The 956,858-nt window shown below is 37.5% G+C and overlaps 26 protein-coding genes, 3 long non-coding RNA genes, 1 other non-coding gene and 3 pseudogenes across 51 annotated transcripts in view; 8 read left to right on the top strand and 25 right to left on the bottom strand.

Annotated features, from left to right (window-relative positions):
* The window catches only part of LOC125776632 (uncharacterized), a 220,059-nt gene extending 77,807 nt beyond the window's left edge, over nt 1-142,252 (bottom strand). The window contains exon 1 of the mRNA XM_049450072.1: nt 141,797-142,252. Within this exon, the coding sequence (XP_049306029.1) occupies nt 141,797-141,970 (174 nt within the window). The 5' untranslated portion in view covers nt 141,971-142,252. The remainder of the gene's footprint in view (nt 1-141,796) is intronic.
* LOC105225189 (mediator of RNA polymerase II transcription subunit 21) lies at nt 24,786-25,473 on the bottom strand. The gene is made up of 2 exons (XM_011203939.4): nt 25,340-25,473; nt 24,786-25,283 (listed from the first exon to the last, which is right to left on the bottom strand). Exons 1-2 carry the CDS (start codon nt 25,379-25,381, stop codon nt 24,891-24,893), a joined length of 435 nt encoding a protein of 144 aa, XP_011202241.1. The 5' UTR covers nt 25,382-25,473; the 3' UTR covers nt 24,786-24,890.
* Nucleotides 37,769-39,153, bottom strand: LOC125776754 (inactive protein tyrosine kinase pTKL-like; annotated as a pseudogene).
* On the bottom strand, nt 87,414-93,531 carry LOC105224305 (histone-lysine N-methyltransferase SETD1). Of its 2 annotated transcripts, XM_049449827.1 has the most exons (6): nt 93,336-93,525; nt 92,965-93,213; nt 92,657-92,906; nt 88,756-92,594; nt 88,067-88,691; nt 87,414-88,014 (listed from the first exon to the last, which is right to left on the bottom strand). In XM_049449827.1, exons 2-6 carry the CDS (start codon nt 93,162-93,164, stop codon nt 87,841-87,843), a joined length of 5,088 nt encoding a protein of 1,695 aa, XP_049305784.1. In that variant the 5' UTR covers nt 93,165-93,213; nt 93,336-93,525; the 3' UTR covers nt 87,414-87,840. The 2 variants fall into 2 exon arrangements, with proteins under 2 accessions (XP_049305784.1, XP_011200659.3); XM_011202357.3 differs by having other exon boundaries at nt 92,965-93,531.
* On the bottom strand, nt 138,847-147,731 carry LOC125776635 (uncharacterized). The gene is made up of 2 exons (XM_049450075.1): nt 146,020-147,731; nt 138,847-140,518 (listed from the first exon to the last, which is right to left on the bottom strand). Exon 1 carries the CDS (start codon nt 147,436-147,438, stop codon nt 146,092-146,094), a length of 1,347 nt encoding a protein of 448 aa, XP_049306032.1. The 5' UTR covers nt 147,439-147,731; the 3' UTR covers nt 138,847-140,518; nt 146,020-146,091.
* Nucleotides 147,732-182,610: 34,879 nt separating this feature from the next.
* On the bottom strand, nt 182,611-721,659 carry LOC105231136 (ubiquitin-conjugating enzyme E2 G1). Of its 5 annotated transcripts, none has more exons than XM_049449919.1 (4): nt 721,239-721,659; nt 559,849-560,923; nt 238,199-239,099; nt 226,040-232,121 (listed from the first exon to the last, which is right to left on the bottom strand). In XM_049449919.1, exons 1-2 carry the CDS (start codon nt 721,399-721,401, stop codon nt 559,998-560,000), a joined length of 1,089 nt encoding a protein of 362 aa, XP_049305876.1. In that variant the 5' UTR covers nt 721,402-721,659; the 3' UTR covers nt 226,040-232,121; nt 238,199-239,099; nt 559,849-559,997. The 5 variants fall into 5 exon arrangements, with proteins under 5 accessions (XP_011210568.1, XP_029408989.1, XP_049305876.1 ...); XM_049449918.1 differs by lacking the exons at nt 559,849-560,923; nt 721,239-721,659 and adding exons at nt 563,048-563,108; nt 675,983-678,866; XM_011212266.4 differs by lacking the exons at nt 226,040-232,121; nt 559,849-560,923; nt 721,239-721,659 and adding exons at nt 182,611-184,962; nt 202,277-202,379 and having other exon boundaries at nt 238,199-238,474.
* LOC125776485 (uncharacterized) lies at nt 251,161-253,017 on the bottom strand. The gene is made up of 2 exons (XM_049448623.1): nt 252,768-253,017; nt 251,161-252,125 (listed from the first exon to the last, which is right to left on the bottom strand). Exons 1-2 carry the CDS (start codon nt 253,015-253,017, stop codon nt 251,161-251,163), a joined length of 1,215 nt encoding a protein of 404 aa, XP_049304580.1.
* On the bottom strand, nt 254,387-260,476 carry LOC125776641 (E3 SUMO-protein ligase ZBED1-like). 2 transcript variants are annotated; one of them, XM_049450094.1, is made up of 4 exons: nt 259,005-260,476; nt 256,479-258,836; nt 254,768-256,347; nt 254,387-254,710 (listed from the first exon to the last, which is right to left on the bottom strand). In XM_049450094.1, the coding sequence occupies exons 2-3, from the start codon at nt 256,513-256,515 to the stop codon at nt 255,113-255,115; spliced, it is 1,272 nt and encodes a 423-aa protein (XP_049306051.1). In that variant the 5' UTR covers nt 256,516-258,836; nt 259,005-260,476; the 3' UTR covers nt 254,387-254,710; nt 254,768-255,112. The 2 variants fall into 2 exon arrangements, with proteins under 2 accessions (XP_049306051.1, XP_049306050.1); XM_049450093.1 differs by having other exon boundaries at nt 256,479-260,476.
* LOC125776701 (putative nuclease HARBI1) lies at nt 264,473-265,440 on the bottom strand. The gene is made up of 2 exons (XM_049450240.1): nt 265,211-265,440; nt 264,473-265,149 (listed from the first exon to the last, which is right to left on the bottom strand). Exons 1-2 carry the CDS (start codon nt 265,398-265,400, stop codon nt 264,536-264,538), a joined length of 804 nt encoding a protein of 267 aa, XP_049306197.1. The 5' UTR covers nt 265,401-265,440; the 3' UTR covers nt 264,473-264,535.
* LOC125776683 (fatty acid synthase) lies at nt 282,445-286,550 on the top strand. The gene is made up of 3 exons (XM_049450205.1): nt 282,445-282,794; nt 282,988-283,411; nt 286,326-286,550. The coding sequence occupies exons 1-3, from the start codon at nt 282,460-282,462 to the stop codon at nt 286,533-286,535; spliced, it is 969 nt and encodes a 322-aa protein (XP_049306162.1). The 5' UTR covers nt 282,445-282,459; the 3' UTR covers nt 286,536-286,550.
* On the top strand, nt 293,601-293,807 carry LOC125776943 (small nucleolar RNA U3). The gene has a single exon (XR_007422056.1). It is a non-coding gene; the product is annotated as a small nucleolar RNA U3 (small nucleolar RNA).
* Nucleotides 302,839-311,534, top strand: LOC125776729 (uncharacterized). The gene is made up of 2 exons (XM_049450280.1): nt 302,839-303,152; nt 310,726-311,534. Exon 2 carries the CDS (start codon nt 310,732-310,734, stop codon nt 311,344-311,346), a length of 615 nt encoding a protein of 204 aa, XP_049306237.1. The 5' UTR covers nt 302,839-303,152; nt 310,726-310,731; the 3' UTR covers nt 311,347-311,534.
* Nucleotides 316,207-319,277, top strand: LOC125776617 (zinc finger MYM-type protein 1-like). 7 transcript variants are annotated; one of them, XM_049450005.1, is made up of 3 exons: nt 316,207-316,288; nt 316,772-316,843; nt 316,910-319,277. In XM_049450005.1, exon 3 carries the CDS (start codon nt 317,415-317,417, stop codon nt 319,194-319,196), a length of 1,782 nt encoding a protein of 593 aa, XP_049305962.1. In that variant the 5' UTR covers nt 316,207-316,288; nt 316,772-316,843; nt 316,910-317,414; the 3' UTR covers nt 319,197-319,277. The 7 variants fall into 7 exon arrangements, with proteins under 7 accessions (XP_049305962.1, XP_049305967.1, XP_049305964.1 ...); XM_049450007.1 differs by lacking the exon at nt 316,207-316,288 and adding an exon at nt 316,304-316,322; XM_049450006.1 differs by lacking the exon at nt 316,207-316,288 and adding an exon at nt 316,308-316,345.
* Nucleotides 321,357-323,280, bottom strand: LOC125776721 (putative nuclease HARBI1). Of its 2 annotated transcripts, none has more exons than XM_049450266.1 (3): nt 323,140-323,280; nt 322,244-322,612; nt 321,357-322,187 (listed from the first exon to the last, which is right to left on the bottom strand). In XM_049450266.1, exons 2-3 carry the CDS (start codon nt 322,314-322,316, stop codon nt 321,607-321,609), a joined length of 654 nt encoding a protein of 217 aa, XP_049306223.1. In that variant the 5' UTR covers nt 322,317-322,612; nt 323,140-323,280; the 3' UTR covers nt 321,357-321,606. The 2 variants fall into 2 exon arrangements, with proteins under 2 accessions (XP_049306223.1, XP_049306222.1); XM_049450265.1 differs by lacking the exon at nt 323,140-323,280 and adding an exon at nt 322,671-323,123.
* LOC105225614 (calcium/calmodulin-dependent protein kinase kinase 2) lies at nt 324,179-539,446 on the top strand. Of its 7 annotated transcripts, none has more exons than XM_049450013.1 (9): nt 324,186-324,461; nt 354,309-354,512; nt 390,715-391,049; nt 452,211-452,565; nt 488,445-488,632; nt 520,090-520,323; nt 521,015-521,295; nt 522,200-522,343; nt 523,037-523,611. In XM_049450013.1, the coding sequence occupies exons 1-8, from the start codon at nt 324,440-324,442 to the stop codon at nt 522,318-522,320; spliced, it is 1,740 nt and encodes a 579-aa protein (XP_049305970.1). In that variant the 5' UTR covers nt 324,186-324,439; the 3' UTR covers nt 522,321-522,343; nt 523,037-523,611. The 7 variants fall into 7 exon arrangements, with proteins under 7 accessions (XP_049305975.1, XP_049305970.1, XP_049305973.1 ...); XM_049450014.1 differs by having other exon boundaries at nt 324,187-324,461; nt 522,227-522,343; XM_049450016.1 differs by lacking the exon at nt 354,309-354,512.
* Nucleotides 336,251-336,911, bottom strand: LOC125776759 (uncharacterized). Its single transcript, XM_049450313.1, has 2 exons — nt 336,511-336,911; nt 336,251-336,445 (listed from the first exon to the last, which is right to left on the bottom strand). Exons 1-2 carry the CDS (start codon nt 336,751-336,753, stop codon nt 336,272-336,274), a joined length of 417 nt encoding a protein of 138 aa, XP_049306270.1. The 5' UTR covers nt 336,754-336,911; the 3' UTR covers nt 336,251-336,271.
* On the bottom strand, nt 366,999-368,748 carry LOC105225505 (uncharacterized). Its single transcript, XM_011204009.3, has one exon. It carries the CDS (start codon nt 368,352-368,354, stop codon nt 367,254-367,256), a length of 1,101 nt encoding a protein of 366 aa, XP_011202311.2. The 5' UTR covers nt 368,355-368,748; the 3' UTR covers nt 366,999-367,253.
* Nucleotides 478,489-481,909, bottom strand: LOC125776810 (uncharacterized). Its single transcript, XR_007421985.1, has 3 exons — nt 480,952-481,909; nt 480,706-480,861; nt 478,489-480,642 (listed from the first exon to the last, which is right to left on the bottom strand). It is a non-coding gene; the product is annotated as an uncharacterized LOC125776810 (long non-coding RNA).
* On the bottom strand, nt 482,026-486,623 carry LOC125776643 (jerky protein homolog-like). Its single transcript, XM_049450104.1, has 2 exons — nt 484,050-486,623; nt 482,026-483,977 (listed from the first exon to the last, which is right to left on the bottom strand). Exon 2 carries the CDS (start codon nt 483,803-483,805, stop codon nt 482,549-482,551), a length of 1,257 nt encoding a protein of 418 aa, XP_049306061.1. The 5' UTR covers nt 483,806-483,977; nt 484,050-486,623; the 3' UTR covers nt 482,026-482,548.
* On the bottom strand, nt 517,508-518,023 carry LOC125776768 (jerky protein homolog-like; annotated as a pseudogene).
* On the bottom strand, nt 551,096-552,181 carry LOC125776700 (uncharacterized; annotated as a pseudogene).
* Nucleotides 554,133-556,710, bottom strand: LOC125776159 (uncharacterized). The gene is made up of 4 exons (XM_049447046.1): nt 556,664-556,710; nt 555,166-556,616; nt 554,184-555,122; nt 554,133-554,137 (listed from the first exon to the last, which is right to left on the bottom strand). Exons 1-4 carry the CDS (start codon nt 556,708-556,710, stop codon nt 554,133-554,135), a joined length of 2,442 nt encoding a protein of 813 aa, XP_049303003.1.
* LOC125776158 (uncharacterized) lies at nt 556,853-557,794 on the bottom strand. Its single transcript, XM_049447045.1, has one exon. The coding sequence runs from the start codon at nt 557,792-557,794 to the stop codon at nt 556,853-556,855; it is 942 nt and encodes a 313-aa protein (XP_049303002.1).
* On the bottom strand, nt 587,345-623,816 carry LOC105224969 (glucoside xylosyltransferase 1). 3 transcript variants are annotated; one of them, XM_011203256.4, is made up of 4 exons: nt 623,525-623,725; nt 623,173-623,461; nt 587,840-588,182; nt 587,345-587,780 (listed from the first exon to the last, which is right to left on the bottom strand). In XM_011203256.4, exons 1-4 carry the CDS (start codon nt 623,647-623,649, stop codon nt 587,443-587,445), a joined length of 1,095 nt encoding a protein of 364 aa, XP_011201558.1. In that variant the 5' UTR covers nt 623,650-623,725; the 3' UTR covers nt 587,345-587,442. The 3 variants fall into 3 exon arrangements, with proteins under 3 accessions (XP_011201558.1, XP_011201550.1, XP_049306120.1); XM_011203248.4 differs by having other exon boundaries at nt 623,519-623,723; XM_049450163.1 differs by lacking the exons at nt 587,345-587,780; nt 587,840-588,182 and adding an exon at nt 615,120-617,164 and having other exon boundaries at nt 623,519-623,816.
* Nucleotides 656,044-657,526, top strand: LOC125776672 (putative nuclease HARBI1). The gene is made up of 4 exons (XM_049450179.1): nt 656,044-656,370; nt 656,444-656,879; nt 656,943-657,075; nt 657,132-657,526. The coding sequence occupies exons 1-4, from the start codon at nt 656,255-656,257 to the stop codon at nt 657,524-657,526; spliced, it is 1,080 nt and encodes a 359-aa protein (XP_049306136.1). The 5' UTR covers nt 656,044-656,254.
* LOC125776704 (uncharacterized) lies at nt 657,738-658,650 on the bottom strand. The gene is made up of 3 exons (XM_049450243.1): nt 658,634-658,650; nt 658,387-658,567; nt 657,738-658,322 (listed from the first exon to the last, which is right to left on the bottom strand). Coding segments are annotated over exons 1-3 (768 nt in total). The 5' UTR covers nt 658,636-658,650.
* On the bottom strand, nt 708,698-718,269 carry LOC105228188 (cytochrome b-c1 complex subunit 6, mitochondrial). Its single transcript, XM_049450332.1, has 2 exons — nt 718,010-718,269; nt 708,698-708,949 (listed from the first exon to the last, which is right to left on the bottom strand). Exons 1-2 carry the CDS (start codon nt 718,103-718,105, stop codon nt 708,776-708,778), a joined length of 270 nt encoding a protein of 89 aa, XP_049306289.1. The 5' UTR covers nt 718,106-718,269; the 3' UTR covers nt 708,698-708,775.
* A 45,648-nt stretch (nt 721,660-767,307) lies between the features above and the next one.
* On the top strand, nt 767,308-768,128 carry LOC125776738 (uncharacterized). The gene is made up of 3 exons (XM_049450288.1): nt 767,308-767,446; nt 767,508-767,891; nt 767,958-768,128. Exons 1-3 carry the CDS (start codon nt 767,426-767,428, stop codon nt 768,126-768,128), a joined length of 576 nt encoding a protein of 191 aa, XP_049306245.1. The 5' UTR covers nt 767,308-767,425.
* Nucleotides 768,129-781,456: 13,328 nt separating this feature from the next.
* LOC105225175 (rabankyrin-5) lies at nt 781,457-926,129 on the bottom strand. The gene is made up of 7 exons (XM_049449860.1): nt 925,951-926,129; nt 925,162-925,895; nt 832,943-833,077; nt 832,799-832,893; nt 786,797-787,659; nt 785,303-786,728; nt 781,457-781,725 (listed from the first exon to the last, which is right to left on the bottom strand). The coding sequence occupies exons 1-7, from the start codon at nt 925,982-925,984 to the stop codon at nt 781,587-781,589; spliced, it is 3,426 nt and encodes a 1,141-aa protein (XP_049305817.1). The 5' UTR covers nt 925,985-926,129; the 3' UTR covers nt 781,457-781,586.
* On the top strand, nt 869,222-889,918 carry LOC105226888 (uncharacterized). The gene is made up of 4 exons (XM_011206014.4): nt 869,222-869,412; nt 886,467-886,542; nt 887,081-887,313; nt 889,556-889,918. The coding sequence occupies exons 1-4, from the start codon at nt 869,410-869,412 to the stop codon at nt 889,769-889,771; spliced, it is 528 nt and encodes a 175-aa protein (XP_011204316.1). The 5' UTR covers nt 869,222-869,409; the 3' UTR covers nt 889,772-889,918.
* Nucleotides 887,078-888,806, bottom strand: LOC125776803 (uncharacterized). The gene is made up of 2 exons (XR_007421976.1): nt 888,435-888,806; nt 887,078-887,451 (listed from the first exon to the last, which is right to left on the bottom strand). It is a non-coding gene; the product is annotated as an uncharacterized LOC125776803 (long non-coding RNA).
* Nucleotides 896,832-916,178, bottom strand: LOC125776797 (uncharacterized). The gene is made up of 2 exons (XR_007421968.1): nt 916,020-916,178; nt 896,832-911,230 (listed from the first exon to the last, which is right to left on the bottom strand). It is a non-coding gene; the product is annotated as an uncharacterized LOC125776797 (long non-coding RNA).
* A 25,129-nt stretch (nt 926,130-951,258) lies between the features above and the next one.
* Nucleotides 951,259-952,053, bottom strand: LOC105226320 (programmed cell death protein 6). The gene is made up of 3 exons (XM_011205151.3): nt 951,874-952,053; nt 951,448-951,823; nt 951,259-951,393 (listed from the first exon to the last, which is right to left on the bottom strand). Exons 1-3 carry the CDS (start codon nt 951,933-951,935, stop codon nt 951,292-951,294), a joined length of 540 nt encoding a protein of 179 aa, XP_011203453.2. The 5' UTR covers nt 951,936-952,053; the 3' UTR covers nt 951,259-951,291.
* Nucleotides 952,054-956,858: the final 4,805 nt, after the last annotated feature.

Below are 956,858 nucleotides of genomic sequence, written 5' to 3'. Positions count from 1 at the left end.
TATTGCGCAGGCAACATGGGGCCACGTAACACGTGGTCCACTCCCTGTGGGTCTTAAGGCCTGAACAGGTCTTAAGATGGCTCCAGCCATTGCATGTGTTACACCTGACCGAGGTGGAGTTTGGATGGAGCCTTTTTGCGCAGACGCAGCAGAAAAATTCCTCCGGGCCCGGGTTGGACTCAATGCCAGCACGAGTCAGGATGATACGGAGCAACCCTGCTGCAAGGCGTTGCTCCAATGACGACAAACACAAATTAGTACTCACCGATCCAAACGGGTTTAGATCGCCGAAAGAACAGCCCTTGGTCGGATAAAATCCGAATCAATTCCGGTGCGTAGAACCGGCTGTCGTGGGAATTGAGCTGCTCTTGATCTTAGCATGCGGTGTGATCGCCTATCACACGGAATGGTGCAGTACCGGCTGCAACACACTAGGTGAGTCTCCTTTAGAATACATAATTAGTAGTAACTTGTGGGTTGTTAATGAACTTTCGTCACAATAAGTAGGAGAGAGGTGCTCGACATCACTTTGAGTAACGATCTTGTGAATGAAATGGTCGCACAATGGAGGGTGTCAGTGGAACCCTCCTTATAGGATCATAAAATCATAAGGTTCGCGTTAAAAGTAGAGGTCAAGCGACTCCCTCCCCGACGTAGTGCTTGGAACGCCAATCGGGTTTGGATACGCAAAGTAGTAATGTGAGCGGGGAGGGATAGAGTGATAAGTGTTACAGGTCCAGGACTAGAGAACAGCGTGCCTGCGCTAAACCAGTCCATCATGCCCTTTAAAGACGATCACCAACAGGCGCAACTGTTACTAGTGGTCAAGCAGATTCTCAGATCTTAGAAAAAAAGGTATGGAGGCTCTTCAATAAGGCGAAACGTACAGGAGCTGGGAGTAATATAAATTCAACCTAACACTATATAACAAGGAGATTAGGTCTGCAAAAAGGCAAGCTTTAGGAGATTCTGCGAAAACGTCACCTCCGCACAGCTAGGCTACAGAAGGCATTGGGTAGAGAGGCCAGATTAGCGATCAAAAGAATTGATGGGACTTATACGCAGAAGAAAGAGCTACGGCACCTTTGCATAAGCACTTTCCGGAAACAATTCGGAAAAGCCAGTGCCTACTCATTATCGTATATAAGCCATCTCGCTTAGATTGAGTAATCGCAAGGCAAATGTTTACTGCGCACTCGAACAATTCTCCGTCAGTGGACGGTATCTTTGCAGCACTCTTACATTAGGAAGAGCAGGTTATACTGCCATACCTTGTTCGGCTGATGAAGGATAGCTTCGCACTGGCGTACAACCCTTAAACATGGAAGTCGCTGAAAATTGCACCTCTGCATGTGAATCAGCACGCATACAGTGCAGGCAAATCAACCAATACTGCCCAGTACCGGCCAACTCGGAAATGCAGCCTTCGGCCGCGCTTCAAAAAAAAAATAACCCTGGTCGATCCAACAGCGGGGTGTTCATAGTTCTTTTGTGTCAATCTAATTTCTGCACTGGCGGCCTTCGGCTGCGCTTCAAAAATAAACAACGCTCATCGATCGAACACCTGTATTAATCAAAAGGAGAGTTAGAGGGTAATAAATTTTTTCTATTTATTATGGTATTTAATCTATATAAATATATGAAACAAAAGTTGATTTTGAATCATTTATAACTCTAAATATGAAACAGAAAAACTTTTACAGCCCTATTCTGAAAAAACCTCTCAACTGAGTTGAGAGGAAATATTTGAGAGATTTCTTGTGAGGCATAATTTGTGAGGCTATTCTTGCGCAAACCTCATAAGAAAAAAGCTTAAAAAAGCTTAAAAAAGTCACCACGTGAGGTAAAAAGCTTTTTGCTGTCAAAGAGCTTTTTTAATAAAAATAAGGATACAAAAATGGACACACAAATGGATAATCAGCATATGTAAGTAATTTTGCAAATTTTAAATATATATAAATATGTATATATACAATAATTTCATATATATAATAATTAAATAAGTGATAATAAAAATGTAAAAAAATAAAAAAATTAAATAAAATAAAATGAATTATTTAAACATATGTAGATGTCTTTTTATTCATTCTTAGAGGAAGTAAAATGTACAGTGACAGTAAATAACTTACATATATGTATATATGTATATATTTATTTTTACAGAGGATTGGCTCATAGAGAGCACATAACTATTACCAACGCATTTTTGGTAAGAGCCATGCCCGTAAAAATACAAACACGCCAGGAAACGCAGATCAAAAGATATATTCGACTTCTGCATATACAAAGAACAGTTCCTCCATGCTCAAATATTTTTTAAAAATGCAAAATATTGATTTAAAACAAAACAAACACAGATGTTTTCTATTATGATGGCTGCTTTCACACGTCACAGATATTTGTGATAAAAATGAGCATTTGAGCTTTTGAATTTTCGCCAGAATAAGGTAACCCTCACTACAGTGAGAAACATCACTGTGGTGAGGTTGGTGACTTTTGTGAGGGCATGACTAACTAAAATAAAGTAATTAAAAAAAAGTTTTTTTTTTACAAAAAATTAAAAAAAAAAAAATAATAATGTTACAAAAGTAGTATTAAGTTGTATTTGTATTGCTATATGCATCCCTTATTATGAACAATAGTTGTAGGTATATGGAATAGCATTTGTCTTGTTGTAGACATCTGGCGCCGCGGCTGTCTGCTTGTCGAAACAATAGACATCTGACGCCGCACTGTCTGCTTGTCGAAACAATAGACATCTGGCGCCGCAGCTGTCTGCTTGAACAATTGCAGAGTCTGGCGCCGCGGCTGTCTGCTTGTCTGCATTTGGCGCCGTATGTTCTGGTAATTTCCAGACGCAATATTCTAGAAGGACACGTCGGCATCAGCGAAAAGTGCGTGGCTATATAAGCCGTGGCAGCGCCAACGTAATCAATCAGTGCTAAGAGTAAACTGCTATAGTGTAGACGAGTTGTTAAATTAAATTAAACAGTGTTGATTTTATTCGTCAATCCAGAGATACGAACCTAACAAAGTAAACTAGCAAGCAGTAAATTCGTAACAATTGGTGTCAGAAGTGGGATTGTCAAATAATCCAAATTCAAGATGGTTAAATTCGGAGAATTGAGAATTCAGCAATTAAAAAAGGAACTGGAGGAGCGTAATTTGCCGATAAGCGTGCAAAAGGCGGATCTGCAGGCACGATTACGTGAAGCAATGGAAGCGGATGGAATTAATGTGGACAAGTTCGAATTTGATGGCCCAGAAACTTCTACAAAGGTAGAAGAAAAAGTAGAAGAACAGCGAACGTCATCAAGTGTGGACATGAACATGCTGTTAGTGGCTATTAAGAAAATGGCAGAGAATGCAGTGCAAACAGAAAATCGTCTGGCACAGCAAATAGCTGAAAATACATCACAAATAGCAGACAATGCAGTGCAAACCGAAAATCGTCTGGCACAGCAAATAGCTGAAAATACATCACAGTTAGAGTCTCGCCTTACACAACAACATCGTTTGGTACAACAGATTACGGAAAATACTACACAACTACAAAAACAAGTGCAAGAGAAATTTTCAAAATTTGAAGACGAATTAAGCACTTTTAAAAATGAGGAAGAAAATTTAAAAGCAGAAGTTCTTCAATTAAGTAATCGTGTGCGAGAACTGCAACTGCATGGCCCTGCACCATCAACAAATAATCCAAGATTGAAGGCACCCACATTCGATGGAAGTATTCCATTTCAAATTTTCAAACTTCAGTTTGAAAAGACAGCAATGGCCAATAACTGGAATGCAGCGGACAAAGTGGCGTCCTTGTTTGTATCATTGAAAGGACCTGCGTCAGAAATCCTTCAGACTATTCCAGACTGTGAACGGGATAACTATGAGGCATTGATGAGTGCGATAGAAAGACGATATGGTAGTGAGCACCGGAAACAAATATACCAGATCGAACTTCAAAATAGGGGTCACAAAATGAACGAGTCATTGCAAGAGTTCGCAACTGAAATAGAACGACTGGCTCATTTGGCAAATGCAGATGCACCTGTGGATTACATTGAGAGGGTGAAAATTCAAAGTTTCATAAATGGAATACGTGATGTGGACACCAAACGCGCCACAATACATTGCCAAAAAGAACGTTTGCTGAAACAGTTTCGCACGCCCTCACACAGGAAACAGCTTCGCTTCTAAGTAAACCAACACACAAAGTACAAAAAGTTGAAATGGAACAACCGGCGCTGATGGAAGAAATATTGAAGACTCTGAAGACAAATGCTGCACCGCGAGTAAATACAACAGGCAGATGTTTCAACTGTGGAAAAGCGGGTCACTTTGCCCGAAATTGCAATATAAAGGTAAACCCATCAAAACGGAAACAACCAACAGATAACGAGGACGGAGCATCCACATCTCACAAGTCGTTAAACTAAAACGGAACAGTTCAAAGGGGCGTGAGCTGGTTCCCACAACTATTTGCCCCGCCATCTCGATATCACAAATAAGTCGCCATGACAACAATCTTACTATCAACGGCATCGTAAATGGACGACTGTCAACGCTTACTTTGGATACTGGTGCCACACATTCAATTATCCGACCGGATGTGGTATGAGGAATGGTTGAACAATTAGTCGGTTGCAAGCTTCGAACGGCCACCGGAGAGGAAGCAGCTGTCGCGGGAAAAGTGTTTTGTGAAGTGATGATTGGTACCCTGGAAGTTAATCACACCTTCATCGTAGCAGAAATCACGGATGAAATTATAATGGGAGTAGATTTCATGATTGATCACGGGGTTACTTTGGATTTAAACAAGCAAATGCTGTTTTGCCAGAACATGGAGATGCCTATAAACACCGGATGTGTGACCAACCTTGAAAGTAAGAGGGTGATTGTTGATGATAATCAGAGTATTCCACCAAAATCTGAGGCGATTGTATGGGCTAAAGTGAATGGAGGAGGTGGGACTGAAGAATTGTGGATTGTGGAACCAACAAAAATAGATACACCCATATTGGTAGGAAGAACCCTTGTGAAAACTAGAGAAGACGCCACCATTCCGGTCAGAGTAGTGAATGAATTCAACACGCCTATAAGTCTGAAGAAAGGAGCAATAATTGGACAGTGCCAGAATACAAGTGCAATAGCACGCTAAACCAATCCGACAAGCTCCGCGTAGGGTTCCACTAGCAAAACGTGAGGATGCTAACAAAATTATTGAAGACATGCACAAAAACGGTGTAATCGAACCTTCAATAAGTCCATGGAGCTCACCTATCGTCTTAGTTAAAAAGAAAGATGGTAGCATCCGTTTCTGCGTAGATTATAGGAAGTTGAATGATGTCACTAAGAAAGACAGTTATCCTCTACCAAGAATCGACGATACATTAGACACCTTGTCTGGAGCGAAATGGTTTTCTACATTAGATCTACAAAATGGATATTGGCAAGTCGAGATTGATGAACGTGACCGTGAAAAGACCGCTTTCAGTACATATGGGCGACGGGTTATGGGAATTCTCTGTGATGCCATTTGGGTTATGTAATGCGCCTGCAACGTTCGAGCGACTGATGGAACATGTGTTAAAAGGACTCAACTGGAAGACATGTTTGGTGTATCTTGATGACATTATCATCATGGGAAAAAGTTTTGATGATCATCTGAAAAATCTAGAGGAAGTCTTTCAGCGAATAGCATCAGCCGGATTACGCTTGAATCCCAAAAAGTGTTCATTATGGAAGAAGCAGGTCACATATCTCGCACATAAAGTGTCAACTGAGGGTATTCACACCGAAGAGGGAAAAATAAAAGCAGTTAAAGATTGGCCTCAACCCACCAACATACATGAACTCCGCAGCTTCCTCGGCTTATGCACGTATTACCGCCGTTTTGTACCTGGATTTGCGAACGTGGCTAGAAGTTTACATGATTTAACAAAGAAGAATCGCCCGTTTGTATGGCAGTTGGAACAAGAAAAAGCGTTTGAGCAGCTTAAAGAACTACTTTGTGCGGCGCCGATGTTAGCTTATCCAATACCTGGAAAGAAATTCATCCTGGATACAGATGCGAGCGCTTATGGAATTGGAGGTGTCCTGTCTCAGCTCATCGACGGACAAGAAAGAGTAATTGGGTATTACAGCAGAGTGCTCGGGAAACCAGAGAAAAACTACTGTGTGACGCGAAAAGAACTACTAGCTGTGGTGGAATGCGTAAAACATTTCCACAAGTATTTGTATGGACAACGATTCTTGCTGAGGACTGATCATGCAGCACTAAAATGGTTATTACAGTTTAAGAATCCGGAAGGCCAAATTGCACGATGGATTGAAAGATTACAGAATTACGACTTCGAAACAGAACACCGAAAAGGGGATTCACCACAAAAATGCGGATGCATTATCACGTCGCCCTTGTCCACTGGAATGTAAACATTGCTCCAAATCAGAGGGAAAAGAAGGTATAATCGACGTGCGATTACTGAATATAGAACCTGAAGATGATTGGACTCCTCACCGCATCAGAATCAATCAGCTGGAGGACCCTGATCTTGCAAAGCTGATAATAGCCAAAGAAAATGGGGTACGACCACCAAAGGAACAAATAAGTAACGAGAGTCCAACGGCAAAAGCATATTGGGCCCAATGGAACAGCATAAACCTCGTTAATGGATACCTTCATCGTACCTGGGAAAGCGAAGATGGCAAACAGTCTCGTCTGCTGATCATAGTACCGAAGTCCATGATCCCGAAAGTATTGAAAGAATATCACAATGGACCTAGTGGAGGGCACCTTGGGATTACAAAAACTATAGAGAAGATTAAACAACGGTTCTACTGGATCGGTTGTCGAGATTCCATAGCAGAATGGATAAGTAATTGCGTAGAGTGTATGGCAGCTAAAGGTCCTAAAGCCAAAAGTCGCGGTAGGCTACAACAGTACAACGTGGGATCACCATTTGAACGAGTCGCAATGGATGTTGCAGGTCCGTTCCCAACCAGTACGGCCGGAAACAAATATCTACTGGTTGTCATGGACTATTTCAGTAAATGGCCAGAAGTATATGCCTTACCAAACCAAGAAGCGAAGACAGTAGCCGAAGCGTTTGTAGAAAATTGGATAACAAGGTTCGGAGTGCCCGTCGAATTACACTCAGATCAAGGCAGGAATTTCGAATCTTCCATTTTCCAAGAAGTCTGTACATTATTGGGCATCCACAAGACGCGGACAACAGCGTTACATCCACAATCAGATGGAATGGTGGAGAGATTCAACCGAACGCTCGAAGAACATCTGCGGAAAATCGTTGATAAAGATCAACGGAAATGGGACAAGTGCATCCAGATGTTCCTGCTGGCGTATCGTTCAGCGAAGCACGAGACAACTGGTTATACGCCAGCAAAGATTATTTTCGGATCTGATCTGCGACTCCCTGCTGATCTTAAGTTTGGAACGAATCCTACAGCTGTAAGAAATGATGGAGATTATTGTTCTGCCTTAAAGGAAGAAATGAATGAATTGCATCTAATGGTAAGACAGCATACGCATCTGATGAGCAATAAGATGAAGGACCGGTTCGATCAAGCGGCAAATTCAAAAGGTTTTGAAGAAGGTGATCTGGTCCTGTTGTACAATCCACTTCGAAAGAAAGGCTTGTCCCCGAAACTGCAGACAGCCTGGGAAGGACCCTATATGGTGATGAAACGACTTAATGACGTGGTATACCGCATACAAAGAAATGGAAAAGCACGATGTAAAATGAAAGTAGTACATTTGGAGAGGCTCGCCCCATTTGGTTCAAGAGGATTTGTGCTTTAGTGGAGGGCAGTGTTACAAAAGTAGTATTAAGTTGTATTTGTATTGCTATATGCATCCCTTATTATGAACAATAGCTGTAGGTATATGGAATAGCATTTGTCTTGTTGTAGACATCTGGCGCCGCGGCTGTCTGCTTGTCGAAACAATAGACATCTGGCGCCGCAGCTGTCTGCTTGCACAATTGCAGAGTCTGGCGCCGCGGCTGTCTGCTTGTCTGCATTTGGCGCCGTATGTTCTGGTAATTTCCAGACGCAATATTCTAGAAGGACACGTCGGCATCAGCGAGAAGTGCGTGGCTATATAAGCCGTGACAGCGCCAACGTAATCAATCAGTGCTAAGAGTAAACTGCTATAGTGTAGACGAGTTGTGAAATAAAGAGTTGTTGAATTAAATTAAACAGTGTTGATTTTATTTGTCAATCCAGAGATACGAACCTAACAAAGTAAACTAGCAAGCAGTAAAATCGTAACAATAATATACAGAAACGTTATAGTGAAGTGTTAGTAAGTGAAAAGTGCATAATATAATATATATATATATGTATATATGTATATATGTTTAAGCCATTTTTCACCAATTTTTCAATTAATATATATTTAAATACACTACACATTCAAATATATCAAAAATTTACACTAAAAAACTATTTTGCACATTAAAACTTTTAAGAGATTTGTGTGTTTTCATTTATGACAAATAGCAGTATTGCCATACTTTGTGTCCTCAAAAAACATAATTAACAGCCCTATTCTCATGCCCTCACAAAAGTCACCAACCTCACCACAGTGATGTTTCTCACTGTAGTGAGGGTTACCTTATTCTGGCGAAAATTCAAAAGCTCAACTGCTCACTTTTATCACAAATATCTGTGACGTGTGAAAGCAACCATCATAATAGAAAACATCTGTGTTTGTTTTGTTTTAAATCAATATTTTGCATTTTTAAAAAATATTTGAGCATGGAGGAACAGTTCCTTGTATATGCAGAAGTCGAATATATCTTTTGATCTACGTGTCCTGGCGTGTTTGTATTTTTACGGGCATGGCTCTTACCAAAAATGCGTTAGTAATAGTTATATGCTCTCTATGAGCCAATCCTCTGTAAAAATAAATATATACATATATACATATATGTAAGTTACTTACTATAACTGTACATTTTACTTCCTCTAAGAATGAATAAAAAGACATATAAATATATTTAAATAATTTATTTTATTTTATTTCATTTTTTTTATTTTTTTTACATTTTTATTATTACTTATTTAATTATTATATATATATATATGTTTAAAATTTGCAAAATTACTTACATATGCTGATTATCCATTTGTGTGTCCATTTTTGTTTGCTTATTTTAAAAAAAAAGAAAGCTGTTTGACAGCAAAAAGCTTTTTACCTCACGTGGTGACTTTTTTAAGCTTTTTTCTTATGAGGTTTGAGCAAGAATAGCCTCACAACTTATGCCTCACAAGAAATCTCTCAAATATTTCCTCTCACAACATTCAGCACACAACATAACATTCATCACATAACTCACACTCATACAACATTCAGCACACAACATACAAAGTTAGATGGGGGTGAACTCTATTCGATTTCTACGCCCGTACGATAGAGTCACGTCTCGCCAGCTTTTTCACGTTTAATCCGCGTTTCGCTAATTTGTGGTACGAAGCAGAGAAAACCCCTTTTCGGTCGAGTGTGTGTGATTGTGCACCAGCAGCAGCAGTTTAGTGAGATTTTCTGTGGGCAATACCGACGCCAAAAGCTTTTGTGAAATTAAGAAACAAAAAAAAATATATACAACACTGTGAACCAGATTTAATTGTCCAGAAATACAAGTGGTTGAATTTTAAATTTAACGTATCTTTTACTTTAACATAGGCAACAGGGTTACATAGCCAAAGCTCACAGTAAGTATCCCCAGTGGAAATAAGTGAAAAGAACAAATGGTCCTTCGAGCCTCTCAGAAAGGCACCTAAGAAAAAAAAAAAAAACCAAACAACAAACGTAAATTAGAAACTGAAAAAATTAAAATTAAATACATAAAGAAAAAGTGCAAAAAAAAAAAAAAAAAAAAAGTGAAGAAAATTAATATTAACAAACAGCATAAAACGGGCGCGGTATAACACCAAACAAAGGTCAATAACCTCAAAATACATAAGCGGGCGCGGTTAATACAAAATAACTAACTAAAGAAACTAAAACGAAAGTGAAGTGACAATAGAAACGATACTGAAAAGTGCTGTTAAAAGAAATACATATATGTATAAAAGAATGCTCAAAGTGCAGTGCTAAAAGAACAAGAAAAATACGTACATACATAACGTATAAGTGACAAAACCCCAAAAAACATACGGCAGAACAAACAAGGAGTACAAGCAACGTGGGAACAGACTACAAATCCAACACGGAAAACCTCAAAAAGGAAACAAAAACCAAAAAGAGGAAAACGAGGAGAACACAAAGTATTGCCCAAAAACCCTTGACGGAAGAAAAAGTGAGTCCATTCCAATTTGATTTTTTATAAAATTATGTATGCGCATATGTATGCTTGATATACAGTTGAAGCTGTAAGACGGCATACAGCTATTTAGAAATAACCCAACTGTTCTATACGAAAAATCGGTTAGACAGTTCGGTATATACATATGTATGTATAGGTACCGAAATAAATAAAAAAAATTGCGGTACCTGCCTAACGCTTATTTTGTGTTTGCAAACACACTATAATTTTCAAAAATCAAAAAAAAAAAAAAATTTTTCAAAGTCAAGTATTATTACTTGCATGTTCTGGTGATACCCCTTGGGCTAAAAAAGCAACAAGCAGGATCGCCTATAATAAATAAGCAAAGGCGAGCAAAAAAAAAAAAAAAAAGAACATGCAAATGCATACATATGTACACAAATAAGTAAAGGTACTCGATCATGTAAGAGATACATACATACATATGGGCATATACATACATACAAAGATTTATGGGCAATCAAACTTTCCGCGCGAAATTTTATATGCCGTAATTAATATACATATATTCATGGACATATGGTACATACATAAATGAACTGTAAAAATTTTTGGAAAAACTGTTGTTACATAACTACCTGCCTTTAAGCTTACTTCGTGTCTCCAAACACACTACAAAAAAAAAATAAAAATTTTTCAAAGTCAAGTATTCTTACTTGCAAGTTCTGGTGATACCCCTTGTGCTAACAAAGCAACAAGCAGGATCGCTTTAAAAATAAGCAAAGGCAGAAGGAAAAAAAAATATATAACAACAACATAACAGTGGATATTTGTGTATGTACATATGTGTACATATGTATATCGCGATCCAACTATTCTCGTTATCTCTCTCACGTTGTCTCTCTTCGTAATATAACGTACCAATAAAAAGGTTACAAATACAAACATATCTACATACAAGTAATAATATATAAAATATATTTATTACTCCGGTCAGTGAACTTTAAAAGAAGAAAAAAGAAAAGCGGAACAAAACGGAACAAAACGGAATCGAAATCCATGTACAAGGAGGATATCCATAGCAACAATTAAAATTAACTAACATACATATTTATGTATGCGCATTCTTATCGAGTGTTTATCGCAATTTCGTTTTCGCGTGCTTTCTGAGCAAACGCAATTAACAAAACATTTACATACATACTCATATATTTAACATTAACATACATATATAATATTAATATATAAAAAATTGTATACTTGTTTTCCGTCATTTCGTTATATATGCATATAAGTTTACATACATACATACGTATATTTTTGCGTCATTTTTATTTTCCTTTTGCGTTCTTATCTCAAAGATAGACGTACTAAGGAATAATATACAAATTAATCGCGAGTATATCGCAGATACGTTTAAATAATACACGGTAAAAAAAAAAAAAAAAAAAAAAAAAAAAAAAATATTTAATAAAACAATTGCATACTAATACATACATATATAAAACAAAGGATTAATCGATTTATGCGGTGAATAAGCGTTCGCAAAGTCCTAAAATATATTTCATTCATCATAAAATTTATTATATTTACAAAATTTGGTTTTTTTTCAATACCAATTTTACAATTGTATTTCACACGAAATACTGACAAACATTTTTTACAACTCCAATTATACAATTCTATTTCTAACGAAATATTTACAAAAAATTTTGTATATAATTTCTCATCATACCAATTATACAATTGTAGTATTTCAAGCCAAACATTTTAAGCTCAAAGCTTCCAATTCAATTTAATTAATGCAATCTGACAAATCAAAAGAGGTTAAGCCAAAAACACCTCTATCATTAGAAATTCCGAAAATGGCTGATGAAGATAAACTACAAGGCACACCTGCTGAAGCTACACGCTCAAAGCAGAGTATAAAACAAAAAAGATCAAAAGATCAGACAATATCTAGATTCATCACTGAAAGTGACAGTTTTATAAGATATTGTACAAGATTTCAAGCTTCCCCTATTACTGACATCACAGAATCAGTTTTAAATATAAAACTAGAAAGTGTGAACAATCTCTGGGCTCGCCTTCTGGCAGCGTACGATACAGTACTAGATACTGACGACGCAGAACTCCCAGAAAACGCAAAAGCTTCGGCGACAGCCAAGTGTGATAACTGCCGCGATCAGTATGAATTAACTAAGGGAATGATAACTGAACAAATAAGTTTAGTAAGGCCAAGTAGAGCCACTACTCCCCCTCCCAGAGTAGTTACAACACCAAAAGAAGACCTAGATAAAGGCATGTATCTCAAAGTACCAGCTTGTGATACTGAAGTTTTTAATGGATGTTATGATCAATGGCCGTCCTTCCGGGACATGTTCACTGCCGTTTATATAAACCATCCTAAACTATCACAAGCACAAAAGTTATACCATCTAAGGTACAAAACAAAAGGGGAAGCAGGCAGTATCGTCAAGCGATTCGCTTTAAATGACGAAAATTTTAAGCTGGCTTGGGAAGCACTAGTCGAAAGATACGAAAATGAAAGGGTTATGATAGAAAACCCAATAAAAACTTTATTGCATTTGCCAAAGATTCAACAAGAAACTAGCAAGGAGTTTCAAAACTTATACTCGACAGTGACCAACTGTTTATCAGTGTTAAAAACACAAAATATCTCCACAGAATCGTGGGACCCTATGATAGTAACCATTTGCGCAGAAACACTGCCTGATGCTGCTTTGCTACGATGGGAACAATCTCTAGTGGAAAGAAAAATAATGCCCACCTGGCAACAGATGAAAACATTCCTCACTGCTCAATACGAGATAGCTGAGCGAATAGACAAAAAAATTATAAATATAAAAAGTCATCAAAATGACTCAAGTAAAAACTTGTTTAAACCTCAAGCCAGCAATAATATGCCATACAATAGACACGTTAATAAAAGTCACACTTTCGTGTCAAACCAAACCAATAAATGGCAACCATTATGTGAAATTTGTAAGGGAGGTCATAACATAAGATCTTGCGAGAAATTCAAAAAATTATCCGTTTCTGACAGAAACAATCTTGTCAGACAACATAAACTTTGCATCAACTGTCTGTCGAATGCTCATACGACAAAAGACTGTGAAAGCAAATTTAGTTGTGTGTACTGTCAACGAAGACATCACTCACTGCTTCATATTACGAACTTTCAAAATATGAAGCAAACTCAATTCCATAAAACCACCGGGTTAGTCACTACAACCAAAAGTGATAATCCCGAAATCTCAAATCCCGAAAAAAGGGAAGAACAACCATGTTGCTCTAAAGCAGCAAAAATTCAAGCTCTTCATTCAGAGAATGAAAGCAAAATTCTTTTACCCACCGCGGTCATCGCTATTGAACATAGAGGAGAATTATTCAAACTAAGAGCATTAATAGATCAAGGTTCTCAAAGATCCTTTATATCATCTAAAGCTCAAAATCGGCTAAAATTGCCTGTCAAAAATTCAAACTTCCAAATTTCAGGAATGGGCGGAAGAATTATCCAAAATTCGAACAAAATATGCCCAATTACCATAGTATCTCCAAATGCGGATATTAGAATAGATGCGCAAGCCATCGTTCTACCGCAACTTACAAATTTGCTTCCAAGCTGTGAAGTAAATAAAAAGCAATGGGAAAAATGCTCATATCTCAAATTAGCAGACCCCAACTGCCATACCCCATCACAAATCGATGTGTTGTTAGGTAGTGACTTAATACCTCAAATAATTCTTGAAGGTATAGAAAAAATATCCAATAAATTGTTAGCCCAAAATACAATCTTTGGGTGGATATTAAGTGGCCAAGTCACAGAAAAAATTAATTCTTTTACAACTGAAGTTGAAAATATTTCAAACGAATATTTAAATAATGAACTCAAAAAATTCTGGGAAGTAGAAGAATTGCCTCAGACTACTCAACTTTCAGAAGAAGATCAGGCATGCGAAGCCTATTACAAGTCCACAACAACAAGAAACGAACATGGTCGTTATGTTGTGCGACTACCATTCAAACCAACTTTTCCTGAAACCATAGCTCTAGGCCACTCTAGAATATCAGCAGTCCAGCAATTTCTAAGCCTGGAAAAAAGCCTGATGAAAAAAAGTGAGCTCAAATCAGCATATGATAATGTGATGGACGAGTATCTAGACCTCAATCATATGGAAGAAACTGTACCATATGAAAAAGTATCTAAAGGTAGATATTTATCTTTTTATCTGCCACATCACGGGGTAATACGTCCTGATAAACTCACAACAAAAGTACGAGTGGTTTTCAATGCCTCAAAGTGTACGAGCTCAGGCAAATCACTTAACGACGTACTATATACTGGCCCAACCTTACAACCTGATCTCATGCTGCTAATACTAAATTGGCGCATGTTTAAATACGTTTTTAATGGGGATGTAGAGAAAATGTACAGACAAATTCTAGTACATAAAGATGACCAAGATTTCCAGCGTATAGTCTTCCGCAAATCAAGTAATAGTCCAATCAGCGACTATAAACTTAAAACCGTCACCTTTGGCATCAATTGCGCACCCTATTTGGCGATCAGGACACTACATGAAGTGGCAAAAACAAATGCAACAAATTTGCCTCTAGCATCTTCTGTGTTGCAAACACAAACATACGTGGACGACATACTATCAGGTAGCCACAGTATCTCATTAGCGTGCGAATCACTATCTCAAGTGATCAAAGCACTAAATTCAGCGGGATTCCCCTTAAAGAAAATTACAGCAAATCATCCCGAAATAATAAAAAACATAAAAAAGGAAGACTTATTAGATACAAATTTCCTTAAATTTGAAACGGCCAGTACAACAAAAACCCTAGGGATTCAATGGAATGCGATAACAGATGAATTCTCATATACTATTGAGTCAATATCTGCAATGTCCGCTAGTACAAAACGCCAAATACTTTCCTCGGTGGCAAAACTTTTCGACCCCGCAGGATGGCTTTCGCCAATAATGATACAAGCAAAAATCCTCATTCAAGAATTGTGGCAAGATGGCACTGAATGGGATGAACAGGTAAAACCTGTACGTTTAACAAAATGGGTACAATTTGCTAACAATTTGCATACTATAGCAGAAATTCGAATCCCTCGATGGGTAAATTTCACCCCTAACATTAACACAGAATTACACGGTTTCTGTGATGCCTCTGAAAAGGCTTATTGCGCAACAGTGTACGTACGCACACAGTACGATAACAAAATATCTGCACACCTCTTGGTAGCCAAAGCCAAAGTTGCACCTTTGAAGACACTCAGTCTGCCACGGCTTGAACTGAATGGTGCTCTTCTGTTAGCAAAATTAATTTCAATAGTTCAAACCCATCTGAAATTAACCGATCATAAAACATATCTTTGGTCAGACTCAGAAATAGTTTTAGCATGGTTAGAAAAACCACCCTATTGCTGGAAGACCTATGTATCTAACCGAATATCCCAAATTTTAGACTTAGTTGGCCCAGCAAAATGGCAACATGTTGCAAGTGCGGATAACCCAGCGGATCTTGGGACAAGAGGTTGCAAGCCACTGCACCTCACCAGCACTACACTCTGGTGGAATGGTCCAACATGGCTAACAGAATCACAAGAATTCTGGCCAAAGTCTCCCGCTCGTAATATAATACCGCCGGAAAGTCGAAAAATTGAAAATTTTCATATCACTCCCGAAGAGGATGATATTCTCCACCGATTTTCTTCATTTCCTAGAGCACTAAGAGTAGTCGCTTACATGCACAAATTCACTCAAAGACTTAAACAAAAAATGAAAGGGATACCAAATGATCCTTGCGTGCAACTAACGCATACCGATTTGCAACACGCCAAAGTTAGTCTCATTATCTACACCCAAACTCGCTATTTCAGTCGAGAGAAAACAAAGTTGGTCGAAAGACGACCACTCGAAAAGGGAAGCTCTCTTCTCGTTTTAAATCCATTCTTGGACGCTAAGGGATTAATAAGGGCAAATGGAAGATTAGCGAACTCCAGCCTTAGTTATAACGAACGGCATCCCATTATTATACCTGAGAAATCCCGTTTTACTCATTTATTCTTAATATACCTTCACCAGCTTACACTACATGGTGAGCATCGCTTGATGCAGCAAATGGTCCGACAAGAATTTTATATACCGCGACTAAAGCCACAACTTAAAAAGACGGTTTTTATGTGCAAACAATGTACCTTGTACAAACATAAAATGCGTACGCAGATCATGGCAGCTTTACCACCTGAACGCTGCAATTATGCTCTACCTTTTACTATTACTGGGGTTGATTTTGCTGGACCTTTCCAGATAAAGGCCTCGATGTTAAGATCTTCTTCCTTTAGAAAAGGGTATGTGGCTGTTTTTGTATGTTTTACGACAAAGGCAGTACACCTAGAGCTTTGTTCAGATCTGACAACTGCGGCTTTCCTCGCAGCATTTGCACGCTTTGTCGGACGACGCGGATTTCCCTCAAAGATTATGAGCGACAATGGGAAAACCTTTATTGGAGCTCAAAGAGCCACCGAGAAAGAGTTCATAAACTTTATGAAAGAAGTATCCCCTGAAATAGTTAAAAAATATGCACCTCAAGGGATCGATTGGCAGTTTATACCTCCATGTTCTCCACACATGGGCGGACTTTGGGAATCAGCAGTCAAAAGCTTTAAGTCCCATTTAAAGAAAACGGCTGGTAATCATAAATTTAATTATGAGGAGTTTACTACACTACTCACTCGTATTGAAGCCGTATTAAATTCAAGACCCATATCACCACTCTCGCAAGATCCCTCCGATTTCACAGCTCTTACACCTGGACACTTCCTCAGAGGAGCTCCTCTTCTCGCCATACCTGAGACAGAAGGAGACTCACTCACTTTAATAAATCGATGGGAAAGAATCAAGATTCTCCATCATGAATTCAGCCACAGATGGAAGGAAGACTATCTAAAAGATCTCCATAAGAGATATCGATGGAAAACGATCCAGAAGGAACCCAGTACAGGCGAATGCGTCATCATACAGGACGAATGCCTTCCCCCAACCGAATGGCGACTAGGTCGCATTGAAAAGGTACATCGGGGACGAGATGGTCATATAAGAGTAGTAGATGTGCGAACACAAACTGGCCTACTAACTCGACCACTAGTAAAATTGTGTTTTCTTCCAAATACCGAAGAACCGATCACCGAAAACAAGCGAACGCAAACGCAAAACGCAAACGCATAAAATAAAACAATAATTAATTAAAAATATACCGTTTTACAATCCGTACGTACAAACCAAAACCATAATGAACGCGATTAATAATAAACAACAAAATCCATATCTAAATAATATATAATACATATAAATAAATATAAGCAATATACAATATATAAATACATACTTCTATATATAGTACACACATATACATATATAATGCGTAGCATATTTCATACTACTACCAAAACCAAGTTAATATACATATTCCTATTCCACTAGAAATGGACGTAGAAGAAACCCGCAATAACCCCCAGTCGGTGAGGTCCGCAAGCAGTGCCAATGCAGCATCCGCTGCACCCATCGCCGCACCAAGGAGGCAACAAGGCACAAGCCCGCCCAGCCAATCATCCGGTCAACCAGTGAGGGAAGCGGTCGAAGAGCAGTTCGAGGAGTATGTGCCGCCGCGATGCAGCCTGTGCCATCGACCCCATGTCCTGAAGCGGTGTACAATTTTCAAGGCGATGACGCCCGCTCAGCGCCAGCAGATCGCTAGAGCCCACGGCCACTGCATGACATGCTTGGCAGACACGCACGCTACGTTGGAGTGCATGTCCGACGGGTCGTGTCAGTACTGCCGCCGACCGCATCATACCCTATTTCACCGCTTCCCTCGACGCTCGGTTCAATCAACGCCCGCCAGTCAGCGGCATGGTCAACAGCGGCACCATCAGCATGGGAGTCATGTTCAACGCCGACGAGCCCATCGCTCTACGCAACCCCGAGGTGCACGTTCGCAGACGCCACCACATCATCATCATCGTAACCATCGAAAGGCGACGAGTTTCAGCGCTGTAGTAAGCACCCTCCAGAAACTGCAGCGGCTTCTAGGCAATTAACTCGCCTAGGGGGGCCGGGATGTTTATGCGACTTCATGGCATCTCACCCCTCACCACAACATTCATCACACCACACAACATTCAGCACACAACATAACATTCATCACATAACTCACACTCATCATACAACACAACATTCAGCACACAACATACACCATCATACACGCAACCCCACGCAACAAACCAACCACACTACACACCACACGTTATCGTTTCACCACCTAACCGACCAAAAAGGATTGGTTAGATGGGGGTGAACTCTATTCGATTTCTACGCCCGTACGATAGAGTCACGTCTCGCCAGCTTTTTCACGTTTAATCCGCGTTTCGCTAATTTGTGGTACGAAGCAGAGAAAACCCCTTTTCGGTCGAGTGTGTGTGATTGTGCACCAGCAGCAGCAGTTTAGTGAGATTTTCTGTGGGCAATACCGACGCCAAAAGCTTTTGTGAAATTAAGAAACAAAAAAAAATATATACAACACTGTGAACCAGATTTAATTGTCCAGAAATACAAGTGGTTGAATTTTAAATTTAACGTATCTTTTACTTTAACATAGGCAACAGGGTTACATAGCCAAAGCTCACAGTAAGTATCCCCAGTGGAAATAAGTGAAAAGAACAAACTCAGTTGAGAGGTTTTTTCAGAATAGGGCTGAAACTCTATGCATTTGCACAATAAGAAAAGGGTTGCCGTGATTATTTTTTTTGAAGCGCGGCTCGGATATTTTCGTTATCTGGAGAACATCACCTTTCCAGTGAAACCCATTTTATTCTCCGAAATCCGGGGATGCTATTCTAACTTTTACCCGTAACATCTTTAAGAATTTTCATTATCTTGATAAATACCGGTGTTGGTGCTAGTTTTTTGAAGCGAGGCCAAATACCGGCATTGCAATTCCCACGACAGCCGGTTCTACGCACCGGAATTGACTCGCATTTTATCCGACCAAGGGCTGTCCTTTCGGCGATCTAACCCCGTTTGGATCGGTAAGCATTAATCTGTGTTTGTCGTCATTAGAGCAACGCCTTGCAGCAGGGTTGCTCCGTATCCTCCTGACTCGTGCTGGCATTGAGTCCAACCCGGGCCCGGAGGAATTTTTCTGCTGCGTCTGCGCTAAAAGGCTCCATCCAAACTCCACCTCGGTCAGGTGCAATACATGCAATGGATGGAGCCATCTTAAGACCTGCTCAGGCCTTAAGACCCACAGGGACTGGACCACGCGTTACGTGGCCCCGTGTTGTCTGCGCAATACTGCGATACAAGCCTCCACGGCTGTACAACCTGCACATAGTTCGCGCGCCGCGCCGCCACTCAATCAGAGTGGCCAACAAAGGACCTCTACGGTCAGGAGCTCAAACAGGCAACACAGCTCCCACTCTGACTGCGGTCCAAGAAACCAAGCTAAACAGCCGCTCAGATCTTCTGAGTTGTGCAGGTTTCAACGTTTTACGTAAAGATCGCGAGCGAGATGGTGGTGGTGGCCTAGCCTTCATATTGCACAACACCGTGCAGTATCGTTTAATCGAAGAAGACATCGACCCCAGGGATACTACCCTAGAATGTCAGGGCATAGCTATCCGGTCAGGCGATGTCGAGCTCGAAATATTTAATATATACATCCCCCCAGTTACATGTTGCCCTACAGGATATCACCCGAATATAGGTGCGCTACTTCGTGGTGAAAACCGTATGGTACTAGGCGACTTAAACGCGTACCACGATCTTTGGCATTCCTGCCTGTCAAATGATCGTAGGGGGATGGAGCTGGCGGAACAGATTGACGATTCGACATTCTGCACAATGAATGACGAAGCCCCCACCAGAGTTATGGGCACCTGTAATAGCTCGCCGGATATTACCATTGCTAGCGGTGGCCTGATAAACAGCATAACCTGGCGACCTATGCTAACTCTTGCATCAGACCATCTGCCCATAATTATCTCGATCGAGAAGCCTCCCGATTTCGTTTCTGTGGACAACCGTACCTTCATTAACTTCAAAAAAGCTAATTGGGTCGGCTTCACAGAATTCACTGAGAGCACCTTCAACGCTCTACCCATTCCTACGGACGTATGCGTTGGCGAACGTCAATTCCGCAAGGTGATCGCAGCAGCTACTGCTCGCTTCATCCCGGCTGGAAGAATTGCGGAAATCCGCCCCAATTTCCCAGCCGAAGCAGCTGTTTTAGCTAATGAGCGCGACACCTTACGCCATGCCGATCCCGGGGATCCCCGAATAAGGGATCTCAATTTGGAGATTCGGCGAGTGGTAAATCAACATAAGCGGACGAAATGGATAGAGCACCTGAAGTCCTGCAACCTCTCCACCGGTGTGAGTAAGCTTTGGGCTACTGTCAAAGCTTTGTCTAATCCGAAGAGACACGACGACCGAGTTGAAGTTCAATTCAATGGTCATGCCTCTTCGGACCCGAAGAAGTGCGCGAGCTATTTTAGCCGGCAGTTTACACTGCACCCTTCGGTAGAAAAAGCTAAGAGATGTGTTAACCGGCGGCTGCGCAAAATGCCAAACAACTGCGCGCCACTTCCTTTCACCGGTGAGGAGGTTCAGAGTGTCATCACAAAAGCTAAATCATCCAAATCCATTGGCCCTGATGGAATCAACATGCTAATGCTAAAGCATCTAGGCTCGGCGGGAGTAGGTTATCTCACCAGTGTCCTCAACTTGTCACTAACCACCCTTCAAATACCCGATGTGTGGAAAATCGGAAGGGTGGTGCCACTACTGAAACCTGGGAAACCCGCCAACAAAGGGGAATCTTATCGCCCGATAACTCTCCTCTCCCCAGTAGTGAAGACACTTGAGGCTCTGCTACTCCCGACTTTCACTCACCACCTGAGCCTAGCCAGCCACCAGCATGGATTCCGAAAAGTGCACAGCACCACCACAGCACTTAGCGTCATAAACACCCAGATAGTCCGTGGCCTCAACCAGAAGCCACCCTGTGAGAGAACGATCCTCGTAGCGTTGGACTTGTCAAAAGCCTTTGACACAGTCAACCACACAACGCTATTGCAGGACATAGAAAAAACAACGCTTCCTCCAGGGTTAAAGAGGTGGACCATGAACTACCTGAGTGGTCGCCAGTCATCCGTACTATTTCGAGGCGAAACATCTAAACTGAGAAGAATTAAACAGGGGGTTCCGCAGGGTGGTGTCCTCTCCCCACTACTGTTTAACTTCTATATCTCGAAACTCCCACAACCACCAGAGGGGGTCTCCATAACCTCGTACGCTGATGACTGCACGATATTGACATCGGGCAATGGAATCGATGGCATGTGTTCGAAAGTGAACAGCTACCTCTCCGACCTTTCTCGTTTCCTCACTGCACGGAATCTCCAACTTTCCCCCACCAAATCCACAGCGACTATATTCACAAACTGGACGAAGGACTATAGACTTGAGCTTGATATTGCAGTCGATGGCGTCAAAATTCCGACTGTCAATAACCCTAAAATTTTAGGCGTAACCTTTGATAGTCTATGCTCCTTCACTCCCCATACGACCGCGATTATCGCCAAAGTACAGAGCCGCAACAAGATCCTCAAGTCGCTAGCCGGCAGCACATGGGGAAAAGACAAAGAAACGTTGTTGGCAACCTACAAGGCAATCGGCCGGCCGGTCCTCAACTACGCAGCACCGATATGGTCGCCTGGATGCAGTGGCACGCAGATGAGGAAACTACAGACCTGCCAGAACACAGCACTCCGGACTACGACGGGATGTCTCTTGATGTCTCCCATCGAACACCTCCATAGTGAGACGCACATGCTTCCTGTAAAGGAGCATAATGAACTCCTCTCCAGGCAGTTCCTGCTGGGATGTTTCCGTAGGAATCACCCTTGCAGCCATCTGCTTGGAGCGGAGCCGCCTCCTAGGAGCATCAAGAGGTCATTCCTCGACTACGTCGACGACGTCGTACAGTACGCCGACCGAACTTCGGACGCTACAGACTTCAGACAGGTACTGACCGCCATTCACAGTGGAGCCATTAACACCTTCACCGACTCCCTTCCCGTGAATGGCGTTCTTGGAGTCAAAGCACCACCTATTGCAGATGAAGAGCTCCAGTTGCCGCGAGAAACGCGAGTGACCCTAGCGCAACTTCGTTCTGGGTATTGTAGCAGGTTAAACTCCTACTTATCCAGAATCGACCCCGACATATCCAATATATGTCCTGCATGCAACGAGTCTCCGCATGACACTGGCCACCTCTTTGCATGCCCCACAAACCCAACTCATCTAACACCTTCCTCCCTTTGGTCCGACCCCGTCGAAACAGCGCGTTTCCTGGGCCTACCGTTAGATGACCTCGACGACAACACAGAAGACTCTTACCATCCTAACGGGGATTAGCATATCCGTTAAAACAACAACAACAACCGGCATTGCAAAAAGAAGTTCGGCACAATTCCGATTACTTTGGCGCCGCGATCTGAAGGTACCGTTGGAAAGAGGAAGTCCTCCTGATTAAAAAATATATATAAATACATATATACTTTTTTCACATTTTTCACTTCAAATTAATTAATTTACACTATTAACTTTTAAATAAAACCACATTTTACACATTTAACAGGTTTTTTACATAAAAAATCTTTGTTTTAAAAATTACATTTTACACTTGTTTGAACCTCATTTGTTTACCAAAAATTACGACGAAATGGAGCGCTGCCATGTGATGATAACGAATATGTATGGCGCGTTATCTAATTTTATGTTATTAATTGGAAAAATAAAAAGAAATTAAAATATCGATATTCTCAATATTCGAGTCAGAAAGAAAATTTGTAAAAATGAGAAATACATATTATAAAAATAATAATAATTGGAAAAATAAAAATATCGATATTCGCAATATACGAGTCTGATCGTAAATTGGCAAAAATGAGAAATACATACTAGGAAAATTTATAATTCATTATTATTGCAGAAAGAAGAAGAATTTGGACACAGAAGAATTTCGAGCGCTCGAAAAATAATATCCCTGGTCGGTCCAAAACCCCGGTGTTCAAAATTCTTCTGTGTCCAAATTCTTCTTCTTTCTGCAATAATAATGAATTATAAATTTTCCTAGTATGTATTTCTCATTTTTGCCAATTCACGATCAGACTCGTATATTGCGAATATCGATATAAAAACGCTGTGAAACGCTAAAAAATTCTTCACTTTTGGTTTTTAAGGTGTGGCAACGCTGGTTTTCCTCGTAAATATAAACACTCTAAACTTTTCAGCCATAAATTTTATATGTGATTTTAAATTACTAAATTTGGCTGAAAAATTAAGAAATGAAAGTGAAAATCGAACTGATTTCAATGTTAAGAGTGTATATTTAATTATAGTGAAAGAAAAACGTGAAAAATTCTGTGAAGCATGGAGAAATAACATGTGTTCTTAGTGCGAATTTTTGAATTTTTAAACGTGAATATTTTTAAAAATATTAGCTAGTTTCACATGATTTTTGGATATTCCACCTCTATAGAAGCCCCCCTATCCGTACATACCCCATTTATACGGAAATTCGGTTTTTTTACCCCGCCGCCAAAGTAATCGGAATCGTGCCAGAAGTTCAGGCGAAAGAACTGAAGATATCCGGGTGTTCATCCAAAAAGGGTCATTTTTTTTCAAACGCGGACGAATGCCTCCAACGCAGAAGGGAGTTCAACGCGAAAGAACTGAGCACGCAAATGTGTTGCTTCGACTAGTTTTATTTTTTGTTATTTATTTCCTGTCATTGGCGTAGTATTTGGAAAGAATTTAGGATACCGTCCCAAGATTTCAGGATGGGTATGGTCGGATAGAGGAGGTTATAGCTTTCGAGATATTCGCGTTTAAAGTTGAAAATTACCACTATTCTAATTACGTATTTTATTATAAAATTAATTTTGCACTTTTACATATATCCACTAACACATCACTAACTCATTTGTACACATTTATTTTATATAATAGTGCAAAAATAGCATTTATTCGCGAAATCCTGGAACGGTATACTAAAGCCGACCTATTGTTTTATTTTTTCTTTTGTAAAATATGTACGTAAGAAAGCAACTTTTTTGGTACTGTGTGAACAAAACTTAAATATTGAATTAAAGTTATTTTTGCACTATTTAATATAAATTAAATGGCTAGAAACGAATTAGTGAAGTGTTAGTGGATATAAAAGTTAAAAAGATAAGAGCAAAATTCTTTATAAATCGGAATTTTTGAACTTTAAATGCAAATATCTCAAAACCATCAGGCAACTGGAGGACCTCCTGTATCCTTACATAGCCATTTTAACCCCGCCATAGGGGGATACTATTTTAAATTTACCCAATTTCCGAAAATTACGTTATTTTGCATTTTAGGTGACGACATATATATTAAGAACTAAATTTAAATATTTCATTTGGAGATATTTAACATAACCGCATTAAAAAAGCCAAAAACTAATAATTTAGAACAAATTAAAGCGATTGATGGACGATACGTGCATTTCTAACTGAGCCTGGGCAATGTCTTCAAGCGCTATTTGTATTTTTTCTAGTAAAAGCTCGCCACTTTGAACAATATCGTCAAGCCTTTTGGCAGATTCTTGATTTTCTATTTCTAGTCTTCGAAGGCTTTGATGTTGGAGCTCCGTTGAACTATCTTCATTCGGTAATGACTCAATTAGTGTGTCTATGTCTTTTGCACAACGTGAAATCAGCTGAGCAAAAAGCTGAGCATAATCTTCTTGAGTGTTGGTTCTTATGGGAGTTTGAGAGCCCATCCGATCAAAATTTAAGAACTTGCTTGGATACGATGTCTGCTGAATTATACCAATAGCGTTGCAAAAATGCTCAGCTTGCTGAAAAGCAACATAACTTTATCAATAATTTTAATACAATAGATTACCAAAATTACTTGATTAACTGTGTCCTGCAATTGAGTTAAACGGTCAGACATGGCTTCTCTATAAGTAAATATTAATAATGATGTGAAAAAAATATCGATATCTTTCTTTACATCTGTAAATGTGGAATATTGTTTCACCGTATTTATCCGATAAATTGACAACCTTGAATACGATCACTGGATTATCACCTGGCGGTCACACATGCTAGCAAAGATTCGTAAAACTAGATACCTTAAATATTTTGTACAAATTTCCGCAGTGTTTTCGAAATATCGCAGAGGGGAACTATAGCAACTATCAGCGAATCATCAAAGTGTTGGCATCCAATTTGCCCGACTTTTGCGTCGGCGTTAGAATACCGTCTCAGGATTTCGGAAATAAAATGGGTATGGTCGGATAGAGGAGGTTTTCCAGATACAGAATGGCCGTAAGAAACCAATAGTTTTCGAGATATTTGCCTTTAAAGTTGAAAATTACCACCATTTAAATTACGTATATATTGGATTTAAAATTAATTTTACACCTATATTTTTTATTTTTATGTTCACTAACACTTCATTAAATAGTTTGTACACATTTATTTTACATTATATAGTGCAAAAATTGTTTTGGGGAAACTTTAGTATACGATCCCACGATTTCAGGGTTAAAAGTGGTATGGTTGGATAGAGCTGCTGCTCCAGATTAAGAAAATATATAATTGTTGCCGCCGCAAACTTATAGTTTTCGAGATATTTGCATTTAAAGTTGAAAATTTTGCAAATTTTATCTTGTAATTTCTCGATTTCTAGTAATTATTTATTTCATGTTATGCACTTTTTATGCACTTATACTTTATTACATTATTTCTACATATTTATTTTTTAGTAATTATTTAGTTATTTGCTTAAAATAAGCATTTTATATTTTACACAATTTTCATTCCATGCACAATAACAAAAGTATTCCGTGTTTACAGATATTAAGTGTTGCCATAATTACACATTTATCAAATGAATAAGAATGGATATAAAAACTCAAACGCAGAAAACAAATACCATCTGAAATAAATTTTCCATTGTAATAAAAAAAGTTTTAAGGCTTATAAGTATGTTTAATCTAATAATTTAATAAAAGGATCATAATGATTATTTGCAATACAACAAAGGTAAAACAGGGTAAACATTAGTCCATTCGCGTCCCACTTATTTCTGCATTGGCGGCCTTCGGCCGCGCTTCGAAAAAAATAGCCCTGGCCGATCCAACACCGGGGTATGTCAGGTTTTTTTGAGTAAAAGTCCTTTTTGCGTTGGCGGCATTCGGCCGCACTTCAAAAAAAATAACTCTGGCCGATCCAACACCGGGGTGTATCAGGTTTTTTTTAATTAAAACTACTTTTTGCGTTGGCGGCCTTCGGCCGCGCTTCAAAAAAATAACCCTGGCCGATCCAACACCGGGGTTTATAAAAAATCTTGATATATCAAGAAAAAGGGCAATGATTTATGTATTTGGGGTATAGTCCTATTTTTTATTCATTTTTATTCGTTTGATAAATGTGTAATTATGGCAACACTTATTATCTGTCAACACGGAATACTTTTGTTATTGTGCATGAAATGAAAATTGTGTAAAATATAAAATGCTTATTTTAAGCAAATAATTAAATAATTACTGGAAAAAATATATGTAGAAACAATGTAATGAAGTATAAGTGCATAAAAAGTGCATAATATGAATTAAATATTTACTAGCAATCGAGAAATTACAAGATAAAATTTGCAAAATTTTCAACTTTAAATGCAAATATCTCGAAAACTATAAGTTTGCGCCGGAATTAATAACACTTGGGTTATTTTAGTCAAAAAAATTATTTTAGTTCTGCCTTGACAGCAGAACGTTCTTTATTTCGTAATCTTCAAAATACAAAAGACGAAGCGTGTATGGTTATGCTTCTATTTATACTAACTAGAATGTTTACTTATTACTAGTTGATAGTTTCTGTAGATACAGATTCTATTATTTGTTTAGGTTTGTACACATATACATTGTCTGTTGTATTGATAGTGCATATACAATATTTGCTTACTTGCTAATGAGATAGTTTGGTGCAGTTTACATTTTCGCACATTCATTTTGTTTGTTACATTTATGATGCTAGGCGAGACTATTGTTATTGTTTGTTTAGGTTACCAGTTGATAATTTATGTTTTCGATACAAAAATGTGATTAAGTAACACATGTTCCTTAACTCTCCCCTCCTTTAAAAAAGAGTAAAGGCTCCTGCCTTTTTATACGGTTGTAGTGGTGTTCTTCTTGGTTAGGTATTCCATTCCTTGTTTTCGTAGTATTTCCTCGTAACGTTTTTGTGTCATTCGTTGTGTTTTCAATGTTTTATATCTAAGTACTGCATAATATAACTTAAATGATAAATATGTTAAAATTATTAAAATAGCGATTATACTTATTGTTATAAGAGTTGTTTTAATAGGGTGTTCCTCAAAAGGGATTATGAATGTATGTAATTTTTGGATGTTGCTAAATTTATAGTTAGATTCTCCATTCAAGATTTCTAATAGTTTAATTTTATCATTAGAGTGTGTTTTTATATATTCGTTAATTTCTTCTTTTTGGTTATGATATTCTTTACCATCAATTTTTATGGTATCAATAAATTGTATTAAATTAATTCCATTAATTGTTTCATTATTAATTTTGTGTTCTCCTTCGAGGAGAATGTTTCCCTGGTTTATCTGTAATAGGGGAATATTATTTTCTTCTATTGTATTACAAAAGGCTTCTTGGTATTCTAATATTGGTATAGTACAATTGTCTCGTTTGTTTTGCTTACAAATATATTTACTCATATTATTTTTACATTTAGTGATTGTTATGAGTTTATTATTACATTGTGCTATCAATGGGTCTAATATAAGTTTCCCATGATGATATTTTAGAGCAGTTATGTCGTAGGTATTACATTGCTTTGATATGATTGGGTATTTATATATATTAATGAAGGCGTTATCTACCCTGACTATATGTATTTCTGCGTATTCTAATATATCTATAGCTGGAAGGGTTATTTTTTGTCTTCGACGTTAGTTATTTCGTATGTTTGTAGTTGTTTATGTAGTAGTAGTATTGTTACCAGCAATATCCATATTTGTTGTGTTGACATTTCGTATGTTATCTTTGTGAATGATCCTCCCCTTGGTTGTTAAGACTGTGTCCTCACGGTTTTCTTGTACTATATGTTTTGTATAACGATGACCGGATTTATCTCTTCTGTCTGTTTTTTCGTAGATTATTTGTCCTTCTTGGAATTCTCTGTGTTTTCTTTTCTTGTTGTGGTATTCAAGCATGTAATTTTGTTTATTTTTTATTTTTTCTGCTATATCAGGATGTAGGTTCCTGTTAAAGAATACATCTACTGGTCTTGCTTCAGTTACTGAATGTAGTGTCCTGTTGTATTCTTTTACTGCCTGGAATATTTCTTCATCTGCTGTACTTTCCTTATCTGCTGCTAATGTCCTAGCTATTTCTAGTATCGTCGAATGTAACCGCTCGACTTGTGCGTTTGATGTTGAATGATGCACTGCTGTGAGTATATGTTTAATCTGTAGTTTTTTCATTAGTGCTGTTGTGCCGACGCCGCTGAATATATTTTCGTTATCTGTCATTAGTTCGGTACAGTTGGGGAATATTTGTGTGATGACTTCTTCTATTATCTCGTGGAATTGTCGCTTCGTGTCGAGTTTACGTAAGTATGTGTATTTAGAGTAGCGACAAATGCTAGATAAGTATCTCGTGCCGCGTATTTGGAATATGTCCATTTGTATAGATGTGACAGCTAAATTGGGTGTTGGCGTTGTTCCGATTATGTGTTTAATTGGTTTTCTTTCATATTTGTTCTTTGTACAGTTTGTACAGTGTCTGACTATTTTTTCTGTGTCTTTTCTTAGTGTTGGCCAATAACAAGTTTCTGTAATTTCTTGATAATTATTTTTAGCGTTTCTGTGCGCTCTGGTATGTGTGTATTGTAATATATTTTCTCTATCTGTTGGGTCTGTTATGTCTGTTATGTCTTTTAGTTTGTGTTGAGTAAACACTTTTGCGTATGTATCGAATGTGAGCTTTATGTCTTTCCTCACGTCGTACCATGTTTTTAGGTCTGCGTGGAAAGCTGTGGTTCGTTTAGGTTTCATTAATTTTTTTAATGTTTCTATTAAGTATTCTTTTGTTTGAAATTTAATCGTAAACCGTTCGTATTCGGGAAATGGCGTGTTCGCTTGTAAGTTATTTTCTTTATCGTGAATTATTTCAATTTGTGTTTTAAAGGAATTAAATGGTGTTTTCACTTGTGTTATGTGTCTTAATTCAGACGATTCTGCAGAGTGCATAGACGTATCTGATGTGGTATTAATTTGACGCGATAGTGCATCGGCTACGACATTTTCTTGTCCCGGTTTATATTTTAATTTCGCACCATATTCTTCTATTAGATTTTTCCATCTTTTCAATTTGGTGTTTGGGTTTTTTTCCGATATTGAAAAAATTAATGATTGATGGTCGGTGTAAATCGTTAAATCTGCTATACCGTACAAGTAGTTTCTTAGTTTCTGTAATGACCAAACTATTGCTAACATCTCCTTTTCATTCGTGGAGTAATTTTGTTCTGTTTTTGTTAGAGTTCGTGATATGAATGCTACCGGGTTTTTTCCTTGGCTTAAAACTGCTCCTATAGCGTAATTGCTAGCGTCTGTGGTTAGGTTGAATCCTTTTTTGAAGTTTGGTTGGTATAATTCGATTTTTTCTTTTAATAGTTTCTTTATTGTATTTATAGCATCTAGTGCATTTTTATCTAGTTTTATTTTTACATTGGAACTTTTATTCTTTGAAATGTTGCCGTTTTCTCCTCTCAAATATATTGTCAGTGGTTTGCATATGTGTGCGAAGTTTTGCACGAATTTCCTATAATAGGAAGCTAGGCCTAAGAATGAGCGTAGTTCCTTTAAACTTTCAGGGGTTTTATACCTATCTATTACCTCTATTTTTTCAGGGTCTACTGTTATTCTACCGTTTTTTATTACGTGTCCTAAGAATTCGGTTTGTGTTTGGAAAAACTTTGACTTTTCTTCAGAGATTTTCATATTAGCGTTGTGTAATGTTTGTACAATTTCGGTGATGTGCTTCATATGTTCTTCGGGGGATGTTGAATATATTAGGACATCATCGATGTATACGTACGCGCATTTACCAATGTATGGTCTGAGAATGTCATCCACGCATCTTTGAAATGTAGATGGTGCATTTTTTAAGCCGAATGGGAGTCGTAAAAATTCATATTTAGCTCCGTTGATGGAGAAGGCTGTTTTTTCCCTATCCTCTTCCCTAATTAGAATTTGGTGGAACCCTGACTCTAAGTCTAGCGTCGTGAAGTATCTTGCTTCTCCTAAGTTTTGTAGAGTCATATTGATATCTGGTATCGGGTACCTATCTGCAACAGTAATTTTGTTTAACTTTTGGAAATCTATAACCATTCTCTTTTTTGGTTTTCCTTCCTCATCTAATCCTTTTTTAGGGACTGTCCATATCGGGGCATTGTATGGGCTTTTGCTCTCTTTTATTATTCCGTTTGCTAATAATTTATTTATTTCCTTTTTTACGAAATCTTGATCCGCGTATGGATATGGATATTGCCTAACCCATACAGGATCATTAGTTTCTGTTCTAATTTCAGCTTTTATTGTAGTTGTATGCGGTAAGTTTTCGTTTCTATAATTACTTTTCATTAAATCTTTTATGCAATTTTCGAACTGTTTCTCGCCTACTGTATAGTTTACCTTTGCACTTTTTGAGTGATTTGACACTTTAGTAAACGTTATTGAATACTTGAAAAGATCTATCTTTGCCTTCATTTTCCTTAATGAATCTTCTCCTAACAGTATATCAAAGTCTTTTAATTCATTTATTTCTAGAAATTCTAAGTCGAATCCTACTAGATTAATTTTTCTTTTATGTGTTATTTTTGAACTACCATGAAGTGTAGTTGTATTAATTATTTTTCCTAATGGTATACTTTTTGCGTATTTATAATTTTTGCTTACGTAACTACTGGTTGCACCTGAATCGATCAGTATGTGCACGGACTTACCATCTGGTGCGGTTCTCTTGAGTGTTGGTAGACCGTGGTATCTTATAAAAAATGTTCTTCTTCAGTGTAGTTGCTGTTTGGTTCGTTGTAGAGTGACTGGATTTCGCTTCTTTCATTGTTGAGTTGGTTCACTCGCTGTGCTTTGTTGTGGGCGTTAGTGACTGTTTCGTCTCTATACCTTTTGAATTGGTTGCCAACTGTTTGGATTGCTTGTCTTGGTTGGACTGGTGGGTTGTTTGGTAGTTGTAAGTTTCTTTGATGTGTAGGTCGTCGGAATCGTGTTGAGGAATCTGTTTCCATAGGTTCTACTCTGGGTTGTTGGATCCTTTGAGGAAATGTGTTCCTGTTGATTACTGTATAATTGTGTTGCGGATGTGGTCGCATCCTGGGTATGTATTCTAGGTGTTGATAGCCGACATCATGTTGCATAGTTCTGGCTATATCGTGAGCTTCTGTGAGTGATGCACAGTATCTGGAGTATAATGCGTTTTTGATCGAGGAACTTCTAATGCCGGAGATGTATGTTCTCGTGGCTTTTAATTGTGCTTCTTTATTATGTGATGCTAGGACTGCTTCGTTTTTATACGTCATTTCTAACTTTGACAGGATCAGGTTTAACGCTTGATTCACTTGATCGTAGTATTCATGTAGTGATAAATTTCCTTGTTGTAACCTTCTCATTTCATCTTCCAGGACATAGAGTGGTCGTTGGTCGGCATAGGTTATGTCAAGCCGATCGATGATTGCATTAAAATTAGTTCTGGTGTTATTGTTAACCAGGACCTGTGATGCACTGCCGGTTATTTTCCCTAAAATTATGAGCACTGCTTGAGCAAATAAGTTTGTTCCTCTGAATTGCATAATGTTATTCATGTGAGTGGTCACTATTTTTCTCCATGGTCGATATTCTTTAGGATCGCCGCTGAATGTTCCTATTAGTTTGAACATGTTTAAGTCTATCTCATGTGCATTATTGTATACACATACGTCGTCCTCTTCCTCCGCTTGAGGAGTTAATGTTGGATTAGCTAGTTCCATTGAAGCTATTTTTCGCTGTAGTTCGGTGACTATAGTATGGAGTGCTTGAATTTCGCCGTTCATTTTTTAGGTTTTAAACTGTTATTAAATTTTCACTTTTTATTTATTTTATTTGCGTTGATTTGAAGGATAAAGGTTATCCTTTTACTTTTTATCAGGAGCCACACGCGTAAGGATTTAATTCACTGAATCCTTTTTTGATGTGTGCCCCACGTTGGGCGCCAATTAATAACACTTGGGTTATTTTAGTCAAAAAAATTATTTTAGTTCTGCCTTGACAGCAGAACGTTCTTTATTTCGTAATCTTCAAAATACAAAAGACGAAGCGTGTATGGTTATGCTTCTATTTATACTAACTAGAATGTTTACTTATTACTAGTTGATAGTTTCTGTAGATACAGATTCTATTATTTGTTTAGGTTTGTACACATATACATTGTCTGTTGTATTGATAGTGCATTTATAATATTTGCTTACTTGCTAATGAGATAGTTTGGTGCAGTTTACATTTTCGCACATTCATTTTGTTTGTTACATTTATGATGCTAGGCGAGACTATTGTTATTGTTTGTTTAGGTTACCAGTTGATAATTTATGTTTTCGATACAAAAATGTGATTAAGTAACACATGTTCCTTAACTCCGGCAACAATTATATATTTTCTTAATCTGGAGCATCAGCTCTATCCAACCATACCACTTTTAACCCTGAAATCGTGGGATCGTATACTAAAGCCGACCCATTGTTTTAATTGAATATTTAACTTATTGTTCGGATCTATTTATTTGACAACAACTTATGTCGACTTTTGACCGGAAAATGGTTGTATCGTGTTATTTGCTCAATAATATTCGTTTTTTTTTTTTAATTTATTGTTATTTCAAAATAAAAGTAGTTTATCTTAATATACCACATATTCTTAAAGGTGTGGTTGTTATTGGCAAATATATGAATAATTGAGTTATATATTTGCGCCTCCTTTTAACTGTAATAAATATTCACCGCCGAAAAATGCTAAAAGCAGATGAGCAAAAATCTAAGAAAAAAAATCTAATCAAGAAAATTCATATTCTACGTAACTGAATACAAGTTTTATAATCTGCAAAATATAATTAAAAATTAAATAATATCGTTGTGTAAGAGGGTTAATGCAAATTCTACAAATAATATGTTTAAGAAGCATATAGACTATATATACCGAATTATTGTTGTAACGGTAATTTAGATTCCGTATCACTCTTACGGACCAGATAAAGTGCTGTTTCGACAGGGTCGAACCATTCTGGATAATTAGGAGTTTAACTTGCTACAGTATTCAAAACGAAACTGTGCAAGGGTCCCTTTCGATTCTCGCAGCAATTCGAGCTCATCGTCTATCGTAAACGAAATACCTGATCGCTGCAGGCCAGGAGTATAAAAAATGAACTAATAATTACTACAAACTAAAGGCGACCTTTAGCATGATAAAAGAATAATGAATAGGAACATGGAATATGCGCTCACTACGAGAACCAAACTGTCGCAAATATGCAGAGTTCCAGCGCAGGCAACTTCGCGACCTCTGTGAAATCAGATGGGCAGATTCTGGCAAAACCACAACAACAATTGACCAAAAACTTTTTCATAGTACCCATTCCAATCTAAAAAGAGGATGTGAAGATGAAATTCTTCTCTCCAAGTCAGCTGCAGCGGCCATTATAGAATGGAAAATGAACTCAAATAGGATCACATCGCTAAGATTGCGAACAAGAGCAAGGAATATTACAATAGTTCAAAGTTATACACCGACAAAAATCATGCTCACTACCAATTTTGCAGCCAAGGGCACATAAAACAGTCTTTCGAACGTTTTTACTGACATCAACAGAGGTGCCATAGTTATCCTAAAGGGCGCCATGAACCCGGCTCTCGGAACGCGATTGGTTATTATGGCTTAGGAACGGTTACTGCGAATGGAGAGATGTTCATTGAGTGTTGTTCTAACTATAATCTTGTTAATGGTGGAACATTATTCTATAACAAGCGAATTCACAAACCAATATGGACGTCACCTGATCGAGCTACCGAAAAACAGGTCGGCCATATTGCCATATATCATATTACGACCAAAAATAAATAAAATAAACGACCATAAATAAGAAGTGCTTAGATTACATTTATTCAATGTTTCACAACGAAAAATTAACATCGTTTAATATTTATTAAAAGAATTGTCATATTTGGTGATAAAAATGTATACTGTCGGAAAGAGGAATTCAATCTGATTAAAAAATACTGTGAATCAAAAAAGTTTTGGCACACCTCAGTTTTTCCACTTTGTTCAATATAACTTTTAATTAACTGAACATACCAAACAAAAAACAAACATATTTGTTTAAATAATGTTTTTTTAATACATATATATATAAAAATTAAAAATAAAAATTTCATACAAATAGGAAATTATTAAGAAAATAATGAAAAAGATTCATATTTATATCAAAAAAGTATTGGCACAAAATATAAAAATAGTAATACAAAAGATGAAGAAAAATGAATTGAAAATGTTTAATATTTTGTTGCACCTCCCTTGGCTTTAATAATTGCTTGCAAACGCCTTTGCATACTTGCGACCAAATGGGACGGTTCCCGACTGGTAATATTGGCCCATTCTCCCTTCAGAGCATTTTTAAGGGATTCTTTCGAAGTTACTTGGTGCTTGCGATTTTTTTCAAGCAAATGCCAAATATGCTGAATGGAATTGAGATCAGGGGATTGTGAAGGTTTTTTTCAGCTGCTTGGAGTTATAAATTAACCACTCTTGAACCAAACGCGAAGTGTGTTTGGGATCATTGTCTTGCTGGAACTGCCATTTCTCTCCATTTAAGCCCAATTTAGTTACGCTCGGAAACAAATTGTTCTTCAAGCTTATCCATTTTTTTGTCTATAAAAATAAGATTCCCAACTCCACTTGCCGCTATACACCCCACACCATTACGTTTCCGCCGCCATGCTTGATTGTTTTTAAGATGTTGTTTTCTTGGAGTCCATGTTGAGCTTTCGTCATATTTTTTTAGGCCCATCCGATCCAAATAAATTGAATTGGGATTCATTGCTAAAAATCACGTTTTTTCAAAAAGTTTCAGGTCGATGTAGATGAGCCAACAATGGATCGTTCCTCCCGATCAGAAAAAGTTTTTGGCCTCCCAGATCTGTAATTGCTTTCTATTTTTCCGCTGTTTATGTAATGGTTTATTACATTCCTTACACTGGAAAATTATTTATTCACAATTTGTCCTATTTCGCGCAATGATTTTTTTTCAGGTACAGATTCAAAATGAGTTTCCGCACTTCAACGGTTATCTCTTTTCCGCGACCCATTTTGCTCAACCTATGTCAAGGCTAAACACATTACTAAAAATCAATTACTCTAATTATTCATTAAGGGGGTAGTAAGGTTAATTCGAGCGAAAAAAAGCATATCTTCCATATTTTTTTAAAGATACAATCAATATTTATTTATTTGTATATTTATAGCATAATTATATGATATTTAAAGAATATTCTGTGAAAGTTTCATAGAAAAATATTAAAAAATGAGCTGGTGACAGAGAATCTTCGCAGACGTTCCAAAAAGAAATTGATTCGCGGTGAACTGCATAACTCATGACTGGAAGTAAAAACCAAATTGATTTGATTAGTTGATAAGTTTCCTCAGGTAACGCTGCCGAGTTTTTTTTTAATGTTTTTTCAATTTTTTACAACGCTCGGAACTCAAAATACTGATTTTTCATCAAAAAAATCAGAAATTTTGCTGTTTAAAAATAAGTTAAAATTACAAAAAAAACTCGACAGGGTTACCTCACAATTTATGTAAAGAAAGACTGTGCAAAATTTCAAAAGGATCGGTTCAGTTGATTTTGAGCTATAGAGTTCACCGGCTTCGAAAAAGTGAAGTGTGAGAAAAACACTTTTAAAGTTTCACAAACGGTCACAATCAAATCGGAGGGGCGGAGACTTACATTATTATATATTACTCCCAGCAACGTAAGAATCAGTTTCGGGAACACGATTGCCAACGAAACGGATCTGCTTTTTTTAAAGAGAAGTTTCGCATGGACCGAAGTTCCTTTGATAAATTATGTGACATCCACCGGCCGTTACAAAAAATGGATACAAATTACCGAAAAGCTATTCCTATCGAGAAAAGAGTAGCTATAACATTATTTGCTTTAGGGTCACCTGCAGAGTATCGTAGTATCGCCAACAAGTTCGGTGTAGAAAAATCTACGGTTTGCGAAATTTTTCTGGAATTTTGCACCGAAATCTGGAGGTTGCTGCAGCCATCCTGTTTTAAAATGTTGCCTCTAAACAGAGAAAATATAACCGAATTGGTGACTGGTTTCGAGGTAATTGGATTCCCACAATGCTTAGGAGCAATTGGTAAATATTGGTTATAAAATCTTAAATTTGCGCTAATGTTCTATTAATTGTTTACAGACGGATGCCACATTGAGATTGATCCATCATCTGACGGAGCTGTGGATTATTATAATATTAAAGGATGGTATTCCACCGTTTTAATGGCATTAGTTGATGCTAAGTAAAAACTCAATATACATATAAGTACATGAGAAATGTTTACAATGTATTTTCAGATACCGTTTTACTTACATAAACGTGGGAAGTCCCAGGCGATGTAATGACTCTCAAATTTATGAGACGTCATCACTTAAAAAAGAAATGGATAGTTGTCCTTTACTAAGCGAAATGTCTAGAGAAATTTCAGGCGTAAATGTGCCAGTATTCATTATTGGGGATTCGGCTTTTCGATTTAGTAAACAACTAATGAAACCGTATCCATTTAGCGTAAATCAAAATAATGGTGAGAAGGTATTCAACTACGCTCTTTCGAAAACACGTAGAGTTGTCGAAAATGCTTTTGGACTCCTCAAGGCCCGCTTTCGACGCATCGGAAAGGACATCGACGACGAAAGTAATTGACAACTCTGTACGGAATGCCAACTCCATAATAAAAGCACGGTGCGTCCTTCACAATTTTTTAAATGATAACAGCGACACGCTTAACGCTAAATGGTTACGCGCTTTGGAAGAGTTGGAGACTAGACGCCAGAATCCGTGTGATATTTCATGTGCATCTGACGACTCAATTAATGGAGAAATGATTCGGAAGGCACTTAGTACATATTTTGGTAAGTACTTTTGCATATTGTATCACAATATCTACATTTTACACAATTACATATACATTAAATCAAAGATAAAGTTGTACATACCAAACAAAATTCAATTTTATTTTCCATATAAAAACTAATACATATCAACGTTAAACATATATTATTAAACAGAAAATACTTATATTCATTAATTTTTTTATTTATTTAGAAATTGAAGTAATCGTTTATTTGTTTCTTTAGAATCTTTTATATATTGTTCCATCATTTCGGTTTTTTTATTGTCGTTTTCAACCATTTTGTTTTGTCAAGTCCTTAATTTCTTTGCTGGTTTCAATGGATTCCTGACTTGCTTTCTCGAGCTGTTTTTCAATTTGTTCAAATTTTTTTAATATGATGCTCTGAAAATGATTCCTTCTTTTATTAATAGAATCACTCGGCTTGGGAGACGGTACTGGTAGCGAAGAAGTATCGGTTGGCGAAATCGGCATCGCTGAGGGCGATGGTAGGCAAACCGGTGATGACAATGGAGATGCAGCAACAAATGGAGAAGAGCAGCCGTTTCCACCGAAATTTGGAGTGGTTCGGAGATAGTAGAACCTTTTAAAAATGTATATATGTATGTAAATATAAATAATATACTGAATTACAAAACAAATATTTTTACTTTGAAAACTTTCCTCCACTAAGCTCTCGGCGTTGTAGCTGACGTACGGCAACAGTACGGCTCTCATTTTATCATAAAGTGGCCACTGCGAGGGAAAACCGCCAGTTGACCCGATTGTTGTCTCTCTTTCCCGTAAAACATGATATATATAAAAACTCTATTTTTCCTTAATTTTATTTAATTACATACCTATATTTCTTTGAAAGATTGTGCATTTTATTTTATTTCACTCGCCGTGAAATGCACACCTTGTTGCTGCAACTCCACTATGTAGTTGTTTTTCCTAGGACCGCGAAAAGCACTTATTGTGCTCTGCCACAATTCAATTAGTAGGGCTTCTGCCCTATCACTCCAACAACTTCTTTTCTTATATTTTTGTTTTTCCATTTTTGAAATTAATATCAAGTGACAGCTGTATTTTTATATGGAATGTAAACAATTATCAAGTGACAATTTAGGGCCGGCAAAATATGTCTTCCAAAAAAATCGATTAAACTAGAGCAGGCACCGATTATAATGAGTGAAATGTAAGTTTTCAAGTACTTTTCAGCGAAAACTGTGTTTTCGTTTGATAGATTTTGCATGGACGAAAACACAAGTTTTCGTGCGAAAACCAGTTTTTCCCCGAAAACATGTTTTCGTTGTCCGAACATAGTATATATCTCCGTCAATTTTGCTTTAATTGCTCTCAAATTTTCACAGCAAAATCTTAAGATATTGCACATTAATATAAAATAACAAAATGCAAACAAAAAATACTTTCCCCTTAATATGCAATATCTAACAGAAGTCACCAAAAACGGGATCAAAGTTAGTCAACTTAAAGAGGAATATGCAAAAAACATGATGTGTGCCAATACTTTTTTGATGTGTTTTTCGCTGTTTCTGACTTCTTTTCTAGATGTGGGGGGAGTGGGGGGTGGATGTAACGGTATATTTTCGCTTGCATTTTGTTTTGTTTCTACCAGTTACACTATGTACAAAAATAATTGAATGAAATTATTTTTTGTTGCTTTTTAACTATCTTTCTTTAGAAAATCAAAGTGGTCCCAGCTGAAAGAAAAAGTCGAGGTTCTTACACAACAAAAACACAATTTTAATGAGAAAGATGTGCTTGTTTATTTTTCATTAGTTTATCAAATTGTGGTGTTATTTTTGAAACATTAATAATTAAATCATTTTCTAATTGCAGTCTATTTGTTTTTTTAGTTTTTGTCTACCATTGAAGAAAATGTCAGTTCACACAAGTATGAAGTGGCGAGTGGCACTAATAATTTAAGAGCTTTCCTTGCCAGTTCTGGATATTCGTGTTTTCTTTTCATCCAAAATACGTCGACACTTTGCGAATAAAATTCCATTTTAAGCATGCCATTAGCAGCTAATTCTAGAAGACATTCTTTCATTTCGTGTTGACATCAGCCAGATCTATTGATTTGTTCAAAAAAAGGGTTTAAGATCCATCTACGCCCATTGTCAGCTTCAGAGTGCAAGTCTGGAAAGTATGTCAAAAGTTTCTCTTGTAAATTATGCAAGCTTTGTAACATGCAAGGGATATGAGCCGATACTGCAAAACTTTGGGCTGATGCATTATCTTCAACAATCTTCTGAACACACGGAAAAGACTCAAACATTTTGTTTTGCAGAGAGGTCGACCACAAACGAAGTTTTGCATGAAATGCTTTTACTTTTTCTTTAGCTGTTAAAATATTTTCTTCTCTTCCTTGAAGGTTCTTGTTCAAATTGTTAAGGTGGCTAAAACTATCTGCCAAAAATGCTAATTTCAAGAGCCAAATAGGGTCAGAAAAACGGTAAGCATATTCTGATTTTGCATTTTGTAAGAACATTAACAATTCAGCTCTCAGTTCCAGAACTCTTGTCAATACCTTTCCTTTGGATAGCCACCTGATCTCTGTGTGATAAAGGAGATTTTGATGAAGCGAGCCCATATCTTCACAAACGATTCTGAATAGCCGGGTTTGCAAAGCTTTACCTTTGATAGAATTCACAATTTTTATTACCTCCTTGAGCACGTCATTTAAATCAGAAAGTACTACCTTAGCAGCTAGAGCTTGTCGATGAAGAAAACAGTGTGTCCAGGATATGTTTGGTATTATCGATTTTAATTTTGCAATGAGTCCGCTATTTTTGCCAGTCATAGCTTTAGCGCCATCGCTACAAATAGCGATACATTTTTTCCAATCAATATCGTAGTCGCAAGTGCTTTCTAAAAACATAACGTACAAACACTGGCCAGTAGTGTTTGCAGGAAGTGCTTTGCACAATAAGATTTCTTCCGTAATACTGTCATCTGCCTCAAAACGCACAAACACTACAAACTGTGTACAGTCGGAAACATCTGTAGATTCATCGAACTGCAAAGCAAAATGTTGGCTATTCTTTAATTTATCGACTACTTGAATATCCTTGGCCATATCGTTTATTCTGCGTGAAATAGTATTGTCAGAAAGTGGTATTTTTCTTAATTTGTTTGCCTCCTGCTTACTGACCATAATTTCAACCATATCGAGTGCCACTGGCAAAATAAGATTTTCGGCAATTGTATGTGGTTAGTCGATATGCGACAATGTAGCTAGCTAATAATGTTGACTCGTTCACACTGGATGCCTGAAAATAAACCAAACAATATACAAGTGAACAGTCAATAAAAATTAAGGACGCGGAATCTTTGCACACCGAAATTAAGTATAATCAAAAGTTGTATGCCAATAACAAAGAAATAAACACCAATGAAAAAAGGGTGGGGCGCTTTTTAAGAGCTGATTTATAGTGCACCCCGCGCTTTTTTCATTATTTTCTTACTTACCTGAATTATAGTATTTTGCTGCTGACTAAGAGCTTTCAACTTTCGTTCAAAGAAATCCAACGGCTTATCAGCTTCTTTTTGATGCTTGGTTGTGAGATGTCGCATAAGCTTTGACGGTTTCATACTCTCACGTGATAAAACATCGCTGCAAATTACAAATTGAGGTTTATTATTTATGACTGTGAACCCGTATTTCAAATAACTGTCATCGTAATGTCTATTTTTTTCGGATTCGATTCACCACCACCGCTATTAATACTCGTACCAGATGTTGAAGGCTGCGATCTTTTGAGAAATTTATCCATTTAATTCGCGCAGAGCAAGCGAAAAAACAAAAAAATGACGTCTGAACTCATCGGCGACTACGCTTAACTGAGTGATGAGAGTTGAAACAAAAGAACATTGCGGGTGGCGCGCAAGTTACTTTCTCTCTATTTGTACAGATGCTGAGAGTTTAAGAGAAGAGAAGAGAGAATCACTAAGCATCTATTTTTTTAGAAAGAATCGCGAAGCAGGTATTTTTTAGAGAGAATCGCGAAGCGGCTATTCATTTTAATTCATTCGAGCGTGAACTTTGATCCGAAACAGAAGCAACAGCACTGCATTTCTAGATTTTATTTGAATAAAGGAAGAGGCACTTACACAAAACTGGTAACTCGCGCAGGGCGCTTGCTGTTACCGCATCGACAATCATGCCGTGCGGTGTGGCAACGTCGCCGTCGCCGACGCAGTATGACCCGCGCTAATAAGATATAAATTTGCCAAAATAGGAAAAACTTATTACCTTTTTTAAAATTAAATTATTCCTTTGACTTATTATGACACAAGGGGGTCGCCAGAATATTTCAACCTGTAAAGGGGTCGCGAAATCAAAAAGATTGAAAAACACTGCCATATGATAATAAGAAAATATGAAAAACTGGCGGACATTCTTCTTTTTTTGCAATGTTTTTAAAGAAATGTTAGAATTAACATAGTGCTTTAAAATAAAGTCATTTGTTTTTGGAATGGGGACATATTTTTCAGTACTTTTCACAAAAATATAATGTCTTTATAGCACTGAAATAAAGTGTATAAGAAAAATAAGATCTGAATTTCATCAAAAATATCCAATTTATCGAGAGCGACTTTCGTTTCGGATGTAAATAAAAACTTTTCAATTGCCTGAATTTAAGTAATAATTAATATACTCACTTCGCGAGGAATGAACTTGTTCGTTAAGTTAATAACCCATCTTCTCAAAACGCCCTATAGTATTATCACACTTGTAGCTAGACTCTGTATCTAGAAAATCGGATACAGTAAGTTTTTTTCATTTGTTTTAAATAATGTTTTCTTTACTTACCGTTATATGTTGTTTGAATTGTTCTATAAAAATCGTTTTTTTTTTTTTTTGTTTTGATATCTTTTTATTTATTGAATCTCCTTTTTGTTTTAAAAGCCTAACAATAAGTTATAAAATCTTAAATCTATTTAAAAACTAGACAGTCTCAAACAAGTGATTGAGCTGTTTTGGTGATACATTGTTCCTTAGTACGCGGGCATATCTCTTCTTTTAAGGAGTGTTTGATCGCAGGAATGTACCAAAGCATTAACTAAAGGGTTTGGGTGATCTCGGAGTTTAGATATATGCATATTTAATTCTGCTGTCTTCTACTTCTTTCCTTACCATAGAAATACCAAGGTCTTTATGGACATTTTCATCCGATCATTTCATTACAATCGTTGTTTTATAATAGGAATAATATATATTTTTTAATGTTAATATATATATATATATATTTAATTCCACTTAATAAAATTGCGGTTGTTCCGCTTCTCTCGTTTCAGTTGCAATGCTACCAAAAATTTCGTCAACCGTAAACTTTGTAAAAAAGGGAAAAACAAATGGTTCTTGCCTTATAATTGTTTTTGTAAATTCATATGCGGTGCATTAAATTTGATGCTTGGCCGAAACGGTCGCCGGTCACTCATTCTTGCACTCAAGTAAGTACCAGAGATAAAAAGATGTCCGACTCCTCTCTCATTGGAAGTGAGAGAACAATTGCTTAACGTCAAAACCTCCTGAACTTTGACAGTTGATCGATTTCAGGATGTTTTGACATTGACATTTTAGCAATTGGAAAAGAGCGATGGCCAGATTGAAATCTTACCAAAAAATTATGTAAACGGAGGGATTTGTTGCATTGTTCAATACCACTTATTATACAAGAAATGTAAAACAATGAAAATTAAATAAATTTATAAAATTTAAATGTATTTAATGAAACTTTTTTTAATATGAAACATCATAGTATTATTTTCAATTAAAAATTATTAAAAACATTTATTGATTAAGAGCTAAAAAGCTTAAAACCTTTTATTGGGTGTTGAAAGGTCAAAAGTTAGTTGTTTTAACAAACCATAAAAAGATTTAAATAGTTTCTCTATATATTAATTAACCACTGTTTTAATTTAAATGTCAAAAAATTATTATTTCGTCCAGTCTGGCCATAATGGAAAATGTTATAATAAACGCTAATTTTGAAGCGCTCTCACGCTGTAATAAGTTGGACATTCCTTTGTTCCTGTAAGTACCCTTACAGAGAACGTTTATCATAGAGAAGGTTCACGATTAGGGATATTTCACTTTTGGGATATTTACTGTTTTGGATGAGCGTGTTTCACCACACCACAGAAAAATTATCAGCGTTTTTCACCACATTTAACAACAGTGGACACGAAAATAGCAGAATTGAGCATTTTCCATGTTAAATGAGAAAAAATATGCTATTTCCGATGTTAAGGAATGTACGCTTACAGATTCCCATATTTACAATGGACAAACGACTCTGCATATAATTTATATACATATGTAGATATGTAGATCTACAAGATTTGGATGAAATAACTTCTCCAGAAGAAATTTGCGAAGCTATACAAAAAGAGTGTTGAATAGAAAATCTGGGAAAAATAAACGTTAAGAGTATGCTAAAGACCCGTAGCGGTACTCAAATAGCGGTCTTATGCCTGCGGGCCCAGGACGCCAAGACTGCGCTCAAGGTAGGCATAATAAAGATCGGGTGGTCTGTATATCGCTTCCGGGAATACTCCCCTATTCTCCGCTGCTTCAGGTGTTTCCATCTGGGGCACATGGCGCACAAATGTTCCAACCCCGTGGACAGGTCGTCTCTATCTACACGTTGTGGAGCAGGTGGACGTGTAGCGAAGTCATGTACTAGCGATCCAAACTGCATGCTTTGCAAAGGAGCACACTCAGCCTTAAGTACTACGTGCCCCAAACATCTCGAGATGGCGAAATCGTTAGGGAAATGAGGATAATACAATTAAATCTAAATCATTGCGCAGCAGCACAAGAGCTACTAAAACAGACAGTATTTGAAAAAAAACATTGATGTCGCCTTACTAAGCGAGCAGTACTCCCAGCGTTCGGAAAGCACCTGGACTACAGACATATCTGGCAAGGCTGCAATGTGGTCATGTAAAGGACAACCATTTATGTCTCGTTCCGGAGGTCATCATTTTTTCACATGGGTAAATATACGAGGAATATACATATGTACATTGTTAGCTGCTATGCTCCTCCCAGTGTCTTAATTAAAGATTTTGAAGACTTCTTCTTGCTCTAAAAACCAGAGAAAAATCGCCAATTATAATCGCAGGCGACTTCAATGCGTAGACGACCGCTTGGGGTAGTAGGCGCACAAACCATCGTGGGCATCTGATACTTAAATTCCTCGGCCAAACGAATCTTACGATCTTGAATAGCGGAACGCAAAATACTTTTCAAAAGGGAAATATAGGCTCTATAATCATGTTTGCCAACGACGCTCTTAGCAGGCGCATTAAGTGGGCGGTGACGGACATATTTACATATAGTGACTACATGGTTATTATTGCTGAAGTCTCTTATGCCGGAGGAACGGAACGCCGCAGCAGGAGCACATGCCAAAAACGAACATGGAAACAAAACGATTTTTATGCCGAAATTTTTGAGATGGTCTGGAGTTCAGCAAATATACAAGGCGAAGACGCCATGCACTTAGTATCCTCAGTGCGAAAAGAATTGTTCACAGCATGCGATGCATCAATGCGTAGGACAACTGTCAATGTGTTTTAACGTGGGATCCTACCTGCGAAGGCTTAACTCCACAGTGCTCAGAAGCACAACGGATCAATACAATGCGTCAATCATCGGCAGTGTGGCATGGACACACTAACCACCTTGGTAGGGTTCGAGGCCCATCTAAAACCTCTTCCGTACTATGCGTACGGTTGTATTATATGCACACGGCGCCAGATTGCAATGCAACTCCACTGAACTGACAAAGTCAATTCTTCCCGCGATTTGGGTTTTAACCACAGCCACCACGAATCTCCACAAAGGGCCAAACCCAATGAGCAGATTGGAGTTACCTCCAAGGGCTTACTGCTCCCCGTGGTACCAGGTTAAAATCTCTGGTAAGACCTTGTAACCGAAGTTACTACCAGTTGAGTTTCCACACAACTCTGGACTGGCGGCCAGGATCTTAGTCGCCTCTTACGACAGGCATGCCTTACCGCGGGTATATTCGGTTTCCCCCCCGAGCCCTGAGGGGGTCCCCACTACCCGCAGGGGTAGGACAGTATACCACAACAATCGGAAGCCAGCGTATTGGTGGAATGAAGAAATAGCTGGACTTAGAAAGCTCTGCCGTTCAGCTAGACGCCGCCTACAACGTAATCAACGGTAAGAAAATGAAAGCAGTCTCAGACAAATATTTAAAAGTCAGAAGAAGCTTCTAAAATCAACCATTGGCCGCAGTAAAAAGAAGTGTTTTGAAAAACTCTGTGAGGAAGCAAACGAAGAACCCTGGGGAACAGCATACAAAATCTGTATGTATAAATTCAAAAATAAGGCACAACAACCCAAAAGCGCATCCTTTATGAGAAATATCGTAGAAACTTTGTTCCCAAAACACCACAATACTTCTTATGCTAAGTCCCGAACCGAAGTCGTAGAGCCACCACTGCTAGTTAGTGAAGAAGAAATATTGGCCATAACCAGAAAAATTAAAAGCAGCAAAGCGCCTGGATTAGATGGTATACATACTACTATAGAATAGTATACTACTCTTCTGTATCTGCCAGAATACCAAAATGAGACTCCTGACTAACAGAATCACTAAATAACTATTGTGACAATTGGAGACATGAGACAGTCGTCTCACGCAGAATACCGATATTAATGTCTTATCACTCCTACGAAGTAATACTTAATCAGGTGGTCCCGTGGGAGAGTCTGGAGTTGAGAGTAGGTTAAGTTTAGCGGATTAAAGTTCCGCACTCCGGCTTTTCCCCTATTTAAAAAAAAATATATATTGTTACAAAAGGAGTATTAAGTTGTATTTGTATTGCTATATGCATACCTTATTATGAACAATAGCTGTAGGTATATGGAATAGCATTTGTCTTGTTGTAGACATCTGGCGCCGCGGTGTCAGAAGTGGGATTGTCAAATAATCCAAATTCAAGATGGTTAAATTCGGAGAATTGAGAATTCAGCAATTAAAAAAGGAACTGGAGGAGCGTAATTTGCCGATAAGCGGGCAAAAGGCGGATCTGCAGGCACGATTACGTGAAGCAATGGAAGCGGATGGAATTAATGTGGACAAGTTCGAATTTGATGGGCCAGAAACTTCTACAAAGGTAGAAGAAAAAGTAGAAGAACAACGAACATCATCAAGCGTAGACACGAACATGATGTTAGTGGCTATTAAGCAAATAGCAGAAAATGCAGTGCAAACAGAAAATCGCCTGGCACAGCAAATAGCTGAAAATACATTACAGTTAAAGTCTTGCCTTACACAACAAATGACTGAAAATAATACGCAGTTAGAAAAGCGTTTGGTACAACAGATTACAGAAAATAATACACAAGTGCAAGAGAAATTTTTAAAATTTGAAGACGAATTAAGCACAATAAAAAATGACGAAGAAAATTTAAGATCACAATTTCTTCAACTGAGTAATCGTATGCGAGAACTGCAACTGCATGGCCCTGCACCATCAACAAATAATCCGAGATTGAAGGCACCCACATTCGATGGAAGTATTCCATTTCAAATTTTCAAACTTCAGTTTGAAAAGACAGCAATGGCCAATAACTGGAATGCAGCGGACAAAGTGGCGTCCTTGTTTGTATCATTGAAAGGACCTGCGTCAGAAATCCTTCAGACTATTCCAGACTGTGAACGGGATAACTATGAGGCATTGATGAGTGCGATAGAAAGACGATATGGTAGTGAGCACCGGAAACAAATATACCAGATCGAACTTCAAAATAGGGGTCACAAAATGAACGAGTCATTGCAAGAGTTCGCAACTGAAATAGAACGACTGGCTCATTTGGCAAATGCAGATGCACCTGTGGATTACATTGAGAGGGTGAAAATTCAAAGTTTCATAAATGGAATACGTGATGTCAGAGCCGTAACTAGGGCGTGGCGAAGGTGGCACCCGCCACGGGCGCAACAGTCGCAGAGGCGCAACGTAGGTTGAGCCTACATACGCCTAACGAAATATCGGTTGCTGAGCGTCCGAAAGAGCTACTGTCTGAAACTGGCGCGTCACCCACGTCGGGCGAAACAAGAGACATAGGGCGCGAACGGACCGAAAAAACTGCAGCGCCAGAGCCAGTGCAGTGGGCAGCAATGCGGCAGTACCACACGTGCCAGTCCGAATGTAATCGTCGCGAGGCGCGCACAAAGCAAGGGCACCTGTGGACGTGCTATTCCAGAAATCGGGGGCGCCACGCTATTAGTGCGAGTCTGTCAGTCCTGTTTCTGTGCCCACTGCCGGCCGTGCCGTGTGTTGTGCTATAGGCCAGTCAGCCACAATCTGTGTTCATCTGTGATCCAGGTGACAAAATGCATGCTTTTTTCAACAACATATGATGCAATGATGTAAAATTGTGCAAATTGTAGATTTTGTTTTCCATAGACAATGAGGACTATCGGAAGGTGCTTTCTGATTTTCGGTATAACTTCTGGTTTAGCCGGAAATACTATCAATTTTTGTCTTTCAAACGACACATACATGTTTTTTCTTCAGTTTTGGAATAAACATTCATTCCCCTCTAGAATAATATACAATGTGCATAAATTCCAAGAAAACAGTATTTGAAAATTGTATCCTAATCTAGCAATATCAACTACACATCAAGGTTCCTATTTATAATATCCATGGAAACTTGCCATTAGTCGTTTTACGTTATTGTATAGGATAATTAGTTCCTATTCCAAAATCAAGGAAAAAATATGTTGGTGCCATTTGAAAAACAAAAATTGGTAGTATTTCCGGTCAAAGCGCAACTCACTCAGGTTGAGCACAGATGACTAGTGACGGAGAGATTGCAAAATGTAAATGCAATTCTTTAGAAACACTGGGTTGATTCCTAATATACGGTATGTTCTTCCGGCTCGGCTCGGAGTCGCTCGACTCATAGCCGAGCGAACGTGAGTGGAAAGTGCGCGGCGCGCGATTGATCTCCGCTCCCCACACTTGCGTATTCCACAAGCCGCATGGTGTAATGGCAAAGCGTTTGGTTTACTCGAACTATGACAAATGGTGAGAAAGTACACAGGAACAACAGCAAAGTGGCGACATATTTTAAAAGTGATACTCGATGCAATTTTCCACTGCGTCAAAAACAACAACGCCCTTAGAGGTAGCAGTGAAGTAATTGGGCGACCAGACTGTGGAAAGTTTTTGAACACTATTGAATTGATTAGCCACTATGATGCCACAATAAAAAAACATATCGAGACACACAATAAAGGCACAATCTCATATTTTTCACCGGCGATTCAAAACGAATTGATCAATTTGGCTGCCCAGCAAGTGCAATCACATATAATTAGCGACATAAAAGCAGCTAAATATTTCTTAATCCTCTTCGATTGTACGACCGACATTTCTCACAAAGATTAGATGGTTCAAATAATTCGGTACGTTAAAATCGAAAACAAGAAATGTACAATTGAAGAAAGCTTCATCACGTTTATTAACACCGAAGAAAAAACCGGTGAAGGTCTTTCGGGAGAAATTCTTGATAAATTAAGAAAAGATGGGCTAGACATTGAAAATGTACGAGGATAGTCTTATGACAACGGAGCTAATATGGCAGGCAAATATAAAGGTGTGCGGTCGAGAATATTAGCTTCGAACGTGAATGCTCGGTTTATTCCATGTACTACTCATAGCCTAAATTTGATTGGGGTCAATGCTGCCAACGTGATTTTTTTGGTATCATCCAACAAACGTACAATTTTTTTGTTGGATCGGCAACTCGTTGGAAATTTTTGCAAGCAGAACTAAAAAAAACGTTGAAAGGAACCTGTGACACGCGGTGGTCATCAAAAGCTAATGCCGTGCACGCCCTGAATTCTCAACTGCCTACTGTTGTGGAAATACTAAAAAAAATGACAGAAGGTGATCATCAGACAGACGATACAATAGTACAAGCCAAGTCTCTTCTCAAGTCGATACAAACCTTCGAATTCATAGTACTACTGAAGTTTTGGGATTCGCTTCTATCGCAAATCAATCGTGTCAACCTCGCACTGCAAGACAAAAAACTCGATATTGCTCGTGCCGCAAAAATGATAAAAGGATTGCTGTCACAATTAACCATATACCGAGAGTCTTTCTTCACAACAATTTTGCAATCATCAATTGTGACAGCTGAACAGTTGCAAGTAACACCAGATTTCCAAGATACTCGAAAACGACCAAAGAAAATGATGCCGGGAGAAAAAGCGAAAGATGAATCTCCATATATAAGTGCCCAAACTCATTTCAAAGCAGGATTGATCCAAGTTCTTGATCTTATGATTGCCCAAATGAATACCCGGTTCATCGCTTTAAATGAAGTTGCCGATGATTTCGCATTTTTGAGCGGTCAAGCAATTGTGAACACCAGTGTTACTGAACTCACCAAAACAGCGGCAGATCTCGCTATCAAATATCTTGATGACTTGGATCCGCATGAATTTTCATCAGAAATTTAAAGTTTCAAATTTCAAGCAACGACGCTGATGAGTGAAGCCACAGACATGAACCATTTGAATGTATTAGAAAAAATATTCGATCTGTCGCTCGAGGATGTATATCCGAACATAACAACAGCACTGAGAATATTCTTATGCATGCCTGTTACGACGGCTACTTGCGAGCGTTCTTTTAGTAAGCTAAAACTCATCAAATCTTATCTTCGTTCCTCTTTAGGCCAGGAACGGTTGGCGAATATCTCTATTTTGTCGATTGAGAGGGATACTACAACACGTCTCAATTTCGATAAAATAATCGATTTATTTGCAGAGGCGAAATCCAGAAAAGTATTATTCTGAACGATATAAGCGATCCTTGTATAAATTATTATTGAAAATAAGATGTACGTTCTTTCACTTGTAAATATATGATTTTTGATTTGGACAACATCGGTTTCCATTATACTATATGGTAAGAGCGCAAGCAAGGTTGTTGCCACAGGCGCTGAAGCAGCTAGTTCCGGCTCTGCGTGATGTGGACACCAAACGCGCCACAATACATTGCCAAAAAGAACGTTTGCTGAAACGGTTTCGCACACAAAGTACAAAGAGTTGAAATGGAACAACCGGCGCTGATGGAAGAAATATTGAAGACTCTGAAGACAATTGCTGCACCGCGAGTAAATACAACAGGCAGATGTTTCAACTGTGGAAAAGCGGGTCACTTTGCCCGAAATTGCAATATAAAAGTAAAACCATCAAAACGGAAACAACCAACAGATAACGAGGACGGAGCATCCACATCTCACAAGTCGTTAAACTAAAACGGAACAGTTCAAAGGGGCGTGAGCTGGTTCCCACAACTATTTGCCCCGCCATCTCGATATCACAAATAGGTCGCCATGACAACAATCTTACTATCAACGGCATCGTAAATGGACGACTGTCAACGCTTACTTTGGATCCTGGTGCCACACATTCAATTATCCGACCGGATGTGGTAAGAGGAACGGTTGAACCATTAGTCGGTTGCAAGCTTCGAACGGCCACCGGGGAGGAAGCAGCTGTCGCGGGAAAAGTGTTTTGCAAAGTGATGATTGGTACCCTGGAAGTTAATCACACCTTCATCGTAGCAGAAATCACGGATGAAATTATAATGGGAGTAGATTTCATGATTGATCACGGGGTTACTTTGGATTTAAACAAGCAAATGCTGTTTTGCCAGAACATGGAGATGCCTATAAACACCGGATATGTGACCAACGTTGAAAGTAAGAGGGTGATTGTTGATGATAATCAGAGTATTCCACCAAAATCTGAGGCGATTGTATGGGCTGAAGTGAATGGAGGAGGTGGGACTGAAGAATTTTGGATTGTGGAACCAACAAAAATAGATACACCTATATTGGTAGGAAGAACGCTTGTGAAAACTAGAGAAGACGCCACCATTCTGGTCAGAGTAGTGAATGAATTCAACACGCCTATAAGTCTGAAGAAAGGAGCAGTAATTGGACAGTGCCAGAATATAAGTGCAATAGCACGATGCGAACGGTCACAACAGAAGCCTGCTATTGAGCCACAGCAGATAAGTCCTACACTCCTAAACAATTTGTTGAATGAGGTGCATGGAAATGAAAAATTAAAAGCAGAAAAACTATTACAAAAATACGCATCCATATTTGCAAACGAAGGAAACAACACAGGAAGAACCGACATTGTCAAACATCGCATAAATACTGGAGATGCTAAACCAATCCGACAAGCTCCGCGTAGGGTTCCACTAGCAAAACGTGAGGATGCTAACAAAATTATTGAAGACATGCACAAAAACGGTGTAATCGAACCTTCAATAAGTCCATGGAGCTCACCTATCGTCTTAGTTTAAAAGAAAGATGGTAGCACCCGTTTCTGCGTAGATTATAGGAAGTTGAATGATGTCACTAAGAAAGACAGTTATCCTCTACCAAGAATCGACGATACATTAGACACCTTGTCTGGAGCGAAATGGTTTTCTACATTAGATCTACAAAAGGGATATTGGCAAGTCGAGATTGATGAACGTGACCGTGAAAAGACCGCTTTCAGTATGGGCGACGGGTTATGGGAATTCTCTGTGATGCCATTTGGGTTATAAAAATAAAAGCAGTTAAAGATTGGCGTCGACCCACCAACATACATGAACTCCGCAGCTTCCTCGGCTTATGTACGTATTACCGCCGCTTTGTACCTGGATTTGCATACGTGGCTAGAAGTTTACACGATTTAACAAAGAAGAATCGCGCGTTTGTATGGCAGTTGGAACAAAAAAAGCGTTTGAGCAGCTTAAAGAACTACTCTGTACGGCGCCGATGTTAGCTTATCCAATACCTGGAAACAAATTCATCCTGGATACAGATGCGAGCGCTTATGGAATTGGAGGTGTCCTGTCTCAGCTCATCGACGGACAAGAAAGAGTAATTGGGTATTACAGCAGAGTGCTCGGGAAACCAGAGAAAAACTACTGTGTGACGCGAAAACTGTGGTGGAATGTGTAAAACATTTCCACAAGTATTTGTATGGACAACGATTCTTGCTGAGGACTGATCATGCAGCATTAAAATGGTTATTACAGTTTAAGAATCCGGAAGGCCAAATTGCACGATGGATCGAAAGATTACAGAATTACGACTTCGAAACAGAACACCGAAAAGGGGATTCACCACAAAAATGCGGATGCATTATCACGTCGCCCTTGTCCACTGGAATGTAAACATTGCTCCAAATAAGAAGGGAAAGAAGGTATAATCGACGTGCGATTACTGAATATAGAACCTGAAGATGATTGGACTCCTCACCGCATCAGAATCAATCAGCTGGAGGACCCTGATCTTGAAAAGCTGATAATAGCCAAAGAAAATGGGGTACGACCACCAAAGGAACAAATAAGTAACGAGAGTCCTACTGCAAAAGCATATTGGGCCCAATGGAACAGCATAAACCTCGTTAATGGATACCTTCATCGTACCTGGGAAAGCGAAGATGGCAAACATTCTCGTCTGCTGATCATAGTACCGAAGTCCATGATCCCAAAAGTATTGAAAGAATATCACAATGGACCTAGTGGAGGGCACCTTGGAATTACAAAAACTATAGAGAAGATTAAACAACGGTTCTACTGGATATGGAGATTCCATAGCAGAATGGATAAGTAATTGCGTAGAGTGCATGGCAGCTAAAGGTCCTAAAGCCAAAAGTCGCGGTAGGCTGCAACAGTACAACGTGGGATCCCCATTTTAACGAGTCGCAATGGATGTTGCAGATCCGTTCCCAACCAGTACGGTCGGTAAATGGCCAGAAGTATGTGCCTTACCAAACCAAGAAGCGAGGACAGTAGCCGAAGCGTTTGTAGAAAATTGGATAACAAGGTTCGGGATGCCCGTCGAATTACACTCAGATCAAGGCAGGAATTTCGAATCTTCCATTTTCCAAGAAGTCTGTACATTATTGGGCATCCACAAGACACGGACAACAGCGTTACACCCACAATCAGATGGGATGGTAGAGAGATTCAACCGAACGCTCGAAGAACATCTGCGGAAAATCGTTGATAAAGACCAACGGAATTGGGACAAGCGCATCCAGATGTTCCTGCTGGCGTATCGTTCAGCGAAACACGAGACAACTGGTTACACGCCAGCAAAGATTATTTTCGGATCTGATCTGCGACTCCCTGCTGATCTTAAGTTTGGAACGAATCCTACAGCTGTAAGAAATGATGGAGATTATTGTTCTGCCTTAAAGGAAGAAATGAATGAATTGCATCTAATGGTAAGACAGCATACGCATCTGATGAGCAATAAGATGAAGGACCGGTTCGATCAAGCGGCAAATTCAAAAGGTTTTGAAGAAGGTGATCTGGTCCTGTTGTACAATCCACTTCGAAAGAAAGGCTTGTCCCCGAAACTACAGACAGCCTGGGAAGGACCCTATATGGTGATGAAACGACTTAATGACGTGGTATACCGCATACAAAGAAATGGAAAAGCACGATGTAAAATGAAAGTAGTACATTTGGAGAGGCTCGCCCCATTTGGTTCAAGAGGATTTGTGCCTAATCGGGACGATTAGGCTTTAGTGGAGGGCAGTGTTACAAAAAGTAGTATTAAGTTTTATTTGTATTGCTATATGCATCCCTGATTATGAACAATAGCTGTAGGTATATGGAATAGCATTTGTCTTGTTGTAGACATCTGGCGCCACGGCTGTCTGCCGCACTGTCTGCTTGTCTAGTTAAACAATTGCTGAGTCTGGCGCCGCGACTGTCTGCTTGCGTCTGGCGCCGTATAGCCGTATGTTCTGGTAATTTCCAGACGCGATATTCTAGAAGGACACGTCGGCATCAGCGAGAAGTGCGTGGCTATATAAGCCGTGGCAGCGCCAACGTAATCAATCAGTGCTAAGAGTAAACTGCTATAGTGTAGACGAGTTGTGAATAAAGAGTTGTTGAATTAAATTAAACAGTGTTGATTTTATTTGTCAATCCAGAGATACGAACCTAGCAAAGTAAACTAGCAAGAGTAAATTCGTAACAATATGATACTGTGAATGCTATTTTGTCACAGTCGCAATTTTTCATGTGATACTGTGACTGCTGCTTTGTGCGTTAATTCCTGTCACTGCTACTTTAGGAAACTTGTCACAGCTGTGACCAGTGATTTTTAAGTAGCAGTGACAAAGTCACAGGTACTCAAATATTTACCATCTCTATTCGGCATGGTTGCTTATTTGTTCGTAACATTTTTCTGTGGTGAACATTTATTGACTTACCACAGTTAAAAAGAGGCATAAATAAAAAACTCAATTTTTCATGTATTTGCTCATATTGTTCTCATCTTTGAGAATATATATTAAAATAAAACAGTTTTCTTTTGAAAATATATTAAAGTTTTATATATAACCAATATTTTTGGGACCACTTTTCCATAAATTTTGAGAAAATAACACAATGCAACCATTTTCCGGTAAAAAGTCAGCCATCTTGGTTAAAAGTCGGCCATCTTGGATTCCAATAGAAACTCAACCCCGGAGTACACTTGACGTTTCTACAGTGGCACCTCTCAGCTGTGCCTTTGTTTACATAACATCAGCTGATACTTTCTCTACTCCTCCTCTACCGTGCTCCACATCATTTTACACTTCATATCATGGTACAAGGGAGTAGGGAAAGTGCCCATTCACCATAGTAAAAGAGCCATTCACAGTCCTTAACCTACCCCCCAAGTGTACGTTCACAATAAAAAAATCATGGCCACCTCTGGTGAATAAGGATAGCGAGAGGTTAAAACAGGTTGCGTAAAGCAAAAATTCTTTAATATTAAATTATAAATTTACAGTACTATATTTATACATTTATACGTACTATTTTCAATTTTGCTTATAGAATGAAGTTTAATGCTGTTATCAAAAGATTGGGTCGGCTTTAGTATACCGTCAGGATTAGAGGATTTCGGGAATAAAATAGGTATGGTCGGATAGAGGAGATTCTCCAGATCAAGAGTGTATATAGTTATAGCCGCAGGAGTTACAAACTGTCAAATAATCAGTGTTACCAAACTAATATAAGCAAAAATAAGTTCAACGTGAAAAAAATTTGATACTCCCCGTTGTTTGTTCGACCAGGGTTATTTTCTTGAAGCGCGGCCGAAGGCCGCCCACGCAAAAAGAAGTTCAACGCGAAAAAAATTTTAAACAGGCAAAAAAGAGCCATACGCGAAGAATTAGTAATGCCATAGAGGATCTAACATCTGATCATATTTGACCGTTTGTAGTTCTTGCGTTATTGTTAGGTAAATAAATTTTAACAATAAGTTAAATATTGAATTAAAACTGTTTCTGTACTATATAATGTAATGTATAACGCCGCTGTGCCACATATGTACAGTTGCCTGCGAAATATTTGCACTACAAGAAACGCACTTACACTGACATACAAAATACAAGTACTACCGCTCCGACACCACTTTCCTGACAAATCACATGTCCTCGTGTGTTTACTTCAAACCACAATATTCTAACACATCAGTTGCTACTGCTTTTGTCACTTACTAACATTTCATTAATTTTTCTTTACACAAAGTTAAAGGCTTCTAGACAAAATCAAGCAATAGACGAATAAGCAAATTGGTTTCTTTATAACATTTCATAAATTTCTTTTCATTACATTTATCTTCCTAATTATACTTTATAATTCATACAAAATTAAACTGGTGTATTTTCTTTTACATCCACTTATTGACCCCCGTCATAATAAGTCCTTCTGTTATGGTGCGATCATTTTATCCCTTCTTGGGATTCCAAAGCACTTACCATGCCATTCACATCTTCCGACCCCCGCTATAGCAAGTCCATCTGTTTTTAATATGCGGTCATTATATCCCCTCTTGAGATTTCAAGACGCCAACTGTGCCATTTTTGTATCTTTATTTCTCACTTGGAAATCACACGCATCATCCCTTGAGGCGTCAACTGCTTTACTTATTTGTCTTTTTGGCATTGCTTTGAAAAATTCCTGCTCATACTTATATCGCTTTTTTTTCTTCTTGTTAATGGTTTTAAAACAAAACTCTCTCTGAACTTACAAGTTATACAATTTTCGTTTACATTACACTTTGACATATTTTCAAACCAATAAAATTCATAGACTTTGTCCTACGTTTTCTCCCAACCTAAATGCATAATAGCTTCATGGACGTGATTAATCTAAATGCCCTAGGGATTACAGTCAAACTTTTGGTTTTACCGTATCTTTGTATTTTTCTGTATAAAACTCCTTTTCTTAATGCATAGCTTTTATCTAAATTTTCTGACAACTCATTATTTTTTAGCTTAGCTAATAACTTGGCTACCTCGGAATCACGTTGTTGCTCGGAAATAAGCCAATTATCAGTTACATCAGTCAATTCGACTCGCTTTTTCCACACTTTTATATTCTTTAATCAAAGGATTCCTTGATTTCTTCTTTTGGAAATTGGATATAAAAAACAAATGACTGAAGAAAAGTCCAACACCGATGCACCCTCGGTGATAAGCTCGATTTTATACGGCTAGCTCTTAGTAAATTGCAATCAGTATTTACTTCAAATTTTCGACCCTGCAAAATAATGACGAAAATGCTTAATGGCATTGACGACTGTCAAAGTCTCAAGTTCGTACGAGTGATATTTGAATTCAGCAGGTGACGCATATTTACTAAAATAACAATATTGCCCCATAGCCAATTGTGCTGGCATCTGTATGAAGTTCTATCGAATGTTGAGTGTCGAATATGGTTAGCACCGGCTCCTGAGTTAATACAGATATTATTTTCGAGCGAATTCTTTCATGATCTAACAGCCAAATGAAATCAGATTTTTTCTTTGATGTAAGCAAATACCGTGATTGTAAAGTCTCTGAAAATTTTGGTACAAACTGCCGAAAAAAAGAAGCTAACCCTATAAATTGTCTCAGTTACGTTACACATTTTGGAGGCGGCAAATCTGTCAACGCTTGAATTTTGCGCGGATTAGGACGAATTTGCCATTGCTTACTACAAATTCTAGATATTCTATACTAGTTTTAAGGAAGGGATATTTTGCTCAAGGGGTAAAAAAAATTGTCTAAATAGAAAAAATTATTTGTGAAAGAAAAAAACGAAAGATAATACCTAGGTGGCTTGGGCATGATTGCAGCCTGCTTTCTAAGCATTGCTGTAGCTGACCGGCTTGAAGTGCTTCTTCGTTTATCTACTGTTAGCATCAGCAATCATCGCATTTAACGTTAATTTCTAGGACACACAAATAAAATCTTTAAGCTAGGAGTTTCTAGCACAATCTGCAAACGGTCTAAAGCTTCATCCTTAGTTTCGGCCGCTCTGAAATACAGACGGAGCATTTTTTTTAACCAAATGGCATAGTCAAAAATTCATATTGACCTTCAGGCGTGACAAAAGCGGTACGCTCAATTGAATCTGGATGTATCGGTATTTGATAGAACCCGCTAGCCCTATCAAGACATGAGAAATAGCAATCCCCACGTAACCTAACAGTCTAGTCAGAAATTAGAGGCACTTCTCTGCGACTGTGCTTTCATTCAAAGCACGGTAATCCACACATAGTCGATCACTACCATATTTCTTTTTAACAAGCATAATCGGAATAGCGAAAGGTCTGGGAGTCTGTGGTATTCCCCCAATAAACCAATCAAAATAGCGTTTTAAAATGTTCTTTAAGGCCCTCTAATCAAAGTTACTCAGATCGCCATCGGAATCTACAAGCTTTTTATAATCTGTAAAAGTTACCACATCAACTTTTTTACTTTTGTAAATACTGAATTGTAAATAATGAATTTTTATTGTTATACTAAAGCCCTGGCTAATATTTCACGACCAATCAAAACATCATATGTTAGATATTTATCCGTTACAACGTGCAATAAAATGTCAAGACAAAACTGTTCAATGTTTATATTAGAAAGAATTTGTAAAGAACTACAGATGGCGTCGTTACCTATGCCATTTAGTTTTACAAATGGAAACTGTATCGGGTCCATAAACTGCACAAATTTTATAGGCGGTTTGAGATGCATTTTTGCCTTTATCGTAGTAGTACTGTAAAATATGCCGTATTTTCTCTTTATTTTGCTCCATGTTTGCGACGCTATAACTCACGAACGACTTAAAAGAAACGACAATCAATCAAACAAGTGTTAGCGCGTGAAATGAGCTTTCCAAAAAGGTATAGCATGACCCGATGCGACGAATAAAACTAATATTTATTTGAATTGTAGTTACATACATATGTACATATGTATGTACGTATGTGCTGATAGAGGCGTGTGGAAATTAATAACAATTAATTAACATACAATATTATTGTAATATATTATAATAAGATTTTTAGGATATTATGATAGTATTATATGTAACATACATATATAGCATATGTATATACAAACATATTCATATGTATATAAAACTAGCTGACCCCGCAGCCGTTGTCCTGCGTGAAATTATATAGTTTGAAATGAAAAGAAAGTTAAATTAACGCAGCTTTATAAACAACATTTTTCGGTTTCCGAAATGTTTTCCGGTGTACAGAAAAGATGGTTTTCCAACTCGTGAGCACGCTACGGCCGTGTGAAAAACATAGCATTTCCAAATTTATACCTCACACTATGCGACTATCTTTAGGTCCTGTTGACTGTCATCTCAAATTCAATTTTCACTGGAAACGGAATACGTTTGAACTGAAATCGTTAGAACTCAAAGGAATTCGTTGGATCAAGCATTCTGTATTCTTGTATTCAATAGGTGCGTCACAATCAGTCGGGTTCTATTACACAATTTCGGCCCATGAAGATTGGGAAACATAATAACGACGGATCCTACTTTGAGACGCAAATGATGCGGTGGCATACCAAGCCTATCCAAAGAATTTAGGAATACCACTGGATAATTCACGGCGTCGTCTTCATAGTCAAGACGATCGATCGATTTGTATGAGCGCAAATCTCCCGGAATTTGACTTTGAATCTTCCAGTTGAAGTCAACAACATCGGTATTTTTGGCAGCTAACATTGTGCGTGCACTTAAGGAATCGTAGTTATGATAATTTGGCCAATGTCCGAACATTTGTGATGAGTTCATCCTTCGTGAATTGATAAAGGGAAGATGAAATTGATATCGAACCACCGGAAGTATCAACCGAAATTGTACCATTTCCAATTTTTAGCGAAGACGATGTAAAATGTCTTTGACAATGTCGATGTTTATATTGAAAAGTATGTGAACTTCATTTTCATTCCAGTGATTAACGTGTTCCAGCATTTGTAATTGCTGGCTTACTTCTCCTAAACTTACACTTATTCCCATATACCATTCACAGTAAGCAATGACTCAAATAAAGTTGAACCGCGTATATTAATCAATAGCAGCCGAAGGTAAAAACAATCGTTGTTTTTCGGGGGGATTGTGTAAATTCGTCCTAATGCATTAGTTGATAAGACACCTGAATGTCAATCTACTGGTTGGCCTTGCCTTCTTTTCGAATTGAGCAATGTTCTCACTAACGCATCACTGACGAAAGTTGAGAAAAAACTCGTCAATGTTAATTTTGTTGCTGGCGATGTTTCCACTGGCTATACTGTATTCTCTTGGTTGAAATACACTCTTTGGCCATTCTCCAAACTAACTGCGAGGCGCACAACAGTCGGAAAACGTTCATGAATTGCAAAACTAAATATCCTACAAAGCGCTTTATTGCAGTTCACGTATCGACCGTATCGTTCAAGACCAATAATCGCCAAGCTGCTTCATTTGGCGACGTACTTGCAAACGTATTTTATCGATTACACCAAACTGCAATACTCAACATTGACTAACATGACTTTTGAATGTGAATTGGACAACAGTGGCGAATATGGTACGATCCATGTGTTGTCAACTTCGATACTCACGCCTCTAAATTGATTGCTAAATGTTCTGCCATTGTCGTCTGGTGAGCGACGCCGCTAAAGTGGATATCCATAATTTCTAGTTTGTGTTTCCGAAAGAAAAGTACGTGAATACTGTTTCGTGCATTTATTGACAGACATACAAACCGAAGTGGGGTTGTGGTGTCCGCAAGGTTCATGAACCTTATTGGTTTTCATCACTTCGTATAATACTGGAACTTTCTTTGCATCAGGAATTGCCGCATTATTGAATGATTTCATCAATTTGATCAGGTGAAACCACCTTCCACCATCCAAAGAAGAATGTGTGCGTGCGGCAAACCTCTCTTTTGCCACTCAACAGAGTACATCTAGCACCTAACAGCACCATATATGCGTTGCTTCAAGATAATGTCCATCGAAACTGTTGCTTGAAAAGTCTTGCTGTGACATCGTGACGATCGCTTTCTGATTGATCGCGACCCATAATACCGCACATATGTCATCGCATCCTGGAGTACTCGTTCATGTGCCTTGGGCTGCTAATGTATGTTGATGCCAAAAGGAACGCCGACCAATATTAGCGCGACCTCTTCATGGCATCGTGACAAATTTCAATCTGTAATTGATCACTTTGTGTGAAAAACACATAACATTTTCGCTGAATAATTTAAAAAATTTTTTGAAGCAAACGCCAAATTTGAAAGATTTAAATAATTGAAAAAACAAAACAAAAAAATTGAATAAAAATATTTTTATGGAAAAACTTAACTTTTTGGAATTGTTCAATTTTCCGACTTTTCCTCATGAAAGACATAAGGTTTTTTTATTTCTAAACCTTTCCCGATCCACAACAAACAACCTCTTAAAATTTCATCAATATCGGTTCAGCCGTTCTCTTAGCGTTACTAACGAACAAACATTCATTCGTTTGTATGTGAAAAAGAAAAGGGCGGTTTTTAGGGGTTTTCCGGCAATCATTCAAATTTTTTTCTCCGCAGAAACCATCCCTGAACCTCAACGAACATTTTAAAAAAAGAATTATCAAATTTGGTTCAGTCGTATGAAAGTTATAAGCGTACATACATTTTGGCGATTCATTTTTATTTATGTATATAGATTATATGTATTATAGTATCAAACATAAGAAATACATTATTTAAAAAATAGCTCTTTTTCGCACATTAACTACAATTATTGTTTTGGAAGTAGCATAATTTAATTAGAGTAGTATCAACTATGTATGTATTCATAAAAATACGGAAAATGATAATTATATCAAATTATAGTATGATTGAATGTAAACGTATAAAAATATAAGCGAAAGGCCGACTTACGTCTTTAATAGCAAAATATATTTCTGAGCATAATTTTCATTGAATTCTCAGCTCTGTTCCATGTGCCACTGTTAAAATTTTTCTTTCTTAGCTAACTGTGGTGAAAGACGCTCATCGCATTTTGTTAGCTTTTGACAGTTCACACGCTTGTCCGTTGTTGGACCTTCTCTATAATTTACGTTCTCTGACCCTTGTATACTACAAATTGGGTGAAATTAACTGATCACCGATAGGTTATCAGTAATTAATGCATTCGTTATCCGATAGGTCACTTTTATCTAGCCTCGGGAAAAAAGTAACTAATACTCCTCTTTCAATACACTTCGGTGTGATTAGCTCTCTCTCAATGATTTCCCTTGGGAGTGGGCTACATACATATATTTTGTTACTGTACTTTGTGAACTATTTTAGAAAACTATCTGTTACTCTTCGAGTTACAGCATCCGTTTCATTCGCTATTTGTTTCGTTAGCCATCTGATGTAACATGATTATGATGAAGATTTTAAAATAACGTGATGATATGTTTTTGTAATAAGAAATAGTTTCGTAACAATTGGTCGGCTAACAAGTGCAATGTTTATCTTCTATCCATATTTAATGACAATGTTTTCCTTCTTACAATCATTTTACAAATTTTTGGGAATTGTCTTACAGTAGAATTCTCATGCCCTAATAAAAATTAGCAAATTAGCCCTTCACTATTGTGAGATTTTTGTTACTTGCGAAGTTTTCCGGTGTGAGGTATGGAGTCATGTATAGAAGTTCACGCTAGTGAGGAATGTTCTCTGATCGCCAATTCCTTGGGGGTAGCCAGTAACGATTCTTTTCCACATGGCTTAAGCAGCTCACGGCTTTTGGTATCCTCTGGGTTGTCTAATAATGTCCGTTTGAAGGCGAGCTAAAGTGAAATGGCGAAACATCCGCTCGACACGGTTGTGCGCTGGGTTTGGGACACGTCTGAAAAACAAAAAAAACGGCGGGGGCCTGTGGATTGCCGGTCGAGCTATTCAAGCACGGTGGTGAAGAATTGAATTATCAGTGTAGTTTTAGACCTTGCAAATCAACAACCCACCAGATATTCATCATGCGCCAAATCTTGGAAAAGACCCATGAAAAGAGAATCGACACTCACCACCTCTTCGTCGATTTCAAAACTGCCTTTGACGGCACGAAAATTCTGCCTTTATGCCGGAATGTCTGAATTTGGTATACCCGCAAAATTAATACGGCTGTGTAAACTGACGTTGAGCAACACCAAAAGCTCCGCCAAGATCAGGAAGGACCTCTCCGATCTGTTCGATACCAAATCGTCCGACTTCTTCAATCTGCCGCTGGAGAAAATAATTCGAGCTGCAGAACTAAACCGGGAAGGTAAAATTTTTTATAAGAGTGTAAAGCTGCTGGCGTATGCTGATGATACTGATATCGTTTACAACCGCCCCGTTAGTTCTGCTTTCTCCAGAACAGATAAGGCAGCGAAGCAAATGGGTCTGGTGGTGAACAAGAGCAAGGCGAAATATCTCCTGTCATCAAACAAACAGTCGTCGCACTCCCGACTAGGCACCCAGGTAAGAGTAATAACTTCCCGAACCTGAGACCTGATTGTTAGCAGGTCACAAAACTAAAGAAAGCTCTTGTCTGCCATTTTGAATATACTGAATAGAGACCATCATTATATGCTTCTTGAGTTTATGGTTGCCGTAATGGATCCATTCGTCATCGCCATTCACAAACACGTAAAACCTAGTTATTTCTATTGCGTTCAAACGGCATTTAAACATATTCATATGGCTGCCTTATTGACTCACAAAGATTCTTTGAGAGTTTCTTATGTTTGCAGCAATCTTTATCGAGTAAGGCCGCCCAAGATGTTCAAAATCAACACTTTTAAATCATGCCACAACTTTTAGCCCGCTCGCTCAGCAAATGCATGCTCACCATACACTTCCATTAAAAAAGATAACTTTCGGCTATATATACATATGTACATATATCAGTATTACAGTGGTGCTCCAGTATAACGAACGCCGATATAACGAATGTTCAATATAACGAGCGCTGTTTTTCAATACATTGATGACTCTATATAACGAAAGCTGGAAATTGGATGAACTCGATTTTACGAATGTATGGCGTTTGTATTTGGTTTTGGTTGTATTACAACAAAAAACAATGCAGGCAGTTAAATACCCGTTAGTTCTTGTTATTATTGAGATTTAAAGAATTCTATTTATTTTTTTATGCACACTTCATTGCGCGAAATATCAGTTGTAAGTTCAAAGTGGTAAAGTGAGGATATCGCATAAATTATTTAAAAATGCCTTCAATTCGGAAACGGCAAATTAAAAATAATTGACGAAAATAAAAAGGGGAAACCCCGAAAGAAATATCTTTGAAATATGGTATTCCAAAATCGAGTGTTTGCACAATTTTAAAAAATTGCCGGAAAGTGATAAGAAGTGTTAAAGGTACACATGCTGGCATATTGAGACGACCGACAATCGTTAAAGAAAGGCGAATATCAAACTTCAACACAGATGATTTAGAAGCATGGAACAGTGTAGACAATGTACTTGTAGACGTGAACCCGAGTACTGAAAATGAACTAGCTATAGAAATTTCGGAAGAGGAGGAAGGTGATACCGCTGCAGTTGTAGCTGTGCCGCCAATAAATCATCCTGATTCCATCGACTGCTTTGAGAAGTGTATCAAATGGTCTGAAGAAAACAACGTGGAACAGGAAAAAATATTTTTATTGAAAAGCCTACCTCAAAAGGCACAGGATCTCAAAATTTCTCGCCCAAAAAAGCAAATGAGCATAACAAATTTCTTTTCAGTTGAATAATGCTCATATTTTTGTTATAAAATTCAACATTTATTAATTTTATTGTACGCAAGTTATATATCATCTCTCTTATTCCCTTCGAGTTGTTAGGTGATGTATGTTCCTGGGAATATTCAGTTGCTCTCTTAATTGTTATATCTATGCCTTTAAAGGTCACCTTGGTCAACTGAATATTCCAGGCAATGCACCGCTAAACGTTATTATTACTCATCGCACCAGAAAATATGGAAATTATAAGAAAAGTGATAACAAATAAACTACGTGGTAAAGCTCTACAGATGATAGAAACGCTGATTGAACCATCCTTTGAGGATATAATTTCAAAATTAAAAAACGAATTTGGGGTAAAGACAACGTAATTGAATCTTCGCAACGAGGCAATGAACGTGGACGCTCGAAACATCGAACAACTTCATTATAAGCTAAGTCAAATTTTATTTAAAATGAATAATAAATTTTATTTAGAAGGTTCAGTAGAACGTTTATATACTCCAAGGAATAATGAGGTATTAATTTTTGATGTGTATACTACATTTTTACCTGTTAACATTCGAACTTTATTATTACAAAATAGTATTGATACTTTAGAAAAGGCAAGCAATTATTTTATAGTCAATAATATTTTGAATGACATTCAAATATTAAATAAAAGTAATTCTAAGGATAATTTAAGTAATAATACTAATGGTTATCGAAACATGTTAAATCTAAATAATTCAAGTAATAATAATAATCAGTTTCGGCAAAATACTAGATTTCAAAATAATTATAGAAATTTCAGAAATAACTTTCAAAATAATAGCGGAAATTGAGAAATAATAGTAGAAATTCTAGAAATAATGTTGAAAATAATAAGAGTGGGAATTTTAGAAATAGTTTTCAAAAAGATGCTTTTAATAATGGTAGATACTTCAGAGATAATCATAATTATCAAAATAATAACAGTGGTAATTTTGTTGGTCGAAATCTCAGCCCAGAACAACAAACAACACCTATGGAGATAGATAACTTGCAAACATACGAAAATTTTCGTCTTTCTCCACTACATATTTACATACGAATTACCCTTAATAGATCTTACCATTAATGATAACAGAATCAGGTGTTTAATTGATAGTGGTTCCATGACCACATTAGGCAACCTCGATACATTTAAAAACTTCAATAATAAAAGAAAATTAAAAGAGCCTGTATTGTTAAAAACATTAATGGGGACTCGCTTAATTTCTGAGAAAATTATAGTTGATGTTCCTATAGAATTCAATATGGTAGATAAAACTATGTCTATAAAATTGATGGAATTTGTGAACAAACCATTTGATTGTATAATTGGTGCAAACATATTGTTGCCCCTCAAGGCATCCATTGATTTCTCTATTGGTGCATTGGTAATAAATAATCGGGTATTGTCTTTTGTTGAGAATAATGCTGTTGGTAGAAGAGTTGAAATTGTAGAGGAAGATTTTCTTGATATTTGTTATTTAGAAAAAGACGAATTAGATTATGATTTACTCTTGTCAAAAGAAATACTTAAAGTGTTGAAGAAAATAAAAATATTTTTTATCAGGAAGGGCAGTTTTTGACTGCCACTACATGTGTTAAGCATAAAATCCTCACAAGGCCTCACAGTCCTATTTACATAAAAAATTATAAAAAAGACCGTATGCATTGGATGAAGAAATCAATCGTCAAATTGACTCAATGTTAAAAAATAATATTATCTGACCAAGTCGTTCTCCGTACAATTCACCACTTTTAATAGTTCCCAAAAAAGCTAACAATAATGGTCACAAAAGTTGGAGAGTGGTAATTGATTACAAAAAGTAAAATGGCTTTACAATTGATAGATTTCCGATTCCTAATATAGACACATTATTTGAAAAGTTGGGTCGTTCTGTTTATTTCTCCACAATCGACCTAACAAAAGGATTTCACCAGATATTAATGGACGAAAATGATATCGAGAAAACTGCATTTTCTAGTTCTAAAGGGCACTATGAATTTCTGAGAATGCCATTTGGCTTAAAAAATGCCCCTGCATCGTTTCAAAGGATGATGAACTATGTATTGAGTGATCATATTAATAAAATATGTATTTTGTTTATGGACGACATTTTGGTGTTTTCCACTTCACTAAGAGAACATATTGAAAGTGTTGAAAAAATATTTAAAAGTTTAATGAAATATAATTTAAAAGTCCAATTCAACAAATGTAGCTTTTTGAGAAAGTTTACTACCTATCTGGGTCACGTAATTACTTCACAAGGAATTAAACCCAATTTGGAAAAAATTAAAGCAATTCAGGATGTGAAAATTCCCAGTAACTTAAAGGAAATTCAATCTTTCTTAGGCTTAACCGGCTATTATAGGAAATTTATAAAAAATTACTCTATGATTGCACGCCAATAATACTTTCTTTAAAAAAAAAATTCCAAGATTGACATCAATAACGCCGAATACATCGAGGCATTTCGTAAACTTAAACAGATTTTCACTTCTTCACCACTTTTGATTTACCCTTATTAAAAAAAAAATTTACTGTGACAACTGATGCTAGTGATGTTGCTTTAGGTGCCGTTCTTAGTCAATCAAATAGGCCAGTATGTTTTGCTAGCAAATCGTTGAATAAACACGAAAAACAATATCATACTCTAGAAAAAGAGCTTTTAGCGATTGTCTGGGCACTAAAATATTTTCGGCCTTGTTTGGTACATCGTTCATAGTTCAAACCGATCATCAACCATTAAAATGGTTATGGTCCTTAAAAGAACCAAACTCAAGGATTTTGCGATGGAAAACGCTTATTTCGGAATTTGAATTTGACATTGAATATATCAAAGGTCAAGAAAACAAAGTGGCGGATTTTCTAAGTCGTTTAGAAATTGATAATGAAGAAAAAATTGATGACATGGACAATACGTTCAGCCGTTGAAAATACTAATGATCACTTTTTTATTTCTGATACTATCGTTAATAGATATTTCACTCAAATTAGAATTTTAAAAAATAAAACAAACGAATTTGAGCTTTTGTATAAAAAGTATAAAGTAGTTTATATTTCCGAAAAAGATTTACACAAAAGTTCTTACTTATTAGATTTATTCAGGAAATATCTGAAAAAAGGTAAAATTGGTATATATTCAGAATTACCTGATGACCAATACAATATTGTCCAAGAAAAATTGATTGACATTTTTTCTAACGACAAAAACATAGGTTTCACAAAATGTTTGAAATTAGCAAAAGATATTCAAACTAAAGAAGAACTTTATCAATTGATTGAGCACATTCATGAATCCGGTAATCATAGAGGAGTGTTGGAAAATTTCGCACAAATTCAATTTGAATATTTTTACCCAAATATTAAAAAATATATAAATAATTTTATCATTAATTGTATAATTTGTAATGAAAACAAATATGACAGGAAGCCATTCAAAAAATATTTTACTCATACTGAAACTCCTAATAAACCAAATCAAATTGTTCACATTGACATTTTTCACATATCAAAGTCATATTTCATGTCCTCCATCGGCAGATTTACAAAGATGGCGTCTTTACACAAAATTAGCGATAAGAACATGTGTACGATTAAAATAAAACTTTTGGAAAGAATTTCTTACTTGGGTGTACCTGAAAAAATGATAATGGATAATGAGTTTAACAATTCATTAATTCGAATATTTTGCAGGGAAAACAATACAGTGGCGCATTTTACAACACCGGGGAGTCACACAGGAAATTCCGACATAGAGCGTTTCCACTCTACCATTATTGAACATATTAGAATTCTAAACAATTCTAAATTAAATGAAAGTATAGAAGAAATTGCTACAAGGGCCGTAGGCTTTTATAACAGAGTTCGCAAATACTCATCACTGAGGAGTAAAATTTCTATCTTCCTCCTCAGTGCAACACAATTGAGGAGCAATAAATTTTGATTTCCTCAATTGTGAGTTCAAAGGAAAGAGTGCTCTTCTAGAATATTTCTCTTTAATACTTATCTTATCTTTTTGCTCTAATATTTACCGCAAACGTAGGTGCTCCTCAAAATAATACTCCTCACAAGAGCGCTAAGTTTCTTTTTCTCATCTCAGGTTTCAGCACTCAGTATTTTGGATCGCTGATAAACTCAGTAATGCAGCAGAGAGTGCTCTTGAGCAATTTCTTATTCTCTTAGAGAGTATGTATATTTATAAATTTATGTTAAAGTTTAATTGTTGTTGGTGTAAATATTAACAGTTTTGGGTACATGTGTGATTAACCGTTAATTTAAGTTGTATTGTGTGTATGTAAATAATTTTAATCAGGAAGACGATGCAAAAATACTGTTCTCTAAGAGAATTTCTCTATACAATGATTATATATTTATATATTTATTTATTGAATTATTTGTGTTCTTTTTCTATTGAAATATATACTTACATGTTTTGTTTGTTTTAATAAATAAGTACTTACTTATGTACGTACATATGTATGTACAAATACGGAAAATAACTAAATAAAAATTTGAGTGTCTATTCTTTATTTGTAAATACATATGTATAGGCTTTTGCTTTTTTTCTTTAAATAAGAGACAATACAAATGACAAGTAAAAAAAGATGAGTTTTATTTTTCGCATCACTTGAACACTCAGAGCGATAAAAATAAAGATGATGCGTTAGGCAAATAGTTATCTTTTAAAAATTCTCGCTCATGCTAATATATGAGTGAGCCAAATACGTGAGGAGTTTTTTTGTGATGAGAATGTTAGTTAAGCTTGCGCTCCTGAGTATTTGAAATGATGTTCTCTTGCGGAATATTACTCATCAGAGCAAGAGCGTATTTTGATGGTTTTACGAACTCTGTTTGTATTGCTATATGCATCCCTTATTATGAACAATAGCTGTAGGTCAGTGTCGACCAAACTACCACACGCACAAAATTATACAAATGTTAGTTAAGAAGAACAAGAAGCGAAGCAAGCAGCGAAACAAAAAGTAAACAAAGCAGCTACACCGAAAATAAAGAGCAACTATAAACGACGCCTTCTTCTTCTGTTTACACTTTTCTTCAGTATCAACTGCTTTGTAAATGTTCATTTTTTTTAAATTCGCTATTTTGTTTTCTCTTTCGGAAATTTCAAGATTAGAAATATCTTTATGAGAATTTAAAAAATGCTTTTCTAAATTGAAAAGACGCTTACTCTTAAAGTACTCTTGCACAACATACATTGCGCAAGATTATTTTCATTTTCATACATAAAAAATTGATCCATTTTTTTGCTCAGTGCAAGAACAAATTTTGCCGTAGCGAGTGTCTAATTTGCTGCGAAGCTTCGGGCATGTTGGTGTGAAAAAACGATCGCTCAACTGTAGGTGTGAAAAAACGAAGACTAAAAATAGTAGGAGCTGGTCGAGGCTGCTGTAGGTATATGGAATAGCATTTGTCTTGTTGTAGACATCTGGCGCCGCGGCTGTCTGCTCGTCGAAACAATAGACACCTGGCGCCGCACTGTCTGCTTGTCTACTTAAGCCGTGGCAGCGCCAACGTAATCAATCAGTGCTAAGAGTAAACTGTTATAGTGTAGACGAGTTGTAAAATAAAGAGTTGTTGAATTGAATTAAACAGTTTTGGTTTTATTCGTCAATCCAGAGATACGAACCTAGCAAAGTAAATTAGCAAGCAGTAAAAATCGTAACAATTGGTGTCAGAAGTGGGATTGTCAAATAATCCAAATTCAAGATGGTTAAATTCGGAGAATTGAGAATTCAGCAATTAAAAAAGGAACTGGAGGAGCGTAATTTGCTGATAAGCGGGCAAAAGACGGATCTGCAGGCACGATTACGTGAAGCAATGGAAGCCGATGGAATTAATGTGGACGAGTTTGAATTTGTTGGGCCAGAAACTTCTACAAAGGTAGAAGAAAAAGTAGAAGAACAACGAACATCATCGAGTGTGTACATGAACATGCTGTTAGTGGCTATACAGAAAATAGCTGAAAATACAGAAAATACAGTGCAAACAGGAAATCGTCTGGCACAGCAAATAGCTGAAAATGCAGAAAAGGCAGTGCAAACAGAAAATCGTCTGGCACAGCAAATGACGCAAATAGCTGAAAATACATCACAGTTAGAGTCTCGCCTTACACAACAAATGACTGAAAATAATACGCAGTTAGAAAAGCGTTTGGTACAACAGATTACAGAAAGTAATACACAAGTGCAACAGAAAGTTTCAAAATTGGAAGACGAATTAAGCACGTTAAAAAATGACGAAAAAAATTTGAAATCAGAAGTTCTTCATTTGAGTAATCGGATGCGAGAACTGCAACTGCATGGCCCTGCACCATCAACAAATAATCCAAGATTGAAGGCACCCACATTCGATGGAAGTATTCCATTTCAAATTTGCAAACTTCAGTTTGAAATGACAGCAATGGCCAATAACTGGAATGCAGCGGACAAAGTAGCGTCCTACTCCTGCGGCAGAAATCCTTCAGACTATTCCAGACTGTGAACGGGACAACTATAAGGCATTGATGAGTGCGATAGAAAGACGATATGGTAGTGAGCACCGGAAACAAATATACCAGATCGAACTGCAAAATAGGGGTCAGAAGATGAATGAGTCATTGCAAGAGTTCGCAACTGAAATAGAACGACTGGCTCATTTGGCAAATGCAGATGCACCTGTGGATTACATTGAGAGGGTAAAAATTCAATGTTTCATAAATGGAATTCGTGATGTGGACACCAAACGCGCCACATATGCATTGCCAAAAAGAACGTTTGCTGAAACGGTTTCGCACGCCCTCACACAGGAAACAGCTTCGCTACTAAGTAAACCAGCACACAAAGTACAAAGAGTTGAAATGGAACAACCGGCGCTGATGGAAGAAATATTGAAGACTCTGAAGACAATTGCTGCACAGCGAGTAAATACAACAGGCAGATGTTTCAACTGTGGAAAAGCGGGTCACTTTGCCCGAAATTGCAATATAAAGGTAAACCCATCAAAACGGAATCAACCAACAGAACACCGAAAGAGGATTCACCACAAAAATGCGGATGCATTATCACGTCGCCCTTGTCCACTGGAATGTAAACATTGCTCCAAATCAGAGGGAAAAGAAGGTATAATCGACGTGCGATTACTGAATATAGAACCTGAAGATGATTGGACTCCTCACCGCATCAGAATCAATCAGCTGGAGGACCCTGATCTTGCAAAGCTGATAATAGCCAAAGAAAATGGGGTACGACCACCAAAGGAACAAATAAGTAACGAGAGTCCAACGGCAAAAGCATATTGGGCCCAATGGAAGAGCATTAACCTCGTTAATGGATACCTTCATCGTACCTGGGAAAGCGAAGATGGTAAACAGTCTCGTCTGCTGATCATAGTACCGAAGTCCATGATCCCGAAAGTATTGAAAGAATATCACAATGGACCTAGTGGAGGGCACCTTGGAATTACAAAAACTATAGAGAAGATTAAACAACGGTTCTACTGGATCGGTTGTCGAGATTCCATAGCAGAATGGATAAGTAATTGCGTAGAGTGCATGGCAGCTAAAGGTCCTAAAGCCAAAAGTCGCGGTAGGCTGCAACAGTACAACGTGGGATCACCATTTGAACGAGTCGCAATGGATGTTGCAGGTCCGTTCCCAACCAGTACGGCCGGAAACAAATATCTACTGGTTGTCATGGACTATTTCAGTAAATGGCCAGAAGTATATGCCTTACCAAACCAGGAAGCGTTTGCAGAAAATTGGATAACAAGGTTCGGAGTGCCCGTCGAATTACACTCAGATCAAGGCAGGAATTTCGAATCTTCCATTTTCCAAGAAGTCTGTACATTATTGGGCATCCACAAGACGCGGACAACAGCGTTACATCCACAATCAGATGGAATGGTGGAGAGATTCAACCGAATGCTCGAAGAACATCTGCGGAAAATCGTTGATAAAGATCAACGGAATTGGGACAAGTGCATCCAGATGTTCCTGCTGGCGTATCGTTCAGCGAAGCACGAGACAACTGGTTACACGCCAGCAAAGATTATTTTCGGATCTGATCTGCGACTCCCTGCTGATCTTAAGTTTGGAACGAATCCTACAGCTGTAAGAAATGATGGAGATTATTGTTCTGCCTTAAAGGAAGAAATGAGAAAATGACTCCCTGCTGATCTTAAGTTTGGAACGAATCCTACAGCTGTAAGAAATGATGGAGATTATTGTTTTGCCTTAAAGGAAGAAATGAATGAATTGCATCTAATGGTAAGACAGCATACGCATCTGATGAGCAATAAGATGAAGGACCGGTTCGATCAAACGGCAAATTCAAAAGGTTTTGAAGAAGGTGATCTGGTCCTGTTGTACAATTCACTTCGAAAGAAAGGCTTGTCCCCGAAACTGCAGACAGCCTGGGAAGGACCCTATATGGTGATGAAACGACTAAATGACGTGGTATACCGTATACAAAGAAATGGAAAAGGTTCAAGAGGATTTGTGCCTAATCGGGACGATTAGGCTTTAGTGGAGGGCAGTGTTACAAAAGTAGTATTAAGTTGTATTTGTATTGCTATATGCATCCCTTATTATGAACAATAGCTGTAGGTATATGGAATAGCATTTGTCTTGTTGTAGACATCTGGCGCCGCGGCTGTCTGCTCGTCGAAATAATAGACACCTGGCGCCGCACTGTCTGCTTGTCTACTTAAGCCGTGGCAGCGCCAACGTAATCAATCAGTGCTAAGAGTAAACTGTTATAGTGTAGACGAGTTGTAAAATAAAGAGTTGTTGAATTGCATTAAACAGTTTTGGTTTTATTCGTCAATCCAGAGATACGAACCTAGCAAAGTAAATTAGCAAGCAGTAAAAATCGTAACAATATGTTCAACATTTTCAGGTTCTGTTATCACATGTAAACCAGTTTAATCAATATTAAAATTTTGTTTCACTCATGTTCCATTTTATTTCGTGTTTCATTCATGCCACTGTAAATTTCCGAAAATGTTGTTACGTTTTTTTGCATTTCAGGTGACGATATCGAGTGTGCTCCTCAATTTGTGTTAACTTACGTGAATTCCAAGCTGTGAAAGCTTACAGGCAGATTCGCTGGATCCTGTTCATCGTTGGCACCTCGCGCACAACAATTTGCTTGGTGCATTGGTGTTTGGAATCCATAAATGTTTGATTGTAAAATCTTAGAATTATAAAACAAACAAAAAAAAAAACACTCAATTAATTTTTGCGGAAAAATTCTCCTTCGCATATCAGAAGTGCTTATCAGCTGTTTCTGTCACACGGCAAATCATCTGTCTACGCAGAGTTGTAAGTGGTCAGGATCATTTCTACACCCACAGTCGGTAAAGCAGTTGATAAGGCAGTTCATATAACTTAACGTAACCTGAGAACGTTAAACATAAGGAAACACTTACGTGTCTCTTAAAATAAAAAAAAAAAAAAAATAATAAATAAATAAAAATATTAAAAATATATATAAAAAAAAAAATAATAATAATAATAAATAAATAAATAAATAAATAATAATAAATAAATAAATAATAATAATAATAATAATAATAATAATAATAATAATAATAATAATAAAAAAAATTAAATGATTCAATGATCATGAGCCAAAGCGATATCCGTGCCCAGAGACAACGCGAACAAGATGCACGCCGGCTCTCCGTCCAGCGCAACAATGCATACTTTTCGATCAGGTCTCAGAGTGACAGTGAAAGCGCAAAATCAAACTCATCGTCCACGCTTCAACCCCCTCCAAATTTGAAAGTCCGATCTTGTTCAATGTCAACGATTCCAACGCCAGAGCTCGTTATGGCTGATGTTCTACAAGTTGAGGTCGGTGCATGCTCTGACTCCGGCAACAAAGCGCAAGATAAGAAAACCCAAACTCCTAAAAAAGTGGCTATACAGACCGGAATGGATCGGTACATTACCATTAAGCGTAAGCTTAGTCCGTAAAACTCAACAAACGCTAAGCAAAAAATAAGCCGAGGAAATGTATCTGAGCCATTAAGCACAAATCGATTTGCGCTTTTAAGTGACACCGTTGACGGTGAGAGTAACAAAACTCCTGAAAGTCTTGCAAAAGTCACCAAACCTCCGCCAATATACGTAAGAGAGGAAAACTCTGGCGCTCTCGTTAAAATATTTACTGAACTTATCGGCAATAATAACTTTCATATAGTTCCGCTGTCGAAGGGAAACATTCGAGAAACGAAAGTGCAAATATACTCCGAACATAACTTTCGTACATTGTCAAAATACCTAAATGAGAAAAAGATTAAATTCTACACTTATCAACTTAAAAGTGCGAGAGGCCTGCAAGTTGTTATTAAAGGTATTGAGCCAAGTGTAGAACCCATGGAAATTCACGAAGCACTTAAGGATCACGGTTTTAACCCCAAAAATGTTGCAAATATTTTTAATAAAAAGAAAATCCCACAGCCTATGTTCAAAGTTGAGTTAGAACCAGAAAACAAACAACTTGAAAAAAATTGTGTGCACCCCATTTACAAACTACAATATTTGCTACATCGTAGGATCACGGTGGAGGAACCGCATAAAAGAAACGGCCCTGTACAATGCACCAATTGCCAAGAGTATGGTCACACCAGGTCTTACTGCACACTTCGCGCAGTATGTGTAGCTTGTGGAGAGTTGCATGATTCTGCCACCTGCACGTCAAACAAAAAAGACCCAAATGCAAAAAAGTGTGGAAACTGCGGTGGAAACCACACAGCAAACTACAGAGGATGTCCAGTCTACAAGGAGCTAAAAAATCGGATCAACCAACGTGTAGTCTCCGAACGCAATCATAATGCACCGAACGTTGTTTCCTCCAATATGAATCCGCTGACAGCTCCATCAAAAACCGTCACGGGCGTATCGTTTGCAAACGTCCTAAAAACAGGCCTAGGAAGACCCATAACTACAGCAACAGCGAGTCTTATTGAGCCGCAAGAACAGCAGCCCCACGTTCAATCTGGTAGTCAATGGAATATCGAAGCAATGATAGCGTCAATGCAAAATAGCATGATGAACTTCATAACATTCATGCAGAACACAATGCAAGAACTCATGCGAAATCAAAACACTTTGCTGCAACTGCTTGCTAACCAAAGTTCAAAATAATGAGCTCGCTTAAAATTGTTTTATGGAATGCAAATGGTATACCTCGCCATAAACTGGAGCTGGCAAAATTTCTCAACGACAACAACGACTGGCAAAATTGAAATAGATATAATGCTTCTTGCAGAAACTCACCTAACCAATAAATACAACTTTAATGTATCGGGATATACCTTCTATTGTACGAATCATCCAGATGGAAAGGCGCATGGTGGAACTGGTATCTTAATCAGAAGTCGCATTAAACACCATTCTTTAACTGGAACTGCTGAAAATTATCTGCAAGCAACATCAATATGCGTGCAGACAAAGCAAGGTGACATTACTTTATCCGCCGTTTATTGTCCCCCACGTTTCCCGATTACAGAAAAGCAATTTATAGATTTCTTCAGCCTGCTGGGAGAGTGCTTTCTTGCTGCAGGTGATTATAACGCGAAACACCCTCATTGGGGTTCCCGGTTATGTAATCCTAAAGGCAAGCAATTATATAACGCCCTTATATGTAAAAGAAACAAACTGGACTACGTATCTCCTGGAAAGCCTACATATTGGCCGACAGACCCGAATAAGCTGCCAGATTTAATTGACTTCGCAGTAACTAGGAAAATTCCTCACAGCCTTATTACTGCAGAAACAAGAGCAGACCTCTCATCAGACCACTCACCAGTTCTCTTCACTTTGCGGCATCAGTCACACTATAAAGAGCTACCTTATATGCTCACGTCAAAAGTTACAAACTGGTTAAAGTACAAAAAATACATCAGCACACACATAGAACTCGAACCAAATTTAGATACACCGGTCGATATTGAAAATACCATCGCAGCATTCGAATCAACCATTATAACAGCCGCCAAAATTTCAACTCCTCAAAAAGGTTACATGCAAAACAAAAAGCATAGCTTAACTAATAGGGAAATTGAAATACTCGTATTACAAAAACGACGCCTACGAAGGGAGTGGCAGGTTCATAGATCACCAGCCTCAAAACAACTGTTGAAAGCGGCCACACATGCACTGACGAGAGCGCTCAGAAGTGAGGAACAGCGTGCGCAGTACCAGTATATTCAAAAGCTGTCACCGACTAGTACAAAGCACCCATTGTGGAAAGCACATCAAACTCTAAGTGCGCCAATAGAGTGTGAAATGCCAATACGTGACAATAATGGCAAATGGGCTCGGACTGATGCAGAAAAGTCAGCAACTTTCGCCGCTCATCTAAAAAATGTCTTCCAGCCAAACCCAGAAACTAATGACTTTACACTTCCAACCGTACCCTATTTGATGGAATCTGAGCCAGTGAAATTCGTACCTGAAGAGATATCAAAAATAATTATGGAGAAATTAAATCCAATAAAAGCTTCTGGGCACGACTTAATTACTCCAAAAATGATTATTGAGCTACCAAATTGTGCTATAATTTGTATCTGTATGTTTTTCAATGCAATCACAAAACAAGCTCACTTTCCTCAACAATGGAAAAAGTCAACTATAGTGATGATACCTAAGCCTGGAAAGGACAAAACGCAGCCATCGTCCTATAGGCCCATCAGCTTGTTATCGTGCATGTCGAAATTGTTTGAAAGACTTCTTATGCTCCGCATTAAGCCGCATCTTGAAACCCACAACATAATACCATCTCACCAATTTGGCTTCAGGGAAAAGCATGGAACAATCGAGCAAGTACATAGGATCACATCTGAAATTCGAACAGCATTTGAAAAAGGGGAATATTGTTCTGCAATATTTCTTGATGTCGCGCAGGCTTTTGATCGAGTATGGTTAGATGGTCTTATGTACAAAATAAAAACGCTTCTCCCGCAAAACACCCACGAACTGTTTAAGTCCTACCTTTATGATCGAAATTTTGTAGTTCGATGTAACACCACTACATCTGAAGCCCAAACGATTGAAGCTGGTGTACCACAAGGTAGTGTTCTTGGCCCAATGCTATATGTTTTATTCACTTCAGATATCCCAGTAAGCGACCGCTTGACTATGTCTACTTTTGCCGATGACACTGCAATAATCAGCCGCTCCAAGTGCCCAATTCATGCAAATGCGCTGCTAGGAAATCATATCGTAGCTGCGGCCAACTGGCTCGCAAACTGGAGGATAAAGGTTAACGAGCAAAAATGTAAGCACGTTACATTTACCCTAAACAAGAGCAGCTGTTCGCCTTTGACACTGAACAGCGTACAAATACCACAAAGCAATCATGTTACTTACCTAGGGGTCCATCTGGATAGGCGACTTACTTGGCGAAACCACATAGAGGCTAAAAGGACTTACCTTAAGTTAAAGGCACGTTCTTTGCACTGGCTTATTAACTCTCGCTCAGCCCTGAGTCTGGAGTATAAAATCATTATATACAACACTGTTTTAAAACCAATCTGGACCTATGGGTGTGAGCTGTGGGGCAACGCGAGTAGCAGCAACATCGAAATTCTTCGTCGTGCGCAATCAAAAATTCTTCGTACAATCACCGGAGCACCGTGGTATATCCGAAATGAGAACATCCAACGCGACTTAAGAATTCCAGACGTACGAACTGAAATAGAGCAACGAAGCGCGAAGTATGCATTGAAACTTTCAGTTCACCCAAACCAACTAGCAAGATCGCTATTGCGTGTGAACAGGAGCTCAAGACTACGTAGAAACGACTTACCAGCCCAGATGTAATATATTTTAGGCTCAGTTTAAAAAATTATCACCCATGTAGGGTGTAAATTAAGTGCGTAGTTTAAGATTCGAAAACTTATTGTTAGGCTCTTAAGTAGGGTAGATTCAATAAATAATTGGAAAGTTAATAAAAAAAAAAAAAAAAAAAAAAAAAGGTGACGATATATTCCTATTTTATATGTAAAGTTTTTTTAAGATTGATTCCTATATATGTACATTAGGGCGATTCAAGTTTCATAGAAAAAAAATCCATGGTGAAAATATTGTAGCGCTCTTTGATTTTTTTGGATCCTTTTGGTGAGAAAATAACTGAAAAAGAATTTGAGCTCATTCGGATAAGATTTAGAACTGCCTCAACGACGTCAAATTTTACCACTGGTTATGTTATTCAATTTAGTGATTTGCTATTGCATTGTTTTTATCAATATTTGTTTTGAACATATGAATCTTATTTTTTCTCTTTGGCTTTAAAGAGCGTGTTTCGAAGAGCGAGAAGAAATAGCAAAGCAAAGCAAAATGTAAAAATAGCGCTACTTTAACGTAAAAATTGGCGTCGACTGCGGAATAAGTGTATTTTGTCAGTTTTGATTTGCTCTCAAACAGAAGCAGTCTGTACGTTTAAATTGTTATAAATAATAAATTATTTTGAAATAATTTGTTATAATCTTGTAATAATTTGACTAATAAGTAATAATATGACTTCTACGCGATCTAAAAGTACAATTCATCTGATTGGCAAATCCAAACGTTGCTTTTATGGCAGGCTGTTACCAACGGTTCTTGATACTTTACAAGTTTATTTTTTCCATAATTCAGAACTTAATATATCTCAAAGAGATAGCGTGAAAATAGTTGTAGCATTTGTGATATATGGTGTAAAGCAAATATTCCAATTGTTGAGGGGCGGAATATTATAAGAAAAATGACATCAATATTGGATGAATATCGCAATATCTGCCGGAATAAAAATCGCAGAAGTTATGTGCAGATTGCTAAAGAAAATACGTTTATGGAAAACATTAGTTTAATCTTTGACATAGCTCATCATGATGTTTTGAATTTAATAAAAATCGAAGAAGATAAGCAATTTTTATTAGACCAAAGGTCAGAAAGAAAATATATGATGGGTAGAGTAGACGTAAAATATGTGCAAAAAAAAAAGAAATAAAAGCAGCAAAGGTATTGAAAATGATGGACAGAGATGAAAAAGAAGAAATCAGAAAACGAAAAACATTAGAACCTGCAACGCTTTCAACCTCTCTTAGTGACGAAGAGTTTGATCATGATGATGATAAAGATGATGAGTTTATTAGTCAAAATAAAACATTAATACCGCGAAATAAAGAAATTAAACAGCGTAAAATAATGTCAGGAAATCTTGCGTCCGCATTGGATCGCACGAACACCAGTAACAGGAAAGTTAATTTTGGTTTTTAAGTTGACATGTATTTTAACAATATACTTATTTCTTTAATACAAATTATAGGAAAGCAGCCTATATTCTTTCAGCAGTTGCTCAAACGTATAGTGCGGATCATGCTTCTGAAACTGTTTTATCAGTCAGCACCATTCGTAGAACGCGTAGTCAGTTCCGAAGTCAACATGCTTCAAACCTTAACGGAATATTCTCGCCCAATGTTCCTTTAGTTATACATTTTGATGGAAAATTACTACCTGCAATTTTAAGGGGGCCATCTAAGGACGATCGAATTGCCATTGTCGTCTCCGGCTTAAAGACTGAAAAACTGCTTGGAGTACCCAAAACTGAGAAAAGTACCGGAGAAGAAATTTCACAAGCAGTTTTTGCAGGTATAAAGATGTGGAATATGTGCCATCAAATTGTCGGAATGTCTTTTGATACCACTGCATCAAATACGGGTCGTTTGAAAGGAGGATGCGTTCTTTTGTAGCAGAAACTGAAAAACAAAATTACTTTGGCTAGCTTGTCGGCACCACATCTTTGAAGTAATTTGCGGAGATGTTTTTAAAGCATTATTTGGTTCAACATCTGGCCCCGGCGTAAAAATATTTAGTTCATTTCCGGAATTTTGGCCAAACATTAATCGAAACGAATACGAGAAATGTTCTGATAGTCGAATAAGTAATGAATTACTCTCATTTAAAATAGAAGCAATAGCTTTTGCAAGCGATATTTTAAAGAAAAATTCGGGGCAATTGTTAAGAGAAGATTACCGTGAATTATTAGAACTAACGTTGATATTCTTGGGAGAAACTCCTCCACGCGGTATCAGTTTTCGTACTCCTGGCGCATTTCATCACGCGCGTTGGATGTCAAAATTGCTCTATGTTCTAAAAATTTGCCTTTTTCGAAGTCAATTCAATCTTGATGAACCCCAGCAAAAGACTTGTGTTGAGTTCGGTATATTTATTACATTAATATACGTAAAAGCTTGGATACAAAGTCCAAATGGCTGTGACGCACCTTATAATGACTTAAATCTAATAAAATATTTTTCTGAGTATAGCACCATATCAAAAATAATATCAGAGACCGCAACAGCTGCATTAAGTCGACACTTATGGTATTTAAGCGAAGAACTAGCTCCAATTGCCCTTTTCTCAGATTTGGTACCTAAAACAATGAAAAGTTTGATGGTGACTCGAATAAATGAGTTCAAAATGCAAAAGCCTGTTAAAAAATTTGTTAAATATATTGGTACAGAAGATCTGAGTGCTAAAACAATAGCGTTTTTCATTAGTCCTGCTTGTCATATGTACTTTATTTGAAATATTGAAATTGGAAGTCACTTTTCTAAATGAAGACATAGACTCGTGGAATCGAAGCAAATCTTTTAATGAAGCAAAAAAATATATATATTGACTTTGAAAGTCGTAAATGATAGTGCTGAAAGAGCAATTGCTCTAGCAACAAATTTTAATCACTCCTTAACGACAAACGAGAGCGAAAAACAATTTCTATTACAAGTTGTGGAGAGTCACCGTAAAAACTTCCCTAATTGTAATAAAAGCACTTTGTTTCAAAATAATTGAATATGAAAATTTGTAACAAAAAATGAAATAATATGAATTATATAATCAAAAATGTATTTACCAATGATTTTCCAGTAAAATAAGACATATGTATGTACAAATTATATTAATTTTTTTTTTTTGATTCAGCATATATTAGTGAATTTTGATTTCGTTGATGCAGTTCTAAATCTTATCCGAATGAGCTCAAATTTTTTTTCAGTTATTTTCTCACCAAAAGGATCCAAAAAATCAAAGAGCACTTCAACATTTCAAAGTTTTAAAATTTTGAACCGCCCTAATGTACATATACATATCTGCTTATCTTTGTATTTTACTTCCGTATCTTTAGTATTGTGGTCTTAATAGTTTGGATTTTAAACCCATTTACAACAGTTTTAAAAACTGGAATGTGGTCAAGAAAGTCTTCAGAGAGAGGTATCTTCGATACTGATGTCTTTGCGTTTTTTCTGCAAAAAAAGTCCGCTAGCCGATCCGCGTTGAAATAGTCAAACAACTTTCGCGGATTACGATTAAAATCTTGATACAAATGATGATATTCATTTATTCATTCCGAAAAGTTCATACATATTCTATATAATTTATCGGAAGGATCCAAGTTTTCTTTTTCATTCGCATAAGTTCAAATGAATTTACTAAATTAAAAGCAAATATGTGCCAGTATAAACGCGCGGAATTTAGCGCTGAATATCATACCCACTCTGCGGTACCTAAAATCGATCAGCGCTGATTGATATCAGGCAGCCTTAGCATTTGCTAAAAAAAAGGATAAGTAATCATATACGTAAGTGGTCGGCATTTCATAATTGAGCAAGATGGCTTCACACGTTTTTTTAAAACCATTTCTAATTTTACCGAGGACAATTTCACTTTGATTTAAATATTAAAAATTCAATAAACTGAAAGGTTTTAGTACGGCAACAATGAAGCTGTGTTGCGCAAGCGAACTTCACATGTACGCTTACGCTCTATCGGTCAGTCCTTCTCGAGACAGTAACGCAACCAGAGATACCCAACTTATTCCAGTGTGAGAGCGCCTGAAATGTCCGGTCTCTTAATTGGGAAGGAGCCGTTGCCCATCTGGTTGGTCTCCTCGTTAGAGCACAGGCTGAAATCATCGTCGTCCAAAAAATACAATGGATGGTACAAGGACTGAGACGTGTAGCTCCTTGTGGCATTTACTATTGTGGCCATATAGAGAGAGCGCTTGGTGTGGGAGTCGTGGTGTGAGAGAGCCTCCCTCGCCGAGCACTCTCGTTCACTCCGGTGGAAGAACATCTAGCCACGATCCTCATCAAAGCGAAGTTCTTCAATATATAGCTGATTTGCGCCCACGCCCCGACGGAAGAGAAGCACGATGTGACCAAAGATGCCTTCTATGAGCACTTGGAGCAGACCTATGAGAGCTGCTCCCGCCACGATGGCAAAATCGTTCTTTCCGACTTTAACGCCGTGGGAGGGCAAAGGTACTTTTAGCACAACGGTCGAAAAATTCAGCCACCATGACGAAACGTCCGCAAATGGGTTGAAGCTGCTTTGAGAGCGCGAGCAGGAGCTGCCTTTATACTGTTATGTCTGAATTTTGTATCTCCTTAAAACTAATATAACTGTGTAAACTGACTTTGAGCAATACCAAAAGCTCCGTCAGGTTTAGGAAGGACCTCTCCGATCCGCTCAATACCCATCAAGGTTTCAGACAACAGTATTAACACCAACAACAATGCCAGCGTCGAAATCCATCGCAGAATAACTCTTGCCAACAGGTGCTACTTTGGACTGAGTAGGCAATTGAGAAGTAAAATCTTCTCTCGACGAACAAAAATAAACTCTATAAGTCACTCATAATTTCCGTTGTTGTTGTTGTTCTTTTAATGGTTATCAGTTCCCGTTAGGATGGCAAGGGTTTCCATGTTGCCGTCGATGTCATCGAGCGTGAGGCCCCGGAAACGTGCTGTTTCGACGAGACTCATTGCATGGAACTCATATATGGGATATGTTGGGGTCTGTTCTGGACAAGTAGGAGTTTAACCTGCTACAGTATCCAGAACGAAGCTGCGCTAGGGTCACTAGCGTTTCTCGCGGCAACTCGAGTAAACCCGTCTGCGTTTTAAATCCAAGAAGAAGTTAGTTGCGTCCGAAGTCGGGTCGGGTTACTATTCGATGTCGTCGACGTAGTTAAGGAAAGACCTCTTGATGTTCTCAGGAGGCTCCCAGCAAGTGTTTGCAGGGTTGATTTCTGCGAAAACATCCCAGAACGTACGAGGTTATGGAAACTCCCTGATGCCTGTGGGTGTTCCGAGATGTAGAAGTTAAACAGCAACGTGGAGAGGACCCCACGCTGCGGAACTCCCTGTTTAATTCTTCTCAGTTTAAATGTTTCTCCGCGAAATAGTATGGATTATTGTCGACCGCTCAGGTAGTTCAAGGTCTACCTCTTCAGTCCTGAAGGAAGCGTAGTTTCTTCAATGTCTTGCAGTATCGTTGTGTGATTGGCTGTTTCAAAAGCTTTTGACAATTCTAACGCTACGAGGATCGTTCTCACACTGGGTAGTTTCTGGTTGAGGCCACGAACTATCTGAGCGTTTAGGACTGAAGTGCTGTGGTGCTGCTGTGCACTTTTCGGAATCCATGCAGGTGGTTGGCTAGGCTCAGGTCGTTAGTGAAGGTGGGAGTAGCAAGGCATCAAGTGTCGCAAGTATTTGAGAGGTGGAGGATCTTGGAAAGGTAGGTTATTAGAGGCATGTTGATTCCATCAGGGCCAATGGATTTGGGAGATTTCGCTTTGATGACAAAGGTGAAAGTGACGCGCAGACGTTTGGCATTTTGCGCAGCCGTCGGTTAACACATCGCTTGGTTTTGTCTACCGAAGGGGAGGTTACAGGACTTCAGGTGCTCTATCCATTTCGTCCGCTTATGCTGGTTTACCAATCGCCGTATTTCAATGGTAATATCGGGCGAGCTATTACAGGTGCCCATAACTCTGGTGGGGACTTCGTCATTCATTGTGCAGAATGCCGAATCGTCAATCTGTTCCGCCAGCTCCATCCCTCACGATCGTTTGACAGACAGAAATGCCAAACCTCGTGGTGCTCATCAGAGTGTTGCCTGTTGGAGCTCCTGGGTACCGTAGGGTCTTCTGTTGGCCACTCGTGGTGAAAGGCGTTGCAGCGCGCGAACTGTGTGCAGATTGCACAGCCGTAGAGGCTGTCGCAGTATGGCGGCTACAGGGGGCCACGTACCTCGTGGTCCGCTCCCAATGAGTCTTAAGGCCTGAGCAGGTCTTAAGAATTCTCCATCAATTGCATCACCTGACCGAGGTGGAGTTTGGATGGAGCCTTTTAGCGCAAACTCAGAAAAAAAATCCTCCGGGCCCGGGTTAGACTCAATGCCAGCACGAGTCAGGAGGATACGGTGCAATCCTGCAGCAAGGCTTTGCTCTAATGACGACAAACTTAGATTAACGCTTACCGATCCAAACGGGGTTAGATCGCCGAAAAAAACAGACCTTGACCGGATAAAATTTGCGTGGAAATTGAATTATTCCCGTCCCACTACACAAGATGCGTTCCAAAGTAAAAAAGACTAAAAAAAAAAACAGAACAAATGGTTTTTTCGCCAAAATCAATTTATTTTATTCCAAATAGTCTTTTTCTGCTTCAATACATCTTTTGCACGGTTCAAAAGCATGTCGGACGAGAGTTTTAGCTCGTTGGCCGGTATGGCCGCCAGTATGCCGGTGCAAGCCCTTTGGTTGTCAGTCATATGTTCGGTCAAAATGCGATAAATCGATGTTTAAAAGATGTTCAATTCCATTCATGAATTTCAGTGACGATTTCGACTGATTTTTTGATGAATTCATGAGCTAGATTCAAAAAGCCCTCTTTACTTTGGAACGCACCTGGTATGGTGCAGAGGCACACATCTAATGAAACGACGTTGCGAGTTTTCGAGAGAAAGGTTTTGCGGAAGATTTATGGTTCTTTGCTGATCTGTGTGAGATATACGACGCCATTGATAAAGTTCAGGGAATTAAAAGACAGAAAGCAGCGGCAGTATTCGATGCAATACCCGCCGGGGGGAAGCAGAGAAAAGAGCAGGTGGAGAAGGACCTGTCTTCGTTTGGAATCTCCAATTAGCGCCACCTTGCGAAAAGAAGAAACGACGGGCGCGCGGTGTCTACCCCAGTAAAGAAAAATTATTGATAGGGATGCATAAAAATAAAGCAATACAATTGTAGTTATTTCCGCTCAGTTAACGACAGTTTTATAAAAACAAATGCCGTAAGACGAACGCAAAGTATTTGCACACATTTCGTAAATAGCTATTGTGTTTTTAACAAAGCCCCCAAACAGTTGTGTGATAATGACAGCGTGCTATTTAAACACAATATCGAAAAAAATTTTACTAAACGTGTTTTTTTTGCAGAGATAAGGAAAGAATAGTATTCTCGGTTTCAATATAAATCAACTAAAATTCATGTATTCATGATGTAAAAAGACTGAAGAAAGCAGCCTATAACCGCAAATATATGATAAAGACCGTTAAACATGGTGGTGGTGAAAACATTATGGTTTGGGGGTCGTTTTCATGCAATGACCTGGAGCCGCTACAGGGGATACTGGGGACTATGAATGCAACCGATTATGTTACAATACTACAAGAATGTACGGCTAAAAGCAAAAGAGTGGTCAATCAATGTCGTAGAGTGGCCACCGCAGTCCAGTAAAGGCGTCGTCGTTAAGAGGCTATACCAGTGTAACGCTTGAAAAATTAGGCGATTTTCGTGAATATTTTAAAAGTACTCGACTGAATGTTTCTAACTTCTGTGGACGTAATAAGGTATACTTTCAGCTATATTTTAAGATTTTTTTTTATATTGAAAAAAAAAAACGGAATTATGTGCTGTCTTCGGAGGTGCCAAAAAAAAAAAGTACCCCAACTGCTGACATGATTCCGGCCGAATGAGTAGCTGAAGCAAAAAAATTCAAAGAGTTTGTTAAACTTAAAGATATTTCCTGTACAATGACCTACAGTTTTTGAAAAATTAACAAAATTGCGTAATTAAGAAAAAAATCGTTTTTTTTTTTTTATTTTTTAATGCCAAATTGACAATTTTCAACCGATCAAAAAGATCGTAGGTCATTGTACAAGTATAGTAAATACATTCAACAATATTCAGTTTTAATGTTAAGTCGATCGGTCAATTTCCCGTGGAGTTATGATGTCAGCAATTTTGCGAAATGTCGTTTCGAAAAAACGCGTTTAAAGTTTCACTTATATATGTTTGTACCTGCAAGCGGTCGCTCTTTAGAACGCTGCCATCCAAAAACTATTCAAGATACGACCATGCCGATTTCACAGAATATTTCTGGAAATATAAGCTATCGAAAGAGCAAAGAAAGTTTTTTTTTGAAATTGTGAGACTGGTATAGCCCCTTAAGAGGAAAGTGTCCAAGTAATAATGAAGAGCTTTGGCAACTTATTCAAAATTCATGGAATGCAATTCCATTTTCCGTCTGCCAAAACCTATTTGATTCTATGCCCAAGTGGTGTCGATCAGTTTTAAATAACAATCGATTTTCACCAAAATATTAAACTACTTAGAAATTAATATTATCACATTTAAATAAAAACTAGTTACTTCTTTATTTAATATGGTATTTTTTGTAGTAAAACACGAAGTGTAATTTTTTCACGTTGAAATTAAAATTTGCAAACAAATGCAAATAAAATACAAGACTGCAAAATATGGGTAGAACTGAAAAAAACTGAATTTTATTTTGTTCTCAATTAATTTAATTAATTAATTGCCGCTGATGCCCCCACATTTCTGGATGTACATACATTAACTTCATTCACAACAGCGGTCCACTGTCATTATTTTTCACATAACTATATATATATATATATATGTATACATATACATATACATATATATATTTAATTTAATTTCCATTACTTAGTTGACAGGATTTTAATAAACGATTTTTATACACCTTTAAGGAACTAGATATTTAACAAAGAAGTTACTGTAAATAACAGTAAATTCAATAAACAGATACTAAAAATAAGTATATTTATGTAGTGCTTTATCACTAAACAATATTACACAAATTTAAACTTACATAGATGTATCGATACTTAATGAGGTAATCTTTAGAACTAAAATAATGATTAATTGAGAGTCCCTCTGCACCCTTGCGCTCCGCATAAACAAGGAATTTTTTCGTCTTCTAAAGGAAATTTATAATCATAAGTTATTTCTTCGTTTATTCCAATTGGTTGTTTGGAATAAATCACAATTTTCTTTTCAGATTCTATCGTAATGACCTTTGCGTAGCAGTTGGGCTATAAAAAAAATATTTACTTGAAAATATATAAATCTTATGATTATACTTACGTTGCAACTGTGGTTGATAAAGCGAGCCAAATTACCGCATTTCGTGGCATCAATAATTGTTTCCATATCAATCCTAAACAAATATGAGCTGCCGATTCCTATTGCTTCATATTTAGATTCTCTTAAATCTGCAACAATTGGACGTATCATTTGCCCAACATATTCTATAACCATTTCATCAGCCGCAATTGGTTCCATTGCAAAAAGACCCCAATCATGTATAGCTGATTTGGCAAACTTTAGTTGTTTTTTTCTAAATTTCAATTGATTAAATTTTAATAATTCAGATTCTCCAATTGAACCAAACGCAGTAAGTAAACGCCTTTGATTTGATCGCGCTTCACGTGAAATTCCTTGCATTTTTGAAATCAACTTATTATGCGATTGTTGCAATTGATCATCACTGCGATCTATGCTTAAAGCATTTTCTACATTAGATTTAGCATGATGATATTTATGCTTAGCCTTCTCTCTAACATCTAATTTGTAATAACCTTCAGTACGAGCACAACCAGTTTTATGTCGTTTAAGTTCATCTTCTCTTTTGCGTTTCTTTTGTGGAGGTGGTACGAAGGAACGGTCTGTTATACAATGTTCAACCCAATGAGTATTATTTAACCAGAAACTAAAAAAAAGTAAATAATCATAATTTTAGGCTTATATTAAATTAATCAATGCCCGTTAATTACCCGTATGTATCTTCTTGTAAATGAATTTCATAACTTTTTCGAATATATTCTATATCTTCAAAGTCAATTCCTTTTGTAAGAAATTCATAAAGCACCATCAATTCGTCAGTTGCATCACGGGCTTTAAACAGTTCTAAAGGAATGAATTTTGATTGAGATACATTTTGCAAAAGAATATCTCTGGGCATGGACTTTTTTTCCACAGCAAGGTCGTAAGAATTTTGTATTATACAATTTTTTCTTCGAATTTTTGTAGAATCTTTTCTTGGACGACCAGGCCCAGGTTTAGAATTTTGACGCTGAACAATTTGCTCCTCAGAAATAGTAACTTCGCTGTTGTTTCCAAAGGTATTAACATTAGCATAAGCACCATGATCATGTTCTAAGTTTAATTGTTTGTCGTTATCATTTTCTCTTTTAAAATATGTATTTTTCTTCTTTTGGTTGCAGGTTGTTGAAGTATCGGCTTGGGGTGGTAAAGAATAGCAATGCTCTAACGCAACCTGACTAGCTTGACTTGCTTGACTTGAACCACCATCAGACGAAGGTGACAATTTCACATCATCACTAAATTCTTTATATACTTCTGCTGATAGAAGTTTTTGAATCTCAACAGTACCAGGTTGTTGGTTATTTAACTCATTTGAGTTTTTATTTTCCTCACCAATTTCGATAAGACTTACATCATTGTTTTGAGTAGGTAAAGGTGGTGCAAAAGTTTGATTTTTTTTTTTAATTTCCTGTTTCTTTTTACATTTTACACCATTTTTCGATTTTGAAGGAGGAACTGGTGCAATTTTATCCTTTTTAAATTTATTTTTGTCTCTCTTTTTAGTTGCTTCATCTATTTTCATAGGATTTCGTAAACTTTCAGTTGCTGTTTCTGTTTCAGTGAGTAAGTCAGAAATATTCTTTACGATGAGAGGTTTATTGCTTATATCTTTTACGCTCCTATGACTTTTGTCACGAGTTTCGTCCAATTTTAGTGCTTGTTCCTCGAGGAACTCGCGTTCTATTTGAGCCATATATTCTGTGTTTCGACGACGTCGTTCTTGATATTCTCGCTCTTCCTCGGAGTCACTATAAATTCGGTCATATTCAAAATTCGATACATTCTTTGCTTCTTTTTCAATGTCATTCCCAGTTTCGACATTGTAAACAGTACCGGTGGTGTCTCTGTTTTCATTTGCAGAAATTAAATTATCACTTGAAAATTTATTAACATTTTCCTCAACATCTTCGGTAACTGTAATTGTGCTATCTTTACTAATGTCTTCTAAATCAGAAGTAATAGAAAAATTTCTTTGCGTTTTAGGTGATTTCACGTACTCTTTGGAGATATTTTTTTTTATTTCATGCTCATCATCGCTATCTGAATATATGAAATTTTTTGAATGTACAGACTTACTCTTTTTGTTATTTTCTTTATTAAAGTCAGAAATCAGATCCGACATTCGTTGCCTTATGTTTATATCACATTTCCCATTCTCAGGATTATAATTATTTTCTGAGCATGAACTGAATTCTTCTTCAGACAATACACTATCTTCACTTGTATGTCCCTCATCACTACTGTCTTCCAATTCTGATGACGAAAAACTAGATGAGCTGGCCTTTCGTTTTGATTTTGGTAAAAGTTCAGAGCACGCCACCATTTTATTAGTTTTGTTACGAACGTTATTACCATCTGCATTGACATCTTCCTTTTCTGAATCCGAACCATGAACCATTTCATCTTGATCACTTAAATGCTTTTCATAGTCCTTAGTCTCTGGAAGTGATTCTTTGCGGATCCGACGGAATGAAGGTAATTTTGGTATCGACGCACGAAGTCCGAGGCTTGTAAATGAATTCAAATCAGACATATCACACTGACTATTAATTAACTGATTTATGTCTGGAGCTTTTTCAATACTTTTAACCACCGTTGCAATAGAAAGCTGTGAAATTTTGTCACTCATAACAGAAGTTCTTTCCTTATAACGACTTTTTTGCAGTTGATCATCCCACCATGTTTCGAAATTCTTATAAGCAGTATTTTCTATCATCTTTTTATTGAAGTCACGTTTGAGTATTTGCTTCAATTCAATGCTTACTCTTTCAACTACAGCATCTATTTGCTTCTTAAATGGATCATTTTGATTGTATCCATAGCCAGTAAATGCTTTGCAATTGTCATTACTCAGTTGGTAAAGATAATGTCCGAAATCATCATTATGAGATGAGCCATAAGGCATGCTGCTAAATCCAGGCATGTATGACGAGTGCATATATGCAGGATTGGGAAAATGGCGAGATAATGATGTATCTGCGTGAACTTGTAAAGAATATGCGAAATTTGGTTTAAAATATTCATTATTTTGATATGCAAAACTAGATTTTTCGTTGGATTCTGTAAAACTCGCCGTAAGGTTCGATGTACTACTCGCTTGTACATATTTTTCATTTTTATGAAAATACAATGTATTTGACAATGGTTGGCGATTATGTTTGTCATCTTCTTTGTTTGATTCAATAGGACTCAATGATTCTTTTTTAAGAAGAATTTCATCATCACTTGAAGAAATATCACTCGCATCATGTTGCTCATACATCTGTGACTCTTTATTAAATTGTTTATTAACCTCTAAACTCTTTTCTTTTATTTTCAGATTTGAATCTGAACACAAGTCTACATTATCTTGTTTGACTTTAGCATTTTCAACTTCCGAGTCGCTACTATCAATTTGTAAAAACGGTGGAGCATTTCCAAATGATTTTCTTTTAAACATCATTTCAATTCTTGTATCTAAATCGACTTTTCCTAAATCTGTAATGTCAGATTTTTCTACAGAAATCGAATTTTCCTTAGTTTCTGCAGGTATAATTAATCTTTTAACAATTTGTGATTCTGCAATAGTAAGAGGGCTTTTTTGTCCCGGTGGCGGAGGTTCGGGATCATCCCAGTTTGGTGTTTTATCAGGGGGAGGTGGCGGTGGAATATCTACCCTGGGTTGTGATTGAGGTTGTGGAGCAGTCCATGTTCTCTGCCCAATCCATGGATTTTGAGATGATTCAGCATTAACGCCATATGTAGGATATCTGTAATTTTGTTCTAACAAAGTATTTATTGAAGGCCCTAGTGTTTGTGCAGAGTTATGTGGAAACGAAGATCCAAGATGATAAAACATATCCATTTGGGCATTTTTCGATTTGTCATTATAGTTGTTCTGCCCATCATAATCTCTTTCTTCTGGTGTTGTAAGCCTGCTACGACTCTTGTCTTTTTCTCTATCCTTATCATACCGATCTGTATTTCTTTTACGATAATCGCGTTCTATATCAATGTCTCGACGCCTATCACGATCTCGGTCCCTATCTCGTGTTTTGTGATATTCTCTTTCTCTGTCACGATCACGACGGTTTCCATGGTCTCTGTTTCTTTCCTTAGAAAGTTCTCTATCATTTTCACATCTATTAAAATGATTTTTCGTACGGTCATACGTCGTTTGATACGAAAATTTCTCCCTACTACGATCCTTATCCCTAGATTCTCGGCTTTGGAATTCATCAGCCATATGACTCCGATATTTTTGTTGGTAGTTTTGGGAATACTCACGCTCATTACGAAACTTTTGATAATTTGGTAAATCTGTTGTATTATAAATGTCCTGAGTTTTATACTGCTGTGATTCCGATATAACATGTATGCTATTTTGAAGTGGAACACTACTTGGATGATGGGCAAACGAATTTATTGGTGCGTACATATTGGAATTATGTTTTGGTTTGGATGACGTTAGTTGGTCCACAGTTTCATGGCAAATTTTTCCAAATGGATCGTGAAAAATAGTTAAAACCTAAAACAGGATACAAATTGTAATTATTTAAATGAATTGAATAATATACACAACGTTCTCACTTTTCCCATCACTGATTTTTGGTTATATTTCTCAATACATAAGCGAGCAGCCTTAGTGCTTTCGAAAACAATATGAGCTATACCAAGGTGTTTATTAGTTACTGGATGGTGATGTATCACTAGTTCATCGTATAAACCACATTTACTTAGCATCCCAGACAAAAATGTGTTATCGATGTTGTCATTTAAGTTTGTCAAAGTAATTTCGATGGGCGGAGGTTGGCCAACGTAATTTTGATCAATTTTAAATCTGTGATATATAAATGATTAAAAGTAAAATACGCAAGCAAATATAGAGATAAATTTACCGTGGTAGTATAAGAACCAAAGGATCCACAGGTTTCGCACGGAGACGTACAATGGGATTACGAGGATCTCTGGGTACAATAGATGAATATGGTTGTTCCGGCGTAATACCATCGTACCGATATACCTTACTTGCTCCTTTTACTAATGCTGGGTCAGAAAGTAATTTAAAATTGCGTAGAGTTTTTGACTGCAACTGCATGTTACAACCTGTATTATTCTGATCTAGATTGTTTCCGTTACTGTGAGCACTGCTCGACAACCGAGTTAAACCATCCATTTAGGTATGCAATAAATTTTACAGATTATAAGAAAGAGACTGTCAAGTTTTATATACAGCAAAATACTATTCCATTCAATATATCCAATTTACCCATCTGTGACAAAGTACAGATAGCTAGATAAATATGAGCCTGGTAAAAGTAATGCTCTTAATCTAATATGTCTATAAGTTAATCTTAATCGTATTATTAACAAAACTGTACACGGACCGCCAAATAAAATTTGTGAGAATTACTTTCTACAGAACAAATTTAGCAAAACACAGTGGTCACACTTCGCACAAAATATCGATAATCGCGAAAAAAATTAGAAATAGTTGACTGCACTAAACTCACAACAAAAATATAAACTCTATTCTAACGTCCTCATAATTATCGCAACCCTCACTATTGTGAGGTTTTGCGTATTTTGAGGTGGTTTCCAAAGAAAAAATCCTCAAATTTCCTCACAAATTTGTCATATCTGAAAGCAAACCTCACAATGCAAAATTGGTTGCGTTTGTTATGTTATTTTGAACATTTTAAAAAAATTTGCAATTATTTTATTAAAACATAATGGAGGAACTGGTAATCTATTGTTAATTGCATTCACTATTGTAATAAACATGTAACTTACGGTCTTTGTACATTTTATTTCATTTTTCAAATCGATTAAATTTTTGCACATATAATAATGTATTTACTTTAAGGATTTCAAAATGTGAAGGAACAACTCAAGAGTAGCCACAACATTACAGCATATTATTTAAATATTAAAATGTGTTTACTTACACATTTGTTAAATACGTACATTCGTAAATATTGGGTTGTCAAAAAAGTCTTGTGGTATTTTCGCTAGTTGGCGCTGAGTTCTAGTTTTATTCGTCGCATCGGGTCATGCTATACCTTTTTGGAAAGCTCATTTCACGCGCTAACACGTGTTTGATTGATTGTTGTTTCTTTTAAGTCGTTCGTGAGTTATATCGTCGCAAACATGGAGCAAAATAAAGAGAAAATACGGCATATTTTACAGTACTACTACGATAAAGGCAAAAATGCATATCAAGCCGCCAATAAAATTTGTGCAGTTTATGGACCCGATAACGTTTTCGTTCTGGTGTAGAGGTGGTCGAAGATGCGCCACGCTCCGGAAGGCCTGTCGTGGAAAATTGCGATAAAATCGCTGAATTGGTCGAAAGAGACCGGCATAGTAGCAGCCGTAGCATCGGTCAAGAGCTGGGCATGAGTCATCAAAAAATCATTTCAATTGCAATAAAAATACCGCAAGACTTTTTTGACAACCCAATATTTACAAACAAAGCACGATTTTGATTACTTTGACGGTCAATTAAAAAAACTCGATTTTCGATATGAATGGTCACGTGCTGATAGCAAAGCTTCTGCAGAGGAGGATTATGCAAAATAACGTTCCCAGCGCTTATATTTTTTTTAAATATTCCCGATTGAAAATTCAAAAATTTGTATTATTAAGACAAGTTATTTCTCAACCAATTCACTAATTTTTTCACATTTTTCACTTTGTATAATTAAATGGAACAATTGCGACTGGAAAAAGGAAGTCTTCCTGATCTAAAATTATACGGCGCTATACGTACCGCAAACGCTTAGTTTACGAGATATTCGACTTTAAAGTCCAAAAATTCACAAAATTCGAACAATACAACGAGCTTTTTCCTCACATTTAATACACTTTAAGAATATTTTTCACTTCAAATTCATTAAACTGTAAACGTTTAAATAAATTCACAATTTTCACTTTTAGCAGGTTTTGAAGGTAAGAAATCTATATTCCTAAATTAATTTTCTACACTCGTAGTAGACATCATTTATGTGCTAACAATTCTGAGAAAATGTAGCATTGCCATATGATATTAAGGCAACTCGCTGAAATTCCTCTTTCTCGCTAAAATTCCTCTTTCCATGCAAACTAATATTTACTTTTTTTAATTTATATCTCATACAGATCATCGTTTCATCGATTACGATATACGCCATGAACAGCACGCAAAGGACCATATATCTTTGGCAAAACCTTTCTCTCCAAAACTCGAAACGCCGACTAATCAGTTATCGCCCTAGCCTCTGCACCCTATAGCAGGACGGAAATAATGAGTGACTTATTGAGTTTGGTTTTTGTTCGTTGAGAGAGAAATTTAGATCTCAATTGCTTTTTTCATTCCAAAGTAGCATTTGTGGGCAAGTGTTATTCTGCGTTGGATTTTAAGGCTGACAGTTTTGTTGCTGGTTCCAAGATAGACGAATTTATCCACGACTTCGAAGTTCTGACTGTCAGCAGTGGCATGGAAGCCAAGTCGCGAGTGCGACGACTCTTTGTTTGATAGCAGGAGATATTTCATCTTGCCCGCGTTCACTGCCAGACCCATTTGCTTTGGTTCCTTATCTATTTTGGAGAAAGCAAAACTAACAGCGCGGATGTTGAAGCCAATGATATCAATGTCATCGGCGTACGCCAGCAGCTGTACACTCCAATAGAAGATTGTATCTGCTCGATTAAGTTCTGCAGCTCGAATTGTTTTCTCCAGCAGAATATTGAAGAAGTCGCACGATAGAGAGTTGCCTTGTCTGAAACCTCGTTGGGTATCGAACGGCTCGGAGAAGTCCTTTCCGTTTCTGACGGAACTATTGGTATTGACAACGTTCGCTTACAGAACTGTGTTAGTTTTGCAAGGATACCAAATTCAGACATCTCGGCATAAAGGCAGCTACATTTCGTGCTGTCAAAAGCAACTTTCAAATCAACGAACAGGTGGCGTGTGTCGATTTTCTTTTCACGGGTCTTTTCCAAAATTTGTCGCATGGTGAATATATGGTCAGCTGTTGTTTTACCAGGTCTAAAGTTTTTTGACGGTGGGCTTTAACCTTTCTCATAGCCCTGACAGACGACAGCGCTAATATGCATTAGCGGGCTTAATTTACATTTATTTGCGCATTTGACCCATGTTAATGGAAGTTTGTAATGCACAAGAATTCCGTGCATTTGGTTGAATTTACTAAATTTGAGTAGGCAACACTGCTTAAAAATGGCCGATTTTTGCTATTTATTGACAGATGTCGCACTTTTGCTATCCATTTTTCCAATATTCTTCACTTTTTTGCACACTTTTTCCGCATTACAATCAATTATTGCTATTAATTTCACTCTATTATCTTTTAACGTAGATAATAATAAACGAATTTTTTCGTTAAATTTATATTGATTTTCCAAAATTACCAAAATTTCTTTTAATAATTTATCTTATTCATTTTTATTTCACTTTTTTTTTTAATAAAGAAATAAATTTCACTATCAACTGTCTAAATGCACAAGTCTGCCGTCTGTCAGGGCTATTATCCCACTGTAGTGGGCGCAAATTGTGGAGTCACCCTTTTAGTGGATTGGGCAGGGCACACTTAAATTCCAATCGTCGGGCATGCTTTCGTCTGACAATATTCTACAAAGAAGCTGATGCATGATCATTATCAATTCTCCGCTACCGTGTTTGAATAGCTCGGCCGGCAATTTATCGGCCCCCGCCGCTTTTTTGTTCCTCAGATGTGTTATTGCTATTCGAACTTTTTCGAATGGATCGTCCATCGTCATCGATGGGAAATCGGGTTCACCATTTCGGTCAACTTGTCAAGCTCTTTGTACTCACGGATTTCGGCTTCTCTCTTCTTAGTCTGCTATTGCTTCTCTCTTGCCTTTTCGACTCTCAATAAATATCCCATCCTGCACGTGTTGTGGTCGATTGCAGCTTTGCGAAGTAGGCAACCTGCTTTCTCTCCACTGCGACACGACGCTTCTCATCGTTCAGCTTTTTCCGAAAACCAATGGTTTCGGTTGCAGCTGTACGTAAGTTGCTTGAAATGCCGTCCCACAGTTCCTATATACCGAGTTGTTGCCGAGTGCTACAATAGAGCAGGAGTGCAAGTCGAGTAAAACACCGTTCGTCTGTCTGTTGTGATTGCAGCTTCTCGACGTCAAACCTTTCTTGTGTTTGTTGTCGCGCGTTTTTTTCAGCACAAAGGCGCGTGCGTATTTTGACATCGTGCCGGGGGCAGCTCTCATAGGTATGCTCCAAGCGCTCATAGGAAGCATCTTTAGTCAATTGTCTTTCTCTTCCGTCGGGTAGTGGGCAAATAAGTGATATGTTGAAGAACTTTGCCTTGATGCGGATTGTGGCTAGACGTTTATCCACCGGGGTAAATGGCAATACTCGGCGACGGAGTATCTCTCTAACAACGAATTCCACACCGAAATTTGTGCTCTTTTATACCGCCACTGTAGTATATGCCACAAGGACTTTATCGCCTCAGTCCTTGTTCCGTCCATCGCATTTTTTAGACGGCGGTGATGTCAACCTTCTAATTAGGACATCAATCAGATCCGCAGCGGCACCTTCCCATTTAAGGGACCGGACATTTCAGGTACATGCCCTTAAATCGTTATCCTTAGTGGTCGTCATCAAAAGCAGGGTCTCCCATTCAAGGCACAACCCTGTGAAGATGTTTCTTCTTTACTTAAGTTTTCCTTTAAACGAATATTCTCTAGCTACACAGAGGATACTTGGTCTAGGACCCGAAGTCGTGAGCTGTTTGAGCCATATGTAAAATAATCGTTTCTGGCTACTCCCAAGTGAATGGCAATTAGAGAACTTTCCTCACTTGCGTGAACTTCTACATATGACGCCATCCTGCTATGATGCTCACAAGAGTGTAAAAAGTAATAAAAAAAAAATAGATTTCTTACTTATAAAACCTGCAAAAAGTGTAAACTATGAATTTGTTTAAATATTTACAGTTTAGTTAAATTAATTTCAAGTCAAAAATGTGCATAGTTTCGTGAAATAGCTTGTTGAAGTGTTTGAATTTTGAGAATTTTTGAACTTTGACGTTGTATATTTCGTAAGCTAAGAGTTTGGGGTACCTATAACTTATTTAATCCGGAGGATTTTGAAATGAAAAGAAAGTTAAATTTATCATTTCATTTGTTTTTTCAATGTAACTCAGCTTTATAAACAACATTTTTTAGTTTTTGTTCCGGTGTACAGAAAAGATGGTTTTCCAACTCGTGAGCACGCCACGACGAATGAAAAGAAAGTTAAATTTATCATTTCATTTGTTTTTTCAATGTAACTCAGCTTTATAAACAACATTTTTTAGTTTTTGTTCCGGTGTACAGAAAAGATGGTTTTCCAACTCGTGAGCACGCCACGACCGCGTGAAAAACATAGCATTTCCAAATTTATGCCTCACACTATGCGACTATCTTTACGTCCTGTTGATTGACATCTCAAATGCAATTTTCACTGGAAACGGAATACGTTTGAAGTTAAATGAGAAATCGTTAGACCTCAAAATTCGTAGAATCAAGCATTCTCCCCCTTGTATTCGATAGGTGCGTCACAATCAGTCGGGTTCCATTACACATTTTCGGCGCATGAAGATTGCGAAATATAATAACGACGGATCCTACTTTGAGACGCAAATGATGCGGTGGCATACCAAGCCTCTCCAAAGAATTTAGAAATAACACTGGATAATTCACGGCGTCGTCTTCATTGTCAAGACGATCGATCGATTTGTATGAGCGCAAGTCTCCTGGAATTTGACTTTGAATCTTCCAGTTTAAGTCAACAACATCGGTATTTTTGGCAGCTAACATTGTGCGTGCACTTAAGGAATCGTAGTTATGATAATTTGGCCAATGTCCGAACATTTGTGATGAGTTCATCCTTCGTGAATTGATAAAGGGAAGATGGAATTGATATCGAACCACCGGAAGTATCAACCGAAATTGTACCATTTCCAATTTTTAGCGAAGACGATGTAAAATGTCTTTGACAATGTCGATGTTTATATCGAAAAGTATGCGAACTTCATTTTCATTCCAGTGATTAACGTGTTCCAGCATTTGTAATTGCTGGCTTACTTCTCCAAAACTTGCACATATTCCCATATACCATTCACAGCCGTTCTCTTAGCGTTACTAACGAACAAACATTCATTCGTTTGTATGAGAAAAAGAAAAGGGCTATTTTTAGTGGTTTTCCGGCATTATTTCAATGTTTCTCTTCGTAAAAACCATCCTTGAACCTCAACGAACATTTAAAAAAGAAAAATTATCAAATTTGGTTCAGTCGTATGAAAGTTATGAGCGTACATACAGTTTGGTCAACTTTTATATGGGAAAATGGAATTGTCGTCTGACTCTATCTTACTCGCAATTTTTCCTTATTTGCTCACCGTTTAGACCTACCCTGGACTACGACAAACACTTTAAAACCAAAATCATCTCAATCGGCCCAGCCGTTCTCGAATTTTAATCAGACTAACGAACAACAATTCATTTTTATTTACATAGTATAAGATATATGGTTTTTCATTCATACGCAGAAGGAAGTAAAAAGTACTAAGGCCGCAATTACATATTTGTTGTAATAGATATATACATACATATATTTGAAATAGATAACGTCTTTGGAAGAATACTTCCACCATTCTATTTCAATAAAATAATTGAAAATTTCTTCAAAACCGATGAAATTAACAAAACAAACACACCAGATTTTGCATTGTGGGGTTTGCTTTCACAAATTTATGAGGAAATTGTTAGCATTTGTTCTTGTTAAATCACCTCAGGAATCACCTCAGGAATTTTGTGAGGGTATGGGAATAGGGCTGTTACTCCAGTGTTTCTCAAGTTTAACGTTTGTTATGATATTTTTCATTGTAGCCAGATCAGAAAAAAACCAATTTTGGGCATTTTAAATAAAACAATTCTCATTTCCACACTACCTTTGAGGTACCGAAGATATTTTGGTGTTTCATCTCCTAAATAAGGTAAAGGCAGGAGGCTTGTGGCTTTTTACATTTTTGAAATAAAGATAGAAAAATAACTAAATGCATTTTGGGAGGAATACAAACGGCACCTAACAACCTACAACAAGGAGATTAGGCTTGCAAAGACAAACAGTTTCAGGAAATTCTGCGAAAGTGTCTCCTCGACCTCGGAGGCAGCTCGGCTGCACAAGGCCTTGTCGAGAGGTAAGACAGACACAGTATTATCCCTAAAAAGGCAGGACGGGACCTATACGACCAGCGCGGGGGAAAGGGAAGAAGCACTCCTACAAGCGTACTTTCCGGAGACGGTTCAGGCTGTCCTAACTCCAGCATCAGTCACACGTAGGTCGGATCGCTTAGACTGGCTGACTGCAAAGAATTTGTTCACTGCAGACGCAGTCAAGTGGGCACTGGCCTCCTTTTCGAACTATAAGTCACCGAGAGTGGACGGCTTCTTCCCAGCCCTTTTGCAGCAAGGTATAGCTATTCTCCTGCCACACCTGCTAGGGCCGATGAGAGACAGCCTGGCGATGTCGTATATCCCAGAGTAATGGAGAATTGCAAAAGGAATCCTCATCCCCAAGGTAGGAAGTAGAAACTATTCGCTAGCCAGATCATTCCGGCCTATAAGTCTCACATCCTTCATGCTAGAGGGTATGGAGAAAGTAATAGATCACCACATCAGATCGGAAGCGCTGAATATCGCACCCCTACATCCCAGACAACACGCGTACAGAGCGGGTAGATCCACTAACACTGCTCTGTACCAACTCACAACGGTGGGAGAAAGCAAGATTCGTCTTGGCACCACAAGGGGCTGCCGAAAGGGTGGAGTACTATCCCCTCTGCTATGGAGCTTGGTAGTAGATGAGCTCCTTGAGTTGCTCACCAGCAGTGGAATCCGCTGTCAAGGGTACGCGGATGACATAATGGCAAGAGGTAGGTTTGAGAACACTCTCTGCGACATTGTTCAAAGGGTCTTAAACCTGGCGAAGGGATGGTGCAACACGGTAGGGCTAAATATAAACCCAGCAAAAACTACTGTGATCCCCTTCACTAAGCGGAGATCTCTTCAGGGCCTGAGGTCCCTAACAATCGGAGGCATGGAGGTGGAGATGTCGAATGAGGTCAAATTCCTTGGCCTCACTTTAGACTCATCCCTACGGTGGAGTAGGCATTTGAACTTAAAAGCACCTAGAGCACTTATGATATGCAGACGCCTGGCCGGCAGATCCTGGGGATGCAAGCCAAGTATCATTAAATGGCTGTATACCATGATAGTAAGGCCTATTGTCACCTATGGAGCGGATGCCTGGGCCGCCAAGGCAGCGCAGTCTTCGGTGATTCGGAGACTATCAAAGCTGCAAAGACTTGACTGTGTCTGTGCTTCGGGGGCAATGCGCACATGCCCCACGGTGGTACTGGAAGTCATACTGGGGCTCACACCGCTGCATCAGGTGATAAAACAAGCAGAAAAACACACCATCCCATGCCAATGGGATGCTTCTCAAGTATCTTCCAGGCTGAAGTTTTTGAAGCAGCAACTATCGCAACCAGCGCATAGCCATTCTCAGCGATAGTCAAGCGGCACTAAAAGCGATCTCATCATATGAGACCAAAGCGCTCTTAGTCGAGGAATGCATAGAGAGGCTACACCACCTGCCCTTGTACAACCGGGTGCACCTAATTTGGGTGCCAGGGCACAAGGGAATAGAAGGAAATAAGAAAGCCGACGAACTGGCCCGCGCTGCACCTGCGTCCAAGAACATGGCATGGTCTCCTGTGCTAACTGCCGGTTCTGCGACCTGGAACAGGAAACACCAGTACACCTAATCCTGGATTGTACAGCAATCTGCGAAAGAAGGCTTAAGGTCTTGGATTCCATTTAAATCAGCAGGGATCACATCACCTCAGTAGCGCCCGTCAAACTCCTGGAACTATTCAGGTTGCTGGAGCTCTGGGAAGACATGTGATATAGGAGGGGGCACAATAGACCCTAGGTCGCGGTGCATTAGAATGCTTTATATAAACAAACGCGACCATTTTGAAAGCAGTTTCGACTACATATTAATATGTGGGGGCTATCATAAAAGAAACATATTCCTTTACCATTAATGTTGAAAAAAGACCGTGAAAATTGGTACCCAGGTCACAAACAAAATGGGAAGGAACTAGGCCTATATTTTGAAGTTGGGTAATGGTTTCAAGAATATACTTATTAAGGACATCCACTTTGCATGAACCTCTAACAAAAAAAAAAAAAAAAAAAAAACTCCTTACTCTTAATTTGCAAAGATTTGATTCCGCTTTGGATGCAACCAGGGAAACGAAGCCAATCAGCGACAAAATTATGTAAAGAATTTTTCAAGAGGAAACTGAGTTGGAGCTTTAAGTAGCGGTAAGCAATTGGTGACAAAAAAGTACACCCAAAGATATGGTTTTAAAAAGCCATCATATTGCGGACCGTGATTTGACAATTATAATTTGAAAAACTACTCCTAATACAAGCACCCTAAATTATCTCTAAAGGATCTGACTTTTCCCTAAATGAACTACTTCTTAACATTTCCCAACATCTTCCTATTTGCTATTTGGACCAACTCAGATTTTAACCTGTATTCTACTGTTTTTGCCATCCATTTTTATCCTTTATTTTTCCTACAATCAGGACCTATATGTCCCTGCTTTCAGACCCTTACCTGTTTGCGTAGCTTTATTACTACTATTCAATACTTCCTCCTCAAGATATGGCAAAGGCTCTAAAATTACATCGCAGTCTTCCCTTTAGATAGCTGGTTAGGTGTTTTTCAATTGAGTTCTTCACTAACACCTAAACGTTAAACTACTAACTAAAAAAAACTAATTAAAAGAAAAAAAATATACGAAATATTAATTATAATCATACAATATATATAATAATATTAATAGTGCAAAAAGTGCCGAAAAATTAACTTTTATTTTAATAAATCCGTTCAATACTTACTTATTACTTACATTAAAATTGTTTATTTGATTGAAATTTCGATATATCGAAAACTATCGAAACACATATATTAACACTTTTTATTTTTAACTCATTCACTCTTAAATGTACACGGAACCCACATTTAAATTTCACTATTATTAGTATATCTAAAATTTTCACCAAAATGCGTGCAGTAATTTTTCAAAATCAATATCCAAAGTTATCGAAACATATATTTTAGCATATTATCGAAAACAATTTTTTAATTAAATTCTCGGTTTTCAATTCTCCACATAGTTAATTAACATGTATGTCCTCCCTCGCTGCAGCCAGGCACACGCTTTCTCCAATTGCTTGTTGTTTTCGGGATCCGTTACATATGAAAAAAAGAAAAATGTCTCCATTCAAATAATAATTTGGCGGAATTTCCCTCTTTTCCAATTGCTAAACATCAAAACCTCCTGAACTTTTACAGCTGATCAAGTTCAGGAGGTTTTGACGTTTAGCAATTGCTCTCTCACTTCCAATGAGAGATAAGTTGGGATTCTCTTTAGTTCTGCTCTTTCCAATTGGCGAAATTACTTGCCGATTCACAGATAAATGTTGTTCACTTTATCTAAAGAGTCAACTAATTTCATCAACGCTTCACTTGGCTGGGATTTAGAATAGGATCCCCGAGTTTGAGATCAAAATGGGTATGGACGGATAGAAGAAATTTTCCAGAATAGGAAAATGGATGAATTTTAGAAAAGCATCTCCCGATTTCGTGGTTAAAATGGGTTTCTACGGATAGAAGAAAATTAAGAATTTATGTCATATACTTGTATGTATGTGTATGGCTTTTATAATTCAATAAATCAGCTATTTAAAGTGCATGTTTCTCCGATTTATAATGAATTTTACACTTATATTTTTAACTATTATATTTACTAACTTGTTTCCACCCAGTTATTTTATATTAAACAGTGAAACAATACCTTTTATTTAATAATAATTTTTTTAAATTCTATTTGTTCCTACAATAACAAAAGGGTTGCATTCCAACATATAATCAGTGCTACCTTAATCACATATTTTACATTATTAGTTTTTTGCGTATTCTCTTATAAATTGACGGTCTTCGACAGCGCTTCAAGAGAAAAGCAAAAAAAAAAAATTGTGAAAGGTTTTGCGTTGCTCAACATACGATAATGAATTTTGTATTGACGGTATAATCCTTATTTTTTTATTTATTTTTATTCGTTTACCAAATATGGTAACATTTATTTTTGGTTTGCTTACATTTCATTACATTTTCTGGGCCGGCTTTAGTATACCGTCCCAGAATTTTGAGAATAAAATGGGTATGGTCGGATAGAGAAGTTTCTCCAGATCAAGAATATATAGTTATAAAGCTTATAGTTTTCGAGATATTCGCGTTTAAAGATTAAAAAAAATACCACTATTTGAAGTACGTATTTTCTCGATATGAAATTAATTTTGCACTTATATTTTTCACTTTTATATCCACTAACACATCACTAATTCATTTGTACACATTTATTTTATATAATATAGTTCAAAAATAGCTTTTATTCCCTAAACACTGGAAACATAATCTTTGATAAACAATAAAAAAAATATATAAAAAACTTTAATCGGCCTGAAGGCTGCCTATGTAAAAATGAGTTCTACGGGAGGGAAAAAATGTATACACCCGGTGTTGGATCGACCAGGGTTATTTTCTTTGAAGCGCGGCCGAAGGCCGCCCACCCAAAAAGAAGTTCAACGCGAAAAAAATTTTATACACACAAAAAAGACCCATACGCGAAGAAGTAGCAGTCTCATAGAGTGTATAACAACCTCTCTAACACCTGATCATAATTGACCGTTTGTCGCTCTTTCGTTATTGTAAATAAATTTTATAATAAATGTTTTTATTATTTTTTGAAGAAATGAAATATTCAAATGATTCCTAAAAACGTGAATTTTGAACAAATGCTTATAATTTGAAATATAATTTTTGTATTTGTGAGTTGTATTAAATTTTGACATAAAGAGATAAAAAGTGTCTTATGTCCTTACCCTGGTTCTAAGCTACATACATCCCCGCCAATTTTCATCCAAATCGGTTCAGCCGTTCTTGAGTTATAAATGGTGTAACTAACAACATCTTTCTTTTATATATGTATAGAGACTAGCAGCCCGTCCCGGCATCGCACAGGGTAGACAATTATTTATTTTTGGAAATTTGGATATAAAACACTTTTTTTTACAACTATTTTTATTTGTGTTAAAAAAAAATCCCACAGTTATATTTGTATGTAAGTCTATTTATGTTCAATTTCTTTGATGGTTTAAGTGGTGGGCACTTAAATAAGTAATATTTACATAAGATATTATATACATTTTTACTATGTTTTTTTAAGTAATTAGAATAAAAGCAGAGTCGAAAAAAATATGTGCAGTCTAAATTAAACGTTGACAACTTTCAACTAAAAATGTATCTACCTATACATCTAGGTATTTCAAAGAAATTTTTGTTCGTGTCGATAGAAACTTGCCTATCATTATTTAATATTTTCCTTATAAAATTATTATTTTTTGTTTGGTTTTGTTGTTTTTTGCTTTTTATTTTGGTTTTATATATTTTTTATGTTTTTTTGTTTTTTATTAAAAAAGGGTTTGTCATTAATCATTTTCATTCCTATTATTACTTAATAATTTACATTTTTAGTATTTTTTATTTTACAGGTTTACTTTTACATTTTTTTGTTTAAAATGAAAAAAGTTGTTGTAGTGACATAACTATAATAGTTGGACATATGCTACCGCGGAGTTTTTTGTAGACATTATGATGTTCTTCAATATTGTTGTACATTATTTTGTTCTATCCCTAATAGTTTCGGCAGCGCATTCGACGAAAGACATTTTAAGACTCATTTTTCTACTCCTTCGGTTACATTGTTCAAATTTCACCAAGGATCCCTAATTTTTTTTCAAAATGAAATGTATGTCAAATTGGAAGAATGTAGCCTTCTATTGGTGAAAGAATTTTTTAAATCGGCCCAGTACTTTTTGAGCCTATTCATTACAAACATACAAACATACAAAAATAGGTACAAATCTTTCCTCTTTATAACATTAGTTTAGATGTACACACATATCCGATGTCTTTGGCGTTGCGACTGGAGATACCGTAGGAAAGAGAAAGTCCTTCTGGTTAAAAATATTCAGAGTTATAGGTACCGCAAACGCTTAGTTTACGAGATATTCGAAGTAAAGTTCAAAAATTTCCAAAATTCGAACAATATAACAAGCTATTTCCTTACATTTAACACACTTTATGCACATGATTCACTTCAAATTCATTCAAACTAAACTGTAAGCATTTAACCAAATTTATAATTTACACTTGTTGCAAAGTTTGTAAGTAAGAAATCCCTATTTTAAACCCGGGTATTGGCTCGATTAGTATTATTTTTTTTAAAAGGTACTGCGCAAAAGTACTTCAGGCACCCCGAGTTTTGGCTGGACTATTTATTCGGCCATCAACGCAGAAAGAAGTACTATGCGAAAGGACTTTAGTCACTCCGGGTATTTACTTGACCAGGGTTATACGCGAAAGTATTTCAGTCATTCCGGGTATTGGCTCGCTCAGGGTTGTTATTTTAGAACACGGCCGAAGGCCGACAACGCAGAAAGAAGTACTACGCAAAAGAACCTCAGTCACCCCGGGTATTAGCTCGACCAGGGTAATTTTTTGAACCCGGCCGAAGACCTCCAACGTCGAAAGGAGTAAAACGCAAAAGTGCTATAGTCACTCCAGATATTGACTCGGGAATAGGTATTATTTTAGGGGGACATGATCTTATTATAATATAAAGTTATAATATATAAAAATGTTATATTACATTATTGTTTTAGTTATTTGTGTTTATTAAATATAAATTGCAACGGTCAACAACGGGGTGTTCAAAGTTTTTTGTGTCGAACTTCTTTCCACACTGGCGGAATTTGACCGAGATTAAAAAAATAACCCTTGCGGTCTTCATAGTTCTTTTGTGTCTAACTTCGGTCTTCGGACGTGCTTTATAAAGAATAACCTTGGTCGGTCCAACAACGGGGTGTTCATAATTCTTTTGTGTCGAACTTCTGTCTGCACTGGTAGCCTGGCATGACGGTGACGTCTGAGTACTCGACGAAGTGTTTTCCAGTATACCAAATAAAATAAAATTATTAGGGTTCAATAGAAATCAAATTTTATGTATTTGGGTGTATAGTGAACAAGTGTAATGTATTGTATAATATGTGTGAGTTAATATATAGTATATATAGTGTAGTTATGTGTAAGTGTGTACAATTATTTAGTGTTATTTATAAATATAATATTAAAATAACCTGATGTCGTTAATTTTTCCCGCTTTGTATTTACTGATTCTGCTGCTGTTGTTATTGTTGTAGCTGCTGTTGCTGATGCTGCTGCATTTGCGCCTTTATGTCCGTCTGTTTTGATATGTATTGCTTCTTATTGTGATTTCATTTTTTTTGTTGGGCCGCTTTGCAGTGTTTTGGGTTTAAGACGTATAAGCACCTGTTAAAGTCCAACCGAGTGCGGTGTTTTGTGCGATTCACGGCGCTGTCCGGGGGGCCACATCTGGGCTGAAGGGTGGCAGCGTAAGCATTGGGATGCCACATATTCAAATTTTCTTTGGACACTTCCACTCGCGGCAATTTGTGCTCGTCATTGAGCACTTTTGAGACCATCTTCACGCACACCTATCGCATGTCCAAGTGCTCCGTCAAAATGTCATGAACCATATATTTTGATAAATTTAGCATCAGCGCAATTAATAGGCATATTAAGTCGATGATTTGAGTTCAAAACGTTGCACACACGAGTCACATTGTTGGTGTTTGTCGAAGTCGCAGGTCTTCCAGCATAGTTGTCAACAGCGACTTCTTCCAGTAAATTTCGTTTCGAAGTATTTTTGCTGCCAGTAGGTGGGTTCCTTGTAAGTCATCCGCTAATTTAAGGAGGGTATGGATACCTAAAATCGTACACAGCTGAGGGGGGAACCTGGTTTAGAGGTTTCAAAAAATCGATTTCTTTGATGATTTTTTTGGGAAGGAAAGAAATAAGTGATTAAAGCAAAATTTCTAGAGTTTATAGTTATATATTTAAACATCATTCACAAATTTTTTGGATATGAAATCTTTGCTATTCTGTCTTTTGGAAGCATTTGCCCGATGCATCTCGCATGTGCATTTGTTGAACGGCGGGCAGGATGCAAGTCGCAATTTCTATCGGAAACATAAAATTCAAAGAGCTTCATATTTTTTAATAATTTCTCTTTTAATTAAACTAAAACAATTCCAGAAAGAAGTGTAAGGTTTTAGAATTTATTTAAAATTGAAAAAAGTGTTTTTTGGCCAAAAAAAATTTACTTTATATTGTTAAAAAATATGTTCAATCTTGACTTTTTTCAGTTTTTTTATAGTTTAAATAGAAGATAATTTAATGCCAAAGATAATAAACTTTGCCTCAATTCCATATGACGTTTAGTTTTTTTTTTCTATCCTGCTCGCCAATTAAAAAAAATCGTAAAAATGGAAAACCGAGAAATCGCGCGTCAAAGTTTTCGCTTTCTACCCAATCGCTCATATATGTATCTGCTAGACGCTCGGTCACTATTTTCCTTCTAGCTTCGAAAATATTTCAAATTCACATCTAAAACATTGGGGACAGATTCTTAGATTATTTTTAAAGAGATTTAAGCAAAAAAAATCGATTTTTTGAAGCAGTTTGTAATTCGAAATCTTCTATTAGGTCGTTAGGGGATTTTCTAAATAACTTTCTTTGAAACGGAGTGTGTTCGCTTTCAACCAGCATTTGGCGATACATTTTTTAAATATCTGCGTTGAATACGATTGGAAACATTCGCCATTTTACTACTAGGATTACCAGGTCTTCTTGCAGAATAGGTTTAGTATGTAGCTCATAATTGCTGCTGTTCCTGTTTGATGACTGCGTATTCTATTTTGGTCATGTGGCCAAGTTCCATATACTCGTTGATGGCCTTGTCGTATTCCATTTTGATTTCGGGTTTTCACGATAATGATTTTTAATTTTTACGAAATTGAGCTAAAGCTATATGTATTGAGTTGGGTAATGTTACCATATACCGCCCATTTCAGTTTCTGCGGATTGTATTTTGATAACTTTGCTCACACACTACATCAGAAGTTGAAGGCAGAGGCTTCTTCAACTTCCCAAAATTGCGAGAAACTTGCTTGAAGTCATCTTATTGAAAAATAGCATTATTGAGGGTAAGAATAGTTTTCCCGGTGTGGGTTGGGTAGAATCCAACCGAATTCTGTGCAATGGGCTAGTAGGGTTTCGAGTACATTCCTCTGTACATCACTGAGAATTATTTGAGGGTATAGGTCACTTCCGATCAAGATTTCCACAAGTCTGCGTTTATAAAAGTGAGGGTCAGCTAAGCTAACACCGAAATCTATTTTAGATGTGATCGTATTAAGTGAGTGAGTGGGTAAGTTATCGGTTACAGTTTTTAAGATTCGGTGTATTCCCAATTTTTTTTTACTGTTGTCGAAACGATGTCACTAGTTACTAGTGCATTTATCTTGAACGTGGGTCTGTCCAATTTTTTCTGAAATTTCTCTGAAATGAATGTGCCTTCTGACGCGGAGTCAACTAGCGCTTGAGTTGTGAATAATTATGCTTGTAGAGCAGTGGTCGGCATTTCTTAGCAAAATTTTGCAAACTAACTTCACACGTACGCTTACGCTCTATCGTTCAGTCGTTGTCGAGCCAGCAACGAATTAACATCACGGAAGACTGTAGCGCAAAACCAAATATGCCCTGCGAGAAATATTTTATGATTCTAAATGCCTTTGGTGCGATGCAATACCTTTTATGTTCCAAGTCTTTTAAAGATAATAGGGAATATATCCTTAAAAGACATTTTGTTAATTTTCATTATACTATTAATTATTTATATTAGATGCTTAATTTTTATTCCAATTTCTCACTGGGCTACTTTTTTTTCGTGCTCACCAACACAGTGACAAATCCTCTCATGCCGATCACTGTTGTAGAGAACTTGGAATATAGCAGTACCTAACAAGATCTGCTTCCCACTTAAGTTTTGTGTGTCTTGGGTTATATTTTTAGTGGGTTCCCTGTAGTTCGGCTGGTGTCAAGCGATTACCAGAGCGCGAACTCTACTAGCGATTTCATGCATTACCGCTAGTTAGTCTTTTCGCTAATGATTTGTAATGCAACGAGGCATCGAATCTGAAAAAACCCACCCCTAAAAAACGAAACTCAATGCGTATATGAAATTGCAATAACAACAATGTGCGAGCAGATCAAAATTCAACAGAAATTTAGTGTCCCGTACTATTCCTGCAGAAATTCGCAGGAATTGTAGTTCGATCGATCGCTCAGTCTGCCGTCGTCATTTTTACACTAAATTGTTTAGATCTTGAGTGTCAATTGTAGTTGAAGAGCAGTCGAAAAAGGTCAATAATGAACAGACATTCCCTAAACAAAAATAATTTATTTTAGTGTTGTTAGTGAAAAAATTAAAGTCGAATAAAAAAATTAAAAAGTGAAGTGTAATAAAGTAAGTAATAAATTACAGAAGGCAATATGAATGGTCCGAACCCAAAACGAATTAAAAAGACTTGCTACAATCAAGTATATACAGAAAAGGCATGTAAATGCGAAGATAAGGAAGCTTTAAAGGCTTTCTTCGGAGGTAAAGTATAAGCTGCCAATAAGTATATTCCTCTTTTCATTCATATATATTTTTTATTTCTAGAACTGATGGAAAGAAAAATGAGCCAAATTTCTGCACAGTACCAAGTGCTCCTAGAAGAAGTAGCGCAGCAGAAAGTCCTCATTCAGCAGCTTCTGAAAGAACGCACCGACGACTCATCGATAATGAGAGAATTTCCAATTAAAAACAAAACAGATTTGGGCCGAATTAATGAAAATATAGAAGTTCGCGGAAAGAAGAACTACGTAAGTAATATTTTTTCTTTCGATTTCCTTATTTAAAATACGTTTCAGTAAATTTCGATTTTTTTTTTTATTTTTACCGTTTCAACCCTTTACTTTCTTGCAGATCAAATGTATGACTCAAATTCTCAAGGGTTCTGGAGTGGTGAAAAACCTGAAGAATATTATAACAGACGAATTGGCCATGCAGCACAATATTGATGGAGTGTTGGGCAAAGATTCGCTCAAAAGCTTTACAAATTTTTTCGACGCCCTTATTGGTAAGAACAGGACAAGCTTTTTAATTAAAACAGTTAATAACAAATATATTTTAATTATTTTAGAGTCCATTCCTACCGGGATAGACGCTGGATCGCCAGAGAATCAACTGCGCCAAGCCCTTCAGCGTCAAAAAAAACGCGTAATAAAAAAAAAATCATTTAGTAAATAAAGAAAATAAATGATTAATAAATAACAATATAATGTAAGATAGTACATATTTTAAAACTACTAAGTAAGAAAATAAATTAAAAAATACATATGTATAATTGAATTTAATAAATCTATTGCTTTGTATTTCATAAAAATTTCTTTTATTTTCGTAAAATTGAACCAGTAGAATCGCTAGCGAGTTAGAATTAATGAAATCGCTAACGATTTTGAATTAGCGATTCACTAACGATTTTGGAACTAGTCATTTCACCAATGACTGGTAATGCAGCGTCGCACCGCTCGATTACTCTCGTAGGACATTGCAATGTAAAAATCGTTAGTCAAATAACATTGCGAGTAATCGGGCTGGAACTGGTTCTAATGATTAGGAATTAGTCATATCGTTAGCTCTTCCCCGATGGTACCGAACTACAGGGTTGTTTAAGCTTGCGTATTTGTATTGGTATTATAGGTTTGGGTGGTACTACTGTGAACGGGGTGAGCTATCGCTATGCAGAAGAGTGTTGTGTTTCTTTCTGCATATTCTGCAAGAATATTTACTCTTGCAATCTCTGAAACTGAGTGATAATTCAAGACAATTGAAACATTTTTTTTTTATTATAAACGTTTTTAAAACTTTAACAATGTTTGATATCACTACAACTAGTTTCAAAACTAACGAGCAGTTTGATTTGAATAACTTACAACAAATTACATAGAAATTAATAGTAATATTCATACAAAGATGGTAAGTAATTAATTCCTTTATATTTTAGTTTCCAACTAAGCTATGTGGTTTTTTTCGACATAATCGACTAGAGCGGCATGTGTCTAAAAGAAGATTTCTCGCCTCCTCCTTCACATGTGCATTAAGCCTTTTGTAGTGGGCATCTGCCTGACTCCTTATTTCTTCGACGACTGTATTCATCCTTAGGTCTCGATGAATATCAGTATTTCTGCAGTACCAAGGGAGCATTTACAATACTTCTTAGCACCTTGTTTGAAAACGTTGTATAATATTAATACTGCCATCATTGGCACACCCCCACAGTTGCGCACCATATTACCACACCGGCTTGATTATTTGTTTATAAAGAAGTAATTTGTTATATATGGACAGGTTTGACCTTCACCCAATTAGCCATTTCATTTTCGACAATTCAGATTAAGTTCAATCCTTTTTATTTTAATATGCTCTTTCCAACGTAATCTAGCATCAAGCGTGATGCCAAGATATTTAGCTGTATTTGCGTATGATAAAATTTACATGAACCGATTTGCCACCGTTTAGTTTTATTCTCCATTATTTAGTCCAACTTACTACAGAGTTGATCGCATGTTGCAGGTTTACCGCAGCTTTTTCTGCTGTTTTTTCGACGCCTAGTATTGCGGTGTCATCAGCAAAAGTGGCAGTCATACTGTTTGGTGCTAACGGTAAGTCTCTTGTATACAGAATATATAAAAGTGGACCTAAGATACTTCCCTGAGGAACTCCTGCTTCAATTTCTTTAAGTTTGGAGAATTCATTTCCTTGTTTTACACGGAAAAATCTCATGGTGATAAAAGAGCACAATACTCAACCGGAAGACATGATTTTAGTTTTTGCATAAGGCCTTCGTACCATACCTTGTCAAACGCTTGTGCAACGTCAAGGAATACAGCTGAGCATACGTTTCCCTCCTCCAGGGATTTTTCTATTTCTGATGTTATTCTGTGAATTTGTTCTATTGTTGAATGCTTATTTATAAAACCGAACTGATGCGATGGGATTAACTGCTTTTCGTCGATTATAGATTTTAATCTTAGGTTAGGTTAGGTTAGGTTAGATGGCTGATCAAAGATCGCACGTGGACTGTACGTAGTCCTTTGTGATGCCAAAGAAAAAGAACTCCCGTGTTCGGACTTACAGATCGGCAAAGCGCTTGGTAGCCAATACAAATTTGCAAAGGCATTTAATATCTACATCCACCAGTTCGGTAGGATGTCTGAAGGTATGTGGCCCCAAGTGTCTAAGTCTTAACCTCCCGGATGTGGGACAGTCAAGAAGGAAGGGCTTGCTTGTTTCTGCCGCATCTTCTTCTAAGCAGCATACGGCATCCGGTAAGATTCCAAGACTTACAGCATGTGTGCCAATAGGGCAATGGCCCGTCAAGAGCCCCACCACTAAAGAGGCTAGCCTTACTGAGGGCAAAGAGATCGTTAGATCTTCTGCGATCTATTTTGGGCCAGAATGCTTTTGCGACCGCGCAAGTACCAATGCTGGCCCAACGTTGACCAAGCATCCGCGAGGCCCAACTATCCAGTAGTAGGACACAAGAGGACACCGGAGCACCGACCCGTTCCCATTCTACCGATAGTGACTCGCACTGTGAATGAGTTCAGGGCTAGTATCGCTGCTCTACTATCTGAGTGAATGGACACCTCACTGAAGGTGGACACTCTCCGGAGTAGCAGATCTGCTGCTACCTTGATGGCTGCAACCTCAGCCTGGAAGACACTGCAGTAGTCGGGAAGTCTGAAACTGGAGCTGATGGAGAGCTCCCGACAGTAAACCCCCCCACCAACCTTTCCCCCAAGCTTTGACCCATCCGTAAAAAAGCTAACTGCCCCTATCCTACAACGGCTTCTGCCCACCCATGACTCCCTCTTCGGTATATGGGTAGAGAAGGAGCCGCGAGAGTTTGATATGGCGACTCCTTGATCCAGATAATCCGGTATGCAGTCAAAGCTTGTAAGGACATCTGAGTGTTCAGAAACACGCTCCTTTAGGAACCCAGATTCCCTGAGCCTAATAGCCACTTTTGCGGCCATACACATTCCGGCAATGTCAACGGGCGTTATGTTCAGAATTGCATTAAGTGCCATGGTTGGGGTGGACCTTAATGCAACGCACATGCTGATTAGCGCAGCCCGTTGAACGCTTTCGAGTTTCTTAGCAAGTGTGGTCCTCTGTAAAGCCCTCCACCACATTAAGATTCCATAGAACATTATAGGCTTTACTATGGTGTCATAGAGCCAGAGGACCACCTTCGGTGAGAGGCCCCACCTTTTGCCGATAGCTCCTCTACAGCAGTATAGGGTAATCGATGCCTTTTTGGCTCTCTCCTCGATATTCGGCTTCCATGAAAGCTTCTTATCCATATGCTAAATAAACCCATTTCTGTTTTATTCGGGTTTATGGCGAGTCTACTTCCGACCGCCCATTTTGTTACAACGCCGAGATATCCCTGCGTCAGCTCGTATACGGTGCTAAGGAACTTTCCTTTGACCATAAGTGCTACATCGTCTGCATAGGCAATAACCCGACAGCCCAGATCCTCTAGTTTCTTACAGGTCGTTAACGACCAGGATCCATAGAAGAGGAGAAAGAACCCCTCCCGGAGGGGTTCCCCTGCTCACATTTCGCCGCGCGCGCTGCCCCATTCTGTTTCGACCACTCTGTCGCACAGAAGACTGAAGATGAGGTGCCTGAGGTTCGATTCAACCCCAAGAACATCTAGAGCAATTATGACTGCCTCCGGCAAGACATTGTTGAAAGCTCCCCCGGTCCCGGGGACTTCAACGGTTTGAACGAATTAATCGCCCATGTCAAGTGTCGCTCATCCAGAAGGTCGGTAAAGGCCGTTCAGTCATTGTGCAACTCTCCGAGAGATGTCTCTATAGGGGTCGTGCTGCTAGGGAAGTGAGCATCAAGGAGCATCTGAAGTGTATCTTCACTGCTCAGGGCCCACCTCCGGTTTACATCCTTGAGATAACCCAGAGGCACTGGGTTTTTAGCGAGAATGCGCCTGAATCTAGGGCACTCGTGGCAGCCCTCCACTTTTTCGCAGAAAGTCTTTCACGAGATCCTCTTAGCCTTCCTCATTTTGGACTTGTATATCGAAAGTCCTGTTTTATACAACGCCCAGTCGTCAGATAACCCACTCTTACGGGCCCTGTTAAATAAGCGTCTACCAGACGCCCTAATTTCCGAGAGCTCCATAGTCCACCATTGAGGTTTCCCTCTGCCCTTTGGTGTTTTCAGTGGACATGAGCTCTCTAGTGCAGAAATGCACGCTGAGCTGAAGACTTCGACCCACCCGTCCACCATATCGGCGGTGCCAAATGTGTTCACCCCCGGTGCGCGTGGAAGAGTTTGTCGAAGCCTCCTCCGGTAGCCTTCCTAGTCCGTGTTCTTAGGATTTCTAAACGATTTCCTAGGCGGACCTTCTCCGACTAAACTAAAACCGATATACCTGTGATCAGAAAATGACTGATCACCGAGGACCCTCCAGTTTGAGATCAGCGAGGCAATCACATGAGAGGCTAGGGTGAGGTCGAGAACCTCCTCCCTGCATGCGGTCACAAAAGTTGGAGAGTTTCCCCTATTACAAATGCGAAGATCTTCGCTTACAATAAAATCAAAAAGCGATTCACCTCCATCATTTGTATCCGAGCTGCCCCAGATCGGGTGCCGCGAGTTGGCGTCCGCGCCGATGATAACGTCGACACTATTCCGAGACGCTTCCGCCAAGGTCCTCCTTAGCAATACGGGAGGCGGCTCCACCGCATCATCAGCATATAAGCACAGATAATCCAGACATTTCCGGTACCGCACTCCAATTTTGCTGTTACTATGTCAGCATTGCTAAAATTAGGTAAGAGAAATACCGTTAATTCATTTCTGACCAGCATACAGGCTCTGTTCCTACCTGCATTGTTGGTCGTCAGCAGCTTATGGCTCTTTGTCCTCAAGCCAGAGATCCCGCTACTAGTCAGCCACGGTTCCTGGATCAAGACGACATCGGCTTCGTCTTGCTCCAGACGAAGCAGTAGATTGGCGGAGGCCGTCTTTGAGTGTTGGAGGTTAATCTGGAGGAATTTCATCCCTCAGACTCTCCTCTAGGAGCGCCAGTTCAGCGCTCATGTCGTGATCGACCCTCACCTCCTCAAACAGTTGTTCGAGGCTGAAGACGGAATCGCCAATCGACGAACCGCCTCCAGAACTCGCCACGTCCGATAGGTTTGGGTCATTTTCCGTGGTCGCTTAACCATCGCTGACGCCGTCTGCCCTCTCCCCTGAATCTGCAGCTTGGCTGCCATCAGCCCTGGTATTCGTTGGGAGTACCTTTAGCACCACTATTTCGAAACCATAGCTGATGGCTCCCTTGGTTTTGCTGAGAGGACCGATGGACTCCTCGTTAAGCATTATCAATGCCTGCCGATAAGGTTCATCGGTTCTCTCCAGCCTTATAACCCTCCAGTCGTGCGTGGGAAGTGAGGGGTTGCAGTATTTGAGGATTTCCTCAATCTCATTTGCAGTGGAAGGTTCAGCCGGAAGCCAGACGCGAGCTCTAGGGCGAAGAGGAAGGTCCGCTTTGTCCACGGCCTCCAGTCTGGCTCCCTTTCAAACCTCCCCCAACTGAGATACTGCCTCCTTATATAAGATGGCCAATCTTTCATCGGCACACCTTGTCAACTTGTGCAGCCCATGGTGCCAACCGGCACTTACGTATTTTGGGGGTGGCCCCGGGTTTCCCTTAACCACTTTGAGGAAGACTGGAGAGATAGCCACCGCTACTCTCTTCCACTCTTCGTGGGAGATGGCACTGTCCTCCCTGCTACGGTCGAGCACACCAAGTACTCTGGCGCCAGCGCTTTTAGCGATTTCGCTAAAAGTTGGCGCAACCCCCGCTCGCGGTTTCTTACCAAGGGAGGTTTCTCTAATAAGACTAATACTGAGGTCTTTGTCCTGTCGCTGCAGCTACTCAGCAACGGTTTCATCGCCACAGGAGCAGCAGCCCCGCCTGGAACGAATGCGGGTGTCGATTTCGACATCCCCTCATCTCCTTTCGTCGCCTTTCCGTCGACGTTAGTTTTGTTTTTTGGTGACTTGTCCATGCTAAAAGGGTCCCCACTCAGAGCCGCTATCCGTACCCCGGAAGGTAGTCGCCTTTGTGGTCTCAAGGTTATCTCAGTGACGAGGCCAAGACGGAAGTTGACGTACGCCCTCATGAGGCAATACGTTCAGAGCCGACCAGCGTAAAGAAGGAGTACTCTCAACTTACACCTACCACGCCAACTTAACGACGACCAAGGGAGGGCGGTCGTTTGCCAGGGTTTTAACGGGAGGCGGAGGCAGTTGCGACATTAGCCCAGCAGGTGCCAGAATGTCGCCACCACCAGCCCAGGGTTCTACCAGATCCAAATAAGTTTACCTACTCTAAAGAGAAACCAGTTCAGTGCCAAAGTCCTCAGGGAGTTGTCAGGCTGTGCAGGCCGCAGGCCATTTAGCGTTACCCAGGATGCACCAGCGTGGAGGCGACCTGCATTACATCCCGATTTTAATCTTAGATAAATTAATTTTTCAAAAAGTTTTGAGATTTGTGGAAGTAGTGAAATGGTCTATATGACGATACTACGTGAGGATCCTTTCTGGGCTTAGGAACCATAACAACTTCGGCAACTTTCCAAACGCTTGGAAAATGTGTCAGACGGATTGCTATATTGTAAAGATAGGTGAGCTTCCGTAAACATTTGTATGGTAACTGCTTTAACACTTCAGCTGTAATTAAATCGAAGCCATCTGATTTCTTAACTTTAAGCTTTTTAATTTCACTTTTAAGTTCACAAATGGTGATTGCTGGGATTGTTGCATGATCCCGTTGAATACTACTGAGGAACGCGATTTCACTATTCTGGTTTGGACGAAAAGTTTCAGCTAGGTGTTTTGCAAATGCATTAGCTTTATCACAATCACTTCTAGCCCATGTATTGAAAGCAACTTTTAGTGGTGCAACGTGACTTGTTGGACGTTTCAGATACTTTGTACTTTTCCAGAGTGAGTAATAATCTTTTTTGTCAGCGGATAGTTGAGATAAATATTTATTAACTGACTCATTCTTAATATGAGCAATTTTTCGTTCGAGGTGAGCGGGTTTGTTGCCATTTCCGTCGTAACTTTTTTTTCTTAATTAGAAGGATTTTTTATTTCTTTAGGGTAATTTGCACCTATAATTTCCCGCTTTAACTCCGGAGTGTTTTCCCAAGCTGCTTGTTGAATTTCTTTCGTAAATTTGTTTTAGTCTGAAGTATTTGTTTGAACGAAGTCCAGTCCCTATTTTTGTTGTATAACTTCAGACTAGTATCTTTTTTAATTACTGTTTCACTTACTGTTAAATATAATAGGGAGTGATCAGAGCTTAGATCTAACCCACCTTCTATTTCTATGAAATTTCGAGATATTTTCCTAATTATAAAGAAGTTTATTACATCTGGTATTTTGTTGGTGTCCGTTGGCCAATAAGTTGGTGTTCCGATCGATACAAACTCACACCCGGTTTCTTGAGCTGCCTGGAATAAGTCTCACCCTTTAGCTGTCGTTAGGCGCGATCCCCAGTAAACATGCTTAGCATTAAAGTCGCCTCCCATAATAAATTTGTGTTTGTGCATATTGAGAATTTTTTTATATTCTTCCACGAGGATTTTGTATCTCGGCGGGCAATATATTGCAGTAATTGACAAGGGTTGGTTCATTGCTTTTAATGTAATACTTGTGGTTTGAATATTGTGCGTACTGTTTTTTCTATCCTCATAATGTTTAATGCTGTTTTTAACAATAACGGCAGTGCCTCTCCTCGCACAATTACTAGGGTGGATTTTATGATGGATTTCGTAATTTTGGAAAGTTATATGGCCGTGTCTCGTAAAATGAGTTTCGGATATTAGACATACATCTATTTTCTCTTTTTGTAAAATAAGTAGAAGCTCTTCTGATGCTTTAATAGTCCATTTGCATTCTATGTCATAACTCGGAGAGCACCATTCATGCCTTAGATTTTGTTTTATTTTTATTTTTTCGAGGTTATCCAAACGGCTGCAAAGATCGTTATTGAATTTTTCTTGTTTATTTAACTTCTCAAGGATTTGAGTTAGTAGGTCTTTGGTAATCTTTGTGTTTTGTTTTTCGTTCACCACGTTTGAGTTGTTTTTCAATACTTCAGAAAAAGTGAGCTTACTCGTCTGTACATGATTCTGCTTGTTGACAGTACTTTTATTACTAATGTGTAGATTATTTGATGTACTGGGCAAATTTGTGGAAACTTTTTGTTTCTTCAAGGCTTTGTTACAAATACTTTGAAGCTCCTTGGCAACAATACATCCTCTGTAGTTTGCCGGATGGCTTTCGCCACAGTTACAGTATTTTGGTTTTTCTGAGTTTGTTTTTTAGCACTCGATGGTTTTGTGCTTACCACCGCATTTAACGCACTTTGACATTTTGCCACAGAAGTTCTTGATGTGCAAATGCCTGGAATAAGTTTAGAATTCCTAACAGGCTCGATGAGAACAACAGTGTGAAGAATGCGTTTCATTTCATAAATTTTCTTGATGTCTTCATTACAGGTTCTCGTGTTTTCCACTTGAGTTTATTTACGACGTTCATAACATTTAAACCTTTTTCTTTTCAATCAGCGATAATATCACTAATGCTGCACAAATGGTGGAGATTTTTAATCATAACCTTTATTGGACGTGTTTGTTTGTCTTCAAAGGAATACCATGAATTTCCCGACGCAGACAACATTTTTGTCACTGATCTGTAGTCATCACTTGATGTAACGCTTACCTTATGAATGTCGTTATTTAATAGTTTAAATACAAATGAACCCTTCGTATTATCTTTAATTAGGTTATTTAGTTCTTTATAATTAGAGATATTTGAAATCATAATAGGTGAAGGCCGCGGTTCATATTTCGTTTCTTCATTTTTAACTGTGTGGTTTTCACCGGTAATAGTGAGTTAGTTAGCCAATAGTTAGTAAAAATAAATAAATAATTATATTATATATGTGGCAACTACCAGATGAAACGTTTACCAATTTCGATGTATACTTTTAGGCTAGCCTAGTACAGGCAGAGAACGTAAAAGAATAGCAGAGGACGTCTATCATAGAGAAGGTTCACGGCGGGGAGATCGTAAAAATATTTTTGGCTAACTCGGTCGAGATGGTCCATTTTCACCACAGCCAGCTTAGCAGGAGAAATTTTAACATTTTCGCTTGAACAGAGCTGAGCGCGAAATAAAAATTATGCTCAAAACTATATATGTATTGCTCTAACAGACGTATGTTCGCTCTTTTGCTTATATTTGTATACGTTTATATGCAAACATGTGTATTCGTATGAATTCTTTTTGTGCTTATTATATATATGTATTATATATGTAGTTAGGTATAAAACAAACTATCATAATATTATTAAAAAAATTAAATATATTACAATAGTGATAAATGTACATTAATCGTACATTTTATCATTCAAAACTTATATGCATATGTATCATGACCATATGTGTTTATGTTCGCTTTCGCGAACTTTTTTTTTTGCTTTACAAAAACAACAATCGTTTGAAATAGTAGCATCAGCAGCGTCACAAGCCAATATGGCAGCCAAATAGTCGATTCCCAAATTTGTAGAAAAATACACAACAACAATATTTCCATTCATGAAGGCAAGCGCACTTTCAACAGGCAAACTTGCTTCATTCATAAAAACAAACACCATTACATCCCCCCGAGCATGCCTTTGCCTACAAGTGTCTTTTCGCTACGGTGGCAAAAGCTAAAAATCATAATTTGAACAATTTCTGATATTTGTATGAGAAGGAAAATGTGACAACATAGTTTATTTGTCGATTTTCAAGTCAAGAAATGTATCAAAGAAAATATACATTATTCCTCTCAGTTATGTGTACAGTGAGTCCCGGTTAAGTAGTACTCCGCTTAAATGAAAATCATCCCTCTTAACTGCCTATATCTTGCTGCATCTCACGGTTTGTTGTTTGAAATACATTCAAACCATTGTTTTAAGTACGACTCGGTTAAGTATCCGCAGTCGCTTATGTACCATATTAAGTTTTTATTTTTAACAAACCACAAAAATCTTTATCTTTGATTGTGGCCCATAACCGGGATTGACTGTATTTTACGCGGCTTGCAAAAATCTGCGTCGATATGTATGCAAGCTCATACGTATATATTCATACAAATTTACGCAAGTTTGTGGCGAAGCTGTTAGCGCGGCAAGGGAAGCGGTAACAATAGACGATCGTTTGCTTATTGTTTCGGCACAGCTCGGATTTTCTACCAACAACACAATGCTTTGTCGACAGATTGATTCGTTGACGACAAACGACAAACGACAGTACGAAAGTGAAATGAAAACAAAACAACACAGCTGTCCAGCAACAACGCATCTCTCCATTTTGCATGTACACAATTTCGTTGTGGCTAAATTTTTTATGCAAGAAATAAGTAAATAGGTATATATTTTTATTTTAAATTATCAATTGTTATTACAAATGATATAATAGAGCTATTTTATGCTTTTATTTGTAAAATAACGTCAAGTTTGTAAGAGTTGTGAATAATTTTACATTTTACATATTAGTGGCATCTCCACTCTTCCTCATCTCTCTTCTTCCATTCTACTGTCGTTGGCAAGTAGGAGTTAGGGAGAATGACAACTATCGGCCTACAGTCGTGTATTCGTGTCGTCGTCAAAATAAGTGTCCATAAGAACGTGTGTAATATTTGACAGATGTCGTTTGTCGTTTGTCGTCTGTCGTCGTTTTGTGTTCAGCACATCAGTGTCAACGGAGATTTCGCATGAAGCATTGAGTGTACATATTTACATACATATGTACTGTATCTAGACAAATTTACAAACATTATCCCTATGGTATCATATTTGTTTACATGCACACATAATTATATGTATATGAGCACATGTGGGACCGCTTGGTCTTTTAACATGATATCGAAACTTTTAATAATTAAAGCAAATATACATACATACATATGTATATGTACATATGTATTTTAGTATATAAATGTTCGTTTTCGCGAATTTAAATCATATTATCACTTATCAATACACAAATAATCTATACACAGCACTGATTGAAACAATAACCATATGTTTTATTGTGGCTAATCGCGTGTCAACATTCATTTCAAAAACTTTGGACATTCTCGAATGGAATGTTGTGTTCTACATAATTCACAACTGTCAATGTCTTGAGGTTTTTTTGAAAAACTGGTGCCTCTAACAGAAACGCACCGAAAGTTTTCCATCATAGTATTTCCGAGTTATCTTTAAGGGTGTCCTCAAATTGATTAAGTGGGGTTCTGGGTAGTTTTAATCCACATACATAAGAAGATTAAGATGAGATCCCAACGACTACGGTCTATGTATACATTGTACATGTTTGTGAGACAACTATTGACGATCCTCTGAAGGTGTTCTCTGTATTTAGATAAATACCACTTTCTAGGGTTGTCTGGGGTAGGTTGGATTAAATTTTTAATGCGCGATGACTTGAACTCGTTTTTTTTTGTACTGTGATATCTGGTCCCTCCATGCCATCAGGAAACCATCATTTTTTAATGGTGCATTTTTAACAATTGCTCCTGCTTTTCCTCGGGTTTTTTTGAATTAGATGGAGCAGTCTCTCCACGTTTCTAATCTTGAGATTGTTTCCATATATGTTCATCGATATATTCGAATAAATCAGAAATACATAACTTAAAATCCTCCATTTTCGATCAAAAAAATCCACTTAAGTTTTTAATAAACCGGATCGTAAAAATTTATTAAATTGAATTGAAACAAGTAAATAAACGAATGGCGATATTCCAGGACAAAGAAAAAATGTTTAACATTTTTTTTTTAATAGTGAATATTTAGCTCATTGTAACCACTAAACAAGGAAGAAAACGACTACAAGTGTGAAACACACAACATTCACATATTCTTAAAGTAGAGTAGAGATAAATCTTTATTAAAAAATTTTGTTACAAAATAAATTCTAATTCTAATAAATAGAGCAATAACTACCTTTGGGTCACAGTTTTCACAACACAAGAAGGACTTAATATCTTTTAATTTAGCAAAAATAATTTCTCCTAATCCTATTTTATGACAATTTCTGTCAACTTCCTCAAAAAATTTTATTTCTAAATTATTAAAAAATGCAATAAATTCTTCATACGACTTCACTAAGTTGCATTTATCGATCTGGTTTTGGTGTATGAAGATGAATTCATCTAAAGGAATTTCATCTCCTAAATAAGGTAATGGTAGGATGCATGTATCCATTTTAAAAATTTTCAAATAAAGGTAGCTGCAAAAATAATTAGAAACATTTTCTTTTAAAAAGTTAACTTCTAAACTACTATCTAATATAATGGATCCAACAATGAAGTGTTCGGGCTGTGGTAAGTCCTGGAAATCCTGCCAATGAAAGGTCACTTAAAACAAAATCATTGCACACATTAAGAAGAACGTTATGGCTATGTTCTGAAATAAATGTGGCTTCGGGTTCTAGGGGCATCCTGAGTGTGACAACAATCGCCACAATCGTCTTACACTATTAACGTTAATCAACCACCCCTTGACAAATTGAAATTATGTGTTGTGTTGTTTCCTATCTCATCTATGATCCGAATTGTTTTTAAAACATTTTCTGCTCATCTAAAAACTGGTTTTGCACTGGGGAACATATAAAAACTTTTTTAGTGGGTGCAATGACCACAGTGAAACTGCTATTAAAGATATCGAATAATTTTTTGAAAAAATAAACGAAATCCGCGGTATTAATAAAGCTCATACTGTTTGAGCTTAAGGCGCCCGAGCTGTAAAGAGAAAGCATACCTGAAGTGACCGTATTACTTAACACTTGAGATGCGAGTTTAATCTTCACTTTTGGGAAGGTATTAGGGTAAATATGAGCATCGGTTAATTTATGGCAACACCGATAACTCGACTTAGAGTCCTGTTTATAAAAATAGACTATACCTGACCAACATACGCGACTATTTATAAAATCAACTTTATTTTTCATATTTTGTGAACAGTTTCGACTACATTTTAAAAAAGGGGGGCTATCGTAAAAAAACAAATTTTCTTAACATTAACGTTGAAAAGAGGCCGTGATATTTAAACACCTAACAAATTAGCTAAATTTTGAAAATTGGTATCCGGGTCACAAACAAAATGGCAAGGAACTAGCCCCATATTTGGAAGTTGGAAAATGGCTTTAAGAATATATTTATTGAGGCATCCCCTTTGCATCAGTCTTTTACCCAAGACACACATGGGCTTTCCGTACTACTATTTGTACTACAATGAAAGCTCATGAAACCATACACCAACATAGTGACACACATCTAGAACGTCTACCTAGTACATTCAACAGCTAACGTAATTTTTTTTAAATATATAAAATGAAAATGGACGTTACCAAAGTGATAACCGCAAACTACCAAAAAATATTGTATTATCGGAGAAAAAAAATAAATATTTTACATTAGCTCTTAGGGCTTTCAAATCAAGCAAAAAATATATCAGGCTTGCGTTAGAAAAAAAATTTTAAAAAGATATCGAACTTGCTGGTCAATGGTAAATATTAAACAGGTAGTTTTTAACATATCGTCGGCTTAACGTGCAAAGGTGCTAAGTGCCATTTTTGAATTATTAAATAAAACAAAAAAAACTGAATAAAAATTGAAGTTCAAATTTTTTTTTTTATTTTTCTAACGCAGTTTTGTCAACTGTGATATTTCATTTAAGTACAAAAAAAAATATAATAAAAAATTTAATGAGCGCCTTTATATAGGCCTTTTTTGGACTTAGCACATTTTCTGGAGTTATTTGCACTTGGATGTATTGGACTTAGCACATTTTCGAAAAAGAAATATTGCAGTTTTTTAAAAATAAGAAGATATCACTCATGTGGCAGGTCGTCATAATATTGATGGTAGTCTCTTGGCAAAGAAGTTTTTAAATATTGCAAATCTGCGTATTTTCTTGCTGTTAATTTTCTTCTTTCTTGGTGAAGCTGTGGCAAATTAGACCAATCCGTTGACACAACCCTTCTGTCCACTCTTTGTTGTAAATAGCTCCATGGCTCTAGAAAACGCAATTTATAAAATATTTCCCTTTCCGGTGTGTATTTTAATCACCCTTTCCGCGACCTGGGCGAATTGTTTTTAAAAATTGTATGCCATTGAAACATTTGAAAAAAGTATGATACAAATACTCTACCATATAAGGTGTAGGTTTCTTTTGAGCATTCTGACATATTTGAATATACTCTGCTGGTACATTAACAATTCGGTCTTTAATAACACGCTCGATAACTGAATGTACGCTGTCAGCTTCCATTTGGGTGTGCCCCGTTTCTAGTATTTTTTGCTCAATTATTACGCCATGTTTAATAGATGTATTGAGCAAAGCGTTTCTCATAGAAACATTCCTATTCTGGTACGTACATCCATCACTATAAAGAATAATTTTCATAGCAGCTGCATTCTCGGTAAGATTTGGAATTATTTTATTCTCGATGAAGTACACCCAAATGCTAGCAAATTCTTCGGCAGATAATCCACCTTCTACTTCGTTCCATATGAAGCAATAAGTATCATGATTTATCAAATTGTAAAACACCAAATTGTGGACTTGCAACTTCGTGCGGTAATAAAGGCTGCTTACTTGGGATTTTGGTGCCAAGGTTTCTCCGATTTTGTCCTTTTGTTTCTCTTCCGTAGCTTCATGTTTTTTTGCCTGGTGAAGATTGTAGACGTCATCCAAAATATCTCTCACAGTATGTCGCGCACAGATTTCACACTGATCTTTTTTAGGGAAGAATAGACCAAGCTTTTGATCCGCAAAGGCGTTATAAAATGCTGAAATAGAGAGTGCGGGTTTTCCATGTGCATTACACCAATCCTCTACGTAAAACTCGAAGAGTTGTTTTTTTGACGACCATTCTGGCAAAAGATATTTTTTTTGAGTTGTTGCACTGCAGTAATGTGATTCCATGGTTGGCATAGAATTGAAAAACGAATTTAGAGATTCAATGTGCAATGCTACAATTTTGTTGTGGTGCGTTCTGTGTAGTGTTTCTTGAAATCGTAGGCTGCTTAACCCAATTTACCACCGTACGTCTGCCAATGCTAAAGGTGTTCAAGAAGAATGTTCTGCAAACTTTAACACTTTACATGGTATTGAAATGTTCGACTCCTTCTGCTCTTGTGTTTATCTTTGCGATTTCGCATTCTTGCAGGAGTTGTTACTTGAATCAATGTGACTTATGTGTCTGTTTCTCTTTCCAGTCCATTTGCCAGAATTGTTTAAACAATGCTTGTCTTTGGTATTCAGTAATTTTTGCACAGTGGAGAGCAACAGAACTAGTGGCTTTTTTACAGCTACATCGCTCTCCAATGACTTTTGCATTTCTAACTCTTCGATGATTCCACAGGCCATTCTCTTTCTTTTTCCCCAGATAAAGTTTCCCATTTTCTCTCTGTTTTTTATTTTTTGCTGCGAACGAAGCTGGATTAACCATTTTTCCTCTGCTTTTGCGCGTTTGTGACTTAGAAAGAAGGTCAAGTGATTCATCCGAATCGCTATTAAAGCCATAAGGCACCAGTCCTAAAACTCCATCATCTGCGTCATTGCCATAATCGCTGCAATGCTCGTTACTGCTTTTATCACTATCCATTGAATTGAAATTCATCCTAAAAATAAAAAATAAATAGTTTTTATTGAAATTATTTGATTTTTATTTTTTTTTGTAGCTGATGTGTTTTATATTTATCTATCGAATCTCTTCAAAATATCAATTTTGACCATAAGTGGACTTAGCACCTTTGCACGTTAAGCCGACGATATAAAGAATTTTTTACCTAATAGGTGGAAAATTCTCGATTCTGGGAAAGGGATGTTCAGCTATTAGGCGAGGAAAAATTTAAAAATGCATTCCGAGTGAGCAGGGAGACGTTTTTTTATTTAGTGGACGCATTAAAAAATGTGCGCAAAAAGGATACCTATTGGCGTAACGCCTTACCACTTGAAAAACGAATTGCTGTCGCTTTATACACGTTAGCTTCTTCCGCAGAATATAGAACAGTTGGTAGTCTTTTGGAATCGGTCGCACAACAGTAGGAGCAATAGTGGTACAAGTTTGCGAAGAAATATGCAGAGTGTTTAAGAATGAAGTATTCGATGCGCCGAATGATGTGAAAGTGAATGAAATAGTCTATGGTTTTGAACATTTAGGATTCCCGCAATGTTATGGCGCAATAGATGGGTGCCACATTGAAATACTCGAGTACTCGACGGTTTTATTTGCATCAGTAGACTATAGATGCAGATTTACTTATATCAATGTTGGTACACCAGGACGAAGCAATGACTCCACATTATTTGAGCAGTCGGCTTTGAAAAACTGTCATTCCGATAACGAAATTTTTAAAAAATAAGCAAAAACAATCGAAGGCATTGAGGTGCCGATACTTCTTATAGGAGATTCAGCATTCAAACAGTCTAAATACGTTATGAAACCATTTCCATTTTCTGTTAATCAACCAGAAAGTAAAAAAATATTAACCAGACGCATTTCATCGTGCCTCGCTAAAGGCTCGCTTCAGACAAATTGGTCGAGGTCTGGAAATTAATTTAAAAAATGTTAACCTTGTTATAAAATCTTGTTGCATTATTCATAACATATGCAACAATAGAAATGACACTGTCAATCTGCAATGGATTCAACAAGCAAACGCTGGAAATAGCGGAAGGCAACCTCATAGAGCACACATAGACAGACAAGAAATCATTTACGGAATTGAAATTCGACAGGCAATTATGACACATTTTATCCACGGTAAATATTATTTGTAATTTTCACAAAGAATTGATATTTTTTATTTACATATGTTTATTTAACATAGCCATAAGAACGGCGTTGGTTTGCTCCATCAATTTGAGCGCCTTTTCCTCATTTTCCAAAGATTTATTGAAATAAGCTTCCATCATCTTTTGCTCTTTTTTAGCCAGTTTGAGATAATCTTCATTGGAGGATGGAGTCATGTGTAGAAGTTCACGCAAGTGAGGAAAGTTCTCTGATCGCCATTCACTTGGGAGTGGCCAGAAACGATTCTTTTACATATGACTCAAGCAGCTCACGACTTCCGGTCTTTGACCAAGTATCCTCTGGGTAGCCTAAGAACATCCGTTTGAAGGCGAGCTAAAGTGAGAAGGCGAAATATCCCCTACTTAGGGTTGTGCGCTGGGTTTGGGACTCGCCACGTAAAAAAAACACCCCCAATGAAAAAGCAAACACAGCCTCGGATGAGAGACCCCCTTTTTGATGACGACCATGGCAAACGAAATAAGGACTATGATTTGAGGGCATGCACCTGGAATGTCCGGTCCCTTAATTGGGAAGGTGCCGCTGCCCAGCTGGTATGTAGATGTCCTCGTAAAGATAAAGGCTGACATCACCGCCGTCCAAGAAATGCGATGGACGGGACAAGGACAGAGACGAGTAGGTCCTTGTGACATTTACTACAGTGGCCATATAAAGGAGCGCAAGTTTGGTGTTGGATTCGTGGTGGGAGAGAGACTCCGTCGCCGAGTACTTTCATTCACTCCGGAGAATGAACGTCTAGCCACAATCCGCATCAAAGCGAGGTTCTTCAACATATCGCTGATTTGCGCCCACGCCCCGACGGAAGAGAAGGACGATGTGACCAAAGATGCTTTTTATGAGTGCTTGGAGCGCACTTATGAGAGATGCCCCGCCACGATGTCAAAATCGTGCTTGGCGACTTCAATGCCAGGGTGGGCAAAGAAGGTATCTTTGGCACTACGGTCGGTAAATTCAGCCTCCACGAGGAAACATCCCCAAATGGGTTGAGGCTGATCGACTTCGCCGGGGCCCGAAATATGGTTATCTGTAGTACTAGATTCCAGCATAAGAAGATACATCAAGCTACCTGGCTGTCTCCGGATCGAAAAACCACCAACCAGATCGATCATGTTGTGATAGACGGAAGACACGTCTCCAGTGTTTTAGATGTGGTTCTAACATCGACTCGGACCACTATCTTGTTGCAGCCAAAATTCGCACCCGCCTCTGTGCAGCAAAAAACGCACGAAAACAAACACAAGGAAGGTTCGACGTCGAGAAGCTGCAATCACAACAGACAGCCGAACGATTCTCTACTCGGCTTGCACTCCTGCTCTCTGAGAGCACTCGTCAACAACTCGGTATAAGGGAACTGTGGGACGGCATTTCAAACTCCTTGCGTACAGCTGCAACCGAAACCATTGGTTTTCGGAAAGTGCAAAAGAACAGCTGGTACGACGAAGAGTGCCGTGTCGCAGCGGAGAGAAAACAGGCTGCCTACCTCGCAACGTTACGATCGACCACAACACGTGCGGGATGGGATAGATACCGAGAGTTGAAGAGGGAAGCGAGACGCATTTGCAGACAGAAGAAGAAAGAGGCCGAAATGCGTGAGTACGAACAGCTTGATAAGCTGGCCGACCGGGGTAATGCTCGAAAATTCTACGAAAAAATGCGGCGACCTACAGAAGGTTTCAAGACCGGAGCATACTCCTGTAGAACCCCCAAAGGTGATCTAGCCACCGATGCCCAGAGCATACTTAGATTATGGAGGGAACACTTCTCCAGCCTGCTGAATGGCAGTGAACACATAGCACCAGGAGAAGGCGAACCCGATTCCCCAATCGATGACGATGGAGCAGACGTTCCATTGCCCGGCCATGACGAAGTTCGAATAGCAGTTGCCCGCCTGAAGAACAACAAAGCGGCAGGGGCCGACGGATTGCCGGCCGAGCTATTCAAACACGGCGGCGAAGAACTGATAAGGAGCATGCATCAGCTTCTTTGCAAAATATGGTCGGATGAGAGCATGCCCAACGATTGGAATTTAAGTGTGCTATGCCCAATCCATAAAAAAGGAGACCCCACAATCTGCGCCAACTACCGTGGGATTAGCCTCCTCAACATCGCGTACAAGGTTCTATCGAGCGTATTGTGTGAAAGATTAAAGCCCACCGTCAACAAACTGATTGGACCTTATCAGTGTGGCTTTAGACCTGGTAAATCAACAACCGACCAGATATTCACCATGCGCCAAATCTTGGAAAAGACCCGTGAAAGGAGGATCGACACTCACCACCTATTCGTCGATTTCAAAGCTGCTTTCGACAGCAGGAAAAGGAGCTGCCTTTATGCCGCGATGTCTGAATTTGGTATCCCCGCAAAACTAATACGGCTGTGTAAACTGGCGTTGAGCAACACGAAAAGCTCCGTCAGGATGGGGAAGGACCTCTCCGAGCCGTTCGATACCAAACGAGGTTTCAGACAAGGCGACTCCCTATCGTGCGACTTTTTCAATCTGCTGCTGGAGAAAATTATTAGAGCTGCAGAACTGAATCGAGCAGGTACAATCTTTTATAAGAGTGTACAGCTGCTGGCGTATGCCGATGATATTGATATCATCGGTCTCAACACCCGCGCCGTTAGTTCTGCTTTCTCCAGACTGAACAAGGAAGCAACGCAAATGGGTCTGGCAGTGAACGAGGGCAAGACGAAATATCTCCTGTCATCAAACAAACAGTCGTCGCACTCGCGACTTGGCACTCACGTCACTGTTGACAGTCATAACTTTGAAGTTGTAGATAATTTCGTCTATTTAGGAACCAGCATTAACACCACCAACAATGTCAGCCTAGAAATCCAACGCAGGATTACTCTTGCCAACAGGTGCTACTTCGGACTGAGTAGGCAATTGAAAAGTAAAGTCCTCTCTCGACGAACAAAAACCAAACTCTATAAGTCGCTCATAATTCCCGTCCTGCTATATGGTGCAGAGGCTTGGACGATGACAACAACCGATGAGTCGACGTTGCGAGTTTTCGAGAGAAAAGTTCTGCGAAAGATTTATGGTCCTTTGCGCGTTGGCCACGGCGAATACCGCATCCGATGGAACGATGAGCTGTACGAGATATACGACGACATTGACATAGGTCAGCGAATTAAAAGACAGCGGCTACGCTGGCTAGGTCATGTTGTCCGGATGGATGAAAACACTCCAGCTCTGAAAGTATTCGACGCAGTACCCGCCGCGGGAAGCAGAGGAAGAGGAAGACCTCCACTCCGGTGGAAGGACCAAGTGGAGAAGGACCTGGCCTCGCTTGGAATATCCAATTGGCGCCACGTAGCGAAGAGAAGAAACGATTGGCGCGCTGTTGTTGACTCGGCTATAATCGCGTAAGCGGTGTCTACGCCAGTGAAGAAGAAGAAGAGATAATCTTCATCACTATTCCTCTTTCTCTTTATTGCAGCCGACGAAGTTGATGGTGCTTCTTCAGGTCCACTTTCATTTGTCAATGAAGATGCCGCCATCGATGTATCTAATGGATCCGAAACTGTGGAATAAAAAATGTATAATACATACATTGAAATTGTAATATTAAAATAAAATAATTGCTATTTCAAACAAACCATTTTGAATGCTTTCGTCGGCCAGTTCGTATGTGAAATTTGATTTATAGCTGCCAATTATTTTGTGTATGTCGTGGTAGAATTCCCAATTAAACGGAGCTCCTCCACAGCCTTCCGTTCCTGTCTGATATGTTTAAATTAGCACATACTTATTATTATTGTATAATTATTTACAAACCTGTACTTCTTTGTTAAATTATTAATTCGATTTCGCAGCTCGGCTGGCGCTAGGAGAACACCGTGTTCATTTACAAGTTGCGTGCTCATTGCCGAGTAAATGTGGCTATTTTTGCGAACTCCACGCAGTTGGTTATTAAATTGTGCCCACACTTCAATTATATTTCTTATTGCGGCATTCCCAATATATTTTTTTTTTTTTTTGGACTTTCTCCATATTTTTTGTCTTACCGCCACATCTGATAAATTTATTTATTTTTTATTTTGTCAGCTGGCAGCGAAAACATATGATTTTGACAGAATGAGCTTTAAAGCTTTGGGTGTGTTCAATGCGATCCATCGTAGTACATTGCAGAACACCACTGAATTTCAATGGTATGTAGTATGCTATTGTAGTACGGAACTCTATTTGCTTTGGAACAAAAATGTGAAATACTGATGACACACATATAGGTTCTATAATATACTACATTATATACTACATGTGTGTCTTAGGTATTTAACAAAAAAATAAGCTAACGGGTGGGACCAAGGCTCCCCACCTAAGTATACCTTGCACCATTATGGTCATTGCAGTTGTGGCTTATCTAAATGTGCGATTTTCATCGCCATAATCTTCAAAACCTCTCCCCCTGTTAAATTCCCTATCACACTGCAAATGATATTTCAGTGACATTTCATCACAAGAAACTTATATGAACTTTTGTTCGAAAGAAAACCCTTACTCCTAATTTGTAAAGACTTTATGCTGCTTTGGTGCAACCTGGGAAACGATGCCAATCTGCGACAAAATTATGTAACTCATGTTACGAACTATCTGGCAGCATGACTCACGTAATCCTCGTAAGTCCTACTTGCTTACGCAAGAACTGACGTGGCGCAATCTGATTGGTCTAATTGGGAAACCGAAAGCAATTAGTGTAGCAAAGCAGGCAATGGGAAAAACGAGCATACCGTCAATAACATTCAGAGGTTGCAGTTGAGACTAAATTTTTTAATTAACCTTTGATTTAACATTTAAATTAACCTCTGAATTCGGTATTAAATATTATTTCAGTTAATTGCAAAAAATTTCTGGCATTTTTTATTAACATCTTAAACAAGTTATTCCACCCTCATCGCGCACTACATTTCTTCTTCTTCTTTACTGGCGTAGACACCGCTTACGTGAATATAGCCGAGTCAACAACAGCACGCCAGTCGTTTCTTCTCTTCGCTACGTGGCGCCAATTGGATATTCCAAGCGAGGCCAGGTCCTTCTCCACTTGGTCTTTCCAACGGAGTGGAGGTCTTCCTCTTCTTCTGCTTCCCGCGACGGGTACTGCGTCGCATACTTTCAGAGATGGAGTGTTTCATCCATCCATACAACATGACCTAGCCCGCGTTGCCGCTGTCTTTTAATTCGCTGAACTATGTCAATGTCGTCGTATATCTCGTACAGCTTATCCTTCCATCGAATGCGATATTCGCGGTGGCCAATGCGCAAAGGACCATAAATCTTTCGCAGAACCTTTCCAAATGAAAACTCGTAACGTCGACTCATCGGTTGTTGTCATCGTCCAAACCTCTGCACCATATAGCAGGATGGGAATTATGACGGACTTATAGAGTTTGGCTTTTGTTCGTCGAGAGAGGACTTTAGTTTTCAATTGCCTACTCAGTCCGAAGTAGCACCTGTTGGTAAGAGTAATCCTGCGTTGGATTTCCAGGCAGACATTGTGGGTGGTGTTAATGCTAGTTCCTATATAGACGAAATTATCTACAACTTCAAAGTTATGACTGTCAACAGTGACGTGAGAGCCAAGTCGCGAGTGCGATGACTGTTTGTTTGATGACAGGAGATATTTCCTCTTGCCCTCGTTCACTGCCAGACCCATTTGCGTTGCTTCCTTGTTCAGTCTGGAAAAAGCAGAACTAACGGCGCGGGTGTTGATATCATCGGCCTACGCCAGCAGCTGTACACTCTTATAAAAGATTGTACCTGCTCGATTAAGTTCTGCAGCTCGATTAATTTTCTCCAGCAGCAGATTGAAGAAATCGCACGATAGGGAGTCGCCTTGTCTGAAACCTCGTTTGCTATCGAACGGCTCGGAGAGGTCCTTCCCCATCCTGACGGAGGTTTTGGTATTGCTCAACGTCAGTTTACACAGCCGTATTAGTTTTGCGGGGATACCAAATTCAGACATCGCGGCATAGAGGCATCTCCTTTTCGTGCTGTCGAAAGCAGCTTTGAAATCGACGGAAGAGGTGGTGCGTGTCGATTCTCCTTTCACGGGTCTTTTCCAAGATTTGGCGCATGGTGAATATCTGGTCGGTTGTTGATTTTCCAGGTCTAAAGCCACACTGATAAGGTCCAATCAGTTTGTTGATGGTGGGCTTTTACCTTTCACACAATACGCTCGATAGAACCTTGTACGCGATGTTGAGGAGGCTTATCCCACGGTAGTTGACGCAGATTGTGGGGTCTTTTTTTATGGATTGGGCATAGCACACTTAAATTCCAATCGTTGGGCATGCTTTCGTCCGACCATATTTTGCAAAGAAGCTGATGCATGCTCCTTATTAGTTCTTCGCCGCCGTGTTTGAATAGCTCGGCCGGTAATCCATCGGCCCCCGCGGCTTTGTTGTTCTTCAGGCGGGTAATTGCTATTCGAACTTCTTCATGGTCGGGCAAAGGAACGTCTGCTCCATCGTCATCGATTGGGGAATCGGGTTCGCCTTCTCCTGGCGTTGTACGTTCACTGCTATTTAGCAGGAGGGAGAAATGTTCCCTCCATAATTTCAGTATGCTCTAGGCATCGATGACTAGATCCCCTTTGGGGGTTCTACAAGAGTATGCTACGGTTTTGAAACCTTTTGTAAGTCGCCGCATCTTTTCGTAGAATTTTCGAGCATTACACCTGTCGGCCAGCTTATCAAGCTGTTCGTACTTACGCATTTCGGCCTCTTTTTATTCTGTCTGCAAATGCGTCTCGCTTCCCTCTTCGACTCTCGGTATCTATACCATACCGTAAGTGTTGTGGTCGATCGTAACGTTGCGAGGTAAGCAGCCTGTTTTCTCTCCGCTGCGACACGGCACTCCTCGTCGTACCAGCTGTTCTTTTGCACTTTCCGGAAACCAATGGTCTCGGTGCGCACTACATTTAGCGGAAATTATAATGTCGCGCGAGTTACATTCCCATACTCTAAACACGTAGTAATTATAAATATAGTAAGTGCTTAATATCGTACTAGCATAATAAAATATACGTTCCAAATTCAGCTAAGTTGAGTTGAGAGTGAGCGTATTCCTGTTATGTGAACGCCAACTCAACTATAAGCATACATATGTACAAAGAATGTCCGTACAGTTAGTCTTAATATTAGAATTAAGCACACTAACAAATAATGCTAGTACAGCTAGCCCTATGATTAGGACTAAGTAAACTAACTAGCATTGTCATTTAGTCTTAAGATTCACTCGAATAAAAACGGTTGCGTGGAAAACAAAAGGCCGAAGCTTATTTTTTTATTTTTCGCAAAACCATAACTGGCGCAGTCGGGTAAACTTTGATCAAAAGATCAAAGAAATCGAAAAAACGCATTGCAGAAAATATTTTAAAAAGTTTAATGAAAAAAAAAATTCGAACAAACGTATTGCCGGAAATATTGAAAAAGTTTAAAATAAATACTTAAGTATACATTTTACAAAAAAAAAAGAAAAGTCCGAAAATAGTATAAAATTCTATAAAAAACGAAAAGAAAGTGCAAAAAGTTTAAAATAAATACTAAAAAGTACAAAATTCTGTAAAAAACGAAAAAAAAGTGCAAGAAGTTTAAAATAAATACTAAAATATACATTTTATAAAAAAAGAAAGTGCGAAAATAGTACAAAAATCTATAAAGGAAAAAACGAAAGCTACAGTGTAAAACCAAAAAAAAGGAAAGTTTTTTTTGGTGAAAATCGAACTCAAATTTCTAAAAAGCAAAAAAAAAAAACGAAAGTTACAGTGGGAAAAATTCAGAAACTTTTTTTGTGAAAACCAAACCCAAATTTATAAAAAATCACATGAAAAACGTTTAGTGAAAATAAAGCGTTATAAAAAAGCACTAAAATCTTAAAGGAAAAGAGAAGTGAAATAAGTGCTAAAAGCGGTAAAAAATTTACAAAAAGTTACAAGTCGTGCTAAAAAGTGCTAGTGTCACGTATCACAAAAAGTACAGTACTCGTATACATATATATAAAACACAGTTTCAAAAAAAAAACAGTGCAATAATACTGTTTAATATAAAACAAAATTGTTTGGTGTAAAAAGTACAGTATCGACAAAGCTAAAATTTACAGCTTGCAACACGCGTTAAAACTGTAACAACGGAACTTGCGGTATATACATATATGCATATATAAGGCACAGTTTCGGAAAAACAAACAGTAAAATAATACGGTTTAATATAAAACAATTTTCTTTTAAAAAGTACAGTACCGACTAACATACATATATATTGTTACGAATTTACTGCTTGCTAGTTTACTTTGTTAGGTTCGTATCTCTGGATTGACAAATAAAATCAACACTGTTTAATTTAATTCAACAACTCTTTATTTCACAACTCGTCTACACTATAGCAGTTTACTCTTAGCACTGATTGATTACGTTGGCGCTGCCACGGCTTATATAGCCACGCACTTCTCGCTGATGCCGACGTGTCCTTCTAGAATATCGCGTCTGGAAATTACCAGAACATACGGCTATACGGCGCCAGACGCAAGCAGACAGTCGCGGCGCCAGACTCAGCAATTGTTTACCTAGACAAGCAGACAGTGCGGCGCCAGATGTCTATTGTTTCGACGAGCAGACAGCCGTGGCGCCAGATGTCTACAACAAGACAAATGCTATTCCATATACCTACAGCTATTGTTCATAATCAGGGATGCATATAGTAATACAAATATAACTTAATACTACTTTTGTAACACTGCCCTCCACTAAAGCCTAATCGTCCCGATTAGGCACAAATCCTCTTGAACCAAATGGGGCGAGCCTCTCCAAATGTACTACTTTCATTTTACATCGTGCTTTCCCATTTCTTTGTATGCGGTATACCACGTCATTAAGTCGTTTCATCACCATATAGGGTCCTTCCCAGGCTGTCTGCAATTTCGGGGACAAGCCTTTCTTTCGAAGTGGATTGTACAACAGGACCAGATCACCTTCTTCAAAACCTTTTGAATTTGCCGCTTGATCGAACCGGTCCTTCATCTTATTGCTCATCAGATGCGTATGCTGTCTTACCATTAGATGCAATTCATTCATTTCTTCCTTTAAGGCAGAACAATAATCTCCATCATTTCTTACAGCTGTAGGATTCGTTCCAAACTTAAGATCAGCAGGGAGTCGCAGATCAGATCCGAAAATAATCTTTGCTGGCGTGTAACCAGTTGTCTCGTGCTTCGCTGAACGATACGCCAGCAGGAACATCTGGATGCACTTGTCCCAATTCCGTTGGTCTTTATCAACGATTTTCCGCAGATGTTCTTCGAGCGTTCGGTTGAATCTCTCTACCATCCCATCTGATTGTGGGTGTAACGCTGTTGTCCGTGTCTTGTGGATGCCCAATAATGTACAGACTTCTTGGAAAATGGAAGATTCGAAATTTCTGCCTTGATCTGAGTGTAATTCGACGGGCACTCCGAACCTTGTTATCCAATTTTCTACGAACGCTTCGGCTATTGTCTTCGCTTCTTGGTTTGGTAAGGCATATACTTCTGGCCATTTACTGAAATAGTCCATGACAACCAGTAGATATTTGTTTCCGGCCGTACTGGTTGGAAACGGACCTGCAATATCCATTGCGACTCGTTCAAATGGTGATCCCATGTTGTACTGTTGTAGCCTACCGCGACTTTTGGCTTTAGGACCTTTAGCTGCCATGCACTCTACGCAATTACTTATCCATTCTGCTATGGAATCTCGACAACCGATCCAGTAGAACCGTTGTTTAATCTTCTCTATAGTTTTTGTTATTCCAAGGTGCCCTCCACTAGGTCCATTGTGATATTCTTTCAATACTTTTGGGATCATGGACTTCGGTACTATGATCAGCAGACGAGAATGTTTGCCATCTTCGCTTTCCCAGGTACGATGAAGGTATCCATTAACGAGGTTTATGCTGTTCCATTGGGCCCAATATGCTTTTGCAGTTGGACTCTCGCTACTTATTTGTTCCTTTGGTGGTCGTACCCCATTTTCTTTGGCCATTACCAGCTTTGCAAGATCAGGGTCCTCCAGCTGATTGATTCTGATGCGGTGAGGAGTCCAATCATCTTCAGGTTCTATATTCAGTAATCGCACGTCGATTATACCTTCTTTTCCTTCTGATTTGGAGCAATGTTTACATTCCAGTGGACAAGGGCGACGTGATAATGCATCCGCATTTTTGTGGTGAATCCCCTTTCGATGTTCCGTTTCGAAGTCGTAATTCTGTAATCTTTCGATCCATCGTGCAATTTGGCCTTCCGGATTCTTAAACTGTAATAACCATTTTAATGCTGCATGATCAGTCCTCAGCAAGAATCGTTGTCCATACAAATACTTGTGGAAATGTTTTACACATTCCACCACAGCTAGTAGTTCTTTTCGCGTCACACAGTAGTTTTTCTCTGGTTTCCCGAGCACTCTGCTGTAATACCCAATTACTCTTTCTTGTCCGTCGATGAGCTGAGACAGGACACCTCCAATTCCATAAGCGCTCGCATCTGTATCCAGGATGAATTTCTTTCCAGGTATTGGATAAGCCAACATCGGCGCCGTACAAAGTAGTTCTTTCAGCTGCTCAAACGCTTTTTCTTGTTCCAACTGCCATACAAACGGGCGATTCTTCTTTGTTAAATCATGTAAACTTCTAGCCACGTTCGCAAATCCAGGTACAAAACGGCGGTAATACGTGCATAAGCCGAGGAAGCTGCGGAGTTCATGAATGTTGGTGGGTCGAGGCCAATCTTTCACTGCTTTTATTTTTCCTTCCTCGGTGTGAATTCCCTCAGTTGACACTTTATGTCCGAGATATGTGACCTGCTTCTTCCATAATGAACACTTTTTGGGATTCAAGCGTAATCCGGCTGACGCTATTCGCTGAAAGACTTCCTCTAGATTTTTCAGATGATCATCAAAACTTTTTCCCATGATGATAATGTCATCAAGATACACCAAACATGTCTTCCAGTTGAGTCCTTTTAACACATGTTCCATCAGTCGCTCGAACGTTGCAGGCGCATTACATAACCCAAATGGCATCACAGAGAATTCCCATAACCCGTCGCCCATACTGAAAGCGGTCTTTTCACGGTCACATTCATCAATCTCGACTTGCCAATATCCACTTTGTAGATCTAATGTAGAAAACCATTTCGCTCCAGACAAGGTGTCTAATGTATCGTCGATTCTTGGTAGAGGATAACTGTCTTTCTTTGTGACATCATTCAACTTCCTATAATCTACGCAGAAACGGGTGCTACCATCTTTCTTTTTAACTAAGACGATAGGTGAGCTCCATGGACTTATTGAAGGTTCGATTACACCGTTTTTGTGCATGTCTTCAATAATTTTGTTAGCATCCTCACGTTTTGCTAGTGGAACCCTACGCGGAGCTTGTCGGATTGGTTTAGCGTCTCCAGTATTTATGCGATGTTTGACAATGCCGGTTCTTCCTGTGTTTCCTTCGTTTGCAAATATGGATGCGTATTTTTCTAATAGTTTTTCTGCTTTTAATTTTTCCTTTCCATGCAGTTCGTTCAGCAAATTATTTAGGAGTGTAGGACTTATCTGCTGTGGCTCAATAGTAGGTTTCTGTTGTGACCGTTCGCATCGTGCTATTGCACTTATATTCTGGCACTGTCCAATTACTGCTCCTTTCTTCAGACTTATAGGCGTGTTGAATTCATTCACTACTCTGACCGGAATGGTGGCGTCTTCTCTAGTTTTCACAAGCGTTCTTCCTACCAATATGGGTGTATCTATTTTTGTTGGTTCCACAATCCACAACTCTTCAGTCCCACCTCCTCCATTCACTTTAGCCCATACAATCGCCTCAGATTTTGGTGGAATACTCTGATTATCATCAACAATCACCCTCTTACTTTCAACGTTGGTCACATATCCGGTGTTTATAGGCATCTCCATGTTCTGGCAAAACAGCATTTGCTTGTTTAAATCCAAAGTAACTCCGTGATCAATCATGAAATCTACTCCCATTATAATTTCATCCGCGATTTCTGCTACGATGAAGGTGTGATTAACTTCCAGGGTACCAATTATGACTTCGCAGAACACTTTTCCCGCAACAGCTGCTTCCTCTCCAGTGGCCGTTCGAAGCTTGCAACCAACTAATGGTTCAACCGTTCCTCTCACCACATCCGGTCGGATGATTGAATGTGTGGCACCAGTATCCAAAGTAAGCGTTGACAGTCGTCCATTTACGATGCCGTTGATAGTAAGATTGTTGTCATGGCGACCTATTTGTGATATCGAGATGGCGGGGCAAATAGTTGTGGGAACCAGCTCACGCCCCTTTGAACTGTTCCGTTTTAGTTTAACGACTTGTGAGATGTGGATGCTCCGTCCTCGTTATCTGTTGGTTGTTTCCGGTTTGATGGGTTTACTTTTACATTGCAATTTCGGGCAAAGTGACCCGCTTTTCCACAGTTGAAACATCTTCCTGTTGTATTTACTCGCGGTGCAGCAATTGTCTTCAGAGTCTTCAATATTTCTTCCATCAGCGCCGGTTGTTCCATTTCAACCCTTTGTACTTTGTGTGCTGGTTTACTTAGTAGGGAAGCTGTTTCCTGTGTGAGGGCGTGCGAAACCGTTTCAGCAAACGTTCTTTTTGGCAATGCATATGTGGCGCGTTTGGTGTCCACATCACGAATTCCATTTATGAAACATTGAATTTTTACCCTCTCAATGTAATCCACAGGTGCATCTGCATTTGCCAAATGAGCCAGTCGTTCTATTTCAGTTGCAAACTCTTGCAATGACTCGTTCATCTTCTGACCCCTATTTTGCAGTTCGATCTGGTATATTTGTTTCCGGTGCTCACTACCATATCGTCTTTCTATCGCACTCATCAATGCCTCATAGTTGTCCCGTTCACAGTCTGGAATAGTCTGAAGGATTTCTGCCGCAGGTCCTTTCAATGATACAAACAAGGACGCTACTTTGTCCGCTGCATTCCAGTTATTGGCCATTGCTGTCTTTTCAAACTGAAGTTTGAAAATTTGAAATGGAATACTTCCATCGAATGTGGGTGCCTTCAATCTTTGATTATTTGTTGATGGTGCAGGGCCATGCAGTTGCAGTTCTCGCACACGATTACTTAATTGAAGAACTTCTGCTTTTAAATTTTCTTCGTCATTTTTTAAAGTGCTTAATTCGTCTTCAAATTTTGAAAATTTATCTTGCACTTGTGTATTATTCTCTGTAATCTGTTGTGTAAGGCGAGACTCTAACTGTGATGTATTTTCAGCTATTTGCGTCATTTGCTGTGCCAGACGATTTTCTGTTTGCACTACATTTTCTGTTATTCGTGATATATTTTCAGCTATTTGCTGTGCCAGACGATTTTCTGTTTGCACTGCATTTTCTGCTATTTGCTGTACCAGACGATTTTCTGTTTGCACTGCATTTTCTGCTATTTGTGATGTATTTTCAGCTATTATTTGCTTAATAGCCACTAACAGCATGTTCGTGTCTGCACTTGATGATGTTCGTTGTTCTTCTACTTTCTCTTCTACCTTTGTAGAAGTTTCTGGCCCAACAAATTCGAACTCGTCCACATTAATTCCATCCGCTTCCATTGCTTCACGTAATCGTGCCTGCAGATCCGCCTTTTGCCCGCTTATCGGCAAATTACGCTCCTCCAGTTCCTTTTTTAATTGTTGAATTCTCAATTCTCCGAATTTAACCATCTTGAATTTGGATTATTTGACAATCCCACTTCTGACACCAATTGTTACGAATTTACTGCTTGCTAGTTTACTTTGTTAGGTTCGTATCTCTGGATTGACAAATAAAATCAACACTGTTTAATTTAATTCAACAACTCTTTATTTCACAACTCGTCTACACTATAGCAGTTTACTCTTAGCACTGATTGATTACGTTGGCGCTGCCACGGCTTATATAGCCACGCACTTCTCGCTGATGCCGACGTGTCCTTCTAGAATATCGCGTCTGGAAATTACATACATACGGCTATACGGCGCCAGACGTAAGCAGACAGTCGCGGCGCCAGACTCAGCAATTGTTTACCTAGACAAGCAGACAGTGCGGCGCCAGATGTCTATTGTTTCGACAAGCAGACAGCCGTGGCGCCAGATGTCTACAACAAGACAAATGCTATTCCATATACCTACAGCTATTGTTCATAATCAGGGATGCATATAGCAATACAAATAAAACTTAATACTACTTTTTGTAACACTGCCCTCCACTAAAGCCTAATCGTCCCGATTAGGCACAAATCCTCTTGAACCGAATGGGGCGAGCCTCTCCAAATGTACTACTTTCATTTTACATCGTGCTTTTCCATTTCTTTGTATGCGGTATACCACGTCATTAAGTCGTTTCATCACCATATAGGGTCCTTCCCAGGCTGTCTGCAGTTTCGGGGACAAGCCTTTCTTTCGAAGTGGATTGTACAACAGGACCAGATCACCTTCTTCAAAACCTTTTGAATTTGCCGCTTGATCGAACCGGTCCTTCATCTTATTGCTCATCAGATGCGTATGCTGTCTTACCATTAGATGCAATTCATTCATTTCTTCCTTTAAGGCAGAACAATAATCTCCATCATTTCTTACAGCTGTAGGATTCGTTCCAAACTTAAGATCAGCAGGGAGTCGCAGATCAGATCCGAAAATAATCTTTGCCGGCGTGTAACCAGTTGTCTCGTGCTTCGCTGAACGATACGCCAGCAGGAACATCTGGATGCACTTGTCCCAATTCCGTTGGTCTTTATCAACGATTTTCCGCAGATGTTCTTCGAGCGTTCGGTTGAATCTCTCTACCATCCCATCTGATTGTGGGTGTAACGCTGTTGTCCGTGTCTTGTGGATGCCCAATAATGTACAGACTTCTTGGAAAATGGAAGATTCGAAATTCCTGCCTTGATCTGAGTGTAATTCGACGGGCACTCCGAACCTTGTTATCCAATTTTCTACAAACGCTTCGGCTACTGTCTTCGCTTCTTGGTTTGGTAAGGCATATACTTCTGGCCATTTACTGAAATAATCCATGACAACCAGTAGATATTTGTTTCCGGCCGTACTGGTTGGGAACGGACCTGCAACATCCATTGCGACTCGTTCAAATGGTGATCCCACGTTGTACTGTTGTAGCCTACCGCGACTTTTGGCTTTAGGACCTTTAGCTGCCATGCACTCTACGCAATTACTTATCCATTCTGCTATGGAATCTCGACAACCGATCCAGTAGAACCGTTGTTTAATCTTCTCTATAGTTTTTGTAATTCCAAGGTGCCCTCCACTAGGTCCATTGTGATATTCTTTCAATACTTTCGGGATCATGGACTTCGGTACTATGATCAGCAGACGAGACTGTTTGCCATCTTCGCTTTCCCAGGTACGATGAAGGTATCCATTAACGAGGTTTATGCTGTTCCATTGGACCCAATATGCTTTTGCCGTTGGACTCTCGCTACTTATTTGTTCCTTTGGTGGTCGTACCCCATTTTCTTTGGCTATTATCAGCTTTGCAAGATCAGGGTCCTCCAGCTGATTGATTCTGATGCGGTGAGGAGTCCAATCATCTTCAGGTTCTATATTCAGTAATCGCACGTCGATTATACCTTCTTTTCCTTCTGATTTGGAGCAATGTTTACATTCCAGTGGACAAGGGCGACGTGATAATGCATCCGCATTTTTGTGGTGAATCCCCTTTCGATGTTCCGTTTCGAAGTCGTAATTCTGTAATCTTTCGATCCATCGTGCAATTTGGCCTTCCGGATTCTTAAACTGTAATAACCATTTTAATGCTGCATGATCAGTCCTCAGCAAGAATCGTTGTCCATACAAATACTTGTGGAAATGTTTTACACATTCCACCACAGCTAGTAGTTCTTTTCGCGTCACACAGTAGTTTTTCTCTGGTTTCCCGAGCACTCTGCTGTAATACCCAATTACTCTTTCTTGTCCGTCGATGAGCTGAGACAGGACACCTCCAATTCCATAAGCGCTCGCATCTGTATCCAGGATGAATTTCTTTCCAGGTATTGGATAAGCCAACATCGGCGCCGTACAAAGTAGTTCCTTAAGCTGCTCAAACGCTTTTTCTTGTTCCAACTGCCATACAAACGGGCGATTCTTCTTTGTTAAATCATGTAAACTTCTAGCCACGTTCGCAAATCCAGGTACGAAACGGCGATAATACGTGCATAAGCCGAGGAAGCTGCGGAGTTCATGAATGTTGGTGGGTCGAGGCCAATCTTTCACTGCTTTTATTTTTCCTTCCTCGGTGTGAATTCCTTCAGTTGACACTTTATGTCCGAGATATGTGACCTGCTTCTTCCATAATGAACACTTTTTGGGATTCAAGCGTAATCCGGCTGATGCTATTCGCTGAAAGACTTCCTCTAGATTTTTCAGATGATCATCAAAACTTTTTCCCATGATGATAATGTCATCAAGATACACCAAACATGTCTTCCAGTTGAGTCCTTTTAACACATGTTCCATCAGTCGCTCGAACGTTGCAGGCGCATTACATAACCCAAATGGCATCACAGAGAATTCCCATAACCCGTCGCCCATACTGAAAGCGGTCTTTTCACGGTCACATTCATCAATCTCGACTTGCCAATATCCACTTTGTAGATCTAATGTAGAAAACCATTTCGCTCCAGACAAGGTGTCTAATGTATCGTCGATTCTCGGTAGGGGATAACTGTCTTTCTTTGTGACATCATTCAACTTCCTATAATCTACGCAGAAACGGGTGCTACCATCTTTCTTTTTAACTAAGACGATAGGTGAGCTCCATGGACTTATTGAAGGTTCGATTACACCGTTTTTGTGCATGTCTTCAATAATTTTGTTAGCATCCTCACGTTTTGCTAGTGGAACCCTACGCGGAGCTTGTCGGATTGGTTTAGCGTCTCCAGTATTTATGCGATGTTTGACAATGCCGGTTCTTCCTGTGTTTCCTTCGTTTGCAAATATGGATGCGTATTTTTCTAATAGTTTTTCTGCTTTTAATTTTTCATTTCCATGCAGTTCGTTCAGTAAATTATTTAGGAATGTAGGACTTATCTGGTGTGGCTCAATAGTAGGCTTTTGTTCTGACCGTTCGCATCGTGCTATTGCACTTATATTCTGGCACTGTCCAATTACTGCTCCTTTCTTCAGCCTTATAGGCGTGTTGAATTCATTCACTACTCTGACCGGAATGGTGGCGTCTTCTCTAGTTTTCACAAGCGTTCTTCCTACCAATATGGGTGTATCTATTTTTGTTGGTTCCACAATCCACAACTCTTCAGTCCCACCTCCTCCATTCACTTTAGCCCATACAATCGCCTCAGATTTTGGTGGAATACTCTGATTATCATCAACAATCACCCTCTTACTTTCAACGTTGGTCACATATCCGGTGTTTATAGGCATCTCCATGTTCTGGCAAAACAGCGTTTGCTTGTTTAAATCCAAAGTAACCCCGTGATCAATCATGAAATCTACTCCCATTATAATTTCATCCGTGATTTCTGCTACGATGAAGGTGTGATTAACTTCCAGGGTACCAATCATCACTTCGCAAAACACTTTTCCCGCGACAGCTGCTTCCTCTCCGGTGGCCGTTCGAAGCTTGCAACCGACTAATGGTTCAACCGTTCCTCTTACCACATCCGGTCGGATAATTGAATGTGTGGCACCAGTATCCAAAGTAAGCGTTGACTGTCGTCCATTTACGATACCGTTGATAGTAAGATTGTTGTCATGGCGACCTATTTGTGATATCGAGATGGTGGGGCAAATAGTTGTGGGAACCAGCTCACGCCCCTTTGAACTGTTCCGTTTTAGTTTAACGACTTGTGAGATGTGGATGCTCCGTCCTCGTTATCTGTTGGTTGTTTCCGTTTTGATGGGTTTACTTTTATATTGCAATTTCGGGCAAAGTGACCCGCTTTTCCACAGTTGAAACATCTGCCTGTTGTATTTACTCGCGGTGCAGCAATTGTCTTCAGAGTCTTCAATATTTCCTCCATCAGCGCCGGTTGTTCCATTTCAACCCTTTGTACTTTGGGTGCTGGTTTACTTAGTAGGGAAGCTGTTTCCTGTGTGAGGGCGTGCGAAACCGTTTCAGCAAACGTTCTTTTTGGCATTGCATATGTGGCGCGTTTGGTGTCCACATCACGAATTCCATTTATGAAACATTGAATTTTTACCCTCTCAATGTAATCCACAGGTGCATCTGCATTTGCCAAATGAGCCAGTCGTTCTATTTCAGTTGCGAACTCTTGCAATGACTCGTTCATCTTCTGACCCCTATTTTGCAGTTCGATCTGGTATATTTGTTTCCGGTGCTCACTACCATATCGTCTTTCTATCGCACTCATCAATGCCTCATAGTTGTCCCGTTCACAGTCTGGAATAGTCTGAAGGATTTCTGCTGCCGGTCCTTTCAATGATACAAACAAGGACGCCACTTTGTCCGCTGCATTCCAGTTATTGGCCGTTGCTGTCTTTTCAAACTGAAGTTTGAAAATTTGAAATGGAATACTTCCATCGAATGTGGGTGCCTTCAATCTTTGATTATTTGTTGATGGTGCAGGGCCATGTAGTTGCAGTTCTCGCACACGATTACTTAATTGCAGAACTTCTGATTTTAAATTTTCTTCGCCATTTTTTAAAGTGCTTAATTCGTCTTCAAATTTTGAAAATTTCTCTTGCACTTGTTTTTGTAGTTGTGTAGTATTTTCCGTAATCTGTTGTGTAAGGCGAGACTCTAACTGTGATGTATTTTCAGCTATTTGCGTCATTTGCTGTGCCAAACGATTTTCTGTTTGCACTACATTTTCTGTTATTTGTGATATATTTTCAGCTATTTGCTGTGCCAGACGATTTTCTGTTTGCACTGCATTTTCTGCTATTTGTGATGTATTTTCAGCTATTATTTGCTTAATAGCCACTAACAGCATGTTCGTGTCTGCACTTGATGATGTTCGTTGTTCTTCTACTTTTTCTTCTACCTTTGTAGAAGTTTCTGGCCCATTAAATTCGAACTCGTCCACATTAATTCCATCCGCTTCCATTGCTTCACGTAATCGTGCCTGCAGATCCGCCTTTTGCCCGCTTATCGGCAAATTGCGCCCCTCCAGTTTCTTTTTTAATTGCTGAATTCTCAATTCTCCGAATTTAACCATTTTGAATTTGGATTATTTGACAATCCCACTTCTGACACCAATTGTTACGAATTTACTCTTGCTAGTTTACTTTGTTAGGTTCGTATCTCTGGATTGACAAATAAAATCAACACTGTTTAATTTAATTCAACAACTCTTTATTTCACAACTCGTCTACACTATAGCAGTTTACTCTTAGCACTGATTGATTACGTTGGCGCTGCCACGGCTTATATAGCCACGCACTTCTCGCTGATGCCGACGTGTCCTTCTAGAATATCGCGTCTGGAAATTACATACATACGGCTATACGGCGCCAGACGTAAGCAGACAGTCGCGGCGCCAGACTCAGCAATTGTTTACCTAGACAAGCAGACAGTGCGGCGCCAGATGTCTATTGTTTCGACAAGCAGACAGCCGTGGCGCCAGATGTCTACAACAAGACAAATGCTATTCCATATACCTACAGCTATTGTTCATAATCAGGGATGCATATAGCAATACAAATAAAACTTAATACTACTTTTTGTAACAATATTAATAAAAAAGAAAAAAAAGGAAAGAAAAATGTCTAAAAGCAAGACTACATACAGTTACGCGGAAAATAATAAGGACAGTGGCATACAATTAACTAAGTTAATGTGCACACAGAAATAGAAACAAAATACAAAAAAAAAGCTTCTAGAACGTTTAAAACTTTCTAAATAAAAGGAGAATACATCTTTACTTTTTCACAACTGGTCCAAAAAGAAATACTTCGCGGACCACATCTTTAAACTACATCTAAAACGATTTATTACTACTACAACAATGGAGAATCTAAACCAAACCATCGCCGAGCTGGAGAGGGTTATCGCAAGGCAAGAAGAATTGCTACAAACCCAACAACAAGAAATGCAACAACAACATGCTCAACATCTACTACAGCTACAAATGAATTAACAACCACAATTCTACAGATTTCACATGTCACCAAGAGACATCATGGACCAATTCCGGAGAATGAAGCCACTAGACGACCATCACAATCCAAAAGCATTCATTAAAGCGGTCGAAACCAACATTTCTCTCTGCGGCACCGACCAGGAACTCATTCAACATTGTATCAACATTATGGCAAATGAAAAAATACTGGGCAACGCTGGAAAAAGATCGAGAGAGCTGGAGGTGCCCACTCATCGTGGGAAGCGATTAAAGGCAAAATTCTACAAGGATCTCGTCCAAGGAAGACATATGCAGAGGTATTCAATTTTTGTTGGACGGTCAAAGTAAGTAATCTTAATGAACTATTTATAATCTTTGAAAAATGTAAAGCAGATATAAATGAAATATACATATTTGACCCTTTGAAACCGGGCATTTACAAACCTGAAAATGTAGATAGGGACCTTGTTGATATAATGTTAGAGAAAATCGATGGGCCTATAAGGGCACATATAACCGAAACGGAAACATTAAACGATATAATTGTAAAATATTCAAAGCTAAAATTGCTTCAGGATAAAAGAGCTATAGATTATAGACATCGAAAATATGTCGATAAAAACAAAGCAAATTACGAAGGCATCAAGAAAAGTTATAGATCTTACGAAAATAATAAAATTTCAGACAATAGACAAACCATTCCAACAAACGACAACAGACAACTAAGCGGGAACAATAACAACTACATACGTAATACAAATTTTAATCGTAATAATTACAACAATCGCAATAATTACGATTACGGGTACAACAATTTTTCAAATAAAATACAAGCAAATTTACCGAGACAAACCAAAACCTCTCATATGAGCGTCGATTACAATCCAAGTTCAAGTCGTTTGTCCAATAATTCAAATTTGATGGAAATTGGCAATGGTGAAGAAAAAGAAGTAAATTTTTTAACACCGCCTCAAACCCTCAACTCCCCATAATAACAGTAACAATAGGGAATCACAGAATTAAATGTCTAATAGATACATGTTCAACAACTAGCATTATGAAACCAAACGCCTTGTTCGAAAACTTTCAAAAGGAAAAACTTTCGAAACCGTTATGCTATGGTACTATCAACGGAATTAATGAAATAAAATATAAAATTGTAACACCTTTTCCGAAGGAATTTAACGTCTTAGGTACTTTATCATGGAAAGTAATAGATTTTAACAGTAACAAATACGAAGCTATTATAGGACAAAATTTTCTTATTCCTTTTAAAGCTAAAATTGATGTAGAAAACACATTTATTAATATATTAGGAAACATAATTCATTTTGATCAACGAATTCCTTATGAAAAAATGGAAATTTGCGCACTCGAATTCAGTGATATGAAAAATTTAAACTAGAATCATTTAAATATCGAAGAAAGCCAATCGATAAAAGATCTATTACAAGAATTTAACGAATTATTTTTCAAAGAAGGAGATAAACTTTCTTTTACGCATGAAATCAAACATCAAATTATTACAACAAACGATAGACCCATTTATTCGAAAATTTATAGGTATCCACAAGTTCACGAATTAGAAATACAAAAACAAATAAAAGAAATGTTAGAACATAATATAATTAGAGAAAGCAACTCTGCTTACAACAGCCCTTTGTGGATAGTCCCCAAAAAAGCGGATGCAGACGGAAATAAAAAATGGCGTATCGTCGTCGATTACAGAAGATTAAATGAAATTACTATTAGCGATAAATTCCCGATACCTAATATCGATGGTATCATGGATAAACTGGGAAGAGCACAATATTTTTCCTATATCGATCTCGCGAAAGGATTTCATCAAATACTGGTAGATGAAAATGATAGGAAGAAAACAGCGTTTTCTACTCCATTAGGACATTACGAATTCTTAAGAATGCCGTTCGGTCTTAAAAATGCTCCATCGACATTCCAACGTCTTATGAACTCAGTACTTCGAGATTTTATAAACAAGATATGCGTTGTATACTTAGACGATATTTTGATTTTTAGTACTTCTTTGTCAGAACATATAAATAATATGCGGAAAATTTTTACAAAACTAAAACAAGCCAAATTGAAAATACGTTTAGAAATATGCAGTTTTTTAAAGAAAGAAACAGACTTTCTAGGTCATGTACTCACTCCTGAAGGAATAAAACCAAATCCAAATAAAGTTGAAGTTATCCAAAAACTAAAGTTACCAATTTCTCAAAAGCAAATAAAATATTTTTTAGGCATTACCGGTTTCTATAGAAAATTTATAAAGGACTATTCTAAAATAGCTTATCCTATGGTCGCATATCTGAAAAAAGATGCAAAGATTAACGTTAATAACCCAAGTTATATAACCGCTTTCGAAAATTTAAAAAATATTATTACAAATCCCCCCATTTTAAGGTATCCAATTTTTACAAAAAGATTTAAATTAACTACAGACGCTAGCAACTTTGCTATTGGCGCAGTTCTCACACAAGACGATCACCCAATTTCTTATGCTTCACGCACATTAAATACTCACGAGAAAAACTACTCAACCATCGAAAAGGAACTATTAGCAATAGTGTGGTCAGTGAAATACTACAGACCCTATTTATATGGAAGAGAATTCGATCTAAAAACAGATCATCAACCACTTAAATGGCTACAGAAAAAAAATTCTGGTAAGGATATAAATCCAAGACTGCAACGTTGGCTAGTACAATTAGGAGAGTACGATGCAAAAATCGATTATATAACCGGTAAAGAAAATAAAATAGCAGATTTTCCAAGTCGAATTAACAGCGATGAAATAAACATGGTGAATTCCGAAAATTTGGGAATGACCCTTAACAAAATGTTGCAAATAAAAGATTTAAACGATGGTGAACAACAAGACCAAACAATGCTTTCAGTAGAAGTCCAAACAAGCCATTCTCATGAAGAAAGTCTTTATAATCACTTTAATATTCTCAATACAGTCGTAAATCGTTTTAAACAGCAATTAATTTTAGTAGAAACAAAAGAAAACGAAGTAGAAAATATTTTCAAAAACAAACGCATTTTTATCGATATAAGAGATATTAACTCTCACAACGTTATTAATATTATAAATAAACATTTTAAAAAAGGTAAGATTGCTATATATTTCGAACTTAATGAAAAAGAACATAATGAAATAGAACAAATACTTTTAAATACTTTCGCAAACAATCAAAATATTTCTTTTGTAAATTGTACAAACTTTGCCAAAGACATCGAGGATGAATACGAACTAAAGAGACAAATATCTTTTTTCCATAAAATCGAAGTAGGACATTCAGGCATTATTCCAACTTACGAGGGAATGAAGCATAAAATATATCATCCAGATCTAAAAATTAAAATCCATGAAATAATAAATAATTGCGACATATGTAATGGTGGAAAATATGATAGAAATCCGATCAAAGCTAAATTTCAAATTACCGAAACACCAAATACAGTTAATGAAATTGTTCATATAGATACTCATGTTAACAGTAAACAGCCATTTATAATATTTATCGATAAATTTTCAAAACATGTCATTTCTTTCCATTTACCCGATAGAAATAGTCAAACAATCATAGATAAAATTAATGAATTTTTGTCAATTAAAGGCCATATAAAAAAGTTTGTTTTCGATAATGAATTTAATTCAAAACCAATCCGAGAATTTTTAAATAGAGAAAATATAGAATTTCATGCCACTAAACCACATAGCCATACGGGAAATTCAGATGTAGAAAGAATAAATAATACTCTTACCGAACGTATCAGAACCCTAAATTTAGAAGAAAAAGTTCCAATTACTATTCAAATGTGTAAAGCTGTAAAACTTTATAACAATTCATTTCATACTACAATAAAAGCTACACCTTTAGATGTTCAAAACAACAAAATTAATCATAGCATAATTAAAAATCGGTTAGAAGAAGCAAAATTTAAGATCATTTCTAAACATAATACAAGAAAAGAAAATTACCTAGAAACAAGAAGAGAAGGTTTCATTCGAAATTACAAAAGCGTTAGACACAAAGAAGAACCAAAATTTATAAAAAGAAATCTAGCAAATGTACATACATCAAACATTAAACGCCCTTTTAAGTTTGCAAATGACAACAGAAACTCTAACGACAATTAACCCATTTTAAAACAAAAACCTATCTACTTTAGTGGAATGTATATATAACTTTTGTATATAACCTATATTCCCATCGATCGTCTCAATTTTAATAAATATGTACTTACCATTGTTGGAAATAAAATTGTAAAAATATAAAACAATAATTACCTATCATAATTTGTATTAATATTAATATAAAACAACGTTTCTTTTGTTTAAGCACTGTACATAGATACGCTAAGCTATTAAAATCATATTTAAAACCACTCCAAATTAAAAATGTTTATAAATTATACATTTATAAAAAAAATTAATGAATTAATTAAAATTTAATAAAATTATATATTTTTGTAATGAGATCCAGGAGAATCTCAAATCAAAGGGTGGAGGAGTTACATTCCCATACTCTAAACACGTAGTAATTATAAATATAGTAAGTGCTTAATATCGTACTAGCATAATAATATATACGTTCCAAATTCAGCTAAGTTGAGTTGAGAGTGAGCGTATTCCTGTTATGTGAACGCCAACTCAACTATAAGCATACATATGTACAAAGAATGTCCGTACAGTTAGTCTTAATATTAGAATTAAGCACACTAACAAATAATGCTAGTACAGCTAGCCCTATGATTAGGACTAAGTAAACTAACTAGCATTGTCATTTAGTTTAGTCTTAAGATTCACTCGAATAAAAACGGTTGCGTGGAAAAAAAAGGCCGAAGCTTATTTTTTTATTTTTCGCAAAACCATAACTCGCGCGAATACCTTAGTTCGCTTCATTGGTCCTAATTGTGCTGCAGCCACCAATCTCACTACTTCAACAAGCTTTCCAATTGTGAGCAACCTGGAGGATAATAGTGGTACTGATCGGACTGTTAATCAGCACATTCCTGTGACACACGCTGAGAGTTCGAACGCAGGTGTATCAAATGCAGCTCCTCCAAATGGGAGTCGGGTGTATACGGTATCACCCCAACAAGCACATCTACAAGAAAATGACCTCATAAGTCCTGTTCACTCCTCAAATTCTTTTGGTTCACTCGGCCTTCGTCGTCGCGCCGAGTTGCTACAAGAGCAAAGGGAAATCTTACGACAGAGGGAGACTTTGTTAAGAGAACAGCACAGCTTTTTGAATCGCATAGATTCAATCGGTTTTGATGACGACTTTGACGAAAGGCAATATTCAAGGCCTAGGATCTCAACCTGGTTGACAGCTGGCCGCGTTAACAGCTTGTCTTTTGGTTCTTCAACCTGTCGCCGATTGACTCGGGATCAAATTGCTTCTCGTAACAGCCTTGCTAAAGAATTATCCAAATATGATGGTAAACCCAGCGAGTGCCCGTTGTTTTATGCCAGCGCTAAATCTGCTACTGCACTCCTTAGGCGTCAATCAAGTTATGGCCACTCTTCAAATCAAGTGTTCTGCAACGCCAAATTTGTGAACTACCGCCACCATCGGAGAGCCATTTGGAATCTATAGTCGATTTCGCCGTAGAAGTGCAAAATATCTGTACAACGATGTCAGTATCAGGCAAAATAGCCGTTCTAGATGTGATTAATACGGTACACCCTGATCAGCAAGATATACCGGAGGGGAGTGTTACGAACGATCTGGCAGCATCACTCACGTAATCCTCGTAAGTCGTACTTGCTTACGTATGAACTGGGGTAGCGCGTTGTGATTGGTCTAATAAGCAAAGCGGGAGCAATTGTTCTAAGTCCTACTTGCTTACACTTGAACTGACGTGGCGCATTCTGATTGGTCTAATTGGGAAACCGGGAGCAATTAGTTTAGAAAAGTAGGCAACGGGAAAAACGATCATACCGTCGATAACGTTCAGAGGGTGCAGTTGAAACTACGTTTTTTAATTAACCTTTGATTTAACGTTTGAATAAACCTTTGAATTCGATATTAAATATTATTTCAGTTAATTGCAAACAATTTTTCGCATTTTTTATTAACAACACAGAAAGCTAAAGTTTTAAAAAAACTATCGCCGACCGTGATTTTTTAAAAAACTACAAGCACCTAACTGAGGAGGATGGAGTCATGTGTAGAAGTTCACGCAAGTGCGGAAAGTTCTCTGATCGCCATTCACTTGGGAGTGGCCAGAAACGATTCAAGCAGCTCACGACTTCCGGTCTTTGACCAAGTATCCTCTGGGTAGCCTAAAAACATCTGTTTGAAGGCGAGCTAAAGTGAGAAGGCGAAACATCCCCTGTATAGGGTTGTGCGCTGGGTTTGGGACCCGCCACGTGAAAAAAACACCCCAATGAAAAATCAACAAGAGCCTCGGATAAGAGTCCTAACATCGACTCGGACCACTATCTTGTTGCAGCCAAGATTCGCACCCGCCTCTGTACAGCAAGAAACGCACGCCAACAAACACAAGGAAGGTTCGACGTCGAGAAGCTGCAATCACAACAGACAGCCGAACGATTTTCTACTCGGCTTGCACTCCTGCTCTCTGAGAGCACTCGTCAACAACTCGGTATAAGGGAACTGTGGAACGGCATTTCAAACTCCTTACGTACAGCTGCAACCGAAACCATTGGTTTTCGGAAAGTGCAAAAGAACAACTGGTACGATGAAGAGTGCCGTGTCGCAGCTTAGAGAAAACAGACTGCTTACCTCGCAACGTTACGATCGACCACAACACGTGCGGGATGGGATAGAACCGAGAGTCGAAGAGGGAAGCGAGACGCATTTGCAGACAGAAAAAGAAAGAGGCCGAAATGCGTAAGTACGAAGAGCGTGATAAGCTGCCCGACAGGGGTAAATTCTACGAAAAAATCCGGCGGCTTACAGAAGGTTTCAAGACCATAGCATACCCTTGTGGAACCTCCAAAGGTGATCTAGTCACCAATGCCCAGAGCATACTGAAATTATGGAGGGAACATTTCTCCAGCCTGCTGAATGGCAGTGAACGCACAACGCCAGGAGAAGGTGAACACGATTCCCCAATCGACGACGATGGAGCAGACGTTCCATTGCCCGACCATGAAGAAGTTCGAATAGCAAGTTCGCGTCTGAAGAACAACAAAGCAGCGGGAGCCGATGGATTACCGGTCGAGCTATTCAAACACGGTAGCGAAGAACTGATAAGGAGCATGCATTAGCTTCTTTGCAAAATATGGTCGGACGAAAGCATGCCCAACCAATGGAATTTAAGTGTGCCCTGCCCAAGCCACAAAACGGGGGACCCCACAATCAGCGCCAAGGTTCTATCGAGCGTATTGTGTGAAAGATTAAAACAAACTGATTGGACCTTATCAGTGTGGCTTTAGACCTGGAAAATCAACAACCACCCAGATATTCACCATGCGTCAAATTTTGGAAAAGATCCGTAAAAGGAGAATCGGCACTCATTACCTCTTCGTCGATTTCAAAGCTGCTTTCGACAGCTTCGCCGCGACGTCTGAAAAAAAAAACGTATAAGGCTGTGTAAAGTAACGTTGAGCAACACCAAAAGCTCCGTCAGGATCGGGAAGGACCTCTCCGAGCCGTTTGATAACAAACGAGGTTGCAGACAATTGATTAATATTGATATCATCGGCCTCAACACCCGCGCTGTTACGTAGGCTGCTATATATATTTCTGGACTAGGCAACACTAAGTGTTGTCAAGTGCAATCTGACATTTCCATTTGAAAGTTTGACATTTTTTAGCATAACATCACTCAGAACGTTTTGTCATTTAATAGTGAATTGTTTTATTTACAGGGAATTAAAAAATTCATCTCGGTCAAAAAATGGAATTAACTTGTGAACATTTTCGTGCGATCATTTTTCACAACTTTCGACGTGGATTATCACGACAAGAGTGCATCGATGAACTACAATCTTTGTATGGCTATGAAGCACCATCTTATAGCACTGTGAAAAACTGGTACAACGAATTCAATCGTGGCCGACGCTCGCTCAAAGACGAATTCCGTGAAGGTCGTCCAAAAACAGCCGTTGTGCCAGAAAAAATTGATGCCGTACGTGAACTGATAATGCAAGACCGTCATGTAACATACCCTCAGATAGAGGCACGCCAATGCATTTTTCCACCAGCATACATTCGATATTGCATGAACACCTGGCCGTAAAAAAAGTTTGTTCTCGTTGGATCCCGCACAATTTGACAATCGCTCAAAAAAGGCTCGTGTGGATTGGTGTAAAGAAATGCTGAAAAATACGATCGAGGTGCTTCAAAAGACGTTTATAAGATCGTCACAGGTGACGAATCATGGATCTATGCGTATGAGCCCGAAACAAAACAGCAATCGACCGTGTGGGTCTTCCAAGACGAGCCAAATCCAACGCAAAAAAAAAAAAACAGTTTCGTTGATAAATATGCCTATTTTCATTATTAGCCCAGAAATATATATAGCAACCCTCGTAGTTCTGCTTTCTCCAGACTGCGCAAGGAAGCAAAGCAGATGGGTCTGGCAGTGGACGAAGGCAAGACGAAATATCTCCTGTCATTAAACAAACAGTCGTCGCACTTGCGACTTGGCACTCACGTCACTGTTGACCGTCATAACTTTGAAGTTGTAGATAGTTTCGTATATTTGGGAACCAGTGTAATCACCACCAACATGTCAGCCTGGTTATCCAACGCAGGATAACTCTTGCCAACAGGTGCTATTTCGGACTGAGTAGACAATTGAGAAGTAAAGTCCTCTCTCGACGAACAAAATCCAAACTCTATAAATCAGTCATAATTCCCGTCCTGCTATATGGAGCAGAGCCTTGGACGATGTCAACAACTGATGAGTCGACGTTGCGAGTTTTCGAGAGAAAAGTTCTGCGAAAGATTTATGGTCCTTTGCGCGTTGCCCATGGCGAATATCGCATTCGATGGAAGGATGAGCTGTATGAGATACATGACGACATTGACATAGTTCAGCGAATTAAAAGACAGTGGTTACGCTGGCTAGGTCATGTTGTCCAAATGGATGAAAATACTCCAGTTCTGTAAGTATTCGATGCTGTACCCGCCGGGGGAAGCAGAGGAAGAGGAAGACCTCCACTCCGTTGGAAGGATCAGGTGGATAAGGACCTGGCTACGCGTGGAATATCCAATTGGCGCCACGTAGCGAAAAGAAGAAACGACTGGCGGGCTGTTGTTAACTCGGGTCTACGCCAAACACCTAAACGTTTGAGCCAACATTTACGCCTATTGTGTGTATAATAATAATAGTGCAAAAAGTGCCTAAAAATTAACTTTTATTTTTTTTTTTAATGATAAATCGATACTTTAAAATAATTTATTTCATTAACCCCTTGACGTATTATTAGCGCAAGGAAATTCGCTTTCAACTGTTCGCACACAACTTGACCAAACAAACCAATTTTGATGCTTACGAACTGTCGCACGCTTGTTTTACAAATTTACAAAAAATAAAATACTACGATTTAATTTTATTGCGCAACAAAAAATATGGATAATTACACAGTAGATAATGCACTCAACTGCAACAATGTTTTTTGTTTACATTATTAGCTGAAAATAACGGGAAAATTTCAATTCTCTTTTCATCAAATGTACACGTCGAAGCGCCGCGAGCCAGACTCGTGATAATCATGTCATTACTATTTTAATTGCAAACTCGAAACACTTACTTCAGCAAGTTATCGAAAATTTTGACAAAGTCACATAAATATGCTTAACACCTTTTGAACGATTTACCGTTTTTTACTTACCGTTCGAGATCCATTCCACTTTTAGGAAAATCTAATACCCTTCCTCCCTCGCTGCAGCCAGCAACACACTTGCTCCAACTGCTTGTTGTTTTTGGCATTTTGTCTGTAAAATAAAATAAAAAAGTAGTAAATAAATACAAATTTATTTAATAAAAGTTAAAATATACTCACATCTTTCAATAAGTGTGCTGTTTCTAATTCGCTATTCTTCGAACTAATGGCCGTTATAAATGGAGACAAAAAAATGAAAAATGTACCCATTCGAAAAATAATTTGGCGGGATTTTAATCTGGTCGTCCCTCTTTTCCAATTGCTGAACGTCAAAACCTCCTGAACTCGAAAAGCTGTCAAAGTTCAGGAGCTTTTGACGTTTAGCAATTGCTCTCTCGATTCCAGAGTGAGGGTAGTTGGACATCTCTTTATCTGTGGTGTTTGTTTTTTGCTTGCTCACGCTGGTTTGTTGTTACTTGAGCGGGTAACGCACTGGAGACATATGTACGGGTAGGTACGAGAGGGTGCCAAAGTCAACGCCAGATATAAAGCAGAGATAAAGAGATGTCCAACTCTCTTGTCAAAGTGGCTATACACGACACACATGTGGGTTCGATCGGTATGTGTGCGATTGCGGTTTACTCGTGTATGGGCTTGTGCGCATACCGATCCATGTTCGCGAAAATGTTTGATTTTTTACGATGGTGTGCACACATGTGCTGTGAGAACTAAATATCTATACAGAATTTAGTCCACACAACCCATAAAGGCACACCCTATTGTTCACAAGCATGCATACGCAGCGGTAAAACCACGCCACTTCTACGAACACAAGAAGATGGAGAAACCAGACATGCAGATAAAATGACAACAAGAATGCATACGCAGCGGTAAAAACACGCCACGCAAGCAATTCAACAATAACAAGCATGCATACGCAGCGGTAAAACCACGCCACCGCCAGCAACATACGCAGTCCCAGCAACACACGCCATCCCAACGCAACATGTTGCGACTGTGCTAGCACGCAGCACAGGCTTGGTGGGGAGTTAGATGGCGGATGATCAGTCAGTCAGCACGGGACTGTGACAGCGTACGCACGTCCGGCATCAGACTACGCAGTGAGTTGATCCTCTGGCTAGTCTTGGTACCCTGACTTGTGAACGCCGTATGTTCAGGGTGAGCTCGGTAGTGAGTTGATCCTCTGACCAACTCAACCTTTATCATCGCGGTCGCTAAGGCAGTCTTCCGTGATCCGGGATTTTTGAAAGTGAAAGTGACAGCGTTAGTGAAGCCTACACGAGCGTCGGCAGAAGTAGCCGAGCGTAGTCGTCGTAGCACGCGAGTGTGAACGTGTATAGCAGGGCAGCGTTAGTGAAGCCCACACGAGCGTCGGCAGAAGTAGCCGGGCGCTATATTAATATATATATGTTACATATTAATATAAGTTAAGTTGAAATAAAGTACGATTCGCAGAAGAGCCTCAACATTTACAAATTTATTGTAACGAACCCTGGACACGGCAAGTATACCTCAGCAATTATACTTGTAAGAAGCAGGGGCAGCAAAAAGCTTCGTTATAGTGTGTCGTTTTTTTTCGTTTTTTTTTTTTGTGCCGGAGGGGGAATCTTACATAGATACTGCTACTCAGCTGTAGCAATATGCACGATTCGTACCGCCCGCTATAGGTGCACCTCATTCGGGACCACGCACAGTCAGTATTACCTACTTTTCTGGCATTGCGAAACGGTGCGCCTACGTACTAAACCCTAATTCCGTCTCCTTTAGCTTTACTGAGACCCGGTAGGACCGCCGTTAGGCATTTCATCGCAGGGCAAGCTTAGCCTATGGGCTCACGTCATTTGCGCGATATTCGCTGCTCTAGTTTCACTCCTTCTTTGCTGTTCTGCTCTTCTCAGGTCATGGAGTACCATGGCTGTCATCTTCTCCATTAAATTCCACACATTCCTCGAGAACATATATGTCACTATATTGTCTGGCGTTATTCGATTAGATACTTCCTTTTCCATCATCATTCGCTCCTTTGTATATTTCCGACAGTGGAAAAATATGTGTTCTGCGTTCTCGGTATTGCTACCACAGAAAGAGCAAGCCACTCCCTCCTCGTGACCGTACTTATGCAAGTACTCCCTGAAGCATCGATGTCCTGTTAGGAACTGCGTCAAGTAATGATCTACCTCCCCGGGTTTTCGTTCCATTCATGCTTGTATGTTCCCGTTTAAGCGGTATGTCCATCTCCCCTTTCTTGATGTATCCCAACGTGTTTGCCATTCGCTTAAGCTAGCTTGTCTTTCTTTTCTACGCTCTGCCACTGTTAGTTTCCGGCCTGCGGTTTTACTTTTATCATATATTCGCTTAAGTTCGAGAGCCATTATGTCTGGAGGCATAATTCCTGCTAAGACCCCGACAGCTTCATTAGAAACCGTGCGAAATGCACTGACTATTCTAATGGCGCTCAACCGGAACACCGATTGCGCCACTCCAGCATATGTGTTATGTATTAATGCTGGTCCCCATACAGGCGCCGCATCCATTACGATTGACTGGCTGACCTTGGCCAGAAGAGCTCTCCTGCTCTGTTTCGGCCCTCCTATGTTTGCCATTATTCTTGATAAGACCATGTTTACACGCGCCGCTTTTTCACATGCTTTTTCAATATGCATTTTGTAGTTGAGCCTCGCATTAATCATTACACCAAGATATTTCACAGCGGATTGTGTTGTAATGTTGTGCCCGTCTATGTCAAGCGAAATGGTTTCCAGTTTTTTCCTGCTAGTTATAAGCACTGCTTCCATTTTGTGGCCGGCAAGTTCGAGTTTTGCCTTCGTTAGCCACTGCTTTATCTTCAGTACAGTATCACTACAAATACTTTGTATTTGATGGAGCTACTATTGTCACAGCAATATCATCTGCGTATCCAATTATTTGCACTTCTCTCGGTAGAGGGAGGCGCAATATTCCATCATAGAGTGTATTCCAAAGGAGTGGGCCTAGCACAGATCCTTGTGGCACACCACCCGTTACCCTATACTTTTTTGGTCCTTCGTCAGTGTCATACAGCAGGATCCTATCGGCCAAATAACTTTGTATGACGTACAACAAATAGCTCGGTGTTTTTTTGAGCACTAATGCACGCATTATATGGGGCCAATGGGCCGAGTTAAACGCGTTTCTCACATCAAATGTGACGACCGTACAATATTCTTTGTTCCCGTACATCCACCTGTCTCCTTCAATAGCTTTTTTTGCTATACCTGCAACTTTCTTGATTGCATCAAGAGTTGACCGCTTTCTACGAAAACCATATTGGTTATCAGAGAGACCACCATCTCCTTCTAAATGATTTTCTAGACGGGTACAGATTATCCGCTCCAAGATTTTGCCCATCGTATCGATCATACAGAGCGGTCGATAGGAACTTGGTTCTCCTGCCGGTTTGTTTGGCTTCTGTAGGAGTACCAGTCGTTGTACTTTCCAAATTTTTGGGAACACTCCTTCACGAAGGCATCGTGTATTTAAATCCGAGAATGGCTGTGGATGAAAGCTGATCGCAATTTTAAGAGCTCTATTCGGAATACCATCTAGTCCTGGTGCTTTGCTATTTTCAAAGCGCTCAGCAGCTTGAACAACTTCCTGCCCGATGATTGCTGGCGCATCTGCGGCTTTTCCGCGATGATAATTTCCTTCTTCCTGATTTTGTTGTGGGAATAGGGTTTTTACTACATTTTTGAGTAATGAAAGACATGTAGGCGCTTGACATTTGGCACCTTTAATCCTTGACATTACAATCCTATACGCTGCTCCCCACGGGTTTCCGTCCACTTTTTCGCATAATTCTTTGAAACATGTCATTTTACTCTTTTTCATTGCCTTTTTTAGGTCGTTGCGTTTCTTTTTGAATGCTTCTCGCAGGCTGTCACAATCTAAGCTGCGTATGTTTCGTTGAAAACGGCGCCTCGCTTCGTGACTTTCACTTCTCAGAGATTCGATTTCTCGATTCCACCAATAAGCAGGCTTTCTCTGTGCGGCTGTCCTCTTTTTATTCATAGCGGCATCACAGGCTTTGCTAATGTGTTGTACCAACAATTTAGCCTGTTGGTCTATGTCATCACTTCCGTTTACTTTTTCCTCCAGCATTAACTTATAAAGCTCTTCATCTAGGGTTTCAATTCTCCACCCCTTGGACTGCAACTTTTTCCTGTTGTATACTCTTGCTGATACTTAACATTATAGCTAAATGGTCACTTTGGGTATATATGTCACATATCCGCCAGTCTATATACCGATATAGCACCCTGCTGGCAAAAGATATATCTATAATAGAGCCACGCCCATTCTTCTCGAAGGTGTTTTGTCTTCCTGTATTAAGCAGTACTACGTCTAGAACACCAAATGCCTTAAGTAATGCGCTACCCCTTAGATTTGTATTTTTGCTGCCCCATTCTAGCGCCCAGGCATTAAAGTCACCTGCAATTATATTAGGTGTAGTTGTCATCGCATCCTTTACCAAGTCGTCAAGTATTTTTTCATATTCAGCATGTGGTATACTTGGTGGTATATAGCAGCTGTAGAAGTAAATCCCCCATATTTTGGCTCTTGTATAGTATGCCTTGTCAATTAATGGTTTGTCTTGCATCATCTTATCTCCGCATGCCCATATTGCAACCTTTTTTGTGGTGTCGGATATCCACTTGTCAGAGTCTTTATTTTTATACTGTTCACAGTTCAGGTTTATTGGTAATATTTTCGTCTTTTAGGTTTTTTGAGCGCTGCAGTATATATGGGGCATTTCCGGCTTCCTATCCGATGGTCTATGTTTGTGTTTCCACTGTGTTTACATGCCTTGCAGGAAGGATTGTTAACACAATCTTTGGCGAAATGACCCTCCTCTCCGCATTTAATACAGCACTTGCTTCTGTCTTCTGGGTTGCTGCATGCTTTCGCCACATGTCCATACTCTAAACAGTTGCGCTTTTTCCCTGATTTTGCAGATTGTCCAGCCGATTTTTATCTTTTGTGCTGCCAGTAGGTGCTTGCTTCCTGTGCCTCAAGGCTTATGATTGCTTTTTGCGTGCCTGCATATACTGGTCTAATGCTTTTAATGCACTCTACGCTAAATAGACGCGGCTCTTCAAATTCTGAACGAATTGCCTGTGCTATATCCTCTTTCGTCGTTATATCGTCCAAGTCTCGCACTTCCACTGTGATTTCTTGTGTTAGAGATCTTATTCGTGCCTGATCTCCTAGTATCTTCCCTATCTCCTCTCTATATTCCTTGGTACTTCCTGTCTGCGCTTTCTTTAGCTCCAACAGTATCTCACCTTTAGCTGTCTTTTTAATTCGTGAGACATTTTCGCCAAGCACTTGCAGATTTTCTTTCTGCTTAACCGCCCGAAGTATGTCTGCGTAAGACAGGTTTAGAAATAAAAAAACCTGTATGCTTTTCGTGAGAAAAAGTCGGAAAATTGGAAAATTCCAAAAAGTTAATTTTTTCAATACAATTTTTTTTCTATTTTTTTTATTTTGTTTTTCAATTATGTATTTAAATCGTTCAAATTTGTCGTTTGCTTACAAAAATTTTTGAAAATTATTCAGTGAAAATGTTATGTGTGTGGCACACAAAGCGATCAATTACAGATTGAAATTTGTAATATCGGTCGGTGTTCTTTTTGGCATCAACATACATACCGAGTACTCCCATACTCCCGATGGCATACGTGCGGTATTATGGATCGCGGTCAATCAGCAAGCGATCGTCACGATGTCACAGTAAGACTTTTCAAGCAACAGCTTCGATGGGCTTTATCTTGAAGCAACGTACATATGTATGTATATATGTATGGTGCTGTTAGATGCTAGATGTACTCTGTTGAGTGGCAAAAGAGAGGTTTAATATGGAGAATGGCCAAAGAGTGTATTTCAACCCAGGGCATATAGTACAGCCAGTGGAAACACCGCCAGCAACAAAATTAACATTTACGAGTTTTTGCTCAACTTTCGTCAGTCATCCATTTGCGAGGCCATTCGGAAATACCTTGATATTATACATGGAATGCATCTTTTAGGAAATAGTTTCGCAGAAAGCAAGGCCAACCAGTAGGTGGACATCCGGTGTGTTATAAACTAATGCATTAGGACGAATTTACACAATCCACCCGAAAAACGATGATTGTTTCTACCTTCGGTTGCTATTGATAAATGTACGCGGTTCAACTTCATTTGAGTCATTGCGTACTGTGAATGGTACGGTGTGTGAAACTTTTTGAGAAGCATGCCAGCATTTACAACTGCTGAACATGATAATCGCTGGAATCAAACGATGGGCGACGCGATAGCTACTTCCCATGCCACTAAAGTTCCCACACTTTTCGCGATGATCGATTCAACATATCAGCCTTCAAAACTGCATCAATTATGGGATACGAACAAAAATTACGTTGCCGAAAACATTTTACATCGTATTCGCTAAGAATTGGAAATGGATCAATTCCGGTTGATACTTCCGGTAGTTTGATATCAATTCCATCTGCCGTTTATCGATTCAGAAAACATGACCTCATCACGAATTTTTATCCGAACATTGGCCAAATTATCTTAACTACGATTCCTTGAGTGCACGTGCAATGATAGGTGCCAAAAATACACATGTTGATGACTTAAACTGGAAGATTCAAAGTCAAGTTTCGGGAGACTTGCGCTTATACAAATCGATCGATACAGTAGAATTTCTAAATACTTTGTAGAGGTTTGGTAAGCCACCGCATCATTTGCGTCCCAAAGTTAGATCTGTCGTTATTATGTTTCGCAATCTACACGCGCCGAAACTGTGTAATGGAACCCGACTGTTTGTGATGCACCTATCCAATACAAGGGGACAGAATGCTTGATTCTACGAATTGCTTTGAGTTCTATCTATTTGCCATTTCAGTTCAAACGGATTCCGTTTCCAGTAAAAATTTGATATGAGACGACAATCATCAGGAAATGTATGGTATAAATTTGGAGCCGCTATGTTTTTTACACGGCCAAAAATACGTGGCGGTGTTGAGTACGAGTTGGAAAACTATCTTCTCTGTACATTTACGCAACGGAACAGAAACCAAAAATGTTTTTTATCAAGCTGCGTTATATTGAAAAAAAGGAATGATAAATTTAACTTTCTTTTCATTTTAAAACATATACATATGTAATTTTACGCACGAAAATAGCTGCGGGGTCAGCTAGTAACTAAATATATGTGTATGTATGTATGTTTTTATGTATTGCAGCATATTGTTTATTGCTGCTTGACATGGGGTTGATTTCAAGTGTACAATTTATTGCATGTGTGTGTGTGTTTAATGCTATCTCTTCTGTAAATTTATAATTTGTGTCCCATGCATTTTTATTATTGTATTATTAGATGCACATTGCATTTAAATGCATGTGGTAGTTTATGTACATACATATGTATGTATGTATTAGGGGCATGCGAATATTCGAAATTTCGAATTATTCGACGCGAATCGAACCGAATTATTCGATTCGAGATTCGACCCGAATATTCGCATTATTCGAATTATTCGAATTATTCGAATTACTCGAACTATTCGAATTACTCGAACTATTCGAATTACTCGAACTATTCGAATTACTCGAACTATTCGAATAGTTCGAACTATGTACATTACTATTCGAATAGTTCGAATAATTTTAATATTTGACTATTTGCATGATTTTTTAATTAGCGCCAGTAGTATCTGAATCTCTGTCATGCATCCGACGTACATTTGTCATTTTCGTTTAAAATTTTCAAAAAATTAATCGACCCGTATAGTTCGAATCGTTCGAATACTTCGAATAGTTCGAATAATTCGAATATTTCGAATAATTCGAATAGTTCGAATAATTCGAATAGTTCGAATAATTCGAATAGTTCGAATAATTCGAATCGTTCGAATAACTCGAATTATTCGAACTATTCGAAATATTCGATATTTGACTCGAATATCGAATCGAATCTAAGGATTCGATTCGACTCGAATCGAACTGGATTCGCATACCCCTAGTATGTATGTATGTTTGAAAATAGATATTTATTTTTAATTGTATTTCGGCTTTGCTGATAAGTATGCATGTTCAATGATATTTGAACAACAGCATTTCATATTACAGTGAAGAAGAGACAACGGATCAGTATTTCCATGACTAGTACTTTGGAGTCCCTAAGTCTACCTTACCATCTACCCTTCTGGTTTCCTAAATCGCAGAAGCTAGAAATCGCTAGTCATAAAAAAATATGTTTGATGTACTTCATCGGTGCCAGAAATTCCTTCCGAGTTACACTTTCTAAATAACTTGTGCAGCACTTACTACAGTACTCACTTCTTGTTTTTTATTACATTCAAAGACTTTGTTCTAGGAAGTTACCCTAGCTGTCAAAATTTTAACCAACCCGATTTAAGAGGTACACAGATCAAATAAATTGTTTTATTTGCCTTATTCGTTTGCACTGGCTAGCCAATAAACAATTACATAACATTAGACAAAAACATTTTGTGCCGGATAACGAGTCTAGAATGTCAACGATTCTAGATGTAGTGGTGTTTCTTTGTTATATCTCCAAACATTCTATAATCTCCACAAAATCCCATGTTGACATCTTTTTTCTTCACAAGTTCTACAAATAAACCCGATGGACTCGTACGGTCTGGCTTACAACTTCACGTTTTGTTAGAGAAACGCCTCGTGCACTCGTCTTGCATTCCTTGTGTTAATAAAATGTTTTCAAAATGTGCTTGTTTCCGGTTTGAAATCGTTTAGCCTTATTTTGATGGTCTGCTTTGAGTTCCCCGGTTCATCCGTTTACTTTGTTAAAGATACCGTTTTGACCTATGGAATTTCCCTCAAGACGTGTTTGGCCACTTTTCGCGGGATTTCTCTGAGAAGTTTGATTAGTAATTTGAACCCACTAAGTACTCTTGTGGGAACACGTTTGCCTTGTCTATCTGTCTGTTTCTGATTTTGTTTGAATCTGCTGGCTTTTTGTTATTATCACGTTTAACGTTATATTCGTTGTCATAACCGCACAAAAGTGGCACTTCCAAGTATGTATAGGTCATAATCCTGTTCCATGTCGATTTTGATTCCGTAATTTGCCAGAAAGTCTATCCAATTATAACTTCGTCGACAATATTTCAATCTAGACCAATCTTTTTACTGAGAACTTCAATGTCTTCACCAGTAACAGTGCGCAAATTTGCCCCCAAGTAATGGTATTACCGAATCCAAAGTAAGTATGCGCTTTTTGCCGACTACACATCCACTAATGTTATAGTACTTCTATAAGTAGTTATTTAAGAAATGGAGATTACAGGCAATTCGCGCTCACTTTAGTTCAACAATTGGTAGGATTTGACTTTTACTTGATCTTTTTCAGTTAATGGATTATTGGTTAAACATTGTATTACAGTTGCGGGATATGGCCACTCTTTGTGTAGTTGAAGCTTTTAACTATGCCACTGCTTTTTTACGCTCTTCGGTAAACTTTTTCAGCACATTCTACATCTTTTCTTCAAACTTTTCTTGTAAATGGTTCACCAAGGTATAATTTCTATTTCTGCTCCATAAGTTTTAGATGCTCAATTGATTAGCAAAGATGTTCGGAATTTTCATACTGTATAAGCTACACGACTTCATGTGTATGTGCATGAGACAATAGAGTTAAGTCGAATATTCTTGCAGACTCATTGGTTTCCTGGCGGCGATTTAGAAACCGGATTCGAATATATGCACCATGTTCTCACTACCATACCGCCTTTCTAACGTAACGTTAACGTTTTAACTTTTCAATTCGAAGTTTTAAATGGTTAGTAAGATCTTTGCTGCTGATTCTTTATTTCCAATTATTTGCAGCTGCCATCTTATCAAATAAAACAAGGAGAGGAATCGTGCCACCAAAGGAGGAATTCACTTGGCAGCGCATGTTGCCATCATTGGCTGATTTATTTATAGTTTGTGGAGATGACCATTCAAATTATTGCCTTCTCCCTTAATATTCTCGAATCGTTCGTACTCGAACAGTCTGGCGTTTACGAAATCCGATGTCTTGTTGATTGTAGGAATTTATCGTCAATTGGTTTTGTTCTGATTGTGTGAGCGCTTGGACTGTGTATATGGACTTTTTTGACATTTACGCTTTTGAAATTCCTTAGTATTGCCGTGTTTTCTTTCTTAAGTGCGCGTGTCAATAGCGAATAACGTCGCCGGTCCTATTGGCTTAGTGTCTTCGTGCCCAGAGACTCATGCCAATAAAATCTTGTTATTTCCGTCAATGTTAAGCGTTTCGATACTCGCTAAGAGCATTGTTGATTTAAAGTCAACAGACGAACTTGCCTGACGTGCCGCCAGACTTTCACTGAGAATGACAATTCGTTCCCCGTCATAGTTCTTCTCTGGAATAATCACTGCACATTTGCTAATAACATAGTCCTCAGCTTGAGCAATTTGGAAGCCTGACATGGTCACTGATCCAAATCTTCTGTTTTCCAGCCGTCTGTATACCATTGCAAAGTGCCCTTACGGAAGAACTCCTCAAGGATAGGTTCTTCCTATTCACTTTTGCAGCCCAGTGAAGGTTTGAATACTTCTACAATATTCTTGGTAATGTCGTCTCTTGAAAAGTGTGGCAACGGTGGACTCTCTCCAATGGAGCTGTCTTTCTGATTGCCAATTTCCCTGATGACATAACATAACATAGACCTCTTTGCTGTCATCTTCAACCAGTCATACAAACGCATACCCGCCTCTGCACTTTCGTCCATTTTTTCTCAACAGTTGTGAGTGAGACTCTTGACATCCCTGATGCCTCTTCTTATGAGATTTTTCAAGGTGTACATCCAGCCTAGTATGCCTGATTGACTGAAAAAGTGAATGTTAATACACAATTTATTTTCCCTAAAAACCACGGGGCTAGGCTAGTATTTATATACAGCAAACAACTCTTTTAAAAATGATGTAAAATAATAAATACTTTCGAAAATTAGATTGATTTTACCAAATAACGACGTACTGAAACCAAGAAGTAAAAAATATGCTACACACTTTTAACTATACTCGGGTCAAAGTTAAAACTTATGAGTTTAAGTGCCGTAAGAAATGCTTACTAGTTTGAATAAATTTACTCACGGGTTTCACTAACAGAGTTTGCCCACAATACTCTTTGGTAACTTTCAAAATGGTGGCGCCCACGGGATTTTTACTCCCATATTTATAGTCCAGTACCAGTACTAGATATTTTATTTCTTTAAACCTAGCCATTTCCATGCCATTGAGTGTTAATGTTCTTAAGGATGGAAGAGATTTTCTCTTGTAAACGGATTAACTCGATATCGGGAAAAAAACTGTACAGACCAGTAACCGCAGTTCTACCAGCTCTGTCCGCGTGTTAATTAAGATGTAGCGCTTTACGTTTTAACACCGTCCGCTTCTGGTGTCCGAGTGGTGACCGATATTGTCGTGCTTGCTTCCTGATTAATTAAGCATATTTGCTATTTCTGACAGGTATCTTGATGAGTCGATGCTCAGAGCACACTAAAATTGTAGAGGGAACACTTCTCCAGCCTGTTGAACGGCAGCGAAAGCATAACGCCAGGAGAAGGCGTCTGAAGAACAACAAAGCGGCGAGAGCCGACGGATTTCCGGCCGACTTATTCAAACACGGCGAAGAACTGATAAGGAGCATGCACCAGCTTATTTGTAGAATGTGGTTGGACGAAGACATGCCCAGCGGTTGGAATTTGCGCCAACTACCGTGGGATAAGCCTCCTCAACATCGCATATAAAGTTCAATCGAGCATATTGTGTGAAAGATTAAAGCCCACCGTCAACAAACTGGTTGGAACTTATCAGTGTGGCTTTCTTCTTCTTCTTTACTGGCGTAGACACCGCTTACGCGATTATAGCCGAGTTAACAGCAGCGTGCCAGTCGTTTCATCTTTTCTCTACGTGGCGCCAATTGGATATTCCAAGCGAAGCCAGGTCCTTCTGCACTTGGTCCTTCCAACGTAGTGGAGGTCTTCCTCTTCCTCTGTTTCCCCCGGCGGGTACTGCGTCGAATACTTTCAGAGCTGGAGTATTTTCGTCCATTTGGGCAACATGACCTCGCCAGCGTAGACGCTGTCTTTTAATTCGCTGAACTATGTCAATATCGTCATATATCTCGTACAGCTCATCGTTCCATCGAATGCGATATTCACCGTGGCCAACACGCAAAAGACCATACATTTTTCGCAGAACTTTTCTCTCGAAAACTCGCAACGTCGACACATCTGTTGTTGTCATCGTCCAAGCCTCTGCATTATATAGCAGGACGGGAATTATGACTGACTTATAGAGTTTGGTTTCTGTTCGTCGAGAGAGGACTTTGCTTCTCAAATGCCTACTTAGTTCGCAGTAGCACTTGTTGGCAAGAATTATCCTGCATTGGATTTCCAGGCTGACATTGTTGGTAGTGTTTACGCTGGTTCCAAGATAGACAAAATTATCTACGACTTCAAAGTTATGACTGTCAACAGTGACGTGAGAGCCAAGTCGCGAGTACGACGATTGTTTGATTGATGACAAGAGATATTTCGTCTTACCCTCGTTCACTGCTAGACCCATTTGCTTTGCTTCCTTGTCCAGTCTGGAGAAAGCACAACTAACGGCGCGGGTGTTGAGGCCAATGATATCAATATCATGGAAAAATTAAAGAGTGAAAGAAATAAATTCAATACATTCAATAGTTTTAAATATTTACAATAATTTAAATAAACAACTTGTTTGTATATGAAAGAGTTTTTCTCGGAGAGAGCCACACACATACATATGTATGTACTAAAGGGTTGCAAGAATTAATTCACGCTGTGAATGCAACAGAGAATTTATGAATTCATCTCATAACTCGAGTTGAGCGCCGACGCTGAGTAGGAATTATGTGAATGCAGATACAGAGAAGACATTGTGAGTTGTTGTTTATCGCTAGCAGGTAGACTCAGCTCATTCATCTCATAAACAAACCCAACTCACACTCATATCATCAACCAGCAATGAATGCAAAGCGTTAGCGTTCGCTTAGTAGTGGAATAGTGTGTGATCGTCACTTATTGTTATGTGAATTCATTGTTTTTGTGTAATTATCTATGCGTATTTACATACTTCTTTCTAGTCGTGCAACTAGAATAACTCGAGTTAACACTTGTTAATTCACACGAACATCACTCAGTCATCCAACATCCTTCTTGCACAGAATTAATTCACACCAACAGAATGAAATGCTTTGGCAGACCAATTCTGCAGAGAGTGGATCGTTACTTGTGAGAGTGCTATGAGTTGAGCGAACTCGTTGTTCTTCTCACTAATGAGACTCGGTCCTTATTTCACCCAAACATGAGAATTCATTTTTACGTTGTGTGAGTGAGTGCAAGTTGAAATTTTTGGACAGTGACTCAAAGTTTGTTTTTTGCGTATTCATGCAGCCCTTTAGTATGTACATACATTCATAATAACAAGTGTCACACGCATTTTTTGCATCTCCGTTGCCACGGACAACCAAGGGCCGAAACTTACGTTTTGTCAAAGAGTCAATCTGTCGAAGCACTAACGCGACGACAAAGCGTAACAACATTGGTAGAAAATCTAAGTTATGCCGAAAAAAATAAACGAATGGTCGCCGATTGTCACCGCTTCCCTCGCCGCTGTAATATCCTCGCCCTCAAACTAATGCATGTTTTCATACAAAATTATACTCATATTGCAATTATTTTTACTTGCCAATATGGAAATGCCGACGGCAAAACGCAAGTGCATACATATTTGCATACATTGCGAATACATATATTTATTTTTCTCCATATTCTCTGTTGAGTATGTGGGGAACTGTTAAAAATGTTAACATTTCACAGCGTGAATTATGTGGTTGTGAGGTGAATTCCTTACTGTAAATCTAACAAATGTACGGTATATGATGTCATAGCATGAAGGAAAATAAGTACTTTGATATTCCATTTTTAACAGCGAAAAATGTGTACAAATACAGCTCTCTCACATACTCAAGAACATGAAGAAACATAAATACTTGTATATGTAAAAATAATTATGAAATGAAATGATATTTTGTATGAAAGAATGCATAATAATATTTATACATAGTTAATCTGCATATTTAATAATCAGAAAATCAAATCATGTTTTTATCACTTATCAATATATTATATCTGCGCGCATTGATCTGCATGTTCATACATTCATATGTACTTATATGTACACATATTTGTATACATTGACGAACAAATAATGCATAAGCATACAAACATACATATGCGTACATATGTGAATATGTTACCAACAAAAAATTGAAGCATTGTTCTATAAAAACAACAATTGCTCAAATAGCAGAAGCATCAAAAGTCAACATGGCAGCCAGATTGACGAAGTCCAAATATAGTAAATTTTACAACAAAAACGATTTCATTCATAAATGCAGGCGCATATTCCACCAGCGACCTCGCTTCATTCATAAAAACAGACGTCGTAACATCTCCTCGAGCATGCCTTTACCTACAAGCGTTTTTTCGCGACGGTGGCAAAAGCTAAAAATCATAAATTGAACTTCTTCTAGTGTTTGTTCTAAGAAAGAAGTGAGAAAAGTGGCAACATAGCTGTTGTCGACTTACAATACTTGTCAATTCTAAAATATCTTTCTGTGGCTCGCAAAAATCAGCGTCGATATATATGCAAGCTCATACAAAAACATACATATATACGCTGGCTTGTTGGCAAAGCTGTTACAGCGGCAAGGAAAGCGGTGAGAATCGGCGGCCATTCGTGTTTTTTTTCAGTACAGCTTGTATTTTCTACCAATGTTGTGACGCTTTGTCGTCGCGTCAGTGCTTTGACTGATTGACTCTATGACAAAACGTGAGACTTGTTATTATGAATGTAAATTAATTTTTTGTTTTGAGTTTCGTGGGCAACCAAGGGCAACTGCTCGTGGTCAACTGCCTGTGGGCAACTGCCTCGTTTTCTTTATTACTCTGTCTTAAATACAATATTTTGCTTAAGCCTAGCTACAAACAGTCTCGTCTGCTGATCATAGTACCGAAGTCCATGATCCCGAAAGTATTGAAAGAATATCACAATGGACCTAGTGGAGGGCACCTTGGAATTACAAAAACTATAGAGAAGATTTAACAACGGTTCTACTGGATCGGTTGTCGAGATTCCACAGCAGAATGGATAAGTAATTGCGTAGAGTGCATGGCAGCTAAAGGTCCTAAAGCCAAAAGTCGCGGTAGGCTCCAACAGTACAACGTGGGATCACCATTTGAACGAGTCGCAATGGATGTTGCAGGTCCGTTCCCAACCAGTACGGCCGGAAACAAATATCTACTGGTTGTCATGGACTATTTCAGTAAATGGCCAGAAGTATATGCCTTACCAAACCAAAGAAATGGGAAAGCACGATGTAAAATGAAAGTAGTACATTTGGAGAGGCTCGCCCCATTTGGTTCAAGAGGATTTGTGCCTAATCGGGACGATTAGGCTTTAGTGGAGGGCAGTGTTACAAAAAGTAGTATTAAGTTGTATTTGTATTACTATATGCATCCCTGATTATGAACAATAGCTGTGGGTATATGGAATAGCATTTGTCTTGTTGTAGACATCTGGCGCCACGGCTGTCTGCTTGTCGAAACAATAGACATCTGGCGCCGCACTGTCTGCTGGTCTAGTTAAACAATTGCTGAGTCTGGCGCCGCGACTGTCTGCTTGCGTCTGGCGCCGTATAGCATTATGTTCTGGTAATTTCCAGACGCAATATTCTAGAAGGTCACGTCGGCATCAGCGAGAAGTGCGTGGCTATATAAGCCGTGGCAGCGCCAACGTAATCAATCAGTGCTAAGAGTAAACTGCTATAGTGTAGACGAGTTGTGAAATAAAGAGTTGTTGAATTAAATTAAACAGTGTTGATTTTATTTGTCAATCCAGAGATACGAACCTAACAAAGTAAACTAGCAAGAGTAAATTCGTAACAATATGTATATTTATATTTATTATTTATATTTATTCTATATTTTTTTCTATTATTTTTTGTTTTATTTTGCCGGTATGAACTTCGGCTGGCGTTTTAGGACCTTTTTGTCCCAAAATAATATAAATTTTTTATTTCTATATTTTGATATATATATTTATATTTATTTTATATTTTTTACCATTAATATTTTTGTTTTATTTTGCCGGGATGAACTTCGGCTGGCGTTGTAGAACATTTTCGTTCCACAATATTTTTTCATAATTCTGTTTTTTCTCTGCTGGTATAAATCTTCAGCTGCCGGTTTAGAACCTTTTTGTCCCAAAAAAATTTATTTTTATTTTTTTTAATAAAATATTGCCGGTAAAATCTTCGGCAGGCGCTTCAGGAGTCTCTGCTCCCAAATAATTACATTTTTTTCCTTTAACTTTATTTTTCGGTTTTGTTTATATACATATATATATATACGAGGGCTGTCCGATAAATAACCGACCTCAACGTGAAGCTAGCGGCACATCTGAAAAAAAAGTGTCTACTTCAAATTGTGCATATTATAATAGCTACTCGCCAAAATTTCAGAAATTTATTTTGCGCAATTATCTGTTGACAGTCGTTTTTGTGAGTCTATTTCGGTGATTTCCCCAAAATGGAAAAAATTGAATATCCAACTGTAATTAAATTTTTATTTTTGAAAGGCAATACGCCTTCACAAATCAAAGATGAGTTGGACTCTGTGTATGGTGACTCTGCACCATCGTTTACCACCGTAAAATTTTCGGCAGCTGAATTTAAACGTGGTCGCAGGAGCTTGGAAGATGATGAACGTCCAAAAACTGTAACCACTAACGATAACATCGTTAAGGTTCATCAATTGGTACTAGACGACCGCCGGATTAAGGTTAGGGAAATAGCTGAGATTATGAAGATGTCAAAAGAAACTGTTTGTCACATATTAAACCAAGATTTGGGCATGAGGAAGCTGTCCGCGTGTTGGGTGCCGCGTTTGCTTACGCTAGACCACAAACGTGCGCGCATGAACATTTCCAGCGCTCTGTTGGCTCAGTTTAGAGGCAATAAGACCGAGTTTTGGCGCCGATTGATAACTGTAGACGAAACTTGGATTCATCATTATACGCCCGAAACAGAAAACCAATCTAAACAGTGGATTGAAAAGGGGGAACCATCCCCAAAAAAACCTAAAGCTGTGTATTCGGCTGGGAAAGTGATGGCGAGTGTTTTTTGGGACAGCCATGGAATTATTTTTATCGACTATCTTGAAAAAGGAAAAACTATAACAGGAGCATACTACGCATCATTATTGGACAAGCTAAAGGAAGAAATTTCGAAAAATCGGCCACATTTGCAAAAAAAGAAAGTCTTGTTCCACCAAGACAACGCACCATCTCACACCTCAACAGTCGCCATGGCGAAAATCCACGAATTGCGGTTCGAACTGCTTGACTTTCTCTCGTGAACTCGTATTTTGCAGACAAAGACGCCAAGTACTATTTGGAAGGGTTGCAGAGATGGGAGCATCGCTGGGAGAAGTGTGTGGAGTTACAAGGAGACTATGTAGAAAAATAAAAAAAAAAATTTTGAAAAAGTCGCGTGCATCATGGTTAGGTCGGTTATTTATCGGACAGCCCTCGTATATATTTGTGAGTTTCATGAAACAGGATATATGTATAGTAATACTCACAAAAATATAGTTAAATTTCTTTTGTATAAATCTATTCTAATAACTTCCTATTAAAAATATTTGTTGTTGCCTGTTTGTATTTAAATATTTGTTTTCATCTTTTCTGGGAAAAGATACTCTTTTATTCTGGAGTGTCTGGAGTTCAGAATCGCAGAACTGAGTTTATATTATAAACCGGAGGGTCCCCCTTGCGGTAGTGAATCGCGGTTTTAAAAATATTTTATTATTTGGCTGGTCGAGCCTTCATTTAAAATTTTTAATATTTAATTTGATATAATTTGTATGTAATTGATATACAATGTTTTTATTTTTATTTTTATTTTTAAACACAGACAGTTGTGAGTGTGATGAATATTATTTGTATAATACTCACAATAAACATTTTGTACTTAATGCAATTAATTAATATAAGAGCTACTTACAACTATTTTGTTGTTGTTGCTAATGAGGTTGCTGCCTTTAAAATTTGTTACTGCTATTTCTGTTGCTGCTTTTACTGCTACTGCTGTTGTTGTTGAATTTGATGCTGTATTCTTTTGAGTAAAATTTTGGTTGTTGGTTGTGCGACGGTCGTCGTTGGCGGCCATGTGCGATGTTTAGGTGAAATAAGATGTTTTTAGCGAAATTTCTGATTTACAGAAATTTTTTGAATCTTTTGTTTTTATGAGGGGTTTTCAAGGTTTTTTATGTGGATGTCTTATGGATCCACACACTTCCTTTTATTTCTTTGAAATTTTCACAAATGTTCACTTTCAGTTTTTTTTTCAATTCAAATTTTGGAATCACTTTATATTTGCTATTGTAGTTTCTTATTTAAATTTTTTTTTTTAATGTTGTAACGCGTACGTTTGTTTGCTGTTCGCCCGTAATACGTGGCGCGTTCGATTCGCAGTTGGCACAAACACACACTCGAAATTTGTTCAATATTTTTCTAAGTGGCGCTGAGATTTTTTTGCTTATGTGTCTCTTTTTTGATTTAGCATTTTTTCAAATTTTTTTGTTTTTACTTTTCTCCTCAATTGAGGATACATGATTGTTTTTCAAGCGGTAACACGGGGATGTTTTGTCCCCTTAAATGGTTACCGCCGAATGTTATTGTTACATTTAGGCCCAACAGGAGTTTTACGCAACTCCTGGCAGGATTGCCAATTAATAATTTGTTTTGTGTTTCGTGGGCAACCAAGAGCAACTGCCCGTGGTCAACTGCCTGTTGGCAACTGCCTCGTTTTCTTTATTACTCTGTCTTAAATACCATATTTTGCTTAAGCCTAGATACAAATATTAATTTTACATTCTAGGAAGTATATCTACAATCCTCTTCAGATAGGACATATGTTAGAAGTGGAAAGATTCATCTTACAATCTATAAATTACATTTTGGGACCACCTAAGTCGGACAGTATTAGCAAAGTACATATAATGTTTCAATACGAACAATATGGGTCGTAAGTGTCATCTTACATATTTATGACAGATAAAGAATATGTTCATGTAATATGAACTGGTGGTATTAACTTGTATGTATGTATGTACATATGTATGTGGCTCGCATTTGCTTTCGAACATACAGACAAATGTGCCAAAGAAATAATTTACAATACATATGCATATGCCATAGAAATTCTGTTGGTAAGGGAGTATTAAAAAATTAAAATTTTTACCACTTTTCGGAAAAAATGGTTCATATAATACAAAATAATCACGCATATGTGACTCAGAGAATGCTTTTTAACGTTCTCTGTGTATCTGTTGTCCAGTAGAAGATGTAAATGAGTTAATGTAACAAGAGGTCCGTTTGTTCGCCAGACTTTTTGTGTTGGAGGGTTTTTTCTTTCGTACTTGTTCAAAGGAGTTAGTTTTTGCATTTAAAGTATAATGAGTGGAAAAGTGCCGTTGTTAAGAATACACAGATTATTTTGTAGTATAAATCTCTCAAACATTATACCTCTAGAGATGGCATTGTGAGAGCCCCATAGTAGATGCCACCCATTTATATCGCCCAATATTAGTATCAATAGAATTGTTCAACTCATTGGAAGAAATGTTTATGCTTAGTGGTAGGTGAATATTTTGTATTTTAATTTTTAGACTAGTTTTCACTTGAATTAAAGATATTTGAAAAATGGAGTTTGTGCCATTTGTACTGTAAATATGCTGAATATTCTTGCGGCTGAGAAATGCAATACCTTGTTTATTTGTCATGTAATAAAGTAAACAGGACTTTTTGAATCTAGCGCCCCTGGTGGCGCCATATATGTACATATGTATATGTCGACTGGTGCGTTAGAATATGTTGTCCTTATCGATTATGCAGTGAGAATTTCATGACATTTCATCGATTGGAAGTGAATGGCTGCGTTATAAGTGTCAGTATGTTTGTAGTATCGGTGCGAAAATGAGCTTCGAACAAAGAGCCAAAATTCAATTTTGTTTTAAAGTTGGTAAAACTTTTACCGAAACGTTTCAATAGATGAAACAAGCTTATGGCGATGATTGCCTATCCCGTAGCAGAGTGCACGAGTTTCCAAAGTGATCGTGAGGACATAAATGACGATCAACATGTGGGCCAATCAAAATCCGTGATCACCGGAAATTCCTTCGAAACTGTGCGTGAATTCATCATAAATCAGTCGACTTAATTATTGAAATTCATGGAAATGGAATTGAACATCTCCAATCCAAAACATCATCTCCAAAACATCGATTTATCGCATTTTGAACATTTGAGCTTACGAAAGGTATAACGGTTTGTTCCGCAATTGACTGACGACCAAAAATTGATCTCATCGATCGACGCTTGTGACCGATTATTTAACCAAAAATCACATTTTAACCATTAACCACTCCCCGTATTCACCTGACATGGCACCGTACGACTTCTTCCTTTTCGAAAAAATGCATTCGTCCATAAAAGGAAAGCGTTGTGCAGACGTAGAAGCCATTAAAGGCTTACACCGGCCAACGAGCTAAATAACTTGTTCGACATGCTTTTGGTCCATGAAAAAGCTGTATTGAATTAGAAGGAGGCTTTTGAATAAAATTTGTTCTGTTGTTTTCTTTAAAGTCCTGTTTACTTTGGAACACACATTGTATTATACCCCTTTGGGGATTTGGTTGTTGTCAATGCCGCATTGATATGGGTTTCTTGTAATACTATGGTATGAGATTGGAATTCCGCTATTATTATCTCCAAATTATTGGAACAGCCTTTGATATTCCACTAAATAACTTTCATTACAAAATTAACACGGAGATATGAATATAGCTTTTCAGCATTAGAATCTGTTATTATATTTTTCTGGTTATTGTAGTGAAGTTGAGAAAGAATCTCATTGATGTCTGTATCCATATTATTCTGTGAGTCATAATTATTTTCATAATTATAATCTGCATTGTAGTTGATTCGGTTATGCACAAAACTTTCTGCTTCTTTAATTGATGTTCGGTTTATTGTGAATATTTAAGCATTTCTTGCCTTTTAAGATAAGTTGGGTTTTTCTTATTTCTTGATCTATGCCGAAAATTACAGTTAAAACATTTAATTTGAGTGCACTTTATTATCTCTAAGTGCTCTGCATTGCATAGGCTTAGGAATATAACATTTGATTTGAATAGTTTCGAAACCAATTTTTAAGTTTAGGGAGCTGGTATAAGTCAACTGATAGAATATGCAAAGGAATGTTTACATATACATTTTTTGCTGTCTTTCTTATTTTATTAACTTCGAAAACATTTTGATCCTTCCTTTCCTTTTTCAGAAAGGTTTGTTAATGCTGAAGAAAATATCACACCTTTCACCGTATTAAGTTTTCACAAGTAATTTCGCATATATTAGAAAGATTTTTTGTTTTTATTAAAATATCTGCGGTTCTTTTTGTTGTTAACGACAAAAAGTAAATTGCCATCACGTGTAAAATAATAATACCGCTCGACGTTCGACTGGCGAACATGATTCCGGTCGAACCACTCAACCACTTTGCTTAACTTTTAATGTTCACAAATTGCCTAGCTACCGTCCATATTAAATTAATAATGTTTTATAATTTATTTACAATGTTATGACAAAATTTATGTAAAAAAACTGAGAAAATTAAAAAAAAAAATACTTTTTTATATATCAACATTTTTTCATGATTCTAATAGGGACGAAAACCATTCACGTAATTTTTAAGAATAAATTGGATTTTTTTTGTTTCAGATGATAATCCAAATATGAGAAATCGTGTCCGCCAGTTAAAAAACGCATCTCATTCACCCAGCCATTTTTCCGACAGATGTCATAAAAAAATTCCTAAAAAATTTGTTTATTTATTCCTCTACACATCTCAAGATATGTGAAAAAAGTTCCATTGTAGAATAAAAATTTCTTTGAAAAAAAAGTCAAAAAACAGGCCAGATTACCCTACTGACCCCTTAATGGTTAACTTACATTACACTTTATACCCTCTTGTCAATGTGTTGATGCTTTCAACAGCTGCTTCGAAATCTACACGAAATATACACAATAGGGGTATTCTCTTGCTCTTGCGAAACCCTTGCACGGTGCACGAGTCGCAGATTTTTCCACCTAATACAATGGCACAACAACAAATACACGCAGAAAATTATTTGCAATGGCTGTAAAATATGTCAGACCAAACAAAACCCATGTTTATTTGCGTGCATGCCATGAAGATGAGCTCTCAAGGGGGCCATTTTTGCGGATAGAACATATTGATTGTTCTTCATGGATAATGGAAGTTTAAAAGATGAGTGAGCAGTTTTTTCATCGTTTAGAAGAGCTGCAGCAATTCCCGGCGAGGCAACTGCTATCCCTATCCTCCCTGATTGTCTTATTTTAGCAAGTATTAAATTTGAAAGAAACGTCGTGCCAGTACCATGGCGTATTTAAAAATAAAGGTTGTTTTGTTTATTATTCACGCTATAACTCGCACTTTTCTGCGTGTTGCAGCTTAGCTAAATGTTAAATAACATTCTTTGTATAAATTTGACATTCTCTGTTATACCTGTAAGTGATGAATTTTTTTTGAACTTTTTTTTTACAAAACATCCTTATTGAATTACCTTTAAAGTAGTTCAGGTACTTTGCCTCCTCCTCATTGAATTACCTTTAAAGTGGTACAGTACCTGAACCACTTCAGGTACTTTACCACTTTAAATTATATATATATATATCTTCTTCTTCTTCTTTACTGGCGTAGGCACACCGCTTACGCGATTATAGCCGAGTTAACAACAGCGCGCCAGTCGTGTCTTCTTTTCTCTACGTGGTGCCAATTGGATATTTCAAGCGAAGCCAGGTCCTCCTTAGTCCTTACAATGAAGTGGAGGTCTTCCTCTGCTTCCCCCGGCGGGTACTGCGTCGAATACTTTCAGAGCTGGAGTGTTTTCATCCATTCGGACAACATGACCTAGCCAACGAAGCCGCTGTCTTTTGTCGTCGTATATCTCGTATCTCATCGCTCCATCGAATGCCAAAATCGCCGAGGCCAATGCGCAAAGGACCATAAATCTTTCGCAGAACCTTTCTTTCGAAAACTCGCAACGTCGACTGATCAGTTGTTGTCATCGTCCAAGCCGCTGCACCATATAGCAGTACGGGAATAATGAGTGACTTATAGAATTCGGCTTTTGTTCATGATATCAATAACATTCTCATTGAATATATATGTGCTCAAAAAATAAGGTGACATTGTATTTATTTTGAAAATTCTTTATTTATTCTTCCAAATCAATTTCATCCCCTTCAAAGTAATCCCCTCCCGATGCAATGCACTTATGCCAACGGATTTTCCAATCTGTAGTCACTTTCCGGGATGGCCTTCAGTTCCGTCTTCGCTGCGGCTTGAATCTCCTCTATCGTATAAAAACGGTGTCCCCGGAGCGGTCTTTTGAGCTTGGTGAACAGCCAGAAGTCGCACGGCGCCAGATCAGGTGAATACCGTGGTTGCGGAACGATATGGGTTGAGTTTTTGGCGAAATGATCGCGAATTACGAGGGCAATATGGGATGGTGCATTATCGTGGTGTAGAAACCAAAAATTGTCTTTCCACAATTCCGGCCTTTTTAGGCGGATAGCGTTACGCAAATGACGCATAACGTTCAAATAATATTCCTTGCTGACTGTTTGACCGGTTGGAAGGAATTCATAATACACAACACCACGATTATCGAAGAAAACAGTCAACATGACCTTGATTTTTGGCGCGATTTTTTTGGTCTCGTCTCTCTTTTGGCACGATATTCGCTCGATTGATCGGTTGTTTCGGGGTCGTAAGCCTAGATCCAAGTCTCATCGCCAGTTAAAATGCATTTCATGACACCCTTGTAGTCGAAAAGCATCGTTTCACACACTTGAACGCGACGCCGTTTTTCCAAAAAATTCAATGTTTTCGGTACAAGTCGAGATTTAACGCGCTTGAAGACCAAAACTTCCTTCAAAATGGTATTGGCTGAGCCTTTCGATATGCCAACTTCATCAGCAAGGTCTCTAATTGTTAATCGACGGTTTTTCCAACACCAAATCTTTGATTTGTTGAACGTGAGCTTCGTCGGTTGAGATTGATGGTCGCCCTGGACGCTCTTCGTCTTCGACACGTTCACGGCCGGCTTGGAACTCACTAAACCACTTGTAAACATTTTTTTAGCTTTACTTTAACTTTATATATGGTATACAGAGAAGTTGCTTTGCACGCATTATCCAATTTTAATATCAATTTATATGCAGCCCTACTGTTTCTACGCTACAGTCAAATTAATTTATGACTTTTTTATTGCTTTTATGAACATCTGAATGCCGAACAGACATATGCACACCATCTTTTTCGTTTAATATATCTAGCATTACATCTATTCGATTGAATTTAGGAATTACAAATAAATATTTTTCTCAGAGAAAAAACTATGAAAACAAAACGAGGATATGATATTCTGCTTCTGCCAATGACTGTTATAATTGTGTATAGAATCGAGCCTTCTTCTTCTGCTTTATTGGCGTAGACAACGCGGTTATAGCCGAGTTAACAACAACGCCCCAATCGTATCTTCTTTTAGCAATTTGGCGCCAATTGCAGCCAGGTCCTTCTCCAAAGGATTGGAGGGTCTACTTCTGGATTCTACGGCGGGTACTGCGTCGAATACTTTCAGAGCTGGAGTGTTTTCATCCATACGAACGACATTACCTAGGAATCGCAGCCGCTTAACTTAACCTAAACTAATAAATTTGTATAGTCTCATTAATATTGTAATCAATATTTGAGCTTTTAATTTTATCAAGTTTGCGGATATATTTTATTATTTAATTACCTAGACATAAATGCAATTGCGGTTGGTTTGAATTGCAAATGTCAAAATTTCACTGTTCATTTGACACCATTGGACATTTTTACCACATCTCAACATAGATAAAAATGTTACTGTTTGCAACACAGCAAAAAAAAAACGCTAATTTTGAGGCTGGAATAAGTTGACACTTTTATGAAAGCCAAAACATCAATCAATCAAACATTTAACGTGAACAAAACATTTCAGTCGGCTACTCCAACATACTTGGAGTTCGTTTCCTATGGAATATGTGGAAAATTTAGTTGTAAGTCTTCATCAAAGGTGTCAGGCTATAATACACCCAGTCAAGTATCGGGAATTTATAAATAAAACGAAAATTTTTCAATCCAAATTTATTTTATCGCCTTCAAAGAACATCCATTTGAAACGATGCACATGTGCCAACGCTTCCTCCAATCGTCAAATATTTTTTATAGGCACTTTCCTGAATGGCCTTCAGCTTTCGCGTCGAATTTGTTTTGATGTCTTCCATTGAGTTGAAGCGTGTTCCCCGAAGTGGATATTTCAGTGTGTAGAAAGGTAAAAGTCACAGGGGGCCATATCAGGTTAATACGGTGCTTGCTCAATGATATTTTTTGAGTGTTTGGCCAAAATTTAACACAAATACGTTGATTTAAATTTTAAAATTCGACAAACACTACAGAGGTCGACTGACATAAACAGCTGCTGTAAACACACTAGTTGACAGATCGTGCTTTTTGGAATCATAGTTAAGGACAGTTGTACCAACCTAGGAAAAAAATGTATCTATCGCAGGAGATTAGAGCAAAAATAGAATAATTGTCAGCTCTACCAACCAAAAGAACCTATTTCCTATAATTACACTATTTTTTCCTAATCCAAACCTCCACTTTGGAAAAAGAAAACGTTATTTTGACACATGCTCTTGAACCCCTACGAATATTATCACCACAGAACAGCGGAATACATCAAATATGTAAACAAATGATGTTTTAAGAAGTGAAAAGTCAACTGTAATTTTAAAAGTAAAAATAATGGCTTACTAACTGTTTACAAGTTAAAGATTTATATTTCAATTGATAGAAATTTATTGTTAAATGCTTTATATAAATTATTTTTGTTTTCTTGCACATCAAAATTATTACTTTATAACTACTAAGCCTTTGTGTGCCAATTTTCCAATAACGACTAATTTAAACCACATAATATCAAATAAAACGATTTAAAAATGTAGACAGTTTTTTAATTTTGCAATTGGCGTCACTAAAGAGATATCTATTTAAGTGACAAAAATTAAATAATTGATTTTAATGTACCAAATTGTTTATAAATATAAAAAAAACTGCAAATCTCTATGAACATTCCTCTTGGCTTTTCCTTACGCATCTAGCTACTTTTCTTTTAAAATCCGGATACGACTCTCTCCACTCCTTAGCAGCATCAACATTAGCTGGAGATTCATCGTTTGGATCAGCCAGCATTGATATCACAGATATCAATATCGTTTCAACGGTGTGTACTGGTAACCAACGCTCCGATGCCTTTTCGTAACCCCATTTATCATCGCCAGGCTCGTGTAAAATAGAAATACATACATCTCCGTTCTTTTCAATGTTAGGATGCCAAATTTCTGTCACGAACTTCATTCGTGGAGGACGTAAGGGGTATTCTTTCGGAAAATACAAATGCGCTTTAAAGAAACCTCCTTCACTGCAAATAAAATAACGTAAGTATAGTATTTCTTGAATTAAGCACTTGTATAGTATAAGTGAATAACAACAAAAACTTAAAGAAAACAAATATCGTATGCTTAAGTATGGCGAACCATGATATTGATCTCAATATACACTCGAATATCGATAATGTTTACCAAAATGTCCCAAGGGCAATTAAATTTATCGAATTATTAATTTTTTCAACTCATTTCAATATTACAAATTTGTCAAGGTTTTGATGCTTTCAACAGCTGCTGCGAAATCTACACAGTCTTAATCATTATTGCCAACATCAATATTATATTCCACATACAACATTTTCAATTGAGCCTATTGAAGAACATCGTAGAACTGAATTGTAAAACCGTGAGGAATTCATTTATTTAGTTTGTTAATTTTTTAATTAATTTGGTAGATTTGTCGCATCTAACATAAAAAGAGGTTAACGTGTTGCATAATACCCCAAAACAACAGTAACCGGAGGATAATTGAGAAACCAAAGTTTTAGTTGTGTAGTGTTAAGTTATTATCTGTAGTTAGTCACGTCTGAAGTTTGGACGATACGGTGCTATACGAAATTTGTCCAAAAATAACGGGAGTTTTTAAATTAACATTTCACGGGTTTTAAGAGTTTATAAGGAGCCAAAAAACGAAGAAATCACAATCATAATCAACGGATCATTTTGAATAACTTTGCTTAAGAGAATATGGGTCTAAACCCAGTTTTACGCCACAAATTCCTTAACGGAAAGCTTACATTTTTTTTGGGACAGTTCCAACGAGGATAAGGACCAGATTTTTACCCGGCAAGGAATATCACCTCGTCAGCATCGATTGAAATAGTTATGGGCAGGTATTCTGATGCTATTCTGATGAAGAATATCAGAAAGGCTAGCGATGGTAATTTTGGGCGAGTTATTAAAAGTGTCGTAATAAATATTCTGATACTTCCTACACTGAGTCATTCTGCCTATTAGACCTCTTGAAGATCGCGGATGTCATTGATGATTGATTAATTTTTGGTGCCGGTGTAATGAGCTTAATTTGTGCGAATTGTACAACCCTATAGATATCAGTATGAAACCCTTAGATCTATGTATCCGAATAGGAGTCTACTGGGCCTGGATTCCTTGTGACTGAGGAGAGGGCACAATAGACCTTAGGTCGCCGTACATGCTTAAATTTATATATATATATAGTGCATACATATATTAGGATGCTTCAAAAAAAATTTTTGAGTTTTTTTCAACTCTTACCGCCTCAAATGTTAGTGATTGACAAAAAAAAATCCTCCCTCAAGCCAATCGCTGTAGCTTAACTTTAAGGGGTTCACAAATTAATTTTGGTTTCTCAAAAATACCCATCACATATTCAGAAAATTGGCTTTTAATGGCGTAAACACCGCTTACCAGGTTATAGCCGAGTTAACAACAGCGCGCCACTCGTATCTTCGTTTAGCAATTTGGCGCCAATTCGAGACACCAAGTGCAGCCAGGTCCTTCTCCAACGGATTGGAGATTTTCCTCTTTCTCTGGTTTCCCCGGCGGGAACTGCGTCGAATACTTTCAGAGCTGGAGTATTTTCATCCATATTATCCCAATTATCTATGACTTCGAAGTTCGCCGAAAGGAGATATTTCGTCTTGCTCTTGTTCACTGCCAGACCCACTTGTTTGTTTGTCTGGAGGAAGCAGAATTAACGGCGCGGGTGTTGTGACCAGATATTAATATCATCAGCATACGCCAGCAGCTGTACACTAGGGGTATAACTTTTTTGCAACATAATATTTACATGGCCGTACATGATGAGCAATGGTCAAAAAATATTAACCGCGTTTTAACTTTTTTGTTTTCTTTCAAAAAGTTCCCGCACCAACGCAATTGAATTTTTTTATTTTGATAAAAAAAAAATTTGCAAAACACGCGTTTAAAGTTTTCAAATCCCATAAGCCTCAATGTAAAAATTTGCACTATTTTGTGGATATCTCAGAAACCATGCATGATATTGATATAAAATTTTGATACGAATAAAACACTATAAAATCTACGTTTCGGCATCATTAACTCGAAAAAAGTATTTTTTGATTATTTTGCAACAAATATTATTTATTATTATTTATATATAAGAAAAATATGGTTTTTGTTAATTCATTTCCTTTTTTTTATAATTACACATACATATATTTTATTTAGAGTTAGAAGCAATAAACTTAAGATTTAAACTGCGCTTAGATTTACATTTCGGATAAATGTCTTGTATCAATTTGATGGCTCATTCTGCGCATATATTCGAGCGCTGTTGGTTTGCAATAAATGGGTCTTCCTTCACCCAGTGTTTTAAAAAACATTTGTGCGCTGCTTTAAAAAGCTTGTTTCTTATTTTGTGAAGTCATTTACATGAAAACGGTGGTCGGAAAACAATACGTCATACCAAGCGCCGCATATCAATTGACAAATAGGCAACAGTTTTGTTCGGTGTTTGGCAATGAGTATGAATGTCAAAATGCAGAGTATAGCCCTTGAGTTCCAACTGGCGTTGCTTAGCGATGGTAGAGTCTTAAATTTTATATAAGTAAAGATTTTATTTTTTCATAATATTTGAACGCTTGTCCCAGCTCATACAGATACTGCATGTCATCGCGCCATTTGATGCACCTTACTTTCAATTTTTCTTTGCCTTGAGCGAAACTTTGTTTTAGAGCATCGAAATTATTGATCATTTCTGAAAATATATCGTACGGAATATTTGGTGATATTGATTTTCCATCCAGTGACTCATCCATTACATATCTTAAAATCAGATCTAAAATATGATGTTGACAGCCCACATATTGCGGTGAATGTAAACCTTTTGTTGAAAAGTATTCTTGGAGTGAGATAACAACTCCATTTTTATAGGGTGATTTTTTAAGAGCTTGATAACTTTTTAAAAAAAAAAACGCATAAAATTTGCAAAATCTCATCGGTTCTTTATTTGAAACGTTAGATTGGTTCATGACATTTACTTTTTGAAGATAATTTCATTTAAATGTTGACCGCGGCTGCGTCTTAGGTGGTCCATTCGGAAAGTACAATTTTGGGCAACTTTTTCGAGCATTTCGGCCGGAATAGCCCGAATTTCTTCGGAAATGTTGTCTTCCAAAGCTGGAATAGTTGCTGGCTTATTTCTGTAGACTTTAGACTTGACGTAGCCCCACAAAAAATAGTCTAAAGGCGTTAAATCGCATGATCTTGGTGGCCAACTTACGGGTCCATTTCTTGAGATGAATTGTTGTCCGAAGTTTTCCCTCAAAATGGCCATAGAATCGCGAGCTGTGTGGCATGTAGCGCCATCTTGTTGAAACCACATGTCAACCAAGTTCAGTTCTTCCATTTTTGGCAACAAAAAGTTTGTTAGCATCGAACGATAGCGATCGCCATTCACCGTAACGTTGCGTCCAACAACATCTTTGAAAAAATACGGTCCAATGATTCCACCAGCGTACAAACCACACCAAACAGTGCATTTTTCGGGATGCATGGGCAGTTCTTGAACGGCTTCTGGTTGCTCTTCACCCCAAATGCGGCAATTTTGCTTATTTACGTAGCCATTCAACCAGAAATGAGCCTCATCGCTGAACAAAACACGCGCGCGAAACACATTTCGAACCGAACACTGATTTTGGTAATAAAATTCAATGATTTGCAAGCGTTGCTCGTTAGTAAGTCTATTCATGATGAAATGTCAAAGCATACTGAGCATCTTTCTCTTTGACACCATGTCTGAAATCCCACGTGATCTGTCAAATACTAATGCATGAAAATCCTAACCTCAAAAAAATCACCCGTTATGTCCTGTATTGACGGTTGTTGTATCACACACAATATTTTGATGGAGCCCCACAGTTGAAAGTTATCGAGAACTCCTTGATGCCTTCAAATATGGTTGAACTTCTTCCATTATCAAGATCCAAGACCACCAATCTTACTTCTCTGAACTCATTTTTTAGCACCACGGCCTGTATTTTTCTTTTACCGAATTTCTTCCCATCAAAATGAAGACACCAAATATTATTCTTGAGTGAAGTCTTATAATCTCCTTCCAAACGTTCTGCTGCTTTTAAAATTCCTGGTTGTGTTGGTGTTGTTATATTAACTCCTGATTTCGCCAATTCTTTGCATATTTTAGCAGCATTTTTGGTGGTCACATTGGCAGTTGTTATTATTTTCACTGCTGCCTTTGTTGAACAATTCGCTTGTTTAAGCCTTGAAGGTACTTCAAATTCTTCATAACTCGGGACGCAGCAATCATCGTTCGCGTCGCTTGATGATATTGAAGATATTGATGAGTTTAATATGCTATTATTTTTAACGGAGGTATTTTCTTTCATTTTAAAAGCTATGGATGGGTGAAGCGTTACATCCTTAGTAGTTGTGTACCCAACTTCTCCGTTCGTTCTTATTTGGAGTTCATACAGCTCTTTATCTTCAGTACCAAGCCAAATACCGTTTTTATTCGTTACATCAAATAATTTGTTGAATGAGATTACCATGTTTGTTCCACTGCGTTTTTTAACGATTTCTGGTATGTTTCTATGAGTTTTTGTATTTTACGTTCAAGGGATACTTTTGCTATGATTGGAAAATTAAGTTTGGACCACAAATCAATCAGTTCTTTTCCAATAATCTTGTACCTCTTCACTTTGCTTTTTTCAATTTTTGCCAATGCATTGTATCTTCCAATTATAGCGGCCTGCTTCGGAATTTTGCACAATTCGGTTAAATATTTTTCAATGTTTACTATTTCACGTCTTTTCGTTGTACTTTTTTTAAAAGCAACTATATTTGTCCACACTTTTGAATTTTTAAGAACATCTTTTTCACTCTTTTTAAAAGACATTATGTTTTTGATGTTAAATAGTTATTTGTCCACATTCAATAGCTTTCGCAATGCTGGCTAAACCAAGACTGGCAAAGAGTAACAATATAAAGACAATGAATACAAAACGAATTGAATTAATTGTAAAATGTTATAGTTAGTCGACGCTTATCGCATATTTACGTTACGTGAGGAAGAGAAGCAACGACAATGAATACAAAAGCAATTGAATTACTGGGAAAATATTACAGTTAGTCGACGCATATCGTAAAGTTTTGTTGTGTGGTTTTGCGTTCTTTTGCGTATTTGATAATATTCGGTGATGCTTTTTTTTCTATTTATGGGTGTATTATTTTTTTTCACAAATTCACGAAATATGGCTCCCAATAAAGATATCATACCTACTCAAAAAAAAAAAAACGTTTTTTGTGTTAATGATGCCGAAACGTAGTGTTTTATATCGTATCAAAATTTTATATCAATTCTATGCATGGTTTCTGAGATATCCACAAAATAGTGCAAATTTTTACATTGAGGCTTATGGAATTTGAAAACTTTAAACGCGTTTTTTTGCAATTTTTTTTTTTATCAAAATAAAAAAAAATTCAATTGCGTTGGTGCGGGAACTTTTTGAAAGAAAACAAAAAAGTAAAAACGCAGTTAATATTTTTTCACCATTGCCCATCATGTATGGCCATGTAAATTTTTATTTTTGAAAAAATTGTTAAAAGTTATACCCCTACTGTACACTCTTATGAAAGATTTTACCTGCTCAATTAAGGTGTTAGGGGTAGTTAGAATTTTCAAAAAAAAAATTACTTTTTTTCCGCATTTTCGTTAAGTGTAATATCTTAAAAATATTCTCTGAAAATTTCACGTTGATCCGATAATTAGTTTTTCAGTTATTCTACAAATAACAAAGAGAGCTCGGGTACTTCACAGCGCTAGTGTGAAGCTTTAAACGCGTTTTTCTCAAAACTATGTTTTTTGAATCGGTGACAACTATAACTCCAAAACCGCTCAGTAGATTATAATGAAATTTATACAGCTTTTAGAATACATAATAAACTCGGGCCTGATCGAAGGATTTTTATTTTTTCAAAAATTTCGATTTTTTAAGACCAATTAACTGTTGATTTTTTCGCAAAAATTTAGAAAACAAGTAAGGAAGGGCTAAGTTCGGGTGTCACCGAACATTTTATACTCTCGCATGATAAAGTGATAATCGAGATTTCATTATCCGTCATTTACATATTTTTTTAAACGTGATTTGTGTAAAGTTTTATTCCGCTATCATCATTGGTTCCTAATGTATATATTATACAGAGAAGACATCAGATGGAATTCAAAATAGCGTTATATTGGAAGAAGGCGTGGTTGTGAACCGATTTCACTCATATTTCGTACATGTCATCAGAGTGTTAAGGAAATATTATATACCGAATTTCATTGAAATCGGTCGAGTAGTTCCTGAGATATGGTTTTTGGTCCATAAGTGGGCGATGCCACGCCCATTTTCAATTTTTAAAAAAAAGCCTGTGTGCAGCTTCCTTTTGCCATTTCTTCCGTAAAATTTAGTGTTTCTGACGTTTTTTGTTAGTCCGCTAACGCACTTTTAGTGATTTTCAACATAACCTTTGTATGGGAGGTGGGCGTGGTTATTATCCGATTTCTTCCATTTTTGAACTGTGTATGGAGATGCCTGAAGGAAACAATTCTGTAGAGTTTGGTTGACATAGCTATAGTAGTTTCCGAGATATATACAAAAAACTTTATAGGGGGCGGGGCCACGCCCACTTTTCCAAAAAAAATTACGTCCAAATATGCCCCTCCCTAATGTGATCGTTTGTGCCAAATTTCATTTTATTATCTTTATTTATGGCTTAGTTATGACACTTTATAAGTTTTCGGTTTCCGCCATTTTGTGGGCGTGGCAGTGGGCCGATTTTGCCCATCTTCGAACTTAACATTCTTATGGAGCCAAGAAATGCGTGTTCCAAGTTTCATCATGATAGCTCAATTTTTACTCAAGTTACAGCTTGCACGGACGGACGGACGGACAGACAGACATCCGGATTTCAACTCTACTCGTCACCCTGATCACTTTGGTATATATAACCCTATATCTGACTCTTTTAGTTTTAGGACTTACAAACAACCGTTATGTGAACAAAACTATAATACTCTCTTTAGCAACTTTGTTGCGAGAGTATAAAAATTTCCTGAGGCCGCCAGTTTGTTAATTATGAAAAAAAAAAATAAAATCCTTCGATCAGGTCCGGGATTATCTATTTATAAAACTATTTTTTTTGTCCGATTGTTTTTAGATGAATCTCCAAGGACTTATGCTTGTCACCGCAAGTACCTTTTTTTGGAACTGGGTCAACACAAACAACTATAACTTTGGAAATAATTTTTTTTTTTTTTGAAATTTTCGTGACTTCAAGTCAACACATTTTATAATAATACCATATTACTACGTTTGTAAAATAACACGATTTAATAGCAAGAAAAAAATACTTTTTCGTGCCTCTGACTACCCCTAACCCCTTAAGTTCTGCAGCTCGAATTATTTTCTCCTGCAGCAGATTTAAGAAGTCGCACGACAGGGAGTCGCCTTTTCTAATACCACGTTTGGTATCGAACAGCACGGAGAGGTCCTTCTCGATCCTGACGGAGCTTTTGGTATTGCTCAACGTCAGTTTATACAGCGTTCTGACATGACATTTCTAAAATTGTTAAAAAATGCTTACGAAAAAGTTTTGATATTGGGAAATATAAAAGAGTGTTGGAAACATTATGCATTTTGGAGAGGTAAGTTTATTTTTGTACTAGTGTAATTTAAAAATTCAATTTACTTGTATGTATATTTTTCAAGCGTTCCTGATACAGTACTCCGTGCATACTGATCCTTTTTATGACTAAATACATCCGGCACATATAATTATAAATTCTTCAATTTTCCGTTATATTACGTCGAAAAACGTTTATATTGACGATTTCTTAGCTGTTCTATCACAAAGTGAAGAATACGAAGACTTTTCTGATGCCGAAACTGATGAAGATATTGAAAAAATTCAGAGTACTCTAAACTAAAATCGGAATCACTTGCGACACGAAATGATTATCACCCAAGAGACATCATTGTTTGTCTCCCGATAACCAGGATGTTCGCATCATAGACACTGAGATTGATCAGCAGTAAATATCAACTACTCAGTTGCCCAGTACTTCGGGTGCGAACCTAGTATCTAATGCCGGTAAATACTCGTAATATATCGCGTAATACTAGACCGCCATCCATCAAGCCATCAAGAGGGAAAAAAAGATTTATCTGGAAAAACACCTTTTCAACCAGTATCTTCTTTGTTTACCGGAGACACAAACTTACCGCCACCAACATAGAATTCGAAACTCCTCCACAGTATTTTTTGTGGTTTTTTCATGACTACTACTCAAGCATATTAAAGAAGAAATGAATAAATTTAGTAATAAAAAAAATTCCAAATTACAACTGCTGAATTGAAAAAGTTCTTAGGGATATGTTTGCTTATGAGCTTGGCACCATTGCCAAATTTAGGTTTACCACTGATAATGGAAACGATGGCGATGGAAAATCGATCAATCTATCGCCCCACAGGTAATTCAGGACATGATCGTCTTCATAAAATAAGACCTATCTTAGAAACACATAAGATAAAGTGACAAGTGTTTCGCTTAAATGGGGGTATAAACTGCTGTGTCTTTGCGACGATCGTGGATTTGCTTACGACTTTGAAATACTGTGAGCGTCAAAAATAAGTAAACAGAGTTCTGTAAAGTTAAAATTTATGTACGTAAACTAAATTAACCTTTAACTAATGACGTGGTAGTAAATTTTACACCTTGTGTTTTGATTTTCTCATAATCCTAAAAAAGGCTTCTAAAATAAACGACAAATTTTTCAAAAAAATACAAAGAGTTTAAAATTTTCTTTCCAAATACAGTAATTAGAATTAATTTAAATCAGTTTGATGAAATTTGTAAGTATTATAATAAAAAAATCTCTAATAAATTTTAACAATCAAAATGATGTAAAATTTACTACTACCTCTAAATCTACGTTTCGAAATTTGACCTCTTAAGTTAAAGGTTAATATTCATTCTAGTATTTTATTTACTTTCCTTTGGACTTCTGGACATCACTTACTCTTCTAGGCATGTATTCTGCAAATTTTTTTTGTAAACTCTGGGGAGATTTAGCACCATTCTTCAATCAAAGCTTTATTTAGGTCGCCCTTGCTTAGGTTTCTCCTTCTGCTTGATTTTTCGGTCAAGGTGCTCGCACAGATGTTTGATAGGATTAATGTCTGGGGTCTGAGGAGGGTTATGGACTTGTGTTTAGGATCGCTTATCATAAAAGGCTTTTTCTTTGGATCGCCAAATTTTAGGAGTTTTTTTCGACTCAAATATTTCGAATTTGCTTTCGTCCGTATAAATAATGTTTTTTCCAGAAGTTTGCAGCCTGATTTGTATACTTTTTTGCAAACTTCAAGTTCATCTGTTTATTCCCCTTTGATGTATAGGCATTTGGCATAGTACTCGTCCATGCAAACCGCTTTTGTGCAATGCTCTACTGATTATACTGGCAGTTACTGGTTTAGCCGATATCTCCGCTATATCTTTTGATATTAGAGCAGCGTTTGAAGCTGGTTTTGTTTTTACTTCCCGTACTATTGATCGCGTTTCAGTGTCAATAAAACCTTTGATCGGTTTATCAATAATTTTTTTTATTGTGCAATAGTGTCTTCCAACTATTTCTCTGATTCCGCGCAAAGATTTACCTTTTTAATGCAAATCTAATATGATTTTTAACCGTTTCAGTGGTTGTTCGCTTACCCATTACAAATTTTGTTATTTTAACGACGTAACCTCAAAAAAAACAATAATGACATAAAAAATATGTTTTACTACACTCACTCTCTTGGATAGTCACGGTTTCCAAAAGATATTTAGCGCTTCCCCGAAATAAGTATTAAAAACAAACAACGGTTGTTGCCACTGTTTACTTTTTTTGACGCGAAAAAATGGGAGTATTTTTAGTTCCAGTGAATTATTTTTGGACGTGTTTAGTTTTTGTTTATTATTAATACCAAGTTAAACTCTTATAATAAAACTTTTGTTATTGTATTAAAAATTGCGTTGTATTAAGCACTTTAACATTGATAGAATTGCTGTTACTTATTTTTGACGCTCACAGTATATTCGGGAATGAAAAATGATCCAATAAATAAAACTTTTTATGTTTATAAATTTATCATGGTAAGTAAAATAATTTGAAATTGTTTGATTTTCTCATTATGCCAAAAAGTAGCGTACCTCATGTGGAACAGAACTAATAAGTTAATTTTTTAAGTAATTATTATTAATTTTTTTCCTTAACTTCTTATCCTATGCCAAACAACATAGTTTTATTAAAAAAACCATGTCTTGTAGGGTTAAATTCCAATCGTTGGGCATACTTTCGTCGGACCATATTCTACAAAGAAGCTGAAGCATTCTCTTTATCAGTTCTTCACCGCCGTGTTTGAAAAGCTCGGCCGGAAATTCATTGGCCGCTCTGTTGTTCTTGAGAGGGTGTCGCACAGCTTGTCGCATGCATTTCGGCTCCTCTCTTTTTCTGTCTGTAAATGCGTCTCGCTTCCCTCGGTATCTATCCCATTCCGCACGTGTTGCTGTCGATCGTAACGTTACGCGGGAGGCAGTCTGTTTCGTTTGCAGCTGTACGAAGACCGTCTCACAGTTCCCTTATGCCGCTGATGAGTGCTGAGAGCGGGAGTGCAAGTCGAGTAGAAAATCGTTCGGCTGTCTGTTGTGATTGCAGCTTTTCGCAGTCGATGTACAAGAATCGTTTCTAACCACTCCAAAGTGTATGGCAATCAGGGAACTTCATCACTTTCGTGAACTTCCACATATGGTTCCAATCTGCCCATTACACTATTCACACAATCTGAAGATAAAATTTGCGACTGATGTGTTACGAGGTCTGTGGGGTATTTGAGGTGTCCTGATGACGAGTTTGAGTTCAAAAATATTCCATCACCCACAGTTATTTTTGCCATTTAGTAAATAGTGGTAGTCTAGAAACTTTTACTATCATTTGCTGTTTTAGCAACCCACAATTTAAAATCGTTACAATTTTTAAAAACTTTCAAAATAGGCTCCTTCTGTGTCGATGCTGCGCTGCCAGCGCGATTTCCAAGTATTGAAGGCGTCACGGAAGGTATTTTCCGCAATAGCCTTGACAGCCGAAGTTCATGCTGATTGGATCCCCTCTGACAACGTGTGCCACTCGCCGTATTGCCTCTTTGTCTCGGGATCATACTCAAATATCTATGACTCGACACATGTGATTATGTTATTCATGACACATATGTATGTTCAAATCCATCTTCGCGTACACTTTGCGCATGCTCAAGTGCTTCGTCACAATGTCATAAACCACAGATTTTGTTAAATTTGGCTTCTGGGCAATTAAACGAATACTTATAGCAGAAACATCGACCAACGCAAAACCTCAACCCGAATAAGCTGATACGACCTTATGAGAGCCCAATGTAAATGATTAGCCAACACCGCTTCTACCGCCCGCTTTACCGTACGATACCGTAGAATTTCCCTCTCACAACGCAGAACGCCAGTCTCGATATACTGTAGTAATTATAAAAATTGTCTTCAATATGTTTGAAATTTTCTTAAACTAACTCAAAATCAGAGTCGAATGCTATTATTTATAAATATATACACTATTTTTAATAGTTTGTTTTCAGTTTTGATATTTTATATTATAAACAAGAAAAAACGTTAACTTCGGTTGCACCGAAGCTAAATACCCTTCATAGGTGCATTTCTGTTAGTAACTGTGTGACCTGATTGTATGGAAGCTATGTAAAATTTGGACCATAGGAGCGGCACTGCCCACTTTGAGATGAAATTTCATAACTTAATACCCGCCTGACCGATTTTAACCAAATTTGGCACGAAACATCCTTATCACATTCCTATGGCAGAGTGCAAAAATCGCACTACTTCCCATATAACATAATTTTAAATTACATCTGATCCTTTCAATTTCCAGTGTAGAAATCGAATAGTTTACATAACTGGATACAACTTTGCACAAATAATGCAAACTAAAAATTGTTCCAATCCGACCAAAACTGTGCGATTCGGCGTTGCATCTATGTATGTACTTTAAAGGAATGTAGCGATAGTCCAGAATTCCATTCCAAATAGCTTAATACTTTTTTTTGTAATCTCAGATTCAAATCCCTGTTTTCTACCACTATCAGCATATCAATGAAAAAGGTGTCGTCTTGTCTTTTAAGGCATCGCCTCAGTGTAAAATTTTCGCAAAATCGATTTTTTTCTGTTGCACTGTCGGATAGTATACACTGTAATAAACACTCTCTCAAATTTTAAAATCGAAACACAAGTTATTACGGTCGCTACATCGTTTCTTGTAGAAAGGGAACAGAGTGGGGAACGGTGCAAGGCAATCTTTAAACGCGTTTTTCTTAGAATGGGGTTCTTCAAAACGGTTTCCATTCTAAAGAGTTTTGAGATCTCTAGTTCCAATTTGGAGAGAAAATCTCCAACATCATTCTTCATCGCGCTATGGAAGCTTTCAATTTTTTTTCTTTTTTTTGAAATATTTACAGATTAATAATCTTTTTAAAATTTTTGCTTTAGATCGAAATTGCGGCCGCAATCGTGGGCATCGTAGAAGACCTTTTTTCATGCCATTTCAACAATTTATTTAATAAATATTAGGTATTTGTTTATAAAAAAGGAAATTAATTTCAACATTAAAAAAACAAAATGCCGAAAATCCGTGATTTTTCGGAGGGTCACACACAGTCAACATTGTACTTATGCTGTTATAACTCCTTTTGTTCTTATTATTTTTTATTATTTTGTTCTGTGTAGGTTTTGTATATGCATATTAGGGGTATAACTTTTTTGCAACATAATATTTACATGGCCGTACATGATGTGCAATGGTGAAAAAATATTAACTGCGTTTTTACTTTTTTGTTTTCTTTCAAAAAGTTCCCGCACCAATGCAATTGAATTTTTTTATTTTGATAAAAAAAAAATTTGCAAAACACGCGTTTAAAGTTTTCAAATCCCATAAGCCTCAATGTAAAAATTTGCACTATTTTGTGGTTATCTCAGAAACCATGCATGATATTGATATAAAATTTTGGTACGATATAAAACACTACGTTTCGGCATCATTAACACAAAAAACGTTTTTTTTTTGAGTAGGTATCATTTCTTTATTGGAATAAATTTAAATAGAAAAAAAGCATCACCGAATATTATCAAATACGCAAAAGAACGCAAAACCACTCAACAGTTTTTGTGTTATATGATGTGTAACTAAATAAAGAAAAGAGATTACAATAAAATAAAAATAAGCAAACAATTAATTCAAGTTTGACCTCAAAATTTTGACAAACACGACATTGCCCATAGGCAACATTGGTCCATCATATGCTTATTTTATGTAATTATACATATATGGAGTATTCCATACCAAATCGCCCACTTTTGAACCCGACCCCTTTAGATTTTGCTGAAACTTATCCATCCTTTTCTATCCTTTGAAAAACATTTTTGAGAATTTTTTCACAATTTTTTGTTCAACTTCAAAAAAGTTATGAATTTTTCAAAAAAATTTCAAATAGCCATAACTTTTGTAGAAATTGACTTTTGGGGACCATTTTTTTCAATTTTTTGTTTTTGAATGAACTTTTCGAAAAAATACACGAAAAAAAATTAACACCATCAATTATATAAAATAATCGCTTTTTTCGTAATTTTTTGGAAGTTCGCCATTTTTTGAAATTTCGCCATTTTTTGTTTTTTTTTTTTTAAACAAACTTCAATTAATTTGACAACTATCCCCGCTAATCCGGGAGTGGGCCGATTTTTTTTTATATTTTTTTTATTTATTTAAAAGCAAATTGTCAAATTTTCAAAAATGATATAAAAAATATATGTTATATCGATACACACTAGCGTATAGTTTCTAGTATACTGACTATAGGTAAGTCTATAATTGTCCAACCCTAGTTTATCAACCTTACTAATGGTAAAAATTTGAATCTTGGTGATTATATTCGTAAATTAAATCTATAAATTGAGAATATTATATCATAAAATTGTTAAATTATATGATAGAAATAAAGTTTACGGAAAAAAAATTTTCATTTTTGAAAATTTGACAATTTTTTTTAAATAAATAAAAAAGCCATTTTTTTGAAAAATTCAAAACTTTTTTGAAGTTGAACAAAAAATTTTGAAAAAATTCTCAAAAATGTTTTTCAAAGGGTAAAAAAGGATGGATAAGTTTCAGCAAAATCTAAAGGGGTCGGGTTCAAAAGTGGTCGATTTAGTATGGAATACCCCATATATTTTCTTTACCAGCAATGACGTCTAAAGGTTTGAATATAGAAGAGATTAAAAAATTGCCCAATTTTGACTGGGATAATTCTGATATTTTTTTCCCAATATTATTTTATTTATTGGATCTGCTTTTTTAAAGCCTAACAATAAGTTATAAAATCTTAAATCTATTTAAAAACTAGACAGTCTCAAACAAGTGATTGAGCTGTTTTGGTGATACGTTGCTCTTTAGTACGCAGGCGTTGCTCTTCTTTTAAGGGGTGTTTGATCGCAGGAATGTACCAAAGCATTAGCCAAGGAGTTTTGGGATCTCGGAGTTTAGATATACATATATTTAATTCTGCTATTTTCTTTATTTACCATAGGAATACCAAAGTCTTTATGGATATTTTCATTACTCATGTACCATGGTGCACTCGTGATTGTTCTAAGCATTTTAGATTGGAACCTTTGAATTATATTAATGTTGGTTGCACAGGTCGTACCCCACAGTTGAATGCCATACATCCAAATAGGCTAAGTTTAGAGATTTTATTAAAAAGCCAATTTAAATTTGCAGCTCTAATCTTCATACACGTTATTTTACTAGAGATGTGTTTTCTCCACGTGAGCCTTCTATCTATGGGCAGCGAAAATGAAAATATCGATGGCGGTGATTTCTTTGAAAATATATGTAATACAGGATACTGTACATAAAGTGAATGAAAATGACATTGATATTCAGTTGACAGAGAAGGTTGTTGAAGATGGCATAGAACTAAAAACGAAGAAACAGCACAGGTAGTTGAAAAAATTAATTTAAATAGTTTGAGATGGAGAAGTATTGGAATGAATGACTGCGATACTTCTTGGAAAAACGAAGTCATCTGTAGTGAATGTAAAGATCCACTATCATATTTTGTCGACTTTTTTTATGATAAAATTATTCAAAAGATCTGTGCCGAGACGAATATACATATGTATACGCGATGCAAACAAATGGATTTCAACTGAAATGTGAACCTTACTAAATAAACAGATTTATCGGTGTATTACTGTGCCTAGGCTGTGAAAATACCTCAAATGAGAATGGCATGGGTGCAAAATTTCCGATAACAGAATCATTTGCAAGAAATCGATTCGAAAAAATAAACCAATGTTTCCACATCAATGATAAGCCCAAAGATCCCAAGATCAATATCAAAGTATTGATGAGCAAATTATTGCATATACATAAAGGTAGTTTCAACAGTATACAAAGTGTGTTCCAAAGTAAAGAAGACTTTTACAATCTAGCCCCCTGGTGGCACCATCTATACGTCGATTGGTGCGTTGGAATCTGCCATCTTTATCGATTGACCAGTGAGAATTTCATGACATTTCATCGATTGGAAGTGAAGTTATTGCGTTTTAAGTGTCAGTATGTTTGTGTTATCGGTGCGAAAATGAGCTTCGAACAAAGAGCCAACATTAAATTTTGTTTTAAAATTGGTAAAACTTTTACCGAAACGTTTCAATTGATGAATCAAGTTTATGGCGATGACTGCCTATCCCGTAGCAGAGTGCACGACTGGTCTCAACGTTTTCAAAGTTGTCGTGAGGACATAAATGACGATCAACATGAGGGCCAATCAAAATCCGTGATCACCGGAAATTCCATCGAAACATCCAAAACATCGATTTATCGCATTTTGACCGAAAATTTGGGCTTACGAAAGGTATGTGCACGGTTTGTTCCGCACAAATTGATTGACGCCCAAAAATTGCTCAGAATCCAACATTCGAAAGACGATTATTTGACCAAAAATCACATTTTAACCATTAACCACTCCACGTATTGCATGCAAAATACATTTTCTCATGAAAGGAAAGCGTTACGGAGACTTGCAGGTTTGCACCGGCATACTGGCGGCCATACCGGCCACCGAGCTAAAACACTCGTTCGACATGCTTTTGGACCGGCAAAAAGTTGTATTGAAGCAGATTATTTTGAATAAAATAAATTGATTTTGCCGAAAAAACCATTTGTTCTGTTGTTTTCTTTAAAGTCCTGTTTACTTAGGAACGCACCTTGTATAAATAGATTGTGCATTTTATATTTTATAATTTTTTTATTATTTTCAAGGTCACAACAGTATGAAGCCTATCTGCCAAAAAAGCCGCAGAAGTGAGGTTTCAAAATGTTTACTCGAGCTGGAGCTGCGGGAATTATAATATGTATAATTTTATATACCCGAAAAAAGCTCGCATGAGCAAGTCGAAGGTGAAAACGATGATTGTTGCCTTTTTTGATAGCCGTGGAATCGTCCACAAAGAATTCGTTCCACTGGGGAAAACTGTGAATCAAGTCTACTATTGCCAAGTACTCGAAAGATTGCGAAAACGAGTCAACAGGGTGCGTCCAGATATCGCGCGTAACTGGATCCTTCATCACTACAACGCGCCGTGCCACACCGTTGATCGTCTGTTTCCAGGTTGTGAGCATATATCCAAGACTCATCGCCAGTAATAAATAACACGTTTTATGACATCCTGCTAGGCGGAAAGGATTGTTTCACAGTTAAAAAAAAAATTTGTGGTTTTGGAACCAAACGTGCTCTCACTTTTCTTAGGCCCAGATAATTTTTCAAAATAGTTTTCACAGATCCTTCTGACATTCCAACTATGTCAGTAAAATATCTGACTGTTACTTCTAGTAAAAATCGCCGAATGCACTTTACATATATACCTCAGAAAGACAAGCATATACTATACCCTAATGATTATTTTGATGTGACACATGGCACAGATGTCACTGATAGTCATACCAACCTAGAAAAAATATCAAAGAATGGGTTTTCATGCGAAATAAAGTAAAATTTTCTTGGTGTAAATTACAAAAAATCAATACTTTAGTTCACTTTAACTTGTACTCTTATCACGGGAGACAATAAACCATATTACAAAAAAAAATATATATGTATATATAATTCTTTCACTGTATGGAATAATAATTATGGATGTCATGACATAAAACTTACTAGAGAGTATCCGGAGGTCCTATTATGAGAACTTCCCATCGAAATATGTCGTTCTCATCAATCAATCCTGCCGAAAATCCTTCTACGGGATTTTTATTCAACTCTAAAAGAAACAATTTAAAATAACTACATTAATTCCAAATTTAAACAAATTCTAATAAATAGAAAATTTATATAATAATTAGTGGGACTCATTTAATATCGTAAAACTTTAATGCAAAACAGCTGTTAATTTTTATACCAATTTATTTTGTGACAAAACTGCATTGTGCGAAACTATTTTCACAATCAGCTTAACACAATGACAGAATAGTGAATGGTTGCCTTGGGCAATGTGAATGTTACCCAGATCCATTTGGTGTAATAAATACACGATATGACAACGCCGATTTTTTGTAATTCACTTCAGAATACTTTGCCAGATAGACAATTAAACATCGACAATTTAAAAAACTGAACCTGTGCGCAGTTGATTTCGAAAAAGGACACTGTATATCACTCGTCTGAGTAAAAGAGCAATCAGTTTTTAGCGAGAGATTGAGTCATAAGTAAAAGAGTAGTTTATTATATACGGTCATAGTCATAGCACCTCTGCGAATGGCAGGCGCATTACCGTGCTTAAGTCGCAAGGCACACTTGGCTCCACCCAACCGGTGTGACTTCCCGACACCGGGCCGCCACTACAACCTCCTCAAGCAGGAAGTCTTTCCCAGGTTTATCTATCAAGATAATATGCGACTTTTTCCATGAAATTGGATAGTACCCGAAACTAAGAAAATTGGTAACTCAATTAGCATTTGTGGTGTAAGGTAGCGAGCAGTGTGGAGCAGCAGCGCCTAGGGAAAGCCAGGAACCAGCAATGTAGGTGGATGAGATACCGACTAACTCCGGCATCAACTCAGCTGAGCCGGTTGCGACTGCCGCTGTCGATGAAGGAGAGCGGCACGCGTCTCCCAACGAACAGGAAGGGGTGCTACCTCCACTCGGGAGCTTGGTAAGGACGATGGAGACAGGGACCTAAGTCTCATCGAGTCAATCCTGTCTAGCGCCCGATTAGAATTTGCCCAGATAAACATGCACCACGCGACGGCAGCCTCGGCTGTCACAACGAGGAGGTTCAACTCGGATAACCTGGACATCCTTATGATCTAGGAACCATGGATCTAAAAAGGAAAAGTAAGAGGCCTTAATTTGAGAAACAATAAAGTAATTTGGGATCTCTCTAAAGACCCTGTTCTTGTGTAATAGTTAGATACGATTTAGACGTCTTCTGTATTTCGGAGTTTCTAACGCAGGACCTAGTGGCGGTGCAAATAAAGGACAAGAAAGGTTCTGACTGAAATTCTAAGGCAAAATATAATGTAATCAGAGTGGGACAGGCAGATAGTATGTTCACCGTAGCAGGACGGGAGAGCAGGCTGACTGCGATAAACCAGTCTATAATGGACGCCTATCACTGCGCTTGTCCACCAGATTACAAACCTCTTCCTGGTGGTCTAGTAAACTCTCGGTACTTAAGCAATGCCTAATGCGCAGGCTGTTCAATGAAGCCAAGAGCAGAGACAACTGGGAGGAATATAAGCAACACCTAACAACCTACAACAAGGATATTAGGTGCGAGAAATCAAACGGTTTTAGGAAATTCTGTGACAGCGTCTCCACGAGCAGCTAGACTGCACAGGGCTTTGTCAAGAAGCAAGACAGACATAGTATTATCCATTAAAAGACAGGACACTCCTGAAAGCGGACTTCCCGGAGACAGTTCAGGTTGACTTAATTCCACCAATAGTCGCACGTAGGCCTGACCGCCTGGATTGAATGACTGCAAGGAATTTGTTCACTGCATACTCAATCAAGTGGGCACTGGCCTTTTTTTCGTACTATGAGTCACCGGGGGCTGATGATATCTTTCCAGCTCTTTTGCAACAAGGTATGCAAGTTCTCTTGCCACACCTGTTAGGGCTGATGAGAGATAGCCTGGCGATGGCGTATGTCCCAGAACCATTGGGAATAGCGAAGGTAATGTTCATCACCAAGGTGATCTCACATCCTTCATGCTAAAAGGGATGAAAAAGATAGCGGACAGCAACATAAGATCGAAAGTGCCGAAAATCGCACCCCTACATGCCAGCAAGCATGCGTACATTGCAGGCAGATCCACTAACACTGCTCTGTACCAACGCACAGCTGAACTACAGAATTCGCCGAAGGTGCTTTTGATAATGCGTCTCAAGCAAGGGTGATCAAGGCACTAGAGATAAGGAACGTGACGGCTCCAGTATGCAGATGGATAGAGACCTTACTGTGTACCAGGGTAGCTGAAACAACTGTGGGAGAGAGCAAGATTCGTATGGGTTAGGCGAAGATCTCATCCGGAGAGCAGGGAATTGGAGATGTCCAAAGAGGTCAAGTTCCTTGGCCTCACATTAGACTCCACTGCATCTAATGATTAAACGGACAGCGAAACATACCTGCTGCTACCTTTCGGCAAAGGGAAGATAATGTCGTCTCAACAGATGAAGGCCCTAGGGGAAAGTAACTATCGCAACCAGAGTATCGCCATACTTAGCGACAGTCAAGCGGCAGTAAAAGCGATCTCACATGTGAGGTTAAATCGCTTTTAATAGAGGAGTGTCTAAAAAGGCTGAACCGCCTATCAGTGTGCAACCGCAACATCAAGAACCATTTGTCATTATTCCAAATTAGGAAGTAGAAAAACAAAAACTGTAGTTTCAAAATATAACAAATTCAAATTACAGAAACCAGGGCTGCAGTGGTAAGAAACAATCGAAACGAAAAGAATCAGATATCAGATAACACGAAAAATCTAAAACATTAAGTTTATAAAGTGCAAAATTGCAAATATGATTTTTTTTTTATTTTTCCTTAAAGTCCAAATGGATAATTTTTTGCATTATTTAACAGATCAAATATCGTTTCTCATCATTTCATTATTATTTCTTTACTTTTCTCATTCTATTTTCATATCTTATTTGTGGTCTTAAGCCTTTTAAACTGCTAAAACTTTCTTTAAGCCTTCCAAAAAGTGCTCAATTCTAACTATATTGAGATCGAATATTTTGTTGAAAAAAAGACTTTGTTCTTAAAGTGGAAATTGTCTATACTATTTATATTTAAACTTTTGAAACATGTTGCTTGAAACGTGTTGCTAATTAGACCACTGCTACTTCCACTATATCTAAGCACTATATTAAGATATGTTAATATGTTTGCCAAAAACTTTGAAGTGGGCGTGGCACTGCGGGATCAGGATGGCGTAAGGTGCCGCGCTCATCAGATAAACAGCAGCTTCGGCAGGGAAATTGGGGCAGAGTTCTGCGATTCTTCCAGCCGGGATGCTGCGAACGTTAGTATCTGCGACCACCTTGCGGAAATGACGTTCGCCAACGATTATGTCCGTAGAAATGGTTAGTGCGGTGAAGGTGCTCTTGGTAAATTCTGTAAAGCCGACCCACAAGGCTTTGTTAAATTTAACGAAGGTATAGCGTTAAAGTCGCCTAGTACCAAACGGTTTTTAAAGAAGTATCGCACCTATATTCGTTGTTGTTATTAAATATTTCGACTCGTCAGAATGAGTGGAGTGCACAAACTTCGTGCAGATCGCACAGCCATAGAGGTTAATATCGCATTAGTACGGTGATACCATGGGGCCCTGTAACTCGTGGTTCAATCCCGGTGAGTTTTGAGGGCTGAGAAGATCTTGAAATAACTTCATCCAATGCATTTAATGCACCTAAACAAGGTGGAGTTTAGATGGATCCTTCTAGCGGGAACGCGGCATAAAAAATGGTCAGAGCCCGGGTTGAACTCAATACCAGCACGAGTCAGGAGGATGCGGTTGCTACAATGATGACAAACTTAACCTAAAAATCAGCGATCCCAACAGGGGATTCCGGTAAAGTAGAAGCGGTTGACGTGGGAATTGACCAATCGGCGATTAGGATCCTCCTAGTAGAAAAGGTTGTTCACATCCCTCAATTGTGACAAATGTATACGTTGAATAAGCAAGCATAAAAAACACATGCGCATATACAACCAATCGACGCTCTACATCAGTGCAGTAGCTATTACGACCCACTATAAATACATTCTTTTTAGTCTACGGTGGTCAAAAGAACACAAAATTACAGATACTCCAATACCTAATTGATATGAAACATAGTTACAAATAACCGTTTATTTTGAGTAATATTACTATTTTTTGGCCAACCCAATTCAATGAGGCAATAACAACTTGTCACTCAAACGCAAAATTAATAACAAAATAATAGTTGTTGTTACTGACGGTCTACTCATTTGCCTTCTTCGTAGAAATAGAAGAAAATAAAAAAGTAAGTTACAACACCATCTGACGAAAAAGCAGTTCCAGTATATCACTCGAATATAGGTGCGCTACTTCGTGGTGAAAACCATCTGGTACTAGGCGACTTTAACTCGCACCACGATCTTTGGCATTCCTGCCTGTCAAACGATCGTAGGGGAATGGAGCTGGCGGAACAGATTGACGATTCGATATTCTGTACAATGATTGACGAAGCACCCACCAGAGTTATGAGCACCTGTAATAGCTCGCCCGAGATTACCAATGCTAGTGGTGGTCTGTTAATTAGCATAACCTGGTGACCTATGCTAACTCTCGCATCAGACCATCTGCCCATGGATATCTCGATCGAGGAGCCTCCTGATTTTGTTTCTGGGAACAACCGTACCTTCATTAACTTTAACAAAGCTAATTGGGTCGGCTTCACAGAATTTACTGAGAGCACCTTCAACGCTCTACCTATTCCTACGGACGTATGTATACGTTGGCGAACGTCAATTCCGCAAGGTGATCGCAGCAGCTACCGCTCGCTTCATCCCGGCTGGAAGAATAGCGGAAATCCGCCCCAATTTCCCAGCCGAAGCAGCCGTTTTAGCTAACGAGCGCGACACCTTACGCCATGCCGATCCCGTGGATCCCCGAATAAGGGATCTCAATTTGGAGATTCGGCGTATGGTAAACCACCATAAGCGGACGAAATGGATAGAGCACCTTAAGTCCTGCAACCTCTCCACCGGTGTGTGTAAGCTTTGATCTACCGTCTAGCCCGAAGAGACATGATGACCGAATTGAAGTTCAATTCAAAAGCCATGCCTCTTCTGACCCAGAGAAGAGAGCTACTTTAGTCGTCAATTTGCACCCTTCGGTAGGCAAAACCAAGTGATATGTTACTCGACGGCTGCGCAAAATGCCAATAGACTGCGCGTTACTTACTTTCACCGATAAGGAATTGGCCCTGACGGAATCAACATGATTATGCTAAAGCATCTAGGCTCGACGGGAGTAAGCTACCTCACCAACGTTCTCAACGACCTTCACTCACGGCCTAAGCCTAGCTAACCACCAGCGTAGATTCCGAAAAGTACACAGTACCACCACTGAACTTAGCGTCATGAACGCTCAGATAGTTCGTGGCCTTAACCAGAAACCACCCTAAGATTCCGATTCCGATTTTAGGTGTAACTTTTGATAGTCTATGCACCTTCCCTCCTCATACGATCGCGATTTTCGCCAAGGCACAGAGCTGCAACAAAATCCTCAAGTCGCCAGCCAGCAGCACATGGGGAAAAGACAAAGAAATGGTGTTGGCAACTTACAAAGCAATCGGCCGGCCGGTCCTCAACTACACCGCACCAATATGGTCGCCCAAATTCAGTGGAACGCAGATGAAGAAGCTTCAGACTTGTCAGAACACAGCACTCTAAACTATGACTGGATGCCTCCTAGTGTCTCCCATTGAACACCTACATAGTGAGACGCTTATGCTCCCAATTAAGGAGCATAATGAACTCCTCTACAGGAAGTTTTGCTAGGATGTTTTCGCAGAAATCACGCCTGCAACCACCTGCTTGGAGCGGAACCGCCTCCTAGGAACATGAAGAGGTGTTTCCTCACTTACGTCGACCACATTGAACAATATGCCGACCGGACTTCGGACGCAACTAATTCTCGACAAGCTCTGACCGCCTTTCACAGCGGGGTCATCAACACCTTCACCGACTACCTTCCAGTGAATGACATTCTTGGAGTCAAATCACCACACATTGCAGAGAGCTCGAGTTGCTGCGAGAAACGAGAGTGACCCTTGCGTAGCTTCGTTCTGGATATTGTAGCAGGTTAAACCCCTACTTATCCAGAATAGACCCCGACATATCCAACATATGTCCTACGTGCAATGAGTCTCCACACGACACTGGGCCCTCTTTGCATGCCCCGCCAGCCCCACTCATATGACACCCTTTTCCCTTTGGTCCGATCCCGTCGAAACAGCACGTTTCTTGAGCCTCCAGTTAGACGACGTCGACGACAACTTAGATAATCCTTACCATCTTAACGGGGATTAGATAACCGATAAAACAAAAGCAACAAGACATGGACGATGATAACGGGGATGTTCGAGAAAGCAAATAACTGCAGCAATATTGCGACAGTGTTGTTTTTCTGCAGATACTCAGCTGATACTTATATTGCAACATTTTTGCGTCGAATATGATGCCTTGCTATATTGCCGCAGTGAATGAGACTCGAACATCCACAACATCTCATGAGTCGACGTTACGAATTTTCCAGAGAAAGGTTCTGCGGAAAATCTATCCATGGAACGATAAACTATACGGCGACATTGACATAGCATAAAAGATATCTGATTAGGTCATGTTGTCCGAATGGACGGATTCGTTAGTTGCCTGTCGACGCGGATAGACGTACATGCGCATCGTTGCGATATTTTCCGCGTCATGAGGGCGAAAACAAGGGAGGGAGCGGTAGTGGTGGTAGGAGTGCCAATGTGGCCACCGCTGTGAAAACGGATGCGCATGCGGGGTCGCCGCGCAATGTTTGCGGAAACGAGGGAGTGAGCGGAAGTTGCGGTGGGAGGGCCAGTGTGGCCACCACTGAGGAAGCGGTTGCCAACCGTCAAGAAGAAAAGGGTGTGGGGCGCGCTAAGGAGGCCGAAAAAAGCGGTATTACTCGCGGGGAGCAGTTGTTGTTGGGGGTGGGGCAGTCACCCATGTTTCCAGGGAGCTAAACGAGCTGGTATTCGATGCCAAGAATTTCGATGCAAGGACTGCGAAGGGGCTGTTGGAGCTTGCCTCAAAGCTTCTGATGGCGGTTATAGCCGAGATTTCCCATCTTCGTGGCCAAGTGAACGCCCTTAAAGAAGTTGTGGGAGACACTCCTCCTCGGCGCCGAGCAGGTCAATGCCGACTCCGTCGGCACCGATGCCTGCCTCCAGCACCTGCGCTGGAAGCAATCACACCGGTGACACCGAAGCCTATGGAGACCTGGTCGGTCGTGGTCAGGAGTAAGGGGCCTGCAACTTCCTCTAAGGAAGTAATCAAAAAGGTAGTCAAGGAAGTGGGTCCCTCACTTGGTGTGAGGGTCCACGAAGGAAGACCAATTAAGAGTGGTCTCTGATCTAAAGAAAGAACGGGTGGCGAATAATAAGAAATTCGAGGAGGTGGGGTTGGACTGGGTCGTCGAGTGGAGGGTGACCGCTGACGGTAGAACCAATGTCGTCCTTGAGGCCACAAAGCTGCCCGTTGCGTCAATGCACCCCATTGCCGCAACTGTGCATTTAAGGGTAGGCCAGCTGGACATCTTATGATGTCAGCTGTCCTCGCCAGACACTGATGAGTGGAATCATTCAGCGTAACTGTCAGGGCTCTTATGCCATAATGTGCGAGTTGGGTTGTGACATGATTGAGGGTGGGTGTGGTATTGCTCTACTCCAGCAGCCCTACGCCACCAGCGGTGTGGTTCGGGGTCTTCCTGGGGGTTTTAAGGTCTTCACGGACCTTAGAGCTAACGCCGCAATAGTTGTGGATAATCCAAGCTACGCTAGGGTAATGTTAGTTAAAATTAAAGAAAATTGGAAGAGCTTTGTTAGTGAAAATAGGAACGACCCCTGGGGTCAGGCCTATAGGATCTCCCGGGGTCGTAGGAGAGAGGATGTCACCTCTCTTCGCGTCGGTGACACTTTGTTATCGTCGTGGAGAGAGTGTGCAGAGGTTCTGTTAGGTGCGTTCTTTCCCAGGTCGGAGGTGCAGGTACCTCAAGCACCTTAGGTGACTGTCCCTCCATTAGATTACGCGAGTTGGGGTACGCCTTTGGCCTGGTTAGGTCTAAACGGTCCCCAGGTTTTGATGGTTTAAAAGGAGAGTTGTGTAAAAGTTTATGGAAGATCATTCCGGAATACCTGGAGGCCATTTATAATAAGTGCGTCTGGGAGGGATACTTTCCACGCGATTGAAAAAGTGCCAGGGTTATTCCTCTCTGGAAGTCCCTTATAAGATCAGGAGCGATCCTCGATCTTATCGGGGCATCAGTCTCCTTCCAGTACTTGGAAAAATGCCGGAAAGAGTCATGGTGGAACGGCTTCAGGAGCTAAGGCGGGGTATGTGGTCGGATAGGCAGTTTGGGTTCAGGAAAGGACGCAGTATAGAGGATGCATGGTTTTATGCTCAAAATGTCGTTAGGGAGAATGTCAACAAGTATGACCTTGACATCTTTGTTGACCTCAAGAGGGCGTTTGATTACCGATCCTGGGATCGAGTCGTGCAACGGCTGGAGGAGATTGGCTGTCCGAAAATTACTCTTTGGCGGAGTTATTTTTCGGACAAAAAGGCCTCTCTTGTCGGCATGAATGGGAGTGTGAAGATTGGAGGACGACCTTCTTCTTATGGTCAAAGGTCGGTCGCGGTCTGAAGGAGATCTCTTAGAGATCGTGAGTACTTGGTGTGTAGGGTGAGGGTTGGCATATCGGAAAACGGTGACAATGCTGCTTAAGGGCAGATTGTCATACAGCGTGCTGTTGCATTCAGGTTAAGAAGGGGCTTGAGTGTGTCATTGTTGTGAAATTACTGGATTTCCGACGATGATGTGGAGTGGGAGGGATATCTAGGAAGCAAGAGGCTTCTAGATGATAGGGTTAGATGTAGGTGGCAAGAACGTTGGGACAATAGTCTTAACGGACGAGTGACGTACGAGTACATTCGGGACGCTAGGTTCGTTGAGGATAAACCAGACTTCAGACTTTGTCTGAGTCTGTTGTTCTGCTTACGGGGCATGGGCTATCGGATAGGTCGGGGTGTTTTTGTGGGACGGGGGTAGAAAATTGGTCGCATTTAATTGCAGAATGCCCGATGTACTCGGACATTAGGGATCTGGGTGGTATGGGGATTAGCTGCACTGATGTATGATAAGATATTTGTGGTGTGATCTCCACTAGTCGAAATACCGAACAGTTAGGGTTGAATTGTTAAGCGGCTAAGGCGATTAGCTGGGAATTAGGGTTAGTTTGCGTATGAGTGGTGTGTGTATGTGATGTGTGTATGGGGTGCAACCCCTGGCCACCCGTCCAGAGCCATATGGAAGCTCAACTGGTAGTAGCTTCGGCTACGAGGTCTGACCGGAAACTTAATTCTGATACCACGGGGAGCAAGAACCCTTGGAGTTTACTGCGGGAAGAACTGACTTTGTCAGTTGAATGTGGAATTGCATTGCAACCGGGTGTCGGACCCAAAGCACGGCAGAGGTTTTAGATGGGCCTCGAACCCAACCAAGATGGTTAGTGTCCATTCCTCACTGCCAATTGGTACTGAAAATGCTTAGCATTCTCAGGGCGCTGATCTACGCATTGATTTGATCAGCTGTGCTTTTGAGCGCCGTAGGGTAAGGCTGTCGTCAGAAGGACCTGGCTTCGCTTGGAATTTCCAATTGGCGCACCGTTGCGAAATGAAGATACGACTGGCGCGTTGATGTTAACTCGGCTATAATCGCGTAAGCGGTTCTCCAGATACAGAATATATGTATATAGTTTAAAGTTGAAAATTATACTCTCGCAACAAAGTTGCTAAGGAGAGTATTATAGTTTTGTTCAAATAGCGGTTGTTTGTAAGTCCTAAAACTAAAAGAGTCAGATATGGGGTTATATATACCAAAGTGATCAGGGTGACGAGTAGAGTTGAAATCCGGATGTCTGTCTGTCCGTCCGTCCGTCCGTCCGTGCAAGCTGTAACTTGAGTAAAAATTGAGATATCATGATGAAACTTGGTACACGTATTTCTTGGCTCCATAAGAAGGTTAAGATGCCATCGAAGATGGGCAAAATCGGCCCACTGCCACGCCCACAAAATGGCGAAAACCGAAAACCTATAAAGTGTTATAACTAAGCCATAAATAAAGATATTAAAGTGAAATTTGGCACAAAGGGTCTCATTAGGGAGGGGCATATTTGGACGTAATTTTTTTGGAAAAGTGGGCGTGGCCCCGCCTCTACTAAGTTTTTTGTACATATCTCGGAAACTACTATAGCTATGTCAACCAAACTCTATAGAGTCGTTTCCTTCAGGCATTTCCATATACAGTTCAAAAATGGAAGAAATCGGATAATAACCACACCCACCTCTCATACAAAGGTTATGTGAACGTCAGAAACACTAACTTTTACGGAAGAAATTGCAGAAGGAAACTGCACCCAGGTTTTTTTTTAAATTGAAAATGGGCGTAGCGTCACGCACTTATGGACCAAAAACCATATCTCAGGAACTACTAATCTAATTAATTTTACTGCAAAATAAAAAAATATGTAAATGACGGATAATGAAATCTCGATTATCACTTTATCATGCGAGAACATAAAATGTTCGGTGACACCCGAACTTAACCCTTCCTTACTTATTCGATTTAAAATTAATTTCACATTAATATTTTTCCTTCTTATGTCTACTAACACTTCACTTATTCGTATGTTCGCATTTATTTTACATTATATAGTGCAAAAATAGTTTTAATTCAATATTAAACTTCACCTTTTTGATAAGATTCCGATCTTAGCGTGCCTCGTGCTTAGTGACAAAAAAAATAATAATCGCAAAATAATTTCCTAAACAAAAAAAATTATAATAAAAAATTGTGACACCCGTTTGTTCGCTCAAAACAATAAATACAATAATAAGTACCTGTATTGCAGTCGCTGGAAAGCGCAACAACATGAATGACGAAGATGATATTGCCGTTATGGGATGGCAAAAAGTAAGAAAACGACCAGCGAAAAGATCAATGCAGAACTCACCAAATGTGACTAGAAAACAACCGGCACTGGATTATGGCACATGCACTTCAGTTGATGTTAACCAATTCAATATTTTAAATAACGATGATGGAGAAACATTCACGACAAATACAAACCCTGATAATATAATGAATGATAAAAATGCAGTTGAACAAGAGCCTGAGAGAAGTGAAATACTGGAAACTCCAAAACCCCACCAATTTTTATAGGCGACGTCTGTGAAATTAGTGGTCTATTAAGTCATTTTAAAACTAAAATTAATGTCAAAGAATTCAGCTAAAAATCACAACGTGATGGTAATGTAAGAACCATGGTTAAGACGGTCGATAAATATAGAGAACTCATCAAACTGATGAGAAATGATAATATTAAATTTCATACGTTTCAACTAAAGCAAGACAGAGCCTTTCTTGTAGTAATCAAAAATCTTCATTACACTACGCCATTGGAAACAAATAAAGCCGAGGTTGAGCTGCTTGGGCATGGTGTTCGAGGTGTTAATAACATAAAAAGTCGCATTACTGAGGAGCCACTAAATATGTTTTTCTTATATCTTGAGCCAGATAATACTAACGCGGAAATTTACAACGTAAAGTATATTGGGAATGCTGTTGTTAATATAGAATCACCAAAGAAGGTAAGCGATATCGTTCAATGTTTTCGTTGCCAGGTTGCCAAGTGACAACTGTCCTAAAGATAAAAACATTCCAGCTAAATGTGCTAATTGTTTCGAGAACCATGCTGCCAGTTATAAAGCCTGCACAATTTATCAAAAACTTATGTCTAACAAAAAGTCAGCTACCAATGTTTTGGATAAGAGGAAATCTCAAAATTGCCGGTTCAATTATAGCCAGCCAAACTTCATAAGGCCAAGTAGTCAATTAAATAACTTTAACCTCAACAACAATCAGCCAACTTATGCTCAGGTCGTGGGAAATGATAATATAAACAATCAAGGCGATGCACTGTCAAGAATTGAAAAACTTCTAGAAAAACAAGCTGATCAAATAAGCAATTTACTTAATACGATAATGCTCCTTGTAAATAGATTATGTATAGATATTCGTATAGCCATATGGAATGCTAATGGACTTTCAATTCACTACAATGAAATAAATTTATTCCTAAAATCTCATAACATTGACATAATGCTAGTTTCTGAGACTCACTTTACTAGAAAATCATATAAGTATATATATAAAAGGGTATGAAGTCATAAATGCTAACCATCTGTCTGATAAGGCACATGGACGTGCAGCAGTAATTGTTAAAAACACTCCTAAATTTAAAAAACTTGATAATGGGAACTTAGTAAATATACAAGCCGCAGCTATTCAAATGAAATGTATGCATATTGATGTATCTATAGCAGCTAAAAGCCACACTCGGTGGTAGTTTTACGGTCGGTAATTTAACGACACTCTTGTGTCAGTCGACTGATAAATGGAAAGCTGTCAGCGAAGCGTCAGCGTTCATAATGACCAAACTGAGATCTTTTCAACAGACGAGGCGTCCGTTAGTCCGCGCAATAGAGGAGATTGAATGTCTAATCTAGTCCCTCCCACGAAGTAATACCTAGCCGGTTGTTCCGTGGGAGAGTCCTGAGTTGGGAGTAGGTTAGGTTTAGCGGATTAAAGTTCCGCACTTCGGCTTTCGATGCTTCCCCCTACTTTACAAAAAAAAAAAAAAATAGCAGCAGTGTACCTTCCTCCACGATTCGCATTTAAATTAGGTGACTATAAAAAATTCTTTACGCTAAGCATCCTTGGTGGGGATCTAGACTGAGTAACCCCAAAGGAACTGAGCTATTTAAATGTATAACAAAGTTCAATTACTCAACTATTTCCACCGGAAAACCTACATTCCGGCCTAGTAACCCTCGAAAGACGGGACCTCTTAGATTTTGTTGTGTATAAAGGTATATCACAACACCAACTCCACATTAAAAAGAGCTTTGATTTAAACTCTGATCATTCACCAAAAATTGTATCTTTTGGGACTACTGTGTCAAGTATGGAAAAACCATACAAGATTATTGCGCAAAATACGGATATAGCAGCATTTAGAAACTGGCTTGTTAATCAAACTAGTTTAGATATACCCTTAAAATCTGGCGATGAGATTGAGTTAGCAGTTGAAAATCTTACAAATAGTATTCATGAAGCGGGATTTCTTTTTACTTCACAATCAAGTATTAACGAAGTTAAAAAACCATTTCTTCCTCTTGAATTAAGACGGCTAATTAAGGAGAAAAGATTTATCAGGAAAAGATGACAAATTAGTCGGAGTCATCTTGACAAAAGAATTTTGAACAAGGCAACCAATGATTTGAAATCCAAACTGCGAGAAATAAAAGATCAAGAAACATCAGAGTATCTAAGGAATTTAGATCCCCATGCAAACAACCCTGAACATAACCTGTGGAAGGCAACCAAATATCTAAAGAGATCCACTAGGGGAAACACGATTATAGAAAATAGTTATGGTCACAGATGCAGAGATAATCAAGAGAAAGCCGAAGCTTTTGCTTACCATTTACATTTAGTTTTTAGACCAAACGTAAATCCAGATAATGAAAACACTACTGAAGTACGAAACTTCCTAAAATCGTCTTGCCAGATGAACCTGCTTATTCGATAAATTTCTGTAAAGTAACGACTGAGATAAAGAAAATTAAACTTAAAAAATCGCCTGGTTTTGATAAAATTGATGGTCTTGTCTTACTGTTAGACACCTGCCCCAAAAATGTATTAGACTACTTACTTACATCTATAGGGTGATTTTTTAAGAGCTTGATAACTTTTTTAAAAAAAAAAAACGCATAAAATTTGCAAAATCTCATCGGTTCTTTATTTGAAACGTTAGATTGGTTCATGACATTTACTTTTTGAAGATAATTTCATTTAAATGTTGACCGCGGCTGCGTCTTAGGTGGTCCATTCGGAAAGTACAATTTTGGGCAACTTTTTCGAGCATTTCGGCCGGAATAGCCCGAATTTCTTCGGAAATGTTGTCTTCCAAAGCTGGAATAGTTGCTGGCTTATTTCTGTAGACTTTAGACTTGACGTAGCCCCACAAAAAATAGTCTAAAGGCGTTAAATCGCATGATCTTGGTGGCCAACTTACGGGTCCATTTCTTGAGATGAATTGTTGTCCGAAGTTTTCCCTCAAAATGGCCATAGAATCGCGAGCTGTGTGGCATGTAGCGCCATCTTGTTGAAACCACATGTCAACCAAGTTCAGTTCTTCCATTTTTGGCAACAAAAAGTTTGTTAGCATCGAACGATAGCGATCGCCATTCACCGTAACGTTGCGTCCAACAGCATCTTTGAAAAAATACGGTCCAATGATTCCACCAGCGTACAAACCACACCAAACAGTGCATTTTTCGGGATGCATGGGCAGTTCTTGAACGGCTTCTGGTTGCTCTTCACCCCAAATGTGGCAATTTTGCTTATTTACGTAGCCATTCAACCAGAAATGAGCCTCATCGCTGAACAAAATTTGTCGATAAAAAATTTTCGAACCGAACACTGATTTTGGTAATAAAATTCAATGATTTGCAAGCGTTGCTCGTTAGTAAGTCTATTCATGATGAAATGTCAAAGCATACTGAGCATCTTTCTCTTTGACACCATGTCTGAAATCCCACGTGATCTGTCAAATACTAATGCATGAAAATCCTAACCTCAAAAAAATCACCCTTTACAATGCTATGCTCAGATCGACCACTATCCAAGAAAAATGTCCCCCTGTAATATTAAATGGCTCCATAATACCTGAGAGTGAAACTGTGAAATACCTTGGTCTTTATTTGGACAGACGACTCACTTGGAAGATTCACATAAAAGAAAAAACGAAGCAGCTTAAATTTAAAACTAAAAAAATGTACTGGCTTTTAGGTCAGCGATCACAACTTAGTCTTGAAAGTAAAGTACGACTTTACAAGTCAATCCTTAAGCCAGTATGGACGTATGCAATGCAGTTATGGGGTACGGCGAGTATATCCAACGAATGTCAAGAACCGATTCTTAATCGACTTCGACTACTGGAGATCGATTCCGAAAAATCGATTATTTTACGAGAAAACTCGATTTTCGAGTAGAATCAGAATCGAGTTTACCATCTCTACTGGCAGCTATCGGGGCACATATAAAACCTCCGCACAATAACCACCACAAAAAAAAATGATTTTTTTTCCATTTAATTTATATGGAAAACAGAAAATTTGATATAGGCACCTCTTATATTAATATTAAGAGCTCATCTTTTGAGTGACTTTTTTTTACACATTTTCGAAAGTTTTGAGCCTGTTTTTCAGTTGAAAAAAAAGGTTGCCTCAGAATGACACACCCTAATGTACAACCTAAAACATGCAGCGCTAGCTTCAGAGGCTATCAGCTGTCCGTTGAATAAATGTGTTGTTAAATGTGATCTCCTCAATAGATCACATTCTTTAAGAAAACGATAGATGGTTTTTATATTTTCTTCCGTAGTGTTGGAAAGGAGGGAAATCGGATCTGTGTTCAAGTGGCAATCTCTCTTATCTTTCAGTGTTGGACAAAATTCTAATATATGAAGCACAGTTGTTGTTGAGTTACAAAACGGACAGCAGTTGGTACTGTTTCTTCCGAGGAGGTGAGCATGCGTCAGTATAGTTTGTCCAATCCGTAGGCGAATGTATGGTGTTATAAAATTAGTTGCAACTGTTGATGGGTATAGCGGTTTGATTCTGGCTGTGTTAACTATTGAATAATGGTGGTTATATGAGACCCAATCAAGTGCCAATTTAGAGAGCCTATTTTGGTGTATGAGTCGGAATATATCAGATTTCATAAAGAAACTGAATGTAATTGTGGGCGTGTTGGATGCATTCTTTGCTAATACATCAGCGTAATTATTTCCGGATAACCCAGTGTGGCTTGGAACCCACATTATCTTAATTTTATTTTCATATATAATAAGATATTCTTTCATATATAATAAGATATTGAAATGATGATGTTAGTGTGGTTGTTGCAATTTTGAATGGCTTGGAAACATGATATGCTGTCGGTGCATATTACATATTTTCCCGGGCTTTTTGTGGCATGTAGAACAGCATGGAAAATCGCAGTGGCTTCAGCAATGAATATCGAACAAAAGGGGAAAAGCAGTCCATATGAAATTGGCTTTCCTTTCTCGCTAACGACCGCAAAAGAGGTTTGTATTTTTTTTGAACCGTCCGTGAATACAAATCTCCAACTGCCATGTTTCAGAGTATTCATAATTTTACAAAATTCTGATACATAAATCGCATTAAGTGTGGTGGATTTAGGCAAACGAACTAGTTTATCAATAGACGTGTTTTTTGGAATCAACCATTGTGGATGACGACGTTTAGGAAGTTTAGCAGGTTTTAATGGCAAGCTGTTTGTTTTGGCGAAAATGGTGCATTTATATATAGCTGACTCAATTTTTGGAGGTCGGATACGTGATGATGATGAAGAAAAGGCATCTTGAAGCACATGGTTAAAACCAAGGATGATCTTCGGGTATAATTTGTATGTGGTGTCTTCCATATTGTCTATCAGAGAGGGAAGACCGGACTCTGCTAATATATTTTTGATTGGTGACGTGGGGAATGCTCGAAGCGATCTTCTAACAGCGGAGTGATACGGTGCAGCCAACAATTTTAGGTGACTTTTTGAATGATGCCCATATATTTCAAGAGCGTAATTGATGACGGAGAGTATGAGTGCCTTGACAACATTAATTAGCAAAGATGGGCCAATGAGCGAACGCTTGCATGCTAGGTACTTAACAATATATGAGTTTTTAGTAATTCTATTTCTAATATATTGACAATGTTGTTTGAATGCATATTTACTATCTAGAATTAATCCAAGAAACTTAAGTGTAGGAGAACATGAAATATTTACATTGTTGAATGAAATCGGTGGAAAATGACAATTATGTTTTTTACAAATGTGGAGTAAACAGGATTTTATGTACGATATTGATGCGCTTGCGGAAAGGGACCAAAGGGATAGTTGAGAAAGGATTTCTTCAAAGGTAGAGGATATAGAACTAAGGTCAGAAGATTTTGAAAATAGAAGGAGATCATCAGCATATAATTGATGCTGAATATTAGGGAAGGAAGAAAGGATAGAGCTGATTTCATCAAATGCTATGGTGAACAGAATAACTGATAGCGCTGATCCCTGAGGAGTGCCGTTATCCAAAGGAAGAGTCGGTGAAGATGTGCCAGAAATAAGAACTTTGATTTTACGTTTAGAGAGAAGGATTTAACAAAACTAAATATACGGGGGCCAACCTTCCATTTGATTAATTGTCTTAAAACAACATGTATGCCAACGCGATCAAACGCTTTTTCACAAACTAAACAAAAGAAGTGAAACGTGATTTTTATTAGATAAAGCGTCACATATGAAGTGGTCATGGTGTAAAAGAGCGTCGATAGTGCTTTGTCCTTTTTTGAATGCAACCTGATTTGAATGAATGAGTTTATTGAAATGGAGAAACCAAGAGTCTAGTAGCAACAATTTTTTTTTCTAAAAGTTTTCCTAGACAGGGTAGAAGGGAAATAGGACGATAGCTGGTAACTTCGCACGGAGGTTTGCCAGGTTTTAGAATAGGAATGATTGCACTGGTTTTCCAGATGGGGTATGGTGGCAGAGTGATAAATATTGTTGTAATGGTTGATAAGTCGCTTGAGGAGGTGAGAAGGAAGATGTTTGATGATGGGATAGGAAACTTTATCTAACCCAGGCGTTTTACCTTTAACCGTAGAAAGAGCTATATTGAGTTCTATTAAAGATATATCTGAGTCGAGATATTCGGCTGAAGGGGATAAAGCAGTTGAAACGTAATTATAGGCAAGTAAAGAGTGCTTATTAGACGAGTATTCAGAGATATTGCCAGATAGTCTTCTTATATTTGACCAAATCATTTTAGGGTCGGAAGAGGAATTAATGCTGCTGGTAAATGTCTGGAAAGATTTAACTTTTGCTTGCTTCGCTTTTCTTCTGAAAATGGCATTAGCTTTTTTATAAGCGACAAGGTTTGATGACGAACGATTTTGTTTGAAATGATGCCATGTTTGTTGCTTATGCAATCTAAGAGAAGATAGCTCACTATCCCACCAAGGAGGGTTATGATTATGAGGTTTAGGAGAGGTTTGTGATATAGATTGATTGGCAGCAGATCTTATAATCTTCTTAATCCTAGAAGTTTCCTGATTAATAATATCTGTAGAGGGAGGGTGTCTGAGTAACGTAAACAAAAGTCTTGAAATTTGGGCCAATCGGCTGAATCAGTGTTAAAAAATATACTGGGTTTGAAGAAATCTGAATTATGGGAGGAGATTTTGGCTATGATAGGAAAATGATCGCTACCATGCAAATTATCTACACAATGCCAAACAACTTTGGGAGAGAGTGAAGTGGAACAAATTGTAAGATCTATATGGGTGAAGGTGGAATGAGTGGAGTGAGTGGAGAAGTGGGTAGGGGAACCATCATTAAGGACAACACAGTCCGAACAGAGGCAAGCATCCTCAATAATGCGGCCCCTGGAGTTAGTTGAAGAAGAACCCCAAAGAGGGCACCAGGCATTGAAGTCACCAGCCAGTAAAAAAAAAGGAGTCGAGCCAGAAGGGAAAAGGTTAAAGAAGTCTGCTGAAGTAAAAGTTTGGTGAGGAGGGGTATATGCACAGATGAATATGATTTTTTGGGGGGAGGAAATTTCGAAGGCAACGGAAGAGATATTCGAAGGAGATATTGGGAGAATATTATGCGGTATACTTCTCTTAATCAGGATTGCAATACCTTGTTTGCTTGATGTGACGGAAGGAAGGTTATAAAAGTGACCAGCATAGGCTTTTGGAGTATGAGCTGATATATTGTTTGCAATATGTGTTTCGTTTAATAATATTACAGAGGGGTTATATTTTTTAATTAAAATTTCAAGTTCAAAGTAGTTATTAATGTATCCGTTAATATTCCATTGAAGAAAAGTTAACATAGAAAAGTAAAGAAAATTAAAGTATGTATATATGTATGAAAAATGTAAGTTTTAATTGGAATTTAATATCTAGAATTATGTATCTATGGATACTTGGGTATGTGATTGTGGATGGCAGGAGGGTACAGGTGAAGTTGTGGAACGGGTTATAGTGGTAGAAGTAGTTGTGGAAAGGGGTGAGAAGGATAGAGGAGAATTGTATAGGGAAGAAACGGAGGAAGAAGGGGTTTCGGGGCAATCATTATGGATTGAGTGTATGTTGGTAGGGGATGAAGCATTATTGTTTGAAGTTGTAGCTTTAATGTTGTCATTAGAATCATTAGTGTTTGAAGTTTTTTCGATGTTGCTGTATTTTTTTGAGTAAGTATTGTTGTTGCAAGCTGTTACATTAGCATAAGAGAATGGTGAGGGAGTAGAAGGCATTAGAGATTTGTATAAATTGATGGCTTCACGCATCGAACGCTTGTGGATAGTTTTAATTTTAAGTATCTCTTTAGACTGGACAAATTTTGGACAGGCGTTAAAGGAAGAAGAGCCACCAATGCCCAAGAGAATACGGGAGGACAGACTACAGGGAGCCAGTGGAAAACGCCCCAACCCCAACCAGCAGCAGGTGAGAACCACGAGCCTCAAGTATTCGGAGGCTGTTAGCAGCATCCGGATGGCAGTGTTGCCCCAAAACTACCCGGCGGAGGCCCTAGGGTCGGAACAGCTGACGGCTTTCCAGGACTGCCTAGTAAATGCTTTAACTATTGGCGTCGGCTATACCGGCGCCTTTAACGGCATTTTCTTCAAGGGCGGCATGCTGCTGGTCGACTGCCAGGATGAGAAGTCGGCCACATGGCTGAAGAATATCACGCCGAGGCTAGAGGGTTGGGAGGGTCCGGCCTTGTGTGTAAGAAGAGGAGAGGAAATACCGCAACTGCATAGTATGGTAGCGCACTTTCCTAGGAGTGCTGACAAGAACTACGACTTCGCGCTCAATCTGGTGAGAAACCAGAACAAAGGTTTAAGTACCTCGGCGTGGAAGGTCCATCACGCATCGGCAGCCTCTGTGGTCATCGTGAAGAGGTTCATTTCAGATAACCTGGGCATCGTCTTAATCCAGGAACCTTGGGTGTTCAGAGGAGAGGTAAGAGTCCTCAACACGAGAAAGAGCAAGGTAATCTAGGATCTCTCTAGCGAGAGACCCCGTTCCTGTGTAGTCGTTAGAGCCGATATAGAGTTTCTAACGCAAGATCTGGTGGCCGTACAGATAAAGCACAAGGAAGGATCGGACTTCGTCCTCGCATCAGCATATTTTCCGGGAGAGACAGCCACGGTACATCTAAGTAGGAACATAAGTGGAGTGGAGCAGGCGGATGGTAGGTCCACCACAGTTGGGCTGGAGAGCAGACTAAGTGCCATAAACCAGTCCATTATGGACGCCTACCACTGAAGGCGACCACCAGCAAACAAATCTGCCCCTGATGGTCCAGTAAACTCTCAGCTCTTAGACTTAAGGTGCGTAAACTGTTTAACAAAGCCAAGCGCACGGGCAGCTGGGAGGACTACAAACGGCAGCTAACAATCTACAACAAGGAAATTAGGCTTGCCAAGTCAAACAGTTTCAGGAAATTCTGTGAGAGCGTCTCCTCGACCCCGGAAAGCAGCCCGACTGCACAAGGCGATGTCGAAGGGTAAGACGGACACAGTATTATCCTTAAAAAAAAACAGGACGGGACCTATACGACAAGCGCGGAGGAGAGGGCGGAAACACTCCTACAAACGCACTTCCCGGAGACAGTTCAAGCTGACCTAACCCCAGCTTCGGTCATGCGTAGGCCGGATCGCTCAGACTGGCTGACTGCAAGGAACCTGTTCACTGCAGACTCAGTCAGGTGGGCACTGGCCTCCTTTTCGAGCTACAAGTCACCGGGAGTGGACGGCGCATTCCCGGCCCTCTTGCAGCAAGGTATGGACATTCTCCTACCACACCTGCTAGGGCTGATGAGAGACAGCCTGGCGATGTCGTATATCCCCGAGCCATGGAGAATTGATAAAGTAATTTTCATCCCCAAGATAGGAAGAAGACACTATTCATTAGCCAAGTCATTCCGGCCCATAAGCCTGACCTCCTTCTTTCTAAAGGGGATGGAAAAGGTAATAGACAACCACATAAGATCGGAAGCGCCGAAGGTCGCACGCCTGCATGCCAGACAACACGCGTACAGAGCGGGAAGATCCACAAATACTGCTCTGTACCAACTCACGTCTGAACTGCAGGATTCGCTGGTCAATGGCGTGGTAGCGATTTGCGCCTTCCTAGACATTGAGGCTGCCTTTGATAATGTGTCTCACACCAGCGTGATCAAGGCACTCGAGAGAAGGAATGTAACCCTCCCGATACGCAGATGGATTGAAGCCCTTCTGCGCACTAGAGTAGCAGAAACAACAGTGGGAGAAAGTAAGATTCGTTTTGGCACCACGAGGAGCTGCCCACAGGGCGGAGTACTATCCCCTCTGCTATGAAGCCTGATAGTAGACGAACTACTCGAGCTACTTACAAGCAATGGAATCCGCTGCCAAGGGTACGCAGACGACATCGTCATAATGGCGAGAGGCAGATTTGTGAACACTCTCTGTGACATTGTTCAAAGAGGCCTAAACTTGGCGAAAGGATGGTGCAACACGGTAGGGCTAAACATCAACCCAGCAAAGACCACCGTGATCCCATTCACTAAGCGGAGATCTCCTCCGGGCCTGAGATCCCTTACAATCGGAGGCACAGAGGTGGAAATGTCTAAGGAGGCCAAATTCCTTGGCCTCACCTCAGACTCACAGCTAAGATGGAGTAGGCATTTGGACCTAACGCTATCCAAGGCAACTAGAGCACTTATGATTTGTAGACGCCTGGCCAGCAGATCATGGGGATGCAAGCCAAGCATCATTAGATGGCTGTATAGCATGATAGTAAGGCCTATCGTCACCTATGGAGCGGTTGCCTGAGTCACCAAAGCGGCGCAGTCCTCGGTGATAGGAAGACTGTTAAAGCTGCAAAGACTTGCATGTGTCTGTGCTTCGGCGGCAATGCGCACATGCCCCACGGTGGCACTGGAAGTCTTACTAGAGCTCACACCGCATCATCAGGTGATCAAGCTAGCAGCAAAGCACACCATGCTGCTAATGTCAGCAGAAGGCTGTGGAAGAGGGAAGATCATGTCCTCTAAACAGATGGACGCCCTAGCGGAAAGCACACCGCTGGCCCTACTCCCACGAGATGGCACAACAAAGAAAATAAATCTCAAAAAGAATTTTAAAGTAACTCTAGGCAGCAAGATGGAGTGGAATGATTCCACGCTGGGAAAGCTGCTGGAAGACAGTACCATTCAGTGGCACACTGATGGCTCAAAAACTCCGGAAGGTATTGGGGCAGGTATTGCGGGACCGCGTACTAAGCTGTCCATACATCTTCCAGGCTGAAGTTTTTGCCATCAGTCAGTGCGCGGAAGTCAACCTCAGCCGCAACTATCGCAACCAGCGCATAGCTATTCTTAGTGATAGTCAAGCGGCACTAAAAGCGATCCTATCGTACGAGACCAAATCGCTTTTAGTCGAGGAATGTATAGAAAGGCTAAACCGCCTGTCCTTGTGCAATCGGGTACACCTAATCTGGGTTCCAGGGCACAAGGGAGTAGAAGGAAATGAGAAGGCCGACGAGCTGGCCCGCACGGCAGCAGCGTCCAAGATGTTGGGACCAGAGCCATACATAGCGGTAGGACCCCACACTCTTTAAGGAGTAGAGAAACGGAGGAGAGAAAGAGAGCGGCACTGGCGGCAGGCAGCAAATATGCGCCACGCTAAACTGCTTCTGGGAGGGTACAATCTCTTCAGGTTTAAAGAAATAATTAACCTACCCCGTGAGAAATTCCGTCTCCTCGTCGCAATATACACAGGGCACTGTAGGCTCAGGAAGCATCTGTCCAACATGGGCATGGACTCCTGTGCCAACTGCCGGTTCTGCGACCTGGAACAGGAGACACCAGCACACCTGATCCTGGATTGCACAGCAATCTGTGGGAGAAGGCTTAAAGCCCTGGATTCTGTTTATATCAGCAGGGATCACATCACCTCGCTTGAGCCCGGCAAACTGCTGGAACTGTTCAGGCTGCTGGGGCTCTGTAAGGTCATGTGATATAGGAGAGGGCACAATAGACCCTAGGTCGCGGTGCATTACCTCAATTAACTATTCTAATTCTAATTCTAATGACCCAGCAGCTGACAATTCTTGCAGCGCATGGGATTAGGATGGTAGCGACGGATATCGAGGGTACATCATGCAACTTCAATACGACTAGGTAAAGTATATTTATCAAAAGTTAATAATAAAGCACCAGTAGGTACACGATCACCATTGTTTATCTTGGTAAATTTATGAACATCAGATACTCCTTGATCTTTTAGACCATCAATTATTTCGTAATCAACAAGCTGACAGATAAATGGAGCGTAAATTGTACCCTTTACTGAGTTCAGAGAGTTGTGAAGAGATATCTCAACAGCACCAGCTCCGGGAAGATGTGTGGTTTGTAAAAATTTGTCAACGATTTTTTAGTTCTTGACCAAAAGAAGTAGGCTGCCGTCACGAAGCAATGTGATTTTGTTAATGTCTTTGCTTATGGCCTGAATACCTTTATGTACTGCAAAGCAAGAAGTGGATGCAATAGGTTTTCTGGTGTCCTGTGATTTGATTACGAGGTACTTGGGATCATCCTTCTTAGAAATAAGTAATTCCGGGAAGAATTCCAGCGTTGAATTTTCTGGCTTTTTCCTCTTGTTTTTTGGACCCGGGGATAATAGTGCAAACCTATTATCCCCCAGCCTGTTGGCCCCAGGGGGCATTGCGTAAGAATTTACGTTCTTAACCGATTAAATTGTGGATTAAACTTTATAATGAAAAGTATAAAAAACACGTGGAAAGTGTAACGAATTGAAGCTCAAAATGTCAAAGCTAGGTTAAATTGCGCGTACACCAAGTAACGAGAAGTTATGCAGCGAGTACGTATACATATGTGCGCTCGATATGAAAAAATCAACCGTACACAACCACGAACAACGAACGTCATGAAAATTTACTGGCAATAAATTTACTAGACAACAGTATAGATGTTAGACGCTTAAAACGAACTCACATTTTGGATCTTCCAGATAGATTTTAAGTAGTTTTAAGAACTTTAAGCAAATAAAATAATTTAAGAATATATTGATTAGTCTCAATGGAGAACAATCAATCCTGTCACTATTAATGTATTTAAAAAATTTGCTGATTGTCAATTGATAGATTGCAAATAAATATATATTAAAAAAAAAATATATTGTTCAACTATATTTATTTAACAACTAAAGGGTTGTAAACTGTCAAATAATCTGTGTTACCTTATCGACATCTTTTCTAAATGAACTAAAAGAGCTAAAGAAAATAGATTATACCCAAAACAGGATAAAAAGCCTAGATAAATATAAAGAAATTATTCGAATTTAAAACAAAACAAAACATTAACAAAAGTGCTTAATGGCTTATTCCTAAATTTTATTGTCTCTAATAGTTTTACAAACGGATCGTCGTGTATGTGGCAACATTTTTACACCAAACGTATTCTACTACCAAACCCGTAACGTTTTCGAGTTTATTGCAATTGTATCTCGCAAAAAATATTTCCATTGCCCGTCATTACCTCTTTTGCACGGCTATAACTTTATATGTATATTCTTGATCTGGAGAACCTCCTCTATCCGAACATATTCATTTTATTTTGAAATCTGGGACGGTATTCTAAAGCTGACCCATTTATTTTATCGCTTATTACAAATGCAAACAAACGTTCCTTTTCACTTTTTTTCTTGGATGGATATTTTGGCTCATAGTTCAAACTTTCCTACTGAACAGTTTTTATGCCCAGCTTTGAATTTAAGATTTAAGCAGGGACTGTAACGGTATTGCGGAAATGAGCGGGAAAACCAAGTTTAATAGTTATTCTTAAATTTATATTTTTTCTCACCAAATAGTCATTAGATTTTGATTTTTCCCTTACAAAATAAGAGTTATTTCATATTACTTTGAAATCGCAAAGGCAAAACAAAAAGTTTAAAATTAAAAATTTTTTGACTTGTTTGTATAGTGCTCAAAAAATAAAAAAATTTATATTACTACATCATACATATTAGGGTGTGTCACTCTGAGGCAACCTTTTTTTTCAACTGAAAAACAGGCTCAAAACATTCGAAAATGTGTAAAAAAAAAGTCACTCAAAAGATGAGCTCTTAATATTAATATTAAGAGGTGCCTATTTCAAATTTTCTGTTTTCCATATAAATAACATGGAAAAAAATAATTTTTTTTTGTGGTGGTTATTGTGCGGAGGTTTTATATGTGCACGCGATGGCTGCCAGTAGGGATGGTAAACTCGATTCCGATTCTACTCGAGAATCGAGTTTTCTCGTTAAATAATCGATGTTTCGGAATAATATGGAAAACAGAAAATTTGAAATAGGCACCTCTTAATATTAATATTAAGGGCTCATCTTTTGAGTGACTTTTATTTACACATTTTCGAAAGTTTTGAGCCTGTTTTTCAGTTGAAAAAAAAAGGTTGCCTCAGAATGACACACCCTAATACTTATGCATATATAGTATATGTGTTTCTGACCATGAAGGAAAGGAACATTTTTTAGTTTTAATTATAAAATATAATAACTATTATTTTTTGTCTCAGTGTGACCTTACGAAAAATCACTGATTTCCGCGATTTTTTTAATATTGGAATTAACTAATCAATGGGATTTTTTTATAAATAAATATTTTCATGACGAATACAAAATGATTTTTTTATGCTTAATTATTGGGTGTATAATAATTAAATAAATTGTTAAGATGACACGTAAAAAAGGTCCGACAAAAGTTTCAAAAATATTATTAATCTGTAGGAAAGCCGCTATCGCGGTATGGAACCTTTTTTTTTTATTTTTTTGAAATTTGACAAGATGACGGCGGTTTGAACAAAAAAGATCGAATTTGGAACGTTAAAAAAAATAAAACCTTCCATAGCGCGATAGCGAAAAATTGGAACTAAACATCTTCAAAACTCTTCCTTTGAGAGTGGAAACCGTTTTGATAAGCACGATATTGAGAAAACGCGTTTAGATTGGAGTCGCTATCAATCAAATCAAAAATTATTTTGACTATCAATTTTTTTACATGCTTTTTATTGATATTCTAGGAATACAAAACATAAATATAGAAAAAAAAAATTTAATTTAAAAAATTGTAGGTCCGCGAAGTAGAGACTGATGAAACAATGGCTTGTTCTGGTGTGTAGGATATAAATCCTTTCCGTGACCTAAAATTAAAATTTATGCGAAATCCTTGAAGAGTAAAAGTGAAGTTATCGCACTACGAAACGTTTTTGAAAAAAAAAAATTACAAAACGGTGGAGGTTTGAAAAAAAGTTTCGTATTTTCCGTTTTTTGTGGTTTGGAATTTTTTTTAAATAAAAAACCTTGGAAAGCTCTTTGTAGTGCGATACTATAATGTATCAGAAAGATCTGTGTAAAATTTCATGTGAATCGGTTGAGTAGAACTTGAGATATCATGCACACTGTTTCTAGAAAATTAGTTATGAGAAAAACGAGTATAAAGTTTGCGAAAGGCTGCGAAACTGTTTTGTCAGCGCGTCTCAAAATTAGCTGGAATTAATTTGGATTCCGAAAAATCCTCTTAGGGACATTTTCTTGAAGGGTTATACTATAAAAATATGCAAAAAACAATCGATGTTTTCGAATTTCTAAACCAGAATAGGGGGTATTTTTAGGGAAAAATTTTTAATAATAAGTATCAATAACTTACAAATTTAAATGTATAAACCCTTATTAATTAATAATTTATTGTGCAGTTATTATGATTTATATAATATATTTTTGTCATATACTGATTTTTATTTTCTTTTGTAATTTTACATTCATATCATAGGCGTTAAACAGTCGGATCTACGCAATCGGGGTGAACTATAACCCTCCCACCTCTAAGTGCTAAGACGATACCAATATTATAACAAAACTATGAAAGATAGGGATAACTTATTACCAATAACCTTCTAATGAATGCCAAGTTAAAACATTTCCAGAATGTACCAAAATTAACTTACTACATGTAAATTTAGTGAATTTAGGTTTAAATTGGTGTTCACTCTGGAAGGAACCTTAATATAAGTAAGTAAATTAAAGAATTCTTACTGCTTATATTATAAATGACCATGGAATATATTAAAACTTAGTTCTTAATATAAATTTAATTTTGTTTTTATCATTTATCCTTAATTAATTATACTCGGAAAATGCAAGAGATTGTTTTTGGTTTGTTTAGTTATTCTTGTTCTTGTATTATATTCATTTTAATTTTTGTTTTTAGTTTTACATTTGTATCATAGACAGTCCAATGTACACAACAGGAGGCATATAATACTCCTTCAGTGAAATGTTTGGTGCTGTTGCAGCAGCAAATGTATGTAGAATGCAGTTTGAAGTACATATCAAGGCAACAAAACAATAAAAGCTACAGATAATTTATCAGCAATATCAAGATAAATTTTGTTTTTATTTGCCTATATCTCACACTGTCTATTTACATAAGCAATTTCAATCAACTCATTTTTCTTTTTTTTCTTTCAGGCGTCCCTGCATTGGTCTGTTGAGCTTATTGATTTTTAAACTCGAATTGAAGTATTAAACCATATTTAATAAAAAAAAAAAAAAAAGTTACTATTTCTTTAGTACCGCGTTAATGGAAAACTTTAGAATATTCTCCAGATTAAGAATATATGTATATAGAACCGCGAGAAACTTATAGTTTTCGATATATTTGCATTTAAAGTTTTAACTATTTAAACTACAGTCATAGACAAAGAAAAAAAAATAAGATATTCAATTAAGTTTTCAGATTTATAAAGAAAGTGAAGCCTAACAATTTTACACGTTCGTGTATTCCACAAATTATAACGGTCAGCGTATGCCGTTATCATGTTTCCTTTTTTATTTCGCACAGTAACGAAATTTGATTGAGCAATGTAATAGCACGCTTTTAGTTATTTGAAAAAATATTCATTATTAATTAGCAAAAAAGTGATCTAAATTTGCTCAGAAATAAAAATAATCCGCAAAGCTCCTGGGCATAAAGCAAAGGAACTTGCAGAGAGTAATCAACAGAAAAAGTAAGGCTGATCCTTTTTAATCATATCGGAAATAAACAACGAATTAGAGCTTAACGTATCCAGTAGAATTGTGCGAAGACGTCTAAATGATAGTCAGTTGTTTGGACGAATTGGTCGAAAAAAAAATCCCGTCCAAAAGAACATAACAGCACGGCTGGACTATGCTAAAGAACATTTAGAAAAGGACGTCAAGTTTTGGAAAAGGATCCTGTGGAGCGATGAAACTAATTGGAACCGTATCGAATCGGATGGAAAACCATTTGTCCATCGTCCCAGGTGTTAGGCGTATAACTCCAGATACACTAAAAGAACTGTTAACCACGACGGACGTAGCGTAATGGTCTGGGGAGAGTTTTCCTGGTACGGTGTTTGAACTTTGGTAATGATAGATGACAGAATGAACCTATTTGCTGACCTAAACATTCTCAAAAATACCATGGAACCTTTCGTGTTCAAATCGATGCCAGTGATGTGCGAGCAACTAAAAGTGTGAAGAATTGCGTCAATGCAGAAAGTACTCGTATTGAAGTCCTCAGCTGGACAGCCAAAATCCCTATGCAAACCCGATTAAAAATTTATAGAACGACGTTAAGATACAATTTTGGACTGGAATCAAGGAGGCATGGAAGAGATGTCATATATTAATGGAGAGCTGCCCCGACGATGCCAAGTAATTTTGAAAAATTGCGGGCACACAACAAAATACTAACGTTGTAAATGCTTAAACGCTATAATACTTATTAGTTTTCTAATAAATTTATTTAATTTCCACAGAACCGGACTACCGTGCCATTTCTGTGTCTAGGCCTTAACACGCAATGGGAAACTGGAAATTGATAAAGCTTTTTAATTTTTGTAAATAACTCATTTATTTCTGACTTTATGCGATGCTAATAAAATAATATTATTTGTTTTCAGTTTATATGAAAAATATACGTCGCTTTATTACATTCTCAAAGTGCGCTATTACTCTGTCCATGACAGTACATATTTTTTTAAATAAATAAAAAGCATTGAACAAAAATGTATATATTGAATAAAATATTATAATATGAAATGGATGTGTAAAAACGAATTAACGAAGTGTTAGCGCATATACATAAAAATATTTGGTAAATTCAAAATAAATCATAGAAACACGCACTTTAAATAGTTGAGTTTTGAATTTTAAAAGCAGATATCTCAACACCTTAAGTCAGCTGTAATAAAAAAAATATATTTTTTCTTAATATGGAGAACTTTCTCTATTTTAATCCCGAGATCGGGGCATGCTATTCTAAATCCCAGCCAAAAGTAACCCTGTTCGGTCTAACACACGATTATGGGTTTTGTATTCGCTGTATAATTTAATTTTTATAACTTAAAGAGGGTATATTAATTTCTCCACGATGTTTGAAACACCCAAATGGGAACGTCAGAGACCATTAAAGTACATATCGTCACCTGAAATGCAAAATAACGTATCATCAAAAAATTCGAAATTGAGTGTCTTATTGATTACGCTTCACTACTTCAAATTACATACATAATATTACATAAGTTCAACATTATTAGGTTCTGCGGTCAGATATATGTAAACCTGTTTCAACCAATATTAAAATTTTTGTTTCACTCATGTTAAATTTTATTTCGTGTTTCATTCATGCCACTGTAAATTTCCGAAAATGTTGTTACGTTATTTTGCATTTCAGGTGACGACATATAATATATTGTGCATATTGCAAACTAGTCCCAAAGTTTTGAGATATCGACCTAAAATTTTACACACGTCCTTTTCTCACTATAACATATACATAAGTAGCTGCCATGCAAACTGAACGATGGGCGTTTGACGATATATCTTCATGAAATTTGGGATGGATTTTTTTCTAACTCAACGATGAAATATTCGAAGATGTTATTTTAACCAAATTACTATATTATATCTACGTAAATAAATCGAAATCGTTTTCTTGTATGGCAATTTTGGGTAAATTTTAGAATTTCCGAGTTGAAATGGGCACGTACAGATAGAGGTCCTCCAGGTCAAGAATATACATACATATATATTAGTGATTAAAAAAATTTTTTTTTTTTCGTTTGGTACTCAGAAAGATAGGTTCCTAGACACCTCTAGAGAAAGCCTCTCCAAATATGAGTTCTTAATTGTAACGCGAAGGTTTTTTTTCGTTTGGTACTCTGGCACGATTACGACTCTTGCGGGGCCGCGATTTGATGGTACCGATGGATAGAGGAGGTCCTCAGGATTAAAAAATATATACATATATAACGTCCTCAGACGCATAGTTTTCGAGATATTTCACTTCAAAAGTTCCACAATTTTACATGCAATTCACTGTTATTTTGTTTTGTTTTTCTTTACATGTCATGACAAATACCAGTGTTGCCACATATTGTCTTTTAAAAAAACTATTAAAAATTTTTCTGTTTAACATATATAAATAAAATGGTACAAATGGTTTTTGTATATTGATGTTAATTGATAAATAAAGATAAAAAATAATATTCCTTTGTGTCGAACTACTTTCTGCACTGGCGGCCTTCGGCCGCGCTTCAAAAAAAATAACTCTCATCGATCAAAGACCTGGATATTCATAGTTCCTTTGTGTCGAACTACTTTCTGCACTGGCGGCCTTCGGCCGCGCTTCAAAAAAAATAACCCTAATCGATCGAACACCGGGATATTCATAGTTCCTTTGTGTCGAACTACTTTCTGCACTGGCAGCCTTCGGCCGCGCTTCAAAAAAAATAACCCTCATCGATCGAACACCTTATATGTACAGTGGCGGACAAAAGTCTACATACACCCCCTGTTTTCTTCGATGTGAGAGTACAAAAACTTTTTAGAAAAATGTATTTATACAGTTTTATTCTAATCTTCTTTCTAATAACAACAAACTTAAAAAATCCATTAATTAATATAAAACTACAAATTTATGGAATAAAAACTCAAATATTGTGTTGACAAAAGTCTACATACAGTACAAAAATATCTTAGTTCAGTGCGAAAAACTGTAAAAAATGCTAGTTATTAAGACGTTTTAGTATTTAGTTGGGTCCCCATTGGTATCTATAACTGCTTGAAGACGCCGTGGCATTGATTCTGCTAAATTTGTCAACGCTGCAAATGTAATGCTGTTCCAAGGTCCCAATATGCGCTCTTAGAGTAGAGCAGAGCTAGAAATTTGGTTCTTTCTAATTCTACGCTCCAAAATCTCCCAGACATGCTCAATAATATTCATATTTGGACTTTGAGGTGGTGTATTTAATTGACTTGGAGTATAATAAAGCAACCAATCCTTGACAATTTGCGCCGCATGCATCGGATCGTTATCTTGTTGAAATATCCAACCGGAACCGAGCCCTAAATTAACCGCCAAAGGCTTCAAATTATGTTCCAACAGAGACTTATACTTATAACCGTCCATTTCACCTTCAATAAAGTCCGAATTTCTAACTCCAGAGGCCGCAACAACTCCCCAAACCATTACGCTGCCGCCACCGAGCTTCACAATTGATACTACTTTCTTCGGTTCAAGCGCGGCGTTAGTTTTCCATCAAATTTTAGCACTTTCATCACTACCAAAAAGAGTGAATTTAGAATCATCTGTAAATGAAACTTTTTTCCAAAAATCCATTTCCTTTTCTTTGTGTTTTTTGGCGAACTTTAAACGAATTTTCCGATTTTTTCAGAAATAAAAGGTTTCTTCCGTGGTGTTCTACTGTGGAATCCGTTATCAATTAGAGTTTTTTTTTATTGTTCTTGGTTGGATACTCATTTGTGACGTACTCGCTATGCGTTCGGCTATATTTGGAGCATTTACTTTTGGATTTTGGTCTACTTCGTTGAGAATCAGGCTGACGTATCTACGAGATTGTTTTTTTGGGGGTCCACTGCGCGGTTTATTTTCGTTGGAATCATTATTTTTAAAGTTTTTTAGAATTGTCTGTACTGTTGCTCGACTCAAGTTTACAATTTTAGAAATTTCACCATATGATTTTTTTTCTTTTCTTTCATTTATCACCAAATTTCTTACATCAATTGATATTTCATTTCACGGAGCCATTATAGCTATTAAAGTGTTTAAACCACAACTACATTCAATAAATATCAAACAATAAACATATTGAAATAAAAGAAAAAAGCTAACGTTACCTTACTGTTAATATAACAATGTACAAAGTATGAGATTTGAACTGTATGTAGACTTTTGTCAAAGCAATTTTTGAGTTTTTCTTCCATAAATTTGTTGTTTTATGTTAAATAATGGATTTTTTTAGTTAATTGTTATTATAATAAATATTAGAATAAAACTGTATAAATACATTTTTCTAAAAACTTTTTGTACTCTCACATCGAAGAAAACAGGGGGTGTATGTAGACTTTTGTCCGCCACTGTATATATAAATATATCATATAAATATATAAAACAAATTTTTGATTATATATTCAGGACACAAAGTATGGCAACACTGCTATTTGTCATAAATGTAAACGCACAAATCGCTTGAAACTTCGAATGTGCAAAATTGTTTTAAAGTATATTTATTTTCTTAAAAAATATACAATTAATATAAATTTTTGATATATACGAATGTCTACAGTGATATTATATATATATATTAATTAAAAAATGTGTGAAAAGTGGGTTAAACATAGTGAAATATCGAGCATTGTTTTAACAAATTTTTTAAATTTAAAGTGAAATATCTCGAAATCCATCCGTACCATCAAATCGCCGCGCCCCAAGAATCGTAATACTGCCGGTACTCTGAAAAATAGGTTCCTAGCAGAGGCCTGCACGATTAAGGTAGGCATCGTACGATTACGTTACTAAGTAACACTTCTGACGATTACCACGATGTGAAGGTAACATTGCGCATCGGCATCGCGGCATCGTGGCATCGTACGATTACTATCTGGTATCGTCAATGGTAAATGAAACGCTATAGTCTTACATGATGTTAATTCGTTGCTGGCTCGACAACGACTGAACGATAGAGCAGAGCCGCTCAAAATAATGCGCAATTTATTTACCAACGCATACAATCACACATTTGATATCTGCTAGCGTATGATTGTGTGCGCGCGCTTGCTTAGTACACTGAGTGAAATCGTGCTATTTGGTTATTTTGTTATTAAAAATTTAGAAAAAAATAAAAAATTATGGTTTTTGATTAAAAAAGCAATTAAGAACAACAATAATTTTAAGTTAATTTTTTTAACTTTCCATGATTTTTTCCATATCGACTTCAAGATCGTAAGTTTTGATTCTCATTAAGTCCTCTATATGCTTATTCGAAACTGAATTCCTGTATTTCGAGTGTATTTTTGACGCTGGCAGAATTAGCGTCATAGCGTACATGCTTCGACTGCATTTGTTTGCCTATACTCCGAGTATAGGCATGAAAAATTTTGAGCGGCTCTGCGATAGAGCGTAAGCGTACGTGTGAAGTTAGTTTCCACAATTGTTCTAAGAAATGCCGACCACTGGTAACATGTTAGTAATCGGCGATGCCCGCGATGCCGATACCCTCGATGCCGATGCCCACGATGCCAAAGTACCGTTACGTAGCGTGTACTCGCCGCATCGGCATCGCCGCTTGCTAACATGTTACTTTTTAATTACTCGTGCAGGACTCTGGTTCCTAGACACCTCTAAGAAAGCCTCTCCAAAAACCTTTTAGTTTCATCATTCATAATGATTTTTTTCATTGAGTTATAAAATTCATAAAAAATTTTCCCAAAAATAATCAAACTTTAACTGTTAATATCTTTTAAACGGTTGGGTTTACGAAAAAATCATAGCAAACCTTTCTGTAGAGCATTCAATTTCCTACAAAATCTAAGGAACAAGATATTTTTTCAAGTAGTTGGTAGCGAGAAAGCCTCTCCAAATATGAATTCTTAATTGTAACGGGAAGGTCCTCCTACATGCAGTTTTCTATTTTTTCTTATAGAAAAAAAAAATAGAAGAATATTATATATATATATATATATATATATATATGTATATATTAGGGTGCTTTTTTTTATTGAACTATTAATTTTTTTCAGTCCCATCACGAAATTTCCTTGGAAATACCCTAAACATTTTTAGCTCTTAATATTAACATTAGGAATTGGACCAAGGCCTGTAAAAATTTTCCATGGAAAATACACTACAATCGTGAGCTTTTATCTTTAAATTCCTACAGATCAGAGGTATTTCATGGCATCGCTTTGACTTTAGACCCATATTTCTCAGAATTGTTCACTCTACAAAAGTGCCCAGTGCAACAAAGTCGCAAACCACACCGGCGAGGTAGTACGGGGCTCTAAACTCGATCTTTCCAAGGATTTCGCATTTTTTTGTATATATCTCGTAAATGACAAGAGCTACAGAAAAAATTTAAATGATTGAAAATTTTTTGATTGCGATCTTCATGCACGAAACGCTCAATTATATTTTGCACTGTACCACTACTTAAATTTACAATCTCAGCAATTTTTCGCTGTGAGTTTCCATTTTTGAAATGATTTCTGACCAATTCTCGTTGCTGAATCGTTGTACGGGGACCCATTTTACTCAAATCTTACTTTTCATTTTATGGCAATATAAACAAAAATTTATATTGCATGAAATAAGCTGTGAGCCACTGTATATGTACATAGAATTTGGTCGCATTTGAAAAGAAGTTATATTTGTAACGATTTGAAAACTATTTAATATAAAATAAATGTTTAGAAATAAATTAGTAAAGCATATTTGGATAAATATTACATATTACGAATTCTCAACGGCATTCTAAATCCCAGCTATTAAAAAATTTGCCATTCATCGACCTGATTTTGATCAGTCAGTTAGTATGGTAGTTATGATATGGTGGATCTAATAAATAACTTCTTTTGGACAAAAGAGAGTGTGTAAAATTTCAGATAAATATCTCAAAAACTGAGGGATTTTTACGCATACTTATATGCAGACCTACAGACGAACGTATATGACTAAATCGACACAGCCCGTCACGCTGATGATTTATGCATAGACTCTCTATAGTCTCTTAAATTTTGTTGTGTTACAAATTTCTTAGCTAACTTAATACACAATTTCCACGGCATAATAAAAATGATGTACCACATGTCAATTTATATTGCCAACGAGATATAGCATCATGTTGAAACCTACCTAACCTATTTAAAAGAAAATTTCCTTATTCCCACAGTAATATTACATTACATCCCGTTAAATAAAAAATATTATATGTAAAGATCACAAACAAATATCAATAAACTGTATCAAAAGGCTTAAAATAGTTTCAAAATAAATTACATTATTAATGGCAGTACATACCGACCATACATACATATGTATGTATATAGAATACCGTTTTTCCTTGTGTCTGCACAACCTTCACTTTTAAGATTTAATACAGAGCGAAACAGAATTTCACTAAACATTATGAAAATTACTTCTTTATATTATTGAAATGGGAATATACTGGTGAAAGAGTTTAATATATACAAAATAATCACTCACCTGCTAATTGTTTTTTTAATAGCAAAGAGGATTGCAATTCAGACATTTTTAAATCAAGCTATACACCACTTTACAAGGACGATAAATTTTTATTTAGTACACCTATATATACTCCTTTCCCAGCTTCCTCCCGAAGAACGGATTATATCTTCAACAATGCCACAATTTTTCCAAAATAAAGCTTCCGTTCTCGACAGCAGCAAAAATTTAGCATCGGTATAATTTAGTAATGTTCAAAACTAATCTATCGATTTCCTGCACATATCAGTGTTGCCAATATTTAAATTTCTATGTTCCAATTTGCTGCAAAATTACCAAATATGTTTATAGTTCACCCCACTTTTAGAAACCAACATGTTCATTCAATTACACCCTTTAAGCCAAGAAAATTTGCTACTTCGGCTAGTTGCCAAATAGTCGAAAAATGCAAATTCTAACAGATGTAAGTGAAATGTTGACTTTTGACGTGGTGAAATTAAAAGTCAGAATTTTACCCAGTTCAAGAGCTTGGTAAGATTTCGAGAAATTATAGATGTGAATACAGATATGCTTTGAAGAAAAGAATTTAAAATCTTACTTATTCAATACAGATATGATATTGTTACGAATTTACTCTTGCTAGTTTACTTTGTTAGGTTCGTATCTCTGGATTGACAAATAAAATCAACACTGTTTAATTTAATTCAACAACTCTTTATTTCACAACTCGTCTACACTATAGCAGTTTACTCTTAGCACTGATTGATTACGTTGGCGCTGCCACGGCTTATATAGCCACGCACTTCTCGCTGATGCCGACGTGTCCTTCTAGAATATCGCGTCTGGAAATTACCAGAACATACGGCTATACGGCGCCAGACGCAAGCAGACAGTCGCGGCGCCAGACTCAGCAATTGTTTAACTAGACAAGCAGACAGTGCGGCGCCAGATGTCTATTGTTTCGACAAGCAGACAGCCGTGGCGCCAGATGTCTACAACAAGACAAATGCTATTCCATATACCTACAGCTATTGTTCATAATCAGGGATGCATATAGCAATACAAATAAAACTTAATACTACTTTTTGTAACAATATTTTCAAGAAAGAACCCTACAAGATGGGCCACTACTACACTTCTGTCCCCACCTAAGTCAAAACGTTTCACTTAGCACCATCATATTGACAAATTCCAATATACAGCTAGGTATTACTGCAGGCTCCTTAATAGTTTGAAGGCAAACCAGAATAAAAGGGTTAAGGTCTTACCACGTTTGGATCGGTGAGTACTACTATGCGGAGCGTGCAAGCTCATCAGCGTGTTCATTCCCGGCTATATGTTTGTAACCGAGCACCCTGAAAAAATGCACTTTGCTATGATTTAAAAGACTATGAGTCCTTCAATACATTCCTACAGCAGTAGCGAATTTATCTCGTAGAAAAATCGCTTTAAATATCCCTTGACTGTCGCTCATAATGGCTACACCTTCGCTGCGATAGTTGCGTTAAATTCCTTGCGAAGTTCACTCTTTTGGTAATCCTTTTTTTTGAGAAGGGCCACTAAAGTTCTTCAGACGTTGGGATGAGATTACCTTAGCATTTTCAAAACCTTCTGGTATATTTGGCTAAATGACCAATTACTAGGTGAAGGTGTGTGAGTTCTAACATGGCTTTAGTTGCAGCCTTCGTGAATGTATACATAATACCCGACCCGCAAATACAGGGGAGTCGCTGCAGCCGATACTTTTAAAGCACTCGCACATTTAGGATGTCTAGTATAACATTACTTTCCCTCCTTCCAGCGAACTGTGTATCTCAAAAGTTAAGTGGAGCAGAGCAATATTAATTGATCTACCTGCTTTGTAAGCAAGTTGGTTCGTATGCAGGCATGCAGTTTTTAACGTCTTCGGCCTTATTTCATAATCAATCATCTTTTCCTACTCTTTCGTAGGGCGAAAGATTGATTTATTGGTCTGAAAGATTTCGCCAGTAATAGTCTACCTTCCTTCTTCTTCTTTATAGGCGTAAACACCAGTTTCCGCTGTTTGGCGTCAATTGGGCATGACTTCTTCTTTATATGGCCACAGCAATAAATGCCACAAGGACATAGCACTTCTTGGACGGCGGTGCAGTTAGCATTTTCTTTTACGAGGACATAATTAAGTCAGCGGACATTCCAGGTGCATGCCCTTAAATCGAAATCTTACGAAAGTCAGAAAGGTGAAATACTTAGCTCAGTAGATACAGTAATAAACTCTTGTTTTATTAACATAAATCTTAGGGAGTTGTGTAACTTTTATAGCAATTGAGATGTCGTGTTAGTATTTAAGCATTAAATATAAATTCTATAGAATGATGAGCATATTTTAAGGGGGTATTCTACTCTAGAATTTTGAAAAATTCGATTTTTTTTATATATTTATATCCTCCAAAAGATTTTTAAAAATTAAAATTATTTTAAGAGCTACAGTTACTTTAGTGACGCAGTACCTAGCCCGGTTCGGCTTTGAGTCACCTTTTTAAACTCGTTTTTCTCGAAACTCCTTTTTCCAGGCGGTACCGGAATTATCTCAAGTTTTATACAACCGATTTACTTGAAATTTTGTGTGAACCTTTTTATATAATCCTTTATCGTTCCTACCAGCACCGTGTCAAATTTTTTTTTTGTAATATTAAAAAAAAATTCAGGAATTTCAAAAAAAACCTTAAGAAATGATTTTTATTTTCAGGCAGTCGCCATTTTTCAAAAAAAAAATTTCGTGTTCCCTGAGGTAGAGACTATAACAGCATCCTTACAGATTAAGAATTTCATTTGATTTTTTTTTCAGACCACCAGGAGAGTCAAGATCAATGTCACCAGGATGCGCCATTTTTGTTACAGCTGTCTCTCTAAAATATTATTTAAATATACATATATATTTTGTTCGCATAAGTACCAAAAAAATAACACATGCATACATATTTACAAATAAAATTTTGTCTTAATAATTTAAACATAAATATGTATATTTCTTTTTATTCATACTTAGAAGGATGTAAGGTGTACAAAAACCGTAAGTTACATATTGATTGTATTAAAGAAAAACTTATATTTATAACTTCCTTCATTCTATTTAATTAAAATAATTGCAAATTTCTTTAAAAATATTGAAATAACAAAGCAAACACAACGCATTGTGAGGTTTGCTTACAGACATCACAAATTTGTGAGGTAATTGTGAGCATTTGAGCTTTTGGAATCACCTCAGGATACGGAAACCGAACAGCTCACAACAACCTCACAATAGTGAGGGTGGTGATATTTGTGAGTGCACGAGAATAGTGGTGTTATATATACTGTTACGAATTTACTCTTTGCTAGTTTTACTTTACTAGGTTCGTATCTCTGGATTGACAAATAAAAGCCGTTTAGTCTATTATTACACGAGGCGACAAAAGTTGCTAATTCTCGGGCGATTCTCTTTTGCTGTCGCCCATTACCTTCACACGAGCAACTTGTGTTGCGCAACTCTGTTCGAGTTTTTTTCTCATTCTCTTTCACCTTACTTTAACCCATTGTCTACCCTTTACTTTAACCCATTGCCGTTTCTTTTTCCTTATAGGTATTTGGGACACTCTATCACATATATTAATCACTTCTGTCAATTAAGAAATACATTTTATTTATAATTCAAAATTAAAACAAAGATTATATGACAGACTTTCGCATACATATGTCACCCTTTTCACTATCGTCTGAATCAATTTGTATGGCTTTCTCCATACATTTCACAATATCTTTAATTAATTCGATTTTTTCGTCATACTCCATTTTCTAAAATATTTGTATTATATTATGTATATCTGTATACATATTTGCAAATTACTTGCCGAAAGATGAAATTAAAATTTTTAAATATATTCAAAATATTAATTTCAAAAAAATATACTCAAATGCAACTATGTACTACGAAAGAAAGAACACGAATGCCGAAAAACGTCGCAGCGAACTGCTACGAATGAGAACACAAAGCGAGTTGCTGAACACTGGAAACTCGGCACGATTCTCCTCTCCTCGTCGCCCCCTCGCCTATAAACCAAGAGTTGCCGAAACAAAAGTTGCTGCGTGTAATAAGCGAGTTAATTCACTTCAACAAAATCTCTTTATTTTACAACTCGTCTACACTATAACAGTTTACTCTTAGCACTGATCGATTACGTTGGCGCTGCCACGGCTTATATAGCCACGCACTTCTCGCTGATGCCGACGTGTCCTTCTAGAATATTGCGTCTGGAAATTACCAGAACATAATGCTATACGGCGCCAAATGCAGACAAGCAGACAGCCGCGGCGCCAGACTCTGTAATTGTTCAAGCAGACAGTGCGGCGCCAGATGTCTATTGTTTCGACATGCAGACAGCCGCGGCGCCAGCTACAGCTATTGTTCATAATAAGGGATGCATATAGCAATACAAATACAACTTAATACTACTTTTGTAAAACTGCCATCCACTAAAGCCTCGTCTCGATTAGGTACAAATCCTCTTGAACCAAATGGGGCGAGCCTCTCCAAATGTACTACTTTCATTTTACATCGTGCTTTTCCATTTATTTGTATGCGGTTTTCCACGTCATTAAGTCGTTTCATCACCATATAGGGTCCTTCCCAGGCTGTCTGCAGTTTCGGGGACAAGCCTTTCTTTCGAAGTGGATTGTACAACAGGACCAGATCACCTTCTTCAAAACCTTTTGAATTTGCCGCTTGATCGAACCGGTCCTTCATCTTATTGCTCATTAGATGCGTATGCTGTCTTACCATTAGATGCAATTCATTCATTTCTTCCTTTAAGGCGGAACAATAATCTCCATAATTTCTTACAGCTGTAGGATTCGTTCCAAACTTAAGATCAGCAGGAAGTCGCAGATCAGATCCGAAAATAATCTTCGCTGGCGTGTAACCAGTTGTCTCGTGCTTCGCCAACAGGAACATCTGGATGCACTTGTCCCAATTCCGTTGATCTTTATCAACGATTTTCCGCAGATGTTCTTCGAGCGTTCGGTTGAATCTCTCTACCATCCCATCTGATTGTGGATGTAACGCTGTTGTCCGTGTCTTGTGGATGCCCAATAATGTACAGACTTCTTGGAAAATGTTAGATTCGAAATTCCTGCCTTGATCTGAGTGTAATTCGACGGGCACTCCGAACCTTGTTATCCAGTTTTCTACAAACGCTTCGGCTACTGTCTTCGCTTCTTGGTTTGGTAAGGCATATACTTCTGGCCATTTACTGAAAAAGTCCATGACAACCAGTAGATATTTGTTTCCGGCCGTACTGGTTGGGAACGGACCTGCAACATCCATTGCGACTCGTTCAAATGGTGATCCCACGTTGTACTGTTGTAGCCTACCGCGACTTTTGGCTTTAGGACCTTTAGCTGCCATGCACTCTACGCAATTACTTATCCATTCTGCTATGGAATCTCGACAACCGATCCAGTAGAACCGTTGTTTAATCTTCTCTATAGTTTTTGTAATCCCAAGGTGCCCTCCACTAGGTCCATTGTGATATTCTTTCAATACTTTCGGGATCATGGACTTCGGTACTATGATCAGTAGACGAGACTGTTTGCCATCTTCGCTTTCCTAGGTACGATGAAGATATCCATTAACGAGGTTTATGCTGTTCCATTGGGCCCAATATGCTTTTGCCGTTGGACTCTCGCTACTTATCTGTTCCTTTGGTGGTCGTACCCCATTTTCTTTGGCTATTATCAGCTTTGCAAGATCAGGGTCCTCCAGCTAATTGATTCTGATACGGTGAGGAGTCCAATCATCCTCAGGTTCTATATTCAGTAATCGCACGTCGATTATACCTTCTTTTCCCTCTGATTTGGAGCAAAGTTTACATTCCAGTGGACAAGGGCGACGTGATAATGCATCCGCATTTTTGTGGCGAATCCCCCTTCCGTGTTCTGTTTCGAAGTAATCTTTCAACCCATCGTGCAATTTGGCCTTCCGGATTCTTAAACTGTAATAACCATTTTAGTGCTGCATGATCAGTCCTCAGCAAGAATCGTTGTCCATACAAATACTTGTGGAAATGTTTTACGCATTCTACCACAACTAGTAGTTCTTTTCGCGTCACACAGTAGTTTTTCTCTGGTTTCCCGAGCACTCTGCTGTAATACCCAATTACTCTTTCTCGCCCGTCGATGAGCTGAGACAGGACACCTCCAATTCCATAAGCGCTCGCATCTGTATCCAGGATGAATTTCTTTCCAGGTATTGGATAAGCCAACATCGGCGCCGTACATAGTAGTTCTTTAAGCTGCTCAAACGCTTTTTCTTGTTCCAACTGCCATACAAACGGGCGATTCTTCTTTGTTAAATCATGTAAACTTCTAGCCACGTTCGCAAATCCAGGTACAAAACGGCGGTAATACGTGCATAAGCCGAGGAAGCTGCGGAGTTCATGTATGTTGGTGGGTTGAGGCTAATCTTTAACTGCTTTTATTTTTCCCTCCTCGGTGTGAATCCCCTCAGTTGACACTTTATGTCCGAGATATGTGACCTGCTTCTTCCATAATGAACACTTTTTGGGATTCAAGAGTAATCCGGCTGATGCTATTCGCTGAAAGACTTCCTCTAGATTTTTCAGATGATCATCAAAACTTTTTCCCATGATGATAATGTCATCAAGATACACCAAACATGTCTTCCAGTTGAGTCCTTTTAACACATGTTCCATCAGTCGCTCGAACGTTGCAGGCGCATTACATAACCCAAATGGCATCACAGAGAATTCCCATAGCCCGTCGCCCATACTGAAAGCGGTCACGTTCATCAATCTCGACTTGCCAATATCCACTTTGTAGATCTAATGTAAAAAACCATTTTGCTCCAGACAAGGTGTCTAAGGTATCGTCGATTCTCGGTAGAGGATAACTGTCTTTCTTTGTGACATCATTCAACTTCCTATAATCTACGCAGAAACGGGTGCTACCATCTTTCTTTTTAACTAAGACGATAGGTGAGCTCCATGGACTTATTGAAGGTTCGATTACACCGTTTTTGTGCATGTCTTCAATAATTTTGTTAGCATCCTCACGTTTTGCTAGTGGAACCCTACGCGGAGCTTGTCGGATTGGTTTAGCGTCTCCGGTATTTATGCGATGTTTGACAATGCTCGTTCTTCCTGTGTTGTTTCCTTCGTTTGCAAATATGGATGCGTATTTTTCTAATAGTTTTTCTGCTTTTAATTTTTCATTTCCATGCACCTCATTCAGCAAATTGTTTAGGAGTGTAGGACTTATCTGCTGTGGCTCAATAGTAGGCTTCTGTTCTGACCGTTCGCATCGTGCTATTGCACTTATATTCTGGCACTGTCCAATTACTGCTCCTTTCTTCAGCCTTATAGGCGTGTTGAATTCATTCACTACTCTGACCGGAATGGTGGCGTCTTCTCTAGTTTTCACAAGCGTTCTTCCTACCAATATGGGTGTATCTATTTTTGTTGGTTCCACAATCCACAATTTTTCAGTCCCACCTCCTCCATTCACTTTAGCCCATACAATCGCCTCAGATTTTGGTGGAATACTCTGATTATCATCAACAATCACCCTCTTACTTTCAACGTTGGTCACATATCCGGTGTTTATAGGCATCTCCATGTTCTGGCAAAACAGCCTTTGCTTGTTTAAATCCAAAGTAACCCCGTGATCAATCATGAAATCTACTCCCATTATAATTTCATCCGTGATTTCTGCTACGATGAAGGTGTGATTAACTTCCAGGGTACCAATCATCACTTCGCAAAACACTTTTCCCGCGACAGCTGCTTCCTCCCCGGTGGCCGTGCGAAGCTTGCAACCGATTAATGGTTCAACCGTTCCTCTTACCACATCCGGTCGGATAATTGAATGTGTGGCACCAGTATCCAAAGTAAGCGTTGACAGTCGTCCATTTACGATACCGTTGATAGTAAGATTGTTGTCATGGCGGCCTATTTGTGATATCGATGATGGCGGGGCAAATAGTTGTGGGAAGCAGCTCACGCCCCTTTGAACTGTTCCGTTTTAGTTTAACGACTTGTGAGATGTGGATGCTCCGTCCTCGTTATCTGTTGGTTGTTTCCGTTTTGATGGGTTTACTTTTATATTGCAATTTCGGGCAAAGTGACCCGCTTTTCCACAGTTGAAACATCTGCCTGTTGTATTTACTCGCGGTGGAGCAATTGTCTTCAGAGTCTTCAATATTTCTTCCATCAGCGCCGGTTGTTCCATTTCAACTCTTTGTACTCTGTGTGCTGGTTTACTTAGTAGGGAAGCTGTTTCCTGTGTGAGGGCGTACGAAACCGTTTCAGCAAACGTTCTTTTTGGCAATGCATATGTGGCGCGTTTGGTGTCCACATCACGAATTCCATTTATGAAACATTGAATTTTTACCCTCTCAATGTAATCCACAGGTGCATCTGCATTTGCCAAATGAGCCAGTCGTTCTATTTCAGTTGCGAACTCTTGCAGTGACTCGTTCAATTTCTGACCCCTATTTTGCAGTTCGATCTGGTATATTTGTTTCCGGTGCTCACTACCATATCGTCTTTCTATCGCACTCATCAATGCCTCATAGTTGTCCCGTTCACAGTCTGGAATAGTCTGAAGGATTTCTGCCGCAGGTCCTTTCAATGATACAAACAAGGACGCCACTTTGTCCGTTGCAATCCAGTTATTGGCCATTGCTGTCTTTTCAAACTGAAGTTTGAAAATTTGAAATGGAATACTTCTATCGAATGTGGGTGCCTTCAATCTTTGATTATTTGTTGATGGTGCAGGGCCATGTAGTTGCAGTTCTCGCACACGATTACTTAACTGAAGAACTTCAGATTTTAAATTTTCTTCGTCATTTTTTAAAGTGCTTAATTCGTCTTCAAATTTTGAAAATTTCTCTTGCACTTGTGTATTATTTTCTGTAATCTGTTGTGCCAAACGCTTTTCTAACTGCGTATTATTTTCAGTCATTTGTTGTGTAAGGCAAGACTTTAACTGTGATGTATTTTCTGCTATTTGCTGTGCCAGACGATTTTCTGTTTGCACTGCCTTTTCTGCATTTTCAGCTATTTGCTGTGCCAAACGATTTCCTGTTTGCACTGCATTTTCTGTATTTTCAGCTATTTTCTGTATAGTCACTAACAGCATGTTCATGTCCACACTCGATGATGTTCGTTGTTCTTCTACTTTTTCTTCTACCTTTGTAGAAGTTTCTGGCCCATCAAATTCGAACTCGTCCACATTAATTCCATCCGCTTCCATTGCTTCACGTAATCGTGCCTGCAGATCCGCCTTTTGCCCGCTTATCGGCAATTTACGCTCCTCCAGTTCTTTTTTCAAATGCTGAATTCTCCGAATTTAACCATCTTGAATTTGGATTATTTGACAATCCCACTTCTGACACCAATTGTTACGAATTTACTCTTTGCTAGTTTTACTTTACTAGGTTCGTATCTCTGGATTGACAAATAAAAGCCGTTTAATTCACTTCAACAAAATCTCTTTATTTTACAACTCGTCTACACTATAACAGTTTACTCTTAGCTTACGTTGGCGCTGCCACGGCTTATATAGCCACGCACTTCTCGCTGATGCCGACGTGTCCTTCTAGAATATTGCGTCTGGAAATTACCAGAACATAATGCTATACGGCGCCAAATGCAGACAAGCAGACAGCCGCGGCGCCAGACTCTGTTAGTGTTCTAGCATACGGCTGCGGCGCCAGATGTCTATTGTTTCGACAAGCAGACGGTGCGGCGGCAGATGTCTATTGTTTCGACAAGCAGACAGCCGCGGCGCCAGATGTCTACAACAAGACAAATGCTATTCCATATACCTACAACTATTGTTCATAATAAGGGATGCATATAGCAATACAAATACAACTTAATACTACTTTTGTAACAATACAATAGATAACTCCTTTGGAAGAATAGTTTCTCCATTCTATTTCAACCGATTTTGCATTGTGAGGTTTGCTTTCAGTCATCACATATATAAAATCACAAATAACAAAAACTTCGCAAAAGCGATGGTTATGATTTTTGTGAGGGCATGAGAATAGGGTTGATTATATAAAGCAAATTTTTACGTTATTAGAGTTATTACTTGTTCAATTTTATTGGGTTATCACTTGTTGTTTAATGTTATGTTGTTTTTTATCTGTACAAATTTTAAAGATACAGTCCTGGGTGATAAGCGTTTGTTTGGACATACACAAATTGACAAAATGGTTAGACGTTAAACAGAAAACAGAAATCATAGAGAATTTGTGTTTAAATATAAAAATACAATTATTTAAATAATTTATTTAAGTAATATAAATAATTTTAAAGTTAAAAAACAAGGTTGACTTACGAAACCGTCTTATATTTTATGGCGGTCAAATGTAAACATATACAACGTAAACAAGAACCACCAAGAAATCTAACACCAGGTCTGCATTTTATTCATAAGAACTCACGTAAAGAATTTCTGATTATCCGCAAATGAATTTTTTATGGACGATATATTTCGCTTAAATATAAACGTTGTTACTGACAACAACAACGATGCCACTTAATACCTTTCTATATATAGTACCAGTGGGCACAGCTTTAAAATGCATGGCTACGTAGGTTGCTAGACTCCGGCAAACTGTAGATAGTAACGACTGTACTCTTGATAATTTGAACCACTGCGTCGTGCAACCAACTTCTAGCAGCAACTTCTCTGCGAAAATACCTCCGAGGTATATGTGGGTGGGGTAGATTCGCTGGAAGTTATTTATTTATTTATTTATTTATACAAAGCTTACATAATAATTAATTATTATATAAACTAAAGCCAACGCAGCGCTAGCAGCAGAGGCTTTCGGCTGGCTGGTTGGGTCAGATACGACGGAGTAGGTCTGTGTCCTTTAGAAATTTGTAAATTTTGCTAATATTTTCTTCTGTGGCGTCCATTAACAATAGGAGAGGGTCCTTGTTGTCGAAATGATGAAGTCTTTGAGAAGCAAGTTCTGGGCAGGATACCAGTAGATGTTGCACGCTGACTGTTGCTTGACAGAAGGGGCAGGTGTTGGATCTAATGCCCTGTAATAAGTGCGCGTTGGTAATTATGGTGTGCCCAATTCGGAGACGTGTGTAGGGGATAATGTCCGAATAATGGTGATTATAATCCGCCCATTCACGTAATAACTTTGTTTGCCTCTAACTATGAATTAGTCGGTATATGTCGCTAGGTAGGATGAGTTCGGATGTGATTGTTGGTGTGATGGAAATATCTTTGGCGATGGTATCTGCAAGTGTGTTGTTCTTTATGCCGGAGTGTCCAGGTATCCACATGATTTTGATCTTGCGTGGAAGGGAAATAAGTGTGTTTTTTATATTTTTGATGATACTGCCTGATTTGTTGTGGTTTTGTATAGCTTGGAAACATGACATACTATCGGTATATACATACATATAATATATATGTTTACCTTTGTTTTTGGCAGAGTATTGAACAGCGTGGAATATAGCGGTTGCTTCGGCGGTGAAAATAGAGCAGAATGAAAAAAGGAGGCCGTACGCGACAACTTCTTGATTTTCCTTTACCACAACATAGGAGGTGTGTGAGGCATTCGATCCATCCGTGAAAATCAATTGCCAGCCATTGGATTTATAATGTGCGATTGTTTCGGAAAACTTGGCTTTATAAACAGTGTTTGGTGTGCTATATTTCCGCAAGGAGGCTAGGTCATTAATGAAGAATGTTTTGCTGGCCGCCCAGGGAGGGTGGTGAGTGTACCGCGGAATGTGCTGCTTGATCGGCAGTTCAACCGATTCGACCAGAATATTTTTTATGGGTGACGTTGGAAATGCGCGTATGGATCTCGCACTGCGGCATGGTAGGGAGCAGCGATCATCTTTAAGTTTTGTTTAGCGTGTAATCCATAGATTTCTATGCAGTAGTTGATGGTTGATAAGATAAGGGCGTTTGTCAGCGTGTCGAGCGTTTGCTTGATAAGTACTTAATAATGTTTAACTTTACATAGAGTCTTTCCTTAACGTATTTACAGTGCTGTTGAAAGAAATATTTGGGATCGAATACAATACCGAGAAACTTAAGATTATCTGTACATACAATATTTACACGATTGAAGGTAAATGAAGGAGAATTGCAGGATCGTTTTTGCATATATGGAGCATTTTGGTTTTAATGGGACAAATTGAGGGGCCTGAGGAGAGGGACCATGTGGATAATAGGCGTTGGATTTTGGAAAAGGTCCTTATGACTTCTGTTTGATCATTGGATTTGGAAAACAACAAAACGTCGTTTGCGTATATTTGGTGTTCGATGTTTGGGAACTTGTTAATTTCATTGAAGGCTATAATGAACAAGATGACTGATAAGGGGGAGCCCTGCGGGTTGCCATTATCGAGTGGAAAAATGGAAGAGCGGCTGTTGGATATAAATACACTTAATTTTCGGTTTGAGAGAAATGATTTTATAAAATTGTACATTTTGGGGCCGATCTTCCATTTGTCGAGTTGTCTTAGTACTACCGGAGTTCCAATCCGATCAAATGCTTTTTGAAAGTCGAGGGAAAGGAGGGAAACATGGTTTTTGCTGGAGAGCGCGTTTGAGATAAAATAGTCAAGGTGTAGTAGGGCATCTGTGGTGCCTTGTCCCTTCTTGAAGGCTACTTGGTTGTGGTGGATAAGTTGGTTTGAGTGGGCGTACCAGGTTAGTCTGGTAGCAATTATCTTCTCCATTAGTTTACCTAGGCAGGGAAGAAGGGAAATTGGTCGATAGCTGTTAACTTCGCAAGGGGATTTGCCAGGTTTTAAGAGGGGTATTATTGCGCTGGTTTTCCACGCGTGTGGGTAGTGGCCTGTGTTGAGGATATTGTTGTAATGCTTAATGAGACGGTAAAGGAGTAATCTGGGGAGATGCTTAATTATGGGATAGGATATTTTGTCGATGCCGGGTGTCTAGCCTTTTACTGCGGACAGGGCGCGTTGGAGTTCGTAAAGAGATATGTCGGCTTCTACAAGTTTGGCTGAATGAGAGAGAGTGGTTGGTGTGATACGATGTTGGAGGATTTCTGACCGTTTAGAGGCGATAAATTCGGAGGGGAAGGTTTGGTCTGAAGAGGCGTTAGGGAAGTGACTGGCGAATTCTTGAGCTATATCCTGGGGATATAGACGATTGCCATGAGAGGTGTTAAGGGAGTAGATTTGGCGATTAGAGGGTAAACCGGTGAGTGTTTTTATGTCAGCCCAAATTTTTTCAGGGTCGGATGACGCACTGATGCTGCTAGTGAATTTTTGAAAACAGTCGAGCTTAGCATCATTGATTTTCCGGCGAAATTGCGCGTTCAGCTCTTTGAATTGAATGAGAGTTGTGGTAAACCGGTTGCGATTGAAGTTGTGCCACGCTTGTTGTTTGGCTTGCCTAAGGGACGCAATTTCGTTGTTCCACCATAGGGGGGCTGGCTTTACTGGTTTGGTTGAGGACAGAGGGATGGAGACGTTGGATGCACAGCGGATTGCTTTATGGATATTGGAGGTATCTTGATTGATGTTGGAGGATGTTGGGAAGGATTTGGAATAGAAGTCGCATGCGCTTTCGAATTTGTTCCAATCCGCTCTATCTGTTTTAAATTTGATCCTGGGAGAGAAGGGAATGGTGGGTCGGGATGTGAGAATTTTGATGAGGATCGGGAAGTGATCGCTGCCTTGAAGGTCATCTATAAGGTGCCATGATGAGTTGTTGGAAAGGGAGGGAGAGGAAAGCGTAAGGTCAATATGAGTAAAGGTTGAGTGGGTTGAGAAGTGGGTGGGGGAGCCGTCGTTTAGTACGAAACAGTTGGAGGTGAGGATGGCATTTTCTATAGAATATCCTCTCTGATTATAAGAGGCAGATCCCCAGAGCGGACTCCAAGCGTTAAAGTCGCCTGCAAGGATGAAGGGTTGGGGAGGGGAGGGGAAAAGATTGTAAAGGTCAGCTGTTGTTATTGATTGACTTGGCGGGGAGTAAGCGCAAGTTATTGTGATCCTGATGGGGGTTTGAAGTTCTATGGATAGTGAGGATATATTGGATTGGGTAGGAAGGGGTTGGTGGGGACGGTTTCTTTTAACCAGAATGGCGATTCCTTGTTTCTTTGAGTTTATGTGAGGTAGGTTGTGGAAGTGCCCTACGTAGGATTTGGGGGTGGGGGCAGAGGAATTGTGGGCAAGGTGAGTTTCGTTTAGAAGTATAATGGAGGGTTTATACATCTTTATTAGGATTTCAAGTTCAATGCAGTTATTGTGATATCCGTTTATGTTCCACTGTTATAATGGTAACATTTGTTATATAATATGTGTGTTTGTATATGAATTAAAGGGTTAGTATAAGAATATTTAAATTTATGACTTATCTATGTTGGTTGACTTGTGTGACAATAATGTTGTTTTATATGTATTTGGTTTTATGAGGACATTAAGATCGGGGAATTTTGCGTGTAATTGGCTGAAAGGTGACATCTCGGTATCACTGATAATTGGGCTGGGGTATGTAGGGATGGGTGGGCTGGAATTTTTTTCTGCATTTCTACTTGTAGTCGCTATTTCTGGTGTGCTGACGTTAGTTGCTGTTTGTTGTCTTACTGGGGATGTTGTTGTGCTGTTTTTCTGGTGAGGTTTGGATATGGTTGAAGTTGTTTGTGTGATTGATTTAGTATGACATGTTTTCTTGGATGCTCCGTTATTTGCTTGTGGGTTATTGTTTGTAGTTTCTACATGGGGTTTGTTTGCTGGAGCTGTTTGCAAGTCGTGTGCTGTGTTTACAGTTGTTGGTTCGGTCATTATACTGCTGGTGTTTTTTACAATTTGTGCGAAGGACGGCGCCCTTGTTTTTTTTTTGAGGGGGTTGCATTTGATGTGTGTTGGGGTTGCTGTTGAAGATTTTCCATGCATCTCTAATTTGTGCATCGGCGCTCTATTTTTATTTTATTTACTTACTTGTGTTTAAGGAAAGTGGGACAGCCAGGGTCATTGGATGGATGGGTCTCAATTTGGCCGCAATGACAGGTGTTCTAACACGACTCTCTCCATAGGCATTCATGTGTTGCGGATACAGATTTTGGAGAAAGCAACTTGTCAAAGTTGCAGAAGATAAGATATTCAAATGTAGCCACAATACATTCAGCAGACGAAGCCAAAAAACAAATAAATATGTATACATAAATTTATATGTATGTATATGCTGACGGAGGATGGAGTCATGTGTAGAAGTTCAATCGCTATTCACTTGGGAGTCGTCAGAAACGAAGTGGCTCGAAAATTCTTTTAAATATATCTCAAGCAGGTCACAATTTCCGGTCTTTGACCAAGTATCCTCTGGGTAGCCTAAGAGCATCCGTTTGAAGGCGAGCTAAAGTGAGAAGGCGAAGCATCCCCTAAACAGGATTGTGCGCTGGGTTTGGGACCCGCCACGTAAAAACACGCACCCAATGAAATAGAACAACAAGCCTCGGATGAGAGACCCCCCCTTTGATGACGACCATAGCAATCGAATTAAGGATTACGATTTGAGGGCATGCATCTGAAATGTTCGGTTCCGTAATTGGGAAGGTGCCGCTGCCCAGCTGGTTGATGTCTTCGTTAGAGTAAAGGCTGACATCACCGCAGTCAAAGAAATGCAATATACCTGACGAAGACCTTGTGAGATTTACTATAGTGTCCATATAAAGGAACGCAAGTATGGTGGGAGTGAGACTCCGTCGCGGAGAAATATCATTCATTCTGGTGGATGGAAGTCTAGACACAATCCACATCAAAGCGAGGTTCTTCAACATATCGCTGATCTGCGCCCACGCCCCGACGGAAGAGAAAGACGATATGACCAAAGATGCCTTTTATGAGCGCTTGGAGCTCACTATGAATTCCAGTAAGTTCAATTTTGCAAAAGAAGAGGTGACATACCTCGGTTATACAATTAACAAGGATGGATGGTAGAGGTGGAGAAACATCGATGTTCACGGGCATCGACATTTTAAACAAAAAAAAAATTAGCAGTTATTTTAGTTTATTTGAACTTTATTTTGATTTGTGATGTTTAAAAATTAAAAGTCAAATTTTCAACAAAAAATATCCATTTTATTAATCAATTATCAAATAAAAAAGAAAACGAAAAACAAATTAAAATAAAATTGCTTATGATATTCATGTTCCACTTCTTTAGTATATTGTCCTATCCTTAGCTTGTAAATAAAAACTAAAAACAAAAACAAATTTAATATCAATGTTTCAATATATACATGGTCCAAAGAAAATATTAGTTCTTTAGGATATTGTGCTATCCCTACTATATTATTGCTTATTTTACCATCCTTACTTACTATCCCTACTTTACTATCCTTACTTACTATCCCGAACTCTACTATATACATATATTACATATTATTTACATGTTTGTTTTTGTTTAAGAAGAGGAGCTTATCGACAACGGTCGATATTTTTTAGCTAACGTTTTAAACGCGTCGCCATCTGTAGTAATCTAAAATATAATTAATACAATAAATTGGAAAAAATATGTTATTGCATAATTTCTTACCTGCCAGTACACAAGAGGGTCACATTTTTCCGGCTGGTTCTCCTTTTCAAAATGCTGTCTCATCAGGATAATGGCATCTGCCCAGGAAGAGTGCACCTTGTTTTGGCTTTTGACTTGTAGAAATGAAAATGGGCTTGGTTCCTGTGTTGGTGATGTTGGCGGATGTAGTGGGTTTGCAGGTAGTTGTGTAAACAGTTCATGCTGCACAGCTTTGACACCTTCTTCCGCATTAAAGGGATTAAAAAATCCGTGTTTCTTAAAGCGGGGATCTAGTATAGTAGCAATTCGTGGTGTTGTGCGTGTTTCATAGCTTGCGAGCCTCTTGGTAAACCTAAACTTGATGGTCTATATGTTTTTGCCTTTTTCTGTGTTGTCTTTAATATTGTTTATTTTATGATTCAGTTCGCATATGACAGGGATAATTATGGACGCCGATACTTTTGTGTTTGTAGATACAGAAAGCGTCGCCTCTTCGAAGGGGGATAGCAACTCGGAAATATCATTTAAAATATCCACTTCTGCTGCTGAAAACGGCAATGGAGCGCCACGAGAAGATACCAAAGCTAATGTAATAAATTCGTTTGTCTTCAGTATGCGCTTAATCATTTCGTATGCGCTATTCCATCGAGTTGGCATTTCTTGCAGAAGAGAATGCGGACTGTCCCCCTGAGCTTCCTTAAATTTCGAATATGCGATCTGGCTTCTCTTAAAAAAGCCAACTACCGACTTACATTTTGTAAGAATTACGTCGAAATCGGACAATTTTAGAACATCTTGCACAATAAGGTTGATTGTGTGCGCTACACAAGGCAAGTGCTTATACTCAAGCAACTCACATGCTTTTAGCATCGTCGCATCATTGTCAGTCACAACACAAACAACCTCATTCGCGACACCCCAATCATCAAGCACGTCTTTTAGTGTTTCAGGAATATTAATAGCATTGTGATTGGTAGTGTCAAGAAGTTGCCTTGTTGCTAAAATTGCTGACTCCAACGTAAAACTATTTAAAACAAAATGGCACGTAACTGTAATGTAACCTTCGTTTGCTTTGGATGTCCACAAGTCAGTCGTTATGGCCACAAAATCAATATCGTTAAGTACAGACTGGAGTTTATTCTTAAGAGACTCATATTGAGATGGAAGCACTACGTCGCGCAGGTGTGACCTACTAGGTAACCTGTAGCGAGGGTCCATTTCTTTCATGAGCTCTTTAAATCCGTCGTCCTCCACACAAGAAAAAGGTTGAACATCGACAGCAATCATGTTCATGACCTTACTGTCTAGGAGACGTTTTCGTTTCGAGTCATTTTCATAAAAGGAAACCGATTTTCCAACAAACTTTTCTAAGATGTTTGGTTTCTGTGCAGTTCCCCCAACTTTAAGCCGATCAGCATGAACGTGCTTTAAGTGGTCCATTAGATTTGTTGTGTTTCCACACGTCTTTATTGGCTTACCACAGTAATTGCATATCCCATGCGTTTTTTCGCTGTTTCTTTTAAAATGATCCCAAGCTATAGAAACATCACGCCTCCTCTTCTTTTGATCCTCATCAGGCTTTGGCTGTTCGCTTACTGTTCCTATAAGAATAAAACTGTATTAATGCCTATTCAATGCAAAAGCAAAAATGCATGTGAATGTGCATATGCTTTTCTGCAGAAATTCATCTACAATGCTTTTCTGAAGATAAATTCGGATATTTAGTACTTACTTTTCATAAACCTGTCCATGTTTAAGTACCACCACATTCACGCCAACACCACCAACAAGTATAACTAAAGGTTGGTACGCAGCTCTCAAGTAAATGCTCAAGAACAAAAATACATTATTTCTCAAGTAATGTTGACAGCTGGTTACGCATTGTGAATGATCCACATTAGAAGAGCAAGAGAGAATAAACAAAGTAAACAAACTTTGTGCGTATGCATGTATGTATGTATGTGTATGGTAACACAAATATTTTCATTGAGATTTAAGGAATGTTGTTGATGATTGGTTGGTTTTATACAACATTTCAAAATGGAATATACTTTATAATAATGATTTCAACTAATTTAGGATGAATTTGACGATTACTTCGAATTTCCCTCAAGAAACAATTGTTGATTTGATGTTTCTTCGCAAAACCAGGTTTGCCATATTCACATTTTATTGAAAAAAAGTATTAATAATTAGTACTAGATTTCTTGAGAGCTGCGTACTAGCACAAGTAAGTTTATCGCAGGAACGTTTCTGGACCGTTTCTTAAGCTTTTTTTATGTGAAGTTTTTACATTTCTTGAGAGCTGCGTACTAAGCTTAAAATAACAATATTCTGTTAATAATGAGATTAAATGATATATGTGCCAGTGATCTGCAGTGAATGAGTTAAACACAACTTTGAGCCACTTGCGAAAAATTGAGTATGAAGCAAGCAAATTATTCACGGAATGAGTGTAAGTGTGAATACTACTCACTTACAATTATGAGAGAGAGAGTTTTGGCTTGTGAGCTGCTTAGCTTGTATGAAGCATATATTCACAAGTGTTTGCTTATGAGCTCACAATACCTATGAATCTTTGCTTAGGACTCTCTGATATTCATGAATACAAAACACTTGTGAATATACGAAGAAGCTCAATTGTGCGCAAGCCACTTGAGCCACTTGAGCCGTAACGCTATGAACCAAAGGCTAAGAAATCCATTATGAAATTAGTAAGAGTTATTATTATATTATTGTATAACAACAAGGATTTTGTAACTGGTTCAAATAATGACTAGATATAATGAAATAAAAAACTGGATTTTCATATTTTGTGTTAATTTTCTCTATTATTAAAAAAATCAAATATACATACTTACATACATTAATATGTTATCACTTATAATATTACATTTTATTTTATAAAATGATAATTTAGTTCCTTTCAATGGAATTAAAATTAAAAATAAAAATCACGTCAGTTTAATGGTATAAAAATTACATGAATTATTATCAAAAAACTAAATAGCAAACTTCAGTTAATTTCGGTAAAAAATAAAAATAATAAGCATAAAATTTACTTCAAGATTTATGTACATACATAAGATTCAACTCCAAAGATACAAGTATATATTATAAGTATAGCTTCTAAATATATATTAAGATTGAGGTATTGCACAAAATTACTTTTCAATATCATTGTATATTTTTGTTTTTTAAGTTTCTAAGGTCTTCTTGCCATATTAGTTAGTCTTAAATATAGAATTCAGGAATATTATATTATCTACGGTTTTGGGTGCAAGTCGATTTCTTTTATCAGTTATTAAATTGCCTGCCAAGGAAAATACACGTTCAGACGCCGCACTACTTGCAGGTATAGTTAATATTTTAAGTGCAAATTTTGATATGCGTGGAAAGTTAGCTTTATGTTGCTTCCACCATTGAATTGCGTCAAAGTCATTATCAAATTGTATTCTTTCTGTAAAATATCTATCCATCTCATCTTCGATACGTGCCTGCGCGCTCATGTTTGAAATATTTGTAAAAAAGAAGTTCAGGTCATTTGCAGGTGAAGACGCATTTGATGTTGAAGTAATTGGTGAATATGGAATTTGTGGGGTCTCATTGTGTTCGGAAGTGTAAAACTCAATATTGCCTGATATCTCCTCAATGCAGAAATGCTTCACAGCTTCAATATCGACATCTCTCATAGCTTTTGCGGGAGGATATGAAAATAGTGCTACTTTGTGGTAAATGCTTAAATTAGCAAGCCATATACTGTCGATATATGTTAATATGTTACGTTTAAAGCTGACTATTGTTGGAATGTCTGTATGAACTGCTCCGCATATCGTTTTTAATCGAAAAATTGAAAGAAGTACAAAACATATTGACACAAAACCCACCCACATTTCTTGTATATATGTATAGTATCTCTTAGTAATTTTACTATGTTTTAATGTGATTTATTGTTCTATTTTAAAAGAAAACTGAATAAAAGAATAAGAAACAAAGAAGTTTCAGTTTTGTAGTTTCTACGAAGTCACTAGACTCACTCGTTCCTTTTAAAACCCCTCCGTGTAGGTATAAACTTCAGGGACTCATCTACCTAAGCTCTTCACTTTCTAGAATGTAAGATAAAGATGCAAGGGTTTAAGAAATAATTGAATAAAAGGATAATAAACAAAGAAGTTTCAGTTTAGTAGTCACTACAATCACGCGTTTCGTTCCTTTTAAAACCCCTCCGCGTAGGTATAAACTTCAGGGACTCATCTACCTAAGCTCTCCAATTTCTAGAATGTAAGATAAAGCTTAAGAAAATAATTGACTAAAAGGATAATAAACAAAGAAGTTTCAGTTTTGTAGTCACTACAATCGCGCGTTTCGTTCCTTTTAAAACCCCTCCGTGTAGGTATAAAATATATTTTGAATAGGCAAGGAATTTGTGAATGTATTCATGAATAAATAATGAGCCACTTATTAGTGAATGTATTCATGAGCCTTTCAACTCATCTAATGGTAAGCAACGAATAGCTCAAACAATTGTATGCAGAGAAGCAAGCCAAGCCAAGTGTGAGCGATAAGTGATTGTGAGACATATTCACACTCATTATTACACAAGCAAGCCATGTGATTGTGAGAAGATAATATTTTTAGTGAGAGCAAGTGTGAGTGAATATTGGGGGTGATTCATGAATATGAGAGTGTATTCATAAGCCAAGTATTCACTGCAGATCACTGATATGTACTTACAATTCGACTGTCTTCCTCTATGTGCCTTAGAGATGGAAAAACATCGATTTTGCCCAGCTATGCATCGATGTTGCCGATGTTTCGAAAACATCGATGCCATCGATGTTCGCATCGATGTTTCTCCACCTCTAATGGATGGACAAACCTCCAGCTATCCGCGCGGATACGATCCTGTCATTTCCCAAGCCTGAGACTTCACCGATCTCCGTAGGCTTCTGGGAGTGATCAATTACTGCTGCAAATGGATTCCCAATGCTTCACAGCTACTGGCACCATTGAATTCCTTTAAAAAAAAATGCTCTTTCGTGTTTCTAGCTTAACCTTTAGGACCTGGAAGTTGTGTCACGAGATTTCTCATATTTATTCCACAGCGTACGCCCGTCTTTTCCGATGCAATTCAAAAAAATACATTATCAAATAAATATCACATAATTACTCATAATAAAAATATATGACTTGCGTAAAAAGTTGATCGTATACCCGCATCGGTGTCACAGACCGATCAGGCCTACACATCCTGCTCGCACGACTGCGTCTCACGTACTAACCTAATACCATTTTCAGACCGAAAATTTAAAAGATTAGATTGAAGTGCCCTGGAGACGATCAAATAATTGCGTCAAACAGTGCATATGCGTTAGTGATGTTCAATCGTGTGTTGTCCGCAAACGTTCAAATTAACACGTCAAACATCAGTTTAGTTTTGAGCATAGATAACATAGATAAATTGATCAGAATCTCTTTTCTTGCTCTCTCGCTTGTCAGCTGGCATTGCACCCTGATCTGTTTTTTGAGCTGGCAACAAAACACAATCAGGGTGACGCCAATCAGCAGTTAGTCAAAAAGGCGGGTTGCCAGAAGAGCAGCGCTATAATTACTTGAAGAAATTAATGTGAAATGAAACTGTGCGAACATATTTTGGCAAAATAAATGTTTATGTAAATTAATTAATGATTTTGCAATTTAGCATTTATATATGTATGCATTTATAAAGTGTTTAATTTACTGTTTTGTATAATTTATTATATACCCAATCTAATAAAAAAATGGATGACGAAAAACTTATTAGTTTAGTGGAAAGTAAAAGTGAGTTGTACAAAAATCCTAATCACAACTTTTAATAAATCTACTCCGCTAACAGTTTTGAAAAAGAGAAAGTCTCTTCCTTGGTGGAACAGTGAACTCAAGAATTTGAGAACACAACTAAGGAAAGCTTTCAATGAGAGTTTTAGAACTAAAATATGGCAGCCATATAAAGACCTTATGAAGGAATACAAAAAAGCAGTCAGGAAAGCTAAAAATGACTCATGGCGAGCTTTCTGCACATCGATTGAAAGTTGCAGAGAAGCCGCTAGGCTGAGTAAAATGCTATCCAAAGACCATATTAATACTGCCTACATTAGGGCGGAGGGAAGTGATTGGACCTCCTCGGCAAAAGAGTCTCTGGAGGTACTAATCAAAACACACTTCCCCGGGAGTCAGCAAACACCTTCAACAAGGGTTCAACCGCAACCACCGGTGAACGCAGCTGACTATCGAAGCCAAATAGTAGACAAAAGAAAAATCAAATATGCCATAAATAGTTTTGCACCATTTAAAGCGGCAGGTCCTGACAGGATTATGCCCATAATGCTGCAGAAACTGGTAGAACCAATGGTTCTAAGGCTTGAAAATATATACAAAGCAAGCATTCAACTATCTTACATCCCAAGAAGTTGGAAAAGGAGTAAAGTTGTGTTTCTTCCGAAACCAGGCAGAAGAACGCACGAGAACGCCAAGGATTTTAGACCTATAAGCCTTACCTCATTTATGCTGAAGGTACTAGAAAGGCTGATAGATATACACGTAAGAACAATAATGGCGGAGAAGTTATCGAAGTCCCAACATGCGTACATAAAGGGCCGATCAACCGAAACCGCCCTTCACGAGGTGATAAGTGTGATTGAAAAATCACTGCACCACAAACAATACACCATGGCTGCTTTTCTAGACATAGAGGGCCCTTTCAATAACATAGAAGTAAATACGATAATTAATTCTCTGGCGCATGGGGGCATAGATGACACTGTGTGCAGATGGATACTATCGATGCTTGAGAATAGGAAGATTATAGCTTCAAACGGCGCTGCAACACAAACAAGTTATGTGAGTAGAGGGACGCCTCAAGGGGGGGTCCTCTCTCCGCTTCTATGGGTTGTAGCGCTGAACGAAATACTCCTCCAATTAAACGGTGGAGGAGTGAAAGCAGTAGCGTATGCAGACGATATAGTGTTGTTGGTATCAGGTATGTTTCCTTCAACAGTCAGCGAGATTATGGAAAGAGCACTTCGTAGGTTAAACCTATGGGCTAAAAGCAATGGTCTAGGAGTTAACCCGAACAAAACAGAACTGATGCTATTCACTAGCAGAACCAAAATACCTCAGTTTCAACTTCCGGTACTAAACGGCACAACACTCACTCTATCCCCAACAGCTAAGTATTTGGGGGTGGAGATTAGCGCCAAACTGTCCTGGAAAATAAATATAGAAAAAAGAATAAACAAAGCATACATGGCCTACTATACTTGTAAGAAAATTGTCAACAAGAATTGGGGCCTCAAACCAAGTATAATCATGTGGATGTACACGGCGGTCATAAGACCCACACTCACATATGGAGCTCTGGTATGGTGGCCAGCGCTAAACAAACTGTACAACATAAGAAAATTAAATGGAATACAAAGAGCAGCAAGTGCGGGTGTTACAAGCGCAATCAGGTCATGTCCGACTGATGCGCTCAATGTGATCTTGCATCAACTACCAATGGACATTTTTATTCAAAAAACAGCAGCTATTGCGGCGATAAGAATAAAAGAATTGGGAGGTTGGAATCAGCAGAACTACGGACATAGCGTAATCCTAAACAAACTCACTATTAATAAATCAGACTACATTCTCCCAAAGCTGGATTTCAATAGGCACTTCCAGGGGAGGATACCATCTAGGCGAGAATGGAGAAGAGGTTCAATTGCAGAGGGGGGTACCACCTCAGTCTATACCGACGGGTCCAAAATGGACTGCGGAGTGGGCACGGGGGTATTCTCCGCTGATCTGGGCATATCTCTCTCTATACGTCTACCGAACTCGGCTAGCATCTTCCAAGCAGAAGTACTAGGCATAGAAAAAGGATGCGAAGTTCTATTAGAAAACCACGGGAATATACATAAAGCAACTATATTTACGGATAGCCAGGCGGCCCTCCTGGCATTGTCTTCACCCATGACAAATTCAAGTATAGTTCACAACTGCAAGAGAGCGCTAAGCTCAATAAAAGACAAGCTCCAGCTAAACTTGATCTGGGTTCCCGGCCACAGGAACATTTTCGGTAACGAAAAAGCAGATGAGTTGGCAAAGGCAGGAGCTTTCCTCAATGAATCCGAGGCGGAGCTCATACCGAGCCCGCTAGGATCGATCAAAGGAGAGATCAATAGACAATTTCAACAAATTGCTAACAACAGGTGGAAAAACACTACAAAATGCGTCATAGCTAAGCAATTATGGCCAACATACGACAGGAAAAGAACCAACGACCTATTAAATAGGTCGAGGAAAAGTATATACAGAATAACAGCTACCACAACAGGGCACTGGCCATTTGGGGAACATGCGTCCAAAATGGGTATGCCCTACAACGACATCTGCCGTGGCTGCGGAGTAGCATGGAACAAGGAAACAATCTTCCACTTTCTCTGCGAATGCCCAGCTCTGGCACAGATCCGACATAAAACACTCGGAATCCACCAAGCACCAAACCTTGAATGGATTTCCACCAAAAGCATATCGGACATAAGTAGTTTCATCGAAACCTCAAAATGGTTTGAGAGAGAAGGTGGAACGTAACAGCAGATACAGGAGGTTCCACGAGCAGTGTATCAAAATGGCACATCAGTGCTAATTGAGCCCGATAGGGCTGCACTCCTACCTACCTACCTACAATAAGAGCAGTCCATTTTACAAGCTGCAATCAAGAAAGTATGCCTTGTGGAACGAAATTGGGAGGGAATTGAACGCAAGTGGTAAGTTGCTTTGTTATGTTATTGTTTATGTTGTTAATAATAAATAATTATATTTTTATAGGAGCGGGACTGAATTTCAAAGACAGTGGCATCTATTAGATTCAATGAAATTCCTCAAGCCACATATTTTGCCGAGACCGTAAGTTTTAGTTTATTAAATGAATATACATACTTGTATTTGAAACAAAATCTTAAATTTACAGGATTAGATTTTCACACAATATTTGTGTAAACGATATTACTACTGCTACGGGTCAATCAACAGACGAAACATTGGTACAAGGAGATGCGCAGGAGGAATCACCACCATTATGGCCCTTGTCGCCAATAGGAATATCACCGCCATCGCCATCGCCTCCTTTCCCCGTGGCGCAAAGTATACCATCCCCGAGTCCTTCGGCATCAACCTCGGTTCCCTCACCATCCTGCTATACGCAAGTTGCAAACAACAGGGGTAGAAAGCGAGGGTCATCTGGGCCAACTTCTAGCGAGGTTGACCAGAAGATGATTGAAGCCATCGAGGTTTTCAAACATAAAATCGAATCTATACAACCTACCCAGCAGACTCAACAACAACAAAGTACAAATCCAGCTGTAAAATCATTCACCTCATTAATGGCTTCTATTTTAAACAAAATGGACGAGGCAAAGCAAACGAGAGCTATGGAAAAGGCATTACAGGCTGTGTTTGATGTGCAGAATGAGTAAACATGAAGATATTTCATAACAACATTGAAAGATATATTTATTTTTAAATTATAATTTTGTATTTATTTATGTGTTTATTTTCGTTATCCATTAGTCCTTTAGTAAATAAGTTTAAACAATGTTATTAATTAAAAAAATGAATGAAATGAAATAAATAATCTCATAAATTTTAATAATTATATGTTTATTTTCGTTATTTGTTTAGTAAATAAGTATAAACATTGTTATTAATTTAACAAAATGAATGAAATAAAATAAATGATGTGATAAATTTAAAAAAAGGTGATTATTTTTAATAAGGTTCTCCAGGAGCATATGGTCCTCCTGTGATAGAGTCTATATTGTTCTGGAATGGTACAGATCCTTCATTTATAAAATAGTTAGCAAGTCTTTCGCGTAAATTAAACGCACTTGAAGGACCTCTACGCACTGAAGTTCGCATTGGTCGTAAAGAATTGTTTTCATTTTCGCGGCGCCACTCACCGGCATGGACAACGTTATGTCCTTCAACTCGATCTACATAGTTCTCCGGACAATACCAGCGATTGTGATCATTCAACATTATAAAATTGTGTAAGGCTATGCAAGCCAACACAATTTTTTCACAATTTTCTGGATTACATTCAATCGTTGTTTTCAAAATTCTCCACCGAGCAGTCAATATACCAAAGGAATTTTCTATGACTCTACGAGCGCGTGACAATCGATAATTGAAAATACGTTTCGTATGTGTTAGATTAGCTCCAGGAAATGGGCGCATTAAATTATTTCGTAATGGGAATACGGCATCTCCAACAAAAAAGTAAGGAAAAGGTTCCGGTGACACGTCAGACAGTGGCACAGGTGGTGGCAAAGGCAGAGTGTTTTGTATTAATGCATGGCCAAATGGAGTAAGTCGAAAGATTCCTGCATAAATAATAACAGAAATGCATTATACTATAATGTTAATCAATTTAATATACACTACCTCCGTCACTTTGACTTCCATAGCTGCCAATACTAACTGCTGTGAACGTATATTTCGCATCACATACAGCCATCAAAACAATGCTAAAGAATTTTTTATAATTGTTAAACATCGAATTGGAATTGGCCGGGCACTTAATAGCAACGTGCTTACCATCAATTGCACCGACACAATTCGGAATGTTCCACATATTATAAAAATCTTTTGCAATGTCCTTGTATTGAGACTCTGTTGGCTCGCTTACATAAATTGGGGAAAGTAGCTGCCAGATTATTTCACACGTCTCTAATATGATTTCGCGTACTGTTGACTTTCCTAACTTATAGCTCCATGCAATGCTCTGCACCGACACGCCTTGTGACAAATAGCTAACAATTGTAAGAGAAGTACATACATATGTATATACATGCATACGTGTATTAATTCGCAAAACACAACAAACCAACTTACAGTAATACCAACGAGAGCCTTTTCTCGGGTCCAATCCGCTGCCTTGGCTTCTTCAAGGATTTCGATATCAAATTCAGAAGCAAATTATAAACGTCCGGCGGCATCCTTGTATGCAAAAAAAGTTGTTCTGGTTCCCTGTTTTTCATTAACAAAAAAGTTTTTATCTGGTAACCGCAAACACCCCAGTTTTGATTGATTGGGCTAATTTTGTACCTTCTCTTTCGTTTTTTGTTTTTATACTGTGGCTAAATGGGTATCAGCCTTCCCACTTCTGCCCGTCAACATCATCCCACACATCTACGTACATATGCAACACTGATTCGCCACATTCCCCACACTCATCATCACTTTCTTCACATCATCCACCACGTTCTAACACACACACAAGGACATCACACACCAACATCTACTTTCGCCGAAGACATGTACAAAAAGGACGGACACCTTGTTTAACATCTTCATTCTGGCGCTACGACTTCGGTCCGATCAAGACGTTTTTTTCCTTTTGGCGAACATCCACCATTTTTTCCCGAACATTATCGTTAATTTGATACATAATATTATATACCTTTTGTTAATTAAAGATTATACTTTTTTCCAAATCATTGTGAGCAAATCGTTAAAAAATTAAAGTGCATTTGCTAATTAAAGATTTTACTTTTTTCCACCAATCATTGTGAGCAAATCGTTGAGAAAAAAAATTAAAGTGCATTTATTATACATAAAGAAGTGGCGAGCCTCTTGGGTTAGGTCTAAAATATATCTGTGTCTTTATACTTTGGAAAGAAATACACGGTGAGTGCGTAAAGGGTGGTCCACAAATCATTACATACTGTTTATATAAATTATATAAAGAGTACAATTCGTACAATTCTAAAAGCATTTGATCACTATTCTCCACTTCCATGTTGCTGCTTACACAACTTTGTTGAATTGTATGAAATGTCAAACAAATGAAATGTAAACAAAAGAGAACAGCTGATTTCTACGTTCTTGACACGTTCTCCACTGTGCACTCATTTTGCCGATAAGGAAGGAAAAGGAAGGAAGGAAGGAAGCGTTTTTCACTAACTAGCCTATCAGGTGAGATAAGACTGTTTCGTTTCCCTCGTATCCTACTCCGCCTGCAACAAATTCCACCAAGGCACAATTACAGGCGTTGAGCTGAATTGCAGTTACGATTTTTATACCACTGAACAATTATTATTCTAGCAACTTCTGACGCTAACACACGCTTATGTACGTATTTTAAAAGATAAAGATGCGAGTTGTTATTGTATTTCATATAAGAGTCATTTGATTCCATTGGAGTAATAAGGCATTAACGCTAAAGATATACGACTGCAACAACATCTTTTGACAAAATACCAAAAGACTTCGATAATCATATTAATATGGACCGCAACAACGTGTCACGGGCAAAAAATTCCAGAAATATTTTACAAGACTCAAATTTTAAAGCCAAAGTTAACAATATTAGGTAATCTACATCAAAGATAATCTATCTACAAACAAAAATATTGCTGCTGTAAAATTGTGGACAGTGGACTTTAATCTTTCACACAGTACGCTCGATAGAACCTTATATTCGATGTTGAGGAGACTTATCCCACAATAGTAGACGCAGATTGCGGAGTCTCCCTTTTCGTGGATTGGACAGAGCACAATTGTTCAGATTTCTGAACAGTTCATAACGGCTAAAATTGTGAATAAGATGAATAAGATATTTTTGTAAATCTGTACAGAAACAGATTTCACATTACAAATATTTATGTGCATTGTCGTCAGCACATACGAATGTAGTTTTTAGCGTAGATATGTATTTACATATGTGGGCACACAGACAAGATGTATCACATCTGGGAGCACTGTTTGTCAGTTATTCTATTATTTCATTCTCTGTATATTCTTGGAAATTTACAGTTTCAACTGAATTCCTAATTCTTAGTTTACAGTTTTAAGGAGCGTCACTTTTTGTACAGACGCCAACAGGGATACAAGTGTTTTAAGATCTCTCCAATACGAATAAATAATCGTTTAATATTAAATGTGGTGTCTTAATATCTCCACATAATTGGTGACCCCGACGTGATTAAATTGGATTAAACTTTGTCTCTCCACGCGTTAAAGTACAAATGAGTGCAAACGTTAATATTAATTGCAAATTCACGCTCGTTGTAATTTCTCATTCATCAGTGTCTAAAAATTTGTGCAAACCAGTGACCACGTGCTCTCAATCGATTCATTGACATGCCATTAGAGCATACGCCAAACAAGTCAGTGAATTTTAACTCGCCAAACACGTCCACTAGTAATCCAAACGTCTTGACACCCATCTCCTCGCAGATGACCACAAACGACCCAACTCTGACCATCGGTGTCGCCGTCGATGAAGCCCAGAACACTGCATCAATTGTAGCTATGTCCAGTTGCAAACTCCCGCAGTTCTGGTCCTTCCAGCCTCGTTTGTGGTTTGTTCAGGTTGAAGTGGCGTTACAGATGGCCCGTATCACAAATGACGCATCACGTTACAATCAAATCGTTAGTGCTTTGGACACTGATTCAATGTTACAGCTAGCGGACTTCCTGCAGAATCCACCAGAGATCGACAAGTACGCGAAGCTGAAGGACGAGATATTGAAGCGGTTTTCAGAATCCAGCGACCGCCAGCTTCACCGAGCGCTTACGGAGGTTCAACTCGATGATAAAAAACCTAGCCAGCTCCTGCGCCAGCTCAGAATTCTCGTGGGCGACAGGGCCTCAGAGGACTTACTGCGTATAAAATGGTAGGCATTGTTAGCACCATCAACCAGCCGGTGTCTCAAACTACTCAGAGATACCCCTGCAGATGAGCTTGCTGAAGTTGCAGACGAGCTAATGGAAAACCAGGCTGGCCATTCCATTATGGCTACACATCACCAGCCTGCCCAGGCAGCACACAGGGGCGACAAATTCGAAAATTCTCTGCTCACCAGCATGGCAAAGGCCTTAAACTTGCCATAGCCGACCTGGTGACCTGTATCAAGGACCAGGGAATTACTCGAGACCGACCCCAACCTGCATCCAGTGCCGTCTTAGTCTCGAGGCAAATAAGGCAAGTGCCTATGGGCCCATCGGTACTTAGGGGCCCACTAAAAAAATTAGAACAACAAATTTGTACTTGTTGAAAGACAATGCAAAAAAAAATTATATGTATGATCGCGACGCAGCGTAAATAAAAAGAACAAAAAAAATTACTCAAAATTATTTATTTGCTTATGCGAGCCACTTGAAAAGCACGCTTAAACAACAACAATTTCTCAGAAAAGCAACCGGCGTCAAAGCAAAATTTTTTTTTTCAGCAATTAAAATATTTTTCAAGGGTAGGCTTCAGCAGAAGCACATCATGTCGGCGCCACAGATTAACCGTTATGTCATTCAGACAAAATTTTATACGATCAGACAAAAAATATTAGAATATTTGCTTCTGCTGAAGACAATTTACAACAGTGGTCGGCAAAATTTCATTTCCAAGCCCATGGGCTTGCAGCAGTCGACGCTCTGCTGACACACATGTTCCATAAACTACTTCGCGCAACGCACGATGATGTGTGTTCGGCTATTGCTAGTACTGCAAACAATGTACTACAAACATGAACACAAATACCAGCACAAAAGCAGCAAAAACGCATACATGCTAGAAAGCCCTCAGTAGCGTTTGCGTGCCTCTGATTAACAATAACAATTATGTTACGATCAATAATGAACATTTGTGCAAACAAGAAACTGTTAAATTCTTTCGAGAAGCATTTGAGAAGCATTTTTTCTATTTAAAATTTAAATTCACTTGTGCAAATGCTCTTAAGCTGTGAAGTGCTTTAAATAATTAATAATATTAGTAATATAAAGAATTCATTCATAACCGGAATTCTCTCAATATATTGTTTTGCGTAATAAAAAGGTATGTACCTATTCAAATTATTATTTTTATTCATTATTTATTTTTTTTTTATTTAAGGCAAATAATATGTCTGACAAAAAACATGAAAGTGGAGCACAAAAATGGAGCACAAAAATTTATGGAAAAATATCACAAACGAAGTACAAGAATTTTGGTGTACTAGGGATTCAAAAGAATGTCAACATTTTGAAAGTAGCTTTTCTGCTTCATTACGACATTATGGCAACGGTGAAAATCGAAATCTTACCAGTTCTATTTTTTTTTCTTAACCATATAAGTGGGTGCAAAATTAAAAGAGAGTGGCTAAGGTATTCTCCATCTAATGGGAATGTTTACTGTTTAGCATGTGTTCTCTTTGGTGTTTCTCAAAAACAATCACAATTTTAAAATGGATTTTCTGATTGGAAGAATGCTGCGCAACGAATTCAAATGCACGAGAAAAGTGAAGCACATCGAACATGTGTGCAGACATTGATACGCAGGCGCAGTACTCTTGGACGGATTGATTCCTCTTTGGAGATTCAATTCAACAAAGAAAGAGAATATTGGGTAAATGTATGTCATCGGATTGTGTCAGTCATAAAATTTATTTCATCTCGTGGATTAGCATTTCGTGGGCAGAATGAAATACTTGGTTCACAACATAATGGTAACTATTTGGGTATTTTAGAACTATTGGCGCAATATGATCCCTTCCTCAGTTCACACTTATCTAAATATGGAAATCAAGGAAAGGGGAAAAGTTCATATTTATCTGCAACTATTTGTGAAGAAATTATTGAAATAATGGGCGACAGAGTTGTAAATGATATAGTGAAGGATGTTATTGACGCCAAGTATTTCTCCTTAAGTGTTGATTCAACGCCAGACATAACACATACTGATCAGTTGACTTTAGTTTTAAGGTATGTTTCGAATTTAAGCGGAGAAGTAATGGAACGTTTTTTAACATTCATTCCAATTGAAAGCCACACGGGGGAAGACATGGCTAACATAATTTTAAATAAATTAAAAAAAAATTAATATCGACATAAAACATTTGTTCAAAATTGAACATGTTCGTTGCTGCCAAAGCACGGACAACAATATTACATTTAAGTCTTTTATATATATTTCAATGTTAAATAAGATAAGCAATTATAATCATACAGTCCACTAGTAATAGATATCTATGTTCAAATATATTGAACATACATACACATATACATAAAATAAACACATAAAAATGTATGCATTGATATGCAGCATACAAACATATATGAGGCACGCATGCATTAATATGTGACACGCATGCACTCAAGAAATATCTAATAAACATACATATTTACTTAGGTTTGGGCAATTGATTAGAAATGCACATGTGCACTTGAAAACAACCCAAACCAAGCAATATAAATTATACTTCTATGACAGCACACACACACACACATGTATTGTATTGTATAGTTAAAAACAACCCCAAGTGGTGTGCTGTAAATATATATATATTTAATTACATAAGTTAGAATTTTAAAATAGTATATAAGGTTTCCAAATTTATAAATAAAACTAGAATGAAATATTCTCAGCTCGACTAAGGTCTTTATTTTTCCCCCACCAGCGGTAAGAATTTAAAGATTCTTATTTGAGTTTCGTTTGATCTTACAAATCAAACAGTTTGATATATAATTTCAAACATTTGGTCCTTCGAGCCGGACAAGTAGCTCGAGCCAAAATTATAAGACCTGTATGGATAAAATACAGGCAACATGTGTAAAAGTCCTATTATATACGTATATATAGGCAATATAAAAGCCCTGTTATTTACACAGGCAAATTAATACAGAAATTGTAAGACGGGTTCATATTCCCGCATATTTATATGATCACATAAGCCGTTTAGTACGAAACTAAACGCTGTGTAAAACTGTTTATTTAAAAAAAAAATTATATATTCAGCGGCTGTGAATCGAGGCACAGCAAGGTCAACCAGGCGACCAAAACAAATTCCTCCAACGATTTTTTTAAAGAATAAGAACAGTTTAGTAAAAAATATTAATTAAAAATGTCGAACACTGCGGACATGATAAAAAGGAAAGGCGATCTACGCGTAGAAGACGCAGATACAATGATAGGCGTTATAGAGCAGGCAATTGAAAGAAGATCGGAAAAAATTCGATCTACAATTGCAGAGGCAAAGCTAAAAATAAGAGACGGAATTGACTTCGAATATTACGAACACCGTCTCAAGCACTATTGGAGCTGCATGGAGGGGGATATCGCCAAATTGGCGATGAAGTACAACAAGCCACGTAATGTTTTAGGATTAGAAGAACTTTTTTTTGAAGTCACCAATAATTTGCGTGTATTGGAGGAGCAAAAGGGAATCAACTTAATAAAAACGAAAAAATTGGAATTACCAAATATAGAATCGCAAAAATTCTCAGGGGAATTCCGAGAATGGCAATCATTCAAAGAGCTCTTCGAGGAGTATGTCCATAATAATAAGGACATTAGTAACTCCAAAAAGATGAGCTATTTAAAATCTTGTCTTCAAGGAGATGCTAGACTAATGGTTAGTCACCTGATAACGGGATCAGGTGCAAATTACAACACTGCTTGGGAATTACTGGCACACAGATATGATAACGTACGCAAACAATTTAATGACAATATCGAAAAGCAATGCGTTGATGATATTCGCAAGCCGCGCGTAGAAGACATTACCTTTGACAAGCTGCGCGTGGAAGATATAACCTTCAAGAAACTTCGCGTAGATAATATATCTAAAGAAGACAAGCTGCGCGTAGATGAAATTACTTTTGAGGAGCAAGGCATATTTAACGATGTGAACAATAAAATGTCTCCTGTGGGAATTGAGGAGAATGCAAAAGATGAAATAAAATATCTTGCAGAAAGAGATGTTGGAGTTGATGAGACAACAGAAGAGCACGACTTAATGGTAGCTAACAAGAAGTCGACAACTAATCAAAAACCATGGATCCTGGCAGAAACGAAGAAAACTAAAGAGGGGGTTAAAGCAAGCACCTCCTCAATTAACGAAAGTAAAATCAATGACAAAACAAAAGAGCAAAAGGAATCTTGGAGAGCTACCACGAGAAGAGAGGACGTTAACAGGTATTTTATTCCCCGAGAGAGTCCTCTCTTCGGAGGAAGTAGAGAGGCTGGTTATCTTTTTACAGATGAAAGAATGGATCTGGAACCGCCTGATGAAGAGCCAAATGAAGACAACACAATTAAAGTCGTTGAAGATGGTCCAGAGGGGGAAGAGGATAATGCAGGCGAATCGAATGAGGAATCGGTAAATATAACTATTGGTGAAGACGAACAAAAACTTTTGCATGATAAGGTACCTGATGAAAAGGAAAAATGCACCGATGTAGGAGGTGATACTACCGGCAAGAATTCAGCGCAAAAGAGTACAAAAACGGTTGCAGCTTTGGATGACACAGGAACATCCAAGGGTGGATCCAGAAGCAGTAAATGCAGCAAGTTTGATGACGATCAAACAAAAAAAGATGAAGACAAGAAGATACGAGACACAACTTCTAAGACGAGAGACGACAAACCTAAAACTATTGATACAAGGAACGATGCATCAAAGAAACCTGAAGTGGAGAAGGATAAGCAACGCGATAAAGAAAAGGAGAAGGACTATAATAAAAGAGACATAAAAGTAAATGAAACTATTGAAATAGCCGAAATAGATCCAGTTGGAAAAGCGGATGTAGTAACAACCATTTGGGAGTTACTAATACCATGGCAGCTTGCGTTAAAACAAACGGACAAGCTAAAAACCAAACGACGACTACAAACTGCAATCATTTTCCCAGCAGTCACTTTTGCCGCCCGGGAGAATGTTCAAAATTGAACATGTTCGTTGCTGCCAAAGCACGGACAACAATATTACATTTAAGTCTTTTATATATATTTCAATGTTAAATAAGATAAGCTATTATAATCATACAGTCCACTAGTAATAGATATCTATGTTCAAATATATTGAACATACATACACATATACATAAAATAAACACATAAAAATGTATGCATTGATATGCAGCATACAAACATATATGAGGCACGCATGCATTAATATGTGACACGCATGCACTCAAGAAATATCTAATAAACATACATATTTACTTAGGTTTGGGCAATTGATTAGAAATGCACATGTGCACTTGAAAACAACCCAAACCAAGCAATATAAATTATACTTCTATGACAGCACACACACACACACATGTATTGTATTGTATAGTTAAAAACAACCCCAAGTGGTGTGCTGTAAATATATATATATTTAATTAGATAAGTTAGAATTTTAAAATAGTATATAAGGTTTCCAAATTTATAAATAAAACTAGAATGAAATATTCTCAGCTCGATTAAAGGTCTTTATTTTTCCCCCACCAGCGGTAAGAATTTAAAGATTCTTATTTGAGTTTCGTTTGATCTTACAAATCAAACAGTTTGAATATAATTCAAACAACATTTGAGGGGACAATCTTACGACAATGCATCAAATATGTCCGGTTGTTATAATGGGCTTCAAGCGCATATTAAAAAAAATAATCCGTTCGCACACTCATTAAACCTAGTTGGAGTATATGCTGTAGAAAGCTGCGTTGGAGCAATCTCATTTTTCGGATTCATGCAAACACTTTACAACTTCTTCTCGCGGTCAACTTATCGTTGGGGGACTTTGCTTAAATGTCTATCAGAAGATGCTAAAACTAAATCTGGTTCATCATTTGTTCTGAAAAAGCCTTCTGACACAAGGTGGTGTGCTAGAGCTGATGCCACTAAAGCTTTATCAAATGGATATGAGGGCATACAGCAAGCTTTACATGACCTAATAAACAACGTAAGTCAGAAACCAGAAGTTATTCACTAAGCTAAGTGCCTATTAAAGGATTTAAATAAAAAAGAAAACGTTGTAATGTCTGTAGTTTTGAGTGTCATTCCAGCGCGGACTAATGCTGTTAGTATATCTTTACAAAACAAATTTCTGCAGTCAATCTTTTAAAATCGCTGTTAGACTTTTTGATCGCAGAAAGAGAAAATTTTGATTACTACCTTACTAAAGCCAATGAGATTATTGATACTGAATGGACTGATGAAAACCAACGTAATAGGAAACGAAAAAAAAAATACTATGAAGGAAATGCAGAAGATGTTGTGTTTAGAGGACAAGATAAATTTAAAATAGAAACATATTTGCCAATATTTGATAGGCTTTGTGCAGAGTTGAAAAAACGCCTTGAAGCATACTCAGAAATACAAAACTTATTTGGATTCCTAACAACGTTTTTAATAAAATCTGATGAAGAATTGAGGAATGATTGTGAAAAGTTTAGAAAGTGTTATTTCGAAGACATTGAATGTGACTTCGCTGAAGAAATGATACATTTTAAATATTTTATACTGACATTAAACTATTTAGAATCTAACAACTTTTTGTCGGCTCAGGAGTCTTATAAAAATAATTGTTGATAATATGTCACAATCTTCATTTCCTAATGTCATGACAGCCTTGAAAATATATATATGTCTGATGATAACAAATGCTACGGGTGAACGTAGCTTTTCAAAATTAAAATTAGTTAAGAACTGTCTTCGTTCATTAATGACTCAGAATCGCTTAAATAGTCTAGCTGTCATGGCAATAGAAAATGATGTATTAGAAAAAATCGACTTTGAAGATGTTTTAAAAATTTTCACTACCATGAAACTTCGAAAAGTGAATTTATAAAGTAAGCTATTCTACTATGTATGTAACTCGAACGTCAAGAAAAAATTATTTTTATGAATTAATAAAATACTAAGTTTAATGCAAAAATGTAAAAACTTTTTTTGAATGTCTTTCTTTATTAACTGTTTATTAAAAAAAAAAAATTAAAAAAAAAAATCACAGGGGGTCCAAGATAACTTTTGCCTTAGGGCCTTCACATGGCTTTAGACGGCCCAGCCTGCATCTGGCCGTTTCCAGCAGTCATCATCGAAGGAAGAGCCAGCCTCAGACAAGAAGAAGTTCTGCTATTATTACCGTCTCTATGGGTCCAGAGCCAAAAAGTGCGAGCGTCATTGCACCTTCGACTCATCGGCGGAAAACTAACTTCGCTGTCGACCATCCAGGCGGCCGGCGACAGCATAGAGGCTAACACACCACCAACCAGAGAGCATCGCCCTCACATTCATGATCGCACAACAAATATGAGATTTCTTGCCGATTCTGGATCAGTGATCTCTCTCATGCCCAAGTCCGCCATCACTCACACGCTCAAAGAAGATGATCTGACTCTCTTCGCAGCCAACGGGACCGTTATCCGAACCTACGGTCGAAAAGTCATCACCCTTGGTTTTAATCTTCGCCGTACATTGGTATTTTATAATCGCAGATGTTAAGTCAGCCATTCTCGGTGCAGATTTCCTGGTCCACTTTGCATTGCTTCTAGATCTCAAAGGACGATGTCTTATCGATACAACCTCGTCATGCACAACTCAGGGCACACTATCTGAGGCCACGGTACACAGCATTTCCACAATCGATCGCTCAATCTGTCCTGGTGCACATGACGCCAAATACCTGCAATTACTCAACCAATTCATCGACATAACTCATTCCAGCACCAATTCTGTCACAGCCACTGACAGTCAAGTCGCTCATCACATTGAGACAACTGGGCCACCAGTATTTGATCGCCACGACGTCTTATCGGCGAGAAACTACAAATAGCTAAAGATGACTTTGACCTCCTGCTACATCATGGCGTGATCCGTCCATCGAGCAGCCCATGGACCAGCCCTATCCATATGGTGCCAAAGAAAACTGGTGGATGGCGCACCACAGGTGACTATCGAAAACTAAACGCAAATACAGTTTCAGATCGATATCCAGTCCCTCATGGGGATGACATTCTCCAGCGTCTCCACGGCTCCCCCGTTTTCTCCACCATCGACTTAGTCAGTGCTTACCACCAGATACCCATGGCCAAGTCAGACATTGCCAAAACAGCTGTAACCACTCCTTTTGGACTTTTCGAATTTCTGGGTTTGCCACCCGGACTACGCAATGCCACGCAGACTTTTTAGACTTCGTGGGCTGCTTCATAGACGATCTAACTGTCTATTCTCAGTCCCACGAACAGCACCTACGACATCTCACCACCATCTTTGAAGTCCTGCGTGCACATCATCTCACTTGCCAGTTTGGCAAGTCTGAAGTCATCTACCTGGGGTACACCATCAACAAAGACGGCTACACTCCACCCGCCGAACGCACGCAAGCAATCGCCGATTACACAATGCCAGAAACCGTCCTGGGGATCGTCAACTACTACCGGCGAGCGATCCCTCAAGCGGCCACTGATCACCACTGACGGACTTTCTCAAACATGCCAAGAAGAAGGACAACACTAAAATCCAGTGGACACCTTCTGCAGATCAAGCCTGGCAAGACTGCAAGAAAAGTGTTATACAAGCCACGCGCCTGGCTTTCCACCAAACGCCATCCTCTCATTGAGATCCGACGCCTCGGATACAGCCATTGAGGGCGTTCTTGAACAGCGACACAAGGACTCATGGCAACCACTGGCCTTTTTCTCCCGCAAGCTCAGTCCAGCAGAGACCAGATACTCCACGTACGATCGTGAACTTCTAGCCATCTTTGCCGCCATCAAGTTTTTCAAGCACATTCTCGAGGGAAGAAACTTCAGCATCTTCACCGACCACAAGCCAATCATCTACGCATTTTCTCAACGTGCTGACAAGGCATCACGTCGCCAACTACGTCAATTGGACTACATCTCACAGTTCTCAACTCAGATTTTCCATACTAAGGGCACAGAAAATATCGTAGCTGATGCGCTTTCGAGAATTAATGCCATAACCATGCCAACCAAACTTGATGCTGAGACAATTGCTTCGAGCACGTCCACCTGGATCTCCTTCGCTACTGTCTGACGATCATTGACCGCTTCAGCAGATGGTCACACGTCATAACACTCAACAACATGACAGCAGTGACAGTTGCACACGGCTTTTACACTCAGTGGATTTGTCAATTCGGTACACCATTGACAATCACCACTGATCAAGGTCTGCAATTCGAATCAGCACTGTTCACCTTACTCTCACGAATACTGGGCATTCATCGTATCAGAACGACACCGTATCATCCTCAATCGAATGGTCTGGTGGAACGGTGGCACCGCACACTCAAGGCGGCTCTCTTGTGCAACAATGAGGCACCTTAGCCGGACATGCTACCGTCAGTTCTACTACGACTCCGAACCGCATACAAACCAGATCTGAAAGCATCTACTGCTGAAATGCTTTTCGAGACTACACTGACATGCTTAAGCCAGCATACATTGAGTTAACAGACAACAGACGCCAACAGGGATACAAGTGTTTTAAGATCTCTCCAATACGAATAAATAATCGTTTAATATTAAATGTGGTGTCTTAATATCTCCACACATATACCCATTTTAATTAACCCTGTAATTAATGTTAATTTCGGGTATACTGAATTCAGATAGTAATATTTATAGCGGGATTCTGTAACCAGTCTCTAGTCTCTATTTGAGACATTTTGATGTAGAGTCTCAATTTGTGACTAGTTACTATTCACTAAAGAGTCTCTAGCGTTAGTCTCAAAACATTGCCTCAAATTTGAGACCTGATACAGAGAACGTATAATATAGACAGAGAACGTTTAATATAGAGAAGGTTCACGGCGCGAATAACGTAAAAATATTTTTGGCTAACTCGGCAGAGATGGAAGAGTCTCACCACAGACAAATTATGAGCGAGTTTCACCACATTTAACAGCGATTGAGGGGTTTTTAGAGTCTATGAGAATAACATGTAAATGTAAATAAAAGAGAACCAATGCAGGGCAATATACATACATGTGTATTTATATGCCGGTGACTTTTGGTTGGCGGAAAAGTTCCTGTATGCTTTTGTATACTATATACAAGTAGTTAGATTTTTTCTAAGTCTAATTTACGTATGTATGCATGCTCCTTATGATACTCCCAACAATAGCATTGTGATATTTTCATGCTTCATGTTAGCTTTCAACCAGAGGATCGCTTGTGTGTGATACATATGCAATACATACATATGTATGAATGTATGCTTTTGCGTTTTGCCGTCGGCAATTCAATATTGACATGTAAACATAATTATGATATGAGTATAATTTTATATGAATGCATAGTACTATTTACAGTCAATTTGGACTTGAATATTTAATAATTTTATTTGATTTTTACATAATATACTATACTAATAAATATTTTTGTATTATTTCTTAGTAATAGAAATTGAATTTATCACAACAATATATGTATATGTAAATACATCGTCTATCATATTAATCTTATTATCTGCTCATATGATTGCATGTATACGCATGTGCGCGTTCAGAAATTCATATCATGATTTTATCACTTATCAATAATAACATGTGCGCGCATTGATCTGCATGTTCATATATTCATATATACTTATATGTACGTATATTTGTATACACTTCCGAACAAATAATGCACAAGCATACAAACATACAAAAACAACAATTGTCTAAATAGCAGAAGCATCACAAGTCAATATGGCAGCCGAATTGGCGAAGCCCAAATGTAGTAAATTTTGCAACAAAAACGATTTCATTCATAACGCAGGCGCATATGCCACGAGCGACCTCGCTTCATTCATATAAACAGACGCCGTAACATCTCCCCGAGCATGCCTTTGCCGACAAGCGTCTTTTCGCGACGATGGCAAAAGCTGAAAATCATAAATTGAACAACTTTCTGATGATTCTTCACAGAAAGAAGTGAGAAAAGTGGCAACATAGGAGTTGTCGATTTATAATATTTGTCTAAAATATTATTCCGTGACTCGCAAAAATCTGCGTCGATATGTATGCAAGCTCATACATATGCATACATATTTACGCTAGTTTGTAGGCGAAGCTGTTACAGCGGCAAGGGAAGCGGTCATTCGTTTATTTTTTTCGGCACAGCTTGGATTTTCTATCATCACACAAGTGCTGAACACATTGAGTGCGACAGACTGTTCTGTCAAATAACGGGTGATTTTTTTGAGGTTAGGATTTTCATGCATTAGTATTTGACAGATCACGTGGGATTTCAGACATGGTGTCAAAGAGAAAGATGCTCAGTATGCTTTGACATTTCATCATGAATAGACTTACTAACGAGCAACGCTTGCAAATCATTGAATTTTATTACCAAAATCAGTGTTCATTTCTGGTTGAATGGCTACGTAAATAAGCAAAATTGCCGCATTTGGGGTGAAGAGCAACCAGAAGCCGTTCAAGAACTGCCCATGCATCCCGAAAAATGCACTGTTTGGTGTGGTTTGTACGCTGGTGGAATCATTGGACCGTATTTTTTCAAAGATGTTGTTGGACGCAACGTTACGGTGAATGGCGATCGCTATCGTTCGATGCTAACAAACTTTTTGTTGCCAAAAATGGAAGAACTGAACTTGGTTGACATGTGGTTTCAACAAGATGGCGCTACATGCCACACAGCTCGCGATTCTATGGCCATTTTGAGGGAAAACTTCGGACAACAATTCATCTCAAGAAATGGACCCGTAAGTTGGCCACCAAGATCATGCGATTTAACGCCTTTAGACTATTTTTTGTGGGGCTACGTCAAGTCTAAAGTCTACAGAAATAAGCCAGCAACTATTCCAGCTTTGGAAGACAACATTTCCGAAGAAATTCGGGCTATTCCGGCCGAAATGCTCGAAAAAGTTGCCCAAAATTGTACTTTCCGAATGGACCACCTAAGACGCAGCCGCGGTCAACATTTAAATGAAATTATCTTCAAAAAGTAAATGTCATGAACCAATCTAACGTTTCAAATAAAGAACCGATGAGATTTTGCAAATTTTATGCGTTTTTTTTTTTTTTAAAAGTTATCAAGCTCTTAAAAAATCACCCTATATTAGAATACACACGTTCTTAGGGACACAGTTATTGAGGCAGCTGCACAACTACATAACTGTGTCCATAAGAACGTGTGTATTTTAATATTTGACAGAACAGTCTGTCGCACTCAATGTGTTCAGCACTTGACTCTTTGACAAAACGCCAGTTTCGGCCATTGGTTGATCTTGACAACGGAGATGCGAAAGATGCGTGCGACTACATATTTGGCTGCCATATTGACTTGTGACGCTGCTGATGCTATTTCAAACGATTGTTGTTTTTGTAAAGCAATGTTTGTAGTTTTTGCGGGTGACATATCTACATGTGAACGCATATACAGTATACTCCCGAAAAGTAAATCGATTGGTATGTATTTTGGGTAATTTACTTTTTCGAATAATTTACTTTTCCAAATATATACATAAATTATCTGTTTTTATAATATTAAATGCATTTTTAAACTTAAAAAATTCATTCATTTTTTTGCTTCAATAAAACATATGGATGTACATGAAAAACATATGTATTTATTATGAAGAGAAAAAATTTTGAATATTCTTTTGTTTTTTTTCTTTTGCAATATATTTTCTGACCATTTACATATGTACATATCTCAAAGTTTATTCACTAAACAGACGCGATAAACAAGAGAGTAAGTGTTTTTGCAACATCGTAAAAAACGCTGCTTGCTTCGTTTCGAATTTTTTATCACATTCTCTGAAAAGTAAATTAAAAAATTTACTTTTTCGAGGAGCATGTGTAATTTTAAAGGTGATTTACTTTTCCGCGATTATTTACTTTCTGAGAATTTACTTTTCGAGAGTATACTGTATGTAAGTATGTACATATGTTGTATGTGTGCCAATATCATACGCACATATTTATGTATGTACATATGAGCAGCGCGCACATGTTATTATTGATAAGTGATAAAATCATGATATGAATTTCTGAACGCGCACATGCGTATACATGCAATCATATGAGCAGATAATAAGATTAATATGATAGACGATGTATTTATGTACATATACATATATTGTTGTGATAAATTCAATTTCTATTACTAAGAAATAATACAAAAATATTTATTAGTATAGTATATTATGTAAAAATCAAATAAAATTATTAAATATTCAAGTCCAAATTGACTGTAAATAGTACTATGCATTCATATAAAATTATACTCATATCATAATTATGTTTACATGTCAATATTGAATTGCCGACGGCAAAACGCAAAAACATACATTCATACATATGTATGTATTGCATATGTATCACACACAAGCGATCCTCTGGTTGTAAGCTAACATGAAGCATGAAAATATCACAATGCTATTGTTGGGAGTATCATAAGGAGCATGCATACATACGTAACGTTAGAAGGTTCACGGGCAGCACCGTTTTACGATATTTCATTTTTTGGAAGAGTACCTCTTTTCTATTAGTGGATTTCACCAATATTTAACAGGAGCGTCGAAAATAGCAGAATTGAGCATTTTCAGTGTTAAATGAGAAAAGTGATGCTAATTTCAATACACGCTTACAGATTCGCATATTTACCATGCGCAAGCGACTATGGATATAATTTATGGATATTCTCCATATATTTGATAACAAAGCTCATATGTATATATGTATATACATATGTATGCAAGTGCAATTTGACCCATTTAATGATGAATTCCATTAAATCTATTGAAATGTTTAATTAAGTCATATTTGTATTAATACTTAAATATTTAAATAATATAATTATAATAATGTTTTTTAAGTTATATATTTATATACATACATATCGTCACCTGAAATGCAAAAAGAAAGAAAGAAGTACCTTGTTCAAATATTGCTTATCATTCTCGTTATATAGCTCATATGGGTCCTGATTTTTTTAAATATTTGCAACAAATCATACCAGATCCAAAACCAAGAAGTTCAAAATGGTTGAGTACAAGTGTACCTAAAGAAGATTGGGAGCAATTTGGACGTAATCTATGTTCAGCAGAGTATCACACCAACAATCTTCTGAATAGCGTATTATTTGAAGAAACATTTGAAATGCTACCCAAAAATTCTTTAACTATTGAAATTGCACCCCACGGATTACTCCAAGCAATACTCAAACGTTCAATGCCCAATGGTATTCATATTCCGCTCACACAACGGAACAACAGCAATAATACCTTGTTTTTCCTCACGGCATTAGGAAAGTAAGTACTCTTGTTGTTGACTTAACGTTTTTTTAATCTCAGGCCGTAAAAAGAATTGTATTTATACAAATTTCAAGCAAAAATATTTGTGCATTTTTTTAAAGAAACCTATTACACACATATTTAGTTCGCATGCTAAAGTCATACATTATAAATAATTATAAATAATATTTTATTAAATATTTGCTTCTAGATTGTTTAGCAGTGGCGTAACGTTCCCGGTAGAAAATTTATATTCGAAAATTGAATTCCCAGTATCGAAGGGTACTCCTGGAATCAGCTCATTAATTCGCTGGGATCATAGTGAAGACTGGTTTGTGACGAAATATGAGAACATGAAAACTAAATCGAGTGGAGAACGCTTATTTAAAATAAACTTAAGTAGCGATAATGAGGAATTTATGAGCGGGCATGTTATTGATGGGAAAATACTAATTCCGGCTACATGCTACCTTCAATATGTTTGGGAAACATTCTCTTTGATGTATCATGGTCCAAGCTACATGGATGTTCCGATTGAGTTCGAGGACGTACGATTCATACGTGCGACAAATATGACTTTGAATGGAAGTGTGGAACTGAATGTAATGATTCACTATGGAACAGGGCAATTCGAGGTAGGTTTAATGATATTTTGATACATAGTATTGCTCATATATATAAATATATAGGTGTGTTCCAGAAACCGAATGAAATGTTGTTTCGTTTTTTTACCAAACCGAGTGATTTCAATTTTGCAAACCGAATGATTTTGCTTATTTCGAAGCGTTCTATTCCACATTGAAACAGCTGTTTGAAACAAATTACATTTGTTTGCCGTTTGAAAATGTTTTACTTTTCAAAGGATTTAATTTTTCCAAAACAATGATTTCGCGTTGCAGAAAATTAGAACAAGGCCTTTCAAATTCATTTGAAGTTGCTAATCTGATGTTTAAAAACTTGCATTGACTTTTTAAATATAAATTTTCCACGGTAATGGTTGTTAACCAACGCTTTCTTAACTTTCACAAGGTCTCCAGAGCCCGTGCTGAAATGCACCAGGCCTGCGGCGCAAGGACTCTGATTAGATTGGAATAAGAATGCCCATTGATAGGAGTTCATCGGCTTTACAGAGTCTAAAAATAAAATATAATTATGCTATTGAGAGTGAAGGCAAACACTTTTTAACTAATTTGGAGTGCACAGTGAGCGAGCTCAAAGCTGGTATTGCCGCTCTACTGTCCGAAGGAATGCTAACCTTTTTAAAAGAGGCTGGAGGCTTCAAAGTAAAACATCTTCTGCTACCATAATTGCAGCTAGTTCTGCTTGAGAAATAATTTAATGATTTGGTATCATCCTGAAGCTAAAGTTAATATAATCAAACTATCCCTCCAACATTCCGCCGCCTAGATATCTCTTATTGTCATGTACGCAGAGAAGAAATCACTCGATATAAATTTTCCGTTTTTAATTACATTTACATATGTGAATTCGGTTTTCATAACAATTCATTTCGTTTCGAAATCATATAAAAAAATTATTTGATTTCTGTAACCGGCAAATTCAATTATTCGAATCCCTTCGTTGCTGCGTGAGAATTAAATACAGAGCATGGCTGACATATGTATACAATAGTATTTACTTTTTTTCCTCGCACCATATGGAAATCACAGTATAAATGAGTTTTTGTGGTTTAAAAATAAAAAAAATGGTTCTTGCCTTATAATATGTTTAACGTACATATTCCAGAAAGTATTCCTGTTATATCTGGCGACAAGTTTTATTAGCATCTCTGTACAGAGTGTGAAAATAGTAAGATCAGAAAATAACCACGCCCACTACCGATATAACATTCATGTTTAAATCAATTAAAAGATTTATATATCACTAAATAAATGCTTCGGAGACATTAAATTTTACACCTGGGATGGAAACGGTACCGGTTACACTCAGAAATGGGCAAAATCGAACAACAACCACTCCCGCTTCCCACATATCAATATTTTCTAATCCATATAAGACAATCGTATCGTAATAAAAATGTTGCACAAATAGTGCTTCTATGATATGTCATCCCACATAGAAAGTTATCCAAATCGCTCACCACTTTACATGTCCCCAGATACCGAACACGGTGATCTTAGATCTTAAATAGATATTACATTTCCGAAAATGTCTGAAATTAGGCAGCGAAATATCCCAATTCCTATGTATATACTACATTTAATGATGGAATATATAGATATGCTAGAATTGAGATTTCTCTATGCCTGATATGTCAAATATAGTGACTTACGACATTCCAGTTCACTTTATACCTGATATATTTGTCTGATATTTTGGTAAAAGAAAGGGGCATGTTGAGGACAATATGATATCGAGTCTCAAAATATGTCAATCATTTAACGATTTCTGACTATTTTAGATGTAATTCACACAGAAAAATAGGTCCATGGACTTCAATATTAACGGTAGGAGTGTTACCCGGAGTGTGTTTAGAAAATGTGATGTTAACTTTAAAATTAAAAATTTCGCTTGTTTGAAGAGCCTAAGTCTGTAACAGCTGCTAAGCTTGGCGATTTTTGTTTGATAAAAGAAATAGACCAAGTAAATTGTTCGTGAAAAAAAATTTAGATGAAAATCGCTGAAAGAGCGAAAATCTATCCCAAAATCCAGTTTAAGAAGTGATTCGACCATTAGAAGAATAATAAAATAATACATTGCGTTATTTTAAAAGACTTTGTGACAAATTGTTGCTCTGCATGAGAGCTGTCATCATAAAATTGCTTGGAAACATGTTCTCAAGTACATTTGAACAATGGCAAAAGTCGATCCAGATTTTTCCATAACCCTATTTATGCAATGTTCTCAATATAATATCTTTTATCCATACAGACTTTCTATCTGACCTTGAATGGTTAAAATGATCAAATAGTTTCATATATTAATAAAATATTTTAACAAAATATTAAATTTATCCTCTTTGTTTGATTTTACAATACATATACACCCTGTCAAGAAAGTATCGGGAATTCTTCATTTCCCCCTCTCATCTCCCGCTTATATGAAAGACTGGGTTTTTTTTATAGGTTGGTACAACTGTCCTTAATTATGACGCCAAAACCATTGCGATCTGTCAACCAGGGTGTTTACAGAAGCTGTCTATGTCATCATAATTACGAACAGTTGTACAAACCTAGGAAAACAAATTTACCTGTCTTCCATGTAAGCGGTAGTTTTAAATGAAGAATGGTCGATACTTTCTGGGCAGAGCGTACATATGTATTTCATTTCAGTTAATTAGCTTGATTTCAATATGTCGAACATTAAGCCTTAGACTCTTAGGACTATACTACTATAAATTTAAAGACACCAAATATGATTGTACTCTATTCGTTTTCTGTGATTGATTTACTTCTTTCGTAACACTTTTTTATATTAAGCTTTCGAACACTTGATAATTTGGGCCGGCTTTGATGGAGTATAAAATGTTCGGTTACATCCGAACTTAGCCCAACTTACTTCTTATTTATCCCATTTTATTTTTTATAGATTACCGAGTCGGGAAACTTGGTAGTGACGGGGCGAATAAGAGAAATTGAAAATCCAGCAATTCCAAATATTCACGAACCATATAAGGATTCGGAATTCCCAATGTTATCTAAGAAAGACTTTTACATAATACATGTACATACATACATACATACATATATGTATGAAATTATATTATATTATCAAAGATATGGAATATTTAAAAAGTAGCTTTTATTTGGACATTTACTACAAATATTACCTTGAAAATAGCATAATTTAATAAAAATTTATCAATTTTGCATGAAACAAAAATTCGCAAAATCATATTCATATCAATTGATATGATAGCATGTAAACGGATAAAAATATAAGCAAAAAGGATAACATGCGTCTGTAAAAGCAATGTATATTTCTGAGCATAATTTTCATTCAATACTTAGCTCTGTTCACTCATCTCTGTTAAAATTTCTCCTTCCGAGCCAAAAGTGGTGAAATCCACTAATAGGATTTTGTTAGCTTTTGACAATTCACACGCCTGTCCGCAATTGAACCTTCTCTATATTGTACGTTCTCTGCCTGATAGTTAGCAGGTTACAAAACTAAAAAGAATTCTTTGCCATTTCGAATATACTGAATAGAGATCATGATAGATATTAATCGATTGTTGTTTTTTTATATTTTTTAAGCAACTCAAACACGAAAAGGTTAAGAATAAATATATTTTACATAAATTTCGTAAATAATATTAAACAAAGTCAACACATATTTTTATTGATAATTAAGTTTTTTGATAGTGTTATTTTCATTCGAGTGTAAAAACATCTCTGAATGATGAAATGTAATAGATTTTGAGACTGTCACTTACAGAATTGCAAAATCGTCTTAAGTCTCAAAAAATGTCTCTAACTTAAAATCTCAAATTTAGAGACTTGTATCACAGTACAGAATCGCCCGGTTAATGTTTGCAATACAAATATTGTACTGTCTATGTACACGAATGATCCTAAACCAATAAACAGAAAAGAATTAATTGTGTTGTAATTAAGTTATTAAAAAGACATAACTTAATTACAACACAATTAGAAATTACTGTTGTTATGTACAGTAGATTAGTATTAAGATATGTGTATGTATATGAATTAGGATAAGGAAATCTATAAATAAAGCAGCTCTGAGCACCAAGAGCTGAGTACTATTTGCTGAGTGAAACGGAATCTATCTCTTGTGTTATTATTTAAACAACACTGAAAATCCAATCGTCGATGGTTTCGTCCATAAAGAGAAGCTGAGCACGCTTCTTATCATTTCTTCGCCGCCGTATTTGATTAGCTACGCAAGCAATCCATCGGCCTCTTCGTTGATTTTCAGACGTGTAATTGCTATTTGAACTTCTTCATGGTTAGGCAATTGGACGTTCGCTCCATCGTCATCGATTGGGGAATAATTGAGTTTACCATCCCCTGGTGTTATACTTTCACTGCCATTCAGCAGGCTGGAGAAGTGTTCCCTCTATAATTTTCGTATGTCCTGGGCATCAGTCACTAGATCACCTCGTAGTGTTCTAAAAGAGTATGGCCCAGTCTTGAAACCTTCTGTTAGTGGCCGCATTTTTTCATAGAATTTTCGACCATCATCCCTGTCGGCCAGCTTGTCACGATTTTCATACTCACCCATTTCGGCCTATCTCTTAAGCTCTCGGCATCTATCCCATCCCCCACGTTTTGTGGTGCATTTTCTCTCCACTGCAACATGGCACTCCTCATCGTACCAGCTGTTCTTTTATACTTTCCGATAACCAATGGTTTCGTTTGCAGCTGTTTACTTAACAGGGCATCTCGACACGCAAAATTAATTGTATATGTTGGAGCAAAATTATTATCTCTCGACATCATTGCAGCGCAGTGAGTTTCGGTTACATCTTTCTGAAGATCATACACAACTGACTTTGCGTCGTTCTTTGTTGTTTTTGTGCTTACCACCGAACCATACTCGGTGACAGCTACACTTCGCTGTCGCCCCGCTAAAACGGTGCTCCTTAAAGTGACAACACGCAGACAACCAATCACAGCACAATTAAAGGCTGATGCAATATTACTATGTATAATGATGAAATTAGTCTTCTGGTGAAATTACCGGGACTGTATACCCATACACTCATACCAACATCCACACACTCGTATAGCGGGATTCTGTATAGCGGGATTTTGAGGTAAAATCTCAATTTGTGACTAGTTACTATTCACTAAACAGTCTCTAGCGTTAGTCTCAAAACATTGCCTCAAATTTGAGACCTGATAGTTAGCAGGTTACAAAACTAAAAAAGAACTAGTTATTTGCCATTTTGAATATACTGAATAGAGATCATCATAGATATTAATCGATTGTTGTTTTTTTATATTTTTTAAACAACTCAAACACGAAAAGGTTAAGAATAAATATTGTTACAAAAGTAGTATTAAGTTGTATTTGTATTGCTATATGCATCCCTTATTATGAACAATAGCTGTATGTATATGGAATAGCATTACGTGTGTTTGTCTTGTTGTAGACATCTGGCGCCGCGGCTGTCTGCTTCTCTAAACAATAGCTGCATTTGGCACCGTATAGCATTATGTTCTTATAATTGCCAGACGCAACATTCTAGAAGGACATGTCGGCATCAGCGAGGAGTGCGTGGCTATATAAGCCGTGGCAGCGCCAACGTAATCGACCAGTGCTAAGAGTAAACTGCTATAGTGTAGACGAGTTGTAAAATAAAGAGATTTTGTTGAAGTGAATTAAACGGCTTTTGGTTTTATTTGTCAATCCAGAGATACGAACCTAGTAAAGTAAACTAGCAAGGAGTAAATTCGTAACAATTGGTGTCAGAAGTGGGATTGTCAAATAATCCAAATTCAAGATGGTTAAATTCGGAGAATTGAGAATTCAGCAATTAAAAAAGGAACTGGAGAAGCGTAATTTGCCGATAAGCGGGCAAAAGGCGGATCTGCAGGCACGATTACGTGAAGCAATGGAAGCGGATGGAATTAATGTGGACAAGTTCGAATTTGATGGGCCAGAAACTTCTACAAAGGTAGAAGAAAAAGTAGAAGAACAACGAACATCATCAAGTGTAGACACGAACATGCTGTGAGTGGCTATTAAGCAAATAGCAGAAAATGCAATGCAAACAGAGAATCGTCTGGCACAGCAAATAGCTGAAAATACATCGCAGTTGAAGTCTTGCCTCACACAACAAATGACTGAAAATAATACGCAGTTAGAAAAGCGTTTGGTACAACAGATTACAGAAAATACTACACAAGTACAAAAACAAATGCAAGAGAAATTTTCAAAATTTGAAGAGGAATTAAGCACGTTAAAAAATGAAAAAGAAAATTTAAAATCAGAAGTTCTTCAATTAAGTAATCGTATGCGAGAACTGCAACTGCATGGCCCTGCACCATCAACAAATAACCCAAGATTGAAGGCACCCGCATTCGATGGAAGTATTCCATTTTAAATTTTCAAACTTCAATTTGAAAAGACAGCAATGGCCAATAACTGGAATGCAGCGGACAAAGTAGCGTCCTTGTTTGTATCATTGAAAGGACCTGCAGCAGAAATCCTTCAGACTATTCCAGATTGTGAACGGGACAACTATGAGGCATTGATGAGTGCGATAGAAAGACGATATGGCAGTGAGCACCGGAAACAAATATACCAGATCGAACTGCAAAATAGGGGTCAGAAATTGAACGAGTCATTGCAAGAGTTCGCAACTGAAATAATACGACTGGTTCATTTGGCAAATGCAGATGCATCTGTGGATTACATTGAGAGGGTAAAAATTCAAAGTTTCATAAATGAAATTCGTGATGTGGACACCAAACGCGCCACATATGCATTGCCAAAAACAACGTTTGCTGAAACGGTTTCGCACGCCCTCACACAGGAAACAGCTTCTCTACTAAGTAAACCAGCACACAAAGTACAAAGAGTTGAAATGGAACAACCGGCGCTGATGGAAGAAATATTGAAGACTCTGAAGACAATTGCTGCACGGCGAGTAAATACAACAGACAGATGTTTCAACTGTGGAAAAGCGGCTCACTTTGCCCGAAATTGCAATATAAAAGAAAACCCATCAAAAGGGAATCAACCAACAGACAGACACCGAAAGAGGATTCACCACAAAAATGCGGATGCATTATCGCGTCGCCCTTGTCCACTGGAATGTAAACATTGCTCCAAATCAGAAGGAAAAGAAGGTATAATCGACGTGCGATTACTGAATATAGAACCTGAAGATGATTGGACTCCTCACCGCATCAGAATCAATCAGCTGGAGGACCCTGATCTTGCAAAGCTGATAATGGCCAAAGAAAATGGGGTACGACCACCAAAGGAACAGATAAGTAGCGAGAGTCCAACGGCAAAAGCATATTGGGCCCAATGGAACAGCATAAACCTCGTTAATGGATATCTTCATCGTACCTGGGAAAGCGAAGATGGCAAACAGTCTCGTCTACTGATCATAGTACCGAAGTCCATGATCCCGAAAGTATTGAAAGAATATCACAATAGACCTAGTAGAGGGCACCTTGGAATTACAAAAACTATAGAGAAGATTAAACAACGGTTCTACTGGATCGGTTGTCGAGATTCCATAGCAGAATGGATAAGTAACTGCGTAGAGTGCATGGCAGCTAAAGGTCCTAAAGCCAAAAGTCGCGGTAGGCTGCAACATTACAACGTGGGATCACCATTTGAACGAGTCGCAATGGATGTTGCAGGTCCGTTCCCAACCAGTACGTCCGGAAACAAATATCTACTGGTCGTCATGGACTATTTCAGTAAATGGCCAGAAGTATATCCCTTACCAAACCAAGAAGCGAAGACAGTAGCCGAAGCGTTTGTAGAAAATTGGATAACAAGGTTCGGAGTGCCCGTCGAATTACACTCAGATCAAGGCAGAAATTTCAAGCCTTCCATTTTCGAAGAAGTCTGTACATTATTGGGCATCCACAAGACACGGACAACAGCGTTACATCCACAATCAGATGGGATGGTAGAGAGATTCAATCGAACGCTCGAAGAACATCTGCGGAAAATCGTTGATAAAGATCAACGGAATTGGGACAAGTGCATCCAGATGTTCCTGCTGGCGTATCGTTCAGCGAAGCACGAGACAACTGGTTACACGCCAGCAAAGATTATTTTCGGATCTGATCTGCGACTCCCTGCTGATCTTAAGTTTGGAACGAATCCTGCAGCTGTAAGAAATGATGGAGATTATTGTTCTGCCTTAAAGGAAAAAATGAATGAATTGCATCTAATGGTAAGACAGCACACGCATCTGATGAGCAATAAGATGAAGGACCGGTTTGATCAAGCGGCAAATTCAAAAGGTTTTGAAGAAGGTGATCTGGTCCTGTTGTACAATCCACTTCGAATCCCCGAAATTGCAGACAGCCTGGGAAGGGCCCTATATGGTGATGAAACGACTTAATGACGTGGTATACCGCATACAAAGAAATGGAAAAGCACGATGTAAAATGAAAGTAGAACATTTGGAGAGGTTCGCCCCATTTGGTTCAAGAGGATTTGTGCCTAATCGGGACGATTAGGCTTAAGTGAAGGGCAGGCGCCGCGGCTGTCTGCTTGCCTATTTAACAATTGCTGCGTCTGGCGCCGCGGCTGTCTGCTTTTCTAAACAATAGCTGCATTTGGCACCGTATAGCATTATGTTCTTATAATTGCCAGACGCAACATTCTAGAAGGACGCTTCGGCATCAGCGCGGAGTGCGTGGCTATATAAGCCGTGGCAGCGCCAACGTAATCGACCAGTGCTAAGAGTAAACTGCTATAGTGTAGACGAGTTGTAAAATAAAGAGATTTTGTTGAAGTGAATTAAACGGCTTTTGGTTTTATTTGTCAATCCAGAGATACGAACCTAGTAAAGTAAACTAGCAAGGAGTAAATTCGCAACAATATATTTTACATAAATTTCGTAAATAACATTAAACAAAGTCAACACATATTTTTATTTTTATTGATAATTAAGTTTTTTGACTGTGTTATAGAAAATTTAATATTTGTTATCGACATATTTATTTTCATTCGAGTGTAATAACATCTCTGAATAATGAAATGTAATAGATGTTGTGATTGTCACTTACCGTGCGATTCTGTAACGTGAGATAGTCTCAAGTCTCTAAATTTGAGATTTTGAGTTAGAGACAATTTTTGAGACTTGAGATGATTATGTATTCTGTAAGTGACAGTCACAAAATCTATTACATTTCATTATTCAGAGATTTTTTTACACTTGAATGAAAATAAATATGTCGACAACAAATATTAAATTCCCTATAGCATAGTCAAAAAACATAATTATCAATAAAAATAGAAATATATGTTGACTTTGCTTCATAATATTTACGAAATTTATGTAAAATTGATTTATTTTTCATCTTTTCATGTTTGAGTTGCTTACAAAATATAAAGAAACGACAATCGATTAACATCTATGATGATCTCTATTCAGTATATTCAAAATGGCAGACAAGAGCTCTTTTTAGTTTTGTGACCTGCTAACTACCAAGTCTCAATATTTTGAGACTAACGCTAGAGACTGTTTAGTGAATAGTAACTAGTCTCAAATTGAGACTTTGCCTCAAAATGTCTCAAATAGAGACTAGAGACTGGTTACAGAATCCCGCTATTATAGAGGCCATACACGGGCACACATGTGCTTTCGATCAGTGTGAATTCGTTTGCCCATACGCGACACTCAAATCCATTTTGCGTTCGTTCTTCATACAGTTAACATATGCGACAGGCAAGCAGAACATTTCTTCGAATTTATTTCTAATGCAGTACTTTTATCTATTTCTTTGTATTTCGTTACTAAGTTATTCCAAATTTTATTTTTCTCAATTTTATTGACGTTATACTTCTTATACGAGTTCGGAAAAGGTTGCGATAGATTCATATTGCGCAACCTTGTCTGCAAAGATGTTCGAGTAGCAAGGGAAGCGGTGACAATCGGCGATCGTTTCTTTCGGCACAACTCGGATTTTCTACCAACAATTCAATGTTGCCATGCTTATGCTATTGTTGTTTTTTTAGAACAATGTTTCAATTTTTGGTTGGTGACATATTTACATGTGTGCGCATATACATGTTTGCATGCTTGTGCATTATTGAAGTTATACTTCTTTTTCTTTCGTTTGTGTTTCATTTCTGCAAATTCTCAACTATTTTGTGTGACTTTTGGTTGAAATACTCTGCGTTGGCCTTTGAAAAAGTAAGACTATACTTCACGGGATCATTTCTGTAGTTAGTCTTCATTTACATTTTTTTTCTGGAAATCGACCTGCGATGACGAGGTATATCGTTTTATCTCGCAGCGTGAGGTTTATGGACTTCATTTCTAATTTTGTTTTGTGGCATATTAGAAATGATGTTTCTTCGAAAATCGCTCACTTACAACGGATAAAACGACTTCTGAGTGGTGATTTCAATGAATAAATTCCGAGGTTTTACACAAAGATAATGCAGTCAATAAGTACAGTACGCTTATGTATGTTTGTATGCTTGCGCATTATTTTTCTATCGTTTGTCTTTCATTTCTGCGAATTTTTTGTGTGACTTTTGGTTAAATACTCTGCGTTGGCCGTTGAAAAGTTAAGAAGACTATACTTTACAGGATCATTTATGTGGTCGGTCTTGTGGGTTGACAATTCACAAGTTGAAAGGAGGAACTGTCAATGAAATTGTTTACTATTATGAAAAAGTTCAATCTCAATGTCAAGAGCTGTTGCCATTAAAGGAGTTTACATTATCCCAGTGAACAAACAGAAAAAATTTTATCATGACAATGGAAGCAATGACAGGTCATGTCGGGCTTTGCGAGATGAAATGATAAAATTACGTCAAAATCCAATTATTACCTTAGAAAAAGATTCGAGTTTCTTAGCACAAAAAAATCTTTATCAACAATATCATTCAATTGTCAAAGTCTTCGTGCTCATGTTGATGATTTCCCAGATAGAGTGTTTAAACAGTCAAAACATCTTGATGTTATCAGAAACATTTATGAACGATAACGAGCCTCCGGCATCCGTGCCAAATTTTGATGTCGTTGAAAGATTTCAACGAAATGAAAAAAGAAATTCAAGCGATGCTATTTATCACAATGAGCAAGACAAATGTCATATTCTCACTCGTCATTTAGATATAAAGGCTTCGTACGCGAGTGATGCCGATGTGACGATATCAACATCAACAAGAATTGGCAATTTGTGTGCGGTAGAATGCGAACCCTAGCGATAATCATAGTAGTAAAAAATTGAATTTAATTGCCATTTATATATCACCAAATTCATTGATGAGAGATATAAAATTGTTCATCGGTAAAGCTTTATTATCGTTGTCAACTACAGGTTCGCAAGTTTTTGCAGATATTATCGGAGAACCAGTATAGCGAACAACCGGTACTCCTTGCGGGAGATTTCAATGTAAATTTCTCATTGCCAGAAGCTGAACCATTACTGTCATTCCTCAGAGAGAAAATTTCATTAGAAATGATGAATGGAAGAAATGATCCTACGACAAAAGGAGGTACGAGTATTGATGCGGTATTCGCGAGGAATATTTTTTTTTTTTTTTTTGCGGGTGAGGGGGTGGGAAATGCCTTCCGCATCATCGGTGCTGTCGTCACAGCAGCGGTATGTGCCACTTGCAGGTCACTAAAAACCCCCCCTCTAAGGAACCGTCGCCCACCCTGGAACCGCTTTTGCATTACTTCAGGGTGGCGTTCCATTTTTCTCATTGAGAGATTTACATCTGCGCACCTGCGTCCAGGTCCCTCTTTTTTCTGCGTAGCAAGAGTGCAGCGAATTTCTTGATAATCCCCCAGTTTGCTTCACTCTCCAACATGACGCTGACTACATTGTCCGCGTTTATTGGGCCAACCAGGTTCTCTACGGCGGTGCGTTCTCTTTGCCAGTGCACACATTCGAAGAACGTGTGTTCAGCGTCGTCTTCTGTCGCGTCGTTGTATGGGCATGACGGCTCTTCGACTTTTCCCATTCTGTGGAGGTACTTTTGATAACAGCTGGGTTGTGTAAAAATCTACCTCTCCGAATTTTCGCCCTGTCCATGAGTCTAGATCTTTTATAAGCCTGGCCGTCCATCTGCCGCGACTTTCGGTGTCCCATCTCTGTTGCCATGTTATTATTGTTTCTTTCTTTATTTGTTCAATTGCTCTCTTGTTGTTATCGGATGACTGCTTTAGCTCCCACAGCTTTTTTCTTTCGTATGCTAGAAGGTCAATTGGGGCATTTCCTCTTATAACTAAAATTGCCTCGCCGGACACTGTTCGGTAGGCTGATGCAACTCTGAGGGCTGCAGTGCGGTGCACTCTGGCCGCTACCTTACGCCGGTTTTCCTTTTTGAGCGTGTCTGCCCATATCTCAGCTCCGTATAATAAAACGCTGATTGTTGTCGACATTAGGAGTTTTCTTTTTTCTTGGCTAGGGCCTCCTATGTTGGCCATTAGTCGGCTCAGTTGAGAAGTGATCTTTGCTGCCTTTCCTGCGGCGTGCTGGATTTGTACCCAGAAGGTTAGTCTGGGGTCCAGTCTTACGCCCAGGTAGTTAACTGCTTTTTTTGTCCTAAGAATATCCGTAGTCGTGTGCATGCTTATCTCGAGAGGTATGTGCTTGTTTGTTAGCAGCAGTAGCTCTGTTTTCTCCGTAGCGAGCTGGAGGCTGTGTAAGTCGAGCCATGCTTGCGTCCGTATCATGACCTGGTTCAGCTTTCCTCGCGCTTCTTCCGTATCCCTTGCTGTGATTACTGCTGCGATGTCGTCCGCGTAGCCTATTAAATATGAGTCATCTGGCATTTCTAGTTTTAATATAGCGTCATAGCTGATGTTCCACAAGTCTGGTCCGAGGATGGATCCTTGTGCTGCTCCTGACGTAACCGCTATCTGTCGTGACCCTTCTTTAGTTTCGTACAGCAGTTTCCTGTTGCTAAGGTAGCTCCGCACCACGGCCCTGAGGTAGTCGGGTACTTTAAAGCTTTTCTCGAGAGCGTCGATCATATCTACCCATCTAGCGCTGTTGAAGGCGTTTCGGACATCTAGAGTCGCCAGCAACACTATTCTCTTGTATTTATGCCATCTACGCTGTGCGGCTTTTACGCTTTCAATGACGCATTTTATTGCTCCTATGGTTGATCTGCCGGGTCTGAAGCCATATTGCCTAGGGGACAGTCCTCCTGCTTCGTTGATGGCCGCTTCAAGTATGGGTTTAAGCAGGGTTTCATATAGCTTTTCCGCTGTATCAAGCATACATAATGGGCGGTATGCTGATGGCGAATTGGGGTCTCCTTTTCCCTTGCTGATTAGCACCAGCAGTTGCTTTTTCCACGGTTCAGGGAATATTCCGGCTTTAAGGCAGGCGTTGTACATGTTCAGTAGTACTACCGGGCGCTCTGCAGCGATTATTTTAAGAATTTCGGATGGGATCCCGTCCGGTCCGTGTGCTTTGTTGGCCTTGAGCTTGGCAGTGGCTAGTTGCAGCTCTTCGAGGGTACACTGGGGGATTTGCGTCGATCTTAGAATGTATTCTGGGTCACTAGCCCTTGTTTCGTGTGTGGGGAATAGTGCGTTCACAATGTTATCCATTTTCACAGCGGTTAGGTCAGGTGGCTTTGCTCGAGCGCCGAGTTTCTTCATCACTATTTTGTACCCGAGTCCCCAGGGGTTTCTGTTTATATCCTCGCGTAGTTCCTCCCATTTTTTCTTTTTACTATCGTCGATGGCTTGCTTCAGCTCCTTTTTTGCTAATTTGTATTGATCAGCTTCTTGAGTTGCGGCTCCTCTACGCCTGGATCTCGTGTAGGATCTGCGAAGGCGGAGGTATGTTCGTCTGAGTTGGGCTATATTTTCAGTCCACCAGTAAACTGCTGCTTTATGTTTGCTGTGGGAGGCCTTGGGCATTGCTTTTTGATAGGCTCTTGTTATATTCAGCATTGTATGCTCGACAGTTTTTCTTGAAATTGTGGGGGAGTTGCTAGATGGGTCTTGGTCGTCTAATACGGAGATTAATTTCGAAGTATCTAGTTTCGTGACGTGTGGTTGGTGTGGTTTCCTCGCATCCCGGTCTTTTAAACGTGGTTGCGTTCCCCGTATTGTGCACTACTAGTCCTAATCGCGCAGCCATTTCTAGAATGCGCTTTCCCCTCGAGTCCGTGTTTGGCAAACCCCACTCTACCGCTCTGGAATTTAGGTTTCCGGCGATAATCAATTGACTTTCTATAGACCTGGCTGTGTCCTCTATGTTGTCGAGCTTTTCTTGGAATTCCTGTATATTATCGCTTGGCGTCAAGTAGCAGCTAATTACTGTAAAAAGGTTGCATTTGGCCCAGACGAAGCCGTTGCCGTTCCCATTGTGTGCATTGCTGATATTACTCCCTGGTGGTAACCATATAGCGGCGGTTGAGCTGCTATCTTCTAGCCAGGTACCTCTCTCTTTCTTTTTGTATTGCTCGCTTATGATGATCATCTCGTAGTCGCTCTCCGTCACCATTTGCGAGAGTCGTGCGTCGGCGGCCTTGCATCTATGCATGTTGGCCTGTAGGATATTCATTTGCCTCGGTAATTCCTATATACCGTGCATTTTGCGGAGCCCGGGATGTGATCGGTTTTCTCATGTTTGGCCTCTTTGCAAAGGCAGCATGAAGGAAGCTTGTCGCATTCTTTCAATTTATGACCTGGTTGGCCGCATTTTATGCAAACGCCTTGTCCCTTTCTATCGGGCCCTTTACAGTCCCAGGTTAAGTGTCCTGGTCCAAAGCAGCGGAAACATCTTTTGGGGGTTTCTTTCAGCCGCAGCCTGCAGCTAACCCAGCCAATTTTAATGCGTGCCTGTCGCATTAGTGCATCAGCTCTATCCTGGTCCAGCGTTACATATGCCCTTACTTGCTCTCTTGTGTTTGGAGCTGTTATGTTAATCGCCAAGCCTTCGGTGGGGTCCTGTAGCGCTTCTTTGACAGCCCCTGCTACTTCATCTTTTGTTGTCAGCGAGTCGAGGTCTCTGATTTCTATAGTAACTTTAGTTTTAAAGTCGGCTACTGTTGCAGTCTCTTTCAGAGTGGACTTAAGTGCCTCACAGAAGCTGGCCTTTGTGGGCTGTCCCTTTTCTAGCTCTAGTAATAGGGCCCCGGCTCTTGTTTGCGGATCCCTTTGATTTTGACTTCTGCTTCTTTGAGATCTATATTCGCGAGGAATATAGATAAAATAGATGTAAGACATTTCATGTCGTATTTTAGTTATCATAATCCAACCCAGAAATGATAATTGAATTAGACTTTGCTTTATAAAATGTGCATAATAAATTTATAAAATCTGAAATTAAGAAAGTGTTGGTCACTCCACGATATTTTTATCCTTCCCTCTCGCTAGTTTTCTTTCATACAAAATCATACAAAATGATATGCATTTCTTGAATTATCACCAAGAAGTATAACTTCTTCCGCGCGTAGGGACTCCACGCACCTTTTTTTATATTTATCACTTTTCGTTTGCCAAATTGCCAATTCATTTTTTATGAGATCAATAAATTCTGATACGAAATCTTTATGAAGGGGGGAGCCTGCTTTAGAAGCTTCAAACAATCGATTTTTTTGCTTAAATCTCCTTAAAAATTATCTAACAACAAACAAAGTTATACAAGTAGATTGGAATTCGAAATATTGTCGAAGCTAGAAGGAAAATAGTGATAGAGCGTCTAACAGATACATATGTATATGAGCGCTTGGGCAAAAAGCGAAAACTTTGAAGCGCGATTTCTCGGTTTTTTATTTTTACGATTATTCTTACAGCCCTATTCTGAAAAAACCTCTCAACTCAGTTGATTTGAGATATTTCTATTGAGGCATATTTTGTGAGGCTATTCTTGCTCAAACCTCATAAGAAAAAAGCTTAAAAAAGTCACCATCGAGGTAAAAAGCTTTTTGCTGTCAAACAGCTGTTTTAATAAAAATAAGCAAACAAAAATGGACACACAAATGGATAATTAGCATATGTAAGTAATTTTGCAAATTTTAAATATATATATATATATATACAATAATTTCATATATTCCTAGGCGAACAAAAACGAGAAACGGAAAGGACAAGTCAGGAGCAGCTGCAACATTACATAATGTTTTGCAAGCAGCATCCTGAGTTGCAACGAGGGAAGCTAACTCCAACCAACCCTCAAGTGCTGCAAGTACTTTGGTCGGAGTTAACAGATAATTTAAATGCCTTAAGACAGGGATGGGCATATTAGCCCTCAGTGGCATTTTGCCCGTGCGGGCACGAGTGCACATTTTGAGGGCTAGGTGAGAGGATCATCGTGGTCAAACATAAAGAGGGAAGTGAGAGCAACGTATTTTCCCACACCAGGTTTACAAATGAGAGCGCACGCATATATGGGAAGATGCACTGTGGGTAATAACTGTAAAATTGCCTAACAATTTTAAGTTTCTTTGTAACTACTAGGAATTTATAAAATGTAAGACAAATAACAAAAAGTATAATAATATTTGATTTTAGTAATCATTTTTTTAATATGTCTTTATATCAGCATTTAAAATATATAAATTTGGTTTAATCTCATTTGCTATAACTCCACGCATTATTGTACCAAGTACCAAAATTTAAATCAGATAACCTACTTCTTATTTTATATATAATTTTCGAAGCAAAAAGTTTCAAACCAGGTTATTTCTTTAAACTTCCTTATAGTTTATGAACCACTGTTTCTTCAAACACATATGACTAAACGAATCTTATGAAAACGCAATGTAAATAAATAGCCAACAACCCTTCGACACCCGCCAATCCTTTAATTTCTCTCACACCGCAGGGTTGCCAGGCTCGATATACTGTAGTTATTATAAAAATTGTCTTCAATATATTTGAAATTTTCTTAAAATAACTCAAATTCAGAATCGAATGCTATTATTTACAAATATATAAACTAGTTTTAATAGTTTGATTTCAGTTTTGATATTTTTTATTATGAAAAATTATAATTGAAAACTTGAATGTGTACAAAACTACATATGCGTATTGAGTAATGGCAACATTGTTCGAATGAAAACGAGAACAAAACGCTTGCCGCTCGTGTCGAAGTGAGAAGATGTTTCTGCCATTAGCGTTTGTATTCTATTTGTGTGCTTAGCCACTCTCAATCAATAATGCCATACCGCGCAAATATATTTTTATGTGATGATTTCTTATATTTTTGAAAATATGTGCTCCCTTTCTATAGCGCATATTATTATTTTAATACATTCCCCGAGGCAACTTAAATTTTTAAAATTTAACAAAACAATTATAGAAAAAAACCTCAATTCTTTGAATATTTTGATAAAACAACTAAACTGAAAATATCACAAATCATATACATATTTATATAAGCATTTTCATTAAATGGAACTGCAATATGTTTAAACACAATATATAAATATAATGGTCGCAAGTATCTTTTCTTTTTTATATATATATGCAGATATGCATACATATGAACGTATAAAAGCCCACAACTTGAGAAAAGTTTGCCCAATTGTAACTAAAATGAATTTTTACAACTGGCATCACCACCATTAACTGATCTATCACATGTACAGTGGTGTGAACAAAATAGGAACAACTATAGGTGTTGTGAAGTTATAAAATGTGCTGTTTTCTTATTAAATAAAATTGTTTTAAGATACAAGTATAACTTATATATTTTTTCCTAACAGTGATTAGAATTTCCCACCATACAAAGGTAAATGAAAACTAATTTTAATGCGAAACTCTGAACCCTGCAAATTATGTTTACCTCCTTTTGTTCACACAACTGTACAATTCCGATATGAAGTAAACTTCCGCTCTTTAATTTGTGTACAATGTCAGTATTGCCGCAACCACTCTGCCATGGATAACATGATACGAAACTCTTTGAATCGAGAGAGAGCTGTCAAAACTCGCATTTTTAATAACATTTGTCAATGATGCCACTGCTGAAAAAAATTAGATTGGGTATATAAAAAATTATACAAAACACTAAATTAAACACTTTAAAAATGCATACATATATAAATGCTAAAATGCAAAATCATTAATTAATTTACATAAACATTTATTTTGCCAAAATATGTTCGCACAGTTCAATGAAATTTCATTTCACATTAATTTCGTCAAGTAATTATAGCGCTTTACTTCTGGCATCCCGCCTTTTCTGAAATCAACTGTCAAAAATTCCCTGATCTCCATCGCTGTCAAATAATCAGGGAACGCGTTTGACAGAAAAAGAGAGCCAATGCTAAAGTTGCGTATCATGTTATCCATGACTCTGCGATGAACATTAAATTACGGAGGATTGTAATTGATTTTTTTCGCAACTTTTCGCAACTTGTTATGCCCTTCTCTCCGTAAACTGATATTCCCCTCATCTAGCCCCCATGCGCACTTTGCTAACTTTGCGGGCAAAAAATGTGCCCATCCCTGCCTTAAGAGGATCAACTCGGTCGGCAGCCAAGTGGAGGGAGGTAAGTTCATAAATGCTTGTGTATGCTTCTCATTATTAAAATACATATGTTTCCATAGTAATTGAGGTTATGGCTAAATTGTCAGAAAAATTAAATAAGTAATAATAAAAATGTAAAAAAATACAAAAATGAAATAAAATAAAATGAATTATTTAAACATATGTAGATGTCTTTTTATTCATTCTTAGAGGAAGTAAAATGTACAGAGACAGTAAGTAACTTACATATATGTATATATGTATATATATTTATACAGTGGTACTCCAATGTAACGAATGATATAATGTTGGCACCGTTCGTTAAACTGAAATATTCGTTATATCGGAAACGAAAACTAAATTAATATTGGTACATATATGTTTAAAAATAACTATTTATTCATGAATTCATAAGCATTGGTTGAAATAAATACATATACAATGGAAAATGCTTACAATAAAATTAATAAAAGTTGAATTTTATAACAAAAATATGAGCATTATTCAACTGAAAAGAAATTTTGAGATCCTGTGCCTTTTGATGTAGGCTTTTCAATAGAAATATTTTTTCCTGTTCCACGTTGTTTTCTTCAGACCATTTGATACACTTCTCAAAGCAGTCGATGGCATCAGGATGCTTTATTGGCGGCACAGCTACAACTGCAGCGGTATCACCTTCCTCCTCTTCCGAAATTTCTATAGCTAGTTCATTTTCAGCACTCGGGTTCTCTTCTACAAGTATGTATAAATGAGCATCTTCCCCCGACATCCACACACACACCACACTATTACACCACACTATTACACCACAACACCTCAACCTCCCAACACCGACACGCAGCTTCACCATACCCACCATCAACGCTTACAACCCACATTTCACACTACTCGCGAGAGCACCACACATCGACACCCACATATACGTACACCAACCAACCACATCACACCATCTGATCGCCCACACCACAGGGAGAAAGAGGAAAAAACAAGGAGATCGCAACTTCACTTCGTTTGCGACCTTCACCGCGACCTGTACGCCTGTGCGATAACCTTTTTTCCGGCCTCTTCGATCGCTGTGAATTTTTGCTTTTTTTCCGCGAGTTATTCCGTCCATGCTCGACCGGAGTTTTTGCGTCATACCGTGTATAAATTAACATAAAGATTTTTACATTGTCATTAAATCATTTTTTAATAAACCCCATTGGGACATTGCCGATTTGGTACAACCCTACGCGTGTGCATAGACACTAAACGTATTTTGTGCAGAAAATTAGTGGTGGTGCAAAAGGTGAGGGCGGAGAAGTGTATTATATTCATGGTCCTTCGAGACATAAGGAACGGCACATTGGAAACAGAAAAATAAAAAAATTTTAAGTGACAACAAAATACCCGAGGCTGAGTGCAGTGAAACAAAAAAAAAAAAAAACAGTTAAGTGGGAGAGAAAATACATATGTACATATGTATATATAATATAAAGAAAAATTATTAAAATTAATTATTATTGTGCAATATATGCAAAAAGAAATAAAGGTACATACCTATCTATATATAAACAAAAACTAACAAAGTGTATAAAAATTGAAAAATAAATTTCAAAAAAAAAAAAAAAAACAAAAAAAATATAAATAAAAGTACCTACTGTGCAGTGAAGTGCATAACAATACAAACACAAAAGACTGTGAAAAATTTACGTATAAAACAACAGATCAAATCAATTAAATCTAATTTCCACTAACAACATAAAACGGGCGCGAAACTCAATAAATATAAAACAACTTAAACTTAATACAAATTAAACAAAAGAAAGGAGCAATAAGTCAACAAGTTGGAACGCCGGCGGAGAAGCGAAACATCACCCAAGGAAGCGCACACATTTTATAATTTAACCCCCAAAATCCCTGAGGAAAATCTGAGTGAGTGTATCTATTCCACTTTTGATTTTTATTATAATATGTATATATGTATGTAACTTGCACCAACGGTCAAAATCATAGAACCGATATTAATTAAACCCGTTTAATGAATACGGTTAGTAAAGGCTTTAAATCGGCGGCAAATTTAATTACCGATAGAGACGAATACGGTAAATAATATATACTATATACATGTATGTATATGTATCCACAGTATACATATACGCGTGTATGTATTTATATACATTTAATTAAAATAATTATTTTCCTTGCTTTTTTTAACTTACCTTCGTGTATACAATACACACAATCCACGGAAAAGATTCAGGTATTCATTATCAAAATATTCTGGCAATACCGCTTCAGTTTACAAACTGTGAGAGGGATACTTGCAAATCATACAGACAATACCTCTTCAGCTTATTAAGCTGTGAGAGGAATTGCATCCAAACCGTAAGCAACAAAAAAAAAAAAAAAAAAAAAAGAGAGAAGCAAGAGGAATAAAGCATAAAAGAAAATAGAAACATACATACATATATACATATCCTCAAGCGGATTAAACATAACGAAAGAACATCAAATTTTTTATACATAGAGATACACATATATGTATATATATATATATATATATCCCTATAAATATACCTACCTACAAAATATAAATAACATACATTAGCGCTTTAGCGCATATTTCTAAACGCGAACATACAACCGCGAACACATAAATGCGAATTGTTTTATACCCTATACATATTGCCGTATATCTCCAAACGCTTGTATACCTATAACCATAGGATACAATTAAATAAGACAAAAAAAAATATAATAATAATAAATAAACGGTGCAGAAAATCGAATAGTACTGGTTGAAAATTATATATTTCATACGAATTACCTTGTACATACATACATACATGTATTGAAATTTGGCGATTTCTTAGCATTTATCTTGTTCCTTGTTAAACAAGAACAAGCATATTTGCACATAGTTTATTTAACGCATACTATATGCACATATCATCCTCACGTATGTACAAAGGATATTGACCTAGTTTTCAGTGCGCGCTGATACAAGGGCATACAGATAAAACCGTAAACAAAAAAATATTTTTTCAAAAAAAAAAAAGGAAGTAAATACAAACGCGCGCAATAAAAGCGATAAACGCATTCTAAAATTCTTTTTCATAAATAACAGCTCTTCTTTATTGAAAAGAGTTTTCGGTTACACATATACTATATTTTACTAATTCAATTGTTCGGAAATAACAACTCTTATTTATTGAAAAGAGTTTTTGGTAATGTCTCTATTATATATATATATATATTTTATTAATTAAAATTTTCTGAATGAGCACTGATTCAAAAGAATCTAAAGCAGAATTCTTAAGAATTCCAAAAATGATTACTGATGACAAAAGTCCGTGTACACCTGCAGAAGCTACACGCTCGAAGCAAGGTGCTACAAAGCAAAAACGGGGGAAAGACATTTCTTATATTAAATTCATTTCTGAGAGTGACAGCTTGATTAAATACTGCACTCGATTTGCATCTTCACCGATTCAAGATAACTCTGAATCGGTACTAGAAATAAAAAATAAATCTATTGACAATTTTTGGACACGCCTCCAAGCTGCATACGACGCAATAGTAGAAACTGCTGATTCAGATCTACCCGAAAATTTCAAATCTTCGGCTTACGCCAAATACGAAAATTGCTTAGACCGCTATGAAGACACAAAAGCAATGATATCAGATCAATTAAAACTTATTAAGTCAATTTCACCTACTCCCCACAGTAGAGTAGAGTTACCACAATTGCAAGCCCAAGAGGCAAGTTCAGGCATTCATCTCAAAGTGCCAGCGTGTGATACGGAAATATTTCATGGAGGTTATGAACAATGGCCGTCCTTCCGGGACATGTTTACAGCCGTGTACATAAACCATCCAAAATTATCACAAGCGCAAAAACTGTATCACCTCCGATACAAAACTAAAGGTCAAGCAGGCGTAATAGTCAAGCAGTTCGCATTGAATGACGATAATTTTAATTTAGCTTGGGAAGCTTTAAGACAAAGATATGAAAATGAGAGAATATTAGTTGACAAGCAAGTAACGATACTTATGAACTTGCCAAGAATTCAAAGAGAAACCAGTGAATAATTCATGAAACTAGAATCCACTGTTTCAAATTGTTTGTCGGTTCTATCGACACAAAATATTCCCACTCACAATTGGGATCCTATTCTGGTAAACATATGTACCGCCGCATTACCAGAAAAATCATTACTTTTGTGGGAGCAATCGCTCTCATCAAGAAGAAAATGCCCAACGTGGCAGCAGATGAAAGATTTCTTAACTACCCAATACGAAATTGCGGAAAGGGTAGACAAAAAAGTAGTCAGAACTAAAAACGTTCAACAAGACCTAAATCGAAGCTTCAATAAACCCCAAGCCGGAAGCAACAATCATTTAAACAAAAGTTTTTTCAAAGCACAATCGTTCATATCTGAACAAAATAAATTCACGTCATGCGAACTATGTTCTGGAGGGCATAAGTTAAAAGCTTGCGAGAAATTTAAAAAAATGAATGTCAATGAAAGGAACAACTTTGTCAGGTCAAAAAGACTCTGTACAAACTGCTTGTCCCACTCACACAATCTTAATACTTGCGAAAGCAAATTTAATTGCGTATACTGCCACAAAAGGCATCATTCTATGTTACATCTCAATAACTTTCCCAACACATCTCATAGCAGCGCTTTTTCAAAAAAAGCCACGGGTTTAGTTGCCACAGCAACTCCCGAAACAAAACCTCAAGAAAATTGCCAAGAGACACCATGTTGTTCAAAGGCAATAAAAACTCAAACGCTACACAGCGAAAATCATAGTAGAGTACTACTACCCACAGCAGTTGTCTCCATCGAACATCGAGGAGAACTGTTCAAACTAAGAGCCCTAATAGACCAAGGATCGCAACGATCATTCATAGCGTCTAGGGCACAAAATAGGCTAAAACTGCCAACAAAACATGCCAACTATGAAATTACGGGAATGGGCGGACGAGTAGTACAAAACTCACATAAAATCTGCCCCATTATCCTAATTTCCCCCCAAGCGGATAAGCGCATTCAAGCAAATGCTATTGTCTTACCGCAACTGACAAACATGCTTCCAAGTTATCAAATAAATAGCAAGCAGTGGGATAAGATTTCACATCTCACTCTAGCAGATCCCAACTGCAACACCCCCGCTCAAATAGACCTTCTATTAGGCAGCGATCTCATATCGCAAATTATACTAGAAGGTGTTGAAAAAATTTCGAAAACACTACTGGCGCAAAATACCATTTTCGGATGGGTCCTAAGTGGACTAGTTGCGGAACCAGTCACAGCCATGACAACTCAAGTTGAGGAAATCTCAAACGAGTACCTCAATTCACAATTGAGAAAGTTTTGGGAGGTAGAAGAACTCCCCCCCGTTCCAATTTCAACACCAGAAGATCAGTATTGTGAAGACTTTTACAAAGCCACAACTACTCGATCAGATAATGGTCGGTATGTCGTACGACTACCAATAAAACAACAATTTCCAGACACACTCGCCTTAGGTCACTCTCGCACCTCTGCAATACAGCAGTTTCTAAGTATGGAGAAAAACCTACTTAAAAAAGGTGAGCTTAAACAAGTTTATGATGGTGTCGTGGAAGAATACCTTCATTTAGATCACAAGCCCATGTGAAAAAATCATAAAAGGCAAATATTACTCTTTCTACTTGCCACATCATGCAGTAGTAAAGCCTGAGAAGAAAACAACAAAAGTTCGAGTGGTCTTCAATGCATCACGATCCACGAGCTCAGGTAATTCCCTAAATGATATTCTATTTACGGGACCCACAATCCAACCAGATTTAATGCTCCTCATATTGAACTGGCGTATATACAAATACGTATTCAATGGAGATGTCGAAAAGATGTATCGACAAATACTGGTTCATAAAGATGATCAAGATTTTCAGCGAATTATTTTCCGAAAATCTGCCAATAGTCCACTACGCGACTTTAAATTGAAAACAGTTACTTTTGGCGTAAACTGTGCCCCATATCTAGCCATTCGTACACTACACGAACTGGCAGAAGACACAAAGCCAGAATTTCCACTGGCAACACATGTCTTAAAAACGCAAACGTATGTAGACGATATCCTGTCTGGAAGCCACAGTCTTTCACAAGCATATGAGACCTTATCACAGGTAATAAATGCCCTCAATACCGCAGGGTTTCCTTTAAAAAGATTACTGCCAATCACCCAAATATTTTAAAAAATATTCCTAAAGACCATTTGTTGGATACTAATTTCCTTATATTTGAAAAGGATAGTACAACAAAAACACTAGGCATCCAATGGAATGCGATATCGGACCAGTTTTCATACACGACTGAGTCCATATCCGCATTATCCGCCAGTACTAAACGCCAAATTCTCTCCTCGGTGGCAAAACTTTTTGACCCCGCAGGATGGCTTTCGCCAATTATGATACAAGCGAAAATCTTGATCCAAGAATTATGGCTAGACGGAACCGACTGGGACGAACAAGTGAAACCTATTCGGTTAGAAAAATGGTCCCAGTTCGCTAATAACTTGAACGACATCTCGAAGATACAAATTCCACGGTGGGTAAACTATTCCCCCGAATACAAAGTGGAACTACACGGCTTTTGCGACGCCTCTGAAAAGGCATATTGTGCCACTATATATGTGCGTACACAAAGCGATGTCGCAACTACAAGCCACTTATTAGCGGCAAAAGCAAAAGTTGCGCCTCTAAAAACGCTAAGTCTCCCACGACTTGAACTCTGTGGCGCTCTGCTACTAGCAAAGCTAGCTTCAATCGTGCAGACCCACTTAAATATGGCGAAATACAGATTATATTTATGGTCCGATTCCGAGATAGTTCTAGCCTGGTTAGAAAAACCACCACATGCGTGGAAAACTTATATTTCTAACCGAACATCTGAGATACTTGGCCTAGTAGGATCAGCCACTTGGCGTCACGTAGCCAGTGCTGACAATCCTGCTGATTTAGGTACAAGAGGATGCAAACCTCTGCATCTTGCCACCTCCACCCTATGGTGGAATGGCCCCCGATGGTTAACAGAATCTCCCGATTCTTGGCCACAATCGCCCATGCGCAACATACTTGCCCCAGAAAGTCGTAAAATCGACACTTATCATGCAACACTGGATGACACTGACATCCTTGAACGATTTTCATCGTTCCCCCGAGCCCTCCGAGTAGTTGCCTATATGCTCAAGTTTTTAGAGCGGCTTAAACTTAAAGTTAAAGGAGCAACTTATCTCCATTGCGATAAATTGACGCACCAAGACTTACAAAAAGCAAAGGTCGCTCTTATCGCATCAACCCAAATGCGCTACTTCAGCCGCGATATAGAATTACTAAGAGAATCGAAGCCTATCGATAAAAAGAGCTCACTCTTAGTTCTAAACCCATTTCTAGATACGAAAGGTTTACTTCGGGCGAATGGTCGGCTTGCTAATTCAAGCCTAACGTACAATGAACGCCACCCTATAATCATACCAGAGAGGTGTCCGTTTGCCACTTTATTCATTAGATATATCCACATACTAATGCTCCACGCCGAACATCGGCTCATGCAACATATGGTCCGCCAAGAGCTGTACATACCCCGACTGAAGCCCCAAATAAAGAAGTGCATTTTCATGTGCAAAATCTGCACTATGCATAAGCAGAAAATGCGATCGCAGATTATGGCAGCACTTCCACCTGAACGCTGCAATTTTGCTCTGCCTTTCACCACTACAGGTGTAGATTTTGCTGGGCCTTTTATGATAAAGGCATCCATGCTAAGGTCACCTACCCTCATGAAAGGCTATGTGGCTGTTTTTGTCTGTTTCACGACAAAAGCAGTACACCTTGAGCTATGTACGAATCTGACGACGGAGGCTTTTCTTGCGGCTTTTGCTCGTTTCGTCGGACGACGAGGCTTCCCATCAAAAATCATGAGCGATAATGGTAAAACTTTTATCGGAGCTCAAAGAGCTACCGAAAGACAGTTTGTGGACTTCACAAAACAAGTCTCACCTGACATTGTCCAAAAATACGCTCCTCAAGGTATCAATTGGCAGTTTATACCCCCCAGCGCCCCTCATATGGGCGGCTTATGGGAGTCAGCTGTAAAAAGCTTCAAATCCCATTTTAAAAAGATAGCTGGCAACCACAAATTCAATTATGAAGAATTCACGACACTCTTAACTAGAATTGAAGCCGTTCTTAATTCACGGCCTCTCGCTGCACTCTCGCAAGATCCCTCAGACTTTACTGCCCTCACACCAGGGCATTTTCTTAAAGGAGCGCCCATTCTGGCCACACCTGAGCCAGGCGTGGAGTCGCTTTCCTTATTAAATCGTTGGGAAAGAATTAAAATTCTACATCACGACTTCAGTCGTCGATGGAAAAATGATTATTTAAAGGACCTCCACAGAAGGTACCGATGGAAAATCACAGAAAACGCGCCTAAGCTTGGAGATTGTGTCCTAATCAATGACGATTGTCTCCCCCCTACCGAATGGCGGCTTGGCCGCATAGAGAAGCTCTACTACGGCTCCGACGGTCATATTCGCGTAGTCGATCTCCGTACACAAACGGGAACCAGGCCGCTCGTTAAGCTATGCTTTTTGCCAACCGCGGATAAAACCGAAAAGTAAACCGAAAATAACGTAATCGTAATCAATAAACAAAGAGACAGAATAAATGATAGCAAAATTATCAACTAGTAATAAACACTAACACAAAAACAAAACAAGGTCGATCCATATGACGACTCACTCACGCCCCCTTACGTGGCACAACCGGCCATATGATTATACACAAATATATATGATAATTAAAAATACTATTTTCTTAACAGATCCATATGGATGCCGAGATGACAACTGTGCCCACGCCCACTGTGCGTTCCGCCGTCACGGTTCCGCGCCCTAGAGCCACACCAGTAGCAGCGCCGCGCACAACCATCGCTGCTGCACCTCCCCGAGAAACTCCATCGGCTCCGCGCAGTGACACGCAAGTACGGGCTCCGGAACCGCCACAACTTCAGTGCGAGCTATGTCGCCGCCGACATCGATTGCCACATTGTGGCATCTTCAAGGGTATGACACCTCAGCAACGTCAGCAGGTCGCCCAGGCCCACGGTCATTGCTTGAATTGTCTGGCGCCTACCCATCTAACGCGCGAATGCGCCACTGGGTATCAGTGCCAGGTGTGTATGGGTCACCATCATACGATGCTCCACCGCAATACCGGACCCGACGTCGAGCGTCATCATGCCCCCCGGGGCCGTACTGCCAGCCGACGACCCCCGCGACCGCAACCGCGAAGGCAAACCTTCCCTTCGGAGGAGTCCCGCTTCTGGCGTCAACGTCATACCACCTCGTATCGGAGGCGCCATCCTAGACCGCAAGCCCGCCGTAAGACGGGCCTCAGCAACGTTGTAGCGACTCTACAACAACTACAGAGGTTACTAGGCTAAACACTCGCCTAGGGGGGCCAGGATGTATAAATGAGCATCTTTCCCCGACATCCACACATACACCACACTATTACACCACATCACCTCAACCTCCCAACACCGACACGCAGCTTCACCATACCCACCATCAACGCTTACAACCCACATATACGTACACCAACCAACCACATCACACCATCTGATCGCCCACACCACAGGGAGAAAGAGGAAAAAACAAGGAGATCGCAACTTCACTTCGTTTGCGACCTTCACCGCGACCTGTACGCCTGTGCGATAACCTTTTTTCCGACCTCTTCGATCGCTGTGCATTTTTGCTTTTTTTCCGCGAGTTATTCCGTCCATGCTCGACCGGAGTTTTTGCGTCATACCGTGTATAAATTAACATAAAGATTTTTACATTGTCATTAAATCATTTTTTAATAAACCCCATTGGGACATTGCCGATTTGGTACAACCCTACGCGTGTGCATAGACACTAAACTTATTTTGTGCAGAAAATTAGTGGTGGTGCAAAAGGTGAGTGCGGAGAAGTGTATTATATTCAAAGTACATTGTCTACACTGTTCCATGCTTCCAAATCTTCTGTGTTGAAGTTTGATATTCGTCTTTCTTTAACGATTGTCGTCTCAATGTGCCAGCATGTGTATATTTAACACTTCTTATCACTTTCCGGCAATTTTTTAAAATTGTGCAAACACTCGATTTTGGAATACCATATTTCAAAGAGATTTCTTTCAGGGGTTTCCACTTTTTATTTTCGTCAGTTATTTTTAATTTGTCACCCAAGCAAAGCCGTTTCCGAATTGAAGACATTTTTAAATAATTTATGCGATATCCTCACTTTACCACTTTGAACTCACAACTGATATTTCGCGCAATGAAGCGTGCATAAAAAAATAAATAGAATTCTTTAAAAAAAATAGCTCAATAATAACAGGAACTAACGGGTATTTAACTACCTGCATTGTTTTTTGTTGTAATACAAACGCCATACATTCGTAATATCGAGTTCATCCAATTTCCAGCTTTCGTTATATAGAGTCATTAATGTATTGAAAAACAGCGTTCGTTATATTGAACATTCGTTATATCGGCGTTCGTTATACTGGAGAACCACTGTATATATATTATGGTGTGCCATTCAGAGGCAACTTTTTTTTTTCAACTGAAAAACAGGCTCAAACCATTCGAAAATGTGTAAAAAAAAAGTCCCTCAAAAGATGAGCTCCTAATATTAATATTAAGAGGTGCCTATTTCAAATTTTCTGTTTTCCATATAAATTACATAGAAAAAAAATCATTTTTTTTTTGCGGTGGTTATTGTGCGGAGGTTTTATATGTGCCCCGATGGTTGCCAGTATGGATGGTAAACTCGATCCCGATTCTACTCGAGAATCGAGTTTTCTCGTTAAATAATCGATTTTTCGTGGGGTGGGGTGGTCTAGAGGGCTGAAGAAGAAGGGCAATATAGGGAAATTTTTTACATAAATCGCAAATAAAAAAGATTTATCACTGACTGAATCTTTTGAAACTCTTATACACAACTCAGCTCAAACCTATAACAGTCGTACGCAACTACACTGACTGTCGCCGTTTCGTCAGCGTTAAGATCTATGCGAAATACAAAAAAACATGGCACGCGCCAAATAAAACATTTACATTCAATTTATGTAGTGAGTATTTTAGATCAGTGATGTTCAATTGCGAAAGACACATGTCGCGACAGGTGTCTGTGAAAGCACGATTGTGCAACTGTATTCAACTTCGTAGGCAAGCAAAGCAGAATTTTGCGATCAGTTGACGCTAGAATACAGTAGCACAATCGTGCTTTCACAGACACTTGTCGCGACATGTTGGAGTGAGATGTGGCACTGTCCGTGCGCTATTGTGCGCATAGGCCGCTGTTTTAGATCATTGGCATACATATGTATACAAAAAAGCAACAACAAAATCTGGAGTGTCATACTATGCAATTCGGCGTAATACTACAAAATACCGTTATTTTGAGCATATACATGTTATGTGTAGGTATCTCACTTGTTTGGCTGGTTCATTATTGAAAGTTTTATGCAAGTGTAAAGAAGTGTCGAAAAATAAGATTAAAAAATAAATAAAAACTAAACCAAAAAGATGAAGCGATCAAAAAATCAAAAAACTATTTCATCTTTTTTTAAAAAACCAAAGCAAAGTGGTCAGTGCTAAAATTTAACTCTAAATCTACTTCCTAAAAACCCAGTTAAGTTTGGCAATGCATATTAAGAGTGATTATGGTTGATTTCAGGAGAAATTATTGATTATGTTTATCTCAGTTCCCATCGTGAATTCAGTGTGTGCGGTCACAAAACTTAGTGCGTACGATTACAGGTAGTGCGAGTATAGTCGAAAAGTGTATTTGCAATTTTGTCCGTGCATTTTTGTAAACATATTATCGTGTGTAATAAAAAGCGAAAACGCAAAAACAAAGCCCCGACTTAATGGTTGGTGAGGACGTTGTAAACGTCGACATGAGTGATAACAGCGGAGGCTGGCAAAACGCATACCAGCCCAAAGCAACGAAACGTAAAACTATTGAATCCCCAAATGTAATGAAAAAACAACTAAAACTGAACAATACTCCTAACACATCAAACCGGTTTGCAATCTTAGACACAAACACACAAAGTGATAATAACAATGCCAGTGATAAGAATAATGAGCAAAACGCAGAGACAACTACAAGTGTTTTCAAACCACCACCGATTTTCATACCACAAGTAAACGATATAAATAAAATGATAGTAAATTTTTCAACTTTAATTGGTAGAGAAAATTTTTCGTACAAATCCGGCAGAGACGGACAAGCCAGAGTAATGCCTGCAAATAGTGACTCATATAGAAAACTTGTCACGTATTTAGACACAAATAATATAATTTTTCACACGTATCAGTTAAAAGAGGAGAAGCCCTATAAAATTGTTATAAAAAATATCCACTATTCCACACCCATAGACGACATTATACTTGACTTATCTCAAAAAGGTCATATTGTGAGAAACATTGTTAATGCAAAAAGTAAAGTTACAAAGATGCCAATGTCACTATTTTTTGCTGACTTAGAGCCGTCGGCAAACAACAAAAGTGTATTTGACATTAATCGATTATGTAGCGCGGTAGTCAAAATCGAACCTCCCCGCAAGTTTAATGATTTAGTTCAGTGTCATCGTTGTCAAGAGTTTGGACATACTAAACGATACTGTAAAAAGCCGTACAGATGTGTTAAGTGCAGTCTGGACCACCAGATTATTGGAGAATATCTCAAAAAAATTGATCCAAACAACAACAACGAATATAACATCTGGAAAACCACCAAATACTTAAAACGGCCAACCATAAGACAGGTTCCGGTTAAAGATAATGACAACACTTGGTGCAGATCAAACATAAGCAAAGCACACGCTTTTGCCAACCACCTTAAAGATATATTTCAGCCATTTAACCTCAGTAGCACCAGCCATCGTGAGGACGTCGAATCATACATTGATTGCCCATGTCCAATGGATAAGCCTCTTACATACGTAAGACTCTCAGAGGTCCAATTTGAAATATCGCGTTTGAAAAATTCAAAGTCTCCAGGTTATGATAACATCGACGCTTGGACAATCAAAAAATTTTCCAAGAAATGTCTATTATTTTTGGTCTTGCTTTTTAATAGTAGCTTCAAATTGAGGCATTTCCCCACGCAGTGGAAATGTGCTGAAATTATAATGATACCAAAGCCAAACAAGCCGGAAAATGAATTATCTTCATATAGACCAATAAGCCTACTGACAATATTCTCGAAAATACTCGAAAGAATATTTCTTCGAAGACTACTGCCAGAGCTGGAAAAGCAATCAATTATTCCAGATCATCAGTTTGGTTTCAGACATATGCACGGCACACCGGAACAATGTCATCGCGTTGTGAAAACTATACTTAGTAGCTTGGAGGAGAAGAAGTATTGTTGTGCAATTTTCCTAGATGTTCAGCAGGCATTTGACAGAGTCTGGCACTCGGGCCTACTGTATAAAATTAAAAAGACGCTATCTACTCCACTCTATCTCTTCCTCAGATCTTATCTGAGTCAAAGACATTTCTATGTTAAAATTAAAGATGAAATCTCAGACATACACGAAATAAAGGCAGGTGTCCCGCAAGGAAGTGTCTTGGGACCAATACTGTATACAATTTTTACCGCAGACATGCCAATATTGGAAAATGGTAATTTAACAGTTGCCACCTATGCAGATGACACTGCTGTACTCTCATCTGCCTACTCCGCTAGCGAAGCTGCTGAAACTGCACAAGCACAGCTAAATGAAATACAATCTTGGCTTCGCAACTGGAATATCTCTGTAAATACTGGAAAATCAACTCACATAACTTTCACATTGAGGAAGGAAGAGTGTCCCGATGTGAGTCTTAATAATGTTTTAATTCCAAAGTCCAATTGTGTAAAATATCTCGGATTACATTTAGATAAACGGCTTACTTGGTGTGAACATATTAGAGCCAAGAGAATTCAGCTCAAAATTAAAACTAGAAAAATGTATTGGTTGCTTGGCCCTAAGTCTAAACTTAGTTTACAAAACAAAATTCTTCTATATAAAACTATGTTGAAACCCGTATGGTCTTATGGCATTCAAATCTGGGGTACAGCAAGTAGATCCAACATAGACATAATTCAGAGGTTTCAGTCAAAAACCCTTAGACTTCTTGCTAACGCTCCGTGGTACATTAAAAATACTCATCTCCATAAGGATCTGAGAATGCCTATGGTGATTGATGAAATAAAAAGATACAGCTCAAAGTACATAACAAGATTAAATTGGCACCCTAACCCATACGCTATAAACTTATTAGACAACAGCGATGACACACGACGATTGAAAAGACTACATCCTCTAGACCTGCCATTTAGATCGTAAGAACTATCTAAGTATAAAATAATACACATTGTAATAATATTGCTACACATTACGTAATTTAGCTTAATAAATACTAGTTACCAAATAACCTTATATTAAGGCCAAATTGCACTTAATGCATCAATGTCAAACACATTAATCAATTACATTTACTTATTGTCTACCGACAGATTGTAAATTAAGATGAATAATAATAAAAAAAAAAAAAAATGTTTATCTAACATAATCCAAGTCAATGATTTTAAACAAACTACCAGTATGTTATTTATGTATGTAAATAACAAATAACAATAACAACAATAAGAAATAATAATAAATGTATGTGCATAAATTCTTAAGAAAAGTGTTGACAAATTTAACTAGTTTTTGTAGTAAATCAAATTACGCTGTTTAAGTTTATACATGTGTTTGTTGTGATTATGGCTTATGTTTTTCTTCTATGTTGTTTTTTGTCTATTTGTTTAAATATTTATATTTAGATGTTGTTTTGGAAAATCCAAGCAGTACAAATGTGTGTAGTTCAAGTTCTTTAGTTGATGTCACTGAGAAAGGTAAAAAGAATGCAAGCAAAATAATAAATTAAAGATTTTCAAATTTTTTTGTTAATACATATCTAGATCAGCATGACAGTTTAAATCAAACTCCTGAAATAGACATGGTTGATGCATTCCAAACTGAAGAGAGTCTTGATATTTGGCAAGCGGATCAGTTTGACATTGCTAAGGCAAATAGCAAGTCTTTAGACGACACAACAAAAAAAATATTCTCACATCGACATTGCTTCCAAAAGAACCATTTGAATTTCCAGCTACAGAAACAAAATCACAAAAAAGATGTTTTCAAAGGAAGTGGATTACAGATGGAGATTTCGCTTGGCTTGCCTACTCTAAAAGTGGAGACAGCGTTTTTTGTAAGCCTTGTTGGTTATTTTTTCACAAAGGTGTGGGAAAAGGTGGGCATCAAAATCCTGGACATTTTGTAACTGGCTATCGAAAATGGAAGAACGCAAAAGAGAATTTTAATAAACACAAGCAAAACATATACCATTTAGAATGTGTTCAAAAGGCCACTTCATTCTTAAATGTGCTATCTAGCAAACAAGAGATAAGGTCTCGATTGGATATGCAGCGCGCAAAGGAAGTAGAAAAAAATAGAAATGCTCTCAAACCTATTATTGAAACAATCCTTTTTTGCGCAGAGCAAGAACTTCCTTTAAGAGGCGACCATGATAGCGGCGTGCTGTCATTAACTCGGCCTGAACAGAAGGATGGAAAATTTAGAGCCCTATTACGCTTCAGATTGGATGCTGGCGATGAAAATTTGAGAGCTCAAATCGCGAATAGTGCTAAGAATGCCAAATATTTAAGCCCAGATATTCAAAATGAGATTCTCGAGACTGGCGCTAATATTGTGACAAACAAAATAATTAATAAAGTGAATAGCGCAAAGTGTTTTAGCATTCTTGTTGATGAAACAATGGATGTTGCAGGTAAAGAGCAACTTTCGTTATGTCTACGGTATGTAGACTTCTCATCCAAATATCCAGCATTTCGTGAAGATTTTGTGGGCTTTATTCCAATTACCGATCAAACTTCTGAAAACTTATCAAAAGTCATACTTAAGCGTTGTACAGATCTCCATCTTGATATGGCGAAATTGGTTGGACAGGGATATGACGGAGCAGCAAACATGTCAGGGCATTTAAGTGGAGTGCAAACCAGGATAAGACAACTGTATCCAAAAACACGATATGTTCATTGCGCTAGTCACCGATTGAACCTTGCGCTTTCTAATACTATGTCATTACCTTCAGTACGGAACTGCCTTGGTATTGTCAATGAAATAGCAAATTTATTTAGAAACCATTCAAATGCAAACACAACTTTCCAGGACGTTATACAGAAGCACGCACCAGAAAGCAAAAAAAGACGACTTGTTCGCCTTTGTGAAACAAGGTTTATAGAAAGGCATGAAAGCATTATAAGCTTTGTGGAGCTTTTCAAATTCATTGTATTAAGTTTGGAAATAATTTCGAGTAAGACATGGTCCATTTTGTCTAAAGCATCAGCCTTCTTAGCAGCGGTAGAGAAAAGCGATATTTTGCTTAGTCTATTCGTCTGTGAGCAATTGTTCAGCTTAACGCTGCCACTGTCTGTGCAACTCCAAGAAAAATCTATGGATTTTGTATCAGCAATGAACCGAGCAAAAGAATTAATAAGAACTCTGCACCAGATAAGAGAAACAGCGGATGGTTTTTTCAACGATATTTTCCAAACAGCATCACAAATGTCTAAAGATCTTTTTGACACAGATCTTGTAGTGCCTAGAGTGACTTCGCGCCAAACTACTCGTGCTAATCCACCTTGCACAACCCCTGAAAGCCACTTCAGAGTTACAATATTTATTCCATGCGTTGATGCTCTGATTCAAAACATGACAGAACGTTTATTAGTGAATGAGGATATACTCTCGTCATTTCAAATTCTACTCCCAGGTTTTGCTGCAATTGATAATGCCGAAGAATTAAAAAATTTAACTATTTACTTCGAGGAGCAAATATCAATGACAGCATTAAAATCAGAGTATCGATTGTGGTGTGCCAGCTTATCAACAATAGATCCAACCATAGAAGTGTTGAAATTACTGCAACATTGCGATGCAACGTATTTTAAAAATATTCACTACCTGCTTACAATTTTAGCAACTCTTCCAGTGACGACCGCTTCCGTTGAAAGAACTTTTTCAACGTTAAAAAGAATAAAAACTTTACCACGCAGTGTGATGGGCAATGAGCGGCTGAGTGCACTTGCTGTTATTGCAGTGCACTGGGATATTAAAATAGATCCAGATGAAGTAATTAATAATATGGCAAACAAGAAGAAAAGAAAAATATTACTAATTTAAGTTACAACTACCAAATAATTTAAGTAATATGTATATAAATTTATATTGTTTTTTTTTAATAAACAGAAAATTTAAAGTTTATATATGTTTTTATTTCAGAATAAGGTAACCTTCACTATAGTGAGAAACATCACTGTAGTGAGGTTGGTGATTTTTGTGAGGGCATGAGAATAGGGCTGTTAATTGGCGTGTAAAGTTGGAATTGGGGCAAAGTTTATTATCTTTGGCATAAAATTATCTTCTATTTAAACTAAAAAGAAAAGTCAAGTTTGAACATATTTTTAAACAAAATAAAGTAAAATTTTTTGATCAAAAACCACTTTTTTTCAATTTTTTAAAAATTTGTAAAATTTTACACTTTTTTTGGAATTTTCTTAGTTTAACTAGAAGATACGTTATTAAAAACATGAATGTCTTTGATTTTTTGTTTCTGATAAATGCATATGGGAGATGCATCGGGTAATTGCTTCCCAAAGGCAGAGTATCAAAGATTTCGTATTCAAAAAATTTGTGAAAGATGTTCAAATGTATAACTGTAAAGCTCCAGTTATGCATGCTTGACTTGACCTAGCCAGACTTGAGAACTGTCACATAAAAGATCTGTTTAATGAGCCTTGCGTGTATTTGATTACCGAACGCTTGACTTGACTTGAAAGTCTGTTGAATTTAGAATTTCAAGTTACGTTGACATTTCAGAGAGTGGCATCTTTGCTCTCTCGCTTTATTTTGACATTTCAGAGAGTGTCAGCTCGGTTCTTTCCCTCGCTTTTTTACATAGCGCGCTTTATTTCATTTTCATCATTTCATTTTAATCGCGTCTTTTAATTTTCTAAATTTAATTTGCCAGAAATAAATAATCGAAATAATCACAATGAATGATGAAAAATTAATAGAAGAAGTGCGTGCGCGTGAAATTTTGTATAACAAGGCCTGCGTAGGCTACCGGGTGCCGAGCAAGAAGAAGGCTGCGTGGGTAAGCGTGGCAAAGGAGCTAGGTGCTACTGGTAAGTAATTGTTATTATTATTTATTAGATTTTAATATATTGTGTATATATGTATAAGTATATATAGGTAGAATTTAATAGTTGTATGTTGGGTTTATTTTACAGATGAGCAATGTTCGAAGAGGTGGCTGACTCTAAGGGAGAGATTCAGTAGGGAAGTAAGGAAAATGGAGTCACCATCAGGAAGTGGGGCGAGTAACACCGAAACCTGGCCATTGTTCGATAATATGAGCTTTTTAAAACTATATATACAGCCCAGACCGTAAGTTAATCTTTTTTTTTAATATTTTATACGTATTAAATATTTATTTCCCTTTTACAGAAATCGCTGCACCACAAACATTTTAGAAGATATGTATTCGCAGGAGCTGTTGGAGCCATTTAGTTTTGAAAGTTCTCCGACTATTTTATCGTCGCCTTCGGAGTTGTCGTCTTCAACTCCGATCCGGAAAAGAGTCAAGAAAACAAACAGCGATGACGACAGCTGTTTCAAAGAATCGTGCGAGCTATACAAAAGCATGTGTGCAGAGAGGAGCAATTGCAGCGAGGCGGTGAGGTCGTTTGGTGTTGTGTTGACCTCTATCATGAACGGTATGAGCGAGGTAAAGCAAATGAAAGCAATACAAGTTTTAACAAATTCGTTATTTGCTATTAAATCGGAACCCGAATAATTTTTTTTATTTTTAAATCATTTGTATGTTGTTTTATACATATATTGAATTAATATGTAAAAATGTTTAAAACGCTTGTTACCTAGACATAAGAAACAACAATGTACCTCATTTTTCAAAAATAGTTTTAAAAAAATTTTTAAAACATTAATTTTTTTTTAAATAGTTTTAAGAATGTTCAAAAGGGTTTTTAGAATGTTTTTGAAAAAATAAAATAATTTGTTTTTATAACTCTTTAATTTTGTATGTCTTTTATTTATTGTGTGCTATGTGGTTATGTTGGTAGTGGTTAATGATTGGAAGGTTGTTGTCATCGTGTAGTTGCAAAAAACATTCACCAAATATTTTTAAAGAATGATAGCGTTTTGATAGGGAAAACTTATCCTATTTTGCCTAAAGTATGTACTTGTGATTATACGGCCTATGCCTTATTTACTAATTACATACCGTCAAAATCATGATTTATTGTCGGTAAATAAAATATATATGTTTTCGTTAGAAGCATTATTTTACAGAATTCATTTGCCATATGCCTGTGTAATCTTCCTAATACAGATAATTACCATCTTTTTCAGTAAATAAAACAATATTTATAGATATATCCATGGTTTAATAAAATATCACAAAAAAGTTAACGTAACAAAAAGTATAGTATAAAGGTACTTAGATTACAATTTTATACATAAAAATATGTATATATTTCAAATGCATAAAATACACAAACATTGCTATACACTAAATACGATCTTCTTGAAATGAAACCGCTCCCTGATTTATAAAATAATCTGCCAAAAAATCCCTTAGACGGAATGCGAAACTAGATGCATTGCGTCGAGTTGTACTTATTGAATGTAATGCACCTCCAACACTCTCTAAATCTTCACGCCATTCTCCCTCCAATATTCCATGGTCTGCGGTGTCTGTGTCTACAAATGTATCTGGACAATACCAACGATCATGGTCATTCAACATTACAAAATTGTGAAGAACCAAGCAGGTTAACACAATTGTTTCGCAGTTCTTTGGGCTAAAGTCTATTACCTTTCGTAGAACACGCCATCGAGCAGTTAAAATACCAAAGCTGTTTTCGATTATTCTACGAGCTCGGGATAACCGGTAATTGAAAATTGCTTTGTTTCGTGGCAGCTGTGCACCGGGGTAAGGTCGCATTAAGTTTTCCTTCAATGGGAACGCTGCGTCGGCCACAAAAAAATGTGGAAAATCTGTTGAGGATCCATTCCATAATGGAGCTCTTGGTGGTAGTGGCAATTTGTTTTCCAAGAGTGCTTGACCAAATTTAGTTTGCTGAAAGACACCTTGAAATAAAATAAAAATAAGTAAATATTGAAATATTGCAAATCTTTTAAAATACCTCCGTCACTTTGTTCGCCATAGCTACCAATGCTGGCAGAGGTGAACGTATACCTAGCGTCGCAAGATGCCATTAAAACTATACTATAAAACTTTTTATAATTATAAAATAACGAGCCTGAATTCTGTGGACGAATAATAGCCTATATGCTTCCCGTCAATTGCTCCGACACAGTTGGGTATATTCCACAGTTTTAAAAAATCTGCAGCAATGTCTTTATATTGTGCGATAGTTGGCTCGCTAAGGTATATCGGGCACAGGTGTAACCAAAATATTTCACACGTTTCAAGTACGATATTCCGCACTGTTGTTTTCCCTAAATTATGCATCGAGGCTATGATCTCAAAAGGTGTTCCATAAGCGAGGTACCTAAAAAATAAATGAGAATACAATTAAATGAATATATGTACTTCAAATATTGTTTTACTTATATTAAAGTTATAACCACTCGCTCCTCGACGCCAATTTGTTGTTTTGGTTTTTTTAAAAACGGACTAATAATATTTAAAAGAAGGTTGTATACTGGCCGATTCATCCGTGTTAAAGCAAATAGTTTTTGGTCGTCTTCTTTTAATTTTAAAAAGTTCTTCCAGAAGAAACCATTTGGATTTCTTTCCCAATTTGCTGGATGAACGGACCAGCGGCGTTTACGTCTTCTTAATACTTTTCTTCTTTGAAGGCGAAGAATATTTAAATATAATAGTTCATGGAATAAATCACTATCCATTATTAAAGTTAATATATTCAGCAAAACAATTTGTTTTAATATTGATTAAATTTTCACAAGCTTCACATATAAAGTAAAATGTCACATTTGTGTGCTCTCTCAACATTCAAAAACAGCTGATTTCTACGCGCTGTGTTTAGTATAATTGCAGTTACGTTTCACAAGTCACCTTTTTCGAAGCTAAGTTGAGTCAAGCATGCATAACTGGAGCTTAAAGCCTAGAAATTTCGCTTGATCAATTATTTCTTTCCCTCCCAAAAAAATCCTAAAAAAAGTCGATTTTTTGAAGCCTCTGAAGGAGGCTCTCCCCTTAACAGTTGCAATTGTCCGCGATCTTCACTGCTCGGCGACACGCGAGAAATGAGATTTTGTGCGCTCACAACGCCATACACGACACACATGCTCACGCACCGATCGTAAAAAATTAAACATTTCCGCGAACATGGATCGGTACGCGCAGAAGCCCATACACGGATAAACCGATCGAACGCATTTGTGTGTCGTGTATGCCCACTTTTACAGAATAACAAAATCGTTTCAAGTCTCAAAAATTGTGTCTAACTTAAATTAACAAATTTAGAGACTTGAGACTGTATCACAGAATCGCACGGTTATACCATGTTCAGTCCGACACTCAATCACAAGATTTCGGCTGTTGAATGGATTATCCCACTAATCTTAAAAATTTATCAAGATTTCGCCATACAAAAATGACAGTTCCAAACCACTTCATTGAAATGATTTGAAACTGATCCACGCTAAATCTCTCTGTGCGACTCTCATTTTGCGCAATCTACTTGTCAGCACTGCAAATCTGTTACATTATCACAGCTGATTTAGACACTACAGGAAAAAATGTAAACAAACAAATTTATTTTAAAGCAATGAATCTAATTTCACTTGAAAATCGACTTAACAAATGAAAGAATGCATCCATTATTTCTATTATATGGAAAATATTTGAAAAAAGACGGCTTTTATTTTAAAATACTATATGACCATCTTTTCTTTTGATAAATATTAAGCGATGTGAATTCTTGAATGACAATAACAGCTGTATTTTAATATTGCTAACGGCAGTCAGTTTTCTCACTTACTGGGTTATGAAATGCTTAAATATAATCTACTATTTTAATTTTTCAGTCTGAACATGGTATTAAGGGTGATTGCAAACTTAAAGAATCCAGAGGTGGCACCACTGTCAAATGTTATAAATATTAGGAATTTGGCAGCACTCTCGCAAATTAAAAAGTTTCGTACCATGTAGTCTGCGGTATATTATTAAATCAAAACATTGGAGCTGTTGCTGATATTTGTTTGGAGTTATAGTTTATTACGATATTTTGCGGTGTGGAAAAATAAATTGTAATAATATAAAAGACATGAGACTGACCATTAAAAGTTTGTGAAGTGAAAGCATATTGAAATCGTAAAGTTCAATTTTTTCTAATAAACAGTACATATTTTGCATGTATAATTGTGATGATGCCTGTAAGTTATTCAAAAAATAGAGCAGAATTATATATACATATATATTACAAATTAGTTCATTGATCTTTTCTACAATATCGCAACCATATTGCAAACAAGCGAATAGTACTAAACATTTGTAAAAAAACAGTATCTGCTGCCAAAATAAGAAGTAAAAACTTATGGTATATTAAATACAATTTAAGCGCAACGCAATTGACCGCACCATTTAATTTTGTATTTTTAAATTTAAGTTAAATTAAATAAATTTCAAAATAATGATTGTGCCATCTTCTTGAATTGTTATTATAATTTTTTCTGTCAACTGAGAAACAAACTTCACGTGTTGAGGCTGCCCACTCATAATAAGTTATACTGAGCAATTATCACAAAACAATATTAGCATGTTGTTGTTGTAGCGGCAGAATTCTGAAGAATTGACACCCAAAAAGGATTTCTATGCGAAAAAAATCCCCCCCTGTTTTTCTCCATAAACGATACTAAACCGGCGCGATACTAAACATTTCCCGTTTATTTTATATTAAATAGTGCAAAAATAACTTTAATTCAGTCGCAACCGAGTTGTTGTTGTTGTTTTAACGGATATGCTAATCCCCGTTAGGGTGGCAAGGGTCATCTGTGTTGTCGTCGAGGTCATCTAACGGTAGGCCCAGGAAACGCGCTGTTTCGACGGGGTCGGACCAAAGGGAGGAAGGTGTTAGATGAGTTGGGTTTGTGGGGCATGCAAAGAGGTGGCCAGTGTCATGCGGAGACTCGTTGCATGCAGGACATATATTGGATATGTCGGGGTCGATTCTGGATAAGTAGGAGTTTAACCTGCTACAATACCCAGAACGAAGTTGCGCTAGGGTCACTCGCGTTTCTCGCGGCAACTGGAGCTCTTCATCTGCAATAGGTGGTGCTTTGACTCCAAGAACGCCATTCACGGGAAGGGAGTCGGTGAAGGTGTTAATGGCTCCACTGTGAATGGCGGTCAGTACCTGTCTGAAGTCTGTAGCGTCCGAAGTTCGGTCGGCGTACTGTACGACGTCGTCGACGTAGTCGAGGAATGACCTCTTGATGCTCCTAGGAGGCGGCTCCGCTCCAAGCAGATGGCTGCAAGGGTGATTCCTACGGAAACATCCCAGCAGGAACTGCCTGGAGAGAAGTTCATTATGCTCCTTTACAGGAAGCATGCGCGTCTCACTATGGAGGTGTTCGATGGGAGACATCAAGAGACATCCCGTCGTAGTCCGGAGTGCTGTGTTCTGGCAGGTCTGTAGTTTCCTCATCTGCGTGCCACTGCATCCAGGCGACCATATCGGTGCTGCGTAGTTGAGGACCGGCCGGCCGATTGCCTTGTAAGTTGCCAACAACGTTTCTTTGTCTTTTCCCCATGTGCTGCCGGCTAGCGACTTGAGGATCTTGTTGCGGCTCTGTACTTTGGCGATAATCGCGGTCGTATGGGGAGTGAAGGAGCATAGACTATCAAAGGTTACGCCTAAAATTTTAGGGTTATTGACAGTCGGAATTTTGACGCCATCGACTGCAATATCAAGCTCAAGTCTATACTCCTTCGTCCAGTTTGTGAATATAGTCGCTGTGGATTTGGTGGGGGAAAGTTGGAGATTCCGTGCAGTGAGGAAACGAGAAAGGTCGGAGAGGTAGCTGTTCACTTTCGAACACATGCCATCGATTCCATTGCCCGACGTCAATATCGTGCAGTCATCAGCGTACGAGGTTATGGAGACCCCCTCTGGTGGTTGTGGGAGTTTCGAGATATAGAAGTTAAACAGTAGTGGGGAGAGGACACCACCCTGCGGAACCCCCTGTTTAATTCTTCTCAGTTTAGATGTTTCGCCTCGAAATAGTACGGATGACTGGCGACCACTCAGGTAGTTCATGGTCCACCTCTTTAACCCTGGAGGAAGCGTTGTTTTTTCTATGTCCTGCAATAGCGTTGTGTGGTTGACTGTGTCAAAGGCTTTTGACAAGTCCAACGCTACGAGGATCGTTCTCTCACAGGGTGGCTTCTGGTTGAGGCCACGAACTATCTGGGTGTTTATGACGCTAAGTGCTGTGGTGGTGCTGTGCACTTTTCGGAATCCATGCTGGTGGCTGGCTAGGCTCAGGTGGTGAGTGAAAGTCGGGAGTAGCAGGGCCTCAAGTGTCTTCACTACTGCAACCGAGTTGTCAAACCGTACGGTCGCATTTTTCTTTTTCTCTCGCGGTCATTCTAGTGGTGTCTGTGTTATAACGCTACTTTACAGTTGTGCACAAATAACTTTTTTACTATTAATTTCTCGCTGTGTTTATTTCTTATTAACTGGTGCTACATTCATAAATTTTTGCATACATAAAAAGTAATATTTTCACAATGCCCCTTGGGGCCACCAATCTGGGTGATAATAGGTTTGCCCTATTATCCTCAGCCCAGAAGTCTAAAAGAAAAAAACCTGAACAAACAACGTTGGAACTATTTCCGGAACTCCCCATAACTAAGAAGGATGACCCCAAATACCTCGTCATTAAGTCGCGGGATGCCAGTAAACCAATTACATCCATCTCCTGCTTCGCGATTTATAAAGGTATTCAAGCTATCAGTAAAGATATTAACAACATCTCGTCACTTCGCGATGGCAGCCTACTCCTCCTTGTAAAAAATCAAAAAATTGCTGATAAATTCCTTTTCACTAAGAATCTACCCGGTGCAGGTGCTGTTGAAGTTGCTCTTCACAGCACCCTTAACTCAGTCAAGGGCACAATTTATGCCCCCTTTATTTGCCAACTTAGCGACGATGAAATAATTGAAGGTCTCAAGGAACAAGGTGTCTCTGCAGTCCATAAGTTTAACAAAATAGTTAAAGGCGTTCGTGTACCTACTGGTGCCGTATTATTAACATTCAATAAATATACTCTTCCTAACAGAATTGATGTAGCCTGGAGAACCCTAGATGTCCGTCCGTACTACCCTAATCCTATGCACTGCAAAACTTGTCAGCTATTAGGACACACCGTTAAACACTGCGAAAAAACTCCTTTCTGTATCATTTGCAACCTTCCTCCTAACCATTCTCCTCCTTCTGATTGCACCAGAGTTTACTGCGCTAACTGCGCAAGAGAACACCCCTCGTCCTCAAATGCTTGCCCTAAATTTATTCAATCGAAAGAAATATTAAAGATTAAAACTATACACAAATGCACCATGCGGGACACCATTACCATGTATAAAAATCAACAGCCTTCCACCCCATCCCCCTTTTCCTTCGCTAACGTGGCAAAAATTCAAACTAACAGCGATATAAATTCAAACTCAAAAAATCCTAATAACAAAGATAATACTTCAATATCTAAAAATTCTAACCTCAATAATAACGCAACAACAACAAAAACTAACAACGATTCATCCTCCACCAACAATCCATTGCATCACAGTGAACTTCCAGAAACTTCAAAGAACTCCCCCCTTCTATACCCCACACCCTTGAATTCTTCCCCCTCCCCATCTTCCTCTCCTCTTTCTCACGTCTCATCGCCCTCCTCACACACCTTATCTCCCCTGGCATCTTTTGCCATCTCTCCTCTTGCTCATAACACCCTTCCAACCTCCTCCTCCCTTTCATCTCCGTCACCCTCGTCGATGGAACAATAAATTCCCATAACCTCATATTATTATTTTTTCTTTATTTTTCTACCCATGTTATCCATCCTTCAGTGGAATATCAACGGATACTTAAATAATTTCATCGAACTCGAACTTTTAATTAAAACATTCAACCCCTCAGTAATATTATTAAATGAAACTCATCTTGCCAACAATATTGTAGCTCATACCCCCAAGGCATTTATAGGTTATTTTTATAACCTCCCCAGCAATACCACCAGCAAACAGGGAATAGCCATTCTGATCAATAGTAAAGTACCACATATCACCCTCCCCCCTACTCCTTCGAACATCTCCTTCCTCTCCATAGAAATTCTTTCTCCTATTAAACTCATCATTACTTGTGCCTATTCCCCTCCTAATGAACCTTTCACTTTAAGTGATATCTGTCATCTCTTCCCATCTGGAACTACTCCTTTCTTTCTGGCCGGTGATTTTAACGCTTGGAGCCCCCTTTGGGGGTCTCCCTCAGCTAATCCGAAAGGTCGAATTATTGAAGATGTTATACTTAGTTCTAACTACATTGTTCTTAATGACGGTTCCCCCACCCACTTTTCCACTCACTCTTCCTTTACACATATTGACCTTTCGCTTTGCTCCCCATCCCTACTCACCAAAACCGAATGGCTCCGGATCGATGACCTACATGGTAGCGATCACTTCCCCATCCTTTCTAAAATTTCCTTTCCCCATCCTACATCCCGGTTTAAGACTAGAGTATGCTTTAAAACAGACTTGGCTGATTGGGATAAGTTTGAACATTTCTGCGAATTGCATTCCCGTCGTTTCCCCATTTCGTCCAATGTCCATCAGGAGTCCTCACGTATTCAAAAAATTATCCGTTCTGCAGCCTATTATTCCATACCTCAGTCCTCCTCTAAATCAGCCAAACTTGCACCTCGTTGGTGGAATAGTGAACTTTTTGCGTTTAGGCAACAAAAACAATTTGCTTGGCACGAATTCAAGCGCACTCGTTCAAATGCTAATTTAATGCAATACAAAAAAGCTAATGCGATTTTTCGTCGTAAGGCGAAAGCTGCTAAAGTACTCTGCTTTCAAAAGTTCACTAGTGAAATCAATTCCTCTTCTAACCCAAAAAAGATCTGGGCTGATATAAGGAGACTGTCTGGTTTAACCTCCTTTTCTCCGATTTCTCTCCTCAATTCTCCTCGTGGCAACCTACTATATCCGCAAGATATAGCCTTAGAATTTGCGCTTCACTTTTCCAACGTTTCCTCGGATTCCAGTTTTTCTCCTGAATTTTCCTCCAGCAAACTGTCCGTTCTTTCCACCCCTTACCGGCCTCCCTCGAACTTGTCTTCTTCAGCTAGGTTTTTAGATTCTGATATATCCATTCTTGAACTCCTCTCTGCACTCTCTGCAGTTAATGGCAAAACCCCTGGGATTGATAAAATATCTTACCCTATCATTAAACACCTCCCACCCTTCCTGCTATCCCGTCTAATTAATGATTATAATAACATCCTTCGGTCAGGCAACTATCCTCTACTTTGGAAGACCAGCGCTGTCATTCCCATTTTAAAACCTGGTAAGCCTCCCAGCGAAGTCAATAGTTATCGGCCTATATCCCTCCTGCCTTGCCTAGGAAAACTAATGGAGAAAATCATTGCTATCAGGCTATCCTAGTATGCTCAATCTCACAATCTTATTCACCATAACCAGTTTGCATTTAAGAAGGGGCAAGGGACGTTAGACGCTCTTCTGCATCTTGACCAATTTGTCTTTGATGCATTATCCCACAAAAATCATGTGTCGATACTTTCACTTGATTTTTTAAAAGCTTTTGATCGGATTGGTATACACGTGGTATTAAGGCAGCTTAGTAAATGGAAAGTCGGTTCACATATATATAACTTTGTTAAATCTTTTCTCTCTAAACGCAAAATTACTGTGCCCCAAGGTTCCCCCCTTTCAGTCATACTTTTTATCATCGCATTTGATGAAATCAGTACAATTTTATCTGACTTCCCTAACATCAGTCACCAAATCTATGCTGATGATTTAGTATTATTTTCTAATGCCTCCGATTTGTCCGTTGTTACGTCCTCCTTTTCTAAAATCGTATCCCTCATTCCATTGGTCCGGTTCTTCGGGCACGTCAATTTCTTCCTCTAAATCTAAGTTATTACATATTTGTAAGAAACATCATTGTAATACACCCACACTTACCGTTAATAATATAAATTTAATCTGTACAGATAGTTTTAAGTTCCTAGGCTTAATATTAGACTCTAAGTATTCATTTAAGCAACATTGTCAATATGTAAGAAAAAGACTATTTGTTAATTTAAACATAATCAAGTATCTTTCATGTAAGCGCTCACTCATTGGCCCGGCTCTACTGGTTAGGTGGACTGCCTTTTTTAAAAGACAATATGGAAGACAGCTTATTTAAACTCTATCCTAATCTCATAATCAATCCCAGTTTTTTTCTGAAGAAGGATTTCCACTCAGCTCTGACACGTATACGATCGCCAAAGATTCAATCATCGTTATACAAATGCGCCATGTTTGTGAAAGTAAATAAGTTACCGCATAAAATAGCTTTACCTTGAAGTACTAAACACCCCCCGTGGCGTGTGAGTGAAGCCTCATTTGTTTCTGATTTAGCTCAACTACGAAAGAACAATACTCCTAGCAATGTTTATAAAGCCCTCTTCCTGAAAGTAACAGCTCCTCTCAAATCAGCTGGTTGGAAACTTCTATTCACAGACGGATCGAAAGGAACTCACTCCTCCTTCGCTGCAGTTAGTGAAGTTGGAAACCCTATTTCGTATGGCCTGCTATTTTCTTTCTGTTCAATTTTTACAGCTGAAGCTACCGCAATTCTTAAAGCTGTTCAATACTCAAAGCTAAACAAAGGAAAATATATTTTCTGTACTGACAGTTTATCCTGCTTTCTAGCTTTAAAAAACTGCAACAACTCCAATTACATCATTTGCGCCATTGGAGACATTTTGATATCGCTTCCACATAAACTCAGAATTATGTGGGTTACCAGCCACTCGGGTATAATTGGAAACATGCTTGCGGACTCAACTGCCAAGGAAATGTATCACTCTCCCACCATAACCTCATCATTTTTCGTTAAGGGCGATATCTACCGGCTCATCGCTCAACTGAGAAACACCAAATTAGCTGTTGATTGGGCACTTTACAATCACCATTACTCAAGAATTAACCCAAATCGCACGAAACCTAACTTCCCGACCTCTCTGCCAGTCAATCTCATCACTCCGTACGTCAGACTCCGCATTGGAAACACTATCATTACCAACGCACACCTTCTGGATGGTAGTCAGCCAATGTCACTTTTGTGAGTCAACGGTTAGTGTGCTACACCTACTCGTTTTTTGTTCTGTTCTGGACAGCCTCAGACTCAAAAACTTTAACAATGATGATACTGTTCAGTTTTTAATGAACCCAACTAATAGTAACATATCTAAAATTTATAATTATCTGAAGGATTCAGATCTCCTTTGTTGTATTTAAATCAAGTTTCTAATTTTTCCCACCAGTCAGCCGAAAGCCTATGATGCTAGCGCTGCGTACTTTAGTTTGTATAATAATTTGTTTATTATGTAAGCTTTAATAAAATAAAATAAAATAAAATAAATAAAAACTTTAATTCAAACTTTAGTTAAAATCCATTTATTCATAAAATAAGAAAGTGGTTGTAAACAAGAAAAAAATTAGTATTACCATATTTTGTAATGGAATAAAAATAAGAAAAAAGAAAGATTATGACGTCATAACTAAATTCATTATCGTGTGATGAGTAATGTAAAATCTTTCAGAATTCTCATTATCTTGATAAATCCCAAGGGTTATTTTTTTTGAAGCGCGGCCGAAGGTCGCCAACGCAAAAAGGAGTTTAACGCAAAAAAACTGAACACGCCCAGGTGTTGGTCCGACTGAGGGGTATTTTTTTGAAGCACAGCCAAAGGCCGCCAATGTAGAAAGGAATTCTATGCGGAAAACTAATGTGTTATATATTTCCTGTCATTGGGTATTATTTGTTTTCTTTATTTCTTTTGGTTCTTCTGTAAAATATGAACGTAAGGTAGCACTGATTAGTTAGAATGCAACCCTTTTGTTATTGTACGAACAAAAATAAATGAACAAAAGTTAAATATTGAATAAAAGTTAAACAAATGTATCTGAACATTACGACTGAATATTTTTTGTGAACCTTTCCTGCACATCACGTGCATTTGTTGATGCAGTTATTCTCGGATCTTTCTTCACCACATTCAGAATTGAGCGACATTCACGGACCAAGAGTTTCGGTGGGCGGCCAAATCTAGGTTTTGACGTAATGATTTCCGCACTTTTGTATTTTTTTATTACGGTATAGACCGAACAGTGCGATCTTTCAGCCAAATGTCCAATTTCCCGATTTGATTTTCCTTCCTTCCAGAATTAACGGTAACAGTTCCTTCGCCGGTACTGATTTCTTTCCGATTAGATACCATCGTAAATATTTAAATCGAGTTTATAAAAACAAAAGATTTTACTTCACTTTTCTGATAAAAGAACTCAAACACAATAAAATGCAATTAAAATTTACACAAATTAACATGTAACACGCACTAATGCCCCGATATTATTGAGGGCAATATTACGATTCTTTTGGCGCCGCGATTTGATGGTACGGATGGATAGTGTAAGGGTATATGTGTTTCACACATTTTTTAATTAATATATAGGGGAAGGTGGGGAATGTTGGGCCACGTTTTGATTTCGGTTAAAAAGTCACATAAAAGTTATTTTTTGTGAAAATTCCAAAGCATGGATTTGTAGTGCGAGTCGTAACCTTCCTTTTGATAACATTGCACTATGGTTCCTAGGACCACATTTTCTGGCCAAAATTCAAATAACTGTAATATAGTTTTGAAATTTTGCATATGTATAGTAAATAGGGTTTTTAGAAAGAATGGGAGTGTTCAAAAAGCCGCCACGCGCATCTATCTAATATACAGTGACTCAAACAAATGATCCCGTGGGGAATATTTTGCCATAGCAAGAATACTTTCCTTTCGAATTTTTTTTAAGTTTTTTATTAAAATATAATTCAACACAAATAGCGCAAATCAACGTTAAACATTCTGCACACAATTTCAAAAAATTCGATGAGTTTTCCCAAAATTTTGAACCTTGTATTTAGAGCTTTAAAACAAATTGCGAGTACGCAGCCCAATGAATTTTGGTGTAATGAAGTACACGTTTTCGTCGGCTCAGACTGCGCAATGATTTTAACAATATTTTTTAAAACTTTTTTCGTATAACGTATAAATTTTTTTAAATTTTCGTTGATTTGTAATAATTATCGTATATTCTCTTGGAAACTTTCAACTACAAAAACAATTTTCGTTATACGAAAAATATTCTCTAAAACTGTGGAAAATTTTACAAAATACATAGGTTTGAAATTTAAATATTTTCTGATTTTTATTGGGTGATATTTTTATAATATTTGTATGTATGTTTAAACTTATTACCGTTAGTAGTAAATAATAAAATATTTTTTAGTTAACGTATAAGAAGCTAACACCAGCGTAGTAACATAAATACATAAAATAGTAGTACATAAATATTAAATTGAATCATTTTCTAATTCTAAATTGTTTAATAGCTCTTCGTATCCACAGTTAAGGCCCAAATTACCTTCGTCGTTCTCATCATTTTCATCAACGTCGTTTGCAGAAAATGTATCAGCGTCACCATCCGCAGAGCTTAATAAAGCAATTTCGGTTTTTGTTAAAAGCCAGTTTGCATTTTGTTTCAAAAATACATCTACACGCCGATGACTTTTTCCCCATCTGTCATTAATATATTTACATATAATTCTATTTTTTTCCTTTAAATAGACAGTGTATTCATCGGAAACGTCAATTGCAATAACGTTTTCTAACAAAAAATCAAAAACTGCTGTCTGTCTAAGGCACGTGTTTGCGTCCTCCTTCCATACTTCAAATAAAACAGCAAATCGCACGGAGTAGTGGTCTAAGAAAAATGTGAATTATTCAAAAATCGCAAAAAAGAGCAAAATAATTTTTTGCACACAAACTCCAAATTGAGTTATTTATACAATCACAAAGTACCAAGACTACCAACTGCTACCAATTTTTTTAAGGTCTACGTAAAGTTGAAAAATATTACTTAAGCCAAAATTAATATTTAAATAAATTTTTTTCAAACTTAACAACAGTTGAATGTATTAATATTCGAGAAACAAAATATAATTACCTTTATTGTTAGTTTCCATTTTTTCTTTTAGTTAATTTTAATTTGTTTATAAAATATTCAGTTTTGAGTTTCAGCCACATTTCACCACTTGTATAAGCAAATAGGCAAAGTAACAATTTAACTGCTGACCACATAACGGTAAACCGATTAAAGAGAAAACAAAATATGCAATTAACTCATGCGAAGTATCAGCTTAGTGATGGTAAAAAAAACAGACGAAAAATCGGAACTTTTAAAAATCGATTTTGGCCAGAAAATGTGGTCCTAGGAACCATAGTGCATTGGTTTGATAAAATTCTACAAAAATTTAAAAGTTATAGCCATTGGCGCAAAAAAACTGATTTTGCGATTTTGAAAAAAGGTGGGGAATGTCGGGCCAGTCTGTAAATCGATTAAAACATGATTGTTACCGATGAAAAACGTTTATTTATCAATGGAAATGAAAGAGAGATTCATAAATAATAAGAAAAATAGGAATTGGGGAAAAAAATTATTCCGACTCGCAGTGGATCCAGGTGTAAGTGTTCGGGTTCGGTCAAGCACATTTCAAGTGAACCCCTCGATCACAAACGATGCAATGGGCCGTGTTTTGACGATTCTCGTGCTTCGGCATCTTTTTCTTGCAAATCGTGCAAAAATCGAAGTCCTCTTCGATGTCGGTTTCGGTCGGAGACGGGCTTCTCTTCCGTGGCGTCTTCGATTTGCCACGGCCTTTTTGCTTCTTGGCTGCTGGTTCACCGGCTGCCTTCGTCAATTTTTGCCGCTTTTTTTCGGCCTTGTCACGCAGATCTGCGACAACCTCAGGCGATGTCAAAATCGTTGACTCCATTGTCTTGCGGCCACGTTTTGATTTCGGCGCAGGTGTGCCCAATTTCAGCGGGCCAACCGATTTCAATGCATCACGGAGCTGTGGAGCCGAAACAAGAGACAACGACGATGATGCAGCACCACTTGTTGAAGCTGGGGCACTTGTCGATGCCTCCGACGTTGACACCTCCTCATTCGCAGCAGTCACAATGGCATCACCAGAGGCAAGAACTCCGAACAAATTTTCGCCGCTCAGTTCCGAAGCGACAAAGTCAACTTCAGTGAAAATTTGCGGGTTGAACGGGTAGATGCCAGTTGTTCGGAAGCCGGATTTGATGGTTTTCGGCGTTAACATAACATCGAGGCACTGATCGACAAGGAGCGGCACATGATGCAGATCGAAAGTGACACCAATGTTGGACTTTTTCCATGCATCATGCTTCACGGTCATCATGCCTTTAAATGGTGCAAATACCGCAACATCTAGCGGCTGCATTTTGTGCGTGCATTTCGGCGGAAAAGACAGCAACGTGATGCCATGATCCAACGCCAAATCTATCGCCTCGATCGATAAATGCGAACCGTGGTTGTCCAGCAGCAACATGGTTGGCGAATCGGCATTAGCACCGGTGTGCTTGATGAAATGACGCATGAATAGAGGGAATACGTCAGAGTTTATGTAACCAGAACCGTTCGCAACACCAACAGCGCCATGACTCGCATGAGTCATAAAAATCTCTTTCATGTTGACTCGGGGAAAGAGGAAGAATGGCGGTATAGACTGGCCACTAGCGCTGACGACCAAAGCCAAAGACACATTGGTGCCTTTTTCGGCAGATGTTGATGAGCCGACCTGCTTTTGTCCTTTGCGCGCAATGGTTTTGACAGGTCTGGTTGGCACGGTCGGGCACCCGGTTTCATCCATGTTCCATATTCGGTGAGGTTCAAACGGCGTCTTACCGAGAACGGATGAAAGGTTGGCAAAGAATGCATCGACATTCTCTTTGTTGAATCGCTTCGCACGGCTCTGGCTTACTTGCTCTGGTGTTCGCAGTGACAAATTTTTGTGGCGTTTCATGAACGCCAACTGCTAATCCTTACTCGCCTGTTGATTGTCGTTCCATGGATCCGGATACGACGCGCCAACTTTCCGAGCAAATTCATACGCGAGCTTACGAAGCTCCATCAAACTAATTCCATAGTTGATGTCGCTGGCCTGGAGAATGTAGCTTATCAGCGCCTTCTCTTGTTCGATGTTGAAGATCTGAAATAAAAAAAAAATTATTTATTATTCGATGAAAGAAAAAGAAAGAAACCAGCAGAACTCACTGTTTTTGTGCCCATCGTCGTGCTTTCAGCCAGCAAATTCTTCATTACATCGGCATTGGCAGTAGTAACGTCGATGCTCGCACCATCAAATGCTGCAATATAACGCATCAGGTTGGTCCTCGGAATTTTGTGTGCCGTCGCAGATTGTCGAACGCTGTTGTGATGTATTTTCACCGACTTGATCGCCTTCAAAATGTTGTCGAAATCAACAATTTTCTCTTGTTTGGGATAGTACCGCGGCATAATGACTAAAAAAATTTTTCGGAGCACGAAACTATCAGGAAATGTTGAAAAACTATTGTTGTTGAAATTCTGCACGAAAAATCACTTATACACGTCAAATATATGAAGTTAGCATGTCAAATGTAAAAAACGCCCGACATTCCCCAAACGCTCATATTTGCAAAATGGCGGTGGATAATGAACACAATGTAAATTCGTGCACAATTTCTTTTGTGTGTCGAAGGCTAAAAGCTCAACTAATATTATAAACATATTTACCTGGATGAATTTATTGGAAAATGTGAAAAAAATCAACTGTACACAGAGTTGAAAAAAAACTTTCGGAGTGTCGAATTTCTTTTTGTTGTCGCAGAGAGGTTATAACACGTGTTCACAGCTCGAGTGCTATATAGAAACTGAGCTTAGTATGAGACGAGCCGATGACAGTTGGTTGCAGCTGTCAACCTATACTAGGGAAAAAAATATCGCGCTGGCCCGGGATTCACATGTAACACGCACTAATGCCCCGGTATTATTGAGGGCAATATTACGATTATTTTGGCGCCCCGATTTGATGGTACGGATGGATAGTGTAAGGGTATATGTGTTTCACACATTTTTTAATTAATATATACCTATTTAATTACATTGTACACATTCGAATATATCAAACATTTATACTAATTGTGTATTTTTAAAGAAAAATAAAAAAAAAATTAAATATTGATTCATATATTTATATGGATTATACGAGGGCTGTCCGATAAATAACCGACCTCAACGTGAAGCTAGCGGCACATCTGAAAAAAAAGTTTCTACTTCAAATTGTGCATATTATAATAGCTACTCGCCAAAATTTCAGAAATTTATCTTGCGCAATTATCTGTTGACAGTCGTTTTTGTGAGTCTATTTCGCTGATTTCCCCAAAATGGAAAAAATTGAATATCGAACTGTAATTAAATTTTTATTTTTGAAAGGCAATAGGCCTTCACAAATCAAAGATGAGTTGGACTCTGTGTATGGTGACTCTGCACCATCGTTTACCACCGTAAAATTTTCGGCAGCTGAATTTAAACGTGGTCGCAGGAGCTTGGAAGATGATGAACGTCCAAAAACTGTAACCACTAACGATAACATCGCTAAAGTTCATCAAGAAGTGTGTGGAGTTACAAGGAGACTATGTAGAAAAATAAAAAAAAAATTTGAAAAAGTCGCGTGCATCATGGTTAGGTCGGTTATTTATCGGACAGTATACCATAATAAATAGAAAAAACTTATTATAGAATGCAAAGTTTTTCAGTATTTCTCTCCTTTTGATTAATGTAGGTGTTCGATCGATGAGAACTATGGACACCCCGGTGTTGAACCGATCAGGGTTATTTTTTTTTAACGCGTCCGAAGGCCACCGGTGCAGAAAGTAGTACAACACAAAAGAAGTATAAACACCCCGGTGTTGCACTGACCAGGGTTATGTTTTTTTAAGCGCAGCCGAAGGCCTCCAGTGCAGAGAGTAGTTCGGCACAAAAGAACTATGAACACCCCGGTGTTGGACCGACAATCGTTATTTTTTTATCTTTGTACAATCGCGCGATTTTTTATTCCAAATTTTCATTATATTTTCAGTATAATATATTACATTGAAACAAGCGCCGCAGTATATAAGACCTACCATTTTGATTCGTTGGGTTATTACTATCTTCCTTTTGTGCTTATTTTCTTTGTCGTTTGACAGTTTATATTCAGTAATTTTGCTTACATTTCAAGGAACAATATATGTATGTTTTATTTATTAAATTGTACATAAAATTGCAACTTAAAATCCATAATTTATCATTAATTCAATTATATATATTTCAAAGAATGTGTGTGTGTTAAATTGGTTAAATTGTTTGCAAGCAGTGCAACAAAAACGTCAAAAGAAGAGAGCCATTGTTTGAGCAAATGTGAAAATGTGCGTTTTTTGCTTACTTATATCTAAAAAACAAATTAACATTTAACAATAAATTTACATTTAAACCAAAGTTTAATTCATTGGCTATCCGTGCTATATAAATTTAAAAAATCCGTGCACGCATTTAAGAGGAATAAGCAGTGAAAATGAGATACTAAACTAAACCTAACCCGGAAGAAGGCTTAAGGCCCTGGATTCCCTATATATTGACAGGGATTACGTCACCTCAGTGGGCACAATAAACCCTAGGTCACGGTGCAATACTTCACTAATAATATCTATATATCTAACACTTCACTAATTCGTTCCTATCATTTAATATTAAATAGTGCAAAATAACTTTTATTCAATATTTAACTGTTTTTCAATTCTCTTTGTTCACACAATAACAAAAGGGTTGCATTCTTACCAATAATCAGAGTTACCTTATGTCCATATTTTTCAAAAGAAAAAGAAAACAAATAATACCCCAATGGCATGAAATAAACAACACATTATTAGTTTTTCGCATAGAAATCTCACAGGGTTCTCAGACGGATAAGATAAGAGAAGAAGTGGTTAGAGTGATGCCGGGTCAGGTTGCATGCTGGACATATGTTTGGTATATCCGTGTCGATTCTGTATAAGTAGAAGCTTAACCTGCTACAGTATCGAAGCTGCGCAAGGGTCACTCGATTCTCTCGCAACTCGAGCTGGCCGTCTGCAATTTTGGTGGTTTGTCTCCCAGTACGCTTGAAGTTAATTGCGTCCGAAGTCTGGTCGGCGTATTGTCTTATGTCCGCTTCATGCGGGCGACTGCAGGGATGGTTTCCCCAAAACACCTCAGCAGAAACTGCTTGAAGAGGAGTTCACTTTTTAGATGTTCGATCGGATACCTCAAGAGCCATACCGTAAGCGTTTCACTGTACCAAGTACGTGCCTTCCAGTACTCAACAACGGTTTATTGGAGCTCAAACAGGCAGCATGACTTCCATATTCTTTTCAGTCCCCCCAACCTTCATCCCGTTCCAATCCTCTTGCGAGAACCACACAGCAACTTTTGGTTCCTCATTTCTCGACGAGTTTCGGCCTAACCACCACACGTGAGTGTACGTTTCCCCATGCTGCAGGAGTCTGCCGCAACACAACAGTGGTGTCGCGAAACAATACCTACACGAACTCCCTCGCTCTTTGGATCCCCCGGTACAAACTGCAAAGGACTCCAGAGTAAGATCGAGGAGATGATTGCATTTATGAGCCAGTTACGGGTAACGATAGCTGCGGTTAAGTAAACCAAGTTAAACAGCCGCTCAGATCTTCTGAGTTGTGCAGGTTTCAACGTCCTACGTAACGTCCTACGTAAGGACCGCAATCGAGATAATGGTGGAGGCCTAACCTTCATACTACATAATACCGTGCAATATCGTCTTATCGATGGCGACATCTACCGCAGGGAAGCTATTGTCAAAGTATAGCTACCCGGGCAGGCGATGTCAATGTAATATACTTGTATACATTCCCCCAGTTACATACATGTTGCCCTACAGGACATCACCTGAACATTGGTTCGCTTTGGCGACTTTAACGCGCATTACGATCTTTGTCATTCCTGCATATTAAATGATTGTGGGGGATGAAGCTGGCGGAACAGAGAGACGATTTAACATCCTGCAAAGTGAATGACGAAGCCAGAATTATGGGCACTTGTAAAAGCTCGTCCGAATTACCATTGCTAGTGGTGGTCTGATAAATAACATAAACTTACGACCTATACTAACTCCCGCATCAGACAATCTGCCCAAAATTATCTCGATCAAGAAATCTCCCGACTGTATTCCTGTGGACAACCGTAATTTTTTAATCTTTAATAAAATTAACTGGTTCGGCTTCACGGAATTTACTGAAATCATCTTCACCACACTACCCATTTTTCAGAGATGTAATCGTTGACGAGCGTCAATTCCGCAGCTACTACCGGGTTAGAAGAATCGCGGAACAACGAGCCTATTCTATTAGCTGTTTTAGCTAATGAGCGCGATTTCTGTGATTGCCTAATAAGGAAAGGGCTCCAGAAGTCTGGTAACGTGTACACCGGCTGCGCAAAAAGCCAAATGACTGCGCATCACTTTCACCGATGACAAGGTTTAGAGTGTCATCAACAAGGCTAAAACTTCCAAATCCTCTGGCACTGACGGAATAAATATGCTGATGCTAAAGCACCTAGGCTCGACGGGAGTAAGATCCTCACCAACGTCCTCAACCTCTCGCTGGCCACTTTCAAATAACCGATGCATAGGCAGCATAGTCGGTCCAACAACGGGATGTAATCATAACTTACGCGTATCACTTTAAACGCAAATATCTCGAAAAATATAAGTTTCTCGCTAATATATTCTTTGTCTAGGGAACCTCTTAGCCTGAAATACTGGGACCTCTAAACGGCCCCTAGATTGAAATCTAATTCGACGCTAAAGGGGGACTAGAAGTACCATTCCTAACATACCCGACATGTTGAAAATTGGAAGAGTGACACAATTCTACAACGTGATATATCGTCAAAATCCCGACAATTAAAAATCAATTAAGTTACGTTTTATAGTATGTACTCTTTCACTCGGCATATGATCGCGATTATTACCACTCTACAGAGTCACCACGAGATAACCAAATCAGTATCCAGGAGCACCTGGGTCGGTCACAAATATGGCTGCCTGTTTGTAGAAAGACGCAACAGAATAGAATCTAGATCTGCCAGAATACCGCAATCAATTTTTACCTTTCGAGGCCGTGGAAGTGTTGCAATTTCACTACCCTGCAATATCAACTTCTTTAGAGAACAGGAAACAAGTTTTCGCTTGCATGGACAGACTTCCTATTTCGTTGGGCGTTGGACAAAAAATAGTAAGACTTTTTAATTTAATTTCGCACAAAAACTCATTCGTCGAAATATATTTTTTCTAAATTAATATGACTATCTGTGTTAAATTTCACATCAAAATAATCTTTAGTGTTTAATATACGATTGTCAAGTGAAATTATTCAACAAAGAAGTTACATTAAATTTTGAGTGTGGATTTAAATATGTGGTGCAGAAACGTTCCGAATTTGGAAAAGGTCTTTGGTGATAAATGTTTGCCACGAGCAAGTATTTTTGATTGGTACAAATTTCTCAAGAGGGTCGATCACGAGTTGACGATAAACCTCGACCAGGACGGCGATTAATATAAACTGATGATCAACACGTCAGTAAAATATTGAGAATTTGTGCTTGAAAATCGGCGATTAACAGTCAGAGATCTTACTAGCATCGTTGAAATATCGGTAGGATCAGTGAAAAACATTTTGAAAAATCATTTGGCCCTAAGAAAAGTAAAAGCACGATTAGTTCCAATATCACTATTTTTTTTTTCGAAAAACTGCTTCGCGTTCACGTCTGTGAAACAATGCTTTCCGACTACCAGGATGTCATGAAATGTATCATTATTGAGGATGAGTCTATGCTTACAACCCGCTAACCGACTATCAATCGGGCGGATATGGTGGTAAAGGTGAGCCGAAACCGAAAAAACACACGTTAAAACAGGTAAAAAATTAAGACTAAATTAAGGGCCGAAAATTCTTGGTTTTTGCACCACCATAATGCACCATAGCATACTGCATTGATTATTCGTGATTTTCGCCAAATTTTCAATTGCAACCACCGTATTCGCCTGATTTAGAGGATTGAAAAAAAAGTTGACACAAGTGTATTGGTATCAAAGGGGATTACTTTGAGACGGGGGCGACATAGATTTTGAAGAATAAATTAAGAATTTTAAAATTATGAACAAGTCTTACTAATTTTTGCTGATAGTAGTATACCTTCATTTATATATATTTCTTTAAGATTTAGGTGTTACAAACAACCGTTATGTAAAAAAAAACTATTAAATTCTGTTGCAACATTTTGTGGGAGTGTAAAAACGCTTAAAAATAATCTGCCACTATATATTAGATACAGTTCGAATACGTTTTGCAGCATATAACTCGCTCGCTTATCTAACACTGCTAGATAGATGTCTGCTAACCACACAGAGAATACGTTTCGCTAGAGTATTTTACTCCTTAATAATCCACTGGTTTTTGTTTAAAAATAATAATCTGTTAACGTTTTTAGCCTTTAGTGCTGTTTTCCTATCTGATCTTAGCAATCCAGGATGGCTATACGTCCTCTCCGACTCAATAGAATTAAAATTAATTAACCTGATATTTCTTTATATGCACCGTAAGCAGTGGAGATATACATAAATTCTGAAATTGAATCACAACAGAATGTTCACATAATAAGTTTCAGTTTGATAAGTATTCTTCAAAACCATGAGTACCAACTAAATGGAGGTTTCTTTTATAATTTTTATTTTTTCACCGTCCTTAATTCTTATTAAAATACTGGAAAACTGTGACGTTAAATATTGTGAGTTGCGGTTGTATGTATGAATAATTGAGGTTATGTGTAGCCGGAAATTTAGAAAATTCTTACCCAATTGCAAATACCAGAGATGTTGAAAGGTCAAAAAAGCCATAGCTTAATATTGTGTTATCAAAATGCAAGGGATTTGGGAACTAAACCGAAAAAGTTCCTAAAGTCTACTGCAATCAACAATATTGTTATTTCTGAGTTACGCAAACATAGCTTAATGCTTATATACGTATTGGGTTTTCAAAAAAAGTCTTGCGGTATTTTTATTGAATTTTTTTTTTTATTGAAATTGAAATGAATTTTTGATGACTCATGCCCAGCTCTTGACCTATGCTACGGCTGCTACTATGCCGGTCTCTTTCGACCAATTCAGCGATTTTATCGCAATTTTCGACGACAGGCCTTCCGGAGCGTGGCGCATCTTCAACCACCTCTACACTAGAACGAAAACGTTGAAACCATCGTTGTGCAGTGGAAATGGAAACTGTATCGGGACCATAAACTGCACAAATTTTATTGGCGGCTTGAGATGCATTTTTGCCTTTATCGTAGTAGTACTGTAAAATATGCCGTATTTTCTCTTTATTTTGCTCCATGTTTGCAACGCTATAACTCACGAACGACTTAAAAGAAACGACAATCAATCAAACACGTGTTAGCGCGTGAGCTTTCCCAAAAGGTATAGCATGACCCGATGCGACGAATAAAACTAGAACTACGGGTTTTCAGCGCCAACAAGCGAAAATACCGCAAGACTTTTTTGACAACCCAATGTATCGGATGGGGAAATCATCAACAATTCACACTATTTAGGAAAGAGGGAGATAACTGAACTAATACGAACAGTCGTGGAGAAGGACTGCAGATGGTGGTCTCTGTCATGGGAAGTAGCATTGGTACGTTTAGGTGCCGCAAAGGATCTTGCCGTACGCGTTCGGCGATATCCCGATCGGAGGACACTTGGTTGGAAAACGCCAAAATACCTTTACCCCAAGTTTTTTAAGTTTCAGGCAGGAGGGTGGTTGGTCACTGGGTGTTGGGGATGGTGGAAGATGGCAGCGACGACCTGCGGTTGGAGATATGTCCAGAAAATGTCAGGTCTGCGAAGGTGCTCATACCCTTGATTAAGAGACATGTTACGCCACGTACACTTATTAACACAGATTGCTGGAAGGCGTATGATTCTTTGGCGAATCACAGGTATGAGCATCGAAAAGTAAACCACAGTGATCGGGACAATCCATTTGTGTGGGGAGATGGTGCGCCTACGCAGCGCATTGAATCCCAGTGGCGAGTAACTAAACGATTTTTTGCTAAGGATAGTTACAATAATCCCGAAAATTTCGCGCATTTGATTCTCGAATATGTTTGGCGAAAAAATGTGGCCAACATGAGGATCCATTCAAAAAATTACTAGAGGCAATAAAGTTTATATACAAGCCATAACACACGTTTGTTTTATTAAATTGGAATAATTTCTTTATATTTTATTTTTATTGGTTGTTGATTCTCGTATTTGGGGTATAATCTGTTTACTTTATTTTTTTTCATTTAATTTACAAAAGATTCTTAATTAAACAGAATTGAAGAATAAGTTAAATGTTGAATTAAAATTATTTTTTCACTTAATTATATAAAATAAATGTGTACAAACTAATTAGTGATCTTTTAGTGGATATAAAAGTGCAAAACATGTAATTTTCAACTTTAAACACAAATATCTCGAAAAATAAAATCTTTCTGCGGTTATAACTATATATATAAATCCTGGGACGGTATTCTAAAGTTTTCCCAAAAATACTATATACATATGTATGTATGTATGTATATACATAATGTGTGTTTACACAAGCATAGTAGTTGAAGAAAACAAAAAAATTGTGCACTCTAAGCAAATTTGCCAATTAAAAATGTTGATTGCATTGTGTGTTTACACAAGCATATTTATTGAAGAAGGATAAAAGGTATGCACTCAAAGCAAATTTGCTTATAACAACTTTTTTACTAACATTTCTGGTTGTTTTAATATTTCATAAAATATAAACACATTTCGAAGATTATGTGATGTTATTTCATACATCAACCAATTCAATAAGCCAATTCGCGATGCAAAACTAATTTTTAAAATTACGAGTATGTTACGAAGTACAAGCTATTGCAGAGAATTACACTTCTGTACTTTTGTTCAAACGAATTAATTGATATCATTCTAAATTTATTTAAAACACTACGGGTATTGCAAAACACTTCATATGTTCCTAGCTAGTGGATAGCGCAGTTTCTCTAATTGAAACTTATTAAACCTACCTGCCCTCTACAATATGTCAAGAAAGACAGACAGGCTTGGCAGCAATATCAATTGAAAATGAAGTGACATAAATTAACAATAAAAGAAAATGTTTTTTTTACTGTTCATTGGGGGCGTTTTTTACGTGGCGGTTCCCAAACCCAGCGCACAACCCTGTGTAGGGGTTTCGCCTCCTCACTTTAGTTTGCCGTCGAACGGATGTTCTTTGGCTACCCAGAGAACAAAGACCGGAAGTCGTGAACTGCTTGAGCCATATGTAAAAGAATCGTTTCTGGCCACTCCCAAGTGAATGGTGATCAAAGAACTTTCCTCACTTGCGTGAACTTCTACACATCACTCCAGACTTCTACACATGATTACATGACTGTAGAACCCCCAGAGGGAATGTGGTAACCGATGCCCAGAGCACACTTGCCCTTCTGAATGGCAGTGAAAGCATAACGCCAGGAGAAGCTGAACCCGATTCGAATTGCAATTACCCATCTAAAGAACAACAAAGCAGCGGTGGCCGATGGATTGCCGGCCGATATGGAGTATAAGGTCGGACAAAAGCTTGCCCAATGATTGGAATTTAAGTGTTCTCTGCCAAATCAACAAAAAAGGAGACACTCTGCGCCAACTACCTTGGGATAACCCTCCTCAATATCGCATATATGGTTATATCGAGCGTATTATGTGAGAGATTAAAGCCCACCGTCAACAAACTAATTGGACCTTATCAATGTGGCTTTAGACCTGGCAAATCAATAACCGACCAGATATTCACCATGCGCCAAATCTTGGAAAAGACCTGTGAAAGGAGAATTGACACACACCACTCTTCGTTGTTGTTGTTGTTTTAACGGATATGCTAATCCCCGTTAGGGTGGTAAGGGTCATCTGTGTTGTCGTCGAGGTCATCTAACGGTAGGCCCAGGAAACGCGCTGTTTCGACGGGGTCGGACCAAAGGGAGGAAGGTGTTAGATGAGTTGGGTTTGTGGGGCATGCAAAGAGGTGGTCAGTGTCATGCGGAGACTCGTTGCATGCAGGACATATATTGGATATGTCGGGGTCGATTCTGGATAAGTAGGAGTTTAACCTGCTACCATACCCAGAACGAAGTTGCGCTAGGGTCACTCGCGTTTCTCGCGGCAACTGGAGCTCTTCATCTGCAATAGGTGGTGCTTTGACTCCAAGAACGCCATTCACGGGAAGGGAGTCGGTGAAGGTGTTAATGGCTCCACTGTGAATGGCGGTCAGTACCTGTCTGAAGTCTGTAGCGTCCGAAGTTCGGTCGGCGTACTGTACGACGTCGTCGACGTAGTCGAGGAATGACCTCTTGATGCTCCTAGGAGGCGGCTCCGCTCCAAGCAGCTGGCTGCAAGGGTGATTCCTACGGAAACATCCCAGCAGGAACTGCCTGGAGAGAAGTTCATTATGCTCCTTTACAGGAAGCATGCGTGTCTCACTATGGAGGTGTTCGATGGGAGACATCAAGAGACATCCCGTCGTAGTCCGGAGTGCTGTGTTCTGGCAGGTCTGTAGTTTCCTCATCTGCGTGCCACTGCATCCAGGCGACCATATCGGTGCTGCGTAGTTGAGGACCGGCCGGCCGATTGCCTTGTAAGTTGCCAACAACGTTTCTTTGTCTTTTCCCCATGTGCTGCCGGCTAGCGACTTGAGGATCTTGTTGCGGCTCTGTACTTTGGCGATAATCGCGGTCGTATGGGGAGTGAAGGAGCATAGACTATCAAAGGTTACGCCTAAAATTTTAGGGTTATTGACAGTCGGAATTTTGACGCCATCGACTGCAATATCAAGCTCAAGTCTATACTCCTTCGTCCAGTTTGTGAATATAGTCGCTGTGGATTTGGTGGGGGAAAGTTGGAGATTCCGTGCAGTGAGGAAACGAGAAAGGTCGGAGAGGTAGCTGTTCACTTTCGAACACATGCCATCGATTCCATTGCCCGACGTCAATATCGTGCAGTCATCAGCGTACGAGGTTATGGAGACCCCCTCTGGTGGTTGTGGGAGTTTCGAGATATAGAAGTTAAACAGTAGTGGGGAGAGGACACCACCCTGCGGAACCCCCTGTTTAATTCTTCTCAGTTTAGATGTTTCGCCTCGAAATAGTACGGATGACTGGCGACCACTCAGGTAGTTCATGGTCCACCTCTTTAACCCTGGAGGAAGCGTTGTTTTTTCTATGTCCTGCAATAGCGTTGTGTGGTTGACTGTGTCAAAGGCTTTTGACAAGTCCAACGCTACGAGGATCGTTCTCTCACAGGGTGGCTTCTGGTTGAGGCCACGAACTATCTGGGTGTTTATGACGCTAAGTGCTGTGGTGGTGCTGTGCACTTTTCGGAATCCATGCTGGTGGCTGGCTAGGCTCAGATGGTGAGTGAAAGTCGGGAGTAGCAGGGCCTCAAGTGTCTTCACTACTGGGGAGAGGAGAGTTATCGGGCGATAAGATTCCCCTTTGTTGGCGGGTTTCCCAGGTTTCAGTAGTGGCACCACCCTTCCGATTTTCCACACATCGGGTATTTGAAGGGTGGTTAGTGACAGGTTGAGGACACTGGTGAGATAACCTACTCCCGCCGAGCCTAGATGCTTTAGCATTAGCATGTTGATTCCATCAGGGCCAATGGATTTGGATGATTTAGCTTTTGTGATGACACTCTGAACCTCCTCACCGGTGAAAGTAAGTGGCGCGCAGTTGTTTGGCATTTTGCGCAGCCGCCGGTTAACACATCTCTTAGCTTTGTCTACCGAAGGGTGCAGTGTAAACTGCCGGCTAAAATAGCTCGCGCACTTCTTCGGGTCCGAAGAGGCATGACCATTGAATTGAACTTCAACTCGGTCGTCGTGTCTCTTCGGATTAGACAAAGCTTTGACAGTAGCCCAAAGCTTACTCACACCGGTGGAGAGGTTGCAGGACTTCAGGTGCTCTATCCATTTCGTCCGCTTATGTTGATTTACCACTCGCCGAATCTCCAAATTGAGATCCCTTATTCGGGGATCCCCGGGATCGGCATGGCGTAAGGTGTCGCGCTCACTAGCTAAGACAGCTGCTTCGGCTGGGAAATTGGGGCGGATTTCCGCTATTCTTCCAGCCGGGATGAAGCGAGCAGTAGCTGCTGCGATCACCTTGCGGAATTGACGTTCGCCAACGCATACGTCCGTAGGAATGGGTAGAGCGTTGAAGGTGCTCTCAGTGAATTCTGTGAAGCCGACCCAATTAGCTTTTTTGAAGTTAATGAAGGTACGGTCCACAGAAACGAAATCGGGAGGCTTCTCGATCGAGATAATTATGGGCAGATGGTCTGATGCAAGAGTTAGCATAGGTCGCCAGGTTATGCTGTTTATCAGGCCACCGCTAGCAATGGTAATATCCGGCGAGCTATTACAGGTGCCCATAACTCTGGTGGGGGCTTCGTCATTCATTGTGCAGAATGTCGAATCGTCAATCTGTTCCGCCAGCTCCATCCCCCTACGATCATTTGACAGGCAGGAATGCCAAAGATCGTGGTGCGCGTTAAAGTCGCCTAGTACCATACGGTTTTCACCACGAAGTAGCGCACCTATATTCGGGTGATATCCTGTAGGGCAACATGTAACTGGGGGGATGTATATATTAAATATTTCGAGCTCGACATCGCCTGACCGGATAGCTATGCCCTGACATTCTAGGGTAGTATCCCTGGGGTCGATGTCTTCTTCGATTAAACGATACTGCACGGTGTTGTGCAATATGAAGGCTAGGCTCGCTCGCGATCTTTACGTAAAACGTTGAAACCTGCACAACTCAGAAGATCTGAGCGGCTGTTTAGCTTGGTTTCTTGGACCGCAGCTATCGATACACGTTCCCGATTCATAACTATCCAAACACAACTATCTCCTCGATCTTGCTCTGGAGTCCGTTGCAGTTAAATTGAAGGAGTCGGGTTTGTCGCGGGTGTCCGTGGGTGATCCTGGGGGTGAGGGAGTGACGTGTTGGTGGTATTTGTTGCAGCTGCAGAACCCGCGGGGGCGGTTGTCGCACTGGGGTGTTGGTTGGCGACGCCACTGTTGTGAGTTGCGGGGGCAGACTCCTGCAGCATGGGGCAACGTAGGTGACACTCCACTCACGTGTGGTGCGCAGGCCGGAACACGTCGGGAAGTGGCACCAGCCAGTGCAGGAATTGCACTTAACTGATGCGACGTTCCGACGTATGACAGCCTGACACACGGAGCAGACTGTGCGAGGAACCAAGAGTTGCTGATTGGTTCTCGCACGAGGATTGGAGCGGGATGAAGGTTGGGGGGGGGACAAGTCAGAGTGGGAGCTGTGTTGCCTGTTTGAGCTCCTGACCGTAGAGGTCCTTTGTTGGCCACTCTGATTGAGTGGCGGCGCGGCGCGCGAACAGTGTGCAGGTTGCACAGCCGTGGAGGCTTGTATCGCAGTATTGCGCAGACAGCACGGGGCCACGTAACGCGTGGTCCACTCCCTGTGGGTCTTAAGGCCTGAGCAGGTCTTAAGATGGCTCCATCCATTGCATGTATTGCACCTGACCGAGGTGGAGTTTGGATGGAGCCTTTTAGCGCAGACGCAGCAGAAAAATTCCTCCGGGCCCGGGTTGGACTCAATGCCAGCACGAGTCAGGAGGATACGGAGCAACCCTGCTGCAAGGCGTTGCTCTAATGACGACAAACATAGATTAATGCTTACCGATCCAAACGGGGTTAGATCGCCGAAAGGACAGCCCTTGGTCGGATAAAATCCGAGTCAATTCCGGTGCGTAGAACCGGCTGTCGTGGGAATTGACACTCTTCGTCGATTTCAAAGCTGCTTTCGACAGCACTAAAAGGAGCTGCCTTTATGCCGCGATGTCTGAATTTGGTATCCCCGCAAAACTAATACGGCTGTGTAAGCTGACGTTGAGCAACACCAAAAGCTCCGTCAGAATCGGGAAGGACCTCTCCGAGCCGTTCGATAATTTTTCTATTTATTAACACTTCAGGAACACTAAACACAAAAAAAAAGAAAATAATCTGATTCAATATAAAAGAACAACAAAACCCAATTGATTTAAACGTTTTTACATCACAAATTCCATACACTTAGGCTTTGTTCGCTCTCTCTTTCGGATTATTGCCATTAGTTGCGTTTTGGTGCTTGGGAATACATTTTAATCTTATCTCTAAAGTAGATGGCCATTTAGAAGATTCGGATTATGTTTCCAATTATACTTGTACAATAAATTAACAATGTTGTTACCTAGTACATAAAAAATTAACGATAAAATTATATTAGGCGCAATATATCATGCAAAGGATAATGTATACTTGTTGTATTTTAAATTGACTTTTTGGATTTTAATGAAACTATTCTGTATTGCCGTTTGTGTAAAAACGTTTTGAATTATCAAAGTAGAGAATTATATAAATGAAATGGTTATTTGTTATTTAGAAAATAGAAAATATAAACAAATTTGAAATGAGTACAAAAAAACTAAATTATGTACTCAAAAACAATTTGAACCGATAAAAAGTGAGGAATTTATTGTTTACGAACAATTTTAAAGCTAAACGTGTGATGCCAAAATTGCCTAACTATTCAATATCAATATCATACAAAATGACCCTTACATTTAAAGCTTAGTACGCAGCTCTCAAGAAACGTAAAAACTTCATATAAAAAAACGCTTAAGAAACGGTCCAGAAACGTTCCTGCGATAGAGTTACTTGCGCTAGTACGCAGCTCTTAAGAAAGCTAGTACTAATTTTTAATACTTTGTTTCAATAAAATGTGAATATGGCAAACCTGGTTTTGCGAAGAAACATCAAATCAACAATTGTTTCTTGCAGGAAATTCGAAGTAATCGTCAAATTCATCCTAAATTAGTTGAAATCATTATTATAAAGTATGTTCCATTTTGAAATGTTGTATAAAACCAACCAATCGTCAACAACATTCCTTAAATCTCAATGAAAATATTTGTGTTACCATACACATACATACATACATACATACGCACAAAGTTTGTTTACTTTGTTTATTCTCTCTTGCTCTTCTAATGTGGATCATTCACGATGCGTAACCAGCTGTCAAAATTACTTCAGAAATAATGTATTTTTGTTCTTGAGCAATTACTTGAGAGCTGCGTACCAACCTTAAATAAGCCAATATTGTTTTAGAAAATAGTGTTATTCTATGATGAAAGTAAGTTTTTTGTATTCGGTATAAACGGGCGCAATTTGATGTGGAGGAAACCTTGTACAAAGCGCAAGAAAAAAAGCGTCACAGCAAACGTGCAGGATTGGAGGAATTAACTACTAATAATGAACATTTTTTTAAGTTTTCGGTCCACTATAGCGCATAGCTGCTATTCAAACTAACTGATCAGAATCAATATGAAGATCTTTTTTAATTCTTTATGCTATGAAGTTAACGTTTTTATCTACATTTTTATACCAAATACGCAAACCCCTACTACATCACATTTCTATAATTCTGCATATTTAGTTACGTCTCATCCGTTATAAGCGCCATCGATCAACCTGTTTATTCGCCAGATTGAGGCCGTGTGATTTTTCTTGTTCCACAAACTTAAATTAAAGATAAAAGAAAATTCGCTAAAGAAGCTGATGGTCAAACCAAAAAGTGCTTCGAGTATTACATCTGATGGGGATTACTTTGAAGGCGACAAAATAAATATTGATGAATAATTAAATATTTTGCGATTTTTTTACAATTTCCGGGCAATTTGTTTAAACTTCGATTTAAATACACGCTAGTTACGATAGTTTTCAGACCTAAAATGAGATGATTCATTACGATTAATATTACTTATATACATTCGATTTGTATGTCTCTTCTTCTTCTTCTTTATTGGCGTAGACACGCGATTATAGCCGAGTTAACAACAGAGCGCCAGTCGTTTCTTCCTTTCGCTACGTGGCACCAATTAAATATTCCAAGCGAGACTAGGTCCTTCTCCACCTGATCCTTCCAACGGAGTGGAGGTCTTCCTCTTCCTCTGCTTCCCCCGGCGGGTACTGCGTCGAATACTTTCAGAGCTGGAGTGTTTTCGTCCATTCGGATAACATGAGCTAGCCAGCGTAGCCGCTGTCTTTTAATTCGTTGAACTATGTCAGTGTCGTCATATATCTCATACAGCTCATCGTTCCATCGAATGCGATATTCGCCGTGGCCAACGCGTAAAGGACCATAAATCTTTCGCAGAACTTTTCTCTCGAAAACTCGCAACTCATCAGTTGTTGTCATCATCCAAGCCTCTGCACCATACAGCAGGACGGGAATTATGAGTGACTTAGAGAGTTTGGTTTTTGTTCGTCGAGAGAGGACTTTACTTCCCAATTGCCTACTCAGTCCTAAGTAGTAGGCTGACATTGTTGGTGGTGTTTACACTGGTTCCAAGATAGACGAAATTATCTACGATTTCAAAGTTATGACTGCCAACAGTGACGTGAGAGTCAAGTGGCGAGTGCGACACTGTTTGTTTGATAACAGGAGATATTTCGTCTTGCCCTCGTTCACTGCCAGACCCATTTCCTTTGCTTCCTTGTTGGCGCAGATTGTGGGGTCTCCCTTTTTGTGGATCGGGCAGAGCACACTTAAATTCCAATCGTTGGGCTTGTTTTCGTCCGACCATATTTTACAAAGAAGCTGATACATGCTCTTTATCAGTTCTTCGCCGCCGTGTTTGAATAGCTCGACCGGCAATCCAACGGTCCTCGCGGCTTTGTTGTTCTTCAACTTTTTCATGGTCGGGCAATGGAACATCTGCTCCATCGTCATCGATTGGGGAATCGGGTTCGCCTTCTCCTGGCGTTGTTCGGTCACTGCCATTCAGCAGGCTGGAGAAGTGTTCCCTCCATAATTTAAGTATGCTCTGGGCATCGGTGACTAGATCACCTTTGGGGGTTCTACAAGAGTATGCTCCGGTCTTGAAACCTTCTGTTAGCCGCCGCATTTTTTCGTAGAATTTTTGAGCATTACCCCTATCGGCCAAGTTATCAAGCTCTTCATACTCACGCATTTCGGGGTCTATACGACTGTGTTAAGTTTGACATACAAAGGAGAAATAAAATATACCAATAACCACCGAGCTTGTAGTTTTTATAGTCGCTAAATTTTTACCAACACATGCTTACTTGTGTTCCCGTTGACATACATTTGAAAAAATAACGTCTTCTCCTTTCCAACGGTACTCAAAAAGGAAACACAAACTTCAAACTTTTTTGTTAGCGTAATTATATGTAGATGTGTCATGTTAATAGTATGTGGTATTGGTTAAAATAGAGAAAATCGATTGAGGATGATTTAGTATAATATTGGCTTGTAATACATTCATGATTTCTTCAAACAATGAAGTTTAATCCTTTCGCTACATATTTGAATATTGTCAACACCTGAAGGTATTTAACCGTCTGTGATCCTCGCAAGTTGCAAGAGTGTAAAATGTTCGTCAATGTCTTGTTAATATTGTATTTTTTCTTGTGTGTTGTATCAGTTTTTTGGACGACCAGATCGAGGTTCACAATTATGAAATCTGTTGCTTTGAAAGGCTTAACGAATTGTCGAGTCTATTATTTTGATTATGGTTAGAGTTCTATCTATACGTTTTCTCATTTGCTCCTCAAAATAAGCTTTCTTTCAACATTAAATTCTCACACATTTATGTATCAACTCATTGCACTCGGGACCTTTTTCGCGCGGCGGGCCAGAAAATCGAAGTGTTTCGTAGCGTATTTGGTGAATTTTTTACCTTTAACTTAAAATGATTACACACATAAAGTAACACATGAAACTTTTATATTTTAATATGAAATGTATCTTTACATATTTAAGATGATAATTTTTCAAACGTTACCCTTCGTTTTTGCATTGTATAGTATTTGAGATAACAACTGCCGAGATGCATGCCCGGCTTGATGGGACAAGTGTCACAATAATAAGTTGTTTGGTGTCTTCTACCGGGCTGTTAGAATGCTATGCAGTTTTCCATTTATGCGGATGTTATCGGATTCGGCGGTTTTTGAAGTCGAGGGAAATCTGGAAATCTCCAGTTAATTGCTTGACTAATGTCTTGAAATATCGTAAGTGATTAAGCTGCCGTTCTCTGTTCTTAGTAGTTTTAAATAAAATATATGAATATACCTCATGGTGAGTGAGAGTCACCTCTCGAGTGCAAAGGGTTAAATTTTGACAACAAAAAAAAAAATAAAATAAAATAAATAGGCTTAATGAATGGAGCGTTACACGTTAGAACAACGTGTCATCATTATTGAACAATATTTCAAAAATAATGAAAGCTTAGTAGCCATAATTAGAAAATTTCAAATACGGTCAGAATAGTTTTTAACTTCGTCATCTGTGAATAGATTTTGAAATGGCGGCAAAAATCTTGTGCTAATTTTGGTATTAAAATTAGTTTTCCGTACAAATTGGTAGCTTTAAAGAAATCGGTTATACTACTTTGATACGGTATCGATAAATCGTTTGTTTGCAATTATTGAACAAATATAAGTTGTAAAATAATATCGTAAATAATATAATTTGTAATACAAATTTATGATATGCTTTTGAAAGCAGGTCGTTTTTGTTTATTATAAATTTTTTTCCGTTTGTTTGGCTTCTTGTAAATTGACCCGCTCTAAGATAATTTCGTGCAAAAACAAGCATTTTTGTGATTTTTTTACTATACAGTTAAAATCGCTATTACGCCCAATTATATTAAACATACAGTCATGAACGAAGGAGAATAGCACACTTTAAGCATGCAATGAATTTTTGGTCTGAACATAGAATAGCGGAAATTAAGAAATTTAATTTGAAGGAATTTTATTCTAGTTTTCCACAATTTTTCGAAATTGCTTAGCAATATCGGGGCAAACTCTCAACTAACTTCTGGGTTTGTTTGCATATCATCATGCCTCATCGATCCCGGTCCAAAGTTCTTCAGATTTTTTAAAATTTTTTCTGAGCAATTTGCATCTTAAGGACTGTCCCGTAAAAAATTTACCCTTTTATTCCTTAAGATTGTGACGTACCTGTTTATGGCATTAGTCTCAATTGGGACTTGTTTTTTTTCTATATAATCTGACGATTAACAAAATGTATAACATTTGGTGTCAAGACTTCAAACTATTAAGATGTCTAGCAATCAAGAAAAAGTGCGCGAATTGGTTTTGTCCACTTACCTGGAAAATCCAGAATTAAAATATTCAGTTATAGCTAAAAAAAACTGGAGCATCGGAAAGTACTGTCAAAAGGGTTGTTTCGCATTACAAAAAGGGTGTACCTACTATACGAAAAAAAGGTTCGGGTAGAAAAACAGGTGCAGAAAGAAATTTGGCAAAAAGAGTGAAGGAAGTTTTTAAGCAGAATCCCAACACTTCAGTACGAGATGTTGCTGTTAAAGCAGGTACCTCTAAAAGTACTGTACAAAGGGTTAGCTAAAGACAAATAGAGTTCAAAGAGTGCCAGATCGTTCCGATGAAAAGCAATTGGTTCCTCAAAAACGAGCTCGAAATTTGTATGAAGGATACCTAACAAAATTTGACTGTTGCGTGATGGACGACGAAACCTACGTTAAGGCAGATTTCAAACAGTTACCGGGGCATGTATATTATACCTGTATGAAGAAGGGGCAAGTACAGAGAAAATTTAAGGATAAGAAAATTACCAAATTTCCCAAGCAGTATATGGTTTGGCAAGCGATATGTACTTGCGGTTTGAGAAGCAGTTTTTTTGTAACACAGGGCACAATCAATTCAAAAATTTATATTAGCGAGTGCCTTCAAAAACGTCTTTTGCCATTTATACGCGAACATGAGAGTACTGTAATGTTCTGGCCTGATTTAGCAACCTCTCACTATTCTACAGCTACCATGGAGTGGTATGAAAGCAACAATGTCAATATTGTTCCAAGAAAAGCGAATCCACTTAATTGCCCAGAGCTTCGACCTATTGAGAGATATTGGGCTCTAATGAAATCGAATCTCCGGAAGAGTAAAGGTACTGCAAAAAATGTACAAGATTTTAGAAATAAGTGGCGAAGGTCGTACGGTACTATCGATGAAAACACTGTACAAAACATAATGAAGGGCCTTAAGAAAAAAGTAAGAAATTTTTACAGAAAATAAATACTTGTTAAATGTCATTTATAATTTGTAATCTCTATAGTACTCATTAATAAAAAATAAAACAAGACTTTGAAAGAATTCTTTGGTTTTCTTGTTATTAATGAAAAACGAAGGGTCAATTTTTTACGGGACAGTCCTTATTATAGCTCCATAATTTTTCAATTAACTTTGCATCGGAACTTTGCGCTGGTCACTCAGGACCTCAATGCTTTCTGTAGTGCGTCTATGCTTCACATTTTTAGCTGCGTGCTTTCGATCATTGTCATCCAAAAAAATCTATCAGATCCAATAAGACTCACCTTTGTTTCATCGTACCAATGTATTGTTTTCCAAAATTTAATGTCATCGACAGCGATGCATCATTAAAACGCCTTCGTACAAGTCTTCTGGATGCGCCAAACCCAAATTTCTCATTTATTTCAGCCATATTCCCTCGAAAAGATTTAAAAGGATCTTGCCTTGCTATTTCTGATGATTGCTCTATCACCATGTTCCGTTGTTGTACGTGCAGGAGATTTGCAATAAATATATATATTTTCGAGTATTTAGGGATCACTTTTAACAAAATTTATGGCGGTGTAGACGCAATATTCTAGAACAGTGTTGTCCAAGGACACTTCGGCATCAGCGAGGAGCGTGTGGCTATATAAGCCATGGCAACGTAATCATCCAGTGCTAAGAGTAAACTGCTATAGAGTAGACAAATTTCGAAATAAAGAGATTTTGTTGAATTAAACGGTTTTTGGTTTTATTTGTCAATCCAGAGGTACGAACCTAGTAAATAAAACTAGTAAGCAGAAAATTCGTAACAATATTTAAAACTTTGTGGTAAAATTATCTGAATTAAGTGATCCGTTAAGATAAGTATCAGTGTTATATTGTTCTATTAAAGCAATTGAAATTTACTTTAATTGTGTGTTGGCTAATTTTGATTAATTCCGCCGAGTCATTTTCAATTTGTTTTTGTACTACATTTTAAATAATGCAGTTGTTAGTGTTGATTTATATTGCTTACTTAAATTTCCTTCTTGTTTTTATTCGTTTCCATCTTTGTCCACAGCTGTTTGCCATTTTCTTACTTTTCTTGTGTTACAGTGGATCTCAAACTGCTCGCTACATTGGTTGTTATCTTTGATGACCAACTATTTTTATTGCAATTATTTGTTATAAATATTTTTGTCATTGCTCTTTTTACTTTTATTATTTAACATTTTTTATATTTTTATTTAATATTGTTTTTGTTCATTATGACTTGTAATTTTCCGAACTGCTCTGTGAAAGGCGAGTCGGAAAGCTTTGTTTCTTGCTGGCTTTGTGACGGGCTGGCCCATCTTAAATGTGCTGGACTGACAGGTAGGTCTTGCTTACAATGCAGACCAACAAAAATTAAATTGTTTAAAGTTTTTAGACAGGCGCGCAATGGTTTCAAGGAGATTGGTCGTGAGCTTGAAACCCTTACTGAAAAATTTGGGCATATGAGACGTTGTTTCAATCGTTTCAATGCCTAAATGTGCAAGAAGAGAATCCAAAGCCTTCATCTAAACGTAAATGTCCGTCTGATGAAGATACCACTGTATCTTCCTTAAAAAGAATGCACCCACACACTATTGACCTCATCAATCTTTCATTCCCTTGTCCTCAAGAAGAGAAGGTACCGTCTACTCAGGAGACAGAGAAAACTATTACTGAACGCGGTAAGCGGAAAACTTCTCAAGATCCACCTCCAAATACCTCCAAGTCAGCTAATAAAAACTTAGTTGTAATACCGCGGAAAAAGGCAATTTTTATCTCCAAGCTTGCTGCGGATACCACAGCCGATGATATAAAAGGTGATATCTCGTCGAAATTAAAAACGGTAGATACAGACCGTAAATTTAATTTCAAATACAACAGGGATATTTCGTCGTTTAAGATCGACCTATCCGCTGACAATTTTCAATTGATACTTGACAACTCATCTGGCCATCTGGGGTCTTTGTGCGCAAATTCGAGCACCATCGTGATAAGCCGTCTGTAGTTATCACTAAATTGCCAAGAAATCCCGTGGATACAAAAAACAAATTAACAATAATTTGCTGATCACTTATTATCAAAATGTTATAGGTCTTAATACAAAACTTACTGATTTGTATTTAAATAGCATTCATTGTAACTTTAAAATCATTGCTTTCACAGAAACTTGGCTAAAGCCCCACATTTTTGATAATGAAATATTCAACAGCGAATTCGAAATCTTTAGATATCCAACACTTCCCTCCTGCTTATTGTTATGAAGGTGGGTTCACACCTCATCTAGGTCTCTCGCTAGAGATATCCCAGATTACCTTATTTGCCTGCGTCTTGAGGCCATTGACCTCTCCTCTGTGGACCCAAGGCTCTTGGATCAGCAGTATGCCCAATTTCTCCACTGTGAACCTGCCTGTTATGATAGCTGAGGCTGCGGCCGCGTGATGCAGGTTCACTTGGGCAATTTCCGTATTGACGGCCATTATAAAGTGGGTTCGAGGAAGGGCAGATCCTCTTCCCCGCCGTCCATCCTAAACCGTCGAGGTGCTCCTGCGTGGAGGGTAGCTCTTTGGTCTGTCCGACTGCGGGGACGCAGGTAGTCGCCGTTGGCACTGCCTTCTCAGTCCTGCTTCCGCAGGGCTGCTCGGATACCTCGTCTACCTGCATTTCCGCTACCTCCGGGGCTGCCCCAGACGCTGCCTTCTTATCCGAGCCCTTGCTTTGGAGAGTCGCAGGCGTTGCTGCCCCCTTGCTCCCGATGGCTGCAGGCCTGTAGGGCCGCATGACCACCGTGCTGAACCTGTAGTACAGGCGGAAGCCAGGCGAGATGCTGAGTCCCCGGTTTTGGTTTTTCACCAGACCCAGGGCGAACTCATAGGGTTTGTCCTCGCACCGAGGGAGGAACATCGTCATGCTATGCGTGATTGGCAAACCTTCCGCCCTCTTCGCGCAGAGGACAGGGCCCTTCCATCCTCCCAGGTTTGGAGCGTACTCCTTCAGCCAGTCAGCGGACTCCCCGTCCATACAATACACCTGCAGCATTCCTCCTTTAAACTCAACTCCCAGGAAGGACGCCGGTAATTCTCCCCTCTAAACACCTCCTCCATGAGGAGGTCCTGGAGCACCCGTGAGCTCCTCCGGTTTCAACGACTCCGCCGGGTAGTTAAGAGGCAGCACAGCCATGCGAATGCCTTTGACAGCGTCCGCATATCTGCGCCGCCCCTCCTCCACCCGGTGCGGAGCCGGTCCAGACTGTTGGTCTGCGGCTGCCTTTGGGTTTGTGCCCCTCACCCTTTTTGGAGCTGGGGGGCTCCTGAGGCGTAATTTGGCCGCTCTTTCGTTTTGCGGCTTGGGCATACGTGTCCGCGGGCAGTGCCACCTTCCTGGCTAGGGCCTCCGCCATCTCCGGGGTCTTCCCATCAGGGAGGTACCGCAGGTACCACTTCATGGTGGAACCGTTCATCCCTCTCCTACGTGGATCCTCGCACCCGCCGGGTTGGCCAGCTTCTGGGAGGGGGCGTTGCCCACCTCTTCTACGCCTCCTTGGCGGCGCTCGTTGCTGCTACAGCGGGACCAGGCGTTTTCGCTAGGTGAGCGCCGCTGCAAGAGAACACATCGTCATCGCCCTCGGCGTGCTTCTCAATCAGAGCCCGCTCCTCTGGCGAGAGAGCATCAAGGAAGTTAAATTTCCGCCTAACTCCTTGACCTCCCTTGCCTACCGCTGCACCGATGTCATTCCCGTTGTCCGAGTCCGTTTTCCTGATCTGTTGCCGAAGTTCCGATGTTTCCTTTGTTTTTTTTTTGTTGTTGTTTGTATTTGTGGTCATCTTTTTCTTACGACCCTTGGCTCAACAGGGTGAGCTGTCGGGTCTATTATTTATGTGGGGAACTGGGAGGTCCGCCACGCCAGAACCCCTTGGCGCAGTAAGGCCACAGTTACTCCCCAATTCGGCCAGGTGTTGGGGAGGCTCCGTTATAATACAGCCGAATTTACCTCCTGGCTGCAAACCATCCAATGGGCACGGGAGTCGCATAACACCCTGGATTAGGAGGTGGTAGCTCTTGGTCAGCGCACGCATGCGGCACCCGACCACTTCGCCTGAGCAGTGCCTACTGGCACCAGCCACGCAGGTTGGGGGGCGCCGAGAATGCCTTGCGCCCTAAGCCCCTGCACCGCGCCAAGGTGCCTACCATTCGCAGATGGGTCTTAACCAAATTAATTTAATTTCAAACGAGTTTGGTAAGTTCTTAGATCTTAGATTTATATTGATTACGCTTCAATGTTCTGTTTTGTTGTCCGATGTGATCCTTTGGTTCGGCCAGAGGACTCGTATCATCCTGCTTTGGAAATTAACATCGAAATCATATCCAACTTCGCTCATAATAATACACAAGACCTTTGATTTGGGTTCAACTTTGCGAAAGCTAAGATTAATTACGAACTTTTTAAAATAACTTGGCCAGACTACAGTGGCAATATTGAATTTAGTAAACTTATACTTTAAACTTTTAAAAATATGTTCCGAAGTATGCTGTTACTCAAAAATTGAGTTCTAATTTATGGTTTACGAAACAATTATGTAAATTAAAAAATAGAAAATCTCGTGCTTTTAAACTTAAAAAAAAAAAACTGGTTTAGTTGCTGACTATTCAAAATATTCTAAATTCCGTCGACAATTTGCTGAATTTAACAAAATATGTTATAATAATTCTATAAATAAAGTAAAAAATAATATACGTAATCCAAAATTGTTCTATGGTTTCATCAACTCCGAATGCAGAATTCCGTCCGGTATGAAATATAAGTCTAGTATGTCTAGTGACAATCACATCATTTCTAATATGTTCGCTGAATTCTTTAGGTCCTATTACTCTCCAAAATCTTCATAAAATTTTCCGCATCAGCACAAGTTATGTCCGATTTCTGTCATTAATGCACCTACATACCATTTCCGAAGCAGACGTCTTATATCAGTTAAATATGTTAGAACAATCATATAATTATGGCCTATAACTACGATTCCCTCATGCTTTCTTAAGAAATGTGCCAAATATATATACCATATTCCATATGGAAAAAGTCATTTATGATTCCTTTACAAAAGAGTGGATTTAAGTCATCTATTGAAAACTATAGGGGAATAGCAAAGTTGTCAGCAATACCTAAACTGTTTGAAGCAATTATAGCAGACGACATAACCTTCCGGATCTCTCCACTAACTTCTTGTTCTCAGTACGGTTTTCGTAAAGGGAAATCCACAATAACTAATGTGCTTTAGGAAGAATAAGAATACTGATGTTATATACACAGATTTTAGTAAGGCTTTTGATAGAGTAAACCATTCAATTCTTTTGAATAAACTTGCCCCCTTGGTTTTTAACCAATATTTCTAAAATGGGTTGCTTCTTATGTTAGTAATAAAAAGAATTCAACAAGTCATATTTAACGATACTTTTTCTGACATAATCAATGTTCCTTCAGGCGTTGCTCAAGGCAGCCATCTTGGTCCAATTCTGTTCTTGTTATTTATTAATGACATATCATCTGTTAAGTTTTCAAAAGTTTTATTATATGCTGACGATGTAAAACTTTTTAAAACATATACTTCAAACAGCGAAAGATGTCAGTTGCAAACAGACTTAAACAACCTAGTTTCTTGGTGTGATAGAAATGACATGCCATTGAACCCTAAAAAATGTAAAACGATGTACTTTTCACGTAGAGAATTTAGAGATCCGCTTACCACAAAAATTCGTTTTACATCTCTGGTGAGGTCTATGTTAGAGTATGCTGCTGTGGTTAGGAACCCTAGTTACCAAGTCCATTCGGATAAGTTAGAGTCCGTTCAAAAACAAATTTTACTTTTTGCCTTAAATCATTTGCATTGGGATTCCAGTTTAAATCTTCCCCCTTACAATAACTGTTTAAAACTTATAAATCTCCCGACACTCGCTAGTCGTAGGGAGATGCTTGGTATAATATTTCTTGTAAAACTCAAGAGTGGGTCAGTCTGCAGCCCATCTCTCTTATCTGATATTAATTTTAACGTTCCCGCTCGCTCTACCTGGCAGTTTAGACCCATACTTTTAAAATTTTCTAGAACAAAATTTGGGTTAAACGCACCATTCCGCCGTATATGTCATTATTTCAATTCTCATTCCAGCACATTTGATCTAACAGACTCACTCTTTACCATTAAAACAATTATTTTATCTACTCTTAACAAATAACATTTAAAAATAAACTTTAATCTATGTAATTCTTAATTTTGGCTGTTGAAATTTTTATTTCTGTAGCTGAGCACCTTAAGATCGCAACGCTTAAAACTCTCTTGCCTTTTATGACTCGGCTAATTCCGCTCGTTCGCGGATTGCGCCCCTCGCGTCGGTTAGGCGGGAGGAGGTTAATCATTGGGTATTATTATTATTAAAGGCACTCCAGGCTCGTATTTCAGTTTCATTGAGCATTTATTCAAATGTTTTGTTTTTCATTATTTCTCTTAGTTACGGACCCACAAATATGTTCTCCTTAATTTTTGCTTCACTGACAATGATACAAGAACCCTCTTCCATTTCTGTCCATTACCTTAACAAAAATCTTCATTAAACTAGAGGTTCACTGGTAACGTTTTTTTTTGTCCCGGAGTGAGTGCCTGACGTACTGGCCACTGCTACTGTACATAATGACTCTCGCACGGATGTCCCATTCGCAAAGGAAATAATAATATATCTCATATTCTCATATGATTCCTTCATATGAACCGCATGAACTAAGATATTTGTTACCGTTATGAACCAATACCACCTTTAAACTAAGCTTAGAGGAATCAATGAATAGACGCCAATCATGTGGATCTTGTTTGTGTCCCAGAGCGTTAAACAAAAGGTTAACTTCTGCAATTTGTGTGGTTTTCTGCCGTTTTCTGTAAAAAAGTAATAGTTACATCACTTTGGAGAAGGTTCCAACCTTTTAGTCTGGATGTTAAAAGTTCGGAATGCGATTTCGAAAGGCAATAAGTCATTAAGTTCAACCTGTGAAATTAGATGCGACACTGTTGAACATCCTGGTAAATCGAATAAAGATCGGTTGTCATTTCCTTTGCGGTTTCTGTAATTTCCCTTGAAGAGCTAGTCGATTCCAGTTCTTCATCGAGACTGATTCTGGAGCTTTTGGTATCGGAAGTTGGTTACTGTGTTTGAAAGGTCTTAAAGCTGATGGTAAATTACAGTACTTAATCGTATGTAGATTTCGGTCCAATACCTTTAATATTCGTGGGGCAAAAATAACAGTCTGTAAAATGGTCTTTAGGTTTTCTCCAAAACATTCGCATTGCAAGGTGCATTTTACGATTTGAACCAGGTTGTTAACAATTTTACACAAGTTTTACAACATATACATATGAGGGGCACATTCTTTGTCTTGGTCCCCAATTTTAACACCAAAATACAGTTCGTAACATTTTAGCCCAAGCGGAGGAATATTACGTTTTTGCGATTTAAAACTTAGTTCTCCACTCACATAACAAAAACTGTTGGCACTATTTACGCACTGCTTAGGCATTGTACCTAAAAATCTTAAACACAGTAATTTCAAAAACGTAAAAGGATGTAAACTCAAAAACGTTTTGCTATCCAAACATAGAAATAGAACACGTAACCGATTCGGACACCGTAAGTCTACTGATAAATTTTGTAAAAAAAGAATTATCGTAAAATACGCTTTTTACTTCAAAAAAGCAGGCAGAAGCGGTCTAAAGCGGATAAATCCCTGATCGTATGAAAATATGAGATGATACAATATAATGAAATTTTATGTATTGTAAAATCTAATGCCGCAGGTTACAGAATATTTGTGGGTAGTAGAAAAATTCTGTTTTCAGATTTACTTCAGTGTATCAAACTGCATTAGGAACACCTAAGGATTTTCATGTCACAAATTATATGAATACCGGTGTAATCAAATGCGTTCTATTTCTTTGCCCAATCACATTTCGTTAATTTGCAATTGAAAGAAGTAACAACGAAAAAGGAAGCATGGTAACGGTTGAAAAAATTATTGCGATGCACTTATGTTATAAAAATAAATCTTATTTGAGTAATTTGTTTGCGTGTGTAGCAATTATTCGAACGTGTCGCGGAAAGATTAGGTTTGCTTGATGCCTAAGCATCCGAAATGAAAAATTAAGGTTTATTCGTTGGTTAAAAGTTTTCCCAGGTAACGCCGAGAGGGTTGTTCAAAACTCCAATTTAAAATTTTTTAGATCATTTTGAAGAAAAAAAGTCGAAAAAATAACAAATTTGGAAATAAGGTCATAGTATTCAAATTTCACCTAGATCATTGGTGCAGTAGTTTCAAAGTTCTAAAAGCACCAACTTGAGAAGCGTAAGTTGTGGGGAAAACGCTTTAAAGTTGTGAAGCTGTTAGAGTTTATCGACTTAAAAGTTGACACAATATTCTTAAAATTTTATAAACTTTATGCCCAACTGGCAAGTAATCAACATCATTTGTATTTAGTACTTTACGAATCGAGTATCAATTGATTTATTGAGGAAAAAATTGAAATTTTTTGTAATGTACAGTGGGTTCGCAGAAATTTCAAGCATTTTCTTTTTTACAAACGAAAATAGGATAAATTAACGAGAAATGAAAATTTAATTTTTCATTGCAAAATAGGAATTTAAACTTGAAAATTTAATTTCAGCATTTTGAGCTACTTTTGAATTTACATTTTTTCGCGCTTGCGTAATTCGGTTTCGAGGCTGAATTGAAATTTACAATTTTGAGCTGCAGCTTGGACAGAACCATCATGTTCAATTCTCTAGAGCTAGAGAGAGAAAAACGTTTTCATTCAATTTTGAATTATAGGTTTGGAATTAAAATTTGGTTCAATCCGATAATTTGTTTTAAGAAATATTGTTTTTTAATTTTTAGATTTTGAGGGTAACAAATTAAAAACAAAAAATTATTATGAATTAATTCATTTATTTATTATATTTGAGTTTCATTACTGTATTATGTTTCGTACTGGAGATATTTGTAAAATCGTATCTTATAAAATCATATTTGCTTTAAAATCAAAAACAATAACTCAAATAAGATATACTCCTGAACTAAACTAAAGAAGGTAATTTTAATATATATAGGTATTAGAAAGCCGGAGTGAGATCTGGACTGATTGCATTAACTTTTGGCAATACTCAAATTTATTTGAGAACATGTTTCTAGGCAATTTTATGAAAACAGCTCAAATACTGAGCCAGTTAGAATAAAAAAATTTATGGGTACTAAATAGGAGCTGCGTAATTCATTGCCATTTCACACATTTGCGGCATTAAACAATAACATATCTAGTATTATCGTCCACTTAATTTCCACAAGATATTTTACCTATTGACCGATAGACATGGTATAAGGTCAACCGGAAATTTGAAATTCTTATTGGGCTAGGCGTAGTATTGACCCGATCTTATCCATATGGTTATCATTACCAGAAAAAAATGTTTTCTCAGGTTCATTGACATATTGACTAATATTTTATAAGGTACATAGGCAAACGTTTGTTTGAAAACCATTGTATTCGGTATACAGGGACAAGAGAAATATTTTTAGTGTCACAACAGTCACAAGTGCCATTAGAAAGATACTCCTGAACTGCATTATGGGATTTTAAATACGTTCTTTAAGAAAATACATTAAAAATATCGCATTCCACACATGTGTATATAACCTTTTAAGACAATAAAGATATATTGGCCGATATATGCGGCATAAAGCCAACCGGAAATTGAAAATTTATATATTGCGTATAGGCGGTTAGAGAAAGTACTAATTAATGCTGTCATCATAAACATATTTTCTCCGTATTGACATACTCACAAATTGACTCATATTTTCAGATTCGATTCCGACTTTATACAAAGCTGACCTTATGTTGTTCCGTCGACTAATATTGCGCAACTACATGTATTTTTTTATTTTCACAATTTGTTTTAATGGAAGATTTTGTTCCGAAACTGTGAGGCGGATACTATGGCAAGAAAAACATGGTAAACTAGGTAGCTCGAGATTAAAGATTTTGATTTCTTGAATACGGTAATTTTTGGCGACAAGTCAATGCTCAATATTTTTGCGCAGATTATGTTTCACGGTAACCCAAAAAGTGGATAGATGTGATTAAAACAATATTCTCATCCACAATTTCGCCAACCTTCAGATCTGGATGAGCAATTATATACATTTACTGAAACCAGTTATTGGAGAAAAGTATTTGTTAACACCGCATAAGTTACAAACAACTGAAAAACTAATTTTTCGTAGATTGGTGGTCGAATAAAAGCCGATTACATTACACGCCGTATTAAAGGCTAAGTGGTACCACACTAAATATAGCTTAATTACTTGCTTTCAGATATTTAAGAAGAATATACAGCTTTTCATATAGTAAGTTGTGACATAAAGATGGTTTTTATTATGGTTTTTATACAACATTGCGTAAGTGTATCATGCATAGACCTCTAGTTTACAATATGCAGCGTTATATTAAAAACAATAATAATTTATATTAATTTAATTCAAATTAAATTCTACATTTTTTACAGCAGTGGTGTAGTGATTCAATCACAATTGTAGATAATTAAAAATATGTAATATTTAAAGTTTATGATTAATTTTTATAATTGAAGTATCTAGTGAATATTGAAGCATACCTTAAGGTCATTTCGCATCTGGTTTGTTGGAAAACCAAATGGTAAGCAATTTTTTTTAGATGCATTTACATTTTTCTTTTCACTTAATTGTATAATGTTTTCACTGCGTTTTATTCTTCTTGATTCCACCCTCCCGCGATTTATTTCTATGTCATAATATATTTGTAATTCTTTTAAAATATTAAATAATTTCTCGAAGTCGTTTTCCGGGAAACGTAAAAAATTGCACTTTATACTGTATTCTTTACAAATGAAACAATTAAACAAACGCTGCATTTTAAATTCTAGTTGTTGCATGAGGTATTTAACCGCAATTTTTGTCATTGAAAACACATTGTATACAGTTTGTAATCTTGTTTCGGTGGCACATTTATATATCTGTGTTGACCACTTTTGTAAAAATTCAAAATACTTATTAAAACACCAGTTATCAAATAAAAAATGTTCATCACGTAAAATATTTTGCTGTATATCAGCATAGTTTTCAAATGTTGTTCGAATGATATATAGAGCATTATTAATGTATTCCATTCCCTCGTCAAGTATTTCGAAAAATACAACATTAAAAAATTCCATTTCAGCAAAATAATTTGTTAACTGCAACTTAACATGAGGTGGCAGCATTTGTTGACCGGTGGGTACTCTGCGGAGTTTCATTAAAAAAGTAACACTTTCATTTTTACTGGTTTGCAAAAACATTTCCGATTTAAATGAGAATTCTTTTAAGTCGCGGGATGCTGTTTTGTAGAAATCCATGTGATCATTTAATTTCTGCCATTTCTGCTGCGACCGCTCAAAGCTTAACTTATTATCGAGTGTGTTTAATATTATTGAAGTTGTTAAGTTTTTTTGTAAATTTTCTAAAAAGTTGCGTAGCGTATTCTGCAGCTTACTTTTGACAATTTCAGCATCTTGTCCAGATTTGTAAAATATATTCGAGATCTTTGTATCAAGGTTTTTATTATTATCTCCTGCTAAATATTCGCCTTTCTGCATTGTATAATAATTCGAATTTTTGCATCTAGTTATTTGTGAAATTGCAATAATATAGATGAATATTGAAATAAAGAAACTCTTCATTTTTAAAATATATATCTTGTGTAAGCTAAGAAAATTTTAACACAGCTGGTTTACGATATGCACCAAATATAATTTATAATATAAGTATATACATATATACTTATATTTAGTCCTCTATAATTAGAAACCATTTGTTATGAGTTGTGTTCTTACGAGAACGTTGTAGGTACTATGTTGAAATGCATTTATGTATATTAAATATACATCTCTATGTACAAATATGAATTTCCAGGTCATTTTTTTTTATTAAAGATGTATACACCGGCGAAACACGGAGATTTTAAATCGTTATTTTTATATATGTATTTCGTGTTGAAAAATCTACGTATAATCTAAGTTTATTTTGGATTGATAAAATATTTACTCTTTTCTTTTTTGGCAAGTTCATTTAGCCTCGTTTCTTGTTTATTCATCAATATTTTTTATTTTCATATTTAGCTTTTTGAGCTTCCCAAGGCAAAAAAAATTGTGGTCATTAAGTGCGAACTGTTTGCATCTAACGCCTACTTGACCTTTAGCTTTGTATCGAAGGTGATTCAGTTTTTGTTCTTGTTACAATTTGGATAGCTTATGGTATGTACTATGAATGTAAATATATTTATGTCACACGCTGGCCTTAAGGGGTTAGGGGTAGTCAGAATTCTCAAAAAATACATTTTTTTTGCATTTTCGTTAAGTGTAATATCTTAAAAATATTCTCTGAAAATTACACGTAGATCCGATAATTAGGTTTTGAGTTATACGACAAATAACAAAGAGAGCTCGAGCACTTCAAAGGGCTAGTGTGAAAGTTTAAACGCGTTTTTCTCAAAACTATGTTTTTTGAACTGGTGACAACTCTAACTCGAAAACCGCTCACTCGATTTACATAATAAACTCGGGCCTGATCGAAGGATTTCCTGAGGCCACCATTTTGTTAATTTTTGAAAAAAAAAAATCCCAGAATACAAAGGATTATATATTTATAAAACTAATTTTTTTTGTCCGATTGATTTTAGATGAATCTGCAAGGACTTATGTTTGTTACCGCAAGTACCTTTTTTGGAACTTGGTCAACACAAACAACTATAATTTTGGAAATAACATTTTTTTTTTTGAAATTTTCGTGACTTCAAGTCAACACATTCTATAATAATGCCATATTACTACGTTTGTAAAATAACACGATTTAATAGCAAAAAAAAAATACTGAAAATTCTAATTTTTTCGTGCCTCTGACTACCCCTAACCCCTTAAGATGGATGCCGGAACTTGTGTCTTTAATTTGTATTTGTGACAGCTTTACTCTGGGATGTGGAGTAGGTGCAATTTAAATTAATAGCCTTGGTTGATCGGAAACCCTCATATTGCTTAAAGCAGGTTTTGTATTTGGCGTAAGACGAGGACTTAACAATTTCTGTATCCAATATGGCGTCAAAAGCAGCATGTGCAGAGGTGTCCAAACGGGTTCAGAGTTGCATTAAATTGGTGAAAGGAAAGATTTAGTGTAGTATATTATTAAACTGTTATCATCACAACTCAGAAAAGATAAGTGTAGCGTCTCCAATTTTTTTGTCCCTTTGTTTGCTTAGTAGCAACCCGTGTTGAGCGTGTAACTTCTGTACTTAGATTTTTATTATCATTAATTGTTTATTTCTGTCATTCAGTGTTATTTTTAGCAAATATGTCAGAATTTTAAATAAATAAGACTTTTTTATTTCCTTTTTTCAATGGCCTTTTTTTTGACAGATCACGTGTGAGTCGTGTAAAGTTGTTATGTTTTTTTTTTGTTCAGCAAGACTTACGCTTAAACAACGTTGACAAATCGCTCAACCTAATTACGAAAATTTACGTTCCGTAAAGAATGTGGTTTGGCGTTTCGCTCAACTTGTGGTCAACATAATCGGCCTACTGAGCGTACTATTCGCAACACCATCACCCATTTGAGACCCAGGTTTCTTTATTGGATCATTATCGACCGAATAGATCACATCCTGCCGTACACGAAGACTGTGGAGAGTCGATTCGGGGCCGTTCGCAACTCGCACTGACGTTTGGACGACTTGGCGCATTTGAGATGAAGAGCAACCAGAATAGATTCAAGAGCTACAATTTCATTCAGAAAAACACAACGGTTTGGTATGGTTTGTGGGCTGGTGAAATCATCGGGCCATATGTCTTCAAAAATAATGCCGGTGAGAACGTAATCGTATATGGCGACCGTTATCGCGCCATAATAACCGACTATTTGTTGCCTGAAATTGAAGCTCGTGATCTCGGTGACATTTGGTTTCAACAAGACGGCGCCTCTTCCCACACATTGCATCAATTAATGGATTTATTGAGAGAACACTTGGGTGAGCAGATAATTTCATGTTTTGGGCCGGTCGATTATTGTTTTTTTTTTAAGGAGAGAACTTCGAAAAGAATCACTCTATACTTTTGTTAAAAATTTTTCTTACATATGTTAATTTATTATTTGTCCACACTTTTTATCTATTTATATATTTTATGTCCGTTTGTTTAGTAGGATGTACCTACAAGCGGGTTTGCATGTACATACTTATAGATATGAAAGCTCTAGAGAATGAAGATCAATTTCCTTTGTACGTAAGTATGCACGATTTGTGTGTGCGTATGGTCATAAACATATAATATTGTGATATATTTTTGCAATAGTGGTTGGCGTTCTATCACAACTCGGTAGACTCCATCTTTGAGACTATTAAGTAGAAGGGATAAGTATGTACTAATTGCTACAGGATATGTCCAACAGGAGCAATAAAATACAGGCGAAATACTTAAGGGGTTACATACGTCCAGAAGCACCAAAAATGCGCTAAAAGAAAAACTGTTTTCAGAAGGGATAACAATAGAAATAAATATAAAGAAATTGTATACAATGTTTATTGCTACTTAAAGTTTATAAAAAAATGTATTTTAATTTTTCTTCACAAAAATTAGTACATAAAAATCACGTGACCCAAAGTACAATGAAAAAAAAAAATTGCTCCACGGTCTGCATCATTTATCCTTGAAATGTTGATGGATCTCTAAAAATAAAAAAAAATCTTGTAAAATGAAGTTGTAGTTATAGTCTGTCGAGCCGAATTTTTTAATTTCGAAAAATTTTTCAATTTACGGAATTTAGAAAAAAAGTATGCGTTTTACGTCATAAATGTCACACTTTAATTATATTTATAATATTTTTTAATAAAAATATCGAAAATGCGGCTCGACAGACTATATGGAAAACATTTTCGAATATTAAAAAAAAAAATCGCGTAAAAAAATGTTAAAAACTGTATGAGTTATCATGCAGACCGTGCCGGGAAAAGTAGTTTCGAGTAAAACGCGTTTAAACTTTCATTAAACTCTCGTCGGGCGGTCTGATTTCCTACCATAACTTTGTATGTATGTATGTGGAATCTTTACAATCGACTTTCACAGAAATACGCCTAAAACTATAAAGAATAATCAGCCCTATCACGCAATCCATCGTAGAGTGTTTTTTCGGGAAAGTTACGAAACTGCTATCATGCAATTCGAACAGTTCCGAAACTAAGTTCGAAATTCGTAGAGTTGCGTTCACTGAATTCACTAGGAACGGAAAATTTTTAAGTTTAGCAGAATTTTTGTACGACAGGTTTGTGCTAACGAAGAAATAAATTTCCATATGTGAGAGTCATGATTGCTGCCAGGAAACTGAACATTCACATAACGTATTTTCATTTTATTGTCTCATATCTGCAAAACATTGATTAAGATGTTTGAAATGCGAATTTGTCACCAAACTTACAATCATGGCATTGATACTAAAGTATCCTTTGCGGTTATAATAGAGAAACTTATCTTTAGTTGGGGCAACGATTTTAATATGTGTCCCGTCTACACATAAAATCGCGCCTGGAAATCCATATTTCTGAAAAAAATCCTTTTTCGCTTCCCTTTTTTCAACATCACTTAAATCGAGGTTTATACACTGAGGGCACAAATGAGACTGAAGCAATCTCAATACTTCTTTTAAGATGCAACAAAATGTTGACTGAGCCATTGGAATATCGAAGTCTTTACCCACTCCATGCTGATAGCCTCCTTCAGCTAAAAACCGTAAAACTGAAGACAATCAATGAAGTAAAGATATAGACGACGATCTTGAAGAACTTGCATTCATCTCTAGAACATCGAGGACATACGTAAAGGCCGCCTTATTTAAGCGATAGTTTTTAATAAACCTGTTTTAGAAAAATAATTTTAATAAAATTTAACAATGAATTTTTATGGATTTATGAACTGTACATTGTTTCGCCCACATCGAAAGGGTTACTCCTGTCCCTCAGTGATTTTCGGTGAATTTTTATATCACGCCGACTTCTCTCACGTTCTTCCTCAAGCAACATAAATGAAAACGTTAGCGAATACATATTTTTTGTTCGTAAAATCAATTTGAATATAAACGTTTCCACTTTTATTAATCCTAATTTTTATTTTTTCTTCTACACAGCTGATTTCGAAATGTCAAAATTCAAAATTAAGTCTGGCAACAAAAGTTTCGAATTCACATGAGTTCAATGATAGCAAATTGTTCGTATTCGTAGCGGACATTCGTATTCGTAGCTTTGCTACGATGGATTGCGTGATAGGGCTGAATAACCTATAAAAAAATCTATTTTTTGAAAATTCTGGACGTATGTAACCCATGATAGGTTTATTATTAGATAATTTACAATGGAAGATTCCGATATATCCGATACACTATCGTTGAGTCGTAACCAGTTGTAATTTAGTTGCAACTTACTTTCTTAAAAACCCGATAGTTCATCTTAAACGGCTTGCACCGTTTGGTACCGCAAAGATGTCTAATACGACACGACACCAGAAGAAATCAAATCGACGATAATGTCCCAAAATCAACCAGACAGCGAAATACATATACACAATTCTAATTAAAGTGTCGCTTAATATAATGTAAATTGTATTGTGTTTTGATAGATGTTTGCCAATTTGAATTTCTATGATGTGAATACTTATATGGTATGCATGTAATTTGTTCTCCAAGATTCTTTATTATTTGGTTAACCAGTGTTTTTGTAATTTCAAAGTTGATTTTTTTTTAGAAATGGTTTAATATTTTAAAATTTAAATTTGTGCTTTTATATTTTCGCTATAAAGGAAATTTCAATTGAGGAATCGACACACACCACCTCTTCGTCAATTTCAAAACTGCTTTCGACAGAACGAAAAGGAATTGCCTTTATGCCGCACAGCTAATACGGCTGTGTAAACTGACATTGAGCAACACCAAAAGCTCCGTCAGGATCAGGAAGGACATCCCTGAGCCGTTCGATACCAAACGAGGTTTCAGACAAGGCGACTTCCTATCGTGCGACTTCTTCAACCTACTGCTGGAGAAAATAATTCGAGCTGCAGAACTTAATCGAGCAGGTACAATCTTTTATAAGAGTGTACAGCTGCTGGCCTATGCCGATGATATTGATATCATCGTCCTCAACACCCGCGCCGTTAGTTCAGCTTTCTCCAGACTGGACAAGGAAGCAAAGGAAATGGGTCTGGCAGTGAACGGGGGCAAGACGAAATATCTCATGTTATCAAACAAACAGGTGTCGCACTCGCGACTTGGTTCTCACGTGACTGTTGGCTGTCATAACTTTGAAGTCGTAGATAATTTCGTCTATCTTGGAACCAGTGTAAACACCACAAACAATGTCAGCCTGCTACTTCGGACTAAGTAGGCAATTGGGAAGTAAAGTCCTCTCTCGACGAACAAGAACCAAACTCTATAGGTCACTCATAATTCCCGTTTTGCTGTGTGGTGCAGAGGCTTGGACGATGACAACAACTGATGAGTCGACGTTGCGAGTTTTCGAGAGAAAAGTTCTGCGAAAGATTATGGTCTGTTGCGCGTTGGCCACGGCGAATATCGCATTAAATGGAACGATGAGCTGTATGAGATATATGACGACATTGACATAGTTCAGCGAATTAAAAGACAGCGGCTACACTAGCTTGCTCATGTTGTCCGAATGGACGAAAATACTCCAGCTCTGAAAGTATTCGACGCAGTAATAAAAATTTACCGAATTATAAAGGGTTTGTCCGAAAAGTAACTGATTTTCTTCCGCCGCGACTGTACTTCGGAGCGTGCGCCCACAGACTGGATTCGGTAGAGGAGGTTCCTAGCTAACGAATGAGCAGCTGGTCAGTTGTCTCGGAGCACCTGAAGAGTCAGGGCAAACATTTTCGCGCGCCGAAAATGCAGCGTTCGTTAGAGGTACGCGATTAAGTTCCGTGTGAAACGCGGCAAACCTGTGACAGAGACGTTTGATATGATCAAGCAGGCTTAACCACATTTTGCTTTAGCAAGAAGTGCTGTGTTTCGGTGGCACCAGACCGATAGGTCGCTGGAGGGCCGGGAATAGGTCGCTGATGAATGAGCAAATCCAAAGAGAAAACCATGCTTATTATTTTTTTTTTGGCATTAAAGGCATCGTCCACCATGAATTTGTTCTTCCTGGACGAAACAATCGCAAAACATCGCAGCCGATTAAAAGTTGAACCACGACAACGCCACGGCTCACACCGCCCTTCTTGTGAACAGCTACGTAATCAAGGCTGGCATCCCAACGCAGCCGCTCTACAGCCCAGAAGGGAGCTTTTAAATCGACTCAGTCCTATTACTTTCCGGACAGACCTTGTACGCGTCAGTGATCGCTTTTCATTACATTTGGTAATTTGCAAAACAATGAAAAGAGATTTCCGCACAAAGGAAAAACGTTATTTTGAGCGCACTGTATATGTGGATGTGCAGTGGGGAGTATTACTAACCGTTTTGTTTAGAATTAAACATAATGCGCCCAATACATTACACCAGCATGCTGGTACCTGATTGTGCCAGCTGATCGATCGTGTATGTATTTTTGGTGTGATTGCACCATCTGCTGAAGCAAAACCGAAACGATTTTGATAGTTTTCTGATTGCACAAGCATGCTGGTGTATTGTATTTTGAATTTACCGCATTTAATTAGACCTTTCAAAAAGTGAACATCGCAGATACATATGAATTCAAAGGAAAAACTATTTTGGGGAGAATTCATTGGTCTATATGAATCAATACCGTGCCTGTGAAGGGTTAAGAGAGCGGAACCCTTAATCTAAACATGATTTTTTCATTGATTTTTTTTCGTTTTATTTTCAAGACAACAGCGATAATAATTCCTGCACAAATTTTGGCTACGGCCATAACGACCTTTTCCATATACAATATATAAAAAAATTAATATTGTACCAACATGCTGGTGTAGTGTATGCTTTAAGCTTTTTGACATCATAAGGTGATTGTACCAGCATGCTGTTGTAGTAACGGGTGATTTTTTTGAGGTTAGGATTTTCATGCATTAGTATTTGACAGATCACATGGGATTTCAGACATGGTGTCAAAGAGAAAGATGCTCAGTATGCTTTGACATTTCATCATGAATAGACTTACTAACGAGCAACGCTTGCAAATCATTGAATTTTATTACCAAAATCAGTGTTCGGTTCGAAATGTGTTTCGCGCGCGTGTTTTGTTCAGCGATGAAGCTCATTTCTGGTTGAATGGCTACGTAAATAAGCAAAATTGCCGCATTTGGGGTGAAGAGCAACCAGAAGCCGTTCAAGAACTGCCCATGCATCCCGAAAAATGCACTGTTTGGTGTGGTTTGTACGCTGGTGGAATCATTGGACCGTATTTTTTCAAAGATGCTGTTGGACGCAACGTTACGGTGAATGGCGATCGCTATCGTTCGATGCTAACAAACTTTTTGTTGCCAAAAATGGAAGAACTGAACTTGGTTGACATGTGGTTTCAACAAGATGGCGCTACATGCCACACAGCTCGCGATTCTATGGCCATTTTGAGGGAAAACTTCGGACAACAATTCATCTCAAGAAATGGACCCGTAAGTTGGCCACCAAGATCATGCGATTTAACGCCTTTAGACTATTTTTTGTGGGGCTACGTCAAGTCTAAAGTCTACAGAAATAAGCCAGCAACTATTCCAGCTTTGGAAGACAACATTTCCGAAGAAATTCGGGCTATTCCGGCCGAAATGCTCGAAAAAGTTGCCCAAAATTGGACTTTCCGAATGGACCACCTAAGACGCAGCCGCGGTCAACATTTAAATGAAATTATCTTCAAAAAGTAAATGTCATGAACCAATCTAACGTTTCAAATAAAGAACCGATGAGATTTTGCAAATTTTATGCGTTTTTTTTTTTAAAAAAGTTATCAAGCTCTTAAAAAATCACCCTTTATATTGTGCGCTTAAGCCAAATAGATAAAAAACCTTTTAAATTTTTATGGTAACATCTCACTCTTATTTTTGCTAATCACTGTATATATTACACTAAACGGCTTTAGGATTTTCCTGAAAATTAAAATAGTTCGGTAACCGTATTTATTAAAGGATATTAAATGCATATGTAATTTTATGAAATTAAAAGTGATTAAATTTCTGACCAAATCTTGTGAATCTGGTGGCGTTCAAAGCTGCTTGGCGACATCGTAGTGTAATTAAAGCTTAACTACAATTGGTATATGCTTCGAGTCGTCGATTGTCCTTAAGTAGTGGTCACTTCCTTGACCAAATTCTTCCGCTCTTTTTACAATCATGCCGACGAGATGAGTTGAATTCCGGGTGACTGTTTATCTGTCTGTCCGTACAAGCCGTAATGTGAGTCAAGCTTAAGATATCGTAATAATACTTCGAACACGGGTTCCCTGGCAAAAAAGAGGACAAAATGATATTCAACGATAACCTATGAAATGTCATAACTAAGCCACAAATTAAGATACACAATGTGTTATTTGGTACAGGGGATCGCAGAGGTAAGGGCACATGGGGGCTGAACATTTTTAAAAAGTGGGCGTGGCCCCACGCCCTAATAGGTTTATTGTATATACATATGTATCTCTCGAACCCTTCAAGCCATATCACCCAAATTTGCACAGCTTTAATCCTTTTAACAGCTTTTACTACAATGTGAAAATGAGTGAAATGAGGTAACGGGTTTGTTAAGGGTTACCTAAAGAGTGTAAATAGTCAAGATGGTACAAGGCTTTATAGGAGCTGGTGTCAAAATTGGACAATGAGTGTGGCACAGTGCCTATTGCTGACTTTTTACTACAAATATTGGCTAATGTGTGAGATTTTTTCCAAATTCGGTGATAATCATACGCCTTAGCGAAATGTCTGTATGTCTAAAATCCGTGGAACCGGGTCTATATTTCATACCAAAAGAGTTCAAATTTGAGTGTGATTTTAATTATTAAAATTTATTTCGTATTGCTCATTGAGACTCCATATTGCCTATGGAATACAATATATGGCATTAAAATTTGTATGCTAACTATTGTATTCATTGAACTGTCACTTCAGTAGTATGACAGATCAGTCCGAGAACTTAAAACATAGAGAAGGTGCAGGTTCGATATCGAACATTTTTTAAACTTGAAGTACGGAATTCACCTCAACCACAGAATTCACTCTGTGAAATGTTAACAGTGCACAGTGGTCGATTTGAAATATTTAGGCGGCCAAAACTATTTTTGGACGTTAATGGCTTCGAAAGACTGTATTTTAAAAAAACTGTCTATTTATTTTAAAAAATAAATAAGAAAAACATATATTTTATAATAAAAACACATTTTATTCTCATAAACCATAAATAAATAACAATGCATTAAATTGTCTTAATAAAAGATGTTTCTATCTCGACTTCTTCGTGCTCAATACTTGATTGTCTGTGGGGCTCGGCAGGTTCTAATAGTTCTATAACTTCACTGGAAAAAATGTTGTGTGAAGTTTCCTTTAACGATCTTTCACTACTTACGAGTGGATCTGAGGTAAGAAGCAATCTTTGATAAATATCACAGTTGCATTCTTCTCTTGAAAATTTTCTTGAAAAATTCTGTCTGTATGACCGAAAATGTTTATTTCGCGCTTCTGCAGCCTCCTCCGACAATTGGCCGATTGGCAACAGTGCATTATCTATCATGGTCGCCCCATGTAATAGTAATTTATGCATTGTTGGAGTCATGGGATGCCATCCGTATAATTCCATATAATTTATTTTGTGTCCACTTGAAATCGCCTCTAATAAGATTTTAAATTTATGTATTAATTTGTGGTTAATGCCTGTTATGTCCGCCGCTAATTCTGTGTTTTCAAAAAATCTCCTACTAGTATTGCCATCATTGGTATTACCAAAATTGGCTTTAGGCATGTCCAGTTTCTAAGCGGAATCTTTCTTGGATTTCTTTTTTCCTTTCTTCTTCTAATGCTTTCTCTTCCTCAGTCCTTTTCTTTCCATATTTCTACACGGGCAATTTATATGCCAAATGCAGAATGCTTTCAAAAATACGTATTTTTGCGTGCAATACCGAAATACCAAACTCAAGAGCATCGGGACTTATCTCGTTCTTTTTGCTTAAATTATTGAAATTTTTTGAAGTGCCGCCACATATATAGCATCGGCTAGTTGAGATCGTGTTGGTTACAGCATTGCAAACTTTGCCATCAATCATGGTCATTTTTAAAATGTGATTATAAGAAAATTCTTTTCCATCAATATTTACTTTTGTAGGAGTGAGGTTCTTAATTTCATTTTGCACATAACTTATTTCCTCTTTTGTTACATCTGTAGTTTCTTTCACATACCGAAATCTGATGGGGCGGCAAAATCGTGGTGATGATGGTGATGACTTTCTTTCAATTTCGTTAAGGGTTGATAACACTTCTTCCAGGTAGATTGATAATCGTTGAATAGTATGATCCATTAGGCATTGTAAACTAATTTCTGCGCAGGTAGCCGCTACTCGCAATGCCGTCTTTGGTGGGTAGCATTCTTGTTTTGCTTTCAACAAAAGGTCGTAACAAGGGTAATGCTTTGGGTTAGTTGCCCTTATTATTTCATATTATCGCCTTGTTAGGTCAGCTTCTACGAACATTTTGAGTGCTTGGAACGGGATGAAAGGAGCAATTGTTTCATTGGTCTTGGAATAGGCTTTTCTATATTTACTAGCCTTTGTTGGTGAATTTCGTATATTTTTGAGCACTTTTGAGGCATTTCGTTTTCCCTTTTTTTGCAATATGACTTGTGCGGCATGTATAATCATTTCATCATCAACATTTGATCGAATTCCCTCAGTTTTTCTTCTCTTGCTTCGTTCACTCGAATCCGAAAATGATTTGCTCGGGCGACCTGGTTGATTAAGCGAATGCACTGATATTTCAAAAGTGCCTTCCAGCCACTTCTGGTTGTTTTTCATAAAAACTTCTTCGACTTTATGAGCTTTTATCCATCTCTGTTTAAATTCGTGTTTGATGTAGGAAAATTTATGCTTAAGGTATTTTTAACAAAATACTTTAAACTGCTGTCTTTAAGGAGTAAGCGGGATTCTGCGGCTCTTGTTTTTTTTTATAGAAAAGCTGAATGTGTAACGTTTTCAATAAACAAAAAATATGATCCGGACGAACCCTGATCCATAACAAAATTGCTTTTGAAATTAAAAAAATTACATTTTTTATGTGAAAAAGAGGGTATGTTCAACTACCGAAAAATATAACGAAAGTTAAAAATAAAAGGTAAAACTATTCTTTAATTAATAGAAGTTTACCTGAGCTATGGGAATCACTTTCTCTTTCACTTCACTACACAACTTAAAATAAACATACATTCGTATTGCGAAATTTGATATAATTTGGGCACCCAAATAGAAATACGTATCAAGTCAACGATCAAATTGCGTCTAACTGTACGGAAGCGGTGACGTATGGTTGTTGAAAAAAAGGGTGGGGGTAATTCGCGGAAGTGTTTACTATACGTATACGTCAATATTTTGTGTCTACTACGTAATTAAGATTTTGACTTTTGGCCGCCTAAATACTTCATATCGATCACTGTGCAGTGTTAACAGTTCTCTCACATACTCAAACAGAGAATGTAAAGAAAAATAAATATACGTATGTATTTACGGCATATAATGATAGCATATATGCCCAATCAGGGAATATTGAAGAAAAATGAGTTCTTTGATATTTCATTTTAAACAGTGAAAACTTTATACAAATTTATACATTCTCACATACTCAAGAATATGAAGAGACATAAATATATGGGGTATTCCATACCAAATCGACCACTTTTGAACCCGACCCCTTTAGATTTTGCTGAAACTTATCCATCCTTTTCTACCCTTTGAAACAAATTTTTGGGAATTTTTTCAAAATTTTTTGTCCAACTTCAAAAAAGTTGTGAATTTTTCAAAAAAATTGCTTTTTTTATTTTCAAATGGCATAACTTTTGTAGAAATTGACTTTTGGGGACCTTTTTTTTAAATTTTCGTTTTTGAATGAACTTTAAAATACACGAAAAAAATTTAACACGATCAGTAAAATCGTCATTTTTTGGAAATTCGCCATTTTTTTTTTCCTCAAAAAAAACTTCAATTAATTTGACAACTATCCCTGCTAATCCCGGAGTGGGCTGATTTTTTTTATTTATTTAAAAAAAATTTTCAAAAATGAAAAAAAAAATTTCCGCAAATTTTATTTTTATCATATAAAAAATATAATTTAACAATTTTATGATATAATATTCTCAATTTATAGACTTAATTTACGAATATAATCACCAAGATGAAAATTTTTACCTATTAGTAAGGTCGATAAAGTAGGGTTGGACAATTATAGACTATACCTATAGTCAGTATACTAGAAACTATACGCTAGTATGACCTGATCCCTTTTTTTTGATAAAAGACGAACAATTGACTAGAACCACATCTAATTGCTATTTGCGGAGAAGATCACTTTCTTTCATCTAATGCAAATTTTTGGTTACGCGTTAATTTCTTCCGATTATTTGACATTTTGCACAACTTTTCCAATACACGACAATAACTGAACAGTGTTGACCCAATTTAATAAAAAATAATTAAGTTTTAAGTACCTTCATACTAAATCTAATAGTAATTTTTTCAAATTTACAGTGATATACACAGCTCAAGATAGTCTACCAATTATTTGAATCCTTGTGATGACGTTATATAATTTTAGGAAAAATTCACCTTAATTTTTTATCAAGCTATGTATTTGTTGTTTTTCTTAAACATAATGAAATGAAACGAAAAAGAAAGTTTGGTCTTGGTGTGGGCTGTGGAAAAATTGTATTATTATTTGGCAGGGCTACACTTTGATCTAATAACCGAACAAAAACCACTAGAGACCATATTTAAGCCAACCTCACGACCCCCAGCGAGGATCGAAAGATGGTTGCTAAGGTTACAGTCATATCGTTTCCCATTGATATATAAACCAGGGAAAGAAAATATTGCGGATTCACTTTCTTTCCCCGCATGGCACCAAGAGCGCTCCACCGACAGAACTAATGTTTAGCAGAGTAATAAGAGACAAAATTCCCTGCATTCAGGACCTTGTAGGCGAAATGTCTGACTCAGAAGAGAAAGATAAGGAGATGTGGGAAATGTTGACATCCAAGTTGGAGATACATACATACAGTACTCTTATAGAATGTAATATTTTCACATAAGTTGACACCCACATTTGATACTACCAAGTACATATAAGATAGTAAAGCAAGAAAAAAATTGTTCTCAGATTTCCGCTGATGGTAAAACATACACCAGGAATGTTGGTCATTTGAAAAAGATTGTAACCACAAATCCATTGAGAACCTCAAACTACGTCTGGAGAAAAAGGAAGGAATTTGGAGATCTGCACCTATAAGAGAAAGTGACAATACACTCTCATAATACAGCAAGAATGAATGCTTTTATGTTACGTGTCTGTAAATACATTTTATATGAGAAATATACTTGACGCCGACTGTGCGGGACAGGAAGTTTGATAGTTGTTAATATAATATTATAATTGTAAGTTATATATATGAATTATAATAAAACGTGAAAATAATAAATGGCAGGATATTACATGTGTCACATGTCAAAATTGAATTCGTTAAGAAATCAAAAAGAAAATAATTATGTAAATCAATATTAATATCAAAATCAATGAGTAAGAACTACACAAAAACGAAAAATTTTAAAAAGTTTATCATTTCAAAAAATTCTTACCAGACATAAATTAATTAATAAAATATAATAATTGAAAATAGTCCTGTTGTTGTGGTCATTAAATTAAAATAACGGTGCGATATTAATGCAACGCATTTTTCACGAAATTAAGTTGAATTGATTCAAAATTAATAATTCACAAATATTTATGCTCAAACCCATTTTTAGGAAGGTTAATGTAATTCTGAAGTTTACTGACCTATAGATTGATTGCGCTTTAAGTTGATTATCATACAAGTATATTTCGACACGATAAATATGAATTTTGAGCCGAAAATGTTGTGTAGAACATGAGTTAAGGCATTCTGAACACCACCGCCTATAGTGAATATATCAAAAATTGCACTTTTGGTAGACATTTGAAAAAAAAGTTGCTTTTTTTCTAATCAAAAAGAGTAAAAACACGTCTAGTGGACCCACCATTTTCCACTTGGTCATCGAATTTGAATGTGAGTATTTTTTCATAAAGTAGTCACCATGAACAAATAATCCCCCTCCCATTTTTTTTTAAATTTTAGTTTTAACAACCTTTTTTTTTAATTGAAAATTTTTACTACTTTTTTTTTTTAAATTAATAATTAAAAAACTATTGGTGATTTTTTGATAAAATTTTCAGGAGTTATAGTTCAATACTTGTACTTTCAGAAAATATGCATGAGTTTTAATTATTTTTATTTTTTCATATTGTTTAATAACTTTTAAGTTAACAAATGAACATTTTAATGACTTCTCCCTCAAAAATAAAAAAAATTTTTCCAGTATTTTGCAATAAATATTCAAGTAACGAAATCCGCGAAAAAATTTGACTGATCGCAATTAGATTAAGCAAAAAAAATTTTTTTAAGACGGGCTGCCGGTACATAATTCATGCATATTGCGCAGTAGAAGAGTTCCGTTGAACGAACAACTTGGATTCTCGGGCACGCGCTGTATACGAACACACAATTATATACCGGCAGCGCTGACCGCCCGTCTTAAAAAATTTTTTTTTTGCTTAATCTAATTGCGATCAGTCAAATTTTTTCGCGGATTTCGTTACTTGAATATTTATTGCAAAATACTGGAAAAAAAATTTTATTTTTTGAGGGAGAAGTCATTAAAATGTTCATTTGTTAACTTAAAAGTTAATAAACAATATGAAAAAATAAAAATAATTAAAATTCATGCATATTTTCTGAAAGTACAAGTAGTGAACTATAACTCCTGAAAATTTTATCAAAAAATCACCAATAGTTTTTTAATTATTAATTTAAAAAAAAAAAAAGTAGTAAAAATTTTCAATTAAAAAAAAAGTGTTGTTAAAATTAAAATTTAAAAAAACTGGGCAGGGGATTATTTGTTCATGGTGACTACTTTATGAAAAAATACTCACATTCAAATTCGATGACCAAGTGGAAAATGGGGGGTCCACTTGACGTGTTTTTACTCAAAATCGAAATTTTTGGAAGTTTTGATTAAGAACAGATCATTTCATGCGTTTGCATATACTGATTGTACCCTATAAGTTTTAAGCACTTCGGTGAAGCAATTTTTGAGTTACGATGGATGAAGTTTGAAAAATTCACTTTGAGAAGTTCTTCCAACTGCTGTATCTTTAAAACAACTTCAACTTTACTCCGGTATTATAGACATTAGGGTGTCCGTTATTTCCCAAATTTATTTTTGAGCCTGCAGTGCCCTCAAAATTTTTGGTAAATGCCCTAAAAAAATTATGAAGCCCATATGAGCTCTTAACGCAACGACGATTTATTTCCCATTTAAATAACATGGGGTTTTCGTAGCTTTTGCAATTAATTTTTTCTTTGCGAAACCAATTGATACATTGCTGCGGCATCGAATTATTTTTGTAGGAAATTGAACGTTCTACAAAAAGTTTCTCTGAAATTTTTCAAAAAAATCACTTCCGCCATAGTATAATATACTATAATTCTACTACTTTACTAACCGTATAATTTATAATTTTATATTACAATTGATTTTAAGTGCTCAATCTTTCAAACGAAAGAATAAAAAGAAATTTATATTTTCATTTGTCATTTGAAAGTTTGATTATCTCAATTAGGCGATTAAACATAGTGATTTGAAATTTGGTATTTTTTTTTGGTCTTCAAAATATTAAAAGCGGGTATTCTAAACAAACAAATTATCAACCACACCAATGGTAATTCCTTCTAAGAAATGTGTGAAACCATCATACCAACATACAAATGAACTATGCAATACGCTCTAAGTGTCAGGTAGCCGAACCGTTCCAACATTTGCGAAAATGTAGTGAAAAGAAAGGCGGAAAAACTTGACTCTTGTTACAGGAGCCAAAAGAAAATTTGCCGCCAATAACGACAAAATGTTTCCGTCGTTCCCACGACAGTCGGGTCTACATAAGTGGAACAGACCCGGACTTTTATTCGGCCAAACAGTGTCGAATTGGCAGAATCTGCGCCTACAACAACAACAACGACGTTTGAACGTCGACTTAGTTGCGATCGCAATAGCAATATAAAATCACAGTGATTTTAAAATAGCAATCACTGAAATCACAGATATTCTAAAATCACAATATCGCTCATCTCTAATATAAACACGTCTTGGGTCATTATTTTCATTTCTTAAAAAAAAATATTCACATATGCATATTCCCATTATTCTCTTATCATATCTACATTTATACCAATATAATTTCTATGGCATATATGTATATACATATGTATATTATTATATTTTTGGCACATTAGTCTGTATGTTTACAAAAGCAAAAACGAGCCACATATGTGCTAACGGAGAAATAAATTTCCATATGTGCGAGTCATGATTGCTGCCAGGAAACTGAGCATTCACATAACGTATTTTCATTTTATTGTCACATATCTGCAAAACATTGATTAAGATGTTTGAAATGCAAATTTGTCACCAAACTTAAAATCATGGCATTGATACTAAAGTATCCTTTGCGGTTATAATAGAGAAACTTATCTTTAGTTGGAGCAACGATTTTAATATGTGTCCCGTCTACACACAAAATCGCGCCTGGAAAACCGTATTTCTGAAAAAAAAAAACTTTTTCGTTTCACTTTTTTCAACGTAACTCGAGGTTTATCCACTGCGGGCACAAATGGGACTAGAGCAATCCCAATACTTCTTTTAAGATGCAACAAAATGTTGATTGAGCCATTGGAATATCGAAGTCTTTACCCACTCCATGCTGATAGCCTCCTTCAGCTAAAAACCGTAAAACCGAAGACAATCGATGCAGTAAAGATATAGATGACGATCTTGATGAACTTGCATTCCTCTCTAGAACATCGAGGACATACTTAAAGGCCGCCTTATTTAAGCGATAGTTTTTAATAAAAATGTTTTAGAAAAATAATTTTAATAAAATTCAGCAATGAATTTTTGTGGATTTTTGAACTGTACATTGTTTCGTCCACATCGAAAGGGTTACTCTTGTCACTCAGGGATTTTCGGTGAATTTTTATATCACGCCGACTTCTCTCACGTTCTTCCTCAAGCAACATAAATAAAAACGTTAGCGAATACATATTTTGTTCGTAAAATCAATTTGAATATAAACGATTTCACTTTTATTAATCAAAATTTTAATTTTTTCTTCTACACAGCTGATTTCGAAATGTCAAAATTCAAAATTAAGTCTGGCAACAAAAGTTTCGAATTCACATGAATTCAATGATAGCAAATTATGCGTATTCGTAGCTGACATTCGTATTCGTAATTTCGCTACGATGGATTGCGTGATAGGGCTGATTATGTATGTTTTTGTATGAGCTTGCTTGTCGTCGCGAAAAGTCGCTTGTTGGCAAAGGCATGCTCGTGGAGATGTTACGGCGTCTGTTTTTATGAATGAAGCAGGTCGCTTGTGGAATATGCGCCTGCGTTTATGAATGAAATAGTTTTTGTTATAAACTGTACTACATTTAGGCTTTGCCAATTTGGCTGTCAGATTGACTTGCGATGCTTCTGCTATTTGCGACAATTGTTGGGAGTATCATCATGGGCATGCATACGAGGTGTGTTCAAAAAGTATACGACAGTTTGCTGACAGTTTTCTTCGATTGCAGGGGCGTGGTGATAAGGAATATTACCTGCAAGTTATGCGCAATTTGCGCGAAGCAATCCGTCAGAAACGCCCAGATTTGTGGAAGAACAAAAATTGGCTTTTGCACCACGATAACGCCCCTGCTCACACATCGTTGCTTGTGCGCGACCTTTTTGGCCAAAAACAACACACTAATGCTGCCGCAGCCACCGTATTCCCCAGATCTGGCCCCCTGTGAATTTTTCTTGTTCCCTAAACTGAATAGGCCCATCCAATTTTCAGCCAGATCGGATCAACCGTTCTTGAGTTATAAATGGTGTAACTAACATCAACTTTCTTTTATACAATGTATATACATATGTAGATGTTTCCAGCGGTTGAATTAATGATGTATTCGGAGGAAGAAATATTAAGTCCAAATGTCATGAATAATATTTGGATGACCAGGAGCGTAGACAAATCGCAGCAAAACTTTGATTTCAGATACTCTTGCACCTCTGGCACAAAATTATTTAAGAACCAGTCTTTAAAAAGCTAAACTTTCCAATCCTTTTTATTTAACATCGAATGCACCGGAAAATGAGATCGCTTGGCATCAACTGAAGTGGAAGGCTCTTCACTTTTTACTTTTTTGTTTAACTCTGTTACCTGTATTGTATTTTTTAGTAGGTAGAATTGAGAGTTGCATTGATTTGAATATTTGCCTCACACTACGATAAAGTTCAAAAATTAACCTGTATTTACGTATGGAATTTTAAATTTAATTGCAAAAAGTATGTTATTAAAATGAAAATAAAGTGCAACAAAGTACTTAAAACAGTGTGAAAAATGTAATGGTGATCCCAAAAATTGATAACATGCCTTGCTTTCATATAGTATCTACCTAATGCAATAATGTAAAATTTCCGGTTGGTTTTATCGTGCTGGTATAAGTATCAATGAGTGTGTAAGATATCTTAGCAAAATTAAATTTTTTTACTATTTTACATTGTACCTAGTATATAAAAATAAAATACTAACAACAATTCTAGTCTAATTAATTATGAGAGATACTTCAAAGTTAAATGTTAAGAAATACATTTCCTGCTATTGTTGTCTTACTAGGTCGGAAGGCATCTTGCGTTTCAACCGGATTTCTCTCCCAGCAGTTTCGATTAGTCTGGAGGTTTCCTCATTAACGTGCTGTCTAAGCCTCAGTTCGTGAGACTTTGTTATTTTTGAGATTTCATTTACCACTGAATTCACGCCTAGATCACGGTGTAGGTCAGCAGATCTAATGTACCAAGGAGCATTAAATAAAGTCCTTAGTACCTTACTTTGAAAGCGATGAATACTGGCAATACAGCTTTGACTTGAGCAACTCCATAGTTGAGTTCCGTAGGCCCAAACTGGCTTTAGAACTTGATTATATAATAACAGTTTGTTTTGAATTGATAGCGAGGATTTCCTGCCAACTAGGTGGTAAAGTTTGCCAAATTTCATGTCAAAGCATTGGCCCCAACACGCTTCCCTGGGGAACACCCGCTTTTATCGGTTGCAAGTTTGAATATGCATCCTCTTGTTTAATGGGGAAGTATCTATCTTTTAGGTATGAAGCAATTATTACACAAAATTGTTTGGGTAGCATGTATTTCAATTTGAGCATTAGACCCGTATGCCAAACATTGTCAAAAGCTTGAGACACGTCCAAAAAAGCCGCCGTACAAACGTTCTTTTTATCGATTGTATTTTCAACAAAATTAACGATTCGGTGTCAATGGTTGAATGGTGGTCACGGAAGCCAAATTGATGTATTGGTATTAGTTGTTTATGAGCGATTATTGGTTTGAGCCCATTTATGAGTACACATCGTGTACTGGCTTACTCGGCTTAGGTATCATTATGACTTTCCAAAGCGATGGGACGTACTTACCTTAGGCATAAAGCACTGTTTATAATGTTTACAAATTTTACAATTCTTTGGTAAATTGCGTAATATTTCTCCAGTTATTAAATCGTACCCAAAATTAAATGAGCGTAGAACTATAGTTTATTTGCAAAAATGTGTGAAATGGGTAGACGAAATAGACCACGATCTACATATGCACCGATTTACTTGAATAAGTACATATTTTATTTTTAAGTTACAAGCCAAAACCTCTTCCATTTTGTACAAATGTTGTGAATGAAATGAAAAATATATTTCTTAATTTTGGGTACACATATGGGGCGTTTTGTGAGGCTCTAAAAGTACTATTCTACTGCATTCTATTAAGCAAATTCACATGACCACTCCGGGGATGCTGAATCGAAGAAGGCTCTGATGGCTATCATGACAGAGGGTTTTTCCAATAACTATGATGACTGGAAAATTCGTTGGCAGAAGTGTATAGCAGCGGGAGGGGTTTATTTTGAAGGAGATGAAATTTACAAAATTCAGTGTATGGACTTTTCAACATGATAACGACCCTAAACATACGTCTAGGCTCGTGAAATCGTGGTTAGAAGAAAATCTTATAAAGACTGATGATGGTTAAACGTAAAATAGGCAGCGAAATATTCCGGAATGGTGATGAACTTTGGAACAGATTGGAAAGGGAATGGAAAGCGATCCCTTACAGTTACGTTGAAAGTCTAGAAGCATGAATGCCTAGAAGATGTGCTGAGTTATTAAAAATAATGGTTTTGCAACTAAATATTAAAAAAAATTAGAATACTTGAAAGTTGCAAATGTTTTGAACTCAAGAATTTTGACTTTGGTTTATTTAATGCCTCTTTACCACTACAAGCAAATTAATGAATGTTTCAGGTTTATGATTTTTTTGTATAAACAAGACCTCCAATATAAAAAATATATATGTATAGATAAAGGAATACTTTATCAAAAGTTATGATTTTAAATAAAATAGTCAATATTTTGACCACCACTATATGTATGCATATTTCAGTTGTACTAAAACTGTGTGCATGTGTAGCTGCAGCACATGAAAATTTTTATTAGCTCTGCTCTATTACCGCTCCCAATTTTTTGCTAGCGTAGTTTTTCAAACGCTGTTAAAATCATAACATAAAGGGTGATTTTTTAAGAGCTTGATAACTTTTTTAAAAAGAAAAACGCATAAAATTTGCAAAATCTCATCGGTTCTTTATTTGAAACGTTAGATTGGTTCATGACATTTACTTTTTGAAGATAATTTCATTTAAATGTTGACCGCGGCTGCGTCTTAGGTGGTCCATTCGGAAAGTCCAATTTTGGGCAACTTTTTCGAGCATTTCGGCCGGAATAGCCCGAATTTCTTCGGAAATGTTGTCTTCCAAAGCTGGAATAGTTGCTGGCTTATTTCTGTAGACTTTAGACTTGACGTAGCCCCACAAAAAATAGTCTAAAGGCGTTAAATCGCATGATCTTGGTGGCCAACTTACGGGTCCATTTCTTGAGATGAATTGTTGTCCGAAGTTTTCCCTCAAAATGGCCATAGAATCGCGAGCTGTGTGGCATGTAGCGCCATCTTGTTGAAACCACATGTCAACCAAGTTCAGTTCTTCCATTTTTGGCAACAAAAAGTTTGTTAGCATCGAACGATAGCGATCGCCATTCACCGTAACGTTGCGTCCAACAGCATCTTTGAAAAAATACGGTCCAATGATTCCACCAGCGTACAAACCACACCAAACAGTGCATTTTTCGGGATGCATGGGCAGTTCTTGAACGGCTTCTGGTTGCTCTTCACCCCAAATGCGGCAATTTTGCTTATTTACGTAGCCATTCAACCAGAAATGAGCCTCATCGCTGAACAAAATTTGTCGATAAAAAACATTTCGAACCGAACACTGATTTTGGTAATAAAATTCAATGATTTGCAAGCGTTGCTCGTTAGTAAGTCTATTCATGATGAAATGTCAAAGCATACTGAGCATCTTTCTCTTTGACACCATGTCTGAAATCCCACGTGATCTGTCAAATACTAATGCATGAAAATCCTAACCTCAAAAAAATCACCCGTTATAAACGTAAAGGCTACATATTTTATTACAATTATACGATAGCATGTGGCTGCAGTTTCGATTTTAGAACTGACTGGAACATTATGTGTATTTTGATTCGAGTCAATTGTATTCATAAAATGCCATATGTCATATTGCCTAAAACAATAAAACTGTATATTAACATTATTTCTTTTCTATGTAGATTTCTTAAATAAACATCTTAACCAAACGAAATGCGAAAAGAATACAACTAAAACGAACAGTATGAATGAAAAAAGTAATATTAATCCAGATATGGACAAATCGACATCTGCTATGAATGTATATCCAACACAGCCTTTAAACCATGTTACATCGAAACTTGATTGTCTTGAAATGCACTCCATGTATCCAAATGTGCCGTATGTAAATCCATACTGTAGTCCTCGAACTAATCGTCGAAGGCCTCCGTTAAGAGAATCTCGTCGTGTTTCAACGGAACAATCTGGAAGTTTTTTACAATTAAATCAATACAAACTTATGGACCAAATTGGTCAGGTAATTAAATTAAAAAGTTATGCATTTGGATACTAATTTTACCTTTCAAATCCCTAAAATGGTCTTGGACATAGTAAAGGCTCAGCAATAATGAGAATAAACAAGATTAAGTCTGCGTAAAAACGTTACTGCTTAAGGGGCTATACCAGTGTGACGCATGAAAAATTATGCGATTTTCGTAAATTTTTTTAAGAGAAAGTACGCTAGTGAATTATTCGAACTTCTTTGAACGTAATAAGATATATTTTCAGCTATATTTAAAGATTTTTTTTTTTTACAAAACTGTTAAAAAATAACAGAGTTATGGGCTGTCTTCGGAGGTGCCAAAAAAGTGCCCCAACTGCTGGCATGATTCTGGCCGAATGAGTAACTGAAACAAAAAAAAATCGAAAAGTTTATTAAACTCAAATTTTCGAAAAATATTAAAAATTAACAAAATGGCGTAATTTAAAAAAAAAAAATAGTTTTTTAGGTAAAAAATTGTCGTTTTTTTGAAGCCGAATTGACAATTTTCAACCAATCAAAAATATCGTACGTTACTGTATAGTAAATGTATTCAAAAACACTCAGTTTTAATTTGAAGCCGATCGGTTAATTTCTCATTGAGTTAGGACGCCAGCAATTTTGAAAAATGTCGTTTCGAGAAAAACGCGTTTACTTATACATATACATAGTATGTTCATACCTGCGAGCGGTCGCTCTTTAGAACGCTGCCATTCAAAAGCTATTCAATATACGACCTTGCCGATTTCACAGGATATTTATGGAAATATAGGCTATCAAAAAAGTAAAAAAAAAAAATTTTTTGAAAGTGTCACACTTGTATAGTTCCTTAAAGGAAAAGCGAAACTGGCCCCACCTTCCGTACGGAAGCAGCTGCTTTCACTTCTTATCAATTTTTTACAAAGAAATATTAAAAAATACGGCAATGGCAGCAATTGTCCGGACGGGTTTCGAAAAAAAGTTGAATTGCGGTACCCCTCATAACTTCAAAACTACTGCACCGATCCTTTTGAAATTTTAAACACTATTTCTGTACATATTTACCTCGTAAAATACATATTTACCTCGTAAAATATGTACAGAAATAGTGTTTAAAATTTCAAACATAAATACATATTTACCTCGTAAAATATGTACAGAAATAGTGTTTCAAAAGGATCGGTGCAGTAGTTTTGAAGTTATGAGGGCACCGACTTTGATAATGTGATTTGTGGGAAAAACACGTTTAAAGTTTCACAGACGCTCACAATCAAATCGGAAAATAATAATAAAAAAAAATTCAAAAAAAAGAAAAATACCTAACTAATTTTTTTAGGTAATTTCACTGCTTTTTGTTAGTGTACATATTCCGACTAAAACTTAGAGCTGGATACGGTCGTGTACAATGTCAAAATGGCTTAATAATAAATTTTTGAATATTTGTACATACTTACATATTTATGTGCTCATCAAATAAACTTACATAAGCACATTCACACTGCATTGAGTGCACTAATTAATTAAAGCCATTACAAAAACGACTGATTTTGCTTGAAAATAAGTATTTTCGAAAAAATGCATTTGCCCATGAAAGAAAGCGTTATGCAGACGTAGAGGCCATTCAAAAGGCTTACACCGACATACTGGCGGCCATACCGGCCTAGCTCGTTGGCATTCGTTCGACATGCCTTTGGACCGTGCAAAAACTATTGAAGCATAATAATACCCAACGATTACCCTCCTCCCGCCTAACCGACGCGAGGGGCGCAATCCGCGAACGAGCGGAATTAGCCGAGTCATAAAAGGCAAGAGAGTTTTAAGCGTTGCGATCTTAAGCTGCTCAGCTACAGAAATAAAAATTTAAACACCCAAAATTAAGAATTACATAGATTAAAGTTTATTATTTTTAAATGTTACTTGTTAAGAGTAGATAAAATAATTTTTTTAATGGTAAAGAATGAGTCTGTTAGATCAAATGTGCTGGAATGAGAATTGAAATAATGACATATACGGCGGAATGGTTCGTTTAACTCAAAATTTGTTCTTGAAAATTTTAAAAGTAAGGGTCCAAACTGCCTGGTAGAGCGAGCGGGAACATTAAAATTAATATCAGATAAGAGAGATGGGCTACAGACAGACCCATTCATGAGCTTTACAAGAAATATTATACCAAGCATCTCCCTACGACTAGCGAGTGTCGGGAGATTTATAAGTTTTAAACGGTTAGTGTAAGGGGGAAGATTTAAACTGGGATCCCAATGCAAATGATTTAAGGCAAAAAGTAAAATTTGTTTTTGAACGGACTCTAACTTATCCGAATGGACTTGGTAACTAGGGTTCCTAACCACAGCAGCATACTCTAACATAGACCTCACCAGAGATGTAAAAAGAATTTTTGTGGTAAGCGGATCTCTAAATTCTTTAGACCAACGTTTAACAAAACCAAACTTTAGCTTTAAAAACCGTGGAAGATGCGTGAAGATTAAAATTGAGTTTGCGTTCCATAGTTACAGATCAACAAAACTGCATACTTGCTCCAACCTAAAGAGACTATTTTGAACAAAATAAATTGATTTTGCCGAAAAAATCATTTGTTCTGTTTTTTTTTTAAGTCCTGTTTACTTTGCTTCATTATTTCTCTTCAGCCTTTCTGAATATTTAATTGCCTTGCATGTCATTCAATAGCTTGCTTTTAATTTTCCTTCTACTTCCTAATTTGGTGCTGGCTGCTATTAACAAAACGTTTGTTAGCTTATTGCAGGGATGGGCACATTTTTTGCCCGCAAAGTTAGCAAAGTGCGCATTGGGGCTAGATGAGGGGAATGTCAGTTTACGGAGAGAAGGGCATAACAAGTTGCGAAAAGTTGCGAAAAAAATCAATTACAATCCTCCGTAATTTAATGTTCATCGCAGAGTGGTTGCGGCAATACTGACATTGTACACAAATTAAAGAGCGGAAGTTTACTTCATATCGGAATTGTACAGTTGTGTGAACAAAAAGAGGTAAACATAATTTGCAGGGTTCAGAGTTTCGCATTAAAATTTGTTTTCATTTACCTTTGCATGGTGGGAAATTCTAATCACTGTTAGGAAAAAATATATAAGTTATACTTGTATCTTAAAACAATTTTATTTAATAAGAAAACAGCAGATCTTATAACTTCACAACACCTATAGTTGTTCCTATTTTGTTCACACCACTGTACATGTGATAGATCAGTTAATGGTGGTGATGCCAGTTGTAAAAATTCATTTTAGTTACAATTGGGCAAACTTTTCTCAAGTTGGGGGCTTTTATACGTACATATGCATATCTACAAATTTAAAAAAGAAAAGATACTTGTGACCGTTATATTTATATATTGTGTTTAAACACATTGCAGTTCCATTTAATGAAAACGCTTATATAAATATGTATATGATTTGTGATATTTTCAGTTTGGTTGTTTTATCAAAATATTCAAAGAATTGAGGTTTTTTTCTATAATTGTTTTGTTAAATTTTAAAAATTTAAGTTGCCTCTGGGAATGTATTAAAATAATAAATATATGCGCTATAGAAAGGGAGCACATATTTTCAAAAATATAAGAAATCATCACGTAAAAATATATTTGCGCGGTATGGCGTTATTGATTGAGAGTGGCTAAGCACACAAATAGAATACAAACGCTAATGGCAGAAACATCTTCTCACTTCGACACGAGCGGCAAGCGTTTTGTTCTCGTTTTCATTCGAACAATGTTGCCATTGCTCAATACGCATATGTAGTTTTGTACACATCTAAGTTTTCAATTATAATTTTTCATAATAGAAAATATCAAAACTGAAATCAAACTATTAAAACTAGTTTATATATTTGTAAATAATAGCAATTGATTCTGAATTTGAGTTATTTTAAGAAAATTTCAAATATATTGAAGACAATTTTTATAATAACTACAGTATATCGAGCCTGGCAACCCTGCGGTGTGAGAAAAATTAAAGGATTGGCGGGTGGTAGAAGGGTTGTTGGGTATTTATTTACATTGCGTTTTCATAAGATTCGTTTAGTCATATGTGTTTGAAGAAACAGTGGTTCATAAACTGAAGTTATTATTGAAATTACTTTTTATAAGGAAGTTTAAAGAAATAACCTGGTTTGAAACTTTTTGCTTCGAAAATTATATATAAAATAAGAAGTAGGTTATCTGATTTAAATTTTGGTACTTGGTACAATAATGCGTGGAGTTATAGCAAATGAGATTAAACCAAATTTATATATTTTAAATGCTGATATAAAGACATATTAAAAAAATGATTACTAAAATCAAATATTATTATACTTTTTGTTATTTGTCTTACATTTTATAAATTCATAGTAGTTACAAAGAAACTTAAAATTGTTAGGCAATTTTACAGTTATTACCCACAGTGCATCTTCCCATATATGTATGCGTGCGCTCTCATTTGTAAACAAGGTGTGGGAAAATACGTTACTCTCACTTCCCTCTTTATGTTTGACCACGATGATCCCCTCACCGAGCCCTCAAAATATGCACTCGTGCCCGCACGGGCAAAATGCCACTGAGGGCTAATATGCCCATCCCTGGCTTATTGCATTATTTCACAATTACTTATCCGCCGTTTTATTAGGGAGAGTAAATTACGTATTAACAATATCAATAACATCATAAAGTTTGACTTTGTGAGCAAAATAATTTAAATTTGGGCGTGAGAAAGATAAATTTACAAAATTTGTTTACTGACTGACGGGAAAGTTGATTATGCTTATGTAATTGTCTTTTTTTTTTGTGTCGACTCGTAGAGAGCTAGAAATCATTTCACTGCAGCATACCCCGGTAAACAACATTGCTGGACTTTGTTTTCTGAGTAAATAAAAAGATTTATTGCTCTTGGAACGCGCGAGCAACCCACTCATAATTGTCCGTGGGAAAAGCAAGGGGTGCTCAGGTGAACGACGGTTTTTTTTTTCTATTGGAACGAAGTTCCTTACGGCAGGCTTGCAGAAGATAGGCTTTTGCTGCGGGAGCTAACTAAAAAAAAATTATTGGTAAAAACCGTAAGAAATAAGCTCCACGACTACACGACTGCAGGCCGACAGTTGTCGTTCCCGCTAACTTGAATATTTCCTATATTTGCCAACGGCAGTAGGACGACAGTAGAGTTGACAGTAGAATGGAAGATAGAAAGAGGAGGTAGAATGGTGATGTCACTAATATGTAAAATGTAAAATTATTCACTGGTCTAACAAACTTGACGTTATTTTACAAATAAAAGCATAAAATAGCTCTATTATAGCTCTATTATATCATTTGTAATAACAATTGATAATTTAAAACAAAAAAAATATTTACCAATTTTTACTAATTTTTTGCATAAAAAAAATTTCACTTTGAACAAAATTTTAAAATTTCATAGAAGTGAAAGGTATTAGTATGGCCACAACGATATTGTGTACATGCAAAATGGACAGCTGTGTTGTCTTGTGTACATGCCGGCCATTGTTATGTTGCTGCCTTCTTACGAATGTTCATGTATTATCATGTGGTATTTTTTTTTGCAAATTGTGTCGATTCTACATTATCCGAAGGAACTTCGTTCCTGCCTGGTGTCCCACGACAGCGCATTTCTTGTTTTATCCTTGACTTTTATTTATTTTGATAGAGAAAGCCGCTTTTAAAGGATTTTTGAACTGGAAGGGAAAGCTTATGGGTAATATAGGGATTCTGAGCCTCCTCGTTAGCCAGGTTTTTTGTAAGATCGGAACTACTTCTTCTTTACTGGCGTAGACACCGCTTACGCGATGATAGCCGAGTCAACAATAACGCGCCAGTCGTTTCTTCTCTTCGCTACGTGGCGCCAATTGGATATTCCAAGCGAAGCCAGGTCCTTCTCCACTTGCTCCTTCCAACGGAGTGGAGGTCTTCCTCTTCGTCTGCTTCCCGCGGCGGGTACTAAGTCGAATACTTTCAGAGCCGGAGTGTTTTCATCCATCCGGACAACATGACCTAGCCAGCGTAGCCGCTGTCTTTTAATTCGCTGAACTATGTCAATGTCGTCGTATATCTCGTACAGCTCATCGTCCCATCGAATGCGATATTCGCCGTGGCCAACGCGCAAAGGACCATAAATCTTTCGCAGAACTTTTCTCTCGAAAACTCGCAACGTCGACTCATCGGTTGTTGTCATCTTCCAAGCCTCTGCACCATATAGCAGGACGGGAATTATGAGCGACTTATAGAGTTTGGCTTTTGTTCGTCGAGAGAGGACTTTACTTTTCAATTGCCTACTCAGTCCGAAGTAGCACCTGTTGGCAAGAGTAATCCTGCGTTGGATTTCCAGTCTGACACTGTTGGTGGTGTTAATACTGGTTCTTAAATAGACGAAATTATCTACAACTTCAAAGTTATGACTGTCAACAGTGACGTGAGTGCCAAGTCGCGAGTGCGACGACTATTTGTTTGATGACAGGAGATATTTCGTCTTGCCCTCGTTCACTGCCAGACCCATTTGCGTTGCTTCCTTGTTCAGTCTGGAGAAAGCAGAACTAACGGCGCGGGTGTTGAGACCGATGATATCAATATCATCGGCATACGCCAGCAGCTGTACACTCTTATAAAAGATTGTACCTGCTCGATTAAGTTCTGCAGCTCGAATAATTTTCTCCAGCAGCAATTGAAGAAGTCGCACGATAGGAAGTCGCCTTGTCTGAAACCTCGTTTGGTGTCGAACGGCTCGGAGAGGTCCTTCCCGATCCTGACGGAGCTTTTCGTGTTGCTCAACGTCAGTTTACACAGCCGTATTAATTTTGCGGGGATACCAAATTCAGACATCGCGGCATAAAGGCAGCTCCTTTTCGTGCTGTCGAAAGCAGCTTTGAAATCGACGAATAGGTGGTGAGTGTCGATTCTCCTTTCACGGGTCTTTTCCAAGATTTGGCGCATGGTGAATATCTGGTCGGTTGTTGATTTACCAGGTCTGAAGCCACACTGATAAGGTCCAATCAGCTTGTTGACGGTGGGCTTTAATCTTTCACACAATACGCTCGACAGAACCTTATATGCGATGTTGAGGAGGCTAATCCCACGGTAGTTGCCGCAGATTGTGGGGTCTCCTTTTTTATGGATTGGGCATAGCACACTTAAATTCCAATCGTTGGGCATACTTTCGTCCGACCATATTTTGCAAAGAAGCTGATGCATGCACCTTATCAGCTCTTCGCCGCCGTATTTGAATAGCTCGGCCGGCAATCCATCGGCTTCTGCCGCTTTGTTGTTTTTCAGTCGGGCAATTGCTATTCGAACTTCTTCATGGTCGGGCAATGGAACGCCTGCTCCATCGTCATCGATTGGGGTATCGGGTTCGCCTTCTCCCGGTGTTGTGCTATCACTGCCATACAGTAGGTTGGAGAAGTGTTCTCTCCATAATTTAAGTATGCTCTGGGCATCGGTAACTAGATCACCTTGGGGGTTCTACAGGAGTATGCTCCGGTCTTGAAACCTTCTGTAAGCCGCCGCACCTTTTCGTAGAATTTTCGAGCATTACCCCTGTCGTCCAGTTTATCGAGCTGTTCGTACTCACGCATTTCGACCTCTTTCTTCTTCTGTCTGCAAATGCGTCTCGCTTCCCTCTTCAACTCTCGGTATCTATCCCATCCCGCACGTGTTGTGGTCGATCGTAACGTTGCGAGGTAGGCAGCCTGTTTTCTCTCCGCTGCGACACGGCACTCCTCGTCGTACCAGCTGTTCTTTTGCACTTTCCGAAAACCAATGGTTTCGGTTGCAGCTGTACGTAAGGAGTTTGAAACGCCGTTCCACAGTTCCCTTATACCGAGTTGTTGACGAGTGCTCTCAGAGAGCAGGAGTGCAAGCCGAGTAGAAAATCGTTCGGCTGTCTGTTGTGATTGCAGCTTCTCGACGTCGAACCTTCCTTGTGTTTGTTGGCGTGCGTTTTTTGCTGCACAGAGGCGGGTGCGAATTTTGGCTGCAACAATATAGTGGTCCGAGTCGATGTTAGGTCCTCGGAGCGCACGCACATCTAAAACACTGGAAACGTGCCTTCCGTCTATCACAACATGATCGATCTGGTTGGTAGGTTTTCGATCCTCGGAACTCGGAACTACCTCATTAAAAACGCTGTCTTCCGAGCTAGTAGCATTGCTTAAAGGCTGTCATTTATTATTATTATTGGTTATTTGGCCATTGGTATCCGCCAGCATGCGACCTTCGCCGACCTCGCAAAGCGTTTGCGCGAAGAGTCGAGAACCCTGATCATTAAAGAATTGGGCTCTCATGTTAGTATTCGGCTTTAAACGCTCTACCATATGTAGCTCACAAAGGCAAAGCCTTGAAGTATGTGTTTAACTCGTCTGCCGCGGACTTTAATTCATAGACCAAGATGACTATTGCTCGTCCACGTCTTCAATGATTATTTGATACCGTCCGTCAGTGTCCGCGTCGTCGTCTCTCATATAATACATCTGTAAAAATTGTGGCTGTTCTTTAAGTGATGGCAACAGTGATCTTATTTAGTTATGTACTAGGCTTTGCACTGCGAACGTAGGAGAAATCTAAGCATAGCGAGGATTTTGTACACCGCAAATGATAACACACGTTGTATTTTTTTTTACAAGGTTTAGGCATTGTCGAGTTCCATCAATTTATCCTGTAAATAATATTTTCAATCGTTCCACAGACTCTTTTAAAATAAGAATGACTACTTTACCCCCAAATCAACACTCTCTTTCATCGTTCCATTTTAATACCCCACAATAGTGACGCACGTTCCACAGACTTTTTTAAAATAGGAATAGCTTTAACCCTAAATCAACACTTTCCCGCACTTTCCTCGTTCCATTTTAATGCCCCACAACGGCGGAACACATTTTCCATAGGGCAAATTTTAATGAGCCCTTGAGTTTTTTCAAATACGCCCAAAAGTTTCTGGTAAAGATTTGCCGACGCTCTGCTTGACGCTGAGCGAGTGCGAGTGGTCGAGTATTTATCTCAATAGCCGACCATGCTCTCGGTTTCGAAAAATTGCTCCATCAGTTGTTTGAGTGGAGCGCTAGGTGCCCATACACTGTGTGTTTTCTTGCCGCCGAAAAGCTGCCTCTTCAGGTGTCTCTGGTGCACACTGAGAAGCTATGCGGATGGCTTTTTCCTAACGACGACCATCAGCTTGTACAGAAGTTTCTCTAGGTCTGAATTATGCCTGACGTACTGCTTGATCGTAGCTATGCTGTTCAGCATGATAAGTAGATTCTTGCTGTCTAGCAATTTTTGTGGCTCTGTGAAAGATTTGATTTACGTTTGCAAATCATAATTAAGTACAAAAAAAATGTCAAAAATATCATAGTCCGAGAAATACATAATTATATATGAAATATTAATATATCAAAATAGCTATAGGGCTTGTAGCTAAAATATTGCCACTACTAATAGTTCTATCTAAATCTACTTGAAAGACAAAAAATACCTCAAGTAATTATATACATACATACATAATAATTTTTCTATTTAACTTGTGTTCTGCAACAGCACGGCAAACACATTTGGTATATACAATTTCTTGCAATTACTTTATGGTTTAGCATTTAAAAAATTTATGCTTGTACCGTACTCATAGCATCGTTATTTCTAATGAATTACCATAAGTCATTCGTATAAAATAAGTGAACAGTATGAGCAAAACGAAATATTTGTGTTTTGACTGGTACCAAGGAAACATAGAAAAGGCGGAGATAAAAATTTCAAAGTAAGTACAGTACGTGAATAAAGATTTAAGACAACAAAAATAAGTTAAATTTTTTGAATTTCTAGGAAGATATCACGTGGAACTGATTTATCAGTTTAATATTTATCAAATGCGGAGCGTAGATTAATTAAAGGAATGAGTCAATGCGTGAAAGTTGTCCTAATTGTTTTTTTTTTTTTTTTGTAAAGAGGCATAGGAACACAATAACCCATATTCTAAAAATCCAAAATAGCTAATAGCAGCTAGTAACCAATATCATATGAGTTGCAGACAAATAAAAGCGGAACTTTATCCAGGAGTACGAAAAACGTGTGCATCAAATAATAAGAACAAATGTACAAGTATGCCTTAAATACATATGAATGTCAAGGGCCTAAAGCAACGTCAAAGAAATTCAAATTGCACTGTTTAAAAAATATAAATTTTGGGACGAAGAAGTCTAGTGATGAAAATAAATTTAATTTGGACGGACCAGATGGTCTTCATAAATCTTAGATGGATTTGAGACGGCCACGAGAGGCAAGCCATAAACGCGTTAATGATGGTGGATCACTCATGATATGGACAGTATTTTCATCGAAAGGAAAATCCAAAATATGCAAAATGGATATAGAAATACACTCTGGTTAGTTGGAAAACAAACTCCTTGATTTAGCTGTCATTTGCGTGGTGATGAATAACTGTACGATCCATGTAGCGAAGACAGGTGTTCTTTAACTGTCGATAATTGTGTTGCTAGAGTGACCTGGCTTAAGTCCAGATTTGAATTCGATCGCTGATCTGTAGGGAATTCTTTCCGACAAAATTTATGCATCTTTCAAGCGATATGACAGCCTTAAGTATCTAAAACATGCAATTTTGGCCGAATGGATCAAAATTCGTTTCTGTGGGCTAAAAAACTGGTGGAATCTATGCCTCGTCGTGTCCAAGGGTAAGGGTAAGGGTAAAAGCATTAAAAATTCAATACTTTTTGAATTATATAGGGTGGGCCATATAAAATTTTAAATTTCGAAGATAGGGCGTAAAAGATTGAGTGTAGCGTTCGCTGTATGACACGTAGCGCCGTCCTGCTGGAACCAAATGTTGTCCAAGTCTTCCTCTTCAATTTGCTTGAAGAAAAATTCGGTTAGCGATATCGCTCACCATTGATGGTTACGGTTGCTTCTTCATTTTCGAAGAAAAATGGGCCGATGATTCCACCAGACCAAAATCCGTACCATACAGTGATTCGTGCTGGGTGCATTGGCTTCTCGACGATTACGTGCGGGTTTTCTGTGCCCCAAATGCGACAATTCTACGTGTTAACGTAACCATCGAGGTGGAAATGAGCCTCGTCCAAAAAGATGATTTTTTGGCAAAATTGACCATCCTCGGTCAAACGATCTTCTGCCCAATCTGCGAACTGTAGAATAGTGAATAGCGACCGATTTCGTAAATTTTAGACTTTTTACTGAATGTTTGTCACTTCCCGAATGGTATTTGACGTTTCCAATGTCGAAATATAGATAATTCAAAATTTAAAACGTTAGATGGCCCACATCTTATATAAAAAGATAAGTACTTATACATATAAATATTTTAAATAAGAAAAATATTTGAATTTTGTTGTTTAAAATTTATTTCTCTTAATTATAATAGCTAAGAAAAAAATATTAATTATTGATTGGGGTATGCACCGACTTAAAAAAACAAAAAATACAAAGAATGTAGTCTTTGTTTAAAAATCGATAAATAGTACACAAAGAAATTATAAATCGCTTGCGTCCGACAAAGTCGTCTGCCCTCACGTATCTGCCCGTTCGGATCAAAGGTGTTTGTGATGTCCACCCCCGACATCCGCGCGGGCATGACTTCACGAAAGGCGACTGAACGCGTGTAGATTTATGTTGAAATCTCAACATGTCTACTGTACATTTTAATATCGACCGAAGAGTGAACGTACGAATTGGGTGTCATTTTAAGTATCTATAAATTATCCCCGGATTCAAATTCATCGATTTTTCCATGTGAATGAGATATTTTCTCGCAATAAAGCGTAGACTATGTGTTAAAATCGCTTCAGTCGTTTGGCCGTGGGGTAGTAACAAACATACGCTCTCACAAAATTTTTCCTGTATAATAGTAGTGTGTTTTTCAACGTTGAATAAATCGCAAACAAATATATAGATACAAATTTCGATAATAAAGCGTTCTGAATAAACAGAACAAACACGAGTAAACATCGAACAATTAACTTTTTTTAAACTGCTGTTGACTGATTTCATTAATTTCGCAATATCGTCAATATTCGCAAAATCATAATCCGCAAAAGTGAACAAGTAAGGAAGAGCTATGTTGTGGTATAACCGAACATTTTATAGTCTGCAAGTTGGAAGGATCACAGCCGGCTAAATACCTGCGGGTGTTGGCAATATTGGAAAAGGGTTCAACTTCATTGTTCGACGAAAACGTACAATCAAACCGAAAATTATAATGAATCATTCCAAATCGATTTTATCTATTTTAGCCAATACATATTAACATGCCGCTTACTAATGAAATGCTCTCTTTTTTTAAGGTACCTTACATACCATCACCAATCTGTATACAGTAAAGTCAGACCGATGTTCAAAAAATCTATTATTAGTTATATAGGGGCGTGCAAAGTTTTATCCCGTTATATTATTTGTAAGCTAGAATGTGAAAGAATCAGATGAAAATTTGTGGTATATGGAAAGTAAACGTGGTTGTAGTTCGATTTCCCCCATTTTTGCACTGTAACAATGCAAATAATGTTGTACCACGCCATTGTCCAATTTTGACACCGGCTCCCATAAAGCCCTCTTGCGTTATCCGAAATTTAAAATTTAATGTCTAACGCATTAAATTATGGATTTATCACGGTTTTATTAGTTTTTTTAACAACACCGTTATAGCGAGCGGGGTTATCATCCGAGATCACTATTTTCACACTATTGCAAGAAGTGTTCTGTTCAAATTTAGGTGATTTAGTTTTATTGGCTTGGAAGACATACATTTAACTTATTAGGGGGCGAGCCCGCTCTTTTGTTTTACGATTTTTGTACCACAGTTGTTCCTCCTTAATTTCATTCGTTGTGTCAAATTTGGTTCCTGTACCCTAATTTTCGGCTTAGTTATGGCGCTTTATACGTTTTCATTAATAGCGTTTTGTGGTCAGTGTTCCGATTAACTTACTTTTCCACCATGGAATTTCTGTACCAAGATATCTTACTTTTTACTCAAGTTGCAGCTTGCACAGACAGTCACCCGGATTTCAACTCGTTTAGTCATTCTGATCATTTATATATATAAAGTATAATCCTATATCTATCTCGATCAGTTTTAGGTGATACAAACAACTGTTAGGTGAACCAAACTATTATACACTTATAACATGTTGAAAGAGTATAAAAATTAAAATGAAATGATATCTCTCTCTCTCTCTCTGTTATCTAAAAAGCATTCCTTTAATGAAGTAAAACTCGTTAATAAAAAAATGAAATACATACACACGTATAATGAAATGTCGCCGTTTGACAACAACAGCTCAATAACTTTTTTCAAGTCTTTCACTTTTTGTGATGTAAATTAAGTAGAAACTTATACAATTACAATTTCTCAACAGGTGAGAGACCTAGCAGACCGACAGATCATGCTGATTTGTTTCTGCGGAACAGCCCACTATAGTTTTGGTTCAAAATACGACACGTATCATTCGTTTGACAAATAAACGCATCGTCAGGAAAACTGTCGTATTGACAGTCCCAGTTCATTATGGATACGTAGGCGCGACAGTCGTGAGAATACATCACCGGTGAAACAAATCACCACATACAAATATGTATATTAAAATAAAGATATCGGTAGATTTGCGAAGCAACCTAGTATAGATAGGTAGGTAGAGTGGCACCTAGGGTTTTAGTAGTCCCATGGTGATACCACCGGGGCCCTCATTCTATTAGGTTCGCTCTTAACCTTTGGGTGCCTCTCAAGAAATTCATCAGCGTGAAAAGTTTTATCTAAGCAACTTCCGTGACGTCGTCAAGAAACCCTCGACCGATAGTTGAGATTTTTTCCTAAATAGAGCTTTACAACCGCATAGAAGAATGTCCTTTGTTACTAGCTGACTTTGTTTACAAAACAAATCTGTCGGCAGTGAGTGTAAATTACGATAAGTTGCTGGCTTGGCGCTGTTAAGAACTCCACTGATGAATAAGACATATTCGCTAATTTCTTTTCCGTTTTTCAGAGATGCCCAAACCTTTAAACGCGCTCAGTCTGGCCTTACGTTGAAGGCGCCTTCCATGTCTAGGAAACCTACGAGGATGAATTCTTTTAACTCCAAAGATTTTTCAATTTCCGCTACTCCGAGCTTAGTGGTGTTTTTGTGGATTTCCTCTTAGAATACGCATGCTTCAAAGTTGCCTTTTTTGGGTTTAGATTGCTTCTATTAGCCTTTCCAACATTTTTAAGTTAAATTAGGAAAGACTAATCGGTATGAAATACTTTGGATTAGTTAGTGAGCTTAAAGATTCTTCACTTGATACCATCCAGCTGTGGTCTGGGTTCTGCAGGTATCCAATGTTATGCGTCGATTGTGACATTAGTTTTCTAAATCGGGACGCTTCCGTCGTATTCTCGTTGTCCTTACAAAAAGATTTCCACGAATTTCTATTTTCCTTTCTCCTTTTATATGCCTTTAAGAGGTTATAATAGTTATCGCACTCCTCTTCTCCTTGGGATAGTTTTGTTAAATTAAATTGCTTCCTGTAATCTTTCTATAAGTTGTTAAGTACAGGAGACCACCATGGGTCCTAGTTCTTCCCCTACTTTGTGTTACTTCACAAGCCCCTTTTAATGCTTGTCGCCAAGGATCTGTGAATTATATAGAGGATGTTCTGATTCTCTTTGTTTTCTGGTAAAAATGACGCCGTTATAGGAAATCGTTTTTTTTAACTCTTGCAGTTGCATCCGCCAATTAGTTTTCTTATGATTCCTAAAATTTCCTAGCTTGTCTTCATTTTCATTAATAATACAATCAATGTATCGGTTATCCGAAAAGGACTATCCTTCATTATTGGGCTAATCTATTTATAAGTTCTCCCACCTATAATGTCTAATACCTCCTACCGGTTTTTTGTTATAAATGTTAGTACATTACCTCTGTTAATTAAAAAGTTAATGAGCAACTCACCTCTTTCGTTGATATTCGTGCTGCCGCATAATGTGTGGTGTGCATTGAAGTCGCATAAAAGTTTAGTTAAGGTGTGTAACATATGTATGTATGTATATAAACATTAATTTTTGTTTTTATTAACCAGCCTAGCCGCTTTAACAACAGCGGTTTCAGAGCTGGAGTGTTTTCATCCATAAGGACGACATGACCTGGCTAGCGCTCTTAATTCGCTGAACTACATATGTCAATGTCGTCGTATAACTCGTACAGCTCATCGTTTCATCGAACGCGATATTTGCCGTTGCCAATGCGCAAAGGATCATAAATCTTCCACAGAACCTTTCACTCGAAAACACGTAACGTCGACTCATCTAGTGATGAGCTATATTTTGCTACCGGTAATTTTTCTACTGTGATTGAAAAATCGTATAACGCAACTGAGACCACTTTTTGTAAATAGCAGCTCACTCTGTGATTTGCGATTGTGATAGGAATACACAAAAAATTTTTAAAATTGCTATTTATTAACAATACAGTTTAATAGGGTTACTTGTGATTGCAATAGCAGAACAGCACAATAACAGATAAGTAGGGATGCGATAAATACGTGTATGTCAGTTTTCGTCACAGCGGTTTTAGCTTTAAAGAGTAACGTTTTTTATGGTCTTTAGTATTTTCCGATAATTAAAAACAGTTGTGGAATATGTTTGAAGTGGCTCAATAAATGCAAAATTTTGTATTTTAAATCAAAAGTTTCATAATAAACATAGTTAACAAATTTAAAGTAATTATCAGCCCAATACAATATTTTCCACGGCCGGTTGAGCGATGAAAAGGCCAAAATGCTTATATTTTTGAATTTAAATTTAAATACATGTCTTAGTGATATAACATTAGTATTTATAAGAAGTTATCAGAGATTGGTGACGCTTTAGGATTTTTTTTTAATTTAATTTCGTTGATCTAGTTGCAATCGCAATAGCAATAAAAAATCACAGTGTTTTTTTTATTACTATCGTTTTGTTTGTCAAGAGGACTTTATTTCTTAATTGCCTACTCATTCCGAAGTAGCACCTGTTGACCTGGTTGTTTGATGTCAGCAGATATTTCGTCTTGTCCTCACTACCAAACCCATTTGCTTCGCTTCCTTATCCAGTCTGGAGAAAGCAGAATCAGCGACGAGGTTGTTGAAGCCAATGATATTAACTCATCGGCGTACGCCAGTAGCTGTACAAGAGGAAGTCACGCGATAGGGAGACGCTTTGTCTGAAACCTCGTTTAGTATCGAACAGCTCGGAGAGGTGCTTCTCGATCCTGACGAAGCTTTTGGTAGGGCTCAACGTCAGTTTACATAGCTGTATTCGTTTTGCGGGTATACCAAATTCAAATATAGAGGCATTTCGTGCTCTCAAAAGCAGCTTTGAAATCGACAAACTAGTGGTGCGTGTCGATCCTTTGTGGGCCTTTTCCAAGGTTTGTCGTATGGTGACCTGGTCAGTTATTGATTTCTTAGGCCTAAAGCCACACTGATAAGGTCCAATCAGTTTGTTGGCGGTGAGTCTTAATCTATCACACAATACGCTTGATATAACCTTATATGCAATGATGAGGAGCTTATCCCACTGTATTTGGTGCATATTGTGGCGCCTCCCTTTTCGTGAATCGAGCAGAGCATATTCAAATTCCAATCGTCGGACATGCTTTTGTCCGAACAAATTCTACAAAGAAGCTGATGCAAAGTCCTTACCATTTCGGTCGTTCTCTGTTTTGTCTGAAAATGCGTCTCGCTTCCTTCTTCAACTCTCGGTATCTATCCCTTCTCAGTTTGCCATGAATAAATTACAACGCGGTGTCCCCAGTCCGCAAATGCGGCCACTAATAACCCATGACTTCTGAATGACGAAGTCAGGCTGTTCTGCCAACATGCTTTTAATTCAGCCTTGTTTAATTTACAAGCGTATTTAGATATCAGGAAAAGGACACGTATATGTTATCTATACCTAAAATTGAATGTAAAATAGTATAATTTTTTATTGTTGCGTTACAGAATATATTTTTTTATTTAGAATACCTTCATTAGTAGGTACTAAACACATTTATTTTTCCCAGTGAGACCTTTAGAACATTTTCACTTGTACCTGTAGGAAGTATCTGGAAGGTTCTTCTGAAGCGTAAAGCAGTAGTTAGCCATCATTGCAAAGTTCCATATCCTTTGGTCTCTTTTTCTATCTCCTTAAATTTGGCGAAATCATTCACCTAACACTCATTCACATCTCTATAATTTTCTGGAAAGTAGTCGAGGTGGGAATGACGAAAATGTACTTTTAGGCTCATTAAGCAGCCTACAGTTTCAAATAGATTTAACACATCTTTTACGATTTATTTGTAGTTAGGTTCTTTGTTATTGACTAAAAACTTCTTTGTGACCCCTTAACAACAAATACGCCCTTACCTTTGTTGATCCGTCATGGATGAAATAAGGATAAGCCAAAGCTCTCGAATATCTGGTGCAACGAAAACACATTCCTTCAACTTTGCCTAAGAGAGTCCTAGAAACTATAATACTGCTGTAGGTATTAGAGCAATTTTTATTCCTTGAAAGTGACTTTACATAGAAAGTAATTTATCAATCCCGGCTTTGTGTGAAGCGGTGGTAGATGAACTTTTTGAGAAGGCACCAAAGTATAATCCAGGACATCCTTTTCACCAATTTTCAGCTCCTTTGGAAGCCAGCATCAGTCTAAACTATCGCCTAGACATAAAAAGTAAGGGAATACAGTAAATCCAGATTGTAGTCCAATTAACTTATAACAGTTTTCTTTAAATGTACGGAATGACCGACAAGAATTGAAGTACACAAGCCGCCATTATGAAGAAGAACAGTTTTAAGTTAATTTTTGAAAAGTCTATGAGTTCTGCGAAAGATTTGTGGTCCTTTGCGCGTTGGCCACGGCGAATATCGCATTCGATGGAACGATGAGCTGTACGAGATATACGACGACATTGACATAGTTCAGCGAATTAAAAGACAGCGGCTACGCTGGCTAGGTCATGTTGTCTGGATGGACGAAAACACTCCAGCTCTGAAAGTATTCGACGCAGTACCCGCCGCGGGAAGCAGAGGAAGAGGAAGACCTCCACTGCGTTGGAAGGACCAAGTGGAGAAGGACCTGGCTTCGCTTGGAATATCCAATTGGCGACACGTTGCGAAAAGGAGAAACGACTGGCGTGCGGTTGTTAACTCGGCTATAATCGCATAAGCGGTGTCTACGCCAATTAAGAAGAAGAAGATGAGAATCCGCCCCTGAGCTGGGTCGTATAAGATCGTAAATGAATAGATCATACCTTTAAAATTGGTTCAATAAACCAACTCGCCTTCTTGGGCAAGTAGAAAGGGATCTGGTTCTCGTGATTTCTTAATAAGGAGGAATACACTCTTGACAAAAGTAAGTTCCTGCTTTTGAGTTTTGATCCTAGCCACTAAGCAGCAGTAGTAGTGGTACCTTACACCAAATAATTTAGCTGGCCCTTTCGGACCGCTGTCATCTTCATCAGGTATAGCACCATCTTCGTCAAAAATCTCTTTCAACATAGAAGGGCTTTTTCTATTCGTGTTTTTTTTCATTCACAATAGTTAACATTTTCCAGAAAAAAGTGTTTGGCAATAACAATGAACCTTATTTTGACAGATGAAAATGTAAACAGACCAAAACTACATCCTTAATATGTGGCTTTTATATAATCTATATATATAAAATAATATATATTATATTTATAACTCAATAACGATTGAACCGATTTAACCGATTTGGCTGAAAATTGGTAGGGAGGTAGAAATAACTAAAACAATAACAACACAGAGCAAAATTCGATTTTATTACGATTACAGACATTCAAATACTCCCCAGAGTTAGCAATTCGTTGTTATTATATTTTATAAACTTTCGCGCCACTCTTTTTGCACAAAGCTTTCGCCTCTTTAGGACGTCCACTGCCTCTATTGTCCTCGGTACTCATTTCGCCTCTTTCCAACTGAGCAAATCTCTTTTCAATGTTTGATTTCCCTGGTGCAGATTCCAAATTCAACAGTACTTTCCCCTCAACAAGCGCTGATGCGAAATGCTTTTTGATCTATTTTTTGTAAACAAACATAAGTTGCTTCACCCAAAATGCTATATTTCTTTAACTAATAGTTCCTCAGTTGCCAAATTTGCATATAACTATTCAATACTTTGAAAATGTATTTTTTGATTAAATATCTACTATACACGATATTCAAATATGAACATTTAACAATTTTATAACGATTGATACACATTTTATTTCAGGTGAGGTTATGCACAATCCAACATAAGGTGTTGTATTTTTTTTTAAATAAATTGTATATGAAAGCTTGTAACAAATGAGTAGTTTTACATTTAATATTATGAATGAGATAAATAAAGTAGATCATTCTTATTTTTTATCAGTTTTATACCCTTGTAACATGTTGCAACAAAGAGTTTTTTCACCTAACGATTGATTGTATCACCTAGAACGAGTTATGAAGTTATATACTATACTTGTATATTAAGGATTAGGATAGCGAAAAAAATTTAATTTCGAGTGATTGTCTGTCTGTCTGTCCCTCCGTTTTTCCATTCGTGCAAGCGATAACTTCAGTAAAAATGAAGAAATCTTGGATGAAACTTGCTATATACACCCAAAGGAGTTCGGCATTACAGAAAGGCGTAATCGGACCGCTGACTCGCCCGTAAAATGCCGTCGCCATACATTTTTAAAATGTGTGGCCACTCCTTTAAGTGGTTTAACGTATAAGTATATCTACCAAGCCGCTAAATCAATCAAGCTGTAAAAATGGGTGAAATCAAATAATAACCACGCCAACTCCCCATATGAGCGTTATGTTGAAAACGATTATATAAATTTGAATAAATACGCCACAAGTATTAAATTTAACAACCGAGTCGTTAAGGAAATGCTTTTAAGGAACAAACTAATTTCAACCAAATTTGGTTATGAAGAATGGCACATTTCCGATTTCTTATGCGTCGCGATTTGAAGGTACCGTTAGAAAGAGGAAGTCCTCCTGATTAAAAAATATATAGGATAGGTACCGCAAACGCTTAGTTTACGAGATATTCGACCTTAAAGTTTGAAATTTCCCAAAATTCGAACATTTCAAGAAGCTATTTCACCACATTAAACACACTTTAATCACATTTTTCACTTCAAATTAATTAAATTAAGCTATATATAAACTTTAAAGATTGTAGTCTGGTAACTTGGGTTCAAAACAATCTAAATTTTTGCTTAATTTGAAAGTACAATGTCTTAAGAATATACTGTGAAAATTTCAGACAGAAATTAGAAATATTTCGGGAGTTATAATGAGTCCTCTCTATCGGAGTTGTTGCACATTAAACGCGTTTTTCTCAAAGCGTTGTTTTTCTGCTCGGCCCAGGTACTAATTTTTTTTCTACTGAACCGATTGCTTTCAAATTTTAACAGGCTGTTTTACGCACTTATAGTTCTAGTCGGAACTAACAAGAATTTTTGTAACCCCTAACTTTTTATTTTACAACCCTTTCTTTGCTAAAATAAAATGACTTTTTTTCAGAGTCCGCCATTTTGTTATATACCCTTGAAATTTAACTTCAGTAATTCTGATCAGAATGACATGTCTATAGATTAAGAATAAACAAGAATATTTGATTTCAGATAACATCAAGAGCCAAAATCACCCGGGCCACCCACGTTCATTTTGTTTGAGGTTCCAACTTCGAGTGACAATAGTAATAAAGTATTAAACTTTTTCAAATACATTTTTTTAAATTTTCAATATGTAAATAAAAACACTCTAAATATTCAAGATAATTCATTTTTATTTTCCTATAAAAACCACCCTCCAAAGAAGTCATGAAAATAGGCATAAGTTACCAGACTACTATCTTAAATAAATCCACATTTTACACTTTTAGTAGGTTTTCTACCTAAGAAATCTTTATTTTAAAAATTTTACACTCGTAGTGAACATCATTTGTATGCTAAAAATTATGACAAAATGGATATAGTAATAATATATATTGTCACCTAAAATACAAAACAACTGAAAATTCTCAAGAGTTTTTAAGATAAAAAAATAGTCGGGACACGTGAATTCACTGAAACTATAATTTAACCAATTGCCTCCACTTAAACTTTGCGAAAAATTAGCGAAATTTGGCGACAGAAAGAAAACGCGTGCGATCTGAATTCCGGTCTAATTCCAATTACAATCTTTATTCCATTTCATTTAGTTGCTTAGCCTAGTGGTAATGTTAATGTTCAGGTTTAAATATACTTGTATATCTTGTCGCTTGACGCAACACCGGCCACCTTGACAGGATCAGATTCCTTCAATATCCAGTGGAAGCACGGCCAGTTTGTGGATGGGACGCTTAATTGTGGCCGTCTTGGTTGTTACGTCTGCGACTCGCACCTTGGCGTCTTGCCCTTCGACGGTTGCGACGACGCGCCCTAGTACCCACTGCAGCGGCGGCACGTTGTCCTCGTGGACGAGAACGAGGTCGTTGAGCTGCATATTGCGTTTGGGGTGCAGCGACTTGTTGCGCTCCGAAGGCCCGACAGGTATACTTTGGACCACTGTCGCCAGAACTGTTGCTTGAGACAGCAAACAAGTTGCCATCTCTCGCAACAGCGAACTGGGACCACTGGCACCCTCTCTGGGGGTAATGCCCGCAGAGAGCATCCTATTAATAAATGCGCTGGTGTTAACGCCTCGCCGTCGTTGGGATCTTGGCTCAGAGGTACTAGGAGGCGAGAGTTAAGGATGGTCTCCACTTCGGCCAATAGCGTTGAGAGCTCTTCCGTCGTTAGTATAATCCGCCGAAGTGCGGCGCCCTGGGTGGTATAAAGCCGAAGCTGAATCCTTCTTCGGCTGGGAATCCCATTAGCTCTGGAGCTTGCGCTAGAAAGGCCTCCTTCAGCTCGCGCAGCTTGCGGTCGGCGCCGACAAAGTTGGTTGCGTTGTCGATGAATATTTTCTGTGGCATCCTGAGGGCGAAAATAAAGGAATTAGTAGATAGGTCCGAGACTAGTTCTAAATATACTGCTTTTGAAGTGAAGCAAACGAAAATTGCTATATAAGTTTTTACGGGTGGTCGACCACGTATTTTTAACGTTGTATATATGGGACCATAAAAATTTACTCCACATATCGGAAAGGGTCGTAACGCTCGAAGTCTTTCGACTAGCAAATTTCCCATTATTTGGGTTTGCAACTTCGGCATGTAATGAAAGTAGTGCGTACAATTTCTTACGGTTCTACTGCAAGACTCTCATTTTTAGTCGTCTGATCCATCGTAATAAATATGCGACCACGCGAAGCAACTTTTGATGAGAAGAGAATTTTTCAATCATCTCCATAATAGTGTTATCTTTCACATTTGCAGAAAATGTGACAGCGTTTTTCTTCTTCTCTAAGGGCTTCGTTTTGGCTTCGTATGTATATGCAGCATCCGTAGGCTCTTATTGAAGCGTCGGAGAAGCCATGGATTTGGCATATAGCAGTCGACTCTGGGTTTACATACCGAGGAATGCTAATTGACGAGAGCTGCAGTAGGTTGGCTTTGAAATTCTGCCAGCTAGTGTCGAGGCGCAATGGAATCGACTCATCCCAATCTAGTTTTTGCATTCAAAGCTCTTGCAATAAGATTTTTGCTTTGGTAACTAGTGGGGCTAATAATCCAAGAGGAACGAAAAGGCGAGCGGAGACTGGCAATATGTTCCGTTTAGTGGCTCGCAGATCATTAAAGTTGGCATCCAAAACAAATCGAAACAAATCCTCTTTCGGCAACCAGTGGATTCGTAGTGTTTTAGTTGAATTTTTGTTATTGAAACTTAATGACTTTTCAAGGCAATCACTGTCGAAAAATTTAGGGTGGTTCGAAAACCACTTCGTTAAGGTGAATCCTGTCGAGTTTAATATTTTAATTACTTCACTTCTCATAAGATCTAGAGACTCAAAATTTTCAGATCCTGTCAATAAGACATCGACATAAAAGTCTCTTTTAATGGCCAATGAATCGAGTGGGTATTTAGTTGTATTATCATTGCTCAGCATTTGTAACCACCGTGTTGCAAGAAATGGTGCAGGCGCAGTGCCGTAAGTGACGGTGTTAAGTCGAGAAATTTGAATATGCTCTGAGGGATGCTCTCTCCAAACAATAAGCTGACAATTTCTGTCTTCTTCGTGCACCATTATTTGGCGGCACATTTTAGTAATGTCTGCCGTTAAAGCGTACTTGTGTAAACGAAAACGAAGAAGAGTTGAGTACAATTCTCCTTGGATGGTTGGGCCTACCTTCAGAAGTTCCTTCAATGAAATTTGAGATGAAGTACTATTCGAAGCGTCAAAAACAACACGTAATTTGGTTGTTGTGCTTTCGGGTCTTAAAACGCATTGATTCGGAATGAAATAGTGTGGCTCACTCGGGATCTTATTGTTTGTTGGGCTCATGTGACCAAGTGCTCTGTATTCATTCATAAAGTCCAGATACATTTTACGAAGTTCTGGATCTTTTAATGTTCTTCTCTCCAGGGCCTGATACCGCCGAACTGAGGTTTCATAAGTGTGGCCGAGTAACTTGAAGGCAATACTTGAGTTGTTTTCACACTCTTTTTGCTCTGGTGTGAATTTTATGCCATTTGTTTCTGAAGGTAATTCTTCTAAAGCCCAAAATTTTTGGACTACCGAATTAATTGACGTTAAGTCATCTTCAGATTGGCATAATGTGCTAGTTGCAGAAGGAGGAGGACTTAGATTACGAGCATATTTGCCAGACAGAACCCACCCTAAAAGGGGTTTCTGTAGCGTTGGCTGATTAGGACCACTTTTAATTTGGCCAAGGTTTCAAGGGAGCAAAAGGTTTCTGCACCTAGTAAGATATCAATCTTTTTTGATTTATGGAATTCTGGATCCGCCAACTTAATATTGTGCGGAATTTTCCAGCCATTAACATTTATGTTATGGTCTGGACGATTAGTCGAAATGCAACGCATTATCCAGAATTCCGCCGAAAATTCGTAATTATTTACCCGCGACTTAACAAACGCGCTTAGTTTTGTCCCCACTTTCGTATTGGAATTTCCAATTCCTATTATGTTTAACGTTTTGTGTTGGCGACGAATCCGCAACTTTTGTGCCAAGTCCTCCGTCATAAAGTTGACTTTGGAGCCCGAGTCCAGTAACGCTCCCGCAGGCAGGTATTCACCATAAATGGTTCTCACTTGAAATACCCGATCCGGCATACTCGCTGTATGCATGGCATGTGTGGTTGATGGTTGCGGATGAGATGCAGCGGGGAAGGAAACCGGGTACTGGTGCAACAACGTGTGATGCGATCGATTGCATACACGACATTGATCCGCTCTGCACTTGGATACAGTATCCCCTTACGCAAGCAATTTATACATAAGGGCACCGATTTCACAAACTTGAACCTCTGTTGCACAGGAAGCGCATTGAAAGTAGGGCAGGCAGTTAAAAGGTGTTCCTTCGACATGTATTTTTGACTAGTCGGCTACTTTGCTCCTGCAGCAACTAAAGCAGATTTTGCCCTGTCCATGTGTGGCTGCTTCATGTGGCTCATGCTGGTTGTGGATCCGGATTTCGTCCATCCTTCCATAATGGTAAGTGATCGTAGTCAAGTTGCTCTTCCCACTTAGATCGGGTGGCAGAGTCAACCTTTGTCATAACTATATGTATTATAATGGCGTTTGTTATTTGCTTCTCATCGGCCAGAGATAGCAAAGAATCATAAACAGCAGACACTTCATCAATCATTGATGGCAATGAAGGCGCGGATGGCTTTGGGATGGTTGGCAGCTCAAAAAGTTTTGATATTGTATTGAAAAATATTAAACATTCATTATCATAAACTTTTTTAAGGCTTGCCAACGCTTTTCATTCGACATCTGAAACGCTTTAACTGTTCCCAGAGCCTCTCCAGATAGACAATTTACCGAATGGTTACATTTTTTTTTATATCTGGGATATTTGGATCATTAACCAAGCTCTCAAGCAAACTCATAAAATTTTTAAATTCTAATATTCTCCTTTCAATTTCAGCAAATTCATTTTAGGGAGCCTCGAGCTGTGAGAAGCTAGAATGATGTTTCGGCAATTGACGTTATATTTTTGGCTAAAATATTCTTAATTATTGATTTCGTTTCAACAATTATGTCCTCTAACTCCCCTCGCGCAAAGTCGTCTTTATCAATCTCTTCAATTTTAGATTGGCATTTCATTAACTTTTCGCTATGCGAATTTAGTATGTCGAGCCGACATTCCAATTCAATTGGATCTAACGACATGGTTTTTTCTAAAAGACCCGTCTTTATTCGCAAAATACTATTTTTTGCCACCGTTCTTTGACGCTTTAACGACTTTAAGTCGATCAACTCCTTACTTGGAGAAAGGTTGGCGATAATTGGCTTTGGCTTGCTCATTTTTGCTTGTTTAAATTGAATTTCCGAAAAAAAGACTACAAAGGTTGGCAACAGATATATTAAGAATGGATAACGAAAACGAAATGTATATATATTAAGGTGGGCCAAAAATTAGTTTATATTTTATTTTTCGTAGTTACCATGAAAATCTCATTCAACATGACTAAAAACAAGTCCTGGTAAAATCTGAGCTCTTTATATTAATATTAAGAGGTGCCTCATCGACATTTTCGATTTCCCATATAAATTACATGGAAAAAAAATCATTTTTTTTTGTGGTGGTTATTGTGCGGAGATTTTAATGTGCACGCGATGGCGGCCAGTAGGGATGGTAAACTCGATTCCGATACTACTCGAGAATCGAGTTTTCTCGTTAAATAATCGATTTTTCGAATGTCAAGAACCGATTCTTAATCGACTTCGACTACTGAAGATCGATTTTGAAAAATCGATTATTTAACGAGAAAACTCGATTCTCGAGTAGTATCGGAATCGAGTTTACCATCCCTACTGGCCGCCATCGCGTGCACATTAAAATCTCCGCACAATAACCACCACAAAAAAAATGATTTTTTTTCCATGTAATTTATATGGGAAATCGAAAATGTCGATGAGGCACCTCTTAATATTAATATAAAGAGCTCAGATTTTACCAGGACTTGTTTTTAGTCATGTTGAATGAGATTTTCATGGTAACTACGAAAAATAAAATATAAACTAATTTTTGGCCCACCTTAATATATATATATATATATATATATATAACGGGTGATTTTTTTGAGGTTAGGATTTTCATGCATTAGTATTTGACAGATCACGTGGGATTTCAGACATGGTGTCAAAGAGAAAGATGCTCAGTATGCTTTGACATTTCATCATGAATAGACTTACTAACGAGCAACGCTTGCAAATCATTGAATTTTATTACCAAAATCAGTGTTCGGTTCGAAATGTGTTTCGCGCTTTTTTATCGACAAATTTAGTTCAGCGATGAGGCTCATTTCTGGTTGAATGGCTACGTAAATAAGCAAAATTGCCGCATTTGGGGTGAAGAGCAACCAGAAGCCGTTCAAGAACTGCCCATGCATCCCGAAAAATGCACTGTTTGGTGTGGTTTGTACGCTGGTGGAATCATTGGACCGTATTTTTTCAAAGATGCTGTTGGACGCAACGTTACGGTGAATGGCGATCGCTATCGTTCGATGCTAACAAACTTTTTGTTGCCAAAAATGGAAGAACTGAACTTGGTTGACATGTGGTTTCAACAAGATGGCGCTACATGCCACACAGCTCGCGATTCTATGGCCATTTTGAGGGAAAACTTCGGACAACAATTCATCTCAAGAAATGGACCCGTAAGTTGGCCACCAAGATCATGCGATTTAACGCCTTTAGACTATTTTTTGTGGGGCTACGTCAAGTCTAAAGTCTACAGAAATAAGCCAGCAACTATTCCAGCTTTGGAAGACAACATTTCCGAAGAAATTCGGGCTATTCCGGCCGAAATGCTCGAAAAAGTTGCCCAAAATTGGACTTTCCGAATGGACCACCTAAGACGCAGCCGCGGTCAACATTTAAATGAAATTATCTTCAAAAAGTAAATGTCATGAACCAATCTAACGTTTCAAATAAAGAACCGATGAGATTTTGCAAATTTTATGCGTTTTTTTTTAAAAAAAAGTTATCAAGCTCTTAAAAAATCACCCTATATATCGATTCCCAAATATACGGAAGCCAAACCAATAGCAATAAAGGTTGGCAACAAATATATTCGGAATCGGTTACGAAAACGAGAAAAAATAATATCGATTCCCAAGTATGTATACGAAAGCCAAACCGATGAGCTATGCAAATGAGCAATACGCGAAAAAATATTGTCCAATAATTAAATTTGCGAAAACACGAGATAATATGCGAAAAAACTGTCCGAATTAAAATTTTAAAACTATGCGATTTACAAAAAGATCGCACCTTAATGTAGGCAAATCCGCAATCCCAAAATCCCTTCACATTCCATTCAATATATGTATGTACATATCGTCACCTGAAATGCAAAATAACGTAACATCACTTTTCGTAGGTTTACAGGAGAAGCAAAAAACCGTATAAAAAGAAACCTACTGGAGATATTGAAACAAAATTTTCAGATCTGAATTAACATGAAACTATAAGTATATTTTAGAAAAAAAATAAAGAAAAAATTAAGCAAATTTTATAGTAGGTGTATAACGTAAGATATTTGAATTTTCATTTCTGAAACAAAATAACGTATGATCAATCCAAATTTGTATTAAAATTAAAAATTTGAATTTTAATACTTTTTTAATTTTAAATAAAAACAGTTGCAAGCTTTTCATATTTCATGTTATTTTTATTATTAATATGTACTTATGGTACTAGAAAAAATTTAAATATTTCAAGCTAAAAAATGAGGATAATGTTTAATTATTATTTATTAAATAACTAATTATTCAAAAGGTACATTATCATAAAAGTAATAACAGTCTGCTGGAATTAAAGCTTCCAGGTCCTACAGATGTTGCCATTTCTTCTTAGTTATTGTTAAACTTTGTAAAAACATGGACTGCTGAATTCCTAAAAAAGCACGGGTCTGATCACTTGGATCATGGAGTCGCTAAACCGAACTCTGGCGGCCCCTTCTTTACCCATATACCGAGGGAGTTGTGGGTGGGAAGAAGCGGTGGAGAAAAGGGTTAGTGAGCATTTTCACGGATGGGTCAAAGGTGGAGGGGTCTGCTGTCAGGAGCTCTCTATCAACTCCAGTAGATTTACTACTCCGTGGTGCAACCTCCTTCAGAGAAGTGACCATCGACTCAGATAGCAGGGCGGCGATTCCAGCCTTGAAGTCATTAACAATGAGAGAATTCAGAGCTGATCGAAGACCTAACCTCGCTATCAATAGCATCGAGTGTCTTTGTGATAAGAATGATATGAGCGCCAGACCACAGCGGAATCGCAGGAAATATGAGCTAACAATAAGAGGCACCCTAGAACCGCTATCGGTAGAATGGGAGCGGATCTGTGCTCCCGTATCTTATTCTATTACTGAATAGCTGGGCGTCGCGAAAGCTTGGTCAGCGCTGGGCCACAATTTTTACACACGCTGTCCTCATTGCCCTATTGGATTGTACGCAGTTAGGCTGGGAATCATACCAGACGCCATCTGCAGAAGCTGTATGGAAGAATATTAGGTGGAAACAACTCAGCACTTCCTTCTTGGCTGTCTTGCGTTAGGGAGGTCAAGACTTAATCACTTGGGGCGCATACCTTCAGATATCCCACCGAACTGGCGGGAAGTGTTTAGTTAATTTATAAGTTCGAACACAGGGGTTTTTCTTTTCTATGGCCTCACAAAGGGCTACATATATGTATATAGTAGTCCACGTCCGATCAACCATGTAGCCTAAACTAACCAAAGCACATTGAACTTAATCACTAAAAATAAACATAAACAATAAATGAAGGCTAACTTCGATATAAAAAAAAACAAACACTGTTATATTATCACCCCTATCACGCATTTCGACTTGGATTGAAATTTTCTCCGTTTGGCGACTTTGGTATCATGCGTTCCGTTCCCGTTCAGTTCAACTTCGAAATTTACAATTCTGCCTATCATGCATTTCGATCGTAGCTCCGTTTTGCTAAGTTGCAATTTTGTTGGCGGAGAACTTTTTGTGTTTTTATTTTGCTGCGAAAATTTTATTACTTGCGTGATTTTTTTTTAATTTTCTAAAAATGTAAGTAAAACTTGTATTTAAAAGTTGTAAAACACACGATATTTCCAGTTTTAGTTATGTTTTTTGATATGCTTTCAGGTCAAAAACAACAACACCAGAGCAATATGGAAAATTGGCAGATATGATGGAGAGTAAGCTAGATATAGCCAACGGTTTCCACCAGCGTCCTAAGGAAGATGTGCAGGCTTTTTGAAAGGGTAGCATCAAATTTTCTTGCCGTCGTTTCTTCCGCAAACGTATCTAGGACATACTTGAATGCGTCCTTATTCAGATGAAAGTTTTTTTGAATCTAAATAAGTAAACAAATTGTAAGAAAAATGTCTACTTTCGTGTGCAATTACTTACAGCCCGTCATTCATCTGGAAGGGATCGCACATGTCTCCTAATCTTCTCCTTTCAATTCTCACCCCAGCATTCTAAGATGCGCTGCTCTCCTCCTCAACCAGTAATATCGCCGCGGATAAAGATTCCATAGTTACGTTTAATAAAAATAATAACAATATAAAAATTTTACTTTTATTTATTTTCTTTGAACAGCAGTAATTTGTGTGTTTTTGCTTTGTTATGTTCCAGTTTCACATATTTCAAAGCAAACAGCTGATTTCGAAAGAGTTATAGCTCTTCCTCTTCTTCTTTCAATCCAATCGCAACGCATGATTCCTAATTTCGACTCCGGCGGAGCGTAGAGCGGGAACGCAATCGAAATGCATGATAGGGGTGTATATTTACATACATGAGTAATGATACGTTATTTTGTTTAACGAAATCAAGCACTTGATGATACGTTTTTCTGAATTTTTAATATAGCTTGGGTATTTTTGATCTCAGAAGCTTAAAATTTGTGACACATATGTAATATGATGTGGTGAATCGTAATCAGTAAAAAACTCAATTTTGAATTTTTTGATGATACGTTATTTTGCATTTCAGGTGACGATATATAATATGTATATGTATAATATGTTGAAAACGATATATATGTATAAATAGGCGTGTAATGTGAAAAGGAATAGCCAAAAACTGAAAGTGTGCGTTTGCAATTTTATTAGTATTGGTTTTTTTTTTTGTTTGCACCACTTTCAATAATTCTCATATTAAATATAATTTTAATATTATTGTTTTGTTATATTTGTGGTTTTTCTTTATTTTATGGGCTATAGTAGAAAGATATTGCGTACAATGCAGGAATAATCTGTTTGACTTTAAAGATGTTCCCAACTAATAAATTTCGTTTTTACCCCTTTCATCCTCTTATGGTACTTTTCTAATTCAATTCTGGTTCCAAGATAGACGAAATTATCTACGACTTCAAAGTTATGACTGTCAACAGTGACGTGCGAGCCAAGTGGCCAGTTCCTTTCGTGTTTCATCTTTTCCAAGATTTGGCGCGTGGTGAAAATCTGGTTGGTAATCAAGCCACACTGACAAGGACCAATCAGTTTGTTGACGGTGGGTTTTAGTCTGCCACACACTATGCTTGATAAGACCTTATATGGAATATTAAGTAGGCTTATCTCACGGTCATTGTTCCCTTTTTGAGAATTGGAGCACACTTAGGTTCAAATCGTTGAGCATGCGTTCATCCGACCATAACTTGCGAAGAAGCTGATGCATGCGCCGTAGTTAAATACCTCAGCCGGTAAGCATTGTTGTTCGAAGCATATCATAGTCGAGCAATGAAACATTTATTCCATCGTCATCGATTGAGGAATAAAGCTCGCCATTTCCAGATGTTCCACTTTTATTGCCGTTCAGCAGGAGAAGTGTACCTACCATAACTTCAATATGCTTTGAACATCACCCACTAGATCACCTCTTTGGGTACTACAATAGTATGCTCCGGTCTTGAAACCTTCTGTTAGTTGCCGGATCTTTTTTCGACTAGCATACTCACGCATTTCGGTTTTTTTTTCATTTTTTGTTACGTGTTGTGGTCGATCGTAACATTGCGAGGTTGGCAGTCTCTCCACTGCGACATGACATCCTCATCGTACCAGCTGTTATTTCAGTTGCATGAGGACCTTGATTTCCCCTATACCGAGTTGATGATGAGTGTCCTCAGAGAGCGATTGTAGCTTATCGACGTCGTACCTTCCCTGTGCTTGTGAACGGAACAGAGAGAGCGCGCATCTTCGCTACAACAAGGGCAATCACTTATTATAAAATCAGCAGTGTAAACCGAGCAGTGTTGTAAGTATCTTTTGCATTTCCCAAAAAGCCCTTAATTTAAATTTGCACCTACTTTTAATAATAGTGGGTATGAAATCAATAACAAGAAATTTCTAGTATTTGTACATAAAACCGCAAAACCTCCTGTTGAAATGTACACTTAATATAGTGGGGTGCAGCTATCACTGCGTTAATTAAAATGAAAATATCCGTTTTATATTTGTATACACTTTACTTTTTCAACCATTTTATTTACATCACTAAATTAATATTTTATAATATATTGTTACAAAAGTAGTAATAAGTTGTATTTGTATTGCTATATGCATCCCTTATTATGAACAATAGCTGTAGGTATGTATATGGAATAGCATTTGTCTTGTTGTAGACATCTTGCGCCGCGGCTGTCTGCTTGTCGAAACAATAGACATTTGGCGCCGCAGCTGTCTGCTTGTCTACTTCAACAATTGCTGCGACTGGCTCCGCGGCTGTCTGCTTGTCTGAACAATAGCTGCATTTGGCGCCGTATAGCATTATATTCTTGTAATTTCCAGACGAAATATTCTCTCGGCATCAGCGAGGAGTGCGTGGCTATATAAGCCGTGGCAGCGCCAACGTAATCATCCAGTGCTAAGAGTAAACTGATATAGTATAGACGAGTTGTAAAATAAAGAGATTTTGTTGAAGTGAATTAAACGGCTTTTGGTTTCATTTGTCAATCCAGAGATACGAACCCAGTAAAGTAAAACTAGCAAGGAGTAAATTCGTAACAATTGGTGTCAGAAGTGGGATTGTCAAATAATCCAAATTCAAGATGGTTAAATTCGGAGAATTGAGAATTCAGCAATTAAAAAAGGAACTGGAGGAGCGTAATTTGCCGATAAGCGGGCAAAAGGCGGATCTGCAGGCACGTGAAGCAATGGAAGCGGATGGAATTAATGTGGACGAGTTCGAATTTGATGGGCCAGGAACTTCTACAAAGGTAGAAGAAAAAGTAGAAGAACAACGAACATCATCAAGTGTAGACACGAACATGCTGTTAGTGGCTATTAAGCAAATAGCAGAAAATGCAGTGCAAACCGAAAATCTGGCACAGCAAATAGCTGAAAATACATCACAAATAGCAGAAAATGCAGTGAAACAGAAAATCGTCTGGCACAGCAAATAGCTGAAAATACATCACAGTTAAAGTCCTGCCTTACACAACAAATGACTGAAAATAATACGCAGTTAGAAAAGCGTTTGGTTCAACAGATTACGGAAAATACTACACAACTGCAAAAAAAGTGCAAGAGAAATTTTCAAAATTTGAAGACGAATTAAGCACTTTAAAAAATGACGAAGAAAATTTAAAATCAGAAGTTCTTCAATTAAGTAATCGTATGCGAGAACTGCAACTGCATGGCCCTGCACCATCAACAAATAACCCAAGATTGAAGGCACCCGCATTCGATGGAAGTATTCCATTTTAAATTTTCAAACTTCAATTTGAAAAGACAGCAATGGCCAATAACTGGAATGCAGCGGACAAAGGGGCGTCCTTGTTTGTATCATTGAAAGGACCTGCGGCAGAAATCCTTCAGACTATTCCAGACTGTGAACGGGATAACTATGAGGCATTGATGAGTGCGATAGAAAGACGATATGGTAGTGAGCACCGGAAACAAATATACCAGATCGAACTGCAAAATAGGGGTCAGAAGATGAACGAGTCATTGCAAGAGTTCGCAACTGAAATAGAACGACTGGCTCATTTGGCAAATGCAGTGCACCTGTGGATTACATTGAGAGGGTAAAAATTCAATGTTTCATAAATGGAATTCGTGATGTGGACACCAAACGCGCCACATACAGTGGCGGACAAAAGTCTACATACACCCCCTGTTTTCTTCGATGTGAGAGTACAAAAAGTTTTTAGAAAAATGTATTTATACAGTTTTATTCTAATATTTATTATAATAGCAATTAACTAAAAAAAATCCATTATTTAACATAAAACAACAAATTTATGGAAGAAAAACTCAAAAATTGCTTTGACAAAAGTCTACATACAGTTCAAATCTCATACTTTGTACATTGTTATATTAACAGTAAGGTAACGTTAGCCTTTTTCTTTTATTTCAATATGTTTATTGTTTGATATTTATTGAATTTAGTTGTGGTTTAAACACTTCAATAGCTATAATGGCTCCGTGAAATGAAATATCAATTGATGTAAGAAATTTGGTGATAAAAGAAAGAAAAGAAAAAAAATCATTTGGTGAAATTTCTAAAATTTTAAACTTGAGTCGAGCAACAGTACAGACAATTCTAAAAAACTTTAAAAATAATGGTTCCAACGAAAATAAACCGCGCAGTGGACCCCCAAAAAAACAATCTCGTAGATACGTCAGCCTGATTCTCAACGAAGTAGATCAAAATCCAAAAGTAAATGCTGCAAATATAGCCGAACGCATAGCGAGTACGTCACAAATGAGTATCCAACCAAGAGCAATAAAAAAAAACTCTAAACGATAACGGATTCCACAGTAGAACACCACGGAAGAAACCTTTTATTTCTGAAAAAATCGGAAAAATTCGTTTAAAGTTCGCCAAAAAACACAAAGAAAAGGAAATGGATTTTTGGAAAAAAGTTTCATTTACAGATGATTCTAAATTCACTCTTTTTGGTAGTGATGAAAGTGCTAAAATTTGATGGAAAACTAACGCCACGCTAGAACCGAAGAACGTAGTATCAATTGTGAAGCTCGGTGGCGGCAGCGTAATGGTTTGGGCAGTTGTTGCGGCCTCTGGAGTTAGAAATTCGGACTTTATTGAAGGTGAAATGGGCGGTTATAAGTATAAGTCTCTGTTGGAACATAATTTGAAGCCTTTGGTGGATAATTTAGAGCTCGGTTCCGGTTGGATATTTCAACAAGATAACGATCCGATGCATGCGGCGCAAATTGTCAAGGATTGGTTGCTTTATTATACTCCAAGTCAATTAAATACACCACCTCAAAGTCCAAATATGAATATTATTGAACATGTCTGGGAGATTTTGGAGCGTAGAATTAGAAAGAACCAAATTTCTAGCTCTGCTCTACTCTAAGAGCGCATATTGGGACCTTGGAACAGCATTACATTTGAAGCGTTGACAAATTTAGCAGAATCAATGCCACGGCGTCTTGAAGCAGTTATAGATACCAATGGGGACCCAACTAAATACTAAAACGTCTTAATAACTAGCATTTTTTGCAGTTTTTCGCACTGAACTAAGATATTTTTGTACTGTATGTAGACTTTTGTCAACACAATATTTGAGTTTTTATTCCATAAATTTGTAGTTTTATATTAATTAATGGATTTTTTAAGTTTGTTGTTATTAGAAAGAAGATTAGAATAAAACTGTATCAACACATTTTTCTAAAAAGTTTTAGTACTCTCACATCGAAGAAAACAGGGGGTGTATGTAGACTTTTGTCCGCCACTGTATGTATGCATTGCCAAAAAGAAACGGTTTCGCACGCCCTGACACAGGAAACAGCTTCCCTACTAAGTAAACCAGCACACAAAGTACAAAGGGTTGAAATGGAACAACCGGCGCTGATGGAAGAAATATACTCTGAAGACAATTACTGCACCGCGAGTAAATACAACAGGAAGATGTTTCAACTGTGGAAAAGCGGGTCACTTTGTCCGAAATTGCAATATAAACCCATCAAAACGGAAACAACCAACAGATAACGAGGACGGAGCATCCACATCTCACAAGTCGTTAAACTAAAACGGAACAGTTCAAAGGGGCGTGAGCTTGTTCCCACAACTATTTGCCCCGCCATCTCGATATCACAAATAGGTCGCCATGACAACAATCTTACTATCAACGGCATCGTAAATGGACGACTGTCAACGCTTACTTTGGATACTGGTGCCACACATTCAATTATCCGACCGGATGTGGTAGGAGGAACGGTTGAACCATTAATCGGTTGCAAGCTTTGAACGGCCACCGGGGAGGAAGCAGCTGTCGCGGGAAAAGTGTTTTGCGAAGTGATGATTGGTACCCTGGAAGTTAATCACGCCTTCATCGTAGCAGAAATCACGGATGAAATTATAATGGGAGTAGAATTCATGATTGATCACGGGGTTACTTTGGATTTAAACAAGCAAATGCTGTTTTGCCAGAACATGGAGATGCCTATAAACACCGGATATGTGACCAACGTTGAAAGTAAGAGGGTGATTGTTGATGATAATCAGAGTATTCCACCAAAATCTGAGGCGATTGTATGGGCTAAAGTGAATGGAGGAGGTGGGACTGAAGAATTGTGGATTGTGGAACCAACAAAAATAGATACACCCATATTGGTAGGAAGAACGCTTGTGAAAACTAGAGAAGACGCCACCATTCTGGTCAGAGTAGTGAATGAATTCAACACGCCTATAAGTCTGAAGAAAGGAGCAGTAATTGGACAGTGCCAGAATATAAGTGCAATAGCACGATGCGAACGGTCACAACAGAAGCCTGCTATTGAGCCACAGCAGATAAGTCCTACACTCCTAAACAATTTGCTGAATGAGGTGCATGGAAATGAAAAATTAAAAGCAGAAAAACTATTACAAAAATACGCATCCATATTTGCAAACGAAGGAAACAACACAGGAAGAACCGGCATTGTCAAACATCGCATAAATACTGGAGACGCTAAACCAATCCGACAAGCTCCGCGTAGGGTTCCACTAGCAAAACGTGAGGATGCTAACAAAATTATTGAAGACATGCACAAAAACGGTGTAATCGAACCTTCAATAAGTCCATGGAGCTCACCTATAGTCTTAGTTAAAACGAAAGATGGTAGCACCCGTTTCAACGTAGATTATAGGAAGTTGAATGATGTCACAAAGAAAGACAGTTATCCTCTACCGAGAATCGACGATACACTAGACACCTTGTCTGGAGCGAAATGGTTTTCTACATTAGATCTACAAAGTGGATATTGGCAAGTCGAGATTGATTAATGCGACCGTGAAAAGACCGCTTTCAGTATGGGCGACGGGTTATGGAAATTCTCTGTGATGCCATTTGGGTTATGTAATGCGCCTGCAACGTTCGAGCGACTGATGGAACATGTGTTAAAAGGACTCAACTGGAAGACATGTTTGGTGTATCTTGCTGACATTATCATCATGGGAAAAAGTTTTGATGATCATCTGAAAAATCTAGAGGAAGTCTTTCAGCGAATAGCGTCAGCCGGATTACTCTTGAATCCCAAAAAGTGTTCATTATGGAAGAAGCAGGTTACATAACTCGGACATAAAGTGTCAACTGAAGGGAGGCAAAAATAAAAGCAGTCAAAGATTGGCCTCGATCCACCAACATACATGAACTCCGCAGCTTCCTTGGCTTAAGCAGGTATTACCGCCGTTTTGTACCTGGATTTGCGAACGTGGTTAGAAGTTTACATGATTTAACAAAGAAGAATCGCCCGTTTGTATGGCAGTTGGAACAAGAAAAAGTGTTTGAGCAGCTTAAAGAACTACTTTGTACGGCGCCGATGTTAGCTTATCCAATACCTGGAAAGAAATTCATCCTGGATACAGATGCGAGCGCTTATGGAATTGGAGGTGTCCTGTCTCAGCTTATCGACGGACAAGAAAGAGTAATTGGGTATTACAGCAGAGTGCTCGGGAAACCAGAGAAAAACTACTGTGTGACGCGAAAAGAACTACTAGCTGTGGTGGAATGTGTAAAACATTACAAAAACAGGTATAATCGACGTGCGAATACCGAATATAGAACCTGAAGATGATTGGACTCCTCACCGCATAAGAATCAATCAGCTGGAGGACCCTGATCTTGCAAAGCTGATAATGGCCAAAGAACATGGGGTACGACCACCAAAGGAACAAATAAGTAGCGAGAGTCAAACTGCAAAAGCATATTGGGCCCAATGGAACAGCATAAACCTCGTTAATGGATACCTTCATCGTACCTGGGAAAGCGAAGATGGCAAACAGTCTCGTCTGCTGATCATAGTACCGAAGTCCATGATCCCGAAAGTGTTGAAAGAATATCACAATAGAGAAGATTAAACAACGGTTCTACTGGATCGGTTGTCGAGATTCCATAGCGTTACACCCACAATCAGATGGGATGGTAGAGAGATTCAACCGAACGCTCGAAGAACATCTGCGGAAAATCGTCGATAAAGATCAACGGAATTGGGACAAGTGCATCCAGATGTTCCTGCTGGCGTATCGTTCAGCGAAGCACGAGACAACTGGTTACACGCCAGCAAAGATTATTTTCGGATCTGATCTGCGACTCCCTGCTGATCTTAAGTTTGGAACGAATCCTACAGCTGTAAGAAATGATGGAGATTATTGTTCTGCCTTAAAGGAAGAAATGAATGAATTGCATCTAATGGTAAGACAGCATACGCATCTGATGAGCAATAAGATGAAGGACCGGTTCGATCAAGCGGCAAATTCAAAAGGTTTTGAAGAAGGTGATCTGGTCCTGTTGTACAATCCACTTCGAAAGAAAGGCTTGTCCCCGAAACTGCAGACAGCCTGGGAAGGACCCTATATGGTGATAAAACGACTTAATGACGTGGTATACCGCATACAAAGAAATGGGAAAGCACGATGTAAAATGAAAGTAGTACATTTGGAGAGGCTCGCCCCATTTGGTTCAAGAGGATTTGTGTCTAATCGGGACGATTAGGCTTTAGTGGAGGGCAGTGTTACAAAAGTAGTATTAAGTTGTATTTGTATTGCTATATGCATCCCTTATTATGAACAATAGCTGTAGGTATATGGAATAGCATTTGTCTTGTTGTAGACATCTGGCGCCGCGGCTGTTGCTTGTCGAAACAATAGACATCTGGCGCCGCAGCTGTCTGCTTGTCTACTTCAACAATTGCTGCGTCTGGCGCCGCGGCTGTCTGCTTGTCTGAACGATAGCTGCATTTGGCGCCGTATAGCATTATGTTCTTGTAATTTCCAGACGCAATGTTCTCTCGGCATCAGCGAGAAGTGCGTGGCTATATAAGCCGTGGCAGCGCCAACGTAATCATCCAGTGCTAAGAGTAAACTGATATAGTGTAGACGAGTTGTAAAATAAAGAGATTTTGTTGAAGTGAATTAAACGGCTTTTGGTTTCATTTGTCAATCCAGAGATACGAACCCAGTAAAGTAAAACTAGCAAGGAGTAAATTCGTAACAATATATATAGTTCGTAATTATACTTATACTTTTTGTATAATCCGGGACGGCGAGATTCCAATTCCGAGAGTTTTTTGCCGGCGTTGGCGATCGAGTTGACGCGGATTCGTATGTTAGCGAATGTGTATATATACACGTTTGTACTCGTATAGATGCTTGGATAGATTTGATAAGAGCGACCTTTGCTTTGTTTAAGTGTAAGTGCGTCACTTTATCGCATTGGGAGTATGGTGATCCCTTAACTCACATTTGAGATTTTATTCATTTTTGAAAATATATGAAAAATGTCAATTTTTCTAATTTTTGATACAACTGTGTTATATTTTATGTATGCACTAATTTGGCGTTTAGTAGCCCGCCACCGCTCTAGGATTTGTTCAGAATTGTTTTTATTTCCATTATTGGCGAAAGCCATCCTGCGGGGCCGAAAAGTTGTATGTGCTTTTAATAATTTGGACTGTCAGGTGTAACCCTTACTTTGTTTTTTATACCAATTTGTGGAGTATTGGAAAATTGTGGCTCTAGTGGTAGTCGTACGACGTACCGGCCATTATTTGGTCGAGAAGTGCTAACAATACTGATCTTTTATAGTTTTGTTTGTTATTGGAAGTTTCCTTAACTTTTGCAATTTCCTTAATTGTGAATTAAAGTATTTGTCCCCAACTTGAGGTGGTATAGTGGAAACTGGTTCTGCACCTAGTCCACTTTGTGTTTCGCTGTGCAGCGTTTGAACTTTTTGTACCTTTGAGCAACATGGTGTCTTTTGGCTATTTTTCGAATTTTGGTTTAAGCTTATGCCCTCTTGTGCATAGTTCGCATGACGTGTGTTTTTTCTGTTTGGACATGAACGAGTGCGTTTTGTGAAACCTTTTGTTTAAATTTTTGTTGCTTCTAGCTTGGGGTCTATTGAAGCTTCTAATTTGGTCGTGTTTAATGTTCTTAGTTTTGATTATTTTTTCTTCTAACCTTTCCGCAATTTCATATTGGTGAGAAAATCTTTCTTTTCTTTTCGTTGGGCACTTTCTTCTCGAGAAGAGCGATTGCTCCCACAAAAGTAACGAATTTTCTGGTAGTGCTGCGGTACATATGTTTACCAGAATAGGGTCCCAATTGTCTGTGGGAATATTTAGTGTCAATAGAATCGACAAACAATTTGAAACAGTGGATTCTAGTTTGATGAATTCTACACTTGTTTCTTTCTTAATTTTTGGCAAGTTCATTAGTGTCGTTATTTGTTTATCGACCAGTATTCTTTCGTTTTCATATCTCGCTTTTAGAGCTTCCCAAGCCAAATTGAAATTATCGTCATTAAGAGTGAACTGTTTTATTATGACGCCTGCTTGACCTTTTCTCTTGTATCGGAGGTGATACAATTTTTGTGCTTTTGTTATTGGTGGATGGTTGATGTAAACGGCTGTAAACATGTCCCGGAAGGACGGCCGTTCTTCATAACATCCATAAAATGTTTCTGTGTCACATGCGGGCACCTTGAGGTGGATGCCTTAACTTGCCTCTTGATATTGTTGCAGCTCTACTCTCGGATGTGGAGAAGGTGCAATTGATTTTATTAGCTTTAATTGATCGGAGATCATAGCTTTTGTTTGTTCATACTGGTCTAAGCAGTTTTCATACATTGCGTAAGCGATTGTTTCAAAGTTTGTGATAGTTCTGAATCGTCAGAACCTACTATGGCGTCATGAGCCGATTGAGACCACTCCAAAAATTATCGATATTTTCCTTTTTTATTTCTAATGCCGATTCAGAGTTGCTCTGAATAGGCGAAGATGAAAACCGAGTGCAGTATCTTATTAAATTTTAGCGCCCATTCTGGCCACACCTGAGCCTGGCGTGGAGACGCTCTCCTTATTAAACAGACGCCGATGGAAAGAAGATTACTTAAAGGACCTAAACAGAAGGTACCGGTGGAAAACACCAGAAAAAGCGTCTCAGCTTGGAGATTGTGTCTTGATCAATGTTGATTGTCCGTCCCCCCTACCGAATGGCGGCTTGGCCGCATAGAGAAGCTTTACTATAGCTCCGACGGTCATATTCGAGTCATAGTCGATCTCCGCACGCAGACTGGAACATTAACCAGGCCAGTCGTTAAACTATGCTTTTTGCCAACAGCCGAAAAAACCAATATATAAACCGTAAACAATAAACCGAGAAAAAACCGCAAAATATACTACAAATAATAATTTACTAAACCAACAAAATAACTTAAAGGGTCGATCCGCATGGCGACCCACTCATGCCACACCACATGGCAACGTTAGTTCACCAATATATTTCACAAATATATAATTACAATAATGTCTTCCATGGCTAATAATGGATATCGATGCGGCAACAGCACCAATGCCAAACGTCCGTTCGGCTGTCCACGGTCCACGTCCTGGGGCTGCCCCAACACCAGCGCCGCGAACGATCACGGCAACAACGCCGTCAACCGCGCACGCAGTGCAACCCGAGCAACCCCGACGTCGCAACAAAATGAGCTACCTCGCATCCGATGTCCTCTGTGTTGTCGTTCTCACAGGTTGCCGCACTGCGGCATATTTAAAGGGATGCCACCTCAGCAACGCCAGCAGGTTGCCTGGGCACATGGCCATTGCCTGAGTTGCCTGTCGCCTACTCATACAACACAGGAGTGTGCGTACGGCTATGTGTGCCAAATGTGTATGCTTCCGCACCACACTATGCTGCACCGCATCATCAGCCCCGAGACCGAGCGACACTCTGCCCCACGCAACCGCGAAAGCCAATAACCCCTCAGGACGACTTGCATCCGCACAACGCGACACGGCGGCACCGTACTAGGCCACCAACCCGCCGTCTCAGCAACGTGGTAGCCACGCTGCAACAACTTCAGCGGTTACTAGGCTAAATATTTGCCTGGGGAACCAGGATGGCTATATGAGTATCAGCCTTCCCCTTTCTGCTCCTCACCACATCTATATATGCAACATGGGTACGCCACATTCCCCACACTCATCATCATTGGTTACTCGCCCTTTAACACACGGTCAAACACACACACAATGACATCACACACCATCAAGTACTTTCGCCGAACCAAATTACAAAAGGACAGACAACATGAAAAAACCACTCTCTGGATCGACATCCATCCAACCAACACGATTCCGTTTTTGGCTACCTTTTTTTTCGCGATCATATTGTTAAAGTTGAAATTTTATCTACCTATGTTCAGAAATAACTTCTAACGTTCCTTGCGCTTTTAAACTAAAAGTTTTATATTCTATACTTTGTGAAACAATAAGTTACGAACTTGATAACCACTTGATGTGAAGTGAATGAATTTTTTTAATAAAAATTTTGGATGAAGCTATTTGGTGAGAGCGGAAAAGGTGATCCATCAATCATTACACCTCCCACTGTGCATAAATACTTTATACACGGACCGAAGATTATTGACAATGCTGTTTTGCTTATTGGCCAACTATCGGAGGAAGCATAAGAAGCTCGTAATAAAGATTTTAGAAAATATCGTGAATTTCATTCAAGAATGTGCTATCGCGAAAATCAAACCATGATATTCTAAATTCTTTGCTACTAACTACAATAATTTCAAGCTTGCGAAATTTGCCTAAAACTGAACGTTCAAAATGCATGCGGTATACAGTTTAGGTAAAGATACTGATATCAAATATTTTTTGGATTTTTGTTTTTAATTTTATGTTCGATAAAATAATGAAAAAAACATAGAAATAAGCTTCCATGCAGGGAGCACTTCAAAACAGTTATAGTGTTACTACCAAACCCTCTTTACAACGTAGAGGTATCATAGCCAATGAAGACTCGAACTTCTAAAGCATTGAAAGCGTCAGGACAACCATAGAGGAAACTTCCGCTCTGCAGACAATGAAAAAGTTTCTGACAATCTTTTCTGCAGAGTGTACTGCTGCTGGCGTACGCCAATCTTATTGATATCATTACCCTCAACAACAGCGCCGTTAGTTTTGCTTTCTTCAGACAGTTTGGTAGTCAATGAGGGCAAGATGAAAAATCTCCTGTCATCAAATAAACAGTCGTCGCACTCGCGACTTGGCTCCCACCTTACTGTTGACAGTCATAACTTCGAAGTTGCAGATAATTTCCTCTATCTTGGAACTAGTATTAATACCAACCCTGTTAGAAATTCAACGCAGAATAACTCTTGCTAACAGGTGCTGCTTCGTACTGAGTAGGCAATTGAGAAGTTAAGTCCTCCCTCGACGAACAAAGAACAAACTCTACAAGCCATTTACCATCCCTTTCCTGCTATATGATGCAGTGGCAGGAACAATGACAACATCTGATCAGTCGGCTATGAGTTTTCGAGAGAAAGGTTCTGCAGAAGGTTTATGGCCCTTTGGGCATTGACAACGGCGAATATCGCAGTCGATGAAACGATGAGCTGAGTTATACGACGACATTAACATAGTAACAGCGGCAACGATGGCACAGCCATCTCGTCCATATGGGAGCAGAAGAAGAGATAGACCTCCACTCGGTTGAAGATATCAGGTGGAAAAGGACCTGGCTACACTTGATATCTCGAATTGGCGCCACCTTACGAAAAGAAGACGACTGACGCGCTGTTGTTAAGTCGGCGTATGTGGTGTCTAAAGAAGAGTGTCTTCTACGCGTAGATCGCCTTCCTTTTGTTGTTGTGATAAATCTGCAGTGCTCGACATCTCGGATTTTACTTTATGATATTTTGGTGTTGTTTTTTAATAATTTTTAACTTGGCGAAATACTTCCTACTACAGATACGTCAATCTGTATTTTTCTTGCCTGTATTTTTAATAATACCAGGGCTTAAGATTTGTTCGAAGGACCAAATAGTTGGTTTGTAAAACTAAATGATGACGAACTACACAATTTTATTTTACCTTAGGAGGGAGACTAAATTGATATACACGTCACCTGGTGAGAAATTTTTCATATTGGGTTGTCAAAAAAGTCTTGCGGTATTTTCGCTAGTTGGCGCTGAAAGCGCGTAGTTCTAGTTTCACATCGGGTCATGCTATACCTTTTTGGAAAGCTTATTTCACGCACTAACACGTGTTTGATTGATTGTCGTTTCTTTTAAGTCGTTCGTGAGTTATAGCGTCGCAAACCTGGAGCAAAATAAAGAGAAAATACGGCATATTTTACAGGGTGGGGTGCAATAAGGCCATACGCAATAAAGCCATATTGGTAATAAAGCCATATTATTTTGGTAATAAAGCCATAAATCCTATATGGCTTTGTTTCCAATTGCAATTGTTAATTAAGCCATATGGCTTTATTTCGCTTTCAAATTTGTTTCTTTCTTAGCTTAGGGGTTTCAGTTAATGTTTAGCGTTGCTGGTGAGACAAAAATTACCAGCCCTATTTGATAGACGCCACTTTCAGTATTGTTCCGCAATGTGGATACAAACAACTCCTAATAATTAATATTAGGCAATTAACGCGCATGTAAGTATACAGGAAATAAATATATCTGCATTAGCGCGAAGATGAGGTCAGCGGGGCGCGGCGCCCGGAGTTCTACGCGAAAAGAATTTGATACACCCCAGTGTTGGACCGACTAGAGTTATTCTTTTTGAAGCGCGGCCGAAGGCCGCCCACGCTAAAAGGAGTTCTACGCGAAAAGAATTTGATACACCCCAGTGTTGGACCGACTAGAGTTATTTTTTTTGAAGCGCGGCCGAAGGCCGCCCACGCAAAAAGGAGTTCAACGTGAAAAGAATTTGATACACCCCAGTGTTGGACCGACTAGAGTTATTTTTTTTTAAAGCGCGGCCGAAGGCCGCCCACGCTAAAAGGAGTTCTACGCGAAAAGAATTTGTAAATTCGCCTATTACAAGATATGGCTTTATTTCTCATTTGTAAAATTTTTTGTATGGCTTTATTTCTCTTTCCCATTGGAAATAAAGCGATATGGCTTTATTGCCTTATGGCTTTATTGCGTATGGCTTTATTGCACCCCACCATTTTACAGTACTATTACGATAAAGGCAAAAATGCATCTCAAGCCGCCAATAAAATGTGTGCAGTTTATGGACCCGATACAGTATCATTTCCGATGGTTTCAACGTTTTCGTTCTGGTGTAGAGGTGGTCGAAGATGCGCCACGCTCCGGAAGGCCTGTCGTCGAAAATTGCGATAAAATCGCTGAATTGGTCGAAAGAGACCGGCATAGTATCAGCCGTAGCATCGGTCAAGTGCTGGGCATGAGTAATCAAAAATTCATTTAAATTTCAATAAAAAAAAAAAATCAATAAAAATACCGCAAGACTTTTTTGACAACCCAATATTATATTATTATAAAAAAGCTAAATGTATTGGTGCACCCCGACTAAGTGGGGACTTTTGGTACAAATATATTGATTTTTGAACACTTGGTCTCATTTTTGCTTTTGTTTTCTTTATAATTACCTATCATTTTAAAATATAATAATGTTGTCAGTACATTAGACTGCAAAGAACTTTTCTAAGTACCTTATGCCTAACGCCATTTTAATAGTGGTACTCATTTAAAGTCGCAAACATATGGCGATATCGCGAAATAGCAATATCTTAGAAGAGCTGTGCATTTTTACATGCAATTTGTTATGCAACAATCCTGCAACTATGCGACACCGTTTTCAGTGGCAACCATGGTAAGTTGTCGACTAATAATTCAAAGCAGACCAATTTGAGGTAAAATTATTATATTAATGTAATGTTACCTCATTTTATATTTCACCAGTTTTTTAGAAACCAACAACTCAAAGATTATAAATATGACAAAATAGCGGAAAAGACTCTGAATATTTTCGTAACAAGTAGATATGTACATACATATGTACTATATCTCTGTTTTTACCCTTATAACTGGTTGTCACGCACATTTGAAATAAAAGTACTGGGAACACTTGAGTAGTTTAATATACAATATAATTAATATTAAGAAAGTCTATATATTTTTACAAACCAACTTCAAAGATTTTAATTTAATTCCTTTTTTGTCTCGTTCGATATGTGGTGATCATCCTTTTTGGTGTTTAGTAGTGGGAGGTGTGGTTGGCTGGTGAAATCTTGTGTGTGTGGTGTATTATACTAGGATGCGCCAGTTTTTCCCGAAAATAGTAGTATGGTAGGGGGAGGCTTAGCTCATTTAAACATCCTGGCTCCCCTAGGCGAATGTTTTGCCTAATATCGCACGTGTGCATATACGATTGAATGTATATCGGCGTACCGCTGGTGGAGTAGCATGGCGACCGTCGAATATTTGGTAACGAAGTTCTATTTGATCCATATTTACAACTTTGTGTAGAAAACGGCTTTTCGTTTGATATGAGTTTTAATATGCGTGTAGGTGCTTGAGATAAGTAACTTTATTTTGCATGTTTAGTTAATTTTACTGACGACTTATTATATTTGCGATTTTTTTTTATCAATTTATTGTGTGATTTATTTATTATTTGCCTTTTCTGTATTAATAGCGATTAATGCAATTTTTTTTTGATCGGCTTATTAAGGTAAGCACTCCACGCCTGGCTCAGGTATGTCTAGAATGAGTGCACCGTTGAAAGCATACCCTGGGGTTAGGGCTGCTAGATGAGAGTCATTTTTGAAATGGAATGTTCAAGTTGTACAATCGATTCCCACCAACTTGCCTTATGTGTTTTTGCTGCCAATTCTCGGCCATTATTTCATCGAGTAGTTGTGGCTTTATAGAAGTCGTCACAATACCGATCTTCTACAGTTTTATTTAATATAGGGGGAAGTTTCCCTATATCTCGAGATAGAAATATATGCTTTCCTCTAGTGTGGTCACTTTTCAATCCAGGCTAGAACTATTTCGGAATCCGACCGTAGATAAAATTTGTATTTTGCCATGGAAACTAGCTTAGCTAGTAGTAGAGCGCCACAGAGTTCAAGTCGTGGTAGACTTATCGTTTTTAGAGGTGCGACTTTTGCTTTAGCCGCAAGTAAGGACTGTACCGAAAAGAAACTGAACACTTTCAATATTTCTCACGAACTAGCCGGTTGATCACATTGCGGTAAGTACCGTTAGAAAGTGTGATCAGTTCTGCTTCTATTGTTTTTTTTCTCCGTAAATTGTTATTTAATTTTCGCGATGGGTCGAATCAAAGAGCATGTGCGTAAGCAAATTGTGCACAATTACTGCACTGAAAAAAGGATTTCATACAGAAAGCTTGCAAAACGGTTTAAAGTCAGTGAAAATGCTGTAAAAAATATTATAATAAAGTTCAGTGAAACCTGTTCTCTTAAGGATTTATTAAAAAGTGGGCGAAAAAAAGGCCCTAGTGATCCAAATCTTGAAGCAAAGGTGTTGGCCTTAATAAACCAAAACAAATCAATGTCTGTGCGCGATTTGGCGAAAAAAGCTAAAACCAGTGCTACAATGATTCAAAAAGTGAAGCAACGGAATAACTTAAAAACTTGTAAAAAACAAAAGATTCCCAAAAAAAGTCAACGACAAATAAAAATTGGGAAAACAAGACTATGGAAGTTTTACGAACGTTTGCTAAAAGATTCTGTTGAGTGTGTTATAATGGACGATGAAACATACGTAAAAATGGACTCAAGAACATTACCAGGTCCCCAATTCTATACAAAACAAAAAGATGGTACTGTCGAGCAGTCAGTGTCAACAATTCAAATAGAAAAATTTGGCGAGAAAATACTCATCTGGCAGGCTATTTGCTCTTGTGGCCTTAAGACCACTCCTTTTTTCACAAAGGGTACTATATCGGCCGACATTTATAAGAAGGACTGTCTAAACCGTCGCCTAATACCATTTTATAAAAAACACATCGTGTCAACAATATTTTGGCCTGATTTAGCCACAGTGCACAATGCTCATTCCACTTTGGCTTTGTTGAAGGATAACAATGTCAATTTTGTTAAAAAAGAGGAGAACCCTCCAAACGCTCCAGAATTTCGTCCGATAGAGAAGTATTGGGCAATTGTCAAACGGAATTTGAAAAAGGATCATCGAGTTGCCGAAAACGTCAACGAATTTAAAAAAAAACTGGCTTAAAGCAAGTCGAGCCGTCACAAAAGAAGGTGTGCAGAATTTAATGAAGGGAATTAAACAAAAAATTCGCGCATAAATTAAGAGAATAATTTTTTTTACTAGTTTTAATTAAACGTGGATAAAAACTCTTCTATTTGTTATTAAAAAAAGTTACAGGCAAAAATTAATAAAATCCGTTAAGTTACAAATAAAAAATTGTGTGTAGTTTCTTTTCGGTAGAGTCCTTAGGTGGCTTGTGGTTGCGGTGTCGCTTTGTGTGCGCACATAGATAGTGGCACAATATGCCTTTTCAGAGGCGTCACAGAAGCCGTGTAGTTCCACTTTGTATTCGGGGTAATAGTTTACCCACCGTGGTATTTGTATCTGCAAAATGTCTTTCAGATTAATAGCAAACTGGCTTTTCTAAGCGAAGAGCTTTCACTTGTTGGCGAAAGCCATCCTACGGGATCGAAAAGACCTACCATTGAGAATAAAATTTGTCTCGTTTGTTATGGCGGATAATGCGGATATGGTTTCTGTCGTGTACGAAAACTGGTCTATATCGCATTCCATTCCGAGTGTGCTCCTCAATTTGTGTTAACTTACGTGAATTCCAGGCTGTGAAAGCTTACAGGCAGACTCGCTGGAGATCCTCATCATCGATGGCACCTCGCGCACTACAATTTGCTTGGTGCATTGGTGTTTGGAATCCATAAATGTTTGATTGTAAAATCATAGAATTATAAAACAAAACAAAAGGATCTAATAAAAGAAAAAACACTCAATTTATTTTGCGGAAAAATTCTCCTTCGCATATCTGAAGTGCTTATCAGCTGTTTCTGTCACACGGCGAACCATCTGTCTACGCAGAATCTGTGGAGAGTTGCATGATTCTGCCACTTGCACGTCTAACAAAAAAGACCCAAATGTAAAAAAGTGTGGAAACTGCGGTGGAAACCACACAGCAAACTACAGAGGATGTCCAGTCTACAAGGAGCTAAAAAATCGGATCAACCAACGTGTAGTCTCCGAACGCAATCATAATGTACCGAACGTTGTATCCTCCAATATGAATCCGCTGACAGCTCCATCAAAAACCGTCACGGGCGTATCGTTTGCAAACGTCAGGCCTAGGAAAACCCATAACTACAGCAACAGCGAGTCTTATTGAGCCGCAAGAACAGCAGCCCTACGTTCAATCTGGTAGTTAATCGAATATCGAAGCAATGATAGCGTCAATGCAACATAGCATGATGAACTTCATAACATTCATGCAGAATACAATGCAAGAACTCATGCGAAATCAAAACACATTGCTGCAACTGCTTGCTAATCAAAGTTCAAAATAATGAGCCCGCTTAAAATTATTTTATGGAATGCAAATGGTAATAAATACAACCTTAATGTATCGGGATATAACTTCTATCGTACGAACCATCCAGATGGAAAGGCGCATGGTGGAACTGGTATCTTAATCAGGAGTCGCATTAAACACCATTCTTTAACTGGAACTGCTGAGAATTATCTGCAAGCAACATCAATATGCGTGCAGACAAAGCAAGGTGACATTACTTTGTCCGCCGTTTATTGTCCCCCACGTTTCCCGATTGCAGAAAAGCAATTTATAGATTTCTTCAGCTCGCTGGGAGAGTGCTTTCTTGCTGCAGGTGATTATAACGCGAAACACCCTCACTGGGGTTCCCGGTTATGTAATCCTAAAGGCAAGCAATTATATAACGCCCTTATATGTAAAAGAAACAAACTGGACTACGTGTCTCCTGGAAAGCCTGCATATTGGCCGACAGACCCGAATAAGCTGCCAGATTTAATTGACTTCGCAGTAACTAGGAAAATTCCTCACAGCCTTATTACTGCAGAAACAAGAGCAGACCTCTCATCAGACCACTCACCAGTTCTCTTCACTTTGCGGCATCAGTCACACTATAAAGAGCTACCTTATATGCTCACGTCAAAAGCTACAAACTGGTTAAAGTACAAAAAATACATCAGCACACACATAGAACTCGAACCAAATTCAGATACACCGGTCGGTATTGAAAATACCATCGCAGCATTCGAATCAACCATTATAACAGCCGCCAAAATTTCAACTCCTCAAAAAGGTTATATGGAAAACAAAAAGCATAGCTTAACTAATAGGGAAATTGAAATACTCGTAGTACAAAAACGACGCCTACGAAGGGAGTGTCAGGTTCATAGATCACCAGCCTCAAAACAACTGTTGAAAGCGGCCACACATGCACTGACGAGAGCCCTCAGAAGCGAGGAACAGCGTGCGCAGTACCAGTATATTCAAAAGCTGTCACCGACTAGTACAAAGCACCCGTTGTGGAAAGCACATCAAACTCTAAGTGCGCCAATAGAGTGTGAAATGCCAATACGTGACAATAATGGCAAATGGGCTCGGAGTGATGCAGAAAAGTCAGCAACTTTCGCTGCTCATCTAAAAAATGTCTTCCAGCCAAACCCAGAAACTAATGACTTTACACTTCCAACCGTACCCTATTTGATGGAATCTGAGCCAGTGAAATTCGTACCTGAAGAGATATCAAAAATAATTATGGAGAAATTGAAACCAAGAAAAGCTCCTGGGCACGACTTAATTACTCCAAAAATGATCATTGAGCTACCAAATTGTGCTATAATCTGTATCTGTATGTTTTTCAATGCAATCACAAAACAAGCTCACTTTCCTCAACAATGGAAAAAGTCAACTATAGTGATGATACCTAAGCCTGGAAAGGACAAAACGCAGCCATCCTCCTATAGGCCCATCAGCTTGTTATATTGTTCTGCAATATTTCTTGATGTCGCACAGGCTTCTGATCGAGTATGGTTAGATGGTCTTATGTACAAAATAAAAACGCTACTCCCGCAAAACACCCACGAACTGTTTAAGTCCTACCTTTATGACCCAAACGATTGAAGCTGGTGTACCACAAGGCAGTGTTCTTGGCCCAATGCTATATGTTTTATACACTTCAGATATCCCAGTAAGCGACCGCTTGACTATGTCTACTTTTGCCGATGACACTGCAATAATCAGCCGCTCCATGTGCCCAATTCATGCAAATGCGCTGCTAGGAAATCATATCGAAGCTGTGGCCAACTGGCTCGCAAACTGGAGGATAAAGGTTAACGAGCAAAAATGTAAGCACGTTACATTTACCCTAAACAAGAGCAGCTGTTCGCCTTTGACACTGAACAACATACAAATACCACAAAGCAATCATGTTACTTACCTAGGGGTCCATCTGGATAGGCGACTTACTTGGCGAAACCACATAGAGGCTAAAAGGACTTACCTTAAGTTAAAGGCATGTCCTTTGCACCGGCTTATTAACTCTCGCTCAGCCCTGAGTCTGGAGTATAAAATCATTATATACAACACTGTTTTAAAACCAATCTGGACCTATGGGTGTGAGCTGTGGGGCAACGCGAGTAGCAGCAACATCGAAATTCTTCGTCGTGCGCAATCAAAAATTCTTCGTACAATCACCGGAGCACCGTGGTATATCCGAAATGAGAACATCCAACGCGAATTAAGAATTCCAGACGTACGAACTGAAATAGAGCAACGAAGCGCGTAGTATGCATTGAAACTTTCGGTTCACCCAAACTAACTAGCAAGATCGCTATTACGTGTGAAAAGGAGCTCACGATTACGTAGAAACGACTTACCAGCCCAGAAGTAATATACTTTAGGCATAGTTTAAAAAATAATCACCCATGTAGGGTGTAAATTAAGTGAGTAGTTTAAGATTCGCAAACTTATTGTTAGGCTCTTAAGTAGGGTAGATTCAATAAATAATAGGAAAGTTAATAAAAAAAAGGGAACTCCCCGAGCTGGTGAATCTTGAAGCATTGAAGACAACTCTAACTTTTGTTGTTTTGTTGTCTGACTTCACTACTTCATGATGTGGCAAGTATAATGAGCAGTATTATCCTTTAATGATTTTTTCGCTTGGGCTTACTTCCTCCATGTGATCTAAACGGAGGTATTCTTGTAAGACACCATTACAAACTTGTTTAAGCTCACCTTTTCTAAGCAGATTTTTTTTCCATACTTGGAAACTGATGTACGAGGTGTGTTCAAAAATTATCGCGAATCGTAACTGAGAGTTTTCTTCGATTGCAGTGGCTTGATGCATCATGAGTCAATAAGGAATATTACCTGCAAGTTATGCGCAATTTGCGCGAAGCAACCCGCCAGAAACGCCCGGATTTGTGGAAGAACAAAAATTGGCTTTTGCACCACGATAACGCCCCTGCTCACACATCGTTGCTTGTGCGCGACTTTTTGGCCAAAAACAACACACTAATGATGCCGCAGCCACCGTTTTCCCCAGATCTGGCCCCCTGTGACTTTTTCTTGTTCCCTAAACTGAAGAGGCCCACGAAAGAACGACGTTACGCTTCTCTTGACGAGATAAAGACGGCATCGAAGGAGGAGCTGAAGAAGATAAAAAAAAATTTTTTGAAGTGCTTCGAAGATTGGAAAAACCGTTGGCACAAGTGTATAATATCTCATGGGGATTACTTTGAAGGGGACAAAATATATATTCATGAATAAATAAATAATTTTTGAAAAAACACAAAATTCGCGATACTTTTTGAACACACCTCGTATTGCAGAGGTGCAAGAGTGACCTATGGCGAGTGTATTTGGAAATTGTTGTTTTTGTGGTAGTCGTACGACATACCGATCATTTCCTGATTTATTAGTTTTGGCTTTGTAAAAGTCTTCTCATTACTGATCTTCAGGGGTTGTAATTGAAATGGGGGGAAGTTCTTCTAACTCCCAAAGTTTCCTTAATTGTGAACTAAAAATCCAACCGAATATGGTATTTTGAGGTGTTTGAAATTTTTTAAACACCTTCTAGTATAATTTGAGGTATAAGGCCTAGCAGAATATTTGGACGGGGGTTATTTCCTTCGTTAATATTTAATTTTTTAAACTTTTCGCAAGATTTCCTCGTGTGCCCTCCTTTACACAGTTCGCATGACGTTTGTTTATATTGTCCGGATGTGAACGATTGATTTTTAAAAAAGCTTCTATTTAAATTGTTGTTGTTACTAGCTTGTGGTCTAATGAATCTTCGATTTAGATCGTGTTGAACGTTTTTAGTTCTGACCGTTTTTTTATCTACCCTTTCCGTAATTTCATATTGGAATTTAAGAAATATTTCATTTGTTGCCACGTTGGGGACTTTCTTCGTGGTGGGAGCGATTGCTCCCACAAAAATAACGATTTTTCTGGTAATGCAGATGTGCATATATTTACAAGAATGAGATCCCAATTGTCTTAGGGAATATTCTGAGTCGATAGAACGGATAAGCAATTTGAAAATTTGAGAAAGTGGATTGAAGTTTTATGAATTCTTCACTTGTTTCTTTCTGAAATTTTGGTAAATTCATTAACCCATTTCCAACTGGTGTTCGATTAATCGAACAGCAAAGTTGTCTATTTTGAATAATTGTTTTAGCTGTGAAGGTAAATGATATCAGGACGATAGTGAGTATCATATATTACTTTGATATTTTGGCTATTTGAAAACTATATTTACCAACCCCCAACTCCCCCTTAATTTGATTGGGGGAGGGGTTGAAAAATGCCTTGCCGGTAGACCTTTTTTGTAAATTATATTAAAAATATGTAAATAAATAAAACTAAAAAAATAAACATGAGGTCTTATAGGCAAAGAACCAAATATTTTTTTACAATAAAAAAATCAACACCTGACAAAACATGGATGGCACAGGTATTACTCAAAATAGATGTTCGATTAATCGAACAGTGGCGGTCATCACATACAACATATCGTAATATAACAACATATCGTAATATAAATGAATAGACAATATTATTTCAGTAAAAACAAATGTTTATTGAATATTGGCTATTTTTGATTATTTAGATAGTATTTCATGGAAATCTTTGAAACACTTCGAGTGCATATGCTTGGCACATTTTTCACACATCCAAACTGTTGGTTTTCCACAGCCTTTCAATTGACATCGACGACATTTCAATTGAGGTTGACGGACGATGAGGTGTTCACCAACCACATTTGGTAAGTTGCGTGGCCTTTGAAACTGCAGATCTTCATCCACCTCCAATACTTCTTTTTCATCGGTCTACAAAAGAGACTCAGTGACTGACGACTTGAATTGTTTTTGGCTCATTGGCTTCTCATTCTTATATTTCGCGACCAAACAATGCAATTTCCATGCATTCACAGTGGAAGAATTTAGGGTGTTTATCCAAAGTGGCCAGTACCATTTCTTTCCACGGATGTTTACTCGATCATTTTGAATGGCATTGTCGTGGAGATCAACGCCACCCATTCCTTTGTTATAATTGTGAAGCACAGCAGGTTGATCCACGTTGACAAATTTCCCATTTTCTCCCAGGCTCTTCTTAGAAGTTTTAGTTGCCAACGCCGAACAGGATAGAGTGGCAGAATCTGATCATGGTTTGTAGCAATGGTGACCTCCTTATTATCTTGCCAGCGACAAAGGGTTATCTGGTTCTTAGAATCGGATAGTTCATGTACATTGGGTGGGAGTACGTTGATACACTGAACCGGATTTTCGTCATCGCTCCAATTCTCTAGAATATCTTCAATCTCCCTCGTTGTTGTTTTCTTTGAACGTGCCATTTTGCAATTCTGGAATCGAGGAACAATACAAACACTCGGAATTACACATTAAACGAAACTACTTATATTCTAATAGATTCTCACCATTTATTTTTCGAAAAACTATTAAAATGTAATATGATAAGGAGGCACAAAACAAGTCTTTTCTTCTGAAACACTCGCTCTCTTTTGGCGGGAAAAATTGACATTTCGCATTTGTATGGGATTTTATGGTATGTGTTCACCGCCAGTGTTCGATTAATCGAACAATTTAATTTTTGACATATCGGGAAACGGGAAGAGGTAGAAATTTTTTGATGACAGATTTGGAATCAGGGGGCCGTAATTAATCTAAAAATGTACCTTAAATAAAAAAATTTTAAAATTTTGGCAGCGCGGTTGGAAATGGGTTAATATTGTCACTTGTTTGTTGACTAATATTCTTTCGTTATCGTAACGAGCCTTCAGAGCTTCCCAAGCTAAATTGAAATTTTCGTAATTAAGAACAAACTGTTTGACTATTACGGCTACTTGATCTTTTGTTTTGTATCGGAGCTTGTACAATTTTGCGCTTGTGATAAGGGAGGATGGAGCCATGTGTAGAAGTTCACGCAAGTGAGGAAAGTTCTCTGATCGCCATTCACTTGGGACTGGCCAGAAACAATTCTTTTACATATGACTCAAGCAGCTTACGACTTCCGGTCTTTAACCAAGTATCCTCTGGGTAGCCTAAGAACATCCGTTTGAAGGCGAGCTAAAGTGAGAAGGCGAAACATCCCAGTATAGGGTTGTGCGCTGGGTTTGGGACCCGCCACGTAAAAAAAAACACACCAATGAAAAGTTTCAACCAGCCTCGGATTAGAGGTGCCGCTGCCCAGATGCTTGACGTCCTCGTGAAAATAAAGGCTGACATCACCGCCGTCCAAGAAATGCGATGGACGGGGCAAGGACAAAGACGAGTAGGTTCTTGTGGCATTTACTATAGTGGCCATATAAAGTAGCGCAAGTTTGGTGTGGGATTCGTGGTGGGAGAGAGACTCCGTCGCCGAGTACTATCATTCACTCCGGTGAATGAACGTCTAGACACAATCCGCATCAAAGCGAGGTTCTTCAACATATCGCTGATTTGCGCCCACGCCCCGACGAAAGAGAAGTCGTGCTTGGCGATTTTAACGCCAGGGTGGGCAAAGAAGGTATCTTTGGCACTACGGTCGGTAAATTCAGCCTCCACGAGGAAACATCCCCAAATGGGTTGAGGCTGATCGACTTCGCCGAGGCCCGAAATATGGTTATCTGTAGTACTAGATTCCAGCATAAGAAGATTCATCAAGCTATTCAGGCTGTCTCCGAATCGAAAAACTACTAACCAGATCGGTCATTGTGATAGACGGAAGACACGTCTCCACTGTTATAGATGTGCGTGCGCTCCGAGGTCCTAACATCGACTCGGACCACTATCTTGCTGCAGCCAAGATTCGCACCCGCCTCTGTGCAGCAAAAAACGCACGCCAACAAACACAAGGAAGGTTCGACGTCGAGAAGCTGCAATCACAACAGACAGCCGAACGATTTTCTACTCGGCTTGCACTCCTGCTCTCTGAGAGCACTCGTCAACAACTCGGTATAAGGGAACTGTGGGACGGCATTTCAAACTCCTTATGTACAGCTGCAATCGAAACCATTGGTTTTTGGAAAGTGCAAAATTATATAGTTTCGCAGAAAATACTGTTCATTCAGTTAACTTAGTACGTCATTTTTTGAAAACATTTCAGCATTTGTATGGCGTAGTATGTACATATGTATGTATATTATTTTACAGTACGAATGACGTGCACTTTAAGTATACATGGAAGTTTTTGTATATTTGTGGAATTTGATCGTTATTATTTATACACAAATATGTCTATGTTACTTTCTAATTTTGGTTGTTACTTATATGTCGATTGTATAAAATACGAATATAATTATCTGCATGTACAACTTGCGTTCCAAAGTAAACAAGACTTTAAACAAAAGAACAAATGATTTTTTCAGCAAAATCTATTTTTTTTAATCAAAATAGTCTTTTTCTGCTTCAATACAGCTTTTTGCACGGTCCAAAAGCATGTCGACCGAGTGTTTTAGCTTGTTGGCCAGTACGGCTGCCAGTATGTTGGTGCCAGCGTTTTGAATGGCCTCTACGTCTGCATAACGCTTTCTTTTCATGGGCAAATGCATTTTTTCGAAACGGAAGAAGTCGCACAGTGCCATATCAGGTGAATACAGGGAGTGGTTAATGGTTAAAATGTAATTTTTGTAATTGAAGACAACAAACCGAAATTTTAATTTTACCAGACATGAACCTCGTCGAAAATTTGTGGGTGTATTTTAAAACAAAAGTATCTCAACGGAGCCCCAAGAATCGGGCAGATCTAAAAACTGTAATATCGGAAGAGTGGCGAAAAGTCCCAATAACTACGTCGCAGAGAAACTAATGCACTCAATGAAAACCCTACTGCAAGTTGCGTGTGCTGCAAAGGGAAGCCACACAAAATATTAATTAGCAATTTTTGCTTTTTGTTTCACTTTTTCTTTTATTAAAGTGCAATGTCAAAACACTTTCTTGACATATTAAATTTTTAATGTACTTAAATTTTGGCATTTCCAATGTACCTTGTTTGCTGAATTTTATATGTTTCCTTTTGTATATGGGCATTTTCACGGTAACGGACGCAACATTCGTACGCTTTTAAGTGCGTCCAAAACAAAGAAGACAAAGGAAAAGTTTGTATATATTGACATTGTTTTGAAGGGCTGACGCAGTACTTGATTTTAATATATACGAGAAGGTTCTACTACAAATAAGTACGTAGTTATAAGCAATTATAAAGTGATACGGACGCGACAAAAAATATAAGTTTTTTTGAGGCGCATTCAGAAATATACATACAAAATTCAGCAAATTAAGGATTTATATATATATAAAAATATATGTATATATTAATAAATGCGAACAGATGACTGTTATTCGTAGGTTTATGAAATATGTTAATTTTCCCTTAGTTTTTTTTAAATGAGTATAGAAGAAATACGGACGCGACAAAATCTTCCATGAACAAAGAAATACAATTTTTTCATTATAGCACTTCAATTGTATTGAAAATTAAGCAAAACAATAACGTAAATTAAAAATTCAAGTAACATTATAATAAAAATGACTTAAAAATTAAGAAGAAAGTTATTATTTTAATTATTTTCTTTAATGAATAGGCGGTCCGAGCAAACAATAAATTTACTGTCGAAATATGAAAACCAATGCAAACTCTTAACTCCTTTGATATTTGGAATATTTTGCCAGAACTCTGACAGTTGATTACAAAAACTATCAATTTGTGTTCCAGAGATATACAAAATGTTAACTCCATGAATATTGTTCTTAGCACATTCATAGAAGCATGAAGCATCACCGAGAACAATATTTCTTGCTTTAACGATTTGCCAGACTTTTCGTTTAACTACGGCACCTATTCCGTCTACAGCACCTTTGCCATGTGAAGTGGCAAAAAAAATCCACTCTAAGATTCCGCAATTAAATTCAGCTGCAAGTCTTGGAATACTAGAAAGAATAAATTTATTTTTGAATTGGGAAGTGCTTCCATCAGAGAAAATATAAATGCTGGTAACTCCTTTGTACTGGTTTTGTAATATATTGATAATTTTGGAAATAAAGCAATAAACGTCGAATTTACTGTGGGTCAATCTATCACTGATAACAGCAAAAAACTTGGTTTCACCAAGAACCCAAGCTACGCACGTAAACACTGTTACTTGGCTATAACTAAAGTGGGCATCTTGAACTTCGTTCTGGAATGTCAAGCGATAATTTTCAGCAAAATTAACTTGCATAACAATTTTATTAGCTGCTACATTTTTTTTTAAATTCAAAGTAATTTTGTTGGTGACGTTTAACAAAACAATGCATTTTAAAAGCTGGTAGCAGAATCTCTATATCATGAATTAAGTCGATTAATGGACCAATAGTGCAGTTCAAAGTTATGCGATCATCTACTTTTCTCCACTGTTTCCATTTGATTTGCGTATTAAATTTATTAATAAACTGCATTGGAACTAGATCGTCTTTAATATCGCGTACACAGCTGTCACAATTATTATTCATAACGTCGCAGCAAACTGATGTAAGAAATAATTAAGCTTTGGCAGGAATCTGCGGTATAATCTTTGCACAGCCTTCTAGTAGAAAAATAAAATTTGCATGGTACTTACAGACACACATATTGTGTCGTAAATTATTGATTAACTGAATGTAAGTTGGCTTAGAACGAATAAAAATAGTTTTGCAGACTTTTTCTTCGGTATATTCGGCTTTGAAAAGTTGATATGCTTCTGTTAAGGTCATACGCATAAAACGTTTTGAGACTACTTTCCCATTGATTATCATTGTATCCTTTCTCCCAGGAGCTTGAATGCTGATTCCATCTTGCAAAAAGAATTGTTCAATTAATTTTTCGCGCATCTGGCTTTTTGATGACTTGGTTGTATTTTCATTCATCGTTTCTGTTGGCTTAATATATATATTGCATAAAGATTTGAGGATAGCTATTTTTCTATTCAGGTTTTTAGGTAGCGCAGCCTCAACTTTTTTAATTGCTTTTCCCATCGTTTGTTTACAGCTGTAAATTTCGCAATTCAAATTGTCAATATTATTTATGCTCTTTTTTTGCCGCAAAACTGGCTGCCTAACTCGGTCCTTTTCTTTCTTCTTTTCTAATAAATTGCTATCACTTTTCATTTTTTGCGATAATCTTTTTCGGTACTCTTGCTTTCGTTCTGCTTCTTTCTTCTTGTATTCCTGCCATTTCTCGACGTTTTCTTTCATTTTCTCTCTATATTTCATTGTTATTGCTTTTCTTGTTTCTTTTGCCGTTTTTGCCATCAATAAAATTATAATTTTGTGCAATTTCTACAACTTTATTTAATATTTAAGGATTACGGTAACGGACGCGACGAATTTCAAACACCAATAAATTTTATTAATCGTTTTTGCCGAGAGCCAATTATTACTTTTTTTAAGTGAAATGATGTATCTGCTTTTAGTCTGAAAGCAATTTACACTTCAACACTTTGTTCACTAATGAGAACAATAAATGATGTTTTTCGGTAACGCACGCGACATACGAATATAAGCAGAAGCAAACACAAAAAACTACCGTTATTCGATCTCCACTCAGTCTGTCTGCTTGTTGAACATTATGTTACTATCAGCAGAAGATTTTTAAATTATAAAAACATCATAGTAAAGGGTGATTTTTTAAGAGCTTGATAACTTTTAAAAAAAAAAAACGCATAAAATTTGCAAAATCTCATCGGTTCTTTATTTGAAACGTTAGATTGGTTCATGACATTTACTTTTTGAAGATAATTTCATTTAAATGTTGACCGCGGCTGCGTCTTAGGTGGTCCATTCGGAAAGTCCAATTTTGGGCAACTTTTTCGAGCATTTCGGCCGGAATAGCCCGAATTTCTTCGGAAATGTTGTCTTCCAAAGCTGGAATAGTTGCTGGCTTATTTCTGTAGACTTTAGACTTGACGTAGCCCCACAAAAAATAGTCTAAAGGCGTTAAATCGCATGATCTTGGTGGCCAACTTACGGGTCCATTTCTTGAGATGAATTGTTGTCCGAAGTTTTCCCTCAAAATGGCCATAGAATCGCGAGCTGTGTGGCATGTAGCGCCATCTTGTTGAAACCACATGTCAACCAAGTTCAGTTCTTCCATTTTTGGCAACAAAAAGTTTGTTAGCATCGAACGATAGCGATCGCCATTCACCGTAACGTTGCGTCCAACAGCATCTTTGAAAAAATACGGTCCAATGATTCCACCAGCGTACAAACCACACCAAACAGTGCATTTTTCGGGATGCATGGGCAGTTCTTGAACGGCTTCTGGTTGCTCTTCACCCCAAATGCGGCAATTTTGCTTATTTACGTAGCCATTCAACCAGAAATGAGCCTCATCGCTGAACAAAATTTGTCGATAAACACATTTCGAACCGAACACTGATTTTGGTAATAAAATTCAATGATTTGCAAGCGTTGCTCGTTAGTAAGTCTATTCATGATGAAATGTCAAAGCATACTGAGCATCTTTCTCTTTGACACCATGTCTGAAATCCCACGTGATCTGTCAAATACTAATGCATGAAAATCCTAACCTCAAAAAAATCACCCGTTATTACTTTGAATTAGGGAATATAACAAGGAAAAACGTTGGTATATTTGGTCAAAAGAGTCATATTTTTGTAAATTTTGTGTATTCGTTGTATATTTCGGCTCAAAATTAGAAGAAAATAAAAATTCCTTTATATTTATAAAATAAACACATTTGAGATTTATTATTCATCAACAAAAAGTTTTAAGGAACTGTTTGAATTTTGCACGCGTGGTGGACCTTTTTGTGGAAATGTCCATAAACATCATTTCAAATTTTCTGTATAACTGTATATAATAAACTTAGAAAGATATTTAATATAAAAACTACTTTTACGAACCAAAAAACTAATAAAGCGTTATATAATATTTCTCTTGTCAAAACACTTTATTTCCGTACTGTATGTACATATAGTATACCTTGTCGTTTTCCCTTCTCTCATGTAAAGTAATGTTGCTTTATTAATATTTACTTTACATGGAATGGATCCTTTTTTTTAGTATTACGTTAAAAAAAATCTAAAAGATTTTCGCGTTTTTAAGTTTCCTCGCATTTCCATTGAATATACAAGATTATATTCGTATAAATTACATTTATTGTACCAAAGAGTGAATTTAAATTTTAGAAAAACTATTTAATTCAATAAATCACTTATGTTTAATATAAGTTAAACCACAATATATTTGATATATTTTAAATTTATTTATAGGGTTCATATGGGCTAGTTAAACTGGCTTACTCTGAAGAGGACTCAACCCATTACGCAATGAAAATTCTCTCGAAACGTCGATTAATAAGACAAGCCGGATTGGCAAAGCGTGGCCTAATTAAACCAATTTCACCATTAGAGAGAGTTTATAGAGAAATTGCCGTGCTAAAGAAATTAGATCATCCAAACGTTGTAAAGTTGTTCGAAGTGTTAGATGATCCATTGGAAGACTCCTTATATATGGTTTTTGAACTAGTAAAACAGGGATGTGTTCTGACCATCCCAACAGATTCGCCGTTAGCTGAGGATAAAGCTTGGAGTATTTTTCGTGACACAGTACTTGGTTTGGAATATTGTAAGTTATTTAAAACCAATGATATTAAATTTAAATTTTTTAGACTTGAACAGTAGTTCGAGTATCGGAAGATTTTTTAAACAAACATTTATAATCTCGCAACATGTTGCACGGAATATAATAGTTTGATTCACATAATGGTTGTTTATAACACCCAAAACTAAATGATTTATATAAATTTTGAGTTGGATTCTTAGGTCTACAACTTTGCTTCCGCCGTTTTTTTTTTGTAAATTTAAGGCTTTATGGAGGATGGAGTCATGTGTAGAAGTACACGCAAGTGAGGAAAGTTCTCTGATCGCCATTCACTTGGGAGTGGCCAGAAACGATTCTTTTACATATGACTCAAGCAGCACACGACTTCCGGTCTTTGACCAAGTATCCTCTGGGTAGCCTAAGAACATCCGTTTGAAGGCGAGCTAAAATGAGAAGGAGAAACAACCCAGTGTAGGGTTGTGCGCTGGGTTTGGGATCCGCCACGTAAAAAAAAAACACACCAATGAAAAATCAACAACAGCCTCGGATGAGAGACCCTCCTTTTGATGACGACCATGGCAAACGAATTAAGGACTGTGATTGGAATTTCCGGTCCCTTAATTGGAAAGGTGCCGCTGCCCAGCTGGTTGATGTCCTCGTGAACATAAAGGCTGACATCACCGCCGTCCAAAAAATGCGATGGACGGGACAAGGACAGATACGAGTAGGTCCTTGTGGCATTTACTATAGTGGCCGTATAAAGGAGCGCAAGTTTGGTGTGGGATTCGTGGTGGGAGAGAGATTCCGTCGCCGAGTACTATCATTCACTCTGGTGAATGAACGTCTAGACACAATCCGCATCAAAGCGAGGTTCTTCAACATATCGCTGATTTGCGCCCACGCCCCGACGAAAGAGAAGTCGTGCTTGGCGATTTTAACGCCAGGGTGGGCAAAGAAGGTATCTTTGGCACTACGGTCGGTAAATTCAGCCTCCACGAGGAAACATCCCCAAATGGGTTGAGGCTGATCGACTTCGCCGAGGCCCGAAATATGGTTATCTGTAGTACTAGATTCCAGCATAAGAAGATTCATCAAGCTACCAGACTGTCTCCGGATCGGAAAACTACTAACCAGATCGGTCATTGTGATAGACGGAAGACACGTCTTCACTGTTATAGATGTGCGTGCGCTCCGAGGTCCTAACATCGACTCGGACCACTATCTTGCTGCAGCCAAGATTCGCACCCGCCTCTGTGCAGCAAAAAACGCACGCCAACAAACACAAGGAAGGTTCGACGTCGAGAAGCTGCAGTCACAACATACAGCTAAACGATTGTCTACTCGGCTTGCACTCCTGCTCTCTGAGAGCACTCGTCAACAACTCGGTATAAGGGAACTGTGGGACGGCATTTCAAACTCCTCACGTACAGCTGCAATCGAATCCATCGGTTTTCGAAAAGTGCAAAAGAACAGCTGGTACGACGAGGAGTGCCGTGTCGCAGCGGAGAGAAAACAGGCTGCCTACCTCGCAATGTTGCGATCGTCCACAACACATGCGGGATGGGATAAATACCGAGAGTTGAAGAAGGGAAGCGAGACGCATTTGTAGACAGAAAAAGAAATAGGCCGAAATGCGTGAGTACGAAGAGCTTGATGAGCTGGCCGACAGGGGTAATGCTCGAAAATTCTCCGAAAAGATGCGCCGACTTACAGAACGTTTCAAGACCGGAGCATAGTCTTGTAGAACCCCTAAAGGTGATCTAGTCACCGATGCCCAGAGCATACTAAAATTATGGAGGGAACACTTCGCCAGCCTGCTGAATGGCAGGGAACGCACAACGCCAGTAGAAGGCGAACCCGATTCCCCAATCGATGATGATGGATCAAACGTTCCATTGCCCGACCATGAAGAAGTTCGAATAGCAATTAGCCGAAGAACAACAAAGCGGCGGGGCCGATGGATTGCCGGCCGAGCTATTCAAACACGGCGGCGAAGAACTGATAAGGAGCATGTATCAGCTTCTTTGTAAAATATGGTCGGACGAAAGCATGCCCAGCAATTGGAATTTAATTGTGTTATGCCCAATCCATAAAAAAGGAGATCCCACAATCTGCGCCAACTACCGTGGGATTAGCCTCCTCAACATCGCATATAACGTTCTATCTAGCGTATTGTGTGAAAGATTAAAGCCCACCGTCAACAAACTAATTGGACCTTATCAGTGTGGCTTTAGACCTGGCACCATGCGCCAATTCTTGGAAAGAACCCGTGAAAGGAAAATCGACACACACCACCTCTTTGTCGATTTCAAAGCTGCTTTCGACAGCCAGAAAAGGAGCTGCCTTTATGCCGCGATGTCTGAATTTGGTATCCCCGCAAAACTAATACGCATGTGTAAGCTGACGTTGAGCAATACCAAAAGCTCCGTCAGAATCGGGAAGGACCTCTCCGAGCCGTTCGATACCAAACGAGGTTTCAGACAAGGCGATTCCCGTGCGACTTTTTCAACCTGCTTTTGGAGAAAATAGTTCGAGCTGCAGAACTAAATAGAGAAGGTACCATCTTCTATAAGAGTGTACAACTGCTGGCGTATGCCGATGATATTGATATCATCGGCCTCAACACCCGCGCCGTAAGTTCTGCTTTCTCCAGACTCAAGGCCTAACTCACTTTCATAAGCTTTTTTCATTTGCTCTTTTTTCCATAACATTCCTTGATTTGGAGTTTTTTTTACCAATACTTGCTTTTTTGGGTACCATTTTTTTATTTATTACAATGAGTCTGTGAAGAAACATGATTGGTGAAGAAAAATACAAATTTCCGTTGTAACAATCAATTGAAAACTCATCAGTAAACGGATACATTCGCGGCGCTACAACTTACCTGGAATTCCTAAAAATCCTTAATTATTTACTTTAATATACTTCAGTATACTTCAATATACTCCATTGTACTTAAATATGTTTCATATTGACATACATATATATCCACAACGCATGTGTCAACACAAAGCAATACTGTTTGTGTAAGATCAAACGATTAAATTCAATAACTCCGCATCTCGGCAGGCTGAAGTTTATGACATACTAACTGTCAAAAAGATTGCCATTGGCGCTGCCAAATCTGTATGTGGGCATTTGTTATCATAACATAATCATTTGCGAAGTGGCGTCGGGTAGGTAGGTTCGAGCTGATAGAGCGCATGTTTTGAGCTTTTGAGCCGTTTAAATTTTTATAACGATGAAAAAATTTATGTGGAAAATAAAAAAAAGTTGAAATATACTTTCTTTTTTTTCTTTTTTAAGACTTTTTTTCAAAATTATTTTATTTATTGTATCTGCTTTTTCTTAAAGCCTAACAATAAGTAATAAAATCCTAAATCTATTTAAAAACTAGACAGACTCAAGCAAGTGATTGAGCTGTTTTGGTGTTACGTCGCTCTTTAGTACGCAGGCATATCTCTTCTTTTAAGTCTTGTTTGATCGCAGGAATGTACCAAAGCATTAGCCAAAGGGTTTGGGTGATCTCGGAGTTTAGATATATATTTAATTCTGCTGACTTCTACTTCTTTTTTACCATAGGAATACCAAGGTCTTTATGGATATTTTCGTTACGCATGTACCATGGTGAACACGTGATTGTTATAAGCATTTTTGATTGGAACCTTTGTATTAGATCAATATTGGTTGCACAGGTCGTACCCCACAGTTTAATGCCATACATCCAAATCAGCTTTATGACCGCATTATATAAGAGCACTTTGTTGTCTAGGCTAAGTTTGGAGTTTTTATTTAAAAGCCAATTTAATTTTGCAGCTCTAATCTTCATACATGTTATTCTACTAGATACGTGTTTTCTCCACGTGAGCCTTCTATCTAGGTGAATACCAAGATATGTTACTTCGTTCGCTTGGGGTACTAAGATATTGTTTATTTTTACTGCCGGGCACATCTTTGGTCTTAGCGAAAATGTAATGTGTTTACACTTCTGTTCATTCACGCTTCTGTTCATACGCCAGTTCGCTAGCCATTCTTCGACAGAACTTAAATGCTCCGTTAATATTCTTGATGCTAAAATGTGGCATTTGTTACGGCTCACTATTGCTGTATCGTCCGCAAAAGTTGAAGTTAATACATTGTTAGCTGTTGGAAGATCTGCTGTATATATGATGTATAGTGTTGGGCCTAAAGGTTGGTACGCAGCTCTCAAGTAATTGCTCAAGAACAAAAATACATTATTTCTCAAGTAATTTTGACAGCTGGTTACGCATTGTGAATGATCCACATTAGAAGAGCAAGAGAGAATAAACAAAGTAAACAAACTTTGTGCGTATGTATGTGCATGGTAACACAAATATTTTCATTGAGATTTTAGGAATGTTGTTGATGATTGGTTGGTTTTATACAACATTTCAAAATGGAACATACTTTATAATAATGATTTCAACTAATTTAGGATGAATTTGACGATTCTTCGAATTTCCTGCAAGAAACAATTGTTGATTTGATGTTCGCAAAACCAGGTTTGCCATATTCACATTTTATTGAAAAAAAGTATTAAAAATTAGTACTAGCTTTCTTAAGAGCTGCGTACTAGCACAAGTAACTTTATCGCAGGAACGTTTCTGGACCGTTTCTTAAGCGTTTTTTTATATGAAGTTTTTACGTTTCTTGAGAGCTGCGTACTAAGCTTAAAACACTGCCCTGGGGTACACCAGCCCTTATCTGACGTTCATCAGATATGAAATCTCCCACTTTTACCATAAATTTTCTAGTTTTTAAATAAGACTCCAACGTTCTATACAATTCTAAAGGTAGAATTTTTTTAATCTTATATAAAAGACCTTCGTGCCACACCTTATCAAACGTCTGAGCTACATCTAGAAATATTGCTGAACAGTACTCCCTGTGCTCAAATGCTTTCCTTATCTCGTTAGTAATTCTATTTACTTGCTCTATTGTGCCATGTTTCGCACGAAATCCAAATTGATGCATTGGTATTGTGTTATTTTCGTGGAGGAAAGGAGACATCTTTGATAGTAATACTTTTTCAAATACTTTTGAAAGACAGGGTAGAAGACTGATTGGTCTGTATGAAGACGGCTGTGTTAAATCTTTCCCAGGTTTATCTATCAAGATAATCTGCGACTTTTTCCACGAAATTAGATAGTATCCGAAACTAAGAATTGCATTGAAGAGCAAAGAGAGCACCTCTACAGCAATAATTGGTAACTCAATTAGCATTTTTGGGGAAATTTTATCATGTCCCGGCGATTTTTTTGGATTAAGTTCTTTGATGATACCAATGATTTCAGAAGGTGAAGTCATAAGAGGCTCGAGCGACTCTTTAGCTGTGTTGGGTAAGATTGACAGCTTAAAGTTGTTCTTTGGCAAATTGGGTTGAAATACCTTTTCTAGATGATTTGCAAAGCAATTAGCCTTTTCCTCGTTACTTCGAGCCCAATTTCCTCCCAAGTCTCGTATAGGCATGTTGGAGTCAGTTGGTGGCTTCATGGACTTTTGGGCTTTCCAAAGGGATTTTTGCTTGTTTGAATTCGGACACAGCTTCTTTATATACATTTCGGTGTTCAATTCTTCCTCACGTTTAAGCGCGTTTTTTAATTTACGTACAGCAGATTTTAATTGAAGCTGAGTGGAAGGGGAACGATTTATCTGCCATTCACGTCTTGCACGCCTTTTTACATTTACAAGAATTTCTATTTCTCTATTAGAGATTCTTCTGAAACCAATCGGCTTATAGCTTTTATTTGGTGTTGCTAAGACAGCTGCGCTGGTTATTATATCATTGACTTCTCTTATACTTTCGTCAATATCTCTTCTTGTATTTATTTAGTACTCAATATTAATGTGGCTGCTGACGTATTTTTTATATTTTAGCCAATTTGTTTTATAAGAAGTTAGACCCACTTTTGGATTAACGAATATGGGTTGTTCAGATAATTTTATTAGTACCGGAGAGTGATAAGAAGATAGATCAGTACATGTATCTGCTATTATGTGCGATTTGTCTATATTTTTGTTTACAGCAAAATCAATTAAATCTGGTATCTTCTTCCGATCACTAGGCCAATATGTCGGCTTACCAGGAGATATTATTTCAAGGTTATTGTGCCTATTTATAACAGTTTGATACAGCTGTCGTCCTTTCGGATTAATAAGACGTGAGCCCCAGTACGTGTGTTTTGCGTTGTAATCTCCACCTGCTAGAAATCTTTGATCTAGTGTTCCAAAAAAGTCTTTAAATTCGAGTTCTGTAATTTTAAAGCGAGGTGGACAGTATATAGCCGTAAGGTTTAAGTCACAACCCCGATTTTTTAGTGATATTGTTGTAGCTTGTAACTGTGGTGTAGCATAAGATTCTAGAGCAGTGTATATTAACGGAGAATTCTAAACGAAACTTTAACTATAACCAGCAACTTGAAACCTGAGCGCAGTAGGTAACATACAACGGCGCTTAGGTCTCAAGTTAACTCTTACGGGCTCCACCTGCCAATAAGAATGATTATTGAAACACAACTTTATAATATTAAAACAGAATCTTTTATTAAAAATAAAACTAAAATAATCGATCCTTATATAAAAACTAATGTGAAGGATGAATCTGATGCTGTTTAATAAGTTTGTTAATATCAGGTTCCAATTTACTCAAGAACAGTCGCAAGTCGCCACGTTCGGTAACAAGCAAACGATTTCTATTTTTAGTAAGCAGTGTTGTCACAGCACTAAATCCACGTTCACACAAATATGACGATGGGAATGCTATCAAGAATCGTTGAACGATTGACCACAATCCAGGGTACAATTGCGAGATCTGTTTTTGTAGCCAAAATTCTTGGCAACCATTTTTGAACTTGATTTTTATTTCCTCGTTCCAATGCTTCTTTGACTTCACTAGAGTCTACGGCGGACTCTATACCCTTGATTACAACAACTAGGCCCTTCGAGCTCTTCAGTTGATACAAATAATAATTTTTGTTTTTATTTGACAAAAATTTAACTATGTCCATAAAACTTTTTTCAGTGTAGGACTGAATTTTTGTTTCATCTATATTGCCTTTTTTCAAAGGCACTATATGGAAATTGTTAGTACCTACAATTTTACTTATTTCAGCAACGAGAACATTACTGCTACGTTCGCGCAAATATATTGGAGGTGGTTTGGCATTAACGACTGTGGTGGTACCCTTGGCATCGTCGTTTGATCCATTGCTTAGTAAGGCAAACCTATTGCCATTTAAAACTTCCGGTTTATTCTTAATTGGTGTACCGCCTTGAAATTTCTTGGGATTGACCGCTGACTTTGAAGGACTTAATTTCCTTTTTATGTTAATGTAGCGGTCAATGCCACTTTGTACAGACTGGTCTTTTTTATTGGTACATTCTCACCTTGCTTTATGTTGTTCTTGGCTGCCTGCGTACTTGCTGGTACCTGTTTAGTTGGTGTGATCATGTTTGCTGCCGGGCGTTGTTGACTGCCGTTCTCTCCTGCTTTAGTTTTTTGTAAGCTCTGCTTATGGTGCCGCTCAGTTGGTCGCTGCGATGACTCATCCTTCTCACCGTTGCCTTGTTTGTTGGTAGGAGCTGAACTGGCAGGCTCGACAAAGCTGAAGTAGGCATTCAGAGAATGCCTACGGCCTTGTTGGTGGGGCTGCGCTGCGCTCATGCCTTTGTATTTTTTGTTTGTTTTATTTCACACTTATTATTTGTTATTTTGTTATGTGTTTTGTTTATAAACAGTTTGTGGTTTTTTATGTTTTGATTTGCACTTTCGGCGTTATTGCCTAACGTTTGCACTGGATGCGCTTTTTTAATATTTGTTTATTTTGTTTTATTTTTGTTTTTTTTTTCGAAAGTTTCTACGGAGCGCATGAAAAACACGTCCGTATAGGTTGTTTATAGTTATTATATTTTCTCATTTCGTACGCGAACTTACAAGTAAGTTGTAATTTTTTAAAAGTCTCGATTAATATACATATGTACATATATGTATGTATATGAAACTAATTGAATAGTAAATTAATTATTCTATTGAAATGGGAAAAACTAAATGTGGAGTGAGTGATAGACATTTTCGTCGACTTGTGGCAAAAAATTGAAATCGTGAAAAAAGCTATTGTTCCAGAAAATGAAAATGTTCCTAGTTGTAGCAAAAATGTATCCGAAGAACTAAATATAAATATATGTAATGTGCATAATGTGCGTAATTTAATGTAAAAGAGTTATTGTACAAGGCGATGTGCTTGCCATGTCAAGATAAAATGGTTTTTTGCCAATTCTTCATCACTTCACACTTTAATTACACTGGTTTACAGCAAAAATGTTCCATGAACGCCACTATCCAATTTGTATGTGAAATGGCTCGCTGATTTCGAAAATCGAGTTAATTTTTTTTTTTTATGGATACGTTTTTGAGATATTTGCAATTTACCGTTATTCGACCAAAAAAAAAAGGTGTCTTCATTTAATCATGTATATCTCACTAACCAGTTGAGCAATCTTACTGCAAATTATAGAAAATAAAAGTAAATGAAATTTCCTAAAAATATTGTCTACTTCATTTTTCCATAGGCCTTATAATTTCTGAGAAATTCATTAATAACTTCGTGTTTTTAAATTTTTTATGAAAAAATTAAAAAAAAAATAAACTTTGGCAAGGAAAAAATTTTAAAACAAAGATATTTTTAAATTTTTTTTTATTTTATATGAAGTCCTGTTTCTTTATAAAAAAACTAAGCTACCAACGAACAAATCCATGGATAAATAGGAAAGTTGTAAATGATCAAAGAAATATATCCAAGTCGCGCAAAGTCAATGTATACGTATATGCGGATGTAGTGTGTAAAGTAGGAGTGGGATATCTAGCTATGCGCTGTTTTCTGTTAAATAAAAGTCAATTTTCATGTCGTTTTTTAGCTTTTATAAACTCATTTATTTATATGTTAGTAATATATATTAAAACAATGTGTTTTTGTCTTAAGTTGATGTTCTTACATTATAGTCGAAATGATTATGTGCTTTGTTTTGTCGTCACCCATCATACCGACGTCCCAGAAACCCTTGATCGATTCTCAATTAATTTCATTTGCTGGTGAACCTTTCGCCATGCTCGTCACTTTCGTCTCCGAGATTTGCCGGAAAAAACGTAAATGGGAATGCAGAAAATGAATTTTTAGAGACATATTTACGCCTGGAGAAAAAAGAAAATGTAAATAAGTAAATTATAAAATTTTATATAATTCAATTAAATAAGTCTTTGAATAATCACCCCATTTCTGCATAATTTTTGATTAAGTCGCTCACTACCTTCTCATAGTTTGGACTTTTGTGTTTACCGAGAAAAGAAGAAACGATCATTTCGAAGGAATCCCACGCTGCTGCCTCAACTGGTGACAATAGTCCTTTGAATTGGTCATTATTTATCAACTTTTTTATTTCGGGCCCCAACAAATATACCTTCCTTTATCTTGGTTTGGAAATATTTGGGAAAAAATTTTGCAAATAATTGAATGCTTTGCCTTCTTTGTCCAACGCCTTAACAAATTTTTAATGAGGCCGAGCTGTGATGTGCAATGGCGGAAAGAATGATTTTTTCCTTCTTTACAAGTGGGATGTATTTGATATTATCCACAACCAATTGTAAATTCAACTCTTTCCGGCCAATCCTTAATGCAATAGTGGTCTTTACGAGCTCGGCCTATCCCATTTGCAGAGAAAGCAGCAGTGTTTTTGTGTAGCCACTTTGTAGACCGCATAACATTCCAACGACTTTAAGATCGGCACATATTTTTCCAATCATGCTCTTCATATTGATGAAATTTAACAATTTCTCCATTACCTCGTATGTTTTCCTTCGTGTTTACTGCATTGCGCGATCGTGATCGAGGACTTTTTGTTGCCATTATGCAGTAATACGGCCTTCAAGCTTAGTTTATTGCTGCCTCTATGAACAATCACCACTCCTCGGAATCCACATATGGCTGACCAAACTCTTTGAATAATCCTGGAATGTCTTTGCAATAGCAATAGCTTTGCAATGGTTCGTGACGATTTCTATAATATGTCACCTTAACATGGGGTGACACGAATTGAAATTGTTGCATACGAGAGGCATGTAGCTCAGCTTTTTCCTTGGATAATTGCAAATCTCTAATCCAATCGTTTAGTTGCGCTTGTGATAGAACGTTTCTCTCGTTTTCCATTAAAAATTCATTACAACTTGATTTCCTAGCGCATAGCTAGATATCTCACCCCTACTTTACACACTACATCCGCATATATGTACGTATACATTGACTTTGCGCGACTTGGATATATTTCTTTGATCATATACAACTTTCCTATTTATCCATGGATTTTGTTCGTTGGTAGCTTAGTTTTTTATAAAGAAACAGGACTTCATATAAAATAAAAAAAAAAAATTAAAAATATCTTTTGTTTTAAAATTTTTTCCTTGCCAAAGTTTATTTTTTTTTTAATTTTTTCATAAAAAAATTTAAAAACACGAAGTTATTAATGAATTTCTCAGAAATTATAAGGCCTATGGAAAAATGAAGTAGACAATATTTTTAGGAAATTTCATTTACTTTTATTTTCTATAATTTGCAGTAAGATTGCTCAACTGGTCAGTGAAATATACATGATTAAATGAAGACACCTTTTTTTTTTGGTCGAATAACGGTAAATTGCAAATATCTCAAAAACGTATCCATAAAAAAAAAAAATTAACTCGATTTTCGAAATCAGCGAGCCATTTCACATACAAATTAGATAGTGGCATCCGTGGAACAAAAAACAAATTCAAATTTGTGATCCAGTGTTATCCTTTCAATTGAATGTAAATTGAAACATATAATATAAATATAATCGATTTAGACTAAAGATTCCAAAATGTCAAAACGGAGCTACATGATGATAAATGACAAAAATTCTCCACCTTGTGAGTGTGGAAATAAAATGAAAAAATTGGGTAAGTAATTACTATACATAATTGTGTATATTAAATTGATTAAACAATTTATTTATGGAAGAAGAGGTGCAACAAATGAAAAACTTAATTTGTGAGCTACATGTGAAGATGGATAAACTGTTAGAGAAAGCATTTCCGAAATCTAGAAGCCTGGACATATTTCCAATAAAAAGCGTTGAAGAAATGGAACATTTTGAGGAAAATGTTGAAATGTTTTCAAAAAATGACGTAGTAAGTTAACTGAATGAACAGTATTTTCTGCGAAACTATATAATTAATACTTTCCTGATTTCAATAGATTTGTAGCATTAAAGAATGTATAGGTTCAACACCTATTACAAAATCTCTACAATTTATCATCACAGAAGAGTGCTTGTTAGAGTACAATTGCGATGGGCTGCAGAAGAAAAAATCATTAAAAAAAACCAACTTATTCGGGAAATTTGTGTTTGGTAGGTTTGTTTTAATTAAATACATAAATTCACAACTCACAATTGCTATTTCTAATTTTAGATGCTCTGAAGTCCCCCGAATACGGCTTCCCAAGTTACGAAAATGATATTAAAAAATCGATACAATTAATAAAAAATAGAGTGTATAAAAAAACCTACGATAATAAATCAAAATAATATATTGATGAATTAAAAGTCTTTCGTGTCATTATTAAACAGCTTATTTTTATTAAAACAATAAGGCCTCATTTACTCCTTTTTTAGATAGCAGAGGTAAGGCATCATTTGCTCCTTTTAGAGATAGCAGAGGTAAGGCCTCATTTGCTCCTTTTAGAGATAGCAGAAATGAGGCCTTATTTACTCCTTTTAGAGATAGCAGAGGTGAGGCCTCATTTACTCCTTTTTTAGATAGCAGAAGTGAGGCATCACGATGTAGGACATGCAATGTTAAAAAGATATGAAGGAGTCAGCCCTTTCTACCTTACAATTCCGACATGAATAAGGCCATATGAAGGCCTTTTATGCCCCGCTGGGATGTTATCTCTTCTGTAAATTTATGACTTGGGTCCCATATATTTTTATTATTATTAGATGCACATTGCATTTAAATGCATGTGGTTGTTTATGTACATACGTATGTATGTATGTATGTATGTATTTTAAAAAATAGATATTTATTTTTAATTGTATTTCGGCTTTGCTGATAAGTATGCATGTTCAATGATATTTGAACATATATACTAATTAAATTAATGCATTTGATATGATCCATGATATTTTCATTTATGCTTGCATAAGATTATTAAATTTAAGATTTCGCTCATTCGCCAATCCATTTGATATATTTTTTCTGCAAATTAACTATTTATTTATTTATTTTTTTATTTATTTATTTATTTATTTATTTATTCACGCCAATCGGCTTTGTACAGAAAAGTGTAACAAAAATAAAAAAAATAAAATAAAACGGAAGGCATACCCATGACTAGGCAAATCACACATTAATGATACTGTATTGATACATTATTAACTAATTCCTTAACCCTAGAGACGTAGCTCGCATATGTACAACCACACATATTAATATTTTCATAGTGTCTATTTACTAAGTCTACAACCCTGCTCCTCGGTCCACCCCGCACGTAGTTCTTCGATGAGTTAACTGTTTTTAACAGTCTGTGCGACCTCAAACCAGGCATACGGCCTACAATGCCGAATTGTTCCAACATTTCCGGGGAGTCGATTAACCCATTTAGTGATTTAAAAACAAACAAGAGATCTGATACTTGTCTCCGACTCATCAGGTTACATATCCTAAATTGACCACGAACCTCCTCCGAGCCTCCGACCCATCCTTTACGTCCCAGGAAGTACGCGACATATTTACAGAGTTTCTTCTGCACTCTCTCCACTTTGTCAATGAGGCAGTCGGTATGGGGAGACCAAACCACTGAACAGTACTCCAACATCGGACGCACCAAGGTCGTGTACAGCCTTACGAAAGTATCAGCATTCCTGAAGTCATCACCACATCTGAAAATGAACCCGAGTGTCCTGTACGCCTGTGAAGTAATTTTGTCAATGTGCTTGGTGAAATTTAGTGCGTTATCGATCATGACACCAAGATCTTTTACAACTGTGACTTCTTCTAGCTGATGATCAGAAATACGGTAAACTGCTGTACGACGACTCAAGGACCGTGACAAGAACATCACCACGCACTTGTTTAAATTTAAACTTAATTTATTTTCATCGCACCACTCCTCAAGTCTATCGAGGTCTTGCTGTAATGCGCTAATATCATCCACAGTGCTTATCTTTCTGAATATCTTGAGGTCATCAGCATAAAGTAGAAAGTCCGACGACATTTTGGCCCCAATGTCGTTTACAAATATGCTAAACAGCACTGGCCCCAGATGGGAACCCTGTGGAACCCCGGAAGACACTTTAAACTCGGACGACACATAGCCATTGACTCGCACCTGCAGGGATCTCCCAGTTAAGTACGAGTTGAACCAGCTCAATACGTTTCCTGCCACTCCGTAGCGATCCATCTTTTCTATTAAGAGCTTATGATCCACCATGTCGAAGGCTTTGCTGAAGTCCGTGTAGATAGTGTGAACTGTTTCACCCTTGTCCAACGCTCGCAGTACGTAGTCGACATACAGGTAAAGGTTTGTAGCCGTAGACCTGCCGCCAAAGAATCCATGTTGCTTGGTCGAGATCGTATTCTTGAAGGCGAAATTAACCTGCGGCAAAACTAGTTTCTCAAACAACTTAGCCATTGCTGGCTGTATGCATATTGGCCTGTAGTTGAACACCTCAGATCCCGACCCTGCCTTGTAAATTGGGCAAATATACGAGCGTTTCCACGCCGACGGAAAAATACCCACCTCCAGTGATTTACTAAAGATGTGGGTTATTGGTTCGGCCAGTCCGACTGCACAGCTCTTCAGTAATATGTTTGGTATTCCATCTGGTCCGGCTCCCTTCTTTCCATCTAGTTTGCACATTTGCTCGTACACTTCATCGAAGCGGATGGTGAGTTCCGATAGTTTCACATCGTAACTAGTCAATGTTTCCGCAGCTTGAGCTGTGGGCATTGGTTCCCCATTGTCATTAAGTTTCCCCGCATAGATGCTACCAAAGAACGATGCAAAAAGATTGCTCACTTCCCCACCCGTTGTAGCTACACTATCTTTCCACGACACGGCGGATGGAATATCCATTTGGTTCCGTCTCTTGCTTTTGATGAATTCCCAGAACTTACTAGTGTCTACCCGTACAAGCTCCTCCATCCTGGACGTGTATGCGTGGTAACACCTTTTGCCAATTCTTTTGCATTCCGATCGCAACCGACGAAAGACATTGTATGCGTAACTGGTTTTTAATCTTTTGTATGTTGCATGCGCATCCTTTTTCTGCTGTATTTTTCCTATCAGCTCCCTAGAGAACCAGCATGGATAATTGCTTTTCCTGTTCGTATGGGCAGGAACAAATTACACAATTCCGTCGTTAATTCTATCGTATAGCCAGTTTACCTTGTCATCCAGTGATACTAATTTATACAGTTCAATCCAGTTAGTCCTCAAAAAGAAGTAATTCAATCCCCAGTAGTCCGCCTTCTTGAATGCATAGGTCGGTGCTACGTTCGTTTTTAGGTTGGCCTTAATTTCAGCATGTATACTTATAGCCGGGTGGTGCTTATCTTCATCAATAATAGCTTCGGCATTGTTCACATATATTTCAATGCTGCTAAAGCATAAATCAAGTGTACGATCATTTATATTGCGAATTTTATTATACTGTTGACAGTTAGCCACACTCATCTCACTGTATACCATATTTGCACATTCATCTTGAGGACAGCTACTGGGGAGATTATAGTCGCCAACAATAATCAATGCACAGTTGGGATATTTTTCCTTCAAATACGAAATTGTTGACATATGACTCGCATACTTATCCAACGACGACAGTGGTGGGAGATACACACATCCAACCACTAGATCGCCCTCGGTACATTTTACTTTAATAAAAACTTGATCGACACTACTACAGTTAGTTGGCAGTAGTTCAGCATTAATACTACGCTTCACCGCTATGAAAACACCTCCACCTCTCGTGCATTTGCTTGTTTGGTTGTCTCTATCTTTCCTAAATATTAAATACGTATCATCTACCACTTCATCATCTGATATTGATTCATGAAGCCATGACTCGCTAACACAAATCAAATCACATTGATGCCCTGCTGATGAGATTAAGAACTCTTTTAATTTTGTTCTTAACCCTCGAGTATTTTGATAGTATATATCTAGCTTACGAGTTTTTAGGCTTTTCTTTTGGCGCACGAAAAGACTGCTTATCGACTATCCTTGGTACCCCATTAATGTACTTAATTGTCTTGCTGTTATCTCCGCCCTTAGTTAGATTATCAAGCTCCGTACGCAGATTCCTGAGATGCTCTTGCTGAGCTCGAGTTAGGTTCGCCTTAAATGAGATGCTAGACTGACCAGCTGTCCTGATACGCAGTAGACTCCTAGCATCCGCTACAGACTCCGTAGTTAGTAATAGCGGACGAATCTTACCTACCACAGGACGGCCGAGTCTACGGAGACCAAGTTTCGGACCAACCTCTGACATCTCCTGTGGTAATACTGCGACAACCTTCTCCAAATCATCACGACGTCGATCCAAGCCTACCGGCTTCTCAGACTCCGGCACGTTCAAAGCAATAATCTCTCTTTCACGCTTATTGCGATCATTTATCTCCGATATTATAATGTTGGGATCCACATTAAGTGCATCGAACGATGTTAATTTATTCTCAACAGCCCCGACCCTCTTTTCCAATTGCTTTTACTGCTGCGAGATTGCCCTGTTGTTCTCTGCCAATTTGTTCAAGTCCTGCCGAATCCCTGCAACGCTGGTCTGAATATTTTCGATTGTTTTCTTGAACGGTATTAGGTATTTCTCGAACATATTCTCCAACTCCGATTTGCTTGTTGTTAACGGCAAATCATTGTCGTCCTCATCACTGTCATTGATTGCCTCAATAATGCTAACCTCTGAGTGACAGCCAGAGCACCGCCAGTCAATATGACCAGTTTTCCGAAACGCAGCAGCAATTTTCTTGAAAGCATCGTTACTCAAGTCGCTGCACTTTTTGTGGAACCAATTCTTACAACTATTGCAGCTTATACTTCCTGAGTTTCCCCTTAAACTCTTGGAGCAAGTTATACACACATGGTTACTCGACGCCATCGTTGTAAGATAAATTTTAGTAAACGTAACTATGTGGCAACTATTCGATAAAGCATTTTCGGATTTCGGTGTATACTTCTAGGCTGATCTAATACAAGTAAAAGCTTAACAATAAATAACGCAAATTTAAGTGGTTCTTGTATTAGATAAACACAGCTTATACAAGGTAGTGCCTTCTTAGATTCCTTTTTGCTGGTTAAAGTCCAATAAGAAAACAAAGAAACGATAATAGGTTGCTTTACATCCACTGGGAAACTTTAGCAGGTGCAACAGCCCATCCACCCGATCACCACACCGCGCTTCAACTTCCAAGCAATCTACGTAAAATGCACTTCCGTGTAGAAACCAGTTTTTTTAATTTATTTGTCGTAAATATTTAAAATTCCGAATTTATTAAAAATTACTCTTTCACACTTCAATTCTTTTGACTTCGCTCCAGGTTGCCAGATATATTAAACTAAATATAAATTTTTTGGAATCATATGTATATTAAATTATTTTGAAAACGTACCTACTTATATTTTATATATATATATATATACATATATATGTATATATATATATATATATTATTTTTATAATTTAACACAACCTTCTTTATACTCGCGCTTTGCCTGTCGAGATTCCATTAAAGACATATGTGGGAATATATGATTGATTATGTATACATTTTTATGTTTTGTACTGTCTCGGTTTTATCTACTATTGAAACATGAGCATGTTCAATGATATTTGAACATATTGCCGAGGGAAAGAAAGTAATTATTTAGCACGAGTAAACTGTATGTTTTTGTTAGAAATATTTTACTGGTGGTTTGGAATATTTACAGCATGATTTTCTTTACATTTATATCATATTATACTGCATGTTTAAATGAGTTAAACCTCCCCCACTCTATCCGGGAAAAACTGGTGCACCCTAGTACAACTCAACTCCCCTCAGAAGAACACCACACTGCACAACATGCACTAATACAACACACCTGGGGACAAATTTCATTTCACCACAGCAGATGACGACTGTCTAACTAACAAAAGGATTGGATCATCGCGGCTTTGGATACTTTCGCTTACACACTGCGCCGCGTCGATACCTACGCTAATACATTCGTTTACGCAATTCGTCACAGAGTTCACCCATAAACATTCGCTTATACTTTCGAACAGAAACGTTGCAACAACTCGGTTCCTGCGCGCCGACCTCTTTCTTCAAAGTATTAGTTTTTCGCAACAACAACTCGACCACTATCTGCATCAATCCGAACACCGGCAAGTTCGAATTGAATTTTCGCCGCCTTACGTCGATATTTAATGTTAAGTAACTTCATCATTTGTTATTTCGTTGATTAAATGATATTGTTCGTGAAAAAACAAACATAATTGATTTTTCATTTTAATTAAGGCAGTGCTGTGTAAGTACTATTTTAAACATGGTCCTTCGAGCCTCTAAGACAGGCACCTTAAATTGACAGCCACAAGTCGAACCACAAAAATAAAACAAAACAAAATCAGTGCAGTGTAGTGAAGTGCCGTGGCAAACAAAAATAAAAAAAAAACCCAAACAGAACAAAAAAAAACAAATACATAATAAGTGAGGTGACAAAATGGGAACAAAAACAAAGTACATTTGAAAAATTAAGACACCAAACATTTTAAGCAAACAAAAAAGCAACAAATGCACGTAATCTAAAAACAAAATATAAATTGGTCGCGAAATAGAAAATTAAAATAATATCTTGCGGGCGCGAGTCGCAGCAAAAACGAAACATACGTATACAAACAAATAGACAAAGGAGTGCTGGAGCAAACAAAAAAAAAAAAAACCGGATAAAGTCCAGTGAACCGCCAAAAACTTCAGTGCCAATATATACCTAAGAAACAATTTAAAAGGTTTAAATAAACAAAAACCCACACATCGGAAAAACAACAAAATACTTAAAATATAAATCGGGCGCGAAAAGCAAAAACACCTAAACAATAAAGCAAACACAAACCAAACATACACAAAACAAATATACACAATAACAAAACAATCGGGCGCGAACAAAAAATACCTGCAAAATATTAAAAAACAAAAATAGAAGGTGTACCTGGAAGCGGCCGCAAACCTCAAGGAGAAAAGGAGTGGAGAAAAGAATTGGAACAAACGAACAGGCATACTAAACATTGGAATATACCCTACAACTCTAAGTGAGCGTATTAATTTCACTTCAAATTTAGTATATGCACATATGTATGTATATATGTTCTAAGTTACGGTTTTCATATTTAAAACCTAACAAAAAATCAACCTAATCTGTTTTAATTCACGGCAATATTATACGGCTTAATAATCCAAGAAAACATAAATTCAATATTTACTAACAAAAATTCTCTGGCAATACCGCTTTTGTTCAACAAGAACAATAAGCAGGGTTGCATAAATCAAAAACGAAAAGAGAAACAAAAAACAAACATACATATGTATATGCAAAATTAAAACAAAATAACATAATTGTTGTGGTGTATATACATACATATACACAAAAATATATACATACATAAGTGCAAAACATACCTGCGCATATGTACATACATATATTTGTACATATAGAATAGCATAGAATCTGCCTGCAATTTCATTTAAATTATTAATTAAATTTATGAACACTATATACACATAAATATATTATTGGTGCATTTACAATTGTCCGTACATTCCTATACATAACCCGATACATATGCATATTCAAAGCACACATTGGTTCGCAATACCTCTTGTTCTTTGTTAAACAAAAACAAGCAGAATTGCACAAAAAAAAAAAACAAAAACAGAAATTAAACAGACATATAAAGGGTGATTTTTTAAGAGCTTGATAACTTTAAAAAAAAAAAAACGCATAAAATTTGCAAAATCTCATCGGTTCTTTATTTGAAACGTTAGATTGGTTCATGACATTTACTTTTTGAAGATAATTTCATTTAAATGTTGACCGCGGCTGCGTCTTAGGTGGTCCATTCGGAAAGTCCAATTTTGGGCAACTTTTTCGAGCATTTCGGCCGGAATAGCCCGAATTTCTTCGGAAATGTTGTCTTCCAAAGCTGGAATAGTTGCTGGCTTATTTCTGTAGACTTTAGACTTGACGTAGCCCCACAAAAAATAGTCTAAAGGCGTTAAATCGCATGATCTTGGTGGCCAACTTACGGGTCCATTTCTTGAGATGAATTGTTGTCCGAAGTTTTCCCTCAAAATGGCCATAGAATCGCGAGCTGTGTGGCATGTAGCGCCATCTTGTTGAAACCACATGTCAACCAAGTTCAGTTCTTCCATTTTTGGCAACAAAAAGTTTGTTAGCATCGAACGATAGCGATCGCCATTCACCGTAACGTTGCGTCCAACAGCATCTTTGAAAAAATACGGTCCAATGATTCCACCAGCGTACAAACCACACCAAACAGTGCATTTTTCGGGATGCATGGGCAGTTCTTGAACGGCTTCTGGTTGCTCTTCACCCCAAATGCGGCAATTTTGCTTATTTACGTAGCCATTCAACCAGAAATGAGCCTCATCGCTGAACAAAATTTGTCGATAAACACATTTCGAACCGGACACTGATTTTGGTAATAAAATTCAATGATTTGCAAGCGTTGCTCGTTAGTAAGTCTATTCATGATGAAATGTCAAAGCATACTGAGCATCTTTCTCTTTGACACCATGTCTGAAATCCCACGTGATCTGTCAAATACTAATGCATGAAAATCCTAACCTCAAAAAAATCACCCGTTACTACTTATGTATATGTATTAGCACAGACATTTCGTGCATTACGAACAAATAGCGAATTGATCTCTTTAACGAGCGCTCAATTGCTTAAGAACAAAAACATAAGCATAAAACCATTAGCACAAACAATTCGTGCATGTACAAAGCATATTGATCTCTTCGACGAGCTCTCAATTGCACAAAAACAAGTACATGCAAGCCAATTATTAGGGTGCACCTCAATATAAAATATTGGGGCATCAAATATTTTAATATATGTACATAAAGCTCGGTTTTGAATAGTAATTAACTATTCACACATATATTTGAAATTAAATAAATAAAAATAATATTCTATTAACATTGCACGTAAATACAATACGATATTAATAAAAAAAATCGTTTTTACCGATAGAATCCAAAAAAAAAACTCCTTTAAAAATTTTAACAACATTTTAATATATCACATAACAAAAATGGTTCAGAACGAAGAAAATAAAAATACACCTGCAGGAGCTACACGCTCAAAACAGGTTGTTAAATTCATTTCACAAAGTGACAGTTTTTTAAGATACTGCACTAGATTTGCACATTCACCGATTCACGAAAACTCGGAATCGTTGCTAGAAATAAAAGGTCAAAATCTTGAAAATTTTTGGACTCGGCTCCAAGTGGCTCATGACGCCATTGTAGATTCTGACGATTCAGATTTACCACAAAATTTTAAATTATCTGCTTACGCCATATACGAAAACTGCTTAGACCAGTTCGAAGAAACAAAAGCTATGATCTCCGATCAACTAAAGCTCATTCAAGCAATTGCACCTACTCCCCACAGTAGAGTAGAGCTGCCACAAATTGACAATCAAGAGGCAAGTTCAGGCATCCAACTCGAGGTGCCTGCATGTGATACAGAAACCTTTTACGGAGGTTATAAAGAATGGCCGTCCTTCCGGGACATGTTCACAGCCGTTTACATCAACCATCCACAACTATCAAAGGCACAAAAACTGTATCACCTCCGATACAAAACAAAAGGTCAAGCAGGCGAAATAGTTAAACAGTTCGCATTAAATGACGATAATTTCAATTTTGCTTGGGAAGCTCTAAAAGCTAGATTTGAAAACGAAAGAATACTGGTCGATAAGCAAGTAACGACACTATTAAACTTGCCAAAAATTAAGAAAGAAACAAGTGTAGAATTCATTAAGCTAGAATCCACTGTTTCTAATTGTTTGTCGGTTCTATCGACACTTAACTTCCCCACAGACAGCTGGGACTCAATTCTGGTAAATAGTTGCACCGCCGCATTACCAGAAAAGTCGTTACTTCTATGGGAGCAATCGCTCTCATCACGAAGAAAGTGCCCAACGTGGCAACAAATGAAAGATTTTCTCACCACCCAATATGAAATTGCGGAAAGGTTAGAAGAAAAAATAATCAAAACTAAGAAAATTAAACACGACCAAAATAGAAGCTTAAATAGACCCCAAGCTAGAAGCAAAAACAAATCAAACATAATTTTTATCAAAATACAATCGTTCACATCCGAACAAAGAATATATACGTCATGCGAACTATGCACAAGAGGGCACAAGCTAAAATCTTGCGAAAAGTTTAAAAAACTTAATATAAACGAAAGGAACAACTTTGTCAGATCAAAAAGACTCTGTACAAACTGCTTGTCCCATACACATAATCTTAAAAATTGCAAAAGCAAATTTAACTGCTTATATTGTCATAAAAGACATCATACAATGCTTCATTATAGCACATATAACATCCCACCCCATAAAAGCGCTTATAAATCAAGAACCACGGGTTTAATTGCAAAAGCAAATCCCGAAAAAGAAAATTCTAAAAATAAATCAGACCTGGTAAATCAACAACCGACCAGATATTCACCATGCGCCAAATCTTGGAAAAGACCCGTGAAAGGAGAATCGACACTCACCACCTATTCGTCGATTTCAAAGCTGCTTTCGACAGCACGAAAAGGAGCTGCCTTTATGCCGCGATGTCTGAATTTGGTATCCCCGCAAAACTAATACGGCTGTGTAAACTGACGTTGAGCAACACGAAAAGCTCCGTCAGGATCGGGAAGGACCTCTCCGAGCCGTTCGATACCAAACGAGGTTTCAGACAAGGCGACTCCCTATCGTGCGACTTTTTCAATCTGCTGCTGGAGAAAATTATTAGAGCTGCAGAACTGAACCGAGCAGGTACAATCTTTTATAAGAGTGTACAGCTGCTGGCGTATGCCGATGATATTGATATCATCGGTCTCAACACCCGCGCCGTTAGTTCTGCTTTCTCCAGACTGAACAAGGAAGCAACGCAAATGGGTCTGGCAGTGAACGAGGGCAAGACGAAATATCTCCTGTCATCAAACAAACAGTCGTCGCACTCGCGACTTGGCCCCCACGTCACTGTTGACAGTCATAACTTTGAAGTTGTAGATAATTTCGTCTATTTAGGAACCAGCGTTAACACCACCAACAATGTCAGCCTTGAAATCCAACGCAGGATAACTCTTGCCAACAGGTGCTACTTCGGACTGAGTAGGCAATTGAAAAGTAAAGTCCTCTCTCGACGAACAAAAACCAAACTCTATAAGACGCTCATAATTCCCGTCCTGCTATATGGTGCAGAGGCTTGGACGATGACAACAACCGATGAGTCGACGTTGCGAGTTTTCGAGAGAAAAGTTCTGCGAAAGATTTATGGTCCTTTGCGCGTTGGCCACGGCGAATATCGCATTCGATGGAACGATGAGCTGTACGAGATATACGACGACATTGACATAGTTCAGCGAATTAAAAGACAGCGGCTACGCTGGCTAGGTCATGTTGTCCGGATGGATGAAAACACTCCAGCTCTGAAAGTATTCGACGCAGTACCCGCCGCGGGAAGCAGAGGAAGAGGAAGACCTCCACTCCGGTGGAAGGACCAAGTGGAGAAGGACCTGGCCTCGCTTGGAATATCCAATTGGCGCCACGTAGCGAAGAGAAGAAACGACTGGCGCGCTGTTGTTGACTCGGCTATAATCGCGTAAGCGGTGTCTACGCCAGTAAAGAAGAAGAAGAAAAATAGCCAAGAGACACCATGTTGCTCAAAGGCTCAAAAAGTTCAAACGCTACACAGCGAAATACAAAATGGACTAATTACCGAACTAGTTACAACCATACCAACTCAAGTTGAGTACAATGCAAATAAATACCTTAATTCACAATTAAGGAAATTTCAAACTCTAGAAGATCAGTATTGTGAAGACTTCTCTAAAGCTACAACTACTCGATCAAATAATGGCCGGTACGTTGCACGACTACCACTAGAGCCACAATTTTCCAATACCTCACATATTGGTAGAAAAAACAAAGTAAGATTTCGGTCTAACGATATTAAAAACTGTTACTTTTCGACCCCGCAGGATGGCTTTCGCCAATAATGGAAAAAACACAATCCTGAATAAATCCTTGAGCGGTGGCGGGCTATTAAAAACCAAATTAATGCACAGGTACTCAAATATTACATACACATAATAAAATGGTTCAGAAAGTCGAAAAATCGACACTTATCATAAACTAGTGCCTAATAATTTTCCAATAATAAAAAATAAATTTTATTTATATTCAAAATTAAGATTAAGGGTACACCATATGCCCAATGCGATACTGTGTTGCACCTAGACTTACCAAAAGTAAAGGTAGCTCTTATCGCACCTACATAAGCGCTCCACATAGATTAGTGGATGGGAATCTGTTGTACATCTTGAACACCCCACTTAAAAAATTATAATTCTAAATGAAGCCGTTCGCAATTACCGGCTGCTCGCTCGCAAGAACCCTCTAATTTCATAGTCCTAAATCTAGGGCTAGGGAGTACCCATTCTGGCCACATCTGAGCCAGGCGTGGAGTTACTATCCTTTATAAGCCGATAACATAGAAAAGGCAAACAATAAACAACCGGTATACCACACCGATGAAATATAAAATTTAAATAACCGCTAACAAATTAATACAAGCAAACAACTTTTTTGCTAGAATAATACAGTATATAGAACCAATACTTACACAAAATACAATTTCCTATTAATACCATTACATATTACATGTTTCAAATAATAAATATAATACTAGGCAAAATATTTGCCTAGGGGGCCCAGTATGTTTAAATGAGTTAAACCTCCCCCACTCTATCCGGAAAAAACTGGTGCACCCTAGTACAACTCAACTCCCCTCAGAAGAACACCACACTGCACAACATGCACTAATACAACACACCTGGGGACAAATTTCATTTCACCACAGCAGATGACGACTGTCTAACTAACAAAAGGATTGGATCATCGCGGCTTTGGATACTTTCGCTTACACACTGCGCCGCGTCGACACCTACGCTAATACATTCGTTTACGCAATTCGTCACAGAGTTCACCCATAAACATTCGCTTATACTTTCGAACAGAAACGTTGCAACAACTCGGTTCCTGCGCGCCGACCTCTTTCTTCAAAGTAAATATTAGTTTTTCGCAACAACAACTCGACCACTATCTGCATCAATCCGAACGCCGGCAAGTTCGAATTGAATTTTCGCCGCCTTACGTCGATATTTAATGTTAAGTAACTTCATCATTTGTTATTTCGTTGATTAAATGATATTGTTCGTGAAAAAACAAACATAATTGATTTTTCATTTTAATTAAGGCAGTGCTGTGTAAGTACTATTTTAAACACTGCATATTATTGTAATTAATACTAATGCTAAAGATATGTGTCCGTTATGCTTTTTTAAACTTAACTCACTTAAATTTAGTTTTCCTTTCTATCGATGTTTCTTCTCAATGTCTTCCTGCAGCTTTCTCTGCTCTTCGACTGTTTCAAATTGAAATTTTTGAGAAACCAATTTTTTTTTGTTGTATTATCCGAAAGTATATACTATAATAAACATTCTCTCAATTTTTGAAATCGTATTTCAAATTATTACGATCGCGACAGCGTTTCTTGTAGAAAGGAACATAGTGTGAAACACAACGACTCTAATCTTTTAACGCGTTTTTCTGAGAATGGTGTTTTTCAAAACTTTTTTTGTTTTCTTGAAATCTTCCTATTTTTTTCTACGAAAAACTGTCGAAAAAGGTCAAAAAAAGCTTCCATAGCGCGATAGCTACAGATTAATAGTCTTTTTGAAATTTTTGTTTTAAACCAAAATTTATTTAACTATTATACACCCAATAAATAAACATAGAAAAAAGAAATTTTGTATTCGTCATGAATGTATTTAGTTATTAAATCAGACCGATTAGTTCAACATTAAAAAAAATCTCGAAAATCAGTGATTTTTCGAAGGGTCACACTGAGACGATCCCTTAAGTGGCCCAACATGTTCAATTTTGAACATTCTCCCGAACGGCCAAATTCCCAATTCCCAAATTGTTGTAATTGCATCCATTTTCTTATCTGAAGCTAATTAAATAGTAATGTTCTCAAGAAGTTTACTTAATGTTGCACCATGCCATGAGAAATGTATTTCCAGTTGGAAAGCTTCAACGTCACAATTTGAAGTAGATCTTACATTTTCTGATTATTTTCACTATTCGACTCTTAGTTATTTGGAGACCGATACGACCTTAAATTTTTTCGCTACTCATTGAATCAACCACAGCAAGTCCTTGTATTTGCCGTTTGCAACGCAAATTGATGTTGCTTTTCCGCCCACTCCGTCGAATTGTACCATATTTACTTAGATTTTTTACGTAATTAGAGATCCAGTTCCGATGCCCATTTACATTTTTTTTGCGATATTGGCACCGCTATCATGCATTCCTTTTATAATACCTTGTTCATGGTCTGTCAAACTGGTTTCATGTGGCATTTTAACTAACCAATGTCAAAATATTTAAATTCACTATTTTGAACAATTACTTACTTACAATAAATATTTCAAATTAATTTTTGCAACTTAACTTCCGAAAACGCTATTATCAGCAGTAGCGATCATTTCGAACTGATGTGCACATATAATTATTTACTACGCAGCACTAAAAGCTCACGTACAATTTGAAAGCTACGGTACAACGAATGAGACGAGAAAGCAAAAATTTTGGTCAATTCACAACAACAACATATCACCAAAGAGGTGCTCAATTTCAGAAGCGGGATATTTTTTCAAATATGGCGAAAAAACAAGAAACCTAATTATACACATATAATTATTTGTATGAGGTATAAGTAATTTCGGACTCTCCTTCTCGAAATACTCCGTCGTTATTTCAAAGTACAACTTTTCAACTTCAAGAAAACAATGAAAAGAAACACAGTTTTCAAAAGTTTTATATGATCACTTTTTATTGTTATTACTTAGTTGAGATTATCCGTTACTTCTCTGAGACATTACATTTTTCTCTTGAATTTGGAGATTTTTCTCAATGCGTTTGTCGAAAGAGTGTTGGATGTGTACAACACCTTTTCGGATAAATCCGCCAATGACATGACTTTTTTTCTATTGTCTGTTTTGTAAAGATTGCTGTATTGTTTCATTGTTGTATATTGCCTATTTTATTAATACAGGACTTTTTAATTTTGGCAAGGTTCTTTATTTAAGCTCGAAAGACAAAATGTAAGTAGTACCTGAATTTTTAGCAGGATTTTTATTATGAATATTTATTAGAATGAATATCTAATTTTATTCCAGTATTTTAATTGCTTATATACATATGTATATAGTACATCATTTTTTAAACTACCCTGAAGTTCGGTACCATCAGAGAAGAGCTAGCGATATGACTAATTCTTAATCATTTGGACCGATTCCAGCCCGATTACCCGTAATGTTATTTGACTAACGATTTGTACCAGAGACCTGCATTGAGTATGATCGATCCGGTTTGATCAGCCACGCTCAAAACGGTTAAACTCAGCACATCGGTTCACTACAAAATTGTTCGATCGAGCTTCGTGCTCAAAGCGAAGGAGTTCGATCAGTTGATTTGATTGCTCTGCTTACTGATTGAAACTGATTGGTTGGTTCCGGTATGATGATTGGAAATGATTGTACAGAAAAATACGATCAAGTCCAACGATGCACGAAAACTCAGACATCGATCCAGTGTGCGTTTGAATTGATTGTGATTGAACCAATCAGATCGATAATTGCCCTGCAAATATGTATGTGCATAGTTTGTATGTACATATTTGTGTGTTTTAACGGAAACAAAAGGTAAAATATTAGGGAACACAAATTTCAAATTTTTATCACTTCTTCATTGAGATCAACAAAAACTTAAAATTAAAATAAATAATAAAAATAAACTTGGTTTCTTAATCGCTAAAACTTAAAAAAAAATGAATTTAAAAACAATAAATTATCAACTAAACATGGTCCGAGCCTATTTCTTTTTTCAGTTATAATAAAATAAATAAAAAAGAAAAAGAACGCTCAGCGACTGCGCTGCTGGCAGGAACCACCCGGTATGACCAAACGGTATGATTGTGATCGATCGGAATGCAAGCAGCATTCTCGAACATTCTTTGCTGCTCACACAAGGCGTTCGATCGAGAAAAATCATTACGAAACAAGCAACAGTGATTGAAACTGATTGTTCGCTTTGAGCACGCTCGCTTACGATCATTAATTTTTGTTGAAGCAAAGTTTTCCGTCACAAAAAATCTGAGTCAATGATCGGGTATGATTGAAAAAATTTTGATCGTTGCAGCTCTCTGATTTGTACATTGCAATTTTCTACGAGAGTAATCGAGCAGTGTGATGCTGCATTACCAGTCATTGATGAAATGACTCGTCCCAAATTCTTTAGTAAATCGCTTATACGGAATCACTAGTGGGTAATGCATAATACTTGTAGCTAGTGATTTGACTAATTCCAAATTGCTAGTGGTTTCGTTAATCTAAAATAAATCAAATGTTTATTAAATATAGAGAAATATATTTATTAAATTCATTTATATGTAATTTTTAATCTAATTCCTTATTTCCTAATATTATAATAAAATTATCTTACATTCTATTTTATTTATTATTTATTTTTCTTATTTATTAAGTAATCTGTTTTTATTAATCTTTTTTTTTTTACGCTGAAGGGCTTGTCGCAGTTGATTCTCTGGCGATCCCTTGTCAATCCCGGTTGGAATGGATTCTAAAATAATTCAAAAATATTTGTTATTAACTGTTTTAATTAATAAGCTATGTCCGTTCTTACCAATAAGGGCATCGAAGAAATGGTTTAGCGAATGGTGCCAATCTTTGCCCAAAACCCCATGAATATTGTACTGCATCGCGAATTCGCAAGTTAAGATATTTTTTAGGTTTTTCACCACCCCAGAACCTTGGAGAAGTTATAAGTCATACATTTAACCTGCAAATAAGTAAAGGGTTAAAACGATAAAATTTTCGAAATTTGCTGAAAAGTATTTTAAAATAATAAAACGAAAAAAAAATTACTTACTTCCTCTTCCTGGTAACTTCTATTTCTTCATTAATTTGGACCAAATCTTCCTTGCTTTTAATAGGAAATTTGTGAATTATCGCCGAGGAGTCGTTGATGCGCTCTCTTAGAAGCTGCTGTATTAGCACTTTCTGCTGCACTATTTCTTCTAAAATTTGACTTATTTTTCTTTCCAGCAGTTCTAGTAATACAAAATAGATATAAATTAAAACACGGATATACTTGTTAGTAGCTTATACTATACTTTCAAAGAAAGCCTTTAAATCTTCCTTATCTTTGCATTTACGAGCCTTTTCGGTAGATACCTCACTGTAGCAAGTCTTTTTAATGTTTTTGGGCCATATTGTCCTTATTTTTTTATTTAATTACTATTATTTTTTTTTAATTTTTATTAATATTTTTTATTTTATTATTATTAGTTTCTAATAAAAATTTAGCATTGGTATTACAATATGTTTGCCTTCAAAGAGAATTGCGAAAGCCTTACATTCTTACATCTTACAAAGAAAATTTTGCAATATCAGCTCCAGAAACTAGAAACAAACGGCATCTCATAGAAACTGTTTGTTTTAACATATTTTCTACCTATCAGTGAATCATCTGTTATTTCCTAAATTGCCTTTCATATAACAAAAATTGTTTGATTGGGACCTAGAGGGGACAGATCCCTTGAAAAGACATTTATTACCTTTAACATAAGTGTAGTAGCAAAATCCAGAAATCGGGTCCCTTACATAATTTACGGTTTCCTTTAAGTGCAGAAGACCGTGAACGTTATAAGAAACACTGTTTTCACCAAACAAAATAGGGAAGTTTTCTACAAAATCGTTGAGCATGAATTGGGCAGTGTCTAAGTTTGAATCTCGTTGCTTTGAACCACAAAGAAGCCTATAGGAGCAATGCAATAGAAGGAAGGTGTAATAAATATCTTCATGTACTTCACCTTTCAGAGCTATGACGCCAGTATATAATAAAAACTGCCTAAATTATGTTGCCTTCCAATGCATAAAATCTTCTAGAGGTCTTGGTACTACTCTTTTGGTAGCTAATAGAAACTATTTTTTTAGAAATGTGTTTTTTTTTATTTAGTTTAAAGGAAACTTTATTGTTTAACAATCTGCATAAAAATTTGCGCATTTCGCCTAAATCTATGAGGTGCATACAATGCAAAGGAAACTGGCTGTCCATTGAAATTTTTAAATTTTCAAGTACGTTATTTTGTGAAACAAAAGGTGAATTATTATGTTCAGGGTACTTTCTGTTCGAGAAATCCCCACCAGTTACCAAATCCCTAAAAGTAGTAATTTATGTCAAAACATCATCTATTTTCCAATCTACCTCTGTACATTTGGTGCAACCATATCGAGAGGTATGAGACGGAGTTCCACTAATACAGTGAAAGCTCGCTAATCCGAATTAATGGTTGCACACCCCAATTCGTATTAGCGAAATATTCGGATTAGTGGATAGGCTATATTTAAGTATTTTATTTCACATAAGATGACGCCATTCGAAAATAAAACTCGGGATAGTATTTCAGAACTAATTTAATTTATTATTATATTTTTAAGAAAGAATATTGCTTACGCCTTATTTATTATGATGTTTTTTTAACGAAATTTGTGATGCAAGTTTGTTTCTGTTTCAATACACATGCTTCTAAAGCTTTATTACGCATTTCCTTGAGTACTAATATTTGATCAGTGTCTATGCCTCGTTGCTTTGCCCAATCTATACTTGTATTTAAAGCTTGTACAGCTTCATGATTTTTAACGCGCTTAATCATATTAGATTCTGCTTCTTCGTCTTCTGTAACCAATTCTGAGCTACTACATGCAACCACACTACTGCCAGAGTCATTAATCCAGGCAAGAACTTCATCTTCAGAAAGTTCCACGTCAGTATTGCGGCGAAATAAATTTGTGATTGCACGAAATTCTTCAATTTCTTCAAAACGAGCCGAAAGATCACTCTCTGGTAATTCTTGTTGTAAGACTGACAATGGAATGTTATCTTCTGAAGCCCATCTCTGGGTATGAATATTTTTCCAACAGGACTTTAGAGTGGAATCCGATACCCTGTTCCAAGATCGCTTAAGCAATTCACAAGCGTCGTACATACTGAATTGTTTCAAAAAAATGTCAGTACTGTCTGATTCAGAATTGACCAATTCACATAAGAGGTCTTTTTTGTAATAAAGTTTAGTCAGGCGTATTGCATTTTGATCCATAGGTTGGATAATGCTAGTACAATTTGGAGGCAAAAACATAGTTTTATTTTGTCCACATTCAGATGTCAACGGCTCCCCATGACATGTTGCATTATCCAATATCAATAGACCTTTTTTCGGCAAACTATTTTCAGTGTGATAGTTTTTTACCTGTGGTATAAACGATTTGAAAAACCATTCAGTGAAAATGTATGTTGTCATCCATGCATTTTTTGATGAGTAATATTCAATCACCCTTTGTTTTTTAAATGACCGAGGGTTTTTTGATTTACCAACCACTGCAATCTGTAGCTTGTGACTTCCAGTCTTATTAGCACAACATAAGAAGGTGATTATTCTCTCTTTGCTCATTTTGGTACCTGGAGCTGATTTTTCTTTAAAATGCACTAAAGTTTTGTCTGGAAACATTTTCCAAAAAAGTCCAGACTCATCAGCATCATAAATTTGGTCGTCCAACAAATTTTCAGCTTCAATTACATTGTAGAGCTTATTTTGAAAAGCAGGAACAAGATCTGGTCTAGCAGATAAAGACTCTCCGCATATTTTTAAGTTTCGCACAGAAAATCGTTTCTTAAACTTTTGAAACCATCCATCGCTAGCTTTTAACGATTCATTGTTATACATTTTCTGATAAAGTGATTTTGCCTTTTGTCGTAAAACTCCCGTTGAAATGGTTTGATGTCGTGACCGCTTCTCTTCAAACCAAGCATGTAATTTTTGCTCAAACTCTTCGTACTCACCCGTTTTGAGTGTCTTGCGCTGCTTCAAAAGTTTTTCATCAGAATTCTCAGCAAATCTTATAAAATAGGTAGGTATACAATTAACTCATTTTTGTAAGATACTTTAGTACATAATACGGATTCTATACCTCCTAATATTTTCGGAATTTTTTTTATGTCACAAATTGTAGAAGTTCCTACACCATATTTATCTGCTAAAAGTTTTCCAGATTGTCCGCGGTCTATCTCTTGTATTATTTTAATCTTATCAGCTAGTGATAATGTTTTATGTGCACGTCTATTTGCCATATTGTAATTTAAATTGATGTCGTCGCGTGTAATGCTATTCCAGAACTAAAATAATAACAAAATAAATCATTGAATATGCATTCATTTCTACATACATACATGTGTATGCATATCAAATGATGTCCCGTTAGTTGTAAAATTCCATTCACACTTCGAGAACACGTTGAAACAGGCTTTCTACGTTGTTTGCACTTATGTATGTCAAAACAAATATGTGCACCTACGCTACAAAAGGTAGCATCAAAAATCAGGAAATTTGCAGAAAACGTCACAATTTCATATTATCTAAATTTATCCTGAGAATTAATATAATTTATCAATATGCAGAGACTAGGTGGGCCATTGTGACCAAAGAGAGGGGAAATTAGTCTAAGGTCGCGCAATCCTAACCTATTTATCTTATCTTAAAAAACCATTCTAAATATTTTAAATTAATTGTTTTTTGCCTCGTCTACAAGTTTTTTTGGAATTTTAAACATAAAACTCTAACATAAAAAATAAATATAAGAAATCAGAACATAAAAAATTTAGTTATTTGAAGTATACGGCATTTTGTAGTTGGATAATACGTAGTAAAGGATTACGTAGCACTTCTGCACACATCAGTCATTTTAATTGGATATCCTTTATTACGTAGTACTTTAGCATTTCGACTACTTATGATTGGGGTCGTTTTCATGTTGAAAAATCCAAACCAACGGTAAATTGTCCACATAGTCACCGTTTAAATTGTTCTGCAATAAGTCCTTGTACATTTGATGATTATATTGTACAGATTTGCAATCGCTCATACCTTAATGAGTGTATGGAAAAAATCATGATAATTGATTGTCTGTCGATATATCTTTAAAGTGTTCCTTTATTCAGCAAGAGGATTCTCTTGTTCTACCTGAGGAGTCGTATCATCCTGCTTTGGAAATAACTGTCGAAATCATAGGTAATGTATTGGATTGTTATCATCAACTTTCTAGCTTCTTTTCACAATGTTACTTTGCCAAAGCTAGCTATAATAGGAAATAGTGTAACTTAGTCTGCATATAATGGAGGTATTAATTTGAAGCTCTCGAAATAAAACTGTCTCGGAATTATTTGAGATATATGTTCCTATAGTAATTGTTAATAAAATTAAAAGTACAACACCGTCGAAAGAGTTATATAAATTAAGAAACAGAAAAACTTGAGCTTTTAAACAATAAAAAAACTGATTCACTTGTCGACTATTCTCATATATTCTGCTCTGCGCTGACTATTCGGATATACACAGAAAATGTTATAAAATTTACTTAAATAAGTAATTATCCTAAAATGCTTCCAATCAGCAAGTTCTCTGGAATAATATGCCAATATACCTACTTGCCTCTGATCAAGATTTTTAATTCCTCTCTTAAAAAAGGTGTATTTCCTTCAATATGGAAAAATCCATTTATAATCCCATTGCATAAAAGTGGTTTTACGTCGTACATTGAAAATTATAAGGGTATTGCAAAACTATCAGTTATACTTAAACTTCTGCATCTTTCTTCTTCTGAGTATGGATTTCGTAAAGGGAAATCTACTTTAACAAATTTACTTGAATTTGTAAACCATGTATCATTGGGTTTAAGCGAGAAAAAGCATACGGATGTTATATGCACTGACTTTAGCAAAGTATAGGGTGATTTTTTAAGAGCTTGATAACTTTTTTTTTAAAAAAAACGCATAAAATTTGCAAAATCTCATCGGTTCTTTATTTGAAACGTTAGATTGGTTCATGACATTTACTTTTTGAAGATAATTTCATTTAAATGTTGACCGCGGCTGCGTCTTAGGTGGTCCATTCGGAAAGTCCAATTTTGGGCAACTTTTTCGAGCATTTCGGCCGGAATAGCCCGAATTTCTTCGGAAATGTTGTCTTCCAAAGCTGGAATAGTTGCTGGCTTATTTCTGTAGACTTTAGACTTGACGTAGCCCCACAAAAAATAGTCTAAAGGCGTTAAATCGCATGATCTTGGTGGCCAACTTACGGGTCCATTTCTTGAGATGAATTGTTGTCCGAAGTTTTTCCCTCAAAATGGCCATAGAATCGCGAGCTGTGTGGCATGTAGCGCCATCTTGTTGAAACCACATGTCAACCAAGTTCAGTTCTTCCATTTTTGGCAACAAAAAGTTTGTTAGCATCGAACGATAGCGATCGCCATTCACCGTAACGTTGCGTCCAACAGCATCTTTGAAAAAATACGGTCCAATGATTCCACCAGCGTACAAACCACACCAAACAGTGCATTTTTCGGGATGCATGGGCAGTTCTTGAACGGCTTCTGGTTGCTCTTCACCCCAAATGCGGCAATTTTGCTTATTTACGTAGCCATTCAACCAGAAATGAGCCTCATCGCTGAACAAAATTTGTCGATAAACACATTTCGAACCGAACACTGATTTTGGTAATAAAATTCAATGATTTGCAAGCGTTGCTCGTTAGTAAGTCTATTCATGATGAAATGTCAAAGCATACTGAGCATCTTTCTCTTTGACACCATGTCTGAAATCCCACGTGATCTGTCAAATACTAATGCATGAAAATCCTAACCTCAAAAAAATCACCCGTTACATAAACTTGATCTTCTGGGCTTTCAGTTAAGATTTATTCACTGGGTATCTTCTTACCTTTATAACAGAACACACCAAGTGATATTCGAGGATTCAATTAATGACTCTTCAGGTGTTCTGCGAGGTAGTCATCTTGGCCAGATTCTGTTCTTGTTATTAACTAACGATATCTCTAAGGTCATGGAACTCGCAAATATTTTATTACATGGCGACAACCGAAAGGTTTTTAAATAATATACTTTAATTGATGAGTAGTGTCTGTTGCATATAAACTTAAATAATTTAGTGGCTTGGTGTGATATATGTAAATAATTTACCATTGAATCTCAAAAAAGGAAAGACGATGTGCTTTTCTGGTAGATCAGGGCACCCCTCCTTTTATGTGATAAAATGTGTACTAGAGTAAGTTTTTAACTTTCTTGATTTGGGAGATACCCTAGCCTAACTGACAAATTAGAATCTGTTCAAAAAAATGATTACTTTTCGCTTTAGGGCATTTCCGATGGGATTCTAGGTTAAGTCTTCCTCCATACACTAGTCGTTTAAAACTTATCAATCTACCTACACTTATTAGTCCTAATGAAATGCTTGCCATTATATTCTTAGTAAAAATCCTGAATGGAAATGTTTGTAGTTCTTTTTTCAGCCCAGCCTAACCAACTTATCGTCAGAACGGGTGGTATTTCTTTTAAAATTTTTCATATTGAACAGCGGGTTTAATTTTACCACGGGAAAATCCCAAAATGTCCAAAACTTTGGCTATATTTTGATAATTTTGAAATTATTTCCACATTACCTTTCTTTCGCTTGAAGTTACGCTTGTATTCTTCCAACTGTGGCGAAGAAAATTAAATTTACCTTTATCAAACAAAATGACGTAATTCTGTGACCACACTTTTATTAGAAAGAAATTGAAGTTTGATAAAAACTCTCCGAAATGAAAATATTTAATGCGATGTAAATCGCCAACGTTTCTAGGTTAACAGAACTTTTTGCTCGCGCATTAACAATAACATTACATAAAAAAAGTTGTTTTGATATTGTTAAAAATACTTAATTATATGAACGCACAACCGAATATTAGAACAGAGCCGCTCAAAATAATACGCAATTTATTTACCAACGCATACAATCACACATTTGATATCTGCCAGCGTATGATTGTGTGCGCGCGCTTGCTTAGTACACTGAGTGAAATCGTGCTATTTGGTTATTTTGTTATTAAAAATTTAGAAAAAAATAAAAAATTATGGTTTTTGATTAAGAAAGCAATTAAGAACAACAATAATTTTAAGTTCATTTTTTTTAACTTTCCATGATTTTTTCCATATCGACTTCAAGATCGTAAGTTTTGATTCTCATTAAGTCCTCTATATGCTTATTCGAAACTGAATTCCTGTATTTCGAGTGTATTTTTGACGCTGGCAGAACTAGCGTCATAGCGTACATGCTTCGACTGCATTTGCTTGCCTATACTCCGAGTATAGGCATGAAAATTTGCGCATTATTTTGAGCGGCTCTGTATTAGAATAACATGTTAATTTTTATCACACAAATATTTTAATATAGCTGAAAAAAGAATCTAGCAAAGTACTTACTGATTATAATTATTATATCTATGTAATGTTATTTTCCTTTCTATTTTTCAGTACACTATCAACACATTATCCATGGTGATTTGAAACCCGAAAATCTGTTGCTCACTGAATGCGGGCACATTAAAATTGCCGATTTAGGGGTTTGTAACGAATTTTTCGGTGAAGATGCAATGATAAGTAGCGGGAGTACGGCAGGCACTCCAGCATTTAGAGCACCAGAATCACTAAAACTCGGTCGAGTAAGACAATTTTTATCATATAAAAAATACCATATAAACAAAAATATAAATTAACAAGTAGGGCTAAGTTCGAGTGCAAGCGAACATTTTATACTCTTGCAACTTGCAATAATCAAAGCCAGACAAATACTTTGAGGTGCAAAACGTTAACTAGAGGATCGAAATCTGAGCGATTTTATATATACATATATGCATATGTGACTGTCACATACGGTTTGTTCGAAACATGAAAACCATTATACTTGTATGTAGTATATGGGAATCGATGACGATGGAGCAGACGTTCCATTGCCCGACCATGAAGAAGTTCGAATAGCAATTACCCGCCTGAAGGCGGCGCCGATGGATTGCCGGTCGAGCTATTCAAACACGGCGGCGAAGAACTGATATGGAGCATGCATCAGCTTCTTTGACAAATATGGTCGGACGAAAGCATGCCCAACGATTGGAATTTAAGTGTGCTCTGCACAATCTATAAAAAAGGAGACCCCACAATCTGCGCCAACTACCGTGGGATAAGACTTCTCAACATCGCATATAAGGTTCTATCTAGCGTATTGTGTGAAGGATTAAAGCCCACCGTCAACAAACTGAATGGACCTTATCAGTGTGACTTTAGCCCTGGCAAATCAACAACCGACCAGATATTCACCTTGCGCCAAGTCTTGGAAAAGACCCATGAAAGGAGAATCGACACACACCGCGATATGCCGCTATGTCTGAATTTGGTATCCCCGCAAAACTAATACGGCTGTATAAACTGACGTTACGGAGCTTTGTAAAGATCGGGAAGGACCTCTCCGAAACGTTCGATACCAAACGAAGTTTTAGACAAGGCGACTCCCTATCGTGCTACTTCTTCAATCTGCTGCTGGAGAAAATAAGTCGATCTACAGGACTTAATCGAGCAAGTACAATCTTTTATAAGAGTGTACAGCTGCTGACGTACGCCGATGATAATGATATCATCGGCCTTAACACCCGCGCCGTTATTTCTGCTTTCTCCAGATTGGACAAGGAAGCAAAGCAGATGCGTCTGGCAGTGAACGAGGGTAAGACGAAATATCTCCTGTCATTAAACAAACAGTCGTCGCACTCGCAAATTGGCTCTCACGTCACTGTTGACAGTCATAAATTTGAAGTCGTAGATAATTTTGTCTATCTTGGAACCAGCGTAAACACCACAATGTCAGCCTGGAAATTCAACGCAGGATAACTCTTGCCAACAGGTGCTACTTGGGACTGAGTAGGCAATTGAGAAGCAAAGTCCTCTTTCGACGAACAAAAACCAAACTCTATAAGTCACTCATAATTCCCGAATTAAAAGACAGCAGCTACGTTGGCTAGGTCATGTTGTCCGAAAGGACGAAACAATTTAGCTCTGAAAGTATTCGACGCAGTACCCACCGGAGGAAACAGAGGAAGAGGAAGACCTTCACTCCTTTGGAAGGACCAAGTGGAGAAGGATCTGACTTCGCTTGGAGTAGCGAAAAAAAGAAACGACTGGCGCGCTGTTGTTAACTCGGCTATAATTGCGTAAGCGGTGTCTACGCCAGTAAAGAAGAAGAATATGGTAGCATCGACTCGATAATACCTATTTTCGCCAATACCACATACTATTAACATCCCACATACTAAAAACCAATCACATAGAGTAAAGTCAGCCGGATGTTCAAGTATCCTGATATTAGTTATATAAGGGAATCAAGTTTTCGCTAAAATGTATCTATTTGTGGCACAAAGATACACTGTTATAAGTAAAACACACTCTCTCTTTTTCGTTGTGGATGGGTCTGGGCGTGAGCGTCCCATTTTCACACTGGCTCCAATAAAGTCCCCTCATACCATTTAACCGTAAAATTTAATGTCTCTGGCGTATAGTAATTTTGAACAGTGCCGTTATATGAACAAAGCTATAATACTCTGTAGCAAAAAATTTTGTAAAAAGAAGTAAATTTAACGTACTTAGTTAAAAATATTAGTGCAGAGTATAATAGTTTTGTTTACCTAACGGTTATTTGTATTACCTAAAACTAATCCAGATAGATATGGGGATATTTGTAAGTAAAACGCATATTTTTTTCGCTTGGTATTCTTAAAAATTGGTTGATAGACACCCATAAGAAAGATTCTGCAAGTATGAGCTCTTAATTGCAACGGGATGGTCCTCCGTCTAACGGTTTTCTATTTTTTTTAATTATAATCAAATAGAAAAATTTGTATATCGCTTTCAACTACATGGTTAACGGTTGAACTGACTGTGGCTGCTTTAAGGCAAACTGGTTTTTTTTTCTTTTGAGTTTTATAACTCTATGAAAAAACATAATTTGAAATTGCAAAGGTCATAGGTTATTATAGTTTTATAAAAAACTAGGTGAACCCGCAGCCGTTGTCCTGCGTGAAATTATGTGTTTTGAAATGAAAAGAAAGTTAAATTTATCATTTAATTTTTGTTTTTTTTTTTTCAATGTAACGTAGCTTGGTAAACAAAATTTTTTGGTTTCTATTCCGGTGTACAGAAAAGATGGTTACCCAGTTCGTGAGCACGCCACGTATATCTGGCCGTGTGAAAAACATAGCATTTCTAAATTTATGCCTCACACTATGCGACTATCCTTGTATCCTATTGATTGTCGTCTCAAATGCAATTTTCACTGGAAACGGAATACGTTTGAACTGAAATGGGAAATCGTTAGAACTCAAAGGAATTCGTAGAATCAAGCATTCTGCCCTCTTGTATTCGGTAGAAGCGTCACAATCAGTCGGGTTCCATTACACAGTTTCGGCGAATGCAAATTGCGAAACATAATAACGACAGATCCAACTTTGAGACGCAAATGATGCGGTGACATATCAAGCCTCTCCAAAGAATTTAGAAAGTCCACTGGATAATTCACGGCGTTGTCTTCATTGTCAAGACGATCGATCGATTTGTATGAGGTAAGTCTTCCGAAATTTGACTTTGAATCTTCCAGTTTAAGTCAACAACAACATCGACATAACACACCTGGATGTCCATCTACTGGTTGACCTTGCTTTCTGCGTAACTACATATTACTTCGACGAAGCATTCCATGTATGATATCAAGGTATTTCCGAATAGAGCAATGTATTCGCAAACGGATCACTGCCGAAAGTTAAGCAAAACCTGATAAATACTACTTTCGTTGCTGGCAGTGTTCCGACTGGCTGTACTGTATTCTCTGGGTTGAAATACACATTTGACCATTCTCCAAATTAACTGCGAAACGCACAATAGTCGGAATACGTTCATGTATATTCACGTATCGACCGTATCGTTCAATACCAATAATCGCCGTGTTGCTTCCTTTGGTGACGTACTTACAAACGTATTTTATCGATTACATTAAGCTGCAATACTTAACATTGATATGAGTTTTGAATGTGAATTTTACAGTAATGGCGAATATGCTACGATCCATGTGTGGTCAACTTCGATATTCACTCTTCTAAATTGAGTGTTGTCGTCTGGTGAGCAATTTCTAGTTTGTGTTTTCGAAAAAAAAAGCACGTGGATGGTGTTTCGTGCATTTATTGTTGGATATGCCAACCGAAGTGGGATTGTGGTGTCCGCAAGGTCCATGAACCATATTGGGTTTCATCACTTCGTATAATACTGGATCTTTCTCTGCATCAGGAATTTCCGCAGAAATGATTTCATTAATTTCATCTGGTGCAACCACCATCCACTATCCAAAGAAGAATGTGTACGCGCGGCTAACCTCTCTTTTGCTACTCAATAGAGAACATTTAGCATCTAACAGCACCACAAATACGTTGCTTCAAGATAAAGTCCATCAAACATCGTAACTGTTGTTTGAAAAGTCGTGCTGTGACATCGTGGCGATCGCTTGCTAATTGACCGCGATCCATAATTCCGCACGTATGTCATCGCATCCTGGGAGTACGCGGTCATGTGCCTTGAGCTGCCGATGTATGTTGACGTCAAAAAGAACGCCGAGCGATATTAGCGCGAGCTCTTCGTGCCATCGTAACAAATTCACACATAACGTTTTTACTGAATAACTTTCAATACTTTTTTTTGAATAGCCGGTATAAAGAAAGCAAACTACAAATTTAAACGGTTCAAATAATTGAAAAGCAGAGTAAAAAAAATTTTGTATGAAAAAAGTTAGTTTTTGGAATGATCCAATTTTCTGACTCTGGCTGTTTTAAGGCAAATTTGTTGTTTTTTTTTTTACTTTGTAATATTTTAAATCAATGAAGAAACATCATTTTAAATTACAAAGCTTATAGTCTTGCAGGAAATTTCCTGCTCTTCAAAAATGGATACCGATGTTAATCGCCAAAAATCAACGAAAAAAAACAAAAAATAAAAATAGGGGGCCTGTTTTGTAGAGTAGTAAATTTCCAAAAAAAAAGGATTTTTCCGATTTATAATAATGTACTTCCGTTAAGTTATAAAATTCAAAGAATTTTTTTTTTAATAATCAAACTTTATCTGTTAATATCTTTTAAACGGTTTGGGTTACGAAAATATGTGTTGAAGTAATTAGATATGAGATATAAATTTTTCTAAAATGTACATTCAAGAGCTCATACATGAAAAGCCTTTTTTAATCACCTAACATACATCTTTATATACTTACATATACATACATATATAATTAATCAAAACGGAGAGACAATAATATAGAAGTATGCCACCTTGAGATGAAAACTCGTCAATCAGCGATTAATAAATAAATAAGCAATATAACTAGAAGTATATCTTATTACGTATTTTTATAAAATTTTGTAGAAATTTTTGCAGAGCACTAGTAACGATGGATATAATATATTTCTGTCACATACTTTTCAGTTTTTTTTTAGCGTGAAGAACACATGAAAAATTTCAATTGTTTAACAAAAAACTATGTAAAATAATATTATTTAAACCAATAGATCGTGAACAAATATTTATAATATAGCACGAATACTTTTCATTGACTTCACAAAATTTCATCGATTTATCTTCAATAGCTTAAGAGGAAGTAATTATACAATTTCATCGTGCTGTAAATTTCAACCTTTAATAACTTTAACAAAAAATAATAATTTTGATGAAATATTTATATGGTAATTTTCAAAATCGGTGATTGCGCGAATTTTTCATGGACGACTTGACGTGGTATGACCCACATATACTCTTTAAGATCTCCGACGTTTTCTTTTGGGTGTTACAATAATTGTGCCAAACTTAATATAATAAAATAATAAGCTAATAAGTATATTTAGATTTACATACGTAATATAAGATTTTATAGCTTTCGATTGGCATTTTACATTATCAAGTGTAAGGCGAAAATATATAAAATAGGTCAACAAAATACCAGGACGGAACTAATGAGGGGCTTATAGTGTTTGGTCTTCGTCCGTCGAGAGAGGACTTTACACAAGATAGATGAAATTATCTACGACTTCGAAGTTATAACTGTGAACAGTTATGTGTGAGACGCGAATGAGACGACTTTTTGTTGGGTGGCAAGAGACATTTCGATTATCTTTTCATCATATCTGGTCACATCTTCATTTTCCAGGCCTAAAGGCACATTGATACGGTCCAATCAGTTTGTTGACGGTGGGCTTTAATCTTCCACACAATACGCTTGATATAACCTTGTATGCAATGTTCAGGAGGTTTACCCCACGGTGGTTGGTGCAGATTGTTGGCTCTCCATTTTTGTGAATTTGACAGAGCACACTTAAATTTCAATCGACGAGCATGCTTTTGTCCGACCATATCCTGCCATACATCGGCCCTCGTAACTTTGTTTCCTTGACGGATGATTACTATTCGAGGTTCTTCATGGTATTACCCTTGTCGGTCAGCTTGTTAAGCTCTTCGTACTCACGCATTTTGGCCTCTATTTTTTTGTCCGCAAATGCATTTCGCTTCCTTTTTCAAATCTCTGCATCAATCCCATCACGGACGTGTAGTGGTCGATCGTAACGTTGCGACACGGCACTCCACATCGTACCAGCTGCTCTTTTGCCTTTTCGCGTTATTTGCTGCACAGAGGCTGAACATAGGAGCATTTTCCTTCAAAAACCGGACAAAAATTGATTTTTTTTAGTTCTACAATGAACCGATTAAATGAATGACCTTAAGCCCGCTGCATTGCCACACAAGTAGTCGGAACCTAGATTAAAGATTAATTTAGTTAATGTATTATTTTTTTTTTTATCGGGAAAACAATGAATTATTAAAAAAACTAAATTTTTTTTTTTTTAATTTTTTAGAAGTTACGTTGGGCGAGGTCGAGCTTTGAATTATTTTTCTTAGTAAGCTTAAACATTTGTCCCGTCTTTCCCTCTTGGTAACGTGTGCCACTAGTATACTTACTTGATATAGGAGTAGTATACTTATGTGATTGAAAATGAAACGCACTGATTTCCACACACACACTCTTTATAAAATATTTATTAGGTTTATTGGAACCACTGTATACATATAATTGTATTTAATTGCTATAAAACAATTTTATTTGTTTTAATATGAGTTTCCACACACTGCGAGACACTGCGGCGAAATCCGTGGTTTTAGTTCACTCCGTCACTTGGCGGTTATAAAAAAATAAATTGCATTGTTGCGGATAACAAAAATGAAAGTTTGCCGTCGAACGTCTTGTTTCACGGATGAAAACGGTAAGAGCGCAATCCCGGTCGGATCTATCCCTTTTGATAGTTTGGGTGATGAATATTGGATTATTACGAGTCGTCTCGTTGATGATCGTGTGGTTGTTGTGTTGTAGTGTTGCAATAATACTGTGTGTGTGTGTAGTGATGTGAGCTTTGAACTGCTGTGTGATGAGGTGTTGTGACGTGATGTGATGTGACATGGGATGTTGCAGAACGCTCATAACTCATGTGAACATTCCTCTTTAAAAAAGCGCGTTGAAAAAAGTTGGCCAGTTGCATAAAATGAGTACTTTTATTTATTTTTTTTAATTAAATACTGAAAACCTGCTAAATTATTATATACTCGTACGGATGGTATATAGATGGCATAAGGAGGCTTTATCGGAACCGGTATGAAAATTGGACAATGGGCGTGGCACTGCCCACTTTCTGGTGAAATCCCAATCTCGGGACCGGACAGAGCGATTTCGACAAAATTTGGAACGCAACATTCCTTTCATATTTCTATGTTACTCTGTGATAATGAGCAAAATCGGACTAAAACCACGCCTACTTCCCATATAACACAGTTTAAAATTACATTTGATTTTTTCACTTTCCAATACACAAATAAAGAATTAATTAATATAACGGAATAATAATATTTGCGGTAATAATTCCTTTAAAATAAACCACCTTTTGACCAATAGTTGTCCAAATCCAACCAAAACTCTTCAAGCCCCTAGGTACCGAAAATGTGGACCCGATGCCAAAAGTTGACTTTTTCGTTCAATGTGTGAGATATGAAATTGAAATTCACACAGAATCCTTTTCTGGCAATAGTATTTCATTCTGTCAAAAAGGGGTTGAATCGGGTCAATGCTTTCCTGAGCCCTCATATACCTAATATAAAGATTTTAGAACTTATACGTGACTTTATGCTGGATATATCCGCCAATATTTGGGCCATTTCAATGAAAATTGCAAAACATGTTTTATTCATAACAGTGTTTCTTTGCGCCTAAAATATGTAGATACAACTGTGTGAAAACTTGAAACCGGCCCCTCACCCATATAACTATTACCAAGATTTTCTGATATCCACTTGACAATACTCTATACGATTGGTGATTGTATGTAAGGTACCTGAATGAAACCGAGCTAACATTGTTTTGAGTATGTGGTATATTACACTGATCAACAAAAAAAAATTTTCTGTGTAACAAGAAAAATTTTGGCTGATTCGGTTAGGAATAAGGTCAAGTGGAGTAGAATTAGTAGTTTAAAATTTTAGATACGAATAGTTTTATTGTAATATGATTTTTTTGTTTACTTTTATTAAATTACAAATTATTTTCACAAAAATTAAATTATTATCAATGTTGTAATATTAAAATAAATACTTTATTATGATTTTCTTCTTTATTTCGCATCAGGAACGTCCCTCTGTAATCCCTAGCAGTAATTAGCCAGCATAGTTAGACTCCACTTTCCCTGGTATCGTTTTTCTATGGTAAAAATGTTTTGGTGGAATCGTTCCCCGTGTTCATCACTAACGGCACCCAAGTTTTGTAATAAAAAGTCTAAATGTGAATGTAAAAAATGTATTTTTAAGGACATATTGCAGCCTAATGCTTTATAATTCTCTAGAAGTTCCTCAACAATAGTTTTACAGTCATTTGATTGGTGGTTTTCAAAAAAATTTTCAGTGCTTTTTATAAATGAAATCCAGCTCCATTTTTACAAAGTTTTTCATCAGACCAAGTTTTATATGGAGAGGTGGTAAAAATATATCTTCAGGTTGTACTAATGGAGAATGTTTCACATTTTTTATTCCTGGAGTAAGAGATCGTCTTTTGCACCAATTTTTCTTCACGTAATGGTTCTTCCTATCCCTACTGTCCCATTCACATTCACAAAGAAAACAACAAAATTTTGTACACCCAAGTTGCAATTCTAATATTTTAAAAACACAACAACTTTTGAATCTCCGCAAATTTTCCATTTATGTTCGTCATACTGAATCTATTCTAAAAGAAATTTCATTGTTTCATAGGATTTTTTTATGTTGGCACCATACCTACCGGTACGGAGGGAAGATTATTACCATTATGTAACAAAACTGCCTTTATGCTTGTTTTTGAAGAAGCAGTAAATAAACGCCACTGTTCAATTTTGTATTTAGTTCCCAAAATATTTATAACATTACAGATACTGTTACAAAATATCAAATCATTGTCTTGTAAAAAAATCTTTTGAACTCTTCATATCGATGCCGAAAAAAAGTTATTTTTGTGTTTGGTTGCAATAAATTCCATCCTTTTAATCGAGATCTTAAAAGTTCTCCTTGTTGTTTAGGCAAATGTAAATCATGAACTAAATCATTAAGATCTCCTTGAGATAGTAGGTAAGGCGTTTCTTCCTGGAGACAGACAGATGAAAAAGCAATTTGAAAATCAGGATCAATATTTATATTATCTATTTGCTCTGATTCAGTTGAAAGATCAGAGCGCTGAGATGGTTTTAGTGTAGGTAGTTCTTCACTGTGAGGAATTGGTTTTTTAGCAGATGACACATCAGGATACTTAATTTGATTTTTAGTTTTAATTGTAATGTCTTTTGTATTAGTCAGACAAAAATAACAATTAGTTGAATGGTCTGTCGGCTCCATCCAAATCATCGGAATTCCGAAAGGCATAGGTCGAGATCTTTTTTCCCAACCTGTAAGAAGTCCTACACAAGTAACACAACAGCTGTGTGGAACCCACAATTTTTCTCGCTGTCCAACAGGAAAACCGAAATAACTTTCATACAATTTTTTTTATTAAAGGTGCTAAATTTCTTCATCGAGAAACAAAAGTTATTTCACCACAAATGTAACAGAACTTGTCAGAATCATTTTTACACTTTCTTGACATTCTTTAAGAATCACTCCACTCAGCAAACACGTATTTTATGTGCCACTTTTCTGAAAAATAAAGCACTGAATTAGAAAATAATAACGAAAAGACGATTAATATTAAACTTTACTGATAAGTACCAGAACACGGAAACTAGTCCTAATCAAATCAATATACGTATGATTTGTGGAGAGGTTAGGTAGATGTTTCGAAAGTACTGCTTACTTTTTTTGTTACAAAATTTTGTTGATCAGTGTTATAATAGTACTACGTGGGATGAGCAAAAATAGATAAAATCTGGTCGGCACTACCTCCTACTCAAATATATTCAATATAAAATGTTCGGTTGCACCCGAAATTAGTCCTTCTTTACTTGTTTTATTTTAATATATTGCATTATTATATTCAATCATGCATTTTTATTAATTTTCATTCATAAAATCACTTTAAATAATTTGGTCCGGTTTTTCGGTGCAACAAGATAGTGGTCTGAGTTCAGCGTAGGCACGTCTAAAACTCTGGAGACATGTCTTCCGTTTATCACAACATGATCGATCCGGTTGGTGGTTTTTCGATCCGGTGAAAGCCAAGTAGCTTGATTAATTTTGGGTGAGAAATTCCAAGTCAGGGTGATGGTACTAGGTCAGTACAGTAAAACCCTCAAAGGGTTTGGCGTTCGTATGTGTCAGTTTTTTTTATGACCTTTTAATTTTTTTCCTTATCTTGATTTTTTTCGCGAACCACTTGTCCGATTTTGATGAAACAAATTTAGAAAATTTAAGAATTACAATTTCTATTTGTTTTTATTCAAAAAAGTGTAATTTATCGCCTTTTTTATAAATTTTTTTAGGCAATATTTATTAAAATAAATAAATGAAATAAAAGAAATAAAAATAAAAAATTATAAAAATGTTTACTTTATTTTTTTAGTAGTTTATGGCCAGAAGTCTGGAGTTATTGGGGAAAATTTATAAAAAAGGCGATAAATGACACTTTTTTGAATAAAAACAAATAAAGTACCATCACCCTGACTTGGAATTTCTCACCCCCCAGACAATAACCCCAAAAATGTTCCACAGTGTTATATTGTTGTACGAGTTAGCTTTCTGCTGAGTGGTCTAAACAATCCGTGGTCGTGCATATTTGCTTTTTTCGCACCATATTTTTATATTAAATTCTTCCATTTTTTGGTTTAATATTTGGCTTCTCTTCAGATATAGAGTAGATTGCAAAATTTTAACCAAACTTCTAAGTTCTTTTTTTTAAGAAAAATCTAAGTTCTTTTAATGTCTTTAGAACGGAATAATCTTTTATTGTACCATTTTCTTGGGGCCTACAGTTACTTTATTGTGTTTAATTATGTATATACATATATATATATACTCGTATGTGGGAAATAAACACTTCCACAATTCCAAAATTACACTTTATTGTTTAACTTTTTAATTCTTGTTTTTTGATTACAGTTTTAATTATGGTTTGTATAAAAATTAATTTGATATTTCACAAAACGCCGAAAATACAAGATTGAGTAAAATACCGAAGAAACACTTTCCTCCGACGACCTCAGTTTGACGACTGACTCTAGTTTTTCTTCTCATTGTCTTTCCCACCCACCCGTCTTCGTTGGCGGAGTTGCCACCGATCTACTATATTCCCACATTCGGCCGTCCTGATGTGTTATTCGACCCGAATGACAAACTCCATGGTTTGATAAATTCACATACTTGTCTTTTTTGGTCCTTCGTCATTTCCTGCCTTCTCTACCTCATATCTCCCGTGGTTTAATTTAGCGGTTATAACGTATGGTCCCAGTTATTTAGGTTTTAGTTTTGTGTTTGTTCCGAATTGTGTTTTCTTTATCGCAACAAGTTCTGCTACCTTATACTCCTTCTCTGCTTTTCGATTCTTGTTAAAATTTTTTACGATTTTCTCTTTGGATTTTATTTACAATATATTGTCTTGAGTTTTTTCTCTAATTGTGTCTCTCTCTAAGTTCAGTTCATCTAAAATTAATTCGTTAAGTATTTCTTTTAAGTCCGGTAAATTTTCTATACGCATGTCTAAGCCAGTAAGAACTTTGAAAGGTGATGCTTTCGTACTTCTCGGTGCTGTACTATTTATGATCTGCTGAACTTTGTCGACGTGGCTGTATCAGTGAGCCGGTTCACTATGGCATAACTTCGCAAGCATATGTAGGTATAACTATTTTGTGGACTCTTTCCACCTGACCGTTTCCTGTCGGAACCCTCTATAAATGTTGTACGTTTTCTTGTTCCCAATATTTTTAAAATGCGTTTGAATTGAATGCACTTCCCCTGTCCGTTATTACGCGTTTCGGATTTCCGAAAACAGCCGCCTGCTTCAACAATCTATCAATGACCTCCTCTGCCCCTGTAGATTTCGTTAGGTATAATCAAACAAATTTACTAAATCCACCAATGACAACTAGTATGTGATTGTACATTTTACGAGTTTCTGCTAATGGACAGACGTAGTCTATATGGTAAGTGCCTATAGGTTCACATGCTTTATCGATTGGATTCAAAAACCCTTCTTTCTTCTCTGACTTGGCCTCAATGACTATGCATTCCACGCAACTTCCAATTACTTTACCAATTTTAGTTTTTAATCTTGGTATAAAATATAATTTTTCAATGATGTCTTGAGGTTTCTTTGTTGCAAAATGGCCCTGATTGTGAGCTATACGTATTATTTCGTCTTCCATTGAGTTGGGTATCACTAAAAGTTCTTTGTCGGGGTCTTTGTATAAAATTTCATTTCTCAAAAAGTAATCTTCGTATTGTTCGTTAACCAAAATTTTCTTAACAGCCTTAATCCACTCATCATTTTCCTGTGCCTCTCGTAATCTAAACTTTATCAAGTCTTCGATTATTAAACAATATGCTCGGCTGAGTGCATCAACATGCCTCATACTCAGGGCCGGATTTAAATTTTTGCCGCCCCGTCACTGAAATTTCACTCAAAATTATTTAGATTTGGTATTATGTTTTTAAAAAATTACAATATTTAACGTATTGCAAATAATTTATTATACAGTCCCTGGCCAAATTATTAGACGCACTATTGATTTTTATGCAAATCTCAGGTTTTTGGTTTTTCTTTTCGGACTCAAATCTTCACATGATTCAACTTTTTTCTTAATACGTCGCACACTAGCTTCAGACAGCTTCAATCTTCGTGAAATTTCACGGTTTGAAAACAGTTTTGTATTAATGAGAGCTTTGACTTCGGCTTTTTTGCGTGGTGAAAGGTCCCCCACTTTACCCATCTTAAAAGATAAGAAAACGAAAAAAAATCACGTTAATAACTTTTCTAAACAAAATAAACACCCGAGAAGTCAAAAGTCACGTTGCAAATACAAAAACGATACGGAAATAAGTACATCCACACTGTTAGTAATCACGCACGCAACCGGATCATGTTCAAACATGAATGCGACTTCTCGCTGTCATAACCCTACCTACCTACTATTGTTTATTATTGTTACGTCTTTTTTTGAAAATAAGTAAAGAATACTACTAGTCAAAAAGGTTTGGCTATAAAAATTAAGGTTTGTCTTATTATTTTACACTAAAAAGGCTATTAAAATAGGTAACTACAAAAAATCAGTGATGCGTCTAATAATTTGGCTAGGGACTGTATGTATAATACTTCAGTATAATATAAAAAAATATAGGTTCTTGTTCGTAAAGGTACAAATTTTGTACTGAGCTTGACTAATAATTGTATTACAATAATTTTTTTCACAGGCAAACACGCCTGACTTTTTGAATTGCAAATTGGTCGATTAAATCTTCACAATCTTAACATTGAAGTACATCTGATTCGATGCATAGAATAGCTAGCTAAGCTATTGAGTCTATTTGCACTCATTGTAGGACGTAAGTAGTTTTTAACTCTTTTCAAACAAGAAAACGATCGTTCTGCGCTATAGTTTGTTACAGCTAAAGTAATAGATATTCGATATGCAATTTTTACGTTCGGAAACTCTGTATAAAGGTCGTTTGCACGCAAAAGTTTCAGAATATCGGAAGGTAAATTTTGTTCCATCTTTTTTTCAGTGCAATAGGCATGAAAGTGCACAAATTCGTCCTCCAATGAGGACTCAAAATCTGAGGAATAAACATTTTGCAAACGTTTAGCTCGGTTACGAATCTCTCTATTATCCAAATTGCGAAATTCAATAATAACTGAGAACTTTTCATGAATCTTTTCATATGCAACACATCTTTTTCGCAATTCAGAATCGAGATTGTCAAGAATGACGTTAAAAGTATTGACTCTAAAGTGGTCTCGACCTGACAGTTATACATCTTCATTCCGTGATTCATCAGCATTCATTCTCATTCTTTTTCTAGAAACTGTCGTTTTATATTATTTTATCTCTGAAATATTTAAAGCAGTATTTCATAGATTTCGAATTCATTTCTCGTATCGGCAACAACTTTGATCAAACCACGATAATCGTCGATCACTTCAGCAATGCTACAATCAACTTTCTGCAATCTTTGACTAACAGTATTGAATCGTGAGAGTAAAAAAGCCAAAGTATCTGCATAAATGTTGTTTCAAGCCGCTCCAATTGAATTCGTAAACCTTTAGCTTCTTGTCTTGTTATTGCATTTTCTTCCATATTTTCTTCAATAATAATCAAAGTCGCGATTATTTCGTCGAAATGTTGATTAAATATGTACATGAACAGCTTCATAACGAGCTGACCATCTGGTTGCAGATAAAGATTGTAACGCAATTCTTTTTCCAGTAAGAAATTGTAAAAGTTCCCAGCGGTGCGTCAATGCAGTAAAGAAGTTATATAAAGTTTGTCTGGCGCGCATTCTACTGCATGAACTCCAACTAAATTCATAGAATGAGCAGCACAAGGAGCATGTTCTGCAAGATCATTAATTTCATGAATTCTTGCCTGTAAACCTGAATAAATTCTTGATACATTGTTAGCGTATTCATATGACTGACTTCGACAGTCGGTGAGATCAAGATCAAAAAACTCGAGAATCGATAATACAGCAACTAGCAAATCTTCAAATGTCTGCCCAGAATGTTGTTCAATGAACAGCAGAAAACGTTCAACAGGCGTTCCATCTTTTTGCACGTATATGATAACAATCGAAAGTTGGTCGACATGAGATGTATCAGGTGTGGAATCTACAATAATCGCATAATATTTCGCTGATTTGACTTCTTGAGCTATGATAGAAGATACTTTTTCTGACAAAAGTTGTATAAATTCTTCGTAGATAGTTTTTGATAAGTAACTCGTACTTCCAGATCCTTTATTGCCAAATTTTCGAATATGCTCTTCTAGGAATGGGTCAAAAGAAGCAAGAAATTCAATGAGCATTAAAAAATTTCCATTATTTGGTGACCCAAGCTTTTCATCACTTCCTCGGAATGGAAGTCCTCGAGAAGCTAAGGCTCTGGTAGCAGCGACTACTCTTCTTAAAACATTTCTCCAATAGGAGATTTCTGTCTCTGTTTGAATGACTAAGTCATGGTCTATTCTATCCTTAGTATTCGATCTTTGCTTAAGGATTAACATACATTATTTATGATGTTTGGAGTTCTCATGCTCACTAACACGAACGCCTACATGCTTCCAGTCATTAAATCCGTTTTTGCCATTAAATGAACAGTCTCCATCAAAAAGAAGACAAGCTGCACAGAATACAGATCCATTTTTAACAGAGTAAATGAGCCATGGGCGTGGAACTTTCTCACCGTTGATAAGATTTCTTACAAATAGTGAATTTGATATGTAAATTATATGCAGAGTCCTTGGCGTATTGTAGATATGCGAATATATAAACGTACATTCCATAACATCGGAAATAGCATAATTTTTCTCATTTAACACTGAAAATGTTCAGTTCTGTTATTTTCCTGCCCCTGATGTTAAGTGGTGAAACACGCTCATCCAAAACAGTATATATCCCAAAATTAAAATATCGCTAAATTTTCGACATCGTGAACCTTTTCTATAAACATACGTTCTCTGCTATTACTTTTATAAAATAATTTCGATGTTTCACACTGCCCCTAGTGTAAATCCACCACTGCTCATACGTGTTCCTGCTCTGTGTTCTACGGTGTAATCGTATTGTTGAAGATATCGAGCCCTATTATACAGGGGACGATTTTTTTTAATCTTTGGTTCGGGAAGAAGTAGTGCAGTGGAATTGAGTATGTATGCATTGCTACTTCTTAACTATACATTGTATTTGTTTTTTTCATATACATATTTCCAAGATAACGGGTATTAATGTGGCTTACGTCTTTTTTGCTGTCATGCTGGATAGCTACTAATTTATGTTTTGGCGGTTACGCCCAATGATATTAGTAAAAAAACTTTGTTCTGTTTTTAATTTTTCAAATTTTTTCGTGTACAAAAATTAACCTTAAATTAAAAAAATAAAATTAATATGAAAAATTCTTTAGAGTACAGAATTAATTTTAACTGCAAACTTATATAAATAATAATAGTTTTTAAACTTTAATTGAATAGTTTTAAAAATAATTGGCTTTCTAGAAAATACTAATTGTCTTCTTGATCAGTTTCAGGTAGAACATCTTTAATAATTTCATCGTATTTTAAATTTAGAAATTCGCTGTGAAATCTTGTAGATATTGTGTTTTTATCACATAGTGTTTTTAGATCTTTGTATTTTTTTGAAGAAATTTTTAATAAATTATCATATAAACGTAGAGGTCCATTTTCTATTAAAGAATTATTTCGTCTTGATCTTGCAATGGAGTTAAGATAGTATTCTTCAATTTTGGAATCGTCAAAATATCCGTACTTAAGTTTCATGATAGGATTATTTTTTTCTAACGAAGCAGAACGTAATTTTGGAAAAGAGATTTTAATTGAAGTGGGAAACATAGTTTGAAAAAATGTATTCATTTTAACGCATTTATAATTTTCGGGATTAGTTCTTGCGTTTGAAATCATGGTATACCATTCACTAGGGGCCCAAATAGTTTTATCGCGAGTAAATGCCTCAATAGTGCTGTGTATAGAGTCAACTGGCATCATAGTATGCCAGTAATTTTTATGTTGTGTATAAAATTCGAAATTGTAAGAAAAAATACTAATGTGGAAAGCATAGCTTTATTCCGATTTTGACCAGCACAGCTATCACAGTAAAGACTTACTGAAGAGTGAGTTCTTCTTTTGTCGACAATTTTCAAATACTCAAAGACCACAGTGGAAATTTCATTAGATCCCCTTTTTCCGTCAGCTTCTCCCCACAAAAAACAATAACCATTTATGGTGCCATTTTCATACACGCTTTCATTATAGTATGCATACTTTCGATAATAAAATAATGTTATGCTTTTTCCATGGGGTGTATTTAAAACCTTTTGGAGATCAAAGCTAGCACATAGGAAGGATGAATTGGCTTTACTTTGTTTTTGATCCTCTAAAAAGATTTCTTTACACTTATCTTTGTTTCTTATGTGTGTGTGGTATTCTTCAGTTTGCTTTAAATGGTTTTGTGTTTCGCTGTCCAGGTTTTTGTAATTTTCACAAGTTACACATTTGTCTTTTTTAGGCAAGTGAAAACCGATATGAAAACTATTTGTAAAAACATTTCGGAAGACTCTTAAGGATAACAGTGACGACTCCTGATTAATATTATTTAAATGCTTGGTATAGCAATCATATAATCCTTTTATATTGCGAAATTCTTGAGGAAGATACAGCTTGTTACTTTTATTACGACAATAATGCGAGGGAACTGCTGGCAATTGTTCAATAAATGATTTTAAAAGTGCAACCTTGGACTCGTCAGACTTATTATGAGGCGTAGATTTTTTTTTCCTCACTAAAACTTTTCAAACCACTCGCCAATCTTAACTTTTTTTCCGATATGTGAAGCGTTTTCAGCAAACACTGTTGGCCCACTTTAATAGTATTATCATTATAATTAATGGCATAATTATATGTATATTGCTTTCTGTTACTATCACCTCTTCGTCTTCGGACGGATAACCGTGTTATACACGAAAGGAGCCAGTCTTTTTGTCTAATTTTGTTGCTGAAGCCCCAAAAATGTACATTTATTGCTAACCGACCTGACTCGGTGAACTTATCATCACAAAGATTTCCACACTTTTTATTTATACAAGGATTAGGCTGAACTAGTATCACGATGTTTTTTATTTTGTAATCTCTTAGGTAATATTCTTTTGTTTTTGTAACCTCTTTTGCCCACACATGTCTCTTCTTCAATATCATTTTCGGATTCTGTTTGTGAATAAGTTTTTTGCTCAGAAGAATTATTAGAATCAGTATCGCTGTATGGAACAAGACCATTTTTGAATGCAATCTGAAACAAAGTTTTACAACACCAAAATATAAAATGAAATTTATCGAAATATATTTACAAAAACAACCCAGTGCACTCACCACTTGTTGACACAATTCCATATTCCACAATACTGATAAAAAGTAAAATATTTTGCGAGTTTGCCGCTAATCAAAACTAATATGTTGAATCGAAAAAAGACGTAAGCACCACTTCGTTGTAACAAAATATGTAAACAAACGAAATATGTACATACGTCTAAATTGTTTTAGCTGTAAAATCATAACGGTTCATTTTATAGCTATGGTATTTTGTGAGGTGATGCGAATGATCGAAAACTATCGATTTTTATCAAAAAACAAAAATCGATAATCATGGTGCTTACGTCTTTTTGGCGGTTAGGGCTCGATATATTGCCCATCTCATTATTCGGTCTGTAACGTCACATTTGTTCGTTGTAAATGCGAAAGCATTGCAGTCCGTCACTATTTTAAACTTCAAGTCCCTGAGATAAATTCGCCACTTTTTTACCGACATGATTACTGCTAATACTTCCAGTTCATAAGAACAATACTTTTCTTCTGCTGGGGTCGTCTTTCTACTCACGTATTCTATTGGGTGTAATTGTTGATCTTCTCCGTCTTTCTGTAATAACACTGCCCCATAACCATATTTCGATGCATCAGCATGAACCTCTGTATATGCTGTCGGATTAAACAGTTTTAGAGCTCGCTCGTTCACTAATGCGTTCTTCAATTCCTGAATAGCTAACAAATGTTCGTCCGTTAGAACAAATTTCGCTTCCTTTTTCAATAACTCCGTTAGTGGTTTAACTATCACGGCGTAGTTACAAACGAAACGTTTAAAAAATTATGTTAATCCTAAGAATCGTTGAATTTCCTTCTTACCTGACGGTATCGGAAACTTTTCAACAGCCCTAGTTTTTTCACTTGAAGGCAATATTCTGCCATTTTCTATAATGTAACCTAAAAAGTGTATTTGCCTCTTCAAAAATTGGCATTTTTACCATCTGATATTCAACCCTTTTTCACTTGCTCGATTTAAAACGACCTTAAGCTTTTCTATTCCCTCATTTTCATCTTTGGCCGGGATGACAATGTCGTCTATATACACGATTATCGTGCCATCTCTCAACAACACATGGAAAATTGCCTGGATGAACCTACAAAACACTGCCGGCGAATTAGATATACCAAACGGTACGAAACAAAATTCATACTGACCCGTTTTCTCACTACCGTAACCGCAGCAACAGTTTCCGTTAATGGCTTAAACAGAATTTCATCCTTGTTAACAACAAGTTCAAATTTCATTAGGACATCACATCCTATAATTGCAGCGTATGGTATATCCCTTTCTTTTACCACATGAAAAGCTATTTTCAACAAAACTTCATCCACATAGATTTCAGCATCAAAGCAACCCAATGTCGTGAATTTGCATTTTCCTGCTCCACTCAAATGTAACTTATTCTTTCCTAGTTCTACGTCACCTAACATCATAAGTGTATCATATCTCATTACACTGTATTTACTTCCTGTATCTACTAACGCTGAAAATGTCTATCATGAAATCTTCTATCATGCTTAGATTTTCTCGTTTTACGTCTTTTGTCTGTTCTTTACATTCATACAAAAATTTCCGGTTTGTTTGCATTTAAAACACTTAACAGTGTTCTCTTTCTGATAATCTTTTGCTATATGTCCTTCTTTTCTATATTTATAGCAAATCTTTCTTTAATTATTTGGACTATTTTTAACGTCAACTTCACTTGTGTGAGAATAATTAGGTGCACTTGGCTTGTTTAACGAATAGTAAGGCCCTTTCACTTTCTCGTACACACGCAGTTGATCTTTCAACTCTCTTAAGTTCTTTGTCTGATATAACATTGTCTTATTCGTCCTAGCATCCGGTATGCCATCTACAAATTATGTAATAATGCTCTGGTCATCAAATGCTATCGGTTTTCCCATTTTAATCAAAACATAAAAATATTCATTGAAACTTTCTTTGTATTGTTTACGCCTACTTCTCAGAGCACGGTGAATTTCTGCTGCACATATTTTCTCTCCAAACTCATCAATAAGAGCAGTTTTTAGAGTTCCCCAATCTCTCACTCCCACTATCCCACGCGCAAATATTTTAGCCATTCAATAGTTGTTTCGCACAAACAAACTTTTGAAGCTCATCTCGATTCACTGTGTCAGCCATATTAGAATATTTCTTATTAGAATATTTCTTACGAACTATTCGCTGCTCTCTCTTGCTCTTTCTGTTCTACACGTTTCTGCTTCTGGTACTATTGTTTCTGTTGTTTCTGCTTCTTCTGTTGTTTCTGGCACTATTGGTTTTGCTGCTTCTGCTTCTTTAGCTGTGTCTGCTTCTCGTCGTATTTGCAATATTGCACCGAGTACTTCTTGTACTCTTTTACTCAGCCGACACACTTTAGCGATTTCACGATATTCTCAGTCTATGTCGCGACTGCGCTTTTTCTCGTTAGACGCTGATTCGGCGTCACTTCAAAGTTCTAATCTTTCACGAATTACTGTTTGCACTCTTTTCCTCGCCGACGTATTTTTGCGATTGCCCGATATTTACAGTTAATGTCACGACTGCGCTTTTTCTGGAACATTCGTTAGACGCTGATTCGGCGTCACTTCAAATAAAGTTTTGAAATTGCTGTACTAACGTCTTCTTGTACATATGTACTTATGTAACCGCGAACTTACACGCACTCACATACAAACACATATAATCTTATAATGTATGCCGAAAAAATAATTTTTTTTTTCACTGTTCTTGGTCGAGCCCCCAATTGTGGGATTTTGCCACAACAACACGATTCCGATTGAAATAAACACTTCCACAATTCCAAAATTACACTTTATTGTTTAACTTTTAATTATAGTTTTTTACAGTTTTAATTTCAGTTTCAATTATGGTTTTGATTACAGTTTTAATTATAGTTTGTATAAAAATTAAGCTTACAATTACATCGAAAATATTATGTTGAATTAAAGTACAGTGCGGATTAAATTTGATTTTTCACAAAACGCCGAAAATACAAGCTTGAGTAAAATACCGAAGAAACACATTCCGCCGACGACCTCAGTTTAACGACTGACTCTAGCTTTTCTTCTCATTGTCTTTCCCACCTACCCGTCGTCGTTGGCGGAGTTGCCACCGATCTATTCCCATATATATATATCTATATATATATAAATGAAATGGTGTATAGTTGTAACGCTAAAACTCGAAAACCGCTGAACCAAATGAAATACTTCCTTTGGGGGCTTTGTTTGTTATTACCACGCGCAGGTCATGTCTTAAAATCAGAACTTGAATTTTTCAAGTCGTATATCTTCAAAAGTGTTTAAGGTAGGAACATGAAAATTGGTACAGAGCTACACGATAACAACATCACTCTCACCTATAAAACCGGGGGCTATCGAATAAGGGGGCGTGGTACCTCCCATACAAACTAAATTTTTTAAGCAGAATATCTGTAAAGGGTTCAAGGTAGGGACCTGAAAATTGGTACATACCTATATGGTATCAAAAGTCTTCTTACACATAAAAGAAGGGGTAATCGGAAAAGGGGGGTGTTTAAGGTAGGAACATGAAAATTGGTATAGAGCTATAGGAAACAACACCATTCTCACCCATAAAACTTGGCGTTATCGAAAAAGGGGGCGTGGTACCTCCCATACAATCTTTAATTATTTTGGTTGTTAATCCACCATATATTATATATGTAGACTTAGTAAATAGACACTATGAAAATATTAATATGTTTGGTTGTACATATGCGCGCTACGTCTCTAGGGTTAAGGAATTAGTTAATAATGTATCAATACAGTATCATTAATGTGTGATTTGCCTAGTATATATATATATATAAACAACATAAATATATATACATATATAATATATATAGTCAGATAGTCAGCAAAATATCGTCAACACATCGTTGAAACCAAAAGGCATCCTAACAAATTAATGTTTTGATTAAGTCACTAAAAATTCCGCCTTCTTCTTCTATTTTTCTTTAATTGCAATTCGGTGGAATCTTGAATCCAAATCTATCATAGAAACTATCTTACCTAATTTTTAATCGTTACATTAGTTCTCTATTTCAGGGATGTCCATGGCTATTAGATAGCAAGTAAATTTGTTATAAGCACATTTTGATGTTTCGATACATTTGGGTTATTTGTTATGGATAAGAATGTTTTGGTACATTTTGGTTATTTGCTATAGATAGGGGGTATAAGTAAAAATAGATAATATACAGTGCAGTTGGCAATATTGCCACTGACCGATTAATGTGTAAAGAAAATTGATCGGTCTTAATACATTTTCCAATTTCTCTCGATCAACGCTCTCATCCTTGGCGGAAATGACGTTATCGTCCATGTATATTATAACGGTTTTATCCGCAAGCAGGTTTTGGAATATCGCTCGTATGTATCGACAAAGTATCGCCGGCGAATTATTAATCCCAAACGGCACAAAACAAAATTCGTATTGACCGTTCTGAGTTACGAAAGACGTGTATTTTCGACATGCTGGTTCTATTGGCACATGATAGAATCCGTTCTTTAAATCCAATGTAGGGAAGAACCTTGCACCCTGTAATCTGTCTAACGCTGTGAACCACAGTTATTAGAAAATTGTCCATTGATTTTTTCATCTTGCGGTCATATTTATTATATCACAACAAAATCGTTTTCTTTTTTCTTTGTAACTAACACAACTGGCGATGCGTATTCCGACACACTTCTTCCTTACTGGCGTAGACATACCATAAGCGATTACAGTCGAGTTAACAACAGCGCGACAGTCGTTTCTTCTTTTCGCAACGTGGCGCCTTGGTGGTTCGTCCATAAGTACGACATGACCTAGCCAGCGCAGCCGCTGCCTCTTAATTCGCTGAACTATGTCAACGTCGTCGTATATCTCATACAGCTCATCGTTGCGTCGAATGCGGTATTCGCCGTGGCTAACGCGCAAAGGACTCTAGAAATCTTTCACAGAATGTTTCTTTCGAAAACTCGTAACATCGGCTCATCAGATGTTTTCATCGTCTATGCCTCTGTACCATATAGCAGGACGGGAATAATGAGAGACTTATAGAGTTTGGTTTTTGTTCATCTTGAGGGGACTTTACTTCTCATTTGCCTTCTCATTCCGAAGTAGCACCTGTTGGCAAGAGTTACTCTGCGCTGGATATCGAAGCTAACGTTGCTGCTGGTGTTAATACTGGTTCCAAGATAGACGAAATTAACTATGACTTCGAAGTTATGACTGTCAACAGTGGCGTGGGAGCCTAGTCGCGAGTGTGACGACTGTTTGTTCAGGAGATATTTCGTCTTGCCCTCGTTCACTACCAGGTCAATTTGCTTCGCTTCCTTATCCATTCTGCGGTTTTTGAGACTAATGATATCGATGTTATCGGCGTACGCCAACAACTGTACGCTCTTTTAGAAGATTGTACCTTCTCTATTAATACCTGCAACTCAATTATTTTCTCCTGGAATAGATTGAAGAAGAGGGAGCCGCCTCGTCTGAAACCTCGTTTAGTATCAAACGACTCTGAGAGGTCCTTCCTAATGCTGACGGAGCTTTTGGTGTTGCTCAACGTCAGATTACACAGCCGTATTAGTTTTTGCGGGGATACCAAAGTCAGACATCACGGCTAAAAACAGCTTTGAAATCGACGAAGAGTTGGTGTGTGTCAATACTCTTTTCACGGGTCTTGTTTTGATTTTCCATTCCTATAGTCACACTGATAAGGTCCTATCAATTTGTTAGCGGTGGGCCTTAATCTATCCCACAATAATCTCGACGAACCTTATATACGATGTTGAGAAGGCTTATCCCACGGTAGTTGGGCATTCTTTCGTCCGACCATATTCTACCGTGAAGCTGATGCATGTTCCTTGTAAGTTCTTCGCCGCCGTATTTCAATAGTTCCGTCGGCAATCCATCGGTCATCGCCACTTTTTTGTTATTGGCGGGTAATTACTACTGGAAGTTCTTCATGGTATTACCCTTGTCGATTAGCTTGTCAATCTGTTCATACTCACGCATTTCGGTCACTCTTTTTTTGTCTGCAAATCTTCCTTCTTCAAATCGCAGCATCAATCGCATCCCGTTGTGGTCGATTGCAACGTTGCAAGGTAGGGCGTATGTTTTCTCTTCACTGCGACACGCCACTCCAATGGTTTCGTTTGCATCCGTATGTAAGGATCTTGAAATGTACCTTCTTTGCGGGGGCAGTTCTCATAGGTGCTCATAGAAGATATCTTTGGTCACATCGCCCTTCTCCTCAGGCAGGGCGTGGACAAATCAGCATATGTATGTTAAAAACTTCGCTTTGATGCGGATTGTGTCTAGACGTTCATCCTCGGGCTTGAATGACGGCATTTGACGACGGAGTCTCTCTCCCACCACGAACCCCACACCGGATTTTTGCTGTTTATGACCGCACCACAATGCTACAAGGACATTTTCGACTCAAACCTTGCCTTGTCCATTGCACTTCTTTCTTCGTTCGAGGAGATCAACCAACTGGACTGCGGCAAATTCACAGTTAAGGGACCGGACATTCCAGGTGCATGCCCTTAAATCGTAATCCTTACTGCTTTTGTCGAGGTCGTCATCAGAAGGGAGGAGGGTTTCTCATCCGGAGCTATATTCTTCTTTTCGTTGGGAGTGGTTTTTACGTGGCACACAACCCTGGATATGTTTCGCCTTCTTACTTTAGCTCGCCTTTAAATGAATTATTTTTGGCTACACAGCGCTCCATACTAGAGGAGCCATTTAAAGTTTAGGTATTATATATTATTAAAAGGGCCAGTAGGGTAATCTTTAAAAAAAAATTTTTTTTTTTGCATTTTCTGTTCCCTTATACCCTTAGAATTAATATAGAACCCCACTTTTTTAAACTAGCGGACATGATTCCGATCGAACTTCTCAACCGATTAGCTTAATTTTTGTTTTAATGTTCACAAAATTCCAACGTCCCTATATTTTTTATAATTTATTGACAATGTAGTGACAAAATTTATGTAAAAAAAATATGGGAAAAAATAAAAAAAGGGTTAATTACTTTTTTATCTATCAACATTTTTTCACAATGGGGCTAGGGGTAATGTTGACTCAATTCATTACGCAAAAACTCTACATTTCCGGTATCTGGGTGCTTGAATTACTAGGTCGATCTGGACAATTTTTTTACTTAAGGTAGCACACCTCAAAGACGATATTCGCACAAAGTTTTAGCCGGATAATACTTATATACGTAATATGGTTTGATTTGTGTAGTAAAAACTAAATGAATCAGATGGAGTTTAAAATTTTATTATATGGGTCTAAATGCGGCCATTTTTGAACTGTAACATGGGAATGCAGAGAAATGTTGTACCGAATTTGCACGAAAACGAGCAGGTCGAGCAGGACCCTACTCGTTTTAGGTGATACGCACAACCGTTTTTATACTCTCGCAACAAAGTTGCTAAAGAGAGTATTATAGTTTTGTTCACATAACAGTTGTTTGTAAGTCCTAAAACTAAAAGAGTCAGATATAGGGTTATATATACCAAACTGATCAGGGTGACGAGTAGAGTTGAAATCCGGATGTCTGTCTGTCCGTCCGTCCGTCCGTCCGTCCGTGCAAGCTGTAACTTGAGTAAAAATTGAGATATCATGATGAAACTTGGTACACGTTGGCTCCATAAGAAGGTTAAGTTCGAAGATGGGCAAAATCGGCCCACTGCCACGCCCACAAAATGGCGGAAACCGAAATCCTATAAAGTGTCATAACTAAGCCATAAATAAAAATATTAAAGTGAAATTTGGCACAAAGGATCGCATTAGGGAGGGGCATATTTGGACGTAACTTTTTTGGAAAAGCGGGCGTGGCCCCGCCCCTACTAAGTTTTTGTACATATCTCGGAAACTACTATAGCTATGTCAACCAAACTCTATAGAGTCGTTTCATTCAGACATTTCCATATACAGTTCAAAAATTGAAGAAATCGGATAATAACCACGCCCACCTCCCATACAAAGGTTATGTTAAAAATCTCTAAAAGAGCGTTAACCGACTAACAAAAAACGTCAGAAACACAAAATTTTACGGAAGAAATGGCAAAAGAAAGCTGCACTCAGGCTTTTAATAAAAATTGAAAATGGGCGTGGCGTCGCCCACTTATGGACCAAAAACCATATCTCAGGAACTACTCGACCGATTTCAATGAAATTTGGTATATAATATTTTCTTAGCACCCTGATGACATGTACGAAATATGGGTGAAATCGGTTCACAACCACGCCTTCTTCCAATATAACGCTATTTTGAATTCCATCTGATGTCTTCTCTGTATAATATATACATTAGGAACCAATGATGATAGCGGAATAAAACTTTACACAAATACGGTATTTGAGCTGAGGTATCACGTTTAAAAAAATATGTAAATGACGGATAATGAAATCTCGTTTACCACTTTATCATGCGAGAGTATAAAATGTTCGGTGACTCCCGAACTTAGCCCTTCCTTACTTGTTTTTTATTAACTTTACTATTATTTATTGAATGTATCCTACTTAAAAGCCTAACAATAAGTTTGCGAATTTTAAATTACTCACTTAATTTACACCCTACATGGGTAATTATTTTTTAAACTGGGCCTAAAATATATTACCTCTGGGCTGGTAAGTCGTTTCTACATAATCTTGAGCTCCTGTTCACACGTAATAACGATCTTGCCAGTTGGTTTGGGTGAACCGAAATTTTCTATGCATAATTCGCGCTTCGTTGGAATTGTTTATATTTTACTCTTATATAATGGGTGGTTTTTTGTTTACCATATAATTTAACTAGTCTAACAGGCTCTAGTTAATATCAAAATAATCGGTAGATGATATCAGTGCAGTTGTATTAGCTTTATTAAAGGCACCTTTTACGGCAATGAAGATCGCTGGGTTGAGTTCTCCTTTGTCACATTTGTCACAACTGATTTACCTCTGGCATACCGGTGCTGCCTGATTTTGTCTTTTCCGGTAAGCGATCTGGTTATTATCCTGCCTCATCGCACCTTGAATGGGTACGAGAAGGACCTAACATCGACCAAGCTTGGAGAATAATAGGTGAGCCCTACCACTTACAGACTCGAGGAATGCCTCTAAGTCTAGATCTATATTACATCGTTTTCTGGTGTATCCCACGATGTATAATCTACTGCGTGATGTTTCCCTCTTTTAGCAATCTCGGTTGTGCCGTTTTCCTGGCTGGAGAGGTTTCTAATTTTCGAGGAGAACTCTACTGTCCTGAAGAGTTTTTATTGCAGGTTTATTTATACAATATATTCGTAATTGAAGTGTATGAATAGTATCTAAAACAACAAACAATTATTTTTTTTATTGCTATTGGCAAGTATGGGATATATTTTATTTATTTTGCGCAAGCCCACTCATGACAGTAGAAACATTAATACGTGTTCGAATCCAAAGGGTTCTTATCCCATAAAAACGTGTGTATTCTACTCAGTAGATTTTGCTTAACACTGAGTACGAACAGTTTTATAAATCAAAAAGGTTACAGCAGGTAGGTCAAAATATTTACTTATTAGTGGACTTTTAAGTTTAAGTTCTTGAACTAAATTAAAAATATTCAGTGCTCCAAAAAGTTTTCGCTAATGATAAAGGCTTGTGAACTCATAAATAAGGTTTACTTAGTTCTTTTATATAGATTTTCGGATATAGTGCGCTAAACGTTGTCTTCGAGCGTTGATGGTTGATTAGCGTAAACCTCTCGAAATTAACGAGTCGGCAAACTTTGCACGCCATATGGACATGTTTAGATGTAAAACGGCGGCGCATCGTCTTGTTAGAAATAGAGATCATCCGCGTCGATTTCATCAAATTCCGCGAAAGTCGTTTTTCATGTGATAAAAAGGTGTGTTATTATTAGAGGAAAACCCCGTCGATTGTGTTGCGGTATTTTCAGTCAATGTAAAGAGCTAGCAATTAGGAAAGCAACTGGATTAAAAGTTTAAAGACCACATTTGGTTTTATAATTAACTAATTTTTGTTAATAAATAAAATTTCTAGCAAAGCAGTATACATATACAGCGCACGCTCGATAATCTGACCTAATTAAAACCAAGGCAGTTCACATTATCGAAAGTGTTCACATTATAGAATGCTCCAAAAGAATAGGATAGTACGTATTTATATATTGGAATTCACATTTTATTCATGTTTTCATTACATATACATTTTTACGTAACATATATTATACAAAATCTAGGTTTTAATTGAAAAAATCAGTCATCCTTTTCTGTATCTTCTTTGTTTCTAAAAGTTGGAGCACAGCTTTCTCTCTTAGACGTCTTAGTACATTTACATCATTTGGATCGGCGTCTTCATGACCAGCCCACCTTATCGCCTTGTTGAAAATTTCAACTGCTTCAGTCCGCTTAATTTTCTCCTCTACCTCCGATACGCTGCCTTCGTCGGAATCGTCTTCTTCTTCATGCTCGTCATTTGCTTATCATTTTCAGTATCTTCGTTCCATTCATGAACGCCTGGTAGCGTTAATTCAGCCTGAAATGGTTAATAAGAAAATCATTTTCAATAACCTGCATATCTTTGTGCGATTCTGCGAAAACGAACAAACCTCAGCATTCAAACTGTTAAGGAGATCGACGGTATTGCTCATCAAGGCGCGAAGTTCAGCTCCCCATTTTTCTTTTAAAACTGCGGGCGGAACACTATCTTCGGGATCGTCATCTTCTGCCGTAAAATTTACAATATTTTTCCAGCAATTACATAGCTAATGTTACTTCGCTGACACGACTCCAAGCGGCATCCAAAAGATTTATAGCTCTTCGTAAAGTAATTTTTTTCATCGAATCGAGTAAATTGGAGTTTGTAGCTGCTATTGAGGCTCTTTATGGCATTTTGATCCATTGGTTGGATGAGGGGAGTAACGTTTGGTGGCATAAACATTGCCAAAATTTTTCCATCCTCCGTTGCCAGCTGAGCTTCATTTGGGTGAGAAGGAGCGTTGTCGATTAGGAGTAGAGCTTTAATTGACAAACCTTTCTCCTTTAAAAATGACGTTACCTAAAAAACAAATTTAAAAGAAAAAAGTTAACAAAATACAAAATAAATCCTCACCTGTGGAACGAAGGACTCATGAAACCATTCCTTGAAAGCAGCCGACGTCATCCAGGCGGATTTTGAGCTCTTATAGTCTGTGGGGCATTGAAAGTTTTTAAAGCAGCGTGGATTCTTTGCCTTTCCAATTACCAAAAGTTTCAGTTTATGAGATCCAGTGGCGTTTGAGCAACATAAAAACGTGATTCGCTGCTTTTCCGACTTAACGCCTGGGGCTCTCTTTTCCATACTGGACACGTACGTTTTTTCTGGCAGAAGTTTCCAGAACAAGCCTGACTCATCAGCATTATATAACTGGTCGTTGCACAGCTCCAGTTCGGCCATTTTAGCTCTAAGTTTTTCCTTAAATGGATCCACGAGCTGAGGCAGCGAAGATAGTTTTTCGCCTGATATTTGCAGCAGTCGAATACCGTACCTTTTTTTAAATCCTTGAAGCTATCCATCACTAGCGTTGAAGTTAGATTCATTTTCCTTTACTTGTGCATGCAGTACTTTGGCCTTTTCTTTCAACATTAAGGCACTTACTGGCCAGTTTTTATTCCGCATTTTGATAAACCAACGATAAAGAGCTTTCTCCATTTTGGTCAGCTCTGAAGGACGCAGAGTTCTTCTTTGTCCAGGTCCCGAGTATGTGTTGTTCACGAACTTTAAAATCACTTATTTTTTTTGCTTTGATTCCACAAATTGTTGATTTAGCCACATTATATTTCTTTGCTAAGAACGTCACAGATGAGCCTCTTTTTAAAGAATCGAGAATATCAGCTTTTTGCTTCAATGTCAAAAACGTGTGTTTTTTAGAATTCATTTTTAACAGAAAATCTGAAACGAAACACTCCACGCGAATACAAAATTGCAACTGAAGTATTCTACGCATTACATGCAATACAAATGAAAGTCTTATTCTACAATTAGGGGATTCCCCAAATTCAGAATTAGCTGAGATCTGTGTAAATTGCATTCAAATACTTTAACGTCTTTTGTTCATATTATGGAGCCTTTTGGGTTTGTTCACATTATGGAGTAGTCAATGCATAAAAAAGTCTGTTCACATTATGGGGTGTTCGAACTATAGAGTGTTCACATTAGCGAGCGTGCGCTGTATAAATATTGGGTATTCCATACCAAATCGACCACTTTTGAACCCGACCCCTTTAGATTTTGCTGAAACTTATCCATCCTTTTCTACCCTTTGAAAAACATTTTTGAGAATTTTTTCAAAATTTTTTGTCCAACTTCAAATTGACTTTTGGGGACCATTTTTTTTTACTTTTTGTTTTTGAATGAACTTTTCGAAAAAATACGCGGAATAAATTTAACACGATCAATTATATAAAATAATCGGTTTTTTTAAGTAAAATCATAATTTTTTTTTTTAAAGTTCGCCATTTTTTTTAATTTTTTTTCCTCAAAAAAAACTTCAATTAAAATGACAACTATCCCTGCTAATCCCGGAGTGGGCCGATTTTTTTATATTTTTTTTATTTAAAAAATGAAAAAAAAAGTTCAAATAAATAATCCACTCCGGGATTAGCAGGGATAGTTGCCAAATTAATTGAAGTTTTTTTTGAGGAAAAAACAATTTAAAAAAATGGCGAACTTCCAAAAAAAAACTACGATTTTACTTAAAAAAGTGAAGTTCGCCATTTTTTTATTTTTTTTTCCTCAAAAAAAACTTCAATTAATTTGGCAACTATCCATGCTAATCCCGGAGTGGGCCAACTTTTTTTTAATATTTTTTTTATTTATTTAAAATTTTTTTTTCATTTTTTAAATAAAAAAAATTAAAAAAAAAAAATCGGCCCACTCCGGGATTAGAAGGGATAGTTGTCATTTTAATTGAAGTTTTTATTGAGGAAAAAAAATTTAAAAAAAAATGGCGAACTTCTAAAAAAAAAATTATGATTTTACTTAAAAAAACCGATTATTTTATAAATTGATCGTGTTAAATTTTTTTCGAGTATTTTTTCGAAAAGTTCATTCAAAAACAAAAAGTTAAAAAAAATGGTCCCCAAAGGTCAATTTCTACAAATGTTATGGCTATTTGAATATAAAAAAGCCATTTTTTTTAGCAAAAAATAGCAAAATTTATAACTTTTTTGAAGTTGGACAAAAAATTTTGAAAAAATTCTGAAAAATGTTTTTCAAAGGGTAGAAAAGGATGGATAAGTTTCAGCAAAATCTAAAGGGGTCGGGTTCAAAAGTGGTCGATTTGGTATGGAATACCCCATATATTAATAATGAGAGGGAAGAACTGTTTTTATAAACCCATATTCATCTGAACCCCAAATTGGGAGATTCTAAACATAATGTAACCCAAATTTTAACCCACTGTCGTTTGCTTATTTCATTTCAGCATTTATTTTGTGGGAAAGCTGCCGACATTTGGTCGTTGGGTGTAACCCTTTACGCTCTGGTTTATGGAAACGTACCATTTATTGCAAATTCTATTCCAATTTTATATGAAAAAATTAAATTAGACCCTCTTGTGCTCTTAGAAGAGCCAAAAATTAGTGAACAACTTCAGGACTGCATTCGTAGAATGTTAGCAAAAAATCCTGACTCCAGAATTTCTTTACAGCAATTAAAAGTTAGTACAATTATTATAATTTTTTATAAATAATAAAATGTTGAGTTATTATATACATATAGTATGTATATACAGTGAACAAAATAAAACTGGGACACTTCAATAAAAATCAATATTATTTTTGATTATTGATCATTTTTACAAAAATATGGTTTGTAGTACAACAAAAACCATTCAAAAAATCCAGACTTTGCACATTACTTAGGAAAATTCAACAATTTAATACCTACTAATAATTTCAAGTCGCTAATAGCTACCGTTGATTTTTGGCAATCTTTTTATTTAAGGTGTATCTCATTTTTTCAAAGTACGATCAAAATAAATTTTATATAGAAGAAAATAAGCTACATCTTAGACAAAAAAGGGCTGAAATCAATGGTAACCATTAGCTACTTAAAGCTTGAGCTTTCTTAATATTAAATTGAATAGGTTACAAAACTACATGCTTAAAATATTTCCAAACAATTTTTTTTAGAAATTTTAAAATTTTTATAGAATGTTTTTCAAACTTTGTTGAATTTTCCAGAGTTATGTACAAAATTTTGCTTTTTATGGGCTTTGTTCTGCCATAAAATTAACGAAAATGATTTCACATAAGAAAATTTGCAAAAAAAAGGATTGGTTTTTATTGGGATGCCCCATTTTTACTTTGTACACTGTGTGTATATGAATATATACATATGGGTTTCAGGAACATACTTGGATAACTAAAGGTGGTTTGCATCCATTAGCAAATGTGAGTGAGAACTGTGACTTGGTCAAGGTTAGTGAAGAAGACATCAGTACAGTTGTGCAAAGTATTCCAAAACTAGACACACTGATTTTAATTAAAACAATGCTCAAAAATCACTCCTTTGGAAACCCGTATGTTAGCGAAATTTTGCATGAGTCGCATCCACGTGATATAACTCGTTATGAACAATTTGTTCGAGCTGGGCGCTCTAATTCTGCTCCTGGGTCATACACACAACAGTAAGTATATTTTTTATTTATTACGTATTCATATTTTGCATGATAGATTCCTGTGATAAATGAATATATACATATTTAGACACCGTTGTTCCCTGGAGACAATTTCTTTACTTTTTTTTGCTCTCCTTATATGAATGGAACAAGTGGAAATTAAGATATATTAATTTTTTTTATCCTATTTTATGCGTTTTCAATTTCCTTAGTAACTAAACAAGGAATAATTAAATTTGTCCAGAAATTATGCACAAGTCGTTTATTATAGGTGTATCGTTTGTGCCAAACGACAGACGAAAATAACTCTCACATCGGTTATCGAGCTATGATTTTTATTTCGGAAATATGTATGTATGTATGTATGTAGGTTATGCCTTGTGAGCAGAATGTATATATTTTCAAATGAACAGAAATCTAAACATAGTCTAGGTTTTTCGATCACATGAAACTCTGATTTCGATCAGACTATTTCTAATACAGACCAATTGTATTTATAGAAGTTAAATCTGTATTATATAAAACTTATAGATTTTTTTAACCTTTTCGAATATGCAGCGAATTATCTCTTCGTGGTCGCTACCCAGGCTAATAAGTTTCTTATCGCTGAAAACATTTTATATTAATTATATACTCGTACTTGTAATACTGCATTGATAAGAAAATTGATGGATATCCCATTTACATTAGAAAACAGCTAATGATGCAGCCTTATCTAAAGCATTCATCGTATAAGAAAATACTGGAATGCTTTTTAAAATTCCTACTATTACCACCCCTACAAAAACACAGGATTATTACTTATAGAAAACAACTAATTTCAAATATAATTATTTTATTATCACTTATATATCTAAGTATAAAAGTCATGGTCTGATTTGAAAATTCAGAAGAACATTTATTAATATGACAGGCGATGGTTTATACTGGAACATTTCAGATATATACTTCTCCAAGTTCTATTACCTCAGCTACCACTACAGCATTCTCTAAAATTAATTGTGGGATATTATATGGACAACAATAACGGGTAGAATATTCCGATGTTTCATCAATTGTGAGTTTAATGTGTAGTCAATCAATAAGATAGTAGTACAAAAAAGTATTGTAAGTAACAGCTTTCGTTGAATTTTGCGTATCATAAAACATAGAAGCGTTCGTACTACTTAAACGTAAAATCCACTTCATTTTTACTAATGTCTGTTTATTACATGTTTTTACTCAGAATGTGTTAGTTTATAATGTAAATATATTATGCTAATTTAAAATATTATTTAGTGCCAAGTTTACCTTGACTTGACTACAGGTCTCTATGTAATTGATTTTGTATGTATGTAGAAAAATATTTTATAAGTATATATTAATATACATATGTTTAATGTTTTATATCAACTAACCCGAACATCTATTATTCCGTAAAAAAATGTACATTCGGTTTCATGAATCAAATTTTAATCAGTTTTTATATAAATTTACTTAATAATTTTTTAATTTAAAGCTCATTTTTGTTTTCATATCTGTTTTAGCCATAACCCAGAGTTAAAATTACCAAGACGTTTGACGTTATATTAAAATCTCATCATAACATTTTCTATAAAATGTCTGTCGTATCAAAGTTTTATCTATTACCTATTCGGCTAACCGAAGTTAGGATTAAAAGATTTAATATAAATATAATTTTATTACTCTCTCAGCTATAAATGTTATTCATATAACTAATTAACTTCATACTTATTATTTTTAATTCTAGTGACATGGATGATAATGATAAACTACCATCACTTACGGAACCAGAATTTGAAAATCGTATACATTAATGACAACTCTAATTATTAGATTTGCACATATAAAAAATTGTGTTGTACACATTTAGAACTTCTTGATCCAAACTTAAACACTAAACACATTAACAATGCAAATGTAAGAAAGTAGCTTATTGTGATTTTTTACAATAAATTATTATTATTCCATAATTAATTTTTTAAGTCTAATAAAAATTTAGGTCAATTTGTAATTAGTGCGGTACACCAGATATTTTTCAGATACTTTTATGGAGTAAGTAATTTTGCTAAATTCTACTTGCTGTGCTTGATTATCAGATAATTATCTTATGAGCTCTTCGTACATAATATCAATTTCTGAGAATTCATCGAATTGAAATTTCTTAAGAATATTGTATGTACGATATAACAATGAATAAATACGGGTTTTTCCATAGAAAGATCTACCGGGAGCAATAATTAAACTAGTGATAAACAAATAATTTTTTCTGATATTATATAAAAAATATATATATTTTTATAATATAATATGATTTGCAACTTATCTCAAGTGTTTTTATTAGAAAAATTACCTAAAAGTTGAAATAGCGTAGAAAGTAGCCCTTGTGTATGTACCTTTAATGCCTTTTTATTTTTGTATTTTTTGATAATACGTAAATTCTTATTATGTTTGCACTAGTCTTATTAAATCTTGCTAGGAACAACAATGAATACAAAAAATTCAACGAGACCAAGCGAAGCTCGATAACGGTAAATTTTTATTTTGCTTTCATTGATATTGTTTTGTCGCGTTCTGGTCCGTAAATCATTATTTTTTATCAGTAATTTGCGATCGATCGTAACACGTGGCTGCAAATTATTATTTAAATCAATTTTAGTGACCTAAATTAAAAAAAAAAAGTTTCGGTATCTTAGATTCATACAAAATATTTTAATTGGTTTTTGAAGTGTGTCGCGTTCGCTACCGTAAGTATAACTTTTTTGAACAAGAAATGCGCTGTCGTGGGACACCAGGCAGGAACGAAGTTCCTTCGGATAATGTAGAATCGATATAATTTGCAGAACAAATACCACATGATAATACATGAACATTCGTAAGAAGGCAGCAACATAACAATGGCCGGCATGTACACAAGACAACACAGCTGTCCATTTTGCACGTACACAATATCGTTGTGGCCATACTAATACCTTCACTTCAATGAAATTTTAATATTCTGTTCAAAGTGAAACTTTTTTTATGCAAAAAATTAGTAAAAATTGGTAAATATTTTTTTTGTTTTAAGTTATCAATTGTTATTACAAATGATATACTCGTAATAGAGCTATTTTATGCTTTTATTTGTAAAATAACGTCAAGTTTGTTAGAGCTGTGAATAATTTTACATATTAGTGGCATCACCACTCTACCTCCTCTTTCTATCTTCCATTCTACTATCAACTCTACTGTTGTCCTACTGCCGTTGGAAAATATAGGAAATATTCAAGTTGGCGGGAACGACAACTGTCGGCCTGCAGTCGTGTAGTCGTGCAGCTGTCAAAATAACAGTGTCCATAAGAACGTCTGTATTTTAATATTTGGCAGATGTAGTTTGCAGTCTGTTGCGCTCTATGCATAATTTGCATACACAATAATGTTACAGATTTTCATGCCTAATTATTTTGCAAAACCTAAAGGTAGGCTATAACTAGCGATCTTACAGTCTTTTTCTTACGGGTTATTTCCTCAAAGCCTGCGCCAAAAAATATGCAACAATTCAACTCCCCATAAACGTATTTAGTGCATGCAGAATTCTCAGGTGGTGAACACAATGACTGCGACAGCATGGCCGGCATTTACACAAGACAACACAGCTGTCCATTTTGCATGTACACAATATCGTTGTGGCCATACTAATACCTTTCACTTCTATGAAATTTTAAAATTTTGTTCAAAGTGAAATTTTTTTTATGCAAAAAATAAGTAAAAATTGGTAAATTTTTTTTTGTTTTAAATTATCAATTGTTATTACAAATGATATAATAGAGTTATTTTATGCTTTTATTTGTAAAATAACGTCAAGTTTGTTAGACCTGTGAATAATTTTACATTTCACATATTAGTGACATCACCACTCTACCTCCTCTTTCTATCTTCCATTCTACTGTCAACTCTACTGTCGTCCTACTGCCGTTGGCAAATATAGGAAATATTCAAGTTAGCGGGAACGACAACTGTCGGCCTGCAGTCGTGTAGTCGTGCAGCTGTCAAAATAACAGTGTCCATAAGAACGTCTGTATTTTAATATTTGGCAGATGTAGTTTGCAGTCTGTTGCGCTCTATGCATAATTTGCATACACAATAATGTTACAGATTTTCATGCCTAATTATTTTGCAAGACCTAAAAGTAGGCTATAACTAGCGATCTTACAGGTTATTTCTTACGGATATTTCTTACGGTTTTTACTATCACTTTTTTTTCAGTTAGCTCCCGCAGCAAAATCCTATCTTCTGCAAGCCTGCCGTAAGGAACTTTGTTCCAAAAATATTTTTTTTTTGCTTTTTTAGCATGTATATTTATCTATATAGATGGGTAAAACATGTGGCTAAGCACAAATCCCGTTAAGTTTAAAGAATATCGCGATAAAGCAGCTGAGAGAATGCGAAAACACTGCGCAAAGCTATCGAAATTGAAAAAAAATAATAGCAAGCTGTGGAAAGAGCAAAAGGAAAAAAACCGTTTAAGGCAGAAAAAGTTGCGCGAAAAGAAAAAAAATGCTGAAAAAAAATAAACGCGATTACCTCTCCCATGAGATCAAAAGTAATATACAATATAACAATATGTTCTAAATACAAAAGTTTATATAAAAAATTTTAATTATACATTTAAAATCATAGTTACATATATAATTAAACATTAACTTAATTTCTAAATGGGAGATCTAGAACATGATGTCTTTTAAGTCTAATAGTTTCATTACTATCATCTAATAACAAAGGATTGTCATGATAACTTATCCTGTGCAAATATACTGAACTAAATCTTTTTATTTCATCTTTAACAAAAGGTATATTCAGGTCTGAATGAATGTCTTTATTTGTTATGAACCAAGGCGCATTTGTAATTAATCTTAGGGTTCTCGATTGGTATCTTTGTAGAATTTCAATATTTCAATTACAAGCAGTGTCCCAAAGTTGCACACCATATGTCCATATAGGTTTTAGTATAGATTTATATAATAGTAATTTATTTTCAAGATGTAACTGCGATGTACGTCCAAGTAGCTAATAAAGTTGTTTGGTTTTTATTTTTAATTGTTTATTTTTGGCTTGTATGTGCTATTTCTAAGTTAATCGTTTGTCCAAGTGCATGCCGAGGTATTTAACGCTATCACTTTTAGGAATAGTATTGCCATTTAAGAGCAATGGAGGACAGTCGCTTCTCCTTAATGTAAATAAACCATGTACGGATTTACTCACGTTTGCTTTCATTTTCCAGCAATCTAACCAAGTCTTTATCTTGATCAATTCTCTTTGAACTAAATTGGTTGCTTCAATTGGCGTCTGGCTTGATGACAATAGAGCAGTATCATCAGCATAAATAGCAATTAATACATTTTCAGTTTCAGGAATGTCTGATGTAAAGGTGGTGTATAGTACAGGGCCAAGAACGCTTCCCTGTGGTACTCCTGCATTTATGTATTTTATGTCGGACGTTTCGTCGTTTATTTTAACATAAAACGACCTGCTTGTTAAATAAGACTTGAGAATTAGATAAACTTGAGAGGAAAATACTTTTTTTTTAATTTATATAGTAGACCTTGATGCCAAACTTTATCAAATGCCTGTTGTATGTCTAAAAACGCAGCTGGACAATATTCTTTACGTTCTAAAGCAATTTGTTAGGGTATTCCAGCTCACTAACACCCGCGATTAAGAATTCAAAATGAAAATACGCGGTTAATTTCGTACGCAATTATTTTAATCTTTGATATGTATATATAAAATACAATAAAAGGCTTAATAGTACTTAAATAGATTCGGAAAAGTGGTGATTAAACACAGTTGGTTGTTGGATTGATGCTCGCAAGAACTGGTGGGAAAACGAAGTTAATATGTAGATCTGAATATTGAATTGTGTAAACATTGAGTTAAAAGGTGTCGACACAGCGTAGTTTCTAAGTGAATGTGTTGAGGGTCGAGCTGTTGACGAGCGAAGCGATGTGCGCAGTGTGTCGAACGAATTGATCCAAAAAACCAAAGTTGCTGTGTGTGTGTGAATGATTGTGTCTGCTTTCTCCTTGTCCTGTGGTGAAATAAGCTGTCGGATTAGGATGCGCCAGTTTTACCGTGTAGAGGGAGTGGATGCTTAACTCATTTAAACATCCAGGGCCCCCTAGGCGAATATTTTGCCTAGTTTTCCATGAATATGTGGTTGTCTGTATTTTGGCATACTGCTGGTGGAGTAGCCGAGGCGCGGAATACATTCTGACAACAGAAGTATTTGATGATGCAGTTGTAATATACTCACATTTATTCGGGTGTGCAGGAAACAGCTTTTGGTTTAAAATATATCACTTGTACATACATATTTGAATATGAATTTTAAAATGCAAATGGATGCTTAAGGGGTATTCTAGTCTAGAAATGCTATTTAACGGCATTTTTTAAAGTCCAATAAAAAAAAAACTAAGAACATTTTTACTATCCAATTTTCTATCAGATATTTATTGATATTTTAAGAATGCAAAAAAAAATAAAAAAAAAATATTGTGATAATTTGATTAATTGCGGCGTGGCGGCGTGGCGGGGGTTGAAAACAAGGGGGCGCCCTTCCTGACACGATTCCAACACTTTGGGTGATCCGAAAAAAAAAAATTTTAATCGGTACAAATGCCGCTATCGTCTGAACTAGGAAATATAAAAAAGAAAAATTTTCAGTAAATGGCGACTGTTTGAATTTTTTGCCCGTTTTTTGGCAAAGATCATATTTTTTTAAAAATAGTAAAAATGAAAATTTTTTAATAATCCTAGTTCCAACCATAGAGAGATATATAAAGAAGGTCCACTCCAAATTTCAAGTTAATCGGTTCATTAGAACTTGAGAAATCATGTCAGAAGTGTTGAAAATAGTAGTTTCGAGAAAAACGCGATTAAAGTTTTACGTTATACGATATTCGCTTAACAGTTGTACGATATTCGCTCACTAAAATGGCTATAACTTTGAAAATAATTTGAGTTTTGAAAAATCCTTTTAGAGAGATATTTTTGAATATCAAAACTATCGAAATATGAAAAAAAAAAATTTCGATTTTTTTCAAATTTCTAGACTAGAATACCCCCTTAAGAGAAGCAACTTTATTTTGCGGGTTTATTTGACTTTATTGACGACTTATCGATTTATTATGCGGATTATTTATTGTTTGGTTTTTTTATGTTATTGGCAATTGTTGCAAATTTTGTATGATATTCAATTTATGATAGTAACTCCACGCCTGGCCAGATATGGCCAGAATGGGTACTCCTTAGCCCTGATGTTAGGACTGTGACAAAAGAGGGATCTTGCGGGAGAGTGGCCGGTAATTGCGAACGGCTTCATTATAATTATCAGAGATAAAGAGATGTCCAACTCTTCTCTCACTGGAAGTGAGAGAACAATTGCTAAACGTCAAAACCACCTAAACTTTGACAGTTGACTGGATTGAGGAGGTTTTGACGTTTAGCAATTGGAAACGAGCGATGGCCAGATTGAAATCTTACCAAAAAAATATGAAAACGGAGGGATTTGTTGCATCGTTCAAGACCACTTATAAAAAATGTTAAACAATGAAAATTAAATAAATTTATGAAACTGAAAGGTATTTGATGAAACGTTTTGTAATGTGGTGCATCATAGTATTATTTTCAATGGAAATTTATTAAAAACATTTATTGATTAAGAGCTAAAAAGCTTAAATCCTTTTATTGGGTATTGTTCAAAATTCAATTGTTTTAATATACTTTAAAAAGATTTAAATAGTTTCTCCATATAATAAATAACCACTATATAGTAGTTTTTATTCGTACTAAATGTTGGGTGTTTTAATTTAAAATGCCCAAAAATTTTTATTTTGTTCGATCTGGCCATAATAGAAAATGTTATAAAAAACGCTTATTTTGAGGCGCTCTCACACTGGAATAAGTTGGGCATCCCATTATCCCTGATAATTATAATTTTTGAAGTGGGATGTTCAAGATGTACAACAGATTCTCTCCAACTACCATTATGAGGAGCGCTTATGTAGTGAATATTATTCAACTTTTTGGAAAATTTTATTGTAGGTAATATTTAAGTGCATATGCATTAATTTTGCAAGTAGTAGTGCGCCACCGCTCTAGGATTTGTTCAGATTTTTTTTTTGTTTTTCCATTATTGGCGAAAGCCATCCTGCGGGGCCGAAAAGTAGTATGTCCTTGAGTTTTTAATATTGTTAGACCGAAATCTTACTTTGTTTTTTCTACCAATATGTGAGGTATTGGAATATTGTGGCTCTAGTGGTAGTCGTACGACGTACCGATCGAGTAGTTGTGGCTTTAGAGAAGTGCTCACAATACTGATCGTTTATAGTTTTGTTTGTTATTGGAAGTTTTCTTAACGTTTGCAGTTCACTTAATTGTGAATTAAGGTATTTGTTTTCATTATACTCAACTTGAGTTGGTATGGTGGTGACTAGTTCGGTAACTAGTCCACTTTGTGTTTCACTGTGGAGCGTTTGAACTTTTTGTGCCTTTGGGCAACATGGTGTGCCTTGGTAATTTTTAGAATTGTGGATTTCGGGATTTGCTTTTGTTAAACGCGTGGTTCTTTTTGTGTAAGCGCTTTTTTGGAGTGAGTTAGGATGTCTGCTGTAATGAAGCATTGAATGGTGTCTTTTGTGACAATGTAAGCAATTAAATTTGCTTTTGCAATTTTTATATGTATGCGCATGTGACAGACAATTTGTGCAAAGTCTTTTTGACCTGACAAAATTATTTCGTTCGTTAACTTTTAAGTTTTTAAACCTCTCGCAAGATTTAAGTTTATGCCCTCTTTTACATAGTTCGCATGACGTATGTTTTCGTTGTTCAGATGTGAACGATTGTGTTTTGTTAGAAATTCTGTTTGATTTGGTTTTGCTTCTAGCTTGGGGTCTATTTAAGCTTCTATGTTGGTCGTGTTTAATGTTCTTAGTTTTGATTATATTTTCTTCTAACTTCTTCGCAATTTCATATTGGGTGGTGAGAAAATCTTTCATGTGTTGCCACGTTGGGCACTTTTTTCGTGATGAGAGCGATTGCTCCCATAAAAGTAACGACTTTTCTGGTAATGCGGCGGTGCAAATGTTTACCAGAATAGGATCCCAGCTGTCTGTGGGGATATTAAGTGTCGATAGAACCGACAAACAATTAGAAAGAGTGGATTCTAGTTTAATGAATTTTACACTTGTTTCTTTCTTAATTTTAGACAAGTTTAATAGTGTCGTTACTTGCTTATCGACCAGTATTCTTTCGTTTTCAAATCTAGCTTTTAGAGCTTCCCAAGCCAAATTGAAATTGTCGTCATTTACTTAATGCGAACTGTTTAACTATTTCGCCTGCTTGACCTTTTGTTTTGTATCGGAGGTGATACAGTTTTTGTGCCTTTGATAGTTGTGGATGGTTGATGTAAACGGCTGTAAACATGTCCCGGAAGGACTGCCATTCTTCATAACCTCCATAAAATATTTCCGTATCACACGCTGGCACTTTGAGATGAATGCCTGAACTTGCCTCTTGGGCTTGCAATTGTGGTAACTCTACTCTACTGTGGGGAGTAGGTGAAATTGACTTCATAAGCTTTAACTGATCTGATATCATTGCATTTGTATCTTCATAGCGGTCTAAGCAGTTTTCGTATTTGGCGTAAGCCGAGGATTTAAAATTTTCTGGTAGATCTGAATCATCAGTTTCTACTATTAAGTCGTATGCAGCTTGGAGGTGTGTCCAAAAATTGTCAATAGACTTATATTTTATTTCTAGTACCGATTCAGAGTTGTCCTGAATCGGTGAAGATGCAAATCGAGTGCAGTATTTAATCAAGCTGTCACTCTCCGAAATAAATTTAATATAAGAAATGTCCCTCCCCCTTTTTTGCTTTGTAGCACCTTGCTTAGAGCGTGTAGCTTCAGCAGGTGTACATGGGCTTTTATCGTCATTAAGAATTTTCGGAAGAATTCTGCTTTAGATTCTTTTGCTCATTCAGAAAAATTTGAGTTAATAAAATATAAGTATGTTTTATTATAATAGAAAAATTTGTTCCCGAAAACTCTTTTTTAGTAAATAAGAGTTTTTTATTTCCGAAAAATTGGATTATTAAAATATGTATAACCGAAAGCTCTTTTCAATAAATAAGAATTTAAGCATGCGTTATCGCTTTATCGCTCGCGTATTTATTTTTTTTTTATCGGAAAAATATTTTTTATGGTTTTATCCGTACGCCCTTGTATCAGCGCGCACTGAATGCAAGGCATATGTGCATATAATATGCGTTAAATGAAATATGTGCACTTATGCTTGTTCTTGTTTGACAAGGAACAAGAAAATGCTCGGAAATCGCCAAATTGGACTTTTAATATTTAAATAGATGTACAAAGGTACTTAGTTTGCAATTTTTAATTTTTTCAACCAATGTTGATTTTTCGCGCAGTTTATTTAATTTCTTGTATCCTATGTTTATAGGAATACAACATTCGAAAGTTTTCGGCAATATACTTGCATAATATTTCGCGTCTATGTATTCGCGGTAAGAAATATGCGCTAAAAGCGCTACTGAATATATTTATATATATGTATGTATTTATCAAATTTTGGTTACATATGTATGTATATTTCGTTTGCGAATATGTATATATGTATGTTTGTATTTGTTCTTTTTATGTTTTATTCTTATTTCTGCCTTTGTTTACTTCTTTGGAAGCAATCCCTCTCACAGCTTAATAAGCTGAAGCGGTATTGTCCGTATAATTTGCAATTATCCCTCTCACGGCTGAATAATCTGCAGCGGTATTGCATTTGCAAGTAACCCTCTCACAGTTACTAAGCCGAAGCGGTATTCTTCTTCTTTACTGGCGTAGACACCGCTTACGCGATTATAGCCGAGTCAACAACAGCGCGCCAGTCGTTTCTTCTCTTTGCTACATGGCGCCAATTGGATATTCCAAGCGAGGCCAGGTCCTTCTCCACTTGGTCCTTCCACCGGAGTGGAGGTCTTCCTCTTCCTCTGCTTCCCGCGGCGGGTACTGCGTCGAATACTTTCAGAGCTGCAGTGTTTTCATCCATCCGGACAACATGATCTAGCCAGCGTAGCCGCTGTCTTTTAATTCGCTGAACTATGTCAATGTCGTCGTATATCTCGTACAGCTCATCGTTCCATCGAATGCGATATTCGCCGTGGCCAACGCGCAAAGGACCATAAATCTTTCGCAGAACTTTTCTCTCGAAACCTCGCAACGTCGACTCATCGGTTGTTGTCATCGTCCAAGCCTCTGCACCATATAGCAGGACGGGAATTATGAGCGACTTATAGAGTTTGGTTTTTGTTCGTCGAGAGAGGACTTTACTTTTCAATTGCCTACTCAGTCCGAAGTAGCACCTGTTGGCAAGAGTAATCCTGCGTTGGATTTCCAGGCTGACATTGTTGGTGGTGTTTACGCTGGTTCCAAGATAGACGAAATTATCTACAACTTCAAACTTATGACTGTCAACAGTGACGTGAGAGCCAAGTCGCGAGTGCGACGACTGTTTGTTTGATGACAGGAGATATTTCGTCTTGCCCTCGTTCACTGCCAGACCCATTTGTTTTGCATCCTTGTTCAGTCTGGAGAAAGCAGAACTAACGGCGCGGGTGTTGAGACATACGCCAGCAGCTGTACACTCTTATGAAAGATTGTACCTGCTCGATTCAGTTCTGCAGCTCTAATAATTTTCTCCAGCAGCAGATTGAAAAAGTCGCACGATAGGGAGTCGCCTTGTCTGAAACCTCGTTTGGTATCGAACGGCTCGGAGAGGTCCTTCCCGATCCTGACGGAGCTTTTCGTGTTGCTCAACGTCAGTTTACACAGCCGTATTAGTTTTGCGGGGATACCGAATTCAGACATCGCGGCATAAAGGCAGCTCCTTTTCGTGCTGTCGAAAGCAGCTTTGAAATCGACGAATAGGTGGTGAGTGTCGATTCTCCTTTCACGGGTCTTTTCCAAGATTTGGCGCATGGTGAATATCTGGTCGGTTGTTGATTTACCAGGTCTGAAGCCACACTGATAAGGTCCAATCAGTTTGTTGACGGTGGGGTTTAATCTTTCACACAATACGCCCTTGTACGCGATGTTGAGGAGGCTTATCCCACGGTAGTTGGCGCAGATTGTGGGGTCTCCTTTTTTATGGATTGGGCATAGCACACTTAAATTCCAATCGTTGGGCATGCTTTCACCTGACCATATTTTGCAAAGAAAGCCTTCTGTAAGCCGCCGCATTTTTTCGTAGAATTTTCGAGCATTTCGGCCTCTTTCTTCTTCTGTCTGCAAATGCGTCTCGCTTCCCTCTTCAACTCTCGGTATCTATCCCATCCCGCACGTGTTGTGGTCGATCGTAACGTTGCGAGGTAGGCAGCCTGTTTTCTCTCCGCTGCGACACGGCACTCCTCGTCGTACCAGCTGTTCTTTTGCACTTTCCGAAAACCAATGGTTTCGGTTGCAGCTGTACGTAAGGAGTTTGAAATGCCGTCCCACAGTTCCCTTATACCGAGTTGTTGACGAGTGCTCTCAGAGAGCAGGAGTGCAAGCCGAGTAGAAAATCTTTCGGCTGTCTGTTGTGATTGCAGCTTCTCGACGTCGAACCTTCCTTGTGTTTGTTGGCGTGCGTTTTTTGCTGCACAGAGGCGGGTGCGAATTTTGGTTGCAACAATATAGTGGTCCGAGTCGATGTTAGGACCTCGGAGCGCACGCACATCTAAAACACTGGAGACGTGTCTTCCGCCTATCACAACATGATCGATCTGGTTGGTGCTTTTTCGATCCGGAGACAGCCAGGTAGCTTGATGTATCTTCTTATGCTGGAATCTAGTACTACAGATAACCATATTTCGGGCCCCGGCGAAGTCGATCAGCCTCAACCCATTTGGGGATGTTTCCTCGTGGAGGCTGAATTTACCGACCGTAGTGCCAAAGATACCTTCTTTGCCCACCCTGGCGTTGAAGTCGCCAAGCACGATTTTGACATCGTGGCGGGGGTATCTCTCATAAGTGCGCTCCAAGCACTCATAAAAAGCATCTTTGGTCACATCGTCCTTCTCTTCCTTCGGGGCGTGGGCGCAAATCAGCGATATGTTGAAGAACCTCGCTTTGATGCGGATTGTGTCTAGACGTTCACTCTCCGGAGTGAATGATAGTACTCGGCGACGGAGTCTCTCTCCCACCACAAATCCAACACCAAACTTGCGCTCCTTTATATGGCCACTGTAGTAAATGTCACAAAGACCTACGCGTCTCTGTCCTTGTCCCGTCCATCGCATTTCTTGGACGGCGGTGATGTCAGCCTTTATCTTTACGAGGACATCTACCATCTGGGCAGCGGCACCTTCCCAATCAAGGGACCCGACATCCCAGGTGCATGCCCTCAAATCATAGTCCTTATTTCGTTTGCCATGGTCGTCATCAAAAGGGGGGTCTCTCATCCGAGGCTGTTTGTTGTTTTTCATTGGGGGTGTTTTTTACGTGGCGGGTCCCAAACCCAGCGCACAACCCTATGCAGGGGATGTTTCGCCTTCTCACTTTAGCTCGCCTTCAAACGGTTGTTCTTAGGCTACCCAGAGGATATTTGGTCAAAGACCGGAAGTCGTGTGCTGCTTGAGTCATATGTAAAAGAATCGTTTCTGGCCACTCCCAAGTGAATGGCGATCAGAGAACTTTCCTCACTTGCGTGAATTTCTACACATGACTCCATCCTCCGGTATTGCCAGAATAATTAGCAAGTAAATACTTGAATAAATATATTTTATATTTTTTATTGTTTTATTGATAGTGTGTATTGTATACACGAAGGAAGTTTTAAGGGCAAATAATAATTTATTTGGTTATGTATATTGAGGATACATATATATATGTATATATTATTTAACGTTTTGCTTTGCGATTATATCGGTAACTGAATTTACCGCCGAGCTTTCACTAACCGTTTTTATTAAACGGATTTAGAAGCTATCGGTTTTATGCTGTTGACCGTTGGCGCAACGATACATACATATACATATACACATATTATATACAATTATAATCATAAAAATCAAATGTGGAATGGATACACTCACTTTGATTTCCCTCAAGGGTTATGGGGAGATGTATTTATACATAAGTATGCCAGAATCGGCAGAATCGGGTGAGTGTGTGCTTTCTGTTGTCCTACTGTTGCTGAGTCGATAGTCGCTCCTGTTCCGCTGTTCGGCTGTGTTGGTGTCTCTTGGTTTTAGTTTTATTATATATTAATTTAAAATGATTTTTTAAGTTTCGCGCCCGTTTTTATTTTGTTAGTAGAAAATTTTTAGTTAATTAATTTTTAATTATTGTGTTGTTTTTGACGTTGGGGGTTTTATATTAGTTTTCACTGTTTCGTTTTTTCCTTTTTTCTTTTGTTTTTGCACTTGTACTCGTATATGCTTCACTGCACTTTTACTTGGTTCTTTGGTGGGTGACTGCACTTTCGATTTCACTTTTTTTTGTGTTGTTGTATCACACTGTTTCTTTATATGTATGTTCTGTACATATGTGCATATATATATATTTTCTATATTTTATTATATTTTTTGTTTTTTGTCACTGCACTTCACTTTTTAATTGCTTGTATTTACCAATGTGCCTTTCTGTATGGCTCGAAGGACCATGTTTAAACCCCCCAATTTGTTAGGGTATTCCAGCTCACTAACACCCGCGATTAAGAATTCAAAATGAAAATACGCGGTTAATTTCGTACGCAATTATTTTAATCTTTGATATGTATATTTAGAATACAATAAAAGGCTTAATAGTACTTAAATAGTTTCAGAAAAGTGGTGATTAAACACAGTTGGTTGTTGGATTGATGCTCGCAGGAACTGGTGGGAAAACGAAGTTAATATGTAGATCTGAATATTGAATTGTGTAAACATTGAGTTAAAAGGTGTCGACACAGCGTAGTTTCTAAGTGAATGTGTTGAGGGTCGAGCTGTTGACGAGCGAAACGATGTGCGCAGTGTGTCGAACGAATTGATCCAAAAAAAAAGAAAGTTGCTGTGCCGATAGTGTGAACGATTGTGTCTGCTTTCTCCTTGTCCAGCCTTTTCGTTGAGTGAGTGTATAGGTATGCTGAGTTGTGTTGGAGTCATCAGCTGTGGTGAATTAAGCTGTCGCATTAGGATGCGCCAGTTTTACCGTGTAGAGGGGGTGGATGCTGAACTCATTTAAACAGAAGCAATAATGTGATTAATTACACGATGGCATGGTTCGGGAGTACCATGATATCGACGAAACCCAAATTGGTGTTTAGGTATCACCTTATTCTCTTTTAGTATTGGCAATACTCTGCGCAAAAATATTTTTTCAAATATTTTGGAGAATAGTGACAACAAACTGATTGGCCTATATGAACTGATTTCGTTCTCTGATTTAGCTGGTTTAGGCACCATCACAATTTCAGCACACTTCCACTGAGTAGGGAAATGGAATGCCTTAAAATAGAATTATATGTATATAAGTGTAAGTACCATAATTCCTTTTTTAAGTAAGCGTTTAGCTACTTTGGCATCAATTTTGTCATATCCTGGGGCTTTCTTGTTAGGCAATTTCTCGATTTCAGTACGTATTTCAGCGGGTATAATATGCTTCAGTGGTAAAGACATTTGACATGCAATGTCAAGGAATTCTAATATTTTAGCATCATTGTTCCTGCCACTGTTATCAAAAGGAGTGAAAGTTGCTTCAAGGTATTTACTAAATGCATTTCCTTTACTTTTATCTGTTCTACACCAAACGTTGTTACTGTCTTTGATAGGTACATTTCTTTTTTTAGGCCGTTTTATGTATTTTATAGCATTCCATATCTTATGGTCTTCATTATTTCTATAATTTAAACTTACAATATATTCGGATATCGATTTATTTTTAAAATCAGCTAGTTTTCTTTTAGCTCCTTTGTGGCTTTGCTTAAAATAGTTTTGTCAGTTGGATTTCTGCTGATTTGCCATTTTTTCCGTAAACGTCTTTTATTCTGTATTAATGCTCTAATTTCTGTAGACACGTAAAATAAGTTGTGTGGCGAGAATTTATTCCTCTTTCGGGGAGTAGCAGCATAAGCAGCTTCATGAATTAAGTTAGTAAAATCTTCAACTGTATCATCCAGTTCAGCTGAAGTTTTAATAGAGGTGTTAAGTACTATATTTTGAGTTAACCAGTCTTGAAAAAAGCAAATATCACTTTTGTAGCTTAAAGCAGAATATTGTCGTGGTTTAACATTGATTAATGTGTTGTAGCTGACAATAATTGGCGAGTGATCAGGGCTTAATTCTTCTGAGCTAACCGCATCTAAAAGCTGAGTTGGGATACCTTTATATACAGCAAAATCAAAGAGGTCAGGAATTTTCAATGGATCACTTGGCCAATAGGTTGGCTCACCGCTTGACAGAGTTTTTAAATTATTTTTGAAGTAAAACTTCTTTAGGCGCGCTTGGCTTGGGGAGTAAGCTGACGAACGCGTAACGAAAAGTGTGATCAGGCGAACGTGAAACGAAAAGTGTGATCAGGCGAACGTGTAACGAAAAGTGTGATCAGGCGAGGCGAACGGTAATTGGCTTGGGGAGTAAGCTGACGAACGCGTAACGAAAAGTGTGATTAGGCGAACGTGAAACGAAAAGTGTGATCAGGCGAGGCGAACGCAGAGAACGTATAATATAGAGAAGGCTCACCGTGTTGCCAAATTTACGACATTTCATTTAACATATGTACATATTAAAAGACCAAGCGGTCGCGCATATTCACGAACATACATATGTAATTATGTGTGTTTATATTTTGTTTCATTTTGACATCGAAAATGTGTACAAAATACATTATGTTCTCTGTCTCACATACGCAAGAATATGAAGAGACATAAATATATGTATGCATGAATATGAATATGAAGACATAAACACATGCATGCATGCTCCTTATGCAAGTTCATACATATGCATACATATTTACGCACGTTTGAAGGCGAAGCTGTTACAGCGGCAAGGGAAGCGGTAACAATCGGCGATCGTTTGTTAGTTTCTTTCGCGTCTCGTCGCGTCAATGCTTCGACAGATTGATGTGCTGAACACATAGAACGCGGCAGACTGCAAGCGCCATCTGAATCTGATATTGAAATACACACATTCTTAAGGACACTGTTATTTAGACAGCTGCACAACTACATAACTGTGTCCATAAGAACGTGAGTATTTTAATATGTGACAGATGTCGCTTGCAGCCTGCCCCGCTCTATGTGTTCCGGGCGTGACTCTTTGAGTTTCGGCCATTGATTGTCCGTGACAACGGAGATGCGAAAGATGCGTGCGACACTTGTTATTTGAATGTATGTACATATGTACATATGTATGTGGCTCGCATTTGTTTTCGTAACATACAGACAAATGTGCCAAAGAAATAATATACATATGTATGTATGTATATGCCATAGAAATTCTATTGGTACAAATATGGAAATGATAACGAAATAATGCGAATATGCACATTTCATGAAGGTCATCAATTTTCTTTGAAGAAATTAAGTTCATTTTGCACATCTTCACTTTGTAATAGTGGAAATAAATATAATTTATTTGAAATATTACTTTATTTAAATAAACATAAAGAGAAATAAAATTAAAATAAATTTTCCTAATTTTTCCCGTGTTTAGGACGATGGAACAAACATCATAATGGTAGTTGTTTACATGTCGCCCAATAACACAGTTAATAATATCATAAAGTTTATATACAGAAGACTTATGATTTATGGTCGAGTAGGTTCTGAGGAACTAGGAGAAAACTATCATACGTTGCCACTAATCTTAGCAAGAGATTTCAATATCAATTTCGCATCCGAAGATGGACAACTCTTGAGAAACTTTCTACGAGATAAATTAGAATTACAAATGAATAATGACCGTAATGAGCAAACTACAAGACATGGAACAACAATCGATGCAGTTTTTTCTAGATTTCTGTCTAATTTTAATTCTAAAATATATGTATCGTATTTCTCATATCATAAGCCTATTGTCTCGGTTTTACAATCAACCACAGTAATAACTGATGTACCCAATAATGAAAATAACGAATAAAACAATGCAAAAAATAAAAGATCTATGCAAAAATATTAATTTACTAATCTTCTTCTTCTTTACTGGCGTAGACACCGCTTACGCGATTATAGCCGAGTCAACAATAGCGCGCCAGTCGTTTCTTCTCTTCGCTACGTGGCGCCAATTGGATATTCCAAGCGAAGCCAGGTCCTTCTCCAATTGGTTCTTCCAACGGAGTGGAGGTCTTCCTCTTCTTCTGCTTTCCGCGGCGGGTACTGCGTCGAATACTTTCAGAGCCGGAGTGTTTTCATCCAGCCGGACAACATGACCTAGAGCGTAGCCGCTGTCTTTTAATTCGCTGTTCCATCGAATGCGATATTCGCCGTGGCCAATGCGCAAAGGACCATAAATCTTTCGCAGAACTTTTCTCTCGAAAACTCGCAATGTCGACTCATCGGTTGTTGTCATCGTCCAAGCCTCTGCACCATATAGCAGGACGGGAATTATGAGCGACTTATAGAATTTGGCTTTTGTTCGTCGAGAGAGGACTTTACTTTTCAATTGCCTACTCAGTCCGAAGTAGCACCTGTTGGCAAGAGTAATCCTGCGTTGGATTTCCAGGCTGACATTGTTGGTGGTGTTAATACTGGCTCCTAAATAGACGAAATTATCTACAACTTCAAAGTTATGACTGTCAACAGTGACGTGGGAGCCAAGTCGCGAGTGCGACGACTGTTTGTTTGATGACAGGAGATATTTCGTCTTGCCCTCGTTCATCATCCTTGTTCAGTCTGGAGAAAGCAGAACTAACGGCGCGGGTGTTGAGACATACGCCAGCAGCTGTACACTCTTATAAAAGATTGTACCTGCTCGATTAAGATCTGCAGCTCGAATAATTTTCTCCAGCAGCAGATTGAAGAAGTCGCACGATAGGGAGTCGCCTTGTCTGAAACCTCGTTTGGTATCGAACGGTTCGGAGAGGTCCTTCCCGATCCTGACGGAGCTTTTCGTGTTGCTCAACGTCAGTTTACACAGCCGTATTAATTTTGCGGGGATACCAAATTCAGACATCGCGGCATAAAGGCAGCTCCTTTTCGTGCTGTCGAAAGCAGCTTTGAAATCGACGAATAGGTGGTGAGTGTCGATTCTCCTTTCACGGGTCTTTTCCAAGATTTGGCGCATGGTGAATATCTGGTCGGTTGTTGATTTACCAGGTCTGAAGCCACATAAGGTCCAATCAGTTTGTTGACGGTGGGCTTTAATCTTTTGCACAATACGCTCGACAGAACCTTATATGCGATGTTGAGGAGGCTAATCCCACGGTAGTTGGCGCAGATTGTGGGGTCTCCTTTTTTATCAGCATAGCACACTTAATTTCCAATCGTTGGGCATACTTTCTTCCGACCATATTTCGCCGCCGTATTTGAATAGCTCGGCCGGCAATCCATCGGCCCCTGCCGCTTTGTTGTTTTTCAGTCGGGCAATTGCTATTCGAACTTCTTCATGGTCGGGCAATGGAACGCCTGCTCCATCGTCATCGATTGGGGTATCGGGTTCGCCTTCTCCTGGTGTTGTGCGTACACTGCCATTCAGCAGGCTGGAGAAGTGTTCCCTCCATAATTTAAGTATGCTCTGGGCATCGGTGGCTAGATCACCTTGGAGGGTTCTACAAGAGTATGCTCCGGTCTTGAAACCTTCTGTAAGTCGCCGCATCTTTTCGTAGAATTTTCGAGCATTACCCCTGTCGGCCAGCTTATCGAGCTGTTCGTACTCATGCATTTCGGCCTCTTTCTTCTTCTGTCTGCAAATGCGTCTCGCTTCCCTCTTCAACTCTCGGTATCTATCCCATCCCGCACGTGTTGTGGTCGATCGTAACGTTGCGAGGTAGGCAGCCTGTTTTCTCTCCGCTGCGACACGGCACTCCTCGTCGTACCAGCTGTTCTTTTGCACTTTCCGAAAACCAATGGTTTCGGTTGCAGCTGTACGTAAGGAGTTTGAAATGCCGTTCCATATTTCCCTTATACCGAGTTGTTGATGAGTGCTCTCAGAGAGCAGGAGTGCAGGCCGAGTAGAGAATCGTTCGGCTGTCTGTTGTGATTGCAGCTTCTCGACGTCGAACCTTCCTTGTGTTTGTTGGCGTGCGTTTTTTGCTGCACAGAGGCGGGTGCGAATTTTGGTTGCAACAATATAGTGGTCCGAGTCGATGTTAGGACCTCGGAGCGCACGCACATCTAAAACACTGGAGACGTGTCTTCCGTCTATCACAACATGATCGATCTGGTTGGTGCTTTTTCGATCCGGAGACAGCCAGGTAGCTTGATGTATCTTCTTATGCTGGAATCTAGTACTACAGATAACCATATTTCGGGCCCCGGCGAAGTCGATCAGCCTCAACCCATTTGGGGATGTTTCCTCGTGGAGGCTGAATTTACCGACCGTAGTGCCAAAGATACCTTCTTTGCCCACCCTGGCGTTGAAGTCGCCAAGCACGATTTTGACATCGTGGCGGGGGCATCTCTCATAAGTGCGCTCCAAGCACTCATAAAAGGCATCTTTGGTCACATCGTCCTTCTCTTCCGTCGGGGCGTGGGCGCAAATCAGCGATATGTTGAAGAACCTCGCTTTCATGCGGATTGTGGCTAGACGTTCATTCTCCGGAGTGAATGATAGTACTCGGCAACGGAGTCTCTCTCCCACCACGAATCCAACACCAAACTTGCGCTCCTTTATATGGCTACTGTAGTAGATGTCACAAAGACCTACGCGTCTCTGTCCTTGTCCAGTCCATCGCATTTCTTGGACGGCGGTGATGTCAGCCTTTATTTTCACGAGGACATCAACCAGCTGGGCAGCGGCACCTTCCCAATTAAGGGACCGGACATTCCAGGTGCATGCACTTAGTTCGTAGTCCTTATTTCGTTTGCCACGGTCGTCATCAAAAGGGGGTCTCTCATCCGAGGCTTATAGTTGATTTTCATTGGGGGTGTGTTTTTACGTGGCGGGTCCCAAACCCAGCGCACAACTCTAAGTAGGGGATATTTCGCCTTCTCACTTTAGCTCGCCTTCAAACGGATGTTCTTAGGCTACCCAGAGGATACTTGGTCAAAGACCGGAAGTCGTGAGCTGCTTGAGTCATATGTAAAAGAATCGTTTCTGGCCACTCCCAAGTGAATGGCGATCAGAGAACTTTCCTCACTTGCGTGAATGTCTACACATGACTCCATCCTCCATTTTACTAATGAAAACATAAAATATATTTAAATATTTGTAGGAAATAAATATATGTATATGTGCATACATGTATATATTGCACACACACATTCCTATATATACATATAGATAGAGAGAAAGAAGTTTTACTTCATCCGTGCGGTCATAAGCACACTCTCTTTTTTTTTATAATGCATTTGTAAAGCTCTCTACCCTTTGGGTTTGAAATACATACGTGAGCCCCACCAGGGATGCTTAGCATTGTAATCTCCTCCTACAAAAAATCTTGGACCGAGACCGCTATAGAAGCTTTCGTATTCAGAAGCTTATATGCTGTGTCTTGGTGGTGAGTACAAAGCATAAATATATACATCACTAGCTCTTTACCCGCGGCTTCGCCCGCAGTGGAGCCATTAAATAAGTATGAGAGATAAAGGGTAAGGGTATAATAATAGAAATGAGTCAAAATGATAACTAAATTTTATTGCTGGGCTGAGATCAACAATTTTTAAAAATTACTACAGACAATGAAGTTTCAACACCTTAAAATATGCGTATTGAAATGCAACAAACAATGTTAAAATATATTTCACCGTAACAAAAATAAATAATTCTGAATTCTAACAATTTAAAAAAATAAAATACAGAGTGTTAATCTAGTATATTTTTGAAGACCATGTTATAAGTTTTCCCATCGTGTGCAAATATGTGCAAATTCTGAGCTTTAGATACACGTGAACAGGCTACATAAAGTTGACTATGAGAGAAGCATGGGTTTTCTAAATGCACTCCTGCTACCTGTAATGATTGTTCTTGTGCCTTCTTTATAGAAACAGCAAAGCTAAGCTTGACGGGAAACTGAACCCTTTTAAATTTGAATGGAAAGTCAGTGGGAACAATTGGTATCCGAGGTATTATAACACTATTTCCCTTACCGACACCTGTGACAATAGTAGCACCAAGTATGTTCCGTCCCAATTTTGTTATCCGAAGCTTTGTTCCATTACATAGCAGAGGAGCATCTAGATTTCGCATAAGCATTACTGGTACATTTAGTTTCAATTGAAGTTTATGTGACGGTACACCCGATAGTTCAAGTGAGTTAAAAACTCCACAAAATATGAAGTACTTAGTTCCGTATCTATAATTGTATTCATTGAAAAATATTCCTCAATTTTTCCCTGAACCTCGTTTAAAATATCAGTGTTGATCCTATTAACAATTTCATTTCTTGGTGCTAATATTGCTCTTGCACACAACCACTGATCACTACACAAACTTTGGCGCAATTTCGGAAAAACATTAGTAATGAAATCCACATCACTTTCTACTAAATCACAAAATTCTCTTGACAGTAATATGTAGCCTTCAACGTCAACATCTAAACAACCATCACAAATTTTCAACAACATTTCTGCGTAAAGTCCTGAATCCACGTCATTATGAAGATGCACTCTCATATTCGTTTTCAGGCGGAGTTTTTCAACTGTCGACCATAAGCGGGATGATTTAATTCACGCTCGAATTTCATCTGCTGGTGTCCCCCTCTGAATCACTGGGAGGGTTTGACGGAAATCACCAGTCAATAAAACTACCATGCCATTTTGATCATACCAGATTTCCGCTTCCGTGGCATTTTCTAAGATAAGCAGAATAAGAATTAACATCAGCGAGTAAGATCTAAAATAATAAAATGACTGCTAACCACAAAAATTACGGATTACCTAAAAAATTTGAATAGTTTTATACTGCGTGTAACGACAGAAGAAAATAACAATAAATATAGAAAAATTAATATTTTTATGTTAATACAACTCTAACAAATAATTTCGACCAAATTAGTTATCACAAAAACGGTACTCACGGACTTTTTTTTAGATCATTAAAAGAGAAATAATTCTTTCATACATAACTTTTGTGTATCTTGAACCGCTTTCGCAGCGCAAGGAACGGAAGCCCTCAAAGATAAATAACTTCCCCCGTTTTTTACACATTTACCACTGTTTCTTCGCTCCTATTGGTCGCAGCGTGATTATCCAACACAAAAAGAATTATTCAATTCGAACCAGTAGTTTCGGAGATTAGCGCGTTCAAACAAACAAACTCTTCAGCTTTATAATATTAGTATAGATTAATTAATTAACTTATGTAAAATATATTCTTAGTTATAAATTAGAAATAAGTAGGTTAAGATAATATTCTTCAAGGGTTTTTTGTAAATTTTTCCCCTACAAAAACTATATTATTTATAGTAACATTTCATAGCTCATTCTCGAATAATTTTTAAGTAGAAAAGGCAAATATGTCAAAATGATTATCGCGAAAAGTGTGTGAACTTCACTTGCATTCCAGTGATTATCATTTTCCAGAATTTGTAATTGCTGGCTTGCTTCTCAAAATATGCACACACCTTATCATTCGCAGTACGCAATGACTCAAATGAAGTTGAACCGCGTACATTAATCAATAGCAACTGAAGGTAGAAACAATCGTCGTTTTGTCGTCGGGTGGATTGTGTAAATTCGTGCTAATGAATTAGTTAAGAACACTCCTGGATGTGCTGGATCTACTGGTTGGCCTTGCTTTCTGCGTAATTATTTCTTCAACGATGCATTCCAAGTCTAAAATCAAGACATTTCCGAATAGAGCAATGTTCTCGCAAATGGATCATGAATTGCAAAATTAAATATCCTACAAAGCGCTTTATTACAGTTCACGTATCGACCGTATCGTTCAAGACCAATAACCGCCATGTTGCTTCCTTTGGTGACTTATTTACAAACGTATTTTATCGATTACACCAAACCACAGTACTCAACATTGTTATGAGTTTTGAATGTGAATTAGACAATAATGGTGAATATAGTACGATCCACGTGTTGTCAACTTCGATATTCACTCTTCCAAATTTAATGCTGAATGTTCTGCCATTGTCGTCTGGTGAGCAACGCCGATAGAGTGGATATCCATCATTTCTAGTTTGTGTTTCCGAAAGAAAAGCACGTGGATACTGTTTCGTGAATTTATTGTGAGACATACAAACCGAAGTGGGATTGTGGTGTCCGCAAGGTCCATTAACCTTATTGGTTTTTTATAATACTGGATCTTTCTTTGCATCAGGAATTTTAAATGATATCATCAATTTGATCTGGTGTAACCACCATCCACAATTCAAAGAAGAATGTATGCGTGCGATAAACCTTTCTTTTGCCACTAAAGAGAGTACATCTAGCATCTAACAGCACCATATATATGTACGTTACTTCAAGATAAAGTCCATCGAAGCTGTTGCTTGAAAAGTCTTGCTGATTGACCGCGATCCATAATACCGCACGTATGTCTTCGCGTCCTGGGAGTACTCGGTCATGTATGTTGATGCCAAAAAGAACGCCGATGGATATTAGCGCGACCTCTTCGTGGTATCGTAATAAATTTCAATCTGTAATTGATCACTTTGTGTGCAACACACATAACATTTTCACTGAACAATTTTCAAAATTTTTTGAAGCAAACGACAAATTTGAACGATTCAAATAATAGAAAAACAAAACAAAAAAATTTAAAAGAAAAATTGTATTGAAAAAATTAACTTTTTGGAATAATCCAATTATCCGACTTTTCCTCACGAAAACCTTACAGTTTTTTTTATTTCTACCCCTTCCCGATTCACACAGAACATTCTCTGAAAATTTCATTAAGATTGGTTCAGTCGTTCCCTTACCTTTACTAATAAACAAACATTCATTCGTTTGTATGGGAAAAAGAAACGGGCTGTTTTTAGGGGTTTTCCGGCAATTATTCGAGTTTTTCTTCCCACAAAAACCATCCTTGAGCCTCAACAAACATTAAAAAAAAAAATTGGCAAAATTGGTCGAGGCGTTTTTGAGTTATGCGCTTACCAACACATTTTGCGATTCATTTTTATATAAATTAAAAGACCAGACACTTGCTCACTTCGGCAATCACATTTATTCTGATTTTTTCTCTGATTCGATACAGATACTTTTCCTTAAAAAACTAACCCTACCAAGCGTACGCAAATACCAAATGGAATAAACAGGTTGTTGTTGATGGTGTCAGGTATGCGATCAGCGGACGCTTTCCATAGATTTAGTTACCGCAAGTTGATGTCGCTTAGCGTGCCGTGTGCAAACTTTCCAACGCAGCATGCCATTATCATACCTTTTCAATGAAGGTCATCGGCAATAAATGTTCGGGCAGTAGGGTGTCATTTACATATATGATTTTCTTTTGGAATTATTACAGCTAAGCGTAATTAGATTATGAATGGTAATAATGAAGAAAAAGACACGAGCGGATTCAATGATGCCTTTAGGGGAGTTGAGATGAGGGTCGATCCACTAACTATTCCCCTCCATAAGATCGAATCGTCCCCGGTTCGATGACCAGCTCTTGTTTTAGGCTACAGTTCAATAGTATGGTTTCGTTACTCCATCAACATTGCATTTGTATTGTATCATTTAAAAGTGCAACGCCATCAGTAGGTTGTGATGCAGATGTTAACAGTTGTTGTGACAGTGTGCCTTTTTTTAATTGGTTTGGCGTACAAATATCCAAATAACAAAAAGTAGTATTTCATTTTTACATTTTTTATCTTGAACTTAAAATAAAGGTAAATATTCAAGATTAGATGCTTGTGGATTTTATTTTAATACTAATTTCTTATAATTTTTTAGATGTATACTTTTTTTAATTTCTGGCATATAAGTTGATTATAACAGTATGAATAATGAGTTTACATACAAAAAATGTCTAACGTATAATGCTTTTGTGAATCTTTTTACCATCTATTAGTACCGTTGTTCCCAAATCCTTTTCAATAACCTTTTCAATATAAATACTGCTGAACTTGTTTCCCAGTCTTTTATTCCTTTTAAGAAACACCTTTTCGCCAGGCTTATACATTTTAGTATTTTTGTTTTTATTAAATCTGTCTAGCGTCTTTTCTTGTGCAAGTTTCAATTTATTTCTTATCGTTTCTAGTGTTTCTATTGATGAGCTATAGAGAGCTTCAATTGGCTTCAAGTTTGTGACAGAATGGATACTAGTATTATATTTGTGTGTGGCTAATAACATTAGGTCATTAGTCTCATTTATTTGTTGTTGTTCCTTGATGCAGCGGGCAATTTCCAGCAATGTGGAGTGGAACCTCTCAACCTGTCCATTACTCTCGCTATGAAGTGTAGGAATAAAAAACTGTTCGATTGAAAAATTATCCCTAAGAAGACTTTTAAGAAGGATGGAATGGAAAGCTTTTTCATTATCAGATACTATAGTTTTGGTATTTTTAAAAATTAGCAGTATTTCTAGCATTGCATCTTTTATATCAACTGTGGAACGTGAAGCTATTGGCTTAACAATGGCGTATTTAGAAAACTTGTCAATACAAGTTAAAAAATGCTGTTTGGTTGTGATAAAAATATCAATATGGAGTATTTCTCTGGGGTATTTCGGTATGGGGGTTTTTCCAATACCAGGATCAAATGGTTTTCTTTGATATTTGTTTTGCAAACAAATTCTGCAGTTCACAATTAATGATTTTAGCATTTTTCTCATGTTTGGAAAATAATATTCATTTGAGATTTGTTGAAAATTCTCGTTCAGACATCGATGAGCTCGATTATGTTCCGTAACGATTGTTTCTAGTTGGTCACTCTTGTTGGTTAAATCAATTGCAAGTTTTTCCGTGTGTACGAATTTAACCCCAGGAAATTGCCTCACTAATTCATTTTGTATTTCTGCCAAAACTTTATGTTCACATTGTAAGCCGTTCGTGACATTCGGATTGATAGCTTGTTTTAGATAGCGCATTAGGGTTTCGATGGTGTCAAAACAAATAATATGACGTCGGAGCTTTTGAAATAAATTTTTATTTATTTTGCTAAAATGGTCGGATTTAGATAACACTAACTGGTTTTTAAATTGGTTTACAGGATATTAAATATTCCCGGCATCCGAAACCTGCATTTGATCTCCTGTGACGATCATTTGAAATTAAAAGTAGCTCAAACCTCATATTCATTGAAAAAAAAAATATTTCATAAAAAAAAACATTTCTCATTTATTTTTACTTATTTTCATATATCAATTTTTATTTTTGTTCTCAATTTCATTTTTTTAATTGGAATTATTATGGTAATCGTCATTAGAATCATGGAAGGCAAATATGTCGCGTTCTAAATGTCACGTGCTAAATTAGATTTAAGCTTGTAAAAAAAAAAACCGATGAAAATATATCAACAAGAAATGTATCAAAAGAAGCCCTTTTTAGTCCTTTTTAATTTAAATTAATCATTCTAAAATATATTGTTGCGTTTATATGTAGCAAGTTCTATTTTTTGTCGCGTTCTTGATCCCATGTTTATTGCTAATGAATTGGAAACAAATTATCGAAAGCTCCTACATTTTGTACTATACATACATAGTGATAATGAAAACTTTCGAATAATAACAACACATTTTTTTTGTTAATTTTTTTACTTTTGGTTTATGCTTTTCAAAGGCGTACGACTGTCGCGTTCTCGACCATGGAAATACCCATATGTTAAATTTTTCTAAAGGGTGATTTTTTAAGAGCTTGATAACTTTTTTTAAAAAAAAAACGCATAAAATTTGCAAAATCTCATCGGTTCTTTATTTGAAACGTTAGATTGGTTCATGACATTTACTTTTTGAAGATAATTTCATTTAAATGTTGACCGCGGCTGCGTCTTAGGTGGTCCATTCGGAAAGTCCAATTTTGGGCAACTTTTTCGAGCATTTCGGCCGGAATAGCCCGAATTTCTTCGGAAATGTTGTCTTCCAAAGCTGGAATAGTTGCTGGCTTATTTCTGTAGACTTTAGACTTGACGTAGCCCCACAAAAAATAGTCTAAAGGCGTTAAATCGCATGATCTTGGTGGCCAACTTACGGGTCCATTTCTTGAGATGAATTGTTGTCCGAAGTTTTCCCTCAAAATGGCCATAGAATCGCGAGCTGTGTGGCATGTAGCGCCATCTTGTTGAAACCACATGTCAACCAAGTTCAGTTCTTCCATTTTGGCAACAAAAAGTTTGTTAGCATCGAACGATAGCGATCGCCATTCACCGTAACGTTGCGTCCAACAGCATCTTTGAAAAAATACGGTCCAATGATTCCACCAGCGTACAAACCACACCAAACAGTGCATTTTTCGGGATGCATGGGCAGTTCTTGAACGGCTTCTGGTTGCTCTTCACCCCAAATGCGGCAATTTTGCTTATTTACGTAGCCATTCAACCAGAAATGAGCCTCATCGCTGAACAAAACACGCGCGCGAAACACATTTCGAACCGAACACTGATTTTGGTAATAAAATTCAATGATTTGCAAGCGTTGCTCGTTAGTAAGTCTATTCATGATGAAATGTCAAAGCATACTGAGCATCTTTCTCTTTGACACCATGTCTGAAATCCCACGTGATCTGTCAAATACTAATGCATGAAAATCCTAACCTCAAAAAAATCACCCGTTATTAAAAAAAATTAAGATGATTTGTGTGTGTAAGGAACATCGTCCAAAGGAGTTTGATGAGGTTAAAATTTTATTGACGTTGTCAACTTAGAACAGTGAAAATTTGACTGATTATGATAACTTTGAAAATAAAAATTATAGAAGCACAATTTACTTATATTTTACGAAAAAATAATAAATAGATAAATGAACATTAAATGTTATTTATACTTTGGCAAATAAAATATTGAGAGAAAAACTGCCGCACTTACGAAAAAGTCTTAATAACTCGAATCCGCTGAAGTTTTTATACAAAAATTCGAATGACAGTAAGTAGAGTTTTAGTAATGTTTCACTTTCTGCAGAAGGACATCAAAAAATGCAGTGAAAATGACTGGTATATTAGCCCCCTAAAGCACAAGTGGTTTAACTCCACTTTTTCTTCTGTCGAGATATTAAAGGGTTTGCTAAAATTGTATATAAAAATCAATATTGAACTTTTGGACTTCTTTTTTCAATAAAACTTCAGAAAAAGGTCTTATTTAACTTAAATTGACGTTTTAGAAACTTTTTGTCCATTAACTCTTGTTTTATCGAGTACCGAAAATTAATTATACCATTTGTGCTGTAAATGGTTTTAAGATTTCATTTAACTTATAAATAGTTTGAAATCTGTTTCGTTTTCTCATCTAATTAGAACCATTTACTTCGTCCCAACAATACATGAACCTTATTTTCGTTGAAAGTTCATGACAACCTAAATTGTATACGTACATATTACGTGTGTAGTAGGCCTGTTGACACACCAATTTCGGGAAAGGCAGGGACTTCTCCAAATCAAAAGAGAATGCATAGTAGCTGTCATTGTTAGCACTTTTTTCAGCATCCGCCTTCATGGAATCGCGAGCTTGTTCTGCCTTCCGTAAATGAAGTTCATGGTCCTGCTTGAGCTTTCTCTTTTCTTCTTCATCTGTTGAGTATTTTACTTTATTAGAAAAAATATCACACTTGCAGAATGAACTCGTTATTAAAAGTTCTTCGATATATATGCTCCCTAACAGGCTGAAGCCCTTGGCTTTCAACGTGCTCCTTGTACAGATTGTACATAAGTCGTATATTTAAGTTCTCGGCTAAATATTTGGGTTGTGTTTTCTTGAGTAGTGAGATTCGTATGAAGGAAAAGCTGAAATATGGGCTCTTACTTGTGCCTTTTGTTCATCGGAGGTTTTGTTACCAGGCACCTTCTTACCCCGTTTATCGTCCCCTGGAGGATAGCCCATTTTGACCTTTTCCAAAGCTCGCGTCATTCTTCCATTTGAGATTTTCAATGTTTCTAAGAAGTACCTCTTGCAAACCTGTTTGGTTTCCCCAGCAACGTTACCTATTTGAACTTGTTCGGTTCTTCTCAGCGGTGGTTGGCCGACGACGTACCGGTAATACTGGTTTCAAAAGACCACAAATGAATGCATTTTGGGCAGAGAATGTCCCTATTTTCCAAAATGCTTCGAATATTTTTTTTCGTTCTTCTTCTGTTATTTTGTTAAAACACTTTTTGGTGCATTTGAGATTGCTTCTCTGGAATTGGCTTTCCCTTTCTAGTGACGTAAGAGTCTCCCGAATTTCGCTTCCTTTTCCTTTCTTCTCACTTCCATTCCTTTCTCTGCCTTTTCCGGGCTCTCTTTGGCCTTCCTTCTGCATTTTCCTCTGCTTCACCACTTTCAAGAGTACTGGGTCTCCCTTCCACATCAGCAGCTGCTTCATTGTCCTCTATGGAACCGGGATCATCAACGGCTGAAACCAAAGTTTACGTTCAATTATTTGAGAAAGTATAAACATTACGACATGAATTAGCATTTTCTATTGAGCACCAAATTGGGTTTTACAACAACAACAAACGAATGAAGAAATTTTGCTTAACACTTAATTCTTAATTTCACTACTGTTACCTTCACTTGAGTCCATCTAAAGAAATTATTACAAAACAACACTGAGAATAAGTCTTTCTCACATGAAATTCACTGCACGAATGGTGAATTTGTCAATTATACCACTTGTGCTGTCAACCAATAGGCGGCAGCATTCACTGCAGTAGTAATTTCTGCTTTTTATGAGGTTGCTATGGGAACTAGAAGCTACCACGTTATTGCATTAAATAGAACACATTTTCCTCAATACAGTACCATAGCTAACTCAAAAAAAAAAAAAAATGGAGTTATACCACTTGTGCTTTAAAGGGCTCATATAAATATACGAAAATATATACATACCTACTGTATAAGATTAAAACAAAAGGAACTGCGGTTGATATGACCTGTCGCCACGACTTTATTCTTTGCACTAACTTAAATCCGCAATGAGCGGCAATTATATGCCTGCTTGTTCAGTAGGTACATGTACAAAAAGTGCAATGATAATAACTGCACATCAATAAGTAATACAATTTATGTAGGTGCGAATAGAGGCGCTTATACTTAATATGCAGATATGTATGTAAACTAATTAGGATTTCGGGAATAGAGCTTATGCTAGCGGTGTGCATATATGCAGTAGGCAGCATTCAGCGTCACTAGCATACTTATGTATGTACATATGCCTATAAGTCAATAGCTGAATACAAATAACAAAAGAAAGAAGAAATAACGCTACAATCAGGCGATATTTGCTCCATAGGCGTAGCGTATGCAAACTTAGATGGGGGATTATACCCTATACAAAATCTCAATCTCGAACATCCTCCCCGGCTGAACCCTCGCGGTTCAGAATTTCTTCGTGTATTCCGGTTAGTCTTACCACCTTTTGTACAGGACGTTGACAGTGGCGTTTGACGTACATGCCTTTATCCGTCAACCGATCTCCATTGTATTCTATCGTAATGACGCGGACAAGGCCATCGCTGCCAGGATGGGTGTCCGTGATACGACCCATGCGCCAACAGGCGGGTGTCAAATTCTCATTTCGAATAAGTACGACATCTCCTACTTGGAGGCTTGGTTCAGGCCGCATCCACTTACTACGGGCCTGAAGCGAATTTAGGTACTCATTTTGCCAACGTTTCCAAAAATGTTCGAACATTCCTTGCATGCGCTGCCAATAATGGAAGCGGTTGTGCGGTATATCTGGTAAAGGTGGCTCAGGACGGCAATTGAGTGGTCGGCCAATTATGAAATCACCTGGCGTTAAGGCTAGTCCTCCTTCGGGGTCATCATGTAAGGCTACAATTGGTCGTGAGTTAAGACACGCTTCAATTCTTGTCAATAGCGTTAAAAGCTCATGATATCGCAATGACTGTTGGCCCATAATGTGAAGTAAATGCTTCTTGGCCGAGCGGACCGCTGCTTCCCAGATGCCACCATGATGTGGCGCAGCGGGGGTAATGAACTTCCATTGAGTACCAACATAAGCAACGTGCTGTTGCGCGTATGAGGATACCCATTCCTTCACATCTTCACGCATTTGTTTATCAGCGCCCACAAACTGAAGAGCTTGGCACAAATACCGCGGCGACTAATAAATCGGTCGTAAACGTCTATGAAGGATCTCGTACTCAAATCCTCAGCAAGTTCTATATGGACTGCTCGTGAGGCCATACAGACGAATATAGCAGCATATGTCTTAGATGTTGTAGTTGATCTTCTACTACCAATGCGGACATGGAACGGACCACAATAATCTAGGCCGCTGTTTGAAAAAACTGGAGCCACAAGTACCCGTTCACGGGGTAACGAAGCCATTTGTTGATTCTGGAGAATACGTTGATGTCTCCGACACACGGTACATTTCCATATGTACGCCTTCACTTGCGAGCGCGCGTGAATTATCCAAAACCGTCGTCGCAGGTACTGTAAGATTTGCTGGATGCCACCATGAAGACATCGTCTATGGGAATCAGCAATTAATAAGTTAGCAAATGATCCCTTGGGAATAATCATTGGATGTCGTTGTTCATTAGATATTTCTGCATTTCGGAGACGCCCGCCGACTCGCAAAATGCTTTCAAGATCCACATATGGATTTAGGGCTAATAGGTGATTTCGACTGTCTAACCTGGAATTTGATTTCAGAGCATTAATTTCTCGTCTATATGCCTTACCTTGAGCTTGTTTAACAGTTAGGAGCAGAGCCCATTCGTATTCTTCTGCTGTCACAATATTCGACCTCTGACCCTTGTAACGTGGCAGAAAACGTCTTAATCGCGCTGTTGTATTGAGAACACGACTAAGTATGCTAAATTTCTCAATGAGAGGAATTCGGTGACCATTCGAGGAAGTCATAAGACATTGGTGATCATCCTGGCGAGTGGTTATAAGAGTACGAAAAGGTTGACATTCTAGGGTCTGTGCCTGGAGTTGCTCCTCCGTTAGTTCTGGCACAACTGGATCGTTTTCGATGCATATATAACGAGAAGGTGGACCTGTCCACCATAGCGGATGATGCAGAAGGCTTGCAGGCGTAATTCCTCGACTTGCACAATCGGCCGGATTGTACTCGGAGCGAATGTGTCGCCAACATTCTACCTTGGTGTGGGCCTGGATGTATGCAACTCGATTACCGACGAACTGTTTCAAAACTGAAGGTTGTTTATGAATCCAATGTAAAACGATAGTTGAATCACTCCAGAGTGTGTAAGGGACGTTGTCTAAACGGAGCGCCTTTTGCACATGACGTAGAGTGAATACCAGCAGGTGGGCAGCACAAAGTTCCAAGCGTGGTATAGTAATCTCTTGCACAGGTGCCACCTTGGTTTTTGCAGTAACAAGTGTCATATTGGAATAATCTCCTTGTGCGCCACTATTCACGTAGATAACCGCAGCATACGCCTTCGAACTAGCGTCACAGAAGCCATGAAGTGTACAAAATGCATGAGGTGACATGCCAAACCAACGCGGTACACGGATTCGCGTTAGTTCCTCAAGGCCATTTCGAAATTCGAGCCACTGGTCTTGTAATTCTACAGGTAGGGGAGTGTCCCAGTTAAGATCCTTCCTCCACAGGGTTTGAATGAACATTTTGGCCAGAACTACAGCTGGCGCTAATATACCAATCGGGTCATACAGCCTTGCAACGTCACTTACATAAGATACTACGCTTTTTTGGTAGTGTATGTGAGTCCTCAATTCTCACCTTAAAAAACAGCTCATCGCTCAACGGATTCCAATGTAAGTCTAACACAGTGGCGTTGGAATCGCATAATTCAATTTCTACTTCAGATTTCTCTGGATCGGTGATAGCATGAAGTGCTTTGGTGCAGTTCGAATTCCATTTGTCAAGAATGAAGTGACCTTGACGAAGGATCGTATTGACATCATGAGCACAACTAACAGCTTCCAACAGAGAGTCAAAACTTTCCAAATATAATAGTCGTCGACGTAAAATCCATCTGTTTCTTGCTCTAGAAGCCCGGTTTTCGTCCTCCACAATGTTGTAGTTATCTACAGCACATTGGCGTAAGGAGCGGATCGCATTGTATGGACTGCTTGTCATTCCATACGTTACTGTTGCCAACTCGAAGCTACGTAGTGGTTCGACTGGTGACTCCCGCCACAAGATGCGTTGCCATTTACGATGCAAGGGGTTGATCTCAACCTGTCGAAACATCTTCTTGACATCGACTGTTATAGCTATTCGATAACGTCGAAACCGATGAAGAATATCAATCAAATTGTCTTGCAGCTGTGGTCCCGAAAACTGAGTGTCGTTCAATGACACTCCACTCGTGGTTGACGCGTTGAATACCACACGAAATTTCCCTGTCACCGCATGATGGGGTATGTAATAGCATTGCGTCGGGTCGAAGCAATCGTCTTCCACGGGATGCATATGACCGAGTGCTATGTACTCTTGCATAAACGTGATGTATTTGTCGCGAAGTTCAGGGTCACCAGCTAATTTTCGCTCAAGATGAAAAAACTGACGGCGCGCTGCTTGATATGAATCTCCTAACACTGGAGCATTCGGAAGAAACGGTATTTGTACACTATAGCGTCCACTCGCCGTGCGACGTACAGTGTCAATGAAAATCCGTTCACAAGAGTCTACCGAGAGTTCGTCGGCAGGACCATTGTCCTCAACCTGCCAGAACCTCTGCAGTAGTTTATCCAGTTGCTGATCGCCTATACATTTACTGACAGTTAGAGTATGCGTCAAATGATTTGGAGTATTGACCATCACAGGGCCAAACACAACCCAACCGAGGCGGGTACAGAGCGCGCACGGTTCGTCATGGAGTCCCGCAGCAATCCCATCGGCAATTAAAGCGGGCCAAATATCTGCGCCAATAAGTAGATCAATTTTGGCAGAAGTACCAAATGTTGGATCGGCAAGCTGGAGTCCAGAAAGGTGATCCCAGGGGGAGGAGTCGACCTTGCAGATTGGTGTCATAGTCGTAATCGTTGGTAGGATGTAGACTTCAAATTGCATCGAGAAAGTCTCGTCAACGAGGGATCTCAATCGCACAGTTGTGGAACCCTTTGTGTACGTGGCTGCATTGGTGCCTATACCTTCTACTCGGATCTGCCCCGGAGTTCTACGAAGATTCAGAATTTTAAACATGGATTCACTGAGAAAGCTCACCTGAGATCCGATGTCGCATAATGCACGGCATTCATAAGGCCTCCCATGGCAATCCGAAAGGAGCACCTTAGCCGTCGCAAGTAAAACGGTCCGGTCATCTTGCGCAACTAATGACTGGACCTCATCTAATTGTCATTGCTGGCGGGAATACACTTGCGGTCCGGTAGAAGTGTGGTTCGCCGCAGCGCCTTAGTTAATTTTTAATGTAGAGCTAGGCGTTGTTACCGAAGCTGCTGATGATGATGATACACTTGTATCCGCTATATTTTCCACAGGTCTTGTACCTGTACGTCGGCAAAGTAGCGTGTTATGCCCTTGCTGACAAAACGAGCATGCACCAGAAGAACACTGGCGGACGGTATGTCCTGATCGTAGACAATTGAAACATACTGCTAAACTCCTTACACGTTCCCAGCGTTCAGGGACTTGCATGTTTCGAATCTGAAGACACCTTATTAGACGATGATTACCTGAGCACTGAGGGCAACCAACATTGGCGGGGGTGGCGGTTGTACATTGAGTATTATTCGTGGCGCCCACGTACGCCTTAACTGTACGAGAGGCGAAACGCCTAAACAACGGTTGTGTGCTAACGGTTTGTGGTGCAACGGTAATGTTGTTGGCACGTCGTTCGAGAAATAGCAGCAAATCTTCCAACTTCGGTATGCTCACGGATGTGAGGCACATTCCCCATTCATTTCGCGTTGTTGTTGGTAACTTGGGCAAAAGTACAGGAACTGCTATCGCATCCCAGTGGTGCACTGGAATGTCCATCACGGCAAGTGCACGAAATGAATTGCGCACACAATCAACGATCGATCGCAGCGTATTCGAAGCCTCTGGTGGGTTGTTCGGTAGATCAAGAAAGATCTGCACGTGTGTTTCTGCCAGGAGGCGAGGATTATCATAACGGCGTTTTAGCTCGGACCACACCTCGTGGTAGCCACCGGTATATAAACCTCCAATCATCGGAACACTTTCTTGATCGACACACTGGCGTAGCTTACCCAACTTATATGCAGGATCCAGGTCAGTTCGATTATGAACCATCGGTTCAAATAGGTCCTTGAATGCCAACCAACTCGTTGGTTTTCCGTCAAATCGTGGAATTGATACCGGATCCAGTCGCATGTCTGCCACGTGATTTATTGTCGATGATGCAATCTGGAGGGCAGTCTGGGGATTTAAACGGCGTTGCAGCGTGACACACAACGTGGTGTACAAGGATTCTGTTGACGCAAACAACTCTTCGTGAGATGCAATTTCGTTTTCCTTCGCCTTGCTGACCAGATCAAAGTGGTGATGTATAAACCGATCAAAATGTTGGTTTACTCGGCTAAGTAAAACTTCACACTCTACATTATCCGGATTGAAATCTGCATTTTGGATTTCTTTCCCAAGGCGCACAATTGCAACGTGTGCCGATGCACGTAAATTCCACGAGGCCACTTCACTTAACACTCACAACAGGTGGTCGCAGTTCCTCACAGGAGGCACCAAAAATGTATAAGATTAAAACAAAAGGAACTGCGGTTGATATGACCTGTCGCCACGACTTTATTCTTTGCACTAACTTAAATCCGCAATGAGCGGCAATTATATGCCTGCTTGTTCAGTAGGTACATATACAAAAAGTGCAATGATAATAACTGCACATCAATAAGTAATACAATTTATGTAGGTGCGAATAGATGCGCTTATACTTAATATGTAGATATGTATGTAAACTAATTAGGATTTCGGGAATAGAGCATATGCTAGCGGTGTGGATATATACAGTAGGCAGCAGTCAGCGTCACTAGCATACTTATGTATGTACATATGCCTATAAGTCAATAGCTGAATACAAATAACAAAAGAAAGAAGAAATAACGCTACAATCAGGCGATATTTGCTCCATAGGCGTAGCGTATGCAAACTTAGATGGGGGATTATACCCTATACAAAATCTCAATCTCGAACACCTACAATATATGGTAAGTATAATTAATTATATTTGTAAAGAATTTAAATATTTTGGAACACATGAGACTGCAGGCTAGAAAAACAATTTATAAATGTTTTCCAGGCGAGAAAACTTTACAAAACCGCTCAAGATTTCGGGAATGAAATGGGTACAGGTGGATAGAGGATGCTCTCCCGATCTAGAATATATACATACATATGTAGCTATGGGAAACTTATAGTTTTCAAGATATTCGCGTTTAAAGTTGAAAATTTCAATAATTTTTCAAAAAATAGCATACCTTCTGCTATTTAAAAAAAAATAAATAGCTGTTGGAATTATATACATATGTACTGCTGTGATCAAATTGGTAAATTATTAATTTATTCTTCGTGTGTTTTCGGAATCGTAAATTTTTTTCTGTAAGGTGGTAGTACAGTTAGTGACATCTACATATGTTAAATTTCACGTCAAAATATTCATTAGTATTTGAGATACGCATCGTTTTGTGAGGCTCTAAAAGTGAATTCTTCGATTTTTACTATGTCTGAATGTATTGAAGTGCGATAATGCACCATCTCATACTGCATTGGTAATTCATAATCATTTCGCCACATTTTCAAGTAATATCGTGCCGCAATCATGGCTATTCAGCAAATTCGCATGATCACTCCGAAGATACCGTTTTGACCCAATTGACGACATAAAAGCTGAATCGAAGAAGTCTCTGAAAATTTGTCCAAGTGCTATGATGACCGGAAAATTCATTGGCAGATGTGTATTGCAGCGGGAGGAAAGTAATAAAATGAACAAAATTCACCTTTTAATTTGATCACAGTAGTATAACTAAAATTTCCTGATTACGCTTTACCTATTATTGCCATTGTAACTAGTTACCATAAAATAAACTAACGGATAATTTGTTTTGTGTATTGTATTGTTACGAATTTACTCTTGCTACTTTACTTTGTTAGGTTCGTATCTCTGGATTGACAAATAAAATCAACACTGTTTAATTTAATTCAACAACTCTTTATTTCACAACTCGTCTACACTATAGCAGTTTACTCTTAGCACTGATTGATTACGTTGGCGCTGCCACGGCTTATATAGCCACGCACTTCTCGCTGATGCCGACGTGTCCTTCTAGAATATCGCGTCTGGAAATTACCAGAACATTCGGCTATACGGCGCCAGACGTAAGCAGACAGTCGCGGCGCCAGACTCAGCAATTGTTTACCTAGACAAGCAGACAGTGCGGCGCCAGATGTCTACAACAAGACAAATGCTATTCCATATACCTACAGCTATTGTTCATAATCAGGGATGCATATAGCAATACAAATAAAACTTAATACTACTTTTTGTAACACTGCCCTCCACTAAAGCCTAATCGTCCCGATTAGGCACAAATCCTCTTGAACCAAATGGGGCGAGCCTCTCCAAATGTACTACTTTCATTTTACATCGTGCTTTCCCATTTCTTTGTATGCGGTATACCACGTCATTAAGTCGTTTCATCACCATATAGGGTCCTTCCCAGGCTGTCTGCAGTTTCGGGGACAAGCCTTTCTTTCGAAGTGGATTGTACAACAGGACCAGATCACCTTCTTCAAAACCTTTTGAATTTGCCGCTTGATCGAACCGGTCCTTCATCTTATTGCTCATCAGATGCGTATGCTGTCTTACCATTAGATGCAATTCATTCATTTCTTCCTTTAAGGCAGAACAATAATCTCCATCATTTCTTACAGCTGTAGGATTCGTTCCAAACTTAAGATCAGCAGGGAGTCGCAGATCAGATCCGAAAATAATCTTTGCTGGCGTGTAACCAGTTGTCTCGTGCTTCGCTGAACGATACGCCAGCAGGAACATCTGGATGCACTTGTCCCAATTCCGTTGATCTTTATCAACGATTTTCCGCATATGTTCTTCGAGCGTTCGGTTGAATCTCTCCACCATTCCATCTGATTGTGGATGTAACGCTGTTGTCCGTGTCTTGTGGATGCCCAATAATGTACAGACTTCTTGGAAAATGGAAGATTCGAAATTCCTGCCTTGATCTGAGTGTAATTCGATGGGCACTCCGAACCTTGTTATCCAATTTTCTACAAACGCTTCGGCTACTGTCTTCGCTTCTTGGTTTGGTAAGGCATATACTTCTGGCCATTTACTGAAATAGTCCATGACAACCAGTAGATATTTGTTTCCGGCCGTACTGGTTGGGAACGGACCTGCAATATCCATTGCGACTCGTTCAAATGGTGATCCCACGTTGTACTGTTGTAGCCTACCGCGACTTTTGGCTTTAGGACCTTTAGCTGCCATGCACTCTACGCAATTACTTATCCATTCTGCTATGGAATCTCGACAACCAATCCAGTAGAACCGTTGTTTAATCTTCTCTATAGTTTTTGTTATTCCAAGGTGCCCTCCACTCGGTCCATTGTGATATTCTTTCAATACTATTGGGATCATGGACTTCGGTACTATGATCAGCAGACGAGAATGTTTGCCATCTTCGCTTTCCCAGGTACGATGAAGGTATCCATTAACGAGGTTTATGCTGTTCCATTGGGCCCAATATGCTTTTGCAGTTGGACTCTCGCTACTTATTTGTTCCTTTGGTGGTCGTACCCCATTTTCTTTGGCCATTACCAGCTTTGCAAGATCAGGGTCCTCCAGCTGATTGATTCTGATGCGGTGAGGAGTCCAATCATCTTCAGGTTCTATATTCAGTAATCGCACGTCGATTATACCTTCTTTTCCTTCTGATTTGGAGCAATGTTTACATTCCAGTGGACAAGGGCGATGTGATAATGCATCCGCATTTTTGTGGTGAATCCTCTTTCGGTGTTCTGTTGGTTGTTTCCATTTTGATGGGTTTACTTTTATCTTGCAATTTCGGGCAAAGTGACCCGCTTTTCTACAGTTGAAACATCTGCCTGTTGTATTTACTCGCTGTGCAGCAATTGTCTTCAGAGTCTTCAATATTTCTTCCATCAGCGCCGGTTGTTCCATTTCGACTCTTTGTTCTTTGTGTGCTGGTTTACTTAGTAGGGAAGCTGTTTCCTGTGTGAGGGCGTGCGAAACCGTTTCAGCAAACGTTCTTTTTGGCAATGCATATGTGGCGCGTTTGGTGTCCACATCACGAATTCCATTTATGAAACATTGAATTTTTACCCTCTCAATGTAATCCACAGGTGCATCTGCATTTGCCAAATGAGCCAGTCGTTCTATTTCAGTTGCAAACTCTTGCAATGACTCGTTCATCTTCTGGCCCCTATTTTGCAGTTCGATCTGGTATATTTGTTTCCGGTGCTCACTACCATATCGTCTTTCTATCGCACTCATCAATGCCTCATAGTTGTCCCGTTCACAGTCTGGAATAGTCTGAAGGATTTCTGCCGCAGGCCCTTTCAATGATACAAACAAGGACGCCACTTTGTCCGCTGCATTCCAGTTATTGGCCATTGCTGTCTTTTCAAACTGAAGTTTGAAAATTTGAAATGGAATACTTCCATCGAATGTGGGTGCCTTCAATCTTGGATTATTTGTTGATGGTGCAGGGCCATGCAGTTGCAGTTCTCGCATACGATTACTCAGTTGAAGAAATTCTGATCTTAAATTTTCTTCGTCATTTTTTATTGTGCTTAATTCGTCTTCAAATTTTGAAAATTTCTCTTACACTTGTGTATTATTTTCTGTAATCTGTTGTACCAAACGCTTTTCTAACTGCGTATTATTTTCAGTCATTTGTTGTGTAAGGCAAGACTTTAACTGCGATGTATTTTCAGCTATTTGCTGTGCCAGACGATTTTCTGTTTGCACTGCATTTTCTGCCAGTTGCTTAATAGCCACTAACAACGTGTTCATGTCTACACTTGATGATGTTCGTTGTTCTTCTACTTTCTCTTCTACCTTTGTAGAAGTTTCTGGCCCAACAAATTCGAACTCGTCCACATTAATTCCATCCGCTTCCATTGCTTCACGTAATCGTGCCTGCAGATCCGCCTTTTGCCCACTTATCGGCAAATTACGCTCCTCCAGTTCCTTTTTTAATTGCTGAATTCTCAATTCTCCGAATTTAACCATCTTGAATTTGGATTATTTGACAATCCCACTTCTGACACCAATTGTTACGAATTTACTCTTGCTACTTTACTTTGTTAGGTTCGTATCTCTGGATTGACAAATAAAATCAACACTGTTTAATTTAATTCAACAACTCTTTATTTCACAACTCGTCTACACTATAGCAGTTTACTCTTAGCACTGATTGATTACGTTGGCGCTGCCACGGCTTATATAGCCACGCACTTCTCGCTGATGCCGACGTGTCCTTCTAGAATATCGCGTCTGGAAATTACCAGAACATTCGGCTATACGGCGCCAGACGTAAGCAGACAGTCGCGGCGCCAGACTCAGCAATTGTTTACCTAGACAAGCAGACAGTGCGGCGCCAGATGTCTACAACAAGACAAATGCTATTCCATATACCTACAGCTATTGTTCATAATCAGGGATGCATATAGCAATACAAATAAAACTTAATACTACTTTTTGTAACAGTATTATACCGAAAAAATAATGGTGCTCTGCGTATAAATTGCAGAGTCTGAGTCTGGCTACTGTATAAGGTGTTACGGTTTTTTGCGCTTAACCCTTTCTTTCCATTTACTTTGAGCGACAAGAGCCCTGGCCTCAGTGTTCACATGGACAGAAAGTCTTTCCATATGAGATTTTGCATATTTGTTGATTGAGGCGGCAACTGAGTCAATTCCGAGATCGTGTTCAAGATCGAACATACAATATAAACGCGCATTGATGGCGCAACTTAAAACTTTGTTTTGGAATCGCTGGATTTATACAGCAGTGCTTGGGCTTGAGCAGCCCCAAAGTTGTGTCCCATAAGTCCATGGGTCCTAACACACTACCCCGAGGAACACCAGTTTTTATCGGAGTACATATTTCCATGTTTACTTAAAAAAAAGGTCCGGAAGCATCTTAATTTTGTTTAGGAGCCCGCCATGGCAAATTTTCTCAAAGGCTTTAGAAACGTCGAAGATAACGGCCGAGTAAACTTTTTTCTTCAAAGGTGTTTTCAATGATTCCAGTTATTCTATGTACTTGGTCAATAGTGGAGTGATTTTTTCGAAAGCCATCTGATACACCGGTATCATCTTTCTCTCTTAACCCTCTGCACTCCGCACGATTTTGGATATTTTTAAATGCCTATATCTTATTGGTAAGTTTTTACACATTTTTCTTTGGTATATACCAGAGACCTGCATTGAGTATGATCGATCCGGTTTGATCAGCCTCGCTCAAAACGGTCACAACTCAGCAAAGCGGTTCGCAACAAAATTGTTCGATCGAGTTTCGTGCTCAAAACGAAGGAGTTCGATCAATTGATTTGATTGCTCTGCTTACTGATTGAAACTGATTGTTCGGTTCCGGTATGATGATTGGAAATGATTGTACAGAAAAACACGATCAAGTCCAATGATGCACGAAAACTCATACATCGATCAAGTGTGCGTTTGAATTGATTGTGATTGAACCAATTAGATCAAGAATTGCCCTGCAAATATGTATGTGCATAGTTTGTATGTACATATTTGTGTGTTTTAACGGAAACAAGTTGCGATGCATAAAATCCAAAACATTACTGCATATATTTCTTCATTTTTAACGCTTAAAACTAAAGTTCAATTAATGCTTAAAGGCAATGCTTAAAATAATAGGGAACACAAATTTTTATCACTGAGAGCAACAAAAACTTAGAATTCAAAGAAGGTAATAAACTTGGTTTCTTAACCGCTAAAACTTTAAAAAAATGAATTTAAAGACAATAAATTATCAACTGAACATGGTCCGAGCCTATTTCTTTTTCAGTTATAATATTTCCAGCTAAAGAAAAAGAACGCTAAGCGACTGCGCTGCTGGCAGAAACCACCCGCTATGACCAAACGGTATGATTGTGATCGATCGGAATGCAAGCAGCATTCTCGAACATTCTTTGCTGCTCACACAAGGCATTCGATCGAGAAAAATCCTTACGAAACAAGCAACAGTGATTGAAACTGATTGTTCGCTTTGAGCACGCTCGCTTACGATCATTCATTTTTGTTGAAGCAAAGTTTTCCGTCACAAAAAATCTGACTCAATGATCGGGTATGATTGAAAAAATTGTGATCGTTGCAGCTCTCTGGTATATACATTAAATTAATTGGGGTACTGCTCCAGGCTGCATATTGAATTGTGTTTGTCAAATTCATGATTTCATTATCTAGCTCGAAATATGCAACTTTTTTTGAGTGATTATTAACATTGGATAGCATTTCCTTAAGGGGTTATTTTACTCTAGAATTTTGAAAAATTCGATTTTTTTCATATATTTAAAGTTTAGACCCTTAAGAACATATCCTCCGAAGGATTTTTAAAAATTAAAATTATTTTACCTAGCCCGATAGGTAGGTAGACTCACTTTTTTAAACGCGTTTTTCTCGAAACTACTTTTTTCCACACGGCACCGGCATTACCTCAGTTCTATGCAACCGATTTACTTGAAATTTTGTGTGAACCTTCTTTATATAATCCTTAATACTTTGTTTTTAATATTTAAAAAAATTCAGGAATTTCAAAAAAAAGCGTAAAAATGATTTTTATTTTCAGGCAGTCGCCATTTTTCAAAAAAAAAAAAATTTCGTGTTCCCTGAGGTAGGGACTATAACAGCATCCTTACTGATTAAGAATTTCTTGTGATATTTTTCAGACCACCAGGAGAGTCAGGATCAATGTCACCAGGATGCGCCATTTTTTCTACACCTGTCTCCCCCTCCCCTCTAATTATTTTAATTTTTAATATTTTTTTGTAAAATATTTTTCTGTATTCTTAAGATATCAATAAAAACTCCATAAAAAAATGGATAATAAAAATATTTTTTTTTTAATTAAATTCAAAAAACTGCCCAAATTTGATTTCTAGAGTAGAAGTACTTAAAGTATTCCCGGTCGTGTTTTTATTAGTTAGCGTAAGTGGTGGTACCTTAATAACAACACTTTGGTGTATTGTTAAACATATTGGTGAATGGTCAGAAGTCATATCCAAACCACTTTCTATGCACATACATATAATTTTAAGAGAAATGTTTGGGAAAAAAATCAAAAAATATCAATAAGATCTGGTATTTTAAGTAGATCTGGCCAGTAAGTTGGTGATCCAGTAGACTTTAAACTGCACCCAATCATTTGAAGAGCTTTCAATAACTCTATGCCCTTTGTGGTTATAAGCCCCAGTGGGTATGTTTCGTATTATATAATAATCATCAGCCATTATAAATCGGTTTTTTATGGTTATTGATCAGTTCTATATACAAATCGCATTTTATTTGATGTCTTGGGAGACTGTTAACTGCTGGAAGAGACACGCTCTTGTCACTATCTATCTTTATCGTTATTGCTTGAAATTCTTCTGTAGATATGCGGTTTACTTCGTGGTGTATCATGTTGCTACCTATTATAATGGCAGCGCCTCCGCGTGCACAATAATTCGGATGTATTGTAAATTTAAACTTTCTGAATTTAATGAAGTTTGCTTGCAATTGGTTGGCGTATTGTGTGTGAAGATGATAAAAGTACCTCTACTTTTTTTCTTTGTGTACTAATACGCTTACCTATACCCAATTTTAAAAACGGTTTCGCAGATTTAGTGATCAAATATGTGTGGACATTAACAACGGAAAATGTGCTAAACGTTAAACGATATCAATTCTGCCATATAACGAAACGAACATACGGTTCTTTGTGAAACATATATACGAACATATCTACGTGTGAAATGAAAATGAACTGAAAAACGTTAGCCTACAGATTTCATAAACCTAAAATGTATAATGTTGGAGGATGGAGTCATGTGTAGAAGTTCACGCAAGTGAGGAAAGTTCTCTGATCACTATTCACTTGCGAGTGGCCAGAAACGATTTTTTTACATATGACTCAAGCAGCTCACGCCTTCCGGTCTTTAACCAAGTATCCTCTGGGTAGCCCAAGAACATCCGTTTGAAGGCGAGCTAAGCTGAGAAGGTGAAAAATCCCCTACAAAGAGTTGAGAGAGTTTCGGACCCGCCACGTAAAAAAACACCCCCAGCGAATAGTAACAACCAGCCACGGATGAGAGCCCCCCTTCTGATGACGATCATGGAAAACGAAATAAGGATTACGAATTGAGGGCATGCACATCCCCAAATGGGTTGAGGCTGATCGACTTCGCCGAGGCCCGAAATATGGTTATCTTTAGTACTAGATTCCAGCATAAGAAAATTCATAAAGCTACCTGGCTGTCTCCGGATCGAAAAACCACCAACCAGATCGATCATGTTGTTATAGAGGTCCTAACATCGACTCGGACCATTATCTTGTTGCAGCCAAGATTCGCACCCGCCTCTGTGCAGCAAAAAACGCACGCCAACAAACACAAGAAAGCTTCGACGTCGAGAAGCTGCAGTCACAACAGACAGCTAAACGATTGTTTACTCGGCTTGCACTCCTGCTCTCTGAGAGCACTCATCAACAACTCTGTATAAGGGAACTGTGGGACGGCATTTCAAACTCCTTACGTACAGCTGCAACCGAAACCGCTGGTTTTAGGAAAATGCAAAAGAACAGCTGGTACGACGAGGAGTGCGGTGTCGCAGCGGAGAGAAAACAGACTGCCTACCTCGCAACGTTACGATCGACCACAACACGTGCAGGATGGGATAGATACCGAGAGTTGAAAAGGGAAGCGAGACGCATTTGAAGACAGAAAAAGAAAGAGGCCGAAATGCGTGAGTACGAAGAGCTTGATAAGCTGGCCGACAGGGGTAATGCTCGAAAATTCTACGAAAAAATGCGGCGGCTTACCGAAAGTTTCAAGACCGGAGCATACTCATGTAGAACCCCCCAAGGTGATCTAGTCACCGATGCCCAGAGCATACTTAAATTATGAAGGGAACACTTCTCCAGCCTGCTAAATGGCAGTGAAGACATAACGCCAGGAGAAGGCGAACCCAATCCCCTAAACGATGACGATGGAGCAGGCGTTCCATTGCCCGACCATGAAGAAGTTCGAATAGCAATTGCCCGACTGAAAAACAACAAAGCGGCAGGGGCCGATGGATTGCCGGCCGAGCTATTCAAATACGGCGGCGAAATATGGTCGGAAGAAAGTATGCCCAACGATTGGAAATTAAGTGTGCTATGCTGATAAAAAAGGAGAAACCACAATCTGCGCCAACTACCGTGGGATTAGCCTCCTCAACATCGCATATAAGGTTCTGTCGAGCGTATTGTGCAAAAGATTAAAGCCCACCGTCAACAAACTGATTGGACCTTATCAGTGTGGCTTCAGACCTGGTAAATCAACAACCGACCAGATATTCACCATGCGCCAAATCTTGGAAAAGACCCGTGAAAGGAGAATCGACACTCACCACCTATTCGTCGATTTCAAAGCTGCTTTCGACAGCACGAAAAGGGCTGCTTTTATGTCGCGATGTCTGAATTTGGTATCCCCGCAAAACTACGGCTGTGTAAACTGACGTTGAGCAACAATAAAAACCCCGTCAGGATCGGGAAGGATCTCTCCAAGCCGTTCGATACCAAACGAGGTTTCAGTCAAGGCGACTCCCTATCGTGCGACATCTTCAATCTGCTGCTGGAGAAAATAGTTCGAGCTGCAGAACTTAATCGAGCAGGTACAATCTTTTATAAGAGTGTACAGCTGATATTGATATCATCGGCCACAACACCCGCGCCGTTAGCTCTGCTTTCTCCAAACTGGACAAGGATGCAAAACAAATGGGTCTGGCAGTGAACGAGGGCAAGACAAAATATATCCTCACATCAAACCAACAGTCGTCGCAATCGCGACTTGTCTCTCACGTCATTGTTGACAGTTATAACTTTGAAGTTGTAGATAATTTCGTCTATTTAGGAACCAGTATTAACACCACCAACGACGTCAGTCTGGAAATCCAACGCAGGATAACTCTTGCCAACGAGTGCTACTTCAAACTGAGTAGGCAATTGAGAAGCAAAGTCCACTCTCGACGAAGAAAAACCAAATTCTATAAGTCACTCATAATACCCGTCCTCCTATATGGTACAGAGGCTTGGACGATGACAACAGCTGATTAGTCGACGTTGCGAGTTTTCGAGAGAAAAGTTCTGCGAAATATTTATGGTCCTTTGCGCTTCGGACTCGGCGAATATCGCAATCGATGGAACGATGAGCTGTACGAGATATACGATGACATTGGCATAGTTCAGCGAATTAAAAGACAACGACTACTCTGGCTAGGTCATGTTGTCCGAATGAACGAAAACACTTCAGCTCTGAAAGTATTCAACGCTGTACCTGCCGGGGAAGCAGAGGAAGAGGAAGACCTCCACTCCACGGAAGGTGGAAAAGGACCTGGCTACGCTTGGGATATCCAATTGGCGGCACGTAGTGAAAAGAAAAAACGACTGGCACGCTGTTGTTAACTCGGCTATAATCGCGTAAGCAGTTGTTACGTCAATTAAGAAGAAGAAAGTGTATAATAAAAAACGAAACTTTAAAGTTATAACTTAAAATACAATTTAAACGTGTAAAAAGTGTGCATCATCTCGATCATTCGATTAAACGTTGTGTTTGAATATTCAAAAAAACGATGCACACAAAATAAAGAGAAGTACATAATTCGTAAAAATGAGAACCGTTGCAACATTGAGTGTGCAACGAAAAGGGAAGTTGTCAGAGAGAAATTGCTCAACAACAGGTATGAAAGCAACACTCATACGTCGTTCGAGCAGAGAACATAAAACATATTTTATGTTACATACTTTATCAGCTGACTTTTTGACATGGTTGCATTCATTACCTCGTAAATTTACGCACATTGTTTGCTCAACGAAAAAATTACGGAAAGTTATTTGGTGTCAGTAAATAAATTTTCATACAAATTTTGACAATTCATTACGCAATGGTAAACTTATACCGTTTACGAGGCTTTTACACGTTTAAACGAATATCACTAATGTCTTTCATAATTTGGTTTCCTGTAACAACCAATACAAAATATCTTTGATAAGTTGTAAATAAAACACTGATTCGTCTTGCTATTCCTTACATTTTCATTTAGATAAATTTATAAATAACATGAGAGCGTATTCGTAGGAGCAAAAAGAACGCTCTCATCAAGATGTAATGGAATTTGAGAAACAAAACTAAAGCCTGTTTACTAAGAGCATGATAGGTGTTGACGCCGCTCCCGTCCAATTTCTTTTGCCACGTCTGTATCGACATAGCAATCTTTTCTTTTCCTCTTTTTCGAAGTTTTTTCGAAGTTTAATTCGCGCGCAACTAAACTCTAACTAAAATGTTGCGCGCTCTCTCCTTTTGCGACCGCTTAGCTATACAGACGTGGTAAGTGTTTGTCTAATTTGTTATTTTAAAAATACATTTATTATATGAAACCTTTTGTTTTATTTAATATTTCTGTGGAATAATTGCGCCGACCGTTTCCCCACGGCCAACATGGAACGAGCGAGCACTGTGCTCCACCACCCGAATTATCGAATAACTACTTGTATATTTGGCGATTAGTAAGAAAAATTTCTACGGAACATGTCAGGAAAAGCAAAACTGTACTTTTTAAACATTTGGAGTGGAATTTAAACTATCATTTTTAAAAATTATTCCTAAAGGAATGTTTTATATTTTCCGATAAATTATTTATGCATACATATGTACAGTTTTTGTGTATTTTTATAGAGTTGAATTTTTCCAGTTTTATATTATACATAAAAGCAAAAAAAAAGATGTAAACTATATTTTAAATTGAAAATATTAAAAAAATCGTAGAAATAAAACTTCCTTAATTGATCCATAATAGTTAGACTCTTGGCCCCACTATGCGGCGGCCTCCATGATTTCCTATTAATTCGAAATTAATTTACTAAATTCGATTACTACCACTTTTTTTCTGCTAATTGTGAGAGACTTTTTTTTTTTAAATTACAACAATAAGTGAATAAAGACAATTTTAGAAATTCTGGCATTAAAGTTAACCAGAGCGATCGATTTTCGATGCAAGACAACTATAAAGAAGAAAAAACGTTAACTTAGGCTGCACAGAACCTAAAATACCCCTAATATTGTATATATAAAATTCCTTACAAGATTATTGATCGATCAGTTTGTATGACAGTTATACATATGCTTTAGTGACTCGATCTGAATAATTTGTTCGGAGATAGCAATAAATCGAAAGGATATGTGCAAAATTTCAGATCGATATCTCTAAAACTGAGGGACTAGTTCGCTTATACACAGATGGACTGCCCGTCTGATTAAATCAACTCAGATTGTCATGCTGATCATATATAGTTCTACTGAGTATTAAAATTTGTGGCAAACTTAATGTACGCTGTTCAGAGTATAATAATTGAAACAATTGTAGACATCATTATTTTTAAAGAACAGAGTATAATAGTTTCGGTTACCTAACGGTTGTTTGTATCAACTAAAAAAATTAAGATAGCTATAAACAAGATTATATATTATATAAGTCAATGATCAGGATGATAAAATAAGTTTAATTCCGAGTGACTGTCTGTCCGTCTGTAATTTGAGTAAAAATTACACCTGTGTAAAAAGGACACCTCTGCAACGCCCACAAACCGCCATTAAACAAAAACTAAGATATATAATAGGATTTTCGCACCGTGGATTGTATTCGCAAGGGGCAACTGTGCGCGAAACAATGGGGTTGGTCCCGCTCTCTAAAATATTTAATGTACATAAAAAAAAACAAATTTAAAATGGAAGAAGTTGGATGATAACCACGTCCACTCCCCACGTAACGGAAATGTTAAAAACTACTAAATTGTGCCACCGAGACTCGGGACCAGCCCGACCGATTCGATATATTTCATTCCACGGACATTATTATGCTAAGGTGCAAAAAAGAGTAAAATAGGACTACAACTACTCATAATTACATTAGATTAGATCACTTTCAGTATACAAAACCAGAAACAATTATATAATGAGATAACACTTTGCACGAATAACGACTTTGAAGTATGCCACCTTATGACCAAAAATTGTCAAATGTGTGAAATATATGTACAATTAAAACTCAATTCTGTGTACCAAAAATGTGTTGAATCGGATCAATACTTTCCTGAGTTCCCATATACCTAATATAAAGATTGTCGCACTTCCAGGTGACAATATACTGGATATATCGGCTAATCTTTAAGTTAACTCATTGAAATTTACAGAACGCGTTTTACTCTTTGTGCCAAAAGTATATACAATTGGACGAAAACTTTGCTAGCCCCCATATAAATATTATGACTTTACTCCATTATACTACCCCAACTCCACCACTACGTATACTGATTTCGTTTTTCTAATAATTCGTATGCCGAATTCGCCGGTCAGTATGTGAGTTATATAGAGTATATTTATGTAGAGTCGTAAGATCCGGTTTAAGAACAACACCCCTCATTCGTGATAAAGTAATTTTTTTTAATAATAAAACTTATTGATTAATCAAATGAGAAATGATTGACAGTCTATTTCTTAGCAAGACTATTTTTAATTAAAAATTAATTAATTTCATTTTTTTTCTTGGTTACTGTCAGTATTTTCCTTTATAAATTTAGTCTCAATTAAAGAAAAAAAGTATATAGAAAATGCCATACAATGTTCGACTACCTTCTTTTAGGCAAGAATACATGTCAACCAGGTATAAACAGGTAAGCGGATGTAGTGATTTACCCACATTCTTTTTCTTTAAAAATTAAATATGTAAATATTCAGAATTTTATTACGAATCCAACGATATATGATTGACTTTCCAAATCGTGACAAAGCTAATGATTGATACGATCTAAAGTTTCAATAATTTCATGTAAAAATAAAGTGTGACTGCAAGCGCTATATCTTTTTTTATGTACGGCAGAGAAGGATGTACAATAACAGCTGCGCATAAGACTCTTGCCAGAAAGAGAAAGGCGTGAGTTCAGTTCTGTGTGTATAAGACAAAGATAAATATATTCCCCCACTTAAAATTATTTTGGAGCCTTTCCACGTTTACTATCCATATAGAAAGTATATGTATGTATGTATGTATATTAGAGTGGGTCAATTTGTATGGAGCAAAAAAAATGCACCAAGCGGTTATCAAAATCGTAAACTACGATGAATTCTAAGAAAATTTGCCCAAGAAACCATGGCTCTAAAATCAAAACGGAGCCTCCGGTTTTTAACGAGAAACTTTTCATTTTGTTTTTTTTTTTCAATAAATGAAATGGAAAATAGTAACAACTACTGGAGCCGAAAACATCAAGCTGTGACCGTACAGGTGCTGCTACACCTTCTCAGCAGCGTTCTTTTTGTAATGCATATCAAGTTGATCTTAAGATCTCTATATACTTGTAATTTTGAGAAAGTGCTCTACACAAATTTAAAACATTCAAAAATGTTATTGAATCTTTTAAGAAAACTAACAGTAGTGGTTATGTCTGGATTTGTTCGAAATGAAATTCCAACAGCTTTAGAAGCTGTATAGATAACGGTCTAATTTTGATGTTTAGCTTAATGTTAAAAAAGTTTTTTATGAAATTGGCCATTAAATCATCAATAAACAAGAAATGTAAAAGCTCATGGGTTTTGTAATTTTAAGAAATAAAACGTTGTGACCCTTAAAAATAAATTAGATATTTATAAAATAATAGTATTTAGATCGGGTTTTAAAAAGCTTCGGTGATCGGACGAGAACCGATGTATTCAGCGTGGTATGGTCGTTGGCCGCTGTGGTCGGTGTGTGTATATGTTACCTATCCACCCATAAAAATTAAAATAATAATAAATAAAATTCAAACTTTAATAGCTTTCATCTTCCGCGAAATCGTATTGCAGTTAACAATATCATTTTATATCTATATATAAAGCAAAAACTTAACTGTTAAGGGCCAAACAAAATAGAATATACTTCTAAAGTTCAGAATTAATTAGTTTTAAGGTCTTGTTTGCTGTCCATCCTAGATGTTGCGTTTCGACTTGCAACCGTGACTGCCATAACACCATCGCGATTTTTTTCTATAGTTCGACGTGAAACGCTAGTCAGCAGTTGCACAAAGCGCTCGGTTCCTTGAATATGTGGAGGAATTTGTGGATCCGGAAGTGAAGGATTGTCAAATTACCGTTATATGGTAGGTGGGCGTGGTTATTATCCGATTTCGATCATTTTCCAGATATCTCTTAAGTAGGCATTGTGTAATATGTATACCAAATTTGAACGAAATCGGTGGGGTGGTTCCAGAGATATGCATATGAACTCATAAGTGGGCAGTGCCACGCCCCCTATAAAAAATTTCTGTACTGTCGAATTTTCTGCTTAAATACAACATCACATACCAAATTTGAGCAAATTAGCTTCGATAGCTACAAAACAAGCAAACAATCGACAGTGGAATAGGAATTGGATTTTTTTTTTTTATAAAATACAATATACGAAATTTTCTCGCTAAAAACCGGAGGCTCGATTTTCATTTTAGACCCATGGTTTCTTGGGAAAATTTTCTTAGAATTCATCGTAGTTTACGATTTTGATAACCGCTTTGTCAAGAAAAAAATTGACCCACTCTAATGTATATATATTTATGAACACGGTTTTCTTTAGCAACGTCGTCTACTCCGTCTATTATTTATCAGTGCATTATTGTTTTGATAATTCTCAATAAACAAAAATGAAGAAGTGTTTTGTATGTGGTGAAACATCACAAATTATTGATTTTGACAATAGTGTTTTTAGAAATTGTTATTTAAAAATACTATTTCGAAAAGAACGTGGATTTAAGTACGGTGATGTTATTTTAACCGAAGAGTCTATGGGTAATTTAGGTTATTACAGACAATGCTATCAAAAGGTGCCAGCATTACGGGCAAAATACAGTGAATAGTACTCCAAATTTGTTCAAAATTTTGAAGTAACTAAAATTTTTTATAGTTTATGTATTTTCTTTAACAAAAATTATTTAAGTAAGTATAAAAAATCAAAAATAAAATAATTATTTGAGGTTAAACACGGCTATTAGAGAAAAAGTTTAGTCTACCAATTTTCTCACGCAGATTTTACCATTGCAAAAAAAAATTAAAAACTACTTCAAAACATTATTTGCTACAATTTTTTAATTTTTATAAATAGTTAAATATTTAATACTGTTATTATTATTTGCAGCTTCATCATCAACGATCCCTCGTTCTACAAAACCTATCGAATTGTTAACATCAGATAACACAGGATCGTCTTTGAAATCATCCGCTATACCTATTCAACAGACATCATCAACTGTCAAGAAAAAAGCAGTGTGCTTGTTTTGTGGTTATCAGCAGAAAAAAAGTGGTAGGCAAAGATATAGCCTTGTATTACCTCTGCCTGTCTGACAAAAGCTTCGAAGATATAAAAAAAAATTGCAGAAAATTCTAACGATACCGAGATGCTTGCAAAACTTCAGAGTGAAACTATTACTTTTCATAAGGTTTGTTATACTCAGTACCGGGAAATTAAAAAATGGCATAGTCAAGAGCATAAAACAACCGATTGGCATGAAAATAGAGAAATCCATAAATTTGCTTACCACGTTCTAGAAGATTATATCAACGTAGAAATAATTGGGAAATATAAAGTGATATATTTTCAGCAATTAGTACAAAGATATAAAGCTCTGTTACTCGAATTTGGAGATGGAAAAATTAAACCAGAAGACATAAGTAATTATAGGTCAGAATATTTGGAAAAAAAATCTTGAGTAATTTTGAGAATCGACTGACAATTGAAGCATCTTCTGGACCAAGCTGCAAAAAAATTATCTACAACACGGACATCGACGTAAATGTGATGGCAAGTAATACTAACTTGCTACAAATGAAAGTAAATTTGAAGATGTTGCTTCTGATTTAAGAAACTGTGTCAAGGCTATTAGTTGCAAACCTCTGCCAAGTAATTTAACAGCTGATAATGTTATTGACGGAGAATGTGAGATCCCTGACAAATTGTTTGATTTTATACTTAATCTCATAGGTGGTCCTGAAGCTTATGATAAAATTGAAGATATAAAACTCAAAGTCACGTCATTGTGCAGCGATATTACTAATGTATATGATTACAAGAGCCAGATGTAAGCCTGCGAAAAATTTAACACTTGGATTGGCTGTAAACTCTTTAAAAAATTCGCGACAAGTTATCACAATGCTAAACCGATATGGGCATACGATTGGATATAACTTAGCTGAAGAACTGGAGACAGGGATGACATATACAGCAGTCGAAGGTGATCAGATAATTCCACCTGGAATCGATATAACGAAATGACGTAGCACACACGTAGCATTTGATAACTTTCATCGATTTGTTGATACGACGTCAGGCAAAGATACCATGCACGATACTGTAGGAATCATATACCAATTTCCTGCAGCAGAAAATGAAGATCTTGATCATACTACAGCTTCGACATCTTCAACTCTTCCGTTCCATGACAACAGAGAAGAATATCAACCTCCTTCTCGCAAACGGCGACGATTTAATGAAATTACACGAGAAATTAGATCGTATTACTCAAAGCCTACAGCAAGTATGCAGATGCTTACAGATGCTTCTTTCCACGACTTTTCACTGACTTCGGCTGCGCTACAAATATTGCACTTTGAACAATATTTATTGACAACAGAACTTCCACCCGAGATGTTGGATGAACTTGTAGAAACAGTTATAAGTTCTATGTCTGGTCAAAATGTATCAGAAACCAAACGAGAGGATTGAACTGCCACATGTATTGAGCCACATTGTAGTCGGCTATAAAGAGTTATGCAGAAATACTTTGGCAGGTGAACATGGAAAAACTGCACAATATTACTTCCAATACTGTGAGATTATCAATTTATTCTTGCGATTTTCGAGAAGCATTCGGACTAGTAACTTCGAACTTTACCTGGATTCCATTTTCAACATGGCTGATCTATTTTTTGCATTAAACCAACATAATTATGCACGGTGGTCTGCGTTGTATTTAAGTAATTTAATCAGATTAAACAAGAAGATTCACTTTTGGTTACTGAGTTTCGACGAGGTGCCTTTGGAGTAAGACGCACGAAGGCAAATTTCGCTAGATCGCCAATTGATTTAACGCTGGAACAGACCATTAACGCTGATGCCAGTAATCAATTGTCGAATAATCTTGCCGCAGAATCCATATCTGCACGGCAAAGATGGGCTCTTAATCACAGCATGAGGACAAAAATATTGACTGCCGTTAAAGAAAATGTTGGTTTAACGCAGAAAGATGATACATCATATTCTTTACAAAAAAGTAGAATAAAGAAGGATCAAAAGAATCTGCACAGCATTATTACAGCGATAAAAATCTCATCAATCCATTTGATAGTAATATTGATAAAGAAGTTCTATTCAACATTTCTACTGGTAAATCAGCTTCTCCGGATATTTTTTCAACAATTAACTACTTAAATTATTTACGTTTTTATCTCTTTAATATTGAATCTAATAATATATTTTATATTTTATTTTTTAATATTTAATATTTCTATTTTTAATTATTTAATTGGTTTAATAAGTATGATGTAAGAAAATTAAAAAAGTAATTTAATATAAAGTAAAACTTGTTAATACACGTTAAACAAATTTGTTTTTTAATTGCAATAAATTTTAAATCATATTAAAATATATTACAACTTTTTAAAGCTAATAATGCTATAACGTGGTAAGGCTCCAAAATAATTTTATGGGGGGGAATATATTTATCTTTGTCTTATACACACAGAACTGAACTCACGCCTTTCTCTTTCTGGCAAGAGTCTTATGCGCAGCTGTTATTGTACATCCTTCTCTGCCGTACATAAAAAAAGATATAGCGCTTGCAGTCACACTTTATTTTTACATGAAATTATTGAAACTTTAGATCGTGTCAATCATTAGCTTTGTCACGATTTGGAAAGTCAATCATATATCGTTGGATTCGTAATAAAATTCTGAATATTTACATATTTAATTTTTAAAGAAAAAGAATTAGGGTAAATCACTACATCCGCTTACCTGTTTATACCTGGTTGACACGTATTCTTGCCTAAAAGAAGGTAGTCAAACATTGCATGGCATTTTCTATATACTTTTTGATTGAGACTAAATTTATAAAGGAAAATACTGACAGTAACCAAGAAAAAAAATGAAATTAATTAATTTTTAATTAAAAATAGTCTTGCTAAGAAATAGACTGTCAATCATTTCTCATTTGATTAATCAATAAGTTTTATTATTAAGAAAACTATTTTATCACGGAAAAGAATGAGGGGTTGATATTTCACATCTTAATAGGGGTATTCAGACCAGCCTTGTTAATTCGTTAGTCGTTAGTTGGTAGTTTTTTACATGTATTTTGTTTTTGTAAAATGAACAGGCTATAGTTCTACCGAGTAACGAACTATCAATCTGGCAAGCTTGATAATTGTTTCGTTACTCGCTAACGCCTTTGTACATCAATTTAAAGTACTTACCAGTAATAAATTTGATCTGCTCCACATAATTTTTAACTAAATGACTGCCAGTTTTTGATTTTGCACTTTGTTGAGGCATTTTTACTCTTTAATAAATTGAATCAGATGTTTCGGAATAAAATTTACCATACTACAGAGGTTGAACAAAAAGTATGTTCACAGTTAAGCCTTTTAACGAAGTATCAACTAACTGATAACCAAATTAACAGGCTTCGGTCTGAATACCCCTATTGTATTTCTCTGGCCCTGATTCGTTGGAAGTTGGAAGAGTGTAAAATGTAGGGTTGTACCCGAACTTAGCCCTTTCTTTTTTTTAAATATAAAGGTTTGCCAGCACCTTAAGGGATTCCGACGGCTTTTAAAAGAATCTGAATGTACGGATATACCGGAGTTGCCTTTCTTATTTTAGATAATTCCAATGTTAAAATAATATATGTATATACGCTCTAGAAGCCTTTTTTTTTAATTAATTGCATTTTCCATAAAATATTTTGTTTTTGAATCAACGAATCAGATAGAGACATGAACCACTTGAAAATAAAAAACTTCATACTTTCGAATACATGTTAATATGCTTTTCCACTAAATCATATCCTAAACTAGTAGATAAAAAATATGCTAACGTCTCATTTTATAGAAAGTATGTGATGGCGAATTTTTCCTGATTTTTTAACGCTCTACGCCACCACTTTTCTACCGATCAGCGGATTTACGGCATGGCAAATGAGGTAACATTGGTTGATACACAAATTCAACACTTTTGTCAGCTATTGATTTTGAACATCTGAAAACAGGATGACTAGATAAATATTTGAATGATAGGGATTTCTCCATGATATGTCTACCTTGTAACTCCCTGTTCCATTCAGAAATTTTGCTTAGAATATTATTCCATTTCCATACGGCTAGTAAGTGAGGGTAGATTCATAAGTTTTAAACGACCAAGATTGCCATCGGGAATGCCTTACCGACTTGCTTTCAAAACCATGGTTTCAATAATAAAACTAAAATGGAGCTTAGGCTCCATGGTAACTCCCAAGTAATCAAAGTTGAAAACATGGTATAAGGGAGTAACGAAAGTGACCATTTACAGCAGAGACAAAGAGATGTCCAACTCTTCTCTCACTGGAAGTAAGAGAACAATTGCTAAACCACCTAAACTTTGACAGTTGACTGGATTGGGGAGGTTTTGACGTTTTGTAATTGGAATGACTGGAACGGCCAGATTGAAATTATACCAAAAATATATGTGAACGGAGGAATTTGTTGCAGCCGTTCAAGATCGCTAATAAAAATTTAAAACAATGAAAATCAAAGAAAATGCGAAATTTAAATATATTCCATGAAGCGTTTTGTAATTTGATGCACATTAGAATTAATTTTCAATTACAAATGATTAAAAACAGGCTTAATTCACCTTAATAATTACTGAAAGATCGAAATTCAGTTGTGTTAATGTACCATAAAATCATAAAAAATGATTTAAGTAGTTTCGCCATATATTACAAGTTCAATATATAATAATATGCAATCGTAATAAATTTTAGGTGTTTTAATTTAAAATGCCCAAAAATTTTTATTTTGTTCGATCTGGCCATAATGGAAAATGTTATAAAAAACGCTTATTTTGAGGCGCTCTCACACTGGAATAAGTTGAGCATCCCATTATCTTTGATTTACAATATATGTACTATATACAACAAAACTATCATGACCGCCTCTGGTAAATAAGGGTGGAGAGAGGTCGAAACAGATTGCGCAAAACAAAAAACGCTGTAATAATAATTTATATTTCATACTACTACTATATTATTTATATATACTATTTTCAATGATGGTTATAAAATGATGTTTATTGCTTTTGACAAAAAATTAAATTATACCATTTTCATACAGAAATATTGGGGTATATTTTTAACCGCTTTAATTAACTTATTAATGGACAAACTGGAAATTCAGTTTTACAATTAGTGGACTAAAAGAATAAATATTGTTACAGAATTTAGTATTATAAGTCATAATAATTTCTTTGAAGAATACATTTTCTTAACCTTAATCTGTATAATAGTAAATAAATTATTTGTAGAATTCGCAATCTCAATACATAGTACAATTCGGTAGGCATACCCGGCAAGTCATGACTACCGAAACTATGAAAAAAATTTAGTTACAACTAATACATACACACATGTGCATATATCAAAGGTATACGACTGTTGGAACAGTCTGCCGGTGATCAGGAAATTTAGCGCTTGAGATCCTGCCTCAGTATTTTAGCATGTAACGATGGAAAAAATACCATTTGTATATAGTTCTAGATTTAGTTTTTACCTATACAGTAGAAACTCGATTAACCGGACTAATTGTTGTCGATAGGCATTCGGATAATCGAAAATCCGGATAATCGAATGTATGAAGAAAAACAAAAAGATATTCATATCCTGCAACGAAAATCAATGTATTAAGAAATGAACACTTACTTATGTATGTATGTATGCACATATTTTCTTAGATTACACTACATACGTAATACTAAACTGCAGCATTAATCATGAAATACAATAAAATATTTAGGTACGTATGTACGAATAATTTGTAAGTAGATAGGTAATAAGTTTAATTTGGTTTAAAATATTTGGTAATTGTCATTTGACGTAAGCAACTTTTTCTCTTCATTGCTGCTATATCACGAATTCGTTTCAGTTGTAGTAGACTCACAGTATCACTCTAGCGGTATTCTCTCGCTCTTGCAAACCCCTTGCACGGTGCAAGAATTGCATATATTTCCTCTCGGTGCACCGGCACAACAACAAACACACGCAGAAAATTATTTGCAAGGGCTGTAAAATATGTCAGACCAAAAACCATGTATATTTGCGTGCAATGTCATGGAAAAATATAATTGCAACCCTGTTTTAGCTGACTTTTTACATAAAGTCATATAACGTCGTTAAATTGTCTCTTACGCTTTGGCAGGTTTAAATATGTAGACGTGACCCGCACGTCAGAGCGGAGTCACAATTGCAAATGAACTAAAACAATAATGAAACGCGCGGGGAGGCGGCAGCGACCACACACTGCGCGAGCGGAATATGCAAGTTCCGACACGTTCATGATTCTATAATTTCTACGTAGGTACATATAAATTGGTCGCGATTGGTAGTCCGGATAATCGCGAATCCGTATAACTGAGGGCCGAATAAACGATTATGAAAATCAATTTCGCAAATTATAAAATTAGTACTCAGTTTCGTAGAATTTGTATTTTCTGAATCTCGATTCTAACATTTTTGCTTATATCCACTTAAAACTTTTCAGTGGTGAATATTTATTAAGGGGTCAGTAAGATAATTTTTAGTAGAATAGAACTGCAACCAAATACACAGTGCAATGGATTATAACTGGTTCAGTAATCAGTCGATGAATATTATACCACGTACTTCCCAAAAAACTGATGTCATAACTTTGCCAGCCGACTTCTTCGTCTTTCCGCGCTTGAAGACCGGTTCATCATGTGCAGTCCACTATAATGTCTGTCGATTGGACTCCAGTGTGAAATGATGGAGCAGTATTTCTATTGTCACACACCGATTCGGTTTTATTAACATTATTAAAGAGCACTCAAACACTTCTCAGAATCAGTTATTCGTTTTTTTTTTTGTTAGATTATGAACTTGAGAGGCACCCATTTTGCAAAGAGGATTCGCCTTTTTCGGGCGACCAATGCCTTCATTGTCTTCGGTGCTCATTTCCAACTTAGCAAATTTTTTCAAATTTCTTTCAACGGTTGATTTCCCTGGTGCAGAGCCCAAATTAAATAGTAAAAAAGCAATGCCTTATTAGCACACGAAATGCTTTTATAACACTGTGAAACATTTTTGGGATTATTGTCTGAGGGGTGAGAAATTCCAAGTCAGGGTGATGGTACTAGGTCGGTAAAACGCTCAAAGGGTTTGGCGTTCGTATGTGTCAGTTTTTTTATGACCTTTTAAATTTTTTCCTTATCTTGATGTTTTTTCGCTTAACTTTTTATTATCTTTTTTCTTAATTTTTCTAAATTTGTTTCATCAAAATCGGACAAGTGGTTCGCGAGTTATGTTAAACTACGCTTTTACCAAAATGTTACAACTATGTAAGTGAAGAAACATCAAGATAAGGAAAAAATTTAAAAGGTTATAAAAAAAAACTGACTATACTGACCTAGTACCATCACCCTGACTTGGAATTTCTCACCCCCAGATTAGCTGTTGTACTGTGTAATCCATTGTTTTGTAAACTCACACAAGTTGCTTCACAAAAATGCAAACAGCGGCCATCTTGGATACCTATAGAAACTCATCCCCAGACTCCTCTTAACGTTTCTCCAAGGGCACCTCTCAGCTGTGCCTTTGCCTACATTGTATCCGCTGATAGTTTTTCTACAACACCCTCCCACCCCTAAAGTATATTATTTAAAAAGATTTACTTCCACTGCATATAATAAAAATTTTGAGAATTATATTGCAGAAGAGATTTCGTTAATAAAAAAGTATAATCGGGCAGTCAATAATATAATCTGAAAGAGTATCCTCAAATATCACTCGTTGTGTTCTATTATAAAGATAAGAAGATGCACATTGAAGAAATCTTGGTTGCAAACCCAAAAGATTGATTAAGAGAATAGTAAGATATTTGGTACTTTATTTCAGGAAGTAATCATAACTTGATTTTACTATAAGTAAATGAAGTAAGACGTCTTTTTATGAAATAATTCGGCCGGAAATTTTAAGAGATTTTGTACAGAAGTTTGATTTGAAACAATATATTTTTTTTAGGTCTGAATATTGTCGGGGCAATGCAGAACATTTACAGTAGTCGACAAATATATCAATTTTTAAACGTTTAGTCGAGTTTTTTTTGTGTTTCTGAAATCCAATTATATAGAAATTACCATTAGTACTGTTTAAGTACAAATTTGGTAGTAAGACTTCTATCATATTGATAATAAATACTCAGCGAATTTCTATCGCTGAGTTTTTTATTTCAGTGGATGCCTTCCGTACATTAATAATTTTTTGCTCAGTACAATTTTTCAGTTTTGTTCCAGAATGACCAAAAGAACTATATAAAATAATTTTAAAAGATTCGAAGAGAAATATTTATTTTAAACCATGAAATATAGTATGTACTTCTATAGCAACTGAAGTTAAACCTACATTTATGTATATCATCAATTTTTATAACGCGACGAAACGACAAACGTATGCCCTCTACCGAATTATCTTTGGCAAATCTAGAAAACAATATGCCCTGGGCTTCAGACCCCCACGTAAAACATGCTCCCAATGAAAAATTACCAATAGCTTCAGATGAGAAACCCCCCTTTCGATGATGACGATGGCAAACGAGTTAAAAAAAAAAATATTGCCAACTGTAAAGCACGGTAGGAGTAATGTTATGGTTTGGAGGTACATGGGCGCATCTGGAGTTGGACTTTTGAATTTGTTTAGTGAAAAAATGGATAAGCATATGTATCTGAACATTTTAAGAAAAAAATTTAAATTTTAAGTGTGCTTAAATCGGCTGTTAATAGCAGCAAAATCAATTTCCAACAGGATACCGACCCAAATGAAATGTCATCCCACAGTTCCTTTACACCGAGTCGTTGACAAGTGCTCTCAGAGAGCAGGAGTGCAAGCCGAGTAGAAAATCGTTCAGCTTTTTGTTGCATCTTCTCGACGTCGAACCTTCCTTGTGTTTGTTAACGTGCGTTTTTTTCTGCAAGCGGGTGCGTATCTTTGCTACAACATAGCATGGTGTTCCCCGTCGATATTAGGACCTCGGAGCGTATGCACGTCTGAAACACTGGAGACGTGTCTTCCGTCTACCAGATCTATCATGGTTGGTGGTTTTTTGATCCGGAGACAGACAGGTAGCTTGGTGAATATTTCTATGCTGGAATGTAGTACTACAGATAATCATATTTTGGGCCCCGGCGAATTCGATGCTGCATTTTTCGACTGTTTTGCCAAAGATACCTTCTTTGCCTACCCTGGCGTTAAAGTCGCCAAGCATTGTTTTGACATCGTGGAGTGGATAGCTGTCATAAGTGCGCTGCAAGCGCTCATAGAAGGCATCTTTGCTCACATCGTCATCATCTTCCGTCGGGGCGTGGGCGCAAATCAGCGATATGTTGAAGAACTTCGCATTGATACGGCGAGTCTCTTTCTCACAGGCGCATTCCCAACTCGCAGCCAACTTACCGTAAAAAATGAATCAAAAGTGGCAGACAATAAAATATGTTCATCAGTAGACGAGCGCTGCCGCGTGCGAAAACGAAATCAAGCTCCTTTTATAAATGTGTCAAAATTAGCTGCAATCGCCGTTTTCAAATATTTTGAAACTAAATGCACCCTCGTCAAGCGAAAATTTAGGTTGAGCGAAGATTATTTTTTTTATCTTTTTTAACCTACCTGTTGTAAATTCGGCAGCACAGCATTTTTAATAGGAAGGCCTTGAATATTAGTGTAAGAGTGGAAAAAAATAACCCAGTTATTGTGAAGAAAAAATACCAATTTTTCCAGTTGGGATGATGTGATTTCTCTATGTCGTTTATATATGTACAGTAGGTAGAAATAATAAGTTATCAAAACAGCCAGCGCTGTTTGAAACGCTCTACACTTTTTCGCTTAATTGAAAATAATATTTTTTGTATATATTCGGAAAGTACCGTTATCAAAGTACCGCAATTGATGATTTTAGTGGCAATCGCTTATTTGGTAAGAAATTTTCGTAGCCTTCTATAAAAATGCTGAGTGACAAAGCGTGGAAAAAGTAAGTTATCATGTGCAGTAATTAGTGTTTGTCATATTAAAACTTGAAAATAAATTATAAAAACGCATTAAATGTGCCAGAATTATTAATTTTATAAATTTTGAAATTGAATTGGTAACTAAAGTTTTCGTTTTTTTTTAATTTAATTTTTTGAAATATTAAGGCGATTGTTACGGTAAATTAAAAAAAAAAAACTGAAAATGGTGAATTTTAAACAATTAACGAATGAGGAATGTTCAACCATAATTAATTTGCATAAGGATGATCACATGCAGCGTTATTTTTCTAAAAAATTTAATAAAAGCAAGGTCGCAATACGGAAAGTTATTGCCGGCTACTACAAAGAAAATCGAGTCATCAGGAAGAAGAAGCAAGGGCGCCCAAAAATAACAACGGGAGAGTTTACAAACGAATTTCCAATTCTGATCCCTTCAAATTAGTTCAAAATTTTGCACACACAGCCGCGTTGCAAGAAAGTTACTCTACCTAAATAAGGCAAATAAAAAAAATGACAAGCATTTTATAAAGAGTATATATTAAAATCTTAAAATTATTGGCATAAAGTGCTGTGGACTGATGAATCGATGATTTGTCTTCGTTATCCTCACTGTATGGTTTACGTTTGGTGCTCACCCGAACAAGAACTATTATACAAGTGCATTCTACCCACAGTTAGGTCGTTGAAATGGTTTGGGGATGCTTATCTGTGAATAGCCCTGGCAATATTGTAATCCTGGAAGGAAAAGTTACTGCTGAAGTTTATTTAAATATTTTAAAGGAGCACGCCATCCCCGAAGGTCACTGATTAATTGAGCCGGATATCCTTCTTCCACAGGACAACGCGCCTATTCATACTGCAAAAATCATCACAGAACATCTACAAAATGAAAATGTGAGTGTATTGAAATGGCCTCCTCAAAGCCCTGACTTGTTATCAATTGAAAAAGCTTGGGCAGTCCTTACGATGCGTATAACTGAGGAGAACCCCTAAAACCTGGTTGATTTGAAGAACTGCATCTATAACATTTGGAATAATTTTCCTCAAAATTATTGTTTGAAGCTTGCCAACTTCATGAAATAACGATTGGGTCAACTAGCAAGACTTAATTATAGACATTGTAGATAGTAAACAATTTGATAACTTATTTTTTCTACATGCAATTTACCGTATGTGTGTATGTTTTCCTTTTATAAAGGCAATGAACTTCCCTTTTGTTTTAAAATGACTTTAATTAGATACTTTGAAATATGGTCTCAATAAAAAAATAATATTTCGTTTGAAAAATATAAGCTTTTCAATTTTACTCATATCGCTGATTTATATTTCACTTTGATAACTTATTTTTTCTACCTTGAATCGTACGTTATTTCTTGTTTTGCAGAAAATATTTCTAAATATCTCTATTTTTTTATTTAAATATCTTCCCTGCTTTAAATATATACATACATAAATATAACAAACATTATTTACTTTATGCTATCACATCTCAATTATTGCAACGATAAAAGGCTGTTTATATAATATTAGGGCTATTCTCTTGCTCTTGCAAGATTGCAGATTGCAAAAATACTACACCGAAATATACAAGGGCACGAGAGCACCCATTGCAGAATCTAGTGATATATGAGCGACTGATTCAGTAAATTTATTGTAAATGACTATTGTGCATGGCTATTGTGAATTGGCGCACCTTCTGCATGCATTTTTAACAAAAAAACTGTAACAAAACTTTATAATTTAAATAGAAATTATAAAATCTAATTGAAATTTACCTTTCTCAACAGTTTAACGACGTAATATGTCTTTATGTAAAATGGCAACTACAACAGGGTTGCAATTTTATTTTTGCGTGACATTGCACGCTAATATACATGGGTTTTGGTCTGACATATTTCACAGCCCTTGCAAATATTTTTCTGCGTGTGTTTGTTGTTGTGCCGTTGTAAATCTGCAATGCTTGCACCGTGCACCGGGTTTTGCAAGAGCAAGAGAATACCCCTATTTTGTTACTATACTCGTTTTAAAATGGGGAGTTCCAATTTATTTTCGATAAGTGTCAATAACGTCAACAGGGGTGCCACACAGACTTTCTTATTTCTTTTAAAACGATAGCGACAAAAGGGATGGAGCCGATTATATATTAATACTTTAGCGGAAAGAATTCATAATACGTTTATTTGTATCTTCTCTGCATTTATTTTAAATCGTTAAAAAAATATTTAATTGTAAATGAAATCAAAGATAGTTTTAGCATTGAATTCCTCAGTTATTAAATAATGCAACAAACAAAATTATGACAGCACTGATACGTTCAGTTTTGACATTTATTCTCCAAACAAGAAAACGTTCGCCCAAGTTAGGGCCTGAACCATTAGTATTATTATTATGACTAAATGAATATTTTAAATTCAGTTACGAGTATATGTTAACGATTGATATCTTCCAAATATTTTTTTTGCGTTGAGGATAGTTTCTTCAGTTAGTAGGCCACAATTTGTTTCTTTTACGACATTATCATTTAATGATGCTTTTAATGGTATTACAAAATTTAAGTATGGATTTGAATCAATCTTGTAGCTTTCTACTGTCTCATACACTGCCTTAAACAAGGGCTGTTTATTAGAATGGAAGTAACCCCTATTGCCGTGGATCAGTTTTATTCCTTCAACGGATACATTACAAACACTTATATACATGCAATGATCTGGTCGGTAGTTGTACTGACAAGGTAGAAGTAAAAGCGCATCTAAAATATTTATACTAAGTTATGTTAATATGAATTAAAACATACATGTTCAGATTTACCTGGACTGTAATAAAAAAATACATTAATGATATCTTGATCACCCCACGTGATACGTAGCTTGTACTCATTGTATATGGGAACTATATGTGAAACCCAATTGTGAATGCGCATACGAGTAAGGTTCATTAGCATTACTCCTGAATTTACTCCCATGCGACCATAGTAAGGATGTCGTGCAAACCGATTGTACCAACCCATGTTTTCATCTTCATGTTCGGAGGTAAGAGCTGCAAACTGAGATGCATTAAATCGTCCAAAATATTTCCAAATATCTGATATAGGTGACAAGAATATAACATCTGTGTCCACATATAAAACGGAATCCACCCGTGGAAGTAACAGCTTAAAAAAGATGAAAGTCATAATTTATAGGAATAATTTTATTGAAGATTTAAAAATGAATCAAAGCGAACAGAGAACGTAATTTCTTCCAAAAACGTCATATTTCAATATAATAAATAATTCATGATAGAGTTATATAAAGTTGTGTTGCACGTGATTTCACGAAAATATTTTTTAATATTCAACACCAAACTATTTTTATTTGTGCTATTTTAAGTCCTAGGATGTTTTTGGGTCTTAAAGCAAAGCAGAAATGTTAATTTTTTTGTGCTATTGACGCAACACAAAGAGAATCATGTAAAGAATTTTTGTTTTGAAAGCTTAAAAATAAACAGGCATTCGCTTAATGAGCCCTTCCCGCAAAAATTTAGCGTTGATTTTTCCTTTAGTTTACTTTAAACAAAATTACTATTGTTTGGCGCTTAAATTATTTTTGCATTTATCGTAAGGCCACATATTTTATATTGTCGCTTACGTTCGATAAATACCACACACTTTTATTTTTGTGTTTCTCATTTCCTTTTTTAAATTAATATTTCATCAGAGAACATAAATTATAGAGAAGGTCCAACTACGAGGAAACCTGTGAATTTTCAAAAGCTAATCAAATTGTTCATCGTCGTTTCATCAAAGCTAGCTCAGAAGAGAAATTTTAAAGTGGCGAGTTAACAGAGCAGAGAGTTAAATGAAAAGTTTGCTTTGAAATATACAGTTCTATTACAGATGTATGCTGGCTTTTTGCTTATATTTTTATACGTTTACATGCAATCATATTAATTGATATGAACTCATGCAAAATTGAAAACATTCTAATAAAATTATGCAATTCTCAAAGCAATATTTGTAGTTAATGTGCAAATAATTATTATGTTTGATAATATTATGTTATATTACATATGTGTATGTATAGAATATATGTCTTATATCCGACATACTATTAGAATATCCTAAAATATTACTTATTATAATAATAATGTATTTAAATCACACCTTTCATCATTTAAAACATTCATATGGATCTATCATAGCAAAAAAAAAAATAAAAAAAAAACAACAAACACATGCGGGAGCTGTAGCACATGGAAATTTTCATTAGCTCCGCTCTGCTACCGCTCCTAATTTTTTTCTACCGCTAGGCCAGGGCATAGCGCAACATTTAATTTTTTGCTCTCGCTACAAGTATAGTTTTTTACCTAACAAAACTCGGAGCAGAGTAGAGCGCGTACTTTTACATTGTTATACTAAGGCTATGCTGTGGCTCCCGACAAAGTGAGAGCGGTAGCGATAGCATAGCAATAATTCTTGAAATTTTGCTGCTACGGAGTAGTAAATGAGAACCCAGTTTTCCTTAAAATCCTTAAAAGTGGTGAGATCACCTAGGCCGCGTGTAGATTCTAACCACTTTTCCCCTCACGTGTACGTATACATGTGAACATATGTACATCTCTGTTGCGCTCATTCAGCAGTGACCATATATATGATTATAAGAATATAGCTGAACTGCTTTAATTACCCTAATCGTCAGCTGATGCAGGGTTGCATTTTTTTATTCCCAATTTTAAATTTTTTGTAGAATTGTAAACAAATATTTTAAATTTAAATTTTTTTATTTTTCTGTAATAATGAACAATTTTTACAGAATAACAACTATATTCAATAAAAAAAAAATATTAACATCTGAAAATAAAGAATAATTAAATACAATTATATAAAATTTAAATGTGATATCTAAAAAAAAAAGAAAGATTAATTATATAAAAATCATAATAAAATCTGAAAGAAAAGATTAATATTATCTGAAAAAAAAAAAACAAAATATATTAAATGCAAAAATTAAAATGTGACAACTTGTGACAAAGACGGGGGGAGGGGTTAAAAAGTCTTTATATTCGTGTGACGTAATTTTTGGATGGCCCCTTATCCGTTGTGTCTTTTCGGTGATCTACACTTATTTAGATCGAAGAATACTAAATTAATTTCGTCATCGTTGAAGAAGCACTTAAAAATAGGTTCACAACACTGTCCAGCATGGTCCGTGATGGTCAAATGATTTCGAAATTAAAATATTCAAGCCACGGTGTAAGGCGTCACTCTTTTCTAGAATGGTTGCAATGTTAACAAAGATACGCTTTTCCACAGCTATTGCTTCGCATTCTCAGGACATCCATAGATCTTAATCGTTTTCTTTTCATACTACGGCCTTAACCAAAATATAGGTTACCACATCATGGTGTTATTTGATCCCATGTGAAGTGCAGAAACTAGATCTAGTTGGGGCTAGCTCTGGAAGTTCAATGTTGCCCACTTAATGAAACGGATGTTCGCTAATCGATCATAGTGAAACTAGTTTTGTTTTGACTAATAGCTATACTGCTTTGTGAATTCCCCAACAGGAGATAATAATCTTATTTTAGAATAATGGTATTTTACAAAATTTGGGACAATAGATATCTTCGTTTGTAATGTAATTCCAATAAAAGATACACTAAAGCCTCGGATATTGACGACCACGTCAAAGTCAAAATAAAACACGATTTACAGATATATACTATATATCTGGAATGTCCGGACTCTATACACGGAAGGTGCTTGACTGTAGTTGTCATGAGACGGTGCACAAATTCGGTATAGGATTTATGGTTGGTCGGAGGCTTCTTAGGCAGCTTAAGAACCACAGAGCCCCAGGAGCCGATAAATTATCGACTAAGCTGTCTGCGCTAATTATCGCGGAATCAGCTACGATCAACACGCTCATTACATACAAGGTTATTCGACAGCATTGTGTGAGCAAACTGATTGCACCTTATCAGTATAGCTTTAGACTTGGCAAATGCACTATAGGCAGGATTTTCAAAACACTGGAAAAGACCATTAACAAACAAATCTACAACCGCCACATTTTTGTCGATTTTAGATTATATCCAAGAATATGAAACAAGTGTATGAGCTCAACCCTGACATGGATATATTTAGTTAAGCCCATAGAAATCCAAATAATGTGCTGATTAGATGATTCTCCAGCAAAATACACCTTCGACTCGATATTCATGGGTGGACAATGGAAGCAATGGTGCCCACGCATCCAATAGAAAGGTCAAGTGCATAGCGACCTGTCGGCCCGATAGATGAACAAAGATTTTAATCAGTTCATATTTTTTGTTCGTTTATAAAGTTTGGTGCTGCTGAAGCGTTATTAGTGAAAAAAATAAATCGGTCTGAAAAAAAGTCAAAAGAAATTCTTAATCAGTAAGGATGCTGTTATAGTCCCTACCTCAGGGAACACGAAAAATTTTTTGTTTGAAAAAAGGCGACTGCCGGAAAATAAAAATCATTTTTTACGCTTTTTTTTGAAATTCCTAATTTTTTTTTTGAATATTAAAAACAAAGGATTAAGGATTATATGAAGATAAAGGGTTATAAAATTAAAGAAGGTTCACACAAAATTTCAAGTAAATCGGTTGTATAGAACTTAAGACAATGCCGGTACCGTGTGGAAAAAAGTAGTTTCGAGAAAAACGCGTTTAAAAAAGTGAGCCTACCTACCAACGGGCTAGGTACTGCGTCTAAAGTAACTGTAGCTCTTAAAATAATTTTAATGTTTAAAAATTCTTTGAAGGATATGTTCTTAAGGGTCTAAATTTTAAATATATAAAAAAAACTCGAATTTTTCAAAATTGTAGAGTAGAATACCCCCTTAAAATAACTAAACATAAACCAAAAACTTTATGAAAGCTTCACTAAATTTGGAAAATGTCCGATATATTGACATAACTATTAAAACGATAAAAAAAATTTAGAATCTTTAAATAACTTACTGTCAAATATTAAAAAAAAAATGGTTTATGTTCCTTCGTTTTTGTATAATCAGCCCTATCACGCAATCCATCGTAGCGAAGCTACGAATACGAAAGTCCGTTACGAATACGCATAATTTGCTGTCATTGAATCCATGTGAATTCGAAACTTTTGTTGCCAGACTTAATTTTGAATTTTGACATTTCGAAATCAGCTGTGTAGAATAAAAAATTTAAATTTTAATTAATAAAACTGAAATCGTTTATATGCAAGTTGATTTTACGAACAAAATATGGATTCGCTAACGTTTTCATTTATGTTGCTTGAGAAAGAACGTGAGAGAAGTCGGCGTGATCAAAAAATTCACCGAAAATCACTGAGGGACAAGAGCAACCCTTTCGATGTGGATGAAACAATGTACAGTTCAAGCATCCACAAAAATTTTTTGTTAAATTTTATTAAAATTATTTTTCTAAAACAGGTTTATTAAAAACTATCGCTTAAATAAGGCGGCCTTTACGTATGTCCTCGATGTTCTAGAGAGGAATGCAAGTTCTTCAAGATTGTCATCTATAACTTTACTTCATCGATTGTCTTCAGTTTTACGGTTTTTAGCTGAAGGAGGCTATCAGCATGGATATCGATATTCCATTGGCTCAGTCAACATTTTGTTGCATCTTAAAAGAAGTATTGCTTTAGTCCCATTTGTGCCCTCAGTGGATAAACCTCGAGTTAAGTAATGTTGAAAGGATTTTTTTCAGAAATACGGATGTCCAGGCGCGATTTTGTGTGTAGACGGGACACATATTAAAAGCGTTGCTCCAACTAAAGATAAGTTTCTCTATTATAACCGCAAAGGATACTTTAGTATCAATGCCATGATTGTAAGTTTGGTGACAAATTCACATTTAAAACATCTTAATCAATGTTTTGCAGATATGTGACAATAATATGAAAATACGTTATTTGAATGCTCAGTTTCCTGGCAGCAATCACGACTCCCACATATGGAATGTCAGCAATGCTCGTTATTTTCATGAGAAAAGGTACCTTGATGGTGAACGAAACACTTGGCTTTTGGGTATTATACATACAAACATATATGTTGCAAAAATTCCCAAAACGCCTTACAAATTTTCAAACATCAAAATCGTTTTATATTTGTACAGGAGATGATGGATATGCCCTAGAACCATGGTTAATGACACCATTCCGTACCCCTTCCTCAGGAAGCCCAGAAGAGAAATATAATAAAATACATGCAAAAGCGAGAAATATCGTTGAAAAAACAATTGGTGTTTTTAAAAATCGATTTAGATGTCGTCTGGGTGCTCGTGAGCTTCACTACGAGCCATGGAAGGCATCTCAAATCGTTAATGTTGCGGCAGCGTTACACAACGTTTGCATTCACTATCGCGTGAATGATGAAATTTTAGAAAATAATTCGGAACCAAATATTTTTACAGAAAGTAATGAAATTTTTTCATCAACTTATAATGATGAAGCTTCACAAATCAGAGAAGCTATATGTGCAACACTTACATGAATATAATATCCTAAACAAATATTAACACAAGATATTTATAGTTTTAATTTAGTATTTATTTAATTATTATAATTATTTTTTGCACATGGATCCGGTGACCTAGGAGTACGTCTAGGCAGTGCTGGACTGCAGGTCACTGATGGCATTGATACGTCGGCCTCTGTCTCATTGCCATCGTCGGCTGACATCGGTAAGCCCATGCTCACTGTATTTTTAATTCCACACGTACTCGTCTCTAATGCCGTTATTATTATCACCGCTTCCTCCAATTCGCTGAAATGTAGCTGACTGCTCCTTTTTATTTTCTACCAATTTTCTTTTTATGTAGGCCTTCCAGTCAAGCCATACCTAATAAAAAATAAGTTAAAAAAGCTTTAAATTATCCTGTTACAACAATAAAAACTACAACTTTATTATATTACCTTCTTCCAGCTCGAAATATCCTGGATAGGTGGACCAACACTGTCTTCTTGGGCCATATTGTTCCAAAAAGCTGCCACTTCTTCTTTAGGGCACTTGGTAAAACCCTGCGCAATTTCAGGTTTTTGCTGTAACAGCTCAACCATTAGTGCATATTGCTGCTTGGTGGTAATTACTTTGGACCTGCGGAAATCGCATTAAAGATTATTTTACTGGTAACAAATATGTTATAGTTTGAATTCAATAAAAACTTACATTTGTCTTTTTTTTAATTTATTTCTCCGCTAATAAAAACTTGTCGTACAAAAATTCCGATAAAATCCAAAACTTTCCGTTTCGAGTGAATTCAGTGAATGCCACTCTACGAATTTCGAACTTACGTTCAGAATTGTTAGAATTGCATGATAGCAATTTCGTATCTTTCCCGAAAAAACAGTCTACGATGGATTGCGTGATAGGGCCGATTACGTAGGGAAGCTACAAACTTATTATTTGGATTAGCTTCTGTAATCATTACTGCATTTTTTTGTTCTTCAATGGAAACAAATGGTCAACATATTTGAAATAAAATTTTGTTTCAAATAATCACAATTTGTTAATAAATGTATAGGAGTGCTGTTTTTTAATTTTATATTTGCAAAATCTAATATGTAACGTGGGCTTACAGCGCACCGTTACGGTTGAAATTTACTTTACTTTAAACTTAAAATTAAAAGTCGTTCAAATATTAGCTCTTAGAAGGTTAAGGATGACAAACACAGATTTGGTTCTAATTTAAAATCCAGCAGCCACACAAATTAACCCCTTAAGGGGATATAAGTACAAGATGCAATCCAAAGTAAACTCGACTTTAAAACAAAAAAAAAAACAACAAATGGTTTTTTCGGCAAAATCAATTTATTTTATTCAAAATAGTCTTCTTCAGCTCTTAGCACGGTCCAAAAGGTCCGGTATGGCCGCCAGTATGCCGGTGCAAGCTTTTTGAATGGTCTCTACGTCTGCATAACGCTTTCCTTTCATGGGCAAATGCATTTTTCCAAAAAGGAAGAAGCCACACGGTGCCATATCAGGTGAATATGGGGAGTGTGTTTAAATGAGTTAAGCATCCACCCCTTTTACCCGAAAAAACTGGCGCACACTAATAAAACAGCTTAATTTACCACAGCTGATGACTCTATATCCCACCACAATTGAGAACATCACCCAGCAAGTGGCCACCACACTAATAATACAATACCACTCAACACAACTCTCCACAATTCGACATCAATTAACCCACTCAACAAAAAGGATGGGAAAAAGGATAGCGAACACAATTCGTCAGAGACTCATCGCTGAGACACATTCGCGTATACACTGCCTACTGCCTTCGCTACTCAAAAGCAATTATACATTGTGATCTGGATAAGTGGAATCTCGATCTTCGGTATTGGTTTCTCGCCGCCCCGCTTATGGACATTTCCTTCAAAAATAAAGTTTATTAAATGTATAACATTTAAATTATAATTACGTTAATTTATATTCTTTAAATAAAACTAAATTTAAATTTATTTAGAAGCGTTTGCTCTACCTAGATTGTGTATCCCTTTAAACATGGTCCTTCGAGCCTTAAAGAAAGGCACTATAGATTTATAGTCAAAAACTGTGAAAACCCAATAGCACGGTGAAGTGACAAAACTAATAACTAATAATAAAAGTATAAACATACATATGTAACATATCAACAAATAAGCAAAATTAAGTGCAGTGCGACAAAGTGCAGTACACAAACAAAAAACAACCAATTAAAAGTGTGCAGTGCAAAAACAAAAAAGTGCAGTGAACAATCAGAACAAAAAACAAAACAACCAACATTATTATTTATTAGAAACAAAAAAAAAAACAAGAAACAAAAGAAAGTGCAGAACAGTGCAGTGTCTTTATGTAAATATACATACATATAAAGATTCACGGTGGATAAAAGAGAAGTTTAAGTGACAAAAACAAATTGCATGGAAAAACAAAATATACAAAACAATTTCAGTAAACAAAAAACCAAACAGAAACGGGCGCGAAAAACTAAGCACCTTAATATAAAACAAAAACAAATTGAACGCGCGCGAAACCTAAACACAAAATATAAAGTAAAAAATTAAACGGGCGCGAATCTAAAACAATATAAAATAAACAAAAAAAAACGCTAAAATCAAAGACAACTAACTGCAAGCAGAGAGAAGGAGTTGACATCAGAGGCCCGAATAAACGCATACAGATATACGCATAAACAACAATACGCAACACAAGAAACCAAGCAGCTGGAAGAAGGAAAGAGGAATTGGAAGAATACGAGCAGGCATGCTATACGAGTACACAGAAATATACCCTACAAAACCAAAGTGAGCGTATTCAGTTCTTTTAATCTAATTCTACTATGCATATATGTACATATGTATGTAAAAATTTCTGACTTATGTATACATACTTGTACAAATCTATAACGCTACTTTAATACGGTTAACAAACATTTTTAATTTAACGAAGTTAATCCGACCTATTATATAGCTAGCTAATAACCATTTGCCTATTTATGTTTAGATATATGTACCTCTTCTGTTGAAAAAGAAAAACAGTAAGCAGGATAAACATAAGCAAAATACAATTTAAAACACAAGTAGCAATATCAACAAACAAAACTAAATGCAAACATACATACATACATGCTTATTGGCGCACAATATATAAAGTAAATACATATGTACATACATAAATACATTTCCTAACATTTCAAGCGCTAACAAAGGAAAATACCCTTTTTTCTTTCCGTTTTCTCACTCTCTCACCTTTGCGAAAAAATAAAATCCAAGTACAAGTATACACAAACATACATCTTATATTAAAACATACAAGTTCAAAGTCCACATTTGCAATTATCCGGCAATACCTCTTGTTCTTTGGCAAACAAAAACAAGCAGGATTGTGGACAAAAAGCTAATTGATCTCTCTAACGAGCTCTCAATTGCTTACGAACAAAGCATAACAAACAGTTCGTGCATCTTAGGCACAAAGCGAATTGATCTCTCTGACGAGCTCTCAATTGCTTAAGAACAGAAACGTAATTATAAATACATAAAAACGAATTGTGCATACTTATGTAAATAGCGCATTGATCTCCTCAGCGAGCTCTCAATTGCACAAAACTTAAGTACCTTCATAGCACATACATACATACATACAAGTCCAAGTATTAGGGTGTACCCAAACACTAACATACGGACGTAAAAGGTGTTTATAAATTAAAAGTGCGGATATTTTCAAACTCAAAACTAAAATAAAATAAATAAATAATATTATTTTACAAAAATGGTTAACAACAACAATAATCAAAATACACCTGCAGGAGCTACACGCCCAAAACAGGTTGCTAAATTTATTTCAGAAAGTGACAGTTTAACAAGATACTGCACTAGATTTGCCTCTTCACCGATTCAAGAAAACTCTGAATCGTTATTAGAAATAAAAAGCCAAAATCTTAAAAATTTCTGGTCTCGTCTCCAAGCGGCTCATGACGCCATAGTAGAATCTGACGATTCAAACGTACCACAAAATTTGAAACAATCGGCTTACGCAATATATGAAAACTGCTTAGACCAATATGAAGAAACAAAAGCTATGATCTCCGATCAATTAAAGCTAATAAAAGCAATTGCACCTACTCCACATCCGAGAGTAGAGCTGCCACAAATGCAACAATATCAAGAGGCAAGTTCAGGCATCCAACTCGAGTTGCCCGCTTGTGACACAGAAACCTTTTACGGAGGTTATGAAGAATGGCCGTCCTTCCGGGACATGTTCACGGCCGTGTACATAAACCATCCTCAATTATCACAAGCGCAAAAATTGTATCACCTCAGATACAAAACAAAAGGTCAAGCAGGCGAAATTGTTAAACAGTTCGCATTAAATGACGACAATTTCAATTTGGCTTGGGAAGCTCTAAAAGCTAGATTTGAAAACGAAAGAATACTGGTCGATAAGCAAGTAACGACACTATTAAACTTGTCTAAAATTAAGAAAGAAACAAGTGTAAAATTCATTAAACTAGAATCCACTGTTTCTAATTGTTTGTCGGTTCTGTCGACACTTAATATTCCCACAGATAGCTGGGACCCAATTCTGGTAAACATTTGCACCGCCACATTACCAGAAAAGTCGTTACTTCTATGGGAGCAATCGCTCTCATCACGAAAAAAGTGCCCAACGTGGCAACAAATGAAAGATTTTCTCACCACCCAATATGAAATTGCGGAAAGGTTAGAAGAGAAAATAATCAATACTAAGAACAAACACGATCAAAATGGAAGCTTAAATAGACCCCAAGTTAGTAACAAAATCAATTCACACAAAACCTTTTACAAAACGCAATCGTTCACCTCCGAACAGAAAAAACATACAGTGTGCAAAATCCATATTCGTACACCACTGGTTTTTCTATATTATCACCACTCCCTCTACATTTAATTGAAAGATTCACTTAATTTTGTGTTAATATATTATACGTTAGAAGTACATTTCTGATTGCCTAAATTTTTTTTATATTTAAAACGTAATTGCTAATTTATGGCAATCATTACGAAATTTCGAAGCAAAATTCGTATTCGTACAGCATGGCATCCCCCGATAATAAAGCTGGGAATGTACCGTTACTTCGAAATTTGCGAATTCCAGATAAGAAGTTGCTTGTGTCTGCTCTATTTCTTGAAGTGTGCTTTATTTTGTGTGAAAAAAAGTGAAAAGCTTAAAAAATGGGACGGAAATCAAGTGAATTAACAAATGAAATGAGAAATTTAGTTATAAATTTATATAAAGATGGCAAATCTCTTCGAGAAATCGGAAAAGTTACGAAACGGAGCTGCTCCACTATTCAATCCATTATTAAAATATATAAAGAAAGTGGAAGAATTAATAAAAAAGTCAGAAATCAAAACAGATGCATTTTAAATAGGCGCCAACAATCTTTTATTCTACGAGAAATAAGAAAAGATGTGACTATTAGTGCGGTGAAGCTTTCTGCTCTTTTGAATTCAAACTTTGGTATAAGTTTGACAGCACAAACTGTACGAAATTATATAAAAAAAATCGGATTTCGGAGCAGAGTCGCACGAAGAAAACCATTTATCAGTGCAATCAATCGAAGAAAGCGTATAATTTTTGCAAAAACATATAAAAATAAGGAGTATCGTTTCTGGAAAAGGGTGATTTTCAGTGATGAATCAAAATTCAACTTGAAGATGTCCGATGGAAGAGTAAAAATATGGAGGGAGGCAAATACTAGCTTGTGTAAACAAAACCTTATACCCACATTTAAACACGGCGTATCATCTGTGATGGTTTGGGGATGTTTCAGTGCTTCGGGAGTAGGAAACTTGCATTTTATTGATGGGATAATGAATGCTAAGAAGTACATAGACATACTAACACGAAATCTACATCATAGCGCTGAAAAATTGGGTTTGGGAAGTCGCTTCATCTTCCAGCAGGATAATGACCCCAAACATACGGCATTAGATACAAGGCTTTGGATATTATATAACTGTCCAAAATACCTGAAAACGCCACCTCAGAGCCCTGACATAAACCCAATTGAGAACTTATGGTCTATCTTGAAAAACTCATTAAAAAATTATAGCATTAGAAATCTTCAGGACCTTAAACTGGCTTTACGAAAAGAATGGGAAAAAATATGTCCAAAACTTACCAAAAAATTGGTGAAATCGATGTCACGACGCTTACATTCTGTTTTAAAACAAAAAGGTTATCCAACTAAATATTAATTTTTACGTAACATTAATTTATTTTATACTTTAAATAGTGTACGAATATGAACTTTGCCTTATAGAAAATGTTAAGTTTGCTTAAAAATGTGAAATTTTTTCAGAAAAATTAATTTTTTTAATAAAATGAAATATATATACGTGTATACTTAAAATAACATATAACTTTTTTTATAATTATTTGACAATATTTTTTTATGTGTAAAATTGCTATAAAATACGTGGTGTACGAATATGGATTTTGCATACTGTACGTCATGCGAACTATGCACAAGACGACATAAACTTAAAACTTGCGAGAAGTTTAAAAAATTAAACATTAACGAAAGGAACAACTTTGTCAGGTCAAAAAGACTCTGTACAAACTGCTTGTCCCATACACATAATTTTAAAGATTGCAAAAGCAAATTTAACTGCTTATATTGTCAGAAAAGACATCATACAATGCTTCATTACAGCAGATATCCGATCTCTCTCCAAAGAAGCGCATTTACAAAATAAACCACGGGTTCAATTGCAAAAGCAAATAACGAAAGCCAAAATACTAAAAATTGCCAAGAGACACCATGCTGCTCAAAGGCACAAAAAGTTCAAACGCTGCACAGCGAAACACAAAGTGGACTAGTTACAGAACTAGTTACCACCATGCCAACTAAAGTTGAGTATAAAAGAAACAGATACCTTAATTCACAATTAAGGAAATTTCAAATGTTAAGGAAACTTCCATTAACAAACAAAACTATACAAGATCAGTATTGTGAGCACTTCTCTAAAGCCTCAAATACTCGATCAAATAATGGCCGGTACGCTGTACGACTACCACTAGAGCCACAATTTTGCAATGCCCCACATAAAGGTAGAAAAAGCAAGGTCAGATTCCCTCTGACAACCACATATAAAAACACAAAAATATGTTCGTAACCTTTGGACCCCGCAGGATGGCTTTCGCCAAAAATGAAAAAATAATTCTGAACAAATCCTAGAGCGGTGGCGGCCTACTAAACGCCAAATTAGTGCGTCCTAAAAATAAAATATACACAATAGTATCGAAAAGTCGAAAAATCGACATTTTCATACATTTTCAAAATACATACAATATCAAAAGGAAGTCAAGCGATCACCATACTCCCAATGCGATACAGTGACACACCTAGACTTAACAAAAGCAAAGGTAGGTCTTAAGGGTAGTTGGTGAGAATCTGTTGTACAACTTAAACATACCACTTAAAAAATTATTATTCTAATGAAGCCGTTCGCAATAACCGGCCACTCTCTCGCAAGAACCCTCTAATTCCACAGCTCAAAACTCAAGGCTGAAGAACACGCACTCTGGCCATATCTGAATCAGGCGTGGCGTCGCTATGTTTCATAAAAATAAAAATAAATGATATACCAAATCAATAAAATAAGAAATTGTAAATAACCGCAAAGAAAGTTAATAAGAGCAAACAAGGCATACACATGTTCACTATAATAATAAGTCGGATAAACCCGCAAAATATAGTTCCTTGCTATACACACCTAAAGGTAAATAAATACAAAAAACTATGTTTAAAACCAAAGGCATTTTCAGAATTTACAGCATGTATTCTGAGCCCTCGGCAACTCCACAAGCAGTACGCCGAAATACATGCAACAACGTGTTATACTAGGCAAAATATTCGCCTAGGGGGCCCAGGATGTTTAAATGAGTTAAGCATCCACCCCTTTTACCCGAAAAAACTGGCGCACACTAATAAAACAGCTTAATTTACCACAGCTGATGACTCTATATCCCACCACAATTGAGAACATCACCCAGCAAATGGCCACCACACTAATAATACAATACCACTCAACACAACTCTCCACACTTCGACATCAATTAACCCACTCAACAAAAAGAATGGGAAAAAGGATAGCGAACACAATTCGTCAGAGACTCATCGCTGAGACACATTCGCGTATACACTGCCTACTGCCTTCGCTACTCAAAAGCAATTATACATTGTGATCTGGATAAGTGGAATCTCGATCTTCGGTATTGGTTTCTCGCCGCCCCGCTTATGGACATTTCCTTCAAAAATAAAGTTAATTAAATGTATAACATTTAAATTATAATTACGTTAATTTATATTCTTTAAATAACCCTAAATTTAAATTTATTTAGAAGCGTTTGCTCTACCTAGATTGTGTATCCCTTTAAACATGTGTTAATGGTTAAAATGTGATTTTTGGTCAAATTTTGATTGGCCCACATGTTGATCGTCATTTATGTCCTCTCGACCACTTCGAAAACGTTGAAACCACTCGTGCACTCGCTAAGGGATAGGCAATCATCGCCATAAACTTGTTTCATCAATTGAAATGTTTCGGTAAAAGTTTTACCAATATTAAAACGAAACTTAATGTTGGCTCTTTGTTCTAAGCTTATGCAAACATGTCGAAGACAATTTGAATACCATACGTGTATAACTTTAAAAATTGGAAAATTCATTAAATAAGTGTTGAAAAATTATTAGACCGTTACTATTTTGCTTCTTTCTGCAGAATTAAAAAAAAAAGTTTAGGTTGAGTGCGTTTAGATTAAAAGACGTAAAAAATAATAATCTTGCTCTTGTAAAACCCTTGCACGGTGCACGAATTGCAGATTTTTCCACTCAATGCAACTGCACAACAACAAATACACGCAGATTATTTGCAATGGCTGTAAAATATGTCAAACCCATGTTTATTTCCGTGCAATGACAAGTAAAAAAAATAATTGCAACTAGTTTGTATATTTCGGTATAGGACATAGGATAACAGAATCCCCCTAATGTATTTAAAATACATAGAGAAATGCGTTAAGTTAAATATTGGGTTGTAAAAAAAGTCTAGTTTTATTCGTCGCATCGGGTCATGCTATACCTTTTTGGAAAGCTCATTGAACGCGCTAACACGTGTTGATTGTCGTTTCTTTTAAGTCGTTCGTGAGTTATAGCGTCGCAAACATGGAACAAAATAAAGAGAAAATACGGCATATTTTACAGTACTACTACGATAAAGGCAAAAATGCATCTCAAGCTGCCAATAAAATTTGTGCAGTTCATGGACCCGATACAGTTTCCATTTCCACCGCACAACGATGGTTTCAACGTTTTCGTTCTGGTGTAGAGGTGGTCGAAGATGCGCCACGCTCCGGAAGGCCTGTCGCCGAAAATTGCGGTAAAATCGCTGAATTGGTCGAAAGAGACCGGCATAGTAGCAGCCGTAGCATCGGTCAAGAGCTGGGCATGAGTCATCAAAAATTCATTTCAATTTCAATAAAAAAATATAAAAAAAAATTAAAAAAAAAATACCTCAAGACTTTTTTGACAAGCCAATACAATATAATAATTAAGATCTTTTTTTAATTAAAGTCAAATTGTAGCCCTTCTTTGGCTATGGCGGTTATAAGTTCTTCAACAATAATAAACTCAACATAAATATTGCGTACAAGGATTCCCTGGTTCCCCACACAATAATGTTCACTCCGCCAAAACATCCTTTCGAAAATTAAAGGAGTTCTTTTCGAATATCATGATAGTATCCATTAAAACCACCTGAGCTATATAGGTTAAACCACTTTTCATTAAAAAAAATATTGTGTTCAAATAGGTTGATCTGGTACTATAAGGTGCGTTCCAAAGTAAACAGGACTTAAAAAAAAACTGAACAAAGGATTTTTTTCGGCAAAATCAATTTGTTTTATGCAAACTAGTCTCCTTCTGTTCCAATACAGCTTTTTGTACGGCCCAAAAGCATATCGAACGAGTGTTTAAGATCGTTGGCAGGTATGGCCGCCAGTATGTCGGTGCAACCCTTTTGAATGGACTCTACATCTGCATAACGCTTTCCTTTCATGAGCGTCATTCGATGAAGTTGATGCTTGCATTCATCTTTGCGGTATTCTGGCCGAACACATCGAATACGGCCCACCAAACGCTTCAAAACTCTAAGGTAGAATACCGCATTAACGTTTTGATCGGGTGGAACAAATTTTTTGTGGACAATACCCTTGGAGTCATAAAAACAAATTAGCATTGTCGTTAAACAACAGCAACAACAACAAAAGAATTGTCTTTACTTTTGACTTTTCCATTTTTCGGCTCGTCTAGTGTCTTTCACTCAGTACTCTGGCGTTTCGTTTTGGGGTCATATTGGAAACACTACCTTTCGTTACCAGTCGCAATATTGTAAAGGAAGTTTTTGTCCTTTTTGACCTCTTTAATGATGTCCTTCGAATGTTGGATTCTGAGTCGTCAGTCAATTTGAGCATAACAACTCGTGCACACACCTTTCGTAAGCCCAAATGCTTGGTCAAAATGCGATGAGTCGATGCTTTGGAGATGTCCAATTCCATTTTCATGAATTTCAATGATGATTTGGGCTGATTTTTGATTTGATGGAATTTCCGCCGATCACGAATTTTGATTGGCCCACATGTTGATCGTCATTTATGTCCTCACGACCACTTTGAAACGTTGAAACCACTCGTGCACTCTGCTACGGGATAGGCAATTATCGCCATAAACTTGTTTTATCAATTGATACGTTTCGGTAAAAGTTTTACCAATTTTAAAACAAAATTTAATGTTGGCTCTTTGTTCGAAGCTAATTTTCGCACCGATAACACAAACATACTGAAATTTAAAATGCAGTAATTTCACTTCCAATCGATAAGGTTAGCAAATTCCAACACACCAGTCGACATATAGATGGCGCCACCTATTTACTTTGGAACGCAGATTGTATATTAATTTTACTTGTATTCTCTTTAGGATGAAGTCATGTGTAGAAGATCACGCAAGTGAGGAAAGTTCTCCAATCGCCATTCACTTGGGACTGGCCAGAAACGATTCTTTTACTCAAGCAGCTCACGACTTCCGGTCTTTGACGAAGTATCCTCTGGGTAGCCTAAGAACATCCGTTTGAAGGCAAGCTAAAGTGAGGAGGCGAATCATCCATTCCGCAGGGGTGTGCGCTAGGTTTGAGACCCGCCACGTAAAAACCGCGCCCAATGAAAAAGAACAATAGAATTAGAACTATGATTTGAGGGTATGCATCAGGAATGTCCAGTCACTTTAGAAACGTGCCGCTGCCCAGCTGGTTAATGTCCTCGTTAGAGTGAAGGGTTACGTCACTGCCGTGCAAGAAATACAATGGACGGGACAAGGCCTAAGACGAGTAGGTCCTAACCCCGTTTGGATCGGTGAGTACTAATTTGTGTTTGTCGTCATTGGAGCAATGCATTGCATTGACTGGTGCTGACATTGAGTCCAACCCGGGCCCGAATGAATTTTTCTGCTGCGCAAAAAGGCTCCATCCAAACTCCACCTCGGTCAGGTGCAATACATGCAATGGATGGAGCCATCTTAAGACCTGTTCAGGCCTTAAGACTTGAAGGGAGTGGACCACGGGTTACGGGCCCCATGTTGCCTGCACAATACTGTGACACAAGCCTCTACGGCTGTGCAATCTGTACATAGTTCGCGCACCGCGCCGCCACTCAACCTGAGTGGCCAACAGAGGACCTAGGAGCTCAAACAGGCAACATAGATGAAGGCATCGACCGCAGGGATACAACCCTAGAATGTCAGGGTATAACTATCCGATCAGGCGATGTCGAGCTCGAAATATTTAATATATACAACCCCCCAGTAACATGTTGCTCTACAGGATATCACCCGAATATAGGTGCGCTACTTCGTGGTGAATACCGTTTGGTACTTTAATGCGCACCACGATCTTCGGCATTCTTGATTGTCAAATGACCGTAGGGGGATGGAGCTGGCGGAACAGATTGACGATTCGACACTCTGCATAATGAAGGACGAAGTCCGCACCAGAGTTATGGGCACCTGTAATAGCTGGCCTGATATTACCATTGCCAGCGGTGGTCTGATAAACAACATAACCTGGCGACCTATGCTAACTCTCGCATCACACCATCTGCCCATAATTATCTCGATCGAGAAGCCTCCTGATTTTGTTTCTGTGGACAACCGTACCTTCATTAACTTTAACAAAGCTAATTGCGTCGGCTTCACAGAATTTACTGAGAGCACCTTCAACGCTCTACCTATTCCTACGGACGTATGTATACGTTGGCGAACGTCAATTCCGCAAGGGGATCGCAGCAGCTAGCGGAAATCCGCCCCAATTTCCCAGCCGAACCAGCCGTTTTAGCTAACGAGCGCGACACCTTACGCCATGCCGATCCCGGGGATCCCCGAATAAGGGATCTCAATTTGGAGATTCGGCGTATGGTAAACCACCATAAGCGGACGAAATGGATAGAGCACCTTAAGTTCTGCAACCTCTCCACCGGTGTGTGTAAGCTTTGATCTACCGTCTAGCCCGAAGAGACATGATGACCGAATTGAAGTTCAATTCAATAGCCATGCCTCTTCTGACCCAGAGAAGGGAGCTACTTTAGTCGTCAATTTGCACTCTTCGGTAGATAAAACCAAGTGATATGTTACTCGACGTCTGCGCAAAATGCCAATAGACTGCGCGTTACTTACTTTCACCGATGAGGAGTTGGCCCTGACGGAATCAACATGCTTATGCTAAAGCATCTAGGCTCGACGGGAGTAAGCTACCTCACCAACGTTTTCAACGACCTTCACTCACGACCTAAGCCTAGCTAACCACCAGCGTAGATTCCGAAAAGTACACAGTACCACCACTGAACTTAGCGTCATGAACGCTCAGATAGTTCGTGGACTTAACCAGAAACCACCCTGCGAAAGAACGATCCTCGTAGCGTCGGACCTGTCAAAAGCTTTTGACACAGTCAATCACACAACGTTACTGCAGTACATTGAGCAAACTACGCTCACTCCAGGACTGAAGAGGTGGACCATTAGCTTCCTGAGCGGTCGTCAATCAGCCGTACTGTTTGGAGAAAAATCCAAACTGCGAAAACAGGGGGTTCCGCAGGGTGGTGTCCTCTCCCCGCTACTGTTTAACTTCTACATCTCGAAACTCCCGCAACCACCAGAGGGGGTTTCCATAACCTCGTGCGCAGATGACTGCAAGATATTGACGTCGGGCAATGGAATCGATGGCATGTGTTCGAAGGTATACAACTACCTCTGCGACCTTTCTCGTTTCCTCACTGCACGGAATCTCACACTTTCCCCCACAAATCCACAGCGACCATATTTACGAACTGGACGAAGGAGTATAGATTGAACTTAATATTGCAGTCGACGGCGTCAAAATTTCAACTGTCAATAACATTAAGATTTTAGGTGTAACCTTCGATAGTCTATGCTCCTTCTCTCTCCCCCGCGATTATCGGCAAGGTACAGAGCCGCAACAAAATCCTCAAGTCGCTAGACGGCAGCACATGGGGAAAAGGCAAAGAAACGTTGTTGGCAGCTTACAAGGCAATCGGCCGCCCGGTCCTTAACTACGCAGCACCAATATGGTCGCCTGGATGCAGTTGCACGCAGATGAGGAAACTTCAGGCCTGTCAAAATACTACACTCCGGACCACGACGGGGTGCCTTTTGATGTCTCCCATAGAACACCTACACTGTGAGACGCTTATGCTCCCTTTAAAACAGCAAAATGAACTCCTCTCCAAGCAGTTCCTGCTGGGATGTTTTCGTAGAAATCACCCCTGCAGCCATCTGCTTGGAGCAGAACCGCCTCCTAGGAGCATCAAAAGGTCTTTCCTTGACTACGTCGACGACGTCGTACAGTACGTTGACCGAACTTCGCACCAGACGCAACTGACTTTCGACAGGTACTGACCGCCTTTCACAGCGGAGCCATCAACACCTCCACTGACTCCCTTACCATAAATGGAATTCTTGGAGTCAAATCACCACCCATCGCAGACGAAGAGCTCCAGTTGCCGCGAGAAACGCGAGTGACCCTAGCGCAACTTCGTTCTGGATATTGTAGCAGGTTAAACTCCTATTTGTCCAGAATAGACCCTGACATACCCAATGTATGTCCTGCATGCACTGACCACCTCTTTGCATGCCCTACGAACCCCACTCATCTAACACCCTCCTCCCTTTGGTCCGACCCCGTCGAAACAGCACGTTGTTTGGGCCTCCCGTTATATGACGTCGACGACAACACAAGTGTTTGGGACTCCCGTTATATGACGTCGACGACAACACAAGTGACCCTTACCATCCTAACGGGGATTAGATAACCGCTAAGAGGTTACAGGGGTTTCCTCGGGCAAAAATCGGTATTTTTTTAATAATTTTTTTACATATAAAAAATGAAATATTTTAATGAAATTTTTTTTAATTAAAACTCATTTTTAATAAAAATTTTGTAAAATTTTCAAAAAAAAATCAAAATGGCAGTCATTACGACGGCATTTCCGGCAGTCCCTCGGAAAAAAGGTGCCTCCGCGTTGTCGGCAGAACTTCTTTCAGGATCATTTGAAATAAAAATAAAAAATACGTGTTTTAGTAAAGACAATAAACTAGGTATTGGACGAAGGAAAAAAAATGAAAATTGGATTTTTAGCAGACGCTTTTATAAAAAAAATGCAAATTTCGATGAAAATTTTACATTTTATTTTAAGTTGTAATTCGAAAAGGAGCTGCCTTTATGCCGCAATGTCTGAATTTGGTATCCCCGCAAAACTAATACGGATGTGTAAACTGACATTGAGCGGGACCAATAGCTCCGTCAGGATCGGGAAGGACCTCTCCGAGCCGTTCGATACCAAACGAGGTTTCAGACAAGGCGACTCCCTATCGTGCGATTTCTTCAATCTGCTGCTGGAGAAAATAGTTCGAGCTGCAGAACTTAATCGAGCAGGTACAATCTTTTATAAGAGTGTACAGCTGCTGGCGTATGCCGATGATATTGATATCATCGGTCTCAACACCCGCGCCGTTAGTTCTGCTTTCTCCAGACTGAACAAGGAAGCAACGCAAATGGGTCTGGCAGTGAACGAGGGCAAGACGAAATATCTCCTGTCATCAAACAAACAGTCGTCGCACTCGCGACTTGGCACTCACGTCACTGTTGACAGTCATAACTTTGAAGTTGTAGATAATTTCGTCTATCTTGGAACCAGCGTAAACACCACCAACAATGTCAGCTTTGAAATCCAACGCAGGATAACTCTTGCCAACAGGTGCTACTTCGGACTGAGTAGGCAATTGAGAAGCAAAGTCCTCTCTCGACAGACAAAAACCAAACTCTATAAGTCACTCATAATTCCCGTCCTGCTATATGGTGCAGAGGCCTGGACGATGTCAACAACAGATGAGTCGACGTTGCGAGTTTTCGAGAGAAAAGTTCTGCGAAAGATTTATGGTCCTTTGCGCGTTGGCCACGGCGAATATCGCATTCGATGGAACGATGAGCTGTACGAGATATACGGCGACATTGACATAGTTCAGCGAATTAAAAGACAGCGGCTACGCTGGCTAGGTCATGTTGTCCGAATGGACGAAAACACTCCAGCTCTGAAAGTATTCGACGCTGTACCCGCCGGGGGAAGCAGAGGAAGAGGAAGACCTCCACTCCGTTGGAAGGACCAAGTGGAGAAGGACCTGGCTTCGCTTGGAATATCCAATTGGCGCCACGTAGCGAAGAGAAGAAACGACTGGCGCGCTGTTGTTGACTCGGCTATAATCGCGTAAGCGGTGTCTACGCCAGTAAAGAAGAAGAAGAATTCAAAAAAAAATCCTTCGTTCAAGACCTCGTAAATGATATCTCGAAGAACTGTGTAAAATTTAATCAAGAACGGTTTAGTAGTTCGCGAGAAATCTTTAAAACCGACTTTGAAAACATAGTTTTGAGAAATTCGCGTTTAAAGACGGCGCACTTAGCCTAGCTAGCCTCAGGTGCACAAGTTCTCAAGGCTGTATCTCCGAAACTATTAGTCGGATCAACTTGAAAATTTAAGAATTTGATGGACGGAAGGCACGTCTACTAACATCAACTCGGACCACTACCTTGTTGCAGCTAAGATTCGCACCCACCCCTGTGCAGCAAAAAACGCACGACAACAAACACAAGGAAGGTTCCACGTCAAGAAGCTGCAATCACAACAGACAGCAGATCAATTTTCTGCTAGACTTGCACTCCTGCTCTCTGAGAGCACTCGTCAACAACTCAGTATAAGGGAACTGTGGAACGGCATTTCACACTCCTTACATACAGCTGCAACCGAAACCATTGATTTTCAGAAAATGCAAAAGAACAGCTGGTACGATGAGGAGTGCCGTGTCGCAGCGGAGAGAAAACAGACTGCTTACCTCGCAATATAACGATCGACCAAGAGGAAGAGATCGAAGAAGAGGGAACGAGACGCATTTGCAGACAGAAATAGAGAGAAGCCAAAACGCGTGAGAACGAAGAGCTTGACAAGCTGGGCGACAGGGGTAATGCTCGAAAATTCTACGGAAAAATTCGGCGGCTAACCGATGCCCAGAGCATACTAAAATTATGGAGGGAATACTTCTCCATCCTGCTGAATGGCAGTAAAGCACAACGCCAGGAGAAGGCGAACACAATTCCCCAACCGATGATAATGGAGCAGACGCTCCATTGCCCGACCATGAAGAGATTCGAATAGCAAGTACTCGTCTGAAGAACAACAAACCAACGGGGGTGATGGATTGGAATTTAAGTGTGCTCTGTCCAATTCAAAAAAAGGGAGACCCCACAATCTGCGCCAACTACCGTGATATAAGCCTCCTCAACATCGCGTATAAGGTTCTATCGAGCGTATTGTGTGAAACATTAAAGCCCACCGTCAACAAACTGAACCTTATCAGTGTGGCTTTAGACCTAGAAAATCAACAACTGACCAGATATGCACCATGCGCCAAATCCTGTAAAAGACCCGTGAAAAGAGAAGCGACACACACCACCCCTTCGTCGATTTCAAAGCTGTTTTCGACAGCACGTAAAGGAGCTGCCTTTATGCCGCGATGTCTGATTTTGGTAACCCGACGCTTTTGTTCGTCGAGAGAGGACTTTACTTTTCAATTGCCTACTCAGTCCGAAGTAGCGCCTGTTGGCAAGAGTAATCCTGCGTTGGATTTTCAGGCTGACATTGTTGGTGGTGTTAATGCTGGTTCCTAAATAGACGAAATTATCTACAACTTCAAAGTTATGACTGTAAACAGTGACGTGAGAGAAAGTCGCGAGTGCGACGACTGTTTGTTTGATGACAGGAGATATTTCGTCTTGCCCTCGTTCACTGCCAGACCCATATGCGTTGCTTCCTTGTGCAGCCTGGAGAAAGCAGAACTAACGGCGCGGGTGTTGAGGCCGATGATATCAATATCATCGGCATACGCCAGCAGCTGTACACTCTTATAAAAGATTGTACCTGCTCGATTAAGTTCTGCAGCTCGAATAATTTTCTCCAGCAGCACATTGAAGAAGTCGCACGATAGGAAGTCGCCTTGTCTGAAAGAGGAAGACCTCCATTCCGTTGGAAGGACTAAGTGGAGAAGGACCTGGCTTCGCTTGGAATATCCAATTGGGGCCACGTAGCGAAGAGAAGAAACGACTGGCGCGCTGTTGTTGGCTCGGCTATAATCGCGTAAGCGGTGAAAGAAGAAGGATTGAGCATCATTTGTGGGCTAACAATTATGAGGAAATGGAGCGCTACCTCCTTCCTCTTTCTTCTAATTCTAGTAAAAACAAGCGTCTATAAATTATATATCATATTAAAATATAAACAATATTTCCATGCATATGGATATTTGCTTATTTAAATGTAATAAACAAATTAATAATAAATCCGTCAGTACAGAAAGGAGTACTACGCAAAAGAACTTCAGTCACCCTTATGGGTGGGTATTGACTCGACTAAGGTTATTTTTTTAAAGCGCGGCGAAGGCTACTACGCGAAAGTACTTCAGTAGCTTCGATATGAAGAAACATTTTATAATATTATCATACAGATTTACTTATTTGTGTATAGCAAATATAAATTACATATTATAAATATACTCGTATATATATATATATGTATAAGGAAAAAGGAAAGAAAGCATTTTTTATTAGTTAATATAGAAAAAATAATAATCACGCGAAAATACAAACAAAAAAAATAGTGGAAAATCTTACATATTTGGTGTTTAAGATGTGGCAACGCTCGTTTTCCTCATAATTGTAAACAATTTAACCTTTTCAACGATGAGTGTTATAAGTGAATTGTAAATTCATAAATATAGCTAAAATATAACAAAACAAAAGTAAATTATGAATTTATTTCAGGGTTTAGAGTGTATATTTAAATATATAAAGTGAAAAATGTGAAACAATTTTATGGGTAAATTTTAGAATAGCATCCCCCCGATTTCGGGGATAAAATGGGTATGTACGGATAGAGGAGGTTCTCCAGATTAAGAATATATATATATATATATATATAGTTGCCGCTGACTTATAGTTTTCGAGATATTTTCATTTAAAGTTCAAAAATTCACCTATTTAAAATGCGTGTTTCTCCGATTTATAATTAATTTTATAGTTATATTTTTAACTTTTATATCCACCGCACTAACACTTCACTTATTCGTTTCTAACTATTTATTTTATATTACATAGTTCAAAACAACTTTTATTCAATATTTAACTTTTGTACAATTATTTTTGTTCACAAAATAACAAATGGTTGTATTCTAACTAATAATCAGTGCTACCTTACGTTCATATTTTCAGAACCAAAAGAAATGAAGAAAACAAGTAATACCCCAATGACAGGAAATATATAATCCGTTAGTTTTCCGCATAGAATTCCTTTCTGCATTAGCGGCCTTCGGCCGCGCTTCAAAAAACTAACCCTCGGTTGGACCAACACCCGGGCGTGTTCAGTTCTTTCGCGTTGAACTCCTTTTGCGTTGGCGGGCTCCGGCCGCGCTTCAAAAAAAAATAACCCTCGGTCGGACCAACACCCTTGTGTGCTCAGTTCTTTTGCGTTGGCGGCATTCGGCCGCTCTTCAAAAAAAAAAAAAAAATAACCCTGAATTTATCAATATAATGAAAATACTGAAAAATTTTACATTACTCATCACACGGTAATGAATTTAGTTATGACGTCATAATCTATCTTTTTTCTTATTTTTATTCCATTGCAAAATATGATAACACTCAGGGGTGTTGTGGAATCTGATAGTTGTCGGAATCAGACTTGAAACCGATCAAAAAAAGCATTAGGTGTCATGAATTCAGATATTATTGGTGTGATATTCGAAACAGAATTTGTATCGGTTTTGCTGTCAGAAACAAATCAAGAAGATAGTCGCACACAGATTTGAAATGCCAGTCAAGAAATCAAGTTATTTTATTGTTACGAATTAATTTACCTTTATTTCTATAGGAGAATAAAACAAGAAATATCTTAATTATTGAGTTTTGGAAAAATGCGGATGTTTAAGAGGGGGGCCTGCTTTAGAGGCTTAAAAAATGGATTTTTTTGGGAGGGAAATAAATAATTGATTAAAGCGAAATTTCTAGGGTTTATAGCTATATATTTAAACATCATCCGCAAATTTTTTTGATACGGAATCTTTTACATTTTGCTTTGGGAAACAATTGTCAGATAAAAAAGATTCATATTATTTAATAACTTATGTTCAAGTTAAACTAGGAAAATTAAAAAAAAGTGTAACATTTTTTAAAATTTGAAAAAAGAAAACAGATTTTGGTCTAAAAAATTTTTTACTTTAAATATATGTTTAAACTTTACTTTTCTTAGTTTTTTTAGTTTAAATAGAAGATAATTTAATGCCAAAGGTAATAAACCATATGAAGTTCAGTTTTTTTTTCTATCCTTCCCGCCAATTAAGAAAAATCGTAAAAATGAAAAAAACGAAATTTAACACCCAAATATGTCTTTATTCATTCAATAAATGTTATCTCTTAAAATCTTTCTTTAATTCGGAACTCATTAAAAACTTTAATAGGATTGCGTGTATGTATTCATTTGCAAGTTTTGTCACATTAGTAAACAGCTGGTTCGAATGTTGGTTTTGCGTATGTTCGAAAAGACGAAAATTCAATCAGATTCTGTGACACCATTTAAAATTAGAATTGGTTTACAATTCTGACAACTAAGCAATTCTGTATTGGATTCCACAACACCCCTGACTAATTTTATGCTTGTTTATAACCATTTTATTTTATGAATAAATGGGCAATATTACGATTCTCTTGACGCCGCGATTTGATGGTACGGATGGATAGAGGAGGTCCTCAGGATTAAAAAATGTATACACATAATCCCTCCTCAGACTCATAGTTGTAGAGATATTTCTGTTTAAAGTTCAAACTTTGTAAAAGCAATGCTTGTTATTTCACTATGTTTAACCCACTTTTCACACATTTTTTAATTAATATATATTACACTGTACACATTCGAAATTAAAAAAAATGTATACTAATTGTGTATTTTTTAAGAAAATAAATATACTTTAAAAACTATTTTGCAGGTCCAAACAGTGCAGAAAGTAGTTCGACACAAAAGAACTATGAACACCCCGGTGTGGGACCAACCAGGATTATTTTTTTTTTTGAAACGCGGCCGAAGGCCTCCAGTACAGAAAGTAGTTCTACACAAAAGAACTATGAACACCCCGGTGTTGAACCGACCATGGCTATTTTTGTTGAAGCACGGCCGAAGGCCGGGGAAGAATTTAGTATACCATCCCAGGATTTCGGGAATAAAATGGGTATGGTCGGTTAGAGGAGATTCTCCAGATCACGAATATATATGGTTATAGCCGCAGGAAGCTTATAGTTTTCGAGTTATTCGCGTTTTAAGTTGAAAATTTGCAATATTTTAATTACATATTTTCGATATATAAAATTAATTTTGCACTTATATTTTTCACTTTTATATACATTAACACATCACTTATTCATTTGCACACATTTATTTTATATAATATAGTTCAAAAATAGCTTTTAATACACATTTAAATTATTGTTGAATTTGATTATTTAAGAATAACAAATGAATTGCAAACTAACATATAATCAGTGTTACCTTATCAACATCATTTGTAAAATAACTAAATGAAATAAAGGAAACAGATTATACCCCAAATACGAAAATCAACAACCTATAAAACACAATAACCTTGGTCGGTTCAACACCGGGGTGTATCAAATTTTTTTCGCGTAGAACTCCTTTTTGCGTGGGCGGCCTTCGGCCGCGCTTCAAAAAAAATAACCCTCGTTGGTCCAACACCAGGGTGTATCAGAATTTATTTGCGTTGAACTCCTTTTTGCGTGGGCGGCCTTCGGCCGCGCTTCAAAAAAATAACCCTGGTCGGTCCAACACCGGGGTGTACCAAATTTTTTTCGCGTAGAAATCCTTTTTGCGTGGGCGGCCTTCGGCCGCGCTTCAAAAAAAAAAAAAACCCTGGTCGGTCCAACACCGGGTATATACATTTTTTTTCTCCCGTAGAACTAATTTTTACATTGGCAGCCACTTAAATTTTTTATATTTTTGTTTAATGTTTATCAAAGGAGCCAGTTAGTTAAGTTAGTTTTAAGTAATTGATTGTAAACTGCATTTGCAGTAATACTGCAAGGCGGGGAGAATGTTGACGCCGCCCCCGCCCAATTTCTTTGCCACGTCTGTATCGGCAGATGATAGTTCGGGTGGTGGAGCACGGTGCTCGTTCGTTCCAAAGTTGTGGTTGGCCGTGGGGAAACGGTCGGCGCAAATTTATTCCACAGAAATATTAAATAAAACAAAGGGTTTCATATAATACATATATTTTAAATATAATAAATTGGACAAACACTTACCTACGTCTGTATCGCTGAGATGTCGCAAAAGGAGAGAGCGCGCAACTATTTAGTTATTGTTTAGTTGCGCGCTAATTCAAACTTCGAAAAAACTTCGAAACAGAGAAAGAGAAAAGATTGATCTGCCGATACAGACGTGGCAAAGAAATTGGGCGGGGGCGGCGTCAACATTCTCCCCGCCTTGCAGTATTACTGCAAATGCAGTTTACAATCAATTACTTAAAACTAACTTAACTAACTGGCTCCTGCACTTCCTCTTCCACGTCTTCTTTGCAAATGGGGTGGCCGACGAGACGAATCGAGTCTGGTTCGGTCCGGGAAATGCCGCTGAGATGAATCGAACCTCAGTCGGTCATTGCCATGCCGCCATTTTGCATAGAAGTCACCACCTTCCGAGGTCGGCGAGACGACTCGAGTCTAACTCGATCCTTGGTAGGTGGTGAATGTGAGAGGCGTTGGCAGCCAGTGCACTTTATTGTGCCGATGTTATACGACACCGGATATTATGTATCCCAGTGTCGTATTTTGGGCGATGAGTTGGCCCATTGACGCTGGTTGTAATCCGGGCAATATGAGCCGGGAGTAAACGTCTGCTCGCAAGATTATCTCGACTGGCGCTACCTTGACAAATCGTTGTCTGCCAGTTTTAGGTTCTGGAAAAGTTGAAATGTGTGGTCCTCCAGAGACCTTACTGGCGTCGGTGGTAATGGACGACGTTGTAAACGTGAAAATCGTGAAATCGTGGAGGCGAGGATAACAGTGGATGGACTGTAGTGTTGCGTGCCTATCCTTGATGATACGGCGTGCATCGGCTTGACGACGAGTGTCTCGTCCACGCCTTCGCTTCGGATGGGGTGGCCGGCGGAACGAATTGAGTTCCGCTCGGTCCGGACAATGTCGCTGAGACGAATCGAGTCTCAGTCGATCGTTGCCATGCCGCCAATCCGAAAGGAAGTTACCAGCACGCCGAAGTCGGCGAGACGACTCGAGTCTGGCTCGATCTTGGGCGTGTGGTATGCGGGAGAGGCATCGTTGGTCAGAGCTTTGCGGCTGCTTGACTGTTGACGTCGGTTGACACGGTTGAGAGGGGCCCGAATACGTCGTGGCCTCGTCATATTTCTTTTGCAGCTGATACATGCTATGCGTTATTGGAGCGTGCTGTGATAGTTGTATTTAGTCATTTGTGATTGGGCTTTCTTATGTTTCACCGGTGGGTTTTTCTGGTTCTTTTGGAGCACCTGTATGAGTTTGCCCTTGACATCGAGTCGTATCTCTTCGGGCACACGTTTGATCTCCTCGTAGAGTGAGAGCAAGAAGAGCTCATCGGGATCACGATTTTTTCGCCTTTTTGCTTTGGCGGATTCTCGTTGCATTGCGGCTGCAGCATGTTGTTGGCTGCGCAACAGATGCGAGTGGAGCCCGCTGTGGAATGCCTGCAGGTGTGGCATCGAATTCTGTTGTTGTGACGAACCACTGCCAGATACGTGGTCACCGTTGTGCGATTGCATCCCAACGTCGGGAGCTCGAAATGCGCCACCATGCGTATCGGTGTGATGCGATGAGCCGGGCGCATCATTTGTTTCGCCATCATTGTTAGTCTGATCCTGTTGTTGCTGCTGCTGCTGTTGATGTGGTTTCTGTTGTAAAAATATAAAATTAGTATTAATTTTACTACAAAAATGGTTTTGTGTTTGTTGTTGAGTCATTGTTGAATTTTGTCCGTCGCCTTTGCCATTTATCTTCGTTTCTTCAAAGGGAACGGAACCTGTAAAAATCCAACCGAACACTGTACGTTGTGCTACCAGCGATCCGAAGATTTTCGATTTTACCCCGTTTAGTATGATTTTAGGGTAAAGATCCGCTCCGATCAACAAGTCAACCCTTTGACTCGTATAGAAATTATTATCCGCTAAGGGGATATTAGGTAACCTTTTTAAAATTGAAGAGTTAATTGATCTGGATGGAAGCAGTCCAGTCAATTTTGGCAGTACCAAAGCTTCCGCTTCTAGTTTCAAGCCTTTGTTACGGGGCGAGCCAATTGAGATCGAGCATACCGAATGAACTTGTCCTGATACGGTATTATTTAATCCTGCAACTCGCGCGCTGACCTTTTTGGTTGCCAGATGTAAGCGTTTTTGTAGACTATTGCTTACAAAGGTTGCTTCAGATCCCGAAGCAATCAGGGCTCTGACAGTGAAAGTGCTTTCGTTGTGACATATGGTCACCATGGCTGTACCTAAGAGCATGCTTCGTCTGGTAGGCACATTTGAAACATTGGCCTTAATAGAGGCCACATGAGATTTAGTAGAAATCTCAGTAGTGTCTGTGCTGTCAGATATCTGAGCTATTCCCTCACTCTGATCCCGATGAATCATAGAGTGATGTCTCTGTTTACATTTATTGCAATTAAACATACTTTTACAATTTTTGACTTCATGTGAGTCTGATAAACAGTTAAGGCAGACGTGGAGTTTTGTGACAGCATTTAACCGTGCGTTAGGCTGCATCTCAATGAATCTTTGACATGTTTTCAAAATGTGTGATTGAGATGAGCATAGTTTACATTTGATATGGTTTGTCTTGGCGTGATGGGAATTGATGGGCCTGGATCCAATCCTTGATTGCAAGGTTGGTATCCGATCTTCACCATCAGCCGACTTGATCTTGGGTTGAGTACCCAAATCGCCTTTGAGGTTTGATACTCTCTCAAGCGTTTTAACCCGTTTGGTTAGAAACTTGTCTAACTCAACCCATTTTGGGATCTCGGAATCCGAATCCAGAGATTGTTCCCAAAGCGACAGTGTATAGTCCGGCAGTCGGATAGAACACAAATACGTGAATATGGCATCCCAGCTATCTGTATTGATGCCATGTATTTGTAAAGCTGAAATGCAGCTATTAATCTCCCGCTGTAAATTTCTGAGTTCGGTCTCAGATTCTGTAGAGATGTGCGGAAGCTTGAATAGTAAATTTAATTGTGTGTTGACAAGCACTCGCTTGTTTTCATACCTACACAACAAATTGTTCCAAGCCAATGCGAATCCGTCATTCGTCAGTGGCGCTTTCGAAACGATATCTTTTGCCTCACCTCGCGTTTTTTGATTCAAATGGAATAACTTTTCTACCGGAGATAGCCTTGGGTTATTCCCATAAATGGCGGCAAATAAATCCCTAAATGAGGGCCATTGTAAAACATCGCCATGAAATATTTCGGTATCACATGGCGGTAGGTTGATGGTATACCTCACGGGTTCTACAGTTTGTTGTAACCGTTCAGGTTGAATAACTGTCGAATTTGAAGCAGGGCTTTGGTTGAACGCCGTGAGGTTGTGGATGTGTTCGCCCATCAAGGCCGCGCAACACACATAAGCGTGGTAACAGCTTGTATATTTAAGTTTGAGGTCGTCAATTGAGCTTGTGTCGGAAGGATCCACTTTTGTCAAACACAACTTGTACTCTGACTTTACCTCTGCCCACAGAGATTTCAGTTCAGCTTGTTGAACTTCGAGAGAGTAGGCACTTTGATTGTTTGCTGTTGGAGTAAAAGACTCCTCAAACTCCAGTAGAGCGTCTGCAGCTGTGGTAAAGGCTCTAATTGATTCCATTGTTTTCAAAAATTTAAACGGAACTGCAAAAATGTTGCACAAAATCGGATTTAAAACTTGAAATTGAAATTTAAAAAATATTTGCAAATATGTTGCAAAAGTTATTGAACCAATCCGGACAAGTTATAAATTAGTAGTGCGTTGTTTCTTAGTGAAGAGTGAATTTTCGAACGAACAAAAAAAATAATAAATTTAGTGAAGTATTTTTTTTTCAAAATATTTTTTTCAAATTTAATTCGTGGGTGCTTGCTGGGTAATCGGCTCAATGCACTTGTACTTGCACTTGCAAATTAAGTGAAGTATTTCCGCAAAGTAATTTTCCCAAATTTATTTTCAATGTGCTTGCTGGGTAATCGGCCCAATGCACTTGCACACCTAGTCTTCAACTATGTACACAAACAAAATTGATTTGTGCTTAATTGCTTTATTAAAATGTACAAATACAATACAAGTAATTGAATAAATTCACAAGCACTTATTTGAATTTATTCACATTCACTTTTGTTCACTGGGTTATTCTAATTTATCACTGCACTATTCCGCTTGTTGCTGTCCTTCTGGAATGGCTGCTGCGCTGCCTTGCCTCTGCTGCTTTGCCTATGCTGGTATGCCGCTCTCACTTTTGTGCTTGGCTTTCTTGCTGTCGCTCACTTCACTTTTCTGCTTTACCTTTGCTGCTCTCCTTCTGCTGCTTGGCCTTGGCTGCTTGGCCTGTGCTGCTTCTCTGTGCTGCTTTGCTGCTTGCCTGTGTTGCTTGGGCTTTGCTGCTCTTCCTTTGCTGCTCTCACTTCTTTGTTTGGCTTTCTTGCCGTCGCTCACTTTTCTGCTAAGTTTTTTTTGTGTCACTCACTGCACTTGTAATTTTGTATATATTTTTTTGTTTTGGCACTCGCGAAACTGCAGCTGCGTTATTGCTGCTTGCCTTTATTGCTATTAGAGCAATATATGGAAAGGCAGAGTTGAGCGACTAGACTCAAATTGACTATAAGAAAAGCCAAAAAAACCGAGAGAGATTTTTGACGCTCCAGACGATTTTGTGCGTCCAAGAAATTTTTAATACTTTCTCGAATAACAGAGAGTGTGGTTTTTTTGTAAAGTGAAATAAGTGCATTTGCCAGGTGTATTTGTTGTTGTACTTAAATGAAGTGCAATACTACCTGCAATCTTGTGCTTTGATTTGTGGGTAGAGTGCCAAAAATAAGTTTTGGTCTCCACTTCACACAGCACAATGGGTTTTGTACATAAATGATGCACAAATTAACCAAATCTATTGCCTTATAGCTTGCAGAGCACAAATCCAAAATATGTTTGGCTGTAACTTGCGAGTTGCAAAAGCGGGCAAATTATGCACTTTCACTTTAAATAAAATTCACTTGTTACCTGTTATCCGGCTCGAAGGACCAATGATAGTTCGGGTGGTGGAGCACGGTGCTCGTTCGTTCCAAAGTTGTGGTTGGCCGTGGGGAAACGGTCGGCGCAAATTTATTCCACAGAAATATTAAATAAAACAAAGGGTTTCATATAATACATATATTTTAAATATAATAAATTGGACAAACACTTACCTACGTCTGTATCGCTGAGATGTCGCAAAAGGAGAGAGCGCGCAACTATTTAGTTAGTGTTTAGTTGCGCGCTAATTCAAACTTCGAAAAAACTTCGAAACAGAGAAAGAGAAAAGATTGATCTGCCGATACAGACGTGGCAAAGAAATTGGGCGGGGGCGGCGTCAACAATTATGTTTCCTGCATTTAGGGTATAATATTTCTTTATATATTTTTTTTTTATTTTAGTTTGTAAAATATTTTACTATAGTAACACTGATTATTTGACACATTTATTTTTACAAATGATGTCGATAAGGTAACACTGATTATATGACAGTTTGCAATTCATTTGTTATTCTTAAATAATCAAATTCAACAATAATTTAAATGTGTATTAAAAGCTATTTTTGAACTATATTATATAAAATAAATGTGTGCAAATGAATAAGTGATGTGTTAATGTATATAAAAGTGAAAAATATAAGTGCAAAATTAATTTTATATATCGAAAATATGTAATTAAAATATTGCAAATTTTCAACTTAAAACGCGAATAACTCAAAAACTATAAGCTTCCTGCGGCTATAACCATATATATTCGTGATCTGGAGAATCTCCTCTATCCGACCATACCCATTTTATTCCCGAAATCCTGGGATGGTATACTAAAGCCGACCCATTTTTTTATCTTCATGCAAAAACCATTTGTACTATTTTCTCTATATATGTTAAGCAGAAAATTGTTTGATAATTTTTTCAAAACACAATTTGTGGCAAAACTGGTATTTGTCATTTAAAAAAAACTAAAATGCCAGTGAATTGCATATAAAATTGTGGAACTTTAAATACAAATATCTCGTAAACTATAAGTGTAAGAGGGGTATATGTGTCTGCATTTTTTAATCCAGAGATTATCCTCTTTCAGATTATACCCCCAAATCACGGCGCCAAAAGAATCGTAATCTGGCCAATAAATGGATTTTAACCCAAGTTTGATATGAAATTAAAGTTGTTTTTGCACTATTTAATATAATAAAAATGATTAAAAACGAATTAGTGAAGTGTTAGTGGATATAAAAGTTAAAAATGTAAATGTAAAATGCATTATAAATTTATTTAATTTTTTGAACTTTAAATGCAAATATCTCAAAATCCATAAGCCAGCGGCAACTATACATATATGTACATATATATATATTCTTGATCTGGGGCCTATTCTGTAAGTCGATTCGAAAAAAAATTTACTCGAGTTCGGATTTTTTATATTCTGTAACTCCATTTTCGGATTTTCAAGCCAATTTTCGAATAAAATGTTCTATAGCTTTACAGTTGTAAAGGGTGATTTTTTAAGAGCTTGATAACTTTTTTTAAAAAAAAAACGCATAAATTGGTTCATGACATTTACTTTTTGAAGATAATTTCATTTAAATGTTGACCGCGGCTGCGTCTTAGGTGGTCCATTCGGAAAGTCCAATTTTGGGCAACTTTTTCGAGCATTTCGGCCGGAATAGCCCGAATTTCTTCGGAAATGTTGTCTTCCAAAGCTGGAATAGTTGCTGGCTTATTTCTGTAGACTTTAGACTTGACGTAGCCCCACAAAAAATAGTCTAAAGGCGTTAAATCGCATGATCTTGGTGGCCAACTTACGGGTCCATTTCTTGAGATGAATTGTTGTCCGAAGTTTTCCCTCAAAATGGCCATAGAATCGCGAGCTGTGTGGCATGTAACGCCATCTTGTTGAAACCACATGTCAACCAAGTTCAGTTCTTCCATTTTTGGCAACAAAAAGTTTGTTAGCATCGAACGATAGCGATCGCCATTCACCGTAACGTTGCGTCCAACAGCATCTTTGAAAAAATACGGTCCAATGATTCCACCAGCGTACAAACCACACCAAACAGTGCATTTTTCGGGATGCATGGGCAGTTCTTGAACGGCTTCTGGTTGCTCTTCACCCCAAATGCGGCAATTTTGCTTATTTACGTAGCCATTCAACCAGAAATGAGCCTCATCGCTGAACAAAACACGCGCGCGAAACACATTTCGAACCGAACACTGATTTTGGTAATAAAATTCAATGATTTGCAAGCGTTGCTCGTTAGTAAGTCTATTCATGATGAAATGTCAAAGCATACTGAGCATCTTTCTCTTTGACACCATGTCTGAAATCCCACGTGATCTGTCAAATACTAATGCATGAAAATCCTAACCTCAAAAAAATCACCCGTTAGAAAGCAAAAAACGAAAATTGTACGTATTTATTCAGGCACAGGGTGGTCCAATTTTCGCATAATTATAAAGTAGATCCGAACTTCGAATAGAATATTTTTACAAATCGAGATACAGAATAGGGCCTCTGGAGAACCTCCTCTATCCGCCCATACCCATTTTAACCACGAAATCGGGGGATGCTATTCTAAATCGCAGTCCTTCCATCCCCGAAATCTGAGGATTCAATTTTAATCCCAGCAATTTAATACATCTATTATTTACCGGCAAAAACAGCCTCTGTGATGAACAAGGTTTAAATAGAGATTGCCACTCTTCTTTATTGTTTTTTGGAAAAGTCAGTGGCAGTACATCAAATTCGAAATGCACTAAATTTCGCCAATCATTTAAACGCTCAACAAATTCAGTTATCAGTTTATCCTCAGAAAATATCCAGAAATGCAAATTGCCTTTGTCATATTTGTTAAAAAGCAGAACTGATTTTATCATCACAAGTGATTCCCATAATCGATGGCCGCACACAACTAACGCTATATTGTAACATGGACGAGACCTTAAATAAAGCTTTCTTATAGCTTAAACCGTAATATTTTATGATGCTCTTACTTACTCATACCAATCTATTTTAGAACGCATGTTACTGGTTAACGAAGTATTTATATTTAGAACGTTTCGATTAAAGACTACACAAAAGCATATTAATAAAAGAATAAATACTATACTTATAAATCTTATTCGCATTATTTATATTTTTATTGATCGGTTCCATAAATAAAAATAACAAGTGCAGGGCAGCTTAATATTACGAGGGTCTTCGTAGACAATAATTTTTATCAGGATAAAATGACAGAGAGGAGTTCAGGCAATAGATGTTATTTATGTAATAATTTTAGTGTTCTACTGATGCCCCCTGTTGGTCGATGTGGATTACACCGGCCGGTTTACCTTAATGAAGCAATACATATATAAACTAATATACAACTAAGACGTAAACAAATACCACGGCAATATAAACTAATTAAAATTCACTAACTTATTCATTGGCGCTATATTGCTGTACGTATTGCCTGTGGAGACTCCATATTGCTTATGGAATACAATATATAGCATACTAATTGGGGGATGGAGTCATGTGTAGAAAGAAGTTCACGCAAGTGAGGAAAGTTCTCTGATCGCCATTCACTTGGGAGTGGCCAGAAACGATTTTTTTACATATGACTCAAGCAGCTCGCGACTTCCTGTCTTTGACCAAGTATCCTCTGGGTAGCCTAAGAACATCCGTTTGAAGGCGAGCTAAAGTGAGAAGGCGAAATATCCCCTCGGCAGGGTTGTGCGCTGGGTTTGGAACCCGCCACGTAAAAAAAAAACAACCACTGAAAAGGAACAACAAGCCTCGGATGAGAGACCCCCCTATTGATGACGACCATGGCAGACGAAATAAGGACTACGAACTGAGGGCATGTACCTGGAATGTCCGGTTCCTTAATTGGGAAGGGCCGCTGTCCAGCTGGTGGATGTCCTCGTAAAAACAAAGGCTGACATCACCGCCGTCCAAGAAATGCGATGGACGGGACAAGGGCAAAGACAAGTAGGACCTTGTGACATTTACTACTGAGGCCATATTAAGGAGCGCAAGTTTGGTGTGGGATTCGTTGTGGGAGAGAGACTCCGCTGCCGAGTACTATCATTCACTCCGGTGAATGAACGTCTAGCAACAATCCGCATCAAAGCGAGGTTCTTCAACATATCGCTGTTTTGCGCCCACGCCCAGACGGAAGAGAAGGATGATGTGACCAAAGATGACTTTTATGAGTGCTTGGAGCGCACTTATGAGAGATGCCCCCACCACGATGTCAAAATCGTGCTTGGCGACTTTAACGCCAGGGCAGCTTCTTTTCGTGCTGTCGAAAGCAGCTTTAAAATCGCCGAAGAGGTGGTGTGTGTCGATTCTCCTTTCACGGGTCTTTTCCAAGATTTGGCGCATGGTGAATATCTGGTCTGTCAGGTCTAAAGCCACACTGATAAGGTCCAATCAGTTTGTTGTCGGTGGGTTTTAATCTTTCACACAATACGCTCGATAGAACCTTATATGCGATGTTGAGGAGGCTAATTCCACGGTAGTTGGCGCAGATTGTGGGGTCTCCTTTTTTATGAATTGGGCATAGCACACATAAACTCCAATTGTTGGTGTTTCGTCCGACCATATTTTACAAAGAAGCTGATGCATGCTCCTTATCAACTCTTCGCCGCCGTGTTTGAATAGCTCGGCCGGCAGTCCATCGGCCCCCGCCGCTTTGTTGTTCTTTAGGCGGGTAATTGCTATTCAAACCTCTTCATGGTCGGGCAATGGAACGTCTGCTCCATCGTCATCGATTGGGGAATCGGGTTCGCCTTCTCTTGGCATTGTACGTTCACTGCCATTCAGCAAGCTGGAGAAGTGCTCCCTCCATAATTTAAGTATGCTCTGGGCATCGGTGACTAGATCACCTTTGGGGGTTCTACAAGAGTATGCTCCGGTCTTGAAATCTTCGGTAAGCCGCCGCATTTTTTCGTAGAATTTTCGAGCATTACCCCTGTCGGCCAGCTTATCGAGCTGTTCGTACTCACGCATTTCGGCCTCTTTCTTTTTCTGTCTTCAAATGCGTCTCGCTTCCCTTTTCAACTCTCGGTATCTATCCCATCCCGCACGTGTTGTGGTCGATCGTAACGTTGCGAGGTAGGCAGTCTGTTTTCTCTCCGCTGCGACACGGCACTCCTCGTCGTACCAGCTGTTATTTTACACTTTCCGAAAACCAATGGTTTCGATTGCAGCTGTACGTAAGGAGCTTGAAATGCCGTCCCACAGTTCCCTTATACCGAGTTGTTGATGAGTGCTCTCAGAGAGCAGGAGAGCAATCCGAAAAGAAAATCGTTTGGCTGTCTGTTGTGACAGCAGCTTCTCGACGTCAAACCTTCCTTGTGTTTGTTGGCGTGTGTTTTTGCCGCACAGAGGCGGGTGTGAGTCTTTGTTGCAATAGCGGTCCGAGTCGATGGACCTCGGAGCGTACGCACGTTTAGAACACTGGAAACGTGTCTTCCTTCTATCACAACATGATCGATCTGGTTGGCGGTTTTTCCATCCGGAGGCAGCCAGGTAGCTTGATATATTTTCTTGTGCTGGAATCTAGTACTACAGATAACCATATTTCGGGCCCCGGCGAAGTCGATCAGCCTCAACCCATTTGGGAATGTTTCCTCGTGGAGGCTGAATTTACCGACCGTAGTGCCAAAGATACCTTCTTTGCCCACCCTGGCGTTGAAGTCGCCAAGCACGATTTTGACATCGTGGCGGGGGCATCTCTCATAAGTGCGCTCCAAGCACTCATAAAAGGCATCATTGGTCACATCGTCCTTCTCTTCCGTCGGGGCGTGGGCGCAAATCAGCGATATGTTGAAGAACCTCGCTTTGATGCGGATTGTGGCTAGACGTTCATTCTCCGGAGTGAATGATAATACTTGGCAACGGAGTCTCTCTCCCACCACGAATCCAACACCAAACTTGCGCTTTTTTATATGGCCACTGTAGTCGATGTCACAAGGACCTACTCGTCTCTGTCCTTGTCCCGTCCATCGCATTTCTTGGACGGCGGTGATGTCAGCCTTTATTTTCAGGAGGACATCAACCAGCTGGGCAGCGGCACAATTAAGGGACCGGACATTCCAGGTGCATGCCTTTAGTTCGTAGTCCTTATTTCGTTTGCCATGGTCGTCATCAAAAGGGGGGTCTCTCATCCGAGGCTTATAGTTGATTTTCATTGGGGGTGTTTTTTTACGTGGCGGGTCCCAAACCCAGCGCACAACCCTAAGTAGGGGATATTTCGCCTTCTCACTTTAGGTCGCCTTCAAACGGATGTTCTTAGGCTACCCAGAGGATACTTGGTCAAAGACCGGAAGTCGTGAGCTGCTTGAGTCATATGTAAAAGAATCGTTTCTGGCCACTCCCAAGTGAATGGCGATCAGAGAACTTTCCTCACTTGCGTGAATTTCTACACATGACTCCATCCTCCAATTTACTAATGAAAACATAAAATATATTTACATATTTGTAGGAAATAAATATATGTATATGAGCATACATGTATATATTGCACACACACATTCATATATATACATATAGATAGAGAGGACTTCAGTCGTGCGGTCATAAGCACACTCTCTTTTTTTTTATAATGCATTTGTAAAGCTCTCTACCCTTTGGGTTTGAAATTCATACGTGAGCCCCACCAGGGATGCTTAGCATTGTAATCTCCTCCTACAAAAAATCTTGGACCGAGACCGCTAAAGAAGCTTTCGTATTCAGAAGCTTATATATTGTGTCTTGGTGGTGAGTACAAAGCATAAATATATACATCACTAGCTCTTTACCCGCGGCTTCGCCCGCAGTGGAGCCATTAAATAAGTATGAGAGATAAAGGGTAAGGGTATAATAATAGAAATGAGTCAAAATGATAACTAAATTTTATTGCTGGGCTGAGATCAACAATTTTTAAAAATTACTACAGACAATGAAGTTTCAACACCTTAAAATATGCGTATTGAAATGCAACAAAAAATGTTAAAATATATTTCACCGTAACAAAAATAAATAATTCTGAATTCTAACAATTTAAAAAAATAAAATACAGAGTGTTAATCTAGTATATTTTTGAAGACCATGTTATAAGTTTTCCCATCGGGTGCAAATATGTGCAAATTCTGGGCATTAGATGCACGTGAACAGGCTACATAAAGTTGACTATGAGAGAAGCATGGGTTTTCTAAATGCACTCCTGCTACCTGTAATGATTGTCCTTGTGCCTTCTTTATAGTAACAGCAAAGCTAAGCTTGACGGGAAACTGAACCCTTTTAAATTTGAATGGAAAGTCAGTGGGAACAATTGGTATCTATTTCCCTTACCGACACCTGTGACAATAGTAGCACCAAGTATGTTCCGTCCCAATTTTGTTATCCGAAGCTTTGTTCCATTACATAGCAGAGGAGCATCTAGATTTCGCATAAGCATTACTGGTACATTTAGTTTCAATTGAAGTTTATGTGAAGGTACACCCGATAGTTCGAGTGAATTTAAAAACTCCACAGGATATGAAGTACTTAGTTCCGTATATATAATTGTATCCATTGACAAATATTCCTTAATTTTTCCCTGAACCTCGTTTAAAACATCAGTGTTGATCCTATTAAGAATTTCATTTCTTGGTGCTAATATTGCTCTTGCACACAACCACTGATCACTACACAAATTTTGTCGCAGTTCCGGAAAAACATTAGTAATGAAATCCACATCACTTTCTACTAAATTACAAAATTCTCTTGACAATATGTAGCCTTCAACGTCAACATCTAAACAACCATCACCAATTTTCAACAACATTTCCGCGTAAAGTCCTGAATCCACGGCATTATGAAGATGCACTCTCATATTCGTTTTCAGGTGGAGTTTTTCAACTGTCGACCATAAGCGGGATGATTTAATTCACGCCCGAATTTCATCTGCTGGTGTCCCCCTCTGAATCACTGGGAGGGTTTGACGGAAATCACCAGTCAATAAAACTACCATGCCATTTTGATCATACCAGATTTCCGCTTCCGTGGCATCAGCTAGTAAGATCTAAAATAATAAAATAACTGCTAACCACAAAAATTACGGATTACCTAAAAAATTTGAATAGTTTTATACTGCGTGTAACGACAGAAGAAAATAACAATAAATATAGAAAAATTAATATTATTATGTTAATACAACTCTAACAAATAATTTCGACCAAATTAGTTATCACAAAAACGGTACTCACGGACTTTTTTTTAGATCATTAAAAGAGAAATAATTCTTTCATACATAACTTTTGTGTATCTTGAACCGCTTTCGCAACGCAAGGAACGGAAGCCCTCAAAGATAAATAATTTCCCCCGTTTTTTACACATTTACCACTGTTTCTTCGCTCCTAGTAGTCGCAGCTATAGCCTATAGCCTTCCTCGATAAATGGACTATCCAACACAAAAAGAATTATTCAATTCGAACCAGTAGTTTCGGAGATTAGCGCGTTCAAACAAACAAACTCTTCAGCTTTATAATATTAGTATAGATTAATTAATTAACTTATGTAAAATATATTCTTAGTTATAAATTAGAAATAAGTAGGTTAAGATAATATTCTTCAAGGGTTTTTTGTAAATTTTTCCCCTACAAAAACTATATTATTTATAGTAACATTTCATAGCTCATTCTCGAATAATTTTTAAGTAGAAAAGGCAAATATGTCAAAATGATTATCGCGAAAAGTGTGTGAACTTCACTTGCATTCCAGTGATTATCATTTTCCAGAATTTGTAATTGCTGGCTTGCTTCTCAAAATATGCACACACCTTATCATTCGCAGTACGCAATGACTCAAATGAAGTTGAACCGCGTACATTAATCAATAGCAACTGAAGGTAGAAACAATCGTCGTTTTGTCGTCGGGTGGATTGTGTAAATTCGTGCTAATGAATTAGTTAAGAACACTCCTGGATGTGCTGGATCTACTGGTTGGCCTTGCTTTCTGCGTAATTATTTCTTCAACGATGCATTCCAAGTCTAAAATCAAGACATTTCCGAATAGAGCAATGTTCTCGCAAATGGATCATGAATTGCAAAATTAAATATCCTACAAAGCGCTTTATTACAGTTCACGTATCGACCGTATCGTTCAAGACCAATAACCGCCATGTTGCTTCCTTTGGTGACTTATTTACAAACGTATTTTATCGATTACACCAAACCACAGTACTCAACATTGTTATGAGTTTTGAATGTGAATTAGACAATAATGGTGAATATAGTACGCTTCACTCTTCCAAATTTAATGCTAAATGTTCTGCCATTGTCGTCTGGTGAGCAACGCCGATAGAGTGGATATCCATCATTTCTAGTTTGTGTTTCCGAAAGAAAAGCACGTGGATACTGTTTCGTCCATTTATTGTGAGACATACAAACCGAAGTAGGATTGTGGTGTCCGCAAAGTCCATTAACTTTATTGGTTTTTATAATACAGGATCTTTCTTTGCATCAGGAATTTTAAATGATATCATCAATTTGATCTGGTGTAACCACCATCCACAATCCAAAGAAGAATGTATGCGTGCGATAAACCTTTCAGCACCATATATATGTACGTTACTTCAAGATAAAGTCCATCGAAGCTGTTGCTTGAAAAGTCTTGCTGTGACATTGTGACGATCGCTTGCTGATTGACCGCGATCCATAATACCGCACGTGTGTCATCGCATCCTGGGAGTACTCGGTCATGTATGTTGATGCCAAAAAGAACGCCGACGGATATTAGCGCGACCTCTTCGTGGCATCGTAACAAATTTCAATCTGTAATTGATCACTTTGTGTGCAACACACATAACATTTTCACTGAACAATTTTCAAAAATTTTTGAAGCAAACGACAAATTTGAACGATTCAAATAATTGAAAAACAAAACAAAAAAAATTTAAAAGAAAAATTGTATTGAAAAAATTAACTTTTTGGAATAATCCTATCCGACTTTTCCTCACGAAAAGCTTACAGTTTTTTTATTACTACCCCTTCCCGATTCACACAGAACATTCTCTGAAAATTTCATTAAGATTGGTTCAGTCGTTCCCTTACCGTTACTAATAAACAAACATCCATTCGTTTGTATGGGAAAAAGAAAAGGGCTGTTTTTAGGGGTTTTCCGGCAAATATTCGAATTTTTCTTCCCGTAAAAACCATAAAAAAAAACCATAAGGCGCTTTTGAGTTATGCGCTTACCAACATATTTTGCGATTCATTATTATATATGTATTCGTTTGTATGGGAAAAAGAAAAGGGCTGTTTTTAGGGGTTTTCCGGCAAATATTCGAATTTTTCTTCCCGTAAAAACCATAAAAAAAACCATAAGGCGCTTTTGAGTTATGCGCTTACCAACATATTTTGCGATTCATTATTATATATGTATAAGATTTAACACAAAACTGTTTTACTTTTGACAAATATTTTTTACTTAGAATTATTTAAATAATTGACTTAAACGGTAGAATAAGATAGCGCGCCAAATCGCTGTTGCTGAAATGCTAACTATAGCGGGCGGGACGGGTGTTGTTGACGGAAAATTGAGTTGAGCGCGAACGTAAGCACGGATGCGTGTAACGATGTATAGTATGTATTTAGTATCGAAAATGATGATTTGCGCAGTGTGTCGAACGAAATGGTGTACAGACGGATTGTTTAGAACGAATGTTGGTAGCGAACTGACCTGTCGAATTGTTTAGGACGAATAATGTTAGCTTCCCCGTGGTCCATTGCTTTTGTTAGTTGGGTTTGTGCAAGTGTGGTGGATTGTATTGGTGTTGTATTGTAGTGGCATCCTGTGGTGAATTGCACTGTTGCATTAGGATGCGCCAGTTTTACCGAGTAGAGGGGGTGGATGCAGAATACGTGTAAATGCTAAAAACGGCTTTGGTTTTAAATATATGGTATGGTTTAGGTGCGTATGGCTAGGACCTATATTTTGCGGGTTTATCCGACTTATTATTATAGTGAACAGGTGTATGCGTTGTTTGCTCTTATTAATTTTCTTTGCGGTTATTTACAATTTCTTATTTTATTGATTTGGTAAATCGGTTATATATTCTTTGCTTTTTCTGAAATGGTTTTAATTTTTTTATTATTATGAAATATAGCGACACCACGTCTGACTCAGATATGGCCAGAGTGCGTGCTCTTTAGCCTTGAGTTTTGAGCTCTGGAATTAGAGGGTTCTTGCGAGAGAGTGGCCGATTATTGCGAACAGCTTCATTAGAATAATAATTTTTTAAGTGGTATGTTCAAGTTGTACAACAGATTCTCACCAACTACCCTTATGAGAAGCGCTAATGTAGGTGCGATAAGAGCTACCTTTGCTTTTGTTAAGTCTAGGTGCGTCACTGTACGAGTATCGCATTGGGAGTATGGTGATCCCATTTTGATATTGTATGTATTTTGAAAATTTATGAAAATGTCGATTTTTCGACTTTTTGATACTATTGTGTGTATTTTATGTTTTAGCACATATGCAGTAATTTGGCGTTTAGTAGCCCGCCACCGCTCTAGGATTTGTTCACAATTGTTTTTTTTTCATTATTGGCGAAAGCCATCCTGCGGTGCGGAAAAGTTGTATGTGTTTTTAATAATTTGGACTGTCAGAGGTAACCCTGACTTTGTTTTTATACCAGTTTGAGGAGTATTGGATAATTGTGGCTCTAGTGATAGTCGTACGACGTACCGGCCATTATTTGATCGAGTATTTGAGGCTTTAGAGAAGTGCTCACAATACTGATCTTCTATAGTTTTTACAAATTATGTATATTTTGTTATATATGTAAATGTTATTTAATTTTTTCGTAAAAGAAAGAGAGTTTGAAAATGGAATTGAAAAAAAACTTTTTTTTCTTATGTATATTTTATACGCAAGCAAATATGCACTTTTACATATCGTCACCTGAAATGCAAAATAACGTATCATCAAAAAATTCGAAATTGAGTGTCTTATTGATTACGCTTCATTACTTCAAATTACATACATAATATTACATATGTTCAACATTTTCAGGTTCTGCGGTCAGATATAAACCAGTTTTAACCAATATTAAAACTTTGTTTCACTTATGTTCCATTTTATTTCGTGTTTCATTCATGCCCTGCAAATTTCCGAAAATGTTATTACGTTATTTTGCATTTCAGGTGACGATATGTAGATTCTATTAGAACGGCCGTCTAATATGGATTATAGAAATATGTGAGTATATATGTATATATTTTGCGCTTGGCAATTATACATACATATTGATGTACTCGTATGTTATTTGTATCATGTAGAGGTATACATATATTTTTGCACTAAATATATAAATATATGTACATATGTACATATACGTGTATGTACGTTTTTTTGTTTCTGGTTTTATTTTTTAATTTATCTTTCGAAATATGTATTTCTTTCTCAATTTTTGCAGTCCTGCTTATTACTTTATTAAGCAACGAGAGTGCTGTTGATTCGATGTAGCCCGGTGGTTGCTGATGGGTCGATCTTGATATAGCGCTCTGGATTACTGACGACTCGAGTTAACGTGTAGGTGTTAACACGGCGCAGTGTATATACGAATGTATCAGAAACGAATGCATGTAAATTTGTGGCTTGTATAGATCGAATGTGTCCGCAATCCTTTTTCCCAGCCTTTTTGTTATGTGGGTTGATTGATGTGCATGTGTGTTGAGTTGTGTTGAGTGGTATCAGCTGTGATGAATTGCGCTGTAGCATTAGGATGCGCCAGTTTTACCGGGTAGAGGGGGTGGATGCTTAACTCATTTAAACATCCCTGGCCCCCTAGGCGAATATTTTGCCTAGTTTTATATATATTATTTGAGACATGTAATATGCAATGGTTTTAATAGAAAATTGTATTTTGTGTAAGTATTGGTGCTATATACTGTATTATTCAAGCAAAAAAGTTGTTTGCTTATATTAATTTGTTAGCGATTATTTAAATTTTATATTTCATCGGTGTGGTATACCGCTTGTTTATTATTTGCCTTTTCTATGTTATGAACAGCAATTGTTTGCATTTAATTTATTCTCGGCTAATGAAGGATAGTAACTCCACGTCTGGCTCAGTTATGGCCAGAATGGGTACTCCTTAGCCCTAGAGTTAGGGCTGTGACAATAGAGGGATCTTGCGAGAGAGTGGCCGGTAATTACGAACGGCTTCATTAAAATTATAATTTTTTAAGTGGAATGTTCATGCTTTACAACAGATTATCACCAACTACCCTTATGAGGAGCGCTTATGTAGGGACGATAAGAGAGATATCTGCTTCTTTTTAGTTTTTTTTTTTTCCTATTTTAAAATTTAGGCCTCTGTGGGGCAATATTGTATAAAAAGGGTCGATTTTTTTTTATGTTTTTACTTTTTGAGACACTTTTGTTATATTTTATATTTAAGTGCATATGCACTAATTTGGCGTTTAGTAGCCCGCCACCGCTCTAGGATTTGTTCACAATTGTTTTTTTTTTTCATCATTGGCGAAAGCCATCCTGCGGTGCGGAAAAGTTGTATGTGTTTTTAATAATTTGGACTGTCAGAGGTAACTCTGACTTTGTTTTTTGTACCAATTTGTGGAGTATTGGAAAATTGTGGCTCTACTGGTGGTCGTACGACGTACCGGCCATTATTTGATTGAGCAGTTATGGGGGGAAGTTTCCTTAAATTTTAGTTTAAATAGTTCGGTAACTAGTCCATTTTGTATTTCGCTGTGTAGCGTTTGATTTTTTTGAGCCTTTGAGCAACATGGTGTCTCTTGGCTCTTTTTAGAATTTTGTTTTTCGTGATTTGCTTTTGCAATTAAACCCGTGGTTCTTCATTTATAAACGCTTTTATGGGTGGGATGTTATATGTGCTGTAATGAAGCATTTAGTGATGTCTTTTATGACAATATATGCAATTGAAATTGCTTTTGCAATTTTTAAATGTGTGCGCATGTGACAAGCAATTTGTGCATAATTTTTTTGATCTCACGAAATTGTTTCTTTCATTAATTTTTAGTTTATTAAACTTCTCGCAAGATATCAGTTTATGCCCTCTTGTGCATAGTTCGCATGACGTTTGTTTTCTTTATTCTGATATGAACGTTTGTGTTTTGTAAAAGCTTTTGTTTAAATTTTTGTTGCTTCTAGCTTGGTCTATTTAAGCTTCCGTTCTGGTCGTGTTTGTTCTTAGTCTTGAGTATTTTTTCTAACCTTTCCGCAATTTCATATTGGGTGGTGAGAAAATCTTACATTTGTTGCCACGTTGGGCACTTTCTTCGTGATGAGAGCGATTGCTCCCATAGAAAAAACGAATTTTCTGGTAATGCTGCGGTACATACATATGTTTACCAGAATAGGGTCCCAGCTGTCTGTGGGGATATTCAGTGTCGATAGAACCGACAAACAATTAGAAACAGTGGATTCTAGTTTGATGAAGTCTACACGTGTTTCTTTCTTAATTTTTGGTAAGTTCATTAATGTCGTTACTTGTTTATCGACCAGTATTCTTTCGTTTTCGTATCTAGCCTTCAGAGCTTCCCAAGCCAAATTGAAATTATCGTCATTAAGAGCGAACTGTTTTACTATTATGCCTGCTTGACCATTCGTTATGTATCGGAGGTGATACAATTTTTGTGCATTAGATAATTTTGGATGGTTGATGTAAACGGCTGTGAACATGTCCCGGAAGGACGGAAATTCCTCAAAAGCTCCATAGAATGTTTCTGTGTCACATGCGGGCACCTCGAGGTGGATGCCTGAACTTGCCTCTTGATATTGTTGCATTTGTGGCAGCTCTACTCTCGGATGTGGAGTAGGTGCAATTGCTTTTATTAGCTTTAATTGATCGGAGATCACAGCTTTTGTTTCTTCATATTGGGCTAAGCAGTTTTCATATATTGCGTAAGCCCATTGTTTCAAATTTTGTGATAGGTTTGAATCGTCAGATTCTACTATGGCGTCATGAGCCGCTTGGAGACGAGTCCAGAAATTTTTAAGATTTTGACCTTTTCTTTCTAATAACGATTCAGAGTTTTCTTGAATCGGTGAAGAGGCAAATCTAGTACAGTATCTTGTTAAACTGTCACTTTCTGAAATAAATTTAACAACCTGTTTTGGGCGTTTAGCTCCTGCAGGTGTATTTTGATTATTTCCTTTATTAACCATTTTTGATATATTGTATATTTTTTTGTTAAAATATTGTTACAAAAAGTAGTATTAAGTTGTATTTGTATTACTATATGCATCCCTGATTATGAACAATAGCTGTAGCTATATGGAATAGCATTTGTCTTGTTGTAGACATCTGGCGCCACGGCTGTCTGCTTGTCGAAACAATAGACATCTGGCGCCGCACTGTCTGCTTGTCTAGGTAAACAATTGCTGAGTCTGGCGCCGCGACTGTCTGCTTGCGTCTGGCGCCGTATAGCCGTATGTTCTGGTTATTTCCAGACGCGATATTCTAGAAGGACACGTCGGCATCAGCGAGAAGTGCGTGGCTATATAAGCCGTGGCAGCGCCAACGTAATCAATCAGTGCTAAGAGTAAACTGCTATAGTGTAGACGAGTTGTGAAATAAAGAGTTGTTGAATTAAATTAAACAGTGTTGATTTTATTTGTCAATCCAGAGATACGAACCTAACAAAGTAAACTAGCAAGAGTAAATTCGTAAAAATTGGTGTCAGAAGTGGGATTGTCAAATAATCCAAATTCAAGATGGTTAAATTCGGAGAATTGAGAATTCAGCAATTAAAAAAGGAACTGGAGGAGCGTAATTTGCCGATAAGCGGGCAAAAGGCGGATCTGCAGGCACGATTACGTGAAGCAATGGAAGCGGATGGAATTAATGTGGACGAGTTCGAATTTGTTGGGCCAGAAACTTCTACAAAGGTAGAAGAAAAAGTAGAAGAACAACGAACATCATCGAGTGTGGACATGAACATGCTGTTAGTGGCTATACAGAAAATAGCTGAAAATACAGAAAATGCAGTGCAAACAGGAAATCGTCTGGCACAGCAAATAGCTGAAAATGCAGAAAAGGCAGTGCAAACAGAAAATCGTCTGGCACAGCAAATGACGCAAATAGCTGAAAATACATCACAGTTAGAGTCTCGCCTTACACAACAAATAACTGAAAATAATACGCAGTTAGAAAAGCGTTTGGTACAACAGATTACAGAAAGTAATACACAAGTGCAAGAGAAAGATTCAAAATTGGAAGACGAATTAAGCACTTTAAAAAATGACGAAGAAAATTTGAAATCAGAAGTTCTTCATTTGAGTAATCGGATGCGAGAACTGCAACTGCATGGCCCTGCACCATCAACAAATAATCCAAGATTGAAGGCACCCACATTCGATGGAAGTATTCCATTTCAAATTTTCAAACTTCAGTTTGAAAAGACAGCAATGGCCAATAACTGGAATGCAGCGGACAAAGTAGCGTCCTTGTTTGTATCATTGAAAGGACCTGCGGCAGAAATCCTTCAGACTATTCCAGACTGTGAACGGGACAACTATGAGGCATTGATGAGTGCGATAGAAAGACGATATGGTAGTGAGCACCGGAAACAAATATACCAGATCGAACTGCAAAATAGGGGTCAGAAAATGAACGAGTCATTGCAAAAGTTCGCAACTGAAATAGAACGACTGGCTCATTTGGCAAATGCAGATGCACCTGTGGATTACATTGAAAGGGTAAAAATTCAATGTTTCATAAATGGAATTCGTGATGTGGACACCAAACGCGCCACATATGCATTGCCAAAAAGAACGTTTGCTGAAACGGTTTCGCACGCCCTCACACAGGAAACAGCTTCTCTCCTAAGTAAACCAGCACACAAAGTACAAAGAGTTGAAATGGAACAACCGGCGCTGATGGAAGAAATATTGAAGACTCTGAAGACAATTGCTGCACGGTGAGTAAATACAACAGACAGATGTTTCAACTGTGGAAAAGCGGGTCACTTTGCCCGAAATTGCAATATAAAAGTAAGCCCATCAAAACGGAAACAACCAACAGATAACGAGGACGAGGCATCCACATCTCACAAGTCGTTAAACTAAAACGGAACAGTTCAAAGGGGCGTGAGCTGGTTCCCACAACTATTTGCCCCGCCATCTCGATATCACAAATAGGTCGCCATGACAACAATCTTACTATCAACGGCATCGTAAATGGACGACTGTCAACGCTTACTTTGGATACTGGTGCCACACATTCAATTATCCGACCGGATGTGGTAAGAGGAACGGTTGAACCATTAGTCGGTTGCAAGCTTCGAACGGCCACCGGGGAGGAAGCAGCTGTCGCGGGAAAAGTGTTTTGCGAAGAGATGATTGGTACCCTAGAAGTTAATCACACCTTCATCGTAGCAGAAATCACGGATGAAATTATAATGGGAGTAGATTTCATGATTGATCACGGGGTTACTTTGGATTTAAACAAGCAAATGCTGTTTTGCCAGAACATGGAGATGCCTATAAACACCGGATATGTGACCAACGTTGAAAGTAAGAGGGTGATTGTTGATGATAATCAGAGTATTCCACCAAAATCTGAGGCGATTGTATGGGCTAAAGTGAATGGAGGAGGTGGGACTGAAGAGTTGTGGATTGTGGAACCAACAAAAATAGATACACCCATATTGGTAGGAAGAACGCTTGTGAAAACTAGAGAAGACGCCACCATTCCGGTCAGAGTAGTGAATGAATTCAACACGCCTATAAGGCTGAAGAAAGGAGCAGTAATTGGACAGTGCCAGAATATAAGCGCAATAGCACGATGCGAACGGTCAGAACAGAAGCCTACTATTGAGCCACAGCAGATAAGTCCTACACTCCTAAATAATTTACTGAACGAACTGCATGGGAATGAAAAATTAAAAGCAGAAAAACTATTAGAAAAATACGCATCCATATTTGCAAACGAAGGAAACACAGGAAGAACCGGCATTGTCAAACATCGCATAAATACTGGAGACGCTAAACCAATCCGACAAGCTCCGCGTAGGGTTCCACTAGCAAAACGTGAGGATGCTAACAAAATTATTGAAGACATGCACAAAAACGGTGTAATCGAACCTTCAATAAGTCCATGGAGCTCACCTATCGTCTTAGTTAAAAAGAAAGATGGTAGCACCCGTTTCTGCGTAGATTATAGGAAGTTGAATGATGTCACAAAGAAAGACAGTTATCCTCTACCGAGAATCGACGATACCTTAGACACCTTGTCTGGAGCAAAATGGTTTTCTACATTAGATCTACAAAGTGGATATTGGCAAGTCGAGATTGATGAACGTGACCGTGAAAAGACCGCTTTCAGTATGGGCGACGGGTTATGGGAATTCTCTGTGATGCCATTTGGGTTATGTAATGCGCCTGCAACGTTCGAGCGACTGATGGAACATGTGTTAAAAGGACTCAACTGGAAGACATGTTTAGTGTATCTTGATGACATTATCATCATGGGAAAAAGTTTTGATGATCATCTGAAAAATCTAGAGGAAGTCTTTCAGCGAATAGCATCAGCCGGATTACGCTTGAATCCCAAAAAGTGTTCATTATGGAAGAAGCAGGTCACATATCTCGGACATAAAGTGTCAACTGAGGGGATTCACACCGAGGAAGGAAAAATAAAAGCAGTCAAAGATTGGCCTCGACCCACCAACATACATGAACTCCGCAGCTTCCTTGGCTTATGCACGTATTACCGCCGTTTTGTACCTGGATTTGCGAACGTGGGTAGAAGTTTACATGATTTAACCAAGAAGAATCGCCCGTTTGTATGGCAGTTGGAACAAGAAAAAGCATTTGAGCAGCTGAAAGAACTACTTTGTACGGCGCCGATGTTAGCTTATCCAATACCTGGAAAGAAATTCATCCTGGATACAGATGCGAGCGCTTATGGAATTGGAGGTGTCCTGTCTCAGTTCATCGACGGACAAGAAAGAGTAATTGGGTATTACAGCAGAGTGCTCGGGAAACCAGAGAAAAACTACTGTGTGACGCGAAAAGAACTACTAGCTGTGGTGGAATGTGTAAAACATTTCCACAAGTATTTGTATGGACAACGATTCTTGCTGAGGACTGATCATGCAGCATTAAAATGGTTATTACAGTTAAAGAATCAGGAAGGCCAAATTGCACGATGGATCGAAAGATTACAGAATTACGACTTCGAAACGGAACATCGAAAGGGGATTCACCACAAAAATGCGGATGCATTATCACGTCGCCCTTGTCCACTGGAATGTAAACATTGCTCCAAATCAGAAGGAAAAGAAGGTATAATCGACGTGCGATTACTGAATATAGAACCGGAAGATGATTGGACTCCTCACCGCATCAGAATCAATCAGCTGGAGAACCCTGATCTTGCAAAGCTGGTAATGGCCAAAGAAAATGGGGTACGACCACCAAAGGAACAAATAAGTAGCGAGAGTCCAACTGCAAAAGCATATTGGGCCCAATGGAACAGCATAAACCTCGTTAATGGATACCTTCATCGTACCTGGGAAAGCGAAGATGGCAAACAGTCTCGTCTGCTGATCATAGTACCGAAGTCCATGATCCCAAAAGTATTGATAGAATATCACAATGGACCTAGTGGAGGGCACCTTGGAATTACAAAAACTATAGAGAAGATTAAACAACGGTTCTACTGGATCGGTTGTCGAGATTCCATAGCAGAATGGATAAGTAATTGCGTAGAGTGCATGGCAGCTAAAGGTCCTAAAGCCAAAAGTCGCGGTAGGCTACAACAGTACAACGTGGGATCACCATTTGAACGAGTCGCAATGAATGTTGCAGGTCCGTTCCCAACCAGTACGACCGGAAACAAATATCTACTGGTTGTCATGGACTATTTCAGTAAATGGCCAGAAGTATATGCCTTACCAAACCAGGAAGCGAAGACAGTAGCCGAAGCGTTTGTAGAAAATTGGATAACAAGGTTCGGAGTGCCCGTCGAATTACACTCAGATCAAGGCAGAAATTTCGAATCTTCCATTTTCCAAGAAGTCTGTACATTATTGGGCATCCACAAGACACGGACAACAGCGTTACATCCACAATCAGATGGAATGGTGGAGAGATTCAACCGAACGCTCGAAGAACATCTGCGGAAAATCGTTGATAAAGATCAACGGAATTGGGACAAGTGCATCCAGATGTTCCTGCTGGCGTATCGTTCAGCGAAGCACGAGACAACTGGTTACACGCCAGTAAAGATTATTTTCGGATCTGATCTGCGACTCCCTGCTGATCTTAAGTTTGGAACGAATCCTACAGCTGTAAGAAATGATGGAGATTATTGTTCTGCCTTAAAGGAAGAAATGAATGAATTGCATCTAATGGTAAGACAGCATACGCATCTGATGAGCAATAAGATGAAGGACCGGTTCGATCAAGCGGCAAATTCAAAAGGTTTCGAAGAAGGTGATCTGGTCCTGTTGTACAATCCACTTCGAAAGAAAGGCTTGTCCCCGAAACTGCAGACAGCCTGGGAAGGACCCTATATGGTGATGAAACGACTTAATGACGTGGTATACCGCATACAAAGAAATGGAAAAGCACGATGTAAAATGAAAGTAGTACATTTGGAGAGGATCGCCCCATTTGGTTCAAGAGGATTTGTGCCTAATCGAGACGATTAGGCTTTAGTGGAGGGCAGTGTTACAAAAAGTAGTATTAAGTTGTATTTGTATTACTATATGCATCCCTGATTATGAACAATAGCTGTAGCTATATGGAATAGCATTTGTCTTGTTGTAGACATCTGGCGCCACGGCTGTCTGCTTGTCGAAACAATAGACATCTGGCGCCGCACTGTCTGCTTGTCTAGGTAAACAATTGCTGAGTCTGGCGCCGCGACTGTCTGCTTGCGTCTGGCGCCGTATAGCCGTATGTTCTGGTAATTTCCAGACGCGATATTCTAGAAGGACACGTCGGCATCAGCGAGAAGTGCGTGGCTATATAAGCCGTGGCAGCGCCAACGTAATCAATCAGTGCTAAGAGTAAACTGCTATAGTGTAGACGAGTTGTGAAATAAAGAGTTGTTGAATTAAATTAAACAGTGTTGATTTTATTTGTCAATCCAGAGATACGAACCTAACAAAGTAAACTAGCAAGAGTAAATTCGTAACAATATTGTTAAAGTTTTTCTCAGTGTAAACTGATTTATGGTATTTAATAGAAGCGATAAGTGGGATAAATTGTATACTCTTTTTTAAATAAATAAGAGTTTTTTCAGATTAAATCGGTACAAACGTATATTTTATTAATATCGTTTTGTATTTATTTGCAGTGGTATTATTTTTATTTATGTTTTATTTTGAATTGTTAATTACTATTAAACCGAGTTTTTATATATCATAATATTTGATGTCCGAAGATTTTGTATTTAGGTACACCCTAATACTCGGACTTGTATATACATACAGGTGTGTTCAAAAAGTATCGCGAATTTTGAATTTTCGCGGGTTACGTATATTCGAATTTCGAATTTTTTGTGGCGTTATGTTGGTACTCATGTCTCTCACTTATGCCGACAAGCTCGGCCATTTTGAATGTTCACTTAATTGTTGACAGCTGCTTTGCTGGCACGTGTTTTGGATCGTCTTCGATTTTTACCTATTCAAAAAAATGGATTTTGTGCTCACACATCGTTGCTTGTACGCGATTTTTTGGCCAAAAACAACACACTAATGATGCCGCAGCCACCGTATTCCCCAGAGCTGGCCTCCTGTGACTTTTTCTTGTTCCCTAAACTGAAGAGGCCCATGAAAGGACGACGTTACGCTTCTCTTGACGAGATAAAGACGGCATCGAAGGAGGAGCTGAAGATTTAAAAAAAAAATGATTTTTTGAAGAGCTTCGAAGATTGGAAAAACCGTTGGCACAAGTGTATAATATCTCAAGGGGATTACTTTGAAGGGGACAAAATAGATATTCATGAATAAATAAATAATTTTTGAAAAGACACAAAATTCGCGATAATTTTGAACACACCTCGTATGTACGTATGTACTTATAGTTTGTGCAATTGAGAGCTCGTTGAAGAGATCAATATGCTTTGTACATACATATGTATGCACGAATTGTTTTTGCTAATGCATGTGGACAAAGAATATGCTGTAATGTTTTTTTTTTGCTTTTTGTTTTTCTTCCAATCCTGCTTGTTTTTGTTTGACAAAGAACAAGTGGTATTGCAGAATAGGTGCTAATATGGACTTTAACAAGATGTGTATGTTTAAATGCACATCTGTATATGTACATACATATGTACGTATGTTGGAATGTATATCTGATTTTTAATTTTGCATACGTTCCAATAAATGTATTTTGTAAAAGTAAATTTTACTTTGCCTTACCGTTTAGTTTTTTACGGAAAATTGAGACAAACTTTTTCTTTGAAAAATTGATTAAAATTATAATTTTAATAATTTAGCTCGTGGTACCCAGTGTAGGGTATAAAATTACAGGCAGAATGTATGCCGTATGATTATATACATATGTATGCATATGTATGTAAGTTCGCACTAGTACGAGAGCGCGAAAGCGAAGTGGGTAAAATCAGAGAATATGAAGTAATATAGAATGCGCAACATGGCAAATGACAAAATTTCAGTTTCGGGTGCGGCCGGTAAACAACGGGGGGAATTTGGTTAGCAGAACTTGAACAACGGAATTATGTTAAATTTCATATTCTTTACATTGCGAAAATATGCATGAAGTTGAACTTTGGGAACGTCGCGCCTATTCGTAAATTCTTGTTGCCTCTTCGTAATAGTATGTCGTGTTTTTTGTTGTTGGCTTTTTGAAAGAAGCAACGGTTTGTATTTGCGATCAAGTCTGTTTTTGTATTTACGAGCAAAAACAAAAATGCAGAAGCAATGACGCTTTGCGTGTATATTTCAAAAGAATTGAATTGACTTTTTTTTTAAAAATGATGCAATTTCAACATTAAATTTGGATGAAGATCATTTATTTTCTGATGAAGACCTTGTGGAACCAGATATTCCCTCGAAGCGACCCCACTGGGATGATGTTATGTGCAATAACTGTGAAAAAAATACAAGAATATCTAATTTTTATAGAAAAAAATACAGCGATTTATTAAAGAAATTTAGAAAAATCAAAGCAAAGCTGAGAAATAAGGAACTCCCTGTTTTGAAATCTAGAAAGGCAAATTTAAGGATGTTGCAAAACTCAATTGACTCTTTAAAAAATACAAGTTCTGAGTCCAAAACATTTTGCAAGCTGCTGGTAAGCACGAGGCCAAAGGAATATTCTGATGATGTGAAATATTTGGCACAAAATATATTTTATATTTCACAGTCAACTTATTCCTTTCTAAGGAATAAATTAAATTTAAATTTGCCACACATAAGCACTTTAAATCGGTGGGCTCCAATAAAATTCCTTCAACCTGGTATCAAAAATGTCGCCTTCGATTCCATCAAGAGTATGTGTTTAGAATTAAAAGAATAAAATTAAAATCACTTGGTACTTTTGATGGACGAAATGGCAATTCGAAAGGAATTAAGATATAATTCAAAACTGGATTTGATTGACGGATTTGAATGTACAGGCTTCGAGAGAACAAATAAAATTGGTAAGCAGGTATGCGTTTTTATGCTGAAATCAATGTTCTCTAATTGGAGCTCAATTTTAAATTATTTTGTTTCTGAGAACGGATTAACCTCAAATATTTTATGTGGAATTATTAAAGAAATTCTGAGAATGATAAGTAGCTTTGGCATAAATATAAATGTACTTGTTTGCGATCAGGGATCGTCTAATCGAAAATGCTTTTCTAATATTGGGGTTAGTACATAAAAGCCTTATTTTAATTTTGAAGGGAAAAACATTTACTGTATGTTTGATTTCCCACATTTGATTAAGTCGTTACGGAATGGATTGCTGAAGTGTGACCTAAAAACGCCCGATGGCATTGTAAGTTTTAAAGTCATACAAGAGTTGTGGGAACGAGAGGAAAACTGCAATATCAAGATGTACCCAAAATTGACTAGACAACACATATTTCCAAACTCATTTGAAAAAATGCGAGTTAAATTTGCAATGCAAGTGTTTAGCAAAACAGTAGAAGCTGCTATTAAAACTACGAGTATTTGCGATACATCGGGTTTCAAGCAAAGTCCACAAGCGGTAGCTTTATCAACAGCTGAATTTATTTCAAAAATTGACAAAATTTTTGACTGCATGAATAGTGGATCATTATACTCAGATAATTATTATAGGTCTGCTATTCAACTCAACAAAGAACCACATAAATTTATTCAATTATTCTTGTGCTACTTAGAGGGAGTTGAATTTGTCGACGAAAAAAAAAATTTTAGATGGAATGAAATTATCATTAAAATCTGCTCTTCTAATCGTCGAAGAAGTATTAAAAGATAATTCAGACAAATTTTTCATTATGACAAAATCTTTAAACCAAGACAAATTAGAAAATATATTTACTGTATTAAGACAAAAAGGCGGTAATAATACCAACCCCTCTGTAGCTGAGCTGAATAATATTTTAGCCAGGTTATTGGTTTTCAAAATTATAAAAAATAGTTCATTTAGCAACTGTGAAGAGACGCAGGATTCAATGGATCAGGTAATTACCAGCGTTTCTAACAATGAACCGGAGTTGCTTGTAAATGAGGAAGAAGATAACAGCCTGCTATATGATTTCGATTTTAACGACCAATTGCATGAGAATTACTTTTTGGAAGACTCATTTTGTAACCAGTCAGATATTAGTTTAGAGCTGGTATCAATTAGATATTTTGTTGGATATGTGGCATACAAAATCATTCCAAGGTTAAAATGTGAAAAATGTTGCGAGGAATTAAGGAAAAAAGATGAAGTTTTAACTGCTCCTAGTGAACTGTTCATTTTTCACAAAAACTATCAATCACTTACAGATTTCGGTAATCTCGTTGCTCCATCGGAAGCCTTTATGAGTGCTAGTGTAAAACATGTCATAATTTTTCAACAAATTTTTAAATTAGAGCCTGAGAAATTAGGCATAAAGGCTTTCATGTTAGAAGCATGCAAATATTCTACTCCCGAATGGTTCAGTGGGGAGTGCTGTAACCATAGACTAGAAATTTTAGATTTTATGTTATTAATACTTTTAAGAAAACACTGCATTTGGGCTGTGCAAAAAGGAAGTTCTAAACAAAGAAAATTAAAAATTATTGCTGGTCAATAGATGTTAATATTTTATTTTTTATTTAAAATTGAAACAATTAATTAATTTATATAAAATTTATAATAAACTATATGTTTGTTTTAGTTTTTGTCGCAATGACTAAAAAATTATGATTATAACTATTAATACATATTTATGTATAAATTTAATTTTACAGCAGACATATAAATAATATCACATACATATCGACACCTGAAGTACAAAATAACGTATCATCAAAAAATTCGAAATTGAGTTTGAGCAGACTGTTATTACTTTTATGATAATATATCTTTTGAATAATTATTTAATTAATAAATAATAATTAAACACTATCCTCATTTTTTAGCTTGAAATATTTAAATTTTTTTGTTAATAATAAAAATAACATGAAATACGAAGAACTTGCAACTGTTTTTATTTAAAATTAAAAAAAATTTTAATATTAAAATTTTTAATTTTTATATAAGTTTATATTGATCATACGTTATTTTGTTTCAGAAATGAAAAATCAAAATAACTTAAGACACCTACTATAAAATTTGATTAATTTTTTCTTCACTTTTGTTTCAGAATTAATTCAGATTTGAAAATTTTGTTTCAATATCTCAAGTGGTTTTCTTTTTATACGGTTTTTTGCTTCTCCTGTAAACTTACGAAAAGTGATGTTACGTTATTTTGCATTTCAGGTGACGATATACATATGTATGTATATGTTTATTTATATTCCCTCATATCCATAATTTTTATGATTTTTTTTTGTTTTACGTGTAAAAATGTGAAAACTCTACATTCAGTACGATTTAAGTGATTTAAAAATATGAAGTAGCAAGAAAATTTGAATTTTTTGCTAAGCAACGAAGAACCAAATCATGCACACATACAGGGGCAACATATCACACATATTGTCGTTTGTTTTTCTATCTACAAAATCAATGCTGTGCTCGACTTCGCGGCATCGCTCTATGCTTTTTTCATTTTTATTTTATTTGACTGCCAAAATTGTGAGAAACGAAGCAAGAAAACGAGGAGTCATTCGGCTACAGTTATGGCTTCTGTGCATTGAATTTTCTGTAAAGTTAACAGCGAAATGAGCAAATTTTCTGTGAACTTAACAGCAAACTAGCGGGTTGTACCAGTATGAACCGCCATACAACGTGTACGTTGTACGAGATGCGCATTCTATATTACTTCATATTCTCTGGTAAAATGCAGGTATGCTCCCGTATGAACTTTGTATATATCGTCACCTGAAATGCAAAATAACGTATCATCAAAAAATTCGAAATTGAGTGTCTTGTTGATTAGGCTTCTTTACTTCAAATTACTTACATAATATTACATACAGTGTTGGAAAAAATAAATAATTCCCATATTTCTTTATACTATTCCATAATTTTTTATAATTCTGTGCTATTTTGTTGGAAGCCACTGTTAACTTCAGTTACTTAACGGTACTTTACTTCATACGCACTTAACACTTAAAGCATAGTAGGCAGCACAACTTTGAATAATTGCGTTTTAAAGCTGATGCACATGTTTTTGAATGGAAAAAATAATAGGGACCGAATAAGTTTGGTCGTTTGCGCTGTATGCATTGCGGAAATTTTCGAAAGATCATTATTAATTCATAGCGATTTGCTGCGTTATAAGTTTTTACAAGATAGTACTTAAAAAAAATCCCTAAAATTATCTGTAATGTGTCGCGCCAAACATTGCTCGGAAACCGAACGTAAAACCATAAAAAAACTACGAAAAATTGGAAAAACCATTCGCGAAATAGCTGCAATAATGGAATGCTCCAGAAATATGGTGTTCAACGCTCTTAAGCCGTGCGGGAAAAAAGCAAAAAGAGGAAGAAAGCGCAAAACATCAATGCAATTTGACCATTTGGTTGTTAGAGAGTCAAAAAAAGACCCGTTTTTGTCATCCAACGAAATCAAGGAACGATTAAATGCTCCGGTTACTAGCCGGACTATTCGTAACAGACTACGAGAAGCAGGGTTGAACGGGAGAAGTGCCAGAAAAGTCCCGTATTTGAACAAAAAGAACGTGGATCAGCGATTGCAGTTCGCGCAGAGGCACTTGTTGCGGGAAAACTGGAAAAATATCCTTTGGTCGGACGAGACCAAAGTAAATTTATTCGGATCCGATGGTAGAATGTTCGTTCGACGCCCACCGAACGCTAAATTTAATCCTTTATATACCCGAAAGACCATTAAACATGGCGGAGGTTCTATAATGGTATGGGGCTGCTTTTCGGCGAGTGGAGTAGGGCCAGTCTTTTGGATACAGGAGAAGATGTGCGCTCCAGACTACCTAAATATACTCAATAGTGTAATGTTGCCTTATGCAGAGAATTACATGCCACTTAGATGGGAGTTTATGCACGACAACGACCCAAAACATGCATCCAGAATTATAAAATCTTGGCTTGAAAGGAATCAAGTTGCTCTTTTGGACTGGCCCTCACAGTCTCCGGACCTGAACCCCATAGAGCATCTATGGGGAGTGCTAAAAAAGTCGATCGGTGGACAAAAATGGAAGAATAAGCAAGAGCTGTGGGAAAAAATACAGGAAGCTTGTTACTCAATACCGGTCAAAACTTGTGCTCAATTGGTCAACTCCATGCCGCGAAGATGTCAGGAAGTCATTAAAAACAAAGGAACTTCAACTAAATATTAAATGAGACCAACAAAAGAAATCATATTTTAATTTAATTATTATTATTATTTTTTTAAAGTTTGTCTCTATTATTTTTTCCAGGCTGAATTACAAAATGTATTAATTTCCATTTTTTAAATCAAAGTTATCAAATAAAAACCACTCAATAATTATTGAATTTCCTTATTTTTTCATTACCTTTTACAAAATATATATTATTTCGTCTAAAGTTAACGTAAAGTTAGAAACTTGATAACCATTGCTTTGTCCCTATTTTTTTTTCCAACGCTGTATGTTCAACATTTTCAGGTACTGGGCTCAGATATAAACCAGTATTAACCAATATTAAATTTTTTTTGCACTCTTGTTCCATTTTATTACGCGTTTCATTCACGCCACTGTAAATTTCCGAAAATCTTGCTACGTTAATTTGCATTTCAGGTGACGATATGTATGTTTGTCAATTTGAACATACATATATCTAGTATGTATATTGAAATTATCTATAAAGAGGAAATAAATTTGTATGTGCATATATGTACAAGGGGCGTTTTAGGTTTTTTTTTTTAACGAGGAGGGAGCATCGAAAGCCTGAACCCAAGTCAGTGTGGAACTTTAATCCGAACTAAACCTCCTACTGCCTTCTACCGAACCCCCCTCGGTACCACCGTCAAGTATTACGTCGGGAGGAAGGTTGAGTATTACTCATACGTACGTGATGGTCCTAATGCATTCAGTAGCAAGCTGCATTTACTTGGCCCCACCTCGGTTTGTCTTCTACCCCCCTTGTACAGTGATTGTCACCAAAAACCTCCTTGTCTGCTCCAGTCATAGTTTGTGTGTCGCGTCTTAGTTGTTCGTCTGAATTTGTAGTAATCTTGTACGTTGTTGTTCTCCAGCTCTTTGGCGTTTCATGATTTTTTCTGCCACTTCGGACACGGCTTTCCACTTATCTAGTGATTCTACCATTTGAGACACTAGATTTTCTGGGGTTGGGTCCTTCCCGAATGTGTTTTTCAAAAATTGCCTTTCTTCGTCGTATTTCGCACATTGGAATATTGTGTGCTCCACATTCTCGATGATCTCGCCGCCGCAATAATCGCATACATCGTTGTCCTCATGTTTTAATCGCTTCAAATATGATTTAAAACAGCCGTGTCCAGTGAGAACTTGGGTGAGGTAACAATCTACTTCTCCGTGCGATCTATTAAGCCATAGTTCTATTTTAGGGATTAGGCGGAATGTCCAGCGGCCATTTCGGCTGTCTTCCTATCGTTTTTTGCCAGCGTTTCACCGTATCTGCTCTGGCTTTCTCTTTTTGGGTTCTGGGCGTTACTCTTTCATTTGAACGGTATGTGAGCTCTTTGGCTAAGAGGTCTAGCGGGTGTAAGCCCGCAATCACTAGGGCAGCTTCTTCGGATACCGTACGAAACGCGGAGCATACTCTTAATGCGCATATGGTGTACGTGGAAAATATGCCGCGACGATATGATTTGACTTCAAGAGCTTTGTCCCATATTTGGGCGCCATATAGAGCAACTGACTTTAATACTCCGGCTAGTAGTCGTCTCCTATTTTGTTTTGGTCCACAGGTATTGAGCATTAGCCGGGTTAGAGCTCTGCACATTTTCGTAGCTTTTTCGCTTGCATAAGCTACGTGTTCTTTAAACGATAATCTTGCATCAAGAACGATACCCAAATATTTTATAGAGCAGAATGTAGCAACTTCCCGGACCTTTCTGCCTGTAATAAGTACGGCTTCTGTTTTGCTCTCTGCCAGAGATAGTCCATTAGTTTCGAGCCAGACACTGATTTGAGAAGTTGTTGTGTTGGTTACCGAAACTATATCCTCTATATGTTTAGCTATTACCACCACGGCAATGTCGTCTGCAAACCCAATGATATGAACGTTTTCCGGTACTTTGAGTCGCAGTACTCCGTCATACATTATATTCCAGAGGAGGGGCCCGAGTACAGATCCCCCAGAGATATTGTAGTTTTTGTAGCCCTGGTTTGTGTTATAGCATAGGGTCCTATCGTTGAAGTAGCTGACAATCAGGTTGTAGAGATATGCCGGTACAGAGAAGTTTTTTAACACACTTAGTATACTTGGCCATGATGCCGTATTGAACGCATTTTTGACGTCGAGGGTTGCAACCATGCAGTATTTAATGGTACCACCTTTCCATCTTTTCTCACTAATGGCATTTTCCGCCAGTGTCTTCACTAGGGTCACCGCTGCGATTGTTGATCTTGCCTTCCTAAATCCAAATTGGTTTGGGGATACACCGCCGGCGTTGTCAATGGCCTTACTTAAGCGTTGATAAATGATCCGCTCAAGAATTTTTCCCGCAGAGTCCAACATGCAGAGTGGTCGGTAGTGGGACGGGTCTGTCAGTGGTTTGTTAGGTTTTGGCAGCAATATAAGGTTTTGCCTTTTCCAAATTGCTGGGAAACAACCATCCTGCATGCACAAATTGAAAAGTGCTCTAAATGGGTCTATGTTTTTAACAATCGCTGTTTTAAGCACTATATTTGGGATACCATCAGGTCCTGAGGCTTTACGTGGGTCGAGCCGGTCGCATGCTTCTATAACCTCTTCGTTCGTTACTTCTGGTACCAACTCTCTTTGTTGCAACATCGCGATCTCTCGGGGTAGTTGGGGACGGGTCGGGAAAAGGACATATAGATACATAAGTATGTATCTACTTGTTACAATCTTAATCACGAGCAATGCGTCTTGTAGTTTTTGAATTTAACGAAAGTCTCATTTGTAAAGTGGGTTTCTGATATAAGACAAATATCACTTTTTCCATCATGGAGTAATGTCTCTAGTTTTGAAAATGTAAACTATTAAAAAAGCAAAAAAAGACATTAACAGTTACCTATATTCTTATTGTGTTCTTTTTTAATTTTATATTATATAAGTATTATTTTATTTTATTTTTATCACTATTGCACTGTTATACTAAGTGTCATTATTTATATATTAGATTTGAATTAGAAGTATTACTGTTTTTATTTAAACTTCTTGTAATCATTGTTGTTGTTTTTTTCGTGTAATTTGCCCAATTTAATGTGAACGTCTGACAGGTTGAATCTTAAATTATTTTATTGACGAACAATTGTTTTAAGTGTCCAAATGATTCTAACGAATTCACCAAACCCGCGTCTCAACGTAATTAAGTAATACATAGCTCTTCTGTACTTTTCCTACAATTGACCTTATTAATTTTTCTTAACCTTGCCCTCAAGGTGATAACCTGTCAACATCTAAAGAGTTTAATTCACGTTTCTCCAGAAACCTTTAAAAAGACTTTAGATAGCTCACTGGCCACCAGGGGCTTTTGTACAAAAATTTTTGCCAAAACTTAGTAGTTAAAATTTCGAAAGTATCCAAGGAAATTAAAAACTGAGTACTAGAAGTTCGCTGAGTATTTATTATAAGAATGTTAGAGGTCTCAATACCAAGTTAACTTATTTGTACTTAAACAGTATTAATTGAGATTTTCATATAATTGGATTTACAGAAATATGGTTAAAACCGCATATTTTTAATAGTGAGATCTCAAATAGCGACTTTCAAGTATTTAGATATAATATGATCGACTGAACAAAATCGGGGACGTGCTATATTTGCTGTACATTCTTCTATTCCTTATTCTCGTTCCTGGTACTGACTCATTTGAATTTATTTAATTCTGTCTTATATCTCTGAAAGACGATAGCGCTGATTTACATTAGCGGGATTAATTTGCATTAACATGCGCATTTGAATGTTATGCAAAAATAATTTTTTTAAAATATTCCCGTTTAAAAATTCAAAAATTTGTAATAATAAAATTTAGTATTTCACAATGTTTCACTAAATTTTTTCACATTTTTCACTTTGTATATTTAAATATCCAATTGGCGCCACGTAGCGAAGAGAAGAAACGATTGGCGCGCTGTTGTTGACTCGGCTATAATCGCGTAAGCGGTGTCTACGCCAGTAAAGAAGAAGATATTTAAATACACACTCTAAATATTGAAATAAGTTCACATTTCACTTTTAATAAGGTATAATTGAGTTGTGAACACTTTTCCTTATACATTTATACATGCATAATATGTGATTTATATTTAATATACACAAATAAGTAAAACTCTATGATAATAGGAGATTTTCCGTCTTGTTCTCGATCACAACCAGTTCCATGCTTCGCTTCCTTATCCAGAGAAAACAGAACTAACGGCGCGGTTGTTGAAATCAATGATTTCAAATACATCTGTGTACGCCAGCAGCTGTACACTCTTATAGAAGATTGTAAATGTTTGCTTTTGACTATTCATTTGATTTAAATTTATCTGTTGAACAGGTTTTGATGTACACTACAGTCTTTATAATTCGCTGGATGAATTTCAAGACAATTAACACAGTTTTCAGGTGAATCTACAATATGCTCTTAGAAAATTAACGACTACAATAATCAAGTCCACATATAACGCAATTAAATGGATTTGTACAACAAGTCTTTGTGTAACCAAATTTTGCACAGAGATAACATTGCACAATGTTATTCGACTTAATAGGTGGCTCAACGAATATTGTTTTGTTGTTATTATTGGGTTCAATATCAGCAAACGTTGCTTTGAATGATGACTTCGAATTTGACAATATCCCTTACTTTATGTCCTAGTATTTTTAGCTCAGTTGTTATATTACTAATCTCAGTTGAAAGATGTAAATTTTTAATTACAACTCTATAAGCTCATTATTGTTTGAGTTGGTACGTGGATATACTAATATTCTTGACAGACGACAGCTATGCGAGTTTGAAACAGGACTTTAAAAAAAAGCAGAACAAATGGTTTTTTCGGCAAAATCAATTTATTTTATTCAAAATAGTCTCCTTCTTCTTCAATGCAGCTTTTTGCATGGTCCAAAAGCATGTGGAACGAGTATTTTAGCTCGTTGGCCGGTATGGCCGCCAGTATGCCGGTGCAAGCCTTATGAATGGCCTCCACGTCTGCATAACACTTTCCTTTCATGGGTAAATGCATTTTTCCGAAAATGTGATTTTTGGTCAAATATTCGTCCTTCGAATGTTGAATTCTGAGTAATGTTTGGTCGTTAGTCAATTTATGCGGAACAAACCGTGCGCACACCTTTCGTAAGCTCAAATGTTGGATCAAAATGCGATAAATCGATGTTTTGGAGAGGTTCAATTCCATTTCCATGAATTTCAATGGAACTTTGAAAACGTTGAAACCACTCTGCTAGGGGATAGACTATCATCGTCATAAACTTGTTTCATCAATTGAAACGTTTTGGTAAAAGTTTTACCAATTTTAAAACAAAACTTAATGTTGGCTCCTTGTTCGAAGCTCATTTTCGCACCGATACCAGGAACATACTGACACTTAAAGCCCAATAACTTCCAATCGATGAAATTTCATGAAAGATAGCAGATTCTAACGCCCAATGGCGCCACCAGCGGGCACTAGATTCCTGTTTACTTTGGAACGCACCTTGCATTAGATTGTAATAGATCATCTTCACATTCAAAATAAAGACATGTTACCAAGACATCAACGGTTGCTAAAATTATGAGAGTATCAATTTAAGATTAAAAATATTAAATGAAAAATTAAAAAACAGATTCGGAAGAGAAATCCCCATTTTGATGACCACCATGGCAAACGCACTAAGGATTACGATTTAAGGTCATGCTCCTGGAATGTCCGGTCCCATAATTCGGATGATGCCGCTGCCCAGCTGGTTAATGTCCTCGTTAGAGTGAAGGCTGACATCACCACCGTCCAAGAAATGCGAAGGCCAGTAGGTCCTTTTAGCATTTATTACAGGGGTCATACAAAGGAGCGCAAATTAGATGAGGCATTCGTGGAGGGAGAGAGACTCCGTCGCCTAGTACTGTCATTCATCCCGGTGGATAACCGTCTAGCCACAATCCGCATCAAAGCGAAATTCTTGAACATATCGCTGATTTGAGCACAAACCCCTACGGAAGAGAAGGACGATGTGGTCAAGGGTGCCTTCTATGAGCGCTGCCCCCGCCATGATGTTAAATGATGGAAAAACGATCATGTTGTGATAGACGGAAGACACGTCTCCAGTGTTCTAGACGGGCATACGCTCCGAGGTCCTAACATCGACTCTCCCGCCTCTGCTCTGCAAAAAACGCACGTCAACAAACACAAGGAAGGTTCGACGTCGAGAAGCTGCAATCACAACAGATAGCAAAACGATATTCTACTCGACTTGCACTTCTTCAATCTGAGAACACTCGTCTACAACTCGGTATAAGAGAACTGTGGGATGGCATTTCAAGCTCCTTACGTACAGCTGCAATTGAAACCATTGGTTTTCGGAAAGTGCAAAAGAACAGCTGGTACGACGACGAGTGCGGTGTCGCAGCGGAGAGAAAACAGACTGCCTACCTCGCAACGGTACTATCGACCACAACACGTGCGGGATGGAATAGAACAGAGAGTTTAAGAGGGAAGTGAGACGCATTTGCAGACAAAAAAAGAAAGATGGAGAAATGCGTGAGTATGAAGAGCTTGACAAGCTGGCCGACAGCTGTAATGCTAGAAAATTCTACGAAAAAATGCGGCGTCCAACAGAAGGTTTCAAGACCGGAGCATACTCTAGTAGAACCCCTAAAGGTTATCTAGTGGCGGATGCCCAGAGCATACTAAAATCATGGAGGGAACACGTCTCCAGCCTGCTGAATGGCAATGAAAATGCAACGCCAGAAGACGAATCCGATTCCCTAATTGATTACGATTGAGCAGACGTTCCATTTCCCGACCATGAAGAAGTTCGAATAGCAATTACCCGTCTGAAGAACAACAAAGCAGCGGGGCCCCATAGTTTGCCGGCTAAGCTAATCAAACACGCGGCGAAGAACTGATAAGGAGCATGCATCAGCTTCTGTGTAAAATATGATCGGACGAAAGCATGCCCAACGATTAGAATTTAAGTGTGCTCTGCCCAATCCACAAAAAGGGAGACCTCACAATCTGCGCCAACTACCGTGGGATAAGCTTTATCAACATCGTGTATAAGATTTTATCTAGCGTATTGTGTGAAAAGTTAAAGTCCACCGTCAACAAACTGATTGTACCTTATCGGTGTGGCTTTAGACCTGGCAAATCAACAACCGACCAGATATTCACCATGCGCCAAATCTTGGAAAAGACCTGTGAAAGGATAATCGACACACACCACCTCTTCGTCGATATAAGCTGCTTTCGACAGCACGAAGAGGAGCTGCCTCTATGCCGCGATGTCTGAATTTCGTATTCCCGCAAAACTAATACGGCTGTGTAAGCTAACGTTGAGCAACACAAAGAGCTCCATCAGGATCGGAAAAGGCCTCTCCGTGGAGAAAACAATTCGTGCAGCAGAACTAAACCGAGGGGGTACAATCTTCTATAAGAGTGTACATATGCTGACGTATGCTGATGATATTGATACCATTGGCCTTAACAACCGCCTCGTTACTTCTGCTTTCTCCAGTATAGATAAGGCAGCGAAACAAAAGGGTATGGTGGTGAACGAGGGCAAGACGAAATATCTCCTGTCATCAAACAAACAGTCGTCGCACTCGCGACCAGGCACCAACGTCACTGAAACAGTCATACAGCCTTATCATGAATATTCGCGTGGAATAGTTCACCAGCGAAATATTTCGTTCACCCGAAATCGTTCACCTTACCATGAACGCAGAAAGATTTCGGGTGAACAGCATTTCACATCGAAATTTCGAATGTGAGATGACAGCTGTCAAAACGTCAAATAAAATATTAACAAAGAAACCAAATTGAACGCATTTTACTTTAGTGAAAAATTTAAAATGATTAATATAAATTTAAGGAGACTGCTGTTAGCAGATGAAAATGTGCAAGATCAAAGAGTCGCTCGTAGAAAGATTAGGGATGCTTCAAATCCGCTTGAATTGCAGGATCAATTGTAAATTTGTGTATAATTTGTAAATAATTTGTGATGCAAATAGTATACCAACTATTTGCTATTGTTCCTCTAGGTTTCAGAAATGTTATAGGACCAACAAAACAGCGTTTAAATATCTACTAGACATTACAACAAACAAAGCTTCAAACCCGATGAAATCTTTTGGAATACCCCCAATAGTGAAGTTGGCGGCTTCGCTGCGTTTCTTTGCAGAAGGAGGCTACCAAAAGGGTGTCGGTAGGGAATACGATGTGGGATTGTCACAGTCTGCCTTTAGTGCCACACTAGAAGAGATGCTTGACGTGTTCGAAGTGAATTTATGTCGTTTGTGGATAAAATGGATGAGTAACGAAGAAATGAGAAGTGCTGCTCTTAAATTTTATGAAAAGTATAAAATTCCGAGTGTTATGGGGTGTATTGATGGTACCCATATAAAAATTGTGGGACCAAAACACAATAAGCACTCATTTTATAATCGAAAAGGATACTTTAGTTTAAATGCTCTTGTTGTAAGTACTTTTGTTAAATTATATGTACATACTGTAGGTGTATAAATGCTTCAACACTTATAGGTTTGTGACCAAAAAATGAGGTTTCGATTTATTGATGCGTCGCATCCAGGAGCTTGTCACGACTCTTTAGTGTGGAACGTTTCGGAACTAAAGAGACATATTTGCAATAATCGCAGCAACTTTTGGATGTTAGGTAAATTAGTTTAAACAAATTTTATTTGTAACCATAAAAACATATTTTATGAATAGGCGACGCAGGATATCCTCTGGAATCCTTCTTATTAACACCTTATAGGACACCTGAAGAGGGAAGTGTAGAAGCAAAATTTAATTTAGCTCATTCTCGGTGCCGAAATATTATAGAACGTGCAATTGGGTTGCTTAAAAGCCGATGGAGATGTTTGCTTGGTGCTAGAGAACTTTATTACAGCCCACAGAAAGCAGCTAAAATATTCAATGTGTGCGTAATGTTACATAATTTATGCATTCATTTCAAAGATCAATTTGCTGATATCGTTGAGATACCTGATTGTGACGAAGAGGAATCTCTAGTGACTATGGAGGAGGACAACATAGATTTCGGAATGCAAAGAATGAGCGAAGCGCAAAGAATTAGGAACCAAATAGCTCACTCACTCCCTTAAAGCATTATTACTTCTTTCAATATCGTTTGTAGAAAAAACAAAACTAACTCCATTTTTCTGTAACGAAAAAACTATTTCTTCATTTCTTATAATCCTAATTCAATGAACATAAAATGTATTTCAAATAAAATATAAGTAAAATAAAAAAAAAATTAACATGAGACCACATAAATATAAAATTAAAAATTAATAAAATGTAATTCTGAATAAGTTATCTTTTCATCATTGAAAGCTTCATTTCTTCAATTTCTATTAACCTTCTTGTTTTTTCTAACTTTGCTTTAATTTCTCTTTTTCTCAAATTTTCTATTTCAATATTATGCCGCTTATTTTCTATCGTTTGATTTTTTAGTTCTTTTAATTCTTCTTCCTTTAAATTGTTTAAAATTGTGAAATTTTTATTCAACGCCCTTGTATTGTCTTCAATTCTCCTTATCCGTTTTAAGATTTCTTTTTGCACTTCTATTTCTTCTTCTAATATCACAGATGTGCCCTTTCTTTTAGAGGATGACGGCGCATCTTTAAGAAAGGGGTTCCTTTTTGGAGTTTGCTGTGGACTTTTGTTCACAATTGTTTCTGCGTCCAATTCACTCTCAGTTGTGCTTAGCGGCTGAAATCCGTGTGACACTATTCCTTCCAATCCCTCAACGCTATTTGTCATGCCAGTGATTGCTACAATAGTTTCCTCCGATGTTGACAGTTTATGATGCAGGTTTGGTCCCCCACCAGTGCCTCTAATTTGTTCCGCATTAAACGTCAACTTTTTGCGTACGTAACGCTTTTGGTCATTCCAAACCTTTAACAGATTTTTGTAATAATTATTTTAAAATTTTACTAGCCAGTGCTAATATGAAAATTACCCTTTTCCACTCAGACACCGTTTTAGTCGGAGGCCCAGCACTGTTCAAATCCGCGGCCGTTTCCTTCCATAACGCTTCTTGTCTGTCTTTTCCTTGTTTAGAGAAGCCAGCCGCTAAATCAGGATTTTCTGCCATTTTACTGAGCAAAATTTCAGATTGCGTTTTATTAATCGATTTTGACCTTAAAATAATTGTTTTTAAATTATATAAAAATAGGAATTTTTATCTAATTTTTATTGATACTTACATGATTCAAATATATTTCGCGCACAAAATTTTAACGAAAAATTTCACCAATAATTTGACAATTATTTCGCCGTTGATGCCGTTCACGATAGGGTGGAAATAATTCGAAGCGAACTGTTTCGCATGGTGAATATTCAAAATAGCATAGGTGAACGGCATAGGCGAAATGTGAATCATTCCACACGAAATGAAAATTCACGATAAGGCTGATAATTTCGAGTTGTAGATAATTTCGTCTATCTTGGAACCAGCATCAACACCAACAACAACGTCAGCCTCGAAATCCAACAGAGAATATCTCTTGCTAACAGGTGCTAGTTCGGACTAAGTAGGCAATTGAGAAGAAAAGTCCTCTCTCGAAGGATAAAAACAAAACTCTATAAGCCAATCATTATTCCCGTCCTATTATATGGCGCAGAGGCATGGACGATGACAACTTCTGACGAGTCGACGTTACGAGTTTTCGAGAGAAAAGTTCTGCGAAATATTTATGGTCCTTTGCGCTTCGGACTCGGCGAATATCGCAATCGATGGAACGATGAGCTGTACGAGATATACGATGACATTGGCATAGTTCAGCGAATTAAAAGACAACGACTACTCTGGCTAGGTCATGTTGTCCGAATGAACGAAAACACTTCAGCTCTGAAAGTATTCAACGCTGTACCTGCCGGGGAAGCAGAGGAAGAGGAAGACCTCCACTCCACGGAAGGTGGAAAAGGACCTGGCTACGCTTGGGATATCCAATTGGCGGCACGTAGTGAAAAGAAAAAACGACTGGCACGCTGTTGTTAACTCGGCTATAATCGCGTAAGCAGTTGTTACGTCAATTAAGAAGAAGAAAGTGTATAATAAAAAACGAAACTTTAAAGTTATAACTTAAAATACAATTTAAACGTGTAAAAAGTGTGCATCATCTCGATCATTCGATTAAACGTTGTGTTTGAATATTCAAAAAAACGATGCACACAAAATAAAGAGAAGTACATAACTCGTAAAAATGAGAACCGTTGCAACATTGAGTGTGCAACGAAAAGGGAAGTTGTCAGAGAGAAATTGCTCAACAACAGGTATGAAAGCAACACTCATACGTCGTTCGAGCAGAGAACATAAAACATATTTTATGTTACATACTTTATCAGCTGACTTTTTGACATGGTTGCATTCATTACCTCGTAAATTTACGCACATTGTTTGCTCAACGAAAAAATTACGGAAAGTTATTTGGTGTCAGTAAATAAATTTTCATACAAATTTTGACAATTCATTACGCAATGGTAAACTTATACCGTTTACGAGGCTTTTACACGTTTAAACGAATATCACTAATGTCTTTCATAATTTGGTTTCCTGTAACAACCAATACAAAATATCTTTGATAAGTTGTAAATAAAACACTGATTCGTCTTGCTATTCCTTACATTTTCATTTAGATAAATTTATAAATAACATGAGAGCGTATTCGTAGGAGCAAAAAGAACGCTCTCATCAAGATGTAATGGAATTTGAGAAACAAAACTAAAGCCTGTTTACTAAGAGCATGATAGGTGTTGACGCCGCTCCCGTCCAATTTCTTTTGCCACGTCTGTATCGACATAGCAATCTTTTCTTTTCCTCTTTTTCGAAGTTTTTTCGAAGTTTAATTCGCGCGCAACTAAACTCTAACTAAAATGTTGCGCGCTCTCTCCTTTTGCGACCGCTTAGCTATACAGACGTGGTAAGTGTTTGTCTAATTTGTTATTTTAAAAATACATTTATTATATGAAACCTTTTGTTTTATTTAATATTTCTGTGGAATAATTGCGCCGACCGTTTCCCCACGGCCAACATGGAACGAGCGAGCACTGTGCTCCACCACCCGAATTATCGAATAACTACTTGTATATTTGGCGATTAGTAAGAAAAATTTCTACGGAACATGTCAGGAAAAGCAAAACTGTACTTTTTAAACATTTGGAGTGGAATTTAAACTATCATTTTTAAAAATTATTCCTAAAGGAATGTTTTATATTTTCCGATAAATTATTTATGCATACATATGTACAGTTTTTGTGTATTTTTATAGAGTTGAATTTTTCCAGTTTTATATTATACATAAAAGCAAAAAAAAAGATGTAAACTATATTTTAAATTGAAAATATTAAAAAAATCGTAGAAATAAAACTTCCTTAATTGATCCGTAATAGTTAGACTCTTGGCCCCACTATGCGGCGGCCTCCATGATTTCCTATTAATTCGAAATTAATTTACTAAATTCGATTACTACCACTTTTTTTCTGCTAATTGTGAGAGACTTTTTTTTTAAAAATTACAACAATAAGTGAATAAAGACAATTTTAGAAATTCTGGCATTAAAGTTAACCAGAGCGATCGATTTTCGATGCAAGACAACTATAAAGAAGAAAAAACGTTAACTTAGGCTGCACAGAACCTAAAATACCCCTAATATTGTATATATAAAATTCCTTACAAGATTATTGATCGATCAGTTTGTATGACAGTTATACATATGCTTTAGTGACTCGATCTGAATAATTTGTTCGGAGATAGCAATAAATCGAAAGGATATGTGCAAAATTTCAGATCGATATCTCTAAAACTGAGGGACTAGTTCGCTTATACACAGATGGACTGCCCGTCTGATTAAATCAACTCAGATTGTCATGCTGATCATATATAGTTCTACTGAGTATTAAAATTTGTGGCAAACTTAATGTACGCTGTTCAGAGTATAATAATTGAAACAATTGTAGACATCATTATTTTTAAAGAACAGAGTATAATAGTTTCGGTTACCTAAAGGTTGTTTGTATCAACTAAAAAAATTAAGATAGCTATAAACAAGATTATATATTATATAAGTCAATGATCAGGATGATAAAATAAGTTTAATTCCGAGTGACTGTCTGTCCGTCTGTAATTTGAGTAAAAATTACACCTGTGTAAAAAGGACACCTCTGCAACGCCCACAAACCGCCATTAAACAAAAACTAAGATATATAATAGGAATTTCGCACCGTGGATTGTATTCGCAAGGGGCAACTGTGCGCGAAACAATGGGGTTGGTCCCGCTCTCTAAAATATTTAATGTACATAAAAAAAAACAAATTTAAAATGGAAGAAGTTGGATGATAACCACGTCCACTCCCCACGTAACGGAAATGTTAAAAACTACTAAATTGTGCCACCGAGACTCGGGACCAGCCCGACCGATTCGATATATTTCATTCCACGGACATTATTATGCTAAGGTGCAAAAAAGAGTAAAATAGGACTACAACTACTCATAATTACATTAGATTAGATCACTTTCAGTATACAAAACCAGAAACAATTATATAATGAGATAACACTTTGCACGAATAACGACTTTGAAGTATGCCACCTTATGACCAAAAATTGTCAAATGTGTGAAATATATGTACAATTAAAACTCAATTCTGTGTACCAAAAATGTGTTGAATCGGATCAATACTTTCCTGAGTTCCCATATACCTAATATAAAGATTGTCGCACTTCCAGGTGACAATATACTGGATATATCGGCTAATCTTTGAGTTAACTCATTGAAATTTACAGAACGCGTTTTACTCTTTGTGCCAAAAGTATATACAATTGGACGAAAACTTTGCTAGCCCCCATATAAATATTATGACTTTACTCCATTATACTACCCCAACTCCACCACTACGTATACTGATTTCGTTTTTCTAATAATTCGTATGCCGAATTCGCCGGTCAGTATGTGAGTTAAGAACAACACCCCTCATTCGTGATAAAGTAATTTTTTTTAATAATAAAACTTATTGATTAATCAAATGAGAAATGATTGACAGTCTATTTCTTAGCAAGACTATTTTTAATTAAAAATTAATTAATTTCATTTTTTTTCTTGGTTACTGTCAGTATTTTCCTTTATAAATTTAGTCTCAATTAAAGAAAAAAAGTATATAGAAAATGCCATACAATGTTCGACTACCTTCTTTTAGGCAAGAATACATGTCAACCAGGTGTAAACAGGTAAGCGGATGTAGTGATTTACCCTCATTCTTTTTCTTTAAAAATTAAATATGTAAATATTCAGAATTTTATTACGAATCCAACGATATATGATTGACTTTCCAAATCGTGACAAAGCTAATGAGTTCGAATAGCAATTACCCGTCTGAAGAACAACAAAGCAGCGGGGCCCCATAGTTTGCCGGCTAAGCTAATCAAACACGCGGCGAAGAACTGATAAGGAGCATGCATCAGCTTCTGTGTAAAATATGATCGGACGAAAGCATGCCCAACGATTAGAATTTAAGTGTGCTCTGCCCAATCCACAAAAAGGGAGACCTCACAATCTGCGCCAACTACCGTGGGATAAGCTTTATCAACATCGTGTATAAGATTTTATCTAGCGTATTGTGTGAAAAGTTAAAGTCCACCGTCAACAAACTGATTGTACCTTATCAGTGTGGCTTCAGTCCTGGTAAATCAACAACCGACCAGATATTCACCATGCGCCAAATCTTGGAAAAGACCCGTGAAAGGAGAATCGACACTCACCACCTATTCGTCGATTTCAAAGCTGCTTTCGACAGCAAGAAAAGGAGCTGCCTTTATGCCGCGATGTCTGAATTTGGTATCCCCGCAAAACTAATACGGCTGTGTAAACTGACGTTGAGCAACACGAAAAGCTCCGTCAGGATCGGGAAGGACCTCTCCGAGCCGTTCGATACCAAACGAGGTTTCAGACAAGGCGACTCCCTATCGTGCGACTTTTTCAATCTGCTGCTGGAGAAAATTATTAGAGCTGCAGAACTGAATCGAGCAGGTACAATCTTTTATAAGAGTGTACAGCTGCTGGCGTATGCCGATGATATTGATATCATCGACCTCAACACCCGCGCCGTTAGTTCTGCTTTCTCCAGACTGGACAAGGAAGCAAAAGAAATGGGTCTGGCAGTGAACGAGGGCAAGACGAAATATCTCCTGTCATCAAACAAACAGTCGTCGCACCCGCGTCACTGTTGACAGTCATAACTTTGAAGTTGTAGATAATTTCGTCTATTTAGGAACCAGCATTAACACCACCAACAATGTCAGCCTGGAAATCCAACGCAGGATTACTCTTGCCAACAGGTGCTACTTCGGACTGAGTAGGCAATTGAAAAGTAAAGTCCTCTCTCGACGAACAAAAACCAAACTCTATAAGTCGCTCATAATTCCCGTCCTGCTATATGGTGCAGAGGCTTGGAAGATGACAACAACCGATGAGTCGACGTTGCGAGTTTTCGAGAGAAAAGTTCTGCGAAATATTTATGGTCCTTTGCGCGTTGGCTACGGCGAATATCGCATTCGATGGAACGATGAGCTGTATGAGTTATACGACGACATTGACATAGTTCCGTGAATTAAAAGGCAGTGGCTAGTCATGTCATACGTATGGGCGAAAACACTTCAGCTCTGAAAGTATTCGACGCAATACTCCAACGGGCACCACTTTTCGAAAAAAAGAAACGACTGGCGCGCTGTTGTTAACTCGGCTATAATCGTGTAAGTGGTGTCAGTAAAGAAGAAGATATTAAATGAAAAGAAAACAGAGTAGTAGATTATATAAGTTATTATATGAGATGTTATCAAAAAGGGGAAGGAGGATGAAATTACTGACGAAAATATAGAATATTCCCTAAACATAGTTAACAATATAGATGACATAAATGCAAACAATTCACTCAGCAGGAGAAAATTTACAAGATCATTTTTATATCACAAATGAAATAGTCCATAAATATTACACAAATTATCTTAACATAGAATAAATTAGACGAACTACATATAGTACAATGAAAATGGATTATACGGATTTCGGAATATGTTTTCGATAGATTAGGTGAAATATTAAAAAAATACATAACAAAAGGAAAAGAATTAATATATTTAGAACTATCTGAGCGACAGTATAATATAGTTCAAGAGAAACTAATATACATGTTTTCAAACGATAAACAATAAGAATTTATAAAAAACACAAAGAGAGCATAGAATTTAAAACAGGAGATGAATACTTTTTTTATAGTAGGAGGAAGCTTAGTAAGCCGGAATGCTTGAAAACCAAGAGCAATGAAAGAAAAATGTTCAGGGTCTTTTATACACTATGTACACGTCGGACAATATGGACTAAAATCATGATGATATTTGTATAAGTAGCTTCTAAGGCACCTAGTATAGCCACTGAATATTTGGGTCAGGTGGAAATCCAAGTCCCCATTTTGTCTACCTATCCACAAATGTCCGGAATCAGTCTGTGGGTATTTTTTAGTACCACCTTTCCATCTTTTCCCACTTATTGCACACTTCGCAGTATTAACTACTTCCCATAGTGCGTCAAGAGCGGACCTCATTTTTTATAAAGCCTTATTGTCTCTTTGATAATCCGCCGGCTTTTTGAATTGCTAACTCCAAGCAGTTGCTTACATTGCTTTCGTACACTTTCCCAATCATATCGAGCATGCACAGAGGTCGATAAGATGAAGGCTTTTCTGGTGTTTTTTTTTTGGTTTTGGGAGTAGAACGAGTCCCTGTACCCTCCACGGATCGGGGAACCCCTCTTCTAATATACACGCATTGTATATGTTAACAAACATACTGAATCTAAGAGACATGGCTTTTTTAAGGGCTCTGGTATACCATCTATTCCAGGCGCTTTGTTTTTTTTTATCTTTTCACTATAGCCAATAGTTCTTCTTCTGTGACTAATAGGGGTGGCTCTGTAGCTTCGTTTCGCTTAACATAGGAAATGGAAGCATAAGTCTACAACAATGCTTTGGCAACATTTATGTTAAATGATGTGTTCTTATGTTGCTCCGACTTGTTTTTCAATTTCGACATACAATTCTTGTATGCCGTTCCCCAGGGGTTTATGTTTGCTTCTTCACAGAGCTTTTTAAAACAGGATCTTTTACTACAGGTAATTGCTGACTTCAGGAGCTTTTTTTGGTATTTAAATGCTTCTCTGAGATGGATTTCGTTTTCACCTCCCTGGTTACGCTGAAAGCGGCGACTAGCTGAGTGACAGAGCTCCCTCAGCTTGGCAATTTCTTCGTTCCGGCTTTCGCTTTTTATTATATTTCTCCCTGCGCATAGTTGAGTCACATGCTGGAACTAGTTCCTTACGCACCGCGGATACTAAGTGGGCGGCGTCCTCGCCTGGTGTCTTTGCTGCCAACTTCGTTTGCGAGAGGTGTTTCCCCGACAGATTTCCGTTTCTTGGGAGAACAAATATTCAGCAATTACAACCCTATGGTCGCTATTTATGTAGATGTCTGACATCTTCCACTTAGTATGCCTGCTAAGCGCGTTATTAGCAAACGTTAAGTTTATCATGGAACCTTTATTTCTCTTTTGAAAGGTATTTTGTGTGCCACTGTTTAAAATCGTAATGTTTGTTTGACTCAAAAATTCTAGAATGAGGCGACCACGTTGATTTGTAATTCTGCCACCCCAAGCAGTAGACCATGCGTTAAAATCTTCCACTATTATTATTGGCGATTTGCTTCTGATCTCTAGAGACAACTCCAGGAGAAAGTCCACAAATTCGCTAATTGTTGCGCTAGGACGAGCATAGCAGCTTACAAAATATATTCCTTGTATAATCGCCCATGTAAGGCCGTTATGAGCTTCTTTGAAGCGTGATGTGCTATTTGAGTGCCGCTTCGAGTTTTCGCAGATTTTTTATATTTTACTTTCTCAGGTTTTGAATCCCACGCTACTTTTACAATGCGTCGCAGATTTCTTCTGGGGTGATTATCTCATCCAAGTCCTTACTCATAATGGTAATACTATGAGTGTTTGGCTGTATTACGGCCATCTCGCCAATAACTCTCACTAGGGCGCTTTCGAACGTGTCGGCTCTCTTATCTGTTTGGTTTTTTAATTCAATAAGCAGGTATCCTTTGAGGGTTTTTCTGATGTACCTCACATTTGAACACAATTCTTCAAGACAACTGTCACATTTTATTTTTTACAGGATATCCGCATACAATACTCCCTCCTTGTTTGTTAAGATAATAGGGTCTGGTTTCGGTCTAGTTCTCATCTCGATCGGTTTGTTCTTTCTAACCAAGTCTACCCATTTTTCACCAGCGGGCTTATCTCCCGAACTGTCTTTATGCATGATTGCAGTGACCTCACTATATTTTGCCTGCACTTGTGGACTCATGTTTTTGCGTTTCTTCGTTGGTGGTAAATATCCCGATATCTCGCGTAGCCTATTTGGGGTATTTTTATCACTTTAGGGAATACCTGCGACGCTTTCCCAACCATGACTCTTTTCGACGGATTCTCTTTTTTCTGCGTTGTCATACAAGTTTGTGATACAACTTACAAGATCACGCATACCTTGATTTATACGCCTTTGACCAGACCATCCTTTCGAGCTCCCTATTTTTTTACCCACTTTGCAGAAAAGATGAAGCTGTAAAACAAATTTTGTTATACAGTAGAGATTTAGTAAAGTTAAGATGCACAAAAGATAAGTATATGGAAAAGTTAAGCAGACATGATGAAAGAAAAACAAAATCCAGGCTCAACGGAACCATAATGGGCGGCTTCCTGGTCAGCGTCTATTCACCATGTTAGGTGCGGCTGATATTACAATCTTGACCGGTACACAACGCGGCGCACTGGAAGTCCCTGGGTATCTTGTCAGCGATGTCTCCACTGGCAGGATGAAAAGGGTGATGTGAGCTTGTTCTGTCGAAGCGTGGTTTATCAGTAAACAGTCACTTCGGTCTCTGGTCAGCAGCGGTGTACATGACTGCATGATGAGCAATGGCACTCAAAGCCCTGGCAGCATGTTTTTAGAAACGGATTTATCCAGGAAAACGCCAACCATTAGCGGATCTAGCGAAGCTGACCCCTTCAAACGTGCACCAAGATTGATGCGATCACCAAAACGGGCGCTCGTTGTTGAAAAGCCTGTAAGAGCGAGGTAGTCACCACTTGCGCTGCAAGACAGCACGCCTCAATCGGAACCAGCGCAACCGAAGAGTGACATTATGCCTGAAGTAGGGGACATGATCAAGAGGCCAACGGCAGCAATGAAACTGCCTCAACGATCGATTAATAATCAGATCCGTGATCTGCTTACTTCTGTGACGCGACTCCACGCACACGCCCAAAGCGAGTACAACAGAGTCAAGGAAAGCAGACGAAATGCCCACCTAAGGCTCACAGGAGCAGACTCAACGCCGAAAAGACCCCGCGAGGATGAGCAGCTGACGCGAAAGACACCGCCTTAAAAAAAAGCCAGCCAAGAGAAAATCCAAAAGAGGAGCACCGCGTGCAAGAGGAATGAAGGAAACATTCCTACAAAAGAACGGAAGGAAGAGGAAAAAGCAAATGAATGGACACAGGTGAAACGAAAAACATAAAACCCGATTAAAAAGGCTGTTTTTGCTCCACGTCCGAGAGCCGTCAAAAAGGAGGATACTCTGAAAGAGCTTGGCGAGAACGTCTCACGGATCCGGAATACTGCTTGAAATTAAGAAGGCCCAGATAAAGGACACGGGAGCATATGAAAGGGAGATATGCAAGGTTCTAGGCGACCAGGCGCAAAAAAGAGCCCTGAACCACGAGATATCAGTGGAGATCTGAGACCTGGACGAAATAACCACCATGAAGGACATAGCGGTAGCAATATACTCACAAATTAAAGATCTGAGTTCCTTTGACGTAAATGCGATCAAAACCATCAGACAGGCGTACGCGGGTACGCAGACGGCAGTCATCAGTCTTTCCGTAGCTGACTTAAAACGGCTGCTTGACGCCATAAGATCAAAATTGGATGGGTGGTCTGCAGAATAAGAGAAAATCCGAACCTCAGAAAGTGTTTCAGGTGCCTGGAATACGGCCATCTGGCGAGGGCATGTACGAGTGAGGAAGATGGAAGCAAATGTTGTGCTAAATGTGGTAGAAAGAGATATTTCGCAAAGGAATGTGATAAAAGCTTGTTGTGTGCAGCATGCAAAAGCAGCGGGAAAAAGGAAACCGGCCACCGGATTGGAAGTGTCCTCTGTATCAAGCGGCGCGTAAAAAGACAAAATGAGAGTCCTAATCAACCTAAACTATTGTGAAGCTGCTCAAAAGCTGCTGAAACAAACAATCTTCGAAAACAGGATAGATGTGGCGATAGTGTGTGAGCAATATAAAAACATAAACGCTGGCACATGGATCTCCGACAAAGAAAACAAAGCTGCCATATGGGCCTGTGGGGGACGCCTTCCAAGATAAGCCGCTCTTGGGCAGATCTTACTATACACGAGCGAAAATAGGAGGCATTTATTTCTACTGCTGCTATATTCCCCCGAGTGTGTTGCAAGGAGACTACGAAATAATTCTCGATGAACCAGTCCAAGACGCCCTCATTACCACGGCAAACGTGATAGCAGGCGATTTCAATGCATGGGCAATTGAATGGGCTACACAATCAGGCGGAATAATGCTCTACTAAGAGCGTTTTCTATGTTAGACGCCGTGCTGCTCAATACCGGCGGTAGAAACACTTTTGAAAAGAATGGACGCAGATCGATAATAGATATTACATTCGCCAGCAGCACGCTGGTTCGACCTGCAAATTGGAAAGTGTGCGACTTTTACATACGAGGTGTGTTCAAAAAGTATCGCGAATTTTGTGTTTTTTCAAAAAATATTTATTTATTCATGAATATCTATTTTGTCCCCTTCAAAGTAATCCCCATGAGATATTATAAACTTGTGCCAACGGTTTTTCCAATCTTCGAAGCACTTCAAAAAATCATTTTTTTTTTTAAGTTATACTTCTTATACGAGTTCGGAAAAGGTTGCGATAGATTTAGGTTATGCAACCTTGCTCAATATGAATCTAACGCAACCTTGCTCCATATGAATGTAACGCAACCTTGTCTGCGAAGATGTTCGAGCAGCAAGCGAAGCGGTGACAATCGGCGATCGTTTGTTCGTTTGTTTCGGCACAGCTCGGCTTTTCTACCAACAACACAATGTTGCCATGCTTATGCTGTTGTTGTTTTCGTAGAACAATGCTTCAATTTTTGGTTGGTGACATATTCACATGTGTGCGCATATGTATGCTTGTATGCTTGTGTATTATTGAAGTTATACTCCTTTTTCTTTCGTTTGTGTTTCATTTTTGCGAATTCTCAACTATTTTGCGTATCTTTTGGTTGAAATACTCTGCGTTGGCCGTTGAAAAATTAACACTATACTTCACAGAATCATTTCTGTGTGTCTTCATTTCCATTTTTGGAAATCGACCCGCGATGACGAGGTATATCGTTTTATCTGACAGCGTGAGGTTTAAGAAGTTGATTTCTAATTTTGTCTTGTGGCATATTTGTTGAAATGCAACCCTTTAGCAACTTACATTTTTGAGTAACCCTGATTTTTAGTTTTGTAAGAAACCCAAAAACCAGAACATTCTTTTCACTAGCATTTTAACTTTTGAATAAACTACATCTTTTGTCTTGGATCCGTGCAGTGCAAAAGTAAGAAATCCAACAGGTTATGGGCCCAGGTGCAAATTCCTGGGAACCTAGTAAATCGCGTTAAGTAATAAAAAAAAATATGAGTTCGTCGCTTTTTAACATAGAAAAATTGGATGAGTCATGGAACTTGCAGCTACAAAGTGTGCTTGTCCATCAAGAGCGGTGAATTGCCCGCTCCAAAAGAAGGTGCCGATGCAAAAGCTGTGTTGCTGTGGAAGGCAAAAGATGATAAGGCAAAAGCAACAATAATCCTCAGCATTACGCCTATGCAGATAAGCCACATTAAAAACTGCAAATCGGCGAAAGAGGCGTGGAAATGTCTACAAGAAGTGCATAGACCAAAAGGGCCTGTGAGAAAGGTAACTTTGTTCAAACAGTTACTTGGAATTCGAATGAATGACGGTGAGTGTGCCCAGCAATACGTTTGCAAGTTCACGGCAGTCGCAGAGAAGCTTGCTGAAATGTGTCTCCAGGATGATTTAATCGTTATTATGTTTCTTGCAAGTCTGCCGAAATCATTTCAGAGTTTGGTGGTTGCTTTGGAGTCTCGCGATGAGCTACCAAATCTCACTGCTGTTAAAATTAAGTTAATAGAAAAAGCCGAGCGACGTAAAACATGCCAGTTTGAGCATACCGAGGGTAGCGTGCAAGCTTTCGTAGCACACGCAAACACAAACGCAAGAAAAAAATATTTTGAACATGCAAAATCGAACGACAGCGCAAGTACCGCAAGCACACGCAATGACAATAGCAAAAAATCAAATTTAAAATGTTACAGTTGTGGCAAAAAAGGTCATTTCGCCGCACAATGTAAAGGAAAAGATCGAGAAAAATCTTCGCATCAAAATGTAACAAGAAACGGACTATTTGCTGCTGTTAGTAGCAGAATTTTACACAACGATGTTTGGTGCGTTGACAGCGGCGCTTCTTCACACTTATGTTGTAACCGCAACATGTTTGATGAGTTCGAGCCGTGTGAAGAATCAATTATGTTAGCGGCGGAACACAAAATATTAGCAAAAGGCAAAGGTGTTGTTCGATTGAGAACAAACGAGTTTGATGTGACTCTCGTGCCGGGTCTACAGTGCAACTTTGTGTCGGTTGCCAGAGCAGTTAACAGTGGCTACATTGTCGAATTCAAAGGAAACACGGCGAAGATCTTCGACAAGCACGGAGGAATAATATTATGTGCACAAAAGGTCAGAGATATATATTTACTTGAAATAAATAAAAATAAATTGTTCTTTGCGAGGAAAATTGCTGACGACGTCATGAAGTGGCATAATAGATTTGGCCATCTGAATTTCGCAAGTTTACGGCAGCTTAGTAATAAGCAGATGGTGTTTGGACTTCCGATTAACATACCGACTTATGTCAACGGCGGCCATATAGTAGCTCACAAAATTATGCAGCCGATGTATTGGGGGTGGTGCATACTGATGTTTGCGATAACCTTCATGGATGATAAAATGCGCTATATATTCGTGTACTTTTTACGGCACAAAAGCGAGGTGTTCGAAAAATTCAAGGAATTTAAAGCAATGACAGAGCGTCAAACTGGGCAGAAATTAAAAATACTAAGAAGCGACAATGGGACAGAGTTTGTCAACAATATTTTTGATGAATATTTAAAAGCGAATGGCATTTTACGGCAACTTACGGTCCCGTATACGCCACAGCAAAATGGTGCTGCTGAGAGGTTAAATCGCACTCTACTTGAAATGGCAAGGTGTATGTTGCTGGGTGCAGGTCTCAAACAGTCGTTATGGGGTGAAGCGGTATCTACGTCCGCGTATTTGCGGAATCGTTCTCCAACCAAAGCGTTAGATAGTGTAACGCCTTATGAAGCATGACATAGGCATAAGCCAACGGTGGCGCATTTAAGAGCGTTTGGATCATTTGCAGTGGCACTTGATAAACGGCAGCGAGACAAATTCAAGCCAAAGGGTAAAGAATATGTTATGGTAGGATATTCTGACACTTCAAAGGCGTATAGATTGTACGATAAAGAAGCAAAGTGTTTGATTGTTAGTAGGGATGTATACTTCATCGAGCAAACGCAACACAAGCAACAGCATGAGGCAATTTTAGACGTATTGAATCCGATACATGTTCACGTTTCCGATGATGAGCAGATGGCTCAGGTACCTGTCATTCAAGTTGATGAGGCAAACGATAACGCGAACGAAGATGAAGTTGTAGATGATGGTGGCATGCAGCCAGAGAAAAGTGATGACGATTTCGAGTCTGCTGAAGATGAACTAACTCTGCTTAAACGTGGGCCAGGTAGACCTAGATTAATGCGTACTGGTGAATGCGGTAGACCGAAAAAACAACATAATTACCTGAGCTTGTTGACGTATGACGATATTAAAGTACCTGATACAGTAGGTGAGGCGTTATCAAGTGAACTTTCTGGCGATTGGTACAATGCAATGAAAGTTGAATACGAATCGTTTTTGAAGAACAAGTCCTGGGAACTTGTGAAGCTACCAAGAGAGCAAAAACCAGTGCGTAATAAATGGGTGTTCGCGATCAAAAGAAATAAGGATGGAAATGTAGAACCGTTTAAAGCGAGGTTGATTGCGAAAGGGTGTTCGCAAATTTACGGTGTAAACTATACCGAGACTTTTTCACCCGTCGTACGTTACAATACCATCCGAATGATTTTTGCGATAGCAGCGGAATACCGTTTGCACTTACATCAAATGGATGTATCCACCGCTTATTTGAATAGCGATTTGTCTGAAGATATTTATATGAATCAACCCGAAATGTTTGTGGATAAGCGTTATCCTGATCATTGCTTAAAGTTAAAGAAAGCTTTATATGGCCTGAAGCAATCCGGTCGCCAATGGAATATGAAATTAGATTCCATATTGAAGCAGATAGGATTCAAACAGTGTGAGTGTGAACCGTGCGTATATGTTATGCATAGGGGCAAGCAGTTGAATATTATAGCCGTTTATGTTGATGACTTACTGATTGCCAGCTCGGATTACAGTCACTTAAAACATATAAAGGATATGATATCAAATAAAGTTGAAGTTGTGGACAAGGATCAAGTCCAGCACTTTTTAAACATGGAGGTTGAGAGAGACGGTGAAACTGGAACTATTGCCTTTAGTCAGAAGGGACATATTAAAAGGTTATTGCGCGAGTACCAAATGGAAAATTGTCGACCGATCGCCATTCCTTTAGATCCAGGGCACCAAGTTGTGTGTAATGACCAGAATTGTAAAAAAGCAGATCAGGTGCAATATCAATCACTCATTGGGTCACTTATGTATCTAGCTGTGTGCACGCGACCTGATATCTTGCACTCGGTTTGTAAGCTAGCACAGCGTAACAATGATCCACATCTAGAACACTTATCAGCAGCAAAGCGCATATTAAGGTTTTTATGCACCACACAAGATATGCAACTGAGGTATAACAAAACCGGTAAACCAATTGAGGAGAATTTGTGGATTCCGGCTGGGGTGGCGACACAGGTGATCGGAAATCGTATACTGGGTATGCAGTTATGTTAGCCGGAGGAGTGTTTTCATACGAATGTAAAAAGCAGACGACGGTAGTACTTAGCAGCACAGAAACCGAATACATGGCGCTAGCATGCGTTGTTAAAGAAGCTGTTTACTTGAAGCAGCTATTAACTGAAATGAAACTCGAATGCCCGGATGCGATGATAGTGAACGGAGATAATTTAAGCGCGATGAATTTAGTCAAGAACCCCGTACACCACGCTCGAAGTAAACACATTGATATTAAATATCATTTTATAAGAAATCTCTATCGAGGTGGCGAAATCGAACTTAATTACTGCAGCACTAGTAATATGATTGCAGACATACTTACCAAGAACCTAGCCAGACCTAATCATGAAAAATTTTCTAAAATGTTGAACTTGAGTTAAATATATTTACTTGTAATGCTCAAATATGTTCGTTGAGGTGGCGTGTTGAAATGCAACCCTTTAGCAACTTACATTTTTGAGTAACCCTGATTTTTAGTTTTGTAAGAAACCCAAAAACCAGAACATTCTTTTCACTAGCATTTTATCTTTTGAATAAACTACATCTTTTGTCTCTTTGAGTTGAACATTCCAAAGCGTTTTTTCTTGGATCCGTGCAGTGCAAAAGTAAGAAATCCAACAATATTAGAAATGATGTTTCTTCGAAAATCGTTCGCTTACAACGGATAAAACGACTTCTGAGTGGTGATTTTAATGAATAAATTCCTTTTGGTTGAAATACTCTGCGTTGGCCGTTGAAAAGTTAAGACTATACTTCTCAGGATCATTCATTCCATTCATTTCTTCAAAAAAATTAATGACCTTTAGAAATATGCATATTTGCATTATTTCGTTGTCATTTCCATATTCGTAGCAATCGAATTTCTATGGCATTAGTAAAGTAATGACCTCCGATTGTCACCCCTTGCCGCTGTAGCAGCTTCGCCTACAAACATGCGTAAATATGTATGTATACGTATGATCGTGAATACATATCGACGAAGATTTTTACGAGAAGTACCAGAAAGCTGTGCAATTTATGATTTTTAGCTTTTGCCATCGTCGCGAAAAGACGACTTGGTGGCAAAGGCATGCTCGGGGAGATGTTACGGCCTCTGTTTGTATGAATGAAGCGCCTGCGCTTGTGGAATTTGCGCCTGTTTTGTTGTAAAATTTACTACATTTGTTCTTCGCCAATTTGGCTGCCATATTGACTTGTGAAGATCAATTTTTTGTGTGTGACATATTCATATGTGTACGCATATGTATGTTTGTATGCTTGTGCATTATTTGTTTGGCAATGCATGCAAATATATGTACATATAAGTATATATGAGTGTATGAACATGCAAGTCAATGCGCGCACATGTAATAAGTATATTGATAAGTGATGAAAATATGAGTTCAATTTCTGAACGCGCACTTGCGTATAAATATACTGATATGAGCATGTGCAGATACACAAGATAGGATAGAAGATGTATGTATGCCTTTTAACATCGTATACTATACAAATAAATATTTTTCTTACTAATAGAAATTAAATTTATCACAGCAATATTATGTATATGTATATTATGTATATTGCTGTGATAAATTTAATTTCTATTAGTAAGAAAAATATTTATTTGTATAGTATACGATGTTAATAGCAAAAAATTAAAAATTTATTCTGTCGAGATTCGAACCTGTGCACAGCTGTGGTAGCATCTTGACTTTCCAAGCGCTTACCACCAACACCACCATTGACACTTAGGTTGCACTGACTTAAGTATGGTTTGGTTATGCATGTAAGAAACATACGATGGTTCTAATAATTTTGTTTAAGTATAGAAATATGCTTTTGTAGAACATATTCTTTCGCAAACATACAGACGAATGTGCAAACGACATAATATATTGTTACGAATTTACTCTTGCTAGTTTACTTTGTTAGGTTCGTATCTCTGGATTGACAAATAAAATCAACACTGTTTAATTTAATTCAACAACTCTTTATTTCACAACTCGTCTACACTATAGCAGTTTACTCTTAGCACTGATTGATTACGTTGGCGCTGCCACGGCTTATATAGCCACGCACTTCTCGCTGATGCCGACGTGTCCTTCTAGAATATCGCGTCTGGAAATTACCAGAACATACGGCTATACGGCGCCAGACGCAAGCAGACAGTCGCGGCGCCAGACTCAGCAATTGTTTAACTAGACAAGCAGACAGTGCGGCGCCAGACTCAGCAATTGTTTACCTAGACAAGCAGACAGCCGTGGCGCCAGATGTCTACAACAAGACAAATGCTATTCCATATACCTACAGCTATTGTTCATAATCAGGGATGCATATAGTAATACAAATACAACTTAATACTACTTTTTGTAACACTGCCCTCCACTAAAGCCTAATCGTCTCGATTAGGCACAAATCCTCTTGAACCAAATGGGGCGATCCTCTCCAAATGTACTACTTTCATTTTACATCGTGCTTTTCCATTTCTTTGTATGCGGTATACCACGTCATTAAGTCGTTTCATCACCATATAGGGTCCTTCCCAGGCTGTCTGCAGTTTCGGGGACAAGCCTTTCTTTCGAAGTGGATTGTACAACAGGACCAGATCACCTTCTTCAAAACCTTTTGAATTTGCCGCTTGATCGAACCGGTCCTTCATCTTATTGCTCATCAGATGCGTATGCTGTCTTACCATTAGATGCAATTCATTCATTTCTTCCTTTAAGGCAGAACAATAATCTCCATCATTTCTTACAGCTGTAGGATTCGTTCCAAACTTAAGATCAGCAGGGAGTCGCAGATCAGATCCGAAAATAATCTTTGCCGGCGTGTAACCAGTTGTCTCGTGCTTCGCTGAACGATACGCCAGCAGGAACATCTGGATGCACTTGTCCCAATTCCGTTGATCTTTATCAACGATTTTCCGCAGATGTTCTTCGAGCGTTCGGTTGAATCTCTCTACCATCCCATCTGATTGTGGGTGTAACGCTGTTGTCCGTGTCTTGTGGATGCCCAATAATGTACAGACTTCTTGGAAAATGGAAGATTCGAAATTCCTGCCTTGATCTGAGTGTAATTCGACGGGCACTCCGAACCTTGTTATCCAATTTTCTACAAACGCTTCGGCTACTGTCTTCGCTTCTTGGTTTGGTAAGGCATATACTTCTGGCCATTTACTGAAATAATCCATGACAACCAGTAGATATTTGTTTCCGGCCGTACTGGTTGGGAACGGACCTGCAATATCCATTGCGACTCGTTCAAATGGTGATCCCACGTTGTACTGTTGTAGCCTACCGCGACTTTTGGCTTTAGGACCTTTAGCTGCCATGCACTCTACGCAATTACTTATCCATTCTGCTATGGAATCTCGACAACCGATCCAGTAGAACCGTTGTTTAATCTTCTCTATAGTTTTTGTAATTCCAAGGTGCCCTCCACTAGGTCCATTGTGATATTCTTTCAATACTTTCGGGATCATGGACTTCGGTACTATGATCAGCAGACGAGACTGTTTGCCATCTTCGCTTTCCCAGGTACGATGAAGGTATCCATTAACGAGGTTTATGCTGTTCCATTGGGCCCAATATGCTTTTGCCGTTGGACTCTCGCTACTTATTTGTTCCTTTGGTGGTCGTACCCCATTTTCTTTGGCTATTATCAGCTTTGCAAGATCAGGGTCCTCCAGCTGATTGATTCTGATGCGGTGAGGAGTCCAATCATCTTCAGGTTCTATATTCAGTAATCGCACGTCGATTATACCTTCTTTTCCTTCTGATTTGGAGCAATGTTTAAATTCCAGTGGACAAGGGCGATGTGATAATGCATCCGCATTTTTGTGGTGAATCCTCTTTCGGTGTTCTGTTGGTTGTTTCCATTTTGATGGGTTTACTTTTATCTTGCAATTTCGGGCAAAGTGACCCGCTTTTTTACAGTTGAAACATCTGCCTGTTGTATTTACTCGCTGTGCAGCAATTGTCTTCAGAGTCTTCAATATTTCTTCCATCAGCGCCGGTTGTTCCATTTCAACCCTTTGTACTTTGTGTGCTGGTTTACTTAGTAGGGAAGCTGTTTCCTGTGTGAGCGCGTGCGAAACCGTTTCAGCAAACGTTCTTTTTGGCAATGCATATGTGGCGCGTTTGGTGTCCACATCACGAATTCCATTTATGAAACATTGAATTTTTACCCTCTCAATGTATTCCACAGGTGCATCTGCATTTGCCAAATGAGCCAGTCGTTCGATTTCAGTTGCGAACTCTTGCAATGACTCGTTCATTTTCTGACCCCTATTTTGCAGTTCGATCTGGTATATTTGTTTCCGGTGCTCACTACCATATCGTCTTTCTATCGCACTCATCAATGCCTCATAGTTGTCCCGTTCACAGTCTGGAATAGTCTGAAGGATTTCTGCCGCAGGCCCTTTCAATGATACAAACAAGGACGCCACTTTGTCCGCTGCATTCCAGTTATTGGCCATTGCTGTCTTTTCAAACTGAAGTTTGAAAATTTGAAATGGAATACTTCCATCGAATGTGGGTGCCTTCAATCTTGGATTATTTATTGATGGTGCAGGGCCATGCAGTTGCAGTTCTCGCATACGATTACTCAGTTGAAGAAATTCTGATTTTAAATTTTCTTCTTCATTTTTTAACGTGCTTAATTCCTCTTCAAATTTTGAAAATTTCTCTTGCACTTGTTTTTGTACTTGTGTAGTATTTTCTGTAATCTGTTGTACCAAACGCTTTTCTAACTGCGTATTATTTTCAGTCATTTGTTGTGTAAGGCAAGACTTTAACTGCGATGTATTTTCAGCTATTTGCTGTGCCAGACGATTTTCTGTTTGCACTGCATTCTCTGTTATTTGTGATATATTTTCAGCTATTATTTGCTTAAAAGCCACTAACAGCATGTTCGTGTCTGCACTTGATGATGTTCGTTGTTCTTCTACTTTTTCTTCTACCTTTGTAGAAGTTTCTGGCCCAACAAATTCGAACTCGTCCACATTAATTCCATCCGCTTCCATTGCTTCACGTAATCGTGCCTGCAGATCCGCCTTTTGTCCGCTTATCGGCAAATTACGCTCCTCCAGTTCCTTTTTTAATTGCTGAATTCTCAATTCTCCGAATTTAACCATCTTGATTTTGGATTATTTGACAATCCCACTTCTGACACCAATTGTTACGAATTTACTCTTGCTAGTTTACTTTGTTAGGTTCGTATCTCTGGATTGACAAATAAAATCAACACTGTTTAATTTAATTCAACAACTCTTTATTTCACAACTCGTCTACACTATAGCAGTTTACTCTTAGCACTGATTGATTACGTTGGCGCTGCCACGGCTTATATAGCCACGCACTTCTCGCTGATGCCGACGTGTCCTTCTAGAATATCGCGTCTGGAAATTACCAGAACATACGGCTATACGGCGCCAGACGCAAGCAGACAGTCGCGGCGCCAGACTCAGCAATTGTTTAACTAGACAAGCAGACAGTGCGGCGCCAGACTCAGCAATTGTTTACCTAGACAAGCAGACAGCCGTGGCGCCAGATGTCTACAACAAGACAAATGCTATTCCATATACCTACAGCTATTGTTCATAATCAGGGATGCATATAGCAATACAAATAAAACTTAATACTACTTTTTGTAACAATATGTATGTATGATTGTTTCGCATTTTGCTTCTAAATATCTCTAAGAAGTATAACTTCTTCGGCGCGTAGGGACTCCACACGCACCTTTTTTTGTTTTAAATTATCAATTGTTATTACAAATGGTAAAATAGAGCTATTTTATGCTTTTATTTGTAAGAAACGTCAAGTTTGTAAGAGCTGTGAATAATTTTACATTTTCCATATTAGTGGCATCACCACTCTTCCTCATCTCTCTATTTTCCATTCTGGGGAATATAGGAGAATATTGAAGTTAGCGAGAACGACAACCGTCGGCCTACAGTCGTGTAGTCGTGTAGCTGTCAAAATAACAGTGTCCATAAGAACGTGTGTATTTTTAATATTTAACAGAAGTCGTTTGTCGTCTGTCGACGGTATTGTATTCAGCACTCCAACGAAGAATTTTGTTTTGCTTTTCGTTTTTCGTTTATGTTTTATTTCATTTTTACAGCGAAAAATGTGTACATAATACACCTCTCACACAGAGAACATAAACACATTCTTTTATGTTCTCTGTCTCACATACCCAAGAATATGAAGAGACATAAATATATGTATGCATGCCCATGATGATACTCGCAAACAGAGAATATTGAACAAAAAATATTTCTTTGGTATTCCATAGGAAATTAAGTGTTCCATTTTGTATGGAAATATGTATGTAGAACTTTTTTTATTTTTGATTTATTATTTTTCAAAAAATTATTTAACGTTAATTTGATCTTATTTTATAATAACTCATTTTAAATATATAAAAGATTTATCTAAACATTATGATGATGTTTTCGTGATTCATAAGCAATGTACGAATGTAAGCAATTTCGTTTTGCCGTCGGCATTTCAATTTTTCATGCTTCAATTTTTGCTTTCAACCAAGAAATCGGCATTTCCATATTGACATGCAAAAGTAATTATGTATTTCATTGTTTCGGTTTGGCCCATTTTTGTATATTAAGGCAAGTGTCAATAATTGCGCCAAAATCAAATCTATACAAATATTATAAAGCTGAAGAGTTTGTTTGTTTGAACGCGCTAATCTCCGAAACTACTGGTTCGAATTGAATAATTCTTTTTGTGTTGGATAGTCCATTTATCGAGGAAGGCTATAGGCTATATAGCATCACGCTGCGACTAATAGAAGCGAGGAGTGGTAAATGTGTAAAAAACGGGGGAAATTATTTATCTTTGAGGGCTTCCGTTCCTTGCGCTGCGAAAGCGGTTCAAGATACACAAAAGTTATGTATGAAAGAATTATTTCTCTTTTAATGATCTAAAAAAAGTCCGTGAGTACCGTTTTTGTGATAACTAATTTGGTGGGAATTATTTGTTAGAGTTGTATTAACATAATAATATTAATTTTTCTATATTTATTGTTATTTTCTTCTGTCGTTACACGCAGTATAAAACTATTCAAATTTTTTAGGTAATCCGTAATTTTTGTGGTTAGCAGTAATTTTATTATTTTGGATCTTACTCGCTGATGTTAATTCTTACTCTGCTTTTCTTAGAAAATGCCACGGAAGCGGAAATCTGGTATGTTCAAAATGGCATGGTAGTTTTATTGACTGGTGATTTCCGTCAAACCCTCCCAGTGATTCAGAGGGGGACACCAGCAGATGAAATTCGAGCGTGAATTAAATCATCCCGCTTATGGTCGACAGTTGAAAAACTCCACCTGAAAACGAATATGAGAGTGCATCTTCATAATGACATGGATTCAGGACTTTACGCAGAAATGTTGTTGAAAATTGGTGATGGTTGTTTAGATGTTGACGTTGAAGGCTACATATTACTGTGAAGAGAATTTTGTAATTTAGTAGAAAGTGATGTGGATTTCATTACTAATGTTTTTCCAGAATTGCGACAAAGTTTGTGTAGTGATCAGTGGTTGCGTGCAAGAGCAATATTAGCACCAAGAAATGAAATTGTTAATAGGATCAACACTGATGTTTTAAACGAGGTTCAGGGAAAAATTAAGGAATATTTGTCAATGGATACAATTATAGATACGGAACTAAGTACTTCATATCCTGTGGAGTTTTTAAATTCACTTGAACTATCGGGTGTACCGTCACATAAACTTCAATTGAAACTAAATGTACCAGTAATGCTTATGCGAAATCTAGATGCTCCTCTGCTATGTAATGGAACAAAGCTTCGGATAACAAAATTGGGACAGAACATACTCGGTGCCACTATTTTAACAGGTGTCGGTAAGGGAAATAGTGTTATAATACCTCGGATACCAATTGTTTCCACTGACTTTCCATTCAAATTTAAAAGGGTTCAGTTTCCCGTCAAGCTTAGCTTTGCTGTTACTATAAAGAAGGCACAAGGGCAAGCATTACAGGTAGCAGGAGTGCATTTAGAAAACCCATGCTTCTCTCATAGTCAACTTTATGTAGGCTGTTCACGTGTATCTAATGCCCAGAATTTGCACATATTTGCACCCGACGGGAAAACTTATAACATGGTCTACAAAAATATACTAGATTAACAATCTGTATTTTTTTTTAAATTGTTAGAATTCAGAATTATTTATTTTTGTTACGGTGAAATATATTTTAACATTTTTTGTTGCAGTTCAATACGCATATTTTAAGGTGTTGAAACTTCATTGTCTGTAGTAATTTTTAAAAATTGTTGATCTCAGCCAAGCAATAAAATTTAGTTATCATTTTGACGCATTTTTATTATTATACCCTTACCCTTTATCTCTCTTATTTATTTAATGGCTCCACTGCGGGCGAAGCCGCGGGTAAAGAGCTAGTAAGTTATAAAAGGTGTAACTAACACAACTTTCTTTTATATATCTTCTTCTTATATATAAAAATGAATCGTAAAATGTATTGCTAAGCGCATAACTCAACAGCGCCTGGCCAAATTGGTGGCCAATTCTTTTTTCTAAATGTTCGTTGAGGTTCAAAGATGGTTTCAACGGCAAGAAAAATCGAATAATTGCCGGAAAACCCCTGAAAACAGCCCTTTTCTTTTTCCAATACAATCGAATGAATGTTTTTTTGTTAGCTAATGCTCGAAAACGGCTGAACTAATCTTGATGAAATTTTCAGAGGTTGTTCGTTATGGATCGGGGAAGGTTTAGAAATAAAAACCTTTTTCGTGAGGAAAAGTCGGAAGATTGGATAATTCCAAAAAGTGCCTTTTTTTCATACAATTTTTTTTTTTCATTTTTTTTTGCTTTGTTTTTCATTTATTTGAATCGTTCAAATTTTTCGTTTGCTTTCTTTATTCCGGCTATTCAAAAAAAATTATTGAGTTATTCAGTGAAAACGTTATGTGTAGATTTGTTACGATGCCACGAAGAAGTTGCGCTAATATCACTCGGCGTTATTTTTGGCGTCAACATACATTGGCAGCCCAAGGCACATAACCGAGTAGTCCCAGAATGCGATGACATACATGCGAAATTATGGATCGCGGTCAAGCGATCGTCACGATGTCACAGCACGACTTTTCAAACAACAGTTACGATGTTTGATGGACTTTATCTTGAAGCAACGTATTTGTGGTGCTGTTAGATGCTAGATGTACTCTGTTGAGTGGCAAAAGAAAGGTTTGCCGCACGCACACATTCTTCTTTGGATTGTGGATGGTGGATGGTGGTTACACCAGATAAAATTGATGAAATCATTTCTGTGGAAATTCCTGATACAGAGAAAGATCCAGTATTATACGAAGTGATGAAAAGCAATATGGTTCATGGACCTTGCGGACACCACAATCCCACTTCGGTTTGCATATCCAACAATAAATGCACGAAACACCATCCACGTGCTTTTTTTTCGAAAACACAAACTAGAAATCGTGGATATCCTCTCTATCGACGTCGCTCACTAGACGACAATGGCAGAACATTCAGCACTCAATTTAGAAGAGTGAATATCGAAGTTGACAACTCATGGATCGTACTATATTCACCATTACTGTCTAATTCACATTCAGCACTCATATCAATGTTGAGTATTGCAGTTTGGTGTAATCAATAAAATACGTTTGCAAGTACGGCACCAAAGGAAGTAACATGACGGTAATTGGTCTTGAACAATACGGTCGATACGTGAACTGCAGTAAAGTCCTTTGTAGGATATTTACTTTTGCAATACATGAACGCATTCCGACTATTGTGCGTTTCGCAGTTAATTTGGAGAATGGTCAAATGTGTATTTCAACCCAGAGAATACAGTACAGCCAGAGGAAACACAGGCAACGAAAGTAACATTTAGCAGTTTTTGCTCAACTTTCGGCAGTGATCCGTTTGCAAATACATTACTCTATTCGGAAATACCTTGATATCATACATGGAATGCTTCATCGAAGTAATAGTTACGCAGAAAGCAATGTCAACCAATAGATAGTACAAGGTGTGTTATCAACTAATGCATTAGGACAAATTTACACAATCCACGCGAAAAACGTCGATTGTTTCTACCTTTGGTTGCTATTGATTAATGTACGCGGTTCAACTTCATTTGAGTCATTGCGAACTGTGAATGGTACGGTGTGTGCATGTTTTGGAGAAGTAAGTCAGCAATTACAATTGCTGGAACATGTAAATCACTGGAATGCAAATAAAGTTCGCACACTTTTCGCGATAATCGTTTCGACATATCAGCCTTCAAACCCGCGTCAATTATGGGATACGAACTAAAATGACATTGCCGAAGACATGTTTCATCGTCTTCGCTAAAAAATGGAAATGGGTCAATTCCGGTTGTGACTTCCGGTGGTATCAATGCATTGGCCAAATAATCATAAATAAGATTCCTTAAGTGCACGCTCAATGTTAGCTGCCAAAAATACCGATGTTGGTGACTCTAACTTCATTCAAGTAAAATTCCGGGAGACTTGCGCTCATACAAATCCATCGATCGTCTTGACAATGAAGATGACGCCGTGAATTATCCAGTGAAATTTCTAATTTCTGTGGAGAAGCTTGGTATGCCACCGCATCATTATGTTTCCCAATCTGCATGCGCCGAAACTGCGTAATGAAACGCGACTGATTGTGAGGCACCTATTGAATACAAGGGGGCAGAATGCTTGATTCTACGAATTCCTTTCAGTTCTAACGAGTTCCCATTTCAGTTCAAACGTATTCCGTTTCCAGTGAAAATTGCAGTTGAGATGACAATCAACGAGACACAAGGATAGTCGCATAGTGTAAGGCCATATATTCGTGGCATGCTCACGAGTTGGAAAACCATCTTTTCTGTACACTGGAACAGAAACCAAAAAATGTTGTTTATCAATCTGCGTTACATGAAAAAAACAAAAATTAAATGATAAATTTAACTTTCTTTTCATTTCAAAACACATAATTTCACGCACGTATAGATATATATAAAAAAAACGTATTTATGCAGCAGGGTCACGTATATCTTGCGAATACATACATACGTGGATTTATAAAATCAGCTGTACAAGTGGTTCTTAAATCAACGAGAAAGACATTGTCCAATAAGTGGACCCATTTTGAAAGCTAATGCAAAGAACTCTAAATGACTTTTTAGCAAGTCAGGGCTAGTTTTCAAAATTAAAGCGTCAATTACTCCATTTATTAATGCTTTGCGGATAAAAATGCATCAAATGGAAACCTTTTTTGTGAAAAGACTGCACCAGGCAGTAAAAAACGTAAGGAAAGAGATACGTATGTGTTATATGCAAATGCAGAAAGGTTACACAAACTTAAGCCACTTGTGATCGGGAAGGCTGCCAAGCCATGTTGCTTCCTGAACTGAAAAATTCCGCTGAACTACGATTATTCTGCAAATGCATGAATGACCTCCAAAATTTTTAAAATTCGTTTTCATACAGTATTTGTGATTGTATTTATAAAGTGATTTCAAACTAGAATAAATTCCGATTTGTTTTAAAGGTAAGTCGCTTTAATGCTCAAAATAACTTCTCTGCAAAGACCATTCTTCTATTGGATAATTGTTCTGCGCACTCGACGTTCATCGACGGGAACATTTTTTGTATGTTTCTTCCATCAAATGTCACAGCAGCTATTGAACCAATCGACCAGAATCCAATAAAACTGACAAAACTTTCTAATCGCAATCAGTTGTTGACATCCATTGCGACTCAAGAAGGCCTGTCGATTCATGATTTATTGCAGAAACACGGTCTTTGTCAAGCAATTTTGCTATTAAAACTTGCATGGGATGAGAGCCCTCAAAAAGTTTTACAAAAAGCACGGCATTACTTATTAAATCATCAGTGTGATGTCGAAACCCATATCCATCTATCGGCGCTGCTTTCAACAGATCCTTTTTATAATCGCATATTCGAAGATACAGAGGAGTTGTTGACTTATTAAATGGAATGAGTGCAATACAAAGTTCTCTAACAAACATATTTCACAACTTCTCGAATTACGAGCGGACATCGCAAAATCGTATTCGGAGAAAAGGCTTCATCAGAATAAGGTTATACTATGTTTGGACCGACATTGAAAACATTTTGAAAACACATCTGTATGTTGTGGAATGTAAGTCGTTCAGGCCGACAATTTGTGTTTTCGCTGAGTTTTCACTGACAGCTCACAAATTTATTTGTTTTTTTACATTTGAGCAACGAGAATGGTAAGTTTTGAAATCCTTAATATTTGCTTATAATTATTACTTAAGATCGTGTTTTTTAGAATTCTGAGAAAAAGATGTTAATTACAAAAGCAATTGCTTTGAGAAGCCAAATATGTAAATATCCTGCTCAACGACAATTCTTCAAGAGGACTATTGGAAAGTCTTACTACTCAGCACCATGCCTTGGCAAAAAATATAGCCGAGCTAAAGAAACAACATCTAATCGTATTAGATTTAATATTTATTAATTATAATTTAGGGAGAACCGCCAGTTGACCCGACTGTTGTGCTCTTGTTCTACAGAACGCTTTATTAAAATACTCATAAATGTAAAGGTGTCAATACGTCTCTTGCATTCATGCCCAACGCTACAAGCGGCCTAAAAAATAATAAGTAAAATACTCACTAAAATATTCTCTGAACCAAATAGCAAACACCCACCTTAGCAAGACTGGCATCATTTTCAACCGACACGTTACGTTACATTATTGGCATCATTACTATATAGGAATATTTGGTTTTCTGCTGTAGTTTTAGGAAAAGCTTTAGCTATTAAAAAAGGAAGAAAATATAATTGAAACATCCGAAAGTTTTTTTTGAATAGCGCAGTCGGCACTTACATATGGAAGAGGACGTCACTTTCCAAATTCTCGTTATTGAATAATAATATCTGCTTTTCTATTGGTACTTCGGTTTGTAGAAATACGAGTTCACGAAAATTATCAATTTGTTCGTCTGGTTCGAGGTAAACTTCCACAGAAGTGCGATTTGTGAAGAAGACATACAAAAGGAATTTACGCAAAATTAATGTTACTTCTTGGATGAAACGATCAAACGACCAGGTTTTCTCTCGATTTTTTTCTAATAAGCCAGCCAAGAGCAGTGTCACCAATGTTTTTAGACCTTCTGACAAATTGCAATATGATGGCAGCGTAGTCGATTATTCGGTTGGTCCATTTTCGGATAGTTGTGTACCCGAAAATACGCCGGACGCCTTTTTTGTGGTTATTTGATGCAATGTTTTTTGCGGTTTTTACGGCCACTAAAAGGACGGAATGGTAAATTTCCAGTTGCTACATGGTAACGAGTGACACTTACATATGTAAACAAATGCACTATATATTACACAAAGATGAAATACATGCTTCAAATCACGGAAAACTTAAGAATTCGAAAAAATTAAGCACCCCAATAACAAACCACCTAACTTTTTCGAGCCACTACTGTATCACATTAGAGAAAGTATGCATTCGGGTATACAAAAAACATATAATCAACTTTGAAACTAATTTGTTTATCCAAAATTATAGTTAATAGAGTAATTAACCAATGCAAAACATGTCAAGAAGTAAAATATGATAGGAGACGTATCAAACCTAAACTTTGCTTTACAGAAACACCAACAAAAAGTAATGAAATCATCCACATAGCCAACGTTAAAGAAGTTCCACTTTCTAACAACCATAGATAGATTTTCTAAATTTGGTGCAGTGGGTAAATTATATGATAAAAATCATATAACAATTATTGAACAGTTAGAAGATTATTTCGCTAAACTAGGAAAAGCACGAAAAATTATAGCAGATAATCAATTTAAAGCCTTCAGAATAAAAGAATTTTTAGATAATGAAAATGTTAAAATTAATTTAACATAACCAAATAGGTAATGCGGATGTGGAAAGGTTTCATACAGACAGAGAAATTTAGAAAATTGTATAAATTAAATAAAGAATTATCAGTAAAACAATTATTACAAAAGGCTATTAGAAATTATAATGGTAGATTTCATTCGATAATTAAATGCACACCAAATAAAGTACAAAATAATGAAATAAGTGATGATATAGTGAGAACTAATTTAATTGAAAATAAATATTAAGTTGTAAATAAATTAAATAAAACAAGCAAATTTTAAAGAAAAGAGGAGAGAGAGATTTATCAAAAAATATAAAGTTGTTAGATATAAAGAACAACCCGGTATAGGAAAGAAACACTGGAAAATAAACATCCAACCAATGACCATTAAAAATTTCTAATCTTTCAAATGATAATAATGATGCAGAAATGGACATCGGCAGTTGAGGTATATATAACAACTCAGGAACTAATAGAAAAATTAAGGTTTAATGAAAACTACCTTTACTACTTAGAAATAAAAAAATGGAAAATATAATTAATGAAAAGACAGACTGATAATTAAAAATCACTTACGACAGGAGTAATGCCTGGAAACTCAACAACTGAGCAGACAATCACCATACGCCAAGTCCTGGAAAAGACCCGTAGAAAGAGAATCAACACCGCCACCTCTCCGTCGATTTCAAAGTTGCTTTTCACAGCATGAAGCGGAGCTGTCTTTATGCCGCTATGTCTGAATTTGATATTGCCGCAAAACTAATACGGCTGTGTAAACTTACGTTGAGCAATACCACAAGTGCGAGCTTTCAATCTGAACGGACGTGTATTGATGCGCTCCGTAAAAACTTTCTAAATAAACAAAACTAAAAAATAAACAAATAACAAAAAAGTGCATTAAGTGCAAGTGTTAGGCAATAACGCCGAAAGAGTTAATAAAAACATAAAAACATAAAAACACAAAAAATTATATCTTTTGTAAACAATAAAAAAAAACAAATACATAAGTGCGAAATAAACAATAAAAGAAACAAATAACATGAGCGCAGCGCAGCCCCACCAACAAGGCCGTAGGCATTCTCTGAATGCTTACTTCAGCTTTGTCGAGCCTGCGAATTCAGCTCCTAACAACAAACAAGGCAACGGTGCGAAGGATGAGTCATCGAAGCGAACAACTGAGCAGCCCCATAAGCAGAGCGCAGAGCAAATTACAAAAGCAGCAGAGAACAGCAACCAACAATGGCCAGCAACAAACGTGTCAACACCAACAACTAAGCAGGTACCAGCAAGCACGCAGGCAGCGAAAAATAACATAACGCAAGGTGAGAATGTACCATTAAAAAAAGGCCAGTCCGTGCAAACTGGCATTGACCGCTACGTTAATATAAAAAGGAAATTAAGTCCTTCAAAGTCAGCGGTCAATTCTATAAAATTTCAAGTCGGCACACCAAATATAAATACAACGGAAGTTTTAAATGGCAACAGATTTGCCTTACTAAGCAAGAGTTCAGACGACGATGCGAAGGGTACCACCACAGTCGTTAATGCAAAACCCCCTCCAATTTATTTGCGTGAGCGTAGCTCAAATGCACTTGTCTCCAAATTAAGCAATTTAATAGGCACAAACAATTTTCATATTGTGCCCTTGAAAAAAGGAAATATTGATGAAACAAAAATTCAAACGTACACTGAAAAAAGTTTCATGGATATTGTAAAGTACTTGTCAAATAATAACAAAAATTACTACTCATACCAACTGAAGAGCTCAAAAGGCCTAGTTGTTGTCATAAAAGGAATTGAGTCTTCGGTAGACTCTATCGATGTGAAAGACGCACTGGAAGAAGGTGGTTTTAGCATCAAATCAGTAGTAAATATTTTTAACAAGAACAAAGTCCCACAACCAATGTTCAAAATAGAACTGATGCCAAATTGTAACCAACTAAAGAAAAATGAAATACACCCGATTTACAATTTAAAATATCTGCTCCATCGCAGAATTACTGTTGAGGAACCACACAAGAGAAATGGTCCAGTACAATGTACAAACTGCCAAGAGTATGGACACACGAAAGCATATTGCACTCTACGCAGTGTCTGTGTGGTGTGTGGTGATCTACACCCTACTTCTAAATGTACTCTTAAAAAAGAGGATTTAAATAAAAAATGCAGCAATTGTGGGGGGAAATCACACTGCTAACTACAGAGGTTGCCCCGTATATAAAGATTTGAAATCGAAGTTGTCACAGGGCATTCAAGCTCGTCGTAACCAAATGTTACAGACACCCCGTAATGAAATAATAGCAACCTCGGAAAAAAGTTCAAATCATTTTACTTCTAACAATAATAATATGCAAGGAAGCTATGCAAATGTGGTGAAAGGCAACACTGTGCAAATGCAACTGCCGCAAAATCCTCCAAATGGAGGTATTGAATCTATGATTATAAATCTTACACAGTGTATGACTCAATTTATGTCTACCATGCAAAACATGATCCAAGATTTAATAAAATCACAAAACCAAATGCTGCAAAATTTATTAAGTAAAAAATGAGCTTACTAAATATCTGTATATGGAATGCTAACGGTGTTAACCAACATAAATTAGAGATTATCAGATTTCTGTCTGAAAGGAATATAGATGTAATGCTTATTTCAGAAACTCATCTAACAAATAAAAATAATTTCAATATACCGGGATTTAGACTATACGTTACAAATCATCCGGATGGAAAAGCGCATGGTGGCACGGCAGTGTTGATTAGAAATCGTTTAAACCACTATGCTCTAGAATCTCATGCTACACCACAGTTACAAGCTACAACAATATCACTAAAAAATCGGGGTTGTGACTTAAACCTTACGGCTATATACTGTCCACCTCGTTTTAAAATTACAGAAATCGAATTTAAAGACTTTTTTGGAACACGAGGTCAAAGATTTCTAGCAGGTGGAGATTATAACGCAAAACACACATACTGGGGCTCACGTCTTATTAATCCGAAAGGACGACAGTTGTACTACACTATTATGAATAAGCATAATAAACTGGATATAATATCTCCTGGTAAGCCGACATACTGGCCCAGTGATAGAAGAAAAATACCAGACTTAATAGATTTTGCTGTAGTCAAAAATATAGAAAGATCGCTTATGACAGCTGACACATGTACAGACTTATCATCTGATCATTCTCCTGTACTAATAAAGTTATACGAACAGCCCATGTTATTTGAGCCGAAAGTTTCTCTAACATCACATAAAACTAACTGGTTGAAATATAGAAAGTATATCAGCACCCACATCAATATTGATTGCAAAATAAATACAGGAAGAGACATTGATGAAAATATAAAAGAAATTAATGACGTAATAACTAATGCAGCTGTATTGGCAACACCAAAAAGAAACAACAAACCAGTTGGTTTTAGAAAGATCACCAATAATGAAATAGAGAAACTTGTAAATGAGAAAAGGCGAGCTAGGCGGGAATGGCAGTTAAATCGATCCCCTTCAACTCTGCTTCAACTGAAATCTGCTGTACGAAAGTTAAAAAAGCCACCAGTAGATTCCAACATGCCTCTAAGACAGTTGAATGGTAGTTGGGCACGTGGTGATGAGGATAAGGCAAATTGCTTTGCAAATCACCTAGAAAAGGTATTTCAACCCAATTGCCCAAAAAACAACTTTGAGTTGCCAACCTTGCCCAATACCGCAAACGAGTCGCATGTGTCTATTAGGACTTCTACTTCTGAAGTTACTAGAATAATAAAAGAACTTAACCCCAAAAAATCACCAGGACATGATAATATTACCCCAAAAATGCTAATTGAGTTACCAAATATTGCCGTAAAGGTGCTCTCTTTGCTCTTCAATGCAATTCTTAATCTCGGACACTATCCAAATTCATGGAAAAAGTCGCAGATCATCTTGATAGACAAACCTGGGAAAGACTTAACACAGCCGTCTTCATACAGACCAATCAGTCTTCTACCCTGTCTTTCTAAGATATTTGAAAAATTGTTACTATCAAAGATGACTCCTTTCCTCCACGAAAATAATATAATACCAACTCACCAATTTGGGTTTCGTGAAAAACATAGCACGATTGAGCAAGTAAATAGAATTACTAACGAGATAAGAAAAGCATTTGAGCACAGAGAGTACTGTTCAGCTATATTTCTAGACGTGGCTCAGGCGTTTGATAAGGTATGGCATGAGGGCCTTTTATACAAAATTAAAAATATTCTACCTTCAGAATTATATAAAACATTTGAATCGTATTTAAAAAATAGAAAATTTACGGTAAAAGTGGGAGATTTCATATCTGATGAAAGACAGATAAGGGCTGGTGTACCCCAGGGCAGTGTTCTAGGCCCAACACTATACATCATATATACAGCAGATCTTCCAACAGCTAACAATGTATTAACTTCTACTTTTGCGGACGACACAGCTATAGTGAGCCGTAACAAATGCCACATAATAGCATCAAGAATATTAGCCGAGCACTTAAGGTTTGTCGAAGAATGGCTAGCCAACTGGCGTATAAAGGTAAATGAACAAAAGTGTAAGCATGTTACATTTTCGCTTAGACCAAAAATGTGTCCGGCAGTAAAAATTAACAATATTTTAGTACCCCAAGCGAATGAAGTAACTTATCTTGGTATTCACCTAGATAGAAGACTTACGTGGAAAAAACATATATCTAGTAAAATAACTTGCATGAAGATAAGAGCTGCAAATTTAAATTGGCTATTAAACAAAAACTCCAAACTTAGCCTAGACAACAAAGTGCTTTTATATAATGCGGTCATAAAGCCGATTTGGATGTATGGCATTCAACTGTGGGGTACGACCTGTGCAACTAATATAGACATAATACAAAGGTTCCAATCAAAAAAGTAAGGAAAGAAGTAGAAGACAGCAGAATTAAATATATATCTAAACTCCGTGATCACCCAAACCCTTTGGCTAATGCTTTGGTACATTCCTGCGATCAAACACGCCTTAAAAGAAGAGATATGCCCGCGTACTGAGGAGCAATGTAACACCAAAACAGCTCAATCACTTGCTTGAGCGTGTCTAGTTTTTAAATAGGTTTAAGATTTTATTACTTATTGTTAGGCTTTCAAATCAAAAAGCAGATTCAATAAATAAAAAAGATATTGAAAAAAAAAAAAAAATACCACAAGTTCCGTCAAGATCGGGAAGGATCTCTCCAAACGGTTCGATATCAAACGAGGTTTCAGAAAAAGCGACTCTCTATCAATCTGCAGAACTTAATCGAGCAGGTACAATAAACTACAAGGATGTACAGCTGTTGGCGTATGCCGATGATATTGATATCATTGGCCTCAACACCCGCGCCGTTAGTTCTGCTTTCGCCAGAAGCAAAGCAAAAGGGTCTGGCAGTGAACGAACGCAAGACGAAATATCTCCTGTCATCAAACCAACAGTCGTCACAGTCGCGACTAGCCTCTCACGTCACTGTCGACAGTCATAACTTTAAAGTTGTAAATAACTTCGGAAGGAACCAGATGGGAAAGGGCCTGGCTTCGCTTTGAATTGGCACCACGTATTGACAAAAAGGAACGACTGGCGCGCTATTGTTATCTCGGCTATAATCGCGAAAAAAATGTTTCTTCGCCCCTAAGGAAGAAGAGGAGCAGATAATCACCATGCGTCAAATACGGGAAAACCCCGTAGAAAGAGAATCAATACCCGCCACCTTTCCGTCAATTCCAAAGCTGTTGCTGACAGCTCGAAAAGAAGTTGCTTTATGCCGCTATGTCTGAATTTGATATCACCGCAAAACTAATACGGCTATGTAAACTCACGTTGAGCAATATCGAAATCTCCGTGAGGATCGGGAAGGATCTCTCCAAACGGTTCGATATCAAACGAGGTTTCAGAAAAGCGACTCTCTATCAAGCTGCAGAACTTAATCGAGCAGGTACCGAACGGTTCTATACCAAACTAGGTATCCGACAAAGCGACTCGCTATCGTGCGCCTTCTTCAATCTACTCCCGTAGTAGAAAATAGTTCGAACTGTAAAAGCAGCTTTGAAATCGACGAAGAGGTGTCTTGATCCTTTTTTTATGGGTCTTTTCCAGGATTTAGCGTGTGGTCACTATATGCTCAGTTGTTGATTTTCGAGGCCTGAAGCCACACTGTATGCAATGTTTAGAAGGCTTATCTCACGGTAGTTGACGCAGATTGTGTGCTAAATTCCAGGTATGCTTTCGGTCGACCATATTCTACAAAGAAACTGATGCATGCATTTGATCAGTTTTCACCGCCGTATTTGAATAGCTCAGCTTTTCTTCAGACGGGTAACTGTTATTCGAAATTCTTCATGATCGGGCAATGGAACGTCTGCTCCATCGCCATCAATTGGGGAATCGGATTCATCACATCCTGGTGTTATGTTTTCACTGCTATTCAGCAGGCTAGAGAACTGTTCTCTTCATATCTTAGTATGTTCTTACTAGATCACCTCTAAAATAGAATTATTCCAAAGGCGTTATCTATAATAAATATAAGTATTTGCATGTTACAATAAATATGTAACTTACGGTCTTTGTACATTTTACTTCCTTCTGAGTATGAATAAAAAAAAATATATACATATACTATATTTATGTTCAAATAATTTGGACAAGATTTTATTTATAAATATGTACTATTTATGTTTAAAGAATATGCTATAATGCTAGAGCTGCTCCTAAGTTGTTCTTTCACATATTGAAAACCTAAAAATAAATTAAATTATTGTATATGCACTAAATTTAATAAATTTGGGAAATTACTTACTTTTCTTAGTTGTCCATTTCTTTGTTTTATGTTGTTTTTTTTTTTGTTTGTACAACAACTGGTTCACAGCTAAGTGCTTTTCAACTCATGTGGTGACTGTTTTGTGTTTTTTCTTGTGAGGTTTGAACAAGAATAACTTTACAAAATAAATCTTACAAAACAATTATGAGATTTTCTCAGAATAAGGCCGTTATTTTCAATTTGGTTCACTAAAATTTTTGTCTCTACAGAAGAGCTATTCTGATTTCGAAAACACAAATTGCAATGCAGATTGCATTGCTGATTTTATGCTGGTTGGAGCCCTTCATACAACTGTTAAAAACTGCGCATTTGAAAGTTTGCAATATTCAACATGAAAATATGTGTAACATTAATAATTATGAATACTCTCACTAACGAGCTAAATAGCAAATATGATCGATTTCAATTAGAAAGGCACAAAAACGATCGAATCATGTAAAAAAGAAGTTTATTCCAATAGTGACAGCACACTTGACGTAATCTTTTTGTCCTAAATCCTATAATATTTCAAAAAATTCACGAATATAATAAAACAATAATATTAAAATTATATTAAACATAAATCACTTACAATGGCATTTCAGCTAACACATTTGGTTTTGGTGTAATTTTTTGTGTAGCTACTTTTCAAATGTTGCAAGTTTTGCGCAACAGCTACGACACTGCGGCTTTTTCGATCTTTCAATTTTGGCAAAGATACTAGGTTTGTTTTTTAAACTGGTTGCATTATACCTACTGCGGAGTTCGTCATATCGAAAACGCCCTATTTTTTACTTATTTATTTATTTATTTATTACGAGGGCTGCTATATATATTTCTGGCCTAATAATGAAAATAGGAATATTTATCAACGAAAATGTTTTTTTTTTTCGTTGGATTTGGCTCGTCTTGGAAGACCCACACGGTCGATTGCTGCTTTGTTTCGGGCTCATACGCATAGATCCATGACATGATTCGTCACCTGTGACGATCTTATAAACGTCTTTTGAAGCACCGCGATTGTATTTTTTCAGCATTTCTTTACACCAATCCACACGAGCCTTTTTTTAAGCGATTGTCAAATTGTGCAGGATCCAACGAGAACAAACCTTTTTTACGGCCAGGTGTTCATGTAATATCGAATGTATGCTGGTGGAAGAAATGCATAGGCATGTCTCTATCTGAAGGTATGTTACATGACGGTCTTGCATTATCAGTTCACGTACGGCATCGATGTTTTCAGGCACAGTTTTTCACAGTGCTATAGGATGTTGCTTCATAGCCATACAAAGATTTTAGTTCATCGATGCACTCTTGTCGTGATAATCCACGTCGAAAGTTGTGAAAAATTATCGCACGAAAATGTTCACGAGTTAATTCCATTTTTTGGCCGAGATTAATTTTTTAATTCCCTGTAAATAAAAGAATTCACGATTAAATGACAAAACGTTCTGAGTGATGTTATGCTAAAAAATGTCAAACTTTCCGATGGAAATGTCAGATTGTACCTGGCAACACTTAGTGTTGTCTAGTCCAGAAATATATATAGCAGCCTATGTATTACACACGCCAATCGGCTTTATACAAAAAAGTATAACAAAAACAAAAAAGAAGGTATATCTATGACTAGGTTTGATCACAAATCACACATTAATGATACATTATTAACCCCTTAACCCTTGAGACAGAAGCTCGCATACGTACAACCAAACATATTAATATCTTCATAATGTCTATTGACTAAGTCTACAACCCTGCTCCTCGGTCCACCCCGCACGTAGTTCTTCGAAGAGTTGACAGTTTTTAACGGTCTATGCGACCTCAACCCAGGCATACGTCCTACAAGGTCGAATTGTTCCAAAATTTCCGGAAAGTCGATTAATCCATTGAGGGATTTAAAAGCAAACAAGAGATCTGATACTGGTCTCCGACTCATCAGGTCACAAATCTCAAATTGACCACGAACCTCCTCGGAGCCTCCGACCTATCCTTTACGTCCCAGGAAGTACGCGACATATTTACAGAGTTTCTTCTGCACTCTCTCCACTTTGTCAATGAGACAGTCGGTATGAGGAGACCAAACCAATGACAATACTCTAACATCGGACGCACCAAGGTCGAGTACAGCCTTACGAACGTATCAGCATTCCTGAAGTCAACCCCTGAATATGAACCCAAGTGTCCTGTATGCCTGTGATGACACCAAGATCTTTTACTACTGTGACTTCTTCTAGCTGATGATCAGCGATACGGTAAACAGCTGGACGACGACTCAAGGACCGTGACAAGAACATCACCACGCACTGTTCTAAATTTAAACTCAATTTATTTTCGTCGCACTCCTCTTGAGGTCATCAGCATATAGTAAAAATTCCGACGATGTTTTGTCCCCAATGTCGTTGACAAATATGCTAAACAACACTGGCCCCAGATGGGAACCCTGTGGGACCCTGGGCGACATTTTAAACTCGGACGACACATAGCCATTGACTCGCACCTGCAGGAATCTCCCAGTCAAGTACGAGTTGAACCAACTCAATACATTTCCCGCCACTCCGTAACGATCCACCTTCTCTATTAAGAGCTCATGATCCACCATGTCGAAGGCTTTGCTGAAGTCCATGTAGATAGTGTGAACTATTTCACCCTTGTCCAACGTTCTCAGTACGTAATCGACATACAGGTAAAGGTAGCCGTAGACCTGCCGCCAAAGAACTCATGTTGCTTGGCCGAGATCGTATTCTTGAAGGCGAAATTCACCTGCTGCAAACAAGATTCTCAAACAACTTTGCCATTGCCGGCTGTATGCATATTGACCTGTAGTTGGAGACCTCAGATCTCGATCTTGTAAATTGGACAAATATATGAACGTTTCCATGCCGACGGAAAAATACCCATCTCTAGTGATTTACTAAAGATGTGGGTTATTTTTTCGGCAAGTCTGACTGCGCAGCTCTTCAGTAATATGTTCAGTATTCCATCTGGTCCGGCTCCCTTCTTTCCATCTAGTTTGCACATTTGCTCGTCCACTTCATCGAAGCGGATGGTGAGTTCCGATAATGTCACACCTAGGTAGTCGACGATTCCACAGCTTGAGCTGTGGGCATTGGTTCCCCATTGTCATTAACTTTTTCCGCATAGATGCTACCAAAGAACGACGCAAACAGATTGCTCACTTCCCCACCCGTCGTAGCTACACTATCTTTCCACGACACGGAGGATGGAATATCCATATTGTTCCGTCTCCTGCTTTTGATGAATTTTCAAAACTGACTCGAATCCACCCGTATAAGCTCCTCCATCCTGGACGTGTATGCGCTGTAACATACTTTACCGATTCTTTTGCCTTCCGATCGCGACCGACGAAAAACATTGTAGGCGTAACTGGTTTTTAATCTCTTGTGTTTTGCATGCGCATCCTTTTTCTGCTGTATTTTCCCTTTCAGCTCCCTAGAAAACCAGCATGGATAATTGCTTTTCCTGTTAGTATGAACAGGAACAAATTGCACAATTCTCTCGTATAGCCAGTTTACATTGTCATCCAATGATACTAACTTATACAGTTCAATCCAGTTACTCCTCAAAAAGAAGTAATTCAATCCCATGTAGTCCGCCTTCTTGAATGCATAAGTCGGTGCCACGTTCATTTTTAGGTTGGCCTTAATTTCAGCACGTATACTTATAACCGGGTGGAGCTTATCTTCATCATTAATAGCCTCGGTACGGTCCACACATACTTCAACGCTGCTAAAGCATAAGTCAAGCGCACGATCATTTACATTAGGAATTTGATTATACTGTTGACAGTTAGCCACACTCATCTCACTGTATACCATATTTGCACATTCATTTTGAGGACAGCTACAGGGGAGATTATAGTCGCCAACGATAACAATGCACAGTTGGGATATTTTTCCTTCAAATACGAAATTGTTGACATATGACTCGCGCACTTATCACCCTAAGTACATTTTACTTTAATAAAAACTTGCTCGACACTACTACAGTTAGTTGGCAGTAGTTCAGCATTAATACTAGGCTTCACCGCTATGAAAACACCTCCATCTCTCGTGTAATTGCTTGTTTAGTTGTCTCTATCTTTCCTAAATATTAAATACGTGTCGTCTACCACTTCACTATCTGATATTGATTCATGAAGCCATGACTCGCTAACACAAATCAAGTCACATTGATGCCCTGCTTATGAGATTATTGCCCGGTTTCACAGTCCATACTTATGTTGTGCTTAAGATAAAACAGGAAAATAGTGTTTTACAGTTCATACTTAGGTTATGCTTAAGCACTGAAAATTGGAGTCTTACCGTGCGATTCTGTAACGTGAGACAGTCTCAAGTCTCTAAATTTGAGATTTTGAGTTAGGACAATTTTTGAGACTTAAGACGATTTTGCTATTCTGTAAGTGACAGTCACAAAATCTATTACATTTCATCATTCAGAGATGTTTTTACACTTGAATGGAAATAAATATGCCGATAACAAATATTAAATTTTCTATAACATCGTCAAAAAACATAGTTATCAATAAAAATGAGAATATATGTTGACTTTGTTTCATAATATTTACGAAATTTATGTAAAATTGATTTATTTTTAACCTTTTCGTGTTTGAGCTGCTTACAACTTATAAAAATACGACAATCGATTAATATCTATGATGATCTCTATTCAGTATATTCAAAATGGCAGACAAGAGCTCTTTTTAGTTTTGTGATCGGCTAACTACCAGGTCTCAATATTTTGAGACTAACGCTAGAGACTGTTTAGCGAATAGTAACTAGTCTCAAATTGACACTTTGCCTCAAAATGTCTCAAATAGAGACTGGTTACAGAATCCCGCTATTAAGCAATGCTTAAATAACAGCTGATTTTTGTTTTGAATTTGCTTTGAATTTTCAGCGACATCTTTCGTAGCGTAGGGCAAGTGTCCGTTCGCTTGCACTCAATAACAGCTTATACTTTTCCTTCAGTTCCAATGGGTGCTCCGACTCGCTAGTGATGAAATTTGGGGTTCTTTTGTTGTTTTCATCCATTTTTGATATAATTTTCCTCGCAAATTTATGTATTGTCTGTTATAATTTAAATATTTCAAACATATTTTTATGAATGACATTTGAAAATATATGTTGCCCACAACGTTGCCATATATCATAATAAAATTTTATAGAAATTAAGCATTGACTGTGAAACGCAAACGACTGCTCATTTTGCAACAATGCTTAGCTAAGATTTTATTTAGGCACAACTTAAGGATGGACTGTGAAACCGGGTATAAGAACTCTATTAATTTTGTTCTTAGGTAGTATATATCTAACTTACGAATCTTTAGGCTTTTCTTTTAGCGCACGAAAAGTCTGCTTATCGACTAACCTCGACACCACATTAATGTATCTAATTGTCTTGCTATTATCTCCGCCCTTAGTTAGATTATCAAGCTCCGTACGTAGATTCCTGAGATGCTCTTGCTGAGCTCGAGTTAGGTTCGCATTAAATGAGATACCAGACTCACCAGCTGTCTTGATACGCAATAGACTTCTAGCATCTGCTACAGACTCTGTAGTTAGTAATAGCGGACGAATCTTACCTACCACAGGACGACCGAGTGTACGGAGACCGAGTTTCGGACCAACCTCTGACATTTCCTGTAGTAATAATGTGACAACATTCTCCAAATCATCCAGACGTCGATCATAGCCTACCGGCTTCTCAGACTCCGGCACGTTCAAAGCAATAACCTCTCTTTCTCGCTTATTGCGATCACTTATCTCGAATATTATAATGTTGGGATCCACATTAAGTTCATCGAACGATGTTAATTTATTCTCAACAGCGTCGACCCTCTTTTCTAATTGCCTATAATGCTGCGAGATTGCTCTGTTGTTCTCTGCCAACTTGTTCAAGTCCAGCCAAATCCCTGCAACGCTGGTCTGAATATTTGGAATTGTTTTCTTGAACGGTGCTAAATATTTCTCAAACATTTTCTCCAAATCCGGTTTGCTTGTTGATAACGGCAAATCAATATCGTCCTCATCACTGTCATTGATTGCCTCAATAATACTAACCTCTGAGTGACAGCCAGAGCATCGCCAGTCAATATGACCAGTTCAAGTATTACGCAACGCAATTTGGGGGGAGAGGGGTTTCGTAAAACGTTACGATGCGTTACAAGGCCGGAAGGGGGTCTTTCTTACAACACGTTACGTAACATTGTTTCTTTTGTTAAATAATAAAATAGCGAATTAAAACTCACAAAGTGGCAACCCTTTTCGTTTACGTTTTACGGGGAATCCCTCGATTGTATTGTACGTCATTTAATGTGGTTTTTGTTGTCAGTATTCGTTAGTGTTTATGCAGAAGCTCATTGCTGTCATAGATAAATTGATCAGAATCTCTTTTCTTGCTCTCTCGCTTGTCAGCTGGCATTGCACCCTGATCTGTTTTTTGAGCTGGCAACAAAACACAATCAGGGTAACGCCAATCAGCAGTTAGTCAAAAAGGCGGGATGCCAGAAGAGCAGCGCTATAATTACTTGACGAAATTAATGTGAAATGAAATTTCATTTTACTATGCGAACATATTTTGGCAAAATAAATGTTTATGTAAATTAATTAATGATTTTGCATTTTAGCATTTATATATGTATGCATTTTTAAAGTGTTTAATTTAGTGTTTTGTATAATTTTTTATATACCCAATCTAATTTTTTTCAGCAGTGGCATCATTGGCAAATGTTATAAAAAATGCGAGTTTTGACAGGTCTCTCTCGAACCAAAGAGTCTCGTATCAAGTTATCTATGTTGCTGTAGTCGGTGTTATTAAAGTGAATTCATAGTGTCCGAATACTGTAATGTCTTCAAAAGAGGCAGTTTTGTATCATCAGCTGTTCTTGGCCTATAAAGGCTCTCATGCTAACTTGCTAGCGCAACTGTGTCAAAAAAAATGCCAACGATATTTGGAAAATGGTTAAAGAAAAAATAAAAAATAAAGAAGTTTATAGAACATATAAATGATGTTATACGACAGTTGAAGGTGAAGGTCACGAAAAAGAAAGCAACTTAGTTATTTTACACAGGTAAGTTTACTTCAAAAACGTAATTATGACAAGTATTATCATATGTAATACAAATCTTGATTTTTCAAAAACTGGTCACAAGTTCATAAGTATTATTTATTTCTAGCTACCTATGAAAACATCAAGCACACCAGCACCACGCCCAGGTACGCTAAGGCCCAATGTTTCCTCGACTTCACTTGCTCTTCAACAAAAACAGGTGCATCTGCTTGTATATCATGTTCCTTTTTATCGCATGTGTCAATATTACCTATTTCTAATGTTAACCTCTTGATTTCTATAGGATTCGGATGTTGTAGCTTTATCCAAGTGCTCATCTCATATGGAATCGATTGTCGCAGTCACTGGACATAAAAGCACTGCCGTTAAACGAAAGATAACTGATACCCACGATGAACAAAGTCAGAATACTGATGAGGAAATTGTGCAGGCTTCACTAAAATGTTACAAGCAAGCCGGCTCAAGATACTCTTATGAAAAAAATTAGTCTACTGCAACGGAGAATAAATGTTCTTACTGAAGCAAGGGACACTGGAATAGCCAAAGATGATATTCACGACGAAATAAAAAAGCTACGCAAAGAGTTGAAAGAAGAAGAAAAATGTTTAAAGAAAAAAAGTCTCTGCTAAGCGGCTAAAAAAATTTCGAGCCAAAGAAAAACTGGAGAAAACTGAACGTCAGAGAAACAATCCTCCTGCAGCACAACCTCGAACTGGCTCTGGACAACCCCCTTTAGTTGACTCGCAACCTGCTCTCCTAGAGACCATAATTAATATTGCCAATCATGGCAGCGCTGCTGATGAACGCCGCCGAACAGAGATGATTAGGAGTTGTCTCACTATGTCCTACCTGCATGAGGGGCTGCTGTGAATGGGATTCAAAATTTCTCGAAGCGGCACATATCTTCATTTACTCCCACGCGTTTCTAACACTCAAGAGGGAAGAAGGCACGTACGTACCGTACCCGGTAAAGTTAGCAAGACCACAGACCGAGATGCACAAAAAGCACGAGGACGGGGAATTTTGCGCTGCTACAATCAGGTCATTGGAATCTCTCGCGTTGCTTCTGGGACCGCAGCAAGTATTCGATCTCTCACAAGACGATAAGACACGTGTACCAATAGGTTTACCGGCAGTGAAAAGTCAGAGCCCTCTTTTTAATGCATATGGAATACAGAATATTTTTACCTGATCATGACTGGGTCGTGGCAGAGCGGCACAAACTTTATCCTTCTCTATATGCCGGCGTCAACGTGGAACGTAACAATTTCGGTAAGGAAGAAGCTGTTGGGTACAGCGGGCCGACATACATATCCATAAGAAACGGGAAACATGCATCCTCCACAGCGAACACCCATGCTTATGATTTCGAATCACTTTTATCAAAACCTTCATTCAAACCCTTAATGATGACAGAATCGAACACCGTGAAGCCAGTTTGTAGATGGTGGGCCGGACGAAAACCGGCGTTATCGCAAAGTCAAAAACTTTGCGATTGAACACTTTAAAAAATACAACTTGGACGCCCTGTTTATAGCGACTAATGCTCCTGGGCGGAGCGCATATAACTGAGTTGAGCGTCGCATGGCTCCCCTCAGCAAACGACTGGCAGGCGTCAAAAATCTTCAAAAATTGCGTTACGTAATACTTGAACGGTCCCAAACGCAGCAGCAATTTTCTTGAAACCACGTCACTCAAGTCGCTGCACTTCTTGTGGAACCAATTCTTACAACTATTGCAGCTAATACTTCCTGAGTTTCCCCTTATAATCTTGGAGCAAGTTATACACACGTGTTTACTCGACGCCATTGTTGCCACTCAACAATATTAATTGGTTAGGTACTTGTACACAATTTTTGTCTTTAAACCGTTACTTCATATTAATATTAGGGGAGCCCGGAGTGCTAAATTTGCAGCTACTGGAGCGTCATGGAGACTTACTAGATTGTCAAGATAACGTTTAAAAAAAAAGAAAGTCTAGATGAAGTTTTCCATTTTAGTGGGGAGAAGAGCGGGAAATTGGTGTCAAAAATGTAAAAAAAAAACAGTCACATGAAAATACTCAAGCGCGTCAGTCATTTATGGTATATACGCGCATTGTATTTCTGATAGTCGATATATATTAATCTGACAATCAAGTCAGGGTTGAAGGCCGTAATGACAGGTTAAAAAAAAAAAAAAAATAAGTTACTCGAGCGCGTCAGATTTTCTAAGCGAATGTTAATGAACCTCTAAAAGGTGTACCATTTAATATTCTGACAATTTCGACGTGGACAAAAGTCATTTATTGATTTTAAAACTTGTAAAAAAAAAGGTGACCTTGAGATACTCGAGCGCGTCAGATTTTTATACAGTGGGATGAACTTGATGTCAGAGTCTTCCGAAAAGATAATCTGACAATTATATAGAGGCATATCGTTAATCTGACGATTTAAAAGTGGAAGAATTCTGTTTGGTTCTTGTTTTTGTTACAGGATGTAATAAAAACAGTGTATACATATTAGAGTAAGAGCCAGTGACATCCAGACCTTCGTTATTTTATAAAAGCTGAAAGTTTGTTGAAGTATGCTTTGAACATAGGTAAGAACGATGGCAAAATGTGAAATTCAAGTCATCGTGGCTTTGGGGGGTAGCGGGTGGGACAGGTGCATAAAATAACAGCCAACTTTCGTTATTTTATAAAGCGTAATTTTTTAATATGTTATTCGGAATAACATTACAAACCATCTTATTTATTGCCAGACACTTTTTATGGTGGCAATCCCTTGCCAGACGCCCTAAAACTTTAATAAATTTTAATTCTACTTTCGTTATAGTATAAAAGTTAAAATTTTCGTATAGGTGCGAATGAGATAGCGCGTCAGGAGCGATCGAATGATGTTATTGTGTAATTATTTACGACTTAATATTTAAATAAAAGTTTAAAAATTAACCTATTTGGTAAATTACTAAATAATGTGTAAATTTAATGCGAAATTAAACTTCTCATTCAAATTTGATTGCATAGCTAATACATAAAAGGAATGAAAATGTTTCTTTTGTAATTACGACATATAGGCTATAGAAATTATTTACAGTATCAAAGAAGCGCATTGTTTCTTTTGAAATTTACAAAATTATAAACATTCTTCATAGCTTTCATTATTAATATTGATTTCGTAATTTTCTTCATACTCTTCATCACTGCTGCACCATATTTCTTCTGGCTCATTGTCAGTGTCATCTTCTTCGTTAGTTTCTGTAAAAAAAGTTACACAATTATGAAAAGTAAAAATTTATGTATAATAATTTGAAGTAATATGTATATACCTGATGTAGTTTGCAGTGCATCACTGACAAAATTCGGTAACTGATCGCCTTCAAACCATTTAAAATTGTATTTGCTGTTAACTTGTACCCAACCATTGTTTGCTGGTTTATGTATTGATGGAATTTTCTTATGAGCATTATTCCAAAAGCTGGATATATAATTAGCACGTCGAAATTGTTGGAATAGCTCTGATTTACAGGGTGGCAGACTGTTCCCATCAAAATTGCATATTTTTTTTCGCTGAAACGCTTCATTAACATCGCAGACCGTATAATTATTAATAAACAATTGAAGACGGGCAGCATCAACATCAATTATCGTACCAACATTATATACATATATCACATATGAACTGCTGTATTATGTCAAAAGTGCTTTGTATTTCACTATCATCTTCAAATAATTGAGTGTCGCCGAATTTTATAAATGCCTTTTGATATTTTTCTGTAGTAATTAATATTTTGTACGGTCCTAATTTTCCTTTTCGAAAAAAATCTGGGTTATAATCGCAACCTGTGATTGCATGAAACCCAGGTAAGCTTTCGCAAATGGAGTCGCCTAACTTGGTGTGTATCTTTGTGAGATCTACATACCTTAAATTATTTCCAGTACCTGTTAGCATCCAAACACGGGAATCATTTGGTATATGGTGCATATGACCAAGCATGAACAATCCTGGATTCTACGCTGTTGTACCCATTAACAACAAAAGACTGGCAATGTTTAAAATTGATATGGATGGTTTTATTACCAATAAATGGCGCCATTTCGTCAGTGGCCCAATGCGATATAAAAAGTCAACAAGAGCCGTTTTAAAGTTAGAATTTTTTAATTCTTTTGAAATTACTCGGCCGAATTTGATCAGTTCCAGTTCGCTGGGTATGTTCGTAATCTTTGATCGATGGTGTAAAGTATTGGTCGAATATAACGTCAACTCGTGATGCTCGCAGAATATTTTTCATCGTATGCAACATGAAGAATCCATCAATTATTACGACATCTACATAACGTGGTGGTTCATGCTCTACCTCTTTTTCCAAACATTTCATTAAGGCAGATTTATCCGTCTTGCAAATGGTACCATCCAAATGGCACATGGACAAAGGCACTGAGGTAATTGGATGTGATAAAATTTTCAAAATATCTATATTATGATCCATGGATATTCCCAGCATACGTCCAAACAGATCTCTCTGAATTTTAACTTCTTGTATTGTACCACCAACTCGAATTTTATTTTTTTTCTCATAATCTTTTGAAAAATTATTCATAGGTAGTCTAGGAAGATGGTAGTGAAATACAAAGCACTTTTGACATAATACAGCAGTTCATATGTGATATATATAATGTTGGTACGATAATTGATGTTGATGCTGCCCGTCTTCAATTGTTTATTAATAATTATACGGTCTGCGATGTTAATGAAGCGTTTCAGCGAAAAAAAATATGCAATTTTGATGGGAACAGTCTGCCACCCTGTAAATCAGAGCTATTCCAACAATTTCGACGTGCTAATTATATATCCAGCTTTTGGAATAATGCTCATAAGAAAATTCCATCAACACATGAACCAGCAAACAATGGTTGGGTACAAGTTAACAGCAAATACAATTTTAAATGGTTTGAAGGCGATCAGTTACCGAATTTTGTCAGTGATGCACTGCAAACTACATCAGGTATATACATATTACTTCAAATTATTATACATAAATTTTTACTTTTCATAATTGTGTAACTTTTTTTACAGAAACTAACGAAGAAGATGACACTGACAATGAGCCAGAAGAAATATGGTGCAGCAGTGATGAAGAGTATGAAGAAAATTACGAAATCAATATTAGTAATGAAAGCTATGAAGAATGTTTATAATTTTGTAAATTTCAAAAGAAACAATGCGCTTCTTTGATACTGTAAATAATTTCTATAGCCTATATGTCGTAATTACAAAAGAAATATTTTCATTCCTTTTATGTATTAGCTATGCAATCAAATTTGAATGAGATGTTTAATTTCGCATTAAATTTACACATTATTTAGTAATTTACCAAATAGGTTAATTTTTAAACTTTTATTTAAATATTAAGTCGTAAATAATTACACAATAACATCATTCGATCGCTCCTGACGCGCTATCTCACTCGCACCTATACGATTGTATATTGCCTCGCGCTCGTACCTATACCCTTGGTATTGGGACCCAATATGTTTGTCTGGCCTAGGTAGGAACTGTCGAAACTGTCTGGCAACTGAGAAAACATCTTCTAATAGTCACCCAAATAACATGTATAAATTTTAACTTTTATACTATAACGAAAGTAGAATTAAAATTTATTAAAGTTTTAGGGCGTCTGGCAAGGGATTGCCACCATAAAAAGTGTCTGGCAATAAATAAGATGGTTTGTAATGTTATTCCGAATAACATATTAAAAAATTACGCTTTATAAAATAACGAAAGTTGGCTGTTATTTTATGCAGAATTACCTTTAAAATGAAAAAAAAAATCTATCGCGCTCGAGTATTTCAAGGTGACGTTTTTTTTTTACAGAAAACCTGCTATTTCTCTAAGCCACCCTCAAACTGTCAGAATATTGAAATATACACTCGTCTTCATGCATTTAACATACCATCTCTTAATCTGACGCGCTCGAGTTTCCCGAAGGATCGATTTTTTTTCTCTAATCTGACGAACCCCCCCCCCAACGCACGCCTCCATATTAAGGGCTCATATTTGGTAGGGGTACATAAAAGGGTGCAATGTTTCTCCCCATATAGTTTTCTGACACGCTTAAGTAACTGCAAAAATCCCCTCTTGGGCTCCCCTACTATTAAGGTCGACAATGGAGACACATTGCGATTCGAAGTGCTAAACCACAATGAACACACAACGCTGCTTCGATAGTAGCTATTTGCGTTCTCAGGTTGCGGCAGACTATTATTGCGGATAGTCCGCCCACGCCATGAATCACTTTCCTAGAAATTTCAAGAATTCTTTAAACTGGTATTTCTTTAACAGGCACGCAGTGAAACATGAACTGAGACCCTAATAGTTAGTAAAGATTGTGATGATCCATAAGCAGCTGCCGTGTGGCTAAGAAACCGGGATATATATATTTTTGGTAACTGTTTCTTATTATCATAGCTTTCCTAGAAAGTTTCTAAACCTGATAACCCGAGTGTATTACTCCAATTAAGGATAGAGTGGTTGCATTGAATAGTTTGCGAAGTTTTCCTAGCTTAAACGGTTTCTGATACGCCGAATTATTTATTAGTAAACGACTTTTCAACTCTTAAACAGTTGCATATGTCTCCATCTGATAACGGGATAGCTCAGGTACAAAGAGGCCAACCAAAGAAGTGGTGGGGTAATTTCGCGTTTCTTTTTCCACCAAAAACATGAAATTCATGAACATATCGATTTTATGCACGATCAAGTAAGCAAATAAATAAATAGATCATTTATGCACAATAAAATGCAAACCACATGCCAGTTTTGTATTTTCGTTTGTCATTTGCACCTTTTACATCAGTAAAACTAATCTAAAATACGTAAAGAAAAATTTTGGTAGCATTGAAGAAAGCGGTTATACCACTTTTATATCCGCATACTCTCTTATACAAACACAACTCTAACTTTCTTGTTGGTTTTGCAAATTTTTGTTAAGGGAGCAGAGAAATGGCGAATTAAGGACAGCTAGTGATAACTATTACTTCATATTTAATATTCAAATAAATAAAATAAATAAATAAATAAATAATATACGTATAATGATAGTCTTTGACAATAATAAAAAACAAATAGTTAAGGTCCGTTTATCAATTAACTCAAATAAATACCGTTTTTTGTTAGATATATGGCAAAACCTTGTTTTTTTTTTGTAACAAGCATATAATTATATATTAACAATGTTTATTATAATCCATTCTCGAGAAATATTACATGAATGATGAATAAATTCTAAATATGCAATTATTTCAGCTTCGAAAAAAGGTTATGAGCGGCGCAATGATCCAACTCTGTAACATAATCAAAGAGTTCTTCCATACAGGTTTCGGTTGTTTTAGATTTGCCATTTACTCTGTCATTGCATTCTTGGTATTTACTATACAAAGCTTGTATGTTACCATTATTTTGGCACTTCTCCTGGAAAGATAAGAATGTTTCACGTTTTGTTTTAGTGTTCAATAGTTTCTTCAATTATACAGCGCAACACTGGTCTGATCTTCTTCAGCATACAATCAGGGGGGTTGTGGAATCCAAGACAGAATTGCTTAGCTGTCAGAATTGCAAACCAATTCTGATTTTCAATGTGTCACAGAATCTGTTTGGATTTTCATCTTTTCGAACGTACGCAAAACCAATATTCGAATCAGCTATGTACTAATGTGACAAAACTTGCAAATGAATACATTTGGAAGCAAACCTATTAAAGATTTTAACAGATAACATTTATCGAATGAAGACGCATTTGGGTGTTAAATTACGTTTATAAGTTTTGTAAATTTCCAATATCTTTAAATATCCGGATTGTTTCCAAAATAAAATAATTAAGACACTTCGTGTTATATTCTAATGTTTTCTACTATAGAAATAAATTAATTCGAAATAATAAAATAACTTGATTTCTTAACTTGCGGGGATGTTCGAGTCTCAATAACTGCGGCAGTATAGTAGGCATCATATCCGACGCAAAAATGTTGCAATATAAGTATCAGCTGAGTATCTGCAGAAAAACAACACTGTTGCAATATTGCCGCAGTTATTTGCTTGCTCGAACATCCCTTACATTTCAAATCTGTGTAATATAACCGTGCGATTCTGTAACGTGAGACAGTCTCAAGTCTCTAAATTTGTGATTTTGAGTTAGAGACAATTTTTGAGACTTGAGACGATTTTGCTATTCTGTAAATGACAGTCACAAAATCTATTACATTTCATCATTCAGAGATACTTTTACAATTGAATGGAAATAAATATGTCGATAACAAATATTATTATTTTCTATAACATCGTCAAAAAAAATTGTTATCAATAAAAATGAAAATATATGTTGACTTTGTTTCATAATATTTACGAAAATTATGTAAAATTTATTTATTTTTAACTTTTTCGTGTTTGAGTTGCTTACAAAATATAAAAATACGACAATCGATTAATATCTACGATGATCTCTATTCAGTATATTCAAAATGGCAGACAAGAGCTCTTTTTAATTTTGTGACCGGCTAACTACCAGGTCTCAATATTTTGAGACTAACGCTAGAGACTGTTTAGTGAATAGTAACTAGTCTCAAATTGAGACTTTGCCTCAAAATGTCCCAAATAGAGACTAGAGACTGGTTACAGAATCCCGCTATAAGTCAATCAATAGCCGAGTTTTATTTGACCATCATAAGCTAATAGCTAAACCACGCATAAATCGCATTTAGCTTATTTCCAAAATGTCTGATGTGATTTTCTCCACTAGCCTTTTCTGGCTAGTTTAAATTCTTCAATTTGTAAACGGTATATTAAATTACTATATAAATACATTTATTTTGTTTATTTGATGATATTAATACAAAGAAAAAATTACTTTTAACTTAAACAAACAACAAAATTTTATATATTTGGTTTGTTTACATTTTCTTCTGTCAAAATGAACTTTATCGTTATTCCCAACTACTTTGTTTTGGAAAAATCATAGCTATTGTGAATGAAAAAAGGCGATGAACTGGCAATGCTTTTAGTTCAATATACAAACTATGATAGCTTATGACAAGCCAACATACATAATTGTGTTGGCTAAGTCTTCCATACAAAATAAGCTAATAGCTTAATTTGCTGGTCAAATAAAACACGCCTAATATTGAATCCAATTTTTATGAACAAAATCATGACTTGGTGAGCAGTGGAATATTTATGTAAAGTATGACTTACTATCAAGATACGATTCAAACAAATTTTTATGAAAAAATACTAAAAAAAAAATTTAGTTTTTTTGGGAATCGATGCTGAAGCGGATGGTTTAATGTTAAGGTCCAGTCTATATTCTTTTGTCCAGTTCGTGAATATGGTCGCTGTGGATTTAGTGTGGGAGAGTCTTAAGCTCCTTGCATGGGAAAAGCGGGAAAGGTCGGAGATATGAGCTGTTCCACTATGATTAAAGTGGCACGATTACGATTTTTCCGGCGCCGCGATTTGATGGTACTAATGGATAGAGGTCCTCAGGATTAAAAAATGTATACGCATATACCGTCCTCAGACTCATAGTTTTCGAGATATTTAACTTTAAAGTTCCACAATTTTACATGCAATTTAGTCCTATTTTGTTTTGTTTTGTTTTTCTTCACATGTCATTACAAGTACCAGTGTTGCCCCATATTGTGTTTTAAAGAAACTATGAAAAATTTTTCTATTTAACATTTATAAAGAAAATGGTACAAATGGTTTTTGTATCTTATGTTAATTGATAAATAAAGATAAAAAATAACATTCCTTTGTGTCGAACTACTTTCTGCACTGGCGGCCTTGGCCGCGCTTCAAAAAAAAAAAATAACCCTCATCGATCGAACACCGGGGTATTCATAGTTCCTTTGTGTCGAACTACTTTCAACATTGGCGGCCTTCGGCCGTGCTTCAAAAAAAAATAACCCTCATCGATCGAACACCGGGGTATTCATAGTTCCTTTGTGTCGAACTAATTTCTGCACTGGCGGCCTTCGACCGCGCTTCAAAAAAATAACCCTCATCGATCGAACACCTATTTTAATCAAAAAGAGAGAAAAACTGAAAAACTTTCCATTCTATAATACGTTTTTTCTATTTAATATATAATATACACATTAGACTTCTGCATGAATGCACCCATAACGGCAAATGAATTACTTATTCTAGAAGTGGGCACACTTATTTTTCTGCACAGTATAATTGAGTATGATGTACTGAACACAAAACGACGACAGACGACAAACGAGAGTACGAAAGTGAAATGAAAACAAAACAACACAGCTGTCCATTTTGCATGTACACAACGTTGTGGCCATACTAATACCTTGCACTTGAATGAAATTTTAATATTTTGTTAAAAGTTAAATTTTTTATGCAAAAAATATGTAAATAGGTATATATTTTTGTTTTAAATTATCAATTGTTATTACAAATGATATAATAGAGCTATTTTATGCTTTTATTTGTAAAATAACGTCAAGTTTGTAAGAGCTGTGAATAATTTTACATTTTACATATTAGTGGCATCACCACTCTTCCTCATCTCTCTTCTTCCATTCTACTGTATTTGGCAAATAGGAGTTAGCGAGAATGACAAATGTCGGCCTACAGTCGTGTATTCGTGTCGTCGTCAAAATAAGTGTCCATAAGGGCGTGTGTAATATTTGACAGATGTGGTTTGTCGTCTGTCGCCGTTTTGTGTTCAGAGCATGAGTGAGTAGGGAAATATTGACTATATTGACAGGCAGTGTTTCCACTCACTCCATAGTTGTAAAGCTGTTAATGAGTACAGCAAAATTGGTGTGCAGTTTACTTACTGTACAGTCAGAGAAACTTCACGACAGGTATGCCATATGCAAGAATAAGATAAAAAAAATTGGTTTTATTTTTTCATTGAAAATGTATTTATTATAAAACCTAGAGCTTAGCAACTAATAATATTTAAATTCAAAGTAATTATATTAATTATTTTATGCTACAAAAGATTCTATATTTAATTCATTAATATTGGAATGGAGAAACATTACTTTGTTTACCAAGTCTTCAGTGGTGGCGAGTTTTGAGCGTTTTTCGCTAATTAAATTTTTTGCTACAAAAAAAACCCTTTCAGATACTGCACTGCTCGCCGGAGCTGCTAATATATTGCAGCTAATTTGGTAGAGCAACGGAAAACGGTCTTTGTTAATTGACAACCACTTCAGAATATCAAAATCCTCACTTAAGCTTTATTAACATTTTTATACGTTTGAATTTCATCTTGAATATAGAATATAATGTTAGTGCTCTGAAAAGGTTGGGAATAATCTGCAAAAATATTATCTATTTCCTGTGTGGGTTTAATTACTTTTTCAATGTCATCATTTTGGCTATTTATATTAATAGCTATCATCATTTCTTCAATGTCTTTGACAACCTGTTCCGTTTCTAAATCTGTGAATTTTGTGAAATTATTTGTGGGTGGAAATAAAAATAGGGCAATGTTATGAAATTTTTTTTAAATTAGCGTGAACTATGGAATCTAAATATTTTAAAAGTGAGAACTTGCATTTTTGTACAATTTCGATGTCATTGTCTTCGGAGTGGCTATTTTTTTAGGTTATTAAAGTGTGGAATAGTCAAATGCAATGTTAGATAATTGCTACCATCCACCTTTTTCGAACAAGCTTCAAAAGGAGCAAGAAGTTTTACCAGTCCGCTAATGTTATTTAAATTAATATCTTGAATTCTAGATATTTCTTTTTTTCCATCAAAATCTGGGAAATTTCCATCCAGTTTAACTCAACCGACTTAAGTAGGTTAAAAATCGTATTCCAACGAGTTGGACAGTAGCTTTCTTGTGCATTTTCTTGTGCGTTCATTGCATGAGCGTCGTTTTCTCTACCATCCTGGTTTACGCACGTGTTGAATAATACTGAACTCATCTGCGCAGTTGTATAATAGCACAATCAAACTGTCCTTATAATTTCGCTTAATGTACAGCGTAGAAAAATTTAGTACTCACTCACGAAGAGTACAACCATATACTGTTCTCACAAGTGAGAACAATAAAAATACTGTGCTACCTACTTCTGCACAGAGGTATACTGTACAGCAAAGAATGAGTGCAGTTTTTTTAAGAACACTGCACTACTGTACAGGTCTGTTAAGCTAGATATGGGTACATTCATGCAGAAGTCTAATACACATTTTTGATTATATTTTCAGGACACAAAGTATGGCAACACTGCTATTTGTCATAAATGTAAACACGCAAATCACTTAAAACTTTGAATGTGCAAAATAATTTTTAAAGTATATTTATATTCTTAAAAAATATACAATTAGTGTAAATTTTTGATAAATACGAATGTGTACAGTGTAATTAAATATATATTAATTAAAAAATATGTGAAAAGTGGGTTAAAGATAGTGAAATAACGAGCATTGTTTTTACAAATTTTTGAACTTTAAAGTGAAATATCTAGAAAACTATGGGTCTGAGGACCGTATATGTGTATACATTTTTTAATGCTGAGGACCTCCTCTATCCATCCGTACCATCAAATCGCGGCGCCGGAAAAATCGTAATATTGCCATTAAAGTCATAATTCCTAAATTGTGACAATTTGACAGACTTAAGGAAACATTCCCCTAAAGTGATTACGTTTTACCAATATTAGAGGAATTTTGTCATTACAACGACAGATAATGCACATCTATCATGGCTAAATCGGGAAGCTTGGTTGGAAGGTCCTTAGCATCCACCTTATAGTCCGAGCTAACACCATGTTATTAATACCTGTTCCTACATTGGTAATGATTTTGCTGGTGAAAAATTTGCTTTAAGAAAGGTTAGTTAAAATCGTATGTCCCTGATATTTGCTGATAAGGACGAGGTTTTTTGCGAGAGTGGTATTAAAAAAATAATGGCAAGATGTTATCGAACAACACGATGCACATCTGACCTAAATCGCATCAATCATGCTATGTTAAATAAATGCTTAAAGCTTCAGCCCTACTCTGAGAAAACATCACAACTGGTTTGCGAGGTTTGCTGTGAGATTTATTTTGTCAGGTAATTCTTGTTCAAACCTCACAAGAAAAAAAGAAAAAAAAACACTCAACCATAAGTTGAAAAGCAGTTTGCTGTGAACCAACTGGTTTACGAAATCAAACAAGATAAAATTAAGAAATGAACAACAAAGAAAAGTAAATAACTTCCCAAATTTAGTGCATATATAATAATTTAATTTATTTTTAGGGTTTCAAAATGTGAACGCACCCCTTAGGAGCAGCTGCAGCATTACATCATATTATTTAAACATAAATAGATTTTTATTCGCACGTGTATTAAATAATACATACATACATACTTGTGAGGTTATTCTTGTTCAAACCTCACAAGAAAAAAAGAAAAAAAAACACTCAACACATGAGTTGAAAAGCAGTTTGCTGTGAACCAACTGGTTTACGAAATCAAACAAGATAAAATTAAGAAATGAACAACAAAGAAAAGTAAGTAACTTCCCAAATTTAGAACTTAGGAGCAGCTGCAGCATTACAGCATATTATTTAAACTTAAATAGATTTTTATTCGCACATGTATTAAATAATACATACATAGTTGTACATATTTACAAATAAAATCTTGTTCAGAAGGAAGTAAAATGTACAAAGACCGTAAGTGACATATTTATTGTAATAGGTAATACTTATATTTATAATAGATAACGCTTTTGGAATACTTCCTCCATTCTATTAAAATAAAATTATTGCAAATTTCTTTAAAAAAATATTGAAATTAACAAAACAAACATAACCGATCTTGCATTATGAAGTTTGCTTTTTTGAAATCACCCCAGGATACGGAAAATCTCACAATAGTGAGGGTAGTCTCGTGAAGCCACGAGAATATGCCTGCTTACGTAAAAAATATGTTTACAAACACAAATCATTGAACTAACTGAACATACATAAATATACGAATACGTAATTTTTGCTGATTTAAGGCGACTATAAGTGCTAACATTTCTTTTTCCGCTCCAGCGATTTGACCATCTTGACCACATATAAGTATTTTTGGGTTGTTGTCTGTCATTAGGAATCGTGTACAAAATGTAAAAGTCTATACTTCCTCATTCAGTTTGTAAATATAGTTTTGCGGATTTTGGAAAGGAGTTCGGCTGCTTAAAATTAAAAACCGAGAAAGTGGGATAGTATACTAAAGTTTCCCCCTTTTTTCTATACTATAATAAAAAAATTCTTTTCAACATTTTTAAAGCTATAATTGAGTTGTGAACACTTTTCCCATATACTCGTATAAAGAATAATTTGTGATTTGATTTGAATAAAGACAGATATATAAAAAACTATATTTTAAAATTTATATCATTATAATATAACATTTTTATGTATTATAAGTTTATAGTATTTATAATAAAATCATATCGCTCTAAAAAAAAAACTTTTCTTGAGCCAATAACCGGCTGAAGCACTTTCGCGTAGGTCCTTTTTGCGGTGACGGCTTTCGGTCGCGATCTAAAAACAAATCATATCGCTCTAAAAAAAAAACTTTTCTTGAGCCAATAACCGGCTGAAGCACTTTCGCGTAGGTCCTTTTTGCGGTGACGGCTTTCGGTCGCGATCTAAAAACAAAAAAAAAACCTTGGTCGAGCCAATACCCGGGGCGTCTGGAGTACTTTTGCGGGGTAAAATTTAGAATAGCACCCCCGGATTCCGGGGATGAAATGGGTATCACTGGAAAGGTGACGTTCTCCAAATCACGAAAATATATATATAATTGCCGCTGACTTAGTTTTAAAGATATTTGCATTTAAAGTTGATAAATTGACAACTTCCGCGCCGCGCTTCAAAAAAAATTACCATGGCAACCCTTTTCTTATTGTGCAAATGCAGAGAATTTAACTAAAATAAAATAATTAAGATAACGCTTTATTTACAAAAAAAAAAAAAAAAAAGTAATAATATACAGAAACGTTATAGTGAAGTGTTAGTAAGTGAAAAGTGCATAATATAAGTGAAAAAGTTATTCACAATATACAAATTATCAATGTAAAAGTTGTCAATTTTTCAACTTTAAATGCAAATATCTTTAAAACTAAAACTCAGCGGCAACTACAATATATATATATTTTCGTGTTCTGGAGAACGTCACCTTCCCAGTGATACCCATTTTATCCCCGAAATCCGGGGATGCTATTCTAAATTTTACCCAAACTTTTCCCATATACATATGTATAATGTGCGATATATGTTCAATGAAGACAAATAAGTAAAAATCTATGATATTGTAAAATTTTTATCATATCGGGGTGACTGACGTACTTTCGCGTAGTACTCCTTTCTGCGTTGGGGGCCTTTGGCCGCGATCTAAAAACAATTACCCTGGTCGAGCCCATACCCAGGGTGACTGAAGTACTTTCGCGTAGTACTCCTTTAAAAAGATAATCCTGATCGAGCCGATACCCGGGGTAACCTAAGGGCACAATTCCGATTTCTTTGGCGCCGCGATTTGAAGGTACCGTTGGAAAGAGGAAGTCCTCCTGATTATAAAACATATAAGGTTATAGGGTCATTTTTTTGTTAATTTTAATTTGAAATATAATTTATAGACACACTTGTTTTTTATTAGAACTAAAATTGCTAAATAAAGAAAGAGGAATTATATGAAAATAGAGAAATTCAGCGAATTACTAATATTTGCTTATTATCATATGGCAGCGCTCCATTTCCTTATAATTGTTAGCATATACATACATATATGATGCTCACTACGAGTGTAAAATGTATTTTTTAAAATAAAGATTTCTTAGGTAAAAAACCTACAAAAAGTGAAAAATGTGGATGTATTTAAATGTTTATAGTTTAATTTAATTAATTTGAAGTAAGAAATGTCCGAAAAGTGTGTTTAATGTGGGGAAATAGCTTGTTGAAATGTTCGAATTTTTGAACTTTGTAATCAAATATCTCGTAAACTAAGCGTTTGCGTACCCTATATCCCTGTTTATTTTTTAATCAGGAGGACTTCCTCTTTCCAACGGTACCTTCAGATGGCGGCGCCAAAGAAATCGGAATTGTGCCTTTGGCTGCGCTCTAAAAAAATATAACCCTAGTCGAGCAAATACCTAGGGTAACCAAAGTACTTTCGCTTGATCTAGCCAATACCCGGGTTGACTGAAGTACTTTCGTGCAACGTGCATTAGTCAGCAGCAACTATATATATATATATTTTCTTAATCTGGAGGACCTCCTCTACATGTACATTTCCATTTTAACCAAGAAATCGGGGGATGCGAAATTATAAATTTTTCCCTAACTCTATTATATAATAGACATTTCCACACGCTAAAATTGAAACTTTGCTTGTATTATACCAGTAAGCACAATACAGTTCGCTGTAAAAGTGCAAGTCTTCCAATGTAATTAAAAATATTTTTGAATGATAATACACATATTGATATATTAGCTTCAACGAAAATAACATCAAATATTTACCCTCAGAGCTGTTTGTGGATCAACTAACTCAGCTTCTTCATCTTCGGCTCTAACTGTAGGGAAAATAACAGAGCGAAAGAAATTAAATAAAGCCATATCCAATTTAATATTATTAGTTCTTTGTGCGAAGTGATTTAAACAATATATATTCTGAATCCTATGTAATTGAATAATGATGCAACATCCCCAAATAAATTTTAAAATTCCGATATCTTCTCTCGATAAATGGCAGCCTTTACACTGCACTAACACCGCCAATATTTCTTGTCACAACAGTTATATGTTTGCATAATATTTTTCCGACCACTTTTATTAACGAGGCATCTCGACATTCAAAAATTCATTGTATGCTAACTGTATGGCTGTGCGTATTGCGTGTGCAATTGCATTTGGCGAATGAGCGAAGTCTAAAATGTAATAAACTTATAGGTTCGAGCTGATGAACCGCATGTTTTGAACTCTTAACTGTTTAAAGTTTTATTAATTCTTTTTTTGAAAAAATGTTATTTTGAAAACGTACTTCATTTTTATAATATAACACAACTGTCTTAATACTCGCACTACTTAAATTAATATTACCGAAATGAAAATGGCGCTGGTATATGTGTAAATAGGATATGTTGTCTCTTCGAAATTTTCATAGAAATCTAAACTGCGCTGTCAAACTGCTAAAGTGACAGCTTATTGCTTTCAATATATGACATACTAATTAGTATTCCATATATTTCTTTCTATAAGCAACAGGGCATCTCCACAGGCAATAAGCACGGGAATGCAGTTAGTATACCTCAAATTTTATCTTGTCAAGATGTCCGTAATAGGGCCCATACATGACATACATGTATGTTCGATCTGTGTGAATTCGTTTCGCCCATACACGACACACAAATCCATTTTGCGTTCGTTCTTCACACAGTGAACATGTACTAATGTAGCACTTTTATCGACTTCTTTGTATTTCGATAATAAGTTATTCCAACTTTTATTTTTCTGAATTTTATTTTTATATCTATCACTTTTCGTTTGCCAAATTACCTATTCCTTTTTTATAAGATTAATAAATTCTGAAATGAAATCTTTATTAAGGTGGGAGCATGCTTTAGAAGCAGACGATTTTTTTTGCTCAAATCTCTTTAAAAATTATCTAACAATATTTCCGCAAAGTTATAGATTGGAATTCGAAATATTGTCGAAGCTAGAAGGGAAATAGTGACCGAGCGTCTAACAGATATATGAGCGCTTGGGCAAAAAGCGAAAACTTTGAAGCGCGATTTCTCGGTTTTTCATTTTTACGATTATTCTTAATTGGCGGGCAGGATAAAAAAAACTAAACGTCGTATGGAATTAGGGCAAAGTTCATTATCATTGGCATACAATTATCTTCTATTTAAACTAAAAAAAAATTAAGAAAAGTCAAGTTTGAACATTTTTTTAAACAACATAAAGTAAGATTTTTTTGGTCAAAAACCACTTTTTTCAATTTAAAAAAAATTTTAAAATTTTACACATTTTATTTTGAATTTTCTTAGTTTAATTAGAAGATAAATTATTAAAAAATATGAACCTCTTCGATTTTTTTGTTTCCGATAGAAATTGCGACCTGCATCCTGCCCGCCGTCCGAAAAATGCACATGCGGCATGCATTGGGCAATTGCTTCCCAAAGGCAGTATATCACAGATTTCTTATCCAAAAAATTTGTGAATCAATTATTTCTTTCCCTCCCAAAAAAATCCTCAAAAAAATTGATTTTTTGAAACCTCTTAAGCAGGATCCCCCTTAACACTTGCCATTGTTCGTCCGAGATCTTCACTGTTCGGCGACACGAGAGAAATGAGATTTTGTGCCCACACAACGCCATACACGACACACATGTGCGCGCACCGATCGTAAAAAATCAAACATTTTCGCGAACATGGATCGGTACGCGCACAAGCCCCTACACGAGTAAACCGCATGCGCTCACATACTGATCGAACGCACTTGTGTGTCGTGTATGGGCACTTTAAATAAATATGCGTCAAAAAAATTTTAGGAGTAATTTTATGCTACAGCATCAGAACTTAGCAAATAATATTTTGCCTAATTGTGGGCAAGGCAAAGTTGCATCAAATAAGCTATGGGATGCATTGACGCTAAAACTTAACGCTGCCGGGCCACCGATGAAAGATGCCTGCTTTCGACAAGCAGACGGCCGCGGCGCCAGATGTCTACAACAAGACAAATGCTATTCCACATACCTATAGCTATAATAAGGGATACATATAGCAATACGAATACAACTTAATACTACTTTTGTAACACTGCCCTCCACTAAAGCCTAATCGTCCCGATTAGGCACAAATCCTCTTGAACCAAATGGGGCGAGCCTCTCCAAATGTACTACTTTCATTTTACATCGTGCTTTTCCATTTCTTTGTATGCGGTATACCACGTCATTAAGTCGTTTCATCACCATATAGGGTCCTTCCCAGGCTGTCTGCAGTTTCGGGGACAAGCCTTTCTTTCGAAGTGGATTGTACAACAGGACCAGATCACCTTCTTCAAAACCTTTTGAATTTGCCGCTTGATCGAACCGGTCCTTCATCTTATTGCTCATCAGATGCGTGTGCTGTCTTACCATTAGATGCAATTCATTCATTTCTTCCTTTAAGGCAGAACAATAATCTCCATCATTTCTTACAGCTGTAGGATTCGTTCCAAACTTAAGATCAGCAGAGAGTCGCAGATCAGATGCTGGCAGGTAAACAGTTGTCTCGTGCTTCGCTGAACGATACGCCAGCAGGAACATCTGGATGCACTTGTCCCAATTCCGTTAGTCTTTATCAACGATTTTCCGCAGATGTTCTTCGAGCGTTCGGTTGAATCTCTCCACCATCCCATCTGATTGTGGGTGTAACGCTGTTGTCCGTGTCTTGTGGATGCCCAATAATGTACAGACTTCTTGGAAAATGGAAGATTCGAAATTCCTGCCTTGATCTGAGTGTAATTCGACGGGCACTCCGAACCTTGTTATCCAATTTTCTACAAACGCTTCGGCTACTGTCTTCGCTTCTTGGTTTGGTAAGGCATATACTTCTGGCCATTTACTGAAATAGTTCATGACAACCAGTAGATATTTGTTTCCGGCCGTACTGGTTGGGAACGGACCTGCAACATCCATTGCGACTCGTTCAAATGGTGATACCACGTTGTACTGTTGTAGCCTACCGCGACTTTTTTCTTTAGGACCTTTAGCTGCCATGCACTCTACGCAATTACTTATCCATTCTGCTATGGAATCTCGACAACCGATCCAGTAGAACCGTTGTTTAATCTTCTCTATAGTTTTTGTAATTCCAAGGTGCCCTCCACTAGGTTCATTGTGATATTCTTTCAATACTTTCGGGATCATGGACTTCGGTACTATGATCAGCAGACGAGACTGTTTGCCATCTTCGCTTTCCCAGGTACGATGAAGGTATCCATTAACGAGGTTTATGCTGTTCCATTGGGCCCAATATGTTTTGCAGTTGGACTCTCGCTACTTATTTGTTCCTTTATTTGTACCCCATTTTCTTTGGCCATTACCAGCTTTGCAAGATCAGGGTCCTCCAGCTGATTGATTCTGATGCGGTGAGGAGTCCAATCATCTTCAGGTTCTATATTCAGTAATCGCACGTCAATTATACCTTCTTTTCCTTCTGATTTGGAGCAATGTTTACATTCCAGTGGACAAGGGCGACGTGATAATGCATCCGCATTTTTGTGGTGAATCCCCTTTCGATGTTCCGTTTCGAAGTCGTAATTCCTTAATCGGATTCTTAAACTGTAATAACCATTTTAATGATGCATGATCAGTCCTCAGCAAGAATCGTTGTCCATACAAATACTTGTGGAAATGTTTTACACATTCCACCACAGCTAGTAGTTCTTTTCGCGTCACACAGTAGTTTTTCTCTGGTTTCCCGAGCATTCTGCTGTAATACCCAATTACTCTTTCTTGTCCGTCGATGAGCTGAGATAGGACACCTCCAATTCCATAAGCGCTCGCATCTGTATCCAGAATGAATTTCTTTCCAGGTATTGGATAAGCTAACATCGGCGCCGTACAATGTAGTTCTTTAAGCTGCTCAAACGCTTTTTCTTGTTCCAACTGCCATACAAACGGGCGATTCTTCTTTGTTAAATCATGTAAACTTCTAGCCACGTTCGCAAATCCAGGTACAAAACGGCGGTAATACGTGCATAAGCCAAGGAAGCTGCGGAGTTCATGTATGTTGGTGGGTCGAGGCAAATCTTTGACTGCTTTTATTTTTCCTTCCTTGGTGTGAATCCCCTCAGTTGACACTTTATGCCCGAGATATGTGACCTGCTTCTTCCATAATGAACACTTTTTGGGATTCAAGCGTAATCCGGCTGATGCTATTCGCTGAAATACTTCCTCTAGATTTTTCAGATGATCATCGAAACTTTTTCCCATATTGATAATGTCATCAAGATACACCAAACATGTCTTCCAGTTGAGTCCTTTTAACACATGTTCCATCAGTCGCTCGAACGTTGCAGGCGCATTACATAACCCAAATGGCATCACAGAGAATTCCCATAGCCCGTCGCCCATACTGAAAGCGGTCTTTTCACGGTCACATTCATCAATCTCGACTTGCCAATATCCACTTTGTAGATCTAATGTAGAAAACCATTTCGCTCCAGACAAGGTGTCTAATGTATCGTCGATTCTCGGTAGAGGATAACTGTCTTTCTTTGTGACATCATTCAACTTCCTATAATCTACGCAGAAACGGGTGCTACCGTCTTTCTTTTTAACTAAGACGATAGGTGAGCTCCATGGACTTATTGAAGGTTCGATTACACCGTTTTTGTGCATGTCTTCAATAATTTTGTTAGCATCCTCACGTTTTGCTAGTGGAACCCTGCGCGGAGCTTGTCGGATTGGTTTAGCGTCTCCGGTATTTATGCGATGTTTGACAATGCCGGTTCTTCTTGTGTTGTTTCCTTCGTTTGCAAATATGGATGCGTATTTTTGTAATAGTTTTTCTGCTTTTAATTTTTCATTTCCATGCACCTCATTCAGCAAATTGTTTAGGAGTGTAGCACTTATCTGGTGTGGCTCAATAGTAGGCTTCTGTTCTGACCGTTCGCATCGTGCTATTGCACTTATATTCTGGCACTGTCCAATTACTGCTCCTTTCTTCAGACTTATAGGCGTGTTGAATTCATTCACTACTCTGACCGGAATGGTGGCGTCTTCTTTAGTTTTCACAAGCGTTCTTCCTACCAATATGGGTGTATCTATTTTTATTGGTTCCACAATCCACAATTCTTCAGTCCCACCTCCTCCATTCACTTTAGCGCATACAATCGCCTCAGATTTTGGTGGAATACTCTGATTATCATCAACAATCACCCTATTACTTTCAACGTTGGTCACACATCCGGTGTTTATAGGCATCTCCATGTTCTGGCAAAACAGCATTTGCTTGTTTAAATCCAAAGTAACCCCGTGATCAATCATGAAATCTACTCCCATTATAATTTCATCCGTGATTTCTGCTACGATGAAGGTGTGATTAACTTCTAGGGTACCAATCATCACTTCGCAAAACACTTTTCCCGCGACAGCTGCTTCCTCTGCGGTGGCCGTTCGAAGCTTGCAACCGACTAATGGTTCAACCGTTCCTCTTACCACATCCGGTCGGATAATTTAATGTGTGGCACCAGTATCCAAAGTAAGCGTTGACAGTCGTCCATTTACGATACCGTTGATAGTAAGATTGTTGCCATGGCGGCCTATTTGTGATATCGAGATGGCGGGGCAAATAGTTGTGGGAACCAGCTCACGCCCCTTTGAACTGTTCTGTTTCAGTTTAACGACTTGTGAGCTGTGGATGCTCCGTCCTCGTTATCTGTTGGTTGTTTCCGTTTTGATGGGTTTACTTTTATATTGCAATTTCGGGCAAAGTGACCCGCTTTTCCACAGTTGAAACATCTGCCTGTTGTATTTACTCGCGGTGCAGCAATTGTCTTCAGAGTCTTCAATATTTCTTCCATAAGCGCCGGTTGTTCCATTTCAACCCTTTGTACTTTGTGTGCTGGTTTACTTAGTAGGGAAGCTGTTTCCTGTGTGAGGGCGTGCGAAACCGTTTCAGCAAACGTTCTTTTTGGCAATGCATATGTGGCGCGTTTGGTGTCCACATCACGAATTCCATTTATGAAACATTGAATTTTTACCCTCTCAATGTAATCCACAGGTGCATCTGCATTTGCCAAATGAATCAGTCGTTCTATTTCAGTTGCGAACTCTTGCAATGACTCGTTCATCTTCTGACCCCTATTTTGCAGTTCGATCTGGTATATTTGTTTCCGGTGCTCACTACCATATCGTCTTTCTATCGCACTCATCAATGCCTCATAGTTGTCCCGTTCACAGTCTGGAATAGTCTGAAGGATTTCTGCCGCAGGTCCTTTCAATGATACAAACAAGGACGCCACTTCGTCCGCTGCATTCCAGTTATTGGCCATTGCTGTCTTTTCAAACTGAAGTTTGAAAATTTGAAATGGAATACTTCCATCGAATGTGGGTGCCTTCAATCTTTGATTATTTGTTGATGGTGCAGGGCCATGCAGTTGCAGTTCTCGCATACGATTACTCAGTTGAAGAAATTCTGATTTTAAATTTTCTTCTTCATTTTTTAACGTGCTTAATTCCTCTTCAAATTTTGAAAATTTCTCTTGCACTTGTTTTTGTACTTGTGTAGTATTTTCTGTAATCTGTTGTACCAAACGCTTTTCTAACTGCGTATTATTTTCAGTCTTTTGGTGTGTAAGGCAAGACTTTAACTGCGATGTATTTTCAGCTATTTGCTGTGCCAGACGATTTTCTGTTTGCACTGCATTTTCTGTTATTTATGATATATTTTCAGCTATTATTTGCTAAAAAGCCACTAACAGCATGTTCGTGTCTGCACTTGATGATGTTCGTTGTTCTTCTACTTTTTCTTCTACCTTTGTAGAAGTTTCTGGCCCATCAAATTCGAACTCGTCCACATTAATTCCATCCGCTTCCATTGCTTCACGTAATCGTGCCTGCAGATCCGCCTTTTGCCCGCTTATCGGCAAATTACGCTCCTCCAGTTCCTTTTTTAATTGCTGAATTCTCAATTCTCCGAATTTAACCATCTTGAATTTGGATTATTTGACAATCCCACTTCTGACACCAATTGTTGCGAATTTACTGCTTGCTAGTTTACTTTGCTAGGTTCGTATCTCTGGATTGACGAGTAAAAACAAAAACTGTTTAATTCAATTCAACAACTCTTTATTTTACAACTCGTCTACACTATAACAGTTTACTCTTAGCACTGGTTGATTACGTTGGCGCTGCCACTGCTTATATAGCCACGCACTTCTCGCTGATGCCGACGTGTCCTTCTAGAATATTGCGTCTGGAAATTACCAGAACATAATGCTATACGGCGCCAAATGCAGCTATTCTTTAGACAAGCAGACAGCTGCGGCACCAGATGTCTATTGTTTCGACAAGCAGACAGCCGCGGCGCCAGATGTCTACAACAAGACAAATGCTATTCCATATACCTACAGCTATTGTTCATAATAAGGGATGCATATAGCAATACAAATACAACTTAATACTACTTTTGTAACAATACATACTACGTTCGATTATACGCGGAGCCACGAAAATCCCTTCTGCGATCTCCCAGTGGTCTCTGTACACCTACCTACATATGTACTTTCGTCGTTAAAATATAATACTCGTAAGTTAAAATAATTAAATTTAAATATAATTTGTTATTTTTTATAAATTTAAGTACAATAAATGATTGTAAACTCATTAAATTGCATTAAATGATTTATGTTGGGGCGGTTAAAATTGTTGTGTCCACATTAATGCCCGGTTTCACAGTCCATACTTAAGTTGTGCCTAAATAAAATCTTAGCTAAGCATTGTTTCAAACTGAGCAGTCGTTTGCGTTTCACAGTCAATGCTTAATTTCTATAAAATTTTATTATGATATATGGCAACGTTGTGGGCAACATATGTTTTACAAATGTCATTCATAAAAATATGTTTGAAATATTTAAATTATAACAGACAATACATAAATTTGCTAGGAAAATTATATCAAAAATGGATGAAAACAACAAAAGAACCCCAAATTTCATCACTAGCGAGTCGGAGCACCCATTGGAACTGAAGGAAAAGTATAAGCTGTTATTGAGTGCAAGCGAACGGACACTTGCCCTACGCTACGAAAGATGTCGCTGAAAATTCAAAGCAAATTCAAAACAAAAATCAGCTGTTATTTAAGCATTGCTTAAGACTCCAATTTTCAGTGCTTAAGCATAACCTAAGTATGAACTGTAAAACACTATTTTCCTGTTTTATCTTAAGCACAACATAAGTATGGACTGTGAAACCGGCATAAGGGCAACAACCGTTCCTGTTCGCAAATGATTCCCTGCAAGACGGGGAGCTGTTAGCAAACGTGTAAGCGAATTGTTATTGTTCACTTTTGCATTCGTTAAAATATTTGTTACTTTTGTTCAGAGAGTGGGAAAAAAGTAACACATAGCTATTTGATGTTCAATGGTTATCTCGCTCTAACCAATGGCAAATATCGCATGCTGCCTTGTTCTAACAGAATACACACATTTGTTAGCAAATCTCTTCACAGTATGTTACGGGTAACAAATTATTTTGTTAGCGCTTAGCTTACCCATGTGTTATGGATAACAAAAAGTATTTGTTACCCGAATATCTGTTAGTGTTATTATTTTGGTTATCAGTTTGTTACCTTTAACATATAAGCATGTTAGGAAGAACAAGCAGTAACAAGATTATCTGTTACCCATTTGTTACATCTAGCAAATTAAATTCTTTTAAATAAAACTCAGTTTTTTTATTATTTCTCTTTATTTAATAATAAAATCAAAATAAAATGCACAATCTATAACAAATATTTGAATTAAATATACACTATTTAACTTTAATAATTTCAAACATACTCCATTATTTGGTTGCTGCACGCAATAGATTTGAATTTTACCAATGGTCCAAATGATTTCTGTAATATTAAAATTTTTAATTATACACACAACATTAAATTCACAATGCTTACCTTTTTCTCCTTGTTAACCTCTTTCGTTTTCTCTATATAAAAGAAATTAATAATATATATATATAAATTAGAATTAATTTCTAAAATATCATATTATCAATTAGCGAACTTACCTCTTTGAAATCCAAAATAAACTGCGCTTTTCGTTTATTCTTCTTGAAATATTGGATATTCGCCTCTCCTATTCTAACAAGTTAACATTACAATATGTTTATAATGTCGATAGTTTTTCTCTATCTTACTTACGTATTCTCCCATGCCATTGAAAATTCCAGAAAATGTAACAGTGTTAGTGAACAGCTGAAAATGTTTCAATGTGTTTGTGCAATCTGTTACCTCCGTCTTGCAGGGTTGTTATTAGTATGCCATACATTTTCGCCTGTTAAGTGCAGGGTTAAGGGGCCCATACACGACATACGTGTGCGTTCGATCTGTGTGAATTCGTTTCGCCCATACACAACACACAAATCCATTTTGCGTTCGTTCTTCACACAGTTAATATATGCGACAGGCAAGCGGAACATTTCTTCGAATTTATTTTTAATGTAGCACTTTTATCCATTTCTCAGTATTTCGTTAATAAGTTATTCCAACTTTTATTTCTCTCAGTTTTATTTTTATATTTGTCACTTTTCGTTTGACAAATTGCCTATTCATTTTTTATAACATTAATAAATTCTGATAGGAAATCTTTATTAAGGGAAGAGCCTGTTTTAGAATATCAAACAATCGATTTTTCTTTTGCTTAAGTCTATTTAAAAATTATCTAACAATATTTCCGCAAAGTTATAGATTGGAATTCGAAATATTGTCGAAGCTGGAAGGGAAATAGTGACCGAGCGTCTAACAGATATATGAGCGCTTGGGCAAAAAGCGAAAATTTTGAAGCGCGATTTCTCAGTTTTTCATTTTTAAGATTATTATTTCTTTCCCTCCCAAAAAAAATTGATTTTTTGAAGCCTCTAAGGCAGGATCCCCCCTTAACACTTGCCATTGTTCGTCCGCGATCTTCACTGTTCGGCCACACGAGAAAAATGAGATTTTGTGTGCACACAACGCCATACACCACACACATGCGCCCAGACGGAGTGCTCTGTTCAATTGAATATGAGCTCTCTAGCTGGGCTCTAAGCTACCGGCGGGGTCGGCAGGTCGCGGATAGCCGAACGGCCTGTAGTAGCAGGTTAGTTGCGAAATAAGTTTAAACGAATAAGCAATCCCCGACGATGGGCGGCAGAAGTGGAGGATGCGGCATAAAAGCTAGCAGATCCGTTGAAGCTTCTGTGACTGCGGTGAATCGACACCGCCCCATAGAAATACGTGTCCCCCTCAAACAATAAAGATCCAGGCGCGTCTGACCCACAATGGGCGGCTTCCTGGTCAGCGTCTGTTTAACCATGTTAGGTGCGGCTGTCAACTAAAATCGAGCGGTACACAGCGCGACGCACTGGGAGTCCCTCAAAATTCTGACAGCGTTTTCTCTGCTAGCGGAATGAAGAGGGTGATGTGAGCATGCTCTGCCGATGTGTCCGCCGCGGTGTGTATCAGGAACCAGCCCCTTCGGGCCCTGGTCAAGGAGTGTGCATTGGACGCAGGAGTAGTAGCCTACGTTGCCCCGGGCGAGCGCCGGTCCGTCCGTGTTTTCCGGGACTGGTAAGGCGAAGGACAGACCTCAGGGAACTGGGGTAGGGGTAGTGTCCCCGAGGGTACACCCGTTCCTGTTTATTTCGGCCCGCCCCCTGCACACGATGCGCTGGAAAAACGAAACACATGGAGAATAACACGAGAAATAAAAACACTAATAACAACAGCAGCAACATTTTTGGGATTATAGGAGGCAGCAGCACTGGAAGCCTGAGCGCTGGTGGTAACAAAGTGCAAAACTCCCACCGAAGTACGACTAATGCGGAAGCAGATCCCTTTAAGAGAGCACCAAAATTGGGTAGGTCCCCGATTAAAAACCTTGGTGTTGACAAACCTATAAGAGCGAGGTTATCACCACCAGCGTTGGGCGAGACCACTCCCCTGGCAAAGGCGATACAACCTCGTAGAGACTGTATGGCTGAACTAGGGAATGCGATCAAGAAGCTGATTGCAACAATGCATCCACCGCAGCGGTCTATCAAAAACACCATGAGAGATCTTCTCGGTGTGATTGCAAAATTACATGCAAGTGCTCAGGAAGAGCACATCGCCAATAAGGAAGCACGACGAAGCTTTCTCGTCATACCAACAGCTGGAGAGAATACGCCAAAGAGGCCTCGCGACGAAGTTCAACCAAAGCGAAGAACACCACCGAAGAAGAACAAAACCACCCCAAAGGAAACAAACAAAGAAGGAAAGCGTGATAATCCCATCAAAGTCAATGATAAAGAAATGGGAAAGCAAGATGGATGGATCGCAGTCAAGCGTAAGCCACAAAAGAAGGCACCACATAAGCCGCCTCCTCGACCTGATGCTATAATCATTGAAAAAACAGGTGACATGTCATATAGCGACATTCTAAGGACTGTGAAGAAAAATGACACCCTGTAGAAACTAGCGCAAAATGTAACAAAGATCAGAAAGACGGCTAAAGGACAAATCCTGCTCGAGTTGAAAGAGGCACAAATGAAAAGCACAGGTACCTTCAAGACCGAAATAAGCAGAGTACTAGGAGAAAAGGCGCAGATAAAAGCTTTAACTCACGAGGTCATGTTAGAAATACGTGACCTTGATGAAATCACGACTAAAGAAGACATTGCCGAGGCTATACGACTACAAATAAAGGAATTGAGTAATTTTGATGAAAATTCGATTAAGAGCATCAGGCCAGCGTACTTAGGAACCCAAACTGCAGTGGTAAGCCTACCCGCGTTGGAGGCAAGAATACTTCAGGACGCACACAAAATCAAAATAGGTTGGGTAATGTGCAGAATAAGAGCGAAGCAAAATCTCAGGAGATGTTTAAGATGTCTTGAGTACGGCCATCTGGCGAAAACATGCCACAATCCAGATGATAGGCGCCAGTGCTGTGTCAAGTGTGGAGAAACTGCACACTTTGCGAAGTCATGCGATAAGAACCCGTCGTGTAGTGCATGTAAGAAAAAGGAAAAACACCGATCACCAAATTGGTAGTAAAAAGTGTCCGTTATATCAAGAAGCATGTAAAATCACCAAAAAATGAGAATCATGCAACTCAACCTCAATCACTGTGAGGCTGCACAAGAGCTTCTCAAGCAGACAAGGTCGATATAGCTATACTAATTGAACAATATAAAAATATAAGCGACGCTTCATGGATATCTGACAATACGAACAAAGCTGCCATATGGACATGTGGAGGCAAAATGTTTCAAGACGAACCGCTAAGTATTGGGGAAATCCTTCTACACTCGAGCGAAAATCTCTGGGATAAATTTTTACAGTTGTTACGTACCACCAAGCATATCGCAGAGTGATTTTGATAAAATCCTGGACGAGCTGGTTAGAGAAATTTCATCAACTACGAGGAATGTGGTCGCAGGCGATTTCAATGCTTGGGCGATGGAGTGGGGTAGCATCTGTACAAATAGGCGTGGAGATGCCCTACTAAAGGCATTTTCGTCGCTTGACATTGTGTTACTGTACACTGGCAATCAGAACACCTTCGAGAAGAACGGCCGGGGCTCCGTTATTGATATAACTAGCAGCTCACTGGCGCGGACAATAAATTGGCAGGTGTGCGACCTTTACACACATAGTGACCATTATGCAATTATGTTCGAAATTGAGCACTCAGCGATCAACCGAAGGAGTATGCCCGATAAGAAGGTACAAAGGAAAGGGTGGAAAATAGAAACCCTTGATGAAGAACTCTTTAAGCTCCTGTTAGACGGTAACCTAACATTTCAGGAAAACATAGATCAGCAAGCGGAGATCCTAATGAGGCACATAAGTAAAGCATGCGACGCTTCGATGAGTAGAAAAAAGAATGGCGCCCATAGAAAGCCTGTTTACTGGTGGAGTGAGGAGATCGACATATTAAGGAAGGAATGCCACAAAGTGGGAAGGAGGTGCCAAAGGAGTAGGGGACTCACGGAACAAACGCAATTACGCGCATACTTTAAAATCAAACGAAGCGATCTTAAAAAAGCAATAAAAAAAGTAAATCCTGCTGCTTTAAAGAACTCTGCGCAAAAATCGACGCAAATCCATGAGGTGATGCGTACAAGCTGGTAATGGCAAAAATGAGAGGTGGCAAAGGACAAGCACCAACGTGCCCAGCGCTACTAAAAACAGTTGTGGAGACTCTATTCCCCGCACAGCCCCTAGAGAACCGAACGGCAAACATACAGGAACCTGCTGAAACAGAAAATACCACAATCACTGATGTGGAGGTTTTAGGAACGGCAGAGAAATTGGGCAATACCAAAGCACCAGGCGTGGATGGTATTCCAAATAAGGCCTTAAAGATTGCCATTAAGCACAATGCGAGACCTTACACGGAACTATTCACGCGGTGTTTACAAAAAGGAGTATTCCCAAAATCTTGGAAAAAGCAGAGGCTGGTTTTGTTGCAAAAACCAAATAAACCAGCCGGAGAACGCAGCTCATATCGACCACTCTGCATGCTGGATACGACTGGCAAGATTCTAGAGAGGATAATTTGTGCACGAATAGAGCTGCATTTAGAAAAACAAGATAAGAAAGGTTTGTCCGACAACCAGTATGGATTCCGCAAGCAGAGATCAACCACTGATGCGATCAAGAAGCTTACGGATATAGCCAACAAGGCAATAGAGGGTACCAGATGGCTGTATGGCACAAAGGAATACTGCGCTGTAGTCACCTTTAACGTCAAAAACGCGTTTAACTCGCCATACTGGTCCCATATTATCAGTGCACTAGTACGCTGCGAAACCCCGGCATATTTGATTAAGATTGTATCCAGCTACCTGTCGGACCGGCTGTTGCTGTACGGTACCGATGACGGACAAAAGAAGTATGTGGTAACGGGCGGAGTCCCACAAGGTTCTGTGCTTGGCCCATTGTTGTGGAACGTATTGTAAGACGGGGTGTTGCATCTCCCACTCCCGAAACAGGTGCAGATCATCGGGTACGCAGATGATATTGCTATTACCGTAGTGGCAAAAGAACTTGGCCCACTTGAAAACCTCTGCAATCATACGGCGACGACGAATAAAGATTGGCTCACGGCGACAAACCTCCAACTTGCTGGACAAAAAACCGAAGCTGTGCTGATTAAAAGTAGAAAAAAAACCGAAGACATCAAACTAAACATCGACGGTCATAGTATCATGACACAGAAGTCGCTGAAGTATCTAGGAGTACTGATAGACAATAGACTCAGTTACAAGACGCACATTGAAAAGGCATGCGAGAAAGCAGCACGTGCCACGGCCGCACTAGCAAGAATAATGGCCAATATTGGTGGACCAAGCCAAAATTCTGATGTACGCGGCGCCCATATGGGGACCAGAATTACAGCAAAAGACGTCTGCTAAGAAAGCCAAGTTAACAATGCGGCTTAGTGCCATTAGAGTGACATGTGCATTGCAAAGATCTACAAGACTGAGAAACAAATTTCTACCTGACGCATGTTTTGACGGGACACGGATGTTTTAGAGAATATCTCTATAAATATGGACATGACGACGGGACGAATTGTTCCTTCTGTGACAGCAGCGGAGAAACTGCGTTGCACATTTTCTTTTTCTGCCGACGATATGAAAAGGATGAAGTCGATCTAGAGAAACTGACAACGGAACGAGTGACACCGGATAACATAGTGCGATTTATGTATATAGATTCGAAACAAGTGTGGGATAGTGTGAGAGCATGGTGTGCTATAGTTTTGAAAGAGCTAAGAAGGAATGAGTGGCAACGCAGGGAAATCAGAAGAAGGATGAATGAGGAGTAGGCCGGAATGGCGTGAATGACGAGGCGAATGGCTAAGCTTGGCCTCATGATGTAATGCTTAACGGCAGTTCCGTGGGGCAAATAAACAAGCAGAGACAATGGAGTTAAGGGTTTAGTACGTAGGCGTACTGGTCTCCACTTAAGTGACCAATACGAATCGTGCATACGGTCTGGAAAAATGACGGTATCTTTCGAAGATTCCCCAAAAAAACAAAAAAAAACACACCACTACACACACACACGCATCAAACACAGTACCTATCACCGCTCATCATTACACCAATACATCCACACGATCATCAACGAGACGACTCGTAATAATCAAATATTCACGACCCAAACTATTAAAAGGGATAGATACGAACGGGATCTTTCTTCTTATCGTTTCATCCGTGAAGCAAGACATTCGACCGCAACTATTCTTTTTTCGAAAACTCAACCTCCGCTCTTTCTTTTTGTGACTTCCCGCCAAAGTGACGTCGTGACGTGAGTCCCGGATTTCGCCGCAGTGTCAGTGTGTGGAAACCAATATTAAAAAAAATTAAATTGTTATACTAATAAAAAAATACATATATTTAGTTGTTTAAATAAACTTAATAAATATTGAATATAAAGTGTGTGATAGAAAGTGCTTTTTATTTGGCATAAGTATACCAAGTAAGTATACTAGTGTTACACGTTAACAAATGGTCCTTCGAGCCTTTCCGAAAGTCACCTAAGTACAAAGAAAAAAAATATATACAAGTATATATCTGTATTAAACCGGAAAAATATATATACATGTATTAAAGTGAACACAGAACATAACAAATTCACGGTGAAAAAAGAAACAAAAAAAAAAAACAAAAAACACACGGAAAGATCACACTAGTTGAACACAAAAGAAAAAAGGAAAGTGACCTGAAGTGAAGTGAAAATATACAGAAAAGAAACAGAAATTGTAGAGTGAGTGAAAAAACAACAAAAACCCTACTAAAATCAAAAACGGGCGCGTTATAATTACAGATAAATTAACAAACACATAAATATATATATGTCGCACCAATAAAGAAGGAAGAAAGCTAATCAACAGGGACACCGCTGGACATACATACATATTTATAAAATTAACATAGGAACAAACAGGGACGAAAAAGGGGATAAGTAAAATAACTCAAAACCCCTGGCGGAAAATAATGTGAGTCCGTTCCATATATTAATTTGATGTGCCCAAAAAATAAGGCATGAATTTAAACTGCGCGCGTCGAAGAATTTGGAGAATTATTCTTTTTTAGGTTGATAGTACTTTCAGTCACATTTATGTCAAATTTTCACCTGAGCTGCTAAAAGTGAGTTTTTCGTTTTTTGCGATGTCGAAATTTGTTAAACAAAGAATTGGCATTAAGTTTTGTTTACTGAATCAATTTTCTGCTACGTTGAGGATGGTGCAGAAAGCCTTTGGTGAAGAGGCTATGTCTAAAAAAAATTTTACAAGTGGTATAGTGAGTTCCAAGCCGGCCGTGAACGTGTCGAAGACGAAGAGCGTCCAGGGCGACCATCAACCTCAACTGACGAAGCTCACGTTCAACAAATCAAAGATTGGGTGTTGAAAAACCGTCGATTAACAATGAGAGACCTTGCTGATGATGTTGGCATACCGAAAGGCTCAGCGAATACCCTTTTAAAGGATGTTTTGGGCCGTCAAGTGCGTCAAATCTCGACTTGTACCGAAAACATTGAATTTTTTGGAAAAAAGGCGTCGCGTTTTTTGATTACCAGGGTGTCATGAAACGCATTATAACTGGCGGTGAGACTTGGATCTATGCTTACGACCCCGAAACAACCGATCAATCGAGCGAATATCGTGCCAAAAGAGAGCCGAGACCAAAAAAATCGCGCCAAAGTCGCTCAAAAATCAAGGTCATGTTGACTGTTTTCTCCGATTATGGTAGTGTTGTGCATTATGAATTCCTTCCAACTGGTCAAACAGTCAACAAAGAATATTATTTTAACGTTATGCGTCGTTTGCGTAACGCTATTCGCCTAAAAAGGCCGGAATTGTGCAAAGACAATTCTTGGTTTTTACACCACGATAATGCACCATCCTATACTGCCCTCGTAATTCGTGATCATTTCGTCAAAAACTCAACCCATATCGTTCCGCAACCACCGTGTTCACCTGATCTGGCGTCGTGCGACTTCTAGCTGTTCACCAAGCTCAAAAGACCGCTCCGGGGACACCGTTTTTATAACATAGAGGAGATTCAAGCCGCAGCGAAGACGGGACTGAAGGCCATCCCGGAAAGTGACTACAACCAGTGTTTCGAAGATTGGAAAATCCGTTGGCATAAGTGCATTGCATCGGGAGGGGATTAATTTGAAGGGGATGAAATTGATTTGGAAGAATAAATAAAGAATTTTCAAAATAAATACAATGTCACCTTATTTTTTGGGCACAGTAGTATATAACAATAAATAAATTTAATTCTTATGCGCATATATATGTATGTATGTTAAGAACAGTTTTGACGGTATTTCGGGACACCGTTAACTGTTCTTAACCGTTTGATATATGTATATCTACAAAAAAATAATAATAACTGCAAAAAGTACAGTACCGGCCTTTTGTCAAGTATTAAATACTCGCAATATTTCCTGCGATACCCCTTGGGCTATAAAAAAAGCAACAAACAGGATCGCTCAAACCCTAAGCAAAAGCGGAAGATACGAAAAGAAAACCAAATGTATACATACATATATAATTAAAACATACATATATGTTTATTCTTCTAAAATTGCAAATTCTTCCATTTTAATATATGTATATATTTATATGTATACATAATCATATGGTACATACCCTGCCAACCATGAGCGGGTAAAAAAACAGATAATTAGTGGGTAAACATGGGGGTAAACATGTGTTGTTGCGCTCATTCAGCAGTGCCATATAAAAAAAGTATATCTGTCCTGCTCTAATAGCTCCAATCGATTTTTAACAGCTGATGCAGGGTTGTATTTTTTGATTCGTACTGTTTTTATCGATCTCTTAAGAACACAGAAAAAAAATTTTACAAAAAATATTAAAAATTAAAATAATTAGAGGGGGGAGGGACAGGTGTAAAAAAAATGGCGTATCCTCTCTCAAAAGAAATTCTTAATCAGTAAGGATGCTGTTATAGTCCCTACCTCAGGGAACACGAAATTTTTTTTTTTTTGAAAAATGGCGACTGCCTGAAAATAAAAGTCGTTTTCTACGCTTTTTTTTTGAAATTCCTGAATTTTTTTTTAAATATTAAAAAAAGGATTAAGGATTATATAAAGAAGGTTCACACAAAATTTCAAGTAAATCGGTTGTATAGAACTTGAGATAATGCCGGTACCGTGTGGAAAAAAGAGTAGTTTCGAGAAAAACGCGTTTAAAAAAGTGAGTCTACCTACCTACCGGGCTAGGTACTGCGTCACTAAAGTAACTGTAGCTCTTAAAATAATTTTAATTTTAAAAAATCCTTTAGAGGATATGTTCTTAAGGGTTATGTGAAAAAAAAATCGAATTTTTCCAAATTCTAGAGTAGACTGCCCCCTTAAACGCATAAAATACATACATACGTACACATGTACATATTTATTTCAATATTTTATTATTATTATTTTATTTATATCAATTGATATTTGCTGCTTCTGATGATATTGCTGCTTCTGCTATTTCTAATCCATTCTGATTTCCAATGCTATAAAAGCAAATGAAATAATTATTTGCAATTTATTTAAAAAAAATTACATAAAATTCACTTACTTCTTCTTGTTGTACGAGCACGAATGATACATATAAAACTGGGCATCATGAAACAGTTTGTAAAATCACTAGATGGGAACTGCTTTTCTTACATTTGCCAAAAATTTCCTCAGCTCACTATAGAAAAGAATAAAGCCGGAATTTTTGATGACCCCCAAATTAGACAACTTACGAAAGATACTCAAATTAGAAATTCTATGACTGAGTCAGAACTAAAGGCTTGGACAGCATTCGTGTCTGTGATGCAGAATTTTCTCGGAAATAAAAAATCTGAAAATTATATTGAACTTGTAGAAGACCTTCTGCTACAATTAAAAAATATGGGATGCAATATGAGTATAAAACTCCACTTCCTCCATAGTCACCTAGAGAGGTTTCCGGAAAATTTAGGAGATATGAGCGAAAAGCAGGGAGAGCGTATGCATCAAGACTTACGCGTCATGGAAGACCGCTATCAGGGTTTCTGGGATACAAATATGATGTCTGACTATTGTTGGTCTCTAATACGTCATTTTCCAAAGTCTACACATCGGAGAAGAGCTTTAAAACGAAGTTTTTTAGAACTTAATGATTAATTATTTTTCTTAATAAATACATGTTTTTTCTGTGTAATACCTACATAGCTGAAACTCTGAAACTAGAGCTGATAAAAATATTTAAATCATATTTTTGGAAATAGCATATTATATGTAGTCAGCAACAGCTAAAATTTCTTCGGCAACAAATGTACTGTAAACTAGTGTTATCTATTAGGCAAAACTTTAAGCTAAAAGCTTCAAACTCTATTCAAATTAATGTAATCTGACAAATCAAGAGAGGTTAAGCCAAAAACACCTCTATCATTAGAAATTCCGAAAATGGCTGATGAAGATAAACCACAGGGGACTTCAGAAGCTACACGCTCAAAGCAGAGTATAAAACAAAAAAGTTCAAAAGATCAGACAATATCTAGATTTATCACTGAAAGTGATAGTTTTATAAGATATTGCACAAGATTTCAAGCTTCCCCTATTACTGACATCATAGAATCAGTTTTGACTATAAAACTACAAAGTGTGAACAATCTCTGGGCACGCCTTCTGACAGCGTACGATACAGTACTAGATTCTGACGACGCAGAACTCCCAGAAAACGCAAAAGCTTCGACGACAGTCAAGTGAGATAACTGCCGCAATCAGTATGAGTTAACAAAGGGAATGATAACTGAACAAATAAGTTTAGTAAGGCCAAGTAGAGCCACTACTCCCGCTCCCAGAGTAGTTACCATACCAAAAGAAAACCTAGATAAAGGCATGTATCTAAAAGTACCAGCATGTGATACTGAAGATTTTAATAGATGTTATGATCAATGGTCGCCCTTCCGGGACATATTCACTGCTTTTTATATAAACCATCCTAAACTCTCACAAGCATAAGCAGGCAGTATCGTCAAACGATTCGCTTCAAATGACGAAAATTTTAAGCTGGCTTTGGAAGCACTGGTCGAATGATACGAAAATGGAAGAGTTATGATAGAAAACCCAATCAAAACTTTATTACATTTACCACAAATTCAAAAAGAAACTAGCCAGGAATATCAAAATTTATACTCGACAGTGACTAATTGCATATCAGTGTTAAAAACACAAAATATCTCCACAGAATCGTGGGACACTATGATAGTAACTATTTGTGCAGAAACACTCCCTGATGCTGCGTTACTACGATGGGAACTTGTGGAAAGAAAAAAAATGCCCATATGGGAACAAATGAAAGAATTTCTCACTACTCAATACGAGATAGCTGAGCGAATTGACAACAAAAATAAAAATCTAAAAAGTCATCAAAATGACTCAAGTAAAAACTTGTTTAAACCTCAAGCCAGCATTAATATGAAATACAATAGACACGTTAATAAAAGTCACACTTTCGTGTCAAACCAGACTAATAAATGGCAACCATTATGTGAAATTTGTAAAGGAGGTCATAATATAAGATCTTGCGAGAAATTTAAAAAACTATCCGTTTATGACAGGAACAATCTTGTCAGACAACATAAACTTTGCATTAACTGTCTGTCGAATGCTCGTACGTGCAAATTTAATTGTGTGTACTGTGCACGAAGACATCACTCACTGCTTCATATTACCAACTTTCAAAATATGAAGCAAAATCTATTTCAAAAAACCGCAGGGTTAGTCGCTACAACTACATCAAGTAGTCCCGAAACCTCAAATCCCGAAAAAGGGAAAAACAACCATGTTGCTCCAAAGCAGCAAAAATTCAAGTGCTTGATTCAGAAAATGAAAGCAAAATTCTTTTACTCACTGCGGCCATCATCATAGAACATAAGGGTGATTTATTCAAACTAAGAGCACTAATAGATCAAAGCTCTCAAAGATCCTTTATATCATCAAAGGCTCAAAATCAAGGCTCAAATTGCCAATAAAACATTCAAATTTCCAAATTTCGGGAGTGGGGGAAGAATTATCCAAAATTCGAACAAAATATGCCTAATTACCATAGTATCTCCACATGTGGATATTAGAATAGATGCACAAGCCATCGTTCTACCGCAACTTACAAATTTGCTTCCAAGCTATGAAGTAAATAAAATACACTGGGAAAAATGCTCACATCTCAAATTAGTAGATCCCAATTGTCATACTCCATCACAAATCGACATATTATTAGGCAGTGACTTAATACCTCAAATAATTCTTGAGGGTATAGCAAAAATCTTTAATAAATTATTAGCCCAAAGTACAATCTTTGGGTGGATTTTAAGCGGCCAAGTCCCTGAAAAAATCACTTCTTTTACCACACAAGTGGAAAATATCTCAAACGAGTATTTAAATAATCAATTTAAAAAATTCTGGGAAATAGAAGAATTACCCCAAATTACCCAACTTGCAGAAGAAGACCAGGCATGCGAAGCCTATTACAAGTCCACAACAACAAGAAACGAACAAGGTCGTTACGTTGTGCGACTACCATTCAAACAAACTTTTCCTTAAACCGTAGCTCTAGGCCACTCTAGAATATCAGAAGTCCAGCAATTTCTAAGCCTGGAAAAAAGCCTGATAAAGAAAAGGAGGCTTAAATCAGCTTATGATAATGTGATGCAAGAACAAGATATTCTTCTTCAATCATATGGAAGAAGCTGTACCATATGAAAGTGTCTAACGGTAGATATTTATCCTTTTATCTTAAACATCAAGGAGTCATAAGACCTGATAAAATTACAACAAAAGTTCGAGTGGTTTTCAATTTACTAGTACATGAAGACGATTAAGATTTCCTGCGTATAGTCTTCCGAAAATCAAGTAATAGTCCAATCAGCGACTACAAACCTTTGGCATCAATTGCGCACCATATTTGGCGATCAGGATACTGCATGAAATGACAAAAACGTGTGAAACAAATTTTCCTTTAGTAAGTTCTGTGTTACAAACACAAACATACGTTGACGGCTTTCTATCAGGTAGCCACAGTATCTCATTAGCGTGCGAATCACTATCCCAAGTACTAAATTTAACGTGGTTTCTTTGAAAGAAAATTACATCAAATTATCCCGAAATAATAAAAAACATAAAAAAGAAGACTTATTAGATACAGATTTTATTAAATTTGAAAAGGCCAATACAACAAAAACGCCAAATACTTTCCTCAGTGGCAAAACTTTTCGACCCCGCAGGATGGCTTTCACCAATAATGATTCAAGCTAAAATCCTCATTCAAGAATTGTGGCAAGATGGCACTGAATGGGATGAACAGGTAAAACCTTTACGTTTAGCAAAATGGGTTAAATTTTCTAACAATTTACATACTATACCTGCAATTCGAATCCTTCGATGGGTATATTTCCCCCTAACATTAACGCAGAATTACACGGTTTCTGCGATGCCTCTGAAAAGGCTTATTGCGCAACAGTTTACCTACGCACTCAGTACGATAGCAAAATATCTCCGCACCTCAAACGAGTATACGAAAGATCTACGAGACTTGGCAGGCGACTAACGGCTGAAGAACGGAAGGATGAGAGGCAAACAAGCCTCAATGAGCGGCAAAAGCGATGGGATTCAGCTACGACGGGGAGATGGACACATACGCTAATTAGAAAGGTACAAGAATGGGTAGAAAGGAAACACGGAGAAACAGATTTCTACCTGACGCAGTTTTTGACGGGACACGGGTGTTTTAGAGAATATCTCTATAAATATGGACATGACGACGGGACGAATTGTTCCTTCTGTGACAGCAGCGGAGAAACTGCGTTGCGCATCTTCTTTTTCTGCCGACGGTATGAAAAGGAGAGAGCCGATCTAGAAAAACTGACAACGGAACGAGTGACACCGGATAACATAGTGCGATTTATGATAGATTCCAAACAAGTGTGGGATAGTGTGAGAGCATGGTGTGCTATAGTTCTGAAAGAGCTAAGAAGGAATGAGTGGCAACGCAGTGAAATTAGAAGGAGGATGAATGAGGAGTAGGCCGGAATGGCGTGAATGACGAGCCGAATGGCTAAGCTTGGCCTCACGATATAATGCTTAACGGCAGTTCCGTGGGGCAAATAAACAAGTAAAGACAATGGAGTTAAGGGTTTAGTACGTAGGCGTACTGGTCTCCGTTTAAGTGACCAATACGAATCGTGCATACCGTCCGGAAAAATTACGGTATCTTTCGAAGATTCCCCCTCCAAAATCAAAAAAAAAAAACGACACACATGCGCGCACACCGATCGTAAAAATCAAACATTTTTGCGAACATGGATCGGTACGCGCACAAGCTCATAGACGAGTAAACCGCATCGTCACACATACCGATCGAACGCACATGTGTGTCGTGTATGCCCACTTTTAAGCTCTGGTTAAAAAAACGGTTCCTTATCGAAAGAAGGAGTAGTGATTATGTTAATCAGAACTTAATTGGCAGATGGCTGCTAACTAGACATTGAAAAAAACGGCCCTAAAAATGTTATTTGTGTTTGAAAAAACAAATAAAAAAGGAATAAGTTGGAGTTTAACAAAAATAACTAAATACAAGATTATGCCAACCGCCATATTGTGACGTAATTCGTTTGATATCAAAAGTAAAGGCATAGAGGAGTATGAAAATTGCAAACAAAAACGTAAATACTTATAATTCGTAAAATCGACTTAATTTATTAATTTATAGTAAAAAGTTTTTAGTGAAATATAAGAAATAATGTTACGTAATTTCAGTGGTAAGTGGTGGTAACTGATATTAGGTGTGTTTTGTTTGTATTAGGCATGTTTTGTTCAACCGTCATAAGCTAATAGTAAAATCGTTGACAAATAAAATCTTGTTCGAAATATTTAAACATAAATATGTATATGTCTGTTTATTAAGATTCAGAAGGAAGTAAAATGTTACATATTTATTGTAATATACAAATACTTATATTTATAATACAAGTAACATAAACCTCACAATAGTGAGGGTGGTTTTTAGTTAAATACTCTGTTCGGAAAATGTAAACAAACAAATAAATTTGTGAATTGTCAGTGAAAACTCATCGAAAACACACATTGTCGGTCCAAACGACTTAAGTTCCACAACCCACAAATGTGTTTTTAAAATGTTTTCAATGTCGGTCCGAACATAGTATTGTTACAAAAGTAGTATTAAGTTGTATTTGTATTGCTATATGCATCCCTTATTATGAAAAATAGTTGTAGGTATATGGAATAGCATTTGTCTTGTTGTAGACATCTGGCGCCACGGCTGTCTGCTTGTCGAAACAATAGACATCTGGCGCCGCACTGTCTGCTTGTCTAGTTAAACAATTGCTGAGTCTGGCGCCGCGACTATCTGCTTGCGTCTGGCGCCGTATAGCATTATGTTCTGGTAATTTCCAGACGCAATATTCTAGAAGGACACGTCGGCATCAGCGAGAAGTGCGTGGCTATATAAGCCGTGGCAGCGCCAACGTAATCAATCAGTGCTAAGAGTAAACTGCTATAGTGTAGACGAGTTGTGAAATAAAGAGTTGTTGAATTAAATTAAACAGTGTTGATTTTATTTGTCAATCCAGAGATACGAACCGAACAAAGTAAACTAGCAAGCAGTAAATTCGTAACAGTATAATAGCTGTAGAGGTCTGAAACTATCGATAGTAGATGATATCAATATTATAGCAATTTAGCAAACCATCGATTATTAATCGATAGTTTTCAATAGTACAAACAAACACATAGAGCGCGACAAACTACAGAGCATTAAATATCTCTGTTATTTCATTTGTAATTACAAGTGATAATTTGAAACAAAAATGTTTACCTATTTACTTATTTTTTAACATAAAAAATTTCAGTTTGAACAATATATTCAAATTGCATTGAAGTGAAAGGTATTCATGCCTATCACGCAATCCATCGTAGCGAAGCTACGAATACGAATTAGAGATGGTAAATATTTGAGTACCTGTGACTTTGTCACTGCTACTTAAAAATCACTGGTCACAGCTGTGACAAGTTTCCTAAAGTAGCAGTGACAGGAATTAACGCACAAAGTAGCAGTCACAGGGCGCAATTCCGATTTCTTTGGCGCCGCGATTTGAAGGTACCGTTGGAAAGAGGAAGTCCTGCTCATTAAAAAACATTAAAGGTTATAGGGTTCGCAAACGCTTAGTTTAGGAGATATTCGACCTTAAATTTCAAAAATTCGCAAAATTCGAACATTTCAAGAAGCTATTTCAGCACGATAAACACACTTTCTTCACATTTTTTTCTTCAAATTAATTAAATTACACTATAATCTTTAAAATAAATCCATATTTTACACTTTTAGCAGGTTTTTTACCTAAGAAATATTTACTTTAAAAATTACTTTTTACACTCGTAGAGAGCATCATTTATGTGCTAACAATTATAAGGAAATGGAGCGCTGCCATATGATAATAAGCAAATATGAGCAATTCGATGAATTTCTCTATTTTGATATAATTCCTCTTTCTTTAATTACCAATTTTAGTTCAAGTTAAGTTAACAAGTGTGTCTATAAATTATATCTCAAATTAAAATGAGTATGAACAATCTTTCCATGCATATGGATTTTTTTTTATTCAAATTTAATAAACAACTACTACAACTATATTACGTATTAAAATAATAAAATGCTTAGGTTACGTCGGGTATTGGCTGGATCAGGATTATCTTTTTAAAGGAGTACTACGCGAAAGTACTTCGGTCACCCCGGGTATTCGCTTGACCAGGGTTATTTTTTTAGAGCGCGCCCGAAGGCCGCCAACGCAGAAAGGAGTACTACGCGAAAGTACTTCAGTCAACCCGGTATTCGCTCGACCAGGGTTATTTTTTTTAGAGCGCTACCGAAGGCCGCCAACGCAGAAAGGTACTACGCGAAAGTACTTCGGTCACCCCGCGTATTCGCTTGACCAGGGTTATTTTTTAGAGCGCGGCCGAAGCCCGCCAACGCAGAAAGGAGTACTACGCGAAAGTACTTCGGTCACCCCGGGTATTCGCTTGACCAGGGTTATTTTTTTAGAGCGCGCCCGAAGGCCGCCAACGCAGAAAGGAGTACTACGCGAAAGTACTTCAGTCAACCCGATATGATTAAATTTTACAATATTATCATAGATTTTTACTTATTTGTCTTTATTGAACATAAATCGCAAATTATACATACATACATATGTAGATGGAAAAAGTTTTCACAACTCAATATTATAACTTGAAAAATGTTGGAAAGTATGTTTTATTATAATTAATATAGAAAAAAGAATCACGCAAAGAAACAAACAAAGAAATATCGTTAAGAATCCTACAAATTTGGTGTTTAAGATGTGGCAACGCTTGTTTTCCTCATAATTGTAAACAATCTAACCTTTGCAGCGATAAGTGAGATAAGTGATTTTTAAATTAATAAATTTAGGTAAAATATTACAAAAGTGAAATGTAAACTTATTGCAATCTTTAAAATGTATATTTAAATATACCAAGTGAAAAATGTAAAAAAAATAGTGAAACTTAGAGAAATACCATGTGTTTTTAGTGCAAATTTTTGAATCTTTAATCGTGAATATTTTGAAAAATATAAGTTATTTTAAAATTATTTTTGGATATTCTTCCTCTGGAGAAGCTCCCCTATCCGCACATACCCCATTTATACGGAAATTCGGTTTTTTACCCCTCCGCCAAAGTAATCGGAATCGTGCCAGTCACAGTATCACATGAAAAATTGCGATTGTGACAAAATAGCATTCACAGTATCATATGAAAAAATGCGACTGTGACAAAGTAGCAGTCACAGTATCATATGAAAAATTGCGACTGTGACAAAATAGCATTCGCCGCGGAATATAAAAAATTGCGACTGTGATGAATTCATATTCATTAAAGCTATGAATTTTCTTCAATTTTAGATAAGTATAAATTGGTTAACATATAAAAAGTTAATTTATCTTTAAACGGGTAATATTCATGTACAAATTAATTTGATTACAGAAACCTCAATGCTGTAGTAAAGCCAATTATAAAACTTTTAATCTTAAAATTGCATCAATTTATATAGTAATTTAAAAACACTTATAAAAAGTATTTTATAAGTAACGAAATATTTTTAAAAGTATGTTTTCGTTTACTTTAAATAGCTTCTATTGAGTATCCTGATATTGAAAAAAACCTTCAGAGAATATATTTAGTGCGACTTTAAAAATGTGCGTATTAAAAAATAACGAATCATTTACATTAATTTTTGTACGAAACTGTTACAAATCAGTTTATTTATACTTAATAAAAATTAAAGATGTCTGTGTCAAAAAGAACAAAAATGAGTTATGTGGCAATTTTTTAAAGAAGTGGATGCTGTTTTCGCAAAATGTGATATTTTGCCCTTCTTTTCCATTTAATGTAAATATTTTTAACACTATTTAATCTTATCTTTTATGTATATACTTTGTATTTGGTGATTTTCTAAAAATGAATTTACTATGTTAATTTCTGTTTATTCTAATAAATATGTACATTGTACCTAAATGAAAAAAGGAAACAATTTTGTTCTACTTTATTGGCCTATGTCTGTTACAATTTTTATTCTAGTCACAGTCACAGTTTAAAATCACTGCTACTACAAAGTCACAGTCACAAGTAGCAGTGTTCCTTAAAAGTCACAACATCGCCCATCACTAATACGAATGTCCGCTACGAATACGCATAATTTGCTATCATTGAATTCATGTGAATTCGAAACTTTTGTTGCCTGACTTAATTTTGAATTTTGACATTTCGAAATCAGCTGTGTAGAAGAAAAAATTAAAATTCTGATTAATAAAGGTGAAATCGTTTATATTCAAATTGATTTTACAAAGAAAATATGTATTCGCTAACGTTTTTATTTATGTTGCTTGAGGAAGAACGTGAGAGAAGTCGGCGTGATCTAAAAATTCACCGAAAACGCTGAGGGACAAGAGCAAGCTTTTCAATGTGGACGAAACAATGTACAGTTCAAAAATCCACAAAAATTCATTGTTAAATTTTATTAAAATTATTTTTCTAAAACAGGTTTATTAAAAACTATCGCTTAAATAAGGCGGCCTTTACGTATGTCCTCGATGTTCTAGAGAGGAATGCAAGTTCTTCAAGATCGTCTTCTATATCTTACTTCATCGATTGTCTTCGGTTTTATGGTTTTTAGCTGAAGGAGGCTAGCAGCATGAAGTGGGTAAAGACTTCGATATTCCAATGGTTCAGTCAACATTTTGTTGCATCTTAAAAGAAGAATTGAGATTGCTTCAGTCCCATTTGTGCCCTCAGTGGATATACCTCGAGTTAAGTAACGTTGAAAGGATTTTTTTTAGAAATACGGATTTCCAGGCGCGATTTTGTGTGTAGACGGGACATATTAAAATCGTTGCTCCAACTAAAGATAAGTTTCTCTATTATAACCGCAAAAGATACTTTAGTATCAATGCCATGATTGTAAGTTTGGTGACAAATTAGCATTTCAAACATCTTAAGCAGTATTTTGCAGATATGTGACAATAAAATGAAAATACGTTATGTGAATGCTCAGTTTCCTGTCAGCAATCATGACTCCCACATATGGAAATTTATTTCTCCGTTAGCACAAAACTGTCGTACAAAATTCCGCTAAACTTAAAAATTTTCCGTTCCGAGTGAATTCAGTGAATGCAACTCTACGAATTTCGAACTTACTTTCGGAACTGTTCGAATTGCATGAAAGCAGTTTCGTAACTTTCCCGAAAAAACACTCTACGATGGATTGCGTGATAGGGCTGATTAGTAAGACAACAACGAAACTGTGTACCAAGAATGATAGAAACAAGATTGCGCAATGACGAGTTCAAATTTTGTTCGTTCTGCGCATCTACATCACGGTTGACCAACTTGCAATCAGCTGATTTTCAGTTGTTTGTTTTTCTTTCCAATAAGAAGCAATTTTCTATTGCAGGCATACAAAATCATGAATATCATCAAAATTTAACATAAATATAAGTGAATATTTTATAGTGAACATTTACATACATATTCATTTAATTGAATTTTCATTGGATTATTTAAAAAGAGACAATCTTTGCTGTGTTTGTTTCAACCATATACATTTAAGTAAATAAAAAGATTGAATATTTTGTAACCAAGTATCAATTTATTGTTTTATTTTATTTTCTTTTTTTACTAAACATATGTTCAATTATGTTTTTATTTAAGGAACGAATCCTAAAATAAATTCTAGCTCTGAAAAATAATTTTTTTATTTTCGAGCTATAATTTTCAAAATCACTTAAATCTATGTGCTTCTGGACGTAATTTGTACATACACATATGCAAATCATTACCATTGACGTCGTCAAATATTGTGCAAGGCTTTCATATGCTCCATCAACATATCTGTTGGTTTTGAGACTCCTCCTTCAGAAAGGTGATGAACCCAAGTATGGGACCAACAATTTTCGGAATTGGCACAAATTTCGGGGTTGTCTTTACCGAGTTTGTGGCAGATGTGCCCTGCCAAATTCTCAAGTCCGTCGTTGTTGAGAATCTCCAAGTCATCATTTCTTTCAATTGGGTCAGTGGAATTCAGATCAACTGACACACGTTGAAAAATATTACCTGCAAAAATATAATAAACATACATACATGCGTATCAATAAATGGAATAAATTGTTAGTTATTATTATTAGTATAATTAGGATAAAAAACAGTGGTTATGAACTTAATGAACTTTAATATATTTTGCAACATACTTTTTAGAATTTCGGCACTTATATGGCCGTTGGTCCAAATTTTGCTCCAAATTATTTCTATGGAATTCCGCAGTTTTAATGGAAATCTAGAGGCGTTTAATTTCTGCTAACTGCTCGATTTTGCACTTATTCAAAGTGCTAACAACACTATTCAGCCTTTGTCTAAAAAGAATATGAAATACACATACTTATGTAAGTAAAAGATACTTCATCAATATCAACTAAGACTAACATTTCTGTTTCCAAATGAAGTATTTTTTTGTCTTTCTCATCGATGACCTCTTCTGCAGTTTGAGGTGCTTCTCCAACCTCGTTTTCTTGAATTACTTCAACAGGGTCGGTATTCTTCAAGATTGTTGTCAACATCTCTTTTTTGGAACGAGACTCCATCCTTTTCTGCCGTTCATTAGCCTCTGCAGGAGCAGTGGTTAATGTGGGAAAATCGCTGGGCAGCACCTTCGTTGGATGCCGCGAACTTAAACCTGCAAGAGTGTTGGGTTATAAAAGTAAAATTATTGCTATCAAAATGCTATAATTACCCATTTCAAACTACAAATTTCTTTCGAAAGCTTCTGGCGCGAAGTGCACTTCACAAACGCACGCATTTTTAACGTTAATTTTGTCTGTCCGACGACAAAAATGAATCCATTGTTTTAATGCGGCTTTATTCTTAGGGAAATGAAAAAATCTCCACTTCGTAGCACTATTTTTACCATCGTTATTATTACAACCGAACACCGCACAAAGCATTTTAAAAATATAGAATTTAACAATTAATACAACACTTGAAAACACAATTCGAATTCACTTTCAATAGCGCGGGCGAATTATAAGTCAACCGTGACGTCAGCAAGAACAGCTGACTGAAAGCTAACATGCGCATTGCGTAATCTCTTTCTCTTTCATTCTTGACTGTGTACATACAAAATGGACAGCTGTGCTGTTTTGTGTACATGCCGGCCATTTTTATGTCGCTGCCTTCTTACAGATGTTAATGTCGTAGGATTCTCGACGCCATTTACAGGTCACTGTCGTGCTGCCATGTCGTGTCACTCTCTATGTGTTCAGAGCGTTACAATAAAAATAACTTTAGGCAAGCAGCCACTTATTATACCCTGAACAGGGTATATTAAGTTTGTCACGAAGTTTGTAACACCCAGAAGGAAGCGTCGGAGACCCTATAAAGTATATATGTAAATGACCAGTATGTCGAGCTGAGTCAATTTAGCCATGTCCGTCTGTCTGTATATATACGAACTAATCCCTCAGTTTTTAAGATATCGTTTTGAAATTTCGCAAACGTCATTTTCTCTTCAAGAAGCTGCTCATTAGTCGGAACGGCCGATATCGGACCACTATAACATATAGCTGCCATACAAACTGAACGATCAGAATCAAGTTCTTGTATGGGCAACTTTCACATTTGACAAGATATCTTCACGAAATTTGGTATATATTATTTTCTAAAGCAACATTGTAATCTCCGAAGAAATTGTTCAGATCGGTTAACTATAGCATATAGCTTTCGAACTGAACACATACTTACTAACAGAAATGCACCTGTGAAGGGTATTTAGCTTCGGTGCAACCGAAGTTAACGTTTTTTCTTGTTTTTTATTTAAAAATAGCACCATTTCCAAATGCTTAGGTTTTAATCTTGACGTCCGTTATTTGAGGCCAGCTTAGCTGTACATCCGCTCAGAATGAATGTTAAATCGTCTTCTGAAATCTGCGAAAGAAATAAGGTAAATTCCTTAATCTCAATCTTACCGTACGATTCTGTACTGTGATGCAGTCACAAGTCTCTAAATTTGAGATTTTAGGTTAGATACAATTTTTGTGACTTGAGACGATTATGCAATTCTGTCTGTGACAGTCACCAAATCTATAGCGTTTCACTATTCAGAGATGTTTTTACACTTGAATGAAAATATACGAGGGCTGTCCGATAAATAACCGACCTCAACGTGAAGCTAGCGGCACATCTGAAAAAAAAGTTTCTACTTCAAATTGTGCATATTATAATAGCTACTCGCCAAAATTTCAGAAATTTATCTTGCGCAATTATCTGTTGACAGTCGTTTTTGTGAGTCTATTTCGGTGATTTCCCCAAAATGGAAAAAATTGAATATCGAGCTGTAATTAAATTTTTATTTTTGAAAGGCAATACGCCTTCACAAATCAAAGATGAGTTGGACTCTGTGTATGGTGACTCAGACGTGTTAAGAAACTACTCGGATTGGCTCTCTTACAAAGAGGTTGTTACCTTAAGTCTCGAAACTCTATCTTTGTCACCTGAAAAAGAAGAAGCCAAAGCGAGTAAACGTGGTCGCCTAACTGCTGATTTCTCTGCATGCTCCAAACGGACTAAGCAACGTAGAATAGCAAAATTGGCAGAAATTGATAAGTCCGTAGAGGATACCTTACGTGAAGTACATTTGGAATCAAATCCACTTTTTAAGGAAGTAAATGTCACCGAAGTTCTGTCACTAATAATTGATACAAACTTAACAAAACATCAGTACTTAAAAATCAGTGATTTTATAAACTCTAAACTTTCGTACAAAGTTTGCCCAGCTATAAAAAGGTTTTAAGTGAAAAGAAAAAAAGTTATCCAGATGCAGAATCGGTTAGCGTGAGTGAATCACAGGCTGAAGTGGAGCTACAAAGTTTGCTTGACCATACAGCTTCACGTATATTAGATCTACAAACTGAAGTGTTGAACGTCATACCCGATGTAAATATAAGCAATCTTGTTTTGATAGGCAAGTGGGGATTCAGGTTAGAAATAAGTTTAGATCAGAAATGGGTTTAATAGTGGACATGCCAAAAACAGGAGGTAGTGGGACGTCAAACGATGGCAACACGGCTAGACGCTTTTTTAATAATGCTGGTTTGGCTTCTCAAATAACGGGCGTTGACGAAGAGCTCATACTAAGATGTGCAGCATTACTGCAAGCTATGTCATCAGGATATAAAATAAACGCGGACAAATTTAAGCAATTCGCACTTGAAACTGCTAAAGGGCTTGTAGAGAAGTACCCTTGGTTCTATCTTCCACCTTCAGTTCACAAGATCCTAGTGCATGGTTCTGAAGTCATCGAAAGTGCAAAAATATCCATTGGAGAACTATCAGAGCAAGCTGCGGAAGCCAAAAACATGGATATTAAGAGGTATAGGCTTCAACATACGAGGAAAACTTCTCGAATTGCAACAAATACGGATTTACTTAATATAGGGTGATTTTTTAAGAGCTTGATAACTTTTTTTTAAAAAAAAAACGCATAAAATTTGCAAAATCTCATCGGTTCTTTATTTGAAACGTTAGATTGGTTCATGACATTTACTTTTTGAAGATAATTTCATTTAAATGTTGACCGCGGCTGCGTCTTAGGTGGTCCATTCGGAAAGTCCAATTTTGGGCAACTTTTTCGAGCATTTCGGCCGGAATAGCCCGAATTTCTTCGGAAATGTTGTCTTCCAAAGCTGGAATAGTTGCTGGCTTATTTCTGTAGACTTTAGACTTGACGTAGCCCCACAAAAAATAGTCTAAAGGCGTTAAATCGCATGATCTTGGTGGCCAACTTACGGGTCCATTTCTTGAGATGAATTGTTGTCCGAAGTTTTCCCTCAAAATGGCCATAGAATCGCGAGCTGTGTGGCATGTAGCGCCATCTTGTTGAAACCACATGTCAACCAAGTTCAGTTCTTCCATTTTTGGCAACAAAAAGTTTGTTACCATCGAACGATAGCGATCGCCATTCACCGTAACGTTGCGTCCAACAGCATCTTTGAAAAAATACGGTCCAATGATTCCACCAGCGTACAAACCACACCAAACAGTGCATTTTTTCGGGATGCATGGGCAGTTCTTGAACGGCTTCTGGTTGCTCTTCACCCCAAATGCGGCAATTTTGCTTATTTACGTAGCCATTCAACCAGAAATGAGCCTCATCGCTGAACAAAATTTGTCGATAAAAAATTTTCGAACCGAACACTGATTTTGGTAATAAAATTCAATGATTTGCAAGCGTTGCTCGTTAGTAAGTCTATTCATGATGAAATGTCAAAGCATACTGAGCATCTTTCTCTTTGACACCATGTCTGAAATCCCACGTGATCTGTCAAATACTAATGCATGAAAATCCTAACCTCAAAAAAATCACCCTTTATGTTATTGTTGAGCTCAGATCCATTTATCCAGGTCAACGAAAATTGCCATGCAAAAAGAAAAGCGCATTATTCCTTATTTTTCTTCCAAACTAATAAAATTTTTATTTGAACTGTAAAAAATAAATTGTTTAATTTTATAAAATTAAATGGCACATCTGCTTTCCTTTCTATTTATTAATAATAAATCCGGGAATTGAAACAAAATTTATCACATGCTCAGGTATTTTAACGTTAGAATTATATATGTAGAATATGAAAAGTGGGCGTTATACAATTGCGATTTTTTCAGAATATCGTACTTGCATGAACAGAAATATGCTGTGTATATTGCAGGTCAGTATCTCTATTCTAACTATTTTTGTCGCTATCCTCCATACAAATGGAACCACTGTGAGACGGTCGATAATTTCGTCATAACATAAAGTAGCACCTTGTTCGTGCACACTGACAGGCAATGAAGTTTTAAATTGCAACATTTTTCTTGATTTGTATACTGGAAAGTGAAAGAATCATAAGGAATTTTAAGTTGCGCTATATGGCAAGCAAGGGGATTGGTTTCTCCCACTATCGGACTGTGATATAGAAATGTAATGATAATACCTATTGAAATTGGGTGAACATTGTCCGAAATAAACAGTAAACTCTTTTGAAATTGTTTTCACAAAAACCCGTAAGTTCTATTGGCAAGTGCGAAAAACTCATGGCTGGGCTTTAGTGCAGAACTCCAGATTAAGATTTTTTATACATATAGCCTCAAGAGACGTTTAATTTTCGAGATATTCGAGCTTAAAAACCAAAACTTCACAAATTTAAGTACGTGGTTTTTCAATATTTAGCTAATATCAGTTTTATACGGGTAAAAAGAAACCAACGAAGCTTGTGTGCGTTTTCTACAACGATGGGATAAATTACTACTGTGATAAAAATGAAAGGTGAATTTTGTCCATTTCATCTCCTTCAAAGTAATCCCCTGCAGCTGCAATACACTTATGCCAACGAATTTTCCAGTCATCAGAAGTTACACGAAGGTAAATCAGTCGAATGCGGTGGCTGCGGTACGATATTAGTTGAAAATATGGCGAAATGATCACGAATAACCAATGCAGTATGAGGTGGTGCATTATCGCACTTCTTTATTCAATAAATTGAGACATAGTAAAAATCAATGAATTCATTTTTAGAGCCTCACAAAACGACGCGTATCTCATATACCAATAAATATTTTGACGTGAAATTTAGCATAGATGTCATTAACAGTACTATCAACTTACAGAAAAAATTTGATTCGAAAAACCCGCGCAGTATAAATAAAAAATTTCCCTTTCAATTTGATCACAGTAGTATCTTCTTCTTTACTGGCATAGACACCGCTTACGCGATTATAGCCGAGTTAACAACAGTGCGCCAGTCGTTTCTTCTTTTCGCTACGTGGCGCCAATTGCGCCTTCTCCACTTGGTCCTTCCAACGGAGTGGAGGTCTTCCTCTGCCCCTGCTTCCCCCGGCCGGTACTGTGTCGAATACTTTCAGAGCTGGAGTGTTTTCGTCCATCCGGATAACATGATCTAGCCAGCGTAGCCGCTGTCTTTTAATTCGCTGAACTATGTCAATGTCGTCATATATCTCGTAATGCTGATTGTTCCATCGACTGCGATATTCGCCGTGGCCAATGCGCAAAAGACCACAAATCTTTCGCAGAACTTTTCTCTCTCAATGTCGTCTCATCAGTTGATGTCATCGTGCAAGCCTCTGCACCATATAGCAGGACGGGAATTATGAGCGACTTATAGAGTTTGGTTTTTGTTCGTCGAGAGAGGACTTTACTTTTCAATTGCCTACTCAGTCCGAAGTAGCACTTGTTGGCAAGAGTAATCCTGCGTTGGATTTCCAGGCTGACATTGTTGGTGGTGTTTACGCTGGTTCCAAGATAGACGAAATTATCTACAACTTCAAAGTTATGACTGTCAACAGTGACGTGAGTGCCAAGTCGAGCCGAGTGCGACGACTGTTTGTTTGATGACAGGAGATATTTCGTCTTGCCCTCGTTCACCGCCAGACCCATTTGTTTTGCTTCCTTGTTCAGTCTGGAGAAAGCAGAACTAACGGCGCGGGTGTTGAGACCGATGATATCAATATCATCGGCATACGCCAGCAGCTGTACACTCTTATAAAAAATTGTACCTGCTCGATTCAGTTCTGCCGCTCTAATAATGGGCTTTAATCTTTCACACAATACGCTAGATAGAACCTTGTACGCGATGTTGAGGAGGCTTATCCCACGGTAGTTGGCGCAGATTGTGGGGTCTCCTTTTTTATGGATTGGGCATAGCACACTTAAATTCCAATCGTTGGGCATGCTCTCATCCGACCATATTTTGCAAAGAAGCTGATGCATAGCTCGGCCGGCAATCCGTCGGCCCCTGCCGCTTTGTTGTTCTTCAGGCGGGCAACTGCTATTCGAACTTTTTCATGGCCGGGTAATGGAACGTCTGCTCCATCGTCATCGATTGGGGAATCGGGTTCGCCTTCTCCTGGTGTTATGTGTTCACTGCCATTCAGCAGGCTGGAAAAGTGTTCCCTCCATAATCTAAGTATGCTCTGGGCATCGGTGGCTAGATCACCTTTGGGGTTCTACAGGAGTATGCTCCGGTCTTGAAACCTTCTGTAAGTCGGCGCATCTTTTCGTAGAATTTTCGAGCATTACCCCTGTCGGCCAGCTCATCAAGCTCTTCGTACTCACGCATTTCGGCCTATTTCTTTTTCTGTCTGCAAATGCGTCTCGCTTCCCTCTTCAACTCTCGGTATCTATTCCATCCCGCACGTGTTGTGGTCGATCGTAACGTTGCGAGGTGAGCAGCCTGTTTTCTCTCCGCTGCGACACGGCACTCCTCGTCGTACCAGCTGTTCTTTTGCACTTTCCGAAAACCAATGGTTTCGGTTGCAGCTGTACGGAAGGAGTTTGAAATGCCGACCCACAGTTCCCTTATACCGAGTTGTTGACGAGTGCTCTCAGAGAGCAGGAGCGCAAGCCGAGTGGAAAATCTTACGGCTGTCTGTTGTGATTGCAGCTTCTCGACGTCGAACCTTCCTTGTGTTTGTTGGCATGCGTTTTTTGCTGCACAGAGGCGGGTGCAAATCTTGGCTGCAACAAGATAGTGGTCCGAGTCGATGTTAGGACCTCGGAGCGTACGCACATCTAAAACACTGGAGACGTGTCTTCCATCTATCACAACATGATCGATCTGGTTGGTGGTTTTTCGATCGGGAGACAGCCAGGTAGCTTGATGTATCTTCTTATGCTGGAATCTAGTACTACAGATAACCATATTTCGGACCCCGGCGAAGTCGATCAGCCTCAACCCATTTGGGGATGTTTCCTCGTGGAGGCTGAATTTACCGACAGTAGTGCCAAAGATACCTTCCTTGTCCACCCTGGCGTTGAAGTCGCCAAGCACGATTTTGACATCGTGGCGGGGGCATCTCTCATAAGTGCGCTCCAAGCACTCATAAAAAGCATCTTTGGTCACATCGTCCTTGCCTTCCGTCGGGGCGTGGGCGCAAATCAGCGATATGTTGAAGAACCTCGCTTTGATGCGGGTTGTGGCTAGACGTTCATTCACCGAAGTAAATGATAGTACTCGGCGACGGAGTCTCTCTCACACGACGAATCCCACACCAAACTTGCATTCCTTTATATGGCCATTGTAGTAAATGTCACAAGGACCTACTCGTCTCCGTCCTTGTCCCTTTCATCGCATTTCTTGGACGGCGGTGATGTCAGCCTTTATTTTCACGAGGACATCAACCAGCTGGGCAGCGGCACCTTTCCAATTAAGGGACCGGACATTCCAGGTACATGCCCTCAATTCATAGTCCTTATTTCGTTTGCCATGGTCGTCATCAAAAGGAGGGTGACTCATCCGAGGCTTGTTGTTCCTTTTGTTGTTTTTTTTTTGGTTGTTTTTATTTTACGTGGCGGGTCCCAAACCCAGGGAACAACCCTATGCAGGGGATGTTTTGTCTTCTCACTTAAGCTCGCCTTCAAACGGATGTTCTTAGGCTACCCAGAGGATACTTGGTCAAAGACCGGAAGTCGTGAGCTGCTTGAGTCATATGTAAAAGAATCGTTTCTGGCCAATCCCGATCAGAGAACTTTCCTCACTTTCGTGAACTTCTACACATCCTCCATCCTCCCGACGTCGTGAATTATCCAATGGAATTTCTAAATTCTTTGGAGAGGCTTGGTATACCGCAGAATGATTGATTCTACGAATTGCTTTGGGTTCTTTCGATTTGCCATTTCAGTTCAAACGGATTCCGTTTCCAGTAAAAATTGGATTTGAGATGACAATCATCAGGACAAAAGGATAGTTGCTAGAAATGTGTGGCATAAATTTGGAACTGCTATGTTTTTAACACGGCCAAAAATAAGTGGCGTGATCACGAGTTGGAAAACTATCTTCTCTCTACATTTACGCACTGGAACAGAAATCAAAAAATGTTGTTTATCAAGCTACGCTACATTGAAAAAAATGTAGAAAAATCGCAAATATATGATTATCGACGCAATATGAATTTTTGTCTTTTTTCATTTCAAAACACATAATTTCACGCAGGACAACGGCTGCGGGGTCAGTCAGCTAGTTAAGATATAAAACTGTAATTTGGCACAGGGGATCGCAGTAGCAAGAGTCAACTGTGGTTAAAAAATTTGGAAAAGGTGGGCGTGTTTAATCTGCATATCTCCTAAACTACTAAAGCTACAACAACCAAATTCCCCCAGCATGAATATTACAAGAACTACCTACCGATGGTGTGGAAATAGATGAAATCGAAACTCCGCTCATATATTCGACAAAACTTGGAATTTGGCATTTTTTTCATATTCCTAAGCCACGCCGTGAAAATTAACGAAATGGGACAATGACTACACCTACTTCACATATAGCGCAATTTTAAATTCCACTTAATTCGTTCAGTTTCCAGTACACAAATCAAGAAGCAATTAATATAACGGGATTAAACTTTGCACGAATAATGCCTGTATGCTACCTTACGACAGAAAATTGTTGAAATCAACCTAAAACTGTTCAAGACCCTAGGTACTGAGTATGTGGACCCCAGTACCTATAGTTGACTTTTGTTCGAAAATATCGGTGAATGTGTCAGATATACAATTGAAATTCAAGCAGAATCCTTTTTCTACAGTAGTAATTCTGTGTATCCAAAATGGGGGGAATCGGTTCAATACATCCTAGAGCCCCCATATACCTAATACAAAGATTTTAGAACTTCCTGTTGACTTTATAATGGATATCTTCTTCTTTACTGGCGTAGACACCGCTTACGCGATTATAGCCGAGTCAACAACAGCGCGCCAATCGTTTCTCTATTCGCTACGTGGCGCCAATTGGATATTCCAAGCGAGGCCAGGTCCTTCTCCACTTGGTCCTTCCACCGGAGTGGAGGTCTTCCTCTTCCTCTGCTTCCCGCGGCGGGTACTGCGTCGAATACTTTCAGAGCTGCAGTGTTTTCATCCATCCGGACAACATGACCTAACCAGCGTAGCCGCTGTCTTTTAATTCGCTGAACTATGTCGATGTCGTCGTATATCTCGTACAGCTCATCGTTCCATCAGATGCGGTATTCGCCGTGGCCAACGCGCAAAGGAGCATAAATCTTCCGCAGAACTTTTCTCTCGAAAACTCGCAACGTCGACTCATCGGTTGTTGTCATCGTCCAAGCCTCTGCACCATATAGTAGGACGGGAATTATGAGCGACTTATAGAGTTTGGTTTTTGTTCGTCGAGAGAGGACTTTACTTTTCAATTGCTTACTCAGTCCGAAGTAGCACCTGTTGGCAAGAGTAATCCTGCGTTGGATTTCTAGGCTGACATTGTTGGTGGTGTTAATGCTGGTTCCTAAATAGACGAAATTATCTACAACTTCAAAGTTATGACTGTCAACAGTGACGTGAGTGCCAAGTCGCGAGTGCGACGACTGTTTGTTTGATGACAGGAGATATTTCGTCTTGCCCTCGTTCACTGCCAGACCCATTTGCGTTGCTTCCTTGTTCAGTCTGGAGAAAGCAGAACTAACGGCGCGGGTGTTGAGACCGATGATATCAATATCATCGGCATACGCCAGCAGCTGTACACTCTTATAAAAGATTGTACCTGCTCGATTCAGTTCTGCAGCTCTAATAATTTTCTCCAGCAGCAGATTGAAAAAGTCGCACGATAGGGAGTCGCCTTGTCTGAAACCTCGTTTGGTATCGAACGGCTCGGAGAGGTCCTTCCCGATCCTGACGGAGCTTTTCGTGTTGCTCAACGTCAGTTTACACAGCCGTATTAGTTTTGCGGGGATACCAAATTCAGACATCGCGGCATAAAGGCAGCTCCTTTTCTTGCTGTCGAAAGCAGCTTTGAAATCGACGAATAGGTGGTGAGTGTCGATTCTCCTTTCACGGGTCTTTTCCAAGATTTGGCGCATGGTGAATATCTGGTCGGTTGTTGATTTACCAGGTCTGAAGCCACACTGATAAGGTCCAATCAGTTTGTTGACGGTGGGCTTTAATCTTTCACACAATACGCTCGATAGAACCTTGTATGCGATGTTGAGGAGGCTTATCCCACGGTAGTTGGCGCAGATTGTGGGGTCTCCTTTTTTATGGATTGGGCATAGCACACTTAAATTCCAATCGTTGGGCATGCTCTCATCCGACCATATTTTGCAAAGAAGCTGATGCATGCTCCTTATCAGTTCTTCGCCGCCGTGTTTGAATAGTTCGGCCGGCAATTCGTCGGGCATCGGTGGCCAGCTCACCTTTGGGGGTTCTACAGGAGTATGCTCCGGTCTTGAAACCTTCTGTAAGTCGCCGCATTTTTTCGTAGAATTTTCGAGCATTACCCCTGTCGGCCAGCTTATCGAGCTGTTCGTACTCACGCATTTCGGCCTCTTTCTTCTTCTGTCTGCAAATGCGTCTCGCTTCCCTCTTCAACTCTCGGTATCTATCCCATCCCGCACGTGTTGTGGTCGATCGTAACGTTGCGAGGTAGGCAGCCTGTTTTCTCTCCGCTGCGACACGGCACTCCTCGTCGTACCAGCTGTTCTTTCGCACTTTCCGAAAACCAATGGTTTCGGTTGCAGCTGTACGGAAGGAGTTTGAAATGCCGTCCCACAGTTCCCTTATACCGAGTTGTTGACGAGTGCTCTCAGAGAGCAGGAGTGCAAGCCGAGTAGAAAATCGTTCGGCTGTCTGTTGTGATTGCAGCTTCTCGACGTCGAATCTTCCTTGTGTTTGTTGGCGTACGTTTTTTGCTGCACAGAGGCGGGTGCGAATCTTTGCTGCAACAAGATAGTGGTCCGAGTCGATGTTAGGACCTCGGAGCGCACGCACATCTAAAACACTAGAGACGTGTCTGCCGTCTATCACAACATGATCGATCTGGTTGGTGGTTTTTCGATCGGGAGACAGCCAGGTAGCTTGATGTATCTTCTTATGCTGGAATCTAGTACTACAGATGATGATGGATATATCGGCCAATATTTTAGTATAAGTATATAAAATTGCTTAGATTCCGATCCTCTGGTTGACGTTTTACATTGTAAGGTATTTCTCTGGCGTTGATTAATGCAAGTTGTAAGATTATAAAATGTAAAGAAGAGGAAGATGAATTAGAAAATATTGTAAATGAGAACTGTGATATAGTATATTTTTCAAAGAAGGCAAACTGTTATGCCATGTCCACGAAGTACAACACGAAATTATCACCACTATTAATAATTACGTATATTCCAAAATATACACATTTCTGAAGATTCATGAAGAGGAGCTCAACAATCGAATTGATGATATGTTGAAGCAAAATATGTATTATTGTTGAAATTACATCTCTATTCAATTCGCCTTTATGGATTGTCCCAAAAAAATCGGACAATTCAGACAAGAAAAAGTGGCGTACAGTAACCGATTATAGGAACCTTAATGAAATCACTGTAAACGAAAAATTTCCCATCCCAAATATTGTGAATATTTTAGACAAACTGGGTAAAGCCCAATATTTCACAATCCTCGGTATAGCTAAAGGTTTCCATCAGGTACTAGTCGAAGAGGAAGATAGAAAATAACAGAATTTTTCACACCTTTAGGGCGTAATGAGTTTGTTCGAACGCCTTTCTGAAAATTTTCATCTGCCACATTTTAAAGGCTGATAAATTCAGCACAATAGAATTAATAAATAAATTATGCGTCGTTTATCTTGACTAAATATTAATCTTTAGCACAAGTTTCAAAGAACATATTCATAGTATAAATAAAGTACTTAATAAACTAATGGAACACAATCTAAAAGTTCAAATTGACAAATTCAATTTCTTATCAAAGAAAACTGAATTTTTGCGCCACATTCTTTCACCAGAAGGAATTAAACCCAACCCAAATAAAATTAAAACAATTGAATCACTAAGACTGCCGAAAACGCAAAAACAAATCAAGCAATTTCTGGGAATCACTGGCAACTATAGAAAATTCAAAAAGAACTATGCAAGGGTAGCACATGGATTAACAGAATATCTCAGAAAAAATTCCTTAAATTAAAAAGGATGCTCACAAACCCTCCAATCCTAAATTACCCAGGTTTCTTAAAGAAATTTAAGTTGATAACGGATGCAAGAGACTTTGCTGTATGAGCAGTCCTAATGCAGAATGACCGTCCTATTAGCTACGCCAGTAGAACCGTTAATGATCATAAAAGGGAATACGCAACAGTAGAATAGAAATTCAGGTCGTATCTTTACGGGAAAGAATTTGATATTTCACTGTCTGACTGTACCATAAACATAAAGGAAAGGATATCAATCCCAGGTTATAGCGATGGCTACTAGAATTGGGTGAATATAATATATACATGAACGATATAAAGATCAAAGAAAATAGAGTTGCTGATTTCCTTAGTCGAATTAAAACGAAAACAGGAGAAATTTACATAACAGAAGAAATTTTTGACAATATTACATGTGCAACAAGAGAAACAAAATGACCATTTGCCTTTATTAGAAGCAGTGATGACTCTCTAATCGGTCACCAACTGAAATTGTAAACAAAAAGAGAAAAATGTATATGAGCACAAACCAAATTTCATGACCGATATATCCAGAAGATACCTAAAAAGCATAAAAGTCGGAATATTTTCTGAACTTCCAGATAATACTTATAATAAATGCAACTAAAACTCATTGAACTGTTTGGATCCAGCATAAAGTTTGTGAAATGTAATTAGCATGCCAAGGACATGAGGAACATTGCCGAAACTTTCAAGCAAATACACAAATACCACAGACAAGACATAGTGGTATAACAGAAACTTACGAGGGCATTAAAAAGATAATGTACTTCAATAATATAAAAGAGATAGTGCAGAAATACATCAATAATTTCGATACTTGCAATAAAGAAAAATACGATAGGCATCCCCCAAAGCGCAAATTCTGTATTACAGAAACACCTACCGACATAAATCAAGTTATACACTTAGATATATGTATACACAATAAAGAAATATAGTTTTATAACAAACAAACAGAAAACAAGCGACACACTGTGTTGCGGCTAGTGGAAAAGTAACTTTTCTCCGATTATTTTTTTCAGTGTTTTTAATGATGCAATTTTGTCACAGACATTCCAAGTAAACAAAAAACACATAAAGCTTATTTTTATGTTGGCCCGTTGATTTTTAATTGATTTTAGAAATCAAATATACAAAATTTTCACGAAAAGAGGGGATTTCAGGGCTGTATTCAAAATGATCTCATTTGATTTTGGTGACAGATATTTTGATTCGGAAAAAAAATCTGCCTTCGGACAAGTATCTTCTGTAAAATAAAGGAATGTTGTTTGAGACATTTTCATATGCACCTTTTTTAGAGCGAAAACCCGTCTAAAGATCCATTTTTCCTTTAAATTTGAAGATAAGCAATATCTAAAAAGTCCCAGAGAGTCCCAGTTCCAAACTACTACAGAAATGTTACATAATTTGTTTTCAACGAACTGTGAAAAAATCAGCTGCCCATACTTGCCCTCCTGGGAGTTATAGCGATTTTAGTATATCACTCTCAGTATTTATTTCATAGAAATAGAACGGAAATTCTCGGAATAACTTATTGAATAATTTAATCATATTGGTTTTTGGGTGACTTTCCGTCATCCCACGTCAAATTTTTATTATTTTCAGACCGGTTTCGGCTAATCGCCATCTTTTCTTTTTTGTCACTAATTAGTCCGCATGCGTGTCCATCTTTATATAGTGTTTTCTTTTAGCTTGTGGTGGTACCTTTCTCTCTCTCTGTTGTTTTACTATTTTATTCTTTCTCTTTCGCTCTCTCTTTCTCCCCCTTTGTTTTTATATAACTTCTGGATATAAGATAGACTGCGATAAGTTCTCTAAGTACGGAAAAGAAACTGCTGGTCTCTATGTAAAGAAATATTCGTGGCATTATATGCCACCAACTGTCCACAAGATTCTTATTCATGGAGCTGAAACAATTCGTTAATTTTTGGTCCCCATTGGGCAACTATCAGAAGAGCATTGGAAGCAGGAAACAAGGACTTCAGAAACACAAGGCTTTACCATGCGAGGAAAACATCAAGAAAAGACAATTGTGAAAACATATTACATTATCTGCTCGCCAATTCTGATCCCGCAATCACAAGTAGGAGAATACTGAAGGAGAAGAAACACCTGAAATTATCAGAGGAAGCAATGAACTTATTGGTAGATGACTGATAATTTGTAATTTTTCTGTAGAATGCAATAAAATGTGCCTGTGTTATAAAATAGTATCTTCAATTTTTTTTTTATTCTACATCTATTCTAGCACTCCACAAAAATGAGCATAACTCTCTTAAAACTGAAGCTATTGACTTCAAACCGGTATCAAATTAAAGCTTTTATTGCCACCTTTCAAATAAGAAATGAAATAGATTTTGGTTTTATATAAAATTTCAGAGTTTTTCAACAAATATCAAAAAATCATAAAAATTTTACATTTATAATTCTTGTTCGGACTACCCTATACTTTATTTAAAAAACTAATCATAGAGTATTTATCAGAAATAAAAGAAGAATTAAAATAAATTTTTTTTGTAAATTTTTCGAACAACTTTTTTTTTTTTTTGACCTTTGTTGAAAATTTGACCCAACAATTTTTTTCGGTGTAAATTTTTTTTTCACTCATTCTGTTTGGCATTTCATTCTGACCAATCTGTAGAAGTTTCTCATCGATACAATTAAAATTACAGTTTAGGCAATATGATTTCCAAAAAATTCCGGTTTCGCAACACTGTGCGACAGCTTTCTTTTTAGAGGACAGAAATAGTCAAACCATCAAGAAAAAATAAACCTATTCTTCTCAACAAGGAACAAACCAACCAAAATTGTAACCGATAACGAATTCAATTCCGTTATTGTCAAAAACTTTTTAAATCTGGAAAATATCAACGTAAATTTTACCAAGCCAAATGTACTCAGACATAGAAAGACTTCATAGTACAAATCTCTGAAAAGTTTAGAGTGATAGAAGCGGAAAAAGTCGAACTTTAAACCCAAGAGAAGGTTTTCAAATGTATAACAAATCAATACATACGATATCACAACTAAGGAAAAGCCTCAGGATATAGCAGAAGGAAGAATTAATAAAATTATAATCAGCGACAGATTAATACAAATAAAGAATAAAATCATAGCAAAGCGAAATGAGAAAAGAGAACATTTTGTACAAGATGAAAAGATAGGTTACCGTAAGAACTATAAAGCAGTAAGACACAATTGTGAGCCGAGTTACAGAAAAGAAAAATTATAAAATATTCATCAAACAAACACTAAACGAAAAAAAACTCGATAATGTTAACATGATAAAAGATTATTGCAACCCACTTCATATAATAGACATTAACAAAATTTTTGATGTCAGAGACACACTGCAATAAATAAATCAATAATTACACCAGTAAGCAACGACAACTTTATCACATTGAATTTCAAACCACAAGAAATTGTATATTTGGGGTACTCACAGCCTGTCATAAAGCATCATAAAGTCATAAAATTATACATTTTTACACTTGTTTACAAAATTGTTGTTGGATTACATACAAAAACAAGTTTGCACAGTTACAATTTTCAATGCTATGTTTTCGAATCATTGTAACTTATAACTTTATGAGACTATATGAAACCCCTAAATATAAAAATAAAACATTCGAGTACTACAAAATTTGAATGTTCATGTTAACCATGCATATATAAATAATAGAAAATTCAACAGAAATTATAGAACTTGAAAACGTTGTAATATTGTTAAAAAATTCACCAGGATATAACATAACAGGCAATTGCGACAACAGAAATTTATTCATAAAAATAAATTTCCTGTTAGCTTTTCAAGATTGTAAAGTAAATGTAAACAACAAAATATTTCAAAATAAAAACAAAGAATTTAAAAACAATTTTGTAATACCACCCAACATTAAAATAAATGACACTAAAATCTAACAACATTCGACGAAATAATATTAAGCAATATAGAAAATATAAAAAAAATTCAAGAATTAAAGTATAACAAAATAAATCATTCTCACTTTTCTATAGCAATATATACAAAAGCTTTGTTACTTGCAAGCTCGGTGTCAATTGTAATCATTTTTACATATCCCAAGTATAAAAAATTAAAAACAAAAATTCGGGAGAATTTTCGAACTAAGAGGGGCGAAGTTATGTCAAGTCCACCGACATACTATGTTGCGTCAACTCCATAGCCAACATACATTCAAGCCATTAATTGCGCACAATAAAAAAGTTAATGTAAACAAACTTGGCAAATATAGGAAGTGATCGAACTAAACGAAATCGTAAATATCAGGTTATGTTTCCGTTTGTGTGGCAACAGCTTAAGCAATAAATTTAATATGAACCAATTGGCTTATAAAATATATAAAATGCTGAATTGCAACTTATAAATTCTGAGTTAACACTAAGAAGTAAAAAATCAATTGATTGAAACAATAGAGAAAAAATGTATACAAATAACAAGAATTTTCCAATTTCAGATCAAATCTGAAGAATTAATAAAGCAAGAAACAACCACCAAATCGAATTTTGGGTTTGATTTTTATTTAAAAATTTCAACAGAAGTTGACAGCGATAACTCGCGCGATCCCTATTCTATATTTATTTATGATATTTATGTTTAAATAATATGCCGTTATGCTACAGCTGGGGCCCTATTCTGTAACTCGATTCGAAAATGTATTATATTCGAAATTCGGATCTAATTTATAATTATGCGAAAGTTGTACCACCCTGTGCCGGAATAAATACGTACAATTTTCGTTTTTGCTTTCTACAACTCAAAAGCTGTCGAATATTTTATCCGAAAATTGGCTTGAAAATCCGAAAATCAAATTACAGAATATACGAAATCCGAATTCGAGTACATTTTTTTTCGAATCGAGTTACAGAATAGGCTCCTTCTTCTGAGTTGTTCTTTCACGTTCCTAAAAATAATCGAAATTATTATATATGCACCAAATTGATTCGATTTGTAAACTTACTCACTTTTCTTGGTTGTCCATTTCTTTATTTTGTCTTGTTTGTTTTTGTAAAACAGCTAATTTACGGAAAAGTGCTTTGATTTTTCTATGTTTTTCTTGCAAAATTTGAGCAAGAATAACCTCACAAATATTTTCTCACAAATCAGTTGTGAGATCTTCTCAGAATAGAGCTGTTTATGTGCCATATTGTTATCTTAAAGCACTTAATCAGACCCAAATTTGTAGGTGACTGATGGCAGCTTTGCGAGTTTGAAACTCTCATAAACAGCTGATTGTCATTTTTATAACATTTTCAATGAAAATGGATAGAAGATAAACATCGCGGTTATTAGCCGACCAATTTTTATAAAACCATATTTTTATTACCCAAACATATCAACACGTTCTTTTTAAAACTTAATCTAACATAAAACTTCTTCTTATATTATTGAAAAACAGCTGCCAGTGTTCTTCTTTACTGGCGTAGACACCGCTTACGCGATTATAGTTAACAACAGCGCGCCAGTCGTTTCTTCTTTCCACTACGTAGCGCCAATTGGATATTCCAAGTGAAACCAGGTCCTTCTCCACTTGGTCCTTCCAACGGAGTGGAGGTCTTCCTCTTTTCTGCTGCCAGTGTTGCTTCTTTTTATTTCACAATACATTAAAATTGCCCATTTTTAACAATGTTGCCAACGAAAATGCACCTAATAGCTCTGACAGACAAGCAAAATTATGGTGCCAGACGGCAGACTTGTGCATTTAGACCAGATTTAAACAAGAATTGATGACTGCCAATTTTTCTCCATATGCTTGGATGAAAGCACTGATATAAATGACATATGTATGTGAAATGTTCATTTGTGTTCGATGAGTAGATTCAAACTTTGAAGTTTTTGGACGCCGAGGCAAGCCTTATTTTTAAGCATGATTTCTCGAGAACTTCACAATTTCAACTTTATCTTAAAATTTCCGCTAACTAGTTTGCTAGTAAAAGTAGTCAACTCCCAATTTACCACACCAAAGGTATCTGAAATTATAACATTTTATTTGTGTTATACATTTCAAATGGGGCAAAAATATACTAGGGCATAAAAAACATCAACATACCGACTACCTATGTTACCTCGTTGATGTCTGCAGCGCAACTGGCAGGAAAATCAATTCATTATCCCATAGTGCAAAACTGTTTTTTTCGCTCTCAATAGCGACTGAAATAAGAGCGTAAGAATACGTGTGCTGAGAGTGGGGATGTTCGAGCAAGCAAATTACTGCGGCAATATTGCAACCCTGATGTTTTTTTGCAAATGCTCAGCTGATACTTATGCATATATTTTGCAAATATTTTGCGCGGCATTCAAGTGAATTGAACAAGTGAAGTTAAAAAGTTTCAAAAATTAGTTTTTTAATAAATTTAACAGTTGATAGCATGGTGGAGAGTGAGAGTACTTTACTTTTGAAATACAAAAAAAAAGGAAAGAAAGATTTGCGCGTAAAAAGAAATGGCTTTTGACTGAAATTTAAAAAAAAAGAGGACGATAGTGAAATCGCAAAACTTCTTCTAGACAATTCCATTTTATCCTCCGGACATATATTTGTCACATTTTCGGATGTCTCGTGAAACATTTGCGGTAAGTTTTCTGATTTAAATAATCTCCTATATAAACACATATATATGTATATACTTCGTAGGAATTAAAGAGCGCCTTGGAGCCTTTTTGGATAACGTCACGAGGGGAATATTCAATGGATCAGGCCTTGCATATTACCTTGTGGAAGCTTAGTAACAGCAGAGTCACTTATCGTGAACTATCAGATAAATTTGATGTTTCAAAAGGGACTGCCCACAAAACTTTTCTTAAAACGATCAATGCAATTTGCAAGTTGAAGAATGAAATATGTTGGCCATCAATTTCCCAACAGCAAACAATAATGGAACGTTTCCAAGCGAGCCGGCAGAATGCATTTCCTTTTATAGTCGGCTGTTTGGATGGGACACATTTTAAAACAAACACACCGAAGAAGGATGCAATTAGCTACTATGACCGAAAGGGGAACTATTCCATTGTTATGCAGGTATGTACATATGGTAATGGTTAAGCTAGAACTATTTTAAGAACATAAAACATTTGCAATGTTTAGGGCATATGCGGCAGCACATTTCGTTTCTTGGATGTTTTTATCGGCTACCCAGGGAGCTGCCATGACGCCAACGTATGGAAAAATAGTCCGATATACAAAGGAATTACATCTGGAGAGATACAACTTGCAAAAGATGATATAATTTTAGCTGACTCAGCTTATCAGTTATGATATACATAAATATTTAAATAAATGTTTTAATTCTTATCCTCTTTCAAAATATTTGATCGCGCCTTATAGAGATAATGGACATCTGTTGAGAGAGGAGAAACAATTTAATTATTATTTAAGTTCAACTCGGGTATTCATAGAACAAGCTTTTGGGATTTTGAGGGGAAAGTTCAAAATTTTAAATCATATTGATATTCAAAATATGGAAGAGGTATCAAAAGCAGTATTAGCTTGTGTAATTTTGCATAATTTAATAATTCGGAACAATTTTAATGATTCTGAAGTCAATTATCCATTGGAAAATTTCGAAACATTTAATGAAAACGATGCTGAAATGCCTGAAAACATAAATGATACTGACGAAGGTATTATCAAAAGAAATAATTTAAAAATGTTGTTTGTTTCTTAAATTTTTTATTTTTTAAATAAAAATGTTAGTAAATAAATATGTGTACATGTGATATTTTATTTCATTTCAACTACTTCAAGTACAGGTCACAACAGTAATAAAAAATTATAATTAGAGATCAGGTTTACATTGTTTAAATTGTTTTTTTTTTTACTTTTCGGTTAACTTTTCTAAAGTTTCCCGCAGCTTCATCATTACGTTTATTTTTTCTTTTTCAAAATTCAATTTTTCTTTTTCAAATTGTAGCACTTCTACTTGTTCTTTTAGAGCCTCATTCTTTAAAAATTCCAATGCTTCATTGGCGGCAGTCTTTGGACGCTTTCGTTGTTCGTTTACGAGTTGACCCTCGTAAGAGTCGTCAGTCTTCTCGTCCCCACTCCGTTCACATACTTCGGCGCTATCCACTATGGAGCCTTGAAGGTTTTTGGCTGGCGGTTGTATGGAATGCCGCCTACCGTACACCTCGTCGAACTCTTCAAAAAACTCCCAGCTTGTTGCCTCTCTGCCCAGTCTGCCCAGTTCGTTTCTTTAGTTTGTATGTCGCAAATAAATTTAAAAACTTTCTTTGCATAAGGTCCTTTGATTGCGGAACATCCGTATTGACCAAGCTCATTTTTTGACCACTTTTGCCCATAATACCGACTTTTTACGTTTCCCCCGCAGAAAATTCGTGCTCCATTTCGAGCCGGCATCTCACGAGGAGCTTGGTAAAATTGTGACTTAGCTTCGGGCTGGAAATGATATTTAAAATAAAAAATAATATAATATTATTCATTAGTACACATCATTAACAATAATAATTAGTTATAAACAATAATAAAGAGCGATTTCGCTTACCTCACTTCCTCCATCACGAATTTTGTTGAAGCCGATTTTGTCACTTTTGCGCGCACGAAATGTCAATATTTGAGTTGTTCGAACGCTTGACATTTGCAAAAGTTGCCACAATTTTGCGTCGAATATGATGCTTTGCAATATTGCCGCAGTGATTGAGACTCGAACATCCCCAGTAACTGCTCATGTGAGTCAAAACGCCCATGTATGATTTAGACCAGTGATGCCCAAACGCACACTACCAAACTGTGTGCTTGTGTTGGAGTATGAGAGAGCTTGCTGCTACACCCCAAAAAAAAAACAAATACAAAACTTTAGTATTAATTAATATAAAAAAAATTTGAAAGTGATTCGACAACTTTTACAAAATTGTGAAATTAATGAAATTCGTTATTAATTTTTTATCAATTACAAAAATAAAAACAATTCACGTGTCAAAAAGAAATTAATATTCAAAAAATTTTAAGTATTGAATTTATGTTGAAGTTTTCACCTAAACGGCTGTATCAAACAACTAAAAATCAATATTTTCATGGTTTTGAACCAACTTATCTAAATCTAGTTCGGAGCCGCAAAACTTTATAAGAAGTTACCAGTCACATGGCCATGCATAGATACAACCGAAAGCAAGTCCACTTTTGTATCGAAGTTTTCATCTACCGTTTTTACATAAATAATTAATTGGTTCACATCGGATATACCTGTACTCTCGTCAATACATATGGAAAAATACTTGCCTTCTTGCACCCTTCGCATAGTCATATTATAAATATGTCGGCCTGTTACTTCAGTGCGTCGAGTTATAGTTGTCTGTGATAAAGGTATTGAATTGATAGCAGCGAAAACTTCCTGACCTATAGTACTGAAACATTGAAAAACCTTTTGACACATATCTTTGAAAAAAAACTCCGGCCTCGAATGGTCTTCCCTGCTTTGCCAGCTCTAAATCAACAGCAAAACTAGCCTTTCGTTGAGCATAACGAACGCTTGAGCTTTTCCCCAATGAATCGTTAATGAATTGCTCATAAAACGGTTTTTTTAGGTTGCATATAGATAATTCTCTAGAACTGCCCGTTACCGATTCATAAATAGAATGGTTTCCGCTATAATGCCTTTAAACATAGTACTCCCTATTTCGTTTAGTTATGTGTTTACAAACTAAACACTCAGCATTACCGAAAAAGTTTTCGGAAAACAAAAGCTTGTTTTCCCACTCAATATTAAACATAGTAAAATTGTTAATCAGCGCACACATACAATTACATGCATAGCAGTCAACAGTCGTTGATCAAATGATTTTCAAATGCACATTAATTTTCCACAATGTATAGAGAGCGCTTGACTAATACGTGTGAGCGAATCTGTGAGAGAGCAATAAAGTCGGCCGCCCGCGGGCTAGGTAAAGCGCTTCACTGATTTAGACAGTCGATGTTGATAGAAAAAGTGAAATAAAAATGAATAAGAAGAAAATATTAACGGCAATTTTGTTTTTTAGAAGATCAAAATGAATTTAATGAAAAAATCCGTTTATTACTAAATGAGTTAAAAGAGAATTGATTGAAAGTAAACGCAATACTTGATTGTAATTCAATCTTAAGAGCTCACCCACACATACGAAATGTTTAGAAATTTTAGATGTATCCGCTGCTGGTGTTGAGCTACCCAATGCCGACATTGATGGCGAGTTCGTCAATGTCATTACTGGCGTAGACACCGGTTCAGATGGTTTTGGTGATCCTATAGGTATAGATGGCTGGAACGGAAGTTATGTTGAATTTAATATATTTTAAAGAAAAAATAATTTTAATAATAAACGTGTAAAACTCAGCTTACTACAGTAAATGATTCGTAGATTTCAGCAGTATTGGGCGAAGACGCAAGATAGAAACTGGGTATAGCTCTACAACTGTAACTGCTTACCCAGAAGCATACATCCCCAACTATGTATAACTTTAGATAAAGGTAAACAATTTTCTCCAGTCAATAAAATTGCAATTTCTTACCCTGTAACTATATTTGTTTTTTAAGAGCATTTTAAAAATAACGAGAACGATTCCAATTGAACGACTTTTCGAACTAGCCTGTTCTACAAGACTGATGGTATGAGAAAAGCTTGGTAGATGATGCTTTTCAAAGGCAACGGCTCGATAGACTATAGAGAAAACAATTTCGAATATTTAAAAAAAAATCGCATCAAAAAATGTTAAAAACTGTATGAGTTATCATGCAGCACCTTTTTTTCATTGTACTTTGGGTCACGTGATATTTTATGTACTAATTTTGGTAAAGAAAAATTAAAATAAATTTTTTTATAAACTTTAAGTACCAATAAACATTGTATAAAATTTCTTTATATTCATTTCTATTGTTATCCCTTCTGAAAACAGTTTTTCTTTTAGCGCATTTGTGGTGCTGCTGGACGTATGTAACCCCTTAATAACACTTAGTATTTCACAATGTTTCACTAAATTTTTTCTCATTTTTCACTTTGTTTATTTAAATATACTTTCTAAACATTGGAATAATTTTACATTCACTTTTATTTTCTTATACTTTAGCTAAATTTATGAATTTAAAAATTACTTAGCACACTCATCGTTGAAAAGATTAGATTGTTTACAATTATGAAGAAAACGAGCGTTGCCACATCTTAAGCGTATATGTAGGATTTTCAACGATTTTTCTTTGTTTGTATTTTCGAGTGATTCTTCTTTCTATATTAACTATAATAAAAAATACTTTCCAAAATTTGTTTTGAGTTGTTAACACTTTTTCCATATACATTAGGCTGTCCGTTATTTACCAAATTGATTATTTTTGACGAGACGCCCCTTAAACTTTTAGTTTTCCATCTAAAAAAAAATATCGGACCATAAAAAGACACTAATTTTCATAATAAACCTTGCCCCAAACACGATACATTTCCCATTGAAATTACATGGGATTTTGCCACTTTTTACAAATATTTTTTTTTCTCTGGAACTTTCTCGTTTATAGGAATAAAAAAGTCATATTCTTATACAAAATTAAATGCTCTATAAAAAACGTCGAACAAAACAATTGAATTTTACAAAAAAAATTTCAATTTGCCGTTAAAGTTCGAAAATTCCAGAAATTACCCAGAAGTTTAACCTTGAATAACTTTTAAAGGGGTGAGTATATCAAAAAATTGTCCAGACGTTTTTTGTAGAGCATTCAATTCTGTATAAGAATATGACTTTTTTATTCCTACAAACGAGTAAGTTCCAGAAAAAAAATATTTGTAAAAAGTGGCAAAATCCCATGTAATTTCAATGGGAAATGTATCGTGTTTGGGGCAAGGTTTATTATGAAAATTAGGGTCTTTTTATAGTCTGATATTTTTTTTTAGATGGGAAACTAAAAGTTTAGGGGGCGTCTCGTCAAAAATAATCAATTTGGTAAATAACGGACACCCTAATATACATACGTATATGTATAATATGTGATTTATATTTAATAAGCACAAATAAGTAAAACTCTATGATAAATATTATAAAATTTATATCAAACCGGTGTGACTGAAATATTTTCGCGTAGTACTCCTTTTTGCGTTGGCGGCCTTCGGTCGAGCCAATACCCACGGTGACTGAAGTACTTTCGCGTAGTACTCCTTTAAAAACCTAAATATTTTATTATTTTATTACGAAATAACGATCGTAGATTCTATTTTGTTCTGGCATCTGCGTTTGTCACAGTACGTATAACGTCAAAAATGTCCAACTTTATTATATAGTTGTGTGTTATTATTGTTATTATTATTTTATTGAAAAGGATAATACAATTACACCTTAACATTCCAAAAATTTTACAACATTAGCGACGGTTGAGACGGTTGTGTTCCAATGATGTGCAGTTTTGTATTAAATGTTGAGTTGTGAGATTCTCGATATTACAATATGGGCCAACTGGTGTTTGGGACTTTTCCAATATATGTTTGTGTGTTAGTTTGGTGTGACCCAACCGAAAGCGAGTATATACAATGCAATGTCTTCTGGATATGGTTGTAGGGAAAATAGGCGATCTTCGTTGAGGATTTATTGTTTTATAATAGTGGGAGTATGGGCTCCAGTATTCATTTTCGGCCTCACGATAGGACTTTAGCAAAATTTTTAATGTCTTTTTTATTATTGGTATTTATAAGTTTTAAGGGGGTATTCTACTCTAGAAATCAAATTTTGGGCAAATCGATTTTTTCAAAATTCTAAAGTAGAATACCCCCTTAAGGGAGCTCTTGTCGCATGTTTGGCTTGGCAGTCGGCTAGAGTATTGCCTTGTATACCAATGTGGCTGGGTATCCATGATAACTTAATTTTACTAACATTGTTGAAGAGGATATCTCTAATTTGAGAAACAAGCGTGCAGGATGGCTGTTGCTTCTGCCGTGAAAATTGAGGCAAAGGGAGGTAGTATAGCTGACATGATTACGGAGTTATCCTTAACGACACTGAAGGCCACATTATTATAATCCTTTGATCCATCTGTGTAGAATGTATCCCAATTTTTGTGAGAACTTATTATTTCTGAGAAGTATTTTAAGTAAACGCCTGGTGGTGTAATTTCTTTTTTAAATTTAGCCAAATCCAAAATAACGCATTTTTATAAGACTCCAAGGGGGAGCGTGAAGGCTTTGGATCACTGGATTATTTAAAAGAACATTCATTTCCTTTGCATATAGATCACCGTTTGTAAGGCTGAGGTTTTCCTGGTTTTCCTTTTCCGGCGTAGCCTGTTTGTTAGTGCGGCTTTAACAGGAGAGCCTTCGGCATTGATCAATTTCGTTATCATGCTTCTGGTGATGTAAAGCAATCTGTTTCCTAAGGTAGGTAACCCGGCTTCGGCTAGAATGTTTGTTATAGGGGTTGTGAGTTGTCAGTTTGCATCACTAAGGCTGCCAAATGCCGAAATATAAAAGGCAAATTAATATCGGTATTCTGCGTGAGACGAATTTTGGTACCAAAATGAGACTCCTGACTAACAGAATCACTAAATTACTATAGTCACTATTAGAGACATGAGACAATCGTCTCACGCAGAATACCGACATAAGTCTCAGAACCCAACATCACATTTATATACCATGTGTATCACCAATATGAACGCAACTGCAGTCCATAAGAACTGCAATAACGAATAAGTGGTTGCTCCAATATAACAAATAAAGGAAAAGAAAGAACAGATTTTAATAGAAAGTAAAAATTTCTATATAACTTACAAAAGAATTTCGACTGTTAACCCAGCAAGTCTTGGTTGTCTCATCATGGTTCACTAAACCGAAGTTTAGTGAAAATTCAATTCATACAACTGGCGCAGTCGACGAAACTTTGTCTTTAGGCAAAAAAAAAAAGAACCTGACGCAACATGTAAACCGTGAAACAGTGAAAAGTGAAAAACGTCAAATGATTTAAACACCACTGAAAACACAAGACTCAATATAAATATAATTTTACAAGTTGTGCTTCATTCATCAGAGAAGTAGCGCTGATCTTGCCCTTGTTTAACAAAAACGAAGCGGCCAAACACACTCCAAATGACTAGGACACTACCCATCAACTCACCGTGGGAAGAAGTTAAAACAGAACTTATAAGAAATTTTGGGGTAAGAGAGACCACTAACTCTTCCACCAGGCCATCACGACAAAACAGCACAACGTAAGTAATTATTTCTATCAATTAAAAAACATATTAGATAAGGGGCCATCATTCAGAAGTGACATCGTGTGACAAGGGGCAGGGGGGGGTCAAAAGCTTTGTGACATCACATTTCAAAATTTGTGATGTGCAAACGTGAAATGTATAGGTAAACAAAAAAATATTAAACATTTATAAACACAATCTTTGTTTTTTGAATACTTAAGTTGTAATGAAGCTTTTTACTGCCCCTCCTTCTTACGAGTATAATTTGCTGAGGTATACTCGCCGTGTCTAGGGTTCGTTACACTAAATTTGTAAACATTGGGGCTCTTCTGCGAATCGTACTTTATTTTATTTTATATTATAATTTTAATCAAAGTTACAAAATTGTCTACCTCGTTATAGTTTCAGCTTTACAACATTTAAAAGATTTTCATTAGATGCAATTTATATAGCTACAAATGCCCCAGGAAGGAGTGCATTTAACAGAGTTGAACGACGCATGGCACCTCTCAGTCGCGAACTTACTGGTGCACTATTAAATCATGATGATTTGATAGTTAAATGTAAAACTATTGCATGTTGCGGTGTAAGACGTTCTAGTCTTTGGAAATTAATAAATGTGACAACTTGTGACAAGGACGGGGGAGGGTTTAAAAAGTCCTTAAATTCGTGTGACGTAATTTATGGATGGCCCCTAACCTTAAGTCTAAGTATAATTTAGACCGAAATATGCCCATAGAATTTAACCCAAGGACCAATGAATCCTTAATACTAAAAATATTTTTAAACAATATTCCGCCTCACTTATCGGCAATAATTTACTGCAGAAAGATTAACTCATTAAGGGAAGCCTATTACGTACTGGAAGAAACAGGACTTACAAACACAAATGGTCAAATAGGACACGAAAGCATTTATCAAAGACCAGGTATGACCCCCAATAAATAATAGGTATTACAATTACAACAATTTCAACAAAATGCACAACAACGAACGAACAAGAACGAATCAAAGACAAGGAAATACAATACAAACACGACTAAATGGAAGTAGACCACATAAGCCAAGAAGTAAATTTTTCCTTGGACCGTACCAGATCTATCTTCCGTTAGTAGAATTAACAATCAAAAATGAAAAGATTATTTGCCTAATCGACACAGGTTCTACTACGACCCTTATTGATAATTGGAAATAAATTAAGTATAAAAGAATACTAGAAATTAACTGATCTAGATAATAAAGGATTCATTGTACAAGACATATTAAAACTAATACAAGCAGTTAGTGACATGAGACCCGATATACATTTAAACAACGTTAAACGAAAATACAAATTTGCAGGGGCAATGGATCCTAAAACTTTTAAACTTAACAACAATTTGGACCCTGTGTCTGGGACAAGTAACAATAGAGAAAATAGAAACCAAAGAAGGATATACGGAGCTACAAACAGGCGATACTGATATAGTTAAGTCATATATAACAATACTACATGTAAAAAAATCACAAGAAAAATCATACTTGCTGAACGAAATAGAATCGAATATAAAATCGGCACATTACAAGTAGGGCAGGCAATACTAAACATGCAGATTAAATTTACTAGAATTAAAATAAAATAAATAGGGCAAGACGAAATATCTCCTGTCATCAAACAAACAGTCGTCGCACTCGCGAGTTGGCTCTCACGTCACTGTTGACAGTCATAACTTTGAAGTTGTAGATAATTTCGTCTATCTTGGAACCAGCGTAAAAACCACCAACAATGTCAGCCTGAAAATCCAACGCAGGTTTACGTTGGCAAGAGTAGAGGTGCTACTTCGGACTGAGTAGGCAATTGAAAAGCAAAGTCCTCTCTCGACGAACAAAAACCAAACTCTATAAGTCGCTCATAATTCCCGTCCTGCTATATGGTGCAGAGGCTTGGACGATGACAACAACCGATGAGTCGACGTTGCGAGTTTTCGAGAGAAAAGTTCTGCGAAATATTTATGGTCCTTTGCGCGTTGGCCACGGCGAATATCGCATTCGATGGATCGATGAGCTGTACGAGTTATACGACGACATTGACATAGTTCAGCGAATTAAAAGACAGCGGCTACGCTGGCTAGGTCATGTTGTCCGGATGGATGAAAACACTCCAGCTCTGAAAGTATTCGACGCAGTACCCGCCGCGGGAAGCAGATGAAGAGGAAGACCTTCACTCCGGTGGAAGGACCAAGTGGAGAAGGACCTGGCCTCGCTTGGAATATCCAATTGGCGCCACGAAGCGAAGAGAAGAAACGACTGGCGCGCTGTTGTTGACTCGGCTATAATCGCGTAAGTGGTGTCTACACCAGTAAAGAAGAAGAAGAAAATAAATACTCTCAAACCCCATAAACAAAAAAAAGGCCTATCAAATGCAGTAGGAGCCGTACGATAATAATAGACAATACCTCGAGCAACACCTCAACATTATCGACATAAACAACCATAAGGTTATTGAAACAGTAAGTAAACAAATACATATTAATAGTAACTTCAATAAAACGTTTCTCGAATTAAAAAGATTTATACATAATACAGAAGCATAAGTAAAAGAAATATTATCAGGGGTGTTGTGGAATCCAAGACAGAATTGCTTAGCTGTGAGAATTGCAAACCAATTCTGATTTTCAATGGTGTCACAGAATCTGATTGGATTTTCGTCTTTTCGAACATACGCAAAACCAATTTTCGAATCAGCTGTTTACTAATACTACAAAAACTGCAAATGAATACATTTGGAAGCGGGTTTTCAGTTCTACGATTTTTCTTAATTGGCGGGCAGAATAGAAAAAAATAAACAGCGTATGGAATTTGGGCAAATCTTTGGCATTATTATCCTCTTTTTAAACTAAAAGAACTAAGAAAAGTCAAATGTTAAAGTAAAATTTTTTTAGTCAAAAACCACTTTTTTCAAATTTCAAAATTTTCCCTTTTTTTAGTTTTATTAGTTTAACTTGAACATAAGTTATTGAAAACTTGAAACTCTTTGAATTTTTTGTTGTCGATAGAAATCGCGACCTGCATCTTGCCCGGCATATGCACATGTAAAAAGCATCTGGCAATTGCTTCCCAAAGGTAAAATGTAAAAGATTTCGTATAAAAAAAATTGCGGATGATGTTTAAATATATAACTATAAAATCCTAGAAACTTTGCTTTAATCAATTATTTCTTTCCCTCCCACAAAAACTCAAAAAAATCGATTTTTTTGTAAGCCTCTAAAGCAGGCTCCCCTCTTAAATATCCGCATTTTTTTACAAAACTCAATAATTAAGACATTTCGTGTTTTATTTTTATGTTTTTCCTATAGAAATAAAGATAAATTAAAATGGCGGGTAGAGTTGAAATCCCGATGTCCGTCCGTCCGTCTGTTCGTCCGTCCGTGCAAGCTGTAACTTGAGTAAAAATTGAGATATTATGATGAAACTTGGTGCACGTATTTCTTGTCTCCATAAGAACGTTAAGTTCGAAGATGAGCAAAATCGGCTCACTGCCACGCCCACAAAATGGCGAAAACCGAAAACCTATAAAGTGTCATAACTAAGCCATAAATAAAAATATTAAAGTGAAATTTGGCACAAAGGATCGCATTAGGGAGGGGCATATTTGGTTCTAATTTTTTTGGAAAAGTGGGCGTGGCTCCGCCCCCTACTAAGTTTTTTATACATATCTCGGAAACTACTATAGCTATGTCAACCAAACTCTATAAAGTCATTTCCTTCAGGCATTTCCATATACAATTCAAAAATGGAAGAAATCGGATAATAACCACGCCCACCTCCCATACAAAACTTATGTTGAAAATCACTAAAAGTGCGTTAACCGACTAACAAAAAACGTCAGAACCACTAAATTTTACGGAAGAAATGGCAGAAGGAAGCTGCACCCAGGTTTTTTTTTTAACTTGAAAATGGGCGTGGCGTCGCCCACTTATGGACCAAAAACCATATCTCAGGAACTACTCGACCGATTTCAATGAAATTCGGTACATAATACTTTCTAAACACCCTATTTACACATATTTATTTTGTTGTAAAATTAATTAGAATTAAATTCTTAGAGATTTACCGACATTTTCGGTGAAAAATTAGGTTAGGTAACCGCTGCCTTTAATTCGCTGAACTATGTCAATATCGTCGTATACCTCGTACAGCTCATCGTTCCATCGAATGCGATATTCGCCGTGGCCGATACGCAAAGGACCATAAATCTTTCGCAGAACCTTTCTCTCGAAAACTCGTAACGTCGACTCATCGGTTATTGTGATCGTCCAAGCCTCTACACCATATAGCAGGACGGGAATTATGAGCCACTTATAGAGTTTGGCTTTTGTTCGTCGAGAGAGGACTTTATTTTTCAATTGCCTACTCAGTCCAAAGTAGCACCTTTTGGCAAGAGTAATCCTGCGTTGATTTTCCAGGCTGACATTGTTGGTGGTGTTAATACTTGTTCCTAAATAGACGAAATTATCTACAACTTCAAAGTTATGACTGTCAACAATGACGTGAGAGCCAAGTTGCGAGTGCGACGGCTGTTTGTTTGATGACAGGAGATATTTCGTCTTGCCCTCGTTTACTGCCAGACCCATTTGCTTTACTTCCTTGTCCAGCCTGGAGAAAGCAAAACTAACGTCACGGGTGTTGAGGACGATATCAATATCATCGGCATACGCCAGCAGCTCTATACTCTTATAAAGAATTGTACCTGCTTGATTAAGTTCTACAGCTCGAACTATTTTCTCCAGCAGCAGGTTGAAGAAGTCGCACGATAGGGAGTCGCCTTGTCTGAAACCTCGTTTGGTATCGAACGGCTCGGAGAAGTCCTTCCCGATCCTGACGGAGCTTTTGGTGTTGCTCAACGTCAGTTTACACAGCCGTATTCGTTTTGCGGGAATACCTAATTCAGACATCGCGGCATAAAGGCAGCTCCTTTTCGTGCTGTCGAAAGCAGCTTTGAGATCGACGAAGAGGGGGTGTGTGTCGATTCTCCTTTCACGCGTCTTTTCCAAGATTTGGCGCATGGTGAATATTTGGTCGGTAGTTGATTTTCCAGGTGTAAAGCCACACTGAAAGGTCCAATCAGGTGGGCTTTAATCTTTCACACAATACGCTAGATAGAACCTTATATGCGATGTTGAGGAGGCTTATCCCATGGTAGTTGGCGCAGATTGTGGGGTCTCTATTTTTGTGGATTGGGCAAACCACACTTAAATTTCAATCGTTGGGCATGGTTTCGTCCGACCATATTTTACAAAGAAGCTGATGCATGCTCCTTATCAGTTCTTCGCGCCGTGTTTGAGTAGCTCGGCCGGCTATCCATCGGCCCCCGCAGCTTTGTTGTTCTTCAGGCGGGTAATTGCTATTCGAGCTTCTTCGTGATCGGGAAAAGAAACGTCTGCTCCATCGTCATCGATTGACAATTTTGAAATAAACTGGCAGTAGAATTTTGACTGTTAACCCAACAAGACTTGTTTTTCTCATCGTGGTTCACCAAACCGAAGTTTAGTGAAAATTCAGTTGATACAAATATTATATAATTGTGAGTTGTCAGTTTGCAACACTAAAGTTGCCAAATGCCGATATATAAAAGGCAAATAAAGTCTCAGTCCCACACATCACATTCACCACACCTACTTACATCCACATCACTACACCATGCACCAACACGCACATAAATACAACAACACCATGATTACACCATCCAAGAGAAAAAAAGGGGTGGCCGAGGATTCTGTACCCTCACTTTCAGTTTCAGTGTGAAACGAATTTCTTTTTTTAAATTAACAATTATGCGGCGATTAGCCATCTTTTAAAATGAAGTTATGTAGTCGTTAATCATAAAAACACAAGTATATTATTTTAAAATTGAATTCGATAAGAGTACTTACCTTTGGTCGATAACTTTTTGCCATTTTTCAGCTGGAGACATTTTCCATCACTTTCATCAGTGTAAATCGAAATTCCGATGTTTCCAGAACGGAAGCGACTGAACCATTGTTGTGCTACTCGAACTTATATACTCCGTAAACTTCACAAATTTCATTGGTGACTTGCGTAGCATTCTTTCCCTCTTTATGCAAAAATTTGAAAATATAGCGAATTTATTAATTATTTTCACCCATTTTTGAACAGCTGCAACTTTTTTTCAACTTTCCCGAATTTAATTTTTTTTTGGTTGAATGAAGCTCACCTTTCCAACACGATATGATATGACACAATGTGATTGGTAGCGCTGCAGATATACGACTGCAACGACATCTATTGATAAAATACGAAAAGACTACCCAAAATAGGAATACATACAATGTATGTATCGCAAAATAACTCAACATAATAGTTCAAATTTGAGTTCTCCACTAATTAGGATTCACTACATCAAAAACAAATTGAGTTTCAATATGAGTAGTTTCTATTTTATAAATATATTTATTTATTATGGGTTATAAATAAAAACATGCTACTTTAATTATTATATACATTTTGAAAAAAATATGATTTAAATATATACGTGAACAGTTTAAATGCAGTGCTGTTGTTCATTGTAAAGTAGGTTTTCCTCCTTGCAAAACATTAAAGCAAGTGCAGCATACACGAGTGGGTTTATTCAAACCAAATTTAAGTATTGGAACATCGTTGTTTGAGCATTTGGAGCATAAAACTCGCCCGCAATGACGGCTAAAACATAAATGTATTTATTTTAATAATATTCTTACGTTTTGTATATATGTATGTATCTATCTTCGATTCGGTATTTCTCTGCTCATTATCTTATCAAAATATTTACAAAAAAAAGTTAATAGGATTGAGACAAAAGAATATGTGGATACTCATTAAAGTGTTATTACCGTTATCTTCAATATTCAATATATACAGTTTTCTTTAACACATTTTAGACCAGTTTTACTTTTGTTAATAGTTCATATGACATATTACAAAATTAAAATACAAATATTTTTTATTAATTTCCATACGTAAGGCTTAAAATAAATTACAGTCGTTTATAACGGGTGGGCCATCTAACGTTTTAAATTTGAATTATCTATATTTCGACATTGGAAACGTCAAATACCATTCGGAAAGTGACAGATATTCAGTAAAAAGTCCAAAATTTACGAAATGGGACACTATTCACTATTATACAGTTCGCAGATTGGGCAGAAGATCGTTTGACCGAGGATGGTCAATTTTACCGAAAAATCATCTTTTCGGACGAGGCTCAGTTCCACCTCGATGGTTACGTTAACAAGCAGAATTGTCGCATTTGGGGCACAGAAAACCCGCACGTAATCGTCGAGAAGCCAATGCACCCAGCACGAATCACTGTATGGTGCGGATTTTGGTCTGGTTGAATCATCGGCTCATTTTTCTTCGAAAGTGAAAAAGGAACCGTAACCATCAATGGTGAGAAGTATCGCGCAATGTTAACCGAATTTTTCTTCAAGCAAATTGAAAAGGAAGACTTGGACAACATTTGGTTCTAGAGGACGGCGCTACGTGCCATACAGCAAACGCTACACTCAATCTTTTCCGCCTTATCTTCGAAATTTTAAATTTTATATGGCCCACCCTATAGAAACTTAAATACTTATATAACTAATTGTTACATAGTTTTTTGTCTCCGAAAAGAAGTGTAACACTACTGCACATACACTTACGGTCAATATAAACGCAGCACCACTTTTGCATGCCATCTTCAGCTATATCACCGCAAATTTGAAAAAATGTGTACTATATCTAGTAAGCACTGAGAAATTATGTTTTATGAAATTGGGTTCAGTTATAATTGTGTATTTGAAAAGTTGCGCAAAATGCCATGATCAAAAGAAATTAACTCATGGTCAAAAAAATATTGGCAAAAGATGAAGAAAACTTATATTTTCGGCAAATATCAGTTAGAAGTGATTGTAGCCATTCAACTATTGCTCGAAGTGGCCGCTTCAGAAGTGCACTATCTATAAGAGTAGATATGGAAATTTTCACCATTTGATTAGAAGAATCCAATGTGAAGTCTATATTTCTACAATTATTGGTGTAAATGATTTAGCCGCCTTAAATTAACTTCATAGCATTTTCTTTTGATTATTCATGAGTATCATGGTTAATTTTTTTAATTCATTGAATATTCCTTACAAAACCATTTTCGAGAAAAATTTTTTTGGACTATTAATTTACACTATGTGGTCAAACAAATAAAAATTGTCCTAATATTCCAACTTTGTAAACAAATTGCTCATATGATCTTATTTCAATTATATTTGGTGGTGCGTTTTTAGTGACTGCAAGTGTACATGCGCAAGATTTAAACACAAGATTGTTTAAACAACTGGTAAATTTGTTCGATTCACTATTCTCTAACTCTTGGCGAATCGAAGATAGATTATTTTTCATTAATCAATGCATTAAGAATTTATTACTCTGGTATATAAATAATTAAAAAAAAAAATTTTAAAAATTAAACATAATTGAGACAAAATATCCCAAGTATACTTTCATTTTTTTATGGTCGAACTTTTCCTGTTCAATAAACCTTTTATGGTTCAAAACGATAAATAAAAAAACGACTTTGGCGATTTTTCGAAATTCGAAAGAATTCGAGCTATTATTAGAGGACCCGTCCACGCTTTACTGTTGCTGATATATAGATGGTACTACTAATAACATCTATATGATTTCTATTCAGATAAAAGATACGTAATCAAATATAACAACTGAAGCAACTTGTGTTAGTTTACAATAAAAGGATCGAAAAGCATTTCGTCTCCAACTCTTCTGTCACTGGAAATGTGAGAACCGCTCAGCTACCGAACTTTGAAAGTTGACTGGATTGGGTAGGTTTTGATGTTTTGCAATTGGAATGACTGGAACGGCTAGATTGAAATTATACCAAAAATATATGTGAACGGAAGAATTTGTTGCCGCCGTTCAAGATCGCTAACAAAAATTTAAAACAATGAAAATCAAAGAAAATGCGAAATTTAAATATATTTCATGAAACGTTTTGTAATTTGATGCATAATAGAATTAATTTTCAATTTCAAATGATTAAAAACTTTTATTAATTGAGAACTAACAGGTTTAATTCACCTTATTAAGTATTGAAAGATCGAAAGTGAGTTGTGTTAATATACCATAAAATCATAAAAAAGGATTAAAGTAATTTCGCCATATATTACAAGTCCAATATATAATAATTTGCAATCGTAATAAATGTTGGGTTTTTTAATTTAAAATGCCCAAAAATTCTTATTTTGTTCGATCTGGCGATAATGGAAAATGTTATAAAAAAACGCTTATTTTGAGGCGCTCTCACACTGGAATAAGTTGGGCATCCCATTATCCCTGGAAATCACGTTGGCTGCATCGACAGGCACCCTTATATACTATTAAATGTCTCAAGATGAAAAAATGCTATCAGTAGAAATCCGGGGGCAGACCCGAAGTCTCACTACCCAATATGGGATAATGGAGATACCACTGAAAATGGTGGGTATATAATTAATTTTATACTGATAAAACCTGCTATAGCTAACAGTGAGGAGGCATTAATACAATATATAATATAACACTGTACTCTAGAAAAATAATCACTGTTCAGGATTGGGAGCTGCTTTGTACACCCCCGTTTTCTGACCATAGCTGTATAAATCCTAGGAACATTTACTGAGATTTGTACAGGAAGATAGTAACAAGGAAATTAAACATTATTAAAAAATCGTATTATACGGCGTTCTCTCCAGTACATGCAGAACAACCTGTAGACGTTAGCGTCCCCTTAGAATAAAAAATCTTTTAAATTAGTAAAACTAACTTTCCGACAAATTTACATTTTCTTATTACCGGGAAATTACTACTTGTACGCAGACTTTTTCTCCGCTGTCAAATGGTTAGTAGTAAAGCACTTAAATTTATTTTATATAAATGTTATTGTTAAGCAAAAAAATAACATTTCTTTTCTGTCGTGAATACTCGTATTTGGCTTATCTAACTGTCTTACTCTCTTACACAATTGAGCAATATCATCAATTACTTATCCAAAAAGTAATTCTTAGAATTTTCTTTGCATATGGTTACTCAATAGCTCCACATAATACAAAGTACGATATTAGTAGCCATGACAGGTAAACTAACGAATAGAAACTAGAAACCAATAGCGAAATTATGTCCATAAATGGATACAAAGCTTTTATAATGTAATTTTTTGTAATAATAATAATTGCGGTTAAGAAGTTATTAATAAATAATATTTACTTACCAATGATGTTTTCGAACTGTTAGTGAAAATTTTATGCGACATTCTTGACAGACATCTGACTCGGACCATGGGGATTCTTGAGGCAGCTGATCAAGAAGCTTGTGTAAAAGTTGATCTGTGGCCAACTTAAAATTGAAAATGCTAACACCGTCTCGATTTTCCATACCAAGACAAGCCCCATACTTCACTAAAGTTTTGCATAAGGGCGACTGTCCTCTCATAAAAGCTAGTAGTAAGGGCGTATTGCCATCTGCGTCAGGTTTATTTATCGGATATTTTGGCATGCATTCAATGAATAGATCACAGATTGCAGCCGCTGAAGTATCTTCTCCAGTGCGGCACAATTCATGAAGTGGTGTTCGTCCTTTTTGATTTACGGCTTCCGCATCAATTTGTGATTCTGTTAATAGTTCTCGAACAATACTTAAATATCCTCCACGGACAGCAATATGTAAAGCATTATTTCCATCACTATCAACACCGTCATAGTCCGCGTTGTTCTGTAACAGTGCTGATACAGCAGCTAAATTACCTCGGTCAGCTGAAATATGAAGAGGTGTCTTTTGAGTTGCATCTGTTTCACTAACGCGTGCTCCTGCAAGAATAAGTGTTCTCATTATCATTTCATTTCGCGAAGATGCTGCCAAATGTAAAGGCGTAGATTGATTCACATCATGAACTCTTGAATTGACATCTACTTGAACGGATAATAAAAAAAGAACGCCTTCCAGATCATCTTTAAGTATGGCTAAATGAAGAAAATTACGTCCACGATTATCCATTTGCTCTGCAGCGTTTGGTAGTCGTTCCAAAATTCGTTCTGCGGCTTTGTGATTTCTAACAAGAAGGGCTTGAGCGAAAGGAGTATTTCCTTCACGATCTCGAATTCTCAAATCAATATTTGGATGGCATAATAAAATAGAGATAATTTCTTCGTGCTGATTTCTAATTGCTATGTGAATAGGAGTTTGGTTGTTGATATCTAATGCATTAACATTCGCACCATGATCAATTAAAGCTTGCAATACTTTTATTAAACCCCAATGGCAGCAAACATGTAATGGAGAAGCTTTATCGTTAGCTTCATCTCCTCCTTCCCCTTTTGGACCAGGCTGGCGGGGTGAGTCAATATCACATTGACTTTTTATCAAAAAAATTGCTATTGATTCTTTGTTTTCATCTATAGCTCGATGTAGCATAGTTTGCATACAACCTTCAGGTCCAATATCCCAGCAATCTGTATCAACACCGTGACGCAATAAGATTTGCGCAATGTCTTCATATCCAAGCTCTAAGCTTGTCCAAAGTGGTGGATCCCTCATGTTGTCATTAAATGTCTTTAAAGCCACTCCTTTAGCACACAAGTTATCAACTACTTTGGGTAAATGAGAGTATATAGCCAGCTGTAGAGGCGATTTTTTGTCTCCTTTTTTAAACCAATGAAAAAATTATTAATATACAAAGAAATAATAACCTATAAAATAATGGTTATACCAGTTAGGAAATTTGCATCAGCGCCATTTTGTAAAAGCAAAATTGCCGTGTCCGCGTCTTTATTTAAAATTGATTGATGCAAAAGTGTCATATCGTTATCGTTTCGAGCATTAACATTTGCGCCTCCATCTATTAGGATAGAAATAAGATGTCTACGTCCTAATTCTATACTAAGGCTTAATGGAGTATTCCCGTTATCATCTTTACAATCAAAGTTTGGTGGTTCCCCTGACACACATGATTTTTGATTTACAATTTCTTTTAAAACATCAGTAGCATTAGCTTCCACTGCTATGTGAATAGGTGATTTCATTTGAGATTGGCGCAACTGAGCATTTGAATTAGCACCGACTTGTAATAATTTTGCGGCTAAATGTGATAAATTCATATGTGCAGCTATATGGAGTACAGTATATCCTTCGGCATTGACGTGATTAAGATCCGCATAATCTGCTAAAAAAATTGCCGAATCCTCCAAACTCTTCTTTGCCAAGACTTGCATCAAATCGTCTTGAGTCGAAGCTTTGATTGGGTTAACGTTAGCTCCAAGTTCTATTAGTTTTAAAGGCAATTTCCATAAGTCCACTTTATTTAATAAACATAGTTCTAAAGCGGTGTTTTCATTATTGTTTTGCAAATTAATATCGATATCGGGCCTAGAAACCAGCATGTTTATTATGTTGTGGTTACCAGATAATATTGCTACATGAAGAGGGGTTTCACCTCGGTTATTTTGTACATTAACGTTTGGATTAAGAGAAAGCAACTTTTCACTAATATTTATTATTGACGAGTAATCATCTCGTTCAGATTCTCCATAATTATACTGACAAAGCATATGTAAGGCAGTGTTTCCCGATTCCCTGCAAAACAAATTTAAATAACTTATATTTATGTGGTTTTTGGTAATTAATATACTCATTTTATCATACTAATTTTTATTAATACATAAAAATATATTTTATATTTACTGTTCCGCATGCAGGGCCAGATGTACATTGCATTTCATTTTTAAATAATTTTGTTTTTGTTAAAAGTAAGTATTTTAGGTCGGCTTTTGAGTACCGTCCCAGGATTTTGGCAATAAAATGGATATGGTCTGATAGAGGAGATTCTCCAGATCAAGAATATATAAAGTTATAGCCGCAGAAAGCTTATAGTTTTCGAGTTATAGTATACACTCGGTGTTGGACCGACCAGGGTTATTGTTTTGAAGCGCGGCCCACGCAAAAAAGAATCATACGCGAAGAAGTAGCAATGTCATAGATAGTACAACATCCTCTTTAACATGAATGTTCTCTAACGGATATTACTACCGCTACTTTTAAAGCAAAGTACCGTAGTTTTTGTCCCTTTCGAATCTTGCCGGCGATATCCCGATCGAAGGGCAGTTGGTTAGAAAATGCAAAAATACCTTTGCACCACATTTTTTATTTAATGGACAGCTACGCATCGCACTGGTCACACGAAGAAGTCCGGAAGAATGACATTGTCAGGGAACCTATATTATCTAACGCTACCATATGTGACTGGTATAACTACTGTCGCGGAGCGGTAGTTTTATACCAAGTGGAACATCAGGAGGCGGTAGGCAAAAATGAGCAATAAAATTAAGATTAAAAATATACAATATTAGATAATTACTTATATGTTTTTCTCATTTCAGGCAAGAGGGTGGAAGGTCTCTAGGTGTTGGGGATGGTTGAATATGGCAGCGACGATTCTCTTGCTGATTCTTTGGAGTGTTTGAGTTCTCCTTAATCGTAATAAAACCGAAGCGTCAATGCGTGACAATAGAAAAAAGACTCCATCATTTCACACTGGAGTCCAATAAACAGTTAGCCTAGTGGACTCCACGTTATGAACCAGACCTCAATCGCTCTAGTATTTTGGGATGCACGTGATATAATATTCATCGCCTCATTACTAAGCCAGTCATGATCCATTACACTGCGTATTCGGTTGCAATTCTATTCTACCATTCCCAATATTTAACAACTGTATTATTTTTGAAGAAGGATGAGTTTGAAATTATACGCATATTCTACATCATTTAAATATTGCAGTATTCTCTGCAATGCTTCGAAAATATTTTTGTATACCTCAAATTATAATAGACCTTTTTATCATCACTGCAAATATTTCGCTATTTTTTTATGTTAGATGTAGCGTTTGGTTTCTTCTTCTTAATTGGCGTAGACACCGCTTACGCGATTATAGCCGAGTTAACAACAGCGCGCCAGTCCTTTCTTCTTTTCGCTACGTGGCACCAATTGGATATTCCAAGCGAGGCCAGGTCCTTCTCCACTTGGTCCTTCCAACGGAGTGGAGGTCTTCCTCTTCTTCTGCTTCCCGCGACGGGTACTGTGTCGAATACTTTCAGAGCTGGAGTGTTTTCGTCCATTCGGACAACATGACCTAGCCCGCATAGCCCCTGTCTTTTAATTCGTTGAACTATTTCAATGTCGTCATATATCTCATACAGCTCATCGTTCCATTGAATGCGGTATTCGCCGTGGCCAACGCGCAAAGGGCCGTAAATCTTTCGCAGAACTTTTATCTCGCAACGTCAACTCATCAGTTGTTGTCATCGTCCATGCCTCTGCACCATACAGTTTGGTTTTTGATCGTCGAGAGAGGACTTTACTTCTCAATTGCCTACTCAGTCCGAAGTAGCACCTGTTGGCAAGAGTTATCCTGCGTTGGATTTCCAGGCTGATATTGTTGCTGGTGTTTACACTTGTTCCCAAATATACGAAACTATCTACAACATCAAAGTTATGACTGTCAACAGTGACGCATTCGTTAGTTGACTGTCGACGCGGATAGACGTGCGCGCGCATCGTTGCGATATTTTCAAGTGTATTTTTTGGTGATTTTTTGCGATTACCTTTTGTGCGGTAATTTGTTTACGCGATTTGCTGGCACCCTTATTGCCTGGCGCGAGTGTTTTCGTGCAGGTACACATTTTTGTACAATTTTGTGCATTATTGTGTACGGTCAGTGAGTAATATAGCGATAAGTTATATTATTATTATTAAGTTATATACGGACAACGCGGTCATCCATGTTGTTGTTATTGGCGGAAGCTTCGCACGGTTCCAGTGTAGCTCCGCGTTGTTGGCACTCTTGCTGACTACCTTCCAGTAGTTCTGAGCTGAGCATCTGGTGTTTAGTTGGCTCAGTGTTAGGACAGTCTGGACGGGATTGCCCCAGGGTGCAAGCGTCTGTGCAGCGTTGGAGATTGCGACTCCTGTGTGGACCAATGGTCGTAAGAGCGCTACCGTTTAGCCCACGGTGCGATTCGGTTCAGCGCCACATCGGTCGACTCCGGACCATTACGAGGACATTGTCCGTCCGGCGGCCAGCTAAGTGGCCTTAATCCGACCACTGGTTGGAGTTGTTGGCTGCGCCACTGTGAGCACGCTACAATCGACCGCTTGGGTGGTCGCTGTTACTGAGCAGGGCTGCGCGAGTTACGTCGACGTCGATGCCAACCACTATCGGCATGACCGATATGAATGCAACTGCAATTCATAAGAACTGCAACAAAGAAATAATGCCGACGTCAACGTTAACGACCTACCCCAAAACACTTAGAATTAACTGGTCTACTTAAATATTTTCCCTTTTTTGTTACCGCAACAATATTGCGACCACACGAAATATGCATATCATATTTCGAAACAAACCAGGGCACTTACATTGGATCACATTGCATTTCCGCTGCACATTTAATATGTTCAAACGAATATTGCGATAGCAATTAACGTCACAATAAATAGTGCAACATAAATATTTGAGGGAATGCAATTGATGTAATGTGAGAAGTAGGCCACTTGACAAATATTGTCGCAACTACAAGTGGTTGAGCCAAAATAATAATAAGAAAAGAAATAATGTATTTTGTATCAGAAAATAGAACTTAGCTTAAGAAAATATTGGAAATAAATGAATAGAAGAATTCTGACGATCAATCCGACAAGTCGTGGTTTTCTTTTCGCGGTTCACTAAACTGAAGTTTAATAACCACAACTGGCGTAGTCGACGGAACTTTGTCCTTAGACAAAGAAAAAGAGCCTGACACAACATAAATATTTTAGAGTGAACTTCTGACATATTACGAAATCTAACTGCCAAAAGTCATTGAATCATTTATAAGAAACTTACTATTGCTTGCGGGTTCAAACAGTGTTACATCATTTTATAAATATAAAAGAACTAACTTCTTGAAAAAAAAAAAAAAAAAACATAATTCTACACATTTAACTACCACAATGGCAATCACCAACAACGATCTAAACCGGATATCAGCGTCGGACCTCCTTAAGGAAGCTGCGAAAATCAAAGAGTTCAGAGGCGACGGGAGCTACGACATATCTTCATTCATTGGAGAGGTGGAACTGATCCTGCCCTTGTTCGACGAGAACCAAGCGGTCAAAAATTATGTATGGGAGAGACACATAAAGACCAAGATCCAAGGAGAGGACACTCCAGATAATACGGACACTAAACAGGGACTCATCGTGGGACGAAGTGAAGACAGAACTGATACGGAACTTCGGAATAAGGGAAAGCTACCACCAACTCTTCCACCAGGCCATCACAACCAGGCAGTATAATGTAAGTCATTATTATTACAACTTAAAAAACATATTAGATAAGCTTAACTTAAAATATAATTTAGACGAAAATAAGCCGACAGAATTTTCTCCTAAGACTAATGAGTCATTAATATTAAAAACATTTTTAAATAATATTCCGCCTCATTTATCGTCAATAATTTACGGTAGGAACATTAACTCATTAAGGGAAGCATTTTACGTATTAGAAGAAACAGGACTTACTAATAGAAGCTACTATGGTCAAGTAGGAAATAAAATAAACAATCAAAGACCTGGGGATCATAACCAAACAAATAATAGGTTTTATAATTTTAACAATTCTAATAATAGATTCAACAACGAAAGAACAAGGACGAATCCTAGACAAGGAAATACAGAACAAACACGATTAAACAGTAATCGTTTCAATAATCAAAACCAAAGTAATAACACAGCAAGCTCATTCAGACGGACTTACCAAAACCATAACAATTATAACGGTGAAAGAAGTATTAAATATAGGAATGAAATTCCAATGGAAGTAGACCATATAAACCAAGAAGTAAATTTTCCCTTGGACCATACCAAAACTACCTTCCGTTAGTAGAATTAACAATAAAAAATGAAAAGATTACATGCCTAATCGACTCAGGCTCTACTACGTCCCTTATCGACAATAGAAAATTAATGAAGTATAACAGAATACTATTAAATAACCCAATAAAAATCCGGTCATTTAATAGTGAAGCACTAATCAAATGGGAAATAATAACAAGTTTACCCCTCGAATTTAATTTTGACGCAAATATGTCATGGAAATTAACTGATTTACATAATAAAGGATTCGATGCAATCCTTGGGCAAAACATACTAAAACCATTACAAGCAGTTATTGATATGAGAAACGATACCTTAACAATTAATAACGAAGTGATAAAATTTATGAATTCTTGCCCATATAATTTTAATGAAATTTATCAATTAGAAAGTACGGAAAATAGGGACTTACAAATTGAGCAATTTACAACAAATCTAAATAAAGAAGAGAAATTTTTAGTTAGTAAGTTAATAAAAAATTACAAGAACCTATTTTATAAAGAAGGAGATGACCTTACTAGTACATCAGCTATTGAACACGAGATAGTGACCACGATAGACACTCCAGTATATTCAAAAATTTACAGATACCCACAGATACACGAAGAAGAGATAACTAAACAAATTAAAGAAATGTTAAAACAAGGAATCATAAGAAATAGTAATTGCCCTTACAATAGTCCTTTATGGATAGTACAAAAAAAATCAGATAACTCCCAAACAAAGAAATGGCGGATCGTGATAGACTACAGAAAACTAAATGATATCACAATCGATGACAAATTCCCAATCCCAAACATTGATAATATATTAGATAAATTAGGAAGAGCTGTATACTTTACGACACTCGATCTCGCAAAAGGATTCCACCAAATCTTAGTAAAAGAGGAAGATAGAAAGAAAACCGCGTTTTCCACCCCTTTTGGTCATTACGAATACGTTAGAATGCCATTCGGTCTCAAAAACGCCCCATCAACCTTCCAAAGGCTGATGAATTGTGTTCTTAGAGAATACATAAATAAAATATGCGTAGTATACATGGATGACATTCTCGTTTTTAGTACAACATTAGAAGAGCATATACAAAGCCTAACAAAAATTTTCAATGCACTAAAGAAGCATAACCTTAAGGTACAATTTGACAAGTGCAATTTTTGTGCCAAAGAAACACAATTTCTAGGCCACGTTTTAACACCTGAAGGAGTTAAACCGAATTTCGAGAAAATAAATAAAATACAAGATCTAAAATTACCAAAAACAACAAGACAAATAAAGTCTTTTCTAGGAGCTACGGGATATTATCGGAAATTTATAAAAGACTACGCGAAAGTAGCACAACCTATGACACATTTTCTAAAGAAAAATGTTAAAATTAATATTAACGACTCTACATATATAAACTCATTTCAAAAATTAAAACAAATAATGACAGAAGCTCCAGTACTAAGTTATCCAGATTTCAAAAAGAAATTTACATTAACTACTGACGCAAGCAATTTCGCAATCGGTGCCGTATTACAACAAAATGGACATCCTGTATGTTATGCGAGTAGAACACTCAACGACCACGAACGTAGATATTCTACAACAGAAAAGGAGTTGTTAGCAATCGTTTGGGCCACAAACTACTTCCGGCCTTACTTATATGGCGTCCAATTTGATTTATTAACAGATCATCAACCATTAAAATGGCTATACACGAAGGCTCATTGTAAAGATATAAATCCTAGACTACAAAGATGGATAATAAAATTAGGAGAATACAATATGAACGTAAATTATATAAAAGGAAAGGAAAACAAAGTAGCAGATTTCCTTAGCAGAATCAATAATAACACCAATTTAATAAATTTTATGGAAACAGGCAGCAATCTATCTTTAGAAAATAATTTAGACGAAAACGATGTAAATACAATACACTCTCAGGAGGAGCAATTGAACAACCATATACCCATTTTGGACACCATAGTCAATCGGTTTAAAATTCAGATAATTTTAACAGATAACAAACAATTGGAGTTCGAAATAAAACACAACAATAAAAAAATATACGTACCACCAGTAGATCTCGACAACAATATTTCTGATATCCTCAGAAGACATATCACTTCAGGCAAAATTGGCATATACAGCGAAGTTAACGACCATGAATATAATAAATTACAACAAAAAATCATCGAGTTATTTGATGGATTCGACAACATTAAATTTGTTAAATGTTCATACCACGCTAAAGATATAAATAGCGAAGAAGAAGCCTACAGACATATCCAAAATTATCACAAGTTTGAAACAGGACACACAGGAATATCGGAGAACTACGAAGGAGTTAAAAGACATATCTACTTCCCAAATTTGAAAAAACTGGTGCACAAATTCGTAAACAACTGCGATACATGCAACAGAGTCAAATATGATAGGCGACCTATAAGAGCAAAATTTAATTTAACGGAAACACCCAAAGATTGCAAAGAAATAATTCACATGGATTGCTACACTAATTCAAAAGCGAATTTTCTAACTTTTATAGACAGGTTTTCTAAATTCGCCACAGCATTTTTTCTTGAAGATAGGACCAGCCAAACTATAATCGAAAAAATAAACCAATATAAGTCGCAAAGAGGACATTTTAAAAAACTTATTGCTGATAACGAATTTAAAAGCATTAATGTTAAAGATTTCCTCAGAAACGAAAATATTGAACTACATCTCGTTAAACCAAATAACCACACCAGCAATTCTGATGTAGAACGCCTACACAATACACTAGGAGAAAAAATTAGAGTATTAGGTATAGAAAATAAAAACTCTAGTATAACAAATAAAATGAGCAAAGCTATAGAATGGTATAATAACAGCTACCACTCAGTTACAAAAGAAAAACCCATAAATATTGAGGAAGGTAAATGTAACAAGAGCACAATTTATGACAGAATATTCAAAGAAAAATCTAAGCGAATAAACAAGAGTAACGAAAACAGAGAACGCTATGTAGAAGAAAGAAATATAGGTTACGTAAAGAATTACAAAAGCGTTAGGCATAAGGAACAACCGAAGTTTATAAAAACAAATCTAAACGATATACATTTAAACAACGTTAAACGGAAATACAAATTTGCAGGGGCAATGGATCCTGAAACTTTTGATCCTGACAGCAATTTGGACCCTGGGGCTGGGACAAGTAGCAATAGATAAAATAGAAAGCAACAAAGGATATATAGAAATACAAACAGGCGATGCAGATATAGTTAAGTCATATGTAACAATATTACACGTCATAAATCCACTAGAAATATCAAATTTACTTAATGAAATAGAATCTAATATAAAATCGGCAAATCTGCATGTAGGACAAGCAATACTAAACATGCAAATTAAATTTATTAGAAGCAAGATAAATACTATCACACCCCACAGACAAAAAAGAGGCCTACTAAATGCTGTAGGAACTGTACAAAAATGGCTTTACGGTACCATGGACGACAATGATAGACAAGACCTTGAACAACACCTCAACATCATCGACACAAACAACCACAAGGCTATCGAAACAATAAACAAACAAATAGATATTAATACTAATTTCAATAAAACGTTTCTTGAATTAAAAAGACTTATGCATAACGATAGGGATATGATATCTGCAAAACTAAACTCCATAGGGAACATAAGTAAAAGGACCCAAGACGAAATTTTATACCTCGACTTTTCTCTAAAACTGAAAATATTACAGGACAATGTAGAACACATACAAGACAATATAGCAGCAAGTGGTTTAGGAATTTTACATAGCAACATGATAACCGACCAAGAAATAACAAAATACAACTTAGACTCACAAAAATTGAAAAAAATAAAATTAGGATCCCTTACAGACAAAAACCATAATATTATTTTCGCTATCAAAATTCCAACAGAAATAATAACACTACACACATCTATAATATTGCCGTTAGGAGATATAAGCAACTTTGAGTTAATGTTTCAACAAGTATATGCACTAAGATATAACAATGAATTGTACGAATTTAATGATAATGTAGATTTACAACGTCTTAAGCCAATTAATAATTGTTTGATAAAAAGAAACTGTATGAAAATTTTTAATAACGCCTCCGAAATTATAAACATTAACGAAGGAATTATATTTGTAAAAAATACTAAAAATACTAGTGTAGAAAGTGACTGCATTATAAACAACAGCTCTCCCTTAAGCGGAAACTATTTAATACATTTTTACAATTGTAGCATAACAATTAATAATAAAACATTTTCAACAAAAAGTAAAATAATTAAAAGTAGCATTGTATTAGCAAGCGATATAGACAACATTAAAGATATAAATAAGAAACTTATATTTGATGATATTATATTACAACAAATAGAAAATATAAACTTTATAGATGAAGTTAAATACCAAAAACGACAACAATACATACATATAAGCATATATACAATATCAATTGTAATTATAGTCAGTCTTTCGATAATCATTTATTGTAAAAACAAGAGAAAGAATTTCAAAATTACTAATGTGATCTCCCAGGAGAGAGCTCAATCAAGGGGGGAGGAGTTACGTCGACGTCGATGCCAACCACTATCGGCATGACCGATATGAATGCAACTGCAATTCATAAGAACTGCAACAAAGAAATAATGCCGACGTCAACGTCAACGACCTACCCCAAAACACTTAGAATTAACTGGTCTACTTAAATATTTTCCCTTTTTTGTTACCGCAACAATATTGCGACCACACGAAATATGCATATCATATTTCGAAACAAACCAGGGCACTTACATTGGATCACATTGCATTTCCGCTGCACATTTAATATGTTCAAACGAATATTGCGATAGCAATTAACGTCACAATAAATAGTGCAACATAAATATTTGAGGGAATGCAATTGATGTAATGTGAGAAGTAGGCCACTTGACAAATATTGTCGCAACTACAAGTGGTTGAGCCAAAATAATAATAAGAAAAGAAATAATGTATTTTGTATCAGAAAATAGAACTTAGCTTAAGAAAATATTGGAAATAAATGAATAGAAGAATTCTGACGATCAATCCGACAAGTCGTGGTTTTCTTTTCGCGGTTCACTAAACTGAAGTTTAATAACCACAACTCGCGCGAGTCGTATTTTTCAGCGCGTTCAGACGCTAACACCTGGAGAGCAGCTGCTCCAGAATCGATCTGTCCATGAGCCTGCTGCGCTAGTGGTACGCGAGCGGATCAGTTCAACTGATTAGGTGAGTCGGGAAGCGAGATTAGCCATGTTGCCATGTTGCGGCTGCCAAAAGGATCACGGGGGAGCTTAACGAGCTTGTTTTGAGGCGAAGAATTTCTAAGCAGGGACTGCGAAGGGGCTGTTGGAGCTTGCCTCAAAATATGAGGCGCTCCTGATGGCGGTTATAACCGAAAATGCCCATCTTCGCGGTCAAGTTGATGCCCATAAGGGAAGTTGCGGGGGACACTCTTCGACGCCGAGCAGGTCAATGCCGGCTCCGTCGGCACCGATGCCTGCGCCTTTAGCACCTGTGTTGGAAGCAATTACACCGGTGACGCCGAAGCCTGTGGAAACTTGGTCGGTCGTTGTCAGGAGTAATGGGCTTGCAACTTCCTCTAATGAGGTGATTAAAAAAGTGGTCACTTGGTGTGAGGATCCATGAAGTTAGGCCAATCAAGGGTCGTGGGGCGGTTATTCGCACTCCCTCTGTTCTAGAGAGGGAGAGAGTGGCGAATAACAAAAAATTCGGGGAGGTGGGATTGGACGTCTCGTCGGAAGTTGGGTCGTTGGGTGGTGGTCCAGGTGGTTCATACGGAGATCCCCCATGAAGAATTCATGGAGGAACTACTCCGGCTGAACCTCCAGGACTTCAGCCCGGCGTCCCAGAGGTCGGACGTGAGGATGGTCAGTCGTCTCTGGAAGGTGACCGCTGACGGTAGCACCAATGTCGTCCTTGAGGGTACGGACAAATTAATGCACCCCATTGCCGCAAATTTGAGTTTAAGGGTAGGCCAGCTGGGCATCTGATGATGTCAGCTGTCTGCCCTATATATTGTGGCATTGTTGAGCACGCCCTCGCCAGACACTGATGGTGGGGATTATCCAGCTCAACTGTCAGGGCTCTTATGCCGTAATGTGCGAGTTGGGGTGGTTGCATGGTTGAGGGTGGGTGCGGTATTGCTCTACTCCAGGAGCCCTACGCCACCAATGGTGTTGGTCGGGGTCTTCTTGGGGGTTTTAAGGACTTCACTGACCTTAGATTTAACGATGCAATAGCTGTGAATAATCCACGCTACGATTGCGTAGTTGTGGATTCTTCACAACTGGGTATACATATGTGTAGCTGTAGAAGGGGAGTTCGGTAGGATGATTGTCGCTAGTATATATTGTAAATATAGCGAGCCCCTAGAGCCCTACCTGGGCTACATGGATAAGCTACTACTACTTGCGAGTAGTAGCCCATTTATCCTAGGGCTGGATGCGAATGCCTCGTCCTCGATGTGGTTTAGTAAGGTATCCCTTTAGTAAGGTATCCAAAGCCACAGCCGAGGAGAGGCATTCAGCGAATGGGTGGTGGCTAATAGCCTCCACATTTTGAATAAGCCGAGCGAATGGTATACGTTCGATGGACCTGGGGGCGTGAGCGACATTGACTTAACGCTTATGAATGAGGCAGCAAGTAGGGCTTTCAGCGTTAGATGGGAGGTTAAGGGAGGGTGAGGATTTGATTTGATTCAAATTATGGTTACCCCTCAATCCCCTCCCTTGCCTTATGAGAGTCCATTGCGACGATGGCGTACCACTGGTATTGACTGGAACCAATATGGACTCTCAGTTAGGGAAGCGGTATCTTGTATACCGCTTAGTAAGTTTGAAGAGTTGGGGATGGACGAGCCAATTGCTCGTCTATATGGGGTAGTTTGGGAGTTAAATGATAGGGTATTTAGGAGCTGTGAAAGTTATAAGACTAGTAAGATTAAATGGTGGACGCGTGAGTTAACCTTGAAGATGAGGACTGTCAGGCGATTCTGACATGCTTTGTCAGCTTAGGTATGAATTTAGTTGTGCGGATAGGGAGTATAAGGAAAAAGTTAAAGAGGAAGATTGGAGTTTTGTGAGAGAGGATAGGAACGACCCCTGGGGTCAGGTCTACAGGATCTGCCGGGGTCGTTGGAGGGAGGATGTCACCTCTCTTCGCGTCGGTGACACTTTGTTATCGTCGTGGAGTGTGCGGGGGTTTTGTTAGGTGCGTTCTTTTCCAGGTCGGAGGCGCAGGTACCTCAAGCACAAGAGGTGCCTGTCCCTCCTTTAGATGATGGGGAGTAGGGTACGCCTTTGGCCTGGTTATGTCTAAACGGTTTTGATGGTTTGAACGGAGATATGTAAAAGCTTATGGAAGTTCATTCCGGAATACCTTGAGCCCATCCGGGAGGGATACTTTCCACGCGAGTGGAAAAGTGCTAGGGTTGTTCCTCTCCTGAAGTCTCCTGATAAGGTCAGGAGCGATCCTCGATCTTATCGGGGCATCAGTCTCCTTCCAGTACTTGGAAAAGTGCTGGAAAGAGTCATGGTGGAACGGCTTCAGGAGCTAACGCGGGGTATGTGGTCGGATAGGCAGTTTGGGTTCAGGAAAGGACGCAGTATAGAAGCCGCGTGGGTTTTTGTTCAGAATGTTGTTAGGGAGAACGTCAACAAGTATATCCTTGGCATATTTGTTTACTTCAAGGGGGCGTTTGATTACCTAAGCTGGGATCGGCTGGAGGAGCTTGGCTGTCCGGAAATTACTCTTTGGCGGAGTTATTTTTCGGACAGAAAGGCCTCTCTAGTCGGCATAAATGGGAGTGTGGAGATTGGAGTTGTACGTGGCTGCCCGCAGGGTTCCATCTGTGGTCCATATATTTGGAACCTTATGATGGACACTCTGCTTGGGCAGCTCGAGTTACTCTGTAAGTGTTGTGCGTATGCGGACGACCTTCTTTTTATGGTTGAAGGTCGCTCGAGGTCTGAGTTAGAGCGGGCGGGAGGAGATCTCTTAGAGATCGTTAATTCTTGGGATTTAGGTGTGGGGGTTGACATATCGATGTATAAAACCGATTGATGTGATGTGATGCAAGTCAAATATCTGGGGTTGACCATGAGTGAAAGGATGTGTTTTACTCCACACTTGGCGAATGTGAAGGAGCGACTGCAGGCAACCGTAGGCAAAATACAACGTATTTTAAGGAGCGATTGGGGTCTCGGACGTCGTGCTGTCCGCACCATATATCGTGGCTTGTTTGGACCTGTGCCACATATGGAGCCCCTGTATGATGGGAGGCAGCTACGACTGTCTTGGGGTCTCAAAAACTCCTCTCAATATAGCGTTGTATGATGCTTGCTTGTTTGCCTGTATGTCGCACCGTTTTAACGGATGCGATGCAGGTTTTATTAGGTGCACCCCCTCTTAACCTGATTGTCATACAGCGTGCTGTTGCATTTAGGTTAAGAAGGGGTTTGAGTGTGTCATTGCTGCGGAACGATTGGGTTTCCGACGATAATGTGGAGAGGGAGTGATATCTAGGGAGCAAGGGGCTTCTAGATGATAGGGTGTAGGTGGCAAGAACGTTGGGACAATAGTCTTAACGGCCGAGTGACGTGCATTCGGGACGTTGGGTTCGTTGAGTATAATCCAGACTTCAGATTTTGTCTGAGTCTAGGTTTTCTGCAGAAGCACCTATCGGATACGTCGGGGTGTTTTTGTGAGGCGGGGTTAGAAAATTGGTCGCATTTAATTACGGAATGCCTTCTGTACTCGGACATTGGGGATCTGGGTTGTATGTGGATTAGCTGGATTGATGGACGATTAGATGTTGGTGGTGTGATCTCCACTAGTCGGAATACCGAACAGTTAGGGTCGTTTGCGCGTGAATTATTTAAGCGGCGAAGGCGGTTAGCTGGAAATTAGGGTTAGTTTTTGTATGATTGGTGTGTGTAAGTGATGTATGTATGGGGTCCAACCCATGGCCACCAGTCCAGAGCCATATGGAAGCTCAACTGGTAGTAGTTTCGGCTACGAGGTCTGACCGGAGACTTAATTCTGGTACCACGGGGAGCAGGAGCCCTTGGAGGTAACTCCAACCTGCTCATGCGGATTGGCCCCTCGGGGAGTATCGTGGTGGTTGTGGTTGAAACCCAAATGCGAAAAGAACTGACTTTGTCAGTTGAATGTGGAGTTGCATTACAACCGGGTGCCGAACCCAAAGAACGGCAGAGGTTTTAGATGGGCCTCGAACCCGACCAAGGTGGTTAGTGTGTCGATTCCACACTGTCAATTGGTACTGAAAATGCCTAGCATTCTCAGGACGCTAATCAAAGCATTGAACGGCTCGGAGAGGTCCTTCCCGATCCTGACGGATCTGTTGGTGTTGCTCAACGTCAGTTTACACAGCCGTATTAGTTTTGCAGGGATACCAAATTCAGACATCGCGGCATAAAGGCAGCTCCTTTTCGTGCTGTCGAAAGCAGCTTTGAAATCGACGAAGAGGTGTCTTTTCCAAAATTTGACGGATGGTGAATATCGGTTTTTGATTTTCCAGGTCTAAAGCCACACTGATAAGGTTCAATCAGTTTGTTCACGGTTGGCTTTGGTCTTTCACACAATACGCTCCATAGAATCTTATAAGCGATGTTAAGGAGGCTTATCCCACGGTAGTTGGCGCAGATTGTGGGGTCTCCTTTTTGTGGATTTGGCAGAGCACACTTAAATTTCAATCGTTGGGCATGGTTTCGTCCGACCATATTTTACAAAGAAGCTGATGCATGCTCCTTATCAGTTCCTCGTCGCCGTGTTTGAGTAGCTCGGCCGGCTATCCATCGGCTCCCGCTGCTTTGTTTGTAATTCCTATTCGAACTTCTTTATGGTCGGGCAATAGAACGTCTGCTCAATCGTCATCGATTGGGGAATCGGGTTCGCCTTCTCCTGGCGTTATGCTTTCACTGCCATTGAGCATGCTGGTGAAGTGTTCCCTCCATAATTTAAGTATGCTCTGAGCATCCGCCACTAGTTCACCTTTGGGGGTTCTACAAGAGTATGCTCCGGTCTTCAAACCTTCAGTTAGCCGCCGCAACTTTTCGTAGAATTTTCGAGGATTACTCCCGTCGGCCGTCTTCGTACTCACGCATTACGGCTTCTTTCTTTTTTTGTCTGCAAATGCGTCTCGCTTCCCTCTTCAACTCTCGGTATCTATCCCATCCCGCACGTGTTGTGGTCGATCGTAACGTTGCGAAGTAGGCAGCCTGTCTTCTCTCCGCTGCAACGCGGCACACCAGCTGTTCTTTTGCATTTTCCGAAAACCAATGGTTTCGGTTGCAGCTGTACGTAAGGAGTTTGAAATGCCGTCCCACAGTTCCCTTATACCGAGTTGATGACGAGTGCTCTCAGAGAGCAGGAGTACAAGTCGAGTAGAAAATCGTTCAGCTATCTGTTGTGATTGCAGCTTCTCGACGTCGAACCTTCCTTGTGTTTGTTGGCGTGCGTCTTTTGCTGCACAGAGGCGGGTGCGAATCTTGGCTGCAACAAGATAGTGGTCCGAGTCGATGTTAGGACCTCGGAGCGCACGCACATCTAAAACACTGGAGATGTGTCTTCTGTCTATCGCAACATGATCGATGTGGTTGGTGGTTTTTCGTTCCGGAGACAACCAGGTTGCTTGATGAATCTTCTTATGCTGGAATCTAGTACTACAGATAACCATATTTCGGGCCCCGGCGAATTCGATCAGCCTCAAACCATTGTGGGATGTTTCCTCGTGGAGGCTGAATTTACCGACCGTCGCCAAAGATACGCCCACCCTCACGTTAAAATCCCTAAGCACGATTTTGACATTGTGGCGGAGGCAGCTCTCATAAGTGTGCTCCAAGCGCTCATAGAAGGCATCTTTGGTCACATCGTCCTTCTCTTCCGTCGGGGCGTGGGCGCGAATCAGCGATATGTTGAAGAACCTCGCTTTGATGCGGATTGTGGCTAGACGTTCATTCACCGAAGTGAATGATAGTACTTGGCGACGGAGTCTCTCTCCCACGACGAATTCCACACCAAACTTGCGCTCCTTTATATGGCCACTGTAGTAAATGACACAAGGACGTACTCGTCTCAGTCCTTGTCCCCTGCATCGCATTTCTTGGACGGCGGTGATGTCAGCCTTCACTCTAACGAGGACATCAACCAGCTGGGCAGCGGCACCTTTCCAATTAAGGGACCGGACATTGCAAGTGCATGCCCTCAAATCATAGTTCTTAATTCGTTTGCCATGGTCGTCATCAAAAAGGGGGTCACTCATCCGAGGCCTGTTGTTTCCTTTCATTGGGGGTGTTTTTCACGTGGCGGGTCCCAAATCCAGCGCCATATGTAAAAGAATCGTGTCTGGGCACTCCAAGTAAATGGCGATCAGAGAAGTTCTCTCACTTGCGTTAACTTCTACACATGACTCCATCCTTGGTTTGTTATAATATAATTTAGCAAAGTAGGCGCAATACCTTGACGACGAAAATGTCAATGCCTTTTTTGTTGTAATATTAAAATACTGCCAGCGGTATAAGCCATATACTAAGTATGGATGCATACGAAAATTAGTGTTCTTCCGCAGTAGCTTTGTGTTATTTTTTACATATTTCTTTCTTTTTTGAAGTAATAAAATTTTCAAATGATTCTTACATAAATTTTGAACACATGCTATGATTTGAAATATAATTTTTGTATTTATAAATTGTATTGATTTTTAATATAAAGAGATAAAAAGTATCCTATATCCGTTCTCTGGTTCTAAGCTGCATCGTTTCAGCCGTTCTTGAGATACATACAAATAGTGAAACTTACGCGAATTTCTTTTATATACATATACAATATATATTACTATATGTAGATATATTTTCCTCGCTAGAGAGCTCAGATAATAAAAGCGTCCGATCACTGCTAAATTCAAAGTGCTATAGGGAGAACCTCGGCCTCCGACGCGCTATTTATTGCCGCGCTGCCGCCACCCTGCCCGCCGCAAACGCAACGTCTCGCAATTTTTACTAAAAATCTGTAATATCTTCGAAAATATTCATTTAAATCATATGCTGTAACTATATGCGTCTTTACAGCATATGTTTAAATCAACATCAACAACGTGAATAAGGTATTTAATTGATAAGGATTAATTCTGTATTAAAATCGCTTCAAAAATTAGCCATCATTTGTCGTAAAAATTAAATGGCAAAAAAATGTTATTGTGGGATATCTATAAGATATACTTGTAGACATATCGCGGAGTTTTCTGTAGACCTTTTCAATGTGTACAATAATTAGTACATTATTTTGATAAATCTTGTAGACTTCAGCCTGCGTTTGCAATGTAATCGCATCAAAATCTGTTGCGTAGTTTTAAAGCTTGAAGTATACATAATGATAGAAATAGCAAGTTTGTTTTAGACTATGTATTGCCGGAAAATGTGGTCAAGTATTTGCTTGAATTTTTTTTTGTTATATTTTGTGCTTTCTGTGTTTATTAAAGTTGTGAGTTTGGATATTTAAGGGTAAGCATAAGTAGGCTTTTTATATTGTATATACATGGAGTCATGTGTAGAAGTTCACGCAAGTGAGGAAAGTTCTCTGATCGCCATTCACTTGGGAGTGGCCAGAAACGATTCTTTTACATATGACTCAAGCAGCTCACGACTTCCGGTCTTTGACCAATTATCCTCTGGGTAGTCTAAGAACATCCGTTTGAAGGCGAGATAAAGTGAGATAAAGGACCCGCCACGTAAAAAACACCCCCAAAGAAAAGGAAAAAACAGCCCCTTTTGATGACGACCATAACAAACGAAATAAGGACAATGATTTGAGGGCATGCACCTGGAATGTCCGGTCCCTTAATTGGGAAGGTGCCGCTGCCCAGATGGTAGATGTCCTCGTAAAGATAAAGGCTGACATCACCGCCGTCCAAGAAATGCGATGGACAGGACAAGGACAGAGACAAGTAGGTCCTTGTGACATTTACTACAGTGGCCATATAAAGGAGCGCAAGTTTGGTGTTGGATTCGTGGTGGGAGAGAGACTCCGTCGCCGAATACTATCATTCACTCCGGAGAATGAACGTCTAGCCACAATCCGCATCAAAGCGAGGTTCTTCAACATATCGCTGATTTGCGCCCACGCCACGACGGAAGAGAAGGACGATGTGACCAAAGATTCCTTTTATGAGTGCTTGGAGTGCACTTATGAGAGATGCCCCCGCCACGATGTCAAAATCGTGCTTGGCGACTTCAACGCCAGAGTGGGCAAAGAAGGTATCTTTGGCACTACGGTCGGTAAATTCAGCCTCCACGAGGAAACATCCCGAAATGGGTTGAGGCTGATCGACTTCGCCGGGGCCCGAAATATGGTTATCTGTAGTACTAGATTCCAGCATAAGAAGATACATCAAGCAACCTGGTTGTCTCCGGAACGAAAAAACACCAACCAGATCGATCGTCTTGTGATAGGCGGAAGACACGTCTCCAGTGTTTTAGATGTGCGTGCGCTCCGAGGTCCTAACATCGACTCGGACCACTATATTGTTGCAGCCAAAATTCGCACCCGCCTCTGTGCAGCAAAAAACGCACGCCAACAAACACAAGGAAGGTTCGACGTCGAGAAGCTGCAATCACAACACAGCCGAAAGATTTTCCACTCGGCTTGCACTCCTGCTCTCTGAGAGCACTCGTCAACAACTCGGTATAAGGGAACTGTGGGACGGCATTTCAAACTCCCTACGTACAGCTGCAACCGAAACCATTGGTTTTCGGAAAGTGCGAAAGAACAGCTGGTACGACGAGGAGTGCCGTGTCGCAGCGGAGAGAAAACAGGCTGCCTACCTCGCAACGTTACGATCGACCACAACACGTGCGGGATGGGATAGATACCGAGAGTTGAAGAGGGAAGCGAGACGCATTTGCAGACAGAAGAAGAAAGAGGCCGAAATGCGTGAGTACGAACAGCTTGATAAGCTGGCCGACGGGAGTAATGCTCGAAAATTTTACGAAAAAATGCGGCGGCTTACAGAAAGTTTCAAGACCGGAGCATACTCCTGTAGAACCCCCAAAGGTGATCTAGCCACCGATGCCCAGAGCATACTTAGATTATGGAGGGAACACTTTTCCAGCCTGCTGAATGGCAGTGAACACATGACACCAAGAGAAGGTGAACCCGATTCCCCAATCGATGACGATGGAGCAGACGTTCCATTACCCGCCTATGAAGAAGTTCAAATAGCAGTTGCCCGCCTGAAGAACAACTATCGTGGGATAAGCCTCCTCAACATCGCGTACAAGGTTCTATCGAGCGTATTGTGTGAAAGATTAAAGCCCACTGTCAACAAACTGATTGGACCTTATCAGTGTGGCTTTAGACCTGGTAAACCAACATCCGACCAGATATTCACCATGCGCCAAATCTTGAAAAAGACCCATGAAAGGAGAATCGACACTCACCACCTATTCGTCGATTTCAAAGTTGCTTTCGACAGCACGAAAAGGAGCTGCCTTTATGCCGCGATGTCTGAATTTGGTATCCCCGCAAAACTAATACGGCTGTGTAAACTGACGTTGAACAACACGAAAAGCTCCGTCAGGATCGGGAAGGACCTCTCCGAGCCGTTCGATACCAAACGAGGTTTCAGACAAGGCGACTCCCTATCGTGCGACTTTTTCAATCTGCTGCTGGAGAAAATTAAGAATGAGAGCAAGACGAAATATCTCCTGTCATCAAACAAACAGTCGTCGCACTCGCGACATGGCACTCACGTCACTGTTGACAGTCATAACTTTGAAGTTGTAGATAATTTCGTCTATCTTGGAACCAGCGTAAACACCACCAACAATGTCAGCCTGGAAATCCAACGCAGGATTACTCTTGCCAACAGGTGCTACTTCGGACTGAGTAGGCAATTGAAAAGTAAAGTCCTCTCTCGACGAACAAAAACCAAACTCTATAAGTCACTCATAATTCCCGTCCTATATGGTGCAGAGGCTTGGAGGATGACAACAACCGTTGAGTCGACGTTGCGAGTTTTCGAGAGAAAAGTTCTGCGAAAGATGTATGGTCCTTTGCGCTTTGGCCACGGCGAATATCGTATTCGATGGAACAATGACACCGCTTACGCGATTATAGTCGAGTTAACAACCGCGCGCCAATTCGTTCTTCTTTTCGCTACGTGGCGCCAATTGGATATTTCAAACGAAGCCAGGTCTTTCTCCACTTAGTCCTTCCAACGGAGTGGGGGCTTCCTCTTCCTCTGCTTTCCGCGGCGGGTACTGCGTCGAATACTTTCAGAGCCGGAGTGTTTTCATCCATCCGGACAACATGACCTAGCCAGCGTAGCCGCTGTCTTTTAATTCGCTGAACTATGTCAATGTCATTGTTCCATCGAATACGATATTCGCCGTGGCCAACGCGCAAAGGACCATACATCTTTCGCAGAACTTTTCTCTCGAAAACTCGCAACGTCGACTCAACGGTTGTTGTCATCCTCCAAGCCTCTGCACCATATAGGACGGGAATTATGAGTGACTTATAGAGTTTGGTTTTTGTTTGTCGAAAGAAGACTTTGCTTCTCAATTGCCTACTCAGTCCAAAGAAGCACCTGTTGGAAAGAGTTATCCTGCGTTGGATTTCTAGGCTGACATTGTTGGTGGTGTTTACGCTAGTTCCAAGATAGACGAAATTATCTACAACTTCAAAGTTATTACTGTCAACAGTGACGTGGGAGCCAAGTCGCGAGTGCGACGACTGATGACAGGAGATATTTCGTCTGGCCTCGTTCACTGCTAGACCCATTTCCTTTATACCTTTATAATTAATGTGGAAACTCACTTTACCATTAGAAGGTTTCGAAAAAGGCGCGCTCGACGTTCGGAGCGCTCGGAGTGCACACTTTAAACTTTTTTTCTCAAAACACACTTTTTTAAACTGGCGGACATGATACCGGTCGAACTACTCAACCGATTTGCTTAATTTTTTTTAATGTTCACAAAACGCTTGGCTATCGTCGTTATAATTTTTTTATAATTTATTGACGATGTTAATGGAAAATTTATGTAAAAAAGCATGGGGTAAAATTAAAAAAAAAAATACTTTAATTGCCTTTTTATTTATCAACAATTTTTTCATGATTATAGTAGGGACGCTAACCATTCACGTACTTTTTAAGAATAAATTGGGTTTTTGTATTTCAGATGATAAATGAGTTAAGCCTCCCCCACTCTAGCCGAAAAAAACTGGCGCACCCTAACATATCACACACAACTCACCACTCTTGAGAATAACATCACTCTCAACAGCTGAGAAGAACATGCACGAAGAGACCACATAGACGGACAGCAGAAACTAACAAAAGGACTGGATCATCGCACTCAAGATCACTCTGTCGCATATTTACATCGATCGACAACAATTCTGCGCGCTACGCCCAACCTTTTAAAAATAAATCATCCGGATACTGTCTCGTCCGCTTGCTGTGGATTTCAATCGTACATTCACACGTAGCGAGTACATTTAGATTTTTTTCATACTTTGTGATTATTTGTAAATCAACAAAATTACCTTTGTAAATTAAAATTAACTTATGCAAAATAAAAAACGAGCATTTTTTCTTGCATCCGTTTAAACATGGTCCTTCGAGCCATAGTGACAGGCACTATGGATTTTTAAGAAAAGAAAAGCAAATAAGCGCATTTATAATAATATACATGTATATAATATAAAATAATAATAATTGTTAAAAAAAAAACATATTATTATTATATATTAGAAACAAAAACAGAAATAACAGACAGTGCAGTGCAGTACATTTAAAATATATACACATACAGCGTACATATACTCACGATGGGTGGAGAGAAAAAGTAAAGTGATGAAAAACAAAAATATATGTAACATATTAAGAACAACAACAACATACATATATGTATCACAAAAGAGAAAAGAGTGATGTGACATACACACATATATACATACAAGTGTAAATACATATTCCACAGTTTAACCAGCAAAAAAGCAACATACAATCGGGCGCGAAACCAAAATATAGAAAAAAATCAAAATCTAAATACGAACAAAAACAAAATCTAAACCCCAAATTGTTAAACAACAATGCAGCTGGAAGACTTCAGAATGATGTACGTAATACCCTACAAAACCCAAAATGACCGTATTCATTTCATATACATATACTTAATTTATACTGCAAATATGTATGAATGTAAAAATTACAAATCTAAATGTAATATCTGTAATAAAAAATAGGTTTACCAATTTATTATTGTTACCAAACTTTTTAGAAAACCTGAACACAGTTCGGTAAAGTTAACAACTTAATGCCATTTATGCATAGGTTTGTGTATTCAAACACACTTTTTCCAGCAACACTAATTATTCCAAGTATTTACTTCCAAATATTTTTGGGCAATATTTTTCTAAAACAGTAAGCAGGATTGAAATAAAGAAATAAGGAGAGGCAAATTATGAGATACAAAGAAAACACAAAGAGAGAGAAAAACAAATAAAAAAAACGTTTGTAGAAGCATATCCCACTTATTTACCTAACAAGTATGTTTGCACTGCTATATTTATATAATAAATTACATATTTACAAATACAAGGAAGGATAACGTATAACGCCCGGAACACTTACAGCGCGACGGGCGTAACACATATTTTTTCTATTCCGCTTTCGCGCTCTCTCTCTCTATGGCAAAATAATATAAACACGCTTAATACAAACATATGGCATACTAACTGCCTAGGCTATACCCTATAAACATTGGGTCCATTAGATATTAAACTTGTGGAAAATTATTTAAAAAAAAAGTAGTCTATCATGTGGAAAATAAATAAAAAGATCAGTGGAATTACCAGTAAAATAAATTATAAAAACAAATACTTAATTTATTCAAATCTAACAAATAAACAAAAACTCAGCACATAAATAAATAATTGAAGTATATATTTGCATACATATTCGTATATGTATACATATACACATATTCAAAGTCCACATTGGCAATTATCCGGCAATACTTCTTGTTCTTTTACAAACAAAAAAAGTAGGATTGCGTACAAAAAGCGAATTGATCTCTCTAATGCGCTCTCAATTTCTTAAGAACAAAAACGTAATCATAAAATCATGGAAACAATTTGGGCATACTTATGTCAATAGCGCATTTTACCTAAATACAAATTATTCGGACATCAAATATTTTAATAAATAAAAAGCGCGTTTTTTAATAGTAATTAACAATTCAAACATATATTCAAAAATAAAATATAAAAAAATAATATCATTGCAATTAAATACAAAACGATAATAATAAAATATACGTTTTCCACCGATATAATCTGAAAAAAAAACTCTTATTTATTTAAAAGAGTTTTCAATTTATTATTCTTTATCGCTTCGATTAGATACTTAGGCTGTTCACGATAAGGTGGTTATCGGGTTATGTGAAAAAGTAAACAACAACAAAATGCGGTATGACAAAATAACCAACTTTTACCAACCTAGGCGCTTGTTTACAGATTATTTGGTTGTTTGCTTATTTCACAGCAAGCACAAAAAATAAATAAAACTAAGCGAATGGCAATTCCATTTAGAATTTCATATTGGAAACTCTGCTATTAACAGCCGTTTTTTGTTTACAATCAGCAAATTAAAAACGGAATAAAAAGCATCAAAAATCATCAAAATAAGTAAGAATCACAAAATGCAAAATAAATTCACATTTTTGTCATTTATTTATTTTCCAATTTTAGTGTCTACACAAACACGAAAGCGCCGGTGAGAAAAGGAGCTGAAAAAATGGACGGAAGCCGAAATTAAAACAGTGATGTGCTATATGCAGGAACACCGAAATATCAAGGCGAGTTGTCGACACATTAGTTAGTTATTTTGATGTAATTACATTTCTTTTAATTTCAGAAAACAACAGCAAAAATCTATTATAGTAAGTTGCTTGCAGTAACTAAAGTTGAAGCGACATGGAACATTTCAAAATGTAAGGTTCTCTATTTAAAGAGCCAAATGAAATCGGCAGAACACTGGTTAAATTTCACGGGTGCTGGAGTAGATGATGGCGATGTGGAGCTGACAGTGATAGGTACTTTTTATACATATTTTAATTTCAACTTTGGAATTAAATTGTAATCAAAGATCTGCTTAATTACAGATAAAGTGCTCAAAAGTTGTCCGCATTACAAACAATTAGCGGACATTTTTGCAACCGAGAGGTTAGCTGAGGTGGTGGTAATGAGTTCCTCTGCAATGGAACTCGACTCTGTGCAAAATGTTGTGGATAATTTCGAAGACCCCGAAGCGCAGGAAGAACATGATATTTCGGAATTGGCATCTGGCTCATCTGCGGCCAGCCCGTTTACAAAAAAAATTAAGGCCGAACACCATCACACTGCCATTGATAAACTGGCTACATTAGAAGCTGAACGAATGAGCTTCAGAGAAAAACAGCTTCAATTTGAAATTAAAAAATTCAATTGGATGAAAGAGGTTGAAGCAAACAAAAACGAAAATGAAAAGAAAAAAATTTAATACGATTTCCAACTCAAAAAAATGGAGTTGGAGCAAAATGAAAGAATATAATTAGAAAATAAAAAAATAATAATAATATAATATAATAACCAATAGACAAATAAATAATTTTCAGTTACTTGTTATTAAAAAAAAAAATTTTTAAAATTTAATTTTATTCAAAAATTAAATTGTATAGTGCTTGTCTTTTTAGTTCGGGGGTAGGTGCAACAATAGGATCTCCATCATATTTGCATTCATGGGCTTCGACACTTTGCCTTTCAAAGTATGAAGAATCGCGCTCTTTCAAGAGTATGTTGTGCAGTACCCATTTTTTAAGAAATGTTTGACTCTCGCGGTCTTTTATTTTTATCCGCATTTGTTTTAAACTACAAAACTTTTCCTTAAGAATCCGAAATAATTTTCGACTCTAACACGATACCGGCTGTGTGCTTTGTTGAATTTAGCTTGTCTTTTAGAGTCTGCTAAAGAAGAATTGCTTCGATATGGTGTTATTAAATGTTTTGTCAACTTATACGCAGATTCACCTGTAATCCATTCTTCTCCACTAAATAAGTTAGTTGTGCTTCTTCCAATATGAGATTTCCTAAACACTTTAGAATTGTGGTAGCTTCCGGGATTGCCCACTTCTGCATGTAATATCCGTAACTTATGGTCACATATGTCTTGAAATTTGATAGAGCATATTCGTTGCCAAGAAAAATACACCTCATGATTTTTATTCGGCTTTTCGGCCAGTTTAATATTGCTACAGTCAATGTAACCAATGCAATAGGTAATTCGTAGAATGTTTGGAAAACAAGTTCCCGGAGCTCTGCCGCTCCAGGCCAATGAACGAATTGGGGTAGTTTATTCAAAATTGCCGAAAAAATTCTTTAGTGATATTGGTCAATGTACCTCCATCTCCCACACCAAAAGTTGTAGCGATTTTACGTACAGAAGCCCTTTCACCCGATGAACCTAATCGGAGCAATACGATTGCGAGTTGCAAATCTACAGGTATTTGTAAACTTGAATTATTAAAGTTCATATCATTAGAAAATATTTGTAAAAATCTTCCATCGTCGAAACAACACAGAATATTTTCTACTACCGTCTACCACAGATGATTAAAGTTTTATCCTCTAGCAGTTCATCTAGTACTTCATCCATTGCATTGCGACACTGCACACATGTCTGCAAATTTTATACAAAGAATTTTTTGAACCCTTAAACTTCGGATTATTCAATAAGCACATACCTTCAATAAAGTCTATTTCCTGAATAGCAGAACTTATTTTAAATCGATTATTTTGCTTTTTAAACTTTGCTTAGGCATTTTTTAAATAGGAATTTCATTGAACTAAAATGGCAAACAATGAACAGCTATTTGTGTAAAAATAAGCAAATAACCATACATAGAATGTTCACGGAGCATACAGGTTATTTTTAATCTAATAATCACATAATCCGATAACCACCTTACCGTGAACAGCCTAACAATAAATCAGTTTACACTGAGGAAAATTTAATTCGTTTTGACAAATATTTTAATACATAATATAACAAAAATGGTTAATAACGACAAAAATCAAAATACATCTGCAGGACCTACACGCTCAAAACAGGCTATTGCATTTATTTGAGAAAGTGACAGTTTAACAAGATACTGCACTAGATTTGCCTCTTCACCGATTCACGAAAACTCGGAATCGTTATTATATATATTATGTTCGGATCGACAACGAAAACATATTTTCGTGGGAAAAACTGGTTTTCGCACGAAAACTTGTGTTTTCGTCCATGTAAAATCTGTCAAACGAAAACACAGTTTGTGCGGAAAACTAGCTGAAAACTTACATTCCACTCATTTTAATCGGTGCCTGCTCTAGTTTAATCGATGTTTTTGGAAGACATGTTTTGCCGGCCCAAATTGTTACTTGATATTTGTTTACATTCCATGTACAAATACAGCTGTAGCTTGATATTCTCCTATTAGGGGAATTCTCTTGCTCTAGCAAAACCTTGCACCGTGCAGAAATTGCAGAATTTCCCCTTTGATGCAACGGCACAACAACAAACACACGCAGAAAATTATTTGCAATGGCTGTAAAATATGTCAGACCAAAACCCATGTTTATTTTCGTGCCGTCATACATATTGTATATCACTAGATTATGCAATGGGTGCTCTCTTGGCCTTGCATATTTCGGAATAGGATTTTTGCATTTTGTGTCATCGTGCAATCTTGCAAGAGCAAGAGAATGCCGCTTTTAGTTGTCAGTGAAAACTCATCGAAAACAAACATTGTCGGTTCGAACGACTTAGATTCCACAACACACAAACGTGTTATTTAGTATTCTAAATAAAATCCAAAATCTTAAAAATTTTTGAACTCGTCTCCAAGCAGCTCATGACGCCATAGTAGATTCTGGCGATTCTGATCTACCACAAAATTTTAAATTATCTGCTTACGCAATATATGAAAACTGCTTAGACCAGTACGAAGAAAGAAAAGCTATGATCTTCGATCAACTAAAGCTAATAAAAGCAATTGCACTTACTCCACATCTGAGAGTAGAGCTGCCACAAATAGATATCAAAAGGCAAGTTCAGCCATCCATATCGAGGTGCCCGCATGACAAGGCTTTTTAAAGCTTTAACAATGTTTGATATCACTACAACTATGTAGTTTCAAAAACTAACGAGCACCCAGTGGTCGGTCTTGTATGGAATCAGCGGCAAAAAATACTTCCAATGCCTATATTAAAGTTAAACTTTTGCCAAAGCTTTTTAAAATCTCCCTGTCTCGTGTCCCACGCCGCCACCCCCGATGGCAACAATTTTTAATTAACTATATTAAATTAAAAAGGTTGATAAACGAAAAAAGGAATTTTTTGAATATTATTCAACTAAATCACAAATTTATTTTAATAATATTGATTTACTTTTGCATGATAGTTTCTTTGACTGGTGATGAAAGGATCTAAGCTCAAAAGCAATCGGCTTAGCAAGTCCTAATTTGTAGCAATCCTTTAGTTCTTTCGTGTATGACGGAGTCGATACATCTTCATGTCAACATTGCTTGACTCAGCACATTCTTATCAGAGTTCTCCAATATAAACTGGTGTACAGTAGAACTCCAATTATCTGAACTCCGACTATCCGAACCGCCGATTATCCGAATCACAAAAAATTGTCCAAAAAAAGTCTAAGTGCGCTATTATTCTTCCCCCCCACGAAGCCAGTGTTTCCGCGTCAAGTCTTGACTTGACTTGTCTTAACTTGCCGTTGTGCCTACACTGAAGGGGAAGTCACGCACTTGTCTTAACTTGCCGCCCGCGAAGTCAGTGTAGGCACAACGGCAAGTTAATACAAGTTCCGGCGCATTGTTGTAAGTGTGAGAGAAGATGTTGAAGTGGAAGTGGAAGAAGAACTTTCTGCTGATGTTGAAGTAGACGCTGGACCATCAGCTAGTGAAGCATTTGCCGGCCTCGAGACTGCTTTGAAGTGGATGGAGCGTCAGCCCGAGTGTGACCACTTGCAACTGCTCACCGTCAAGCGAATGCGTGACCTGGCTGCCCGAAAACGGTTGAAGACCGCAAAACAGCTTACATTGACGGAGATGTTTAAAAAACAATGATTTTTATTTCTAAACTTGTACATAAGTACATTTTATTTATATTTAAAACATGTGAAAATTTCATGTTTCTTTCATTTAATTAGGGGTATGCGAATCCAGTTCGATTCGAGTCGAATCGAATCCTTAGTATTGCATATTGCTTTTCGGTATCCTTCAGTATTGAGCTTAAAAAAATTCCAAGCAGGACTCCGATGTGTTGAAGACACAACCTCATTATTACTTCCCACACCAATTTCAGGTTCCACTTCCATAATCACACTTTCCTCTTCAGAATTATTGGAAGACATTTATTTAATTAAAAAAAAATAACGTTTGATTTTTTGAAAATTTTAAACGAAAATGACAAATGTACGTCAGATGCATGACAGAGATTCAGATACTACTGGCGCTAATTAAAAAATCATGCAAATAGTCAAATATTAAAATTATTCGAATTATTCGAACTATTCGAATAGTTCGAGTAATTCGAATAGTTCGAATAATGCGAATATTCGGGTCGAATCTCGAATCGAATAATTCGGTTCGATTCGCGTCGAATAATTCGAAATTTCGAATATTCGCATGCCCCTACATTTAATTCAATAAAAAAAATAGTGCAATATCAAAACGTAGCTTTTGCTTTTATTCTCTCCAATGGCAATTTAAAAAAAAAAAATCCGATTATCCGAATATTTGATTATCCGAATGGGTCCCGGTCCCCATTAATTCGGATAATTGGAGTTCTACTGTATATTGAATAACATCGGGAGCGATGTTATGACGAAGGAAGATAATACCAGGAATATTTTTAAGTTAATTCCTTTGCAGGATCTAGCCCAAATCTAGTGCATTTAGGGTTTAATTCCTTCTGAAATTGAATTTGAACAGGACGGCAATAGCGGGTGGACAAAGGGCTGCAGCTATTCTAAATTTGTTTGCGCTCTTCATCATTTTGCGATTTTATTATCAATTGTACAGGGACATATGTCGTGACAAATAAATTATTGTATTCCAAATTATTATTTTCAAATTTCTGCTTAAATTTGCTCTGACCGGAATTGCCATCAAAGATTTAATTAGAGGGCTCATTCTGTTCATTAATTACATTTGTGAGGCTATATGGTGCAATAATTTCTTTTATCTCAACTTCAACATGAGATTCATCAAGTTTTTTATTAACGAAACTTCTAATAAATAGATACTGAAGCTTTATTAAATTTGCTTCGGTGATAAGTGATATTTCTTCACACGTTTTCTAAACACCAAATATATGATATGATATGGTGTGCCTAAATAAAAGTACGTATAAAACAAACTTTTGATAAAAGTGAGAAAATGATAAAATTAAAACCAAAGCTCATTATGTAAGTATGTATATATAGTATATGTATGATGAAGAAAAACATAAAAAAACAATAAAATATGCACGAGTATACCTACACGTAAATACAAAAAATTACAAAAAAAAAAAACAAAACATCGCATGCCTGGTAGAATAACAAAGAAAGTTGCAAAAAGTTGCAGCTGAAATCAATAGCATAGACTTAGAAAACATTAACTAATATAAAAAAACTTGATTCATTTGAGGGCGAAACAGGTATCACAACTTTTTGTATACCTGAAATCGATGTATAAAGAAAAACATAGAACTCAAAAGGCTCCTATAAAACAATTGTTTTAAAATAATAAAACAATATATTATTATATAAAAACTACTTTGTTATATAACATATACCTTTATTCTCAATACACATTTCAATTTATGGGGATTAAGCACGATTTTATATTGCAATTTAATTTATTACAAGAGATAATTTTTAAGCTATTTTCACTGCACAGTCCGCGTGTTTCTATTGTCTCACTTCTCGCGCTTTTCGTAGCCCTTACGAATGGGATAGAGCAAAAATGTATTTACCGTTAGTTTTATTGGTGTTTTAAGAAATAGCTTTGATACAAACAGTGGTAAATTTCAAACTTTTATTTTTTTTATTTTTGGCCTATGAAATCGACCAGTGCGGAGCATTTCGATTTGGATAACTTAAAAACAAATTACGTAGAAATTAATAGTAATATTCATACATATTTGTGTATAATTAATTCCTTTATATTTTAGCTTCCAACTTAACTATGTGTCTAAAAGAAGATTGCTCGTCTCCTCGTTCACATGCGAATTTAGTCTTATGTAGTGGGCATTTGCCTGACTCCTTATTTCTTGGGCGACTGTATTCATCCTTACGTCTCGATGAGTATCAGCATTTCTGCAGTGCCAAGGAGCATTTACAATGCCTCTTAGCACCTTATTTTGAAAACGTTGGACAATATTAATACTGCTATCATTAGCACATCCCCACAGTTGCGCACCATATGACCATACCGGCTTGATTATGTGTTTTTAAGGAAATAATTTGTTGTGTATGGACAGGTTTGACCTTCGCCCAATTAGCCATTTCATTTTCGACAATTTTAGATTAAGTTCAACCCTTTTTATTTTAATATGCTTTTTCCAACGTAATCTAGCATTGAGCCAAAGGCTGCCCTGGCTTAGGAAACATAACAACTTCGGCAACTTTCCAAAAGCTTGGAAAATGTGTCAGACGGATTACTGTATTTAAAAGACAGGTTTGTATGGTAACTGCTTTAACACTTCACCTGTAATTAAATCAAAGCCAGCTGCTTTCTTAACTTTAAGCTTTTTAATTTCACTTTTAAGTTCACAAATGGTGATTGCTGGCATTGTTGCATGATCCTGTTGAATATTACTAAGGAACGCGATTTTACTATCTTCGTTTGGACGAAAGGCTTCAGCTAGGTATTTTGCAAAAGCATTAGCTTTATCACAATCACTTCTAGCCCATGTATTGGAAGCAATTTTTAGGGTGCAACGTGACTTGTTGGACGTTTCAGATACTTTGTACTTTTCCAGAGTGAGTAATCATATTTTTTGTCAGCGGATAGTTGAGATAAATATTTATTAATTGACTGATTCTTAATATGAGCGATTTCTAGTTTTAATTCAGTTGTTGCCTTATTAAGGTTTGTTTTTGTTGAGTGGTTAGCAGGTTTGTTGCCATTTCGTCGTAACTTTCTTTTCTTAATTATAAGGATTTTTATTTCTTTAGGGTAATTTGAAGCTATAATTTTCCGCTTTACCTCCGGAGTATTATCCCAAGCTGCTTGTTGAATTTCTTTCGTAAATGAGTTAACATCTAACGCTAGTTGTTCAATTGTTGTCATTTTTGGACACTTTATTTTAATCTGAAGTATTTGTTTGAATGAAGTCCAGTCCGTATTTTTATTGTAAAGCTTCAGACTAAGATCTCTTTTAATGACTGTTTCACTTAATGTTAAGTATAATGGGGAGTGATCAGAGCTTAGCTAACCCACCTTCTATTTCTATGAAATTTCGAGATATCTTCCTGGTTATAAGGAAGTCTATTACGTCTTGTATATTGTAGGTGTCCGTTGGACAATAAGTTGGTGTTCCGATCGATACAAGCTCACACCCGGTTTCTTGAGCTGCTTGGAACAAGTCTCGCCCCTTAGCTGTCGTTAGACCCGAACCCCAGTAAACATGCTTATCCTTAAAGTCGCCCATAATATATTTGTGTGGGTGCATATTGAAAAGTTCTTTAGGTTCTTCTACGAGGATTTTGTATCTCGGCGGACAATATATTGCAGTAATTGACAAGGGTCCATTTGAGTTTATTTACGACGTTCATAACATTTAAAGCTTGTTCTTTTAAATCAGAGATAATATCACAAATGCTCCACGAATGGTGAAGATTTTTAATCCTAACCTTTATTGTGCGCGTTTGTTTGTCTTCAAATGAATACCATGAAGCTCACGACGCAGGCAATATTTTTGTCACTGATCTATAGTCATCACTTGATGCAACGCTTATTTTATGAATGTCGTTATTTAATAGTTTTAATACAAATGAACTTTTGGTATTATCTTTAATAATAGGTGGAGGCCGCGGTATGCATACTTCGGTTTTTCATTTTTAGCTATGTGGTTTTCACCATTCGATGAAAAAGTATTTTGTTTTAAGATCACTTCTGCTGAAGCTTCGGCTTTACACCTTTTATTAGGCCTTTTATTTTTCTTTAAAATCCAGTATGTTTCCAGAGCAAATTCTTCTTCATCAGTTTCGTATAGAGATTGACTATAATTACGGATAAGTGAGCGATTATTTTGTTCTTTAAGCTTTTGATTTTCACTTTTTTTTTGTTCATATTGTTGTAATTCTTTCAATTTTTGTTTCAACTTATCTATTTCGGAAACTAATTTTTTCGGTTGGCTTGTTAGTATTTCCTTACCCCCTCCAGGGGCGTGGCACGAAGCATAATACAGCTATATATAATATAATATGATTATTGCAGAGAACGTTTATCATATAAATTATCACTTATCAATAATAACATGTGCGTGCTGCTCATATGAACATACATAAATATGTTCGTATGACATTGGCACATAAATAACGCAAACGCAACATGCATACTTCTATGCGTTCACATGTAGATATGTCATCCGCAAAAACTACAAGCATTGATTTACAAAAACAACAATCGTTTCAAGTAGCATCAGCAGCGTCACAAGCCAATAGGCACGACAGCCAAATAGTCGATGCCCAAATTTGTAGAAAAACACACAACAACAACTTTTTCATTCATGAACGCAAGCGCACTTTCAACAGGCAAACTCGTTTCATTCATAAAACCAAACACCATTTCCCCGAGCATGCCTTTCCCGATAAACGTCTTTTCGCTAAAAATCATAAATTTTCATTTGTGTTTTTCCCTCACTAATTCCATTTTTTGGTAGAAAATGCAAGCTGTGCCGAAAAAATAAGCGGACGATCGCCGATTGTCACCGCTTCCTTTGCCACTATAACAGCTTTGGCAACAAACTTGCGTAAATATGTACAGTACTTGTCCAATAAATTACGAACGAGAGCAAAAAAACAAATATATATATATATATATATATGGCGACAAAATATTGAATATTATTCAATACAAAAATATAATAATTTTAGTTTAATGTATATAGCTTATAAAAAATAATTTTTTTCTAAAATTAGCCAAATATTTATGTTTTCATTAATGATTAAAGTTAGAACTATTTTTTACTTCGTTCGTAATTTATTGGACAAGTACTGTATAAAGGTGTATGAGCATATATATCGACGCAGATTTTTGCGAGCTACAGAAAAATGTTTTAGAATTGACAAATATTATAAATCGACAACTGCTATGTTGCCAATTTTGTCACTCCATGTTTTTCTGCGTTTTGCGAGTTTGCATCAGAGAGTTGTTCAATTTATGATTTTTAGCTTTTGCCATCGACGCGAAAAGTCGGTTGTAGGCAAAGGCATGCTCGGGGAGATGTTACGGCGTCTTTTCTTTTGTGTTTTGCCCTCACCAATTCCATATTGACATGTAAATATAATTATGATATGAGTGTATTTTTGTATGAATGCATGCATAAAAATATTTAGTCAATTTGTACTTGCATATTTAATAATTTGATTTGATTTTTACATCATATACGATACTATAAATATTTTTATATTATATTTCTTACTAATAGAAATTAAATTTATAACAACAATATATACATATATATGTATCTACATTTTCTATCATATTAGTCGTATTATCTGCTCATATAAATATATGTATACGCATGTGCGCATTCAGAAATTGAAATCATGATTTTATCACTTATCAATATACTATATTACATGTGCGCGCATTGATCTGCATGTTCATATATGTATGTACATACATATATTTGTATACATTGCCCAACAAATAATGCACAAGCGTACAAACGTACATATGCGTACACATTTGAATATGTCACCAACAAAAATGTAAACATTGTTCTACAAAAACAGCCATTGTCTCAAAAAGCAGAAGCATCACAAGCCAATATGGCAGCCAAATTGGCGAAGTCCAAATGTAGTAAATTTTACAACAAAAACGATTTCATTCATAAACGCAAGTGCATATTCCACAAGCGACCTCGCTTCATTCGTAAAAACAGACGCCGTAACATCTCCCCGAGCATGCCTTTGCTCACAAGCGACTTTTCGCGACGACGGCGAACACTAAAAATCATAAATTGAACAACGTTCTGATGCGACTCGCAAAACGTGAGTTTCGGCCATTGGTTGTCCGTGATGCGAAAAGATGCGTGCGGCACTTGTTATTCCCTTATGAATGTTTGTACATATGTACATACATATATGGCTCGTATTTTCTTTCGTAAACATACAGACAGATGTGCCGAAGAAATAATATATGTATATGCCATAGAAATTCTACCAATCTGGAAATGATAACAAAATAATGCGAATATTTCATGAAGGTCATTAATTTTTTTTGAAGAAATGAAAGAAATGGCACAAGACGTGTATATATGTATGAGCACATTTAAGTTCATTTAGCACATCTTCATTTTGTAATAGTCGAAATTAATATAATTTATTTGAAATAATAATTTATTTTAAATTATTGTTTACTTAATTTTTCCCGATTTTGTAAAAAATTAAAATTTTTTGAAAAAAAAATGATTCATATGATACAAAACAATCACGCATATGTACAAGTATGTGACTTTGAATATTTTTTCTTCAATTTTTTCTCTCTATTCATTCTCGCGTGAGATCAGTCGTATTACATACACATATTTCTGTCAGAGAACGTGCTCATTTCTGCTAAATAGCAGTAAGAATAGTGAATTCGTTACTTCAACTCTATCAGCTCTGTTAGCCGTCCAATCGAACCATCATACAGAATTCAATTTGCACCTTCTCTATGTTTTAAGTTCTCTGGTTAGATGCACTTAAGGCACAAGGTAAAAATAAAAAAATGTGCAAGTTCTATGCGTTGGTATCGGCAGTATGCCATAAAAAAGAATACATACAAGGTGCGTTCCAAAGTAAGCAGGACTTTAAAAATAAAAAAAAGAATAAAATAAAATCAATTTATTTTATTCAAAATAGTATCTATCTGATTCAATACAGATTTAGGCACGGTCCAAAAGCTTGTCGAACTAGTGTTTTAGCTCGTTGGCCGGTATGGGCGCCAGTATGGCGGTGCAAGCCTTTTGAATGGCCTTTACGTCTGCATAACGCTTTCCTTTCAAATGCAAATGCATTTTTCCGAAAAGGAAGAAGTCACACGGTGCCATATCAGGTGAATATGGGGAGTGGTTAATGGTTAAAACGTGATTATTGGTCAAATTTTGATTGGCCCACATGTTGATCGTCATTTATGTCCTCACCACCACTTTGAAAACGTTGAAACCACCCGTGCACTCTGCTACGGGATAAATCGCCATAAACTTGTTTCATCAATTGAAACGTTTCGGTAAAAGTTTTACCAATTTTAAAACAAAATTTAATGTTGGCTCTTTGTTCGAAGCTCATTTTCGCACCGATAACACAAACGTACTGACACTTAAAACGCAATAACTTCACTTCCAATCAATGAAATGTCATGACATTCTCACTGGATCAATAAGATAGCAGATTCTAACGCACCAGTCGACATATAGATAGCACCACCAGGAGGCGCTAAATTAAAAAAAATCCTGTTTACTATGGAATGCACCTCGTATTTACACATGTATTCCTAAATACACATACACGTACTAAGATGAGAATTAGATTAGAAAATGTACATATATAAGAGACAAATTTCAATAAATAAATTCAGTGTCAAAAGTGAACTCTCACTGATATCAGTTCCTGTTCAATAGTTGAAGTATTTTAACTTCTACAAAGCATTTATTGATTCGCTTTAATGATTTCGATACATATCTGTATCAAATATAATTTTTTTTTTGATTACAAGTATATTATAGACAGATATTAAAATTTCATATTTAACACTTGTTACTAACCAATAAAATTTAATTTTCCTTTTGAATTAATTAGTATGAAATAATTGAATTAATATAATTATATAATTTACCATTATTTTATTTTTTTTTTGTTTGAAAAGCAAAAGCTCATTTTATCTTTCTATCCTGGACGATCCTTTGTAGGATTCCCAAAATTGGTTTAAGTTATAGTGATGTTGTGTAAAAAACTTCGTTAAATAAGTTTTTGCAAAAGCAGTGGTTCTCTTTCTAAAAATCTACTATTTGTTTAAATACCCTTTAGATCTCAAAATTGTCATTTAGTTGTCTCTACTATTACTTAGGCTCAATATTTTTATAAAGAATTTTATATAAAATTTTACTTTCACTTATGTTCATTATTTATGTTTTAGTTTATGGTAATATGAACGTTTTTTATTTTATAAGATTTAAAACTTTCGGATATTTAATTTTTGTATTGAAATTTTATTGCTTATTCACTGAAATTCTAATTGAAATTGTAACACTGATATAGCTAATCCACCCGATGGACCGGATTTCTTCCGGTTTGCTGCTATTGAGGATCGTGCGATTCATAACGGGTGATTTTTTTGAGGTTAGGATTTTCATGCATTAGTATTTGACAGATCACGTGGGATTTCAGACATGGTGTCAAAGAGAAAGATGCTCAGTATGCTTTGACATTTCATCATGAATAGACTTACTAACGAGCAACGCTTGCAAATCATTGAATTTTATTACCAAAATCAGTGTTCGGTTTTTTTTTTTTTTCGGACAAATTTTGTTCAGCGATGAGGCTCATTTCTGGTTGAATGGCTACGTAAATAAGCAAAATTGCCGCATTTGGGGTGAAGAGCAACCAGAAGCCGTTCAAGAACTGCCCATGCATCCCGAAAAATGCACTGTTTGGTGTGGTTTGTACGCTGGTGGAATCATTGGACCGTATTTTTTCAAAGATGCTGTTGGACGCAACGTTACGGTGAATGGCGATCGCTATCGTTCGATGCTAACAAACTTTTTGTTGCCAAAAATGGAAGAACTGAACTTGGTTGACATGTGGTTTCAACAAGATGGCGCTACATACCACACAGCTCGCGATTCTATGGCCATTTTGAGGGAAAACTTCGGACAACAATTCATCTCAAGAAATGGACCCGTAAGTTGGCCACCAAGATCATGCGATTTAACGCCTTTAGACTATTTTTTGTGGGGCTACGTCAAGTCTAAAGTCTACAGAAATAAGCCAGCAACTATTCCAGCTTTGGAAGACAACATTTCCGAAGAAATTCGGGCTATTCCGGCCGAAATGCTCGAAAAAGTTGCCCAAAATTGGACTTTCCGAATGGACCACCTAAGACGCAGCCGCGGTCAACATTTAAATGAAATTATCTTCAAAAAGTAAATGTCATGAACCAATCTAACGTTTCAAATAAAGAACCGATGAGATTTTGCAAATTTTATGCGTTTTTTTAAGCTCTTAAAAAATCACCCTTTATAATGGAATATATTACAGACAGAGGATGTACTGGGGGGTTGCCTCACATCATTTGTAATCCTTCTGACTTTTGCAAAGTAGTCACTCCAGTAGTACGAGGTAGTAGTGTGTAGGACCGGGAAATTAATCCACATGTCTAACTTAATGAGATTATATCCTTAGCAATAGTACAAAATTGTGACTAACAATAGTTTCTTAAAAATACCCTAAACTAGATAGTTGATAGTGAAGTGGATGTTTTTTTATATTCATATTAAATAATGTTAGAATTGATTTTGAGAAATTGCCGCAATTAATATTTCTATATTGAGCTGTATATTTTTTGTGTTAATGTCCATTTTTCATAGAACATACGCATGCGCATATTTTTCTCCAATATATTTGGATATACTCGAACTCATACATTTATGCTTTATGTTTTGGTTATTTTTTCATAAGTTAAGTGGAGGATATAAAAAAGCTATATCATGAAAACTAGAACTGATAGAGACAAACTGATTACAGATTTGAATTCTGCGCGCCCAAATTAACTAGAATGAGTCCATAAATTCAAAGAAGCAAAATTTTTTTTTTAATTTGTCGGGCTGTGTAATATGTAACTTATGTCAATTTTTTCTGTTTGGTATCTTCACTCAGAAACTTAATTACTCCGTTTTTCGTTACGTTACATATATGTACATACGTATGATCTTCATATCTCGTAACTTACACTTCACTGCACTTATTTTATTTCACATTTTAATTTTCTTTTTATTTCGTGTTTTTTTCACCTTACATGTTTTTTTAAGAAAGGCTGAACATGATGGCATTCTGCCACATAAAGAAGGTGCATGGTTTGGAGTGTTGATATGTGTGGTGTGATTGGTGGGTTGTGAAGATAGTTTAAGTGTTTTTGTGATATAGAGGTAATGTAAACAATTCCTATTAAAACAAAAAATAAAATTAAAATTTTTAATATGTATCATATGCAAATAACGATGGAAATAAAGTTTACGGCGGGTTCGTTCGTTACCTTTTTGACCAAAAATAACACCATAATTCGTAAGGTCATGAACGAAAAAAGGAAATTACTTTGTTTACAGTTAAAAACAAAAGGAAAATCTCAATAGAAATGTTTATCTAAACCTTTGTACCTTCTCCACAAATTTTATATCAACAGGCAATTGGTTTTGTCTAGCAATCCAAAAATAAAATAAAAGGTTGTAGACACGTACATATGTATGTATATTCTCTCACAGTGAGTATAAATTCCGAACTCTGCTAACAGCAAGACAATTAAAAGAGAACGAAGTTTTTCTTTTCAAGTAATATAAGTCGTACATACATATGTAACTATGTATGTACATATATTAATTAATTAAATTAATATTGGAACCGTCAAAGCTTTATTATCGTATCTTAGACGACTTAGTACGAGTGTTAAATGAATTTGGTTGGGGAGTGTCAAAAACAAACGTCTACCTGCAGAGAGATATGTCAAATAAAAGATTACGTAAATCAGGGATGGGCATCAGTGGCATTTTGCCCGTGCGGGCACGAGTGCACATTTTGAGGGCTAGGTGAGGGGATCATCACGGGCAAACATGAAGAGGGAAGTGAGAGCAACGTTTTACCATGGATAATAACATGATACGAAACTCTTTGAATCGAGAGAGAGCTGTCAAAACTCGCATTTTTTATAACATTTGCCAATGATGCCACTGCTGAAAAAAATTAGATTGGGTATATAAAAAATTATACAAAACACTAAATTAAACACTTTAAAAATGCATACATATATAAATGCTAAAATGCAAAATCATTAATTAATTTACATAAACATTTATTTTGCCAAAATATGTTCGCACAGTTCAATGAAATTTCATTTCACATTAATTTCGTCAAGTAATTATAGCGCTTTACTTCTGGCATCCCGCCTTTTCTGAAATCAACTGTCAAAAATTCCCTGATCTCCATCGCTGTCAAATAATCAGGGAACGCGTTTGACAGAAAAAGAGAGCCAATGCTAAAGTTACGTATCATGTTATCCATGGTTTTACCACTCCATATTTACAAATGAGAGCAACGTATTGTTACAAAAAGTAGTATTAAGTTGTATTTGTATTACTATATGCATCCCTGATTATGAACAATAGCTGTAGGTATATGGAATAGCATTTGTCTTGTTGTAGACATCTGGCGCCACACTGTCTGCTCGTCTAGTTAAACAATTGCTGAGTCTGGCGCCGCGACTGTCTGCTTGCGTCTGGCGCCGTATAGCCGTATGTTCTGGTAATTTCCAGACGCGATATTCTAGAAGGACACGTCGGCATCAGCGAGAAGTGCGTGGCTATATAAGCCGTGGCAGCGCCAACGTAATCAATCAGTGCTAAGAGTAAACTGCTATAGTGTAGACGAGTTGTGAAATAAAGAGTTGTTGAATTAAATTAAACAGTGTTGATTTTATTTGTCAATCCAGAGATACGAACCTAGCAAAGTAAACTAGCAAGAGTAAATTCGTAACAATTGGTGTCAGAAGTGGGATTGTCAAATAATCCAAATTCAAGATGGTTAAATTCGGAGAATTGAGAATTCAGCAATTAAAAAAAGAACTGGAGGAGCGTAATTTGCCGATAAGCGGGCAAAAGGCGGATCTGCAGGCACGATTACGTGAAGCAATGGAAGCGGATGGAATTAATGTGGACGAGTTCGAATTTAATGGGCCAGAAACTTCTACAAAGGTAGAAGAAAAAGTAGAAGAACAACGAACATCATCAAGTGCAGACACGAACATGCTGTTAGTGGCTATTAAGCAAATAATAGCTGAAAATACATCACAAATAGCAGAAAATGCAGTGCAAACAGAAAATCGTCTGGCACAGCAAATAGCTGAAAATATATCACAAATAACAGAAAATGTAGTGCAAACAGAAAATCGTTTGGCACAGCAAATGACGCAAATAGCTGAAAATACATCACAGTTAGAGTCTCGCCTTACACAACAGATTACGGAAAATACTACACAACTACAAAAACAAGTGCAAGAGAAATTTTCAAAATTTGAAGACGAATTAAGGACTTTAAAAAATGGCGAAGAAAATTTAAAATCAGAAGTTCTGCAATTAAGTAATCGTGTGCGAGAACTGCAACTACATGGCCCTGCACCATCAACAAATAATCAAAGATTGAAGGCACCCACATTCGATGGAAGTATTCCATTTCAAATTTTCAAACTTCAGTTTGAAAAGACAGCAACGGCCAATAACTGGAATGCAGCGGACAAAGTGGCGTCCTTGTTTGTATCATTGAAAGGACCGGCAGCAGAAATCCTTCAGACTATTCCAGACTGTGAACGGGACAACTATGAGGCATTGATGAGTGCGATAGAAAGACGTTATGGTAGTGAGCACCGGAAACAAATATACCAGATCGAACTGCAAAATAGGGGTCAGAAGATGAACGAGTCATTGCAAGAGTTCGCAACTGAAATAGAACGACTGGCTCATTTGGCAAATGCAGATGCACCTGTGGATTACATTGAGAGGGTAAAAATTCAATGTTTCATAAATGGAATTCGTGATGTGGACACCAAACGCGCCACATATGCAATGCCAAAAAGAACGTTTGCTGAAACGGTTTCACACGCCTTCACACAGGAAACAGCTTCCCTACTAAGTAAACCAGCACCCAAAGTACAAAGGGTTGAAATGGAACAACCGGCGCTGATGGAAGAAATATTGAAGACTCTGAAGACAATTGCTGCACAGCGAGTAAATACAACAGGCAGATGTTTCAACTGTAGAAAAGCGGGTCACTTTGCCCGAAATTGCAAGATAAAAGTAAACCCATCAAAATGGAAACAACCAACAGAACACCGAAAGAGGATTCACCACAAAAATGCGGATGCATTATCACATCGCCCTTGTCCACTGGAATTTAAACATTGCTCCAAATCAGAAGGAAAAGAAGGTATAATCGACGTGCGATTACTGAATATAGAACCTGAAGATGATTGGACTCCTCACCGCATCAGAATCAATCAGCTGGAGGACCCTGATCTTGCAAAGCTGATAATAGCCAAAGAAAATGGGGTACGACCACCAAAGGAACAAATAAGTAGCGAGAGTCCAACGGCAAAAGCATATTGGGCCCAATGGAACAGCATAAACCTCGTTAATGGATACCTTCATCGTACCTGGGAAAGCGAAGATGGCAAACATTCTCGTCTGCTGATCATAGTACCGAAGTCCATGATCCCAAAAGTATTGAAAGAATATCACAATGGACCTAGTGGAGGGCACCTTGGAATAACAAAAACTATAGAGAAGATTAAACAACGGTTCTACTGGATCGGTTGTCGAGATTCCATAGCAGAATGGATAAGTAATTGCGTAGAGTGCATGGCAGCTAAAGGTCCTAAAGCCAAAAGTCGCGGTAGGCTACAACAGTACAACGTGGGATCACCATTTGAACGAGTCGCAATGGATATTGCAGGTCCGTTCCCAACCAGTACGGCCGGAAACAAATATCTACTGGTTGTCATGGACTATTTCAGTAAATGGCCAGAAGTATATGCCTTACCAAACCAGGAAGCGAAGACAGTAGCCGAAGCGTTTGTAGAAAATTGGATAACAAGGTTCGGAGTGCCCGTCGAATTACACTCAGATCAAGGCAGGAATTTCGAATCTTCCATTTTCCAAGAAGTCTGTACATTATTGGGCATCCACAAGACACGGACAACAGCGTTACACCCACAATCAGATGGGATGGTAGAGAGATTCAATCGAACGCTCGAAGAACATCTGCGGAAAATCGTCGATAAAGATCAACGGAATTGGGACAAGTGCATCCAGATGTTCCTGCTGGCGTATCGTTCAGCGAAGCACGAGACAACTGGTTACACGCCAGCAAAGATTATTTTCGGATCTGATCTGCGACTCCCTGCTGATCTTAAGTTTGGAACGAATCCTACAGCTGTAAGAAATGATGGAGATTATTGTTCTGCCTTAAAGGAAGAAATGAATGAATTGCATCTAATGGTAAGACAGCATACGCATCTGATGAGCAATAAGATGAAGGACCGGTTCGATCAAGCGGCAAATTCAAAAGGTTTTGAAGAAGGTGATCTGGTCCTGTTGTACAATCCACTTCGAAAGAAAGGCTTGTCCCCGAAATTGCAGACAGCCTGGGAAGGACCCTATATGGTGATGAAACGACTTAATGACGTGGTATACCGCATACAAAGAAATGGGAAAGCACGATGTAAAATGAAAGTAGTACATTTGGAGAGGCTTGCCCCATTTGGTTCAAGAGGATTTGTGCCTAATCGGGACGATTAGGCTTTAGTGGAGGGCAGTGTTACAAAAAGTAGTATTAAGTTGTATTTGTATTACTATATGCATCCCTGATTATGAACAATAGCTGTAGGTATATGGAATAGCATTTGTCTTGTTGTAGACATCTGGCGCCACACTGTCTGCTCGTCTAGTTAAACAATTGCTGAGTCTGGCGCCGCGACTGTCTGCTTGCGTCTGGCGCCGTATAGCCGTATGTACTGGTAATTTCCAGACGCGATATTCTAGAAGGACACGTCGGCATCAGCGAGAAGTGCGTGGCTATAGCCGTATGTTCTGGTAATTTCCAGACGCGATATTCTAGAAGGACACGTCGGCATCAGCGAGAAGTGCGTGGCTATATAAGCCGTGGCAGCGCCAACGTAATCAATCAGTGCTAAGAGCAGAGATAAAGAGATGTTTAACTCCTCTCTCACTGGAAGTGAGAGAACAATTGCTAAACGTCAAAACCTACTGAACTTTGACAGCTAATCGAGTTCAGTAGGTTTTGACGTTTAGCAATTGGAAACGAGCGATGGCCAGATTGAAATCTTACCAAAAAAATATGTAAACGGAGAGATTTGTTGCACTTACAAATTATGTAAAACAATGAAAATTAAATAAATTTGTAAAATCTAAATGTATTTGATGAAACATTTTGTAATGTATAGTATTATTTTCAATGGAAAATTATTAAAAACATATATTGATTAAGAGCTTAAAAGCTTAAAACCTTTTATTGGGTATTGAAAAGTCAAAAGTCAGTTGTTTTAACATGCCATACAAAGATTTAAATAAATTCTCTATGTATTAAATAACCACTAAATAGTAACTTTTATTCTTACTAAATGTTGGGTGTTTTAATTTAAATGTCCAAAAATTAGTATTTTGTCCAATCTGGCCATAATGGAAAATGTTATAAAAAACGCTTATTTTGAAGCGCTCTCACACTGGAATAAGTTTTGGACATCCCTTTATTCCTGGTAAACTGCTATAGTGTAGACGAGTTGTGAAATAAAGAGTTGTTGAATTAAATTAAACAGTGTTGATTTTATTTGTCAATCCAGAGATACGAACCTAGCAAAGTAAACTAGCAAGAGTAAATTCGTAACAGTATTTTCCCACAGCATGTTTACAAATGTTTGTATTCTATTTGTGTGCTTAGCCACTCTCAATCAATAATGCCATACCGCGCAAATATATTTTTATTTGATGATTTCTTATATTTTTGAAAACATATAGTTGGATTTCAGTTTTGATATTTTATTTTATGAAAAATTATAATTGAAAACTTAGATATGTACAAAACTACATATGCGTATTGAGTAATAGCAACATTGTTCGAATGAAAACGAGAACAAAACGCTTGCCGCTCGTAGCGAAGTGAGAAGATCTTTCTGCCATTAGCGTCTGTATTCTATTTGTGTGCTTAGCCACTCTCAATCAATAATGCCATACCGCGTAAATATATTTTTATTTGATGATTTCTTATATTTTTGAAAATATATAGTTGGATTTCAGTTTTGATATTTTATTTTATGAAAAATTATAATTGAAAACTTAGATATGTACAAAACTACATATGCGTATTGAGTAATAGCAACATTGTTCGAATGAAAACGAGAACAAAACGCTTGCCGCTCGTAGCGAAGTGAGAAGATCTTTCTGCCATTAGCGTCTGTATTCTATTTGTGTGCTTAGCCACTCTCAATCAATAACGTCATACCGCGCAAATATATTTTTATTTGATGATTTCTTATATTTTTGAAAATATGTGTTCCCTTTCTATAGCGCGTATTATTATTTTAATACATTATTTCCAGAAGCAACTTAGATTTTTAAAATTTAACAGAACAACTATAAAAAAAAACTAAATTCTTTGAATATTTTGCTGAAACAACCAAACTGAAAATATCACAAATATTAATATATATATATACATATATTTATATAAACATTTTCATTAAATTATATATATATATATATATATATATATATATTATGGTCACAAGTATCGTTTTTTTATATATGCATATATATAAAACTGCCTTGCATATGTACGTATAAAAGCCCACAACTTGATAAAAGTTTTCCCAATTGTAACTAAAATGAATTTTTACAACTGGCATCACCACCATTGACTGATCTATCACATGTACAGTGGTGTGAACAAAATAGAAATAACCATAAGGTGTTGTGAAGTTTTAAAATATGCTGTTTTCTTATTAAATAAAATTGTTTTTAGATACATAACATAACATATATATATTTTTTCCTAACAGTGATTAAAATTTCCCACCATGCAAAGATAAATAAAAACAAATTTTAATGCGAAACTCTCAACTCTGCAAATTATGTTTACCCCTTTTTGTTCACACAACTGTACAATTCCGATATGAAGTAAACTTCCACCCTTAAATTTGTGTACAATGTCAGTATTGCCGCAACCACTCTGCGATGAACATCAAGTTATGGAGGAATGTAATTTATTTTTTTCGCAATTTTTCTCAACTTGTTATGCCCTTCTCTCCGTAAACTGATATTCCCCTCATCTAGCCCCCGTGCGCACTTTGCTAACTTTGCGGGCTAAAAATGTGCCCATCCCTGACGTAAATGACCTTATCATCAAATGCTATCGTTCTTTGTTACACTTTTCTGTATGGCATTATAACTTGAACATGAACTTGCTAGAGTAATACGTTAGTAAATTAAACTCGTATCTGCATGTATTTTGGTATCTGAATAATTTTATAAGAAAATTCCAAAGAATAATAAAATACAAAATGTAGGTGAACAATTTATCACTAATAGATTTTTTTGTTTCTCTGTAACTAAAATTTTGAAACAATATTACTTACCATACATCTAAACTTGAATACGTACCTTGCTGATAAGTCCAATTGACAACCATGATCCAACAAAAAATTTGCCGCAAATTCATCAATATCTTTAACGGATCTTATTAATAATGTTAACCCCTGGAAAGAAAATTGTCAAAATGTATTTATAACAAATTATAATTAATACCTCTGCATCATATGCATTAATATCTGCAAATCCATTTTTAACAAGAGTTTGAGCAATAGAGAGGTGCTTTGCTGTCAATGCTAATTGTAGTGGCAGTTGGCCTTGATCGGATATAGAGTTACAAATTTCGGAAAGCTGAAATTTTATAAAGAAAAATAAAAATAAAGTAAAAAATATATATAATTTTCAATTGGATAAATTATATATTGTCAATATCGCGGCATGTCTTGCAATCTTGCAAACAATAAGTTTAATTCTGACTGTACCATATATAAGCTATAAAGGCAACGCAATTTGAATACATTAGTGGACATTCCACCACATTAATCATCATCACACGATAACACCTCTTAAGATACATCCCACACCTTTAAAGGAATGTCCCTTCGAATCGGCTGTTATTCGAAAGAAGCCGACCTGAGTATCGTTTCTTCCTCTTCTTCTTTACTGCCGTAGACACCGCTTACGCGAATATGGCCGAGTCAACAACAGCGCGCCAGTCGTTTCTTCTCTTCGCTACGTGGCGCCAATTAGATATTCCAAGCGAAGCCAGGTCCTTCTCCACTTGGTCCTTCCAACGGAGTGGAGGTCTTCCTCTTCCTCTGCTTCCAGCGGCGGGTACTGCGTCGAATACTTTCAGAGCTGGAGTGTTTTCATCCATCCGGACAACATGACCTAGCCAACGTAGCCGCTGTCTTTTAATTCGCTGAATTATGTCAATGTCGTCGTATATTTCGTACAGCTCATCGTTCCATCGAATGCGATATTCGCCGTAGCCAACGCGCAAAGGACCATAAATCTTTCGCAGAACTTTTCTGTCGAAAACTCGCAACGTCGACTCATCGGTTGTTGGCATCGTCCAAGCCTCTGCACCATATAGTAGGACGGGAATTATGAGCGACTTATAGAGTTTGGCTTTTGTTCGACGAGAGAGGACTTTACTTTTCAATTGCCTACTCAGTCCGAAGTAGCACCTGTTGAAAAGAGTAATCCTGCGTTGGATTTCCAGGCCGACATTGTTGGTGGTGTTAATGCTGTTCCTAAATAGACGAAATTATCTACAACTTCAAAATTATGACTGTCAACAGTGACGTGGGAGCCAAGTCGCGAGTGCGACGACTGTTTGTTTGATGACAGGAGATATTTCGTCTTGCCCTCGTTCACTGCCAGACCCATTTGCGTTGCTTCCTTGTTCAGTCTGGAGAAAGCAGAACTAACGGCGCGGCTGTTGTCCCTGATGATATCAATATCGTCGGCATACGCCAGCAGCTGTACACTCTTATAAAAGATTGTACCTGCTCGATTAAGTTCTGCAGCTCGAATAAATTTCTCACGATAGGGAGTCGCCTTGTCCGAAACCTCGTTTGGTATCGAACGGCTCGGAGAGGTCCTTCTCGATCCTGACGGAGCTTTTGGTGCTGCTCAACGTCAGTTTATCGCGGCATAAAGGCAGCTCCTTTTCCTGCTGTCGAAAGCAGCTTTAAAAACAACGACGATCATACGACAAGAACATAGTTCTCGAAATGACAAAACCAAATTTGAACCAAAACTATATTACAAAAAGCAACATGCGCGGCAATCGGCCGGCATGGATGCCTCTTGATACATAGTTATACTTTTTAATTAGTGAATATAACATACTTCCGGTGAAAAGACATAACGAACTCCTCTCCTAGAAGTTTTTGCTGGGAGGTTTTCAAAGAAACCAGAATTGACTTTGATTTAAGTGTATTTCAGTTAATTAAAAATGTATTTTTCATACAGCTGATTCTATTTGATTTGGTTTAGAAAGCATAATGTCAAATTCGAAAGCCGTGAGTTTGCACCATAAAAGAAATTAGGTCAAGGAATACCATACAAAAATGCAACGCATAAAACAGTACGCAAAGCACTTAAACAAAGTATAGCAAAAAGATACAAATAGTTTTTGATGAAACATCTAAGCGATATCCCTATTAGTGAGTATTAGAGGATGGAGTCATGTGTAGAAGCTCACTTGGGAGTGGCCAGCCTTCCGGTCTTTGACCAAGTATCCTCTGGGTAGCCTAAGGATATCCGTTTGAAGGCGAGCTAAGTGAGAAGGCGAAACACTCCCTTCACAGGGTTTGAGACGTAAAAATCGTTTAAACCACTATGCTCTACAATCTCGTGCTACACCACAGTTACAAGCTATAACAATATCACTAAAAAATCGGGATTGTGACTTAAGCCTAACGGGCATGTACTGTCCTCGTTTTAAAATTACAGATAGCGAATTTAAAGACTTTTTGGAATAGTAGGTCAAAGATTTCTAGCAGGTGGAGATTACAACGCAAAACACACGTACTGAGCTCCACGTCTTATTAATCCGAAGAATGAATGGCAGTTAAATCGCTACCCTTCAACTCTGCTTCAACTGCAATTTGCTGTACAAAAGTTAAAAAAAAGCGCTTAAATGCGAGGAAAAACACAACACTGAAAATTATACTCGTATAAAGAAACTGCGTGCAAATTCTAGCAATCAAAACTCCCTTTGGAAAGCCCAAAAGCCACCAGTAGATTCCAACATGCCTCTAAGACAGTTGAATGGTAATTGGGCACATAGTGATAAGGGTAATACAATATAATACCGCTAACGAGTCGCTTGTGTCTATTAGGACTTCTACTTCTGAAGTTTCTAGAATCATAAAAAAGCTAAATCAAAAAAAGGCATCAAGACACGATAATATTAATCCAAGAATGATAACTGGGTTACCAAATATTGCTATATGTAAAAGTGCTCTCCTTGTTCTTTAATGCAATTCTTGGTTTCGGATACTATCCAATTTCGTGGAAAAAGTCGCAGATCATCATAACACACAAAACTGGTAAAGACCTAACACAGCAGTCTTCCTACAGACCAATAAGTCTCTTACCCTTTATTTCTAAAATATTTGAAAAAGTGTTACTATCAAGGATGACTCCTTTTCTCCACGAAAATAATATAATACCAACGCACTAATTCGGTTTTCGTGCTAAACATGGCACTTTAGAGCAAGTAAATAAATAAATTACGAACGAAATCAGGAAAGCATTCGAGCATAGAGAGTACTTTTCAGCTGTTTTTCTAGATGTAACTCAGGAGTCCGATAAGATCTGGCATGATGGCGTTTTATGGAAAATCAAAAACGTTTTACCTTACGAATTGCATACAACTTTGGAGACATATTTAAGAAACAGGAAATTTACAGTCAAAGTAGCAGACTTCGTATCAGACGAACAAGTAATAAGGGCTGGTGTACCTCAGGGCAGCGTGGTAGGACATTTCACAGCTACTAACGTATTGACATCCACTTTCGCGGATGACACAGCTCTAGTAAGCCATAAGAAATGCCCGATCAGAGCATCAAGAGTATTAAAGCAGCACTTAACTTTTGTCGAAGAAAGTCTAGCCAACTGACGTATAAATATTAATGAGCAAAAATGCAAACATGTTACATTCTCGCTAAGACCGGAAACGTGTCGGAAAGTTAAAATAAACAATGTTCTAGTACCCCAAGCGAATGAAGTAACTTATCTTGGGATTCACCTGGATCGAAGGCTCACGTGGCGAAACCTTATAGCGAGTAGAATAACTTGCATGAAGTTAAGAACATCAAATTTAAATTAGCTTTTAAACGAAAATTCTAAACTTAAGTTACAGCTGTTCAAAAATGAGTGAAAATAATAAAAAAAAAATACGAATGCCATGCAAGTCATCAATGTAATTTGTGAAATTTACGAAGACGATGCTGTATCCGTTCGTGTAACAATGGTTCGCTCGCTTCCATTCTTGAAATTCCGCACCTCGCTCTGGTCGACCCATCATTGAAAAAGTCGATGAAATTATGGAAAATATTAACCAGGACCGTCACATAAGCAGCCATGACAACACTGAAATCTAACATTCACCATCAAACGGATTTGAACCGAATGAACATCTGTGATTCTTTGCTGAAACGAAATGAAACCGAACCATTTCTGAAGCGAATGGCAACAGGAGACGAAAAGTGTATCAAATACGACAATAATTTGCGAGAAAAATCATAGTACAAGCGTAGTGACGCTCAACAAATGGTCGCAAAGCCAGGATTTTACGTAAAAAAAAAATACGAATGCCATGCAAGTCACCAATGAAATTTGTGAAATTTACGGAGACGATGCTGTATCCATTCGTGTAACACAATGGTTCGCTCGCTTCCATTCTTGAAATTCCGCACCTCGCTCTGGTCGACCCATCATTGAAAAAGTCGATGAAATTATGGAAAATATTAACCAGGACCGTCACATAAGCAGCCATGACAACACTGAAATCTAACATTCACCATCAAACGGATTTGAACCGAATGAACATCTGTGATTCTTTGCTGAAACGAAATGAAACCGAACCATTTCTGAAGCGAATGGCAACAGGAGACGAAAAGTGTATCAAATACGACAATAGTTTGCGAGAAAAATCATAGTACAAGCGTAGTGACGCTCAACAAATGGTCGCAAAGCCAGGATTTTACGTCTCGAAATTTTATGCTAAGTGTTTGATGGGATTGGAAAAGAAACTATGAGCTGCTTCAGCATGGTCGAACGATTGATTCTACATTTTACTGTTAACTGATGAGATTGAACCAAGCAATCGAAAAAACGCCCAGAACTGATCAAAAGGAAGGGCTTCGTCTTCCATCAGGAACTAGGCAAAAACTGGGAGATCATGGCTGGGAAGTTTTAACGCCTCCACCATATAGCCCTGACCTTGCACCTTTGGACTACATTTTTTTCGGTCAATGCAGAACTCATTATATAGAGTAAAGTTTGCTTCAAGAGAAGCCTGAGAAAATTACTTGTCCCAATTTTTCGCCGAGAAACCAGAAAAGTTTTACGCTGATGGGAAAATATCTCTAGAGGAAAAATGGCATTCATTAAAGTGACTACCCAATATATACAGTGAAATTCCTCATTCGGCTATGGGAGCTCTCCACATGTGGGGGTATAGCAAACACGTGTATTTAAAATGTATTCTTAATATCAGAAGCTGCAACTCAGAACTATATTTCTACTGAACTAATGAATGCGAGCCAAGGTCAGCCAGGAGTGAATAGTTTCCGTTGAGTCACCGTGATCCAGACGGCTCTACCATGTGTGGATCGAAAAACGACCAGGCGGGGCGAAGTATTTTGTCAACAAAGTCGCTTCAGGTACAATCAAAATATTTGGCTGGGAGCTGCTGCCCTACCCGCCGTATTCATCAGACTTGACCCCTTCCGATTATCGATTGTTTTCATCGAGGGGACACACATTGGCTGATTCCTACGCAAAAATCGAAAATTGTGTGTCTGCTTAGTTTGCTTTAAACGACGAACATTTCTGCTGGTGTGCGTTATTTTTTGCTCAAAGGCCTGAATGGAAACGGGATTGTCGCCATAGGCTTTACATGTCCCCATAGGAAAAATTTTAATGGTGTGATATCACACGATCTTGGTGGCCAATCGTCCGGCGCAAAACGTAAAATTATCTGCTCACCGATGTGTTCTCTCAATAAATCCATTGATTGATACGATGTGTACAATTGGTTTTTTGTGGAAACCAAATGTCGCCGAGATCACGAACTTCAAGTAGAGGCATCAAATGGTCGGTCATCATGGCGCGATAACGGTCGCCATTGACGGTTATGTTCTCATCGACATAATTTTTACAGAAATATGGACCTATGATTCCACCAGCACGACACCAACCCGTTCTTTTTTTTGGATAAAATAGCAGAAAAAATGGAGATTCAACAATTTCTTAAGGTTGTTCTTCGCCTCAAATGCGATAATTTTCCTTGTTTACATATCCATTGAATGCGCCTCATCGCTGAACAAAAATGGCTCGTAACGTCGGATCTTCTTGGAACTTTTGAAGAGCCCATAGAGAGAAGTGATGTGGCTTGGGAAGGTCGAGCAGCTTCAGTTTTTACAAAATCTGTATTTTGTACGCTTTCAATTTATGATTCCGAAGTAAAATGAGCCAAGTCGTTCTTCAGTTACTTCAGTTAGAGTTGGTGCGAATGGCGCCGAATCGACCCTCTACGGTCTTCGTATACACTCTCAGCTGCTATATGTGATGGTATTGTGAATATGTTCTTCTTACGGAACGTGAATTTTCGTAATAAAGTTGAACGATTTCTAAACATTGTTCAGACGAAAGTCTTTCCAGGATAAAATGCCAAACAATACTGAACAAAAATAACATGACAGATTTGTTAAAAAAGGCTGTTGAAAAAGTATAAAATGTGTCTATGGCTGACTTTCATCACTTATATACGTTAATATGTAAATTTAAGCTAATTGGACATGTTTTCTAAAATAAACTTTAATATAATATAAACACCTTATTCACTTATTCCTAATATAAGTAAATATTTACGCAGCTCTAATTGAGTTTGTATCGCATACATCTTAATGGAAGATATACTAGTAGTATGACCAAAACGCGGAAACCGAGGTCAAAACCCACTTTTAAATTACTTGATAATTAATTAAGTAATTTACGATGTTGTCATCAATAGTTTTTTTTATTGTATGCAATAGTGCAACTACAGTGAAATTCCTTATGCAGTGCGCTAATTTTTATTAGCCACACATGCTTTTTGGTGCCCTAACATACTGTAAGAGTTATTGACAAAACTAACTGAATGTAGAATGTTTCCAATACTTCTTTATTAAAAAATAAAATAAAATATTTTTACATTACAAATATATTACGGAAATAACAAGTGGAATTATTGAAAATACAACTTAATTTATCCGCATTACAAAAATTAGTTAATTAAATTGTTTACACACAAGTTTTGCAATTTTCGCGTTGTAGTTGCACCCCATTCTTATTAATTACTTGGAAAATTGTGGCTGGTATCTATTCAACTAACTTCCGCAATATACCTCTGTCCGGATCCAGCCAAGCCTGCAAAATTGTTAATTATGCCCCAAACATTTTCCAAGTGGTTTAAATCTGCAATTCTGGCTGTCCATTTAAGCAATAGTATGGAGCGAATCTAAGAATACATTTTCAACACAAATTTTGCCACGCCCTCATATATGAACAGCTCCCTTAGCCGAACAAAAACACTGTTGGGTGACATTTCTAGTTTCCAATTTTTAATTTTTTTGTATAATTTTCCAACAATAAAATTTTCATATGAACGTATGTCCTAAACTAAAATAAAAAATTTACTTTGTGATAACCGAATTTTCATTTTTGATTAATCAGCGTTTGTCGAAGTCGAAGGTCTCCCAGAACAGTCTTCATCTGCGACCTCTTCCCGACCCTCCTGGTGCCACCGAAACACACCACTTCTTGCTAAAGCAACATCTGGGTAAGCCTGCTTGATCACATCAAACGTCTCTTTCGCAGATTTACCGAGTTTCACACAGAATTTAATCACGTACCTCTGCTTTCTGCTCGTTCGTTTACTAGGAACGGCCTCCACCGAATCTAGTCGGTGCGCGCACACTCCGAAGAACAGTCGCGGCGGAAGGCATGTACACTTGACCACAAACAAAAATAGGAGTGACCACATGAGAAAAACGAATCTTTTGATTTTCATAAAAAAAAAAACGTTTTTTTGGGTCGGCTTTAGTATACCGTCCCAGGATTTTGGGAATAAAATGGGTATGGTCGGATAGAGGAGATTCTCCAGATCAAGAATATAGCCACAGGAAACTTATAGTTTTCGAGATATTCGCGTTTAAAGTTGAAATTGTCACTATTTTAATTACGTATTTTCTCGATATAAAATTATATACTAAATTTTTCTCGTTTTTTTTCAAAATTTTTTCACAATGTAATTTACTAAAGATCTATTAATATTTCCACATTTCATATATTTCAATTAAGCATAAACAAAACTTTATATCGCAGTTTACATCAAATAAACACAAAAAATAGGAGTATTTTATGTAATACAAGACCTTTCTAAAATTATTTCTAAATTAAAATTTTAGGTAGTTTCAATTAAATTTAAATCAACTGTTAAAAAAATTGGTGAAATTTTCATGATTTTAATATATTAATAACTATAAATAATTTGTTTACTTTTGCAACCTGTTGCTACAGAGTATAATAGTTTTGTTCACCTAACGATTGTTTGTATCATCTAACACTAATCGAGATTAGTTATAAGGTTGTATATGCGGTGAATTTCTTAGTAGTGTGCAAACGTAGAAGAGGAACTTTTTGCGACATCGCCTTTACAAAAAAAAAAAAATAGTTTATACCGTAAAAGCCCAAACAGTAAGTAAAAAAAAATTATAAATTATACGACTCTACAAAAAAATTTTCGTTCTTTGTCCTAAAATTTATTTTATGATTTTCTGATTAGTTATGAACAAAAACGATAAGAAAATACCTTTTTTCGTATAAAGTTTGCTATACTTGGGGTTTATTAAAGGATAGTACCTATGAACATAAAAAAAAAAGTAAAAACGTGCACTTTTAAAATATTTTTTACTTTATTTTGATAGCAAAACTTAATAAAAACAATAAAAATGTTTTTTTTAGGCGATTCCATTTTCAATTAAAAATTAAAACCACATATTTTAAAAATATCGTTAGAGCGGTTTCTTAAATAAAAAAAAGCAAGCTTTTTCATGGCATATATTTTCTTGACTAATTACGACCTAAAACATGGAAGTTTACTGCTTTAAAGTTATGGTCAAATTTTGCGTTGACCCGTGTTATTAATATATCAAAAAAAATTATGAGGAATTTCGGCGGTCAAAAACTTAGTAGTGTAACAAACTAAACCCGAAATTTTGACAAAAAGGTTTTCAAATTGGATATTTTCGGGTTATGAAATTAAAAAAAAAATGTTTTTTTTTATTTAGTTGCGTGACCTTTATTTTATAGTATTGCGACGCAGCGTTGTGGCAATGAGTCAACAAGTTTTTGATATTTTTCGATGGAAATAGACTCCTATGGTTGGTGTCACTTACATCGGTCCACAAATAAACTCAAAATTGTATTCGTTGTGTCATTTGCTTCAAACAGAAAAGACACAGCTGAAAACACTTTAAAAGTTTTCCAAACAAATTAGGAGCTGTAGAAGGTAGAATAAATAATATATTGTCTTGTCCGTGCATTAATTACTATAATTCAGAAAAATGTGTCGCGCGAGACCGAAAACGAAAGCAGAAGGTTTTTTTAAAGCTACATTCTGCCAACAAAAGCTGTGGTACGTAAAATTAAAAATATCCAAAACTGGTTTCAGCAATGACCCGCATCCGAAAATACTGAGGCGTGTGGTTTTTCATAACGGGTACAAACCCAAAGTAGCTCCCAAACATGCTTATGCTGTTCGTGTGTGGATCCTTCATTACGTTCCCCGTTGCATTACAATTTTGACACCGGCTCCTATAAAGCCTTCTTCTACCATCTTGGATGTAAAATTTAATATTTCTGACGAATTTAGTTATTGACTATTTACACTCATTAAGTAACCCTTAACAAAACCGTTATATGAGGGGTGGACGGGATTATAACCCCATTTCACTTATTTTCACATTAGTATGCACAAAGCAGGTTAAAATCAAGGTTACGTTGACAGTTTTCTTCGATGTCAGCAAGGAATACTATTTAAGTAGTTTTATAGTTGCCGCGAAGCTATTCGCAAAAAGGAGCCGAAATTACCTCGAAAGCTCTTGGTAATTGCAACACTATAATGCACTGTCACTTAATGCATGGATATTATCGAGTTTTTTGTCAAAATTTCAAAAAAATATCGTGGCGCATCTGCCGTATTCGCCTGATTTAGCTCCGTGTGACTTCGGGCTGTTCAGCAAACTCAAACGACTAATCCGGGGAAACCGTAAGTGCCAATGGAAGACATTAAACGAGAATCGTTAGACGCATTGAAGGCTATTCCGGAAATTTACTTTAAAAACTGTTTCGAGGATTGGCAAAAAAGTTAGCACAAATGTATTGTGTTAAAGTGGGATTTCTTACTATTTTTTGCTTGTAGTAGTATCAGTTAATGCGTGCGCTATCATTATGAAAGTCACAGTTAATAATTTTTGGTAACAATATAACTTACTAGCCAAACCGGGTCAATATTCTTCTTCTTCTTAACTGGCGTCAATATTACCCGTACAAATTTCAAACTTCTGGTTTTCTTTATATCGTAATATATTCTTCTTCGTCTTCTTCTTTATTGGCTTAGACACTGCTTACGCGGTTATAGCAGAGTTTGTAACATCGCACCAATCGTTCTTCCACTTCACCGTTTGGTGCCAATTGAATATTCCAAGTGTAGCCATGTGCTCCTGCACTTGATCTTTCCAAAGAAGTGGAGGTCTTCCTCTTCCTCTGCTTCCCTCGGCGGGTATTGCGTCGAATACTTTTATCACTGGCTTAAGAGCCGCTGTCTCTTAATATGACAGGACGGGAATAATAAGTGACTTATGGAGTTTGGAGAGAGTACTTTACTTCTCAATCCGAAGTAGCACCTGTTGGCAAGAGTTATTCTGCGTTGGATTTGGAGGCTGGCATTTTTGTAAGTGTTAATACTGATGTTCGATTTGTATGTGTTATCAAACATTGACCTCAAAAAAGAACTTGTCATTCCTTACCACTGGTGGGGGGAAATGAAGCGTCTTATTTCGAGAGAGAATATATTTATTCTGATTTTATTTGGTAAAATGTAAACCTTATATACTATTTTTGAGTTCTTAGTTATCTAATTAAACATATATATTTACGACACACCACATGGTTTTCAACTGTACAATACAATACATGTGTGTGTGTTTAATGTTATTTCTTCTGTAAATTTATGACTTGTGTCTCATATATTTTTATTATTATTAGATGCACATTGCATTTAAATTGCATGCGGTTGTGCTGATAAGTATGCATGTTCAATGATATTTGAACAACTGATATACGAAGTTATAACTGTCAACAGTGACGTGGAAGCCTAGTCGCGAATACGACGGCTGTTTGTTTGATGACAAGAGATATTTTGTCTTGCCCTCGTTCACTAACAGATCCATTTGTTTCGCTTCCTTATTCAATCTTGAGAAATCAGATACACTTTTACCTGCTCCGTTCCCACGGCAAGTCGGGTATACGTAACCGGAACGGAGCCGGATTTTTATCAGGCCAAGGACTGCCTACTCAGCATAATTCTGCCGCTACAACATTGTACCTGCTCGATTAAGTTCTGCAACTCGAATTAGAATCGAGAGGTCCTTCTCGATCCTGACGAAGTTTTTGGTATTTGGATACCAAATTCATACATAGCGGCAGAAAGGCAGCTCTTTTTTGCGCTGTCAAAAGCAGCTTTGAAATCGACGAAGAGATGGTGTATGCCGATCCTCTTTTCAAGGGTTTTTTCCAAGATTTGACGCATGGTGAAAATCTGGTCACCACTTTTGGCTCGGCAGGAGAAACTTTAACAGAAATGAGTGAGCAGAGAGCTGAGAATTCAATGAAAATTGTGCTCTGTAATATACATTGCTTTTACAGACGCATGTTGGCCTTTTGGCTTATATTTTTATACGTTTACATGCTATCATATCAATTGATATGAATATAATTTTGCGAATTTTTGTGAATTTATGCAAAATTGATAACATTATTATTCAATTATGCAATTCCCCAAGCAATATTTATAGTTAAGCTTAGTACGCAGCTCTCAAGAAACGTAAAAACTTCATATAAAAAAACGCTTAAGAAACGGTCCAGAAACGTTCCTGCGATAAAGTTACTTGTGCTAGTACGCAGCTCTCAAGAAATCTAGTACTAATTTTTAGTACTTTTTTTCAATAAAATGTGAATATGGCAAACCTGGTTTTGCGAAGAAACATCAAATCAACAATTGTTTCTTGCAGGAAATTCGAAGCAATCGTCAAAATCATCCTAAATTAGTTGAAATCATCATTATAAAGTATATTCCATTTTGAAATGTTGTATAAAACCAACCAATCATCAACAACATTCCTTAAATCTCAATGAAAATATTTGTGTTACCATACACATGCATACATACATACATACGCACAAAGTTTGTTTACTTTGTTCATTCTCTCTTGCTCTTCTAATGTGGATCATTCACAATGCGTAACCAGCTGTCCAAATTACTTGAGAAATAATGTATTTTTTTTCTTGAGCAATTACTTGAGAGCTGCGTACCAACCTTTAATGGGCAAATGACTTTTACTTTTTACTTTTTAAATATTTCTTATCTTTGATAATGTAATATCATTTCATATAAAATATTTTATCATTTAAAATTTTCATACGTATCTACATATCCTGCAGATATGTATGCAAGTACAAATCAATTTCAAATCAAGATATTATCGTTTATTAGTTGTATAAAAAGCGCGCGCTTCTCTATATTTACGTACACACATACATATGTATGCACATACATTTTCACACAAATAATACATATATGCGTACGAATGTAAATAAAAAAATACGAACATTCTTCTGGAAAAACAACAATAGTCTCAAAAATCATCATACATACTTACAATATGAGTACGCATGTAAATATGTGCGTATGACATTCCCACACAAACAATGCATACACAATATACATACATGCATTCACATGTGGATGTCACTCGCAAAAATTACAAATATTGTTCTACAAAAACAACAATCGTTTGAAAAAGCATCAGAAACCAATATGGCCGACTTCAAAGTTTATAGTAAATTACACAACAACAAAATTTTCATTCATGGACGCAAGCGTACTTTCAATAAGCATATTCGATTCATTCATAAAAGCAGACGCCATTACATCTCCCTGAGCATGCCTTGCCTACAAGCGTCTTTTCGCGACGATTTCAAAAGCTAAAAATCATAAATTGTATATATTTCTGAAATGTATAAGAAGGAAAAAGTGTCAACCCCGCAAAAATAATTATTAAAATATATTAGAATAAAATTGACAACATAGTTTATTTGTCGATTTTCAATTCAAGAAATGTTTAAAAGAAAATATTCAATATTCCTCTGATTCATGTGTACAGTCAATCCCGGTTAAGTAGTACTCCGCTTAAATGAAAATCAAATCCCTCCCTCATCACTCTTAACAGCCTATCTCACGATTTGTTTTTGAAATACCTAGAAATTATTGTTTAAGTACGACTCATTTAAGTATCCGCAGTCGCTTATGTGCCATATCATATTTTTATTTTTAACTAACTACAAACATCTGTATCTTTGATTGTGACACATAACCGGGATTGACGGGACGGGATTTGTTATTTGAAATATTTTTACGCAGCTGCGTTGATATGTATGCAAGCTCACACACAAACATACATATTGTATTTACGCTGATTTGTTGGCAAAGCTGTACAGCGGCAAGGGAAGCGGTTTCGGTACTGCTCCGATTTTCTACCATTGACTTTTTGACAAAGTTTGGTTGTCCGTTACAACGGAGTTTCTGTATGAAACAATGTGTGTATATATTTACATACAAAGTTATGTGTATACAATTTTACAAACATAATGCGACTGATTCTTTCAAATTTGTTTACATGAACACAAAATTACATATGTACATACATATGTGAATATGTAAGCATTATGCGTATGGCTTTTTAAATCTGTTTACATGTACACATAATTATATACATATGACTTTTAAGATTTTGTCAAAACTTCAAATGCCCAAAGTAAATAAATACTCGTACATATGTATGTATACAAATATATAACTTAAAAAACATATATTAATTATAATTATATTAATTAAATATTTAAGTAATAATACAAATATGACTTAATTATACATTTCAAGAGATTTAATGGAATTCATCTTTAAATGGGTCAAATTGCACTTACATACATATGTACATATTGTTACGAATTTATTGCTTGCTAGTTTACTTTGTTAGGTTCGTATCTCTGGATTGACAAATAAAACCAAAACTGTTTAATTTAATTCAACAACTCTTTATTTCACAACTCGTCTACACTATAGCAGTTTACTCTTAGCACTGATTGATTACGTTGGCGCTGCCACGGCTTATATAGCCACGCACTTCTCGCTGATGCCGACGTGTCCTTCTAGAATATTGCGTCTGGAAATTACCAGAACATAATGCTATACGGCGCCAGACGCAAGCAGACGGTCGCGGCGCCAGACTCAGCAATTGTTTACCTAGACAAGCAGACAGTGCGGCGCCAGATGTCTATTGTTTCGACAAGCAGACAGCCGTGGCGCCAGATGTCTACAACAAGACAAATGCTATTCCATATACCTACAACTATTGTTCATAATAAGGGATGCATATAGCAATACAAATACAACTTAATACTACTTTTATAACACTGCCCTCCACTAAAGCCTAATCGTCCCGATTAGGCACAAATCCTCTTGAACCAAATGGGGCGAGCCTCTCCAAATGTACTACTTTCATTTTACATCGTGCTTTTCCATTTCTTTGTATGCGGTATACCACGTCATTAAGTCGTTTCATCACCATATAGGGTCCTTCCCAGGCTGTCTGCAGTTTCGGGGACAAGCCTTTCTTTCGAAGTGGATTGTACAACAGGACCAGATCACCTTCTTTTTGATCGAACCGGTCTTTCATCTTATTGCTCATCAGATGCGTATGCTGTCTTACCATTAGATGCAATTCATTCATTTCTTCCTTTAAGGCAGAACAATAATCTCCATCATTTCTTACAGCTGTAGGATTCGTTCCAAACTTAAGATCAGCAGGGAGTCGCAGATCAGATCCGAAAATAATCTTTGCTGGCGTGTAACCAGTTGTCTCGTGCTTCGCTGAACGATACGCCAGCAGGAACATCTGGATGCACTTGTCCCAATTCCGTTGATCTTTATCAACGATTTTCCGCAGATGTTCTTCGAGCGTTCGGTTGAATCTCTCCACCATTCCATCTGATTGTGGATGTAACGCTGTTGTCCGTGTCTTGTGGATGCCCAATAATGTACAGACTTCTTGGAAAATGGAAGATTCGAAATTCCTGCCTTGATCTGAGTGTAATTCGACGGGCACTCCGAACCTTGTTATCCAATTTTCTACAAACGCTTCGGCTACTGTCTTCGCTTCTTTGTTTGGTAAGGCATATACTTCTGGCCATTTACTGAAATAGTTTATGACAACCAGTAGATATTTGTTTCCGGCCGTACTGGTTGGGAACGGACCTGCAACATCCATTGCGACTCGTTCAAATGGTGATCCCACGTTGTACTTTTGTAGCCTACCGCGACTTTTGGCTTTAGGACCTTTAGCTGCCATGCACTTTACGCAATTACTTATCCATTCTGCTATGGAATCTCGACAACCGATCCAGTAGAACCGTTGTTTAATCTTCTCTATAGTTTTTGTAATCCCAAGGTGCCCTCCACTAGGTCCATTGTGATATTCTTTCAACACTTTCGGGATCATGGACTTCGGTACTATGATCAGCAGACGAGACTGTTTGCCATCTTCACTTTCCCAGGTACGATGAAGGTATCCATTAACGAGGTTTATGCTGTTCCATTGGGCCCAATATGCTTTTGCCGTTGGACTCTCGTTACTTATTTGTTCCTTTGGTGGTCGTACTCCATTTTCTTTGGCCATTACCAGCTTTGCAAGATCAGGGTCCTCCAGCTGATTGATTCTGATGCGGTGAGGAGTCCAATCATCTTCAGGTTCTATATTCAGTAATCGCACGTCGATTATACCTTCTTTTCCTTCTGATTTGGAGCCATGTTTAAATTCCAGTGGACAAGGGCGATGTGATAATGCATCCGCATTTTTGTGGTGAATCCCCTTTCGGTGTTCTGTTGGTTGTTTCCATTTTGATGGGTTTACTTTTATCTTGCAATTTCGGGCAAAGTGACCCGCTTTTCCACAGTTGAAACATCTGCCTGTTGTATTTACTCGCGGTGCAGCAATTGTCTTCAGAGTCTTCAATATTTCCTCCATCAGCGCCGATTGTTCCATTTCAACCCTTTGTACTTTGTGTGCTGGTTTACTTAGTAGCGAAGCTGTTTCCTGTGTGAGGGCGTGCGAAACCGTTTCAGCAAACGTTCTTTTTGGCAATGCATATGTGGCGCGTTTGGTGTCCACATCACGAATTCCATTTATGAAACATTGAATTTTTACCCTCTCAATGTAATCCACAGGTGCATCTGCATTTGCCAAATGAGCCAGTCGTTCTATTTCAGTTGCAAACTCTTGCAATGACTCGTTCATCTTCTGACCCCTATTTTGCAGTTCGATCTGGTATATTTGTTTCCGGTGCTCACTATCATATCGTCTTTCTATCGCACTCATCAATGCCTCATAGTTATCCCGTTCACAGTCTGGAATAGTCTGAAGGATTTCTGCCGCAGGTCCTTTCAATGATACAAACAAGGACGCTACTTTGTCCGCTGCATTCCAGTTATTGGCCATTCCTGTCTTTTCAAACTGAAGTTTGAAAATTTGAAATGGAATACTTCCATCGAATGTGGGTGCCTTCAATCTTTGATTATTTGTTGATGGTGCAGGGCTATGCAGTTGTAGTTCTCGCACACGATTACTTAATTGAAGAACTTCTGCTTTTAAATTTTCTTCGTCATTTTTTAAAGTGCTTAATTCGTCTTCAAATTTTGAAAATTTCTCTTGCACTTGTTTTTGTAGTTGTGTAGTATTTTCCGTGATCTGTTGTACCAAACGACGTTGTTGTGTAAGGCGAGACTCTAACTGTGATGTATTTTCAGCTATTTGCTGTGCCAGACGATTTTCGGTTTGCACTGCATTTTCGGCTATTTGTGATGTGTTTTCAGCTATTGTTTGCTTAATAGCCACTAACAGCATGTTCGTGTCTGCACTTGATGATGTTCGTTGTTCTTCTACTTTTTCTTCTACCTTTGTAGAAGTTTCTGGCCCGTTAAATTCGAACTCGTCCACATTAATTCCATCCGCTTCCATTGCTTCACGTAATCGTGCCTGCAGATCCGCCTTTTGCCCGCTTATCGGCAAATTACGCTCCTCCAGTTCCTTTTTTAATTGCTGAATTCTCAATTCTCCGAATTTAACCATCTTGAATTGAATTATTTGACAATCCCACTTCTGACACCAATTGTTACGAATTTACTGCTTGCTAGTTTACTTTGTTAGGTTCGTATCTCTGGATTGACAAATAAAACCAAAACTGTTTAATTTAATTCAACAACTCTTTATTTCACAACTCGTCTACACTATAGCAGTTTACTCTTAGCACTGATTGATTACGTTGGCGCTGCCACGGCTTATATAGCCACGCACTTCTCGCTGATGCCGACGTGTCCTTCTAGAATATTGCGTCTGGAAATTACCAGAACATAATGCTATACGGCGCCAGACGCAAGCAGACGGTCGCGGCGCCAGACTCAGCAATTGTTTAACTAGACAAGCAGACAGTGCGGCCCCAGATGTCTATTGTTTCGACAAGCAGACAGCCGTGGCGCCAGATGTCTACAACAAGACAAATGCTATTCCATATACCTACAACTATTGTTCATAATAAGGGATGCATATAGCAATACAAATACAACTTAATACTACTTTTATAACAATATATACATTTGAGCTTTGTTATCAAATATATGGAGAATAACCATAGTCGCTTGCGCATTGTAAATATGCGAATCTGTAAGCGTACATTTCTAAACATTGAAATTAGCATAACTTTTCTCATTTAACACTGAAAATGCTCAATTCTGCTATTTTCGACCCTTTCATATTAAATATTGGTGAAATCCGCTAATAATATTTTTGTGGTGAAATAGAAAACTCAACCCCTCCAAAAAGAGGAACATTTTGACAATCGGCACACCTTGAACCTTCTCTATATTATACGTTCTCTATTTATACTCTACGCATTCAGCCCAGACCTTCCTCTGGCCCCAATATAAGCGATATGATAATTTATTACATTTAAGTGGATTTCTTAACCATAATGTGGTTTAGTGCAGAATATTACCTTTTATAAGTATTTCCAAGTCTCTATTTAACCTTTTCCTTGTACACCAACTATATTAAAGTTGACCTCATTGGGTTGAGTTTATATCACATATTTCTTATATCAGTAAATTAGGTTAATTGTAATATATATGAAACTACAAGTAAGTTAGTGAACGGCTTTAATATACAAATGTGTAGTATGCAGTGGCGGATCCACGGGGGAATTTTTGGTGTTAAAACACCCCCTGAACTCAGAGAAAAATATATGTATGTTTGTTGATATGGGTTTGGAATGAGGTTATTGATCAAAAAAATCACATCAAATTATAAGCAATTATAATAAGTTACAATATTTTTGTTGTTATCCATATAATTCGAACTTTCTCTACATTTGTACAAGCAGTATCGTTGGAGCTCAGTGATTAATTGAGGATTACACGGGATCTCACATTCCATGTTATATTTTCCTTGATTTTTGAAAGAATTCTTTTAGTATTTCATCAACTGACAGATCAATATCCCTATGAATAGTCATTGATGCTAGATCATTAAGACCTGTCGTATTTCGTAAATAGGTTTTAATTCTCTTTAAACTTGAAAAACTTCTTTCCGGTGATGCTATTGAAACAGGCAATATCGCCAATATGCGTAAAATCTTGAAAATATTCCCGAAAGACGTTTTGTTCACTGCTTCTAAAGTTTCGAGGGCATTCCGAAAATGCTTTCCTGAAGTTCACTGTGTCCACATTTTCACCTCCGCAAGAAAATTTTTTTCTGATCAGTTGATCACCCTTTCATAAAAAGAAAATATTTCTCGAGTTAATTATTTGTCAAGTTGCATAATTAACTCATTCTTTTCAACAGTATAATATGATTTTTCGCAATTCAACTATCCTTATACCCATTTTTGTGCACAAGACAAAACGTGTTCTGTAATAATTGAATTTTCGCGAGGGAACTGCTATATTAAAAATACGTTGAGTAATAAAACTTTTCGTGCAATTGCTGACGCATTTTCGAGAGTCAAAATATGTAGTGAAGCTACTCAACATAGTGTAGAAGACAATAGTTATTTTATACATTTAACTAAATACAATGGCTGATTCAACGAGTTTTCGACGGTAAGGCGAGATTTATTTATTTTATTTTCAAGTAAATTATTTATTTTATGTTTTCATGTTAATTATATCGATGCAATGAGTATCAATCGCTTCTGGAATATTATTCGTTTTATTCAATTTGACGATGCCGATACTAGAGCTAAGCGCTTAGAAAGTGATAAACCTGACCAATACGAGACATTTGGACAATGTTAAATAGTAATTTAGCAAAACATTATAAACCAACAGAATACCTAACAATCAACGAGCAACTTTATCCATACCGAGGTCGAACTAGATTCACTCAATACATTCCTCAAAGCCAGCTAAATATGGAATCAAAGTATGGTGGATATGTGATGCTGGACAGCTTTACACTGGGGAATCGAAAGATGGTCGTGAGAAAAATATTGGTGAAAGAGTTGTTAAAGACTTGGTGGCACCATACAAAGGATCCCGTAGAAACATTATAATGGATAATTTCTTCACAATTCTTCCACTAGCAAAATGTTTACTATCTTGGAACTTGACGATTGTTGGTACTCTGAAGAAAAATAAAGCATAAATTCCACCAGCAATGGCTGTTTCAAAAACTCGAAAAGAATTATCCACTGTGTTTGGCTTTCATGAAAAAGTAACCCTATGTAGTTATGTGCCAAAAAAACAAGATAGTAATTATGCTATCATTAGTGAATCACGAAGCAAAAATTAGTGATAGTGCAAAGAAAAAACCCGAAATCATCGAGTTTATAACTGGTCTAAAACTGGAATATTCTGTATTATGAGAATAATAAAATGCTGTGCACTCCATTCGTTGAAAATTGTGCGAATACTCGCCTATTACACGCGGCAACAAAAGTTGCGGCAACTCTTGGTTTATAGGCGAGGGGGCGACGAGGAGAGGAGAATCGCGCCGAGTTTCCAGTGTTCAGCAACTCGCTTTGTGTTCTTATTCGTAAAAGTTCGCTGCGACGTTTTTCGGCATTCGTGTTCTTTCTTTCGTAGTACATAGTTACATTTGCGTATATTTTTTTGAAATTAATATTTTGAATATATTAACAAAATCTAATTTCATCTTTTGGTAAGTAATTTGCAAATATGCATACAGATATACATAATATAATATAAATATTTTAGAAAATGGAGTATGACAAAAAAATCGAATTAATTAAAGATATTGTGAAATGTATGGAGAAAGCCATACAAATTGATTCAGACGATAGTGAAAAGGGTGATATATGTGAAAGTCTGTCATATAATCTTTGTTTTAATTTTGAATTATAAATAAAATGTATTTCTTAATTGACAGAACTGATTAATATACATATGTGCTAGAGTGGCCCAAATACCTATAAGGAAAAAGAAACGACAATGGGTTAAAGTAAAGAGTAGACAATGGGTTAAAGTAAAGTGAAAGAGAATGAAAAAAATTCGAACAGAGTTGCGCAACACAAGTTGCTCGTGTGAAGGTAATGGGCGACAGCAAAAGAGAATCGCCCGAGAATTAGCAACTTTTGTTGCCGCGTTTAATAATGGACATAATGCACAAATACAAATTATGAGGCATTTCTCAACGAAAGTGGCGACTGAATCTCTTCTTGGTCAAGCTGTCAATCCAAATGCGCAGCCAACATCATCTGTATCATTGAGATCTCAGACGCAGCGCGATTCAACTGGAAGGAAAAAGATTACTGGTGTATGCTATGAATGTCTTCAAAGTGAATTCAAAAAACGTCGCAAAACTAGAAAAATATGTTCAGTATGTGAGAAACCTATTTGTGATGAACACTGTATTACAACCACGACAGTGAAGGATGTACAGAATAATTTAATATACTTTAATTCTTATATAGCGCTGTATCATAATAAATAAAACAATATAAGTAAACAAATAGTAAAAAAATATAAAATAATATTACTACAATAAATAAAAACGGAGTTATTTTGTTCTTACTAACTATTTCTGTTATTGTTTATAATAAGAATTAATTTTGGAAAAAAAGAAATTGTAAACTATATTGTCTATTATTAATTTAAAAGTATAATTATCTGAATACTTTGATAAATAATCTCTTAAGTGTGTGTAAACTCGTCATTTATATATATAAATCTCAGCGGGTACCCGGGTACCTGGTTATTAAACGGAGGAGGTATCAAGTTTGATAGTTAATAACTTTTATTAAATAATTGATTCTAAAAAATTTTGACGAAAAATGGGTGTCAAATAACTTTAATTTTGGGGATCCAGGCGGCCATAAAATTTTTTTGAGGCAAAGTTAAGAAAAATTGACATGTAGATTGATATGGATACCCGAGTACCCGGTCATTGACCGGACGATTAACAGAAATTACTGAGTTTATTTAAAAAACAATTATTAAAATCAGATCAAAATAAAGTAGAACAGTCAATAATTTTGCTTATTCGATTACCACAATCCATTACAAAGAAATGACAAATGAAGAGACTTACAAATTTGTGTTTGATTATTTTATTCATAGAAATATGTATTACCATATGCTAAAATAACTCGTAGCCTCATTCTATTAAAAAACGTCAATTCGAAAATCCAGTTATTTAAAAATGACACAATTATTTAAAGGAAACCATTATTTTCCTTATAACCAACTCTTAATTCAAAACATAACAAATGATGGTAACTTGGCTAAAACAGAATATAGAAATACAAAAATGCCTTTTGAAATCACATCAGATATTGAAAGACTACACAAGATAATAAGTGAAAAAATTCTATAATGAATTATATAACCATGAAGAAGTTAAATTAACAAGATAGAAAGCATGACATCACTGAACAAACACCTGATCATGCTCAAAAACAAATAAGGGAAGAAAAATACACAGGTAAAATAAATAATAATCGACAGGAATTCAATGTAGACACTTGATACAGAAAAGTCCACTACAGAAATGTAAATTTGAAAATCTGACTACAGAATATAAAAAATACTCAAATCATTAGTAAATTTTATAATCAAAAGAACATGAAAGTTTGTGTTCAAAATTGAACATGTTCGTTGCTGCCAAAGCACGGACAACAACACTATATTTACATCTTTTATATATTTCACTATGTTAAGTAAGATAAGAAAAAATCTAGCTATTGTAATCATACAGTCCACTACTAATAGATATCTATGTTCAAATATATTGAACATACTGTTACGAATTTACTCTTGCTAGTTTACTTTGTTAGGTTCGTATCTCTGGATTGACAAATAAAATCAACACTGTTTAATTTAATTCAACAACTCTTTATTTCACAACTCGTCTACACTATAGCAGTTTACTCTTAGCACTGATTGATTACGTTGGCGCTGCCACGGCTTATATAGCCACGCACTTCTCGCTGATGCCGACGTGTCCTTCTAGAATATCGCGTCTGGAAATTACCAGAACATACGGCTATACGGCGCCAGACGCAAGCAGACAGTCGCGGCGCCAGACTCAGCAATTGTTTACCTAGACAAGCAGACAGTGCGGCGCCAGATGTTTATTGTTTCGACAAGCAGACAGCCGTGGCGCCAGATGTCTACAACAAGACAAATGCTATTCCATATACCTACAGCTATTGTTCATAATCAGGGATGCATATAGTAATACAAATACAACTTAATACTACTTTTGTAACACTGCCCTCCACTAAAGCCTAATCGTCCCGATTAGGCACAAATCCTCTTGAACCAAATGGGGCGAGCCTCTCCAAATGTAACGGGTGATTTTTTTGAGGTTAGGATTTTCATGCATTAGTATTTGACAGATCACGTGGGATTTCAGACATGGTGTCAAAGAGAAAGATGCTCAGTATGCTTTGACATTTCATCATGAATAGACTTACTAACGAGCAACGCTTGCAAATCATTGAATTTTATTACCAAAATCAGTGTTCGGTTCTTTTCTTTTTTATCGACAAATTTTGTTCAGCGATGAGGCTCATTTCTGGTTGAATGGCTACGTAAATAAGCAAAATTGCCGCATTTGGGGTGAAGAGCAACCAGAAGCCGTTCAAGAACTGCCCATGCATCCCGAAAAATGCACTGTTTGGTGGGTTTGTACGCTGGTGGAATCATTGGACCGTATTTTTTCAAAGATGCTGTTGGACGCAACGTTACGGTGAATGGCGATCGCTATCGTTCGATGCTAACAAACTTTTTGTTGCCAAAAATGGAAGAACTGAACTTGGTTGACATGTGGTTTCAACAAGATGGCGCTACATGCCACACAGCTCGCGATTCTATGGCCATTTTGAGGGAAAACTTCGGACAACAATTCATCTCAAGAAATGGACCCGTAAGTTGGCCACCAAGATCATGCGATTTAACGCCTTTAGACTATTTTTTGTGGGGCTACGTCAAGTCTAAAGTCTACAGAAATAAGCCAGCAACTATTCCAGCTTTGGAAGACAACATTTCCGAAGAAATTCGGGCTATTCCGGCCGAAATGCTCGAAAAAGTTGCCCAAAATTGGACTTTCCGAATGGACCACCTAAGACGCAGCCGCGGTCAACATTTAAATGAAATTATCTTCAAAAAGTAAATGTCATGAACCAATCTAACGTTTCAAATAAAGAACCGATGAGATTTTGCAAATTTTATGCGTTTTTTTTTTAAAAAAAGTTGTCAAGCTCTTAAAAAATCACCCTTTACTACTTTCATTTTACATCGTGCTTTTCCATTTCTTTGTATGCGGTATACCACGTCATTCAGTCGTTTCATCACCATATAGGGTCCTTCCCAGGCTGTCTGCAGTTTCGGGGACAAGCCTTTCTTTCGAAGTGGATTGTACAACAGGACCAGATCACCTTCTTCAAAACCTTTTGAATTTGCCGCTTGATCGAACCGGTCCTTCATCTTATTGCTCATCAGATGCGTATGCTGTCTTACCATTAGATGCAATTCATTCATTTCTTCCTTTAAGGCAGAACAATAATCTCCATCATTTCTTACAGCTGTAGGATTCGTTCCAAACTTAAGATCAGCAGGGAGTCGCAGATCAGATCCGAAAATAATCTTTGCTGGCGTGTAACCAGTTGTCTCGTGCTTCGCTGAACGATACGCCAGCAGGAACATCTGGATGCACTTGTCCCAATTCCGTTGATCTTTATCAACGATTTTCCGCAGATGTTCTTCGAGCGTTCGGTTGAATCTCTCTACCATCCCATCTGAATGTGGGTGTAACGCTGTTGTCCGTGTCTTGTGGATGCCCAATAATGTACAGACTTCTTGGAAAATGGAAGATTCGAAATTCCTGCCTTGATCTGAGTGTAATTCGACGGGCACTCCGAACCTTGTTATCCAATTTTCTACAAACGCTTCGGCTACGGTCTTCGCTTCCTGGTTTGGTAAGGCATATACTTCTGGCCATTTACTGAAATAGTCCATGACAACCAGTAGATATTTGTTTCCGGCCGTACTGGTTGGGAACGGACCTGCAACATCCATTGCGACTCGTTCAAATGGTGATCCCACGTTGTACTGTTGCAGCCTACCGCGACTTTTGGCTTTAGGACCTTTAGCTGCCATGCACTCTACGCAATTACTTATCCATTCTGCTATGGAATCTCGGCAACCGATCCAGTAGAACCGTTGTTTAATCTTCTCTATAGTTTTTGTAATTCCAAGGTGCCCTCCACTAGGTCCATTGTGATATTCTTTCAATACTTTCGGGATCATGGACTTCGGTACTATGATCAGCAGACGAGACTGCTTGCCATCTTCGCTTTCCCAGGTACGATGAAGGTATCCATTAACGAGGTTTATGCTGTTCCATTGGGCCCAATATGCTTTTGCCGTTGGACTCTCGCTACTTATTTGTTCCTTTGGTGGTCGTACCCCATTTTCTTTGGCTATTATCAGCTTTGCAAGATCAGGGTCCTCCAGCTGATTGATTCTGATGCGGTGAGGAGTCCAATCATCTTCAGGTTCTATATTCAGTAATCGCACGTCGATTATACCTTCTTTTCCTTCTGATTTGGAGCAATGTTTACATTCCAGTGGACAAGGGCGACGTGATAATGCATCCGCATTTTTGTGGTGAATCCCCTTTCGATGTTCCGTTTCGAAGTCGTAATTCTGTAATCTTTCGATCCATCGTGCAATTTGGCCTTCCGGATTCTTAAACTGTAATAACCATTTTAATGCTGCATGATCAGTCCTCAGCAAGAATCGCTGTCCATACAAATACTTGTGGAAATGTTTTACACATTCCACCACAGCTAGTAGTTCTTTTCGCGTCACACAGTAGTTTTTCTCTGGTTTCCCGAGCACTCTGCTGTAATACCCAATTACTCTTTCTTGCCCGTCGATGAGCTGAGACAGGACACCTCCAATTCCATAAGCGCTCGCATCTGTATCCAGGATGAATTTCTTTCCAGGTATTGGATAAGCCAACATCGGCGCCGTACAAAGTAGTTCTTTAAGCTGCTCAAACGCTTTTTCTTGTTCCAACTGCCATACAAACGGGCGATTCTTCTTTGTTAAATCATGTAAACTTCTAGCCACGTTCGCAAATCCAGGTACAAAACGGCGGTAATACGTGCATAAGCCGAGGAAGCTGCGGAGTTCGTGTATGTTGGTGGGTTGAGGCCAATCTTTAACTGCTTTTATTTTTCCCTCCTCGGTGTGAATCCCCTCAGTTGACACTTTATGTCCGAGATATGTGACCTGCTTCTTCCATAATGAACACTTTTTGGGATTCAAGCGTAATCCGGCTGATGCTATTCGCTGAAAGACTTCCTCTAGATTTTTCAGATGATCATCAAAACTTTTTCCCATGATGATAATGTCATCAAGATACACCAAACATGTCTTCCAGTTGAGTCCTTTTAACACATGTTCCATCAGTCGCTCGAACGTTGCAGGCGCATTACATAACCCAAATGGCATCACAGAGAATTCCCACAACCCGTCGCCCATACTGAAAGCGGTCTTTTCACGGTCACGTTCATCAATCTCGACTTGCCAATATCCACTTTGTAGATCTAATGTAGAAAACCATTTCGCTCCAGACAAGGTGTCTAAGGTATCGTCGATTCTCGGTAGAGGATAACTGTCTTTCTTTGTGACATCATTCAACTTCCTATAATCTACGCAGAAACGGGTGCTACCATCTTTCTTTTTAACTAAGACGATAGGTGAGCTCCATGGACTTATTGAAGGTTCGATTACACCGTTTTTGTGCATGTCTTCAATAATTTTGTTAGCATCTTCACGTTTTGCTAGTGGAACCCTACGCGGAGCTTGCCGGATTGGTTTAGCGTCTCCAGTATTTATGCGATGTTTGACAATGCTGGTTCTTCCTGTGTTTCCTTCGTTTGCAAATATGGATGCATATTTTTCTAATAGTTTTTCTGCTTTTAATTTTTCATTTCCATGCAGTTCGTTCAGCAAATTATTTAGGAGTGTAGGACTTATCTGCTGTGGCTCAATAGTAGGCTTCTGTTGTGACCGTTCGCATCGTGCTATTGCACTTATATTCTGGCACTGTCCAATTACTGCTCCTTTCTTCAGACTTATAGGCGTGTTGAATTCATTCACTACTCTGACCGGAATGGTGGCGTCTTCTCTAGTTTTCACAAGCGTTCTTCCTACCAATATGGGTGTATCTATTTTTGTTGGTTCCACAATCCACAACTCTTCAGTCCCACCTCCTCCATTCACTTTAGCCCATACAATCGCCTCAGATTTTGGTGGAATACTCTGATTATCATCAACAATCACCCTCTTACTTTCAACGTTGGTCACATATCCGGTGTTTATAGGCATCTCCATGTTCTGGCAAAACAGCATTTGCTTGTTTAAATCCAAAGTAACCCCGTGATCAATCATGAAATCTACTCCCATTATAATTTCGTCCGTGATTTCTGCTACGATGAAGGTGTGATTAACTTCCAGGGTACCAATCATCACTTCGCAAAACACTTTTCCCGCGACAGCTGCTTCCTCCCCGGTGGCCGTTCGAAGCTTGCAACCGACTAATGGTTCAACCGTTCCTCTTACCACATCCGGTCGGATAATTGAATGTGTGGCACCAGTATCCAAAGTAAGCGTTGACAGTCGTCCATTTACGATGCCGTTGATAGTAAGATTGTTGTCATGGCGACCTATTTGTGATATCGAGATGGCGGGGCAAATAGTTGTGGGAACCAGCTCACGCCCCTTTGAACTGTTCCGTTTTAGTTTAACGACTTGTGAGATGTGGATGCTCCGTCCTCGTTATCTGTTGGTTGTTTCCGTTTTGATGGGTTTACTTTTATATTGCAATTTCGGGCAAAGTGACCACCTTTTCCACAGTTGAAACATCTGCCTGTTGTATTTACTCGCGGTGCAGCAATTGTCTTCAGAGTCTTCAATATTTCTTCCATCAGCGCCGGTTGTTCCATTTCAACCCTTTGTACTTTGTGTGCTGGTTTACTTAGTAGGGAAGCTGTTTCCTGTGTGAGGGCGTGCGAAACCGTTTCAGCAAACGTTCTTTTTGGCAATGCATATGTGGCGCGTTTGGTGTCCACATCACGAATTCCATTTATGAAACATTGAATTTTTACCCTCCCAATGTAATCCACAGGTGCATCTGCATTTGCCAAATGAGCCAGTCGTTCTATTTCAGTTGCAAACTCTTGCAATGACTCGTTCATCTTCTGACCCCTATTTTGCAGTTCGATCTGGTATATTTGTTTCCGGTGCTCACTGCCATATCGTCTTTCTATCGCACTCATCAATGCCTCATAGTTGTCCCGTTCACAGTCTGGAATAGTCTGAAGGATTTCTGCCGCAGGTCCTTTCAATGATACAAACAAGGACGCCACCTTGTCCGCTGCATTCCAATTATTGGCCATTGCTGTCTTTTCAAACTGAAGTTTGAAAATTTGAAATGGAATACTTCCATCGAATGTGGGTGCCTTCAATCTTTGATTATTTGTTGATGGTGCAGGGCCATGTAGTTGCAGTTCTCGCACACGATTACTCAGTTGAAGAAATTCTGATCTTAAATTTTCTTCGTCATTTTTTATTGTGCTTAATTCGTCTTCAAATTTTGAAAATTTCTCTTGCACTTGTGTATTATTTTCTGTAATCTGTTGCACCAAACGCTTTTCTAACTGCGTATTATTTTCAGTTATTTGTTGTGGAAGGCGAGACTCTAACTGTGATGTATTTTCAGCTATTTGCGTTATTTGCTGTGCCAGACGATTTTCTGCCTGCACTGCATTTTCTGCATTTTCGGCTATTTGCTGTGCCAGACGATTTTCTGTTTGCACTGCATTTTCTGCCATTTGCTGTGCCAGACGATTTTCTGTTTGCACTACATTTTCTGCCATTTGCTTAATAGCCACTAACAACGTGTTCATGTCTATACTTGATGATGTTCGTTGTTCTTCTAATTTTTCTTCTACCTTTGTAGAAGTTCCTGGCCCATCAAATTCGAACTCGTCCACATTAATTCCATCCGCTTCCATTGCTTCACGTAGTCGTGCCTGCAGATCCGCCTTTTGCCCGCTTATCGGCAAATTACGCTCATCCAGTTCCTTTTTTAATTGCTGAATCCTCAATTCTCCGAATTTAACCATCTTGAATTTGGATTATTTGACAATCCCACTTCTGACACCAATTGTTACGAATTTACTCTTGCTAGTTTACTTTGTTAGGTTCGTATCTCTGGATTGACAAATAAAATCAACACTGTTTAATTTAATTCAACAACTCTTTATTTCACAACTCGTCTACACTATAGCAGTTTACTCTTAGCACTGATTGATTACGTTGGCGCTGCCACGGCTTATATAGCCACGCACTTCTCGCTGATGCCGACGTGTCCTTCTAGAATATCGCGTCTGGAAATTACCAGAACATACGGCTATACGGCGCCAGACGCAAGCAGACAGTCGCGGCGCCAGACTCAGCAATTGTTTACCTAGACAAGCAGACAGTGCGGCGCCAGATGTTTATTGTTTCGACAAGCAGACAGCCGTGGCGCCAGATGTCTACAACAAGACAAATGCTATTCCATATACCTACAGCTATTGTTCATAATCAGGGATGCATATAGTAATACAAATACAACTTAATACTACTTTTGTAACAATACGTAAATAAACATATAAAAATATATGCATTGATATGCAGCATACAAACACATATGAGGCACGTATGCATTAATAAGTGATACGCATGCACTCAACAAATACATTATAAACATATTTACTTAGGTTTGGGCAACTGATTACAAATGCACATGCGCACTTGAAAACAACCCAAACCAAGCAATATAAATTATACTTGTATGACAGCACACACACACACACATGTATTGTATTGTATAGTCGAAAACAACCCCATGTGCTGTGATGTAAATATATACATATATATTTAATTAGATAAGTTAGACTTCTAAAATAGTATATACATAAGGTTTACAAATTCAAAAATAAAACTAGAATGAATATATTCTCACTTGACGAAAGACTTTTTTGAAATCCTCCCACCAGCGGTAAGGTAGACAAAAATCTTTGTTGAGTTACAAACATTTGGTCCTTCGAGCCGGATAGTTGGCTCAGCCAAAGAAAAGACCTGTATAAGGAAAATACAGGCAAGTAAGACCTGTATGAAAGAAAATACAGGCAATATATGTAAAAGTCCTATTATATATGAATATATATAGGCAAATGAACAAGAAATTGTAAGACGGGTCCATATTCCCGCATATTCATTTGATCACATAAGCCGTTTTAGTAAGAAACTAAACGCTGTGTTAAAAACTGTTATTTAAAAAAACTAATGAGGAAATAAATCTAGACTATAGCTGAAGATTATACGAAGCGAGTCCAGGGGTTCAAAATGGAACTAGCAACTGATAAAATGATAAACCTCATAGAGCAGATAATTGAAAAAAGATCGGAAAGAATTCGATCCACAATTGCAGAGGCAAAAATAAATATAAATACTAGAGACGTAACTGACATCGAACATTTCGAAAAACGTCTCAAGTATTTATGGAGCAATATGAAACGAAATTTCAACGAACGAATAGAGTTGTAACTATTACAACAATTCTTATCGTAATGTTGAAATAGAAGATCTTTCTTTTTGTGTCACTTACATTTTGAAAATATTAAAGAAACAAAACGATAATTTAGAATCTGCAATCACCTTGTTCGTGATGCAGGGGTGTCCCAATCGGTGTAGGTGCGATGATCAATGGTGATTGATTCGGTAATTTCAAACTAAGAGATAAAGCCTTCGTACTACCGGGTCATGTAGCTCTGGAGTGGCGGATTTTATTGTTCACGAAATGACACTTTTAAACAACAAAAACACTCATTTGTCGTTATAGCAAAAGGCTATAAAAGACAAAGTAGGTAGTAGCGAAAAGAGGTTGGGTACTCCTGTTAGCACCGATTCAGATAAGAAAATTGCTGCTGAATAATTCACATATATGTGAAGAGGTGCTATCCTCCACACACTCCTGCTCTTAGCAGGGATGTACTTTCAGAGAGCCGAAAGCGAAAAGGTCGGCGAAGGAGATTGGGTACTTCTGTTAGTACCGATTCAGATAAGAAAATTGCTGCTGAATAATTCACATATATGTGAAGAGGCGCTATCCTCCACACACACTCCTGCTCTTAGCAGGGATGTACTTTCAGAGAGCCGAAAGTGAAAGGGTCGGCAAAGGAGATGACCTGCTTCTTAACAGTTATCTAGGGTAGCTACATGCCGGATTATTTGCCCAGGAGATTTGAGTATATACGTAGAGGAGAGTTCAGAGATCACGACAAGTAACAACAAGGTAATCTAGGATCTCTTTATCACTTGTATAGTCTTGAAAAACAATATTGGTTTCTGATGAGTGGACCAGAAAAAATAACTATAATTATAAATAAAATAAAAATAGCTATTGTAGCAAAATTCGGTAATACATGTCATAATAATTTGTCTGAACAGTAAAACATAATTTTTTATTGTAAAGCTTAGTATCCAGCTCTCAAGAAATGTAAAAACTTCATATAAAAGGTCCGTATTTAGCTCTCAAGTAATTGCTCAAGAAAAAAATACATTATTTCTTTAAGTAATTTTGACAGCTGGTTACGCATTGTGAATGGTCCACATTAGAAGAGCAAGAGAGAATAAACCAAAAAAAAATAAACTTTGTGCGTAATAGGTATGTATGTATGTGTGTAGTAACATAAATATTTTCCTTGCGATTTAAGGAATGCTGTTGATGATAGGTAAGTATTATACAACATTTCAAAATGAAATATACTTCATAATAATGGTTTTAACTAATTTAGGATAAATTTAACGATTACTTTGAATTTCCTTCAAGAAACAATTGTTGATTTCATTATTATTAAATTAGTATTAGATTTCTTTAGAGCTGCATACTAGCCCAAGAATTTACCGCATGAAATTTTTTTGACCATTTCTTAAGCGTTTTTTTTTATGAAGTTTTTACATTTTTTGTTCATATTTTATAAACAACTACTTACACGAAAAATTACAATCTTACATTTTAGTTCTAAACTAAGTTTTTACATTTCTTAAAGAAACTATTTTTTGAATTTGCAATAACTTTATAGTATAAATACAGTAAATATATTTCTTTTAAAAATAGTTTAAATTAGCTTACGCAACACTATTTCGCCATACTCAATAGCAATACTGGCAAGATATTTGAATATTGTAGGGTTTTTGATGAGTCGGCATCTTGAGCTTCGGTATTTTAATATCGGTATTCTGCTTGAGACGATTGTCTTGTTGTACTATTGTCACAATAGTAATTTAGTGACTCTGTTAGTCAGGCGTTTTATTATGGTATTCTGGCAGATAAAGTAAAGTAGTATACTGTATCTGCCAGAATACCAAAATGAGACTCCTGACTAACAGAGTCACTAAATGAAAATTGTGACAATTAGACATGAGACAATCGTCTCAAGCAGAATACCGATATAAGTGTATCCCCAAACGTTTAGGTATTTAATGCGGCTTGCAGAATAAAATAATTAAATAAAAACAAACAAATTGCCTTGAAAAAATATAAATTTGCATATTCTGGACAGCACTATTTGGCATGGTTGCTTATTTGCACATAACATTTTTCTGCGGTGAACATTTATTAACTTGCCACAGTTAAAAAGAGGCATGAATATATCAGCCCTATTCTGAAAAAACCTCTCAACTGAGTTGAGAGGAAAAATTTGAGAGATTTCTTGTGAGGCATGTTTTGTGAGGCTATTCTTGCTCAAACCTCATAAGAAAAAAGGTTAAAAAAGTCACCACGTGAGGTAAAAAGCTTTTAGCTGTCAAACAGCTGTTTTAAGAAAAATAAGCAAACAAAAAAGTACACAACAATGGATAATCAGCATATGTAAGTAATTTTGCAAATTTTAAATATATATATATACAATAATTTCATATATTCCTATGCGTACAAAAATGGAAAGAACAACTCAGGAGCAGCTGCAACATTACATAATGTTTTGCAAGCAGCATCCTGAGTTGCAACCCTCAAGGGCTGAAAATACTTTGGTCGGAGTTAGCAGATAATGTAAATGCCTTCAGAGGTCTTTAAGAAAATCTTTAAGAAAAAAATTATTTCTTTATTTATATTTATTTTTATTTATTTATCTTACCCCTTCTTTGTATCTGAAACATCCTGCGCGCTTGAAGGGAAATAAATTTCACTGCCCTTAACATCCACAATTAATTTCGAAATAAAACGCAGAGCTCTAGACACAGAGGACTGGCTCATAGAGAGCATATAACTATTACCAACGCATTTTTGGTAAGAGCCATGCCCGTAAAAATACAAACACGCCAGGAAACGCAGAACAAAAGATATACATATGTAATGCTTTGTGGACCACCCTTTACGCACTCACCGTATATTTCTTCCAAAAGTATAAAAACACAGATATATTTTAGATTTAACCCAAGAGGCTCGCAAACTTGTAGGTAAATGTAAATGTAAATTTTCGGATTTATTTCTCACAAAATCAGTATATGTATGTATAATAAATGCACTTCAATTTTTAAACGAGATGCTCACAATGATTTGTGGAAAAAAGTAAAACCTTTAATTAATAAATGCACTTTAATTTTTAAACGAGATGCTCACAATGATTTGTGGAAAAAAGTAAAACTTTTAATTTTCTCAAAAGGTATATAATATTAAATATCAAATTAACGATGATGTTCGGGGAAAAATTATGGATGTTCGCCAAAAAAAGAAACGCGTTGATCGGACCGATGTCGTAGCGCCAGAATAACTTTTTTTTCCAAGTTGTCTCCTTTTGTCATTTGGTTCGGCGAAAGTAGATGATGATGTGTGAGGTCATTGTGTACGTGTGTTAGAGCGTGGTGTATAATGTGTGGAAAATGATGATGAGTGTGGGGAATGTGGCGTACCAATGTTGCATATATAGATGTGGTGATGGGCAGAAGGGGGAAGACTGATACCCATTTAGCCAATATATTTGACTTCTGCACATCAGGCGGCATCAGTTCACTTATAAGTAATTTACATAGCGATTTTGGGAATCGAAATGAATTAATAAATGTTGTGTCCTGCATAGTAAAAGGATCGCTTTTGTCTCGCAAACCCTTCAACATTTTCCTCTTACCCCCCTATTCCTCCTCCTCAACAATTGCCGCATATACAAATAATAGTTCTTCCATGCTAATTATAACTCAATTCTCAATTTTTTAAAAAATGTCAAATATTGATTTAAAACAAAACAAAACAAACACAGATGTTTTGTATTATGATGGCTGCTTTTACACGTCACAGATTTTTGTGATAATAGTGAACGTTTGAGCTTTTGAATTTTCGCCAGAATAAGGTAACCCTCACTACGGTGAGAAACATCACTGGTGACTTTTGTGAGGGCATGAGAATAGGTCTGTAAATCTCAATTAGACTATGTTCGTAAATGCATCATGACTTGCAGCATAAGCAACAGTAGCAACACTGCAAGTTTGACGTTTGATACTTCTTATACAATTTTTGACAATTTGCAGATACATTTGTTTGCATAATTTAACTAAATTTCAATACAAAAATTAAAATAAAATAGTTTTGCACTTACTTTTCGTCAGACATCGTAGTTAACAATTTTTTGATAGAAATTATGAGTGACAGCTGATAGAAGTGTTGTCTTTTTGAACGCTTGATTATTGCAGTGCTGCAATATTGGTATTTCTGAACGTTCTGTTTGTTATGCAATCGTCATGATGCGCGTCATGATGCATTTACGAACATAGCCTTACTAATGTATTTGCTCATACTATCGTCCTACTTATTAATATACATATATTAAAATAAACCGAGTTTCTTTTGAAAATATATTAGCCGTGTTTTATTTGACCATAAAGCTTAGTACGCAGCTCTCAAGAAACGTAAAAACTTCATATAAAAAAACGCTTAAGAAACGGCCCAGAAACGTTCCTGCGATAAAGTTACTTTTGCTAGTACGCAGCTCTCAAGAAAGCTAGTACTAATTTTTAATACTTTTTTTCAATAAAATATGAATATGGCAAACCTGGTTTTGCGAAGAAACATCAAATCAACAATTGTTTCTTGCAGGAAATTCGAAGTAATCGTCAAATTCATCCTAAATTAGTTGAAATCATTATTATAAAGTATGTTCCATTTTGAAATGTTGTATAAAACCAACCAATCATCAACAACATTCCTTAAATCTCAATGAAAATATTTGTGTTACCATACACATACATACATACATAAATACACACAAAGTTTGTTTACTTTGTTTATTCTCTCTTGCTCTTCTAATGTGGATCATTCACAATGCGTAACCAGCTGTCAAAATTACTTGAGAAATAATGTATTTTTTTTCTTGAGCAATTACTTGAGAGCTGCGTACCAACCTTAACAAGCGAATAGCTAAATCATATACAAATAAAACGCACATAACTTCTTTCACATATACGCTTAAAAATGAATTGTGTAGGCAATGCGGAAAAGAATAATCAGCTGATATACAATATTGTTTGAAATTTCAAATTAGTAAATGGAATATTAATATACTATACACATATATTTATTTTATTTATTTGAGGTCAAGAATACAAAAAAATGGAAACAAGTATTCAAATTTGGCCTAATTTTAACTCAATACTTATCCAAAAAATCTGTAATTTTGGTTTGTTTACATTTTCGCCTGTCAAAATGAAGTTTCTCGTTGGCAATGCCTGTAGTTCAATATACAAGCTATGACAGCTTATGACAAGCATAACCAACATAATTATGTTGGTTAAGTCTACCATACAAAATAAGCTAATAGCTTAATTTGTTGGTCAAATAGAACACGACTATTAAAGTTTTATTTATTACCAATATTTTTGGGACAACTTTTCCATAAATTTTAAGAAAATAACACAATGCAACCATTTTACAGATAAAAGTCGGCCATCTTGGATAACAATACAAACTCAACCCCCCGACTCCCCTTGACATTTCTACATCGGTACCGCACAGCTGTGCCTTTATTTACATAGCATCAGCTGATTCTTTCCTTACTCCTCAATTACGCTGATAAGTACTGCGAAGAAACATGAGGATGCCATAAAACATATTTACAAACTACAAAACATTTAAATTAAAAAAATAAATTACTTTGTATTTTATAAGAATGTCTAAGTATGTGCTGTTCAACCTTTTCCATCTAATTTATATGGGTACGGGAACACTTATTATTTGTTTACGTGCAACCGTTCTGCTTATCAGGCCAGAGTGGAGATGGCCATTAAACAAAAACATCAAAAATGTTTTATATTCAGCAAATATAGCCTACAATAAGTTGGTGTAGCATGTGCAGTTGACAAAAGCAGATAACGTTACTAGGCATCTCGAGGGGCAAAAATTTATTTTATACTAATAGTATTGCTGTACGTATTCCCTGTGAAGACTCCATATTGCTTATGGAATATAGTATATGGCATACTAATTTGTATGTATAATGTGTAATGAATTGAAAGCAATGAACTGTCAGTTCAGCAGTTTGACACATCAGTTTTCATTTCTAAGAAAATTTCGAAGAGGTATACATCAACTATTTGATGTGTCGCTGTCGTCTTCAAAATACAATATTTCGCAAATAATCTACATGTGGTCTCCGCTGGCAATATTGTAGACAAAAAACAAATCTATGTCAAGAAAACATTTATTGCTTGTGGAAATGCCCCGTTAAATTACGATTCAAATATTACCCTTTGGGCAACATTGGAGCCATTAATCGATGTTCTTGTCTGATTTCTATCCACAATAAAGTGAGGAATGCTGAACATATGAAAAGTGTGTTTGTAGGATGAATTGACGATAGTTTGGTTTACAATTCGATTTTTTCCTTTTTTTTTTAAATAAACATCAGACCGGAGATTAAACACTACCAGTGCGCACTAAAAAATGGTATCAAATGTTTAATATCAACATAGATATATGTATTAACACGTGAAATGGGTATTGTCATAATTATATTTTGTGTTAACATACCAATATCTGATTGGATTTGAAAAGTATTTTAGATTTATTTTAATTAAATTAAAATACATATATATAATCACTAATACACTTCAACATTTGTTTCTGGTTATAAGATACATCCCCGATTTAGGGTTAAAATGTGCGGATAGAGGAGATCCTCCAGGTCCAGAAAATATATAGTTGCCGCTGTTTTATGGTTTTTGATATATTTGCATTTAAAGTTTAACAACTTTTTTATTTATTTATTTAGAATGAGTTTTAGAGATGTATATTTAGTTGTTATATCCCCTAACACCTCATTAATTCGTTTCTAAATATTTTTTTTTTTTATTTTAAATAGTGTAAAACAACTTTACCTCCGTTTTAAACTTTAGTTGAAATACGGGTTGGGTTTAGTTTAGTATCTCATTTTCACTGCTTATACCTCTTAAATGCGTGCACGGATTTTTATATTTATAATTTATATAGCACGGATAGCCAATGAATTAAACTTTTGTTTAAATGTAAATTTATTGTTAAATGTTAATTTGTTTTTTAGATATAAGTACGCAAAAAACGCACATTTTCACATTTGCTCAAACAATGGCTCTCTTCTTTTGAAGTTTTTGTTGCACTGCTTGCAAAAAATTTAACCAATTTAACACACACACATTCTTTGAAATATATTTAATTGAATTAATGATAAATTATGGATTTTAAGTTGCAATTTTATGTACAATTTAATAAATAAAAAAGCTTTCAATTACGTGTTATATTGTTCCTTGAAATGTAAACAAAATTACTGAATATGAACTGTCAAACGACGACGAAAATAAGCACAAAAGGAAGATAGTAATAACCCAACGAATCAAAATGGTAGGCCTTATATACTGCGGCGGTTGTTTCAACGTAATATATTATACTGAAAATATAATGAAAATTTGGAATAAAAAATCGCGCGATTGTATTATATTGAAAATATAACGACTGCGGCGCTTGTTTCAATGTAATATATGTATTATTTTGAAAATATAACGAAAATTTGGAATAAAAAATCGCGCGATTTTTTATTCCAAATTTTCGCCTACGGCGCTTGTTTCGATGTAATATATTATACTGAAAATATAATGAAAATTTGGAATAAAAAATCGCGCGATTTTTTATTCCAAATTTTCGCCTGCGGCGCTTGTTTCAATGTAGTATATTATGCTGAAAATATATTCAAAATTTGAAAAAAAAGATCGCGCGATGAAAACCCAATTTTATTATTTAGGGGGTCTTGTATAAATGATTGGTTGGGTTATCTTGGTACTTCAACTACTTGTATGCATTATTACCGATGCATATACAATTTTTAATTTTCAGTGTTTTTATTATTTAAATAAAGTGGATTTCCACTTTAATTCATTGAAATAATAAAAATAATAAACATAGAGTCACTCTCTGCGTAAAAATACACAACTTTTATAATAATTAGTGAAAATTGTATGGAAAAACTACGATTTTACGCCATTTTCAGGAGGCTGCCCTAGAGCCCCCCGGGGTCCTAGGGGGGAAGGGTGGTATTATTGAAAATTCATTACCTTTCAAATGAGGGGGGTAGCAAGCCCCCCGCCCCCTCCCTCTTTGCGCAAAACCTCTTCAAAATGAGATACTAAACTAAACATTCCCCTGAAATACTTTTTTTTTTATTCATACAATACAGAAAATTAGTGTTACCATTATTTGTAATGGAATAAAAATAAGAAAAAAAATGATTATGCCGTCAATACAAAATCTATTATTGAGTGATGAGTAATCGCCAATGTGTTTTAAGTGAGTACCTACTACGGATAGCATACCTCACGGGGGTTTCTATTGCTAGAAGCACGTAGATCAATACAATGCGTTAATCAGCGCCCCAAAGCATAAACGCATTTTGCGCTTATACCTGGGTTCCAAGCCGGGTTCGAGGCCCATCTAAAACCTCTGCCGTAGTTTGGGTCCGGCACCTGGCCGCAGTGCGACTCCACATTGGATAAAATGTCCTACCTGCATTTAGGTTTAAACCACAGCCACCACGAATCTCCACTAAGGGCCAAACCCAATGAGCAGATTGGAGTTACCTCTAAGGGTTAATTGCTCCCCGTGGTACCAAGTTTAAGTCTTTGGTCTGACTTTTGTAGCTTTTGTTACTACCAGTTAAGTCCCCATAGACTCAATGACTGGTTGTATTTGTCGCTGTTACAAATGCTACTTTATATTATGTGTTATAATATGAAGCTAAGAATTTGACTTCCAGCTGAATATTATAGCACTATTCTGACTTAGGCCATGCTGACAGATTAAACAAGATCTTTATTGTCAGACACAGGGTATGTGACTTTTAGTCGCCTCTTACGACAGGTATGCCTTGCCGCGTATATATCCGTTTTCCCCCCGAACCCTGAGGGGGTCCCCCCTACCCGCAGGGGGATGTATGATGAGTAATGTAAAATCTTTCAGAACTTCCATAATCCCCGTGTTAGATCTGCCAGGGTTATTTTTTTTTTGAAGCGCGGCCAAAGACCGCCAACGCGAAACGGAGTTCAACGCGAAAGAACTGAGCCAGCCCAGGTGTTGGTCCAACCAGGGCTATTTTTTTTGTCGGCTTTAGAATAACGTCCCAGGATTTTGGGAATAATATGACTATGGTCGCATAGAGGAGGTTCTCCAGATCAATAATATATATAGGAAGGAAACCAATAGTTTTCGAGATATTTGCGTTTAAAGTTAAAATTTACCACCATTTGAATTACGTATTTTTGCGATTTAAAGTTAATATTACAATTATATTTTGCACTTTTATATCCACTAACACTTAACTAATTCATTTGTATATATTTATTTCGTATTATGTGGTGCAAAAATAGTTTTAATTCAATATTTATTTTATTGTTCTAATCTATTTACTTAACCCTAACGAAAGAGTTACTCGAAAAAAAATTGAAATACCCCTGTGTTAGACCGACTATGGTTATTTTTTTGAAGTGCGGCCGAAGGCCACCAAAGCAACAAGAAGTTTTACCCGAAAAAAACTTGAAACACCCCATTGAATTACATCAAAAAAGTTTACGTACTCTTATGATTATTTATATAAATGAAAAGTAATTACAAAAGTTTTGATGCATTTATTATTTTTTTATCCTTCATTTTGTTGCAATTATTTCCCCCGGGTGTTAACACATGCTCTCCACTCAATTTTTATTATTATTTCCGGATATTTTGACCCACTAAGTCCATAAGGCAGTTGTTAGGCACTCTTTTGATGAAATCCCATGTTTTCGAATACGATTTTTCAATAAGGTCCAGATATGTTGAACAGGATTAATATCTGGTTATTGCGGGGCATTATTTTCAATTCCATAACAAACCTTCACTTACAAGATACGATGTATATTTTGGGTCGTTACCCTGTTGTAAATTGATTTTACTGCTTTGACAGCAGATTTAAACAAACTTAAAATTTAAATATTTTTTTTTTAAATATTCAGGTACAGAAAATCTATTCATTTTAAAATAAATAAACGTGTCGTAATTTAAGAGAACTATGCGTATGTAAACTTGGTTGATTCGCTGTATTTTGTGGAAACTTTAGTGGTGTGGTTGGATAGAGGAAATGTTCCAGATATATATAATTACTAGCTCTTTACCCGCGGCTTCGCCCGCAGTGGAGCCATTAAATAAGTATGAGAGATAAAGGGTAAGGGTATAATAATAGAAATGCGTCAAAATGATAACTAAATTTTATTGCTTGGCTGAGATCAACAATTTTTAAAAATTACTACAGACAATGAAGTTTCAACATCTTAAAATATGCGTATTGAAATGCAACAAAAAATGTTAAAATATATTTCACCGTAACAAAAATAAATAATTCTGAATTCTAACAATAAAAAAAAATACAGAGTGTTAATCTAGTATATTTTTGTAGACCATGTTATAAGTTTTCCCGTCGGGTGCAAATATGTGCAAATTCTGGGCATTAGAACAGGCTACATAAAGTTGACTATGAGAGAAGCATGGGTTTTCTAAATGCACTCCTGCTACCTGTAATGCTTGTCCTTATGCCTTCTTTATAGTAACAGCAAAGCTAAGCTTGACGGGAAACTGAACCCTTTTAAATTTGAATGGAAAGTCAGTGGGAACAATTGGTATCCGAGGTATTATAACACTATTTCCCTTACCGACACCTGTTAAAATAGTGGCACCAAGTATGTTCTGTCCCAATTTTGTTATCCGAAGCTTTGTTCCATTACATAGCAGAGGAGCATCTAGATTTCGCATAAGCATTACTGGTACAAACTCCACAGGATATGAAGTACTTAGTTCCGTATCTATAATTGTATCCATTGACAAATATTCCTTCATTTTTCCCTGAACCTCGTTTAAAATATCAGTGTTCATCCAATTTCATTTCTTGGTGCTAATATTGCTCTTGCACACAACCACTGATCACTGCACAAATTTTGTCGCAATTCCGGAAAAACATTAGTAATGAAATCCACATCACTTTCTACTAAATTACAAAATTCTCTTGACAGTAATATGTAGCCTTCAACGTCAACATCTAAACAACCATCACCAATTTTCAACAACATTTCTGCGTAAAGTCCTGAATCCACGTCATTATGAAGATGCACTATCATATTCGTTTTCAGGCGGAGTTTTTCAACTGTCGACCATAAGCGTGATGATTTAATTCACGCTTGAATTTCATCTGCTGGTGTCCCCCTCTGAATCACTGGGAGGGTTTGACGGAAATCACCAGTCAATAAAACTACCATGCCATTTTGGACATACCAGATTTCCGCTTCCGTGGCATTTTCTAAGAAAAGCGGAGTAAGAATTAACGTCAGCGAGTAAGATCTAAAATAATAAAATGACTGCTAACCACAAAAATTACGGATTACTTAAAAAATTTGAATAGTTTTATACTGCGTGTAACGACAGAAGAAAATAACAATAACTATAGAAAAATTAATATTATTATGTTAATACAACTCTAACAAATAATTCCGACCAAATTAGTTATCACAAAAACGGTACTCACGGACTTTTTTTAGATCATTAATAGAGAAATAATTCTTTCATACATAATTTTTGTGTATCTTGAACCGCTTTCGCAACGCAAGGAACGGAAGCCCTCAAAGATAAATAATTTCCCGCGTTTTTTACACATTTACCACTGTTTCTTCGCTCCTATTAGTCGCAACTATAGCCTATAGCCTTCCTCGATAAATGGACTATCCAACACAAAAAGAATTATTCAATTCGAACCAGTAGTTTCGGAGATTAGCGCGTTCAAACAAACAAAATTTTCAGCTTTATAATATTAGTATAGATATAACTTATAGTTTTCGAGATATTTGCATTTAAAGTTGAAAATTAGCACTATTTGAAGTATGTATTTTTTTGATTGAAAATTAATTTTACACGTATATTTTGCACTTTTACTCGTATATCCAATAACACTTCACTAATTCGTTTTGTACGCATTTATTTTATAGTATATAGTGCGAAAATAGATTTAATTTGAGATTTGACTTATTGTTCAATTCTACTTTATTAATTACAACCAAAGGGTTGCAGTCTGTCAAATAATCAGTGATGCCTCATCGACATCTTTTTTGAATGAACTAAAGGAAATAAAGAAAATAAATTTACCAAAAAAAGGATTTTTGCAGTTGTCTATCGCAAAAAATCTTTTTATCCTAAAAAAAATAACACTGGTCGGTCCAACACCGGGGTGTTTCAAGTTTTGTTGGCGTGTATCTTCATTTCTTTTATATTTTTATTAGTTTGTTAAAATATATTAGTATGGTACAGGGTTGGGCATTTTTGCACTACCACTGTCTATTCAGTGAAAATTTAGTGATAGTGAAAAAAAATGCACTATCACTAAACCTTTAGTGAAACACGAGCTTTAACTAAATGCATTTGAATTTATATTTTATGGCCGATATTAATTATCAACTAGTTTGTTGATAAAAATGTTTCTTGGTGTCAAGTGCAGACTACTTGATTTGGCAGTCTCAAAATTACACTGCAGCTCAGTAGTAATGCGATACATATATTTGTATGAATGTTCAAATGTACACTGGGGAGCAAAAAGGAATGCATGTTTGCTTTTTTGTCCAGTGGAAATATCACAACACCAACGACATGTTAAATAATTACAAAACAATGAAAAATGTTCTAAAATGTTTACGTTATATGAAAAAAAAATCATCATCATCACGGCGGAGCTGTAGCAACCGAAGCAATTTTGTACTTGAATGACGCTGTTAGAAGCATTGATGCTTTGCACCACTTTCCTATTATAAAAAAAAATGTTTTTAAAATACAACACACCTCTTGCTTTCTCTGCGCCAGTGGAAAGACTTTTTTCCTTTGCTGGAATTGTCAATCGATCGACAAGGCAAAATCTCACCGACCGTAATTTTGAAATGTTGGTATTAAAAAAAGCAAATAAAAAATTAATTCTTCGTCTTCTTCTTTACTGGCGCAGACACCGCTTACGCGATTATAGCTGAGACAACAACAGCGCGCCAGTCGTTTCTTTCTTCGCTACGTGGCGCCAATTGGATATTCCAAGTGAGGCCAGGTCCTTTTCCACTTGGTCCTTCCACCGGAGTGGAGGTCTTCCTCTTCCTCTGCTTCCCGCGGCGGGTACTGCGTCGAATACTTTCAGAGCTGGAGTGTTTTCATCCATCCGGACAACATGATCTAGCCAGCGTAGCCGCTGTCTCCGAATTATGAATTATGTTTTCCTAATTTTGGTGCGGCATAATTAGAAGTCTCTACTCAAATATATGGTTTATTTTGAATACATTGCCTCATACTGCTTTAGCTTATACAGTGATGAACTAAAGTATTGGCACAGCAAGATACCTTGACTTTAGCACTATTTTTTACCACTTATAAAATAAGTTTTGAACACCAAAAAAGTCCTTAGTTAGGACGAGTAATTATCAATTATATTTGCTTTAATTCATTTATTTATCTCTTATATTTATTTAATAATAATTATAAAAGCAAAAAAGTGCTAATTATAGCGAAACAAAAGTATTGGCACACCCTATAAAATCAGACAATTTCGGGTAATTTTTATTAATTATTATTATTAATAATTTATACAGAAGCAAATGTGTTTTTGTAAAGAATCAAACTTCAAAACTCAGTGTGCCTTAATTTAATAGTTAAATTTGCTTAAATTTTATTAAAACGGGGAGTAAAAAATGTGAAACCAACGAATCTCAGCGGAAAATAATATTATATTTGCATAATCAGGGTAAATCGTACGCCGAGATTGGCGAAATGATGGACAGAAGCCGATATACCATACGGAGTATTAAACGTTTTAGAGATACTGCATCTTTACAAAGCGAAAAACGAAGCCTGATTGATGATCGCCGTGTACTTCTCAAGGCAAAAAAGGGCCTTGCTCGCGAACAATTCGGCGTCAATTAGAGAACGGTAATTTACTGGAGCGTAAAATCAGAAAAATTCGCTTTCTACGAAATACATTCACATACAGAAGGGAAAAGCTTTTGGGAAATTAGTGCGGTCCCACCGGAGAAAAAAAAAAGTTGCGAAATACAGTGAAACTTGGATAAGTGGGAAAACTCTATAACTAAAAGTAATAGCCAGGACACGTCATTTTGAGCTCCCAAAACGTCTACTAGCGAGAAACAGAAACCTCTGTAAGAGAGTCGTTTTTCATTCATGGACCTCCAAGTGAGACTGCGTCTTATCTATACCTCTTTAAGCGACAGTCGAGTTTTATATATTTATGTATATTATTTAGGAGGAACTATAGCTACAATAAAAATGCATACACACATAAAACATTAACATACTATTAAAAATATATATGTATATAATATATGTTGTGCATATTATGCACATAATTTTATCTATTACATATTTACTATTTACATTCGTACTTGTTGTGACTTGTTATTGCTGCGTACCTCCATAAGAGAGAAATACCATATACCTGCATTAGAGAGATACTCGGGTTAGTGAGAAACCTCTATACTCCTTTTCTTTTGACCAATGATATTTCTGGTTGAAAAAAAAAATCAGTTTTAATATTCGGAATAAAAGATTTTAGCACCATTTTGCTTTTAAAAATCTTTAAAAAGTAGGAGTGACCGCGTCCCTAATAGGTGTAATGTATATGTCTCCCAAACCAGTCAATCCCCCAGATTTGGACAAAAAAAGATTTGTGTAAAAATAGTATAGGGATATACTACATAACGGTTTTGTTAAAAACTACTAAAAGTGCGATTAAGTAAACTAAATGCGCAAGAGGCATTAAATTTTACGTCCGGGATGGTACATGAGAACTTTATAGGAGCCGGGTTTATGGTTTAGGCGATATCACATACCTGCGGATCTACTCGCTCAATTTAAACAAACCTCGATAGGTAACATTATCTTGACCCTTCCTATGTTGCAGTGCCCAATTGGCAAAATTTCATCAAAATCTTTCTTTTCCAGTATGCAAATATCAATGATAATATCGGAAAATAACTTTTTACAAATAATTTCTAACAATGTATGCTGTCAAAATCGGATCATAACTGTTCAAACCCCCAGATACCGAAAGTATGGATCTCAGCATTTTAAACAAAATATGTATTTTTCTAAGGACGGTAATTTTGTGCCCAAAATGAATAAATATCAATATCATTATTTTCAAACATTCGGTTGACTTTACACCTCATATATTGATCAATATAAGGGGGTATATTAATGTAATAATAAAATAAGTCTATTTATTTAGTCTAGTAATTTAGTTTAACAAAATACCGATTTTGATTATAGTCCATTCGCGATTTCGTGTATTATTAACTGTTGAATTCTTTCACAACATTTTTTAATATAAAGTCTTGCCAACACCTCAAAATATTTCCTTGCAAATTGCGAAAGTATATAATGTTCGTTAGTTGAACGCAACTATTATACTAGGATTGTTCAAAAAGTATCGCGAATTTTGTATTTCTAAAAAAGTGTTTATTTATTCATGAATATCTTATTTGTCCCCTTCAAAGTATTCACCCCCCAATATATTGCACTTCTGCCAGCGTTCTTTTCCTATCCTCAAAGTATTTAAAAAAGTCCTTTTTTGTGATATTGTGGCCTTTGTGATCACCCCTCGTTTTTATCTCCTCAATCGCAGCGTAGTGTCGTCTTTTAAAGGACTTCAGAATGTTAAAAAAAAGCCTGCGGTGATAATTTTTTATCGCAAGCAAGTGTTTTTGATTAGTACAAATTATTCAAAGAGGGTCGAGAACACTTTGACGACGAGCCACGTCCAGGACGGCCATCAACATCAACTGGCTTGAGAATCGACTATTTACTGTTAGAGATCTTACTGATATCGTTGGAGTATCGGAAGGACCAGTGAATAGCATTTTGAAATATCATTTGGGCCTAAGAAAAGTGAAAGCACGATTAGTTCAAAAATCCCTAATTTTTTTCGAAAAACAGTGTATTGTTACGCGGTGTTAGCGACACGGAAAAAGACTACCATTGGTCATCGGTATGTTTTTTTTTGTAACAACACACTTCATTCTCGTTGCGAATTTTTAAAAGTGATTTTTGCCAAATTTAAAGCTATACCTCTTTAGAAACGTACTTCATCTTATAAAAAAAATGCGTAGTGATAAATTTTCTAGTTAATTTTTTTATAAACAATAAAATAACACGGCAGTCAAGAAGAAATTTTAATTTTTTTTTTACACTTTATTTTAGATTTAACACGAATTCCCGATTTTTTTTTTTAATTTTTTACATCATTTTCTGCTGTGTTAGATTCAACTCTACTTCATGGCTTGTTTACTTTAAAGGAAATACCCTTTTTATTTACGAGTAACTTATCAGATTGCTAATGACGCAATTTGAATAAAGTTCTTAAAGTTGAAATTTAGGTGTTATTTTTTATAAATTGGTGAAATCTTCAAAATATTTCTTCATAATCTGAATTGTTAATAACTTTTCAAAAGGTAACATTGTGTTAGATTGTTATCTTAAAAAATTGCAATAAGCAATGAGATGAAAAGATTATTAAAGAGAGTATCCTATCAGGGAACTAATAAAATTATTTTCAATGCAAGTCATGGAGCTGACAGGTTTTCTGAAAAGACACCATTTTCACAATGTAAAAATTCAAGGAGAATTGGCATCAGCAGTTGAAAATGCTGCAAAAACCTATCCGGATGAACTAGCAAAAAGAATTCAAGAGGGCAGAAATACATACTTCAGATCTAAAATATATAGAGCCAACGAAACGGCATTGCTTTAGAAGCTAAAGCAGCCAAAGATTGGGTGACCCTCTTGCTTGGAAATAACACATCTGGAGCTAAAATGTTGAAGCCACTCTTAATCAACAAATCCCTTATGCCAAGAGTTTTAAAAGGTAAGGATATTAATCAATTTCCATTTCATAATATGGCGAGTAAAATGACATAGATTACGGCTAATCTGTTTAAAGATTGGTTTAATAACTGCATTTGTTCCTGAAGTCCAGAAATATATGATACAAAAAGGTTCAGAATTCAAAATACTTTTGTTTGTTGATAATGCACCTAGTCACCCAGTGCTGGTACATCCGAATATTCAGTTGCTGTTTTTGCCGTCTAATACCACTTCTCTGATTCAGACACTCGATCAGGGTATTATAGCAGCATTTAAAATGTACTTAATCAAGAAAACGTTAAGATATATTTTAGATTCAGTGGAAGAAAACAAATGTAATTTGCCATACAACAGTTGCGGCAAACAACCGCGTGTTGGAAAAACACTTTACAAGCTTTCGTTCTCAAAGTGAAACTTCAGCGGTGCAAGGATAAGAAATTTGTCCTGAGATTATAAGTATCAAATAATATACATAGGTGGCGATGGATTTGACAATATCTAGAATACAAAAAACTGAAAATAAAAATTCATATTTGTCTTAATTTTAACTAAAAATCTATAATTTTGGTTTGTTTACATTTTCATCTGTCAAATTGAGGTTTCTCGCTTTGCCAACTACTTTTTTTTGGGGAAAAACCTTTAATGAAAAAAAGCGATTAACTGGCAATGCCTCTAGTTCAATATACGAGCTACGATAGCTTATGACAAGCCAACATAATTATGTTGGCTAAGTCGTCCATACAAAATACTATTAGCTTATTTTAATTAAATTGCTGGTCAAAACAAAACACGTCCATTGATGACTTAATGCAATAAGGTCCTATTGATGATGACAACTTAATTGAAATTATGGCTAACAATGAGAATAAAGATGTCGTCGCCGATATCGACAAAGGTGAAGGTCGGCTAATTTGATTCGTGAGGGCTGGAAATTCGCTACAAGTTTGGAACAACATTTTCTTGCTCATGAACCTGACATGGCGCGTGTATTACAATTCCAACGTAAACGTAAATCTTGTGTTACTGGGTATCAAGAATTATCTGAACAACCGAAGAAACTAAAAAAAAACAACGTGTTTTAACAGACTTTATAACAAAAAAACCTATAGAGGCCGATTAATAATGAAGATAAATCTGCATTAGAACAAAACCCAACAGTTTGTTGGACATATCTACTGACTACAGTGCTTTTTTTAAGCCACGATTGTTATCAAATAACTAATTTTTTGGAGAGTTAGTTTTGAGAAAAACGCGTTTAAAGTTTCACACTAGCGCTTTGAAGTGCCTGAGCTCTCTTTCTTATTTCTCGAATAACTCAAAAACTAATTATCGGATCTGACTAATTATCGTGAAATTTTCAGAGAATATTTTTAAGACATCACACTTACCGAAAATGCAAAAAAAAAAAATATTTTTTGAAAATTCTAACTACCCCTAACCCCTTAAAACATTTAACAACGCGATAAATGGTTTTAGTGTTAAATAAATTTTTATTGGCAAACGAAATAAGGACTATGAATTGAGGGCATGCCCCTGGAATGTCCGGTCTCCTAATTGGGAAGGTGCCGCTGCCCAGCTGGTTGATGTCCTCGTGAAAATAAAGGCTGACATCACCGCCGTACAAGAAATGCGATGGACGGGACAAGGACATAGACGTGTAGGTCCTTGTGACACTTACTACAATGGCCATATAAAGGAGCGCAAGTTTGGTGTGGGATTCATGGTGGGAGAGAGACTCCGTCGCCGAGTACTATCATTCACTTCGGTGAATGAACGTCTAGCCACAATCCGCATCAAAGCGAGGTTCTTCAACATATCACCACGCACAACGGAAGAGAAGGACGATGTGACCAAAGATGCCTTTTATGAATGCTTGGAGCGCACCTACATATGTGCCCCCGCCACGATGTAAAAATCGTGCTTGGCGACTTCAACGCCAGGGTGGACAAAGAAGGTATCTTTGGCACTACGGTCGGTAAATTCAGCCTCCACGAGGAAACATCCCCAATTGGGTTGAGGCTGATCGACTTCGCCGGGGCCCGAAATATGGTTATCTGTAGTACTGGATTCCAGCATAAGAAGATTCATCAAGCTACCTGGTTGTCTCCGGATCGAAAAACTACCAACCAGATCGATCATGTTGTGATAGACGGAAGACACGTCTCCAGTGTTTTAGATGTGCGTGCGCTCCGAGGTCCTAACATTGACTCGGACCACTATCTTGTTGCAGCTAAGATTCGCACCCGCCTCTGTGCAGTAATAAACGCACGCCAACAAACAAAAGGAATGTTCGACGTCGAGAAGCTGCAATCACAACAGACAGCCGAACGATTCTCTACTCGGCTTGCACTCCTGCTCTCTGAGGGCACTCGTCAACAACTCGGTATAAGGGAACTGTGGGACGGTATTTCAAACTCCTTACGTACAGCTGCAACCGAAACCATTGGTTTTCGGAAAGTGCAAAAGAACAGCTGATACGACGAGGAGTGCCGTGTCGCAGCGGAGAGAAAACAGGCTGCCTACCTCGCAACGTTACGATCGACCACAACACGTGCGGGATGGGATAGATACCGAGAGTTGAAGAGGGAAGCGAGACGCATTTGCAGACAGAAGAATAAAGAGGCCGAAATGCGTGAGTACGAAGAGCTTGATTAGCTGGCCGACAGGGGTAATGCTCGAAAATTCTACGAAAAAATGCTGCGGCGTACAGAAGGTTTCAAGACCAGAGCATACTCTTGTAGAACCCCCCAAGGTGATCTAGCCACCGATGCACGACCATAAAGAAGTTCGAATAGCAATTGCGCGCCTGAAAAACAACAAAGCGGCAGGGGCCGATGGATTGCCGGCCGAGCTATTCAAACACGGCGGCGAAGAGTTGATAAGGTGCATGCATCAGCTTCTTTGCAAAATATGGTCGGACGAAAGTATGCCCAACGATTGGAATTTAAGTGTGCTATGCCCAATCCATAAAAAAGGAGACCCCACAATCTGCGCCAACTACCGTGGGATTAGCCTCCTCAACATCGCATATAAGGTTCTATCGAGCGTATTGTGTGAAAGATTAAAGCCCACCGTCAACAAGCTGATTGGACCTTATCAGTGTGGCTTCAGACCTGGTAAATCAACAACCGACCAGGTATTCGCCCCCCTCTTCGTCGATTTCAAAGCTTCTTTCGACAGCACGAAAAGGAGCTGCCTTTATGTCGCGATGTCTGAATTTGGTATCCCCGCAAAACTAATACAGCTGTGTAAACTGACGTTGAGCAGCACCAAAAGCTCCGTCAGGATCGGGAAGGACCTCTCCGAGACGTTCGATACCAAACGAGGTTTCAGACAAAGCGATTCCCTATCGTGCGACTTCAACCTGCTTCTGAAGAAAATAGTTCGAGCTGCAGAACTCAACAGACAAGGTACCATCTTCTATAAGAGTGTACAACTGCTGGCGTATGCCGATGATATTGATATCATCGGTCTCAACACCCGCGCCGTTAGTTCTGCTTTCTCCAGACTGGACAAGGAAGCAAAAGAAATGGGTCTGGCAGTGAACGAGGGCAAGAGGAAATATCTCCTGTCATCAAACAAACAGTCGTCGCACTCGCGACTTGGCACTCACGTCACTGTTGACACTCACAACTTTGAAGTTGTAGATAATTTCGTCTATCTTGGAACCAGCGTAAACAACACCAACAATGTCAGCCTGAAAATCCAACGCAGGATAATTCTTGCCAACAGGTGCTACTTCGGACTAAGTAGGCAATTAAGAAGCAAAGTCCTCTCTCGACAAACAAAAACCAAACTCTATAAGACACTCATAATTTCCGTCCTGTTATATGGTGCAGAGGCTTGGACGATGTCAACAACGGATGAGTCGACGTTGCGAGTTTTCGAGAGAAAAGTTCTGCGAAAGATTTATGGTCCTTTGCGCGTTGGCCACGGCGAATATCGCATTCGATGGAACGATGAGCTGTACGAGATATACGACGACATTGACATAGTTCAGCGAATTAAAAGACAGCGGCAACGCTGGCTAGGTCATGTTGTCCGGATGGATGAAAACACTCCAGCTCTGAAAGTGTTCGATGCAGTACCCGCCGGGGGAAGCAGAGGAAGAGGAAGACCTCCACTCCGGTGGAAGGACCAAGTGGAGAAGGACCTGGCTTCGCTTGGAATATCCAATTGGCGCCACGTAGCGAAAAAAAGAAAGGACTGGCGCGCGGTTGTTAATTCGGCTATAATCGCGTAAGCAGTGTCTACGCCAATTAAGAAGAAGAAGAAGTTAAATAAATTTTTATTGACTAACGGACGCACAATATTTTCCGGCATTTTGTTCAGAGATACTAAGATACAAGTTTTTTATTTGAAATTTTTAATTGCACAATATGGGAAAAAGTGGCGGACAATTAAATTCGACGCAGTCTTTATATTGCATTGAAAAATCTAAATAGTAGGTTTTTTTGTACTGTGTTTTTTGTTAGTGTTCCATTTTCTATGATCTCTCAACACTACCATATTATTTGTCAATTACACTATGATACTTATAATAAGGGAGTTTTTTTTAGACATTTGTTTTTGAATAAGAAATAAAATCGCGCGGATATTTTTCAAGTCGTCCATCATCTCGAGCCTATCTGCATATACAAGAGACTTCATATCACCGCACAAAAAATACTTCAGCAATGTTAAATTCTACGATCTTGGATGCCACCCAACAGGTCCATAATACGAGATAATGCACTAGTTAAGGAACGTATTAATTATGATATAAACAGAATGTATCAAAACAACATTAAAGAAAATGCATCAAAACAACATTATCTTGGAACAATAGAAATACACTAGCAGTACAACAAACATCAAAACAGCCTTGAGTTCGAATACCACAACAACCTTATCTTAGAACAAAGGGAATGTATCCAAGCAAACAATATACATGTAAACAAACCCAAGCAAATTATATTATATACATCTGTATCCAAATAAAATATAAAATAGTAATCAGTAAACATACTAATTAGTATAAATAGAAATAAGAACCGTGTAATAAGTTAGTCTTAAGAGTATTAATAAAGAGTACACATTTCGATTCAGCTCAAACAAATATTCTTTTGACTAATTTTTTACTTGATGTAAAAATTAACAAAGGGCTCAACCGGGATGGCAAATTTATTTGCTATCCAAAAAGCCAGATTTTAATCAGAAAGGAATAAAACCAAAACTTCCACAGGAAGTAGGACGTCCAGCTCTAAATGCCTGAAAATTTTTTAGAAATAATTGGCAATGGATAGAAGTATAAATCTTGTAACAGGGGGCAATACTATTTCTAAAAAAGTGGAACAAAGTAAAACAATATAGGTCCTGAAATAATTGATAATACTTTCTCCAAGTTTCGCAAAAGACCTTGGAACAGCGGACAACGTTGAATCCTGTAAAATTCTGAAACATTGGACAGTTAACTAGCCATTATCTTGGAACAGTAGAAATGCCCTATCACTACAACAAACAATCCTAAACAAACAAACATCAAACCAACCTTTGAATGCCACAATAATCTTATCTTAGAACAAAAGGAAATGTATAAACACACAAAATTTCAGCATCACATATCCACATTACTTTAATTCCATATTTAGCTGGCTTTGATGGAATGTATTGAGTGAATCTAGTATTTAGATTAAATACAATTTGTTTATTGATAATATTTATTTTGTATATTTTTTTCACTTATCTTTGTATACTTTCTACACTGTTCACTACGCTTGTAGAATTCCAACTGAACACGTTTCAATCTTTTCGTCCGAAATGGAAAGGGGAGAGGGATGGCTTAGGTACCTTAATATCCATTGACCTTGGCACCCCGCTTTCGTTATTTCTACGATAACTATAGACTATGTCCCCATATAAAGTTGTTTCCTATGCCATGCAGCCAACTTGCACAGAAAATAAATTTTTATTCATTATACTAACGATTTCTACATCTGCTCCACCTGGGTACCCGGTCATTGAACGAATGGTGAAAGTTTGGTCATTGACCGATCGGTTAATGGAACCAAAATTCGATCACATGAACATCCAATTCAGGCACGCAAAAGTCATTAATTATGGCTCTAAAGCTTTCTCCATTGGCTGTTTTATTATGGCCGCCTTCATTTGACTTTTTGAGGATGTAACGACGTGTCAATGGCTTGGATTATTAATAATCCAAACAAAACAATTTTGTTTATTAACGTATCCATTCAACCAAAAATGAGCTTCTCTTCGCTGAACAAAAAACGACCGAAGCATTATTTTGGTAATAAATTTGTAGGATTTGCAACGTTGATTAAGTCTGTTCATTATGAAATGGCATGACAAACTAAGTATAAATCAAGTAACAGCTGTAAAAAGACAAACTCCGAAAGAAAAATTGCGTCATTAAGAACCAAATGTCAAAAACACCCTTTATAATTTATGTTAATTAAAATAGTTTATTTTTTATAAATGTTAACAAAGACGCATACAAATTACTTTAATTTGGTGTTCTTAATATTCATTGTATTCTTTTTCTAATGTAATAGATCGGGATTTGGTACCTCAACAAAATATTTATTATACATCTTTCAACTTTAGGATTATTGATGCTGTCAAGAATAGGTTCGTATGAAAAGTATAGTCTTAAGAAAATTTGTAATAATAATTATGGAATAATTCCTTGCAATTAATAGCCACTGAGAGGACGATGATATGAGATTACAATATTTTAATTGTTTTTGATTAAACTCTTAAATTGACATTAAAATAAATCTAACTTGCACAATTTAAATGAGTATCAAACACATTGCTTAAACTGTATAAAATGTTTGTAGAATGAAACAGAAAGAAATGAGAAACAAGAGAATCCTTTTAAATTTTAATTTGCGAAATACTCGGCAAAGTAACATTTTGAGTAAATTCCAAAGATTTTTTCTGCACTCCTCCAATAATACAAAAGTAATGTTAAAGTTTAGCATGTAGTGTGGGCTTACGTCTAGTAGAAACAAAGGCAATATTCAATTATTTGTTTTCCGAAAGAAAAATGCTTATTACTGTACACACAATTGCGTTGCCCACTAACATTTAATTTTATTTTTAAATTACTACGTTGGAATATGTATATATAATAGATATAATCTTAATTTTTGTTTTATTTTAGATTCCATCGCAGCGATAAAATGTTTCAAATGCAGCGTTACTGTAGAAAAAAATTATATACAAAATATAACTGTTTTGACGCCAATGTGCACCAAATTTGACTGGTCTGAAAATTTTATCATTGATTGCCCATTTTCGACAATGTGTTTAAAAACCATTTCAACACTTCATTTGCAAAACGAAAAACAAAACACTATAACAAGGGGATGCGCGCCGCAAAAAGATACTAAACAGGTGTGTTATACTCAATTATATTTAACGTAACTGTTAATTTAGAAAACCTATTTTCGATCTTCTGACAGAAATAAGTATATAACAGAAATATGTATTCTGGAATAGTACATTTCTTTTTTAGTAACATTTCGTTTAACCCTCGTCGAGACCAACGGGTCTGGCCAGGCATATTTTGTTTTTAAATGTTATTTAAATATATTTAGAGTGTAACAAACGACTTGCGCTTCCAGGTAGCTTCCTAGAATTTTATTGTCTATAGAATTCAGAAAAAAAAATTCAAGGATATCGTATCGAAAAGGACGAAAAAAGGATGTTATAATATTACACCTTAGTCGAGACCAATGGTGCTTGGCTAGACCCCATATGTTTTGTATGAAAATATATGAACTTTGGAATGTTTCTATCACTTCGCACGGTTAATTTATCTGTTTTCATGTTCATTACATGTCCAAATTGGTTTGTATGTTTATCTAGGTCAAATACTTTAGCCGCTAGAGCGTTTTAAAGGTTAAGAAAAAATGTATTTTTTCTCAAACTGTTACATTTTTTGTGAACGCTATTGCAACGCCCCTGGTAGAGATAGAGGGAAGGTTGAGGGCTTCCCTGAAAGCCCCAGGGGCGAACTAACTCGCAAAATGGTTTTGATCTCCCCCGGCCCCATACCTCCCCAACTGTAGTGAAACAAAGGGGGGGACATGGTGAAAACCCATTTTCGCTTATTGCCACGCCCCAGGTGGGGCCTTGGGGGCAATTGGGCCTTGGAGTTATACATTTCCTGAAAGCTCTTTAAATTACCCAACCGGTGCAATTTATTTGACCAACCTAAGTCAAATACTTTAGCCGCTAGAGCGCTTTAAAAGGTTAAGAAAAAATGTATTTTTTCTCAAAATGTTACATTTTTTGTGAACGCTTTTGCTACGCCAAATGTGAACAAAGCGGTAAATTTGATTTCAATCAAATTGAGAGGTAAGAAATTTCAAAAATCTTTCTATATTGTACATATATGAGCGTAAATACAACACGTATTTCCATACAAATGTATGTAAACACATAGGGGCCTAGCCAAGCACCATTGGTCTCGACTAAGTGTATCAGACCGTTGGTCTCGACGAGGGTTAAACTTTAAAGTTTCTGCCTGGGGCTCCTACAGTTACAGCCTACAATTCGTGTATTATGAAAAGTCACTAAAATTTAGGAAATTATTAAAATATATATATATGTTATATTTATCCAACTACTTTGAAAGAACAATTTTCCTTCAATGTATTTCCGTTGTTATTATATGAGCAAAAAATAGTAAGAATGTTCATAATTTTAAAATTCTAAATTCATTCTTCAAAATCTATGTCGTCCCCCTCAAAACGGTTTCCCCGGAGTTTTTTTAAATTTGCTGAATAACCAGAAGTCACGCGGATATTGCTTGAAAATTTGGTGAAAAACTCACGAAGAATCAAAACAAAAAAAAACCAAGAGTTTTCAATATTCCGTCCTGATTTTACTAATAGCTTTTCCCAAACGACGCATAACACTCAAATAGTTTGTTGCCAGTTTGGCCGTTCGGAAGGAATTCCGAACATGACCTTGTAACCTCAAAGCATGTCAATTTCACGTATTTTTTCAGCTTCGGCTCACGTTTGCCACGATATTCGGCCAATGGTCGTCTCTTTCCGGGTCATAAGCATAGATCCAAGACTCATCAACTGTAACAATGTTTCATGACATCTTTATTGTTTCACAGAGGTTAACGCGACGCCGTTTTTCGAAAAAATTGAGTGATTTATGAAGCAATTGTGCTTTCACTTTTCTTAGGCCCATTGAGCTGACTGTTAATCGTCGATTCTCAAGTATCAATTGATTTATTTTATTGACGTCTTGATCATCAGTTCCTGTTGACTGTTCTGGACATGGTTCAGCGCCAATACGTTCTCGACTCTCTTTAAATAATGTGTACCACTTGCTGGTGGCAAACAATTATCACCGAAAGCCAAATCCAGCATTCTGAACATTTCGGCACCAGGTCTGATCTACACAAAATGTAACACTAATGATTATTTTGATCTGAAATCTGAAATCTGATCTAGAAAAAAAATATTCCAGGAACAGGGTTTTCGGGGGTTCAAATTAAAAAGTCTTTCTAATTTTTGCTCACAGAAGTAAATTTGAAAATAAATTTAGGTACAATTTAAAGTGTACTATATTCTATAAACAAAACTTTATGCGAAAAAAAAATATTATTTTACAGGTCTTTAAGAATCGTCGATGGCAACAAGAATATTCGGTACAAGAAGTGTACGATGAAGGCTGTATAGAATTTAAGGCAAATCACTTGTCAGTATCCAGTAAAATACACTGCTATTGCCGGGGTAATTTATGCAACTCAGGACCAGGAAAAGTCGTTGCTGAGCGAATACTTGCTACAAGCATAGTTGTACTTTTCTATTTATTGCGCTTATTGTAGTAAATATTGTGATATAAACAACTACCATTGAATTACCTAAAATTAGACATTTGCAAATTTTCAAAAATACTATTGGAACACATATATAATGATATTATTTTTATATTTAATATAATAACTTAATAAAGAAGCTACTCTATATATACATTTGGTTAGAGTGATTTGTTTGCAGGAAGGTTTTGGAATAGTGTTTTATTTTGTTTATATACTTATTATAAATAATCGATAAACTGATAAAGCCAGAAATATTTATTTTTATAATAAAATTTGGACCAAGGCACAATTACAATAGATAATTATTTAACACCTCAACATCCTCAGATAAATTTATACCGATTTTAAATTTCAATAAAGTGATATACATTTCTTTTTGCTTCAGTTTGCGATTTCTGGAAGAAAATTCAGCTATAATGTTAAGAATTTAGACAACAACACAAGTATTACCGAGTGATGTCCGTGTATATAATAATTATCGGTCTGTAAAATAATTTTTAGACCACTGATCACCATTAGACAAATTACAATTATACAATTTATGGGAGAATGCTGCGTATCATATAGATGTTTTTTGATATAAGCGCAAATAATTTCCACTCAACCTAAACTATTATATTTTTTTTTACTTAGCACATATGTACATATACTTGACCATAACATGAAAAAATGAAATGAATGTAAAACGACTTGTGTATACCAAAGTCGTTTCCAGTATAATAGATATTGTTTCTATATTAGTATTAGGTATTGCTTATGACTACTGATCTCAGTTTACTTGAAAATGAAGACATCGTTGATTTAAATTTTTGAGAAGCACCAGATAATGTATAGGGTACGGTAAAAAGAAATTCATTTTTTTGCATTAAATTGAAGCGTTTATTTAGCATAGTTTATAATGATTCCAACAAGGTAAAAAAATATTAATAGGTTTGTTATTTGTTAAGGTAAATCAATAATAATTGGCTGACTTCCTAAACGTATTTTGCTTTGTATTCGAACAATTAGCACATTCCCAAACGCAGTTGCACAAACTTTCACCATTCATCGTATTCCTAATGGCAACCTTGCCATGCGCAAAAAAAAAGCAATCGGCCCATCACTAACATTATTGATGCATTTGTTCAATACAATGGCGACCGAAGAAGAGAGGTAAGCAAATTTAAAACTATTTACTTATTTACCATATTACAAGTTGAAATCTCATTTTTTATAGCAATAAAAAGTGGACACACGAGCGCAAAAGCACTCAATAAGGTTGGATATGGAGCCAGATTTTCAATCGAAAAGGAAGAAGCGTGTGGTCTTGTGGCAGGCGGTGTTGCAGAAAATTAAGGACATCGACCTAGCATTACCCTTCTCGCGTGATGACATTTCACGGAAATTCCTCAACTTCATGGTGACCTACAAGCGCATCAAAAAGAGGAACAACACCTCAGGCGAAGCTGCGACGGCGTGTGAATATTTCGACGAACTAGATAAAGTGCATGGGTCTCGGAGCGATATAACTGTGCCGGAAAGTAATCTAGACTCTTCAATGTGTTCAATTTTTAATTCTTTAACGAACGAAAGTGCAGAGTCAGCAGATTTCTCGTTCAGTGAGAACATTGGTGCCGCTCCGCCAAGAAAACGCTCTCGAAATGTTTTAGACTTTTTGCAAAACGAATCTACAGGTACATATGAGAAGGAGTTATTGAATGAAAAAATTGAAATAGAAAAACTAAAACTCGATGAAATTAAAAAGCGAAGCTCTTCTATCACTTAATAAGTAAATACATAACATTTGTACCTTAAACCGATTAAATTTTTAGTGTTTATATAATATATACATAAGATAACCCAATAAAATAACTGTGTTCCTTTAATGAATTAAAATAATTTAATACATAAATGTAATTGAATGAAAATTATTTATTTAACTAAGCTGATAACAAATTAGTCAGCCTTTCTCTTTTCGCTCTTGCTTCGCTTCGTTGGTTTCCATCAGCTGGAAGCGTGTTGATCTCGGTGTAAGGCACGATTTCAATAATCACCCCGTCAGGAGTTCCTTCGTGTTCCAATTTTAAAAATTTTACTTGTACTATAACAGAATGTGTTCCCTTCCGATTATAGTAACTAATGCCATCCTTGGTCGGCTGCAAAATTTTTATATGAGTCCCATCAATACATAAGGGAATGGATGTGATCGGCAAGACTCAAAAGCTTCCATAACCCTCTTTTGGGTCAGCTCAGTCGTTGGAAATGCAATAATCTGCTTCTGCGCAGATATAATTTGTATGCATTGAATAAAGCCTCCCATTCCAATATTGCAACGATCACTAACTTCGCGAAAGCTGCTCTGATTGGAAAGTTTCCATATTGTCATATAGAGACACTTCCTCAACGAACCTCGGGGACGTCCAGTAGATAGCTTACTCCATAAAGGTTCGAGCATACAGTGTAATTTCTGGAAAATATAGTAATAATAATATAACTCTAAGAACGAAATAAAATTTCTTACCTCGAAAGTTGAGATTTGGATTCGGAAATGACTATAAAACACGGCATTTGACTACGCAGCCAGTCTTTTACGCTTTCGTAAAATTATTTTCGATATTAACAATGAACTTATTGTTTGACCATCAATTAAATTCAAAATTTCTTTTATTAAAATATTTTTTTGGCCATTTTCATTTATCACTCAGAAGTGTCATTGTGTGACAAGGGGCAGGGGGTCCAAAGCTTTGTGACATCACATTTCAAAATTTGTGATGTACAAACGTAAAATTTGTAGGTAAACAAAAATATTAAACATTTATAAACACAATCTTTGTTTTTAATACTTAAGTTGTAACGAAGATATTCACCATGCGCCAAATTTTGGAAAAGACCCGTGAAAGGAGATCGACACGCACCACCTATTCGTCGATTTCAAAGCTGCTTTCGACAGCACGAAAAGGAGCTGCCTTTATGCCGCGATGTCTGAATTTGGTATACCCGCAAAACTAATACGGCTGTGTAAACTGACGTTGAGCAGAACCTAAAGCTCCGTCAGGATCGGGAAGGACCTCTCCGAGCCGTTCGATACCAAACGAGATTTCAGACAAGGCGAATCCCTATCGTGCGACTTCTTTAATCTGCTGTTGGAGAAAATTATTCGAGCTGCAGAATTTAATCGAGCAGGTACAATCTTTTATAAGAGTGTAAAGCTGCTGGCGTATGCCGACTGATGGTATTGACGTCATTGGCCTTAACAACCGCGCCGTTAGTTCAACTTTTTCCAGAACGGATAAAGCAGCGAAGCAAATGGGTCTGGTGGTGAACGAGGGCAAGACGAAATATCTCCTGCCATCAAACAAACAGTCGTCGCACTCGGGACTAGGCACCCATGTCACTGTTGACAGTCATAACTTCGAAGTTGTAGATAATTTCGTCTATTTAGGAACCAGTATTAACACCACCAACAATGTCAGCCTGGAAATCCAACGCAGGATTACTCTTGCCAACAGGTGCTATTTCGGACTGAGTAGGCAATTGAAAAGTAAAGTCCTCTCTCGACGAACAAAAGCCAAACTCTATAAGTCGCTCATAATTCCCGTCCTGCTATATGGTGCAGAGGCTTGGACGATGACAACAACCGATGAGTCGACGTTGCGAGTTTTCGACAGAAAAGTTCTGCGAAAGATTTATGGTCCTTTGCGCGTTGGCTACGGCGAATATCGCATTCGATGGAACGATGAGCTGTACGAAATATACGACGACATTGACATAGTTCAGCGAATTAAAAGACAGCGGCTACGCTGGCTAGGTCATGTTGTCCGAATGGACGAAAACACTCCAGCTCTGAAAGTATTCGACGCAGAACTCGCCATGAGAAGCAGAGGAAGAGGAAGACCTCCACTCTGTTGGAAGGACCAGGTTAAGTAGGAATCTCCAATTGGCGCCACGTAGCAAAAAGAATAAACGACTGGCGCGCGCTGTTTTTAACTCGACTATAACCGCGTAAGCGGTTTCTACGCCAGTAAAAAAGAAGAAAAACTACAGGGCATTTTCTAAAAGGAGCACCCATTCTAGCCACACCCGCGGCAGGCGCGGAGTCGCTATCCTTATTAAATATATGAGAAAGAATTAAAACTCTCCACCATAATTTCAGTCGCTGCTGGAAAGAAGAAGCGCCTCGACGAGGGGTACCTATGGAAAACTATAGAAAGTGCGTCAAAGATTGGAGATAGTGTCCTGATTCATGACGATTGTCTCCCCTTTACCGAATCGCGGCTTGGCCTTATAAAGAAGCTATATCATGGCTTCGACGATCATATTTGCGTAGTCGATCTCCATACGCAATCAGCCACATGATGCAGCAATGAAGCCAGACAAAAAAGCACCAAAAGGTAGAGTTGTCTTCAATACCTCAAGATCCACCAGCTCGGGGAGTTCCCTACATGATATTCTATTCACGGGACCCAAACTCCAACCCGATTTAATGCTCCTCATATTAAATTGGGCTATATACAAATAGGATGGAGTCATGTGTAGAAGTTCACGCAAGTGAGGAAAGTTCTCTGATCGCCATTCACTTGGGAGTGGCCAGAAACGATTCTTTTACATATGACTCAAGCAGCTCACGACTTCCGGTCTTTGACCAAGTATCCTCTGGGTAGCCTAAGAACATCCGTTTGAAGGCGAGCTAAAGTGAGAAGGCGAAACATCCCCTGCATAGGGTTGTGCGCTGGGTTTGGGACCCGCCACGTAAAAAACACCCCCAATGAAAAGAAAAAAACAGCCTCGGACGAGAGACCCCCCTTTTGATGACGACCACGGCAAACGAAACAAGGACTATGATTTGAGGGCATGCACCTGGAATGTCCGGTCCCTTAATTGGGAAGGTGCCGCTGCCCAGCTGGTAGATGTCCTCGTAAAGATAAAGGCTGACATCACCGCCGTCCAAGAAATGCGATGGACGGGACAAGGACATAGACGAGTAGGTCCTTGTGACATTTACTACAGTGGCCATATAAAGGAGCGCAAGTTTGGTGTGGGATTCGTGGTGGGAGAGAGACTCCGTCGCCGAGTACTATCATTCACTCCGGTGAATGAACGTCTAGTCACAATCCGCATCAAAGCGAGGTTCTTCAACATATCGCTGATTTGCGCCCACGCCCCGACGGAAGAGAAGGACGATGTGACCAAAGATGCCTTTTATGAGTGCTTGGAGCGCACTTATGAGAGATGCCCCCGCCACGATGTTAAAATCGTGCTTGGCGACTTCAACGCCAGGGTGGGCAAAGAAGGTATCTTTGGCACTACGGTCGGTAAATTCAGCATCCACGAGGAAACATCCCCAAATGGGTTGAGGCTGATCGACTTCGCCGGGGCCCGAAATATGGTTATCTGTAGTACTAGATTCCAGCATAAGAAGATACATCAAGCTACCTGGCTGTCTCCGGATCGAAAAACCACCAACCAGATCGATCATGTTGTGATAGACGAAAGACACGTCTCCAGTGTTTTAGATGTGCGTGCGCTCCGAGGTCCTAACATCGACTCGGACCACTATATTGTTGCAGCCAAAATTCGCACCCGCCTCTGTGCAGCAAAAAACGCACGCCAACAAACACAAGGAAGGTTCGACGTCGAGAAGCTGCAATCACAAGAGACAGCCGAAAGATTTTCTACTCGGCTTGCGCTCCTGCTCTCTGAGAGCACTCGTCAACAACTCGGTATAAGGGAACTGTGGGGCGGCATTTCAAACTCCTTACGTACAGCTGCAACCGAAACCATTGGTGCAAAAGAACAGCTGGTACGACGAGGAGTGCGGTGTCGCAGCGGAGAGAAAACAGGCTGCCTACCTCGTAACGTTACGATCGACCACAACACGTGCGGGATGGGATAGATACCGAGAGTTGAAGAGGGAAGCGAGACGCATTTGCAGACAGAAGAAGAAAGAGGCCGAAATGCGTTAGTACAAACAGCTTGATAAGCTGGCCGACAGGGGTAATGCTCGAAAATTCTACGAAAAAACGCGGCGGCTTACAGAAGGTTTCAAGACCGGAGCATACTCCTGTAGAACCCCCAAAGGTGATCTAGTTACCGATGCCCAGAGCATACTTAGATTATGGAGGGAACACTTCTCCAGCCTGCTGAATGTCAGTGAACGCATAACACCAGGAGAAGGCGAACCCGATTCCCCAATCGATGACGATGGAGCAGACGTTCCATTACCCGGTCATGAAGAAGTTCGAATAGCAATTGGCCGCCTGAAGAACAACAAAGCGGCAGGGGCCGACGGTTTGCCGGCCGAGCTATTCAAACACGGCGGCGAAGAGCTGATAAGGAGCATGCATCAGCTTCTTTGTAAAATATGGTCGGACGAAAGCATGCCCAACGATTGGAATCTAAGTGTGCTATACCCAATCCATAAAAAAGGAGACCCCACAATCTGCGCCAACTACCGTGGGATTAGCCTCCTCAACATTGCATATAAGGTTCTATCGAGCGTATTGTGTGAAAGATTAAAGCCCACCGTCAACAAACTGATTGGACCTTATCAGTGTGGCTTCATACCTGGTAAATCAACAACCGACCAGATATTCACCATGCGCCAAATCTTGGAAAAGACCCGTGAAAGAAGAATCGACACTCACCACCTATTCGTCGATTTCAAAGCTGCTTTCGACAGCACGAAAAGGAGCTGCCTTTATGCCGCGATGTCTGAATTTGGTATCCCCGCAAAACTAATACGGCTGTGTAAACTGACGCTGACCAACACGAAAAGCTCCGTCAGGATCGGGAAGGACCTCTCCGAGCCGTTCGATACCAAACGAGGTTTCAGACAAGGCGACTCCCTATCGTGCGACTTTTTCAATCTGCTGCTGGAGAAAATAATTCGAGCTGCAGAACTGAATCGAGCAGGTACAATCTTTTATAAGAGTGTACAGCTGCTGGCGTATGACGATGATATTGATATCATCGGTCTCAACACCCGCGCCGTTAGTTCTGCTTTCTCCAGACTGAACAAGGAAGCAACGCAAATGGGTCTGGCAGTGAACGAGGGCAAGACGAAATATCTCCTGTCATCAAACAAACAGTCGTCGCACTCGCGACTTGGCACTCACGTCACTGTTGACAGTCATAACTTTGAAGTTGTAGATAATTTCGTCTATTTAGGAACCAGCATTAACACCACCAACAATGTCAGCCTGGAAATCCAACGCAGGATTACTCTTGCCAACAGGTGCTACTTCGGACTGAGTAGGCAATTGAAAAGTAAAGTCCTCTCTCGACGAACAAAAACCAAACTCTATAAGTCGCTCATAATTCCCGTCCTGCTATATGGTGCAGAGGCTTGGACGATGACAACAACCGATGAGTCGACGTTGCGAGTTTTCGAGAGAAAAGTTCTGCGAAAGATTTATGGTCCTTTGCGCGTTGGCCACGGCGAATATCGCATTCGATGGAACGATGAGGTGTACGAGTTATACGACGACATTGACATAGTTCAGCGAATTAAAAGACAGCGGCTACGCTGGCTAGGTCATGTTGTCCGGATGGATGAAAACACTCCAGCTCTGAAAGTGTTCGACGCAGTACCCGACACGGGAAGCAGAGGAAGAGGAAGACCTCCACTCCGTTGGAAGGACCAAGTGGAGAAGGACCTGGCCTCGCTTGGAATATCCAATTGGCGCCACGTAGCGAAGAGAAGAAACGACTGGCGCGCTGTTGTTGACTCGGCTATAATCGCGTAAGCGGTGTCTACGCCAGTAAAGAAGAAGATATACAAATACGTTTTCAATGGGAGATGTCAAAAAATGTATCGACAAATAATCGCACATAAAGATGATCAAGATATTCAGCGAATTATTTTCCGAAAATCTCGCAATAGTCCACTACGCGACTTTAAATTGAAAACAGTTACCCAAGATAAAAAAGATCACAGCTAATCACCCAAATATCTTAAAAAATATACCAAACGAAAATTTGTTCGATACTAATTTCCTTATCTTCGAAAAAGAAAGTACAACAAAAACACTGGTCATCCATTGGAAGCGATATCGGACCAGTTTTCATACACGACAGAGCCCATATCCGCATTATCCGACATAACAAAGACAAATTTTATCCTCAATGGCAAAACTTCGACCCCGCAGGATGGCTTTCGCCAATTATGATACAAGCGAAAATCCTGATTCAAGAATTATGGCTAGACGGAACCGACTGGGACAAACAAGTGAAACCTCTTCGCTTAGAAAAGTGGTCCCAGTTTGCTAGTAATCTGAAAGACATCTTGCAGATACAAATTCCACGGTGGGTGAACTACTCCCCCGAATACAAAGTGGAACTACGCATCAAGACTTACAAAACGCAAAGATCGCTCTTATCGCATCAACCCAAACGCGCTACTTCAGTCGCGACATACCATTACTCAGAGAGTAGAAGCCGATTGATAATAAGAGCTCTCACTTAGTTCTAAACCCATTTTTAAATGCGAACGCAGATTATGGTAGCACTTCCACCTAAGCGCTGCAATTTCGCTCTGCCTTTCACCACCGCCGTTCTCGATTTTGCTGATTCTTTTCAGATAAAGGCGTCCATGCTAAGATCTCCCATTTTCATGAAAGGCAACAAGTAAGGAAGGGCTAAGTTCGGGTGTCACCGAACATTTTATACTTTTTTGACACAGCCTGAAGTGCAGCAATAGCACCAGGCGAAGGCGGCGTCCACTTAGCAACCGCATTGCGAAAATGCTACAATCCGAAAGACGAAATGTCACGATAAGCGAAGACCTGTATACTGGTGGAATAAAGAAATTCCCACGCTGAGAAAACTCTGTCACGCAGCTCGACATCACCAACAACACAATCGAAGTGGCGAAAACGAAAACCGTTTAAAAGAAGCTTTTAGAAGCCACAAAAGCTCTTAAAGTCAGCTATAACCCGTAGCAAAAGGAACTGTTTTGAAAAGATCTGTGGAGAACCGAATATAAACCCCTGGGGGACTGCTTATAAAATATGCATCCAAGTTCAAAAATAAGCGGCAGCAACCCAAATGCGCTCCGTTCATGAAGAAAGTCGTCTAGGCATTATTCCCGACGCACGAACCGATTACTAACGCTGAGCAACGAAACGAAACTGCTGAATCACTGGTTACTGAAGAAAAACTATTGGCCATAGCCAAAAAATTCAAAAACAACAAAGCGCCGACTTCTAATAGCAAAAGCGATGAGCTCAATTATATTATATGCAGCTCCAGTATGGATACAGGCTCTAAACATTAAAGCGTATGCTAGATCAATAAATGCGGTGCATAGACTCACAGCAATAAGAGTAACAAGTACTTTCCGAACTATTTCCAGCGAAGCAGCTGAAGTACTAGCTGGTATGCCGCCCATAGACATCCAGGGATACAAATTCGCAAGATTATATGAGCAATCAGCGCCAATTACAAAAATCAAAAAAAGAGAGGAGAGAACAAAGACCATAATTATATGGCAGCAACGGTGGCAAACCTCAACCAAAGGACGGTGGACCCACAGACTTATACCAGACATCCATATGTGGATAACTAGACAACATGGAGACCTGGACTTCCACTTGACTCAAATATTAAGCGGACATGAGTGCTTCAGAGGCTACCTATACAAATTTCAAAATGGCGTCAGTCCGTATTGTTCGATGTGTGCGGAGTCCAGAGAAGACTCTGAACACGTGTTTTTCCACTGTCCTCGGTTTCGAAACATAAGGGGAAAAGTTAGAAACTGCACTAGCTGGTAGCCTAATGGTGGAAAATTTGACTGCATTTATGTGTCAGTCCTCCAACAAGTGGATAGTTGTTCGCGAGGCGGCAACTTCCATCATGACTAAATTAAGACAGTTACAACAGAATAGGCGTCAGTCCGTCCGTGCTTTAGAACTGGGGTGGGCATATTCAGCCCTATCACGCAATCCATCGTAGAGTGTTTTTTCGGGAAAGTTACGAAACTGCTATCATGCAATTCGAACAGTTCCGAAAGTAAGTTCGAAATTCGTAGAGTTGCGTTCACTGAATTCACTGGGAACGGAAAATTTTTAAGTTTAGCGGAATTTTTGTACGACAGGTTTGTGCTAACGGAGAAATAAATTTCCATATGTGAGAGTCATGATTGCTGCCAGGAAACTGAACATTGACATAACGTATTTTCATTTTATTGCCACATATCTGCAAAACATTGATTAAGATGTTTGAAATGCGAATTTGTCACCAAACTTACAATCATGGCAATGATACTAAAGTATCCTTTGCGGTTATAATAGAGAAACTTATCTTTAGTTGGGGCAACGATTTTAATATGTGTCCCGTCTACACATAAAATCGCGCCTGGAAATCCGTATTTCTGAAAAAAATCCTTTTTCGCTTCCCTTTTTTCAACATCACTTTAATCGAGGTTTATCCACTGAGGGCACAAATGAGACTGAAGCAATCCCAATACTTCTTTTAAGATGCAACAAAATGTTGACTGAGCCATTGGAATATCCACTCCATGCTGATAGCCTCTTTCAGCTAAAAACCGTAAAACTGAAGACAATCGATGAAGTAAAGATATAGACGACGATCTTGAAGAACTTGCATTCCTCTCTAGAACATCGAGGACATACGTAAAGGCCGCCTTATTTAAGCGATAGTTTTTAATAAACCTGTTTTAGAAAAATAATTTTAATAAAATTTAACAATGAATTTTTATGGATTTATGAACTGTACATTTTTTCGTCCACATCGAAAGGGTTATTCCTGTCCCTCAGTGATTTTCGGTGAATTTTTATATCACGCCGACTTCTCTCACGTTCTTCCTCAAGCAACATAAATGAAAACGTTAGCGAATACATATTTTTTGGTCGTAAAATCAATTTGAATATAAACGTTTCCACTTTTATTAATCCTAATTTTTATTTTTTCTTCTACACAGCTGATTTCGAAATGTCAAAATTCAAAATTAAGTCTGGCAACAAAAGTTTCGAATTCACATGAATTCAATGATAGCAAATTGTTCGTATTCGTAGCGGACATTCGTATTCGTAGCTTTGGTACGATGGATTGCGTGATAGGGCTGATTAACCCTCATTGGCATTTTGCCCGTGCGGGCACGAGTGCACATTTTGAGGGCTAGGTGAGGGGATCATCGCGGGCAAACAGGAAGAGGGAAGTGAGAGCAACGTATTTTACCACTCCATATTTACAAAAGAGAGCAACGTATTTTCCCACACCATGTTTACAAATGAAAGCGTGCGCATATATGGGAAGTTGCACTGTGGGTAATAACTGTAAAATTGCCTAACAATTTTAAGTTTCTTTGTAACTACTATAAATTTATAAAATGTAAGACAAATAACAAAAAGTATAATAAATACTTGATTTTAGTAATCATTTTTTTAATATGTCTTTATATCAGCCTTTAATTTTGTTTATTTGAAATAATAAATTATTTGTTTGGTTTAATCTCATTTGCTATAGTTACACGCATTGTTGTACCAAAATTTAAATCAGATAACCTACTTATTATTCTATATACTGTAGTAATTATAAAAATTGTCTTCAATATATTTGAACTTTTCTTAAAATAACTCAAATTCAGAATCGAATGCTATTATTTACAAATGTATAAACTAGTTTTAATAGTTGGATTTCAGTTTTGATATTTTATTTTATGAAAAATTATAATTGAAAACTTAGATATGTACAAAACTACATATGCGTATTGAGTAATAGCAACATTGTTCGAATGAAAACGAGAACAAAACGCTTGCCGCTCGTAGCGAAGTGAGAAGATCTTTCTGCCATTAGCGTCTGTATTCTATTTGTGTGCTTAGCCACTCTCAATCAATAACGTCATACCGCGCAAATATATTTTTATTTGATGATTTCTTATATTTTTGAAAATATGTGTTCCCTCCTTTCTATAGCGCATATTATTATTTTAATACATTTCCAGAGGCAACTTAGATTTTTCAAGTTTAACAAAACAATTATAGAAAAAACCTCAATTCTTTGAATATTTTGATAAAACAACCAAAGTGAGAATATCACAAATCATATATTTATATAAGTATTTTCATTAAATGGAACAGCAATATGTTTAAACACAATATATGTATATAATGGTCACAAGTATCTTTTTTTTTTATATATGCAGATATGCATATGTACGTATAAAAGCCCACAACTTGAGAAAAGTTTTCCCAATTGTAACTAAAATGAATTTTTACAACTGGCATCACCACCGTTAACTGATCTATCACATGTATAGTGGTGTGAACAAAATAGGAATAACCATAGGGTGTTGTGAAGTTTTAAAATATGATGTTTTCTTATTAAATAAAATTGTTTTTAGGTACAAGTATAACATAGACATATATTTTTTTCCTAACTGTGATTAGAATTTCCAGCTTGCAATGGTAAATTAAAACAGATATTAATGCGAATCTCTAAAACGTGCAAATTATGTTTACCTCTTTTTGTTCACACAACTGTACAATTCTGATATGAAGTAAACTTCCGCTATTAAATTTGTGTACAATGTCAGTATTGCCGCAACCATTCTGCGATGAACATTAAGTTGCGGAGGAATGTAATTGATTTTTTCTCGCAACTTCTTATGCCCTTCCCTCCGTACACTGATATTTCCCTCATCTAGCCCCCGTGCGCACTTTACTAACTTTTCGGGCAAAAATGTGCCCATCCCTGCTTTAGAGTAAAAAACGTAAAGTGTGTTGTCACTCCCATGAAGTAATACCTTATCTGGTGGTTCCGTGGGAGTGAGAGTTTAGCGGATTAAAGTTCCGCACTACAGCTTTTGATGGTTCTCCTCCTACTATAAAAAAAGTCCTTTTACTTATAAAAAATATATTTTTATTTTGATAAGAATATTAAAAGGCGCCCGACCAGGGACCGCGATAAAAAGAATTCCGTTTATAAAATCCTTCGTAAGACTAAGTAAATGCTATATTAAGAATTGTAATCAAGCAAACAACGTTCTTAATTACTAGACTGCCTACGTCATTAGTAATAATAAACATCAACAATAAAGAAACAGTCCTTTTACTTGGGCTTAAAAAATCTATTTCTATTTTGATAAGAATATTAACTGGCGCCCGAGCAGGGACCGCGATAAAGAGTATCCGTTTATAAAATCCTTCGTAAGCCGGTCATAAAAATTGAAAGGAGACATAGTCACAGTGAAAACAAAACCTTTAAATAGGAAAAGTTACCTCATAGGGGAACAAAGTGAAATCTACAAGGATGCCAACTCCAGCAAATTTAGCAGCACTACAGGCTATACTAGCAGATTTACAAAGGAGAGTATCCATGCAGGAAAACTGATATCTGAATATACCTCATCCTGCACCAGATTACAAATATACACTCAACAATCCCGAAGAAATGGATCTGAACATATTCAAGATCCTCACCACGTTCAACGGTGACCAAAACGAATACAGAGCATAGAGAAAAATGGCTACCAGACTAATGAATAGCATTTAAAATTTCGAAAGACACAATAAATACGTGCAAGCTCTCATGGTGATACAATCTAAAATCATTGGTACAGCAGCACAAATATTCTTCTTCTTCTTTACTGGCGCAGACACCGAGTTAACAAAAGCGCGCCAGTATTTCTTCTTTTCGCTACGTGCCAATTGGATATCCCAAGCGAAGCCAGGTCCTTGTCCACTTGGTCCTTCCAACGGAGTGAAGGTCTTCCCCTTCCTCTGCTCCCCCCGGTTGAGCCATAAATTTGATTCTATCGCAAATAGAAATGACCCATAAAAACGAGAAAGTATCCCGAGGCATAACAACTGAAGTACAATTCAAAGCAGTGCGCACATTTATATCAGGATTAAGAAGCATCGCTATAAAATATGTACCATATATGCAGCAAACCTCACAGAATCAGCCCAGCAGGATGCAACCCGTAGAACCAATGGAAGTAAATTCGTCCGCTCAATATAGACCACCTACTCAACATCAACCAGTGCAACAGGATGTTCCCCAACAACCACAGCATCAACAAGCTTTAATTCTTTCCGAAATCCAATTAACCACTTTAGGAAGAGAGATCAAGAAGAATCATTCAATTAACAACGACTAAAGGATTGGAAACTAAATCAAATCAACGATTCCCTACTTCAAGTGAATACAATAATCAAATATCTTTTATAAAGAGGAATGGATTGCACAGATTACAAAGAATATCTCCGGATGGTAATCCAGTTTTTTTACAAATAGATACCGGTTCAGAAGAAAATTATGTGAGTATAAATTATCCGTATGCTGAAAGAATTAAGTTGAAACAATTAACAAAAACAATGCATGGGAATTCAGTAATAACCCAAAAAAGAGAAGTGAATTTATTAGGATTCGATAAGGAATTCATGAAGTTAGATAAACTCAAAGATTGTGATTTTGTTATAGGCATTAAAGGCTTAAAATAAATGACAGCTATCATAACTATTTTCGATTACTCCATTAGTTTCTCCAAAATTACAGATTCAGTTAACCTAAACTACACTTAGGAGAACAAAAATATGAAGAAGAGATAAAAATTTGAATGCAAGAGAATCATAACAATGAATTACTACCATACAAACTACGGTTGAAACTGGGTAATACAATATCCCTGTACACAGACAGATAGAGGATTTGTAGAAGAAGAAATAAATAAATTATTGAAAAATAAAATAATCCAACCAAGTAAATATAATTCGCCTATATGGACAGTATCAAAAAAAGGTACATACGATAAAGGGAAAGCAAAAAGAAGGATGGTAATAGACTTTCAAAAATTAAATAAAGTAACCATCTCAGATAGATATCCTATCCCAGACATAACAATGATGCTACTGAATTTAGGTAACGCTAATTATTTCACCGTTTTCGATTTAGAATCAGGAATTCACCAAATCATGATCGAGGAACAAGACAGGGAAAAACAACAGCCTTCTCAATAAATAGTGCGAAATACGAATTCCTTCGTTTACTATTCGGACTAAAGAACGCCCCACATAGGTTTCTGCTAGTGCATACTGCGGCTAAAAATATAAGGAGTTGTCGCAGGATAATGACATTTGGTACATCATTGTTTTGGATTCCAATCAAGAAAAAAATTAAAAAATTTTTTTAAAAAATTTTATTTTACGCCCACCTCCCATATAAGGTGAAACTTAATTTTTGACCTACAGCACTGATTTTTGGTACATAGCATTTTTATGACTTTATATATGTTGGTGTTAAATTTCAATAATATCCGCCCACTTTTACGCCCACCTCCCATACAACTAAATTCTCTTTTATTAAGTCTCTTTTAGCAAATTTCTTACATCTTCGTGACATTCTGACATTGTTTTTTTCAAGGGGGGCAATTTGGGGCAGCTGAATTTTTTTTATCGTTTAGCTGAGACTTCAGGCTTTAATTCGGTATATGTATGTCGACAGCGGTAGACAGCGCTAAAAAGATGCACCACTTTGAATTTGAAGAACATTGAAATTTTGACGTCCAAATTATGTTGTTCCACAAAATTTTTTATGCATTATTTTTTTCAATGGATTTTGATGCAAATTTTTTCTTTGATACATATTATAAATGAAAAATAATAACAAAGTTGAATTTCAATAGTTGTTTTATTGTATCAATGATTTGACTTTTGAGTAAATTTTTTGCTAATTTTGATGTTTTCTACATTCACCAACTTTGGGTATTTCTGGACAAAAAACTAATGCAGATAGAATCCTAATACTTTGGGAAAATAATGTATAGATAGTTGGTAACAAACTGTGAAATTTTCATTCAAATCAGACAACATGAAATTTTTGAATTTCGGCCACAGATATCCCAATGTGCGCCCCCTCAATCTTCCAAAGATATGTTGATGACATACTCAGGCCTTACATTGCCAAATATGCATATGTATATACTGATGATGTCCTAATATATTCAGCTACACCGTAACAACATACATATGAAAGACATTACCAATATCATACAAACTTTACATAAAGCCAATATGAAAGTTTCAGACGAAAATTCACATTTTTCAGAGACAAACAGAATTCCTAGGGCACATTATTCAAAACGGTACGATTACAGTAGACTCCAAAAGAATCGAAGCCATAGATAGGTACAAAACCCCTGAAAACCTAAAAGAACTTCGATCATTCTTGGGCATTTATCAAAAATTTCGGCCAAATAACAAAACCACTCACAATATTTTTGCGAGGTGAGAATGGGAATATATCAAAAAACAAAAGCTCGAACATCTTATATATAAAAATTAATCGCAAAATGTGTTGGTAAGCGCATAACTCAAAAAAGCGTGGACTAATTTTGCCAATTCTTTTTTTAAAATGTTCGTTGAGGCTCAAGGATGGTTTTTACGGCAAGAAAAATTCGAATAGTTGCGGGAAAACCCCTAAAAACATCCCTTTTCTTTTTCCCATACAAATGAATGAATGTTTGTTTATTAGTAACGCTAAGGGAACGACTGAACCAATCTTGATGAAATTGTCAGAGAATGTTCTGTGTTAATTTAGAAATAAAAAACCGGTATGCTTTTCGTGAGGAAAAGTCGGAAAATTGGATTATTCCAAAAAGTTAATTTTTTTCCATACAAATTTTTTTTTTTCAATTTTTTTTGTTTCGTTTTTCAATTATTTGAATCGTTCAAATTTGTCGTTTGCTTCAAAAATGTTTGAAAATTATTCAGTGAAAATGTTATGTATGTATTTGTTACGATGCCACGAAGAGGTCGCCCTAATATCGGTCGGCGTTCTTTTTGGCATCAACATACATTAGCAGCCCAAGGCACATGACCGAGTACTCCCAGAATGCATATGTGCAGTATTATGGATCGCGGTCAATCAGCAAGCGATCGTCACGATGTCACAGCGCGACTTTTCAAGCAACAGCTTCGATGGACTTTATCTTGAAGCAACGTACATACGTATATATGGTGCTGTTAGATGCTAGATGTACTCTGTTGAGTGGCAAAAGAAAGGTTTGCCGCACGCACACATTCTTCTTTGGATTGTGGATGGTGGTTACACCAGATCAAATTGATGAAATCATTCAATCATGCGGAAATTCCTGATGCAAAGAAAGAAGTGATAAAAACCAATAGGGTGCATGGACCTTGCGGACACCACAATCCCACTTCGGTTTGTATGTCTCACAATAAATGCACGAAACAGTATCCAAGTGTTTTTCTTTCGGAAACACAAACTAAAAATAATTGATATCCACTCTATCGGTGTTACTCGCCAAATGACAATGACAGAGCATTCAGCATCCAATTTAGAAGAGTGAATATCGAAGTTGACAACACATGGATCGTCTATATTCACCATTATTGTCTAACTCACATTCAAAACTCATATCAATGTTGAGTATTGCAGTTTGGTATAATCGATAAAATACGTTTGTAAGTACCTCACCAAAAGAAAGTCACCAACTAAAGCGCCTTGTAGGATATTTCGTTTTGCAATTCTTGAACGTTTTCCGACTGTTGTGCGTCTCGCAGTTAATTTGGAGAATGGTCAAAGAGTGTATTTCAATCCAGAGAATACAGTACAGCCAGTGAAAACACCGCCAGCAACAAAATTAACATTTACGAGTTTTTGCTCAACTTTCGTCAGTGATCCGTTTGCGAGGACATTCGGAAATACCTTGATATTATACGTGGAATGCATCGTCGAAGAAACTAGTAGATGGACATCCAGGTGTGTTCTCAACTAATGCATTAGGACGAATTTACACAATCCACCCGAAAAACAACGATAGTTTCTACCTTCGGTTGTTATTGATAAATGTACGCGGTTCAGCTTCATTTGAGTCATTGCGTACTGTGAATGATACGGTGTGTGCAACTTTTTGAAAATGATAATCACTGGAGTGCAAATGAAGTTCGCACACTTTTCGCGATAATCATTTCGACATATCAGCCTTCAAATCCGCATAAATTATGCAAAATTCGCTAAGAATTGGAAATGGGGAAATTCCGGTCGATTCTTCCGGTGGTTTGATATCGATTCCATCTGCCGTTTATCAATTAACGAAAGATGAACTCATCACGAATGTTCGGACATTAGACAAATTATCGTAACTACGAGAGAATTGCGCTCATACAAATCGATCGATTGTCTTGACAATGAAGACGACGCCGTGAATTATCCAGTGGAATTTCTAAATTCTTTGGAGAGGCTTGGTATGCCACCGCATCATTTGCGTCTCAAAGTTAGATCAGTCGTTATATGTTTCGCAGTCTTCATGCAACGAAACCGTGTAATGGAACCCGACTGATTGTGACGCACCTATCGAATACAAGGGGGCAGAATGCTTGATTCTACGAATTCATTTGAGTTCTCACGATTTACCATTTCAGTTCCAACGTATTCCGTTTCCAGTGAAAATTGCATTTGAAATGACAATCAACAGTACACAAGGATAGTTTCATAGTGTGTGGCATAAATGCTATGTTTTTCACACAGCCAGATATACGTAGCGTGCTCACGAGTTAGAAAACCATCTTTTCTGTACACCGGAACAGAAACCAAAAAGTTTTATTTATCAAGTTGCGTTACATTGAAAAAACAAAATGAAATGTTAACTTTGTTTTCATTTCAAAACAAAGAGCAAATAAAATTACATATATCTGCCAGACTTTGAGAAAGAATTCGAACTCACGACTGACGCAAGCAATTATGCAATAGGAGCTGTATTAGCCCAGGCAAGAAACCCAATTGCATTCATATCACGCACATTGACACAAACCGAACAAAATTACTCCACGAATGAGTGAGAAATGTTCGCGATTGTATGGTCACTGCGTAAACTTAGAAACTGCTTGTTTGGTATAACGAATTTAACAATTTACACTGATCACCACTAAAGAGATGGAAAAATCAGATAGAAGAATATGGAGCCAAATTAAAATATAAAGCAGGTTCTCCAAATGTAATAGCAGACGCACATAGCTGACAGGTCTTTGTAACAACCAACAAGTCCATACACTTTACAGAAACCTCAGCTCCAGTAAGAATAAAGAAAGTAGCCGCTCCTATAAATCAATTTAAAAATAAAATAATTATAATAAAATTAAGCGAAACGCAATTAATACAAACCACGGTATTTCCAAAATACGAAAGGTTCATCGTCCATTTCACAACACAAAATGATTTAATTGGAACGTTGAAAAAGTAATAAATCCAAATATCACAGCAGCTTTCCACACGCAACTAGAAACTTTTTACGAAATACGAGTACACGACATTATATTACATTTGACTCAGCGAAAAAAAAGTAGAGAAAGAACGAGATGAAATAATGAAGCATACTCACGAAAGAGCACATAGAAGCTCATAAAAAAATACTCTGAGAGAAGAAACCAAGAAACTCGCAAAAATATGTGTCATATGCAAAGAAAATAAATATGACCGTCTCCCAACAAAACAAGTATATGGAAAAACCCCAATACCAAAAGGCATTGGTACATCCATAAAAATGGACATATTTCACATTAACAATACCACATAATCAACAAGCATAGATTGATATTCAAAATATGCGTGTATTAGAAAACTAGAAAACAATTCCATAGAACTCTAGAAGAAGTTCTCACTGAAATATACTCATTCTGCTCACAACGCATGACTGATAATGAATATCTTAAAAGCATCGCGCCACGAGCATTATAATAAAAATTACATATACAACACACAATGACTACGCCCAGCCATTCGACATCAAACGCTCTAGTTGAACAGTTGAATTCCACAATATTAGAAATAACTCGGGTTAAAGAAAATCGTGAGGACACGATCTTAACAACCGAGGGGAGGACCGTACACAAGGATAACCTTCGCAACAATGAAAACTCAATTAATCATAGGACTAAACCTACGATATACGAAGAAATATAAATGCAAACTTTGAAACCCTAATACAGAGGTTTAACATTAAAAGAATGAAATATCAAACACTCCTCCAATTCTATAGAGAATTATTAGACTTAACTACTACAATAAATTTTGCAAAAAATTGAAATTTATGTTTTGCAACAAAATTATTAATGTTTTAAAATATGCAAGAATTCACGTACTAAGAATACAAGACACCGTTATTGTAATATTATATATAAATATCCAATCTCAAAAAAATGTATGCCAAACTTTCAAACTAAAGGTGTTAGTATAAACAAGGTATATTACAATTTGACAACTTAGTCACTATATGTATGTAACAATAATTATACTCCTGTACGAAACTGTAAAAACAATTGAAGCAAATAAATGTGTAAACACAATATTACTAAACAAGGAAGCACATTGTAACATAATCCAAGAAAAGAACTATCCTGTAATAGATTTAAGTCATGGTAACATTATAATCGACGGAACGCATAAAGTAAATAACGAAAGCATAAAAGGAATTAACCTACATAGTTCAATGTATCTGTAGAAATTGATTCCGAATATTATCATAAGAGGTAAAAGAATTTAAGAAAAATAAATAATAAATAAGAATTAAAAATTAAAAATTTTAGAATCACAATCAAAATATCACTTTGACAATATTCAGAAATTAAACAAATTAATAATTCCATCACAAATAAATTTTTATTGCTAACCACAATAATAATTATCGGGTTAAGTATATACATGGCTTCAAATTATATATAACGGGTGATTTTTTTGAGGTTAGGATTTTCATGCATTAGTATTTGACAGATCACGTGGGATTTCAGACATGGTGTCAAAGAGAAAGATGCTCAGTATGCTTTGACATTTCATCATGAATAGACTTACTAACGAGCAACGCTTGCAAATCATTGAATTTTATTACCAAAATCAGTGTTCGGTTCGAAATGTGAAAATCCGCTTTTTTATCGACAAATTTTGTTCAGCGATGAGGCTCATTTCTGGTTGAATGGCTACGTAAATAAGCAAAATTGCCGCATTTGGGGTGAAGAGCAACCAGAAGCCGTTCAAGAACTGCCCATGCATCCCGAAAAATGCACTGTTTGGTGTGGTTTGTACGCTGGTGGAATCATTGGACCGTATTTTTTCAAAGATGCTGTTGGACGCAACGTTACGGTGAATGGCGATCGCTATCGTTCGATGCTAACAAACTTTTTGTTGCCAAAAATGGAAGAACTGAACTTGGTTGACATGTGGTTTCAACAAGATGGCACTACATGCCACACAGCTCGCGATTCTATGGCCATTTTGAGGGAAAACTTCGGACAACAATTCATCTCAAGAAATGGACCCGTAAGTTGGCCACCAAGATCATGCGATTTAACGCCTTTAGACTATTTTTTGTGGGGCTACGTCAAGTCTAAAGTCTACAGAAATAAGCCAGCAACTATTCCAGCTTTGGAAGACAACATTTCCGAAGAAATTCGGGCTATTCCGGCCGAAATGCTCGAAAAAGTTGCCCAAAATTGGACTTTCCGAATGGACCATCTAAGACACAGCCGGGGTCAACATTTAAATGAAAATATCTTCAAAAAGTAAATGTCATGAACCAATCTAACGTTTCAAATAAAGAACCGATAAGATTTTGCAAATTTTATGCGTTTTTTTTTTTTTAAAAAGTTATCAAGCTCTTAAAAAATCACCCTTTAATATGATGTATCAGAGAATGAAATATTTAAAAAATTATAATCAAGCTTTCACAAATGCCGGAATGCAACAACTCATCAAGAGGCACTTAATACGCATCGTCCTTCCATTAGGTTGGCAAAGAAGGCATATTGCATGTGGGCTGCAAGGACGAGAGGACCGATATCTGGCTAAGGGAGATCGCTCCCAAGTTGGAAGGCTGGAAGGGCTGCGTCCTCTGCGCAAAAAGAGGGGTGGACATACGTTGGATACTGAATCTTTGTATCGACGACGAGTCGTACAAGTACGTCTGAGGAGCAAGCTTCCGCTTGAATTACAACGGCCACCGAGAACAAGGAAGTTGTGAAGAAGCTTGTATGAGGGGAGCTACCATCCACATAGGAACTCCTCGAGGGGCTAGGGGATCCTACGGATGACAGCGCGGATGACGGCGGGGATGAGGTCCGGCTCCTCATTGAACCGATCTTGAAGTGGCTGTCAACGTGGAAGTTGCCCACGTGAATCTGCACCACGCGGGCACAGCCTCGGCTGTGAGGAGAGGCATCCACAGCACCCACAGAGGCCGAGGATAGACTGGTAAGGTACTGCACAGACTGCCCCTAATCCTATGATGTGATGCGAACGCCCATCGCTCAGCATGCATACTGAGCAGGCAGATCAACCAATACTACTCTTTACCAGTTAACCTCGGAGATACACTGGAGAGAGGGGAAGTGATGCTTTGCGCCTTCCTAGACATTGAAGCTGCTTTTGACAACACGTCTGACAAGAGTGTAGCCAGGGCACTGGAGAAAAATAATGTGGAAACACCGGTGCGCAGATAGATATAGAGCATATTGCGCACCAGAATTGCTGAAACCACAGTAGGAGATACAATGATTCGTCTTGGCACAACAATGGGCTGCCCACAGGGGGGCGTGCTATCCCCCCTGCTATGGAGTCTTGTGTTGGACGACCTTCTAGCATTGCTAACTGACAATGGGATCCTCTGCCAAGGGTAAGCGGACGACATTGTAATTACTTCACGAGACGTTAATACCCAGTCTCAGGAACCTTACACTTGGGGGCAGAGGGATAGTGACAACCAACGTGATCAAATATCTTGGTTTCACACTAGATTCTACTCTGCGGTAGATGCAGAATGTTGATCTGGCCTTGGTCAAGGCGACAAAAGCACTAATGGTGTGCAATCGGCTGGCGGGAAAATGCTGGGCTGCAAGCCAAAGATTGTTAGGTGGTTGTAGACTATGATCGTGCGACCAATAATCACGTATGGGGTGATGGCCTGGGCCTCAAAAGCTACGCAGGCTTTCATAGGGCTCCAACTATCGGAGATGCAACGAATAGCTTGTGTCTGCAAGTAGAGTGCAATGCGCCCCTGTCAGACGGCAACACTTAAAGTCGTGCTTGAACTCACACCGCTTCACTTCTGCAAATAACGGCAGAGAGGGAGGACAAAGGTAAGGTACTCTCGTCTCAAAGTATGAAAGAGATAAGTGGCACTATACCATTGGCCGCAAGGATGAGTGAAACGATTCCACCCTCGAGCTGCTGCTGAGGAATTGTACGATCAAATGATACATTGAAGGCTCGAAAACGTCGAAAAGTATCGGTGCAGGGATCGCAGGCCCACGCACTAAATGTGGTAGTGCATAGAGATAAACCTCCAACGCAACTATCGCAAAGAGCGTATAGCCCTACTTTGCGATAATCAAGCGGCACTAAGATTGTCACTTATGGAGCGTCCCCCGCCGCTTTGTTGCTCTTCATGAGAGTAATGGCTATTCGAACTTCTTCATGGTCGGGCAATGAAACGTCTGCTCCATTGTCATCGATTGGGGAATCGGGTTCGCCTTCTCCTGGCGTTGTACGTTCATTGCCATTCAGAAGGCTGGAGAAGTTTTCCCTCCATAATTGAAGTATGTTCTGGGCATCTGTGACTAGATTACCTTTGGGGGATCTACAAGAGTATGCTCCGGTCTAGAAACCTTCTGTAAGCTGCCGCATTTTTTCGTTGCATTTTTGAGCATTACCCCTGTCGGCCAGCTTATCAAGCTCTTCATACTCACAGCCCTCGCAGCGTACGCAAGTCTAGAACATTGGAGACGTGTCTTCCGTCAATCACAACATTATCAATAGGCGCGCTCCAAGCTCTAATAGAAAGCATCCCTTCACATCATCCTTCTCTTCCGTCGGGGCGTGGGCGCAAATCAGCGATATGTTGAAGAACCTCGCTTTGATGCGGATTGAGTCTCTCTCCCACCACGAATCCCACACCAAACTTGCGCTCCTTTATATGGCCACCGTAGTAAATGCCACAAGGACCTACTTGTCTCAGTACTTGTCCCGTCCATCGCATTTCTTGGACGGCGGTGATGTCAGTCTTTATTATCGTGAGGACATCAACCAGTTGGGCAGCGGCACCTTCCCAATTAAAGGACCGGACATTCGAGGTGCATGCCCTCAATTCCTAGTCCTTATTTCGTTTGCCATGGTCGTCGTCAAAAGGGGGGGTCTCTCATCCGAGGCTGATTGCTAGTTTTCATTGGGGTGTTTTTTTACGTGGCGGGTCCCAAACCCAGCGCACAATCCTATGCAAGGGATGTTTCGCCTTCTCACTTTAGCTCGCCTTCAAACGGATGTTCTTAGGCTACCTAGAAGATAATTGGTCAGAGACCGGAAGTCGTGAGCTGTTTGAGCCATATGTAAAAGAATCGTTTCTGGCCACTCCCAAGTGAATGGCGATCAGAGAACTTTCCTCACTTGCGTGAACTTCTACACATGACTCCATCCTCCTACTTGGGCATCTACATTCTTTCAAAAAACGATTGTCCCTGCCGCACGGCAGAGTGGAATGACTCCACGCTCGATATACTGCTGAGAAGCAGCACTATCCAGAGGTACACTGACGGTTCGAAAACACAGGAAGGAGCAAGCTTTGCGGGACCGCATACCAAACTATCTATACCAATGGGATGTTTTCCGAGCATTTTTCAAGCAGACGTCTTTGCTATAAGGTAGTGCGTAGAACTCAATCTCCAATCGCAACTAGCGTATCGCCATACTTAGCGACAGTCAAGCGGCACTAAAGCCAACTCAGCGTATGGAGTTAGGTCGGTTTTAGTAGAGGGGTGTATAGGAAGGCTGAACCGCCTATCGGTGTGCAACCGGATACACCTAATCGTCGGCAATGAGCTAGTCAACGAACTAGCCCGCTTTGCGGCGGCATCCAAAATGACGGGGCCAGAACCATGCATTTCCGTGGGGTTCCACACTCTTAAGGAGCTGCTCCGCACGGCAGCAAGAATGCGCCATATCAAGCTGCTTCTAAGAGCGTACAAGCTCCCACGGTTTAAGGAAATAATCATCCTCCCTTAAGACAAATTCCTACTCCTTGTTCCGCTCTACAAAAGGCACTGCAGGCTCAGGAAGCTCTTGTCCAACATAGTCAACGCCTCTTGCGCAAACTGCCGGTTCTGCGGCATGGAACAGGAAACCTCAGAACACCTGATTCTGGATTCCATCTACGTGAACCATCGTATATATATGTTTATCTTTCACTCCAGAAATGCTGCCCCGTTGTGATTGCTTCTTTTTGCGTTCTGTCCCGTTGTTGTTGTTTTAACGGTTATTCAATCCCCGTTAAGATGGTAAGGATTATCTAAGTTGTCGTCGACGTCAGCTAACGGAGGTCCAGGAATCGTGCTGTTTCGACGGGGCCGGACCAAAAGGAAAAGGGTGTCAGATAACTGGAGTTGTCAGGGCAAGGCAAAGAGGTGGGCAGTGTTATGCGGAGACTCATTGCACGCAGGACATATGTTGGATATGCCGGGGTCTATTCTGAACAAGTAGTAACGGGTGATTTTTTTGAGGTTAGGATTTTCATGCATTAGTATTTGACAGATCACGTGGGATTTCAGACATGGTGTCAAAGAGAAAGATGCTCAGTATGCTTTGACATTTCATCATGAATAGACTTACTAACGAGCAACGCTTGCAAATCATTGAATTTTATTACCAAAATCAGTGTCCGGTTCGAAATGTGTTTATCGACAAATTTTGTTCAGCGATGAGGCTCATTTCTGGTTGAATGGCTACGTAAATAAGCAAAATTGCCGCATTTGGGGTGAACAGCAACCAGAAGCCGTTCAAGAACTGCCCATGCATCCCGAAAAATGCACTGTTTGGTGTGGTTTGTACGCTGGTGGAATCATTGGACCGTATTTTTTCAAAGATGCTGTTGGACGCAACGTTACGGTGAATGGCGATCGCTATCGTTCGATGCTAACAAACTTTTTGTTGCCAAAAATGGAAGAACTGAACTTGGTTGACATGTGGTTTCAACAAGATGGCGCTACATGCCACACAGCTCGCGATTCTATGGCCATTTTGAGGGAAAAACTTCGGACAACAATTCATCTCAAGAAATGGACCCGTAAGTTGGCCACCAAGATCATGCGATTTAACGCCTTTAGACTATTTTTTGTGGGGCTACGTCAAGTCTAAAGTCTACAGAAATAAGCCAGCAACTATTCCAGCTTTGGAAGACAACATTTCCGAAGAAATTCGGGCTATTCCGGCCGAAATGCTCGAAAAAGTTGCCCAAAATTGGACTTTCCGAATGGACCACCTAAGACGCAGCCGCGGTCAACATTTAAATGAAATTATCTTCAAAAAGTAAATGTCATGAACCAATCTAACGTTTCAAATAAAGAACCGATGAGATTTTGCAAATTTTATGCGTTTTTTTTTTAAAAAAGTTATCAAGCTCTTAAAAAATCACCCTTTAGTATAACCTGCTACAATATCCAGAACGAAGTTGCGCAATTTCCTTCTGTCCTCATTCCATTTGACTACGGAATCGCACAATTTAATGGCCAATCTTTTTTGGTGACGTTTCACTTAAAATTTGAACTTTTTCCTCTATCGGCCGAATGAATATGTATCCTCTTTTGTATTACGCTTCTTAAAAGCGTGGGCCTGCAGTTGTTGTTGTAGCTTCTTGCTACTTGTAACCCTGGTAGTATATACGAGTACCCCAGCGCAACAAACTCTTGTCGATTTGCCCCATTGGTGCAAACACTACCGACACTGCGATTTCCTCCACGTCCAACAACTCGTCTCGATGAAATTTATCAAACGAATACTGCGAAGAAACCGCGCCTAACTATCGCGCACTCCTTCTTTGCTCTAAAAGTATCTAACTGTTCTTGTCGCTATTATTTCTCAGTTCGCAGGAAACCATCAGACCTCACTCAGCAACAGTTTCTCTATTTCTGCTACTGTGCTTATATGCCAATTTACAAGCAAAAGTACCGTAATATATGCCGCCTATGCGTCGCCTACGTTAAACGACTCTGTGGCACATACACTTGCCTACAAAATATTAGCACACCGACGTACGCATGTACACTGATATACAAAGTGCAATTACTAGTGCTCCGACATGTAGAACTGAAAATATTTAATATGCAGTTTTTTATTAAACTTATTTCATACTGTCATTATTTTTAAAATAAACGAAACCGAAACGATTATCGACTTCGGAGATTGATAAAAAAAGATGCCGAAAATCAGTTAAATTAGGAAATGAACTAGAAGTATTTGCTTTTTGCAAAAATTTTAAAATTTAGTAAGCAATGGGTCTTGCGAAAATCCACCAATCAAATTATTTCCGATAAAAAAGGAGGTAATAAAACATATTTGCAATCTGCTGCACATATGCATTAAATGTTTCGAAATTAACACGCCAAAGAAACTGGATTATAAAAAAATGGGAAAAAAATATTATATGTATTGAGGACAATAACAAATAGTAATGACTTAAATGACTTTTAAGGAACAAGCTTACATTTTTTCGAATATTTGAAGAACGGAAATATCGATGAATCTGCGAAAGAGTTCCCATTATAAGCAAATAGAGTGGTTTAAAATTTTTAAAAATAGCCGCATCTAAGGAATACTGGCGCACCCTAATAAAACACAGCTCAATCCACCACAGCTGATGACACCACAACAGAACACCAACTCATCTCACCACAACAGAACAGCAACTCATCTCACCACAGCTGTACATCAACCCACCCACCAAAAAGAATGGACAAAAGGGAAAGCACACACAATTCATCACCCACTCATCGCCGATACACATTCGTTTTATACTTTTTCGGTGCCGATCACGCGCGCTGCAATAATTTGAGAAACCGAAGGAGAATCAGGCAAATCGTTTCATTACCCTCGAACCCGCTTATTTATATACAATTATTTTAATTGCAACGTTAATAACTTGTTATAAAAGGAAATTAAACTTTAATCTAAATAAATCGCATTTTAACTTATAAATAGTACTTAACGCGAGTTTAAGTGCTTTATCTGTCTAATTAGTGGTCCGATCAACTGAGCACATATATAAGAAAGATAAGAATAATAATTGTGTGGTGGCTATAAAAGTGTTCCGCAGTGGTAAAATAAACAAACATCCATAAAAGTGTGCAGCGCAAAAAAATACAAAAAAACCATATGTACTTACATATATATAAAGAACAAAAAACATAACATATCCATATCTAAACACATATATACTATATATCATTGAGGTGGTAAAAATGTGAAGAGAGTGGAGAGAAAAGTTGAAGTGACAGATACAAAAACAAAATGCTTTTATAAAATTAAACAATAAACAGTTCCAACAAACAAACAAACAAAAAAAAAACAAATATACAACTGCTTATGCTATACCCTATCTACATTGGGTCAATTACATTACATACTCGTTTTTTACCAACATAAACTGAAAATAAAAACTTATTTACCAAAAAAAAGTTTCGAGCAACAGTCTATTGCCTTATTCAAAACATTTACACTGATAAAATTGAAATGATGATTGACGACAAAAATCAAAATACACCTGCAGGAGCTAGCTAAATGCTCACAACTGGTTGCTAAATTTATTTCAGAAAGTGACAGTTTAATAAGATACCGCACTAGATTTTTCGCCTCACCGATTCAAGAAAACTCTGAATCGTCATTAGAAACATCTTAACAATTTTAGGACTCGTCTCCAAGCGGTTCATGACGCCATAGTAGATTCTGAAGATTCAGATCTGCCACATAGTTTTAAATCATCAGCTTACGATATTTATGAAAACTCCTGAGACAAATATGAAGAAACGAAAGCTATGATCTCCGATCAATTAAAGCTAATAAAAGCAATTGCACCTACTCCACATCCGAGAGTAGAGCTGCCACAAATAGACGCACAAAAGGCTAGTTCAGGCATGTGACACAGAAATATTTTATGGAAGTTATGTCCCGTCCTTCCAGGACATGTTCACGGCCGTGTTCATAAAGCATCCTAAATTATCACAAGCGCAAAAATTGTGTCACCTCAGATACAAAACCAAAGGTCAAGCAGGCGTAATAGTCAAACAGTTCGCTCTTAATGACGAAAATTTTAATTTTGCTTGGGAAGCTTTAAAAGCAAGGTACGAAAAAGAAAGAATACTGGTCGATAAACAAGTAACGACGTTATTAAACTTGCCTAAAATTCAGAAAGAAACAAGTGAAAAATTCATCAAATTAGAATCCACTGTTTCGAATTGCTTGTCGATTCTATGGGCACAAAATATCCCCACATAAAGCTAGGACCTTATTACAGAGGGTCGAGAACGCGTTCACGACGAATCACATTCAGCATGGTCATCAACTGGTGATCAACACGTGAATAAAATAAAGGAATTAGCGCTAGATGTTGAAACGGCTATTAAGAGTCAGAGAAAATGAAAGCATGATTGGTTCAAAAATCGTGGCGTGAGTGTTATGCGTCATTTGCGCGAAGTTATTCGTAAAAACCAGCTGGAATTATGGGCAACCACTCTTGGCTTTTGCACCAGGATAATGAACCATCCCTTACTGCATCAATTAATATCGACCAATATCGTGACTCAAACGGCGCTCCGGGGGAGCAGCTTTTGGTCAATTGAAGACATTAAACGTTAATCGCTTTGGGCAATGAAGACTATTCCGGAAATTTACTTTAACAACTGTTTCCGGGATTAAAAAAAACGTTGGCACAAGTGTATTGGGAAAAGAGGGATTACTTTGAAGTTTTGAAGATATAGATTTTGAAGAATAAATTATAAAAGTATGAACAAAATCTTTCTATTTTTATATTACAGGTATCCCTCGAATAGCACGGTACTTGAGTTGCACGAAATCTCGAATAGCACGGTAAAAATTGCGACAACCCTCGAATAACATGGGGTTCGAATTACACGAAGCCGCGAAAATTCCTTTTAAAAATTGAAATTTAAGGATCCTCTACCTCTTCAAGGAAAAACAAATCAATCTTTGGAGAGTGACAGTGGTTGAACATATGTAATTTAAAAATTATTGCGTTTATAAAGTTTTACCTTTTAAATTTCAAATAACACGATTTCGAATAACACGGAACCAATTGACCGTGTTATTCGAGGGATACCTGTATATACCAACTGGAAGGTCCCAAGGGTAACGTAATAAAAATATAGCAATTCGTTTTTAATGGGGTATTCTACTCTAGAATTTTGAAAAATTCCATTTTTTCACATATTTGAAGTTTAGACCCTTAAGAACATATCATTCAAAGGATTTTTAAAAATTCAAATTATTTTAAGAGCTACAGTTACTCTAGTGACGCAGTACCTAGCCCGGTAGGTAGGCAGACTCACTTTTTTAAACGCGTTTTTCTCGAAACTACTTTTTTCCACACGGTACCAACATTATCTCAAGTTCTATACAACCGATTTACTTGAAATTTTGTGTGAATCTTCTTTATATAATCCTTTATCTTTATATAATCCTTAATCCTTTGTTTTTAATATTTAAAAAAAAATTCAGGAATTTCAAAAAAAAAGCGTAAAAAATGATTTTTATTTTCAGGCAGTTGCCATTTTCAAATTTTTTTTTCGTGTTCCCTGAGGTAGGGACTATAACAGCATTCTTACTGATTAAGAATTTCTTTTGATTTTTTTTTCAGACCACCAGGAGAGTAAGGATCAATGTCACCAGCATGCGCCATTTTTTTTTAGTTTGATATCAATATTAAACCTATTGTTTGTCAAATAATCAATGTTACCTTATCGACATCGTTTGTAAATGAACTAAAAGAAAAAAGTGAATAGATTATACCCAAAAAAGGATTTTGCAGTTGACTATCGGAAAAAATCTTTCTATTACCCGCCACTGGCGTGTGTCAAATTTTTTTTCTCGTAAAACTCCTTTTAGCGTAGGTTCAAAAAAATAATCCTGGTCGGCCCAACACCTGAGTTTCAAGTTTTTTTCGTGTAAAACTCCATTTTGTTAATTTTCCATTCTAATGCAATCTTGTTAGTTTGTTAAATATATTAGTATGGTAACACTGGTTATTTGAATGTGTTTCTCTTTCGTTATGGTTGAGTAAATAGAATTGAATAAGTTAAATACTGAATTTAAACTATTTTACACAATATATATATAAAAAATAAAATAACATTCGTTCGTTGTTCGTGGTTGTGTACGGTTGATTTTTTTATATCGAGCGCACATATACGTACTCGCTGCATAACTTCTCGTTACTTGGTGTACACGCAATTTAACCTAGCTTTGACATTTTGAGCTTCAATTCGTTACACTTTCCATGTGTTTTTTATACTTTTCATTATAAAGTTAAATCCACAATTTAAACGGGTAAGAAGAACGTAAATTCTTTCGCCATGCCCCCTGGGGACGACAGGCTGGGGGATAATAGGTTTGCACTATTATCCCCGGGTCCTAAAAACAAGAGGAAAAAGCCAGAAAATTCAACGCTGAAATTCTTCCCGGAATTACCTATTTCTAAGAAGGATGATCCCAAGTACCTCGTAATCAAATCACAGGACGCCAGAAAACCTATTGCATCCACTTCCTGCTTTGCAGTACATAAAGGTATACAGGCCATAAGCAAAGACATTAACAAAATCACAACGCTTCGTGACGGCAGCCTACTTCTTTTGGTCAAGAACCAAAAAATCGCTGACAAATTCTTACAAATCAAACATCTTCCCGGAGCTGGTGCTGTTGGGATATCTCTTCACAACTCTCTGAACTCAGTAAAGGGTACAATTTACGCTCCATTTATCTGTCAGCTTGCTGATGACGAAATAATTGATGGTCTAAAAGATCAAGGAGTATCCGATGTTCATAAATTTACCAAGATGAACAATGGTGATCGTGTACCTACTAGTGCTTTATTATTAACTTTTGATAAATATTTTTTTATTTATTTTATTTTATTTTATTAAAGCTTACATAATAAACAAATTATTATATAAACTATAGTACGCAGCACTAGCATCATAGGCTTTCGGCTGACTGGTGGGATAATAGTTGGGTTCATTAAAAGCTGAGCAGGATCATCATTGTTGATAGAGATTATATAAGCTGTCTTCCATATTGTCTTTTTTAAAAAGGCAGTCCAGATTAAGGCAATATGTTTTTATCGGAGATGTTGGTAACAAATAGTCTTTTTCTTACATATTGACAATGTTGCTTAAATGAATACTTAGAGTCTAATTTTAAGCCTAGGAACTTAAAACTATCTGTACAGATTAAATTTATATTATTAACGGTAAGTGTGGGTGTATTACAATGATGTTTCTTACAAATATGTAATAACTTAGATTTAGAGGAAGAAATTGACGTGCCCGAAGAACCGAACCAATGGAATAAGAGGGATAAGATTTTAGAAAAGGAAGACGTAACAACGGACAAATAGGAGGAATTAGAAAATAATACTAAATCATCAGCATAGTTTTGGTGACTGATATTAGGGATAAAATTGTACTGATTTTGAAGAGCAAATTCTAAGGCTATATCTTGCGGATATAGTAGATTGCCACGAGGAGAATTGAGGAGAGAAATCGGAAAAAAGAAGGTTAAACTAGTGAACTTTTGAAATAACTTAAAGTGAAAGATTCATTAGGAGGGGAATAGGCACAAATAATGATGAGTTTATAAAAGTTGGAGTTCGATGTAATTATTAAGTATCCGTTCATATTCCACTGAAGGATGGATAACGTGGAAAGAAAAATAAAGAAAAAATAATAATGTGAGGTTATGGGAATTTATTGTTCCATCAACGAGGGTGGCGGAGATGAAAGGGAGGAGGAAGTTGGATGGGTGTTATGAGCAAGAGGGGAGATGGCAAAAGATGCCAGGGGAGATAAGGTGTGTGAGGAGGGCGATGAGATGTGGGAAAGTGGAGAGAAAGATGGGGAGGGGGAAGAATCCAAGGATGGAGGGTATAGAAGAGGGGAGTTCTTTGAAGTTTCTGGAAGTTCTATGTGATGCAATGGATTGTTGGTGGAGGATGAATCGTTGTTAGTTTTTGTTGTTGTTGCGTTATTATTGAGGTTAGAGTTTATTGATATTGAAGTATTATCTTTGTTATTAGGATTTTTTGAATTTGTATTTATATCATTGTTAGTTTGCATTTTTGCCACGTTGGCGAAGGAGGAGGGGGATGGGGTGGAAGGAAGTTGATTTTTATACATGGTAATGGCGTCACGCATGGTACATTTGTGTATAGTTTTAATTTTTAATATTTCTTTCGATTGAATAAATTTAGGGCAAGCATTTGAGGACGAGGGGTGTTCACCTGCGCAGTTAGCGCAGTAAACTCTGGTGCAATCAGAAGGAGGAGAGTGGTTAGGAGGAAGGTTGCAAATGACACAGGAAGGAGTTTTTACGCAGTGTTTAGCGGTGTGTCCTAATAGCTGACAAGTTTTGCAGCGCATAGGATTAGGGTAGTACGGGCAGACATCAAGGGTTCTCCAGGCTACATCAATTCTGTTAGGAAGTGTATATTTATTGAATGTTAATAATACGGCACCAGTAGGTACACGAACGCCTTTAACTATTTTGTTAAACTTGTGGACTGCAGAGACACCTTGTTCCACGAGACCTTCAATTATTTCATCGTCGCTAAGTTGGCAAATAAAGGGGACATAAATTGTGCCCTTGACTGAGTTAAGGGTGCTGTGAAGAGCAACCTCAACAGCACCTGCACCGGGTAGATTCTTAGTAGAAAGGAATTTATCAGCAATTTTTTGATTTTTTACAAGGTGGAGTAGGCTGCCATCGCGAAGTGACGAGACGTTGTTAATATCTTTACTGATAGATTGAATACCTTTATAAGTCGCGAAGCAGGAGATGGAAGTGATAGGTTTACTGGCATCCCGCGACTTAATGACGAGGTATTTGGGGTCATCCTTCTTTGTAATGGGGAGTTCCGGAAATGGGTCCAACGTTGTTTGTTCTGGCTTTTTTCTTTTAGTCTTCTGGGCTGAGGATAATAGGGCAAACCTATTACCACCCAGATTGTTGGCCCCAGGGGGCATTGTGAAAATATTACTTCTTATGTATGCAAAAATTTATAAATGTAGCACCAGTTAACAATAAGAAATAAATACAGCGAGAAATTAACAGTAAAAAAGTTATTTGTGCACAACTGTAAAGTAGCGTTATAACACAGACACCACTAGAATGACCGCGAGAGAAAAAGAAAAATGCGACCGTACGGTTTGACAACTCGGTTGCGACTGTTTGATAAATATACTTTACCTAGTCGTATTGAAGTTGCCTGGTGTAATTCATCACACTTAATGCGATTTATGTATCAGAATTTTGTGAAATTATGAATACTCTGAAACATGGCAGTTGGAGATTTATATTCACGGGCGGTTCAAAAAAAATCCAAACCTCTTTTGCGGTCGTTAGCGAGAAAGGAAAGCCAATTTCATATGGACTGCTTTTCCCCTTTTGTTCGATATTCATTGCTGAAGCCACTGCGATTTCCATGCTGTTCTACATGCCACAAAAAGCCTGGGAAAATATGTAATATGCACCGACAGCTTATCATGTTTCCAAGCCAATCAAAATTGCAACAACCACACTAAAATCATCATTTCAATTAGAGAATATCTTATTATACATATATGAAAATAAAATAAAGATAATGTGGGTTCCAAGCCACACTGGGTTATCCGGAAATAACGGAATTACGCTGATGTATTAGCAAAGAATGCATCCAACACGCCCACATTTACATTCAGTTTCTTTTTGAAATCTGATATATTCCGACTCATACACCAAAATAGGCTCTCTAAATTGGCACTTGATTGCGTCTCATATAACCACCATTATTCAATAGTTAACACAGCCAGAATCAAACCGCTATACCCATCAACATTTGAAACTAATTTTATAGATCCGATTTCCCTCCTTTCCAACGCTACCGAAGAAAATATAAAAAACCATCTATCGTTTTCTTAAAGAATCTGATCTATTGAGGAGAATTTAAGCCAACACATTTATTCAACGGACAGCTGATAGCCTCTGAAGCTAGCGCTGCATGTTTTTAGGTTGTACATATGTTATTAACATTGTATAAGCTTTTATAAGTAAATAAAAAATAAAAATATTAAAATAATTGAGTAAAAACGAATTGGTAGCGACATAGTGAATATAAAAATTCAAAATATAAGTGCAATATGAATTTTAAATCGAAAAAATACGTACTTAAAATAGTGGTAATTTTCAATTTTAAACGCAAATATCTCGAAAACTATTGGTTGCCGGCTATATTTACATATACTTTTGAACTAGAGAATATTTTCTGTCCGATCATACCCACTTTATTCCTGAAATCGGAACGGTATTTCAAGCCCGACCCATATACATATTTGCATAAAAAGTAATTTGTTTTTTATACTTACTTTGTTATCATTTTCAACTAAGCACAGAAAGACAACGTCTTCTCGTAATAACCGTACTGCAGTATGTAGTGGATACTTTGTTTTGCTTTTTAACATCTTATATAATAGTGCACCGGACATATGTTCAAAATCTTGTGAAGCCAAATCGTCCCAATGCGATGAAATTAAACTTGAGCAATATTCAAGTAGAGTCATAGCTCCAATTTCTTCAGCAACACAATAAAATTTTACACATGACCGAATATTAGCAGATACCACTAACGCACGTTCACACAAGCCCATTAATCCCGGTAATTTAAAGCAATGAGCCGCCCGCAATAATCCCAAAGCAATTTGATCGTTTTCCAAATCAGCAATATCAGTATATATCCATCGAAGTAGAGCAATTCCGATATCCTCCTTAAAATTACTCCAATCAAGTTCATTTCTTGAATTCAAAAATTCTTGGCTCCATGCGTCAGATCGCGATTGCAGTACAAATTTGTGGGCCGGTATGTCTTCAACGCCAATTCTTATGCATATGTCAGAATAAATATTTTTCTTATAAAGGGAAGCCACAGTCATAAGTAGGCGAGATACAAAACTGCTAATAATAGTGTCATCTTCCAGTTTTAAAGCCACTTCATTGTATTTTCTTTCAAGCTGTGCATACTCTCGTTGCAACTTAGTGTATTCCTCTTTTAAAAGAGATATGTTCTTTTCCAATTTTGTAATAATTCGCTTATCTTCGTTGCCTGCAATTACAATTTAAGTTAGTATTCAATATATTTGATAACAAAATCGAATTACTCATTTTGTAAACGCTATCAAGGATTGTAAACATAAAATAAAATGATATTGTTTATATATTCAAGTTAGTAGTTTAGTACAAAAATGAAGAAATGCATTTCCAAATACTGGGTAAAACTTTACGAAATAATCGTTTTCGTTTGTACCATCCCTTTAGGAAAGCAATAGGTAATACCATGTGCCGACCGACACTTAATAACGTGATTAAAAAGGTTATTTAAGCTGTTAAAAAGGTTATTTCAATCATCTTTTGCAAAATTTCGCCATACATACATATGTATATACTTGTTACCGACCGATTCTATACTGTGATACAGTCAAAGGCCTTTAAAATTGAGATTTTAAAGTAGAGACAATTTTTGTGACTTGAGACGATATTCCAATTCTGTAAGTAACAGCCACAAAATTTTCTCAACTGAAAACAACAACAACATTCAGCTATTACATTTCATTATTTAGAGATTTATTTACACTTGAATAAAAATAAATATGTTGATATTAACCGTACGATTCTGTACTGTGATACAGTCTCAAGTCTCTTAATTTGAAATTTTAAGTTAGAGACAATTTTTGTGACTTGCGACGAATTTACAATTCGGTAAGTGACAGTCACAAAATCTATTACATTTCGTTATTCAGAGATGTTTTTACACTTGAAAATAAATATGTCGATAACAAATAATAAATTTTCTATAACATAGTCAAAAAACATAATCATCAATAAAAATAAAAATATATGTTGACTTTGTTTCATAATATTTACGAAATTTATGTAAAATTGATTTTTTTTTTCATCTTTTCGTGTTTGAGTTGCTTAGAATATATAAAGAAACGACAATCGATTAATATCTATGATGATCTCTATTCAATATATTCAAAATGGCAGATAACATCTGCTAACTACCAGGTCTCAATATTTTGAGACTAACGCTAGAGACTGTTTAGTGAATAGTAACTAGTCTCAAATTGAGACTTTGCCTCAAAATGTCTTAAATAGAGACTAGAGACTGGTTACAGAATCCCGCTATTAAATACATTTTTTATCAAATCTATTTACAATAGGGGTATTCTCTTGTTCTTGCAAAACCCTTGCACGGTGCACGAATTGCAGAATTTTCCACTTGGTGCAATGGCACAACAACATGTTTATTTTCGTGCAATGACACGTAAAAATATAATTGCAACCCTGTTGTTGCTGTTATTTTCCATAAAGACATATTACGCCGTAAAATGGTTGAGGACGAAAAGTTTTAAATAGATTTTATAATTTCTACTAAAAATGAATACAGAATGTGCGCCAAGTCAAAATAGTCATTCTCAATAAATGGATCGAATCAGAAGTTCATATATCACTAGATTTTGTAATGGGTGCACTCTTGGCCTTGGGCATTTGTTATCAGAACATAATCATTTGCGAATTGATGTCGGTTAGGTAGGTTCGAACTGATATCACAGTATCACGAAACGAAGCTGAAGAGTTAACCCCGTTTGTCACGGCAGACGAACTATTGGCAATGGCAAAGAAAATCAAAAACACCAAATCGCCTGGATTGGATGGCATACCAAACAGAGCTCTGAGCCAAGCCATAAGCTCAAAATCTCGAGTATTCGCTAAAATGTACAACGCTTGTTTAAAGGAAGAGGTATTCCCCGACTCTTGGAAAGTACAGCATTTGGTTCTGCTCCCAAAATCAAAGAAAGCACTTGAAGAACCTTCATCGTACCGACCTCTGTGTATGCTCGACTCAATAGGTAAAGTGTACAAAATATGATAATAAACCGCTTGGAGTTATTAATCCAGAAAGCCGGCGGATTATCAGAGAGACAATACGGCTTTATAAAAAATAGATCCACTATTAACACACTACGAGAAGTCGTTGATACTGCGAAATGTGCAGTAAGTGGCAAAAGATGGAAAGGTGGCACAGAAAACACTGTGCGCTGATTACCCTGGATGTCAAGAATGCGTTCAACTCGGCAAAATGGGCAGACACAATCAAAGCCCTGTATGAAATGCGGGGCCCTGGATACCTCATAAACATAATAACAAAACAGAAGGCTGATTTTTGATAAGGACGAAGGCACCAAGAACTACTCCATCTTGAGTGGTGTACCCCAAGACTCAGTGCTAGGCCACTATTATGGAACCTTATGTACGACGGGGTGCTAAGAAGACAGAAACCAACAGATATGAAACTAGTAGCTTATGCGGATGATCTCGTGGTGGTAGCAGTAGCCAAACAATGAGCCGGCCTGAGAAATAAATGTAATGAGTGCTTAAATGGTCCACCCCAATGGTTCTCTTCTGTGAGTCTGAAACTGGCGGAGGAAAAAACAGAAGTTTTACTCATACGCACTAGGAAGATAGAAGAACGAATAGAGCTCACTATAGGGGAGTGCGAGATTAATTCGCAGCCGCAACTGAAGTATCTGGGAGTAATATTGGATTCCAAATTGAAATTTAAAGAACACCTGGAGTATTCTTCCGCGAAGGCAAACAAAATTTATAATGCCCTTTCGAGAATGATGACCACTAGAGGCTGTGTGCGTTCCAGCCGGCAATTCTTAATAGCAAAAGAAATGAGTTCCGTAATACTGTATGCGGCCCCAGTATGGATACAGACAATGGATATAAAAGCGTATGCGAAACAAATAATTGCAGTGCATAGGCTTTCTGCAATTTGGGTACTGAGTGCTTTCCGGACTATATCAACCGACGCTGCTGAAGTATTAGCCAGCATACCGCCCATTAACATCCAGGGAGACGAACTCGAGCGTTTATATCAGTTATCAACGACTAAAAGAGTATCGGCAAGGACAAAGGAGAGAAACAAGAGCACTAAAATGTTGCAGAAGCGGTGGAATTCCTCATACAAAGGGCACTGGACTCATTGACTTATACCGGACATTCACTCGTGGATAGATAGACGACATGGGTACCTAGACTTTCATCTGACCCAAATACTAGGTAGACATGGATGCTTTAGAAGCTACCTTTTCAGATTCCACAACGACTTTAGTCCGAACTGTCCGACGTGTACAGGGTATATGGAAGACTCTGAACATGTATTATTTTATTGCCCTCGATTTTCGAATACAATTTCGAATAAAAACCGCACTCGGTGGTAGTTTTACGGACGATAATTTAACCACACTCATGTGTCAGTCGACTGATAAATGCAAAGCTGTCAGCGAAGCATCAGCATTCATTATAACCAAACTGAGATCTTTTCAACAGACTAGGCGTCCGTAGGCCCGCGCAATAAAGAAGACTTAAACGTCTTCTCCCTCCCGCGAAGTAATACTGAGCCGGTGGTTTCGTGAGAGAGCCTTGAGTTGGGAGTTTAGCGGTTAGGTTTAGCGGATCTCGAATACACACTGCGAGCATCTTCTTCTTAAATAGCGTAGACACCGCTTACGCGATTATAGCTAAGTTAACAACCGCGCGCCAGCCGTTTCTTCTTTTCGCTACGTGGCGCCAATTGGATATTCCAAGCGAAGTCAGGTCCTTTTCTACTTAGTCCTTCCAACGGAGTGGAGGTCTTCCTCTTCCTCTGCTTCCCCCGGCGGGTACTGCGACCAATATTTTTAGAGCTGGAGTGTTATCGTCCATTCGGACAACATGACCTAGCCAGCGTAGCCGCTGTCTTTTAATTCGCTGAACTATGTCAATGTCGTCGTATATTTCGTACAGCTCATCGTTCCATCGAATGCGATATTCGCCGTAGCCAACGCGCAAAGGACCATAAATCTTTCGCAGAACTTTTCTCTCAAAAACTCGCAACGTCGACTCATCCCTTGTTGTCATCGTCCAAGCCTCTGCACCATATAGCAGGACGGGAATTATGAGCGACTTATAGAGTTTGGCTTTTGTTCGTCGAGAGAGGACTTTACTTTTCAATTGCCTACTCAGTCCGAAATAGCACCTGTTGGCAAGAGTTATCCTGCGTTGGATTTCCAGGCTGACATTGCTGGTGGTATTAATACTGGTTCCTAAATAGACGAAATTATCTACAACTTCAAAGTTATGACTGTCAATAGTGACGTGAGAGCCAAGTCACTAGTGCCACGACTGTTTGTTTGATGACAGGAGATATTTCGTCCTGCCCTCGTTCACTGCCAGACCCATTTGCCTTGCTTCCTTGTCCAGTCTGGAGAAAGCAGAACTAACGGCGCGGGTGTTAACGCCGATGATATCAATATCACACTTAAGCACACTTAAATTAGTATCGTTGGGCATGCTTTCGTCCGACCATATTTTAAAAAGAAGCTGATGCATGCTCCTTATCAGCTCTTCGCCGCCGTGTTTGAATAGTTCGGCCGGCAATCTGTCAGCTCCTGCCGCTTTGTTGTTCTTCAGGCGGGCAATTGCTATTCGAACTTCTTCATGGTCGGGTAATGGAACATCCGCTCCTTCATCATCGATTGGGGAATCGGGTTCGCCTTCTCCTGGCGTTGTGCGTTCACTGCCATTTAGCAGGCTGGAGAAGTGTTCCCTCCATAATTTAAGTATGATCTGGGCATCGGTGACTAGATCACCTTTGGGGGTTCTACACGAGTATGCTTCGGTCTTGAAACCTTCTGTAAGGCGCCGCATTTTTTTGTAGAATTTTCGAGCATTACCTCTGTCGGCCAGCTTATCAAGTTCTTCGTACTCACGCATTTCGGTCTCTTTCTTTTTCTCTCTGCAAATACGTCTCGCTTCCCTCTTCAACTATCGGTATCTATCCCATCCCGCACGTGTTGTGGTCGATCGTAACGTTGCGAGGTAGGCAGCCTGTTTTCTCTCCGCTGCGACACGGCACTCCTCGTCGTACCAGCTGTTCTTTTGCACTTTCCGAAAACCAATGGTGTCGGTTTCAGCTGTACGTAAGGAGTTTGAAATGCCGTCCCACAGTTCCCTTATACCGAGTTGTTGACGAGTGGTCTCAGAGAGCAGGAGTGCAAGCCGAGTAGGGAATCGTTCGGCTGTCTCTTGTGATTGCAGCTTCTCGACGTCGAACCTTCCTTGTGTTTGTTGGCGTGCGTTTTTTACTACACAGAGGCGGGTGCGAATCTTAGCTGCAACAAGATAGTGGTCCGAGTCGATGTTAGGACCTCGGAGCGCACGCACATCTAAACCACTTGAGACGTGTCTTCCGTCTATCACAACATGATCGATCTGGTTGCTTGATGAATCTTCTTATGCTGGAATCTAGTACTACAGATAACCATATTTCGGGCCCCGGCGAAGTCGATCAATCTCAACCCATTTTGGGGATGTTTCGTCGTGGAGGCTGAATTTGCCGACCGTTGTGCCAAAGATACCTTCTTTGCCCACCCTGGCGTTATAGTCGCCAAGCACGATTTTGAAACGTGGCGGGGGCATCTCTCATAAGTGCGCTCCAAGCGCTCATTAAAGGCATCTTTGGTCACATCGTCCTTCTCTTCCGTCGGGGCGTGGGCGCAAATCAGCCATATGTTGAAGAACCTCGCTTTGATGCGGATTGAGTCTCTCTCCCACCACGAATCCAACACCAAACTTGCGCTTCTTAATATGGCCACCGTAGTAAATTCCACAAGGACCTACTCGTATCTGTCCTTGTCCCGTCCATCGCATTTCTTGGACGGCGGTGATGCCAGCCTTTATCTTTACGAGGACATCAACCAGCTGGGCAGCGGCACCTTCCCAATTAAGGGACCGGACATTCCAGGTGCATGCTCTCAAATCATAGTCCTTATTTCGTTTGCCATGGTCGTGATCAAAAGGGTGGTTTTTCATCCGAGGCTATTGTTGGCTTTTCGTTGGGAGTGTTTTTTTACGTGGCGGGTCCCTAACCCAGCGCACAACCCTATGCAGGGGATGTTTCGCCTTCTCACTTTAGCTCGCCTTCAAACGGATGTTCTTAGGCTTCCCAGAGGATACTTGGTCAAAGACCGGAAGTCGTGAGCTGCTTGAGTCATATGTAAAAGAATCGTTTCTGGCCACTCTGAAGTGAATGGCGATCAGAGAACTTTCCTCACTTGCGTGAACTTCTATGCATGACTCCATCCACTGCGCGCATCAACATTCTTTATTTTATACATTCGATCTTACGGAGTCACGGCACCTCCTTTGATCTCCCAATAAAAGCAACTAATTTTTGCGATCAACTAATCACATATACAAGAACAAACAAAAAACAATAATAATTGACATAGTTCAGCGAATTAAAAGACAGCGGCTACGCTGGCTAGGTCATGTTGTCCGAATGGACGAAAACACTCCTGCTCTGAAAATATTCGACGCAGTACCCGCCGGGGGAAGCAGAGGTAGAGGAAGACCTCCACTCCTTTGGAAGGACCAAGTGGAGAAGGGCCTGGCTACGCTTGGAATATCCAATTGGCGCCACGTAGCGAAAAGAAGAAACGACTGGCGCACTGTTGTTGTTAACTCGGCTATAATCGCTTAAGCGGTGTCTACGCCAATTAAGGAGAAGAAGAAGATTTTGGAACGAAGTCCCCTACGGCAGGCTTGGAGAAGATAGGGATTTTGCTGCGGGACCTAAGTGAGAAAAGGTGATAGTAAAACCGAAAGATATAACCCGTAAGAAATAATCCGTAAGAAAAAGACTGTAAGATCGCTAGTTATAGCCTACCTTTAGGGTTTGCAAAATAATTAGGCATGAAAATCTGTAACATTATTGTGGATGCAATTTAGTTTTGGGTGAGAATTGTGCTTGCACTAAGTACGTTTATGGGGTGTTGAATTGTAGCATATTTTTTGGCGCAGGTTGGTTAATGGTTTGAGTTTTTGGTATAATGCTCAAAATTTAGTATTTAACTTTTATTTTAGCGAAGAATTATTGGCAGTTCCTTACGGCAGACTTGGAGGAGATAGGGATTTTGCTGCGGGACCTAACTGAGAAAAGTGAGAGTAAATCCGTAAGAAAAAGTCCGTAAGAAAAAAGTATTAATTGCATACTTTTGAGCGGGCTCTAAGTGTTCGCTCACCTGCACATTTGTTCACCATTGAAAAAGTTTACGTTGCGCTTTTGTGAATTAGCTTTAGAGCTTTGAATGTGACATTGTGTTGCCATATTCTTTCAATTCGTTTTCCTTAAAAAGTATAATTAATTGAAAACAATACATATTGGAAGGAAGTTTTTTACGGCAGGCTTGGGGGAGATAGGGATTTTGCTGCGGGACCTAACTGAAAAAAGTGATAGTAAAACCGTAAGAAAAAGACCGTAAGCTCTTCGAGCTCAAAAAACTATTTAGAGGTATCTTTGTTTGAGACCCAGGATCTTAGGCCCCTGTCACAAAGACTCCGAAAAGCGTTTTGTTTCCGGAAAGAAAAAATTAATGAAATGATGACGCTTCCCTCTTTATCTCATCTTTATCGACTTCCAAGAGGCGTTCAATACACTTCATAATCTCGAATGCATTCGATAATAGAGTGGTCCCCTTAAAAATAATTGATTTAATAAGACGGTCTACTCTGATGTGGGCCAACGTACTTTGTAAGAAAAAGAGCTCATTAATTGAATAAAACCACCTATACGATGGTAGAGAGTCTACTTTATAGACTTGTCTAGGTCCAGAACTAACCATATCTCAAAATTTAAGTTTTTATTATTAAAAAAAGAAAACACCGAACACTTATAAATGTGGTAGTTGCAGATTGTTGGGAGGATTAAAATCATTTGTATGGGCACATCCCAATCTTTTGAGTTTTGTTCACCTAACGGTTATACGTATCACTTAAAACTAAGCGAGATAGATGTAGCACAAGGAATGGCAGTAGCTAAGGGCACCTGTGGGTACAACCTTTTGAAAAAGTAGGCGTGACCCCGCCGCCTAATAATGTACATAGCTCTTAAACCACTTAAGCTACAACAACCAAATTTGCTAAGTATAAATCTTATAAGAATTTCTATCGACCAAAGTGAATGAAATCGGCGGATAATCCCGCTGATTTCTACTAAAAGCACGATAAATTAATAACTAAATACGCCAGAGACCACCAGGATGGTATGAGAAAGCTTTATGGGAGCCGGTTTGAAAATTAGACGATGAGTGTGGCACCGCCAGCATTTTGTTGTAATCCCATATCTCGGGACCTGACTGACCGATTTCGACAAAATTTAGTACGTGGCATTCTTCTTACATTCTTATGTAACGTTGTAAAAAAGGACGAAATCGGACAACAACCATGCCTACTTCCCATATAGCACAATTTTAAATTCCACTTGATTCGTTCAGTTTCCAGTACACAAATCAAGTAGCTATGAATATAACTGGATACAACTTTGCACAATTAATATCTTTAGTGTATGCCATCTTATGACAAAGAATTGTTTAAATCCAATCAAAACTGTTCAAGCCCCCAGGAAACCGTATATTTAGACCCCGGTACCTATTTTCAGATTTTGTTATGTTATGTATTCTTGTAATGTTAAAATAATAAAAAATTTATATTAAACTATTAATTTATATTTTTTACTCATACACCGTCGAACTGTCATCGTAACCGGTTGCTTTTCGCTCTGTGCTTATTGAGTTTGTTAAAACGGTATAACGGTTTGTTCTGCGTTTATATTACGCTCGTGCTTTGTTTGTGATTTAATTTTTTATCGTTTTATATCTTTTCAATCACTTAATTTCTTAATTTGTTAAACTAAAATTCGCGTTTACTATGGCCCCTGGGGCCACCAAATTAGGGGATAATAGGTTTTCCCTATTATCTCCAATAATGAAAAAGAAAAGAAAAAAACCAAATCCGATCCCGTTAGACCAATTTCCAGAATTACCAGTCTCAAACACGGATGATCCAAAATTTTTGGTCATGTCATCGCTGGACGACAACAAGCCACTTAATTCGTTATCATGCTTCGCTACGTATAAAGGTATTCAAGCAATCAGTAAGGAAGTAAGTAAAGTTACTGAGCTACGTGATGGTAGCCTACTGCTCTTTGTAAATAACAACAAAACAGCTAGCAAATTTCTTTCTGCAAAAATTTTACCTGGCGGAGGTCATATCAATGTCAAGCTTCATAATACTTTGAATACGGTTAAAGGCACCATATACGCCCCATTCCTGAGTAACTTATCAGAAGAAGATATTGTTGATGGTCTTAAGGAGCAGGGTGTTTCTGCTGTACATAAGTTTTCACGAATTGCTGACGGCTCCCGTAATCCTACGGGTGTAGTTTTATTAACTTTTGATAAATACAAACTTCCTGAAAGAATTGATGTTGCCTGGAGGAACCTCACTGTCCGTCCGTATTACCCTAATCCTATGCGTTGTAAGCAATGTCAATTAATTGGCCACACAGCAAAATACTGCCGTAATTCACCTTCTTGTGTCTCATGCAACCTCCCTTCCGATCATACCCCACCTACTGAATGTAAGAGAATAATGTGTGCAAATTGCTCGGGCGACCACCCGGCATCATCTAATACTTGCCCTAAATATCAACAATCCAAAGAAATATTAAAAATTAAAACTATTTATAAATGTAGTATGCGTGAAGCTGTTACCAAGTATAAAATTCAATTTTCTCATACAACTTCTAATGCAAACTCTTTTGCCTCTATAGCTAAAATTTCTAACAATACTAATCAAATCAATAATGAAACAACACCTTATAACAAATCCAACAATCCTACCAAAACTAATCTAACAACAACTACAGACATCAATTCATCTAAACAATCCCTTCCAACCCATCCTACCTCCTCTTCTGTCACTTCTCCTTCCCCTCTCTTTTCCCCTTTATCCATCTCTGACTCTCCTCTCAATATCCTTTCCTCCTGTCCTATCACACCCTCCCCCACCCTCTCCTGCTCGCAAGATCCTCTTGCATTACCCAATTTTCCTTCTTACAATGAAGACATTTAGTTTAAATAAAATATTCGTAGCTTAACTTTTTTTCTTTTATAAGTTTACATATGATATGATTACACTTCTTCAATGGAACATTAACGGTTATGTTAATAATTATATTAACTTAGAGTTACTTATGGGATCGTACAATCCATCTATTATCCTGTTGAATGAAACTCACCTATCTTATAATGCCTCAGCTTTTACCCCTAGGGCTTATGTGGGATATTTTATTAATCTCCCACATAACACCACCAACAAGCAGGGAGTTGCCATCCTAGTTAAAAGAAATCTACCTCACGTATTACTTCCCATACCCCTTTCAATTTTTTCTTCTGTAGCTATTGAGATCCTCGCCCCCTATAAAATTTCAATCATCTGTGCTTATTCCCCTCCTGATCAATCATTTTCTACTACTGAATTTTTAAATCTTATTCCTTCCGGTTCAAATCCTTTTATCTTGTGTGGTGACTTCAATGCTTGGAGTCCCCTTTGGGGCTCTGCTTCGGCTAACTCCAAGGGACGTAGCATTGAGGATGCCTTACTAAGATCCAACTGCATTGTTTTAAATGATGGTTCCCCCACCCATTTTTCCACTCACTCTACCTTCACTAATATTGATCTTTCCATATGTTCTGCCTCCCTCTCCTCAAAAATATCCTGGTGTTGTATTGATGATCTCCATGGCAGTGATCATTTTCCCATCCTTTCCAAAATATCTACTTCTCGCCCTCATTCATTTTTTAAGCCCAGGATTCGGTTTAAAACTGATTCGGCTGATTGGGATGGGTTTGAAGAAGCCTGTTTATCGCATTCACGTTATTTCCCCTTTTCTTCCAATATAAATCAAGAGGCTTCTAGAATCCAAAAAATTATACGTTCTGCTTCTAACTATTCTTTTCCCCTTTCTTCTTCTAAACCAGTCAAGCTTGCTCCTCTTTGGTGGAATAATGAGCTTTCTGCACTAAGAAATCTGAAACAGATCGCATGGCATCAATTTAAACGTTTACGTTCTAGTGCAAACTTAATAGCTTACAAAAAATCCAATGCATTTTTTCGCCATAAAGCTAAGGCTGCTAAGGATCATTGTTTCCGAGAATTTACGAATAATATCACTTCTTCTTCGGATTCTAGAAAAATCTGGACTGATATGAAAAGACTTGCTGGTTTATCACCTTCTTCTCCTATCACTTATTTAAATACTTCTCGGGGCACTCTACTATATCCCAAAGATATAGCCATAGAGTTTGCCACCCACTTTTCCAATATTTCTTTGGACTCCAATTTCTCTTCTGATTTTTCCTCTAGTAAACTTTCTTCTCTTTGCTCTCCTTACCTTCCTCCTTCCACCTTATCTCAATCAGCTGAATATTTAGATGCCGATATATCTGAACTTGATTTTAATTTAGCCCTCTCGTCAGTCAAGGGCAAAACTCCTGGCATTGATAAAATCTCTTACCTTATCATCAAGCACCTTCCTCCATTCCTTATATCCCGTCTAGTCAAACTTTACAATAGTATTTTTCTCAGTGGCAACTACCCTGTCCTCTGGAAGACTAGCGCGATTATTCCTATTTTAAAACCTGGTAAACCTCCTGGTGTGGTCAGCAGTTATCGTCCCATTTCCCTTCTTCCTTGCCTTGGTAAATTGATTGAAAAGATTATTGCTACTAGACTCGCCTGGTATGCTCAATCTAATAATCTCATTTCGCACAACCAAGTTGCGTTCAAGAGGGGGCAGGGTACGTTGGATGCTCTCCTGCACCTTGATCACTTTATCTCTGATACTCTCTCCCACAAAAATCATGTTTCTATTCTTTCTTTAGATTTCCTAAAAGCATTTGACAGGATTGGGATTCATGTAGTGTTAAGACAGCTTAGTAGGTGGAGAGTGGGTTCTCGTATTTTTAACTTTGTCAAATCTTTCCTATCCAACCGTAAATTAAGTGTTATCATATCCAATGTTTCATCCTCTGTTCTACCATTAGATAATGGTACCCCACAAGGGTCACCGCTCTCGGTGATCCTATTTACTATTGCATTTGATGAAATCAGTACCATTCTATCAGATTTTGTTACTATCCGGCATCAGATTTATGCTGATGATTTAATTTTATTCTCAAAAACTTCAAATTTGACTTCAGTAACAATTACTTTCTCTGAAATTTTATTGCGTCTTTCTCGTTGGTCCTCTACTTCAGGCACATCAATATCTTTTACTAAATCGAAACTTTTTCATATTTGTAAAAAACATCAATGTACTATCCCAACGCTCACATTTGATAATACAAACATTTTGTGTACAGATAGTATTAAGTTCCTTGGTATTGTATTCGACTCTAAGTATACATTTAAGAAACATTGTCAGTATATAAGAAAAAGACTTTTTGTTAATTTAAATATTATTAAATACCTCTCATGTAAGCGCTCACTCATCGGCTCGGCTTTACTGGTCAACGTCACTAAAGCCCTCATCTCATCTGTAATTAATTATGGCTTGGAAATTTATGGACATCATTCTAAGAATCATCTAAAGATGCTTGCTGCGCCCTATCATTCTTCAGTTCGTTGTTCTCTTCGAGTGTTTCCAACATCGCCAATTAAAAACATACTGACGGAAGCTGGCCTACCTTCTCTAAAAGATGCAGTGGAAGATAGCTTAAATAAGCTTTATTCAAAACTCATACTCAGCACGAACTTTACTATAAAAAAGGACTTTCAATCATCACTTTGCAGAAAGAGGTCTCCTAAAATACCGTCTTCTATTTTTAAAAGTGCTTTGTTTGCTAAAACCAATGAGTTGCCGCTTAAAATATTGCTGCCTTGCAGTAAATATATTCCACCGTGGAAAGTAAATGAATCTTCTTTCATTAGTGATCTTACTTTTCTTCGCAAATCCATCACTCCAAGCACTGTGTATAAATCTCGATTTTTGGAATTATCTGCGCACTTCAAATCTTTTGATTGGCAGTTTATATATACTGATGGCTCCAAATCGTCGCATACATCTTTTGCTGTAGTTGATGATAACCAACAAAGAATATCGTATGGTTTATTATTTCCATTTTGTTCAATTTTTACCGCAGAAGCTACGGGTATTCTCAAAGCTGTCCAGTATGCCCAACAAAACCTTGGTAAATTCATCATCTGTACAGATAGTCTATCGTGTTTTCAAGCTTTAAAAAACCGCAGTAACTACAATGACGTCATTATTGGCATTAGATCGCTGTTGTTTTCGTTAGCACATAGACTAAAAATAATGTGGATACCCGGTCACTCTGGAATCATTGGAAATACTTTTGCGGACTCGGTGGCTAAGGAGGTGTGCATCACTCCAACAACTACATCTGCCTTGTTTGTTAAGAGTGATATAAAACGGCTTATTATTCAACAAAGATCCACTAAATTGGCGCTTGATTGGATGAATTACAGACACCACTACTCTAGAATAAATTCAAATCGTATCAAACCATCCTTTCCGTCATCGCTTTCATCTAATTATATCATTCCATATATCAGACTTCGCATTGGCCACTCCATTATCACACACGCTCACATACTAAATGGCACTCAGATCAACCAATGCCCATTTTGTGATTCAGATTTAAATCTATTGCATCTACTGCAACATTGTCCAGCACTTCAAACTCATAGAATGTCAAACTTCAACAATACTGATCCAATAATTTTATTGATGGATCCCTCAAGCAACAACATTTCGAAAATCTACAACTTTTTGAAAGACAGCGACCTTCTTCGACGCATATAACATAACCAGTCGGCCGAAAGCCCATGTTGCTAGTGCTGCGTATTTTCTTAAGTTTGTATAATAATTGTATTATTATGTAAGCTTTTATAAAATAAAAAATAAAAAAAAAATATTTTTTACTTGAAATTTCTGACTCTAGACTAAAATATTCCCTTAACATCGTATTGGATATAGTAATAGATAAGGCTACACGCGGAACGGGAGGAATAAGCTGGGGTCAAAGTAGAAGTTTCGAAGACCTAGACTATATGGAGACATTATATGTTTAATAACACACACCTTTGCAAAAAGAAACCCATTCTCTGGGACAAGAAACTGCAGCGAAAGTAAGCCTCGCCTAAATTAAAGAAATGCGTATAAACACAACCTATACCTAAAACTTCCAAGTCTATTGTAGAGAACTTGGAAATGTGAAATTCTTTTAGTTACTTGGGCAAATTATAGGCATGCACATTTGATTTTACCAAACTTGACTTTTGGACTTTTGTTATTATAGTTAATAATTTGATTTACAATTTTTTTTATTTTACGTAATTCATTATTTCTTAAAATACTAAATTTTCTTAATACTTATCTGTACTTAAATAAAAACTAATCAGCAAAATTTTAGAGAAAAATCAAGACAACCTACATCAAATTAAGCACAATTTTTTTTGCAAATTGTATCGATTCTACATTAGCCGAAGGAAATTCGTTCCTACCTGGTGTCCCACGACACCACATTTCTTTTTTTATTTGTAAGAATCAAGTGGGAGGAAAACGTCTTTACTTGTCGGCTGTTAGTATTGAAGTGTCCCACTGATTTTTGATTTATTACTCTTTAACGTTCACTGTCGTTTGATCGCTGTTCATTGTTTTCGTTAAGTCCGTTTATTGAGTATTTCTGCTAAGAGTTGCATGTTTGCGCACGTCAGGTCAGGTCCGGGTTGCAATCCTACATTCGGCCTTCCTGACTTCCCGAACGAAGATTTCTATCTATTCATGAATTCGGTGACAGTGGTCGTGTAACCAGCACCCTCGTCGACCTTCTCGACTTCATACCTATCGTGTCCTAACACCTTCGAAATTTTATATGGATCAAAATATTTAGACCTTAACCTAAACACGCTCCCATACCACAGTATATACAGTAGAAAACATTTTCGTGGTAGCTTTCTGAGGGGTAAATAGCAACCAGCTTTGATTTTCAGTAGTAGCAACGCAGTGCTGTATATATTGAGATAGTAAATGTAAATTACAAATATTGTTATTTAATATAAATCATATTGTTACATTTGTACACGCATACTATTACTATTTGTGTGTGAAGCGGCGAAAGCACGAATTTGAGCATGTCGTTCGGCACAACAACAGTGTACACTGAGTCTTGCAAGTTAACGTACAAATGTGCTATTCATGATTATTATTTATTGTTATTACTTTTGATTCTTATTATCTCATTATTATATTATTATATTATTATTATGTAATAAGACTATCTATGTCTATTTCTCCTTCGTAGGTCTTAATCCGGAGGAGGTCTGCTAAATGCTGGTCCGTCATTCGATTTCTTTGTTTGTTAAGTATAAGTCTCATCGACGAAAAGGCAGATTCACAGTTGTATGTCGATCCAAACATAGAATACAGTCTGTAAATCTGATCCTTTGTCTTTGGATACTTCTTTTTCCATTTTTCTTCCATTTTTTATTTCATTTATTAGAATTTGAATTTTCCGGCTGAAATGGTGTACTGCGGTTACTAATTGTGTTACTATCTTGTGTTTTCCTGGAAGCTGTATATTTAATTCATTGAATAATTCTGTTATGTCGCACAAAAAGGCTAGATCATACAAAAAATGTTTGTTTTTTCGTTCTAAAACGAAATCTCCATTATTTGCAGACATATTTTGTTCAAAAAATGTTAAGATTTCATTCCGTAAATCGAACAGGCGCTGAAGGCTTCTCCCACGGCTTAACCAACGAACCTTAGTATATAATAGTACGTCACCGTATTCCGCTTTTAGATCCTCAAGAAGCGTTTTGAATTTTCGGTGGTTTAAAGAGTTGTGGCCCCCTTTAATTTTATTTATAATTTTTATTGATATATTCATTGCCCTTTACAAATAATCCCCTTTTGCGAATAACGCTTGCTGGTGGATTATACAATGGAAAAAAAGAACCTTGAAATGATTTTTTAATAATTGCCCTACTAAGCCCTTTTTCGATCCCACCATTACTTCGCCCCGTCCGTACAAATTCGGGCTAATTTATTTTTATCAACAAAGCAGAAGACTTTCTCAACCAAAACATTGTATAAAATTTCAAACTGTTACATTGCTATGCAAAGCAATAACAACAAAAATTTCTTCGAAAGTTTGAAAGTTTTGATCGACAGTTTTTACACAAATTATTAGTTGACAAATACTATTTAGATCAGTACTCTCATCCAAACTGAGAGAAAAATATTTGCAATTTAGCAATCTATTTTTAGTCTCAGAGTGGATGAATTTGCTTATATCTTCAGTCCTACGTGTGACGGTACGACGAGATAAAGGTACTTTTTCTATGATTTTCAAAACTTCTTGCCCTTTTTCACCAACAAATTTCAAAACTTTTGAAGACAAATTTAAGAAAAAAAAGGCCATCTTCAAATGGGCGACACTGCTTTGTCAAAGCCAACGCAACAGTAAAAGATGCCTTTATTAAAGGCAAATCAATATCTTTATTATTATTTTTACCATTATCAGTTTCAGTATCATTATTATTATCATTTGCAATGAATTTAAAAAAAAATTCTGCTTGCAATTGCAAAAGCATTAGCTTCCGCTCACCTCCAGTAAAAAATTTAAAATTTGTATGGCAAGAGAAATAATGTCGGCTTAAACAAAATTTAGAATTGCGACCAACAATGTCGTAACAAATAAGACATTGTGCTCTTCCATCCAAATTTTCTATAAAGAAAAAATCTTCTTCCAATTCGCGTATAAACATTGTTAGCTCTCACTGTATATTTGAAATAGCGCAGCGTCATGGATAACATGGATAAATTGATACGAAACTCTTTGATTCGAGAGAGCGCTGTCAAAGTCCACATTTTTTATAACATTTGCCAATGATGCCACTATGGAAGAAATGTGTTAGGGAATTTTTAGTAAATGTTTTGGAAGTTTGTAATTTCCACACCACCGCTGAGGTATACAAAAGACGCGTTACCGAAGTTAGTTTTGGGTGCTCGGTTCCCCTATAGGCCTATATCACCCATATAGGTACAAAATAAAATCACAACATTTATTTGTACTTATAATTTATAATTATAGTAATATTTACATCTACTACGTTACTCCAAACAACATATTAAATATTACAATACTATATACTAAATTACATTATATTTCGCAAGTATGATATATTTTTTATTATGCAATAAATTGCATCTAAAACAAGATCAAAATAGGCACAATTTATGAAAAAATATTTCGAAATTTCACTAAATAACTATATTTTTCTACTAATTAAAATTATTTACGAAAATGGATCCATCCTTCGGGAAATTGAAACTCCTACGCAACCAGCCACACACTTATTTTTAGTTCTCGGCATTTTCCTATAATACGTTAGGAAAACATAATATATTTATATACATGTATTTACGATGGTTTTAATAATACACTTACCAACTTTATTTTTAGTAAAAACACTTATACACTGTATTTTTAATAAAAAAACACTATATTTTCACAACACAATTACTTATGTATTCCACAATGAAAAAAAAACGAACTGATTTTGTCAGTTATTTTTAATGGGATTTTGTCTGGCAGTTCATTGTTTTGTTTGTCACCTGATTCGTAGCCCATGAACTTTCAGTGTTGCCATACCAAACCGTGAGATCATGGGCTCTCTCAGAAAGCGAAGAGAGGAGTTTCGGATCAATTTATCCATGGCAGCGTGGTGTTGCTTGAACAAGTTTTGCATGCGACTGTTTTGCTTTCCCATAGCCACTGGTATGATAGCATTCAGTCTTCATTGTGCCGAGGGCTACCGATCGTTCGTATTCTATAAAAAGCGTAATATTTTGTGCTGCTCGTCGCAGCAGAGGCCCTATGCACGCGTGCATAGGAAAATCAACTTGTGCCCACCTCTGATATAAATCAAAACATTGATTTACTGACAATCAGATATTTTGCAAGCAGTGAGTTATGTATAAAATGTTTCTCTGGTGTTAGTTTTCGCGGGGGTGAATTTTCTATGGCTTACCACCCAGGACTGTATCTTTTTGCATGCAAAAGTTAAAAAATTCTTGAAACAACTTACATATCAAATAATATCTCCGTAAAATTTAAGAAACATGCAAAGTAATTCAACATAATCCCTTAAATAATGTAAATACTTGCATTTCATAATATGCATTAAAGTGTAGCTTATCAAACTTTAAAATTTATATGTAGCTTAAATTCTAACACAACACCCTAAGATTTTCTAGAGTTGAGTATACGTACATATGTAAACAAAGCAAAGGTTTATTACTGTATATACTGAAATTTAAAGAAAGATTTTAGGAGATAACATTTATCGAATGAATAAAGACGCATTTGGGTTTTAAATTATGTTATTACGTTTTATAAATCTAATATCTTTAAATATCCGGATGTTGTTAGAAACAAATGTCATACCCAATAATATCTTTATTCATAGCACCTACTACTTTTTTTGATCGGTTTCAATTCTGATTCTGACAACTATCAGATTTCACAACACCCCTGAATAAAACAAGAAGTTTTAAAAATAACGTGTTGATATATTTTTGTAATAAAAAATGGTTTTGTAAAAATTGTCGGCTTAAAAGGCTATGTTTATCTTCCATCTATTTTCGTTGAAAATATTATAAAAATTACAATCAGCAGTTTACCAGAATTTCAAACTCGCAGAGTTGCCGTCTTCTTCGGATCTGGTTAATAGCAGAATTAACGAATTTCGCAAAACCGCAGAACGAATCAGCGGATACGACCTATCTTATATGAGCGCAATGTAAATGATCAGCCAACACTACTTCTACCGCTCGCTTTCCCTTAGGATACCATAGCCCTTCTCACGAATTGAATTTTTCCCCTAGAAACGTGTCAGCTGATTGCTCTCTCACAACACAGGGTTACCACCCTAGAAATACTGCAGTAATTATAAAAATTGTCTTCAATATATTTGAAGTTTCTTAAACTAACGCAAAATCAGAGTCGAATGCTAGTATTTATAAATCTATATATATAAAAATGAAACGCGTTTTCCGTTGTCACGGCATCACGCGTGAATGGCTGGACCGATTTCGTTAATTCTTTTTTGGTTGTATTTGTTATTATTAGGAGAAGGTTCTTATGTAAAAAGAAGTTACGAAAGTTGCTGTAAAACGCCTAAAAACAGTCCTTTTCTTCTTCACATAAAATCGTTTTATTTTGTGTATACATACATACATATGTAAGTAAAAATGAATGTTTGTTTGTTAGTAACGCTAAGGCTCGAGAACGGCGAAACCAATCTTCACGAAATTTTCAGAAGTTGTTCGCTGTGGATCTGGAAATGTTCAGAAATAAAAAAAAACTTTTCATAAGAAAAAGTCGAAACTTTTTTCATACAATTCTTTTTTCTTTTGTTTTTCAATATTTTGATTTGTAAATTATTTGAATCGTTCAATTTCGGTCGCTTGCTCTTTTATTCCGGATATTTAAAAAAATTTTTTGAAAATTATTCAGTGAAAACTTTATGTGTGTTTCAAACGAAGTGATCAATTACAGATTGAAATTTGTTACGAAGCCACGAAGAGGTCCCGCTAATATCGGTCGGTGTTCTTTTTGCCATCAACGCGAATGCACATGAACGAGTACTTCCAGGATGCGATGACATACGTGTGGAATTATGAATCGGGGTCAACCAGCAAGCGATCGTCACGTTGTCACAGCACGACAGCAACAGTTACGATGTTCTTCTTTGGATGGTGGAAGTGATGACAACCAATATGGACACCACAATCCCACTTCGGTTTGTATGTCTAACAATAAATGCACGAAACACTTTCCACTTGCTTTTCTTTCGGAATCGCAAACAGGAAATGATGGATATCCACTCTATCGTCGTAGCTCATCAGATGACCATACAACTTAGAGTAGTGAATATCGAAGTTGACAACATATGGATCGCACTATATTCTCCACTGTTGTCTAAGTCACATTCAAAACTCATATCAATGTTTGGTATTGCAGTTTGGTGTAATCTATAAAATACGTTTGTAAGTACGTCACCAAAGGAACCAATATGGCGGTTATTGGTCTTGAACGATACGGTCGATACGTGAACTGCAAGAAAGCGCTTTGTTGGGTATTTACTTTTGCAATTCATGAACGCTTTTCGACTGTTGTGGGTCTCGCAGTTCATTTGAAGAATGGCTAAAGAGTGTTTTTCAACCCAGGGAATACAGTACAACCAGCGAAAATACTTCCAACAACATTGACATTGACGAGTTTTTTCTCAACTTGCGTCAGTGATTCGTTTGCGAGAACATTGCTCTATTCGGAAATGCCTCGATATTATACATGGAATGCATCGTCGAAGAAATAGTTACGCAGAAAGCAAGGCCAACCAGTAGATTGGCATCTTGGTATGTTCTCAACTAATTCCTTAGGACGAATTTACATAATCCACCCGAAAAACGACGATTGCTAATACCTTCGGTTGCTATTGATAAATGTATGTGGTTCAATTTCATTTGAGTCATTGCGCAACTTTGTGTAACTTTTTGAGAAGCACGCAAGCATACAATTGCTGGAACATGATAATAAATGTAATCAAACGATAGCTACTTCGCATGCCACTGAAGTTCGCACACTTTTAGCGATGGTCATTTCGACATATCAGCCTTCAAATCCGCGTCAATTTTGAAATACGAAAAAAATTACATAACTACGATTGCATGAGTGCGTGCCAGTTATACGTGGCGTGTTCCCGAGTTGGAAAACCATCTTCTCTGTACATTTACGCTCCGGAATAGAAACCAAAAAATGTTGTTTATCAAACTGCGTTACATTGAAAAAAAATTTAAAAAAAATCGAAAATAAAAGATTTTTAACACAACATAGTTCAACTTTCTTTTCATTTCAAAACACATAATTTCACGCAGGACAATGTATGCGGGGTCAGCTAGTGTTATATATAAACTATTTTTAATAGTTTGCTTTAATTTTTGATATTTTATGTTATAAAAAATTGTAATTGAAAACTTAGGTGTGTACAAAACTATATATACGGATTGAGCAATGGCAACATTGTTCAAATGAAAACAACAACAAATTTTGATCCCTGCGTGTGGCAACTCAGGAAGGGAGGAGCGGATTTCGCTGTTTCTGTTATAAGTACACAGTTAATCCGGATTAGCGTTGCCGTCCGGGGTTGAGTTTCTATTGGCATCCAAAATGGCCGACTTTTAATCGAAAATGGTTGCATTGTGTTTATAGAAAAGTCGTCCCAGAAAAATTGCTTATATATAAAACATTAAAATATTTTCAAATAAAAATCGTTTTATTGTAATATGTATTCACAAATAAGACATTATGAATAAATACATTAGTAATTAAGTTTTTTATTCATGCCTCATTTTAAATGTGGTAAGTTAATAAATGTTCGCCACAGAAAACTGTTAGGTGCATATAAGCAACCATGCCACATAGTGGGGTCCAGAATATACTTATTCACAGCCAAATTTATATTTTTGGAAGACAATTTGTTTGTTTTTATTTATTTATTTTATTTTGCATGATGCATAAATTACCCGTATGGGGATACACTTAAAATACCGAAGCTCAAGATACCGACCCATCAAATCCCCGACAATATTCAAATATCTTGCCAGTATCGCTACTGAGCTTGGCGAAATAGTGTTGCGTAAGCTAATTTAAACTATTTTTTATGAAAGAAATATATTTATTGTATTTATACTAAAGAGATATTGCATATTCAAAAAGTTATTTATTTAATAAGCCTATGTATTAACGCAAAATTTAGTTTAGAAGTAAAAAATAATATGGTAATTTTTTATGTAGAGTTGTTCATAAAATATACACATATATTTTATTTTCATCGCTAAATGCTGAAAAACTTTCTAAATCAGTTAGAGCAAGCAAAATCATACTCACATTCCTAAACAAACACTCCATTTGGGAACGGGTAGGATTACTGATCGCCAGCGCATAGCTACATTCTAACATATAGAACGTGTATGTAATTTGAGATTAAACAAATTTATACTTAAAGTGTAGGAAACATGAGTATTATAATTAATGCTTGATTTATCTTACAATATAAAATTTTGTTTTATTGTTCAAAAGAATTACCCATTGCAGAATCTAGTGATATATGAACGGCTGATTCGGTCAATTTATTGTAAATGACTATTGTGAATTGGCGCACCTTCTGCATACATTTGAAAAAAAGTTGTAACAAATCTTTATAATTTAAATAGAAATTAAAAATCTATTCAAAATTTACATTCCTCAACAATTTAACGGCATAATATGCCTTTATGTAAAATTACAGCTAAAACAGGGTTGCAATTATATTTTAACGTGTTCTGCGTGTTTGTTGTTGTGCCGTTGCACCAAGAGGAAAATTCTGCAATTCGTGCACCTTGCAAGTGTTTCACAAGAGCAAGAGAATACCCCTATTGAAAACCAGTATACAAACGAGCAATCTCCCCTGACCTCAACACACACCACATCGACTCAAACTCACACCACTGACCACGCAACCTTCACCACGGTACGCTTACAACCCACATTCTACACTACTCATGAGAGTACTACTCACCGACACCTACATATGTACATGTACCCCAACACCAATCACACCATCCGATTCAATACCAACGGGAGTAAAGGACCGATGAACAGATCTACTCCTGTCACTCCTGTACTCCTATGGGAACAAATTTTTATACGGTTGAACCGTTGAAATACGTAAAGCGTTGGTCACAACTAGAACAAAAAAAGATAAGTATACCTCAGCCAAATTTACTTTCAAATTACAATTACGGTATGAGTGGTGTTGATCTACATGATCAGGCCGTAAATGTATACAAAATTGGGATTCGAGGCAAAAAATGGTGGTGGCCGCTGTTTACTTCGATGATGTGCTCCACAATGGTAAACGCTTGGAAGCTGTACAAAGACTTGAATAATAGTACCAAAGATTTGCTTGAGTTTCAACGTGACATTACGCGATACTACCTACGACACTACACATTGAAAAGATATTCTAAGCGCACGTTAGCTCCAAGTGTTTCCTACAGCTGGAGGAGCACATTTTCCAAAGAGAATCCTCAAGCCTCTTAGACGCAGAGTCTGCCATAAACGAATCAGGTAGATTTGCGAGCTATGTGGTACTGCTTTGTGCGTGGAACGCGACTGTTTTAAAATAGCCCACTCATAAATATTTTATACACTTTTGACCATTGTACAAGTGTGGGTACAGCAAAATTTTCGTATATGTAATAAAAAAAATAAATTTTTTTTTTGTTCATCTCTGCGATGGTATAAATCAATAAAAAACTGAAAATTTTAAATAAACTTATTTTTTGAGTCCTTGGTTGTAAATGGGTTAAGGGGCTATACCAGTGTGACGCATGAAAAATTAGGCGATTTTCGTGAATTTTTTTAAGAGAAAGTACGCGAATGAATATTTTGAACTTCTTTGAACGTAATAAGGTATATTTTCAGCTATGTATATTTTAAGATTTTTTTTTACAAAAAGTATAATTTGAAGTCGATCGGTAAATTTTTCGTTGCTCTTTTGAACGCTGCCATCCAAAAACTATTCAAGATACGACGGTTCAACGGCACAACAAACTTATTCTTCTTCTTCTTTACTGGCGTAGACACCGCTTACGCGATGATAGCCGAGTCAACAATAGCGCGCCAGTCGTTTCTTCTCTTCGCTACGTGGCGCCAATTGGATATTCCAAGCGAAGCCAGGTCCTTTTCCACTTGGTCCTTCTTTCTTTCCAACGGAGTGGAGGTCTTCCTCTTCCTCTGCTTCCCGCGGCGGGTACTGCGTCGAATACTTTCAGAGCTGGAGTGTTTTCATCCATCCGGACAACATGACCTAGCCAGCGTAGCCGCTGTCTCTTAATTCGCTGAACTATGTCAATGTCGTCGTATATCTCGTACAGCTCATCGTTCCATCGAATGCGATATTCGCCGTGGCCAACGCGCAAAGGACCATAAATCTTTCGCAGAACTTTTCTCTCGAAAACTCGCAACGTCGACTCATCGGTTGTTGTCATCGTCCAAGCCTCTGCACCATATAGCAGGACGGGAATTATGAGCGACTTATAGAGTTTGGCTTTTGTTCGTCGAGAGAGGACTTTACTTTTCAATTGCCTACTCAGTCCGAAGTAGCACCTGTTGGCAAGAGTAATCCTGCGTTGGATTTCCAGGTTGACACTGTTGGGGGTGTTAATACTGGTTCCTAAATAGACGAAATTATCTACAACTTCAAAGTTATGACTGTCAACAGTGACGAGAGTGCCAAGTCGCGAGTGCGACGACTGTTTGTTTGATGACAGGAGATATTTCGTCTTGCCCTCGTTCACTGCCAGACCCATTTGCGTTGCTTCCTTGTTCAGTCTGGAGAAAGCAGAACTAACGGCGCGGGTGTTGAGACCGATGATATCAATATCATCGGCATACGCCAGCAGCTGTACACTCTTATAAAAGATTGTACCTGCTCGATTAAGTTCTGCAGCTCGAATAATTTTCTCCAGCAGCAGATTGAAGAAGTCGCACGATGGCGGCCAGTAGGGATGGTAAACTCGATTCCGATACTACTCGAGAATCGAGTTTTCTCGTTAAATAATCGATTTTTAAAAATCGATCTTCAGTAGTCGAAGTGGATTAAGAATCGGTTCTTGACATTTGAAAAATCGACAAACGACATCTGTCAAATATTACACACGTTCTTATGGACACTTATTTTGACGACGACACGAAAACACGACTGTAGGCCAACAGTTGTCATTCTCGCTAATTCCTATTTGCCAACGACAGTAGAATGAAGAAGAGAGATGAGGAAGAGTGGTGATGCCACTAATATGTAAAATGTAAAATTATTCACAGCTCTTACAAACTTGACGTTATTTTACAAATAAAAGCATAAAATAGCTCTATTTTATCATTTGTAATAACAATTGATAATTTAAAACAAAAATATATACCTATTTACTTATTTTTTGCATCAAAAATTTCACTTTGAACAAAATATTAAAATTTCATTGAAGTGCGAGGTATTAGTATGGCCGCAACGAAATTGTGTACATGCAAAATGGAGAGCTGTGTTGTCTTGTGTAGGATACACAACGCCGTTTTCAGTTCACTGTCGTGATGCCATGTCGTGTCGTAAGCATTGTATTCAGCATATCATCGAAAATACACAATGTCAAACCCAACGACTTAGATTTAACAATCCACAAATGTGTTTTCAAAATGTTTTCAATGTCGGTCCGAACATAGTATAAGATTCAATGGCGCTGCCGGGTGTTACCATTTTATCTCAATTTTAGTTTGAAATTTCGATACGTTTTGTTTGTCGTTACGACATAAAAATACCATGGGAATAGGGCCGAATGTTATTTACAACTAGTTATACTATGTAGGTGGAGACGTAAAATAAATTTCACCTTTCTCAAAGATCAAAATTAAGTTTATAATTCTTCATATTTTTAATGAAAACACCATACTAAGAAATTGCTCGTAGTGTATAGTTATAACTCCATCCATATCTGTATCATGTTGTCTAAAAGCCGTTGTAAGGGTCTAGAAAAAAAACGTAATAATAAAAGTTCGCAAATTGATAAATGAATGACTCACATATAAAACTATACAACATTGTATGAAGTCATCAAAAAGTATTGTTCCTTTTCCGAACCGATCAAACTTCCGTATTAGAATATCAACAAGATTATCAGATAAGCGATAACCGAATGAAGACAATGCTGTTTTAAGTTCCTCCTTATCGATATTACCCGAATTGTCTCTGTCGAACGACCGGAAACAATTCTGCCAATCTGTTACATATTTCCAGAGAGCCCCAAAATCTTGGAAAGAAACTGTTCCTCTATTTTCACGATCAAACATTCCAATCATTAATCGAACAGTTTCTGGGTTGAATGGGCTCCATGTTCCATTTGAAAGTGCTATCTGCAATTCGTCGGCTGAAATGTGTCCGCTACGATCCTTGTCAACCCTGGAAAATAAACAAATTCAAAATCTTATATTTAGTGAACAATTGCATACCTTTGAAATACATCCCACAAGAATTGTTGATCTGGAACCGATGATTGAAAGTTATGAGCCATAATTTACAATTAATGCCAGAATAACTTTTATTAACATTTGTATTAGGTATTCAAAAAATATATCGAACGCCATATAGAACACATCCCAATAAGTACCAGTTCACATACAGACTCTTTTGTTGGCCAAAGCGGTTTTTTGTTTGCGAGGGGGTTTTTTGTGAAAAGACGAAGTGATCATGGAGCTCGGACTCAAGTGGTACGATTTGTATTCTTTTACGCGATAGTTCGCTGCTATCAGTGGTTGAAAAATGGCATAAGGAAGTAGGGAAAGTGTCCATTCCCAATCGTCATGGTACAAGGGAGTAGGGAAAGTCCTATTCACCATAGTAGAAGAGCCATTCACAGTCCTTAACCTACCCCCCAAGTGCACGTTACAATAAAACATCATGTCCATCTCTGGTGAATAAGGGTGGCAAGAGGTCAAAACCGGTTGCAGAAAGCGAAAATGCTATAATATTAAATAATAAATTTATAGTACTATATTTGTACATTTATAAAGAATATTTTAAATTTTGCTTATAGTATGAAGTTTAATGCTGTTATCAAAAGATTTAATTATATCTTCTTGATATAAATAAATAAATTTATAAATATTCATGGGCAAATTGGAAATTATATTTGATAATGAGTGGACCAAAAAAGATAACTATTGTGGAAAAATTTGGTATTACATATCATAATAATTCGTCATAATGTTTTATTGTAAGATAAATCAAGAGATAATTATAATAGCCATGTTTTCTATATTTTAAGTATACATTTTTGTAATCATAAACTACATACACGTTTTATAGTTAGAATTTAGCTGTACGCCGGCGATCACGAATCCAACGCGTTCTCAAATGGAGTGGTTAACCATCCTAACAGATTTACCATATTATTTTTTAGTTCTAAGCTAAGTTTCTAAATAAAAGGATTCCTAAAGAAATATCTGTAGTAGTAAAAAGTGGTTTAAATTAGCTTACGCAACACTATTTTGCCATGCTCAATAGCAATACTGGCATAGTTTTTGAAAACAAAAGGGGTTTTCGCTTGCTCTTGCAAGATTGCAGATTGCAAAAATACTATGCGGAAATATACAAGGGTTTTGGTCTAACATATTTTACAGCCATTGCAAATAATTTTCTGTGTGTGTTTGTTGTTGTGCCGGTGCACCAAGAGAAAATATATGCAATTATTGCACCGTGCAAGGGTTTTGCAAGAGCAAGCGTTTGCAGGCAAATATATTTAGGATTGAAAACAGGTTGTTTAAACCTAATCTTTATTAAAAGCAATGAATTATAAAATTAACTTATGTTGCGATCCTCACGTGCGAAGCGATTGGCAGCTGCTATCCAAAAAGAGCGAATATAGAGGCAAACGTAAGGACGAATGAATGACAATGCGCGAATACAAAAATAGCGTAATGTCAAAAACAAGTGTAATAGAGTGATTAGTGTTGTAAAGCGATCATAATAATAAAATTATAAGTTATTGTAATTAGAATGTAAAAGATCGAAATTATGAAAATATAATTTAAGAATCTCGTTATGTTGGTACGCCACATTACTCCCCTCTTAGAAGCCGGGCAAGGTAGCCACAAAGGCGGGCTTGAGCCTATCGATTGTGGTTTTGATATGCTTGCCTCCTATTTCAATGATGTAGTACTTTGGTGTCCTATGTAAAATTTTATAGGGGCCCTTATACGGCGGTGAGAGCGATGGTCGAATGGAGTCATCTCTAATGAAGACTTGCTCGCATGATTCCAATGACGGATGAACGAACACTTTGTGTGTTGAGTGCCACGAAGTGTCTGCTGGTTTTAAGTCCTGCATGACTCGCCGAAGTTCGGTAACCATCTCGTGTTCGTTATTTGCTGGTTTACTATTCACCCAAAATTCCGAAGGTAATCTAAGTGTTGTTCCATAAACGAGTTCGGCGGGGCTAGCCATTAAGTCGTCCTTAAAAACTGATCGTAGTCCCAGCAAGATCAATGGCAAATATGTCGTCCACCGTTCGTGTTTGTGGCAGAGAATGGCTGATTTTAGAGTGCGGTGCCACCTCTCAATCATACCGTTTGCTTGAGGATGGTATGGCGTCGTGCGAAGGTGGTTAATCCCGAGGAATTTCAGAAGTTCTCGAAACAGAGCGCTTTCAAATTGTCTGCCCAAGTCGGACGTTATATTTGTGGGGATACCAAATCGGGAAATCCATGCATTCACTAAGGCTTTTGCTACTGTCGGCGCTGTAATATCCGGCATAGGAATGGCATCGGGCCATCTGGTAAACCTATCGATTATCGTTAGGCAATAACGGCTGCCATCGGATAAAGGGAAAGGCCCAACGATATCAATGTGGAGATGCGAAAAGCGCTGTGTTGGCATTGTAATTCGCTGAAGCGTTGCTCTGTTGTGACGGACAACCTTTGACCTTTGGCACTGGATGCAATGTCGTGCGAATTCTCTGCTGTCACGTTGGATGGATGGCCATACGAAGCGCTCAGACATAAGGCGTGCAGTAGTTCTTGTTCCTGGATGAGCTAAATCGTGAATAGCATGCAAAGCGTTTGATCTGAACTTCTGCGTGATGAATGGACGCACCCTGCTGGTTGAAGAATCGCAATAAATTCTTCGCGAACTGGAAGGAACAGCAAATTTCGTTAGTTTAAGTGAATGAGGCTTATCACCTGACAACAGAGATAGGAGCTCTGTATCTGTCGTTTGGTCCTCAGCTAGTTGATAGTAATCCATGGGCGTGAAGTTTATTGAATTAATACGTGACATCAAATCAGCAGGCGCGTTCTTTTTACCATCAACGTGACGAATGTCTGTTGTAATCTGGGAAATGAAATCAAGTTGTCTCACTTGCCGGTCCGATGCTTTATCAAGGCGTTGTTGAAATGCGTAAACTAAAGGTTTGTGATCGGTGTAGATATGACACTGCCTACCTAAGACCATGTAGCGAAAATGGCGAAGGGACAGGTACAATGCTGTCAGCTCGCGGTCGTACGTGCTGTATCGCACCTCTGCCTTTGTAAATTTTCGGGAAAAGAAGCCGAGCGGTTGGAGGTGGCCATTAACCACTTGATTAAGTACTGCTCCCGCGGCGAAATTTGACGCGTCCACCCATAGCGATAACTCCGCATTGGGAACGGGGTGTGCGAGCATAACACAATTAACCAGTTGCATCTTGCAGGACTCAAAATAGCGCGTAGCTTCGTCGGACCACGTTAAAGGAGTGGAATCATTACGCGTGTTTGCTCCTATCATGTCAAAAAGGGGCCCTTGAGTTTCCATTGCGTGTGGCAGAAATCTACGATAAAAGTTCAACATTGCAAGAAACCGCTTTAGCTCTTTTGCTATTTTTGGTCGTTCAAAGTTCCGAATAGCCTCTACGCGATTCTCTAATGGTCGAATACCATCCTTGGTGATGGAATGCCCCAAAAATTCGAGTTTCGTAACACCAAATTCCGATTTCGCTGCGTTAATTGTGAGGTTATGCTCTCGTAATCTTTTAAACACCTGTCGCAGATGTTTTCGATGTTCCTCATTCGACTTTGAAGCTACACATACGTCGTCTAAGTATGTAAAAACAAAGTCAAGGCCACGAAATACTTCATTTATTATGCGTTGGAATGTTTGGGCAGCATTTCGAAGGCCGAAAGTCATCTTAGTGAACTCATAGAGTCCGAATGGCGTAGTTATAGCAGTTTTGCACACGTCGTCGGGGTGTACAGGCACCTGATGAAATGCCTTCTGTAGGTCAATTTTTGAAAAAATTGTATTGCCTGCTAACACATTTGCGAAATCCTGCAGAAACGGTAAGGGGTAACGGTCCGGTATTGTCTGTGCATTAAGGGCTCGGTAATCCCCGCATGGCCTCCATGTTCCATCGGCTTTTCGCACCATGTGCAGTGGACTGGACCAGTTACTGCTGGATGGACGGCAAATGCCCAACTTTAGAAGATAGTCGAATTCGGCTCGAGCTGCAGTTAATTTCTCTGGCGAGAGTCGTCGTGGCCGCGAAAAAACGGGCTGGCCATTCGTTAAAATCCGATGAGCTACAGCGGAGTTGGTTGACGTGCCCATTGGAGGTGGTCTGGTGATCTCTACAAATTCATGAAGAATATCGGCGAAATTTGTGTCTGCGTTGATCGTCTTAACACTTACCCCAAGTGTTCTATAAATTGTGCAAACTGATTTTAAATCGGTCTTGCTATCACATAAACATCTCTGCTTGAGATCTACCAAAATACCGAAGTTACTCAAAAAATCTGCGCCGATAATGGCATGAGAGACGTCGGCGATCAGAAAATTCCAAACGAATTCGCGACGTAATTTTAAATTTAATTTTAATAGAACTTCACCGTATACTTTAATAGGTGAGCCGTTCGCGGCAAACAATTTCAATCCGGTGGTGTTGACTCTAGCTGTCTTCGTATTTGACGGTATTACGGACACATCAGCGCCAGTATCGATGAGAAAGCTAATGTTCGACGAAGGGTCAAAAATACGAAGTCGGTGGTTGTTGGCGACCTCAGGTTGCTTGCCAGTACCTGAAATCGTTGCAGCTGAGCAACATTATTGTGACGATGGCTTTTTGACAAAACTGCAGGGCTCACGGCACTTCGTAGCTTTGTCAGCAAATTTTCGATGGTACCAACAAAAGTTCTCCGAAGTATCACGTTGTGCGCTATGTCGTACTCTTTTAGTTCGTGAAGGTGACCTTGAACGAATACGGTCATTCTTAAAGTTAAGGTTCTTTTTCACACAGCGCGTTAATTCTGCGATTTCGGTCTTCAGGATAGAAATGTCGTTATTTGCAGATACAATGTCTACATGACCGTTTTGCCAACCGATGGATTCCACGATGGAGTCGGCAATTTGTGCTTTTTCGTCGAGCGGCACTTTCGCTGCGATTACCGCTGCTTGTACGTACGGTGGG

The sequence above is a fragment of the Bactrocera dorsalis genome, chromosome 2 (genome assembly GCF_023373825.1).
Source record: "Bactrocera dorsalis isolate Fly_Bdor chromosome 2, ASM2337382v1, whole genome shotgun sequence".
NCBI lineage: Eukaryota > Metazoa > Arthropoda > Insecta > Diptera > Tephritidae > Bactrocera > Bactrocera dorsalis.
This window is presented reverse-complemented; position numbering and strand designations above follow the sequence as displayed.

Bases quoted from the DNA above. Each gene is read 5' to 3' on its own strand.
- LOC105225189 (XM_011203939.4), bottom strand. From the start codon at position 25,381: ATGTCTGACCGTTTAACTCAATTGCAGGACACAGTTAATCAA. The intron at 25,284-25,339 runs GTAATTTTGGTA...GTTGCTTTTCAG, and splicing joins TGCAGGACACAGTTAATCAA to CAAGCTGAGCATTTTTGCAA.
- LOC105224305 (XM_011202357.3), bottom strand. From the start codon at position 93,242: ATGGATGGTTTAACTCGGTTGTCGAGCAGTGCTCACAGTAACGGAAAC. The intron at 92,907-92,964 runs GTAAATTTATCT...TATATATCACAG, and splicing joins TTGGTTCTTATACTACCACG to ATTTAAAATTGATCAAAATT. The intron at 92,595-92,656 runs GTGAGAACGTTG...ATCCTGTTTTAG, and splicing joins AAAAATCAGTGATGGGAAAA to GTTTTAACTATTTTTCACGA.
- LOC125776635 (XM_049450075.1), bottom strand. From the start codon at position 147,438: ATGGTTAAATTCGGAGAATTGAGAATTCAGCAATTAAAAAAGAAACTG.
- LOC125776485 (XM_049448623.1), bottom strand. From the start codon at position 253,017: ATGACCGAACCAACAACTGTAAACACAGCACACGACTTGCAAACAGCT. The intron at 252,126-252,767 runs GTAGAAATGCAG...TCATCCTTGCAG, and splicing joins ACCAGAAATAGCGACTACAA to GCGACTTTAACGCTTGGAGT.
- LOC125776641 (XM_049450093.1), bottom strand. From the start codon at position 256,515: ATGTGGTGGTACTTAAACATGGACAGGTTTATGAAAA. The intron at 256,348-256,478 runs GTAAGTACTAAA...TTATTCTTATAG, and splicing joins CATGGACAGGTTTATGAAAA to GAACAGTAAGCGAACAGCCA.
- LOC125776701 (XM_049450240.1), bottom strand. From the start codon at position 265,400: ATGTGGAACATTCCGAATTGTGTCGGTGCAATTGATGGTAAGCACGTT. The intron at 265,150-265,210 runs GTAGTGTATATT...TTATTTATGCAG, and splicing joins TGGAAGTCAAAGTGACGGAG to GAATCTTTCGACTTACTCCA.
- LOC125776683 (XM_049450205.1), top strand. From the start codon at position 282,460: ATGGGTCCTGATTTTTTTAAATATTTGCAACAAATCATACCAGATCCA. The intron at 282,795-282,987 runs GTAAGTACTCTT...ATTTGCTTCTAG, and splicing joins TTCCTCACGGCATTAGGAAA to ATTGTTTAGCAGTGGCGTAA. The intron at 283,412-286,325 runs GTAGGTTTAATG...TATTTTTTATAG, and splicing joins ATGGAACAGGGCAATTCGAG to ATTACCGAGTCGGGAAACTT.
- LOC125776729 (XM_049450280.1), top strand. From the start codon at position 310,732: ATGGATGCCGAGATGACAACTGTGCCCACGCCCACTGTGCGTTCCGCC.
- LOC125776617 (XM_049450005.1), top strand. From the start codon at position 317,415: ATGCAGCGCGCAAAGGAAGTAGAAAAAAATAGAAATGCTCTCAAACCT.
- LOC125776721 (XM_049450266.1), bottom strand. From the start codon at position 322,316: ATGGCATCTTGCGACGCTAGGTATACGTTCACCTCTGCCAGCATTGGT. The intron at 322,188-322,243 runs GTATTTTAAAAG...TTTTATTTCAAG, and splicing joins TGGCGAACAAAGTGACGGAG to GTGTCTTTCAGCAAACTAAA.
- LOC105225614 (XM_049450013.1), top strand. From the start codon at position 324,440: ATGTATAATTGTGATGATGCCT. The intron at 354,513-390,714 runs GTAAGTGATTAA...TTTTCTATGTAG, and splicing joins GACTAATGTCTTGAAATATC to ATTTCTTAAATAAACATCTT. The intron at 452,566-488,444 runs GTAAGTTATTTA...TCTATTTTTCAG, and splicing joins AGTACTTGGTTTGGAATATT to TACACTATCAACACATTATC.
- LOC125776759 (XM_049450313.1), bottom strand. From the start codon at position 336,753: ATGCCGCGGTACTATCCCAAACAAGAGAAAATTGTTGATTTCGACAAC. The intron at 336,446-336,510 runs GTGAGTTCTGCT...TTTTTATTTCAG, and splicing joins CGACGATGGGCACAAAAACA to ATCTTCAACATCGAACAAGA.
- LOC105225505 (XM_011204009.3), bottom strand. From the start codon at position 368,354: ATGAAGAGTTTCTTTATTTCAATATTCATCTATATTATTGCAATTTCA.
- LOC125776643 (XM_049450104.1), bottom strand. From the start codon at position 483,805: ATGTATAACAATGAATCGTTAAAAGCTAGCGATGGATGGTTTCAAAAG.
- LOC125776159 (XM_049447046.1), bottom strand. From the start codon at position 556,710: ATGGGAGGCCTTATGAATGCCGTGCATTATGCGACATCGGATCTCAG. The intron at 556,617-556,663 runs GTGAGCTTTCTC...GAATCTTCGTAG, and splicing joins TATGCGACATCGGATCTCAG to AACTCCGGGGCAGATCCGAG. The intron at 555,123-555,165 runs GTAAGTGACGTT...TTGGTATATTAG, and splicing joins AAAAAAGCGTAGTATCTTAT to CGCCAGCTGTAGTTCTGGCC.
- LOC125776158 (XM_049447045.1), bottom strand. From the start codon at position 557,794: ATGCGACTGGATCCGGTATCAATTCCACGATTTGACGGAAAACCAACG.
- LOC105224969 (XM_011203248.4), bottom strand. From the start codon at position 623,649: ATGCGAATAAGATTTATAAGTATAGTATTTATTCTTTTATTAATATGC. The intron at 623,462-623,518 runs GTAAGTAAGAGC...GCTTTATTTAAG, and splicing joins TCTAAAATAGATTGGTATGA to GTCTCGTCCATGTTACAATA. The intron at 588,183-623,172 runs GTAAATAATAGA...ATCTTTTTTAAG, and splicing joins CACAGAGGCTGTTTTTGCCG to CTGTTACTTCCACGGGTGGA.
- LOC125776672 (XM_049450179.1), top strand. From the start codon at position 656,255: ATGATTAATATAAATTTAAGGAGACTGCTGTTAGCAGATGAAAATGTG. The intron at 656,371-656,443 runs GTAAATTTGTGT...TTGTTCCTCTAG, and splicing joins CTTGAATTGCAGGATCAATT to GTTTCAGAAATGTTATAGGA. The intron at 657,076-657,131 runs GTAAATTAGTTT...TTTTATGAATAG, and splicing joins CAGCAACTTTTGGATGTTAG to GCGACGCAGGATATCCTCTG.
- LOC125776704 (XM_049450243.1), bottom strand. The intron at 658,323-658,386 runs GTAATTTTCATA...AATCTGTTAAAG, and splicing joins CGGTGTCTGAGTGGAAAAGG to GTTTGGAATGACCAAAAGCG.
- LOC105231136 (XM_049449918.1), bottom strand. From the start codon at position 678,812: ATGGTTAAATTCGGAGAATTGAGAATTCAGCAATTAAAAAAGGAACTG.
- LOC105228188 (XM_049450332.1), bottom strand. From the start codon at position 718,105: ATGGCTTTATTTAATTTCTTTCGCTCTGTTATTTTCCCTACAGTTAGA. The intron at 708,950-718,009 runs GTAAATATTTGA...TTATCTTTCCAG, and splicing joins ATCCACAAACAGCTCTGAGG to GAGAAGTGCCAAAATAATGG.
- LOC125776738 (XM_049450288.1), top strand. From the start codon at position 767,426: ATGTCTCGTGAAACATTTGCG. The intron at 767,447-767,507 runs GTAAGTTTTCTG...TATACTTCGTAG, and splicing joins TGTCTCGTGAAACATTTGCG to GAATTAAAGAGCGCCTTGGA. The intron at 767,892-767,957 runs GTATGTACATAT...TGCAATGTTTAG, and splicing joins ACTATTCCATTGTTATGCAG to GGCATATGCGGCAGCACATT.
- LOC105226888 (XM_011206014.4), top strand. The intron at 886,543-887,080 runs GTTCGTATGAAA...GTTTTATTTTAG, and splicing joins ATTGATGCTGTCAAGAATAG to ATTCCATCGCAGCGATAAAA. The intron at 887,314-889,555 runs GTGTGTTATACT...ATTATTTTACAG, and splicing joins CGCAAAAAGATACTAAACAG to GTCTTTAAGAATCGTCGATG.
- LOC105225175 (XM_049449860.1), bottom strand. From the start codon at position 925,984: ATGTTTACAATCCTTGATAGCGTTTACAAAATGA. The intron at 832,894-832,942 runs GTATTAATTATA...TTTTCTTTCCAG, and splicing joins TTAATGCATATGATGCAGAG to GGGTTAACATTATTAATAAG. The intron at 787,660-832,798 runs GTACGTATTCAA...TTTGTTTTGCAG, and splicing joins CAATTGGACTTATCAGCAAG to GGAATCGGGAAACACTGCCT.
- LOC105226320 (XM_011205151.3), bottom strand. From the start codon at position 951,935: ATGGCTCATAACTTTCAATCATCGGTTCCAGATCAACAATTCTTGTGG. The intron at 951,824-951,873 runs GTATGCAATTGT...TTTATTTTCCAG, and splicing joins TTGTGGGATGTATTTCAAAG to GGTTGACAAGGATCGTAGCG. The intron at 951,394-951,447 runs GTGAGTCATTCA...TTTTTTTTCTAG, and splicing joins AATGTTGTATAGTTTTATAT to ACCCTTACAACGGCTTTTAG.